Raw genomic sequence first — 1,153,433 nt, 5'->3', positions numbered from 1 at the left:
CATAATCATGCATGTAATGAGACTCACCGAGTAGCCAGGATCTGTTCCCTGCGTGTCGCTCCATGTAGCGTGGTATTGTAGAGTTCCTCAAGACCATAGAATCATGGGTAGATCCAGGGAATCGGGCACAACAATGTGTAATGATCCTGTTGGAGTCACACACCATTTGTACATTCAGGGAATGAAATTGTTTTCTGTTGCGGTACTGGGCCTCCATTGCATGTGGGACGACCAATTCCACATGGGTGCAGTCGATGGCACCAATGCAACCCGGTATGCCGGCAAGTGCATGGAATCCCACTTTTGTGTTGGTAATTTCCTGCTCCGAGCGTGGTAGAGAGATGTAGTCGTCTGCGTGCTGCAGGAGGGCATCGAGCACTTGCAATAGTGTCCGTGAGAACAGTGGCTGAGAAATGCCATGCAACTGTCCGACTGTGTGCTGGTAGGTGCCTGTGGCCAGGAAGTGGAGTACAGACACCACCTTCAGTAGGGGTGGGATGGCGGTTGGGCTATCTATCATGCTGACAAGGTCAGCCTGTGTCATGTCCACAATGGCGGCTATGGTGTCCCGGTCCAGACGGTAGAGGGTGTGGATCTGCTCATCAGTGAGGTCGAACGGATGTGCTCGGAGGCGTGGGATTGCGGGCTGCCTGCGTGGTGGTAGTGGCTGTGCTGGCGGCCCTTGCTGGCCCTGCCTTGCCCTCCTCCTCCTCCTGCGTCTCCTTCGTGCGGCCGGTTGCAGTTGGTGTTCGTCTTCTTCTTGGAGTTGGAGTAGTTGCAGTGCTATCATGTCCCCCAGGGCCAACATCGCGAGTCCTGCCGGTAGCATTTCGGTGTGGTTGTGGGAGGAGACTGGCTGTGCAATTTATGTGTTTTCAGGCTGTATGGCCTCCACCTGTGGTGATTAATTCCACCTGTGCAAGCTGCTCTCCCCTTTGGCCGAGCACGTCCCGCGCACAACGCTGCAAATCTGGGAATGGCATCTTGCTATTGCAATCATGTATTTGTACCCGATGGCCGTGTAACATTGGTTGACATGTTCATTCTGCTGTGGTCCCATTGTTGCACATACTATCTGTGCAGTCGCGAACAGACTTGTGAAGGGTCAGTGGAACGTAGTACTCGAGTAACGGTGGGCCCTCATGCATCACTTTACCGAGTTGCAATGACGGGCGGGGCGTCCCATTTGTGGGTGAAGGCAGTTGACATTTTCACACACAGCCGCACTCGATGGAATAATTAGTGATTTCAAACGGCCACAGATGCCTTTTCGGCGTGATGTTGCAAATGTGGAATTCCAAGGGCGGCGCTTTCGGTTTCCAGCTAGCGGCGAGGAGATGCCCACAGGTCTGACTGCAAATATAACGTTCTGTTGTTCAATGTCCTTGAGACAGGGCCCATGGCGAGGGAGCAATGATTGATATGAATAGTTTGGGATGCGCAATTGCTACGTGGGCGATGAGGCCGGCCGTTCCCAGATACATGTTACTTCACAACACCGGAATTACGGGCTGGGGCACTGTGGATTTTGCAGGCTGCATAACGCACAGACTCAATGGATGTTTCTAATGTTATGTGAGTAATTATTCAGGCGTTTTGATTCCGGGATGAGGGAATGATGAATGGATGCATGGGCAGGTGATTTGATACAGAGTTTGCCATGTACAGGGCTTCTTGGGATCTATCCGCCTCCCCTACGCTATGTGATGCAGGGCTGCCATGGTGGGACCATCGTCTATCTGGCCTTGTTGAGCCCTCCCTGTCTCGACACGCCCTCAGACACTTGTGTCCATGCACATTAACATTCCCATCTGATGGATTCTGTTTTGACAGACGCATGCACAGGTACACTCGTTTGTGATGGTGTTTGCACCTCGATATAGATGGTTATGAGTCGCAAGTGGTTTTGGGGTGGTGATGATCCTTTGGAGTGGGCTAGCATGCATATGGCTGTGGATTTCGTGTGATCATTGAAGTGAGTTGTTGGAATGTAGTTCTGATGGCCATTCTGTTCTTTTTCTTTTCTTTTGGTTGACAGGTATCTCCTCCCCTTTTGCCACTGCCATCTGTATGCCACTCCTGCAGATGGGTTTTACTCCCGACACCTGCTGCTTCGTGTTAATCAGTGGAGCAGCATTACGATCTTATGGGACGATCGCCAATGGCCCACATGCCCTTACGCTGTACTGGTGGCTCGGAGCAACATTTCGGCCTTTCGGCTGGACTAGTGCCTCCCCATTGGGACGGCCCTGCGGTTCTGTGCGCTTCCATGTTGCCTTTTCGTACGTGAATGTGGCTCTGTGTACCATGAGGGAACAGGACGACACACAAGTAGTGGCTGGTCATTTCTTGCGGATGCAGCCCACAATGGTGATTGGTGTTTAGGAGTTCATGGCCTGATGGCTGTATGGGCTTGGTGACTTTGATGTGCATTAAATTTCTATTCTGATTTGGCCCGTGTAGCGTTTTTCTTTGCAAGTGATGTGGCATATGCCTATTTGGGGGGCGATGTATTGTGAGGAGATCTGCATTGGGTTCCAGCTTCGGAGTTTAGTTGCGTGGTACTGTACTGGGCGCGTTTGCCTACTAAGCCCGTGAGGTCAGGGATGGGGGCTGCCAATATGACAGTTTGAATGTTGTCATGCTCAGGGGCGGGGGATTGGGTTTTGTGTAACAGATGCCGGTCAGCCAGGTGGACTGGTGGAATGATGTGAATCTCGGAATATGACTGGTCACAGGTGCCTGTGTTTGCGTGCGTTTCTTGGTGGGGGACTGTGGTCATGTCCATTGGAATGGCTTCTGTGTTCGTGCCATCTGTGCCCTGCAGCTCCCATTGGCCCCTCTTGTGTTTCTTTTGTTCGTTGCCATGCATGGGTGACTTGTACATTTCAATGGTTGCATTGTGGCTTCATTGCACCTACGGGGAGTTGTACTTTGTGGGCAGGGAGCGGTGTACAGGCACTCAGTGGGGCCGTTTACGGTTGATTCGCGATGCCGTACTTCTCACCATGGCGGAATGGTACATTACGCCATGCCTGATGGCGTTAGGTACATGTCCGCTAGGGTCGGAATTGGCGTACCGTTGCGCCATGGTGGTGTTTGTGGTTTGGCATGGCGCGCGCGCGCGTGCTTGGTGCAGTTAGCGTTGGCGTTCACTACGGTGTCGCTAATGGCTTCGTACTTTGCGGTGACGGGTCATAGTCGCACCGAGCGCTATTCGATGGCGGTATTGCATTTCCGCCATCGTTTTCCGATTTCCGCCAGGGTCGTAATGAGGGCCAATGTGTTCTATGGGCTATGGGGTCTTTTACTCCATAGAGTCTCATATGTTTTTCTATGTGTGTTACACCGCACCCTACGTGCCGTAGCACTGGGGCGTCCTAGAGGACCCCCATCATAGACTCCATACCCGGGGACTGACTACTGTCTCCCCGGGCATGTAAAGTCACCATTGGCTTTACTAGACATAAATTTACTAACAGAACTAGTACAAACAATCTTATTGTGGACGTACTAGTAGGAGTAATTCGATTACTCCGGGATCTGTTATTCGAGGGGGCACTGTCCCGTCCCCCCTCGTCGAGTTTTGGCTGGTGGCAGTGGAAACTACTTGTTATGTTCGACCCCGAACATAACCCTATGGGATTCGTCCCATTGTTGGAGATTGTTACTTTTTCTCGTTAATCTCTAACGTACCACCGGTCTACTTATCTTAAATAAGTTTATCGGATGGTATTTTCTGCCAGAACTCGGTTTGTAAAATGGCGTCTGTGTTCGTCTCTGTGACTCCTAAACCAAAGGTTGAGCCCTTTGTTCCACTTTTGGCGGGCTCTGTACAGAGACCCTCCAAAGTGGTGCCATTCTGTCTGGGTTACCACAGGGTTGTGGGAGGGGGGTTTAGGCACCCTGGACCGAGTTGCCTTGCCAACTCCAGTCGCACTCTGGAGTGATTGGCCCAAGTGGTGAGCCTCCCCGCTCACCACTTAGCATGTATTTATTGACAGCTAGGCTGAATGAATGGGGGTTTTCTGCATAAAAGCAGGGCTTTTGGGACTGGATCTTCAGAAGTCGCCACAGGACCTAAGAATCCGACGAGGGTAACGCTGAGCCGACCTGCACGATGACACCTCCGGTGGAGCCCTGTGGAACCGACTCACCACTTCCCGACAACAGAGGAGATCTCCCTGCCGGAGAGTCTCTTCCCCTGACTGGTGGGAACAACCAGTCCCCTTTGCTTTTTATTCGCCTCAGGACGCAGTGGTCGAATTGCCCGTGCAGAGCACCTCGGCAACCGGATAGCCACAACCCCTGTACCGTGACCAAAAGGTGGTGCCTTGTGACGGAGCACTCCGCGGCTGGTCTCTTCCATGGTGGTGCACCAGGCTTCACTTTTCTTCGACGACGAGATCATCTCTACTCTTGGCAAAGACCCGACGTGCATCCACCACCAGGAACAACTGCCCCCGCCGGAGCTGTCTCTCCACAATCAAGGTACTGTGTCTGCCTGGCTTCCCTTATTGCCGGATAGAGTGAGGTGTCTTAATCCTCGCCTCTCCATAGGATCGCCTCCAAGCTTTCTCACGTATTGTTCTGAACTGGTTCAATCTGCCGATAACAATTTGCTACAAAGACTCGAACGCATTTCCACTAGAGACTTTTTGGGACATATCGCCTTGCCTCTCTCCGAGTGGGCCTGGCCTCTGAACTTTATAATCTATTGTGGATCTTGTCTTCTTGCCTTGCATTTTACCCGTGAAGTATTGAACTGTGTTGAGTTCGTAACCTGCCTATTTTTCTCCCCCGTCCTAACTAATATTAGAGTGCCATCTAGGTTGAGGCATACACCTCTGTCTGCAAATAAGTGGTGCTGGTATAACCTAGACTTGTCGAAATATTGTTAGGGGGATTGATCGTTTCTTCTTCGTAGAGTAATTGTGATTGATTTGTTTGCCGTGATAGTGCCATAGTGTTTTTGATAGATGTTTCATTATAAATAAATACCTTAATATCTTTACACTGAAGCCTCGTTGCGTGTTTGCTTGTCTTACTGTGAAGAATTGCCCTATCTTGTATACTCCACATAGTGCTTAACTCTTCTTGAGGGAAGTCTGACTGCTCAGCCACAGCTACCAAGTGAATCTCTGTGGTACAGACTGCTACCAAGTGGGTTTACTGCCAAACACCTGTAGTCCTAAATCTTTTGCAGTGGTCCCAGAGGGAACTGCACAGGTTTCCGCCGAACACTGGTGTACAGCGGTGGGATTTGTATCGAGTATACAGTTTAGAGTGCTTTTCGACACTTTAGGATAACTAACCACAAAACTTAGCACTAAAAAGCAACTTTCAAAAAACATGTCTACGATGGAAACTTACAGTCAAGAGTCCTTGTTAGGTGAAAATACTGAGAGTTTGCGAGCTCTCTGTAGGCAAGAGAATCTTCCTGTAAGAGGCAAGAAGTTAGAACTAATAGAGAGATTGCTGGCAAACCAAAGTCTGGGTACTGGTTCAGAGGAACCAATCTCTCCAGCAAAGGTAGATAACAGTGATGGTGTTGATCTAAATCGTAATTCTGATGATAGCGATGAAGAGGCTGACGAGGACGGAGAGGCTAACAAAGCTGTCTCCCCTGCTCCTCGACCTGCCTTGCCAGCTGTGCCTATGGGGTCCATACCAGGTCCCACAAGTAACCCTGCTTATTTTGAACTTGAAAAAAAGAAGCTCGAATTAGAATACAAACGGTTCTTGGCTCAATCTGAATGAAACCAAGAGCTTGAGTTCAGACGGATGAATGCCCAGGCTGAGCAGAAGCAAGCTGAGTTAAGACTCAGGGAAAAAGAACTTAATCACGAGTTAGAGATGAAAAAGTTGTCTATGGAAAATGCTTCTCTCTCCTCTGGTTCCTCTAGGAGCTCCAGTCCCAAAAGACCCCGCATGCCGAAGGAATTAGTGGGTATGTATGAACCGAGATTGGATGTGTTGGATTGGTTGAAACTGTTTGAGTACAATCATGGTCTCCAGGACATCCCCGGGAATGATTTACTTCCCTGGTTGTTCTCTAGGCTCCCTCCTGTTGCGACTGATGTGGTAATGGAGTTGGGGGAGGCGGATAAGACGGATTACGAAAGTGTGAAACTAGCTTTGATAGCTAGATTCGGGAAGACCCCTTCCCAGTATCTTAAGTGGTTTAGAACCCTCAAAAAGCATGATGGTACCCCTTGGGCTACCTGGGTGAGTGAAGGGTTGAAGAACTTAGAGGGATGGATTAAGGGTTACAAAGTGAACACTTATGAGGGTATGAGGAATCTTTTTATGTTGGAGTCTATTTATGATGCCTGTTCTCCTGAGCTCAGACAGCACTTGGCTGATTCGAAGGAATTGGATTCCCGGAAGCTGGCTAAGGCTGCTGATTTATGGGTTGCCAACAGGGCTACTCATAAGGATTCTGGGGCAACTCAGAAAAAGGATGAGGGAAAACAGCCTAAAAAAGACTCAAAAGAGAATTCTAATAACTCAAATTCCAAAGAGGGCCCCAAACAAAACCAGAAGGGTAAGCCACAAGGAAAACCACAGCAGAATAGTGTGTCTTCTGGTGCCAAACCGGAAGGAGGTCAGAACAAGCCACCATTCCAGAAAGCATTCGGTAAATGCTTTGTTTGTGGCTCGACTGACCACGTGAAAGGATATCCCAGATGTAAGGGTAAACCTTCAGGGGTCCAGCTTGTCTCCTTAGCCTTCGCTCCACAGGAGGAAGTCCAAATGGCAAGTGGAAACTTTCTACTGCTACCTGACGAACCCATTGGAGTCTCAGCCAGCGTTTCTTTAGTATCTCTGGGGTTGTGGGAACAACAGAATTTAGATGTCTATAATTCTATCCCCGATAATACTAAAGAGTATTATAAGGACAGTGTCCAGGTGAATGGTCAGGAGACTCCTGCCATTAGGGATACTGGGGCCAGCATAACTGTGGTGGATAAATCTTTTTTTCAGGCTGAGGATGTTGCTAAGGCACCCAAACGCCTCACCAAGTTAGCTGGGCCTGTGCAGATGCTTCCCCAATTACCAGTTCCCATCCAGTGTAACGACATGACTGTGAAGATACCTGTCATCATACAGAGTGAGGTACCAGGACGCGTACTGTTGGGTAACGATTTGAAAACTCTCGGAGTTGTATCGCATACCCCCAGACCTCCTAGTAAACGGCTACAGGAGCTAACCAGACCCGCAAGAGAGAGGACCATGCGCGGTACTCTCCAGGAGATGATGAAGAAAGAAATCACTCCTGCTCCACTGGAATTGTCGGCCGCTGTCTCCAAGAAATCAGAAGCAAAAGGGAAACCTAAGACTTCTATCCCGAAACCAGCAGCCAGCATTCCAGTGCAGCCAACATGAACTTCCCCGCGGTTGTCCAAAGTTACACCCGTAAATCCACCTCCAGCCGAGGCTGAGAGGGAGGTACAACCCTGTGTGGTAGAATTAGACTCTCAGGAAGAGCTAATGGAAGGCCAGTAACTCATTGGAGATCTGGATCCTGTTGACCATCCTGAGCTGCAGTCTTTACTGGCAGAAGGTGGACCCAGCAGGGCAGACTTCAGTAAGGGACAGAGGGAATGTAGAACTCTGGAAGGTCTCCGCCACCAGGCAGAAGCTCAGGCTGAAGGGCAAGAGCCTGGGAAATACAGGTTGCACTGGGAAGATGGCCTCTTCTACAGTGAACCAACCAAGCCTGCACCTAGAGACTACAAATGACTTGTAGTACCCCAAGAGAACAGACCACAGTTCTTGCAGTTAGCCCACGAGATTCCTTTGGCTGGTCACTTGAGTATCAAGAAGACTAAGGAAAGGCTCTCTCTCTACTTCTATTGGCCGAAGATGGGGGCCGAAGTAGAAAAACACTGCAGGAGCTGCCACACCTGCCAGACCTCTGGTAAGGTTGGCTCCAAGAATGCGGCACCTTTAGTGCCTCTCCCAGTTGTGGGAGTCCCATTTGAGAGAGTAGGAATTGACATTGTTGGTCCTATTGATCCTCCAACCTCCTCAGGCAACAGGTTTATACTTGTTGTAGTAGACCATGCTACTAGGTATCCTGAGGCAATTCCTATGAGGACTGTTACAGCTCTGGCTGTGGCTAAGGCCCTCCTTGGTATTTTTACTAGGGTCGGGTTTCCTAAGGAAGTAATCTCTGACAGGGGGTCAAACTTTATGTCCCACTACATGAAAGCCATGTGGAAAACCTGTGGAGTTACTTACAAGTTCTCAACAGCGTACCACCCACAAACCAATGGGTTGGTAGAACGGTTCAACCGAACCATGAAGAGCATGATAGGTGCTTTAGAAGAACCCCTTAAGCGTAAGTGGGACCTTCTACTGCCATGCCTTCTCTTTGCTTATAGAGAAGTCCCTCAGGAGGGAGTAGGTTACTCTCCCTTCGAACTTCACTAGGGTCATCCCGTCAGAGGTCCATTGGCCCTGATTAAGGAGGGGTTGGAGAGTGCTCCTTCCCACAAGCCAGTCAGAGTGACTGACTACGTGATAGGTCTCCGGAGGAGAATGTCACACATGATGACGGAAGCAAGCGATAACTTGAAAGCTGGACAAGCATTGGTCAAGCACTGGCACGATCAAAAGGCTAACATGGTTGAGTTCGCTGAAGACCAGCTCGTTCTTGTTATGATCCCAACAAGGCAGAGGGCCTTGCAAGATAAGTGGAGGGGACCCTTCAGAGTTGTGGGTAAACTCGGAGAGGTCAACTATCTGGTGGACTTGGGCAATCCCAAGGAGGCTCCGACAGTCTTCCACACCAACCGCCTCAAAGCGTATGTCTCAAGACCCGATATAGGAGCGTTGCTTCTAGCATCATCTGAGGAAAAAGAAGAGAGTGAAGCTCTTCCGGATCTCCTCAGAAGCTTACCTTTAGATGAAATAATTGAAGGAGTAAATCTCTCCTCCAATCTGACACCCGAGCAACAAGAAGAGTGCAAATCTATGTTGAATCAGTTTGCCTCTCTGTTCTCGCTTTCACCAGGCTTGAGCCCTTGGGGCCAGCACGACATACTCACTGGTGACTGTCTGCCAGTCATAAGCAGAGGATACCGCATGTCAGAAAACGTACGAACCCACATCAAAGGTGAGGTCAGCAAGATACTTGATCTCGGGGTAATAGAGCCCTCTACTAGTCCATGGTCTAGCCCAGTTGTGTTAGTACCAAAGGCCGGATCTAAATAACTTAGATTCTGCGTGGATTATAGAGCTCTTAATGCAGTCACCAAGACTGATGCCCACCCTTTGCCAAAAACAGATGAGTTGGTGGATAAACTTGGCGCCGCCAAGTTCCTCAGCACATTTGACTTGACGTCAGGCTATTGGCAAATAGCCCTGACAGACCATGCCAAGAAGAAAACTGCATTTTCTACCCCTGTTGGATTATAACAGTTTAAGGTAATGCCTTTCGGATTAAAGAATGCACCTGCTACGTTTCAACGGATGGTAAACCAGGTTCTGAATGGGATGGAGGACTTCTGCATGGCATACTTGGATGACATCGCAGGGTTCAGCAATTCCTGGGAAGAACATGTAACCCACCTGAGAGATGTTTTGCAGGCTCTTGGATGAGCCAATCTGACCATAAAGGCGAGTAAATGCCAAATTGGACAGAGTAAGGTAGTCTATCTTGGGCAGAGGTAGGAGGTGGAGAAATAAGGCCTTTGCTCAGTAAGATTGAAGCTGTGCAAAATTGGACAACACCGACTACTCAAACCCAAGTGAGAGCCTTCCTAGGCCTCACTGGGTATTACAGGAATTTCATAGAGAACTATGGGACCATAGCTTCTCCACTAAATGTCATCTCCTCGCCCAAATTTCCTAAAAAGGTTAAATGGAACGAGGAGTGCAATCAGGCTTTTGAAAACCTGAAAAAGGCTCTTTGCCAAGCCCAGGTACTCAGAGCTCCTGATTACCGCCAACACTTCATTGTGCAGACAGATGGTTCAAATGTAGGAATAGGTGCCGTACTCAGTCAACTGGATGGGAAAGGTAGAGAGCACCCCGTTTGCTTCATCAGCCGCAAGCTGAAGGATCCTGAAACAAGGTGGGCAACAATCGAAAGAGAGTGCTTTGCTATCGTGTGGGCTCTGAAGAAGTTTAGGACGTACTTGTATGGTTCTACTTTTGTCATTCAGACTGACCACCAACCCTTGAGATGGTTAATGCAAATGAAAGGGGAAAACCCAAAACTATTGAGATGGTCGATCTGCCTGCAAGGGTTTGATTTCACCATTGAGCACAGGTCAGGGTGTCACCACCAAAATGCTGATGGTCTCTCTAGGATGTATGTCATCGACTAGAGGTATGAGATTCATCCAGGAGTGGATTAAATCCTCCTTTCCCTTAGTCTGGGGGGGGGCGAGTGTTAGGGAGAATTCTCTGTTTAGGCTGAATATCCTAACCTAGTGAGTCCCCCAGCAGCTTTGCTGGATTTCGGGAGTTTGTTTTTTTCCATCCTGCCAAGAGTGAGACTCTTTTTCTCCCACTCTTGGACATGTATGTGTGTAATTCCTTTGAATGTCAATGTGTTCTATGGGCTATGGGGTCTTTTACTCCATAGGGTCTCATATGTTTTTCTATGTGTGTTACACCGCACCCTACGTGCCGTAGCACTGGGGCGTCCTAGCGGACCCCCACCATAGACTCCATACCCGGGGACTGACTACTGTCTCCCCGGGCATGTAAAGTCACCATTGGCTTTACTAGACCTAAATTTACTAACAGAACTAGTACAAACCATCTTATTGTGGACGTACTAGTAGGGATAATTCAATTACTCTGGGATCTGTTATTCGAGGGGGCACTGTCCCGTCACCCCCTCATCGAGTTTTGGCTGGTGGCAGTGGAAACTACTTGTTATGTTCGAGCCCGAACATAACCCTATGGGATTCGTCCCATTGTTGGAGATTGATACTTTTTCTCGTTAATCTCTAACGTACCACCGGTCTACTTATCTTAAATAAGTTTATCGGATGGTATTTTCTGCCAGAACTCGGTTTGTAAAATGGCGTCTGTGTTCGTCTCTGTGTCTCCTAAACCAAAGGTTGAGCCCTTTGTTCCACTTTTGGCGGGCTCTGTACAGAGACCCTCCAAAGTTGTGCCATTCTGTCTGGGTTACCACAGGGGTGTGCGAGGGGGGTTTAGACACCCTGGACCGAGTTGCCTTGCCAACTCCGGTCGCACTCTGGAGTGATTGGCCCCAGTGGTGAGCCTCCCCGCTCACCACTTAGCATGTATTGATTGACAGCTAGGCTGAATGAATGGGGGTTTTCTGCATAAAAGCAGGGCTTTTGGGACTGGTTCTTCAGAAGTCACCACAGGACCTAAGAATCCGACGAGGGTAACGCTGAGCCGACCTGCACGACGAGACCTCCGGTGGAGCCCTGCGGAACTGACTCACCACTTCCCGACGACAGAGGAGATCTCCCTGCCAGAGAGTCTCTTCCTCTGACTGGTGGGAACAACCAGTCCCCTTTGCTTTTTATTCGCCTCAGGACGCAGTGGTCGAATTGCCCGTGCAGAGCACCTCGGCAACCGGATAGCCACTACCCCTGTACCGCGACCAAAAGGTGGTGCCTTGTGACGGAGCACTCCGCGGCTGGTCTCTTCCCTGGTGGTGCACCGGACTTCACTTTTCTTCGACGACGAGAACATCTCTACTCTTGGCAAAGACCCGACGTGCATCCACCACCAGGAACAACTGCCCCCGCCGGAGCTGCCCTCCACAACAAGGTACCGTGTCCGCCTGGCTTCCCTTTCGATCGGATCGAGTGAGGTGTCTTAATCCTCTCCTTTCCGTTGGGTCGCCTCCAAGCTTTCTCACGTATTGTTCTGAACTGGTTCAATCTGCCGATAACAATTTGCTACAAAGACTCGAACGCATCTCCACTAGAGACTTTTGGGACATATCGCCTTGCCTCTCTCCGAGTGGGCCTGGCCTCTGAACTTTATGATCTATTGGGGTTCTTGCCTTCTTGCCTTGCATTTTTCCCGTGAAGTATTGAACTGTGTTGATTTTGTAACCTGCCTATTTTTCTCCCCTGTTCTAACTAATATTAGAGTGCCATCTAGGTTGAGGCATACACCTCTGTCTGCAAATAAGTGGTGCTGGTATAACCTAGACTTGTCGAAATATTGTTAGGGGGATTGATCGTTTCTTCTTCGTAGAGTAATTGTGATTGATTTGTTTGCCGTGATAGTGCCATAGTGTTTTTGATAGATGTTTCGTTATAAATAAATACCTTAATATCTTTACACTGAAGCCTCGTTGCGTGTTTGCTTGTCTTACTGTGAAGAATTGCCCTATCTTGTATACTCCACATACTGCTTAAATCTTCTTGAGGGAAGTCTGACTGCTCAGCCACAGCTACCAAGTGAATCTGTGTGGTACAGACTGCTACCAAGTGGGTTTACTGCCAAACACCTGTAGTCCTAAATCTTTTGCAGTGGTCCCAGAGGGAACTGCACAGGTTTACGCCTAACAACCGGGTCACATGGGCACCAGTGCCAGATGAAAGAACTGCATCTGTCACTAACCACAGGGGGTGGTGGCATGACTGCAACAACACGTGTCACAACATCGTGCCAAACTGGCGCACCCCTGCCTCTTCCCCCTCTGCGGCCACCCTGGACACCCTGGAGTCCCCCTACTCCCTGGTCATCCCAGCCACGTCCCTGACCACTCCCGCCATGTAGGGCACGCCCAGCTGAGGCACCCCTCACCTTTCGTGGCCACCCAACCATGGCACAGATGGAGTAGTGCCGGCACAGATGTCGTAGTGCCAATGGGAGGTGTACACAACAATTGTCCTGGGCAATTGGGGTGAAAGGGGTGGGATACAAGATGTTAACAGCACATCTGTGCACCTGCAAGGCTGTATGTGACCCGGTGATAAAGTGACAGGTCACGGAACGCTCAGGCACCCCAAAACTGCAGTAAAACCGTGCACGCAACCCCCGGTAGCCCACGTGTGTGGAATTACGCTCCCGCAGTACGCGGTGACACCAAGGGACACGAAAAACACATATGCGTCGGACACGCAGGCTACTATGACCTTGAAAATGGGTACACGATACACAGGGGCACCCGCAGTGGGAAAAATAGCGTGCGCGACTCACCGTCAGACTAGTGTGATAATGAAAAACACGCGTAGCCACTACCCCCACCAAAAGAAAAGATACGTCCTTGATCTGCTGTGAAGTTGTGATGGCGCATGAAACAACCAGAAGTAGCAACTCATGCGTCAGTCTCCAGACTCCACGAATGGCACGTACAGTGAACTGCTGGCCCCACTCACCTTTAACCCGTGCTGAGGGAAACGCCCATGTGCATCAAGTCACTTACAGGCCCTTTCCTCGAATTACATGCATTAACACGCAGACATGCTGTTTTTTCACGTGCTGAATCACTATGCAGCCGTGATGAGGGGAACACCCGTGCGTGTCACGTTACAGACACAGACACGCTGACGCGCTAAGGGCCTTTCCTCAAATTACACGCTGACGTGCAGTTTTTTCACATGCCAAATCACTCTGTATCAACGTGGCCACGTGACAACACACGGAAGACCACACTCCTGCCCAGAAGGCCATTTTCCTGCCACCCAGAGCCCTGAGCCGACTCCCACCAGGCAACTGCTGCTGCCTGCCTGCCTGCCAGCTGCCACCGTGCCCTGCCATTTGGTGCCTGCACATCTGCCAACTGCAGGGTCCAGTTGCTGTGACCACCCCTGCTGGAACAGAGGACTCCCGCCTGAAGTTTCATCGCTCCACAGCCCAGCCCCAGGACCCAGTTTCCCACCCATACCTGCCTTGTGGGTTGCAATGTTGGGGCAAACACCATCAGAGACCACTGTCGACCCCCAGCCAGAGAGGCAGAGGGCTACCAGCTTCAGTGATAAGGAAGTTGGTATCCTGGTAGAGCAAGTTCTGGGGCATTATGATGCCCTTTTCACACCATTGCGTGCCGACAATGAAGGACGGAAGAGGATCTGGAAGGACATTGTGGGTGCCATTGACACAGAGGGGGTGGCACACCGTGACATCAAACACGTCCGGAAGCGCTGGGAGGACTACAAATCCAGGATCCTCAAGAAGGCCCGGTGCCTCTTGGAGGCAGCGGATGCAGTGGGGCACCAGGCCCAGCTTACAACCCAGCAGATGAAGGTCCTGGAGCACATTCACCCTTTGCTTCACCACCAGATTCGCAGGATGCAGGCCCATCTGGAGTTGAGTAGTAAGTGTTTGAAACAGTGCATGTTGAAGTGTGGTGGTAGTTAGCTACTCGGCTGCATGTGTGACATGGGTCATGTATGGATGTGTGTGTGCAGGGACATGATGGTGCTGCATGTGAGTCCAGTCAGGCGTGGCCCACATGGATGGTGTATTTGTTACAATGCATCATGCGGATCAGCATGCAGAATGCACACATGTATGCATGCCTGTGTCTGTACTTTGACATGTTTGGGGTGTGAGAGATATGTGCTGCTGTCATGGACATGCATGGTGTACATATCTGTCTGTCTGAGTAGTGTGTGCACATTGGATGCATGTGCTATTTGTGATGACGTGCGTGGTTCCTGGGGGGACCATGCACGTCATCACGAAGAGCTGTGTGGCAACGTGTCCCAGTTGGGAGGGATGATGGTCGGGGGTCTTGCGGCCCTCTCCTCCTCTGTGCACACTATAAGCCAGTCGTTCTCCGTGCCGTCTTCCGGCCAAGATGACACCAGGGCCCCCTGTGGACCTGTCCCAAACAACACAGCCAGCCTGGTGGAGGACACATCCCTGCCACAGTCGGGAGTCAGAGATCCAGCAGGGGTGGCCACCACACCAACTGGACCCCAGCAGATGGAAAATGTGGCGGCATCATCGGGCAGGGCACATGCATGACGGTGCCGGGGGATTCCATCAGCGCAGAAGCCGTCGTGGTGGCAGAGGCAGTTGGGTTGGAGGCAGCAGCAGGCACAGCGTGGTAGGCATCATGGCTCGGTCCATCAACACCCCGGGGGCAGGCACCAGCTGAGGGGCAGTAGGGCCCTGGACTGGGAGTGTCTTCCGGGTGGCAGCAGTTGGGCCAGCAGATAGATGCAGACAGGCGGCAGTCGGAGAGAGCACAGCTCAGGATGGCCAGGGCAGAGAACTCCATGCACTGGTATTTGAGGTGGGTGGAGGGCCTCGAGGAAACTCGCAGGGAGTTGAGGGATTCCATGGCTGCATCCCTGCGAGAACTCAAGGCCAGGGAACTGGCCCCCTCCGGAACATCGTGGCGGAGTTCGATGAGGCACATGAGTCGGGGCCTGCTGGCTGGTGTCCGTTACTGGGGGTGGGGGACATGAGTCGGGGCCTGCTGGCGGGTGCCCATCGATATGGTGGGGGACATGAGTCGGGCCTGCTGGCAGGTGCCCGTCACTGGGGGTGGGGTTGGGGACATGAGCCGGGGCCTGCTGGCAGGTGCCTGTCAATGGTGGGTGGGTGAGTGGGTGGGGTGGGAACATGAGTCGGAGCCTGCTGGCAGGTGCCCGTCACTGGGGGTGGAGTGGGGGCCATGAGTCTTGCCTGCTGGCAGGTGCCCATCAATGGTGGGTGGGTGGTGTGGGGACATGAGTCAGGGCTCCCAAGTGCATGGTGCCATGTGGCCTGCCTGCGGGGCATGGTATGGGGTGATGGGCTGCCTGGGGGTCATGGACTGGGGTGATGGGCTGCCTGCGGGTCATGGTGGATGGGCTGTCTGCGGGGCATGGGGAGCGTGGATGGGCTGCCTGTGCATATTCCTGGGGTGCACGTGGAGTTTCACACGCGATGGGCCTGGCGCGAGTGGAGTACGTGTATTCTGGGAGTGCAGGGGAGTTTCACACGCAATTTAGCAGTGTGTGCCATCCTGAGTGTGCCCCCGCTCCCCATACCCCGCAGGCAGGCCACACCACAGGGAACCACCCCACACCCCTGGTCATGCCCCGCAGGCATCCCATCCACCATGACCCACAGGCAGCCCATCCACCATGACCATGACCCGCAGGCAGCCCATACACCCTCACCATGCCCCTCAGGCATCCCATCCACCCTCCCCAGGCCCCACAGACAGCCCACACCACAGGGGGGACTTTTTCTATGCATTTTACCTGATGTGAGCGGGGTACACGTATTCGGAGGTGTGCACAGGAGTTTTACACGTGATTGGCCTGGTGCGAGCGGGGTACGTGCATTCCGGGGGTGCGCATGGAGTTTCAAATGCGATTGGCCTAGCGCGAGCAGGGTACGTGTATTCCAGGGGTGCGCGGTGAGTTTTACACGCGATTGGCCTAGCGAGAGTGGGGTACGTGAATTCCGGGGGTGCGCGTGGAGTTTCACACGCGATTTTGCTGGTGCGAGCGGGGTACATGTATTCCGAGGGGTGCGCAGGGAGTTTTACACGTGATTTTGCTGGCGCGAGCAGGGTACGTGTATTCTGAGGGGTGCGCATGGAGATTAACATGCAATTTCGTTGCCGCGAGCGGGGTTCGTGCATTCCGAGAGGTGCGTGGGGAGTTTTACACGTGTTTTTGTGGTTGGGGGGCTGTATGTTGGTCCACTGGCCTTTGCGCCATGTACTGGATTTGTGCGATGTTTTTGACGCACAGGGCGGGGTTGGGGGCGTAACTGGTGCTGCTGCAGTGTTGTTGCACCACTCTGCACCACGGCTGCTTATGGATGTATGAATCCATGAATGCGTTGTGCGCCAAAATGGGTTTTTGCGCACGCGGCTGGCGCAAGCTGCCACACAAGCAGTCTGTGTGCCAGCCGTGTGCGCCACTTGTGCACCAAATTCTATGAATTACCCCCTGAGTTTCTAGTATACTTTCAAACAGGTGGTGAAAAAAGTATTCTACATTTTGGGCCTCATCACGAGTCTGGCGGTAACCCTTAAATCCGGCGTAGCGCTGTTACTGCTGGATTTAAGGGTCCGCCAAATCAGGGCTTTGGCGGATTTCTCCCGAGCTCTGAGCTGGGGGGAAATCCGCCAAAAAATTCATGCTCATACCACCAACGGGAAATCTGCCGTCAGTATGAGCGCGAAATTTCCCCATTGAGCCCAATGGGGAATGGGGCATTCCCAAATGGGCTCAATGGGGAATGGGGATTTCCAAATCCGCCAAATCCGTGATCCGGCACTAATAGCGCCGGTGGGTTTGGCGGAAGGGCAGATAGCGCCAGCGCTATTAGCGCCGCGTTACCTCTCAACTCGTCATGAGGCCCTTTGCCTGAATCTGGGGTTTTCAGAATACATTCATAAAGAACGATATTCTGAGGCACTAATTGTGTGGATATTTCAGCATATCTTCCTCCTTTTCCTGTAGGAAATAATAGAAGAAAAGAATGTGCTTCTACATCTTTGGAGTGTAGTGGGTGCATTGCATACTGGCCTAAATATTGGCTGCAGTTTTAGGATCTACATGTTAAAATTTACCAGTTAGTTTGTGGTCAATCTTGAGTTATTTCGGTGGTTTCTTTTAAGTTTTCGTCTATGTTTATATCATTGTAGTATTCATTGTTTTCTTTCATATATTGTAGGGCTTCTCTAACTTAATTTAAGTTGATGAGTTGTTGCCACATTGTTTTGTCTTTTGTTGGTAGACCATTTACTAGTCCAATCAATGTTTCATCTATTTGCCATTGTATTCCTAGAGTTTCTACATTGTCTTTAAGATCTAATAGCAAATATACTCCTTTAAAATGAATGCCTTTAGTAACTCAGATGGAGGCAATTTGGCAATTTTAGGCTGAAGGGTATTACAGCTTAAAATGTGTGCACTGTTTGGATTATAATGCTCTCAAACAAGTTGTTAGGCGGAAACCTGTGCAGTTCCCACTGGGACCACTGCAAAAGATTTAGGACTACAGGTGTTTGGCAGTAAACCCACTTGGTAGCAGTCTGTACCACACAGATTCACTTGGTAGCTGTGGCTGAGCAGTCAGACTTCCCTCAAGAAGAGTTAAGCAGTATGTGGAGTATACAAAATAGGGCAACTCTTCACAGTAAGACAAGCAAACACGGAACAAGGCTTCAGTGTAAAGATATAAAGGTATTTATTTATAACGGCACATCTGTAGAAAACACTATGGCACTATCACGGCAAACACTTCGATCACAATTACTCTACGAAGAAGAAACGATCAATCCCCCTAACAATATTTCGACAAGTCTAGGTTATACCAGCACCACTTATTTGCAGACAGAGGTGTATGCCTCAACCTAGATGGCACTCTAATATTAGTTAGGACGGGGGAGACAAATAGGCAAGTTACGAACTCAACACAGTTCAATACTTCACGGGTAAAATGCAAGGCAAGAAGACAAGAACCACAATAGATTATAAAGTTCAGAGGCCAGGCCCACTCGGAGAGAGGCAAGGCGATATGTCCCAAAAAGTCTCTAGTGGAAATGAGATTGAACCAGTTCAGAACAATACGTGAGAAAGCTTGGAGGCGACCCTATGGAGAGGCGAGGATTAAGACACCTCACTCTATCCGGCAATAAGGGAAGCCAGGTGGACACAGTACCCTGATTGTGGAGAGACAGCTCCGGCGGGGGCAGTTGTTCCTGGTGGTGGATGCATGTCGGGTCTTTGCCAAGAGTAGAGATGATCTCGTCGTCGAAGAAAAGTGAAGTCCGGTGCACCACCAGGGAAGAGACCAGCCGCGGAGTGCTCCGTCACAAGGCACCACCTTTTGGTCACGGTACAGGGGTAGTGGCTATCTGGTTGCTGAGGTGCTCTGCACGGGCAATTCGACCACTGCGTCCTGAGGCGAAGAAAAAGCAAAAGGGACTGGTTGTTCCCACCAGTCAGGGGAAGAGACTCTCCGGCAGGGAGATCTCCTCTGTCGTCGGGAAGTGGTGAGTCGGTTCAGCAGGGCTCCACCGGAGGTGTCGTCGTTGCAGGTCAGCTCAGCGTTACCCTCGTCGGATTCTTAGGTCCTGTGGCGACTTCTGAAGATCCAGTCCCAAAAGCCCTGCTTTTATGCAGAAAACCCCATTCATTCAGCCTAGCTGTCAATCAACACATGCTAAGTGGTGAGCGGGGAGGCTCACCACTTGGGCCAATCACATCAGAGTGCGACTGGAGTTGGCAAGGCAACTCGGTCCAGGGTGCCTAAACCCCCTCCCACACCCCTGTGGTAACCCAGACAGAATGGCACCACTTCGGAGGGTCTCTGTACAGAAGCCCGCCAAAAGTGGAACAAAGGGCTCGACCTTTGGTTTAGGAGTCACAGAGAAGAACACAAACGCCATTTTAAAAACTGAGTTCTGGCAGAAAATACCCTCCGATAGACTTATTTAAGATAAGTAGACCGGTGGTATGTTAGAGATTAACGAGAAACAGTATCAATCTCTAACAATGGGAAGAATCCCATAGGGTTATATTCGGGGTCGAATATAACAAGTAGTTTCCACTGCCACCAGCCAAAACTCGACGAGGGGGGACGGGACAGTGCCCCCTCGAATAACAGATCCAGGAGTAATCGAATTACCCCTACTAGTACGTCCACAATAGGATGGTTTGTACTAGTTCTGTTAGTAAATTTAGGTCTAGTAAAGCCAATGGTGACTTTACATGCCCGGGGAGACAGTAGTCAGTCTCCGGGTATGGAGCCTATGGTGGAAGTCCGCTAGGACGCCCCGGTGTTACGGCACGGAGGGTATGCCAAGGCACGGAGGGTATGGTGAAGGCGCTGGTAGGTTGAACGCCCTCGGGAATCGAAGTTCAAGTCAGTAGAGAGAGTCAAAGGTGCTTGTGAGCACCGGATATGTGTGCAGCTGGTGTGGCATTCGTGTAATAGCTGTTAGAGTGATGTGCAGTATGAGGCCGATGTTGGTATGAGACCAGCTATACCGAATGGTGTCATAGTATTTCTGTGTTCTATTTGAATGGTGGTGTAAAGAGAAGAGTAAGCATGGTGATGTGGTAAGATGGTTTACATGCTCTTTCAACATGTATTCCAAACCATTGATGTATGTTGCGCACTTCTATTCAATCTAGTCCATTCCACGCATTCTAGTCTGTTCCACGCACTCTAGTCCATTCTACGCACTCTAGTTCATTCCACGCACTCTGAGCCATTCCACGCACTCCTAAACATTCCACCCATTCCTAAACATTCCACGCACTCCGAAACATTCCATGCACTCCGAAACATTCCAAGCACACTGAAACATTCCACGCACTCCGAAACATGCCATGCACTCTGAAACATTCCACGCGCTCTGAAACATTCCACGCACTCTGAAACATTCCACATGCTCCGAAATATTCCACGCGCTCCGAAACATTCCAGGCGCTCTGAAACATTCCACGCGCTCTGAAACATTCCACGCACTCTGAAACATTCCACGCACTCCGAAACATTCCACGCACTCTGGATCATTCCATGCACTCTGAACCATTCCATGCACTCTGAAACACTCCACGCACTCTGAATCGTTCCATGCATTCCTAATTGTTCCATGCATTCCTAACCGTTCCACACATTCCGAAACCGTTCCACACACTTCTGTCCATGCCACGCACTTCAGTCCTTTCCATGCACTCCAGTCCTTTCCACGCACTCCAGTCCTTTCCACGCACACCAGTCCTTTCATGCACTTTAGTCCTTTCCACGCACTCCAGTCCTTTCACGCATTCTAGTCCTTTCACGCACTCCAGTCCTTTCGACGCGCACTCCAGTCCTTTCCACGCACTCCAGTCCTTTCCACGCACTCCAGTCCTTTCCATGTACTACAGTCCTTTCCACGCACTCCAGTCTTTTCCATGCACTCCAGTCTTTTCCACGCACTCCAGTCTTTTCCACGCACTCCAGTCCGTTTCATGCCCTCGGATCTGTTCATGTGTTTCAATCATTTCCATGAATTCTATGTTGTTTTATGCACCCCGTCCACATTTTCATCTGTACCTTCCGCATATTTCACCCGTATCTTTCACATGTTACATCAGTATCTTCCACTTACTTCATCAGTTCAATCCACATACGTCTCAATTCCATTCACCTATGTGCCTATTCCATTCACCTACATCCCTATTCCATTCACTTACGTCCCCATTCCATCCACATACGTCCCCATTCCATCAACTTACGTTCAAATTCCATCCACTTACGTCCCCATTCCATCCACAGACGTCACGCATTCCATCTACATACGTTACCCGTATTGTCCACATACGTCACCCATTCTATCCACATACGTCACCCATTCTATTCACATACATCACTCGTTCTATCCATATACGTCACCCATTCTATCCACATACTTCACCCATTCCGTCCACTCTATGCAACTCATCCACTCTACGCAACTCATCCGCTCTACGCAACTCATCCGCTCTACACAACTCATCCGATCTACGCAGGTCATCCACTCTACGCAACTCATCCGCTGTACGCAGTCATGCGTACAGCGCATTATGCGTTCATCGCCCTACGCACTCGTCTTTTCTATTGATTCGTCCACTCTAGGCACTCATCCGCTTTATGCCCTCGCAAGCCCTACGCATTCGCCCGCTCTACTCACTCACCCGCTCTACGCACTCAACCGTTCTATGCACAACCAGTTCTATGCACTCATCCACTCTATGCACTCACTCGCTCTACTCACTCACTCGCTCTGCGCACTCTCTTGCTCTACGCAATCACTCGCTCTTATGCACCCTTCCTCTCTTACACACTCATTCGCTCTTACACACTCATTCGCTTTTACACACTCATTCGCTTTTACGCACTTGTCTGCTCTATATACTCGTCCGCTCTGCCCACTAGTCTGTTCTAGACACTCCTCTGTTCCCTGCGCACTCCTTCGCTCTGCACACTTATCCGCTCTGCACACTCCTCTGCGCTGCGCACTCTTCCGCTCTGTCCACTCTTCCACTCTGCGTACCCATCACGCTGTGCGCACCCATCACGCTGTGCGCACCCATCATGTTGTGAGCATCCTCATGCTCTGCAGACCCATCCGCTCTGCGCACTCATCCGCTCCGCGCACTCATCCGCTCCACGCACTCTTCAGCTGCACGCAATCTTCCGCTCTATGCAGTCGTATTTTTCACAGACTCATCTGCTATATGCACTCATCAGTTCTACAAAGTCGATTGCTCATACGCACTCATCTGCTCTATACACTAATCCGCTCTATACACTCATCCGCTCTATACACTCATCCGGTCAGCACATTCCTCTGCTCCTGCGTTCTACTCGCTCCTCCGCACTTCTGCATTCATTCGCTCTACAGCCACGTCCGCTCTACACACTTGTCTGCTCTATACTCATCCGCTCTACACATTCATCTGTTCTATGCACTCCTGTGTTCTACACACTCCTCTGTACTTATGCACTCATCCACTCTACATAATCGTCCGCTCTACACACTCATCTGCTCCACACGCTCATCCGCTCTATACACTCATCTGCTCAGCACACTCATCCATTCAGCATACTCGTCCGTTCTGTACACTCGTCCGTTCTGTATACTCATCCATTCTATACACTCATCAGTCTCTTGTATTCATCTTTGCATCCTCTTCTCTTTATTCATTTCGCCCGTTTTTGTTCATTTTGTCCATTACACTCATTACATCCATTTCATTAATTTAAACTTCATTACCGTTTACGTACAATTTATTCATTTATCCACTTCACTGCTTTGGTCTGCTTTATTCGTTCTATTCTGTTTGTCCTTTTAGTTTACATTAGCGGTTATTAGTTGTCGATTTCTCACGTGGATCTTGATGTTGTATTGTTATTTGTCTTATTGTTATTCAGGAACTAGTAGTTTGTTGGATTGGTGTCGTTGAACTGCTGTTATTCTGTTTTGGTTAGTTTGCGTATGGGTTAGTTTTAGGGGAAGAGCCAAGTTTTCAGCAGTTTGCGGAAGGACATTAGATCTTCTGTTAGGCGGATGTGTGGTGGGAGTCCGTTACACAGCGTGGGGGCCAAGGCTGAGAATGATGATCCGCCTAACTTGACTGAGTTTGTTTTAGGTATGACTAGGAGGCCGGCTGAGCTTGATCTTAGAGGACGTGGAAGGTGATAGGGTTTTAGCTTGTCTTGGAGATATAGAGGTCCGGTTTTATGGTATGCTCGATGAGAAATGCATAAGGTTTTGAAAGTCACCCTTCGGGCCACTGGAAGCCAGTGCAGAGTCTTAAGGGCTGAGGAGTTGTGGTCTCTTGGGCCAAGCGTGAGTAGTAGTTTGGCTGATGCGTTTTGGGCCCTTTGAAGTTTATTCAGTTGGTAAGCGTGGACTACGAGGTAGAGGGGGTTTGCGTAGTCTAGTCTTGATATAACAATTGATTGGACCATGGAGAGTCTTTTGGGAAAGGAGAGATATGGAAAGATGTGCTTAAGAGTTTAAAGGTGGTAGTGGCAGGACTTTGAGACGTTGTTGACTTGGCACAAAAGTGTTACGTCAGAGTCAAGGGTGCATCCAAGGTTTTTTACAGAGTTAGAGGGAGTCAGTGAGTTGCCCATGGCGGATGGCCAGTGTAGCGGATGTGGAAGAAGTTCGGAGTTGCCACATACCATGATTTCAGTTTTGGAGGGGTTTAACAGGAGGTGGCTTTGGGTCTTCCAGAGCTCTACGTCAAGGAGGCAGGAGGCGAGGTCTCCTGCCTAGTGCAAGCAGTTCCTGAAATGCAACCTAATGAATGCCCTCACAGTCCGTTGTGGGTGCGCACTGGTCCAGGAGGCCATGGTTTGTTAAGTTTTTAGTCTACTTTTGTCTTTTACTTTCACAAGGTGATTGAGGAATTGTCATTAAGATTTGAAGGATTGTTGGCGTATGTTACATATTGAGCTGCACGTCCATTTGTGCACTGGATGGTTTGGTTGGTCAAAGGTAGCAATTGGTTGAACGTTTGTTGGATACGTTTTTTCTATGAGGGTTTCTTTTGCAATAATGGTTGCTATTACTATTTCATACCCTCGGCCATTATTGTCTATGGCAATTGTTTGTTTTATTGTTGTTTATTGTCTTCATTGAAATGTGCTTCTGTGCTGCTTGTGTGAATCCATTCACCATCGCCAAAGTATGAAAAGTTATTTACATTGACATTGCACATGTTTAGGAGTACGTTTTGTAATGTATTGAATAATTTAGTTAGTGGTTTCATTCTGTTTAATAATAATATACATAACTTTCTCTTTAGTAGAAATGTACTGTCAATTAGAGCTTTGATGATTAGTTTTCTGCTGTAGTTTTTAAGGGTAGATTGTGACTTTTTAGTTGTCTTCATGAGATTGTTAAGAAATCTATGGTGGATTTTTTAAAATAAAATGTATTCTTTTGGATTGCTTTACTGTGGCTACGTTAACATTTGTAAATATTGGGGGTCATTACGAGTTTGGAGTCGTGTCCGGGCTCTTTGAATGGGAATTTACCGGGTCATTGCAACCTTGGAGGACCCGGTAAGTCCCCATTCAAAATACCCTCCCCCATTCCCATTCAAGCCCCATAAGGCTCAATGGGAATGGGGAGGGGGCTAATAACGGGACTGTTAATAACGGGCCCGTTATTAGCTCCCTGGTCCCTTAGCGGCTCCCGCTAAGGGACCTCAGAATGCAGAGGTAAGGGGTTAACGGCACCAGCATCCTTACCGGTGCCATTAATCTCTTACCACCGAACTCATAATGACCCCCATAGTGTTAAGTTAATTACTCTGTCTGCTTTTGTTTGTACATGTTTTTTTTTTTAATATTTTGCAAGAGGGGCCTTAGTTGAAGAGGGGCCTTAGTTGTTTTAGTGATGGCTGGTTTTGTTTTGTTGAGTGAGGCGACTGGCTGTTTTGTTTTAATGTTTTCTATGCATTGTTTTATAGGATGATGAATATTTGGTTTGTTTTTATTGTTATCTGCTCTACTTTCTATTAGTTTTCTACAGAGTTGCTTTTTAGTGGGCATTCTGTTCTGTCTGTTGGGAAAAAAAGAATGTTTGTGTTTGAAAGTTGTGGAATGTTTTTGCATGTATTATGCATGTGTGTGTGTGTGTGTGTGTGTGTGATTGTGCAGTGGGCTGGTAGGTGCGGTTGGGAAGGTTGTAAGAGTATGAGGCTGTATAGGTGTGATAGGCTTGGGTTAATGAGTAATGGAGTGGTGGTGTGATAAAATAAGTAGGGACATGATTATGTTTAAAGGAAAACATGTTTTTTTAAATGGTGTGATTTAGTGCTTAGGTCTGAGGGTTGTGTGGGTGTATTGGAAATGGGGCGAAGAATGTGTGCTAATGTGTGTAAGTCATTTGGAAAGCAATGAGGTTGAAAGTTGATGGGTTTGAATTAGGACCTTTTTTTTACTTAGGGGAATGGAAATTAAGGAAGTGAAATTGTGGTGTAGAAGTTGTTGAGAGACGGTTGTGCTGTTAGGCAGTAAGTCATGGGCAGTGTATTTATTAGAGCGCAGTGTTTAGATGGGAATTGAAGGAGCGTGAGTGTTGCAATATAATGAGTAAGAGTCAAATAAAATGTTGTTGAATAGAACAACATATTCTAGGCTAATATATAGTGAAAGTACATTGTTACAATTATATTGATGTACTTGCATTGGAGGATGTGAAGAGTGTTCTTTCTGTGGTAGCTGTTTTCTTCAATCTTCTTTTTTCCCATAATTGTAATAGAAAGTTACTGGGTGTATGTGGTAATGGTGAAGTACCTTTAGTAAGAGAGTTTGTTATTTATTAAGGTAGTGGGAGTTGTTATGCTATGGGTGGTGTAGTAAAGTATGTTAACTATGTTGTTAGAACAATTGGACTGTGGCTCTTATTATGAATTAAATGGTCTGTAAATAAAGGTACCGCTAAAAGGTAACCTGCACCTTTTCTGGACCAGCTCACTCTGTGTTTGGCGGTAGGGGCACTGTAGTCCCGGCAGGTCTGACCTGTTGGAAGTTCAGGCCGGTACCGTCAGGCTTTACACTGAAGCACCAGCACTGTTACTAATGGTGTTGGTGCTTCATGCTTCCCATTCCATTGGAGTCCTATGGGAAAGACTTTGCTAAAGGGACGTTATGGTTAAGTTGCACTAATAAAACCTATGAAATTCAAGGAAAAAACATTGTTAAAGGGACGTCATGGTTACAAGTAAAACCAGAAAACAGAAATTTGCCAGTTATAGTGAGCTAAGCAAGCTAAGCAAGCTAAGAAAGCTAAGCAATCATAATTCACGCCACCACCATGCACTGCTAAGACTAACACCCAGGTCATCAAAGCTGACATCACAAATGTCATTGACGACATCACTGATGACATCACATGTGAAATTAATTTTGATGAAAAGTCCCTACAAGGAGTTGTGTTTATAATGTTGGTAACAAGATATCATGGGTGATCGGGAGACCTATCATGAACTACTTAATCAATAAAAAAATATACTCATCAAAATAACATTGTATTGGAGCGTTGCTGTTATTATTAGAAGTACACCATTTATAATCTTGGAATTGTGGATAGTACATTAATGAATGCTACCCTATCAGAGTGTTGAGTAATGTTAAACATGTAATAACTAGCTAACAATTCAAGACTTACTGCACACGTTTAGTAGTACAAACAATACCTATGAAAAATCACAAGACATACAAATCAAAGGCACATACAGGGAACCTAAAGTAAGGAAGAAAGAAACATCATCATCAGAAAATGTTAATAACATTAAAGTTTATCTTCATGCATACAAATTAATTGTGTGTTTGAGGCATGAGTATTGCCCCATGTATGTGCACCATGAGCTGAGACCAAACCCTAAGGAAAATACTTTAAGAAAATATGACACAGTTAACGTCTAGATGTATAGCACCTTTTGAATTGTAATATTCTGACTGTCAGTGAACAAATCCACCTGACCTAGATATGTCAGTGAACAAAATCAAGTGGCCCAGATATGTGATGTCTTCAGTGATGCCATCAATGACATTTGTGATGTCATCTTTGATGTCCTGGGTGTTAGCATTAGCAGTGCACAGTGGTGACGCGAGTTATGGTTGCTTAGCTTACCATAACTGGCGAATTTCTGAGGTTTTTCGGTTTTACTTGTAACCATAATGTCCCTTTAATAATGTTTTTTCATTGAATATATACATATATATTACACATATATTCAATGAAAAAACATTGTAAAAGGGACATTATGGTTAGGTTGCACTAATAAAAACCTATGAAATTCAATGGAAAAACATTGTTAAAGGGACGTTATGGTTACAAGTAAAACCAAAATCCCCCAGAAATGTGCCAGTTATGGTAAGCTGAGCAACCATAACTAGCGCCACCACCGTGCACTGCTAAGACTTACACCCAGGACATCAAAGATGACATCACAAATGTCATTGATGGCATCACTGAGGGTGAGGATTCGTCCATGGTGAGCAAAGTTATAAGCTGCCCAAAAAGTGCACTTCCTATGGGTTTAGCAACTTAACCATAACTACTGGTGGCTACCATTAAAATATATATATATACATATATATATATATATATTGAAGAGAAAGGAGGAGAGAGGAAGAACCGCACTCTCCGTGGACCCAGTAAAATCAATCAATCCAAAAGGGAAAGAAGGAAGCGCAGCTCACAAGAGGTAGTTAGGTGATTCATTTAATGGAAACAGCACAAATTGTGCAAAACAAACAGCTGGGGAAACAGCAAAACAAACAGAGGCAGGACGCCTATAGGCATGACCTGTTTACAACGCGTTTCACGCTCAACTGAGCGCTTGATCACGTAAAGAAACAAAGGACAAAAGCACAGTTAAAAGAGCATGTAGTCCATCAACTATGTCAGTAGAAATAGGGGTGCATGAAAGGACTGATTCAATGGCGGCCATATTGGAAGAGAAAATAAGATAATGGCCAACAATAAAACCAAGCGGGAACGATAAACTGGGCCAATGGAATAATCAAAATGAACCTATTTGAATATAGAGACCAAAGGCATACAAACAAACGGTCAAATACAAAAACAAGGCCATATGAGCCAATTCCCATGCATCCCGATTTCCTACTTGTGTTACTGGTCTAAAAAGAAATTACAATGCACAATTAGCAGTTAGCATATATATATATGAAAAAGTCACTGAAATTCATCAGCACACGGCGGCACTCTTATAAATAACAAAAAAGACTCATCGAAATCCAGGAAGTCTCTATTAAGCGTCATTTTTTCAGCACAACATGGACAAAGAAAAAGGAGAGAAAACACTATTTCCAACTGCTGCCGTTGTAATTGCAATGCTTTCTGAACTTGTTGTAATCAGTAAGAGATCAAGGAAATTATCCACAGTGCTGTGTGTTTTCCTTTTCAGAAAATGTGCCTGCCTGTTAATATCTAAATCATTCATAAAGTAGCACTTAAGTTGATATCACTCTTTAATGATCAAAAGAAATAAAGTACAGATTCAATTGGAGACACAAGAATTGCTCTAATTCTTTTTGGACATTCTATGTCCTTCGTCAGGAAAAGCACATGCCTCCTTCTTAGTTTTTCCGTTGTTGCCTGAGAGAATGGGGCTTCCCAATCAGTTCTGCATAATTTATGTAGGGCCTTGAAACATGAAGAACCATGAGTCTGTTACCAAAAGTTCAGACGTCCAAAAAAGATAAATATAAACCTCACGTTATGGTGAGTAATACAAAGATCCCATATTCACAAGTTAATTAATTCCTAACAAACACATACTTGCTGGTTTCACGTGTGCCCTTTTGACATATCTGTAATTACAAAGCCCACTCTTTATTTCTCCCACATTTTGGAGCTCCAAGTCTCAATATCCCCTTACCCAGAATAAACACAGAATGTTAATGTCATGTTTGCAATGATGACTTCAATTCTGTTACAACCAAGGATTACTTCATAAATGCAATTAAAACATGCATGACCCACCTTGTAACGTCTCCCTTAAAAACTCTGTCATAAACTATATTAAGCTTTTTTTGCACTTTCATTGTTGATCTTCTGAAACATTGCAATGTCACAATGCTTTTAATAAAATCAGTCAATAAATGTTTTTCCATGCCATGTACAAGCCCCACAACTTCATACTGCCACTTGTGCCATTGTTGCTCTCCTCACACCGACAGCAGCATCTATCTCACTTGTGCACCCCTAAACTATGTTATGCACATACACATTATCACAATTCTGCAACATTATCACAATTCTGCAACATAAAATGGAAGATAAAATAAAAATAAAGAAACTCGACTTCAGCAGCAATGCATTGGAGTTAGTGAAAGTATTCTGGTGCAGAGTGCTACATACAATTAAACTAATGAATACTGTATTTATTTCCTCCAAAACAAACAAGAGGACTGCACTCTTGATTTCTCCATTCTCACCTTGGCTTAAACTCTATCCAGTGAGTTAGGCTACGTGGCTGTTCAAAAGGTCTGCATTTTCTGTGTGGAAATATCATTGCAAAAAGTAAAACCCTTTTGCATCAAAGAATTCTCAAGTCAACAGTTATAGAATGTTATGCATTTGACAGCGTCAGATTCAACAAAGGTAGCAGGGGCCCCTCTCTCGGAAGAACAAGGCATGATAGCCTGTTCAGTGGTTGTTAACCACATTGAGAGTTTGCAGCCACCTGCTTTTTGCTCACTGTACCTTTCACAGATGGGAAATATCCATTTGCATATCAGTCTTCGTCCTGCCCACATGGGCAGTCCAGCACCGAAATGCTATGGCAATTCCTCTCTGAACAAGAGTACCATGAGCAACCCCATACACGTGTTTCAGCCTTGTTGGGCATCATCAGTGAGGTGAAGCTGAGCCTCTCTAAGCACAGTGAGCAGGGAGTCCACGTCTGGTTGCCCCCAGGTAACCTAGGGTGACCAACCCCAAGTTCCTTCAACAAATTCAACAAAGGTAGCAGGCGCCCCTCTCTCGGAAGAACAAGGCATGATAACCTGTTTAGTGGTTGTTAACCACATTGAGAGTTTGCAGCCATCTGCTTTTTGCTCATGTTAAGACGGATTTCTGAACTCTATCCTGGTGGCGCAGAAGTTCAGAAGGCCAACCTAATTACTTGGAACAGGGTAACCTCTGGACGAGCCAGACCAATCAAGGTAGCGATTGCGGCGGTCAAGACTAGGTCTCAAGAGGGGTGAGGGTGACTGAAAGCCCGCAATGAGCACACAAAACAAGGACACTTACAAACTACTCCAAACAGTTGTTATATGAAAAATATATACACATTAATTCCAAGGCCTTTAAAACAATGACCGTAGCGAGAAAATCACAATATAACTATAGTAAACCAACACATACCATATCAACACAATATATATACAAATACAACAGTCTCAAGCGTTAGATGCACAAAATGTGTAGTCCACCTAAAAGGGAGGGAAAACAGGCAGTGCGAAATAATGCTTAGACCCAGTCCGCCTTCAGAGGCACCTAACTAAAAGGAAGTCCGAGCCCTACGAAGAGTGGAGCCTTGTGCTCAAAAGTACCTGCACACGCTGGTGCCAACGGGCAAAAGGGGAGTCTCTTCGAGGGAAATCAGGCAGTTCAGTTTAGTGCACAAATGAAGAAGGACAAGTTCCGCGACTCAAGCGCAGCCTCCACTGTGGGCAGAAGCAGAGCGCGAGTACGGAAAAGGATGCTGTTTTGACATAGCGGGTAAAAGCTATGGGCTCCTGCAGGAGGGCGACCAGTTCCTAGCTATGCTACTCACCGGTCCCCGATGCAAGCAGACCCAGGCTTCTCCGCGTCAGTTTCAGTCGCTGGCAGGTTCAGAAGAGCAGGGAGCGTCCCGTCGTCGTGTTGAGTCCGTCGCAGCAGAGTTGAGTAAAAGACATCCCAATCGAAGAAACCCGCACAGTTTGTTACCACAGCAGGGCAACGGAGCGGCCGTGTGTATCTGAGCCAAATGTACCCTACTCACTTCAGACCTGGGAACGCCAAGTGTACGAAGCGTGTGAGAGTGACAAGGACTCGAAATACTACACAACCTGGCGGCGGTTACAGAGCAAGACTACCGTGTAAGCTGGTCAGTCTACTGGATGGCCCAGAGACGCTTCCGAAGGCTTACTGGCAGGAGATGGTGAAGATGCCGAGAATAGCTGTTCCCGCTATTCCAAGGGTCGAAGTACCAGTACAGGCCTTCTGGTTCGATCAAAGGTAAAAAGGGTTTTACAAGGCGACAACAGTGCAGAGGAGCAGTCCTTCAGCGGGTCACCAGCGATTCCTCGGTTCAGCCTCTTGGTTGCAGGACACTTGGCTCCTGTATTCCTTCGTTCGTGAGAACTCAGGAGATCGACATGGTAGTGGTGTTTCCAGCCCCCTCTTATCCATGGTTCCCTTCGCGCCAAAACGGAGGGGACCCAATGGGAGATCCGCTCATCAACACTCACACCATTCGTGGGCCAATCACGGACCACGGTGGTCCCAGGCATTCACACCACCCTAGACTCTCTGGCACCCAGGATGTGTATTGGGACCAGACATCCCAGCCCAAATCCTGGAGGCACACACAAGACATGTAGAAGCCCGCAAAAGCATCTGTGTTTCGCGGGAAAGTACATGTCCAAATAAGGAAGGCCCCGGGTCAGCTCGACCTGGGGAAGGTGAAGGGAGCAAGACGGTCAGCGGACAGGACAAAGGAGCCTCGTGGTCTGGCCATTTTGGGAGCCAGGCCACCATTTTGGGTTACGCGCGAGAAACGCGCTTAGAACGCCAAAAGGAGCTCAAAACACAAGAAACGATTGCTGCCACCATTCCCGTCCGTGAATCACTAGCACCGATCAGTTACAATCCTAAACGAGTATCTAGGGCCTGTAGAAGGCTAGAGACCCAAGAGAGCTGTAACTGAGCTTACAGTGCCCTCTTGTGTCATGTTGCACGAAATCCGCAACATGATAAAAGAAACTACGGAAAACAGCGTTTCCCGGTACTGACTGTCTTAAGGGCATGTCAGTTTCCCCGTAAGAATGGAGCGAAAGCCCAGAGGAGTGCAGCAGAAGGCTGCACTTCTCTGGCAAAGTCGAGAACAAGGTGTAAAACAACAGCAAAAAGTTTAGGGGTTGCCACATGGAAGAAAAATTACCTACAATTACGAAATATTTCCTAACACTCGCCCCTCCCAGACTATGGACAGGGGGAACTAATCCACCCCTGGATGAGTCTCTTGTTCAGGTCGGTTAAACATTCTGGAAAACCCATCAGCATTGCTATGTTGGACACCTGGCCTATGCTCAATAGTGAAGTCGAAGCCCTGTAGACTTATGGACCACCTAAGCAACTTTGGATTCTCCCCCTTCATGTTCATTAGCCACTTTAAGGGCTTGTGGTCAGTTTGCACAGTGAAGTGGGTCCCATAGAGGTAGGGCCTCAGCTTCCTTAGGGCCCACACAACAGAGAAACATTCTTTCTCTACCGTGGACCATCTGAGCTCTCTGTCCTTAAGCTGGCGGCTAATAAAACCAATAGGGTGTTCCTTACCCTTCTCATCTACTTGTGATAGTACAGCTCCTATCCCAGTGTCAGAGGCGTCCGTCTGCACGACAAAAGGTCTTTTATAATCAGGGGCCCTGAGGACAGGGGCCTGGCACAAGGAGTCTTTTAAGCCATTGAAGGCCTTCTCACACTCGTTGGTCCAAGTTACCTTCTTGGGTTTCTTCAGAGTTTTGAGGGCAGTCAGAGGGGCAGCTATGGTGCCATAGTCTGCCACAAAATTGCGGTAATACCCTGTGAGTCCTAAGAAGGCTCTCACTTGGGTTTGTGTAGTGGGGGTAGGCCATTCTTGTACTGCTTGTACTTCACGGGGTAGAGGCTGTATCCTCCCTCCACCTACTTCATGTCCAAGGTAAACCACTGAGCCTTGTCCAATCTGGCATTTACTAGCCTTTATGGTCAAGTGGGCTTTCTGAAGAGCCTGGAGCACAATCCCGAGGTGTTTCACATGGTCTTCCCAGGTGGCACTGAAAACTGCTATATCGTCCAGATATGCAAGACAGAATTCGTCCAACCCATTCAAAACATGATTCACAAGCCTCTGGAAAGTGGCAGGTGCATTCTTCAACCCGAACGGCATTACCCGGAATTGGTAAAGGCCGTCTGGAGTAGATCTTCTCCTTGGCATGTTCTGCTAAAGCTATTTGCCAATAGCCAGCAGTGAGGTCAAACGTGCTGAGGTACTTGGAGGCACCCAAAGTATCCACCAGCTCATCTGTTCGAGGCAAAGGGTGTGCATCTGTCTTGGTGACAGCATTCAGAGCCCTGTAGTCCACGCAGAACCTCAATTCAGAAGTGCCTGCCTTTGGAACCAAAACCACAGGGCTGGACCAAGGACTACTAGGGGGTTCAATCACCCCAAGGTCTAACATCTTGTTGACCTCGGTCTTAATATAAGACCATACTTTGTCTGACATCCTGTATCCCCTACTTTTTGTAGGTACACTGTCTCCTGTGTCTATGTTATGTTTGCACCAAGGTATCAAACCAGGCGACTGTGAAAACAGGGGGGAAAACTGCCTAAGCAAACTTTTCACCTCAGCCTGCTGATCAGAAGTCAGGTGAAGGGCCACTCGGACACCCTCAAAGGAGCTATCTGAAGGACCACTTTGGAACAGGTCGGGGAGAGGTTCAGACTCCTCTTCCTCAACGTCTGAAGCCAGGAGCAGTGCTGCGATTTTGACTCTTGGGACGAAAGCCTTCAGCCTATTCACGTGAAACACTTTTGGAGCCTGGCCAGGCCTTCCAAGGTCCACCGAATAGTTAACCTCACCCAGGGGCTCCACCACTGTGTAAGGGCCTGACCATTTGTCCTGTAAAGCTCGAGGCCTTATGGGATTCATGATCAGGACTTGCTGACCAGGTGTAAAGTTGATGAGGGAAGCTTTCTGGTCGTACCAATGTTTCACCAGCGCTTGTCCTGCCTTCAATTTATCACTAGCCAAGCCCATCAGAAGTACCATCTGTTTTCTGAGCCCTAGCACATAATCAACTACGTTGGTAATAACAGGGGGAGTGGGCATCTCCCATCCCTCTTTGACTATGGCTAAGGGTCCCCGTACAGGATGACCGAACAGAAGTTCGAAAGGGCTGAAGCCAACACCCTCCTGTGGTACTTCTCGGTAGGCAAACAGTAAGCATGGTAAAAGAAGATCCCATTTTCTTCTCTGAGGTTCTTCCAGAGCCCCAATCATGCTTTTTAAAGTTCTGTTGAAACGTTCCACCAGACCATTGGTCTGGGGGTGGTATGCAGAAGAGAACTTGTAGGTGACCCCACATTCTTCCCACATAGCCTGCATATACTTCGACATAAAGTTGCTGCCACGATCCGACACAACTTCTTTAGGGAAGCCAACCCTAGTAAATATGCCAAGTAAAGCTTTTGCAACTGACTTGGCAGTTACAGTTTTCAATGGGATGGCCTCAGGATATCTGGTTGCATGGTCGACCAGCACCAGGATAAACCTATTGCCCGAGGATGTTTGCGGGTCAAGGGGACCAACAATGTCGATCCCTACCCTTTCAAATGGTACCCCCACAACTGGGAGCGGTACCAATGGAGCTTGGATTGTCGCGCCAACCTTACCAGACAACTGGCAGGAGGCACAACTCCTGCAGTGACTTTCTACTTGCACCCCCATCTTGGGCCAGTAGAAGTGCATGGATAACCTTTGCTTGGTCCTCTTCATACCAAGGTGACCAGCAAGGGGCACTTCATGCGCCAACTGCAGGAGGAAGGGCCTAACAGCAAGGGGAACCACCAACCTCCTATGGTCTCCTTCTGTAGACACTGTGGGCTCACTATACAGGAGTCCACCTTCCCAATAAATCCTATGTGTCCCAGGAGGTTCACCCTCAAGCTGGGAGCAAGCCTGTCTCCTTAGGCCTTCCAGAGATGGGCACTCACGTTGGCTTTTACTGAATTCGTCCCTATCAGGACCTCCTTCAACTAACAAGTCTTTTAGTTCAGGATGATCGTTGGGATCAAATACTTCAGGCATCGCCACCTCCTCGTCAGGCCCGGGCGATTGACCAACTTCCTCCACCGCAGTGGTAGGCGAGCTCGGGGGAATATTCTCTTTCCCTCGTCTTGACTTGTTGACTCCTTTCGCCTTGGGTTTCCCCTTCGGCTGGGGCGGCGTATTGGTCTTGACCAATGCTGCCCGTGCTTGAGACCGTGTGTAGGGTCTTTCGGCAGTGTCTCCTACGAGCCCTAAAGCTCTGAGATCATTACCTAACAAGACCTTTCCTGGGACGTTTCTCTGAATGCTCACTGGAATCCTGACTGCTGTACCATTTAAAGTAAGATTTACAGTTATTACTGGGAACATACGGAGTGGGCCGTCAGCCAACTTAGTGGGCATCAGAGTAGCTCTGGCAACTTCCTCTGAGTCTACCAAGGTAGAATCCACTACAGTGCGACTGCACCCACTATCCCTAAGAGCTGGAGTATCTACTCCATTGATCAGCACACTGTCTTTAAAGTAGTGCTTGGTATTATCTGGAATCCTAGCATAAGTCTCTGCGACTTTAGGCTCCCAGGAACCCAGGGAAACTAAAACTACCTCAGCCTCTATCCCGCTGGGAAATGAGTCTGAGGAGAAGGATGCTCCTGTAATCTCTTCTTCCTCGTAGGAGGAGAAGGCCAGATTAGCGGAGTGGACCCCCAAAAGTCTAACCTTACACCGGGGGTCCCCCTTCACGTGGTCAGTTGCTCCACAAGCAAAACAAGATCCATTGGGTCTGTTTACATAGGGAGGCTTATTGTAACCAGAGTTCTGTTTCGAAGGCTGACCTCCACTACCCTGTGAGTTCTCTTGTGTCTTACCCTTATTTTTCTTTTTGTGGCCCTTTTGAGAAGAAGATTTATCAGATTCTCCACCCTCCTTATCTTTGGACTTTTTCCCTTCCTCCTGCTTACCAGGATGAGTTTTGTCCTTATGGGACACTCGATGTGACACCCATAATTCTGCTGCAATGGCCAGCTTCTTAGGATCTATCTCCTTCGAATCGGCCAAATGCTGCTTAAGCTCCGGGGAAGAAGATGCAAAAATGTGTTCCAGCATGACAAGATTTATCATGCCTTCGAAGGTAGAAACCTTATAACCTTCGACCCAGCCAGTTAAGTTTTTCAAGGATTCAGTGACATAAGATACCCAAGTACCACCTTCCTTTTTCTTATACTCTCTGAAACGTTTCAAATATTGGGCCGGAGTCTTCCCAAACTTTAAAATGAGAGTTTGCTTCAACATTGCGAAATCAGCTTGCTCAGCCTTCGACATTTCCATAATGGCACTACAGCCAGAATGGGGCAGTCTGCTGAGTAACCAGGCAATCTTATCAGCATTGTCAACTTGTTGAACTTCGCATGCATACTCAAACGCATTCAGCCAGTCCATAATGTCATTCCTTTCCTCATACACACTGAGCAGATCTTTCGGAAACCGTGGATGAGAGGAGTCCCCAGACCCATGTCCAGGACCCTTGGACCCATTTGCAACCTGAAGCTTGGCCAGTTCCAACTGGTGATCCCTGTCTTTCTGTTTTTCTGCCTGTTCGATATTTAGTTTGGCTATGCTGAATTCAAGCTCCTGCTGCCTAAACCGCAGCTCTTGCTTCTTGAATTCAAGCATAGCCTCCCCATCAGCACTGGCAGAGGAAACATTAGACATCTCATGCTCCCTGTCCTCGTGGTCGTGGTGGATCAGTGCAGCAGCAGAACCGTCGGTTCTACCAGTGAGAGCAGCCCCACCTCCTTCCGCACGTCTGAAGCCAGGAGCAGTGCTGCGATTTCGACTCTTGGGACGAAAGCCTTCAGCCTATTCACGTGAAACACTTTTGGAGCCTGTCCAGGCCTTCCAAGGTCCACCGAATAGTTAACCTCACCCAGGGGCTCCACCACTGTGTAAGGGCCTGACCATTTGTCCTGTAAAGCTCGAGGCCTTATGGGATTCATGATCAGGACTTGCTGACCAGGTGTATAGTTGATGAGGGAAACTTTCTGGTCATACCAATGTTTCACCAGCGCTTGTCCTGCCTTCAATTTATCACTAGCCAAGCCCATCAGAAGTACCATCCGTTTTCTGAGCCCTAGCACATAATCAACTACGTTGGTAGTAACAGGGGGAGTGGGCATCTCCCATCCCTCTTTGACTATGGCTAAGGGGCCCCGTACAGGATGACCGAACAGAAGTTCGAAGGGGCTGAAGCCAACACCCTCCTGTGGTACCTCTCGGTAGGCAAACAGTAAGCATGGTAAAAGAAGATCCCATTTTCTTCTCTGAGGTTCTTCCAGAGCCCCAATCATGCTTTTTAACGTTCTGTTGAAACGTTCCACCAGACCATTGGTCTGGGGGTGGTATGCAGAAGAGAACTTGTAGGTGACCCCACATTCTTTCCACATAGCCTGCATATACTTCGACATAAAGTTGCTGCCACGATCCGACACAACTTCTTTAGGGAAGCCAACCCTAGTAAATATGCCAAGTAAAGCTTTTGCAACTGACTTGGCAGTTACAGTTTTCAATGGGATGGCCTCAGGATATCTGGTTGCATGGTCGACCAGCACCAGGATAAACCTATTGCCCGAGGTTGTTTGCGGGTCAAGGGGACCAACGATGTCGATCCCTACCCTTTCAAATGGTACCCCCACAACTGGGAGCGGTACCGACGGAGCATGGATTGTTGCGCCAACCTTACCAGACAACTGGCAGGAGGCACAACTCCTGCAGTGACTTTCTACTTGCACCCCCATCTTTGGCCAGTAGAAGTGCATGGATAACCTTTGCTTGGTCCTCTTCATACCAAGGTGACCAGCAAGGGGCACTTCATGCGCCAACTGCAGGAGGAAGGGCCTAACAGCAAGGGGAACCACCAACCTCCTATGGTCTCCTTCTGTAGACTCTGTGGGCTCACTATACAGGAGTCCACCTTCCCAATAAATCCTATGTGTCCCAGGAGGTTCACCCTCAAGCTGGGAGCAAGCCTTTCTCCTTAGGCCTTCCAGAGATGGGCACTCACTTTGGCCTTTACTGAATTCGTCTCTATCAGGACCTCCTTCAACTAACAAGTCTTTTAGTTCACAATGATCGTTGGGGTCAAATACTTCAGGCATCGCCACCTCCTTGTCAGGCCAGGGCGATTGACCAACTTCCTCCACCGGAGTGGTAGGCGAGCTCGGGGGAATATTCTCTTTCCCTCGTCTTGACTTGTTGACTCCTTTCGCCTTGGGTTTCCCCTTCAGCTGGGGCGGCGTATTGGTCTTGGCCAATGCTGCCCGTGCTTGAGACCGTGTGTAGGGTCTTTCGGCAGTGTCTCCTACGAGCCCTAAAGCTCTGAGATCATCACCTAACAAGACCTTTCCTGGGACGTTTCTCTGAAGGCTCACTGGAATCCTGACTGCTGTACCATTTAAAGTAAGATTTACAGGTATTACTGGGAACATACGGAGTGGGCCGTCAGCCAACTTAGTGGGCATCAGAGTAGCACTGGCAACTTCCTCTGAGTCTACCAAGGTAGAATCCACTACAGTGCGACTGCACCCACTATCCCTAAGAGCTGGAGTATCTACTCCATTGATCAGCACACTGTCTTTAAAGTAGTGCTTGGTATTATCTGGAATCCTAGCATAAGCCTCTGCGACTTTAGGCTCCCAGGAACCCAGGGAAACTAAAACTACCTCAGCCTCTATCCCGCTGGGAAATGAGTCTGAGGAGAAGGATGCTCCGGTAATCTCTTCTTCCTTGTAGGAGGAGAAGGCCAGATTAGCGGAGTGGACCCCCAAAAGTCTAACCTTACACCGGGGGTCCCCCTTCACGTGGTCAGTTGCTCCACAAGCAAAACAAGATCCATTGGGTCTGTTTACATAGGGAGGCTTATTGTAACCAGAGTTCTGTTTCGGAGGCTGACCTCCACTACCCTGTGAGTTCTCTTGTGTCTTACCCTTATTTTTCTTTTTGTGGCCCTTTTGAGAAGAAGATTTATCAGATTCTCCACCCTCCTTATCTTTGGACTTTTTCCCTTCCTCCTGCTTACCAGGATGAGTTTTGTCCTTATGGGACACTCGATGTGACACCCATAAGTCTGCTGCAATGGCCAGCTTCTTAGGATCTATCTCCTTCGAATCGGCCAAATGCTGCTTAAGCTCCGGGGAAGAAGATGCAAAAATGTGTTCCAGCATGACAAGATTTATCATGCCTTCGAAGGTAGAAACCTTATAACCTTCGACCCAGCCAGTTAAGTTTTTCAAGGATTCAGTGACATAAGATACCCAAGTACCACCTTCCTTTTTCTTATACTCTCTGAAACGTTTCAAATATTGGGCCGGAGTCTTCCCAAACTTTAAAATGAGAGTTTGCTTCAACATTGCGAAATCAGCTCGCTCAGCCTTCGACATTTCCATAATGGCACTACAGCCAGAATGGGGCAGTCTGCTGAGTAACCAGGCAATCTTATCAGCATTGTCAACTTGTTGAACTTCGCATGCATACTCAAACGCATTCAGCCAGTCCATAATGTCATTCCTTTCCTCATACACACTGAGCAGATCTTTCGGAAACCGTGGATGAGAGGAGGCCCCAGACCCATGTCCAGGAACCTTGGACCCATTTGCAACCTGAAGCTTGGCCAGTTCCAACTGGTGATCCCTGTCTTTCTGTTTTTCTGCCTGTTCAATTTTTAGTTTGGCTATGCTGAATTCAAGCTCCTGCTGCCTAAACCGCAGCTCTTGCTTCTTGAATTCAAGCATAGCCTCCCCATCAGCACTGGCAGAGGAAACATTAGACATCTCATCCTCCCTGTCCTCGTGGTCGCGGTGGATCAGTGCAGCGGCAGAACCGTCGGTTCTACCAGTGAGAGCAGCCCCACCTCCTTCCGCACTGTCCTCAGAAGTTATAACGTCAAGCTGCGCTTCTTGCCACGCCACGATTCTTTGGATCATATCCAATTTCGTGCCTTGAGAGGAAACACCTCTCTCCGCACACATCTTTTTCAATGTTTCTGATTTGGAAGCATTTAAAGTTAACAAGGTATTTGTTTCCATACTGTTAGATAGGACTATGGCCTTTTTAAAGTTATACTACAACAATTCACTACGTGTCCTGGTTGGAATAACCTGAAATGCCTTAGTTCGTGCGCAACACTGGATACCTTCAGTCGTATCCCACCGCTGTACACCAATTTGTTAAGACGGATTTCTGAACTCTGTCCTGGTGGCGCAGAAGTTCAGAAGGCCAACCTAATTACTTGGAACAGGGTAACCTCTGGACGAGCCAGACCAATCAAGGTAGCGATCGCGGCGGTCAAGACTAGGTCTCAAGAGGGGTGAGGGTGACTGAAAGCCTGCAATGAGCACACAAAACAAGGACACTTACAAACTACCCCAAACAGGTGTTATATGAAAAATATATACACATTTATTCCAAGGCCTTTAAAACAATGACCGTAGCGAGAAAATCACAATATAACTATAGTAAACCAACACATACCATATCAACACAATATATATACAAATACAACAGTCTCAAGCGTTAGATGCACGAAATGTGTAGTCCACCTAAAAGGGAGGGAAAACAGGCAGTGCGAAATAATGCTTAGACCCAGTCCGCCTTCAGAGGCACCTAACTAAAAGGAAGTCCGAGCCCTAAGAAGAGTGGAGCCTTGTGCTCAAAAGTACCTGCACACGCTGGTGCCAACGGGCAAAATGGGAGTCTCTTCGAGGGAAATCAGGCAGTTCAGTTTAGTGCACAAATGAAGAAGGACAAGTTCTGCGACTGAAGCGCAGCCTCCACTGTGGGCAGAAGCAGAGCGCGAGTATGGAAAAGGATGCTGTTTTGACATAGCGGGGAAAAGCTATGGGCTCCTGCAGGAGGGCGACCAGTTCCTAGCTATGCTACTCACCGGTCCCCGATGCAAGCAGACCCAGGCTTCTCCGCGTCAGTTTCAGTCGCTGGCAGGTTCAGAAGAGCAGGGAGCGTCTTGTCGTCGTGTTGAGTCCGCCGCAGTAGAGTTGAGTAAAAGACGTCCCAATCGAAGAAACCCGCACAGTTTGTTACCACAGCAGGGCAACGGAGCGGCCGTGTGTATCTGAGCCAAATGTACACTACTCACTTCAGACCTGGGAACGCCAAGTGTACGAAGCGTGTGTGAGTGACAAGGACTCAAAATACTACACAACATGGCGGCGGTTACAGAGCAAGACTCCCGTGTAAGCTGGTCAGTCTACTGGATGGCCCAGAGACGCTTCCGAAGGCTTACTGGCAGGAGATGGTGAAGATGCCGAGAATAGCTGTTCCCGCTATTCCAAGGGTCGAAGTACCAGTACAGGCCTTCTGGTTCGATCAAAGGTAAAAAGGGTTTCACAAGGCGACAACAGTGCAGAGGAGCAGTCCTTCAGTGGGTCACCAGCGATTCCTCGGTTCAGCCTCTTGGTTGCAGGATACTTGGCTCCTGTATTCCTTCGTTTGTGAGAACTCAGGAGATCGACATGGTAGTGGTGTTTCCAGCCCCCTCTTATCCACGGTTCCCTTCGCGCCAAAACGGAGGGGACCCAATGGGAGATCCGCTCATCAACACTCACACCATTCGTGGGCCAATCACGGACCACGGTGGTCCCAGGCATTCACACCACCCTAGACTCTCTGGCACCCAGGATGTGTATTGGGACCAGACATCCCAGCCCACATCCTGGAGGCACACACAAGACATGTAGAAGCCCGTGAAAGCATCTGTGTTTCGCGGGAAAGTACATGCCCAAATAAGGAAGGCCCCAGGTCGGCTCGACCTGGGGAAGGTGAAGGGAGCAAGACGGTCAGCGGACAGGACAAAGGAGCCTCGTGGTCTGGCCATTTTGGGAGCCAGGCCACCATTTTGGGTTAAGTGCGAGAAACGCACTTAGAACGCCAAAAGGAGCTCAAAACACAAGAAACGATCGCTGCCACCATTCCCGTCCATGAATCACTTGCACCGATCAGTTACAATCCTAAACAAGTATCTAGGGCCTGTAGAAGGCTAGAGACCCAAGAGAGCTGTAATTTAGCTTACATTGCCCTCTTGTGTCATTTTGCACGAAAGCCGCAACATGATAAAAGAAACTACGGAAAACAGCGTTTCCCGGTACTGACTGTCTTAAGGGCATGTCAGTTTCCCCGTAAGAATGGAGAGAAAGCCCAGAGGAGTGCGGCAGAAGGCTGCACTTCTCTGGCAAAGTCGAGAACAAGGTGTAAAACTACAGCAAAAAGTTTAGGGGTTGCCACATGGAAGGAAAATTACCTACAATTACGAAATCTTTCCTAACAGCTCACTGTACCTTTCACAGATGAGAAATATCCATTTGCATATCAGTCTTTGTCCTGCCCACATGGGCAATCCAGCACCAAAATGCTATGGCAATTCCTCTCTGAACAAGAGTACCACCAGCATCCCCATACACGTGTTTCAGCCTTGTTGGGCATCATCAGTGAGGTGAAGCTGAGCCTCTCTAAGCACAGTGAGCAGGGAGTCCACGTCTGGTTGCCTCCAGGTAACCTAGGGTGACCAACCCCAAGTTCCTTCAACAAATTCAACAAAGATAGCAGGCGCCCCTCTCTCGGAAGAACAAGGCATGATAACCTGTTCAGTGGTTGTTAACCACATTGAGAGTTTGCAGCCATCTGCTTTTTGCTCACTGTACCTTTCACAGATGGGAAATACCCATTTGCATATCAGTCTTTGTCCTGCCCACATGGGCAGTCCAGCACCGAAATGCTATGGCAATTCCTCTCTGAACAAGAGTACCACCAGCAACCCCATACACGTGTTTCAGCCTTGTTGGGCATCATCAGTGAGGTGAAGCTGAGCCTCTCTAAGCACAGCGTCAGGACTCACCCCTGCCTTCTACCCTCATGAAGGACGAGACTTGGTACAACAAAATTCAAGCTGCCATTCTTGACACATTGTACCCCCTGCACACCAATATTCTAGCCCTATACAATCTACTAGCTAATAGCCCTTTTCCACGCCCCCCCCCCAGTCACGTATTCCAGGCAGGCTCGGGTGTTTGAATTCTCGGACATGAGTGAACCCGAAATCATTGCTCTCCTAAAGTCTATCAAACCATCTAATTGTAAAGGCGATGCATGCTCGGCTCAGATCATCAAAGACTGTGCCTCCTACCTTGTCCCATTTATCACTGCCTTCATTAATTCCTCCTTTCAGTCTGGACATGTTCTGACTGGACTATAGGAAGAGTGGGTCCGACCGCTTCTAAAAAAATCTCCCTTGACCCATCAGTGCAAGGGAATTACAGGCCTATTTGTTACCAGTGTCCCGCTTTTGCCAAACCATTTTGGACAAAGCAGCCTACCTGCAAGTCCAAACATTCCTTGAAGACAGCCACCTTCTTGGTCTACGCCAGTCCGGCTTCCGCCCACGACATGGCACTAAAACGGCACTACTTGACCTACCTAAAAAATCGAATGGATGACCTCAGAGATGCAGGCAAACCTGCGCTCCTCCTTCTTTTAGACCTTTCAGCTGCCTTTGATTTGGTGGATCACAAAACCCTCTGCCATCATCTCTCCTCCGCAGCTAACTTCTCCCTGAGGGCCTGTGCATGGATAACCTTGTTCCTACAGGAAAAAGTGATGAAGATTTTCTCTGAATCCTCCATTGCGAACCCTAGTCCCATTAAATGTGGGGTCCCACAGGGCTCGTGCATAGCTCCCAACCTCTATAACCTCTTCACGAGGCCCCTGTTCAAAATCCTGGAAGCCCTGGATATCTCATACACCAATTATGCAGATGATACTCAGGTGCTCATTCCCCTCTCGGGTGACCATCCAACGGACATGAACACCCTCGACTCCAATCCTGGATGGCAGAAAACTGGTTATTTCCCATCAGTGAGAAAACTGAACTTCTACTAATTGGTTCTCCCTCTACCTTGGGTAAATTGGACAAGCAATACTCCTCATTCACCATTGATAACATCCCCATTACTGTCTCACAAGTCATCAAGACATTGGGCATCTATCTAGAACCAAACCTTACCATGGATAGACAGGTTAATGCCATTGCATCTTCTGCAGCGTATCACTCAAAATTGCTCAACGCAACCAGACCCTTCCTCTCCCAAAAGAACTGCCCCACCATTGCCAGGGCTATCATTGGGTCGAGGTTGGACTAGTGTAATGCCCTCTTTGTTGGGATCTCCCACAAATTCTGGCCAAACTCCAACTAGCTCAGAACAATACCTTGAGGGCTGCAAAGGGCATCTCACACAGGAACCATTTATCGGGGGTCAGACGGCAGGTACACTGGCTCCCTGTCAAGGAAAGAATTGTCTTCAAAACCCTCACCTTGACACACAAATGTCTCCACAGCCTGGCTCCCCGTTACCTAGCACAAAGAATCATCAGACATACGCCATCTAGACCTTCCAGACTGGCATACTCCAATCAAATCACTGTTCCTCTCACACGCAGAGCGTGTGCAGGTGGCACCAGCTGCCAACCATGGCCACTACCTTTTGAAACACCCTCCCGCCCCAGGTTAGGATGGTTGACTCTCATGCAGCATTCCGTAAGCCATCAAAACGAAGCTCTTTGTTTGAAAGGGATTGATTTGTACTTGTTTGTATCTCTGTGTATGATTCTAAGTAACGTCCATCATATGTATCATACAATCAAAACAAATTATACTAAGTTATATTCTGTTTGGGCCGCATTAATGTTACCCTGAAGTAAGCCCTCTTACATTTCCTAATAGCGCCTTGATGCCTCTGGGCTGCAACGCGCTCTAAAAATGCAAAATAAAATAAAATGAATAGAAAATAAATTGCTGGTGGTTACTGTAAGTGTGATGTTGTATATCAATATAAAACAACTTTGAAGAACAGTTAAAACACATTTGTTAAATTGATGCTATGTTTAAGCTCACACAAACCATAAACATTCATTGAAGGTATGTTATACTTGTGGCACAAAACCTACAAACCCTTAGAGGTGCATTAGTTATGGCAATCTATGCAACCATACTTCTGATCCCACCTGATGCACAATCAGGTAACATCTGGTATTAAGGAAATGAGTGCGATTAAATCACTGCTGAAAATACGTACTACCTCACCGATAGCATCACTTATGTCATCATCAATACAATCAATGAAAACTGCAGCACACTGTTGACGTGAGAAATGACAGCACAGGTGCATCACAGGCTATATTATTAATGACATCTCTAATGGCATTAGTAATGATCACACCTCTCTAAAATACATGTTGGCGCAAAATATGTGCATGCTTTATTGAAAGATCTGTGAGAGACATAATAGAACTCGATTATTAGTGTATGCTAATAGATGAAAAGGCTAACAACTTATTGTATAACTATACTGACTGATTGGAATGAACCACCTTCGTGCATAGAAGGGTGCTGGATATTGGCAAAATATCTTTCTCATGGCCATTTTCATTAGGTTTGATGTTTCACATTTTACAGAAAGAATGGGTGTGTCTAAACATGTAGTTTATGTTCTTGTTCAATGTGAGTTATTTATAGACTAGAAATTAGTGGGACAATGGGAAGCAGACAGTTAATTTTAGTAAGACAAACATGATTCATTATAGCGCTATACTTTAATTAATCATAGGCACAGAGCCTGATTTACAAAAGCATTTTTTTCAATGGGATTTTCACATTGACACCGTTGTGTGGAAAGCAGGCCCATGGTGTTATCGTGTGGGTCTTCTTTTCAGTTCATCACCGTGCTTTCAGAAAGTATGAGGTCGATATGTCAACATGTGAGTGATCCATACAGCATCACGTTTAACATGTCCAGGAAGGGAAAGTTATTGCGTTTTAAAAGGTTTGACTACAAACGGATGAACTCACCAAAGGCAGACGTGTCATTACGATACCCTTGTCTGCTTTCTTCATGTGTACCCATGTTTGAAAGTCGTCCTCATAATGTCCTTTCATGCCCAATCAAAAAAGCAATCAGTAAATATAATGTTTTTCAGACAGTGAAGTCATGTCAACTAGATGCTTGTTTGAACCCAATATTAATTGCGCAATGTATATTTGTGTTTTTGTAATATTTCCTGAAAGAAAAAAAGAAAACATCGACTAATGGAATGCCACAGTGCAGTCTATAAGCCCTGTTCTTTGTTCGTCAAGAAGAAAAAACATGTTTTAATTGTAAACCTGTCAAACATAAACACACGGGGGAATCGTGCAACTAATATTTAAATGCCACTCATTGGTGCTTTTTCTTCAGTCTCAGTGAAATATGAGTTGTGTTGAGTCATACAATGAAAGCCTAGACACTAGCCGATATGCCTCTGCCTGAATAATAGCAATTAATGTCCCTACGCCGTTGCCATGTCTAGCTTTAACAGATCCGCCTCTGAGGAAGCCAACGTGCAGATGCTAGCGCCGCACCTCTGTCACGAGCTGCATTTCATGGTGACTTCCGAGGGGATGAAGACACCTGACCTGGGATCTCTCTGCTAAACAGGATATATCATTGAAAAGAAGTTCCTCGATAATGTTGCCGGGCATGAAACATTCTATTTGCCGTGCAGATTTCATCCGCCGGAATGTGTGACGGCAAAGGATTGATGGTTCATGCAAGCAATATTGACAGAAGGCAAGGTGCACGCCGTCTCAGTGGGGACCTCGCTGCACGTGACATGGGGACGCTGATTGGAACTGACTTGGTAAACAAGATGTGAAATGGACTATTTGATTTCTATCACATTCATGAACTTATAGACCGGCGGGAGAGAGTACATCAAAGTCACACCGTGCAACCTCATCCGGCCACCTACCCGGGGAGCGTGTGCATTTCTAAAATCCCGCATGAATGGTATTAGAGCACAGGACAGGAGGTTACATCTTTCAACGCCTCCATGGGTGCTAAAAAAAAGCCCCTTTAATGTTTACAAGACTAGACCATTTGCAAATATAAAAATGACATTGTGATCCCGCTTATTTCATGGAAAATGCTGTTTGTATCCTAAGAACGCTCTTTGAATGAGTTAAATGCATAACTGAACATAGAACTGTTTCCGCTCATTGTTGTCTGAATTTTACTGATACCCAAAGGGTTCGCCAAGCCTCTGTGATAATTATCAGCAGTATATGCTGCTGATTAACGACAACATATACGAGCACCTTAAGGCAACCCCAACTCTGCCACGGCAGCACACTGCGCATGTCTCGCGTGCTCCTTGACATGGGAAACCTCCTCTCATCATACTCTTTAACGTTACCGTGTGATTTGATTTGTATTGGCTGTCTAATACACTTAGAATTGAGTATGGGGTCCGAATGCACTTCCATAGCTCCCTTGGTTGCTCATATCTCATGGACGCTATCGGTGAGTCTATGTCATTTGTAATGGCATTTCTGTCATTATGAGTATTGCTTGTGAGTGGCCAAGTTGTGGCTGGCCGTGGGCAAATTATATTCCCATTAGGAACCATCACAGACAAATGTGTCAGCTTGTGTTGTTTTGCATTTAAAACATGGCAATATATATTAATATGTGTTGTACTGAGTTTTAAATTCTATTACAAATAAACCTAACCATAACATCCCTTTAAGCCAATGTTTTCACTAAAGTTGCAATATGCGCTATTGACAGTATAGCATTCTTTTATCGATTGGTGACATTTTGATGGGTTTTTTTCTGAGTACATTTTACCGAAAAAACAAACTGAAATATATAGTGGAGGTTGGAAAAGTATCTATAAGGGGTGGGGGTGGTAGGGAATAGGTAAAAAAAAAACAATAGGGGATGGGAGTTTGGGGATGAACCCCCCGAAAAGAAAAATAAACAAAACTAAAAAAAAATGGACATTTCACCCATCGATGACATGACATAGAAGCATTATTGACACAACAACATTGTCCATTAGTTATGGGTTGCAGGCATGCAAAGGGTAAGTTTTCCGTGGAGGATGGCCTTTTACCTCGATCATGTTACGCACACGCTGTGTGCATCAGGACTGGACACAGGCCACACACCATGAGGCACAAACCTAACATATATAACCGTAAGGCATGCTATGAAGCCTTTTGAATGGGTATGTTGCCTGAGCGTTGGCTTTTGGCGGTATCATGGGCACCTTCTAGACATCTATGAGGATAGACCTGTATCTAGTCCATAAAGGGCAAAGCATCATTTCTTTATTTTAAACTAATAATCTCGGTTTTTCTTTCTGTCTGTGGTGCATTGAACAATATGTGCATTGACAAAACAACTGCATATACACAGCAATGACTGCAGATAGCTATTATTTATTTAGACATTAGTATAGTGCACCAAACCATGTGGTATCTGGGTGCGTAAGCTTAAGAATGTGGTTACATTAGTGTCCAAGTACACGCATTGGAACATCGTTACCTCATGTTGCGAGGCGGCTACATCAAGGCATGCAGTTACCAATGGATATTCCAGGTACATGAAATGGGAAAGCCTGACCTCATGTTGCAAGGCGGCCACATCAAGGCAAGCAGTTACCAATGGAAAGTCCAGGTACATGAAATGGGAAAGCCTGACCTCATGTTGCAAGGCGCCACATCAAGGCATGAAGTTTACAAATTGAAAGTCCAGGTACGAAAGTGACGGGAAGTATAAAAGCATCTCAAAATCACAGAGACAAAATGGTGATTTGTGAGCCATTACGAATGTTTTTCTTAAAAAGAGAATGCCCGTGAGTTTAGTGGGGAAAGCTCAAGGTACCTGGACCACATTCTACATGCAACAAAAAGCACAAAATGGCAGCAAAACTTACCAATGCAAAAAGTGGCAACTGCACTCCTCATGGCAATGGATTCTGCCGAGGAGTGTTGTTGTCACTCTTAAAACCATGAGACCTGCAAGTCATCCAGCCAGTGGGGTGCTGGCTGGGTGCAGGGGCGAATGTGTGGTTCCAGAGTGAGCAACAGCAAGAGCAATAGGTGGGAGGTGGTTGACCAATGGCATATGGGCACATCATGAGTAAAATAAACCGTATGTGTGTGGTCCAATGAAGTGACCAAAATAACCAAAATAACCCCAATGATGGATAACAGGGGAAAGTAAATGGACAAGGATGACGGTGGCCAAATGTGGCTGCTAAAAGGAGTGACCTCCAACCTGATTGATGGTGGCATGGCTATTGCTACGGCTGTACAGGCCCTAAGGTGATAACCAGACAATGTGTTAACAATTTAAACACCAGTAACAATTGAACCTAAAGTGAAACATGATGTCAATTGGACGTCAAGTACATATTACGTGACTATTATAAGTAAACATAAGCAGACTTATGGTAACAAATATCGCGCATCATCCCAAAGTGACTGAGTAGCTTACAACTGAATGTTGCAATTTATCTTTTCAGGGAGCATGTATGCCAGGAGTCACAATGAACATACAACAGGCAATAAACATTGATGGTGCATGTTGCAATTGGTGTTGTACAATACATGATGTTCAGAAAACTGCTGTCACGTATGCCCGGTAATGGGCATCAGATGTCCATGTTGGGAATATTACCACAGTGGGGTTCTGACTCAATCCCAAAAATGTTTCCACTCTACGGTGATATTAAGGCCAGTTTTAACTGTGTCCAATCTGTGGACCCATTTTTGTTCAAGCCTGGTGAGGGCTAGATTGATATTGCCTCCTCTTTTTTGCTGTTGGAGTTGTTGCAGGATAGTCCACGTGAGTTGCTCGTGGGTGTATCCTTTTTTGCTAAAATGTTCCACTAGAGGTTTGTCTTGTATAGAGTTTTTAATGCAAGATCGATGTTCGCTTATCCTCTGCTTTATGGTTCTAATGGTTTTCCCAATGTAAATGAGGTTGCAAGGACATTTGATCACGTATATGACATTTTTGCTCTCACAATTAGTGTGATTTTGCATTTTCCAGACAAAGTTTTTGTGAGTGAAGGTCTTGCTGATCTCGGTGTAGCAACATGCCACTCACTTGCCACATGAGTAGTGTCCTACTACGGGCGGTAGGCCCCATAGTGTAGGTTGCTGTTTCTCTGGTTCCAGAAACGTATGCACTAGGGTGTCTCTAAGGTTCCTGTTCTTCTTAAAGGCAAACAGAGGTTTTTTGTCCAAAGTCCCTTTGTTTTTTATCAGGTGCCAATGTTTGTTTATTGTGGTCTTAACTAGGTTACTGATGGGGTTGAATGTAGTCACACAGACTGTCCGGTCTATGGGGTCCTTGTTGCGGGCAGTCAAGCAAATAGTACGATCAGTGTTGGCTGCCCTTTTACGAGCCATTCTGATGGACTTTTTGGGGTAACCTCTTCCACTTAGGCGTGTCTGGAGTTGTTTGGCATGATGTTCGAACTTTTCTTTTTCTGTGCAGTTCCTGCGTACGCAGAGAAATTGTCCGTATGGAAGGTTGTACTTTAATCCTTGGGGATGGAAACTCGAGAAGTGGAGCAGGCTGCTTCTATCAGTAGGTTTCCTGAATAATTCTGTTTTTAATGAGTTTCCAGAGCGGTAAATGTGCAGGTCCAGGAAATTCATAGCTTGCCAATCCCATTCAATGGTGAACTTTATGTGAGAGTTTCTGTGGTTTAGCCATCCATGGAACTCGAGCAAGAGCTCTTTACTGCCTTCCCAAACTAAGAGAACATCATTGATGTATCGTCGCCATAGTAGGATGTGGTCTTTGTAGGGGTTGTCCTTGTTGTATACCTGGTCATCCTCATTCTGAGCCATGTATAAATTGGCTACGTCTGGGGCAAAAGTGGCCCACATGCTGACGCCTTTGATCTGCTGGTAAATCTGATGTTCAAAAAGGAAAAGATTCTCGGTCATGGTTAGTCGAATACACTCCAAGATGAAATTCGTGAGAGTAGAAGTGGTGTTGGTTCTTCTGTTGAGACAGATAGTTAATGCATCCAGTCCTTCCTGTTGAGGGATCAAGGTGTAGAGAGCCTCTACGTCCATGGTTGCCAGGATGCATTTGGAGGAAAGGTTTAGATTCTGTAGAACTTTTATGGTGTCAGTGCTGTCTTTGATATAGGACTTCATCTTTCCAATGAATGGTTTCATAAAAAAGTCTGTGTAGAGTGACAAGGGCTCCAAAAGTGAATTGCAGGCGGAGACAATCGGGCGACCAGGTGGTTGAGTAGCGTGTTTGTGGATCTTGGGGAGGATATAAAATGCTGGTATTCTATGATGGGTCTTGTTGAGAAAATGGCGTTCATCCTCACATATCCAACTTTGGTCTTCTGCATGTTTGGTGAGACTAAGGATCTCTTCTTGTAGTCTCTTGGTGGGATCTCTGTTTAATTTCTTCTAAGATGAGGTATCTGCCAACAGGCGCAAGCATTCCTTGTTGTAGTCTGTGGTGTTCATACAAACAATACCTCCACTTTTATCTGCCGGTTTGATGGTAATAGATCGGTCAAGGTTGAGATCGCCCAGGGATTTCCTTTCTTCTTTACTGAGATTTTCTTGGTAAAAATAATTTTTTGTTAGGCCTGCGTTGATGGTGGTGGTGACCAATTTTTCAAATGTGTCGAATTCACTGGGGATAGTGTGTGGAGGAGGTACAAAATTGGACTTTGGTTTTAGTCCTGACGTGTTCTCTTGGCTCCTTTCAATGTTCTCGGCACTAGTGTCTTCTGAGTTCCGTTTGTTCGGGAGGTATACTTCGAAGAAATATTTGAGTCTCAGGGTACGGAAAAAAATCTTCTTAGTTCTGCTTCAGTTTTGAAAGGATCTGCTTTTTTAGCTGGGACGAATGATAGTCCTCTTTGTAGCAGTGTCTCTTCTGAGTTGGTCAATGATCTAGATGAGAGGTTGCAGATAGGTATCATTGTCATGGTTGGTTGGCATACCATTGCCTTGTCCTCATGTACTGGCCTGATTGTTGCGGGCGCCTCTTCGGTCGGCCCTGTTGTCCTCCCCTCTGAAAAAAAGGATGTTGCGGAGGGCCGGTGGTCCTACTACTCCCAGGTGGACTCGGGATGCTCTCACTGGATGATCCAGAACTTCCCAAGAAATTGACAATGCGATTGCGTCTATTGAAATTATGCTGTTGTTGTTGCTGTAAGTCGCTGTAGAAGGTATCCTTCAGGTATGGATATATCTTTCCCTCTGCGTAGTTAGCCAAGTCTTTTCTGAATTTCTATACTTTTCTGTCTACAATTATTTGTTTGAATTTGGCGACTTCCTCTTCTAGTTTCTCCAATTTCTTCTTGGCTTCTATGATGGTTTTGTCATTGATTAATTTTTCTTCAAGGGTAGCAAGTTCTTCTCCTTGTTTTTTACATTCCTCTTGGGCTGTGTCAATGATAAGGATGATCCAATCAGGACTGCACTTGTTACCAACCCCACTGAAGTTGATTTCAAATTTGGGGTTGTCCGCCGTGAATACCCTGGGGATGTTCTTAACTTGTAGTCCTTCTGGTATAATGCCCGCTTTTAAATACTCGAGCATGAAGGTGCTGTGCATCTCTGTGCGGATTAGTTTTTTCTTCTTCTGTTGGATGATGTCAAGATCATCTTTGTTTGCACCTTGTGCGATGGCACCACCTTCGGCTCCTAAGGTTTATGTGGTGCCCAATAGTTTTCTAAAGTATTTGTCTGTGTAGGACACAGCGTTTACTTTTTCCATACTGAACGGTGTGACTGTGTTGAGGTTTCCTAACACACAGTTAGATTCTAAATAGCCCTACAACCACGGATTGTGCTAAGTCAAGAATATATAAAGGGCACCTGGAGGAGTCCTGATATGCCCAGGAGGGTATCTGTATGCAAAATGCTAAAAATCAGGGTGAAGGATCCGTAGACAGCTGTCGAGTTTTTAAGCTATTTTATTTTGCCTCCAAAACGATTTTGCACAGATGAAAAGGAATTAAACATTTACAAGACTTTCGATAAGCACAAAGGTTTTTTGGAAAGACGTTTGTTTTACAAGGGAAATACAGGTGAGTATCGTCCTCTTCAATTGTCGAGAGACAATTTCCACAGTGATGCACGAGTGCACAATACAGGTAAGTAGTGACATCACATTTTTACAGGGTGCGACCCAGGACTGTGGTTGGTCAGGGGGTACTAAACAAAATAGTGTACACAACACTATCTATAAACACATATATACAAGGGTTGTGCCACAAAACATCGACACGGAAGTGTTTCATCCAAGCTGGGCTGGGTAAGAGCCCAAGGTGGTGGTGGCCTTCATCATGATAATCGCTGGTAGTGGTGCTGTCCTTAAAAGTGATCTGTGGGGGAATGGAACATGCAGGAGTCAGGACCCGAGTTCAGGGGTGGATAGGTGACCAGTGTGTGGAGGTATCAGGGACATTAGCAGGATAGAGAGAAAGCGGAAGTGAAAGGGAGGTTCTTGAGTTGCTTCCGGAACTGGAGGTGGTTCTGGGCAAGTTTGAGAGAGGTAGGGAGGATGTTCCAGAGGGAGGCCCCAGCCAAGGAAAGATATCTGTCCTCCATTCTCTGCTTGGAAAAGTGTGTGACTCTAGGAGAGTTGGAGGTGGATGAGTGGAGAGCTCGAGAAGGAAGATGTTTAGGAAGAAAATGGAGATAGTGCAGTCCCAGGCCCAGAAAGCCTTGTGGACGATGCAAAGGGTCTTCAATTTGATCCTTGCAGCCGCAGGGAGCCAAGGTAGAGATGTCAGAGTTGGAGAGATATGATTCCTGGGCTTGAGGCCAAGGACAAGTCTTGCAGTCCTGTTGTGGATGAGTTGTAAAGGTCAAAGAGTACAGAAAGGCAGATTTAACAAAAGGATGTTGCAATAGTCCAGCCTGGAAAGGACCAAGGCTGTAGAGACAGTGATATTCTGGGGGACAGTGAGAAAAGGCAGAATCCCTCTGAGCAGGTGCAGCTGAAAGTGTGACTTCTTAGAGACGTCGGAGATGTGAGGAGAGAAAGAGAGGGTGAAGTCAAAGATGACACCAATGTTTTTAGCCTCACAGAAAGGAGCAAGAAGAGTGCCCAGAGTGGGAAGCCAGAGAGAGAGAGGAAAAGAGGGAGCAGGTGCAACAATTAGTCATGCCATCACCATGCACTGCTAAGACTAACCCGAGGACATCGAAGATGACATCACATTAAGCAAGAGATAACAGTGCATGGCCATGTATTATAAGGAGATAAATATCCTGAACCGTACTTATAAAGAATATAATGTCCTGGAAGAGTAAGATGCCACTCCCCATTGGCCAATTTCCAGCATATGCAACCTGGTGTGTCTTGGGCAATCCATACAGCCTCCAAATTGGCTGAGATGAGCCTTACCATTATCAGAAGCTTGTAGGGCTGGCAGATGGCTGGCAGATGGGCTCTCAGTATTTCCCTCTCATCACAGAAGCACTGCGCTGCCACACATGCCACCAGCGCTGCATTTCTCTCAGCACAGTGCTCCTGTGAGGAGAGGGTGCACCATGCCGTTAGACATCCTGCCAGTGCCACACTCCCTCTCATCAAAGGAGCATTGCCCTGACAGGCATGCTGCCAGCACTTCTCTCCCCCTCACCCGAGCCACACCTGGCAGACATGGCCAGGGCACCAAAATCACCCTGCCCTGCTACTTACCTACTTAGGCTGGGGGTGTGGACAGGGCCCTCCAGCCAGCACCTCTCTCTTCCGGCTGCCCCTGACATACATTGCCTGCTCACGGGATATCACCCACTCCCCTCCCCCGACTCCTTACATTCATGCATGCAGTCTTCACGGGCCACATCTGGCACAGCTGTTTTCTAAGCCTTGCTGCTCCTTAGCAGTGGTTCCTGGGAAATAGCCAGTTCACAACCTCCACTCCAGGTGGCTTGCCTTTTATTTTATTTTTTAAAGGGTCACAGTAGCTGTATAGCCCACACCCTGGTGCCGTAGAAGGTCTGGGTCCTGTGCTCAGCCTTTAGCTTGCTCCTCAGGGTCCATAAATCTCGGTACAGCCTGTTGTTGGCTGCCTCCTGGCTCCGGGGCAGCCCACTGATGGTGTCGGGATCACCCAACACGAGAGGTGCGCCGGGTAGCAGCCGGTGAACCTTGAGCAGGGGAGCATCCTACGGCGCCCGGTGTCACCGGGCGCAAGACTCACACTGTGGGGGTGTCACCCCCAGGTTCCACAGCCGTTGCTCCAAGTGCACTCGAGCCGCGGTATACACAAGGCCACGTCCATGTGGCAGGCCCACAACCCCAATAATCACAGACACGAGTTGCCACTTCCTGGGGCTCTGCTGCTCTGCCCTCGCAGTGCCAGCAGAGCCCCTTTTATTAACCGAGCACGTGAGCGCCATGACGCAGTCACGGCGCTCACGTTGCCCAACAACTAGACCCCCACACAACATCCCTCCTTTATTATAAACAAGCAAAATCAAATGAACCCCACCGCAAACCTTTGGTGCATTCCAGTCCGCGCAACACCTAAAAGCTACTAACACTCAAACATATTTGACACTGCAAAACAAACAGGTGTGTTCCAGTCCTCACACCACGGGGTCCTATGACGGGCCCCTCCAACTCAGAAAATCCCGGGATCCAACTGGCCCCCGGCGCCGCTGCAGGACTAGAATAATATGTTCTCTTCATGCTCCTCCTCCCCCATATCATACTGTGCTTCTCGGGGACTCTCCGCCACCTGGACCGCCGTCACCTTGGGAGTCTTTCTCCCCTTCGCCTCATTCCCCCCTGATGCCCCCACCAAACCGGCCGGGGCTGGAGCGAGACACACTTGTGCGAAGTGATCTCCTTTCCCGCACCTCCCGCAGATTTGTCCTATCGCCGGGCAGTCCTGCGGGTGTGGAAGATCCCACCCACACTGATGACATATGGTGGCATTGGGGTCCCTCTTCGGCCAGTCTCCCCTCCTCATCACTCTTCCTCCTGGCCACCTGCCAACAGCCGCTACCTCCTCAACCTTCACTCGCTGCATGGGGACCTCCATCTTCAGGTGGTGTCTAGAGGAGTCCATGACCGAGGCCCGCGCCTCCGCCAGTTCCTGGGCCCGGCCAAGCTCCAGTATTCGATCGAGGGCCAGCGCTGGGTCCCTCAGGACCTGCTTGCGCAGCTTGGTGGAGCTGCAGCCATAGATGATTTGCGCCCGGATCTCGTCCTCCTCGAAATTCCCCAGGTCACAGGACATTGCAATGTCGCGCAGCTTCCCATGGAATGTGTCGAGGCTTTCCCCTTACTCCTGCCTCGCACACCTCATCCTGAACCTCTCATAGTCCCTGTTGACCATGGGTCTGAAATACTCGGTCAGGGCTGCGATGGCTGCGCCGTACGATTGATCTCGGGGCTTTAATGTCTTGAACAGTCTCTGGACGGCCAGCCCGGCAGAGTACAGGAGTGTCGGGCGCTTGGCTGCGTCTTTGATCTCCATTGCAGCAAAGTATAACTCGAGGTTCTCCACCCAGGCCACCCACCGGGCCCCCAGGCTTGCTGGCGCACCCAGGACATCAAAATGGGGGATTGGTGCCAGCTGACCCCGACATACTCCCTCATCGTCCGACATGCTGAGTGAGGGCGATGATGTCATGTGTCACTCACAGGTGTTGATGGGTGCCTGTTGTGGCCAGTAACACCCAGGGTGCCCCCACCACAATGTTCACCCCTTTTGGTGCCCACGTTCTTCCTGCCCAGGGGCGCACGAGCACTCCAGGTGGAGCCGCAACCCCAGGGCTTGGCACACGTGTGGCTTGTGGAGGGGCACTGCCCGTTTCCCAGGCCCTTCCAAAATCTCTCCCTCCCTAGTTGAATTCACCGGGGCCTCCTGCTTTCTCCTGCCCAGGGCGCACGAGCACTCCAGGTTGGAGCCGCTACCCTCAGGCTTAGTGCAAATGTGACCTGCAGAAGGGGTTGTCGTTTTGTATCTTCGCCCCTCCTCTGAGTTGCCTGGCCAGATTGGGTGATGTGGGAGGTGGCTGCTCCCGTTGATGACTGGGGGAGGCAGCCGTGGGCCACTGGAAACTGTGCCTCCTTTCTGGGCCGCTTCATCAGCCACCCAGATGAGAAAAATCGGCCTCCTTTCTTCTTTTTCTCTCTCTCCCTGGGGCAGCCCAGCCAGTCACGAGGCCCACACTTGAAATGTTATACCCGTGGGCACATATGTGGAAGGGCTTTCCTTATTACTTACAATTAGGCCGTTCACCACGGCGGCCCGGGCGTGGGGAGTCCTCTTTCAGGCTCTGTAAACGAAACAGGGACCTGGCCCCGGCCCTTTTCTTTGTCCGTAGGCCTGCAGTTAGGCCACGCCCCCTCCTGCTTTTCCCCGTTGGTGCCTGGGGAGGAAAACAGCCCTTCCGACGAGGCCCGCACACGAGTCGCGTGCCGGAGCTCTAGGCCATGCCCCCTTTATATTGTCTTTTTTCGTCTGCGGTCCAGGCCCCCCCCATCCCCTGCCGCGGGCACCAGGCGACCAGCGCAGGAGGACCGCAACAGGTCCCGGGGCCGCCCGCAACCCTGCGGCCACCACATCCCTCTCCCACACGGCTGCCGATTGCGACCGTGTGCGTGGGTCCGTTCTTCGGCCCACCGCTCACACCAGCTGGCAGGCGCGACCTTCGTCGCCAGTCTTGTGGGCTGCCTCCTGGCTCCGGGGCAGCCCACTGATGGTGTCGGGATCACCCGACACGAGAGGTGCGCCGGGTAGCAGCCGGCGAACCTTGAGCAGGGGAGCACCCTACGGCGCCCGGTGTCACCGGGCGCAAGTCTCACACTGTGGGGGTGTCGCCCCCAGGTTCCACAGCCGCAGCTCCGAGTGCACTCGGGCCGCGGTATACACAAGGCCACGTCCACGTGGCAGGCCCACAACCCCAATAATCACAGACACGAGTTGCCACTTCCTGGGGCTCTGCTGCTCTGCCCTCACAGTGCCAGCAGAGCCCCTTTTATTAACCGAGCACGTGAGCGCCATGACGCAGTCACGACGCTCACGCTGCCCAACAACTAGACCCCCACACAACACAGCTCAAGGGGTGGTCTAAGTAGCTAAATTGCAAGAAATCTCTGACTTAGAAGGGTAGATATTATTCTATGGAGCCCCTCGATTTTACATTTCGTGGATCAAGCAATATTCTCAATCACAACTAACTTTGTTTTTACAATATCATCGCTTATGTTCCCAAATAATCAATCGTGACACCATTTATCAGTTCAAGTGAAGATTTTGAGTCAGTTTACTGGCAAGGCAACGATGTATGGCGTCTTCAGGTCCGTAGGGCAAGATTGTGCATTACACGAACCCATTACCAGCACCTCGACTTGTAAGACAGATGACGGAAGGCTTCTAATTAAGCAGTGTAGCCGGCTCGTTTTCAGTCAAATGTTGCAGTCAGTTCACCCATTGCACAGCCTCCCCCCACTGTTCCATAATTGGATCGTGTACATCTTGGAAAAGATCGGCAATACATCATGAGATCATGTTGTTTGGGTAGGAATAGAGAACGCGAACACCCACAGCGCCCGGATAGAGATTTGTGGCACAGGCATGTTTAACTACTGTAGCATTTGGGGAAACGCGCTCCATATGCAGATCTACAACATTCTTGTCACAGTTGGCAAGTGAGACAGGACTCGAAACGAGGCCCCGCGCAGGTGTTCTGTCAGCGTGTTCGCGTCGCACTTCATCATTTCGGCTATGTTCCATTTGATTTGAAATGCAATTTCACGTGCGGCAGAAACACAATCAGATCCGATAAGATTCGCAGTGGAAAATACATTTACTCGAAAATCGTGATGTTTGTTATTAAATTAATTATGTATAGAAGCTAAACCAACACCTTAACGAAAACACGGCTGTCGTTTTTTTTTTAAAAAAATGTTCTACTTTATATGTTATTTTTTATTGCCAAATATAAAATGCATTTTAAAACACATCATTTAATAACCTTTTATCCAGATGGTTTACCTGATCATCAAAGATATTCACAACATGGAATTATCTAATGCTCAATTCAGAAAGAAGTGCCACTCTAGTAAAGCTAATGTCAAGACAAAAACTACTGTGGAGTGCAGTTCATTGCTGAGGGTATTAGCATGCAACCACATTCCAAGCCAAAATAAAAAAGTTGTGTAGGCTCCAGTTCCAGCGCTCCTCATTAAAGGACATGTAAATCAAAAAGGTCTGTAAAATGATTGTTTCTTCATGGTATGCTTACCCTATTGCTTCACAGACAACCTTTTTGCGGGAGCCCTTTAACTGGAGCCTTACACACCATTTCAACTCAGAGAGTACCCATAGCAGGTATCTGTAGCTTTTACGTCCGACATGGTCTGTGTCGCTAGGTCACGAGTCATGCTCGCATGGTAGCATCCACACTTGGAGTCAGCTTGCACTTGGCACGTTCAATTTCCATCCAAAGCCCACTTCACTTTACCCTTCTAACGTTGCTAAATCGAGTACCTTGAAATGGGTTCATATGGAAATAATGGGCCTCATTACGATCCTGACGGTAGGGGGTCAATGGCGGCGTTAACCCCCTACCGCCTCATTATGAGGTCCGATCGCGGGACCTGCTAAGGACGTTTTACCAGACATCCTTATCGGTCCCGCGAGTGGGCCAGCATACTAACAACGGGTCCGTCATTAACGGGCCCGTTGTTAGCATGCTCCCCATTCCCATTGAGCCCTATGGGGGCTGAAATGGGAATGGGGATGGACCGGGTCTGGGTTCCTTGAATGGGGAAATACCAGGCCCTCCAAGGTCGGAATGGCCTGGTGTTTCCCCATTCAGGGAACCCAGACCTGGGTTTGGGGGTAGCCATGCCCTTACTAAGGGCATGGCTACCTCCAAACTCGTAATGAGTCTGTTATTACAGCAATTAGAAGCAGATGGAATCGAGCATGAAGAGCTATATAAAAAAACACAGATTATTATTACACTTGGATCAGTTCAGAGGCAAGAGGACACCATTTGAGATTTAATGTAATCATCAAGTATCTACAGTGTTTAACCTTATGAACCCGTATGATGATATTGCCTCATTACAAGGTTGGAGGTAGCCTTGCCGGTTTTTCCGGCAAGGCTACCTGCAAACTCGCATCCGGGTCCGGCACCCATGAATAGGCAATTACCGGGCTATTGCGGCCCAACCGGATCCGATAATTGCCCTTTTGCGGGTGGCGGGCCCGGTACATCCCCATTCCCATTTGAGCCCCATATGGCTCAATGGGAATGGGGAGGGTGGTAGCACCAGTACCGTTAATAATGATACCGGTGCTACAATCATGTTCTGCTCGCGGGTGCCGGTACAGCCACCAAGTCAGACCTGGTAGCTGCAGGGGCACCCGCGAGCAGAACTCGTAGTATGGCGGTACGGTAGCAACAGTGTCGATAGCCATACCGACACCGTTGTTGCCTTACCGCCATACTTGTAATGAGGCCCATTGGCCCTCATTACGACCCTGGCGGAATTCGCGGTGCAAAATGCACCGCGGAGCATGGCGGAAAGCCGCCGATAGCGCCATGGGGGTTGGCGGATTTACCACCCCATGCCGACCTTGGCGGAGCGGTAAATCCCCAATCCCCATTTTACCCTTCCCCATTCCCATTCTTGCCCCATAGGGTATAATGGGAGTGGGGAAGGAGTTAATTACGCCGCCGTAAAGTACGGCGGCGTAATTAACAACGAGGTCCCTTAGCGCCATGGTTTTCTCCGCCCGGTAAAACCAGGCGGAGAAAACCTCCATGGCGCTAAGGGAACTCGTAGTAGGGCGGACGGGTCCGCCGCGATTACCGCTGGCGGTAACCCACTCCGCCAGGGTCGTAATGAGGGCCATTGTGTCTTAAATGAATATGTAAAATAAAGGTGGTTCTAGGCTAGTTCTTTAAAAGGGCAAGTTATGATACTGATCACTATTGTGATTTCACACATGCTGGGTAGTTTCCTTTCTCCCTAGAGAAATGGTGACCAAGTTTAGCTTTTTATGGTTGAGGAGTTGTGTAAACATATTTTTCATAATGCCAGAGCAGTTTTCATTATATTGATACGTTAACGACATTTCCTCTTTCCATAATTTTAGAGAAAGTGGACAAACAAACTGGTTATCTAAAATGCTCAGTTTGAGACATTTTTTCTTTGCAGTTTTTCCTCACGTTCTTCGCAATCGTTATAAAAAGTGACGCCTCGCACATGTGCTATCCTTTTACGGAAGCATTTGACAACGAGATAACGGCGATTGTAAGTTCCTTGTTAATTTTAAAAGGTGATTCATTCACACCTTTATTTTAAACTTTATATACTGGCAAAGCTGTTTATAAGTTTCCAAATGTGCTTACAAGTAGACTCTCACTGGTCTCCACATATATTCTTTCTTTTTGCGAGAGGTGCACGGTGATCTAGTTTAGGGCAAAGGTCGGCCTCGGTTCGAGTCTCATGACCCATTCAAACGTTTCCAGAGACCAGTGATAATACATGAATGTGCTGGACAACTGCCCTCCGCGCAAAGCCCAATAACATGCCTAACCACCCGAGAGGGGGCTCCCAGGCCCACACATGGCGTTTTAGTTTAACGTGTTTACTATTTCCAGCGAGTGAGGATTTACTATCTGGCATGTTTATAGATCTCGTGGATTATTTTGATTTTGATTAATGAATACAATGATGCAGATTCTTCCATTTTAGGAAGGACAATCTGCTAAGATCCCCCTTTCATAAGCTCCATGCCAAATGCATAGTGTACACCTGTTCACTGCAGTGTTAGTAGTCTGATAGGCAGTGCTTGCTCTCCAAAGGCCCAGAGCAGGTTCAGAGCTCACAGGTGCCCATTTGACAGCTGCACCCCTGTTCCAGAAACTACATAACCTTCACTATGCTCCTGTTGAAATGTAAAACTTTATGTATAAGCCATCCCTCAGTTTAAGGTAGAGTGGCCAGGATCTCCCATAGATATCCAATCTGCATCAATTTGCAGTCACACCTGTGTCAGTGCTGTGAGCCCAGTTCAACTGTGGAAGGGTTTTGTGTATTTTCCCCCTGACATCCGGTACTTGTCGCTACTAGCAGGACTATAGTCTTCAGGGGATGCCTCTTTTTGTTCCCCATCCCTGTGAATACACACCCCAGAGAGACAGCCAGTCAACAGGCAGATGCCCATTGAACATGAATCAAAGGCCACAACCATTCAGAGAAGGTTTAGCCTCACACCAGAGTGCTGCACACCAAAAGGGCCTATGATCCTATTGAGACAGGAGGCGGGTGGGGTTAGTGTAAACACAGGAGCTCTTTACAGCTGGATCAATGTTCCACATCTGAGTTGATATCTGCCAGGATTCCCTTGCGCTTTTGCATTCCTTCTCTCTTCAGATTTTCTAATATTCTTTTCACTGCTCTGTCTGCCTGGCTGGCTGTGGGGCACCACCTTGTTCTCATTCTTTGGGTGTTCTGAGGCGGCTGTCAAGCTGATTTTATGCCTTCTTTATGTAATGTTTTTGGGGTTCATTAAAAGTAATCTTTAGTGCCAATTGCAGAGCCTTACATTACCTCATATTTATAAGGGCCAATTAAATGTGATTTCAAGTGCCAAGGCTTACATTTCTTCACCGGGCACTGACATGATTGCCATATCTAGATGAGCTATCAGTCATTTTTATTTATAAAAAAATTCCCTATTTTATTGGATCCTAGGCAGGTCTTATATTACCTCATCAGACATTTGATGTTATTCCAGTGTCCTGTCTGCTGTTGCTTATCTTATTTGATTAAAATGACCTTTAATTAATTGGATCCTTGTCCTACCCACGTCTGTCTAGATCCTTGTCATATATTCCACCTTGCTTGGCTTAATTGGTCCATGATATTTGAAAAGGGACTTGTCAAAACTTGGTGTTTCCTGACTTTGCGTCAGCAAATTGCAAAATAACCTTTGGGCCTTTCAATTACTGAAATTAAAAGCAATGGGCCTCATTACGACCCTGGCATTAACAATGGTGCTATTAGCGCCATGGTTGACACCGGTAAATTACCAACTCCACCATGGTGAATGGCGGAATTACCGCCCCATTCCAAGGTTGGCGGGCGGTAATTCCCCATTCACCATGGCCCCTTCCCCATTCCCATTTTTGGCCCATAGGGCTCAATGGGAATGGGGAAGGCGCTAGTTACGGCACCGTAAATTACGGTGCCGTAATTAGCTCCTAGGTCCCTTTGCGGGTTGGATTTTTAACGCCTGCTAAAAGCAGGCATTAAAGTGCAACCCGCAAAGGGACCTCGTAATCAGGCGTCAAGGGTTTAACCCCTTAACGCCTGGGTTGTAATGAGGCCCAATGTCTTTGTCATTTGCCTGTTAGGCCTTTCTGCATAAATGAAACCTTAGTACATTTATCTAATATTCTCAATAATCAAGCTCTTTCTAAGCTCTTAAAAAGGTGTATGTGTGTGATTTGAATACATAGCTACTCAAGGCCTTGTGTTGGGTCTTCAGTGATGATATACCTGTAGTAAATGAATAAGCTTACAGGCCGATTCATGGAATTAATGTGCGCCGAAAAAACGGCGCACGCGTGCGAAAATGTGCGATTCGCAGAGAAATAGCGAAAATCGCAGTGCAAGTGCGATTATCGCACAGAAAACATCGCACATCAATTCATGGAAGTCCATGCATGCGCGAAATGTGGGATGTGCACTGAGAAAGTGCGCGGCGCACGCTGGCGCACAGGCCATCGAACGCCATGCGATAAGGCCACAGCGAATTTGAACATAGCGCAACGCACATAACAAAAGTAGGCGTAACACGGGGCGTCACACGCAGAATGGGGAACAACTCGTGAAAATGTGGGCGTCACGGGGGAAGTACAGGAGGCAAGTGCGCAGAACGCCCACACGCTCGCCTACAACATGTATTCATGGAATCGAATAGGGAAAAACAGTGCACGGCCAAAGACGCACAGAGGCCCATACATGTCCGCCACACGAAAGCAGGCGGTAGCGTCCCTGCGCAGGAAAAAAATGTGCACCAAAGTCCTACACGCGCGAGAAGACCCACACGCGATCGGGCCTGGAGGAGCGTGTGCGTGTATTTCAGGGGTGCGCGAGAAGTTTCTCACACGTGATTGGGCTGCGTGCGGGCATTTCAGGGGTGCGCATGGAGTTTCACACGCGATTGGGCTGCGTGCGGGTATTTCAGGGGTGCGCGTGAAGTTTTACACGCGATCTGGCCTGGGGGAGCGTGTGCGTGTATTACAGGGGTGCGCGTGAAGTTCCACACGCGATTGGCCTGGGCGCGTGTATTTCAGGGGTGCGTGAGAAGTTTCTCATACGCGATTGGCCTGGGCGCGTGTATTTCAGGGGTGCGCGCGAAGTTTTACACGCGATTTGGCCTGGGGGAGCGTGTGCGTGTATTTCAGGGGTGCGCGTGAAGTTCCACACGCGATTGGCCTGGGCGCGTGTATTTCAGGGGTGCGCGAGAAGTTTCTCACATGCGATTGGCCTGGGCGCGTTTATTTCAGGGGCTCGCGGGTGTTTTCACGCGCGATTGGGCCTGGGGGAGCGTGCTACGTGTATTCCAGGGGTTCGCGTGAAGTTTTTCACGTGATCGGGCCTGGGGGGGAGCGGGGTACCACTCGCCGTCTGCCTTGTGTGTAGAAGAACGCGTAGCCAACACCCGCTGTGAAGTAATAGTGTGTGAACCCCAGCGGATGGAAAACACATGCACCGCACGAAAAGCACGTACAGAGCAGTGTAAAGGCACGCGGGATCTCCAAGCCCTGCCAGGGCAACGCCCGTGCGCGAAACGCCACAGACGCGCTTACGCTGTAAGGGCCTTTGGTCCAATGAAATCGCGTACGCGTGCTGAGGCGCTTACGCGCTAAGGCCCTTTCCTCGAATTTCACGCTGACGTGCAGTATTTTCACGTGCCAAATCACTCCGTATCAAGCTGGCCACGCGAAAACACACGGAAGACCACGCTCCTGCCCAGAAGGCCGAATTACTGCCCCCCAGTGCCCCGAGCAGCCTCCCACGTGCCATCTGCTGCTGCCTGCCTGCCTGCCTGCCTGCTGCCACGTGCCCTGCCATTTGGTGCCTGCACATCAGCCATCTGCAGGGGTCCAGTTGCTGTGTCCACCCCTGCTGGAACAGAAGACTCCCGACTCGGATAACATCGCTCCACAGCCCAGCCCCAGGACCCAGTTGCCCACCCACTCCTGCCCTTGGGGTTGCCATGTCGGGCACATCAACATCTGGCACCAGTGGCAACCCCCGGCCAGAGGGGCAGAGGGGCACCAGCTTCACTGCCACCGAAGTTGGTGTCCTGGTGGAGCAAGTCCTGGGGCAGTATGATGCCCTCTTCGGATCGTCCCGCGCCAACAAGGAAGGACGGGAGAGGATCTGGGCCGACTGTGTGGTTGCCATCAACGCGGAGGGGGTGGCAACCCGCACCATCCAGAAGGTCAAGAAGCGCTGGGAGGACTTGAGGTCTAGGACCCTCATAAAGACCCGGCGCCTCGTGGAGGGGGGCCGGGGCCGCATGAGTTCCATCCAGATGAGGGTCCTGGAACGCGTACACCCAGCGCTCCACGCCCAGGTCCTTGAGAGGGAGACCCGTCTGGAGTTGAGCGGTAAGTGGCCAAGCATTGCTGTGTGAGACAGGGCATGTTGCAGTGTGCTGGTTGTCTGATACTTGCCTGTATGTGTGACATAGGCCATGTACGCATGTATGTGTGCAGGGACATCATGGTAATGCATCTGCGACCAGTAATGTGCGAACCGCGCGGTTGTTGCATGTGTTTAAATGTGATATGGGGAGCTCTATGCAGATTGCACACATGAGAGCATGGCAGTCTCTGTTCCTGGACATGGGTGGGGGTGAGGGATGGGTGCTGATGCCAGGTACATATATGGTATCCATGTCTGTGTGCCTGACCTGCTTGTCTGTGACTTGTGAATGCCATGGATGCATGACACATGCATGACACATGTCTGTGACAATTTACAGATTCACTGATGCAGCCTAGTCATCCTTGTATCCACTGTGATTGGGGTGTACGGGGCCAGATGGATGTGACTGAGGTGAAGTGTGTGCATGTGATAGGCATGACCCATGATGCATGTGAGTACCATTACATTATATGTTTCGAGAGTCCATTGGACATGTATGGAAATGTCCATGGCATGCACCATGACTGTCACTGTGTGTGTATTGCCTGGACTGACACATGTGTTGTGGAGGGACATGATGGAAGTGTACTTTGACAGTGGCACTCATCTGCTATTGCTTCCTGTCTAGGGGACCATTGTACAGTACCCTGATGCTTGTGTTCTATGTCTCCCTCTACGCAGCGGCTAGTGAAGAAGAGGGCGGAGATTGCGCTGTGGAGCAAGGCGGCGTGGATGCCCCCACGGCTGCAGCGGAAGGGGTGGGTGAGCCCCCACAGGGGCCTGCTACAGCGGAAGACGGTGAGGAGCCATCCAGGTTGGTGGTTTCCACAGAGGAGGAGGAGGCCGCCACTGAGGCGCACATGGGGCCTGGTGGGGGCATCCCTGCTGGTGCAAGTGGTGCAGTCCAGGGGCAGGAGGCAGCACTGGTCACCGTGGAGGGGCCTGTGCATGTCGCTGTCCCTGACCCTGTGGGTGCACCACCATGCACCAGCAGGGATGCCCCGTCCCAGGCCCGTCCGCAGGTAGAGGGGATGTCCATGTCATCTGACTCCCCTCCACCTGCAGACGAGGGGACCCCTGGCCGTATGGAGAAGGTCCTGATTGGGGTCGCGATGCGCACGGCTGTGATTCGTGATGCCGTGCGTGCTTCACAGGAGGAGCACGCACGTCATCACGAAGAGCACCGTGCCGACATGGCCCAATTGGGATCGTCCATGTTCGGGGGTTTCCTGCATGTGTCGGCCAATCTGGCGGCCCTCTCCTCCTCTGTGCAGACTATACGCCAGTCGTTCTCCTTGCCGTCTTCCAGCCCAGATGCCACCAGGGCCCCCTGTGGACCTGCCCTGACCAATGCAGCCAGCTCGGTTGGGATCCCATCCCTGCCACAGTCGGGAGTCAGAGGTCCAGCAGGGGTGGACACCACAGAAACTGTACCCCAGCAGATGGAGGATGTGCCGGCATCATCAGGCAGGGCACGTGCACGACGGCGTCAGTGAATTCCCTCAGCCTGGATGCCGTCGTGCTGGCAGAGGCAGTGACGTCGGAGGCAGCAGCGGAGTCAACGTGGGAGGCATCATGGCTCGGGGCCATTAACATCGGAGGGGCAGGCATCGGCCGGAGGGCAGGAGGACCCAGGACGGGAAGTGTCTTCCGTGTGGTAGCGGTTGGGCCAGCATATAGGTGCGGAGCGGCGGCGGGCGGAAGAGGTGCGGCTCACAATGATCAGGGCGGAGAACTCCGTGCGGAGGGCCCTGAGGCGGGCCGAGTGCCTCGAGGCAATCCGCAGGGGGTTGGAGGAGGAGACGGCGTCGTCCCTGCGGACCCTTGGGGCCATGGAACAGGACCGCCTCTGGGACATCGAACAGGAGTTCGATGATGCCCTGGCCCGAAACACCACGGAGTGAGCCGCTGGACTTGCCCTCCGCCTTTGTATATAGTTATATAGTTAGTGTTAGGTTTCCTTTCATTTTTTTTTTATTTGGTTGCGATTGGACAATGCGCCACATTTTTGTATATAGTTCAGTTTTTAGTTAGTTGTCATAGTTAGGTTTCATTTGGTTGGGCTCATGGACCCGGGATTATCTTGTAAATAGTTCTTCAATGGATTCTTTTATTTTTTGGTTTTTCTTCATCGCCATGGAGCAATGGTTTTTGTTTATCATTTACACTTGGATTACTTTTCTGACTGTGACTTTGGACACCATTCATTTTGATTGTGCTGTGTGTTTTTGATTTTTTTCATGGACATTCATCTTCTTTTGGTTGTTTTGCTTTGTGGTTTTTCTCATTTCATTTCCATTCAAGTTGATTTTCAATACATTTTTATTTTCATCCTTCAATGTGTCTTATCATCTCATTGCTTTCATGCATGTCATGTTGGGTGTTTTAACATTCACTTGCAGCCATTGTGTGTGACAGACATGTGTTCATTTGCATTATTTACATTGGGTGTGTAACATGTAATTGCCTTTGATATGTGGGTGGATGTGATAGTTGGTTGGGCCTTTTGGCAGGGGAGGATGGCCATTACGGACATGATTGGGGATTGTTGGGAGCCAGGTGCAGGGGGGCATAGATGGGACATGGGCGAGGGCCTGGTGGAGGGTGCCCCTGCACTGCTGGGGGGTGGGGGGGGAAACATGAGTTGGACATGGGTGGGGGCCTGCTGGCAGGTGCCCCATAGTGCTGGGGGGTGGGGGGGTGGGAGACATGGGTGGGGGCCTGCTGGCAGGTGCCCCACAGTGCTGGGGGGTGGGGGTGGTGGGGAACATGAGTTGGACATGGGTGGGGGCCTTCTGGCAGGTGCCCCAAAGTGCTGGGGGGTGGGGGGGTGGGGAACATGAGTTGGACATGGGTGGGGGCCTGCTGGCAGGTGCCCCGCAGTGCTGGGGGGTGGGGGGGTGGGAGACATGGGTGGGGGCCTGGTGGAGGGTGCCCCTGGTGGCTGGGGGTGCAGGGGGACATGCGTTGGTGGGCAGTAGTGCAAGTTGACATGTGGGTTGGCTGGGGGGCATGGCCATGGTGGATGGGGTGCCTGCAAGACATGTGCAGGGTAGGCCCCTGTGGTGTGAGCCACCTGCCGGGGCCGTGGAGGGTGTAGAGGGAACACCTGGGAGGACCCACACGTGCAATTCACGTGTGGTGCTCCCCGTGCACCCCTGTAATACACGTACCCTGATGAAATCGTGTGTGAAACTTCCCGCTCACCCCTGAAATACACGCACACGCTCCCCCAGGCTCGATCGCGTGTGAAACCACTCGCGAGCCCCTGAAATACACGCACGCAGCCCAATCGTGTGTGAAACTTCCCGCGCACCCCTGTAATACACGCGCCCAGGGCAATCGCGTGTGAAACTTCCCGCGCACCCCTGAAATACACGCACGCAGCCCAATCGCGTGTGAAACTTCCCGCTCACCCCTGTAATACACGCGCCGAGGGCAATCGCGTGTGAAACCACCCGCGAGCCCCTGAAATACACGCACGCAGCCCAATCGCGTGTGAAACTTCCCGCGCACCCCTGTAATACACGTGCCCAGGGCAATCGCGTGTGAAACTTCCCGCGCACCCCTGTAATACACGTGCCCAGGGCAATCGCATGTGAAACTTCCCGCGCACCCCTGAAATACACGCACGCAGCCCAATCGCGTGTGAAACTTCCCGCGCACCCCTGAAATACATGCACACGCTCCCCCAGGCCCGATCGCGTGTGAAACCACCCGCGAGCCCCTGAAATACACGCGCCCAGGCCAATCGCGTGTGGAACTTCTCGCGCACCCCTGAAATACACGCACACGCTCCCCCAGGCCCGATCCCGTGTGAAACCAGCGGCGAACCCCTGAAATACATGCGCCCAGGCCAATCGCGTGTGGAACTTCTCGCGCACCCCTGAAATACACGCACACGGTCCCCCAGACCCAAACGCGTGTGAAACCACCCGCGAGCCCCTGAAATACACGCGCCCAGGCCAATCGCGTGTGGAACTTCTCGCGCACCCCTGAAATACACGCACCCAGGCCATTTGCGTGTAATACTTCTCATGCACCCCTGAAATACACGCACACGCTCCCCCAGGCCAGATCGCGTGTGAAACTTCTCGCGCACGCGTGTTCCCGACACTCGTAATACCCGTTCTCCGCTTTGCGTTTGCTGTTTGCCAGTCCGGTAAACTGGTACAGGGTTGGCGCAGCCCTTTGCGATGGTTTTGCGATCTTGATGGCTTTTCCTTGCTGGAGGGCGTTCTTGGGGGCGTAACTGGCGCTGCTACAGGGTCGCTGCGCCACTCTGCGCCACGTCTGCTTTTGGAGGTGGGAATCGATGAATACGCTGTGCGCGGAAATTGATTTTATCGCACGCGGCTGGCGCAGGCATTCGCACGGGCACGCTGTGCGCCAGCCGCGTGCGACACTTTTGAGAGGAATTACATGAATCGGCCTGTTAGTAAATTAGTATATATATAAACCCTACTATTCTGAACTGACTATTGACAATCTATACGTAAGAGTATGCATATCAGTTGTCACATGGATTCTGTACACTGTTTAATCACACAGCTGTCCTTATACTCCCCTGCTTCTGGTCAAAATTATGAAAGTTGAGGTTTCAAAGCTTATGTCAACCCAGAAAAAGCCGAACATGTGAACCCCCAACATCGGTTCTTTAACAAAAAACAAAAGTATTTAGGAACAGTTCCAGGCTTTAACCCCCTATACTGCTACTAAAAACAAAGAAAAACATCTAGAAACAACTTGCTTCAAGTGTGCTAAGCACAACAAATAAGCTAAAACCCCACATCGTGTAAAGGAAATGCTCAGCGGCAAAATCATGTTACATTCAAAATGAAGGACGTTTGTGTGATGAGAATATACTACACTCTTAGAATCCTAAAAGAATGCAAGAGAGTAAGGTCAAATTCCCAGTAGAATAATATATGTAAAACACATCCCATATAAGAATTTGTTTTTCAACAACCCTAAACAAAATACCACATAGAAGATCACACATCTCAGTACATTTGAGATCATACGTAATTTAAATGTCCATTTGGCATTTGCTGTATATGCCAGGATCATAAAAATACAAACATAGCTAATATATGCCAGGATTATAAAAAATAAACATAACTAAAAAAACATTACTTTAAAAAGAAACTGTCCTGCATTGTCTCATCACAGTGTTGATTTGTAGACGGGAGCAATCCCCTGGAGACAGTGACAAGTCAAGACAAGTTTTCAAAGTATTCACTTGAAAGTTGGTGGCAGACTTTCCTGAAATAGAAGCATAGAAGTTAATAAAAACAATTCTCTGTAAATTGGCAGCAGGACTCTCAAAATACCAGCATAGATTTTACCATAGTTTCTGAATATCTGGGCAGAGTTTATTGCAGATATTGTCCCCAGAAGGGCCCTCATTTCCCCTATGCCATGTCAGCCAGAGGGATGAGAAACAAGAGATGCCAGTCACTGTTTGATCCAACACCCAGGTGGAGCAGTGTGTTCCACGTATGGGAACAGCTGCTCACAACCGTTCAAACCCTATCCAGCTGATGTCTTCATGGATAAAGGTGCCTCATCACTGGACCCGGTTGACTAATGATAATGTCTAGCCATGCTGACGTCATTAGTGACAACACAACATAGCAACGTTAGTCACAAGATAAACTCACATTCCTGCATGAAATTACGCACACAGATGCACACATGCATACACGAAGAACATGCACACACTGTTCTGTAGATAGAGGACAGATACATGTACATAATATCAGAATCCTTTCCTTTTCACTAGCCAAATGCAGAAATGCAAGAAAGCAATATTCACACAGAGCAAGATTGCAACCGGTTCATTGCAACTAACCATAAGGGGCTACAGGGACGATTATGAAACCGGAAAGGGCTCGAGTGCTACTAATCTCTAAAGAAAATAATACAATATTTAGCAAAACCATTAAAGGACTGCATTTAATTCACATGAAGCCACAGCCCTCAAAATAGGGAAGAAGAGCTTCAGACTCTGCAGCGTGAAGCACAGAGCCAGTGGTCACAGCCAAGTACAAGGGCGGGAGGAACATTCCTGGCTCCAGGGCAGGGAGCCACCTGCAAAATAAAAGAATAAAATACTCACTGATTATAGACCAAAAAGCTCAGTTTTGTGGTCCTCACCCATGTGTCTCAGCACAGCCGAACAATGGCCATTTACCTGTGGTGGGAAGAGGAGCTGTTCCCAGCGAAGCAGACAAGATTGACACTTGTGTTGTCCACCGAACAATGCAACCTACAGGCACTCTCCTAGGCTAGGTGGCTATATCAGTGGCAACAATGGGGACACACAGTCTTACTCATTATATTGAAAAGTAACACTGAGCGCTGTGAATAGAACAGGGTCCCAGGCCTGGGGAGGCCCACTCCAGTCAATAAAGACGCTCAAATCCTGGGGTGGTGTGCGGGTGGATGCAAGGGACAATGGTCGTCCTGCGACCCTACAACAATGCAATAGATACTTTTTGGGGAAGTCTAAAGCAAACCCACCTGACATGGGAAGACCAATTGAATAACTCATATAGGGGATCTTTATATTACCCAAGCTACACAATAGGTTTGGGTCTTAGGTTTTCAGGGATGGTTGGAGATTGTGATGTCATTGCGGGATAAAAGATAATGACATGGGTTCAGTAGCTGTGATTTCTAGAGATTCTGATGTTTCCTGTATGAAATTAAAGGACAGTTCTAATTTGCCCATGGGCCTTGGGTTCTCTGCTAAGCAGTGATTTTGTGGAGCGAACCGCCAGTCCTCTGGCATACTGTTACAAAGTGTTATCAGAGGACGGTTTGCTACATTTGATCAGCACAGAGCTGTCTCTTCCGTCGCAACATCTTGAGGGCTGTGAGGTGCACCATGGAGAATGAGAATCACACGGAAGGTGCACCCGATGAAGAGGCTGTCAGGAGCTGCCTTGGAGAACGTCCTGCCCACTATCAGTGGAACACTCAGCAGACCAGAAGTGCCGAGCAACAGATTTGGGGAGAGCCGGTGGCTGAGCGGCATCAGCCGGTCATTGAGTGTAAGTATAGACTCAGCCATATGTCAAATATTGGAAGTGGTGAACAGATGCTGGGTGTGGGGTGGTGTTGAGTATTGGGTGGTAATACGCAGAGGTGGATGTTAATTATTCATGGTAAGGGAACATTCGATCTTGAGGTGACCAGTTGCAGGAGTTGGCCTAGACAATTGACTCAAGTGTATGGATGACAGAAGTTATGTAAAGATTGGATTTCCTGTGGGTTGGCCGTTGTAGCTCGGGTTATGGATGATGGTATTCCTGTGCATAGCTTAGCAAATAAAGCAAGCTTGAATCACGGAAGGTGTCCTTCTGGTTAAGTCTTGTGGAGGCATTTTATCTACAAGGGGACACTGTAGGTACAGATTGAGCATGTGAAGTATTTGTATTCCCTGTTAGGAGGCAGGAAGACGACTGTGGATATATTTTGTTTGTATTTGTTGGGGTCTTGTCATTTGGAAATGGTTCAGTTAATGTTGTGAGTGGGTGGGTATCAGCGATCCTGTTGCTTTTGCTTATGAATTATAGAGGTGATGTCACCAGTGAGGTTTGTGTATAGGACTCTGAGAGCATGGGGAGGTGCAGAACCTTTTGACGATCAAGAATTGATAGAGTTGTGGTGTTTTGAGGTGGTGCATGGAAGGCACATGTGCAAGATTGGTGGGTGTGCCGGAGAAGGTGGAGAGACGTAGAAGGTCGGTGTACTGGGCACTCCCAGGATATTGTTTGACAGCCAGAGAGGTTTGTGATTTTGTGGATTGAACTGTTATTTGAATATTTGAGGTTAACATTAAGTAGAGTGCATTTCTTTGATAACAACAGAAGTGTGGGAAGACCTGTCTTGGGGTGAAGTAAGTATTAAAATAATGTATTGTTGCAGACATGTGGGGGACAACATTTGTAAATATAGCACGGAATGGACACGAAGCACAGTTAATAAACTGCCTAAAACATGGCTAAAAGGTGGGAGCTTCTCCAAATGTGTGCAGCAACCATTGCACCCACATATACATGAGGTCTACAAGGGGAAGAAATTGAATAAGTGAATGGCTATATTTGAACTGTGGAAAATGCTCTAGAACGATAGAGACGATGGAGAGGATGTGGTGTGACATTACCGGATACTGAACTAACATGAGGCCACGGGTGAAAAACCCTCAGCCCCTACCCCTCCTCCTCCTGAACATGAGAGTGAAGGTGCAAGTGAAGGTGCAAAAGTGGTGGCCCAGGAATGATGTCCAGCAAGGGTAGTGGCAGGGTGTACAAATCCAATATTTGCACCTACAGCATACAGCAAGAAGGAAGGGCAGGACGAAACTGGACAGGTACCCGAGGGAGCTGAAAGAGCAGGAGGTGAATAAAGAGAGTGGAACAAGATCCAGGCATGCATTAAGGAGAGTGACATGGAAATAGAAGGGGGACAGCAAGGACCAAATAATATAGTATCAAACAACTCAGCAGGCGGGCAAATATTGATCAAGCTAGATGGGAGGATAGCGGGAGGCAGAAGCACGAGAGAGTGACCAGCGATAGATGCAGGGACAGAGAGTGCTTGAGGATATGCTTGAGGATATGCTTGAGGGTATGGCAAGGAAAAGGGCAGAAGAAGAGAGGGAAAAGCAAGTAAATATAAAGAAGGAGAAGGGATAGCTGGAAGTGAAACAGCTCCTTAAAGATCGACAACACAGATAAGAAGTGCGTGCTGTCAAGGAAGTGCGAGTAAAGTTAGGGTTAGCACATTTTTCTGATAATGAAGAGAGAGAGGAGCAAGGAGAGCGAGACCAAGGCAGGATATACAGTAGAGCAGCCATGCTGCCAGACAGAAACAATGTTGAGCCCTCCATACAGGGGGAGTGCAGGAGCGTGATTGATATAGAAGAAGGGCTGCAGGAAGGCATATCATTAAGAAGACTAAGCTTCGAAGATGCTATCGACAGTGATGGTTAAGATACTGGGTTGGATGTTGACTTAGTAGGGAGTGAGGATGAAGAAGTGGGGCGACCTGCCCATCAGTCTATAGGGAATAGCCCAGACCGAGACACAAGATGGGAGGCTGACAAGGACACAGGTAGACTATGGGGTGACAACGATGAGAGGTCACACTGCTCTAGAGCTATATCGCGCAGCACAGATAGCGATACTCCTTATACACAGAGGTTTAGGGACCTTCCAGCATGGAGGTGAGAATTTGCAAGGGCATTCACCGCCACCAAAGACTCTGGGAGACAGTGTGTCAAGATTGGACTGAATTAATGCTCTTTATTGGAGAAGGGAGGGGTGACCTCAAAACATACAATGGCAACAGATTGACAAAGACAACTTGAGGTGTAAGTTACCCTCGATGACCGCAGGAGTTGGGAAATGGATATACGAGATAGAAAGGCTAACAGCAGGCACAACACTAGTGATGTGGGATATGAAGAGTTTACTTTTGGTGATTCTCTGGAAAGTTGCCCACAATGTTTGGAAAGAGCCGGCTAACCAGGAGTAACCACCCAGAACATGGCCCACAATGGTTTGCTATTTATCAACTGCTGAGCGGCTGTGTGGCACACTTAACGTGTACAGTACCCAGACACCTCAGACATTACCTCGATTATGGCATGCAAAATGGAGGAAGACGAAGACCCCTTGCAGTACACTCAAGCTATTCAAGAGAAATGGAGAATTGAAATGCGAGAACCGTAGAAGACAGTGGGATTATTCTGTCATATACTATGTCAAGGACTACTGGAGCAGGTGCAAAGATAGCTCAAAAAATTAGTCGGGATGGAGTCCAAACCGTGGTCTGAAATTCAAATCACCATAGAACATTATTGTAGGCTAATGCAAGAACATGCTAGCAAGAAGCACGAGGAAAGGAAGCAGGTAGAGACAAAGTTACTGCAGAAGAAGTTGTCAAAATATACAATGGAAGGGGCAATGTTAACGAGCACAGAAGGAAAGGACAAGATTCCCTGCATGCGCAGTACAGACAGTCGCCCACGGGGGGAGGGTTCACAGGGTGGGGTGACATGTATCATGGGTTCAGAGGAAGAGGGGGCCACCTAGGGGCCGAGAGAATGGGCACCAGATGCAGCACTCCAAGAGGGATTTTCAGGAGGATATCAGAGGCCAATGGGGGGACTTCCCCAGTGCGGGTATGAGGACAGATAGGACACATATCCAGGGTGTGTAGAAGAAGGGGGTGAATGCAACAGAATGGGGGATGCAATATCAGCCCACATATCAGGGAGAACTGACTCAGTACTACACTCAGGACCAAAAACAACGACAAGTAATGACATTGGACGCACACATATAGGCATACCAACCCAATACCCGGACAACCCAGATGCAGGCTCCTGCAGAGCCATACTCACAGGCACCACATACACTGCAGATACAGAATAATACGCAGTCAACATACATGGCACAGCAAGGTGACAGGACTCTGACACGCACAGACTCCATGTGAGTGACTCCCATTTGCAAATTGGGAGGGGTGACTGTTGTGGGAGGCAACCCATTCACAGGGACCCACAATAGGACAGCCTAAAGATGGACCTGATGTGCTCCATCAATCGATTACAGCTAACCCAGCAGACAAACCACGTATAGGGGTGACGATATGTGACAAGACCATCTCCTTTCTGGTAGACACAGGGGAGACAGGATCCTGCATCTGGGATGGAAGGTTGTCAATGTCAGGCAACGCCATGAATGCGTAGGGATATTCTGGGGTGATGGATTTGGTTCCTCATACTTTCTATTGGGATGGCATGACTTAGCTCTACCCTTGTTGGTTTCCCAACAGACACCCGTTAATGTAATGCTAAGAGACATTATGAGCAAACATAGCATGACCATCTCATTCACTGACCAAGGGATAGTGTGCTCCACACCCGGGATTCACCTCCTAAATGTGAGGGAAATTAATAAAGCCTATTGCGGAAGGAAGATACAGAGTGGATACCATCACACGAAGAATTATTCCAATATGGAGCAGAGGTAATAATAGCATGGCAACCTGGGATTCAGGGATCCAAAGTATCCTGAAAGCCAGTCCTGTGTGCCTGCCGTCCGGAGAAGGGGTCTTCCTGAATCCAGAAGAGGAGTTCCCGGACATCTCAAGTTAAAGATGTCCAATGGTGTCACCCAGTGTCTGGAGGAGCGTTTGTGACCGCTGGAAGCCCGTTGATGTCTACCTCCCAAAAGAGGGGGTACTCTGACAAAGTGCTGCTTGACACCCAGAGCTGTGAAAGTTGAAGAATACATCAAGGGACTTCCTTGCCATCATCACTGACCACTTTTTCCCAGCAGAGAATGTCCAGGATCGCTGTGTGCAGAGGAAGGTCTGCTGGTGTTATTTCCACCACCAGAATCCAACAAAAATGTTCTGAGTGTCCAGACATGGTAAGGGGCCATGGTCTAATCCAGTGGTTGAGTCCAGGTCACAAGAGGTCATCCGCACGACTATGCTGCGGCTGCAGCACCGAAGAACCAAAAGTTGGAAAACCACAAATTTCCGATACCGACACCAAAAGTGACCTATGCACCTGTTGCCAACTGAAGTCACCAAAGGTCCACAGTGGTCTTATTCTCATCTGCCAAACCTTTGAGGAACCCAAAGCAAGTTTCATCTACCCAGAACTCCTACAGTCAGAGAAATCATCCACCAACAGAGAGCATAACTGAGGTACTTTGGAAAAACGTTGGTTTCATTTTTCTTCTTGGACTCAGCATCCTAGTAGCTCCTTTTTCCAAGGGGGTCCATCCTTAAGGGTAATAGTCGAGTGAAACCGAGAAACTCTGTCACTTCGACCGCCATGGCACCAAAGCTACTGTGACAAGGAAGAGAATCTTCTAGCCTCAGGAGTGGTCCATAGGTCCCAGATTCATCTTAAATCCTGTTCTCCTGTGGCCTCTCTGGTACTTTTGGGTGGCAGAACCTCTAAAAAGAAAGTAAAGTGTTATTGAAAATTTATGAACTGGGCTGTAAAAGAAAAGGGGCCTCATTGCAAGTTTGGTGGTAAGCAGTAAAATTGGGTGTAACAGAGTTACCGCCAATTTTACTGCTATGCCAAATTATAAAATCGGGCCATGGAGTCGAAGATGTACCTCCAGGAAAATTGTGGAGGGAAATACTGCAACTCAGTGCCAAAAAAATCAGCAGAATCGGCGGAATTACTGCAGCAGAAATTCTGCCACAGTAATTCCGCCCAATGATCCCCATTGAGTGTAATGGACTCAATAAATATGGGGAATCACACTGCTACTTGTAATCCAGTGGTAATTCCACCAGACCAAGTAGTGGTATTCAGTTGGGCAATATTCTGGCAGATTTACTGCCGGAATACCGCTGAATTTGTAGTAAGACCCAAGATAAATTAATCCCTAACTTTTCCATTGCAGGTTGCCCAGGTGAGGGATCCACACACATAAGTGTTTATCTAGTCTAAAGAAAGCATTCTGCCACTGTTCCCAACTAGCAAGCCATTCTTCCCTAATCTATGCTGTTACACCTCACTTAAGAATTCACATGTATTGTGTTGTACCACATAGAGTGTATATATTTGTCATACTTTTAATAGAACTGCATGTGTACAATGTGTTATTATTTATGTGTATATATTGGTTGCAACCTTATTTTACATAAAGGAGCTGTGTTATCACCTAACATAGTGTGCAAGCATACCTTTATCGGGGCTTAGAGAATCACTGTACTTAAGAATCAGCCTGAATCACCTCCTGAGTGCTTAAGTCTTGCTTGCTTGTCCAAGTTACAATACAGAGAATCTTGGCTGGGGTGCTCTGTGCCTTTGTCCCAACCATGCAGAGGGTAGAAGAACAGATACCCACCTCCAGTCTTTACAATGGTGATACAGCGCTGGGATCACTGGTTTTAACACTATGGGGCAGATACAGAGCCTGTGTTAAATATAGCATGGAAAGCCAATAGTCTCCTCTCCAGTTTCAAACACCATCATTCTGAGATGGGATGAAATACTCATGGGGAAATGTTGTGCTTTCCAGCAGCAAAAGCTGCTAACATCTACTTTTGCGGGGGAAACGTGTGATCTAGTGGCTTACGAAGCATTTCTCAAAAGAATGCCCCTTTTCTAATTCAATAAAGTTTTCTTAAACTTTCATTGAACTAGAAAAGTGGTGCTGCAGTTTGAGAAATGCTAGCTACATATTTGGATAATTGTTGCGGTGGGGTTTAACGGCACCCCCAAGATAACTGTTAATGTCTGCATCTTTTGGCTGGTGCAGTAATGGTGTTCTGGATTTTGAATACAGTCCCTGCCAGTCACTAATGCATGCAGTGGTTGTCAGGATGTTGCGATGCCGTAAATCACGGTTACCCAAGTGTGTCAGCTGTGTTTTATTAGCGCCACTCTCTGGTCAGCTTTGAATACTTGGCATCATGCTAATGAGTCTTTCAGCAGCGACACAAAATGTTTTCTTTTTAGATACATAACTCTGAATCAGCACCTCAGTGTTTAACCTAGCTACTATCCACACGTCTTTACTACTTTAGGGTTTAGTGGTGTATACTGATAACAACACTAAAAACAATGGAAACATTGCAAATGGTAAAATGACTAGGATAAGTTTAGAGGCTCTCTGGAATGCTTGTGAAGTAAGAGAAACAGACTTTGAGGATAATTCTAGGGCAGAGCGTATAGCTGTACTTGTGGACTACCAGATTGTGGTACACAGGATGAAAATGGGGCAGGTTTTGATGGGTTATTTACACCTATTGGAGCGGAGCCACAGATGTTGCCAATGGAATTGAAACCTCTCCTGTCAATTCCATTCCAAAATCCAGCATTGTTTCTCAGGTGAAGTGCCCTGGAACTTGAATTATGGAGTAGGAAACTAGCCTTTGAATACAAAAAGTTAGAGAATGAAGTGGAGTTGACTAAACAATAGTTGGCACAACATGTTATACTCAAGGAAAGAGATCTTGAACTCAAAGACGAGCCACTGAATGTTAGAGAATCGAGCTATAGAAAGGCAGGATGGAGACTTCAGCCAAACTAGTTGAGAGTGTCAGGTCTCCTGCTACCAGGTTTATGAGAGATGTGGTTAGTGTGTATGTGGAGGATTCTGATATCCTCCAATGGATAGAAGCATTTCAGATGACTTGTGATATCCATGATGTTGACCATTGACCATAGACTGGTTATGACTGCATTCTGAAACTGAGTGTGAAAGAAAGAACTCAGTGTGAGTGTGAGTGCACGAAAGCTGCTTTGGTTGCCAAGTTTGGCAGGCCACCTGCCCAGTGCCTTTAGAGGTTCAGGGATTATAAGAAGAGAAAGAGTATGTCTTGGGTTCATTGGGTGAGTGCTGCACATATGAATATGATGGTATGGGTTGATGGTTACAAAGTGAAGACTTTTGTTGAATTGTCTCATCTCCTTTTTAAAAACAAATTATTATGAGGCGTGTTCATCAGCGCTGTGTCACTACATTGCTCACCAGAATATCTTGGACCCCTTTATGTTGGTTGGCCAAATTGGCAGACAAGTGGGTCTCCCACAGGGTGTCCTCTAAGGATCCCAGTGGGAATGACAAGGACAAAGAAAATGGGACCCCTCAGAAGGCTAAAGAGTTCACGAAGCAGCCACATATGAATACATCTAAACATTCTCCCTCTAAGGTCCCAACATCTAGTGGGGATAAGTCTCTTGGTGGTAGGAGTAAGAGTAGTGGTGATCCTGCTGCAAAGCAACCTCACAGTGAATCCAATTCAGTTGCCAGCATTCCTGGCACCTTTTGGGACTGTGGGGCCTTGGACCACAGAAAGGGTGACTCGAAGTGTAAAGATAAGGCACTTGGTGTCCAGGCTGTCAGCATGACCTACCCTTACCATATGAATGAGGTGGAGGCCACTGTCCACCCCTCCTCCAGGAATCACTTTGGTGCTCCTACAGAGTATAAGTGATTTCAATCTGGCACACACACAAGTCAATGCCTAGAGTGTAATGCACAACTGAAACCCTTATTTATTTCTGTCGAAAAGGTCTTTATTCTGAACAATATACCACTCATATGAGGCCCCTCTCCTGGAACCCCACCCGGTCACACTGAACCAGTAATCAGGCTGGTTTGCAAAGCTCAAATATTTATTTATGTATTTACAATTTAATCACACTATGTTTTAATAGATACACAATAATCACCAATGGGGTGATGTAACACTGAATAATCTCTTTAATACACAAGGAGTAATCGTGAGCTTAAACAATTCAGCACAGAAATAATACTTTTGTGTGTGTGTGTTCAGATCAGATAGCAGTGTGGTTAAAGGTTCCCCCTGAACACCCCTCAACCCGCAATACGCAATGTAAAGAGATAGGAGGAAAAAGCAGGTATTCGGGAATGGCAAAATTCAAACAGAATATCAATCCCACTTTCCCCCAACAAACACTAGAGAATAACGGAATTGACTGTCAAGCTGTCAGAATGGCTTTTAAAGTTATCTTAGAATGAAATGGGTAAAACACTAAATATGGTCAAAAATGCAAAATATTACTATAAATTCTTATGGGAGCCACATTGGATAGTTGCACACAAACACAAGCAATGATTTAAGACCAAGAAACAATTTGAAATCTGAAAATTGAAGTTGGAAGCAATCAAAAGCTGTTTTACACTGTCAGAATTTCCCAAACACAAAATTTGCAGCAAACTTTTCACTGCGCGATAATCGCGATAACAGGAGAACCATATGGATTTGGGATGCAGTTTTAGATGCGAATTAAAGCTGTGGATGTTAGCAAGTTAGAATTATGTTTCTAGCACAAAAACTGAAGAAGTTATGGACATTTTAGTAGAGGTTGTTTTTACGAGAAAGGCGCAAGAATTGGAAACAGGAATGCACTTTTAAAATGACAAATGGGATTTCTCACACTAGAGGATGACTATGAATAAACAAATACCACACAGGAACACCGCCACTTGATCAGGGTGACTGCCTGCAGAGGAGCTTGCCTACTTCAGATGAAAAATTATCAGCACCAAGATAGTTTTAACAATACTAGCACAGAGAAAGATAGGATAGTTTGGATGGAGAGTTCAGACAATTTAAAAATACTCCTAACAACACAGGTTCTGAATACAAGATAAGATGGGTTTAAGATAGGGATGGACTATGGACAGTAAATCTGCTACTGACACAGTTCTTTCTATAGATACTCACTAGATATGTTATCAAAACGGAACCGTCAGGATGCTGGTCCATCAACTGGATCTGGTTTTAGGACAGACTGCTGGGCACATAGGATTGGGCAGCGTCAAGGCGCTCCGGACACCGCACGGCACCACACTGGATTTGATCATGAAGGCACTCTGGTCACAGCACGGCACAGGATTGGATTGGATCTGCCCTTCTTGGTGATGATGGAATTTATTTTCAGCAGGCAAGCAGTACAGTGCAGCCCGGCTATCTTTTGGTTCCCCTTAGGATTATGGGATTTTGGTTCTGGAGTTTGAGGCCTAGCTGAAAATGGTCCAGCTATGCAATGGGCCCTTCTGCTTTGCCAGGTTTTTTGGAGTCTGGAGAAAGGAAGATGGAAAGTTCAGCAGAAGGGTGCTTCGCCAGCGCCAGGATGGTGAGAGAATCTGTCTGTCTTTATCTTCCCTCTGCTTTCTCTATTTATGCTATGATAAAGGGGGTATGTATGCTGGTTTAGCCTAAGCTCACCCCTTTGACAGGGATTGGTCAGAATCTCCTCTCTGCCTTGATAGGTGGAGAAAAACAGGGTGTCACCTTTATGGTGTGAATTTATGAGGCTTAGAGTCCACCCCTAGCCTCTTGAACACAAAATCTACTTTTGACACAATACATATTTACACATGTGCAACCTCTATAACAACCACATATGTAGATCACATATTTTATATAGCAGCTATCCCTCCAAACCCCGTAGCCGTGGGATCTTGTGTCTGCTTTTCACAGAATGTTGCCCTTTTCATCCAGAACACAATGTCCACTTTATCAGCACATTTCTGCAAGTGTGCGCATATAAAATGGGCATAAGTGTCTAAGGTTTCATACTTCTAGCAGAAATATATTTAGTGTAAAATCACATTTTCTGCCGTTTCCTTCCAAATTATGTCACCCGATTTTGACGCCTCTTGAAATGTGCCGCCAAAATTTAGATTTACAATTATGTTACTTTTGTGTTTTTTACAATTTTAAGTGGCAAGTTATATGTATTTAAACAAAATGTTCTTTGTGAATGACTTGTGATATCCATGATGTTGACCATTGACCATAGACTGGTTATGACTGCATTCTGAAACTGAGTGTGAAAGCAAGAACTCAGTGTGAGTGTGAGTGCACGAAAGCTGCTTTGGTTGCCAAGTTTGGCGAGACACCTGCCCAGTGCCTTAAGAGGTTCAGGGATTATAAGAAGAGAAAGAGTATGTCTTGGGTTCATTGGGTGAGTGCTGCACATATGAATATGATGGTATGGGTTGATGGTTACAAAGTGAAGACTTTTGTTGAATTGTCTCATCTCCTTTTTAAAAACAAATTATTATGAGGCGTGTTCACCAGAGCTGTGTCACTGCATTGCTCACCAGAATATCTTGTACCCCTTTATGTTGGTTGGCCAAATTGGCTGACAAGTGGGTCTCCCACAGGGTGTCCTCTAAGGATCCCAGTGGGAATGACAAGGACAAAGAAAATGGGACCCCTCAGAAGGCTAAAGAGTGCACGAAGCAGCCACATATGAATACATCTAAACATTCTCCCTCTAAGGTCCCAACATCTAGTGGGGATAAGTCTCTTGGTGGTAGGAGTAAGAGTAGTGGTGCTCCTGCTGCAAAGCAACCTCACAGTGAATCCAATTCAGTTGCCAGCGTTCCTGGAACCTTTTGGGACTGTGGGGCCTTGGACCACAGAAAGGGTGACTCGAAGTGTAAAGATAAGGCACTTGGTGTCCAGGCTGTCAGCATGACCTACCCTTACCATATGCCTGAGGTGGAGGCCACTGTCCACCCCTCCTCCAGGAATCACTTTGGTGCTCCTACAGAGTATAAGTGATTTCAATCCGGCACACACACAAGTCAATGCCTAGAGTGTAATGCACAACTGAAATCCTTATTTATTTCTGTCGAAAAGGTCTTTATTCTGAACGATATACCACTCATATGAGGCCCCTCTCCTGGAACCCCACCCGGTCACACTGAACCAGTAATCAGGCTGGTTTGCAAAGTGCAAATATTTATTTATGTATTTACAATTTAATCACACTATGTTTTAATAGGTACACAATAATCACCAATGGGGTAATGTAACACTGAATAATCTCTTTAATACACAAGGAGTAATCGTGAGCTTAAACAATTCAGCACAGAAATAATACTTTTGTGTGTGTGTGTTCAGATCAGATAGCAGTGTGGTTAAAGGTTCCCCCTGAACACCCCTCAACCCGCAATACGCAATGTAAAGAGATAGGAGGAAAAAGCAGGTATTCGGGAATGGCAAAATTCAAACAGAATATCAATCCCACTTTCCCCCAACAAACACTAGAGAAAAACGGAATTGACTGTCAAGCTGTCAGAATGGCTTTTAAAGTTATCTTAGAATGAACTGGGTAAAACACTAAATATGGTCAAAAATGCAAAATATTACTATAAATTCTTATGGGAGCCACATTGGATAGTTGCACACAAACACAAGCAATGATTTAAGACCAAGAAACAATTTGAAAATTGAAAATTGAAGTTGGAAGCAATCAAAAGCTGTTTTACACTGTCAGAATTTCCCAAAAACTAAATTTGCAGCAAACTTTTCACTGCGCGATAATCGCGATAACAGGAGAACCATATGGATTTGGGATGCAGTTTTAGATGCGAATTAAAGCTGTGGATGTTAGCAAGTTAGAATTATGTTTCTAGCACAAAAACTGAAGAAGTTATGGACATTTTAGTAGAGGTTGTTTTTACGAGAAAGGCGCAAGAATTGGAAACAGGAATGCACTTTTAAAATGACAAATGGGATTTCTTACACTAGAGGATGACTATGAATAAACAAATACCACACAGGAACACCGCCACTTGATCAGGGTGACTGCCTGCAGAGGAGCTTGCCTTCTTCAGATGAAAAATTATCAGCACCAAGATAGTTTTAACAATACTAGCACAGAGAAAGATAGGATAGTTTGGATGGAGAGTTCAGACAATTTAAAAATACTCCTAACAACACAGGTTCTGAATACAAGATAGGATGGGTTTAAGATAGGGATTGACTATGGACAGTAAATCTGCTACTGACACAGTTCTTTCTATAGATACTCACTAGATATGTTTTCAAAACGGAACCGTCAGGATTCTGGTCCGTCAACTGGATCTGGTTTTAGGACAGACTGCTGGGCACATAGGATTGGGCAGCGTCAAGGCGCTCCGGACACCGCACGGCACCGGACTGGATTGGATCATGAAGGCACTCTGGTCACAGCATGGCACAGGATTGGATTGGATCTGCCCTTCTTGGTGATGATGGAATTTATTTTCAGCAGGCAAGCAGTACAGTGCAGCCCGGCTGTCTTTTGGTTCCCCTTAGGATTATGGGATTTTGGTTCTGGAGTTTGAGGCCTAGCTGAAAATGGTTCAGCTATGCAATGGGCCCTTCTGCTTTGCCAGGTTTTTTGGAGTCTGGAGCAAGGAAGATGGAAAGTTCAGCAGAAGGGTGCTTCGCCAGCGCCAGGATGGTGAGAGAATCTGTCTGTCTTTATCTTCCCTCTGCTTTCTCTATTTATGCTATGATAAAGGGGGTATGTATGCTGGTTTAGCCTAAGCTCGCCCCTTTGACAGGGATTGGTCAGAATCTCCTCTCTGCCTTGATAGGTGGAGAAAAACAGGGTGTCACCTTTATGGTGTGAGTTTATGAGGCTTAGAGTCCACCCCTAGCCTCTTGAACACAAAATCTACTTTTGACACAATACATATTTACACATGTGCAACCTCTATAACAACCACATATGTAGATCACATATTTTATATAGCAGCTATCCCTCCAAACCCCGTAGCCGTGGGATCTTGTGTCTGCTTTTCACAGAATTTTGCCCTTTTCATCCAGAACACAATGTCCACTTTATCAGCACATTTCTGCAAGTGTGCGCATATAAAATGGGCATAAGTGTCTAAGGTTTCATACTTCTAGCAGAAATATATTTAGTGTAAAATCACATTTTCTGCCGTTTCCTTCCAAATTATGTCACCCGATTTTGACGCCTCTTGAAATGTGCCGCCAAAATTTAGATTTACAATTATGTTACTTTTGTGTTTTTTACAATTTTAAGTGGCAAGTTATATGTATTTAAACAAAATGTTCTTTGTGAATGACTTGTGATATCCATGATGTTGACCATTGACCATAGACTGGTTATGACTGCATTCTGAAACTGAGTGTGAAAGCAAGAACTCAGTGTGAGCGTGAGTGCACGAAAGCTGCTTTGGTTGCCAAGTTTGGCGAGACACCTGCCCAGTGCCTTAAGAGGTTCAGGGATTATAAGAAGAGAAAGAGTATGTCTTGGGTTCATTGGGTGAGTGCTGCACATATGAATATGATGGTATGGGTTGATGGTTACAAAGTGAAGACTTTTGTTGAATTGTCTCATCTCCTTTTTAAAAACAAATTATTATGAGGCGTGTTCACCAGAGCTGTGTCACTACATTGTTCACCAGAATATCTTGGACCCCTTTATGTTGGTTGGCCAAATTGGCTGACAAGTGGGTCTTCCACAGGTTGTCCTCTAAGGATCCCAGTGGGAATGACAAGGACAAAGAAAATGGGACCCCTCAGAAGGCTAAAGAGTGCACGAAGCAGCCACATATGAATACATCTAAACATTCTCCCTCTAAGGTCTCAACATCTAGTGGGGATAAGTCTCTTGGTGGTAGGAGTAAGAGTAGTGGTGCTCCTGCTGGAAAGCAACCTCACAGTGAATCCAATTCAGTTGCCAGCATTCCTGGCACCTTTTGGGACTGTGGGGCCTTGGACCACAGAAAGGGTGACTCGAAGTGTAAAGATAATGCACTTGGTGTCCAGGCTGTCAGCATGACTTACCCTTACCATATGCCTGAGGTGGAGGCCACTGTCCACCCCTCCTCCTGGAATCACTTTGGTGCTCCTACAGAGTATAAGTGATTTCAATCCGGCACACACACAAGTCAATGCCTAGAGTGTAATGCACAACTGAAATCCTTATTTATTTCTGTTGAAAAGGTCTTTATTCTGAACGATATACCACTCATATGAGGCCCCTCTCCTGGAACCCCACCCGGTCACACTGAACCAGTAATCAGGCTGGTTTGCAAAGTTCAAATATTTATTTATGTATTTACAATTTAATCACACTATGTTTTAATAGGTACACAACAATCACCAATGGGGTGATGTAACACTGAATAATCTCTTTAATACACAAGGAGTAATCGTGAGCTTAAACAATTCAGCACAGAAATAATACTTTTGTGTGTGTGTGTACAGATCAGATAGCAGTGTGGTTAAAGGTTCCCCCTGAACACCCCTCAACCCCCAATACGCAATGTAAGGAGATAGGAGGAAAGAGCAGGTATTCGGGAATGGCAAAATTCAAACAGAATATCAATCCCACTTTCCCCCAACAAACACTAGAGAAAAACGGAATTGACTGTCAAGCTGTCAGAATGGCTTTTAAAGTTATCTTAGAATGAACTGGGTAAAACACTAAATATGGTCAAAAATGCAAAATATTACTATGAATTCTTATGGGAGCCACATTGGATAGTTGCACACAAACACAACCAATGATTTAAGACCAAGAAACCATTTGAAATCTGAAAATTGAAGTTGGAAGCAATCAAAAGCTGTTTTACACTGTCAGAATTTCCCAAAAACGAAATTTGCAGCAAACTTTTCACTGCGCGATAATCGCGATAACAGGAGAACCATATGGATTTGGGATGCAGTTTTAGATGCGAATTAAAGCTGTGGATGTTAGCAAGTTAGAATTATGTTTCTAGCACAAAAACTGAAGAAGTTATGGACATTTTAGTAGAGGTTGTTTTTTCGAGAAAGGCGCAAGAATGGGAAACAGGAATGCACTTTTAAAATGACAAATGGGATTTCTTACACTAGAGGATGACTATGAATAAACAAATACCACACAGGAACACCGCCACTTGATCAGGGTGACTGCCTGCAGAGGAGCTTGCCTTCTTCAGATGAAAAATTATCAGCACCAAGATAGTTTTAACAATACTAGCACATAGAAAGATAGGATAGTTTGGATGGAGAGTTCAGACAATTTAAAAATACTCCTAACAACACAGGTTCTGAATACAAGATAGGATGGGTTTAAGATAGGGATTGACTATGGACAGTAAATATGCTACTGACACAGTTCTTTCTATAGCTACTCACTAGATATGTTTTTAAAGCATCAAGGCGCTCCGGACACCGCACGGCACCGGACTGGATTGGATCATGAAGGCACTCTGGTCACAGCACGGCACATGATTGGATTGGATCTGCCCTTCTTGGTGATGATGGAATTTATTTTCAGCAGGCAAGCAGTACAGTGCAGCCCGGCTGTCTTTTGGTTCCCCTTAGGATTATGGGATTTTGGTTCTGGAGTTTGAGGCCTAGCTGAAAATGGTTCAGCTATGCAATGGGCCCTTCTGCTTTGCCAGGTTTTTTGGAGTCTGGAGCAAGGAAGATGGAAAGTTCAGCAGAAGGGTGCTTCGCCAGCGCCAGGATGGTGAGAGAATCTGTCTGTCTTTATCTTCCCTCTGCTTTCTCTATTTATGCTATGATAAAGGGGGTATGTATGCTGGTTTAGCCTAAGCTTACCCCTTTGACAGGGATTGGTCAGAATCTCCTCTCTGCCTTGATAGGTGGAGAAAAACAGGGTGTCACCTTTATGGTGTGAGTTTATGAGGCTTAGAGTCCACCCCTAGCCTCTTGAACACAAAATCTACTTTTGACACAATACATATTTACACATGTGCAACCTCTATAACAACCACATAGGTAGATCACATATTTTATATAGCACCTATCCCTCCAAACCCCGTAGCCGTGGGATCTTGTGTCTGCTTTTCACAGCATTTTGCCCTTTTCACCCAGAACACAATGTCCACTTTATCAGCACATTTCTGCAAGTGTGCGCATATAAAATGGGCATAAGTGTCTAAGGTTTCATACTTCTAGAAGAAATATATTTAGTGTAAAATCACATTTTCTGCCGTTTCCTTCCAAATTATGTCACCCGATTTTGACGCCTCTTGAAATGTGCTGCCAAAATTTAGATTTACAATTATGTTACTTTTGTGTTTTTTACAATTTTAAGTGGCAAGTTATATGTATTTAAACAAAATGTTCTTTGTGAATGACTTGTGATATTCATGATGTTGACCATTGACCATAGACTGGTTATGACTGCATTCTGAAACTTAGTGTGAAAGAAAGAACTCAGTGTGAGTGTGAGTGCACGAAAGCTGCTTTAGTTGCCAAGTTTGGCAAGACACCTGCCCAGTGCCTTAAGAGGTTCAGGGATTATAAGAAGAGAAAGAGTATGTCTTGGGTTCATTGGGTGAGTGCTGCACATATGAATATGATGGTATGGGTTGATAGTTACAAAGTGAAGACTTTTGTTGAATTGTCTCATCTCCTTTTTAAAAACAAATTATTATGAGGTGTGTTCACCAGAGCTGTGTCACTACATTGTTCACCAGAATATCTTGGACCCCTTTATGTTGGTTGGCCAAATTGGCAGACAAGTGGGTTTCCCACAGGGTGTCCTCTAAGGATCCCAGTGGGAATGACAAGGACAAAGAAAATGGGACCCCTCAGAAGGCTAAAGAGTGCACGAAGCAGCCACATATGAATACATCTAAACATTCTCCCTCTAAGGTCCCAACATCTAGTGGGGATAAGTCTCTTGGTGGTAGGAGTAAGAGCAGTGGTGCTCCTGCTGCAAAGCAACCTCACAGTGAATCCAATTCAGTTGCCAGCATTCCTGGCACCTTTTGGGACTGTGGGGCCTTGGACCACAGAAAGGGTGACTCGCAGTGTAAAGATAAGGCACTTGGTGTCCAGGCTGTCAGCATGACCTACCCTTACCATATACCTGAGGTGGAGGCCACTGTCCACGCCTCCTCTCGGAATCACTTTGGTGCTCCTACAGAGTATAAGTGATTTCAATCCGGCACACACACAAGTCAATGCCTAGAGTGTAATGCACAACTGAAATCCTTATTTATTTCTGTTGAAAAGGTCTTTATTCTGAACGATATACCACTCATATGAGGCCCCTCTCCTGGAACCCCACCCGGTCACACTGAATCAGTAATCAGGCTGGTTTGCAAAGTTCAAATATTTATTTATGTATTTACAATTTAATCACACTATGTTTTAATAGGTACACAACAATCACCAATGGGGTGATGTAACACTGAATAATCTCTTTAATACACAAGGAGTAATCGTGAGCTTAAACAATTCAGCACAGAAATAATACTTTTGTGTGTGTGTGTGTACAGATCAGATAGCTGTGTGGTTAAAGGTTCCCCCTGAACACCCCTCAACCACCAATACGCAATGTAAAGAGATAGGAGGAAAGAGCAGGTATTCCGGAATTGCAACATTCAAACAGAATATCAATCCCACTTTCCCCCAACAAACACTAGAGAAAAACGGAATTGACTGTCAAGCTGTCAGAATGGCTTTTAAAGTTATCTTAGAATGAACTGGGTAAAACACTAAATATGGTCAAAAATGCTAAATATTACTATAAATTCTTATGGAAGCCACATTGGATAGTTGCACACAAACACAAGCAATGATTTAAGACCAAGAAACAATTTGAAATCTGAAAATTGAAGTTGGAAGCAATCAAAAGCTGTTTTACACTGTCAGAATTTCCCAAAAACGAAATTTGCAGCAAACTTTTCACTGCGCGATAATCGCAATAACAGGAGAACCATGTGGATTTGGGATGCAGTTTTAGATGCGAATTAAAGCTGTGGATGTTAGCAAGTTAGAATTATGTTTCTAGCACAAAAACTGAAGAAGTTATGGACATTTTAGTAGATGTTGTTTTTTCGAGAAAGGCGCAAGAATGGGAAACAGGAATGCACTTTTAAAATGACAAATGGGATTTCTTACACTAGAGGATGACTATGAATAAACAAATACCACACAGGTACGCCGCCACTTGATCAGGGTGACTGCCTGCAGAGGAGCTTGCCTTCTTCAGATGAAAAATTATCAGCACCAAGATAGTTTTAACAATACTAGCACATAGAAAGATAGGATAGTTTGGATGGAAAGTTCAGACAATTTAAAAATACTCCTAACAACACAGGTTCTGAATACAAGATAGGATGGGTTTAAGAGAGGGATTGACTATGGACAGTAAATATGCTACTGACACAGTTCTTTCTATAGATACTCACTAGATATGTTTTTAAACGGAACCGTCAGGATTCTGGTCAGTCAACTGGATCTGGTTTTAGGACAGACTGCTGGGCACATAGGATTGGGCAGCGTCAAGGCGCTCCGGACACCGCACAGCACCGGACTGGATTGGATCATGAAGGCACTCTGGTCATAGCACGGCACAGGATTGGATTGGCTCTGCCCTTCTTGGTGATGATGGAATTTATTTTCAGCAGGCAAGCAGTACAGTGCAGCTCGGCTGTCTTTTGGTTCCCCTTAGGATTATGGGATTTTGGTTCTGGAGTTTGAGGCCTAGCTGAAAAATGGTTCAGCTATGCAATGGGCCCTTCTGCTTTGCCAGGTTTTTTGGAGTCTGGCGCAAGGAAGATGGAAAGTTCAGCAGAAGGGTGCTTCGCCAGCGCCAGGATGGTGAGAGAATCTGTCTGTCTTTATCTTCTCTCCGCTTTCTCTATTTATGCTATGATAATGGGGGTATGTATGCTGGTTTAGCCTAAGCTCACCCCTTTGACAGTGATTGGTCAGAATCTCCTCTCTGCCTTGATAGGTGGAGAAAAACAGGGTGTCACCTTTATGGTGTGAGTTTATGAGGCTTAGAGTCCACCCCTAGCCTCTTGAACACAAAATCTACTTTTGACACAATACATATTTACACATGTGCAACCTCTATAACAACCACATAGGTAGATCACATATTTTATATAGCAGCTATCCCGCCAAACCCCGTAGCCGTGGGATCTTGTGTCTGCTTTTCACAGCATTTTGCCCTTTTCATCCAGAACACAATGTCCACTTTATCAGCACATTTCTGCAAGTGTGCGCATATAAAATGGGCATAAGTGTCTAAGGTTTGATACTTCTAGCAGAAATACATTTAGTGTAAAATAACATTTTCTGCCGTTTCCTTCCAAATTATGTCACCCGATTTTGACGCCTCTTGAAATGTGCTGCCAAAATTTAGATTTACAATTATGTTACTTTTGTGTTTTTTACAATTTTAAGTGGCAAGTTATATGTATTTAAACAAAATGTTCTTTGTGGATGACTTGTGATATCCATAATGTTGACCATTGACCATAGACTGGTTATGACTGCATTCTGAAACTGAGTGTGAAAGAAAGAACTCAGTATGAGTGTGAGTGCACGAAAGCTGCTTTGGTTGCCAAGTTTGGCAAGACACCTGCCCAGTGCCTTAAGAGGTTCAGGGATTATAAGAAGAGAAATAGTATGTCTTGGGTTCATTGGGTGAGTGCTGCACATATGAATATGATGGTATGGGTTGATGGTTACAAAGTGAAGACTTTTGTTGAATTGTCTCATCTCCTTTTTAAAAACAAATTATTATGAGGTGTGTTCACCAGAGCTGTGTCACTACATTGTTCACCAGAATATCTTGGACCCCTTTATGTTGGTTGGCCAAATTGGCAGACAAGTGGGTTTCCCACAGGGTGTCCTCTAAGGATCCCAGTGGGAATGACAAGGACAAAGAAAATGGGACCCCTCAGAAGGCTAAAGAGTGCACGAAGCAGCCACATATGAACACATCTAAACATTCTCCCTCTAAGGTCCCAACATCTAGTGGGGATAAGTCTCTTGGTGGTAGGAGTAAGAGTAGTGGTGCTCCTGCTGCAAAGCAACCTCACAGTGAATCCAATTCAGTTGCCAGCATTCCTGGCACCTTTTGGGACTGTGGGGCCTTGGACCACAGAAAGGGTGACTCGCAGTGTAAAGATAAGGCACTTGGTGTCCAGGCTGTCAGCATGACCTACCCTTACCATATGCCTGAGGTGGAGGCCACTGTCCACCCCTCCTCTCGGAATCACTTTGGTGCTCCTACAGAGTATAAGTGATTTCAATCCGGCACACACACAAGTCAATGCCTAGAGTGTAATGCACAACTGAAATCCTTATTTATTTCTGTTGAAAAGGTCTTTATTCTGAACGATATACCACTCATATGAGGCCCCTCTCCTGGAACCCCACCCGGTCACACTGAACCAGTAATCAGGCTGGTTTGCAAAGCTCAAATATTTATTTATGTATTTACAATTTAATCACACTATGTTTTAATAGGTACACAATAATCACCAATGGGATGATGTAACACTGAATAATCTCTTTAATACACAAGGAGTAATCGTGAGCTTAAACAATTCAGCACAGAAATAATACTTTTGTGTGTGTGTGTGTACAGATCAGATAGCTGTGTGGTTAAAGGTTCCCCCTGAACACCCCTCAACCACCAATACGCAATGTAAAGAGATAGGAGGAAAGAGCAGGTATTCGGGAATTGCAACATTCAAACAGAATATCAATCCCACTTTCCCCCAACAAACACTAGAGAAAAACGGAATTGACTGTCAAGCTGTCAGAATGGCTTTTAAAGTTATCTTAGAATGAACTGGGTAAAACACTAAATATGGTCAAAAATGCAAAATATTACTATACATTCTAATGGGAGCCACATTGGATAGTTGCACACAAACACAAGCAATGATTTAAGACCAAGAAACAATTTGAAATCTCAAAATTGAAGTTGGAAGCAATCAAAAGCTGTTTTACACTGTCAGAATTTCCCAAAAACGAAATTTGCAGCAAACTTTTCACTGCGCGATAATCGCAATAACAGGAGAACCATATGGATTTGGGATGCAGTTTTAGATGCAAATTAAAGCTGTGGATGTTAGCAAGTTAGAATTATGTTTCTAGCACAAAAACTGAAGAAGTAATGGACATTTTCGTAGAGGTTGTTTTTTCGAGAAAGGCGCAAGAATGGGAAACAGGAATGCACTTTTAAAATGACAAATGGGATTTCTTACACTAGAGGATGACTATGAATAAACAAATACCACACAGGAACACCGCCACTTGATCAGGGTGACTGCCTGCAGAGGAGCTTGCCTTCTTCAGATGAAAAATTATCAGCACCAAGATAGTTTTAACAATACTAGCACAGAGAAATATAGGATAGTTTGGATGGAGAGTTCAGACAATTTAAAAATACTCCTAACAACACAGGTTCTGAATACAAGATAGGATGGGTTTAAGATAGGGATTGACTATGGACAGTAAATATGCTACTGACACAGTTCTTTCTATAGATACTCACTAGATATGTTTTCAAAACGGAACCATCAGGATTCTGGTCCGTCAACTGGATCTGGTTTTAGGACAGACTGCTGGACACATAGGATTGGGCAGCGTCAAGGCGCTCCGGACACCGCACGGCACCGGACTGGATTGGATCATGAAGGCACTCTGGTCACAGCACGGCACAGAATTGGATTGGATCTGCCCTTCTTGGTGATGATGGAATTTATTTTCAGCAGGCAAGCAGTACAGTGCAGCCCGGCTGTCTTTTGGTTCCCCTTAGGATTATGGGATTTTGGTTCTGGAGTTTGAGGCCTAGCTGAAAATGGTTCAGCTATGCAATGGGCCCTTCTGCTTTGCCAGGTTTTTTGGAGTCTGGAGCAAGGAAGATGGAAAGTTCAGCAGAAGGGTGCTTCGCCAGCGCCAGGATGGTGAGAGAATCTGTCTGTCTTTATCTTCCCTCTGCTTTCTCTATTTATGCTATGATAAAGGGGGTATGTATGCTGGTTTAGCCTAAGCTCGCCCCTTTGACAGGGATTGGTCAGAATCTCCTCTCTGCCTTGATAGGTGGAGAAAAACAGGGTGTCACCTTTATGGTGTGAGTTTATGAGGCTTAGAGTCCACCCCTAGCCTCTTGAACACAAAATCTACTTTTGACACAATACATATTTACACATGTGCAACCTCTATAACAACCACATATGTAGATCACATATTTTATATAGCAGCTATCCCTCCAAACCCCGTAGCCGTGGGATCTTGTGTCTGCTTTTCACAGCATTTTGCCCTTTTCATCCAGAACACAATGTCCACTTTATCAGCACATTTCTGCAAGTGTGCGCATATAAAATGGGCATAAGTGTCTAAGGTTTCATATTTCTAGCAGAAATACATTTAGTGTAAAATCACATTTTCTGCCGTTTCCTTCCAAATTATGTCACCCGATTTTGACGCCTCTTGAAATGTGCCGCCAAAATTTAGATTTACAATTATGTTACTTTTGTGTTTTTTACAATTTTAAGTGGCAAGTTATATGTATTTAAACAAAATGTTCTTTGTGAATGACTTGTGATATCCATGATGTTGACCATTGACCATAGACTGGTTATGACTGCATTCTGAAACTGAGTGTGAAAGAAAGAACTCAGTGTGAGTGTGAGTGCACGAAAGCTGCTTTGATTGCCAAGTTTGGCAAGACACCTGCCCAGTGCCTTAAGAGGTTCAGGGATTATAAGAAGAGAAAGAGTATGTCTTGGGTTCATTGGGTGAGTGCAAAGTGAAGACTTTTGTTGAATTGTCTCATCTCCTTTTTAAAAACAAATTACTATGAGGCGTGTTCACCAGAGCTGTGTCACTACATTGCTCACCAGAATATCTTGGACCCCTTTATGTTGGTTGGCCAAATTGGCAGAGAAGTGGGTTTCCCACAAGGTGTCCTCTAAGGATCCCAGTGGGAATGACAAGGACAAAGAAAATGGGACCCCTCAGAAGGCTAAAGAGTGCACGAAGCAGCCACATATGAATACATCTAAACATTCTCCCTCTAAGGTCCCAACATCTAGTGGGGATAAGTCTCTTGGTGGTAGGACTAAGAGTAGTGGTGATCCTGCTGCAAAGCAACCTCACAGTGAATCCAATTCAGTTTCCAGCATTCCTGGCACCTTTTGGGACTGTGGGGCCATGGACCACAGAAAGGGTGACTCGAAGTGTAAAGATAAGGCACTTGGTGTCCAGGCTGTCAGCATGACCCACCCTTACCATATGCCTGAGGTGGAGGTCATTGTCCACCCCTCCTCCAGGAATCACTTTGGTGCTCCTACAGAGTATAAGTGATTTCAATCTGGCACACACACAAGTCAATGCCTAGAGTGTAATGCACAACAGAAATCCTTATTTATTTCTGTCGAAAAGGTCTTTATTCTGAACGATATACCACTCATATGAGGCCCCTCTCCTGGAACCCCACCCGGGCACACTGAACCAGTAATCAGGCTGGTTTGCAAAGTTCAAATATTTATTTATGTATTTACAATTTAATCACACTATGTTTTAATAGGTACACAATAATCACCAATGGGGTGATGTAACACTGAATAATCTCTTTAATCCACAAGGAGTAATCGTGAGCTTAAACAATTCAGCACAGAAATAATACTTTTGTGTACGTTTGTTCAGATCAGATAGCAGTGTGGTTAAAGGTTCCTCCTGAACACCACCCCTCAACCCCCAATACGCAATGTAAAGAGATAGGAGGAAAGAGCAGGTATTCGGGAATGGCAAAATTCAAACAGAATATCAATCCCACTTTCCCCCAACAAACACTAGAGAAAAACGGAATTGACTGTCAAGCTGTCAGAATGGCTTTTAAAGTTATCTTAGAATGAACTGGGTAAAACACTAAATATGGTCAAAAAATGCAAAATATTACTATAAATTCTTATGGGAGCCACATTGGATAGTTGCACACAAACACAAGCAATGATTTAAGACCAAGAAACAAGCTGAAATCTGAAAATTGAAGTTGGAAGCAATCAAAAGCTGTTTTACACTGTCAGAATTTCCCAAAAACAAAATTTGCAGCAAACTTTTCACTGCGCAATAATCGCGATAACAGGAGAACCATATGGATTTGGGGTGCAGTTTTAGATGCGAATTAAAGCTGTGGATGTTAGCAAGTTAGAATTATGTTTCTAGCACAAAAACTGAAGAAGTTATGGACATTTTAGTAGAGGTTGTTTTTTCGAGAAAGGCGCAAGAATGGGAAACAGGAATGCACTTTTAAAATGACAAATGGGATTTCTTACACTAGAGGATGACTATGAATAAACAAATACCACACAGGAACACCGTCACTTGATCAGGGTGACTGCCTGCAGAGGAGCTTGCCTTCTTCAGATGAAAAATTATCAGCACCAAGATAGTTTTAACAATACTAGCACAGAGAAAGATAGGATAGTTTGGATGGAGAGTTCAGACAATTTAAAAATACTCCTAACAACACAGGTTCTGAATACAAGATAGGATGGGTTTAAGATAGGGATTGACTATGGACAGTAAATATGCTACTGACACAGTTCTTTCTATAGATACTCACTAGATATGTTTTCAAAACGGAACCATCAGGATTCTGGTCCGTCAACTGGATCTGGTTTTAGGACAGACTGCTGGGCACATAGGATTGGGCAGCGTCAAGGCGCTCCGGACACCGCACGGCACCGGACTGGATTGGATCATGAAGGCACTCTGGTCACAGCACGGCACAGAATTGGATTGGATCTGCCCTTCTTGGTGATGATGGAATTTATTTTCAGCAGGCAAGCAGTACAGTGCAGCCCGGCTGTCTTTTGGTTCCCCTTAGGATTATGGGATTTTGGTTCTGGAGTTTGAGGCCTAGCTGAAAATGGTTCAGCTATGCAATGGGCCCTTCTGCTTTGCCAGGTTTTTTGGAGTCTGGAGCAAGGAAGATGGAAAGTTCAGCAGAAGGGTGCTTCGCCAGCGCCAGGATGGTGAGAGAATCTGTCTGTCTTTATCTTCCCTCTGCTTTCTCTATTTATGCTATGATAAAGGGGGTATGAATGCTGGTTTAGCCTAAGCTCACCCCTTTGACAGGGATTGGTCAGAATCTCTTCTCTGTCTTGATAGGTGGAGAAAAACAGGGTCTCACCTTTATGGTGTGAGTTTATGAGGCTTAGAGTCCACCCCTAGCCTCTTGAACACAAAATCTACTTTTGACACAATACATATTTACATATGTGCAACCTCTATAACAACCACATATGTAGATCACATATTTTATATAGCAGCTATCCCTCCAAACCCCGTAGCCGTGGGATCATGTGTCTGCTTTTCACAGCATTTTTCCCTTTTCATCCAGAACACAATGTCCACTTTATCAGCAAATTTCTGCAAGTGTGCGCATATAAAATGGGCATAAGTGTCTAAGGTTTCATACTTCTAGCAGAAATACATTTAGTGTAAAATCACATTTTCTGCCGTTTCCTTCCAAATTATGTCACCCGATTTTGACGCCTCTTGAAATGTGCTGCCAAAATTTAGATTTACAATTATGTTACTTTTGTGTTTTTTACAATTTTAAGTGGCAAGTTATATGTATTTAAACAAAATGTTCTTTGTGAATGTTCAGCGACAGATGGCTGTTTGGGTCCGCCTCTTTTTCTCTCTCTTCAGTCCAGAAACATCTCCTCCCTGTTGGCTCTTGGCAGGGTTCATTTGCAATGGTCCTCACACCTCGTATTTCCTGCTTTGCAGCTGTTCATTGTTTCCTTCCCCACTGCATACCAGGTTCTTCCCCACCCTATAATTATCACTTTAGTGTGATTTCCTGGTGGAGGGAGCTGGAGGGAGAGTCCTTGCCTCTGTGAGGAAAGCTGTTATTCCAGTTTGGTAGTTTTAGCCATCTTATTTTAACTGTTAATTCTGTTAATTTTTCCCTTAACATACAACAAACTTGTGGGATCACATCACAGCTAAATACTTATGCAAGATGTTAAACCATGGAATCAAAACAATTACAAGATGGGTTACTCTCAATAACAGGCCTCTTAGATTGCATTCAGGCGGCCGAGGGTACTGTGCCCAGATTTTGACAGATGCAAAGTCAAGCCACTTTTGCTGTGGAAAACTCTTGATGCTTTTAGCTTTTCAGGACATTGGGTCTCATTACGAGTTGCTCAGTAAAACTGGAATGAGCTGGTCCGTGCTCGTATGAACCCGCTAATAGTGGGTGATTACGAGTGCACGAGTACGCGCGTCCCCCCATGCCGGTAGTGGCAATAAATAAATAAATAAATAATACGTGCCGCTAAAGGGCCTCCAACTCCCCTATACCGGCATCGCGGGACCCGCCCATAGCGGTACCGCCTCATACCAACCCCTAAATACCTGTTCAACAATCCCACTAAGTCAGTGCCTCGTGTGGGACGCCCAAGAGAAGCCCTTATTTATATATTTTTGTGACAAGTTATACTCTGGATGATAAATCCTTATATAACGCCCCTCTCTTTGAATCCCCCTGACCTCACTGAGCCAAGAAGTAGGTTTGTTTTGCAATTTAAAAGATTTATTGGGAAAATTAAACAATATATATATATCATACTTTTATAATAAATTAATATTTGATAACACACTTAGGGATATGACAGTGTTCAACAATGGATGATGTTACACTAGCACACTGATTTAATTACTTAAGAGTTAGTATAGGAAGGAAAAGGTAACTGAGAATCCTTTTTTGTTTTCAAGGAAAAACAATGATGGAAAGAATGCAGTACAGAAATAACTGATAGGGTTTCACAAGAGATAAGAGATAATATGTTCACTTTTCCCCTGGTGGCAATTCACTCCCCCCCTATGCAATATAAGGAAGTGAAGCACACGGTTTTCAGGAATACAATCACCATGCAATTCGAATTTCAGTTCCCCCCTAGCAAGTTTAGAGAACAGGGATGATTTTAAAACACAGGTAAAATACTTTAAATGTGGTATGCAAAGAAGGGAAAAATATGGTAAAAATTATTTTAATTCCCTATAGGAGATTCAGGGTAGGTGATAGCTACTTAAGATTAGTTCAAGTCACACTGACAACACTCAATGAGGGATTAGTAGGTTGAAAACGAATTTTAGCAGTGCAAGGAAAAGACGGCTATCTTTGACAGGAGCTAATTTTTCAATTTGCGGCAATTTTTCCGAATGCATCGAGCGCGATTACGGAATAACTATAAGGAATAGAAAGTTGTTAGGCTTGTTGGAAAGCTCAGAATCTTAGCATTAAAATGAATGTTAAATCTCGTTCCTAGCACCTACGATTCCAAAGATACGGACGATTTTATGAAGGTAGTTTTTCAGAAATGAAATAATGATTCAAAATGGCAAAATGACACTTTTACAGGTTTAAAATCGGAGAAGGGACACACGATTCTATGATGCAGTTCTGGACAGGTTAAAATGGTTTGAATCAGATTATTTTTAGACTAAGAGATTGGTTCTGGCATAGTTCTAGCTGAGTACTCACACTATAAATTTGAAATAGGCCATCAAGGTCTGATCAGGTTTGGACTGGACTCCTGGCGGGTGGTTCTGATGTTACAGCTCTCTGGGTCAGCTCTGCTCTGAACTTCACAGCGGTCTGGTCTGGGTCTCTCTGGTTCTGGTCTCTCTGGATACAGCACGGCTTTCTGGGTCTGCTACCGGTTCTGTACACAGCTCTGCTTTCTGGGTCTGGATATGGTTCTGGTCCAAGGTTCTAGCCAGAATCAAACAGCCCGCCCGGCTGTTGAATAGTTTGGTTGAAAAAGATTTGGAGGCCTGCTGAAGAGTATTCACCTTGTGGCTGGGCCCCTGCTTTAAGTTCTGGCTTGGTTCTGGATCTATCTGGAGTTGAGTTCTGGATTTTGAAGTCGTCCAACAAAATGCTTCGCAAGAAATGAAAAGTGAATGTCTTGCCTGTCCAAAGCAGTCTCTTTTTATGTGTTTTGAAAATGGGTGTGTGCGTGGGCATAACTAAGCCTGCCCCTCACAACTTATCATTGGCCAAGCTCTCCTCTCTCCCTTGATTGGGGGAAGGAATGGAGCGTAATCAGGCATTCATTTTATGGCATACAGAAAGAACACTGCCCTTTGCATTTACTTAGAAACATCAATTTTACCCAAAACACATATTTCCCAGATACACAGTTTGTTGAAATTACATGTACACATTGCAGATGGATTAAGGTACATTTTTGCCCAACTCTGATCTTTCTAAGAGCTTGGGTTAAGAAATGACAACATTTTTTCGTTTTTGGTAGCTTTAGCAACATTGGTTTTTCATCAAATCTTTACACAGACCTGTACCCTCTCCCCGACCATATTACAGTAATTTACTATGTCTCTAGCATAAACACAGTGTCTGCAATATTAATAAATAGCGGGGTTCAGTCCCAGAATACCGCACAAAGTGGAGTTTGGTTTCAAATCGTGAGGGCATTTTCCATATTAAGGACCCCCAAATTGTACATTTCTGTGAGCTTAATACAATATTTCAGAAGCATTTAACTTAGACCTATATTTGCTGCAATATGAATCCACAATCCAGTCTGGCCCACCCCCAGAAGCTTGGTGAGTCAGAGATCACAGGCCTCTCCTTCTTCCAGAAGACTTGTTTACAGTCCACACCCAAAATCAGCATACCCCATTCAATTGAAATGGTCTATTGTGTTGTGTCCTGCAGGCTGCAGGGGAAACTCCTCCCTCTCAATCAACAGGGCCATGTGATATCCTGGGCTGTGGTGTGTGTCTCTGAGGTGTTAATGGTTCTCAGGAAAAGCAAGTCTTTTGAACTTTTAATTACATAAGACCCCCTTCTGTTCACTGCACAGTTCTGCAAGACAGCTCTCCTGTCAGGATTTATAGAGTGCCAGCACCGGTCAGTGTCCAATGCCGGTACTGCACCTATTTTTGACAGCTGTCTTGAATTAATACATTTCAAAAAGAAAGGATTTTACTTGATAGTATATGATCCTTGCTTGACATGGCATTGATGTGGATCTGCAGTAGAGTAAAGTAAAACACTCAACCATAGTTGGATTTTTGTTTGGTGGTTTCGGGCCCATGATCTTAGCAATTTTTGACATTAATAAAACGGATTTTGAACAGAACCATCTTTCTTTGCACTGGTGGGTGGCAGGTCAGGGGACCATTTTGGTGTGCGCAAAACTGCGCGGTTCTCCTGGATTCTGGCGCAAATGTGGGCTTTTCCGCCGTCTTGGATTTCCTAAACCCACAGCACCAAATGTTGCAGCATAATAACTTCAACGTGGGTCAAGACACCCAACAAGCCCCCCGCCCGACTGCGCTTTGATTTCGAGTTGAGGGGGAGTTGGTTGCAAAGGATGTTTTGATCCACGCGCTGGGATGTCCGCATCATCTTCTTCCGATTCCACAGATGACAAAGTTCAGCATCTTTTCCTCCATCAGGGTGGATTGATCGGTTCTCCTCGCCGGTCCTGATGGGATTATTGGGCGGTACCCCGGGCCCCTCAGATCTTTGCTCCCGGTCCCCAAGTCGTCTTCCGTGGTCAGTCTCCAGGTTTTCTTTCTCCTAGGATGACAAAGCAAAGCGGCAATTCCTATTCATAGACATTTCTCCCCCACTATTGATATAGTGGGGCGGCATATACATTTTATAAATCAATCGATATTTACATTCTTATTTAAAAAAAAAAACAAGATATAATCAGAAGACATTTTCATTCAATATTCATAATATTTTAGAGACTATATGTGGGATATTTTAGGGTTGGAACTGAATTACTCTGGAGCGGCCCCCTCTGGTATTGCAGAGGACTCCTCCAGTTAGTGCAGAGTGTGCCTGGGATGGCAACACTTTAACTGATTTATATGGACCCACTTGTCTTCCCCTTCTGCCAAACTACCTTTGGGGATGCGGATCTTGTAGGCAACTGGGGAGATCTTGTCTATAATTTCAAAAGGTCCCTTCCATTTAGGCAAAAATGTTCGCTGTTTGGCCTGGTTTCTTTGGAAATTGTATAGATACATCCGGTCTCCTACATTGTACTCTTTCATGGTGGTTTTCAAATCGTAATGTGTCTTCATGCTATCAGATGATCTTTCTAGATTCCGCTGAGCATAGGCAAAAGCATGTTGAAGGTGTTTCCTTAAATTCTCGACATACTCATGAGTTGTGGAGACATTTATCAATGTCTGCTCTTGGGTCCTGTAGAGCAAATGCTGGGGAAGCACCATCTTGCGTCCAGTCATCAGCTCAAATGGTGACATTTTAGTTGCAGATGAAGGGGTAGATCAGATGGCCATTAAGACCAGAGGTAATCGGATATCCCAACTTGGCCCAGAAACTGCCACAAACTTTTTTAAGATGCTCACTATAGTTCTGTTGTATCTCTCCACTGCACCAGAAGAGGCTGGCCGGTAACTAATATCTAGCTTCCTTTTAACCCCCAGTATCTCCCACATCTTAGTCATTACTTTGCTGGTAAAATGGCTACCTCTGTCTGACTCAATCCCTTGGGGTAGACCAAAACACGAATAGATGTGGTTGATCATCCGGGCAGCTGCTGTTTCTGCCTTGCAGTTTGGGGCCGGGAGACATTCCACCCACTTGGTAAACAAGCATGTGACTGTCAACATGTACTTGTTTCCCCTAGAGGAGGGAATCACGGGGCCTATGAAGTCGATTTGCAAATCTGACCATGGCAGTGTCATCCCCCTCTTTTGGAGAGGCGCCCGGTGTGTGATGGATGTTGGCTGAAATTGTGCACACACAAGACACCCCTTCAAGGATTGGTCAAGGTCATGCCCCATGTGTGGCCAGTATGCAACCTCTCTTAAGATCTCAAGTATTGTATGAAACCCCCTATGACCATCGGTGGCGGCATCATGTGCGTGACTTAACATCAGGCTTCGCAATGAGGTAGGGACCACCCACTGATCATGGCCATATTGGGATTTCCTTACCAACAAACCGTCTTGGATTCTGAACATTTTTGGACATTTCATCAACACTCTAAGGTCCTCTTTCCCAATGTAATGGGCATCCGTCAGGGGAAAGTTCTCAGGGTCCTCAATGTGTTGGTAAAACTTACCAATTATTGGATCCCCCTTCTGAGCCGTAATCAAATCAGCATCTGGGGTCTCCTTACTCCATTGTGCAGTTGAAAGATCATTGTGAGCATTTGTCTGGGACCTATTGATAGCAGTGACCTGGATTTCCCCCAACAGGGACTCAGTCTCTATTAGATTCCCTTGGATGGCCCCGGTTTTGGCCAGCTGACCAGCTAAGTCATTTCCAGTTTTGTCTGGTACCTCTACTTTGGAATTACCCTTGATCTTTTTCCAGTAGATGGTCATCCCATTCACGGTGACCGGATCATCAATGTTTTGAATTAACTTCCCATGTTTCAAGGGTTTGTTATTAGCACATAACATGCCTCTGGTTTTCCAATTAACCAGGTGCTCCACGAACCCGTTCCGTACATAATCAGAATCTGTGATTATGACCAGTTTGTGGAGTTGATGTTGGACAGCAGTGAGGATGGCTTGATACACAGCCATCAATTCTGCCATCTGACTATTTCGGGGACCAATTTTGTATCCAGCGGAGGGTTCTGGGGACTCATTTACCCATGCATTCCCTAAGCCAGCCACCAGTTCTTTTTCCCCGTTGTTGTCAACATGGTAAGAGCATCCATCCACATAGACAGTGGGCATTCCCTCACACTTGTCTTCTTCAAAGACTTTGTTTGGGGAATTAAGGTATGCCTCCATGTTGTCCTTTATTTTTAGACTCTCGTCCTCGAGACAGTTTTCTCTGGCACAATCATGCAAGTCAGCCAGACCTTGCACGAGGGGACTCTTCTTGTTTTGGCCATATCTGACCTCCACAGGAAATACTTGCATTGACAGAATCCAGGAAGAAATTCGGGAATTACTCACATTTCCAGCCAGGATTCTGTCACTTTGGAGATATTGCAGAGGCTGGTGTGGAGTCTCCACTATGATGTGTTCCCCCTGGATAAACGGGCGGTAATTCTTCAATGCCCACACCGTTGCCAGGAGTGCCTTCTCACAATCGTTGAATTTTTCCTCCACAGAGGATAAAGTTTTGCTCGCATAGGATATTACTTTATTGACCTTGTCATGCTTTTGGTATAATACTGCCGTCAAGCACGTATTAGAGAACCCTGTCTCCAGGAAGAACTCCTTGTTTCTGACAGGGTAAGCTAGGCAAGGCACTTGTGAGAGGCTTCTTTTGAGCTGTCTTACTGCCTCGGCTTGTTCTGGACCCCATTCGCACTTGACCCCCCCTTCAAGAGATGAATCAGGGGTCTGGTGATCTCTGCGTAGCCCTCAATTAACTTTCTGCTGTAATTAGTCAGTCCAAGGAGGCTCCTTAGTTCCCGCAGAGTTGTGGGGTCTTTCAGTTTTTGAAGTGCTTCCACTTTCTTTTCCTGGGGACAGAGACCCTGAGGAGTAATCTCATGCCCCAAGAAATTAACACGGGTTCTACACCACTGTGCTTTCTGAAAGGAAAGTTTTGCTCCGGCGGCCCTCAACTGCGTCAGAACATAACGGATCTCCGCTATGTGTTCCTCCACAGATGAACTTTTGATGAGGACATCATCTACATAAGCCAGGTTACCCCTTGCACCCAGGTCGGGCATGGCCTTATGTAGGAAAATGTTGAATTCATTGCCGGAGTTGAGGTATCCGAAGGGAGTCCGGGTCCATGTGTATTGCTGGCCCCCAAAGGTAAAAGCCAGCTTGTATTGGTCCTCCCTACTGACAGGCACAGTCCAGTATCCATTGGTCAGGTCTATTGCAGTGAATACCTGTGACCCCTGGATCTGGGCCAGCCCTTGGTCAATGTAGGGCAGAGGCCATCGGGAAGTATGGACCCGTTTGTTGAGCTCCCTGAGGTCGGCGCAGAGTCTCCACTGGCCGTTTGGCTTCAATATTCCCAGCACCGGGTTATTGAAGGTGCTGTGGACTGGACGGATTATTCCCCGGGACTCAAGGTTCTTAATTATTTCAGTAAGGGACTCCATTGATGCGAGAGGCAAGCGATATTGCTTCACAAACACAGGAGTCATGCCAGGGTCCGTGGGGATTGTTGTTGTGTGGATGTCAGTGCGACCACAGTCATATGAGTCTACCGCAAAGAGATCTTGGAAATCCAAGAAAACTTGTTTCAACTTTTGCTTTTGTTCCAGAGTCACACAGGCATCAGCTAGGTTGACTCTCTCTTCCACCATCTGCCTGAAGCCTGGAAAGACTTCTGGTTTGGCTATCTCCGCGGCCTCCTCCAGCTGGGTGGAGAAGTCCCTGGTCAGAGTGCTGATTTGGACCAGAGGCTTCAGGTGGGAAAGGCAGCCCTCATGGACCTGGAAAATCACCTCATCCCTCCTGAAGTCACAAGGCACATCTTCCTTACCATAAGGGCAAGAAGTGTACACCAGGAAGTTCCCCCCATGCCGGGTAAAAATCCTGTCTGGTGTCGTATTGTCATCACTGTCACTGTCAAAGCAGTCCTTGGGGATTGGCCCTAACAGTTCATTACCTAAATCAATGGAAACATGTCGGTCATCAACCGCCATTCCAATAATGGTGCCTGCGGCTAGAGTAATACTCTTCAAGTCGCTGTTATCCACCTCTATTAGAATGGTGTCATGTTCTATGTTGACTAATGGAGTTGGGTTTACCCCCAACCCTTGCTGTTGAAGAGAAGCGTTTAGATGTATGCAAGCATCAGGGTTTTGCAAATATTGTCCTCTTTTAACTTTCACTTCCAGGGAGAATTGTCAGGTCCTTTCTGGGATGGTGACTTCCTCATTAACCTGAATTTCAACTGCATAGGGTAGCAATTGAGCTGACATAAATGCTTTTTCTGGATAATCGAAGCCCATGGGATTATCCGCTAATCGGGACCAAGCTTTGAAGTTTATTAGGTCCAAACTAATGGCAAAGCGATTGAGAATGTCACTGCCTAATTAAAAGGCGGCAATGACGTCTCACACGACCCAACAATTATGGACTATGCTCTTGTTGCCAATGGAGATTTTGAGCATACACCTGCTTGGCAGGAGATGTTTAAAATTGGGTGCTTCCAGGTCCATTTCCCATGTGTCTATCAGTTTGAATGTGGGAATGGCTGGATCTTTTTGGAGTTGGCGGAACATGGCTTCGCTGATGAAGCTCTTACCGTTGTTCACACACACTCGGGCGAGAACAGAGTCCTTCCCATCATTTAACTGAACAGGGATGAACAACTGCTCTCCAATTTGCTGAACATCAGCCAGTCTTTGAGCTGATTTCACATCTTTCTGGACTATTGGAGTGGGAATGTCTGATTGTGGATTAGTAAAGAATTTCAGAGTGTTTCCTTCCAGTGTGGAATACCACCTTAAACTGGAAGGAAGGTTGATTTTCAGAAATAGTGAGGACCAACCATCACCAGTCTGTTGTCCTACTGCTATTACTGTCACGTCTGGAATTTGGTTGTTCTGGAAGTGAAATTTTACTTGGTCAGATTTTTGTTCAACCATGTGGCAGGTGCCGTTTAAACTAACATGGTTGACACTCTGGTTCAATTTTATTGGTCGGCTAGTCTGGATCCAGAGGACCTTGTTTACGCAATCTATTAGGGGTGACAACCTTCTCAGGAGGTAATTCCCTAGTAAACAAGGGGTGCCCCCTGGAGTCACTACTATGACCGGGTGTTTCACCTTGTGTCACCCAATTTTAATGTCCAAATCTGGAGTTCCCTCGACGGGAATTTCCTCCCCGTCAAAGTTCTGAAGTTGTCCAGGAAGCGAGGTGAGAGGAATTTGGTAATTCTCCTCCCTTCCTAAATTTAGCTCATCAAAGGCCCTTTTGAACAGAAGGGTAGCTTGGGATCCAGTGTCCACCAGTGCCAAAATTGTATCCTGCCCCTGTACTTGAACCTGGGCATAGTATCTTCCCTCCTTCTCCTCAAGGGGGCACAGATAATGCACATTTTTGGACAAATGGTGGGCTAATTTTCTGGTTTTGGTCATTGAGAGAAAAGAGATCTGGGCAGAGTTCGGCAGGGAGTTTTGGGAATCTGAAAGAAAAAGTTGGCAATCGGATAATGATGCGGTTCTGGGTTCCCCTGGTTCCGGTTTTGGAGGCAGTCACCAGGATGGGTTTGAACCAGGGGTTTTCGGTATTGTTGGTTCTGGGATAGAATGATGGGCGGCGACAGCTCAATCCCCACATCTACCCAGTCTGGATTGGAATCCCTTGGGACCCATTTTTCCTTGGGAGGAGTTCCCCCATATCTGAAGGAGAAGATCCTTTCCCCAGGATCCTCTTGTGATCCCTCTCCCTCAAATTGGAAGATCTGTACCTCCTCCTCAAAGTGGGTCTGTTTGGGTACTTTGTTTCTCCTACCCCCCTCTGCTCCTTGGGTGGCAGACTTTCAGGGGTAGGAGATTTTGTTTCCGGTTCTGGGTTTCCAGGGGCTGTTTATAAGTGGGGAAGGAAGCTTCCTCCAAGGCTTTACACCCCCCTTCCCCTTGTGCCTCCTCCCTGGGAACCGGTGGGTTATCGATGTGCTGCCCCGTCATTGTTCTGCAGCACCAGGCCCAGAGTTTGGTGCATTCTGTGCCGGCATGCCCATCTGAGGGTTCTGCTGAGCCCTTAGCACGCAACCCAGCTCCTGGGCCATATATTGGACCTGGCGCTCAAGTTGGGAAACCCGCTCATGCTGATACAGGGTTCTGTTTTCTCCCCTGGGCTGATCCCGGGAAGGGTAGCTTTCCCTTCTCTGGTAGTACCCAGGGTTGGGAAGATTTGGGTACCCCTCCACCCTTGGCCTCCCCTCTCCCGGATTAGGTGGTCTGGGCTCAGGCAAGTGGGGAAAGAAGGATGGATGATTTTGGGGCTGGAAGTTGGGTGGATACCTGGGGAACAAGTTCTGCCCAGGATTTGGGGAATTTCTGCCCTCCTGTGGGAAGTTAGAAGGGAAGTTCCCTGGGTCAGGAGCTTGGCTGGATCCTCCCCTTGGGCTGGAGGGGTCCACACGTAACCCAGGATGGGTCTGTTTCCCTTGTAACGGGGACTTACATAATCAGGGGAGTGAGGGACCCCATTTGTGGAACTACCTCCTTGACTCGCTGTCGGTGACTTGCCCAAGGGCCTTCTGGGCTTAGAATTATTTGGTGCAGGCAGGTTTTTAGGTCCCCCCATCTCCAAATCTAAAACGGGGCAACCTTTACCTCTTCCACCTTGGCAGCAGCAGTGGTGGTGTTGGTTTTGGGGTTTTTGGGCTGATTCTTATTTTCCACCGGTTTCTGCACCTCATAGATGCGGATGGCTTGCTCAATGACCCAGTCTAAAGATCTTTTCTCGTGAAAATCTCTCACGAGCTGGGTCATTATGTATTTGGGTAAGGCATGGAAAAACGTATTAACAAATTCTTTACTGTCCGTGCGCACCCTTTTTGCAGTCCGCGCAAAAGCACGCTTTAACTCCTGCACAAATTCTTGTGGGGCCTGATCGTCCCCACATTGCAAATTGTAGGCGGCCATGCTCTCCTCTCTCCCTTGATTGGGGGAAGGAATGGAGCGTAATCAGGAATTAATTTTATGGCATACAGAAAGAACACTCCTCTTTGCATTTACTTAGAAACATCAATTTTACCCAAAACACATATTTCCCAGATACAAAGTTTGTTGAAATTACATGTACACATTGCAGATGGATTAAGGTACATTCTTGCCCAACTCTGATCTTTCTAAGAGCTTGGGTTAAGAAATGAGAACATTTTTTTCATTTTTGGTAGCTTTAGCAACATTGGTTTTTCATCAAATCTTTACACAGACCTGTACCCTCTCCCCGAGCATATTACAGAAATTTACTATGTCTCTAGCATAAACACAGTGTCTGCAATATTACTAAATAGTGGAGTTTGGTTTCAAATCGTGAGGGCATTTTCCATATTAAGGACCCCCAAATTGTACATTTCTGTGAGCTTAATACAATATTTCAGAAGCATTTAACTTAGATATATATTTGCTGCAATATGAATCCACAATCCAGTCTGGCCCGCCCCCAGAAGCTTGGTGAGTCAGAGATCACAGGCCTCTCCTTCTTCCAGAAGACTTGTTTACAGTCCACACCCAAAATCAGCATACCCCATTCAATTGAAAGGGTCTATTGTGTTGTGTCCTGCAGGCTGCAGGGAAAACTCCTCCCTCTCAATCAACATGGCCATGTGATATCCTGGGCTGTTGTGTGTGTCTCTGAGGTGTTAATGGTTCTTAGGAAAAACAAGTCTTTTGAACTTTTAATTATATAAGACCCCCTTTTGTTCACTGAACAGTTCTGCAAGACAGCTCTCCTGTCAGGATTTATAGAGCGCCAGCGCCGGTCAGTGTCCAATGCTGGTACTGCACCTATTTTTGACAGCTGTCTTGAATTAATACATTTCAAAAAGAAAGGATTTTACTTGATAGTATATGATCCTTGCTTGACATGGCATTGATGTGGATCTGCAGTAGAGTAAAGTAAAACACTCAACCATAGTTGGATTTTTGTTTGGTGGTTTCGGGCCCATGATCTTAGCAATTTTTTACATTAATAAAACAGATTTTGAACAGAACCATCTTTCTTTGCACTGGTGGGTGGCAGGTCAGGGGACCATTTTGGTGTGCGCAAAACTGTGCGGTTCTCCTGGATTCTGGCGCAAATGTGGGCTTTTCCACCATCTTGGATTTCCTAAGCCCACAGCACCAAATGTTGCAGCATAATAACTTGAACGTGGGTCAAGACACCCAACATACCGGCATGGTAATACCGGCATGGTAATTCCGTGTTGGCAAAAAAATGGACCTGGAAATTACGTCATCGCGCAGGAACGGGAAATGGGCCGGCGGCCATCTTTAAAAACACAATCCATTGCCATCCTCCATAACCACCAGTCGATACTCAGAGAGCACAGTGGATATCCATAAAGGATGTCAAAGGCTACCAGGAAGACCACCTCCTGGCTGCATAAACAGCGTTACTCAGACGCAGAGCTCACCATATTAGCGGACACTCTAGCTGCACATGCAGACACAATACAATCCCACGACAAGAAGCGGGAGGTGCAGCAACAAAAGAGGCAAATCTGGCAGGAGGTAGCCCGCAAGGTATCAGCCGTAGGTCCCACCCCACGCAGTGTGAGGGACTGCAGGAAGCGGTGGGATGACCTCTGGTTGAGGGTACGCAATATAATGGCCACCAATCGGAGGGAGGCCATGGCCACTTGCGGGGATCGCCACCCCCTGCCAAATTGATGCCCTGGGAGGAGACGGCCAGCAGATTCATCAGTCCTGAGTCCATCGAGGGATTATGCGAGATGGAGACGGGTGCGGCATCAACCGCGGAAGGAGGTGAGTGACCCTGCAGATCCCTGTAGGGGAGACCATGAAGTAGCACAAGTGAAGTGGTAGAGAGTCTAGGCAAGCCAATGTATGTCCCAACACCCACATGACCATACCCAAATACAGATGGCGGGTCAAACGCTGCCACACTGAAATGTATACTGAGTGCCCATCCCTTAACCAACACACAGCCAACACACCTGGAGCTTGCCCATGTGATACTTCACACAAACCCAAAATCAACGGCATGCCACCTGACATGCAGTGAATGCTTACATGCCCCCTATGAATACCCTGCGTGACAGACGTGTAAGACATGAAAGCATGATCAAATAAATAATGAACAGCACTGCCACTGACATGTCACACCATCACTGATGCCCTGCATCTCTTCTACCCCCCCAGGCACTAATGAGGAAGAAGCAACCCAGGAGACAACTGCGAGGGCATCAACCTCACACCGTAAGAAGAGGGCAACCACCACCACCACCTCCGCTGGAGACAGGCAGGCCACACCCACACCTGTCCAAGGGGAGTCCCTGGAAGCACCCGCCTGCACTGGGGAAGAACTTGATGCCAGTGTGGAGCCTGAGGGAGACACCGAGGTGACATGCCCGGCCACCAGGCGGGGTATTGCCACAGCAATTGCAGGCACCACAGCGGCCATCGAAGCAAACACAGCCGCTGTCAATGCATCGGCTCGGCTAATGAGGGACAGCCTGGGGGTGCTGACACAGGTGCTGACCTCAATGCTGCTTCATATGCAGCGGCCACGGCTTGCAGGAGGTGTGGAACCTGCCAGCGAATCACCTACTACCTGCACACCAGCTTCATCTGTCCCCATCAGCCCAGTGTGCCACACACGTAGGAGTGCAAGGCACACTGAAATGCTGCCTCTGGACAGGAAGAAGTCCCGGAAGTAGTGTGTTGGGACAATGGTAGTGGGACACAAGGTTGGGGGTGAAGGGGTGCATCTTGTGGAGTCTATTGGGGGTGTTGGTGTTTGTTGGGGGGGTCAGGGAGTTTGTTGGGGGGTCAGGGAGTTTGTTGTGGGAGTCTGGGAGGGGGGAGTGGGTAAATTTTTGCTGTTGTAAATAATACACACGTTGTGATAAGAAAAATCCATGGCTGGACATTATTATTTTTGTGTGCATCCATTTAATGTGTTATGGTGTTCAGTGCCCAACTCCAACCTTCCCTGTGTGCATGTCCACATTGGCCCAGTGTCTGACTGACACAAGTCTTTCATAGTCCCTGTGTTTCAGAAGTATTCGTAAATTAGTGCTTGGCATACAGCATGGCCATCCGTGCATCACGTACTGGCAGGGGGGCTACTTCACCTCCGTCTCCATTCTCATCATCCTCACCCGGCCCATGCATGTCAATGTCAGGTGGCAGTGGTACATTTCTCCGGACGCACATGTTGTGCAGCATGACACAGGCCATGGCGATCTTTGCCACCTTCTCAGGCCTATATAGGAGTGCCCCACCAGACCTGCTCAGGCAGCGGAACAGCCCCTTCAACAGGCCAAAGGTCTGCTCAATCACAACACGGGTACGGGTGTGCACACGATTTTACTCCTCCTCATGGCTGTTCTGTGGGTTACGCACAGGGGTGAGTAGCCACAGCCTCAAGGGATATCCTCCATCACCTGCAAGCAGATTCAAATAGGTGTGTGTCACTCTGAACTGCCACATTCAGGGAGCACAGTCATGGCGGAAGCTATTTGGTGTGGCCATGCACATGTCCCTGTAAGCATGAAAAAATGTTATCTAGGTGCAATCTATACTGTCATGAGGTGTGGTATTCTGGATGCTGTTCAATAGATGATGCAGGGTGTAATCATGCATGCTGAGGCAGATATGCTGTGGTAGCGCAACAATGTTTTGACTCCAATTCATGATGTTCATTATTTACTATGCATGGTCACACTGCCCACATTGCCACACTTGCCATCCTGTTCATTCATGCATTGCTTGCCATCACCATGGTGGCCTGGTTGTGCTTCTTACTTGGTCTCATCGATATGCATTATTTGTGATATGTGGCCCAGTAAAGTGTCATGTACCGTTTGACTGGTTCAGGTCAGGAGTGTTTGGCTCTGCATGCATTCTCCAATCACCGGCTATTCCGACCCAGTTGCAGTACCCCCCCCCTCCCACCCAGGTGCAGTATTCCCCCCCTTATGCATCCCTACACATCAGTAACCCATAGCACTGCCATGGGACGGTTGTGCAACTCACCAAGCAGCCAGGCACGTGGTCTGGCATGTCGCTCCATGTGATGGGGTAGCGTGGAATTACCCAGTAACATGGCATCATGTGTTGATCCAGGAAATCGAGCGCAGCAATGGGTGATGATCTTCCTGGAGTCACATACCATTTGCACATTGATGGAGTGGTATTGCTTGCGATTGTGGTACACCACCTCTATGGCATGGGGGACTACCATTTCCACATGGGTGCAGTCGATGGCACCGACACACTTGGGCATGCCTGCCAGTGCATGGAAGCCTACTTTGGTTTCGGCTATCTCCTGGGAAGTCTGTGGTAGGGATATGTGGGTGCTTGCTTGCTTCAGGAGGGCATCCAGCACTTGGTTCAGCATGCGTGAAAATAGTGGTTGTGAAATGCCATGCTGCTGGCCCACTGTGTGTTGGTAGGTGCCTGTGGCCAGGAAGTGTAGCACAGACACCACCTTTAGTAGTGGGAGGATGGCAGTGCGTATTCCTATGTGGCTGGCAATGTCGTTCTGTATCATGTCCACTATGGTGGTGATGGTGTCATGGTCCAACCGGTACAGGGTGTGGATCTGCTCAGGGGTTAGGTTGAATGGGCTGGGTCTGGTGTGAGGGATTGGTGGCTGCCTACGAGGCACTGGTGGCTGCGCTGGTGGTAATTGCTGGGCCTGTCTCACCCTCCTTTTCCTCCTGCTTCTCCTCTGTGCTGCCTGTTGTTGCTGCTGTAGTTGTTGTTGTAGTTGCTGTAGTTGTAGCAGTATAGGCATGTCCTCCAGCGCCATGATTGCAACTGCTAGTGTTAGGATTTTGGTGTAGGAAGGGGTGTGGTGTGTAGGTGTGCTCCTTTTGTACTGGGCCGGTCTACATTGCCTCCACCTGTGGGGGTGTGGTGTGTGGGTGTGCTCAGTTTATGCTGGCACAGCCTCCATTGACTCCACATGTGGGGATTGTGTGCACCTGTGGCAGCTGCCTTGTATCCTGATTGCTGTTTGCGGGTGGTCCGCGATGCCTGTATGGCCGGTATCGTGCAGCCCATGATTACCGGCTTCGCAATGCCGGTATTTGCATGTCTGCGTAGGTTGTGATTCCCACCTATTACCGGCATGCCGGTATTTGCTCCCTGAAGGGGCGCGTGTACGCGCCTATGCCGCTATTAGTGGCACCGTTGCCGCTAATACCGGGTTTGTGGGGCGGAATGCAACAGGACGGTAAATGATAACGACATCGTTTTTGCCTTACCGGCATACCTCGTAATGAGGCTCATTGTATGTTCACAATGGTTTCTTGCACTAAGTGAATTGTAGCACCCAGCAAGAATTGTGGATGCTTGAGGGTGTTTTGTACTGACATTCTGCAGTTTCCACAACAAAGAAAAAAGGGATTTAAAGCACGATTTTGGGGTTTCCTTTAGCAAAGCACTGCTTTTCCTTCTGTACTCCATCTTCACCTGTTGTGGAGCCCTGTAACATGTTTCAGGAGTGAGTTCTCTGTTCCACCACTGACAACATGCAAGGTAGATTGGGCAGCCGTCTTTTTGTGCTTTGCAAAGCACGATTTTCAGAGGTTTTGGCATTCACAAGGGTTTTGCGGCCATGTTGATGTTTCTGGCACCACCAGAACACAGTGATGCCACATAGCAGAGCAGAAATGGGTCAAGACATCCCACAGGGCCCCACCCCTCATGACTTCAGTATGTCCACCCATCAAGGGGAAGTCGGGAGATTGGGATGTTCTTTCTTTCTTTTTGGTCCAGGTGGAGAAAGTTGTCTGCTTCTCCCATCAGTGCTGGATCGACATGTTTTCCTAGCCGGTTTTGGATGGGAGTATAGAGCGATACTCTGGGCTCCTTGGGTCTTTCCTCCCGGTCCCTGAGTGGTCCTCCTTGGTACTTAGAATCCTTGGTTTCAGTGCTAAGAGACAGAACAGAGCATGGTTATGGAAATGTCCCCCACTACTATTCATGTAGTGGGGCATATGCATGCGTTGAATACAGTTTACAATATTCCCCACCTGTAATTACTAATGATTTTAACAGGTGGAATGGTTTTAACAGGTGGATTCTTCTAGGTGGCCGGAATGTCCCCCTCTGGGTTTCCAGTTGGCTCCTCTATTTGCCGCAAAGTATGCCTGGAGTGGCAACTCTTCAGCTGGTTTATGTGGACCCACTTATCTTCCCCTTATGCCAAACTGCCCTTGGGGATGCAGATTTTGTAGGCGACTGGTGAGATTCTGTCTACAATTTCAAAAGGACCCCATCAACTTGGGAGAAATGTGCACTGTTTGGCTTGGTTCCTTTGGAAATTGTACAAGTAGACCCTGTCTCCTACTTGGTATTCTTTTTTAGTGTTCTTGAGGTCATAGTGGGTCTTCATACTGTCTGCAGATCTTTCTAGATTCCGCTTAGCATAGGAAAAAGCATGTTGAAGGTGTTTCTCAGATTCTCAACATACTCATGAGTTGTGGAGGCATTTATCAAGGTCTGCTCTTTCGTTCTGTAGAGCAGATGCTGGGGTAGCACCATCCTTTGTCCAGTCATCAGCTCAAACAGAGACATTTTTGTTGCCAAAGATGGGGTAGATATGATGGCCATCAGGACAAGAGGTAATCAAATATCCCAACTTGGCCCCGAACCTGCCACAAACTTTTTTAATATGCTCACAATAGTCTTATTGTATCTCTCAACTCCACCACTAGAGGCTAACCGATATGCAATGTGTAGTTTCCTTTTGACCCCAAGTATCTCCCACATCTTTGTCATCTCTTTGCTAGTGAAGTGGCTACCTGAGTCTGACTAAATCCTTTGGGGTAGTTCAAAACGCGAGAAGATGTGGTTGATCATCAGGGCAGCTGCTGCTTCTGCCTTGCAATTTGGGGCCGGGAGACATTCTACACATTTAGTGAACAAGCATGTTATGGTCAACATGTACTTGTTCCCCCTAGAGGAGCGAATCACGCGCCCGATGAAATCGACTTGTAAATCTGATGAAGGCAGTGTCATCCCCCTCTTTTGGAGGGGAGCACAGTGTGTGAGTGATGTTGGCTGAAATTTCACACACACAAGTCACCCCTTAAAGTATTGGTCGAGGTCCTGCCCCATGCGTGGCCAGTATGCAACCTCTCGCAAGATTTTTAGTGTCCTATGAAACCCCCGATGACCAGCTGTGGCCACATCATAGGTGTGACTTAGCATCGGGATTCACATGAGGTAGGGACCACCCACTTGTCATGGCCAGCTATGGATTTCCTCACCAGCAAACCGTCTTGGATTCTGAACATTTTTGGACATTTCATCAGCACTCTGGGTTCCTCTTTCCCAATGTAATCGGTATCCGCCAGGGGAAAGTTCTCAGGGTCCCCAATGTGTTGATAAAACTTAACAATTATTGGATCCCTTTTTGAGCCGTAATCAAATCAGCATCTGCGGTCTCCTTACTCCATTGTGCAGTTGAGAGTTCATTGTGAGCATTTGTCTGGGACCTAGTGATAGCAGTGACCTGGATTTCCCCCAACAGGGACTGAATCTCAAGTAGATACCCTTGGATGGCTCCGGTTTTGGCCAGCTGATCAGCTAGGTCATTTCCAGTTTTGTCTGATCCCTCTACTTTAGAATGACCCTTGATCTTTTTCCAGTATATGGTCATCCCATTTGAGGTAACCAGATCATCAACATATTGTATTAATTTCCCATGTTTCAATGGTTTGTTATTAGAACATAGCATGCCTCTGGTTTTCCAGTTAATCAGGTGCTCCATGAACCCGTTCCGCACATAATCTGAATCAGTGATTATGACCAGTTCATGGAGTTGGTGTTGGACAGCAGTGAGGATGGCTTGATGCACAGCCGTCAACTCTGCCACTTGACTACTTGGGGGACCGATTTTGTACCCAGCTGTTACGCTCACCTAATATCCACAGGGACACTACCCAGCTGGGTTACTCGCTGGTATGCTTCTCAGCTTTGCCCTGATGTGGTCTGCGGGGAAGGTTCTGCCTGAAAATACAGGAGGGCTGTGTTCAAGACTGACCGACTGGGGTAAGTATCCTCCCTCCACCACTGTATGATTTCAGTCCCTCTGGCGCCCTCTCCTCACCTAGTGGTAGAATTAGGCGTGCTCTCTGTCCTGCCTTCTTTGCAGGGGCGCGTTGTCTTTCATGGGCGAGTGCAGTCCAGTTACTTCACTGACGCCGGCCCATTTGATATTGTTCAGGTAGGTCTTATTGTTATTCTTTAGTTTTGTTGCTATCCTGCATGCCTTTCTTCGTTTAAAATGTCTCTTTTTTTTTTCCTTAGGTATGCGGAGCTTCAGCGCAGCGAACTGGCTTGGTTGAGCCCCGCTGGTAAATGATGGCGCATTAAGAGCGCTATGATGCGGTAAGTAAGCGCTATGCACAGTGCCACAAAGTCTTGCCTTTGCTAACCTGTGTTTTCCTTCCTTGTAGGTCGCAGTGTTCTTCAGCGCAAGTGGAATGTCTGGAGTGGTGCCAGCCGAGAAAGCCACCAGCCAGGTAAGCCTTTTGAGCAGTTCGTAATTTGTAAATGTCTCTACTGCTTTCTTTAATGTTGCCTCTATCTTCCTCTTTCAGGTCGTTCTGTCCGGGAGGAGTGCAGATTTGAGGAAGCTGTTCTCAGTAGCTGCGAGTTTTTTAAAGATGAAGACTGCAGGAAAGATGCTGCTGCTAATGATGTTCCTTTTGTATCCTTGCAGGTTCTGCTTCTCTGAGGTTCGAGGGAATAGCTGGACACGGTGAGCGTCACGTTGCAAGCTGCAAAGTAACGCAAAGCGTGTTGTCTTGCTCGGGTGTGGTTTAAATAGCCCCAACAAAATAGTCCAGGTAAAGTAGTCCCTAGGCTACCACACCCAAAACACTAGACCGCATAGCTTGGTTGTTAGGAACCAAGCTATGTGGATGCCTCCATGTTGGCTGACAATACAATAAAGTAGTTCCCAAGCACATTGTTTTTCATTGTGTATGAGCCTGGCGCCATAGGCTCCAGGATTGGCCCCATGAGGCCTTTTGAAGAGGATGCCAGGCTCTAGAGGCCCGAGTCCTGACTCCACCTGGCCAATGGGTTTGCCAGAGGGGGTTTTGGGCGAGGGTCGTGACAGCACTATCCCCTAAGGCCCCTCCCATGGTGTTCCTTCTGTCTGGCCCAGGTTTGGTTGGGAAGTTCCGATGGAATTTCTTGATTAGACGTGGTGCATGGAATTTCTCACTGGGCTCCCAGGATCTATCTTGTGGTCCAAATCCTTTCCAATCGACGAGATAATATAGCTTGGTCTTAGAGTATTTAGAGTCCAAGATATCTTTGACTTCAAATTCTGGTTCTCCGTCAACAAATATGGGCTTAGGTGGTGTCGCAATCCGTGTGCCGGGTGGCATTGGTTTCAGGAGGGACACATGGAATACCGGGTGGATGTGTGGATTAGGTGGTAAATCCAGTTTCACGGCTGCTGGGTTGATAATTGCCTTAATGGTATAGGGTCCTAAGAATCTGGGATGAAAGGTCCGGGTTCCCTTGATGGGTACGAATTTAGTGGCTAACCAAACTTTGTCTCCTACTTGATAATCAGGGGCCTTTTTCCGGTGTTGGTCGGCGAATCTCTTTTGTTTTTCTTTGGCATGAATAAGCAGACTTTCAAGGATTTTGCGGCATGAAATGACAAATTTTGCTGTACAAACCTTTATTTATTGCAGCATTTTTGCGGGACATTTTGTATTAACTGGAGGGTGTAAGATTGCCACATTACAGGAAATAGGCAGAGTGCAAGGCTACAAGAGAGCCAAGGTATCATTATTATGTATCGTTTGTATTAATTTAATAGGAAGAGTCCCAGATGTCTCTGGCTTGGCAGAACAGTGTTCTGCAAGCTCCCAGCGCCTTTCACAGGGACAGACCCTCCAGGTGCCTGCCGCTGTAAAATGCGACCCAAAAAATGCATTTTTATCCTGTTTGAGGAACAGAAATGCAAGCGACACAGCAGCGGTTCATACCTTAAAAGAAATGCATGACAGGGTCAGGAAAGACCCTGTCATGCAGTCGAGCCCCACATCTCGTGCGCATAGGGTTGCCTACAATTTCTGCACATTTAAAAGTGCATCTTGCTTGTAAATGGGGGATGCACTTTTAAATTGACAGAAACTCCACTTTGTTTGATCAAGGAGGTGAAAAAGGCCATCTGAATGGGCACGCATATAAAATGTGCCCATTCATGTGTCCCTTGTGGATTGGGCTGCACTTTTTTGGGGCGCAAGTGATGAGATGGGTTCACGCTTTTCATTTCTTGTGTAAAAAAAAGTTGACAACCTGGCACCCTGAGTATTATTATTTTTAAAACAGTAATTTTCGCAGATTACTTAAAAAAAAAAGAGTAATGGTTGTGTGTAGAGTCTTTACCGCTGGCATTTCTAAGTTGGCTGAAAGGTCTAGTTCAGAGGTACATGGATGTCTGCCATAAAGGGTATAGGAGGGCGTTTGTCCCGTGCTTGAATGCAAAGAATTGTTATATGCATATTCATCTATCCATTGTAGGTCTTTCCAATTCCTTTGTTCGTGGTGCAGCATGCACCGTAAATATTGCTTGAGTGTCTGATTGGTTCTCTCGGTTGGCCGTCCGTTTGGGGATGGAGACTGGTAGATAGCTGAACGTTGATCTGTGCCATTGCACAACATTTTTTTCAGACGTTTGAAACAAACTGGCTGCCTCGATCAGAGACAAGAACCAAAGGGAAGCCATGTAGCTTAACCACGCCCTCCAGGAACACTTTTGCGTCAGTGGCTGCATCTGGGAGGCCTTTGAGAGGAATAAAAAGGGCCATCTTTGAGAATAAGTCCACAACTAAAAGGATGGTGTTGAACCCTTGACTTGGAGGTAGATCAGTTATGAAGTCAACGGAAAGAGTGTGCCATGGAACTGGAGGAATGTCCAATGGTTGTAGGAGACCAGATGGTTTTTGTTTCTGTGATTTATTTTGTGCGCAGACACCGCAGGACTGAATATATTGAATGATGTCCTTATGCCAGGTAGGCCACCAAAAGTTCTCTTTCACCTTAGCTAGGGTTTTGGCAATCCCAGGATGCCCTTTTATCAGTGAATCGTGATAGTTTGAAATTATATGCTGTTTTGATTCCTTCTTGGGTACATATAGGTGATCCCTAAAGAAGGGTAGATGGTCCTTGATGGAATATTGTTCTCCTTAAGTTTGCCATGTGAGGCATCAGGATTCATTGTCCGTTGGATTTCTTTTCGTAGTTCTGCTTGTGTTAAGGCTGTCGTGATACCCAAGAGTTTGTCTTCAGGTATAATAGGTAATCGGTCTGGAGTTGTATATACTATTTCATCTATGCCCATGCAAGATAAGGCATCCACCTTTCCGTTTCTGACTCCTGGTCGAAATGTGATTACATTATCATATTCGGTGAAGAAAAGGGCCCACCGTAATTGGTGCAAGGACTGGGCCTTGGCTGTTTTGAGATATTGCAGGTTTTGGTGGTCTGTGATGACTGTAATGGTATGTCTGGCCCCCAGAAGGTAGTGCCTCCAGGCTTTAAAGGTGGATTTGGTAGCCAGCAGTTCCTTGTCCGTGATGGCATAATTAATCTCTGGAGGTGAGAACTTTTTCGACCAGAAGGCCACAGGATGTAGCTGGCCGGTTTCCAGGTCTCTCTGTGAAAGGACAGCCCCCATTGCGAGACTGGATGCATCAGTTTCAACGACATAAGGGAAGTCTGGACGAGGATGTCGCAGGATTGGAGCGGAGGTAAACCTTTGTAAAGGTTTAAGTTCCTGAAAGGCTTCTTCTGCTTCTTCGGTCCAAGCAAACTTTTTATTGTTTTTTTGTAATAGCACTGTGATTGGGTGCACAACCTGAGAGAAGTCTGGGATGAACCAGCGGTAGAAGTTCGCAAAGCCCAGCATGCTTTGTACCCCTTTCAGAGACGTTGGTGAAGGCCAATTCAGAATGGCATCTACCTTGTGCACATCCATTCTGATGCCTCCTGGAGTAAGGATAAAACCAAGAAATTCTACTTTGGTGACGTGAAAAAAGCATTTTTCAAGCTTTGCAAACAAGTAATGTTGACGGAGCTTGGTGAGGACTGAACGAACGTGCCTGACATGATCTTGTTCCGAGGCTGAATATACTAAGATGTCGTCTATGTACACTAAGGCGCACACATCAATTAACTCCCTTAAGACGTCATTCATGAAATATTGGATTGCCGCAGGAGCGTTGCATAACCCGAAGGGCATGACTTGATATTCAAACAGGCCGTACTAATTACGGAAGGCGGTTTTCCATTCATCTCCTTTTCTGACTCGGACCAGGTGGTACGCTCCTCAAAGGTCCAATTCGGTATAAATCTGGGCATCTTCAACTTGGTCTAGCATCTCAGGGATAAATGGCAAGGAGTAGCGGTTCTTCACGGTGATCTGGTTCAATGAGCGATAGTCAATACAGGTTCTCAAGTCTCCTTCCTTTTTCAAGAAGAAAGGACTGGCTGCGGGGGACTTTGAAGGACAGATACATCTGTTTGCAAGGTACAGGTCTAAATATGATTTCAAATGAAGGTTTTCTGGTTCTGTGAGAGCGTAGATCCTGCCGCAAGGGATTTGTGCACCAGGAACAAGGTCGATCTGACAGTCATAGGGCCTGTGCAGCGGCAATGTATTGGCTTGGTCCTTTCGGAAAAACATCCTGGAAATCATGGTATTCACTTGGCAAGGTATTAGTTACTCCCAGGGTTGATACTGTCGCTCCGGGAGTCATGGGGATACAGACGTTGGGTTTCTCCTCTTGGTAATAGCAGGCAGGGGAGCAGTCACCGGAGAAGGTTAATTTTCGTGCCCGCCAGTCTATTAAAGGATTGTGAGCAACCAACCATGGCATCCCTAGTATTAGCCTGAACTGAGGTGCCTTGATGAGATCGAATGAAATAGACTCCCGATGTCCGTTCTGGCACAGCAAGATTACCCTGGCTGTGCACTGGGTTACTGGTCCGGAAGCGATTGCTGTCCCATCCACGGTGGTTACCTTGTCCATAGTTGGCTTAGAACACAAAGGAAGAAGCCCCATTTCTGCTGCCAGTTCTTGATCAATATAATTTCATACTGCTCCGCTATTGATGTATGGTTCAACGGCATGCATTCTTGGTGACTGTTGGTGGTTAATTAAGATCACTGGTATTGCAAAGTGTGAGGTCAGCAACTCTTTCTTCTCACTCGACAAACTGACCTCTACGTTTGTCGAGCTTGGTAGTTTTCCAATTCCTTTGCTTCATCCTTCTCTGTGGCCCGACTGTTCTTCTTGGGGATTTTACTGGACAGTCCTTCAGGACTTGAGGGCTTTTGAAGAGGATGCCAGGCTCTAGAGGCCTGAGTCCTGAGTCCACCTGGCCAATGGGTTTGCCAGAGGGGGTTTTGGGCGAGGGTCGTGACACCAGCGGAGGGATCTAGGGCTTCATTTACCCGTGCATTCCCCAAAAGTTTCTTTTCACCGTTGTCAACATGGTAGGACCACCCATCCACATAGACAGTGGGCATTCCTTCACACTGGTCTTCTTCATAGACTTTGTGTGGGGAATTAAGGTATTCTTCCATGTTGTCCTTGATTTTAAGACTTTCGTCCCCGAGACAGTTTTCTCTGGCAGAATCATGCAAGTCAGCCAGACCTTAAACGAGGGGACTCTTCTTGTTTTGGCCATATCTGACCTCCACAGGAAAGCCTTGCATTGACAGAATCCAGGAAGTAATTTGGGAATTACTCACATTTCCAGCCCGGATTCTGTCACTTTGAAGATATTGAAAAGGTTGGTGTGGAGTATCCCCTTGGATAAACGGGTTGTAATTCTTCAATGCCCACACCTTTGCCAGGAGTGCCTTCTCACAATCATTGAATTTTTCCTCCACAGAGGATAAAGTCTTGCTCGCATAGGAGATTACTTTATTGACTTTATTGACCTTGTCATGCTTTTGATATAATACATCAGTCAAGCATGTATTTGAGAACCCTGTCTCCAAGAAGAACTCCTTGTTTTTGACAGGGTAAGCTAGGCAAGGCGCTTGTGAGAGGCTTCTTTTGAGTTGTGTTACTGCCTCAGCTTGTTCTGGACCCCACTCCCACTTGACCGCCCTTCAAAAGATGGATCAGAGGTCTTGTGATCTCTGCGTAATCCTCAATGAACTTTCTGCTGTAATTAATTAGTCCAAGGAGGCTCTTTAGTTCCTGCAGAGCTGTGGGGTCTTTTCTTTTCTGGAGGGCTTCTATTTTCTTTTCCTGGGGACAGAGACCCTGAGGAGTTATCACATGCCCCAAAAAATTGACACGGGTCCTGCACCATTGTGCCTTTTCAAAGGAGAGTTTTGTCTGGCAGCCCTCAACTGTGTCAGGACATAACGGATTTCTGCTATGTGTTCCTCCACAGTTGAGCTTTTGACTAGAACATCGTCTACATAGGCCAGGTTACCCTTTCACCTAGGTTGGGCATGGCCTTATGTAGAAAGATGTTAAATTAATTGCCGGTGTTGATGTATCCGAAGGGAGTCTGGGTCCCAGTGTACTGCTGCCCCCCGAAGGTAAAGGCCAGCTTGTATTGGTCCTCCCTACTGACAGGTACAGTCCAGTACCCATTGGTCAGGTCTATTGCAGTGAATACCTTTGACCCTGGACCCGTTTGTTGAGCTCCCTTAGGTCAGCACAGAGTCTCCACTGGCTGTTTGGTTTCAAAATCCCCAGCACCGGATTATTGAAGGTGCTGTGGACTGGATGAATTATCCAACGGGACTCAAGGTTCTTAATTATTTCAGTAAGGGACTCCATTGATGCAAGAGGCATGCGATATTGCCTCACAAATACTGGAGTCATGCTAGGGCCCATGGGAATTGTTGTTGTGTGGATGTTGGTGCGACCACAGTCATATGAGTCCACCACAAAGAGATCTTGAAAATCTATGAAAACTTGTTTCAATTTTTGCTTTTGCTCCAGAGTCTCACAGGCATCAGCTAGGTTGACTCTCTCTTCAACCATCTGCCAGAAGCCTGGAACAACTTCCGGTTTGGCTATCTCAGTGGCCTCCTCCAGCTGGGTGGAGAAGTCCCTGGTCAAAGTGCTGATTTGGACTAATGGCTTCAGGTGGGGAAGGCAGTCCTCGTGGACTTGAAAGATCACCTCATCCCTCCTGAAGTCACAGGTCACATCTTCCTTAACATAAGGGCAGGAAGAGTACACCAGGAAATTCCCCCCATGCGGGTGAAGATCCTGTCTGGTGTTGTGTCATCATCGCTATCACTGTCAAAACAGTCCTTGGGGATTGGTCCTAACAGTTCATTATCTAAATCTATGGAAAAATGTTGGTCATCAACCGCCATTCCAATAATGGTGCCTGTGCCCAGAGTGATACTCTTTAGGTCACTGTTATCCACCTCTATTGCAATGGTGTTGTGTTCTATGTTGACTAGTGGTGTTGGGTTTACCCCCAACCCTTTCTGTTGAAAATGAGCATTAAGATGGACATAGGCGTCAGGATTTTTCAGTTTCTGTCCTCTTTTAATTTTTACTTCCAGTGAGAATTGTCGGGTCCGTTCTGGGATGATGACTTCCTCTCCAATCTAAATTTCAACTGCATATGGCAGCAGTTGAGCTGACCGAAATTCTTCTCTGGGTCATCAAAATCCATGGGATTACCCGCTAATCGGGGACAAGCTTTGAAGTTTATTAGGTCCAAACTAATGGCAAAGCAATTGAGAATGTCACTGCCTAATTAAAATGCAGCTGGGCACATCTTGCAAGACCCAACTATTATGGACTATGCTCTTGTTGCCTATGGACATTTTGAGCATACACCTGCTAGGCATGAGATGTTTGGAATTGGGTGTTTCCAGGTCCATTTCCAGGTCTAACAGTTTAAATGTGGGAATGGCTGGATCTTTTAGGAGTTTGTGGAACATGGCCTCGCTGATGAAGCTCTTAACGTTGTTCACACATACTCGGGCGAGACCAGAGTCCTTCTCCTCATTTAACTGAATAGAGATGAACAACTGCTCTCCAATTTTCTGAATATCAGCCAAGCTTTGAGCTGATTTCTCATCTTTTTGGACTATAGGAGTGGGATTTTCTGATTGTGAATTTGTATCCTTCCAGTGTGGAAAGCCACCTTAGACTGGAAGGATGGTTGATTTTCAGAAATAGAGAGGACTCCCCATTACCAGTTTGTTGTCCTATTGCAATTACTGTCATGTCTGGTATTTGATTATTCTGGAAGTGAAATTCTATTTGGTCAGGTTTCTGTTCAACCATGTCGCATATGCCATTTAAACTAACATGGTTGAAACTCGGTTTCAATTTTATTGGTTGGTTAGTCTGGGTCCAATCTATGAGGGGAGACAATCTACGCAGGATGTCATTCCCTAGTAAACAAGTTGTGCCCTTTGGAGTCATAACTATGACTGGGTGCTTCACCTTGTGTCACCCAATTTTAATGTCTAAATCCGCAGTCCCCTCGATGGGAATTTCATTCCCATCGAAGTTCTGAAGTTGACCAGGAAGAGGGGTGAGAGGAATTTGGAAATTCTCCCCTCTTCCCGAATTCAGCTGATAAAATGCCCCTTTTTACAAAAGGGTAGCTTGGGATCCAGTGTCCACCAGTGCCAAAATTGTGCATTGCCCCTGTATTTGGACCAGGGCATACAAACTTCCCTGCTTTTCCTCAAGGGAAGATAATGCACATTTTTGGCCAACTCGTATGTTAGTTTCTTTGCTTTGGATACTGACAGAGAGGTGATTTGGGCAGGATTCAGTTTGGGATCTTGGGAGCCTGTAAGAAAAAGGTGACAGACATCTGGATATGGGGGGAGTTTTGGTTCCCCTGGTTCTTTTTATGGGCAGCCCCCAAACCCCTTTTTGGAGGCAGTGACCAGGATGGGTTTGAACCAGGGGATTTTCGTGCTGGTCATTCTGGGTACTGATGATGGGCGGTTTTAACTCAGTCCCCACATCTACCAAGTCTGGATTTGGATCCTTTGGGACCAATTTTTCTTTGGGAGGAGTTCCCCCATCCCTGAAGGAGAAGATCCTTTTCCCAGAATCCTCTGAGGACCCCTCTCCTTCAAACTGGACGATTTGCACCTCCTCCACAAAATGGGCCTCTTTAGGCTCTTTATTTCTCCTACCCAACCTATGCACCCTGAGTTGCAGACTCTCGGGGGCAGGAGATTTTGGTTCCGGTTCTTGGGTTTCCAGAGGCTTTTCACAAGTGGGGAAGGAAGCTTCCTCTAAGGCTTTACAACCCCCTTCCCCTTGTGCCTCCTCCCTGGGAACCAGTGGGTTGCCGGGGTTCTTCCCCCGTCATTGTTCTGGAGCACCAGACCCTGGATTGGAGGAGTTCTGAGCCACCATGCTAATCTGAGGGTTCTGTTGAGCCCTCAGCATGCAACCCAGATCCTGTGCCATGTTGTGGAACTGGCGCTCTAGTTGGGACACCCGCTCTGGCTGGTACGGGGTTCTCAGGTCTTTCCTGGGTTGATCCCGGGAAGTGTAACTATCCCTTTTCGCATAATTCCCCTAGTTAGGAAAGTTTGGGTACCCCTCCACCCTTGGCCTCCCCTCTCCCGGATTGGACTGTCTGGGATCAGGAAAGTGGGGAAAGAAAGAAGGGTTGTTTTGGGGGTTGAAGTTTGGCAGGTACCTGGGAAAGAAATTTGGTCGGGCATTTGGGGGTTACTGCCCTCCTGGGGAAAGTGAGGAGGGAAGTTTCCTGGGTATCCCGCTGTCTGGTTGGATCCCCCCCACTGGGCTGGAGGAGTCCAGACATAGCCCAGGATGGGTCTATTTACCTTGTAGCGTGGGCTGACGTAGTCAGGGGAGTTAGGGGTCCCATTTGTGGGGTTACCCCTCTGGCTCCCTGTTTGGGATTGGCCCGAGGGCCTTCTGGGTCTGGGGTTGGTCAAATTATGTGCGGGAAGGTTCTTAGGGCCCCCATCTCCAGATCTAAAATGGGGGAAACCTTCACCTCTGCCACCTTGGCAGCAGCAGGGGTGTTGGTTGGTTTGGGGCTCTTGCTAAGATTTTTACTTTCCAACGGCTTCTGTACTTCATAGATGTGCATTGCTTGTTCAATGACCCAGTCTAATGATCTTTTCTCATGAAAGTCCCTCACTAGCTAAATACTAAATACTACTACTAAAATACTTAGGGAGAGCATGAAAGAATGTGTTCACAAATTCCTTACTGTCAGTGCGCACCCTTCTAGTGGTCTGCGCAAAGGCGCGTTTCAATTCCTAAACAAATTATTGTGGGGCCTGGTCTTCCCCACATTGTAAGTTGTAGGCTGCCTTGTGAGCCTCCTGATTGATTGATTGATTGATTGATTGATTGATATTTTATTTCTATCGCGGTCATACACAAGTGTTTCAGAGCGTGACACGGCAAGGGAAAGGGAACAGGGAAGAACAAAAACAACAATCTTACTAGGCCCAGTGACATTGAGAACGTGCAAGTGCAGGGTAGAGGGGGAAGGGGGAGAAGTGCATGGAAGGGGGAACAAAAGGAGAGTGTGGAGCGAGAAGGAAAAAATGAAAATAATAATGAAATAATAAATAAAAAGGCAACAAACAATGGGTGTGCAGCCAGCAAGTGGCAAGTGCTGGCGTTATGGCAGCAGGCCATGTAGGTCTGAAAGTGCAGGAAGGAAAGGGGAGGGCTGTATGGGTACAGATACAGACCCCAGTGCAGGGGGTGGCCCGGAGGCAGTGCGTGAGGGTGGCAAGATGAGCAGGTACCTGGGCCCAGAGGACAGAGGGTGGCCAGGTGCATGGTGCCGAGGGAGAGTAGAATCAACAGGGGAGAGGGGAGGAGAAGGCAGAAGCAAAGAGGAAGGTTTTGAGGTGCTTCCGGAACCGGAGAAGGTTATCCTCAAGTTTTAGAGTGGCAGGGAGGCTGTTCCAGAGGGAGGCCCCAACCGAAGACAGAGATCTACCCCCAGCTTGTTTCTTTGAGAAACGACTGACCCTGAGGGAGTTAGAGGTAGAGGAGCGGAGTGCTCGAGATGGGAGGTATTTGCAAAGGGATAGCTGAAGGTATGTTGAACCCAGGCCCCAGAAAGCCTTGTGGACAGTGCAAAGGGTTTTGAATTTAATCCTTGCATCCACTGGGAGCCAATGGAAAGATTTCAGAAGTGGAGAGATACGATCCCAGGGCTTGAGGCCAAGGACAAGTCTCGCAGTCCTGTTCTGGATAAGTTGTAAAGGGCGGAGAGTAGAGGCAGGTAGATTAAGAAAGAGGCTGTTGCAATAGTCCAACTTAGAGAGAACCAGAGCTTGGGAGACAGTGAGCTTCTGGGGGAATGAGAGGAAACAAAGAATAACTCTGAGGAGGTGCAGTAGGAGGTTTGACTTTTTTGATACATCAGCGATGGGGGCGGAGAAGGAGAGTGTGGAATCAAAGGTGACCCCAAGGTTCTTGGCCTCGCAGGTGGGGATAGGAGGAGGGCCAAGGGAGGCCGGCCAGAGAGTGAGGAGAAAGGAAGGTGACGGTGTGCCAATGAGGAGGATCTCTGTCTTGCTGGCATTAAGACAAAGTTCGTTGGCGGCACACCCGTCTTGGATGGCAGTTAGGAAATCAGTGATGAGAGAGGTGGAGGAGGTGGCCGAGGGCAGCCTGAAAATGAGTTGAGTGTTGTCTGCATAGCACTGGAAGTTTGAGCAGAAAATGGCAATACAGCAGGCGAGAGTTGCTAGGTATTGGTTGAAAAGCCAGGGCGAGAGGTTGGACCCCTGGGGAACACCACAAGTGGAGAGGAAGACAGATGATAGGAAGGACCCAAGTTGGACCTGGGAGGGTCGATCAGAGAGGAAAGAGGTCAGCCAGGCCAGAGCCTGATCGGTGATGCCAAAGTTATCCTGGAGACGGTTGAGCAGGATGGTATGGTTGACCGTGTCGAAGGCAGAGGAGAGATCAAGTAGGATGAGAACAGAGGGAATGCTAGAGTCAAGGTTGGAAAGCAGATATTCACGGATGTTCAGGAGAGCAGTTTCCGTGCTTCTGCCAGATCTGAAGCCAGACTGATGGTCATGGAGACAGCCAACAGAATCAGGATGAAGGTTTAGCTGAGAGATGGCCAGCTTTTCAAGGAGTTTGCCTAAGAAGGGGGTAATGAAAATTGGGCGATAGTTGGCCGGACAAGAGGGATCTGCTGTGGGTTGCTTGAGGAGAGGATGCACAAGGGAGTGCTTAAGAGGGAAGGGGAAGGATCCTGAGGCAAAGGAGTGGTTGCAGAAGTCGGCAAGGGCCGGAGCGAGGGTATCAATGTGGTCCTTGAGAGTTTTAGAGGAACAGGGATGAACCTGTTTTGACGAGGCTTTTATAGATCGGACTTGTCTAGCGACCTCATCAGGGGAGAAGAGAGGAAAGGAAGAGAAGGAGGGAGGGGGGGTGGCTGGAGGAGAGTCAGTGAGTACTGACGGAGAAGAGAGGGGGTGGAGGAGAGTGTGGGCAGGATGTCCTGGGTTTTTGAGATAAAGTGTGAGGCCAGGGCAATGCAAAGGAGAGGGGTAGAGACTGCAGCAGGGTTGGCCAGCTCCTTACAAATTTTAAAGAGTTCGGCTGAGCTGTTAGATACCGCAGAGACACGGGCTTGAATGTGGACTCTCTTCTTGGTACGGACAGAGAGACGGTATTGCCTTTGGCGAAGGCGACTGGCCAGTTTGTCAGAGGATGAGCAGGAATCCCTCCATTTTCTCTCAGCCGCCCTACACCTATGTTTAAGTGTAGCTAGGTCGGAGTCATACCAGGAATTGCACTTGGCTTTGGATTTCAGGCGGATCCTCATGACAGGGGCAAGAACATCAAGAGTATCAGAAATAGAAGAATAGAGAGAAGACAGGGCTGTGTCAGTGTGTGAGTCAGCCAGAGGGAGAGGGGGTGGGCCAAGGTGGAAGCAAAAGCCTTGACTGACACATGCTTCATGGGCCAGATGTCCAGGAAGGTAGGTGGCAGTGTTGGGGTAGGCTTGGCTTGGGGGAAGAGAGAGAGAGATGAGAGGAGAGGAGGTAGTGGTCACTCCAGGAGAGGGGAGTGGAGAGAGGGATAGATAGGCGGAGGCTAGAGGAGATCAAGACATCAAGTGTGTGCCCTGCAGAGTGCGTTGGGCCAGAGGGGAGGATAGAGAGGGAGAGGGAATCGCAGAGGTCACGAAAGAGCAATGTTGAGGGACAGGGAGAATCAAGGTGAATGTTGAGGTCACCAAGGAGGAGGAGTTGAGTGTTTGAGGCCAGGAGAGAGGAGGAGAGGTCAGCCCACTCAGAGAGAAAAGAGGTGATTTGACCAGGGGGCCGGCAGAGAGTGGCAACAGTAAGAGAGTGGCTAGGAGAGATTGAGAGCCTGCAGACGAGGCATTCGAAAGAGGAGTAGATCTGAGTGGGAATTATAGTGGCAGGAATCCACTCAGGAAAGATCAAGACTACACCCCCTCCAGGGCGAGTGGATCTGGGTGCATAGAGGTTCTTGTAGCCATCAGGGAGGAAAGTGTCAAAGCTTGTGACAGAGCTGGCCGTGAACCATGTCTCTGTAAAACCAAGAACGTCAAGGTCAAGTTTTCAAGGAGGTGGAAGATGTCAGAGGAGTGTTTGACAGCAGAGCGAGAGTTGAGAGTGGCAAGATGAAGAAGGTTGCCGGCCTTAAAGACCTTCCGGGGAGTGGTACATATCAGAGGTATACCCTGCGGAGTTGTGGAGGTAGCCAGAAGATGGGCAGAGGAGGGAAGAGTGGACAAGGTAGCCAAGGAATGAGAGGAGGGGACAGCCGGAGAAGAAAGGAAGTTGATGAGGCGAGGGAAACGCCTATCGAAGAGGAGAATATTTTCGTGGGGACCTTGGACCATGACAGTGCCATTTAGGTAGACGTTAAGGATGGCTCTGGAGGAGTCAAAAGAAGCCATGAGGATTTCCCAGCGAGTGCCACCATTTATGGGAGAGGAGGAGACAGGACAGAGCACAGAGATCATATGGGGGGTCCATAGATCAGGCGAAGGAACAACAAAGAGCATGTCGGTGAGGGTCTGTCTGGAAGAGGTGCTGGTATAGGTATCAGCAACAATGAGACCAGGGTTGGAGGCCAAGATATCCTTTTTAAACTTCTTCTTTCCAGACTTGGTGAGAAGGGAAGGATAGTTGATAGAGAAACAGTTGGAAAAGATGGGAGAAACAGACAGCGCCATGAGTATGAAGAGAGGAGGCAGGAGGAGAAGAAAGCAGGTGCAGCGGTATGGAACAGTCACTGGGCTAGCAGGATTACAATCAATGGGCAAAGTTAAATGCAGAATTACACCCAAGTTTGACTTTCAAGTTAAATGCAGAATTACACCCAAGTTTGACTTTCAAGTTAAATGCAAAAATTACACCCAAGTTTGACTTTCAAGTTAAATGCAGAATTGCACCCAAGTTTGACTTTCAGGATAGATGAGGTCCTGTAGTTAAGGAGACAAGTGGGAGTCAGATGGTAAGGGTGAGTACAGGCACGACTACAATTTGTGAACATAACAAGGAGAGCTGAAAAAGTACCTGCAGAGTAGGTAGTACAAAGGAAGTCAGAAAGGAGGGACTAACCACGGCAGAATGTGTTGTAAGAGTCATGGTAGTCCAATAGTCCAGGGGTAGCAGCCTCAGGGAGGGTTTGGCTGTGGCATAAATATCATGTTGCAGCCTGTAAAGCAGACAGGGTGGCTGACAGGAGTCTTTGTGTGGGCCTTGGTGTACTGGGCCGGCTCCCGCCTCCGGGTTGCTGCTATTGGTCTATGGCGACCTCTGCAACCAATGGGGTGGGGAGACCAGTGCAGGCCCAGTGGAGCTTAGGCAAAGGGAAAATGAACAGCCATCTTGGAGGCAGGAAAGAAACAATGGGCCCCAATGATGGAGAGGCAGAAATAGAGTGGAAACCAGGGTTTTTTTGAAGAAATGAGCCAGGCGAGGGTTCTCCAGGTAGTTAGTGCTTTGCCAGCAAGGAATCCTGAGGGTTCCTATGAATGGAAAAATGTTTCAGGATGGCTGCCCTATAGGTGGATCATCTGGAATGGTTCTGATCCTCCAGCCCCGCAAAGAAGCTGGAGTACTCAGGAGAAAGCGTCCACTTTACATACTGAATACAATCATCTGCTCAAATAATTCAAGGTGCTCCCAAACCGAATATTTGGCATTTTTGTGGTAGGGTGTGATGACGCTCCTAATAGCTTTTATTTGTTTTAGGGGATCCTTGAGTAAAGCCCTCTTAACTTTGTTAGCCTTTTTAGTTCTTGTCACCCTGGTACACTCATCCTCTGACTCAGAGGCACTGCTACCAGAGGTGCTGTCTGGTCTTCTAGACTCTCCCGGATTCTGCGAGCTTGGGAATGGCTGGCAGAGTGTGGGGGCCTAGTCTCTAGGGACCTGTGGCGCTCAGAAGAGTCTTCTGATTCTCCCTTGCTCCCAGGATTTGTTCAGTACCCCCCCCCCCCCCACTGTCCTAGCTGGGAAGAGGCTTTTAGTATGCTCTTAGTGGGCCTAGTCTCATGGAATTCCCCACCAAATGTCACTGCCTGATCTCTTTCCATTTCTCTGATTCTCCCCTCACTGGCATCTCCCTGATCAGAGAAGATGGCCCTAGCACTTGGGAACCTGTACATAGATGCCCACCCATTCATTTCTGGGAGGCGCTGACCTATTAGCCCCATATTCCCCATTGGGTTGAAGTCTACCATCCCCATGGCCCTTGGTTCATGTGAGCCAGTGGACATAGGGGTGGCAGAGTCCATTGAATTGAAGAGATTAAAGTCTCTGGTGCCAGGGTTCCTGAGGTTATGCTCAGGGGTTTCCCTCTCCCATCTGACCTCATGTCTCTCAGCCCCTACTACTTGATGGCATGCAAGAATCTGACGTGTTTGTTCTTCTATTAAGGCCTTACTGGTCTCTATTAGTTGTTCCTGCATAGCTATCTGTCTATGGAGCCTTTCATTTTTTTTCACAGAGAGCCTCATTGTCTCTCTTTGCTTCCTGTCTGATTTGGGAGTATTTGGCCAATTTCTGCTGCAGGAGGCTCACCTCCTGAGTGCTGTCCTTACTAACCTGGTCATTCTTTGCCAGAGCATCTCCCACCCTCCTGGTGTGCACTAACAGCTTTTCATAGTCCATTTTGAGTTCACCCAGTCCCTGAAGGGCCAGGTGATTTTCTTCCACCTTGGTTTTTAAATGATTGACTTCCTGGCCTAAGGCGTCCCTTTCCTGAATTAGAGCACCCCTCTGTGCATCTAGGACATCCCTCTGTTTTTTGAATTCGCCAGCTTTCTGGCACTCTTCATCAAACTCTGTTTGGGATCCAAGGTCTTTAAGAATTAATTTATTATTTTCTTCTTTTAATTGGTCTATCTGGTATTGTAAGACGAACATCTGTTCTGCGCAAACTCTATTAAAAGTTAATTGTTGCGCCAGTTTTTGTTGGCTCTGTTTTAAAGAGTCCAACCTTTCTTGACACTCTTTTTTAAGTGTCAGTAATTTGGTGTTTTGTTCTACCCTCTCTTGATGCAGGAGATCCCGATCTTCTTTTACTTTTTTTAGGTACTGTCTGGTTTCACTCTCTGATTCTTGGCTCTTTTGTAGCCTTTGCTCTGCGTAATGTAAGAGCCCTCGCTGTCTTAAGCGTGCAATAAGAATAAATGAGACACACCCCAGATGGGGAATGAGGCTAAGAGAACAGGTTGCGAGAGTTCAAAAAATGTTTTCTATCGAATTGGCATCCAAAGAACTCTGCTGCCCGAGAGCGCTCTGGCAAACATTTCAATTACATCACATTATAAAGAGAAAAATCGTCATAGATGATGCAACCAACATAGGGTACTAAGTCAGCGCAGGATTGGACAGTCATTATAGCACTATATAGTTGTAGAGGCACTGTTTCATCCGGTTTGATTGCTCCTTTGGCGGGAGAGTGAACATCACGTGGTCCGGCTGTCAGAGTCCAGGAGGGGTGAAGGTTGGTTGCTGTGAAGCGGGGTGGCCACTAACTAAGCTAAAATAATACATCTTTGTGAAGCATGCACTAAATAATGATCATTGCAACTCTTTTGAACAAATCATTGTAAACCTATACACTTCTTTCATGTATTTACATCACTAATAACTGAGGCTTATATGGAGCATCAGGTTAAGGGTTTTGACCATCATGATAACATTGATTTAAGTGAGTGTCTGGGCTTGTAAAGAATCTAAGGCAAGTTGGCATTTGTTAGAAGTGAGAGACAATATACGGTAACAGAGGTCTAATGTTAGTTGGGGGCCTGCAAGGTAGGCACCATGGCGAGGTCGCTTATCTGGTACATCAAGAGAATACCTTGCAGGGACACAGGGTTACACTAGCAGTAATTTTCCAATAGCGAGGGTGAGGGGGCATTGACAGATTTGTGGAGATCGATGATCTACAGAGCCTGTCTCAAGCCGGTTCACACGCGGGGCAGTGATCTCAGAGGAAGAGTGATATGTTACATTTGTTCTTTGTTGCAATTACCTCTGGCTTGAGCGTGAGAATGGGGTTGCAGAGTTTTCCAGACACAGTGAGAGAAAAGGCGGGGGCCATGTGTGCTGTGTGCGCGGCACTGCAAAGGGGAGAGAAGCCTTTTCGCAGTGAGGCCTAGTTACCAAGATGGAGTCAAGGGGGCACAAAATGGATGCCCTCTGTCCTACGCAACAGCCCCATCTATGCAAGTGCCAACTGATGCTGGCATCACATAAGGGTAACAGGGGCACTCCCCACCATTTGAGGCACATGGTCGAAGTTTGTGCTTAAAGGAAGGGAGGGACGGGGACCTATTGGCCCCTCACTCCCACAGATTCCCCCCTTTTGTTACATCTAAAGTAACAAACTACTATTCTTTTGTTCTCTCTTCAATAATACTCAGCTTCAGCTATTGCTTCATCCCAGGCTGGTGTACCTTTTATGGGCATCCATGCCCTACATAAACTCTTCAGACTGTGCCATTTCCTTGCATATTCATCAGGGGTGCATGTCATATATATACCTCCATCCCCATCCAGGTCCACCCACACTTCATTGTACCATTGCAGCTCTCTTGGTTCCTTTATGGTGGTGTGATATAGATTGTCAACCCTGTCCCCATTCTGGCAGTATACCGCTGTCATGCGATATTTTGGTGGGTTAGGTTCCCCAGTTTGCATTTGCGCATCTATCATAGTTGTTACCGTTGCCTGTCAGCCCATCGTTACCATCATCATAGTTGAATTAGGCATAGATTTTGCACAACAATCGGATACCTAATTGGCACACACAGAAAAATAGCATTATGAAAACGATGATATGAACAAACATTTTCATCATGGTGTTGAACCAGGATGGTATCCAGCTGAACATGTTGTCAAACCAAGTGCTTGATTCTACTCCTCCTTCTTTTGACATCCTTTCTCCCAGGCTGTGTACTGCTGAGATCACATGGGAAAGGGTTCCATTATTTGCATCTTCAGAGGGAACGAATGTGCAACATGCGCCCCCGATTTTTTGGCAAACACTGCCGTCCATCGCCGTGAGGAGATCTAGGACGTATCGGTCTGCATTGTCATTAGACGCAAAGCACTTTTATGACATTCAACACTTCTTCAGTGTCGCTGGTGAGTTGGATCAGCTCCCAGCAGACTATTTGTAACCACTTGGCGTTAGTTCGGGCCTGGAGTCCTGGCGTTAGGAGCAAATCAAAGAATGTTTCTGCAGAGTTGAAGAGTTTATACTTCGGCGGGATCTCAGCAACAAGAGCATATGATTCAGAGGAGATGTAATTGGATGATCTCCTTTTGCGAGAGAGTTTGGGCCTCATAACGAGTCATGCCGGTAAGGGAAACATGATGCCGGTATGTAAATACCGGCATCATTTAACGTTCCACAGCATTCTGACCCGCAAACCCGGTATGAACGGCACCGTTATTTAGGGTGCCGCTAATAGCGGCATAGGCGCGTACACGCGCCTCTTCAGGTAGTAAATACCGGCATGCCGGTAATAGGGGGTAATCACAACCCACGCAAACATGCATATACCGGCATCGCGAACACGGTAACAAGGGGCTGCATGATGCCGGAAAAACATGCATCGCGGACCACCCGCAAACTTCAACCAAGATACAAGGCAGCTGCCACAGGTGCGCACAATCCCCACAGGTGGAGTCAAAGGAGGCTGCGCCAGTATGAACTGAGCACACCCACACACCACAACCCCCCCCAGGTGTAGGCAATGCAGAGTGGGCCAGTACAAAAGGAGCACACCCACACACCACACCCCTTCCTACACCAAAATGCTACCACTAGCATTTGCAATCATGGCGCAGGAGGACATGCCTATACTGCTACAACTACAGCAACAACAACAACAACAACAACAACAACAACAACAGCAGCAAGAACAGGCAGCACAGAGGAGACGCAGGAGGAGAAGGAGGGTGAGACAGGCCCAGCAATTACCACCAGCGCAGCCACCAGAGCCTCGTAGGCAGCCACCAATCCCTCGCACCAGACCCAGCCCATTCAACCTAACCCCTGAACAGATCCACACCCTGTACCGGTTGGACCGTGACACTTTCACCACCATAGTGGACATGATTCAGAACGACATTGCCAGCCACATACAAATACGCACTGCCATCCCCCCACTACTGAAGGTGGTGTCTGTGCTACACTTCCTGGCCACAGGCACCTACCAACACACAGTGGGCTAGCTGCATGGCATTTCACAACCACTATTCTCACGCATGCTGAACCAAGTGCTGGATGCCCTCCTGAAGCACGCAAGCACCCACATATCCCTACCACGGACTGCCCAGGAGATAGCCGAAACCAAAGTAGGCTTCCATGCACTGGCAGGCATGCCCAATTGTGTCGGTGCCATCGACTGCACCCATGTGGAATTGGTAGTCCCCTATGCCACAGAGGCGGTGTACCGCAATCGCAAGCAATACCACTCCATCAATGTGCAAATGGTATGTGACTCCAGCAAGATCATCACTCATTGCTGCGCCCGATTTCCTCGATCCACACATGATGCCATGGTACTACGCAACTCCACACTACCCCGTCACATGGAGCGACATGCTGGACCACGTGCCTGGCTGCTCGGTGAGTTGCACAACAGGCCCATGGTCATGCTGTGGGGTACTCATGTGTGCAGATGCAGAAGGGGGGGATAGTACACCTGGGTGGGAAAGGGGGGGGATAGTACACCTGGGTGGGAAAGGGGGGGGTAGTACACATGGGTGGCAATAGCCAGTGAGTGTAGAATGAATGCAGAGCTAAACACTCCTCACCTGACACAGCCAAACTGAAAATGACACATCACTGGGCCACATATCACAAATGATGCAAATGGATGACAACAAGTAAGAGGCACAACCAGGCCACCATGGTGATAACACGCAATGCATGACTGAATAGGATGGCAACTGTGCCAATGCGGCCAGTGTGACCATGCATAGCAAAGAGTATACTGCATGAATTGGAGGCTAAACATTGTCGCACTGCCACAGCACATCTGCCTCAGCATGCATGCTTACACCCTGCATCATCTATTCAACCCCATCCAGTGTTCCACACCTCTTTACAGTATACATTCCATATAGGTGACTATTTGCTACACGTACAGGGACATGTGCATGCTCACACCTAATGGCTGATGCCATGACCGTGCTCCCTGAAGGTGTCAGTTCAGAGTGACACACACCTATTTGTATCTGCTTGCAGGTGATGGAGGATATCCCTTGAGGCTGTGGCTACTTACCCCTGTGCGGAACCCGCAGAACAGCCATGAAGAGGAGTACAATCGTGTGCACACTCTAACCCGTGTTGTGATTGAGCAGACCTTTGGCCTGTTGAAGGCGCGGTTCCGCTGCCTAAGCAGGTCTGGTGGGGCACTCCTGTATAGGCCTGAGAAGGTGGCAAAGATCAGCATGGCCTGTGTCATGCTGCACAACATGTGCGTCCGAAGGAATGTACCACTGCCATCTGACATTGACATGCATGGCCCGGGTGAGGATGAAGGGGATGGAGATGGAGGCGAAGGAGCCCCCCTGCCAGTACGTGATGCACGGGACGGCCATGCTGTAGGCCAAGCACTAATTGACAAATACTTTTAAGACACAGGGACCATGAATGACTTTTGTCAGTCAGACACTGGGCCAATGTTGTAATTTGAACACTGAACACCGTAACACATTAAATGGATGCACACCAAAAATTACAATATCCAGCCAGGGATTGTTCTCCAGAAAACTTGTGTATTAAATGAAAGTGCAAAACTGTGCCCACTCCCCCCTCCCAAAATCCCAAAACAAACTCCCTCACCCACCCCACAGATCCCAAATGTCCCCATGTGCGCAACAAACAGTGTTGCCTTCACCAATGTTACTCCTCATATTTTTTCAAATTTTCAGAAAGTCGCTTTTTGGCGACTTTAGGGTCTAGGGGTTCCATGGCCATGCGCTGTGCGCTCCTGCGCGTTAAGCGCACAGGGCTAGATTGAACAGAGGTGGAAGGTGTTGACGTGGTGGATGTGTCAATTGTCAATCCCCTTGCAGACCCATAGTGTGGCTGCTGCACTTGCCTGATGTTGGCTAGTTGGGCCTCAGTCAGTGACCCCATGCACTGCCTGAATGCAGACGTGGACGCCTCCATGGCAGCTGTATTTGCAGCAATGGCCGTGGCTATGGCCTTCATGGCCTCTTTACCGGCAACGACCTGTTGCCGCATAATCTGCAGCATCTCGTCTTGGCGGGGCTCCACCCTTGCAAGACGGACCTCAAAGGTGGTTTCTGTCGCAGGTGTACCGGTGGCTGGTGGGGTGGTGGAAGGCAGGGTGGTTGAAGGCAGGGTGGTGGAAGGCAGGGTGGTGGAAGGCTGGGTGGTGGCAGGCACCTGCGTGGGGCCCTCGTCCTGGGCACTGTCGTCCGCGAAAATGCCGATGTCCGAATCTCCTAGGTCGGAGTCATGGAGACATGGGTCATCCAGGCTCTCTGTCTCCACAGGGGGGAGGGGGTGCCAATGGGTGTTGGGCTGGGCAATCCCAAAGATTCTTCGGCCTCTTCGACCACCTCTGTGGACACGACGTCCGTGGTGGCCGGTGGTACAGCTGGCACTATCGCAGCAGGTGCACCCTGCAGAGATGATGTCTTGTGTGGCACACTGGGAGTGGTCGCAGAGGAGGGGGTTGCGGTGGCCCTGGTCCCCTTGTGTGCACTGGATGTGCTTGCCCCCCTGTCCTGGGTTCCACCTTCCTCATCGGTGCCTGGGGGATAGAATAGATGCAGGTCATCAGTGAGATTGCCAAATGGCAGCTGTGATTTGTTGCAGTGTAATATCTTGATACATTCAGGCATGATTTCATTTCTGTTGTGTGGCATTTGGTGTACTGAGGGGACATGTTGGCAATGATTGCATGGCTGGTGGCAATGGATTGTCTAGTTGGGGGGGGGGGCATGGGCATGGATGGGTCATGTTGCACCTCTGTTGGGTTTACATTTTTCACGCAGCATGCATGTGGTGCAGGGGGTGGCAATCAGTATTCTGTTGGTGAGTTGATGTTGCCTTGGGTAAAGGAATTGCCTTGCCTAATCGGACTCCCACCTCACTTGTGTCACATCATGTTTTGTTATTGGTGGATGTGATGGTTCACTCACCTTCCTCTGTTGTGGTAGCTGCCCCGAACTCCTGCTCTCCGATCCCCTCTATGGATTCTGGATCGATGAATCCACTTGCAATCTCCTCCCACGTGGTGAGCTTAACAGGGGAGTGTGTGCCACCGCCTGTCGCCATTGCGGCCCTCCGGTTCTCCACAAGGATCTTCCGGACACAGAGGCGGAGGTCGTCCCAGCGCTTTCTGCAATCCTGGACACTCCTTGGGATGCACCCCACTGCTGTTACCCTCTGCGCAACCTCCTGCCACACCTGTTTTTTACGCGTTTGGGCCGCATGCTTCAGGTCCGTGCTTCGGATTATGTCAGCATGCTGTTGTAGGGTGTCCGCTAGCATTGTCAATTCTGCATCTGAAAAGCGCTGCTTCCTCTTACTTTGTGAGCTTTTTCCAGTGGCCTTTGACATCCTGGTTGTGTTTTGGCACTCAACAACACGGGTGTAGTGGTAGTAATGGAGGATGGCAATGGATTGTGTTTTTAAAGATGGCCGCCGGCCCATTTCCCATTCCTGCGCGATGACGTAATTTCCGGGTCCGTTTTTTGTGAACACGGTAATAACATGACGGTATTACCGTGCCGGTATTTACGGGTTAGTGTGAGGCGGTAGCGCAATGGGCGGGCCCCGCGATGCCGGTATAGGTGGCTTGGAGGCCCTTTACCGGCATGGTGGTATTGCCACTACCGGCATGGGGGAACGCGCGTTCTCACACACTCGTGATGACCCGCAATTAGCGGGTTCATACGTGCACGGACACGCTCGTTCCGGCATGCCGGTAATGAACCCGGTTTTACCGGGCAACTCGTAATGAGGCCCTTTGTCTTTTAGGTCATTTTCTGACAATAGTTCATATGTTGGAGGCTCTGTTACCACTAGTTGGGGCGCTGCCGATATGTAAGCCAATTCTCCTACTGCCGATATGCCAGCCTATTCTCACTTCCCTCCTTTGATATGACTTTCTGGTATTACCATCAGAGCCGAATGTAGGGTGGCTAGGGTTAGGGCGAAAGTGCCTTTCCATGACGCTGGGAGGTGCAGGTATGCTTGTTTGCCACAAATACAATACATATCCATGAGGACCGCCGTGCCCTTCTTCATATCTGGAATTATTATTTTTTTATTGCATTGCTTGTTGGCACCCATGGGCACTTTTCCTTCTCCGTGAAAGCATAGTTCATGTGGTATTTCTTTTTGCGTCCTGATTGGTTTTTCTAGTGCAGTGACCCACGTTAGTTTTGCAATGTGCTGGGACCAGACAGGGGCATACGTTTCTTTTACCCATTGAAAGTTCTCTTCAGTGAGTCCTCTGAGTGCCTCAGCTTTGCACTTGATTGTTTCGTCATGCCATTTGTTTTCTGCGAATCTTGTACCTTTTGTGATGAAGAATGGTGCCTTGGTGTAAATTACTCCTTGGTGTCTGCTTGTGCATGTTCTCTCATTCTGCAGCATCTCTATTGTAACTGTGTGTGCCTGGAAGGTGCTCCGAATCCTACACAATACGAGATGAATTAAACATTGGGCGTCTGACAAGGGTACCTCTTGTGGCACCAGTATTTTGGGCATCCCTGATGCGTGCAGGATGATTGAGCAGACATAACAGCTCTCATTTGTGTCTTGTTTTGCTGTGGCACTCATCTGAGTACCATTTTATTGACTGGTCGGGGTGGCGGGGGTCTTCTATTTTGTCTAAACCCAGACCATGGTAGATGTCATATCTTTTTCCACCCGCCCCCCTTTTTCCTCTCCTTTTTCCCCCTTTGCAATAACCTCTAACCTTTTGGTAGTGTATTGGGAACACCCCAGCCCATGCTGTGTCATTAACATTATTCACTGTGTGTTCAGCTAGCGGTTCTGGTGATTCATGTGTAGCAGCAATATAAAGTGAGGTAGAGTCTCTGGTTGTCTGTGCATTAACATGCATGTGGTTGAGTTCATTTGGCCAAAAATATTCACCATCATACTCATTAGTTTCATTGTCATTATACAAGTTTTTAGCAACAATTGGAATGAGGGGGCTGTTGCTGTGTCATTAAAGTGCATCATAGTGTAGGTTGTGTTAGCATCGTAATCATTAGCAGAATAGTAGTCTTTCCACATTGTTTTTACCCCTGCCCATATTAGTACCGACCCTTCTCGTATTAGCTGTAACCCGCTCCCCCCCTTATTCATATCATGGACAACACACAGGATGGTGTAGTACCCGGCCATGAAGAATACCATTACAGACAACAAGATAGCAGAATACTTCAAAGCACACTCAACATTACTGTACTTATTGGCTCTATTGGCAATCCTATTGTTAACTAACATCAAGCCATTGTCTATGAGCACGCTCCTTTCGGCCATTGTGTTACCTGGAGGGGCAATATAAAATGGTTAAGTGATGAGAATACATTAATTCTATACATTACATAGTTCATTACAGTTTGTGATATTCTCTTTATTAGTCTCTTAATTGCTGCTATAAATCTTTCAATATAACACTTTTACCCTCATTCTACAGTTTACTTATACTGAGCTTTTGACACCATTTCTTTATGTACACAATTAATTTGACTTTTTATTCAATTTGATGCACAGTGCAGGACAATATACCATAAGGAATGTTGCCAAGGGGACATAAGAGCAAGAGATAGAAAGAAAGAGAAAGCAAGAGAAATAGAGAGAAAGAGAGAGAGAGAGAGAGAGAGAGAGAGAGAGAGCATCATGCAAGCACATCCATATTCATTGTTTGTATTACTCTTTTTGCAATTACTTTTCCACTTCATTGACGATTTCAGTGTTGCTTATTTGCTCACACTGAGGGAGTGCACAATCACGTCCTTTCCTCACATCTGAGAGATGCACCCAATATTTCAGTCCCTTTATTTTTCCTGCTGTGGGTGTGCAATTAATGACCTCATAAGGTCCATGAAACCTCAGCGAGTTCCACCGCTGAACAAAACTCCTTACATATACATTGTCGCCTGGCATTAATGGGCCACCTGGACTATCTGGGGCCGGCATTGCAGAGTCTAGGCAGCATTCTCAGTAAAGGGTGGTGCAATTTGTCGCGCTATGCTACATACTGTGCGCGTCAACTGGGTAAGGTATTCCTTAAATTCTTTCCCCAGCACTGTGGCAGCCCGGTGCGCATCTGATGCTTTTCTTATTGGGGAGAGTGGCGTATGAATACACCTGCCCGTCACAATTTCATGGGAGCTTAAATGGTGGTCTTTGCTTGGCTGCGTTCTGAGTTGGAACAGTGCTAGGGGCAGACGATACACCCAGCGTGTTGCACAACTTTGACAATTTAGTTTGAGCAGGCGGTTGATCTTTTCCACCACCCCGTTAGCCATTAGATGATAAATAGAACACAGTTTGTGCTTAACCCCTAGTAGCGATGTCACTTCCTTGAAGAGGTCATTCACAAAATGTGTGCCGTTGTCTGATCTTATTACATTGCAAATTCCCCACCTTGAGAACACCTCCTGCACCAAAAACTTTGCAGCACACTTCGCATCCGGGTGGGGACATGGTCCTGCCTCCAACCACCTTGAAAAGGGGCATACCACCACAATCAAATACCTTGCTCCATTACATTTCTCCCGCATGTCCGCATAAACAAGGTGGAGCTCTCTGACGGGCCCCATAGGACGCGGTAGAGTTCCTCGCAATGTTCTTAGGGTCATCCCTGAAATGTATGTTTGGCATGTGGTGCACTCTAAGGTGAATTTTGACAGATGTTCCTGCAGGTTGGGAACAAACCAGTGCTCTTGTATGTCTGCTGCAATATGTTGTTTCGCTACATGGGCTGGGAAATGCAGCTGCTCGAATGCTACTTCCAATAGTTCCACTGGCATTACTACCTTCCCAGTCACTTCCTGTCTCCAGATCAGATCTGTCAGTGATTACTTGCACCCTCGTTTGGCCCAAAACTATTGCTCTTCTATTGGTGCTCTCCTCTGTAACTCTATTGTTTGTGTTATTGGTGTATTGCTATACCCTTCTTCTAATGGTTGTGCAGTGGGTGTTTTGACAATGCATTCAATTGTTGGAGGTACATTGAAATACGAGGCGTCTTTCGCTGCTGCGTCTGCTGCCGCGTTTCCCAATGAGATTGCATCTGTGTTGTTAGTATGGGCTTGGCATTTCACCACCGCCACTACTTATGGTTCTGCTAGCTCTTCTACTAGTTAATTTAGTAATGCAGCATGTTGAACTGGCGACCCATCTGTCCTTCGAAACCCTCTCTGTCGTCATCGTGATAATCCTGAATCTTCTGCTTTTGTGGCATATGCTGAATCCAAATATATGGTTACTGCAGATTCTTTTGCTGTGTGCAGCGCTTTACTTAATGCCGCTAGTTCAGCTGCTTGTGTTGAGTAATGAGAAGGGAGGCATTTTTGGACAATTGTTTCATAGTTATCTTCTTCCATTCTTACCACTGCCATCCACACATGTTTTCCCCCTGTTTCAATATCTATGGATGCTGACCCATCTATGAAGTATATTTCCCCTTCCTGTAATGCATTGCCACTTGCTTTAGGGATATCATCTTCCTCTCGCTCGTATGTGGCACAGTTGTGTTTCTGCATGTCTTCTACAGTGCATGGTTCTGTAATGAAAGTGGCTAGATTTACTGTTTTACATCTAACCACATGCACATTTGGGCTGGATAGTATTATTTCATAAGATGTTGCCCTCTGTGTTGTCAATGTTGATTTGGATCTTTCTAAAATCGCAAAGAGTGAATGCTCTGCGTACAACGTCACTATGCAACCCATTACAATTGTGGAGCTTTTTTCAATGGCGAAGGCCGCCACAGCGAGAGCTTGTTCGCATGCGATGTGGCCTAGCATTACCGTGTCCAGCGTTCTGCTGTAGTAGGCCAGTGGCTTGTGGCCTAGTGACTTTTTCTGTGTCAATACTGCAGTCATCAGTGTGCCATTGTAGTGTGAAAACAGGTAGAATTCCGTGTCATAATCTGGGTTTGCGAGAACCGGTGCGAGTGCGATCAGGTCTTGTACCTTGAAGTACTCCTTCATCATGTCATGTGTCCTTTTTATCGGGGCATTATTCCTTTGTGACTCTTTTAATGTTTGCAGCAGTGGGCACGTGTATGCTGCATAATCAAGTATCCATGCGTGACAGTAATTACAGATGCCGAGAAACTTTTGCATGTCTTTTACTGTTTTTAGTATTATCATGTGGCGTATAGCAGCTGCTCTGTCAGGAAGTATTCTTTTGCCATCTTTGGATATTAGTTGCCATATGTACAGAACTTCAGCTAGGCAGTATTGCAATTTTCCTTTATCTACCTTATATCCTTTTGTAGCTAGCAAATGCAATAGTGTTTCAGATTCTACTCTTCGCTTTTGCTGCAGATGAGCAAATCATCTACATACTGTAATATCGTGCTCTCTACATCAATATTTCCCAGATCTTCATTAAGATCCTATTGAAAATGCTAGGGCTTTCACAATATCCCTGAGGTAACCTGCAATGTTCGTATCTGTTCCCCCTAGCGTGAACGCCGTGAGGTACTCAGAGCTTGGGTCAAGTGGTATTGAAAAGAAAGAGTTTTTCAGGTCTACCACCGTAAAACATGTGGCCTCTTTGAGTTTGCTGCACAGTATTGGTGCCGGGTTAGGCACTAATGGGAACTCTTTCAGAATGACATCATTGAGTGGGCGGAGGTCTTGTATCATTCTTCATGCCCCTCCTTTTGCTTTTTTGATCGGAAAAATCGCTGTATTACATGGGCAGTTGGATGGGACTATTATTCCTTGTTTTAATAGAGCACTTATTGTTTCTCTGATCCCTTTGTCCGCTTCTTTTGATAGTGGGTACGGCTTAACCCTTGGGGGTATGGCACCTGGCTTCAATTTTATCTTAATGGGTGTTACTTCATGCAATAACCCTACATCATGGGGGCCTGTTGTCCAAATATCAGGCAGTACTCTTTCCATATCTTCCTCAAATATTGTGGGCGGCACATTGACACTAGCCATGAGTGGGTTGTGTATCTCCCTGTATTGAATCATGATCTTGCATGGTATACTTATTTCCATTATCATTTTCCCATCACGCTCATTGTCAGTGAAAAGCTCTTCATCAGTTAAATCTCGCAACATTATGTTTGGGTCTATACATAGTACTGTTCTACATTCGCATCCATGTGTGTCCAGGCCTATCACCGCAATACCTTTGTTTGAGACCTGAACCCCCTCTACATTAATAGACAAAATGGTTCCTGGCACAACGTCTGTATTTACAATTGGACGAAAGATAAAATCTGAGGGCACCCTCCATTCCTTCTTGTTATTTCTGGCACCACTCGAGCTAACACTCTGATGCCGTAAATGAACATGTCCATGTCAATGGGCACCCTCTTACTGCAACTTTGTTTGTCATAGTACTGATCATTAACATTGCTCGTACGGGGCATACTCCTGGGGTTGAACACACTATTCCCTGCTCGGTAAAAGAGATAGTCATATTTAACTTACTAAACAAATCTCTTCCCAGCAAATTAATTGGTGCGTCTTTGTGATACAGTAAGGGTGCATGCACTGTTTTTTCCCCCACTGTTATGTCAAGATCTTTTGTGTAAGGAACTTTTAAAATAGCCCCAGAGAACCCCTGTGTTTCTAAATTTCTTCCCGAGAGCGGAAACCACCCTTCCATGAGACATGATTTTTCTGCTCCTGAGTCTACCATAAAGATAAACTGCTTGTTTCCTATCACTGCTCTCACTAGTGGTTCCTCTTCTGCATGTAGGGTAGTGGCTAGGACTGGACACCGAAGTGCTCTCTGTGGGCTGTCATAATCTGCATAAGTCTCAGTTCCTGGCACTCAGAAAACGTTATCTCCTACTACCACTGCGCTGTGAAAAATTGCAGGTGCACCATTAGCTGATGTCGCAAAAATGTTATTGTTTGCGTTCCCTACTGTATTTTATCTGGCCATAGGCTGTTGCGTTCCCCTCTGTTGTGGCTGCTGTTTGGGGGTGGCTGTCTTTGCTGCATTTGGGGCTCATTATAATATTGGTCATTTTGCCCACCCCCTCCCATAGGTAACCCGTAGGGGCTAGCTGGGTGTGGATGTCCGTATTGCTGTTCATTTCCCACAGGGGGCTGTCCTTGAAAGTAACCCATGGGTCGCATTCTATAATCTCTTGAATAGTGCCCACATCTTCCACAATTCCAACATGACCCTTGTGATCCTCCTCTCAACCCGGGCCCACCGAATCCTCTGTTTCCCATTCCTCCGAATCCCCCTTGTGGCCCCCTATACCCACCTCGTCCTCTTGTTGGTCTCCCTTGCCATTGGAGCCCTCCGTATTGTTCTTCTCCGTTCCACTGTTCTTGTCCTCCTGCAGCCCATGTTGCAGCCATTCTGACTGGAGCCTTTCCTGCTCCGTCATCGCCTTCACTGCTTCTATCAGTTGATGTGGTTGCGTTCAGCGCTGTGACCTTCACTAACTTATTCTGTACTAATTTTCCTTTGTCTGCCAACCTTTTCTGTGCTATCTCCTTTTCTCTTCTTTGATCCTCCTACAATGGTGTACAATTATGCTTTGAATCTCAGGCCAGCCCTTGGCGTCTATCCCAGGTATTTTATCCAAAGCCTTCTGTACCTCCTTGGGAAGCCCCTTTTTAATTATGAAATAAAACAGGGCGGTGGATTGATCCCACGGCGTACCCGTTTCACTTCTCCACAGGTCTTTCACCCAGAGGATGAATTGTGTAGGCTCCTCCTCCTCGCCCATCGTGCACTGCATCACTAAGTGTAAATCTGGAATGTCTGGAAACGTTTGCCGCAATGCATCCCATACTTGTGCTCTAACGTTATTGAATGGCGATCCATCATGGCGGTCAAAACTCATGGCCACTCCTGGGAACCCCGCCTTCACTCACACTGCATCTGCTTGATCACCAACAGCGGACACCAACAACCTTTTCACATCCCCTATTGCTAATGGGACTCCTGCTGTATTCTTTTCGAATGCGTGAATCCATTTCCCCGCCCTACCCGAAAGTGGGGGGAGAAGCTTCAACAAATTGTTCTTGTCCATTTGGGCCCACGGAATGTAGTGCGGCCTTCCTGCCCCTTTGTGTATTAACGGCATTTGCAGTTTATGTTTTCTTCCTGTCTTACTTACTGTTCCCTTCTTCGTCTTACTCACCAGCATGTTTCCCACTCACTGTCTTAACCTGCCGTGCCATCTTGGTGGCGCCCTTTCATCTAGGTCATCGAAATGGAATGGCAGGGGGATCCCACCGCCGCTACCCCTTCTTCATATTCATCGAGATCGCTCCACACCTCTTCTACTTCTTCTTCTTGCTCCCTTTCTTCTTCTTGTCCTTCCCCATGCTGGCTATCTGGGATTGTTGGGTGTATTAAATGGAACAGGAACTCTCCCGAATGCCACTCTTGCTCTTGCCCTTTTGTTATTGGTTCCTTTTGTGATGGTGCCAATTGTGATGGTGCTGGCGTCTCTGGCGCTGATTCTCCTGCAACACTTGTTGGGGGCATGAGGTTTGCCGCTGCCAATGGTGGCACTTCTCCCCCCCGGCAACATCTGGCCCCTATCGCATAATGGTCTTAATCATGTTATTTCTATCTGCGCGTGTGCGAGCTGTCTGTCTAAGTCCCCAGTTAGTCGTTCTAGATTCACTGGTGGGGGCTAGTGGGGCAATAAAGCCCCCCTCTGTCATACGGGGGTGGAACAGTGGCTGCTGCCTTTGCTGGGGTGGTCGGGGTAGGGCATGTGGGCACATACTGGGGCTCGCTATATCCTACTGCAGGCCTTGTCATCAACGGGTATATTTTAGTAGTATCACTCTCAGTTGTGGTTGTCGCATACTCTCCTCTTGCTGTCCCACCTACCTCGTCTGACCTTTCTCTTTCTCAACTGTTTTGTCTGAACTTACCTCACCTGTGGGCGTTATCTCCTCAAACATCCCCCACAAATCTAACACTTCCCTCCTGTTCTGTAACTGTTTTCTCTTATATCTCGTCAGCAAATGTGTGGATACCAGATCCAGCACCCTTTTATCGAAAGAACCTCCCTCTGGCCATATGGGTGTTACGCTATATCCCTTTATCCCTGTCACCCATTGGTCATGGTACTTCTGGATCTTCCCACTACACAATGGGAGATATTGGCAGATGTGCGCTAATGGTGTTGTTCTCTCCATGATAATACAATTTCCTGCTTGCAGACACACAGGCACTTGGTTGACACTCTTCTCACTTCAATGTCTTATGCAACCTTCTTCTTACCTTTTCGTACCAATGTTTTTTCAACAACCTTTCCCCTTTTCACTACTTACTGAGACGGTAAATTATTTCAATTATGGACATTCGTCATTTACCATTACTTAAAAATGTTCGTATACATTGCATTTTCAATTTTCTTAATCAACCTTAATTACCTTTTTCAACTTACATGCACATAAAAAGTTACTAACAGATGTTGATCTGTTAGTAACTTTTTATGTGCATGTAAGTTGAAAAAGAAAAACATGTAACACCTTGACACACGTGAAAACATAAAATGCAAAAACATACAACATGTAACATGTACTACCTGCTTGCTTTTACTGCCCTTTTCCAATCACTTTAGATTGTTACTCCCTGCTCGAGTTTCCTCATGCACTCCCCACCTCTTACTTCCCCGCACTACCTTACCAAGAATCTTGTTTATACGGAAAAAGAATATTCTAAATTACTACTCCGAGTCTACTACATGTACGAGACTCCTACTATTTTCTCTTTATCTTCACTTATTTATCTGTACTGGATGAAACAATGCTACACTGCGTCGCCTTCTACCCCGTTCGGGCTAGGTTCCTCACTCTTCCCTTACTTCTTTATCTCCACAAAACCTAATGGCCATATAAAGGATAGATCAGAAAAGCCTCAGTATCATTCACACAGACCCTAATTTAGGTGTTCAGTCGGGTAGTCCGAGAGTCACCGTTCATGGTCTATCCACAATCTGGTCCGCACCCCAACCAAGCCATGGCCCGATTCGGTGAGCAGCTTTTATAGTCGGGTATTTGTTAACCGGGAACCCTTGGCCCCTTCTCATTGTGCGCACAGGCTGGTCGACCGCAGAGGCGATAGTTTTGCTGGGGGGCATCCCGGATCTCAGCGCACGGCACGGTCCTCGAGGCACCTGTCCCAAATCACGTTGCGGTGGGTCACCAAATAAAAGAGCCCTCCCCATCTTAAACGTGCAATGAGAATAAATGAAACACACCCCAGATGGGGAATGAGGCTAAGAGAGTCGACTGCGAAAGTACAAAAATTATTTCATATAGAATTGGCATCCAAAGAACTCTGTAGCTCGAGATCGCTCTGGCAAACATCTCAATTACATCACATTATAGAGAGAAAAATCGTCATAGATAACGCAATCAACATAGGGTACTAAGTCAGCGCAGGATTGGACATTTATTATAGCACTATATAGTTGTAGAGGCACTGTTTCATCCGGATTGGTTGCTGCTTTGGCGGGAGGGTGAACATCACGTGGTCTGGCTGCAGCGTCCAGGAGGGCTGAAGGTCAGGTTGCTGTGAAGCAGGGTGGCAACTAACTAAGCTAATATAATACATCTTTGTGAAGCATGCACTAAATAATGATCATAGCAAATCTTTTGAACAAATCATTGTAAACCTATAAACTTCATTCATGTATTTACATCACTAATAACTGAGGCTTATATGGAGCATCAGGTTAAGGGTTTTGACCATCATGATAACATTTATTGAAGTGAGGGTCTGGGCTCGTAAAGAATCTAAGGCAAGTTGGCATTTGTTAGTAGTGAGAGACAATATTTTGTAACAGAGATCTAATGTTAGTTGGGGGCCTGCTAGGTGGGCACCATGGCTAGGTCGCATATCTGGTACATCAATAGAATACCTTGCAGGGACACAGGGTTACACTGGCAGTAACTTTCCAATAGCGAGGGTGAGGGGGCATGGACAGATTTGTGGAGATGGATGAGCTACAGAGCCTGGCTCAAGCCGGTTCACACGCGGGGCAGTGATCTCAGAGGAAGAGTGAGATGTTGCATGTGTTCTTTGTTGTAATTACCTACGGCTTCAGCGTGAGAATGGGGCTGCAGAGTTTTCCAGACACAGTGAGAGAAAAGGTGGGGGCCATGTGCGCTGTGTGCGCAGCGCTGCAAATGGGAGAGAAGCTTTTTTGTATTATCGCAGTGAGGCCTAGTTACCAAGATGGAGTCAAGGGGGCACAAAATGGATGCCATGTGTCCTGGGCAACGGCTCCATCTATGCAAGTGCTAACTGATGCTGGCATCATATGAGGGTAACGGGGCACTCCCCACCATTGGAGGCAAATGGTCCAAGTTTGTGGTTAAAGGGATATTTTTCCTGCACTATTCCAATGTGGAGGTATAGGTAAGCCGTTTTTTTGGCAATTTTACATTGCTCTTCTTTTACTCTTGGGGCCATATACAATTCACTAAGTGCCTGGTGTAACGGACACAGGTCCTGCCATATATCTAATTCTGTGGCAGTGGCTTGTTGTTGATTTCCTGCAGCCAAACATTCTCATCCTGCTCAGTCCATTCATCCCTGACAAACAATGTGTGCAGTTGGTGTTCTTTTGCCATATTAATTTCCACTGGTGTCGCCTTTCCAGAAATATTAATTTCCTTTTGACTTATCTCAGGGTTACTTTTACCTTTGCAAACAGCCCCAACTCCTTTGTGTATTTCTTTTGAAGGGTGTTTTTATAGTGTAGCACAGTATGTACCCTGTCACTTAGCACGCTCTCTTAGACTGTTATAAGTGGTATGTCTAATTCAGGATCTTGTGTCGAGCCCCCAAGCTGTAAGTGATTTCAATCCGGCACACACCGAAGTCAATGCCTAGCGTGTAATGCACAACTGAAATCCTTATTTATTTGTGTCTAAAAGTGCTTTATTCTGAACAGTATACCACACATATCACGCCCCTCTCCTGGAACCCCCGGACACACTGAACCAGGAATCAGGCGGGATTGCAAAGTTAAAATATTTATTTATGTTTTTATAATTTAATCACACTGGCCCTCATTACGACCCTGGCGGAAAGTGACTGACCGGACCGCCACAGCGTAACTAGCGTTTCCGCCATTGCACGAAGGAGCAAAGTGCGGCCCATTCCGACCCATCGGGCACGAGCACCACGGCATGGCGGAAGTGCAAAGTCCGCGATGGCGGAAATGACCCCAAAACGGCCCACACCGCCGCCGTACGGCGCCCTAGGTGCAATACCGCCACCCATCTCAGCGGACACCGCAGTGTGCGCCTACCGGAAAGTACGGTGACCGGAAATATACGGAAACGGAAGTTAAAACATGGGCCCGGAAAGGGAAACATCCCGCCGTACACCCATAAAACCACGAAATCCACACAACCACTATAAACACTACCCTGAGACACACCCCAACCCGTCATCCACCTTAGCGAAACCAAGAAAAATGGGAAAAGTAGCGAAGAAAGCGTGCGACCGCAAGCGGCAGGTCCACTTCTCCCGTGAGGAACTCACCGTGCTAACAGAGACCCTCCAGGAGAATGCCGCCGCCGTCTTCTCCACGCAAATGTCCAGGACGGCACTTGCGAACAAGAAGGCCATATGGGCTCTGGTGGCACAGCGGGTAAGTGCGGTGGGGACCGCACCCCGCACCTCACAGCAATGCCGTAAGCGATGGGACGACCTGCGGATACGCGTCCGTAGCATACTCTCTGCCAACCGCAACATTGCCACAGCCACCGGGGGAGGTCCTGAATCACCCATCAAGTTGACCCCCTGGGAAGAAATCTGTGCCTCCACCATCGGAATGGAGAGCATAGAGGGAGTCGGAGGGATGGAGAAAGGAGTGCAGACATCCGAAGATTCAGGTAGGTGGCCCTAACAAAACAATGCCAAATCCACAATGTCCAATCATGTGAAGTACCATGCGTCCACATAGTGCAACAGAAACACATGTCCAGGAGAACGTCCACACACATCGGCCTGATAGCGCACGTTAAAACCCACAATAAATACACAAATAATCAAAAACCCCTAATACACGCACTACACGTGCAGCAGGCACACCATAACTGCAGGCGGCCACACAACTGCACCCTCACTCCACACACAAATGAAACCACCTCCAAGGCCCCGACCCAAATCACCCTCAGGTACCACCCCAATGCATGTGATACAATGCCATTCCAATTCCCACAGACCCATCAATAACCCTCGCCCTCCTTTACTCCACCACAGGGTCCGATCCAAACGACGAGCTCCAGGACACCCCTACCAGCACACCTGCAAAGAGGGCCAAGACCAACGGCCAAAGACCCTCCACCTCAGCTGCACGCATCAAGACACGGCAGCAGCACAAATCAGGTGGCAGCACAGAGGAGGGAACATCAACAGGCACCCCAGCAGCCAGCATGCCCACACCACCACCACCACAGGTCCCCCCAACGGATGCCACAGAAGGCACTGGCTCCGGTGGCAGCAGCACCATAGGTGACACCCCATTGATGGCAGCATGCTCCGACACAGAAGGCGGGGATGTCGAAGTCAGATCCATCCATGACCTCTCCCAATCCCCCTGTCTGTCCGATCCCGTACAACATGAGGATACCACGCAGGGGCACCCACAAGACGACGACCGGCCATCCCCCACAAGCCCTGTGGCAAGGCAACATGAGGACAACAGCCCCTCTGTGACACCCCCGCAAATGGCCATGGCCCAGCAGAGGCAACAGTCCCTCGACCAGTTAATCGTGCAACAGCAGCAACTGGCCACGCTCCTCAAGGACCATGCCGATGAATGTGGGGGCACTAAGGCAGACATAGAAACATCAACTGAGACACTTAGGGCACAAATGGAGAGTAGCACCGAGAGCCTGAGAGTCCAAGTGGAGAGTAGCACCGAGAGCCTGAGAGTCCAAATGGAGAGTAGCACCGAGAGCCTGAGAGTCCAAATGGAGAGAAGCACCGAGAGCCTGAGGGGGGAACTGCATGCGACGTCCAAAAACGTATGTGCCGAACTTGCCGCAGTGCGCCGTGTGCTCACTGAGCTCTCACAAACCCTTAGGGACATGCATGGACGTGAGCAGGCAGAGACATCATCCGTTGCAAGTTCCGTCCAGGGCAGCCCCCAACGTAGATCTGGGAGGAACCTGCGCTCCACAGGCAGGGGTGCCCCTGATACCCGCAGAGGGGGCTTGCAATAGCGACTGCCCACTGACAATGAGCATCTTTGGACACTGGTGTTCGGGGGGGAGGTAGGAGGGTGGAGGGGGTGTGTTGGGCTCACTTGGGTGGCGGGTCGATAGGGTGTTCAACATGATATCACATATGCCATAAACAATGCACGACCAACCAATGAGATGTGTGGACAATGATCTTTGTGTACTAGGCCATCATAGGCGTACAGTCCATATTGTGCATGTCCCAGACACACACAGTGCCACGAGTCCCGTGTCCATGTATCAGCCACCAGGCGTGAGTGCTAGAAGCATACATCAATGAGATGCTGACGAATTTCACGGGCCTCCTGTGCCTCGCCGACTCCTTGAGGTGCTGCCACATCCCCACCCTCATCCTGACCATCTTCAGGTGCATGCAGTTCTGCGTCAGGGGGCATGGGCACATTTCTACGTACGCACATGTTGTGGAGCATGACACATGCCATGACCATCTTTGCAACCTTCTCATGGCGGTACAGGAGTGCCCCGCCAGACCTGCTGAGGCAGCGGAAACGAGCCTTCAGTAGGCCGAATGCCTGTTCTATGACTACACGGGTACGTGAGTGGGCATGGTTGTAGTCCTCCTCATGCTGGTCCCGTGGGTTCCGGACTGGTGTGAGGAGCCATCTCTTCAGTGGATATCCAGCATCACCTGTATGTGGACGAGAAACGTATGATGTGGAATGCCATTGCTACGTACGCACACACCCCCCCCCCTTCCTGCCAGGTCATTGCCGAATCACATACCCCACATCATCATGCATGAAATGTGACTCACCGAGTAGCCATGATCTGTTCCCTGCGTGTCGCTCCATGTAGCGTGGTATTGTAGAGTTCCTCAGGACCATAGAATCATGGGTTGATCCAGGGAATCGGGCACAACAATGTGTAATGATCCTGTTGGAGTCACACACCATTTGTACATTCAGAGAATGAAATTGTTTTCGGTTGCGGTACTGGGCCTCCATGGCATGTGGGACGACCAATTCCACATGGGTGCAGTCGATGGCACCAATGCAACCCAGTATTCCGGCAAGTGCATGGAATCCCACTTTTGTGTTGGTAATTTCCTGCTCCGAGCGTGGTAGGGAGATGTAGTCGTCTGCGTGCTGCAGGAGGGCATCGAGCACTTGCAATAGTGTCCGTGAGAACAGTGGCTGTGAAATGCCATGCAACTGTCCGACTGTGTGCTGGTAGGTGCCTGTGGCCAGGAAGTGGAGTACAGACACCACCTTCAGTAGGGGTGGGATGGCGGTTGGGCTATCTATCATGCTGACAAGGTCAGCCTGTGTCATGTCCACAATGGCGGCTATGGTGTCCCGGTCCAGACGGTAGAGGGTGTGGATCTGCTCATCAGTGAGGTTGAACGGATGTGCTCGGAGGCGTGGGATTGCGGGCTGCCTGCGTGGTGGTAGTGGCTGTGCTGGCGGCCCTTGCTGGCCCTGCCTTGGCCTCCTCCTCCTCCTGCGTCTCCTCCGTGCGGCCGGTTGTAGTTGGTGTTCGTCTTCTTCTTGGAGTTGGAGTACTTGCAGTGCTATCAGGTCCCCCAGGGCCAACATCGCGAGTCCTGCCGGTAGCATTTCGGTGTGGGTGTGGGAGGAGACTGGGTGTGCAATTTATGTGTTTTCAGGCTGTATGGCCTCCACCGGTGGTGATTCATTCCACCTGTGCAGACTGCTCTCCCCTTTGGCCGAGCACGTCCCGCGCACAACGCTGCAATTCGGGGAATGGCATCTTGCTATTGCAATCATGTATTTGTACCCGATGGCCGTGTAACATTGGTTGACATGTTCATTCTGCTGTGGTCCCATTGTTTCACATACTATCAGTGCCTTCGCGGACAGACTTGTGAAGGGTCAGTGGAACGTGGTACTCGGGTAACGGTGGGCCCTCATGCATCACTGTACCGAGTTGCACCGACGGGCGGGGCGTCCCATTTGTGGGTGTAGGCAGTTGCCATTTTCACACACAGCCGCACTAGATGGTTTGATTTGTGATTTCAAGCGGCCACAGATGCCTCTTCGACGTGATGTTGCAAATGAGGAATTCGAAGGCCGGCGCTTTCGGTTATCAGCTAGCGGCGAGGAGATGCCCACAGGTCTGACTGCAAATATAACGTTCTATTGTTCAATGTCCTTGGGACAGGGGCCATGGCGAGGATGCAATGATTGACATGAATAGTTTGGGATGCGCAATAGCGAAGTGGCCGATGAGTCCGGACGTTCCCAAATACATGTTGCTTCACTACACTGGAATTACGGGCTGGGGCACAGTGGATTTTGCAGGCTGCATGACGCACAGACTCAATGGATATTTCTAATGTCATGTGAGTAAATATTCAGGCGTTTTCATACCGGGATGAGGGAATGATGAATGGATGCATGGGCAGGTGATTTGATACAGAGTTTGCCATGTACAGGGCTTCTTGGGATCTATCCGCCTCCCCTGCGCTATGTGATGCAGGGCTGCCATAGTGGGACCATCGTCTATCTGGCCTTGTTGAGCCCTCCCTGTCTCGACGCGCCCTCAGACACTTGTGTCCATGCAGGTTACCATTCCCATCTGATGGATTCTGTTTTCACAGACGCATGCACAGCTACACTCGTGTGTGATGGTGTTTACACCTCGATATAGATAGTTATGAGTCGCAAGTGGTTTTGGGGTGGTGATGATCCTTTGGAGTGGGCTAGCATGCATATGGCTGTGGATTTAGTGTGATCATTGAAGTGAGTTGTTCGAATGTAGTTCTGATGGCCATTCTGTTCTTTTTCTTTTCTTATGGTTGACAGGTATCTCCTCCCCTTTTGCCACTGCCATCTGTATGCCACTCCTGCCGATGGGTTTTACTCCCGACACCTGCTGCTTCGTGTTAATCAGTGGAGCAGCATTACGATCTTATGGGACGATCGCCAATGGGCCACATGCCCTTACGCAGTACTGGTGGCTCGGAGCAACATTTCGGCCTTTCAGCTGGACTAGTGCCTCCCCATTGGGACGGCCCTGCGGTTCTGTGCGCTTCCATGTTGCCTTTTCGTACGTGAATGTGGCTCTGTGTACCATGAGGGAACAGGGCGTCACACAAGTAGTGGCTGGTCATTTCTTGCGGATGCAGCCCACAATGGTGAAATGTGTTTTGGAGTTCATGGCCTAATGGCTGTATGGGCTTGGTGATTTTGATGTGCATTAAATTTCTATTCTGATTTGGCCCGTGTAGCGTTCTTCTTTGCAAGTGATGTGGCATATGCCTATTTGGGGAGCGATGTATTGTGAGGAGATCTGCATTGGGTTCCAGCTTCGGAGTTTAGTTGCGTGGTACTGTGCTGGGCGCGTTTGCCTACGAAGCCCGTGAGGTCAGGGATGGGGGCTGCCAATATGACTGTTTGAATGCTGTCATGCTCAGGGGCGGGGGATTGGGTTTTGTGTAACAGATGTCGGTCAGCCAGGTGGACTGGTGGAATGATGTGATTTTCGGAATGTTGCTGGTCACAGGTGCCTGTGTTTGCGTGCGTTTCTTGGTGGGGGACTGTGGTCATGTCCATTGGGATGGCTTCTGTATTCATGCCATCTGTGCCCTGCAGCTCCCATTGGCCCCTGTTGTGTTTCTTTTGTTCGTTGGCATGCATGGGTGTCTTGTGCATTTCACTGGTTGCATTGTGACTTCATTGCACCTACGGGGAGTTGTACTTTGTGGGCAGGGAGCGGTGTACAGGCACTCAGTGGGGCCGTTTACGGTTGATTCGCGATGCCGTACTTCTCACCATGGCGGTATGGTACATTCCGCCATGCTTGATGGCGTTAGGTACATGTCCGCTAGGGTCGGAATTGGCGTACCCTTGCACCATGGTGGTTTTTGCGGTTTGGCATGGCGCGCGCGCGCGTACTTTGTGCAGTTAGCGTTGGCGTTCACTACGGTGTCGCTAATGGCTTCGTACTTTGCGGTGACGGGTCATAATCGCACCGAGCGCTATTCGATGGCGGTCTTGCATTTCCGCCATCGTTTTTCGGTTTCCGCCAGGGTCGTAATGAGGGCCACTATGTTTTAATAGGTATACAATAATCGCCAATGGGGTGATGTAACACTGAATAATCTCTTTAATACACAAGGAGTAATAGTGAGCAAAACAATTCAGCACAGAAATAATACTTTTGTGTGTGTGTGTTCAGATCAGATAGCACTGTGGTTAAAAGTTCCCCCTGGATACCCCTCAACCCCCAATAGGCAATGTAAAGAGATAGGAGGAGAGAGCAGGTATTCAGGAATGGCAAAATTCAAACAGAATATCAATCCCACTTCCCCCAGCAAACACAAGAGAACAACGGAATTGACTGTCAAGCTGTCAGAATGGCTTTTAAAGTTATCATAGAATGAACTGGGTAAAACACTAAGGGCCTCATTACGACCCTGGCGGAAGTCGAAAAACGATGGCGGAAATGCAATACCGCCATCGAATAGCGCTCGGTGCGATTATGACCCGTCACCGCAAAGTACGAAGCCATTAGCGACACCGTAGTGAACGCCAACGCTAACTGCACCAAGTACGCGCGCGCGCGCCATGCCAAACCGCAAAAACCACCATGGCGCAAGGGTACGCCAATTCCGACCCTAGCGGACATGTACCTAACGCCATCAAGCATGGCGGAATGTACCATACCGCCATGGTGAGAAGTACGGCATCGCGAATCAACCGTAAACGGCCCCACTGAGTGCCTGTACACCGCTCCCTGCCCACAAAGTACAACTCCCCGTAGGTGCAATGAAGTCACAATGCAACCAGTGAAATGTACAAGTCACCCATGCATGCCAACGAACAAAAGAAACACAACAGGGGCCAATGGGAGCTGCAGGGCACAGATGGCACGAATACAGAAGCCATCCCAATGGACATGACCACAGTCCCCCACCAAGAAACGCACGCAAACACAGGCACCTGTGACCAGCAATATTCCGAGAATCACATCATTCCACCAGTCCACCTGGCTGACCGGCATCTGTTACACAAAACCCAATCCCCCGCCCCTGAGCATGACAACATTCAAACAGTCATATTGGCAGCCCCCATCCCTGACCTCACGGGCTTCGTAGGCAAACGCGTCCAGTACAGTACCACGCAACTAAACTCCGAAGCTGGAACCCAATGCAGATCTCCTCACAATACACAGCTCCCCAAATAGGCATATGCCACATCACTTGCAAAGAAGAACGCTACACGGGCCAAATCAGAATAGAAATTTAATGCACATCAAAATCACCAAGCCCATACAGCCATCAGGCCATGAACTCCAAAACACTCTTCACCATTGTGGGCTGCATCCGCAAGAAATGACCAGCCACTACTTGTGTGACGCCCTGTTCCCTCATGGTACACAGAGCCACATTCACGTACGAAAAGGCAACATGGAAGCGCACAGAACCGCAGGGCCGTCCCAATGGGGAGGCACTAGTCCAGCTGAAAGGCCGAAATGTTGCTCCGAGCCACCAGTACTGCGTAAGGGCATGTGGCCCATTGGCGATCGTCCCATAAGATCGTAATGCTGCTCCACTGATTAACACGAAGCAGCAGGTGTCGGGAGTAAAACCCATCGGCAGGAGTGGCATACAGATGGCAGTGGCAAAAGGGGAGGAGATACCTGTCAACCATAAGAAAAGAAAAAGAACAGAATGGCCATCAGAACTACATTCGAACAACTCACTTCAATGATCACACTAAATCCACAGCCATATGCATGCTAGCCCACTCCAAAGGATCATCACCACCCCAAAACCACTTGCGACTCATAACTATCTATATCGAGGTGTAAACACCATCACACACGAGTGTACCTGTGCATGCGTCTGTGAAAACAGAATCCATCAGATGGGAATGTTAACGTGCATGGACACAAGTGTCTGAGGGCGCGTCATGACAGGGAGGGCTCAACAAGGCCAGATAGACGATCGTCCCACTATGGCAGCCCTGCATCACATAGCGCAGGGGAGGCGGATAGATCCCAAGAAGCCCTGTACATGGCAAACTCTGTATCAAATCACCTGCCCATGCATCCATTCATCATTCCCTCATCCCGGTATGAAAACGCCTGAATATTTACTCACATGACATTAGAAATATCCATTGAGTCTGTGCGTTATGCAGCCTGCAAAATCCACTGTGCCCCATACCGTAATTCCAGTGTAGTGAAGTAACATGTATTTGGGAACGTCCGGCCTCATCGCCCACGTCGCTATTGCGCATCCCAAACTATTCATGTCAATCATTGCATCCTCGCCATGGCCCCTGTCCCAAGGACATTGAACAATAGAACGTTATATTTGCAGTCAGACCTGTGGGCATCTCCTCGCCGCTAGCTGATAACCGAAAGCGCCGGCCTTCGAATTCCTCATTTGCAACATCACGTCGAAAAGGCATCTGTGGCCGCTTGAAATCACAAATCAAACCATCTACTGCGGCTGTGTGTGAAAATGGCAACTGCCTTCACCCACAAATGGGACGCCCCGCCCGTCGGTGCAACTCGGAACAGTGAAGCATGAGGGCCCACCGTTACCCGAGTACCACGTTCCACTGACCCTTCACAAGTCTGTTCGCGACTGCACAGATAGTATGTGAAACAATGGGACCACAGCAGAATGAACATGTCAACCAATGTTACACGGCCATCGGGTACAAATACATGATTGCAATAGCAAGATGCCATTCCCCGAATTGCAGCGTTGTGCGCGGGACGTGCTCGGCCAAAGGGGAGAGCAGTTTGCACAGGTGGAATGAATCACCACAGGTGGAGGCCATACAGCCTGAAAACACATAAATTGCACAGCCAGTCTCCTCCCACAACCACACCGAAATGCTACCGGCAGGACTCGCGATGTTGGCCCTGGGGGACCTGATAGCACTGCAAGTACTCCAACTCCAAGAAGAAGACGAACACCAACTACAACCAGCCGCACGGAGGAGACGCAGGAGGAGGAGGAGGCCAAGGCAGGGCCAGCAAGGGCCGCCAGCACAGCCACTACCACCACGCAGGCAGCCCGCAATCCCACGCCTCCGAGCACATCCGTTCAACCTCACTGATGAGCAGATCCACACCCTCTACCGTCTGGACCGGGACACCATAGCCGCCATTGTGGCCATGACACAGGCTGACCTTGTCAGCATGATAGATAGCCCAACCGCCATCCCACCTCTACTGAAGGTGGTGTCTGTACTACACTTCCTGGCCACAGGCACCTACCAGCACACAGTCGGACAGTTGCATGGCATTTCTCAGCCACTGTTCTCACGGACACTATTGCAAGTGCTCGATGCCCTCCTGCAGCACGCAGACGACTACATCTCCCTACCACGCTCGGAGCAGGAAATTACCAACACAAAAGTGGGATTCCATGCACTTGCCGGCATACCGGGTTGCATTGGTGCCATCGACTGCACCCATGTGGAATTGGTCATCCCACATGCCATGGAGGCCCAGTACCGCAACCGAAAACAATTTCATTCTCTGAATGTACAAATGGTGTGTGACTCCAACAGGATCATTACACATTGTTGTGCCCGATTCCCTGGATCAACCCATGATTCTATGGTCCTGAGGAACTCTACAATACCACGCTACATGGAGCGACACGCAGGGAACAGATCATGGCTACTCGGTGAGTCTCATTTCATGCATGATGATGTGGGGTATGTGATTCGGCAATGACCTGGGGGGTGTGTGCGTACGTAGCAATGGCATTCCACATCATACGTTTCTCGTCCACATACAGGTGATGCTGGATATCCACTGAAGAGATGGCTCCTCACACCAGTCCGGAACCCACGGGACCAGCATGAGGAGGACTACAACCATGCCCACTCACGTACCCGTGTAGTCATAGAACAGGCATTCGGCCTACTGAAGGCTCGTTTCCGCTGCCTCAGCAGGTCTGGCGGGGCACTCCTGTACCGCCATGAGAAGGTTGCAAAGATGGTCATGGCATGTGTCATGCTACACAACATGTGCGTACGTAGAAATGTGCCCATGCCCCCTGACGCAGAACTGCATGCACCTGAAGATGGTCAGGATGAGGGTGGGGATGTGGCAGCACCTCAAGGAGTCGGCGAGGCACAGGAGGCCCGTGAAATTCGTCAGCATCTCATTGATGTATGCTTCTAGCACTCACGCCTGGTGGCTGATACATGGACACGGGACTCGTGGCACTGTGTGTGTCTGGGACATGCACAATATGGACTGTACGCCTATGATGGCCTAGTACACAAAGATCAATGTCCACACATCTCATTGGTTGATCGTGCATTGTTTATGGCATATGTGATATCATGTTAAACACCCTATCGACCCGCCACCCAAGTGAGCCCAACACCCCCCCTCCACCCTCCTACCTCCCCCCCGAACACCAGTGTCGAAAGATGCTCATTGTCAGTGGGCAGTCGCTATTGCAAGCCCCCTCTGCGGGTATCAGGGGCACCCCTGCCTGTGGAGCGCAGGTTCCTCCCAGATCTACGTTGGGGGCTGCCCTGGACGGAACTTGCAATGGATGATGTCTCTGCCTGCTCACGTCCATGCATGTCCCTAAGGGTTTGCGAGAGCTCAGTGAGCACACGGCGCACTGCGGCAAGTTCGGCACATACGTCCTTGGACGTCGCATGCAGTTCCCCCCTCAGGCTCTCGGTGCTTCTCTCCATTTGGACTCTCAGGCTCTCGGTGCTTCTCTCCATTTGGACTCTCAGGCTCTCGGTGCTACTCTCCATTTGTGCCCTAAGTGTCTCAGTTGATGTTTCTATGTCTGCCTTAGTGCCCCCACATTCATCGGCATGGTCCTTGAGGAGCGTGGCCAGTTGCTGCTGTTGCACGATTAACTGGTCGAGGGACTGTTGCCTCTGCTGGGCCATGGCCATTTGCGGGGGTGTCACAGAGGGGCTGTTGTCCTCATGTTGCCTTGCCACAGGGCTTGTGGGGGATGGCCGGTCGTCGTCTTGTGGGTGCCCCTGCGTGGTATCCTCATGTTGTACGGGATGGGACAGACAGGGGGATTGGGACAGGTCATGGATGGATCTGACTTCGACATCCCCGTCTTCTGTGTCGGAGCATGCTGCCATCAATGGGGTGTCACCTATGGTGCTGCTGCCACCGGAGCCAGTGCCTTCTGTGGCATCCGTTGGGGGGACCTGTGGTGGTGGTGGTGTGGGCATGCTGGCTGCTGGGGTGCCTGTTGATGTTCCCTCCTCTGTGCTGCCACCTGATTTGTGCTGCTGCCGTGTCTTGATGCGTGCAGCTGAGGTGGAGGGTCTTTGGCCGTTGGTCTTGGCCCTCTTTGCAGGTGTGCTGGTAGGGGTGTCCTGGAGCTCGTTGTTTGGATCGGACCCTGTGGTGGAGTAAAGGAGGGCGAGGGTTATTGATGGGTCTGTGGGAATTGGAATGGCATTGTATCACATGCATTGGGGTGGTACCTGAGGGTGATTTGGGTCGGGGCCTTGGAGGTGGTTTCATTTGTGTGTGGAGTGAGGGTGCAGTTGTTTGGCAGCCTGCAGTTAGGGTGTGCCTGCTGCACGTGTAGTGCGTGTTTTAGGGGTTTTTAATTATTCATTTATTTATTGTGGGTTTTAACGTGCGCTATCAGGCCGATGTGTGTGGACGTTCTCCTGGACATGTGTTTCTGTTGCACTATGTGGACGCATGGTACTTCACATGATTGGACATTGTGGATTTGGCATTGTTTTGTTTGGGCCACCTACCTGAATCTTCGGATGTCTGCACTCCTTTCTCCATCCCTCCGACTCCCTCTATGCTCTCCATTCCGATGGTGGAGGCACAGATTTCTTCCCAGGGGGTCAACTTGATGGGTGATTCAGGACCGCCCCCGGTGGCTGTGGCAATGTTGCGGTTGGCAGAGAGTATGCTGCGGACGCGTATCCGCAGGTCGTCCCATCGCTTACGGCATTGCTGTGAGGTGCGGGGTGCGGTCCCCACCGCACTTACCCGCTGTGCCACCAGAGCCCATATGGCCTTCTTGTTCGCAAGTGCCGTCCTGGTCATTTGCGTGGAGAAGACGGCGGCGGCATTCTCCTGGAGGGTCTCTGTTAGCACGGTGAGTTCCTCACGGGAGAAGTGGACCTGCCGCTTTCGGTCGCACGCTTTCTTCGCTACTTTTCCCATTTTTCTTGGTTTCGCTAGGGTGGATGACGGGTTGGGGTGTGTCTCAGGGTAGTGTTTATAGTGGTTGTGTGGATTTTGTGGTTTTATAGGTGTATCGCGGGATGTTTCCCGTTCCGGGCCCATGTTTTTACTTCCGTTTCCGTATATTTCCGGTCACCGTACTTTCCGGTAGGCGCACACTGCGGTGTCCGCTGTGATGGGTGGCGGTATTGCTCCTAGGGCGCCGTACGGCGGCGGTGTGGGCCGTTTTGGGGTCATTTCCGCCATCGCGGACTTTGCACTTCCGCCATGCCGTGGTGCTCGTGCCCGATGGGTCGGAATTGGCCGCACTTTGCTCCTTCGTGCAATGGCGGAAACGCTATTTACGCTGTGGCGGTCCGGTCAGTCACTTTCCGCCAGGGTCATAATGAGGGCCTAAATGTGGTAGAGAAAATACAGAAATTACTATACATTCTTATGCGAGCCGCTTTGGATGGTTGCACACAAACACAAGCAATGATTTAAGACCAAGAAACAATTTGAAATCTGAAAATTGAAGTTGGAAGCAATCCAAAGCTGTTTTACACGTGTCAGAATTTCCCAAAAACGAAATTTGCGGCAAACTTTTCGCTGCGCGATAATCACGATAATGGGAGAACTGTATGGTTTTGGGATGCAGTTTTAGATGCGATGTTAGCTACAAGCAGAAGTTGTAATTTTGTTTCTAGCACAAAAACATAGGGAGTTATGGACGTTTTAGTTGAGGTCATTTTTTCGAGATAGGCGCAAGAATGGGAGCAGCAATGCACTTTTAAAATGACAAATGGGATTTCTTACACTAGAGGATGACTATGAATGAACGAATACCACACAGGAACACAGCCACTTGATCAGGGTGACTGCCTGCAGAGGAGCTTGCCTTCTTCAGATGAAAAATTATCAGCGCCAAGATAGTTTTAACGATACTAGCACAGAGAAAGATAGGATGGTTTGGATGGAGAGTTCAGACAATTTAAAAATACTCCTAACAACACAGGTTCTGAATGCAAGATAGGATGGGTTTAAGATAGGCATTGACTATGGACAGTACATATGCTAGTGACACAGTTCTTTCTATAGATACTCACTAGATATGTTTTTAAACGGAACCATCAGGATTCTGGTCCGTCAAATGGATCTGGTTTTGGGCACATCGGATTGGGTAGCGTCAAGGCGCTCTGGACATCGCACGGCACCAGACTGGATTGGATCTGCAAGGCACTCTGGTTACAGCATGGCACAGGATTGGATTGGATCAGCTCTTCTTGGTGATGATGGAATTTATTTTCAGCAGGTAAGCAGTACAGCGCAGACCGGCTGTCTTTTGGTTCCCCTTAGAATTATGGGATTTTGGTTCTGGAGTTTGAGGCCTAACTGAATGGCTATGCAATGGGCCCTTCTGCTTTGCCAGGTTTTTTGGAGTCTGGAGCAAGGAAGATGGAAAGTTCAGCAGCAGGGTGCTCCGCCAGCGCCAAGATGGTGAGTGAATCTGTCTGTCTTTCTCTGCCCTCTGCTGTCTCTATTTATGCTATGATAAAGGGGGTCTGTGTTCTGGTTTAGCCTAAGCTCGCCCCTTTGACAGGGATTGGTCAGCATCTTCTCTCTGCCTTGATAGGAGGAGAACAACAGGGTTTCACCTTTATGGTGTGCGTTTATGAGGCTTAGAGTCCACCCCTAGCCTCTTGAACACAAAATCTACTTTTGCCACAATACATATTTACACATGTGCAACCTCTATAACAACCACATATATAGATCACATATTTTATATAGCAGCTATCCTTCCAAACCCCGTAGCCGTGGGATCTTGTGTCTGCTTTTCACAGAATTTTCATCCGGACCACAATGTCCAATTTATCAGCACATTTCTACAAGTTTGTGTGTATAACATGGACATAAGTGTTTCATACTTCTAGCAGAAATGCATTTGGTGTAAAATCCCATTTTCTGCCATTTCCTTCCAAATTATGTCACCCGATTTTGCCGCCTCTTGAAATGTGCAGCCAAAATTTAGATTTACAATTCTGTTACTTTTGTGTTTTTGACAATTTTTAGTGGCAAGTTATATGTATGTAAACATAATGTTCTTTGTGAATGTACAGCCACAGTTGGCTATTTGGGTCCGCCTCTTTTTTCGCACCCTTCAGTCCAGAAGCATCTCCTCCCTGTTGGCTCTTGGCAGAGTCCATTTACGACAGTCCTCAAACCTCGTATTTCCTGCTTTGCAGCTATTCATTGTTTCCTTTCCCACTGCAGACCAGGTTCTTCCCCCACCCTATAATTATTGCTTTGGTGTGATTTCCTGGTGGTGGGAGCTGGAGGGGGAGGCCTTGCCTCTGTGAGGAAAGCTGTTATTTCATTTTGGTAGCTTTTAGCCAGCATATTTTAACTGTTAATTCTGTTGAATTTTCCCTTAACATACAACAAACTTGTGGGATCACATCACAGCTAAATACTTATTCAAGATTTTAAACCATGGAATCAAAACAATTACATGATGGGTTACTCTCAATAACAGACCTCTTAGATTGCAAACATTTGATTTTAGTTTATACATGTTTAAAGTTTAATCCTGCAGGCCCCTGACAGCTGTCATTCAGGCGGCTGAGGGTACTGCACCCAGATTTTGACAGATCCACAGACAAGCCAATTTTGCTGTGGAAATCCCTTGATGCTTTCAGCTGTTCAGGACATTGTAAGTTGACAATGGTTTCTTGCACTAAGTGAATTGTAGCACTTAGCAAGAATTTTGGATGTTTCAGGGTGTTTTTTACCGTCATTCTGCAGTTTCAGCAACAAAGAAAAAAGGGATCTAAAGCAAGATTTTGGGGTTTCCTTTAGCAAAGCACTGCTGTTCCTTCTGTACTCCATCTTCACATGTTGTGGAACCCAGTGACATGTTTCAGGAGTGAGATATCTGTTCCACCACTGACAACATGCATGGTAGATTGGGCAGCCATCTTTTTGTGCTTTTCAAAGTGCGATTTTCAGAGGTTTTGGCGCGCACAATGGCTTTGCGGCCATTTTGATGTTTCTGGCACCACCAGAACCCAGTGATGCCTCATAGCAGAGCAAAAGTGGGTCAAGACATCTCACAGGAGATTTCCCTTGTGTCTCTTGGGGCCTGGTACCAGTACACCGAAGTACTGGCTACCAACCTGCAGAAGTGAATGGTATCCCCTGACAGCTGCTGCAGTCACTATGTCACAGGTCAAACGGGGTTTGACTGACAGTCAGTTACCCAAGCTAAAACGGAAACCCAAGGCTAAGAGGAAGTGTAATTAGACCACCTATTTGAAGGGGACTACTTCTCATCCAGCTGTTTCAGCAGCACCCACTGTGGTCCCAGCTCCTGAGGGACTAGGCCACGTGGTGATCCTAGAATCAACTCCTTAGTGAGAAGAGCCAGATGACTCTCCTCAGGGAGAGGTATACACCCCAGAGGATCATCCAAAACTCCAGTACTTGTTGGCTGAAGGTGGGTCCTCTATCCTGGATTTCTGTAAGGGTCACAGAGAGTACCACTCTTCTGAGGGTCTAAGAAAGCAGGGCCAATCCCAGGCACAAGTTAAAGTGCCTAGGTCTTTTAAGATTTGTTGTGAGGATGAGCTCCTTTACAGTGAACCCACTCAGCCTGATCCTGTTGCAGTCAAGAGGTTGGTTATACCCCAGACATACAGGCCCTTCCTTTTTCAGTTGCCACACAAGGTGCCCTTAGCTGGTCATCTTGGCACTACAAAGACCAAACAAAGGCTCTCAGCCCACTTTTATTGGCCCATAATGAGAGTAGAAGTGGAAGCTCACTGCAAGACCTGTCTCACTTGTGAGTTGTCTGGAAAGCCTGAGAAAGTGTCATTGCCGCACTGCAGCCTTTGCCAGTAGTTGGCATACCATTTGAGAGGTTGAACATTGACATTTCTGGTCCACTAGAGCCTCCAACATCAGGTGGACACTGGTTAATCCTGTGCTACTGTTAGATAATGCAACCAGGTACCCTGAGGCTATACCCCTTTGGACCATAACAGCCAAGGTGGTTGCCATGGTTATCCTGGACATTTTTAACAGAGTTGGATTTCCTAAAGAAGTGATTTATGACATTGGTCTGATTGAGAGATTTAACAAAACTCTCAAAGGCATGTTGTGTGCTTTGGAAGTGCCCCTAATGAGGAAATGGGACCTCCTCCTACAATGCCTGCTGTTTGCCTATAGGGAGGTGCCTCAAGAGGGTGCTGGTTTCAGCCCCTTTGAGCTCCTCTTTGAACATTAGGTGAGGGGTGGCCTTGCCTTAGTGCAAGAAGGTTTGGAGACCACCCCTCCACGTCCTGCCAAGCAAGTGGTGGACTATGTGTTAGGCCACAGACGGAGGATGGCACAGATAATGGACCAGGCAGCATCAAACCTTAAGGCAAGCCAAGAATTGAACAAGTACTGGCATGACCTTAAGAACTCACAAGTGGATTGGATTCCTGGTTAGGAGATCCTTGTGATGGAGACTACCAAGCCTCGAGCATTGGCAGATAAGTGGACTGGACCCTTCAGGATAATCTCCAAGATGGGTGAGGTCAACTATATGGTTGACATGCGTTCAACAGGCTCAAGCCTTTCCAGAGAAGAGAAGAAGTTGCATTCCTGTTCCTCTCTTCAAAGCAAGGAGAAGATGAGCAAGAGCCCCTTTCTGATTTGCTGCATAGCAATTCTCAGGTTGGCTCAGTGGAGGGAATGCATCTCTCTCCAGATCTGACACTAGGGCAGCAGAGCTTTGCTCCAGCAGTATGCCCCTCTGTTCTCACTGACACCAGGCCTCTTCCATGTTGTAGGCATGATATTGACACTGGTGACAGGGTACCTGTCGAAAGCAGTTGTTAAAGGATGTCAGCCACTGTTAAGACCCACATCCAGGCAGAGGTTGCCAAGATGTCAGACGTGGGTGTCATTGAACCCTCAACCAGCCCATAGTCCAGCCCAGTAGTCCTTCCTAAAGGTATGTTCCCAGGATGGTGTTCTCTGGCACTTTGAAGCATCTTCTATGTGCTAGATGGAATAACCAATAAATATCTTAGACCAAATACCCGGACAGACCCAAGGAAGATGGTAAAATACTGCTTTAATCTCAATGTAAGAAAGGAAAGCAGGGAGATATAACAGCTATCAAAATAGATGCATGCGTATTCACACCTTATCTTGTTTGTACAGATTTAATATACTTTTACCTACGTAATTTATGATGTCATCCTATGAGGCATTTGCAAAACCTATTAACGGGATGGATTTGATAACGGGAACATGTCTAATATAGAATTATATAAGGGTTAATATCTCATTTGGCTGCCCCGTGTCTGTAGGACAAGCCCTGAGCTACTTCTACATGCGTAATATAATGATTATAGCAGAGAACATGGCAGCGGATTGGTAAATGCAACATTGTATGTAAAAGTGCGTGCAGGCTTTATGATATGTTGGCAACCCCATCCATCCTTGGACTTTTGGCTGTTTAGCACAACGTGAGTGAAAACAAAACCTAGGTGCTTGAGGTGCATCAATTCATTTCTCGTTTTCCCAATTAGTCAATTGCATGTCATTAACATGATCCTTAACCAAGGTCTTCTGTTTGTAGCTGACCTTGTAGTCTGATCACTGTCCTGGAACATTCAAGGGAATTTGAAGAGACTGCTATTTCCATCTGGGCTTTAATGGATAGCCCTTGTTTTCGACTTCTGATTAACGTGTTAGGAGACCTCGATTTTGTCCATTTCAGTCTCTCATTTACTACTATTTGATTTTACTAAACAGGGTGCCATTGCCCTTTCTGGCCTTTAAAGACTTGCTCACTCCACTTCACATAGGCTTTTGCCCTTGTGATTGTTCAACACTTGGTGCTTGCAGATATCCTTGTCTCTCCTAATCTTAGCCAAAATATGTTTTACGCACATAATCTGATCATTCAACTCACCTGGCACCCATCTGTCGGAATAGCCTCCTTGATCCCCAGTCATGGTACTCCCTTATTCTAAACAAAAAATAAAACTTCCTCGTCAGTTCTTCAATTTGCAATCCTAGGCTCGTCTTTTGAGATAGCAGGGTTGATTCTTAACACAGGCCATTCTCCATTTTCTTCCAATGGATGTCCTAAATGTTGTGTATATACCTCTTTTTAGAAAGATTCTATGTACCTTTCCAACCTTGCTTACAGCATATTTACAGTTATTGGTCAGCAGGGTACTTCATCTGCTTATATTCACGATTATTTCATCTTTCGGCACATGTTTCACTTAGTGCTTCAGTTATGGGGTCAGTCTTAAGGGTTTTCATATTGTTTTGACATAGGTTCATATATCTTTTTTATGACATCATTCTGTCATCATCAGACTTTACTTGGAGTTCATCCATATTACTCATCCTGGCATCTTGGCAGTGGACATCCTTCCTGGTAGCATCCTTCTTCTACCTCTATGTTAGGGTATATTCTGAATGGCTGACTGAGTGCATATCTTCTTTCATAGGCCCTCATTACGACCCTGGCGGAAATTGAAAAACGATGGCGGAAATGCAAGACCGCCATCGAATAGCGCTCGGTGCGATTATGACCCGTCACCGCAAAGTACGAAGCCATTAGCGACACCGTAGTGAACGCCAACGCTAACTGCACCAAGTACGCGCGCGCGCGCCATGCCAAACCGCAAAAACCACCATGGCGCAAGGGTACGCCAATTCCGACCCTAGCGGACATGTACCTAACGCCATCAAGCATGGCGGAATGTACCATACCGCCATGGTGAGAAGTACGGCATCGCGAATCAACCGTAAACGGCCCCACTGAGTGCCTGTACACCGCTCCCTGCCCACAAAGTACAACACCCCGTAGGTGCAATGAAGTCACAATGCAACCAGTGAAATGCACAAGACACCCATGCATGCCAACGAACAAAAGAAACACAACAGGGGCCAATGGAAGCTGCAGGGCACAGATGGCACGAATACAGAAGCCATTCCAATGGACATGACCACAGTCCCCCACCAAGAAACGCACGCAAACACAGGCACCTGTGACCAGCAACATTCCGAAAATCACATCATTCCACCAGTCCACCTGGCTGACCGCCATCTGTCACACAAAACCCAATCCCCCGCCCCTGAGCATGACAACAATCAAACAGTCATATTGGCAGCCCCCATCCCTGACCTCACGGGCTTCGTAGGCAAACGCGTCCAGTACAGTACCACGCAACTATACTCCGAAGCTGGAACCCAATGCAGATCTCCTCACAATACACCGCTCCCCAAATAGGCATATGCCACATCACTTGCAAAGAAGAACGCTACACGGGCCAAATCAGAATAGAAATTTAATGCACATCAAAATCACCAAGCCCATACAGCCATCAGGCCATGAACTCCAAAACACTCTTCACCATTGTGGGCTGCATCCGCAAGAAATGACCAGCCACTACTTGTGTGACGCCCTGTTCCCTCATGGTACACAGAGCCACATTCACGTACGAAAAGGCAACATGGAAGCGCACAGAACCGCAGGGCCGTCCCAATGGGGAGGCACTAGTCCAGCTGAAAGGCCGAAATGTTGCTCCGAGCCACCAGTACTGCATAAGGGCATGTGGCCCATTGGCGATCGTCCCATAAGATCGTAATGCTGCTCCACTGATTAACACGAAGCAGCAGGTGTCGGGAGTAAAACCCATCGGCAGGAGTGGCATACAGATGGCAGTGGCAAAAGGGGAGGAGATACCTGTCAACCATAAGAAAAGAAAAAGAACAGAATGGCCATCAGAACTACATTCGAACAACTCACTTCAATGATCACACTAAATCCACAGCCATATGCATGCTAGCCCACTCCAAAGGATCATCACCACCCCAAGACCACTTGCGACTCATAACCATCTATATCGAGGTGCAAACACCATCACAAACGAGTGTACCTGTGCATGCGTCTGTGAAAACAGAATCCATCAGATGGGAATGTCAACGTGCATGGACACAAGTGTCTGAGGGCGCGTCGAGACAGGGAGGGCTCAACAAGGCCAGATAGACGATGGTCCCACTATGGCAGCCCTGCATCACATAGCGCAGGGGAGGCGGATAGATCCCAAGAAGCCCTGTACATGGCAAACTCTGTATCAAATCACCTGCCCATGCATCCATTCATCATTCCCTCATCCCGGTATGAAAACGCCTGAATATTTACTCACATGACATTAGAAATATCCATTGAGTCTGTGCGTCATGCAGCCTGCAAAATCCACTGTGCCCCAGCCCGTAATTCCAGTGTAGTGAAGCAACATGTATTTGGGAACGTCCGGATTCATCGGCCACTTCGCTATTGCGCATCCCAAACTATTCATGTCAATCATTGCATCCTCGCCATGGCCCCTGTCCCAAGGACATTGAACAATAGAACGTTATATTTGCAGTCAGACCTGTGGGCATCTCCTCGCCGCTAGCTGATAACCGAAAGCGCCGGCCTTCGAATTCCTCATTTGCAACATCACGTCGAAGAGGCATCTGTGGCCGCTTGAAATCACAAATCAAACCATCTAGTGCGGCTGTGTGTGAAAATGGCAACTGCCTACACCCACAAATGGGACGCCCCGCCCGTCGGTGCAACTCGGTACAGTGATGCATGAGGGCCCACCGTTACCCGAGTACCACGTTCCACTGACCCTTCACAAGTCTGTCCGCGAAGGCACTGATAGTATGTGAAACAATGGGACCACAGCAGAATGAACATGTCAACCAATGTTACACGGCCATCGGGTACAAATACATGATTGCAATAGCAAGATGCCATTCCCCGAATTGCAGCGTTGTGCGCGGGACGTGCTCGGCCAAAGGGGAGAGCAGTCTGCACAGGTGGAATGAATCACCACAGGTGGAGGCCATACAGCCTGAAAACACATAAATTGCACACCCAGTCTCCTCCCACACCCACACCGAAATGCTACCGGCAGGACTCGCGATGTTGGCCCTGGGGGACCTGATAGCACTGCAAGTACTCCAACTCCAAGAAGAAGACGAACACCAACTACAACCGGCCGCACGGAGGAGACGCAGGAGGAGGAGGAGGCCAAGGCAGGGCCAGCAAGGGCCGCCAGCACAGCCACTACCACCACGCAGGCAGCCCGCAATCCCACGCCTCCGAGCACATCCGTTCAACCTCACTGATGAGCAGATCCACACCCTCTACCGTCTGGACCGGGACACCATAGCCGCCATTGTGGACATGACACAGGCTGACCTTGTCAGCATGATAGATAGCCCAACCGCCATCCCACCCCTACTGAAGGTGGTGTCTGTACTCCACTTCCTGGCCACAGGCACCTACCAGCACACAGTCGGACAGTTGCATGGCATTTCTCAGCCACTGTTCTCACGGACACTATTGCAAGTGCTCGATGCCCTCCTGCAGCACGCAGACGACTACATCTCCCTACCACGCTCGGAGCAGGAAATTACCAACACAAAAGTGGGATTCCATGCACTTGCCGGCATACCGGGTTGCATTGGTGCCATCGACTGCACCCATGTGGAATTGGTCGTCCCACATGCCATGGAGGCCCAGTACCGCAACCGAAAACAATTTCATTCTCTGAATGTACAAATGGTGTGTGACTCCAACAGGATCATTACACATTGTTGTGCCCGATTCCCTGGATCAACCCATGATTCTATGGTCCTGAGGAACTCTAGAATACCACGCTACATGGAGCGACACGCAGGGAACAGATCATGGCTACTCGGTGAGTCACATTTCATGCATGATGATGTGGGGTATGTGATTCGGCAATGACCTGGCAGGAAGGGGGGGGTGTGTGCGTACGTAGCAATGGCATTCCACATCATACGTTTCTCGTCCACATACAGGTGATGCTGGATATCCACTGAAGAGATGGCTCCTCACACCAGTCCGGAACCCACGGGACCAGCATGAGGAGGACTACAACCATGCCCACTCACGTACCCGTGTAGTCATAGAACAGGCATTCGGCCTACTGAAGGCTCGTTTCCGCTGCCTCAGCAGGTCTGGCGGGGCACTCCTGTACCGCCATGAGAAGGTTGCAAAGATGGTGATGGCATGTGTCATGCTCCACAACATGTGCGTACGTAGAAATGTGCCCATGCCCCCTGACGCAGAACTGCATGCACCTGAAGATGGTCAGGATGAGGGTGGGGATGTGGCAGCACCTCAAGGAGTCGGCGAGGCACAGGAGGCCCGTGAAATTCGTCAGCATCTCATTGATGTATGCTTCTAGCACTCACGCCTGGTGGCTGATATATGGACACGGGACTCGTGGCACTGTGTGTGTCTGGGACATGCACAATATGGACTGTACGCCTATGATGGCCTAGTACACAAAGATCATTGTCCACACATCTCATTGGTTGATCGTGCATTGTTTATGGCATATGTGATATCATGTTGAACACCCTATCGACCCGCCACCCAAGTGAGCCCAACACACCCCCTCCACCCTCCTACCTCCCCCCCGAACACCAGTGTCCAAAGATGCTCATTGTCAGTGGGCAGTCGCTATTGCAAGCCCCCTCTGCGGGTATCAGGGGCACCCCTGCCTGTGGAGCGCAGGTTCCTCCCAGATCTACGTTGGGGGCTGCCCTGGACGGAACTTGCAACGGATGATGTCTCTGCCTGCTCACGTCCATGCATGTCCCTAAGGGTTTGTGAGAGCTCAGTGAGCACACGGCGCACTGCGGCAAGTTCGGCACATACGTCTTTGGACGTTGCATGCAGTTCCCCCCTCAGGCTCTCGGTGCTTCTCTCCATTTGTACTCTCAGGCTCTCGGTGCTACTCTCCATTTGGACTCTCAGGCTCTCGGTGCTACTCTCCATTTGGACTCTCAGGCTCTCGGTGCTACTCTCCATTTGTGCCCTAAGTGTCTCAGTTGATGTTTCTATGTCTGCCTTAGTGCCCCCACATTCATCGGCATGGTCCTTGAGGAGCGTGGCCAGTTGCTGCTGTTGCACGATTAACTGGTCGAGGGACTGTTGCCTCTGCTGGGCCATGGCCATTTGCGGGGGTGTCACAGAGGGGCTGTTGTCCTCATGTTGCCTTGCCACAGGGCTTGTGGGGGATGGCCGGTCGTCGTCTTGTGGGTGCCCCTGCGTGGTATCCTCATGTTGTACGGGATGGGACAGACAGGGGGATTGGGACAGGTCAAGGATGGATCTGACTTCGACATCCCCGTCTTCTGTGTCGGAGCATGCTGCCATCAATGGGGTGTCACCTATGGTGCTGCTGCCACCGGAGCCAGTGCCTTCTGTGGCATCCGTTGGGGGGACCTGTGGTGGTGGTGGTGTGGGCATGCTGGCTGCTGGGGTGCCTGTTGATGTTCCCTCCTCTGTGCTGCCACCTGATTTGTGCTGCTGCCGTGTCTTGATGCGTGCAGCTGAGGTGGAGGGTCTTTGGCCGTTGGTCTTGGCCCTCTTTGCAGGTGTGCTGGTAGGGGTGTCCTGGAGCTCGTCGTTTGGATCGGACCCTGTGGTGGAGTAAAGGAGGGCGAGGGTTATTGATGGGTCTGTGGGAATTGGAATGGCATTGTATCACATGCATTGGGGTGGTACCTGAGGGTGATTTGGGTCGGGGCCTTGGAGGTGGTTTCATTTGTGTGTGGAGTGAGGGTGCAGTTGTGTGGCAGCCTGCAGTTAGGGTGTGCCTGCTGCACGTGTAGTGCGTGTATTAGGGGTTTTTAATTATTTATGTATTTATTGTGGGTTTTAACGTGCGCTATCAGGCCGATGTGTGTGGACGTTCTCCTGGACATGTGTTTCTGTTGCACTATGTGGACGCATGGTACTTCACATGATTGGACATTGTGGATTTGGCATTGTTTTGTTTGGGCCACCTACCTGAATCTTCGGATGTCTGCACTCCTTTCTCCATCCCTCCGACTCCCTCTATGCTCTCCATTCCGATGGTGGAGGCACAGATTTCTTCCCAGGGGGTCAACTTGATGGGTGATTCAGGACCTCCCCCGGTGGCTGTGGCAATGTTGCGGTTGGCAGAGAGTATGCTGCGGACGCGTATCCGCAGGTCGTCCCATCGCTTACGGCATTGCTGTGAGGTGCGGGGTGCGGTCCCCACCGCACTTACCCGCTGTGCCACCAGAGCCCATATGGCCTTCTTGTTCGCAAGTGCCGTCATGGTCATTTGCGTGGAGAAGACGGCGGCGGCATTCTCCTGGAGGGTCTCTGTTAGCACGGTGAGTTCCTCACGGGAGAAGTGGACCTGCCGCTTGCGGTCGCACGCTTTCTTCGCTACTTTTCCCATTTTTCTTGGTTTCGCTAGGGTGGATGACGGGTTGGGGTGTGTCTCAGGGTAGTGTTTATAGTGGTTGTGTGGATTTCGTGGTTTTATGGGTGTACGGCGGGATGTTTCCCGTTCCGGGCCCATGTTTTAACTTCCGTTTCCGTATATTTCCGGTCACCATACTTTCCGGTAGGCGCACACTGCGGTGTCCGCTGAGATGGGTGGCGGTATTGCACCTAGGGCGCCGTACGGCGGCGGTGTGGGCCGTTTTGGGGTCATTTCCGCCATCGCGGACTTTGCACTTCTGCCATGCCGTGGTGCTCGTGCCCGATGGGTCGGAATGGGCCGCACTTTGCTCCTTCGTGCAATGGCGGAAACGCTAGTTACGCTGTGGCGGTCCGGTCAGTCACTTTCCGCCAGGGTCGTAATGAGGGCCATAGAGTTGATGTGGTATAGGAATGTTGCATGGATTCATTCATGCATTCCCAGTTGTAGCTCTTTGTCTGCTACTCCAATAGGATGGTGGTGAGGGGTGAGGATCAGAGGAGAGGCATCCACCTGCTCCTCTACACAAGTACTAAGGGTGGAGGTTCTGTGTGGACTACAGAGGATTTTATGCAGTCACCACGACTGATCCACAGCCATTTCCCTGGGCTGATCCTCCTGTGGACAAGATAGGTGCTGTCAAGTTTGTCAGGATCTTTGACCTCACATCAGGCTATTGGCATATTGCTCTGACTTAGTAGGGCAAGGAGAAAATGGCTTTCACAGCAACAGCAGAAGGGGTTTAACAGTTTAGGGTTATGCATTTTGGGTTGAAGAATGCTTCTGCCACCTTCCAGAATTAAGTCAATCATGCTCCTGGTGGTCTGGGGCCTTTTGTTTGGGGCTACCTGGACAGAATTGCTGTCTACAGTTCTACCTGGGAAGAGCATTTGACACACATAGATAAGGTGTTGCTGGCCATGGAGAGGGCCAACCTCACTATCATAGCAACTAAGTACTAGAAAGCAAAGGGGAAGGGTACTTACCTTGGTCATGAGGTAGCAGGGTGTCAAATATAACCTCTCCATATTAAACTAAAAGCTATACAGGATTGGGACACTCCCTCTACTCAAACCCAGGTGAGAACCTTCTTGACCCTCACTGGGGACTACCAAATCTTTATGGCAGACTATGGCACCATAGCTATCCCTCTGATATCTCTGAACTCACTCAAACAGCCAAATGAGGTTCATTGGACTGAAGACTGTCAAAGGGTCTTTGATGGCTTCAAGGAAATTCTGTGCAAGGCACCAATCTTTTGTGCCCCTGACTACAGCAAACACTTTATTGTGCAAACTGATGCCTATGAAACTGGAATTGGGGATGTTTTGTCTCAGTTAGATGATGAAGGGAGAGAACACCCCATAATTTTCCTCAGTAGGCAACTCAAGGGTAGGAGAATTAGGTGAGTCACTCTCGAAAAGGAGTGTTTTAGTATAATTTGGACACTGAGGCTTTTTAGACCTTACCTTACAGGGTCTGACTTTTAGGTCCAAACTTATCATAAGCCGTTAAAGTGGCTCATGCCGATGAAGGGTGAAAACCCCAAACTGCTCAAGTGGTCCATTAACCTGCAAGGGCTAGACTTCACCATTTAGCATAGACCAGGGAAGTGTCATGACAATGCAGATGGCCTTTGCAGAAGGTATGTTGACCGTCTGGATGAGGGTAACAATCTTGTGGGAGATCAGTTGCCCTAACCTCAGTCTGGGGGCAGCAAATGCGATGCTGGAAATGCTTTCAGAGGAACAGGGCCTCCTATTCCTTGCCCTACCACTTATCTGTGTGTGTTATCTTTATGTTTTCTGTCACTGAGGTCCAGCCTTGAACTCCAGCAGTGTAGCTCTTCATGTTTTCTTTTTGCTGAACAACACCCATGGGATACCTTTATTGCACCCATGGGTGGGGGTGTTTTGGGGCCCCTGTGCGTTGCCCACAGAGCAGGATATGAGCTGGAAGAAGCTACATGAGGACTTAGCAGTGGCTCTGAGGGTCCTCCATTTTTGGGACACACAGTCCCCGCCATAAGAATCAATGCATTCCTGAAAGAAGGCAAGATGGCCTCTGTGGCCTCTTGTTTTCTATGGCCCTTTACCTTGTTTCCCAAAGTCCTGGGAAGCCCTGGCTCTGTCTTGTCCCCCTGACAGGCCGTTGGGTGGAAATAACATATATCACTTGGGCTGCCTCCTGTCAGAATTACTGGAGATTTCACAGGGTCTGTGCATTTTGGGTACACCCTTGGTATGGTACCTGTATGAATAAAGTCTGAAGTGAACTCACATTCTCTGTTATCTTGTGTGTTACACAATGACTGAGACAACCCTGGCTGAAATTTGTATGAATGCAGTGTAGTGTGCTGAAAGACTGCCAGTCGATTTTGGGACTCTCTGAGTCTTCTTCTACAGAGTATTTACGAATCGACCTGGGCATTACATCTTTGAGAGGACTAGCACTGAAGAAGAGGTGAGCACTTTTATAAAATCTACAATTACTCTGAAATGCCCACTGTTAAATAAAATAGGTGAGAGTTATGAGGCCAAGTCAACTATTGGGTGGATGGCTACAATTACCAGAATTTAAATGCAGAACTCTTTGAGGAAATAGAATGGGTCCCAAATTGTGGACGAGGGAAAAGTTTGGAGGTTCTGAAAAAGGTCTTGTCAACATGAATGAACAGATGGTATTTGTGTAATAATTATGACCATTTGCCTAATTTGAGTAGCTACAAGAGTGTATTTACAGTTATTTATAAATATATGAAAATGCACCCCTACTTAATTCAATACCCGGACTCAGCGGTGCCCATATTAATGTTACTGCTATGCACTTATCAATTGGCTTTGCTGGACATTTGTAGGCCCAGAATAAACTTGCCCCCGGAGGAGAGGATTTGCCAAATATGCAAGGCCCCCGGAAAAAGAGAAACTGCAAGGCATCTGTTTACGTAATGCCCCAGATTGAGCACACAGTACATATGCAACATGGGCAGTTTAGTACATAACTATGAGATTATTAAAACACATGACTTCTGGAATTTGTGCCTTAATACTGACTCCTTCTCTGCACACATAGCACTTTTCCACTTGCATTTTTAGAAATGTGTTAAGATATCAAGAATACTACGATGATTTGATGATGAATTGTGTGTCTTAAATGTGTCTTTTAACAGCATCTGTATTTTATGGAATTGTATTGTTTAAATTCTACGTTATTAATAGTATTATTGTGTTATTGTGATGACATTGTTTTAAATGTTTCTTGTGAAAAGTTCTTTATTGAGCTAAAGCACAATACATAAATGAGTAAATATTTAGAGTGCTGACTGAGGGGAGACAGACGATTGTTAATCTTCATTTAGCTAAGTGCACAGTGAAGTAAGAAGGTATCCAGTCATTTTATTGCAAACAAAACAGAGTGGTACATAACAGAGCGGACAATAACACTGACAAGATTAAAGAAATATATAAAAGGTAGTGGAGTAAGGGGTTAAAATGGGTCAGGATGGACTGGGGTGACTTTAAAAGGGTACCCCCCAGATTAAACAAAATTAAACAATCAGTGTTTTGCTGTGTTTTGTCAGTGATTAAATTTACCACTCTGTAATTGTGGTGGTCATATGTAACCAGTTAGACTCCTGGAGCCGTAATAGTAAGTTGGTATTTCGAAATCCCAGTGCTTACAAAAAGCATCTATGGCTAAAATACTGGTGCAATCCGTGAGACTCTTTGGAAAGATATACAAGTCTTGAATTGTTGGCAAATCTTCAAAACAAATTAGGAAAATGTGCTTTTTATTTCTAGGTTACGTCCTCTTGGAAATTTAGAAGCACAATAATTCAGATTTTGCTTGTATTTGTTACCAACTCAGCGTAATCACCTTTGGTGAAAAATACTTAAGAGTGAAAACAATTTGTGTAGACACGGTGACAAAGTGTTAGAAACCAGAAAGCATGTCAAAATTAGCTGTGGGGCATTAGTGCTACCTGGCTTGGCCTGCTTTGAATTTTGTGTAAAGGATTTTAGGATTAATCCTGGGGATCCTCTTTGGAATCAAATTGACGCATGCACCTCCTTTTTGCTTATATAGAGCATTGCATCCGTTTTTATTTTTTTTTATAATTGCTGGATTTGTGATGCCCAAAATTATAGAATTTTAAGATTAATCTTTGTAATAATTTGTGGTTTTGGTGTCTGTGGCTGTAGTGATGATAATAGATATGAACTAGTTTTATTTCAAGGGTATTTTTGTTCAATTTATGATTTTTTAATTATTGTTAACATTTGTTGAAACTTCCTATCGTATTGAATGTGTATTTGTCTAAGGTTTTACAAATAATAAACCGTTTTGCACAATACAAATTACAAGAAAAATAACATTTCTCATTCATTTTCGTCTCCCCATTGCCAAGCAGTTGGGAAGCCTTTCAGAAATACTGCATGAATCAAAGATATTTCCATGTTGATTTCCAGTGCTCCGGTGCTCCCACATACCACCCCATTATCAGTTGTTTCCAAATTCCGCAGCTGACCGTCGCATGTCATCAGGCAATTTCCTTCTTATATTTCCAAACCGTCTGCATTGACTGATTTGGCTGAATATGTTACAGCCCATCTGTATCTTGACTCCCATATGTGGTAGATGCCCAGGTTGAAGAAAGGCAGAAGAGGATGGGTAGATGCCCATGTTGAAGAAAGGCAGAAGAGGATGAATGTGTTGTTTCTTGTACCACATGAGTATCTCAGTGGGAAACTAGCACTGCTCCCAGCTGAAAGCAGATCCCAAATTCTGGGGCAGATGCATAACCACTGTGTTGCACCATGCTTGAAATTGTCCATGAGACTAAAGATGCAGTCGATGTGGATGCAAATACTAAGGGCCTCATTACACGGAAGGCGGTAATGGTTAACGGCCACCGTTAATGGTAACGGTGGCCGTTAACCATTACCGCCTTACTATGAGGTCCCTTAGCGGGTCGGTGCTTTAACGCCTGCTTTTTGCAGGCGTTAAAAACCAACCCGCTAAGGGACCTCGGAGCTAATTACGGCACCGCAAAATTGCGGTGCCGTAATTAGCGCCTTCCCCATTCCCATAGAGTCCTGTGGGGCAGAAATGGGAATGGGGAAGGGCAATGGCGGAAGGGGGATTTACCGCCCCACCAACCTTGGAATGGGGCGGTAAATCCCCTTTCCGCCAAGGCGGTGCCGGTAATTTACCGGCATGGTCCAGGGTGCTAATAGCACCCTGGATCACCGCCTTCCGTGTAATGAGGCCCTAAGTCTTCGGTGTCTACTTCTTGCAGTAGTGCAATGTGCAAAACACGTGCTTATACTTGCACTGATCCAAATCTCTCCTTTAATTGTTTGTATTATGTGCTTAATTCCCGAGTTTGGTTTTGAAGCGCAGATCCGTGATTCATACCTCTATTGCTCTGCATGGTCTTGCTTCCAAGTCCAGCACGTTGCCACTTTCCTCCTCCTACATATATTTCCACCAATACAGAGTTCAATGGGCCTCATTACGAGGTGGGCGGTAAGGGATTACCGGCACTGGTAAGGGCACCGGTTCCGGTAATCCCTTACCGCCCTACTACGAGTTCCCTTTGCGGGTCCTCCCTTAACGCCTGGTTTTTCCAGGCGTTAAGGATGGGACCCGCAAAGGGACTCTGGAGATAATAACGGTACCACAATTTGCAGTACCGTTATTAGCGCCTTCCCCATTCCCATTGAGCCCTATGGGGGCTCAAATGGGAATGGGGAAGGGCCCTGGTGAATGGGGAATTACCGGTCCCGCCAACCTTGGAATGGACCGGTAATTGCTCCATTCACCGGGGCGGAGTCGGTACGAGTTTGGAGGCAGCCATGGCGCTAATAGCGCCATGGCTACCTCCAACCTCGTAATGCGGCCCAATGTGGGTTAACTATGATGCACAGGTCCAGATGTTCACTTAATGACCGAAAGTGACGTCTTCTTCTGAGTCTCCTGTGCATTCCATAGCAATCAGAATGTAGATTCGCAAATAAGACCATGATTGAGCCGCAAGATCTGCAAATCTATTTTCTTCTAGTGGCACCCACTCCTTTGATTAGCTGGTACTTAAATTAGGCTTTAAAGGATGCCAGCAGACTAACTCCAGCCATCTCCACAAATCGCCTTTGCATGTGGATCTAATATTGTGATTCATGAATATTATCCATGTCTTGGCACGGAATTAAGAGCGAGTAGTCATTGTAATTCTGCTCGCCACGTGCAGCTTGCTTTTAAACAGTGTGTAGGTCTTGCAAGAAAAACGGAAGCTTTGTGTACATGCTTTAAATGTTATTTCCAGTCGAATTAAGTGTGACATGTTCAATTTGCAATTGCTGGCAGTACATTATGAATTCAAGATCATGATTATTCGATGCATTTGAAGTAACATTGTTCAAACCTCGTCCTTGTCGTCTATCGATGGTAGAAATCGTTCACTTGGTTCCAATGAGAAACTGTTGTCTTTACAAAACAGAATGGCATCTTTTTTGGAATTTGGTTTGCATGATGAATGCATCCGGTGCATAGAGGAATTATATTTACAGTTTCAGAATTCAAAGGCTTGTGGCATGTTGAAATTCTGAGTTACTCGAAGTGTTGAATTTCGGAGTCACTAATGTAATGTTGGAAATCAGAGTAACTTGGGCAATGTTGAAAATCAGAGCTGCAGTTGGTGAGCAAGTACAGATGGATCTAGGTCACGTGACCTAAGCCCCACCCACCTGGAAGTCACTTCTAATCTGTGGTTGCCCTCTTGTTTTGCCACCCATTATCCCTACTTAAGAAGCCCTCCAGCCTCTTTTCCTTTGCAGTTAGTGAGCAAGTGCAAGTGGGTTTAGGTCATGTGACCTAAACCCACCCACCTTCTTAGCCCTACCTCTTCCATTCTGTTCTTAACACTTATATCAAGGGTGTTTCTCGCTCAGGCGCCCAAGCTAAGGGCAGATGAAGAAAAGGGCAATTGCTGTTTGGACCTGTTTGGACAAGAAGGACCCACAACCAACACCTCATCTCCTCTAAAATCAGGTAAGCTCCCTCGAATACGTGTTTCACCCCTCTCTCCAAATAGCCCAAACCTACCATCATCACTCATCAGCAACCATGCCGCTCACCAGCAACATCATAGACACTGCATGTCAGAAACCTCATCCACATCACCATACACAACATCACCACTCCAGAATACACGACTACACGAAAACTGATGCTTGTCAATGTCCGCTCAACAATCAACCATGCAGCTGACATTGCCGACCTCTTCACCATACATAACTTGGATGCCATCTTCAATATTGAGACCTGGATGACATACACCTTCACTCGCATCCTAGATTTGCTCACCTCCAATGGCTACAGAATTCCACAACTAGATGGTCAAATCAAGATCAGCAGAAGTATCACCATCATTCAAAAGGCATCATGACCATGCACCCAACTGGATGTCATCACCATTTTCTCTTTTGAAAACCTATCCTGCCACTTCCCTCTCTCCCCAATTGACACAGTCACTTTTCACTTCATCTACAGACCACCCAATTCCAACATCTCCTTCATGGACTCCACCACCATGTCTCTCACGCATGGCAACATCATCTTCCTTGGTGACTTCAACATCCCTAGCAACCCAGCAACCAAGTCAATGAAGGAAGATCTCCACTGCCTACTGAATGCACTGAACCTCTCACAGCACACAAAACACCCAACTGACAGGAAAGGTAATATCCTCGACCTCATTATCACTGCCCTGCCCACCCTCTGTCAGAGCTCTCCTATTCTGCTTGACTGGTTGGACCATCTGGCAGTTCCCTTTGAGATTAGTCACATAACACTTCTCAAGCAAACCCATTGGAAATGAATCAAACAAACATTCAGATATTTCACAAATATCTAGATATATCTATACCTTTTCTAAAAATTAAATGCCTTCTCCATCAATTGATTAAAGTGCTACTGTGAATTCCTTTGCTCTATACCCCCATTCTTTTCCATCAACATTAAAGAATACACTTCTGAATATAGAGGGTGATCATAGATATCATTAACCCTTTCTAAAGCCCAACATGATTCTCTTCTTTCATCCTCATTGTGGTGAAAATTCTCCAGGAGCAGTTGTTTTAGCCACTATTCCCCTTGAAAAAGGGGTTTGATTGGATTGGATTGCATACACCACTGTCCTCCTTATTTCTTCCCTTATATTGCAAAAACAACAAAGACACCCATTAACTCAAAAGGTGCTATTCCAAAAAACGCATAGATGTGCAGGGACGTGCCCTGTATTTTCACATCTCCTCCCTCGATAGGATCCAAAATGTTAGCTTGTGGGGAGTCCTGTGCTGAGCCAGCGAATCAACGGGTGTTTCATCACCAAACGGATATTATGGCAATATCACCTATGATAAAAACGCAACAGATGCGTTATTACGGGCATCCACCCGGTCCACACACCAATTCATCAACTTGGAACCCACTTATCAGGGTCTCTCCCAAACTTTGTCCGAACTTCAAAATAAACAAATTGGGTAAAATATACCAACAAATTGAAGTCACAGCTATTGGCGCCACTATGAGGCTGAGTCTAGTTAATTTATACGTAGAAAGTTTCGAAAAACAAGTTATCTATGCAGACACTAATCCATATAAAGACCATATCAAGAAATGGACCAGGTACATCAATGATGTCCTGATGGTGTGGGAAGGCTAAGCAGATTTAGCTAAGGCTTTCTTTAGCTGTCTCAATACCAAAAACAGTAATTTAACATTGACAATGAGTTACACTGAAAAGGAAATACAGGTCCTAGACATTACCATTCATCAAATAGATGGGCAGTTACTGGTAAAACCATATCACAAACCTACAGAGAAAAATGCCCTTTTGGAATATCCCAGTCATCATATCAAACATTTACGTGATAACTTGCCCTTTGGACAGTTTTTAGGTTTGAAGCAGAATAGCGGGACAACAGAAGCATTTGAGGTAGAGGCGAATACCATTTTCAAAAAAACGGAGAGAAAGGAGTTACCCGAAAAAGGTGATAAGAAGAGCCTCCATGAGGGCCTATAATAAGAACTGTGAGGCCCTCCTAGAAAGGAGGACTGAAAAAACACAGCATGGGAACAAACTGGTGTTTGTATCCACTTACACTAATCTTAGTTTCAAAATATGCAATGTGATGAATAAACACTGGTGGATATTTGAGAACAGTGGCCTGAGTTGGAATGACCCTGGTTTGCATAGCAAAATTACCCAAATGTACATTAGATATATGGTGAGCAAAAGCAGGATGACCTGTGAAAACATAGAAATTGATATGAGGCTGGGGAGCCCAAAGGAAACACACCAACACAGGTTACAAAGGACATACAAGTGAATTATTTAAAAGCTACAACAGTTACCAAAGACAATTGACAAACGGATAGCTATTCGGCTCTCAGAGTAACGTAACGAACTTCAACGAGGGTTCGATGCATTAGTAGAGAGACCGTACATTGAAATACTTGAATCTTTTATATGGTTTGTCCAGCCCTTGGCCAACCCTCTCGCGGGTTAACCATTCGCGGGATCAGGTCTAGGGTTCCTTGCCAGGTCAATCCTATCATTTTATGCATTTTGTCAGTTTCGCTGATATAGTTGTTCATTTACACATAGGTCAGCAATAGGACAAGGTCTCAGTTCGCAACCCCGACAAGTGGCCTGCAGGCATATTAATTATTCGTGTGTGTGGAGGTCACAACGGCCAGAATCTCACTCAGAATGTCATTCAGCCTCCATTTTGATGTTCAGGGTGACTTCCACATTACAAGAGAACCTAAAATGGCGGCTAAATCCAAGATGGCGACTTACATTACTTTTCGTGAAGGTCAAGACCTTGCCGCGGAGTCTATTCGCATGATATTTTAGACAACTTGGCGTAGGCCAATACACATTCAATTACTGCGACTGGAGGCATAATATTATTTCAATTCCAACAGACCCGCAATGTAGATAAACCAGCACAGTACAGAGTGTATGGGGTGTAAGCCCAATTAAAGGCCATTTCCCATGTGGGAAATGCAGAGTATCTAAACTTATGAAAAAAATGGAAAACAGTGGATATTGGAAAGAAGAAAACATGGGTCCAGAATACACTGACCAACTGTAATACAAAACTTGTCATATATATGATTACTTGGCCCAGTGGGCTTAATGATATAGGTAAAACTAATAGAAAAGCTAAAACACGGATTTTGGAACATCGAATTTGCCTGTAAAAACAAATAAAGCAGGCTCCTTTAGTTAAACATTTTGGTCGACTAAAACATATTTGGGAAGATTTTACCTGGACCATATTACAGAAAATGTCAGGTTTGAATGTCAAGGGGAAAGAAATATAAGGGAGCAAGATTTGATTTTCCCCACCAAAAGTGATATAAGTGACCTTAATGAAGAGATTGAGTGGTACAATATCTAAGTGAGCACCTGTTTTTGGTCCATAATTACCTTTACTTCTGGTAGAGGTGCACACTGGAGCAATCACCAGGAAAATACTTTATTTCCCGAGAATTAGGTGTATAACCAGCCATAAAAAGATTATACTTGGTCCCGATGTGGTAAAATGTAAAAATATTGCCACTGTTTTTTAGACAGACACCATAGAGATTTAACTTGGGAGAAAAAAAATTGAGCATCACATATGCATTGCCGGTCAAGTGAGGATTACCGGTGAATATAAAAAGTGGGTCATGAGTGGAAATCATTTGTAAACTTATTGGAATCTGCTATGCACACCCTCAGGACATAGAAAACGTAGTATGTATACTTCACAAATAAGGGGCGGATGAGCCGCTAAAAGATGGCTGCTGAGTTTACATAGAGACCATAGAGACCCGATGCAGGGAAAGCCCCACAAGAGAGCATGTGATTACAGAAGTAAAAGAGTCACACAGAACCCGTAAAACATGAAGTACTTGTCAAAGAAGGACAAGGTGAGGATGACTGTACTTTGAAGTTTGCGGTAAGTAAATGGAGGAAACACGTTGTGATACATGAGCAATTCAGTAGAGAATAACTTAGCACCATTTTACATTTGTGCTGTCCTATTGAGAGGTCTCCTTTTACATGTTTAATATGCATCTACATGCCCTGCCATATTCCACTTCATGTAAGAGCACAGCAATGTGTTGGAAGGCAAGCTGTGACTGGTGAGTTATGAGCGTTATTAAAGTGGGTAAGCCAGACACAGGAAGAGATTAGTAAATATGGTCTTTTACTGTTGTAGCTGTTGCCAAGAGCCATCTTGAGCATTGTAGTGGATGGGAAAGATTTCCAAGCTACCAGGGAATCCACCTGAAAGTGTGTGTTTAGGTGAGACTTCCAAATTATTTTGAAGTAGAGACTGAGTTTGGGAGAGACTCTGATAAGTTGGGGTCCAAGTTAATGTATTGGTGTGTGGACCGGTGGATGCTGATAATAACACATCTGTTGCATCTTCATCATAGGTGATAATGCCATAATGTCCGCTTGGTGAATGAAACACCCGTTGACGGCTCGCTCAGCCCTGGACTCTTTGCAAGGTAACGTTTTGGATCCTAGAGAGGGAGGAAATGTGAAAATACAGACCAGGTCCCTGCACATCTATGTGTTTTTTGAAATAGCACCTTTAGAGTTAATGGGTGTTTTTGGTTGCTGTCTGCAGTATAATTGAAGAAATACAAGTTTTTTTTTTAAAGAGGAATAGTGACTAAAACAACTGAATGTTCACCACAATGAGGATGAAAGAACAAAAACATGTTGGGCATTACAAAGGGTTGATGATATCTATGATCACCCTCTATATCCGGACTTTTATTATTTAGTATTTATGGAAAAGAATGGGGGTATAAAGCAAAAAAGTCACTGTAGCACTTTAATTAATTGGTGCCATAGGATTTAATTTTAGAAAATGTGTAGTTATATCTATACATGTTTTTTTGTGAAATGTCTTTGAATAAAATGTCATGAATTGTTATGTATTTAAGAAGGAAGTTTGGTTTTGAGTTCCCTTTTCCACGTTATATGATTAGAGTATTGAGTATCCTTATTAGTGTAAAGGATGACTGACACAACTTCCACCCTTTGTTTTTCTATCAGGATGACTATGCCTGTGCGATGCAGTGGGAGATCCCCTGCAGAAGACGGAGTGGAATGAGTTGGTGAACATGTCAATTTTGTGAACAAGCTACAAGAGAGTGTGAAACATAATTGAAATCCCCATTAAAGAGAGGCACACACCGATCTGATCAGTGAGAGAGAACTAAGAGCTGAGAACTGGCCATTTATCTCACATATTGCAGAGGGAACACTCGTATACACAGAACTGAGCTGGGGTCACTCATAGACTCTGGTGATTGGAGCATGAAACAATGAGGTTGAGTGAGTGTGCTGGATATATTACAGCAGGCTAAATGGAGCATGGCAGTTAAAGGGCAACAGAAGATGGACAATGCATGGGAGCAAAGCGTAAGCAAGCAAAACAATCAACCGTGGAAGGGGAGGAGGAGCATGCAGATTCCGAGGCTGTGGGGGCAGTTGCATTGGAAGGTCTGATGGCAGCAATCCACGATTCTAGAACAGCAGCAGACTGTGGAATTCAAGAAGTTGGAGTGGATGTATCCCTGGTACGTGCTGATCTGCATAAGGTCAGAGAGAGAGTAACAGAGGTGCAGAAAAGGGTGAGCACTATAGAAGATGAGCTGGCAGTGCTCAGAAACCAAGTAAAGGTCTTGGTAGGTGTTAAATCTTGGATTTAATGAAAAATTGGACCATAAAGCCACTGACTTCCACGCAGCCCTGCAAGAATTGCAGTTCACCCAATTTGTGAATTCCCCCACTCATTCCAAAGGTAGAATCCTTGATTGGATTCTCACCTTCAATTCTAATCTATCTACTCATTCCATCTCCAATATCTCGTGGACAGACCACTCACTAATCAGCTTCAATTTGCTATTCCTGGACATTTAGTATGCACCGAATCTCTCACTCACCCCCATTATGGTGAGAATCACCCGTAAACTCACAATAGAGAATCTCACCCCTTTATTGAGTGACTCCCTCAGAACATGTGCCACTGGACTCACCAATCCAAACATTATTGCGGACTTGTACCATGACTGCTTAAATGCCACCATCAACTCTGTTGCTCCTCTCACCCCCAAAACACCCCGCAATGCCAAGCAAACTAACTTCTGATTTAACGAAGAGCTCATTGCTCCTCACCACCACAAAGAGCTAGAGCACTCAAACAAAATGACACCAATGACAGACTCAGCCAACTCACTTCAAGTAGCCAACAAATCTTACAAATCAGCAGTTATTGCACATAAAGCTAACTCCTTGAACTCCTGTATGGATAATGCCTCCTCCAACACCAAGGAGCTAATCACAATACTTAGAGAATTGGAAGCCCCCATTCCCGCTACCACTCTCACCAATGCTAGCAAAGCTTGGTGTACCACCATACAAAACACGCTTTCCTCAAAAATCCATACTCTTCAAAACAAAATCCAAACTAAAAGGAACCTCTTGGCTAACTAAAACCACCCTCGCTAATGCAGGACGTATGTGCCTCAAAAAATACCACCCAATTCAGATTTACTAACGTCTCCCAAGACCTGGTGCTGAACTTCATCTCTACGGTGAAGCCATCCAATTGTAAAGGCGATAGTTTCCCAGCTCGCCTAGTCAAATTTTGTGCCGACACAGTTGCACCTATCTTTACCAATTTTGTAAATGCATTATTCAATACCCACTCTGTGCCAAGCAGCATCAAAGAAGCATGGATCACGGCTCTGCTGAAAAAACCCTCATTAGACTCCACCATTCTCACTAATTACGGTCCCATCACAACTGTTCCATTCTTACTGAAAATTGTGGACAAGATTGAAAGGCGCCCCGCGACGTGTATCTCTAGACCTCGAGGGACGCAAGAAAGTGAATTACGTACATCAGTTACATATATACAAAATGCATATCAAACAATCAGCTATGAAATGTTTAACACCCCCCTTTTATTGGGTTTCTTTGAACTTGGTGTGATGATGGACATCTCTGACAACTATGTCACCTTCAAACATCTATTTTAGTAAGAATTTGCAATTTTGTGAGTGCGAAGGCATCTTTCAGTTGTTGAATAGAACACAGCGCTTCTGTTCTTGGAAGTGAGCTTCATGCGGGGGGGGGGGAGTTGCTTTCCGGACCTTGCTATCTATTAGGTGCTATTCGTGTCCTGGGAGCCGACAAGCTCTAGCGGGCTCAGAAAAGGGGGGCCGTAAGAAGAGCATAATTCAAGCCTTTAGCTGTATTATTCTAACATATTCTACCATATAACAAGACTGGCTGGCAGCTGCGAAATGATCAAATGCCCTGCAGCTCTGCTTCAAGGCTATATTCGGGAGGGAGCCGGGCATTCTTCCTGGTGCTGCCTACGTTTGTGTTTCAACGAACTCTTGTTATCCTCCCGGCCCTGCGGCCTTGTCCTTTTTACATACAGACAACAATGTTTTACAGTCGAGCAGTGTAAGCGGAAAATATACTGCAAAGCAATAGGACAGAAATCAATGAGCAATGGTTAGAAAACAAAATGGCGATTCTTGTTACATCAAAATGGCCGTTCATTGGCAAACTCGAAAACCTATATTCTGTCATATCGTGCATGAGACGGTTGGCCCACGGCCACCAAAATACATTTGTAGTCACAAAGTACAGGTATCCATTTTTCTAGACTGACAAACCCTTCTTTGGCCGTATGCCAAATGTCTCATCTATTTCTTGAAACCTCCTCTAGTGATGATGAGTCTGAAGTACTTATGTCTGAATTTTGCATGCTATCGTAAACATCATCGTCTTCATCAATATCTATTGCCATCAACTCTTTTACTGCTCTCATCTCATTTGGGTCTTGGTCAGTTCGACCATGAGGTTGTTTTTTCTTTGTCATCATATGCATACATCCTTCCGTGCATCCCTCAGTTATCTCAGCACAAACTATAGGTAGACAATGTATACAACAAGAGCATGTTAGGAATATTCCAAACACCACTACTAATATTGAGATCAACTTCCATCAACAGGAACGTAATATTCCCCAAAACCAAGATCCTGTTCCCCAGCTTCCTTCTTCAGTAGGGAGTTCAGAGCTTAGGACGTGCATTTTCTTTATTGCTTCAAAGATTGTGGTGGAATAGTCATCGACATAAACACAACACGCTGATCCCACTATTTTGCAAATTCCCCCACGATCAACCAGGATCACATCGAGAGCCATTCTATTTTGCAGCTTCATTAACCTGATTCCCCTTTCTTCCAACATCATGTTAAATAGTATATCTGTTGTTGTGTTTATTGTATTCTTTAGGACTCTGGACAGTTGCCTTTTATTATAGGAGTTCACTATCTGCCCTAAGAATGAACTGAATGATTTTGCTACATCAGTTGCTAATAAAACACCCTTGTCAGTCCTTTTGACTCTAGTTCTGGATAATCTGGACATGGCTGCTGTTTCTAAGAAGAATACTCCTGGGAACAGTAGACCTAGGTAACATGTACCTCCCCAGTTTCTGGGCAACCAAGGATATGCTTTATCTCCACATATAAAATAAACTGGATCACCTACATATACTGGTTCTATTTCCCATTTTGATACCACTGTATTCATGCATCCAGTATATGTTCCGACTGAAAAAGAGCTTTTCTTTTTTAGACAAAAAGGGACCGTTCTTGGGCTATAATTCACTGTGTAAGATGGGGGAATTGCATCTTTGTCCCCTTCTGTTCTTACACGAAACGTCATTACAGATGTTTTTTCTGGTGGGGACAATCTATCTCGTCTATTTTGTCGTGTTATCTTTCGTGTATTTTTCCTCGTGGGCTCTGGGGCTATTACTTGTGCTTTATGGAAAATGGAACAACCCACAGGCTTCATTATTATCTCCTCAAACTCATTCATGTTGGTTCTGTCTAATTGACCCGTACTACTCTCATTCCATTTCCCATAGAACATTGCACATAAAGATGCACTACATGCAGAACTTAATGGTAGTGGCTGTACATACCACCCTATTCCTTTCCCAGCATGCTGTGGTAAATGGGCACATACCCAGCAATTTGTTTTCTTCAGAATTGCATGTGTCATGTTCATGATTAATAGCAAGTTATTATTTCCAAAACCTTCCCAGTGTCTTTCTTCCATTGGGGGCAGGGTATAAGTGATCACATGAACCGGGCTTTCGGTAGTGGATATATTAATTATTGGTAAAAACATTTCTAATGGGTGTATTGCTTCCACATATCATAATATTAGGGCTGTCGATATTGGTGCTACCACACTCATAAAGCACATTATTATTCTCAGTACCAGCATACAATTTGTTTTACCATGCGTTTTTCTTAAGCTTACAGTCTTTATAATTGACTCATTCTCAGCGGTGGTGGTGCAGGAGGAGGCTGGAACCGGTCCCGGCATGTTTCTTGTCATCCTTCTTCTTTCTTATCACAGTTCGTCGTGGATATCTCTCTTCGTCGCGCTTGCTCTGATGTCAATAATTTCAACGGAATTGTCACAGTTCAGTTCTGCCTGTCCTTTTTAGCCTGGATTTGTTTATTCGTTTTTAGGCAAGATCACTTGTTCTTTCTTATACTGCTCAGAGGACCTTTGATCAGTTATCTTATCGCCTTAGTATCATGTGCGCCCAGCTTGTCCGGTCTGGTTCCTGACACATGTACTTTTATGATCGCACCGAGGAGCGCGAGTCTTGAATTGTCCGACTTGCACAATTCTTACGCTTCTCTCCTCTACACCTCTAGTTCCTTCTCCGTCCATGAGCTGAACCAGAGGTTGACATAAACACCAAAAAGAACTGCGGATCACTTTGTCTTCCGAGGCCGCAAGTTGTATCGCCTTACTCCTGGTATTGTGTGATCCGTGAACAGTGCCGGTGCACTTTCAGATTCAGGCTCAAAGCCAGCCTGCGGCGCTACTGCAGGTGCTGGTGTGCGCCACGACAATGATGCAGATGCGTTCTTTGGCTTGCTGGCAAGTGCTGGTGGGTGCCAAATGGGTTCACAATTTGTTTCTGCTGGTATTTGCAAGGCAGATTTTGTGTCGGCCAGCAGTGATGTTGATTCTGCTGGGCAACGTTGGGGCACTCTTTGCCCTTCCTCCTCTTTGGCAATCGTCTCAGGCTTTGTTTCGAGTTTCACTTCTTGTTTTGGCAGATTAGGTGGCTGCTTACTGGCAACAGTTTCTTTAGTTTCTGGGATCGCTGTCTCTTTCCGGTCATCAGTGTCAGGCCAGTCTTTCAGTGCAGTTGTAATCTTCTTGGCATGGGTGGCATGGATCCACGACTTCCTTCCATCCACCCGTATTGCCGCCTGCGTCGCCAAGAGTACTTGATAGGGCACGCACCACCTGGGTGCTAATGATGACTTTCTTTCAAAATTTTTAAGCAGCACCTAGTCGCCTGGCTCCAGCGCGTGCCCCGGACCAGTGTATATCACTGGTAATGCCTCCTGCACCTGCTGATGAATCAAACACAATTTCTGCATTAAAAGGCCACAATAAGTACTAAGCACAGGATGTTCTACCTCACTAAGTCGTTTTGGCTGTGGTGCGCACCATACATTTGCCGGCCTCCCCATCACGATCTCGTACAGGGAGAGCCCAGTTTTAGCCTGTACAGACGTACGCATGCATAATAGTGCTATTGGTAATGCGTCCACCCAACTCAACTTGCTTCCTGCACAAATCTTGCTAATCTTTGATTTAAGAATCCCATTGTGCCTCTCCACAAGACCGGCAGAACTCGGATGCCTTGAACTATGGAATCTCTTATCAATCTGAAGACCAGCACATATCTGTAATACCACTGCGCCCACAAAATGTGGTCCATTATCAGACCATAGGACATGGGGCAAGCCAAATCTGGAAAAGTACTCTTTCAACATTACTTTTGCCGTGCTCATTGCTGTGCAGTCCTTCAGGGGACATGCCTCCACCCACTTACTGAATGCACAGATCACCACCAAGACGTATTTTACATTTTGGCACCTCTCCATCTCTATGAAATCAAAATGGATCACCCAAATGGCATAGAGGGCGGGCCAAAACTGCCTGTTGGAGTCACTGTTCCCTTCCCTACATTGTGTGGCAAACATGTGATACAGTTCTGCACCGACCTCTCTGCATTCGTTTTAATGTTTACATTCTGCCAAACTGTAGAAAGGTGCTGTATTATCTTCTTCGCAAAGATGTGCGTAGGGCTATGGGCCATTGTGACCATTGCAGTCACGTACGAATTTGGCAACATCCAGTTTCTAGTTCCCTTGTCCACCCAACAACCCTCCAGATCCAACTCAGCAGTTCCCTCTGCCCACCCCTGTATTTCATCGGCCGTAGCTTCGGCCTGCATTTCTTTGACAGTGGCAACTCCAATTTCTATCATACAGGGTACTTCCTCAGTCTGAACCGTCATCATTTTGGTATTCAAATCAGTGGCAGTTTGTTTCGCAATTCTGTCTGCAAATGCGTTTCCCTCTCCTACTTTTCATGTTACTTTTTATGTGCCTCGCATTTCACTATTGCTAGGCGCTTTGGAAACGTCAGTGCAGACAGCAATCGTACAATCAAAGGGCCATGTTGAATTCTGGCACCATGTGATGTCAAAAATCCTCTCTCAGCCCAGAGTCGACCAAAATGATGAACCACTCCAAAAGCATACTCACTATCAGTATATATATTCACATTCAAATTTTCAGAAATCTCGCAGGCTCTGGTTAATGCTATTATCTCTGCGGCCTGTCCTGAATTATAGGGAATTCTTTTGCTTTCTACAACGCTCTCCAGGGTAGTGATAGCATACGCAGCAGTTGTCGTGCCATCTGGTAATTTAAAACATGAGCCGTCACAAAATAACTCTCCATCTGGTTCTTTCTGTGGGATATCACTTAAATCACTCTCCCCTTAGTTTCTTCCTCAGTGACCATTAAGCAATCTTGGGGGGGTGATTCATCCTTCCCAATTTCTTTTATAGTTGGTGGCATTAATTCTGCAGGATTCAAAGCGCTACACCTCATAATTTGGATATGGGGCGCGAACAAGATAATCTCATATCTTGTCAATCTAGCAGAGGTGAGGTGTTGCGTCTGTGTCCTATTTAATAGAACGTCTATGGCATGTGGCACCATCAAAATTAAAGTGTGTCCCAATACCATCCCTTCCGTTTGATTCACTGACACAGCAGCCGCCGCGACAGATCGCAAACATCGTGGTAGTGCGCGCTACATGGTCCAGCGCAGAAGAAAAATAGCCACACAGCCTATTTCTTCCACCTTGTTCCAGTGTCAAAACTGCCAATGCACATCCTTCACTTTCACACACAAATAGTCTAAAAATGTTCTCATAATTCGGCATACCCAAAACTGGAGCCGAGCATAATGCAGTTTTCAATCCATCAAATGCTTTCTGACATTCCTCATCCCACTGCAAAGGCATAACCGTATCCTTTCTAGTCAAATTCACCAACGGCTTCACAATTAACGCAGAATTACCAATCCATTGTCGGCAATATGAAGCCATGCCTATTATGGCTCTGACTCCTTTTTGTGTCTTTGGAATAGGCATACAAGAAATACTTTCTATGCGTTCTGGCGTTAGTCTTCTCCCTCCTTTCGAAAGTAGGTAGCCCAAATAGGTCACCGCCTTTCGATTAAATTGAAATTTCTTCAAACTAGCTTTATGGCCATGTGCCGCTAGGTGTGACAGTAGTAATGCAGTGCTTTCTTTACAACTCTCCTCTGTGTCTGCAGCTAGCAATAGATTGTCTATGTATTGCAAGAGTACACAACCCACGGGTAATTCCAGCATGTCTAGCTGCTCTTTTAATGCTCTACTGTAAATACTTGGACTTTCCGTGTAACCCTGCAGAATCCGCGTGAATGTAAATGATCGTCCTCCTCCGTGTAACCCTGCAGAATCCGCGTGAATGTAAATGATCGTCCTCCTAATGTGAATGCGAGCAAATATCTGCTGTCCTTGACCGCTGGAATACTGAAGAACGTGTTTTTCAAATCTACTACACTAAAATATTCTGCTGAAACAGGTATCATTGTCAATATTGTAGTGACATCTGGCACTAGAGGAAATTGTGGATCTACTACCTTGTTCAATGTGCGTAAATCAATTATAAAACGGTATGGTACCTCATTGCCTCCTTTTTTATAAACCGGAAGAATCGGGCTGTTGCATGTACTGCCTGTAATTTCCTCGATTACCCCTGATTTCACCAAATCTGTAACAATATTTTTCAATCCTTTCTCACCTTCAGCCGAAATTCTGTATTGGGGTATTCGTGGTAGGGTAACACCTTCTTTCAAGATGATCTTTACTGGCTCTTTCTTTAAACATCCTACATCATTGTCATACATTGCCCATATACAGGTTGGTACTTTACTTAGTTCCCCTGGTAACGCTTCAGACATGAATTCTGACACAGGGGCATCGTGTGGCCAAATCGTTAGAAACACTCCGTCCGCTGTGCACTGTATAACCGAACCTAGTTTTTTCAACAAATTTAATCCCAACAAATTCTCCTCATAATTTTCTGTTAAAAGGAAAGGACAATGTTCAGGAAATGGTCCTATTGTAACTGGGACTGGTTTGGACACTGGGTTTATGACTGGTGTACCTGCAAACCCTACGGAAACATTCTTTTGCCCTGACAGTGGTATATCCGGAACCAAGTGGTGGTCTATTGAAGACTTCTGCGTTCCCGTATCTACAAGAAAGTGGTGCTCCTCATTCCCGACTCTCATTTCTACATAGGGTCCTCTCTGATTCACGGGAATATACACTGGTTCCGACCCCTGTCCTGGGCTGTCCTATTGGGGAAGTAACACATTGTCCGATGTGTAGTCATTACTATTACTGTAATACGTGTTTGGCTGTGTATCAAAAACGTTTCCACTCTTTCCTCTATTTCCCCCATTCTGGTGTCCATATTGTTGATTTTGCTGTCCCTGACTCTGATTTGGGGCATTTTGGTTTTGGCCTTGGTTTTGATTACCTCCGCTATTGTGATGCTGCTGCATACTATTCCTATTTGGTCCTTTCGCTCCTGGGTGTCCTCTATGCTGTATCCTCTGACCAAACCCATTTCTATTCTGTAGATGCAGACATTGCGCTCACCAATGTCCTTCCTCCTTACAATACGCACACTGATTTGGTCCCACTGTTCCCTCATGCATATTCGAATTACTCCTTCCTTGTGCGTTCCCTCGCCCTCTATTATGTCCTACTACTTGCTGCATTAATATCCGTGTTTTCAGATTTACCCTATCCCTCTCTTCTTTTTCTTTTCCCGCAGTCACTCTGTGCTCATAATATTGGGCCATATGTAATATTTCGACCAACGTTTTTGCTTGCCATGCACTCTCTGATGTCATTATTAGATCCTGAATTGGAAGTTTTAACCCCCTCACATATTTGTCAACAAATAACATCTTTCCCACTTCCGAGCCCGCATCCTGCCCACTGAAGTCTGTGAATACGTCTTCAAATCTATTAAAATAATCTGTAGCCAACTCATCCTTGCCTTGTACACATGCAGTCAATGTGTCCCATTGAATTCTTTTCTCTGGGACAATTTCTTTTAACTTCTGCGCTATAAGTGCTGGTAATGCCACCAGGTTCGCGCCTGGTGTCCCTCCAACCGCTTTATTCCTGTCATCTATTATCAAGTCCGCCCATGTGGCGCCAAAGGCCGTTGTGTCATCTACCTTCCTTATTTGTTTCCATATGTCTGCTGGCAGGATCACCGGGAATATTAGGTCTATATCACCCATGGTAAGCACGGATGATTGTAGGCAGGACTCTACTTCTTTGTAAAACCCTGCAGGATTCTTTCTTATATCAGGAATCGTCTGCTTTATGTTGTTCACCTCCTGTCTGGAAAAGGTGAGATGCACACATTGGGCGGTGTAATGGGCTGGTGTTACCTGCGCTGCTACATTGCCCACTGCAGGAACCTCCACTTTGGGCACAAAGGTAGGTGGGACTTCTCTCATAGAAAATGCCCCACTTACCGCCCTCCCCCCCTTCTCTTAGATGTAACAATATTCCCAGATCCAAAGATAGGGCTGTTTCTCCTGTCCCTCGCTCTAGTGCTCTTCTATATACTGCCATTATTTCGGGTGGGCTGGCCTTATCGTTTTTCATATCTTTGTCTAATAAATGTTCAGCCATCGACTGTAGTGCTTTTATTTCATGGGCATGGAATATTCATCATATATCTTGTGTATCATCATTGTGGGAATACTGGGATCCGACATCCATCTAAACGCTTCTTGTATACATACTTTTAATTTGTTGCCCCTTTGCACTGACGACATTGAATGTCGTTGTTGTATATATGGCTCTACAGTTTCCTTCCTATTTCTCCCGATATCCCTACTCCTGTACCCAGGTGTAGCAAACATTTCGGCATAATCATTATCCAATTCAACTTTAAGTTCAAAAAGTCCCTATACATGTTCTCTCACTTCTTCATCCCTCTCCCTACAGCGTGCTAATGCATTCAAATCTAACAATCGCTGCGGTGGTAATTTCCCAATTAACTGTTTCCATTTCTCCACCAAATATTCACCCATGCATTCCAACGCTATCTGTCTCTCGTTGCGCCTTCGGAAGTCATACATCGAAGCCAATGCTGCCGTCCCATCATTCCCGTCTATATACATCTCTGCCTGTTGCTGCAATTCCACCTTCCTTTCTTTGCTGATTGTGCTGAGAGTTACCCTCGTGCATCCCCGTTGGTCAGTCCCGCCTCTTGCCCCCGTGGTTTCAATTTCGACCCCAGGAGGAACAGATTGTGTCTGAGGCGGGAGGTGCGGATGGGACAATGGGAACAGGGAGTGTCTGTTGTGGGCCTGGTTGGCTAATAGGAAGTGTTACGCACGCGGTCTGTGGCTGTGGGAGGGCTTGAGCTACCGGAGGGGAGCTTGGGCTATGGGCGGGGTCTGGGCAATAGTTACTGACGTGTCTGGTCTTACTTCTGATCTTGGGCCTTGTTTTGTATGGGTCAATATATTTTCTATTAATTCATCTGCTATGCGTAATTCCCGTTGTGGATATATTTTTTCTATATTCAACTGGTCTCGCCTACCTGCCCTTCTTAGACTCTCAGTCCACTCCTCCTCTTCTTTCTCTTCCGCTACTTCACCTTTCGGTTTGTGCCTGCGCGTATGCTTCGCTCTACTTTTAAATCAGAGCATTACTTCCTTCCTCTAGTCTTTAATAGACTGAAACGCTGCAGGACGCGCTTTCTTTCTTATCAACACCCTTTCCAGGTTGTCTATCCTCGCTATCTCAAAACTACCATTAATCGGCCACTGATGGTCTTGTTGCTTTCTGGTTTACCTATGCCAAGTCTCACAGAATATTATCGCACCCACTCCATACTTCACATACATCTCATACGCCGGCGTGCCCCCAGGTGGTACAATTTGGCCATATTCCAAAGACTGTCTAGCGCAGCGGAAAAACCCTGCTAAGGTGGACAATACCCCAAACATCTTTTAACCTTCCCCCTGTAAAATCAACCTTACCTAGGGCGTTTGATTTTGCAAAGTCAACTCTCAACCAATATCAGGATTACTTTGAATCGGGGAATGACTCACCTGATAAATCATGTCGTCTGTATACTGACGCACCAAAGGATGTTGTGTCTGCGATTCTTGGCTTCTGCCTCGTTTCGGGACCCTCGCCTCCTTGTTCTCTAGCCAGGCACGTCGATCAGGGATCAGATGTGTGCAGATCTGCAAAGGAGTCTCTCATCACTTTTACAGGGCGCCCCGAACACCTCTTGATCCCGGCTCGATCGTCCCGTCCTCGCCGTTCTCCGCCTTACTCAATTGCAATGTTCTGCGATGGAACAAGTGGGGGAGGGTCCCTGTTCGGGCACCATCTTGAAAGGGGCCCGTAGGGGACCCTGACGTCTATGGAAACAAGGCGAGTCACCACACACGATAGATACGCCAGACACAAGGTTGTATTCCCAAAGCTAGGGTTTATTGCAAAGCAAAAGTCTCAGTTGGCCAACTCGGTCTCACGCCCCGCGACATGTATCTCTAGACCTCGAGGGACGCAAGAGAGTGAATTACGTACATCAGTTCCATATATACAAAATGCATATCAAACAATCAGCTATGACATGTTTAACACCCCCCTTTTATTGGGTTTCTTTGAAATTGGTGTGATGATGGACATCTCCGACAACTATGATATCTTCAAACATCTATTCTAGTAACAATTTGCAATTTTGTGAGTGCGAAGGCATCTTTCAGTTGTTGAATAGAACACAGCGCTTCTGTTCTTGGAAGCGAGCTTCATACGGGGGGAAGAGTTGCATTCCGGACCTTGCTATCTATTAGGTGCTATTCATGTCCTGGGAGCCGACACGCTCTAACGGGCTCGGCAAAGGGAGGCGTAAGAAGAGCATAATTCAAGCCTTTAGCTGTATTATTCTAACATATTCTACCATATAACTAGACTGGCTGGCAGCTGCAAAATGATTAAATGCCCTGCAGCTCTGCTTCAAGGCTATATTCGGGAGGGAGCCGGGCATTTTTCCTGGCGCTGCCTACGTTTGTGTTTCAACAAACTCTTGTTATCCTCCTGGCCCTGCGGCCTTGTCCTTTTTACATACAGACAACAATGTTTTAAGTTCGAGCAGTGTAAGCGGAAAATATACTGCGAAGCAATAGGACAGAAAGCAATGAGCAATGGTTAGAAAACAAAATGGCGATTCTTGTTATATCAAAATGGCCGTTCATTGGCAAACTTGAAAACCTATAATCTGTCATATCGTGCATGAGACGGTTGGCCCACGGCCACCAAATTACATTTGCATTCACAAAGTAGAGGTATCCATTTTTCTAGACTGACAAGATAGCCTATTCCCAAATCCAAAACTATCTTGAAAGTAACCAGTTACTAGGAGCCAGACAATCTGTCTTCCATCCTAAGCACAGTACTGAAACGGCCGTATTAGATCTCAAAATCCAGATGGCCAGATTAAGAGACTCCAGGAAAATGTGCATCCTTCTCCTGCTTGACTTGTCTGCTGCTGTTGACTCGGTCGACCATGACAAGTTTTGCAATGCCCTCGCAGAGAATTTCAACTTCACCATGGAAGCTGCTCTTTGTGTGAAGTCATTTTTAGCTGACCGATCCTCAAGAGTCTCCATCGGTGCCGAAGCTGCTGGTTCCCCAATGTTCCTGCTGCTCAACCACCCAATGTTAGGGAGAATTCTCCAGAGTGGCTAATTTTCCTTACCTACTGAGTCCCTCAGCAGCTTTGCTGGATTTCTAGGATTTAAGTTTTCACATGGTAAGAGTGTGAGCCTTTTTTCCCACTCTTACATGTGTGTTGTTGTGTTCATAGACTGTGGAGCCTCACCTACTCCATAGGTATCATCTTTTTTCAGTGCAGTAACACAGGCGTGTCTTTTAGACTTCCCAACTCAAACTCAATTTTCTGGGACTGACTACTGTTTCCGAGAACATGTAAAGTTGCCATTGACTTTATTAGTCTCTTTTAAAAACTCACAGAACCACTACAAATTATCTTAAATAGAGTTCTGGAAAGGGTTAATACTTATCCTTTTTTGTCTGTTTCTCTTGGAACATTGTTTTGTTCCCTGTTCATTAAGACTTGGCTGGTGGCAGTGGTAACTACCCTATTTTTCCTAAAGCAGTTATTTAAATAGCCTGGTATTGTTTTAGGCTATCTTGGTAGCCTCAAACTTAAACCCGCTAGACCATATACGTTTTTATACGGTTCCGGTTGGGTTTATTTGCCATTTCTTTTTGTAAAAGTCTTTCTCGTGTTTTACTCTGCACGCCAAACCAGGTTTGGTTCCTTTGTTTTCTGGCCTTTCGCTGGCTTCTGCACAAGCCCTCCTTAGGCGCCTGTATGTCTGAGGGGGACAGGATGTGAGGGAGGGGTTTAGGACTCCCTCCACAGGGTCTCCTTGGAGACCCATGTCACACTCTGAAATGATTGGCTGTGGTGATTGTCCCGGCGGGACAGACACTCTGCTGTGTGATTGACAGCCGGGCTGTGTGAATGGGGGAAAACTGCATAAAAATCAGGTCTCTGGGGCTGGAAAGGCAGAGTCGCCACTGGAAGGAGAGAACCAAAGAGGAGCTGACAGAAGAGGACCCCTATCACGACTGAACCTCCCGTTGAAGCCCTGCTTCAGGTCCATATCTTCAGACTTTGACGACAGAGAAGATCTGCAAGGAATCTTCTTCCCCTGAGCTGGTGCAATCAACCAGTTCATCCAAACTCCAAGCAAGGCCTCCCTCTCCTGGTTGAATTTGCTGTGTAGTGCTGCAGTGAACCATATAGCCAGGAGGACCAGACCCTGTTGGGTTTTAAGGAGCGCACCTTTTATTTGTGGCTTTGCTCTGCTGCTGGTTTCTTCCCTGGGCAGTGCAGGAACCTCCAGTCTCCATACTTTGTGTCAGTCCAACAGTCGCTTCAGGAACTGTGAGCCTACAGGACCTGGCAGGAACGTCCGCCTCAGCTACAACCTTCTTCTCCATTTAAGGTACTGTTCAAATCCGGTCGTTCGTTTTGTCCGACCGCGGTGGAAACCTTTTGACAATCTGAGGGTTTGTCCTTCCCTATTCTTTAAGCTAACTTTTCTGCTGACAAAGTTCGTCCTGAACTCTTGGCAAAGACTTAACCGTGAACTACCCTGAACTGTGTGATCCTGAGCAAAAGATTTTGACCCATTGACATTGGCCCAGGCCTATTGAATTGATTTCCTCAATGTAGTTCCTTTTTTCTAGATTTCAAAGCCTATAACTTGTTGGTACTACTACATTTTGAATAACTTTTTCTTTCCCTCCCTTTTTGAATTACTGGAGTGCCATTTTGCTCACACTTCATTTTGATCCTAACTTGTCCAGAACCTATTGGGTGTGGTGTAGTGTATTACGAGAGTGATTTTTGCAACTGCTTTACTTTAGTGAAATAGTTTACAGCTGATGTGTAAATGAATGTATATTCTTTTATTCAGAAACCTTGAGTCAGTATTTGTTTAAATCATAGCAATTGCTGTCCTTTGTGTAACTATTGATACTGCTCCTCACTTACTCTTGAGATAAATCTGGCTAATCAGCCATCGCTGCTACTTTACTGTGTAGTACAGGCTTGTACCAAAGGTGAATGTGTACTGTCACTGTAGTCCTAATTGTGTGTGGTGTTCCCAAAGGGTACTGCATATAATTCTGCCTAACACTGGTGTACAGCGGTGCGGATCATGTATAGTGATTACACTTAGAGTGCTTCTATTACCATGGATCAACTAACCACAAGGCTAAACATCACTAAAAAGCAATATTAATCATGCCTGATATGAAAAGCTACAGTCAGGGACCCTCCTTAGTTAAACTGTGGATTATCTAAAAAATCTGTCTAGAGAAAGGAATCTCTGTGTTAAAGGAAAAAAAAATCTGAATTGTTGAAAGGTTGTTAGAGAAACAAAGTCTGGAGGGAGGGTCTGAAATACCTAACCTCTCAGCAAATGTGGACAATGATGAGGAGGATAATGTGTCAATTATTGATGAGTTAAGTGAAACAGGTGTGTCCCACAATGTAGGTCTCACTGCTCCTTTACTTGCTCAGCAACCTCAACATTTGTCCACTGGGACCCCTACAGGTCCCACACACCGTCCTGAATTCATTGCTCTAGAAAATATGAGGCTTGAATTGGAATTCAAAGGTATTAATGCTCAAACTGAACAAAAGCATCAATAACTTAAGATCAGAAAAATGGAGTTGAATCATGCATTAGAAATGAAGAAATTGTCCATTGAAAATGCTTCTCTCCCAGAGTCGTCTAGGTCTTCCATACCTAAGAAACCCTGTATGCCTAAAGAAATTGTGGGTATGTATGAGGTTAAGCTTGATATTTGGATTGGTTGGCAATATTTGAATATAACCATGGGATTCAAGACCTTACAGGGAATCAGTTACTTCCCTGGCTCTTCTTTAGGCTACCCACTGTTGCATCTGATGTTGTGATGGAGTTGGGGGAGGTGGATAGGCTGGATTATGAGTGTGTGAAGCTAGCTTTAATTGCTAGATTTGGGAAGACCCCTTCCCAGTACCTTAAGAGGTTTAGGACCCTCAAAAAGCATGATGGTACCCCTTGGGCTACCTGGGTATGTGAATGTTTGAAAAACCTAGATGGTTGGGTTAAGGGTTACAGAGTAAACACTTACGAAGGTATGAGAAATCTTGTTATGTTGGAGTCAATTTATGATGTCTGGTCTCCTGAACTCAGACAGCACTTGGCTGATTCTAAGTAGATAGATCCCAAGAAGTTACCTAAGACTGCTGACTTGTGGGAAAATCAGCCAAAGAAAGATAACAAGGAGAATTCAAATACCTCCAATCCAAAAGAGGGCCACAAACAGCAATATAAGGGTAAACCACCAGGGAAACTGAATCAGGCTAGCACACCATCTGGACCCAAACCAGATGGAGGTCATAACAAACCCCAATTCATCAAGACATTTGTGAAATGTTATGTTTGTGGGTCAACTGACCATGTGAAAGGGGATCCCAGATGTAAGGGTAAACCTTCAGGGGTCCACACTCTCTCCTTAGCCTTCTCCCCAGAGGAATAAGTACCTATGGAAAGTGGAAACATTCACCTACTGGCTGATGAACCCATGAGAGTCTCAGCTAGTGTTTCTGTAGTGTCCCTGGGCTTGTGGGAACAACTGAATATATATGTCTATAATTCCATCCCAGATAATTCTAAAGAGTATTATAAAGATTGTGTTCTTGTGAATGGCCAGGACACTCTTGCCATCAGAGACACTGGAGCCAGCATAACTGCGGTAGATGAATCATTTTTCAAGGTGGAGGATGTTGCTAAGGCACCCAAACGCCTCACCAACCAAATGCTTCCCCAGTTACCAGCTCTCATCCAGTATAATGATATGACTGTCAAAATACCTGTTGGTGTGCAGAGTGAAGTGCCTGGGAGAGTCATGTTGGGTAATGACTTGAAAACTCTTGGAGTTGTGTCCAGTACCCCCAGGCTTCCCAGTAAAAGGAGACCGTAGCTCACTAGGCCTGCAAGGGAGATGACTTAAGAGGCTCTTCAGAGGAGTTGATAGAGGAAACTATCACTCCCACTCCAGAGGAGTTGCTCACTGCTTTTTTCTGGAAAGAAAGAGGCAAAGGGGAAACCCAAGACCTCAAGGAAAAAGTCAGACAACACTCTTGTGCTACCAACAAGGAAATCCCTAAGATTGTCTATAGTCACACCTGTGACTCCTCCACCTTCTGAGGCAGAGTGTGAGGTGCCACCATGTTTGGTTGATCCAGTTTCTGAGGAGTCAGATCTGGAGGAAGACACTGTTTTGGTTGGATATCTTGTCCCTGTTGTCCATCCTGAGCTGGAGTCTTTACTTGCAGAAGGTGGACCCAACAGGGCAGACTTTAGCAGAAGACAAAGAGAGGGTCCTACCCTCGAAGACTTCGACAGCAGGCTGCTTCTCAACTTGATGGGCAAGAAGTTGGGAAGCATAGGTTGAGCTGGGAAGATGGTCTCTTCTACAGTGAACCGACTGAGTCTATCCCTGGGGACTGCAAAAGGATTGTAGTGCCCCTAGAAAACAGACTCCAGTTCCTACAGTTGGTCCATGAGATACCTTTGGATGGTCATTTGAGTTTCAAAAAGACCAATGGAAAGGCTCTCCTTATACTTCTACTGCCTAAGATGGGTTCAGAAGTTGACAAATTCTGTACGAGCTGTTACACTTGCCAAACCTCTGGCAAGAGTGGAGCCAATAATGTGGCACCCCCGATGCCTCTCCCAGTGGTGGGAGTTCCTTTTGAGAGGGTGTGCATCGACATTGTTGGTCCCCCCGTCCCTCCCACATCTTCAGGGAACAGGTTTAGTCTGGTTGTAGTAGACCATGCTACAAGATAACCAGAAGCAATACCTATGTTACGGCTCAGGCTGTGGCTTAGGTTCTACTTGGTATTTTTATCAGAGTAGGGTTTCCTAAGGAAGTGATATCCGACAAGGGATCCAATTTTATGTCCCACTACATGCAAGCCATGTGGAAAAACTGTGGTGTCACTTACAATTTCTCTACAGCCTACCATCCACAGACAAATGGACTCATAGAGAGGTTTAATCGAACTATGAAGAGCATGATAGGTGCTTTAGAGGAACCCCATAAGAGAAAGTGGGACCTTCTGCTGCCATGCCTTCTCTTTGCTTATAGAGAAGTCTCTCAGGAGGGATTGGGATACAGTCCCTTTGAACGTCTTTATGGCCATCCAGTCAGAGGTCCTTTGGCCCTGATTAAGGAGGGGTTGGAGAGTGCTCCTTCCCCCAATCCAGTCAGAGTGACTGACTTGCGATAGGTCTCCGGAGGAGAATGTCCCACATGATGGCAGAAGCTAGTGATAACTTAAAAGCAGGTCAGGCTCTGGTCAAACATTGGTATGACCAGAAGGCCAGCATGGTTGAGTTTACTCAAAACCAGCTTGTATTAGTTATGGTTCCAACAAGGCAGAGGGCCTTGTAGGACAAATGGATAGGACCCTTCAAGGTTGTGGGAAAACCTGGAGAGGTGAACTATTTGGTGGACTTATGCAGAGTTTTTCACACCAACCATTTAAAGGTATATGTCTTGAGGCCAGAAGTGGGAGCCTTACCTCTAGCTTCAGCCCAAGAGGAGGAGGAGAGTGAACCCCTTCCTGACCTCCTCAGAGGCCAACCTTTGGATGAGAACATAGAAGGAGTCAATCTCTCTTCTCAACTGACATCTGATATTCTCACTAGTGACTGTCTTCCTGTGAAAAGCAGAGGTTACAGAATGTCAGAACATGTGAGATCCCACATCAAAGGAGAGATCAACAAGATGCTTGATCTCGGGGTTATAGAGCCCTCTACAATTCCATGGTCTAGTCCAGTTGTTCTATTACCAAAGGCAGGATCCAAGGAGTTGAGATTCTGTGTGGACTACAGAGCTCTAAATGCAGTCACTAAGACGGATGCCCATCCTTTGCCCAGGACAGATGAACTGGTGGATAGACTTGGGTCAGCCAAGTACCTCAGTACATTTGATCTGACTACAGGCTATTGGCAAATGGTCCTGACAGACCATGTCAAGGAGAAAACTGCATTCTCAACCCCAGAAGGCTTCTACCAGTTTAAGAATGCACCTGCTACATTCCAAAGGATGGACAATCAAGTTCTGAATGGGATGGGTGACTTCTGCATGGCATACTTGGTTGACATTGCAGTGTTCAGCCCTACATGGAAAGAACATATTGATCACTTGGGCTATGTTTTGCTGGCTCTTGAGCATGCCTATCTGACCATAAAGCAAAGCAAATGTCAAATTGGTCCGAGTAAAGTGGTCTACGTTGGTCATGAGGTAGGAGGAGGTGAAAGAAGGCCATTGCCTAGCAAAGTACGAGCTGTACAAAACTGGGCCACCCCTACTACTCAAACCCAAGTCGAGCCTTTCTAGGTCTCACTGGGTACTACAAGAATATCATATAGAACTAGGGGACCATAGCTTCTCCCCTGAATGTGATCTCTTCTCCAAAATTACCTTAAAAGGTTAGATGGAATGAGGAGTGCACTCAAGCCTTTTTAAAGCTGAAAAAAGCCCTTTCTCAAGCTCCAGTCCTAAGAGCTCCTGATTATCATCAACCCTTCATTGTGCAGATAGATGCATCCAATACAGGTATAGGTGCAGTCCTTAGTCAACTGGATGAGAAAGGTAGGGAGCACACCATTTGCTTCATCAGTAGGAAGGTGAAGGAACCAGAAACAAGGTGTGCAACAATAGAGTGTGAATTTTTTGCCATTGTGTGGTCTCTGAAGAAGTTTAGACCATACTTGTATGGATCTACTTTTATGATTCAGACAGACCACCAACCCTTGAGATGGTTAATGCAAATAAAAAGGGAGAACCCAAAACTTCTAAAATGGTCAATCCACCTGTAAGGGTTTGATTTCACATTTGAGCACAGAGCAGGATGTCACCACCAAAATGTTCATGGTCTCTCCTAGGATGTGTTTAACCGACTAGAGTGAAGAGATTCATCCAGGAGTGTATTAAATCCTCCTGTCCCTTAGTCTGGGGGGTGGAGGGGCAAGAGTGTAAGGGAGAATTCTCCAGATTGGATAATTTCCCTTATCTACTGAGTCCCTCAGGAGCTTTGCTGGATTTCTAGGATTTATTTTTTCACCTGGTAAGAGTGTGATCCTTTATTTCCACTCTTACATGTGTGTTGTTAACATTTTTTTCTGTTCATAGACTGTGGAACCTCACCTACTTCATAGGCATCATCTGTTTACTGTGTGTTACACAGCACTTTCAGTGGAGTAACACAGGGGTGTATTTTAGACTTCCCACCTCAAACTCCATTTTCTGGGACTGACTACTGTCTCCCAGAACATGTAAGTTGCCATTGACTTTATTACTCTCTTTTAAAAATGCACAGACCCAGCACAAACTATTTTAAATAGAGTTCTGGAAAGGGTTAATACTTATCTATTTTTGTCTGTTTCTTTTGGAACATTGTTTTGTTCCCTTTTCATTAAGACTTGGCTGGTGGCAGTGGTAACTACCCTATGTTTCCTACTGCGGTTATCTTAAATAAACCTGGTATTGTTTTAGGCTATCTTGGTAGCCTCGAACTTAAACCCGCTAGACCATATACGTTTTTATACGGTGTAAAAGTCTTGTGTTTTCCTCTGCGCGCCAAACCAGGTTTGGTTCCTTTGTTTTCTGGCCTTTCGCTGGCTTCTGCACAGAAGCCCTCCTTAGGTGCCTGTATGTCTCAGGGAGACAGGATGTGAGGGAGGGGTTTAGGACTCCCTCCACAGGGTCTCCTTGGAGACCCATGTCCCACTCTGAAATGATTGGCTGTGGTGACTGTCCCAATGGGACAGCCACCCTGCTGTGTTTTCGACAGCCAAGCTGTGTGAATGGGGGAAAACTGCATAGAAAGCAAGTCTCTGGGGCTGGAAAGGCAGAGTCACCACTGGATCGAGAGAACCGAAACAGAGCTGACAGAAGAGGACCCCTACCACGACTGACCCTCCCGGTGAAGCCCTGCTGCAGGTCCAAATCTTCAAACTTCAACGACAGAGAAGATCTGCAAGGAATCTTCTTCCCCTGAGCTGGTGGGAACAACCAGTTCATCCAAACTCCAAGCAAGGCTTCCCTCTCCTGGTGGAATTTGCTGTGCAGTGCTGCACTGAACAGGATAGCCAGGAGGACTGGACCCTGTTCAGGTTTTAAGGAGTGCACCTTTTATTCGTTGCTTTGCTCTGCTGCTGGTTTCTTCCCTGGGCATTGCAGGACCCTCTAGTCTTCCTACTTCGTGTCAGTCTGACATTAGCTTCAGGAACCGTGAGCCTGCAGGACCTGCCAGGAACATCCACCTCAGAATCAGCCTTCTTCTCCATTTAAGGTACTGTTCATATCCGGTTGTTCGTTTTGTCCGACCGCGGTGGAAGTGTGTGAAACCTTTCACCAATCCGAGGGCTTGTCCTTCCCTATTCTTTAAGCTAACTTTTCTGTTGACCAACTTCGTCCTGAACTATTGGCAGAGACTTAACCGCAAACTACCCTGAACTGTGTGATCTTGAGCAAAAGACTTTGACCCATTAACATTGGCCCAGGCCTATTGAATTGATTTCCTCACTGTAGTTCCTTTTTCTAGATTGCCCTGCCTATTACTTATTGGTACTACAAAATTTTGATGTTGTCTTTTCCTCCCTTTTTCAATTACTGGAGTGCCATTTTGCTCACACTTCATTTTGAGCCTAACTTGTCCAGAATCTATTGGGTGTGGTGTAGTGTGTTACAAGTGTGATTTTTCAACTGCTTTACGTTAGTGAAATGTTTTACAACTGATGTGTAAATACATGTATATTCCTTTACTCAGAAACCTTGAGTCAGTGTTTGTTTGAATCATAGAAATTGCTGTCCTTTGTTTAACTATTGATACTGCTCACCTACTCTTGAGATAAGTCTGGCTGCTCAGCCATTGCTACCAGTGTACTGTGTAGTACAGGCTTGTACCAAAAGTGAATTTGTACTATCACTTTTAGTCCTAATTGGTGTGGTGTTCCCAAAGGGTACTGCATATAATTCTGCCTAACACCCTATATAATGCATACACAAAACTACTGTTTGCAGCCCTGGATGCCATGAGTGTCATCTACACCAACTTTGCAGATGACACACAGACCCTCATCCCCATTACAGTAGACGACAAACAGGACACAGACACCATTAACAAAATCTATGTCAGTATTCAAAACTGGATGGCCACCAACAGTCTTTGTCTTAACTATGAAAAAATTGAGATATTTATACTAGGCTCCCCGTCAACTTAAAAACCATCTATGCTAACGACTCAACCATTACCTTCGATGGCACACCCATCCCAGTTCTTAAACATGTGAAAATCTTAGGTGTCTACAAAGATTCCAACCTCACAATGAGTAAACATATCAGCAGTCTTGCTTCGGCAACCGCCTGCACTGCTAAACTCATTGCACTCTGTCTCCAATTCCTTACCCCTCAAAACTGCCTTACCCTAGCTCTAGCTTTAATTCTATCTAAACTCGACTATTGTAATATCCTTTTACTTGGAAACCACAAATTCAAACATTGACAAAATGCAGCTATTTTTTTTTTTATTTTTTTTTTATTGCATCAATTAGTTTCCAAGAAAACTTTAAATGCATACTGAAAACAAGGTTTTCTTACAAAAACGTGAAATTACATCAATTATATATATATAGGGAGGAAAAGTAATACAGATAAAAAAAGTGTAGCTAAGTATCCAGTTTTGTGAAAATTTCTCTCACAAAGTTCAAGAGTGCCAAGGTCCTGGATACTTTTCCTCCCCTTCTTAAGATTGTCCACCTGTCTTGCAAGGATAGAGTAGTTAGTTTTTGGAAGTGCGACCCTAGCCATTTTTCTCTGGGCCTAGATAAGGTAACACAGTTCATCACCAAGTGCTGTAAGGTTTCAGTCTCCAGCCCACAGCAACGACACAACAAACTAGGTTGCACCTCCTTTTTGTTTCTTCTCCCTAGAACTTCTCTAGTGTGGAGGAGATTTAATCGGAATTTTAAAAATCGGTCCCTTTCCATGCTTGAGGGAAATTTGTCGAGATACGGGTGCACGGTGCCTCTGTGATAATGCTCGTCCATGCCCTGGGTTATTAATGAAAAGGCACTAAGTCTGTCCAAGGTGACTGTCCAATCCCAGTCCAGGAGTTTCCTCTTTACCGTGTGCGGATTTAGCACAAGGTTTTTAGGTTCCAGGGCTATGTGATTCAAAATTTCTGTGCAGATTGACTGCCACTTGGTTAGAGCCGGGATTAGTTTTCTTGTCATGGCTTCATTAATGGCCAAGAAACCACTTCTTTCCTGTGGGTGCAGACATTTACCAAGGAGTGTCAATGATTTCCAAGCCATAGATACGTAAAGTGAAGATAAGCCCAGTTCTTTACGGACACTTTCATTTGGGATCGATGACGGTAGACCCAATGCTCTTTTCCAAAACAGGCCTTCCAACAGTCTCCAAACCTCTGGAGTGAGGAAAAAGTTCGCCTCCGCCGCATAGGTCAGAATGGGCGAGACTTTCAGTTCATAGAAGACAATCAGTGGTCTAAGGGAGAAGGAGCAGTATCGCCGTTTAATTAACAGAGCTTGAGAAGCTAAGTTCATGACTTTACTTCTAAGTCTTTCGATACCCAGACCATCTTGGATACTGTTGTTTAAAGTTACTCCAAGGTATACCATGGTTGAGACCACTGGTACCACTTCCCCCGACAAGAACCACCTTAGGTTTTTAACGCCCATGGTGGGACCTAGCCTCAGGATCTGTGACTTCTTTGGATTTATTCGGAGGCCATTACCTTGTATATACAACTCAAGTGCCTTTAGTTGGCACTGTAGTCCAACCGCGGTCTGGTCTAATAGCAGGAGGTCGTCCGCAAACAACAACCTTCCCACAGGAGTCCCCGCGATCTTAGGGGGAAACATCTCACTGCTTCGAAGGCTTCCTGCATGTCGGATATGAAGAGACAAAATACCGCTTGGGCCAACCAACAGCCCTGTTTCAGCCCATTCGTGGCCTCCACACTGTTTGAAAGGTTGCCCTGTCTATCCAGCCTTACATTAAGGGTTGTCCCAGTGTGCAGTGCTTCCAAGGGTTCTCTTAGGTTGTTCGGACAACCCCATTTCCTCAGTTTTTGCCATAGAATACAACGGTCGACGGAGTCGAACGCCTGTTCCAAATCTATGGACGCAATGTAGATGTTTTTGTAGCTTTTCTCCTTGACCAGGCATTTTAATATATTTATGATAAGAACATTTAGGGATGTCCCTATGCCCTTACGAAAACCTGATTGCCAAGGGTCCAAGTGATTTGTCGACCAACTCCAATCGTTTAGATGTTTCAGGAGTAACGCTGCAAAAAATGTTCCCACGACGTCCAAGAGGGCAATTGGTCTGTAGTTCGTGGGCACAGACCTATCTCCCTTTTTGAAAATCGGCACGATTATGGACGTCGTCCACAATTTGGGTAACTTTTTTAGTCTCAATATATCATTGAACAATGACTGCATAAATCAGGCCCATTTTTCCGGGTCCTTTTTAAGGATCTCATTAGTAAGACCGTCCGGACCTACAGCTCTTGAGGAGGTTGATTTTTTAATTAGGTCTAGGATGTCTTGTTTTCCAAATTCAATGGCCCAGGATTCGTCAGCTGATAACGGTATTTGGGGACCACTTTTTATCCCCTTGGAATAAAGATTACGAAAGTGGGTTTCCCATACTGTTGCTGCTATGGGGTTCACCATCTTGGAGTCCGGAGGGGTATTTATTTCGTTGATCAATTTCCAAATACCAGTGATGTTTTTAGTTGATAACAGTTCTAGCATTGTCTCACTGTCTTGTTGCACCAGTTGATGTTTATATTGCATGATCCAATTCCTGTAGTTGTTTCTGGATTTTTTATACAGGCATAAATCAACTGGTGCACTAGTTTTAAGAAATCGCCACCTGGCTTTTCTTACAGCTTTTTTTTTTGTCACTACTTGGTGATCATAAGTGTGCCGAGTACATTGGTGACTACCCCTGGCAGCCGCCTTTGTTCGAAAGATCTTCAGTACTTCAGCATATTCGATCAGTTTCGAACCTTTGTCTTTAATTAAAGAATCCAACACCAGGCTCGTCTCTTTTCTTCCCATACGTACTCTGTTTCCCCCCGGAGTTATCTCAAGGGGCTGATTTGGTAAATGTTTGGCTGGTATAAGGAGGGACTTTTCCCAAGCCTCAATTACGAGTTCCAAAATGTTGTGGTCACTCTGGATCGTGGGGACCACTTTCAACGATGTTAGATTTCCAAAGAGAGTTTCTGATACAAAAATGTAATCCAGCGTGCTCGTTTGATTAGCCCGTTTCCAGGTTGGAGCGGCCGATTGGTCGCCCAACAGGTTCCCATTGACCATATAGATGTTCCTAGCTGTGAGTTCCTTTTCCATGTTTACTCCTCTTATTATGTTTTTAGAGGCGGTCAAAGGCACAAACTCAATCTTCTTCTGATTCTTATCGTAGCATTCCATATTGAAATCGCCACATAGAAGGATTTTGAGTTTCGGGCACTCAGTCCTAGCATCGTCTATGGCTTTCATGAGGACTTCCATAAATGTGTCTTCTTCTCGTGCCTTTGGACCCCAATATACATTACATATTAGGAGCTGCCAGTCTGGGTTCGTTGTGAAGATTTTGTCGTGGATGAAATCCTAGTGAGTTGGATCCAAGGATTCCTGTTTACTGATGAAAGCACATTTAAGCCACTGGTGCGCTTTACCCCTACCAGGAGGCCTGCACTCGGTCTCCCTTTCAAGCCCTTTATTGCGGGATTTAGGAATAGCTCGAACCTATCCAAGAGGGGAAGATCACACAGCCAGGTTTCCTGCAGGCAAAAGACATCGTAAGTTGACAAGTTGTACTAATGAATTTCCGAGGAGGTGCGAGTATCCCCTTGTGTTCCAACTCATGATTTTTAGCCCTTTTGACACAGGATTGAGTTGGGCGCTCCTGGGGCACTGATGGCGTTATGATTTGGCAGATAGGGCCCCTGCTAACCAACTCCAGTCCTCTGAGCTGTTCTCCAGGGTCAATCCGGCTTTGTCTGGTTGAGTGCGCACATGATCTTTTCTGTTGGCCCCCTCTCGTATGCCCCTATCGCTCTTACCAATTTTCGCCTGCTGTTCCTTTTTGAGTTCGGTAGAAGAATTTGAGGAGTTGCTTAATGTGTGTTTCGGGTCTTTAGGACTTACACGTTCTAGACTGGTCCCCTCCTCCAACTCCTTTAGCACGAACCCACATAGATTGAGTTTGGGACCCAGCTCCAAAAGTGAGGTTTTGATGTTTCGATCACCTGTGTGAAGAATCACACTATCATGACGCTGTTCGTTGTGAAATTCAATCCAGTCTATGTCCCTAGATTTTAGGTGGTCAGGGTAGTCCAGGGAATACAGGAGTCTCATAACATTTGCCTGATTCATAATCAGATTGTCTTCGTAACCCAGGGTTCTTTCCAGTAGCACTCTGTAGTGAGCTGGGGCATTGTGTATCTCAGACCCTTTGTGCACAGTCTGGTTAGAGAGTCCTGATACTAGCTTCTTCTCTGTATTTTCCGCCCATGAGACTGTTCTTTTAATCCCCTTTATCGTATCCGTACAATCTCCTTTATGGTTATTGACTTCCGAAAGTTTCCGGACCAGGAAGTTCCTCCTGTCTTCCAGTGTTACAAAGTCCAGGGGGCTAAGTGTCTGCGGAGCCATACTTCCTTTTTCCAAGGACCCAGCCTTGTCTTCTCTCCCAGTGTGCATTCTAGATTCCCACTTGAACTTTTTAACTAAGTCCGCTTTCGGCACCGACAACATTGGTAATGAGTGCTTTTTAAAGGTTACTTGTCGCTCCACCCGATCTTTAAACAACAGGCCCTCTGTCACCCCTTTGTACTCAACACCTCTGCTTTTATTTTGTACTTCAGAGTCGTCATCCTCAGTTCCACTTTCTGTGTCGGATGTATTTGTTCCCGACTTCTCCTCCCATGAGGTGTTCATGTCCGAGTAAACAGATAAGTCCATAAGGGAAATATCGATGTTTTCGTTCTCCCTCTCGCTGACCAGCGAGCGACAATGCTCATCTGGGCTCACATTTTGTGGGAGGGCGGGGGAATCACCGATTTTATTTGATGGTCTGTCGTAAATCAGTGATTTAGGGGGGAGAGTCAGATTCCTGGGGAGAGTTAGACCACTAACGATTTTAGATCTCGCTGAAGGTTTCCTTGTATTCAAAGGCCCCTGTCCTGTAGGTTTTTCCGGCAGCATAGGGATCTTCCCGTAATTTCTTTCTCCTTTCTTGTTTACTTTGAGTTGACCTTTGTCTGCAGGGGAAAGGCCTGTTTTAGGTTTCCTGAAAAGATCGAACACTTCAATAGTATTAGTTGATTCTGAAGCCTTGGGTGGATCCACTATCACCTGCGGCAGGGTGTTTGTTGCAGTGGAGGTCACTGGGCGACCTTTTTAGGGGCAGGACCACTTTCCTTCGTTGCGGGGACAATCGCCCACACGGTATTGTCCGTGTTAGTGGAGGCGTCCATGAATTTTAATAGGGGGGTGTCTACAGGAGAACTCTTAGGGGACGGTACCACCTGAGGTTTTGTAGTTTGGGCCGGGATATCAAGATCCATCACGTGGCCTCCCACTCCCCCATGCAGAAGACTTAGCCTTTCCGATCTCCTTGTTTCTTTTTCCTTGATAATCGGCTCGATGATGCTTTTCAAGATTTCAGTTGTATGTTCATCATTTTTTTCCAGTTTCGACTGGATTGCTGTAACAAAGCCTTCAATGAAGATCATTTTGGAGTACAGCATAGCAATTGTTGTCGAGTGGTCCCGAAGCTGATCATTTTGCGTCTCTATGAGTTTCATAAAGGGGGCCATTACAAGGGCAAAAGCTGTAACCATTCCGGGGTCGATTTGCGGGTCCTTTTTAGAAGAGTCATCTACTTGGGTAGATACCAGGACAGACAGAAGGTCCTCATCTGTGGGTGATGGTTGTCTTCTTTGCCGTTTGCTCAGAAATGGAGCTTGCTGGGGAAAGACTCCTTTGTGGAATCTTTGAGGGGGACCCCCAGATGCGATTTTATTTGCTGGGGCAAATTGCCCCCCTCTTGTGTTTAAAGGTGCACCCTTGCGCTCGGGGGCTGTGGTGTATGACCCCCAAATGTCTGTTTGATGGACACTAAGCCGTGAAGTAGAATAGTCGTGGAAGCGGCCTTGGGGAGTCGCCTTGTTTTGCTGGTCCACACTAGAAAGGTCCGGGCAGATTACAGTATTCGCCAGGGAGATACCAAAGGGTTTCCAGCCTTTGTCTGGTCCTTGTGCATAGAGCTGACCTCCCTTCGACCCATTGAGAGTACCAAAGACAAAGGGGTTCGCGTCTAGAGGGGGTGTCAACCTTGGAGAACCCATTGCATCGTCGGGGGCCGGACCCAAGTCCTTTAGTGCAGGAGGGATGACATTTGTGGGGGTCAGTTTGAGAGAGGCCACCCGCAGAGTTTCATTGGGGGATGGACCTGACAATGGATCCTTACTCAGTCCCGTTTCTTCCGTGACCACCGCTCTATTTGGGGTTGAGAAATTTCCATTTTCTTTTGGTGGGCACGGAGTTTGTAGAATTTGTGGAGTTTGTAAGAGATGATGGAGATGTGAATGAGTGACTTCTCTTTCCCCTACACTCGATCCATTCCCCTCCCCCTCTCCCGTGTTCAGTTGCAAAATGTTTTCGTGTGAAACTGTGGTGCTTGTAATGGCTACTTCGGGGTAGAGGTCCCCCATTGTCCTGAGTGAAGGAAGTTTGGGGGCCGGGGAGCCGACCATTGTCCGCAGATAAACGGTTGATCCCGAGCGGACTGGCTGGGATTTCAGGGCAACTTCCAGTACCGTGTACCACAAGTCTTTTAGTCAGTAGTGCGGTGAACCCTTGTAGTACACTTCCGTACCAGTAGAAACAGCAGGGAAAAAACCAGTGAGTATAATTCACAATGTTACCTTCCTACCTTCGTACCTTCCTGCTGCAAACTGCCAAAGACTGCGCTTAGCCGCCCTTCGAAAATGTGCACAGTTTTTGCTGTTAACCGTGCATGAACAACCATCCGTTGGGCAGGGGCCAATCTTACTGGTGCACCCCAGTGCGCCCAACAGCCGCACAACAGCCAAAGGACTTGACTCCTGTCGGGCTTAACGCCGTAAGGGTGGTAGCCCCTGTCCTTTCAAGGGTGCCGAAATCACGTGATGAGATCACGTGCCGCTGAGACCACGCCTCCTCCAGGAAGCGTGTTGTTCTTCAATTAACGGCAAGAGCCTCAGGCAGCTCGCAATGCCGGCGGAAAAGTGGCAGCTTCAGAAAGTTGTAACTCGCAAAAGTTATCTTCCAGACAGGTAAGGACACACTAGGCGGGCGGCAGCCTCTGTCCTTTCAAGGGTGCCGATATCACGTGATGAGATCACGTGCCGCTGAGACCACGCCTCCTCCAGGAAGTGCGTTGTTCTTCAATTAACGGCAAGAGCCTCAAGCAGCTCGCAATGCCGGCGGAAAAGTGGCAGCTTCAGAAAGTTGTAACTCGCAAAAGTTATCTTCCAGACAGGTAAGGACACACTAGGCGGGCGGCAGCCTCTGTCCTTTCAAGGGTGCCGAAATCACGTGATGAGATCACGTGCCGCTGAGACCACGCCTCCTCCAGGAAGCGCGTTGTTCTTTAATTAACGGCAAGAGCCTCAGGCAGCTCGCAATGCCGGCGGAAAAGTGGCAGCTTCAGAAAGTTGTAACTCGCAAAAGTTATCTTCCAGACAGGTAAGGTAAATGCAGCTATTACAAATCAAAGCCCTCAGGGCAGTCTTCAGTCTAAAAAGAAAAGACCACATCTCCCACATCAGGAGAGAAGTACATTGGCTTCCCATCAAAGCTAGAATCCTATTTAAAACTCTCACTACCACTCACAAATGTATCACAAATGTGGCCCCATCATTCTTGAAAAACACTGTCACGCAAAAAAAGACCACCAGATCCCTCAGGTCAGTCTTGATTACCCACATTTTCATCCCAAGATTCAAGAACACCCGAGTAGGGCGGGGGCAGCTTTCCTGCAGCTGCACCTAAAATCTGGAACTCCCTCCCTATGCATATCAGTAACTAGCTCTTCCATCAACACTTCAAGAGACTCATTAAAACCTGGCTAGTCAACAAGTTCAAATTATGACGTTCTCTAGGTACTTAACACCCTGCACCCAGCCTCCCACATTTGTCATGTTGTTAAATAACATTGCTATGTCTCAAATGTACTGCCTGTATTATATAAAATCCATGCCATGTTCTGAACTGTGAAACCAGAGCCCCTATATTGTGACCACATGTATTCTTCTAATACCATGTTGTATTTTCCCTGTAATTTCTCCCTGTAACCAGTCAAGCCTATCTTAAAAAACTTACGCCGTGATACCTCCAGGTTTCTGACAATCATAAAGGTTTGGGTTCAGAGGCACAGATTTAAATGCATTTTCTGTCTGAAGTATCAGCAGCTGTCAAATAGTGCACCTCTGAATTGTGCTCTGTGCCATTGCAAAACAGGCATTGCAGATCAGGGAAACTGCTTCAGCAAGGCACAGGTGTACCCCATGCGTTTTGGCATGGAGCTTTCTGCAATGGGCGTTTGATATGCAGGCCACCCTTTCTGAGATGGAATTACACACCATTTTGTCATATAATAGACATTTTAAAAAACAGGGTTTTAACAGGTGTCAATCCCTCACGCTTGCTGTCGATTGCTTTGGGGCATTGTCCCATGTGCATTTCACAGGAATAGGGCAACTGAGTTATAGGTTGTTGTACCCCAATTTACTTTGGATATTACAAGCGCACCTGCCATAGAAACTGCCAGTATTCATCTTGAGCGATTCTCTAGAGTCATAACCAAGAAAGGATAGATGTGCAAGCAACAGTGATAAAGCTAATGCAGCACAGCCTTTAAAGGTCATGACAGGCCCACATGGGCGATTCACATGCTAATTATGCTAATTACAAGTCACACGGGGGCAATGACGACCAAAGGCTTCAGAGGAATAAACTAATTGTTTGCCCGGTTCACCTGAAAGTCACCATTTGGAGCAAAGGTATGAACTGAAGTACAAAATACAGTGTAGCACATTTGCAATCATATTACTGAGGGTTAGTCCAGTAGTGCCACAATTCTCATACAATATGTGTGGAAAGTCGTTACACTATAAGTGGATGCCTGGACAGATTCCAGTACAGCATAAACATGTGATGTTGGGCAAACACTATGTATACTAAGCTGTTCTGTTCTTTACAAATGAATTACCTGATGCATTAAAGATAACATGAATAACACTAATATAGCAGGGCGCATGGTCTAGTCTTACAATTGATCACAATGTGATAAATGACCTGCTATCTCCTCTTTAAATCCCTGGTTTAGCTTTATTTGTAAAAGGAAACTAGGCCATAATGATGGCATTTCTTTCATGTTGTTGGGGGATGCATTTGTGATGATACATTGAAACAAAAGAGCTTTAGTAGCCCCATACCATACATACTGTCCTATAATCAGAAGGGGAGGGATTTGTGCATGACCTTGTACCTAGAAGCTACATAGTCCTTACGCTGTCCTGAGTGTAGCACACGGTCTGCAACTGGCACCTGTGATCTGCAACGTTCGCTAGGCAAAATCATTTTGCATGTTGACATCTAACTTGTTGTACAAAGGTCAATGGTGGGCTGTGCTGTAAGTAATTCTTTACCAGACAGAACTGGAAGGCAGTAATTACCTGTTTATTTTACCCTATTGTAGAGCATGGACGATAAAATGGATATCACACATTCAACACAGCACTTGGACAAAGTTGTCTATGTAAGTGCACAGAAAAATGTGATGGGACTTGGCAGCAAGTTGGCAGAGCTCCCTGCTGACAGGCTATTGTGATGCTTGGGGTTGTGGGTCTTGTCTCTGTTATTGCTGCCGGGTAGGTTGATGGGTTCCTCAAGTACCTTTTTACATATCATAGGCTGTTTTGGTGTTTGAGGTTGAAGGCCTTGGCCCTCATTTCGAGTAGGGCGGTATGGGGTGCCGGTAATCCCTTACCGCCCTACTACGAGGTCCCTTAGCGGGTCCCTTCCTTAACGCTGTGTTAGGCGGAAACCTGTGCAGTTCCCTCTGGGACCACTGCAAAAGATTTAGGACTACAGGTGTTTGGCAGTAAACCCACTTGGTAGCAGTCTGTACTACACAGATTCACTTGGTAGCTGTGGCTGAGCAGTCAGACTTCCCTCAAGAAGAGTTAGGCAGTATGTGGAGTATACAAAATAGGGCAATTTACACAGTAGAACAAGCAGACACGGAACAGAGCTTGGGTGTAAAGATATATAGGTATTTACTTATAACAACACATCTATAGAAAACACTCTGGCACTAATACGGCAAACAACTGCAATCACAATTACTATAAGTAAATCAATCCCCCTAACAATAGTTCGACAAGTCTAGGTTCAATGGCACCACTTATTTGCAGACAGAGGTGAATGCTTTAACCTAGATGGCACTCTAATATTCGTTAGGACGGGAGAGAAAAGGCAGGGTATGAAATCAACTCGGTACCAAAACTTTTACGAACAAATGCAAGGCAAGTAAGGCAGGGTCTACTGTAGATCACAAAGTTCAGAGGCCAGGCCCACTCAGAGAGAGGCAAGGCGATATGTCCCAAAAAGTATCACAGTGGAAATGCACTTAGAGACTTTGTTGCAAATTGTTATTGACAGATTGGACCAGTTCAGAACAGAAAGTTAAGAAAGCTTGGAGGCGACCCAATGGAGAAGCGAGGATTAAGACACCTCACACTTTCCGGCAAAAAGGGAAGCCAGGCGGACACGGTACCTTGTATGTGGAGAGACAGCTCCGGCGGGGCAGTTTTTCCTGGTGGTGGATGCAAGTCGGGGCTTTGCCAAGAGAAGAGATGATCTCGTCGTCGGAGGAAAGTTGAAGATCGTTGCACCACCAGGGAAGAGACCAGCCGCAGAGTGCTCCGTCACAAGGCACCACCTTTTGGTCGCGGTACGGGTTAGTGGCTATCCGGTTGCTGGGATGCTCTGCACGGGCAATTCGACCACTATGCCCTGGAAGCGAAGAAAAAGCAAAGGGGACTGGTTGTTCCCACCAGTCAGGGGAAGAAGACTCTCCGGCGGGGAGATCTCCTCTGTCGTTGGGAAGTGGTGAGTCGGTTCAGCAGGGCTCCACCGGAGGTGTCGTTGTTGCAGGTCGGCTCAGCTTTACCCTCGTCGGATTCTTAGGTCCTGTGGCGACTTCTGAAGATCCAGTCCCAAAAGCCCTGCTTTTATGCAGAAAACCCCCATTCATTCAGCCTAGCTGTCAATCAAAACACGCTAAGTGGTGAGCGGGGTGGCTCACCACTTGGGTCAATCACACCAGAGTGCGACTGGAGTTGGCAAGTCAACTCAGTCCAGGGTGCCTAAACCCCCTCCCACACCTCCTGTGGTACCCAGACAGAATGGCAGCACTTTGGAGGGCCTCTGTGCAGAAGCCCGCCAAAAGTGGAACAAAGGGCTCAACCTTTGGTTTAGGAGTCACAGAGACGAACACAGACGCCATTTTAAACACCGAGTTCTGGCAGAAAATACCAACCAATAGATTTATTTAAGATAAATAAACCGGTAGTATGTTAGAGATTAACGAGAAAAAGTATTAACCACCAACAATGGGAAGAATACCATAGGGTCATATTCGGGGTCGAATGTAACAAGTAGTTTCTACTGCCACCAGCCAAAACTCGACAAGGGGGGACGGGACAGTGCCCCCTCGAATAACAGACCCAGGAGTAATCGAATTACCCCTACTAGTACGTCCACAATAGGATGGTTTGTACTAGTTCTGTTAGTAAATTTAGGTCTAGTAAAGCCAATGGTGACTTTACATGCCCGGGGAGACAGTAGTCAGTCCCCGGGTAGGGAGTCTATGGTGGGGATCCTCTAGGACGCCCCAGTGTTACGGCATGGAGGGTGCAGTGTAGCACACATAGAAAAACATATGAGACCCTATGGAGTAAAAGACCCCATAGCCCATAGAACACATTGACATTCAAAGGAATTACAAACATTCATGTCCAAGATTGGGAGAAAAAGAGTCTCACTCTTGGCAGGATAGAAAAAACAAACTCCAGAAATCCAGCAAAGCCTAAACAGAGAATTCTCCCTAACACTCGCCCCCCCCCCAGACTAAGGGACAGGAGGATTTAATCCACACCTGGATGAATCTCATACCTCTAGTCGATGACATACATCCTAGAGAGACCATCAGCATTTTGGTGGTGACATCCTGACCTGTGCTCAATGGTGAAATCAAACCGATGCAGGCAGATCAACCATCTCAATAGTTTTGGGTTTTCCCCTTTCATTTGCATTAACCATCTCAAGGGTTGGTGGTCAGTCTGAATGACAAAAGTAGAACCATACAAGTATGGCCTAAACTTCTTCAGAGCCCACACGATAGCAAAGCATTCTCTTTCGATTGTTGCCCACCTTGTTTCAGGATCCTTCAGCTTGCGGCTGATGAAGCAAACGGGGTGCTCCCTACCGTTCCCATCCAGTTGACTGAGTACGGCACCTACTCCGACATTTGGAGCATCTGTCTGCACAATGAACGTTTGGTGGTAATCAGGAGCTCTGAGTACTGGGGCTTGGCAAAGAGCCTTTTTCAGTTTTTCAAAAGCCTAATTGCACTCCTCGTTCCATCTAACCTTTTTAGGAAATTTGGGCGAGGAGATGACATTCAGTGGAGAAGCTATGGTCCCATAGTTCTCACTGAAATTCCTGTAATACCCAGTGAGGCCTAAGAAGGCTCTCACCTGGGTCTGAGTAGTAGGTGTTGTCCAATTTTGCACAGCTTCAATCTTACTGGAGAAAGGTCTTATTTCTCCACATCCTACCTCATGTCCAAGATTGACTACCTTACTCGGTCCAATTTTGCATTTACTAGCCTTTATGGTCAGATTGGCTCATCCAGGAGCCTGCAAAACATCTCTCAGGTGGGTTACATGTTCTTCCCAGGAATTGCTGAACACTGCTATGTCATCCACGTATGCCATGCAGAAGTCCTCCATCCCATTCAGAACCTGGTTTACCATCCGTTGAAATGTAGCAGGTGCATTCTTCAATCCGAAAGGCATTACCTTAAACTGGTATAAGCCAACGGGGGTAGAAAATGCAGTTTTCTCCTTGGCATGGTCTGTCAGGGCTATTTGCCAATAGCCTGACGTCAAGTCAAATGTGCTGAGGAACTTGGCTGCGCCAAGTTTATCCACCAACTCATCTGTTCTTGGCAAAGGGTGGGCATTGTAAGAGGATTCAATTCAACACTACAGCTAAGTCAATGCCTAGTCTGGGATACTGAATGGAAACCCTTATTGATATATCTATATGTCCAGTTCATGAGTTCTTGATGACTACCCCTATATAACACCCCTCTCTTAGAATCCCCCTGACCCCACTGAGCCAAGAAGTGGTTCTGTTTTGCAAGTTTAAAAGGTTTATTTGAGAAATAAAACAAAATATAGATACCACGCTTTTATAATAAATTAATAATCGATATTGCCCTTATAAATATAATGTTAATCAACAATGGGTAATCTGACACTAGCACACTTCTTTATAATCAATGAGGAGTTAGCATAGGATGGATAAAGTAGCAAAAATACTTTTATGATTTCAAGGGAAAAGCAATGAGGAATAAAATGCAGTACAGAAATACTTGATATGATTTTAGCAAAAGATAACATAATCACTTTTTCTCTGGCAATTCACCCCCCTCCCCTATGCAATGTAAGAAATGGAAGCAGATGGAAAGAGGAGCACACAGTTCTCAGGAATGCAATCAAATACCATACAAAATTCAATTCCCACCCCAGCAAGCTTAGAGAAAACAGGTATGAGTTTTAAAACACAGGCCCAAGTGCTTTGAATGTGGTGGCAGTGAAGTGAGAAATATGCTGAAAATGCTTTTAATTCCCTTTAGGAGGTTCAGGGTGAGTGAGAGATACTTGGGATGAGCTCAGGCTCACTTTAGCAATGCTCTATGAGTTATTACCAGGTTGCAAACGGATTTTAACAAAAGAAAGAATGGAGCTGCTATCTTGACAAGTGGAGAAATTGAGCCAAAATCGCAAATTGCGGTAAATTTCGCGAGTGTGTGTCCCGCAGCTAATGGAATTGAATAATTGAATGTCTCTACCTGTCCCAGCAGTCTCTTTTTATGTGTTTTGAAAATGGGTGTGTGCCTGGGCCTAGCTAAGCCTGCCCCTCTCTACTTGTCATTGGCCCAATTCTCCCCTCTCCCATGATTGGGGGAAGGAAATAGATTGTCAGCATGATGAAGTCTGTTTAATGGTCAGAGGATCCTCCCCTGGTCAGTTTGCCCACAAATCTATATTTGATTCAAATACATCCTTCCCAGATATACAATTTGTTGAAATTACATGTGCACATTATATATTCCTTATGGTCCATGCTTGTCCGCCTCTGATCTTCCTGGGGGCTTGTATTCAAAAATGACAACATTTTGCGCTTTTTAACTGGTTTGCAATATCGGACATTTACCCAAAATTACACACATGTGCGCAAGGTGTATGTACATTAATTGATGAAGTGTCAGATTTTTAACATGCAGACATTTGGAGTGAGACCCTATTTTCCGCTAGCAACCCCCCAGAATACACCACAGGGTCCTAACGCCTCTCAAAATGTTCACAGAAAAATCACAAAAATAATGATATTACTTACATAATTCTGAGAAGTCCGCACTATGAGTTATCTATCTTTTTAAAATTATGCCCTGGTCAAAAAGGGGTGTGGCTTCCCACATCACAGGGTAGAATAACTGGTTTATCCACTTCCCCCAAGCTCAGCTGCTAGAAGAGGCACTGCCCCTCCCTTTTCCCCTAAAAGGAAGCCACTTTTACGACTCCCCCAATATAACATTTGCCTGAGTGCAGGACAGGCCTTTGTTCAACTCCCTGTAGTCCCCAGCTGCTCCACCCCTAATCTAATCAGAGAGGTGACAACTCCTTTTGGCAAGGGGAAGAGTGGCTGAGCAGGTTTCAACTCCTGTCGGGGGTAGTTGTCAGGCAGAATCCAGTTTCATTAAGCCAGGTTTCAGTTAAATGTCACTTTTTGTTCCCAGTTTTCTACATTCAAATCAAACTGACAATTTTTACATATACATTAAATAATTACTTCCTTCAAGTCATTTCAGAATATAGTTTTACAATGTATCCACCTCTTAGCAAGTCTTTCCTTGGTCTGGTTTTGTTTCATTTGTTCAGTTTTACACAAAAGTCTGGTGGTTTTAAAACGCCGGCTTTCTGATAGTGGTGAGTACTGGTAATGCAACCATTTTTGGGATTAAGAAAATTAATTCCCCACAGTTCTCAGTTGCTTTTTTGGCAATCAGCATTGCCATTCCCAATGGGTCAGGCTACTGTGTGTGTAGCCCACTGGTGGTTTTAGGCAGTGCCCTCCTGTGCTCACAACATAGGCAAAAATGGGTGGAAGCCTATTCTTCATGTTTTCCCTGTGCACTCTCTGGGGAGTTCTGGCCATCATGATGTTTTCCATGCCAGTACTGGATAGTTTTATTGTAGGGCTTGGATGCATGGGTAAAAACATCCCACATTCCCCCCCTCTTGCGATGGCCATTCTGTCCTTAAACTGATGGAACTCGCAAGATCTGGGATGTTCGCCTCCTCTTCTTCCAATTCCATAGGTGGCACAGTTCAGCATCTTTTCCTCCCTCCAGTCGATCAATCAGTTCTCCTTGCTGGTCCTGATGGGAGGATTGGGCGGTACCCCGGGCCCCTTGGGTCTCTGCTCCCGGTCTCCGGATCCTCCTCCTTGGCCATTCTCCAGGTTTTCTTTCTCCTAGTACGACAAAGGAAAAGCGGCAATACCTATTCGTAGACATTTTTCCATCACTACTAATGGTGTGGCAGACATATACATTTTATACTTTAACATACCTAACATTTTACTTTTGAGATACAAGTTATCATTCAAAGACAGTGGCTTACAAGAGTATAATATTTTAGAGACTATATGTGGGATATTTTATGGTCGGAACTGAATTTATCTGGAGCGGCCCCCCCTGGTATTGCAGAGGACTCCTCAAGTTGTTGCAGAGTGTGCCTGGGATGGCAACATTTATATGGACCCACATGTCTTCCCCCTCTGCCAAACCGCCAAGGGATGCAGATCTTGTAGGCCACAGAGGAGATTTTGTCTATAATTTCAAACGGTCCCTCCCATGTAGGCAAGAATTTTTGCTGTTTGGCCTGGTTCCTTTGGAAATTGTATAGATAGACCCGGTCCCCCACAGTATATTCCTTCCTGGTGGTCCTCAGGTCGTAGTGGGTTTTCATGCTATCAGCTGATCTTTCTAGATTCCGCTGAGCATAGGCAAAAGCATGTTGAAGGTGTTTCCTTAAATTCTCCACATACTCATGAGTTGTGGAGGCATTTATCAGTGTCTGCTCTTGGGTCCTGTAGAGCAAATGCTGGGGAAGCACCATCTTGCGCCCCATCATCAACTCAAATGGTGACATTTTAGTTGCAGATGAAGGGGTAGATCTGATGGCCATTAGGACCAGAGGTAATCGGATATCCCAACTTGGCCCAGAATCTGCCACAAACTTAAGATGCTCACAATGGTTCGGTTATATCTCTCTACTGCTCCAGAAGAAGCTGGCCTGTAAGCAATGTGAGGCTTCCTTTTAACCCCCAGTATCTCCCACATATTTGTCATTACTTCACTGGTGAAGTGGCTACCCCTGTCTGACTCAATCCTTTGAGGTAGACCAAAATGGGAAAAGATGTGGTTAATCATCAGGGCAGCTGCTGTTTCTGCCTTGCAGTTTGGGGCTGGGAGACATTCCACCCACTTGGTAAACAAGCATGTAACGGTCAACATGTACTTGTTTCCTCTAGACGAGCGAATCACAGGGCCTACAAAGTCGATTTGCCAATCTGACCATGGCAGTGTCATCCCCCTCTTTTGGAGAGGCGCACGGTGTGTGAGGGATGATGGCTGAAATTGTGCACACGCAAGACACCCCTTCAAGTATTGGGCGAGGTCCTGCCCCATGTGTGGCCAGTATGCAACCTCTCTTGGTGTTGTGTGAAACCCCCTATGACCGGCGGTGGCCGCATCATAGGCGTGACTTAACATCAGGCTTCGGAATGAGGAAAGAACCACCCACTGATCATGGCCAGCTTGGGATTTCCTTACCAACAAACCGTCTTGGATTCGGAACATTTTTGGACATTTCATCAACACTCTTAAGTCCTCTTTCCCAATGTAATCGGTATCCGTCAGGGGAAAGTTCTCAGGGTCCTCAAGGTGTTGGTAAAACTTACCAATAATTGGATCCCCCTTCTGAGCTGTAATTAAATCAGCATCAGGGGTCTCCTTACTCCATTGTGCAGTTGAAAGATCATTGTGAGCATTTGTCTGGGACCTAGTGATAGCGGTGACCTGGATTTCCCCCAACAGGGACTCTATTTCGATTAGATCCCCTTGGATGGCCTCGGTTTTGGCCAGCTGATCAGCTAAGTCATTTCCAGTTTTGTCTGGTCCCTCTACTTTGGAATGACCCTTGATATTCTTCCAGTAGATGGTCATCCCATTCGAGGTGACCAGATCATCAATGCTTTGGATTAACTTCCCATGTTTCAGGGGTTTGTTATTAGCGCATAACATGCCTCTGGTTTTCCAGTTGACCAGGTGATCCACGAACCCGTTCCGTACATAATCAGAATCTGTGATTATGACCAGTTCGTGGAGTTGATGCTGGACAGCAGTGAGGATGGCCTGATGCACAGCCGTCAATTCTGTAACCTGACTACTTCGGGGACCAATTTTGTATCCAGCGGAGGGTTCTGGGAACTCCTTCACCCATGCATTCCCTACGCCAGCCACCAGTTCTTTCTCCCTGTCGTTGTCAACATGGTAAGAGCATCCATCCGCATAGACAGTGGACATTCCCTCACACTTGTCTTCTTCAAAGACTTTGTGTGGGGAATTAAGGTATGCCTCCATGTTGTCCTTGATTTTTAGACTTTCATCCTCGAGACAGTTTTCTCTGGCACAATCATGCAAGTCAGCCAGACCTTGCATGAGGGGACTCTTCTTGTTTTGGCCATATCTGACCTCCACAGGAAAGCCTTGCATTGACAGAATCCAGGAAGTAATTTGGGAATTACTCACATTTCCGGCCCGGATTCTGTCACTTTGGAGATATTGCAGAGGCTGGTGTGGAGTCTCCACTATGATGTGTTCCCCCTGGATAAACGGGCGGTAATTCTTCAATGCCCATACTGTTGCCAGGAGTGCCTTCTCACAATCGTTGAATTTTTCCTCCACAGAGGATAAAGTTTTGCTCGCATAGGAGATTACTTTATTGACCTTGTCATGCTTTTGGTATAATACTGCCGTCAAGCATGCATTAGAGAACCCCGTCTCCAGGAAGAACTCCTTGTTTCTGACAGGGTAAGCTAGGCAAGGCGCTTGTGAGAGGCTTCTTTTGAGTTGTCTTACCGCCTGGGAATATTCTGGACCCCATTCTCACTTGACCCGCCCTTCAAGAGATGAATCAGGGGTCTAGTGATCTCTGCGTAGCCTTCAATGAACTTTCTGCTGTAATTAGTCAGTCCAAGGAGGCTCCTTAGTTCCCGCAGAGTTGTGGGGTCTTTCAGTTTCTGGAGTGCTTCCACTTTCTTTCCTTGGGGACAGAGACCCTGAGGAGTAATCTCATACCCCAAGAAATTAACACGGGTTCTACACCACTGTGCTTTCTGAAAGGAAAGTTTTGCTCCGGCGGCCCTCAACTGTGTCAGAACATAACGGATCTCCGCTATGTGTTCCTCCACAGATGAACTTTTGATGAGGACATCATCTACATAAGCCAGGTTACCCCTCGCACACAGGTCGGGCATGGCCTTATGTAGGAAAATGTTGAATTAATTGCCGGAGTTGAGGTATCCGAAGGGAGTACGGGTCCAGGTGTACTGCTGGCCCCCAAAGGTAAAAGCCAGTTTGTATTGGTCCTCCCTACTGACAGGCACAGTCCAGTATCCATTGGTCAGGTCTATTGCAGTGAATACCTGTGACCCCTGGATCTGGGCCAGCCCTTGGATAATGTAGGGAAGAGGCCATCGGGAAGTATGGACCCGTTTGTTGAGCTCCCTAAGGTCGGCGCAGAGTCTCCACTGGCCGTTTGGCTTCAATATTCCCAGCACCGGATTATTGAAGGTGCTGTGTACTGGACGTATTATTCCCCGGGACTCAAGGGTCTTAATTATTTCAGTAAGGGACTCCATGGATGCGAGAGGCAAACGATATAGCTTCACAAACACTGGAGTCATTCCAGGGTCCGTGGGAATTGTTGTTGTGTGGATGTCGGTGCGACCACAGTCATATGAGTCTACCGCAAAGAGATCTTGGAAATCCAAGAAAACTTGTTTCAACTTTTGCTTCTGTTCCAGAGTCACACAGGCATCATCTAGGTTGACTCTCTCTTCCACCATCTGCCTGAAGCCTGGAAAGACTTCTGGTTTGGCTATCTCAGTGGCCCCCTCCAGCTGTGTGGAGAAGTCCCTGGTCAGAGTGCTGATTTGGACTGGAGGCTTCAGGTGGGAAAGGCAGCCCTCATGGATCTGGAAAATCACCTCATCCCTCCTGAAGTCACAAGTCACATCTTCCTTACCATAAGGGCAAGAAGTGTACACCAGGAAGTTCCCCCCATGCCGGGTGAAAATCCTGTCTGGTGTTGTGTTGTCCTCACTGTCACTGTCAGAACAGTCCTTGGGGATCGGTCCTAACAGTTTATTTCCTAAATCAATGGAGAAATGTCGGTCATCAACAGCCATTCCAATAGTGGTGCCTGTGGCTAGAGTAATATTCTGTAAGTCGCTGTTATCCACCTCTATTGGAATGGTGTCATGTTCTATGTTGACTAATGGTGTTGGGTTTACCCCTAACCCTTGCTGTTGGAGAGAAGCATTTAGATGAATATAAGCATCAGGGTTTTGCAATTTTTGTCCTCTTTTAACTTTCACTTCCAGGGAGAATTGTCGGGTCCTTTCTGAGATGGTGACTTCCTCTTTGAGCTGAATTTCAACTGCATAAGGTAGCAATTGAGCTGACCTAAATGCTTTTTCTGGATCATCAAAGCCCAATGGATTATCCGCAAATCGGGACCAAGCTTTGAAGTTTATTAGGTCCAAACTAATGGCAAAGCGATATAGAATGTCACTGCCTAAGTAAAAGGCGGCAGTGACGTCTCGCACGACCCAACAATTATGGACTATGCTCTTGTTGCCAATGGAGATTTTGAGCATACACCTGCTTGGCAGGAGATGTTTGGAATTAGGTGCTTCCAGGTCCATTTCCCATTTGTCTATCAGTTTGAATGTGGGAATGGCTGGATCTTTTGGGAGTTGGCGGAACATGGCTTCGCTGATGAAGCTCTTACCGTTGTTCACACACACTCGAGCGAGAACAGAGTCCTTCCCATCATTTAACTGGACAGGGATGAACAACTGCTCTCCAATTTGCTGAATATCAGCCAGGCTCTGAGCTGATTTCATATCTTTCTGGACTATAGGAGTGGGAGTTTCTGATTGTGGATTAATAAAGAATTTCAGGGTGTTTCCTTCCAGTGTGGAATACCACCTTAAACTGGAAGGAAGGTTGATTTTCAGGAATAGAGAGGACCCCCCATCACCAGTCTGTTGTCCTACTGCTATTACTGTCACGTCTGGAATTTGGTTGTTCTGGAAGTGAAATTCTACTTGGTCAAATTTTTGTTCAACCATGTGGCAGGTGCCATGTAAACTAACATGGTTGATGCTCTATTTTAATTTTATTGGTCGGCTAGTCTGGGTCCAGAGGACCTTGTTTACGCAATCTATTAGGGGTGACAACCTTCTCAGGAGGTCATTCCCTAGTAAACAAGGGGTGCCCTCTGGAGTCACTACTATGACCGGGTGTTTCAACTTGTGTCGCCCAATTTTAATGTCCAAGTCTGCAGTCCCCTCAACGGGAATTTCCTTCCAGTCAAAGTTCTGCAGTTGTCCAGGAAGAGAGGTGAGAGGAATTCGGTAATTCTCCCCCCTTCCTGCATTTAGTTCCTCAAAGGCCCTTTTGGACAGAAGGGTAGCTTGGGATCCAGTGTCCACCAGTGCCAAAATTGTACCCTGCCCCTGTACTCGTACCGGGGCATAGTATCTTCCCTCCTTCTCCTCAAGGGGGCACAGATAATGCACATTTTTGGACAACTGGTGGGCTAACTTTCTGGTTTTGGGCATTGCTAGCGAAGAGAATGGGCAGAATTCTGTGGAGAGCCTTGGGAATCTGAAAGAAAAAGTTGGCAACTGGAGATCAGAGCTATTGTGGGTTCCCCTGGTTCCGGTTCTGGCCCCCCCCCCCTTTTTGGAGGCAGTCACCAGGATGGGTTTGAACCAGGGGATTTCGGAATTGTCGATTCTGGGGTGAGATGATGGGCGGCGGTAGCTCAGTCTCCACATCTCCCCAGTCTGAATTGGCATCCCTTGGTACCCATTTTTCCTTGGGAGGAGTTCCCCCATCTCTGAAGGAGAAGATTCTTTTCCCAGGATCTTCTGAGGATCCCCTCTCCCTCATATTGGAAGACCTGTACCTCCTCCACAAAGTGGGTCTGTTTGGGTCCTTTGTTTCTCCTACCTCCTCTCTGCTCCTTGGGTGGCAGACTTTCAGGGGTAGGAGATTTTGTTTCTGGTTCCTGGTTTTCCAGGGGCTGTTTACAAGTTGGGAAGGAAGCTTCCTCCAAGGCTTTACACCCCCCTTCCCCTTGTGCCTCCTTCCTGGGAACCAGTGTGTTATCGGGGTGCTGCCCCCGTCATTGTTCTGGAGCACCAGGTCCAGAGTTTGGGGCATTCTGCGGTGGCATGCTCATCTGAGGGTTCTGTTGAGCCCTCAGTATGTGACCCAGATCCCGTGCCATATTTTGGACCTGGCGCTCAAGTTGTGAAACCCGCTCAGGCTGATACGGGCTCTATTTTCTCCCCTGGGCTGATCCCGGGAAGGGTAGCTATCCTTCTCTGGTAGTACCCCTGGCTGGGAAGATTTTGGTACCCCTCCACCCTTGGCCTCCCCTCTCCCAGATTCGGTTGTCTTGGCTCAGGGAATTGGGGAAAGAAGGTGGATGATTTTGGGGCTGGAAATTGGGTGGATACCTGGGGAAAAAGTTCTACCCAGGATTTGGAGAATTTCTGCCCTCCTGTGGGAAGTTGGGAGGGAAGTTCTCTGGGTTAGGTGCTTATCCGGATCCCCCCCTTGGGCTGGAGGAGTCCACACATAATCCAGGACTGGTCGGTTTCCCTTGTAGCAGGGACTTACATAGTCAGGGGAGCGGGGGACCCCATTTGTGGGACTACCTCCTCGACTCCCTGTCTGTGACTGGCCCGAGGGCCTTCTGGGCTGTGAATTATTTGGTGCAGGCAGGTTTTTAGGCCCCCCCCATCTCCAAATCTAAAACGGAGGCAACCTTTACCTCTGCCACCTTGGCAGCAGCAGGGGTGCTGTTGGTTTTGGGGTTTTTCGATGCGTTATCTTTATTTTCGTTAGGCTTCTGCACCTCATAGATCCAGGTAGCCTGTTCAATGACCCAGTCTAAAGATCTTTTCTCATGAAAATCTCTCACGAGCTGGGTCATTATGTATCTGGGTAAGGCATGGAAAAAACGTATTGATAAATTCTCTGCTATCCGTGCGCACCCTTCTGGTGGTCTGCGCAAAAGCACGTTTTAATTCTTGCACAAACTCTTGTGGGGCCTGATCCTCCCCACATTGCAAATTCTAGGCTGCCTTGCGAGCCTCTTGAGGATTTCTGTGAACAGAAAAATGTTTCAAGATGGCCGCCTTATAGGTGGACCATCTTAAATGATTTTGGTCCTCCAGCCCCGCAAAGAAACTAGGGTATTCTGGGGAGAATGTCCATTTGACGTACTGGATGCAGCTACAGCTGTCCTTCCAATGGAAAGTCTCCATCATTTGCTCATAGAGCTCCAAGTGTTCCCAAACAGAATACTTGGCGTTCTTATGATAAGGCGTGATGACACTCCTTATTGCCTTTATTTGTTTCAATGGGTCCTTAAGCAAGGCCCTTTTTGCCTTATTGGCCTTTTTGGTTCGGGTAACCCTGGTCCATTCATCCTCCGACTTAGAAGCGCTGCTCCCAGAGGTGCCCGGCTGATCTTCCAGGTTTTCCCGGATTCTGCGAGCCAGGGAATGGCTGGCAGAATGTGGGGACCTGGTCTCCTGTGTCCTGTAATGCTCAGAGGAGTCTTCAGATCCCTCCTTGCTGCCAGGATTTGATGGGTACCCCCCCACTGACCGAACTGGGCAGAGGTTTTCAGGATGCCTTTAATGGGCCTACTCCCCTGGGGTTCCCCACTAAATTGCACTGTGCTTGGGTGCCCATACCCGGATGCCCACCCATCCATTCCTGGGAGGTACTGGCCTATGAGCCCCATACTTCTAGCTGGATAGTAATCTGCCGTCTCCGTGGCCCTGGGCGCATGTGCGCGAGGGGACACGGGGGTGGCAGAGTCCAGGGACTGGGAGAGATGAAGGCCTCTGGTACCAGGGCTCCTGAGGTTATGCTCAGGCGTTTCCCTTTCCCAGTGCACCTCGTCTCTATCAGCCCCTCCTCCCTGTTGCAATGCAAGAGCCTGTGCTTTCAGTTCCTCAGTTAAGGCCTTACTAGACTCTATCAGTCTCTCCTGCATCGCTACCTGTTGCTGGATCCTATCATTGTGCTGACAGAGAGCCTCATTTTCTCTCTGTGCCTCATGATTGGTCCTGGAGTACTGGGCCAGTCTCTGCTGCAGGAGGGTTACCTCCTGAGCTGTGTCCCTATTGGCCTGCTCCTTTCTTGCCAGAGCATCTTCCACCCGCCTGGTGTGCTCTAACAAGTTCTGGAGTTCTTTTTGGAGGTCACCCAGTCCCTGGAGGGCCAGGTGATTTTCTTCCATTTTCCTTTTTAAGTGGCAGACTTCCTGGCCTAAGGTATCCCTTTCCTGACTAAGAGCCTGCATCTGTGCCGCCAGGTCATCCCTTTGCCTTTGGAAGGCACCAGCTTTCTGGCTCTCCTGGTCAAACTCTGCCTGGGTATCCAGGTCTTTCAAAATCAGTTTATTGCTCTCTGCCTTCTCCCTATCTAGGTGGCTTTGCAGGGTGACTACCTGCTCGGCACATGCCCTATTGAAATCTAATTGTTGCTCCAGCTTTTTCTGGCTCTGCAGTAGGGAGTCCAAACCTTCTTGGTACTCCTTCTGCAAGGCCAGACATCTGGTATCCTGGTCTGCCTTTTCCTGTTGCAGCACATCCATATCCTCCTTTATTTTAGTGATGTACTGTCTGCTGTCCTTTTCTGACTCCTGGCTCCTGAGCAGCCTCTGCTCAGAAGAGTCCAGATCAGATTGGGCCTTCTCTAACGCCATCTGTTGTCTATTTGCCAGATCTTGGCCTTCAGCACATTTGTCCTGCATGGCTCCCATATATAGATACAAATATGCCGCTATACTGGCAATCTTATTATGTTCATCTTTGGCTTTAGGGGCCATATATAGTTCACTCAGGGCCACATGTAGGACACTCTGATCTCCCCATGTATCTGACCCTGTTTCAGTGACCTGTTGCGTGATTGCCTGCAACCAGACCGTTTGGTCCTGATGAGTCCACTCACCTCTCACAAATAGCTTATGTAAGAAGTGCTCTCTGGCTATTTTCATATCTACCAAGGTCATCATTCTGGAATTTGAGTTCCTTCCTGACTTACAGAATTTTGTATTTTATTTTGCAAAACAGACCGTTTCCTTAGAGCGTTCCTTTGAGGGGTGCTTTCACAGTGTAAAACAGCGTGGTGATCTAACCGGATATGTGTATCTGGTCAGTTGGCACACTGTATTAATCTGCACAAATGGTAAATCTAACCCAGAATATCCCGGACAAGCCCCCACTTTATAAGAGGATTCAATTAAACACTCCAGCTAAGTCAATGCCTAGTCTGGGATACTGAATGGAAACCCTTATTGATATATCTATATGTCCAGTTCATGAGTTCTGGATGACTACCTCTATATAACACCCCTCTCTTAGAATCCCCCTGACCCCACTGAGCCAAGAAGTGGTTCTGTTTTGCAAGTTTAAAAGGTTTATTTGAGAAATAAAACAAAATATAGATACCATGCTTTTATAATAAATTAATAATCAATATTGCCCTTTTAAATATAATGTTAATCAACAATGGGTAATCTGACACTAGCACACTTCTTTATAATCAATGAGGAGTTAGTATAGGATGGATAAAGTAGCAAAAATACTTTTATGATTTCAAGGGAAAAGCAATGAGGAATAATATGCAGTACAGAAATACTTGATATGATTTTAGCAAAAGATAAGATAATCACTTTTTCTCTGGCAATTCACCCCCATCCCCTATGCAATGTAAGAAATGGAAGCAGATGGAAAGAGGAGCACACAGTTCTCAGGAATGCAATCAAATACCATACAAAATTCAATTCCCACCCCAGCAAGCTTAGAGAAAACAGGTATGAGTTTTAAAACACAGGCCCAAGTGCTTTGAATGTGGTGGCAGTGAAGTGAGAAATATGCTGAAAATGCTTTTAATTCCCTTTAGGAGGTTCAGGGTGAGTGAGAGATACTTGGGATGAGCTCAGGCTCACTTTAGCAATGCTCTATGAGTTATTACCAGGTTCCAAACGGATATTAACAAAAGAAAGAATGGAGCTGATATCTTGACAAGTGGAGAAATTGAGCCAAAATCGCAAATCACGGTAAATTCCGCGAGTGTGTGTCTCGCGATTGCAGAAAAAGTATGGGGAGTAGGATCTAGGTTGTTGGAAAGCCTAGATTCTAAGCATTTCGTTCCTAGCCCAAACGGTTCCAGAGATATGGACGATTAAATAAAGGTAGATTTTCGGATTTAAAGTAAAACTCAAAATGACAGGTGACAGCTTGCAGCTTCAGAATTGACAGGTGACAGTTGTGCAGCTTTACAAATGACAGATGACACGATTTCTAGGAGGCTGTTCTACTTAGGTTAAAATAGTTTGGATTAGATTATTTTAACTAAGAGATTGGTTCTGCACAGTTCTGTTAGGTACTCACAATATGAATTTGAACTAGGCCTCGTCACGGATCTGGTCAGGTTTTGGACTGGACTACGGTTCTGGTCTCGGCACTTCACAGTGATCTGGGTCAGCTCTGCTCTGCTGGTCTAGCCTCTCTGGATTCTGGATGTAACACTGCTTTCTGGGTACTGCTACAAGTTCTGGAGATTGATGGATTTGAAGTCTGGATCTCTGGATGTGAAGTCGTCGGTCAGCATGCTCCGCAGCAAATGGAATTGAATGTCTCTACCTGTCCCAGCAGTCTCTTTTTATGTGTTTTGAAAATGGGAGTGTGCCTGGGCCTAGCTAAGCCTGCCCCTCTCTACTTGTCATTGGCCCAATTCTCCCCTCTCCCATGATTGGGGGAATGAAATGGATTCTCAGCATGATGAATTCTGTTTATGGGTCAGAGGATCCTCCCCTGGTCAGTTTGCCCACAAATCTATATTTGATTCAAATACATCCTTCCCAGATATACAATGTGTTGAAATTACATGTGCACATTATATATTCCTTATGGTCCATGCTTGTCTGCCTCTGATCTTCCTGGGGGCTTGCATTCAAAAATGACAACATTTTGCCCTTTCTAACTGGTTTTGCAATATCGGACATTTACCCAAAATTACACACATGTGCGCAAGGTGTATGGACATTAATTGATGAAGTGTCAGATTTTTAACATGCAGACATTTGGAGTGAGACCCTATTTTCCGCTAGCAACCCCCCAGAATACACCACAGGGTCCTAACGCCTCTCAAAATGTTCACAGAAAAATCACAAAAATAATGATATTACTTATATAATTCTGACAAGTCCGCACTATGAGTTATCTATCTTTTTAAAATGATGCCCTGGTCAAAAAGGGGTGTGGCTTCCCACATCACAGGGTGGAATAACTGGTTTATCCACTTCCCCCAAGCTCAGCTGCTAGCAGAGGCACTGCCCCTCCCAGTTTCCCCTAAGAGGAAGCCACTTTTACGACGCCCCCAATATAACATTTGCCTGAGTCCAGGACAGGCCTTTGTTCAACTCCCTGTAGTCCCCAGCTGCTCCACCCCTAATCTAATCAGAGAGGTGACAACTCCTTTTGGCAAGGGGAAGAGTGGCTGAGCAGGTTTCAACTCCTGTCGGGGGTAGTTGTCAGGCAGAATCCAGTTTCATTAAGCCAGGTTTCAGCTAAATGTCACTTTTTGTTCCCAGTTTTCTACATTCAAATCAAACTGACAATTTTTACATATACATTAAATAATTACTTCCTTCAAGTCATTTCAGAATATAGTTTTACATTGTATCCACCTCTTAGCAAGTCTTTCCTTGGTCTAGTTTTGTTTCATTTGTTCAGTTTTACACAAAAGTCTGGTGGTTTTAAAAACGCCGGCTTTCCGATAGTGGTGAGTACTGGTAATGCAACCATTTTTGGGATTAAGAAAATGAATTCCCCACAGTTCTGAGTTGCTTTTTTGGCAATCAGCATTGCCATTCCCAATGGTTTCAGGCTACTGTGTGTGTAGCCCACTGGTGGTTTTAGGCAGTGCCCTCCTGTGCTCACAACAGAGGCAAAAATGGGTGGCAGCCTATTCTTCATGTTTTCCCTGTGCACTCTCTGGGTAGTTCTGGCCATCATGATGTTTTCCATGCCAGTACTGCACAGTTTTATTGTAGGGCTTGGATGCATGGGTAAAAACATCCCACAGTCATCAGTCTTGGTGACTGCATTAAGAACTCTACAATCCACGCAGAATCTAAGTTCTTTAGATCTGGCCTTTGGTACTAACACAACTGGGCTAGACCATGGACTAGTAGAGGGCTCTATTACCACGAGATCAAGCATCTTGCTGACCTCACCTTTGATGTGGGTTTGTACGTTTTCTGACATTCAGTATCCTCTACTTTTGACTGGCAGACAGTCACCAGTGAGTATGTCATGCTGGCCCCAAGGGGTCAAGCCTGGTGAAAGCGAGAACAGAGAGGCAAACTGATTCAACATAGATTTGCACTCTTCTTGTTGCTCGGGTGTCAGATTTGAAGAGAGATTTACTCCTTCCATTTTTTCGTCTAAAGGTAAGCCTCTGAGGAGATCCGGAAGAACTTCACTCTCTTCTTCTTCCTCGGATGATGCTAGAAGCAACGCTCCTACATCAGGTCTCGAGACATACGCTTTGAGTCGTTTGGTGTGGAAGACTGTCGAGCCTCCTTGGGATTGCCCAAGTCCACCAGATAGTTGACCTCTCTAAGTTTACCCACAACTCTGAAGGGTCCCATCCATTTGTCTTGCAAGGTCCTCTGCCTTGTTGGGATCATAACGAGAACGAGCTGGTCTTGAGCGAACTCAACCATGTTAGACTTTTGATCATGCCAGTGCTTGACCAATGCTTGTCCAGCTTTCAAGTTATCGCTTGCTTCTGTCATCATGTGCGACATTCTCCTCCGGAGACCTATCACGTAGTCAGTCACTCTGACTGGCTTGGGAGAAGGAGCACTCTCCAACCCCTCCTTAATTAGGGCCAATGGACCTCTGACGGGATGACCATAGAGAAGCTCAAAGGGAGAATAACCTACTCCCTCCTGAGGGACTTCTCTATAAGCAAAGAGAAGGCATGGCAGTAGAAGGTCCCACTTACGCTTAAGGGGTTCCTCTAAAGCACCTATCATGCTCTTCATGGTTCGGTTGAACCGTTCTACCAACCCATTGGTTTGGGGGTGGTAGGCTGTTGAGAACTTATAAGTAACTCCACAGGTTTTCCACATGGCTTTCATGTAGTGGGACATAAAGTTTGACCCCCTGTCAGAGATTACTTCCTTAGGAAACCCGACCCTACTAAAAATACCAAGGAGGGCCTTAGCCACAGCCGGAGCTGTAACAGTCCTCATAGGAATTGCCTCAGGATACCTAGTAGCATGATCCACTACAACAAGTATAAACCTGTTGCCTGAGGAGGTTAGAGGATCAAGGGGACCAACAATGTCAATCCCTACTTTCTCAAATGGGACTCCCACAACTGGGAGAGGCACTAAAGGTGCCACATTCTTGGAGCCAACCTTACCAGAGGTCATGCAGGTGTGGCAGCTCCTGCAGTGTTTTTCTACTTCGGCCCCGATTTTTGGCCAATAAAAGTAGAGGGAGAGCCTTTTCTTGGTCTTCTTGAAACTCAAGTGACCAGCCAAAGGAATCTCGTGGGCTAACGGCAAGAACTGTGGTCTGTTCTCTTGGGGTACTGCAAGTCGTTTGTAGTCTCCAGGTGCAGACTCGGTCGGTTCACTGTAGAAGAGGCCATCTTCCCAGTGCAACCTGTATTTCCCAGGCTCTTGCCCTTCAGCCTGAGCTTCTGCCTGGTGGCGAAGACCTTCCAGAGTTGGACATTCTCTCTGTCCCTTACTGAAGTCTGCCCTGATGGGTCCACCTTCTGCCAGTAAAGACTGCAGCTTAGGGTGGTCAACAGGATCCAGATCTCCAATGAGTTCCTGGCCTTCCATTAGCTCTTCTACAGAGTCTAATTCTACCACACAGGGTTGTACCTCCCTCTCAGACTCAGCTGGAGGTGGAGTTACGGGTGTAACTTTGGACAACCGCGGGGAAGTCCTGTTTGGCTGCACTGAAGTGCTGGCTGCTGGTTTCGGTATAGAAGTCTTAGGTTTCCCTTTCGCTTCTGATTTCTTGGAGACAGCAGCTGATAATTCCAGTGGAGCAGGAGTGATTTCTTTCTTCATCATCTCCTGGAGAGTACCTTGCATGGTTCTCTCCCTTGCAGGTCTGGTTAGCTCCTGTAACCGTTTACTAGGAGGTCTGGGGGTATGTGATACAACTCCGAGAGTTTTCAAATCGTTACCCAACAGAACGCGTCCTGGTACCTCACTCTGTAGGCTGACAGGTATCTTCACAGTCATGTTGTTACACTGGATGAGAACTGGTAATTGGGGAAGCATCTGCACAGGCCCTCCAGCTAACTTGGTGAGGTGTTTGGGTGCCTTAGCAACATCCTCAGCCTGAAAAAAAGATTTATCCACCACAGTTATGCTGGCCCCAGTGTCCCTAATGGCAGGCGTCTCCTGACCATTCACCTGGACACTGTCCTTATAATACTCTTTAGTATTATCGGGGATAGAATTATAGACATCTAAATTCTGTTGTTCCCACAACCCCAGAGATACTAAAGAAACGCTGGCTGAGACTCCAATGGGTTCATCAGCCAGCAGTAGAAAGTTTCCACTTGCCATTTGGACTTCCTCCTCTGGAGCGAAGCCTAAGGAGACAAGCTGGACCCCTGAAGGTTTACCCTTACATCTGGATCTCCTTTCACGTGGTCAGTCGAGCCACAAACAAAGCATTTACCCAAGGCTTTCTGGAATGGTGGCTTGTTCTGGCCTCCTTCCGGTTTGGCACCAGAAGACACACTATTCTGCTGCGGTTTTCCTTGTGGCTTACCCTTCTGGTTTTGTTTGGGGCCCTCTTTGGAATTTGAGTTATTCAAATTGACTTTTGAGTCTTTCTTAGGCTGTTTTCCCTCAACGTTTTTCTGAGTTGCCCCAGAATCCTTATGAGTAGCCCTGTTGGCAACCCACAAGTCAGCAGCCTTAGCTAGCTCCCTGGAATCCAATTCCTTCGAATCAGCCAAGTGCTGTCTGAGCTCAGGAGAACAGGCATCATAAATAGACTCCAACATAAAAAGATTCTTCATACCCTCATAAGTGTTCACTTTGTAACCCTTAATCCATCCCTCTAAGTTTTTCAACCCTTCACTCACCCAGGTAGCCCAAGGGGTACCATCATGCTTTTTGAGGGTTTTAAACCTCTTAAGATACTGGGAAGGGGTCTTTCCGAATCTAGCTATCAAAGCTAGTTTCACACTTTCGTAATCCTTCTTATCCACCTCCCCCAACTCCAATACCACATCAGTCGCAACAGGGGGGAGCCTAGAGAACAACCAGGGAAGTAACTCATTCCCAGTGATGTCCTGGAGCCCATGATTGTACTCAAACAGTTTTAACCAATCCAAAACATCCAATCTCGGTTCATACATACCCACTAATTCCTTCGGCATCCGGGGTCTTTTGGGACTGGAGCTTCTAGAGGAACCAGAGGCGAGAGAAGCATTTTCCACAGACAACTTTTTCATCTCTAACTCGTGATTAAGTTCTATTTCTCAGAGCCTTAACTCAGCTTGCTTTTGCTCAGCATGGGAATTCATCCGTCTGAACTCGAGCTCTTGGTTTCTTTCAGATTGAGCCAAGAACCGTTTGTCTTCTAATTCCAGCTTCATTTTTTCAAGTTCAAAATAAGCAGGGTTACATATGGGACCTGGTATGGGCCCCGTAGGTACAGCTGGTAAGGCAGACAGATGAGCAGGGGAGACAGTTTTGTTAGCCTCTCCTTCCTCTTCAGCCTCCTCATCACTATCATCAGAACTTTGATTTAGATCAACACCATTACTGTTATCTACATTTGCTGGAGAAGTTGGTTCCTCTGAACCAGTACCCAGACTTTGGTTTTCCAGCAATCTTGCGATCAATTCTACTTTCCTGCCTCTTACAGAAAGATTCTCTTGTCTACAGAGAGCTCTCAAACTCTCATTATTTTCACCTGACAAGGACTCTTGACTGTAAACTTCCATAGTAGACATGTTTTTGAAAGTTGCTTTTAGTGCTAAGCTTTGTGGTTAGTTATCCTAAAGTGTTGAAAAGCACTCTAAACAGTATACTCGATACAAATCCCACTACTGTAAACCAGTGTTAGGCAGAAACCTGTACAGTTCCCTCTGGGACCACTGCAAAAGATTTAGGACTACAGGTGTGTGGCAGTAAACCCACTTGGTAGCAGTCTGTACCACACAGATTCACTTGGTAGCTGTGGCTGAGCAGTCAGACTTCCCTCAAGAAGAGTTAGGCAGTATGTGGAGTATACAAAATAGGGCAATTTACACAGTAGAACAAGCAAACACGGAACAGAGCTTGGGTGTGAAGATATATAGGTATTTATTTATAACAACACATCTATAGAAAACACTCTGGCACTAATACGGCAAACAACTTTAATCACAATTACTATAAGTAAATCAATCCCCCTAACAATAGTTCGACAAGTCTAGGTTCAACGGCACCACTTATTTGCAGACAGAGGTGAATGCTTTAACCTAGATGGCACTCTAATATTCGTTAGGATGGGAGAGAAAAGGCAGGGTATCAAATCAACTCGGTACCAACACTTTTACGAACAAATGCAAGTCAAGTAAGGCAGGGTCTACTGTAGATCACAAAGTTCAGAGGCCAGGCCCACTCGGAGAGAGGCAAGGCAATATGTCCCAAAAAGTATCACAGTGGAAATGCACTTCGAGTCTTTGTTGCAAATTGTTATCGAAAGATTGGACCAGTTCAGAACAGAAAGTTAAGAAAGCTTGGAGGCGACCCAATGGAGAGGCGAGGATTAAGACACCTCACACTATCCGGCAAAAAGGGAAGCCAGGCGGACACGGTACCTTGTATGTGGAGAGACAGCTCTGGCGGGGGCAGTTGTTCCTGGTAGTGGATGCAAGTCAGGGCTTTGCCAAGAGGAGAGATGATCTTGTCGTCGGAGGAAAGTTGAAGATCGTTGCACTACCAGGGAAGAGACCAGCCGCAGAGTGCTCCGTCACAAGGCACCACTTTTTGGTTGCGGTACGGGTTAGTGGCTATCCGGTTGCCGTGGTGCTCTGCACAGGCAATTCGAACACTACGCCCTGGAAGCGAAGAAAAAGCAAAGGGGACTGGTTGTTCCCACCAGTCAGGGGAAGAAGACTCTCCGGCGGGGAGATCTCCTCTGTCGTTGGGAAGTTGTGAGTCGGTTCAGCAGGGCTCCACCAGAGATGTCGTCATTGCAGGTCGGCTCAGCTTTACCCTCGTCAGATTCTTAGGTCCTGTGGCGACTTCTGAAGATCCAGTCCCAAAAGCCCTGCTTTTATGCAGAAAACCCCCCATTCATTCAGCCTAGCTGTCAATCAAAACACGCTAAGTGGTGAGCGGGGTGGCTCACCACTTGGGCCAATCACACCAGAGTGCGACTGGAGTTGGCAAGGCAACTCAGTCCAGGGTGCCTAAACCCCCTCCCACACCCCCTGTGGTACCCAGACAGAATGGCACCACTTTGGAGGGCCTCTGTGCATAAGCCTGCCAAAAGTGGAACAAAGGGCTCAACCTTTGGTTTAGGAGTCACAGAGACGAACACAGACACCATTTTAAACACCAAGTTCTGGCAGAAAATACCAACCGATAGATTTATTTAAGATAAATAAACCGGTGGTATGTAAGAGATTAACAAGAAAAAGTATTAACCTCCAACAATGGGAAGAATCCCATAGGGTTATATTCGGGGTCGAATATAACAAGTAGTTTCCACTGCCACCAGCCAAAACTCGACGAGGGGGGACGGGACAGTGCCCCCTCAAATAACAGACCTAGGAGTAATCGCATTACCCCTACTAGTACGTCCACAATAGGATGGTTTGTACTAGTTCTGTTAGTAAATTTAGGTCTAGTAAAGCCAATAGTGACTTTACATGCCCGGGGAGACAGTAGTCAGTCCCCGGGTATGGAGTCTATGGTGGGGATCCTCTAGGACGCCCCAGTGTTACGGCATGGAGGGTGCGGTGTAACACACATAGAAAAACATATGAGACCCTATGGAGTAAAAGACCCCATAGCCCATAGAACACATTGACATTCAAAGTAATTACACACATTCATGTCCAAGAGTGGGAGAAAAAGAGTCTCACTCTTGGCAGGATGGAAAAAAACAAACTTCAGAAATCCAGCAAAGCTGCTGGGGGACTCACTAGGCTAGGAAATTCAGCCTAAACAGAGAATTCTCCCTAACACGCCTGGTCTGACCAGGTGTTAAGGACGGGACCCGTTAAGAGACCTGGGCGAAAATAACGGGCTTGGCATATGCCGGGCCGTTATTTGCGCCGTCCCCATCCCCATTGAGACCTATGGGGACTCAAATGGGAATGGGGAATGGTTTGGTAAATGGGGATTTACCGGTCCCTCCAAGGTCGGAATGGACCGTATGTCCCCATTGAACCAAACCGGAGTCGGTACCAGTATGGGAGGCAGTCATAGCGCAAATAGCGCCATGACTACCACCATACTCGGAATGAGGGCCCTGGTCTCCATTATTACAGAGGGATGTTAATGGGCAACTAGAGCACCAAATAATACAACATAGGCAATTGGGATGTGCAGGGTTGGGGACACTGTTATTATATCCTTGATGCTTGATATGCTGAGTACTGATTAATGTTCCCCCTTCCATTGAATATACCCACAGTGTGCTGTAGCAGGAAGCCTGTGTCTGTTAGGCAATCTGGTGTGTGGCACCGCTGAAAGGCCGTCTTTTCTAGTCTGATTTAGAGAAGTGCAAGTGATGGGGAGTGGTAATTACTTTAAGGACATTGAAAGCAATTGAACCACAATCTAGGAGACATACAAGGCTAATAATGTTGCATGAGTTCCCTCCACCATGCTTCAGGTATTTTCTATCCTTGCATCGATATTGAGGGATACAGTACCTGACAAGGTTTTTTCTCAGCATGAGACAATGCTTCAGATACCAATAGAAGTCACCACACTACTTATGGCAGCCTATGTTGGAAACCTATTCTCTCCAGAAGCTGTTCTCACTGTAATAACCAATGCTGCTATGGGACCACTTTGAGAATCATCTCCTGTTCTGCAGCATCTCTTGCAGCTCTTGCACTCTTTAATTAAGTGGACTGTGGCAACTGTAAGACTTTTTTACATTCTGTAACCTACCTATAATGAATGCAGTATCATCTGGCTAAAACATCTCTTGTTTTTGTGTGCTCCTTCCCTCCGCACTACCACGTTTTAGTTTGGGATACAAAGTGAAGAGCAAAATACACTTGGAAGAACAAAGATGTGGGGTGGCTTTTGAGAGACTGGCCATATTGTTGAGGAGATCACATTGAATGTATGTGGGGGAAGAAGGAGGGGGCTCAGACACAAGGCAAATAACGTGTGGCACTTTCTCAAACACCATACTGTTCTCTATTACATATGCTGTAGAGTAGCCGTACTTTTGGAATGGGAAAGAGGTAGATGATTGCATGCATTACATCATACATTAAAATATCAGTGAGAAGTGGGCATTAGCACAATACAGCACACTTACTTCACAGTAAACTGCCTATTAGTAGCCATCAAGATCCTGTTGAGTATTAAATATGTGTTGTAAGAGTAACAGCAAGAGCCAAATATTGTTTTGGTCCAGATAGTCAAAACTGATCTGCTTAAGTTATTGTGGGAAATTGTAATATAGGATTGCAACTTGTTGTAATTGTAAGTAACACAGGACCAGGAATGCGTGGTATCTTAGCACCCAGCGTCCCCAAGGTAGGCTTACTCTATGTTTATAGGTAGAAAGATATGCTCGGTTCGGGTCTTTCAAGCCGTGTTGGTGCAGAAGGAATGCAATGATCCCTTAATTGTGCCTGCAGGGCTGAACAGTGCAGCCGATCTCGCAGGAAATCCTATTGCTGTGATTAAAAGTCAGGGGGGGGGGGAGCACAGCATCCAACGTTTTCTGGACCATGTAAGACAGCATTTCAGATGTACACGCTGACGTGGTCATCTGAAACGCTGTCTTACACAGTCCGGAAAACGTTGGATGCCGTGCCCCCCTTTTTAGACCCGAACCCAGCGTATCTTGATCAGTTTTGACAATCTGGACCAAAAGAATATTTGGCTCTTGCTGTTACTCTTACAGCATATATTTGATACTCAACAGGATCTTGTCACCCTTTAAGGCATAGTGGGCTCTATTTTTCATAAAAGTACGGTCAACAAGAAGTATTCAACGCTATCAAGTTTCACATTTCTTTCTTCTTCCTGTCCTGAAGACGGCTCCATTTGCATCAACAGATAATTGCTTTGTGTATTGCCTGAGTCTTTTTGTTGCTATCAGCCGAAACATATGTTGACTTTCACAAAAACAAACCTAAGATGTCTAATAGGTTTTTTCTTTGATAGAGCCGGTTTGATCAACAAGTGCTCTTCTTTCTGTGCTTGATGTTGCACATTTACATAGTAATTCATAGAATTTCGCAGAAAAGTGTCGCAAGCGGCTGGCGCAGAGTGTCCGCGTGCGATTGTCTGCGCCAGGCACGTGCGCTAAAACCGATTTCCGCGCACAGCGTATTCATGGATTTTAGGCTCCCAAACCAGCCGTGGCGCAGAGAATCGCAGCGACCCTGCAGCAGTGCCAGTAACGCCCCCAAGAAAGCCCTCGCGCAAGGAAAAGCCATCAAAATCACTAAATCATCGCAAAGGGCTGCGCTAACCCTGGACCAGTTCACCGGGCTGGCAAACAGCAAACGGCAAGCGGGGAACGTGTATTTCAGGGGTGCGCGGGAAGTTCCACACGCGTTTGGCCCCGTGCAAGCAGGGTACGTGTATTCCATGGGTGCGCGGGAAGTTCCACACGCGATTTCAGCAGGGTACGTGTATTCCAGGGGTGCGCGGGAAGTTCCACACGCGATTGGGCCAGTGCGAGCAGGGTACGTGTATTCCATGGGTGCGCGGGAAGTACCACACGCGATTACAGCAGGGTATGTGTACTCCAGGGGTGCACGGGAAGTTCCACACGCGATTGGGCCAGTGCGAGCAGGGTACGTGTATTCCATGGGTGCGCGGGAAGTACCACATGCGATTTCAGCAGGGTACGTGTATTTCAGGGGTGCGCGGGAAGTTCCACACGTGATTTCAGCAGGGTACGTGTATTTCAGGGGTGCGCGGGAAGTTCCACAGGCGATTGGCCCAGTGCGAGCAGGGTACGTGTATTCCATGGGTGCGCGGGAAGTTCCACACGCGATTTCAGCAGGGTACGTGTATTCCAGGGGTGCGCGGGAAGTTCCACACGCGATTTCAGCAGGGTACGTGTATTTCAGGGGTGCGTGGGAAGTTCCACACGCAATTGGGCCAGTGCGAGCAGGGTACGTGTATTCCATGGGTGCGCGGGAAGTACCACACGCGATTTCAGCAGGGTACGTGTATTCCAGGGGTGCGCGGGAAGTTCCACACGCGATTGGGACAGTGCAAGCAGGGTACGTGTATTCCGTGGGTGCGCGGGAAGTACCACACGCGATTTCAGCAGGGTACGTGTATTCCAGGGGTGCGCGGGAAGTTCCACACGCGATTCCAGCAGGGTACGTGTATTTCAGGGGTGCGCGGGAAGTTCCACACGCGATTGGCCCAGTGCGAGCAGGGTACGTGTATTCCATGGGTGCGCGTGAAGTTCCACACACGATTTCAGCAGGGTATGTGTATTTCAGGGGTTCTGGGGAGTACTACACGTGAATTGGCCGTGTGGGTCCTCCCAGGTGTACGCTCCACAACCTCCACGGCCCCTGCAGGTAGCCCACACCACGGGGGACTACCCTGCACCCCTGCTCATGTCCCGCAGGCAGCCCATCCACCATGGGCATGCCCCCCAGCCAACCCACATGTCACCTTGCACTACTGATCAACAATGCATGTCTCCCACCACCCCCACCCCCCAGCAGTGCAGGGGCAGCCTCCACCAGGCACCCACTCATGTCTCCCACCACCCACACCCCCCAGACACCAGGGGCAGCCTCCACCAGGCCCCCACTCATGTCTCCCACCACCCCCACCCCTCAGCAGTGCAGGGGCAGCCTCCACCAGGACCCCACTCATGTCTCCCACCACCCCCACCCCCCAGCAGTGCAGGGGCACCCTCCACCAGGCCCCACTCATGTCTCCCACAACCCCCACCCCCCAGCAGTGCAGGGGCACCCTCCAACAGGCCCCCACTCATGTCTCCCACCACCCCCACCCCCCAGCCACCAGGGGCACCCTCCACCAGGCCCCCACTCATGTCTCCCACCACCCCCACCACCCAGCCACCAGGGGCACCCTCCACCAGGCCCCCACCCATGTCTCCCACCCCCCCCACCCCCCAGCAGTGCAGGGGCACCCTCCACCAGGCCCCCACTCATGTCTCCCACCACCCCCACCCCCCAGCAGTGCAGGGGCACCCTCCACCAGGCCCCCACTCATTTCTCCCACCACCCCCACCCCCCAGCAGTGCAGGGGCACCCTCCACCAGGCCCCCACCCATGTCTCCCACCACCCACACCCCCCAGCCACCAGGGGCTGCCTCCACCAGGCCCCCACTCATGTCTCCCACCACCCCCACCCCCCAGCCACCAGGGGCACCCTCTACCAGGCCCCCACTCATGTCTCCCACCACCCCCACCCCACAGCCACCACGGGCACCCTCCACCAGGCCCCCACTCATGTCTCCCACCACCCCCACCCCCCAGCCACCAGGGGCACCCTCCACCAGGCCCCCACCCATGTCTCCCACCACCCCCACCCCCCAGCAGTTCAGGGGTACCCTCCACCAGGCCCCCACTCATGTCTCCCACCACCCCCACCCCCCAGCAGTGCAGGGGCACCATCCACGAGGCCCACACTCATGTCTCCCACCACCCCCACCACCCAGCAGTGCAGGGGCACCCTCCACCAGGCCCCCACTCATGTCTCCCACCACCCCCACCCCCCAGCAGTGCAGGGGCACCCTCCACCAGGTCCACACTCATGTCTCCCACCACCCCCACCACCCAGCAGTGCAGGGGCACCCTCTACCAGGCCCCCACTCATGTCTCCCACCACCCCCACCCCCCAGCCACCAGGGGCACCCTCCACCAGGCCCCCACTCATGTCTCCCAACACCCCCAACCCCCAGCCACCAGGGGCACCCTCCACCAGGCCCCCACTCATGTCTCCCACCACCCCCACCCCCCAGCCACCAGGGGCACCCTTCAGCAGGCCCCCACTCATGTCTCCCACCACCCCCACCCCCCAGCAGTGCAGGGGCACCCTCCACCAGGCCCACACTCATGTCTCCCACCACCCCCACCCCCCAGCAGTGCAGGGGCAGCCTCCACCAGGCCCCCACTCATGTCTCCCACCACCCCCACCCCCCAGCCACCATGGGCAGCCTCCACCAGGTCCTCACAATCCCCAATCATGTGCGTTATGGTCAGCCTCCACAGCCAAAAAGCCCTACCAAGTAACCCATTCACCCACATGGAAATGGAAATTACATGTTATACCCCCAATGTACATAAAGCTAATGAACCCATTTCCGTCACACACAATGGTTGCAATTGAATGGGAAAACACCCAACATGACATGCATGAAACCAATGAGATGATACCACACAGTGAAGTATGAAAACAAAATTGTATTAAAAAAATAAGAATGCAAAAGAAGTGAAACAAACTACAATGGCAATGAAAAAAAGATAAGCTGCATGTCCGTTTAAAAAAATTAAAACACCAAATCCTAATCCAAAAAAATGTTGTCCAAAGTCAAATGAAAAATAAAATCAATCTAATGAAGAACTATGTACAAAACTTCCAAGGGTCCATGAGCCCAACTGAACAAAGGAAACCTACAAAAAACCCTAAATAAAATGCAACTATATACAAAAAGTGGAGCAGTGTCCGTCGACTCCAAATCATAAGAACAAACAAAGGAAACCTAAAACTAAAGAACTATATACAAAGGCGGCGGGCAAGTCCAGCGGCTCACTCCGTGGTGTTCCGGGCCAGGGCATCATCGAACTCCTGTTCGATGTCCCGGAGGCGGTCCTGTTCCATGGCCCTGAGGGTCCGCAGGGACGACGCTGTGTTTTCCTCCAACCCCCTGCGGATTGCCTCGAGGCACTCGGCCCGCCTCAGGGCCCTCCGCATGGAGTTCTCCGCCCTGACCATTGTGAGCCGTGCCTCTTCCGCCCGCCGTCGCTCCACATCTATGGCGTGGCCCAACCGCTGCCACACGGAAGACACTCTCTGTCCTGGGTCCTCCTGCCCTCCGGCCGATGCCTGCCCCTCCGATGTCGAAGGCCCCGAGCCTTCATGGCTCCCACCATGTTGCTGCTGCTGCTCTGCCTCTGCCCGTGCACTGCCTCCTGCTGCCTGCACATCCTCCGCCGGCTGGGGTGCAGTCATAGATGTGGCCACCCCTGCTGGACGTCCGACTCCCGACTGTGGCAGGGATGCCTCCTCCACCAGCCTGGCCGCACCGTCAGAGGCAGCTCCACAGGGCACCCAGGTGACTGATGGGTGGGAAGATGGCACAGAGGACGACTGGCGCGTAGGGGGTCCAGTTGAGGAGGGGGTCGGAGCAAGCCCCACCAGACGGAGGAATCCGGCCTGGGTGACCTGTCCCAGCAGGCTGACGTGGTCAACAAGCCATTCGAGATGACGTGCAGTCTCTCCATGAAAAGACTGCAGGTCACCTCGCATGGCCCGTTGACGCAACGCCACACCAGCCAGGACAGGCTCAACCTGGACCTGGATAGCCACGTCCGCAGGCAGAGGAAGGCCAGTTGAAGTCAGCTCATCCCCTGCCTGAAAACGGGTCTGGACGTAGGCATCCCTGCTGGTGCAAGATGATGCAGGGACAGGATCGGGGACAGGATTGCACACAGGCACCTCCGCGGCGGCCTGTGCTGCCTCCTGTCCCTGGTCCTGCACTGCACCACTAGCACCAGTGGGATCCCCACCTCCAGACCCCGTCTCTGGTGCTTGCACGGCCTCCTCCTCCACCAAACCCCCCACCAACCTGGATGACTCCGTGCCATCTTCCCCTGTTGGGCCCTGTGAGGTCCCAGCTGCCCCTTCTGCTGCCGAGGAGTCCAACTCCAACCTCCGCCTCTTGGACCTCCCCCCGGCAGCTGCGGCCTGGGACGCGGCACCGGACTCCTCACTCCCCGACAAGATGACAACACGGGAGGGGAGCCGGGCCTTGCGTCTCCGGCTGGCGGTGGGATCCCCGCCGCTGTGCTCCACAGCACCTTCTCCGCCCTCTTCATCAGTTGACGCTGCAGACAGGGAGAAACAAAACACAGGCATCAGGGCACTGTACAATGGACACATACACACATGACAGTTGCACATGAGTGGCATTGGCAAACCTCAGACATGTCATCACAATCCCCAACACACATGTCATTACAACTCGCACACATGAGCCATACCACAGCCATATCGCAACTGCCACCACCATCCCTACACATACAACAGCATGAGCAGCGAAAGGTGAGCCCGACATCACATGCAACACAGGAAGTGCACCACACATGTACACACACCACCACACTTGCATGCATGTGTACACCTCTGCCAAGTGTCGCACTGTTCAGACGGGCATCCATGTCACATCTGCCAATCAGGCTTCCACATACCGCTGTCACATGCATCCATGTTGCATCACTGTTGCACCCTTGTCAAATACACACACATGCACATGTACACAGTGCTGATACATGCAGCCGAAAACAACATACATGCGTGACATCACGGACATGTCTACTTACATACACATTCATCCAAACATGTGTGCCCACACAACTGCATTTGGCATGCAAGCCTACACACACAAGAACCATCCATGTCTCACACATTACAGCCCTCGCATGTGTCAGCCCCACGGCCCTGTACACCCCCACCCATACTCGACCCCATACAAACAGATGTGCAACCTGCACACTACCGAATAATCACCACACGCACTGCTCACAATCAGGATGCATGTACACTCACCGCTCGACTCCAGACGGGTCTGCTTCTCTAGGACCTGGACGTGGAGCGCTGGGGATATGCGTTCCAGAACCCTCATCTGTTCTTCCGACAAGTGGCCCCGGCGCCCCTTGGCATCCGCTGCCTTCAAGAGGCGCCGGGCCTTGTTCAGGGTCCTGGACCTGAAGTCCTCCCAGCGCTTCCTGACATGTTGTAAGTCGCGGACTGCCACCCCCTCCGCGTTGATGGCAGTCACGATGTCAGTCCAGATCCGAGTCCGTCCTTCCTTGTCGGCGCGGGAACTTCCGAAGAGGGCATCATACTGCCCCAGGACTTGCCCCACCAGGACACCAACTTTGGTGGCACTGAAGCTGGTGCCCCTCTGTCTCTCTGGCCGGGGGTTGTCAGTGGTCACAGATGGTGTTTGCCCCGACATGACAACCCCAGAGGCAGGAGTGGGTGGGCAACTGGGTCCTGGGGCTGGGCTGTGGAGCGATGGAATCCCAGTCGGGAGTCGTCGGTTCCAGCAGGGGTGGTCACAGCAACAGCACCCCTGGCTGATGTGCAGGCAGCAAATGGCAGTGCACGTGGGCAGCAGGCAGTCAGGCAGCAGCAGATGACAGGTGGGAGCATGCTCGGGGCTCTGGGGGGCAGTAGTTCGGCCTTCTGGGCAGGAGCGTGGTCTTCCGTGTGCATACGCGTGGCCAGCTTGATACGGAGTGATTTGGCACGTGAAAAATCTGCACGTCAGCGTGTAATTCGAGGAAAGGCCCTTAGCCGTAAGCGCGTCTGCACACATACGCATTTTCATTGGACAGAAGGCCCCTCGAGCGCAAGCGCCCCTGTGACGTGACGCGTACAGACGTGCATGCGCATTTCAGCGTGCGTGAAAAACTGCACGTCTGCGTGTAATACGAGGAAAGGGCCATGCGCGTATGCACGGCAGCACGCATATGCAATGTCATTGGACCAAAGGCCCCTGTGACGTGACGCGAACAGACGTGCATGCGCATTTCAGCGTGCGTGAAAAACTGTACGTCCGCGTGTAATACGAGGAAAGGGCCATGCGCGTATGCACGGCAGCACGCATATGCGATGTCATTGGACCAAAGGCCCTTAGTGCGTAAAGGCGTCGCCAGCGTATGCGCGTCTATGAAGTCACGTGCACGTTGAATTGGGCACACGTTTGAAAATGTTGCGTGTTAAAAAAATGAAAGACACGTCCGAGTGTCAAAGCGTGTAATTGGTGGGAATGGGCCTAGCGCGTACACGCGGCAGTGACAAAGCGTGTAATTGGTGGAAATGGCCCTAGCGCGTACACGCCGCGTAAGTGACGCTGGACGTGTGGGCCTGTATAAATGGTACGTGTAGAACACCATTTCCTTGTACGTGCTTTTCGTGGAGAGCGAGTGGGTGAATTCTGTACTTCTTGTCGTTTCACACGCGATTTACTTCACGGCGTTTCAAGTTCCTATTCCCTGTTACCTCTGACAGCTTTTTCTCTTTTTTCTCTTTTACTGGTGTACCTGGGCCTGTTCCCTCAAACAGTGTTCCCTTCTACTGTTGTCCTGTCTCCTCAGACAGCGTACAAATCTTCTTTTGGCGGGGGTGTTGCCAACCAAACGTGCTCCTTTTTCACGCTCTTTTACCTGACAGACGGTGAGTCACGCACGTATCTAACATCTGTGCTTGCCCTGTGTGTCGCCTACCCCTTCAGAGGTCATTCTAGGCTGCGTGTGACACGCATACGTTCATTCTTGTGTTACTGGGTGCCACAGCGTAGTGCAGGTTTTTCTTTCTGTACACGTGGTCTAGGAGGGGTTGCGTGCACGTCATCTCCCTTTTTTGGGGCTCCTGTGCGTAGCGTGACCCGTCATATTTCCCCGGGGTTACATTCAGCCTTGCTAGAGCACTAGGGTACAATTACCATCTGGTACCCAACCCCTTTGACCCCCAATTGCCCAGGACAATAGTTTACAGCCACTCCCATACGCACATTAACATCAGTGCCATGGCTGGGAGGCGAGGATTCCGTAAGGGTGGCAAAGGTGGAAGAGCCACAAGTGGTGGCCGTGGTGGATCCGGTACGGGACGTGGTCGTTACTTGCAGGGTGAGCCTGTCCCCCCATGTGTGGAGGACCAGTCAAGGGCACCCATAATCCCCCCCTCCCCCCTCCCGTTGAGGCTGATGTGGCTGACACCATCCATGCTCAGCCCTTGTTGGACCAGCCCATTGTGGCACCAGACCTGGCTGACTCCATGGCTGACTTCCAGGTCAGCAGGCCTATGACACGTGCACTGGTGCACGTTGATGTCATCATGCCACGTGCATCTGGGGCAGCAAGGTCATCTGCTGCCCCAAGTAGGCAGGGCGGAGAGGCTGCAGGGGCAGCTGCGGCTCCATCCACCCCAGCTCTCACACACCCAGCCAGGACAGTGTCGGTCCTAGTCCATCCTGCTGACATTCCCCCTGACACCATTACACTTGAGCCAATGCCTGCACCAACTCCCATGCTGAGTGTGCAATCCCACACTCCTGATACAGAGTCCACCAGGGCTCCTGCCCCTAGTGTCAAGAGCGGCGCAGGACACTCAGGATCACCACCACCTTCCAAGCAGAAGAGGAATAGTGCTCGTCCGGTACAGGCTGATGCCCCAGACACGGCTACACAGTCCGGCCCGTCGAGGAAGCCCAGCTTCACGGATGACGAACTGAATGCACTTGTCGAGTATGTGTCCGCACATGATAACGAGATGGTCATTGTTGCAGGATCCAAGACCACACCTGCACAATGCCAGGCACACTGGCAGACCGTTGCGGATATCGTAAGTGCCCTTGGAATCGTGAGGCGCACAGCCAATGATTGCTATAAGCGCTGGAATGACCTAAAGCGCAGGGCAAAGAGTAAGCTGGCCTCAAGTCATGCCGCAACTCTAGTGACTGGAGGTGGGTCTCCAGTAGTAGACATGGAACTCACTCCACATGAGTCAGTCGCTGGGACCTACGTCACGGAGGAACATATCCAAGGCGTGGGAGATCTGCCTGATTACGAGGCATTGTCCGGTGAGTGCACATGCATGTGTGCGTCATCCATGTGCATGGTGTGTGTGTGAGGGCTTCTGTTTGTGTGCCAGGTGAGAGTGTGTGCGCCTGAGTCGTATGGGTCAGCCATGTGCTTCATGCAATACATCCTGCGCAGCTGCATTTGGCCATAGCAGTATCCCTTCTGCCAACAGTAGACATCTAGCCCAACTGCACGCCAGTTGCCCTTGAAGTGTCACCTTGCCACAACATTGTTGCTTATTTTTCACTGTTTATTCAGTCAAATTGTTTGCATTCCACCACTTTTACTATGCATTTCGCAGTCCTCTAGTCACATGTCTGACATGGCTATGGTAAAGTGGAGTGACTTTGTTACCTGGATATCATTTGTTCACACATGTCCCTGTGCAATTGGACCATTTTGGACTGGCAGCTCCAGGAGAAAAATCTGACCTGTTTGAATTAGAAAAGCTATTACATGCGGGAACTGGACTGAATGAATAGGTGCTGCCCTCCTCTCCATCTTCACTCAATAGCAATGGTACATGCCATCTGTGTGATGGCATGTGTGTTTCACCTGGCAATCACAGGCCAATGTGTGATGCCACTGCCAGGCAGCATGCAGAAAATGTGTTCATCTTCCATCTTGGTGTCATCAATGTGTGCCATTTGCCTCCCCTTCATACGCAGTGAGGGTGCATGCATGGGAGGGTTTTAGTCATGTGGGACATGTGTCAATCAAGTACTGGTTCTCTTGCTTCTCAGCCCTCATTGTGTGCCATGGTGCTAATGCCTGTTTCCATTTCTTTGTTTTAATGTCTTTGCAGGGGAAGACGCACCTGATACTGCTGGGTTTGTGGAGATGGTGCAGACCCAGGAGGGGTCCGAGGGCCGACCAACCACCAGTGAGGGACGTGGTGTGGTGGTGGGTGAGAACCCACAAGTGCTGCAGGTCGTGCTCTCAAGAGGTGTCTCTGGCTGCACCTCCCCGAGCTGTACTCAGGTGTTGATTCGGATGATGAGACCTACGTGCCATTGCAGGTGAGTGTTCCAGGGAGGGATTCTGTTCTGTCCCACCCACCTGCACCAGGGTCAGAACCCTCAATGAGGATGTCAGTGTTGGCAGCTACGCCTTTGGTGGTTACGGATGCAGGGTCACACTCAGCGACATCTGATCCTGTTCCTGGGCCAGCAGATCAGAGGGGGAATGCAGTCCTGCAGCCTCAGGCAGTGCCGGCACAGCAAGGTGCAGTTCGCCTTGCCCCAGACAGGTGTGGTGCCCGCCGACGTAGTGGCCCTACGCCACCTGGCAATACCGCATGGGAGCAATCCATTTACGGTATGGCAACCCAACAGGCAGCATCATCCGAGATGATGGCTCAGGCCATGGATAGGGTGGCCACTTCCATTGTCCCCCCTAAAAGGCTGATGGAGCGACTACAGCAGGCAACTGACTCCATCTGCCAGTCACACAGGGAGGACATGTTGGCGTCCAACAGGGACAGGCGGGCGGCACTGGCGACTCTGCAGGAGGCCATCTCCATAGAGTCCCAGGGCCACAAGGGAAGCCCTGAGTCAGGAGCTCCTTCACCTCAGGACGACTCTTGTTGAGCTTGAGGCTTCAACACACCAAAGGCACACCAAAGGACAGAACAGCAGCTGGAGCGTCTCACCCGTACACTCTCAGCTGAGATGTAGGCAACGAGGGCGGAGGTCCGGGCATCCCGTGAGTTGTTGCATGGGGACCTCCACACACTCATCCTCCAGAACGAGACCTACCACACCCGCATGCTTGCAGCCATGGAGGAGCAGACTAGGGCCTTGCGTGGGCTGCCTCCCATAGTGCAACCACCTCCGGATGCAGCTGCACAGGGTGATAATAGCGACAGCAGTGATACTCCCACAATAGGGTAGCCGTTTCGGCCATGAGCCCATGGAGGTGTTATTTTTTTCCCAGGATCCACACAGGTGGGTTTTGGTGTGCACCCTGTCCTCGTAACTCCTGGGTGGCCTCCCCAAACCCCCGGGCCCATCAATGGCCATTTTTGATTTTTTTTTATTTTTATTTTTATTTTATTTTTAATTGTTATTTTTATTTTTAATAATTTTTTTCCAAATTTTTTTGGGACAATTTGTTGCCTTCCGTGGTTCCTGTGGGCATACGCTGCATTGTGGCTGGGCACATGCAGGCTTGTCATGTATTTGGTTCAGATGCTTGGGTTTGAGTCACACACACCCCTCCTGCTTCCCGTTTCCATGGGCTTGCAAAGGGTGTGCCCAAGTGACATTGACGTACATGGTGACATTGGACTCCCACTACATGTGTGGGTAGTCTAGTCAATACTGTGTATACATTCCTAGTGCATATTGCTGTTGTGTTGTACACTGCATGTTGCATTGATGTGTAACTCATCATCTGTGTCTACCTCCCAATTTGCAGGTCCCTTCCTCATGTCTACACAAGGCCCTCTAGTTTGGAGATGGGGTCCATGTTGGCAGCAGTGCACCTACAACTCTACATGGCACCAACACTGCACAGTTGGTAGTGGTGGGAGTGCAGGCATTTCCAGGTGGTGAGACTACTAATTTATTACATTTGTGATGTCATGTTAATGGTAGTACCTGCTCAAGTTTGTTGTTGGTCCTGCATTACTGTGAGCATTTCAGGTGTTGCAAGTTTCAATTAGGGACACTGTACATTGTGACACTAGTGTCATGTTGTGGGGATTACTTTGTTTACCTGCAAATAGCATGACATAGCACGGTGTGTCGTGTGGCGGTGCTGGGATGGGTTGTCTGACATGGCACTGTCATCTTGTTGCATTTTGCAAGTGGGTATTCATTTTAGCTGCTTGAATGTGTTTCTTCACAAAACTGCATTGGTGGTGTCTGTGTGGGTAGGGATGCACACATTGTAACACTTCCAGGTGAACAATCTCAGGCTGATATGGTTTTCACGGTTGATTCTCCAGACATTCAGGATCAGTGTCAGGTTGAGTCATCATTGATTGTCAGATGGAATGTGCCAGGGCAGTGTGCACTCCACAGGGGTGTGATTTCTATGTGAAGTAATTAGCCACTAGCTGTGTACGGGCTGCCTCCCCCCGTGCCCTTTCCCCTCCCATGCGCAGCGGCTGTGCAGGTGGTTGGGGATGTGGGGCCACCACCATGTCCACGGCCAGGCCCCGGAGTGTTGCAACGTTGTGCAGGACACATGCTGCCACTATGATCCTACACACTACTGGGGGAGCGTACAACAGCTGCCCGCCAGAACGGTCAAGGGAGCGAAAGCGTGACTTTAGCACTCCGAATGTGCGCTCCACTATGCCCCGGGTTGTAATGTGGGCTGTGTTATATCTTACCTGGGGTGGCGTGGTGGGGTTCCGAATTGGCGTCATCATGTGGGGGCTGAGAGGGTAGGCACTGTCCCCTGTGGAGGTGGTGATTGGTATCATTGGTGGGGTTGAGACCTTGCTCAGTATCTGACATGCATGCATGTGCAGTGGCATTCATACTCACCAAGCAGCCATGTATCGCCATGCCGCCCAGCTTCTAGGTCCCGGCTTAGGGTGGACATTCGGTAAATGAAGCTGTCGTGGGTGGAGCCGGGATAGTTGGCATATACTGAGGTGATGATTCCCTTGGCATTACATACTACCTGCACGTTGATGGAATGCCAGTGCTTGCGGTTCCTATAGATGTGCTCTGATGCCCTGGGGGGACGTAGAGCCACATGGGTGCAGTCGATGGCACCTAGCACTTTGGGGAATCGTGCCACACCGTAAAAATCCAGGGCGGCAGCATGCCTTTCTGCAGGTGTTCTGGGCAGATATATGTGCCTGCGGACTGATGGGCGTGCAGTGATGATGTTCAAGACCTGGTGTAGGCAGCGTGACTGGGTAGCCTGTGATACCCCACCCACTATGGCACTTGTCCGCTGAAATGATCCAGTGGCTAAGAAGTGCAGTACATTGAGGACCTTCTCCAGGGGGCTGAGTGCTTGGGAGCAAAGGGTGGGTGATGTGAGGTCATCCTCCCACTCACTCACCAGGTCCAGTATTATGTGTGGTGGAAACCTGTACCTCCCATACACCTGGTCATCAGGCATCCCGAAAAGGCTGGTTCTGGGTGTGAATATTCTGGCCCTGACTATCTCCTCCTCCTCCTTTGGTAGCCCACGCCCACTGCTGCTAGGAACGGTATGTTCATCCTGGGTCTGAGCTTGTTATTTTGTTAGCGCGCAAATGTATGCGTTGCGCGTGTTGTAGGCGAGCGTGTGACCCGCGCACCCCTGAAATCCAGTACCCAGTCCAATAGCGTGTGGAAATTCCCGCGCACCCCGGGATACAGGTGCGCTGACGTACTTGCGTGTGTAAGTGCCCGCGCACCCCTGATATACACATACATAGGCCAATCGCGTGTACGCGCACTTTTGTCCAATTACACGCGATGACACTCTGACGTGCTGTCCAATTACACGCGATGACACTCTGACGTGCAGTCTTTCCACGTGTGCTCTGTCATCACGTGCTGTGTGGGAAACACCCGTGCGGGTCACGTCACAGACGCGCTTACGCGCTGAGGGCCTTTGGTCCAATAGAATCGCGTATGCGTGCAGACGTGCTTACGCGCTAAGGGCCTTTCCTCGAATTTCACGCTGACGTGCAGGATTTTCACGTGCCAAATCACTCCGTATCAAGCTGGCCACGCGAAAACACACGGAAGACCACGCTCCTGCCCAGAAGGCCGAATTACTGCCCCCCAGTGCCCCGAGCAGCCTCCCACGTGCCATCTGCTGCTGCCTGCCTGCCTGCCTGCTGCCACCGTGCCCTGCCATTTGGTGCCTGCACATCAGCCATCTGCACATCAGCCATCTGCAGTTGCTGTGTCCACCCCTGCTGGAACTGAAGACTCCCGACTGGGATTACATCGCTCAACAGCCCAGCCCCAGGACCCAGTTGCCCACCCACACCTGCCTCTGGGGTTGCCATGTCGGGCACTTCCACATCTGGCACCAGTGGCAACCCCAGGCCAGAGGGGCAGAGGGGTACCAGCTTCACTGCCACCGAAGTTGGTGTCCTGGTGGAGCATGTCCTGGGGCAGTATGATGCCCTCTTTGGATCGTCCCGCGCCAGCAAGGAAGGACGAGAGAGGATCTGGGCCGACTGTGTGGTTGCCATCAACGCAGAGGGGGTGGCAACCCGCGACGTCCAGAAGATCAAGAAGCGCTGGGAGGACTTGAGGTCTAGGACCCTCGTGAAGGCCCGGCGCCTCGTGGAGGGGGGCCGGGGCCGCATGAGTTCCATCCAGATGAGGGTCCTGGAACGCGTACGCCCAGCGCTCCACGCCCAGATCCTTGAGAGGGAGACCCGTCTGGAGTTGAGCGGTAAGTGTCCAAGCATTGCTGTGTGAGACAGGGCATGTTGCGGTGTGCTGGTTCTCTGATACTTGCCTGTATGTGTGACATAGGCCATGTATGCATGTATGTGTGCAGGGACATCATGGTGATGCATGTGCGACCAGTGATGTGTGAACCACATGGTTGTTGCATGTGTTTAAATGCCACATGGGGAGCCCTATGCAGATTTTAGACATGAGAGCATGCCAGTCTCTGTTCCTGGACATGGGTGGGGGTGAGGGATGGGTGCTGATGGCAGGTACATATATGGTAGCCATGTCTGTGTGCCTGACCTGCGTGTCTGTGACTTGTGCATGCCATGGATGCATGACACATGTATGTGACAATGCACAGATTCACTGATGCAGCCTAGTTACACTTGTATCCGCTGTGTTTGGGGTGTATGGGGCCAGATGGATGTGACTGAGGTGAAGTGTGTGCATGTGATAGGCATGACCCATGATGCATGTGAGTTCCATATCATTGTATGTTTCAAGAGTCCATTGGACATGTATGGAAATGTCCATGGCATGCACCATGCCTGTTACTGTGTGTGTTTTGCCTGAACTGACCCATGTGTTGTGGAGGGACATGATGGAAGTGTACTTTGACAGTGGTACTCATCTGCTATTGCTTCCTGTCTAGGGGACCATTGTACAGTACCCTGATGCTTGTGTTATTTGTCTCGCTCTACGCAGCGGCTAGTGAAGAAGAGGGCGGAGACGGCGCTGTGGAGCAAGGCGGCGGGGATGCCCCCACGGCTGCAGCGGAAGGGGTGGGTGAGCCCCCACAGGGGCCTGCTACGGTGGAAGACGGTGAGGAGCCATCCAGGTTGGTGGTTTCCACAGAGGAGGAGGAGGCCGCCACAGGGGCACACATGGGGCCTGGTGGGGGCATCCCTGCTGGTGCAAGTGGTGCAGTCCAGAGCCAGGGGCAGGAGGCAGCACAGGTCACCGTGGAGGGGCCTGTGCATGTCGCTGTCCCTGACCCTTTGAGTGCACCACCATGCACCAGCAGGGTTGCCCCGTCCCAGGCCCGTCCGCAGGTAGAGGGGATGTCCTTGTCACCTGACTCCCCTCCACCTGCGGACGAGGGGACCCGTGTCCGTATGGAGAAGGTCCTGATTGGGGTTGCGATGCGCGCGGGTGCAATTCGTGATGACGTGCGTGCTTCCCGGGAGGAGCACGCACATCATCACGAAGAGCACAGTGCCGACGTGGCCCAATTGGGATCTTCCATGTTCGGGGGTTTCCTGCATGTGTCGGCCAATCTGGCGGCCCTCTCCTCCTCTGTGGAGGCTATACGCCAGTAGTTCTCCTTGCCGTCTTCCGGCCCAGATGCCACCAGGGCCCCCTGTGGACCTGCCCTGACCTATGCAGCCAGCTCGGTGGAGATCCCATCCCTGCCACAGTCGGGAGTCGGAGGTCAAGCAGGGGTGGACACCACAGCAACTGTACCCCAGCAGATGGAGGATGTGCCGGCATCATCAGGCAGGGCACGTGCACGACGGCGTCGGTGGATTCCATCAGCCTGGATGCCGCCGTGCTGGCAGAGGCAGTTGCGTCGGAGGCAGCAGCAGAGTCAACGTGGGAGGCATCATGGCTCGGGACCATCAACATCGGAGGGGCAGGCATCCGCCGGAGGGCAGGAGGACCCAGGACAGGAAGTGTCATCCGTGTGGCTACGGTTGGGCCAGCAGATAGGTGCGGAGCGGCGGCGGGCGGAAGAGGAGCGGCTCACGATGGTCAGGGCGGAGAACTCCATGCGGAGGGCCCTGAGGCGGGCCGAGTGCCTCGAGGCAATCCGCAGGGGGTTGGAGGAACAGATGGCGTCGTCCCTGCGGACCCTCGGGGCCATGGAACAGGACCACCTCCGGGACATAGACGAGGAGTTTGATGATGCCCTGGCCCAGAAGACTACGGAGTGAGCCGCTGGAGTTGCCCGCCGCCTTTGTATATAGTTCTTTAGTTTTAGGTTTCATTTGTTTATTCTTATGATTTGGAGTCGACGGACACAGCTCCACTTTTTGTATATAGTTGCTTTTTTGTTAGGGTTTTTAGTAGGTTTCCTTTGTTCAGTTGGGTTCATGGACCCTTGGATATTTTGTACATAGTTCTTCATTGGATTGTTTTATTTTTTAATTTTATTTTTTCTTCTCCATGGAGCAATGGTGTTTGGATTTTATTTTTTTTCTGTCGGATTGATTTCTTTTTTAATGTGACTTTGAAGTACATTTTTTTGGTTTTTGGTGTTTTTCATTTTTTGGGACGGATATGCACCTTTTCTTTTTTTCATTTGCATTGTAGTTTGTTTCATTTCATTTGCATTCATATTTTTTTAATACATTTTTGTTTTCATACTTCACTGTGTGGTATCATCTCATTGGTTTCATGCATGTCATGTTGGGTGTTTTCAAATTCATTTGCAACCATTCTGTGTGACAGACATGGGTTCATTTGCTTTATGTACGTTGGGGGTGTAACATGTAATTTCCATTTCCATGTGGGTGAATGGGTTACTTGGTAGGGCCTTTTGGCTGTGGAGGCTGACCATTACGCACATGGTTGGTGATTGTGAGGACCTGGGTGCAGGGGGACATGAGTGGGGGCCTGGTGGAGGGTGCCCCTGGATGCTGGGGGGTGGCGGTGCAGGGGGACATGAGTGGGGACCTGGTGGGGGCCGCCCCTGGTGGCTGGGGGGTGGGGGTGGTGGGAGACATGAGTGGGGGCCTGGTGGAGGGTGCCCCTGCACTGCTGGGGGGTGGGGGTGGTGGGAGACATGAGTGAGGGCCTGGTGGAGGGTGCCCCTGGATGCTGGGGGGTGGGGGTGGTGGGAGACATGAGTGGGGGCCTGGTGGGGGCTGCCCCTGGTGGCTGGGGGTGGTGGGAGACATGAGTGGGGGCCTGGTGGAGGGTGCCCCTGCACTGCCGGGGGGTGGGGGTGGTGGGAGACATGAGTGGGGGCCTGGTGGAGGGTGCCCCTGCACTGCTGGGGGGTGGGGGTGGTGGGAGACATGAGTGGGGGCCTGGTGGAGGGTGCCCCTGGATGCTGGGGGGTGGGGGTGGTGGGAGACATGAGTGGGGGCCTGGTGGGGGCTGCCCCTGGTGGCTGGGGGGTGGGGGTGGTGGGAGACAAGAGTGGGGCCTGGTGGAAGGTGCCCCTGCACTGCTGGGGGTGGGGATGGTGGGAGACATGAGTGGGGGCCTGGTGGGGGCTGCCCCTGGTGGCTGGGGGGTGGGGGTGGTGGGAGACAAGAGTGGGGCCTGGTGGAAGGTGCCCCTGCACTGCTGGGGGTGGGGGTGGTGGGAGACTTGAGTGGGGGCCTGCTGGGGGCTGCCCATGGTGGCTGGGGGGTGGGGGTGGGTGGGAGACATGAGTGGGGGCCTGGTGGAGGCTGCCCCTGGTGGCGGGGGGGTGGGAGTGATAGGGGCCATGAGTGGGGGCCTGGTGGAGGGTGCCCCTGGATGCTGGGGGGTGGGGGTGCAGGGGGACATGAGTGGGGGCCTGGTGGGGGCTGCCCATGGTGGCTGTGGGGTGGGGGTGGGTGGGAGACATGAGTGGGGGCCTGGTGGGGGCTGCCCATGGTGGCTGGGGGGTGGGGGTAATAGGGGACATGAGTGGGGGCCTGATGGGGGCTGCCCATGGTGGCTGGGGGGTGGGGGTGGTGGGAGACATGAGTGGGGGCCTGGTGGAGGCTGCCCCTGCACTGCTGGGGGGTGGGGGTGGTGGGAGACATGAGTGGGGGCCTGGTGGAGGGTGACCCTGGTGGCTGGGGGGTGGGGGTGCAGGGGGACATGAGTGGGGGCCTGGTGGAGGTTGCCCCTGGTGGCTGGGGGGTGGGGGTGGTGGGAGACATGAGAGGGGGCCTGGTGGAGGCTGCCCCTGCACTGCTGGGGGTTGGGGGTGGTGGGAGACATGAGTGGGGGCCTGGTGGAGGGTGACCCTGGTGGCTGGGGGGTGGGGGTGCAGGGGGACATGAGTGGGGGCCTGGTGGGGGCTGCCCCTGGTGGCGGGGGGGTGGGGGTGATAGGGGCCATGAGTGGGGGCCTGGTGGAGGGTGCCCCTGCACTGCTGGGGGGTGGGGGTGCTGGGTGACATGAGCAGGTGTGCAGGGTAGTCCCCTGTGGTGTGTGCTGCCTGCAGGGGCCGTGGAGGGTGTACAGGGAATACCTGGGAGCACACAGCCAAATCGCGTGTAGAATTTCCCGCGCACAACTGAAATCCACGTACCCTGACAAATAGCGTGTGGCACTTCCCGCGCACCCCTGGAATCCACTTACCCGGCCAAATCGCGTGTGGGACTTCCCGCACACCCCTGAAATCCACGTACACGGCCAAATCGCGTGTGGGACTTCCCGCACACCCCTGAAATCCACGTACACGGCCAAATCGCGTGTGGAACTTCCCGCGCACCCCTGAAATCCACGTACCCTGACAAATCGCGTGTGGAAATTCCCGCGCACCCCTGAAATCCACGTACCCGGCCAAATCGCGTGTGGTACTTCCCGCGCACCCCTGAAATCCACGTACACGGCCAAATCGCGTGTGGAACTTCCCGCGCACCCCTGGAATCCACGTACACGGCCAAATCGCGTGTGGAACTTCCCGCGCACCCCTGTAATCCACGTACCCTGACAAATCGCGTGTGGAACTTCCCGCAAACCCCTGGAATTCACATGCCCTGCCAATTCGCGTGTGAGACTTCCCGCGCACCCCGGTATACACGCACACGTATCTTTTGTCAGCGGGTGTCCGTGTTTGTGGGTACCCCTTTGCACGTCATTTGTCCTGGAGGGCCACAGTATAGGACTTTCATCATGGCTGTATATAGGTGCTGTTTGTTGGCGCACCTTTTGGCGCACATTTCTTACAGGCGCAGAGACGCTACCGCCTGCTTTCTTGTGGCGGTCGTGTTTGTGCCTGTGCGCTGGTTTGAGCGTGCGCTTTTTTCCCCTATTCTATTCCATGAATACGTGTTGTAGGCGAGCGTGTGGGCGTTCCGCGCACTTGTACCCTGTACTTCCCCCGTGACGCCCACATTTTGGCAAGTTGTTCCCCATTCCGAGTGTTACGCCCCGTGTTCCGCCTACTTTTGTTGCGTGCGCCGCGCTATGTGCGATTTTCGCTGTGGCCTGTGCGATTTTCGCTGTGGCCTGGCACACGCAGTTAGATGCCCTGTGCGCTAATGTGCGCCGCGCACTTTATTATCGCACATCTGATGCTTTTCTTGCGCACGGCCTTCCATGAATCGATGTGCGCTGCTTTTCGTGCGATGTTCGCACTTGCACTGCGATTTTCGCTATTCCACTGCGATTCGCACGTTTTTGGCCACTTGTGCCGCGCTAATTATTGCATGAATCGGCCTCTTAGTGTTTGCATGACACAACACTGACGTACTAACCCCACCACAGCTCCTATATATGTTATAGATGATTTTCCATCTGATTTTTCTAAATTTCTGTTGTGTTCAGTTTTACACGTGATGTGAAAATTGCATCTTTTACAAAAGAAAAAAAACTTTTTTTATATAGTTTTAGTGCAATTTAAAATAAAATTAGTTTTGTGATCATTTAGTGGTTGTTTTTTCGATTGTTTTTGTGATTGCTGTTGCATTTTCTTCATAGGCCGTGTGCCATCTCCACACACACAGGCTTCTGCCTGGTGTTTTAGTGGCAACGTCTCCTGACAATAGGCAGATCGTTTACCCGACTGTGGCACTAAGAGACAGGGTCACCACCCTCTTTGTTCTCTTTGCACGTTCCTTCCGATCCCTGAAGGTGGTCTTCCAATGAACTGGATCTTCCCCAATTCTAAAATAGACTGCTTGAGAAGGCTCCGGGCACCGTCACGTCCCGGGGTTCTTTCCGTGAATGGCTGCCATGGAAAGAGAGAAGGGATTTTGTGTGTGTTTACTTTTTTACATTCAATTTGATGGCAGCCTTGGAAAGGGAGAAGGGACTACATTTAATCACTCCACCCTGATCCCTGATGGCCATTTTATTTAGCTTTTTCTTCTCAAGTTGAGAAACGGTTGCAGCACCATTTCTCGACATGAGAAAAATTGTTCAGTACCCCGGTACAACGTGCTGTCGTACTAATGGTAATATAACCTTCAGAGGGGGAAATTACTGGTAGGGTAATGCCCCTGGATCTTCGTTAAAGGCCTCACTTCGCACAGGCTTATAACTATGACCTTGGGGCATTACCCAACTGGTAATGCTGCCCCTCCTTGTGTTATATTGCCAAACTAGAAAGATAGATTTCTAATCATAACTGAGGTTAGGTTGCCCTCAATAAATCCTCAAAACCAAGAAGCTGCCAGGTGGTAGTGTGTAATTTAATAGCGCAGCATAATAAGACACTGCAACCTATAACCCAGTTTTGTCAGTTGACATAACTACAGGTAGTATTCCCTAGAAATATACAGTGTACAGTATCTTCCCTCTTTTACGGGTACCAGGCCAGTGCCAACAAATCCTGCCTCCTCCAAAGAAGTAAGCCTGATGACTACATGTACCTATTAATCTATTGTACACTAGCAGGTATCCATGACATAATGGCCCGCTGTGTAGATTCTTAATAAAGGTACCTTATAGAACATTAAAAAAAAAGAAAACTTATAGCAGTTGGATCATTACATATTGCGACTATGTGCTTGAACTGTTAAAAAAACAGGTTTGGATCAAAAGGTCTAATCCAACTTCAGACCGATTTCCAATGCCCCTTTCCTGCAAAAGTTAGCTACTTCCCAATTTCAGGATTATCTAGAAGTATCTGGAGCCTTACACCCGAGACAGTTGGGTTTCAGAGCCTGCTATGGCACAGAGTGCCCTACCGAATAAAAATGCTCCAGTTTCTGTAAAGCGCTTTGGATTAAGGTGCTATATAAATAACACATTATTATCATTATGGGCAATGGCAAGGCGGGGCTGCTGATGTTGATAGTTCTGTCAGCAGCATGCGCCCTTGTCGATCATGACAAATTGCTATGTCGCCTCACAAAGGCTGGTAGCTACTTCCTAGAGGCCATAGCCTGGATTAAATTATTATTATTATTATTATACTTTATTTGTTTAGTTTCAAATAAACTTTACAAAGAAAATACATTTATATAAAACATCACATCTCAATCATTCTTAATCGTAAAACAATCTAAAAACAGATGACATCAACAGCAATTTATTAACGTAGTTAAAATACTGTTAATACCACTGTAAAAATTGCATTAATACTCCATAAGAACACACTACTTATCACAGTTCTGTCTAGACTCTCCCCCTAATATTACTGTCTAAGCGTTTTTTAATTATTGCCCACTGCTGATACATAGCAATGTGTACCTTTTGATTATCCGTATTAAGGCAATAAGCCAAAAAAACATTGCTCTTAAGGGATTCATACTCGTGTACATACGGGCCTAGCAGAGTCATATATTCGGGGCCCAATTTTCTACATTCAGTCATAATATGATTTGCAGTCTCAAGATGCTCGGCGATCTCATACATCCAACCATATCTGTCTTTTTTGGAGCCCCTTCTGCGATCCTATTGATGCTAATATTTGCAACTGGTTAGTCCTCAGCGTCAGTCTAAACGAATGCACTTTTACACTAGGGCATTGTCTAAGATATGGTTGAGGCTGCAGGTAACTATACACAACACCTACCATAAACTCATGACTACTCAGAGACTCCACATGGGTATAATTGGCAACCTATTGCAGAGTTTCATAGGATGAGCCCCTTGTAAAATCAGGATGCCAGCCCACTAGGCCAAACACGTTATTGGCCAATCTTCCAAAACCATCTTTCCCATGTCTAGAGGCCACTATTAGCCTGAATAATTAGCATCTCGGGTTTGTGTGAATTTTCATATATAATAAGCTGTGTCTTCTCAGTAACTCTCCCTTAAGGGAAATCAGCCAAAATTCAAGTCTGATATACTGAATGGTGGCAGATGCCTTAAACCTCAGCAGTTGCTTCCAAAAGCTACCCTCCACAGTGTCTAACCATGTTAAGCCAGTCATTACCAGGGTCTCCAGTCCAAAGAGCACCATAGGGCAAAAACTTTGTTTATATAGCATAATTATTCCCTCCAAGGAGAACCCTGCTGTATCCTTGGCAAATTTCAGGATTAGCTGGGTCATCCTACGGGCTTTAATCTTTTTTGTCTCTACTATTTGAGTGTATGATTCGGTGCTATATCTGGGTAAGTCCCATATATGGGTAAGACCCCACATATTCTATGTTTCCAAGTCGACTATTTAATGTAGGTCTTTTCACTTTTTTCTCAGATACTACCAAGACTTTGGTCTTATCCAAGTTTATGGTTATATTTTTCTGTAAGGCGTACTTACATAATGCTGTAAACATGGCCTTTAACCCCAAGAAGGTGTGATTGAGGAGGACAAGATCGTCCGCATAGAGTAGACAAGGCAAGGGGCTACCCACTAACCTTTGACAACACCCTACCTCTGGGTTTAACCAATCTAGAAGGTCCGACATGTAGAGTTTATACAGGGTCGTGGCCAGAATACAACCCTGTTTCACACCTTTACTTATCTCCACCATTTCCGTGACCATGCCATCATCTGTGAGCCTAACCGCCACTTTTGTGTATTGGTGTAGGCCCTTCAGTATATTAATGAGCCAAGAAGGGCAACCTCTGTTGTTAAGCTTCTCCCAAAGTCAAGACCGATCGACACTATCATACGCGGCCTTAAAATCCACAAAGATTATATACAATGACTGTTTCCCGGTGTCCAGGGTGTCACTGATTAATGCATCTACCACCCTGAGATTATGGCTAATACTCCAGCCAGCATAGAAGCCAGTTTCAGAAAAATTGAGGATCTTAGTTTCATCTACCCACAATTGCAAAGCTTCCAGCACAAAAGAAGAAAATATCTTCCCCGTCACGTCAAGTAGTGATAATAATCTATAGTTTTCCGGAGATATCATATCACCTTTTTTGGATACAGGTAGGAGTACCACTTGCTGCCATGATTCAGGGATGTGCTGATTGTGGCACACTTTCTCAAAAAGGGTCCTTAATATTATAGCCCACATCTCATGGTTCCTTTTTAGCACCACATTAGATAGACCATTAGGGCCTGGGGCTCTGGAGATTTTCAATTTAAGAATTGATTTTTTAACAATCTCTATAGTAAAGGAGAATGGCCAACCTCCCTCCTCAAGGTCTGGCGATGAGTTTTGTATAGGTACACCTACCCTATCCTCCAGATAGGTCTTCCAGACTTTACCTTGTATGGGGTTCACTGTTAGTTCTCTAACTTCGCCTTTGACTTTTGACAGAATTGCCCATATTGCACACGGGCATTTAACCAGCAGAGTTTTAATCAGAAGCTGCCAGTAGGCATTTTGGATAGATATTTTCCATTGTCTGAGCCATCTTTGACATGATCTTCGTATCTCACTACAAAGCATAGTCATCTCCAAACATTTACCCCCTTTTACATGCAGCATACATATTTCTCTGCACATGGCCCTTTTCGTGTCACGTATGTTTTTATCATAGCCATATGTGTGTTTATTGGAAAGAACGAAACCCTGATTCTTAGCATTTTCTACCCTTCTAGTCAATTGGTGTATCGAACTTTCAATCTTATCCTCATTCATACTATCAATATTGCTTATGAGAGCCCTTGGGAGATCACTTAACATACCATCTATCATTAATAGATTCTTTTCTGTCCACCAAACGGCATTTCCAGCATGGTTAACCTTAAGAATCCTACACCCACCTTTTTCACCATCCTGCATATGCATGTCCATTTTCAATGCCAAGAGGTTGTGATCCCTATGTCCATTACTAATTCCTGAGCAATAGTTCACCCACTGTAGACAGACATCATTGCTGAGCAGGTAGTCCAGAGTGGCAACACAGATATTACCTTTCCAGGTAAAAGCCCCTGGTATGTCTCCCACCGTTCTACCGTTCTACCGTTCAACATCCACAGGTCCCACAGGCCCAAAAAGCAAACCCAATTTCTTCCTTTATTATTCCCTCTCTATTGACACATCACACTTCTTGGTAAAACATTGTTGTAGATTTTTCTATGAGTGGTATCTACACAGCAGGAATTCATATCACCACCCACTATTATCATCTGGCTTTTCCCCCCAACCACTGGGTTAAGAAGTGTATCTTCTATGCTATTCTGGATATCCACCGACCCTTTTGAACCCGGGGAGACATATACATTTAGAATTAACAACTCCCAGTCCAGGACCCCCTCTTGGTCCACCACAACTGCCATCAGACTACTGTTTACTGAGTCCACAGGTACACTTCTGGAACAGAACTTCTGGCCGACTGCTATAACAAGGCAGCCAAACGGCCAGCCTCGTGCACCCTTAGATGCTAGTTCCCATAACTACCAACGGGCAGTCCAGCCATGTTTCTTGCAGCATGAAGATTTCAAAAGGTGTAAGCAGATGCAATGAACAAGAGTTATTCAACAAATGGCTGTATCTTCGTGTGTTCCTGTTTACTAATCTCAAGGGTCGGTAAGCAGAGGTCCTCCTATTTTGATGTTTCACGTGGTTCCTGGGTGCTTCCCAAGGCTCGTCCTCTGGATTCAATATGCATTGGCTATTATTTTGACACACTTCAGATCGTTCCTGTGTCAGTCTCGGCTGTTTGCACCCCTTAGACGTTCCCATTTGGTCATATGCACCGATATTGTTATTTGCCTTGATTAAAGGAAAATCTTGCAATGCCAATACTTTAAGACCAATATTTGATTTATTTATTTTAAAATGTGTTTATTGGCATTTTTCAATAACTTCAGGCACATCATTTAAATTTGCCGTACACGTTTAAATTGCAACACATTTTTAACTTAACATAAACTTTTTCAAACAACAATAACTGTCTCCTTGTTTTGTTTCTGTGCTTCATTATTTGATAGTTCAAGATCATTTTCACATAATATGGCTGCAGAAACTTTATTTGAAAAACGTAGCAATGCCCAGTTAGTTGGGCTATCGATTATGGGGAGCAAAATCTATGCTATGTCCTTTGATGTTATTAATAACAACCATGGCATCGAGGACCACAGTTGGAGCAACGTTGTTCTATTCCAAGACGGGCGTTCATGTGTAGCTGCAGTTTCATCCAGTGTAACCCATAGCCCAGACGATATACTCTTTCTACCTTGTTGCCCATATTCTCTTGTATTACTGCGGCCCATAGACTTGTTAAGCTCCTGGCATACCGACATCTTGAGACCAGATCTTTATAGTACATGTGCATTGTCACATAGCAGGGCCACTGCTATTCTTTTAGAAAATCTAATCTGCACCCAATTGGTAGTACTACCATACTTAAGGAACGTGATCTGGGCTATATTTTTTGATGTTATAAGCGATAGCCAAGGCATGGTAGAGCATAAGTGTAGCAGGACCGATCTATTTAGAATAGGGCTCTTGTCAGTGGTAGCTATTTTGTCCCATCTTAGCCTTAAGCCTAGCTCATTTAGATCATCGGTTGTGGGCGCCTGTGACTTATCCAATTCACAAAACGTAAGTAGAAGTTGAGTCTCCCTCATTTGTTCATATACCCCATCATATTGCCTCTTTGTCAATATCATCGGGTTCCCTATCCAGGGTTGCATTTGGATCTTGGTGGTCCAACTAGAGTGAGCCTCCACTGTACTTAAGCCCAATCCTCCTCCATGCACTGGACCTGCCTGGTCCTTTTTGACGAGACCACCTGTGGGTAACATATTTGTGAGGTGCTCCTGAGTTTCTACCGTAGGAGCCATGTGCGTTTGGGATTCTTGAGTCTTTACCATCTCTGGCATTTGGAAACAAACCCATGTGTCCAAGGGGCCATTAAGCGTTACTGATCTGATTCATCCCTCCTGCTGTTTCCTTGTAATTACTTGTTTGCCCCTTGCTTCACCAGGCCCTCAACTTTTCTGCTGATTTTTACCCTCCATCACCACTGTATTTATAGGGTGATGATGAATACCTTGCTGAGAGGCTTTTACTGTATTTGGGGAGGGGGCCGCCTCCATCAGGTAGATTTTGGCGCATAGGGCATCTATTGCGTCTTCCTCTGATGATGCTGCAATATTCACCAAATCCTGTGACCTCCAAGTAGTATTTAACAAATAAGATATAGTAACAGCTTCTCCTGCTACTACAGATGTAACCAGTGATGGTTTACCTCACCGGGGAATTGCGTGGGGCAACTAAGTGATTTTATCCAGCATCTTCATTGTCCTCATGAAGGTACTGCTGGGTCTAATGGACTCACAATTTGCAGTCCTTCCTAGATCATTATTGAGAATCAGTTTGGTTGTTAGTGAATAAAGTCTTTGCTGATCCAATGCCATTACTGAGCAGAGGGCAAGGAGTACTTTCACTTTCTCCATTAAAGACACAATCATAGCCTGCATAGCGTTATCAGCATTAAAGGAACATATATCTCTGGTAATGTCCTCTATTATTATAGCCTCATTATGATGTGCCACACTCTCTATTGATTGCGTCACAAATTCCATATTGGGGCTTGCCGACAAATTAGAGAATTGAGTATCCCTAAGACTGGCCTGTAAACCCCTTCCAAGGGAGTTTCTTCTTACATTCGCACAAAGGGCTAACAAGGAGCCATGATTGTCTAGGGAACCCTCATTGCTTGATCATCCTCCAAAGCTTTCCTATCAGCCCCATCTGTGCAACAATCTTTTCCTTGTTCCACTTCCATGGTAGGAACCTTATCAGGATTCCCTGCCCCCAAGAGAAATCCTGATATCTTCATCTGCTGCACCAGATATTTCTGGTTAGCAGCATTATTAACTTTCTGGCCTTTTTTCCTTATTGTGCCCACGTGGTCATTTTTAATGGCGAGAGCCGGGCTGCGGACCCGTTTAGCCATTCCGAGGGTCTCGCTGTGCAGTCCAAATCTTTTTGTTTGCTTTAATTTCATGGTGTTAAATAAGATACAATAGCCAGTATCCCACTGTAGGCAGGTTGAAAATCTTAAGACAAGTAAGAACTCTGTAATAATAGGGGAAAAAACCCTAAACAATCAATTCACCGTATAATAAAATTGCTGATTGTTTTAAAATTATTTAAAATAGCTGCAGGTGAATAGCTGCAGGTGAAGGCAGCCACTAACTCTGCCAGAAAAATTGAATTTTCAGGCAGGTTAATTACAGGGATAGGAGGCACGAAAACAAAAGTGAGTAGACCCTCAAACATACCACAGTCCAGACAGTGCTGTCCTGTCCTGACCACCTACCTTCTCTTTTTAATATTTGTCCTCCACCGCTGCTTTTGGCTCAAGCTGCAAGCACCACAGAGGCAACGCACAACAGTAACATGCACCGCCGTCCAAATCACGGGAGCGGGAACACCAGTCTACGCTCGCTGTAAGGAGCCTCCAGTGCAACTCCAGTGACTGCATCCTCACAGCTTTACGAGGGAGATGGTAGAGAAATTGACCTCTCAGCATGTTCGTCAAACCGCACTGCGTCTCTCGTCACACTCTGTCCCACGGCCGCTTCTGACAAACCTCACTAATGGCTTGAATCCTTTTTGACAGTTCGAATGTCTAGGATTGCTTGGGATAATGCATGCTCACCTGATGAGCCGTTGAAATGTGGTTGCCGTAGGGTGCCTGTTTAACCCCCACTCTCTTCAATGTCTACTGCCGCCCACTCTGTGATCTCTTGGATAAGATGGGTGTGCATTTCACTAATTATGCTGATGACGCTCAGCTTTTCTTTGAGTTGGGCAGCAAGTATACAGATGATGTTGAGTGGATTAATAAAGTGTATGCTACAATACAGAATTCGATGGCTAATAATGGGATGTTCCTGAATGCCACTAAGACTGAGCTTTTGCCATTTGGATCATCCTAGGCTAGAGCTAAACTCTACAGTCAGTATGCCGGGTTTACCATTGAAAAGCACTTGATTAATGTAGTTGGCAAGGTCAAGACACTGGGTGTTACCTTTGAATTGTACTTGAGCTCAGATGGTCATATTGAAAATGTTGCAAAGAAATCCCAGTACCTTCTTAGGCCCTTGAGACTAGTCAAACCCTATATCTCGGAAGCTAACTGAGCAATACTTGTTGGGCATTAATAATGCCAAGGATTGACTACTGCAATGCTTTGATGACCTGGGTCAGCAAAAACAGTTTAAATTGCCTGCAAGTACTACAAAATGATGAAGTACGTATTGTGAAAAACGTACCCAGGCACAAACCTATTTCCTGCCATAGAAGGAGCCTGCATTGGCTCCCGGTGGAAGCAGGTATCTGCTTCAAGGCTATGAAAAAAGTCAACAAATGCCTATATGTCCAAGCCCCCGGTTATCTGAAAGATTGTGTCAAGGTTCATTACTCGGTAAGAACTACCAGATCAAGTGATGGTGTCTGTCTGTTTGTTCTTAGTAGTAAGCAAGCCATAGCCATTGGGGCAGATCCTTTGCTATTGATGCCGCTGCACTGTGGAATAAACTCCCAAAAGCTCTGCGTGCGGAAAACAATCTGTTGAGATTTAGAAAAAGGTTGAAAGCCATAATTTTTGAGTAACTATGGCTTGATGTCTGCAGTTTGTTTCTCCATCCCTCGCCTCTCTTCCTTTTTCTCTTGCTTTCTTTATCCAGGCATCTTTTATTTCTGATGCCTGCAGGGTACAGTGCTTTACAATTGGACAAATAAATAATAAAATAAATAGTCGACCATGCTACACATTTCTCCCACCCACGACACCCCTTTAGCCAATACTGAAGATCAGGTTTGAACTTAAAAAGATTGGTTTGGACATTGGTAACTGGTCACATTGTTGGGGAGGTTAAATTGAATGCATGTGAGGGTTAGTAAGTTCCAGCTTAGATAAATGACCAATACTTTTACAAACATCATATTGGTCTCTGGAACATTAACTGTGCAATAGTTGTCCTCTTGCAATGGGTACAGAGGTGCAGTTATGTATGCAATGCAGTATGTATGGCAATTTAAGCTGGAAGTGGACAGTACTACAGTACAGCACACTTGCTTTACTGTAAACTTCCGAAAAACATACTGTTCAGTAAGTACAATAATAGCTCCCCTCCTTTATGGGGACCAGGACTGCCGCACAAAATCATCACTCCAACACGAAAGTAGGCATGCTTACTACATGAGTATACTGTACATTAGGGGGTACATATGGCATCATGGTTACCTTTTTGAACTGTCCATAAAAGTATGTAAACAACAATAATACAGAGATAGTGTCGCAGTGTCACTGGCATTGAGGATTGCAACCAATTGATCCAAGTCACAGAATCTATGAGACGATCACCCAATTGACTGGCGGGTAGCAGCCTTGAATTCTTAATCAGACATCTATCGAAGGAAGCAACGCTGCCGTAACTCAGTGCAGCCATCATTTCAGTCACACAGAGCTCTGGGCGTCTGGGTGCCTGTGCGCTTGGATGTCTGCCTATGTCACGTTCTCCTCCTGATTTCACCAGCCCTATGACAAACACCATGAAAGCACAGGCTGTCGGATACCCTTACTCTATGACATGTTTTGTAAAGACCATCATATGAGTTGGTATGCTCACAAAATAGATTTTGTGACATATTTTAAGTGTGATTTAATGTTCTTCTGGTATTCAATACATGTGTTGGGTGAAGGTTGAGAATGTGTCTTGGCAATTCCTTGACTCACTGACTCCCAATTCACTTATGCTTTTTCTGTTCCATTTCCATCTTAATATGATGCATGCTGTTATTCGTTATGTTCTCGTCCTCTTTACTTTGCATCTCTTATATTTTATTTCCTGTTTCTCCCTAGTACCTTTATTTCATGGATCGCTAGTTATACTATGGATATCTTGAGTATTCATTCCTTAAAGCTTTCAAATTTGATCTCTTCTCTGCAGAAACATAATGTGTTAAAACCATTTCCAAAAGATGCACATTTTAATAAACAGAACATACCAAGTTATGTTAACATCAGGTAGACAGAATCCACCGCTTCACTTGCATCCAATAACTATAGATATACCCCCAGTGTCTTTTCCAATCTCTTTCTCACCTCTTTAATATTTGTCAAACCCACTTTTTTTTAACCATTGGCGCCACCAAACTCCTGATCTCATTTTTAATTTGTTCTTGCTTTTTGTATTGTTCTTCTACTCTCTTCGATCTTCCCCTTTTCCATTTGGGTCCTCTTAAATCCACTTGTAATGCTTCTATATGTCTTCTCTACCAGGTATCCCATCGTGCCTCCATTTTACAATCTCTTTCTTCGCTTGGTTGGCTGACTTTTCCCTCTCGGCTCATAGACAATTTTCTGTGCATGGTGTTCACACCCCTCCACAGTCTTGCCCCCTCCTATCTCTCCTCCTTGGTCTCCTTCTATGGTCCCACTTGTTCACTTTTTTCTCTATCCCAGTTCTTGCTATGAGCCCCTCGTCCCCCTTGTGCCCAATCCAGTTTCTGCTTATTCTATCTTCTTGCTCCCTACCATTGTAATTCTCTCCCCTTGTCCCTCGTTCTACTACCTCCTACGCTGCGTTTATACATCTTAAAGACCTATCTTCTTCTATCTTAACTTTCTACCTCAAATTGCTGTTCCCTAACTAATTCTTACTTGATTGTACCTAAGTCTTTACTTGAAAACATTTTGTAATCGACCAATTTTTACTTTATTGTACTGTAACCATTGTTATTCAGTTAAGCCAAAGTTTTAAGTGTCAGCCTGTAAGGGAGTTAAGGAGGAATGCAGGCTGCTTATTGAATTTCCCTTCATCATTTGTAAAATTGATGGTCCTTCAAAATGCAAACCTAAATTCTGTCAAGAAATTCAAAATGAAAATACTCACATTTCAGGATAGTAGCAGGCTGGTTGAATATGCCTTAGAGAAAAGATTTACGATGCGTTATATGGTCCATAAATCACAACACAGCATTTATTACATTCTTTTAGACACATTACATTCAAGCACTTTGATATGAACCTGTGTATCCATCAACGTTATGTTCGACCATTTATACATTATAACTTCACTGTACCTACCAAATTCAACAAACACATGTTAACATACAGACACTTTTATAGTGCTCCTTAAAATGACCTGGTGTAACTCCCATTCAGAGTCTGATTCTTCTTCGTTTTCATCCTAGCACTCTCTCTTACAGCTAAGCACAATTATTACTCTGACTTTCTGCATGGCAAATCTGCTCATCCCAAGTGTCTTTTCCAATCCTTTTCTCACCTCCTTACACCGCCTACTCCTGATCATTCTCTCCACTCTACTCTCACTGCTGCCAACCTGGCAACGTATTTTTCTATCAAAGTGGTTTCTCTTTGTGCTGCCATCATTCCCATTACCTCCTCTCTTCCTTGTTCTTCCCCTACCTCCCTAATATCCTCTTTCTCCCCCATTACCAACTAAAAGACCTCTTCATTTCTCTCTCTTTCCCATACCACTGGTTCACATTTGGATTCCATTCCATCTTCCCTAATGCACATAGTTCATACTCCTCTTGTCTCCTATCTTACCACTCTCTTCAATACCTCCCTTTTCACATCAATCTTTCCCTCTCGCTTCAAGCATGCTTGTATTCTCCCTATTCTTATTAAGCCTTCTCTCGACCCTTCCCTCTGTTCTAATTTTCGCCCTATCTCACTTCCTCCTTGTCTCTCGAAACTCTTGAGAGGCTCGTCTATACTCAGGTTTCTACCTTTGTCAATGACAACACTCTCCATCTGTAGCTCCAATCTGGCTTTGATCCCTCCCACTCAACTGAGACTGTGTGTCTCTCTGTTTGTAATTCTATGCTCTATGCACTTCAAACTAAGCCTTCCTCTCTTCTCATACTTCTATATCTGTCAGCGGCTTTTGATACCCTCCTCTTGGCTTCTCTGGCTTCTTTTGGGTTTGCCAACTTTGTTCTTGCTTGGTTTAGTTCCTATCTTTCCAACCATACCTATTTTTTGCCTGATTCATGGAATTATTTGTGTGATAATCGCAGATTTGCGCGCCTTTCTGACCGAAAATCCCCATACTTCAAACAGCTTCCTTTGTAATCGTGCTTATTATCAGGAGTGCCTGTACGGGGCATACCCCTGGCGTCGGGCACACTATTCCTCTTTCAGTAAAGGCTATGGTCATGTTTAACTTACTGAGCAAGTCTCCTCCCATCAAATTGATTGGCACGTCTTCGTAATACAATAAGGGTGCGCGCACTGTTTTTCCCCCTACTGTTACATCAAGATCTTTTGTATAAGGAACTTTTAAAATAGCCCCAGAGAACCCCTGCTTCTTCAAATTTCTTCCCGAGAGCTGAAACCGCCCTTCTGTAAGACATGATTTTTCTGCTCCAGAGTCTACCATAAAGATAAACTGCTTGTTTCCTATCTCTGCCGCCACTAGTGGTTCCTCATTTGCACTTTGTGTGGTGGATAGGACTGGACACGCACGTGCTCCCTGTGGGCTGTCCTAGTCTTGGTATCTTTGCTGACCTGGCACTGAAAAAACGTTGTTACCTACGATCGTTATGCCACGGAATGGGACAGGAGCACCGTTTGCGGCTGCTGCAAAAGGGTTATTGTTTATGTTCCCTACTGGTTTTTTTCTCGCCATGGGCTGTAGTGCGTTTTGCTGTTGTGGCTGCTGCTGCTATTGCTGCTGTTGTGGGGCTGGCTGTCTTTGTTGCATTTGGGGGTCATAGCAGTACTGATCTTGTTGTCCCCCCCTCCCCATTGGAGCTCCACAAGGGCTACCTGGGTGTGGGCAGCCACACCCCTGTTCATTGTTCATGGGCTGTTGCTGTTGTTGCTGAAAATACCCTAATGGTCACATTCTACAATATCGTGAATAATGTCCCCATCTTCCACAATTGCAACACGACCCCTGTTGTCCTCCTCTTGGTCCTTGCCCACCATACCCTCTATTTCCCATTCCTCTGTATCCTCCCCTCTGCCCGCGGTACCCACCTCTTCCTTGGGCCTGCCTGTTCTGCCATTGTGATCCTTGGCATGGCTGTTCCTCTCCGTTCCACTGTCCTTGGTCCTCTCCAACCCACTGCGCTGCTATCCCAACGGGCCTTCCTCCCGCGTTTTCCTCTCCTTCGTTTCCTCTGTCTGCGGTTACACTGGCAGCCATGGCTGCAACCTTCACTAATTTCGTCTGTACTAATTTTGCTTCGTCGGCCAGCCTCTTTTGCGTGACCTCCTTTTCCTTCTCTTTGATCCTCCTCCAATGGTGTACAATTATGCTTTGAACTTCAGGCCACCCATTGGCTTCGATTCCAGCTATTTTGTCCAAGGCCTTCTGCACCTCTTTCGGCAACCCCTTTTTAATGATAAAATCGAATAAAGCTGTTGATTGATTTCATGCCGTACCAGTTTCGCTTCTCCATAAGTCTTGCACTCACAAAATGAATTGCGCAGGATCCTCGTTCTCCTCCATCGTGCAGTGCATCACTGCATGTAAATCTGGAATGTCTGGAAATGCACCCCGCAATGCATCCCACACTTGTGCTCGAACATTGTTGAATGGTGATCCATCGTGGCGATCACAGCTCATTGTTACTCCCGGGAACCCTGCCCTTTCCCAGATTGTGTCTGCTTGGTCCCCGATTGCTGATACTAATAAGCTTTTCACATCACCTATAGCTAACGGCACGCCTGCCGTGTTCTTCTCAAATACATGTATCCACTTACCTGCTCCTGCCGTCATCGGGGAGAGGAGTTTTAACAGGTTATTTTTGTCCATTTGGGCCCACGGAATATAGTTTGGCCTACCTGCTCCTTTATGTATCAGTGGCATTTGTAGTTTCTGTTTCTTTCCTGTTTTGCTCGTTCTCCCTTTTTTCGTTTTACTTACCAGTATGTTCCCTGTCGTCCCTGTTCGTTGTCTTAATCTACCTTGCCATAATGGTGGTGATAGTGTGTCTGGGTAACGGCAGTTTGGCAGTGGGGAACCCTCTGCGGCAGCTGCCTCTTTGTATTCATCTAAATCATCCCATACTTCTTCTATCTCTGACTCTAGTTCGTTATTATCCTCCCAGTTTTCCTTGGGTTCGCTTTCTTGTCTTTCACCCAGATCTCCACTTTGTTGACTCTCCGGTGTATCTGGGCGTATAATTCTCACTGGTTTATGATTCAATTGGAACAGGAACTGTCCTGACTGCCACTCTTGTCCTTGTCTTTGCTGCGATGACGTCCCCTGCGATGCTATAGATTGCCCTGATACCGAGGCTGTTGGGGTTGCATTGCTTGCTGCCCCTATCGGGGGTGTGAGATCTGCCAGTGACAGCGGGGGTACCTCCCCTCCCCCTGGCAGCATTTGCCCATTGTCACTTAAAGCTCTTAAACGTGTTATTTCCATTTGTGCGTGTGCTAACTGGCGGTTCAAATCACCTGTTAAACGTGCTATGTCCACAGGAGGTGCACTCGTGGGGCCGTACAGGCCTCCTTTGTCATATGGTGGAGGTTCGGGGCTGTTACCCCGCCCTGAGCAGTGGTGGTGGGTGGTATATACAGGGGTTCACTAAACCTTACCGCTGGCCTTGTCATTAAGGGATAGATTTTTGTTACCTTGTTTTCGGTTGTAGTTGTTGAGCATTCCCCTTTTGGTGTCCCGCCTACTTCTTCAGGTTTTTTCTGCTTTTCTATCATTCGGCTTGTACCTACCTCTGCCGTGGGGGCAACTTCCTCGAACATTCGCCATAAATCTAATACTTCTCTTCGGTTCTGTAACTGTTTCCCTTTGTATCGTGCTAGTAAATGTGTTGATACTAGGTCCAATACTCTTTTGTCAAATGACCCTGAATCTCTTCCCACCTCTCACTTGGTATGTTAGTTCGTCATTTACATTCCATCTAAGCTCTACTTCCTTGGCCATAGTATTACTCAACAATGGAATAGTAGTTTTGTTTACATGCAATTGTTCATAGGGTGACGTTGTATTTATACTATTCGATTCAAAGTTATAAGTGTCCTTCAAAATAGTTGTTACTCCAGTCCATATTAGTTAAGACCCTGGTTTTGTCATATCAGTTCCGCTCCCTCCTTTGTTCATTTCATTTGCCACAAATAAAACAACGTTATACCAAATAAAATAAAACATCATTATTGCAAATAGTATGGCAACATATTTTATAACACATTCCACATTACTTAATCTACTGGCCCTAGTGGCATCCCTATTTCTATCTAACATCTCAGCCTGCTCAGCCGTTTCGTCGCATTGGCTCATGTTGAACCTATGTGACAATTTCGTTAAGTCATCATGAAAAGAAACATATTTGTAATTGTTCATTCTTTTTCATCTCTTTGCTCAATTAGGCATTTAACAATTTCTTTTCATTTATCATAAAAATAATGAAGAAAAATAGAAAAAATAACATGATTTATATGAGATTTAAAAAGGAAAAAAAAAGAGAGAGAGAGAGAGAGAAAGACAGAATATATAAAAAACATTTTGCTTTTTCACTATTCTTTCCCTGTCTTAGTTGCAGTTTTCATCATGTCAGACTGTGCTAGCGATGGCATCCACACAGTCGGTTTCATTTTGGGGAAACAATTCAGATGGAGAATCACAATTTTTCCTTTCTGGATCCTGAGCAAGCAAAAACCCCATTTCGAAAAGTTCCATCCTGACTTGCCATAAAGTGTTCATCGCAGGCCGGATTTCATCCAAAGAAGAACAATTGATAGATTTACATCGCAGATAAATTCTTCTTGATCAATGTCAGATGAAGTTAAATCTCTTAGTTCAGGGACATCGTTGAAGATGTTTAGCATGCTAGCTCTTGATAAGTCACATTGCGGATGTGGAGTAGCACGACATTTCAATATTAAAGTGTGATAATTCGCAAATGCCTTTTTTTTTAGGGTCCATCTTGTGTTGTTTATTGGATGACTCTCCAGTTGTAGATTGATTTTTGGAGGAGGAGTTTTTCGTCAGAATGCCCATCTTTTGACGTGGTAAAGACTCATGGACAGGGATCCTATCGACAGCGAAATTAACTTTTTGTTGGGTTTCTTTCATTCGCTCACAAGTATTCATCATCTGGAGATGTTGCGAAAAGTAAGATTCAATCATAGACTTGATGGTCTTGTTCTGTACGTAATTTGTGCCAAACGAGGGCACATCCCTTGGAGACATTGGAGCAGAGGATTTCTCGAAGATGGATTGAGTTGAATCTTCTCTACAACACAAATTATGAGAATGTTGTATTACTCCGCTGGAATGGTCTTCTTGTGAGGCTAGATTCACATCTTGGTTACATTTCTCTTTTGCTGGAATCAATGTCCTTAGTTCATTTGAGCATTGTAGAAGATAGGCATCTACTGCATTTTTTATTTCATCATTCTGATGTTATTAGTTTCTTATGGGTCCTACTTGGTGTAATACCACAGGCGAGGGAACAGAGTTCTTATTATGCACAATCCCATTACTGGTTCTTGAAGGATTTAGTTCGATGTGATGATTCTGATTCACTGAGTCAAGTACTGTAATAAGTTGATTTAATGGAGAATGATGCGTTGGAGGTTGAGAATGACTTTCTGTTTGATTTGGTGGGTCTGTCTGTCCAGTCACTGAGTTAGTGCCAACCTGTGGTTCCTTAATACTCATCGCGGGACCTGTCAAATCTACAGTAGGAGTCCGTGAGGACAGAACACTCGGTTTATTGCCTCTTCTTGTTGGTTGCATTAGTTTAGTCATAAGGTGTCTGGCTTTACCTTTATGACGAGGACGTTTCGAAAAGACATCATAGGTTACTTTAGTAGTTTGTTGTGAAGTTGTGACAGTGTTATTATCAACACTTATCCATAAAGAATTTGGAGCAGCTGTTTTCAAGACATCTGTTTCAATTGGGCAAATAATGTGCTCAAAAGCTGGAAGGCTTGTTGCAACTGTTGAAGGTATCGTAACAATTTCAACACTTCTCGATAAGTCATTTATGAACAGATCTTCATGTTGAGATTTTTCTCTTTGATATGGATGAGCTTGAATCCATGATGTAATTTTTTTTTAAAATATAGTTTTTATTAGCATTTTTTAAGGTTATTACAACAAACATGTCATTTCAATTTGGTAACATTCCCTGAAAAAACGTTCAAACAATAACCCTTCCCCCCCTGACCCTCCCCTAACCAGTGAACAGGTGCCGATTTCAAACTTGTCTTGCAGGAACGCGTTGTGCATCTTTTGAGTTCGGACTGTCAAATAGATTAGTGCACACATAGTCTAGGGCTCAACCTAGCAGCACCCCATGAGGGGGTGCGTGCCTCGTACAACGGATACCTATTAGGTCCCCCATTTCCTCTGGACTCAAACCCCAAACAGGCCAACAGTTCATGGGCTCACCCCTCAGGTCGATCGCTCATACTTTTCAAAGACTGGAAGCCAGAGTTCCTCATTGTTGGATCTGGATTCATCCAGGACATGGGTCAGAAATTCCAAGTCGTATATCGTCCGCACCTTCTCAACTCATTCCCTCTCATCAGGCATGTGCGGATTCATCCACTTCTGGGCCAAGCAGCACCTGGCCGCCACGAGCATGACCTGCAGCATGTGGCCCTGGGTGTCCTCCTGGTCATCACCCACCTCAATGCCGAATAGAAGTAATCAGGGACAGAGGGGCCTAGAGACAACATCCACCCCCTTGACCCAGGATAGGACCGCTCCCCAATATGACTGCACCCTCGGGCAAGACAACCACATGTGCATGTAATCTCGTTTTTCCTTTCGGCATTTCTAGCAGTGTGGGTCATAACCCAGGCTCATTCTGGCTATCAACTGTGGAGGATAGTGCAATCTGTGTAAAACCTTGAGAGCTTGGTGTCTGTACTGGGGGGAGGTCGTTGAGCGGTGGGCCCGGATGCACATTTTAGTCCACCTTTTATCATCTATTGCCGTGCCCAAATCTTTTTCCCATTGTGTCCGTGCTGGGGGTGGATCCCTGGGTATCGAGAGCAGGAGAAGTTTGTACAAACGGGATATGACCCACCTGTAGCCCCGTGTGGAGATGATCATTTTCTCGAAGTACATGAGTTCCCTCCTGAGTGTGTCCCCCCATGAGGGTTCGGAGAGGACTCCCTTCAGTTGAAGGTAGCGAAAAGGTGAAAGCTTGCCCAACCCCAGGGCCTCCTCCAGGTCCAGAAGGGGCATGAAGGAGCCACCCACCCACAAGTGGCATGCCCTGACAAGGCCTGCCTCGTACCACCTCTGATACGCGGCCGGCTCCGCCACCTTGGTATGAATGGTGGCACCCAAATGCAACTTAGTGGGGAAGGCCAGGTTGTGAGCCATCTATAGTAACCCCCTCCTTCCAGACAGAACACAGGACACCCAATACCGGGTGGTCCAGAACACGCCTGGGGATGTGTGCTCTGGGGACCCACAACCACTCATCGAGCATGACCGGGGCAAGTAGCCTATTATCCAGTGCTACCCACTGCTTTTCTGACCCAGGGTTGAAATGGTCGACCAAAATCCTCAGCTGGGAGGCCCTGTAGTATGTATCGAAATCTGGGAATCCCACCCCACCGTCTTCCTTGGGTCTCGTTAGGACGTCGTAGGAGATCCTATATTTTTTCCCCCCCAGAGGAACCTGAGCAGGGTGCATTTCATTGACTGTAGGAACGCGGCGGGGACCTGAGTGGGGACATCTGGAAGAGGAATAGGAATTTGGGAAGTACCACCATTTTGATCAGGTTGAGTCGTGCCATCCACGAGAACCCCGAGACCACCCACCTCTCTACATCTCTCTTGACCTCAGTCCACAAAGGGGTGAAATTGCTCAGGAAGAGGTCCTTTGGGACAGGTGTGATCTGGATTCCCAGATGCCAGAACCCCTCACTCTGCAATTGGAAGGGAAGACCCTCAACATACTCTCTCTCGGTGTCCGGTAATCGACCCCCCCATAAAAGCCACAGATTTGCCCATCGTTGACCTTGTACCCCGAGAGGCTCCCATAACGCTCCAGTGCCCGCAACTCATGAGGGATTGTCTGTGTGGGTTTAGTAACATAGAGGAGAGCATCGTCGGCGAACAGGCTGATCTTACAGTGGGAGCTGCCCATCTGTACTCCAGTGATAGCCTCATTGTTACGCACCGAGATCGCCCCAGGGTTCCATGACAAGGGCGTATATCAGGGGGGATAGTGGACAGCCCTGTCTCGTTCCTCGCTCTAGAGGAAAGGCTTCTGATTCCATCCCATTGGCGGCCACCCTGGCCGTGGGGGTGGAATATAATGCTGCTATCCATCCCAACCATCTTTGGCCCATCCCTATTGCCGAGAGGACCTCCCCCATGAAGGTCCAACTCACCCGGTCGAAGGCCTTTTCTGCGTCTAGGGACAGCAGGAGGACCCCCTCGTTCCGGGTTTCCCTTGAGTGCAGCACATGGAGGGTTTTGCGCATGTTGTCTGAGGCTTGTCTGTTTAATATGAAGCCCGTCTGATCTGGGTGAACCAGGCGGGGCAGGAATTTCTCCAGGTGAGTGGCCAGGATCCTGGCAAATATTTTAGCATCGAGGTTTAAGAGGGAGATGGGTCTATAGGAGCCGCGTTCTGTGGGGTCTTTTCCTGGCTTGGGTATTACCGAGATGAGGGCCTGTAGGAATGTGGGGGGATTGTCTCTTTGTTGTGGATGTGGTTGAACAATTTGGCTAAGGGTTCCATCAGCATGGGCTGGAATTGTTTATAGAAATCAGCCGTATACCCATCTCCCCCGGGGGCCTTCCCTGCTTTAAGTCTCTTGATAGCTGCCTCCACCTCCTCCACCGTTATGTCTACCTCCAAGCCCCGCAGCTCAGCCTCCATTAAGCGGGGTAGCCGGTGTTCTTCCAGATAGGCCCGGATCTCCTCCGGCGATTCCCCCTCTTGTTTCGTGTACAGGTCCCTATAAAAGGTTGCAAAGGAGCCCACTATCTCTGCCTTTTTATTGAGAGCCATGCCCTCCCCATCTTTAATAGGTCCAATCCTCCTCTCCAGTATACAACCCCTAGCTCTACGTGCCAGTAGGGTCCCCACCCTATCCCCCTTTTTGTAGTACCTTAGTCGCGTATATCTCAATTTCTTGACCACCTCCTCAATGAGGACCGTGTGCAGAGCCTGGCGTTTCTCACGCATTTCTGATAGGAGGGACTCCTTGTCCGCCCCCTCCTGGGTGAGCCTACCCCATCGGCTCTTGAGTTCAGCCCGTATCTTGGCCTCAATGAGCCCTCTCTCCCGCTTATGCCTAGAACCCTCGGCTATAAGGAGACCACGAAAGGTGACCTTCGCCGCCTCCCACACTGTCGCCATATCCGTCTTCCCATCGTCGCTTCTCTCAAAATACGCCTCCATTTCGCCTCTCAGGAATTCTATGAAGACTGGGTCCCTCAGGAGCATATCATTACACCTCCACTGGGCTGACCTGGGGGATAGGGGGAGCGACCAGTCCGCCACAAGAAGCTCATGGTTGGACCATGTTATTGCCTCAACCCTCGGGGCTGTAGCCACCCCACTCCCCTCTTTAGAAGTCAAAAGGAAATCAATTCTGGTGTAGGTGTGGTGTGGGGGGGGGAAAGAATGTGTATCCCCCGGGCTCCAGGTGTGCTGCTCGCCAGACATCCTCCCAGTAGTGTTCCCTCAGCAGGGTCTGGAGCGTTAGGTTATCTTTGGTTATCCCTTTTGGTTCAGTTACCCTTGCCGTCCACCAGTCCAGCCCGGGGTCCATTATGAGATTGAAGTCGCCCCCCAGTATCATGGCCCCTTCAGCCCATTCATCCATTACCCCTAGGATCTGGGTTACGAAACCTATCTGGCCTGAGTTGGGAGCGTAGAGGGTGGCTAGGGTTATGCGTTCCCCTTCGTAAGTACCCTTAATCCCCAGGAACCTCCCCCCAAAGCCTCTCTTGGTTTCTGTATTAGTAAGGTGGAGTGTTTTGCTCAAGAGAATCCCCATGCCTTCCTTCTTCGAGCTTCTGTGGGAGGCCCAGAAGTTGGCACTGATGTCCTTCCCCCTGATGGGTGATTCCTTCCCCTGTCTGTAATGGGTTTCTTGGAGGAACAGCACCATTAGCTGCTGTTTGCGGAACCTATTACTGGTCAGAGACCTCTTATTTTGTGAATTGAGGCCCTTGACATTGAGTGTGCCTATCTTGCCTTCAACCATTGTCGTCTAGGTAGTCCATCTCTAACTTCACCGTAGTATGGTGCTTGCGTATGACCCGCTGTAAAATGGAAGATTCCTGTTCGGATTGGCTAGTCCCCCCACCCCCTGTGGACCCCTCTAAGTGTTACCATTCCGGCCTTGATGAGGGTCATTCTCCCCCCTCCCTCCCTGCCCCTTTCCCACTCCCCCCTTGCCCCCGTCTTGAGGTGTTTGTCCATGTCACCCGATCTCCTTCAGGGACGGTCAACAAACCACCAAGGACTCTACCCCAGCCCCAGGTAGTGTAAACGTGTGGATGACCCATTCTCTTTAAATCAGAATGAACGCATGTGAACCTTTAAACCAAACTTGTGAGATGTAACCCTGTTCCCGCGGTCCCCCGCTTCCCCCGTGTCCCCAGGCGCGGGCCCGGCGCGGAGGTCCATCGAACCAAACAACAAACATTATGAAAAGTTACAGTCACTTCAGGTGATCCTCAGAGGCCGATGATGGGTGCCTTGTTTTTTGAAACTTGCGCGCCCCCTTGACCTTGGTCTTGCCACTGGGTTGTCCTAGTCTGTCAGGGCCCCGCGGTGGGTGCCTGGCCTCACCCCCAGATCCGCCAGACAGACCGGCACGATCTCCCACCAGGTCACCAGTGGTACGCAGGATGTCCTCCTCCGTCACCAGGTGGTGTCTTTCCCCCGACCACTCGAATGCCAGGTAGAAAGGGTGGCCCCAGCGAAATCTGACCCTCTTATCCTGTAACCATCTGGTAAGGGCTTTGCATTTCTTTCTCAATGCGAGGGTGAGGGCCGAGAGGTCCTGGTAGATTGCCAACTTAGAGTCTCCGTATTGGATATCACCAAAGTTCCTCGGCTTCTCCAGGATCCTGTCTTTGTCCGTATAGTAATGCAGTCGGACCAGCACCGACCTCGGGCCTCTACCACCTCCGCCGGCTCGATGCATCCTGTCAAATTTAATCTCGATGTCGGCCTCCGCCCCCATGACGATTCTTATGATATCGTGGACCTTGCCTTCCAGTGCCTGCAGGCTCTCCCCTTCGGACTCCACAAGGCCAAAAATACGCAAGTTGTTCCTCCTTTCCCTGTTCTCCATGTCGTCCACCTTGAACCGTAATTCCTCCTCGCTTCGATGTACCTCCTGGAACCTGGCCTCCATTTGCGTCTCCAAGATCGGCGTGGAGAGCTGGTTGTTCTCAACTCCCTCCACACGGTCTTCCAGGGTGGTGACCTTAGTGGTAAGGTCGGCCAATATAGGACCCATGTCGGTTCGAATCCCACGTATCTCCTCCAAGATCATCTGGATGTTATTTTGGATGGCCCCCAGGTCGGGAGGCGGCACTGATGGGGACCCGGCGGCCATTTTGTCCCCTCCGGCCGCAAACTGATACTTGGAAAGGGCCTCCTTCCAACTCAACGGATGTTGGTTGCGGCAGAGTGTGTGGGGAGGGACACCGGGTGGGGGGGCGTCCTCGGAGTGACTGTCTATGGTTGTGCCAGCCGAATAGCTCAAGGGGTTCAGCGCCAGTGGGAAAGCACCCAATTCATTAAGTCCTGGCCCGAGGGCCTCTCACCTGGCGTGTGCCTTCTCCAGTGCCTTCTCCAGTGTCCCCAGCTGGATAAAGTGGGGGCGCGCTCCCGCAACAGCCGGGGCTGGGGAGTTCTGGTGTGCGGTTAGGTGGGCCCGTTCAACCCCGTGGGTGGGTGGGTGGAGTGTCGGGGTGATTCAGTGTGCGTTCAGCACCTCAGGTGTCTTCGTTCATTGTCGAGCGCGGCCTTTCACCGGCCCCGCGCTGCCTCGCCACACCCGGGCATGGGGCACGGTGGAATCTCCGGGGTCCCCCGCCTCTGGCTTCTCCTCACTCCAAGTGGGTACTCCCCCTGTAGACAGCCGCGGTGCTTCCCCGCTTCTGTGCTCTGTTGCAGCCTTGGCGTGCCCTGCCCTGGGTGGGCAGGGTTACAGCCTTTTTTGAGATGCTTGCGAGAGATGGGCTCCTTCTTCCTGCTACACTCCGCAAAGTTCCCAGGGCTGGGTGTGGGTTTTTGGCTCAGGCAGCCATCTTGCCTGCACCCCCTGGTGGCCTCCATGATGTAATTTGATCAATCTTTTCCGTTTGCAGAATGATTTTGTGTTCGAGTGTTTACCGCCACCAACGTAACTTCCAAGAGCCCCGAGTTTGATGGTATTACTGTTTTTTCTCTTGAGGAAGAGCGATGTTGCAGCGTGGGCATATGTATGATTCAGCCACAGAAATAGAAGAATCCATTGAACATCATTGAGATAATCTGTGACCGAAGTTCTCGGTGACAAGCTCTTTTCTCGGCTGCTAGTTTGCTTGGGCACCTCTGTGAATACATTTTCATCATTTTCTTCATTGTTTTCAACTTCTGATATTTCTTGTATTTGATCTAGTTGCGGCTTTAAGATCTTATCTTGTTCATATTGTTTGATTGTTTGTAGCATGGTGTTATCAGACACCGGGAATTCCTCGCGCATCTCGGGATCCACATCACACAACTTAGGGTTCCTTGATGAATCCTGTTTTAATGGCGGACGTGTATTATCCTGAGACGTTGGTTTCACCAGCGTTTGGATTTCGTCAAGGTTCTTTGTTATAGGATTAGATGTATCATGTCACTCTGAATGAGGTAGCATGCTCGATTCATGTAGATTTTTCTGGGGAGTCGAAATAGTAACATGAAGCAGTGTATTTTTCAGAGTAGGGCAGAATTGCCTAATATCTTTACTCACAGTTGGAGCTTTCGGTCGTGATTTAGCTTGTAGCGTCAATGCAATTGTTGTAGTTGAAGACACCTTTTTTAAGTTACTTTTTGTTTTATTCGAACAAACACTGATAGGAGAGTCTATGTGTGTTATTGATTTCGGCATGTTAGATTTCAAAGTATACGGAACTAAACGCATGATGAAATTCAGTTAAAAAAACTAGTGCAAATCACAAAAATACTAAAGCAGTGTTATAAATTAACACAACCTAATTAAATAATATTTAAAAACACCACAAACAATCGAAATAGCTTTATATAAGAACTACTCGAAAAGTACCCAAACATTAAAAATAAGAAACGAAACTTAAAAAGAAAAATAACAGAAAAGTAAAGAAGAAAAAGTCTCCTAGCCGCAACACCGCAACTCTGCGGCTAAGCGGCAAAGTGGGACTTGAGGGGACTTGCTTGGGTGCGCGCGTGCGGTGCGCACGCACATCGGGTTTTATAGTCCCTCCCCTAGATGCAGCCAAGCCTAAGAGGTAAACACACAAAAAGATTAAGGAAGTCCTTAAAGCACTGTTGGGTGCTAATATAAAGTCAATGGGCCTCATTCCGAGTATGGCGGTAAGGGATAGCGGCCACCGCTAACGAGAGCGGTGGCGGTAATCCCTTACCGCCATACTCCGAGTTCCCTTAGCGCCATGGTGCTTTTAACACCTGCTTTTAGCAGGCGTTAAATACCATGGCGCTAAGGGACCTTGATGTTAATTACGCCACCGTAATTTACGGTGGCGTAATTGACGCCTTCCCCACTCCCATTATGCCCTATGGGGCAAGAATGGGAATGGGGAAGGGTAAATGGGGATTGGGGAATTACCGCCCCGCCAACCTTGGAATGGGGCGGTAATTCCGCCAACCACCAAGGCGCTGCCGGTCCGGGTACGGCGTCAACCAAGGCGTTAATAGCGCCATTGGTTAGCGCCGTACTCGGAATGAGGCCCAATCTGCTTGGGAAGTAAGTTCACCTTCTGGTATATGCAGTTCAAGGCAGCCAAGCAATCCTTTTGAAAACATTCCAAATAACGCATCCAAGAGTAGCAGCAGAACAGCAGTCTCCCACGGCAAAGCAGGACTTGAGGGGACTTGCTTGGGTGCGTGCGCGCGGTGCGCGCGCACAGCAGGTTTTATAGTCCCTCCCTTAGATGCAGCCAAGCCTTCTGGTATATGCAGTTCAAGGCAGGCAGGCAATCCTTTTTAAAACGTTCCAAATTACGCGTCCAAGAGTAGAAGTAGAACAGCAGGACTTGAGGGGACTTGCTATACCCTGTTCACTTGGAATTATAAAGAAAGTTACCAGTTATAAATATCTGGGTAAAGAGATCTATGGGGAAAGAAAGAACATTAATTCTTTAGTTCAATGCAGCAAAAGAACTAAAATAATGGCCACATTAACAGCTGTTATATCCTTCTCTAAAAATAAAACTGCCCGATTTAGTTTACTGGGAATAATTGATCTATACAAGCAAAAATTGGTTGCCATCTTCCTACATACAATTGGAAGCTTCATGTTGTGACTGGTCTGATTGGAAAGATGTGATGGAGGGTCTGATTTGGAGAAGACTACTTGGCCTCTCCAACTACACGCAAATACAGGCCATTCGGCTTGAAATAGGGTTGATCTCATTATCTGTACACATTGAATATAATAGGGCCAAACACTATATTAAGATAATGTATGCACGGCAAGGCACTCTGTTATATATTCTAGGTAAAGGTCTGAGGGGCGGAAATGTGGTGGCTCTGAATACCTTCCAAAAGAAAAATCAGGACTTTTTTGAGAGAATTGTGTTTACTCCAAAATGGGAATATGGTGAGGGGGTGGTTTTGAAGGCCCTGAAAAACTCTCTTGAATGGTGGGATTGGGCTAGTAGCAACAATAGGGTTGTGGAATATAGTTCCCTACCACATTTGCTAAACTCCGTTTTCTCCATAAGAAACCACAGTTCTATCTAAAATTGTTGCCCTCCAAAGCAAACAGGAAAATATTCTTGGACATGAGGCTACATCGTCTTAATGTTCTGGGTGTACGGGTAGCTTGGCAAAAAATACCAGCTGAAAGGCAGCTGTGCAGATTGTGCTGTGATGAAATGGAGGTCGAATAATATGGTAACCTAGTAACGTGGTAACCTGCTGTAAAAGTATGTCTTGTATATGAGAAATATTTTGCAAAGTATGATTATGACCTGATCTATATTGCCAGTGAAACATTTGGTTGAGATGCTTAGCAGGCTGGAATAAGAGCCTAATAATTGCTGTCACTCACATATGGAAGGTTCTGAATTCTCGCCTTAGGCAGTTTGAGGATAATGTTAAGTTATTAGTTGAACTATGAGTGTAGTATGATCTTTTCCCCTTTGCCACCTTCCATGGCTTATGCAAAAAAAGCCACCTTTTTCTGGGTGAAAGAAAAATGAAAAAAAAAGGAATATTAACTGTCTGTATATTAAGATGTTTATGTTCCTTTTATGTTTCTATTTTAATATGTTCTTGGATATATGAGGATTTTTTTATTCTATGTATTATTGTGGAATTAATTTACAAAGATTATACTATTTTGCTCTGCTATTGTTATCTTTGTAAATGTTTGCTTTTTAATAATCCTCATTTGTACTTGAAAATGTATCACTGCTGATGTCTATATGCTCTTTTTCTCTTTGATATGATTTGTGAAATGTTCTTTGAACTATAACACCATAAAACATTTTTCAAAAATAAAAGGCGACATCCAGGAGGCGGGAGGAGCCCCGGAACAGGAGCACAGATTTGCAGTCCCACCGGTAAGTGGGGATGGAGGGACGGGGTGGGAAAGGGGATCAGGGATTTTGGGGGGGGGAGGGTCCCTGTTGCCTCCCACATTAACATTAAAAAACAAAAATGGTGCTGCCCGGGGAAGGCGTCAGGTGGCTGGGACAGCAGGCAGAGAATGTCCTTTCTTGCCTGCTGTGCCAGCCACCTGATTGGCTGAAGGCCCTTCTCCGGGTGCAAATGTAAATTGAATGACTAATTCTGGCTTCCCCTGTGCATACAGCAAGTGTTTCTGAAGTACTGAAATGACCATTAGCAGTATATATCTCCCCTGACTTTGGCTGATGTGGGTGATGAAATGTTGTTCCAAATGTATTGTGCACATGTGTTTTGTCCAAAGGTAGTCCCAGGGGATTTGGTATGCTCCACCAACAGGAGGAGCGATTGTGTGGCTGAGGTGTTTTCACCTCTATTCCTGGTGAGCAGGGCTTATTTGGATGGGACGTCTCATGAGGCTGTCATTGCTTCGGGCTGGCCTGTTTCTCCCCCCAACCCTGGGTCGAGAGTGTGTGTCCGCTTGGAGCCGGGCAGTAAAGCTGGGCAGTGTATTCTTTGCTGTCTGCGCAGCTCTGTAAAACAGAGCTGGAGCGCTCGCACGCGGAGCTGCGTGTACTGGCTTCAAGGTAGGAGGGAGAAAGTGAGGGGGAGGAACATAGCCTTATGAACTGTGTGGCAGAACACTCCTCGCCTAATTGCACAGACAGCTTGGTAAAGTGTGAAATTCCTGTCAAAGTGAGGGGGAGAAACATACATTTACAACCTGTTTGGCGGATAACTTTTTGCCTGCTTCGCACAGACGTGCTTGGTGAAGTGGGAAATTCCTGTCAAAGTGAGGGGGAGGAACGTACCCTAATGGGTTTATTGGTCCCTCAATACATGCTGAAGGAGACATTTTACTCAGTCCCACTAAACAGGGCAGTAGCAGGGGTAGTTCAGGGTGGGAGAGAGACCTATGTGATAAGTTTGTCAGATAACTAAAAAAGAATTACAAAATAGTATAAGAAGAAATCAAAAAGGAGAGACCCACAAGCAAGGAATAGTGAGGGGAACAGCCACAGAGCCATTCCCTGATCCCCAAAGTGTTTCCTCAGAGGCTGACATGAGTCTGGAAGTTGGGTGGTTCAACCACTGTGGTGTAGTGTTTACCTGTTCAAGGGAAAGGTTGGGGTGTATATGTTGACAGAGGACGAGAGTAGATCAGAGCAAACTAAGTTGTATACCATCAGAGAGGCCAGGACTCTGCCATTACCTGAATTGCAAATATTTAATTATGCATTTACCAGAGGTGAATTAACTTACTCCTAAGTGACCCAATTTATGATACTCACTTATTCGTGTACCAAATGTGAACTGAATAGTTTACCAGGAATTCAACCGCAAATCTTTAATTATTTATTTACCAGAGGTGAATTAACTTTCTCCCAAGCCACCCAGTTTATGGTATTCACTTATACATGTACCCAATGTGTACTGGCTGTCTTACCAGGAATCCAATTGCAAAACTTGCATTTTTTATTTACTAAAGGTGAATTAACTTGCTCCTAATTGACCACATTTATGGTATTCACTTATTTATGTACCAAATGTGAACTGACTCTTTTATCAGGAATTCAACTGCAAATCTTTAATTATTTATTTACCAGAGGTGAATTAACTTTCTCCCAAGCAACCTAATTTATGGTATTCACTTAAGCACCAAATGTGAACTGATTGGCTTACCAGGAATTCAACTGCAAATCTTTAATGATTTATTTACCAGAGGTATTGATATTGCTATTTTATTTGTATTGCGCTCGTACACAAGTGTTTCAGAGCGCGACAAGGGGGAACAAGGGAGAACACAAACAACAATCTTTCTAGGTCCAGTGACATTGAGAACACACAATTGCATGGGAAATGGGAAGGGGAAAAGTGCATGGAAGGGGGCGAAGTGGGAAGTGCGGAGCAATGTAAAAACAGATAAATAATTAAATAAATCAATGCATAAATAATAAGGCCAACAGACAGTGAATTATCTTGCTCCCAAGTGACCCAATTTATGGTATTCACTTATTTAGGAAGCAAATTTGAACTGACTGGTTTACCAGAAATTCAACTTAAAATCTTTAGATATTTATTTATCAGAGGTGAATTAACTTGCTCCCAAGCGACCCAGTTTATGGAATTCACTTATTTATGTACCAAATGTGAACTGACTGGCTTAACAGGAATTCAATTGCAAATGTTTCATTATTTATTTACCATAGGGGAATTTACTTGCTCCCAAGTGACCCTATGGTATTCACTTATTCATGTTCCAAATGTGAACTGACAGGTTTACCAGGAATTCAATTACTAACATTTTATTAGTTATTTACTAGAGGTGAATTAACCTGCTCGCAGGTGACCCAATTCATGATACTCATTTATTCATGTACCAAATGGGAACTGACTCTCTCACTGATTACCGTTGATGTTATGTAATTATTTCTATACCAAGGTTTTAATTGCACAATTTCTGTCTTATAAAGAAGGCTGTCAAGCTGGTCAAATGAGTATAGTCTATGACCGTATATTTAACCATAGTACACACTAATCAAAGTTAGCCAACAGGGCTAACTGGTCCGTAGAAGAGGTCTTTCACTGCCACAGATCATACTGTCCATGCTGAGGGCAGATAAAATCATCATAGAAGAGCCCACCCAACCCCCATGGGTTGTTATTTTGCACATGTGTGTGGTAAGGTCTAACTATCCCATGCTCAGAACTCCTACAGGTTGCTGCCCACCTGTCTTTTCAGGCACCTTAGGGGATAAACACCTAATACCTATATAAACTTAACAGCACAAACCTCGGATTCAACCATGTCAAACTTCAGACAAACAATTTGGAAGGCCCTCCCCAAGTTCAACAACATAGCTTAAAGAGGAAACATGGCTGGCACTCCTACTCAGCACTCATAGGCATCTATGAGAGAGGCAACAGTTTGTGAAGTGCTGGTAAATAAAAGTTCATTTAGCATAGTTGAGTAGGAAGAGGTAGTGTGTGACTGGAGATGCATTCAGAAATGTACATTTAGCATAGGATTTGCTTGCACGGCACTGTTCCACACAAGTCAGGGCAGTGTCTGTCTCTGGAAGTGAGCAGACGGTACACGTGCCATTGGGTTAAACCTGGAAGACGTAGTAGGAAGAGTTGGGAATCCCAGAGAAAAGCTGGTGGATGAGACATTCTCACCAGATTTTGCTCGAATTCTTCAGAGATGCATCGAGGCCTGTGACACATCAACCAGTGTCAACACTTGAAGCAAGTGGAAATGACATATGAAATTGGATGACACCAGTGAAGAGGACCAGGAGAGCAATGGATTCCTGAGGGCAGCTTGTGGCAGGGACATGCTTTCCTCATTTTGCTGGGAGGGAGAGGTAGTGAGTCAGGTAGTTGGATGACACCAACATGAAATGCAGGTTTACACTGGCCTACAAAACTATGTTTCTCCACATTCAAAGGTTACTTCCCACTGGGTAATTTGAGAGGAGAATTTGGTTTCCAAAGTAATTCTTTTGTTGGTATCTCGTTACAATTGACTAAAAATAATGTTTCGAACATTTTGCAAATTAGGTATTTAAACTGTGTTGTTGTACTAAAATATTGCAGTGATTTTTAAGATTTCTGATCATAGCATAGGAAAAGTATGAAATTCCATACCAATAATACAGTGAAGCAAAGAGTAACAAGATTAAAGTTCATTCATCTGTAGAGAGGACTATCTCTTATATTATGTTTGTGACCCTTCTAGTGTATGGATGTTGAAGTGTGACAATGTCAGCTGCTAGTGATAAATAGTTAGGACTGCAAATTAGGCGTAACTCTATGGAGTGACTGTGGATTTGCAGTGGGGCATGTATTATCAATGCATGCGGTTTCTAGGTCTCCCATTGCAGTTTGCTGAAACCGTACAGCTGATTGGGAACCAACCTCATACCTGTCAATAACATAATCATTGACAAATTACAGAAAAGCTGTCAGTTGCTAGTGGACCTTTGCAAGCAGTCTAGTCAGGAAGGCACTGCCTTGGTTGTTGAATGACATTGCATATTTTGAAGAGTGAGGTCCAAGGAGGTGCACAGGAAAGAGGGATGTAGCTGGTAACGTGCCACCAGAAAGCATAAGGCTACCGTTTGACTGTGTTTTGGAATTCAATACCGCAATGACAAACAGGAAAGAGAGTGCTTCTTTACTTTGGGAGTACTCATTTGCAAATGACCATTGGAGGCGTTGGAAGTGTGGTTGGTAGGAGGGATGGTTTCTTGCAGAAGTTCCTATATGGGACAATGACTTATAATTCCTTTCCTAGAGTCTGCATAATCCACGATGCTAGTGGCATGAGGTCATACGCTTGTGTCAGGTTCCTATCAGTGATCCCTCCAACTGCAAATATCCTACATAACACACATCGGCAACAGCAAATATTTAGGAAGATGGTTAAAGAAGTACTTAAAGAAATAGACCCCCAATGGCAATGCAAATGACAAAAATCCCAGTGTATCTCGTCTTCATTCAGTTACAAGGGAAGATGGCACGTAGGAGCGTGTTTGAAGTTTGTTGTTCAAGGGCTGTACACTCCCGGTTTACCACTTTGAAAAACGTTGCCCAGCACCCTGTTTTCCCATGAGAGGAAACCTATTAATGCTGTACATTTTTCTGGCTGAAATTATTGCTTTTAAGGCAGAAGCAGCTAAATGAAGTATTGATTCATTCATTCTCCCTGAACCTGTTTCTGATTGTTCCTAAATATTTATTTATGAGATATTGATGAAAAGATGTATACTCCCATTCTTGCCAAATAGTGACTCTGCACTTTGCAAAGGGAATTTACAACACACAGAGTTGAATAAATACAACATGTATTGCAGGTTAAGAGATGACTAGACAGCTGAAACACTTCAGCCAAATTGCTACACTATTATGTGAAAATGATTTTGAGTATTGAATGAACTTCAAAACAGCAAAGTAAAGAAACACATGTTGCAACACTTTCTCAGACTTGGTAGGATTTCTAAAACATTTAGAAATGAGCCACATCTAGAAATAATCAGAAGAGCTTGGAACATAGCACCATCTAAAATATCAATATGCACATATTTATTTATTTAGATTTGTATAGCACACTGCAGCCGGCTGTCATTGAGGCGCTATAAAGTGAGCATAGGAAGGCTTTATTCGGGGTTACATGCAATGCTGCCCAAAAGTTTGCTTATTGGCGAGTACACGTTACAGGTGTTGACAGTTGATACAGTACAGGTTACATCAAGCTTACTCTCGTTGTATCCAGGAGTGCAAGTGTCCCTTGACCAGACTACTGTAGATCAACACTAAATCATAAATAGGCATGGATGCACTTTCCAAAAACAAACTCAAATCACCCAAAATGTGGGTGATTTGCCAAGGATGCCCCTCAGGCAATCCTTTTAGGAGTCTGCTTGAAGTTCAATCATGTGGTTTAAAGAGGGACATGTTGTTGGAGTTCCTGTTCAGTTCGTCTTCTAGTCTCAGACTTTCAGAGTGGTGGTGGGTAGTGGCTGGATTCAGGGTTTGAAGAGTTAGGAAATGCAGCTTAAATCAGAGTACATTTATAGACTGTGTAGGACCAACGGGGGGAGAAGTAGCAAGTGACAGGGAAGCTATCAGAAACTGAGGTTTGGGGTTGGCTTTTCTTTTTAAGCACTGTGTGACGTGATCCATTGATTTGCAGTGGGTGAACAGGACAAGCTCCATCACCACATATTTTGGGCAGTCCGTCTATTGAAGTGAGTGGACCCAACTCATGCCATCATGTGACAACTGGGAGTAGGAGTGGAAGGAGATGAAACCCCTTTAGGGATAGTTGTCCTGAGGGGAAAGTTGTGGGAGAGTCATGCTCCCCTGAATTTGCATGGAGGGATCAGTGGAGATTTTAGGAGGAGGTTAACACAACAGTCAGTGCCCATTGCTTAAAGAGAGCAGATCCTTTTTTGCCATCTGGTGACCCCTGGAGGAGGAGCGATATGAGCCACAAACCTCTGATGAAAGGTCGTGGTATTAACAAGCTCATACACTGTTGCTGTGAGGGAGCAGAAGAGTTGTGGGGACAATAGGTAACTTGCCAGTCACTATCAGACTCTTTGGAGTGAGTGGACAAGAGGTGGCAACGTAAGACACATGGGAGGGGGAGCAAGAGGAGCTGGGGGAACCCTGAGGGGAGGTTGTGGATGAGTCAAACTCACCTGATTCTGCTGGGAGGGTGAAACGTAGACTTGGGAGCAACGTGACAGCCCTGTAACTATCTCTTGTAGCAAGTGGGTGAGGCACATGCCTCTTTTAACATCTGGGGAGAGGAAAGGAGGAGCCAGACATTCTAGAGGAAAACTTGCAGAAGAGACATTCTCATATAATTTTGCAGGAGGGGTCAGAAGAGATTTTAGGATGGAGCTGACACACCAGTCAGTGGCCAAATCTTAAAGAGAGTAGTCGCGGGTGTTCCATTGAGTGAAAAGAGCCTCAAAACCCAGAGTGAAGCTTTTGGCGCAGGCAGAACAACCACACTTCTCTGTGAGGGAGCAGAAGAGGTTTGGGGAGAGGGGTGACATGCAAATCATTGTCTGTTTTTGGAAGTGAGCTGATCAGGCACTTGGCATTGGGTGACACCTAGGGGGAGGTGCGAGCGGAGCTGGGAAAGCCAAAGAGCAGCTTGTGGGATAGGCACACTTTCCTGATTATGATGGGAGGGAGCAGTAGCGATTTGGGGAGACAAACATCCCAGAATCTGACACATTTGGATATGTGTCGCTTATGATCTATTCACCCCAGCAGCACTACTGTGCAGTGGGCTGGCCAGAATTGCACATGGTTAATTGATGGTGTCATCCAACTCGCATTCCCCACCCCAGTGCATGTCACTCTGGAATGCACACCCACAGAAACTGACTGAGGAAGTTGCACATTCTATTCTATCCACTATCTGAGGGGCAGGAGGGATGTGTGCAGACAGTTTATATCAGATATCAGGAAAGATGATCAAAGGCAGTACTTGAACACTGGAGGAGATTGAAAATAACTCTTTTTTGTCTCCATCTCCACCATCCAGCGTTACTAAGTGAAGTGTAACCAATGTATTTTTTCCATCCACAATTATGATCGATTTAGAAAGAGTGATTAAATTCAGTTATTCAGTCTTTCTAAATCGATCATACAAAACCCATTCACCCACATCCCTAGCCCAAATTACCAAACCCCCCTCTTCCCCTCACGTACCTTGCTCTCTGCGATGCTCCATTCCTCTCGGTGCTGCAGCTACCTTTTGGATGACAGCTGCTCCCTGTGACAAACACAAGTGCACACGTGGGCTGATAGGCATGGCCAGGTGAAGGAAGTCGCAGTAAATAGGTATCTGTTTATTTCTTGTGCGTGTGTATTTGTGAGTGAGGTGTGTCTTTGTGGGAGAGGAGGGGGATTGTTTTTGGTGGGAAAGGGAGGGGGGAGGGGAGAGGGTGAATTTGTGTTTGTGAGTGATGGAGAATGTGGGAGAATGTTTTGGGCTTTGAAGAGGGGGTAGGTATAAAACAGGGGTTTGGTGGGTGGTTGAAACCACCCCACTTTACTAGAAATCCCACCAATGCAGGGGAGGGAGAGCATGGGGATTCAAATGGTATATTTTGGCATTTTGAAAGCCACACAAAATCTGTTCTTTGTGCATATTTCAAAATGCAGTAATATCACATAAAACTCAAAGATGATGAGATTGATGATGATCAGGAAATTGATTTTTGTCTATTACATTATAACTGGGACCAAGCATTGATGTTTGGAAGCAGCAACACTGAGGAGGAAGAGGACAATGACACCACAGATGCAGAGGCTCTAGTATTATTAGAACCTTGGCCCTAACTACATAGAGTCACTTTGAGAAACAGTCTTCCTGTGACAGATGAGAAAGCACCTCTCATCATTATCTGGACTTCAAAACACCACCAGAACCTCCTCAACCAATGTGATTATGCTCACATAAACCCAGCAAGTGTCCTGGGCAACTATAAAAGTAAATATTTGTAGCAGTGCTTTACAGAGGAATAACATCAACCAAATCTGCATACTTGCACCCTCTGCTGGAAAACATTGTGCTGCGGAAAGGTAGGGACCAATTTGGGTACCACATTTATGAATTCCCATTCGTGGAGACACCATGCACAGAAAGGGAAAGAAGTGAAAAGGTCTGTGGTTCGTCCCTCACCGTACCATCAGGCATGCAGCATGACTTCACTAGTCTGCACAATTACCCCTGAAAATACTGTTGCTGAGTCAGAATTTAGAATGGGATACGAAGTATTATCCCCTGTATCACAGCGGTAGATAGAATTGTTAACCCATTGTGCACAAGCAGTGTCGTGTAATAATTTAAATGCCCAACTACATTGCAAGTACACTAGAGAGACAGTGCCTGCTTGATGTGCACCTGGCAATAATGTTGGCAACAGAACTATTTTCTTACATTCTGTAGAAGACCATGGATTCTGGAACCTTATTGAAAATCATGTTGACTGTTGGAAGGTTCTGAGTTTTCTTTCGCAAAGCACTTCTAGAATTATACAACAGGGTTATGGCTTCAGTAAGGAGGGTACTGCATCAGTTGGTGGGACAAAAAGTGCACCTCACCATGAAAATATAGACTGGTGGTCATATTATGGACTTCATCTCCATCGCAGCACACAGGGTGGGCTTTCTTTTCTTGAACAGTCAAGAGGGGTCACAGAGTATTTCAAAGGTACAGCAGTCGCATGCAGTGGTGCACATGCCTACCTTATGCATGCAAGGGGTTCAGGGCAGAAGCCACAGGGGAGCTGACGTCGGGAGGATTTGGAAGCAAAGTGGCTAAGGACTTGTAGTTTAAATTGTTGCATGAGACAATAGATCAATTGTCTTTCAATTGCAAAACGATACACTTCCCTTGCTTTGGGAATATTATTCACCCCATGGTCACATGCATGACCAGAAATTGTGAGCCCATAAAATAAATGGTCGTTGCGGCTAAGAAGTTCAGCTCCCACTTCAGCTTGGCTTACCATGGCACAAAGGCACCGTCAGGAGAACCACAAACTGCCACACTGCAAGCTGAAAACCTCACTGGCAGCACGTTAGATTTGAAACATGCGCATGTTGGACGGGTTATGTCAGTGATGACATTTTTTAACATTTTACTACAATACTCAGAGCAGAAACCTAAATGGGGTATTTTTAACACTGGGTCAGTGGAATCTGCAGTGTAATCTGCAGTCTAATTTCTGCAGCGCACTACAAACATTTGCAGAGGCTGCCAAGTGCGTCGCATGTCACAATGCATCCCTGAGTGAAGTTCTCCATCTGGTGTACCTGCTTGAGCTCTTCCTGGACAACACGACGAGGGACTGTGACTTGGCAGGTGATCAAGTAGTTACACAACTTGTGAAGAATCCCCTGTAATCTTTCATGGCCATCCACATGCAGGCGGATTTAAAGGTAACGTTGAGAACCTACTGGCTTTCTTTATGACCCATGTTTTAAAGTCTTGTTTTAGAAGAACTTGCAGCAAGCGTCACACAGCAGTGCCAAGGTAAATGTTCAAGGATGCTTTTCTGCAGTAGCTTCAAAATCAATTGGAGAAGAATCACAGGCAGCAGGAAGAACGCCAACTAACCCAAACATTGTAGAGTAAAACAGGCATGTCAAGCTTCCAAATCACAGCATAAACAAGCAGTAAATAGCATTAAATCACTGATGCCTGTTGAAATGCTTGTGATTAGTGTAAGAACAGTCTATGGGAAGTGAAATCTGTGAGACATTGGGCCTCATTACACGTTGTGCGGTAAAAAAAGGCATTTACGGGCATGGCGTTATTTGCGTCTCCGCCCTCGCAAGAGCCCGCAAATTGCGGACTATTACGAGTACGCGGACATGAGCATAGCGCCATGCCGGTAATCCTCCTATCGCCGTGTCGTAAAAGCCCCCAAAAAGTCCATTAACGGATTCGAACAAAGTGCTAATAGCACCTCCGCCTTCTTACTGCATGCAAATTGCGGTCACCGCTATTAGCGGTCACCGCTAATTGCGGTCACCGTAAAAACGCGGATGCGGAAATAGCGTCATCACAGAACGGGAACGGGAAATAGCGCTGCGGCCATCTTTAAAAACACAATCCATTGCCAATCTCCGTATCCAGGACACCTTTCCAGGAAACTCGGACAAAAATCCTTCCAGGACACCCTAAAGATGCCCAAGGGCGTAAAAAAATCTACAGAGCGGCAACGCAAGGAAAAATTCTGCAATGAGGAGCTCATAATGCTGACCGAGACACTAGCAGCAAATGCACATGTGGTCTTCAGCAACGACATGCGGCGGGAGACCATCCTCAAGAAGAAGGCCATCTGGGCAGAGGTTGCCAACAAGGTCAGCGCGGTGGGCACCACCACCCGCACAGTTAAAGACTGTCGAAAGAGGTGGGACAACCTCCGGCTCCGTGTCAGGAACATACTGGCAGCGAACTGCAACCTGGCTATGGGCACAGGAGGAGGCAGCGAATCGCCTATTAAACTCCGTGAGTGGGAGGAGACCTGTGCATCCACAATTGGAGTGGAATCCATAGAGGGAGTTGGAGAAATGGAGCATGGCGTGGCCACTTCGTCCGATGGAGGTGAGTGTATGCATCCAAAAATGCACAGTGAAGTGTGAGGGGCCCCCCAATTATGTGTCCATATTAATGCCGTGGATCCAGCCACAAACATACATGCATGCATCACCACATACACGTGCAACACAGACCCATTCATGCATGACCCACCCAACATCCCCATTACCTGAATCCACAATAAAGAGGGCCAAATGCATAGAGCGGCATGACGTAATCATTCAGCATAAGGCAGGTCGAACCATAAATGATGAATATCCCCATTTCTCACCCCTACAGGATCACACACAAAAACTGAGGAGCCACGCACTGCGACACCTGCTCCCCCATCCACTAGAAAACCCAGGAGAGATGCCACAAGGGACACCGCCACAGCCTCAAGGGGACCCGGGAGGAGTGACCATGACCAGAGGGACAAAGGCAGCAGGAGCACCAGTTCCACGCAGCCTGCCATCGTAGCACCCACGGTAGTGTGTCTCCCTGCAAGTGAAACCAGCATGGAGGGCACGCACTCTGCTGCCACCCGTTCAACTGGTGAGGCAGCAGCCACTGCCCCACTTTCGGATGAGGAGGAAGCACATGGCATTGTTGATCAAAGCCAGACCCCCCAGACCAACGCGCTCCATACTGGCAAGCCCAAGGTTGTCATCAGGTCCGAGTAGCCATGGAGGATCACCCACCCCCACCCTGGAAGGGTCATGGAGCCCCCAGGTATTCTCACCTGATGCCACTGCCATGGATCAAGGCGCAGCAGTCATCCCACCAGAACCTAGCATGCAACATGACCTCTCATCCATCATCCAGAGGCAGGCAGAGATCACTGGGCTAGTAGGGCAGCATGTGGCTGAGGCAGGCCATCTGAGGGAGGACCTCAGTATGTATGCACGGCAGACAAGGGAGGGCATGGAGGCATGCACCAACAGGATCTGCAATGAAATGGCCCAACTCAGCAGGCCATGAACCGTATAGCAGAAGCGATTGAGCGCCGATGCCCACTCACAACCCAGGATGAACCGGGCACCACCTCCTCTGGGAGTTCCCGGCAAACTAGCCCCCTACGCCGGTCTCTGCACAACCTGAGGCGCACCACATCCCAACCACCAAATGGCAGAGGAGGCACTGACAATTAGGGTCAGCAAGGACTAGGTGGCACATGTGTAGAAGGACACGTTCACACCATGAGGCTCACATGGGGGTGTTGTGGGGCGAGGGGGGTAAGGGTGTTTTTGGGAGTGTTGTGGGGGAAGGGGTAAGGGTGTTCTTGGGAGTGTTGTGGGGGAGGGGGGTAAGGGTGTTCTTGGGAGTGTTGTGGGGGGAGGGGGGTAAGGGTGTTCTTGGGAGTGTTGTGCGGGGAGGGGGGTAAGGGTGTTCTTGGGAGTGTTGTGGGGGGAGGGCGGTAAGGGTGTTCTTGGGAGTGTTGTGGGGGAGGGGGGTAAAGTCGTTTGCACAGTTGGGGACATGCACTTAATTATTGTCTTTTGTTCACAATACACTGTTGAAAAGTTGAAACACAGGCTTGGTATTCATCATTGTGTGTGTGTACTGTATTAGGGAGATGATTCTTTGTGGCACTGACCACATGCATCAGGGCATCTGCATCCATAAAAGTCATACCTTGGATGTCATGGAATCTGATACATCAGATGCTGACGCACATCGTGTCCCTCCTGGACATTGCCACTTGCATGTCCCTGCGGGCCTTTTGACCCATCCTCATCACCATCCACATCATCCTCCTCTGGCGCTTGCATGTCAGGTGGTATAGGCACATTCCGTCTGATGAAAATTTAGTCCGACATCACACATGCCATGGTTATCTTCGGCACTTTGTCATGGCCCTACAGGAGAGCCTCACCCGGCATGCTTAGGAACGAGAGCTGTGTGTTGGAGAGGCCGAATGCCTGCTCCATGACGACGCGGGTACGTGTATGTGCAATATTGTTGTCCTCTTCCTGCTGGTTCTGTGGGTTCCATACAGGGGTTAGGTGCCACCTCTTCAGGGGATGTGGACTGTACATGTCACACATGTCTTCTTTGCATTGTGATTGGAAGTCACAACTGACACCATGCATGCAGACAATCTGCGTGACTGCAATGTACAAAGCTGGGCTCAACCATGCAAGTCGGCATGCCCGAAACATGCCTCCGCAAGTAATGGAAATGTCCTGGCTGAGGCCAGGCCTCAGGTGTCCTTGGGCCCAGGAAAATTGTGTACCGCTATGCCAGTGTGCAGCCATCCCTACATCAATGTTGCTGTGCTGCGGGGCATCACTTCAGTGGTGCTATGGGTTTGTGGTCATGTGCCATGGCTAGGGGTGATTCCTTTGCATGCATTCTAGGGCACATTGTGGTAATGATGTTATGCTGCCCAAATTCTGTATGGCTGTCCTGAGGGCAAGATGATGATTTGTGTATTATGTGGTGTGGCATGATGTGAAATGATGTGGTTGTGGATGGATGTGTCATCTTTGAAATGTTGGAATGTATGCAATGTTGTGCAGCTTCGCATTTCATGTGGGGTCTTATCAGGTGCATTGTGAAGTCACCCAATGGACATTGAAGTACATCTGTATGACCATTTGTCCCACGCATGCCAGACAATTCACAGTTGGTGTATCGTTCTCTCCCCCCCAATCACACGGCCCTGTGCATGGCCTGCTATTCACCAAGTTGCCACGATCGTTGGCCAGCTTGCCGCTCCATGTTGCTTGGTATGGTTGAGTTCTGCAGGACCATTGAATCATGCGTTGATCCGGGATGTCTGGCACAACAATGTGTGATTGTCTTGTTTGCATCACATTACATTTGGAAAATGATTGGGTGAAAATATTTTCTGTTTCTATGGACTACTTCATTGTGATGTAGGACCACCAATTCCACATGGGTACAGTTGCTGGCCCCGATGTTATTTGGGATGTTTGCAAGTGAATAGATGCATATTTCGGTGTTTGCAATGTCCTGGGCAGTCCGTGGCAGGAATATGTGTTCATGTCCAAGCTTCAGGAGGGCATTGTGTACCTGGTTCGGCGTGCATGGGAATACTGGTTGTGAGATGCCATGCATCTGCCACACATTATGCTGCTGCGAGCCTGTGGCCAGGGAGTGGAGCACAATCAACACCTGCACTAGAGGGTGATTGCAGTTCTGATGTCTATATGAGTCTCACGCTGTCGTCATGTATTTTATCCACTATGATGGTGATGGTATCCCAGTGCAGACGGTACAGGATTTGTATGTGCTCAGGTGTCTGGCTCAATGGACTGGCTTGGATACTGCAGATTGGTGGCTGGCTCTGTGGTATTTCTGGGTGCCCTGGTGGTGCTTGCCGCGCCAGTCTTGCCCTACTCCTCCTCCTCCTGCGTCTCCTCTGTGCTGCCTGTTGTTGGTGCTGCCGCACTGCAATCATGTCCTTCAGCCCATTTGATGCGGGCAGTATTGGAAGCATTTTTGTGTGGGAAGGGGTGTGGTGTGCTCTTTTGTGCTGCCACAGTCTCCATCGCCTCCACCTGTGCTGGATGTGTCCACCTGTGGCAGGTGGAAACACTGCTCAGGTCTCTTAAGGGATGGTTTGCGATGTCGGTATTTGCGCCATGCCGGTAAGGGGTTTTTGGGTCTTTCCCATGCCGCTATTGCCATGTCCGCCTAGCTTGTGATGGGATGCTATTAGCGCCATGCCGCTATTTCCGACATGGGGGTCACGCGCCCACGGACGTGCCGCTATTAGTGGCACCGTACTTACCGGTGGCGCTAATAGCTGCAAGTCCGGGTCGTAATTAGTTTGGGAATTTAGCGGTACTGTTATTCCCTTACCGCCATCCGTGTAATGAGGCCCATTCTCTTTAGTGGCTCAGGCATCTTAAAAGCATATGGGTCATCAGCAGGAATACACAGCAGAACAACAGCCAGACATATGCGCAATGCCTATCTACTGGATACTTTACCCATGGGAGGATGATCAATTACAGAGCTGGTGTAGGAACTGGTCTGCTGGCTAGCAGCACTTAGATGAGTTTCTGTATAATAGGTAAGCATCCGCCCGACCATGCTGCAGTCTGAGAGAGATTTGAGAGCAGTCATGGTTATTGTCTCTAGCCACAAGAGGAGCCTTGCACTGTGCCATGTTAAATATTTAACATTATAAAGGTTGAAGAAAAACAAAATAACTTCATTGCCAAAGACTATAGAACAGCATGGTGATGTAGTGCACACTCAAGCTTGGATGATGGCAATGATTTGATGCTCAGTATAAAACAGACACTGGAAAATGGAGCTGTAGTAGTGACTGAAAGGCCCTACCCAGTTGATGACTTACATTCATTGAATGCAGTGGAAATAATGTTTTTGAGAACCTGTATTACCTCATCCTTACATCACTTTTCAGATGTCAGCAAGACAGAGATCGTCCTCATTGGGACCCCTGCTCCCACTATCCCTCTTTCACTCTGGCTGCCCCTCTTGGGCCCTCTCCCTGCACCTTCCTCTGAGGCAAAAAACCTTGGGGTCATCTTTGACCCCACTCTCTCATTCTCTCCTCACATCGTGGACATCTCTAAGGAGTCCCACTACCAGCTTCACCCCCTCAGAGGTATTCTTCCTTTTCTCACTTTTCCCTTGAAGCTCAACGTCTCCAGAGCCCTGGTTCTCTCTATGCTGGACTACTGCAACAGCCTCTTTCTCAATCCATCTTCCTCTACTCTCCGCCCTGTGCAATAATCCAGAACAGGACTGCGAGACTTGTCCTTGGCCTCAAATCCAGGAATCGCATCTCATCAGCCCTGAAATCTCTCCACTGGTTCCCAGTGACTGCAATGATCAAGTTCAAGACCCTCTGCATTGTCCACAAGGGTTTCTGGGGCCGGGGCCTGCACTACATCCAATTCTCTGTTACTTAACATCTTCCTGCTCGATCCCTTTGCTCAGCTACCTCCAACTCTCTGATGGTCAGACGGGTCACCAGGCAAAGAGTGGAAGGTAGGTCTCTTTCCTTTGCAGGGATCTCCCTTTAGAATGGCCTTGCTGCCCTTCTCAAACTTGAGCAGGATCACCTCAGGTTCCGGAAGCAGAGCTCAAGATCTACCGATTTTCTTCTGCTTTCTCTCTTTCTCTCCCCTGCTGACCTCTTTGCTGCACTGACTAGTGACCTGACTACCTTCAGAACCCAATGGGCACCATGCTCCTCCATGAACTGTAAGCACCTGCACTAGCTCCAGGCCTCTGCACACTTAGGGGTTGTACCTGTAACCCTGCTATCCCCTGCCTCCTTGCACTACAGAGAGCTGGCTCCCCCGGGTGCACTTAATCAGAGCAATGCTGCCCAAATCACACTTCCCCCTTCCTTCCCCCTGGCACTTCTCCTCTTCCTCTCCCCCCTGCACTTGCACGATCTGAATGACACAAGGCCTAGTAAGATTGTTTGTTTCATCCTCTCTATACCTCCCTACCTTATCTTGTCCAGAATAGAAACACTTGCGTACAGGCAGGTTCCAAATGTATCATCATGTCACATCATATCATAGAATGTTCGCCAAAGGGGGAGCAGTCTCCCACTAAGCCTCTCAGGTTCTCTCACAGAGCATTACATTTGTCAAGATCTCCCACAGAGCATTAACAAGTTCTCTAGCCAGCTTTACTACATACTGCTGCCAGTCTCCTTGAGAGGCCAGCCCCCCCTACCTCCTATGGCGACTTAATCCATTACTCACTGCACAGTGCCCTCCAGGAGGACAGTGTGGTGGAGATCTGAATGCTTCATCCTGTTGACTCTAGGTGCTGTGTGGCCCAGCTCCCCCACCTTCAATACTTGCTACATTAAAGGCAATAGGTCTCTCCAAGACTCACTATGTAGTGGGGGGAATCCTGGAAAAATATGGGCATTGTTGGTGGCTCACCATTCCAACCACTTGTAGGAGTGTCATCAACAACAGGGCCTTGTTCTAGACACAGTTTATTATTCCACTGGCACCTATTTGCAAACAGGATAGGAGTGCAATTTGGACACAGCCTGCCTGATATGCCACAGTGAGTGCTGTGCTCCATCCCTGGGATGTGTTTGGGCATTCTCCCTCCTCATTAGCAGAAATGGAGGCAGCAGTTTTTGATACATGTCCACTAGTAGCCTCCATGGAGACTGAGGACTTACGTTCCTGATGATCATTTCTGTGCCACACATGGTTCCTAATGTCCATGGACCCTGGAGTGAAAACTTTGCTTCTTGCCTTCTACCTGTAAGGACATGTATAGCATTTTGCAAAAATATAATAGCATTTTATTGCCAGCAGATAATAGTATTTTGTTAGCATGTAATATAGCATTATTATTTTTTTTGCCATTTACCATATAACATAGCATTATTGGTAGCATGCAAAGTAGAGGATTTACAACACAGCCAGGCCCAATTTAAAACTGCAGACATTCAGAGCATGCATAGAAACTTAGTGTGCTGCCAGGTCAAATAATGAAGTGCACCATTTTGTTTTTTGGATGCTTCATGCATGGAAACTACATTAGAATATACATAACTGACTAACATTATTTAACATTACTAAAATACGAATTCTAACTTATATAACATTAAATTGCAGTCTTCTATGCAAAATTAGGTGAAATCCATGTTTTGGTGGCACTGCTGAAATTCATTTTTAAATGCACACTGGCGTTTTCTTCAGCTTGTGGACAACAGAAGGAATGCAAGCAGCAGGAAACAGATTGAAACAGTAACAGGGAGGCCTAAAGCTTTCATCGTTCTGAAAATGATGGCTAATACAGAGCACATTTTTATATGGCAAATTTTCGTACCAACATATCATTGCATTCTATAGGAGTAAAGTTATCCCTATCCTGACATATGGAAGTGAAACACTGATTAATCTGTCGGAAAAGATATTGCCAATTTTGGAAGCAATGTTTTGGCGGAAAATAATGAGGTTGCCCAAATCGTTCCCGATAACCCGTATCCGAGCAGAAATTGCAGTGCAATCACTGGCATCGGTGGTACTTTGGAAAAAATGTGATCTGTATCGGAAAATAACTTGGGAACAAACAATCCCGGCGTTAGAAATCTTCACAGCAAAGCCCGATGCGATAAACGCTAGGCCCTGTCTAAATGGAAACAACAAATACTAAGAGCATTAGGAAATGAAGATATAACAGAAGAAATGCTACAAATGAGGCCCCAACATGCCAAGAAACGATTAATGCACCAAGATCGGATAAGCACTAATGAATGTATAATTCGATACAAAGAAAATATAGCAAGTAAAGCAGAAATTAGAGCGATCAACGTCCTCCCACCTTACCTGGTGATATTTCCGGACAAAGAAATAAGAATGTTTTTTTTTAAATTCCGGCTTAATTTACTACCCACTAGAGAAAGACTTGTAAGAACTAAACAGCTAGTGAATAAAGACATTTTTTGTCGGATATGCAAAAATCAGGACGAGACAGAAAGTCTGTATCACCTTATGATGATATGCCCCGCCCTCAGTAAAGAAAGAACTATATGCAGATCTTATTTTGAGTCGAGACAAAAGACGATGAGTGCTGATCAAAGATGGGCCTGGATATTTTCAGGGGCTGAGAAACGAATGACTTACATAATCTTTCATTTTTGGAAGAAGATCATTGAAAGAATTGAAAACGTGAATTGACTAAAATGAAGTTTTAAAACATAACAACTGTGATAAGATAAAATGAAAAGTTTAAATTTAAACTGAAACATTTTTAATAAAAAAAGAAAAAAGAGCACATTTTTTTTACTATGATTGGTCCAAATTGTAGGCAGACAATACACGTCAATAAGGGGATGGATCAGAGTTTTTTTAGTAGCAAGAAATGAGAAAGGGAGTTAGTTTGTGCTGGGCTTAGAAAACTGATGGTTTTCCAGGGGTAGAGCACTAGCTGTGGGAGATATTTAGCTGGCGCTCCCCACACAAGATTACAGAAGCATTTTGCGCTGACACTGGGTCTGCATTTGCGAACATAGCAAGGTCATGCGGGGAACTTCAAAGAAATACCAATCTTGGTAAAATATGTGCTAAATGAGGACCATGTGAAATGCCGTATGAGTGACTACGATTTATTGCAGTGTAGGGAAGTTAGGAAACAATCGCATGCTTAGTTTACATTATTTTCAGAATGTGGGAACATGAATCCATGTGTAAAAAGAAATATCTCCTTGTTCTGTTTTGTTCTCTTGTATTACAGATGGTGCTGCTGCAATTTAACTCTTGGTAAGACTTGGTGATTGTAAATAAGATAAAATACTTCTTGTGTTTATAAAAACCAATGGTATTTTTGTATCATTCATGTATCTGTGAATTTGTTTACACAAGTGAAGTATAAATGGGAAGCTGGTATCAGTGCAGTAGCGCATTTGCCGGTTTACCAATGTAAAATAGCAGAGGTTTGTGTGCGGTGTGATGAATGTTTCCTTCCTTGCATGCTGATGGGAAGGTGTCTGATCTGATACATAGATTACTGGATGTAAATAAGCCAGTAGTGTTTTATGATACATAGATTACTGGAGGTACATAAACCAGTAATACCAGCCACAAACTGTAGGTGGTGCTCTGAATAAAATCATTGGGTTCTGACAGTGCATAAGTCTGGGGCTCTCTACAGACAACTAGGAGGTATTCTAACAGAAAGGAAAGGTTTGTTTTATGATGGGGTTATAGTATAAAAAAAGAAAACCATGCTCACCGCTATACCACAGGAATAAATACCGCAAAACAAAATACCACTAAAATTACCACCAATATAAGCTATACAGATATGGTCACTAAAATAATGTGATCCCAAACCCAATCTAAATGCAAGACTAATTTACCACCAAATTACCGACAATATTTTTATGGTAAGAAAATACTGCCAAATCCTGAATTTACCCCAATAGAACAAAATATCTTACATACCTCCACTTGACACTTTTCCCACACTCCTCCGCCATGATAGTCTTCAATATTGGAAGGGAAAAACAGTACAAAATACCCACATGCAGGACCATGTGGGCTTTATAGAGGGGCAGTGGACACTGTTCCCAGAGGCTCCTCCTTTTCCTAGCTTAGCCCCTACACCATGAAAGGCAAAGAACATTTCTCCCTACCTTTGTTCCCTCTCCAGAGAAGCTTTTGTGACTTTTGGGCACAAGGTCCCTTTCAACTTAGGGATTGTGTTTATAAAGTTAGGGTATTATTTTTCTGAACTGCCTTTCCTTATTGCATCTTTACTTACCTTCCTTTCATGTGTTTTAGTGAATTGTATGCATTTCTATAGACCACAGGTGACTGTATATATGTTTGATAACTGAGGGTTGTGTGATAATATCGCCTGCTTGTTTTAATGTTATAGTATGTTTTGGGCCTATAATACGTATGTTTGTACTTACCTGTCTAAGCATAATTATTGTGTGTTTCACTGTGTGGACTCATTGTCGACCCCTGACCACACTCACTCACTCTGAACCTTGACCAATCTCCACACTTACCCTGATTGGTTTTGGCTATCCTCTCAGAGTTCCACTGTTCACTATAACTAGGATGACCTCCTGAAATCTGTCCACCAAGCCAGATTTTAGAAATCCATCATAACAGGTGCCCATAATTTTCTCCTAGGTCATGATGGACTTTGCCATAGCGCAGATGGTTTAGATAGTAAAATTCCCCTGATGTAGCTTGTAACAGTCTGTGTGAATAGGTTTTTTAGAGGGAGACCCATCCTGTAACAGCAGTAGCATTGGTATTAGTAATTTTACTACATGTGTGTTCCAACATAGATTGTGATATGCAATTTCCATTCCGTGACTGTCGCCAGGATTTGTACAATGGCTACGACGAATCTTCAATGTTTCATTGTTAGGTAGTTCTACTGCCCTCTTCCAATTGGAACCCTATCGAATCAGTTGCTATGACATTTCTTCTTTTTCCTTCTTTATTGCAAAAGAAGCATTTATTTGTGTCGTACATAGGTATTTTTGATTTTGCGGTGTAGCTTTGTTCTACTTCTTCCTCTTCTTCACAGCTGTAGTTAGACGATTTTGGTTCACATAACAACTGCTCTCAATACAATATTTTACTTCAATCCATGTTTGCCTTATGAGTACATTGCTTGTAGCATTCTTAGTGCCATGATGCTTTCTTCATTTTTCAGCTCTTCTGGTGTTAAATTGCCTAAATGTAGACTTATGTTCAAGTATCTGTTATTGTTTCATTTGGCTCTCTTCTTAATACACTTACAAATCCTTTCACATCATTTTGGATTAACCAAGGGAGATTTATTTCTTTGTTGACATACAATAGACAAGGAAAAGTCTGTTATCCATTTTCTTTTTTTGGCTGATGGTGGACGTTCTACTTTTAAATGACTTTCAATATCTGGAGATATCACCATTTTAAAATAAAATTGATTTTACTAGAAGATAGAATCAAATTTCACGCTTCAACTGTTCTTAAATCATTTTGACATTTTCTTGCCAATTACCAGAATCTGTCACAAAATAGAAGGGAAACAATGTTTGAAAACATGAAAAACTAATTACAAACACAAACTTCCAAAGAATAAGAGATAGCAAATATTTTAAGGACCTTCTTTATTCAGTTTTTATGATGAACAAAACATGTCCGTAGAAAATATTTGATAAAATCACTCTGAAAGGAGGAATATATCAAATTCTGATTCATAAATTGTAGCGGCCATTTTGGAATAATGGCATCACACAAGCCCTCTGCCATAAATTCTGACAAAACACATAACAATACATGATTATATGCATCATTTGCAATGCGCCGCCGGTATTCATAACTTCTCTTCATTCAAAATCCCATAGAATTATATATGCCCCTCAACTAATATTAATTTTCCTCGAAAATGTAATATTTCTTTAAACTGTCATAACTGCATTGTCAAGTAAAGTGCTGCAGCAAAAGAACTGTACCCGAAAGAATGTACTAAAGGCTTAATATGAGTTCTTAATCGTGCCATTGCTCTGACGTCACTTGCATCCATCTAGAGAAGCAGATGAGTCATACATTTATAACAAAACACATCTCCGGGGCAATTCTCTGTACAAAAATAAAATGATGCAGCATTAAGGATATGGGGGAGAAAGCTATGGCATATCACAGCACCCACCAACTAAAATGAAGGAGCCTCAACTAAATTAATTTTGTTATTTGGTTACTCAGGCTCTCAAGTAGCATGCCAGAGATAAAATGACTGTATATGCATATACTGAAGAGGAGAAACATTTCCTATCACATACATATTTATGTTCAAACTAGATCTAGAGCAGAAGTTAGTCAGAAAAATAATCATTAGCACAGAAATATTACAAGAAACCTTGGAATATAATCACTGTAAAACAGGAGAAGATATGCAATTGCTCATCAAGACTCATGGATGCCTTTTATCAATCTTGGGATTGTTGGTATGGACTTACAGCATTCCAGCCAGGCAAAAAGGTTCAATCCATGTACCATCATGTGAGCAGGGTGAGTTTTGCATGGCAGATGGTGAACATCACTTGTAGTTAGTTTTGACACATATTAGATACCCACATATTGCAGCAAAGAAGGAGCAACAAGTGTATTGCTGTTGCGGAAGCAGAGGTTATGGATAGGCAGGGTTAATAGTTGTATCCAAAGTTATGATTTTCAGTGAGGTGCAAGGAAACAACTGAAACAGGTGGAAGGTGGAGTCAGAAAGGTACTGTGGTAGGTGCGAGGTCAGCGTGTTAACATGGAAGGAGTGCTGCCATACCAGATTTTAAGGCTTAGTACCCAATGAACATAATAGAACATAGGCCTTGATGTGGAGCTGCGTCTCCTTTTAGCTCAGTCCCAATACAAATCCTTTTTCCATCCCCCAGAAGAGAAGCCGAGGTCAGACGCACCTTCGGTGCACAGATAAATGCTAATTGCATCCAACTACAAGGTGTGAATGTGCTGGGAACATAATGTTAGCTTTAGGGAGAGCAGGTAGGGATATGCCCTTTGCAGGACAAATTCATAAGAATAGGGCTGAAGGTTTTGTGATGCCAAAAGGGTAGGCAAAGATTTAGAGCACTACTGCTCCCACCCAAGGTGTGGACATCCCATTTGAATTGCAAGTAGATACACAAACAAAGCAAATAAATCCCTGAAATTCAGACTCAAGAGTGGTGCCCTGGTCGTGTCATTTCTGCACACCTGGGGTTTGAATCAGATTAGGGGGAGTCATGTCTGGAATGTCCCGTGATTAGGGATAGGAGGAGCAGAGGTGATACCAATACATTTAGTACAAGGTCGGGGGTGCAGCTTTTGTGTCCCACGGCATCTGGTATAATGAGAAGGCCTATCGTCTTGTCAGAGCACAATGGGCCTCATTACATGGAAGGCGGTAATGGTTAACGGCCACCGTTAATGGTAACGGTGACCGTTAACCATTACCGCCTTACTACGAGGTCCCTTAGCGGGTAGGTGCTTTAACGCCTGCTTTTTGCAGGCGTTAAAAACCAACCCGCTAAGGGACCTCGGAGCTCATTACGGCACCGCAATTTTGCGGTGCCGTAATTAGCGCCTTCCCCATTCCCATAGAGCCCTATGGGGCAGAAATGGGAATGGGGAAGGGCAATGGCGGAAGGGGGATTTACCGCCCCACCAACCTTGGAATGGGGCGGTAAATCCCCTTTCCGCCAAGGCGGTGCCGGTATTTTACCGGCATGAGCCATGGCGCTAATAGCGCCATGGCTCACCGCCTTCCGTGTAATGAGGCCCAATGTGTTAGTGAATCAATGTGATCAGTAGCCAATCCTGTATGTGAATTCAATAGTGTTAATGTAGTGGGCCATGTGAATGGTGGAGTGGGTTTAGATAAGGTGTGGCCAATCGGTCCACGGAATATAGGGTGGTATTAGCATATTCTATAGGTGATAGCCAATGAGGGTGGTGGGATAACATTGTAGCCTATGGATGGTGATTTGTGGTTTTCTGCTATATAACCTGTAAATTCTCACGGCATGAAAAACTCCAGGTCAGTTCTGTTCTACAGGACTATGTGAGATGTTTTTGCATGCAATAAAGCTGGTTTTCCCTTGGAAACTGGTGCATTGATCATTTGGTCTCTTGGATTATTTTTACCAAATGGGTTTTAGGTTACTATTATCTTTACAAATTGGTGGCTCTGTCGTTATCCCAGACTCCCTGTGAGGTCGGGGGTGTCTTAGCAGCACAACCTAGCGTGCAGAATCATCTGATGTGGGGTTTGCAAGTACTGCGCTGCCAGACGGCCTGCCTCCTCCTTGGAGCAGGAAGCTGCTCCCATTTGTGCAGGTTGTTGACGTGACCCTGTATCGGATGCACGCAGAAGAAAGCATAGACGTAAGTGCACCTTTGCCAAAGTAAATGAGAGGAGAGTGTGAGTGGAGTGAAGTGATTCGGAGTGTGTGGATTGTAAAAGACCATGTGGCCTCTGTCGAAAGGAAAGGTGATGCCATGATAGTATAGTGTGAGAAAAAGAGAAGAGAGAGGAAATGGGATCTCCTACATTGCAGAGGAAAGGCAGAACTGCAAGTAAAGTCTATGAATGACTTGGGATCCCTTCACCAGGCAAAAGGGAGTGTGAGGAGGGGAAATTCCCACATCCCGGTGCAATGGAACAAAGGAAGGGTCTAAACCATTGTGTAAATAAGTGTGATTTTGTTGTGTAGGTCCATTATATGGTGGGTGTGGTATTCCTTCCCCCAGCATAAGGGTGCATAAGGAGGTCAATTCCCTCTTCTCGAAGAGGAGCCTGAAGAAGTGCATAAACCATTGCATATATATTTGTTTTGTCTTGATTTGTGGTTTAAGGTGTTTTGTGAATTCTTATAGTGTGGATTGGTGGTTGTTGAGCTGTGAGAAGAGGGGTGTGGTGTAATAGTGTGTGGTCTGTAAGGTGAGAAGAATGGGGAGGAGTGACATGGAGTGCAGCCAGTGCTGGGAGGGCGGAATAAACTGACCCCACTGCATCAGTGTTTAGGAAATACACGATTTCTACGAGTGCAGAATCAGAGATAACTATGAGTACCCTTACCCGCTCGAATACATGTGTTACGCACTCCTGCAGTACTAGGAAAAGATAATGAAGTACCATCTCAAGTGGTTCACTGACACAAGAGGAGGGATGTATAAACCCTTACCCAAAGACGGAACAAATAATAAGGATGTGCTGGGCCATATGTATACTTATTTAGCAGCAAAATATAAGGGGAGAAAGTTGAAGAATATGCAGGACACTCTTCTTCTGTGGAGAATGGTTGAGGATTTGGAAGATGTCCCTGACGACCCTAAAGAGAGAGCAATTGTGATACCAGTGCCCTGTGTCACCCCTGCAACTTCTGTATTCTTTGCATCCTACAAAACACCTACAACACCTGCAGTCCTGCCCCACCCTCAAATGGGTGTTATTCCATGCAAGCAGCCACAGGTTTTACCAATCTTGATTTTGTGCACCATGCAACCCCCCAACAGATAGCCCCTGTCACTTATGAAAAACATCTCACAGCCCTCAGCAGTGAATGCCATGCGTGACCCATTAGTGATGGAGACTGAGAACAGGGCACTAAGAGGCTTAGAACAAGCTTTTGAAGGACAGAGGCAGAGTTTGCACAAATAATGCTAGAACAGGGAAAAGGTCAACGAGCTCCAGTGTGTACGTATGAATGGACAACGGGTGATATTTAATTTCAATTAGACATTACTGCGATTAGGAATGCACATGTTGAGACAAAGGATGATGGCTTCAACAGTAAGAGGGGTTGAGAGGTATTAAAATGTGCAGATAGTTTATGAGTCAATTAGATCATATGCAGATGCAGGAGTAGCACATGAGGAGGAATGGATCACAGGTGACGAACAGGTAGAAGAGATGCCGGCCAGGGTAACACCAAGAGTAGCGAGTTTGTGAGGTCCAAGACTCAGATCGTAACCAGGCCGTATGGCAGTGATGAAGGGGAATCAAGCAGGAAGAAAGGCACCCGCTAGGCCAGTGGGAACCCAGTTTCCATTGTTATATAAAGGTCCCGGAAGGGCACAGTACATGCCATAGCCAAACATAGATAGAACAAATGTGACAAAGGCACTGCCATTACTCACAGTAAGAGCAGGCACGTGGATATATGCACTTGCAAAACAGACAACAGGTATTACACTAGCTGTAGGAGATATTAAATGATTGTTCTCTGCATTATTAGGAGAGCAAGCGGATATTTGCCAAAAGTGGATTACCCAGGGGTACCAATTAGCGATGACAATCATGATGAAGCACATTTCAATGATTGTCAGGCAAAGATGTGGGCTGCCTTATGGGTGGCCTATCCAGATACCCCATATATATCTTCAATTCTGGCGTGACTATGAATGAAGATGAAGACCGGGCACAATAAACACTTCAGATTAACGAGATGTGGAGGGCTGAGACAGGGGAACCATGGGATTAGACTATAGCAATATCCTACCATATGTTAAAGAAAGTACTTCCAAAGGATTTGCAGAAAGGTTTGAATGAGGTAGTGGGGATAGAGGCTAAGGGTTGGGCAGAGAATCAGGATATTATCTCTCTCTGTTCTTTCTTCTATGCACTTACTCTATCAGAATTGTCCCTGGACCTAGTTTTATAACAACCTCGTCTGTCTCCTCCTCCCTCCCCTTACTCCTCCCCACCACCCTCCAGCACTATCTGAAATGTTGTCAGGCCTAGTATGATAGTCGCTTTTTTTGTTCCTCCCCTACCTTTCTGCATCCCTCTCCCTCGCCTCTTGTTTTTCTCCGGCTCTACCAGACATGTCAGGCCTAGTAAGGTAGTCGCCTGTCTGTTTCTATTTCCTTCCCACTATCCCCCTCCCTTCCTTATCTATGTCTTAGCTCTTGCACTATCTGAAATGTCGTAAGGCCGAGTACGATAGTTAATTTCACATCCTTACTGTTCATGGCCTGTAAGAATGTCTATTGTATCTTCCCTTGTTCCCTCCCTTGCCTTGAAGCACTTTGAAACACATAGTGTATAGGTGCTATATAAATAAACGATCATATCATATCATAGTACATCATTGTAGGCAACAGCAGGAGAAAGAGGTGGTGGATAATGTGCAGAAGGTTGAAGTGAAGTTAATACAGAAAAAATGAGCACAGTTGTAAATAGAAGGAGTGGTGATTATGGGCCCAGCTGTAGGGCAGGTAGAACCGAGAATGGCACTTTTAGAAGCAAGAATGACACCAGAGTGGACAGAAAGGTACCAAGGCTATCCAAAATACCAAGGTTATCAGGGACTCTGAGGGGAATGTCAAGGGAGGCCTGGAGGTAGAAGTGTTGAATTTAGAAGAATGGGGCTGAGATTTGGTGGACAAGGTTTGTGTTGGTCAACTCAGATAATGGCCCATTTTGTGTGAGAGTGTAGGAGCAGGCAAATGCATTTGTTTGATCACTGTGCTTATCCCCGTAGACTGGCAGCCCCGATTACATATTAAAAGCAGTACAGAATTATGTCTCCAAGGTTCGCCATATTGTACAGTCCTTGCCCATGTGTCCCAGCAGGGGCAACAGCTGCAGTATCAAAACTAGGTGCCAGTACCACAACAGATGCAACCCCTAGCGCCCAATAGCACACCAGTGTATGCACAGCAGCAGACACAACAGCAAGCACCACAAATGCGGGACAAAACCACTTTGCCCAATGGCACAGTGACGCAGTAGACAGGGGCGAGTGTGGTGGATGGTAACCTTCATATTCCCAGGGTCGAACACATACCCAGACTAGGACAGACAGTCCACAGAGAGCACTGACATGTCCAGTTCTGTCAATCACTGCCAACCCAGAATAGGAACCGCTGCTAGGTGGTTAACACAGGTGCAACAAAATCATGCATAAAGGAAGAGCGTATCCCCTTGTCACTAAAGGAAAATGACACAGAGGGGTTCTCTGGGGCAATACAATTGGTTCCATTTACAGAAGACTTACCTATCAAAGTGGGAACTTAAGAGGTGTTAACACCGCTATTGCTTTCATCAGAAACACCAGTGAACATGTTAGGCAGGGACCTGCTAAGCAAGTTAAATATGACAATGTCATTCATGGAACAAGTTCTAGTGTGGTCCTCACCAGGAATTTGTTACAATAGGGTCCTAGAAATAATGGGAGTGTTTTACAGTGATGGTGCTACTAAAGGAATACATGTGCACCATTATGTGTTTATGTATGAAGCGACCATGTTGTTGAGTTGGGTGTTGGGCATCATAAAGACACCATGGAGAGTGTAGTCTGAATTTAGTTTAGACCAACAGTTCCCCAACACCATGCTCTGTTTACCATTATCACGCTAGACATAGAGGGGGTGCAGGTCACTGACTACACAATAGTGCTAATAGGGACTGATGAAGAGGGAGATGAGTGGTGTACAATTTCGTGTATCGACCTGGCACCACCACTGAGTGGGGTGTCAGATGGACAGCTGTTTGATGGTGCTGATAAAGATTGTGTGATGATACTGGAGGTTTGTATCCTGTGTCAGATAACTATGCAGCATAGGAATGCACCTTGTCCTATCCTTATTGCCAAACCTATGCCTGCATATCTACAGGAGGACTTGGTAAGGATCCCCAGTATCTTATGGACTGACACGCTCCATGATGTAGGGATCTTAAAGAGCATATGGGCAGTATGAATTAAGTTGAAGCAGGATAGAGTGTTACCCAGAGTGAGACATTATATATTGTCAAGAGAAGCAGATGAATGAATACATGAGATAATTGTGGCATTATGGGATCAGGACCTCATATTATCCTCCGAATACCCACGTAACATGGCAATATAGCCTGTCAAAAGGAAAAGTGTCAAGTTGTGGGATGATACAAAACCTGAGCCCATTGAATAATATTGTAGAGTTTCTAGTAAGACCAAATTCCACCATGATCCTTTACAATATACATACTGAGCTTTCACATTTCAATGTCATTGATTTGAAAAATATGTTGTTCTCTATTCCATTACACACTGATTCTCAATATCTCACTGCATTTACCTATTGTGGGCAAATGTTCCAACACACCAGACTCATTCAGCAGTACTGTGAGTCCTCCAGCATTTTCAACAGAGTACTTTACATGCATTTGGTTAACATACATGCACAGAGCACTGTCATCCAGTATTTGGATAATTTCCTACAATGCAGCACTACAGAACACCTATGTTGAGCAGATTCAGTAACACTGATGACACTGCTCGCAGACAAAGGAAACAAAGTGGATAAGGACAAAATGCAATATTGTCAGAAGGAGGTTGTATATTTGAAACAGATGATATCATCTGCAGGCAACAGAGTGTGTGGGAGTGGCAGGGCCATTCGGGCCCCCCCCTCACCCATTCAGTTTAAGATGCATCACTTGCTCGACCAACAGTGGAGGACGCTCCCTATTTTTGACCCTGTGTACATAACCAGCCCCCGTGCTGATGACGACGCAGGTGGGGCTGTTGGAGAGACACTTGGCATCCATCTTGGACACCTCCGACTCCATCTTTGGATTAGGCCTCACTGCGATACTACGAGAAGGCTTCTCTCCCCTCTGCAGCGCCCCGCACGGCGCTCTCAAAGGCCCCCACCTTTTTCCCCATCTCTGAAAGCCCTGCAGATCCATTCTTGCACCTGAGCTGGAGGTAATTGCAACAATATAAATGTAACGCCTCACTCTTCCTCTGAGATCACTGTCCTGTGTGTGAACCGGCTTGAACCATGCCCTGCAAACAAATTCATCTCCACAAAACCTGCCTATGCCCCCCCTCGCCCCTGGTACTGGAAAATGACTGCTAATACAACCCCATGGGCCCGATAGGTATTCTTTTGATGTGCCAGATATGTAACCCCAGTGTGATGCCCACCCCAGTGTGCCACGACTAATAAAAGTCAACCTCTGTCACAGTATATTGCACTTCAGAACTAACAACTGTCAGTATGCCCCCTTTTCTCTTTGATGCGCCTAGACCCACCCCATGATCAATGAACCCACCTGGATCGAGCCCTCCCGAGTTGTGATAAACCCGCTAAAATCCCAGTGAATAATGATATTGATGTAAACTTAAAATTTATAGAGGATAATGATTTGCTCAAAGGAGCCTCAGTAACTGTTATTTAGTGCATGCTTGAAACAATATGTTATGTTAGATTAGCTAGGGCCTGCCCGGCTTCATCGTGACCTGACCCTCACACCACCTGGCCACAGGCAGCTGCACCTCGTGGTATGAGCCCCCCCGCCAACTGAACAACCAATCCAGTGGGAGCAACATCATGTATTACATATGTATCCAACTGTTTTATCCAATCCTGTGTCTATATAGTCCCCTATGCAATGATGTCATGTTTACGCAATTTTCTTACTTAAGCTGCCACCTTTGTAATGTTTGCCAGGTCGCTCTCAGGCAGCAGAGTTCTATAGATGCCAAAGTTTATATAAACGACTAACTCTTGCAGACTGTCCTCCTGGTCTCATTCCTGGCTGGGGTGTGTTATATTCTTTTGTATCAGACCAGCTGCAGTACGAAACACTCCACAGCCAACCACAGTTTAGGAAATGCAACAGTTTTGGGGTTTGTGTAACTATTGCAGTGCATGGATTTTCAACAATTTTAGTTACACACAGCCCCTGCTGCAGGGATTTATTGAAACACAGGAAAGAATATGAACACTTACCTGGACAGGAGAAATGATTATGCGTTTCTAGGAACTCCAAAATGCCATAAGTAATAGACCAATATGAGCAATACCTGATTAAACGAAATAATTGTATTTGTTTTCACATTTTAATGGTCAGGTCATGACTGCAGTGTTGCCTCAGCAAACATCTATGGGACAAGAAACCCTAGCATTTTATAGTGGCATATTAGATTCAGTGATGCAGGGCCAATTTCATTATGAACCGGCACAGGCCGCTGCAGCCTAGCCATTGAAAAATCCTCAGGAATTACTATGGGTTACTCAGTGATGTTACTTGTAGAGCATGTAGTGTTTGCAATTCTTAGGCGATCCACATCCGCATCTGCATAAGAGGTTATTTTGTCAAGCCCGTCCATTCACATTGTTCAAAACCTTCCAGCCATCAACTTTTGGTTTTGTTTTAGTCACCCCGGGGAGGGTATGTCCAGATGTGGGTCCTGAACCTGCTGCAGCTAGAGACCCAAGCTCCTTTCCACTGGTGATGCCCAACAAGGCTGAAACATGTGTGGGGATGCTTGTGGTCTTGTGCAGAAGGGATGTGACCTAGCAGTTTGGGCTGGACTGCTCTTTTTGGGGTGGAACCACATCTGATTTGCATATAGTCTTTCCCGTTTTGTAATGGCATGGCAGGCTGAAAAACTATGGCCTGGAGGGTTGCCCAGACCTCTTCCTGTGGTTATGATTTGTTCAAAAGCTTCCAGTCATCAACTTTGGGTTTTGCAGTAAACTCTGCCATGTTTATTGAAATACATGTTAAACAAGGTAAGGAAGAGCATGATTGTGTTACATACGAAATTCTTGAAGATGATATAATACAGACAAGGGAGGGTGCACTTGAAGAAGGGGAGGTCCCCTTCATTGAGTGGTCATTGATGATTGATCAGAAGACTGGCAAGAGACACACACATGCAGCAGTGGGGTGCCTTGTGGACGTGGTATATGAGGTTGTAGTGTAAAAGAGGTTACCAACACACTATTAGGCCCTTACCACAGAACGGATTAATTGAAGCATTAGAGGAATACCAAGGATGCTTAGTGACCATATACTCTGACTCTGTACTGTGTATCTGACTACCACTGTACGCCTCTCTCCTTGCTATCCTTATAAAATAGGCTGCCCACCAGCTGTTCCTAGGTTCAAGGGACAGGAGAGTTCTTCTTGAGGAACAGATATAGCTTAGAAATAGGGCTGCTTTTTAAAAAAACGTGTTGGGCATTCCCACCCTTTTTGTGATATAAGTATGCACCCATTGGGTGGATTGTCTGGATGAAAAAGGAGAGGTGGTCAGATGGCAGGCCTGTTCAGCATGCAGCCTTGTTGGAGGGATTCATGTATGCCTTGTCCTGTCCAACATTAGTGGTGGTGGTTACATGTACTCCCCACACCCAAAATACAGACCCTGTTTCACTTTGCAATGATGCAGCAAATAAGGCCACGAAAGAAGCACTGTTTCTGCGGAAAGCAGATGTCACTGCAAATCCTAAGCGGGCAAAGAAGCAGTTACAGCTAGCAATCCCATACACTGGATTACCACTTTATTAGTGAATCAATATACTCAGTAGCCAATCCCGTACCTGGATTCAATAGTGATGATGTAGTGGGACACCTGAATAGGTGAGTGGGTTTTGTTAAGGTGTGGCCAATCAGTCTAGGGAATATAGGGGTATTAGCATGTTCTATAGGTGGTAGCCAATGAGTGTGGTGGGATAACATTGTAACCTATGTAAAGTGATTTGCGGTTTTCTGCTATATAACCCATAACCTCTTGGGGGTGACCAGCTATTTCTTAGTTTGGTTCTATGGGATCATATCACACCTTTTTGCATGTAACTAACCTTGTTTTCCCTTGCAAAAACAGTACAATTATCATTTGGTCTCTTTGATTTTTTTTAACAATCAGGTTTTGGGTTACTATTCTTTTTAAAGGATGAGGGGATTTCTCTCAGAAAATGAAAGAGGATTTGATTTGTCTGTTCTTTCCTTGGCATGATATTGTATGTAAGGGTAGTCATTGAAATGATATTTTGATGTAAAGATTCAAACCTGTTGCTATGTCATGGACAACAAGGTGAGGTAGCCAGTGACTTAGACAAGAGTCACGCTAGATGCTAAAATAGTTGATGACCATTTACTGATAATTAAAGTCATCATAAGCACATGCACCAGTCATAAGCAGTCCACATTTCAAAAAGGCAATGTTTTCAGGTCACACTTCATTTAATGTTCGATTTTCAGCTAGTTTTTCATTGGTTTTATTTTCTTGATTTGACAGTAGATGGAGGTGGGAAATGGGTGAATGCCTTCATTGTTTTCTTTTTTCTTGCAAGCATACTTGATGCTAGAGCTGGAGATATGATTTAATTGGTTTGAATTTTCACTAGAATTTTCTGTCTAATAATTATGGCCCAATTTACTTGTTACTTAAATTGGTTTAATTGTGCTTAAAAAAGCATTGGTGAATACCTGCTTGACCGATCTCACAAGACACACTAAACAACATGTTTGGGATACGCAATTACGTAAAATAATAATCAGAAATGGAGTACTCAAAGTGCATTGTAAAACCTAGCTTTATTCAAATCACAAAATATATGTTGGAGCCGCATCCAAATAGCTCTCAAAATTACAAAGAGTGTGAGTGGATTTTATATTACAAATACGTCCACAATGACGTACTACGATTTCAGTTACAAAACCTATGAGTAATTATGATAGCTTAATATATTAAAATGCATATAGATTACACAGGTGTCACTTTCCCCATTGGGTTATGACTATCCAATGGCTTCTACTGAGCCCAGCACAACCTAGATAATGGTATCGCTACATCAACATTTGTGCTTTTCTGTCCTTGATATTGTTGCCGAAGAGCCTCAGTTTCCCAGCTTCCCTTCTCAGGACTCACTGGCTTTTTAAGGCATTCTCCGGTCCTCTTGCAGTAAACGTGAAACAGTGCTATGGCCTCCCGTCTCCACTTCATGGGCTCACCAGTTTTGCTTAGCAGCTTGCACGTACGTTGTGGCTCCCACTCTGCCGCTGAGTCCTTCTATGTGTTCGGGCAGTGCTGATACTGCTTCTCGTTTAATGCAGCTGGCAGGAAGACTTCCCTTCTCTTCCTGCCTGCTATCACCCTGTTCAGGTAGTCCTTCTCCTTCTGCCGTCTCCCCGAGCATCCAGTGACATCCCCCAGTTTGACCAGTGGGTCGCACGGGTGCACAAATACAATTAAGAAACCACGGGGGTGAACCTCCATATTTGAAAAAAAACATCTGCCCCCAACAAGTGGGGACTGTAAACAGTTCTCCCATTTTGTACTCCCTTATAGACTCCTTGGAAGAAGGGGAGTCTACACCCGATGGTCCCGTTTAGATTTGGGAAATCCAATTTAACGAAAGACCTCAAAGTCCTAAATTCCCTACTCAAAGCCAAAGGGTGTAGACTCCCCTTAATCCAAGGCATCTATTGGGGAATACAAAATGGGAGAATTCTTGACAGCCCCCAGGAGGCCCCTTTTCCAAAGAAACCAGGGGATGTTTTTTTTCCACCTGTGGGTTAGATGTTTTTTTTTTCAAATATGGAGGTTCACCCTGTGGTTTCTTAATTGTATTTGTGCCACCCGTGAGACCCACTGGTCAAACTGGGGAATATCACTTCCTATTCCTAATTGGACTGGTAAGTCAAGGATCACTGCAACTGTAAGGTATAATTCTTTTCCCAAGATGGTGATTGACATTCCTTTCTGTGGGTGTCTATCAATGTGGCCATGTACACAGCCTATACTCTCTTTTCCAATTCTCTTCCATCCCTGGGGAAATAGTTCTGTTCTTACAGCATACCCCTTACTCCCAGTGTCTAATTGAGCCCAGATAGCCTTTCCGCCTATGATAGCAGGAACTCTATGGGTGGTTTTGCCCCGGTATATACAAAAGTATGGGGTTTTTCCATGTTTTGATTTATTTTCTCATTTGGGAGATGTCCCTGTGGGTTCTCTTTTCAGTTTGCTAAAATCTCACTAGGATGTGTGCAAAGGATACTCTTATAAGATGGTCCAGCCCTTGCTTCCTTACTTTGCCAAACCTGGCTGGGTACTTTTAATGTTTGTAAGGTGGGGAGATATATCCTATTCAAGTGACAACGCCTTGCCAGATAACCATATTCCCCACAAGAGAAACATAATTTCTCCCGAGTGAGAGATGTAAATTGAGACGGCGATATGTCTTGGACTTCCCCTCCTCCTCCCCAGGTATTGGCCAGCTGCTCACCATCCCTTAAATTCACTGAACTTGTTGCTAGGGGACTGTCCTGTGCCTGAAATTCTATCCTAGCTCTCACATTCTAAAAATAACTCTAAGATGCTACAGGGAATGTCTTTGGCCTTGAAAGTGCACAGATGTTCAAGTGCAAAAGAAAGGTGTAACTGCAACACAAAAGTTCCCAATGGATATTGTTCACAGTTCCAGGGAAAGGCTCCCCGTCCCCAGGTTTCTATTAAACAATATAACATATCAACGAGACAAACAAAGTTCTTTATAGCCAAAAGGAGAACTCCCTCCTCTTAGTGTTGCACTCCACTCCTAGGCAAATGTCTCCCTCCCACAGATCTGTTCAAAAAATTTAAAAGTCAATGGACATGAGACTTCCTTGGAATGCTTTGTTCAACAAAACAACTTGTATGTGAGCCTCAGTCTCGTAGGACCTCTGCTATACTCCCTGACAGGTTAATCTCCACATTCAATGCAATTTGACTCCCAAACTTGTCTTTGCTATATGTAATTTCCTGCCAGGCCTTTCTCATGTGATTCAATGTACACACTTGCAAACTTGATTTTGCCTGGTAAACTCTCCTGTCAGGACATTCTCATATAGTTCATTTTATAAACTAGGACACTTGACTTTGCCTGGAATACTCCCCTGACAGGACTTTCTTGTACAGTTGACTTTATAAGCTTGCAAACTTGACTTTGCCTGGTATACTCTACTGCCAGGACGTTCTCATACAGTTCCCTTTATAAACGTGTTACTATCCCTTTTTAACATATTTGGCCTCAAATCCCTTTCATTCACTTCACTCGCTTTTATCTGTCCTTGATATCATCGTCTAAGCACCCCAGTGTCCCAGATTCCCTTCTCAGGACCCACAGGCGTTTTGTGGTTTTCTCCAGTCCTCTAGCAGTAAATGTGAAGCCGCGCTTCAGCGTCCTGTCTCCACTTCATGGGTTCACCGGTTTCACTTAGTGGCTTCCATGTATTTCATGGCTCCTGTTAGGAACTATTTCCATTTATGGGAAATTTTCGCTCCAGTTGTGAATCCCCCAACTTTGTGCTGTTGTCTGACCATCCTAGCCTGACTTGTGGCAGCGAGCCCAGCCTTCTGCTGTACTCACTGGGATTTTGCTCACTTTGTTATAGGGAAACTGACATGCCCTTCAGACTGTCAGTACTGGGAGACTTTGCTTCCGTTAGTCGTTCACGTTGTTGCTATTTCTTAGTAACATTTTATCAGTGCACAATGTACCTTACAGTACAGTGTGCTGAGGTCCCTTTGTCATTTTCAAGGCCCTAGACAACATCAGATGATTTTTGGTGAATGTACAAGTGTGCCCAGCACAGAGCTGGGGGCAGCAGTTACTTTTAAAACGTGTTTGACTCTTTTCAATGGTCCATACTGCATTTACTGCATTTGGCCCGGACTGTGGCCAGTGCCTAAAATGGCTATACCAAGGGGTCCTTTGTTCTGTCCGTTGGCCATCTTGCCCCTTTGCCTTCCCCAGGTCGAGCTTACTCAGGAAATTCCTTATTTGGTCTTGAAGACTCCAGCAAACACTGAAGCTTCTGAAGGCTTCTGCATGCCTTGTGTGTGTGCGCCCAGGATGTGGGCTGGAGCTGTCTAGTTCCAATGCACATCCTGAGTACCAGGATGTCTGGTGTGCTGGGAATGACTGGGACCACTGTGGTCCCCGATTGGTCCACGTCTGGGATGGCTGAATGGGAGCAGATCTCTGATTGGTTTCTCTTCATTTTGGCACGAAGGAGATTCTGGATAAGAGATGGCACCTTACACCCATTCCAGGTAGACCTTCTGAGTTCACACCAAACTTAGTAAAGGAGCCAAGTGTACTGAACCACTGACTTAGATCTGTGGAACTGCCATTGACCCACTGGAAGGTTTGGGACCCTGACCCTGCTTTTGTCCCATCAGAGCTCCTGTTTTGGATCAATCACAGAAGGACTGCAAGGGCGCTTCGACCCATTGGAATAGTGGGACCAACTATTCTAGGCACCTCCTGCTTAGCCTACAAACAAGCGTGCTCTGAAATGTTCCTGGACTGCCCAGTGAACTAACTAGCTAGTATGGGACCTTCGGCCTGGAACCACTGCTGTCTCAAGTTCCGACATAAGCATTTGGAGACTGGAAGCTCTTGCTATAAGGCACCCTTCCGCTGGGTTTCGTACACCTAACATTCATAGGTCTTCATGGATGCCTTGCTGCTGTGTCCCCCTGTGCCCTAAGGCTTGCTGCAGTGGAAGTGGCCTGATCTATTCACCAGGAGTGGAGAAATTGCCACTGTCCCACCACAAAATCAATTCCGGGATGCAGCCCCTAAAAGCCGCATAGCCGCGCAAATGCAGCATTTGAACCTGTGAACGGTCTGGACTTGACTGGCAAAGTTTTGTCCGGAGAGTACTTGCATCCCTTACCGGTGGCCCTTCACTGAACTTGTTGCTAGGGGACTGTCTTGTGCCTGAAATTCTATCCTAGCTCTCACATTCTAAAAATAACTCTAAGATGCTACAGGGAATGTCTTTGGCCTTGAAAGTGCACAGATGTTCAAGTGCAAAAGAAAGGTGTAACTGCAACACAAAAGTTCCCAATGGATATTGTTCACAGTTCCAGGGAAAGGCTCCCCGTCCCCAGGTTTCTCTTAAACAATATAACATATCAACGAGACAAACAAAGTTCTTTATAGCCAAAAGGAGAACTCCCTCCTCTTAGTGTTGCACTCCACTCCTAGGCAAATGTCTCCCTCCCACAGATCTGTTCAAAAAATTTAAAAGTCAATGGACATGAGACTTCCTTGGAATGCTTTGTTCAACAAAACAACTTGTATGTGAGCCTCAGTCTCGTAGGACCTCTGCTATACTCCCTGACAGGTTAATCTCCACATTCAATGCAATTTGACTCCCAAACTTGTCTTTGCTATATGTAATTTCCTGCCAGGCCTTTCTCATGTGATTCAATGTACACACTTGCAAACTTGATTTTGCCTGGTAAACTCTCCTGTCAGGACATTCTCATATAGTTCATTTTATAAACTAGGACACTTGACTTTGCCTGGAATACTCCCCTGACAGGACTTTCTTGTACAGTTGACTTTATAAGCTTGCAAACTTGACTTTGCCTGGTATACTCTACTGCCAGGACGTTCTCATACAGTTCCCTTTATAAACGTGTTACTATCCCTTTTTAACATATTTGGCCTCAAATCCCTTTCATTCACTTCACTCGCTTTTATCTGTCCTTGATATCATCGTCTAAGCACCCCAGTGTCCCAGATTCCCTTCTCAGGACCCACAGGCGTTTTGTGGTTTTCTCCAGTCCTCTAGCAGTAAATGTGAAGCCGCGCTTCAGCGTCCTGTCTCCACTTCATGGGTTCACCGGTTTCACTTAGTGGCTTCCATGTATTTCATGGCTCCTGTTAGGAACTATTTCCATTTATGGGAAATTTTCGCTCCAGTTGTGAATCCCCCAACTTTGTGCTGTTGTCTGACCATCCTAGCCTGACTTGTGGCAGCGAGCCCAGCCTTCTGCTGTACTCACTGGGATTTTGCTCACTTTGTTATAGGGAAACTGACATGCCCTTCAAACTGTCAGTACTGGGAGACTTTGTTTCCGTTAGTCGTTCACGTTGTTGCTATTTCTTAGTAACATTTTATCAGTGCACAATGTACCTTACAGTACAGTGTGCTGAGGTCCCTTTGTCATTTTCAAGGCCCTAGACAACATCAGATGATTTTTGGTGAATGTACAAGTGTGCCCAGCACAGAGCTGGGGGCAGCAGTTACTTTTAAAACGTGTTTGACTCTTTTCAATGGTCCATACTGCATTTACTGCATTTGGCCCGGACTGTGGCCAGTGCCTAAAATGGCTATACCAAGGGGTCCTTTGTTCTGTCCGTTGGCCATCTTGCCCCTTTGCCTTCCCCAGGTCGAGCTTACTCAGAAAATAATGCAGCCATGATGCCAAACTACATGGTAGTTGCTGGAATGTCAATAGACAAGATCCAGTCAAGAGAAAAAAAGTGAATTGTAATTTGTATTGAATGAGCATTAGGAAAGTGAGGCCTGCTTGACAAAGCTCACAATTTGAGACAGAATTGGTAGCATTACTTTGTGTTAAATCTGACACAAATGTAACAGCCACTGACTTTCCAAACACTAACATACAAACCTTTTTCAGAAAAGCCATTGGAAAAGCCACAAACCCATGATGACTGTGTGATGAAAGAAAACATTTGAACCATGGGAATCAAAAGCTGTTGCTTGAACAATTCTTAAGCCATTGAACACACACCTCAAGATTGGCTACCCCTCTCTTTGTCCACAGATGGACAGCAAGGCAGTGATACGTTAAACTACTTTCTTATTTTAGTAGTTGAACAGAATCTCCACAAAAGGTAACTACAGAAAAAACCCTGTATAATTTTATTAACAGTTCTTAAAACACTTAAAACATATGATCAATCACATAATAAACATATTAACCATAAATGTAAAAAAACACATAAGTACTTAAGTTATTACATCCAATTAAGGTATATAATAAAAATAATTATTTAAAACAGAAAAAGAAAATTAAGGGTAAATAGGTGACATAAATTGTCCCCTCCATATTTGTTAGATATTGATGAGGATGCAGGTGATACTTATTAGCAGCTTTCCTGATTGCAGTTCACACTTTTCAATTGTGTTGATATCACATGAAATTTTAAGGAAACCATTAATGTGGTATTCCAATAAAGATATGGGAAGCTAGATGCTGGTACTTCCTCCACAAGTCGACATATGTTTCGGCCTTCACGGACCGTACTGTACTATCCCTAGTACTGTCGGTATGACGTTTGTTGAGGCCATCATCAGGATTTAGCAAAATAACACCTACAAACAAAGAGAAAGGGGTAATGAATACTTAAGCACGTATATTTTATAAAGTCTGTGAGCAGTTGATAGCTCTTTCTTCACATATCGTACTGAGTCATTTTGATGCAGTATCAAGGAGAGGGGTTCAGCCAGCCACAGAAGCTCTTGTCCAAAGCTCTTCCCCGAATGCGCGTGCGCAAGTGCGCGTGTGTTCTGATTATATAGAATGCTGGTTAATGAGGTGGAGCTTGAGTTGTACAATGAAACTTAGCAAAATAACACCAAGTAATGTTAATGCAGTATCCAAGGAGAGGGGTTCAGCCAGCCACAACAGCTCTTGTTAAAAGCTCATCCTCGAATGCTCACTTATTTGTTGTTTCCTGTCAAACTTTTTCTAAAGTTGGCACAATCTGAGGAAAAAGTAGTAAATGGCCACACAGTAAAATAAACTGTCATAGACACATTATCCTCTAAAGTGAACACCAACAACCGGTGACACAGCTTTAGGGAATTATGGTGCAAAGTAATCAGTATTCCACCCCTACACTAAAGTTCAATGTGGCATTACATCTGACATATCGACCTGCAGTGCTTCAATGCCTTTGAATCGTTTGTACATATATAGTTTCATGGAAAAGGATATTCGAAACTCACAACATCAATTCCATAGGCATTGAAATATACACAAGTGTTAAATGGGACACATGTAGTTTCAATTAACCAAAGATATCAGAGGTTCAATTAATCTGTCCTCAATTAAAGCATTGCACTTTTACTTTCATCACGTGTTAAATTATTGGAACAACGTGTTGCATAGATTGCGAGACATACAGTCATTTGGGAAAACAATGAAAAAATCTAATAACTGAAATTGTAATGTGGGGCGGAGGCGAGAACGACCCAGAAAGGGAATTAGGTGGGTCAATTTAAGTTGAGAATATGCCCTGCTGGATTTTTCAATAAGGGTAAAACAAATGACTAAAAATGAAGACCTTGATTTCACTGTTTTTCGACTTTCCAGTGGAGAAGCAAGACACTGGTTTGTTAGCTATGGGGCGGGGGAATACACAAGACAACAAGAGTGTGGTCAAGGATATGTCTGAGATTATTGTAAAATATAACAAGAGATATGAAATAATTACTAAATAATTACTAAAGGTGTTAACCCTAGAGGGTGTAAGAAGAAGGAAAGTCCACTGGTAAATTAAAGAAGGTGGGATACAAGTTAACAGTGAGTTAGAGTATATGGATGGTGAATGTTAGGCTTACCATGTCTGTGAAGCTGAGGTTTTTAATGATGGAAATGAGATGACAAAAGAGGGGAAACATGCTGTGTTGAAAAAGTGCAAGTATTTACAAAAAGAAAAGAGGAAGATTTATAATGTGTGACCTCGTTGCTTCTTTACCTTGTTGCTTTGAAACATGCATAAATAAAATGCTTATAACTTATAAAAGGATAGTGAGACAAAACAGGATGCAGGAAACTGATGATGATTTTGAATTTAATGTATTGAATTGAAAGGATTAATTGATGTTCTCGCGTAGACAAGATCAGATTGAACAGTGTGAGACACAAGACATATCCAGGAGTCACTTTGGGAAGTTGGATGAAAGACAAAGTGGAAAGAGTGGCATGAGCATTTGTGCTTTTAGAAAGGTACACATGTCTCAGAATACCAGGCAATTATCTATTACAAATATTTTTCCCAATTCCTCGTTCACAATTATTACTGATTTTGCAGGACACACGACAATGTTGTGTGATAATAGTTGATTTTTTGGATAATAGGGTATTTGAATATACTATCACTGTTAATTCTTCCCCAAAATTGAACATGATTCTTAGCTCTGTGAAAGCACTAGTTCCCATCTGCCCCCTGTAGACAGAGCTTTTTCCTCAGGGGTGGAGGTAAGCCTTCCATCCAAAGAACAATTTGACCATCTAGGGCTTGACCTTCTATCTTGCTGTTAGGGGGACCAAGCCCAGGCCATCCATACACACAACTCAAAAGGTCGCTGGCAAACCAGTAGCATATAAAGTAATTACATCAGTTTAGCCGGTTATAACTACAGCGTCCCAAAGGCCACTACATCTAGCCAGATATATCTTTATATGTATTTATCAATCTGCTTCAAGTCCTTGGGGAAGTAGAGTTATATACAATTTGGATCAGGGGTAACACTGTAAAGGGCAGTCCATGGCTGGAATTAGTTTGGATTCTAGGAAGCTGTTTGTCAGGAATGTGCAAGTTACTCTGTGGTTGTCTATGCACACACACCAAGGCAATGGCTGTCAAATCTGTAGACAAGGCACAGTCAAGAGAAACCATGTGCTCTACACTTTTCAGCATGGGCATTTTAGAAAGTGAAGCCTAGTTAGCAAAGATCACTTACCAGCATACCTTTGTGTTACGAAAATGAAAAAAAATGAAAAAATAGGAATTGTGAATTTGACAGTTTCATCAATATTATTGTAGGTTTACTATGTATAGCTTCTACAGTTGTCAGATTAAAAAAAATCTGCATTTTGGGAACCTGACTCAAAATTAAAATACGCCATTTGTATGTATACTGTTACATCTCCTACTTAGATCCACCACATTTCATAACAAGTGTTAGTTAACAGCTTTTCAACAGAAAGTGCAAGCATCAACCTTCCCATGTCAAGAAAAGCTTAATTTAGCATGTGTAAGGTATGTTCATTATTTTGAGATTAGAAGGCACCTAATTATAATTATAATTAATTATAATTCATAATTATAATTGTTCATTTATAACGCACTTAATACCAGGAGTGGTTTCTAAGCATGGGACCGAGAGTCAAAGCTGTGTTGCGCTGCGTTGTCTTGCTTCCAAGACAAATGTGCTGTCCCTGAGCTATCTTTCCTCCTCCTTAGCACTCAAGTACTCTAATCTTTCCCCAAGTTTGTCACTAGCCATTCCTTTGCCACCTTTTCTGCCTCTTTCCATTGGTCTATAAGCAAAGATGGTATTATATGGAGTTTGATGAGAGGACATGCAACCTGCTGTGAAAAAGCAAAGGAAAATGGGACATGAAGTCACTTTATGTATCAGCTTTCCACTTCTTTAACCAATCTAAAGTTATTGTGAAATATTTGTACTACTTTTGCTAGGTGGGTGAGGTTTCCTGTGGACCTCGTCTGTAAAAATTGACAATCATTACTGAATTATATGTTGTATAAAAAGAAAACAATGTGACAAATTTTGATTATATATACTTAGTAAGGAGAGCATGTTTATAGTATATGATATATTATTGATATAACACCTAAACACAATGGGCCTCATTATACTTTTTGCTGGTCCAGTAACTACGGTACAGGTAAGCTTGCCTGTATCGTAGTTACCGGACCGGCAAACTACGAGTTCTGCTCGCGGGTGCCTTTTCCCCCCGCCAGGTCTGACCTGGCGAGTGGACCGGAACCCACAAGCAGACCATTCAGAATGGTGCCGGTGCATCCGGCCTCCGCATTCCCATCGAGCCCTATGTCCAGTGGGGGAGTAATGAGCCGGTAATTGCTCATTCCCGGGCGCCGAAAATAAAATTACTCATAATCAGGCCCAATATCTTTCAAAGCGCTTAAGTGTAGAGATTGTTATTGAGTTTCGTTGTTATGGAGTTTGGGGATGTTCTGCCTTCTGTCACTGCACCATCTTCCAGAGAATAATACTAGCCCTCCAGACCAATCGTTCTCCCTTGTGTATATAGTATAAGATTTACATACTAATGTGTATATATTTTGAGGTGGGAAACACATCTTCTGGCATTCTTTATGCATCCAGTATGAAAAATAAAGAACATGTAAAGTCACTTCCGACACCTGTGTGACTCTAATGCAGTAAATGCATCAGTGCTTTCCCTGGCACCTGTGCCCTTTTCTCATTTTTCACTATTGAAAATAAACAATTACAATTTAAAAATAAAACAACATCCAAACGAATGCTTCATTTTAATAATCAATATACTTGTTAATGATTGTGACCAAGAAGAACTGAAACACATATTTCTTTTCCTTCACATGCATTTTTTTAAAAAAAGTTCTGAGAAATATTTGAGAAATAATATGTAAAAAAGGAATACAGATACTCATTGACTAAGAAAAATAGACACATTCATTTGACAAAAATGCATACATTTTAAAAGCATATTTCTTCTCATAGGATACACTTTTTTTCTGAAATGTTACATTAAATTGGTGTGATGGTGCAAATGGGGCAAACATCACATCATGCACTGCCCCCCACACCCAAAATACGTGAACGTAAATATAAGATAGGGAGGCTCACTTAAATGAATGATTCTAGGTCTTTTTTATGAACTGCTTTCAATAGGCCTGAACACAAGAAACACACTAACACAAGCAGAATAGGGACACATGTCTTATTATGCAGCTGGTAGAACACGAACACAAGTAGAATAGAAGAAGTTGTGCCACATTGAGGGACTTTAGTTTCAGCATACACTGTGAAGATCACTGAGTAATATAACGTGCTGAATACACTGAGATTACTAAAACAATACAAACATGAAGAAACAGTATACCTGATGAACCATAAATGTAGCACTGAGCAAAGGTTTCATCATATTGCAGCAAAGGCCTTATATGAAATGACCCAATGTGTTATTTCAGAGTCGCTGCACTGCAGTGCTTAGATTTATTCAACTTTATAGAAATCCCTTTTTCTGCCTGAAAGTATGAGGCAGCCAAGTTTACAATGGAAGGGAGTACAAGATAGTGCTTGACGGGACGTCAATAGATATTTTTCCCAAGAGAAGATATATATTGCAATTATTTTTGGTCCATGAAACATGTTTTTATAATAGAAAAAAACGTAAAAGAAAGTCAACCATTATGACTAACTAAAACTGAGAACACTAATTGATTTTGAAATATGCTTGATAGACACTGGTGTCACAATGATTTGTTGTTACAGTTAGCACAATACTCTCATCCTTTCAAAAAACTAGAATACATTATTTACACCAGAAATATGTAGTGTTACAATGTGAATTTTCATTACTTGTTCCTTAGTTGTACAGAAGTATTTACACCACAAATATGTAGTGTTACAATGTGAATTTTCATTACTTGTTCCTTAGTTGTACAGAAGCAGCGCATAAATACATACATAGAGCATTTAGAGAATAAAATAAACCATGTAATTGATCTTTAATCATACTTTTGTGAATGGATTACTGTTAATGTTGCATGTTGGAAGGTGCATAGCACTACATTGACAATTGCAGGCATTCATATTTTTTGTAAATGTTATTCCTTGTAAACAAAATATCAAACTTTCAATTATGTCCACAATACAAGACAACTTTGAATAATTTATCATTCATTTTATCATTTTGTATACAATAGTTCCAATTCAACTGAATATCATTCAATAATGTATCAGGTGTCCTACCTCCTCCCATTTACTGGTTGCAAGTGAAGAAGAGTATGGGGGTCATTCTGAATTTGGAGGTAAGTAACAGTCCTTACCGGCATGGCGCAAATAGCGTGTCCGTGCAGTCATTAGCCCGTTAATAGCGGATTATTACGACTTTGCGGGCACGAGCTTTGCACCATGCCGGTATGGGCATTACCGCCATGCCATTAAAGGCACGAATAATGCCCTTAGCGGCATCATGCATAGCGCAGATAGCACTACCGGCATGAACCAATGCAGCATCATCGGTCACCGCTAATAATGGTCACCGTAAATAAGCAGAACCGGAAGTAGCGTCATCGCACAGGAACGGGAAGGAGCACAGTGGCCATCTTTAAAAACACAATCCATTGCCATCCTCACCACACAGGACCTGTGGGACTCTGCCATTTGTCAGAAAACCTTCTCCAAACACACCACAATGCTCAAGGCCCTTAAGAAGTGAGCTGCCCGCCACTTCTTAAGGATGAGTTGGAGATGCTAGCCGGGACACTGCAGGAGCATGCTGGGATTGTCTTTGCCAACAGCCTGAAGAGGGAGGCCATCTTAAAAAAAAGGAGATCTGGGGACTTGTTGCACAGAAAGTTACTGCTCTTGGAAACACCCCACGCACCACCAAAGACTGCCGTAAGTGCTTGGACGACTTGCGACTCAGAGTGAGAAACATACTCTCTGTCAACAGGAGGAGGTCCCAGCTCACCCATAAAGCTGACTGCATGGGAGGACATCTGCGCGAGCATGATCGGAATGGAGGGGATAGAAGTTGTCGGCGAGATGGAGTGTGGCGCCACAACATCGGCCGATGGAGGTGAGTGTCCTAATAAAACACTGTAATGCAGAGTCTGAAGAAAGTCAACCAATATGTGAGTCCAAAGAGACAAGCCATGGTCCAACCCACACACACTCCCAGCAAAGTAGGCAGATGCTTCACAGACACATGCAGATGCCTGCAGCAAGGCAATGCCGTACCTGACACATACCACACAAAGATGTAAATGCCATAAGTCACACAGCATGCAGGCCCCAACAAATATGCATGTCAGATAGCATAGCTCGTGGCCAACACGAGTGACCCCGACATATGCCTGCATAACCCACCCATGTATCAAACAACGTGCTCATCCAAACTCAAATGCCTATTACCTTCAATTGTGTGGATGATCAATTGTCCAAATGTATGTATGATGCCTATCAAAATATCACTCATGCCGTCCCTCTCTTCGACCCCCACAGGCTCTGACCATGACAGCGATGGGCAGGACGCAACCCCAGCAAAGACCACACCCCGGAAGAGGTCCTGGGATGACGCCAACCGCCCTTTGACCTCGAAGGGAGAACCCAGGGGCTGTGTAGACCACCAGGCAGGACACCCCAGGTTGCCAGTACACCGGTTCCGCCAAGGGCCGTAGAGGCCGAAGCACCAACACCCATTTCCCAGCCTGAGGAATCAGCCGAGGCACCACACTCTGAGGAGTCTAGTTTGGCTGGGGAGGTGGCAGCCACAGCACCCCAGGCTGTGGAGGACCCACAAAAAGAGGAATGGGTGCCTGTTGAGGACGATTTGTATTTGTATTTTGTATTTTATTTATTTATAACGCGCAAACCAACAGGCCCGGAGGCATCAGGGCGCAATTTGTACAAGGTTACAGATATGCAGGTATAACAGAGAATCATTAAACATTTACACATGGGATCAGATATGCAGGTATAACCAAGAAACATTATATACATTTACAAGAGGATCTTATATACATATGTACAGTAGTGTCAGTGCCGATAGGTGATAGTAGCGGTCGGCAAGTCAGGGTAGGTCAGGAAGAAGCGCGAAGCATCAGATCCGCTCCGCACGCCCAGTCCACTTGCATTCCCCCAAATATCATCCCTTGAAACAGACCACGCCACCACCCTCGAGCAGTCTGGTCAGGAGCAAATGGAAGGGCACTTCAGTCCTATAGGGCCGAGTATTGAGGCTGAGCAGGCTGAGCAGGACAGCCAGGAACCATCAACCTCCATAGGTGCACCCACAGGGCTGCAGCATGCAGAACAGCTGACTGCCCTTGTGCAGCAGTTTGTTGAGGACAACACACTGGCTAGGCAGGAGTGGTGGGAGAACATTGCCTCTCTTAGAAGGTGCATCTCTGAGAACACTGCCTCCATGGGCAAAATATTTGCTGAAAACACTAGCCCTCCGCCAGGTACTAGGCCGCATAGCCGATGCCATGGAGGCAGGGCGTCCGGCTACCCAATTCGAGCAGGAGGCCACACCGTCATGATCTAGCTCGACACAGACGAGCTCGCTCTGCAGGTCAGCACGCACCCTGCGCCGGCAAGACATACCGCCACCTGGTCCAGGGAGTGCAAATTGACAGTCTGGGCAGCCTCATGTAGGCATTGGAGACTTGATGGGACATGTGTGGGGGAGTTGTGGGCGGAGGGGGAGGGGGTGAGGGTGTGTGGGGTAGTTGTGGGGGGAGGCAGAGGGGGGAGGGTGTGTGGGGAAGTTGTGGGTGGAGGTGGAGGGGGGTGAGGGTGGTGGAGGGTTTTTTCATCGTTATCATTGTTATATTTAATACACCTGTTGTGTCAAAAGCAAGACCTAAGTGGACATTCATCATTGCACATGTGTCATTTATTCATATACAGTGCATAGTGTATATGTACCCACACACCCAGTGGCCTCTGTCAGAATATCATGTCATCCTCTGCAGCCATGTCTGACAGTAATATTGTGCAATCACTGACTGACGCACAACACGTCCCTCCTGTGCATCGGCACCGTAATGATGTGCAGTCACTTCTTCTTCATCCCCTTCATCATCACCAGGTGGTAGCAGTTCAATGTCAGGGGTCAGGGGCACGTTGCGTCGGATAAACATGTTGGGCAGCATAACACATGCCATGATGGTCTTGGCCACCTTCTCATGCCTGTAGAGGAGTGCCCCACCTGACGGCCTAAGGCAGCAAAACCATGCCTTGAACAGGCCAAAGGTCTGGTCAATGACCACACGGGTAAGGGTGTGGGATCGATTGTAGTCCTCCTCATGCCTGTTCTGTGTGCTTCAGACAGGGGTGATGAGCCACGGCATCAAGGGATAGCCACTGCCAACTGCATGGGAGGCATTAAAAGCTATGTGTCAGTCGATTGATGATGGACAGCTGTACTAGTCACACATGTTGGCAGATTATCATTGGTCACATGCACATGTCCCTGGTTGTATGGACGCCATTTTTAGGCCCTCAATGTGTCCTGTGCCATGGAATAATGTTGTGGGTTGCATCTTCAAGATGATACATTGTGTGCTCTCCCAAATTGTAGCTCATGCATTGTGTACGCATACAGCTGTGTTTGTGTAAATTTAGTGATGTCTTATGTTCTGTAGGATTTTCTGATTGGGAGCATTGGCAGTAGGCTCTGCTATGTTAGGCATTCTGCGCTGATTTTACCCATGGTGACATACCGCATTCCTGTGGTTGATCCAGGATATCGGGCAAAACAATGTGTGATGATCTTGCTTGCATCGACTTCCATCTGCACATGTTTGTAGTGGTATAGTTTGCGATTGCGGTAAACCACCTCCATGGCATGGAGGCCACCTTTTGTTTCAAGAATCTCCTGGGGAGTCTGTGGTAGGGATATGAATTCTGTTATGTGCTTGGGGAGGTCATCCAGCACTTGATTCAGGATCCAAGTGAATGAGAGTGCTGATATGCCATGCATCTACCACACTGTGTGCTGGTAGGTGGCTGTGGAAAGGACGTGGAGCACCAACACTACCTTCAGTAGAGGGGGTATGGCGTTGTGTATTTCCATGAGGCTGACCATTGTGTAACATGTCCACAGTGGTGTTGATGGTGACCCGGTACAGACGGTACAGGGTGTGGTTGTGCTGCGGGGTTGGGTTGGAGGGACTGGCTCTGATGTTTGGGATTGGAGGCTGCATGCGTGGTTACACTGGCTGTGCTGGTGGAGTATGCTGGGCCTGTCTCACCCTCCTACTCCTGTTGCTTCTCTTGTGTGGTGCCTGCTGCTAGTGTTGGTGTTGTTGCTGGTGTTGCAATGCATGCATGTCCTCCAGCTGAAGTGTTCATGCTATCATTGGATTGATCTTGGTGTGGAAAGGTGTGTGGTGTGTGGGTGTGCTCCTTTTGGTCAGACCCAGACTCCATTGCCGCCATTGCCTCTACCTGTGCTGATGGTGTGCACCTGTGGCATTTGGGAACACTGCACATGGCATTTTATGGTTGGTCATAGATGCCGGTATTTACGGCATGCCAGAAACCACTTTTAGCGCTTTCATGATGCCGGTATTTGCATGTCCGCTTCACTTGTGATCTCCTCCAGTTTACGGTATGCCACTATTGCTGGTATGATGGCCTGCGTGCCCGCGCCTATGCCGCTATTAGAGGCATCGTTATTTAAAATGCTGCTAATAGCGATTTGGCTGGTCGGAATAGCCCGGAGCGGTAAGCGATTGTTAAGACAGTTTTTCTGAAGTCCAATTAAGGGCCTAGCAAAACCATTCTACTGAGGCAGTACAAGACTCTACTCTTAGTATAAGGATGTACCACCTGAGTTTGGGGTAGCGTAGACAGAGCAGCCAGGCTTATTTTAGGAGGGAGAGAGGGCAGTAGACTCAGTACAAGTGAAAATTGTAATACAAATGATCCAAAGAAACACTGAAACACTATGTATTGTAAAAATAAAGGATTTATTTAAATACAGGTAGGCCCAGATAAATCTAGGGGTTAAGTAAATACTAACACATTATATGAAATCACAATATAAAACACAACACTATACTTGAAAGTACACAGACCCAAGTATAAACTTTATTTGGAACACCTAACAGTAGTTCTAGGGAAGTCAAAACCTTGTTATACACATTTAGTATAGATCAAGCCTATTCTTTGGGAGTAAAAGACCAATGGTTACTTTTATATTACTTTTGCTAATACAAGGACCGTAGGCCCTTCCAGTTGTACAGTGACTCTTGGAACAAATCACTTAACAATCAACTGGACAATATACTTTTTGGTGAATAGTGAAACACTTATTCTAGGTGCAGTAGAAAGCTATAACCACTTTTGTCATAACACATAGTTATACCAGGTGAGTAAAACCTAAGGAGGTAATATAAAATTACAGATGCTTTGGAAATCAGGGAACCCCGGATTGAGGTAAGCAATAACTCTGGTAACTTGTTTTGGATGGCACACAGCTAACACAAGGTAAGTAAAACCCACATACTTTAACTTCACAATGAAAGGGAAAGTAAAACCCAATGTCACACTTTACTGAATAGTTATTCTAGGTAGGCAACAACCTAATGTAGACTTATTAAGGACAGGCTAGCAGCAAGTCAGGGGAAGCAAGAACCAGTTGGGGGACACTCATACAGTTATCCTAACAGGACTAACCTGGTGATACCAACAGTTGGAGGACACACATACAAGTACCCTACAGGAATAATCTGGTGAAACCAACACATTACTTTTGTAAAGAGGCACAACCTAATCAGAGGAGAGTAAAATACCTTCACATCTACTTTCTTTTAGACTGGTAAAACAGTGGCTAAGGAAGAAAAGATGTTAACCATATTTTTAAGAATAGTGCATCACACATTCCAGTTCAGTAAGAACGTTTGTAACTGTTCACTTGGAGAATTACAGTTACCCACCAACTCTTTACAAGTAAGTAAAACACTTGATTTCTTTTCTAGGCAGAAGTCCCAATCCCTTCAAAGTCTTTCCCTTAGAGCATGAGTGTTCTCAGTGGTAGAAGGGGTGGTCACTAGGACTAGTGACCAATAGGCAGGGGTAGAATAAGTTATTTAGTAGCAAAAGTCAGAGTTCCTTAGGAAAACTGGCAAACAAGTGAGTACTTTACTTTACTAGGGTTAGAAGAGGGTCCAGGGGCTTCACAGAAGACACCCCAGCAGGATTCTCGCAGTGTGACTGGGTGTACTGAATGAGGGACCTCCCAATCACAGAAAACACCCCAAAGCTACACAGAAATCCCAACACGCTTAAGGTAAGTATATACCCAAGCCAACACAGTACCTCAGCAATGAAGAAGAGATTGCAGCAGGAGAACTTCAGAGACTGCAGCCAAATACCCGGTGAGTGGATTCCTTGTCCTGGAGACCAAACACAAGACCTCAGAAGGGACTTTGCAGCAGGGATCGATGAAGAAGGCTCTAGGCAAGATTTCTCTTTTGGCTGAATGCGGTTCTGCTGGTTTGACGCGTTTTCAAGGAGCACAGAAGAAGACAGAAAATCGCGGTTGAATTCTCATCGTTACAAAGGTCCAGCACTCTTGTGAGGGGATTTTTCAGACTTGATTCATGTCTCTGGAGATACAACAGGATGCCCACAAAGTTTCAGTGAGATCCGGAATTCAGAAGACCGTGCACCATACAGTGGCTGGAGGTCCCAAGGTATTGGGGTATTGCAAGAACGCAAGGTCGCAGCAACCCATGGCTTGGCTAAAAATTCAGGTCGTCTTGATTCTAGTAGGTCTCAGCTCGGGTTCGGGTATTCGTTTTCGGAGACCCCAGGTCGATCGGAAGGAAGGACTGCAGCAGACTCCGGTTACACAGTAGGCTCCCCGGTCACTGGAAATCATTCCTGCCACTGTTCCTTCATCATCCTCTTCGGTTTTCTGTTCCAGGGGTCGACATGACTTCAGCTTCCAGGTTTCCAGTATTTATCAGAAACTACAGCACAACCTCTGCATTCTCTCCCTGCATTTTACAAGAAAGGGGCGTCTGGCTATCCAATCAGGACAACCAGCCCCCCACTGGGATTTGGCCCAGTTGAAGGAAGGGCTAAGACAAAGGAGGGGGAAGTTTTGGACTCATCCCCCACTTCCTGTGCTTACAGACTGACTGGAGCCTGGGTGGGGTGTCCAGGGGACTCCCACCAAAGACAAAACTCAAACAAAGGAATTTCCCACCCTGGATGTCAGGGGAAGGAACAAGAAACGATAAGAAACACTAAAATGACAGAAAAAGAAGATAGGAGCCATTTTGGTAAAATGAGCACCCTTAGGTGCCTTTACTGCAGCTGTGATTACAGCCTGCGGTAAAGGTGCACCAAATTAGTAAAAGGTATCACTGCCACCAGCCATTAAAGGTAAGCTTGTCACTGTAACAGAATTGTTACAGTTTTAATGTGAAAAGTGGATACATTGTATCTCCCCAGCACTCCACATAAGGTGGGGTGTGCTGGTTTCACAGAATGAAATGTAAAAGGGATCCAAAGATCCTTTCTACCCTTGGGAACTGTAGTTCACTCAAGGTTAGCACAAGAAAGTTAAATGGGGAGCCCCTAGGGCAACCCAGCAACAACAGGCACTTATTGCCAATAAGTTGTTAGACATGATGGGGCTGATTCATGGAACAAACGTGCGCCGAAAATCTTCGCGCAAGCAGGCGCAAGCAGGCGCAAGCAGGCGCAAGCAGGCGCAAGCAGGCGCAAGCGTAAAAAAACGTGCGATTCATGGAAGTCCCTGCGCGTGTTCACCTCGGGATGTGCACCAAACCCGTGCATGGCGCACAAGTCACTGCAACATCCCGAAAGGCGTGCGCGACGCGCACAGTGAAAGCGCACAACCTCGGTGCATACACCAGAAAGTGGGCGGGACACGGGGCGTAACGCGCGGAATGGGGAACAACGCGCAAAAAAAGGGCGGAACTGGGGATGGACTGCAGGGAAGCAGACGGAACGCCCACACGCACTCGAACCACACGTATTTATGGAATCGAATAGGGCAAAGCCACGCACAGCCAAAGACACGCACAAGCTGAAACACGTCCGCCACACGAAGGCAGGCAGTAGAGTCCCAGTGGCAACATACAGCAATTGGGCCTGTGCCAGCGGGGCACGTGTATTGCGGGGGTGCGCGGGAAGCAACACACGCGATCGAGCGGGGTACGTGTATTTCGGGGGCGCGCGGGAAGTTACACACGCGATTGAGCGGGGTACGTGTATTTCGGGGGTGCGCGGGAAGTTACACACGCGATTGAGCAGGGTACATGTATATCGGGGGTGCACGGGAAGTTAAATACGCGATTGAGCGGGATACGTGTATTTTGGAGGTGCGCGGGAAGTTACACACGCGATTGAGCGAGGTACGTGTATTTCGGGGGTGCGCAGGAAGTTACACACGCGATTGAGCGGGGTACGTGTATTTCGGGGGTGCGCGGGAAGTTACACACGCGATTGAGCGGGGTACGTGTATTTCGGGGGTGCGTGGGAAGTTACACACGCGATTGAGCGGGGTACGTGTATTTCGGGGGTGCGCGGGAAGTTACACACGCGATTGAGCGGGGTATGTGTATTTCTGGGGTGCGCGGGAAGTCACACACGCGATCTCTTCAGGGTACGTGTATTTTGGGGTGCGGGGGAAGTATCCCACGCAACATCAGCAGGGTACGTGTATTCCAGGGGTGCGCGGGAAGTTCCACACGCAATTCCATCAGGGTACGTGTATTACAGGGGTGCGCGGGAAGTTCCACACGCGATATCATCAGGGTACGTGTATTACAGGGGTGCGCGGGAAGTCACACACGCGATCTAATCAGGGTACGTGTATTTCAGGGTGCGGGGGAAGTATCCCACGCAACATCAGCAGGGTACGTGTATTCCAGGGGTGCGCGGCAAGTTCCACACGCAATTCCATCAGGGTACGTGTATTACAGGGGTGCGCGTGAAGTTCCACACGCGATATCATCAGGGTACGTGTATTACAGGGGTGCGCGGGGAGCAGCACACGTGAATTGCACTTGTGGGTCCTCCCAGGTGTTCCCTCTACACCCTCCACGGCCCCTGCAGTTGGCTCACAACACAGGGGCCTACCCAGCACATGTCATGCAGGCACCCCATCCACCATGGCCATGCCCACCAGCCAACCCACATGTCAACTTGCACTACTGCCCACCAACGCATGTCCCCCTGCACCCCCAGCCACCAGGGGCACCCTCCACCAGGCCCCCACCCATGTCTCCCACCACCCCCACCCCCCAGCAGTGCAGGGGCACCCACCAGCAGGCCCCCACCCATGTCTCCCACCAACCCCACCCCCCAGCAGTGCAGGGGCAGCCTCCACCAGGCCCCCACCCATGTCTCCCACCACCCCCGTCCCCACCCCCTAGTCACCAGGGGCAGCCTCTCCCAGGCCCCCACCCATGTCTCCCACCACCCCCAACCCCCAGCCACCAGGGGCAGCCTCCACCAGGCCCCCACCCATGTCTCCCAGCACCCCCACCCCCCAGCAGTGCAGGGGCAGCCTCCACCAGGCCCCCACCCATGTCTCCCAGCAGTGCAGGGGCAGCCTCCACCAGGCCCCCACCCATGTCTCACACCACCCCCACCCCCCAACCACCAGGGGCAGCCTCCACCAGGCCCCCACCCATGTATCCCACCACCCCCACCCCCTAGCACTGTGGGGCACCTGCCAGCAGGCCCCCACCCATGTCCAACTCATGTTCCCCACCACCCCCACCCCCCAGCCACCAGGGGCAGCCTACACCAGGCCCCCACCCATGTCTCCCAGCACCCCCACCCCCCAGCACTTTGGGGCACCTGCCAGCAGGCCCCCACCCATGTCCAACTCATGTTCCCCACCACCCCCACACCCCAGCACTGTGGGGTATCTGCCAGCAGGCCCCCACCCATGTCCAACTCATGTTCCCCACCCCCCCCACCCCCCAGCACTGTGGGGCACCTGCCAGCAGGCCCCCACCCATGTCTCCCAGCACCCCCACCCCCCAGCCACCAGGGGCAGCCTCCACCAGGCCCCCACCCATGTCTCCCACCACCCCCACCCCCCAGCACTGTGGGGCACCTGCCAGCAGGCCCCCACCCATGTCCAACTCATGTTCCCCACCACCCCCACCCCCCAGCCACCAGGGGCAGCCTCCACCAGGCCCCCACCCATGTCTCCCACCCCCCCACCCCCCAGCAGTGCAGGAGCAGCCTCTACCAGGCCCCACCCATGTCTCCCACCACCCCCACCCCCCAGCCACCAGGGGCACCCACCACCAGGCCCCCACCCATGTCTCCCACCACCCCCACCCCCCAGCAGTGCAGGGGCAGCCTCCACCAGGCCCCCACCCATGTCTCCTACCACCCCCACCCCCCAGTCACCAGGGGCAGCCTCCACCAGGCCCCCACCCATGTCTCCCACCACCCCCACCCCCCAGCACTGTGGGGCACCTGCCAGCAGGCCCCCACCCATGTCCAACTCATGTTTCCCACCACCCCCACTCCCCAGCACTGTGGGGCACCTGCCAGCAGGCCCCGACCCATGTCTCCCACCACCCCCACCACCCAGCCACCAGGGGCAGCCTCCACCAGGCCCCCACCCATGTCTCCCACCACCCCCACCCCCCACCCCCCAGGGGCAGCCTCCACCAGGCCCCCACCCATGTCTCACACCACCCCCACCCCCCAGCAGTGCAGGGGCAGCCTCCACCAGGCCCCCATCCATGTCTCCCACCACCCCCGTCCCCAGTCACCAGGGGCAGCCTCCACCAGGCCCCCACCTATGTCTCCCACCACCTCCACCCCCCAGCCACCAGGGGCAGCCTCCACCAGGCCCCCACCCATGTCTCCCAGCACCCCCACCCCCCAGCAGTGCAGGGGCAGCCTCCACCAGGCCCCCACCCATGTCTCCCAGCACCCCCACCCCCCAGCAGTGCAGGGACAGCCTCCACCAGGCCCCCACCCATGTCTCACACCACCCCCACCCCCCAGCACTGTTTGGCACCTGCCAGCAGGCCCCCACCCACGTCCAACTCATGTTCCCCACCACCCCCACCCCCCAGCCACCAGGGGCAGCCTCCACCAGGCCCCCACCCATGTCTCCCACCACCCCCACCCCCCAGCCACCAGGGGCAGCCTCCACCAGGCCCCCACCCATGTCTCCCACCATCCCCACCCCCCAGCCACCAGGGGCAGCCTGGGGGGTGGGGGTGGTGGGGAACATGAGTTGGACATGGGTGGGGGACTGCTGGCAGGTGCCCCACAATGCTGGGGGGTGGGGGTGGTGTGAGACATGGGTGGGGGCCTGGTGGAGGCTGCCCCTGCACTGCTGGGGGGTGGGGGTGGTGGGAGACATGGGTGGGGGCCTGGTGGTGGGTGCCCCTGCACTGCTGGGGGTGGGGGTGGTGGGAGACATGGGTGGGGGCCTGGTGGAGGCTGCCCCTGGTGACTGGGGGGGTGGGGGTGGTGGGAGACATGGGTGGGGGCCTGGTGGAGGCTGCCCCTGGTGGCTGGGGGGTGGGGGTGGTGTGAGACATGGGTGGGGGCCTGGTGGAGGCTGCCCCTGCACTGCTGGGGGGTGGGGGTGGTGGGAGACATGGGTGGGGGCCTGCTGGCAGGTGCCCCACAGTGCTGGGGGGTGGGGGTTGTGGGGAACATGAGTTGGACATGGGTGGGGGCCTGCTGGCAGGTGCCCCACAGTGCTGGGGGGTGGGGGTGGTGGGGAACATGAGTTGGACATGGGTGGGGGCCTGCTGGCAGGTGCACCACAGTGCCGGGGGTTGGGGGTGGTGGGAGACATGAGTTGGAAATGGGTGGGGGCCTGGTGGAGGCTGCCCCTGCACTGCTGAGGGGTGGGGGTGGTGGGAGACATGGGTGAGGGCCTAGTGGTGGGTGCCCCTGGTGGCTGGGGGGTGGGGGTGCTGAGAGACATGGGTGGGGCCTGGTGAAGGGTGCCCCTGGTGACTGGGGTGCAGGGGACATGTGTTGGTGGGCAGTAGTGCAAGTTGACATGTGGGTTGGCTAGGGGTCATGGCCATGGTGGATGGTGTGCCTGCAGGACATGTGCAGGGTAGGCCCCTGTGGTGTGAGCCACTTGCAGGGGCCGTGGAGGGTGTAGAGGGAACACCTGGGAGGACCCACACGTGCAATTCACGTGTGGTGCTCCCCGCACACCCCTGTAATACACGTACCCTGATGGAATCGCGTGTGGAACTTCCCGCGCACCCCTGGAATACACGTACCCTGCTGAAATTGCGAGTGGCACTTCCTGCGCACCCCTGAGATACGCGTACCCTGCTCGCACGGGCCCAATCGCGTGTGGAAATTCCCGCGCACCCCTGAGATACGCGTACCCTGCGGAAATCTCGTGTGGCACTTCCCGCGCACCCCTGAGATACGCGTACCCCCAATCGCGTGTGGAAATTCCCGCGCACCCCTGAAATACACGTACCCTGCTGAAATCGCGTGTGGCACTTCCTGCGCACCCCTGAGATACGCGTACCCCCAATCGCATGTGGAAATTCCCGCGCAACCCTGAAATACACGTACCCTGCTGAAATTGCGTGTGGCACTTCCTGCGCACCCCTGAGATACGCGTACCCCCAATCGCGTGTGGAAATTCCTGCGCACCCCTGAAATACACGTACCCTGCTGAAATTGCGTGTAGCACTTCCTGCGCACCCCTGAGATACACGTACCCTGCTCGCACGGGCCCAATCGCGTGTGGAAATTCCCGCGCACCCCTGAGATACGCGTACCCTACGGAAATCACGTGTGGTACTTCCCGCGCACCCCTGAAATATGCGTACCCTGCTCGCACGGGGCCAATCGCGTGAGGTACTTCCCGCGCACCCCAGTGATACACGTAGCCCGCTTGCCGTGCTGGTACAGGGTTAGCGCAGCCCTTTGCGCTAGATTGGATATATTGATGGCTTTTCCCTGCGCGAGAGGCTTTCTTGGGGGCATAACTGGCGCTGCTGCAGGGTCGCTGCGCCACTGTGCGCCACGGCTGGTTTTGGTGGCTGGAATCCATGAATACGCTGTGTGCGGAAATGGATTTTAGCGCACGCGGCTGGCGCAGGGATTCGCACGCGCACACTGTGCGCCAGCCGCGTGCGCCACTTGTGCGCTGAATTCTATGAATTACCCCCGATAACTTTAAAAAGACAATATGGAGAGTCTTAAAAATGACACCCATAAAAAGAGTTAATGATTAGGTGAGTGTGGAAAAAGGTTCCCACTCACTGAAGTATTAATGAAAAATATCCCCCTAGAAAAGCAAAATGTTCTGGAGTTAAACCAGGAAAGGAAGATTTACCAGCTCTGTGGAAATCTTACCTAACAGCGATGCCGGTAATCCTTTACCCGCATCGTTCATCCCTTACCTCCAACCTCGGAATGACCCCCTATGTTGCAGAAGTTCCTGCATCATCCGGTATAACGTGTTTATTTACAATTATAATATTTGAAGAGAAGTACATCAACATGAATTAAATTAAAAAGAGAATAATACTGTTGTAAGATTCTACATTCAAAATATTGTCAAAAAGACATATAATCAATAATAATTATCAATTTGTTAAGAATTGAACTTGACCTTCGACATTAATAATAGACATACAAACTAATGTAAAATTGAAAATGTATTACTTGAAAGTGAAGTGGTCTTTCAGATCATTACAGAATAGTTATTGATAGTGACGCTTGATCCTTTGTCCAATAGATATATTCTTAACAATGTTCAATAGAAAATATATATTATTTCTAAAACAGTCAAATATAGACAAGTTTCTGTGCATTTCAGTAGGGCTCACTGTATGAGTAATGGAAATGTCTGTTGTTTCTTTAGAATTAACGGTTTGGACTTCCATCAGTGTGGTGTACGTAATTACAGACATTTTAATCAATGCATTAGAAAAATAAGCCAAAGTACAGATACTGCTATTACCATTTCACAAAGGCTCACATTGCAGTAAATCTTTTGTGTATCAAAAAATTAGGAATATATATTCAAGCTCAGAATATAAAATGTGGAAATTGAAACATAATCAAACCATTGATTATGTATATCCTATCATCCCATTAACAATCAGCACACAAGTTCAAGAGATTGTGTGATAATTTTTTATAAATATATAGATACAAACATATTACACGGCGGCCCTATAGTTAAGGTTAGTTACAGACACATAGGAATCCCTCAAAATTCTATTGTTAATAACTTTTGATTCGAGTAACGGTTTTGGCTGAAATTGCAGAAGCGATTAACGACCAATGCCCCCGCCCTCAGACTGCAAAGTTTTGTATACATTTGTTTAAAAAAAAAAAGATATTAAGCGTAAAAAAATCAAAAGTGCCACCTACTTGCCACCTACTTGTATTTAATTTTCCCATAGACAAACAAGCGCACAACCCAATCCACTGGAGGGATTTGACCAGGTCTGAAACAACTTGGGCATGAAGCGTTGACTCATGATCCATCCTTGGTTTGGAGTTTATTTTGTGCAGTAGTTATTTAAATATTTGATGGAGAAGGGGATGCCCCTTCCTAAAAATAGATATTGATATTTAGGGGATTTACCAGAAACCAGGTGTTTTTAGAAATGAAACTACCACCATCTTGTTTTTCTCTTGATGCAAGCGATATTCGTGGCTATAGACGAGGATACAGGAAAATTAAATGCAGGAAAAAAGCTATTTGCAGGTTAAAAAAACATGCAAATGCCATCAGGATAGAGATGGGGGAGTCTAGAGAGCATCAGGTGACATTTTGGAGTTGGTGGGGGTCTAAGGACTGAGTTTGTAAACAAAGCTATCCATAGCCTTAGCTATAGCTGTGAATAGCCGATATCTGAAAGCAAACTGCATCACAGAAACAGCGTCTGTTGTGGGGGAAAGGGAGAGGGCAGGGGAGAAGAGGAGGCCATTTAAGGAGTGGGAGTGGCTGGCACAGATGAGGGGGCACTTAGTGAGGTGCTGGGGCAGGAAAAGCTTTTTTTGGGGCTGTTTAGCCAATATTTGCATTAATATCTGAGGCTACAAAGGATTACAGATAACTGCAGGTTTGAATAGGTCTGTTCCCATGGCTATATATTTTGGGGTGTCAGTGTTTCATTTCTTTTTGAAAGTTATTTGCATAGGTATAGTGACATCGGGGGTGAAAAATTGCTGGCCATGGCAAAAGGCCATGGTCAGTGACCTGGTAGGTATTTGGAACTCTCCTTTTTTTTGACTGTGTGTTTTCAGGCGTTTGTACATGTGAGACTTTTGAGAAAAAGAGAAGAAATTAGTTTACAAAATTTAATATAAAAAGGAGCACTCATATTATATTTCTATATGAACTGTAAAATGTATTTTAGGATGTTTGTTCTTACTTATGGTATTATTTTGTGTGGCTGTGGAATGTTTGTTTACCCAGTTTACTGTTATGTATCATTCTCTGTTGCTTTATTTTCAGCTACTTTATGTAAGTACATAAATAGTGCTGTACTGTATTGATCTTTTAAGTTGAATTGTAGTATAAAGTCTGAAGTGAGGCCCCCTTTTGATCAATTTTTTTGTAACAGAGGTTATGATAGAAGTCAGTTAAATTTAAATGCGGCAAAAAAAACATTTTTTTGTATTTTATTGTATTTGAATGTGATAAGTAGTCCTTTAAATGATGTTTTGGTGTACACTGCATATAGTATTTTAGCACATCTGAACTGCTGTTTTGATGTTTTGAAGGAACACTGCATTTCCTTCATCAGTTAGGAGTACTCCATCAGGTCTATAGAAATGTGTCATGTAGTACTTTATGCTGTTGTTCAAAATCCATAATTGGGTGTGGTCTCTCAGAAATGCTGAAACTGCTTTATTAACATTTCTCTGGGATTTATCAAATGTTACCATTAAATCTGGTAGTCCATATCCATGTTTGCCTCTGAGTCAGACTGGAAAATATGAAGCTGGTGTGAGTTAGTTGCATTAGTTTTGCTATGTCTTGTTTGATCATTAAAGTAAGGGACTGTAAGGATATTTGGCGTGTTACAGCACAGAGTACAGCACTGCTGCACAGGTAGCAATTTTTTTTTTGCAGCACCACCACAAGGGTGCGGTGCATTGCTATATGTGTTACCAGATTAACAAGGAAAGACAGGCTATTCAGTCAAAAACGATTTTAACATATAAGATGCAAATCTATTTTTACAGTTAAAAGCACACGTGCACATTCAAAAATGCACACTATTTTTCACCTGAAATGCCTATGGTGCAAGAGACACATTTGAAAATAATAACTAACATTACTTATAACTAACCTGACTAATGAAACATAATCCACTAATAAAAATGTGTCTCCACTGCAGAATTAGGCCTATTCTGAAAGTGAACTTTTAAACACACATTTTTTTTTTCTTTTCTCTGCTGCCCTGTCCACATAAATTCAGGAAGCAAAAGGGCTCGAAAGAACAGGAAATCAGTTGGTTACAAAGTATTACTATAAAAATGAGCCATTGTGTAGAGAAGGAGGAGATGGCATGATTGATTCTGATTGGAGCAGCGTCATAGCAAGTATCATGCTAGAGGGAGTGATCAGAGTTTTGCTGGGGGGAGTTTGAGGAGAGAGAAGGGCAGTCAAGATTTGGCAGAGCTGGGAGAAGGACCTTTTTCCTGGTTGGAGCATTCCTATCTGCAAAAGCTGAGAATTCCAGGCAATGACCCCGGTTTGAGAAGGAAAGGCGCTCCTTTTTACTGGGGTTAATCTTCAAGGGAGCCACATTCAGAAAGAGAACAGCTGAAGAAAACTCTGAACAGATAAGGTAATTACATAAGTGTGGGAGCTGAGTGTGTACGAGAATGTTCAGTCAGAGTAGGAAAGGAGATTCCGGTGCCTTAATCACACGTTAATGTTGCAAATTGTGTTCTGTTCTCCGCCATTCTTTTTTCAGTGTATTACAGACAATGCTGTTAATGTGCTTTTTTATTTATTTCTGTAAAGAGTGAGATCGTGGTTAAATGCAACTTTTATAATACAGAAAAATATTTGAAAGCAGACGGGTGGTGTGTCTTCTATTTACCAATACAGTGCTGATGGTGAGGGGAGATTTTTAAACAATGCAATTGTCATTTTAAGACAGATGTGTGCATGATCATATTCAGTATGGACAATTGAGAGTGATTGTTTGTAGCATAGCTCGTTGGAGGTACATGAGCCAACGGGAAGAGGGACTCTCTGAACATAGTTCCCTACCGTATATAAGGTAGTGGAAATTACCACAAAATTACCACATATAGCTCTCTGTCGTAAATAAGTCAGTGAGATCGCCCATGGTGGCACACTAACACTAACACTGAAAATGTGGTATTCCTAAAATGTAGGTCCGAGGTCTCTCTAGTGATTACACGAAAAATCTAAGCAAAGATAAGGGATTCTGGACATTGGGGCCACAAATAAAACAAGGGAATTATGCTCACCAAAATACCACCAACCACGCATACCAACCACGCATACCAAATATGCATGTCTGGGTGCTGAAATAATGCAGGTCCACTGTATTATTGTTGCACATGGCCAAATCTGAATACAAGGAGTGATTATTGCTAAGTTATTTTTCGGCAGTAATAGAATACCGTCAGGCCCCAAATCTCCACAAAATACCCTACATATTTATGGTGCGTTGCAGGCCGGGAAAGTGATCATAGAGTACCTACTGGGCGTGGCAAGCGTGTCTCACACTGCCATTTGCACATTAAAGGGAACCCATTTTATAATAACAGTGTGCCACTCAAAACGAATTTCAGAATGTCACAAAGGGAAACCACATTCTCAGATCTAGTGCAATATTTAGAGGCAAAGCTGTTTGCACATGGGAATTGATCGTCAAATAGCACGTTAGAATGGAGTAACCGCATTCAGGGTGAGGTGCAGAAAGAAAAACTAGACAATATTTTTGCAGAAGGCAGCATAATTCAGGTCTGCCTTACTAGATTATTGAATGCAGCCGATAAAAGTGCAGAGAAAGACTGTTTAATATGGCTATGCGGCAAAATATGGTTTATTTTAAACAAGTCCCTGCGAATGCAAGAGAATGATACTCAGCTAATTAACAGGTTAAAGACTGAATTAGATGGGGCAAGTAAAAATCAGGAAATGTTGAGAGCAGAATTGGATGTATGCCAAAAAGACATGCAATTAAAATGCAGAGACTTTGATACTCAGTTATCCAAAAGCAAGAGACAATTTGAAGATAGTGAGCAAGAATTGGCACACTTAAAAGCCTTAGTGGATCATATTAGGCAGGATAAAGATGAGGTTGTTTCAGAAATGCAGATTTTACAAAAAGAACATTGTGAAAAAGAAGGTGATCTCCAGAGTGCAGAACAAGAAATGATTAAAATGATTCAAGAAAGAGACAAGAGAAATAAAGAGTTCAATGAATGCCAAATGCAAATGTGCGACATGCAGGAGGTGATTAATAAAATGAATGGTGAAAACAACTATTTGCAAGATGAAGCCAACAGACTCCTTAAAAAGTGTAAGGACTTAGAACAGCAAATGTGCATTCCCAGGTCCCAGGAGAGGCGGCAGGGTACCACATTCAATGGAGTGGAGGTGAATTCTAGCTCTGCCCAAAGAGCTAGTGCTCCAGTGACTGGGCCGGTGACTGAACTTGGTTGCAGCGCCCTTGGGGTATTTGATACTCCCATTGGGGGCGGCCACCAATCTCATACACCTGAAAACAGGAGTGAATCACAAAATAGTGCAATTCCATGCATTGCAACAAGTAGCCCCATAAAAATAATGAAATCCATTAAAGCCCTGATCAAACTATTTAAAAAGGGAGGTGAATGCTGCATTGAGGATCACTTAGAAGCGGTGCATGACATTTTTAAAGCACTCCAGATACCTAAGGAACAGTACAGACAATATTTTCATTTAACTTTAGATGCCCCGACGGCCAGCATCATAAGGGGATTAAATTAACAGCAGAATATGACATGGCTGGAGTTTGAAAAAGAAATTAGGCGTCATTTTTCTCCTTTTCAGTCATTGCAGGAGGCAAAGAAAGTCGCGTACACAATTACTGCTGGACCTAATATATCCCCTCGCCAATTTTTACAAGACTTAAAAAGAGCATTTTCTCGCTTTGATGTATCTTTTGACTCAAATTCCAATGAGTTTAAAACTGCATACTTCTATGGGCTACAGAAAGACATCATATCCCAATTGGTCCGTGAATTTGACCGTGACAAGTCCATTGAATGGATTGTACATCAAAGCACAAAACTATATGAGGTACTCTATTGTCAGGGTAGAGAAAGTGATAAAATGAAAGATACTAGACCTAAATCTAAAGAACCCTCAGCCACAGTAATGGAAATCAGGTCAGCCAAAATGTCCCTTGAGTCTGCTCAAAGCCAAGGTAAAAATAATGTGACACCTGAACAAAGGGGTAATCAACAAAGATCGCCATTTCCTGTACCAATGTTCCAATCACATGATCCTAGTAATAGAGAGAGCTACATCAGCCCTAGGTATTTATGGGACAGACCCCGGGTAGGATACCGGCCTGATATGGCAGGTATGAACAATAACCAGAGACAAAATCAAGATCAAAGAAATGATGGTCCCTACCAGTCATTGGGGACACAGAGCAGATTTGATCCCAGCACCATGATATATGGTAATCAGGATAGGCCCCGATATGTGGATCGATTTACTGATAATGGAAATCAACATAGGGGCCAGTACCCACAATCTGAGAGACAGGACATGAGGCAAAACGTGAACTACAGTCCACGCCAGTACAATGATTCCCCACCAGGGGACTATAATCAAAGGATGGGTGCAACCCGCTCCCCTCCACAAATGAATCAAGAGTTCAGAAACCATCCCAACCGACATCAATCACCTGAGAGGTATCAGAATAGATCCAATCAGGGGGAAAACAACCAATATCGACCTAGGCCACAGAAAGAGGATCCTAGAGAGATGGAAAGGTTCCAGTGCCTTGAGGCCCAAGTGAAAATGTTAGCTGAGCAAATAGGAAAGCTCTATACAGCGCAAAAACAACCTTCCAAAGAGGGGGCTGATGGCCATAGCAATGACCGGGGGGCTTCCGAAAAGTGACTAAGTACTCATGATAACTGCAGTGCCAAAATGACAGATTGCTCTGATATAATTTTGCATAACGACTCTGAGATGCTTAATGGATTAAAAATGAAAGTACCAGTAAATGAAATTGTGACAGAAAGTGCAAATACTTCTAAAAAAGAGGTACGGTTTAACTTAGAGCTAAATAAAACAGTAAAGATTTGCACAAATGAAAAAGAAACATTAGGAATTCCAAAAGAACAAAGGAACAGATTTAAGAAAAATGACTCATGCATGGGGAATACCAGTGAACAGGGAGTAAGTGGGGATGCTATAGCTCCTTCCCTGGGCAAGCAAAACAATGACCGAACACAGACAGAAAAAGGAAATACTCACAAGGAGGGTACAAGTCAATCACCTGAAGAATTCTTTGAGCCACATATTTTTGAAGAGGCTGAAAGGGCAGGTATCACACTAAATGATCGCAAATGCACAGAATTAAAAAATTACAAATTGCTGAATGATGTTGTTACACATGTTCAGTTGGAGGATTGTAATGTGGTCTCTGATGTTACCCAGATGGATGGGCGAACAGTGGCCACACTCCAAAAAACCTCTGATCATGGAGAAATGAATAAAATCTCTCGCGCAGAAATGGGTAAAAAGGAGGGAAAAATGTCTTTCCATTTACCAATGTGCTTAGCCAAAAGTGAAAAAGACCTGAGAAAGGTGAGCCCTGAAATCAGTAAGAATTCACATTTCTTATGTGTATTAGAGGAAGTTGAGGACAGATATTATGCACCCATCACTGTAGAAGAAAAATGCCACACCTTTGCTATGATTGACACTGGCGCACAGGCCACAATTATGTCCAAGGAGCTGGTAAAGAGTATCAATGAATGGCGGCCTCCACAGAGTCAGATCACAGTGAAGGAAAATCAAGGCCCAGTGCATAACTTTAATGGGGAGGAGGTGCCCATCATAGGTGTAACTGAGGTTGACATAAAAATAGGAAAGCACAGAATGAAACAAGAGGTATTGATCACATCTATTTGTGAAATTCCATTTCTGATGGGGACAGATTGCCTGAAAAGATTGTCTCCTCTTATAGATGGGGTGAATGGAGTGCTGTGGTCCTTAACCAAAAAACCATTGAGGCCTAAGAAACTAAAATCACAAAACAGCAATATAAATGAATGTCACACCGTTGCCAAAACAAATGATGCTGTGGAGGTATATCTCCAGAATAGCTGCATACCTAGTGTCACTGTCATATTAATGTGTCAAGACAAAATGCAGAGCGACAATGAAAAACTACCTGTACAAATATACTTGGACCCAAGGAAAGATTGGCAGACTGCCATAGATGAGCACACATTATGTTTTTATCTAAAAGAGAAAACGTGCAAACAGAATATTGCTCCTAAAACAGATTCAGAAAAACACATTACCACTCTGGCAGAAATACACATGGAAGATGAGCAACCATGGGTTCATGTTGGTATAAATGATTATTTTAAAACAATAAAAGCCACTTTAGCGCTTGAACATGAAAGGAGTTTCATTAATGAGAAATTGTTGCAAAAAATAATGGAAAGGGAAGAAATCCCGAGATTTAGGATTAAAAACTAATATGTTTCTGGCTTGGACAGTCCAGACTTTGAAAACCGAATTGCAGGCAGATGCATGCTTAAAATTAGCATTGGGCAGAAAACAATTTACCATAATGTATGGATAGTGAGTGGAGCACAAAATGAATTTTACATGGGAAATGACATCATGCACAGAATGTGTATGGTGTTAGATTTCCTTAATCAAAAAATATGGTCACGCCTAGGTGGTCCGGCACCTGAATTTGAAGACAAAAGAAGGGCTTATCATTGTGCACAACTGGTTCCTTATGCAATCGAATTACAAATGAGGAAAAATACTATTATTCCTGCATTTACAAAACAGTTTGCAATAACACTGAAATGCAAAAATGGACAGCAGATGAAAGGCTCTGATGCATTTGTATGCCTGAATGAATCCATAAAACAGCAAGGCCTGGATTATGAATACATTCCATTGGTAGACATTGGTGAGGGATCTGTAAAAATCATGGTAAATAATAAAGGTTGTCAGGATATTCATTTAGAGGAAAACTCCCCATTAGGAATGGCCATACAAAAATCACATTATACGGCAGATTTAAATAACATGGTGATTGGGAATATTCCTGGAAAATATGTAGATGCCAAGGGCGAGTTGCCAGAACACCTGGACTCTCAGCCCAAAGGAATATTTAAAATTCATTCTGTGTATCCTTATGATTCAAATGAGACAGTGTGCTGCCATCAAGAGGATTGCATAATATTTAATTTAAATGAAAATGAAACAGAAAATCAGCCCATTGAAGTGGAAGCTGATATGCCAAAATATTTAAAAGTGGCAGCTTTACAAACTTGTGCTTTGGAGGGGTGTCGGTTGCTGGCAACCTGAACAGAAAAAAACTTTTTTCACTACAGCTACCAGAATCCTTTGAGTCTAATTAGACACACCTGCTTAACAGCCTCCCTGATGATTATTTGAGATAAGAAAGCGCTAGGAGGAGGACAACCACAGACCACAGAACTGCAGCTGAGGGATCTAACCCTGTTATTACTGACTACCTGATTTGCAGCAAGGGATCTAACCCTGTTAATACTGACTACCTGATTTGCAGCAAGGGATCTAACCCTGTTAATACTGAGTACCTGATTTTCAGCAGAAGGGATCTAACCCTGTGAACATTTGTCCATTTTGGGATGTGACCCAGCTACCTATTTTTTGCAACAGGTTTAATTGACCAGGACCGGGAGTGCGCGCCTCACCCACATTCTGTGTTGTTACAAAAAGACACAGCCACACAGTTAGAAGAAAGCGCCGAGATTCCCTTACCAGAAGATTTTCCAGAATTTTCCAAAATGGTAGAAGAGCAGATCTCCTTAGCGGATGCATGTGAAAGCAATGAAGAGAGGGACAATCTGAGAGAGATATTTATGGAGTTTAAGGATGTATTTGCAAAAGATGCTTATGATTGTGGTTTAACTGATTTACATGTGGCCACACTACCAGAAGGGTGTAGCAGAAATCCAGTGTTTGTGCGCCAGTATAGACTACCGCTGGCATGTTTAGAATCATTGGCAGAGATTATTAAAAATTTGGAATCACGGGGAATCATCAGGCCCATTCATAGCACATCCAATACACCTATTTTAGGTGTATTGAAGCCAAATGGTCAATGGCGGCTGTGTGCAGACTTGAGAGAGTTAAATAAAAGAGTACCAATATCTAGATGGCCACTGCCATTCATTGATCAGGGCCTAGCTCAGGTACATGGTTCAAATGTATTTACCACATTAGATCTCACCTCTGGATATTGGTGCGTGCCATTGGCAGAGGAGATACAACATTTATTTTCTTTTACATTTGACAGGACTCAATATGCCTGGCAAGGCTCACATTGCAGTAAATCTTTTGTGTATCAAAAAATTAGGAATATATATTCAAGCTCAGAATATAAAATGTGGAAATTGAAACATAATCAAACCATTGATTATGTATATCCTATCATCCCATTAACAATCAGCACACAAGTTCAAGAGATTGTGTGATAATTTTTTATAAATATATAGATACAAACATATTACACGGCGGCCCTATAGTTAAGGTTAGTTACAGACACATAGGAATCCCTCAAAATTCTATTGTTAATAACTTTTGATTCGAGTAACGGTTTTGGCTGAAATTGCAGAAGCGATTAACGACCAATGCCCCCGCCCTCAGACTGCAAAGTTTTGTATACATTTGTTTAAAAAAAAAAAGATATTAAGCGTAAAAAAATCAAAAGTGCCACCTACTTGCCACCTACTTGTATTTAATTTTCCCATAGACAAACAAGCGCACAACCCAATCCACTGGAGGGATTTGACCAGGTCTGAAACAACTTGGGCATGAAGCGTTGACTCATGATCCATCCTTGGTTTGGAGTTTATTTTGTGCAGTAGTTATTTAAATATTTGATGGAGAAGGGGATGCCCCTTCCTAAAAATAGATATTGATATTTAGGGGATTTACCAGAAACCAGGTGTTTTTAGAAATGAAACTACCACCATCTTATTTTTCTCTTGATGCAAGCGATATTCGTGGCTATAGACGAGGATACAGGAAAATTAAATGCAGGAAAAAAGCTATTTGCAGGTTAAAAAAACATGCAAATGCCATCAGGATAGAGATGGGGGAGTCTAGAGAGCATCAGGTGACATTTTGGAGTTGGTGGGGGTCTAAGGACTGAGTTTGTAAACAAAGCTATCCATAGCCTTAGCTATAGCTGTGAATAGCCGATATCTGAAAGCAAACTGCATCACAGAAACAGCGTCTGTTGTGGGGGAAAGGGAGAGGGCAGGGGAGAAGAGGAGGCCATTTAAGGAGTGGGAGTGGCTGGCACAGATGAGGGGGCACTTAGTGAGGTGCTGGGGCAGGAAAAGCTTTTTTTGGGGCTGTTTAGCCAATATTTGCATTAATATCTGAGGCTACAAAGGATTACAGATAACTGCAGGTTTGAATAGGTCTGTTCCCATGGCTATATATTTTGGGGTGTCAGTGTTTCATTTCTTTTTGAAAGTTATTTGCATAGGTATAGTGACATCGGGGGTGAAAAATTGCTGGCCATGGCAAAAGGCCATGGTCAGTGACCTGGTACGTATTTGGAACTCTCCTTTTTTTTGACTGTGTGTTTTCAGGCGTTTGTACATGTGAGACTTTTGAGAAAAAGAGAAGAAATTAGTTTACAAAATTTAATATAAAAAGGAGCACTCATATTATATTTCTATATGAACTGTAAAATGTATTTTAGGATGTTTGTTCTTACTTATGGTATTATTTTGTGTGGCTGTGGAATGTTTGTTTACCCAGTTTACTGTTATGTATCATTCTCTGTCGCTTTATTTTCAGCTACTTTATGTAAGTACATAAATAGTGCTGTACTGTATTGATCTTTTAAGTTGAATTGTAGTATAAAGTCTGAAGTGAGGCCCCCTTTTGATCAATTTTTTTGTAACAGAGGTTATGATAGAAGTCAGTTAAATTTAAATGCGGCAAAAAAAAAAATATGTTGTACTTTATTGTATTTGAATGTGATAAGTAGTCCTTTAAATGATGTTTTGGTGTACACTGCATATAGTAATTTAGCACATCTGAACTGCTGTTTTGATGTTTTGAAGGAACACTGCATTTCCTTCATCAGTTAGGAGTACTCCATCAGGTCTATAGAAATGTGTCATGTAGTACTTTATGCTGTTGTTCAAAATCCATAATTGGGTGTGGTCTCTCAGAAATGCTGAAACTGCTTTATTAACATTTCTCTGGGATTTATCAAATGTTACCATTAAATCTGGTAGTCCATATCCATGTTTGCCTCTGAGTCAGACTGGAAAATATGAAGCTGGTGTGAGTTAGTTGCATTAGTTTTGCTATGTCTTGTTTGATCATTAAAGTAAGGGACTGTAAGGATATTTGGCGTGTTACAGCACAGAGTACAGCACTGCTGCACAGGTAGCAATTTTTTTTTTGCAGCACCACCACAAGGGTGCGGTGCATTGCTATATGTGTTACCAGATTAACAAGGAAAGACAGGCTATTCAGTCAAAAACGATTTTAACATATAAGATGCAAATCTATTTTTACAGTTAAAAGCACACGTGCACATTCAAAAATGCACACTATTTTTCACCTGAAATGCCTATGGTGCGAGAGACACATTTGAAAATAATAACTAACATTACTTATAACTAACCTGACTAATGAAACATAATCCACTAATAAAAATGTGTCTCCACTGCAGAATTAGGCCTATTCTGAAAGTGAACTTTTAAACACACATTTTTTTTTTCTTTTCTCTGCTGCCCTGTCCACATAAATTCAGGAAGCAAAAGGGCTCGAAAGAACAGGAAATCAGTTGGTTACAAAGTACTACTATAAAAATGAGCCATTGTGTAGAGAAGGAGGAGATGGCATGATTGATTCTGATTGGAGCAGCGTCATAGCAAGTATCATGCTAGAGGGAGTGATCAGAGTTTTGCTGGGGGGAGTTTGAGGAGAGAGAAGGGCAGTCAAGATTTGGCAGAGCTGGGAGAAGGACCTTTTTCCTGGTTGGAGCATTCCTATCTGCAAAAGCTGAGAATTCCAGGCAATGACCCCGGTTTGAGAAGGAAAGGCGCTCCTTTTTACTGGGGTTAATCTTCAAGGGAGCCACATTCAGAAAGAGAACAGCTGAAGAAAACTCTGAACAGATAAGGTAATTACATAAGTGTGGGAGCTGAGTGTGTACGAGAATGTTCAGTCAGAGTAGGAAAGGAGATTCCGGTGCCTTAATCACACGTTAATGTTGCAAATTGTGTTCTGTTCTCCGCCATTTTTTTTTCAGTGTATTACAGACAATGCTGTTAATGTGCTGTTTTATTTATTTCTGTAAAGAGTGAGATCGTGGTTAAATGCAACTTTTATAATACAGAAAAATATTTGAAAGCAGACGGGTGGTGTGTCTTCTATTTACCAATACAGTGCTGATGGTGAGGGGAGATTTTTAAACAATGCAATTGTCATTTTAAGACAGATGTGTGCATGATCATATTCAGTACGGACAATTGAGAGTGATTGTTTGTAGCATAGCTCGTTGGAGGTACATGAGCCAACGGGAAGAGGGACTCTCTGAACATAGTTCCCTACCGTATATAAGGTAGTGGAAATTACCACAAAATTACCACATATAGCTCTCTGTCGTAAATAAGTCAGTGAGATCGCCCATGGTGGCACACTAACACTAACACTGAAAATGTGGTATTCCTAAAATGTAGGTCTGAGGTCTCTCTAGTGATTACACGAAAAATCTAAGCAAAGATAAGGGATTCTGGACATTGGGGCCACAAATAAAACAAGGGAATTATGCTCACCAAAATACCACCAACCACGCATACCAACCACGCATACCAAATATGCATGTCTGGGTGCTGAAATAATGCATGTCCACTGTATTATTGTTGCACATGGCCAAATCTGAATACAAGGAGTGATTATTGCTAAGTTATTTTTCGGCGGTAATAGAATACCGTCAGGCCCCAAATCTCCACAAAATACCCTACATATTTATGGTGCGTTGCAGGCCGGGAAAGTGATCATAGAGTACCTACTGGGCGTGGCAAGCGTGTCTCACACTGCCATTTGCACATTAAAGGGAACCCATTTTATAATAACAGTGTGCCACTAAAAACGAATTTCAGAATGTCACAAAGGGAAACCACATTCTCAGATCTAGTGCAATATTTAGAGGCAAAGCTGTTTGCACATGGGAATTGATCGTCAAATAGCACGTTAGAATGGAGTAACCGCATTCAGGGTGAGGTGCAGAAAGAAAAACTAGACAATATTTTTGCAGAAGGCAGCATAATTCAGGTCTGCCTTACAAGATTATTGAATGCAGCCGATAAAAGTGCAGAGAAAGACTGTTTAATATGGCTATGCGGCAAAATATGGTTTATTTTAAACAAGTCCCTGCGAATGCAAGAGAATGATACTCAGCTAATTAACAGGTTAAAGACTGAATTAGATGGGGCAAGTAAAAATCAGGAAATGTTGAGAGCAGAATTGGATGTATGCCAAAAAGACATGCGATTAAAATGCAGAGACTTTGATACTCAGTTATCCAAAAGCAAGAGACAATTTGAAGATAGTGAGCAAGAATTGGCACACTTAAAAGCCTTAGTGGATCACATTAGGCAGGATAAAGATGAGGTTGTTTCAGAAATGCAGATTTTACAAAAAGAACATTGTGAAAAAGAAGGTGATCTCCAGAGTGCAGAACAAGAAATGATTAAAATGATTCAAGAAAGAGACAAGAGAAATAAAGAGTTCAATGAATGCCAAATGCAAATGTGTGACATGCAGGAGGTGATTAATAAAATGAATGGTGAAAACAACTATTTGCAAGATGAAGCCAACAGACTCCTTAAAAAGTGTAAGGACTTAGAACAGCAAATGTGCATTCCCAGGTCCCAGGAGAGGCGGCAGGGTACCACATTCAATGGAGTGGAGGTGAATTCTAGCTCTGCCCAAAGAGCTAGTGCTCCAGTGACTGGGCCGGTGACTGAACTTGGTTGCAGCGCCCTTGGGGTATTTGATACTCCCATTGGGGGCGGCCACCAATCTCATACACCTGAAAACAGGAGTGAATCACAAAATAGTGCAATTCCATGCATTGCAACAAGTAGCCCCATAAAAATAATGAAATCCATTAAAGCCCTGATCAAACTATTTAAAAAGGGAGGTGAATGCTGCATTGAGGATCACTTAGAAGCGGTGCATGACATTTTTAAAGCACTCCAGATACCTAAGGAACAGTACAGACAATATTTTCATTTAACTTTAGATGCCCCGACGGCCAGCATCATAAGGGGATTAAATGAACAGCAGAATATGACATGGCTGGAGTTTGAAAAAGAAATTAGGCGTCATTTTTCTCCTTTTCAGTCATTGCAGGAGGCAAAGAAAGTCGCGTACACAATTACTGCTGGACCTAATATATCCCCTCGCCAATTTTTACAAGACTTAAAAAGAGCATTTTCTCGCTTTGATGTATCTTTTGACTCAAATTCCAATGAGTTTAAAACTGCATACTTCTATGGGCTACAGAAAGACATCATATCCCAATTGGTCCGTGAATTTGACCGTGACAAGTCCATTGAATGGATTGTACATCAAAGCACAAAACTATATGAGGTACTCTATTGTCAGGGTAGAGAAAGTGATAAAATGAAAGATACTAGACCTAAATCTAAAGAACCCTCAGCCACAGTAATGGAAATCAGGTCAGCCAAAATGTCCCTTGAGTCTGCTCAAAGCCAAGGTAAAAATAATGTGACACCTGAACAAAGGTGTAATCAACAAAGATCGCCATTTCCTGTACCAATGTTCCAATCACATGATCCTAGTAATAGAGAGAGCTACATCAGCCCTAGGTATTTAGGGGACAGACCCCGGGTAGGATACCGGCCTGATATGGCAGGTATGAACAATAACCAGAGACAAAATCAAGATCAAAGAAATGATGGTCCCTACCAGTCATTGGGGACACAGAGCAGATTTGATCCCAGCACCATGATATATGGTAATCAGGATAGGCCCCGATATGTGGATCGATTTACTGATAATGGAAATCAACATAGGGGCCAGTACCCACAATCTGAGAGACAGGACATGAGGCAAAACGTGAACTACAGTCCACGCCAGTACAATGATTCCCCACCAGGGGACTATAATCAAAGGATGGGTGCAACCCGCTCCCCTCCACAAATGAATCAAGAGTTCAGAAACCATCCCAACCGACATCAATCACCTGAGAGGTATCAGAATAGATCCAATCAGGGGGAAAACAACCAATATCGACCTAGGCCACAGAAAGAGGATCCTAGAGAGATGGAAAGGTTCCAGTGCCTTGAGGCCCAAGTGAAAATGTTAGCTGAGCAAATAGGAAAGCTCTATACAGCGCAAAAACAACCTTCCAAAGAGGGGGCTGATGGCCATAGCAATGACCGGGGGGCTTCCGAAAAGTGACTAAGTACTCATGATAACTGCAGTGCCAAAATGACAGATTGCTCTGATATAATTTTGCATAACGACTCTGAGATGCTTAATGGATTAAAAATGAAAGTACCAGTAAATGAAATTGTGACAGAAAGTGCAAATACTTCTAAAAAAGAGGTACGGTTTAACTTAGAGCTAAATAAAACAGTAAAGATTTGCACAAATGAAAAAGAAACATTAGGAATTCCAAAAGAACAAAGGAACAGATTTAAGAAAAATGACTCATGCATGGGGAATACCAGTGAACAGGGAGTAAGTGGGGATGCTATAGCTCCTTCCCTGGGCAAGCAAAACAATGACCGAACACAGACAGAAAAAGGAAATACTCACAAGGAGGGTACAAGTCAATCACCTGAAGAATTCTTTGAGCCACATATTTTTGAAGAGGCTGAAAGGGCAGGTATCACACTAAATGATCGCAAATGCACAGAATTAAAAAATTACAAATTGCTGAATGATGTTGTTACACATGTTCAGTTGGAGGATTGTAATGTGGTCTCTGATGTTACCCAGATGGATGGGCGAACAGTGGCCACACTCCAAAAAACCTCTGATCATGGAGAAATGAATAAAATCTCTCGCGCAGAAATGGGTAAAAAGGAGGGAAAAATGTCTTTCCATTTACCAATGTGCTTAGCCAAAAGTGAAAAAGACCTGAGAAAGGTGAGCCCTGAAATCAGTAAGAATTCACATTTCTTATGTGTATTAGAGGAAGTTGAGGACAGATATTATGCACCCATCACTGTAGAAGAAAAATGCCACACCTTTGCTATGATTGACACTGGCGCACAGGCCACAATTATGTCCAAGGAGCTGGTAAAGAGTATCAATGAATGGCGGCCTCCACAGAGTCAGATCACAGTGAAGGAAAATCAAGGCCCAGTGCATAACTTTAATGGGGAGGAGGTGCCCATCATAGGTGTAACTGAGGTTGACATAAAAATAGGAAAGCACAGAATGAAACAAGAGGTATTGATCACATCTATTTGTGAAATTCCATTTCTGATGGGGACAGATTGCCTGAAAAGATTGTCTCCTCTTATAGATGGGGTGAATGGAGTGCTGTGGTCCTTAACCAAAAAACCATTGAGGCCTAAGAAACTAAAATCACAAAACAGCAATATAAATGAATGTCACACCGTTGCCAAAACAAATGATGCTGTGGAGGTATATCTCCAGAATAGCTGCATACCTAGTGTCACTGTCATATTAATGTGTCAAGACAAAATGCAGAGCGACAATGAAAAACTACCTGTACAAATATACTTGGACCCAAGGAAAGATTGGCAGACTGCCATAGATGAGCACACATTATGTTTTTATCTAAAAGAGAAAACGTGCAAACAGAATATTGCTCCTAAAACAGATTCAGAAAAACACATTACCACTCTGGCAGAAATACACATGGAAGATGAGCAACCATGGGTTCATGTTGGTATAAATGATTATTTTAAAACAATAAAAGCCACTTTAGCGCTTGAACATGAAAGGAGTTTCATTAATGAGAAATTGTTGCAAAAAATAATGGAAAGGGAAGAAATCCCGAGATTTAGGATTAAAAACTAATATGTTTCTGGCTTGGACAGTCCAGACTTTGAAAACCGAATTGCAGGCAGATGCATGCTTAAAATTAGCATTGGGCAGAAAACAATTTACCATAATGTATGGATAGTGAGTGGAGCACAAAATGAATTTTACATGGGAAATGACATCATGCACAGAATGTGTATGGTGTTAGATTTCCTTAATCAAAAAATATGGTCACGCCTAGGTGGTCCGGCACCTGAATTTGAAGACAAAAGAAGGGCTTATCATTGTGCACAACTGGTTCCTTATGCAATCGAATTACAAATGAGGAAAAATACTATTATTCCTGCATTTACAAAACAGTTTGCAATAACACTGAAATGCAAAAATGGACAGCAGATGAAAGGCTCTGATGCATTTGTATGCCTGAATGAATCCATAAAACAGCAAGGCCTGGATTATGAATACATTCCATTGGTAGACATTGGTGAGGGATCTGTAAAAATCATGGTAAATAATAAAGGTTGTCAGGATATTCATTTAGAGGAAAACTCCCCATTAGGAATGGCCATACAAAAATCACATTATACGGCAGATTTAAATAACATGGTGATTGGGAATATTCCTGGAAAATATGTAGATGCCAAGGGCGAGTTGCCAGAACACCTGGACTCTCAGCCCAAAGGAATATTTAAAATTCATTCTGTGTATCCTTATGATTCAAATGAGACAGTGTGCTGCCATCAAGAGGATTGCATAATATTTAATTTAAATGAAAATGAAACAGAAAATCAGCCCATTGAAGTGGAAGCTGATATGCCAAAATATTTAAAAGTGGCAGCTTTACAAACTTGTGCTTTGGAGGGGTGTCGGTTGCTGGCAACCTGAACAGAAAAAAACTTTTTTCACTACAGCTACCAGAATCCTTTGAGTCTAATTAGACACACCTGCTTAACAGCCTCCCTGATGATTATTTGAGATAAGAAAGCGCTAGGAGGAGAACAACCACAGACCACAGAACTGCAGCTGAGGGATCTAACCCTGTTATTACTGACTACCTGATTTGCAGCAAGGGATCTAACCCTGTTAATACTGACTACCTGATTTGCAGCAAGGGATCTAACCCTGTTAATACTGAGTACCTGATTTTCAGCAGAAGGGATCTAACCCTGTGAACATTTGTCCATTTTGGGATGTGACCCAGCTACCTATTTTTTGCAACAGGTTTAATTGACCAGGACCGGGAGTGCGCGCCTCACCCACCTTCTGTGTTGTTACAAAAAGACACAGCCACACAGTTAGAAGAAAGCGCCGAGATTCCCTTACCAGAAGATTTTCCAGAATTTTCCAAAATGGTAGAAGAGCAGATCTCCTTAGCGGATGCATGTGAAAGCAATGAAGAGAGGGACAATCTGAGGGAGATATTTATGGAGTTTAAGGATGTATTTGCAAAAGATGCTTATGATTGTGGTTTAACTGATTTACATGTGGCCACACTACCAGAAGGGTGTAGCAGAAATCCAGTGTTTGTGCGCCAGTATAGACTACCGCTGGCATGTTTAGAATCATTGGCAGAGATTATTAAAAATTTGGAATCACGGGGAATCATCAGGCCCATTCATAGCACATCCAATACACCTATTTTAGGTGTATTGAAGCCAAATGGTCAATGGCGGCTGTGTGCAGACTTGAGAGAGTTAAATAAAAGAGTACCAATATCTAGATGGCCACTGCCATTCATTGATCAGGGCCTAGCTCAGGTACATGGTTCAAATGTATTTACCACATTAGATCTCACCTCTGGATATTGGTGCGTGCCATTGGCAGAGGAGATACAACATTTATTTTCTTTTACATTTGACAGGACTCAATATGCCTGGCTTAGAGCTCCGTTCGGGTACATCAATAGTGGGAGTAAATTTGGCATATTTTTGAGAAAGGCCATGCCGGATGCAGCGGAAAGAGGAACAATAATTTATGTGGACGATGTACTGATAAAAAATGAAAGCCTGAAAAGCCATTTTGCTGAAATAAGACATGTACTTGGCCAATTGCAGAAAGCAGGCGCCAAAGTATCTTTGCAGAAAGCACAATGGTGCAAGAAAAAAGTGAACTTTCTAGGGCATGAAGTGACTGAACATGGGCTAAATCCACAAAAGAAGAAAATAGAGGCCATACAAAGATTAAAAGATCCTAAAAATGTGAAAGGAGTAAAAAGTTATTAGGGATGACAGGCTATAACAGAAAGTTAATTGAAAATTATGCAGAAATCACTCAACCATTGACTAAACTGCTTAAACTGAATACTCCCTGGAAATGGGAAAAAGGGCAGTCTGATGCAGTGGCTAAATTAAAGGAATGTCTTGTAAAGGCACCATGTTTAGCAGACCCCATAAAGGACAGGGATTTCTTTATAGAAATAGGTTTTTCTGAACATTGTATGTCAGCAGTGTTATCACAAAAACACGATTTGAATCACAAAACCATTGCATATGCAAGTAAGGCATTTTCCCAAGTTGAAATGAAATTTAATGAATGTGAAAAGGCCCTATTAACCACTGTGTGGGCGCTACAACATTTCCGCCCCATTGTTCAGGGAGAAAAGGTAATTATTGAAACAAATCATCAACCTTTGCAATTTTTAGAGAGTAAAAGAATTAGATCAGGTAATCTAGCGCAATCCAGAATCACTTCATGGACGCTGGCATTACAAGGTTTTCCCGTAGAAGTGAGATATGGACAAAAAACCTAAAAAGAACCCAATTGCTCAAGGGTTAGCTGACTTACATGACTGTGCAGCTGAACAAATACCAAATGAAATGGAAGTAGAAACTAGTTTGCAGGAATTTGAACAATCACCACACAAAGCTTTTGATGAAAAAACATGCAAGGATTTGCCAACTGCATATGCGGATGGTTGTGCTTTTCACATTGAAAATGACAGTAATAAACAGTTAGTGGCAGGAATAGGAAATGTCTGGTTGAAATGTGAAGGTGTCCCCAGTATAGGGATGAGGATTGGAGATAGGAGCAGTCAGGTGGCGGAATTGGCAGCCATTTATAAAGCAATTGCTACTGCAGTTGATAAAAAGTTCAGTGAAATTGTCCTGGTGACTGATTCTGACTATGCACGGAATAGCTTTGTGGAGTATTTGCCTGGTTGGAAAGCAAGAGGCATGGTTACATATAACAAAATGCCAGTTAAGCATGGAAAAATGATACAAGCCATAGACAAATTGGCGTCAGAGAATGAGTTAACAATATACTGGAGAAAAATTCGTGGGCATTTAAAAACACCAGGAGAGGATAAGGAGGGAAATGATAAGGCAGACCACCTGGCTAAGATTGGGGCTGTGATGGGAGAATTGCTACCTATTGATTATTTAATGGGTGAAATACAAATTGATGCAGTCACACGTTCTAAAGCACCAAAGGAGGTAGATCAACCGGTGGTGCAGTGGAGTCATGACACGCCAGACCAAGATTTGATTGAGGCACAAAAGAATGATCAAATTTTGGGAATCTATTATAATCATTTGATAGATCCCGAACAAAATCCTTTAACAGAAAATGACTGTATGGGAAAAGAAGAGTTGAGGGTGCTATTAAAGAACAAAACACAAATTAGATTACAGGATGGACTCATGATTAGAGAGTCCCTAACAGGACAAATACAGTGGGTAGTACCCCTTTCATTCAGAGGACTAATTCTACACCATGCACATGATGCCATAACCGCAGGCCATAGAGGTTCACAAAAAACATTAGAAATACTAAAAGATTATGCTTACTGGCCACATATGTCCCAAGATGTGGAATTATATACTAGAGGATGTCTAGTATGCGCCCAATTTAAACCTGCTTCACCAATGCATAGAGCACCATTGATGAAAAGAGGCCTAACTCTCCCATGGTCAGATTTGCAAATAGACTATGTAGGTCCTTTAAAAAGGTCGAGCAGGGGACACCGTTATATTTTGAGTGTGGTATGTTTGATGTCGAAGTGGATTGAATGCATTCCTGCACCAGATTGTAGTGCGCAAACAGCAGCCACATTGCTGGTGAACCATGTGTTCTCAAGGTTTGGGTTGCCACAAAGAATTGAGTCAGACAGAGGAAGTCATTTCACAAGTACTCTAATGAGTAAGGTATGGCAAATACTAGGTGTGAAAAGGAAACTACATATCGCATATCGGGCGGCGTCTTCAGGTACAGTTGAAAGAAGCAATAGGTCTGTTGTGGATATTTTAAAGAAATTTGTGGCAGAAGCAGGTTCCAGCTGGGATCTACGTTTACCGTTGGTTTTGATGGCAATCAGGTCGACTCCTGCCAAAGCAACAGGTGTTAGCCCCCATGAGGTCTTAACAGGTAGGAAAATGGTGTTACCACAACACCTACTATACAGAACACATGAGCAAACCCTTGTGAGTGCATCCACAGTTCATGAATATATTGATGAACTGAGGAGGCATTTGCAACATGCATTTGCTTTTGTGCAGAGAAATCTGGAAAGAGCTGCTGACAGTGCAAAATCGTATTATGATAAAAAGACATCAGTAAAGGAATACAGTCTAGGGGATCAGGTATACAAGTTTCATTTTGGAAAAAGTAAACAGAAAAATTCTAAATTTCTAGCAGCCTGGCAGGGGCCATTTCGAATTATAGATAAGGTCTCTCCTGTAGTGTATAAAATTTTGAAAAATGAAGGTGAAACAGCAATAGAGCAGTTTGTCCATGTAAATCAAATCAAACCATGCCATCCCAGACATGAGATCAGGCAGCTTGAGCATGTAGAAACAGATAAAGTCCCTTGAACACAAAAAGAGAAAATAAATGGATGTAATCAGGAGGCAGTGACAAAGAAGTTAAAAAGTTGATTGTTATGATGGCACATAAACACTGTAGTATATGTAAAAATATATAATATAAAATAAATAAATAAATAAATAAATAAATGCACATATAACGGAAGCTCATGGTTGGTGTGCAGAGAGAAAATGTATTAAATATTGAATGCTGTTTATGTGTGCTTGTTTTCTTTTAACTTGTGTTTAATTTCAGAAAAAGAAAAAAACGAAATATTTTTACCAAGCATGTTTTATTTTTGACAAAAGGGTGAAGTTAGTATTGTGCTATGTACTTATTTTGTTTATTTTCTATTTGATTTAGAAAATTAACATTATTTGGTCGGAGGTTCCGGGATCAGAGGCCACGGGAGACGATGGAGTCCTGGAGTCCCCTGGATGAAGACCAAAAGATGCCTGCCTCCAGGTGGAGGTGAAGACAAGATAACCAGAATGCTAAAAAAGATGACTCCTATGGATCTAAGATTGCCAAGATGAAAGTGCCGAATGAACCAAATAACATCGCTGGTCGGGACATATCAGAGGCAGACAAGAGTGCTGACATATGGAGTTCCACGTATTTATTATTTTAATTATTTATTTTAATTTGTTATATTAATTATTTGTTTTGGTTAGTTGTTTTATTTCATTGTTTTTAATTGACTTGAAAAATCTAAACTTAGAGTAATGCCACTTCCACTGAGAAGGCAAATGTAGAACATTTTGTAAACTAATGAACTCAGATGAATACTGTATTGATTGCAACTTTTTCATTGATGCACATGAATATTCATTTTATTGGATTGATATATTGTGAAAAGAAGAAAAAGAAAGAACAAGTTGTTTTTAGGAATTGGCTTGGATCGTAGCCAGATTCTAAAAACAAAATGAGGGTATGTAAGGATATTTGGCGTGTTACAGCACAGAGTACAGCACTGCTGCACAGGTAGCAATTTTTTTTTTGCAGCACCACCACAAGGGTGCGGTGCATTGCTATATGTGTTACCAGATTAACAAGGAAAGACAGGCTATTCAGTCAAAAACGATTTTAACATATAAGATGCAAATCTATTTTTACAGTTAAAAGCACACGTGCACATTCAAAAATGCACACTATTTTTCACCTGAAATGCCTATGGTGCGAGAGACACATTTGAAAATAATAACTAACATTACTTATAACTAACCTGACTAATGAAACATAATCCACTAATAAAAATGTGTCTCCACTGCAGAATTAGGCCTATTCTGAAAGTGAACTTTTAAACACACATTTTTTTTTTTCTTTTCTCTGCTGCCCTGTCCACATAAATTCAGGAAGCAAAAGGGCTCGAAAGAACAGGAAATCAGTTGGTTACAAAGTATTACTATAAAAATGAGCCATTGTGTAGAGAAGGAGGAGATGGCATGATTGATTCTGATTGGAGCAGCGTCATAGCAAGTATCATGCTAGAGGGAGTGATCAGAGTTTTGCTGGGGGGAGTTTGAGGAGAGAGAAGGGCAGTTAAGATTTGGCAGAGCTGGGAGAAGGACCTTTTTCCTGGTTGGAGCATTCCTATCTGCAAAAGCTGAGAATTCCAGGCAATGACCCCGGTTTGAGAAGGAAAGGCGCTCCTTTTTACTGGGGTTAATCTTCAAGGGAGCCACATTCAGAAAGAGAACAGCTGAAGAAAACTCTGAACAGATAAGGTAATTACATAAGTGTGGGAGCTGAGTGTGTACGAGAATGTTCAGTCAGAGTAGGAAAGGAGATTCCGGTGCCTTAATCACACGTTAATGTTGCAAATTGTGTTCTGTTCTCCGCCATTTTTTTTTCAGTGTATTACAGACAATGCTGTTAATGTGCTGTTTTATTTATTTCTGTAAAGAGTGAGATCGTGGTTAAATGCAACTTTTATAATACAGAAAAATATTTGAAAGCAGACGGGTGGTGTGTCTTCTATTTACCAATACAGTGCTGATGGTGAGGGGAGATTTTTAAACAATGCAATTGTCATTTTAAGACAGATGTGTGCATGATCATATTCAGTATGGACAATTGAGAGTGATTGTTTGTAGCATAGCTCGTTGGAGGTACATGAGCCAACGGGAAGAGGGACTCTCTGAACATAGTTCCCTACCGTATATAAGGTAGTGGAAATTACCACAAAATTACCACATATAGCTCTCTGTCGTAAATAAGTCAGTGAGATCGCCCATGGTGGCACACTAACACTAACACTGAAAATGTGGTATTCCTAAAATGTAGGTCTGAGGTCTCTCTAGTGATTACACGAAAAATCTAAGCAAAGATAAGGGATTCTGGACATTGGGGCCACAAATAAAACAAGGGAAGTATGCTCACCAAAATACCACCAACCACGCGTACCAACCACGCATACCAAATATGCATGTCTGGGTGCTGAAATAATGCATGTCCACTGTATTATTGTTGCACATGGCCAAATCTGAATACAAGGAGTGATTATTGCTAAGTTATTTTTCGGCGGTAATAGAATACGGTGAGGCCCCAAATCTCCACAAAATACCCTACAGGACACACCCGTACATTCCGAAAATCATTTCCTCCACAATGAGTTAGTATGCTGTCTGGGTACCCTGTGCATTTCAGACTGAACAATTTTGGGAAAACTTGAAACCAACGCATTTGTCGCAATACAAAAAATGTTATTGTAAAATCTGTGAAACCTAGTTCCATGTTAATATTTAGTTTCCCACAACAAGCCAGTAACCAAAACAGCCAAATTTCTCCGATCAGCCACACAGTTTTCAAACCAGCCATGATATGTGTAGTCTTTCTCTGTTTCCTGGAAAATGATTCCTAGTTTGAATGTCTAGTAGTTTGCATGAGCAGAGTTTGTACGATATGTGTGTTTTGTGGTTTCGAAATGGTTGATCGTGCTGTTGTAATTATTTGTGGCTATCCATGAGCCACTCAGCATGCAACATTGATATCGCAGATCGATATCACCCCATGCACAGCCGCTGCTATATGAGGACAAATGGCCCATCATGTGTTTGTGGACGTGTGGTAGCCGGGTCTGTCCGAATGTTTGGGTCTGGTAGCATCTTAAATGCTTTGAGTGTTTTGGGGGATTGTTTTGGGGAATTGTAAGAGATTAGGGGAGTGGAGAAGGATGCGGCTATCAGACAACTGCTATGAAGGGCTGTTGTATAATCGCGTCTATGAATAACAGGTGCATAGGTGCATCAGCGTTTTTTGTCATTTAATTCGTTTTAACTGTAGACAGGGTTATATTTATAGCTATGTCTAAAAACATACATTTTCTGTGCAATAATCATATTGTTATGTGGATGATACAGTACATAAACATATTTTGTGTTTGTTATATGATCTGGTTAGGTGTTTTCTTATTTTATTTGGAGTTTTGGAGGTCGGCTTAGTTTGAATTTTGTCTTGCAAAAAATGTACGTGTAGCTGCGGATACAAAGCAGGAACTGCAGTCATGTGTAGTAGCCATGACTATGAAAGATGGTGGGTGGAGAAAATAGATTTCTGTGAATTACATTGTTTCCCATTGGTTGTTTTCTATCTGCGTAGGTGTCTGTGATAGGTTGTGGGGAAAATGTGTCATCCATTTTAGTAGTTTTATTAGTATATAATCCTCTTTTTTTGGTATTCATTTGGGAAAGTATGAAAGCCACACTTTTCTTCATTTTTATCCTTTTGATTCCAAAACTCTCACTGTGGAGGTGAGATTGAAAGGCTTATTTGATTGTATTTTTGTATTTTTAATGCACTTTCAGGTATGCAGTACTCTTAGGTCTTTAGACTGTTTTGTGAGGAAGTTGAATTAATGGTGGTTTTGGTAAATGTGTGTGTGCATATTACTGTAGCTGTATCGATCTCATCATCCCAGTGGACTCTCACTAGATGTTGTACAGTTAACTCCCATGAAAGTTCAACCTATATTCAGAACATAGTGGTACTGTTGGAGATGGAGCAGCTGGTAAAATTGGAAACGTGCAGTTGGCATTGCTGTAGAAGTTGAGGCTTCTTTCATTGTTGGTGATGTTGTACTGGTGGATGCAGGTGCTGGAGGAAGTGCGGATTTATGTGCATTTTTATTTTGTGCTGCTGTTGTGATTTCCGATAGGGATCATCCACATCTTTGCAGTGGGTTCACACTAGATGGTTTCTCATGATTGATGTTTCTAGTCTTTGTGATAGGACATTGGACGGGGGTAAAATAGGAGGCTCTTCATTTGGCACTGCTGCTGAAGTTGAGGCTTAATTTGCAGTTGGTGATGTTGTTGCACTGGTGGATGGAGGTGCTGCAGGTGGTGCTGATCTCTGTCTACGTAAGGGAATGGGATACATGGATGTTTCTTTTGTGATTTTTTTTCGATTTCCGATAATCATCATCTACCTCATCCCAGTGGTCTCGCATTAGATGATTAATCATAATAGATGTTCCCAGGGTTTGAGACGGAATAGTGGAAGGCCCACGGCAAAGAATCTTGTTACAGAATGTGCAAAGTACCTCCTGTGTCTCTTTTTTGGAACAGTGTTCTTTGACTTTAAAGAAGCGCCAACTATCAGCAGTGGTTTTCATCCCAGTTGCTTTCTTCCAGGGTGGCAATGGATTGTGTGCCCAAACGATAAAATTATCATGACTGGTACGATCATGGTTGGACATGTTGGACATGTTGCAATGGCAAAAGCAAACAAAATGACAACACTAAAAGGACAAAGCCTCTATATTGTCAACTAGTTATAGTGGTGTTAATTTTTTTTTTTTTTTATGACAGTACTAGTGTTTCTACCTGTGCAATTGTTTTCTATTCCTTGTTCTCCAAGTTGTATTTTTCCACACTACTCTCTCTTGTTCTCCAAGTTTACTTAACCTTCCCCATTCTCTGTCCTGCAACCACTGAGTATAATGTCCTTATCCTCACCCAGTTTATATATCCCAGTTTGTTTCTTTTAGTGGTATTTTATTATACTTGTTTATATTGTTTTATGCTTTTTTTTCCAATGACCCAATGATTAGTATGTGCAAAGAGAACAACAGTGTTTTATGCACAAATGTCGTTTTATATAGTGCATGTGATGCATTGTATACAAAATATGTGGGTCAAAAACATATGTATTAAATTGTGTTTATTAAAGTGTGTGTGTTCTTGAACCGATTATGTTCTCTTTTAATCAGACATATTCAGGATATTATATATTTTTTAAACATAGACCAATAACTAGGAATACGATCTTGTCTAATGGGCTGATGGATTTTAGTTGCGTGGGCAACGACCGGGGGGATTATACCCACGACTATAGCTGTAATGCGCAAAAAGTACCCTCTTTTCATGTACTCTTTTCATTGTTCGTTTTGTTATTAATATTGTATACTTGGTTTATGAAAAGAAACACACACAGGGCCTCATTACGACCCAGGCGGTAAGTTATCGCCTGGGTCGTACCCTTACCACCATGGGGTAAACTATGTTCACACCATGGTGGATGGCGGATTTACCGCCCCATTCCAAGGTGAGTGGGGCGGTAAATCCCCATTTCCCATTTTACCCTTCCCCATTCCCATTTTTGCCCCATAGGGCATAATGGGAGTGGGGAAGGCGCTAATTACGCCACCGTAAATTACGGTGGCGTAATTAGCACCATGGTCCCTTAGCGCCATGGAATTTAACGCCTGCAAAAAGCAGACGTTAAAATCACCATGGCGCTAAGGGACCTTGTAATCAGGCGTTAAGGGTCGGCGCCGTTTACGGCGCCGTTAACCCCTTAACGCCTGACTCGTAATGAGGCCCACAGTCTTATAGCCAAGGCTACAAAACAATGGGCTTAATTGGATTTTTTTGTATCCGTGGCTATACTAAATATTTGATAAACAATAATTAAATGTGGAAACAATATTTACGATATATTGAGTGTAGTGTTTGTAGACAGTTATTGTAACATTTGAAATATTTGTTATACTATCAGTAGTACATATAAGTGCACATATTTGAAAAATTGTTAAATAAATATGCAACCAAAGTGTGTTGAAAAAAGAATTATTTGGGGGGCATGTGATTGTGGGTTTTCTGTTTCTTTTAGATGGAACACAGGATATATCTTCTTCTTTATCCCATGTATCTGGATTTGTATTGACCATGATTTGTCCTGAATTTTCAAAGTGCTTTTTCATTGATGGTACTTCTTTTTCAATATTTTTTAACAGTTGTTTTAAGTCTTTTAAAGAATACCTGATTAGTTTTGTAAGTATTGCTTGTGGTGTTTCTTGCTTGATTCTTCCTGATACTTGAATAACTTTTTCAACTGTTTGAAAATATTTGAAATATTTGTGTTGGTTGTATTCACTTTTGATAGTATGTAGACAAAGTGTATATGTTTAGTGACAGTTATTTGTTCCTTTTAATGTTATTTTTAGTCTAAATATTAATAAATCTAAAGAATGGACTTACAAAATCCTGAATGTGCTGTATATTCTTCAAGTTCATTTTCTTCAGAATCTTCTTTTTTAATGTCTTCCTCTGTGGGATAATTGTCCTCCAGCCATTGCATGTAGTTTTCTATGTTAGTGTGTCAGAAATACATACTGCTTGTCCCTTCAGATATTAGAATTAACAATGGATGTAGAATACATGAGGAGAGAAGGTAGAATGTTTGTATGCACTTTCTAATTGGTTGTTGATTGTCTGTGTGGTAGGATGTCAAGTACCTCAGATTCTGTTGAATTGATGAACATATCAGAGAATATATTATTTTGAGTGATGTTTATATATGTCAAGAAAACGGTATATTATATTGTATGATTTTATAAAGAGATGTTCTACCTGGAAACATTTTATTGCTTCAGAGTGAGGTGTGGTTTTAGGAGAGTGTGGTATTTTTGGGGTATATTTATTGTTTGATTTGATATTGTAATTATGCAGTCAATTTCAGAAGGAGAGGATTTTAATTGTTTAGAGGAATGTGGAGAGTTTGAGAATTTTGAGAATGGGGTTAATAGTGATGTTGAGGACATCGGTGATGTGGTCGCAAAGCATTGGCTTACATTGTTCTTTTGGTTCTATAAAATTATTGATAGTGGAGTGTTTGAAATGAGAGGATTATTCTGTATTTGTGGAGAAATATATGTGACAGGGAGTATTGATTTTTTTTTTCTCTTCGGGAAACGAAAATGAATTAATAATCTAAAGAAAGAGCACAGAGAAATGTTTTCAGGATTTTTTTTTTTTTTTAAATAGAGGTGAAGCATATTTCTCTGATTGAAAATATATATGTGGGTTATATATTGGTAAAACGTACCCAAAGTCTCTTTTAAAAGCTACCCAAAAAGCTTTTTAAGCATATTGGAAAATAAAAATACCTTTTTTTAAATAACCACAGTTGCGACAGCAGCCATTGAAACATTGTGCTCTGTCAGATGGATTATAGCTGCAGGTGCTCAAGCCAATGGAACGTCGTGCTACATCAGATAGATTATAGCCGCGGGTACCACTAAGTCAATGGGACATTGTATATGATTGGTGTGTGTAGCCACATCTTTGGCTTTCATTAAACTGTACATGTTTTTCTATTTTGCATGGTAGGTTTAAGAAGTGTCTTTAGCTTCTTAGGTGTGTAGCTGGCCAACAAGGGATGCACACCACATTATGCAAGCAGTTATCAAATGTCAATGTAGATATTATTTTTATAATTTTGAATGGATATTTACATAGTAAATAAAAAATAGTGCACACTGAGTACAACTATCAGTCCCAACAGAAGTTTAAATAACAATTCTTAGTTTTAAGAAATGTAAATATGATGTGCACATCATAAAATGTCATTTTCTACTTCTTGTGTGTGCAGTTGGCCAAAGGACACACACAGATGTTATAAGAAGTATAGAAATTACATTCATTAGGGTATTAGTGTAGATTTTTCTAATTGTTAATATGTTTACACACAAAGGTTTGTATTGTCTACCTATTATGTGAAATATAGGCATGAATATACTTTAAAAAGATTAATACTGAAAATAATGTTACACTGTTGGCATGTTTTCATTTCTGTATTTGTAAAACTCAAGACATAGTTAGGTTGTATGTCTTGGTTTCCTAGTTAAGGTTGCATACATGAATCTGTGAATTTGTCATAATGTAATATTAAATAATGTTTGTACAGTATTTCAACATATCTTTATTGTAGTGAAATGGCTCTGTATGAACTTCTGATGTTGTGGGCAAATCTTTTTAGAATTTGCTGATGCAAAACCCAGTTCATAGTTACCTAAATGGTTAGTATAGTTGAAGTGATAATACAGCATTTTCTTTCCTACTCTTCACTGTAGCAGCTCTCAGTTTTTTAAAGTTTTATTATCTGAACAGTGTATTTTTGTTACAATGCTCATTTTATAAAACTGTTTACATTTTTATTTTTCATATATATATATATATATTATACCTGTGGAAAGTGAGATAGTGTATAATTTGTATATGTATAAAAATAGCATTCTATTATGAAGTTCTATCCAGTATACTAAGCTACTCATGCAGACACATAGGCATTGTGTGCAGCATACATGATGAAGGTGCCATATTCATAATCTTGCCATGTTGAATAGTGAAATGATAACTGCTTTCTTATTATAGTTTTGCGTACTGTGAAACATGTAATAAGTAGATAATAAAACCCACTTAATACATAATTATTACAGACAAAACACAAAGAGACAACAACACATACAAATATGAGTATGTACAGGGACAGTGAAGTAAACAAAAAAGTAGAAGTAGTAACAGAAAGAGTTCATAACCTAACTGATTGTCTTTATGCAGAGAAACGATTGCTCTGTTTCAAAGCTGCTACTTACCATATGTATGTGTATCTCATGATGTGACTTCACCCAAAGGAAAGGAGAGTGACTATAATGTATACAAATATGAGCATATACAGGGAAGGTAGAGTAATAAAAATAAAACTATGAGAAAGTGCTGATAACTCTAATGATTATCTTCATGCACAGAAAGGATTGCTCTCTTTCAAGCCTGTGTCTTCCGCTATATATATGTTTCATATGATATGACTTGACCCTAAGTCTACAAATATAGTACCTTTTCAATTTTTACTTCCTGACTGTTACTGAAGAAAACTATGTGGCTTAGATATGTCAGTAAAGGAAAAAAAAGGGGGAGCCAGCCATGTGATGTCATCAGTGATGTCATCAATGACATTTGTGATGTCATCTTTGATGTCCTGGGTGTTAGTGTTAGCAGTGCACGGTGGCGCGAGTTATGGTTGCTTATCTTACCATAACTGCCGAATTTCAGGGGTTTTTCGGTTTTACTTTGAAACATAACGTCCCTTTAACAAAGTTTTTTTACTGAATTTGATAGGTTTTTAGTAGAGCAACTTAACCATAACGTCCCTTTTAACAAAGTTTTTTCACTGAATTTCATAGGTTTTTAGTAGTGCAACTTAACCATAACGTCCCTTTTAACAAAGTTTTTTCACTGAATTTCATAGGTATTTAGTAGCGCAACTTAACCATAACGTCCCTTTAACACATTTTTTTACTGAATTTCATTGGTTTTTAGTAGCGCAACTTAACCATAACGTCCCTTTAACAAAGTTTTTTTACTGAATTGCATAGTTTTTTAGTAGCACAACTTAACAATAATAGCTTTGACTTTATGTACATGTAATATGGAACATACTGAACCCTTTCTACTGAATTTGACTGTCCGCGGACATGTTCGGACAACAGTACCAGCACCTAAAAACTCTGGGGGGGTATGTGTAATTGTTATATCATAACATAGGAACATTTAACAAATTCACAAAGCAGCACACATACAAAGTATATGTAGTAATACTTAAGAAATGTAACCCATATATGTAACACACTAACCATTCATTTAAATACAATGTGTTCTAAAATGGAATATACCAAAAGAAGATAAAGTGGCTTCCAACATAATTACCTCACAGACACTCCACAACTAACAGCAAGACCAGACGTATAGACTACTGATTTCATATTTTACCAGAAATAGTAAGTGCACTTCATTTTACTCATATATTTATAAACTTTCTATATTAGAAAAAAAAAAACATATTACTTTTTTGTTTTCTCACAGAAATGTGTAGTACTCTGGACTGGCTAGAGGACCATTTCCCACGAGACGAAATGTTAGAAGATAGTCCACCTAATGGTACACACTTTACTATATAAACCAATTAATAAATATTATTTTGTATGCATTCAAAATATACATTTTTTTTTTACAGACCGTACAAAAATTGCAACTTCCAAAGAAAAAGAAGCGGTGGATAACACTCTTGAACACATTACCCACAAAATGGACCAACTTATGGCAAATTTTACGGATTTAAAGAACTTTGTGGAAGATCACCTAAACAACCAACAACATACCATTATCCCACCTGTACTTGTCCCCCCTCACCATATCGCATTCATTTAACCCCAACTCTCTCCATGGACCACAACGTTTTGATGAGATTTCCATCCCTTCTTCACCTGATCCCACTTATATTTAAAACCCTAATTCTCCTGCTTTTGTTTACGTTTCTGCCCCACCTTCTCAGTCATAAATTGTTTATATTTGTTAAATAAAGTTACTTTTTTATATTGTGTTGTAATTACTTTCAGTTCTTTGTGGTAAAACCAATTTAGGTGTCCACGGAGAGCGCGGTTGTTCGGAAATGTTCATAAATAAACGAAAATGTAAGTATCCTGAGGACACTTTGAGGGTAATTCATAGAATTTCGCAGAAAAGTGTCGCAAGCGGCTGGCGCAGAGTATCCGCGTGCGATTGTCTGCACCAGGCACGTGCGCTAAAACCGATTTCCGCGCACAGCGTATTCATGGATTTTAGGCTCCCAAACCAGCCGTGGCGCAGAGTATCGCAGCGACCCTGCAGCAGCGCCAGTAACGCCCCCAAGAACGCCCTCGCGCAAGGAAAAGCCATCAAAATCGCTAAATCATCGCAAAGGGCTGCGCTAACCCTGGACCAGTTTACAGGGCTGCCAAACAAGGAACGCAAAGCGGGTAACGTGCATATCAGGGGTACGCGTGAAGTTATACACGCGATTAGCCAGGGTACGTGTATTACAGGGGTGCGCGGGAACTTTTACACGCGATTTCAGCAGGGTACGTGTATTTCAGGGGTGCGCGGGAAGTTCCACACGCGAATAGGCAGGGCGCGTGTATTTCAGGGGTGCGCGGGAAGTTCCACACGCAAATAGCCTGGGCGCGTGTATTTCAGGGGTACGCGGGAATTATCACACGCGATTTGGCTTGGTACGTGTATTACAGGGGTACACGGGAAGTTTTACACGTGATTCGGCTGGGTACGTGTATTACAGGGGTGCGCGGGAACTTTTACACGCGATTTCAGCAGGGTACGTGTATTTCAGGGGTGCGCGGGAAGTTCCACACGCGAATAGGCAGGGCGCGTGTATTTCAGGGGTGCGCGGGAAGTTCCACACGCAAATAGCCTGGGCGCGTGTATTTCAGGGGTACGCGGGAATTATCACACGCGATTTGGCTTGGTACGTGTATTACAGGGGTACACGGGAAGTTTTACACGTGATTCGGCTGGGTACGTGTATTACAGGGGTGCGCGGGAATTCTCACATGCGATTTGGCCAGGTACATGTATTACAGGGGTGCGCGGGAATTATCACACGCGATTTGGCTTGGTACGTGTATTACAGGGGTGCGTGGGAAGTTACACACGCGATTAGGCTGGGTGGGTCCTCACAGGTGTTCCCTGTACACCCTCGACGGCCCCTGCAGGCAGCCCACAAAACAGGGGACTACCCTGCACACCTGCTCATGTCCCCCTGAACCCCCACCCCCCAGCAGTGCAGGGGCAGCCTCCACCAGGCCCCCACCCATGTCTCCCACCACCCCCACCCCCCAGCAGTGCAGGGGCACCCTACACCAGGCCCCCACTCATGTCTCCCACCACCCCCACCCCCCAGCATCCAGGGGCACTCTCCACCAGGCCCCCACTCATGTCTCCCACCACCCCCACCCCCCAGCAGTGCAGGGGCACCCTCCAGCAGGCCCCCACTCATGTCTCCCACCACCCCCACCCCCCAGCAGTGCAGGGGCAGCCTCCACCAGGCCCCCACTCATGTCTACCACCACCCCCACCCCCCAGCCACCAGGGGCACCCTCCACCAGGCCCCCACCCATGTCTCCCACCACCCCCACCCCCCAGCCACCATGGGCACCCTCCACCAGGCCCCCACCCATGTCTCCCACCACCCCCAGCCACCATGGGCACCCTCCACCAGGCCCCCACCCATGTCTCCCACCACCCCCACCCCCCAGCAGTGCAGGGGCAGCCTCCACCAGGCCCCCACTCATGTCCCCTATCACCCCCACCCCCCCGCCACCAGGGGCAGCCTCCACCAGGCCACCACCCATGTCTCCCACCACCCCCAACCCCCAGCCACCAGGGGCACCATCCACCAGGCCCCCACCCATGTCTCCCACCACCCCCACCCCCCAGCCACCAGGGGCACCCTCCACCAGGTCCCCACCCATGTCTCCCACCACCCCCACCCCCCAGCCACCATGGGTGTTAGGAAGAATTCTCTGTTTAGGCTGAATTTCCTAACCTAGTGAGTCCCCCAGCAGCTTTGCTGGATTTCTGGAGTTTGTTTTTCCCATCCTGCCAAGAGTGTGACCCTTTTCCTCTCACTCTTGGACATGAATGTGTGTAATTCCTTTGAGAGGTCAATGTGTTCGATGGGCTATGGGGTCTTTTACTCCATAGGGTCTCATAAGTTTTTCTATGTGTGTCACTCTGCACCCTACGTGTCGTGACACGGGGGCGCCCTAGCGGGTCCCCCCACCATAGACTCCATACCCGGGGACTGACTACTGTCTCCCCGGGCATGTAAAGTCACCATTGGCTTTACTAGACCTAAATTTACTAACAGAACTAGTACCAACCATCTTATTGTGGACGTGCTAGTAGGGGTAATACGATTACTCCTGGATCTGTTACTCGAGGGGGCACTGTCCCGTCCCTCCTCGTCGAGTTTTGGCTGGTGGCAGTGGAAACTACTTGTTATGTTCGACCCCGAGCATAACCCTATGGGATTCGTCCCATTGTTGAAGATTGATACTGTTTTTCGTTAATCTCCAACGTACCACCGATCTACTTATCTTAAATAGGTTTATCGAGTGGTATTTTCTGCCAGAACTCGGGTTGTAAAATGGCGTCTGTGTTTTTCTCTGTGACTCCTAAACCAAAGGTTGAGCCCTTTGTTCCACTTTTGGCGGGCCTCTGGACAGAGACCCGCGAAGGTGGCGCCATTCTGTCTGGGTTACCTCAGGGGTGTGGGAGGGGGTTTAGACACCCTGGACCGAGTTGCCTTGCCAACTCAGGTCGCACTCTGAAGTGATTGGCCCAGGTGGTGAGCCTTCCCGCTCACCACTTAGCATGTGTTGATTGACAAGCTAGGCTGAATGAATGGGGGACGTCTGCATAAAAGCAGGGCCTTTGGGACTGGATCTTCAGGAAGTCGCCACTGGACCTAAAGAATCCGATGAGGGTAACGTTGACTCGACCTGTACGACGACACCTCCGGTGGAGCCCTGCGGAATCGTCTCACAATCTCCCGACGACAGAAGAGATCTCCCTGCCGGAGAGGCTCTTTCCCTGGCTGGTGGGAACAACCAGTCTTCTTCTTCTTTGTGCTTTTTGGTCGCCCAGGACGCAGTGGTCGAATTGCCCGTGCAGAGCACCCGGCAACCGGATAGCCACTACTCCTGCACCGTGATCGAAAGGTGGTGCCTTGTGACGAAGCACTCCGCGGCTGGTTTCTTCCCTGCTGGTGCACCGGACATCTTCTCTTCGACGACGAGAGCATCTCTTCTCTTGGCCAAGACCCGTCGTGCATCCACCACCAGGAACAACTGCCCCCGTCGGAGCTGTCTTCCACAACAAGGTACCGTAACCGCCTGGCTTCCCTTTTCGATCGGTTCGTGTGAGGTATCTGATTCCTCTCCGTTCCGTTGGGTTGCCTCCAAGCTTTATTCACTCTTTGTTCTGAACTGGTTCCACCTGTCGCTAACCAATTTGCTAAACGAGACTTGAATGCATCACCCGTAGAGACTTTCCAGGACATCGTGCCTTGCCTCTCACCGAGTGGGCCTGGCCGCCGAACTGTATGATCTAGTGTGATTAATGCTTTCTTGCCGTGCATTTTTACCCGCTTCAGTGCGAACCGTGTTGACTTCGTTACCTGCCTTTCTCTTCTCTCCCTTCCTCACTAAATATTCGAGTGTCATCTGGGTTGAGGTATACACCTCTGTCTGAAAATAAGTGGTGCCGTAGAACCTAGAGTTGTCGATAGTGTGTTTCGGGGGATTGAGCTTATTCCATTCTGCAGAGTAATTGTATTTTGAATTATTTGCCGTGGTTTGCTTTAGTATTTTTCATAGACGTGCTGTTATCAATAAATAACTTAGTACCTTTATACTAAAGCCTGGTTGCGTGTTTACTCGTTTTGCTGCAGAGAATTACCCTATCTTGTATGCTCCCTATACTGACCAACTTTTCTTGAGAGAAGTCTGACTGCTCAGCCACAGCTACCAATTGAATCTGTGTGGTACAGACTGCTACCAAGTGGGTTCATCGCAACACCTGTAGTCCTAAATCTTTTGCAGTGGTCCCAGAGGGAACTGCACAGGTTTCCGCCTAACAATGGGCACCCTCCACCAGGCCCCCACCCATGTCTCCCACCACCCCCACCCCCCAGCCACCATGGGCACCCTCCACCAGGCCCCCACCCATGTCTCCCACCACCCCCACCCCCCAGCAGTGCAGGGGCAGCCTCCACCAGGCCCCCACTCATGTCCCCTATCACCCCCACCCCCCCGCCACCTGGGGCAGCCTCCACCAGGCCCCCACCCATGTCTCCCACCACCCCCACCCCCCAGCCACCAGGGGCACCCTCCACCAGGCCCCCACCCATGTCTCCCACCACCCCCACCCCCCAGCCACCAGGGGCACCCTCCACCAGGCCCCCACCCATGTCTCCCACCACCCCCACCCCCCAGCCACCAGGGGCACCCTCCACCAGGCCCCCACTCATGTCTCCCACCACCCCCACCCCCCCAGCCACCATGGGCACCCTCCACCAGGCCCCCACCCATGTCTCCCACCACCCCCATCCCCCAGCCACCATGGCCACCCTCCACCAGGCCCCCACCCATGTCTCACACCACCCCCACCCCCCAGCAGTGCAGGGGCAGCCTCCACCAGGCCCCCACTCATGTCCCCTATCACCCCCACCCCCCCGCCACCAGGGGCAGCCTCCACCAGGCCCCCACCCATGTCTCCCACCACCCCCACCCCCCAGCCACCAGGGGCACCCTCCACCAGGCCCCCACCCATGTCTCCCACCACCCCCACCCCCCAGCCACCAGGGGCACCCTCCACCAGGCCCCCACTCATGTCTCCCACCACCCCCACCCCCCAGCAGTGCAGGGGCAGCCTCCACCAGGCCCCCACTCATGTCTACCACCACCCCCACCCCCCAGCAGTGCAGGGGCACCCTCCACCAGGCCCCCACTCATGTCCCCTATCACCCCCACCCCCCCGCCACCAGGGGCACCCTCCACCAGGCCCCCATCTATGTGTCCCACCACCCCACCCCCCAGCAGTGCAGGGGCAGCCTCCACCAGGCCCCCACCCATGTCTCCCACCACCCCCACCCCCCAGCCACCAGGGGCACCCTCCACCAGGCCCCCACTCATGTCTCCCACCACCCCCACCCCCCAGCAGTGCAGGGGCAGCCCCCACCAGGCCCCCACTCATGTCTCCCACCACCCCCACCCCCTAGCCACCATGGGCACCCTCCACCAGGCCCCCACCCATGTCTCCCACCACCCCCACCCCCCAGCAGTGCAGGGGCAGCCTCCACCAGGCCCCCACTCATGTCCCCTATCCCCCCACCCCCCCGCCACCAGGGGCACCCTCCACCAGGCCCCCATCCATGTGTCCCACCACCCACACCCCCCAGCAGTGCAGGGGCACCCTCCAACAGGCCCCCACTCATGTCTCCCACCACCCCCACCCCCCAGCAGTGCAGGGGCAGCCCCCACCAGGCCCCCACTCATGTCTCCCACCACCCCCACCCCCCAGCCACCAGGGGCACCCTCCACCAGGCCCCCACTCATGTCTCCCACCACCCCCACCCCCCAGCAGTGCAGGGGCAGCCCCCACCAGGCCCCCACTCATGTCTCCCACCACCCCCACCCCCCAGCACCATGGGCACCCTCCACCAGGCCCCCACCCATGTCTCCCACCACCCCCACCCCCCAGCCACCATGGGCACCCTCCACCAGGCCCCCACCCATGTCTCCCACCACCCCCACCCCCCAGCAGTGCAGGGGCAGCCTCCACCAGGCCCCCACTCATGTCCCCTATCACCCCCACCCCCCCGCCACCAGGGGCAGCCTCCACCCGGCCCCCACCCATGTCTCCCACCACCCCCACCCCCCAGCCACCATGGGCACCCTCCACCAGGCCCCCACCCATGTCTCCCACCACCCCCACCCCCCAGCAGTGCAGGGGCAGCCTCCACCAGGCCCCCACTCATGTCCCCTATCACCCCCACCCCCCCGCCACCAGGGGCAGCCTCCACCAGGCCCCCACCCATGTCTCCCGCCACCCCCACCCCCCAGCCACCAGGGGCACCCTCCACCAGGCCCCAACCCATGTCTCCCACCACCCCCACCCCCCAGCCACCAGGGGCACCCTCCACCAGGCCCCCACCCATGTCTCCCACCACCCCCACCCCCCAGCCACCAGGGGCACCCTCCACCAGGCCCCCACTCATGTCTCCCACCACCCCCACCCCCCAGCCACCATGGGCACCCTCCACCAGGCCCCCACCCATGTCTCCCACCACCCCCACCCCCCAGCCACCATGGGCACCCTCCACCAGGCCCCCACCCATGTCTCCCACCACCCCACCCCCCAGCAGTGCAGGGACAGCCTCCACCAGGCCCCCACTCATGTCCCCTATCACCCCCACCCCCGCACCACCAGGGGCACCCTCCACCAGGCCCCCATCCATGTCTCCCACCACCCCCACCCCCCAGCAGTGCAGGGGCAGCCTCCACCAGGCCCCCACTCATGTCCCCTATCACCCCCACCCCCCCGCCACCAGGGGCAGCCTCCACCAGGCCCACACCCATGTCTCCCACCACCCCCACCCCCCCAGTCACCGGGGGCACCCTCCACCAGGCCCCCACTCATGTCTCCCACCACCCCCACCCCCCACCATCCAGGGGCACCCTCCACCAGGCCCCCACTCATGTCTCCCACCACCCCCACCCCCCAGCAGTGCAGGGGCAGCCCCCACCAGGCCCCCACTCATGTCTCCCACCACCCCCACTCCCCCAGCCACCAGGGGCACCCTCCACCAGGCCCCCACCCATGTCTCCCACCATCCCCACCCCCCAGTCACCAGGGGCTCCCTCCACCAGGCCCCCACTCATGTCTCCCAGCGTGCTACGTGTATTTCAGGGGTGCGCGGGAAGTTCCACACGCGAATAGCCTGTGCGCGTGTATTTCAGGGGTGCGCGGGAAGTTCCACACGCGAATAGCCTGGGCGCGTGTATTTCAGGGGTGCGCGGGAAGTTCCACACGCGAATAGCCTGGGCTGGTGTATTTCAGGGGTGCGCAGGAAGTTCCACACGCGAATAGCCTGGGCGCGTGTATTTCAGGGGTGCGCGGGAAGTTCCACACGCAAATAGCCTGGGCGCGTGTATTTCATGGGTACGCGGGAATTATCACACGCGATTTGGCTGGGTACGTGTATTACAGGGGTACACGGGAAGTTTTACACGCGATTCGGCTGGGTACGTGTATTACAGGGGTGCGCGGGAATTCTCACATGCGATTTGGCCAGGTACGTGTATTACAGGGGTGCGCGGGAATTATCACACGCGATTTGGCTTGGTACGTGTATTACAGGGGTGCGTGGGAAGTTACACACGCGATTAGGCTGGGTGGGTCCTCACAGGTGTTCCCTGTACACCCTCGACGGCCCCTGCAGGCAGCCCACAAAACAGGGGACTACCCTGCACACCTGCTCATGTCCCCCTGCACCCCCTCCCGAAAGCAGTGCTTGGGCAGCCTCCACCAGGCCCCCACCCATGTCTCCCACCACCCCCACCCCCCAGCAGTGCAGGGGCACCCTACACCAGGCCCCCACTCATGTCTCCCACCACCCCCACCCCCCAGCAGTGCAGGGGCACCCTACACCAGGCCCCCACTCATGTCTCCCACCACCCCCACCCCCCAGCATCCAGGGGCACTCTCCACCAGGCCCCCACTCATGTCTCCCACCACCCCCACCCCCCAGCAGTGCAGGGGCAGCCCCCACCAGGCCCCCACTCATGTCTCCCACCACCCCCACTCCCCCAGCCACCAGGGGCACCCTCCACCAGGCCCCCACCCATGTCTCCCACCATCCCCACCCCCCAGTCACCAGGGGCTCCCTCCACCAGGCCCCCACTCATGTCTCCCAGCGTGCTACGTGTATTTCAGGGGTGCGCGGGAAGTTCCACACGCGAATAGCCTGTGCGCGTGTATTTCAGGGGTGCGCGGGAAGTTCCACACGCGAATAGCCTGGGCGCGTGTATTTCAGGGGTGCGCGGGAAGTTCCACACGCGAATAGCCTGGGCTGGTGTATTTCAGGGGTGCGCAGGAAGTTCCACACGCGAATAGCCTGGGCGCGTGTATTTCAGGGGTGCGCGGGAAGTTCCACACGCAAATAGCCTGGGCGCGTGTATTTCATGGGTACGCGGGAATTATCACACGCGATTTGGCTGGGTACGTGTATTACAGGGGTACACGGGAAGTTTTACACGCGATTCGGCTGGGTACGTGTATTACAGGGGTGCGCGGGAATTCTCACATGCGATTTGGCCAGGTACGTGTATTACAGGGGTGCGCGGGAATTATCACACGCGATTTGGCTTGGTACGTGTATTACAGGGGTGCGTGGGAAGTTACACACGCGATTAGGCTGGGTGGGTCCTCACAGGTGTTCCCTGTACACCCTCGACGGCCCCTGCAGGCAGCCCACAAAACAGGGGACTACCCTGCACACCTGCTCATGTCCCCCTGCACCCCCTCCCGAAAGCAGTGCAGGGGCAGCCTCCACCAGGCCCCCACCCATGTCTCCCACCACCCCCACCCCCCAGCAGTGCAGGGGCACCCTACACCAGGCCCCCACTCATGTCTCCCACCACCCCCACCCCCCAGCATCCAGGGGCACTCTCCACAAGGCCCCCACTCATGTCTCCCACCACCCCCACCCCCCAGCAGTGCAGGGGTACCCTCCAGCAGGCCCCCACTCATGTCTCCCACCACCCCCACCCCCCAGCAGTGCAGGGGCAGCCTCCACCAGGCCCCCACTCATGTCTACCACCACCCCCACCCCCCAGCCACCAGGGGCACACTCCACCAGGCCCCCACCCATGTCTCCCACCACCCCCACCCCCCAGCCACCATGGGCACCCTCCACCAGGCCCCCACCCATGTCTCCCACCACCCCCACCCCCCAGCCACCATGGGCACCCTCCACCAGGCCCCCACCCATGTCTCCCACCACCCCCACCCCCCAGCAGTGCAGGGGCAGCCTCCACCAGGCCCCCACTCATGTCCCCTATCACCCCCACCCCCCCGCCACCAGGGGCAGCCTCCACCAGGCCCCCACCCATGTCTCCCACCACCCCCAACCCCCAGCCACCAGGGGCACCCTCCACCAGGCCCCCACCCATGTCTCCCACCACCCCCACCCCCCAGCCACCAGGGGCACCCTCCACCAGGCCCCCCCCATGTCTCCCACCACCCCCACCCCCCAGCCACCATGGGCACCCTCCACCAGGCCCCCACCCATGTCTCCCACCACCCCCACCCCCCAGCCACCATGGGCACCCTCCACCAGGCCCCCACCCATGTCTCCCACCACCCCCACCCCACAGCAGTGCAGGGGCAGCCTCCACCAGGCCCCCACTCATGTCCCCTATCACCCCCACCCCCCCGCCACCAGGGGCAGCCTCCACCAGGCCCCCACCCATGTCTCCCACCACCCCCACCCCCCAGCCACCAGGGGCACCCTCCACCAGGCCCCCACCCATGTCTCCCACCACCCCCACCCCCCAGCCACCAGGGGCACCCTCCACCATGCCCCCACCCATGTCTCCCACCACCCCCACCCCCCAGCCACCAGGGGCACCCTCCACCAGGCCCCCACTCATGTCTCCCACCACCCCCACCCCCCAGCCACCATGGGCACCCTCCACCAGGCCCCCACCCATGTCTCCCACCACCCCCACCCCCCAGCCACCATGGCCACCCTCCACCAGGCCCCCACCCATGTCTCACATCACCCCCACCCCCCAGCAGTGCAGGGGCAGCCTCCACCAGGCCCCCACTCATGTCCCCTATCACCCCCACCCCCCCCCGCCACCAGGGGCAGCCTCCACCAGGCCCCCACCCATGTCTCCCACCACCCCCACCCCCCAGCCACCAGGGGCACCCTCCACCAGGCCCCCACCCATGTCTCCCACCACCCCCACCCCCCAGCCACCAGGGGCACCCTCCACCAGGCCCCCACCCATGTCTCCCACCACCCCCACCCCCCAGCCACCAGGGGCACCCTCCACCAGGCCCCCACTCATGTCTCCCACCACCCCCACCCCCCAGCAGTGCAGGGGCAGCCTCCACCAGGCCCCCACTCATGTCTACCACCACCCCCACCCCCAGCAGTGCAGGGGCACCCTCCACCAGGCCCCCACTCATGTCCCCTATCACCCCCACCCCCCCGCCACCAGGGGCACCCTCCACCAGGCCCCCATCCATGTGTCCCACCACCCCCACCCCCCAGCAGTGCAGGGGCAGCCTCCACCAGGCCCCCACCCATGTCTCCCACCACCCCCACGCCCCAGCCACCAGGGGCACCCTCCACCAGGCCCCCACTCATGTCTCCCACCACCCCCACCCCCCAGCAGTGCAGGGGCAGCCCCCACCAGGCCCCCACTCATGTCTCCCACCACCCCCACCCCCCAGCCACCATGGGCACCCTTCACCAGGCCCCCACCCATGTCTCCCACCACCCCCACCCCCCAGCAGTGCAGGGGCAGCCTCCACCAGGCCCCCACTCATGTCCCCTATCACCCCCCCGCCACCAGGGGCACCCTCCACCAGGCCCCCATCCATGTGTCCCACCACCCCCACCCCCCAGCAGTGCAGGGGCAGCCTCCACCAGGCCCCCACCCATGTCTCCCACCACCCCCACCCCCCAGCCACCAGGGGCACCCTCCACCAGGCCCCCACTCATGTCTCCCACCACCCCCACCCCCCACCATCCAGGGGCACCCTCCACCAGGCCCCCACTCATGTCTCCCACCACCCCCACCCCCCAGCAGTGCAGGGGCAGCCCCCACCAGGCCCCCACTCATGTCTCCCACCACCCCCACCCCCCCAGCCACCAGGGGCACCCTCCACCAGGCCCCCACTCATGTCTCCCACCACCCCCACCCCCCAGCAGTGCAGGGGCAGCCCCCACCAGGCCCCCACTCATGTCTCCCACCACCCCCACCCCCCAGCACCATGGGCACCCTCCACCAGGCCCCCACCAGTGTCTCCCACCACCCCCACCCCCCAGCCACCATGGGCACCCTTCACCAGGCCCCCACCCATGTCTCCCACCACCCCCACCCCCCAGCAGTGCAGGGGCAGCCTCCACCAGGCCCCCACTCATGTCCCCTATCACCCCCACCCCCCGCCACCAGGGGCAGCCTCCACCATGCCCCCACCCATGTCTCCCACCACCCCCACCCCCCAGCCACCATGGGCACCCTCCACCAGGCCCCCACCCATGTCTCCCACCACCCCCACCCCCCAGCAGTGCAGGGGCAGCCTCCACCAGGCCCCCACTCATGTCCCCTATCGCCCCCACCCCCCGCCACCAGGGGCAGCCTCCACCAGGACCCCACCCATGTCTCCCACCACCCCCACCGCCCAGCCACCAGGGGCACCCTCCACCAGGCCCCCACCCATGTCTCCCACCACCCCCACCCCCCAGCCACCAGGGGCACCCTCCACCAGGCCCCCACCCATGTCTCCCACCACCCCCACCCCCCTGCCACCAGGGGCACCCTCCACCAGGCCCCCACTCATGTCTCCCACCACCCCCACCCCCCAGCCACCAGGGGCACCCTCCACCAGGCCCCCACTCATGTCTCCCACCACCCCCACCCCCCAGCCACCATGGGCACCCTCCACCAGGCCCCCACCCATGTCTCCCACCACCCCCACCCCCCAGCCACCATGGGCACCCTCCACCAGGCCCCCACCCATGTCTCCCACCACCCCACCCCCCAGCAGTGCAGGGGCAGCCTCCACCAGGCCCCCACTCATGTCCCCTATGACCCCCACCCCCCCGCCACCAGGGGCACCCTCCACCAGGCCCCCATCCATGTCTCCCACCACCCCCACTCCCCAGCAGTGCAGGGGCAGCCTCCACCAGGCCCCCACTCATGTCCCCTATCACCCCCACCCCCCCGCCACCAGGGGCAGCCTCCACCAGGCCCACACCCATGTCTCCCACCACCCCCACCCCCCCAGTCACCGGGGGCACCCTCCACCAGGCCCCCACTCATGTCTCCCACCACCCCCACCCCCCACCATCCAGGGGCACCCTCCACCAGGCCCCCACTCATGTCTCCCACCACCCCCACCCCCCAGCAGTGCAGTGGCAGCCCCCACCAGGCCCCCACTCATGTCTCCCACCACCACCACCCCCCAGCCACCAGGGGCACCCTCCACCAGGCCCCCACCCATGTCTCCCACCACCCCCACCCCCCAGTCACTAGGGGCACCCTCCACCAGGCCCCCACTCATGTCTCCCAGCGTGCTACGTGTATTTCAGGGGTGCGCGGGAAGTTCCACACGCGAATAGCCTGGGCGCGTGTATTTCAGGGGTGCGCGGGAAGTTCCACACGCGAATAGCCTGGGCGCGTGTATTTCAGGGGTGCGCGGGAAGTTCCACACGCGAATAACCTGGGCGCGTGTATTTCAGGGGTGCGCGGGAAGTTCCACACGCGAATAGCCTGGGCGCGTGTATTTCAGGGGTGCGCGGGAAGTTCCACACGCGAATAGCCTGGGCGCGTGTATTTCAGGGGTGCGCGGGAAGTTCCACACGCGAATAGCCTGGGCGCGTGTATTTAAGGGGTGCGCGGGAAGTTCCACACGCGAATAGCCTGAGCGCGTGTATTTCAGGGGTGCGCGGGAATTATCACACGCGATTTGGCTGGGTACGTGTATTACAGGGGTACACGGGAAGTTTTACACGCGATTCGGCTGGGTACGTGTATTACAGGGGTGAGCGGGAATTATCACACGCGATTTGGCTTGGTACGTGTATTACAGGGGTGTGCGGGAAGTTCCACACGCGATTAGGCTGGGTGGGTCCTCACAGGTGTTCCCTGTACACCCTCGACGGCCCCTGCAGGCAGCCCACAAAACAGGGGACTACCCTGCACACCTGCTCATGTCCCCCTGCACCCCCACCCCCAGCAGTGCAGGGGCACCCTCCACCAGGCCCCCACTCATGTCTACCACCACCCCCACCCCCCAGCAGTGCAGGGGCAGCAGGCAGTCAGGCAGCAGCAGATGGCAGGTGGGAGCGTGCTCGGGGCTCTGGGGGGGCAGTAGTTCGGCCCTCCGGGCAGGAGCGTGGTATTCCGTGTGCTTACGCGTGGCCAGCTTGGTACGGAGTGATTTGGCACGTGAAAATCCTGCACGTCAGCGTGAAAACCGAGGAAAGGCCCTTAGCGCGTAAGCGCGTCAGCACGCATACGCGATTCTATTGGACCAAAGGCCCTCAGCGCGTAAGCGCGTCTGTGACGTGACCCGCACGGGTGTTTCCCACACAGCACGTGATGACAGAGCACACGTGGAAAGACTGCACGTCAGAGTGTAATCGCGTGTGATTGGTGGAAATGGCCCTACACGCAGAAGTGACAAAGCGTGTAATTGGTGGAAATGGGCCTAGCGCATACACGCCGCGTAAGTGACGCTGGACGTGTGGGCCTGTATAAAAGGTACGTGTAGAACACCATTTCCTTGTACGTGCTTTTCGTGGAGAGCGAGTGGGTGAATTCTGTACTTCACACGCGATTTACTTCATGGCGTTTCAAGTTCGTATTCCCTGTTACCTCTGACAGCTCTTTCTCTTTTTTCTCTTTTACTGGTTTACCTGGGCCTGTTGCCTCAAACAGTGTTCCCTTCTACTGTTGTCCTGTCTCCTCAGACAGCGTACAAATCTTCTTTTGGCGGGGGTGTTGCCAACCAAACGCGCTCCTTTTTCACGCTCTTTTACCTGGCAGACGGTGAGTCACGCACGTATCTAACATCTGTGCTTGCCCCGTGTGTAGCCTACCCCTTCAGAGGTCATTCTAGGCTGCGTGTGACACGCATACGTTCATTCTTGTGTTACTGGGTGCCACAGCGTAGTGCAGGTTTTTCTTTCTGCACACGTGGTCTAGGAGGGGTTGCGTGCACGTCATCTCCCTTTTTTGGGGCTCCTGTGCGTAGCGTGACCCGTCATCTTTCCCCAGGCGTTACAATCAGCCTTGCAAGAGCACTAGGGTACAATTACCATCTGGTACCCAACCCATTTGACCCCCAATTGCCCAGGACAATATTTTGCAGCCACTCCCATACGCACATTAACATCAGTGCCATGGCTGGGAGGCGAGGATTCCGTAAGGGTGGCAAAGGTGGAAGAGCCACAAGTGGTGGCCGTGGTGGATCCGGTAGGGGACGTGGTCGTTACTTGCAGAGTAAGCCTGTCCCCCCATGTGTGGAGGACCAGTCAAGGGCACCCATAATCCCCCCCCCCTCCTGTTGAGGCTGATGTGGCTGACACCATCCATGCTCAGCCCTTGTTGGACCAGCCCATTGTGGCACCAGACCTGGCTGTCTCCATGGCTGACTTCCAGGTCAGCAGGCCTATGACACGTGCGCTGGTGCACGTTGATGTCACCATGCCACGTGCATCTGGGGCAGCAAGGTCATCTGCTGCACCAAGTAGGCAGGGCGGAGAGGCTGCATGGGCAGCTGCGGCGCCATCCACCCCAGCCCTCACACACCCAGCCCGGACAGTGTCGGTCCTAGTCCATGCTGCTGACATTCCCCCTGACACCATCACACTAGAGCCAATGCCTGCACCAACTCCCATGCTGAGTGTGCAATCCCACACTCCTGATACAGAGTCCACCAGGGCTCCTGCCCCTAGTGTCCAGAGCGGCGCAGGACACTCAGGATCACCACCACCTTCCAAGCGGAAGAGGAAGAGTGCTCGTCCGGCACAGGCTGATGCCCCAGACACGGCTACACAGTCCGGCCCATCCATGAAGCCCAGCTTCACGGATGACGAACTGAATGCACTTGTCGAGTATGTGTCCGCACATGACAATGAGATGGTCATTGTTGCAGGATCCAAGACCACACCTGCACAACGCCAGGCACACTGGCAGACCGTTGCGGACATCGTAAGTGCCCTTGGAATCGTGAGGCGCACAGCCAATGATTGCTATAAGCGCTGGAATGACCTAAAGCGCAGGGCAAAGAGTAAGCTGGCCTCAAGTCATGCCGCAACTCTAGTGACTGGAGGTGTGTCTCCAGTAGTAGACATGGAACTCACTCCACATGAGTCAGTCGCTGGGACCTACATCACGGAGGAACAGATCCAAGGCGTGGGAGATCTGGCTGATTACGAGGCATTGTCCGGTGAGTGCACATGCATGTGTGTGTCATCCATGTGCATGGTGTGTGTGAGGGCTTCTGTTTGTGTGACAGGTGAGAGTGTGTGCGCCTGAGTCGTATGGGTCAGCCATGTGCTTCATGCAATACATCCTGCGCAGCTGCATTTGGCCATAGCAGTATCCCTTCTGCCAACAGTAGACATCTAGCCCAACTGCACGCCAGTTGCCCTTGAAGTGTCACCTTGCCACAACATTGTTGCTTGATTTTTCACTGTTCATTTAGTCAGATTGTTTGCATTCCACCACTATTACTAGGCATGTCGCAGTCCTCTAGTCACATGTCTGACATGGCTATGGTAAAGTGGAGTGACTTTGTTACCTGGATATCATTTGTACAAACATGTCCCTGTGCAATTGCACCATTTCGGACTGACAGCTCCAGGTGAAGAATCTGACCTGGTTGAATTAGAAAAGCTATTACATGCGGGAACTGGACTGAATGAATAGGTGCTGCCCTCCTCTCCATCTTCACTCAATAGCAATGGTACATGCCATCTGTATGATGGCATGTGTGTTTCACCTGCCAATCACAGGCCAATGTGTGATGCCACTGCCAGGCAGCATGCAGAAAATGTGTTCATCTTCCATCTTGGTGTCATCAGTGTGTGCCATTTGCCTGCCCTTCATACGCAGTGAGGGTGCATGCATGGGAGGGTTTTAGTCATGTGGGACATGTGTCAAACAAGTACTGGTTCTCTTGCTTCTCAGCCCTCATTGTGTGCCATGGTGCTAATGCCTGTTTCCATTTCTTTGTTTTTATGTCTTTGCAGGGGAAGACGCACCTGATACTGCTGGGGTTGTGGAGATGGTGCAGACCCAGGAGGGGTCCGAGGGTCGACCAACCACCAGTGAGGGACGTGGTGTGGTGGTGGGTGAGAACCCACAAGTGCTGCAGGTCCTGCTCTCAAGGGGTGTCTCTGGCTGCACCTCCCCCGAGCTGTACTCAGGTGTTGATTCGGATGAGACCTACGTGACGTCGCAGGTGAGTGTTCCAGGGAGGGATTCTGTTCTGTCTCACCCACCTGCACCAGGGTCAGAACCCTCAATGGGGATGTCAGTGTTGGCAGCTATGCCTTTGGTGGTTACGGATGCAGGGTCACACTCCGCGACATCTGATCCTGTTCCTGGGCCAGCAGATCAGAGGGGGAATGCAGTCCTGCAGCCTCAGGCAGTGCCGGCACAGCAAGGCGCAGTTCGCCTTGCCCCAGACAGGTGTGGTGCCCGCCGACGTGGTGGCCGTACGCCACCTGGCAATACCGCATGGGAGCAATCCATTTACGGTATGGCAACCCAACAGGCAGCATCATCCGAGATGATGGCTCAGGCAATGGATAGGGTGGCCACTTCCATTGTCCCCCCTGAAAGGCTGATGGAGCGACTAGAGCAGGCAACCGACTCCATCTGCCAGTCACACAGGGAGGATATGTTGGGGTCCAACAGGGAAAGGCGGGCCATTGAGTCCCAGGGCCACAGGGAAGCCCTGAGGCAGGAGCTCCTTCACCTCAGGACGACTCTTGTTGAGCTTGAGGCTTCAACACACCAAAGGACAGAACAGCAGCTGGAGCGTCTCACCCATACGCTCTCAGCTGAGATGCAGGCAACGAGGGCGGAGGTCCGGGCATCCCGTGAGTTGTTGCATGGGGACCTCCGCACACTCATCCTCCAGAACCAGACCTACCACACCCGCATGCTTGCAGCCATGGAGGAGCAGACTAGGGCCTTGCGTGGGCTGCCTCCCATAGTGCAACCACCTCCGGATGCAGCTGCACAGGGTGATAATAGCGACAGCAGTGATACTCCCACAATAGGGTAGCCGTGTGGGCCATGAGCCCATGGAGGTGTTTTTTTTCCCAGGATCCACGCAGGTGGGTTCTGGTGTGCATCCTGTCCTCGAACCTCCTGGGTGGCCTCCCCAACCCCCCCCGGGCTCTTCAATGGCCATTTTTGATTTTTGTTTATTTTTATTTTTATTTTTATTTATTTTATTCCCTATTTTTTTGGGACAATTTGTTGGCTTCCGTGGTTCCTGTGGGCATACGCGGCATTGTGTCTGGGCACATGCAGGCTTGTAATGTATTTGGTTCAGATGCTTGGGTTTGAGTCACACACACCCCTCCTGCTTCCCGTTGCCATGGGCTTGCAAAGGGTGTGCCCAAGTGACAGTGAATTACACAGTGACGTTGGACTCCCATGAGCTGTGTGGGCAGTCTGTAGTCAATACTGTGTATACATTCCTAGTGCATATTGCTGTTGTGTTGTACACTGCATGTTGCATTGATGTGTAACTCATCTTCTGTGTCTACCTCCCAATTTGCAGGTCCCTTCCTCATGTCTACACAAGGACCTCTAGTCTGGAGATGTGGTCCATGTTGGCAGCAGTGCACCTACAACTCTACATGGCGCCAACACTGCACAGTTGGTAGTGGTGGGAGTGCAGGCATTTCCAGGTGGTGAGACTACTAATATTTAACGTTAGTGATGTCATGTTAATGGTAGTACGTGCTCAAGTTTGTTGTTTTTTCCGGCATTACTGTGAGCATTTCAGGTGTTGCAAGTATCTAATAGGGACACTGTACATTGTGACACTAGTGTCATGTTGTGTGGATTACTTTGTTTACCTGCAAATAGCATGACATGGCACGGTGTGTGGTGTGGCGGTGCTGGGGTTGGGTTGGCTGACATGACACTGTCCTCTTGTTGCATTTTGCAAGTGGGCATTCATTTTAGCTGCTTGAATGTGCAACTTCACAAAACTGCATTGGTGGTGTCTGTGTGGGTAGGGATGCACACATTGTGACACTTCCAGGTGAACAATCTCAGGCTGATATGGTTTTCACGGTTCTTTCTCCAGACATTCAGGGTCAGTGTCAGGTTGAGTCATCATTGATTGTCAGATGGAATGTGGCAGGGCAGTGTGCACTCCACAGGGGTGTGATTTCTATGTGAAGTAATTAGCCACTAGCTGTGTACGGGCTGCCTCCCCCCGTGCCCTTTCCCCTCCCATGCGCAGCGGCTGTGCATGTGGTTGGGGGTGGGGGGGCACCACCATGTCCACGGCCAGACCCCGGCGTGTTGCAACGTTGTGCAGGACACATGCTGCCACTATGATCCTGCACACTACTGGGGGAGCGTACAACAGATGCCCGCCAGAACGGTCAAGGGAGCAAAAGCGTGACTTCAGCACTCCGAATGTGCGCTCCACTATGCCCCGGGTTGTAATGTGGCCTGCGTTATATCTTACCTGGGGTGGCGTGGTGGGGTTCCGAATTGGCGTCATCATGTGGGGGCTGAGAGGGTAGGCACTGTCCCCTGTGGAGGTGGTGATTGGTATCATTGGTGGGGTTGTGACCTTGCTCAGTATCTGACATGCATGCATGTGCAGTGGCATTCATACTCACCAAGCAGCCATGTATGGCCATGCCGCCCAGCTTCTAGGTCCCGGCTTAGGGTGGACATTCGGTAAATGAAGCTGTCGTGGGTGGACCCGGGATAGTTGGCATATACTGAGGTGATGATTCCCTTGGCATTACATACTACCTGCACGTTGATGGAATGCCAGTGCTTGCGGTTCCTATAGATGTGCTCAGATGCCCTGGGGGGACGTAGAGCCACATGGGTGCAGTCGATGGCACCTAGCACTTTGGGGAATCGTGCCACAGCGTAGAAATCCAGGGCGGTAGCATGCCTTTCTGCAGGGGTTCTGGGCAGGTATATGTGCCTGCGGACTGATGGGCGTGCAGTGATGATGTTCAAGACCTGGTGTGGGCAGCGTGACTGGGTGGCCTGTGATACACCACCCACAATGGCACTTGTCCGCTGAAATGATCCAGTGGCTAAGAAGTGCAGTACATTGAGGACCTTCTCCAGGGGGCTGAGTGCTTGGGAGCACAGGGTGGGTGATGTGAGGTCATCCTCCCACTCACTCACCAGGTCCAGTATGATGTGTGGTGGAAACCTGTACCTCCCATGCACCTGGTCATCAGGCATCCCGAAAAGGCTGGTTCTGGGTGTGAATATTCTGGCCCTGACTATCCTCCTCCTCCTCCTCCTTTGGTAGGCCACGCCCACTGCTGCTAGGAACGGTATGTTCATCCTTGGTCTGAGCTTGATATTTTTTTAGCGCGCAAATTAATGCGTTGCGCGTGTTGTAGGCGAGCGTGTGACCCGCGCACCCCTGAAATCCAGTACCCAGTCCAATAGCGTGTGGAAATTCCCGCGCACACCGGGATACAGGTGCGCTGACGTACTTGCGTGTGTAAGTGTCCGCGCACACCTGATATATACGTACATAGGCCAATCGCGTGTACGCGCACTTTTGTCCAATTACACGCGATGACACCCTGACGTGCTGTCCAATTACACGCAATGAGACTCTGCCGTGCTGTCCAATTACACACGATGACACTCTGACGTGCAGTCTTTCCACGTGTGCTCTGTCATCACGTGCTGTGTGGGAAACACCCGTGCGGGTCACGTCACAGACGCGCTTACGCGCTGAGGGCCTTTGGTCCAATAGATTCGCGTATGCGTGCTGACGCACTTACGCGCTAAGGGCCTTTCCTCGGTTTTCACACTGACGTGCAGGATTTTCACATGCCAAATCACTCCGTACCAAGCTGGCCACGCGTAAGCACACGGAAGACCACGCTCCTGCCCAGAAGGCCGGACTACTGCCCCCCAGAGCCCCGAGCACGCTCCCACCTACCATCTGCTGCTGCCTGACTGCCTGCTGCCCACATGCACTGCCATTTGCTGCCTGCACATCAGCCAGGGGTGCTGTTGCTGTGACCACCCCTGCTGGAACCGAAGACTCCCGACTGGAATTCCATCGCTCCACAGCCCAGCCCCAGGACCCAGTTGCCCACCCACTCCTGCCTCTGGGGTTGTCATGTCGGGGCAAACACCATCTGTGACCACTGACAACCCCCGGCCAGAGAGGCAGAGGGGCACCAGCTTCAGTGCCACCCAAGTTGGTGTCCTAGTGGAGCAAGTCCTGGGGCAGTATGATGCCCTCTTCGGAAGTTCCCGCGGCGACAAGGAAGGACGGACTCGGATCTGGACTGACATCGTGACTGCCATCAACGCGGAGGGGGTGGCAGTCCGGGACTTACAACATGTCAGGAAGCGCTGGGAGGACTTCAGGTCCAGGACCCTGAACAAGGCCCGGCGCCTCTTGAAGGCAGCGGATGCCAAGGGGCGCCGGGGCCACTTGTCGGAAGAACAGATGGGGGTCCTGGAACGCATATCCCCAGCGCTCCACGTCCAGGTCCTAGAGAAGCAGACCCGTCTGGAGTCGAGCGGTGAGTGTACATGCATCCTGATTGTGAGCAGTGCGTGTGGTGATTATTCGGCATTGTGCCGGTTGCACATCTGTTAGTATGGGGTCGAGTATGGGTGGGAGTGTACAGGGCCGTGGGTCTGACACATGCAAGGGCTGTAATGTGTGAGACATGGATGGTGCTTGTGTGTGTGGGCTTGCATGGCAAATGCAGTTGTGCGTGCACACATGTTTGGATGAATGTGTATGTAAGTAGACATGTCCGTGATGTCAGGCATGTATGTTGTTTTCGGCTGCATGTATGAGCACTGTGTACATGTGCATGTGTGTGTATTTGTCAAGGGTGCAACAGTGATGCAACATGGATGAATGTGACAGCGGTATGTGGAAGCCTGATTGGCAGATGTGACATGGATGCCCGTCTGAACAGTGCAACACTTGGCAGAGGTGTAGACATGCATGCAAGTGTGGTGCTGTGTGTACATGTGTGGTGCACTTCCTGTGTTGCATGTGATGTCTGGCTCCCCTTTGGCTGCTGATGCTGTTGTATGTGCAGGGATGGTGGTGGCAGTTGCGATATGGCTGTGGTATGGCTCATGTGTGTGAGTTGCAATGACATGTGTGTTGGGGATTGTGATGACATGTCTGAGGTTTGCCAATGCCACTCATGTGCAACTGTCATGCCTGTATGTGTCCATTGTACAGTGCCCTGATGCCTGTGTTTTGTTTCTCCCTGTCTGCAGCGTCAACTGATGAAGAGGGCGGAGAAGGTGCTGTGGAGCACAGCGCCGGGTATCCGACCGCCAGCCGGAGACGCAAGGCCCGGCTCCCCTCCCGTGTTGTCATCTCGTCGGGGAGTGAGGAGTCCGGTGCCGCGTCCCAGGCCGCAGCTGCCGGGAGGAGGTCCAAGAGGCGGAGGTTGCAGTTGGACTCCTCGGCAGCAGAAGGGGCAGCTGGGACCCCACAGGGCCCAACAGGGGAAGATGGCACGGAGTCATCCAGGTTGGTGGGGGGTTTGGTGGAGGAGGGGGCCGTGCAAGCACCAGAGACGGGGTCTGGAGGTGGGGATCCCACTGGTGCTAGTGGTGCAGTGCAGGACCAGGGACAGGAGGCAGCACAGGCGGCCGCGGAGGTGCCTGTGTGCAATCCTGTCCCCGATCCTGTCCCTGCATCATCTTGCACCAGCAGGGATGCCTACGTCCAGACCCTTTTTCAGGCAGGGGATGAGCTGACGTCAACTGGCCTTCCTCTGCCTGCGGACGTGGCCATCCAGGTCCGGGTTGAGCCTGTCCTGGCTGGTGTGGCATTGCGTCAACGGGCCATGCGAGGTGACCTGCAGTCTTTTCATGGAGAGACTGCACGTCATCTCAAATGGCTCATTGACCATGTCAGCCTGCTGGGACAGGTCACCCAGGCCGGATTCCTCCATCTGATGGGGCTTGCTCCGACCCCCTCCTCAACTGGACCCCCTACGTGCCAGTCATCCTCTGTGCCATCTTCCCACCCATCAGTCACCTGGGTGCCCTGTGGAGCTGCCTCTGACGGTGCGGCCAGGCTGGTGGAGGAGGCATCCCTGCCACAGTCGGGAGTCGGAGGTCCAGAAGGGGTGGCCACATCAACAACTGCACCCCAGCCGGCGGAGAATGTGCAGGCAGCAGGAGGCAGTGCACGGGCAGAGGCAGAGCAGCAGCAGCAGCAACATGGTGGGAGACATGAAGGCTCGGGGCTTTCGGATCGGAGGGGCAGGCATCGGCCGGAGGGCAGGGGGACCCAGGACAGAGAGTGTCTTCCGTGTGGCAGCGGTTGGGCCACGCCTTAGGTGCGGAGCGGTGGCGGGCAGAAGAGGCGCGGCTCACAATGGTCAGGGCGGAGAACTCCATGCGGAGGGCCCTGAGGCGGGCCGAGTGCCTCGAGGCAATCCGCAGGGGGTTTGAGGAGGACACGGCGTCGTCCCTGTGGACCCTCGGGGCCATGGAACTGGACCGCCTCCGGGACATCGAACAGGTGTTCGATGATGCCCTGGCCCGGGACACCACGGAGTGAGCCGCTGGACTTGCCCGCCGCCTTTGTATATAGTTCTTTAGTTTTAGGTTTCCTTTCTTTCTTATTATGATTTGGAGTCGACGGACACTGCTCCACTTTTTGTATAAAGATTGATTTTTAGGTAGGTTTTTTAGTAGGTTTCCTTTGTTCAGTTGGGCTCATGGACCCTTGGTAGTTTTTTACATAGTTCTTTATTGCATGGAGATTTTTTAACTTTTGACTTTGGCCAAATATTTTTTGGATTCTGATTTGCAGTTTTGTGTTTTTATACGGGCATGCAGCTTTTTTTTCTCATTCACATTGTAGTTTGTTTTCTTTCTTTAGCATTCTTTATTTTTTTCAATACAATTTTGTTTCCATACTTCACTGTGTGGTATCATCTCATTGGTTTCATGCATGTCATGTTGTGTGTTTTCCCATTCAATTGCAACCATTGTGTGTGACGGACATGGGTTCATTAGCTTAATGAACATTGGGGGTGTAACATGTGATTTCCATTTCCATGTGGGTGAATGGATTACTTGGTAGGGCTTTTTGGCTGTGGAGGCTGTCCATTACGCACATGATTGGGGATTGTGAGGACCTGGTGGGGGCTGCCCATGGTGGCTGGGGGGTGGGGGTGGTGGTAGACATGAGTGGGGGCCTGGTGGAGGGTGCCCCTGGTGGCTGGGGGGTGGGGGTGGTGGAGACATGAGTGGGGGCCTGGTGGAGGGTGCCCCTGGTGGCTGGGGGGTGGGGGTGGTGGGAGACATGGGTGGGGGCCTGGTGGAGGGTGGCCCTGGTGGCTGGGGGTGGTGGGAGACATGGGTGGGGGCCTGGTGGAGGCTGCCCATGGTGGCGGGGGGTGGGGGTGATAAGGGACATGAGTGTGGGCCTGGTGGAGGCTGCCCCTGCACTGCTGGGGGGTGGGGGTGGTGGGAGACATGGGTGGGGGCCTGGTGGAGGGTGCCCATGGTGGCTGGGGGCTGGTGGGAGACATGGGTGGGGGCCTGGTGGAGGGTGACCCTAGATGCTGGGGGGTGGGGGTGATGGTAGACATGAGTGGGGGCCAGGTGGAGGCTGCCCCTGCACTGCTGGGGGGTGGGGGTGGTGGGAGACATGGGTGGGGGCCTGGTGGAGGGTGCCCATGGTGGTTGGGGGGTGGGGGTGGTGGTAGACATGAGTGGGGGCCTGGTGGGGGCTGCCCCTGCACTGCTGGGGGGTGGGGGTGGTGGGAGACATGAGTGGGGGCCTGGTGGAGGGTGCCCCTGGTGGCGGGGGGTGAGGGTGATAGGGGACATGAGTGGGGGCCTGGTGGAGGCTGCCCCTGCACTGCTGGGGGGTGGGGGTGGTGGGAGACATGGGTGGGGGCCTGGTGGAGGGTGCCCCTGGTGGCTGGGGGGTGGGGGTGGTGGGAGACATGAGTGGGGGCCTGGTGGAGGGTGCCCCTGCACTGCTGGGGGGTGGGGGTGGTGGTAGACATGAGTGGGGGCCTGGTGGAGGCTGCCCCTGCACTGCTGGGGGGTGGGGGTGGTGGGAGACATGAGTGGGGGCCTGGTGGAGGGTGCCCCTGGTGGCTGGGGGGTGGGGGTGGTGGGAGACATGGGTGGGGGCCTGGTGGAGGGTGCCCCTGGTGGCTGGGGGGTGGGGGTGGTGGGAGACATGGGTGGGGGCCTGGTGGAGGGAGCCCCTGGTGGCTGGGGGTGGTGGGAGACATGGGTGGGGGCCTGGTGGAGGCTGCCCATGGTGGCGGGGGGGTGGGGGTGATAGGGGACATGAGTGTGGGCCTGGTGGAGGCTGCCCCTGAACTGCTGGGGGTGGGGGTGGTGGGAGACATGGGTGGGAGACATGGGTGGGGGCCTGGTGGAGGGTGCCCCTGGTGGCGGGGGGGTGGGGTTGATAGGGGACATGAGTGGGGGCCTGGTGGAGGCTGCCCCTGCACTGCTGGGGGGTGGGGGTGGTGGGAGACATGGGTGGGGGCCTGGTGGAGGGTGCCCCTGGTGGCTGGGGGGTGGGGGTGGTGGGAGACATGAGTGGGGGCCTGGTGGAGGGTGCCCCTGCACTGCTGGGGGGTGGGGGTGGTGGTAGACATGAGTGGGGGCCTGGTGGAGGCTGCCCCTGCACTGCTGGGGGGTGGGGGTGGTGGGAGACATGCGTGGGGGCCTGGTGGAGGCTGCCCCTGGTGGCTGGGGGGTGGGGGTGGTGGGAGACATGAGTGGGGGCCTGGTGGAGGGTGCCCCTGGTGGCTGGGGGGTGGGGGTGGTGGGAGACATGGGTGGGGGCCTGGTGGAGGGTGCCCCTGGTGGCTGGGGGGTGGGGGTGGTGGGAAACATGGGTGGGGGCCTGGTGGAGGGTGCCCCTGGTGGCTGGGGGTGGTGGGAGACATGGGTGGGGGCCTGGTGGAGGCTGCCCCTGGTGGCGGGGGGGTGGGGGTGATAGGGGACATGAGTGTGGGCCTGGTGGAGGCTGCCCCTGCACTGCTGGGGGGTGGGGGTGGTGGGAGACATGGGTGGGGGCCTAGTGGAGGGTGCCCATGGTGGCTGAGGGGTGGGGGTGGTGGGAGACATGGGTGGGGGCCTGGTGGAGGGTGCCCCTGGTGGCGGGGGGGTGGGGGTGATAGGGGACATGAGTGGGGGCCTGGTGGAGGCTGCCCCTGCACTGCTGGGGGGTGGGGGTGGTGGGAGACATGGGTGGGGGCCTGGTGAAGGGTGCCCCTGGTGGCTGGGGGGTGGGGGTGGTGGGAGACATGAGTGGGGGCCTGGTGGAGGCTGCCCATGGTGGCAGGGGGGTGGGGGTGGTGGGAGACATGAGTGGGGGCCTGGTGGAGGGTGACCCTGGATGCTGGGGGGTGGGGGTGATGGTAGACATGAGTGGGGGCCTGGTGGAGGCTGCCCCTGCACTGCTGGGGGGTGGGGGTGGTGGGAGACATGAGTGGGGGCCTGGGGGAGGGTGACCCTGGATGCTGGGGGGTGGGGGTGGTGGGAGACATGAGTGGGGGCCTGGTGGAGGGTGACCCTGGATGCTGGGGGGTGGGGGTGGTGGGAGACATGAGTGGGGGCCTGGTGGAGGCTGCCCATGGTGGCAGGGGGTGGGGGTGGTGGGAGACATGCATTGTTGATCAGTAGTGCAAGGTGACATGTGGGTTGGCTGGGGGGCATGCCCATGGTGGATGGGCTGCCTGCGGGACATGAGCATGGGTTCAGGGTAGTCCCCCGTGGTGTGGGCTGCTTGCAGGGTCCGTGGAGGTTGTGGAGCGTACACCTGGGAGGGCCCACACGGCCAATTCACGTGTGGTACTCCCCAGAACCCCTGAAATACACGTACCCTGATGAAATCGCGTGTGGAACTTCCCGCGCACCCCTGAAATACACGTACCCTGCTGAAATCGCGTGTGGAAATTCCCGCGCACCCCTGAAATACACGTACCCTGCTCGCACTGGGCCAATCGCGTGTGGAACTTCCCGCGCACCCCTGAAATACACGTACCCTGATGAAATCGCGTGTGGAACTTCCCGCGCACCCCTGAAATACACGTACCCTGATGAAATCGCGAGTGGAACTTCCCGCGCATCCCTGAAATACACGTACCCTGCTGAAATCGCGTGTGGAAATTCCCGCGCACCCCTGAAATACACGTACCCTGCTCGCACTGGGCCAATCGCGTGTGGAACTTCCCGCGCACCCCTGAAATACACGTACCCTGATGAAATCGCGTGTGGAACTTCCCGCGCACCCCTGAAATACACGTACCCTGCTGAAATCGCGTGTGGAAATTCCCGCGCACCCCTGAAATACACGTACCCTGCTCGCACTGGGCCAATCGCGTGTGGAACTTCCCGCGCACCCCTGAAATACACGTACCCTGATGAAATCGCGTGTGGAACTTCCCGCGCACCCCTGAAATACACGTACCCTGCTGAAATCGCGTGTGGAAATTCCCACGCACCCCTGAAATACACGTACCCTGCTCGCACTGGGCCAATCGCGTGTGGAACTTCCCGCGCACCCCTGAAATACACGTACCCTGATGAAATCGCGTGTGGAACTTCCCACGCACCCCTGAAATACACGTACCCTGCTGAAATCGCGTGTGGAAATTCCCGCGCACCCCTGAAATACACGTACCCTGCTCGCACTGGGCCAATCGCGTGTGGAACTTCCCGCGCACCCCTGAAATACACGTACCCTGATGAAATCGCGTGTGGAACTTCCCGCGCACCCCTGAAATACACGTACCCTGCTGAAATCGCGTGTGGAAATTCCCGCGCACCCCTGAAATACACGTACCCTGCTCGCACTGGGCCAATAGCGTGTGGAACTTCCCGCGCACCCCTGAAATACACGTACCCTGATGAAATCGCGTGTGGAACTTCCCGCGCACCCCTGAAATCCACGTACCCGGCCAAATCGCGTGTGAGACTTCCCGCGCACCCCGGTATACACGCACACGTATTTTTTGTCAGCGGGTGTCCGTGTTTGTGGGTACCCCTTTGCACGTCATTTGTCCTGGAGGGCCACAGTATAGCTAATGAAAATTAGACCATCCAGACCAGAGATGACTTTTTCAATATGTAATCATGAACTATTTATTTTTGTAACAACCTATATATCAAATTACACAGTAACAAAATATATTTATATAAAATATGGCTCTTTGAACTTAGAAAACAAACACATCCCTCCAAACAAACTTCATTCACAACTTCTTCATGCATTCATCACATTCACAAACAATAGAAAAAATGATATTTTGTTCATATCACAATAAAAAATGGCAATTAAAGCATTTCTTGGTTTCACACTCGATTAATTTACAATGTGTCCATCTGTCAACATTCAGAGGATAGAAAAACTGTTTGTCGACATGTTTCGGTTGAGTTCTTGAAGTGGGCAATAACTTCCCTTTGTGTATTATGTTCAACCTTCTTCAGGACAAGAGACGATCGCCAATTCCGCGTGGTCTCATAGACGAGTGGGGGTGTGTGTAAGGCAAAGAGGCCTAGGTCTAAAGAATAAAAAATAAGAAAAAATGTCATCTCTGTTTCATAAAAACCCATTTCTTGAGTAGCAGCTAACTACTAAGGCTGTGTGTGGACCGGCTCACCTCCTCTGATTTTTTCAGTGGCTGGCGTGTCGGTTCGATGGAGTAAATCCCAGCGTGAGAGATCTCTTTTAATGAGTTCCACGTCGTGCGTCCTACAGAATGAAGGGCATATACTCTCGTAAGTTTTATGAGAGGGGTATAGCATACTGTCAAACGGAACATTAATGAATCGGTACTCACTCAGTTGAGGGGCTCGCAAAATAGTCAAATAGTCCGAGCTGTGAGTTCGGTAAGACTGCAGGGGAAGAAACAAAGTGTAAGAGCTTGCGCATAGTGCACCCTTGTCTCGCATGACTATTATCACAATATAAAACTTGCTTTAAGAATTCTATTGGGTGTCTGCTCTACGGAATAGAAACATTGTGGGAGGACCCACACTCGGGAGCCCTGAGCCTGCATATCTAAACATCCCTGCGGAGAACTCTCAACCACTCGTGGAAAATGAAACAAAATGGAGCTTACTTCTTAGGTTCTCTGGAGTGAATCCCTTGGGAGAGTGTGCACGTTGCTGGTCAATCGCAAGTCACGGAGTCACGAAACTGAAACACCAATACATGGTCTCAGAATAAAGACGGAGGAGCACGGACTGGCATAGGCTATGTCTACTGCTATCTTCTTACTCGGTGTGACCTCAGCTCTATCCGTCAGTCTATGCATCTGTTAACGCTCCTTCGCAACTGATCGCGGCGATCCGGCGTACGTTCCAAATAGCGCCAATGGACGCGCAGTCGCTTTGAATTCTGGATGATATGCGGCTGCTCGGCATTCTGGACATAGTAGTTCCCGAACACCGGCGGAACCGAAAACCATCTCCACATGAATACAGCGTCTAGTTACCTAACAATGGTTGGTGTGCCTATACTGAGTGTGTAAAGGCTACACGCTAAGGGATATGTCAAAGGCCGCATGTGTTGTTATTTCACTTAAATCATGGAACCTCTCTTCCCATGTCGCAGGATTGGCGAATGTAAGAGTATGGTACTCGTCTTGGGCCACCGTAGTATCAAGTACTATTCAGGGCATTCCATTCCACCGAAATGTTTAACCCATGGCGGACCGTATCTAGAGAATAGATCCATTTCTGTTCCAGGCGGTGTAAGGCACTGGCCACATCCCCACCTCTTAATTTAGGGCATATGGTTTGTAATACAAACCACTTGATGTCTGTATCTTTGTGATGAAGTCTGTCAAAATGATCCACCAGAGGTTTGTCAGCTGTATGGTTCCCAATACACGAGCGGTGTTCCCCAATACGTATTTTGACCTCTCGTGTGGTTTTTCCAACGTATAATAGATTGCACGGACATGAGATGATATAGATTGCATTTTTTGTGTGGCAGTTGGTGTGATTCTTCATCGTCCATGTGTTAGTCCCGTATTTGAAAATATGTTTGGTCTCGGTAAGGGGACATACACTGCAGTTCCCGCATTTGTAGTGTCCAATAATGGGGGGAAGTCCCCATTGATTCAGAATTGAGTTTTCTTTGGGTTTCTCGTAATACGTGTGCACCAGCTTTTGTCGCAAGTTGCAATTTCGTTTGAATGCAAACATGGGTTTCTTAGATAATGTACCCGGGTTCTTGATTAAATCCCAGTTCTTATTAATGATCTTCTTGATGGCATTGCTAATAGGGTTATACGTTGTGACACAGACCAATCTCTCGTGGGTCTTTTTTTCTTGACTCTGTAAAATGAGAGCCCTGTTGGTATTGGCTGCTCTCTTCATGTTCCTTTTTACCAATTGTTTCGGGTAACCCCGTGTGTCCAATCTTTCTTTGAGTTGTGTAGCGTGTGTTTTGTAATCAACCCTATCTGTGCAATTGCGTCGAATCCTTAAAAATTGTCCATATGGCAGATTAAATTTCAAACTCTCCGGATGAAAACTTGAGTAATGTAAGAGGGTGTTCTTGTCTGTGGGTTTCCTATAGAGTGAAGTGACCAACGCATTCCCTTGTTTTCTAATCAGTAGGTCTAGGAAACTGACTTGATCATTATTCCATTCGATGGTAAATTTTATATTGGAATCGCACGTATTGAGCCACTTGTGGAAGGTGAGTAGAGATGTATTATCACCCCGCCATATGAGGAATACGTCGTCTATATAGCGACGCCACATCTTCAGCTGTCCATGTGGTTGTGTTCGTAGTATGTCGTCGATATTTCTTGATTCGAAGTTGGCCATGTATAAATTGGCCACATGCGGGGCAAAGGTGGCACCCATACTTACCCCTTTTTGTTGTTTGAAAAGCTGTTTTTTAAAGAGAAAGAAGTTCTCTGTCATTGCTAGTCTCGAACACTCTAGTATGAACCCTGTTGGGGGTTTATGTGGTTGACTACGTGTGTCGAGTACTTCGGCTAATACTTCTAGGCATGCCATTTGAGGAATAGACGTGTATAATGCTTCCACGTCCATTGTAACCAGCAGATCTCCTGCTTCAATTGAGACATCTTGAAGAATTCGGATCATGTCCGTGGTGTCCTTGATATATGAAGGCATTGCCAGGACAAAAGGTTTCAGGAAGAATTCGCTGTAAATGGACAGTGGTTCCAGTAGAGAGTCTATCGCTGACACGATTGGCCTCCCTGGTGGATTCTCGAGGCTCTTGTGCACCTTCGGTAGTATGTAGAATGCCGCTTTTTTAGGGAATTTCTTATTCAGAAATTTAGCCTCGTCTGGGCAGATCCATTCTTCTGTCAGGGCGTGTGTTGTGAGGCTTTTGATCTCTTCCTGTAGTCGTGCCGTAGGGTCTTGATCCAATTTTTTATATGATCTCGTATCATTGAGCAGTCTCAGGCATTCTTTATCATAGTTGAGGCTGTCCATGAGGACTATCCCTCCACCTTTATCGGCCGATTTGATGGTTATATTCTCTTGGCTGCTTAGATTTCTGAGACTCACTCTTTCGTCTTTTGTCAAATTATCTGTATGATAGTTTTTCTTCTTCAGACTCGAGAGCACTTGTTGCGTCACTTGGTTCTCGAATGTGATAATTTCCGGCGGACAAGTATGTGCCGGTGGATTAAAATTTGACTTCGTCTTCAGACCAGTGATGTTAATATCTGCTGGATCTCGGTCTTTATCCCCCATATTGGTTTGATTTTGGCTGGGTAAATATATTTCAAAAAAGTGTTTGAGTCTAATATTGCGGAAAAATCTCTGTAATTCTAATTCAATGCTGAAAGGATCAGCTTTGGTCACAGGGACATAAGATAATCCTCTCGCTAGAAGACTTTTTTCTGCGGGACTCAAAATATATGAAGAGAGATTGAAGATCGGCAAGGTGTCAGAATTCACTGATTCGAGTACCATTGCCGGGTGCGTACCCCCTGTTGTTGGGGTCGTTGTCGTGGTCTTCCTCGTGGGCCCCCTTTGGAAAAACCCCCTTGTTGTTGTGGGAAGAAACCCTGTCCTCTTTGGGGTGCCCCGGATGGACCTGCCGAAGACGGGTCCGATCCGCTAGACGAACCAGATGAATTGGAAAAAGTCACTTTCCTATTGCGGAAAGTGACCACGCAAACATAAAACAGTGTCTCAGAAATTATACAGCTTGGGCATAAAAATGCTGTCCCATAGAGAATGTGGATCCTATGAAGCAGCTGATCGATTAACTGGTACTGCATTGTATGGTAAATCAGCAAATAAAGTATGGCTAAGTCTTGGTCCAGCTAAATCTAGAAAAAAGTTCTAGAATCATACGAAGATATAGAAACAATAGCCAAACAAGATTCCAACAGCCAAGACATTTTAAAAAACAATTTATTGGACACATACTACCCAAACAGGAGTACCACTTTGGAAACCATGAGCCTATACCAAATAGCCTAAAACTACACATGCAAAAATAATGTAAAACCTGATGAACAAAACCGTAAATACAAAGTGACAAACTGTGAAGGCAGCTTAGTAAAACTCACCAAACCAAATTTAATTAATCATATCAAATTGTCATTAAAGACTCCTCAACATAAAGAAGTATATTACATGTCCCTGCTACAACCCTTTAAACCATGGAAAAAAGAAGAAGAAATACTAGATAACTATGACTCATATGAAGACGCTTTCAAAGCAAATGAAAGCAGTATAACTGATGTAAACTTTGCACAGTACAAAACAATGTTGCACAATGAACAGCAACACGAAGAAGAACTCCAGGCCCAACTAGATAAGGACACTCCTGACAGTAGTCAACCTTCTATCACAGGAAGCCAAGAACCACTGGGAGACACACTAATAATACATGAAGCAGAAATAGCTATGATAGAAGTAGAAAACACCATGTGTCAGTATGAAGAAAAAGAAGACTTAACTATACTACAATCAAAGCTAAACAATGAGCAACGTAGCATTTTTCAAGAAGTAACAAAAGAAATTGCACATGTTGTACAACATGAAAACAAAGACTGCACCTGTCAAAATTACAAACCTATACTATTGTATGTCAGTGGTGAAGCTGGTTCTGGCAAAACATTCCTAATCAAAATCATCAGTAAGTTCCTTTAACAATTGACAAACAACAAACTGTCAGCTGTTGTCACTGCCCCCACAGGTTTAGCTGCCTACAACATAGGTGGTGTCACTTTACACCGATTACTACTCCTGCCAGTAGAACACCAACACAAATTAGATTATTACAAACTTTCTGCAGAAGCTGCAATGGAACTACGCAGAGCATTGAAACAAATGAAAATGCTACTAATAGATGAAGTGAGCATGGTGTCCAACCTAATGTTGGCTTTGATTCACCTCAGATTACAAGAAGTACTCAAAACAAACTATTTGCAGGAAAACACATTATTGTTTTCAGAGAGCTTCTTCAATTGACACCAGTAAAAGGTGAGCCTATTTTTAAAATATTAGGACACAAACTCTGCCGTAAAACTGTTGACAGCATTGGAAATGTCAACCTTTGGCAACATTTCCAAAACAGAGAATTAACAGAAAACATGCGCCAATCTGCAGATCTCACTTATGCCAACATCTTAAAAAGCATCAGAGTTGGTATACTTTCTAAAGAAGCAGAAGCAATATTGAAAACCCGGCACATTCATGCACTTTATGGTGATAATGCATGTGCTACAGATGTTATGGAACAATTAGCCCACAAAAATGTCAATTGTATGGCCTTAATGCCAACTCTTGCAAGCTGTTTCAAATTCAATGAAATAATTTTAAGTAAAGAAATGCAACCAATAATGAAAATTAGCGCCACAGACAAACTGGATGTACATGGAATGACACTATCCATGTGTGACCAAGCCACAACAAGACTAAATAGTTTAGAAAAATCAATCTCAAACACAGCAGGCTTGGAAAAGATATTAAAATTATCCTTAAATTGCAGAGTAATGCTGAAACGTAACCTTGACGTAGACCAAGGACTAGTTAATGGAGCACTGGGTACAGTGGTTGGCTTTCAAACATACCCACGTGACAACAACATTCAGTTTGTCAATATTCTCTTTGACAAACTTTCAGAAGTAAAAAGAATAGGACGCTCAACAGCTCGATTCCTTCTCTTCAAAGACATGTGCGTACGCAGAGAACAATTTTCTCTAACTCTTGCACACGCAGTCACCATTCATAAATCACAAGGTCTCACCCTAGACAAAGCAATGATAGACATTGGTAACACAGTCTTTAAAGAAGGCATGAGCTACGTAGCACTATCACGCTTACGTACAATTGAGGGTCTATTTTTAATCAACTTTGAAGCAAGTAAAATAAACGCTGATATTCCTTGCATTTTAGAATACAATAGACTTCGTTCACTATACACTCCCCATCTAAACACATATTCTGTTCCACAAAAAGTAAACATTACAAAAGAAAAATAAATCAAACAGAAAAGCAACAGGATGTCACTGCAAATCCTCCAAAGAGAGTAAAAGAAAGTAATACTTCATCAAGTGCCACAAGCAAAAATGAATCAATTAGGGAATTTAAACCAGGTACTTCTTCAAAGAAGGAAGACACACTCCAAAAAAAGCCGTCAGATACAGAATTACCTGGTCCATTTAAACTCTCAAATATAGTTGGTGTAAGTTGCTACGCAAATGTAGCAATGAATATTCTATTTCAATAAGCACCAATTGTTGAGAACATTTACTTACACAGTACAGACCCATTGTGTTTGCAAATGTTAGTACTTCACAGAAATGCAGCAAACAATCCTGACAACACGTACAGTGTTTATGGAATAAGACAACAATTGGACTACTGTGCCGGAATGGTGAAATTCACTATAAACTCACAGGAAGATCCACAAGAATTTCTAAAGTACTTACTATTAGTACTGGAAAACAAAAACATACCTATAAATGAAATCTTCCAGACATACATGCACTCTCTGCAACAATGTGACACAAGAACAAATCCCCAATGAGCACTTTGTGTATATATCAATACCTAATTGTGAATCCGTTCCATTTCAGCAACTTGTACAAAATGCAAACCACGGTAGATTATGTTCGACCTGCAATTCAGATAATCGCTCCATGTTAGTAATACAAACACATAGTAAATATGTAATACTAATGCTTCTATGTTACAATGCAGATGGTACCAAAAAGAACTGCAAGCTGACTGGATTCACACATGGTCAAATATCACTTGGTAGGAAAACCTTCACAACAATAGGCATAATCTACCATGCAGGAGCCACAACCAACTCAGGGCACTACACTGCATATATAAAAAAGAAATGTGGATGGTTTGAATGTAATGATAGTACCGTTACTCTAAAACAGATTACCAGCAAATCTTACAAACGCTTATTTAATGTTCTTAAAACCAAAAGTTGATAACTAAACTGTACTTAAACCTTAAGTACACTTGTAGTAAAAAAATATAAACTGTCACAATATTCCAAAAGCTATCTAACTGCCCAAAGATGCTACAACAACTAATCAGATAAATTAATCGCACTCAAATAGAGCAAAAAATAGACAGTTAGAATACGCCAATTGGTATCTAACTGTCCCAAACTTTAGAAATATCCAATTAAGAGCAAAAAATAGACAGTTAGAATACGCCAATCGGTATCTAACTGTCCCAAAATTTAGAAATATCCAAATAGATAAAGCAATACCACAAAATTATATAAAAAAATAAACAGTTAGAACACACCTACTGGTATCTAACTGCTCCAAAATTTTACAATATCCAAACAAATACCTAATATGTTACTGCTCCCAAAAACTGGAACAATCCAATGTATAAAGCATTAGTCAGAAACAACAAGTAAACACTGAAAACAAACAAACAAATAAACTGTAGCATAACAGAAAAAGGTTTTTTTTTAATCCAACATGGATTTTTTTTTCTCCCACAGACCCAATGATTTTAGCAACAAACACAGAAACTGAGCAAATTGCACAGTACTCTGGTTTGTCATCTACTAAATATGAGGGTCAAAAAAAAGAAAAAATTGTGATTGTACAATGTAATAAGTCTTTATAAAATACTAATTTATTTTTATTTATAATTTATTGTGACTTAGTTTACAACGAAACTTTACACATAAAATATATATTTGAATAAGAGCAAACTTCTACTGAGAAAATTGTCAATAATAACAACAGATTGCATAAAAGATGCCAAAAAGCAAAAGCAATACATTACATTCTTTAGATATACATTTTCTAAAACCATATAAAACACAACTTCAATTTTAAATTCGTATTTACATTTACAGTAATTCTGAAGTCCTGGCTTACCACCCATTGCCCTATGATCTCCACTGAGAGTTTCCTTAAATCCGTCTATATGGTTATCCTAAGTCTTGTTTCCACAATCAGCCAAATACTATACAATGCCATCAAGAGCCTTATACTGTTTGAGTTAATGCAGTGATGCCAGAATAGTTCCTCATAGATGTAACCTTGGTTATGCACAAACGGCCCCAAAGCAAGGTTTATGGTAGGTGACATTTTGCAGCACTCGGTCAGTACATGTCTGGCCGTTTCTATGCAATTCACTCCTTTACATAACCGGCAGAGTCGTAATTCTAGGGGGATCATATCTCTTCTACCTGTTATCATTAAGGTAGGCAGTTGTTCTAGCCTTAGGAGTAGTATAAAACGTCTGAGTCTCCTATCTGGGCATAGATTGAGATATCTCTGCAAGTTTTTGTAATTATACAATCTATACTGGACAAACTGATAGCTTTTTAGCTTCTGGAGATGGTCGTAATTCTCCAGCCAATCCCATAACTCTATGCGTTTGACCAAGGCCCTTTGTGTTTCTATAGTAACACTGCCTTCCCTAATTTGCCACCCAATGATCTTCAGAAATTTAGCCATTTGCTCTTTCAAGGAGCACGCTGGTTTATTTTTCGAGATCTCTATGTAGACCGCCTTAAGTAGCCCATTCTTGGTCTCCTCTCTCATTCTCAGATATAATAGGGCACGCTTTTTCAATACGATCGCTTTCAGTGAGGTCAGCCCCAGTTCTAGTCTTAGTATTGCCATGGGAATTCCCGGTGGAAGGCCCAGAATAGAGTGCCAGAATTTCCCCTCGATCACCTGCAACCATTTCAGGTCAGAGTTGAGGAGGCCTTCCAGGCCATAGGTGATCATAGGTGCTAGTACCTGCACGTACAGTTGTCTCGTTCCCCAGATAGTAAATCCCCCCTGCTTCACTGTGAATCTGTGGAACAGTGCAGTCAGTTGTGTTGCCTTTACATTACGAGCCTGCTTGCAGAGTCCATAGTCGCCAATGCTCTCGAAATCTACCCCTAGATAGCGATAATGAGGAGAATAGGCAATGATATCTGTACCAACCCTGAGCTGTACACGAGTGGTGTTCTTGATGGTAAATCTCATTGCCTTAGTTTTATCCAAATTGATTTTGAGGCCGTTTGTCTTGGCGTATTCCCATAAGGCAATGGCCGACCTTCGGAGCCCCCCAATTGTGTGGTCCAGAATAACCAGATCATCCGCATAGGCCAGGACAGGACAGACAGAATCTCCTATTTTCGGAGGACAGTTTGTTGCTCCTTTAATGGCCTCCGGGATGTCATGTACATACATATTGTAGATCAGCGGGGCCGTAACACATCCTTGCTTGACCCCCCTATTTTGGAACACACTTCTAGTGGTGTGTCCTTCCTGGTCTAACTTTACTTTAGCAGATGTGTTCTGATGCAGTAATCTAAGGTAGTAGGTCAAGCCATCCGGGCAACCCATTGCTTTTAACTTCCTCCAGAGGGCCTCTCTTGGGATGGAGTCAAATGCCGCCGAGAAGTCTATATATAAGGCATATAGTGGTGGCTGCCCTCTTGATCTAGCACGTGTTCTCAGAAGATCCAGCACCATGATGTTATGTGCTGTCGAATATCCTTGCCTAAAGCCACTCTGAAATTTACAGAGTATGTCTGACTGCTCTACCCAAAGCTGCAGCTCCTTTAATAGGAGAGAGGCAAATATTTTGCCCGTGACATCCAGCATTGAGAGTAATCTATAGTTGTTGGGGTCAGCTCTATTCCCCTTCTTAAAGACTGGTATGAGCACCGCTGTTTGCCAGGATCGAGGAATTCTCCCCTCTTTTAGGATTTTTTTAAACATTATAGTTAGCAGGGATGCCCAGAATTCAGGATATGCCTTCATCACAATGTTAGCTAGACCATTCGGGCCCGGGGCACGCGAAGATTTTAGTTCAGAGATTGTATTCAGCACCATATGATATGTCACATTAAATGGGGGAATAGATGGCCTATGAATCACTATATGAGGTTCCTCTGGATCTGCTTTGGAATTCCTATTTGCGAGGAAGGCTATCCATGTTTCCGCATTAATAGGGTTAACTATTGTGCCTTGTGTAGTACCTTGTGCCTCACCCAACAGAGCACAGATGTTCCGCGTTTTGCCTGTGCAAATCGTGTTAACTAGTCTTTGCCAGGTCTTGATTTTATCTAGTTTCCGTTTAGTCTTGATCATGGCTCTGTATTTGTTTTTAATGCTCCTGACCATCAGAAAATAGACATCTGAAGGGAGAGCTTGTCTCTTGGCCAGCCGGAGTTCCGCTCTGCGCTCTCTTTTCAGATTTCGCATGGCTATGTCAAAAGATGGCCTTTCCTTTCCGCACCTAATCATAGGCCCCATTCGACAGACTGCATGTTTCTTAACAAAATTGCAGATCCAGTATTCAATGGCTTCACTCGACATCTCCTGGAAATCCGGTAGTGAGTTTGGATCAGTATTAGCCAGGGCTGCTACGGCAAGCGTGACATTTTTGTCTGACCAGCTGATCCTAGTGCCGGTTTTATTTGGCACAATATTACCCATGTTGATGCTAATAGGGGCTTTTGTTCCAATATTCAGTTTACAAGTGAGTGTGGCATGGTCACTCCACTCGTTAGGGGTTATTTGCATGTCCACCACTATCTCATAGAGGCTAGGTGAGACAAACATGTAGTCTATGGTACTTCTCGAAATGCCATTGGACCAGGTATAATTACCTGGCGAATCACTCACTGTTTTCCCATTAAGCATTTCGATGTCCCATAGATCAAACAAATGTTTCCATCCTAGACCCTCAGGATCATTATTTTTAGAGTGTAGCATCTGATTTTTAGTTTTTAAATTAGGGTTATAGAACTTCTCTGTGTTACCGCTCATATGGCAGTTGAAGTCTCCCACCACTATTATCCCAGTATTCCCAGATTTTAGTAGCCATGTAGCCAATAGATTGTGTAAGGCCTCCTGGAGTTGTTCTCTTATTAGTGCACCCGGGGGTTGTAGAGGCTAACTAATAGTAAGTGCTCCATTCCTAACTGGTTGTTATAGTCGATCTCAACTGCCATCAAATTACTGGCACAATCAGTTTTCACTAACTTGGAGCCAAACATGTTGGCCACCCCTATGATAAGTCCCCCATATGGTCTTCCCTTTGTACCTTTATTGGCTACCATTTGATAAATAACAAAGCCATCCAGGATCAGTGGCTCCATTGCCCAGGTTTCTTGTAGGCAAAAACAACTGTGTTTATCTAGGATCTTAATGGAGCCCTCAGTAGACAACAAATGAGCAAAACCCCTGCAGTTCCAGGAGAGAATAGACATATCTCATTGCTTTAATAGTACTTCAGGTAGTGAAGCCGCTAACCATTTTAATGCTTGTTGTATGTCTGGTATGCCCACGTTTTTACCTTCCGGGAGGTAGGGGCGGAGGTTAGTTTCAGCTATCATGTCTACCTTGATGGGCGGTTGGCATAGGTCTGGTTCGTTGGGATCGGCATCAATCTCCACGTCAACTGCTTTCAATTCGGTTTTATAGTTCCTTAGTAGTGTCGCCGTGGATAGAAACTTACAATGCAGTGCCGAGACCTGGGGATTAGGGCCTTTTAGTGGTTCCACGAATTGGAAATCATCAGACTTTAGGACCCTCAGTTGAGGTACATAGCTCAATCTAAGTAATAATTCTGAGCGAGAGAGCCATTTCGTATTTTCACTTAGGTACAAATTCTTTATAAAACATATACGGTTTCCTTCCATGGTAGTTGTAGATTCAGTGGGCCGAGTTATCTTCGATGTTGCTGATAGCTCTAATGGACTCCCGGGATAGTCTTTGTCCACAGTCTCTGGCACTTCACTCGGATTTTCCTCCTCGCATAGATCCTCCACCTCCTCAGGCTCGATCATTTTTTCTCTGTCAGCTATTAGCCAGCTCGTCAGGCATCCCTCACCGCTGTTCTTCCTTTTCTTTGCCCTTGCTGCCCGTTTTTTGGCTTTCTTTGAGGGGTGCCCTGCTGATTCGTTAACCGGCTTAAGGAGGGCCATTTCTTTAGGTCTTTTGATCCTTGCTGCCCTCCTAGCCAATCTGCGTTGTTTACGTGAGAAGAAAAGTTCTTCATTTCCTATTTCTGTCGCCCTCCCCGGACTGTGAGGCTCGTCAGAATGGTCTTCTTCATTTGCGTCCACCAGTTTTATGGCTTCCGAGAGGTTGGACTCTGCTGATTGATCAACTTCAGCAGTATTCTCTTCTTTCTCCCTCTCGGCCCTCTCTAATATTAGGGCGTTTGAGTTGTCCATGATTTTCCCCGTCATTTTCAGTAAGACCTTAAGGGCAAATTGCAACGATGCAACTGAGGACTGGATCTCCGCAATCTCTGCAGCTCCTGGGTAAGTATCAGCCAAGCATACACTTTCCGCTGGGAGACTGTCTTCCATAGAGGCCATCGCCAAGTTTGGTGATGCTGACAGTCTACCCATAGCTTCTGCTGAAGTCGGGGATGCAAATGGAATATTTCTCTGCTTGTTTGAATTAGCACAGTCCACGCTAATAGGTAGCGAGCATGGGGCAGGAGTCATTTTCCTCTGAATATTAAGACATAATTCCAGTAGCGAGTTGTTGTCAATGTCGTCGTAAGTAGACGCATTTATAGATCCTGCATTGGACGGCACAAGAACCAGATCTTCCTCAATTATAGTTGAATTGGTTTCTGGGAGTGGGTTTTGCCGGAAGAACTCAGTGATCACTCCCTGATCCTTAGGTATGTCATTCTTAACTTTCTTTTTGGATTTCGCCCGCCCCGTGGGGTTGTTTGAGGGATTCTTAATTGTCTCCATTCCCTTGATTCCTCTAAGGTTGTACTTAGACTGTACAGATCTCTTCTTTGGAGGCATACGGGTTTTTCACGGTTTAGTGACCTCCGGGCTTTGTAACGTACAGGATCAAAGGCCTAGGCCTGCAGTCTCCTGTGCTTATGCTCTTAAAGCCTGCTTTCATAAATTGGGTAGTACTGGCCCCGCTGCTCCCTACTAAGGTAGGTTGGGCACCAGGTAGAAGTGCTGGATCCACAGGGCTCCTATACAGAGCCCCTCTAATCAGGGTGGGTGGAGGGTATGCTCTCCACTGGCAGTTCTTTTAGCACAATAGTTCTCCGCCCAGTTATATTCTTGTCCCAGCTGGCCCTCTGGTTTTATTATACAGCCAGCATCCAGTTCACCTATATCAGCAATGGGCCTCAGTACTGGGTCTATGTAATGGTCCAATGGTCCAGTCTCCAATATGGAGAGCGTGAGGTGAGGCCCCAGGGATACTCTACATAAATCCCCACTCACCTCTGATGTTAAGAGGAGCTCTCGTTTTATGAGGGAGCCGCGGGAGGAAGCACGAAGTCCTCCTTTTTCCGCTCCGCGGCTCACCAACAGGGCGTGTAGCTCCCCGTCCTTTCACTGCTCCCGTGCTCCAGCAGCTCTTATGGGCGTCGGGGGACCGAGGCGCCGAGGGCCCGAGTAGGGCCGGTCCCTCCTCTGCCGCTCTGCCTCTCCTCTGCTGCTCCGCGCCGCGTCTCGCTTCGTGCGAGGAAAGAGGAAAGGACCCTGCGGCGTAATACGAGCGCGAACGCTACCAGGAAGTGTCAAGCCGCACCTCAACGATCACAAGCGTACGCAAATCCGTAACGCTAGAGGCCGCTTCCGATCACCTGTCCAGAGTCCAGTTCGCATTTTCATACTAATGCTAACATGCTATTTTCTTTTATCACAGAAATGAACAAGAAAAACATGGACTCCCGTTACTAAACCAAATAGTAAGTATAACATGATAAATACAACCATCGCAGCATATCACACCCATACTGGTTTATAACATTGTTCCTTATACATTTGTTTTTGACCAAAAGTTATAAGCCACTATGAGTGTGATATGCTGCGGTGCTTGTGGCCAGGGCATGTACTCTTGGGTGCATGGCATATGAGTGTGATATGCTGCGGTGGTGGTGGCCAGGGCATAGAGTCTTGGGTGCATGGCCAAATGGCCATGCACCCAACATTCTATACCCTGGCCACAACCACTGCAGCATATCACACCCATAGATTCAAGCATTTGAACCATTTTAATGTCCGCGGACACAAGGAAGTTCCTAGAACACATTCAACTTGCCAGAGGACAATACGGACACCCCCATTTTCTTTATGTACGAACATTTCAGGACACCGCGAGTGTTCTTAGAACACTTTCAGCTTGACAACGAACAATACAGACAATGGGCCTCATTACGACCCTGGCGCTAAGCGTAAAACGATGGCGGTAAACGATTACCGCCATCGTTTTCCGCTAGGGCCGATTACGACCCCTGACCGTTAACTACGATGCCATTAGCGGCATCGTAGACAACGCTGCCGCTAACTGCGCCAAGGGCGCGTGCACGCGACCTCCCACACCGTAACTAGCGCCATGGCGGTAAGGTACGCGAATGCCGACCCAAGCGGACATGCACCGTACGCCATCACCCAGCCCGTAAAGTACCTTACCGCCATGGCGCTAACAACGCCATCGCGAATCAACCGCAAAGGGACAAGTTAAGTGAATGCAGCTGCCACAGGTGCACAGAAACAGCACAGGTGAAGGCAATACAGACACAGGAAGCACAAAAAGAGCACACCCCACCCCTGCCCACACCCAGTCACACACCACAATGCTACCGATAGGACTAGCAATGTTGGGGCTGGAGGACCTGATAGCAATGCGAGTGCTACAACAGCAACTACAACAACAACAACAACAACTACAACAACAACAACAACAACTACAACAACAACAACAGGCTGCACAGAGGAGACGCAGGAGGAGAAGGAGGGCAAGGCAGGCCCAGCATGCCCCACCAGCACAGCCAGTGCTACCACGCAGGCAGCCCCCAATCCCACGCGTCAGACCCAACCCATTCAACCTCACCGCTGAGCAGATCCACACCCTGTATCGACTGGACCGGGACACCATCACCACCATCGTGGACATGATACACAACGACATCGCCAGCATGATTGAAACACCCACCGCCACCCCCCACCTACTGAAGGTAGTGTCCGTGCTCCACTTCCTGGCCACAGGCACCTACCAGCACACAGTAGGGCACTTGCATGGCATATCACAACCATCGTTTTCGCGTACACTGACGCAAGTGCTGGATGCACTCCTCAAGCACACAGATGACCACATCTCACTACCACGGACTGCCCAGGAGATTGCCAACACCAAAGTGGGTTTCCATGCACTAGCTGGCATACCTGGTTGCATCGGTGCCATCGACTGCACCCATGTGGAATTGACGGTCCCACGTGCCCAGGAGGTACCGTACCGGAACCGCAAACAATTTCACTCAATCAACGTGCAAATGGTCTGTGACTCCAACAGTATCTTCACACATTGTTGTGCCCGATTCCCCAGATCAACCCATGATTCATTGGTCCTGAGGAACTCAACATTACCACGCTACATGGAGCAACAGGCAGGGCCCAGAACCTGGCTACTCGGTGAGTCCAATGTCATGGGCATTGAAATGTGAAGTGGGTGTGTAATTGACATACCAATGCAGGGGGGGGAATGATGCATACTCCAACTGGCGGGAAGGGGGGGGGAATGATGCATGCTCCATCTGGCTGCGACTAGCATTAGCCACAACACACCCTGAGGCAGCACTCACGTCACCTGACACCTGCATACATGAGGCCTGACCTAAGAAGACCTGACATGTCAATGAAGGTGTCACCCAACCCTGACACAACCACCTACAAGTGCATTGACCATACCGTGACCACATACACTCCAAAGAAATGTACGTCCATGCACGTCACCAACAGCTCCTACTGAAAGGCCTGTTCCCCATGACTGTGCCCAAAGGAGGCACATGATGGACTGGAAGAACAATGCACCAAAACACAGACAGCAAGGCCCACAGACTGTCCCCATGGGCAACAGTCTTGTTCACTGGGGTAATGATGAGCCAGACTGCATTCCCGCTATCATGTGAATGCAACCCTCACGGGACACGTGCCAGGTCACCTACAGAAACAGCCTGAACGGACACAGTGGATCGGCACTCACAAGGCACATGTCACCCCTGCATACCTCGTGCCTTGGAATTCAAAAGCGGCACATGTGAGACATGTGGCACACTCTGTGAAAGTCGATTATAGAGGTATATCCAATAGACGCTCCATAAAGTTGCACCTAGAAATGTACCCAATAGCCTCTAGATAACTGAATTTAGAAGTGTGCCCAATAGCCTCTCTATAGAAAATAGTATTTAGAAAACCGCCCATTAGCCTCTCGTGGGAAAATGAATTTTGTAGTTTGCCCGGTACCCTCTCTGGGAAAAGTTGCATTAATAAATGTGCACATTGAAAGAGCATATAACCCATCAAATCACACCACCACGCTTACTCTCTCCTTTACATCACCACTCAACTAGAACACAGAGATACTATGACACCATTCGGTATAACTGTTCCCATACTAACACCGCTTACTCCACATCAATCTATGTAAACACTGCTGGTTTCACACCCCCAGCCAGGCGTTTTCCTCAGGCCTAACGCAGCCACATCCGTCCTGGATAAATCCTGCCAGAACGAACACATTATCCTGATCTCTCAACCACCACATCTGCCGCTAAGAAGCAGCTATTACACAAGTACCGCACGAGCTGCACACATACCCGGTGCTCACACGCACCTTTTGACTCTCCCTACTCTCTCTACTGATCTGAACTTCGGTTCCCAAGGACGTTCAACCTACCAGCGCCTTCAGACCATACCAATGGTATATAAGGCGCTATATAAGTGCAAAATAACAATAACAATAACAATATAGCGGTTGCACGGTGTGAAACCAGTAGCACAGAAGAAACTGCTGCAAAATCAATGTTCAATGCAATTCATGGTGGCATTTCATGTACATCACTCAAGCTCATCCCTGACGCATACATTCTTGCCCACATACAGGTGATGCAGGCTATCCCCTGAAGAGGTGGCTCCTTACACCAGTCCGAAACCCACAGAACCAGCATGAGGAGGACTTCAACCGTGCCCATTCCCGTACGCGTGTAGTGATCGAGCAAGCTTTTGGCCTACTGAAGGCACGTTTCCGCTGCATCAGCAGGTCTGGCGGGGCACTCCTGTACCGGCATGAGAAGGTTGCAATGGTCGTCATGGCATGTGTCATGCTACACAATATGTGCGTCAGAAGAAATGTGCCCCTGCCCCCTGACGTAGAATTGCTACCACCTGACGATGAGGATGATGAGGGTGGGGATGGGGCACCACCTCAAGGAGGCAGCGATGCACAGGAGGGGCGTGTCATGCGTCAGACTCTCATTGACCAATGCTTCTAGCACACACAGCGTATGCGTGTCACATGGAGACGGCACTCGGCGCACTGTGTGTGTGTGGGACATGCACACTGTGGACTCTACAACAATGTAGCACATGGACGCAATAAAGATGTCAACACATTTGGTTTGTGGTAATGATAAATGTGTATTGCAACAGTGAAATCTTGTGACACACCCCCTCCCCCCTCCCACCTCCCCCCTGCACACCCCAACACCCCCCCAACCCCCTCCCACCTCCCCCCTGAACACCCCAACACCCCCCCTCCCCCCTCCCACCTCCCCCCTGAACACCCCAACACCCCCCCAACCCCCTCCCACCTCCCCCCTGAACACCCCAACAATGGTGCAGTAGTGTCCGTGCTACAAGGTGCGGAGTAGTCCTGCTGAACAGGCAAGTCAAGGATGTGTATCCCCTCCCATGGCCCCTGGGGCACCCCTGGCCGTGCTGCGGAGAGTGCGCCCAGATCTACGGACGGGGCTGCTCTGTGCTGAGCTGGTGGTTGATGAGGCTCCACGCCCCACATCCGGTCGCATGTCCCTGATGGTGTGCACAAGTTCACTGAGTTCATTGCGCACAGCCGCTAGCTCAGTGCATATACTCCTTGTGGAGTTCTCTATGGCAGCTGTGACACGGTCAGCTGACCGCTCCATGGCATCCCTTGGCCCACCACACTGTGCCACATGTGCATTGAGGAGGTCAGTTAGTTGTTGCTGCCGTGTTGCAATGTCCTGTACTGCCTGCTGGTTCTGCTGGCCTATGGCCAGTGCCATTTGCATCTCCGGTGCGATGCCCACCTCAGGCTGGGGGGATGGGGTGGCTGGCCATTCGTCGGAGTCGGACTGCCCCTGTGTGGTATCCGCCTGCAGGGGGCTTAGGGAAATTGCGGGGGAATGTGGATGGGCAGTGGGCCCTTCAACATCAATGTCCTCAATGCTGCCTGGCCCGCTGTCAGAGTCTGCCGCTATGGCTGCACTCTCCCCAAGGGTGCTGCTTGCGGCAGAGGCTGTCCCCTCAGTGGCCACAACTAGTGGCATGTCTGCTGCTGCTGCTGTGTCTGTGTCAGCAGTAGTGGGGGCTGGCACTTGCTTGTCCTCTACCCCAGGCAGGGTTGGTGGCTGCCGGTGGGTTCCCTTCCGGACGGCTGGGGTGGATGCCTGCGGGCTGGCCATTCTGGAGGAACAGGATGCGGTGTTGCCCTCTTCCTGGGGCTCTGTGTCGGAATCTGTGGTGGAGCAAAGGAGGGATGTGTTATTGATGGGTCCGCGGACATTGGACGTGCATTAGGGGATGACATCTATACAGTCGGTGCATGCAGCGCATTTCATACAGGTTTGGTGGCTTTTGTGTGGAGGTAGCATGGTGCTATGTGTGTTCCAGCAGTTAGGGTGTGCATGCTGCTTGTTTGCAGGGTGGTGTTGGGATGTGTCTGTGCACGTTCACCTGTCGATGTGTTGCATGTGCACTATGGGGCGACTGGGTACTTCGCACAGTGGGGCTTTGTTGAGTGTGGCATGCATAGCTCTGGCCACCTACCTGCGTCTCCTGGGGTCGGCACTCCTCTTTCCATGGCTCCGACACCTTCAATGCTCTCCATCCCTATGGTGGATGCGCATATTTCCTCCCACGCCTGGAGCTGGATAGGTGATTCTGAGCCTCCGCCAGTTGACATGGCTAGGTTGCGGTTAGCCGAAATGATGCTACGGACACGGAGCCTCAGATCGTCCCAGCGCTTCCGGCACTGCTGGGCTGTGCGGGGTGCGGCCCCCACTGCACTCACTCGCTGTGCCACTAGGGCCCATATCGCCTTCTTCTTCATGATAGCCGCCCTTGTCATCTGTGTCGAGAATACGACTTCCGCATTCTCTTGCAGGGTCTCTGCCAGCATGTTAAGTTCCTCCTTGGTGAAGCGGTCTTGGCGCTGCCTGTCACATGCCTTTTTTACAACTTTGGGCATGTTGGATGTGGTTTTGGGGTGGGTGATGGGTGTGGATGGTTATGGGGGCCGGATGAGGTATGGTAGTGGAGGATGGCGATGGATTGTGTTTTTAAAGATGGCCGCCATGCCATTTCCCGTTCCTGCGCGATGGCGCTATTTCCGCTTCCGCCTATTTACGGTGACCGCTAACTGCGGTGACCGCTAAGTACGGTGACCGCTATGGTGTGCGTGGCGGTAGTGCTCCATGGACGATGTGCGATGGCGGTAAGGGCCGTTTTTGGCCCATTAGCGCCATGGCGTACTTTACATTACCGCCATGGCGTAAAGCACGTGCCCGATGGGTCGGAATTAGGTGCTATTTACGTCTTCGCTACTCGGCGTTAACGTAATTTACGCCATGGCGGTAATTTACGGAACTTACCGCCAGGGTCGTAATGAGGCCCAATGTCTTCAGGACACCCCCTGCAAACATTCCAGGACCCCACGCGTCTTCTTCGAACACTTTCAACTTCACACCGAATCCATTCTGTTTATTTACGAACATTTCAGAACAGCCGTGTTGTCCGCAGACAAATCGAAAACAACAAAAGCGTCTAGCACATAAAAAAAATACAACATTGCACCTATCTCATACTCCCCCACCCTCCCCAAACACTCTTACACACCAACACACTCCACTAAATACAATTTGTAATCCAAGTTTCACCGTGCTGTCCACGGTCGTCCGCGAATGCAAGATGGCGGGCGCCACAGAAAACCTGATAGGTTTCTGGTTCTGGTGTGTATGTAAAAACTGTGGTAGAAGGGCTATGTGTATAGAGAACTGCAGAAGGCTATGGTTGAAGTGTGCAAGGTAAGGGGAAGGCATCTTGTTTGTATGCATGCCCTGTATGTACTTGTTGTACCTGCTAAGAAACATTGAATGCTGCTTTTGTGCAATATTTGTACACATTTTGGAGGAGATGTGTAAGTGCAGAACAAAATTTGTAGCATTGTCGGAAGTAAATAAGACAGTTACAGTTTGAATATTAGAATGGCTAATATGGGTAAATGAAAATGTTGAAAGCATATTCCATTGCAGTGGCACCACATGGTAGGTGATAGGAGAAAGAACAGTATGCCTTGTAAGTAATTTGTGTACGTTCAGTTGCAGACAGCCTGCTCAGAGGCACTTGTAACAGAGTTGTAAAAATAGTGTACTGAAAATATTTCTACCTGTACTTTGCGGTGATGGGTGGCCATGTGGATGAATGTGCATGCAGAAATCCTGGATAGTTTTATAGAACTTTCTACTGGATGTACTTTCAAATCACACGCAATGGCTGTGCAATGGCATATGAAGTGTTGTACAGAACAGACAGTATTACATGCTGACGTCTTTGATGTGATTGGTGGATGTGTCTGTGACTATTTAACAGCACCCAATGAGGTAGAGTTGGACAAAAAATAGTGGAAAGGGAAGAAGGACTGGTCCTGCTTTACTGGGGTGTGGCCCTTGCGGTAGTTGCGGAAGTGCACATGCCATAGCCTGTGCTTCTCAGCATGCGGGGATTATCCAATCAGGTGCTGCGGGAGTGCTTCAGAGGAAAGGGCAGTACATTTTTTTGTGTTATTCTGCATAGTGAGGTCGGCAGACATGGAAAAATGCACAGTGTTGTTCATCGGTGATGCCTTTGTGCAAGATCTGCACAAGTAGGTTGTACTGAGAGGCTTTCATTGCAATCTTGATTTGGAGGGAGTGGAGGCATTGTCGACCGGTGTCGACATGTGCAGTTCTGGCGATGTGCTTGCACGTTGTAGAGAAGTAGCTACTTTTGCTACTGTTGACGTAGTGGTGGTGCATTATGGAGAGTGCCATTTGGGTTTCATGACTTGGGCACCTGTGTTCCGTCAATTGAAGAAGTTAATGAAAGCAGTGATGCACATTTTTCCCACTGCAAAGGTGCTTTTCTAATGCATCCCACCAAGAAAGGTATGTGACTATTCAAATGCATTTTGCCGCCAGCCAAAGCACGGAAGGCGTCTTATCAACAGAAGCATGTGTGATTTCATGAGTGCTGCAGGGATGTTTTCCTGTGACAATTACATTATTGGTCCTCGAAATGTGCACATTTTCTATGCAAATATGATTTCTTTTTCCATCAATGGCACTGTTACTTTGTTTTACAATCTGCAGGCTGCATTTGAAGACGCTATTGTAAGAATGTGAGGAGGAGAAGAAAATACAAACCTATATAAATACCAAACATAAAAATTCTCTTTTCAGAGCCACCACTACAAATGAAATCCCCTACCCTGGTTGACATTTATTCACTCACTCCCGCACGTACATAGCAGGAAAAGTCTTCTGGACATCACGGCAGGTCTAAGATTACACCCACCACATCTGGGGCTTTTGAGGATGGCGGGCATGGAAATGGGACTGTGAAGGCTAAGGGATTGCGCAGTAAGGTTTCTGGGTGTGGTGTGTATGCACAGACTGTGGTAGAAGGTGTATCTGTAGAGAGGGAGGCAAAAGCGTACAGTTGTGGCTGTGTGTTGCAGGAGTCAGACTGTATGATTTTGGGGGAGTCCTACATACATTGGTTGCCAGTGAATGCAAAACACTGAGCAGTGGCTGTTCAATTTGGATTCATTCATGTTGATGCACACTGGAATGCAGTACCTGCAATAAAGTGGCTGAGTGTGCGTCCTCTTTGTGGCATTTTGGCAACACACAATCATCCACACAATACATTGTTTTATTGTGGAGGGAAAGGTTTAGGACATGATACTGGAAATTCTCTGCAGTTTGCGATGAAGGATGCACTTGGGCAGGTCATGTGTATGTCTCCAAACTACTGCATAATTCTTTGTACCATTAAGCAGGTACGACTGTGGCTGCGATCTTCTTGATTTGATCCAGAAATGGAGAAAGCGAGGCACATTGCCAAGAAGGCTATTTGTGCCTTTTTCCGACATGTGACAATGTCCTACTTCCACAATGGAAATATTACATTTCATAGCACGAACATTTTTCCCACCAATGGTGTTCATCTCCCTGATCCTGGCATTCAGGATTTTCTGCTATGTATGGAAAATGCATTGCTGCTCTTTTTAGCAGTACAGCAGGTGTTTCTCTAGTAGGTCTGGCACACTTCAACCCTTTGCAATGCAAACAAATAGAAGAAGAAACCTCTATTTACAGTCTGCTGTTTGTACCCTAACTCACTGCAATGTTTTGCTGCACAATGTGTGGAGTGTATAGACAGCACAACCGCCTGCATCCTTTCATTGGCAAATCCATTTTTTACCTATGAAAGGAGCTTTTTCTTTAATGTTTTCCTATTTCCGTTGTTTTGCATGTTTCTTGGTCTTCTAGCACACGACACAGAAGTAAAGAAAGGAAAAAGAGGGTACGGAAAGACCACTACTCACAAGGATAAAATAGGGCCAGTGCAGACAGAAGAAGATGTTGGGTGGCCTTCACTTAAGTAGGTGCCACTCATTGTCATGCTCGCAGACCAAACATTTCCAAGCACTTCGAAGTAGCTGCCTCCTGCAGAGTTCACATCGCCATACATGTACAAATCAATGCCCTTTGATAGGTAATGGTGTGCTGTGCTGGATATGGTCTGTAATTGTTCTTTAGGGCTCCGCTGCCCTACAGGAGTGTCTCTGGTGTTGGCAGGAGCAGATGCGAAGAATGGTGTACAGGAAAGTAACCTACTGCACTGTTGGAAGGGCAATACACTGCACACTGCTGTCTTGTATTTCACTTTGAGGTGTCGTCGCATGCATTATGGTCACTTGATGTTACGGCATTAGCTGAAGCACCAGCATTGACGGAGATGATTAAATTGTGAAATAGAAGAATGCTTTCAACAAGGACCAACGCAGCTTCATTATGTTGAGCAAGAACATAATTATTCAGGCAGCGCCACGCGGCCACAGTTCCTTTCAAAGCAACACTCATATTGTTTAAGATCCAAAGGTACTGCTGTTTACTTAACTGTCGGTACATTTAGTTGTATGGAAGTAACCAAGCAAGAACAGTGATGCACTTTTCCAGACTGACTACAGACTGGCACACTTGTAGTGACATCAGCTCTCTAACACTAGAAACCACAGGGAGGAACTTGACACTTTTCTCTGTGCTCAGTGCGGAGACACTGTGTCTGTTTCATGAGTCATGGAAAGGCTAGCAGCACATTAATCAAAATAATGGGCGATTTAACACGCCCACCGTCAACTGTAGGATGCTCCTTGCTCGCACTGGACTCAGGCAGCCAGGCCTGCTGCAGCCATAATTCAGTAGGTTTGGAAAGCAACATACGTAGGCAGTATGACTGCTTTAAATGCGGTACCCTACAGCATGATTCGGTAGGGTTGGCGACAGGGCCGGTGTTACCAGTACGCAGAGGATGAAATATGTCTCTGCATAGCTGTCGAATGAACATACGAGCGCTCCCAAAACTAATTAACAGTGCATTAGCAGATGCAGACATGCAGACAGTACTCGAGCCCTACGGATTCCTGCATTGTGATTGCACATATGCCGGGCACGTGCAGTCTCCCTCGGAAAACTAAATTTTGCATTTTGCTTACCTGCTCCCGTATCACCCACTATTCTCCACCACAGACTCAACATGCAATTTCAACACAAACGGAAAAGCTACTTACACACTCACCAACACTTTTTATCTACATGTTTAATGTGCATGATCCATACACCCTACTAGCAAAGGGAAGGGGTAGCACATATGGATACACACACAGGGGAATTTGGGATGTCAACAAGTTTGTCATGAGGGGAGCCAAGGATTGAGGTTGCATCGTAATGTCTCCATTCACAGGGATGTTGTTGGGGATGGTGACTGGGAAATGGGGAAGCGGTAGACCTGAAGGTAGGGCAGTGGTATGGCATTTCTCCAATAATATGTCTTTGTACACCATCTTTTATGTCAGCTAAATTGTTTAGCATTTATGCTACTTTGACATCCAGGCGGCATAGGTTGCCTTCTAAATCGTTTCCTTCCTTTCCTGTGGCCATATGCTGTTCTATAAGAGGTGCTGCATCTGATGCATTACTTTCATTTCCAGTATATCCTGTTAAAGATAAAAATATCTGTTACCTGTACATGAAGCAATACATATTTACTGTCTTACTTTTCAGACAGTGCTACATACCAATGGCGTTACTATCATTACTCATTTTGTGAACAGGGAAATTCTCTTCCAGCCATTTTTGGGTGCTTTGCATTGCTGCAGACGAAAACAACTATCATGTTTTTCCACTATCACAACTTGCTACCTCAACTATGTTCTGAACCTGTAATTTTCTTACATTTCCTGCTGTTCTATATATTTTTGTACATTTTTGTATTTACGTTGTATTTCTGCATGTATTATTTTTCTGACTTTGTATATTTATTGTATTTTCTACTTTTATTATTCTTCTGACCTTGTATATTACTGTAACTATGTAACTAAGGAAACCACCCAGATTTTGGGTTTGGTGCGCTATATAAGCAAATAAAACAAACAAACAAACTTTTGCACACTGCGCAAGCTGTGCAATTATATGAGAAGCTTTACAGGCCGATTCATGGAATAATTAGCGCGGCGCAAGTGGGCAAAAATGTGTGAATCGCAGTGGAATAGCGAAAATCGCAGTGCAATTGCGAAAATCGCACGAAAAGCAGCGCACGTCGATTCATGGAAGGCTGTGCGCGAGAAAACCAGCGGATGTGCGATAAAAAAGCGCGCGGCGCACGTTGGCGCACAGGCCATCTAACAGCGTGCGCCAGGTCACAGCGAAAATCGCACAGGCCACAGCGAAATTCGCACATAGCGCGGCGCACGCAACAAAAGTAGGCGGAACACGGGCGTAACACTCGGAATGGGGAACAACTTGCCAAAACGTGGGCGTCAAGGGGGAAGTACAGGGCACAAGTGCGCGGAACGCCCACACGATCGCCTACAACACGTATTCATGGAATAGAATAGGGGAAAAAAGCGCACGCTCAAACCAGCGCACAGGCACAAACACGACCGCCACAAGAAAGCAGGCGGTAGCGTCTCTGCGGCAGTAAGAAATGTGCGCCAAAAGGTGCGCCAACAAATAGCACCTATATACTGCCATGATGAATGTCCCATACTGTGGCCCTCCAGGAAAAATGACGTGCAAAGGGGTACCCACAAACACGGACACCCGCTGACAAAAAATACGTGTGCGTGTATACCGGGGTGCGCGGGAAGTCTAACACGCAATTTCAGCAGGGTACGTGCATCACAGGGGTTCGCGTGAAGTTATTCACGCGATCGGGCCTGGGGGAGCGGGCTACGTGTATTTCAGGGGTTCGCGTGAAGTTTCTCACGCGATCGGGCCTGGGGGAGCGTGCTACATGTATTTCAGGGGTTCGCGTGAAGTTTCACATGCGATCGGGTCTGGGGGAGCGGGCTACGTGTATTACAGGGGTTCGCGTGAAGTCCCTCACGCGATCGGGCCTGAGGGAGCGTGCTACGTGTATTTCAGGGGTTCGCGTGAAGTTTCACACGCGATCGGGCCTGGGGGAGCGGGCTACGTGTATTACAGGGGTTCGCGTGAAGTTCCTCACGCGATCGGGCCTGGGGTAGCGGGCTACGTGTATTACAGGGGTTCGCGTGAAGTTCCTCACGCGATCGGGCCTGGGGGAGCGGGCTACGTGTATTCCAGGGGTGCGCGGGAAGTTCCACACGCGAATAGCCTGGGCGCGTGTATTTGAGGGGTGCGCGGGAAGTTCCACACGCGAATAGCCTGGGCGTTTGTATTTGAGGGGTGCGCGGGAAGTTCCACACGCGAATAGCCTGGGCGCGTGTATTTCAGGGGTGCGCGGGAAGTTCCACACGCGAATAGCCTGGGCGCGTGTATTTCAGGGGTGCGCGGGAAGTTCCACACGCGAATAGCCTGGAGGCGCGTGTATTTCAGGGGTGCGCGGGGAGTTCCACACGCGAATAGCCTGGGTGCGTGTATTTCAGGGGTGCACGGGAAGTTCCACACGCGAATAGCCTGGGCGCGTGTATTACAGGGGTGCGCGGGAAGTTCCACACGCGAATAGCCTGGGCGCGTGTATTTCAGGGGTGCGCGGGAAGTTCCACACGCGAATAGCCTGGGCGCGTGTATTTCAGGGGTGCGCGGGAAGCTCCACACGCGAATAGCCTGGGTGCGCGTGTATTTCAGGGGTGCGCGGGGAGTTCCACACGCGAATAGCCTGGGTGCGTGTATTTCAGGGGTGCGCGGGAAGTTCCACACGCGAATAGCCTGGGCGCGTGTATTTCAGGGGTGCGCGGGAAGTTCCACACGCGAATAGCCTGGGTGCGTGTATTTCAGGGGTGCGCGGGAAGTTCCACATGTGATTTGACAGTGTGGGTCCTCCCAGGTGTACCCTGTACACCCTCCACGGCCCCTGCAGGCAGCCCACACCACAGGGGACTACCCTGCATCCCTGGTCATGTCCCGCAGGCAGCCCACCCAACATGGGCATGCCCCCCAGCAAAGGCACATGTCTCCTTGAACTAATGAACACCAACTCATGTCCCCTTGCACCCCCACCCCCCAGCACTGTGGGGCACCTGCCAGCAGGCCCCCACCCATGTCCAACTCATGTCTCCCACCACCCCCACACCCCAGCCACCAGGGGCACCCTCCACCAGGCCCCCACTCATGTCTCCCACCACCCCCACCCCCCAGCCGTGCAGGGGCAGCCTCCACCAGGCCCCCACTCATGTCACCCACCACCCCCACCCCCCAGCCACCAGGGGCACCCTCCACCAGGCCCCCACTCATGTCTCCCACCACCCCCACATCCCAGCCACCAGGGGCACCCTCCACCAGGCCCCCACTCATGTCTCCCACCACCCCCACACACCAGCCACCAGGGGCACCCTCCACCAGGCCCCCACTCATGTCTCCCACCACCCCCACACCCCAGCAGTGCAGGGGCACCCTCCACCAGGCCCCCACTCATGTCACCCACCACCCCCACCCCCCAGCCACCAGGGGCACCCTCCACCAGGCCCCCACTCATGTCTCCCACCACCCCCACACCCCAGCCACCAGGGGCACCCTCCACCAGGCCCCCACTCATGTCACCCACCACCCCCACCCCCCAGCACTGTGGGGCACCTGCCAGCAGGCCCCCACCCATGTCCAACTCATGTCTCCCACCACCCCCACACCCCAGCCACCAGGGGCACCCTCCACCAGGCCCCCACTCATGTCTCCCACCACCCCCATAGCCCAGCACTGTGGGGCACCTGCCAGCAGGCCCCCACCCATGTCCAACTCATGTCTCCCACCACCCCCACACCCCAGCCACCAGGGGCACCCTCCACCAGGCCCCCACTCATGTCTCCCACCACCCCCACACCCCAGCAGTGCAGGGTCACCCTCCACCAGGCCCCCACTCATGTCTCCCACCACCCCCACACCCCAGCAGTGCAGGGGCAGCCTCCACCAGGCCCCCACTCATGTCACCCACCACCCCCACCCCCCAGCACTGTGGGGCACCTGTCAGCAGGCCCCCACCCATGTCCAACTCATGTCTCCCACCACCCCCACACCCCAGCCACCAGGGGCACCCTCCACCAGGCCCCCACTCATGTCTCCCACCACCCCCACACCCCAGCAGTGCAGGGGCAGCCTCCACCAGGCCCCCACTCATGTCACCCACCACCCCCACCCCCCAGCACTGTGGGGCACCTGCCAGCAGGCCCCCACCCATGTCCAACTCATGTCTCCCACCACCCCCACACCCCAGCCACCAGGGGCACCCTCCACCAGGCCCCCACTCATGTCTCCCACCACCCCCACCCCCCAGCAGTGCAGGGTCACCCTCCACCAGGCCCCCACTCATGTCTCCCACCACCCCCACCCCCCAGCAGTGCAGGGGCACCCTCCACCAGGCCCCCACTCATGTCACCCACCACCCCCACCCCCCAGCCACCAGGGGCACCCTCCACCAGGCCCCCACTCATGTCTCCCACCACCCCCACACCCCAGCCACCAGGGGCACCCTCCACCAGGCCCCCACTCATGTCTCCCACCACCCCCACACCCCAGCCACCAGGGGCACCCTCCACCAGGCCCCCACTCATGTCTCCCACCACCCCCACACCTCAGCAGTGCAGGGGCACCCTCCACAAGGCCCCCACTCATGTCACCCACCACCCCCACCCCCCAGCCACCAGGGGCACCCTCCACCAGGCCCCCACTCATGTCTCCCACCACCCCCACACCCCAGCCACCAGGGGCACCCTCCACCAGGCCCCCACTCATGTCACCCATCACCCCCACCCCCCAGCACTGTGGGGCACCTGCCAGCAGGCCCCCACCCATGTCCAACTCATGTCTCCCACCACCCCCACACCCCAGCCACCAGGGGCACCCTCCACCAGGCCCCCACTCATGTCTCCCACCACCCCCACACCCCAGCACTGTGGGGCACCTGCCAGCAGGCCCCCACCCATGTCCAACTCATGTCTCCCACCACCCCCACACCCCAGCCACCAGGGGCACCCTCCACCAGGCCCCCACTCATGTCTCCCACCACCCCCACACCCCAGCAGTGCAGGGTCACCCTCCACCAGGCCCCCACTCATGTCTCCCACCACCCCCACACCCCAGCAGTGCAGGGGCAGCCTCCACCAGGCCCCCACTCATGTCACCCACCACCCCCACCCCCCAGCACTATGGGGCACCTGCCAGCAGGCCCCCACCCATGTCCAACTCATGTCTCCCACCACCCCCACACCCCAGCAGTGCAGGGGCAGCCTCCACCAGGCCCCCACTCATGTCACCCACCACCCCCACCCCCCAGCACTGTGGGGCACCTGCCAGCAGGCCCCCACCCATGTCCAACTCATGTCTCCCACCACCCCCACACCCCAGCCACCAGGGGCACCCTCCACCAGGCCCCCACTCATGTCTCCCACCACCCCCACACCCCAGCAGTGCAGGGTCACCCTCCACCAGGCCCCCACTCATGTCTCCCACCACCCCCACCCCCCAGCAGTGCAGGGGCACCCTCCACCAGGCCCCCACTCATGTCTCCCACCACCCCCACCCCCCTGCCACCATGGGCAGCCCCCACCAGGCCCCCACTCATGTCTCCCACCACCCACACCCCCCTGCCACCATGGGCAGCCCCCACCAGGCCCCCACTCATGTCTCCCACCACCCCCACCCCCCAGCAGTGCAGGGTCACCCTCCACCAGGCCCCCACTCATGTCTCCCACCACCCCCACCCCCCAGCAGTGCAGGGTCAACCTCCACCAGGCCCCCACTCATGTCTCCCACCACCCCCACCCCCCAGCAGTGCAGTGGCACCCTCCACCAGGCCCCCACTCATGTCTCCCACCACCCCCACCCCCCAGCAGTGCAGGGTCACCCTCCACCAGGCCCCCACTCATGTCCCACTGCACCCCCACCCCCAAGCAGTGCAGGGTCACCCTCCACCAGGCCCCCACTCATGTCTCCCACCACCCCCACCCCCCAGCAGTGCAGGGTCACCCTCCACCAGGCCCCCACTCATGTCCCCCTGCACCCCCACCCCCCAGCAGTGCAGGGTCACCCTCCACCAGGCCCCCACTCATGTCTCCCACCACCCCCACCCCCCAGCCACCAGGGGCACCCTCCACCAGGCCCCCACTCATGTCTCCCACCACCCCCACACCCCAGCAGTGCAGGGGCAGCCTCCACCAGGCCCCCACTCATGTCACCCACCACCCCCACACCCCAGCAGTGCAGGGTCACCCTCCACCAGGCCCCCACCCATGTCCCCCTGCCCCCAGGTCCTGACGATACACAATCATGGCAGTAATGGGCAGCATACCCAGCACAAACACCCAGGCAAGGATTGCATCCACCCACATAGTGAATGCAATTACATGACACAACCCCAATGGCAAGTATGTAAATGAACACATGTCCGTCACACACACATACACAATGGCTGCAAGTGAATGTCAAAACCCATATCATGACATGTATGAAACCAAAGACAAAATAAGACAAGCGGAAGTAAAAATAAAAAATGTATTAAAGATTAAAAATAAGTAAACTAATCAAACATACAACTATGTGGATAATAAAATAAATGGTCCATGTTGGAGAACAAAAGTAAAAATCAAAAAACGAAAAAGGAATACAAAAACAAATGTTGACCAAAGCAATATCAAGTAGAAGCAAAAGAATGAAAAACCATTTCCACATGGTGAACACAATAATGAAAAAAAGAAAATGTTCCTTCAAAAAACATACTAAATACAGGAATGTACCAGGGTCCATGAGCCCAACACCATAAAGGAAACCTACTACTACCTAATGAAAAAAATATATACAAAAAAGTGGCCATTGTCCGAGCGGTCCAAAATAATAAAAACAAATAAAGGAAACCTAACACTAACTAACTATATAACTATATACAAAGGCAGCGGGCAAGTCCTGCGGCTCACTTGTTGATGTTGCTGGCCAGGGCATCATCGAACTCCATGTCGATGTCCTGGAGGCGGGACTCTGTCCTGGCCCCGAGGTCTCGCAGGGATAACCCCATGTTCAGCTCAAACTCCCTGCGAGCTTCCTCGAGGCACTCAGCCTGCCTCAACGCCCGACGCATGGAGAACTCCGCCCTGACCATGGCGAGCCGCTCCTCTTCCGCCCGCTGCCGCTCCGCACCTATCCGCTGGACCAACTGCTCCCACACGGAAGACACCACCATCCCAGGGTTGCCCTGCCCTCCGGCCGATGCCTGCCCCTCTGATCTTGATGGCCCCGAGCCATGATGCCTCCCACGTCGAGCCCGCTGCTGCCTCCGACGCCACTGCCTCTGCCAGCACAACGGCATCCAGGCTGATGGAAACCACCGACGCCGTCGTGCACGTGCCCTGCCTGATGATGCTGTCACATCTTCCATCTGCTGGGGTCCAGTTGCTGTGTTGTCCACCCCTGCTGGACCTCCGACTCCCAACTGTGGCAGGGATGGGATCCCCACCGAGCTGGCTGCATTGGTCGGGGCAGGTCCACAGGGGGCCCTGGTGGCATCTGGGCTGGAAGACGGCAAGGGGAACGACTGGTGGATAGCCTGCACAGAGGAGGAGAGGGCCGCCACATTGGCCAACACATGCAGGAAATCCCCGAACATGGCCGATCCCAATTGGGCCACGTCGGCACGGTGCACTTCGTGATGACGTGCGTGCTCCTCCCGGGAAGCACGCACGGCATCACGAATCACAGCCGTGCGCATTGCGACCCCAATCAGGACCTTCTCCGCACGGCCAGGGGTTCCCACGTCCGCAGGTGGAGGGGAGTCAGGTGACATGGACATCCCCTCTACCTGCGGACAGGCCTGGGACGGGGCATCCCTGCTGGTGCATGGTGGTGCACTCACAGGGTCAGGGACAGCGACATGCACAGGCCCCTCCACGGTGACCTGTGCTGCCTCCTGCCCCTGGCCCTGGACTGCACCACTTGCACCAGCAGGGATGCCCCCACCAGGCCCCATGTGTGCCCCAGTGGTGGCCTCCTCCTCCTCTGTGCAAACCACAAACCTGGATGGCTCCTCACCGTCTCCCACCGTAGCAGGCCCCTGTGGGGGCTCACCCACCCCTTCCGCTGCAGCCGTGGGGGCATCCCCGCCGCCTTGCTCCACAGCGCCGTCTCCGCCCTCTTCTTCCCTAGCCGCTGCGTAGAGGGAGACAAAGAACACAAGCATCAGGGCACTGTACAATGGTCCCCTAGACAGGAAGCAATAGCAGATGAGCACCACTGTCAAAGTACACTTCCATCATGTCCCTCCACAACACATGGGTCAGTCCAGGCAAAACACACACAGTAACAGGCATGGTGCATGCCATGGACATTTCCATGCATGTCCAATGGACTCTTGAAACATTCAATGATATGTAACTCACATGCATCATGGCTCATGCCTATCACATGCACACACTTCACCTCAGTCACATCCATCTGGCCCCAAACACACCAAACACAGCGGATACAAGGGTAATTTGGCTGCTTCACTGAATCTGTGCATTGTCACACACATGTGTCATGCATCCATGGCATGCACAATTCACAGACACGCAGGTCAGGCACACAGACATGGCTACCATATATGTACCTGGCCCTCACCCCCACCCATGTCCAGGTACAGAGACTGGCATGCTCTCATGTTCAAAATCTGCATAGGGCTCCCCATGCGGAATTTCAACACATGCAACAACCATGTGGATCACACATCACTGGTCGCACATGCATTACCATGATGTCCCTGCACACATACATGCATACATGGCCTATGGCACACATACAGGCAAGTATCATAGAACCAGCACACCGCAACATGCCCTGTCTCACACAGTAATGCTTGGACACTTACCGCTCAACTCCAGACGGGCCTCCCTCTCAAGGATCTGGGCGTGGAGCGCTGGGCGTACGCGTTCCAGGACCCTCATCTGGATGGAACTCATGCGGCCCCGGCCCCCCTCCACGAGGCGCCGGGCCTTCACAAGGGTCCTGGACCTCAAGTCCTCCCAGCGCTTCTTGATCTTCAGGACGTTGCGGGTTGCCACCCCCTCCGCGTTGATGGCAACCACACAGTCGGCCCAGATCCTCTGCCGTCCTTCCTTGCTGGCGCGGGACGATCCAAAGAGGGCATCATACTGCCCCAGGACATGCTCCACCAGGACACCAACTTCGGTGACAGTGAAGCTGGTGCCCCTCTGCCCCTCTGGCCTGGGGTTGCCACTGGTGCCAGATGTGGAAGTGCCCGACATGGCAACCCCAGAGGCAGGTGTGGGTGGGCAACTGGGTCCTGGGGCTGGGCTGTGGAGCGATGTAATCCCAGTCGGGAGTCTTCAGTTCCAGCAGGGGTGGACACAGCAACTGGACCCCTGCAGATGGCTGATGTGCAGGCACCAAATGGCAGGGCACGGTGGCAGCAGGCAGGCAGGCAGGCAGCAGCAGATGGCACGTGGGAGGCTGCTCGGGGCACTGGGGGGCAGTAACTCGGCCTTCTGGGCAGGAGCGTGGTCTTCCGTGTGTTTTCGCGTGGCCAGCTTGATACGGAGTGATTTGGCACGTGAAAATCCTGCACGTCAGCGTGAAATCCGAGGAAAGGCCCTTAGCGCGTAAGCGCGTCAGCACGCATACGCGATTCTATTGGACCAGAGTCCCTCAGCGCGTAAGCGCGTCTGTGACGTGACCCGCACGGGTGTTCCCCACTCAGCACGTGATGACGGGGCACACGTGGAAATACTGCACGTCAGAGTGTCATCGCGTGTAATTGGACAAAAGTGCGCGTACACGCGATTGGCCTATGTACGTGTATTTAATGGGTGCGCGGGCACTTACACACGCAAGTACGTCAGCGAACCTGTATCCCGTGGTGCGTGTGAATTTCCACACGCTATTGGACTGGGAACTGGATTCCAGGGGTGCGCGGGTCACACGCTGTATCCCGTGGTGCGTGTGAATTTCCACACGCTATTGGACTGGGAACTGGATTCCAGGGGTGCGCGGGTCACACGCTCGCCTAGAACACGCGCAAAGCATAAATTTACGGACTTTAACAATAACAAGCTCAGACGGCAGGATGAACATACTGTTCCTAGCAGCAGTGGCAGTGGGCTACCAAAGGAGGAGGAGGAGGATAGTCAGGGCCAGAATATTCACACCCAGAACCAGCCTTTTCGGGATGCCTGATGACCAGGTGTATGGGAGGTACAGGTTTCCACCACACATCATACTGGACCTGGTGAGTGACTGGGAGGACGACCTCACATCACCCACCCTGTGCTCCCAAGCACTCAGCCCCCTGGAGAAGGTCCTCAATGTACTGCACTTCTTAGCCACTGGATCATTTCAGCGGACAAGTGCCATAGTGGGTGGGGTGTCACAGGCCACCCAGTCACGCTGCCTACACCAGGTCTTGAACATCATCACTGCACGCCCATCAGTCCGCAGGCACATATACCTGCCCAGAACACCTGCAGAAAGGCATGCTGCCGCCCTGGATTTTTACGCTGTGGCACGATTCCCCAAAGTGCTAGGTGCCATCGACTGCACCCATGTGGCTCTTCGTCCCCCCAGGGCATCTGAGCACATCTATAGGAACCGCAAGCACTGGCATTCCATCAACGTGCAGGTAGCATGTAATGCCAAGGGAATCATCACCTCAGTATATGCCAACTATCCCGGCTCCACCCACGACAGCTTCATTTACCGAATGTCCACCCTAAGCCGGGACCTAGAAGCTGGGCGGCATGGCGATACATGGCTGCTTGGTGAGTATGTATGCCACTGCACATGCATGCATGTTGGATACTGAGCAAGGTCACAACCCCACCAATGATACCAATCACCACCTCCACAGGGGACAGTGCCTACCCTCTCAGCCCCCACATGATGACGCCAATTCGGAACCCCACCACGCCACCCCAGGTAAGATATAACACAGCCCACATTACAACCCGGGGCATAGTGGAGCGCACATTCGGAGAGCTAAAGTCACGCTTTCGCTCCCTTGACCGTTCTGGCGGGCAGCTGTTATACGCTCCCCCAGTAGTGTGCAGGATCATAGTGGCAGCATGTGTCCTGCACAACGTTGCAACACGCCGGGGCCTGGCCGTGGACATGGTGGTGGCCCCACATCCCCAACCACATGCACAGCCGCTGCGCATGGGAGGGGAAAGGGCACGGGGGGAGGCAGCCCGTACACAGCTAGTGGCTAATTACTTCACATAGAAATCACACTCCTGTGGAGTGCACACTGCCCTGGCACATTCCATCTGACAATCAATGATGACTCAACCTGACACTGATCCTGAATGTCTGGAGAATGAACCGGGAATACCATGTCAGCCTGAGATTGTTCACCTGGAAGTGTCACAATGTGTGCATCTCTACCCACACAGACACCACCAATGCAGTTTTGTGAAGTTACACATGGAAGCAGCTAAAATGAATACCCACTTGCAAAATGCAACAAGAGGACAGTGCCATGTCAGCCAACCCAACCCCAGCACCGCCACACGACACACCGTGCCATGTCATGCTAATTGCAGGTAAACAAAGTAATCCCCACAACATGACATCAGTCTCACTATGTACAGTGGCACTATTAGAAACCTGCAACACCTGAAATGCTCACAGCAATGCCGGACCAACAACATACTTGAGCACGTAGTACCATTAACATGACATCACAAATGTTACATATTAGTAGTCTCACCACCTGGAAATGCCTGCACTCCCACCACTACCAACTGTGCAGTGTTGTCGCCATGTAGAGTTGTAGGTGCACTGCTGCCAACATGGTCCCCATCTCCAGACTAGAGGTCCTTGTGTGGACATGAGGAAGGGACCTGCAAATTGGGAGGTAGACACAGAAGAAGAGTTACACATCAATGCAACATGCAGTGTACAACACAACAGCAATATGCACTATGAATGTATACACAGTATTGACTACAGACTGGCCACACAGCTCATGGGAGTCCAACGTCACTGTGTAATTCACTGTCACTTGGGCACACCCTTTGCAAGCCCATGGAAACGGGAAGCAGGAGGGGTGTGTGTGACTCAAACCCAAGCATCTGAACCAAATACATTACAAGCCTGCATGTGCCCAGCCACAATGCAGCGTATGCCCACAGGAACCACGGAAGCCAACAGATCGTCCCAAAAAAATTGGGAATAAAAGAAATCAAAATAAAAATAAAAATAAGAAACAATCAAAAATGGCCATTGATGGGCCCGGGGGGGTTGGGGAGGCCACCCAGGAGGTCCGAGGACAGGATGCACACCAGAACCCACCTGCGTGGATCCTGGGAAGATAAAACACCTCCATGGACTCATGGCCCACACGGCTACCCTATTGTGGGAGTATCACTGCTGTCGCTATTATCACCCTGTGCAGCTGCATCCGGAGGTGGTTGCACTATGGGAGGCAGCCCACGCAAGGCCCTAGTCTGCTCCTCCATGGCTGCAAGCATGCGGGTGTGGTAGGTCTGGTTCTGGAGGATGAGTGTGCGGAGGTCCCCATGCAACAACTCACGGGATGCCCGGACCTCCGCCCTCGTTGCCTGCATCTCAGCTGAGAGCGTACGGGTGAGACGCTCCAGCTGCTGTTCTGTCCATTGGTGTGTTGAAGCCTCAAGCTCAACAAAAGTCGTCCTGAGGTGAAGGAGCTCCTGCCTCAGGGCTTCCCTGTGGCCCTGGGACTCAATGGAGATGGCCTCCTGCAGAGTCGCTAGTGCCGCCCGCCTGTCCCTGTTGGACCCCAACATGTCCTCCCTGTGTGACTGGCAGATGGAGTCGGTTGCCTGCTCTAGTCGCTCCATCAGCCTTTCTGGGGGGACAATGGAAGTGGCCACCCTATCCATGGCCTGAGCCATCATCTCGGATGATGCAGCCTGTTGGGTTGCCATACCGTAAATGGATTGCTCCCATGCGGTATTGCCGGGTGGCGTACGGCCACCACGTCGGCGGGCACCACACCTGTCTGGGGCAAGGCGAACTGCGCCTTGCTGTGCCGGCACTGCCTGAGGCTGCAGGACTGCATTCCCCCTCTGATCTGCTGGCCCAGGAACAGGATCAGATGTCGCGGAGTGTGACCCTGCATCCGTAACCACCCAAGGCGTAGCTGCCAACACTGACATCCCCATGGAGGGTTCTGACCCTGGTGCAGGTGGGTGAGACAGAACAGAATCCCTCCCTGGAACACTCACCTGCGACGGCACGTAGGTCTCATCCGAATCAACACCTGAGTACAGCTCGGGGGAGGTGCAGCCAGAGACACCCTTTGAGAGCACGACCTGCAGCACTTGTGGGTTCTCCCCCACCACCACACCACGTCCCTCACTGGTGGTTGGTCAGCCCTCGGACCCCTCCTGGGTCTGCACCATCTCCACAACCCCAGCAGTATCAGGTGCGTCTTCCCCTGCAAAGACATGAAAACAAAGAAATGGAAACAGGCATTAGCACCATGGCACACAATGAGGGCTGAGAAGCAAGAGAACCAGTACTTGATTGACACATGTCCCACATGACTAAAACCCTCCCATGCATGCACCCTCACTGCGTATGAAGTGCAGGCAAATGGCACACACTGATGACACCAAGATGGAAGATGAACACATTTTCTGCATGCTGCCTGGCAGTGGCATCACACATTGGCCTGTGATTGCCAGGTGAAACACACATGCCATCACACAGATGGCATGTACCATTGCTATTGAGTGAAGATGGAGAGGAGGGCAGCACCTATTCATTCAGTCCAGTTCCTGCATGTAATTGCTTTTCTAATTCTAACAGGTCAGATTTTTCACCTGGAGCTGCCAGTCTGAAATGGTCCAATTGCACAGGGACATGTGTGTACAAATGATATCCAGGTAACAAAGTCACTCCACTTTACCATACCCATGTCAGACATGTGACTAGTGGACAGCGACATGCCTAGTGAAAGTGGTGGAATGCAAACAAACTGACTGAATGAACAGTGAAAAATAAGCAAATATGTTGTGGCAAGGTGACACTTCAAGGGCAACTGGCGTGCAGTTGGGCTAGATGTCTACTGTTGGCAGAAGGGATACTGCTATGGCCAAATGCAGCTGCGCAGGAAGTATTGCATGAAGCACATGGCTGACCCATACGACTCAGGCGCACACACTCTCACCTGGCACACAAACAGAAGCCCTCACACACACACCATGCACATGTATGACACACACATGCATGTGCACTCACTGGACAATGCCTCGTAATCAGCCAGATCTCCCACGCCTTGGATCTGTTCCTCCGTGACGTAGGTCCCAGCGACTGACTCATGTGGAGTGAGTTCCATGTCTACTACTGGAGACCCACCTCCAGTCACTAGAGTTGTGGCATGACTTGAGGCCAGCTTACTCTTTGCCCTGCGCTTTAGGTCATTCCAGCGCTTATAGCAATCATTGGCTGTGCGCCTCACGATTCCAAGGGCACTTACGATGTCCGCAACGGTCTGCCAGTGTGCCTGGCGTTGTGCAGGTGTGGTCTTGGATCCTGCAACAATGACCATCTCGTTGTCATGTCCGGACACATACTCGACAAGTGCATTCAGTTCGTCATCCGTGAAGCTGGGCTTCCTGGACGGGCCGGACTGTGTAGCCGTGTCTGGGGCATCAGCCTGTGCCGGACGAGCACTCTTCCTCTTCCGCTTGGAAGGTGGTGGTGATCCTGAGTGTCCTGCGCCGCTCTGGACACTAGGGGCAGGAGCCCTGGTGGACTCTGTATCAGGAGTGTGGGATTGCAAACTCAGCATGGGAGTTGGTGCAGGCATTGGCTCTAGTGTGATGGTGTCAGGGGGAATGTCAGCAGCATGGACTAGGACCGACACTGTCCTGGCTGGGTGTGTGAGGGCTGGGGTGGATGGAGCCGCAGCTGCCCCTGCAGCCTCTCCGCCCTGCCTCCTTGGTGCAGCAGATGACCTTGCTGCCCCAGATCCACGTGGCATGATGGCATCAACGTGCACCAGCGCACGTGTCGTAGCCCTGCTGACCTGGAAGTCAGCCATGGAGTCAGCCAGGTCTGGTGCCACAATGGGCTGGTCCAACAAGGGCTGAGCATGGATGGTGTCAGCCACATCAGCCTCAATGGGAGGGGGGGGGATTATGGGTGCCCGTGACTGGTCCTCCACACATGGGGGGACAGGCTCACCCTGCAAGTTACGACCACGTCCCCTACCGGATCCACCACGGCCACCACTTGTGGCTCTTCCAATTTTGCCACCCTTACGGAATCCTCGCCTCCCAGCCATGGCACTGATGTTAATGTGCGTATGGGAGTGGATGTAGACTATTGTCCTGGGCAATTGGGGGTCAAAGGGGTTGGGTACCAGATGGTAATTGTACCCTAGTGCTCTAGCAAGGCTGAATGTAACCCCTGGGGAAAGATGACGGGTCACGCAACGCACAGGAGGCCCAAAAAAGGGAGATGACGTGCACGCAACCCCTCCTAGACCACGTGTGCAGAAAGAAAAACCTGCACTACGCTGTGGCACCCAGAAACACAAGAATGAACGTATGCGTGTCACACGCAGCCTAGAATGACCTCTGAAGGGGTAGGCTACACACGGGGCAAGCACAGATGTTAGATACGTGCGTGACTCACCGTCTGCCTGGTAAACGAGCGTGTAAAAGGAGCACGTTTGGTTGGCAACACCCCCGACAAAAGAAGATTTGTACGCTGTCTGAGGAGACAGGACAACAGTAGAAGGGAACACTGTTTGAGGGAACAGGCCCAGGTAAACCAGTAAAAGCGAAAGAAGAGAAAAAGCTGTCAGAGGTAACAGGGAATACGAACTTGAAACGCCGTGAAGTAAATCGCGTGTGAAACGACAAGAAGTACAGAATTCACCCACTCGCTCTCCACGAAAAGCACGTACAAGGAAGTGGTGTTCTACGCGTACCTTTTATACAGGCCCACACGTCCAGCGTCACTTACGCGGCGTGTACGCGCTAGGGCCATTTCCACCAATTACACACTTTGTCACTTCTGAGTGTAGGGACATTTCCTCCAATTACACGCTTTGTCACTTCTGCGTGTAGGGCCATTTCCACCAATTACACGCTTTGTCACTTCTGCGTGTAGGGCCATTTCCACCAATCACACGCGATGAGACTCTGACGTGCAGTCTTTCCACGTGTGCTCTGTCATCACGTGCTGTGTGGGAAACACCCGTGCTGGTCACGTCACAGACGCGCTTACGCGCTGAGGGCCTTTGGTCCAATAGAATCGCGTATGCGTGCTGACGCGCTTACGCGCTAAGGGCCTTTCCTCGATTTTCACGCTGACGTGCAGGATTTTCACGTGCCAAATCACTCCGTACCAAGCTGGCCACGCGTAAGCACACGGAAGACCACGCTCCTGCCCAGAAGGCCAAACTACTGCCCCCCAGAGCCCCGAGCACGCTCCCACCTACCATCTGCTGCTGCCTGACTGCCTGCTGCCCATGTGCACTGCCATTTGCTGCCTGCACATCAGCCAGGGGTGCTCTTGCTGTGACCACCCCTGCTGGTACCGAAGACTCCCGACTGGAATTCCATCGCTCCACAGCCCAGCCCCAGGACCCAGTTGCCCACCCACTCCTGCCTCTTGGGTTGTCATGTCGGGGCAAACACCATCTGTGACCACTGACAACCCCCGGCCAGAGAGGCAGAGGGGCACCAGCTTCAGTGCCACCGAAGTTGGTGTCCTGGTGGAGCAAGTCCTGGGGCAGTATGATGCCCTCTTCGGAAGTTCCCGCGCCAACAAGGAAGGACGGACTCGGATCTGGACTGACATCGTGACTGCCATCAACGCGGAGGGGGTGGCAGTCCGGGACTTACAACATGTCAGGAAGAGCTGGGAGGACTTCAGGTCCAGGACCCTGAACAAGGCCCGGCGCCTCTTGAAGGCAGCGGATGCCAAGGGGCGCCGGGGCCACTTGTCGGAAGAACAGATGGGGGTCCTGGAACGCATATCCCCAGCGCTCCACGTCCAGGTCCTGGAGAAGCAGACCCGTCTGGAGTCGAGCGGTGAGTGTACATGCATCCTGATTGTGAGCAGTGCGTGTGGTGATTATTCAGTATTGTGCAGGTTGCACATCTGTTTGTATGGGGTCAAGTATGGGTGGGGGTGTACATGGCCGTGGGGCTGACACATGCGAGGGCTGTAATGTGTGAGACATGGATGGTGCTTGTGTGTGTAGGCTTGCATGGCAAATGCAGTTGTGCGTGCACACATGTTTGTATGTATGTGTATGTAAGTAGACATGTCCGTGATGTCACGCATGTATGTTGTATTGGGCTGCATGTATGAGCACTGTGTACATGTGCATGTGTGTGTATTTGACAAGGGTGCAACAGTGATGCAACATGGATGCATGTGACTGCGGTATGTGTAAGCATGATTGGCAGATGTGACATGGATGCCCGTCTGAACAGTGCGACACTTGGCAGAGGTGTACACATGCATGCAAGTGTGGTGGTGTGTGTACATGTGTGGTGCACTTCCTGTGTTGCATGTGATGTCTGGGTCACCTTTGGCTGCTCATGCTGTTGTATGTGTATGGATGGTGGTGGCAGTTGCGATATGGCTGTGGTATGGCTCATGTGTGCGAGTTGCAATGACATGTGTGTTGGGGATTGTGATGACATGTCTGAGGTTTGTCAATGCCACTCATGTGCAACTGTCATGTGTGTATGTGTCCATTGTACAGTGCCCTGATGCCTGTGTTTTGTTTCTCCCTGTCTGCAGCGTCAACTGATGAAGAGGGCGGAGAAGGTGCTGTGGAGCACAGCGGCGGGGATCCGACCGCCAGCCGGAGACGCAAGGCCCGGCTCCCCTCCCGTGTTGTCATCTCGTCGGGGAGTGAGGAGTCCGGTGCCGCGTCCCAGGCCGCAGCTGCCGGGGGGAGGTCCAAGAGGCGGAGGTTGGAGTTGGACTCCTCGGCAGCAGAAGGGGCAGCTGGGACCCCACAGGGCCCAACAGGGGAAGGTGGCACGGAGTCATCCAGGTTGGTGGGGGGTCTGGTGGAGGAGGAGGCCGTGCAAGCACCAGAGACGGGGTCTGGAGGCGGGGATCCCACTGGTGCTAGTGGTGCAGTCCAGGACCAGGGACAGGAGGCAGCACAGGCCGCCGCGGAGGTGCCTGTGTGCAATCCTGTCCCCGATCCTGTCCCTGCATCATCTTGCACCAGCAGGGATGCCTACGTCCAGAGCCGTTTCCAGGCAGGGGATGAGCTGACGTCAACTGGCCTTCCTCTGCCTGCGGACGTGGCTATCCAGGTCCGGGTTGAGCCTGTCCTGGCTGGTGTGGCGTTGCGTCAACGGGCCATGCGAGGTGACCTGCAGTCTTTTCATGGAGAGACTGCACGTCATCTCGAATGGCTCGTTGACCACGTCAGCCTGCTGGGACAGGTCACCCAGACCGGATTCCTCCGTCTGATGGGGATTGTTCCGACCCCCTCCTCAACTGGACCCCCTACGCGCCAGTCGTCCTCTGTGCCATCTTCCCACCCATCAGTCACCTGGGTGCCCTGTGGAGCTGCCTCTGACAGTGCGGCCAGGCTGGTGGAGGAGGCATCCCTGCCACAGTCGGGAGTCGGACGTCCAGCAGGGGTGGCCACATCAACAACTGCACCCCAGCCGGCGGAGGATGTGCAGGCAGCAGGAGGCAGTGCACGGGCAGAGGCAGAGCAGCAGCAGCAACATGGTGGGAGCCATGAAGGCTCGGGGCCTTCGACATCGGAGGGGCAGGCATCGGCCGGAGGGCAGGAGGACCCAGGACAGAGAGTGTCTTCCGTGTGGCAGCGGTTGGGCCACGCCATAGGTGCGGAGCGGCGGCGGGCGGAAGAGGCGCGGCTCACAATGGTCAGGGCGGAGAACTCCATGCGGAGGGCCCTGAGGCGGGCCGAGTGCCTCGAGGCAATCCGCATGGGGTTGGAGGAGGACACGGCGTCGTCCCTGCGGACCCTCGGGGCCATGGAACTGGACCGCCTCCGGGACATCGAACAGGAGTTCGATGATGCCCTGGCCCGGAACACCACGGAGTGAGCCGCTGGACTTGCCCGCCGCCTTTGTATATAGTTCTTTAGTTTTAGGTTTCCTTTGTTTTTTCTTATGATTTGGAGTCGACGGACACTGCTCCACTTTTTGTATATAGTTGATATTTAGGTAGGTTTTTTAGGAGGTTTCCTTAGTTCAGTTGTGATGATGGACCCTTGTTATTTTTGTACATAGTTCTTTGTTGCATGGAGAGTTTTTACATTTCACTTTGGACAAAATTTTATGGATTTGATTTTCTACTTTTGTGTTTTTATGCGGACATGCAGCTTATTTTTTCACATTTACATTGTAGTTATTTTTCTTTCTTTACCATTCGTATTTTTGTCCAATACATTTTTTTTTCCATTGTTCACTGTGTGGTTTCATCTCATTGGTTTCATGCATGTCATGTTGTGTGTTTTCCCATTCAATTTGAAAATCTGTGTGTGACGGACATGGGTTCATTTGCTTCATGAACATTGGGGGTGTAACATGTGTTTTCATTTCCATGTGGGTGAATGGGTTACTTGGTAGGGCTTTTTGGCTGTGGAGGCTGACCATTACGCACATGATTGGGGATTGTGAGGACCTGGTGGGGGCTGCACATGGTGGCAGGGGGGTGGGGTGGTGGGAGACATGAGGGGGGGGCCTGGTGGAGGGTGCCCCTGCACTGCTGGGGGGTGGGGGTGGTGGGAGACATGAGTGGGGGCCTGGTGGAGGGTGACCCTGCACTGCTGGGGGGTGGGGGTGGTGGGAGACATGAGTGGGGGCCTGGTGGGGGCTGCCCATGGTGGCAGGGGGGTGGGGGTGGTGGGAGACATGAGTGGGGGCCTGGTGGAGGGTGACCCTGCACTGCTGGGGGGTGGGGGTGGTGGGAGACATGAGTGGGGGCCTGGTGGAGGGTGACCCTGCACTGCTGGGGGGTGGGGGTGGTGGGAGACATGAGTGGGGGCCTGGTGGAGGGTGACCCTGCACTGCTGGGGGGTGGGGGTGGTGGGAGACATGAGTGGGGGCCTGGTGGAGGGTGACCCTGCACTGCTGGGGGGTGGGGGTGCAGGGGGACATGAGTGGGGGCCTGGTGGAGGGTGACCCTGCACTGCTGGGGGGTGGGGGTGGTGGGAGACATGAGTGGGGGCCTGGTGGAGGGTGACCCTGCACTGCTGGGTGGTGGGGGTGGTGGGAGACATGAGTGGGGGCCTGGTGGGGGCTGCCCATGGTGGCAGGGGGGTGGGGGTGGTGGGAGACATGCGTGGGGGCCTGGTGGAGGGTGACCCTGCACTGCTGGGGGTGGGGGTGGTGGGAGACATGAGTGGGGGCCTGGTGGAGGGTGACCCTGCACTGCTGGTGGGTGGGGGTGGTGGGAGACATGAGTGGGGGCCTGGTGGGGGCTGCCCATGGTGGCAGGGGGGTGGGGGTGGTGGGAGACATGAGTGGGGGCCTGGTGGAGGGTGCCCCTGCTTTGCTGGGGGGTGGGGGTGGTGGGAGACAAGAGTGGGGGCCTGGTGGAGGGTGACCCTGCACTGCTGGGGGGTGGGGGTGGTGGGAGACATGAGTGGGGGCCTGGTGGGGGCTGCCCATGGTGGCAGGGGTGTGGGGGTGGTGGGAGACATGAGTGGGGGCCTGGTGGAGGGTGACCCTGCACTGCTGGGGGGTGGGGGTGGTGGGAGACATGATTGGGGGCCTGGTGGAGGGTGACTCTGCACTGCTGGGGGGTGGGGGTGGTGGGAGACATGAGTGGGGACCTGGTGGAGGGTGACCCTGCACTGCTGGGGGGTGGGGGTGCAGGGGGACATGAGTGGGGGCCTGGTGGAGGGTGACCCTGCACTGCTGGGGGGTGGGGGTGGTGGGAGACATGGGTGGGTGCCTGGTGGAGGGTGCCCCTGCACTGCTGGGGGGTGGGGGTGGTGGGAGACATGAGTGGGGGCCTGGTGGAGGGTGACCCTGCACTGCTGGGGGGTGGGGGTGCAGGGGGACATGAGTGGGGGCCTGGTGGAGGGTGACCCTGCACTGCTGGGGGGTGGGGGTGGTGGGAGACATGAGTGGGGGCCTGGTGGAGGTTGACCCTGCACTGCTGGGGGGTGGGGGTGCAGGGGGACATGAGTGGGGGCCTGGTGGAGGGTGACCCTGCACTGCTGGGGGATGGGGGTGGTGGGAGACATGAGTGGGGGCCTGGTGGAGGGTGACCCTGCACTGCTGGGGGGTGGGGGTGGTGGGAGACATGAGTGGGGGCCTGGTGGGGGCTGCCCATGGTGGCAGGGGGGTGGGGGTGGTGGGAGACATGAGTGGGGGCCTGGTGGAGGGTGACCCTGCACTGCTGGGGGGTGGGGGTGGTGGGAGACATGAGTGGGGGCCTGGTGGAGGGTGACCCTGCACTGCTGGGGGGTGGGGGTGGTGGGAGACATGGGTGGGGGCCTGGTGGAGGGTGACCCTGCACTGCTGGGGGGTGGGGGTGCAGGGGGACATGAGTGGGGGCCTGGTGGAGGGTGACCCTGCACTGCTGGGGGGTGGGGGTGGTGGGAGACATGGGTGGGTGCCTGGTGGAGGGTGCCCCTGCACTGCTGGGGGGTGGGGGTGGTGGGAGACATGAGTGGGGGCCTGGTGGAGGGTGCCCCTGCACTGCTGGGGGGTGGGGGTGGTGGGAGACATGGGTGGGGGCCTGGTGGAGGGTGCCCCTGCACTGCTGGGGGGTGGGGGTGGTGGGAGACATGAGTGGGGGCCTGGTGGAGGGTGACCCTGCACTGCTGGGGGGTGGGGGTGGTGGGAGACATGAGTGGGGGCCTGGTGGGGGCTGCCCATGGTGGCAGGGGGGTGGGGGTGGTGGGAGACAAGAGTGGGGGCCTGGTGGAGGGTGACCCTGCACTGCTGGGGGGTGGGGGTGGTGGGAGACATGAGTGGGGGCCTGGTGGAGGGTGACCCTGCACTGCTGGGGGGTGGGGGTGGTGGGAGACATGAGTGGGGGCCTGGTGGAGGGTGACCCTGCACTGCTGGGGGGTGGGGGTGCAGGGGGACATGAGTGGGGGCCTGGTGGAGGGTGACCCTGCACTGCTGGGGGGTGGGGGTGCAGGGGGACATGAGTGGGGGCCTGGTGGAGGTTGACCCTGCACTGCTGGGGGGTGGGGGTGGTGGGAGACATGAGTGGGGGCCTGGTGGAGGGTGACCCTGCACTGCTGGGGGGTGGAGGTGCAGGGGGACATGAGTGGGGGCCTGGTGGAGGTTGACCCTGCACTGCTGGGGGGTGGGGGTGGTGGGAGACATGAGTGGGGGCCTGGTGGGGGCTGCCCATGGTGGCAGGGGGGTGGGGGTGGTGGGAGACATGAGTGGGGGCCTGGTGGGGGCTGCCCATGGTGGCAGGGGGGTGGGGGTGGTGGGAGACATGAGTGGGGGCCTGGTGGAGGGTGCCCCTGCACTGCTGGGGGGTGGGGGTGGTGGGAGACATGAGTGGGGGCCTGGTGGAGGGTGACCCTGCACTGCTGGGGGTGGGGGTGGTGGGAGACATGAGTGGGGGCCTGGTGGGGGCTGCCCATGGTGGCAGGGGGGTGGGGGTGGTGGGAGACATGAGTGGGGGCCTGGTGGAGGGTGACCCTGCACTGCTGGGGGGTGGGGGTGGTGGGAGACATGAGTGGGGGCCTGGTGGAGGGTGACCCTGCACTGCTGGGGGGTGGGGGTGGTGGGAGACATGAGTGGGGGCCTGGTGGAGGGTGACCCTGCACTGCTGGGGGGTGGGGGTGCAGGGGGACATGAGTGGGGGCCTGGTGGAGGGTGACCCTGCACTGCTGGGGGGTGGGGGTGGTGGGAGACATGGGTGGGTGCCTGGTGGAGGGTGCCCCTGCACTGCTGGGGGGTGGGGGTGGTGGGAGGCATGAGTGGGGGCCTGGTGGAGGGTGACCCTGCACTGCTGGGGGGTGGGATTGCAGGGGGACATGAGTGGGGGCCTGGTGGAGGGTGACCCTGCACTGCTGGGGGGTGGGGGTGGTGGGAGACATGAGTGGGGGCCTGGTGGAGGGTGACCCTGCACTGCTGGGGGGTGGGGGTGCAGGGGGACATGAGTGGGGGCCTGGTGGAGAGTGACCCTGCACTGCTGGGGGGGTGGGGGTGGTGGGAGACATGGGTGGGTGCCTGGTGGAGGGTGCCCCTGCACTGCTGGGGGGTGGGGGTGGTGGGAGACATGAGTGGGGGCCTGGTGGAGGGTGACCCTGCACTGCTGGGGAGTGGGGGTGGTGGGAGACATGGGTGGGGGCCTGGTGGAGGGTGCCCCTGTACTGCTGGGGGGTGGGGGTGGTGGGAGACATGAGTGGGGGCCTGGTGGAGGGTGACCCTGCACTGCTGGGGGGTGGGGGTGGTGGGAGACATGAGTGGGGGCCTGGTGGGGGCTGCCCATGGTGGCAGGGGGGTGGGGGTGGTGGGAGACATGAGTGGGGGCCTGGTGGAGGGTGACCCTGCACTGCTGGGGGGTGGGGGTGGTGGGAGACATGAGTGGGGGCCTGGTGGAGGGTGACCCTGCACTGCTGGGGGGTGGGGGTGATGGGAGACATGAGTGGGGGCCTGGTGGAGGGTGACCCTGCACTGCTGGGGGGGTGGGGGTGCAGGGGGACATGAGTGGGGGCCTGGTGGAGGGTGACCCTGCACTGCTGGGGGGTGGGGGTGCAGGGGGACATGAGTGGGGGCCTGGTGGAGGTTGACCCTGCAGTGCTGGGGGGTGGTGGTGGTGGGAGACATGAGTGGGGGCCTGGTGGAGGGTGACCCTGCACTGCTGGGGGGTGGGGGTGCAGGGGGACATGAGTGGGGGCCTGGTGGATGTTGACCCTGCACTGCTGGGGGGTGGGGGTGGTGGGAGACATGAGTGGGGGCCTGGTGGGGGCTTCCCATGGTGGCAGGGGGGTGGGGGTGGTGGGAGACATGAGTGGGGGCCTGGTGGAGGGTGCCCCTGCACTGCTGGGGGGTGGGGGTGGTGGGAGACATGAGTGGGGGCCTGGTGGAGGGTGACCCTGCACTGCTGGGGGCTGGGGATGCAGGGGGACATGAGCAGGTGTGCAGGGTAGTCCCCTGTTTTGTGGGCTGCCTGCTGGGGCCGTGGAGGGTGTACAGGGAACACCTGTGAGGACCCACCCAGCCTAATTGCGTGTGATAATTCCCGCACACCCCTGTAATACACGTACCTGGCCAAATCGCATGTGAGAATTCCCGCGCACCCCTGTAATACACGTACCCAGCCAAATCGCGTGTGATAATTCCCACGTACCCCTGTAATACACGTACCCTGGCCAATCGCGTGTAGAACTTCCCACGCACCCCTGTAATACACGTACCAAGCCAAATCGCGTCTGATCATTACCACGCACCCCTGTAATACACGTACCAAGCCAAATCGCGTCTGATCATTCCCGCGCACCCCTGTAATACACGTACCCAGCCGATTCGCGTGTAGAACTTCCCACGCACCCCTGTAATACACGTACCAAGCCAAATCTCGTCTGATCATTACCACGCACCCCTGTAATACACGTACCAAGCCAAATCGCGTGTGATCATTCCCGCGCACCCCTGTAATACACGTACCCAGCCGATTCGTGTGTAGAACTTCCCGTGTACCCCTGTAATACACGTACCCAGCCAAATCGCGTGTGATAATTCCCACGTACCCCTGTAATACACGTACCCTGGCTAATCGCGTGTATAACTTCACGCGTACCCCTGTATTACACGTGCCCTGGCTAATCGCATGTAAGACTTCCCGCGTACCCCTGTAATACACGTTCCCTGGACAATCGCGTGTTGAACTTACCGCGTACCCCTGTAATACACGTTCCCTGGACAATCGCGTGTTGAACTTCCCGCGTACCCCTGTAATACATGTTCCCTGGACTATCGCGTGTTGAACTTCCCGCGCACCCCTGAAATACACGTACCCTGGCAGCCTGGCTAATCGCGTGTATAACTTCACGCGTACCCCTGATATGCACGTTACCCGCTTTGCGTTCCTTGTTTGGCAGCCCTGTAAACTGGTCCAGGGTTAGCGCAGCCCTTTGCGATGATTTAGCGATTTTGATGGCTTTTCCTTGCGCGAGGGCGTTCTTGGGGGCGTTACTGGCGCTGCTGCAGGGTCGCTGCGATACTCTGCGCCACGGCTGGTTTGGGAGCCTAAAATCCATGAATACGCTGTGCGCGGAAATCGGTTTTAGCGCACGTGCCTGGCGCAGACAATCGCACGCGGACACTCTGCGCCAGCCGCTTGCGACACTTTTCTGCGAAATTCTATGAATTACCCTGTTAGTGTACTTACCGCATTGTAGTGACGTTCTGCTCTCAATACTTTGCAGTCATTTCCTTCTTCGTTTCTATGTAAAGCAGGGGTGCGGTAATATTGTTGGACGCAGAACTCACTTCGCCTATTGGTGCAATTTATTATGGTGTATACTCTATGCTTTTGCTCTATTTGTTTCACAAGTACAGAGTTTTCAGACCTACTCAATTTCACCTTGCAATGCACATACATGTGCCTTCTCTTTGCTGGATGCAACCATCATGTGAGAGCACCCCTGCCCTTCTCAGCATATTGGATGTAACCAGATGTCCGCCAACTGACGGACAGTTCGCAACCACTGTGGCTATTACTATGGAACCACCTGTTTCGGTACAGCTATAAAGATTAAGAGTATCCTGGTAAAACCCTTTGAAATTCAGTGCAAAAACCGTTGTTAAAGGGATGTTACGGTTAAGTTGTGCTATTAGAACCCTATCACCTTTACTGAAAAAAACTATGATACAGGAATGTTATACTTAAAGTGCCCTACTAAAAACCTATGAAATTCACTGACAAAAAACATTGTTAAAGGGACACTATGGTTACGTTGCACTACTAAAAACCTATCACCTTTAATGAAAAAACTATACTAAAGGAACGTCAAGGATAAAGTACCCTACTCAAAACCTAAGAAATTCACTGACAAAAAATGCTGTTAACGGGACGTTATGGTTCAGTTGCCCTAACAAAAACCTATGAAATTCAGTGAAACAACCATTTGAAAGGAACATTATAGTTACTTTGCACTAAAAACAAACTAACCATATTATGGTTACAAGTAAAACTGAAAAACCCCAGAAATTCGCCAGTTATGATAAGCTAAGCAACCATAAATCACGCCACCACTGTGCACTGCTAAAACAAACACCCATGACATGAAAGATGACATCACAAATGTCCTTGATGACGGTGGGGGTACGTGCGGAGTGTGTGCTTGGCCAGGCAGCAGCATATAGGACTGGCCTGGGACAATCCTTACAGGGCCCATTAACATTGAGGAGGCAAGTGGGGTAATCTACATGCAGGCACCTGGCAGGAGGAGTGCAGGTGCTTTCATGAATTGGTGTGTGTCTGGATGGACCTTAGGAGGCAGCTAATTGTGGAGAGGCAGCGGGCGAGGATGGGAAGGGTTGCTAGGGCAAGGGAAAAGGTAATGGAAGGAAGGACACTGAGGCGGGTCACCATACTGGATGAGAACTGCAGGGATATGGCGAAGGAGGTGTGGGGGTTGAGGGAAAGACTGAAAGCCGTCCAGGACCAATAAGCGACACGTCTCCAAGTGAAGGATAATGAATGTGACTCTGCCCTGGAGGGTGCCATGAGGTACTATTGAGCCTATGTATATAGTTCTTTGTGTTGTTTTTATTTTTGGACTTTGTTTCATTTTTACCATTGTACATTTCCCCCTTGCACATAGTTTGTTGTCATAGTGTACATATTTCTAATACCGTTTTATCTTTGTTCATCACACAGTTGTTGTAGTCTGTTTGTTGATGTGCTGCATATTATTTCGTTTAATTTCATTATGCATCGATTTGGTGACTTTCACAGGGGTTGTGACTCTAACTGTGGATGTGTGTCATACACTCATTAACAGTCTAGTTGGGAGGTTGCCTCACAATGCATGGTCACCCACCAACACACATCATGTACAAGCCAGAGGGTGCTTTCATGGCATGCTGCACATCTGCCACTGGAATGCTTCATCATCGCATGTGAGTTAGTTTATATCTGGCTGCACACATAACCCATCTACTTGGCTCACACACTGTCAGACTTCCTTCACATCACCCTTACACATGTCTGTTGAACTTGTGATAGTTGCAGGGGCTTGGAATGCTATGCATTCCTACCTGAGTCATGTCATTCATTGATTGGTGCTTGCTACTCTGCCCTCACATTACATGTGACTATATCATATCAATGATTTCATGGACTTGTTTACTACTCGGTCATTCACCTACCACAATTTGTGCCATTGCCATGGCACATGGATACAATGATGTGTCACATTGGAATTCATGGCTTTACTTTGCCACATGTACATGGTGTGTTCACTGTGTTTGCTGGTGATACATTTTGATATCCACTTGCTGTGCCACTGGTTGTGGTGTACCGAGGATCTTCACACATGGATTCTGCATCAGTGCCTCCAGTTGTCATGTCTATGTGTACATATGTGGCCAGTGTGGTTTAAGTTGCTGGCAAGCCAATGTAGTGTAAATTGTTGTTATGTTATGTTATGTTATGTTATGTTAGGAGGGTTATGTGGCAGGGCCAGGCTGGGGTGTCATCAGAGGTGAGGGGGGTGGTAGGTGGTGTGTGGACCTGCGGGGAATGCCTGGGGGGATGTCGGAGATGAGGGAGGCTAGTGGGTGGTGGGTGGTGTCAGAACTTGAGAGGGGTACCTTAGGGTTATGTCAGGTGAGGAGGGCTGGTGGGTTGTGTGTGGACCTTAGAGGGGTGCCTGGGGCAGTGTCGGAGATGAGGGGGGCTGGTGGGTTGTGTGTGGACATGAGGGGGTGCCTGGGCTAGTGTCGGAGATGGGGGGGCAGTAGGTGGTGTCAGTACTTGAGGGGGCTGTATGGGGGTGGTGTTGGAGGTGAAGGGGCTTGTGGGTGGTGTCAGTACTTGAGGGGGCTGCTTGGGGGTGGTGTTGGAGGTGAGGGGGCTGGTGGGCGGTGTCAGTACTTGTGGGGGGCTGCCTGGGGTGATATCGGAGGTGATGGGTACATGGACTTGAGGGGGTTACCTGGCGTGGTGTTGGAGGTGAGGGGGACTGGTGGGTGGTGTCATTAGTTGAGGTGGATGCCTGGGGTAGTGCCAGAGGTTGGAGGGGCTGGTGTTTTGTGTCAGTACTTGAGGGGGATACCTGGGGGCGATGTCAGAGGTGAGGGAGGCTGGCGGGTGGTGGCAGTGGTTGAGGGGGCTATCTAGGGGTGCTGTCAGAGGTGAGCAGGGCTAGCGGGTGGTGTAAGTACTTGAGGGGTCTGCCTGGGGGTGGTGTCTGAGGTGTGAGGGGCTGGTGGGTGGTGTCAGTATTTGAGATAGTGCCTGGGGTGGTGTCAGAGGTGAGGGGGGCTGCTGGGGGTTGGTGTCAGTACTTGAGGGGGCTGTCTTGGGTGGTGCAAGAGGCGAGGGGGGCTGGTGGGTGTTGTCAGTGGTTGAGGGGGCTGCCTGGGGGTGGTGTCGGAGGTAAGGAGGGCTGGTGGGTGGTGTAAGTACTTGAGCGGGCTGCCTGGGGGTGGTGTCCAAGGTCAGAAGGGCTGGTGGGTGGTGTGTGGACCTGAGGGGATGCCGGGGTGCTGTCGGAGGTGAGATGGGCTGGTAGGTTGTGTATGGCCCTAGGGGAGATGTCTGGAGTAATGTTGGAGGTGAGGAGGGCTAGTGGGTGGTGTCTTGTCCTGAGGAGGCTGCTGTGCAGTCGGGTTATGTGCAGCTGTTTGTGTGCAGCGGAAGTAGGGGAGACGGTTTGCAGGGGTGCAGCTGTTACTTAAGTCGGACCTCTTGCATGTTGGGGTGCAGCCATTACTTACGTGGGACTGCGTGCAGAGTTGCTGGTCTGCAGCCGTTACTTGCGTGGTACCTTGTGCAGAGTAGCTGAGGTGCAGCTGTTACTTACATGGGACCTCGCACAGAGTATCTGGGGTGCTGCCATTACTTAGGACCTCACACAGAGTAGATGGGGTGCTGGATGTTGTGTCAGAGATGGACACAGAGCTTTGTGGAAGGGTTGGTATATGGCTATGTTGTTGTTATGCGTGGGCATGTTGTGGGCGTTCCTAGCTGTTAGGGAGAATTCTCTGTTTAGGCTGAATTTCCTAACCTAGTGAGTCCCCCAGCAGCTTTGCTGGATTTCTGGAGTTTGTTTTTCCCATCCTGCCAAGAGTGTGACCCTTTTCCTCTCACTCTTGGACATGTATGTGTGTAATTCCTTTGAGATGTCAATGTGTTCGATGGGCTATGGGGTCTTTTACTCCATAGGGTCTCATAAGTTTTTCTATGTGTGTCACTCTGCACCCTACGTGTCGTGACACGGGGGCGCCCTAGCGGGTCCCCCCACCATAGACTCCATACCCGGGGACTGACTACTGTCTCCCCGGGCATGTAAAGTCACCATTGGCTTTACTAGACCTAAATTTACTAACAGAACTAGTACCAACCATCTTATTGTGGACGTGCTAGTAGGGGTAATACGATTACTCCTGGATCTGTTGCTCGAGGGGGCACTGTCCCGTCCCTCCTCGTCGAGTTTTGGCTGGTGGCAGTGGAAACTACTTGTTATGTTCGACCCCGAGCATAACCCTATGGGATCCGTCCCATTGTTGAAGATTGATACTGTTTTTTCATTCATCTCCAATGTACCACCGATCTACTTATCTTAAATAGGTTTATCGAGTGGTATTTTCTGCCAGAACTCGGGTTGTAAAATGGCGTCTGTGTTTTTCTCTGTGACTCCTAAACCAAAGGTTGAGCCCTTTGTTCCACTTTTGGCGGGCCTCTGGACAGAGACCCGCGAAGGTGGCGCCATTCTGTCTGGGTTACCTCAGGGGTGTGGGAGGGGGTTTAGACACCCTGGACCGAGTTGCCTTGCCAACTCAGGTCGCACTCTGAAGTGATTGGCCCAGGTGGTGAGCCTTCCCGCTCACCACTTAGCATGTGTTGATTGACAAGCTAGGCTGAATGAATGGGGGACGTCTGCATAAAAGCAGGGCCTTTGGGACTGGATCTTCAGGAAGTCGCCACTGGACCTAAAGAATCCGACGAGGGTAACGCTGAATCGACCTGCACGACGACACCTCCGGTGGAGCCCTGCGGAATCGTCTCACAATCTCCCGACGACAGAAGAGATCTCCCTGCCGGAGAGGCTCTTTCCCTGGCTGGTGGGAACAACCAGTCTTCTTCTTCTTCTTTGTGCTTTTTGGTCGCCCAGGACGCAGTGGTCGAATTGCCCATGCAGAGCACCCGGCAACCGGATAGCCACTACTCCTGCACCGTGATCGAAAGGTGGTGCCTTGTGACGGAGCACTCCGCGGCTGGTTTCTTCCCTGGTGGTGCACCGGACATCTTCTCTTCGACGACGAGAGCATCTCTTCTCTTGGCCAAGACCCGTCGTGCATCCACCACCAGGAACAACTGCCCCCGTCGGAGCTGTCTTCCACAACAAGGTACCGTAACCGCCTGGCTTCCCTTTTCGATCGGTTCGTGTGAGGTATCTGATTCCTCTCCGTTCCGTTGGGTTGCCTCCAAGCTTTATTCACTCTTTGTTCTGAACTGGTTCCACCTGTCGCTAACCAATTTGCTAAACGAGACTTGAATGCATCACCCGTAGAGACTTTCCAGGACATCGTGCCTTGCCTCTCACCGAGTGGGCCTGGCCGCCGAACTGTATGATCTAGTGTGATTAATGCTTTCTTGCCTTGCATTTTTACCCGCTTCAGTACGAACCGTGTTGACTTCGTTACCTGCCTTTCTCTTCTCTCCCTTCCTCACTAAATATTCGAGTGTCATCTGGGTTGAGGTATACACCTCTGTCTGAAAATAAGTGGTGCCGTAGAACCTAGAGTTGTCGATAGGGTGTTTCGGGGGATTGAGCTTATTCCATTCTGCAGAGTAATTGTATTCTGAATTATTTGCCGTGTTTCGCTTTAGTATTTTTCGTAGACGTTCTGTTATCAATAAATAACTTACTATCTTTATACTAAAGCCTGGTTGCGTGTTTACTCGTTTTGCTGCAGAGAATTACCCTATATTGTATGCTCCCTATACTGACCAACTTTTCTTGAGAGAAGTCTGACTGCTCAGCCACAGCTACCAATTGAATCTGTGTGGTACAGACTGCTACCAAGTGGGTTCATCGCAACACCTGTAGTCCTAAATCTTTTGCAGTGGTCCCAGAGGGAACTGCACAGGTTTCCGCCTAACACTGGTGGCAGCGGTGGGATTAGTATCGAGTATACAGTTTAGAGTGTTTTTCGACGCTGTAGAACGACTAACCACAAAACGTTACAAAAGCAACTTTCAAAAAACATGTCTACAATGGAAATTTACAGCCAAGAGTCTTTGTCGGATAAAAATACTGAGAGTCTGTGAGCTCTCTGTAGACAAGAGAATCTTCCTGTAAAAGGCAAGAAGTTAGAACTGATATAGAGATTGCTGGCGAACCAAAGTCTGGGTACTGGTTCAGAGGAACCAAACTCTCCAGCAACTGTAGATAACACTAATGGTGTTGATCTGAATCGTAATTCTGATGATAGCGATGAAGAGGCTGACGAGGACGGCGAGGCTAGCGAAACTGTCTCCCCCGCTCCTCTACCTGCCTTACCAACTGTGCCTACGGGGCCCATACCAGGTCCCACAAGTAACCCTGCTTATTTTGAACTTGAAAAAATGAAGCTCGAATTAGAATATAAACGGTTCTTGGCTCAAGCTGAACGAAACCAAGAGCTCGAGTTCAGACGAATGAATGCCCAGGCTGAGCAGAAACAAGCTGAGTTAAGACTCAGGGAAATAGAGCTTAATCATGAGTTACAAATGAAAAAGTTGTCTATGGAAAATGCTTCTCTCTCCTCTGGTTCCTCTAGGAGCTCCAGTCCCAAAAGACCCCGGATGCCGAAGGAATTAGTGGGTATGTACGAACCGAGATTGGATGTGTTGGATTGGTTGAAACTGTTTGAATACAATCATGGGCTCCAGGACATCACCGGGAATGCGTTGCTTCCCTGGTTGTTCTCTAGGCTTCCTCCTGTTGCGACTGATGTGGTAATGGAATTGGGGGAGGTGGATAAGACGGATTACGAAAGTGTGAAACTAGCTTTGATAGCTAGATTCGGGAAGACCCCTTCCCAGTATCTTAAGAGGTTTAGAACCCTCAAAAAGCATGATGGTACCCCTTGGGCTACCTGGGTGAGTGAAGGGTTGAAAAACTTAGAGGGATGGATTAAGGGTTACAAAGTTGACACTTACGAGGGTATGCGAAATCTTTTTATGTTGGAGTCGATTTATGATGCCTGTTCTCCTGAGCTCAGACAGCACTTGGCTGATTCGAAGGAATTAGATTCCAGGGCTCTAGCTAAGGCTGCTGACTTGTGGGTTGCCAACAGGGCTACTCACAAGGATTCTGGGGCAACTCAGAAAAAAGACGAGGGAAAACAGCCTAAAAAAGACTCAAAAGAGAATTCGAATAACCCACATTCCAAAGAGGGCCCCAAACAAAACCAGAAGGGTAAGCCACCGGGAAAACCACAGCAGAATAGTGTGTCTTCTGGTGCCAAACCGGAAGGAGGTCAGAACAAGCCACCATTCCAGAAAGCATTCGGGAAATGCTTTGTTTGTGGCTCGACTGATCACGTGAAAGGAGATCCCAGATGTAAGGGTAAACCTTCAGGGGTCCAGCTTGTCTCCTTAGCCTTCGCTCCAGAGGAGGAAGTCCAAATGGCAAGTGGAAACTTTCTACTGCTAGCTGACGAACCCATTGGAGTCTCAGCCAGCGTTTCTTTAGTATCTCTGGGGTTGTGGGAACAACAGAATTTAGATGTCTATAATTCTATCCCCGATAATACTAAAGAGTATTATAAGGACAGTGTCCAGGTGAATGGTCAGGAGACGCCTGCCATTAGGGACACTGGGGCCAGCATAACTGTGGTGGATAAATCGTTTTTTCAGGCTGAGGATGTTGCTAAGGCACCCAAACGCCTCACCAAGTTAGCTGGAGGGCCTGTGCAGATGCTTCCCCAATTACCAGTTCTCATCCAGTGTAACGACATGACTGTAAAGATACCTGTCAGCATACAGAGTGAGGTACCAGGACGCGTACTGTTGGGTAACGATTTGAAAACTCTCGGAGTTGTATCGCATACTCCCAGACCTCCTAGTAAACGGTTACAGGAGCTAACCAGACCTGCAAGAGAGAGGACCCTGCGCGGTACTCTCGGGGAGATGATGAAGAAAGAAATCACTCCTGCTCCATTGGAAATGGCGGCCGCTGTCTCTAGGAATACAGAAGTAAAAGGGAAACCTAAAACTTCCAAACCAAAACCAACAGCCCACATTCCGATGCAGCCGACACGGACTTCCCCGCGGTTGTCCAACGTCACACCCATAATTCCACCTCCAGCTGAGGCTGAGGGGGAAGTACAACCCTGTATGGTAGAATTAGACTCTGAAGAAGAGCTAATGGAAGGCCAGGAACTCATTGGAGATCTGGATCCTGTTGACCATCCTGAGCTGCAGTCGTTACTGGCAGAAGGTGGACCCAGCAGGGCAGACTTCAGTAAGGGACAGAGAGAATGTCCAACTCTGGAAGGTCTTCGCCGTCAGGCAGAAACTCAGGCTGAAGGGCAAGAGCCTGGGAAACATAGGTTGCACTGGGAAGATGGCCTCTTCTATAGTGAACCAACCGAGTCTGCACCTGGAGACTACAAACGCCTTGTAGTGCCCCAAGAGAACAGACCACAGTTCTTGCAGTTAGCCCACGAGATTCCTCTGGCTGGTCACTTGAGTATACTCACTGGTGACTGTCTGCCTGTCAAAAGCAGAGGATATCGCATGTCAGAAAACGTAAGAACCCACATCAAAGGTGAGGTCAGCAAGATGCTTGATCTCGGGGTAATAGAGCCCTCTACTAGTCCATGGTCTAGCCCAGTTGTGTTAGTACCAAAGGCCGGATCTAAAGAACTTAGATTCTGCGTGGATTATAGAGCTCTTAACGCAGTCACCACGACTGATGCCCACCCTTTGCCAAGAACAGATGAGTTGGTGGATAAACTTGGCGCCGCCAAGTTCCTCAGCACATTTGACTTGACGTCAGGCTATTGGCAAATAGCCCTGACCAACCATGCCAAGGAGAAAACTGCATTTTCTACCCCCGTTGGTTTATACCAATTTACGGTAATGCCGTTCGGACTAAAAAATGCACCTGCTACGTTTCAACGGATGGTAAACCAAGTTCTAACCGGGATGGAGGACTTCTGCATGGCATACTTGGATGACATAGCAGTGTTCAGCAATTCCTGGGACGAACATGTAACCCACCTAAGAGATGTTTTGCAGGCTCTTAGACGAGCCAATCTGACCATAAAGGCGAGTAAATGCCAAATTGGACAGAGTAAGGTAGTCTACCTTGGGCATGAGGTAGGCGGTGGCGAAATAAGGCCTTTGCTCAGTAAGATTGAAGCTGTGCAAAATTGGACAACCCCGACTACTCAGACTCAGGTGAGAGCCTTCCTAGGCCTCACCGGGTATTACAGGAATTTCATAGAGAACTATGGGACCATAGCTTCTCCACTGAATGTCATCTCCTCGCCCAAATTCCCTAAAAAGGTTAAATGGAACGAGGAGTGCAATCAGGCTTTTGAAAACCTGAAAAAGGCTCTTTGCCAAACCCCAGTACTCAGAGCTCCTGATTACCGCCAACACTTCATTGTGCAGACAGACGCTTCCAATGTAGGGATAGGTGCCGTACTCAGTCAACTGGATGGGAAAGGTAGGGAGCACCCCGTTTGCTACATCAGCCGCAAGCTGAAGGATCCTGAAACAAGGTGGGCAACAATCGAAAGAGAATGCTTTGCTATCGTGTGGGCTCTGAAGAAGTTTAGGCCGTACTTGTATGGTTCTACTTTTGTTATTCAGACTGACCACCAACCCTTGAGATGGTTAATGCAAATGAAAGGGGAAAACCCAAAACTACTGAGATGGTCGATCTGCCTGCAAGGGTTCGATTTCACCATTGAGCACAGGTCAGGGTGGCACCACCAAAATGCTGATGGTCTCTCTAGGATGTATATCATCGACTAGAGGTATGAGATTCATCCAGGAGTGGATTAAATCCTCCTGTCCCTTAGACTGGGGGGGGGCGAGTGTTAGGGAGAATTCTCTGTTTAGGCTGAATTTCCTAACCTAGTGAGTCCCCCAGCAGCTTTGCTGGATTTCTGGAGTTTGTTTTTCCCATCCTGCCAAGAGTGTGACCCTTTTCCTCTCACTCTTGGACATGTATGTGTGTAATTCCTTTGAGATGTCAATGTGTTCGATGGGCTATGGGGTCTTTTACTCCATAGGGTCTCATAAGTTTTTCTATGTGTGTCACTCTGCACCCTACGTGTCGTGACACGGGGGCGCCCTAGCGGGTCCCCCCACCATAGACTCCATACCCGGGGACTAACTACTGTCTCCCCGGGCATGTAAAGTCACCATTGGCTTTACTAGACCTAAATTTACTAACAGAACTAGTACCAACCATCTTATTGTGGACGTGCTAGTAGGGGTAATACGATTACTCCTGGATCTGTTGCTCGAGGGGGCACTGTCCCGTCCCTCCTCGTCGAGTTTTGGCTGGTGGCAGTGGAAACTACTTGTTATGTTCGACCCCGAGCATAACCCTATGGGATCCGTCCCATTGTTGAAGATTGATACTGTTTTTTCATTAATCTCCAACGTACCACCGATCTACTTATCTTAAATAGGTTTATCGAGTGGTATTTTCTGCCAGAACTCGGGTTGTAAAATGGCGTCTGTGTTTTTCTCTGTGACTCCTAAACCAAAGGTTGAGCCCTTTGTTCCACTTTTGGCGGGCCTCTGGACAGAGACCCGCGAAGGTGGCGCCATTCTGTCTGGGTTACCTCAGGGGTGTGGGAGGGGGTTTAGACACCCTGGACCGAGTTGCCTTGCCAACTCAGGTCGCACTCTGAAGTGATTGGCCCAGTTGGTGAGCCTTCCCGCTCACCACTTAGCATGTGTTGATTGACAAGCTAGGCTGAATGAATGGGTGACGTCTGCATAAAAGCAGGGCCTTTGGGACTGGATCTTCAGGAAGTCGCCACTGGACCTAAAGAATCCGACGAGGGTAACGCTGAATCGACCTGCACGACGACACCTCCGGTGGAGCCCTGCGGAATCGTCTCACAATCTCCCGACGACAGAAGAGATCTCCCTGCCGGAGAGGCTCTTTCCCTGGCTGGTGGGAACAACCAGTCTTCTTGTTCTTCTTTGTGCTTTTTGGTCGCCCAGGACGCAGTGGTCAAATTGCCCGTGCAGAGCACCCGGCAACCGGATAGCCACTACTCCTGCACCGTGATCGAAAGGTGGTGCCTTGTGACGGAGCACTCCGCGGCTGGTTTCTTCCCTGGTGGTGCACCGGACATCTTCTCTTCGACGACGAGAGCATCTCTTCTCTTGGCCAAGACCCGTCGTGCATCCACCACCAGGAACAACTGCCCCCGTCGGAGCTGTCTTCCACAACAAGGTACCGTAACCGCCTGGCTTCCCTTTTCGATCGGTTCGTGTGAGGTATCTGATTCCTCTCCGTTCCGTTGGGTTGCCTCCAAGCTTTATTCACTCTTTGTTCTGAACTGGTTCCACCTGTCGCTAACCAATTTGCTAAACGAGACTTGAATGCATCACCCGTAGAGACTTTCCAGGACATCGTGCCTTGCCTCTCACCGAGTGGGCCTGGCCGCCGAACTGTATGATCTAGTGTGATTAATGCTTTCTTGCCTTGCATTTTTACCCGCTTCAGTACGAACCGTGTTGACTTCGTTACCTGCCTTTCTCTTCTCTCCATTCCTCACTAAATATTCGAGTGTCATCTGGGTTGAGGTATACACCTCTGTCTGAAAATAAGTGGTGCCGTAGAACCTAGAGTTGTCGATAGGGTGTTTCGGGGGATTGAGCTTATTCCATTCTGCAGAGTAATTGTATTCTGAATTATTTGCCGTGTTTCGCTTTAGTATTTTTCGTAGACGTTCTGTTATCAATAAATAACTTACTATCTTTATACTAAAGCCTGGTTGCGTGTTTACTCGTTTTGCTGCAGAGAATTACCCTATATTGTATGCTCCCTATACTGACCAACTTTTCTTGAGAGAAGTCTGACTGCTCAGCCACAGCTACCAATTGAATCTGTGTGGTACAGACTGCTACCAAGTGGGTTCATCGCAACACCTGTAGTCCTAAATCTTTTGCAGTGGTCCCAGAGGGAACTGCACAGGTTTCCGCCTAACACTAGCAAAGCTTGATTCCCTTTGCAGGTCGGAATGAAATGCACTTTTGAATACATGAATACGCGAAACCTGCAGATTTGCTTCTGTGAGCAGGCTCGCGCAGAGTCGTTCTCGGCATACAAGATGTATGGGGTCAATGCGCACAATTCCATGAATCGGGCCCAAAGTGTGTGCTTTCCCTCCAAAATAAGGCAATATACACATACAATGGCACACAGTATTCATGCTAGACACAACACTCAGACCTCTGCTGACCAACATTCAAGCCTTTTTTTTAAAACTATACTTTGGTAACAACATCAATACAGCATTCAGCACACAGTGTGTCAATGACAGGAATATGTCAGGGGAGAAAACAAAATGGACTATAGCAGCTGTAAAAATCTTGGAAAGTGCATTTGAATTAATTTCCTCAAAAACTTCGATGATGACCGAACACGAGGTCCTTGATGTGAAGCATGGACTTTAACAGGGGAGATTGGACGGCCAGGGGGAAACTGTCCCCAGTCAGAGCTTCAACTGTCTGACTGTTGTATTTTTCATTTCATTGTGTGGCTCTTGTAAGATGACCAGCATCACTTTTGTAAAAATTGCTAAGGCAATTAACGAATAAACAAAAAAATAACAAAAATAAAAATATTGGTTTCAAGTTATGTCCATTATTTGGGGCATAAGAAGTAAACGTTGTTTCTTGTGGAGTTCTGGGAATTAGATAATGTAGTATGGCTTAAATCCTGTGCCACTTCTATAGTGCTTCTCGATGGTTTGTCTTCAGAGTTCATGCTGGTTGAACTAGTTAGGGTGGGAGTATTGGTTATACCTTGGAAAAACATGGGGACATCAACAGAAGCTTTTCACTGGTGCAAGTGCAAAGATTGCACGGTATTAGAACTCGGGCAAAGTTTGCCCTATTTTTAAAAACACTGGGACACATTAAAAAAAAACAATGCACCTCGACACGTGCAGTTGGCATATTAAAAGCACCAGAACAAAAATTGACCTAGTGCAAAAAGTGTCATTTTCACTACATTTGTGCACCGGGACAAAGTTTGCCCTAGTGCTAATACGGAATGGTATTAGCACTAGGGCAATCGTTGCCCTGATGCAAAAATACATCAAACATGTTTCTTTTTAGCACTAGGGTAATTTTAGCCCTGGTGCTTTTAATATTCCAAACTGCACTTGTCGAGATGTAATGGTATTTTAATGTGTCCCAGTGTTTTTACAAATCGGGCAAACTTTGCCCTAGTGCTAATACCGTGCAAACTTTGCACTTGCGCCGGTGAAAAGTTTCTGTAATCTGGCCCCTAATGTGTTGATATACCAAAGAAACGTGTAAATCACTAGTGCAAACTCTTTTTTGGAAGTTCTTAAATGGGAAAATAATGTGAGAGGAACTGGTTGAATATTACGTTTAAGCAAATGTTACTTGGATATTGAGTATGTTAAGTGTTAGCAGGCAGCTGCAGAGGTTTAGTGGGCATTAAGCGTGATACGGGAATACATGAAAGGATAGAACTTTTTAAAAATCTATGCTAAGTGAATTAACTAGACACCCTTCCATGTTAAAAGAAGAGGCGCATGTTTCTGAGCCGTAGAATCGTTTGTCACAAACGAAGTCTATGGAGCCAGGAGTGAGAAGTCAAGCAGTAGTGTGTCTGCTGTTTATATAACACAATGCAAAACAGGTTATGCCTGAAGGGACATGTTCTGAGATGGAGGAGTTTGGCTCTACAGCTGTTGGAGGCTAGGTTTCACATTGCCACTAGAGGATGTAATTAGCAGAACCGGTGCGATAGGAGTGCGACTAAATCCATGGCTACTCCGAGACTGACCCCTAAATATGCGGGCGGGAGGGGGTGATAGGCAGCCAGGCCATGCAGCTAGCCATTTCCTCAGTTTTTTAACCCCGGAGATATACAAGGGCAAAACTGCTTGCAATGTGGACCTTGTATAATCATTGAATGCCTGCCTAACAGTTTGGCGGTTCACGAGCCAACATTCAACTTCATGTTCTATAATTGATTAGATAATGAGCACAGGAATGATAAATACCTATATCAATGAGAACGGGATCGCATCTCATTATTGAGCCGAGTGCAGCTCTATACATTCAGGGGACGGTTCTGTATTAGTGGCTAATGGATGGAAATCATTTGTAAGAATTGTTCTGATGTTATCATTGCAGTGATTCGTGTAAACGGTTCAGCTGATTTTCATGATACATTTTAATGTCGACAAGCAAGACTTTTCAGTTCATGAGAATACATATGGACATGTAAAATAAATGCATACGCTCAGTACTATTACATGTAATCTAGCTTTTATAGATGTTTAGTTTGTGTTTTCTTCATTGCATTATATTACTGCTGTTATACTGTTTACACGTTTGAGGATTTTGATAAGTTGCACATAACTGACCCTACTGTGGGGTACCTTTTAATTAAAGTTTTCGTAAGCCTACCTGTTTCCATGGAAAGGACATATGATATGATAGGATATGACATTTATAACGCGCCTATACACAAGTGTTTTAAGGTGCGACGAGGCAAGGGAGGGGAAACAGAGGGAAGATAGACAGCAATCCTACTTAGGCACGTGATATTGCGCAAGTGCAGGGGAAGGGGAGAAGGGGAAAAGTGTGGGGGGAAGGGGTGGCCGTGCAGTACACAGGATAACAGTAAAATAAAAAGAGATAATAAATTGTAAATAAAAGTGCAGCCAGCTGGTGGCGAGTGAACAGGTAAGTGCAGATATCAGGTGTCAAGTGCATGAACGGGTAAGTGCAGATATCAGTTGTCAAGTGCTAGTATGGGCAGTAGGGATACAGAAACAGTCCCCAAGTGCAAGGGTTGCCAGCGAGGCCAACTGGCGGGGAGGGAACCTGGGCCCGAGATCAGAGGATAGCCAGGTAACCAGTTTCAGATTCAGCTGGGAGATCAGCAGCGGAGAGGCGGAGAGAAAGCAGAAGGAAAGAGGAAGGTCTTGAGGTGCTTCCGGAACCGGAGATGGTTCTCCTCAAGTTTCAGAGTGGCAGGCAGGCTGTTCCAGAGGGAGGCCCCGGCAGATGAAAGAGATATACCACCAGCCCACTGCTTGGAGAGGCGACTGGCCCTGAGGGAGTTGGAAGTGGATGAACAAAGAGCTCGGGAAGGAACATATTTAGGTAAGAGAGTTGAAGGTATTGAGGTCCCAGGCCACAGAAGGCCCTGTGGACAATGCAGAGGGTTTTGAAGTTAATCCTCTCCATCACTGGGAGACAGAGATTTCAATCCTGGAGAGATACGATCCCTGGACTACTTTTGATGCAGCAAGTCTTATTTGAGGAGATAAACAATAATGCAGAAAGAACTGACAGTACACTGTGCACATTGCCTTTTAAAGTTAGGGGACTATATAAATGCACAATATTCAGACACAAGAGCAATTGTATCAGGGCACAAATTTCCTGTTTCCCAGACTCTGACCTCTAGACACAGTGTCTGGGGAGTAAAACCCGCATGTGCATGGCCTATCCTTCTCAAGGGATCGCTGTTCTGATCAGGAAACCACTGCACAGTCTGAAGCGAGCCGCTGCATTCCAATACGAAGTGCACCTTCGAAGAGCGGAGCGTCATAGGTTATGCGGGTCAGCATGGAGGTGCATTAGCAGAGCTCTGCTTCCAAGCAGCACACGCGCATATTAACTTCCGTCTCGCTGTGCTGTGCTCTCGGCCACGGCTCTGGCTGATATTGATTGCTCAGCAATATCCAACCCAACTGTTACAGAATGAATAATCAAAAGAATCGGAGCTAGGTGCACTGAAAGAGAGAAGCAGGTGACGAGGTCCACAGGAGCAGATTCAATTAAGGGCATTGCGTGCAGCTTTGGTTACACATTATTTTCGAGTAGATTCCTGTTAAACCTTAACGTGGATGAGAGCGTATCCACTCACTTCCTAGAAAATAAGTACAGGCCCTGACCTTTTACAGATGGTAAAGCCAAGCTGTCTGTTAAAAAAGGACAGCATCGGAAAGCGCAATAGTCAAGAAAACATATTTAAAGACACGTATAGATTCATGAAACGCATGTTCATTCTCTAATGAATTTCAGAATGTCTCACTAAGATTCCTTCATTCTCTGCCTTGCATTTATAGATCCATGTTTAGCAGATCATCATTCAGAGAATAATTGATGACTAGCTATCAGCAGCTGGGATACATTTCCCTGAGCGACATTATTCATTGACAACGAGAGCGAGGTCATTTTGTCTATCATTTTATGTGGAGACCTGAGGAGTGATACAATTCTTTCTTGATTGCAACCCATCTGTTATCATATGCTGTGTTTGTGGTTTATAGATCCTCTATATCACTTTCCCACTCCATCACCTTTGCTAAGGACCACCTGAGCAGGTGCACAAATGAATCATAAGCGAGGCATATACAGGAGCCTAAAATACCTGGTGCACTGCCACCCATCCACAACTTCGCTGAGTATCTCCCAGCCACATGGAGAAAACCTACAAAATAAGTTATGTTCTGCTACTCTCAAAATGCTACTTTTGGTTCTGTGCCCTCCCTCTGCCGGCACGTTGTTGCTTCCTGCTTCTAATACACACAGCATTATGACTGACAGGGAAAACATATTGATGAGCACAGCATTGCTCCCCCAGATTCAGGTATCAGTGCAGCATTTGGGGGAGGCGTGAACTGATGCAGGGTGTGCAAGACTTGAACTCCATCATCTCTGACCGCTCCCCCACAAATTGCACAAATAATCATCCACATTTGTCAGAGCAGATGCAATGTACAGCAGAAAGTGTTCTGGAATTTTGGTGACAGAAAACAAGGTTTCGAGTGTCTGCCAAGTGTGAAAATTGTTAAGATAGCCATGCCTGGCCGAAATTGTAGATAAGGGCGGACTGACGATGCTGCTGTTGCTTGATCTGTCCACCGCATTCGATTTGGTGAACCACGATAGGATGGCGTCCAGGCTAGCTGAGGTTGGAAAGTGTTCCACATCGACAGTGAACTAACAACACAAAGGGAGATGTGAGGGAAACATCAATTTACAGTGCTCTACAAGCTCAAACCCTCCAAAAATATGTATAAAACCTTTAACTAACACACCAGAGCTTGTTGGCAGCAATCTATTCCAGAAAAAGGGGTACTATTTCATCATGGCCTCACAAAAAAGTACTCTACTATTGATCATCACCGGTAGATTTTGGAAAATTAAACCTGCTACCAGTCCAGTTGTTATCACAAAACACAATTAAAGACAAAACATATTCAATTGTTTGTCAAACAATAAACAATAAATAGAATGAACAGACAGATCTTGTAAAAAATCAAAGAACAAATGTTAATATTCAATTCTAACATACAAAACAACAGTTATTATACTCACAGTCAAACCAAATCATACTCATTAAACCCAACATCTTTCATTCCTGAAAATCTCTTCACACAATTAAAACAGGGAAATTCATCAGGGGAACCCTGTCTGTTCTTTGTCAATAGCATACAAAAATTACCACAAATGTGATTGTTCTTTTCTGCAGCCAGAAGATCGATCCGGGCCGCTTAAGGGTCCATACCGATTCTTCAAAACTTCAAAGCGCATATAAATTGCTGTGCACAAGGAGGATAATCGTAATCCTGGCCTGGAAATTGAAATGGAATATAGGTATAAATAAACCTTATGTCCACAAAATGAAAATGTCTTACCAAACTGACCAGTCATTGGAGAAAATTAGCTGTGTTAACAGGTTTCTTAATTTAAAAAAACACAGGCTTGACGGGACAGAAATAGCAACTGTTTTCACACTTTCCACAATCAGATCGACAAGTTGTTTCTTGTTTGTATCGAGTGCTATCGACTAATTTCTAGACAGTCAAGTGTACCACGGTTGAAGAAGTCTAGAGCAAACAGTTGGAGGCAGAAAGAAAAAGCAGTTGATAAAGTATATAAAAAACAAATGTATTTCTGTCTCTCAAGAAATCCAGCTTGATAATGGAAGAACATGTAGGTTAATGCATGCCTTGTACAAACGGACAAAGGCCAAAAGCATGAGAATAGCCTATGGCCAGGCTGTGTCTATACAATTCGAGAGACCCATTTTGTTATAGCAGGCACATAACACTGAACGTGCTACATGGACAAAACAAGCTCAATCATGCTCACCCCATGTCAACACTTGCTGGTCTACTGTAGCCTGAGGCGAAAGCACAAAAGAGGATATCGGTGTGGCCGGTTTCATGAGTCTTGGAGATCAGGCTGTCATCTCAGCATAGAACACGCATTCTGCATGAGCAAGGAAAAAGTAGTAAACAGACGACAGCCTAGTACTGGATCCAGTTAAATTAGGTTGAACATGAGTAATCACCTGAGTAACCCGTGGATGGTAACTATACTTTGCGCAGCGTTACGTGTAAATCGTGTGAACCAGTAGTTAACCGTACGCTGCCGGTAGGTTTCTTGAAAAAAACGAACATCAAGGGTAAGCGGGAGGCGACCATAAAGAGAGATTGGCCACTTGTTTGAAAATATATGAGGCAAATCCCCTGTGCGTTAGTTGTGCCAATAAATATTGTCAATAACAGCCGTGTTTCACTCGAGTCAGACAAAGGTCTTCATTGTGCTATCAGTTTGCTTCTTGAGCACAGATTATATAGCCAAAAATTGATTAACGCCAAATGTAACTTCTTCGAATAAGGAGTGCAATGATTATCTGAGGAAAATACATACATTATATGGGGATGCGAAAAAACGTGCATGAGCGGGTAGGCACAGTACAACATTACGAAGGTCGTTGATGAGCATGTGCGTCTTACCTAGTATGATAATTCTCTTTCAGGAAGGCAGTAGTAGTGTCGGCTTCGATCTCCGTTGTAGTCCTGGGACGCCATCCTCTTTCCCTCATAATAAACATCAGCATTGAACTGGTTCAGGTCTTTTCTCGGACCAAAGAAAGCTACAGTAGCAAGGGGGGACGCCAAGTCGAAAGAGGTCCTACTTGGTTGTGGAGTGCCACAAGGATTCTGCATCTCCCCCTTGCTGTATAGTATCTACTCAAAACCCCTTTTTGATCTCTGGATGGTCTGGGTGTCAAATTTCAAATTATGTTGATGACACTCAGATCATCCTGGAATTGTCTGGATCCCATGAAGCTGATTCACTGATGATCTGTAGGATATTTGATGCTATCAAGAAGTGGATGGAAAACAGTTTTCTAGCCCTGAACGACAAGAAGACCAAGATTTTGATTCTCGGCAGTATGGTAAAATTGAAGAACTTAGACTCCCAGTATGAGTTATTCACAATAGGGTGTGCCAGAGTACAAGTCTCCAGGCTTGTTAAAACCTTGGGTTTGTCTTTGAGTTCAACTTACATTTTAGCAAACATGTGTCAGTTTAAATTGGACTTATATAACACAATTGCTATGGCAGATACAAGCTTATATATCAGATGAAAACAGGGCCATGATAGCCACAGCTGCAATAAACACAAGGCTGTACTATTGTAATGAGCTTTTAGTTGGCACCTCACAACCCAATGTGAAAAGGCTGCAGACTGGCAGAATGGGGCAATCAGAGCTGTCTACGGTTTTAGACACTGAGATTATGTCTTTGACCCCTGTAGGAAGTTACACTGGTTCCCCGTTCGTCAGAGGATCCACTTCAAGCCATCTTGTTTAGTTTATAGATGCTTTGCAGGTGATGCCCCAGGTTAGTTCAGTTCGCAAATCAGGTGATTGCCGTATAGGCAAATGTTACGGTCAAATAACAATGAACTATTGACCCAGCCACGCTTTAAACTTAAGAGTTTCTGGAGGCTTGGGTTTTAATGCTTGGGCCCCAAGAGTTTGGAATGCCCTCCCGCACTCAATAAGGCAGCTGCCATCATCCGCCCAATTTAGAAAGGCTCTGAAAATACACCTGTTTGATGGAGGTGGGATTTAGTTTATTCAGATTTCCCTCTTGCCTTTTTGCTCCTTGCTTACTGCATTTGGCGACCTTGCTTGTGTTTTTTTCGTTGTTTGTTCTGTGAGCGCCATGAGGCCTGCGGGCATGTTGGTGCTATAAAAGAATAGAATAGAATATCTTCTAAGTTCTAGAATGGGCTACCTTCAGGCATCTTTTAAGTGCAATATCATGGATACTTGCATACATCTGTATTGGTTACAATGGATAACGTGTAGATCCTCTAAGTGCAATGGATAAGATATCATCTTATATCTTTGAGCACAATGGAAAAGCTAACATTATAAAGTGCAACACAAGTGCCCACTCCCAAGTTCATCTAAGTGCAGCACACTGCCCACCCTTAAATCCAATCCAACTAACCTTCACTGTGTGGTTTAATGGTAGCACCAGGATCAAATGAACTGAAAGGACGCGTTACACCCAAGATTTGCAGAAATACCTTCATGTATTTGGAAGGCACACTGGCAGACTGAAAAGCCAGCCTCAAAACATCAGCACAGCCAATGTGCCAAGTGAATTCAAATGTATGTACTTCTACAGCAAGGACCTTGTGAAAAATGAAACCAGACTGCAGAAGAGAATTGGAAAGTCACATAGTTAAAGGACATTCAAAAAGCAGCATTTTATTTAATCTTCCATATCAAAATGTGGTTTCCAGGGACTAAAATCCAAGGGCCCTGTGTGATTGACAATGCCCAAATCCAAGGCCTACTTTTCAACACAAGTGATTGATCTCTAAAAGTGTGGCATTCGCCAAAACAGAAACTGATGTCATGTAAATGGAAAATGTGTGTGCATTTTGAAGCTTGAAATGAATACATGGAGAGAACATGTCCCCTTTCCAAAACAATGTGAGCCTATCATGATGGGAAATAAAACATTATTAGTTCTATGCAAGTATATTGAAAATAGATTGAGGGCTTCATGTGCCCAAAGAAAGGTAACCATCCCCAAACCTAAGTTTCTATTCCTGAAAAATAACCTTAGGTTTCGATTGATAGAGACATGACAAAGTCTCCATTTCCTGAGAAAGGGGTCAGTTTTGATTCAGAATGCTTAAGTAGTGATTTAAAAGGAGATTAGAAGGGGTTTATGATCGGTGGCCCTCTAAAATAAGCAACAGATGCCCATTAACCCTGGGAGAATAAAGGCTAATGTCTGTAATTGCAGGGTCAAAGTCAACAAAAGGAGGAAAAGTGTACACATGTTCAATTAGAAGAAATGAAACCTCGAGCAAGAAAAGCCACGTGCTGTGTCATTGTTATAATCATATGTATACATTATTTTTTTTGCCATGGGGTACATATAGAATGACATTTTATGTGATTTTTTTTGCCGGAATGATAAGTCTTAGGTAACAATTCAAGTGTCATTCTAAAACTTGTTACAAGCACATTATGTTGATTTCATTGTTACCAAAAATCCACTTTGGGAATTTAGGTTACAAACCAAAACGTAGGTAGTAGATGAGTGAAAGATGTAACTGAGCATACAATTCGGAGACAATAACTGATTTTTATATTTTATTGATATAGCTGATTAAATCAACTTTTCAATATTACATTGCACATTTTAAACATTTCTTAAAAGGTGATGGATAATGAAGTATGCAATTGATCATTTTTTTAAAAATAAACATTTACATTCACACATTTGCATTCATATCGTAGCTACCGTAGCTACCCTTTTTAGATGACACAAGTTAGACAAAAATTAAATCGACAAGAGTGGGTACATAATAATAAGGATTAATGTTTCAAAGTTGTATCAACTAAGTGCTTTGATGGGCGCTTAGTGACATGGACTTTCAGAAAGTCAAATTTCTCAAGTAGGTTCATACAGTCAGAGTTCATAACTGGAGAGACAAATACAATGAGAGGTAAGTTAAAAGCAGCAATTGCGTTATCTAACCTCATTCACTTGAACACTGTTCCACATTTCTTCAATTCATAATGTACTTATCATTAATAGAAAACACAACAGTATACTTGTGAAAATAACAATTCAGTTCTACCTGTCTTTCATTCATATTGTGCCTAACTTGTGTTGTGGGATGATTTTACCCATGCATCCGAGCCCTACCAGAAAAACTGTGCATTATTGGCATTGAAAACATCATGATGGCCAGAGCTTCCCAGAAAATGCACAGGGAAATGCATGAAGAATAGTCTGCCACCCATTTTTGCCGATGTTATGGGCACAGAAGGGCACTGCCTAAAACCACCATTGGGCTACACACAGTAGCCTGAAACCATTGCAAAAGGGGCAATGCTGATTGCCAAAAGCAACCCACAACTATTGGGAATTCATCCCTTCAACGGGCACAAAATTATTTTACTGCAGAACCACACCAGTGCCATGTGCTGAACCTGGATAATATACTTCCATGTAAAATCTCTTGTTTGGAATGCATTCATTCAAGACTGATCCAAAAAATGGACGCAGAACCGATAAATACCTCAAGGCGGCGTTAGCGGTCTAAACTCTGACAGGGAAACTGCATGTCAGGAGTTGCAGGAGAGGCCTTTACATCAAAGGCTGGGAGTTAATTAAAATCTTAACCACATGCTGTTCCCAGAAGACAATCTGATTTAATTAACAGGCCAATAGGCTGGGAAACCTCTCACCTCCAGAGATTCACACCAGGAGTTAGAATCTCACATGACCTCTTGATTGATAGAAGGCAGACTGGCTGGCAGCCTCCTGGAGACCAAACAATAGGCTCTTGCACTTGAATAGAATATGCTGATGTTGACTGTTGACTGTACACAAAGAGCTCCCAGCAGAAGACACATGTGATCACTGACCCACCCAAGTCTTGGAGGCGGACTCCAACACCCTGAGAACTGAATTGAAAGCAAAATATATATTATACAGAAACACTGATAACTCTTGGTAACCGGATGACAGAAATGTGAAATGTGGGGAACCTTAAAATGGAAACTTTGCCTACAATTCAAGCCCAAACTCCAATTTGTGTGATGTTATGGGGCAGAACCCCGCTATTTATTGACACCAGAGACACTGTATTTAAGCTAGACAAATGGAAAGTTACTGAGATATGTGTAGTAGGAGGGTGTACATTTGTATACATTTTAATGAAAAACCAATATTGCAAAACCAGTTAAAAAGCGCAAAATATTGCCATTTCTGGATGCAAGCTCTTAGAAACATCAGAGTTTGAACAGAGTATACCTCATGTGATATGTGATGGGTGCATGTAATTTCAAACCACTGAGTATCTATGAAATATGTCTTTAGGTCAAATATAGATTTGTTTGGAAACTGACCAGGGGAGGATCCTCTGACCCATGAAACCTACAGCATCACTCTGACTCAGATTTCCTTCCCCCAATCATGGGAGAGGGGAGAATTGGGCCAATGACAAGTAGAGAGGGGCATGCTTAGCTAGGCCCAGACACACACCCATTTTCAAAACACATAAAAAGAGACTGCTGGGAAAGGTAGAGGGATTCAAATACAGTTGCTGCGGAGCGTTTTGCCGGACCACACAACATCCAGAAGATACCAGTTCCAGACTGACTCCAGCTACATACTCCAGAACTTGGAACTTATACTTTAGAACCTAAATCAGAGGCCTAAAACCACAAGCTGAGTTCTCTGCAGCAGGCCTCAAATCATTGCAAGCTACTCACAGCCGGGCGAGCTGCTTGAATCCCTTGCCAAGAACTTTTGCCAGGACCAGTGCAGAGATCCAGGAGCCGTGCAGAGACCGCTTTATCTGGACAGACCAGACCAGAGATCCAGAGTGACCCAGACCGCTGTGAGCAGAACCAGAGAGCTAACCCAGATCACTGTGAAGTGCCGAGACCAGAACCGGAGTCCAGTCCAAAACCTGACCAGATCCGTGGCGAGGCCTATTTCAAAAATAGATTGTGAGTACCTAGCAGAACTGTGCAGAACCAATCTCTTAGTTAAAATAATCTAATCCAAACTATTTTAATCTAACCAGAACTACCTCCGAGAAGTTGTCACTTGTTATTTTGTAAAGCTGCACCACTGTCATTTGTCAATTCTGCAGCTGCAAAGCTGTCATCTGTCATTTTGAGTTTACTTAAAATCCGAAAAACTACCTTTATTTAATCGTCCTTATCTCTGAAACCGTTTGTGCTACGAACTTGGTTTAACTTTCCTCTGAAAGCTTAGAATCTAAGCTCTCCAACAGGCCTAGAAGCGATTCACGCACTTGCGAATTTTGCCGCGATTTGCGATTTGGCCCGATTTCTTTAATTGTAAAAAGATAGCTGCTTTTGCCTGAACTGCTAAAATTCGTTTGCATCTTAAGAACCATCCCTGAATCATTGCTAAAGTGAGCCTGAACTCATCCCAAGTAGCTAGCACTCCCCCTGAACCTCCTAAAGGGAATTAAAACCATGTTCAGCATATTTCTCACTTCATTGCCATCACCTTTTAAAAGCATTTTGGGCCTGTGTTTCAAACTTCTATCTGTGGTCTAAGCTTGCTGGGGTGAACTGAATTATATTTTATTGCATTCCTAAGAACTGTGTGTGTTACTTCCATCTCCTTCCATTTCTTACATTGCATAGGGGAGGGGGGTGAATTGCTAGAGAAAAAGTGATTATATTATCTTTTGCTAAAATCATATCAAGTATTTCTGTACTGCATTTTATTCCTCATTGCTTTTCCCTTGCAATCATAAAAGTATTTTTGCTACTTTATCCATCCTATACTAACTCCTCATTGATTATAAAGAAGTGTGCTAGTGCCAGATTACCCATTGTTGATCAACATCATATGTCTAAGTGTACTATCAGATATTAATTTATTATAAAGTGTGATATATATATATATTGTTTAAATTCTCAAATAAACCTTTTAACTTGCAAAACAGAACTACTTCTTGGCTCAGTGGGGTCAGGAGGATTCTAAGAGAGGGTTGTTATATAGGGGTAGTCATCCAGAACTCATGAACTGGACATAAAGATATATCAATAAGGGTTTCCATTCAGTATCCCAGACTAGGCATTGACTTAGCTGTAGTGTTGAATTGAATCCTCTTACAGTGTAGAAAATATCATAATGCGGTAATGAAAACAGCAGTATGCTTCTACCTGTCATCAAGTCTAGTGAGAGACAACTTGATAGGAACACAAATATAAGAAAACTCGACCAGCATCATTAAGAAATGAATCAAAGCTGTTGGTCCAGTAATGGAGTGTTTAGAAAATTCACTGTTGCAATTCGAATGCTGGTAGATGAGTTTGAAAACATATGTTGCCAGCGGATATTTACCTCAAGAGCTCTGAGATATTGAAGATGTTCAATAGAGTACTTTTCTCTATTTGATGACTGAGCAAGACAGTGCAAAATAATGTTTCTCAAGGATTCTCATTCTTTGCCAATTTAACAGAAGCAACAAAAGTTAATTTGTTGACTAATTAATTTGCATTTGGCCATTTTTCCCTAGTAGGCCATAGATTAAATCTAAAGCACAAAATAGCTAATCTATACATCATTGAAGGATGAGTAAGCATATAAGGTTCTATGACACGGAATTTCTTCTCCCCAAAGGGTTTTTGTCTGAAATCCTTATATAGTAGGCATTGTTTCCTGGTCTCAATCCAATCCGCCATAAAGATTTTCTTTTTGGCTCTAGTTGGGTCCGAGACAAGTACATCCAGAGTTATGTCAGTCATCACCATTATATGGAAAATGGCTTTTTTTCCAATCAATTACAAAGTTTTGTTCAGATGAAAATATATAATTGGATAGCGTTTTGAGTAATATGTCAGAATTTGTAACCAAAAGGCACAAGGCATATAGTCCCCATTGAAATAGGCCATGCAAAGAAACCAGACCCAATTCATACCTAAGCCAAACAACAAGCAGGCACTGAGGTAGATTGAGAATCTGTCTCCAGTATTTTACCTCCAATGTATACAAAAAAAAATATCTAGCAATGTTGCTCTTGTTTCCAAGCCGTACAACAGTACGGGCGTGACCTTTTGATTATAATAGGTCACTGCTGGAAGAATTGAGAATTTACCATATTTATGGTGTATCATTTTGGTTTGTGATATTGCCCAGGATAATTTTCTTCCAAGAGTAAGTAATTGCATTTTGGTGGATTGTTGGTTGTCAATGATCATGCCAAGATATGTGTACTGATCAACCACCTGTAGTACAGAGATCTGTAGGGTCCACTTGGGCCTACTTTTGGTTGAAACGTTTGTTATCGCAAATCATGGTCTTGTTTTTTTAAACATTTATAGTTAACTGATTTACTTGCATATATGTGGATAAAGAGTCAACCAATCTCTGCAGGCCCATCAGAGTCTTAGAAAGTAGAACCGAATCCTCAGCACATAACAATGCAAGCACTTGTCTGGAGCCCACTTTGGGAGCATCAGTGATCATGTTTTCAAATGATCCAGGCATGTCAAATATAAAGAAGTTAAAGAGGGCTTAAGCAAGAATGCAACCGTGCTCCAGCCCTCTCTCAGTATGTATAGAAACAGAAAGCAAGCCCTCGGAGGTGAGCCTAACCTGTATCGAGGTATCTGAGTACAGTGCATCTATGATGTCAATTAGCGTGGCCGGACAACCTGCTACATGCAGTTTACTCTTAAGGAGCAGTCTGTAAACAGTCTGTAAACAGAGTCAAAATCTGCATGGAAATCAACAAATGCAAGGTAAAGAGGCTGTTTTGTTACATGTGCTTGACTTTTGATGGAATTAAGGGTTATTAAACCAATGGCTGTACCCATGCCAGCCACAAATCCTGTCTGGTTAGGGTCATGTTTTTGTTGTGATACTGTCCGCTTGTTAATGTCACAGAGTACAAAACCAGGCAAAAATTTGACCAGGTGGATCTAATAGCTCGATTAGCCTGTAGTTGGAGGCGAGTGAGCAATCTCCTTTTTTAAAAATTGGAACGAACACTGATTTTCCCCAGGAGGTCGGAATTGTAATATGTCTAATAATGTCTGTGAAAATGTTGTTAAGTATGATGAACCAGCTCTTACAGTTGGCCTTAAACATGGCGTTGCATAGTCCATCCTGCCCCATACCCTGTCAGTGGCTCAATTATTTTGATAAACAGTTTACGTCTTCTTCAGAGGTATGCAGTTGCCAAGGTCCGGAAGTGAAGGGCACATGTTGAACAACTGCAGAGTTAGAGTAGGCATAGAGGTAAGAAAAATGCTAGAGCCACTGTTGCTCAGTGACACCATTAATCTGGGTAAATTGTTGGGTGGTGTGAGTGGCTTGATTCAGAAGAGTATTATAATAAATAGGGCTCCTGGTTATGGCCCTGTAGATAAACATTCAAGCAAACAAATGAACAGGGTCAAGGAACCAAAAGTCAGGGTAGATACGTTTTTTCTAAATATTTATCCAAGGGATTGACCTGGGGTGAGCACCACTTGCGCATTTGATGATCCTTATTTTTGTAAATCAACTTTTTCTGTGATTGTTTCTCATATGAAGATGTATATCATGAAGTGATGGTAATTAAAATAGTCTTTTTAGTAATGACCACTGCTGAAATCTTGTGAATTCACTACAGGATTGTGTGTGTCTTTCAGTTCCTTGGCCCTGTTCATTTGTTTGCTTGAATTGATTCAGAAGAGTCCATGTTTGTGCAGTGTTCTTTGTTGCTAATGATAGTACAAACCATCATATTGTGGACGTACTGGTCGGGACAATTCGGGTCTGTTAGTCGAGGGGGCACGTCTCCGTCCCCGCTGATCGAGTTTTGGCTGGTGGCAGTGGATACTACTTTTTATATTCGGCCGCAAATATATCCCTGTGGGATTTTCCCATTGTTCGAGGCTACCAACTTTAATTATTTAATTCTCATAGCCTCGAACATACCGCCGGTTTATTTATTTAATATTAATTCGCCGGTTGGTATTTTTTGCCAGGACTCGATTCTAAAATGGCGTTTGTGTTCTCTTCTGTGACTCCAACCCAAGTCGAGCCCTTTGTTCCACTTTTGGCGGGCTTCTCCACAGAAGCCTCCAAAAGTGGTGCCACTCTGTCTAGGTACCACAGGGGATGTGGGAGGGGGTATAGGCACCCTGGACTGAGTTACCTTGGTAACTCAAGTCGCACTCTTGTGTGATTGGCCCAAGTGGTGAGCCGGCCGGCTCACCACTTAGCATGTTTGATTGACAGCTAGGCTGAGTGAATGGGGGTGTGCTGCATAAAAGCAGGGCTTTTGGGACTGGAACTTCAGAAGTCGCCACAGGACCTGAGAATCCGACGAGGGAGAAGCTGAGCCGACCTGCTAGGATGACACCACCGGTGGAGCCCTGCGGAACCGACTCACCACTTCCCGACGACAGAGAAGATCTCCCTGCTGGAGAGTCTTCTTCCCCTGACTGGTGGGCACAACCAGTTTACCTTCTTTTCCTCGCATCCCAGGATGTATTGTGGTCGAATTGCCCGTGCCAAGCACCCCGGCAACCGGATAACCACTTAGTACTGGACCGCAAACAAAAGGACCACTCCTTTTAACTGAGAACTCTGCGGCTGGTTTCTTTCCTGGCAGTGCAACGGACTCCTGTCTTCCTCCCCGATGAGATCCTCTCTTCCCCCGGATGAAGCACCGTCCTGGATCTGCTGCCAGGAACAACTGTCCCCGCTGGAGTATTCTCACCACTTTAAGGTACCGTGTCCGCCAGGCCTCCCTTTCTTAAGATTGCTACAAGGTAATAATAATCCCTTAACCTTCTGGACTGGTCTGGCCGCCTTGACCATCTAACTGGTCCCTTTCTTTTGGTCCAACTCTTTCTGAACCTTTTCAAAACTTTTGTGCACTTTTCAACCGTGTGACCTTGGACACATTTCGTTCTGATCCTCTTAAAGTGGATCTGGCTTTCTGAACTCTAACTTCACGGTTTGACTCTGCCTTCCTCTCTTGCTGTGTTCTCTTGAAAGTGTTGGGATCTGTTTCAATTTATGCTCTGCCTTTCTCTCCCTTTTTACCCGAATTATTAGAGTGCCATATGCGTTCAGCACTCACAGCTGTCTGAAAATAAGTGGGGCTTTACTTAAGACTTGTCTAATATTCTTTTAAGGGAGTGTATATCTTTTAGTGACCGTGTTTTTTGAACTGCTTACTGTTAGTGCCTGTGTGTTTTACTAGATGTGATTTTAAATAAATAATTATATCTCTTTTACGCCAAGCTCTGGTAAGTGTTTGCTTGTTCTACTGTGTTCTTTTGACCTATTGTGAATACTCTGTATACTGCCTAACTCTTCTTGAGGGATGTCTGACTGCTCAGCCACAGCTACCAAGTGAATCTGTGTGGTACAGACTGCTACCAAGTGGGTTTACTGCCAAACACCTGGAGTCTTAAATCTTTTGCAGTGGTCCCAGAGGGAACTGTACAGGTTTCTGCCAAACACTCACCTTCACATCCTACCCACAAAAGAATACTTAGCAGCAACAAAAGAAATAACCAAGGAAGAACAGTTCTGCAGATTCTGCAAAGACCCTTACCAAATAGAGACATTCCACTACATTCTGATGAAATGCCCTCTATTAACTGAACGGTGGAACCAGTACACTTGTATGATGTACCCACAGAGAAAAAGCCATGGAGATGAAGACACTTGGCATCAAATAATCTCTGTCAAGAACCGGAAATGAATTACCATGATTATCCAATTCTGGACTTTCATCATGACAAACGGAATTTAACTAGAGGAACTCTCTTATTTTAAAGAAATGGGATGAAGCTATTCATGTAGAGAAACAACATAATGTAAAGGTTTGTGACACAAACTAACATGTTAATAAAAACATTTTTTTTAAAAAGAATAAGGAAAAAATTGAGTGGACTGAGGAAATGGAGGAAGAGGTTGAAGAATTAAAAAAGGCAATTGGTACAGCTCCAGTTTTAGGAATTCCCAATTACTCTGAGGAGTTCTTTTTATTTTCACACACAAATGGAACAGTTATGACAGCAGTGCTCACACAGAGAACTACATTGGGGTACAAACTCTTTGCATTGGGATTTTAGATCCAGTAATGAAGGGCCACTTCCTGTGCAAACTATCGCTGGCTGCAGCCACGTTCGCTATCGAGAAATTTACAAGCATAGTGATGGGGTGTTCCATGACTCTATTTGTTGAGCACACTTAGTTTGCTGGTTTGGAGAAACCTGAGGTACACTGGCGTCTCAAGGAGCTTCTGCGTATGAGGTGGTCATATCCAATCCAGGGATTAAAATAGTCAGGTGTAAAATAGTGAATCCTGTCACGTTTGTAGCCAAACCACTGGAAGTGCATGAGCAAGTGCATGATTGCTCTAACTGTGAGGAATTCTATGATGAGATCCCAAGAGTAAAGGAGAATGCTTTAGGAGCGGGGGAGGTTTTGTTTATTGATGATTCTTTGAAAATGGATCAAACTGATGGTGAAAGGCATTCAGGTGCCGTCCTAGAAAGACACAGAGTTAATAAGGAATTCAAAGTAATGACAAGTGCAAGACTACCGTCTCATGTTTCAGCACAGGCTGCAGAATTGGTGGTGCTTATTGTTGCGTTCGAGAAACACTCAGAGCAGGAATTAACGGTGTACAGTGACTCCACCTATGTGATGTCAACAGTGCATGCAGGGTTAGCACGTTGGAAAAGGAGGGGCTACCTCCGAGCAGACGGCACTCCGGTGTATCACGGTGCATTATTGGACAGGCTAATTAAGGCACTACAACTCCCAGTAGCCATTGCAATAGTTAAATGCGCAGCACATACTAAGAGAACTGACTTTATTTCATGCAGAAACCAAGCCACGGATGAAGTGGCAAAAAGGGTTGCATATTCACCTGATATAATAAGTTTTGATACTCCTGATGTAAAGGAGAAAATGGTTGTAATAATGGTTGTGAATGAAAGCTTTAATCATCTGTCATGAACACAACTAATGGAAGTTCAAGGTGGAGCTCCACAGGAAGAGAAAGAACTGTGGACACAGACGGGGTGTTCTTTATCCCCTTCCGAAGCACTGTGGCAACAAGACAGCACTGGTAAACCGGTGATGCCTGTAGCCTTATTAAGGGTGGCGTTAGAACAGCTACACTTCCCTATTCATATCACTAGGGAATGACTCGTGGCAACCATTGCGTAGGACTGGTTTGTGCCGAACCTGTTGGAACACGTTGCTTTCTATGTACTGAATTGCATCATATGTCAAAAGTTTATTGCCGGGCACACGCTGCGAACAGTCAGAGGAGTGATTAATCAACCAAATGGTCCTTTTCTGGATTTTCATATTGACTATGTTGATATGCTGCAAATCTGTAATGGATATAGGTATACGATAGTGGTAGTGTGCCCCTTCCCAAGGTGGATTGAAGCTGGTCCATGCACACATCCTGAAGCCATTTTCTCTGCAAAGTTTTTAGTCTGAAAAGTATTTCCTAGACGGGGAGCATGTTAGTTGTTGAGATCAGATAATGGACCTCATTTTGTGAATGAGGTATTTGAGAAAATTAGCTTATTACTAGGAATTAAACACAAGTTTTCTTCTGCTTATCGCCGATGAGCAAATGGGACATGTTAGAGACTCAATGGTCTGCTCAAAGAGAGAATAGCAAAGATGAAATTAACATCGAATTACGGGTAGCTGTATTGCCTGCCCCTTGCATTATTTGCATTGAAAAATCAGCCTGGCTCTGACCACCACCTCACACCCCACGAGGTAGTTACAGGGAGGTGAATGAGAACGCCTCTGACTCCTCCATTGATGACTAGGAGTGATGCCCAGACAACTGCAGAATTGTTAGGCAATTAAATATGTGCATACTTAACGTGTGTGACCACTAGTATCTCTGTCATTTTAGATCAAATCAAGCAGACGGGGTGTCGGTCTCAGAACACAGATGAAGACCATACAGCAACCAGAGATAAAGAACTTTGTTTACCAAAATGATTTGCTGGAGATAAGGTTTTAATAGGGAACTTCACAAAGAAGTGTCACAAGCCCCTATTTAGTGGCCCTTTCGTTGTGGAGGACATTACTCTGTCAGCAGTCAAGGTCCAAGGAAGACGAACTTGGATACACCAAGGAGATGTGAAAGTCTACGTTGGAGAGCCCGTCACACCCCCAACCCAGTCGGAATCAAGTCAAGGAGAAGAAGTTCAGCATATGCACACTAGATAGATGACGAGGAAGAAGGACACAAAAGCTATCCAATATATTGGCAAAAGAGTACATTTGAACTTTGGCACCCCTGTAACACTCTTTGTAGTTGCTATATCAAGGAATAAGAAGATACTGTTCTTGAGCCACAGGAGCCTGTTGACATTGAACTGTGAAGTGCAGAAGTAAATGAAAAATGCCCGATTTGGACATTCTGTTTGATGACTGGAAAAGAAAGCAGTTTTCTGATTCATTTCTCACTGACTTTCTCTTTGGAAGTGCAAATGGTCCTCACCAACGTTGATGTACACAGACTAACTCTTGCTGTCTTCATTTTTATACTCAGATCTTACCCTGCTCTTGTTGGGAGGAGCTCTTTTTTACAAGATCCTAATAATGGCCCTGCAATTAGACTTTTATTGGCAGTGATTACAGTCGAGATAAAACAATTACCTGAACATCTTTTCGAGCGCACAAATGGTCCTATCTAATGATGATGCCCAAAAACGTCTTGTTATGATATTTTACTATTTGCTCCAAGTTCATCCTTACCTTGTTTGGTGGAACACTAACACTTTTATGTTAATTTGAGATGCGATAAATTGTCCTGCGATCAGTCAATTACTTTTAGAGATCATAGAGCAAAGTCGACAACTACAAGAGCATTTCATGAGATTGCCTGAATAAAACAAGTTTTTCCTTCCTTAAAAGTAATTACAGGAAATCACGTGGTCTATTGAGCACCTTGCAGTTCCAGAAAGTCAACGATGTGTGGAGAGACATCGATGGTGGAGGAATAATATATGACTGCTCAATGTTTACTGTTGTTTTTCTGATTCTGTTAATTCACACTGTGTATTCTGTTGGTCCAAAGAAAGCAGTAGTCCCTCTGATTCTTCATACTCCAATGAATTATGTAGATCCAGATATTGAAAGAAGGCCAAGGCCTTATGTGATTGTCCCTACACCAGTGGTGCATAAGAAGGCACCAATTTCTCTGTCCCTATGATTCTTCCTGTAGGAAGAATGTATTCTGATATATTTCATGAGTTGCTCATACAAGCTCATTTAGCAAGAACAAGACCCAAGAGAAGTACAAGGGAGGATGATTATGAATTGAATGATTATCTAGACAGTGCATCACATTTGGGGAATAATATGTGGTATCGGCGTATGAAAGAAGTGGGAAAAAGTACTTCTGAGGAGGATAGCTATGTATGTGCACTCCTGCCATATGCTATGAGAAAATCTAAGGATTTCATATCTATCGAGATAGATGTCCAAACATCTCATTGTCTGACTCACCTTGAACTCTGTCATAAAAGAGATCAATTCCACGGTCGAACAGCATCCTTGATATGGGTGACAGAATGGTCAGCCCTGGATGAAGATGATTATGTCCAAGATCTGAAGACAATAGCAAGGATATTTACCAGGAATCATGTGATAAGATATGATCAGCCTGGAGTGAAAGGAGCTGTAATCAGATGGGATGTAAACATAAGACTCAATTGTCAGGGAAAAACTGATGAAGAGGTTTGAATCTGGGAACAGTTCTTTCTCCAGGCGGTTGGGAAGAAGGCATAGTGATAAGCAGAGCTGTGGCAGTAACTGGTCATCACAAACCAGTTGGAGACTGAGTGGAAAAGGATGCAAACCTCTATGGCCGAGGCTTGCAAAACTTCTGACGTGGGTCGAAGACAAAGGAGGCCCTTTGCAGATAGTGCCTTTGGATAGTGCAGAACTATGTTTCAAAAACAATGGCACAAGAAAAGTTGTAGGTAATCAAAAGTGTGGTTGAATCTTCGACATGCCAGGAATGAAGGATGGGACATTGGTGATATTGGATCACTACCGTGCCTGTGGTTCCAGAGCTTATATGAAGCTGCCTAGAAATTGGGGAGGACTATGTTCTCTAGTGATTGTTCATGTTCCAGGATTGGTGATTCCAAAGAGTGACCTGAACATTGGCGAGATTAAAATGCTCACCTGAGGAAGAACAGATCTGCTGAAGAGATGAAGAGAGAAAATGATTTCTCAGCCAAGTCAATAGAGGCCTTTGATGCTATTCCACATGAACACAGGTTGTTCAGTCAGACTTCAGCAGTATTTACAATCATTTTTATGCCTAGGATACAGACTATGGTGAATACCAAATGGTTACAAATAACCAGATAGGCGCTTCTCCAGAAGATCAAAACCACCATAAAGGAATTCAATGCTACTAAGGAAGAGCTGAGAGCCATACGACTGATGACTCTCCAGAACAGATATGTCTTAGATATGATTATGATCACAGCTAAGGATGGAGGTGTTCTTGCCAAAATCGGAGAATCATGTTGCACATTCATACCTTCTCATGATGATGAAAATGGCACCTTGACAGAGGCCATAACAATGATGACAGACATCCACATCAAAATAGCAGACAAAGTGGAAGATATTGCTAATAACAGTTGGTTTGCATCGATCTTCTGATCGGTTCCACAATGGATGGCGAACATTTTCAAGTTCCTTGGAGCCCTGTTGGTGATGATCATGTTTGGATTGTGTGTGATCAGGATAATAATCACACAATGCAAGAAGACTGCAAAGAAAGCAGTAGGAATGAGGATTGTGATTGATGCCGAATCTGGATTCAAACTCAAAGAGCTTACAGATTAAGAAATCAGAGACTACGTGAAAACCAGCATTCATGCACCTGGGGGAACGAAGTTCCTGTATCCAGAAGTATGTGGGACTCCATTGTCCATTAGGACTCCAATGAATCCTTATGACGGGAAGTGTTGGTGAACATGTGAAATCAGCTGGATGCCTGAAAAGAGTCATAAAGATATTGGCCCCAAAGAAACATTTCTCCAGACAAGGATGCCTCGAGGTGTAGTTTGATGAGACAGTGGTTGAGGAATCACCCGGAGGGGGAAAGTGAAGAGGAGGCGCTAAGTACCCCCACTAAAAGCTCTGCCCCCATGTTGCCTATATGTTGGAATCCAGAAAGGGTGACACAGGCTGTTCCAGTAACAACGCCTGTACCACAAAGAATCCTCAAGACAAGGTATCCAATTATATGCATGCACAAAGATATAATGGTTTTCTGGACGGAGTTCCAGAAGAATGTGATAACGAATGAGAAAGAAGACTGGTGACATCATGCTAAGTGTAACTAACGCACCCTGAAAAGATACACAAGACAAAAAAACATAGACATTCTATAGAATCTCAAGAGGAGGTGTCAAAGATAAGTAACATTTCAGGATCAAAATAAAGATGTTCGTATGAAGAATCACTGAAGAAAATGCAAAGTCATTTTGCACCTGTACAGATGCAGCTACACAAGTAGACAAAGTAATCTTAAAGTTGGCTATGTAGTGAATAGATTGCGGTGATGCAACAATGTATATACATAGGAATTTATAGAACCTGGATGTTCCACGATGCACTTTAGCAAGTCTTGAAACCCCATGATTGGAAAAGGCTTTCAGTGTGGCGCAGTTGGAAAATAACTAATGGCGAAGGAGAAACTCAAGAAAGGCTTGGCTGGCCCAGCACCAACAATGGAGGCCACGTGAGCCTGGTTGTATGTCAAGAAGCTACAATTAACATGAGAAAGAAACAAACTCCTGTTTGAAGTGGAATGAAAAAACACTGAAGGCATCAAGAGTTCATCATTTAATAGTATTTATATGCAGCAAAGAGTTCGGAAACGTGGTTTCCAGTCACATGGTCGGATCGAAATAGACTGTGGGTCGAGCTAGACCAAAACCAGAAGATAAAACCGTGTCATACTCCCTTTAATTCTCAGGCACAGAGAGCATTTGCAAGGCCAAGTTCAAAGCCTAATTGAATGGCAGACCGCAAGAGTGATGATATATGTTGACCTAATTGGGTGGGGAGTCCTGACCATGCCAGCCCTCCCAGCACCTGGGAGTACCAGCCTGTGTGCTGCTAGCATGATGAATATTCCAGAAGGGTACAAGTGTGCCAATCAATTGTAGAGGGCCACGTATAAAGGAGTCCTATAGTTTGTATAAACAATGAATAATTGTGTATTTTGTGACGATGAAGATGACTTGCACTTGGGATGCGCTTAGTTGTCCAACTGATGTTAGAGAACCAATCACAACCCCTGTCAGTATGGAACATATACTTACATGTTCCCTGTGGCGCAGGCTAATGGCTGCCTGGAGAGAGTGCAGGTGTTTAGGCTGATGGGAAACCTGGGGTCGGGCTGAGGTCCAGTCTGACACTGCTGGACCATCTGTGCCAAGCAAAGATTTCTCTTTTGCTGCCTCTACGAGAGCAGCAATGGCAGTTCTCCTTCCATGGTACTTGCTAACGTGAGCCTGCTGTTTGCTTTTTAGGCGGTGCCCACCTCTAAATGAATGGCTTCTGGCATGTTTGGCTTGTAATGAGGTTGCATGACTTGTTAGGACGATTTTTTCCTGATGAGTGCACGCCCAGTTTTACTCTGCAAAATTGCTTAAGCAGGTCATAGTTTTGGAGTGAAACCATTGCAATGTTTCAATAGCTCACCCATATTTGTAATTTCAAGGCATACATTTCCTGCAACAACAGCAACCTCATAAAGCGGTTGCGTGAAATGCGCACAGTTGATATGCCTTACCGCAACGCATAGTACGCCTGTGTTTGCTGGCATAAAGTTGGATGGCACATGCTTACAGTAGCAGTTTGTGGTGGAGCGCAAATTGACAGCGTAAAATAATTACGCCTTGAAATTATGCTGCAGGGACATGGTGCTGTGTAAATCTACTGAAAAGCATATCATATTTGCAATCCACTTTTCCAAAACCAATAAATGTTAATTTGTGATGTAATGTCATCAGTGTAGATTTGTCAAGGAGCTTTACTCGCTTTCATTATATCGTATTCAGGACAGTAATAAAGAGAGCTATGGGTCAATATTCATATTATAAAAATTGCATTATTTATTTAATGATTGCATAAAAAAGTTTTCACTAAACATCATTCACATGTCATATAAACCAATGGTGTTTCTAAAAACATATTTCTCACATATGTATAGAAGCATAATTTAACACAATATACAATGTGCAAAATGATGCCAATTAAATTGTATACAAAAAATTGGCCTGTGGAAACAGACAATCAATTATCCTTATCGTATCACAATTTATATGAACAACTACAAAAGCAACAACCCGGGGATCGAACCTGTGTTGCTCCGTGTGGTCTTGCTTCCAAGGCGAGCAGGTTGCCCCTGAGCTATCCTCCCGAGAAACGTGTGTATAATCTCAATTCTCTATTGTGATTCATTTCAAGTTTGGATCCAAACTAGCCGAAAATGCAGGGAAACCAGTTCCGAAAGTTTTGATAATAAATGTCATTCAATTTAACTGAAGGATCAGCATAACCGTCTCTAGGCCTCACAGGAAACATATTTGCGAAAATGAAGAAGGAGAGTTTGCCTAGTGAATGAGGCACGCCTCTGGAGCCCTTCACGAGTCCTGGCAACTGACAATTGCATTGGGCACGTGGTTGCATGAAGAGCTCAGGCAGGTGTGACGGTGTTATGAAAGTGTTCAAAGTGTTTGTGACAGCAGTATTAACAACAAAACAGCAACATATTGATATGAAATAATGGCTCTATTTTCCCATTGCTCATCTCTTTGATAAAAACGTTAAACCATCGTCACATGGGTTCTTCTTAAAGCCAATTTTAATGAACATATTTACGTTGCTAACCTTTCCAGGAGAGGGGCATCTCCACCGCACGCATGCTTTTGTCATTAACGTCATGACTATGAGGAATGTTTTTCCTAGACACATTTTTATTCAACGGTTCCCATATCCTACCAGTGCGAGCATCCGGCTGTAAAAGGCCGTACATGTCATGTTTGAAAATGGCCGAAGACGCATTCGCATGGCTCCATTTTCTATCGGCAGTTTAATGATTTCCCCTAAGCTTCCAGGAGCAATATAACGATGCATCTCTCCACATTTGACCTTTGGATGCATAAATGTATGGGCCTTATTGACTCGTTTTTACTGACTCTGCTGACACATTAGACGAGTGGATAGAATTGCAGGCTTCGCAGAGCCTTATAAGGCTGCCTGTTGGAGAAAGGTTTGATTTGGTCTTTCTGTTCGTCAGTAAACCTCCTGCGTTTCTTGAGCGCCCAGCGAGACTGATTACAAGCCATCCTATTGCTGCCACAATGCATTGGGAACCTCTGCATTTCTAATGCACGAACAGGTATTGTCTGCGGTGTCTTACCAGAGAATTAGTGTAGAAAACCATTAAGGGCCTGATTCACAAAACCGTTTTTTTAATAGTGAAATCCCATTGAAAAACGTTCCGTGAACCTCTCTTGACTACACAGAAAGGATATACATTATTAAATGTGTTTTTTTTATTTTTATTCATGCTTGTGACTTCTTCTATGACCTTCCCTGCTAGCTGCCTTGATATGAAGTAAAGGAGCGCTAGATAAAACGTGATGTGAAATATTTAAGAAGATCTCAAACACATTCAAAGTACAGCGCTTTAAAATGGGCCGTGACACGGCATGTTCAAAGTAAATGGATAGATTGTGCAAACCCTTCTTCATTGAATGGCACGTCATGGAAAATGGTCTGATTTACAAGGATTTGCTCTTGAGCAAATTAAGACATTCCTGGAGCATCTTCAAATTTGTTGTGAATTACTTTTGTGCAAAAGCATCTCAGAGATGGCCGAAGCACCTCCAGAGAGCCACAGAACAGTTGCAGTCATTTGTAACGAGAACCCTGCTTTGGTCTATGGTTAAGGTTATGCCAGCATTCCGAGTATTTTCCAGCATTCCTCACTTCCTGTAATCTAATACCAATCCGGGAGGCCACGGGCATCCTCTGCAATCAAATGCAGGTATGGTGAGCCATTTAGCTTAATGACGTCACATTTAACATGACCCATAGTCCTGGGTGAGCAATTGGGGTGGGTAGACATTAAGCAGCATGAATGTGTGTGTTGTCGCAGACGTCAATACTTATGTGGAGACAAGCAGATGATTTAACAGTTTTTCCCCCTTGCATTGCTCAGTATTACAAACACATTCATGAGTGGTTTGTAAGTGCCCGCTGGTGAAACTTAAGGATCTTTAAGAAAGGTCTTGTACGTCAAGCTCATGTGTTGCGGGCAGGGTAGGCACTTCCTCCTACATGCACTCGTGTGAAGAACCATTATCAGCCTGCAACTCTGTACTCTGCTTTGTGTTGCATTAGCCCCCCGAACAGTGTCCTGTCCTTGTTATATTATTGTGCATTATGGCAAATGCCTAACATGTAATGCTTGTGGAGGAGGTAGCTGCCCACGTGGTGCATCGTCATAGGACACCATTGACAGTTCAGAAACATATCTTGGAGGACGTTCTCTAGTAAATGCATGAAGTTGCTTTCCGGATAAAGGATACAGACAATATCAAGATACATTACCATGAGCTCACATTCTGTGAAGTTACATAACTATTAAAGGAACATGACTTCGTTGATGGGGACCAGACAGGGTATAGTGAGGCAAAATACCAAAGACAATTGGGCCTCACTATGAGACCGGCGGTAGCCGTGCGGTGAAACCAGACCTGGTAATTGCCCATTCCCGGGCGCCGGAATGAAATGCTCCCATTCCCATTAGAGCCCAATAGGGCTCAATGGGAATGGGGAGGTATGATGCACCGGCACCATTCGTGAATGATGCCGGTGCATCCGACATGCTCTGCTCGCGGGTGCCAGTACGCCCGGCAGGTCATACCTGGTGGGCGGGAAGGCACCCACGAGCAGAACTGGTAGTTTGCCGCTCCGGTAACAACAGTACAGGCAAGTTTACCGGTACCGTTGTTACAGGACCGGCAAACTTATGATGAGGTCCAATGTGTGAAGGGTCTTGAACCTGATTGAGATTGGACACACTTCAGGGGGAAGTCTGGGCGTCATTGCATTGGACGTCCATAAGGCATTTGATAGGAAGGATTGGGGCTTTATCGTCACACTTGGGGAGTGTTAGGTTTTGGCCCTAATTTCATCAAGTTTGTCTTAGATAATTACCAAGAGCAGTCAACCTCCTTTAGAATTAACAGACAATACTCTCCTTCCCTAGCAACCTGCCTGGGCGAGTTGGACAACTTCCGAAGGGTCTCAGGCTTTACAATTAACTATATCTAGTTACATGGGTTTGATTCCTCTCTACAGCGTTTGGACAAAGACCCATTGGAAGTTCTCCAATACAATAGTCCCATGTGGCCATTCCATACTTTAGTTTACCGATACCACGTATGGTTTCCGGGGTCTATCAGAATCATTTCCCTACACTATTTGAAGAACTGGTAGAGGATTTAAATAGATTAGGGGGATCGGGGGCAGGGGGGCAGGAAATATCCTGGTTCGGCAGGATTTCACCCTGTAAATTTAACGTGGTTCCCAGACTGCTATGCCACTGCTTAGCACTTCCGGTTAGGAATCCAGATGTTGAGGTACACAGGTTACAAGAGCAGATCCTGAAACTCATCTGCTGTAACCAATGCGCAAGGGTCTCTAAGAAGGTACTGAGAATCGGAGGGTTGGGGGTTCCTGAAGTCTACCGTTACAACCTGGCTGCACAGGTTGCTCATGCTCTCACCTGGAGCAGCGAGGAATCGATGCACAAATGGAAAGAGGTAGAACAAACCCATTCTGCAATGCCTTTGGTTCTTCCTGAAGTGGCTGCACGTGGCCCTGACATACAGAGGGGATCCATGATATGAACCTCGACTAGGAACACCCTCCAAAAACCGAAAAGTGCACTTCGAAGGTGGGGCATAGTACTTGGGACAAGTCCTCTTACCCCTTTGTGTAATAACCCAGATTTTCAACCGTGATGCAAAGAGGGGAGGGGGACTTGGGGCATGGATCAATGGGGGGCTCATAACCTACAGCAGCTCTGCAAAGATGGGAATCCCTTGGCCTTCAATGAATGTAGGGCAGCAGTCTCACTCACTGAAAATGCTATTCTCAATTGATATGCTCAATTCCACCACTGGACAACTCACCCTACTATTGGGAAAGGGGCAACCGGCCATGGAGCCCGCTGGAGTAGTCCATGCAGGGAATGCATTTAGCAAATATTTTTGAAATTACACAAATTGTTTTACACAGGGGAGCCACTGACGCACCTTGTATGCATGCAAAAATGGGAACAAGATTTTGGCACTGGAATAGATGACTAGGCCTGGCCGCATATCTGGGCTAGAATGCTTAAATCTTCTAAATGTGTGTCTGACAAAGAATGCACCTATAAGCTGTGTTACAGATGTTAATTTAAACCACAGAGGCTGCATCACATGAATGCAATTTATTCAGCTACTTGCTGGTGGGTATGTGCAGGTGTAGGTCCTCTTTTTTACTTGTGAGGGACTGGGGAAAAGCCACCCTCGACTGGAAGGAGCTATTAGGACGCATAGTAGACATTACTTGGCTTCAATTACCAATGGACCCCCTTGTAGTACTATTAGGGGACACAGGAGATGGAGTGTTTCCAGCCTCAGGTAACATAGCCTCCCTGATAGGACATCTCTTGCTAGCAGATAAACTGTTCATGACCCATACTTGGATATACCCTGAAGTCTCAATTATCCAAATGTGGTGGGTTAAGGTTTGGGACACCATGGTAACGGAACACGTCTGCGCCATATGCGAGGGGAGATTTAACAAGTATGTGTCCACATGGAGACCCTTCATTGACTATGAAGAACAACACCCTGGCATGGTGGAAAAGCCTCGGTGTCTAAGGCAAATCTTGCTTCTCTGAGAACAAAGGTGTGGAGGTGGGGCCTCCCTGGGTAAAGCTTCTTGACTGGAAGTTTTAATGTTGTGTTCAATTAAACGAGATTGTACTATTTGTATAACAAATAATGTTTGGACTGGGCGAGACATTGTGAGATCCATGGCACTATATGTAAATTGAATGAACATGCAACCATGCCTTTCTCTGTAGTCTGTTAAAAAAAGCTTTTGGAAAAAAAAATTGAATGACTGTTATCCGTGATGAATGTCTGACCATGTTCGCCGCTCGTGTTCTACTTTACATGTGGTCATAATGCTTATGTGTTTTTTTTTTTAACATGTAAAAAAAGAATGCAGCGTGTACCTTAACTGTATCATGAAAAACAACATGATTTTTTAAGTCATTTTTAGAAGGCCAGTCTCCAGCTACTCCATCTTCTTGCTAGCTAGCACCTCCCGCCTTGTAAAATTGCATGCTATGACTGCTGTATGCCGGCAAAAGCCATACAGATGACCGTGGTTGCAGGTATAAAATGATGACCGCCACCAAGAGGCCAGATCCATGCACACCAAGCCTCCCTAACGGCTATCCTCCACTCCCTCCGGATTGGCCAATTCAGCAACATGTGGCTACAATACGTGGAGCAGGCCGCCAAAGCCGGCAGCGAAGCCAGCCCCATGCAAAGGCCAAACACTAAGTTCCCCTCACCCCTGTCTGCCTGGAACCCTTCTTAACTTGCATAGATGTCCCCTGCACCAAAGAAATCCATCAGTGCCTTCCTGCTCCCTGTGGGGCTGAGATTGTTGATGCAGAGCAGGTAAGTACTGTGGGGCTTCTTGATTTCAATGTGAAATCTTCACTGCTAAATGAGCCTGTTACACAGCTAGCCCCGTTGTGCATCAAGTATCGGAATTTAAAACTTATCATTTGTTCGAAGCATGTATAAATGCAAGCCCTGCTGGGCTCCTCGTTCTGAAATTGTAACATAATACACCTCCTGACATGGACGCTGCGATGAGTAGTCCAGATCCATCACAGCAATCCTCTCTAATGGGCCTCCTCCTCTCTCTCTAGAATGGCCAAGTCAGCTGCAAAACTCTACCAACACATGGAGCCGAAATGCAAAGCCGGCCCCACACAAAGTGCACACTAAGGCCTCCTAAAAACCCTGTCTGGACATAGCCGACACAACGGCACCGCCACTGTACGATGCTAACCCTACACACAACTCGCCCATTTCTACTTCTCTTCAGAGCAACCTGTGTGGGGATATCCTATCTACTACCACCAGTGAAGTCCCCTTATCCTTGTCATAAGGTAAGCCACTTCGAGCACCTTGTCTTGTACCGTAGTAATATACTGGTATTAGTAAAACTAAGTTCTGCAGTGCTGCACATTATCCTGCTGCTTGTCCACCCCTGCATGATGTGTCTTCTTTCCTCGTCGCATTAGCAAAATCACTGAGACCCTTAGATCTTCCAGACACCATGTCCTGCACATTCCTCTCCTGCTCCTGCCACCTCTGCTATCCCTACCAATGTTAGGCCTGCATACAGCTAGCCGTGAATCACTAAAAACTCCTCAAAAAACAGTACCTCAATCGGTCCTGTGAACCTTCATTCTCACTCAAGCAACTCCCACTTTGAAGATGCTCTTTGCCATTTAAACTGACCTGCCAGCCCAACTTGGAGTTCAGCACCATATCTGACCACCCCCTCATCCTGCCTCAGAGCCTCAAGGACCCAAGCTACAGTCTCCTCCAACCACCCCTGGCAAACCACTACCCTCAAAAATGCCTATGGCTATTTTTGTTAACAGAGAGCATTTTCCCACAAGCCCGGGCTTACACCTTCGCACTCAAGTCCTCTCACCTGCTCACAACAGCACTAGGCTTATCACATCTCTACTCTCTTCACTTGCCATCCAAGGAAAGAATGTCTTTATTAATCCTGCGGAATACACAAGTCAGTCCACCTGGTCCAACAGTTCTGACATTTGTATGAAGCCCATACCTTTACTACCACCCAGCACCCTCTCATCAACACGTCAAACTCGTCTCCAAGATTTGCTAACTAGCACACAGCCACCCACATCCTCTAAACATGCTACTCAACTGGCCAGCTAATCCAGCACCCATAAATCCTACAATGTAGCCACTCCCAAACTTGCGCACATTTTCCTTGCCTGCTACCAAAAATCACCACCCTCCCATGCACAAGTTTGTTTATGTATTTATTTATTTATTTGTTTTTCGTTACTATAAAACCTTTACAAAGTTACAAACAATAGAAAAAGAGAAAAACATATAGTATCACAGTAATCTACATGCAGCATTAATATTCAAAACAAAATAGCACGTTAATAATATTCATGTTCATAAAGTACCCTTTCCATCACTAAAAATGTCACAACTGCATAATTCGAAATTCATTATTCACTTGTCCATCTGTCCATCATCGGAACCTTTCTTTACATCCTAGAAATTCCACGGTTATATTTGAGATTGCATGTAACTAGTGCGGTGCACATTATGATATCAATTGGCAATCACAGATGTCAGCAAAGATGGTACTTCTAATTGGTTAACAACATGTTGTTCACTGTATTGGATGAGCCCACACGTATCTGCAAGGAATCGCACCACAACCATTTTTAAACCAACTGATGTACTATGTAACATATGCTACCACAGGCAGTCAAGATCGACTCTTTCTAAATTATTTACATATTTTTTAAAACCATATGTACGATTTGGCCTAAGAGCGACACAATTTAACAGCAGATGTCTTAGAGTTTCTTTGGAATTTCCACATTTGCAAAATCTGCATGATGTCACTCTTGCATCCATTGCACCTCTAATTTCAAGTATGTCTTCAGTCAGTAGGACGTTGAACCTAAAGCTTATGTATCCATTGCGCCAGTTTTTATCTGGTAATCTAACCAAATATGATTCCGGGTGAACCTTTTTTTTAATGGGGTACTAGTTTATGATACAATTTAGTATTCCCCACAATCACAATGTCCATGGTTTCTGCCCAATCACCGTTCTGTAGGATCTTTTTTACTCGAAAAAAGGATTGTTAATAAGAGTTTCTTTTGAGAGGCCTAATTTATCAAGTGTAATTGTACTAGACGCTTGTAGATGTAATAATAGTGCAGCCTCCGGGCTCCCTTGTCTAACATTCCCAACGGTTTATGAGCAGCTTTCTATACCTAGATAAGCGCCTCCATTCCACAATGCTAGATAGTGATTGGAGACCAAAGTCATATCTTAAAGCGGCAATAGGAACAGATTTTTCGCAAACAAAACAGGATGGTTCTCCATATTTGTGACTCAGTCTTATATAGTTCCATAGTCATACAGACTGGATATAATTCCAAGCCATAAACTTCTTTAAGGATGATTTTGGATCTATAGAAGCATAATCGAGGGCAAAGGGAATGTTTACCAATGTTTGATCCATTTTTCTCATTAACACGATTTGATTATGAACCTTCCACAACAAATGTTGATGATATTGACATTTCTTAGGGTTATCAAATATTGGGAAGCCTAGGTATTTAATTGAGCTTCTGATGGTTACCTTTTCGTGATTTATAAACCATGTGTACCAAATTGGTGTTTTTCAGTTACTCAGCCTCGTCAAAACATATTTTTTCAAGATAATCGTTGCCAATTTAGGGCAGTACCGTCAGTGAAAGCCGTAATCAAATGTTGTAAGCCTTATGGAGTATGGTCGAATATCAGAAAATCATCTGCATAAGCATATCACGATAATTTGGACCCTTCAATTTTTGGAGACACCATTCAAACATTTGCCTGCATAAGACATGTAATTGTTAAATAGAGCAGGTGAAAAAATACATCCTTGTCGTAGCCCATTTGATATTTTTATGGGGTGGGATAATAGGCCCTCAGTGTTAAGCAAACCAGTATTTGAGAGTCTTTGTGTTGATGAATAAGGATAGATAGAATTTCTCCTGGCATCCCCAAGTTGTTCAGTTTTGTCCAAAGCCCTATCCACTAAATTGAAGGCCATAGACAAGTCCATTGCTGCAATATAAATCGGCATAGACCCTGCCTTCCATGCCTTCTCCTTTAGTATGGAGACCAGAAAGCCAACCACTTCATCCCCACTACCTTTCTAAACCCAAATTACTGTGACACATTTCGAGCCAACCATTTCTCTAATATTTGTAGGATAAGCCTGCAAAGATTTTAGAATCTGCATCCAATATTGTGATCGGGTGCTAGTTCTGCGGTGATGTCCTGTTCCCCTGTTTGTATATTGGGATGACATGTGAAAAGTGCCACGAAACCGAAATACATCTAGTGCAGATAATGTCATCAAACAATATCGAAAGAGCCTTGGCCTATAATTCAGGGTTGCCTTTAAATAAAGCATTAGAAAGTCGATTGGACCCTGCAGCTCTCGATGGACTAGCTTTCGGAATTTAAAGCACTATGTCTTGAAATGGGTACTCGAAGTTCCAAGGGTGCTGTTTAATGGAGTCCCAACAAACAACTGTACTGTCTGTAGATGCGTACAGATGGCTACAGTGGCCTTCCAAAACTTCCTCAGAAATTGATGTAGTTTATAGACCAATTTGCGAAGACTCCGTGGCATATCAGGAGCAAAAACTGTCTCCTCAAGCCATCTTTTAAGCCCGTTTTTTTGTTGTTGCTTGGCTCTTCTTACCGCCTCCTTCTTTCCCTCACTAGTGAGACCAGATTTCCTCAGACGACGCACCTCTCTGTTGCAAAGATTTGTTATATTTTATGAGGTGGTCGTACGTATGCGTATGACTTACTGTCGTCCTATTAATTAATGGGATCAAAATTGATTTACTGATGAATTTATCAGCATAGTGCGGAAAGTTATCATGTGTGAAGAGGGACCGCTTTGAATTTATAGTGGATCCTGTAAAATCCACTATGAAAACGGAATTACATTTTTGCACATTTCCATTGTGCCACACTATTTTGGATTTGGAGTTATTTTCCGCTATATTTACAGAGCATTCATTTATGGGGCTCTGTTCTGACCCAAAGGACCAAACTACTTCCAGCATGCGATGGTTACTCAAGAGGGTCTGTGTGATGTTAAACAAGCGAATCACGTCGTGAAGAAGTTTGGACGTAAATACTTAGTGCCTCATTATAAGCTTGTTGGGCCGGAAACAACAGTACTGGTAAGCTTTCTGGTACCGTTGTTTCCGAACTGGCAAACTACGAGTACTGTGAGTGGGTGCCTTTCAACCCCCCAGACACTGATGGTAGCATTCTGAATTGTGCTGGTGCTACTGTCCTCCCAATTTCCATTGAGCCCGTGAATGGGCAATTACTGGGTCTGCCTGGGCTGTAATGCCTCAGTAATTGCCCATTCCCGGGTGGTGGGAAATTCATGACTCCAGGTATTTACCGGCACGGCTACAGCCAGAGTCAAAATGAGGCCCATAGTCAATTGTAGATGTCAGTACCCCATCCGTCCAATTTATTATGTCAGTAGTTTCAGATGCAATTGCATTTGCTGAATATAAGCCCCAATTTGAAAATAAATCACTCCAGAGTTGGCCCTGAAGTTTCCTTTGCCTACAACTCCATGGCCCTCCTATTATTAAGCTCTTCTCGCCTTCAGGTATGCATGATAAGGGGCGCAAGTCTCTTTTTTCTAGACATACATTACCACCAACACATGGAAATTCAGCATTAAGATCACCCATAGTGGAAATCTGTAGCCCTGTTTAGGTGATCATTGCGTGTGTGATTAGCACATTGATTTCCTCCATTGTTTCCTATAAGTTCTAGGGCGGGGGGCAGTAAATATTTATAATGAGAATAGTTAACAGGGTGGATCCGGAATTTTATCTCCAAATTATTGCTCCATTTTTGATCATGATAAGGAGCTCATCTGAGGGGCGCCCTCTCTGCAACTTCCTGGCCAATTCAAAAGAAACGTCATAGCCTTTACAGAATAAATGGACTGGTCATCCAAGTTTCTTGGATGCAAATAAGAGCAAACTGGACTAGCCTCTCAGAGAGCTCTCACAGAGTTCTACAGAGCAACTTAGATGGGCATGACCGCTAGAATTCCAGGACAACAAGGACAATAACTTATTCTGGTAAAGATTGGGCATTAGAACTTTGAGTTGGAGAACTGAGTCACATAAGGTTAGCACCAACCACCTCCAGCTAAGATCTTCTTGAACAATACTTTGGTCCCTGCTACTCCTTAAATTTCTCACTCTGTCCTGAGAACCCTGGGCCCGTCCTGTACCTTGGCTGCTATGATGCAAGCTTGGAAAACCTGTTGTCGGGTATTTTGTGTAGATTTGGGGCCTAGCGGTATTTTCTTACCACCAAAAATAAAAGTAATTTAGCAATAATCACTCCTTGCATTCAGATTGGGTTTGGTATTATATTGGTATCGTGGCTATGCATTATTTCAGTACACAGATACATTTAGTTGGTATGTATTTTGTTGTGGTATAGTGATGAGCATAATTTCTTTGTTTTATTTGTGGCCCCAACATACAAAACCTCTTTCTTTTGTTTAGACTGTTCTTGTGATCTCTAGAGGCTTCAGGCTTCTACATTATTCAATAACACCACATTTTCATATGGAGTGCCACTTATGGCTGTTATCACTGATTTATCTACACCAGTGAGCTATGCCTCCATAAAGTATTCACAATAACATGTGGTGTAATCACTAATTTATTTACATTAGTGAAACTAATTCCAGAGGCCTCTCTCTCTGCTGACTCATGTACGTCCAGCAGACTATCAGATTGTGTTCCACTCAGAAGTCACACACACATATACACTGAGTGGAACCACGCACACAGCTATTCATAATTACTCATAACATAACTTTTTCCACATGGGATGCTTGGCATATATTTCCTAATAACCTCCCCTTTTATCAGGTGATATGGACTAACTGCACCAGAGAAAAACAGAAGCAAATAGAAGCCTTTACACAGATTGTGATTTACATCAGTTTCATTTCAAAAATCATACATTACCAGTTTTGCGAGGCAGTCTTTTCTAGAATAAACATAAGAGAAACAATTGCAAAATACATGGCATTTCATTAGATTCTTTGCAACAATAAAAAGAACAGTGCACCAGTTGACTTGCATTTCTGAATGGCAACATTAGGATGCAGCTATCGCTACGCTGCCTGACTGAAATAGATTTCATTCACACACCGCACTCTCACTTTGTGTAAGATAATTGCCAGCAAAGTGTAGCTGTTCAGCACGCAAACTCACTGGGCTGGTCGCTTTCTTTAAATGGCTCAAGGCTTCCTTTTAGAGCACCCGGCGAGGACATGCAGTTCCAATCTGCACTCTTTGGTCCGCAACCCGGTGCTAATTGACTGGAATCTCCAGCCTGTGAAAGTCAGCAGTGCACTGGAACAACGCCCCTCAATCAGGCAACCCCACAGCAACTCCCGCCAAGTCCTCACCGAAGCTGTGCAAAATGTCCACTGCCTTTCTTTCTCCCCGGGCTGCTTCAAGAGACCTCTGTTACAGGCCCTAACGTGATGCCTGCCCAATAAGAATCCACTATGTCATACCCTCCTTCTTCAAACAATAGCTCACTTTTCAGTAAGAAACTGTATCCACTAATTTCCTGCTTATTTGAGTTTTGTTTCCTTAGCAAGGACCTTGAAAAGCACAGAGAAAGCGAAAGAAAAAAAAATTCTGAATGTCCGTTTGAAATGAGTTTCAGCCTGCCTCATTTTGCACTTGGAGAACACATTATGATATTAAGAAGTTAGAATCATGTTTGTACTGTTAATTATATTAGTTCATTAACCCTCTAATGTGTCTCCTGCACCAGAGGCATTTCAGGTGAGAAAAAAAAATGGTGCGTTTTTAAATGTGAAAAAAAATTATGTGTTTTTGACTGAGTAGCCTGTCTTCATTTACATATCCATATGTTACACCGGCAACACATGGCTTGCTGTACCGCATTATAGCAATACATTGATCCCATGCAGTGGTGCTGCACTCCAAAAACACGCTATATATTGATCCCATGTTGTGGCATTGCACTCCAAAAACACGCTAAATAATCCTACATATCCCCTCCTTTTTCTGAGAATTTTGGCCATGGCCCAAGCCACAATTGGAAGAAATCCAACTTGCCCCCTTTCTTCTTTTAACATGTAGCAATCTAACAAAATCAATATTCATATGTGAAGAAATGAAAATTGAAAAGTCACTGTTCAATTATCATAATATCAAAATTCATCTTTGAGTCCATCAGTTCTTATAAAATATTTTACTTTTTTCTTCCCAATGGAAGTGTCCGTAGTCCAGTGTTTTAATTTTATACTTGAAGTTAATCACAAAACAATAAAATTAAAAAGATAATTAACATTACAGATTAAAATAATTAATTAAAATAATACATACGTGGAACTCCATACTCCGGGACACTTGTCTGCTTCTGATATGTCCCGCCCGGCGATGTCACATCATTTGGTTCATTCGGGTGCTCTTCCATCTTGGCACTCTTGGATCCTTTTTCCATAGAAGTCATCTTTTCTTTGGCATTCCGGTTATTTTGTCTTTACCTCCACTTGGAGGCAGACATCATTTGATCTTCTTCCAGGGGACCCCAAGACTCCATCGTCTCCCGTGGCCTCCGATCCCGGAACCAGCAATTAAATGTACGTTAATATTCTAAATCAAATAGAAAATAAACAAATTAAGTACATAGCACAATACTAACTTCTCCCTTTTGCCAAAAATAAAACATGCTTTGTTAAACATTTCGCCTTTTTTCCTCTTGTTTTCTGAAATTAAACATAGGTTAAAGAAAAAACAAACATACATAAAACAGCATTCAATATTTAATACATTTTCATTTTGCACACCAACCCCATAAATTTCAGCTTCCATTATTTTTTTTTAATATATATATTTACATATATTACAGTGTTTATGCGCCATTATTATAATCAACCATCTTCATTTAACTTCTCTGCCACTACCTTCTGACTAGACCCATTTACTCTACTTGTTTATGTTCAAGGGACTTTATCTGTTTCTACATGCTCAAGTTGTTTAATCTGATGTCTGGGGTGACATGGTTTCATTTGATTCACATGAACAAACTGTTCTGTTGCTGTTTCACCTTCAGTCTTCAAAATGTTATAGACCACAGGAGAGACCTTATCTATAATTCGATATGGCCCCTGCCAGACTGCTAGAAATTTGGAATTTTTCTGTTTACCTTTCCCAAAATGAAATTTATACACCTGATCACCCACACAATATTCCTTTACTGACGTCTTTTTATCATAATATGACTTTGCACTGTCAGCAGCTCTTTCTAAATTTTTCTGTACAAAAGCAAATGCATGTTGTAAATGCTTCCACAGTTCATCAATGTATTCGTGAACTGTGGATGCGCTCACAAGTGTTTGCTCATGTGTCCTGTATAGCAGGTGTTGTAGTAGCACCATTTTCCTACCTGTTAAAACTTCATGAGGGGTAATACCTGTTGCTTTGGCAGGAGTTGATCTGATTGCCATCAAAACCAAAGGTAAACGTAAATCCCAGCTGGAACCTGCTTCTGCCACAAATGTCATTAAAATGTCCACAACAGACCTATTGCTGCGTTCAATTCCACCCGAAGAAGCCGCCCGATATGCAATATGTAGCTTTCTCTTCACACCCAGTATTTGCCATACCTTACTCATTAGGGCACTTGTAAAATGACTTCCTCTGTCTGATTCTATTCTTTGTGGCAACCCAAACCTTGAAAACACATGATTCACCAGCAAGGTGGCTGCTTTTGCGCACTACCATCTGGTGCAGGAATACACTCAATCCACTTCGACATCAAACACACCACACCTAAAATATAACAGTTCCCCCTGCTCGACCTCTTTACAGGCCCTACATAGTCTATTTGCAAATCTGACCATGGAAGAGTTAGGCCTCTTTTCATTAATGGTGCTCTATGCATTGGTGAAGCAGGTTTAAATTGGGCACATACTAGACATCCTCTAGTATATAATTCTACATCTTGGGACATATTTGGCCAATAAGCATCATCTTTTAGTATTTCCATTGTTTTCTGTGAACCTCTGTGGCCTGCAGTTATAGCATCATGTGCATGGTGTAGCATTAACCCTCTGAATGAAAGGGGTACCACCCACTGTATCTGTCCTGTTATGGACTCTCTAATCATGAGTCCATCTTGTAGTCTTATTTGTTTTTTGTTCTTTAATAGCACCCTCAACTCTTCTTTTCCCATACAATCATTTTCTGTTAAAGGGTTTTGTTCAGGATCTATCAAATGATTATAATAGATTCCCAAAATTCAATCATTCTTTTGTGCCTCAATCAGATCTTGCTCTGGTGTATCATAACTCCACTGTACCACTGGTTGATCTGTCTCCTTTGGTGCTTTAGAACATGTTACTGCATCAATTTGTATTTCACCCAGTAAATGTTCAATAGGTAGCAATTCTCCCATCACAGCCCCAATTTTAGCCAGGTGATCTGCCCTATCATTTCCCTCCTTATCCTCTCCTGGAGTTTTTAAATACCCACACATTTTCCTCCAGTGTATTGTTAAATCATTTTCTGACACCAATTTGTCTATGGCTTGTATCATTTTTCCATGTTTAAGTGGCTTTTTGTTGTATGTAATCATGCCTCTCGCTTTCCAGCCAGGTAAATATTCCACAAAGCTATTTTGTGCGTAATCAGAATCAGTCACCAGGACAATTTCACTGAATTTATTATCAACTGCAGTAGCATTTGCTTTATAAATGGCTGCCAATTCCTCTACCTGACTGCTCCTAGCACCAATTCTCATCCCTGTACTCGGGATACCTTCACACTTCAACCAGACATTTCCTATTCCTGACACTAATTGTTTATCACTGTCATTTTCAATGTGAAAGGCACAACCATCAACATATACAGTTGGCAAGTCATTGCATGTTTTTTCATCAAAAGCTTTGTGTGGTGATTGTTCAAAACCTGCAAATTAGGTTCCACTTCTATTTCGTTTGATACTGGTTCAGCTGCACAGTCATGTAAATCTGCTAAACCTTGAGCAATTGGGCTTTTTTTATTTTGGCCATATCTCACTTCTACAGGAAAACCCTGTAATGCTAGCGTCCATGAAGTGATTCTTGACTGCGCTAAATTACCTGACCTAATTCTTTTACTCTCTAAAAATTGCAAAGGTTGATGATTTATCTCAATAATCACCTTTTCTCCCTGAACAATGGGGCGGAAATGTTGTAGCGCCCACACAGTGGTTAATAGGGCCTTTTCACATTCATTGAATTTAATTTCAACTTGGGAAAATGCCTTACTTGCATATGCAATGGTTTTGTGATTCAAATCATGTTTTTGTGATAACACTGCTGACATACAATGTTCAGAGAAACCTATTTCTATAAAGAAATCCCTATCCTTTATGGGGTATACTAAACATGGTGGCTTTACAAGACATTCCTTTAGTTTAGCCACTGCCTCAGACTGCTCTTTTTCCCATTTCCAGGGTGTATTCAGTTTTAGTAGTTTAGTCAATGGTTGAGTGATTTCAGCATAGTTTTCAATGAACTTTCTGTTATAGCCTGTCATTCCTAATAAACTTTTTACCCCTTTCACATTTTTAGGATCTTTCAGTTTCTGTATGGCCTCTATTTTCTTCTTTTGTGGATTTAGTCCATGTTCAGTCATTTTATGGCCTAGAAAATTCACCTTTTTCTTGCACCATTGTGCTTTTTGTAAAGATACTTCGGCGCCTGCTTTCTGCAATTGGCCAAGAACATGTCTTATTTCATCAAAATGGCTTTTCAAGCTTTCATTTTTTATCAGCACATCATCCACATAAACTATGGTTCCTCTTTCTGCTGCATCAGGCATAGCCTTCCTTAAAAATATGCCAAATTCACTCCCACTATTGACGTACCCGAATGGAGTTCTAACCCATACGTATTGAGTCTTATCAAATGAAAAGGAAAATAAATTCTGTATCTCCTCTGCCAATGGCACACACCAATGTCCAGAGGTGAGATCTAATGTGGTGAACACTTTTGAACCATGTACCTGAGCTAATCCCTGATCAATGAATGGCAGTGGCCATCTGGATACTGGCACTCTTGTATTGAACTCTCTCCAAACTGCACACAGTCGCCATTGACCATTTGGTTTTAACACACCTAAAATAGGTGTATTGGATGTGCTATGAATGGGCCTGATGATTCCCCGTGACTCCAAATTTTTAATAATCTCTGCCAGTGATTCTAAACATGCCAGCGGTAGTCTATACTGGCGTACAAATATTGGGCTTCTGCTACACCCTTCCGGAAGTGTGACCACATGTAAATTAGTTAGCCCGCAATCATAAGCATCTTTTGCGAATACATCTTTAAACTCCATAAATATCTTCCTCAATTAATTTCTATCCTCCTCATTGTCACATGCATCCGCTAACAAAATCTGCTCCTCTACCATTTTGGAGAATTCTGGAAAAGGTTCTGGCATGAGAATCTCGGCGCTTTCCTCTAATTGTGTGGCTGTGTCTCTTTGTAAAGCTGCCACTTTTAAGTGTTTTGGCATATCAGCTTCCACTTCAATGGGCTGATTTTCTATTTCATTTTCATTTAAGTTAAATGTTATGTAATCCTCTTGATGACAGCACACTGTCTTGCTTGAATCCTAAGGGTACACAGAATTAATTTTAAAAATTCCTTTGGGCTGCGAGTCCAGGTATTCTGGCAACTCACCATTGGCATCTACATACTTTTCAGGGATATTTCCAATCACCATGTTATTTAGATCTGCTGTGTAATGTGATTTTTGTATGGCCATTCCTACTGGGGAGTTTTCCTCTAAATGAATATTCTGACAACCTTTATTATTCACCATCATTTTTACAGACCCTTCACCCACATCTACCAATGGAATGTATTCATAATCCAGGCCTTGCTGTTTTATGGGTTCATTCGGACACACAAAAGCATCATAATCTTTCATCTGCTGTCCATTTTTGCATTTCAGTGTTATTGCAAACTGCTTTGTGAATGCAGGGATAACAGTATCTTTCCTCATTTGTAATTCATTTGCATAAGGGACCAGCTGTGCGCAATGATAAGCCCTTCTTTTGTCTTCAAATTCTGGTGCCGGGCCACCTATGCGTGACCATATCTTTTGATTAAGGAAATCTAACACCATACACATTCTGTGCAGGATGTCATTGCCCATGTAAAAGTCGTTTTGTGTTCCACACACTATCCAAACATTATGGTAAATTGTTTTTTGTCCAATGCTAATTTTCAGCATGCGTCTACCTGCAATTCGGTTTTCAAAGTCTGGACCGTCCAAACCAGAGACATACTGGTTTTTAATCCTACATTTCGGGATCTCCTCCCTTTCCATTATTTTTTGCAACAATTTCTCATCAATGAAGCTCCTTTCCTGTTCAAGTGCTAAAGTGGCTTTTATTGTTTTAGAATAGTCATTTATCCCAACATGAACCCATGGATGTTCATCTTACATCTGTATTTCAGCAAGAGTGGTAATGTGTTTTTCTGAACCTGCTCTAGGAGCAGTATTCTGTTTGCATGTCTTCTCTTTTAAATAAAAACGTAAGGTGTGCTCATCTATGGCAGGTTGACATTCTTTCCTTGGGTCTAAGTATATTTGTACAGGTGATTTTTCATTTTCACTCTGCATTTTGTCTTGACACATTAATATAAAAGTGAAGCTAGGTATGCAACTATTCTGGAGCTACACCTCCACTGCATCAGTTGTTTTTGCAATGGTGTGACATTCATTTATATTGCTGTTTTGTGATTTTAGTTTCTTAGGTCTCAATGGTTTTTTGGTTAAGGACCACAGTACTCCATTCACCCCATCTATGAGCGGAGATAATCTTTTCAGGCAATCTGTTCCCATCAGAAATGGAATATCACAAATGGATGTGACCAATACCTCCTGTTTCATTCTGTGTTTACCTATCTGTATGTCAACCTCGGTGGCACCTATAAAAGGCACCTCCTCCCTGTTAAAATTATGCACTGGACCTTGATTCTCCTTTACTGTGATCTGATTCTGTGGGGATCTACCTTCATTGATACTCTTTACTAATTCTTTAGACATAATTGTGGCCTGTGCGCCAGTGTCAATCATTGCAAATGTATGGCATTATTCTTCCACAATGATGGGAGCATGATACCTGTCTTCAACTTCCTCTAACACACATAAGAAATGTGAATTCTTACTGATTTCAGGGCTCACCTTTCTCAGGCCTTTTTCACTTTTGGCTAAGCACATTGGTAAATGGAAAGACATTTTTCCCTCCTTTTTGCTCATTCCTGTCGGAGAGACTTTATTCATTTCCCCATGTTCAGAGGTTTTTTGGAGTGTGGCCACCATTCGCCCATCCATCCAGGTATCATCAGAGGTCACGCTACAACCCTCCAACTGAACATGTGTAACAACATCACTTGGCAATTTGTCATTGTCTAATTCTGTGCATTTGTGATTATTCAGTATGGTACCAGCCCTTTTAACCTCTTCAAAAATATGTGGTTAAAAGAATTCTTCAGGTGATTGACCTGTACCCTCCTTTTGAGCATTTCTTTTTCCTGCCTGTGTTTGGTCATTGTTTTGATTGCCCAGGGAAGGAGTTATAGCATCGCCACTTACTCCCGGTTCACTGGTATTCCCCATGCATGAGTCATTTTTCTTAAACCTGTCTCTTTGTTCTTTTGGATTTTCAGGTTTTCCTATTTCATTTGTACATATCGCCAATGTTTGATTTAGTTCTAGGTTAAACCGTACCTCTCTTTTAGAAGTATTTGCATTTTCTGTTACATGTTCATGTACTGGTATTTTCACTTTTAAATCATTCGGCATCTCAGAGTCGTTATGAAAAATTACATCAGAGCAAACTGTCTTTTTGGCGCTGCAGGTATCATAAGTACTTAGTCACTTTTCAAAAGCCCCCCGGTCATTGCTATGGCCTTCTGCCCCCTCCTTTGATGATTGTTTTTGTGTTGTACAGAGCTTTCCTATTTGCTCAGCCAACATTTTTACTTGGGCTTTGAGGCACTGGAATCTTTCCATCTCTCTAGAATCCTCTCTCTGTGGCCTAAATCGATATTGGTTGTTTTCTCCCTGATTGGATCTATTCTGATACCTCTCAGGAGAATGATTTCTATTGGGATAGTTCCTGAACTCTTGATTCATTTGCGGAGGGGAGCGGGGTGCACCCATCCTTTGGTTGTAGTCCCCTGGTGGGGAATCATTGTACTGATGTGAAGTGTAGGTCATGTTCTGCCTCATGTCTTGTCTCTCAGGTTGTGGGTACTGGCCCCTATGTTGATTACCATTATCAGCAAATCGATCCACATATCGGGGTCTATCCTGATTAACATATATCATGGTATTGGGATCAAATCTGCTTTGTGTCCCCAATGTCTGATAAGGACCATCATTTCTTTGATCCTGATTCTGTCTCTGGTTATTGTTCATACCTGAGATATCAGGTCAATAGCCTGCCCGGGGCCTATCTCCTAAGTACCTGGGGCTGATGTAGCTCTCCCTATTACTAGGATCATGTGATTGGAAAATTGGTGCAGTGTGTGATGATCTTTGTTGATTACCCCTCTGGTGCCAAATTATTTTTACTTGGACTTTGAGCAGACTCAAGGGACATTTTGGCTGACCTGATTTCCATCACTGTTCCTGAGGGTTCTTTAGATTTAGGTCTAGTATCTCTCATTTTATCACTTTCTCACCCTGACAATAGAGTACCTCATATAGTTTTGTGCTTTGGTGTACAATCCATTCCAGGGACTTGTCACGGTCAAATTCACAGACCAATTGGGATATGATGTCTTTCTGCAGCCCATAGAAGTAGGCAGTTTTAAACTCATTGGAATTGGGGTCAAAAGATACATCAAAGCGAGAAAATGCTCTTTTTAAGTCTTGTAAAAACTGCCGAGGGAATGTATTAGGCCCAGCAGTGATTGTATAAGCGAATTTCTTTGCCTCCTGCAATGACTGGAAAGGTGAAAAATGACGCCTACTCTCTTTTTCGAACTCCTGTCATATTCTGCTGTTCATTCAATCCTCTTATAATACTGGCCGTCGGGGCATCTAAAGTTAAATGAAAATATTGCCTGTACTGTTCCTTAGGTATCTGGTGTGCTTTAAAAATGTCATGAACAACTTCTAAGTGATCCTCTGTGCAGCATTCCCCTCCTTTTTTAAATGGTTTGATCAGGGCTTTAATGGATTTCATTATCTTTATGGGGCTACTTGTTGCAATGCATGGAATTGCACTACTTGGTGATTCAAACCTGGTTCCATGTGTATGGGATTGGTGGCGGCTCCCAATGGGAGTATCAAATCCCCCAAGGGCGCTGCAACCATGTTCAGTCACCGGCCCAGTCACTGGGGCACTAGCCCTTTGGGTAGAAATAGAATTCACCTCAACTCCATTGAATGGGGTACCCTGCCGCCTCTCCTGGGACATGGGAATGCACATTTGCTGTTCTAAGTCCTTACACTTTTTAAGGAGCCAGTTTGCTTCGTTTTGCAAATAGTTGTTTTCATCACTTATTTTATTAATTACCTCCTGCATGTCGCACATTTGCATTTGGCACTCATTAAATTCTTTATTCCTCTTGTCTCTTTCTTGAAGCATTTTAACCATTTCTTGTTCCGCATTTTGGAGGTCACTTTCTTTCTCATAATGTTCTTTTTGTAAAATCTGCATCTCTGACACAACCTCATCATTATCTTGTCTAATGTGGTCCACCAATGTTTTTAAGTGTACCAATTCTTGTTCACTGTCCTCATACTGTTTCTTGCTTTTGGACAATTGAACATCAACATCTCTGCATTTTAACTGCACGTCTTTTTGGCAAACATCCAATTCTGCTCTTAACATTTCCTCTTTTTAACTTGCCCCATCTAAGTCAGTCTTTAACCTGTTAATTAGCTGGGTGTCATTTTCTTGCATTCGCAGGGACCTATTCAAAATAAACCAGATGTTGGCGCATAGCCGTATCAAACAGTCTTTCTCTGCATTTTTATCGGCTGCATTTAATAACCTTAGAAGGCAGACCTGAATTATGCTGCCTTCTGCACAAATATTGTCTAATTTTTCTTTCTGCACCTCACCATGAATGTGGTCATGCCATCTGAGGTACTATTCGATGACCACGTCCCATGTGCAAATAACTTTGCCTCTAAATATTGCACTATGTCTGAGAATGTGGTTTCCCTTTGAGACATTCTGAAATTCGTTTTTAGTGACACACTGCTATTATGAAATGGGTTCCCTTTAATGTACAGATGGCGGTGTGAGACACACTTGCCATGCCCAGTAGGTGCTCTATGATCACTTTCCCGGCCTGCAACGCACCATAAATATGTAGGGTATTTTGTGTAGATTTGGGGCCTAGTGGTATTTTCTTACCACCAAAAATAAAAGTATTTTAGCAATAATCACTCCTTGCATTCAGATTGGGTTTGGTATTATATTGGTATTGGGGCTATGCATTATTTCAGTACACAGATACATTTAGTTGGTATGCATTTTGTTGTGGTATAGTGATGAGCATAATTTCTTTGTTTTATTTGTGGCCCCAACATACAAAACCCCTTTCTTTTGTTTAGACTGTTCTTGTGATCTCTAGAGGCTTCAGGCTTCTACATTATTCAATAACACCACATTTTCATATGGAGTGCCACTTATGGCTGTTATCACTGATTTATCTACACCAGTGAGCTATGCTTCCATAAAGTATTCACAATAACATGTGGTATAATCACTAATTTATTTACATTAGTGAAACTATTTCCAGAGGCCTCACTCTCTGCTGACTCATGTACGTCCATCAGACTATCAGATTGTGTTCTACTCAGAAGTCACACACACATATACACTGAGTGGAACCACGCACACAGCTATTTATAATTACTCATTACATAACTTTTTCCACATGGGATGCTTGGCATATATTACCTAATAACCTCCCCTTTTATCAGGTGATATGGACTAACTGCACCAGAGAAAAACAGAAGCAAATAGAAGCCTCTACACAGATTGTGATTTACATCAGTTTCATTTCAAAAATCATACATTACCAGTTTTGTGAGGCGGTCTTTTCTAGAATAAACATAAGAGAAACAATTGCAAAATACATGGCATTTCATTAGATTCTTTGCAACAATAAAAAGAACAGTGCATCAGTTGACTTGCATTTCTGAATGGCAACATTAGAATGCAGCTATCGCTACGCTGCCTGACTGAAATAGATTTCATTCACACACCGCACTCTCACTTTGTGTAAGATTATTACCAGCAAATTGTAGCTGTTCAGCATGCGAACTCTCTGAGCTGGTCGCTTTCTTTAAATGGCTCAGGGCTTCCTTTTAGAGCACCCGGCGAGGACATGCAGTTCCAATCTGCACTCTTTGGTCCTCAAGCCGGTGCTAATTGACTGGAATCTCCAGCCTGTGAAGGTCAGCAGTGCACTGGAACGACGCACCTCAATCAGGCAACCCCACAGCAACTCCCGCCAAGTCCTCACCGAAGATGTGCAAAATGTCCACTGCCTTTCTTTCTCCCCGGGCTGCTTCAAGAGACCTCTGTTACAGCCCCTAACATGATGCCTGCCCAATAAGAATCCACTATGTCATACCCTCCTTCTTCAAACAATAGCTCACTTTTCAGTAAGAAACTGTATCCACTAATTTCCTGCTTATTCGAGTTTTGTTTCCTTAGCAAGGACCGTGAGAAGCACAGAGAAAGTGAAAGAAAAAAAAAATTCTGAATGTCCGTTTAAAATGAGTTTCAGCCTGCCTCATTTTGCACTTGGAGAACACATTATGATATTAAGAAGTTAGAATCAACTTAGTACTGTTAATTATATTAGTTCATTAATCCTCTAATGTCTCTCCTGCACCAGAGGCATTTCAGGTGAGAAAAAAAAATGGTGCATTTTTAAATGTGAAAAAAAAGATGTGTTTTTGACTGAGTAGCCTGTCTTCATTTACATATCCATATGTTACACCGGCAACACATGGCTTGCTGTACCACATTATAGCAATACATTGATCCCATGCAGTGGTGCTGCACTCCAAAAACACGCTATATATTGATCCCATGTAGTGGCGCTGCACTCCAAAAACACGCTAAATAATCCAACACTGTGCTGAAAGACAGAATATTGTATCCCAGTTTATTAAATTGGTTTACTTACCGGAGCAATGTGTCAAATACAGAGCATGAATGTCATACAAATCTAACACGGTTTTATCTTTCTGGATGAATAAAATCCACTAATTTAATATCTGCTGAACACAGTAATCTCAAAGAAGGAATTCAATTCAAAAGCACCAGCACCCTCCATCTATTTAATGATTCTGGCCCCCCATAGCTGAACATGTAATACAGAAGGATACTGGGGTTGTCTGGGTAGCAGCGTTGCCTTCACTGTACTGTTTTTAAATCACTGTCAAAAACAGATTTTGGGGGCTTCCCCTTTCATTCTAAAATGAAATCCTTCACGTGATTTATCTCATTGCAGTTCATAACCGGGGGCCTAGTAACAGATTCATCTCCAATAATACCCTAGGCCTCAAGCTGTCAATAAGCCCACCATTCCACGGCACCTGTGCAAGCCCGTATTTATGAGACTTATGAAGGTGCAGGGGGGAACCTCCTGAAACCCCCTTTCTGAGAAGATCCAGACTGAGTAGAGGGCATTTAGATCAACTTCTTGTTTCCAAGCATCTGTGTCACTGTGTTTCTAACCAGAGATTCTAGCCATTGTTTGTTAGGCGGCAAGTCTCCCGCTTCTAAGTCGGAAGCATGCAGATTGCACATGGGCCTATCATTTCTCAATGTGTTGGGCAATGCCTTATCCGTCTCACCCACGGGGAGCTCCGACCACCATATCTGCTTATGGGTATGGCCTTCAGGACTAAGCTTTATCTTCATTCTGATTCTCTTGGCTGTGTCCATGACCACCAGTCTGGCTTCAGAGCGGCCAGGCCAGAAGGACGGAAACTGCTCTCCTGAACATCCATGAAGATCTGCTCCCCAACCTTGACTCTAACATTCCCTCTGTCCTCATCCTACTTGATCTCTCTTCTGACAGTCAACCATACCATCCTGCTCAACTGCCTCAGTGATAACTTGGGTATCTCTGATCAGGCTCTGGCATGGCTGACCTCTTTCCGCTCTGATCAACCCTCCCAGGTCCAACTTGGGACCTTCCTATCATCTATCTTCCTCTCTACCTGTGGTGTTCCCCAGGGATCTAACCTCTCGCCGTGGCTTTTCAACCAATACCTGGCAACTCTTGCACACTGCATTGCCATGTTCTGCGCAATTTTCCAGTGCTACGCTGACGACACTCAACTCATTTTCAGGCTGCCCTCGGCCACCTCCTCTCCCTCTCTCATCGGCACACCTTCATCATCCTTTCCCCTCACTCCACTCTCTGGCCGGCCTCCCTTGGCCCTCCTCCTCCCCCCACCTGCGAGGCTAAGAAACTTGTGGTCACACTTTCCTTCTCTGCCCACATCTATGAGGTCTCTAAAAAGTCAAACTTCCTACTGCACTTCCTCAGAGGTACTCTGCCTTTTCTCTCCTTCCCCCAGAAGCCCACTGTCTCCCAAGCTCTGGTTCTCTCTAGGTTGAACTATTGTAACAGCCTCTTTCTAAATCTGCCTGCCTCTACTCTCAGCCCTGTGCAACTAATCCAGAACATTACTGCAAGACTTGTCTTTGGACTCAAGTCCTGGGATCGTATCTCTCCAGCTATGAAATCTCTCAATTGGCTCCCTGTGGATGCAAGGATTACATTCTAAACCCTCTGCATTGTCCACAAGGCTCTCTGGGGCCTGGGTCCAAAATACCTTCAGCTATCTCTCCACAAATACTTCCCCTCTCAAGCTCTTCGCTCTCTACCTTTAACTCCCTCAGGGTCAGTCATTTTTCAAAGAAATGAGCTGGGCATAGATCTCTGTCTTCAGCTGGAACATCCTCCCTGCAACTCTAAAACTTGAGGAGAATCATCTCTGCTACTGGAAGCACCTTAAGACCTTCCTCTTTGCTTCTGCCTTCGCTCCCCCTCTCCCTTGCTTATCTGCCCTCTATTGGCACTGTGCACCTTTCCACCATGTATCCCCTGGGCCCAGGTACCTGCTCACCCTGACACCCTCCTGCACTGCCTCCTTGCTACCCATTGCACTGGGGACTGTATCTGTACCCACTCAGTCCCCCACCCCTCATTTTCTTCTTTTTCTGCACTTATCAGACTTATCCAGTCTGCTGCCGTAAACACAGCACTTTCCACCTGCTGGCTGCACTACCTCTGTTTATTGCCTCTATCATATATTTATTTTATCTATTATTATTTATCTGTTCTCCTATTCTCTGCACTTTCCACCCTCCCCCTTCCACACACTTTTCCCCTCTCCCTTTCCCATTCACCTGTGCGTTCTCAATGTCACTGGGCCTAGTAAGATTGTTGTTGTTGTTCCCCCATGTTTCCCTTCCTTGCATTGTCACGCTCTGAAACACTTGTATATGAGTGTGATACAAATAAAATATCATATCATATCATAAGTGCATATTACATTGCCTACATTTTATTTGTCATTATTTTAAGGGGTACCAGGACCTCAAGACTCTGATGATGGGATGACATCCCCCCCTGCACATATCCGAACCCTCTCTTTATCCATTCCATTGTTTGTTCTTATAACAGCTTCCCTTTCATCTACAAGTTTGCTTTGTTTGTCTGCAATCAAAAAACTTGGTGTATTGAGACCCACACCTGTCTCAACTTTCTTTGAGAAAAGTTGGTAAACACCCCACCACTCTTTGGCTTGCTTTGTTCTGGCCCCAAGGAGACCTGCTTTAAATGTACCCCTTTTTATTTGCCTTTGTGTTTCATCTCTTCTGTTATGATGTTGTTAGATACAGCACTGTGACCCGAATTAGAACAAACCTCCTCATCCAAAGAATCATCCAGTCCCTGGTTTATGTCACAATGGATCGTATCCTCCTTTATCAGGTCTATCCAGGTGTTACGGGAGAGCTTAATAGTTCCCTTTCCCCAAACAAATTCTTGTTTTTTAGACCTTTTTTCCCAATCAGAGAAGAGGAAGTAGGTCGAGACCCCATCCTAGGTATACCAGGCAGCATCCGGATACACTTCTGATCCTCTAGTGTTGTTTCTTTTTTTTCCAAACCTACACCAGGGTACAACGTATCATCGAGTTTCCCACCCTGCTTCTCCACCGCCTGCCACAGTTTATCAGTATTAGTTTCCTGGCAAATCCCATTTTTTTGTTTTTGTGGTTCTATACCATGTGCATTAGTGAGAGATCTAATTGTGTCCCCCAAGCATTTGCTGTGTTCCTGAAGTTTGTGCAGGATCAGGGTTTGCACATCCATAGGTTCCCCTCCCCCACCACCTTCTCCAGCAACTGCGCCAATGAGAGGGGGTTGTCCCTCTCCCCGCCCTGCCCCAGTGGATATTGGGACAGGGCGAGGAGTGAAACCTCCCCTGGCATGAAAACCAGGGGGTGTCCAGACTGTCCAACTCCCCCCTCTTTCCAGACACAGCACCCCTGAAACCACACACTTTTCCACCATATGGCCCACCAATGAAGTACCTGACTCGATGAGTAGAGGTGACAGCTCGCCATCATTCAGCACTAGCAAAGCTAAATCAGGCAGAGCAGGCGGCGAGGCGGGTAGGGGCAGGGTGAGAGCCATGCTCAATGTATTCTTCACCGGGGTGAAGATAAGGGGCATGGATATTATGTCATCATACATCCGTATCCCTATAGATGTTTCCTTCTGGGTTCTAGGGCCTGATCACATTTTAAATGGGCAATGAAGAGACATAGGCAGGTAGCGCCCGTTCTAGTAAATATCCGTTCAGCAATACTATGAATTTGTAAATGACATAGGCCTCCCAAAGTAATAGGTAAGTAATTGTGAACAGATGACCAGGCACTCTTGAGGCACTCCGGGTGGCGTGAGCATGGTGGTGTGTGTCCCGCTACTTACAACGAGTTGGGAGGGAGCTGGTGGGCGTGGAAGAGTATTTGTCCAATATTAAAAGTCCATGAAAGGCATGTCACAGTATGAATAATCTTTTAGCAGTCCACAGCTTGATGCAGTCCCTCCAGGCACTCTCGAGGCACTCCGGGGGGCTAGCGTGTGGTGGTGCACGGACAACTACTTTTAAAGAGGTGGGAGGGAGATGGTGGGTCTGGCTTCACACTTAACAATATTTGTCGAATATCTTCTCTGTTTTTATGTAAAGTCAGTTTTTACCAGCATTATATACCACTTGGAATTCGCGTCGCTTCAGGCTTTCCAACAAGTCTATGAAAGGTATGTCACAGTAAGAATAATCCTTCAGCAGTCAGGAGCCTGAAGCCGTCCCTTCAGGTGAACAGGCACTCTCGGGGCACTCTGGTTGGCGCACATGTGGTGGCGCGTGGCCCACTACTTTTAACAACGTGGGAGGGAGTGGTGTGCTTGGCTTCATGCTTAAGAGTATTTGTCCAATATTAAGAGTCCATGAAAGGCATGTCACAATATGAATAATCTTTTAACAGTCCGCAGCCTGATGCAGTCCCTCCAGGCACTCTCGGGGCACTCCGGGTGGCTAGCGTGTGGTGGTGCGCGGACCACTACTTTTAAAGAGGTGGGAGGGAGTTGTTGGGCCTGGCTTCGCGCTTAAGAATATTTGTCAAATATCTTCTCTGTTTTTATGTAAAGTCCGTTTTTACTAGCATTATATACCACTTGGAATTTGTGTCGCTTCAGGCTTTCCAACAAACCAGCACACTGAACAGCACTCGACTAATACACTCAGCTACGTGCACGCGCTAAAGATTCTTAATAAAAAGTCAGGTGAGAGATGGGGTGATCCAGGGAGAAATGTTTTCCACTGTGATGGGCTGCAATGCACCTGTACTGACCACACTTCAAGGCATTCAGCTTGCACATCATCACCACCAGTACCCAGTTCCACCCCACCATCTGCAGATTACTGCCTTGCACACCTCTGCACATGTAGCCCCACCATACATCCCATAATAGCCATCGCCACCTCCATCCCTGCTACAGCCAAGCCCACTCCCACCCTCTCTCCACTCTCCTGCACACTCATTAATGCACGCTCTTAACTCAAATCACAGATATCAGGGACATATCACAAACCATGACCTAGACGTAGGTAACCAACACCCGGCTTCACCCCGCTGCACACCCAGCACTCACCATTTCTTTCCCAGCAGGACATATGATTCTGTGCTGTGACTGCCCCCTATTTGATTTATTTATGTATTTATTGTTTGCTTTTTAGGCGCTTATACAAAGAGAATATACTGTTTCAAAGAGCCCACAGGGCAAGGAGGGGGGAGGGTGGGAAATACATATAAAACCATATTAAAGAGCAATGAGGACGTGGGAGGGGGACAAACCTACTACGCCTTGTAAGTAATCAGAATGTGCAAGTGTAGAGAGGAAGAGGGAAAGAGGGGTAAGTGCTGGGGATACCGAGCTTGTGGTTGAGTCATGGCCTAAGTGCTAGGAATGTAGAGTGCTACAGGTATACACAAAGGGGGTGGAGTCACACTTATTCACAAAGACACCATGACTTTCAGACCTATCTCTACCACTGCTCCCTCCTAATGTGATCTACTGTGCACTAAGCTAGGATTATCGCCTACCTCCACCATAACTATTCAAGTCATCTACCACCCCCAATCCCAGCAAAATCCTTTCATGATGACTATGCATAGCTTCTCAGCACTAGCATCAAATCCACCTCAAAAGTCCTCCTCCTGGGAGATTTAAGCCTGGGTTTCATCGAGCCATCAGACAAAGATGCTACTCCATATCCTCTCTCGGATTCTCTCAACATATTTCATGCCCAACCCAACACATTGATTAGGAAGATCACTAGACTGGCATGCAGACCTCAACTGCAACATAACCATTGTTGCCATCACGACTAATGTGTTGTCTGACCACCACAATATCACCTTTAAAAGAGCCTGCCAAGACCGTCCAGACAACTCATCGCCTCCTCTCTCCTCTGCAATCTCAAGATGCTCCGGCAATCTCATCAAAGCCTGTCTCCTTCCCATCCACACAGCAGACCACATCCAATGCCCCAGCTGCTCTGCCACCTAATCCTTAAGACCTAGTTGACAGCTGCAACATTGCCATCCAGTCAGCCATCAATGACATTGCTCCACTCAAACATTGCAGAGCCAAACCAACCACGCTCATTAACTCCTGGTTCACACCCTCTCTTCAAGCCACGCGAGCCAAGAAGCATGTCATCATAACCAGCTGGTAAAAATCATCATCTTCAGCTAGCAAAACGATCTTCCTCAAGTTCTCTAAGAAATATAAACAAGCCCTCCTCACAGCCAAAGCAACTGCCCTGTCAAACAGGATCTCCAAAGCCTAATTCCAATCACACAAACTATACTCTATCCTATGTGAATTTTAACTCCCAATTGCAAACTTCACCAAAGATGGGACCTGGTGCAAAAAATATTCAAGACGCCCTCATGAACAAGATTACAACCCTTGAATTGAAAAGAAGAGAGCCTCCATCCTTGCAAAAGAACCTAAGATGAAGACTAGACGGACAGTGCAAAAGCCCTGACTACTGTCATCACTGCATTTATCAACCCCTTGTGCGTCAAAATCTCTAATCTTAAGGAAGCTTGGATTTCCCTGCTTATCAAAAAAGCTTCTCTTTATGCCATTACTCCCACCAACTACAGGACCATCATTATTGTCCCTTTCCTTCTAAAAATCCTCAGCCGCACTACCTACATTCAAAACCATGCTTACCTTGAACAACACAAGATCCTTAGCCCATGTCAGTCAAGCTTCCAACCAGGTCATGACACTGAATCAACTCTCCTGGACTTTAAAAATAAGACGGATGAAATCTGCAATGTTAGAAACCTTGCCCTCCTCCTATTGCTAGACCTCTCGGCAGCATTTGACTAAGCCAACTACCAAAAACTCTGCCCCCACCTCACCACAGCTGCAGATTTCTGCCCAGTGGCCACCAAATGTATTGCATCATTCCTGGCTGACAGAGCAGCCCAGGTTTATGTGAGCAGCACAGCTGCCCACTGAACTCAAGTTCCCTGTGGAGTTCCAAAAGGCTCATGTGTGTTACCAACACTATATACTATCTATACAAAACCACTCTTCAACCTTCTCGACTCCCTGCGTACAGCCTACACTAACTATGCTGATGATACCCAAATCCTTGACTCTCAGTCAGGCAATAAATAACAAGACTCCAGCCATATCAACAAAATTCATGACACCATTCAAACCTGTATGGCCACACATCAGCTTTGTCTTAATGATGACAAGGTAGAGATCCTGATTGTAGGCCCTGTGGCACGTCTAACTAAACTTGACCCTGCTGACTACTGTGCCTTTACTTTTTGATGTCTGAACCATCCTGGTCTCTTCCTCTGTCAGGCATATATCTAGACTCTAGCCTCAGCATGACCCTCCATGTCAACGCTATTGCATGCTCTGCCGCCCACACAACCATACTTCTAAATGCAACCAAAAAATTCCAATCCTCACAAGACTGTCTGACCATACCCAGAGCAGTAATTGGCTCTCGGCTTGACTACTGTTACTCCCTTCTTGCTGGCACAATAGAGGCTAACCTCAACAAACTCCAGCCTATCCAGAACAATGCCATCCAGACATCTATGAGTTTATCCAGACGTGACCTTGTCTCAGTGCATAGAAAAGCTGCTCATTGGTTACAAGTCAGAGAACGGATCAACTTTAAAGTCCTTTTGATTCCTCATTGCTGCCTCTCTAATTCTGCACCACCCTACTTCCTTCAGAGAATCTCTAAGAACAGCTCGTCCAGACCAATAAGACCTATTTACAGCCAAAGACTATCCACTCTGTGTTTCAAACTCATTAGAGATGGAAAGTCTAACTATCCAGTTAGTGCTGCCCAACTGTGGAATAACTGGCCTCCCCACCTACCTTCCTAGCTTTTCTAATGGCCTTTAAGAAAACAATTGTAAATCATCTTATTCTATGGCATTGAACCTTGACAATGACCCTTATTGGTAACAATTCCCCCCTGTTTACCCTCCCTCTTACTTTACCTCATCCTCCTTGCAACTAGTACTTTGATGCCTGTGGGTTGTTGTGTGCTTTATTCATTTAAAAATAAATCTATATATACATAAAAGTGAAATTGTGCTTGTTTGTGGCAGGATTTTTGGTGAAGCATTGTTCCTTATACAATTCCACACGGTTTCACCAATCTGCACCACATTTTAACTAGTTGCCTGTTAGGACCCTCTGGACATTACTGGCTACATGACATTTGGACATCCCCCCTTTCACTGGATTTCAGCAAAAGTCAACATTTGTTTGTGGGTTTGTGGCTTGGCAAAGCGTTGTTCCTTACACAATTCTACGCTGTTTCACCAATCTGCACCACACTAGCTACATGTTATTTGGACACTTCACCCCTTTCCCCGAATCTCAGCACCTTCACACATGAGACGGTTGCCTGAAATCGGTATAAAATCAATGTGGTTGTAGAAGGACCTGTCCCGACAGGAGGAATACAACTCGAGGTCCAGGCCCTTGGATGCACACTTTCCAAGATATTTGCACTGCAATGCACCACAGCGAACTGCACCATGCCAGGGTGAGGCGACAGGTGGGGAGAGAACAGAAGGTCCCAGTATGGAGCAGCACACCAAATCTCACCTCCCATCAACATCTGCTCCGGTGTATGTCAGCCAGCCACACGCACCCATTCTCATTGCAGTTTACTTCAGGGTGCAAAGCACATCAAGCAATAAGCGAATCGGAACAGGGACCTGCAGGATCAGTGTTATCATGTCTGTCTACAGAACCCGGTCGGAGAACAGGTACATATGCAAGTAAATAAATAAATAAATATTTGTACATTATTAAATATGACACCTCATTGTTTTAAGTAATATGTGCAGCTGTGCCATTGCAAATGCGCCATACTTCCTCATAACCATGGACTCATGCCTTGTGGTTGGCAAGCTCCTTTGCCTACAATTTATCAATAAATAGACCAATAAGTATATGTTTTCTTGGCATAATAATATGTTTATTGTTTAGTAAAGTATATGCCTTTACAACAAAGGTGTGCACATTCTTAATTGATATTGTTTTATATGTAAAATATGACACTTGAATGCTTATGTATATTTTGTTATTGTAGATTTCTTTTTTTAATATGTTGTTTATTTGTTTATTTTAATTGCAATTTATGGGAGGGTTTATGCTTGTGTATATTATATTTTAAGTGTGGCTTTATGTTGCAGTCTTGTATTACATAAATATGTTATTCTTTTTTAAAACATATTTTAGGTCTATACTTAATGCTGTCTTTAATGATTGTACATTTTATACAACTACTTGTTTTTATGTGAGAAATTGTTTTAATTTTATAAAAAGAATGCATGCTTTTAAGTGCATGGGTGAGTTAAGGATAACCTGATATTTGATTTGAATATAATGTGTTTTACATTTATGAACACTGTTTGTTATCATATTACTTTATTATTATTATTTCTGATGCTTGTATACTTTACGCTTTTGTTGTATTAACTGTAATGCTTTTGTACAAGATTTAAAAAAAATATAATTTCAACTTTCTTTTACAGTTACATGATTATTGTAATACTAATGTGTGTTATAAGAGCATGTAGATTAATTGTGTGTATGTGTGGCATAAGAGAATTTATCATAACATCTTGTGGTGTAAGCTTATGTGTCACAAGTGTGCGTCTTGTACATCTCTATTTTGTAAGAGTGTGTGCCGTAACATTGTTTGTAGTATGTGTTGTAGGTGCATATGTTGAAGGAGCATGTGTTTTGAGAGCATGTGTTTTAGGAGCATGTGCTGTAGGTGCATGTGTTGTAATTGCAGGTTGTGTAGGTGCACTTGTCATAGGAGCATGTGTCATGAGTGTGGGTGATAACAGTGTGTGCTGTAATAGTGTGAGTAATACCAGTACATGTCGTAGGTTCTCATGCCATATGTGTAGGTTTTATAAGATTGTGTCGCCGCACCTTGTGTTGTAGGATCACTTGTCATAGGAGTGCATGTGCTAGGAGCACATGTTGGAGGAGTGTATGTTATGTAAGTGCATGTCGTAGGAGTATGTTTTGTATGTTTTTTAAGAGAGTGCATGAAAGAGCCTGTGTTATTACTGTTAATATACACAATGTTCATATAACAAATAAAGTGTCGGTGCTCAAAATAAAATGCAATGCCATCCTGCTCATGTATTGTATTCCTCCCAAAGAGTGCATTTTCATATGAAAAGTATACAGTCTCGTATGAAAAGTGTATATTTATTCCATCACTTTAAAACTGACCTGACAGTCAGGTGTGACTTGCCTTTGATGCTTATTTTTTAGGAGATGTTAATTGTGTAATGTACTAACAGTAAAAGTTAAACACTCTGTATGCAGTTCATATGACTTGTTTTTGTTGTTAGTTTTAAGATGTTAATTTTGAAATGTAGCAACTGTAAATCTCATACACTCTGCATAACTGATTGCAACACATGTTGTATGGGGCTGTGTGATAGGAGTTTTTGTTGTAAGAATGTGTTTTGTAAAACCATATGTAGAAGGACTGCATGTTGTAGGAGCACATGGTTGTAGGAGCATGTGTTGTAAGAATGGGTATGTGTAGTAGATACAGTTAAAGTGGCTGCAGATGTCATACAAGCATGTTCTGTAGGAGCACATGTTGTAGGAGTGTGTGTTGTAATAGTGTGTGGTAGGAGTGCATTGTAAAAGTGTGTGTGGTTGGAACATGTGTCATAAGAGGATGTGTTGGACATACACATGTTATATGTAGTTTCAGCATGTGTATTATGTGTGCTTGCCATTTGAATATGTATTATTTGAGTGGGTGTTATAGAATCCTGTGTCATATGAGCACATTTTGTAGGAATGTGTTTATTAGAGTGTGATTATTAGAGTGTGTGTCATAAGAGTGAATGTTAAATGCATGTTGTAGGAGCATGTGTGGTTGGAGCATGTGTGGTAGGAACAAGTATTGAAGGAGCACATGCACGTGTTGTAGGACCATGTGTCATCGTTAGAGAATGGGTCATAGGAGCATGTGTCATAGGTGCATGTGTCCTAGGTGCATGTGTCCTAGGCACCTATGAAAGGACTTTGTATATGGTGGGCCAATTCTAACCCTCACGCCCCCCATGAAACCCTCAGCATGAAGGTAGAGGAATGACAGATGTGCCTCAATTGTAGGCCCATCACCACAAACTTCAATGTATTGCAGGTGTGAGAAGCCTTATTCACTCAGGCAGCCGTTCAGACCGTACCCAATTGATGATTTGGATGATATGTAAATAACATTGATTGGGCAAGTCGACTGAACGCGAAGCCAGAGATCAATGACAACATCACTACGTAGCAGCATTGTATATGAAATACATATCCATCCATTCATAAAGCTACATGAACTAGTGTCTTGCATATAGGCACAAATCACATGCTTATGACCCATGTAGGTGGAGGACAAACACATATACATATTTCTTTTTATTCATATCCTTCGTCAAAGCTGAAACCGCAAGATCCAAAGAGTTCATATATTTAGCTTGCACATGCTTGACTGCTATTAACATAGAGAAGCCATAGCGAATGATGTAGACGCTATAGGTCTCTGAAATAGATGGAAAAGGAGAGACAGGCTTTGAGAATGTGTAAAAGCAGAAATGATTGCCCTAGTCAGAGGCGAGCGGGAACAATGCGCCCAGCCAAGGACAAGTGGAGAAGGAAAAGTTCCAGTTACCAAGACAATGATCAGGACGGCTTCATTTTGTGGTGCCCATTCACGTGACCTCGCCAGACAGGCCAGTGCCTATTCAGCCAAGGTAGGTAAAGAGGACTGTTCCCAGTGGAACCAGAATAGAAAAGGCGACAAGTGTTGCTTAGGATCTGTTAACTGACTGCACTCTCCCAGGCTTAAGTTATCAGAGATTGCAATATTAGGGAACGCTCTGCACCTCCATGTTCATTCCTATTACCTTCAGAAGGTACACTCAGTCTGGAAACTGTACAGGGTCCCAGGGATGGGTGGGCACATTGTGACCAATCTTGATTCACCTTTAACTTGGGGATAATTTGTTGCCAGGGCCAATGGTTTATTTGTGACCCTGCAACATTTATTTTATTTTATTATTTTTTTCTTGAATGTTATATTGAGTTCCTTGTACAAGGCATTCATACATTTTGTATCGGAAGCAAAAAGGTATAGTTAATCTTGAGAAAACTTGCTGTAGGATGTCGTGTTTAGCATTTTTCTTTGGTCGTGATGAAAGGCCAAAATTTAATGATGGTGGTGATTAGTTTCCGGTCGGTGTCAGAGATTATTTGTAGCCACATGTTTTCTTCCACACAAATGGGTCTCCAGGGGTTCATCATGCTGGAGGACTGTTTCCTGCGTTCAGTCAGGAGAGAGCACTTCATAAGGATGTGATAGATTGTTTCCGGTTGGTTGTCAATTTTGCAGAATCTGCAGAAGTGTTATTCAGCTGTTAGTTGTTTTGTTTCTGCTAGGTATTCTTTAGTTGGATGAATGTTCAGGCATAGCCTGATATACAGGCCGCAGATAGTTCTCAAAGGGAATCTTTCTAGGTTGGGAAGAATTTTGTTGAGAGCTCTAATTTCTGCATCAGAAATTATGTTCATCTTATATGTAGATATTTCTCCATGCCTGTCTTTATCCAATCGTTGTCTTTGAATATCTGTTTCGCTTTCAAAGGTCTGTTTGTAAGAATCTCAGTGGAAATGTTGTTTTGGTTCAGGAGCAAAAGGCACACTGTTTTCCATAGGTTGTAGGCTGTCAGGTTTGAGGTTTATTTCTCTTGCGTGAAGATCTTAGTTGCCGGCATTTTGTTGTTACTGATGATCTTTCTGTACAGGTCCAGCTGTTTCCAGCTTTTGATACAGTTTAGTGATTGGAGGCCTAATTCATACCGTATTCGGAGCATCAGATTCGACAGGGGCAAAGACAATATTTTTCAGCCAAATAGTCCTTCTACTCTAGACCAAATTTTGGGTGAGATGTTGATTAGTGTTGCGTTCCCGTACAGTAGTATTGCGCTGGCTTTCTACTTGCTGATTTGATGATATATTGGCCATATTTCCGGTGGATAATCAAGCCTTGCCTGACTAGGGTGAGTGCTTTCTGCCTTAGATGGACGGACCACTGCTGTTCAACGTTAGATTGTGAGAGCCATACACTGAGGTATTTGATCTCCTTGACTACTTCTAGTTTTTGCCGCGCTAGATGTAGTCGAAGAAGATTGTTTTGTTTTTTATTGCAGAAACCAAGGGACATGACTTGGGCTTTTCCGGATTGATTTCTAGATTGTTGTTATTTATGAAATGTTCTAGTTTGGCCAGCCTTTTTTCGAGGCCAACCTTGGTTTTGTCAAAGATTACAATGTTGTCCACATACAGGATGTATGGGAAAGAGGTTGCATTTATTTTTTGCGGTTTAGATATTGATATCTTTTGGTTTTCAGTCATATTGAGCAGGTAGAAGTTGAAAAGGGTGGCGGCAAGGGGGCACCCTTGTTTACGGCCATTAGTGGTGTTGATTTGATGATCACAGAAGTTTCATCGTTTGTGAGTCGGACTCGAATGGTGGTGTCGCTGTAGAGTGCTTTGATGGGTTTGAGCAAATCATCTGGGCAGTTTTGTTTTTGAAGTTTTTCCCACAGTTTGTTTCTATTTATGCTGTCAAATGCCATCTTGAGGTCGAACAAAATGGGATGGGTATTGGTTCTGATCAATTCCTGTTTCAAGATATTGAGGATTAATAGGTTTATGTTGGTTCCCACATTGCTCGCAAATCCAGTTTGCTGAGGATCTTGTTTGTTGTTTTTCTTGGTCCATTAATTAAACCTTTTGACCAGAATTGAGGTGAAGATTTTTTCCAAGCCGATCGAGCATCACCAGAGGGTGGTAGTTTTGGGGTAGGTTTCTCTTGCCTTTCTTGAAAACAGGAACAATGATTGCCAGTTTCCACGTTTTGGGTATGTAATTGTTTTCAGAAATGAGGGTGAAGAGTCCCACACATAGTTTTGTCCAGGCTTCAGGGTCGCTTTTAATGATGTTGTTGCTTGCTCCATTGGGCCCTGGGGCTCTGGAGGAATTGAGCCGCCTAATGTGTGAGAGGATTTCATCATAATCCCAAAGCTTATACCAAGCTTTCTTGTCGGAGTTGCCGGCGATGTTATTGCACCCTTGTTCTAAGTTTGTGTTATATGTGTACTGAAAATGGTCTATCCTGCAACATTGCAGATTGATACTAGCAGGATGGTTCTAAGTGGGGCTCATGGAGATGGCTGCCCAATTGTAGAACTAACCAATATAGTTCCTATATGTATCCTACCCAAACTGACCAATGTGAATGTGTGACAGGTTTTTGTGAGGAAACCTGAATATGTGACATCACATCGGTATAAAACCAGGTGACACATGCGCAGAAGATGAGCGCTCCAGAGGATATTTGTTTTTCTGGTGTGCTTCCTGTCATTTTGTTTGCTAATAAAAGACAGTAACATTTCCCCATGCTGGGTTTTCCGTTCTTGTGGTGGGGAGTTTTTGATGGCCCGAGTGTTCTCTGCTGATAATTGGGGTGACTGGTAGATGACACCCTGCCCACCTTTACACCTTGTTGTACTTCTCTACATGTTATGTGTAGTAAACAATTGTGTATTAGCTGGGTCATAGGAGCACATGATTAGTGTTCATGTACACAATAATAATCTCACAGTTGTACGTGTAGGATTTTTGTTTGAATGTGTCTCCATCGTGCTCATGAATTGTCTTCCTCCCAAAGTGTACATTTTCATATGAAAAGTGTATATTTTTAGGAAATAAGTGTCCTTTTTCATATGACAATTGTACATGTAGTCCATCATTCTGATGTCAGTTTTTAGATGTTAGTTGTGAAATGTATGTACTATAAATCAAATATGCTCTGTTTAGAGTTCGTACAAATATTGCCCATTATTTCCACACTTAAAACTGACATCAAAGTTAGCTGTGACTTGCCTTTCTTGTGAGTTTGTAGGAGATGTTAATTAATGTATGAACAGTACATCTCAAAAGCTCGGGTTCAGTACGTATGACTTGTCTTTGATGTACGTTTTCAGGAGATGTTAATTTTGTAATGTACCAACTGGAAAACTCATAATATCTGCAAACATTTTTGCAGCACATGTTATGTTATGTTAAAATGTTTTGTAGAGCGCTGTAGGCACAAAGGCATCTTAGCACTGAGACATCAAACATAACTAGGTAGTCTAATATGCTTAAAAAAAGGAACATTTTCAAGAAATGCCTACATTGCAGGTAATTAAAAGTACATCTCAAGCCAGGGGAGCACATTACAGAGTTTGGCAGCTGACACAGAAAAGGCATGGCTGCCCACTCCAAAGAGGCAAATCCTCAGGACGGAGATCAAGCTGGCACTCCCAGAACAAAGGGCTTGGTTGGGAAGGTACAGAGGGAATTTATCCCAGAGATAGTCTGCATCATGATGATAGAAGGCCAGATGAACTAGACAATGTACTTAAATTCTGTACACTTGGAGAGGGGAAGTCAGTGGATGGAACACAGGACTGGGGTAATATAGGTGCCATAAGGAATATGAGTGGCCACGCTAGCAGCCAGATACTGCAACAGCTGCAACCAGTGGGTGAGCCCTATTGGCTGAGCCAAAAACCAAGAGTAACAATAATCTACATGGCTCAACACCAGTGAGGCCACAACCAGAGGTCTAAGATGACATGGCAGGAAGGCAGGACCCTGTGTAGAATCCTCAGATGACTTACCTGAGCAGCCATAGACAAGGTAGATGTTAGAGGAACCCAAAGATTTTTCACAGCCGACACAGGGAAAGGGAAGTCACCCACTGCAGCAGCCAAAAAAATGGAGTGCAAAGAGCAGGATTAGGAGGGGAGCCCACCACCAAGACCTCAGTCTTATCCCCATTCAACTAAGCCAGTTCCTACCCATCCAATACCCGATGGCCACCAAGCACTGACTGAAGCACAACAACACCTTTGCCTGGTTCAGATCTAATCGAACCAGGATCTGGGTGTCGTAGGCATAAGAGTTACACTTGAAGCTGAGGGAGCAGATGAGGTGGATCAAAGGGTGCATGTAGATGTTAAAAAGTGAAGGGGACAAGGAGGAGCCCTGTGGCACACCACAAGATAAAGGGCAAGAAGCAGAGGTGAAAGAGGAAAGTGAGAGAGATTGTCCATTGTCAGTCAGGCAGGAAGAAAACCAGGCTAAAACAGACCCAGGGAGACCTGTTGAAGCCAAACGAGAAAGCAAGATCGAGTCGTCAACAGCGTCAAAGGCCACCGAAAGAGTTAACAATATCAGCGCAGTAATTCCACTGCTGTCCACCACTCTTGCCAGGTCATCGACAACAGAAACCAGGAAACTGTACGTGCCATGTCCCGGATGAAAGCCTGACTGAAAGGGGTCAAAAACCACGTGCTTTCCAAGAAGGAAGAGAGAAGATGAGAAACCAAAGATTCCAACGGTTTCATAAACAAAGGTAGAAATGTAATGGGATAGAAGTTAGCAGGCACAGTAGGATGCATCGAAGGCTTCTTAAGGAGGGAAATAACTATGGCCTGTTTTAACTCCACTGGAATATACCCATACAGATTAGCTGCCTGGGAAACCCAGGTAATCAGACTGTGGATTATATCCTTGAAAACTGCCAGGGATATAGGATCAGAGGGAGTTGTTGATTTGAGCTGAAGAACAGCCCTCTCTACTGCATCCTCAGAAAATATCGGTAACCCGGACGACACTTGCATAGGGCCACTAACTCTTGCTTCCGGCACATTATTATTAGCAGAACACCAATGTAGCCGGTAAATAGATTTGTAGGTGCCAGTGTGGTAGAAGTATGTGTGGTTAGCATATGAGTCAAAAGACCATGTGTCATAGGAGTGTGTGTCATAGGATCGTGTGTGTGTGTGTAGTAGGAGCAGGTGTTGTAGTAGTGTGTTTACAAAAACCTCCTGTCTGGGTGCGCTCAATGTGAGGCATTTACATAGACGTTCACTATGCAAGTCTTAAAACAATAATTTTTAATGTCATTTTGAAATACATTTTTAAAGTCCTCCGCCGTCAATGTAGACATTTGAAATTGTGCATGCAGAGGCTGCTGCCTTGATATACTACTCTGGAATATTTTCGGATGCTTTTAATGCAAGCATTTCAAAGTTATTCAGAAAAGTCATTTTCTGAAATGCCATAGAGACTTTGTCTTAACCTTAACCATGCCTTGCTCTAGCACAAAGGCATAAAATATTTTGCATTTTTTATATAGCGCTACAAACCCTCAGGTATCTGAGTGTGCTATGAACCCTTAGGTGTCTGAGTGCTGCTTATTATTACCCACTGTGTGTGGTGCTCACTTATTGACCTCGGAAGGATGAAAGGCTGAGTTTGGCCCAGCCGGAATTCGGATCTGCGTTAGCAAGCTCTGCATGGATGTCAAAGCGAGCGCTCTACTCGCTGTGCCACTTGACCAGCTAACCAGATATCCATCTGAACCCTGGCATTCATGCTGAGCAGTGGATTGGTTACCCCATGATGGTATACTCTCTTGCCAAAAGTGAACAAATGATTTAAAATCATTGTCAAAGTTGTTTTGCTCATCCCTTCCTAAGTACATGTTTCCAGAAGTGTGAGGTACCCGAAGCCATCAGCAGTGCTGATTAACTCCAAACGCATAACGATTAACACACGGTGCAATTGTTCAGTCCAAAAATAATTGAATCAACTGTGGAACCTTTGAGAACATTAAAGGAACCAGATCAGAAGACTGTGTTGACGAATTTAATTCCTATGGTGAAACGTAATATTGATGAATTGCAACAAAAGAACCGTGGCCAGAATCTGAAATTAAAACAGAGAGTTAGAGTTCATGTTTTTGAATGTATTAATTCAAGTCTATTGCAGTTTTAGTGGTTCAACTAATATTTTAATCAATGTTAAAAAGAAACCGTTACATGAGAATGACACATCAATGCATTCTCAGAAGTGTCCACTTTTAAACTGAAGTATACAAGTATTGTATCAGGGATAGAAGCAATGGCACTTCCTCCTCCTGGGTTAACACAGTGAGACAGCGAACATCAACGCGTGTTATTTACAGGAGGATTCAATGTGGAAAATCTGACACATCAAATGCAGTGCAAATTCATTATTTTGAAGTTATTTTCCTTATCACTTGTTACATACAGATTTCCTTGTGTGTACTACGTTTTTCCAGCACTGTGATTCCAGCAGGGTTTCCCATAGGTCAAATCCCAAAAGGTTTGCGACTTTCTTTCCAATTGGGAGGGCTTAGATTCCAGATGGGAGTTGTGCTAGCCAATCAGAGATCTTGCACAATCTAAAAATGTCAGGGGTCTTTAATAGAAGGCCCAGCTTGCTTTTTGCTTTCTTTGTGGGTTATATTTGGCTATCAAGTTATGAGTTGCCTGGAAAGGCTCACAAATTGGTTGTCTCTGGGAAATTTGGCATGCTTTTTGACAGTTTTGGGTGGGTTGGGTGAGTTTTCGTGTTCATTGTGGTAATTTCTGAAGACTCATTGAACCCTTTTTGTCTGTTTGTAGTTATTATGGTGTTTTTGGTGTTTTTCGTCCCTGCTTTATCCGCTTAGCTTATATATGCTTATGAGCCAGCTCTATTTTCTTTACTTTGTTTAGCCTTGCCCCTATATACAAAATTAAAATAAACCTTGAACGTTCATCATCTCCTTTTTCTTTTTGTGTTGACCAAAACATAAACAATGAAATATGTCCTTACACCTTTCTTTTCCTGTGTTTCTAGCATCCTTTGTGGGAACCCAAAAAGTGGGTCATTATGAGTTTGGAGATAGCCATGGCCATATTAGCGCCATGGCTGCCTCCAAATATGGGTCCAGGTCCGGTCTGGCGGAATGGGGACTTACCGGGACATTCCGATCTAGGCAGACACAGTAAGTCCCCATTCCATATGCCATTCCCATTTGAGCCCCCATAGGGCTCAATGGGAATGGGGAAGGCGCTAATAACGTCCGCAAATTGCGGGTCCGTTATTAGCTCCAAGGTCCCTTAACGAGTCCTGTAAATAACGACTGGTCAAGCCAGCCATTCCTGGTGGGACCCACTAAGGGACCTCGCAATAGGGCGGTAAGGGATTAACGGCACTGGTCTCCTTACCGGTGACTGTTAACCCGTACCGCCCAACTCGTAATGACCCTCTTAATCAGTTACTTTACCTATGCTTTATGTGTTCCAAGAACCTGTGTACATTGTGGGATTACAATGTGGTAAGGCTGTTTGTGTATATTACTTGATTTGTATTTTGAACACTGACCACTTAGACAAAATGCACATTTATCTGAAGGGGTCGATATGAAGTGCAGGATTACTCCTCAGCTTTCATGGTGATTTAGTCAGCCGGGGGCTGGGGGGTTGGATCTTATGGAATGGCAGGCAGGAATTGGGAAAAGGCAGGAAGATGATGTGGAAGAGGCTGGTACTTTGGAGGGGGAATGCCATTGCTGTGAGGCATTGAATCAGTCTCAGTGGTTGAAATAGATGGTGAGCTACAGGCAGCCTAAGTGGTTACCAATCAGGAGGAGGTTGCTGCATCTACAGAGTCACTCGACGAGTTACTGCCAATCATTAATACATACATTGACTTTGGAATTGATGGGATTGAGGTGGATGGGAGAACAGAAGGGAGTGGTGCTGCAGCAGACATAAGAGCATCAGGCACAGGAGCCTGAGATGTTAAATGGCTCACAGGACAGAGAATGGGACCTCCAATCCATTACCTGCCCGTGAGAAGAGGCAAGATAGATGAGATTTTCCCAGCATAGGAGGAGGCAATTAAGACTCATCCCCACCCATGACAACAACCATCTAGTAACAGGTGGGAAATTACTTAATCTTCCTGAAGGGTCAGATTGTCAGGATACAGGAAGACTGAGTAAGATGCAACCTCTACCAGAAGACATTTTTGCAGGGTAGCCCACAGAGGAATGCCTTGGCCAGCTCATTGATGTGAAAGCCCACTAATCTCTAGCAAATCAATGTGTACAGGTACTCCTTGGCTCTGTGACAGCCCATATATCTTGCTGAAAACATAGGGGTTTGCCATTCACAGGAAAACATGCAATCACTTTGTAAGGATGCAGTAAAAAGCTGTTTACATTTCTGTATGAAAAAAAAGTGAAAGCCAAATGTCTGAGATCATCCATACATTTGGGACTCCACTACTTCAAAGAAGGTTATCAGGGATGTCACGCTCATTTTCCTCAACACCTGACACTAGTTAAGAGGGTTCAACAATGGCTTTTCATACAGTGGAAATGTTTAAGAGACTGTGGAACATATTCCTCCACATGCTGTCTTACTGTAGGAATTGGGTTCCCTGTAAGAAATGTGCATCCCTCATCAGACGATATGGTTGATGCATATGTTCTCAACACATGGCAAAAAGGTTGGTGATGTCGATCCACTGCAATTCCGGCACTGCACGCAATCAGCGTGCCATCCTAACTTGCTAAAATAGCTGTGGAACCCCTAAACTATCTCCTGGTGCAACATGAACAGGAAGTTAACACTGCTTGTGGCTATTGGTTCAGTCCAAAGAAGATGTGTCAGTTAAACTCAAAGTCCACAGCAGAAAAAAAGGGGAAAAAAACAACCCTATCAAGCAGATGGGCGTGACATGGGGGAAATGTTATCACAGTACCTCTAACAGGAGTTATTTGTAAGCATACTTTCATGATCATGCAACAGTCCCGTCTGCTGCCCTGGACCCCTTAAATACGTCACAACAGTAAAAGTCTAGTTGTTCCTTCATCCCCAATCTATATGGCACTACAAAGTACCAACCATCAGACCCACGCTCAAAATCTCTGTCAGTAGTGTACTCAAAACACCCACATAACGATAATTGTGTGTCATCCACAGTCCTGTTAATACTAGCATTGGACTCATTGGAATATGAGGTATTGTTTTATATTGAGCTGCCCTAGTTTTTGGTTCACCATGTTTATCTAGCCCTCAGTATCCTCTTGCACTCATTATACTGATACATTTTCTTCCTTTTTTGTACCCCTACCGTCTCTTCCCTTATCGATATACAATTTCCGCACCCTGCATACCCCTACTTACTCTATCCCTATCTGAACAAGTTTTCATTCCTGTAGGCCTCGTCTGCAGCGCGGATGGATTTGGAACTCAAACTACATCATCCTCAAACCGCTTCTGTCTGACATGATGTTAAAAGTCTGACGGGGAGGAAAATATATAACCTATCCTACCTTCTCAACATCCACCAAACATACCCTAAGCCTCTCTACCCCAACCATCACCATACTCCCTCTTCTTTTACCTTGCCAACGTTACCTAACCCTGACTTTCCCTACAAACACTTTTGTACAGGCACGTTAATAATGCCATATCATTTCACATCACATCATATCATATCATACCCACTGATCATACTGACACCTTTTCTACCAACATTTTACCTTTATGGTCTCTTCTCTCTTTCATACTACTTAACAACACTCTTTCTACCCCTACCCAGACTACCCCCACCCTCTTGACCCCTAACCACCCATCTTATTGCTATTTAATGTATTTACCCTTTTTTGGTGAATTGTGGTCCTTCACAAGAAACTGTAAATGTATACCATGAATTTTCTTGTATGGATATTTTCAATCCATCTTGGTTTTTTCCCCAAGGACCCAATGATTATTATCCATGAAGACAACAACAGGGTACAATGCACAAATGTTGTGTACAGTGCAGACAATGTACTACTTACGTGGGTCAAAGAAATTAAACGTATGTGTACAAGTGTAACTTATTGTTTTTCATAAAGTATGTTCTCTAAATATTTTTATATATGTATATTTTTTACAGGCAGATAAGTGTAAATTATGACATAATCACTGTGGATATATTATTGTGGCCATGGCTAGTGTTCTACCTGTGTGCACGTATTGTATCCCGCTTTTCTACATTCAGTCAAACTACCAAACCCTCTCTCCTGCACCCACCCTCCATATTCCTCCCTGTTTATCCTCACCCAGCTTATCTGGTGAGGGGGTAACACAGTGCGCATTCTGATTAGTCAGTATAGTACACATGTATTTTGTCATATGGTGTGGGTGTAGCCACGTCTATGATTACTGCACTGTCATTGGGTGATTTGTTGACGCAGATATATGTCATGTGTACCTGAGCAGCACGCGTTCTGACTGGTCATTTATGTACATGTGGATTTCGTCTTAAGATGTGGTAGTAGCTGTATCTATGCATCCCACTCTGTCTTTGGCTGATTTGTTGATGCAGATATATGTCATGTATACCGGTGTAGCGCGTATTCTGATTGGTCAATTTTACTCATGTAGATTTCATCCTACGGTGTGAGCATAGCCACGTCTACACCTTCTGCGCTATCATTGACTGATTTGCTGACAAGGATATATGTCATCTGTACCTGCGTAGCACGTGTTCTGATTGGTCAATTTTGCACATGTGGATTTGATTTCATTTTATGGTGTGGGTGTAGCTGTGTTAACACATCTTGCACAGTAATTGGCAGATTTTTTGATGCAGCTATGACATGTTTACCTGTACACCCGCAGCATGCGTTCTGATTGGACAGTGCTGTGGGTGCGAATTTGTCATAACCTCGGCTACAAAATGCAAACAGTGGTTGGTTTGTGGCTGTAGCCACACATACCCTTTACATGTTACAGGAAGCCCCTTTACTTTTTCTAATTGCTTTTTGGATCTTGGTTCCGGACCCATCTGTGCAATCCTCCAACAACTGTCCAAGCCTGCACTTTATTTCCCCAATCCCTTTTGCTCTCTCTTACTCCTAAACCTCTTTCCTTTGTCTTGTGGTTTGTATACATTTTTTATTTAATTTTATTATTTTATTTCAAAGTGTTTTCATTTTGTCAAAGTCTTTTTTGTACTGTCTTTTTTTAGATTATTTAATTTTCCTCCCTGTTCGACATGTTGTCTGAAAATAGCAGTGATGAGGAGGTGGTGTGGGTCTCTACTGCTTTATCTACCTGCAAAAAGCAGTGTGGAATGAAGACAATCGTGGACAGCTGGAAATATGTATGGTGCAACATCATTGTAGCCGGAAAGAGGTAGACAATGTCATGTGCACTTTGTGCAAAAACACTGCAGAGAGGTCCAGCGTCACCACCATCTCAATGTCTGGGGACTTTGGTACTTAATCAGCACCTTGTGGGAGTTCACTGGGATGATATTGATGAGCCATACCAGGTAGCTCATTTTAAACATGAACTAAAGGCGCATGGACCCTAGTCGGTATAGCGGTATCTAAGAAACACGTCCACCTATTTTGCCACAACAGCTTATGTCCGTCTGGCTATGTCACCACCAGAAACAAGTGCATCCTCAGCTGGTACGCCAAGGTCTACTACTGACCCTCCTTCATTGCTGCCAGCCGACAAAAGTATGTGTTGCACATGTCTCAATTGGGTTGTGGCGGGAGATGTCAACCTATCTGCATGTGTAAGAACCATTTGTAAACTCCAGGTTCACTGCCACAAGTACTGGGACGGTAAAGTGAATATGTTGTCTATGTGCCACCCTGTATCAATTTTAGGTGTGTGAAGTATTGTTGTATCCTTGCTGCAGTCGCCTTACTAGGACTTATATTCATGTTTAGTCCTTCAGAGGGTAAAAACTGTTTTGTGAAAGTAGTTATGGCTATTGCTGCACTAGTAAATAAGACAGCAGGTGTGGTCTATTTGAACTAAGATTAGGAGGTTTATTTTAGGTTCCAAGAGGAACGATAAGTGCTGTGATTCATTCACCTTTAAGTAGGCATCTTTTTTATGTGGCAATTTTTTCCTGCATTTTGTGAGAAAATGAAATAAAAATAAAAATGAAAGGAAATCTGAAAAAAATATGTGCCCTTTCTTTTTTACATATTGTCATATATATCAAACCATAATGTTCTTTCCTTATCAGCTCCACCCTCCTTCTTTTCTCTTCCTCAAAACGGACCATCTCATGGCCAAGTTTTCAGTTTCAGTTTTAAAAGTCGATAGTAAAAAGCACATACTGTATAAATGGTTAAAAAATGTTTAATTGATCATTATAATACAGTGTTTGTTTAAACAAAATACAATCAATTATGTTTCATCATAGCCTTTGCTAAACATTGTGACAACCACAGGAAAGACCCCCAGTCAATGATGCAATTAGCCCCACAGTTTAAGCAATCACATTGCCCTGTTTCATAGCTGCAGATACGAAAAAAATACACATTTATATATGTGATATGTGTTGTAGGTAGTCCTATAACGTTTCATTTTAAGATATATTGAGTGTAGTCTTTGTGAAAGCACTCACTGGGTAATTCATAGAATTTCGCACAAAAGTGGCGCACGCGGCTGGCGCACAGTGTCCCTGTGCGATACACTGCGCCGGCCGCGTGCGATAAAATCCATTTCATCGCACAGCGTATTCATGGATTTTAGCCTCCAAAACCAGCCGTGACGCAGAGTGGCGCAGCGACCCTGCAGCAGCACCAGTTACGCCCCCAAGAACGCCCATGCGCATGGAAAATCCATCAAAATCCCCAATTCATCGCAAATGTCTGCGCTAACCCTGGACCAGTTTACAGGGCTGCCAAACAGCAAACGCCAAGCGGGGAACGTGTATTTCAGGGGTTCGCGGGAAGTTTCACACGCGATCCCAACAGGGTACGTGTATTTCATGGGTGCACGTGAAGTTTCACACGCGATTCTATCAGGGCACGTGTATTTCGGGGTGCGCGGGAAGATCCACACGCGATTGGCCTGGGTACGTGTATTTCGGGGTGCGCGTGAATATTTACACGCGATTCCAGCAGGGTACGTGTATCTCAAGGTGCGCAGGAATTTCCATACGCGAATTCAGCAGGGTACGTGTATTTCAGGGGTGCGCAGGAAGTCCCACACGCGATTGCCCTGGGTACGTATATTTCGGGGTGCGCGTGAAGTTTCACACGCGAATCCTGCAGGGTACATGTATTTCGGGGTGCACGGGAAGTTTCACACGCGAATTCAGCAGGGTATGTGTATTTCAGGGGTGCGCGGGAAGTTCCACACGCGATTGGCCTGGGTACGTGTATTTCAGGGGTTCTGGGGAGTACTACACGTGAATTGGCCGTGTGGGTCCTCCCAGGTGTTCCCTCTACACCCTCCATGGCCCCTGCAGGCGGCCCACACCACAGAGGACTACCCTGCCCATGCTCATGTCCCACAGGCAGCCCATCCACTATGGGCATGCCCCCCAGCCAAGCCACATGTCACCTTGCACTACTGATCAACAACGCATGTCCCCCAGCACCCCCACCCCCCAGCACTGTGGGGCACCTGCCAGCAGGCCCCCACTCATGTCCAACTCATGTCTCCCAGCACCCCCACCCCCCAACAGTCAGGGGCACCCTCCACCAGGCCCCCACGCATGTCCCCCTGCACCCCCACCCCCCAGCAGTGCAGGGCACCTGCCAGCAGGCCCCCACTCATGTCCCCCTCCACCACCACCCCCCAGCAGTGCAGGGCACCTGCCAGCAGGCCCCCACTCATGTCCCCCTGCACCACCACCCCCCAGCATCCAGGGGCACCCTCCACCAGGCCCCCACTCATGTCCAACTCATGTCCCCCTGCATCCCCACCCCCAACAGTCAGGGGCACCCTCCACCAGGCCCCCACTCATGTCCCCCTGCACCACCACCCCCCAGCATCCAGGGGCACCTGCCAGCAGGCCCCCACTCATGTCCAACTCATTTCCCCCTGCACCCCCACCCCCCAGCACTGTGGGGCACCTGCCACCAGACCCCCACTCATGTCCAACTCATGTCTCCCAGCACCCCCACCCCCCAGCAGTCAGGGGCACCCTCCACCAGGCCCCCACTCATGTCCAACACATGTCCCCCTGCATCCCCACCCCCCAGCAGTCAGGGGCACCCTCCACCAGGCCCCCACACATGTCCCCCAGCACCCCCACCCCCCAGCAGTGCAGGGCACCTGCCAGCAGGCCCCCACTCATGTCCAACACATGTCCCCCTACACCCCCACGCCCCAGCACTGTGGGGTACCTGGCAGCAGGCCCCAACTCATGTCCAACTCATGTCTCCCAGCACCCCCACCCCCCAGCAGTCAGGGGCACCCTCCACCAGGCCCCCACTCATGTCCCCCTGCACTCCCACCCCCCAGCAGTGCAGGGCACCCGCCAGCAGGCCCTCACTCATGTCCCCCTGCACCACCACCCCCCAGCATCCAGGGGCACCCTCCACCAGGCTCCCACTCATGTCCCCCTACGCCCACACCCCCCAGCAGTGCAGGGCACCTGCCAGCAGGCCCCCACTCATGTCCCCCTGCACCACCACCCCCCAGCATCCAGGGGCACCCTCCACCAGGCCCCCACACATGTCTCCCAGCACCCCCACTCCCCAGCAGTGCAGGGCACCTGCCAGCAGGCCCCCACTCATGTCCAACTCATGTCCCCCTGCACCCCCACCCCCCACCACTGTGGGGCACCTGCCAGCAGGCTCCCACTCTTGTCCAACTCATGTCTCCCAGCACCCCCACCCCCCAGCAGTCAGGGCACCTGCCAGCAGGCCCCCATACATGTCCCCCCAACACCTCATGACGATCCATAATCATGGCCCCCATGCCCCCTCAATACACTGCCTATGCCACCCCAGTCCGAACACACCACCAGGTATGACATCCACGCCACAAAGAAATCACCAGCACATGATGCATCCCAAATGGCTAGTCTGCACATCAACATATATCCGTCAAACCCACACAATGACAGCATGTGAATGATAAAACACACATTGTGACATGCATGAAACCAAAGAGAGAATACCACACATTGAAGTACCAAATGATAATGTATTAAACAGAAAAGCAAGGCAATGAAATGGAACAGAAGAAAATGGAAATAATAAATTAAATCCAGCATGTCCAATAAATGAAAAAGATGCATGAAATCCAAATGAAAAGCAATCCAAAAGCATGTCTCCAAAGTGTCAGTCTGAGAAAATAAATCCAAGGTGCAAAAATAATAAAAAACCATAGATCCATGGAAAAAAAAAAATCAACAATCCAAATCCATTGTCAAACTATGTACAAAGTGAACATCCAGGGTCCATGTGCCCAATCCTTTAAATGAAACCTATAAAATAAAATCCTACCTAATGAAGAACTATATACAAGAAGTTGGGGCATTGTCCAAGCGCCCCAAAACAAAACAAAACCGAAAGGAAACTTAACACTAAAGAACTATTTACAAGGGCAGCGGGCTAGTCCGACGGCTCACTTCTGGATGTTCTGGGCCAGGGCATCATCGAACTCCTGCTCAATGTCCCGGAGGCGGTCCTCTTCCATGGCCCCGAGGGTCCGCAGGGATGACGACATGTTCTCCTCCAACTCCCTGCGGTTTGCCTCGAGGCACTCGGCCTGCCTCAGGGCCCTCCGCATGGAGTTCTCCGCCCTGACCATCCTGAGCCGTGCCTCTTCCGCCCGCTGCCGCTCTGCATCTATGGCATGGCCCAACCGCTGCCACACGGAAGACACTTCACGTCCTGGGTCCTCCTGCCCACCGGCCGATGCCTGCCCCTCCGATGTCGAAGGCCCCAAGCCATCATGGCTCCCACCTCGTTGCTGCTGCTGCTGTGCCTGTGCCCGTGCCCTGGCTCCTGCTGCCTGCACATCCTCCACTGGCCCCTGCTGGACGTACGACTCCCGACTGTGGCAGGGATGTGTCCTCCACCAGCCTGGCCGCACCGTCAGAGGCAGCTCCACAGGGCACCCAGGTGACAAATGGGTGGAAAGATGGCACAAAGGATGACTGGCGCATGGGGTGTTCAGTTGAGGAGGGGGTTGGAACAATCTCCAGCAAATGGAGGAATCCGGCCTGGGTGACCTGTCCCAGTAGGCCGACGCGGTCAACGAGCCATTCGAGATGACGTGCAGTCTCCTCATGAAAAGACTGCAGGTCACCTCGCATGGCCCGTTGACGCAACGCCACACCAGTCAGGACAGGCTCAACCCGTACCTGGATAGCCACATCCGCAGGCTGAGAAAGGCCAGTTGTTGTAAGCTCATCCCCTGCCTGAAAACGGGTCTGGACATAGGCATCCCTGCTGGTGCAAGATGATGCAGTGACAGGATCAGGGACAGGATTGCACACAGGCACCTCCACGGCGGCCTGTGCTGCCTCCTGTCCCTGGTCCTGCACTGCACCACTAGCACCAGTGGAATCCCCACCTCCATACCCCGTCTCTGTCGCTTGCACGGCCTCCTCCTCCACCAAACCCACCACCAACCTGGATGACTCTGTGCCATCTTCCCCCGTTGGGCCCTGTGGGGTCCCAGCTGCCCCTTCTGCTGCCGAGGAGTCCAACTCCGACCTTAGCCTCTTGGACCTCCCCCCGGCAGCTGCAACCTGGGATGCAGCAACGGACTCCTCACTCCCCGACGAGATGACAACCTTGGAGGGGAGCTGGGCCTTGCGTCTCCAGCTGGCGGTGCGATCCCTGCCGCTGTGCTCCACAGCACCTTCTCCGCCCTCTTCATCAGTTGAAGCTGCAGACAGGGAGGAATAAAACACAGGCATCAGGGCACTGTACAATGGACACATACAACCATGACAGTTGTACATGAGTGGCATTGGCAAACCTCAGACATGGCATCACAATCACCAACACACATGTCATTTCAACTCGCACACATGAGCCATACCACAGCCATATCGCAACAGCCAGCACCATCCATACACATACAACAGCATGAGCAGGCAAAGGTGGGCCAGACATCACATGCAACACAGGGAGTGCACTACACATGCACACACACCACCACACTTGCATGCATGTGTACACCTCTGCCAACTGTCACAGTGTTGAGATCGGCATCCATGTCACATCTGCCAATCAGTCTTCCACATCCCGGTGTCACATGCATCCATGTTGCATCACTGTTGCACCCTTGTCAAATACACACACATGCACATGTACACAGTGCAGATACATGCAGCTGAAACCAACATCCATGTGTGACATCACGAACATGCCTACTTACATACACATTCATTCAAACATGTGTGCCCACACATCTGCATTTGGCATACAAGCCTACACACACAAGCACCATCCATGTCTCACACATGAGAGCCCTCGCATTTGTTAGCCTCACGGCCCTGTACACCCCCCCCTACTTGACCCCATAAAAACACATGTGTAACCTGCACACTACTGGCACACCACCACACGCACAGCTTACAATCAGGATGCATGTATACTTACCGCTCGACTCCAGACGGGTCTGCCTCTCAAGGACCTGGACGTGGAGCACTGGGGATATGCATTCCAGGTCCCTCATCTGATCTTCCGACAAGTGGTCCCGGCGCCCCTTAGCATCCGCTGCCTTCAAGAGGCGCCGGGCCTTGTTGAGGGTCCTGGACCTGAAGTCCTCCCAGCGCTTCTTGGCATGATGGAATAGTCAGACTGCCACCCCCTCCGCGTTGATGGCAGTCACGATGTCCGTCCAGATCTGAGTCCGTCCTTCCTTGTCGGCGCGCAAACTTCCAAAGAGGGCATCATACTGCCCCAGGACTTGCTCCACCAGGACACCAACTTCGGTGGCAGTGAAGCTGGTGCCCCTCTGCCTCTCTGGCCCGGGGTTGCCAGTGGTGCCAGATGTTGCAGTGCCCAACATTACAACCCCAGAGGCAGGAGTGGGTGGGCAACTGGGTCCTGGGGCTGGTCTGTGGAGCGATGGAATCCCAGTCGGGAGTCTTTGGTTCCAGCAGGGGTGGTCACAGCAACAGCACCCCTGGCTGATGTGCAGGCAGCAAATGGCAGGGCACGTGGGCAGCAGGCAGTCAGGCAGCAGCAGATGGCAGGTGGGAGCATGCTCGGGGCTCTGGGGGGCAGTAATTCGGCCTTCTGGGCAGGAGCGTGGTCTTCCTTCTGCTTACGCGTGGCCAGCTTGATACGGAGTGATTTGGCATGTGAAAATCCAGCACGTCTGCGTGTAATTCGAGGAAAGGCCCTTAGCTCGTAAGCGCGTCAGCACACGTATGCGAATTCATTGGCCCAAAGGCCCCCAGCGTGTAGGCGCGTCTATGACGTTACGCGCACGTGCGTTTTCCATGGCGCATAGAAAAAATAAGCACGTCAGAGTGTCAAAGCGTGTAATTGGTGGAAAGGGCCTCAGCGTGTCTGCGCGTCTGTGGTGTGCATGCGCGGGCGTTTCCCTGTACACGGGTGCATGTTACACGTCCAATGACTGCACGTCAGAGTGTCAGCTTGTGTAATTGGAGGATAAGGCCTTAGCGCGTACATGCGGAAGTGACGCTGGACGTGTGGGCATGTTTAAAAGGTACGTGTAGATCGCCATTTCCTTGTACGTGCTTTTCGTGGAGAGCGATAGGGTGAAATCTGTACTTCTTGTCGGTTCACACGCGATGTACTTCACGGCGTTCCAAGTTCGTACTCCCTGTTAGCTCTGACAACTTTTTCTCTTTTTGTCTTTTTCCTGGGCCTGTTTCCTCAAACAGCGTTCACTTCTTCTGTTGTCCTGTCTCCTCAGACAGCGTACAATTCTTCTTTTGGCGGGGGTGTTGCCAACGCGCACACGCACGTCTTTTTCACGCTATTTTCCCAGGCAGACGGTGAGTCGCGCACGTATTTAACATCTGTGCTTGCCCCGTGTGTCTCGTACCCCTTCAGAGGTCATTCTAGGCTGCGTGTGACACACATACGTTCATTTTTGTGTTTCTGGGTGCCACATAGTAGTGCAGGTTTATTTTTACACGCATGTGGTCTGGGAGGGGTTGCGTGCACATTATCTCCCTTTTTTGGGGTGCCTGTGCGTTGCGTGACACGTCATCTTCCCCCAGGGGTCACATACAGCCTTGCTAGAGCACTAGGGTACGAATTCCATCTAGTACCCTACCCCTTTGACCCCCAATTGCCCAAGACAATAGTTTACTGCAACTCCCATATGCACAACAACATCAGTGCCATGGTTGGGAGGCGAGCACGCGGTAAGGGTGGCAAAGGTGGCCGAGCCTCAAGAGGTGGGTGTGGTGGATATGGTAGGGTACATGGCCAGGACTTGCAGGGTGCCCCTAGACCTCCATGTGTGGATGAAGAGTCAGGGACACCCATGCCCCCCCCTAGTTGAAGGTAACGTGGCTGACACCATCCCTGCTCAGCCCTTGTTGGACCAGCCCATTGTGGCACCAGACCTGGCACAGGGTGACTCCATGGCTGACTTCCAGGTCAGCAGGTCTAGGCCACGTGTGGCGGTGCACGTTGGTGTCACCAGGCCACGTGGATCAGGGGCAGCTATGTCATCTGCTGCCCCGAGTAGGCAGGGTGGGGAGGCTGCAGGGGCAGCTGCGGCTCCATCCACCCCAGCTCTGAGTCTCCCAGCCAGGACAGTGTCGGTCCCAGTCCATCCTGCTGACGTTCCCCCTGACTACATCACACTTCAGCTAATGCCTGCACCAAGTCCCATGGTGAGTGTTCATTCCCAAACTCCTAGTCCACAGTCCACCAGGGCTCCTGCCCCTAGTGTCTAGAGCGGCGTAGGACACTCAGGATCCCCACCACCTTCCAAGCGGAAGAGGAAGAGTGCTCGTCCAGTACAGGCTGATGCCCCAGACACGGTTACACAGTCTGGCCCGCCAAGGAAGCCCAGCTTCAATCTTGCCGAACTTGATGCACTTGTGGAGTATGTATCCGCACATGACCACGAAATGGTGATTACTGCAGGATGCAAGACCACACATGCACAACGTCTGGCACACTGGCAGACCATCGCGGACATCATAAGTGCCCTTGGATTCGTGAGGCGCACAGCTAATGATTGCTACAAGCGCTGGAATGACCTGAAGCGCAGGGCAAAGAAAAAGCTGGCTTCAAGTCATGCCGCTACTCTAATGACTGGAGGTGGGTCTGCAGCAGAGGACATTGAACTCACTCCACATGAGTATGTTGCTGGGACCTACATCACGGAGGGACAGATCCAAGGCGTGGGAGACCTGCCAGATTACGAGGCATTGTCCAGTGAGTGCACATGCATGTGTGTGTCATCCATGTGCATGGTGTGTGTGTGAGGGCTTCTGATTGAGTGCCAGGTGAGGGTGTGTGTGCCTGAGTGGTTTGGGTCACCCATGTGCTTCATCCAATACATTCTGTGCACCAGGATTTGGGTATTGCAGTATACCTTCTGGCAACAGTAGACATTTAGCCCAACATTACGCCAGTTGCCCTTGAAGTGTCATCTTGCCACAACATTGTTGCATATTATTCTGTGTTCATTCAGGCTGATTGTTTGCATTCCACCACTTTCACTAGGCATTTCTCAGTCCTATTGTCACATGTGTGACATGGCTATGGTACATGCCATCTGTGTGATGGCATGTGTCATGTATGTATATTGGACATGCCAATCACAGGCCAATGTGTGATGGCACTGCTAGCCAGCATGCAGCAAATGTGTTGGTCTTCCATCTTGGTGTCATCAATATGTGCCATTTGCCTCACCTTCATACGCAGTGACGGTGAAGCATGAGAGGGTTATAGTCATGTGGGTTCAGTTGCTTCTCAGCCCTAATTGTGTGCCATGGTGCTAATGCCTGTTCCCATTTCTTTTCTTTCATGTCTTTGCAGGGGATGACGCACTTGATACTGCTGGGGTTGTGGAGATGGTGCAGACCCAGGAGGGGTCTCAGGCCTGACCGGGAACCAGTGAGGGACGTGGTGTGGTGGTGGGTGAGAACCCACACTTGCAGCAGACCATTCTCTCAAGGGGTGTCTCTGGGTGCACCTCCCCCGAGCTCTATTAAGGTGTCGATTCGGATGATGAGACCTATGTACCGCCGCAGGTAAGTGTTTCTGGGAGAGATTCTGTACTGTCCAACCCACCTGCACCAGGGGTAGAATCCTCAATGGGGATGTCAGTGTTGGTAGGTCCGCCTTTGGTGGTTACGGATGCAGGGTCACACTCCGCAACATCTGATGCTGTTCCTGGGCCAGCAGATCAGAGGGGGAATGCAGTCCTGCAGCCTCAGGCAGTGCCGGCACAGCAAGGCGCAGTCCGACTTGCCCCAGACATGTGTGGTGCCCGCCGACGCGGTGGCCGTACGCCACCTGGCAATACCGCATGGGAGAAATCCATATACGGTATGGCAAACCAACAGGCAGCATCATCTGAGATGATGGCTCAGGCCATGGATAGGGTGGCCACTTCCATTGTCCCCCAAGAAAGGCTGATGGAACAACTACAGCAGGCAACAGACTCCATTTGCCAGTCACACAGGGAGGACATGTTGGCGTCCAACAGGGACAGACGGGCGGCACTGGAGACTCTGCGGGAAGCCATTTCTATTGAGTCCCAGGGCCACAGGGAAGCCCTGAGGGTGGAACTCCATCAGCTCAGAGTGACTCTTGTTGAGCTTGAGGCTTCAACTGACATGAGGACAGAACAGCAGCTGGAGCGGCTCACACGTACGCTCTCAGCTGAGATGCAGGCAACTCGGGAGGAGGTCCGGGCATCCCGTGAGTTGTTGCATGGGGACCTCTGCACGATTATCCTCCAGAACCAGACCTTCCTCACCCGCATGCTTGCTGCCATGGAGGACCAGACTAGGGCTTTGCGTGGGCTGCCTTCCATAGTACCACCACCTCCTGATGCAGCTGCAGAGGGTGAGGAGAGTGACAGCAGCGATTTTCTCACAATAGGGTAGCCGTGCAGGCCATGAGCCCATGGAGGTGTTTTTTTTCTCCCAAAATCCACACAGGTGGGTTTTGGTGTGCACCCTGTCCTCGGACCTCCTAGGTGGCCTCCCCCACCCTGCCTGGCCCATACATGGCCATTTTTGATTTTTGATTTTTTTTACAGTGTGTTGCCTTGTGTGGCTCCCGTGGGCATACACTGTATTGTGGCTGGGCACATGCAGGCTTGTCCTGAATTTGGGTTAGATGCTTGGGTTTGTGTGACACACACCCCTCCTGCTTCCCGTTTCCATGGGCTTGCAAAGGGTGTGCCCAAGTGACATTGACTTACACAGTGAGGTTGGACTCCCATTTGCTGTGTGGGCAGTCTGTAGTCAATACTGTGTATACATTCCTAGTGCATATTGCTGTTGTATTGTACACTGCATGGTGTATTGATATGTGCCTCTGCATCCATCTCATCCTCCTAATTTGCAGGTCCATTCCTCATGTCTTCACAAGGTGGTCTACTTTGGAAATGGAGTCCATGTTGTAAGCAGTGCACCTACACTTTTGCGTGGCGCTAACACTGTACAGTTGGAAGTGGTCGAAGTGCTGGCATTATCAGGTAGTGAGACTACCAATTTTTTTAATCCGTACTGTCATGTTTATGGTAGGTTTGAGGTTGTGTAGGTGATTTGTATTATTGCTAAATATTTGGTATTGTGTGTTGTTGGTCCTGCATTACTGTGAGCATTTCAAGTGTGGCCAGTTTCCATTAGGGAAACTGTACTTTGTGACACTTGTGTCATGTTGTGGGGATTACTTTGTTTGCTCTCACATAGCATGACATGCCATGGTGTGTTGTGTGGTGGTGCCGGGGAGGGGTTGGGTGACATGGCACTGTTCTCATGTTGTATTTTGCAAGTGGGTATTCATTTTTGCTGCATAGAAGTGTGTCTTTTGATGACACTGCATTGGTGGTGTTTGTGTAGGTAGGGATGCACACATTGTGACACTTCCAGGTGAACAATCTCAGGCTGCTATGGTTCTGACAGTTGACTGTCCCTTCATTCATCATCATTGTCAGATTGAGTCATCATTGATTGTCAGATGGTATGTGCCAGGGCTGTGTGCACTCCACAGGGGTGTGATTTCTATGTGAAGTAATTAGCCACCAGCTGCGTATGGGCTGCCTCACCCCGTGCCCTTTCCCCTCCCATGCACAGCGGGCGTGCATGTGGTTGGGGATGTGGGGGCACCACCATGTCCACAGTCAGGCCCCGGCGTGTTGCAACATTGTGCAGGACACATGCTGCCACTATGATCCTGCACACTACTGGGGGAGCGTATAACAGCTGTCCGCCAGAACGGTCAAGGGAGCGAAGGCGTGACTTGAGCACTCCGAATGTGCGCTCCACTATGCCCCGGGTTGGAATATGGGCTTTGTTGTATCTTACCTCGGGAGGCGTGATGCGGTTCCGAATTGGCGTCATCATGTGGGTGCTCAGAGGGTAGGCACTGTCCCCTGGGGAGGTGGTGATGGGTATCATTAGTGGGGTAGTGACATTACTCTGTATCTGACATGCATGCGGGTGCAGTGGCATTTATACTCACCAAGCAGCCATGCATCGCCATGCCGCCCAGCTTCCATGTCCCGGTTTATGGTTGACATCCTGTAAATGAAGCTGTCGTGGGTGGACGCTGGATAGTTGGCATTTACTGAGGTGATGATTCCCTTGGCATCACATACTACCTGGACGTTGATGGAATGCCAGTGCTTGCGGTTTCTACAGATGTGCTCAGATGCCCTAGGGGGACGTAGAGCCACATGGGTGCAATCAATGGCACCTAGCACTTTGGGGAATTGTGCCACCCCGTAGACATCCTGGATGACAGCCTGCCTTTCTGCAGGTGTTCTGGGCAGGTATATGGGCCTGCAGACTGATGGGCGTGCAGTGAGGACGGCCAACACCTGGTGTAGGCACCGTGACTGCGTGGCCTGTGACACCCCCCCCCCCCACTATGGCACTTGTCCGCTGAAATGATCCGGTAGCCAAGAAGTGCAGTACATTGAGGACCTTCTCCAGGGGGCTGAGTGCTTGGGAGCACAGGGTGGGTGATGTGAGGTCATCCTCCCACTCACTGACCAGGTCGAGTATTATGTGAGGTGGAAACCTGTACCTCCCATACACCTGGTCATCAGGCATACCAAAAAGGCTGGTTCTGGGTTTAAAGATTCTGGCCCTGAATATCCTCCTCCTCCTCCTGCGGTATCCCACGGCCACTGCTGCTAGGAACGGTATATTCATCCTGGCGTCTGAGCTTGTTTGTTGTTTGCGCACACTTTTATGCTGTGCGGGGCAACACACGCCTGCTTCCTGCGAGTCGACGTGCGCCTGCTTCATGCTGGCGTACGTGTTTCCAGATTGGACTGTCTTTTTTGGCGCGTTGTAGGCAACCGTGTAAATTCTGCCCGCCCACCCCAGGAATACACGTAACACGTTCTCCCAGGCCCAGTCGCGTGTAAATCTTCCCGGCCACCCCAGGAATACACGTACCCCACTCTCCCATGCCCAGTTGCGTGTGGAAGTTCACACGAACCCCGTAATACACGTACCCTGCTGATATCGCGTGTGGAAGTTTACGCGAACCCCGTAATACATGTACCCTGCTGATATCGCGTGTGGAAGTTCACGCAAACCCGTAATACACATATCCTGCTGAAATTGCTTGTAAAACTACCCGCACACCCCTGAAATACATGTACCCAGGCCAATCTCACTGCTGGGGGGTGGGGGTGCTGGGAGATATGAGTGGGGGCCTGGTGGAGGGAGCCCCTGGATGCTGGGGGGTGGTGGTGCAGGGGGACATGAGTGGGGGCCTGGTGGAGGGTGCCCCTGACTGCTGGGGGGTGGGGGTGCTGGGAGACATGAGTGGGGACCTGCTGGCTGGTGCCCCACAGTGCTGGGGGGTGGGGGTGCAGGGGTACATGAGTTGGACATGAGTGGGGGCCTGCTGGCAGGTGCCCCTGGATGCTGGGGGTGGGGGTGCAGGGGGACATGAGTGGGGGCCTGGTGGAGGGTGCCCCTGACTGCTGGGGGTTGGGGGTGCAGGGGGACATGAGTTGGACATGAGTGGGGGCCTGCTGGCAGGTGCCCTGCACTGCTGGGGGGTGGGGGAGCAGGGGGACATGAGTTGGACATGAGTGGGGGCCTGCTGGCAGGTGCCCCTGGATGCTGGGGGGTGGGGGTGCAGGGGGACATGAGTGGGGGCCTGGTGGAGGGTGCCCCTGGATGCTGGGGGGTGGGGGTGCAGGGAGACATGAGTGGGGGCCTGGTGGAGGGTGCCCCTGACTGCTGGGGGGTGGGGGTGCTGGGAGACATGAGTGGGGGCCTGGTGGAGGGTGCCCCTGACTGCTGGGGGGTGGGGGTGCAGGGAGACATGAGTGGGGGCCTGGTGGAGGGTGCCCCTGACTGCTGGGGGGTGGTGGTGCAGGGGGACATGAGTGGGGGCCTGGTGGAGGGTGCCCCACAGTGCTGGGGGTGGGGATGCAGGGGGACATGAGGTGGACATGAGTGGGGGCCTGCTGGCAGGTGCCCTGCACTGCTGGGGGGTGGGGGTGCAGGGGGACATGAGTTGGACATGAGTGGGGGCCTGCTGGCAGGTGTCCCTGGATGCTGGGGGGTGGGGGTGCAGGGGGACATGAGTGGGGGCCTGGTGGAGGGTGCTCTTGGATGCTGGGGGGTGGGGTTGCAGGGAGACATGAGTGGGGGCCTGGTGGAGGGTGCCCCTGGATACTGGGGGTGGTGGTGCAGGGGGACATGAGTGGGGGCCTGGTGGAGGGTGCCCCTGACTGCTGGGGGGTGGGGGTGCTGGGAGACATGAGTGGGGGCCTGCTGGCAGGTGCTCCACAGTGCTGGGGGGTGGGGGTGCAGGGGGACATGAGTTGGACATGAGTGGGGGCCTGCTGGCTGGTGCCCCTGGATGCTGGGGGGTGGGGGTGCAGGGGGACATGAGTGGGGGCCTGATGGAGGTTGCCCCTGACTGCTGGGGTGTGAGGGTGCAGGGGGACATGAGTTGGACATGAGTGGGGGCCTGCTGTCAGGTGCCCTGCACTGCTGGGGGGTGGGGGTGCAGGGGGACATGAGTTGGACATGAGTGGGGGCCCGCTGGCAGGTGCCCTGCACTGCTGGGGGTGGGGTGCAGGGGGACATGAGTTGGACATTAGTGGGGGCCTGCTGGCAGGTGCCCTGCACTGCTGGGAGGTGGGGGTGCAGGGGGACATGAATGGGGGCCTGCTGGCAGGTGCCCCTGGATGCTGGGGGGTGGGGGTGCAGGGGGACATGAGTGGGGGCCTGGTGGAGGGTGCCCCTGGGGGGTGGGGGTGCAGAGAGTCATGAATGGGGGCCTGGTGGAGGGTGCCCCTGACTGCTGGGGGGTGGGGGTGCAGGGAGACATGAGTTGGACATGAGTGGGGAACTGGGGGAGGGTGCCCCTGGATGCTGGTGGGTGGGGGTGCTGGGAGACATGAGTGGGGGCCTGGTGGAGGGTGCCCCTGACTGCTGGGGGGTGGGGGTGCAGGGAGACATGAGGTGGCTATGAGTGGGGGCCTGGTGGAGGGTGCCCCTGGATGCTGAGGGGTGGGGGTGCTGGGAGACATGAGTGGGGGCCTGGTGGAGGGTGCCCCTGACTGCTGGGGGGTGGGGGTGCAAGGAGACATGAGTTGGACATGAGTGGGGGCCTGGTGGAGGGTGCCCCGGGATGCTAGGGGGTGGGGATGCAGGGAGACATGAGCTGGACATGAGTGGGGGCCTGGTGGAGGGTGCCCCTGGATGCTGGGGGGTTGGGGTGCAGGGAGACATGAGTTGGACATGAGTGGGGGCCTGGTGGAGGGTGCCCCTGGATGCTGGGGGGTGGGGGTGCAGGGAGACATGAATTGGACATGAGTGGGGGCCTGGTGGAGGATGCCCCTTACTGCTGGGGGTGGGGGTGCAGGGGGACATGAGTTGGACATGAGTGGGGGCCTGCTGGCAGGTGCCCCTGGATGCTGGGGGGTGGGGGTGCAGGGGGACATGAGTGGGGGCCTGGTGGAGGGTGCCCCTGGATGCTGGGGGTGGGTTGCTGGGAGACATGAGTGGGGGCCTGGTGGAGGGTGCCCCTGGATGCTGGGGGTGGGGGTGCTGGGGGCAGTATTGCAAGGTGACATGTGGGTTGGCTGGGGGGCATGGCCATGGTGGATGGGCTGCCTGCGAGACATGTGCAGGGGTGCAGGGTAGTCCCCTGTGGTGTGGGCTGCCTGCAGGGGCCGTGGAGGGTGTAGAGGGAACACCTGGGAGGACCCACACGGCCAATTCACGTGTAGTACTCCCCGGCACCCCCGAAATACACGTAGGCTGCTGGATTCGCGTGTTGAACTTCCCGCGCACCCGAAGTACACGTACCCTGCTGAAATCGCGTGTGGAACTTCACGCGCACCCCGAAATACACGTACCCTGCAAATTTGCGTGTGAAACTTCCCGCGCACCTTGGAATAGACGTACCCTGCTGAAATCGCGTGTGACACTTCACGAGCACCCCAAAATACACGTACCAAGGACAACCGCGTGTGGAACTTCCCGCGCACCCCGAAATACACGTACCCAGGCCAATCGTGTGTGGAACTTCCCGCGCACCCCGAAATACACGCACACGCTATTTTTCACACAGCGGGTGTCCGTGTTTGTCACGTACCCCTTTGCACCTCATTTGTCCTAGAGGGCCACAATATGGATCATTCATCATAGCTGTATATAGGTGCTTTTTGTTAGCGCACATTTTGGCGCACATTTATTTCAGGCGCAGGGACGCTACTGCCTGCTTTCTTGTGGCGGACTTGTTTGGCCCTGTGCGCGTCTTTGCCCGTGCGCTGGTTTGCCCTATTCGATTCCATGAATACGAGTTGTAGGCAAGCGTGTGGGCGTTCCACGCACTTGCCTCCTGTACTTCCCCCGTGACGCCCATATTTTCACGCGTTGTTCCCCATTCCTAGTGTTACGCCCCGTGTTTTTTCAGCGCACATCCAATATTCTTCTCGCGCACGGACTTCCATGAATCGATGTGCGCTGGTTTCCCTGCGATTTTCGCACTTGCACTGCGATTCGCACATTTTGGCATCTCTGCGCCGGAATTTTCGGCGCACATTAATTCCATGAATCGGCCTTTCAATGACTTTCTCTTCATCAAACTAGAATAATCTGTATATATATATATATATATATATATATATATATATATATATATATATATATATATATATATATATATATATATATATATATGGCCCTGTGGTAGCTGCCCTGTAGTTATGGTTAAGTTGATCAACCCATGCCCCCCCTGGACAAATCCTTACTGAACTTTCTATGAAGTGCGTCAGATTTTTAGAAACACCCGCCATGTTGGATTTGCGGTCAACTGCTGGTGTCCGCAAACATCACGTTAAACACCTATTAAAAAACCCAATACTGCACTTGTCAAACTCATCAAACAATCTCTGGTGAGGATGGGATGGGATTTGCAGGAGTCAAAGGTTATTAGCAATTCATTTGTTCCTATGTGTGTCTGGCTCATCTTAACTATAGGGTGGTGGTGCTCATGCTATAGATAGCTTGCATAGCCAAAAAGCAAATTGTGGTGAACACCAATTTATGAGAGCACTCAGACTTATGTAAGGTGTAAACACACTTTTAATGCTTTAACCATTAAAATCACATGTCAAATACATGATTTAAAACATAAACCAACATGGTCTTGTTGACTTGAAGAACAACACCACTATTGTCAATAGACAAGCAGATAAGGGTAGATGAGTGGTGATTTGGGCGAGAAACAGATACCTGGAAGAAGCATACAGACAATTGAATGTTGCGACGTGCAATGAAGAAGTATCTAACAATGCTATTGATAATACAAAAGCAGCATTAGATGAGATGATTTACTCATTTAAAATGCATAATTTGTTAGAACCTGATGTGGTCTCATATCTAACCAAGGAGTTTCCAATCATACCTATTCTTTATTTGATTCCTAAAATGCATACATGTTTGATCTCACTGCCTGGGAGACCTGTAGTGTTATTGATGGCTTCATTGTTGGAAAATGTCTCTATATATCTGGACACTTTTCTTTGGCCATTTGTCAAGGATCTCAACTCGTATGTAAGAGATACCACACATTTACTTACTAAAATAAGATTTATAGAATAGGATCCAGATTACATTTTAGTTACGACGGACGTAACATCACTCTATACATCCATTGTACATAAAAATGTTATCCACGCTTGTAAATACTTTTTGAATACAAGATCTATTAGCTTCAATCAAGAGAACAGTTTTGCTTACCCTGCTCGAAATTTGTTTACAGCCAAACCAACCAATGGATTTCGAACATCTCCCATTGGCATCGTTACATAGACAATATTATTTTCATTTGGTCTGGGGACGAGACATTGCTCCAACTATTTTTTGACTGGCTCAACACACGGAACAATAATATTTAATTCACCATGGAATTTATCGCCACACGGATAAATGTTTTGGACCTTGAAATCTCATGTCTCAATAATCAACTCATTTGCAACCTTTTCTGGAAAGCCACTGATCGTAATACACTTTTACATTACCAGTGTGACCATCCACAACACATCAAACAGAACCTTCCCTATGGTCAATTACTTAGGATTAGGAGGAACTGCACTTCCCTCAATGATTTCTACGAAAACGCCAAAGCACTTAGTGCACGACTGCACACACGTGAATACCCCAGCAGATTGGTGAATACTGCTACTAAGAGAGCTCGCTTCACTAATCGAGACTCACTCTTAATACCTAGAACAGATTCCAATGAACCCACAGAGGAAAGACTGACATGTGTGATCACACATGGCCCCAAAACCTTTGATTTAAAAAAAGTGATCCGTAAGTATTGGCCTATTGTACGATTACAGCTCTCGGACGAACCCATTCCTCGATTCGCTTTTAAAAGAGTGAGGAATATCAGGGAACACCTGGTTCATTCCTCTTTTACACGAGTCCCACCGCGTACAGGCCTTTGGAGTCTTCGCAGAGTCACCGGCCACTACCCCTGTGGGGCATGCTCGGTGTGCAAATTTACCAGGAAAATTCAAACATTCAAGATCGGTGACAGACAATGGGTTTTGAACACCCAATCTAACTGCAAAAGCAGTCAAGCTGTATATTGTATTGAGTGCCCATGTGGCCTCCGGTACGTGGGACAAACTATGCGGAGTGTTGGTACTCGGTACCAACACTCCGCATCACTTCCCCTTTGGTTTCACACTTCTTATCCCACCAACACACCCCTGACGATATCTTCAGGTGGGTCCTTGACAGGATACAAACAGGCCCGAATATTCACAACAGACTCCTTGAACTAGAGAAAAGATGGATCTACAGACTGGATTCTCTGCAAAACGGCCTTAACGAACAATCTCCATTTTAGTTAAGCCACCCCGGCCCCTACAGGCTCACGACTTCCCACCTGAGGGCCACAGCCCTTACAATCGTCATTTTACTCATTAGAACACAGGGCTCCACCACAGGGGTCACCTTTTTCTTCTTTTTCCCCCCCTTTGTTACCAGGGAGTGCCTCCTTTGTTTGGACCACAAATTATCCTCAGGTCCCATTTATACTTTGGGACCCCCCTCTGGCCTCCACTCCGACTGCTGTTCTTAGTGGGATTCCCACTTCACGTTTCCATCTCCCACGTGACCAACTTTTGTCTAATACATACACTGAACACAGTCCGGGGAGGATATTAGCTCTCCCTATATATATATTTTTTCTCTCAGTGTGTGTTTTACTCTACACACCATTCCAGGCACGTCTCATATGATAGGCGCACCAAACAACAATGCCTGGACCTTAGCTCTCCCCTTTTTACCTTTGTTAAAAGCGGAGCATTGCGTGCACCATCACCTGCCAGCCGTCACCTGACGGTTCCCATCAGGGCTCCCTTCCGTGTTTAGGCACTCCGCCTGATTGCACAGCCCCTCATCCACATGGGGTCTTCCACACCTTAGACACCGCTCAGGGTACGCCTCATCACATCTGCGCACCGACATACGTGACAGGGGTTCCCACTTTATTTAGGGACTCCATATATTTGTACAGCTGTACATCCTCTCGGTGTGTGCTTTTCTTAATACACCGTTCCAGGTACATCTTTCATCTTGTTTTGGCGCAGCGACGATAATGCCTGCGTGACTATTGGCACCGGGTCTCGACTTCCCCGTTGTCTTTGGTTTGGGCTCCCCGAGGTACCTCCCAGGAGTTGGCTGTGCCAGGCTCTCATTGGCCATTCGGGACACACCTCCCATTCTGGCATCGCCTTTCTGGGCTCCTCGGATTGGTTGCCGTGTAACCTATAGACACCTATCCCTGTTTCCAGGCCCCACAACGCGACGTCATTGCCACAGCGACAGACGTCTCCCTTCCGCATTTTTTTGCCAAATCTGTCAGTGCAGCTCATGAACGCAGCCCGCTCACAGGACACAGCTGTCTTTCCAGCTTCGCCGGTTCTTCGTGCTTACTGGAGCTTTACTCTCCACCCTGCCAGGTATTTAGTTACTTATTTAACATTCATTAGTTTGAAACAGGTTGCGAAGCTGACAGGCCCACCTCGAGGCTTTCGTTAATGTATTTCTTCATTTTCCTTTTTCTTGTCTCAGAGTCACCATTTCTGCATGCCCCTAACGGGGATGTTTCCCTCTTAGGACTCTGATGAAGCTTTCTCTCTGCACGAAACGCAGATTTTTCAGCTCTCCCCCCAGCGGGCTCCAATAGATACTCTTTTCAGCTGATTCATTCCAGCAGCATACACAGGTAATTCGATTTGGCCACTTCACATGTGCTCCCTTCTCAACCGGTTTTGGCTTGTAACCTCTATTTTATGATGTTTTTGTTTTTTATTTTATTTATTTTTCATATGCCTTTTTCTTAGGATTCTGACATATACACCAGTCCTGTACACAGCTTTTGGCTCCCACACGCGACCACTTTTAGCTCGCCAGTTTGCACCATTCATCAACCTATCATCATATGGACAACATGGGAACTGCTCATTCTTCAGCGGTTCCTCTTTGCACTATTACTTAGGTAAGCAGCCCATTGCCTGTCACCCTGTACTTTTCTAGCACCCCCTCTCCGCCTCCCTCTGTTTTCCTGCGCCTGGGGGTTGGACCGGAACCGTATTTGGCCGTCTGGGGCCCAGGTACTTTATAGTTGAAGGGGACATTGTGCCATTATTTCCCATTACCCTACAAGGGGACATTGTGCCATTATTTCCCATTACCCTACAGGGTCTCGTCTGCAATTTGTCAGAGTACCCCTTGTTTATAGGTTAGGTATACATGGCACCAAGCAGTTTCCTGCAGACATGACCATGGTCTTTGTTCTGCACTTAGACAAAAGCATCTTATCTACACCTTAAACTCCTTTTTGTATGTAATTGTTCATAGCTTCCTACACTTGATTTTAATTGTCAGCACTTCATTTTTTTACTCTTTCCACACCTTCATGAATTTTCTTTCTTTCCTTCCCTCTTTTTTTTCAAATAACAGGGTCCTGCTACTTATTGCCCTGATGGCAGACCCAATCCCAGCTTTTCAATATTTCTAGCCTGGGACTTCATTCTCAACTAATAAGACTACTCACTGGGAACAAAAAAATATTTTCCTTTTGGTACATTTGATGTTTACAATTTGCTGTAATAATGCAGTCAGAAAAAATATTTTATTGACTTCCAGAGTAACTTCACTGTGTATTTCTCTGTTCTTATTTGTATAGGAAATATTGCATGCCTAAAATGACAAGGAATTCTTGTTTATGTCCGGATTTGGTCCGGGTTCGTCCTTTCTCTTTTTCTCTTTTTGGTTTAGTTTTTGATTTTGTCTTCTTCATTTTTCATAGGTTCAACCCGTTAATATATGGTTTGAAAGATTTTATCCACTGTTAAGAATGTGAATTACATGTTTGACTTAATTATATGTATGAATTTTCCACATTAAATGTGTTTTCAATTGTTATGAATGGTTATGACTCTGTTATGTACAATTGGGTGTAGTGTTTTACATAACCAATAAGGTTATACAGGTATTGGACCTATATGGTACTAATTCATTTACAACGTTCATGGGCCAATCCTTGACGTACCAGTACCCTTTTTGTTGTGAATATAAGTCTTACTAGCCCTTCACTGGCACGCCACCCCCAGGGCAGACCACTGCCACCACTGAGTGGCCACCTCTTTTGGAATATAAACAAATTTTGTCTAGAACATAACATTTTCTTGTTAGAAGAAAAACTATAGAAACAAAAATGTGGGACGGCCATGGGTTCTTGCATAGTGCCAACATATGCTAATTTGTATATGGGGTGGTGGGATCAGGGATGTGCGTTGTCAGAATAGTTTGACAAGTGTCTAAGACAAATTGTTTTGTGGCATAGATGCATAGACAAATTGTTTCTAATCTGGAAGGGCACTGAAATATTGTTAGCTGAATATATTTCACACCTAAAGAAGAATTATCTCAATTTAGAATTGACCTTTTCCGGAAGCCCAAGCCAAGTGGTATTTTTAGATGGAGAGTTCTTCACATCTAGTAATCAGATTGGTAGTAAACTACACAGGAAATCAACTGCATCTAATGCCTTGCTACATGGTAAATGTCATGACTCCAAGAGACTGATAAACAGTATATCATTTGGTGAAATGATTAGGGCTAATAGCAACTGCTCGTCAGACAGTGATTGTGAACAGGAAGCAAGTAATATGGGAGCACAATTCCCAGAAAGAAAATATTCTAGACAAAGTATTGTTAATGCCTATGAAAACATTTCTAAATGTAACAGACAAGATCTTCTTAAAGTGAAAGAAAAAATAAAGACTCTAATTGCATTAGATTTATTACTCAGCTCAGCTCACAATCACAACACATTAGATCTATACTGAATAAACATTGGTCTACTGTGAAGGCAGACAGTGATCTGAATTTGGTGACAGGGCAGTCTCCACAGTTGACAATCGTTAGAGCAAAAACATTAAAGGGTCTTGTATCGCTTAGCATGTAACAACCAGATGCTCAACATACCAATTGGTTAGGAAATATAAAAATCAAGAATGGTTTTGAGAAATGTAGGAAATGCAAAATGTGTAAATTTGCAGAACAAAAATCATTGGTGAAATATGTTCCATATGAACAGAAGAAATGGTATATCACAGATAGGATCAATTGTTTAACCAGGTATGTGATGTATGCCATTAGTTGTCCATGCACCAAAGTCTATATAGGATCTACTATTTGTCAACTAAAGATTTGTATCCTACAACACTGTCAAGGCATCCTACATCAAGATGGTAATTATCCTTTAGTAGTGCATTTAGCTGAAGCTCACAATAGTGATGCCTCACTTCTAAAATACTATGCATTAGCCCATGTGCCTGAATTGAAAAGAAAGAGCAACAGAGAATGGAAATTGCATAGACTAGAATCTAGGCTAATCATTGAATTAAAACTAACTAGTACTTTAATAACGAAACTAGAGTTCAAATGTTTTGCAAACTTGTGTGTAGATTCGTCAAATGGCACCCCATTTATAAGCCTTTAAAATATTTTGGGACCCCCTCTAATGTTGCCCCCTCTTGACAGAATCCCACCAGACTTTGCAAAAACATTTATATCTAGATCTATAATCTTTTTGCAAACCTTTGTGTAGATTCGTCAAATGACACCACATTTATAAGCCTTTACAATATTTTGGGACCGCCCCCTCTAATTTTGCCTCCTCTTGACAAAATCCGACCAAACTTTGCAAAAACATGTATATCTAGATCTATAATCATTTTGCAAACCTTTGTTTAGATTTGTCAAATGGCACCACATTTATAAGCCTTTACAATATTTTGGGCCCCCCTATAATGTTGCCCCTGTTGACAAAATCCCACCAAACGTCGCAAAAACATTTATATCTAGATATATTACCAGTTTGCCAGCTTAAGTGTAGATTTGTCAAATGGCACATCATTTATAAGCCTTTACATTATTTTGGGACCCCCCTCTAATTTTGCACCCTCTTGACAGAATCTCACCAAACTTTGCAAACCCATTCAGAATATAAATGCAAATTTCATGCAGTATCATTAAGTGGCGCCAAAGTTATAAGCCATCCAATAAATGCTTTTCACCAACCCTGTAATGCAGAGGTGCCCGCGAACTTCACAGGACTATTCGCGAACATCCAAACTGTTTGCTGACTTTCGCAGTGAAAAATGCCAGTTTTTTGCTTCTTGCAGCCATATCTCATCCCATCCTCATCACCCCTCACCTCCCCAGAGATCATTTGATAAGTTTGACAAGTGCAATGTTGTGTTTTTGCCGCAATGTCTGTAGACACCGGCCGATGTCCGCGATTCAAAGATGACAGGCGCATCGAGAAAATGTGACGCACCAACCAACTCCAACCAATCAGCGAACACGTTGTCTGTCAGCGGACACGACGTAGGTGTAAGGGAGAATTCTCATAAATGGCTGATTTCCCTTACCTAAAAAGTCCCCCAGCAGCTTTGCTGGATTTCTAGGATTTTTTTTTGTCCACTTGGTAAGAGTGGCAGCCTTTTTTTCCCACTCTTACATGTGCATTGCTGTGTGTATTTGCACTGGTTGTTTGATTTTGGGCACTGGAGCCTCACCTACTCCATATGCACCACGTTTTGTATGTGTTACACAGCACCTTCAGTGCAGTGACACAGGGTTGTCTTTGAGACTTCCCACTGACTCCATTTTTTGGGGGCTGACTACTGTCCCCCAGAAACAGGTAAAGTTGCCATTAACTTTATATAGTCACTTTAAACCACAGACCCAGTACACCCCATTTTACATGGAGCATTGGAAAGGGTTAACTCTTATGCCTTTTTATCTGTGCCTCTTGGAGCCTTGTTTCGCTCCCTTAACTTTAAGACTTGGCTGGTGGCAGTGGTATTTACACTAACTTTCCTACCACGATTACATTATATAAATGTGGTATTGTTCCAGGCTATTATAGTAGCCTTGAACATAAACCAGCTCGGGCTGGGTTTATTTGCCATTTCTTTTTGTTAAAGTCTTTCTCGTGTTTTACTCTGTGCGCCAAACCGGGGATGACTCCTTTGTTCGCTGTCTTTTCATGGGCTTCTGCACAGACGCCCTCCTTAAGGCGCCGGATAGTCTAGGTAGGCAGGATGTGAGGGAGGGATCTTCGGACCCCTGCCACGGGTTGCCTTAGTAACCCAAGTCGCACTCTTGTCTGATTGGCTAAGGGGACTGGCCTTGCCAGGCCAGCCAACCTGCTGTGTGATTGACAGCCAGGTTGTATGAATGGGGGAAAAGTGCATAAAAAGCAGGTCTCTGGGACTGGAAAGACAGAGTTGCCAATGGAACGAAAGAACCAACGATGAACAGGAAGAAGAGGACCCCTACCAGGACTGAACTGCCCGTTGAAGACCTGCTGCAGGTCCGAATCTCTGAATCCGACGACAGAGAAGAACCTCCAGGAAACTTCTTCCCTTGAGCTGGTGGGACCAACCAGTTCGCCCAAACTACAAGCCAGAACCCCTCCTCTGGTCGAATTCACTGTACAGAGCTACAGTGGGCCGGATAGCCAGGGAGGTCGGACCCTGCTTGGGTTTTAAGGAGCGTACCTTTTATTCATTGTTTTGCTCTGCTGCTGGCTTCTTCCCTGAGTGGCGCAGGACCCACCAGTCATCCTACTTCTGATCATTCCGACAGTCGCTTCAGGAACCATGAGCCTGCAGGAACCACCAGGAACATCTGCATCAGCTACAGCTCCCTCTCCGTTTTAAGGTACTGTGCAAATCCGGTTGTCCGTATCGGTCATCTGCGGTTAAAGTGTTTGAAATCTTTCTCCAGTCCGAGGGCTTGTCCTTCTCTTCTCTTTGAACTATCTTCTCTACCAATCAGCCTCGTCTGGAATCTGTGCCACAAACCATTACCGCAAACTACATTGAACCTATTATCTTGAGCAAAAGACTTTTGAACCATTGACTTTGGCCCTAAGCCTTTTCTATCTGATTTGAACCTTGTAGTCTCTCTTGTTCAGTTGCCCTGCTTACTTACCTGTTGGTTTTGCCTAATTTCTAATACATTTGTCTTTCCCTCCCTTTTAAATTGTTGGAGTGCCATTTTTCTCCCACTTCATTTTGCAAGCTTAACTTGCCTGGGATTTAAGGGAAGTCGTGTGGTGTATTTATGATTGTGATTTTAAACGTGCTTAGAATAGTGAAATGTTATACAACTGTTGAGTAAATAAATATATATTCTTTTACTTAGAATCCTTGAGTCAGTGTTTGCCTGAATCATAGTAATTGCTGTCCTTTGTGTAACTATTTGTACTGCTCACTTACTATTGAGACATGTCTAGCTGCTCTGCTACTGCTACCACTATAACTGTGTAGTACAGGCTTGTACCAAAGGTGAAATTGTACTGTCACTTGTAGTCCTGATTGTGTGTAGTGTTCCCAAAGGGTACTGCATATAAATCTGCCTAAGAGTAGGTCCATTGGCAGGACCAATGGACATTTCTGATGTCATCTTTGATGTCCTGGGTGTTAGTGTTACTAGTGCACAGTGGTGGCGCGAGTTATGGTTGCTTAGCTTACCATAACTGGCGAATTTCAGGGGTTTTTCGGTTTTACTTGGAACCATAACGTCCCGTTAACAAAGTTTTTTTACTAAATTTCACAGGTTTTTAGTAGGGCAACTTAACCATAACGTCCCGTTAACAATGTTTTTTTTACTGAATATATATATAATTATTCAGTAAAAAAACTTTATTAAAGGGACATTATGGTTAATTTGCACTAGCAAAAACCTATGAAATTCAGCAAAAAAAACTTTGTTAACGGGACGTTATGGTTCCAAGTAAAACCAAAAAACCTCTGAAATTTGCCAGTTATGGTAAGCTAAGCAACAATAACTCGTGTCACCACTATGCACTGCGAAGACTAACATCCAGGACATCAACCCTGTTACACACTGTCCTCAATCAAGATGGAAGTGTCTTTAGGACACACACAATGTCTGCCTGTCAGTAATTGACCAAAATGGCGGTGTCCTAAGGACGCAGTAGCCAAAATGGAGATGTCCGCAGAACACTAAAGACGTCCGCATGTTTGTAGCTATGCAACATAAAGTGTCCTAAGAACATTCCCCCTGTTTGCATTGTCTGTAACCAGAATGAATATGTCCGTAGAACACATAGCCCGTCCGCCTGTCTGCAAAGTTGTGATGCAAATTTGTTTTGTTTGGGGACCTGAACACTGTCCATAGAACACCCGCACGCATGCGTAGCACACCCTTGCCCCTACGAACATCGTGCCTGTCCGCAACTGTCTGCCGTATGTGTGTCCTACTTTCAATTAGTTCGGGGACTGCAACACTGTTCGTAGAACACCCGCACATATGAGTAAACCCGACCCCATGCATTTGGTGTCCTACGGACAGCCGTCCCATTCACCAACATGTCCTTGATGTCATCATGTGACCGCACCAGTGCTAACCGTAACAAACACTGTCCGTGCCCCTGGACACCTAAAAAGTGCTTTTTTCAGCAATCCAAGGTATTTTCCTGGGAAAGTTCAGCCTTGCACATGTCCCAGACTATGTCCCTGGCGTTCTGCATACTTTTTGGAATTTCTTTAGCCCTCTCTTGGTATTGGAAATGTTTGGAGACAGAGCAGGTGTCCGCGGACACATTGAAAAATCTGAGCATGGGGAATTAAAATTTAAATAGTGTGCCCCATTTCCCCTTTGAGGTTGGCTCTGGAAAGAGCCTTTTTTTGTTTTTTTTTGCAGATGCTTCTGAAACACCTTTTATTTTGTATTTTTTTGTTTTTTTCCTTATTTTCCTCCAAAAATCTTCACATTAGCTTCTCCAAAGCAACCTTTATGTTCCAAAACAGCATGGCATTTGCCACAAAAGATAAAGACATGCCATCTTCTTTAAAGTAATCAACATTACCAGAGTCAATGCTGTTATTGTTGCAAAAGAACATGCCAGCTCTAAGCATAAAAGCAAACATGCCTCGGTTCATTAAACACCTACCAATATTTTGCTGAGGACAAAAAACAGAACTATTGTCCCTATTGCCCTAGGCACCAAACAAATTACCTTGGCATTTGGAAGTAGTGTCATTACCGCTTGAACCAAGTTTTCTAGATCTTTTAGCAAAGTAAGGGCACTGACACAACCCAAATGCAAAGCACCACAGTGCAGAACAACCACATGTAGACTGTTAACCCTAGCCATATTTTGGCAAACTTCTACCACTGCCTGCAAATTCAAACCAAGTACAGTGCTCCAGATACCCTCCACTCCTTTTACATAAAAAAATCTTTCCCACATTCCTACATTTTGCATAATGCTCCAAACCCTTCACAAACATCTCGAAGCACCACCACCCTGACTTTCTCCACCTCTGACATCTTCACTACACACAACCTCTCTCAATACAAAGAACCTCAACAACTGATTGGCTAATCCTCAAAATACACTCCCATTTCATGCTCGGAAGCCCCGGATGTGGCATGTCCTATCTGTGAACAGCCATGCTGTCAGCGGAGCGCATAAGTAACACTGGGGCAGACCTTCTACCTTGTCCACTTCACTCTCTGCACCATTCCCTCATTGGCGACTGTTAAGCAGTCACACAACCATCAACCAATTACATGCAAGACCACTACAGCTAACCCGATCATCACAATTCAGCACTTTAGATGTACTGTTGATTACTCTGAGTACAAATGAGCTGTGACTGCAAAGCACCTACAGCAACTACAAGTAAACTCTCCAACATTTCTACCTGCAGATTCATGCACATCCACATGCAGGAACACAAAGTACAGGAGGCACATTTCCTCTGAGAAATCGGGAGACAACATTTGTGTCATAAGAATGAATTGGGCAAAGATGTATTTTCGGTGGGAGAACGTGAAAAATAACAATATTTTTCATGGAAAAATGGGGAGTTTCCCGAGGAAATCAGGAGGATTGGCATGTATGGTACATGTACAACTCTTGTATAAATGCATGTATACACAGTAACTGCCACTTACCCTGTGTAACCTGTAAAACAAGCTTACTGTCATTTCTCCCATCTGATATGATCAAGTGTCACTTGCAAAGTTGTCTGCTCTCCAAATTTTTATTTACCCGTATTATTAACTGCAATGTGCAAACTGTTATTTTCTTCATTCATTCTATCATTTCTGTAACCACTGCCACGTATTTAATCACATTTCAACCATGATAGCATTTTAATGCATTATAGTGCATAAGATGTACATACAATTTCCTTTCTATACATTCTGCATACTTCACATACATCAATCATTTCAACTTCCTTTACAAATGACTATATTAGTAATCAGACACAACACACACAGCTATCTAACAAAGTACCATTTAATGTTAAAAGATGGGAGAAATAACAGTAAAATTATGGAAAAAGGCTTTCTAGTGTGTTATAAAATTACACACAGCCAGGATGAATACATGCCTCTTTATTTAATCACATAGATAGCCAATATCATTTGAAAGGCTCCCAGCTGAAACAACACCACTGCCTATACAACTCTTCTTCCAATTTACACAGCTCTCTCATTCCAGCTGGTTGCCTATTCCATTCTAGATTTCACAACAACATTCAACTATGCACAGGTGCAGTCATATCTATCACATCATCTACAACTATGTACAGTGTTGTAAAGCAAGACATACAACATCTCCCCTTCCCTTCAGTCTCCAACACAAGCACCAGGTCCTTCCTTGCAACCCTTACTTTATTTCAGACTCTCCCATCTCCAAGCACCACACGATCACCCAGTACTTTAGTAATCACCTACTGGGTTATAAGCTGCTGACCCCATCACATCCTTGACAAATACATACATTGCATACTTTTCCAAACAGTTCTTACCATTTCCCCTGTAAAAATAGCAAACAAAGTATACCATTATTTCTTCTAGCTACTAACATCCAAAACACTGCCTTACAAAGCCAAATGTGCTCTGTGCACTTACTATTGTACTCATTTCTAACACACATTCAACTAAAAGATTCTAAATAAAAAAAATAAAAAAATGTACAAAAATAATAAAATATACAGAATGCGCATAGACAAAGAAAAGTGCATGTACATTCTATGCACAGTTATCAGAAAGCACTACTACTGCAAAAACAAAGAAATACATGTCTACATTAACAAAAGTGCTATAAACACACATATTTACTAGCTTCTTTCTTTTACAATTGCAGTGAAGACCACTCTCCTGAAAAGCAGCAGCGTCTGAAGTACGAACGAGAACTCAGAAGTAACCTACCATTTCCATCCAAAAAAGTAAGTGCAATACTGCCATAATGTTCTAACTGTAACTCAAACACTGTAGAATTCTAGTATTCTAAGACAATCAATTGCATTAACCATGCAACATTAGATTCAGTATTAGTGCTTCCCCTCATCAGCTCCATACTTTTTATTGGAATCAGAACACCAGTATATTAAGACACAAATACAAGAATAGCCTTACCAACCTGATGTAGCAGCCCATTGTACAGCCAAACACCTCTACATACATCCTTACCATCATACTCTGAAACTCATGCACAAAGCACACATACACTGCACAAAATCCCAACCCACACTTTCTTTTTTTCTCCAACAGACCCCAAAGAATGCCTACCAAAAAGCACCTCCGTAGAAAGCATCACAAAAGTAAACAAAATCAAACTAAAACTCTCCAAAATAAGCATCCACCTCTAGCAGAATGTGTACAAAAGGTTCAAACAAAACAGTTAATCCAGTCATTAAGCGAAACAAAACAAGCTTCCAGTATAGAAACTTTGCCTCATCTTTCAAAATTTAAAACAAAACAGAAAGTGATTAACAAGACGGCAGCTACCACTAGTGCTAACACTGCACCTATAAATCGTGATGTAGCGGCAAGGAAGCATACCAAAAAAATTATTTTACAAAAAATGTTCTGCCACAGAGTCTTTCAGAACCTTATAAAAACAGGAGAGAAATCATGCACAACCCTTAAAAAATACCATAGAAAATTAATCCTAGAAGCTCTTATAGACATTACAATCCTTCTCAAAGGGAAATTACTTATTTTAGTTTTAAACAGAATGAAACCACTAACAAAATTAAGTACGAAACTACAAAAAAGACTTCTCAATAAATGGAATATCAGCAAAGATAACTCTGTGGAGGTGAATAGAGTCACACCACGAGCAAAGAACCATATTTCAATAAAGAAGCATACAAACAAAAACAAACAAACCCAATTGCCATACATAGCAGTGGATGAGGGCATGAAAAACGTAATAATACCATTATGGAACAAGAAACGCTGCTCACACAAATTTCCTCAGAAAACTCTATATCACCTGTCCATTCCCCTCAACCAATACGTCCAGTCTAAAAATGGCCGTGCACATCAATAACATTGACAAAAAATCTTTTAAATCTTTACGCCAGTTCTTCAATCAGTATGTGAAAGGCAAAGACACATTCAAAATTAAACTACTACAAAATATGGACCCCTGTCAAGTGCGCAAATACACAGGACTACAAGGACATTCATTAGCCCGCATTTGTGGACCTATTTGTAAAAGCACCTTCCACCATATCAAAATGATATCAACACATCATTCAAATATAAGAAATCTGGTCCATAAACTGTACTATTCCAAAAGTCCTGCTTTAGCACTATTAGCACTAGCCATTTAAATAACAATATTCTACATGGTACAGCCAAACAACTACTCGAAGAAATAGAGCATATCCAGAGAAAATATTTTGGAATTGAAAGCCACTTACAAAATGCAATAGATTTACAACAGATTAACAACAACTGTACAGATGGCAACCTTCTTTTTTACACATACAAAAAAGATTTATTAACGTTTGAAAGTACATCTGCTGAAGTACCAACCCATGTGTGTGTGTGTTGCCGCAGGACTTTTTATAAAAATAACACAAAAACTATAGACATAATATACAAAATAGAAGACAATGAAGATTCCAAATCGTTCCAATTAGCTCTCTATCTTATAGCAGAAAACGAATATGAGATTACTGACCCCTTAATACTTTACAGTTACTGCACTGCAAAACTTGACAACAACCAAACACCTTCACGTGCTATCAAAAATAACTTGGAATTATTCCCATTACCAAAACCCCAGCAACAACTCAACTTATCTAAGAGCATCATTATTCAAGTAATGCACCCATTTCAAGCAATAATACACCTTCAACCAAAGACAGCAAAACTACCACCCTCTGAATTAGTGAAAGGCATTTGTGACAAAGTAGGTTATTTGCCATTAGATCTCAAAGAAAATGTATACACTCTGGGAGTGCAACGTCCAATAGATCAATCTTTAAAGATTAGTACATTAAAAAAAAATGCCAACAATTTGTGGACTTACATAAAGTTAGACAAGCCCTGCAATATCTAAAAGACAACAATGAATATACAGAGAAATGAACATTGAAGAAAACCACTGACATAATTCAAGAGTCATCAGAAACTGGTCAATTTCAACTTCTAGATCCTGCTACACAATCCAATATTTTAAAAATTATACAATGTACCCATTACACTCTAAAGACACCATAGATGATGCACTGGAAACATACCAAATGCGACAAGAGAAAGGATCTCCAATCAGCATATGGGAAAACAGTATAGAAGCACGTTCCTTTCCTCTACTCTTTACTAATGGAAAAGGAGGAAGGTACAATGATATACCTACACAAATAACATCATCAGAATACCGCTCCATACGAATGTATTCTGAAGACCCCAGATTCATACAAAATGTGGAATACATATTCCACCTGCTCTTTAAAAGTGAGCTAGCAACTATGTGCTACGGAGTTGTACGCACATTGAAATCAGGTACCAATTTTCAAAATATGTCAGCTACAGAATTACTCAAAACCAGGAAAAAGGATTTGGACCTAACGGACAGTTAAAAAGTTTAAACAGCTAAATTTGGACCGCAAAATTATAAAATTACAAAAAGATGTGTCCAATTACAAGGAAGAGAGAACTTACCCGTATCTGAGAGAGGGGTTCTTCGCAGATTTAGCTAAAACACAATCCAATAGAAGAAACAACAGATATGTGTCGTTTTCCAACACCTCGGGATCCTCTAGTGGTTCCGATCCTGCTCTGAATAATCAGATGGGTTCTAATGCAGGAGGAAGAGGGGGTCCCTCTAATCAATGGGGTTTTCCCAGGGGCAATCAACGAGGACGCCCCAGACAAGGCCCGGGAATGCGCACCAGGCAATGGTACATGAACCAGTGAGCCAAGAAAAAATCCCTGTTTTCAATTTATCTACCGAGACTCTGAATGCGGTGGAATTGAGCCTTTTATCAAGAGGTCTGTCTTTTGTGCCTTCAACAAGAGCAGACTGTTTTGATACAGAGGTAGAACTCCATAGATTTTTTCGGAATATAAGACTTAAACATTACTTCGAGATTTATTTACCAAATCAGAAGAAAAATAACCAATCAGCTAATGTAATAGAAGGTGTTCCGAATATGACAGGTCTAAAAATTAAATCAGTGTTTAATCCACCGTTATATGCATGTCCACCCGAGATTATAACTTTTGAAAATCGGGTAACCAAAGAGGTTTTGAAAGCTATTCAGAGAAAGAATTACACCCGGATAACCTAAATAAAAACGAGAGAGATGCCCTCAAACTTTTGTGTGATCGACAAGACATCACGATAAAACCCGCTGATAAAGGGGGAGGAATAGTTATCCTTGCTACGGAAAACTATGATAATGAATGTATGCGTCTGCTTAGTGATGAAAACGCCTATCTTAAATTATCTCAAGACCCTACATCACGACTGGAAGATGAGATCAAGAGCCTAACCAATCATGCAGAAAGAGAACTGTGGATCAGTAGAGAAGAAGGCTGTTTCCTAAGAAAAAGCCACCCTAAAAAAGCGGCTTTCTATATCTTGCCAAAGATCCATAAGAGGATGAATAATCCACCAGGGAGACCCATAGTGGCGGCGATTGATTCCCTTTTAGAACCACTTTCGGTGTATGTTGAATTTTTTCTAAAACCTTTTGTTGGCCAGATGCCATCATATGTGAAGGATTCAGGAGATATGATTAGGATAATACAGAACCTAACCATAGAAGACAATGATATTCTAGTCACCATGGACGTAGAGTCCCTCTATACTTCCATTCCACAGACAGAGTGTCTGGAAGTTCTAGGCACATTTCTGAATAAGAGACTAGAACCACATGTTCCACCTACCAAGTTTATACAAGAATGTGCACGTCTAGCTATGACTGAGAACTTCTTTCTATTCAAACAAACGTTCTACAAACAACGAAAGGGAGTTAGCATGGGGGCAACTTTTGCCCCAGATGTAGGAAATCTGTTCATGGCGGATTATGAAGAGAAATACATCTCTGGCGTATCAAGCCAACTTAAGCAGCAAGGAGATCTGTATAATGGTATACGGGCTTGGCATAGATACATTGACGATGTGTTTTTAATATGGAGGGGTACAAATGAAACACTGAACCAATTCCATGAATGGCTCAAAACCTGTGATAATAACATTAAATTCACGATGGAATGGGACACAGAGCAAGTAAGTTTTTTAGATCTACTTATCAAGAAGTCGAATACCAAACTTGTTACTACTCTCTATCGGAAGCCAACCGACAAGAATACCCTCCTGCACTATTCGAGTTTTCATCCGGTGGGCCTACGCCAAAATTTGCCCTACGGACAGTTTTTGAGGATACGGAGGAACTGTACAGAGAAGGACGAATATAAAAGGCATGCAGAAGTTCTGAAAGCTAGGCTACTGGACAGAGGCTATCCCCATAAACTGGTTAAGAACAATTTAAAAAGGGCGTTGAATAGGAACAGAGATGAATGCCTGCGATTGAAAGAAAAGAAACAACAGGATAGATTAGTGTGCGTAACAACCTTTAATCCTGTTAGTAATGAAATTAAAAAGATTGTGAACCGCAACTGGGACATAATTAAACAATCAGGAACTCTTTCAAAAAAACCTATTTTTGCCTTTAAGAAAAATCAGAATCTAAGGCAACGTTTGGTACATACCTACAGAGACTCTAATTTTGAGCAAACTATACTGAATCAATGGGGTTTACCCCCTATAATTGGCCACTATAAATGTGGCAATTGTGTGTCCTGTCCACTGACAGAGACCAAACATGAATTTAATTATGGTTCGGTAAAATGGCATTTAAAGACGCATACTAATTGTCGCACTAAGAATGCCATTTACATTATTAGTTGTCCTTGCAAACTGATGTACGTGGGGAAAACGACTAGAGAGGTGCGCCAACGTATAGGTGAACACCGGAGCTGTATACGAAATAAAGTGGCTGATAAGCCACTTGTGGACCATTTTAATTTGAAAGAACACAAAGATACTGACCTAAGATGGTTTGTGTTACAGACTGTTCAATTGTCCAAAAGAGGAGGGGATATATCCACTATGCTCCATAAACTAGAACAACGATGGATATATCGCCTTGATACAGTCAATAAAGGCCTCAATATTTCGGTGGAATGGGGAGCCCTCATCACATACTAAGGAGAATTGATTGACCCAGATCCTTTGCTAATACATGAATTATAATGACTTATTTATGATGACCCTTTAATTGCACAAGTAACGATATTACCGCATTTGCACACTAAACAGAAAGGATTAACCCCTATTCATTGTTCCATGCAATAATTGCACAGGTATTGATATCACCACTTTTGCACCCTAAAGAGAACGGATCACTCCTTATTTACTGCCAATGCATGAATTGTAGTGATTGATTAATGATGACTTTTTATATTGCATAAGAATTGACATCATCGCATTCGAGTAAACTAAAACAGGCATTATCATACCATATGTATATATAAATATATATCCATTATGCGGGTGGATCCCGCAAGGGATAGGCACCATATACAACAACAGCAAGTGCGTTCATCCATGAACATCGAAAAAATGATAAAGATAAATAAATCTCCCGTCGAGGTTCGCGAACTAAATATGGCATCTACGATTGATTTTCTGCAGTCCCCTTTCTATTGCCAGTATGACTACGATGTGAGCCATCCACCTATCTAACCCAGTCCCCTCTCTAGTGCGATTGTGATTATGACGCGAGCTTTAAGAGACACGCGTCGCGGTACTACAAACAGCGCCGGAGGAGAGAGAAGCAAATCGAACACTGCGGACGTTCGGAAGTAACAGACTGAACTGCAAGGTAATCGCACGCGCGATGACTGTCACTTTGGGGCAAAAGAATTAATCACAGGTTGACCTAATGCGAGGAGTGGTTGGTGAATGGGAGGGTAAACATAGACTTGGCTAGTAGACTTGGGGCATGTCATAGAACATCCAAACACGGGAATAAAGTGCAGACTTGAAAGGGTCGGCTGTATCTATACGTCTAGACCACACAGAAGGGAAATAGTGTGGCCTTGTGCAAGATTTGTTGCTACTATGTCCACATTTATTTATTTATTTATTCATTTGTCGAATTGCAGAATTGTCAACAATATCGACATCATGGTCGCTACACTAAGTTGCTGGCTGTGAAATACCTTCGGATTTAGAATCTAACCTTAGCTACCTGTAAGTTCCATCCCGCTTGCACATCTAGAGATACAGTCTAATATCCATTCCCTGGTAACACTCTCCCTTCTCTCCCTCCCTCCCCCCTCTCCCTTTCTTAGGTCTCCCTTTCTAGGCAACTATCAGGAGTGTGAAGATCCCCCCTTGAAGAAATAGGGCCATTTGTATTGTATAAATAGAGGGAACTATGTGGATTCCATGTTAAGTAAGTATCACGTTCTAAAAAATAGAACGGTTTGTTTGTTGGCATCTAGGTTGGTGGGTAGAACAAGACGGCCATTAATCTATAAAATGCAAATAGGATTCATCCAGGTAGTAATATAAGTGGGTGGAAAGGTAATCACTCACGGATATTGCACTATGATTACTTTTGAGAATCATATTTTCACATTTACTGTGTTCCAAATAAGAGGGAATAGCCAATATAGAATGGATTTAAAATTTGTTTTAAAATTAGTTTTAAATGCTGTTGTAGTCTTTAGCGTTCTAAACTCTTATATTGTATTTTAGGTGGTGACACTCACCCTACTTGATCACTGTGGGAATAAAACAAGTTCCCATTAATCTTGTCCTGAAGAAGGTTGTATCAATTGAGGGTCGACGAATATTGACGTCCCGAAAATAGACAACTGAAACACGTGTAGACTAAAGTCGGCGTGATTAACACACACAGACGGAACCATCAGAACAGTGGATGGAGGACTATTGTGGAATTATGTTAATACAACAAGAGGCCTTTCTATATAAGGCTAAAATATAAATGTTAGTAGTGTGTTTCAAAAAGTAAAAACAGTATGAATGGTAGGAGTGAATCAGTCTGAGTTGAATTGATACTGAATTGTTTATTTAAATGTTTTAACATTATATATGAATTGTGTATAAAAATAAATACATTTTCGAAATGAAATTTGAACATTTATTGGTATTTATGAAAAAATAAATGTACTAAGCGGCTATTCCCTGTCCGTTAGGTCCAAATCCTTTTTCCTGGTTTTGAGTATATGACGCCTGAAGGGCCTCGGACTACAAGCAGGCACCCCTTTTTGTGTATAATATTGTGGTACAACCCGTGGTTGTAGGGGCAAGAAGATATAGATTGATTTATTCAATCGAATGATGGAGGGAGTCAATCTTCACTCCTTTACGGATGAGCACTATAGGAAAATGCTAGGTGCTCCAGCCCTACTGGGAGATGCAACACCAGTAGCTACTAATAGTAGCGGAGTTGATGATTTAGAGAAAATCAACCAAAAAATGAAGAAACTAACACGAACAGACCTACATGGGAAGTTCATGCTAGAATATCTTAAGGCAGGAATAATCCCCGAGGGCCTACAGGTCAGAAATATCCCAAGAATATTTGTTGATAACCCAAAATTTCAGAAGAATTTTAGCGGGGTGGGCAATAGATGCTCCCGTGATTGGATTCTTTTAATAGTAGAAACTGCAGAAGAAGAGGCAAAGAAACAGGGTGATGAATTGGCGGAACTAGAAAAACTGTTTATGGATAATAGGAACATCAAAGATGCAAAGAAACTGTTGGAAGATTTGGAAATAGAAATTAAAAAGTTTAAACAGCTAAATTTGGACCGCAAAATTATAAAATTACAAAAAGATGTGTCCAATTACAAGGAAGAGAGAACTTACCCGTATCTGAGAGAGGGGTTCTTCGCAGATTTAGCTAAAACACAATCCAATAGAAGAAACAACAGATATGTGTCGTTTTCCAACACCTCGGGATCCTCTAGTGGTTCCGATCCTGCTCTGAATAATCAGATGGGTTCTAATGCAGGAGGAAGAGGGGGTCCCTCTAATCAACGGGGTTTTCCCAGGGGCAATCAACGAGGACGCCCCAGACAAGGCCCGGGAATGCGCACCAGGCAATGGTACATGAACCAGTGAGCCAAGAAAAAATCCCTGTTTTCAATTTATCTACCGAGACTCTGAATGCGGTGGAATTGAGCCTTTTATCAAGAGGTCTGTCTTTTGTGCCTTCAACAAGAGCAGACTGTTTTGATACAGAGGTAGAACTCCATAGATTTTTTCGGAATATAAGACTTAAACATTACTTCGAGATTTATTTACCAAATCAGAAGAAGAATAACCAATCAGCTAATGTAATAGAAGGTGTTCCGAATATGACAGGTCTAAAAATTAAATCAGTGTTTAATCCACCGTTATATGCATGTCCACCCGAGATTATAACTTTTGAAAATCGGGTAACCAAAGAGGTTTTGAAAGCTATTCAGAGAAAGAATTACACCCCGGATAACCTAAATAAAAACGAGAGAGATGCCCTCAAACTTTTGTGTGATCGACAAGACATCACGATAAAACCCGCTGATAAAGGGGGAGGAATAGTTATCCTTGCTACGGAAAACTATGATAATGAATGTATGCGTCTGCTTAGTGATGAAAACGCATATCTTAAATTATCTCAAGACCCTACATCACGACTGGAAGATGAGATCAAGAGCCTAACCAATCATGCAGAAAGAGAACTGTGGATCAGTAGAGAAGAAGGCTGTTTCCTAAGAAAAAGCCACCCTAAAAAAGCGGCTTTCTATATCTTGCCAAAGATCCATAAGAGGATGAATAATCCACCAGGGAGACCCATAGTGGCGGCGATTGATTCCCTTTTAGAACCACTTTCGGTGTATGTTGAATTTTTTCTAAAACCTTTTGTTGGCCAGATGCCATCATATGTGAAGGATTCAGGAGATATGATTAGGATAATACAGAACCTAACCATAGAAGACAATGATATTCTAGTCACCATGGACGTAGAGTCCCTCTATACTTCCATTCCACAGATAGAGTGTCTGGAAGTTCTAGGCACATTTCTGAATAAGAGACTAGAACCACATGTTCCACCTACCAAGTTTATACAAGAATGTGCACGTCTAGCTATGACTGAGAACTTCTTTCTATTCAAACAAACGTTCTACAAACAACGAAAGGGAGTTAGCATGGGGGCAACTTTTGCCCCAGATGTAGCAAATCTGTTCATGGCGGATTATGAAGAGAAATACATCTCTGGCGTATCAAGCCAACTTAAGCAGCAAGGAGATCTGTATAATGGTATACGGGCTTGGCATAGATACATTGACGATGTGTTTTTAATATGGAGGGGTACAAATGAAACACTGAACCAATTCCATGAATGGCTCAATACCTGTGATAATAACATTAAATTCACGATGGAATGGGACACAGAGCAAGTAAGTTTTTTAGATCTACTTATCAAGAAGTCGAATACCAAACTTGTTACTACTCTCTATCGGAAGCCAACCGACAAGAATACCCTCCTGCACTATTCGAGTTTTCATCCGGTGGGCCTACGCCAAAATTTGCCCTACGGACAGTTTTTGAGGATACGGAGGAACTGTACAGAGAAGGACGAATATAAAAGGCATGCAGAAGTTCTGAAAGCTAGGCTACTGGACAGAGGCTATCCCCATAAACTGGTTAAGAACAATTTAAAAAGGGCGTTGAATAGGAACAGAGATGAATGCCTGCGATTGAAAGAAAAGAAACAACAGGATAGATTAGTGTGCGTAACAACCTTTAATCCTGTTAGTAATGAAATTAAAAAGATTGTGAACCGCAACTGGGACATAATTAAACAATCAGGAACTCTTTCAAAAAAACCTATTTTTGCCTTTAAGAAAAATCAGAATCTAAGGCAACTTTTGGTACATACCTACAGAGACTCTAATTTTGAGCAAACTATACTGAATCAATGGGGTTTACCCCCTATAATTGGCCACTATAAATGTGGCAATTGTGTGTCCTGTCCACTGACAGAGACCAAACATGAATTTAATTATGGTTCGGTAAAATGGCATTTAAAGACGCATACTAATTGTCGCACTAAGAATGCCATTTACATTATTAGTTGTCCTTGCAAACTGATGTACGTGGGGAAAACGACTAGAGAGGTGCGCCAACGTATAGGTGAACACCGGAGCTGTATACGAAATAAAGTGGCTGATAAGCCACTTGTGGACCATTTTAATTTGAAAGAACACAAAGATACTGACCTAAGATGGTTTGTGTTACAGACTGTTCAATTGTCCAAAAGAGGAGGGGATATATCCACTATGCTCCATAAACTAGAACAACGATGGATATATCGCCTTGATACAGTCAATAAAGGCCTCAATATTTCGGTGGAATGGGGAGCCCTCATCACATACTAAGGAGAATTGATTGACCCAGATCCTTTGCTAATACATGAATTATAATGACTTATTTATGATGACCCTTTAATTGCACAAGTAACGATATTACCGCATTTGCACACTAAACAGAAAGGATTAACCCCTATTCATTGTTCCATGCAATAATTGCACAGGTATTGATATCACCACTTTTGCACCCTAAAGAGAACGGATCACTCCTTATTTACTGCCAATGCATGAATTGTAGTGATTGATTAATGATGACTTTTTATATTGCATAAGAATTGACATCATCGCATTCGAGTAAACTAAGACAGGCATTATCATACCATATGTATATATAAATATATATCCATTATGCGGGTGGATCCCGCAAGGGATAGGCACCATATACAACAACAGCAAGTGCGTTCATCCATGAACATCGAAAAAATGATAAAGATAAATAAATCTCCCGTCGAGGTTCGCGAACTAAATATGGCATCTACGATTGATTTTCTGCAGTCCCCTTTCTATTGCCAGTATGACTACGATGTGAGCCATCCACCTATCTAACCCAGTCCCCTCTCTAGTGCGATTGTGATTATGACGCGAGTTTTAAGAGACACGCGTCGCAGTACTACAAACAGCGCCGGAGGAGAGAGAAGCAAATCGAACACTGCGGACGTTCGGAAATAACAGACTGAACTGCAAGGTAATCGCACGCGCGATGACTGTCACTTTGGGGCAAAAGAATTAATCACAGGTTGACCTAATGCGAGGAGTGGTTGGTGAATGGGAGGGTAAACATAGACTTGGCTAGTAGACTTGGGGCATGTCATAGAACATCCAAACACGGGAATAAAGTGCAGACTTGAAAGGGTCGGCTGTATCTATACGTCTAGACCACACAGAAGGGAAATAGTGTGGCCTTGTGCAAGATTTGTTGCTACTATGTCCACATTTATTTATTTATTTATTCATTTGTCGAATTGCAGAATTGTCAACAATATCGACATCATGGTCGCTACACTAAGTTGCTGGCTGTGAAATACCTTCGGATTTAGAATCTAACCTTAGCTACCTGTAAGTTCCATCCCGCTTGCACATCTAGAGATACAGTCTAATATCCATTCCCTGGTAACACTCTCCCCCCTCTCCCTTTCTTAGGTCTCCCTTTCTAGGCAACTATCAGGAGTGTGAAGAACCCCCCTTGAAGAAATAGGGCCATTTGTATTGTATAAATAGAGGGAACTATGTGGATTCCATGTTAAGTAAGTATCACGTTCTAAAAAATAGAACGGTTTGTTTGTTGGCATCTAGGTTGGTGGGTAGAACAAGACGGCCATTAATCTATAAAATGCAAATAGGATTCATCCAGGTAGTAATATAAGTGGGTGGAAAGGTAATCACTCACGGATATTGCACTATGATTACTTTTGAGAATCATATTTTCACATTTACTGTGTTCCAAATAAGAGGGAATAGCCAATATAGAATGGATTTAAAATTTGTTTTAAAATTAGTTTTAAATGCTGTTGTAGTCTTTAGCGTTCTAAACTCTTATATTGTGTTTTAGGTGGTGACACTCACCCTACTTGATCACTGTGGGAATAAAACAAGTTCCCATTAATCTTGTCCTGAAGAAGGTTGTATCAATTGAGGGTCGACGAATATTGACGTCCCGAAAATAGACAACTGAAACACGTGTAGACTAAAGTCGGCGTGATTAACACACACAGACGGAACCATCAGAACAGTGGATGGAGGACTATTGTGGAATTATGTTAATACAACAAGAGGCCTTTCTATATAAGGCTAAAATATAAATGTTAGTAGTGTGTTTCAAAAAGTAAAAACAGTATGAATGGTAGGAGTGAATCAGTCTGAGTTGAATTGATACTGAATTGTTTATTTAAATGTTTTAACATTATATATGAATTGTGTATAAAAATAAATACATTTTCGAAATGAAATTTGAACATTTATTGGTATTTATGAAAAAATAAATGTACTAAGCGGCTATTCCCTGTCCGTTAGGTCCAAATCCTTTTTCCTGGTTTTGAGTATATGACGCCTGAAGGACCTCGGACTACAAGCAGGCACCCCTTTTTGTGTATAATATTGTGGTACAACCCGTGGTTGTAGGGGCAAGAAGATATAGATTGATTTATTCAATCGAATGATGGAGGGAGTCAATCTTTACTCCTTTACGGATGAGCACTATAGGAAAATGCTAGGTGCTCCAGCCCTACTGGGAGATGCAACACCAGTAGCTACTAATAGTAGCGGAGTTGATGATTTAGAGAAAATCAACCAAAAAATGAAGAAACTAACACGAACAGACCTACATGGGAAGTTCATGCTAGAATATCTTAAGGCAGGAATAATCCCCGAGGGCCTACAGGTCAGAAATATCCCAAGAATATTTGTTGATAACCCAAAATTTCAGAAGAATTTTAGCGGGGTGGGCAATAGATGCTCCCGTGATTGGATTCTTTTAATAGTAGAAACTGCAGAAGTAGAGGCAAAGAAACAGGGTGATGAATTGGCGGAACTAGAAAAACTGTTTATGGATAATAGGAACATCAAAGATGCAAAGAAACTGTTGGAAGATTTGGAAATAGAAATTAAAAAGTTTAAACAGCTAAATTTGGACCGCAAAATTATAAAATTACAAAAAGATGTGTCCAATTACAAGGAAGAGAGAACTTACCCGTATCTGAGAGAGGGGTTCTTCGCAGATTTAGCTAAAACACAATCCAATAGAAGAAACAACAGATATGTGTCGTTTTCCAACACCTCGGGATCCTCTAGTGGTTCCGATCCTGCTCTGAATAATCAGATGGGTTCTAATGCAGGAGGAAGAGGGGGTCCCTCTAATCAACGGGGTTTTCCCAGGGGCAATCAACGAGGACGCCCCAGACAAGGCCCGGGAATGCGCACCAGGCAATGGTACATGAACCAGTGAGCCAAGAAAAAATCCCTGTTTTCAATTTATCTACCGAGACTCTGAATGCGGTGGAATTGAGCCTTTTATCAAGAGGTCTGTCTTTTGTGCCTTCAACAAGAGCAGACTGTTTTGATACAGAGGTAGAACTCCATAGATTTTTTCGGAATATAAGACTTAAACATTACTTCGAGATTTATTTACCAAATCAGAAGAAGAATAACCAATCAGCTAATGTAATAGAAGGTGTTCCGAATATGACAGGTCTAAAAATTAAATCAGTGTTTAATCCACCGTTATATGCATGTCCACCCGAGATTATAACTTTTGAAAATCGGGTAACCAAAGAGGTTTTGAAAGCTATTCAGAGAAAGAATTACACCCCGGATAACCTAAATAAAAACGAGAGAGATGCCCTCAAACTTTTGTGTGATCGACAAGACATCACGATAAAACCCGCTGATAAAGGGGGAGGAATAGTTATCCTTGCTACGGAAAACTATGATAATGAATGTATGCGTCTGCTTAGTGATGAAAACGCCTATCTTAAATTATCTCAAGACCCTACATCACGACTGGAAGATGAGATCAAGAGCCTAACCAATCATGCAGAAAGAGAACTGTGGATCAGTAGAGAAGAAGGCTGTTTCCTAAGAAAAAGCCACCCTGAAAAAGCGGCTTTCTATATCTTGCCAAAGATCCATAAGAGGATGAATAATCCACCAGGGAGACCCATAGTGGCGGCGATTGATTCCCTTTTAGAACCACTTTCGGTGTATGTTGAATTTTTTCTAAAACCTTTTGTTGGCCAGATGCCATCATATGTGAAGGATTCAGGAGATATGATTAGGATAATACAGAACCTAACCATAGAAGACAATGATATTCTAGTCACCATGGACGTAGAGTCCCTCTATACTTCCATTCCACAGATAGAGTGTCTGGAAGTTCTAGGCACATTTCTGAATAAGAGACTAGAACCACATGTTCCACCTACCAAGTTTATACAAGAATGTGCACGTCTAGCTATGACTGAGAACTTCTTTCTATTCAAACAAACGTTCTACAAACAACGAAAGGGAGTTAGCATGGGGGCAACTTTTGCCCCAGATGTAGCAAATCTGTTCATGGCGGATTATGAAGAGAAATACATCTCTGGCGTATCAAGCCAACTTAAGCAGCAAGGAGATCTGTATAATGGTATACGGGCTTGGCATAGATACATTGACGATGTGTTTTTAATATGGAGGGGTACAAATGAAACACTGAACCAATTCCATGAATGGCTCAATACCTGTGATAATAACATTAAATTCACGATGGAATGGGACACAGAGCAAGTAAGTTTTTTAGATCTACTTATCAAGAAGTCGAATACCAAACTTGTTACTACTCTCTATCGGAAGCCAACCGACAAGAATACCCTCCTGCACTATTCGAGTTTTCATCCGGTGGGCCTACGCCAAAATTTGCCCTACGGACAGTTTTTGAGGATACGGAGGAACTGTACAGAGAAGGACGAATATAAAAGGCATGCAGAAGTTCTGAAAGCTAGGCTACTGGACAGAGGCTATCCCCATAAACTGGTTAAGAACAATTTAAAAAGGGCGTTGAATAGGAACAGAGATGAATGCCTGCGATTGAAAGAAAAGAAACAACAGGATAGATTAGTGTGCGTAACAACCTTTAATCCTGTTAGTAATGAAATTAAAAAGATTGTGAACCGCAACTGGGACATAATTAAACAATCAGGAACTCTTTCAAAAAAACCTATTTTTGCCTTTAAGAAAAATCAGAATCTAAGGCAACGTTTGGTACATACCTACAGAGACTCTAATTTTGAGCAAACTATACTGAATCAATGGGGTTTACCCCCTATAATTGGCCACTATAAATGTGGCAATTGTGTGTCCTGTCCACTGACAGAGACCAAACATGAATTTAATTATGGTTCGGTAAAATGGCATTTAAAGACGCATACTAATTGTCGCACTAAGATTGCCATTTACATTATTAGTTGTCCTTGCAAACTGATGTACGTGGGGAAAACGACTAGAGAGGTGCGCCAACGTATAGGTGAACACCGGAGCTGTATACGAAATAAAGTGGCTGATAAGCCACTTGTGGACCATTTTGATTTGAAAGAACACAAAGATACTGACCTAAGATGGTTTGTGTTACAGACTGTTCAATTGTCCAAAAGAGGAGGGGATATATCCACTATGCTCCATAAACTAGAACAACGATGGATATATCGCCTTGATACAGTCAATAAAGGCCTCAATATTTCGGTGGAATGGGGAGCCCTCATCACATACTAAGGAGAATTGATTGACCCAGATCCTTTGCTAATACATGAATTATAATGACTTATTTATGATGACCCCTTAATTGCACAAGTAACGATATTACCGCATTTGCACACTAAACAGAAAGGATTAACCCCTATTCATTGTTCCATGCAATAATTGCACAGGTATTGATATCACCACTTTTGCACCCTAAAGAGAACGGATCACTCCTTATTTACTGCCAATGCATGAATTGTAGTGATTGATTAATGATGACTTTTTATATTGCATAAGAATTTACATCATCGCATTCGAGTAAACTAAGACAGGCATTATCATACCATATGTATATATAAATATATATCCATTATGCGGGTGGATCCCGCAAGGGATAGGCACCATATACAACAACAGCAAGTGCGTTCATCCATGAACATCGAAAAAATGATAAAGATAAATAAATCTCCCGTCGAGGTTCGCGAACTAAATATGGCATCTACGATTGATTTTCTGCAGTCCCCTTTCTATTGCCAGTATGACTACGATGTGAGCCATCCACCTATCTAACCCAGTCCCCTCTCTAGTGCGATTGTGATTATGACGCGAGCTTTAAGAGACACGCGTCGCGGTACTACAAACAGCGCCGGAGGAGAGAGAAGCAAATCGAACACTGCGGACGTTCGGAAGTAACAGACTGAACTGCAAGGTAATCGCACGCGCGATGACTGTCACTTTGGGGCAAAAGAATTAATCACAGGTTGACCTAATGCGAGGAGTGGTTGGTGAATGGGAGGGTAAACATAGACTTGGCTAGTAGACTTGGGGCATGTCATAGAACATCCAAACACGGGAATAAAGTGCAGACTTGAAAGGGTCGGCTGTATCTATACGTCTAGACCACACAGAAGGGAAATAGTGTGGCCTTGTGCAAGATTTGTTGCTACTATGTCCACATTTATTTATTTATTTATTCATTTGTCGAATTGCAGAATTGTCAACAATATCGACATCATGGTCGCTACACTAAGTTGCTGGCTGTGAAATACCTTCGGATTTAGAATCTAACCTTAGCTACCTGTAAGTTCCATCCCGCTTGCACATCTAGAGATACAGTCTAATATCCATTCCCTGGTAACACTCTCCCTTCTCTCCCTCCCTCCCCCCTCTCCCTTTCTTAGGTCTCCCTTTCTAGGCAACTATCAGGAGTGTGAAGATCCCCCCTTGAAGAAATAGGGCCATTTGTATTGTATAAATAGAGGGAACTATGTGGATTCCATGTTAAGTAAGTATCACGTTCTAAAAAATAGAACGGTTTGTTTGTTGGCATCTAGGTTGGTGGGTAGAACAAGACGGCCATTAATCTATAAAATGCAAATAGGATTCATCCAGGTAGTAATATAAGTGGGTGGAAAGGTAATCACTCACGGATATTGCACTATGATTACTTTTGAGAATCATATTTTCACATTTACTGTGTTCCAAATAAGAGGGAATAGCCAATATAGAATGGATTTAAAATTTGTTTTAAAATTAGTTTTAAATGCTGTTGTAGTCTTTAGCGTTCTAAACTCTTATATTGTATTTTAGGTGGTGACACTCACCCTACTTGATCACTGTGGGAATAAAACAAGTTCCCATTAATCTTGTCCTGAAGAAGGTTGTATCAATTGAGGGTCGACGAATATTGACGTCCCGAAAATAGACAACTGAAACACGTGTAGACTAAAGTCGGCGTGATTAACACACACAGACGGAACCATCAGAACAGTGGATGGAGGACTATTGTGGAATTATGTTAATACAACAAGAGGCCTTTCTATATAAGGCTAAAATATAAATGTTAGTAGTGTGTTTCAAAAAGTAAAAACAGTATGAATGGTAGGAGTGAATCAGTCTGAGTTGAATTGATACTGAATTGTTTATTTAAATGTTTTAACATTATATATGAATTGTGTATAAAAATAAATACATTTTCGAAATGAAATTTGAACATTTATTGGTATTTATGAAAAAATAAATGTACTAAGCGGCTATTCCCTGTCCGTTAGGTCCAAATCCTTTTTCCTGGTTTTGAGTATATGACGCCTGAAGGACCTCGGACTACAAGCAGGCACCCCTTTTTGTGTATAATATTGTGGTACAACCCGTGGTTGTAGGGGCAAGAAGATATAGATTGATTTATTCAATCGAATGATGGAGGGAGTCAATCTTTACTCCTTTACGGATGAGCACTATAGGAAAATGCTAGGTGCTCCAGCCCTACTGGGAGATGCAACACCAGTAGCTACTAATAGTAGCGGAGTTGATGATTTAGAGAAAATCAACCAAAAAATGAAGAAACTAACACGAACAGACCTACATGGGAAGTTCATGCTAGAATATCTTAAGGCAGGAATAATCCCCAAGGGCCTACAGGTCAGAAATATCCCAAGAATATTTGTTGATAACCCAAAATTTCAGAAGAATTTTAGCGGGGTGGGCAATAGATGCTCCCGTGATTGGATTCTTTTAATAGTAGAAACTGCAGAAGAAGAGGCAAAGAAACAGGGTGATGAATTGGCGGAACTAGAAAAACTGTTTATGGATAATAGGAACATCAAAGATGCAAAGAAACTGTTGGAAGATTTGGAAATAGAAATTAAAAAGTTTAAACAGCTAAATTTGGACCGCAAAATTATAAAATTACAAAAAGATGTGTCCAATTACAAGGAAGAGAGAACTTACCCGTATCTGAGAGAGGGGTTCTTCGCAGATTTAGCTAAAACACAATCCAATAGAAGAAACAACAGATATGTGTCGTTTTCCAACACCTCGGGATCCTCTAGTGGTTCCGATCCTGCTCTGAATAATCAGATGGGTTCTAATGCAGGAGGAAGAGGGGGTCCCTCTAATCAACGGGGTTTTCCCAGGGGCAATCAACGAGGACGCCCCAGACAAGGCCCGGGAATGCGCACCAGGCAATGGTACATGAACCAGTGAGCCAAGAAAAAATCCCTGTTTTCAATTTATCTACCGAGACTCTGAATGCGGTGGAATTGAGCCTTTTATCAAGAGGTCTGTCTTTTGTGCCTTCAACAAGAGCAGACTGTTTTGATACAGAGGTAGAACTCCATAGATTTTTTCGGAATATAAGACTTAAACATTACTTCGAGATTTATTTACCAAATCAGAAGAAGAATAACCAATCAGCTAATGTAATAGAAGGTGTTCCGAATATGACAGGTCTAAAAATTAAATCAGTGTTTAATCCACCGTTATATGCATGTCCACCCGAGATTATAACTTTTGAAAATCGGGTAACCAAAGAGGTTTTGAAAGCTATTCAGAGAAAGAATTACACCCCGGATAACCTAAATAAAAACGAGAGAGATGCCCTCAAACTTTTGTGTGATCGACAAGACATCACGATAAAACCCGCTGATAAAGGGGGAGGAATAGTTATCCTTGCTACGGAAAACTATGATAATGAATGTATGCGTCTGCTTAGTGATGAAAACGCCTATCTTAAATTATCTCAAGACCCTACATCACGACTGGAAGATGAGATCAAGAGCCTAACCAATCATGCAGAAAGAGAACTGTGGATCAGTAGAGAAGAAGGCTGTTTCCTAAGAAAAAGCCACCCTAAAAAAGCAGCTTTCTATATCTTGCCAAAGATCCATAAGAGGATGAATAATCCACCAGGGAGACCCATAGTGGCGGCGATTGATTCCCTTTTAGAACCACTTTCGGTGTATGTTGAATTTTTTCTAAAACCTTTTGTTGGCCAGATGCCATCATATGTGAAGGATTCAGGAGATATGATTAGGATAATACAGAACCTAACCATAGAAGACAATGATATTCTAGTCACCATGGACGTAGAGTCCCTCTATACTTCCATTCCACAGATAGAGTGTCTGGAAGTTCTAGGCACATTTCTGAATAAGAGACTAGAACCACATGTTCCACCTACCAAGTTTATACAAGAATGTGCACGTCTAGCTATGACTGAGAACTTCTTTCTATTCAAACAAACGTTCTACAAACAACGAAAGGGAGTTAGCATGGGGGCAACTTTTGCCCCAGATGTAGCAAATCTGTTCATGGCGGATTATGAAGAGAAATACATCTCTGGCGTATCAAGCCAACTTAAGCAGCAAGGAGATCTGTATAATGGTATACGGGCTTGGCATAGATACATTGACGATGTGTTTTTAATATGGAGGGGTACAAATGAAACACTGAACCAATTCCATGAATGGCTCAATACCTGTGATAATAACATTAAATTCACGATGGAATGGGACACAGAGCAAGTACGTTTTTTAGATCTACTTATCAAGAAGTCGAATACCAAACTTGTTACTACTCTCTATCGGAAGCCAACCGACAAGAATACCCTCCTGCACTATTCGAGTTTTCATCCGGTGGGCCTACGCCAAAATTTGCCCTACGGACAGTTTTTGAGGATACGGAGGAACTGTACAGAGAAGGACGAATATAAAAGGCATGCAGAAGTTCTGAAAGCTAGGCTACTGGACAGAGGCTATCCCCATAAACTGGTTAAGAACAATTTAAAAAGGGCGTTGAATAGGAACAGAGATGAATGCCTGCGATTGAAAGAAAAGAAACAACAGGATAGATTAGTGTGCGTAACAACCTTTAATCCTGTTAGTAATGAAATTAAAAAGATTGTGAACCGCAACTGGGACATAATTAAACAATCAGGAACTCTTTCAAAAAAACCTATTTTTGCCTTTAAGAAAAATCAGAATCTAAGGCAACTTTTGGTACATACCTACAGAGACTCTAATTTTGAGCAAACTATACTGAATCAATCGGGTTTACCCCCTATAATTGGCCACTATAAATGTGGCAATTGTGTGTCCTGTCCACTGACAGAGACCAAACATGAATTTAATTATGGTTCGGTAAAATGGCATTTAAAGACGCATACTAATTGTCGCACTAAGAATGCCATTTACATTATTAGTTGTCCTTGCAAACTGATGTACGTGGGGAAAACGACTAGAGAGGTGCGCCAACGTATAGGTGAACACCGGAGCTGTATACGAAATAAAGTGGCTGATAAGCCACTTGTGGACCATTTTAATTTGAAAGAACACAAAGATACTGACCTAAGATGGTTTGTGTTACAGACTGTTCAATTGTCCAAAAGAGGAGGGGATATATCCACTATGCTCCATAAACTAGAACAACGATGGATATATCGCCTTGATACAGTCAATAAAGGCCTCAATATTTCGGTGGAATGGGGAGCCCTCATCACATACTAAGGAGAATTGATTGACCCAGATCCTTTGCTAATACATGAATTATAATGACTTATTTATGATGACCCTTTAATTGCACAAGTAACGATATTACCGCATTTGCACACTAAACAGAAAGGATTAACCCCTATTCATTGTTCCATGCAATAATTGCACAGGTATTGATATCACCACTTTTGCACCCTAAAGAGAACGGATCACTCCTTATTTACTGCCAATGCATGAATTGTAGTGATTGATTAATGATGACTTTTTATATTGCATAAGAATTGACATCATCGCATTCGAGTAAACTAAGACAGGCATTATCATACCATATGTATATATAAATATATATCCATTATGCGGGTGGATCCCGCAAGGGATAGGCACCATATACAACAACAGCAAGTGCGTTCATCCATGAACATCGAAAAAATGATAAAGATAAATAAATCTCCCGTCGAGGTTCGCGAACTAAATATGGCATCTACGATTGATTTTCTGCAGTCCCCTTTCTATTGCCAGTATGACTACGATGTGAGCCATCCACCTATCTAACCCAGTCCCCTCTCTAGTGCGATTGTGATTATGACGCGAGCTTTAAGAGACACGCGTCGCGGTACTACAAACAGCGCCGGAGGAGAGAGAAGCAAATCGAACACTGCGGACGTTCGGAAATAACAGACTGAACTGCAAGGTAATCGCACGCGCGATGACTGTCACTTTGGGGCAAAAGAATTAATCACAGGTTGACCTAATGCGAGGAGTGGTTGGTGAATGGGAGGGTAAACATAGACTTGGCTAGTAGACTTGGGGCATGTCATAGAACATCCAAACACGGGAATAAAGTGCAGACTTGAAAGGGTCGGCTGTATCTATACGTCTAGACCACACAGAAGGGAAATAGTGTGGCCTTGTGCAAGATTTGTTGCTACTATGTCCACATTTATTTATTTATTTATTCATTTGTCGAATTGCAGAATTGTCAACAATATCGACATCATGGTCGCTACACTAAGTTGCTGGCTGTGAAATACCTTCGGATTTAGAATCTAACCTTAGCTACCTGTAAGTTCCATCCCGCTTGCACATCTAGAGATACAGTCTAATATCCATTCCCTGGTAACACTCTCCCCCCTCTCCCTTTCTTAGGTCTCCCTTTCTAGGCAACTATCAGGAGTGTGAAGAACCCCCCTTGAAGAAATAGGGCCATTTGTATTGTATAAATAGAGGGAACTATGTGGATTCCATGTTAAGTAAGTATCACGTTCTAAAAAATAGAACGGTTTGTTTGTTGGCATCTAGGTTGGTGGGTAGAACAAGACGGCCATTAATCTATAAAATGCAAATAGGATTCATCCAGGTAGTAATATAAGTGGGTGGAAAGGTAATCACTCACGGATATTGCACTATGATTACTTTTGAGAATCATATTTTCACATTTACTGTGTTCCAAATAAGAGGGAATAGCCAATATAGAATGGATTTAAAATTTGTTTTAAAATTAGTTTTAAATGCTGTTGTAGTCTTTAGCGTTCTAAACTCTTATATTGTGTTTTAGGTGGTGACACTCACCCTACTTGATCACTGTGGGAATAAAACAAGTTCCCATTAATCTTGTCCTGAAGAAGGTTGTATCAATTGAGGGTCGACGAATATTGACGTCCCGAAAATAGACAACTGAAACACGTGTAGACTAAAGTCGGCGTGATTAACACACACAGACGGAACCATCAGAACAGTGGATGGAGGACTATTGTGGAATTATGTTAATACAACAAGAGGCCTTTCTATATAAGGCTAAAATATAAATGTTAGTAGTGTGTTTCAAAAAGTAAAAACAGTATGAATGGTAGGAGTGAATCAGTCTGAGTTGAATTGATACTGAATTGTTTATTTAAATGTTTTAACATTATATATGAATTGTGTATAAAAATAAATAAATTTTCGAAATGAAATTTGAACATTTATTGGTATTTATGAAAAAATAAATGTACTAAGCGGCTATTCCCTGTCCGTTAGGTCCAAATCCTTTTTCCTGGTTTTGAGTATATTACGACTGAAGGACCTCGGACTACAAGCAGGCACCCCTTTTTGTGTATAATATTGTGGTACAACCCGTGGTTGTAGGGGCAAGAAGATATAGATTGATTTATTCAATCGAATGATGGAGGGAGTCAATCTTTACTCCTTTACGGATGAGCACTATAGGAAAATGCTAGGTGCTCCAGCCCTACTGGGAGATGCAACACCAGTAGCTACTAATAGTAGCGGAGTTGATGATTTAGAGAAAATCAACCAAAAAATGAAGAAACTAACATGAACAGACCTACATGGGAAGTTCATGCTAGAATATCTTAAGGCAGGAATAATCCCCGAGGGCCTACAGGTCAGAAATATCCCAAGAATATTTGTTGATAACCCAAAATTTCAGAAGAATTTTAGCGGGGTGGGCAATAGATGCTCCCGTGATTGGATTCTTTTAATAGTAGAAACTGCAGAAGAAGAGGCAAAGAAACAGGGTGATGAATTGGCGGAACTAGAAAAACTGTTTATGGATAATAGGAACATCAAAGATGCAAAGAAACTGTTGGAAGATTTGGAAATAGAAATTAAAAAGTTTAAACAGCTAAATTTGGACCGCAAAATTATAAAATTACAAAAAGATGTGTCCAATTACAAGGAAGAGAGAACTTACCCGTATCTGAGAGAGGGGTTCTTCGCAGATTTAGCTAAAACACAATCCAATAGAAGAAACAACAGATATGTGTCGTTTTCCAACACCTCGGGATCCTCTAGTGGTTCCGATCCTGCTCTGAATAATCAGATGGGTTCTAATGCAGGAGGAAGAGGGGGTCCCTCTAATCAACGGGGTTTTCCCAGGGGCAATCAACGAGGACGCCCCAGACAAGGCCCGGGAATGCGCACCAGGCAATGGTACATGAACCAGTAAGCCAAGAAAAAATCCCTGTTTTCAATTTATCTACCGAGACTCTGAATGCGGTGGAATTGAGCCTTTTATCAAGAGGTCTGTCTTTTGTGCCTTCAACAAGAGCAGACTGTTTTGATACAGAGGTAGAACTCCATAGATTTTTTCGGAATATAAGACTTAAACATTACTTCGAGATTTATTTACCAAATCAGAAGAAGAATAACCAATCAGCTAATGTAATAGAAGGTGTTCCGAATATGACAGGTCTAAAAATTAAATCAGTGTTTAATCCACCGTTATATGCATGTCCACCCGAGATTATAACTTTTGAAAATCGGGTAACCAAAGAGGTTTTGAAAGCTATTCAGAGAAAGAATTACACCCCGGATAACCTAAATAAAAACGAGAGAGATGTGTGATCGACAAGACATCACGATAAAACCCGCTGATAAAGGGGGAGGAATAGTTATCCTTGCTACGGAAAACTATGATAATGAATGTATGCGTCTGCTTAGTGATGAAAACGCCTATCTTAAATTATCTCAAGACCCTACATCACGACTGGAAGATGAGATCAAGAGCCTAACCAATCATGCAGAAAGAGAACTGTGGATCAGTAGAGAAGAAGGCTGTTTCCTAAGAAAAAGCCACCCTAAAAAAGCGGCTTTCTATATCTTGCCAAAGATCCATAAGAGGATGAATAATCCACCAGGGAGACCCATAGTGGCGGCGATTGATTCCCTTTTAGAACCACTTTCGGTGTATGTTGAATTTTTTCTAAAACCTTTTGTTGGCCAGATGCCATCATATGTGAAGGATTCAGGAGATATGATTAGGATAATACAGAACCTAACCATAGAAGACAATGATATTCTAGTCACCATGGACGTAGAGTCCCTCTATACTTCCATTCCACAGATAGAGTGTCTGGAAGTTCTAGGCACATTTCTGAATAAGAGACTAGAACCACATGTTCCACCTACCAAGTTTATACAAGAATGTGCACGTCTAGCTATGACTGAGAACTTCTTTCTATTCAAACAAACGTTCTACAAACAACGAAAGGGAGTTAGCATGGGGGCAACTTTTGCCCCAGATGTAGCAAATCTGTTCATGGCGGATTATGAAGAGAAATACATCTCTGGCGTATCAAGCCAACTTAAGCAGCAAGGAGATCTGTATAATGGTATACGGGCTTGGCATAGATACATTGACGATGTGTTTTTAATATGGAGGGGTACAAATGAAACACTGAACCAATTCCATGAATGGCTCAATACCTGTGATAATAACATTAAATTCACGATGGAATGGGACACAGAGCAAGTAAGTTTTTTAGATCTACTTATCAAGAAGTCGAATACCAAACTTGTTACTACTCTCTATCGGAAGCCAACCGACAAGAATACCCTCCTGCACTATTCGAGTTTTCATCCGGTGGGCCTACGCCAAAATTTGCCCTACGGACAGTTTTTGAGGATACGGAGGAACTGTACAGAGAAGGACGAATATAAAAGGCATGCAGAAGTTCTGAAAGCTAGGCTACTGGACAGAGGCTATCCCCATAAACTGGTTAAGAACAATTTAAAAAGGGCGTTGAATAGGAACAGAGATGAATGCCTGCGATTGAAAGAAAAGAAACAACAGGATAGATTAGTGTGCGTAACAACCTTTAATCCTGTTAGTAATGAAATTAAAAAGATTGTGAACCGCAACTGGGACATAATTAAACAATCAGGAACTCTTTCAAAAAAACCTATTTTTGCCTTTAAGAAAAATCAGAATCTAAGGCAACGTTTGGTACATACCTACAGAGACTCTAATTTTGAGCAAACTATACTGAATCAATGGGGTTTACCCCCTATAATTGGCCACTATAAATGTGGCAATTGTGTGTCCTGTCCACTGACAGAGACCAAACATGAATTTAATTATGGTTCGGTAAAATGGCATTTAAAGACGCATACTAATTGTCGCACTAAGATTGCCATTTACATTATTAGTTGTCCTTGCAAACTGATGTACGTGGGGAAAACGACTAGAGAGGTGCGCCAACGTATAGGTGAACACCGGAGCTGTATACGAAATAAAGTGGCTGATAAGCCACTTGTGGACCATTTTAATTTGAAAGAACACAAAGATACTGACCTAAGATGGTTTGTGTTACAGACTGTTCAATTGTCCAAAAGAGGAGGGGATATATCCACTATGCTCCATAAACTAGAACAACGATGGATATATCGCCTTGATACAGTCAATAAAGGCCTCAATATTTCGGTGGAATGGGGAGCCCTCATCACATACTAAGGAGAATTGATTGACCCAGATCCTTTGCTAATACATGAATTATAATGACTTATTTATGATGACCCTTTAATTGCACAAGTAACGATATTACCGCATTTGCACACTAAACAGAAAGGATTAACCCCTATTCATTGTTCCATGCAATAATTGCACAGGTATTGATATCACCACTTTTGCACCCTAAAGAGAACGGATCACTCCTTATTTACTGCCAATGCATGAATTGTAGTGATTGATTAATGATGACTTTTTATATTGCATAAGAATTGACATCATCGCATTCGAGTAAACTAAGACAGGCATTATCATACCATATGTATATATAAATATATATCCATTATGCGGGTGGATCCCGCAAGGGATAGGCACCATATACAACAACAGCAAGTGCGTTCATCCATGAACATCGAAAAAATGATAAAGATAAATAAATCTCCCGTCGAGGTTCGCGAACTAAATATGGCATCTACGATTGATTTTCTGCAGTCCCCTTTCTATTGCCAGTATGACTACGATGTGAGCCATCCACCTATCTAACCCAGTCCCCTCTCTAGTGCGATTGTGATTATGACGCGAGCTTTAAGAGACACGCGTCGCGGTACTACAAACAGCGCCGGAGGAGAGAGAAGCAAATCGAACACTGCGGACGTTCGGAAGTAACAGACTGAACTGCAAGGTAATCGCACGCGCGATGACTGTCACTTTGGGGCAAAAGAATTAATCACAGGTTGACCTAATGCGAGGAGTGGTTGGTGAATGGGAGGGTAAACATAGACTTGGCTAGTAGACTTGGGGCATGTCATAGAACATCCAAACACGGGAATAAAGTGCAGACTTGAAAGGGTCGGCTGTATCTATACGTCTAGACCACACAGAAGGGAAATAGTGTGGCCTTGTGCAAGATTTGTTGCTACTATGTCCACATTTATTTATTTATTTATTCATTTGTCGAATTGCAGAATTGTCAACAATATCGACATCATGGTCGCTACACTAAGTTGCTGGCTGTGAAATACCTTCGGATTTAGAATCTAACCTTAGCTACCTGTAAGTTCCATCCCGCTTGCACATCTAGAGATACAGTCTAATATCCATTCCCTGGTAACACTCTCCCTTCTCTCCCTCCCTCCCCCCTCTCCCTTTCTTAGGTCTCCCTTTCTAGGCAACTATCAGGAGTGTGAAGAACCCCCCTTGAAGAAATAGGGCCATTTGTATTGTATAAATAGAGGGAACTATGTGGATTCCATGTTAAGTAAGTATCACGTTCTAAAAAATAGAACGGTTTGTTTGTTGGCATCTAGGTTGGTGGGTAGAACAAGACGGCCATTAATCTATAAAATGCAAATAGGATTCATCCAGGTAGTAATATAAGTGGGTGGAAAGGTAATCACTCACGGATATTGCACTATGATTACTTTTGAGAATCATATTTTCACATTTACTGTGTTCCAAATAAGAGGGAATAGCCAATATAGAATGGATTTAAAATTTGTTTTAAAATTAGTTTTAAATGCTGTTGTAGTCTTTAGCGTTCTAAACTCTTATATTGTATTTTAGGTGGTGACACTCACCCTACTTGATCACTGTGGGAATAAAACAAGTTCCCATTAATCTTGTCCTGAAGAAGGTTGTATCAATTGAGGGTCGACGAATATTGACGTCCCGAAAATAGACAACTGAAACACGTGTAGACTAAAGTCGGCGTGATTAACACACACAGACGGAACCATCAGAACAGTGGATGGAGGACTATTGTGGAATTATGTTAATACAACAAGAGGCCTTTCTATATAAGGCTAAAATATAAATGTTAGTAGTGTGTTTCAAAAAGTAAAAACAGTATGAATGGTAGGAGTGAATCAGTCTGAGTTGAATTGATACTGAATTGTTTATTTAAATGTTTTAACATTATATATGAATTGTGTATAAAAATAAATACATTTTCGAAATGAAATTTGAACATTTATTGGTATTTATGAAAAAATAAATGTACTAAGCGGCTATTCCCTGTCCGTTAGGTCCAAATCCTTTTTCCTGGTTTTGAGTATATGACGCCTGAAGGACCTCGGACTACAAGCAGGCACCCCTTTTTGTGTATAGCTACAGAATTACTACAAAAAGTGCAAGACAAAGATGTGATTTTACAGTCAAGCATTACAAATCTTTTAGCAAACATGCATGGTACAAAAGAATACTGGTTCCGATGTCACCGAAATGTACACTGTATGATAAGAAACCTTGGCCCACCCACTTTGTTTGTGACATTAAGTTGTGCAGAATATGCATGAAAAGATTTACATGATTTCCTACGCATGGCAAACAAAAACAAAACAAACATAGATATAAAAACACCAGGAGAACTCTGCTATCTAGATCCTGTGAATGTATCAATATTTCCAAGATATTTCCATCATCGCTTCATTGCTATGCTACACTTCATTTGTAATACAACTGTTCCTCCATTTGGAGAAGAGCAACAGAGCAACACTTATTTTGGAGAAAAGAATACCAAGCCAGAGGAGCACCACACATCCATATGCTTTTGTGGATTAAAGATGCTCCGAAATTTGGTCAGGATAGTGATGCTACTGTTTTGCAGTTCATCCAAAAATATGTCACTTGTGAAATCCCTTCACAAACAACACATAGGGCCTCATTACGACCCAGGCGGTAGCTGCCGCCGGAAATGATTTTTTACTGGGTCCAATGAAAGGGCAATAACCGGGTTATGCAGACCCGGTAATGCCCTTTTCTTGTAACCAGTAAAAATCAATCCCCATTCCCATTTGAGCCCCATAGGGCTCAATGGAACTGGGGAGGATGCTGACAACAGGCCTGTTAATGACAGGCCCATTGTTAGCATTCTGGCCTGCTAGCATTTCACGTCTGGCCAGACCAGATGTGAAAAGTGGGACCCGCTAGCAGGCCTCGTAATAGGGCATCCCATAATGAATGGTGCCGGTCCCGCCAGTGTCCTAGTGAGGCCCATAGTGACCTTCATGCACACATTTTTGAATTTCAAAGACGAAAATGTGGAAAATATTGTCGTTGCAAATATAAAAACGAATGCTGCTTTAGTTTCCCTAGACCAGTTTCAACAACAGGTAAAGTAAACAACTTCGTGTCTTCAGTTTCACATATGGCCTCATTACGACCCGTGCGGTAACCATGGCGCTAGTAGCGCCATGGTTGTCGCCGGTATTTTACCGATTCCGCTATGGTGAATGGCGGAATTACCGCCCCATTGCAAGGTTGGCGGGGAGGTAATTCCCCATTCACCATTGGCCCTTCCCCATTCCCATTTTTGCCCCCATAGGGCTCAATGGAAATGGGGAAGGCGGTAGTTACGGTACCGCAAATTGCGGTACAGTAATTACCTCCAAGGTCCCTTTGCGGGTCCAATCCTTAATGGCTGGTAAAACCAGCCGTTAAGGTAGGGACCCACAAAGGAACCTCGTAATTAGGCGGTAAGGGGTTAACGGCGCCGCCACCTTTTACGGCGCCGTTAACCCCTTACCGCCTGGGTCGTAATGAGGCCCATAGTGTCAAAGGTAAATCACCTAAGAACACATACTACATAAAAAGAACAGAAGAATCAACATACAACAATGATTACAATGCAATCATTGTCCTCCTATGGAATGCAAACATAGATGTGCAGTACATTTCAGACAATTCCACTGCAGTTGCACAAAATGTTGTTTGGCAGAATAACCTGCAGTACCCTTTGGGAACACTACAGGCAATTAAGACTACAAGTGTAAACACAATTTCACCTTTGGTACAAGCCTGTACTACACAGTAAATTGGTAGTGATGGCTGAGCAGCCAGACTTATCTCAAGAGTTTAAGTGAACAGTAGAACAAGTTACACAAAGGACCAACTAATACAGTGATTCAAACAAACACGTACTCAAGGTTTCTTGGTAAAAGAATATACATTTATTTACTCAGTCAGTTAGAAAACATTAAACTAGCATAAGCAGATCAATATCACACACTAATAAACCACAAAAATCCAACCGGTAAGTAAATTAACAAGTTTAGCTCCTATGAAGGGGGAGCAAAATGGCACTTCAAATACTTATTAAAGGGATAGAAAGACAAAGTTATAAGAATAGACAGCCCAAATACGTTCATAGGCAGGGAAAAGGGTTTCAGTTAAACACAACCAGCAATTCTTCTCATAGGCCTGGTCCAAAGTCATTGGTTCAGGGTCTTTGTATAGGATAGCACAGTTCTGGTAGAAAACGGTTAAGTCTTTGCCACAGAGTTTAGAAGAATCTGGCTAGGCGAAATGTTTGATTAATGTTTAGGGAAGGACAAGCCTTCGAAGTTGAGGAAAGTTTCACGCACTTTCTTGATGGCCGGAAAAAAAATGGACCGCGTTTGCACAGTACCTTGTTAATGAAGAAAGCTGTAGCTGAGGCAGTTGTTGCTGGCAGTTTGACCAGATCTCGCTGTTCCTGGGCTTCAGTCATGGGGACAAGAAGGAAGACGTCAGGAGGTTCCTGCACTGCCCAGGGATGAGGCCAAACGCTGTAGCAAGACGTTGGTTTAAGGTGTGAGTGCCTTAAAGACCACAAGCTGGTTTCCTTCCTTCTGGCTGTCCAGGTTTCAACAACACTCTGATGAAAATTTGACCAGATGGGGACGGTGTCCAGGTGGCTTGTGAATTGGTTATTCCCACCAAACTCAAGGGAAGAAGTTCACCTTGAAGGGCTTATCTGTCGATTGAAGTTTCAGGCAATTCGGACCTGCAGCAGTGCTTCACCGGTCGTCCAGGAGTTACAGCAGTCCTCTTCCTTCAGATCGTCTTTGGTTCTTTCGTTCCAGTGGTCGACTCTGCTTTCAAAGTCCCAGAGACCTGCTTTTATATGGTTTTGCCCATTCATTCCAGCCTGGCTGTCACTCACACAGCAGGGTGGTTGTCCTTGACAGACAGCCAGCCAGCCAATCACGCCAGAGTGCATTCAGGTGTCCTAGGAGACTAAGTACATGGAGTTTCGGGCACCTCCCTCACATGCTGTACATCCCAGACACTCATGCGCCAGAGGAGGGCTTCAGCACTGAAGCCCGCCAAAGGCCAACAACCAAAGGGTCCAAACCTGGTTTGGTGCACAGAGACAACCACAAGAAGGACTTTTTTTACAGATAGGTCTTGGGCGCCATATTGAAAAACATGGCTGAACCGATTTTTAGCTACCGTTGTTAGCGGTCGGGAAAAATCATGGTAGTTGATCTAAACCACTGCCACCAGCCATTTAAAGTAGGACAAGTTAACATTGTACTGTTACATGAGTGTTTTGACTCAAGGGAAGCTAGGCAACCCCAACAGCACTCTATAGTAAGATATTGTGTGCTGGGTCAGTAAATTTAAAGGGACTAGTAAAGTCGATTTAACTTTACATACTCTGGGAGATGGTAGTCAGTCCCAGAGAGCGTATTTAAACCTTGGGAAGTCTGAAAGATATCCCTGTACCACTGCACTCAAGGTGCTGTGTGACACACAGAAAAAGATGATGCCACTGGAGTTGTTTTAAAACTCCATAGCCAAAGAACACAAAAGTAAAACACATTGAACAATGAAAAGTTCTAAGCCCCAGAATATAGCAAAAGAGCTGGAGGGCTCTAAGGTAGAGGGAATTTAGCACTTGTGTGAGAAATCTCCCTAACAAATGTCACAGCATACTTAACCAAAGCAGAGAAAACAGATCTTCAGGACCTCTGGGATGACATATCATCTGACAAAACACGATCACAGAAATTGTACAGCTTAGGCATAAAAATTCTCTCTCATACAGAACGTGGCTGCTAGGAAGATGCAGACTGTTTAAGTGGTACTGCCTTGTATGGAAAACCTGAAAAAATAGTATGGCTAAGTCTTGGTACTGCTAAATTTAGAAAAATAGTTCTCAAATCATATGAAGACATATAAACAATAGCCAAAACTGATCCCAACACCCAAGACATTTTGCAAAACAATTTACTAGACACATACTACCCAAACAGGAGTACCACTTTGGAAACCATGCGTTTCTACCACGTAGCCCAACACCTCACATACAAAAATAATATTAAACCAGATGAAAAGAAAGGTAGATACAGAGTAGCAAATTGTGAAGTCAGCTTAGTGAAACTTATCACACGCAGCTTAATTAATCAAATCAAATTAACATTAAAAATCCTCAACATAAAGAACGGTATTACATGTCCCTGCTACAATTTTTTAAACCATGGAGAAAAAAAGAAGAGTTACTGGATACGTATGACTCCTACGAAGACTCTTTTAAAGCAAATAAAGCACTATAAGAAACATAAACTTTACACAGTACCAAACAATGTTGCACAATGAACAGCAACAGGGAGTAGAACTCCAGGCCCACTGACAGTAGTCAACCTTCTGTAACAGGAAGCCAAGAACCACTTGGACAGCGACTAATAGCAAATGAGGCAGAATTAGCTATGAAAGAAGTAGAAAACACCATGGGGGTCATTAAGAGGTTGGCGGTAAGGTAAAAACGATGGTGGTAATGGATTACCGGCATCGCTTACCACTCAGCATGATTATGACAGGCCAACCCGCTATTAGCGGCACCGTAATTAATGGTACCGCTAATAGTGGCATGGGCGCGGGCACGCGACCCTTCATGCCTGCAATACCGGCATGGCGTAAACAGGAGGACATCACAAGTCAGGCGGACATGCAAATAATGGCCTACTGAAGCCCGTACCTTACCGGCATGGAGCAAATACCGGCATCGCGGACCGCCCATAAACGGCCATGTGCAGTGTTCCCAACTGCCACAGGTGCACACAATCAGCACAGGTGGAGGCAATATAGACTGGGCCAGCACAAAAGGTGCACATTCCCACCCCTTCCCACACCCAGTCACACACCAAAATGATTCCCATACTACTAGCAATGCTGGGGCTGGAGGACATGATTGCAGTGGAAATCCAGCAACAACAACAACAACAACACCATCAACAACAGGCAGCACAGAGGAGACGCAGGAGGAGAATGAGGGTTAGGCAGGGCCAGCATGCCCCAAAAGTGCAGCCAGTGGTACCACGCAGGCAGCCCCCAATCCCTCGCATCAGAGCCAGTCTATTCAACCTAACCCCTGAGCAGATCCACACCCTGTACCGTCTGGACCGGGACACCATCACCACCATTGTGGACATGATACATGACGACATTGTCAGCGTGATTGAAATACGCACCGCCATCCCACCCCTACTGAAGGTATTGTCTGTGCTCCACTTCCTGGCCACAGGCACCTACCAGCACACAGTGGGGCACATGCATGGCATATCACAACCATTATTCTCACGTACGCTGAACCAAGTGCTTGATGCCCTCCTGAAGCACACAGGCGACCACATTTTCCTACCACGGACAGCCCAGGAGATCTCCAACACCAAAGTTGGTTTCCATTCACTGGGCGGCATCCTTTACTGTTTACTTTACTTTAATACATTTGTATAGCGTGTCCATGAACCCGAGGGCGTGAGGGCACTACAAGACATAACAAACAAAAAAACACAGCCTATTCATACAGCAAGGCAATCGGATAATATGTCAGGGGCATCAGGGTTGACTAATGGAACAAGTAGGTCTTTAATCGTTTCTTAAACAATTCTAAGGAGTCCATGGATCTCAACTCCAGCGGAAGAGCATTCCAAGCTCTGGGTCCATTGGCAAAGAAAGCTGAGTTGGCAACACTAACAGTGTGGCACTTTGGTTCAGACAGGAGGTGTAAATTATTTGACCTCAATGATCTTGAATTAGTTCTTGTGGATAGTAGCTGCTGTAAATATCCCGGCATATTCCCAGCTCTGCACTTATGTACAATGGTCAGAGTACGAAATAGAAATCTAGTAGCCACAGGTAACCAGTGGAGATCACGTCTCGCTGGTGTGACATGGTCTCTATATTTAAGTTTCATAATGGCTCTAATAGCCCCGTTTTGACAAATTTGAAGCCTATTACAATCAGCCTTATTAATACCCATAAGAAGGCTAGAGCAATAGTCTATTTTTGAGCCTATAATAGCTCTTGCTATAGTCTCTGCCTTGTCCTGGGAAATAAGAGGCCTTAGGTGTGCTAGAAGTTTAATGTAGTATGCGCATGGCGAAACAAGACTACTAACATGTTGTTTGATGGTCATGTGTTGATCGAAGGTCACTCCCAAGGTTTTCACTTTTTTTAGTGGTTTGATGGATTCTTCTCCCAGTTGGAAATTATCATACAATGGGCCAAGTTTAGTGATAGTATGTGGGGATCCAATTACCAGCAGTTCGGTTTTTGATTTATTCAAGGCTAACTTATTATGAACCATCCAGGTCTCTTTAGAGGTGCTAGAATATTAGCAACATTTTCTAGATTGGAGGAGATCCTTTTTTCTAAATTTTCTAGAGTGTCAGATGTAGGATCAGTTATGGTGTTAAGAATTGATTCAACCTTACTCATCGTAATGTTCTTTAGATTTCGATACGGAGCTTTAGAGTGATTCTGACATTTGAATTTGATAGGAAAGTCTATCAGAATGTCAAAATTCACAAAATAGTGATCCGACCAGGGACATGGTGAGAGTATAATGTTATTGACATTAGTTTCATGACTCGTTACCAAGTCTAGAGTATGGCCCAAACTATGTGTGGGCTCTTGAATCCATTGTGTAAAGCCTAGTTCCTGCAAGGCTTTTTCCATTTCAGAGGCAACTTTATCGTCCTTATGGTTGCATTGGCGCCATTAACTGCACCCATGTGGAATTGGTGGTCCCACATGCCATGGAGGTAGTGTACCGCAACCGCAAGTTATACCACTCCATCAACGGGCAAATGGTATGTGACTCAAACAAGATCAACACACATTGTTGTGCCCGATTCCCTGGATGAACCCATGATTCAATGGTCATGCGGAACTCCACAATACCACGCTACATGGAGCGACAGGCAGGGCAGAGATCCTGGCTTCTCGGTGAGTTGCATGTTAGGCTCATGGAAACGCGATGTGGGTAGGTGATTGAGGGAGAGATGCATACCTCACCTGGCTGAGATGGGGGGGAGAGATGCATAACTCACCTGGCTGAGATTGGGGGGAGAGATGCATACCTCACCTGGCTGAGATGGGGGAGAGATGCATACCTCACCTGGCTGAGAGTGCCTGAGAGAATGGACCATGCTCATACCCCAAAGCAGGCCAGACTGGACCTGACACCTGACCCCAAAATGCAAGACGTAAGCTGCCCTACCATGAAAATGATGCAGTGTTACAACCATTCCATAGCCATCAACATGTGCACTGTACATAATCAGACCGTATCCCCCGCAACACAATGCAGCTATAAGCAATTAGTATGGCCAATGCACAGCACCAAATACCATCAACAGAAAGGACAGTCCTCCATTACTGCACACAAGGAGTCACATGAGGGCCAAATACATTCCACCAAAACTGCACGTCACCATTTGTCGTGCATAGTGAGATCATCATGAGGCTGCCATCAACAGTGACAGGATGAAAGCATAGAAATGACTGCACATCAGCCAGATAACGGGAACAACCAGCGTGGACTAACACAGTGCATGAGCACTCACAAGGAATGGGACCGCCCTGCGCCCACTAGACGATGGCACGCACACCTTTCCATAAGAGGAATACACACATAGCAGACACATCGTGTGTCTCTATTCATGCATGGATATGTGGTTGCAAACAGGAAATAAATGCATGCTATGGTTTCATTGATACAGGTCCCATATGATGTGATGACTTACACATATACATTGCTGCCCACATGCAGATGATGCAGGCTATCCCTTGAAGAGATGGCTCTTTGCCCCAGTCCGGAACCCGCAGAACAGGCACGAGGAGGACTACAATCGTGTGCATACACGTACCCGTGTGGTGATTTGAGCAGACATTTGGCCTCTTGAAGGCACAGTTTTGCTGCCTCAGCAGGTCTGGTGGGGCACTCCTGTACAGCCATGACAAGGTGGGCAAGATCGTCATGGCATGTGTCATGCTACACAATATGTGCATCAGACGGAATGTGCCTCTGCCCTCTGACGCTGAACTACAACCACCTGACGATGAGGATGAGGAGGGTGGAGATGGGGCTGCACTTCAGGGAGGCAGCGATGCACAGGAGGGACGTGACATGCGTCTGACTCTGATTAACTAATGTTTCTAGCACACATGGATGGGGAGTGTGACATGGAGGTGGCACTCAGGGCACTGGGTGTGTCAGAGACACGGACACTGTAGACTGTTTACCAATAAAGCACACGTACACAATAAGCAATGTCCACACATGTGAATTATGATTTTCCAACAGGTGTATTAAAGAAACATAACAAAGTGCACAAGCCCTCCACCCCACACACCCTCTCCCCCTCCCCCCTCAACTCCCCCACACACCCTCTCCCCCCTCTCAACTCCCCCAAACACCCTCTCCCCCCTCCCCCCTCAACTACCCCACACACCCTCTCCCCCTCCCCCCTCAACTGCCCCACACACCCTCTCCCCCCTCCCCCTCAACTTCCCCACACATGGTGAGCACTCGCATGCACCGTAAGTCAACATGATTTCGGGATGCCTGCCAGAACCTACACCCCTTCTCCTCTTCCGGCATCAGGTGGACCCTTGGCCGACCTGCGCAGGTTCCGCCCAGACCTACGCAGGGGGCTGGACCTCGTGGAGCTGGCATTTGACGATGTGGCAGGTTGTTCGCCCACCTGTGCCGGAACCATGGCCTGCATTGCTGCCACCATTTGGGAGAGGACCTGCCTCATTGCTGCCAATTTGCTACAAATGTTTTTGGAACTTGTCTCAATAGGAGATTTGATGGAAGAAGCACATTCCCTCATCTCATCCCTTGCATGTCCACATTCTGTGATATGCTGGGTTAACAGCCCTGCCAGCTCCTCCTGCCGCTGTTGAATTGCCCTCATCCCTTCTTGGCTGTTTCGGACACTGGTGGAGCTATGAGGTGCCACTGCCATCGTTGGTTCCTCATGCAGGCTTTGCGGGGAGCTGAAACTGGTGGCCCATGACTCCTGAGGAGACAGCTCATGGCTGTTGATGTTGTCAATGCTGGATGGTGAGAGTTGTGGTGAATGCAGTGGTCCTGTAGGGGCAGTTGTGCCTTGTGTGAGACTTTCTGTGGCATCTGTCTCCCCAACAATACTGCTGGCACCCGAAACAGTGCCTTCAGCCACTGGCTCCTGGGTGTTGGTGGCTGGTGTGGGTGCTGTGGTGTTGGCCGTAATGGAAATTGGTGCTGGAGGTACTGGGGTTGTCTTGCACTTGTGCAATACTGCTGGTTGCCCTCTTCCCCTTGATGTAGAGGGGCAGTTTGGTCCCTCCATGCCCCTGGCCTTCTTGTGAGGCGTTGCAGCATCCTCCCTGGTGTCCTGGTCATCAGTGTCTGATTGCGTGCATGTGGGGGAGCAAGTGAGGGAGGGCATTAGTGATGGGTCAACGTGCATAAGGCATGCATTGGGGTTGCTATTTTTCTATGGAATGGCAGGATATTGCCATTGGGGTAGTGACATACGGGTTGCTTGGCTTTAGTGTGGGTAATGAAGGGATGCGTCTGGGAAGAGACATATATGGGGTGCATCATGCATGTGGACAAGTTGGTGCTGTGCACTGCCTGTAGGGAGTCTTGCAAAAATGTGTCTGGTGGACCCTGCCTTCCATCATTGCACTGTCAGTTCAGGGGGACATCATCGTGTTGTACTTTAGAGTGTTTATTTTGTGACATCTACCTGCATCTGCCGATGACGGGTCTCCTCGCTCCATGTCCCCCACTGCTTCTATGGCCTCCATCCCAATTGTGCTTGCGCAGATCTCCTCCCAGGGTTGCAACTTGATGGGGGAGTCCGCACCACCACCTGTAGCCATCCCCTGTTTCCGGTCAACCACGAGGATGTTGCGCACGCATAAGCGCAGGTCGTCCCAGCGCTTCCGGACGTCTTTCGGTGTGCACAAGGTGAGTGCCAAGGGCACTCACCATCTGCGCCATCTCCGCCCATATCGCCTTCTTGCGCAGCAATGCGGGTCGGGACATGTTGGTTGAGAAAATGACATCTGCATGTTCCTGCAGTGTCTCGGCAAGCATGTTCATCTCCTCCTGTGAGAAGCGCTCCTTGTACAGGCGGTCTGTGCTTTTTTAAAGTGATTTTGGCATTCTTATATGCTGCAAGTAATGGTACAGGTGTGGTAGAGGTGTGGTCGGGATTTGGGTCCTGGTTACAGAGGATGGCAATGGATTGTGTTTTTGAAGATGGCCGCCGTGCTATTTACCGTTCCTGTGCGATGACGCTATTTCCGGTTCTGCTTATTAGCGGTCATCGCTAATAGCGGGCACCGCTAATACAGATGGCTTGGATGGCGGTGGAGCTATCTACTCTTCGCGCAATGCCGGTAAGGGGACAATTAGCACACACAAATGTCCATTGTATGTCCTTGATGCCAACTCTTGCAAGCTGTTCAAAATTTAATAAAACAATGTTACAAAAAGGAATGCAACCAATAGTTCAAATTGCCTCTACAGATAAACTGGACATACATGGCATGCCACTACCCATTTGCCAACAAGACACAACAAGGCTAAACACCTTGCAAAACTCTATCTCAAACACAGCTGGTTTGGAGAAAATTTTGAAATTACCCTTAAACTGTAGAGTAATGCTTAAAGGTAACCTTGATGTGGACCAAGGACTAGTTAACAGAGCACTTGGTACAGTTGTTGGCTTTCAAACATACCCACGTGACAACAATATTCAATTTGTCAATATTCTCTTTGACAAACTATCTGAAGTTAAAAGGATAGGATGCTCAACTGCCTGCTTCCCTCTTTTCAAAGACATGTATGTACGCAGAGAACAATTTTCTCTAACTCTAGCATACACAATCACCATTCACAAATCACACGGTCTTACCCTAGATAAAGCATTGATAGATATTGGTAGCACAGTCTTTAATGAAGGCATGAGCTACATAGCAATATCACGCTTACGTACACTTGATGGACTATTTTTAATCAAATTTGATGCAAGTAAAATAAATGCTGATATTTCTTGCATTCTATAATACAATAGACTGCGTTCACTCTAGACCCCCATCTAAAAACCTATACTGTTCCGCAAAATGAAAACGTTGTAAAAGAAAACTACTTCAGACTCAATCTATGCAGGACCTCAAAACAATTCCTCCAAAGAAAGTAAAAGAAGGTAACACTTCATCAAGGACGACAACCAAAGAACAATCTACTGCTCAAAGTAACTGAAGTACCTCTTGAAAGAAACAACGCACACTCCCAACAAATGACCTGGACACAGAACTGTCAGGTCCATTCAAATTTTCAAATACAACTGGTGTAAATTGCTACGCAAATGTAGCAAAAAATATGCTATTCCAATTGTCACCAATTATTGACAACATTTACTTACACGGTTCAGACCAATTGTGTTTGCAAATGTTAGTCCTTCATAGAAATGCAACCAACAATCCTGACAACACTTACAGTGTTCATGGAATAAGAAAGGAATAGGACTGCTGTGCTGGAATGGTCAAATTCACTATAAACTCACAAGAAGATCCACAAGAATGTCTATTGTACTTGCTACAAGTACTAGAAAACCAAAACATACCTATAAATGAAATATTCCGGATTTCATACATGTGGAAACATACATGCACTCTTTGCAAGCAAAGAAGAATTTCCTAATGAACGCTTTGTGTATGTATCCATACCTAACTATGAATCCTTTCCATTTCAGCAACTTGTACAAAATGCAAACCATGGCAGATTATGTACTACCTGCAATTCTGATAATCGTTCCACCTTACAAATACAGACACATAGTAAATACGTAATAGTAATGCTTTTTACGTTATAATGCAGATGGTACCAAAAACAACTGCAAGCTGACTGGATTCACATATGGTCAAGTATCACTTGGTAAGAAAACCTTCACAACAATCTACCACGCAGGAGCCACAACCAATGCAGGCCACTACACTGCATATATAAAAAAGAATTGTGGATGGTTCGAATGTAATGATAGTACCATTACTCTGAAGCAGAGATTACCATCAAATCTTGTAAACGCTTACTTAATATTCTTAAAACCAAAATGTAATAACTAATCTGTGTATGAACATGAACAGAACTAGAACTTCAAAACTATGACCAGTTAGAATACGCCAACAGGCATCTAACTGCCCCAAGAATCTGCAACAAAGAAACAGATAGATGAATATCACTAAAATGGAACAAGAAATAAACAGAGTACACCAACTGCTATCTAATTGCAACAATACTACCACCACTTCCAACTCAAATAACATACACCTATTCAATACCACCTATTGAAATCAATGAAAGAAATATAGTGTACCACAACGTAAAACGTATATTTTTTATTGCAGCATGTTTTTTTTTCCCAGAGACTGAATGATTTAATTAACAAACACAGGAACTGAGCAAATTGCACAGTACACTGGTTTGAACTATAGTACTTCTAAAGTACTTACTATGATGGTAAAAAAATACAGAAATGTCTACTATGCAATGCAATACTCATGTGTTTGTTTTCTTTTATCACAGCGATTGAAAAAGGATGTGTGCTCCAACTACCCATGTCATGAAAAAACTGCATATAAACACAAAATGTCAAACAGTAAGTATATAGTGATTGGACTCACAAACAACACAGCATAATACACCCATTCAAGCAAACAAACCCGTCGCCAGCAGGCGAACGCCGGCCCACCCCTAAGGCCACCCACAAGGCTTCCTGTCCGGAGCCTGTCAGGAGCTAAAGGAGCCAGGAACCACAAACACTGTCCGACCCTAGCTGACTGTTCAAACCTACCAGGGTAAGTGCTTACATGGCGTCCAGCCAAGCATGACACCGTGCCACCTGATTATATGCGCTCAGGATGATCCCTTGACCTGCCTGTTGCCACCCCCACTCCGACCGTTTGCCTGGCAACAACCTTTCCGGCAACACTGTCCAGCTCTTCTTTATACTCTGTTCTGATGTCCTACCATCTTGCACATTACAGCAATTTAATTTAATACCATATTCGCCTCACTGCGTTGTACTATTCTTGCGCCTGATCCTTCACATCCATCCTGAATTAATCCTAAGTTGCGAACAACCTACGGCAGACTCAGCTATGTCAGCATTGTGTGTTACACTGTCCTGGATGACCCACGCTACTATAAATACAACTGTAATCGCATGATAAGCTTACCTGGGTGAATTTTAGGTTATGCATGTGAATTGCTGAGTTTTAGCCCTAATGCTAGAATTTGAACCCTGATGTGTTACTGCCCTGGTATTTCAGCTACTGCCGCTCTAGCCCCACTGCTAAACCGAATCTAGATGGGCTACTACCTCTGCACTGAACTGTTGCCTACTAGACCTTAGTGCTAAACTTGCCTAGTTTAGATATGCCAACGCCCTTGTACTGAATTGCTGCTTGTCAGACTCTAGTGGTAAAATCGAATCTAGGTGTGCTAATGAATTGCTGCCGGTCAGACCTTAGCGGTAAAATCGAATCTAGGTGTGCTAATGCCCATGTATTGAATTGCTGCCTGTCAGACTCTAGTGGTAAAATTGAATCTAGGTGTGCTAATGCCCATGTATTGAATTGCTGCCTGTCAGACTCTAGTGATAAATTGAATCTAGAGGTGTTAATGCCCATGTATTGAACTGCTGTTTATTAGACTTTAGTGATATAACTGAATTTAGGTGTGCTACTGCCCTGCATTCGAACTGCTGCCTCCTCAGACCTAGGTGCTATACCACTGCATGCCAACCGCCAACAATTACCCTGCATTAATCCTATGCTGCCAGCGCATACAATGTATCTCCATACGCTCTATACTGTGATACTAAGATTACTTCTCTATACCATGAATTCCCATTACCCGACCACATCACTTAACTTACATGTACACGAGTCCCCACCTAATTTGCACAAACCTATTGACATGATCACCATACCCTGCACTGTCCTCCAAAGGAACCTCAAATTATGTGCAAGGCTCCCAAGGCTTTATGACCGTCTAACCAAAGTAGCTCACAGCAAGGCTACTACCAGCCCCCACAGCCCCTCCTAACACCCTCTTCAACTAAACAGTAGACTCTATCTCGAGTCTATTTGTACCCAGAAAATTACGCATAAATCCTCGGTACCACTGTCAAAACCAGCACAACCTGGGACCAAGGGAGCACTGATAAATGCCCGCTTGATGGTAGCCCACGCAACAGACATTGCCGATCTACTCTACAATGAAGACCTGGACTTCTTAGCTGTTACTGAATCCTGGTTACACCCAACAGCAGGCCCTGCAATTATGCTAGCCATTCCAGATGACTATACTCTACTAAGACTTGATTGTACCACCTCTCGAGGGGGAGATCTTGCCATTATAGCTAAAACTAAATTCCCCCTGACTATTGAGACACCTCCCAATGCAGGATCTTGCAAATCCTTAACTGCTAAACTAACCATATCCAACACACAATCCATCTCCATTAACCTTATTTACCGACCGCCTGGGCCCCTAGGGTCATTTGAAGAAGACCTCACAAATATCCTATCCAATAATCTCAAGAACTCCTCACAAAGCATTTTATTAGGAGACTTTAAACTGGGCTTTAGTGACCCCGCAGATGCTAATGCCATAAAAATGAATAATACCTTTACCCAGAAGATCACGGAGCCTACTCATACCAAAGGTAGAACTCTGGACTGGCTAGCTGTGCACAATTGCCCAGTCCTGATCTCCTCTATACTTCCACATCCTTGGACAGATCACTACTTGATCTTGTTTACCCTAGAGGCGACACCAGCGCAAATTGAAAGTATAGCTCCAGCTGTCCAGACTAGAAATAAAAAGAACATTACCCCTGAAAATCTGATCCCAATGATAGCACCGACCTTGAACGCCATCCCGGATCACACGGATCCCGCTATGATGGTAGACATATACAACAAAGTCATGCTCTCATCTCTTGATGTCATAGCCCCACTGCAACTGAAAAAGAGCAAACCTAGAAAACACATCAACTCCTGGTTTTCTCCCCATCTTAAAGCCCTCAGACAGGAAAAGCGACGCTGCAAAAAAATCTGGAGATCACATCCCTCGGAAAAAAATAAGAATAACCTAAGTAGACTAGCCTCGCAATACAAAAAAGATATTATTCTGGCCAAACAAACGTCCTACAGCACCCGAATCCTACAAGCCAAATCTAACACCATAGAGCTCTTTACTATACTAAAAGAGGTTGAATCTCCTGTCCAAGCGCCTGACTCGTGCCTCAAAGACAAAAACTGGTGCACGGGCATACAAAATGCTTTAGCCAACAAAATCGCCTCTCTCAAGACAAAGATAAACACCAAAAAAGATTCCCTCCTCTCTTCTACTAAGCCCGGTAGTCTCACCCCTAAAAAGACTCACCCTACTCAGACGCAACCCCATGTGCACAATCCCCAATTTAACTTCCATAGAGTATCTACCAAAGAGGTAGAAAAGGTCATCCTCACTCTCAAACCATCGAATTGCCATGGGGACCTATGTCCTACACAATTGATTAAGGATGCGGCTCGTGATCTAGCATTCACATCAGGCACCGTACCTAACAATCTCAAACAATCATGGGTCCTCCCCTTGCTAAAAAAAAACGAATCTTGACCCCTCCACTCCCACCAATTGCCGCCCTATCACCACAGTACCGTTCCTTCTTAAAATTATTGACAAAGTAGCACACCAACAAATCCAACACCACCTCGAGCACTTCCAGCTCTTAGGAGTCAGACAATCGGGTTTCAGGCCTCAACATGGCACCGAAACTGCACTCATAGACCTTAAGGCACAGATAGATGAGCTGAGAGATCGGGGCATGACTGCACTATTGCTACTTCTTGATCTCTCAGCTGCCTTCGACCTGGTCGACCACGAGATCTTATGTGATCACCTTCAAAAAGCAGCCCATTTCTCTCAAGAGGCTACTGACTGGATCCAATCCTTTCTAAATAACCGCACAATGAGAGTCTTCTCCCTACTAGCAGCAGCTGACCCAACGCCCATCACCTGTGGCGTGCCCCAGGGATCATGCATTTCCCCGAAACTGTACAACATATTCACAAAGCCCCTTTTTGATGATCTAGATGGTCTGGGTATCACCTACACCAATTATGCCGATGATACCCAGATCCTCATCCCGCTGACGGGGGATTATGATAAGGATTTGGCCTTCGTCAATAGGGTGTACCTCATCATTCAGGCATGGATGGCCTCACACGGTCTATGCCTGAATGATGACAAAACAGAACTCCTCATTTTGGGATCGCCACATAACCTTAGCAAATTGGACCAAAATTACTCCTCCTTCGTAATTGACAACAATAAGATCACAGTAGCCAAGGAGGTCAAAACCTTCGGCTTCTACCTAGACTCTACTCTCACTTTCAAAAAACAAGTTAATGCCATGGCTTCCGCCACATCCTATACATGCAAACTCATCAGAGAAGCTAAACCTTTTCTCTCTCCATCCAATTGCATCACACTAGCCAGGGCGTTGATCCTGTCCAAGCTGGACTACTGCAACGCACTATATGTAGGCTGTAACAAATATATCACTAACAAAATACAAATGCTTCAAAATAATGCCCTAAGAGCGGCCCTCAGTATCCCGAAGAAAGCCCACATTTCTGACTCCAGAAGATCCATCAATTGGCTATCCACTAAAGACAAAATATTCCTCAAATCGGTATCCCTGACTCACAAATGTCTCCACCAAGCAGCCCCTCAATACCTTATCACTAGATTCACCAGACCTACTTCCTCTCGCCCCTCCAGAATGGCAAACTCTAATCTCCTTCTGGTGCCTAGGTTTAAACGTGCAATGTCTTGGAGGGAACAGCTTTCCGGTAAAAGCAGCACAATTCTGGCACTCCCTTCCTCCTACTTGCAGGGAGGACCTTCCCTACTGCCAATTTAGATCTAAGACCATCCATTTGCTCAAGGCTCACGACACATAACGACCGCCAGCTCTCTTGTTGCCCTGATGCCCCACACCACTATATATGTAAATATGTACATTTAGGTTGTCATCTGTTTGGCATATATATCTTTCATGAGACAACCGGCATCTTGTATATAATATTGCCTTTATTGTTTATCGCTGTAATTTATGCCCCCTCGGCGTGTATTGTTTCTATTTTACGCGTCCAGCACTATAACCACAGCTGGACTGCGTACCTTTGTATGTAACCAAACTTTGCAATCCTCTTGATGCCTCTGCGCCTTGCTACCTTTCGGTTAGGTGCACAATATAAATAAAATAAATAAATACAAACACTAAATAAACACCTGACCATAAACCACAATCCAAAATGTTTGCTTCCATGGGTATCTTATGCTGCAGGGCTTGTGGCCAAACAGTAGAATCTTGACTGCATGGCCTGGCCAAAACTCTTCATACAGCCTCAACAAAGGAAACAATAATAATTAAACTCACAAACACTGCAACATAACACAGCCATGCAAATTAACACCTCACCAATAAATACAACCCAAAATGCCTAGAGTCTTCAATACCAACAATCTGAACACAATCCAACAAACAAACAAACACACATCATCTCACTATCCTATAAACACTATTACACTACTTCCCATCAGTACTCACATTTTTGAAAACATATCCCCTAAGCAGCCCACATGCCACAATCAAAATGTTTGGTAGCATTGTAGACTGATGCTGTAGTGGTTGTGGCCAGAGCCTAGAGTCTTGGGTCCATGGCCTACGGCCTTCGGCCATGGTCCCAAGACTCTAGTCCCTGGCCACAAGCACCGCAGTATAACACACCCATAGAAACAAACACCTACCAAACGACCACAACCCAAAAACTTAATACATCCACCTCAAAACTATGCACTTCAATTAACAATCTAAAAAATAATTACAACCAAAGTACAAACTCTTCAATACATACCCTTTTCACCTTCACCCAATGCTCTTCTAACAACCCGAAACCAACATCATACTAAACTAAAATAGCCAGTAGTGAGCCCACCCAATCCAACAAACAAACTAACACACATCATCTCATTATCCTATAAACACTATTACACTACTACCAATCAGTACTCACATTTTTGAAAACATATTCCCTAAGCAGCCCACATACCACAATCAAAATGTTTGGTAGCATTGTAGATTTATGCTGCAGTGGTTGTGGCCAGGGACCAGAGTCTTGGGTTCATGGGCGAAGGCCGTAGGCCATAGGCCATGCACCCAAGACTCTAGGGCCTGACCACAACCACTGCAGCATAACACACCCATAGAAACAAACACCTACCAAACAACCACAACCCAAAAACATAATACATCCACCTCAAAACTGTGCACTTCAATTAACATTTTAAAAAATAAATACAACCAACGTGCAAACTCTTCAATACATACCTTCTTCACCCAATGTTCTTCTAACGACCCAAAACCAACATCATACTAAACTAAAATAGCCGGTAGTGCGCCCAGTGTTTAGTATGTCCGCGGACAACTACAGTGACTATGAACACCGCAAACACACCACAGCCTTCTCCCACCTAAACAAATATAGCATTTGGCCCATCTCTTACTCCCCCACCCTCTCCAAGCACTCATACACACCAACACACTCCCCACAATTGGATTTATTCTAACTTCCAGCGCATGTCCGCGCATCCAATTTGGCAGGCGCATCGAAACAATTTGCCGCACCTCACACCTTATCCCAGCCAATCAGAGGGCACATCGCGTGTCCGCGGACATAACATAAGCCGATTATCCAATGGGTGTCCTGTCCGCGGAGCGAACAGGGAAGTGTGTCCGTGGAGCGGACATAGCTATCACTAATTATTTTAGACCTACAGGACAGCATTTCACCAAATTGACCAAATTTACGGTTACAAGTAAAATTACGGTTACAAGTAAAATTGAAAAACCTCTGAAATTTGCCAGTTATGGTAAGCTAAGTAACCATAACTCACACCACCACCGTGCACTGCTAAGACTAACAACCAGGACATCAAAGATGACATCACAAATATAATTGATGACATCAGTCATAATGCTCAGGCACAAAAGCGCGCTAGTTGCGAATGTCTTGCCCTGCGGCAAGCGCGTGTGAGAGCAAGGCGGCAGCCATCCATGAAGCGCAAAGGTAAATGGAACTCCAAGACATTCACAGCTATCCTGCTTTTGTGCCTGAGCATTCTGACTGACCGGCTCCATAGTTACAAGACACACAGGAGACGGATCAGCCTATCCACACTGTTCCCCCTTACTTGGGCATGTTTGGAAGACAGACTCACTGCATGATTAATTAGATGGTCCTGACAAAGATGGTTTGAATTCCCCTACTCCATCGAAACTGGTCGACCCTACTGGACATGAGTGGTTCCATGGCCATTCCTCGATATCCCCAACAATAAGGGGTGATATCCTACTGTGGAAACAGAAAAATAATATGAGGCCGGGAAGCCCAAAGAGAAACACACCAACACAGGTTACAAAGAACATACAAGTGCTTTATTTAAAAGCTACAACAGTTACCAAAGTCAATTGACAAACGGATAGCTATTCGGCTCTCAGAGTAACGTAATTAACTTCAACGAAGGTTCGATGCATTAGTGAGAGAGACCGTACATTGGAATACTTGGGCTTTTTATATTCTTTATCCAGCCCTTTGCCAACCCCCTCGCGGGTTAACCATTCTAGGGATCAGGCTTATGGGTTCCTTGCCAGGTCAATCCTATAATATATGCATTTTGATTAGTTTCACTGATATAGTTGTACATTTACACATAGGTCAGCAATAGGACAAGGTCTCAGTTCGCGACCCTGACAAGTGGCCTGCAGGCATATTAATTATTCGTGCGTACGGAGGTCACAACGGCCAGAATCTTACTCAGAATGTCATTCGGCCTCCATTTTGATGTTCAGGGTGACTTCCACATTACAAGAGAACCTAAAATGGCGGCTTAATCCAAGATGGCGACTTACATTACTTTCTCTAAGGTCAAAACCTTGCCGCGGAGTTTGTTCGCATATGATGTTTTTGACAACTTGGTGTAGGCAATACACATACAATTGCTGCGATAGGAGGCATAATATTGTTTCAATTACGACACTATAAGTAATGCAACACCAGTTCATCACTCACAAGTTGTGAGCTTTTTATGACACTTTACACCTATGGGCACTAATGTACTAAATGATTTGCCCTTTTTAGATGTTAACTACATGCACTACTCCATCATGATGAACAAAACACTGAAACAAATCCAATGGTTATTTAATTGCTCATGTAAGCTATTATGGCTGTGTTGGGCAGTGATCTAATAATTAGTCCTGCCGCACCAGGAAACATTGGAGTTGGATGTGTTTGGTTTTGTGTTGGTTGCTCTCCTTTTTAGAATAATTTTTAGTCCAGAAGCAGTAATGCAGGTCAGGGTATCCATACTTTTGGTAGATTAAGGGACAGTTTCTCTTTACCCTATCCCTATTAGACAGGTGTTGCACCATTCGCTGCCTAGGGATAGGCACCCGTGTGTAGGCACAGGGTGTTCTTCCAACAAGGGTTAGACAGTCACATAGCGTTGGTTCCCCCTCCTGCATTCCTTCTCAATCATCATTTCTAGACATGATCTTACAGTAATTATTCATTATCTTCATCATTAGCTGGTGTTAGGGTGCCACTGCTGCTTCCAATCTTGTGGCAAACGCCATCCTCCATTGCAGGAAGCATGTCCAAGACAAAGTGATTCTAAAGTATCACCACTCTAACTGCCCGTAGCTCCTCCACCAAATTGAATCATTTCTCAGTCAAGTTCATCAGTTGTTGCACCTTGTATCGAATCATTTGCTGCCATTTTGCGTTGCCAGCTGCTTGGAACCCTGGAAGCAAAAGGGATGTGAAGAAGGCTGATGCCTTAGAAAATATATTAACATTTGATGGGATAGCAGCAAGACTTTATGATGATTTGGTGGACCAATAGTTGCTGCTGCACCTGCCTCTTTTCAGTGATTGTGCTTTTCCCCATTGCATCTCTTCTTCTCCTGCCCGTTTCCTTTTGAGCACTGCCGGCTGGTCCCTGAAGGACATCATTTCTGCATAAGGTACTACGAGGGCTGGGAAGTGCATTGTGACAAAAGAGTACAGCTCACCCAGTCGGGAGGGACCTGAGTATATGCCTAGGTCCCACACGCCCACCAATGGTACATTACTGCTGCTGCCCCACTCTTCAGTGCTGGAATACATATCATCTTGGTGCAGCCGGCATTAGACTCCATATGTGTTGACCTCATGGACCTGAAACGTAAGGAGAATAACGTAAGAGGCTTTATGTGCATTGGTTGATGTCTCTCATCTATCTATGTTAAAGCATACTCATATTTATTTCATGTATTACAACTGTAAGTAATTTTTGCTGATACATCCCCATAAAACCCTACTAACCCTTCTCCTCAACACTGTATCATACCCCCTTTCATTGCCCATCATGAAAAACAAATCCTTTTATCCGCTTGTAACAGCTACTACATTTCGGATTGACATTGCCAAATGTGCACTGTGTGTTCTTTCCTCTACAGATATTTTAAGAAATGAATGTTCCACACATAGCCGCTTCTCTGCTTGGAAGCTACTTCTTGCATCAATGTCATAATGTGAAACAAAATACACAAAGTTGTATTACAATAGCATTCAACTCCTGTTTCATTACTAAATCTGCAATGAGAGTATGTTATAGTTGAACTCCAGTAGATTCTGTTATGTTTTAGTCTGAAAAGGAATTATTTTATTTCACTGACTCCTTATGTTTTCTGGCTAAGTGTGTTGTAGGTAAAGGTACAAGGTTCTATTTTTAAACATTTTTAAACATGTTTTTATTTGTGGTTAGTCAACATGTGACTTTTCACAATACATAAGAAAAAGAAAACCAAATCCAATTCATAACAAGGAAGGATGTACAAAAAATTCATTACATTACATACTTCCATTTGTTTGACCAATCTTACAAACATTCAAACACTAACAATTAATTCAATGTTAGCTAAAAACCTTAAAACCTCTAAAGATAAAAAAAGTTTCCCTCCCTCCTGACAATCGATTCCAGAATTCCTCAGAGTGCAACCATTCAGTATTGTTTACAAAACAAGAAAAGTGCTCAACCCTTTTCTGTCTTATAACTACATATGATATAAGTAGATGTTTCACATTTTGTTGCTCACCTGAGTTACAGAGGTTGCACAGACCGTCAGCCAGAGTTTCCTTGTTCCTAATTCTCTTTAAATCATGGGTGACATGTAAATTAATGCGAAACCTTAGGAAATCTGCCCTCCACTTGGCATTCAGAAATCTCCTAAGATTCGGTAACACATAGTTTAGAGGTTTATCCACTACGGGGATGTCCTTATAAAATGTCATATTAACAATTGATTCCCTTATTGAGTTCCAATCATTCTGACTAAATACTTTTTTCAACTTATGCAGGTTATCAATCAGATCACTTTTGCATATCCTGTTTCAAACCCCAGATACAGTTTTTTTTTGTTCATCAAACCACTTGAATCTACCTACAGAGAGTTCTTAAAGGGGCTTATGATAGATCTATAAGGCATAATCCTTCTCCATTCTGCATACAATTGTAAGGATTGTAATTCTAATTTGTAATGTAGCCTGGCCATAGTTAGTGAGCATAGCAAGTTGAGAACCTATTTCCAAATCAAACCCTCAATTCCTACCCAGTTAAACTCTAGGGCCATTTTCTCTATTTCAATTCCATACATTAGGATCAGAATCACCATGCTCTTATAGAATTTAATTAATGGTAATAGGGCAAATCGGCAATAAATATGGAGGATCTTTTTCATTTGGTTAATAAGTTGTATCAATTCTTTCCTTAAATCTGCCTCTAGGGATGCCATGGAAGGATTTGATCTAATCATGAAGCCCAGGTACTTAATTTCTTTTACCACAGGCAAGCACTGTTTAGCCAGTTTCCACTTAAAGCTTCCTGTCTTTTTTTTGGTTGATTGGTTGTAGGTCATAACAAAAGTTTTACTGGATTAATAATAAGGTAATTGGAAAGTGCATGGTTTGCAAAGGCTGTGATTAAACGCTGGAGACATATCGGTGTGTGGTCCATCAGGACCACATCATCTGCGTAGGCCAACCCATTCATTTCAAGTGTACCAATTATGGGAGCAGCTAGAGAATAAGATGTAAGTTTACTACAGAGATGCTACAATGCATCCCTGCCTTAAACCCCTCTGAGTAGGAATAGGTGAAGACAAGTGACCTTGTGAGTCCAATCTCACCTGTATCACAGTTTTATTGTGGAGGTGAATTAGGATTTCTTAGAATGCTCCAATCTTTTAATTTACACCAGAGTTTACCTATATTTATTGTGTCAAATGTGCTGGACAAATCTATCTAATCCCTATAGAGTGGACAATCTTTATGCTGCTTTGAATTTAGAATGTTTAGCACTAGACCATTCAAATGCATGGACAGTCCATTCTGGAAGCCTGTCTGGAATTTTGAAATAATATTTGCCTGAGCTGCCCATACCTCTAATTCTTTCAGGATAATTCTCAAGAATACTTTACTCTCAATATCCATCTAAATGAGTGGATAATAGTTGCCGGGTCCTAGGGATCCTCTTTCTTATATATAGGTATTATTATGACTATACACCAAGAGTCCAGCCACTTACTTGTTTTTATGATGTTATTAGAAAGGTTAAACGTGATAGAGGTCCATAGACCTTCTAAAGAATGCAGCATTCCATTTGGCCCAGCTGCCTTGGATCTTGAGGAGCTACATATTATACCTTTGATTCCTTCTTCATAGAAGTCGAGTTCCCACTTCACTTCAGGTCCCAATCCGCAGCCCCATGGATTATTTTAATCAAATATACCAGAGAAACACTTTGTGAATGCTAATTCATTGATTATACTTGATTGGGCTATGGCTTTCTGTTGGGTCTTTGGATTAATGATTCCCCAGAAATTGCGAGAATTGCCTTTGGTCACTGCTTTTAGCATAGACAGACATTCAGAATGGCTCCTCTCAAACTTTTTGTTCCTGGACCAATTTCTGTATTGGTTACAGAGAGCCTTATTTTCCTGAAGGAATACCTCCAAATGAACACCATCCCTTGCCAGAAATCAGATATCTCTATGAGTGCTTGATTCTGCTCCCTAGTCTCTGAATCAAAACTATGGAAGTGAGGCATCTATCAATATCCCATAAAAGATTGTAGGGACGTAGGATCGTACAAGTCATCTAGTACCCTCGGGTTGATAGTCCCTAAAACATCTTCCAGTTTGGACTTTAGGTCCCTCCCTCTGTACTTGAACATAGCCAAATGATTCCCTCCCTGATTTACTGATAATGTAGTAGGATATGCTTGTTTAAGATGCCTTGATATACAATGTCTGAACATTGCCAATGGTGGTATTTGATCTCTAGTACTAATTTTGACGATCTTCAACTCCATACATTCCTGAGAAAGATGCTCTGAGAGTACTAGATAATCAATGGTGGCAACAGATGAGCCACTTCTTCATGTTTTAGCCGGGGGAATATCCCTGACCAGAGTGTCCATGTTTGACCATTCACACATGAACTCGCACTATATGAACCCCTGGAACTCCCTCACAAACAATTCAGAAAAGCTTTTCGGTAATCCTTAAATTGTTGTGAACTATCACCAAAAGCACCCTGATGGTCTTCTCCCATTCACATTGGTTGTGGCCTGATTGCAAATTGTAAAGAAACCACATCCAATTTAAAGGAGTCCCTCAAACATGTCTCTTATAGGAGAATCAGATAATGGTCTTGAAAAATACATTTCCTCATTACCTCAACTTTAAAAGAACCAGAGGCCCACGTATTCCAACTGAAGAACCTCAAACATTCACCAACTAAAGAGACTCTTCCACACCGTTGAAATTCTGGAGGACCTCGGTGAGGATCTCCGGGAGCATAACCTAGATCTTATTTTTATCGCCTCCCTGGTGCTTCCTCACAATTCCATAATCACCCCCATTTCTGGATCTTAGGCAACCCAGATGACTATTGCTTTCCAGAGACCACCCTCTTCCCTTTGAACTATATCGGGTTAGCCCATTGCTTTGATTCTGTGGACATTGTGGCAGTGTAAAAAAGACCTCAAACCCCAGGTCTTTGAAATCCCTCCCCAAATTCAGAATAGCCTTTACTCCCATTTGAGATTTCATCACAAACTTCACTATATTCGTAATTTGATCGTATGGGAAAAATATACAGTCAATAATAGTTTGAACAGAGTAAGTAGCGGTGTCGGATTTGTCTTGTTATTGCTAAAATGTTTCCCCGGTTCAGACTAGATTGGCCCTTAATTGGGTCAATTTGCTTCACACATAATCTGGGTATAGAGAAGGGGCTTATTTCCTTCCTAAATGATGTCTCTTCACATTCAACCACCACCCCATTTGTGTGAACAGTTTGTCCCCAAGATCTGAGATGTTAAAGGTTACTGTAGATCCTCATCCATCAAAGATGTGACTCTGACAATGTTTGGCCCTTTCAAACAACGTCTATATGCTGAGTCTGCTAAGACAGGGCCCAAAATATTTGTATTAGTACTTCTCTGCTCATGGCCCCACTTCTCTTTATGAAAGATTGGTGCCAAGCGTATTGGTCCTATCCTCCCTTCAATGGGGTTTACCATTTGTTGATCCACATTGATTTTGCTGAGAGCAGATCTGGTCTGTCAATTTCTGCAGGAAATATGGGTGAACTCTTTGGGTCCTCAATCCTAGGTGCCTCTGGAGATTGTAATTCAATAACTATGGTTTCATCGATCACAAGGATGCCCTGGGCCTGCCCTCCATTTGGCTCACTTTTGGCCCTCTCTGAAAAGGCCTCCCTAGACTGTGCAGCCTAAAGAATGTGTCCAGTGTTGACTGAAACAGTGTGGTATTGTCCAGTGACACATGCTGTGTTGGACAGTTTCACCGCCTTGCCCTTCACGCATAGGCTTTTGAGCTCAGATCTCATTGACTGCAGTTCTTGATCTAAATTGACCAAATTAGACTTAATGTCCTTGCACATCGCGGATTGTTCGATAATTCAAAAGCATTGACCAAGGATTTTAAGACAAAACTCATTGCCGAAAAAGGGATATGAGTTTGAGGGTAAAATACTTTGAATTAGGGCTGTTGTTGACTGCTGCTGATCCTCAATGCATGGCATGGCCACCTGAGGCCCCAAAGAAGATCCAAAATTTCACTCGGTCCCTTTACATTGATCAAAGAGTGGGTCATAGGCATTGTCACCTCCACGTCCTCCAGTGGCGGATGTGGTTGTATAAGGTATAAGGTACAGATAAGGAGCATACATTACATGCAACCTATTATATTCTTCAATGAAAGAAATATCAGCCGTTCATTTTCTTTCATCAAAGTTTATTCAAAATAAACCATCCATATTTTTCAAATGTGACAAAGATACACATGGCATTCCTTCATTAAACACTGTATGACCAATGTCAATATGTGCTGCTTCTATAGTCAACCCTTGTGAATTATGAATATTAAATGCATTTGCAGAGCACAAAGGAAACTGTGCGCATTTTACAAAGGTATGCTTAAAAAGCATGACACATGCAGGGGTTCGAGAAGCCAAATGAGTTTCTTCTACACAATCAAAGTTTACTTCAACGTGTTCAATATTTCTACTGTGAGGAAAAGTGTGAAATGCAATCATTCTCCCCATGGCTCCACTGACTAGACTAATTCCTACATTCAAGTGCCTATTTAACATTACTCGTCCATTGATGCACAGTTTTAAAACTGCTTCTAGACCTGCTGTTTTAGAAATTGAATTCTCTAGGTGAACTAATCAAGTTTATGCTCTCTTATACAACTCTAATGGCATAACATGACCATCTAAAACATCACACAGTTTTATCTCCACAATATTTAGCTTTTCTGACAGCAGCATTGTAGAGTTAAACTTGTTACTCTCTGCAATTGTGCACATCAACGCAACACACAAAATGTTTATTTCCTTACGAATCAACATAACATCAGACAACATAGTGCAATCTGAATGAAACATTTTAGGAGGCAGTCTTCCCTTTAAGACTGCTTTCACATTCTCCTCAAGAACCTGTACAAATCTCATTAAGCATTTCTGAAGACTCTTAGTCTGCAGATTTCTTCATATTAATTGTGAGTTCCTGGAATTCAAAACAATGTCAAAGGTTAACATGAAAAAATACTTGCTATACTTTTCTGACTATCCTTAGATTTCAGCATTTTGAAAACTGGTTCACCTTTCAAAGGAGTCAATTGTAACAAGTCTACAGAAACAAATACATGTTTACCTATGTTGTAGTCGGTCTTCAACACCTCTTGCATTTTCAAGTGAATGAAAGCTAGCATCAAGTTAGACACCAAACTTACTTCATCTACAATCAAGGTATTTAATGTTCTAAGAACTTTTCCTACTTCTTGTGCTGCACTTCATACATGTTTTGGATACTCCAGTTTGTTGTCATGATCTACTGGCAGCATCTACAGTTGATGTAAATTAACACTTCCTACATTAAAGGCTGCTAAATGATTTGGAGCAGTTACAATACATGACAAAGTGCAATCCGTTACATTTTGGATCATAACTCGTATTGCATGAATTAATGATTTACCTGTTTCTCTTGACACTAAAATACAACAATACAGGTTTATATTGCACACAAGAACATTCATGCTTGTCATGCTGTAACAATGTAAGAACCTATCTTTCATTTTATAATAAACTTCTTTTTGCTCTACATTAATTTTACAATTTCATCACAATTCGCATCAGAAACTTTAGTGTGTTTTGTTGCATTTTCTACTATGTCCATGGCAAGCTCAACATCAGTTTGAATAATTGGCTCATGAAGCACATTTTTACTTCCTCAAGCACAATCTTGACTTCCCTCATGAGTCTCCTTTGCCAATTCAGCTGCCAAAAGTCCTTCTTGACATAGTTCTTTCTCCAGTAACTCCAAGTACTGCTGAAAATTTGGATAAGTAATTAAACTGTTTTTCTTTCTGCACGCCATGAGAACAACTGCAACAGACAGAAATACAATATTCATTTTTCTCTGCATTTTGGCAAGGCACTTTCATGTGGTTGATGAAACTTGTCTTCTCATGTCTCACTAGACAGCCAGTAATTCCATGGTGCTCTGTCACTGCTTATTACAACATTTCTATATGAGTAGTATTCTGCTACTTCATATAAACAAAGATCCTCCAATGCTACAGATCAATTTGGATAATATCTATCAATCAAGTTGGACATCAAGTTCTGTAAGAGGATTCAATCCAGCACTACAGCTCAATGCCTAGTCTGGGATACTGAATGGAAACCCTTATTGATATATCTTTATGTCCAGTTCATGAGTTCTGGATGACTACCCCTATATAACCCCTCTCTTGGAACCCCCCTGACCCCACTGAGCCAAGAAGTAGTTTTGTTTTGCAAGTTTAAACGGTGTATTTGAGAATGTAAACAATATATATATATCACACTTTATAATAAATTAATAATTAATATCACACTTCAGAACATGAGCAGTTAACAACAATGGGTAATGCTCTACTAATAAACTGATTTGATTACCCAGGAGTAGTATAAAGGATGAGGTAGCACACTTGGGAATAGGAACAGAAGAATAAGGTGGTAGAGAATGCTTTATCTAGTTTCAGATGGGTGCAATGTTGAATGAAAATGCAATACAGGAAATACTCAATATGATTTCAACTAAACAATGTAATCACTTTTCTCTGGCAATCCACTCCCCCCCCCCCCTTATGCAATGTAAGGAAATGAAGAGGAGAGCACACAGTTCTTAGAAATGCAATCAAATGTAATTCAGTTCACCCCAGCAAGCTTATACAACAATAGGAGTTTTGAAACACAGGCAAAATGCTTTGAATATGGTGACAATGCAGCGAGAAATATGCTGAAAATACTTTTAATTCCCTTCAGGAGGTTCAGGGTGAGTGGTATCTAGTTAATATGAGTTCAGGCTCACTTTAGCAATGATTCAGAGATGGTGATTAAGTGGCAAACAAATTTTTAGCAAGGAAAGATATGACTGCTGATGGTTACATGTGGCTGGATTTTTAACCAAATCGCAAATCGATCGCTAAGCTTGTTGAAAAGCGGAGATTCTAAGCTTTCAGAGGAAAGTTAAACCAAGTTCCTAGCCCAAACGGTTCCAGAGATACGGACGATTAAATAAAGGTAGTTTTTCGGATTTTAAATTTTAAAAGTTCAAAGCGACAGGTTACAGCTTGCAGCTAGAACATGACAGGTGACAGTTCTACTTAGGTTAAATAGATTGAATTATATTATATTAAACTAAGGGATATGTTCTGAGTTTTGCTGAGTACTCACAAGAGATTTTGGACAGGAAGGCGACTTTGTCACGGATCCGGTCACTGCGCACAGCACTTCACAGCGATCTGGTCTCCGGTTCCGAGTACAGCTCTGCTTTCTGGGTCACCGGCACTGCTCCTGGATCTTGGGTTCTGCTGGTCTGGTCTAGCACCGGTCTGCACGGCTCCTAGTCCCGCTTTTTCCGGACACAGCAATGTTCTAGGCAGGGAATTCAAACAGCTTGCCCGGCTGTTGATAGTCTGCAAATGATTTTTGGGCCTGCTGACAAATACTTTTGCTTGCAGTGGGCCTTCTTGGTTCAAAGTTCTGTAGTCTCTGTTCAGCTTGGAAGTCTAAGTGTAGGATCTCTGGATGTGAAGTCGTCGGTCAGCATGCTCCGCAGCAAATGGAATTGAATGTCTCTACCTGTCCCAGCAGTCTCTTTTTATGTGTTTTGAAAGTGGGTGGAGAGGCTAGCTTTCTAGGCCCAACCCCTTCAGAGTTCTAATAGGTTGGAGAATTCTTTGCGTTCTCACTGGAGAACAGGATTGTGTGTCAGAATGATGTCATTTAATGGCTTGCAGAAAGGACACTCCCCTGTCAAATTACACACAAATCTATATTTGACCTAAAGACATATTTCATAGATACACAGTGGTTTGAAATTACATGCACCCATCACGGATCACATGAGGTATACTCTGTTCAAACTCTGATGTTTCTAAGAGCTCGCATTCAGAACTGGCAACATTTTGCGTTTTTTTAACTGGTTTTGCAACATTGGTTTTTCATTAAAAATTATACACATATACACGGCCTGTCCATACATACTCCAGTAAATTCCCATGTCTCTAGCTTAAACACAGAGGGGGTCATTACGACCCAGGCGCTAATTGCGCCAACTTTACCACCATGGTGTAAACTACGTTTACACCATGGTGAATGGCGGATTTACCGCCCCATTCCAAGGTGAGTAGGGCGGTAAATCCCCATTTCCCATTTTCCCTTCCCCATTCCCATTTTTGCCCCATAGGGCATAATGGGAGTGGAGAAGGCGCTAATTACGCCACCGTAAATTACGGTGGCGTAATTAGCATCATGGCAGGTTAGCGCCATGGATTTTAACGGCTGCTAAAAGCAGCCGTTAAAATCAGAATCAGGCGTTAAGGGTTAACGCCGTCGTTAACCCTTAACGCCTGGGTCGTAATGAGGCCCAGAGTCTGTGGTGTCAATAAATAGCGGGGTTTTGCCCCAGAACATCACACAAATTCCCAACGCGTCTTAGAACGTGCACCGAAAAATCACAAGAATTATGGTATCATTTAAATAATTTTGACAAGTCCGCACTGTGAGTTATACATCTTTCTTAGAATCATATTCTGGCCAACAGGGGTGTGTCTTTTCAGGTCACATGGTATAGAAACCAGTTTATCCAGTTTCTGCCAAGCTCAGAGACCCTGCCCCTCCCAGCTTCTGCCAAGAGGAAGCTGTTTTACGGTCCCCCCAATAAACCTTCTGCCTGAGTCAAGGCAGGGCTTTGTTAAGTTAGGCAACCATTTTAGTGTGCACAAACTGTATGGTTCTCCTGGATTTTGGCGCACATGTGGGCTTTTTGGCCATCTTTGATTTTCTAAGCCCACAACACCAAATGTTGCAGCATGATAGCTCAAACGTGGGTCAGGACACCCAACAGTTCAGGATCTCTGTACTGTTAGGTACTGCTTAGGCTAACTGCTGAAGTTAACACAAAGGCTTCAGTACCCGCATTCTAGTACTAGCTGTGCCAGAACTTAATCAAAGTACATTAATGCTACATCCATAGAGAGGCAAACTTGTTAGCCAAGCTGTAGCTTTGTAGCTACTGCACTCTCGATGTGAGAGAATCTTCAGACCAAAGCTTAGAAGATTGTGACTAAGACTTTTATCTGCTGATAAATCTGCCCATACCTTAGTTGCATTGTTCTTTTTAGCTTTTGTCATGTACACTGTAACATAACAAGAAACAACAGTTGTATCATTAGCAATATACTGCACATCAGTATTTGCATTCCAAAGCTGAGAAATGACACAATTGTAGTCATTAAAAAATAATCATTCCTCATTTATTTTTGAATGACATGTATTTCTTGGTGACTTACCCATAACATGGTGTTGAGCAGATGACATCAAGCTATTCATTCAACCAACTGGTGACACTGGCTTTGGAAAGCCAAATCTGCACTGATTGTAGTATTTAGTATTTGTCTTTAATTTTGTGGTTTCTCTGACAGTACTTTCCACATGAGTGCTTTTGAAACTTTTCCACCTTATTCTGTAGATCAGCATTCACATGCTGAGCAGGAATGGAACAAGTAGCATATTTTTCTATGAACTCATCACAAATCCATCAATTTATTTACCAAACTGAGGAGCATCATGAATCCACAACAGCATATGTATATTTGGAGCCCACATGACTGGTATTCTTTCCTTCAAAAGAAATGTTCCACATTGCCTAATGGACCATTTTCATTATTACATATCACGTGTAACTTGGCTAAAAATCTGTGATGAAACAACCGTGATACACTATACTTACAGGGCCCATTGAACACAATGCTCCGGGTGTCATGTGTTCTATGTCTTCTTTCTGTGGATTACTTTCACAAATCCACTCTGCCAGATCATCCTAACCATACTCAGTGCAACTTAAAGTAACAAACTAAGTTGGGGGGCCCAGGTTTCTGCATCTAACCTTGGCATGTCTCCTATACCAATATTACTTGATTCCTCTCATTGTAGCAAAAATATTGGTAGGCTTAGCCTATACAACTTGTTTTTTTTTTCTTTCATCTGTTGCAGCATCTCACATGCAGCAAGATTTTAAAATCTAGTTTTGGTCTGAGTGTATGAGCAACAGCATAACCTAATTTTGAAAATTCACTTTCATACAATAAGTGAAACATATATTCAACATCGGTGCAGAATCTTCAGAATACATTTTTGTACAATGATATTCTGAAGAAGAGATTTGAACCTTCCCATCATCTAGTCTGCCTCCTGTACCAGAAGGAAAAAGCATAGGGAAACAACAAGCTTCTAATGTCTTTTCTCAGACACGGATTATTGGTGCACCTTCCGTTGCTTTCATTTGATACAATTCTAAACTGTCACCCCTGACTTCACGTGCATGTAGAGGATGAATAGCGTAATGTTCATACAAACTATTCCCTTATGCAACATATAGAAATTGAAACTGACCTTCACTGCTTTTGTTTGTTGACTCAACATCAAGCACAGACAAGTCTGGTATACTAAGACTGCCTTTGTATAAATCATTGTGCTCCAATGTAAATGCCAATGCATTTTTCACCTTTCCAATATCTATAAACTGTTCCCAAAAGCTCTTATCTTTAGTGGCCACACCATTTGCTAAAATAAACAAAGAATTTGCAATGTCACGCTTCACTCCTAGAGTGTTCACATTTTCTTCAAAATTGACAAGTAAATACAGAACATTGCCTCTCACACCTTCCATTAATGATTTGTTAAGCAGATTTGTCATTGTTGTTCGCAATTTAACAATAACTTGGAAAGGATGAACAGTTTGCAATGCAATCACTACAAATATGTTCAATTTTTGAAGCACAACAGGGAAATCAGGCACTACCATGTCATTAAAGACATTTCTAGGAAGAATACTTCTTTGATTATGAAACCCAGCACCGTGTCTACAAACATAAACTATCTTATGTGTGCCAAATCATTCTTCTACAAACAGCTGTGCTTAATTGTCTTCTCACTAGTTGTACTTGAGAGTTATAAAAAGTGTGTCGACAAGATTTACAAACAATGTCAGGTCTTTCAGTAGAAGTCAACTCCAACATTGCAATAATTGTTTTATACTGTTGAAAAATCAGATTGGTTGAAAGCATAGGATCACCATTTCCAATTCCTGTAAGTGTTTCTTCTACGTACACATACTCTTTTAAATGCATGATAAGTATCATTTGCACTGTAGAAATTAAACTTTCTACAGTTCCAGTCAGGAGTGTTAGATTTAACAGTGCAAGAGAGATACCTGGTGTTTTGCACTCATGCAGTTTAACTAGAAGGGGTCTCATTTTAGTATGATATGCAGCCAGCATGCATATATGATAAAACTGACTCTTACATCAACTTTTATCAAGACAAGCTAGAGGGTGACCCAGGCTTCCTGTTTCACAGTCATCTATTCACTGTAGCATCTTGATCTGTCTTTGAACATTATTATTTGTGTGCAAAATGTGCAACAATCTCTTCAAGACTTTACAAGAAAAAATATCAATACTGTACAAAGAATTGCACATCCATACCTCACAATGCTTGTTATCTTGTATTGTAGACTGACCTAAACATTACATTTCTTTATTAGCAGACCTTAGGATTTCTTCTTTTTTTAGAAATCACACCATTTCAGACTTCAAAGCTACATCCACTCTCATCAATAGCTAGGGGAACATTATTTCCTTGATTGTAACTCTCCTCATTAAAAATTATTTATGTATGTATGAGAAGTGTGTTTCCAGTCTCCACCAGAAATGTCATTAAAGTTGTCACATGTAAGTACATGAACTCTTTCTATATCTGTATAGAATGGTGTAGTTATCTTAACTAACTTCTTAAGTGTATTCAATATGAAAATGACATATTTTCTTTTGATATGAAGAGCTTTATTAATTATTACGTCTACTTTTTTCTTTTACAAAACAAGTTTGACCACATATATAGATTTTGGTTTCACACTTCTGCAAAGATTTGTAAAAACTTGAGAGTGGTACATTTTCCTATATATCTGTATTCCTTTGTTTCAAATTGATAGCACATGTGCTATCTTTTCTTCTAGAAATCTTTTTTACTAGATACTATCAGTGTTTATACATATTTTCTTTTCTTATTTCCACTAAAACATTCTCCATTCCATAAATGTGTTCATTTGGCACATCTCCTATTTGAAATTGCAAATTTGTAAAAATATTATCAATAACAGGTACTGTTGTGTTATCTAAAGTATGTGTATCTACAGATTTAAGAACATTACTTTGTAAATATTATATTGTAAAACTTTACTTTACTTCACACAATTCTTTCTTATGGCACATTGTTGTTGACTTCTTGAGGGCATCTCACAAAAAGCTGAAAAAGGAAAATGTCATTGTCTTTCTTTATATTTTCAATATATAATATGAATTGTTTGTTATGTAAAATGTATTCAGTATATTTAGGTGTATCATTTAATACACATTATAGGTATTATTTGAAAGTAGGATGTTCTGTATTTAATTTCAGTGTTTTCTGAAGAGGGTTCAAGCAGTAGTACATGTTATGCTATGGTTATGTACGAAGAAATTACATTTCCCATATCAAATATCCTTCCTTCTTTTCCTATTCGTATGACCTGGCAATCCCGTTAGTTGGCGCACATCTTTCATTTCACATTTGCATCCCTCATCATGATTTCTAAAGCTGTAAAACAAATTGTCACTATCATCTATACAATTACCTCAGGTTTCATGCAGCCTTACCATCTTGAAAATGTACTTTTCCAGCAACAAATGCATCACAAACTGAGAAACCCAGTTACCATCCATTGAAACTCTACTTTTCTCTTCTTATTAACTGTACATGCAATCCTTCAATCATTGTCTCCAATCATCTAAGGCTAATCTATAAGAGCTATATCTGCCTATAGGGCAAATCTAATTCCATCACCAGAAAATAGAAGGCAGGGTACATAGTCTTCTCCCTTTACATGCATTCATCACATAAAATGGAACATTCAAAATGTGCATCTTAGTCCTGAACACAATAAACATAGTATAAATTAGCATAACTTGTTAATTGACATACATATCTTTGGTTTGATGTAGCAACCTGCCATTCATTAATCTCTGTTGTGTCCTCAATTCATGAGGAAGGTGATGAGGTAGGTGACCTGGAAGGTAATGCACTGCCACTCAGTTGCTCAACCCAGCTACAGTTGAGACACCTTAAAATCCTCTACTCAAAGACTGCAGTTCAACTCCAGCACACAGCATTGAGTAGGCTGCTGGTCACATGACCGGAGCCTGCGACTCACTTACTCCTCCCACCGCCTATTTAATCAGTCCTCCTTTAGCGTCCTCATCAAAGGACATGCAAAGACAATGGCCTAACCTGTTTTTACCTGTTCAGGCCTAATAAGGCCAATGTCCTTTCCCACTATCCTGCATTTCACCTACAAGCTAATCGATACTTATGCAATTCAACAACATATATCACCATGTGTATCCTCCCTCCACTGCCCATCTCCACTCTCACTAGGGTTAGAATGGCCAAGTGCCCTGGGAAGCCTCAGAATTGCACCCTAGCTAACCTCATCAATAATGCAGTTCAACCCATGTCAATGAAACTTTCTTGCATAATACCTGCCATACTGTAGACATAACTTCTGAGTTCAATTCCCAAACCACTTCTAAAGCGAAGAAATGTTCACTAGCAACTTACCAATTGAAATGATCTGTCCCTGTAATGTGGCAGAATCCATCAATGAAGACAAATAAAAAAAAAACATTTGCCACCACCAAAACCAAGTTAACATTTATCAGCTGCACTCCATTATAAGACTTGTCACATTTAAGGACACTTTCAAAATCGTCTAAAAATCTAACACAAAAATGTTACAAATGTGGGATCAGTGTAGATGTATGCTGCTCGTTTAATGATACTAATTACTGTGCACCCCTATTCATTTTACATCTCCCTATGTCAGTGCAGTGTGTAACAACATATGAGATTGCATAGCATGAAACCCAAATAGGTTCCTGCCCTTCCAAAGCACACCATTTCCAAGCAAAGTGTGAAACTGCCAAATATGGTTGCTGATTTTTATTGCTAAATTACTACCAGCAATTAGATGAGATTGGAAATACTGCAGTGTAAAAGAACGTCCCATGTAGACCTCTTATTTAAGTGTGTGAATAATGTGGGATACTTTTGAACAGCTCATATAGCATAAATAAGATGAGAAAAGTTGGTTTTTACTACGTGGGCATTACATTTGTCAGGTTGTGATATATATATATGGTTGGCACAGTGCATTTTCTTAATGATAAGCCTAAATGAAAAGCTAACACAGTACCCATTTCTTTCATAACTTAACAATTCATGATAACGCATGCACATATTAAGAAAAATATATGCATTAACCATGTCATTTTGAAAGCTCATACCTATACAGAAAGAGTCAAAAACATGTTATACATTACTGCATAAAAGCTGAAAAGCAATCGATACGACCCTACCCACTTAGCAAATTCACCTTCTTCAATTTGCTTCATAATACATCAGAAATCATTCACCTGTTGTATTTTGCCTGACATGCCAAAAGAATTGAATAATTCCTTGCACACTGTAGCCAAAACTGCACAGTACAATTCCCAAACCACTTCTCAAGAAAACACATGTTCACTCCAAAGTTATCAGTTCTAACTTTCCCAGTAAACTAGCAGAATCCACACATCTTTACAAAAAAAGCAAAAGAACATTGTCAAACATCGTAACCAGGTTAGCTTTGTCAAGTGCATTGCCTCATAAGACTGCTCAAATGTAAAGGCACATTCAAACACTTGCACAATTCTTACACAGTAGAAAATCACCAATATAGGGTTACATAAAACACCTTAATATCCAACTACAAAGCACATACACAGCTCCAATATTTGTCAAGGGCAGAGGAATGCTTCTTGGTTAACACTAGGGTTTCCTATGCACCCCCATTCGTCTTCCAATGTCATCGAGAAAAAACCTTTCATTGCAAATAGATTTTTGTCACAAATGACCATAGCATAACATATGATAATGCTTCATCTCTCTCCTAAAAACACTGAACTAGAATATGGATAACCCTAGTTTCCAAAGAATACTTGACTAAAGCAGACACCTAAACATACTTAATTTATCTTAGAAATACAACACCTTTCCTGATATACATAAAATATAGAATAACACAAAATCACTCACCTTCAGCTGCTCCAAAACATGAATAGATCTTCACAATAGCCAAACACAGAACACGTACACACTCTGAGTTCTGCAATCAGAATGTCAAAAGTTCACAAGCTTTCAGAAATTAATAGCACAAAAAGAGTACTGTAGAAAGCAAACAAGTAAAATGCCCAATACATGTTATTACAACCTATAACATCAATACACCCCAGCACAATCCTTCCAAAGATTTCTTTGTAGAACATGTACAAACACAATTAAATAAAACATATTTTTAAATGAATTTGACAAATTATGTAACCTCAGCTGTAACCTCGGTTACATGGCAAGGACCCTCCTATAGACGCGGGTAAGTTTTTTCAAATGGCTTGAAAACACATATTGCAAAGGTTCAAAATACAAACAGCTATAACAGAGGGTGCAATGAGCAGGTTAATGCCTGCGCCTACCAAAGCCTGCCACAAAGTACGACGTATGATTGGAGCATTCATAGCCATGGATTGAGTCAACCACCAGTAGCTGCGGCTACCCATAACATGTTTACAAATTCAAAAAGACATATTGAGAAGGAGTAACAATTTAAACACCATAAAGCTACACATGATGGCATGGAATCAGGAACACATGTAAAATTGTGTAGTGTAAAAACATTAAAACAACATTATCTATGCACAGAAATTTAAGTCACCATACCTGAGGCTAGGGCAATAGTCATAGATGAAGCTACACCCTCCAAAAATACATGTTGTCCCATTGGCTTTGTGGTACCTGCGACTATATTCCATCTGACGGGGCACACTGTTTTATTGGCTGCTGTCGTAACCACGGCTATTTAGAAAAAAGGCATCAAAGGTATTTTCCTTATCCAATATACTTAAAAAGTTCTTTGGGTGGCTCTTAAGAGAGCCTTTGGGTTATTTTGCCAGTATATAAACACAAAATAAATGTTCAATCAGAGAAATACTCTTCACCTCTATTACAATTCAAAATATCTTGGTACATTTACCTGTGCTCTTTCTTTAGATGATTAATTTTCTTTTCCTGAATATAATAAAAACCTGTGCTTTTTGTCAAACATATTTCTACACAATTGCAGCATAAACCTCTCATTTCAAACACTCCATCTAAAATAATAGTATTGAACCAAAACAACTCTGTAAGCCAATTCATTGATAACACTTCACCTGTGTCCTCGACATCACTGTGAACCCCATTGTCAAAATTCTCAAATGCTCATCAGTCTTCTGAACAATGAAAGTCCTTTCCTTCTGAAACTGGCTGTATGTTTCAACTATCCAATCAAACATTAATATACCCCAAAAATAGCACAATCTCATAACATTGCACCTCATTTTCTAGCTATAAATATGCACTATGTAGAACAACTCTTAATACAATGATGGAATGTAATCTACAGTTTTATTGGCACACATAAACATCACTATAAAAATACATTTTCTGATAGGTGTAAATTAAACAGCATCTGAGGTACTTGACATCCTATTGACAGTCACCCAGCACACAGACAATGAACAACAAATCAAAAAGTAAATGTAAACCTTCAACCTTCTCTCCTCATGTACTCTTCCTCCATTGCTAATTCTGAAGTGAAAAGCAGTATTTATTTCTACCAAAACTAAAATGGAAAACTACATGCAAAGGCTGGAGGACAATTATTAGACAAAGGAAGGAATGAAAAAAGAAGACACTGAAGAAAATGAAGTAGAAGAAAATATACCACATTCAGGATTATGTAAAATGAGACTATCAATAATAGTTTAAGGAACAAATATCAGTGACCAAACAGCTATCATTTATCTACCTGCAATGAAATTTCTATACAACCAACACAAATATTTGTAAAGTTTAGTATATCTTCCATTGTTTAAAAATATTTCAAATATTTTCAAACAGATGAAGAAGTCATTCAAGTATCAAGAAGAATCAAACAAAAAGCACCACGGGAAATTCCCACAAAACGAATCATGGATTCATTAACAGAATTAAAACAACTATTAAATAATATTCAAAAAGAAGTACAATCAATGAAAAAGGACATTGACAATTTAAGACAAATCATGGACAGTAAAAATCCAGCTAATTGGGATAAAGAAGATATATCATGTGTTCCAACTAAAGGAAAAAGGAAACCCACAACCACATCCCCCCAAATAAACCTGTTTTCAACAAACATGGATTGCATATGTATTTACCTTTTCAAATGTGCACACTTATATGTATTTTAAATGAATGAAACGTATTTAAAATGTTACAAAAACTGTTTACAAACACTACACTCGCTATCACCACGTGTATTTATTTTCTTCAAAATGTTTCCATAGCTGTGGTTACACAATGGATAACAACCCAGCACATGGGATGGATTTGGGATAGCTGTGTACAAAAACCCCCAGTCGATGATACTGCTAAACACGACCATGAATATACCAACGGCATCTCATTTATAGTAGCTGCAGCTATAGGATTGTGTTTTTTTTAAGGAACTGAGTATAGAATATGAATAACAAAAGGGACAGTAAAAAGAGTACATCAAAAGAGTTATGTAAAGTACATAATAACGCATCACTCATAGCCGCGGCTAGAGTTCTTTGACTTTTTATTTCTAGCCGTGGTTATAATATGAAACTTTGGCCGGAAAGTCACATATATTTTTTATACGTATGTACGTACTAGATCATTGTTAGAAAGGACTTTTTCAGGTACACACAGCACTCATTTTTGGACATTGAGGCCTATAGCCACGTGTATGGCCCAACAAACCGGAGGCTATGACCGTCCAAAGTCGTGGCTGTGGTTAACCGTGCCTCCAATATTCAATAACCCATTGGGCTATACCATATCTGCGGTTATTCATCCATGTGTAAAAAAATAATAATAATATGCTTCTATCTGAAAAAAGGAAACATAATCAGTTAAAGAGCACACACACTATAAGAAATCCAATGTAATACACAAGTTTCTATACCCCTCATATCTTGTATGCAGTGCATCGCATACACTGTAAAAGATACAGCATTGGTGCATAAAACACTGTTGTTCTCTTTGCACATACTAATCATTGGGTCATTGGGAGGAAACAATCCAACTTGGATTAAAAAGAAAACATGCAATAATATAAAAAGTAGAAAAACTACACTACAAAAAACACATAAAGATATATAAACTGGGTGAGAATAAACAAAGAACGTTATACTAGGTGGCTACAGGACAGAGGATAGGGAAGGGTAAGTAAACTTGGAGAACAAGAGAGAATAGTGTGGAATAAGTAAAGTTGGAGAACAAGGGAGACAAAACAAAACGATCACACAGGTAGAAAGACTAGTACTATAATTTTTTTAGCAGTCATTTTCACCCCACAAAAAACACTCTCCAAAAAGACCTCTGCAGATAGTTCAAAATATTTAAATATTAAAAATAAAAGAACACTGTTATTAAAAAAAATTAGAAAATCCCATCAACCTTGTGCAAAAAGACACTAAGACGTGGACCTTCAAATATTCCATTTTCAAAGCTTGGAAACATCCACTTTCAGTTTCAGTGTAAGGTCACCAACGGTGAATTAACCTTCAACTTCTGCAGCATTGTCGATTACACCAGTGGGATAATTTAACTTGGAGGTCATGCAACAATCAAACAGGTAGGACAAATGGTACTTTAAATAAACAATTGTCCATATTTTGTGGCAAAAATGAAATGGAGAAAGTTGATTGCACCTTGTCCAAAAAGACACTAAGACTTGGGCCCCTGCCCCCACACAGGACTGCAGCCTATTTTGACTTACATGTCGTCTTCCCTCTTTACTGCAGCTGTGAACAGTGGTTGTACAAAAGCAACCACCACACATTGAAGGTGCTGCCACCAACAGCCAGAGTCTTAAAACACCTGCAGCATTGTAGCTCTCCATTTAAAGAACCATCAGAAATGCTAGAAAGGACGCAAAGGAGGCCTTTCATTAACAGTCTACTGATGTAGACTATTATGTTTTGAATATGGGTTGGCCTTTCACAGGAGTTAACTGTACAACAGCTAGTGAAAGTCCACTGGGATGATGAGAACAATACAGCTGCAATTAAATATATTTTTTAAAAATGACAAAAATGAACTTGCAAACCACCATCAATTCAACTACCTAACAAAACACTCAAGGGACCAAAGAGTACTGCACACTCGAGCCTGCATTGAAATTACAAGAAATACAATCAAATAAACCTTTAACCTTACTAAAATAAATACAAAAACGAAATGCCTTCATATAAATGACATTGATTGACAAATCTAATTTTATAGGTCCATATTTGTAAAACATAAAAACACATTAATACTTGTCACACAATCATAGCAGATGGAGAATAATCATCATAGTGACCAACTGATACCAGTGGTTAATATAACTAACACACACAACAATACAAATAAACCTTTAAATCTATAAATATGTATTAACACTTACTTTCACATCAGCCACACTCCTCTCATGTGCACAGTGAAACTTCTGCAATCAAAAATATAACACTGCAGAAAATGGTGCCTTTTATGCTTTCCAAAAGGAATACCAAAAAAGAGGACTATATATCAATAAAAGTACTGACACATTTTCACCACAACCTATCACAGAGAGCTACACAAATAGAAAATAACCACAACCAATAACAAGTAATAAAACTCAAAAAATCTATTTTCCCCCACCCAACATCTTTCAACATCAACATCTGTAGCTACTCGACGTGGCTACAGATCGTGCTTTGTTTCTGCAGCTACACATACATTTTCTACAATCCAAAAACAAAACTAAATCGACCTTCAAACCTTCAAATGATATAAGAAAACAACTAAGCAGATAAAATAACACACACAAAAATCATACATACCCTACTCATACAAATTACTAGAAATTCAAACTAGGAATCAGTTTCCTGGAAATAGAGAAATACTGCAGATATCATGACTGGTTTGAAAATTGTGTGGCTGATTGGAGACAGTTGGCTGTTTTGATTACTGGCTTTTAGTGAGAAACTAAGGCCCTTATTCACAGAGCGTTTTCCAATGGGGGTTTGCCATTACAAAACACTTCTATCAATTAGACTCAAAATCTTAACATGAACTTAGGTTTGAGATATTTGGATTGCAGAGATGATTCAAAGTTTTTCTAAAATTGTAAAGTCTGAGAATTAAAGGCAGCCAGACATCATATTAATTGATTGTGGAGGCAATGTTTTGTGGAATGTACGAGGTGTGTCTCTTACTTTAAAGATGAAACAAGACATGGCAAAACTAATGAAATTTCCTCACACTTTATCTTTATCTTCCAATTTAACTCAGAGGCAAAAATGGAGATTGGCCACCAGATGTAATAGTAAAATTGAGAAATCCCTGAGAAATGTTAATAAAGTAGTTTCAGCTTTCATGAGAGACAGCAACCAATTATAAATTGCAAACATAGACATACTGTTCTACAGGGCCATTTTCTATAGACATGTTGGAGTACACCTAACCGATTAAGGAGATACCGGTGTTCCTTTATAACATCAAAACAGTACTCCAAATGTGCTAAAATACTACACTAAGTATACCCCAAAACAGTCCTTTAAGTACTACTTATCACATCTAAATGCACAAATACAATACATTAATAGCCAAAAACATGTATTTTTTTATACCTGCAGATACAGTTCATTGACTTTTATTATAACCGTGGTTACAATGTGTTAGTTAACGGGGGGGGCTCACTTTGGGTTGTATAATAGAATAGAACCTACAAGATCAATACAGTACAATACAGCTCATGTAGTTATGTAAGGTTGCTGAAGATAAAGAAAGCAAAGAATAATACATGACAGTAATCTAGGTAGGGAAACCTTTAATAGGCACAAGATATAATAGCATGAGTGGCAATACACATACTAAAATACAGTGCATGGGATGTCTAAAACTAGAGTAGGGTGGCTCATTTTGGTATTCATTTCTTAAATATGTTTTCTTCAGTTTTTCTCCACAGTGTCACATGTACAAAGGTCTGAAAACAGACAGCCAAAATAGATAAGACTCCCAAATACCTAACACATCACTGACCATGACCTTTGGCCATGGCCAGTGATGTTTCACCTCAAACATCACTATACCTATAAAACTAACTTTAAAAAATAAATAAAACACTGGAATGTCAAAATGTATAGCCGTGAGCATCGAACAACACGTACCTGCGGTTATCAGTAGTACTTTCTAGACTCGAATATAGCCACAAATAATTGCAAAATGGCCACCAAAAATGATTTCCTGCCCCCAAGCCCTCACCAAGCAGCCCCCTTATCTGTGCCAGTGCCCCCCACTCTGCAGATGGCCTCCTCATCTCCTCTGCTCTCTCCCTTTCCACCCACAACACACACTGTTTCTGTGACACAGTTTGCTTTGAGATGTTAAAGAAAGAGTTGTGTTGCAAACTCAGTCCCTAGATCCCCAACTCTCAAGTTCCATTTGATGCTTTCTAGCCACACTCCACCCCTACCTCTAGCCAGGTGGCATTTGCATGTTTTTTGACCTGTAAATAGCTTTTTTCCTGTGTTTCACTTTCCCATATCCTCGGCTATAGCAAAAACAAGATGGCAGTCGTTTTATTTCTAAAACCCCCCTTGTGGTAACTCCCCAAGATATAGCTATCTATTTTTGAGAAGGGGGCAAATATTTAAATAATTACTGGTATAACCCCAAAACACGCATGGTTCATGAGTCAACGCTTTGTGCCCCTTCGTGCTTCATTTTTTGGACCTCGTCCAAATCCGTCCAGCAATTTGGGCTGAACGCTATGGCAAAATGTACCTTGTTTGTCTATGGGAAAATGAATGGGAAGTAAGCCACACTTTTACAAAACGTTGCAGTCTGGGCGGTGGAGGGGGTGCAAATCCTTAATTACTTTCGTAATCCGTTACTCTAATCAAAGGTTATTAAAGGAATGGTTCGCCCAAAAAATTTTATTGGCCAAAACGATGGGCAATAATAAAAAAAATATACTGCCACTTTTTTTTTTTTTTAGTCCCTATGTAAAATTTTGAGCAAATGAAGCTCAAAGGGAAGCACATGGGGGCATCCATTTTGTGAAATGGATGCCCGCCAGTGCTTGCTTTTGCTTTTGCGGCACTAATGAAGGAAAAGCCATGGGGAGCTAGAGAGCCCCAAATGGGAAAGCAGCTGCAGGCAGAAACACAACATGTTTGTGTTTCGAAAACGCTGCAGTTTTTCTCTCTAAGTTTCTCAGGCTCCTCCGGCTCGGAGGAGCCTGAGAAACTAAGAAAGAAAAACCAATGAAGGAAAAGCCACCCCGTGGTAGCTTTTGTTTACTACAGCTGGCTGGCTTTTGCTTCATTAGTGCCGCAAAAGCAAGCACAGGCGGGCATCCATTTTACAAAATGGATGCCCCCATGTGCTTCCTTTTGTAAATTTTGAGCTTCATTTGCTCAAAATTTTACATAGGGACTTAAAAAAAGAAGTGCCAGTATATTTGTTTTATTATTGCCCATCTTTTGGGCCAATAACATTTTTTGGGCGAACCATTCCTTTAACGATAGAATGTTGAGAGGTTCCTATGGCAGTCTGACTCACCTTTACCATAACTATATTCATTATGATTTTTTGTAAACTTGATTATGACCATTTTAATCATTTATTGTAATTTATATTTGTAGTCTGAAGGTTTTAATAAACCAAATGCAGTTAATAACAAAAACATGTTTTTTAAATAACCCAGTGGAGGATAAAAGACATCACAAATTAACACATGTCAAGTTAAGATGCTAAGCCAGCTCTTTTAATTACATTGCAATCTAGTACTTATACACTTGGCTTTATATTCTGAAGCTACAATTACTGTACATGACTAATGGATATGGTGTACTTAAAGCAATTGCTTGAACATCTCATCCCAAATGACCAAAATCAAGGTCTGTTTTTTCTCCATATTATTGGAGCATAGGATATTTATACGAGTGTCTTTATCTACCCACATTGGTGCATCTGTTTTAACTGTTTACTTATTGTGGCATGGCAATTGTAATGGCAAAGCCAACAGGAGTATCTTTTTTTGTGGGAATAATGGAATATATTGGCAAATTCAGCATGGACACATGTTCTTATAGTATCATTAATGGCATTATGCAGCAAGCACACATTAGTATGTTCTTGTATGGAGATACGGGCATATATTGTTGAGAAAGGAATCATCAAAGTGCATTGAGAAAAGCACCTGTGCACTGTTGGTGACTTGCATCTATTGGAGTTTATCATGAATTACCTTCCAAAACCGATTGCAAACTGTTTTTCCCCAATCTTTCTCAGAAAGTGTGCTGCAAAATGCACCATTTTAGCCCATTATTCAAAACATTTCCTCAGGGGGAGAACCCCTCAGAACTCGTCTTGCATATTCGTGGAAAATATATATGCTTCTTCAATTAAACAAATCACCAAATTTACTATACCTGTAACATTCCACCTCAAGCACTCGCAAGCCTATGACAAAAGGAACGTAGATCTTCGTGTGTTTCCTCTGCCACTTATTTGCAGACATTAAGAATTCTCCTTCTCCATGGTTCTAGAATCAACAGGAAATCAAAGGAACGAAAGCCGGGGGTGAAACACTGTGTTAGTCCAAGCAATTTTCTTAGCCTGCACTGTAAAAAGACTTGGATGAGGGTGCCCTACTTCCTCAGACGTTTTGCAATATCAATAGCTCAAAAACAAAGGTGAGCAGACATGAAGGTAGGGGAGCAGGACCTGGAAGGAGGTGCACCTGAATGCGGCATACACCTGTAGCACACATCCCTCACACATCCATGCACAGAACACACACACACATTTCCAGCTTGAAACACAGCACATGTGACTTCATGGAAGTTGGATAAAAAATGGATGGTACATTTTACATCACAGCACAATGTAGAGTTACTAACACCTCTGCCAGGCCGTAAGTATCCCTGGAAACATATTTGAAACAAGATAGGGTGTTCACTGGACTTTCAAAACACTGCTTTTCTCACATGACTAAAGGTTTTCTTTGTTTTATTTTAAAGATGAACTTTCATCATTCACAGCTTTTTGCCCAACGTCTCCATTGGTTCTCTCCACTCCAGTCGATTGGTCAGTTGCACCTGCAGTTGCCAATCCCTAAAGCCGTCAGTCGGAAGCAGGCTCTCTCCACTAAGGCTCGACCACAAAGACTCCTGTCTGAGCTTGTCCCTCATCATTCACAGCTGGGAAGGAGAACCCCCCTCTCTGCCGTCTGCTGCAGGAGCAGCACACACCTTTGAATCTTGGAGGTAAGCATATCGGCCATATTGCGTCCCCTCTCGCTCTACCCAATCAGATGGCCCAAAAACTGAGAATTGCGTGGCATGCACATGGTTTTTGTCATCATTCACCTGATTTGTGTTGCAGCATTACAGTTTATTGTAAAGTAAAGCCATTGTGGGCTTTTGAACGTTTCATACCCACAGCACAACCTGAATCTGCCAAAGCCTTGCCATACCAAGATGGCCACTGCCTAAATATCGACTTGCCTCGACCCAACATCTCCATTGGCTCTGCCCCATTCCAGCTGAATTGGCAGCTGCACCTGCATTCGACAATCAATAATGCCAGCAGGTGGAACCCAGCTCTCTCCACTAAGGCTCGACCACAAAGGCTCCTATCTGATCCTGTCCCTCATCATTCACAGCTGGGAAGGAGAACCCCCCTCTAAGCCATGCACTGTAGGAGCAGTGCACATCTTTGAATATTGGAGGTAAGCCTATAAGGCTTTATCACGTCCCCTCTTGCTCTATCCACTCAGATGGCCCACACACAGAATTGCGTGGCATGCACATGGTTTTTGTCATCGTTCACTTAATTTATGTTGCAGCATTACAGTTTACTGTAAAGTAAAGTCATTGTGGGCTTTTGAAAGTTTCATACCCCCAGCGCGACCTGAATCCGCAAAAGCCTTGCTATATCAAGATGGCCGTCACCTAAGAATCGATTTGCCTTGACCCAACATCTCCATTGGCTCTGCCCCACTCCAGCTGATTGGGCTGCTGTACCTACATTAGCCAATCCCATACGCTGGCAGGCAGGAGCCGGCTCTCTCCACTAAGACTCTACCACAAAGGCTTCTGTCTGAGCCTGTCAGATCCTGGAGAAGTGACCAGAATGAATGCGACAACTGGCACCCTCTACATCAACAAGAACCCCCGGCTAAGCGGCTGCACTAACACCCACCTCGTGCCTTACGCCTCCTGAGCAAGTGTGCATGCACCCGTTTCACCTTGTGGGGTTTTGCTGCATACTATGTCACCCCAAACCTCTCTGACTAAGGAACACCTCTCCACTACAACCCCCTTCCAACCCTTCTTACTTTTGTACCTCTCCCAACAACTGAATAACTTTCCCCATTGCTCTCCATATAGCACTCGGCACCAGTCTGCTTGCGCTAATTATTTCACCGCAGACAGGACTAGGCACCTCTCGCACTTTGCCTGTGTTTTCAAAAGCGTTTGTTTATTGTAAATTGACGATATCCTACACCATAACCGCATCCTCCCTCTAAGCTGTACTTTGCATTACAACGGTACTCTCCATTATAACTGCATACTAAAATTTGAGTGTATCTAGCATTATGATGGTATTTCACGTTAAAAAGGCACCTAGATATATAACTGCATTTTGCTCTACACCTGCTTCCTATCCTTAAAAGTGTATTTTGCAATATGTTGGTATTTTGCACTATAGTTGCATCCTATCTCTAAAAGTGTATTTTGCAATATGTTGGTATTTAGCACTATATTTGCATCCTACCCTTTTATGTCATTATGTATGCCCTAACCAACCTGTGCCTTGCCTCTAATCTGTAATTGACCCGCTATTAAATTGCATCTCATTGCCAACTTAGTCATATCTACTAAGACACTCTTAAGTATCATCCTTGCTTGATAGACTACCAGGCGGCTGATGCACCAAGAACTATTGACTAGCCTTAGTTTGTGTCGGACCACCCGTCATCCCTGGTTCCCAGTTCTAGAACCCTCACCTAATACCCCATAATTAGATTGATGTAGCTGCTACTACACTCCACCATGACCGGGAGGATAGCTGAGGGGCAACGCACTTGCCTTGGAAGCAAGGCGACACAGAGCAACACAGGTTCGATCCCATGGTCCGCGCTTAGAAACCTCTGGGTATTAAGCGTGTTATAAATAACCAATCATATCATATCATATCATACCATGCGTTTTATAACACTCTCCATGCCCAGCCTCCTCCCATACTACAGTACCATCCCTCCTACTCACTCACAACTAAGATGCACCCTAACCTTTCCAGCCAACAAGAAGGCACTTACCCACTTGTATCACGCTGCCAAAACCAGCCTCCCATATCTAACTACGGCCAGAAACCAGAGACTAGCTGTAAAAACCATGAAGAATAGGAACTCCCCCCTTACATCAACCCCATTGACCACTAGAAGGAATGCACACCTCACCTACAGAATTACTTATAGCCTTGCCAAGACAACTAAGCACAATAGCACCACAAACTTCAAACTGCATCAGCCTAACCTAACATGCGTGCCCCCTCAAACTCAAGTCCACATCAAACCCTACCACAGCCCCTGCCCCTAACACTATGTGCAAACAAACTCAGATCAAAGTAGCCCTAATCAATGCCAGATCACTCCCCGCCCATGCCCTCAACATTACTGGCATCATCTCTACACAAAACCTTGCCTTCATGGCGATTACAGAAACCTGGCTCCATGCAGCGTCAGGCCCTGCACTTACAATCGCAGTCCAAGATGACTATACGATCCTCAGGACAGACAGACCTATGGGGAAAGGAGGAGGAGTAGCAATCATCACAAAACATTCCTTTAGCATTAGAGAGACTCCAAACACTACCCTAAAATCTGGCAAACTGCTCTCAGAGAAACTGCCCATCTCCACCACCGCCACACTTAACATCTACCTCATTTACAGACCACCCGCCCCCACATTATTGTTCGAGGAGGATATCTCACAACTCTCATTCAACACCAAAACTAGCTCCCAACCCCTACTTCTGGGAGAGTTTAACCTAGGCCTCAATGATCCCTGAACAAGAATGTGCTCTCCCTGGCCAATGCCATCTCAGCCTCTGACCTCTCACACTGCATACAGAAACCGACACACACCAAAGGACGGATACTCGACTGGCTAGCTGACCTGAACTGTAACACTGATATCACCTCCAACACCCTGTGTCATGGTCAAACCATCACCTTATCACCTTCAACACCATCAAATGCACTGAGCCTGACAACCCCCTGCTGGTTGCACCTGCAGCCCCTCGAGAAATAAAAGAAACATTATGGTAGATAACACACTACCCTTGCTGCACCCTATCCTGACAGACCTAGACTTAGCTGCGAATGACCCCTCAATGATCGTTGAACTATACGATAAAACTGTCAGAGCTGCAATTGACAAAATAGCTCCTCTCTCCTTGCGCAAAGCCAAACCAGCAGAGCACATCCATTCATGGTTCACGCCGACATTCAAAGCATTGCTCAGCTCCAAGAGAACAGCCATGGCCACTTGGAAAAAATACCCTACCGCTCTCAACAAAATGAAATTTACCAACGCAGCGCACCACTACAAACAGGCCATCCTCCAAACAAAAAGTTTCCTCCTTTAATGACAGAATAACCAACGCTAAATCAGGCACCAAAGAACCCTTTTCCATCCTGAGAGAACAAGAGCCTCCGGTACCCCCAGCAGATGTCTGCATCAGAGACACAACTGGTGCACAAACATTCAGAAAGCACTCTCTGATAAGCCAAAATCGTATCGGAAAAAAACTGTATCCAACTTGATCAACCACTGCATCAAATCCCACCTCCCCTGGGGACAATACCACCCAACAATTTAAATTTGCCCCTGTCTCGGAATCGGAAGTACTATAAATCATCACCAGCCATCAAACTGCCATGGTGACCCTGCCTGGCAATGGTCATTAAGGACTGTGCCTCAGAACTTTCCACCTTCATTAATAGCCTTATCAATGCCTCTTTTGTTAGCAGCACTGTCCCCACTAACTTAAAAATACCTGGGTACTCCTGCTCCTAAAAAAGCCGTCCCCTGACCCCAATATACCAACCAACTATCGGTCTATCACCACATTGCCCTTCCTACTCACAATACTGGACAGAGTAGCCTATCCCCAGATCCAAAACTATCTGGAAGTCCAAAAATTCCGCTGCCTTCGCCAATCAGGTTTCCGCCCAAGGCACGGGATGGAAATTGCACTCCTGGATCTGAAAATGCAGATGGATGACTACATTGACAAAGGCAAACTAGCTGTGCTCCTCTTACTCGACCTCTCTGCTACTTTTGACTTGGTCAATCATAAAATTCTATGTAGTCATTTGGAATCAGCAGTGCATTTCTCGACTAAAGCTATTCAATGAATTTAATCATTCCTCTAGGACAGAACCACAAGAGTCTTCTCCCCGAGCGCAGCAGCCCAACCTATTCCTGTGACACTGTGCTGTCCCAAAACGCTCCTGTGTCTCCCCAATGCTATACAATATTTTTACCAAGCCTTTATTTAACAACCTCGACGACTTGGCTGTCACCTTCACTAATTATGTAGACGAAACCCAAATCTTCATTCCCATCATGGGCTCGCATGACCTTGACTCAGCCAACCTCAACATCATCTATCAAATAATCCAAACGTGGATGGCACACCACCATCTATGTTTAAATGACGATAGGACTGAACTCCTCCTCCTAGGATCTCAACACCGACTAAAAAAACTTGACGACTCCATCAAGACCTTTAACATAGATGGCAACATCTTAAAGGTCTCGAAAGAAGTAAAAACCTTGGATTTTTACCTAGACGCCCCCTTGACTCTATCCAAAGAAGTCATTGCTACTTCCTCTGTGGCAGCCTACACCTCGAAGCTGATTAATGCATGCAGCCCCTTCCTATTTCCTGACAGTTGGATTACTTTGGCCAGAGCTCTCATTTTGTCCAGACTGGACTATTGTAATGTCCTCTATGCTGACACGAAGAGTCACAATAAATAAAAAAAAGTCAGGTCCTACAAAACAATGCCCTCAGAGCAGCCTTGAACATACCGAAAACATCTCACATCTTCAACATAAGAAGGAATGCACACTGGCTCCCGCTCCAAGAGCGCATTTTCTTCAAAACTCTCACACTGAAACACATTTCTGAATAACCAAGCACACACTTACCTGGCTGACAAAATCAACAGAACCCAATCGATCAGGCCTACAAGCACCGCATAGTCACATGCTAGTCACGCCGAGAATCAAGCTCCAGAAAGCAGGAGACAGAAGCTTCCCCACAACAGCAGCAACACATTGGAATACACTACCAGCTAGACTGAGGTCTGAAGACTCCTTCTGGACCTTCAGAAAACAATTCAAACCATACCTCTTTCTACAGGAATCCAGCAAATAAAGTATGCCCCCTGCTCACTAACACGCCCAACCTTCTCATCAACCTATCTCCCACCCTCTAGGATTTCCCTACCACCATTGTTGGTGCATACCACAAATGTAAATTATATATGTTACCCTCAATATCTGCTGCATATGATATATTGGTTTTTTTTTTTATTCAGGTACTGTCGTCACATGTAAAACTATATGTGCTGCATATTATATATCTGTTACACTGTCTTTTGATTCAAGTACTGTCTTCACATGTAAAGCACAGCGCCCAGATGCACCCGGGTTTGGCGCGCTATATAAATTGCTAAATTAATAAATAAAACTTAAACCTCTGGACGTTTTAACCTCTGGTTAGCCTATCGTGAGGAGAAGGCAAGAAAGCTACGGTGATTAGCTGCGAGAAAATGCCAGCCAAAATAACTGACAACAGTCTGCTGCTCTCCATAAATACATGCGTATCGCTGACACCTAAAATCCGGTGTTTTCGCGCTAGAACAAAAACAATGCTAATAAATAAATGTAGCACATTCTTCTTTCGCAAGTTTGAGCGAATCCTTGTTTGTGCGAGAATGACTTTGATTGCATTCCTACGCGTTTAAAGCTGCAGCCAGTATTACGGGTATTATTTTCCTTTCCTGCATTATAAACACTGCTTAACACATGCACTGATATTAGTTCAGAAAACAGCTCCTCGCTGAACACGTTCTGTGTAGAAAGCCGCGAGTGTAGAAGGCAGTTCTTGCTTAAAGGCAGTGTTCGAAGTGGACGAAAAAATGTAGTGGAACAATGTCCCTACCGGCCTGCACCGATCCCAGCAAACCCCATCACCACGCCTCCTCCCACGCACAATAGACCCCCCAAAACACATGCTCCTACGTCCCTTTATGTTTCAATTCATGCACATTATACAAAAAACATTGTGTGTACAAATATTTCATGCAGTGCTTTCTTGCTTTTACAAAGGATGTATTTAGCGCATACCATTTACCAAACTACCCACGTTTCTGTGCATTAAATACTATGAAACAGTTCCTTCTCGTATTGCATTTGTACAAGCAATTTGCCATTATTTATTTTTGTCGGTCAGTCAGAGAGTAATAATTTTATTTCGGCCGGAGGCCATAACAGTACTACAAAAGCATCAATGGTAGAACAATTAAAAACAATTAAAAACATTAATGTAAGATATACATACATTGCAGTTAGGATCATATGGAAACACATCAATAGATTGTGGACATGATATACAGTATCCTGTCATTCGTAACTACATAGACTAAAATTAATTGATGACATTATTAATTCATTAAAAGATATGCATATCATAACACAGAGGACCAAAACGATTTATCCATCACACATAACACATACAACCAAGACTGAAAATTATAAAATGGAGGGAGGTTTTTTAACTTGCAAATTCGTATCTTCTGTATTTCTAAAAGTAAAAATGCGTGGGTTATTCACTGGGTTTGTGGATTGGAGAAGCATTGCTCCTTATACAATTCTACACTGTTTCACCAATGTGCACCAAATTTTGCATAGTTACCTGTTAGGTCCCTCTAGACATTAGTGCCTACATGACATTTGGACTCCCCACCCCGATCCCCCAATTTCAGAAACACTCTAAATGTGTTTGTGAGTGTGTGACTTGGCGAAGCTTTGTTCCTTATACAATTCCACACTGTTTCACCAATCTGCACCAAATATTGCATGTCTTGTTAGGACATTTGAACAACCCACCCCTTTCCCTGGATTCCAGGAAAACTCCAAATATGTTTGTGGCTTGGTGAAGAATTGTTCTTTATACAATTCCACACTCTTTCACCAATCTGCACCAGATTTTGCATAGTTACCTGTTAGTATCCTCAAGAAATGACTGGCTGCATAGCATTTGGACACCCCACCCCTTTCATGGATTTCAGCACCTTCACACATGAGGCGGTTGTCTGAAATCGGCAAAAGATCAATGTGGTTGTGGATGGACCAGTCCTCAACCGTAGAATGCACATTTTCTTTTTTACATTTGCAGCGCAATGCACTGCGAAAACTGCAGCATGCCACGGTGAGGTAACATGTGGGGAGAGAGCACAGTGGGTCCCAGTATGCAGCAGCACAGCAACTCTCACCTGTCCGCAATGCCTGTTCCGGGGTATGTCAGCCGGCCACACACGCCCATTCTCAGTGCAGTTTACCTCAAGGTGCAAAGCACATCAGGCAATAAATCCAACCAGCGACCTACAAGATCAGTGATTTTCAACAATTCATGAGAGTGTTGTCATGTCAGTGCACATTTCGTGTATATACTGCGTACGGATTAAACATGTTACCAAATGAAGCCTCGCCTTACTGACTTTGCATAGCCCCGGTACTAACTTCATTTAGGGCGTTGCACCTCAATTAATTATGCAACTGTCTTATGCTGTTCATAATGCAGTGAGTCTAAGGTGTTTAGATCGGATGCTCTATGCCCTGTATGCAGAAACAGTAAACACCCCCAGATTTCTTGAGGTGGATTTGCAGAGGGCTTATACATTCTTAAAGTTGAACACAAAACATCTCTGCAACAGAGGTTTAAGGTAAAGTATCGTACTCCCTTGTATAATGTTCAAAATAAGAGAAAATGTGGAATATTTTCTTTAAAATCCAAACAAACAGGACGTTGGTCTGTATTGGTATTGTATTAATCAGACTGTAGGTAGACTGCCGGTCATACAGAGGTAGTGTACCTAGATGGAGTTGTATAAATAGGGATCTAGCAAAACTAGGCAAAATTACATCGGAATAATTTCCATACCCATAATCCATTTTGGTAAACAAATACTCAGTAGCTTGTTTAGATCATAGCAAGCGATACTTTCTTTATTATGAAGCACAGATTCAGACCTTTGGGCAAGTAATGTTTTTTTGTACGGGTTGTTATATGCTCAGGATTAGACCAAATACCGAAGAGGTCCAATTGAATCAACATTGATGCGCCTTGATGCCCTGGGTTTAGATCTCTTAACTATTGTAAAAAAAAAAAAAAAAGAAATACACATGGTTCTAAAATGTTTACTAAATTTTACCTCGGACCCTTCACTTTGTGTCAGGACATCGTTTAAAGTGTCCTTATATTTGCTTACATGGGGAGAAGTCCATAACCAGAGCCAGTAACGGACTGGGTTAATGGCGATAGCATCAGAAATTAACTACTGATTTAATTCCAGGCGCACGCGGTGTTGCAGGACTAGGTGGAAGACACAGTGCTATTTTGAAATGCATTTTCAATTAATACCATCCCTGGCGAACTTGAATGGCCCAAAATCTCTGCTCCAAACATAGTAAAGGTTCTGGCCTGTACATTATATAACTGGGGTGCCGGAGAAAATGCACTGTTGCCATATTTTACAGTACATTTCAGAATTGCGTTACTCTGACGCTCCCGCGTGAGCAGGGCCATATCCAGCCGACGAGTTCAACTCCCACTGCTTTTTATTTTTGTCACTTGTTTTACAAGTGGGCTGGAATTAATGTATATGTTTCAAATAAAGTCGTTTTTACTCACTGTCAAATTGTAATGAGGTCCTATCAAACGCCAGGCACACTCAGCATGAAGTGGAGAGAAGTATAACATGGATGCTGTTTATTATGCACGCCTGTGCATTACCTGCCAATCTAGAAGTCCCAAGGAACACATAACCTGGCTTTCATTGAGTCATTAGCAACCACCTGTCACTGTTGATGCTTTGGCAAGATGATTGCTTTCTGAACAGATTGTTTGACTTCGAGATGTCACGTTTTAAAAATCTGTAGGTGCCGCATGATTCTTCAATGATTTTTTCTAATAGTGCAGGGAATCTGCTTTAAAATGATGGTACTTTGATATATTATTGCACTTTAATAAAGATCTATGTTGCAATTTCAGTCGAACAACATGATGTGCATGTTGTAGGTGTTGGTACATTGAACTGGGCCCGGGGTGGCAACCTGTACCTCTACATGTTTAGGGCTACAACACCCATCAGCTAAGGCTGATAGAAGTTGTAGCCCAAAACATCTGGAGAGTTAAAGGTTGCAGGCCCCAGCACTGGGTGATCAGCACCAGTACAAAGGCGGAACATGGCATATGCTTTTGTGACACCACCAGTCTCTTCTTTTTGTTCACGGAAGACATTGGGCCTGATTCACTGAAACATTTTGTAATGGGCAATTCCATTGGAAACCACTCTCTGAATCAGGCCCATTAACTCTGTGGACTTGAAAGTGAGCACATTTTATCACCACCATCCCCTTTGTTTTGTTCAATAAAAACATAACTACCTGCAACTTGCTTAGCTTTCAAATTGGTTGCAACGCTCACCTTAACTCTGCAGGGTCACCAGGAAACCTCTTGGGTGTGGTGTCTGTGTCAGGACCCTCCGGTGGAACTGAACCCCTGGGCGTGATTCTAAAAGGGATACACAATACTGCGTTAATGAGAGTGGTGGATAGGGTTCCTCCCTCCACCCTGTCCCCCCCCCCACCCGGGTTCACAACTTTTGTGGTCGTCGCTCACCTGATTTATTGGGAAGAGAACCTCTCCATCCTGCTATTTCTTGAGCCGGAGCGCAATAGGTGTAGAATCAGTTATGTCACTGACTGTTGTGGTCTATATCCAGCTCAGTCCTGCTGCGGCGTGGATTAGTGTCCTTTCACCTTGCAGCCTAGATAATTGTCTGTAAAGGGTGGTTTTAACGTTCAGCTTGGCTGTGCGCACTGTGCTGTATGCACTTGTGTCCTTTTGCTGTGTAAGAGTTCTGATCATTTTTGCTTTGGGGCACACAGCGTCGTGGCTGTGCCCTGTTCCTTCTATGCTCAGCGCTCTGTAGAGTGTTTTGATGCAGAGCACTGCCCCTTTGGTGCGTGGTGCTCTGTTGTGGATCGTTTAGCAGCTGCCGGCGTTGAAGGCGTTATGCTGGTGCTTTCTGAAGTGCTGCTTTTCACCAAGCACAATGCTGCTTTCACCTTCTTCAATTGCTGCCTTAGTGGTATGCACAATGTTAATACTGTTCATAACACTGCTACCTTGCTCAGTAATTCCACTTACTAACTGTTGTCTTGTTTCTTTTCTCTTTCCAGCAGGAGCGGAGATGGTGGAGTCGAAAAGCCAAGATGCCAAGAAGCATTGCTGCCAAGAATTAACACATGGATAACCAGGTGAGTGCTGCTGAGGATCGAAGATCGGTCCGTAGAGCAGCGCTCTGTCTAACAGCTGTTTATTTCTTCTTTCAGGTCTGGAGAGTAGGAACAAGACCATTAAGTGTCACGCTGCAGTGGTAGAATGACATGAAGCAGGGAACCCTTGCCTGGGTGTGGCTTAAATAGTCAACCACACCCAGCCACACCCAATGACAAAGCATGCCCAGCCCCACTCAATGACTAAGCATGCCGAATCCCACCCAAAAGGCAGAGCCAACCACACCCAAAGGCAATCCTGCAGCATTTTAAGTGCTGCTTGGTTTATTCTGCCTCCATGTTGGAGGAATAAGAAGTGGCAGGGCATATTCACCTCATGAATAAGAAACGTGGTGCCAGACATGCCAAGCTTGGGCCCAACTCTTTTTGTTCTTTCTCAACCTGGTCCAAGAACCTGAGTGATGCCTTGGACACCCCAGGCTGTGTACATATGTGCCTGCTACTACACTAGGGTAGGTGCAAGGGGCAAGGCCAGTATTGGAAGGGCCAGTGATCGTGACATTGCTGTGTATTGGGTGATATTTTAACATGTTTTGCATTATATGTTAGAACTATTATATGTATTCTAACAATACAGCCATCTAACTGTAAAATGCTAAAGATGCCTCAGTGTGTTCAGGAAAAGGATATCCAAGGAGCCAAGACAGGGACTGGATCAATGAACTCATTTAAACTCGTGCACACCTAAGAAAACCAGGGATTAGACCAATAGCAGCCCATAAAAAGTAAACGGCAATCAGGTACTCAAACTCAGCCAAAGACTATTTAACTGGAAGAATAAAGGTTAAAAAATCCCTCTTGGCCTCTAATCCAGGCCTACCTATTGTTGACACCTATGTCAGCGCTACTTCCAGGAAGAGTGTTACTGACACCCTCTTTTCAGTCCCCTCTCCATACCTCTGAACTCCCCACTCAATCACCACTCCCTCTCCTTTCTCCTCCTCACCCATCAATGGTGGCACTAGATCGGATGCACACTTGGCATACTTCTCATCCTTCAGGTGCTTCATTAATGTCTATCATAATGGCATCATCATGGTCCAAGGTCCTCAACCTACTCTTCTCCTCCTTGACCGGTGCCTTCTTATTAGCTTCCTCCCTTCTCAGCTACTCCTCAATCCTCCTCTCTTCTATCCCCTCCACCACCACCAATGGGAGTACCACGCCACTGTACCCTTCCTCAGAAAACTTTCAAAGGTGGCGTACAGATTCACTTAGCTACTCTGAATGCTTGTTCTGCTGTCAAACACTCATCTGCTATTTGTCTCCTTTTCGAAGACTTTGATCTCAATGTTGTCGCCCTTACCGAGACATGGTCCAATGCCAGCTCTGTCACTGTTCTTTCCTGAGGGCTACAAAAACCTCTCCAAACCCAGGTCCATCTGGCCCAAAGGTGGAGTGGCCCTGATTTTCCGTGAGTTGGCACCTGCTTTTATCATACCCACTCAATCCTAATCCTCTTTTGAATTTCTCGTCTGTAGGCTCGGGGTCTCTCCTACTCTATCACTCACCCTTTTTAGCATTTACAGACCCCTGGCCCTCTCTCTCTCTCTCTTCCTCTCTGAATGGGCCGACCTCACCTCCTCCCCCCTGACCAATTCTTCTAAATTCCTCCTCCTCTGTGACTTCAACATCCACCTCAACTCTCCTGAATCAGCCACCTTACAGTTCTGTGACCTCTGTGACTCCCTCTCATTCACTGTTCTTCCTTCTGGTCCGACCCACCCTGCCGGACACACCCTGAAGACATCCCACGCTCTATCTCTGTCACCAACCCCCTCCCCTGGTCTGACCACTCTATCCTCTGCTACCATGTTGCACCCCTCGGCCCTCAGTCTGGACCTACCCCCACACTGCCAGCATCTGATGAAGTGTCAGTCGCTGCTTTTACTTCCACTTTCATCCCCCTCCAACCCCTGCTTCTGATTCTCCCTCTGACTCTGTCCTCGCCAACATTTACCTCGCCATCTCTAACAACCATAACATCCTTGCCCTTATCATGAGGATATGCCTGAAACATGCCTCCAAGTGTAACGACGTGTATGACTCCGATCTAGCATCTTTGAAATGTAAGTGTAGAGTTGCTGAAAGGAAGTGCCAGACCTCCAGCTCATCCTCTGACAAACAGACCTGTTGCCTGTCCAAAGCCAATGTTGTTTCTCTATTCTCTCCAAGAAGAGGGCCACCATCCCAGCCTGCATCTCTGGAGCCAATAACAATACGGCAGAACTTTTCAAAATCTGCAATGAACTTGCCAATCCAACCAAATTCTCCACCTCACTTCATCCTTCCCAGGCCCTCTGCACAGCACTGGCCTGCCATTTCTCATCTAAATTTGAGGAGGCAGAAAGGTTTGAAGTAGGAGCAATCAGATGTAGGCAGTGGTCGAAGTGTCCAAAAAGAAGTAGTGGAACTATGTTGCCTGCTGTTCTGCACCCACTCCCCACAAACCCCATCACCACGTCCCCTCCCATACACAATACACACCCCAGACACGTGCACCTGCTGTTTAAGGGAACGTTCAGTGCAGTACACTTAAAGTGCAAGTTTTAACTTCTTCCTACACTTCTATTTTAAAACGAAACCATTCCGGTACGGTTTTCTTTTTAAAAATAAAAGTATAGGAGCTGTTAAAGGTAATTTAAAAAAGAAGAGGAGCACCACTTCCGTCTGCTCCCGCTCACTTCAACCACTGGATGTAGGAAATTCTGTCATGTGACTGTATGTGCCCAAATCCTACAAGCTCCAAGAAAGCACTTGCCTGTTGGCCACCAGTCACTCATTCCATGAAATCTCAATCCAAAACCACGTACCCAACCTCCTTCCCACCATGCAAGAAGAGGATGCTATGCTCTGTTGCTTTGTATATGTCTATCACTCTTCAACCCTTCATCCCACAACAGCAGGAAATACAGTGTCCTTTATCACTCTATGTCCTCTCTAACAAGTTTAATGGTGTGAGAGACTGGCCTAAATTGTTATTTGAGAGACATCTCAATAAGCAAAAGGCAAAATGGGTTGCGAAAGGTCGTCTACTTTTTGCGCTGCCTGGCATATAACTTACTTGTTCCCAGCACATATTGACATAGAACTGGCAGTCTACTATTGGGAAGTCTTGTGATTACCAAACATCCTCCCCACCTACTAATTACACCAATAGGCCATAGCTCTTTGTTCCTCATAAATGGCCTCATTACAAGTACAGCGGTATCTGGTAAAAGGGGCGGTAACACAATGACTGCCACATTTACTGCACTGACGAATTAGGAATACGTGATAATGGGCTCTAATTCCACCGGTGGAATTAGCATTGGTGGAATTAGCACCAGCAGCTGGTGGTAATTCCACTGGCGCTTATTACACCAGTGCTAATTCCGTGGGTGAAATTACTGCCGAGAAGCAAAATTATATTTCCGATGTATTCCAAGTTGAAATACTGCCAAAATACAGGCAAATATGGGTGGGAATTTCTTCTAAATGATAGTCCAGTTACTTCCACCAAAGAAGTTGGAGGTAAACGCATGCAGGTGATGGAAATCAATTCAAAGGTGCACCCAATGCTCTTTGAAGGACGACATAAGGGTCACACCTGATCCAAACACACTTTCCAACACCATGCTGCCACTGCTCTCACTAACTGGAAAATGCAGCTCCTCCTGATCCCCATTGAGCTGTCGAGGCAGGAACATCATCACAGGGGACATGGCACAGAGAGGTGTTGGAGGAAGAAGAGGAGGAGAACATGCCATGCAAGTCGAGCACCGTTCACCATGACATGCCCTCACCCTCGGCATTGACTGATGCCCAGCTCATTACCCTGCACCCGCTCAACAGAGAGATCATTCAGAGGTACTGTGCATGGTCCACAACTTCCAAAGCTGGAATAATATCAGGACAGCCCTACTTCTGCTGCTAAATCTTGTGTCAGTGATACATTTTATTGCCAGTTGCACCTTCCAGCACAATGTGGGCATGCTGCATGGCATGCCCCAGCACACTTTTGTGCTCGTGCTAGGGTAGGTACTGGTGGCATTCTTGTGCCATGCATTCCGCCACATCCCCCTCTCACCACCCTTGCACAGATAAATGCGACAAAGGCATGTTTCTCTGCAGCATCCCACATACTAAAACGAATTGCTGTGCTTGACTACACCCATGAGGCATTGGTTGCCACTGAGGTATCTGAAGAGGCATACCGCAACGGAAGACATTCCACTCCATCAAGTTGCAGGTTATGTGCCACACTGACCTAACAATAACTCATTACTGCACTCGCTTTCCTGGATCCATTCACAACGTCATGATCCTGCTTAATCACACCATGCCTGCGTACATGAAGAGCCACATAGGGCAACAGACATGGATGCTGGGTGAGTACAAGGGCCATCACACAACACAATCTCGCAGCACCCGTTGAATGCCATGTAAAGGGGGGCATTACTATTACTGATCAGTGCAGGCCCCGTCAACATCCCATACACCATAGCCCAACCCACAGGACTAGGCTGTAATATGACCGCAATGCATAATTTTCTGACAAGTTGCCATGGCCTTTAAACACTTTATTTACCTCTTTGTGGAGGAACCTAAACTATTTGTCATCTGTTGATTGTGTAATAGCCTGTATCATGCCAATCGATGTGCACATGTTTGGCATGATTAAATAGTTGGATGGACACAAATCTGCAATGTGGGGCCCTCTGTAATCCTCATAATCCATCCTTGCCCACCTTTGTTTCCAGTTGCCCACATTGATGTATGCCCCTAAATCCGTACAGTGCACTAAAGGTGTGTACAGTTCAGAGATGAGACCTACAGTTGTGGTGAATGGGAAAAGAAAGTTGTAAGTTCTTCAAAAATAAAAATGAAAATATTGAGATGTGGGAAGCTGGGTGTCCACAATGTGTGTGGTAGCTGGTTTGCGTTTGTGGATTGAGAGCAGGATTCATCAGGGTGATGGGATAAAGAAGAGGCATGGGATAATGCTACAGTGTACTATTGGGGTACTGAGAAGTGGGAGGTGGGTGATGCAACATGATCTCGATAAAAAGTATTCCTATGGGTGGATCTCGATCCTTGTATGTGCACAATGACATTAAAAACTTGATTTTAAAATGTGATTAAGTTTGATTTGGTTGAAAGGAGGATGTAAGGTATATAAAAGGGATACATAGGTGGAGGCATTTTTGGAAAATGCGCAGTCTGCAAGGAGCAAAATCTACACCATTTTCCTTGGGATCTTGACTCGAGGACAGAAGTCATGCTGAAGAAGGTCTAGATTCGATAAGGTTGATAATGAGATCTCAAATGCAGAATTTTAAGAAAAGATAAATAAATGTGTGCGGTTCTTCAAAATTACAATCATACTATGTAGCCTGAGAAATATATGGTAAATAGCTTGTGCTTGTAAATAAGAGTGTTGCTTTGCTCAGAAATCTTGATTCAAAATCGTGATTTCAGATTACAAGTACAAACTATTGTAACTCCTTTTTTTCTTTACATCTAAATACACTGTTGGCTCTAAAAAGAGTATTTTGAGCGAGCCTATAAAAATTATTGTGTCATACAATCACCAACAGTAGCTTTTACATGCCAGTTTGTACTGCCATGTTTAAATGAAGGAACTATCTCATGGTACTCTTTCTTCAGATGAGAAACCGATTTCTTTTTATCAAAATAAAAAAAGAAATGGAAACAGTGAGGAAAAGTAGACCACACCACATACACATGGCTACCTGCTCTACAATGTCATGTATAAAGTGGGTAACACATTGAAAAGAAACAGACAACAATTGGCATCTTCCTTCACCTTGATCGTCCTCCACTTCTTGATCTTCTTGAAGAATTAGGTTCACTTCCACACAAATCAATATCTGCACCAGAGAAGGAATAATCACTATGCTCATCAGCCATACTGTTGAAAACAAAAGTGTAGGATATCAGGAAAACAAAATATAATGTGAACATCTTCACCTGTCACATATGAGGTCTCTGAACAATCGTTGATCCAGAGACTCGTCACTTACAAAATAATATTGTCTTATTGGTACAGTAACTCAACAAGAGCTGAGGGGCTTGATATCCTATTTGCTACTTATAGCGCTGTACAAACTGGAAAAAAACAACACATTAAATACATAGAACTCGCCCTTCATTATCACACTAATGTCTTTCAGTTGTCACTTCACACAAGCAAGGAAAACGACTCCAGTGCGTCTATTTTTCACAAAGGACCAGGAAAAATAAATCCTCTGAAACATTACAGTATTTCTGAAAACATTCTCATCTCAAATACATTACTATAAAATTATGTCATACTAATATGCTCAACATGAACAAAAAATGACATAATACAAGTAGTAAGCTCACACTTGGCAACTTTACTACTACTAACACAATTTTTGGGAGATATTTACAATACTGAGAGAAACCATATTTTATCCATACCATCATTTCATAGAAAAAACATGTTATCCTCTTGTTCAGCGTGTAGCCTTAAAAAAAGGAAACTTATACACAATCCATAGTGACAATAATGTTTAAACACATTGTTTGAAAAACAGATGGAAAGCTATCCAGAAACTCCCGAAGAAAACTGCCCTTTGAAGGAAATAATTGATGAAGATGATGAAGTTGAATTGCTTGTTATCAACAAATATGAATCTGCTTGTTTATGTAGGTTGATTTTTTGCATTCTTATAAAGTCTATTGATTAGTACCCTACTTCACTAATGGATTTCTGATTCAGATTCACATTACCACCTTGTAAATATCAGACTGATCAATATTCTAACACGTGTTAGACAGTCATGAAGTACACAATCATTCATTTTGTACCATATACTTTCCACATACTTTCACGATCTCTTTGTAATCCTCATCTTTTTTTGTCACAGTGCACTTGTTGTCAGTACGAAAACTATAGACCCTAGAAAGACACCAACCATCATGTCATATATAACACCAACAACAACTGGCCCCTCCACTCTATCCTTAACCTTGATAAATGAAACACTTCATTGTGCTACACATAACCAAGGTACCTCCACCATTTACACAACTTTCTGTACAACATCGCTCTTGACAAGAAGCCTTGAAGACAATGGGTAGCTTTTTAACCTGAAAGACCCTATTTGACAACACTCTGTTCAACACGCAATAAGTGACTTCAGTACTACAATTCATTTAAATCATGAGTGCACACCTATTGCCAAAACACATGTACATGAGAGTGTAAACTCATGTGCATATGTGTGTATCAAACATGTATAAACTGGACATTCAAACTGTTCGATAGCATTACTATGCTGCTAGGTACTACTTACTCACTGCTAACTCTGCATAGCATAGTGTGTCAACCTCCAGAATACACTCCCTGAAGTGGATATTCATTTGTTAAACAGTTCATACAAATCTCCCAAACTGGAACATTTCTAAACAACCAACAAAAGACGTAATGTCCCTTAAGGTTGACTTTCACCTTTTTCCCTTCAATGTTCATGCAGCATACATCCACCTGGTAACCTCACATAACTGACCATGTATGTCCTACATAGTCTACAGTCACTTGTGAAACATTCCCACCTCTACAAGCAAGACTCCATATTCAATCCCAGTGTGACAAATGGCTTTTTAACAATCTCTCTGGGGTTCATATACATTTTGTTTTCATTAAATCTACACCATATCCGCCAACAACAATTGTAAGTGACAGTAAAGAACAATTCACAAATCAATTTTAACATAAAGAAAGAAAATACATGTACCATATGTATTCACATTCCCTTTCTAATCCGTTCCCTTTTCCTATCTACTCTGAACCATTTATCACAGTTGTTTCCATATGACACTAGATTGTAATGTCTTTTCAGCATTATAATACTGCAGCTTGACAATTCCAGCCATCATAACACATTATAGAAAAACACCAACCATCATGATGTATAACACCAACAACAAGCATACCCAACCACTCTATACTTAATCTTCAAAGATGAAACACATCACTGCACTTCACATTACCAAGCCACCTCTCACACTTCCACAACTTTCTGTAATACAAGGTACGTCCCAGGAGGCCTTGAACAATATCTCTAGCTCTTTCCCCTAAACACCTATCCCACAACCAGAAAAGCACCTGTTCCCCACTAAAGAGCACAAACACTATCAATAACAATCTTTCGTAGTCTACCACTTTTAGAACTTACCAAAAACGTATTTGTTTCATACTGTCTGATAATTATTCCGTAATGTCTTTTTTTTTTAACAGACGAAAAAGTAATTCAAGTGGCAACAATATATAGACAAAGAAAACAACGTAATCAAGCAATATCTAGAAGAAATTAAAGGAATATTGCAGAATATTTCAATTATACGCATATCAGCATGGCGCTCCAGTGTTAACAGGAATGACTATGGCCAGCAAGAGGGCATACTAAGGTATGGAGAAGTGAAGAAAAGGATGTCTAGTGCCAAGCAATATCTTCCAGGCGAGGCCTGGGCAAGTTGGGAGCAGCACTGATAGCAGGGTTCTCACCCCAGGGCACCAGCGTTGAGACCACTGCTGGAAGCATACCGACATATGGGGCAACATATGGCTTCACTCTGATTGGCCAATGTATGTGCCATACAGGATTACTGGCACATACGTTTGCCAATCGGAAGCGCCACGTCACTTACCTTGGATATATTTTACCTTACTTCATCATCATTATATACCCCAATCCCCAATAAATAAATGTTTATTTTGACTATTACAGCATTTCTGAAAATGGGTTTTTGGGGCTAAGGAGGGGGTAAAGGGCACGGTGCATAGGACACTGTAATGGACTAAACAAGGTTAGAGAGAAGACTTTTTAAACAAGTTTATTTTTTAAATGCATTTATATAACTAAAAACCCAAAACAGGAAACAAACTCTGCAAAAAATAAAGAAAAAACGATATTGACAATTTCTGCCATTCTCCACCCAGGAATCCTCAATTTCATCAAATGTTTTGCATCAATTGCTGTGGGCAGGAAACATTTCTGGCGGGGCACAAAACCTCGTACTGGAGATCTACGCTGGTGTGGAGCAACCAGCAAAGGTGCAGCAAAGGAAGGGGTCCCACCAGTAGCATTTCCAAATGGGTCAGTATGAGGAAGTACTGAAGAAGATGTGCTCACAGCAACTGGTGAACCACCCTCAGTAGCAGAAGGAGAATCATCATCAGAAAAAGCAAGCATCTGTCACAAAGGCAACCAACTTGCTGCCTAAATCTGTTTCTGAAGGCCCCATCCACTTGCTGCCGAATGAGACTGTATCAGTTGATTCACTAAAGTGTTTTAATTTACAAGCATGTCAAATGCAATCAACTAGTACTGGGGCAGGCCTATTGGTCGGTCTAATAATACCCTTTCGTATGGATATTTATCACATGGCATACGTCAATAAATCTTGGAGTTCGGCACATTATACGCATTATACAATACAGAAGAGACGATCGTCCAATTTGAATTCTTCTACCCTGGACACTCTCAACTTAGATCTAAATACCTGATACCCTTATTCAGGTTCCATTAGGTTGGCAACATAGAGGTTGCAATGACTATGTGTAATGTAATGGTGAAGAAGGAAGAGACTGACACACAGGTGGCATGATTGTTTGAATACACTTTTATTGCATCAAAATAAAGTGTAAACCTATTTCTCCCTAACTCTGAGAGGGGTTTCACTGCCTCAAATAAAGTACTGCGGATTCGGTCTGAATTTCCAATTAAATGAAAAGAGTCCACTACTGTGTATCAAAATGCCTACTTTTGTGCCTCTATTACTAAATAGGCAGTGGATCTTCCTGGTCCAAAAGAATGGCTCCCTTCTTCTGGACAATGGTCTATAGTTCTAATTGCAGGTGGGAACTTTGCCTAAGAGAATGACTCGCTTCCACAGGTCTCAGTTCCTTTCCAAGATACAAAACAAAGTTCCTGCAAGTGAGGCTTTAAGGTTCTCAGTTCCAACTCAAAACATAGAGATCCAACTCAAACATTAACAATTCTTGTTAGACATTGGTTTCCCTCCCTTCTCCAGGTAACTTTTGCTAAGCACTTTTACAGTGCCAGGGGAATGACTCCATTCTTTGGCTTTGCTTCACGGTACACAATACCAGAAGGTATGGTTTCCTCCTTGTGATATTTTGTTGCTTGCTGTTTCACTGTGGGAATGTCTTCCTTCCCCTGGCTCTTATCAGGCTTTCTGCCACAGTTCACGAAGGCTAAGGGAATGACTCCTTTCCCGAGACTTTCCCATGTTCCCTGTCACAGTTCACAAAGGCTGAGGGCATGACTCCCTTCCCCAGGCCATTGCCAGGCTCTTTATCACAGTGAAAAAAGGCTGGGGGAATGAATCACTACCCCAGGTCCTTCTCAACTCTCTGAGACAGTTTGCAATTTTAGGGTGAATTTCTTCCTTCCCTGGCTTTGGTGTACCAAGAAAATGTCTCACTAATCTTGGTACTGTATTCTCACAGTTATACTCCACCAGGAGGAATGCATCTCTTCCTCTGGTCTTCCATTAACATTGTTTTACTAGTCTGTAGGTGTGGGTCCTAGACCCGGAGGATTCTGCTGCTTTCCTTTGGCAGACCTGGTTCATTTCCCTGCAAGGTACTGCAAAGAAGAAGAGGATTTGAGATTCTCTTCTCAACTGGGTTTGGATCTCAGACTCGTAATACGTCCTCTATTGCTCTTGCCAGCCTGGCTCACCCCTCTGCCAGGTACTGTGCCATTGGAGAGGATTTGTGATGCTCTTCCCAATTGGGTGCAGTACACAGACCCGTGCTTCTCTCTCTGACTGCTTTGGCAGAACTGGTTCACAGCTCTGCCAGGTAGTGTGCCAAACTAGAGAATTTGTGATGCTCTCCTTGGGTGGGGGTCGCAGACACGTGCTTCTGTCTCTGACTAATTTGGCAGTCCTGGTTCACACATCTGCCAGGTTCTGTGCCGAAGAAGAGGATTTGTGATGGTCTTCTCAATTGGGTGCATGTCCCAGACTAGTACTTCCCTCTCTCTCTTCTTCAGCACCATCAACTGTCCCAGTCACCCAGGTACCTTTAGGGTGTTTTCTGGTCCTCTCAGGTCAATCATGGTCTTTCCTGTGTGCTTCTCTGTGCTTTCTGTGGCTTCCTGTGGCTCTCTAGAGGCTGCAGTGACCTCACAGCATTCCACTGCTATCAGGCTGTGCGTATTCGCTCAGCAGGATGCTTTCACCAATGATTTCGCCATTGACATTGAGCTTTCCCACTCACTGGTTAGTCCTTCCTTGCCGGGCCAATTTGGAACCCCTCCAAAAGTTCTATTCGGTTCCAGGTAGCAGCCGTGTTGCTTGTCGCATCAGTCGGAGTCTACACGTGCAGGTTCCTCCAGGGTGGGACTCTCTCCCTGCTTGGTTTTCCCTCTTCTACTTTGTATAGTCTTTGACCAATCAGGACTCTTGAAACACTAGACTGTTCCTTAGTGTTTTGAGACTCAATCTTTATGCCTCTGCACCCCTCCTTGTCCCAGTTCTTCCCTGAGTGCACTCTCTAACAGATCTGATTCTTCTTTATCTCAGTACCTTTCCCACAGATCTCGCTTGGGTCAACTATGTTCTTCATTGTCCCAGTAATGTTACTACTATGTACATGACACATGTACATGGGATGGCAAGGAAAAGGAAAGTTAGGTTAGTGGGATTGAATGGAATTATACCTTGTTCTCCTTGGATAGTCGTCCCTGGTTCCAAAAGGCGGGTTCCTCCCCATAAGATCCTCCCATTGAGTAGAAAACCTTGGGAAACTATCAGGTAGCAGCCTCACCTCACTGGTCTCATTGGAAGGTGCCCCCCTTTGGGGAGATGTGATGACATGCAAAGATTCATCACAGTAAATTGACAATGTCCAGGTATATGGTCTGGGCTGTGGCAAAGCACATATATAGGGCATGGTTGGGGAAAATATCGTTACAGAGATCCATTTGCAATCCTCACCCTCACACTATTTTGGGAGATTAACAAACCAGACATGTAAAAGCCATGAAGGTGCCTATAGCGCAAAAATCTTGGTCTTAAACAATATTGTATAACATGCTGTTTGAATCGTAATGCATAACACCTTGAAATTGAAGTGGTATTTTGTCTCGATTGGACTGCGTTGCACTTTGAATTATAACTTGTATCTTGTATAAAGTAAGCCTTGCTCCCCTTTAGCAAGAAAGTAGATATATTTTGTTACTTATCGCATCTGCTTGAACTCTGATTAGCAGGCACATTATGTTCTATATTATATTCTCTCACTAGATTTGCTGTTTGTCTTTCAGCACTAAAATGCACTTTAAATGAGTATAATGTTAAGTTTGAACATGAGATATAATCATGTAAAATCAGAGGATTTTATAAATGTAATTAATGTTTCATAATTCTATGTGTAATTCGCCTTTCAATATAAGATAGCAAAGGAAGTTATGAAATTGTGAAATATTTGCAAAGACTTACATTTGTAAGAGGTCTAATTTATTGTGCACATTTCTGTCTTTTTATCTTGTGTTTTTTATACTTTGAAAAATGTGACTTTTATATACTGTAACCTGATGGCTTGATGTTCATGAAAGGTTTGATGATGATGATTCATGAAAGGAGTGGTTCCAAAGCTCTGAACGTAAATGCAGACAAATACTTGATACCAAACCTCTCCACAAAGATTCAATTCTGCCTACTCAATGTCAAATAGAGGAGTGTACTTCACTGCGTGAAATTACCACCAGCACAAGGATGGTGTGAATTGCTTCTGGTGGCAACTCTTCAGGGGCACCTGCTGCTCGGCCCACTCCAACTTGTCTACCTCCTGTTTGCCAATGTCCTAGGAACAGTAACCTTATGTACCGCTTTGTCACTACACGATCCCTCAGGTTCAACCTGCCCCATCTCCAGAAACATTTAAAAAATAAAATATTATAACAGATGACACAAATTAAATCCAGCCAACATGTCAAAAGACATTATAAAAAGAAAGAAAATCGAAAAATATCATAAAAATCACACCAAAGAAAAACACAAAAGGGAAAATAAAGGGAAACAATTAAGTTAGCACAATGGCAACTTCACACTCCCTTACTAATTTGCTATTTCAAATGCCTTACATTTGTGTGTGAATCGAGATCTCCAGATCTCATATCCAATCAGATCTCAATTTAAAAAATGTGCACATGTGTATAAACTAATCCTGTTCCTGGTCAACCTACGCTGAAAATTAAGATCTTTAAATGAAAAAAGTCATATCACATAAACGTCCACGTGCAATATGAATATTATCACTTTTTCTTACATTCAAATTGGTCTAGTCCATAAAATCTTTTTTTTAATCTTCTTTTTAATTAAACCTTTTTACAGATCGAGATTGTGACTGGAATTGAGAACTGTAATCCAGCCTGTTGTCCCTCTTGTAATCGTGATCTCAGGAAAACAATTGCAGATTTATTGCACCATTTCTAAAATTGATTCCAATCATGCACCCCATTGTTACCCTTTCATTCTCTCTTCATCTAAGTCAAACTTAGTCATATATAAAAATCAAGTTTTTAATTATGTTGGGCATATATAAAGATTGAGATCCATGTGCAGGAAAACCTTGATTTGAGATCCTGTTGCACTACCCTCACCTCCCTCTTCTTCATCCCAGTAACCCGGAGGTAATCCATAGAATTTCACCAGACACCAATTCCTAATCCCAGTAGGCCAAACAATCTTGATCTCAACCTAAAAACACAAACCATCGACCACACACATTGCAGGTACTGTGTGCCCCACATCTCAATTTTCTAATCACTCTTTTCATCCCTCATTCAACACAAATGTAGATCTTGGATCTCAATCTCAACCCATAAACAACAGACTAGGAACCACAAACATTACTGACTACAAGATATGATTTTCATACCGCAGAACTGCATGCACATTTTGTTACCTTTTATCAACAATCTACATTTGAGATCTTGATCTAAGATGTCTCACATCAATCTAGATCTTTAACTCTTCCTGCCTCCAGTTAATATTGCAGGGAAAATGGTGCAAATTTCTCTCCATGCACATTGCAGCTTTTCCAGTAGTGACTCAACCCATGCACATCTTTCATATCATTTGCATTCTCCATTCACCCACATCAAACTTACTCACGTGTTAAATTCACGTTTTTTATTTAATTGGGCAAATACAAAGATTCATATCCACAAGCATAAGAAAACCCTAAATGGTGATTCAGCTTTTATATTTATTGAAATATTGATCTCAGTAATCTCTTACAAATCTAGATTCTAGTTCTCGGTCTCTATATTTATTTTTATTTAAATATATACATTTGTAGTAAGTCCTTAAAAGGACTTTTGTTTTCTTGTGGTTCATGATGTGCTTCTCTTCAACTGCTATGGTCATTTCTGTATATTGTCTAGGAAATGGGAATTTCTTGAATCTATTAGGTGGGTATGTCATCTTTTTAAAATAGGTAATTGTAGAAGTATATAATGTTATTGTTGAAGATGCAGTTCATTCTATAATATAAGGATATTTGTTTGGTCTAATTTTGTATAATGCAAGGAATAGCTGTTACCATCTCATGCCTCACATTCCTTTCCAAATTATTTTGAAATGCAGTAGACCAAGAAGAAGATGAATACCAATAACCACCAATGATTTAGACAGATTTCTTGTTTTATTCCTTGATTGTTTTTGTTGTTTCTCAGAGAGAATCACAGCAGAACTTTGAGGTAATGATTTATATGTTCCATTAGAAGAGAAGATCAATCTAATTTGATTAGTTGATTTCAATGGTAAACAGATTTGTTTTTCTCAGCCATTTGAAGAGATTGGATGCAAGTTATGTGTTGGCAGCTAAGGTAATGGAAGTAATTGTTTTGAGGTATTGGTTATTGTCCTATTTCTGTATTTGATGTTCTGAATTTGACCTGGCGGGTCAATGACTCATGTGTGACCTTTTTCATGTGTGTCCAGTGAACTTAACCACGGTCAGGTTTTACTGTGTTTCTATGCTTTAGAAGCTGTTTAATCAAAGAGAGTGAGGAAAGTTTTTTTTTTTTAAGTTGAATTTGTTTATATAGTTTAGAAATCTACATGTGTATTATACAGTATATTATATAGTATAGTATATATATTGTATGTACACAGTTTCTGATTTTTAAATATTCTAATCCCTCCAGGACGATTTTAAATTACACTTCTTTCTTTTCCACTTTCGTAGCATTGGGACTTCCCTAAAGTCTGTTAGCTTTGTGGTAAGACGTCTTACATTTCAATTCACAACCTTCCTTGGGGTTCTTGCCCAGTCGAATAACACTGCTCTCCATGATGTATGCACTATGCTGTCCATGTTATAGAGTATTCTGCTTCCCTTTATTCTGCCTCAACAGAAGACATTTGTCTGATTACATCAGTTACTTTAATGTACAGATTCTGTATCTTTTGCCACCCTAATGTAGTGAGGGGCATGTGCCCATCATATTCTCTTACATTGGTGAACCTTGTCTGCTATTCCAGCCTTTATTTACATAGTTCATATCCCTATTCTCTTTGGCTCATAAGGGTCGGTTGCACAGTATGTTCACTTGAAGTTCGTAGTATTGGTGAGTATTCCAGCATTTCATTACTATGTTCATATTATTTGCTGTATGGTTCAACGGGGCAGTGTTCCTATTTCATTTGCTCTGGTTTTCGTACCTGTGTCAGTTTCTGCAATCCTGGAAACTCACAGGCTGTTCTCTCGCTCGTTTTCACAAGTCCATAGTCTCTCTCTCCCTGTCAGTGCCTCTCATGGTGGGAAAGATGCTTGTCAATGGGAGATTTCGATCTCGGCTGCTCTTTCCTTACTGGTCTCGTTGTTGGTTGCTGGGCGCCATGCCCACCACTGCTCTTCAGTGGTCACACCACCTTGGAAGACGGTTGTCCTTCCATCCATTATCTTGCCTTAACAAAGCATTTTGTTTGGGTAAGGCACCCGCTGTCTAGCCTCCGCTAGCAGTTTGTTCATTCTGCACATCTCTGCTCGCTCCATGGCTCAATAGAGCTCTGCCCCTCCAGGACGTATGTGCTCCAGGGGCTCACCTCTGCGCAGCACTTGCTCTCCTCCCACTGTGGTAGTTCCTTCGCATTCACAAAATGATTGCTTCTTATACACGTCATTAGCATGAAAGAAGTGATGTCTTTCTTGCATGACTATGGCACTCAGCCGAGATTCACCATTACCTGAAGACAATAGGCTCACAGATGGACTCTTGTGATTTATAGTTGTAATGCTGCAATGGGAGTCCTTGTCTCCAAGAGGGCAGTCACTCCCAGTGATGTCGGACTTGCACAGAACCCAAGGCAGGGTCTTGTGTAGTAGGCTCCCCTCTCTAGCCTCAAAGGAGGGGGCATCCACCTGGGGAGAAGAGACACATTGTCCGGATTCATCACATACTTAGTGTAGTATTAGGAACACTTCTGTTTTTTAGTTATGCAGCTACTTACGGATAGTAATAAAGTTGTAACATAGTGTATTGTGACTCCCCCTTTTATAAAAAAATGTTCAAACTGCTGGTGTACTGGGTGAAATGAAGTATCTTTATATTACAAACAACACATAAATTAACCAGAAACATTCATGTATTTGTCTGCCTTTCCCTGTGTGTTGTTTATCGTTTTTATGGCGTAGTGTTTCATTCCTAGGGGGTTTGGGGAATCCTAGCAGTTGGCTTTCTTATCCAAGTCCCTTATCCACAGCGGTCCAACCAGGATGATCTTGAGCTTAAGCAAGCAGGGGTTGCTGGAAACAGGTAAGAGGAAGTTAAGTATTTAAAATTATTACCCGTGTTGCTGAAAGAACAATGAAATAAATGGGTGTGTTTGCAAGCCTTTCCTGATGGAAATCTCACACATCTCACAACTATAAACAAAGATCATTATTACCCTGGTCTAATGGGCTGGGATACTAATGGAAATATGACCCTCGAAGGGTGGCTATTACCAGTCAGGTAATGCCCCTGTAGCTTTGTTAAATCCCTCTTTTTGCCTGGGACTCTAACCATGGCCCTGGGGGCATTACCCAACCGGTAATGCCCCCCCCCCCTCCAGCCATATTACCTAAGTAAGAACAAGTGTAAAAGAAACTGTATGCCTGCCTGTTTTCCACCAAATGTGTTAAGTCCATTCCCTTATTTCATTCTTTGGAGGCACCGCAGGCATCATTCTTTGATGTTTATGTTTTTTCTAAATAAGTTATTTTGTGCTGAATTCTGGATAGGATGGACAGATTTTCCAGTATGAATGATAGGCACAATCCTCATGGATAGGATTCAGGTAGTCAGATGGGCTACTGGTGAAATGATTCCGACTGCACATTGCTTTTTTTATAGATGATGTCCCATGCAGCACATCCCTCCATCAGGTGCTCAAGTTGATGCAATCTCTAGAATCACTCACCGGTCAGGCCAAGTGCCTGAGTAATGCCCTTGGCCTAGCTTGCACATGTATCCTGGTCTGCTATGGTGCTAAATATGTCAACCCTGAGAAATTTCCCCTTACTATGCATGGGGGGAGACCAAATGGTGTCTGATCCTCTTTGGGCCTTAAACACAGAGTTGCAGGCTAGGACACTATCTTTTACTAGCACAAGCGCTGCTTTGCCCAGTGCTGTGTCAGTCTTCCCACAATGCACATTATAAGTACTGTCATGGCTGCCCTCGTAAGCATTGCAGGTTTTTCTGCTCCTAAAGTAGGTGCCAGTTCTGCATCAGAAAAAAAGAGGCACCAGACTGATTGCTTCACATGGAAGATGGTTTCAAGGGTGTGTTGCATGTGGCCATCGCCAAACCATTAGAACATGGCCCCTATGTCAACATGAGACCCTTCTCAAGGCAGAAACCTACCCCAAGAGAAGAAGAGGAATACCCAATTTGGGCAGTTCAGACCAACCAGATGATCTATACCTGGAGAGTGCCTGAAAAGGAAAAGTGGCAAAGCATCATCAAGAGTCTATAAGGTCCTGGGATGAGATTCCTCCATGTGCTCTGTCTCCAGCATCCAAAACCCACAGAGAAGAATACCAGGCACTCGCTGCGCAGAGTCTTTAGAGTCACCAAATCTGGCATAGAGCTAATGGTTAACTCATCTTCTGCCTACTTCCAACCAGGTGAGAGGCAATTAGAATATCTGGCCAGGATGGACCTGATTCCTCAGCTGGCTTTTCAGTGGGATGGGGATGAGCCAAACAGCCTGTTCCTGTTCATGCTGCAACAAATAATGCAGAAAGTAAAATCACTGCCCCTGCTGCTGATTCAGCTGCCACTCCGAGAGAGCTAGAAATTAAATTCCTTTGATGAAATTGTCAGGGAGGTGTGGAATCTAAAAGGAAAAATGGAGGGCACAGTGTATAGTCTACCTCGTCAACTAGTGTCACCAAACACAGCAACAGACTATGACCTGAGACATCAAATTGAGGAATTGTGACAGACCATATAGGCGATGCAGCTGTAACTTCAGAAGGCAATAGCCAAGACACAAACTATAGGCAGCCAGGGCAATATAAAACAGGGGATAGGAAACCAGATCTTCCTGCATGCACAAGAGCAACGGCACCCTGAGAGTACCAATGACAAACTCACCACTTCAGGCTTAGCATTTCTGCTACAGGTATTGGCACGAGTGTCACACCTTCTGTATGTCCTCAAACCCATCGGACTATATCAGAGCAAGTGAGTGGATACAGGCATTTTAAACTCCAGCCTACACAATGGTGGCACATGCCAGTGCTATGTTTTGGTCCAACAGCACAGCGGGCACGTGACTCATAAGCTCGTACACATTACATTCTGTAACCTAGAATGAATAGAAAACTTTTTTAGTGGGCAACCAGAGATACAACACTACACTGCTTTGTTTTGCACTGCATAATCCATCACTCTTTTCAAAAGAGCCTTGAAATAAACCTATTTTTAGAAACACTTGTGTGCAGGCGCATTATAAATGACTTATGATATCATATCATATCATATTGTGATGAATTGAAGGATTCAGTCACTTCTCCCAAGAGGAGGGCCCCTTCCTGTGAGGCTAGAGAGGTAAGCCGGCTGCGCTACATTCTCCCTTGGGGTGGGGGTAAGCAGGACCTCACAGGGAGAGACTCCCCTCTTGGGGATAAGGACTCCCTTTTCAGTGAGGAACTTCTTTGTCAGTATTCTCAAATATTCAGTGCAAACCTATCAGTTGAAAGACAACTAGACACCTCTTCTATCTGTTATTTTAATATAACAACAGAAGAAAAGTATCAGCCTGGTACTGTGAAGAGTGAGAACATGGGATTGATAAATAATGCCTGTCTGTCAATCACTGAAACGCAGAAACATAAAGGAGTTATAAAGAATGTAGCTCCAACACAAAGGACAAACTATCCAGAGACACTTGGGAAGCCCCAGTGTAGCACAATAGAAGTGGGGGGGGGGGACCAAGAGGACCAGAAACAGAAAACCAGGAGTTTCAAACCAGCTTTCAGAGGGAATCTGGTAACTCTGGAAGAGAACGCTGCTTTGCACATCAGCAAATAGAAGGAGAGAGAAAGTGTCTGAAGTGCACTACCTGAAGATCAGGCTAGAGAGAGGTTGTCCACAGGCTGGTAGTCCCTGGAGGGACATGCATATAAGGATTCAGAGGAGCCCCAACACTGATGTGCCTGAAGTGTGCAGCATGGTGTGGATGTACCGGGACAGGTTTGTCAGACCGAAGAAAATCCCAGGAGGGTGTGGGGCATGAAATCGGAGGGCAGAAAGTTGGAAAAGTGAATTTACCTTTATTTGCCGTTATCATACACCGGCAGCAACATGTCAAAGGAACACATGGAAGAAGGCAGAGAAGCTGTACTGACTGACAGAGTGCAGACCACTGGTCGCAGGAAGGGGAAAGAGTGAAGACACATTTCTTTGCCGATAGAACAAACTGACACTAAACCATGTCAAATGATGGAATAGAAGAGGGCAGATGAGCTGTATTGATTGATAATGGAACTGAATCAAAGAACAACGTGGACCCTGTGACATAGCCCCATTGCACCAAAGGTAAAGTAGAGAGCATGTGACCAAGGGAACAGGGCATGAGAAATAAGTGGGACACTCACTTTTATACACCATGGAAAACAGCATAATGGCAAGAGTACAAGAAATGTGAGGATCATTCCGGGATGTGTCATACTTGTTGCAGTAAATGTTAAGAGTTTAAGAAGAATGATATGAGTAATCAACTTGTCACAGTGAATGGCAAAAGTACAACCAGAGTGTGAATCATTCATGAATATACCATACTGATCCCAGTGAATGGCAAACATGCAAGAATAGTGAGAGTTATTCAGGGACTCATCATATTCATCCCAGTGAGTGACATGAACATCAGAAAAAAACAAGACTCAATGATGGACTCAACCTACTTGTCTCAGTGAGAAGATAAATCAGAAAGAAGAACAAGAGTTGTACAACACCTATTCAGAGATTCAGTCAAGAAAGAGAGAACCACATAAGAGGCATCTCTAGAGTCAAGGGAACCAATATTAAAGCCCCTGATGGACTTATTATGAGAGATAGCAATAGTATTATTTGAGTGTTCCTGCTGCTATTCTTATTTGTGCTTTGAACTGCTATTATATTTAGCTGTTTTGAGCTTGGTTGTGATTTTAGTTATTCATTTTAATTGCGCTCAGCTTGCCTTTCTGTGTAACTTTTCACTTCACCCAGCTGCCATATCACAGTTGTGATTGTCACGCAGTGCACTTTGAATCAGGAACTATTAATTTTGTTCCTGCACGCACGCGTTTAGGGAGAAAACTACAACTCCCAGCTAAAACTGTTGTTCTTTGCCCTACTTACCCATAAACCCGGTGCAAATGCGACGGTGTGAAGGGAGTAAGCGGTCTGTGCCTGTCCATGTCCAGACTTGCTGGAGGTATGGCAGTCGCTATGTTTTGCTGTCAGCCATGGGATTGCAGGAAGTTCTATCTGCAATTGAGGCAGCTAGAAATATATATAACGGCCGCTGTCAGCCTCAGGTATCTGCCCTCTATCTACTGTCTCTACGGCCGTAATTCCTTCACTTACCCTTCTAGACACACAAACACATGCAGATGACTGTGTCATCATGGAACCTGGGTTAATTGCTCCTATTTTGGCGAGTCCCTCCGATCCTCCGATGCCCTAGAGGTTGCTCACCCCATAGCGGTATCTAACGATATACCCTTTGAGGACGAGGCTCCCCGTCCTGCCGGACAACTCCCAAACGAAAAAGCTATACCAGAACCTGGGACACATCCATCTGTGCCCATAAACACCTTACGTGCATGCTACTTAAAACCAGATCACTGGTAAAACATGCACACGGGGTCGCAGACTATATAGAACATCACAACCTAGACATCTGTGCCCTAACGGAAACTTGGGGCTTTAGTTCTGCTGGTCCAGCTCTTAACCTCTCCATCCCAGGGGGCTATACTATGATGAGACAAGATAGAACCAAAGGTCGGGGTGGAGGAGTAACTTTGATACTTAAAGACACCTTGTCTGTATGGCAAATGAAAGGTCATTTAATGGATGGTATTGAGTTAATGCGTGTTAAAGTCGGCATGAATGTAGAAGCTACTGTCAATATTATGTTAATCTATTGTCCACCCTCCCTTTCCGAAAACTTTATATCAGCCCTTTCTAATTATTTACTCCCCCGCTTAAAGCCAAACTCACGCTTTATAGTGCTTGGGGATTTTAACTACTAGTTAGGCCACTCTGATGACTCCATAGCTGTGGAGCTACAACAGTCACTTACAGACCTGGGGCTTGAGCAAATCATTCATGCTCCAAACCATATAGTGGGTCATACATTGGACTGGATCTCAATCACTAATATATCCTGTCATGATATCTCGATCGCCCAATCCCCTTGGTCAGATCATTCCTTTCTTCCAATGAAAATTAAGCACAAGTGCTCCTACTTCTTCTTGGCTCTCAATTTGAAGAGGCTGACCCGAGAAAAAATGGAACCTCTTCTGGAGCATATGCCTGTCTTTACAGAATGAGATTCTCTGGACTCTATGTCCCTTCACCTTATAACAACTCTGGAACACGAGGCTAACACGTTGGCCCTGTTGAGGTAAAAGAAAAAACAGTTTGAGAGGAAAAAAAGCAAACCCTGGTTCTCCCCTGTATTGCAAATTTTGAAATCCTCTGCTCTGAAGCTATTCTGTGACTGGGAAGCGAATTCAACGTCTCTACCTTTTCCTACTTATAGAAGAGCTTCTAAAAGCTATACATCTGCTATAGTGGTAGCAAAGAAGAATTGTCATAACTTAAGGATCTCTCACGCAACGTAAGACTCGAAAGAGCTGTTTAACATTCTGCTGGAGCAGGCGATCCCCCCGCTGCCCCAGGCTTCCACAATTATAAAAGACTCCAATTGGGGCCTGCAAATTCAAAACACCATGATGCTGAAACGTACGGATATTCGAGATGGCATAACTCATAAAAAAGCTCTGATTGCTAAAAATTCTGGCATTAGGGAACCTAAATCCTTTGCTAGAGACCCTTCTATTCCAACCTGCAACTTTAGCCCTATTTCAGTGGAGGAACTCACGAAAGTGATTTCACAACTTAAGGCTACGAAATGCAAGAGTGACCCATGCTCTTCCTTATGATCAAGACCTGCCCACCAATCCTTTTGGAGGTGATATGTAAATTCATCAACCCCTCCCTTATACAACCTAAAGCCGGCATGGATCAACCATATCCTGAAAAAAACAGGGCAGGCACATAATAATCCTTTAAATTGCAGGCCCTAAGAAATACTCCCTTCCTCCTCAAAATCTTAGATCGCATTGCTTACATTCAGATAGCTCATTACCTAAATCAATTCCCCAACCTCAACCCTCTACAATCTGGCTTTAAACAGGGTTTTGGTACAGAAACCTCTCCATTGTATTTGAAATGTAAGTTATTTGGTAGAAGTGATAAATGCCTCCCTTCCCTTCTAATTTCCTTAGATCAATCAGCAGCTTTCAATCTAGTCAACCACGCTATTCTGGTAAACCAATTTGAGAAAGTGGCCAATTTTTCTCCAGCTGCAGTGCACAGGATTGAAGCTTTCCTTGCACAAAGGGTAAGCAGGGTCTGTGTGGATTAAGCAAAGGCCCCTCCTATTCCTGTGCAGTATGGTGTACCACAGGGAGCTAGTATTTCACCGTGCATCTACAATATTTTCATGGCCCCTTTATTTGCACACCTGGAAAAGAAAGGGGTCATATTCTCCAACTACGCCGATGACACCCAGTGTGTTATTCCTCTCACAGGCTCCCATGCTCAAGATGAATTTGAACTGAACAGAATATTCACCATTATAGAGCACTGGATGATGCAGAATAATTTAGCATTAAATAGAGGAAAAACAGAGCTCATGATTGTAGGCTCGACAGCCACACTGACTAAGTTGGATCCTGCCTACAAGAATTTTCATCTCAGGGACGTGACTATCACCCCTCAACCTAATGTTAAAATCCTTGGTGTCATGCTTGACCCGTTGCTTAACATTAAATCTTATGTGGGGAGCACGGTCTCAGCTGCAATCTATTATATCAAACTTCTAGCTCACCTCAGACCGTACAACTCACAAGCCAATACTGACTCAATTGCACGTGCAATAATAGGGGCCACAATTGACTACTGCAGCAGTCTCCTTGCAGGAGTCAGCAAGGCAGTCATTAACAGACTTCAAGTAGCCCAAAAGGTTGCAGTCAGAGTTGTCATTGGACTTAACCACCGTGCCCATGTGATAGAGGCTAGACGTTCTCTAGACTGGGTTCCAGTGGAAGCATGTATTACCTTTAGGCTTCTAGTCATCACATTCAAATGTAGACTGAGGATTATGCCTTCCTACTGACAAGATCACATTGGGGAGAAACCGAATTGTAGAAATCGGAGTTTGAGCAACCAAAATTACCTCTTCTTGCCGAGATGTAGAACTAGCAATGCTCTGATGGGAGCCTTCTTTAGTGCTGCTCCCCTGACATGGAACTATCTGCCACAGACACTGAGAGGTTAATCCTCTCTCCTCCTGTTTAAGAAAGAGCTTAAGACCTTGCTGTTCCACTAAGGAGGCCATGTGGTCTCATGTTGTATCACCTTTTGCTCACTGTACCCCCTTGCAGCTCGGCCCTCTCTATGTTATTTGTTTGTTGGTTTCTTGTCTGTACCCTCACATCTGCAGGTTTATGAATCCGCACTACAAATAAACTAACGTAAAGTAAAAATAAAGACTATCTGAAGATCCAGTGCTAAGGAGTACTTTTCTGAAAAAGCAATCCAAGAGAAGGGAGTAATTCCCCTTGTTTTTAGTTGTTTATTATTAGTGGTAGGGTCAGAGCATCTTATGTTTGGATGGAGGACAGGCTTTTACTTTGAACTTCAATATAGCATCCTAGTTTAGTTATGTTAGGTAGGGGCACCCTTAAAATAGGGAAAGTTAGGCATTTTTTAAAAATTATTTTACGATAAACCTAATCAGGTGAAGTCTAGTTCTTGGGACTTTTTCACCCTCCCCAAAGAAGAGGCTTACCATTTAAATGTATTTAACAATGTTCTTTTTATGAACCTGGGACAGGCCAGTTTAACAGTATTAATTCCCAGTTTGAAAAGAAATATGAAGGGTTTTACAGAAGTTATTTTGAATGTAAAATAGAAATAAACAAAGCATTTTAAAATATAAATAAACTAAGCATATTTTTAATTCCCTATGAAATCCCGATATCAATGATGAATGATAAATACATTGGTCAATTCAATTGTTAAAGATGCATTTAACTTGAAGGTCGACTTTTTAAAAGCACACACCACATATATATGCATATATATATATATATTTGGTTTACGCTTAGTGAACATTCACCATGCGTTGGAAACTAAATGAGGGTTCAGGACAAAGCTTTCGTTTTATAGAAAACACACTAAATCAGACCATTCCTGTCTATGCAAATCTATCTACTTTGCATTTATTACAACATGCCAATGTTTAAAAGAACACTTTTGAAACTCAATTTAAAGACAGGTTACTTGACATTCCTGCGTGCACACCTCTTGCAAAAAGAAAACATGTCTATTTAACATGTATGTTTGCTAGATTCCCTTGTTTGGTCTTTCTATTTATTAATGTGTGAGAAAAATGAGTGATTGTTAAAATTCTTTGTCTGCCTCTTTGAGTGGTTCAAAGCCTATACCAGGACTCTGCTCAGTGATGTAACTAGCAAATGACTTCAATTATATTATTTTCCGTGGCATATGGAAGTGAGATATTATATGGTTCTTAGTCTGTTCTTGGCCATTGCACAAAAAGGAATGCAGAAATCTCCCAATATGTACACTATTTGGATCTATTTCATCAAATCCAATGTTTCCTGAAGCACACACTATTTTGGTCTATTTTATCAATTCCAAAGTTTTCAGAAGCACTTACAGTATTGTATGTACTAACTTCCCACAAATTAATGTCAATTAATGTACCTCCTTCTTATTTTGACCAATAGTATTCCCCTTTAGAGTATACTTCTCCTCAATATTGAATTTCCTTTTGGCATTACACTAACATAGGAATTTAATTTGGCTGTCTCATGGTCAGGTGGATACCCTTTCAAGCACATGTTATATTATCCCTCCTAGTAAAAGCTGTGCTTCAGTTAACAATGTGGGTCAACTTCTCTTGCCCTTTTTGTTTCTCTCCTTCTGTATTGGTCCTCTCTGCTTTCATTTCCACCAAGGAAGGCATGAGGTTGAATTCCATTTAAGCCTCTCTTGCATTGCTCTACCAGAAATACAAAATGAGTCCAAATGAAAGCAAGTGCTATTCTATTCTCCTTTGTGTTGTTGTCAATTCTTCTTCCCACATCCCTCTTTCAGTCATTCTCCCCTCCAATCTGTCAGTATCCCATCAGACTGTCCCATGAAATCTGGGGTTTTGACTTTTATACATTAAAGACCACTCCCTTTAGAGGAGAGTAGCATTTCTCTATTTTACTTGGTCAATCTGTGTGCTTGGGCATTGTTCCAAAAGTGATATCACACTAAATACTCCCAGTTGAACTCATTGGGCATATTAACGGAAAGGGCAGTCCAATGGGAGTAACATTCTAACCCAGTTTCTCTCCCATTTGAAGTGATGTCATTTTGGAGATTTAACATTAAACACTTGTGATTTTAAATACAGGTATGTTCTACACATGTGATTAAGTCACTAAATAGTTTGACAGATTGCTCTCACGCAGGAGAATCAAATGATGGTAGTCTCATCTCTCAGCTCAAAATGTGATTTGCATGTGACAGAATGTATCTTTTATTTCTGATACTTTCACACACATCTTTTTTAAAATTATTTTTATTAGAATTGTCTTTGGTTAATACAACAAACAATGCACCCACTTCTTCCTCCCTATACCCCTGCCCCACATATCACAATGACTTTGAAACAAAAATGTACAAATGTAGCTGAGTGATATAGATAGCTCATTGTCCATATAGATAACCTCAAGTCTTCACTCCATGGGCACCATTGTATCATAAAATCACTTCTCAAGTAGTCCAACATTTTCCCCAGCCCCTTCAAACATATCTGCTTCCCCCTGAATCCTATATGTTATCCATTTCATGAATATTATTTCCAATAACTTATGCAACCAGTGCGTTATCACAGGGGATCTGAACATTTCCTAGCCACGCAGCTAATAGTAGGATCATGAAAGCCTTTTTTAATTGTTTCAGAATTAGGCATCATTCTGGGCCAAGCAGCCCACATAGATAGCCTCCCAATGGGAGAGAATGCATTCCTGCCTTAAAACCTCACCACTCTATAGCCTTGCATATCTTGCCGGTCACCCACACCTAGATTATTTAGCTTACCTCAATCAGATAGTCTGTGTGATCATAAACAATATCTCATAGTCCTGACTCCACTTCACCTCTGTTAATTCTCACTGACAGCCACCGGCTCATGGCTTTAGCGCAAATGTCATATAAGGCCCACCTGGGCCTGCCACAATTTCGAAGAACAATGAGTATGGCTAACTCACTCCCCATTCTGCACATCATTCGGCCCACCTCGTTCCTCCCACAAGTACAGCATATGAACATCTGCACCAGTCTCAGCCCCAATGTCCTCTCTCAACATACTTTAATCCGGCTATGAACCCCCATGCCTGTCCTACCAACCAGCTCTACAACTCTCCACGATCCAACCGCCCTGACATCCAACTAAGAAACAAAAGACTCAGGTACAGGACAACTCCTAACTAACCCCAAAATAAACTCACTTACACCTACCTACCTAACTCCCAACCTTAATCCACAACCACAGACACCTTGCTCATAGCTACCGACCAACGGAGCCAACTCCAAACAGTTGAATCTACTACTTATCTAAGAGTACAGATTATGACAAACCCGAATAAAGACAATCACAGCACTACTGTTCCCATAAAGGGGGCCTGATCAATGCAAGACCCCTTCTGACACAAGCCTAGGACATCTCATACCCCATCTCTTCCAACAATGTGGACTTCATTGCAATAACAGAAACCTGGATGCACCTTGCAGTTGGCCCATCACTAGCCCTTGCCATACCAGATGGCTTCTACATCATTAGGAAGGACAGAACCAATGCAAAAGGAGGCAGCACCACCTTCCTATACAAAACTGAACTCAACGTTTGTGAAATTCCCAATACAGCCCTACCATCAGCAGAATAAGTGTCTGCCAAAATTACCACCTCTACCACCACATCCCTAACTCTCCATCTTATATACAGGACGCCGGGTCTCATCTCCTCGTTCGACGAGGACAACGCCACTCTATTGGCCAACAACCTAAAGCCAACATCCAAAGTCCTCATCCTGGGTGACTTTAATCTAGGACTCAATGAAAAATCCAACCCTCATGCTACCACTCTGGCACACACTATGGAAACTCAAGGCTTCACCTTGCGATCCTCTGGCTCCACTCATGTTAAAGGTTGCACTCTTGATTGGATCACGGACCATAATTGCCACACACTGATCACTGAGAACAATCCATCCCCTTGGTCAGACCATAATGCCATCCTTTTTTCAATCAACACGTTATCACAAATCTGCACAGCGCCTTTAATCGCACCTGCAACTCAAACCCGCAACACCTGCAATATCAATCCTGATAACATGCTACCATTAATCCTACCACTCACCTCCCATAAGGCTAACACTATCGACCCATCCGTGATGGTTACTATGTACAGCCAGACCATGGAGGCAGCCATCAACGAAGTGGCTCCCGTAGCCACTCGCAAAGCTAAACCCAAACCACATATCATCCAATGGTACACCCCAGAATTGAAAGACAAAGGTAACAAAAAAAAGAAAGGCTGAAAGCAACTGGAGAAATCTCCCTCAGACAATAATAAACTACACTTTGCAACTCTTGCCTCAGAATATAGAAAAGCCACCTTCCTTGCAAAAAGCAATGCCTATAACGCCTGCATTGAAAATGCCAACTCTAGCACCAAAGAGCTCTTCTCAGTCCTATGGGAACTAGAAACTCCTTCACAGACCCCGGCCACTGTATCAAAGACCAATCCTGGTGTCAAAATATACGAAAGGCACTCATGGATAAAATATCTTCTCTCCAAATTAAGATCAATAACAAAAAACTAAAACTCAAAACATCCCCTCAACCAAATCCCCAAATTTGAATTCACCCCCATTACTACTGAGGATACAGTCAAAATCATTAAAATCCTCAAACCCCTGAGATGCCAGTGAGCGCTGACAATCTGGCACCATTCATCACTGCTCTAATCACTGAGTCCTTCACCTCCAATCAAGTACCGGGCAATCTGAAGGAAGCCTAGGTGCTACCATTACTGAAAAAACCCACTCTAGATCCTAACGTGCCCACCAATTATAGACCGATTACAACGGTGTAATTTCTTCTAAAAATACTAGATAGAGTGGCCTATGTACAAATCCAAAACTATCTAGAATTATACAACATCCTTGGCCTCTGCCAATCAGGATTCCGCCCAGGCGATGGCACAGAAACAGCTCTAGTCGATCTTAAATCACAAATGGACTTAATAAGAGACAGAGGTGACCTAGCCATCTTACTCCTACTGGACCTCTCGGTGGCATTTGCTGCTACCTGGCAATTCATGTCCACTTCTCTGACAACGCCATCAGCTGGATTGAGTTGTTCCTTTTGAATCGGTCAATGCAAGTCTTCTCAGATTCAGCAGCCTGCACACCCTACTCCAGTCTGATGCTGAGTCCCACAGGGCTCCTGCATATCCCCTAGCATATATAACGTATTCACCAAACAACTCTTTGATAAACAAGATAATTTGGGTATCACTTATACAAACTATGATGACGACACCCAAGTACTTCTAGCTATCACGGGAGACTATGACTACCTCACAATTCAAGCCTGGATGGCTGAAAATAAACTCTGTCTCAGCAATGATAAAATGGAGATCTGATCATAGGTAGCCCAGTTAAGCTCAAGAACCTCCCTCCAGCCTACCAAGCATTTGACATAGATGGAAACAACATTGAAGTGTCCAAAGAAGTCAAGACTCTAGGTGTGTACCTGGACTCTTCACTCACCCTCACCTGGCAAGTGAATTCCATCTGCTCGGCTGTCATACACTGCAAAACTCATCACGGCTTGCAGACCCTATCTCACTGTGATAAACCACATTACATTAGCTGGAGCTCTTATCCTCTCGAGGATAGACTACTGCAATGCCATTTTTGCTTGAACCGCCATGAAAAACATTAAAAAGCTCCAAACTACTGTAAGGGAGGAATGGTCTCCAAGGCTCCCCTTTCTTCCTGATGGCGCACACAATATGCTAATTCCACGGTTGACAACGCACCTCTGACCAAGGTGTGAGGTAGCCATGGAATGATACATAACTGTGCATGGCCTATGAGCCACGAGACTCCATTTTCTACTAGGCGGCACATACACACTGAACGCGAGCGTGCACCTCTCCCCTTCTCTCACCGCACACAGCTAGCCTGCAACCCCCCACCTTCTCCCCTATGCCAGCTCCACCGAAGCTCTGTTCTCATGGAAGCTTGGGTGCAAATTGTTGCAAGCGAACACTGTATCTCTCTTCTTCCTCTGAGATCAGTGTGCTGTGGGTGACCGGGCTAGAGCCTGGCCATAGAAAAAACATCCATCTCCATAAACCTGCCTTTGCTCCGCCAGACCCCTCCTTGAGAATTATGCACCTCGAACCCCCTGACGTTACGTCCCTTTGATGTAACCGTTGCAAGACCCCTGCTCATGTGCCACCCCAGTTCAACCCCATGTATCTAGTCCCGTAAGGCAATATATTTTTCCTGTACTAACAAATAGTAAAACACCTTTGTTTGATCTAAGAGACATCTGATCAATGTATTCTGAAATGCTGTGTTACATAAGGAACCTGGACCCATGTACCTTTACTCTCCTTGTGGCTCAGGTCAAATGTCTATGTGATATATATTATGATGAAGTTTATGTACTATACTAAATCTTGCATGACTATGATTAGTGTGAAGTGTTAGTCTAGAGAGAAATACAACTGCACAGACATCACCTGACCCTGCACCCCTCCCTGATGAGCCCAGCTGACCCATGGGCCTCAAGACGTTACAAGTTTGACGTTCACCAATCTAGGAGCAACATGATTATATGATCTATTGTGTCTTGTCTTCTCCAACCAATGAGCAATACTTATTGTATCCCCTATAGCAGACGTCATCAATGATGTGTTTTCGTAATATAATGTGTGTTTTCTGTATTTTGGGCAGAGCACTCTCGGAGTAGCAGAGTCCTCTGCGTGCCGCATTTTAACTTCATATAAAGACCTCATTTACTCACTAACAAATGGTCATGGGGCATCATTACGAGTATGGCGGTAGGGGCTTAATGGCAACGTTAAAGATGGCGGTGCTGTTAAGTCCCTACCGCCATATTCCGAGGTCCCTTAGCGGGTACCAGCAGGAAAGGCTGGTCTGACCAGCCGTTCTTTGCGAGACCCGTTAAGGGACCTTGGAGCTTTGCGGGCCCGTTATTAGCGCTTTCCCCATTCCCATTGAGCCCTATGGGGGCTCAAATGGAAATGGGGAATGGTTCACCGAATGGGGATTTACCGGGACATTCCGACCTATGCGGACCTGGTAAGTCCCCATTCAGTGACACCGGACCCAGGCTTGGGGGCAGCCATGACACCAGCAGCACCATGGCTACCTCCAAACTCGTAATGACCCCATGGTCTCATTCCCTACTGGGGTGTGTCCATTGGTGCATCATTATTTGGTTATATCATTGTAAGAGTGGGGAGCGCCAGCTTTCATTTGGTGACCTCGACGTGATAGCGTTCTTTCGGTCTTTTGATACAAGACGCAGTGAGATCCAGGGTGCTCCGGTCAAGGCTGGCCACCTACGGCAACTGGTACACTTTTGAAGTGCACACACTAGGAAAGAAGGATCCACAGGTCCCGGCTTTGAAAATACCCGGCTGTACTGCTTGTCAGAGCCGGGTTTGGCAATTGAGTGTGGGGCGGCACCTTGACAGACCGGGTCAAGAGGCTCTCAGATCAATACGGACATGTGAGTATCAATTGCGAGGGACACTAAAAAAAGGTGAGGGAAACGGGAAGGGAGTCAGATTGAGGTATTTTCTTTTGGGGACCTCTGGTGGGGCTAGAAGTGAGGGGTCTTTTCTCTTTACTGCTCTTTTCTGCATATTGCCATTAGGATTTTATAAGAGGTGATAAGGTGAACAGAGGTACGGGAACCTAGCTCTGTATAGTGCTATCTCGACTAGTACAAGAGGTTAAATGGTGAAAAAATGAACAAAGTAGGAGTTTTGTATAAGGAGAATACTCGGAATAGGATTAGTTTTGCTTTCTTTTCTTTCCAAGGAAATAAGGTCTATAGAGGGAGGTCCAGAAGGGACAAGGAAAGGGGGAGATTCAGGATAAAGTATGGGGGCAAGGGAGAACAGGAAAGCAGGGTGTGTGTTTCATGTTCATGTTTCACGCTTGTGTCTAATGTTACAGGGTGTATGTGTGTATGTCAATTTGTGCATTAAAAGTCAAATGGCCAATCTTCTGTTTTATTTTTTGATGGTGATGAAATTTTGGTTTGCAAATTGTTTAAAGGTTTAGGGACAAACATATCACGGGATAGCCACTTTATGTCCCGTGGGCACAGATGGATAAAACCAATCTACTAAAAACATTGCCACCACTGTCAGGCGGAGCGAGCAAATGGATATACGCCTTTGAGAAAAATACTGCAGGAGTTCCTTTAGCAAATGGTGACGTCAAAATATTATTTGTATCAGCAGTAGGTGATCAGGCCAACGAGGTGTGGGCAAAAGCGGGATTCCCTGGGGTCACACTGGATTGTGACCACCACAATGGAGCATCATTTAACACTGTGAGGGCACAGGTATGGGTAGCACTGAGGAGTACATTCCCAGACACCCCCGACTTACAATTAGTGATGCAGTGCACCATGGGGGAGAACGAGGATGCTGCAACTTACATTCTTCGGGTACAGGATATGTGGAGGGCAGAGATGAGCATGGCTTGCGACCAATCTACCTCCCCTTTCTACTTCATAATTAACCCTTTAAGTGCCATGGGTATTTCTCCCCAGTGCCAGAGCCTTTTTTGGTGATTTTGGTATGTGGCCATTCAATGGCTTGTAACTTTTTTGTTACATGAGATATCTCGGCCAAATTTGGCTCCTTTTCTTCCCACATGTAGGCGGTCGTAACGCCACCCAGGAATCCCAGGTTGCTGTAGGGGGGTGAGAGAAAATAAGGAAAATGTGCGAAAATTTTGGGTTTTTTCAAAAAATGCCAATAAAATGATGCACAAAGAAGCCAGTGGTTTTTTCCTTGTAAGAGCTAGGAACAAATGGTTTGCTGTGCTGAGTTCCCCAATGTGTTGGCTTTCAGGAACAGGTTGAGTGGAAATGGAAAAAAATTATTTTGATGGGGATATCAACCGTTTTGTGAGAGGTAGGCGATTTTTGCCATTTTTGCCAATTGGACATGCATGGACGGAATGGAAGAAAAGGGCAGGAAAGCCAAATTGGAGGACAGAAAGGCATATATTTCTGAAAAGTAGACAAAATTTCAAGTTTAGGAAGGGGTGATTTGTATAGGTCAGGCAACAACTAGGTAGGGGAAACTGCCATCGAATGGGGGAAAAGCGGGAAAATGACTGAAAAAAAAGGTATGTGTTGGACATGGTTGGCTTGGTACGGCAATGGCTTCTATGAATTTTGAGAAAAGCAATGCTCCGCTACATTCCCCCGACTCTTGCAGTTAGGAGAGCATACCATTTTTGTAGTGTTTGTACAAAACAAGCAATACCACAAGCCAAACACTGAGCCATGGTACACAGGAGTTTTACGCTCACGGTCTGACCAGACGCACTTAGCATGTGTAAATTGGGAAAACCAATGTGGTGAGGAACGGCAGCCATACATTTTTTGAAAGAGCACAGGCAGACCTTTTCAAGGGTAGGTGACTTGTGCAGGTTACAAAAGTGTATGGTGGCTAAAGCAGCGACTAAATGTAGGTCACATTTGGGAAAAGAAAGGGTTGTGAGACAAAGGGCTCCAGCAAATGGGTCAAAACGTTATGAAAACCACACAAACACAACACATGGCCTACCGTCCCGCGTTCCCACAGGTGTCCCGATGAAAACGGTACCTCACATGTGTGGGTGCACCTACCTGGCCGCCAAGGGGAAAGCCCAAAACACAAGTAACCCCAAGTCTGTTTTCACACCGGAAATGTCACACTCTCCCATCATACAGATATGGGCCTCGGGTGTCCAAGCCACCGAGGAAAACAGGGAACCCCATGCATTTCCGAAAAGAGGACACCCGTGGGAATCCGCAGAGGTATGATATGCCCAAATTGCCCCAGAATTTATTACCCAGACACCCCTGCAAAGTCGGAAATGTGGGGAAAAAAACGCTTTTTCCGTACATTTCGCTCGACGCACCCATCGAAACACGCCCCCAACAACACATGGCCTACCGTCCCGCGTTCCCACAGGTGTCCCGATGAAAACGGTACCTCACATGTGTGGGTGCACCTACCTGGCCGCCAAGGGTAAAGCCTAAAACACAAGTAACCCCAAGTCTGTTTTCACACCGGAAATGTCACACTCTCACATCATACAGATATGGGCCTCGGGTGTCCAAGCCACCAAGGAAAACAGGGAACCCCATGCATTTCCGGAAAGAGGACACCCGTGGGAATCCGCAGAGGTATGATATGCCCAAATCGCCCCAGAATTTATTACCCAGACACCCCCGCAAAGTCCGAAATGTGGGAAAAAATACGCATTTTCCTCACATTTCGCTCGACTCACCCATCGAAACACGCCCCCAACAACACATGGCCTACCGTCCCGCGTTCCCACAGGTGTCCCGATGAAAACGGTACCTCACATGTGTGGGTGCACCTACCTGGCCGCCAAGGGGAAAGCCTAAAACACAAGTAACCCCAAGTCTGTTTTCAGAGGGAAAACTCAGACATTCTGCCGACCGGCACAAGGTACAGATATGGGCCTCGGGTGTCCAAGCCACCGAGGAAAACAGGGAACCCCATGCATTTCCGAAAAGAGGACACCCGTGGGAATCCGCAGAGGTATGATATGCCCAAATTGCCCCAGAATTTATTACCCAGACACCCCTGCAAAGTCCGAAATGTGGGGAAAAAAACGCTTTTTCCGCACATTTCGCTCGACGCACCCATCGAAACACGCCCCCCACAACACATGGCCTACCGTCACGCGTTCCCACAGGTGTCCCGATGAAAACGGTACCTCACATGTGTGGGTGCACCTACCTGGCCGCCAAGGGGAAAGCCTAAAACACAAGTAACCCCAAGTCTGTTTTCACACCGGAAATGTCACACTCTCACATCATACTGATATGGGCCTCGGGTGTCCAAGCCACCAAGGAAAACAGGGAACCCCATGCATTTCCGGAAAGAGGACACCCGTGGGAATCCGCAGAGGTATGATATGCCCAAATCGCCCCAGAATTTATTACCCAGACACCCCCGCAAAGTCCGAAATGTGGGAAAAAATACGCATTTTCCTCACATTTCGCTCGACTCACCCATCGAAACACGCCCCCAACAACACATGGCCTACTGTCCCGCGTTCCCACAGGTGTCCCGATGAAAATGGTACCTCACATGTGTGGGTGCACCTACCTGGCCGCCAAGGGGAAAGCCTAAAACACAAGTAACCCCAAGTCTGTTTTCAGAGGGAAAACTCAGACATTCTGCCGACCGGCACAAGGTACAGATATGGGCCTCGGGTGTCCAAGCCACCGAGGAAAACAGGGAACCCCATGCATTTCCGAAAAGAGGACACCCGTGGGAATCCGCAGAGGTATGATATGCCCAAATTGCCCCAGAATTTATTACCCAGACACGCCTGCAAAGTCCGAAATGTGGGGAAAAAAAACGCTTTTTCTGCACATTTCGCTCGACGCACCCATCGAAACACGCCCCCCACAACACATGGCCTACCGTCACGCGTTCCCACAGGTGTCCCGATGAAAACGGTACCTCACATGTGTGGGTGCACCTACCTGGCCGCCAAGGGGAAAGCCTAAAACACAAGTAACCCCAAGTCTGTTTTCACACCGGAAATGTCACACTCTCACATCATACAGATATGGGCCTCGGGTGTCCAAGCCACCAAGGAAAACAGGGAACCCCATGCATTTCCGGAAAGAGGACACCCGTGGGAATCCGCAGAGGTATGATATGCCCAAATCGCCCCAGAATTTATTACCCAGACACCCCCGCAAAGTCCGAAATGTGGGAAAAAATACGCATTTTCCTCACATTTCGCTCGACTCACCCATCGAAACACGCCCCCAACAACACATGGCCTACCGTCCCGCGTTCCCACAGGTGTCCCGATGAAAACGGTACCTCACATGTGTGGGTGCACCTACCTGGCCGCCAAGGGGAAAGCCTAAAACACAAGTAACCCCAAGTCTGTTTTCAGAGGGAAAACTCAGACATTCTGCCGACCGGCACAAGGTACAGATATGGGCCTCGGGTGTCCAAGCCACCGAGGAAAACAGGGAACCCCATGCATTTCCGAAAAGAGGACACCCGTGGGAATCCGCAGAGGTATGATATGCCCAAATTGCCCCAGAATTTATTACCCAGACACCCCTGCAAAGTCCGAAATGTGGGGAAAAAAACGCTTTTTCTGCACATTTCGCTCGACGCACCCATCGAAACACGCCCCCCACAACACATGGCCTACCGTCACGCGTTCCCACAGGTGTCCCGATGAAAACGGTACCTCACATGTGTGGGTGCACCTACCTGGCCGCCAAGGGGAAAGCCTAAAACACAAGTAACCCCAAGTCTGTTTTCACACCGGAAATGTCACACTCTCACATCATACAGATATGGGCCTCGGGTGTCCAAGCCACCAAGGAAAACAGGGAACCCCATGCATTTCCGGAAAGAGGACACCCGTGGGAATCCGCAGAGGTATGATATGCCCAAATCGCCCCAGAATTTATTACCCAGACACCCCCGCAAAGTCCGAAATGTGGGAAAAAATACGCATTTTCCTCACATTTCGCTCGACTCACCCATCGAAACACGCCCCCAACAACACATGGCCTACCGTCCCGCGTTCCCACAGGTGTCCCGATGAAAACGGTACCTCACATGTGTGGGTGCACCTACCTGGCCGCCAAGGGGAAAGCCTAAAACACAAGTAACCCCAAGTCTGTTTTCAGAGGGAAAACTCAGACATTCTGCCGACCGGCACAAGGTACAGATATGGGCCTCGGGTGTCCAAGCCACCGAGGAAAACAGGGAACCCCATGCATTTCCGAAAAGAGGACACCCGTGGGAATCCGCAGAGGTATGATATGCCCAAATTGCCCCAGAATTTATTACCCAGACACCCCTGCAAAGTCCGAAATGTGGGGAAAAAAACGCTTTTTCCGCACATTTCGCTCGACGCACCCATCGAAACACGCCCCCCACAACACATGGCCTACCGTCACGCGTTCCCACAGGTGTCCCGATGAAAACGGTACCTCACATGTGTGGGTGCACCTACCTGGCCGCCAAGGGGAAAGCCTAAAACACAAGTAACCCCAAGTCTGTTTTCACACCGGAAATGTCACACTCTCACATCATACAGATATGGGCCTCGGGTGTCCAAGCCACCAAGGAAAGCAGGGAACCCCATGCATTTCCGGAAAGAGGACACCCGTGGGAATCCGCAGAGGTATGATATGCCCAAATCGCCCCAGAATTTATTACCCAGACACCCCCGCAAAGTCCGAAATGTGGGAAAAAATACGCTTTTTCCTCACATTTCGCTCGACTCACCCATCGAAACACGCCCCCAACAACACATGGCCTACCGTCCCGCGTTCCCACAGGTGTCCCGATGAAAACGGTACCTCACATGTGTGGGTGCACCTACCTGGCCGCCAAGGGGAAAGCCTAAAACACAAGTAACTCCAAGTCTGTTTTCAGAGGGAAAACTCAGACATTCTGCCGACCGGCACAATGTACAGATATGGGCCTCGGGTGTCCAAGCCACCGAGGAAAACAGGGAACCCCATGCATTTCCGAAAAGAGGACACCCGTGGGAATCCGCAGAGGTATGATATGCCCAAATTGCCCCAGAAGTTATTACCCAGACACCCCTGCAAAGTCCGAAATGTGGGGAAAAAAACGCTTTTTCCGCACATTTCGCTCGACGCACCCATCGAAACACGCCCCCAACAACACATGGCCTACCGTCACGCGTTCCCACAGGTGTCCCGATGAAAACGGTACCTCACATGTGTGGGTGCACCTACCTGGCCGCCAAGGGGAAAGCCTAAAACACAAGTAACCCCAAGTCTGTTTTCACACCGGAAATGTCACACTCTCACATCATACAGATATGGGCCTTGGGTGTCCAAGCCACCAAGGAAAACAGGGAACCCCATGCATTTCCGGAAAGAGGACACCCGTGGGAATCCGCAGAGGTATGATATGCCCAAATCGCCCCAGAATTTATTACCCAGACACCCCCGCAAAGTCCGAAATGTGGGAAAAAATACGCATTTTCCTCACATTTCGCTCGACTCACCCATCGAAACACGCCCCCAACAACACATGGCCTACCGTCCCGCGTTCCCACAGGTGTCCCGATGAAAACGGTACCTCACATGTGTGGGTGCACCTACCTGGCCGCCAAGGGGAAAGCCTAAAACACAAGTAACTCCAAGTCTGTTTTCAGAGGGAAAACTCAGACATTCTGCCGACCGGCACAATGTACAGATATGGGCCTCGGGTGTCCAAGGCACCGAGGAAAACAGGGAACCCCATGCATTTCCGAAAAGAGGACACCCGTGGGAATCCGCAGAGGTATGATATGCCCAAATTGCCCCAGAATTTTTTACCCAGACACCCCTGCAAAGTCCGAAATGTGGTGAAAAAAACGCTTTTTCTGCACATTTCGCTCGATGCACCCATCGAAACACGCCCCCAACAACACATGGCCTACCGTCCCGCGTTCCCACAGGTGTCCCGATGAAAACGGTACCTCACATGTGTGGGTGCACCTACCTGGCCGCCAAGGGGAAAGCCTAAAACACAAGTAACCCCAAGTCTGTTTTCACACCGGAAATGTCACACTCTCACATCATACAGATATGGGCCTCGGGTGTCCAAGCCACCAAGGAAAACAGGGAACCCCATGCATTTCCGGAAAGAGGACATCCGTGGGAATCCGCAGAGGTATGATATGCCCAAATCGCCCCAGAATTTATTACCCAGACACCCCCGCAAAGTCCGAAATGTGGGAAAAAATATGCATTTTCCACACATTTCGCTCGACTCACCCATCGAAACACGCCCCCCACAACACATGGCCTACCGTCCCGCGTTCCCACAGGTGTCCCGATGAAAACGGTACCTCACATGTGTGGGTGCATCTACCTGGCCGCCAAGGGGAAAGCCTAAAACACAAGTAACCCCAAGTCTGTTTTCAGAGGGAAAACTCAGACATTCTGCCGACCGGCACAATGTACAGATATGGGCCTCGGGTGTCCAAGCCACCGAGGAAAACAGGGAAACCCATGCATTTCCGAAAAGAGGACACCCGTGGGAATCCGCAGAGGTATGATATGCCCAAATTGCCCCAGAATTTATTACCCAGACACCCCTGCAAAGTCCGAAATGTGGGGAAAAAAACGCTTTTTCCGCACATTTCGCTCGACGCACCCATCGAAACACGCCCCCCACAACACATGGCCTACCGTCCCGCGTTCCCACAGGTGTCCCGATGAAAACGGTACCTCACATGTGTGGGTGCACCTACCTGGCCGCCAAGGGGAAAGCCTAAAACACAAGTAACCCCAAGTCTGTTGTCCATTCTGCCGACCGGCGCAACTTACAGATATGGGCCTCGGGTGTCCAAGCCACCGAGGAAAACAGGGAACCCCATGCATTTTCGAAAAGAGGACACCCGTGGGAATCCGCACAGGTGTGATTTGCGCCCATCGCCCCAGATTTTTTTACCCAGACAGCCCTGCAAAGTCGGAAATGTGGGGAAAAAACCGCTTTTTCCGCACATTTCACTCGCCGCACCCATCGAAACACGCCCCCCACAACACGTGGCCTACCGTCCCGCGTTCCCACAGGTGTCCCGATGAAAACGGTACCTCACATGTGTGGGTGCACCTACCTGGCCGCCAAGGGGAAAGCCTAAAACACAAGTAACCCCAAGTCTGTTGTCAGAGGGAAATCTCAGACATTCTGCCGACCGGCGCAACTTACAGATATGGGCCTCGGGTGTCCAAGCCACCGAGGAAAACAGGGAACCCCATGCATTTTCGAAAAGAGGACACCCGTGGGAATCCGCAGAGGTGTGATTTGCGCCCATCGCCCCAGATTTTTTTACCCAGACAGCCCTGCAAAGTCGGAAATGTGGGGAAAAAAACGCTTTTTCCGCACATTTCGCTCGCCGCACCCATCGAAACGCGCCCCCCACAACACATGGCCTACCGTCCCGCGTTCCCACAGGTGTCCCGATGAAAACGGTACCTCACATGTGTGGGTGCACCTACCTGGCCGCCAAGGGGAAAGCCTAAAACACAAGTAACCCCAAGTCTGTTGTCCATTCTGCCGACCGGCGCAACTTACAGATATGGGCCTCGGGTGTCCAAGCCACCGAGGAAAACAGGGAACCCCATGCATTTTCGAAAAGAGGACACCCGTGGGAATCCGCACAGGTGTGATTTGCGCCCATCGCCCCAGATTTTTTTACCCAGACACCCCCGCAAAGGCCGGGGCACGCTTTGCGGGGGTGTCTGGGTAAAAAAATCTGGGGCGATGGGCGCAAATCACACCTGTGCGGATTCCCACGGGTGTCCTCTTTTCGAAAATGCATGGGGTTCCCTGTTTTCCTCGGTGGCTTGGACACCCGAGGCCCATATCTGTAAGTTGCGCCGGTTGGCAGAATGTCTGAGATTTCCCTCTGACAACAGACTTGGGGTTACTTGTGTTTTAGGCTTTCCCCTTGGCGGCCAGGTAGGTGCACCCACACATGTGAGGTACCGTTTTCATCGGGACACCTGTGGGAACGCTGGACGGTAGGCCATGTGTTGTGGGGGGCGCGTTTCGATGGGTGCGGCGAGCGAAATGTGCGGAAAATGCGGTTTTTTCCCCACATTTCCGACTTTGCAGGGCTGTCTGGGTAAAAAAATCTGGGGCGATGTGCGCAAATCAGACCTCTGTGCTTTCCCACGGGTGTCCTCTTTTGGGAAATGCATGGGGTTCCCTGTTTTCCTTGCTGGCTTCGACACCCTAGGCCCAAATCTGTAGGTTGCCCACATGAACAAATTGTGCTGTGGCGAAAGGCTTGGGGTTACCAGCGGGTTACCCTTTTCCTTTTGCGACCCCGGTAGGTGCACCCACACATGCGAGGTACCTTTTTCGTCGGAACACCTGTGGGAACACGAGAAGGTATGACATCTGCTGTTGGCGACGTGTTTCGGTGAGTGGACACAGGGAAATGTCTCTGAAATTGGCCGGAAATGAAGACAAATCTCAGACATTTCCCTCTGGCCACTCAACGAAACACACCGCCAACAACACGTGGCCTACCTTCCCGCATCGCCACACGTGTCCCAATGAGAGGCTGACCTCTTTGTGTGCAGGTGTGGTACCTGAGTGACAATGGGCACATCTTTAGTATAGTAACTTCGCTGTAGTGCGCTTAGGAAACAGTAAAGTACTGCCAGTAAGCCATTTCACATGCACCTTTCCTCACACTTCCCATACATAGCAGACGCAATGCAGTTAGACACGCAAGGTGGGATTTAGCACAAGGACCAACCTCCTTGTATTGCACAAGAAGGTTTGTCCTTGTGAGCAGTGATGCCACGTCAAGGCACCCACCGGATCACTGGCCATTCGTATCCCTTTCGTGTCTGCAGTCAGTTGGCATCCATTTCAGCAGTTGCACTTCTACGAAATCACTAGCACCAGAGCAAGTGTATCTACACATGAGCATATCTACACACTTATACCACATGGACATCTGTGTACAATGCAACTGTGTCTCTAGCAATATCTTAACTATCATTTGGCATCAATTTCATAGCAACTGTGTCTGCATGCAAACTTTATGTGCTGGCAATCACATGTGGACAGTGATAGCAAGTGCATACTGCCTGACTTCACTACCCTGCCCTACAGGCGCTATCTTCCACACCAGCTTTCAGTATGCCCATAGCAACTATGGCCAAACATTCTTATGTCCCACCGTACCCACACAAAACAGCCATCCTGCAAAATGACAATCATTTCGTCACTGCTGGAAAAGTCCATTCACAGAAATTGCAACTGCATGTTCTTTGTATCTTTACCTAATTCACACACCAATCATATCCAATGCATTCCTACAGATGACGTGTCACTTACACCACACATAACATTACTCGAGGTAAAACAATAAACAAGGCAGGATCTTACGAGGTACGCAAGACACCGCTGCCATATAGTTGGTGTCCAAGTACCACTTTCATGACACTTAGACCTCAAGGGTAGGAGCCAAAGTGGCGTGTAATATTTTGAAAAAACACCCCTTGAGTGGAGGGAACCTGAATGCCGTTCTGGTCTTCCACAACGCACGGCTTGAGTAGAGGGAGCGGGACTGGCCTTTCTTTGCTTGCCAAACCTTAAGTGGAAGGAGCCAGATTTGGGTTCCTGTCCAAAGTACGCCAGAAGCGGATGGGGTTTTCCAGACGTTTTTTTTTTGTAAGGCAATCCCGAACAGGAGCAAGCTGCACTCCCATAGGGGAGTGACCCACAGTGCTCCACCCTTCTTCTCCATGGCCCGCCTCAACTAGAGGCGGTGGAGTGGCATTCCTTTCCAAGATGCGCCTTCTTTGGACGTAACAAGCATTGCGTTACTTTGCAAGGCACACCACGCGCAGAGGGAGCTAGACTGCCTTTTCCTTAGGAGGCAGACCTGAAGGGAAAGGTACCGGGGGTGATGTCTCTTTCCCAGGCAGGCCTCAAGTGGAGGGGGCAGGACTAGCATTGCTTGCCAAAGCACGCCAAAGGGGAGTAAAGCAGAGTGCTGTCCCCACCTACTCCAAGGCACACCTCAAGTGGAGGGAGCTAGAGTGGCATTTCTTTCAAAGATGCGCCTGCTTTGGACGTAACAAGCATTGCGTTACTTTGCAAGGCACACCACGCGCAGAGGGAGCTAGACTGCCTTTTCCTTAGGAGGCAGACCTGAAGGGAAAGGTACCGGGGGTGATGTCTCTTTCCCAGGCAGGCCTCAAGTGGAGGGGGCAGGACTAGCATTGCTTGCCAAAGCACGCCAAAGGGGAGTAAAGCAGAGTGCTGTCCCCACCTACTCCAAGGCACACCTCAAGTGGAGGGAGCTAGAGTGGCATTTCTTTCAAAGATGCGCCTGCTTTGGACGTAACAAGCATTGCGTTACTTTGCAAGGCACACCACGCGCAGAGGGAGCTAGACTGCCTTTTCCTTAGGAGGCTGACCTGAAGGGAAAGGTACCGGGGGTGATGTCTCTTTCCCAGGCAGGCCTCAAGTGGAGGGGGCAGGACTAGCATTGCTTGCCAAAGCACGCCAAAGGGGAGTAAAGCAGAGTGCTGTCCCCACCTACTCCAAGGCACACCTCAAGTGGAGGGAGCTAGAGTGGCATTTCTTTCAAAGATGCGCCTGCTTTGGACGTAACAAGCATTGCGTTACTTTGCAAGGCACACCACGCGCAGAGGGAGCTAGACTGCCTTTTCCTTAGGAGGCAGACCTGAAGGGAAAGGTACCGGGGGTGATGTCTCTTTCCCAGGCAGGCCTCAAGTGGAGGGGGCAGGACAAGCATTGCTTGCCAAAGCACGCCAAAGGGGAGTAAAGCAGAGTGCTGTCCCCACCTACTCCAAGGCACACCTCAAGTGGAGGGAGCTAGAGTGGCATTTCTTTCAAAGATGCGCCTGCTTTGGACGTAACAAGCATTGCGTTACTTTGCAAGGCACACCACGCGCAGAGGGAGCTAGACTGCCTTTTCCTTAGGAGGCAGACCTGAAGGGAAAGGTACCGGGGGTGATGTCTCTTTCCCAGGCAGGCCTCAAGTGGAGGGGGCAGGACAAGCATTGCTTGCCAAAGCACGCCAAAGGGGAGTAAAGCAGAGTGCTGTCCCCACCTACTCCAAGGCACACCTCAAGTGGAGGGAGCTAGAGTGGCATTTCTTTCAAAGATGCGCCTGCTTTGGACGTAACAAGCATTGCGTTACTTTGCAAGGCACACCACGCGCAGAGGGAGCTAGACTGCCTTTTCCTTAGGAGGCAGACCTGAAGGGAAAGGTACCGGGGGTGATGTCTCTTTCCCAGGCAGGCCTCAAGTGGAGGGGGCAGGACTAGCATTGCTTGCCAAAGCACGCCAAAGGGGAGTAAAGCAGAGTGCTGTCCCCACCTACTCCAAGGCACACCTCAAGTGGAGGGAGCTAGAGTGGCATTTCTTTCAAAGATGCGCCTGCTTTGGACGTAACAAGCATTGCGTTACTTTGCAAGGCACACCACGCGCAGAGGGAGCTAGACTGCCTTTTCCTTAGGAGGCAGACCTGAAGGGAAAGGTACCGGGGGTGATGTCTCTTTCCCAGGCAGGCCTCAAGTGGAGGGGGCAGGACTAGCATTGCTTGCCAAAGCACGCCAAAGGGGAGTAAAGCAGAGTGCTGTCCCCACCTACTCCAAGGCACACCTCAAGTGGAGGGAGCTAGAGTGGCATTTCTTTCAAAGATGCGCCTGCTTTGGACGTAACAAGCATTGCGTTACTTTGCAAGGCACACCACGCGCAGAGGGAGCTAGACTGCCTTTTCCTTAGGAGGCAGACCTGAAGGGAAAGGTACCGGGGGTGATGTCTCTTTCCCAGGCAGGCCTCAAGTGGAGGGGGCAGGACTAGCATTGCTTGCCAAAGCACGCCAAAGGGGAAAGACCCGCATGGCACAACTCAAGTACAGGGACTCATAATGATTACTATTTCGTAGGCACGCCTCCAATGGAAGGAGCCTGATTAGCGTTCCTTTGCAAGTCACGCTTTGAGCTGAGGGATCTAGACTGATGTACATTTTCTTGGCAGGCCTCAAGGGAAAGCTACGGCTGTGGTTGCCTTTCCAAGGCAGGCCTCGAGTGGAGGAAGCAGGACTAGCGATGCTCGTGAATGCACGCTAAATCAAGTGAAGTGAGTTGACATCCTGTTGCATTTTCATTGAAGGTACTCCTCCAGGGCAGGGTGCAAGAGTGCCATTCCTTTACAAGACATGCACGATTTCAGGGGCTAAGGGTCCCTTTCAAGGAATGATGGGCATTTTCGGAAATCAGTCGATCTCCCAATATTTTTCCTTTGTATGATACAAAAGGAAACAAGGCTGAAAGCAGAGGGCAGGCTGGGAAGGGCATTGGGGACAGTACACCCGAGTATCCTTCCTCTTTCCTTGTTTTGTACACACCTTACATTTTCGGTACGGTTGTGCCTTCGTGGCAGTGGGAGGAACATAATCACCAAAGTGTCGCTCTTGCAATCTGGCTACATCTTCGACCTCTGGAAAGGAGGGAATTTGTACATGAACATTAGCCAGAGATTGAACAATTTCTAATTCAAAATCCAAAAAGGAGAGCTTGTTTTGTGGAGTAGCTGCACGGTACACCACATAAGCATTGTACGTTGCCATATGCACAATGTGTGTGGCTAACTTTTTGTACCAGAAACGCGACTTGCGTTCAGCGTGGTATGACTCAAGCACTTGGTCATTTTTGTCTACTCCACCCATGTACTTGTTGTAATCCAGAATGCAATTGGGTTTCAACACTTGCTGAGTCTGCCTGCGCAGAGGGACAGCTGAAGTACTTTCATCATGAATAGTACTTAGCATGTACACATCCCTTTTGTCGCAGAATTTCACTGCTAACAATTCATCCTGCCGCAATGCCATACATTGTCCCTTAGCCAACTTCTTACACACAAGTTGTCTGGGGAAGCGTTTGCGGTTACTGCGGATTGTACCGCATGCGAGTGTGCCCACATTGAACAATTCCTTGAACAGTGGAATTCCGGTGTAGAAATTGTCTACATACAAATGATGTCCCTTGTGGAGCCATGGTGTGAGAAGATCCCAAACAATCTTCTCACTTGTCCCTAAATGGGCTGGGCAGCCCGGAGGGTTTAGGGTAGAGTCTTTACCGGTGTAGACTCTCATGCTGCTGACATACCCAGTGGTACTTTCACACAACATGTACATTTTAATCCCATATCGTGATCTCTTGCTAGGAATGTATTGCCTGAATACAAGGCGACCTTTGAACAACACCAACGATTCATCAATGGATATGTTCTGGCTAGGAACATACACCTCTGCAAATCGGTGAGTGAAATGGTCCAGAAATGGCTTAAGTTTGAACAGCCTATCAAAGTTTGGGTCCGTTTTGGGTAATGCTGCCGAGTTGTCATTGAAGTGCAACATACGGTGCAGTGCTTGAAAGCGATTTCTGCTCATTGTAGCTGAAAAAAACGGGCAATAAAGTGGTGCTACAGTAGTCCAGTACATTGCGACAGACGGCTTGTGTCCAATTCCCATGAGCAAAATGAGACCCCAAAACTGTCTCATTTCAACATCGTTTGTGGGTACCCATGCTTGTGCTCTGGAGTGGGGTTTCAGAGTGGGACCCCTAGACCTCATGAACTGTGCAGCGTATAAATTGGTTTGCTCAACCACGTCTGCAATGAACCCATCATCAACAAAAAGGTTGAAAAAATCAATAGGCTGAAACCCTTCTGTATTCACTGTGCACCCTGATATACCAGTGAAAGGGGGCACAACAGGCTGAGCCATTGCTGGAGGCACCCAGAGCGACTCTTGAGTCATGTCAGGAACTGCCACATTGCGTGGCAGTCTTGCACGTCCCCTCCCCCTTACAGGTCCCCTGCGTGTGGGAAGTGTGCGAAAAGGTGGACGCACTCTTCCTTCCTCTTCATCATCAGATGATGACGATGATGAGTGGGAGGAGGGACTTTCGTCAATGGCCATCTCACTTCCCCAATCACTTCCCTCCTGCCCCTCAGAAGCACTATCTGTTTCAGAATGCATGTACACATCTGTGCCTTGCTCTGAGCCAGATTCCATCACTACAGCTAATGCCTCCGCACCAGACATTGATCGCCGAGAAGCCATGAGTACCTTCGCTATGGAACCCTTCAATGCCCAAAGACCAGATGAAGACTGAAACAAGAAGTATGTGTGCTTCTGAAAGTATGGAACGTAGCACAGTAAGTGGTATTCAGTGCCACAAACCTACTCCACACAGGTACACCAAAAGGTCCAGACTTTGCTCACTAACAGTAGCAGCCCTCTGCAATATGACGTACTCCCTGCACGCTACAATAAACAGAGTAGTACTTTGCAAACACTCACGTGAAATGCTAAGGACCAGCTGACTGCTTTCCTACAAGTGTGTAGACAGCTACAACACACCTGCACCTAAAAGAAAGAGAACAAAAAATCTATGGCCAATGTACTATTCCGCTAAACTGTACAGAAATACAAGCGTGGGGACGAGGATTTCAGCCACACTACCTATTCAGAAACAGCCAACATGCTTTGCACCATGCCCTCCCCCATGGGATGCTTGTGGATGGGAAATCGAGGTGAGAAGGAACCATGCAACGTATTAGTGATTGGGTGAGTTGAAAAGCCATAGGCAATGAAGAAGCAGAGAGGGAAGATAAATACAGTACACGGCTGGCCCTTCCGGCCAACTGCTGGCACACTTTTGACAATAACACCTGCTCATTCATATAGGGGTGTCTATTGTAAGGGGAAAGCTCACATGGACAAAATTATTGCAAGGCCAAGCAAATTGATGTAGGCTGAAGCAAGTAGTGATGGGTACCAAAGAAATAAGTAGCAGAAACATACTAAATGCTTTGACATGCCATGAATGCAAACAATTGCTAGAAAGTGGAAGTCTCACTGCCAACATACTTACTACCACTTCTATTCACCTTTCAGATCTTCCAGTGTGTCCATCAGTCACTGGGCAAACTCCCCCTAAAATAGCGTCTGGGCAAAATCCATTATGTTTCCAATGAACAGCTCCATGCCTGTTTTGGAAAGGTGCACCCCATCTCTGTGAAACATCACAGCACCTTTGATATTGCCATGGTGAATGGTCCGTATTCTGGTGTTGCCCTCTGTCAGTTTAGTGAACTCGCCATTCATTTTCCACACCGAGCGGTTGATGGCCCTTCTATTCCCTTCAGTTCTCCAATCCATCCTGGGAATCATCTGGGACCAGGCCACCACAGTGTTTGGAAACCTCTCTGCAATCCATTCAAGGTCTGCCATGAGCTGCTCGCGTACCCCCTTCCGTCCCACAGACGCAAAATCATTTCCTCCCAGGTGAACCACTATAAGGTCAGGGGGGGGGGCCTTTCCTTTTTCTTGGGCAGCGACGATGGCTCCTCGGAGCTGGTGAAGGCGCATCCCCCCCACCCCAAACCAATGCACCGCAAGGCCATCCCTTCCAGACCCAGATGTAGGTGGCCCTCGGAAAAGTCGTGCAGCCCTTTGGATATAAGAGTGGCCGAAAATCCACACAACCCTCATCCTCACTAGGAAATGGAAACAGGAAAACCCCCATGATTATGGCTACACATACATTTTACCACATTACACAACATTTGCACCAACACATGACTCTTGTAACAATCCCAGACACACACTTCACCCATTCGGAAACCACCTCTCATTTGAGATAACAGTAGGTCGACACATAATTGCCACGTTATTTTCAGGGGAAGGAGGTGAAGAAGATAGTATGTCACCTTGTGCCAATAACACAGTTGTGCTGGCGCAATTGTAATCAGTAAAAGTTGTCTGCTCCTGTGGCCCACCGCCTGCCCAGCACGGTGGTAAGGTGACGTCCACATGCTACATCGTTACAATTTGGCAGGGTGACTAGTCTCACGGAGGATATGAAGTCCACAGGAAGTGTGCTTTGTACGCTCTGTGAATATAGGTACCCTGACAGAATGTGCCACATTTACCACAAATGGGTGCACCTTCAGACACTTTCAATGTGAGTGTTTCGGCCATAGCTCCAGGACCACTAGTGACCTTGGGGCCACTTCACTACCAAGGAAGGGAGGTGGACAAGGTCACACCCATCACCCACCACTACCCTACATAGCTTCCTGGTCAGCACTACAGCTTTCCTCTCCTGGAAGGGATTGGACCCTGCACACACTGCTGAATTTGGAGGCAAAATATCCACCTGGGGGACGGACGACCAAGGCCAATGACACCCCCCTCTCTAGCTACCTTGCGTTACAGTTTTTTCCCCCTGCAAAAGGATGGGGACCCTGACAGGGCACACTGCGACCACTGCTGAAATTGGACCACAGAAATGGTGAACTTTGCAGTGAAAGGAATGAGCTCTGTAACAAGTGTGCATAGCATGTTCAGAAAAAATGACCATCTATATAACTACTGGAAAAAAATGTTTAAAATTTGCTGCCAAACCTTTCCTTCTGCAAAGCAGCTGCCTTACTCAATGCAAGGCACACCCATCACTGGCCCCCGACCCTCCCCACTACCCTTTCCCACCCTTATCACTGACAATGCACCCACAATTCCTTCCACCACAGTAACCCTCCACCCCCACATTACCAAGTAATAAATGTTGTACTTACATAAGTCAGCAATAGCTTTTCAGTAGCCGAAACTGCAAAGGAAACATAAAAGATTAAAATTCAATGCTTTGCCTACCAATTACACATCCTAACTGTCTGGCAACTATCTGTACATTTTTCACTTCCTTCCACCACTTCCATGACACTTCTCAGTCATCTACCACTACGGAAGGCTAGACTGCAGACGGATTGGAAATGGAAATAAGACAAGTGGGCATATGGCATCCTGCAGAAAAAACATAAAAATAAATAAATCCCGGAAATCTGGCACCAACCCATCACTGTTTGGAAACATCTGTGCTATCCATTCCAGTTCCTCCATTAGCAGCTCATGTATCCCTTCCCCTCCCACAGACGCTAAATCTTTTCCTCCCAGGTGCACCACTGTAGGGTGTTGGGTTTGCATCTCCTTTTGCATGGACATCGCTGATGGCTCCTCTGAGCTGGTGAAAGCACTTCCCCCTAACCCCAAACCAATGTACCAGGAGGGCATCCCTTTGAGAGCCAGATGTGGTTGGCCCTCGGAAAATCGTGCAGCCCTTTGGGTGAAAGAGTAGGCAATTATCTACACAACCCTCATCGTCACTATGATATGGAAACAAGTGAACCCCCATGAATATGCCTATACATACAGTTTACCAACTAGCTGAATGATTGTGTGAACACATGGCTCTTGTAACACTCCCAGACACACACTTCACCTATTCGGACATGCACCTCTCATGTGAATTTACAGTAGGTCATTACGTAATTGGCACTTGTGTTTTAGGGGAAGGAGGTGAGGAAGACAGTATGTCACCTTGTGCCAATAACACAGTTCTGCTGGGGCAATTGTAATCAGTAAAGGTTGTCTGCTCCTGTGGCCCACCGCCTGCACTGCACGGTAGTAAAGTGACTTCCACATGCTACACCATTACACTTTGGCAGGGTGACTAGTCTGACAGAGGATATGACCTGTGCAGCAAGGGTGTTTTGTAACCTCTCCGAATATAGTTCCTCTGACAGAATGTGCCCCTTTCATTACACATGCATGCACATTTGGACTCTTTGATTGTGAGAAATTGGGGCGCAGCTCCTAAAGTACTGGTGAACTTGGGGCCATTCAACTACCAAGGCCGAGAGGCAGCCAAGGTCACACACATCAACCACCACCACACTACATCTCTGCCTGGCCAGCACTGCAGCTTTCCCCTCTAGGACGGGATGGGGACCGTGCCGGGGCACCCTGCACCCACTGCTGCTTTTGAGGGACAAAATATCCATCTGGGAGATGGACGCCCAAGGGCAATGACTTAATCCCCCACCCCTCCTGCCCCTCTAGCTACCCTGCGTTACAGGTTTTCCCCCTGCAAAAGGATGGGGAGCCAGGCGGGGCTCACTGGGACGACTGCTGGAAAAGGACCACAGAAATGGTGATCGTTGCAGTAAAAGTAGTGTTCTCTGTATCAAGTACGCGTACCATGCTCATAACAAAATGACCATCTGCATTACTACCGGCAACATTTTTGAAAAGGAGCTGCTACTTATGTTGCCCAGTTTTTCCTTCTGCAAAGCAGCCACCTTCCTCAATGCAAGGCACTCCCATCACTGGCCCCCGAACCGCCCTCCTACCCTTTCTCCCCCATACCACTGACACTGCAGCCACAGTTTCTTCCACCACAGTAACCCTCCACCCGCACATTACCAAGTAATATATGTGGTACTTACATAAGTCAGCATAAGCTTTTCTGTAGCCACAACTGCAACAGAAACATAAAAGATTTACATTCAGTGCTTTGCCTACCAATAACACATCCGAACTGTCTGGCATATATCTGTACATTTTTCAGCTCCTTCCACCACATACATGAAACTTCTCTGTCATCTACCTCCACAGAAGGCTGGACTGCACAGTGATAGCAAACTGGCCTAAGACCAATGGGTGTATGGCAACCCCCAGCACACAAAACAAACATTGCACAGATGGCTAATTGGCAAACTTCCCTCCCAGGGAAACAGCACTGTTCAGCTGCACTGGGGGGCGTTTTGTCCGCAACCTGGACAAGTGTGTTCCTGGCCACCCCAATACCTCCCCAGAGCACCCACTTCCTTCACAACAGAACACTACAGGCCCTGTTCACCCCCACCCCAATAGCAATGTGCCCTCCACCCACTATCAAATGTTGGAATAAGCAAAATTTCATACGTACATAACAAGGGAGAAGCTTGAACTGCTCAAGACCTGTAAAGGGAAGAACAAAACATATATTATCTGTGTCAGCCCACCCACATACCAGACCACCCATATTGGCCCCACTGTAGCATTGGCCTGTACGTTTTGGGCACCCCGGCGCCAGACTGGCACACCAATGTGCCCCTCTACGCAAAGGCAGGTATAGTAAACGAAGAACCCAATTCAAAATGGCAGGCTGCCCTTTTGTGAGGGCGGAGGGGCCCCCTACACCGCTGTGGAATTTTCTAACGTGAGGGGGGTTGCACCTCTCCACCACCACCCCAATTTGAGGGGCGGCCCATCTCATGTAGCCCTCCCAAGGGGCAGATAAGGGGGAAGGCTGTCCTGCACTCATCCCTGGGCTCAGGCGTCCGTTCCTAGGAGCAGATATCTGGTCCCAGGGAGGGCTGCATGACATGGCACCCACTCCATTGTGGGCAGGGGGGGGGTTAACACCCCATTCAGCTTTCCCAACCCTTTGGGGTGCTCCACCGCCCCCCCTAAAAAACCTTCCAACAATTTCACTGTTTTCCTTTGGTAACCCAACTCCCCTTTGTGCACAGGGGCACATTGGTGTGCCAATCTGGCGCCGGAGTGCCCAAACACTACTGCCCCCTCTATTGGGGGTCCTGCCCCACCTTTTGGGGTGCCCCCCCCCGCCCCACCCCCAATGGCTGGGGGACACACCTCATGCAGGCCTCCCTGGGCCTCCTCCAAACGGCTGCGTGAGGTACACTCCACCTCCATTTGGGGTGAGGGGGGAGAGGGCCACCCCAAAAGGTGAGGCAGGACCCCCAATAGATGGGCCAGTAGGGTTTGGGCACCCTGGGGGCAGATAGCCACACTAATGGGCCCATCTGCAGCAAGCAAAGTTGGGTAAACAAAAAACAAAATGCAAATTCACAGGCTGCTTTTTAGGGGGGGCTGGGGGCCACCCTAAATTGGCAGCGCCTGATGTACCGCAACGGGGGGTGGCCCTCAACCCCCCCACCCCAAATGGAGGGCCCCACCTCATGCAACCCTCCCTGGGGGCAGATATCTGCTCCTAGGAAGGGGCATCTGACCCCAGGGAGGGATGCATGAGGTGGTGCCCCCCCTATCTGCCCCCAGGGAGGGTTGCATGAGGTGGGGCCCTCCATTTGGGGTGGGGGGGGTTGAGGGTCACCCCCCGTTGCGGTACATCAGGCGCTGCCAATTTAGGGTGGCCCTCAGCCCCCCCTAAAAAGCAGCCTGTGATTTTGTATATTTTTTTTTGTTTACCCAACTTGGCTTGGTGCAGATGGGCCCATTAGTGTGGCTATCTGCCCCCAGGGTGCCCAAACCTTACTGCCCCATCTATTGGGGGTCCTGCCCCACCTTTTGGGGTGCCCCCCCCCGCCCCACCCCCAATGGCTGGGGGACACACCTCATGCAGGCCTCCCTGGGCCTCCTCCAAACGGCTGCGTGAGGTACACCCCACCTCCATTTGGGGTGAGGGGGGAGGGGGCCACCCCAAAAGGTGGGGCAGGACCCCCAATAGATGGGCCAGTAGGGTTTGGGCACCCTGGGGGCAGATAGCCACACTAATGGGCCCATCTGCAGCAAGCAAAGTTGGGTAAACAAAAAACAAAATGCTAAATCACAGGCTGCTTTTTAGGGGGGGCTGGGGGCCACCCTAAATTGGCAGCGCCTGATGTACCGCAACGGGGGGTGACCCTCAACCCCCCCCCACCCCAAATGGAGGGCCCCACCTCATGCAACCCTCCCTGGGGGCAGATATCTGCTCCTAGGAAGGGGCATCTGACCCCAGGGAGGGATGCATGAGGTGGTGCCCCCCCTATCTGCCCCCAGGGAGGGTTGCATGAGGTGGGGCCCTCCATTTGGGGTGGGGGGGGTTGAGGGCCACCCCCCGTTGCGGTACATCATGCGCTGCCAATTTAGGGTGGCCCTCAGCCCCCCCTAAAAAGCAGCCTGTGATTTTGTATATTTTTTTTTGTTTACCCAACTTGGCTTGGTGCAGATGGGCCCATTAGTGTGGCTATCTGCCCCCAGGGTGCCCAAACCTTACTGCCCCATCTATTGGGGGTCCTGCCCCACCTTTTGGGGTGCCCTCCCCCGCCCCACCCCCAATGGCTGGGGGACACACCTCATGCAGGCCTCCCTGGGCCTCCTCCAAACGGCTGCGTGAGGTACACCCCACCTCCATTTGGGGTGAGGGGGGAGAGGGCCACCCCAAAAGGTGGGGCAGGACCCCCAATAGATGGGCCAGTAGGGTTTGGGCACCCTGGGGGCAGATAGCCACACTAATGGGCCCATCTGCAGCAAGCAAAGTTGGGTAAACAAAAAACAAAATGCAAAATCACAGGCTGCTTTTTAGGGGGGGCTGAGGGCCACCCTAAATTGGCAGCGCCTGATGTACCGCAACGGGGGGTGACCCTCAACCCCCCCCCACCCCAAATGGAGGGCCCCACCTCATGCAACCCTCCCTGGGGGCAGATAGGGGGGGGGCCACCTCATGCATCCCTCCCTGGGGTCAGATGCCCCTTCCTAGGAGCAGATATCTGCCCCCAGGGAGGGTTGCATGAGGTGGGGCCCTCCATTTGGGGTGGGGGGGGTTGAGGGCCACCCCCCGTTGCGGTACATCATGCGCTGCCAATTTAGGGTGCCCCTCAGCCCCCCCTAAAAAGCAGCCTGTGTTTTTGTATATTTTTTTTTGTTTACCCAACTTGGCTTGGTGCAGATGGGCCCATTAGTGTGGCTATCTGCCCCCAGGGTGCCCAAACCTTACTGCCCCATCTATTGGGGGTCCTGCCCCAGCTTTTGGGGTGCCCCCCCCCCACCCCACCCCCAATGGCTGGGGGACACACCTCATGCAGGCCTCCCTGGGCCTCCTCCAAACGGCTGCGTGAGGTACACCCCACCTCCATTTGGGGTGAGGGGGGAGAGGGCCACCCCAAAAGGTGGGGCTGGACCCCCAATAGATGGGGCAGTAGGGTTTGGGCACCCTGGGGGCAGATAGCCACACTAATGTGGCCATCTGCACCAAGCAAAGTTGGGTAAACAAAAAAAAAATTACAAAACCACAGGCTGCTTTTTAGGGGGGGCTGAGGGCCACCCTAAATTGGCAGCGCATGATGTACCGCAACGGGGGGTGGCCCTCAACCCCCCCCCACCCCAAATGGAGGGCCCCACCTCATGCAACCCTCCCTGGGGGCAGATAGGGGGGGGGCCACCTCATGCATCCCTCCCTGGGGTCAGATGCCCCTTCCTAGGAGCAGATATCTGCCCCCAGGGAGGGTTGCATGAGGTGGGGCCCTCCATTTGGGGTGGGGGGGGGTTGAGGGCCACCCCCCGTTGCGGTACATCATGCGCTGCCAATTTAGGGTGCCCCTCAGCCCCCCCTAAAAAGCAGCCTGTGTTTTTGTATATTTTTTTTTGTTTACCCAACTTGGCTTGGTGCAGATGGGCCCATTAGTGTGGCTATCTGCCCCCAGGGTGCCCAAACCTTACTGCCCCATCTATTGGGGGTCCTGCCCCAGCTTTTGGGGTGCCCCCCCCACCCCACCCCCAATGGCTGGGGGACACACCTCATGCAGGCCTCCCTGGGCCTCCTCCAAACGGCTGCGTGAGGTACACCCCACCTCCATTTGGGGTGAGGGGGGAGAGGGCCACCCCAAAAGGTGGGGCTGGACCCCCAATAGATGGGGCAGTAGGGTTTGGGCACCCTGGGGGCAGATAGCCACACTAATGTGGCCATCTGCACCAAGCAAAGTTGGGTAAACAAAAAAAAAATTACAAAACCACAGGCTGCTTTTTAGGGGGGGCTGAGGGCCACCCTAAATTGGCAGCGCATGATGTACCGCAACGGGGGGTGGCCCTCAACCCCCCCCCACCCCAAATGGAGGGCCCCACCTCATGCAACCCTCCCTGGGGGCAGATAGGGGGGGGGCCACCTCATGCATCCCTCCCTGGGGTCAGATGCCCCTTCCTAGGAGCAGATATCTGCCCCCAGGGAGGGTTGCATGAGGTGGGGCCCTCCATTTGGGGTGGGGGGGGGTTGAGGGCCACCCCCCGTTGCGGTACATCATGCGCTGCCAATTTAGGGTGCCCCTCAGCCCCCCCTAAAAAGCAGCCTGTGTTTTTGTATATTTTTTTTTGTTTACCCAACTTGGCTTGGTGCAGATGGGCCCATTAGTGTGGCTATCTGCCCCCAGGGTGCCCAAACCTTACTGCCCCATCTATTGGGGGTCCTGCCCCAGCTTTTGGGGTGCCCCCCCCACCCCACCCCCAATGGCTGGGGGACACACCTCATGCAGGCCTCCCTGGGCCTCCTCCAAACGGCTGCGTGAGGTACACCCCACCTCCATTTGGGGTGAGGGGGGAGAGGGCCACCCCAAAAGGTGGGGCTGGACCCCCAATAGATGGGGCAGTAGGGTTTGGGCACCCTGGGGGCAGATAGCCACACTAATGTGGCCATCTGCACCAAGCAAAGTTGGGTAAACAAAAAAAAAATTACAAAACCACAGGCTGCTTTTTAGGGGGGGCTGAGGGCCACCCTAAATTGGCAGCGCATGATGTACCGCAACGGGGGGTGGCCCTCAACCCCCCCCCACCCCAAATGGAGGGCCCCACCTCATGCAACCCTCCCTGGGGGCAGATAGGGGGGGGGGCACCTCATGCATCCCTCCCTGGGGTCAGATGCCCCTTCCTAGGAGCAGATATCTGCCCCCAGGGAGGGTTGCATGAGGTGGGGCCCTCCATTTGGGGTGGGGGGGGGTTGAGGGCCACCCCCCGTTGCGGTACATCATGCGCTGCCAATTTAGGGTGCCCCTCAGCCCCCCCTAAAAAGCAGCCTGTGTTTTTGTATATTTTTTTTTGTTTACCCAACTTGGCTTGGTGCAGATGGGCCCATTAGTGTGGCTATCTGCCCCCAGGGTGCCCAAACCTTACTGCCCCATCTATTGGGGGTCCTGCCCCAGCTTTTGGGGTGCCCCCCCCCACCCCACCCCCAATGGCTGGGGGACACACCTCATGCAGGCCTCCCTGGGCCTCCTCCAAACGGCTGCGTGAGGTACACCCCACCTCCATTTGGGGTGAGGGGGGAGAGGGCCACCCCAAAAGGTGGGGCTGGACCCCCAATAGATGGGGCAGTAGGGTTTGGGCACCCTGGGGGCAGATAGCCACACTAATGTGGCCATCTGCACCAAGCAAAGTTGGGTAAACAAAAAAAAAATTACAAAACCACAGGCTGCTTTTTAGGGGGGGCTGAGGGCCACCCTAAATTGGCAGCGCATGATGTACCGCAACGGGGGGTGGCCCTCAACCCCCCCCCACCCCAAATGGAGGGCCCCACCTCATGCAACCCTCCCTGGGGGCAGATAGGGGGGGCCCCACCTCATGCATCCCTCCCTGGGGTCAGATGGCCCTCCCTAGGAACAGATATCTGCCCCCAGGGAGGGTTACAAGGGGTGCCCCCTTTCTACTTTGGTTGGGGGGGCACCCGCCCCTATGGGGGGACACCCCCTCCCTTTCATTCAGTAAAAAATCCATGGTGGCTAGTGGCCCCCACCCCTTCCCCCAACCCTGTTTCCCATCATTTCATTTTTGTTTTTTATTTTACATTCCCTTGGGGCAGATGGTCAGCCATCTGCCCCAGGGTTCACATACACGTGCCCCCATGCTTTGGGGTCGGGAGGGGGGAGAGGGCTGCTTACTTGAAGCAGCCCCCTTCCCACCCCCCACCTCACAAAGAGATCCATGGTGGTCTAGTGGGTTGCTGGTCACGGATCGAGCGCTCTGCGCCGATCCGTGACCAGCAATGCCTCATATGTGGTGTCCTTGGAAAGGGGAGAAAGTCCCCTTTCCAGGGACACCACTTTCTGTTCAATCCCTGGTGGCCTAGTGGGCCCCAGGACCCCAAACCCCCTCCCACCTCCCCCCATCCCTCAGATTATTATTATTTTTTTTAGATATATTTCCCTGGGGGCAGATGGCCAGCCATCTGCCCCCAGGGTACATTTTCATGTGTCCCCATGCTTTGGGGGCCGGGGGGGGGGGAGAGGGCTGCTTACCTGAAGCAGCCCCCCTCCCCCCCAACTCGCAAACAGATCCATGGTGGTTCAGTGGGTTGCTGGTCACGGATCGGCGCTCTGCGCTGATCCGTGACCAGCAATGCGGCATATGAGTGGTGTCCCTGGAAAGGGGAGAAAGTCCCCTTTCCAGGGACACCACTTTTAGGTCAATCGCTGGTGGCCCAGTGGGCCCCAGGGCCCAAAACCCCCTCCCACCTCCCTCCTTCCCTCGATTTTTTTTTTTTTTTTTTTTTTTCCCCCCACACCCGGGGGCAGTGATCATCTGCCCCCAGGGGTCCCTGGCGCTGTGGCCCCATGCTTTGGGGCCACGGGGGAAGGGGGCCGCTTACCTAGTAAGCAGCCCCCCCTCCCCCACGCGTCACAAAAGGATCTTCGTTTGATCCGTGACGTTGCTGCCCGCGGATCGAGGCGCCCTGCGCCCGATCCGCGGGCAGCAAAGTCACACAATGGGTACCGTTGGAAAGGGGAGAATCTCCCCTTTCCAACGGTACCCGCCTCGATCTCCGGCTTGAAATACAGCCGGAGATCGAGGCGGAACAAGAAGGGCACTCACCTTCTCTCTCCAACGCAGCAGCCGAAAATGGCTGCTGCGTTGGAAATACTTTCCGTTTCACGCCGACGTGCGTAACGCACGTCGGCGTGAAACTGAAGGAAATCCAACCCCCGGGCAGTGAGGGGGGACCTCCCCCTCGCATAGCCCGGGGGTTGGATTACAGTTTTGAGCGATCCCTGCTTTGCAGGGATCGCTCAAAACAAGGTGCCAAAAAGGACGAGCTATCTCGTCCTTGGCACTGCGTGTGCACTTCCAAGGACGAGATACCTCGTCCTTGGCACTTAAAGGGTTAAGAGGGGCCTCCCAAAGGAAGTACAGAAGGCACTTGATAAAATTGCAGGGATAGAAGCTAAAGGCTGTCCAGAAATACAAAGCATTATAGTACACCACTGTAGGAGGATCAAAGAAAGGGAAAAAGTGATAGCGCAGAACAGATTGGCAGATGAAGCAAAGCTTATACAAAAAGATTGGTGAAGGTCGCAGCAGTAGCTGCAGCCATCCGCACAGAATGTCAGGGAGATGGCGAGGAGGGGCCAATAGCAATACAGGCAAGAATGGCGGCAAACTGGGCAGAAAATGTACAAGAGCAATGGGCTGGTGAGGAGCAGTATAGAGGGCCACAATGGCAAGGAAGGGCCAGAAGAGGAGGACGAGGTGGGTACCAAGGACGGAGATAGGGGCATGGGGGCAGGGGCCCAACGCCAGGGGACAAGGAGTGTGTTGGACATGTGGTAAGTGGGGGTATTTTTCAAGGGAATGTCGTAGCCATCCCATGGCACCTTACCAGAATGAACAACAGCATGGCCACCCCCACCCAGGTAGCCCCTATGGCCTGGAAATGGGTTGATTTATACGTGAAGAACAAATAGACGTTCCGTATGCACACAAACAAAGAGCACCACTGCAGGGTACACAGCCGCAATTACCACAACAGAATCACATAATACACGCATGCAGCATCCCATTTGTCATCATGGCAAATGGTGTGCCAGCGCCGTTTGGAGGGGTAGCAGTGGTGGGAGACAATGTTTTTAACCACCACGAGATGACGAAACATCCAGTATAGGACAGCCCACAGGGTGCACTTGCATGTCCAACCTGTCAACGACCCTAAGCCCAGACGAGGAACCACTGGTGGGGTTGGAGATAGGAAACAAGCATTTTATCTTTATGGTGGACTCGGGAGCGGAAAAATCATGTCTAAAAGAAGGACGGTTTCCACTTTCAGACCGGAAGTTGGAAACACAGGGATTCTCTGGGACGGTGGTAGAGGTTCCATACACTCAAGATTTGGACGTAACAGTGGGGGGAAAGACATTCCGAGCACCACTACTGTATTATGAAGACTTGTCATTAAATTTACTCGGGAGGGACCTCCTAAGCAACACCAAGCATATGTGCCATGAGAGCAATGTTACTTATACACACAATAGCCAGTGAATTAACAGTTTGTGGGTGCCGGTAGACCCAGACATGTTTGTACAGGGGGTACAAGTAGTAGTCCCTGAATAACATGCCAGGAGTGGCAAATACCGTCAGAATTTGTGTTTTGCCCCATGGCAGCCCCTGAGGTGGCACCCGGGTCGATATTGTCCATAGATCTGCATGGTGTGCAAGTATCTTCAAAACGAATAGCAGAAATGGGACTGGACATGCTTGAGTGGCGTACAGTACTGTGCATAGAACCCAATATAGCACTACGTGACTTATCAGACAAGGAGCTGTTCACTGACAGTGACACTGATGGAGAAATCGTAATGGAAATTTGTATCCCGTGTGAAATTATTATTCAACACAGACAAGTGACAGATACCCTCATGGCCATTGTCAGTGTACAGTACTGCTTAACAGAAGTGCTTTATTTGGGACGATTGATATCCAAAGATGGCAAGAGAATACTACCAGACAGAGCAGCTGCAGTGTGCGCAGCTAGAAAACCCCACATCGTGAAAGAAATGCAGATATTTCTTGGCATATGTAATTATTTACGAGCATGGATACTGAATTATGCAGCATACACAAGTCCCTTATTGCAAGGACTCAAAGAAGCACAAAGAGAAGGCACTACACTTACATGGACCTCAGAAATTAACACAGCCTTTGACACACTTAAGGAATTCATTTCATCAGCGCCAGTTCTAGCCAGCCCTGATTATGACCGCAAGTACTTCCTGTTCTCACATTGTGATGGAATTCTCATGACAGCAGTACTGACACAGAACACGTCGCTAGGACATAAGCCTCTAGCTTATTACAGTGGAACACTTGATGCAATAATGCTAGGACACTTTGTGTGCGAACAGGCTGTCGCATCAGCCGCGTTGGCCACTGAAAAAATCGCCACCATTGTAATAGGATGTTCAGTAACACTGTTTGTTGAGCATTCATTGTTTGCCATTCTTGAAAGATCGAAATCCACATTGACAACGCAAAGAGCCACCGCACATGAAATCATTCTATCCAGTTCAAACATACACATCAACATTCATTACAGAAGCATGCACAATAGAAGATATGCAAAACCATGACTGTGCCACGTACCAAGGGGAAGAGGATGACACGCCCAGAGCAAACGAAAATGCCCTACAAGAAGGGGAAGTGTATTTTGTAGATGGGTCAGTGTCAGTTTGTCCAGTAACAGGTGAAAAGCATGTAGGTGCAGCAGTGGTGCGGTTGGGGGATAGAGCGTATGATATAATAGTGCAAAAGAGGTTACCCATGCACTTTTTGGCTCAGGCAGCAGAATTAGTGGCACTAATTGAGGCTTTATACACAGCAAAAGGGTGTGCAGTGACGATCTATACAGATTCAGCCTACATGATCACAACAGTACACAGGGAACTGTCAAGGTGGGGAAGGAGAGGATTCAGAAGGGCAGATGGGTCCCCAGTACAACATGCAGAGCTTTTAAAAGAACTGATAGAAGCATTAACAGTACCGACAATGGTGGCCCTGGTTAAATGCCAGGCCCACACAAATAAGAATGATGCCATCTCTTTGGGATACGTGGCATCAGAAAACCACATACAAGGAGAAAAACCACGTACAAGGACAATTCATACTAAAAGCGAATGTGGAAGAAGAAAAAGGTGATGGGTACAATTCGATGCCAATATCACAAATAATCAATTTACAAAATCGGGCCCCCCTTGATGAACAAGAATTATGGACAAAAAGAGGGTGTACACAGTCATCCACTGATCTCCTATGGAGGCAAAAGTTCACTGATAAGGTAGTAATGCCCATAGAATTATTAGAAATAGCATTCCAGCAGCTGCACTTCCCTGCACACACTGGAAAAAAGGACACAGCAGCAGACATACAGGAAAATTGGATAGTTCCAGGGGTTACAGGAACATGTGGTAACATTAACGATAGAATGCACAACGTGCCAAACATACAATGCTGGAATGACTTTGAGAACTCTGAACGGAACATTGCCCCGTGCCATTTTACCATTCCGTGAACTTCATATTGATTACACAGACATAGGAGAAAGGTGTAATGGAGCACGATATCTAATTGTCGTGGTCTGCCCTTTTCACGCTGGCTGGAGGCAGGACCCTGTGCCCACCCGGAAGTGAAATGTGCGGCGAAATTCTTAGTGAGGGAAGTTTTCCCCTGATGGGGAATATATGACGTCATATGTTCCGACAATGGGACACATTTTGTAAATGACTTGTTTAAGACAGTAACAACCCTATTGGGCATTAAACATATTATGATTTATCACCTGCATGCAAACGGGATAGTGGAAAAATCAACGGCCTTCGTAAAAGCAGACTGTCAAAATTGTTTCACACCCTAAAGGAAAATTGGGTGTATTGCTCGCCGTTGGCACCACTTGTCCCCGCATGAAATAGTGACAGGGAGACGCATGCATACCCCAAAATCACCCTTATGGAGAACATCAGATGCACACAGAACAGCCACAGTATTGGGTGAGGAGTTTCAGGAGTATTGAACAAAACTGACTTAAGCAGCAAGGAGCATAGCAAAACAAATAGCTCCACCCTTTACACAGGAAAATGAAACTGACACAGTGACAGTGGCAGCAGACAGCCCCAACACACAACTAATGCCTGGCGAGATGGTGTACGTGCACAGTTTTGTAAGGCAATGGAATGCTCCATGATTTCATGGCCCATACGAAGTCAGATATTGCACACCCACTGCAGTGAAAGTGAAGGGGCTGAAATATTGTTCTCATTTATCAGATGTGGGAAAGGCACATGACGGTGTAATAACTGCGGGGGACAGCATCTTGAGGAAGGAACAACAAAAACTTGAAATTACATGGTCACAAAGAAAAGAATGGTACTGCATAAATGAAATGCAAATATATGAAAACGAACAGAGAAAAATAATTGATGAAAACTGAAATGATATAAATGAGAAATACATATGCGAAGAGAAGGTCAATGTAATAAGATATCTTGTTTTCACAGGCTTCAGTGTACCTATGTATACAGTGGAAGTAACATTGTCTTTGCCTCGCTTCCTTTTTATCTCTTGCCTCTCTCCTTCTTTTTCTACACATCTCCCTATCCCTCAACATATTGTCTATCTCCTAACATTCCACTTTATAAAGAAGTAAATGTAGTATAAAATAAATTGACAAAGGGGGTCCTGGGAGTCCCTCTGCCAGACATTAGTCCTGGTTGCGAGAGACTTACCCAGAGTCTTTAGCTCACTATCTTTCACAGAGAAGAAATATCCTAAACATATCAGTCTTTGTCCTGCCCTGGGGCAGTCCAGCACCGAAATGCTAGGCAAGTCTTCGTAACCAGGACTAATGTCTGGCAGAGGGACTCCCAGGACCCCCCTTGTTAATTTGTATAAAATAAATTGTACAGTAAAGAAGAAATTAGTGTGTACTTAACCCAATTGTATCTCACCCTGTAGGTATAAACATGGATGAAACGAGGGCCCTCAATGCCAGCAACTCAACAGTAGATAGCAATAGGATAAATGTTTGCAGTACTAGGGGATACTCTTATGAATGTGGATTGTCTTTTTCTGCAATGTTATTTTTAACAATGTTGTTATGCCTCAAACTCTACTGGGCCATATCTTTTATCTCTGCCAATATAAAAGAGGGGAAGAGGGAGTTAACATGATACAAGAAGCAACCAACGTAGTCTGGGATGGTTTTAAATTAATATGGGCCCACAATGTTCCCACAAATCTCACTACCCTGCACAAGCACAAAACTGTCAGAGTCCCACTAGCTGATTACTCGATAACTGACCATCCTGATCATAAGTTTAATGTGCATGATATGAATTATCCCATTCCCTATGCATTTACGTTACCACATGCTGATCTCTATACAGCCACACAACCTACCTCAAGTGGGGATTACGTGAATGATGAAACACATACCCCCCAACCCAGCACCTGACACAACATATTGTCAGCCGAGCAGTGGGAGGAGTGGAAGGATAATGATTGGAATATTCCCCATCCAATATCAAACATTATTAGAAGTCCAAACTGAACCAGTGGGTAAAAGGAGGCAGAAAAGGGGGAGTGGAATGGAAAAGGTATGATTCATATCATGGCTTGCATTTAGATTCGGTGGAAGACCCACGCCACCCAGATTAATTGAACAAATGGTATTCAGATATGAGTACAATGGCAAAGCAAGCAACTAATGAAAGCTGCTATGTGTGCTCCTTGATTCCCCATGCCTCGGGGACCCCCAAAGTTTTGTCACCACAGGAGGCGCCTATTGCTGAGGCTCAGTGTCTAATACATCTTGCACTGTGTAGAATTAAAAGCACCTATCAGGCGCACACTATTTAATTACAAATGCTGCAAAACAAAAAAAACCTGCTACAACAAGCCACAAGGATTAATCTGCGTCAAAGAGCCATTCTTTTGATCCAAGGGACAATGTTTGGCGACAACAGGTGGCAGGAGGAGCAAGTGATGTGCAAGGCAGAGGCTTTGTGAGGACTGTCGGATGAAATGCTCCAATGGATTAAAGACACATGCACTCCAATCTGGTCTCAGCACATTGCCAAACTAACGTGGGTAATAGCTCTAGAGAAGCCAATCAAAATACAACGTCAAATACCATACGAACTGTGCTTCCATGGAGAAGGGAAAGTGCTGCTAGGTGCAAACAAGCACTGCAACAAAATGCTCACCATGCCCGACATGAAAAATGGAACATCGGCTTTAATGGACACATACTGGGTATGCGGCAGACAAGCGTACTTGCACCTTCTGCCATCATGGAGGGGCACTTGCGCTCTGGAAATGCTGCACTCGGCCTGATTGTAATACCAGAAAACTACTTCCGAGGGGAGAGGGTGTCAGCCAAGAAGTTCCAGGCACGCCCGTCAACTACCGAAGAACCCCCTGTATATGATGTCTTGTCGGAAGAGCGGCTGCAAAGTAGAATGTCACGAACACGGAAGGCATCAAATTACATCTCCACAGAATCCTAAGAACTCTTGGCGCAAATACCTGATGAATTCAAATTAGTTACTTAAGCAGAGAGATTCGTTGTGTCATTCATACCAAGTATTCAAGCTTGAACAAATGCAAAATGTTTGCAGATCGTCAGTTGGGAGCTCATCCAGCTGACCAACGACACAGAAGAAGGATTCAATGTCATTAAGGTGGAACTAAGAGCTCTGCCGTTGATGACGATGCAGAAGCGCTATGTCTTGGACCGCCTCATAGCAATGGACGGTGGTGTTTGCCGAAAAATTGGAAGTGCATGTTGCACTTTCGTACCTTCTGCTGATAATGGAACTTTGTCAAACGTAATAGCAGCGGTGCACAATCTCGGAGAGATTTTGAAAATGAAGAGACATAACCTGCAAGTAAACTTTTTTCAAGTAAAGTTTTTTCAAAAAAATCATTTCTGAATAAATTTAATGAAATTAAAAATAATTTAAAATGTAAAAATATTTCAGAATGTATGAAATTCGATTTGATGAGAGGTGGTCCATTCAAAAATGGTTTCCTCTCAAATTGATCTGTAGGAAAGAAATACTTCTCCTATTGGTGATTAGAAACCAGTCCCCTGTGAATTATTTAGAGGTCTCGCTGAAGTATTTGCTCATACCGGCGACGGAAGAAAGTTAAGGATTGTTTGTGCTTATGATTTCTGTCTAAGGTGTTAACAAGTGGTATATTGAACGATAACCACAATATGTTCTACTTGAGGTTAAGCCTGTGTCCCTGTAGCAGCTAAGAGAACTTTGAATACCTAAAAAGACAGTGTAAAACATATCAGATTGCTACAAGTGTTGAACATGTTTTGAAGAAAGAGTTCATGAACCAGTACCCGTGTGTTATTGTTATTTTATGCTATGTTTTTAGATTCCACAAAATAGTCTGGGGTTACAAGATAGTATTAGTACTGAACAGAAGAAATTCACATGTCCTGAAAAAGGCCTGAAACAGCAAAAAATCATGACATGCCACTAGAGATGTCTCCCCATAGGCCAAAACATGTAGACGATCTTACAATACTTTCATGTATTATAAGTCTTTGCAAGTTTATTCCATTGACCCCTGTATGAATTATAGAGATTGTTTTCTCAATATCAGTGTTCAGCTATTTACGACTGTGCCCTATTTTTATTGTACACAAACATCCGTGACCTGAACCATTATGTGTTAATTGTGAACCCTAAGTTGATTTTTAATTATAATTCTTGAACAAAGACATATATATATATATATATATATATATATATATATATATATATATATATATATATATATATATATATATATATATATATATATATACATATATATATATTTGATCATTTCTGTATCTATCTGGTTCTATTAATGTTTCAGTCTGGTTAGGTAATCGTGTTTTGCCCAAGGCAAGTTCCCAGGCAGGTACCAAGGATTGGAGGTTCTGTGTGGACTACAGATGAGTCAATGTCGTCACCAAAACTGAGGTGCACCCTTTGCCCCGGGCTGATGAGCTCATGGACATCATAGATCCTGCCAAATTTGGGAGCACCTTTGACCCAAACCATTCCGTGCCAGTATAGAGAGGGGTAATTTTTTTCTCATTCTTTAGTTTTGTTGCTAACCACTCCGTTCCTGAGAAACTGATCGCCCACAAAAAATTGTGGGTTTACCTTATATTAGACACTATATTTTTAAGTCGATCGCCCAGATGCCTGTGGGCTAGGTGCGCTTTAGAAATGTAATAAATAAATAAACACATTATTTTAATTTGTAATTGGACGTCATCCCAGAATCCCTAGATCCTTGGGCAGTCCCACCAGATATGTCTCCAATCCCCTTTCTCATTGCATCCCCTCCAGCAATTATGTGATATTGTAGTGCACATTTTTTGTAGTCTTTGGGGTGTATAGTGCCAGTGTGTCATCATCTTATGCCACATTCTCTTAACTGTATGGACCTGGTTAATTTTGGAATATTCCTCCATAGTTCTTCCCATCATTTCTGTGGGATGCTTTCTCCTTTTGTTCCCTCCCAGGCTTTTTGGTATGGTCAAGTATTTTGGGGTTTACAAGCTTGCAGTATCTGAAATAGGTGTGACACTAATTGCTTATCCCCCATATCAGTGGTTAGGTATGTCTCGAAATGCATTAGAGTTCTCACTGCAGCTTGGCTGACTTCAGGTTGCATCAACCAATGTCTCATCTGGCTGTATTCAAATATATCTGTCTCTTTTAGGCCTCTATGTTTCTTATACTCTTCAAACATCGCTATATTACCACCCCATGCCATGCCTGCTAACTGCAAGCATTCTTGCTTACTCCACTGACTAAATGTACCTTTTAGCATCCCCAGAGAGAATTGAGAATTCTCAAACATGGGAGTAAGCGGGGAGGGGCACATCCATAAGTGTTCCTTCTTCATCCGTCAATCCCATATGTCACATGTTGCTTTATTACCACACTCCATCGAGCGCTCTGGGGTCTTTCCCTTTCTGATACCCACAGCAGACCTGCCAATGACGTTCCTGCTACTGCTCTGTCCATTTGTGCCCATATTTAGTTTCTACTATTCGTTAACCATGAATAACTCACAGTTGTGTGGCTTCATAATATCTGCTCATGCTTGGCAATCCTAGACCTCCTTTATGCCTAGGTGTTATCAGCAATTTGAAGGAGACTCTGGGGCATTTGTTTTGCCAAACAAACTTTGTTATATGTTTTTGAACGTTTTAAATCATATCTGAGGAAACAGGATTGGCAAAGCCTGAAATAGGTAGAGAAGTCACCATTTTAACCATTTTAATGCAACCTATCCACAACACCTTAAACGGGTCCAGTTATTAAAATCTTGCAGCATTTTTTTTATTGAGTAAATGTAGATCGCTTTGTAGAGATGAGTGACATTACTTGTCAACTTTACCCCTAAGTATGTTAAGTTATTTTCAAATGTTTAAAAAGGTGAGAATGTATGCATGTTAGGAGTTTGATCTCTCAATAGTCCCAATCCTAGTAGTTCAAATTTTGACATGTTTATTTTGAGGCAGGACAACTTCTCTTGATCTCCCAACATTGTTACCACTGCTGGGATTGATGTTTCGGGCTCTACTAGTGTCATTAACATGTTGTCTGCATTACGTGGTCTTGTGTCCCCTCCAAAACAGATGCCCCTTATCTCTTGATTTTGTCTAATCAAAAATAACAATGGTTCCAGGTAGATTGCATACAATAGGGGGGATAGAGGACAGTCTTGCCTTGTCCCATATTCAATATTTATGGCATTGGATATTCGTAAGTTAATAGATAAACACATTGATGGATTGTTATAGTTTACCTCTACCATCTGTTGGAAGTTTGGACCAAACCGCATTTGTTCCATTGTCCTTAACAAAAATGGCCATTTGACTCTATCAAATGCCTTTTCAGTGTTATCAGTATCGCTGGGATGTGTTTAATTGCTAGTTTCTCTATAATGTGTACAACCCTTCTTAGGTTGTCCCATGTTTGTCTCCCCTTTATGAATCCTGATTGATCTTGTCCTATCAGAGAATGGAGTATGTTTTTCAATCTTTCGGCTGTAATCCCTGTATATATTTTAGCATCTATGCTATTTATATTCCCACTATGTCGAAATTGAATAAATAATCTCACCAAAATGGGAGACAACTCCTTACTAAATGTATTATAAAAGAGTGCTGAAAAGCCGTCAGGGCCCGGCACCTTGTTTCTGTGGAGCACCTTTATCATGTTTTCTAACTCTTCTTCTGTTATGGGCCCCTCCAGTTCTTCCCTGTAATCCAATGCTACGTTTGGTATCTGTAGTTCATTGAGGGACCTCTTTGTTGCCTCCTGGTTCAGGTATTTAGTGGAGTGCAGGTGTCTATAGTATGCCACAGAGGATGTTACAATAACATCTGTATCCTTCACTATAGATCCGTCACTTTGTTTTATGCCATCAATATGGCGATTTAATTTTGTCTTTTCAATTGTCTTGCAAGTAATCGGTCGGCCTTGTTGGCTTCAATGTAGTAATGTTGCTTCATATTGACTAAGGATTCCTCCACCTATCCTGTGCTTACAACTTTCTAGAACTGTCTCTTAGCATCTTTAACTTTTGAATATCCCTCCTTACTCTTTTTCTCTCTAATTCCGCTTGTGCCCTGGTCAGTATGTCCTCACACTCCTTGTCCAACCTGCTCCTGTGTTTAAATCTTTGTGCCATAAGTGAAATCTACTCCCCTCTAATCACTGCTTCATAAGCGTCCCATACATTTTCCAAGGGCACTCGCTGTCTAGTGTTAATCTGAAAATAATCATTCATTTTCCATCTCAGCATTCCCTGTGAAACCGTATCATGAAGTATCTCAGTTGGGAGTGTTCATATCCACAGTCTGTTACCCTGATTTCATCCCTGCAATGTGACCTTTATGGGGGCATGATCGGAGAGTGAAATCATGTCTGCCTCTATAGCTAATAATGACCCAATCATGACAGGGGTGTCCCAGGCATAGTCTATTCTTGAAAATGTGTGATGTACATGTGAGAAACATGTGCATCCATTTTCATTCCCTTGTTTAACGCTGCAGAGGTCTTTCAAGGCCATTTCCCAAAAATTCTCTTTTAGAAAACATGACAGTCCAGTTCCCATACCAATCGCCAGGGCACTTCTGTCTCTCGTAGGGTCCCGAGCTAAGTTGAGATCCCCAGTTAACAGCACCTCACCTACCATAAATCATTCCAGTTTCTCTAATGCCATGTATAGGAACTCTTCCTGCCCGTGGTTAGGGGTGTATAGTGTTCCCATTGTCATATCCTTGTTCCCTACAATCAATCCAAGGTAAATCAATGTGCAGGATACCTTAGCGTTTTGTGAGTCTTTGAGACCAATCATGACTCCAACCATTTTCCATTAAGTATTGGCTTGCAAAATCTGTGAAAAGTGACTCAGATGAAACCTAGATTTATCCGCCCTTCTAATATGGGTTACTTGGAGCATGATTATGTCAGCTAGTCCCCTTTTTACCTGCATCTCTAGCTTCTTCCTCTTTGTCAGGGTATTTAAACTTTTATGTTATGGGATAGAATTTGTATAGACATCATGACTTTGTGTACCGTATTGTGAATGTGAGCTTTGTGTTTCTTTGCGCAAATAAATCCCTCTGATGTGGCCCTGTGATCTTTCCCCTCCTTGTGCCTCCCATTTCTCTACCCCCTTGCTCCCTTACCTCCACCCTCCTTCCCCTCCCTCTCCGGGTCTGGACCTGGTATCCTATGACTCATCCCAATAATTCTTGGGAATCGGCCCTTGTTTGATCCTGGAACTAAATGTGAGAGAACTAATCCTTCAAATCGATTCCAAAATCTTGTCAGGGAATTTGACTCCGCCCAGGCCTGTTTCTTCAAATGCATATTATGCGTCTACTTTTGTATCCAACATCTAATTCCCCCTCCCCCAATTGTACTGTATAAAACACCTGTGTTTTTTCCCAAGGAATTTGACAACTACACCTCTGTCACCTTCAGCATGTATTTTCTCCTTGTGGCTTGAGGAGAGGGGCTTTTAGCTGCTCTCCTCCATCTTGAGTCTAAACATTAACATGGTTTCCTTCCCTGCTTGGGCCGGTCCTCATTGCTCCTCTATTAGTGCAACATAATCTTCTTTCAGGCCTGAGATGGAGAGTCCCTCTGAGCATGTAGTAGCTCCATGTTGCTTACCTATGTGGATGATTTTTTGTCAGACAGATCCCTTGTGACTGGCCCCATAGCTCCCCTTTTCTGTAGCATAGTTGCAGCCAGGTCCTGATAGAGTAATACCTTCGATCCATTGACTGTGATGTCGAAAGTACTTTGAGGTGTCTTAAGGATTCCTTCTTTGATTTCGTATGAGGCAAGCACAACCAGAACATCTCTGTGCCTGTTCCCTTGACCAGACCTCTTCGAGCCCGCCCTGTGAATTCGGTCTATACAGATATCTTCCAGTGCGGCGTCTGCCAACAGGTTCACAAAAAATGGTTGTGTTATAGTTTTTAGATCAGTGTCCGTGGTTGTTTCAGCCATACTATTTATTCTGAGATTCGACCTGTGGGAGCAATTTTCCAAATCTTCTGTTTGGATTTCCAGATTTTGTGTAGCCAAGGAGATTTGTTCCAATAGTTCTGATTTCTGCCTTTGTTCGTGACCACTGAGAGGCCTTTTTCTGTGATGTCTACCCTGTTCCGTAGTGTGTTAATCTTTTCCTTCAGGGAGTTCTTTAGATCTTCCTTAAGTCTCACGATGTGGTCTTTAAAAGTTGCTGTCATCCTCTCTTCCAGAGCTCTAATACAGCCAGTTAGGTCCTCCTTGTTAAGTGACATATCTCTGTCCTCTTCTGGGCCTCTTCCCTTCTACAATGTCTCTATCTCCCACCTATAGAGATTTCTTCAATGTGTTGTTGCCAGCACCATTCTAACTGGTCCTTCTTGCATCTCAAAACTCCCCCTTTGCCTTCCATTTTGGTCCTGGCATTTAGGAATTTACACGATCCCCAGAGTCTTTTCACTCTACAAATGTGAGTTTGTTGATTAGAGTACATGTTCTGAGAGGGATAGAGCCAAGCCAATCCTGTGGTCCCCAAGGGGTTTGCCTTCCCTACTGCAGCTTTCCGTTGGGTAATTACTCCTATGCGGGCCGCTCTGCAGCACTGCTCTCTGCTGGTGACAGTGGGGGGAGGGCTCCGTCCAATCCATCCAATCACACTTCTAATGAGACTGCAGCCCCCCGTTCCCACCCACAGTTCATCAAGCCCTCTGTTGCAACCGGTTCCTGTGGGTATATGGTCTCTAAACCTTCTCCAGGGATCAGGGTTTGTCTGCCTCTACTGCCCCGCTTGCAACGTGGGTCTGTGAGTCTTGGTTTCGCACCCCCACCCCTTTGTGTGCTGAAACAAACTTCAAGCTTCAAAATATTGCTGCATAAATATTGGGAGGCATGGGAACCACTTAGCAACCCCTTAGGCTTTCCAGTGTGGGAGCCACTTGTTCAGGTGTGTGTCGTCAAGATGCTTCCTCAGATCCTTTGGCTGGGGGGGTAGGGAGAACTCTTCCACAAGTTGGTTAGCCTTTCCGCCCACAAGCGGGGACGCTTCGCAGTGTCCCTGCTGCTATGCTCCTCCAATGCTCCACCACCTTATGCTTCCCACGGGTGCTCGCCATGGGCGGCACACCCCATGTCACTACAAGTTCGCTTCTCTTTCGGGTCAAGCATTTTGCTTCCTCGCTGCCCTGGGGTTGCTGCTCTACGGGCAGGTCTACGATTGTTTTATCAGCCTCATCAAGTGTGACCGGTAGCCCAGCAGAACTGCCTGCTGGGATACACTTTACCCAGGTAGATATGACATTACTAATAGTCCCAGGCTGCCGGCACCCTCTAACTGTACTCCGACCCAGAGTGTTTATCAATAGCACCAATGTCTGCTGTCATCCGGGGAGTTGTCTTAATGTTGTGCTTTTCTTCCAGGGCCGAGGGGCATCACCTTTCGTTCGTTGCTGTTGCCTTTTATTAATGCGATCTGGGGGATTTCGCTAAGTCTGACGCGTTCCCCTGCCAGCTTCTATAACTGCGTCATTGGGCCCAGAACAGAGCTCGAGGAAATACAACCGCACACTCCGCCGCCCATATTGGAATTCTCAAACATATATTTTATTCCCATGTCAGATTATGGGCCTAGCTGGCATGGACACTAGCATATATGAATTAATGTTGTGTGACTTTTCTGTGCAAAAATAGTTACATTTGTATAATTTGCATAATTAAATGAATGTCATAAAAATATATTTTTTTATTCAGCAGATAGAGTTGTTCCCTCTGAACAATTAAAAAAACAAAAGTTGCTACGAGACTCCTATCAAAAGATATTGAGAACAATATTATCCCATATGTAAATTTCAAAGGTGCACTTATTTTCCTATTAATATTATGTGAAATAGGTTTCACATAATATTAAATATCAATTATTTTCCCTTATGTGGAAACAGTCCTGACCCCTGAGAAGGCTAGTTGTCATGGCACTATTGTCAGAGCGTCCTTTGAAATCAGGCTCCTTAAAGTCAAAATGTTGACACAGTCCTCTGCATCTTAAATGATTAGACCAACTGGCTGTCACAAATTCCAGACTCCCTGTCTCTGAAAGAGTGAATGACATCCTTAATGGAAGGCCTGTTTGATGAAAGTTGCTGATACTGTGGGTCAATCCACTGCAAGACCAGTTTTCAAAATATACTTCTATATTTTTAAGAAATTCTCAGATCGACCCATTGACAAATGTTAAACAGTAGAAAATATATAAAATATTTAAACATGATTTTTGCGAGGATTTCCTACAAGGTTAAGGTGTTACTTCTACATATTATCATAATACAATGGCCCTCATTACGACCCTGGCGGAAATCGAAAAACGATGGCGGAAATGCAATACCGCCATCGAATAGCGCTCGGTGCGACTATGACCCGTCACCGCAAAGTACGAAGCCATTAGCGACACCGTAGTGAACGCCAACGCTAACTGCACCAAGCACGCGCGCGCCATGCCAAACCGCAAACACCACCATGGTGCAACGGTACGCCAATTCCGACCCTAGCGGACATGTACCTAACGCCATCAGGCATGGCGGAATGTACCATTCCGCCATGGCGAGAAGTACGGCATCGCGAATCAACCGTAAACGGCCCCACTGAGTGCCTGTACACCGCTCCCTGCCCACAAAGTACAACTCCCCGTAGGTGCAATGAAGCCACAATGCAACCATTGAAATGTACAAGTCACCCATGCATGCCAACGAACAAAAGAAACACAACAGGGGCCAATGGGAGCTGCAGGGCACAGATGGCACGAATACAGAAGCCATCCCAATGGACATGACCACAGTCCCCCACCAAGAAACGCACGCAAACACAGGCACCTGTGACCAGCAATATACCGAAAACCACATCATTCAACCAGTCCACCTGGCTGACCGGCATCTGTTACACAAAACCCAATCCCCCGCCCCTGAGCATGACAACATTCAAACTGGCATATTGGCAGCCCCCATCCCTGACCTCACTGGGCTTCGTAGGCAAACGCGCACAGCACAGTACCACGCAACTAAACCCCGAAGCTGGAACCCAATGCAGATCTCCTCACAATACATCGCCCCCCAAATAGGCATATGCCACATCACTTGCAAAGAAAAACGCTACACGGGCCAAATCAGAATAGATATTTATGCACATCAAAATCACCAAGCACATACAGCCATCAGGCCATGAAATCCAAAACACCAATCACCAATGTGGGCTGCTTCCGCAAGAAATGACCAGCCACTACCTGTGTGTCGCCCTGTTCCCCCATGGTACACAGAGCCACATTCACGTCCGAAAAGGCAACATGGAAGCGCACAGAACCGCAGGGCCGTCCCAATGGGGAGGCACTAGTCCAGCTGAAAGGCCGAAATGTTGCTCCGAGCCACCAGTACTGCGTAAGGGCATGTGGGCCATTGGCGATCGTCCCATAAGATCGTAATGCTGCTCCACTGATTAACACGAAGCAGCAGGTGTCGGGAGTAAAATCCATCTGCAGGAGTGGCATACAGATGGCAGTGGCAAAAGGGGAGGAGATACCTATCAACCAAAAGAAAAGAAAAAGAACAGAATGGCCATCAGAACTACATACCAACAACTCACTTCAATGATCACACGAAATCCACAGCCATATGCATGCTAGCCCACTCCAAAGGAACATCACCACCCCAAAACCACTTGCGACTCATAACCATCTATATCGAGGTGCAAACACCATCGCAAACGAGTGTCTGAGGGCGCCTCGAGACAGGGAGGGCTCAACAAGGCCAGATGGACGATGGTCCCACTATGGCAGCCCTGCATCACATAGCGTAGGGGAGGCGGATAGATCCCAAGAAGCCCTGTACATGGCAAACTCTGTATCAAATCACCTGCCCATGCATCCATCCATCATTCCCTCATCCCGGGATCAAAATGCCTGAATAATTACTCACATGACATTAGAAACATCCATTGAGTCTGTGCGTTATGCAGCCTGCTAAATCCACAGTGCCCCAGCCCGTAATTCCAGTGTTGTGAAGTAACATGTATTTGGGAACGGACGGCCTCATCGCCCACGTAGCTATTGCGCATCCCAAACTATTCATATCAATCATTGCTCCCTCGCCATGGGCCCTGTCTCAAGGACATTGAACAATAGAACGTTATATTTGCAGTCAGACCTGTGGGCATCTCCTCGCCGCTAGCTGGAAACCGAAAGCGCCGCCCTTCGAATTCCTCATTTGCAACATCACGTCGAAAAGGCATCTGTGGCCGTTTGAAATCTCTAATTATCCCATCGAGTGCGGCTGTGTGTGAAAATGGCAACTGCCTTCACCCACGAATGGGACGCCCCGCCCGTCGTTGCAACTCGGTACAGTGATGCATGAGGGCCCACCGTTACTCGAGTACTACGTCCCACTGACCCCTCACAAGTCTGTTCGCGACTGCACAGATAGTATGTGAAACAATGGGACCACAGCAGAATGAACATATCAACCAATCTTACACGGCCATCGGGTACTAATACATGATTGCAATAGCAAGATACAATTCCCCGAATTGCAGCGTTGTGCGCGGGACGTGCTCGGCCAAAGGGGAGAGCAGTTTGCACAGGTGGAATCAATCACCACAGGTGGAGGCCATACAGCCTGAAAACACATAAATTGCACAGCCAGTCTCCTCCCACAACCACACCGAAATGCTACCGGCAGGACTCGCGATGTTGGCCCTGGGGGACCTGATAGCACTGCAAGTGCTCCGACTCCAAGAAGTAGACGAACACCAACTACAACCAGCCGCACGGAGGAGACGCAGGAGGAGGAGGAGGCCAAGGCAGGGCCAGCAAGGCCCACCAGCACAGCCACTACCACCACGCAGGCAGCCCGCAATTCAACGCCTCCGAGCACATCCGTTCAACCTCACTGATGAGCAGATCCACACCCTCTACCGTCTGGACCGGGACACCATAGCCGCCATTGTGGACATGACACAGGCTGACCTTGTCAGCATGATAGATAGCCCAACCGCCATCCCACCCCTACTGAAGGTGGTGTCTGTACTCCACTTCCTGGCCACAGGCACCTACCAGCACACAGTCGGACAGTTGCATGGCATTTCTCAGCCACTGTTCTCACGGACACTATTGTAAGTGCTCGATGCCCTCCTGAAGCACGCAGACGACTACATCTCTCTACCACGCTCGGAGCAGGAAATTACCAACACAAAAGTGGGATTCCATGCACTTGCCGGCATACCGGGTTGCATTGGTGCCATCGACTGCACCCATGTTGAATTGGTCGTCCCACATGCCATGGAGGCCCAGTACCGCAACCGAAAACAATTTCATTCCCTGAATGTACAGATGGTGTGTGACTCCAACAGGATCATTACACATTGTTGTGCCCGATTCCCTGGATCAACCCATGATTCTATGGTCTTGAGGAACTCTACAATACCACGCTACATGGAACGACACGCAGGGAACAGATCCTGGCTACTCGGTGAGTCTCATTACATGCATGATGATGTGGGGTATGTGAATTGGCAATGAACTGCCAGGAAGGGGGGGGGGGGTGTGCGTACGTATCAATGGCATTCCACATCATACGTTTCTCGTCCACATACAGGTGATGCTGGATATCCACTGAAGAGATGGCTCCTCACACCAGTCCGGAACCCACGGGACCAGCATGAGGAGGACTACAACCATGCCCACTCACGTACCCGTGTAGTCATAGAACAGGCATTCGGCCTACTGAAGACTCGTTTCCGCTGCCTCAGCAGGTCTGGCGGGGCACTCCTGTACCGCCATGAGAAGGTTGCAAAGATGGTCATGGCATGTGTCATGCTCCACAACATGTGCGTACGTAGAAATGTGCCCATGCCCCCTGACGCAGAACTGCAAGCACCTGATGATGGTCATGATGAGGGTGGGGATGTGGCAGCACCTCATGGAGTCTGCGAGGCACCGGAGGGCCGTGACATTCGTCAGCATCTCATTGATGTATGCTTCTAGCACTCACGCCTGGTGGCTGATGCATGGACACGGGACTCGTGGCACTGCGTGTGTCTGGGACATGCACAATATGGACTGTACGCCTATGATGGCCTAGTACACAAGGATCAATGTCCACACTTCTCATTGGTTGATCGTGCACTTTTTATGGCATATGTGATATCATGTTGAACACCCTATCGACCCGCCACCCAAGTGAGCCCAACACACCCCCTCCACCCTCCTACCTCCCACCCGAACACCAGTGTCCAAAGATGCTCATTGTCAGTGGGCTGTCGCTATTGCATGCCCCCTCTGCGGGTATCAGGGGCACCCCTGCCTGTGGAGCGCAGGTTCCTTCCAGATCTACGTTGGGGGCTGCCCTGGACGGAACTTGCAACGGATGATGTGTCTGCCTGCTCACGTCCATGCATGTCCCTAAGGGTTTGCGAGAGCTCAGTGAGCACACGGCGCACTGCGGCAAGTTCGGCACATACGTCTTTGGACGTCGCATGCAGTTCCCCCCTCAGGCTATCGGTGCTACTCTCCATTTGGACTCTCAGGCTCTTGGTGCTACTCTCCATTTGGACTCTCAGGCTCTCGGTGCTACTCTCAATTTGTGCCCTTAGCGTCTCTGTACCTCTCTCCATTTCTGCCCTAAGTGTCTCTGTTGATGTTTCTATGTCTGCCTTGGTGCCCCCACATTCATCGGCATGGCCCTTGAGGAGTGTGGCCATTTGCTGCTGTTGGACGATTAACTTGTCGAGGGACTGTTGCCTCTGCTGGGCCATGGCCATTTGCGGTGGTGTCACAGAGGGGCTGTTGTCCTCATGTTGCCTTGCCACAGGGCTTGTGGGGGATGGCCAGTCGTCGTCTTGTGGCTGCACCTGCGTGGTATCCTCATGTTGTACGGGAGGGGACAGACAGGGGGATTGGGACAGGTCATGGATGGATCTGACCTCGACATCCCCGCCTTCTGTGTCGGAGCATGCTGCCATCAATGGGGTGTCACCTATGGTGCTGCTGCCACCAGAGGCAGTGCCTTCTGTGGCATCCATTGGGGGGACCTGTGGTGGTGGTGTTGTGGCCATGCTGGCTGCTGGGGTGCCTGTTGATGTTCCCTCCTCTGTGCTGCCACCTGATTTGTGCTGCTGCCGTGTCTTGATGCGTGCAGCTGAGGTGGAGGGTCTCTGGCCGTTGGTCTTGGCCCTCTTTGCAGGTGTGCTGGTAGGGGTGTCCTGTAGCTCGTCGTTTGGATCGGACCCTGTGGTGGAGTAAAGGAGGGCGAGGGTTATTGATGGGTCAGTGGGAATTGGAATGGCATTGTATCACATGCATTGGGGTGGTACCTGAGGGTGATTTGGGTCGGGGTCTTGGAGGTGCTTTGATTTGTGTGTGGAGTGAGGGTGCAGTTGTTTGGCAGCCTGCAGTTAGGGTGTGCCTGCTGCACGTGTAGTGCGTGTATTAGGGGTTTTTAATTATTTATGTATTTATTGTGGGTTTTGACGTGCGCTTTCAGGCCGATGTGTGTGGACGTTCTCCTGGACATGTGTTTCTGTTGCACTATGTGGACGCATGGTACTTCACATGGTTGGACTTTGTGGATTTGGCATTGTTTTATCTGGCCCTCCTACCTGAATCTTCGGATGTCTGCACTCCTTTCTCCATCCCTCCGACTCCCTCTATGCTCTCCATTCCGATGGTGGAGGCACAGATTTCTTCCCAGGGGGTCAACTTGATGGGTGATTCAGGACCTCCCCCGGTGGCTGTGGCAATGTTGCGGTTGGCAGAGAGTATGCTGCGGACGCGTATCCGCAGGTCGTCCCATCGCTTGCGGCATTGCTGTGGGGTGCGGGGTGCGGTCCCCACCGCACTTACCCGCTGTGCCACCAGAGCCCATATGGCCTTCTTGTTTGCAAGTGCCGTCCTGGTCATTTGCGTGGAGAAGACGACGGCTGCATTCTCCTGGAGGGTCTCTGTTAGCACGGTGAGTTCCTCACGGGAGAAGTGGACCTGCCGCTTGCGGTCGCACGCTTTCTTCGCTACTTTTCCCATTTTTCGTGGTTTCGCTAGGGTGGTTGACGGGTTGGGGTGTGTTTCAGGGTAGTGATTTTAGTGGTTGTGTGGTTTTGGTGTTTTTATAGGTGTACGCCGGGATGTTTCCCGTTCCGGGCCCATGTTTTAACTTCCGTTTCCGTATATTTCCGGCCACCGTACTTTCCGGTAGGCGCACACTGCGGTGACCGCTAAGTGGGGTGGCGGTATTGCACCTAGGGCGCCGTACGGCGGCGGTGTGGGCCGTTTTGGGGTCATTTCCGCCATCGCGGACTTTGCACTTCCGCCGTGGCGTGGTGCTCGTGCCCGATGGGTCGGAATGGGCCGCACTTTGCTCCTTCGTACAATGGCGGAAACGCTATTTACGCTGTGGCGCTCCGGTCAGTCGCTTTCCGCCAGGGTCGTAATGAGGGCCAATGTCTGTTTCTTCTTTTTACGGGTGGCTATCAAGGAAGTAGCAGAACTGTGAGAAGCAGTGTGAACATTACATTTAGGGAAGTAAAGAAGTGAATTTTGGTTCAAAGTATAAATCTACATTGCCGTAAAGTATTACTAGTATTAATTAATATTAATGATGATGAATATACAGAATGTATTGGTGAATCTATAGATCCAACTCAGTTCAGACCCAGACATTGATGAGACATTTTGGGCCTCATTACAACCATGGCAGTCCGGGAACTAGAGTACCGGTAAGCATGCCGGTACGGTAGTTCCCAGACCGCCATACTATGTGCTCTGCTCGCAGGTTTTTCCTGGCGGGTGTAACGGCACCCGCAAGCAGAGTATGTCGGATGCACCGGCACAACTCTGAATGTGCCAGTGCATCCGATGTCCCCTTGAATCCGGCACCCGGAAATGGGCAATTAACGGGTCCACCGAGCTCGGCATGACCCGGTTGTTGCCCATTAGCGGGTGGCGGAAAAAAATGCAACTCCGGCGGCAAGATTTGTAATGAGGCCCGTTGTCTAGTGCTATGCAGCAAAATGAAGAGATGAGAAGAAAACAACAGGTAAAGAATGTTCTAGGAAACAGCATGCTGGATTGAAACATCATTCAAGAAAATATAATGGTAGAAATATATAACAGATTATATGTGTACACCAAAGGATGCTTTACCACAGGGTTTTATCAAACTTTTGGAACATTGGGCCTCATTATGAGTTAGCTGGTCCAGATTTAACAGTGGCAGTAAAACCGTACAGGCACCGTTTCCAGACCGGCTAACTACGAGTTCTGCGGCCGGTGGTGTTACACCCGCCAGGTCTGACCTGGTGAGCATAACGCCACCGGCCGCAGACGACACGGAAACACTGGCACCATTACCGCATGGTGCCGTTGTTTCCATGGCCCCCATTCCCATGGAGTCCTATGGGACTCTACGGGAATGGGGAGTAATGGAATGCCGGCTCTGGAATTACCAGACCACCGGGACTGTAATGCCCCAGTAATTCTGGCAATTTCAGAGCCGGTAATACCGCCGGACTTGGAATGAGGCCCATTGTCTTGAATGATTTTGCCAAAAAAGCAACAAGAAAGTCTAATTGAAAGACCATTCATTTTGATTCTTTATCACATGAAACCATTTTTAAAAGCTGTGAATGTGATCTTGCAGAATTGCAATTCCAACAGGAGGGGAATTGCTAAGAACTTATGTTAAGTCTATAGAGGAAAATGTTTGTGCACATCTCACAATGAGGGGCATTTTTATAAAGAAAGTTACCACCAAAAGTGTATGGTAACATTGAAATAATATGAGCTTAGCAGAGGTTATGTGGGAAGATATGGCATTTCCAGGAAAGCAGAAACTCTGAAACAGCGAGTGATTAGAAAAGAAGCTGATACAGTACTTCCAAATGTTTTGAGCACAAAGCCTCTGCTGCAGTCGAACTGGACCTAAATGTGTAATGTACAACAACAGTATTTTACATTGTTAAGGTTTTTTCTTAATTGATTCCACACTAACAATAATGTAATAAAGTCTCCTCTACACCACTCCTTCCTCCCTCATCCATCTCAGGTCTCCCTGGGCCCCCCTCCCTTTCCCTCCTACTCTTCTTTCTCTCCCATATCACCTGAAGATGTTAGCAGACAAGTCCGCTCTATGAATGTCTCATCCAAACAGGTGCTCCCCTGCTCGTCTAGAACTATCAAGGACAACATTTCCTACCTTGCTCCAGCCTTGGCAGATTTCTTCCTTCAATCACTCCTTTGCCACTGGATCCTCCCGCTCACTCCTTAAGCACTTCCTTGTGCCCCCTCTCCTCAAAAAGCCTTCCACCGACCCCTCCTGTCTGGCTAACTACCACCCTATCTCCATTTCCCCCTTCCTGGGCAAACTCTTGTAGAAGCTGGCCACCTCTCAGCTTATCCACCACACTGAATATGTTGGTTGTCTCCACGATCACCTGTCTGGCTACAGGGCTACAGAGGCATGTAAACTGCACTACTGAACACCAGTGAAAACTTGCTTTCTAAGCTCAATTCCAACTTTCCTTCAGTTCTCATCCTTCTTGACCTTTCCTATGCATTTCATACAGTCAATCATGCCACCCTTATAAATCGGGTCTATGATAACCTTGGCATCACCGACCTGGCTCTAGACTGGTTGACCTCCTTCCTCTCTGGCTGACTTTTCCATGTCCTACTGAGCCCTTAGCTCTCCTCCATCTCACTCTCCACCTGCGGTGTCCCTCAGGGCTCTATCCTCTTGCCTGGCTTTTCAACATCTACCTTGCCCATTTAGACCATTTCATCTCCACCTTCTCTCCTAACTTCCATTGTTATACAGATGATACTCAGCTCTCCTTCAAGCTTCCCTCCTCTGCCTCTACCTCTTTATCTCTCATTCCTGACTGCCTGTCTGCTATTTAGACATGGTGCACTGCTAACAGTCTCTGCCTTAATGTCAGTAAGAGAGAGATCCTCCTCCTTGGGATCCCTGCTGCCTCCTTCCCTCCCACACTCTGACTTTCTTCCATGGGACCCCTCCCCTCATCCTCCTTTTAGGCAAAAAACCTTGGTGTCATCTTCAACTACTTTCTCTCCTTCTCTCCTCACATCACAGACCTTTACAAGAAGGCCCACTTTGAGCTGCACCTCCTCAGAGGCATTCTCCCTTTCCTCATCCTCCTTCAGAAACTCAATGCCTCCAGAGCTCTGGTCCTCTCCAGACTGAACTACTGCAACAGCCACTTCCTCAATCTGCCTAACTACTCCCTTCAACCCCTTCATCTAACCCAGAATAGGGCTACAAGACGTATCTTTGGCCTCTAGCCAGGGACCGCATCTCTCCAGCCCTAAAATCTCTCCACTGGCTCCCAGTTGTTGTGAGGATGAGGTTCAAGGCCCTCTGCATCATCCACAAGGTTTTCCATGGCCTGGGACTCTGCTACATACAACTCTCTCTCACTAAATATCTTTCTTCTAGAACCCTTCAGTCTCCTAGTCTTCTGCCACTTGCTTTCTCACAGGTCCTTTCGCCATGACCGGCACAGACCTCTTCACTTCTTGTTACTGCAATTGCACAATCCGAATGTTGCAAGGGCTAGTAGGACCGTTTGCTTCTGTCATCCCTGTGTCCCCCTTTTCTTGTTACGCCTTGAAACACTTGTGTATAGGCACATTATATATACCCAATGAATCAGATTACACTCACTCAAGTGTGGATCATTGTGATGAAAGGGAATTAACTGGTTCACAAGGCTACTCTTTAGGCTGTTTTTCTGAAGGTCAATGTTCAAGTAAATTGCACTATATACATATTCTAGTGGCACATCATACTAAAATGTTCCACTTTGATTTCTCCCATGTGATGGCAGCAGTGACAGAAAAGTATCTGGTGCACAGGGGGAGCTTTTAAAATGACCACCCCTGTACCCAAACTCAAACAATGAGGTTCATAAATTGCCCATGATGGTGGCCAGTTTATCTCTAAAATGAAGCCTTAATTTAGGCATAGTGCATGGTACTAATTATGATCATGGCCACCACATGTCAATTGATATGATATGATATGATCTTTTATTTGTAGCGTGCCCCTAAACACAAGTGTTTCAAGGTATGATGAGGCAGGGGAGGGGAGCACGGGGGGTGCAATGATCTTTCTAGACCCAGTGACAATGAGATCGCGCAAGTGCATTGGAGAGGAAAGGGGAAAAGTACTGAGGAAAGGGGAGAAGGAACAAGTGCAGGACGTGGTATTTAAAGATAGAAAAACAAGAAGTGCGGCCAACAGGTGGCAGTGCAAGGTAAAGTGCAGATCACAGCTAGTGATAGGTAGTGCAGGCAGGGAGACTGTAGGGTTACAGATACAGCTCCAATTGCATGGTTGCCAGGAGGAAGTGCAGGTGTGCAACTGGGGGGCAGGGACCTGGGCCTGTGGTTCAGAGGGTAGCCAGGTAACCTGTGCAGTATCAGACAGGAGATCAGCAGGGAAGAGGACGAGAGAAGGCAAAGGCAAAGAGGAAAATGTTGAGCTGCTTCCGGAACCGGAGATGGTTCAGCTCAAGTTTCAGAGAGGCAGAGAGACTGTTCCAGAGGGACATGCCTGCCGAAGAGAGAGATCTGCCCTCAGCTCATTGATTGTAAAAGCAACAGACCCTCAAGGAGCTGGTGGTGGAGGAGCAAAGAGCTTGAGTAGGGAGATCATGCAGAAGAGAAAGCTGGAGATGTTTTGGTCCCATGCCCCAGAAGGCCTTAAGGACAATGCAAATGGTCATGAACTTGATCCGTGCAGCCACTGGGAGCCAATGAAGATTACAGTGCTGGAGAGATACGATCCCTGGGCTTGAGGCCAAGGACATGTCTTGCAGTACTGTTCTGGATGAGTTGCAGAGGACGGAGAGTAGAGGCAGGCAGATTTAAAAAGAGGCTGTTAGAGTAGTCAATCCTAGACAGAGCCAGAGCTCTAGAAACATTGAGCTTCTGTGGGAAGGAGAGGAAAGGGTGCATACCTCTGAGGAGATGCAGTTGGTAGTTTGACTTCTTAGAGATGTCAGAGATGTGGGGAGAGGAGGAGAGTGTGGAGTTGAATATAACCCCAAGGTTCTTAGCCTCACAGGTGGCAGCAGGAAGAGGACCAAGAGATACTGGCCAGAGAGTGAGGGGAAAGAAGGGTTCAGGTGTGCCAATGAGAGGATCCCCGTCTTGCTGGCATTCAGGCAGAGATCATTGGCGGTGCACCATTCTTGGATTCCAGAGAGACAATCCGTGATGAGAGAAAGGGAAGAGGAGGCAGTGGGGAGCCTGAAAGCAAATTGGGTGTTGTCCGCATAGCACTCAATGTTGGCATAAAAAGCAGCAATGTGGTGGGTGAGAGAAGCCAGGCATTGGTGGAACAACCAGGGAGAAAGGTTAAACTCCTGGGAATATCGCAGGTGGAGAGAGAAAAAGAGGAGAGGAAGGACCCAAGTTGAACCTGGGAGGGTCAGTTAGAGAGGAAGGAAGTTAGCCAGGCCAGAGCCTGATCAGTGTTACCCAGGTTATGACAGAGCAGTTGAGCAAGATGGCATGATTGACCAACCGTGTGAAAGTCAGAGGAAACATCAAGCAGGATGGGGACAGAGGTGAGATTATAATCAAGGTTAGACAGCAGGTCTTCACAGATGTTCAGGAGTGCAGGTTCCATGCTTCTGGCTGCTCTGAAGCCAGACTGATGTTCATGGGGGTAACCAACAGATTCAGTGTGAAGATTAAGCTGGGAAATGGCCAGTTTTTTCAGGAGTTTGCACAAGAAAGGAGTGATAGAGATTGGGTGATAATTAGCCAGAAGGGAGGGGTCAGCTGAGGGATTCTTGAGAAGAGGGTGCACAATAGAGTGCTTCAGGGGGAGGGGAAGTTCCAGAGGCAAAATAGGCATTACCGAAGTCAGCCAAGGCTGGAGTGAGGGTGTCAATGTGGTCCTTTATGGTTCTGGAAGAACAGGGAAGAACCTGTGTACATGAGGTTTTCATAAATCAGACTTGTCTAGAAACCTCGTCAGGGGAGAACAGAGGAAAGGCAGAGAAGGGAGGGGTTGTCCACAGTGGGGGCAGAGGGAGAGGAGAGTGTGGAGGTAGAAGCAGGAGAAGCCAAGAGAGTGCCCAGGATGTCCTGAGTTTTAGAGATGAAGTGAGGATCCAGGGCCGTGCAGAGGGCCTGGGAAGGGACATGAGAGGCAGAAATTGAGGCAGGATTGACCAGCTCCTTGCTGGTCAATCCTGCCTGGGTCATATCATACATGGGTCATATCATACATGGGTCAGCTCCTGTGAGTCAGCTATGCTGTGCACAGTGATTTGTATTCTGGTCAGCTGGGTGTTGCTCGCCAAATGGCAGGAAAGAACCTGGAAGGCTCAACCACCTCTTTGATCTCTTTGTTAGGGCAAATAACACTCCCCGCCTGAGACAGCCACACAGCAAGCAGCTGTCCTGGGCCCAGGCAACAAAGTGGCATACCCAATCAAAAGGAGTAGCCTCACACCAGCGTGCTACATCTCTAAAGGTCTTTGTTCTCAATGAGAAGGGAAGGGGACGGGATTATAATAGGCAAGGAGGCTCTGTTCAATGGAAGAAGGCCTCCACCACCTTGATTCTCACTGTTCCTCTCTCTATTTCCTGTCCTCTCCACTTACTCTGGAGCAAAGTACTTTAGGTGTGACATCAGAAGGGGACGTTCCACTCTGTTCAAGAGCAGGGATTTGACCATTAAAGCAGGCTAACTTTAGTCCAATCAGCTGAGGACATTGGCCTTCAAAAGAAGAGTCTCCCACCCCTTCTGCAAATTCACTCAGATCATCACAGATCCTTTAAGGCAAAAGATTTCTTTTGAAGATCTCACTGGACTTCCTATGGTAAAGTTGCACTTTCCAAAACCCTCAAACTCAGGTGTAGAAGGAATCATCCAAGACAGAAGAAAGATCTGTTCCCTGCCACTCCTAGGGTACATCGGGAGTAACCTCTGCTGTGGATCAGGGCCTATCTATCTGCACTGGAATCCCCTGAGCTGGGAGAGCAGATCCTGAATATAACTGGGCTATCCTTGAGTCACCCTGAGTTGGCCTCTCAGCAATTGGAGGACCAGACCATCCAAGGCTCCATGTTGTTCCACATGAAGTGTCCAGACAGAGCTATTGAAAAATCATATAGTACTAGTGTGCATTCTTTGTTTTCATAAACGTCTGCAGGATTTTATAGTTAACTATAAAATGTCTAAAGTTGTATTAGTAGTTATATTATATCTTTGTGTGTAACACATCATTTTTGCTTTTGCATTCTACCAATTATTAAAGTAGCAAGTGATTGCATTGTATAAGTAGTTCTAGAAATAAATGTAGCACATTCTGGTTCCTATCAAGAATTCCATAAAATGTATGACACAATTTTATTTAAGTGTCAACGCTTCCTTTGAAAGGTTTGAATAAGGATTAGAAAAGGTAACTGTGTACATCAAAAACATTTTCAGGAATTGTTCTGGCTACAGTACTAATGCTGTTTTAAAGTTGTTATTCAAATTCAAATTAATGTTAATATGTCTATGTTTTATACTATAATCGCAGTCACACTGATATTGATATGAATAATAACTGTACAATAATTGTAAAACTATTGATGAACTAATATTCAATATTCTATAGTAGAAATACTATTTTCGATTTTTCTTTGTATGTGAGTTAGGAAAAAGAATATGAAATAAAGTTCTATTTAAAAATTAATGCATATACTGCTATTACTTATATTTATTCTTTTGAAACTGAAAGCTCTGTAGTAATTAGTATGCAAAAACAAAATCGATGGGCCTCATTACGAGGTTGGAGGTAGCCATGCCCTTAAGCATGGCTACCCCCAAACTCGGGTCCCGGTCCAGCGAAAGGGGAATTATCGGGCCATTTTGACCTTGCAGGGCTTGGTAATTTCCCTTTTGCGGGACCCGGAGAGGGTATGTCCCAATTCCCATTTGAGCCCCCATTGGGCTCAATGGGAATGGTAAGGATGGTAGCAGCGGTACCGTTCATAACGCTACCATTGCTACCATCCTGTTCTGCTCGCGGGTGCCGCTTTGCACACCTGGTCTGACCATGCGTGCAGAGCGGCACCCACAAGCAGAACTCGTAATGTGGCGGCATGGTAACAACGGCGCCGGTAGCACTACCGGAGCCGCTGTTGCCTTACCTCCACAGACGTAATGAGGCCCAATGTCTTTATTTCAGAGTGAAAACACTCCATTGAAGTACAGACAATTGAAGCAGCATTTAAATTATAAGAATTATCCTGTACAGTGTGGTATCTTAATATCACTGATATATCACTGGCATAATACAATATGATACACATTTCATACATTCTGAAGCACTCACCTCCCTCAACACACTCCAATCCTTCTCTAGTAGGCAAGGCCTCTTCTACAAATTGTCCTTAAAATTCTTAAATCGTAGAACCACATCCTAGAACGTAGATGGTGTGCAGACCCATTGTCGTCGAAAAGATTTGCATATAGCTCCGAGCTCAAGGCTTACTGGGCAGAAATACATAAAGCTAAACTCTTACTGGAATAGAATCACCAACAAGCTTAACCCCACAAGGGAATTCCACATTCTTATCTCTGAATTCGACTCACCAGCATGTAGTACTTACACTCACATCCACACCCAAATGCTCTACAACTCCATCTCAGACCAATTCCACAGCATAGTCCTAGAAAGAAACAATACCATCATCTCTAAAATAGCACCACTCTCCCCTCCCTCGCCCTCAACCTCAATCGGGACATCAGTACCGCCTGCATCCATACCTTTCTTCTCCTCGTTCTCTCCACTCCCCCACCCTGAATTTCTCAATCTACTAACAACCTGCCAGGCCTCAGGATCCTCTGGAGATTCCTGCCCCCACTGCTCTTCTAAAAGAAATCCTGATATCTTCCCGTGCAAGTGATTTTGGAAGATCCTTGTCATCACATGTCTCATTTTCAGCACTTTCCCAGCAGAATTCAAAACCTCCTACACCAAGCCCCTTCTCAAAAAGCCCATACTTGACCCCCTTGTGGCGACCATTTACGGACCCATCTCAAACAACTGATTTATAGCAAAATTAACTGACCGAGTGGCACACTCACAACTATGCCAGTTAACATAATCCAACCAGATTATTGACCCCTCCCAATCTGGCTTCAGACCCCAATAAGGAGCTGAATCTTGCCTAGTTTACACCTGGGATGATCTCAAAAGACACTCAGACTCAGAATGCTGGGCCACCCTCATCCTGCTTGACCTCTTAGCAGCCTTTAACACCATTGGCCACTGCACCCTCAAAGACAGACTCCACTCTCTCGGCATTAGGGATGCAGCACTGAAGTAGATATCCTGCTTTCTCTCCAACCTATCCCAAATAGTACACTTGCCTACTTTCACATCGAAGTCACCCAGGGAGTGCTGCAGGGTGCCTCTCTCTACCCTCTGCATTTTAACCTGTACCTGAGCCCCCTTCCTGCACTCATTCAATGCCATGACCGAACCTGCTATAATTACGCAGACCACTCCCATATTTTCTTAAAAATCCCAATGATCCTTTGGCCATCTCCCCCGATATTTCAACCTGCCTCTCAGAAAATGAGCACTAGATGACTCTCAACAACCTCGTACTCAACCTAGGAAAAACTGAGATCATGCTGTGTGGGAAGACCTTCCTCTTTCCCCATCCCACCCCATGGCCACTCTCTCTCTCCAGGCCCACAGCCCACCTCCTCCAACACAGTAAAAAACCTTGAATGCCTTATGGATGCAGACCTGGCCCCATCACATCACATCAATTCTGTGATAACAAGCTGATACCTACACATTTGCGTCCTCCACCCCTATTTCTCTGCATGACCTTCACTCACAGAGTATCTGTAGTCATGGCTATCACCCTTTCACACTTAGACTATGCTAACGCCCTATGCCTAGGAGCCAGTGCAACACAACTTAGAAGACTCCAACTGGTACAAAACACAGCCGCAAGGCTCATCCTAGCCCTAGGTCCTAAAGAACACATCTCACCAGCCCTCTGTGTACTTCACTGGCTGCCGATCAGGCGAAAATCCACCTTCAAGGCAATGTGCATCATCCATCAAGCTCTCCATGACACAAGACCGGAATACCTGCAGCATAAACATACACAGTAAGGCCTAACAGAAACCTCACATCAGGTGCAGCACTTCTCCTCATCATTCCATTGACAAAATCAACAAGAATAGGGGGCTCCGCTTTTTCACTACAAGCACCCACCATCTGAAACTCGATCCCCCTAACTATCAGAGCTTTCAGATAGCACAGAGAGTTGGGCTTTTGTTCTGACATCTGTGGATAGCCAGCTGATGCAGGTTCAAATCCCGGCAGAGCCAACTTAGCCTTTTATCCTACTGAGATTGATAAATTCAATACCATACAGTGGGATACAAGTATCACATGTTATTTCTGCACTTAGACACCTGTGGGTTTGTAATGCTATTATATAAAACTAGGATATCTACCCATAGAACATCACCTCACCTTCAAGAATGTGATCAAAACCTGGCTCTTCCCCTTACAGCCTATCAATCTCCACCCATCTCCTGGATGAACAATTACTCACCCCTGATGGAAATGCTGGTACACCTCAGGAGTTGACAACAGGGGACACCATTAAACCCCTATTGAATGCATCACAGTCAAGCCTTTATGATAAGCTCTGCAAGATCGTTTCCAACCTAGTGTCAGTCTCTCGTCAATGGTTCCTCAAGCATGCCATCACAACACAACATAACCATGTCCTCACGGGTGTGACTCACTCACCTGCATATCTCTAAACAAACACTACTTGATTACATACCCAAACACGCATCATCTTATCCAATAGAATACACGAGACCCACACTAAATTCACCAGCCGTTCCCATAATTTGATCATTCTGACTATCCCACTCCCCTGACAATTTGTCGTGGCACCGATTCTCTTACCTGACAACTATGGGCTACTTGTAGGGACCTAGCCTCTCCCTACCCATCTTCATACTGGCTACAAATGCACACACACATGTTTTAGAACTCCTTTCTTCACCTCTCACATCTCTGAGTTTGGTCTTCCGAAGGGCGTTCAACCCCACAATGCGTCAAGGCCATACCAATGGCAGTAGGCACTATAAAAGTTCCAAATAGCATAACATAACATGTGGTGCAAGTCACACTGACTGGTCATGCGTCCCTCCTCCCTATCTTCCCATTGGTAGCATGGGTGGGTCCATCCTTGTAATGGCATTTTGCCTGGCTGATTGAGAGTTTGCAGTGTTTGTGTTGCTTGAAGTACTTGAGGCACTTATTCTATGATCTTGGGCATGATAGTCCCTCTTCATCAGTGGCGGTCCCCTCTGTGGATAAACATGAGCACCATGTGACTAATTGTTGCACAGTAAATGTCTGTCCTGGTGTGTATATGTTACCTATGAATGTGAGAACAGGTAAATTGCTTGCCTGCATATGACATATCCATTTGTGATGTGTGCCATTGTGTAAACTGCCATAATGATGTGTCATCAATTGGGTAAGATGTCTAATAGTGCATTATGTGGCAGCATGGGGAGGGAATCATGCCTTTGACTCTGTTGGAGTAATGCTGCTGTATAGGCGCTATGGAGACTCACTGGCGCTTTTTGGGGTTTGCATGGTGTAGAACACAAATGTGTGTATCCATTCTGTGTGCTAGGTTCATGGAGGCCCTGCTATGCTATCTTCATGTTGGCAGGATGTCTGTAAACTGTAGGCTTACTTCGACGTTCCCCCAACATTACTCAGATCTGAGTTTCCCTGCCCATCACATTCAGAAATGGCTGTTTTTGTGTCTAGGGTGCTCACTGCCAGCAACCTGTTCGCCTGCCCTGACCTCAGCATTGCTGGATCCTGTTATGCCACTAATGTTGATGACTGTGACTGCCTTTGCCTCCCATGGGTGCATGAAAAGGTCTATAACAGTGCCACCTTCAGTCCCCATTCACTCCTCCCTTTGGTAGGATATAATTGTTCGAACCCACCTCTTTGTGTAATCCCGTTGATTTTCGCAGTCTTGCCTTGTGCTGGAACATACAGAAGCAGCCATATCTTTGTCCTGCATAACTTGGCGCAATTGTCCGGAGCAGTTTTAACCATTCTGTGGCCCACAATTTACTTGCCTTTTTAGACAGTTGCTCTGCTAATATAGCAACCTCCGTGTTAGGCAGAATCCTGTGCAGTGCCCTTAGGGACCACTACACACAATTAAGACCACAAGTGGTAATACAAGTTAACCTTTGGTACAAGCCTGTACTACTATGTTAAAGTGGTAGCAGTAGCAGAGCAGACAGGCTTATCTCAAGAGTTTATGAGCAGTAGCAGAGATTACACAAGGGGACCACAATTACTGTGACTCAAGCAAACACTGACTCAAGGTTTCAGGTAAAAACATAGAAGTACATTTATTTTTTAAACCATCTGTAAATCACAACACTTCTATGAATTAAAAACCACACGAAAAACACCCTACAAACAACCATTTCTCTTGGCAGAGAATAGCTCAAGGTAAGTACCTTATGTTTTGGCGGACCGGTGTTGTGAAACAAAAGACGTTCTCGGAAACTCATATGCGATCACTTTTTGACAGCTCGGTCGTATTAAAGAAACACGCATCCGCGGTAAGAAACGTTACCGGGGCAAAACACACTTAGCACCTGGGCTAAGCAGAGAGAGTTGGGGTAAAAATCATATGCAATACTTTTGTAAAGGCAGACAGAATCAGAGAACACTCGCTGACAGAAATTCAAAAGTCAACAGGCCGGAGCCAGTGTCAAGTGGAACCGGGTTCCTGTTGTCGAGGATCACACAGTCAGACAGTTCAAGATTCAACGTTGCCAGGAGTACTTAGATATTGTCTTTGGAGGAAGCAAAAGTTATAAGAAAGAGAAAAGAGAAGGGCAAGCCTTTGAAGAGGAGAAAAGGGATTCACACTAGTTCCTCAAGCAGAACACAGTACCTTATTCTGTGAAGAAGCTGGTGCCATGGCAGTTTTTCCTGTGGGTTTCCTGCAGACCCACGGTTCCTGGAGCTTCGGTACGAAGGAGAACGTCTGGAGGGGTCTGCACCACACAGGGATGAAGCCAGCAGCAGCGACGGCGAATAAAAGGTGCACTCCTTTAAAGCAGGAGAGGCTCTTCAGATGGCTATCCGGACCACTACAGCAGTGTGCAGCGATTTCGACCACGAAGAGGATCCTCTGGCTGTGGAAGATGAGCTAGTTATCCCCACTAGGCTCAAGGGAAGAAGACTCCGGACTGGATCTTCTCTGGTCGTCGAAGGGTTGACAGCTCAGGACTGCAGCAGGGCTCCTCCGGGACGGGGTAGTTGCAGCAGCCGGCTTCTTGTCCGCTTCTCTTCGGTTCCTTGTAGTTCCAGTGGCGACTCTGACTTCTAGCCCAAGAGATCTGCCTTTTATGTGAAAATCCCCCATTCACACAGCCTGGCTGTCAATCACGCAGCAGGGGGGTTATCCAGCCCGGACAACCACCTCAGCCAATCATGGCAAAGTGTGAAATGGGTTTCCTAGGATACCCTGTGCAGGGGGTGACTACACCCCTCCCTCAACTTCAGCCCACCTAGACACCCAGGCGCCCAGAGGAGGGCTTCATTCTAGATACCCGCCAAAAGACGGTGAACAAAGAAGGCAAACCTGGTTTGCCGCGCAAAGTAAAACACAAGAAGGACTTTAACAAAAAGAAATGGCGAATAAACCCGACCGGAGCCAAAAGAAAGAACATTTGGTCAAGCGGGTTTATGTTTGAGGCTAATATAATAGCCTAAAACAATACCACGTTTATATAGTATAATCACGGTAGAAATGTTAGGGTAGATACCACTGCCACAGCCAAGGTTTAATGTTAAAAGAGAAAAACAAGGCTTTAAGAGGTACAGATAAAAAGGGATACGGAGTAACGCTTTCCAGTACTCCATGTATGATGGAGTGTACTAGATCTGTGGTTAAATGACTAGGTAAAGTTAATGTCAACTTTACCTTTTTCTGGGGGACAGTAGTCAGCCTCAGAAAATGGAGTTGGTAGGAAGTCTAAAAGACAACCTTGTGTCACTGCACTGAAGGTGCTGTGTAAAACTCCAAAGAAGGGGGCTACTGAAGTGGTGCACTTCAGAGTCCACAATCACAAATATAGATGAAATACACATGGCAAAACATGGATAAGAGTGGGGGAAAAGCTCACACTCTTACCAAGTAAAAAAAATAACTCCAGAAATCCAGCAAAGCTGCTGGGGGACTCACTAGGTGAGGGACATTAGCCATAAAATGAGAATTCTCCCTAACACTCCTGCTCTAAAAATGTGGGGGTCTACTGCTTACCATCAGTTCCCTGGCCTCTTTAGCCAGTTCCTCGGCCAATACAGTAAGTTCCTGCTCTGAAAAGGTGCGTTTATACTGCTTAACATCAGACCCATGGGAGCTTCTGTGGGGTCCCTTGCCTACTGGCTGCTCTGCCTGAGGAATTCTTTGAGCTGAAGATAAGTTAGGATAAATAAATTAAAAAAAAATATGAGAAATATGGTTTAGCATTGATACAAGCCTAGTAAACAACCGGTTATAAAACATTTCTTAAAGCTCAAGTGGTCCTTCCTTTCTCTGAGGGTTGAAAGTATCACATTCCAGTGCAAGGTGCCTCAACAGAGACACTACAAAGATTTTGTGTAGGCACCTAATGCTCCACCTTTTCTTGTATGCCCATGGAACTCCCCCCATAAAGCACCTTAGCAATGATAGACACGTCCCTGAACATAATGCACTTATGAACTGGGAGCCATTACAACTATAACAGTACAGGGGCAATGTGATCACTACAAACTTTTCCAGAACTTAGTTTAACTGCAGCATTTTGCACAATCCGCCCACCTGGTGCCTTCCTGGTTGCCGCTCTTTTTCCCTACTTAAGGAGCCCTCCAGCCTCTTTTCCTTTGCAGATGGGGAGCAGGTGCAAGTGGATGTAGGTCACCTGGCCTAAGCACCCCCCACGTTATTAGCCCTGCCTCTTCCTTCCTGCTCTTAACTCTTAGATCAAGGGCGTCTCTTGTCTGGGCATCTGAAGCGAAGGGCTGACAAAGAAAATGGCAATTCCTGTTTCGACCTGGGCTGACAAAGAAAAAGGCAAATCCTGTTTGGACCTGTTCGGACCAGGAGGACCCAGGGCCGACCCCCTGCTCAGACAGCAGGTAAGCATGCACCAACATGAGTTTACTCCTTCTGTCCCTACAGGCCATTCCCACCCCCTCGGGTCCCCCTGTGATGTTCCCTTGTGCCCCCCTCCCTTCTCACACACAGGTGTTGTCTGTTTTACATGATTCGCCTACCCTGCTCCCCCTCCCCCTTGCCCCCTCTCCAGCCTACTTCTGCAGGAGTCTGTCCTGATACATTCTGGTTTCACCATCACCGTTTTGTGGCCAATACTGGATTTGTCTTTTATGGACTTCATTGATTCACGGTGCATCACCCTGTCTCAACTATCAAGCTGGACTTCCTTTGCATCTTGTACTCATGGTGGCCCTGAATCATGCTGTTTCCATCTTCATCTTGTATCATGGCTTGTAACATTATGTGTTACTACTGACTTCCTCAATTGTATTTGTGCTCCGCTCTTGCTTCTTCACTCTTTTTGACTGCTTACTCTCTGTTCTCTCCTCCTTTCCCTTTCTCCCTTTTCCTATGTCCTCCCCTCCTCCCTTTACTTTCTTCTATACACTTACTCCATCAGAAATGTTCCAGGACCTAGTGTGATAGCAACCTCGTCTGTCTCCTCCTCCTCCCCTTACTCACCCCCTCCCATCCCATAGCACTATCTGAAATGTTATCAGGCCTATTACAATAGTCGCTTGTTTTATTCCTCCCCTCCCTTTCTGCACCCCTCTCCCTCACCTTTTGTTTTTCTATGGCTCTAACCCGAAATGTCATCAGGCCTAGTACAGTAGTCGTCTGTTTCCATTTCCTTCCCACTCTCTCCCTCCCTTTCTTACCTATGTCTTAGCTCTTGCACTATCTGAAATTTTGTCAGGCCGAGTACGATAGTTAATTTCACATCCTTACTGTTCATGGCCTGTAAGAATGTCATTGTATTTTCCCTTGTTCCCTCCCTTGCCTTGAAGAACTTTGAAACAAATTGTGTATAGGTGCTATATAAATAGACTATCATATCATATCATATCTTATCAAGCAGCCTGATGGCCGGCTCCCCCCACTGCCATCTTCCCCTAAGACTCCGCCCCTATTTATTTTATTTTATTTTTATTTTATTCCCCACACCGTAACTTACCTTATTTCGGCTGCAACAGCGAGTGCTGCTGCAGCCAACCTTCCCCTCTGCTCCAAACGGCTGCCATGGAAAGGGAAGAAGGGCTTAGTACGGAGATCCGCCTTCCAGTTCCATGGCGGCCATCTTGTAAAGGATTTCCCTTCCTTCAAAGAGACGTGCACAACGTCCCGTTGAAAGAAGGAAAATGCAATTTTGTTATCACCCCGAGTAACCACTTCGGTAACCCAGGGTGCTAATGGCCTTAACATGCTCTCTGGCATGCCAGATAGGATGTTATCGGCCTGGAGACCCTCTTTAAAGGCCCTTGCTCTGCTCGGGCCGATTCGGCATGCCAGATCGGGTGTTAATGCCACATTGTTTTAGTGCTTAATGCCCTCTATTGATCCATTGTTCCCAACGGCCCAACAACATTCCATGGTTAAAACATAACTTTTGATAGTGTTTTGATATGACGGGAATACATTTTACATCACACCCCCTACTGCTGTGACATGATTCAGGTCCAATTGTGGGTCAATACATGATCTGTGTAGGTTTGTTCCAGTGAGAATCAGTGCTGCCTGCAATAGCTTAATAATATTATTCAATAAAATGTTAATCTGAGTTCATGAATAATATGTCTTTATTGTTACCATAGCTACATAAAGATGACAATATGCATCTGTTATCTTCCAATATCCTTTTATTATCTAAGAGAAATAAAACAATAACACCTTTATACATTTCTTCTTTGCATTCAGCGTGTATTAGAAAATCTTCCTAAAAACAGAGTGCCCATAATTAGTGCTCTGGGTTTGGCGAGTAAGATTGATATCTGTGCCAAATCCAATTAATAGAAACTCTGAATTATTCATGCAGTTGAGAGAAACATCTTAGGAAAATATAACTGTGATGACCTGAAGCCTTTCTACTTATGAATATTGAAGATGTTAGCATTACAAAAGGAATACAATGTTCTCAATCAGTGTGTAAAAAAATGCTATTAGACCACATAAATTGCCATTTATGTATATACCAGGAATCAAGAAATGTGATGATAATACAGAATCGTTTCTGAAGCATGCATATTCTTGCTGCAGCTATTACAGGAACCCATGACTGTCAGGCCTGCATCAGGTGGATGAGAAATATGTGGGGAATGCATATATGGTATGCATGAACAGTGTGTACATTTTGTCCGAAATGTGTGTGTGTGTGTGTGTGTGTGTGTGTGTGTGGCATACAGTGTGGAATGTTACATGTTCTTACTACTGGTGCTGTTTGTTATAGAATAAAAAGAGTGGTCAGCCTGTCCAGCCTCTCTCGAAAGACTAGCTAAGTTATGAAGTACTAAGTAACCTCATTTAATTATTAGCATGTCAGCATGTCAGAGAATAAAGAACTCACATGCAAGAGAATGTACCCAATCCTTCATTACAACGGCAAGATTGTTGCATTGTGTTACTTTTTAAAATCAGAGGTATTCTCATCTTTCCCCTGCTTCATTTTTCTTTCTGCAACCTGTCCACCCTTTCCTCCTCTCCTGCTTCCAGGGGTGGACAGGTAACCAACCAAAAGAGGCCCAGGAAATAATTTTCAAAGTGGCCCCATATCACATTTTGAGCAAGCTCAACCCGTTTCCCATAAGAACATTTGGAAATAAAATAAGTAACCACACAAAAGAGGCCATGATGCGGAGGCCACTAGGAACATCTCCAGAGTTCACTGTAGGCCAGCCAATCCCTGCCTACAGACTAGGTACTGCAGTGGCAACAGCTGTGCAAGCTTCCTTCACACACAAACCAGTTAACACAGGGGCAGCAGCAGTGTAAGAATCCTTCATACACAGAATAGCTATTGCACTGCAGGGGCAACAGCTGTGCAAGCTTCCTTGCTACACCACAGAGGACCACCACAAGACATGGAGCCGCCATGGAAATGGGTGCCATATTTCGATTTTGCTATGGGGCAGAAATCCCCTCCTGAAATGTAAGCAAGCAACCAACCAAAACGAGGGAACCGGACTCCTCTTTAGCGGTGGTTCTCCCACTAAACATATTTTTGAAATAATGGTTCAAAATGGTGCACCTTGTTGTACATTTTCCATAAGAAATTGCTTCAAAACCTTTAAGGATTTACATGCAGCTGTGAACACTTAGAATATTCCAGTTGCATCAGATACCAAGCGGGGCAGTGAAGTTACTGAGAAGAGTACAGAAAAATAAAGGTCACCCAGGTTTGGTCTACCATCACAGATGTATTTGGAAAACGATTGTGGGGACACTAACGCAAGAGAAGACTCGGGCCGTGTTTTGCTTTCGGTGGATTTTCCTACCAGAAATATTGCATGCTGTAAATCTGCCGGATTATGAGACTACTACTAGTTGGTAGTAATAGATGTGGACTTCCTGAAATACTGCATGCAGCATTTATGGAAATATGCATGCATTATTATTGCATTACTTAAAATCCATTTCCCCCGCATGTTGAGCTCGTAAGCAGTAGCAGTTCACACTGCATGTGTATGAATCCGTGTTGCGCATCCATGACAAAGGTGGTTAGAGGGGCCATGAGAGGCACCCACTTTCTTACCACACCTGGATATCCCAAAGTGGTTTTTGTATTTGGGGGAGGTCAAAATTGGAGGGGTTTTCAGCATTAAAAATGCAAAATCAGGTGCCATTTACCGCATGCGGTATGTTTTACATCTCATAATCAGGTAGAGTGGTAAAACAGGTGGTATTCGGGTATGCAACCAGTTTACCATTACAGCCCTACTCTAAACGAGCCCCTTCCCATTTATTTGTAAGTATAAAAACATTTAACCGGTGATGATATACAATTTATTTCACGTTCTGTGAAGGAAAAATGACTCACAAGTTGTGTTATTAAAGCTGAAGGGCAAACAGACAATTTTGCTAATATTGTGCACAATTGAATGCTAATATTATCATTGCACATATGCAGAGTTTTCTGACAGTCAAATCACTGTCAGTTTCTGCTATTTGGTGCCAAGGGCGCCATTATTGCCGAGACCCACACATCAAGAAAGGCACCTAATCCGTGAGAGTGCTCTCCCATGCAGGATGCACAGTTAGGACACCAGTAAGAGAACTATGTTTCTTTATCAGGTGCATATAGCAAGTTTCATTTATCATGACGGCTGCTAAATGTACAGAAATGCGCCGCAATAGATCCGCATTCTTGCCAGCAAATGTTGCAATTAAGGACACCGACTACATCCTGAAGGGCAGGTCCCGAACTCTGGGGAGTAGATGAGTGCGGCCTTCTTAACAACACCTGTGCTCGTAAGGGTAAACCCCAACTCTGCTGCGTTGGTGTGCGAGGCAGTGCAGAGCTGCCCGTTTGGACCCTGGCTCACATGGATAACACGCACCTCATTCCTGTAGTTGCTGTCAGTGTGCTCAGCACTTTACAGATATGACAGAGCTCTGTGGAAGCCAGTGTGCTCAGCACAGAACAACCATCAGATGTGCTGGTATTCATCATTTGATATATTGTGTATCCTTCCTCGAAGAAAAGAGCCCCCATGTTCCCCAGGCCTACCAGGGAAACTCCAACTCTCCCAGTGGGCCAGTCCAGGCCTGCCTGCTTCTCCCTCCACTCTCTCCTCTTCCTCCAGCCACCATGCAGCCACCCCTTCCCTTCTCTGCCTTTTCTCTCTTCTCCCCTGACAAGGTTTCTAGACAAGTCTGATCTATGAAAGCCTCGTCAAAACAGGTTCTTCCCTGTTCTTCCGAAACTATCAAGGACAACATTCACACCCTCGCTCTAGCCTTGGCCCACTTCTGCAACCACTCTTTCAACACTGAAACCTTGCCTTCCCCCCTGAAGCACTCTCTTGTGCACCCTCTTCTCGAGAAACCCTCAGCCAACCCCTTCTGCCTGGCTAACTATCACCTGATCTCAATCCCTCCTTACCTGGACAAACTCCTGGAAAAGCTAGCCATCACCCAGCTTAATCTTCACACTGAATCTGTTGGTTGTCTCCATGACCATCTGTCTGGCTTCAGAGCATCCAGAAGCATGGAAACTGCTCTCCGAAACATCTGTGAAGACCTGCTCTCTAACCTCGATGCTAATCTCCCCTCTTTCCTCATCTTACTTAATCTCTCTTCTGCCTTTGACATGGTAGAAGATGCCATCCTGCTCAACCGACTCCGTGATAACCTGGGCATCACTGATCAGGCTCTGGCCTGACTGACTTCTTTCCTCTTGGACCGACCCTCCCAGGTCCAACTTGGGTCCTTCCTCTCCTCTATCTCCCGCTCTACCTGTGGTGTTCCCCAGGGGTCTATACTCTTCCTGCTCTGCAGGGCGTCCCTTCTTGGCCCGAGAGGACCTAGGTGGTGGTGCTTCACCTGTCAGTCTGCAACCACATTGGCAGCTAGGTGCTGGGTCAACTGTGGCCTGAGGCCCTCCACGTCCTCCTGAGCCGTGTAGGCGTGCAGCCTAGGTGTGCTGCATCTCTGTGCATAGGACAGCACTTACACGTTAACAACCATTACTCTCTTATCGGCTGTTACGGATGAGAGATGCACACCACAGTTCCTCTTGCCTGTGAACTGCTGTTTTTGCAACCTGCAGCTCTGATGTGCCTCACTCACTCCTAATCTGCTGCTGCTTGCTTGAGTGTGAATGCCTTCTTGCAACCAGCACTGTCTTGGAGTGCCAGCTGTCCTACTTTTGCCTGTACTCCTGTGTTGAGCATGTAACCATCTCTTCTGTACTTGGGACTTCCATCTCTCCCTGCCAACACCACCACAGCTCCAGAGCACCTACCCAGGACCCATGAAAGCCAAACCTGACTTGGAGGTGACATGTCTGCCCCATCTTCATCCTCTGAGGCAGAGGGCTGCCAACTTCACCTCCACCAGAGGTGGATTGGGTCCTGGGCGCCTATGATGCCCTATTTAACACAGCAACGCAGATGGGTAATGGTGCAAAGCTGAAGATCTGGGATGACATCACGGCTGTTATCAAGGCAGAGGTGGTGGGAGACCGCATGAAGAACATGGTCCGGAAACATTGGGACGACCTCAAGGCAATAGCCATTCCAAGGTGGTGGCAGCTCTCGCCAAGGAACCCACCATGGAGGTGAACCGTGCAGGCTGCCACCGATTCACCCAGGTAGTGCTGCAGGTCCTTGAGCGGTTCTATCTGGACCCTCAATCTTAGCCTGGCTAAGTCATCTGGAAACTGCTGGTGAATGTTTGCAGATGCCACATCCTATTTGCAGATTGTGTGTGGTGTGAGATGCCGCAGCTTGCTGCCTCATGCCAATGCTGGTCATATGTGACTTCAGACATTGTATACTGGCATTTGCATGGGTATTGGCAGATTGTTCATCAATGACTTGTTTTACTCGGGTTGTACTCGGGCACACGCTGTGGGAGATCATGTACCAAGTGCAGGGACAGAACGGATATGGATATGCTATGTTGTGGGCACATGAGAGACATGCATGATGGACAACTTCATGTGTGGCACACCAGACAGTGCATTCATGCAGGCACATCTGCTGAGAGTGACACATGTGCATGGATGTCTGTATATGTCAAGTTAATGCACTGCCATCTCCGGGACAGGGATGTGACGTCTCATCCCACTGCTTTTGGAGCACATGTGTGCATAAGAAATATATATATGCTGGGCCACATTACAGGTGCAACATGTTCTCATATATGTGTGGCAGTACATGCTGCTTGCTTGCAGGCCATGCTGCCACATGTGCATATTGGTGACTGTGTTTGTTTGTGTGGGCAGGTGCCCTGGTGCTTTTCCCAAGAACATGGCTGCAGGTCATACTTGTGCTGTTTGGTCATTGACATTGCATGTGTTTGGTGATGTGTTGGTGGCAATTCAACAATTTGTTCGGTTGTCATGTGCATGTGTCATGACTGTGATTCAGTCTTCAAACTGCACGCATGAAGCAGTCGACATGCAGTTTGCATGGGCATGTACATGTGCTTGTGCATTGTGTGTGTGTGTCAGTTCCTGGTTGAAACATGCTGCATGTTTGGTGATTTTAATATTGCGTACAACACACATGCATTAATGACGATTACTGATGTCAATCTCTTTTGTCCCATTTTCCACAGTTGATGCAGCTCATGAAGAGGACAGAGACATCTCTTTGGAACAGAAGGGCAGGGACCGAGCCACCTGACAGAAGCACATACCCCAGCCAGCCACCATTGAGACCACCTCATCTGAGGGAGAGTTGGCTGGGGGGGTGCAAGGAACATTGGGTGGAGCTGCTGGGAGTACATCCCAGGAGGTTGTTGTGGTTGGGGAGTCCTCAGAGGATGTGGACAGGGGTGCAGAAACAGAGTGGCCATCCAGGGAGGAAGGCTCTCTGGAGTCATCCCGGGGGATGGAGGTGGTGGTGGAGGAGGAGGAGGCAGATGAAGGCCAGCACATGGGGTCTGGTGGGGGCGTCCAGGAGGCTTTTCAGGCTGCACCACTGGGCCACGGACAGGAGAATGTGCAGTGCACCCTGGAGGGAGCTGCACAGCCTCCTGTCCCGGCTCCATCTGCTGCAGCATTGACCACCATCATGGATGCCTCGACACACACACCAACCCCCTCCTCGGGCCCATGGAGATCACCCCTGAGATGTCACACGCCTTGCTGGCTGGTATTGCAAGGCGGACAGCCACAAATTGTGATGATGTGAGAGCTATTTGTTCTGAGCTCTCACAGCATCACAAATCGATATGCCTCTACCTGGTCCAGCTGGCACGTGCGCTACTCTTGGCTGGTCTCTGTCTGCAGGCATATTTACCTGCCCCCACCTCCACTGCCTCCTCTGTGCCCCATTCATCCTCCCGAGGGCCTTCCTTGACATTTCCCATAAAGGCCCCCTCTAGTCCAATCCCTCTCACACTGCCCAGTCTGGTGGCAGAAGGTCCCAGCCTACGGTGGAAGTCCAGTCAACTACAGAATGGGTGGTCACTGTGCTTTCCCAGGCACCAGCACATGAACAGGCATCAGTGGAACAGCTGTAGCCACAGGACAGTACTGGTACTGTATCCCCGTGATGTGCAACATCCAGACATTAAATCATGCATTACTAGAAATTTCGAGCTGGAGTAGTCTCAACCTTGCCTTAAATACTGCATCGTTCTGATGGACCGTTGTCTAATCTCAAGACCTTGTTTACATTTTCTTAACCTCATAGGAGATGCCAACTCTGACATAATGAAGAAGAGGAAATGGCAACAATGTTTTGTCCTTTTTGCCCTGTCAGACCAGGGAGCTGCTTTAATGTATTGTTCTTTTGCACAAAATATTCACACCTGAGTTAATATGTTTTTCTTCCAGTTATGAGGAATTGAAATATCCTTTAAAGTATGCCAGCATGCATCTATTTACTTTAAGCCAACGATACTGCAGCATCTTGAAATGTGCTGTGCTTTCTCCATTTGTGAGCATTTCATCAGCATTTTTTGAAAAGTTGAATCTGGGTAACTTGAAATGTGCTATGCATTCTCCAATTGTGGGTATTTAGTTCTGTATCATTGGAAAACAGTTTGCAGCAGCCCTAAGCCCCTCCAACTGTGCTATTTGCTTTCCTTGTCTTGTTGAATTGGGGAATTATAATCACTGTTACCTGTAAGTCACCTATGGCAAATGCTAGCCTGATTTTTTGCTGGTAGCTGTTTCCCCACTTATCAATGCTGAATTGTTCTTGCTTCCTGCTACATCTTGAATCCTAGGCCCTATTCTTGCTACCCCTTTTTTTCTGCTGTCTCATCTGTTGCATTGATTTGTGACTTTACTTCCTGGTAGGCTTCCTGGGGTTCCTCACGCATTGTGCAGTCCTCTCATCTGCTTCCCTACCTTCCTTTGCAACTATGGTACTCTCTCTCTCTCTCTCCTATCTACTCCAATTGCTACTCTATCTTAGTCTAGAAGGAAGAAAATGTAAAAAGCACTCCTGGCCTCCAACCCAAGATGGCCCATTGCTGACACTTATGTCAATAATTACTCCAGGCAAACTATTACTGACATGCTCTTTACTGTCCCCTCTCCTGACTTATGGATGCAATCAGTTGCATTTGGCTACCCTCAATCTCATTCTGCAATCAAACATTCCTCTGATATCTGTCACCTCCTCAAAGACATTGAACTCAAAGTCCTCGCTCTCACTGAGACATGGTTCAATGCCAGCTCTGTCACTGCTTTTAACAATCTCCTTCCTGAGGTTTACAAGATCCTCTCCAAGCCCTGAATGGGTCCCTGCTTCCATCATACCCACTCAATCCAACTCCTCCTTGGAATGTCTTATCTGCAAGCTTTGCATTTCTCCTTTCCTCTCGCTCACTCTAGCTACAATCTATAGGCATCCTGGCCCAAACTACCCCTTCCTCTCTCAATGGGCCAACCTTGCCTCCTCACTTTTGACTTCTTTATCCAAGCTTCTCCTCCTTGGTGACTACAATATCCATCTGGATTCCCCTGATTCCACCACTCTGCTCTTTCGCAACCTCTGCAACTCTCTTTCACTCACCATCCCTCCCTCTGGCCCAACCCGCTCACCCAGACACACCTTGGATGCACTCATCTCAGTGGATCTCTCCTTCTCTAACCCTCTGCCTACTCTTTCCAGGTGTGACCATTCCCTCCTCTCCTCCCATCTGAATCTCCTGGGCTCCCTGGCTCAGCCGCTGTCCGCTCTGCCAGTCTCCTTCTCTGTCATTAGACCGACGAAGCACGTGTCAGTTTTGGCTTTTGCCACCTCCTTAACCCCCCCACTCCCACTACTCACTCTCACGCTGACACTGCTCTTGCTAACCTTCACCTCTCCATATCCAACAGCCTTGACATCCTTGCCCTTGCCTCTGCCATGAGGATAGGCATGAAGCCTGCTTCCAAGTACAATAGTTGGTATGACTCTGACTTAGCCTCATTGAAATACAAACACAAATTTGCGGAACAGTAGTGGCTGGCATCTAGCAAACCCTCTGACAAACTGGCGTGTTGCCTGCTCAAAAGACAATGCAGATTCTCTATCCACTCCAAGAAAACAGCCCATATCCAATCCCGCTTCTCTGAAGCCACAAACAACACAGCTGAACATTTCCAAATCTGTAAGTGACTGGCCAATCCTACTGAAACTCCACCTCTCCTCATCCTTCTCAGGCCTTCTGCACAGCGTTGTCCACCCACTACTCAACCAAGACACATTATATCCTTTCCTCTCTCTCTTCTACACACCTCCCGCCCCCACACGCATGCTGCCCCCGCCCTTCCTCTCCCCTCACCCATTACACTTGATGTTACCTAGGACAATCTGCTCTATGAAAGTATCCTACAACTCCTACAAATAAGTACTTCCCTGCTCCTCCAGAACTAGCAAGGAAAGCATTGCCTCTCTCACTCGCTCTCATGCTGAGTTTTTCAACCACTCTTTTGCCACTGGCTCCTTTCCTTCACCCCTCAAGCACTCCCTTTTTCACCCCCTCCGAAAAAGTCATCTGCTGACCCTTCCTGCCCAGCTAACTACCTTCCACTACCCCTTTCTTGGGCAAACCCCTGGAGAAAATGGTCATCTCCCAATTAATCCATCACACTGAATCTGCTGGCTGCCTTCATGACCACCACTCTGGCTTCAGAGCATCCATCGCCACTGAAACTGCACTCCTGAACACCCATGATGATCTGCTCTCCAACCTCGACTCCTCCTTCTGCCCTCATCCTCCTAAATCTGTCTTCTGCCTTTGACATGGTCAATCATTCCATCCTCATAAATAGGCTCTGTGATACCCTCTGCATCATGGACTGGGCACTGCACTAGTTAACCTCTTTCTTCTCGAATCAGCCCACACAAGTGCAACTGGGCCCCTTTCACTCCTCTATCTCATTCTCGACTTGTTGCATCCCTCAGGGCTCTATCCTCTCACAATGGCTCTTCAATATAAACCTTGCCCGTTTGCATAATTGATCCCCACCTTCTCTACTCATTTCCAGTGTTATGCTGATGACACACAACTTTCCTTTAAGCTTCCCTCCTCTTCCTCCTCTCCTTCCTCTGTCATTCCCAACTGTGTGACTGATATTCAGTCATGGTGTTCTACTAACGATATCTGCCTTAATGCCAGTAAGAATGAGGTCCTTCTCATTGGGACCCCTACTCCCTCCTTCCTTCCTACTCTCTGGCCACCCTCCTTGGGCCCCCTCCCCTCATCCTCATGTGAGGCTAAAAACTTGGGTGTCATCTTCGACTCCTCTCTCTCCTTCTCACCTGTCCTTGCTGTCCTTGCCAAGAAGTCCCACTATCAGCTTCACCTCATCAGAGGCATTCTCCCTTTCCTCATCTTCCCCCAGAAACTCAATGTTTCCCGAACTCTGGTTCTCTTAAGGATTGCTTATTGCAATAGCCTCTTCCCTAATCTACCTCTCTCCTCACTTCACTCTCTTCAACTAATCTCGAATAGGACTGCAAGACTTATCCTTGGCCTCAAACCCAGGGAAGGCATCTCTCCAGCCCTAAAATATTTCCACTGGCTCCATGTGGTTGCAAGGATCATATTCAAGACCCAATGCACCATCCACAAGGCTTTATGGGGCCTGGGACCTCACTACATTCACCTCTCTGTCCCTAAATATGCCCCTGCTAGAATGCTTCGGTCTTCTAGCTCCAACTCTCTGAAGGTCAGGTGTTTCTCCAAGCAGAGAGTGGAGGTATATTTCTCTCTTCGGCTCAAGCGTCCTTCTGGAATGGCCTCCCTGCCACTCTCCATCTTGATTTGGATTGCCAGCTCCACAAGACCTTCCTTTTCTCTTCCTCCTTCCCTCGCCCCCTCCAACCCCCCTGCCAGTTTCCTCCTCCATTCCGACTGGATGCCTGTGTCCCTTATGAGTCTCCATGGATTCAGGCTCTCCTTTGTCCAGTCTGCTACCAGCACTTGACCTCAGGCACCATTTCCTGATTAGCCTTCCGAGGCTGGTCCTCCCAATCCCCACACACTATGACCCTACCCTAGCTTCCTCTGGCACTTGCCCTCCTGGGTCCACCCTTGCAGTTGCCCAGCCCCTTGTGGCCCCCCTCCCAGCACTTCTCCCTCTTCCCCTTCCCCCTTCCCATCCTTTCCGTGACATGCCCCCTACCCCTGCACTTCCTGACACTGAACTTGCACGATCCGAAATGGCACAAGGCCCAGTAGGACCGTTTACGTTGTTTTCTCCTATGCCCCTTCTATTGTCTTGCCACCTGGAAACACTTTCTGCTGTATAGGCGCCACACAGATGTTCAATAAATAAATAAATACAGACAATCTTGTGCTTTATCATAACTCATTGCTAATGCAGCTCATTTAAGGAACAGAGCAACTGACACATAGGGTCTGGTTTACAAAAAATGTTTTGCAATGCGCAAGCCCATTGGAAAAACGCTTTGAAAGGCAGGACCATAGTTCGTCATTTCCTCTTCTCTTTTTTCTGTGCTAATATGTGATTCTTGTTATAAGCTACTGTCTTTTTCTATACATAATGGGCCTCATTACGACTTTGGCAGCTGGAGTCATGAATTTACTGGCACCCGACAATGGGCAATTACCGGGGAATTCCAGCTCCGGCAGACCCGGTAATTGCCCATTGCCGGGTGCCGGTAATTATTAGTCCCCATTACCATGGGCATGGGGAGTCCAGATGCACTACCAGCATTCATGAAGGGTGCCGGTGCATCCGTCAGTGTCTGCTCGCGGGTACCGGACCACCCGCCAGGTCAGACCTGGCAGGCTGAAAGGCACCCGTGAGCAGAACTCGTAGTTTTCCAGTACGGTAACTATGGTACCTGCAAGCTTACCATTACCGTTGTTACCGGACTGGCAAACTTGTAATGAGGCCCAACGTATTTAAAGTTCAATAATGTGATGAGATACTGTATTGAAATCATCTATTTCATTTTAAAGCTGAAAGTGTTTCCTACTCCTAGTACTACCACAACTTGATGTGCAGGAAGCGTCTCAAGTTAGTTTGAAACCTGAGATTTCCTTTTGGGTACTACGTGGCATAAACCTCTGGAAATAATATTTAATCTAGTTTGTGGTGTGGTGAACGCTTACATCATCTAAAATTGACATGCTTTTTCTTTCTCTCATTTGGGCAAGTTGGAGTCATATCTTACTTCCATATCCCAGGCCATATAAATTGTCACCAACATAGAGTGTTTATGTTCTCTTTTATCTCTTTCTTCTCCGTCTATTCTTTCTGTGTCTCTTTTCTACAAACAGTGATAATATTTTTTTCTACCAATTTGTACTGCGGGTTCTGTTGAATTGCATCATATTTGTGGAATGTTTTGTGCATTTGTTTAGAATGTGTCCATTTTGGGATATACTGTACTTGAATTTGTTTTGCACTATGTGTTTCAATGTATGATTTAAACAGCCCTGGGGAAGACCCTGCATGGTCAAACATGTGTTGGCTGTCTGAAAATATGGTCTCAAACAATAAAAATGAGAACCAACTTAGTCATTGGTGGATATTAATTCATTTTCAGTCATCAGGCACATTGCCTGGCAAATAGTCATGAAGGAGCACTAGATTGAGCGCAATCCGATCCAGACAAACAAACTTTGTCAAATAGTTTTTCAGGGAGTCGCGCGATTACGGATGCGGTCAAACAAGTTATAATTTTCACTTCGCTAATATTGCCTTCTAATGAACATTTCTTATGGTGTGGTGAACGCTTGCATCATCATCATTTCTAGGGATTGATCTGGATTCAGTCGCGATGACCTCACGCTTGCCCCACAACAAGGTGAGCAAATTGGCAGGATTGCTGGAGAAAGCGGTGGGGGCCAAGAAATTGATGCTAGTGGAAATGCAGAGTTTGGTGGGGCATTTGAATTTTGTGTGCAAGGTGGTGGCCCCAGGGCGGACTTTTTGCAGAAATATGGCGCAGTCTATGGCAGGAGCAAAGTACCCACATCATCGGATAAGAGTATCAGGTGCAGTGCGGGAAGATTCTAGAATCTGGCTGCGTTTTTGGGAGAGTTTTAACGGAGTGTCCATGTGGTTGCAGGAAGATCCTTTGTCTTGGGAAGTGCAGATTTTTTCAGATGAAGCAGGTGCAGGAGGTTTTGGAGTGTTTTGGGGAGGAAAATGGTGCACGGAGAAATGACCATCGCTTTCGTTGAGGGAGGGAAGGAACATTGCATTCCTGCAATTTTTTCCGTTGTTGGTTGCACTGGAGTTGTGGGGGAAGGAGTTGAGAAACAAGAAAGTGAATTTCAACATTGATAATGAATGCGTGTTTCATGTAGTGAATCGGAAGTCAGCAAAGGATCAGAGGGTGGCGAGGCTGATGAGAGAGTTTGTTCTGCGTTGCATGGAATGGAATGTGGTGTTCAAAGCAAAACACGTGCCAGGGAAGGATAATGGCATCGCTAATGCCTTATCTTCTTTTCAATGGCAGAGATTCTGTGGATTGGCTCCAGATGCGGATCAGGAGGGGCAGCGGATTCCGGAGGAGCTGTTGAAAATAGGAAGCTGAGAGTGCTTGCATTGGTGTAGGGTTCTCTTGCTCCGGCATCTAGAGAGGCCTAGAGGAGAGCTTGGGAGGATTTTATAGGAGGGGGAGCTTGTAGTGGGAAAGGCTGGGGGGACGCGGAAGAACGGAGAAGGGACAATGGCCCTCATTACGACCCTGGCGGAAATCGCGGTGCAAAATGCACCTTGGAGCACGGCGGAAAGCTGCCGATAGCGCCATGGGGGTTGGCGGATTTTCCGCCCCATTCCGACCTTGGCGGGGCGGTAAATCCCCATCCCCCATTTTACCCTTCCCCATTCCCATTTTTGCCCCATAGGGTATAATGGGAGTGGGGAAGGCGTTAATTACGCCACCTCAAAATACGGTGGCGTAATTAACGACAAGGTCCCGTAGCGCCATGGATTTCTCCGCCCGGAAAAACCAGGCGAAAAACGCTCCATGGCGCTACGGAATCTCGTAGTAGGGCGGACGGGTCCGCCGCGAATAACGCTGGCGTAAACCCACTCCGCCAGGGTCGTAATGAGGCCCAATGTCACTAATTTCCTCTTGAGGTGCATGGATAGGGGCTGGTCTAGGGCAACTATAACAGGGAAATTGGAAGGGATTGCTTTCTATGGGAAGTGGTTTTGGGGTTTTCAGCCGAGCAGTGGAGAAATGGCAAATAGGATGTTGGAAGGATGGGCAAGGGAAAGTAAGAGGGGAAAAGATAAGAGGAGACAGGTATTGGCGGAATTGCTAACTAGATTGTGTCAGGCAGTGGGGGGAATTTGTTGGTCGACCTGGGAAGGGGAATTGTTTGCAACCGGTTTTACTTGGCTATTCTTTGGGGCCTTTAGGGTTTCTGAGCTGGTGGGGGGAAAAAGTGGGGTAGGTGGGCTGCAATGGGAGGATGTCCGGTTTACCGAGTTAGGTTTGGACATCAAGATCAGGAGGTCTAAGACGGATCAAAAAGGATAGGGCTCTTGGGTTTTGCTGGGTCGTGGGAGTAAGGAGTTATGCCCGGTTCAGACAGGTTTGTTGTGGAAGGAGCATTGTGGGGGCAGGAAAGGTTTGGTTTTTCAGCATGAGAATGGGGAGCCAGTATCGGCACCACAAGTTCTGGGGGGTACTTCGAAAGGGTCTGGTAGCACTAGGGGAAAAGGCGGAGGAGTTTGGAACTCATTCATTTAGGTTGGGCGCAGCATCTGAAGGTAGTAGGTTGGGATATTCAGAGGAGAAGGTGAAAAGTTTGGGGAGTTGGAAGTCTGGGAGATACAAAGAGTATGTCCGGGATTTGGGCAAAGGGGATGTTTGATAAAAGTTTTCAGAAGTCAGCAGGAAAGTTTCATTTAGTAGGTTGTTGTTGATTTGTAAGTGATTTTGTAATTTCTTTTTCAGATGCTGCTCGGAAGCCAGGTCAGATCGCACAAGTCTGGAGTGTTGGGCATTCTATTGTTAAGTGGGCGGGGAAAGAAGCAGAGAAAATGGTTTTTGGCAGGCAATTGGGTTGCAGCTATAAAAATGTTTTGGTAAAATGGTCCGGTTTAGGGGGGCTTCGATGGGATCAGTTACTTCCTATGTTGGCTGGGTTGAGGGAACGCTATGGGTCTCCAGATGGGGTGATTATTCATGCTGGGGAAATTACCTGGTAAGAGATACAGGTGTGGCTCTTCTGAGGAAAATGAAAAGGGATTTATTATGGGTCCAAGAAATGTGGCCTCAAGCATCTGTAGTGTGGACTAAGTTGTTGCCACGGAGAGTTTGGAAGGGAGCGAGAAGTGAGGGAGTGATAGAGCGGGCAAGGAAGGGGATAAACAGAGAGATGGTAAAATGTTGTGCCTCAGTGGGTGTACAGGTTTTGGACCACAAGGAAATAGTTTATGAAGGGTTCATGATATTTAGAGAGGATGGTGTACACTTGTCGGTTTTAGTCATTATCTGGCGGACTTGAGCTCGATGCTGGGAGATATGTTAAGGAGTTGGAAGTAAAGAAAACTGGGGGAGGGGGCAGAAAGAACACCTCAGTGGAGGGTTTTTCGTTTTTCTGGTGCCGGGGCATGGCCCCTTTAGATGTGGGGGGAGGGAAGCACAATGGGGGAATGGCGCGGGAAAGGATGGGGGTGGTGCTGTTTGCACAAACGGGCTACCCCGGGGGAACAGGTATTGAACCTGAAGGGGCATGACCCTGGGGAGAAAACGGGACGCCTTGAGAAGTGGCAAGGAGACGGTAGGGTCCAAGGGATGGTTAGGGAGGAAGCAGATTTATTTATTTATTTTAATTATTTAATTGTTGGGGAAATGAAAGTGTTAATTATTAATTGGTTTGTTTAAAATAGTTTGTTATTCTGTAAGGCCAGGGAGCCAGGTAAGCAGTTATTTGTAAGCTTTGACCTGTCACTTATAAAGCCACCTTTTCCACTCTAAACGAGTCTGGGTTTTTGTGCAATCAGTCAAAAGGGGGGCGACAGGGGGAATGCAAAGCGTTTCCCCCCGGAGTTATTTTGACGCTGCACAGGCCAGCGAGGTGGCCTGCGTGCCCATCGAAGCCCCCCTGGAGCACCTCTCCCCGGAGAAGGGTCAGCGAAGGTTCCGGAAGCAGGCATCGGTTGGGGACTTGAGATTGAACGGACCACCCACCCCTTTTTTGTTTTTGGGTTATTCCAGGTACTTGGTTTTAATTTTCTGCGGGGGGAGGGTGACCTTTTTTAATTTGGTTTCTGCTGGGTACTCTTTCTTTTAAATATTCCTGGGATTTTTGAGACTCTGTTCAAGGTTTGTATTGTTCGGTAGTTTTGTGTGACAGGTTGGGGCAATAGTTTTGAAAGTCGTGATGTATAATATCTGTTGCTGATGTGGCAGGTCAGACTGGTTGCAGGTCATAGGTAAGAGGAGATTGGTGTAGAGGGGAGTTTCTATGGGTCTGGGAAGTTGTTTGGTTGCCGGGGGCATGGCCCCTTTAGATGTGGGGGGAGGGAAGCACAATGGGGGAATGGCGCGGGAAAGGATGGGGGTGGTGCTGTTTGCACAAACGGGCTACCCTGGGGAACAGGTATTGGACCTGAAGGGGCATGGCCCCGGGGAGAAAACGGGACGCCTTCAGAAGTGGTAAGGAGACGGTAGGGTCCAAGGGATGGTAAGGGAGGAAGCAGATTTATTAATTTATTTAATTATTTAATTGTTGGGGAAATGAAAGTGTTCATTATTAATTGGTTTGTTTAACATAGTTTGTTAGTCTGTAAGGCCAGGGAGCCAGGTAATCGGTTATTTGTAAGCTTTGACCTGTCACATTAAAGCAACCTTTTCCACTCTAAACGAGTCTGGGTTTTTGTTGGGTGCAGTAAGTCAAAGAGGGTGCCGACGGAACTTTGAGATGGTGCATCCACTCGATTGGGTTGAGATGGTCTCTCATCTCCAGAGAAATCAGCGGCAATGAAACACATTATTGGTTCACACCATTATGTTTTATGCAAACCAGTTTGCAAACAAATGCACTTCCTCAATATTACCATTTTTGGCTAGAATTCTTAAAACACTCTGCCGCACAAGTTGGCACCTTGTCCCTATGGTTAATGCACCTATGGCTTCCATAATTCCTATGTTATGATTAGTTCATATAAAATTTAAAATCACTGCCTCCAACATTACAAAAAATAGAGTTTCTTTTCCCAGAGTGGGTGGAGTTGTATTGTGAAACCACCTAACTGGTGTTACTCTCGTCTGTTCAGGAAAATAAATCAGGAAACTGTGAATCTTATAAATTGACCTGAACACATTTCACCAAATGACATTTTTTGGTAGTTTCTTCTCTTGTGAGTTTCAAACTCTTTATGCACCAGGTCTTTGGTACTGGAGTGCTTGCCTGTTCATTGGTAGTGAAATGTACACAATACTGACTAATTACCATAAGGGGGTTTTCCAGACAAGATGGCTACCTAGCTTGGTAGCTCTGACCCCTTATAGCTAGGATCCATTAGTATATCTGCCTGGAAGCCATTAGAACATATTAAGAGTGGGGAAACCTCGCACAGAATGAACGAGGATCTATAACGAGTTATCTAAATCCACAGAGGAAAGCTCCTAAGAGCAGACAAGGAGGGATGTTGAGATGTCCTGCTGCAGGAGCCGGAGCCCTCAGGAGCACCCTTAACAGCGCAGTTAGAAGATGTCCTGGGCTGACCCAAGGCACAGTGGAGGACAGTTGGGGCTCTCCCACTCCATCCTTTTTCGGACAGATCAGAAAGATGGGCAGCCGCAGGTGTGAGCATGGCAGGCACAGCCAGGGTCAGATTGGCCCCTTGGCCTTTCGGCCGTGGCCGGGCTGAAATCGTCCCTGGGGAGTGGGGGCCGGTTTCTGCCCATTCCTGGACCAGTTTGGAAGAAAAGAAAAAGAAAAAAAAAAAAAACTTTTTCAAAATCTTTTTGTTTCTCCAAAAAGCCTTTCATCCTTCTTAAATCGATAAATGAGAAACAACACAGGTTGGGTTATATTGTATGCATATTTTTTCTATAAAAAAGAGCTTAAGCGTAAGTGCTATACAATAACATATTATCATTTGGACCTTGGACGTCTGCTTTGATTCCCAGTAATTTAGTGTACCTTGGGACAATGCTATTTGATGCCACTTCCTGTTTTGTCAAGGGGTGAAAGGTTGTGTTTCATCGCTTCCCGGGGTGTCACTTTGGGGTGGGGTCAAATGACATAATTTCCGGTGATGTCATCAGAGGTCAAGGGCCGTGAGGCGAGGGGTGGTCCACATTTTTCAGGAGAGGGGTGGCCACTTTTTTTGGGGTGACTGGGCCTATTTCTTGTCCCAGTCCGACCCTGGGCACGGCTCAGTGTTGCCATCGGGGAGGAGTGTCCTTGACTGCTTCTGGAAAACGTGCACCACCAACCTTGAGGTGGAGAGTAGGCCAGGGCAGGCTCCAGGGGCAGGAGCCGGACAGTGGGGCTCCTCCACCTCAAAAGCAGAGGAGCAGAAGGTGGCATGACGGCAGGTGAAGGGAGCAAGAACAGGTGGCCTGATGTGAACGGGAAGCAGGAAACAATTGTTTGACGGCAAAGGATGCCGAGAGGTCACACCCAGCGTGCCACTAGTGCTTAAGGGAGTCGAAGGGTGCCTGAAATCCACAGCACTACGATATATGGGATAGTAAAAACAGCACAAGACTGCAGAGGATTAGGGGGAGCAAGGGGGATATGGTAATCAGGGGTCAGTAATACCAGGCTTGCACCCCCGGCATTGGAGCTGACAAAGACAGCTTGTACAGGGGAGATCTTTCCCCCAAGGGATGCAGGACATGGGACCAAGACTGGAGCAAGGCCCAACAAGAGGCAAGGAACAGCCACAGAAGGTGTAGGCAGTGGAGGTGGCACACCAGGGAAACTGGAGGAACGCATGGTCCCCCCCTTCAACATCCCCTTTCTCCCCTCTAGATAACACATGGGAAAACAATAGATTGGGCCTGGCTCACAACCAGGAAATCACCATGGGCAAGAAAAAAGCAGCTAAAGCCACCCAAAGAAGAATGGATGCATAAACGATCGGACAGCTAGAGAAGAAAATATGAAGGACAACACAGAGAAACTGGCAGGGTGGGTGGAACATATAATTAATACCCGGGAAACAGAGCCATCCATAAGAAAGGTACTCCAAACCGTACAGGACTCGGACAACAACTTAAGGATTTGCATCTCTTAAGTATGGACCTGCTACAATATCCGCAGGAGTGGGGGAAATGGAAGAGAGGATTTTGCAACTGGAAGAGATAGTCATGAACCTGCAAGCAATGGTCAAATACCTCAGAGGATTAACTATCGCTGGAGGATAGAGTGGATGACTTGGATGGCATGTCCCAAAGGAACGAGTGGATGGGCAACCATGAACCTGTTCCTGGAAAAGTGGATCCGGGAAAAAATAAGATCAGAAGGGCTCACAAACATCTTCTATATAGAAAAGGAGTAATACGTTCTGGGGAGAGCACCCCTGCCAGGGTCCCTTCCGAGACAAGTGGTAGCTAAGTTCTTCCGCTATAGTGATAGAGACATCATACTTCAAGCCACAAGGGCTAGGGGCTCCATCAAGTTTGAAAACACTAGGGTGATGATCTTCTCGGAGTGCACCCTAAAAGTGCAAATGGCGAGGAGATCATTTGAGGAGGAAAAGCAGTATCTACATGACAACAAAATCAAATATATGCTGTTCTAACCAGCCAAGCTAAGAGTAATCCATAGAAATCAGGTCTGGTTGTTCCTAAACCCTGGACAGATATGGGAATGTCTAGAGACTAGAGGCATGCCAACAATGACTATTCAAGAGAGAGGCAATACCCCCCACCCTCCAGAAGTGGAACAAGTGAGAGTTCAGAGCAGAGTAGAGGAAAGCAGGACAAGAATCGTCAAGGACCGGTGGCTGTTGTTTCAGAGGAATGTAGATTCACAGTGGGCATGGAATGAGCAATCTATAGAATTGACAGATCACAGACCACCTACTTAGATGAAAGGGACTTTGGGCCAAAGGGGAAAGAGGGCATACATGAGATGGGTGCTGAAGGGTAAGAGAGGGATGCTGCCCAGGACAGTGTAAATTCCACTCATACGATGGAACACGCAGCTGTGGAGGGGGGCTATCTGTCATTCTTCCCAGTGGGTTGGGGGAAAGAAGGGTGTAATAGTGAACAAGCATATACGAGGAAATGTGGGGTTCCGACAGAGGCAGAGCGGTTGAATTGGATGGGGGCATGGGAGAGAGACTGCCCGGGTCTGGAATATGTTTGGGGGCACAAGATACATCCAGGGATGCGCAGAGTATTAAGTTATCCAGAATTGCAAAACTAATAGTAGGTGGCACAAGGGGTTCGGAGAGAGGAAGTCAGTAGTACAGGGGGGGAGCCCAGGCAAGGTGAGGAGACCCCTGTGAGAGTGGTAACTTAGTTAGTTAGGGACGTTCCTTGGGGCAACCGATACTTCAGGGCTGGGGGGAAGTATGGCAATGGACTTGGACGGGCTGTTTTATATGGGAATACAAGACGGGTGTTAAGAGTGTTTACACCTGGTTCAGTTTGGGTTGGCAGAGACATAATCAAGACAGGGCAAAGGCAATACACCAAGGGAAGAGATACCAAGAAAGAGAAATCTCAACAGACTACACAAAGAGAAAGATTAAGGCGACACACACACTTAAATGCCTTTCATGAGACATTAAAGGGTAGAATGATAATATCAAAAGGAGTGTAGTTTTCCAATAGGTAAAACGGTTCAAGGCAGGCATAATAATGTACATTGCTGTGGAGAGCTCCGTAAACATGTGTGGCTCACTCAGGTTTCACAAGGGGTTCAAGAGCGGTAGCGATACTGCTCAGGAAAACTCTCCTGCAAGACAATATAACAACACAACTGGGTGAAATAGGGAGAGTAGTGGATTGATGGGAACATTGGGAAAGAAAAGTTACAACTTTATTGACGTGTACACTCCCCCACAACCTATTGCAGAAACACTTGAGGAAGACAGACACATTTTAATGGAAGCCACCCATGTTCTACTACACAGTGGTGATCCTGGCCCTCAATAGGTGAGAGGGAGGGCAAGCCGGAGCACAAAAAGAACAAAATTGGGGCCCCTTCTCCAGGCAATGGTATTAAACACACCTGGAGGTATGTGCACCCAGAACACTGAGAATACTCCTTTTCGGCGGCACACAATGCCTTCTCAAGAATAGATCAGGTACTACATCCAGACCCTGACAGACACAGAGTGTCAGGGTCAAAGGACCACCCTAGAGGGATCTCTGATCACTCACCCCTGCCTTTTCGAGGTAACGCAGACTATGTTCGGGTTGGGGTGGATATGGAGAATTTGCACATATCACTTGATGGAGTCAGAAGGCCTAGTAGGACCACCTCTAGCCTAACCATTACTGTATTCTATTGCCTTTGTCCCATGTTCCCTACCCTGCCCTGTGGGTACTTTGTAACACAATTTCCTGCTGTATAAGCGCCATAGACATGCACAATAAATCAATCAAAATAAAAGGACAAGGAAGTAATTTCTTAACTGAAGGAAACATTGCATCAATAATTTCAACTCAATAGGACCTCAGTGGAATCCCAGCAGATGCTATGCAAGGCATACACAACAGTCATAGGGGGGAAGGCTGTAGCACTCTGTCTGCAAAAAGGAAAGAGAAGCAAAGACAATCTGAGGAGGTTGAGGTTAAAGCATGTACCTCAAGGAAAAGTGGCAAGACACAGAAGAGAAGTCATTCTTACATGAGGTAAAAAGGGCCAAAGTTGAAGTTAGAATCAGAGCACTGGAGAGAGCCAAAGTATTGCGGTGGCAAAAATGAAGAATATATATGGATGGGAGGACAATACACGCACGGATAGCACAAAAAGAGGACAGAAACCGGACAATTGATGAGATAGTAACAGGGGAAAACGAGGAGAGAGCAAGGGGCCCACAGAAAATAGCACAGGCCTCTACAAGTTTCTATGATCAACTGTAAATGACTCATTCGAAAAATACAGAGAATGAAAACATGCATTCCTAGATAACCTCCCAACTAGCCAATTGATTAACTGACTGATATGCTAAGAGACACGATGGAGCGGGAACTACAAATAAAAGAAATTGATGCTGCACTCACACAACTGGGGAGGGGAAGACGGTGGCCCCAAACACATTCCCACTGGAGCTATGGATAAGGCTAAAAGATGAAGTCCTAGAAGTCATGAAGCAGATGTTGAAGAAATTAAGAAAAAAGGGAGGTTTCCACCAGAATTAAGAGAGGTCACGACTGTGTTCATTCTGAAGGAGAGGAAGCAGACGGACCCATGTACCTCATTATCAATTAAACTAAAGTCCTGTTGATGAACATACTTAAAAGAATGATACCAAAAATAGTTAGAGGACATGTGTAGATTCATACCAAAAAGGTGCACAAGAATGAAAATCAGGAGACTACTCCTAACCCTCGGCATAACGAAAGGGCTACAACATCATCTGGAAATTCTGTCATTAGATGCACTGAAAGCATTTGATTTGATCAAATGGAAGTATATGTTTGAGATACTCGCCAAGGTGGAATTTGGAGAACACCTCACCAGCTGGGTGAAACTGCTCTAGATTCACAGCAAGAGTTAAATTGAAAGGTAACCTCTCAGACAGATACAGACTAGAAACGGGGACAAGACAGGGATGTTCCCTGTCACTGATGTTATTCGAGATAATGTTCAAACCACTGGTGGAATGGTTCATCCGGGAGCAGGTTGTAGAGGGCTTCAAATGGCCAGAGGGACTTGAAGAGAGAATATCACTCTATGCAGAGAAGTTCTTACAGTACATGACCAACCCTAAAAGCTCCATACCCAGGGTCATGAATATAAAAGAAGAATTTGGGAGATTTGGGAGCCTGACGATAGAAATCCAAACATTACCTGATCACGTGGTGCGAGAACAGGGTGGGATCATTTCCGCTGATAAAAACAATGGAACAGGATCCCACTACTTAGGGATATTCATACAAAATGAAAACAACCTTTTTACTGAGCTGAACCTTACTCTGGCCGACAAACGCTTTGAGACTGGCACTAAACATTGCACACTATGCCGCTCTCTACTAGGAAGAGCGTCTTTGTATAAGATGGTCAAACTCCCCAGACTTTTATACATAGTCCAACATGCTCTGAGGTTAATAATGACAGAGAATGTCATAGATAGATACAATCCTGCAGGAATTCATGTGGTATAACAAGACACCCAGGGTAAGGTTGGAGACATCATACTATTCCCAGTGGGAGGGTGGGATTGGTCTCCCGAACTTAAAACTATGCTGCTTGGCTTCCCATAGTGAATGGGCGGAAATACCTAAAGTGTAAAGATGCACTATGGACATGGAACTACCTTTGTTTGGAAAGAATGGAGGGAAACACACATTGATATCAAGGGCTTACACGCCTGGAGATCCCACCAGTCACAAAGATAGTTGGGCTGGCATGGGCTAAGGCTGCTAGATCCTTGGAATGGGAAAAGCGGCTCAGCGGGCATCCCCACACTGAGAGAATGCTGTAATCAGAAGGATACAACATTTGATGGGAGTGGACGAATAGAAAAGAAGGGGCATTGTAACAGTGGAGGGTGTGGTTAACCCCCTTCCCCCCATCCCCAACATGAAATATTTTCGAGACTTCAGAGTGAAGCGAGGCCTAGAAGCATGGGATAATTATACATACTTGCATTTAAGACACCCCTGGCACCACATGTTGGGATGGTGGGCTGTCACAGGCCTCACCATTGGAAAGAAACATACTAGATGGAGAGAGTTCCTGAAGACAAGTCTCATCTCTCAATACGGCACTATCTTTTCACACCACCAGACAGCAGGACGAGTTAAAAATTAGGTGGGAAAGAGACCTGGAGGTCATTGACAATGATGACTGGAGAGAGGACCCAAAGAAGTAGTGATAGCAGCAAAAATACCACTGATATGGTTCAACTATCGCCATAGGCTTTACTACACCAGGGAAAAACTGAACATGATGGGAAGGGTAGGGGAGGGCACATGTTCCAAATGCACCACAGGTAGAGGGTTGGTTTATCACATGCGTTGGAGTGCCGCCCACAAATACAACAGTTCTGTGGAAAGGTGGTCAAAGGGAGCCTAGAGAGGCCTGTAGTGTTATAGCCCAATGTTCAGTATTGGGTATTTGAATGAATACCAAGCTGAACAGATACCAACAAGATCTTTCTAGCCATAGCCTCTATGATAGCATTACTTTTAGAAACTATTTACTTATGTAAATGTATTATCTTAAAATTTTGATATGCTTTATATGGTTTATAGTGTGTGTATGTATTAATTTGTTTAAAATCCTAATAATTTGGATTATATCACAATAAAGTATTTATTATTATTATAAAGGGCTATATCAGTACACTGGATGAACACGGCCCCCCTGTCCGAATGTTGATCCAGAATAGATACAATCAAGAGATGGGATCAACTAGTTTAAAGGAGCAGAGTGTGTCCACATAATGATATGATGTGATAGGTTATTTATAACGCGCTTACTACCCAGAGGTTTCTAAGGACGGACCCAGGGATAGAACTTGTGTTGCTCTGTGTTGCCTTGTTTCCCAGGCGCGCACATTGCCCCTGAGCAATCATCCCAAGACTTTGAAAAGAAGTTTGAAAAGGTCTGGGCGGGGTGGGATTGTTGGGAGGGCTGACTTGGAACAGGGAATTTGACACGAAGGGAGGAATGGGTGGGAGTTATAGGTGAGAAAGTTAGAGAAAAGATACAACAGAAACATTGGTTACTCAGTAGGGGGAAAGTGATGGGGAGAACTGTAGGGTTGGGAAATCGACAGAAATTACCTTTTAATGTCCTTCCATTCGTTATCTGGTATCAACTATTGTAATGTGACCTACAAAAAACAAATAGAAATAATTAAAAAGAGTGACTTCTTCACTACAATTCATTCAATTAGTGTACATTCAAAATATAGTGTGTACATTGGTGTTCAGTGGTACATTTTTGCACCAATTTGGTCCTCCTTGTGTATGGTCAATTCCTTGGATTTCTATGCCAAGTGTTGTTTGCAAATGGAGAGTTCCCGTAGATACCTAATTTTGAGGATGCAAAGGCATGGACTCTCTAGTTTGGTGGTCACGGCAACATTGCTTCTTTTCATTTATTCCAGTCCAATATACTTTCTTTTTTCTTTCTCTGAGACCTTAAGAGAAGACATATCTTTGGTGGTCAATGTCATTTAAGTGTCGCTGATGCATTGCACAGCTTTCAGAAACCCATGGAACGAGTAGGGAGGCGTCCTGCCACTTGTCTTTAGGTCTCTTTACCTATACATTTTGGTAAAGGGTGATTATTTTGCATGCAAAATAGGATTTGACATCAGCTTTGTTACTTGGCTAGCTGTCAGAGGGTATTCTAAAAAGATGAGCAAAAGAGGCCCTTGAATTGCAACATTTTTTTTAATTTTCTTTTTTTATTTTTTAGGGAAAAAGGATTACTTAGTGCTAGTAACTGCACAACATCTTCTATGCAATTGATTTTACAAGAAGATGTATAGGTGTTTTTTAAGGTACATCGTTCGTCAAAATACATTCATTTTCTCATTTTTAGAAATGCATTTGAGAAAGGAACAGAAAACAAACATATTTGTGGCAAAAAACTTGACAAATACAGAGAAATGAACAAATGAAAAAAACTGAAAAAAAAGGGGGAAACCTTGAACCATCAATAACAAAGTTTTTTGTCTTGAGTAAGTAATAAGTGCAAGACAATTGGTGTCTGTAAATTCTTAGAGAAACAGGGACCTAGTCTTTGGTCTACGTCTAGAGACAGATCAACTTATGGACGGGATTGGAGGAAGTAAAGCCTTCAAAATTATGTAGTCCCGTGACGTTTCGGCTTAGAGCCTTCTTCTTGGGCCTTGACTTGGTCACCCCTGTGTGTGGTAAAAGAGGAAAAGTATTAAATAGAAAATACATAAAAGTGCGGGGCAAACTTGCTGTTAGGTGTATCTCTGTAAAGGGATGAGTCTAATGCTAGTGTGACCTGCATGCATTAAAACAATTAAAGACCAAATGGGGGTACAACATATACAGTTGTCCTGTGGCTTGCTGTGGCTCACTTACTGACCTGGACAAGTGTCCTGGATTTAGACTGGCTCCACGTGGTAGGAGGCACAGTGTACAATTGGGCTGTGAAACCGCCGTTCAGAGCGGGTTTGATAGTAGAATATTGGCGGATCTGCTGACACAGCTTCTTCGACAAAGAATGTGCTTGAAGAGGCAAAAGAGAGAAAACAAAAGAAAAAGAGGACAACAATGTGTGTCTCATTGATATTCTTACTATTGTGGGCTGATAGAAAATATGCCATATGAGGGAGCCCCGGTTACCTTGGCGCACGTACAAGTGCATTCAAATGGGTGGTTCTGCGCTGGTAGTGGCAGGGGGGAGCCCTTGTGCCTGCAGCCTAGATGAAAAAGTGCAGGTCAAGAGGCGCGGTTGTGTTCCCAGTCCCAGGGCCCTTGGATCTGCGTCGGAACCGTCTGTGAGGGACTGCCTAGTGCCCCTGCAACAAGCAGAAAAGAAATCGTAATCGATTAGTGTGATGGCATTAGAGGACTCGTGGGGCTGGATATGCGCGGGCTGTCCAGTCCATATGAAGGAGTCTAATATTTCGGTGGGGGACTGGTGGACAGGAGGGCAGAATGTAAGGTACTGCTATTCCTGTTCACAGTCAGTCTACCATTATTTTGTGTCTTTACCTGGGGCGCTTGATGTTGGCTCGAGTTCGTTATGTGTCGCTCCGCGGCTGCTGTTGCTCACGTAGCTTCAGTGGAGGAACTGAGCTGTGCGTGTAATTTAGGGAGTGTGCATGCGCGCGAGACCAGTGTCTAAGAACCGCGCATGCGCAGTTAGAATTCTGTCTCTAAGTTGTCACGGCACCTGCTTGTATATGTGCAGGTGCCCAGCGCTCGCAATCATAGGGATTTTTACTGTGGTAGTGAGGTGCATACTCTAAGTAAGGTTTGAAGGGGAGTCTGTATATGGGGTCCACTCGGATTATTAGTAAATTCACACGTCAAAGTAAACTAGCTATACAGACACTTATCTAAAAATCACCCCCTGAGGCAAAATAGCGCACATACTGTCATGCTTATAAAAAATAAAGGTACATTGCTTCTTTAAGGCTATCACAAGCATTGTAGACAGTCGGTTAACAGCAGTAATTATGGTCTTAGACCTGGTAGGGCCATATTTGCAGATAGGCGGCCAAGTTAACACATTTTTTTTTTTTTTTTTTTTTCCGATAATTAACACACATTATGACCCGAAGTTCTTAAGATATTTCGATAAATGAGGTGCTTGCCTCTGGCACCTTCGTGCTCCATAAAGTCACAAGCTCACGTCCTGTCAAGACCAATTCATCTGTTTATCCACCCTTTGTCTGCAAATTAAGCACCATTTACTTCGGTAAAAATAACACCTTTTAGAGCACTTAAAGAATTGTGGCAATTGGTCATTAACCACTGCAGAAACCCTGATATTGTGTTTACTATTAAAGAGGGTACGTGTCTTCACCAATACATGCGTGGTATGGCCATGGAAAAATCGGTGCCATCCCATTCATGTTACAATCCTCTATAGTGACTTTGTTTGGCCCTCATTGGTCGTTACTCATTGTTACTGTAAAGGTTGGAGGTGTGGATTGGTGCAGATGCAGCAAGGAGCCGAAGGGTGCGAAATCCAGTGAGCTATTATCATGCTCTACCACGTACCTTGCATTTATAATGACAAAGAGGTTATGTAGCTTTGCTGTGTGAATACAATGTTTCCCTATTACATGCCATTTCTTTTAGAATTCACTGCATTCATAAATACACATGTTGTATTTTCTTCGCAAAATACCAGTATTGCTTCTTCTTTCTCTGCTCCTCCTACACCAGCGGCTGACTCACCCCCTGACACAACCCTTTCTAATCGGCATCTTTCTATTTCCAACACCCTGGTCATCCTTGCCCCTGTCATGAGAATCCGGCTAAAGCCTACCTCCAAGTGCAACTCTTGGTATGATTCCAACCTCGCCATCCTGAAATGCAAGTGCAGGGTGGCTGAGAGGAAGTGGAGGGTTTCGGGCGCATCCTCCGACAAACTGGCCTGCTGCCTGCTCCAAAGGCAATGAAGACTCTCTGTCCTGTCCAATAAGAAAGTACGCATTCAACCCTGCATCTCTGAAGCCTCTAACAAAACAGCTGAACTCTTTAAAATCTGCAAAGAACTGACCAATCCTGTTGCAGTCTCTACCTCTCCTGTTCCCTCCCAGGCCCTTTCTACGCCTTTTGCCTCTCACTACTCTGCTAAAACTCAGACACCCAGTCCTCTATCTCCTTTTCCTCTCCCTCTTCCTCTCTCAGCCCCCCTTTGGCCATCTCCCCTCTCCTCCTCCTTTCTCCTCTTTCTCTCTGACAACAGGTTTCTAGACAAGTCCAATCTATGAAAGTGTCATCCATGCAGGTGCTCCCCTCCTCCTCCAGAACCACCAAGGACCATATTAACACCCTCACCCAACCCTTGGACCACTTTCTGTAATCCCTCTTTCGCTACTGGAACTTCCCCTCTCCCTTTAAGCACTCCCCTGTGCACCCCCCTCAAGAATCTGTCTGTCGATCCTACCTGCCCGGCAAACTATTACCCAATCTCCATTATCCATTTCCTGGGCAAACTCTTCGAAAAGCTGGCCATCTCTCAGCTTACTGTCCACACTGATTCCAGCATTCCTTCTGTCCTCATCCTCCTTGATCTTTCCTCTGCTTTCGACACACTCAACCACGCCATCCTGATCAGTCGACTCAGTGAGAACCTGGGCATCAAAGATCAGGCCCTGGAGTGGCTGACCTCCTTCCACTTGGACCTCCCCTTCCAGGTCCAACTTGGTCCCTTACTCTCCATCACCTCTCTCTACCTGTGGCGTTCCCCAGGGCTCTATCCTCTAACCCTGGTTTTTCAATCTCTTCTTGGCCCCTTCAGCCCACCTGATCTCTACCTTCTCCTCTAATTTTCAGTGTTATGTGGATGACACTCAGCTTTCCCTCAGGCCCCCCCAGACTCCTCCCCTCTCTCGCTCATTCCTGACTATCTGTGATTCAGGATTGGTGCGCCTCAAATGATCTCTTCCTTAATGCCAGTAAGATGGAGATCCTTCTCATTGGGACCCTGCCCCTGCTTTCCTTCGCTCACTCTGACTGCCCGCCTTGGGCCCTCTTCCTTTGCCTTCCCGCAAGGCAAAAAATCTTGGTGTCATCTTCGACTCCACTCACTATTTCTCTCCTTAGATCTCAATCATCGCCAAGAAGTCCCACTACCAGCTGCACCTTCTCAAAGGGACTCTTTCCTTCTCACTTTCCCTCGGCTGCTCACTGTCCCCAAAGCCCTAGTTATCTTTAGGCTGGACTACTGCTACAGCCTCTTTCTCAATCTGCCTTCCTCTACTCTCCGTCCTCTGCAATTACTCCAGAACAGGACTGTGAGATTTATCCTTGGCCTCTAGCACAGGGCCGTATCTCTCCAGCCCTGAAATCTCTCCACTGGCTGCCTGTGGCTGGAAGGAGCAAGTTCAAGACCCTTTGCATTGTCCAAAGGCTTTCTGGGGTCAGGGCCTGCACTACATCCAACGCACTCTTCCAAAATACCTTCCTACTCGAGTGCATTGCTCAGCTACCTCCAACTCTCTAAGGGATAGATGCTTCTCTAGGCAGAGAGTGGGGGTAGATCTCTCTCCTCTGCAGGTGCCTACCTTTGGAATTGCCTCCCTGCCCCTCTCAAACTTGACCCAGACCACCTGAAGTTCCAGAAGCAGCTCAAAATGTCCTCTTCTCCTCTGCTTTCTCTCTCTCTCTCTCCCTTCCCTGCTTACCTACCTAACCTACCTGTCTGCTGCACAGACTGGTTGCTTGGCTACCCTCAGAGTCTCACTGGGTACAAGGCTCGTTCTTGATCAGTCACACTTGCAGTGCCTCCGGGAGTACCACACACGTAGGTGCTGTAACTGTAACCCTACAGTCCGTTGCTCTCTTTACACTACCCAGAGTCATGCTGCCCTGGCTGTACTTAATCAGATCATTGCTACGCTGCTTTACCATCCCTCTCCCTTGGACTCCCGTCTATCTTTCCCTAGCACTTCTCGTTCTTGCACTTGCTCGATCAGAATGACACAATGCCTAGTAATATCATTTGTCTTGTCTTCCCTCTGTCTTCCCACACTTGTCTTATCACGCCTAGAACCACTTGTGTACAGGCATGTTATAAATGACTTATCATATCATCTCATAGTGTATTTCATCGTTAGTGCAATACAAAAGTATATAAATCACAAAGTTACTCTTGAAAAAGCCACATTGTTAGAAATGTTTTGAAAATGATCTATAAGGTAAAATCTCATTCAACAGAAGCACATTACAAATGTTGTTTTTTTCCACCACTAAATTCTAGGACAAGTGGGAAAAACAATTTTTAATTCAAATGGGAAAGCTACAGGAATGAGATACAAATGTTCTCCCAAAGCATACTTTCTTAGCATCTGCTAACTTTGCAAAGGTAAATGCATAGAAACTACAAAAATATGTTTTTGTAAGAAAATCATTCTTAGGAATGGCCCTTTCAAGATGACACAAGTGGTCTGCTTTGTTAGTTATCGCTTGAAAAAGGAACCATTTCAACAATGATACAAGTAGGAAATATACAGACCTGCCAAGGATGAAATCCAAGGTTAAAAGCAAGGCATTTATCACTTCATAAATGTAATTCCTGTGAACTCTCTAAGAAGCATTCTGCATGCCCCTGCTCAGAACTCTTTATTTAAAGTATTAAACTTCAAACTCTTTATGAAAATTCAAAGGTTCAAGGTGGCGGTACATTACCAAAATGCAAAACACTGTTGCTTGACTGATCGTTACAGAAGGTCTCTGTGTCCCTTGTGATTTCGCGGCAATCAGGTTTCTACAGAACTGCCACTTGAAATTGAACATGTGCTATTAACGGTTCTAAACTAACAATTTGCACATTTGTCGAGATTATTTTTTTTTCTATGCCGCAAAGCAGAAACCTTTTGTTAGGTTAACTGTTCCAAATTACTGTAGCTGAAATTTGTACCTCGCCTGGCTGTAAAATATATCAGAATAAAGTGCCATTATCACACAGGTGTCTTGTCCTGTCTCTCTGCTTACTGTTTCAATAGATCAAATACAATCACTTCACTAGTCTGGAAAGATGTTGTTCTCTTGAACAATTTTTCTTTGCATCATTACTACATATAGAGCACTGTTCATTAAGCTACCCATTACAAAATTATATTAAAAAAAAAAAAGAATTCACACATGGGCAGTCCCATTGGTGAAACTGTACAACTTTTTCCACATACATACCATGGCGAAACTGTACAACTAGTGGTGAAAGTGCAAAACAACTGGTGAATCTGCTCTTGTCTGATATTGTCTGTTTTAGTAACTTGCTGTGGACATGTATATATATTTTTGGATATATACTTAGGTGATACCTTAATTAGGAAAACAAAGTCATTTAATAGCTTATTTACAAGCCTTCATGGCATTTCACCTCTTCCTCGGGCAGGGAAATGAAGCCTTTGAAAAACGTTACAGGAATATCGCTTAAGTAGCCCTTCTTGGAAATCCTTTTTTCTTAGCTGTGTGTGACAAGGTGTGACAAGTTAAGGGGAATGGGGAATGCATGTTAAAGTCTTGCAGTTGCCGAGGTTTACATCCAGGAAGTCCTCCATGTAGGACCTTTCCTCTAATGTCTTGCTGTCTCTGCTTATCGTTGCCAGGAGACGGGGAACGAAACAGAGAGCGAGGAGAGCCGTTACAGTTGGGCCTATTGATAAGAGTGAGAAAGCGGAGTTCTTCAGTTAAAAAATTTCGCTGTTGCGCAAAATCAAGTTTTTGTTTAACTAATGTTCAAACGAACATTGTCGCTTGCCACTGAAAGGAGATCGCCTCCCCGGATTTGAGCGGAGATGTGAGCGAACGAGATCGCTCCAGTTTGAAGATTTCCAGACGCGGTCGGGATTGTGAACCGCCAAGAATCTCCGAAGCAGAGTCAACACGGTGTAACCTGTCAGAGGCACAGACTTAGAAGCTTGTGAGTAACAACCGCCGTGTGCCGCGAAAGTGTCCCAGTTAATCTCCGTGGGTGTGAAAGTATGAAAGTATGTGAAGCGGACGAGTGAAGGAAGTGACTGACCTCGCTGTGAAAACACTTGTCTTGACGCAGATGGGGATCGTTTGCTCAGCCATTAGCTGGCACATTAATTTAGAGATGAATGACTGCTGAAGATGCCAGAGTTTAATGGCTTGAGGGCTGTCCTACCGCTGAGGCCGCGAACGAACAGTGAAGGAAGGGGAGGAGCCTAAGAACCAAGTGGGACCCAAACTGTCTAGAGGTATTAATTAAAGAACTTTAAAGGAGAAGAGACTACGAAAACTATATGGAATAAGTGGGAGTCCCAGATCCGATAGCTGTTACAAGAGAAAGACACCTATTGTTAAAAGGGATATGTTTCAGCCAAATTACAGACTATACAAACTTTAAATCCTACTGTCCTGAATATGTTTCCGCCCTAGAGGGAAAAAGTCACTGGAAGCAAGACCCTTGTTCAAGTAAGCATCAAGAAGAACACAGACGTACTTTGTGAGGTAAAGCAATCAGAGTTGTGCGGATTGAATGAACAAAGGGAAACCACAGATAGGCAGAAAAACTTGAATAGACTACAGGGAAAAGTGAAAATGAAAAGTCTGAAGCTCTACTCAAGTTGACTAAAGAAGAGAAGTGTAAAGGGAGGAAGAAACAAAATTTCACGTACATTAAAGAAGATAGAACTTACCTTGAACATTCCAGAGTGACCTCCGAGAAACTGCATACCAAATGGCTCTTCTTGAAAACGTATCCTTTAACTGAAATATATAATATAGAGAAGAAAACTGTTAATAAAGAATTGGGTACTACTTTTAACCCAAACAAACTACTCTCTGTCTCAGACGTTTATTTAATCTAAGAGCTCATTCTTTACACGTTGCCTGTCTGTGTACCTGATTTGTAGCTTAACTGAAAGAGGCATGCGTTAGATTTTTAACTCCCACACACATGGCAGTCCTCAAGGGTTACAATGTACAATTTGTTAAGTGGGCCAGGGTTTAGTCTTCTTCCCGATGTTGGGTATATTGACTGTGTCCAAAATTATTATTTGTGGGCAGGTTAGACATGTTTGTTGCTGCATGGTACGGTTACATGTAGTGTGCTATATGTATGTAGTTTGCTTCTTACCATCATTCCCTTCAGATTGGCGGGTTGTCCAAAAGCATGGAGGGGCATCTCAGTAAAAACCTCTCTCAGACTTTCAGCTTGTTGAACAACTCTGGATTGTATGTGACTGTGGTGGCACCTGGGTGTTGCCTTTTTCAATATTTACTCCAAGAGGTTGTCCATGATGTCCTGTGAATCTGGCTGTCCACAATTATCTGGTTGTAGGCATAGTTTATGAAGTCTGATCACAAAGTCTCTATGGTTTTATCCCAATCCCTTTTGTCTGAGCATATTTGATTTCATCTTAATGCTTTCCTGAATATTGTAGCATGTTTATTTGTGCACTGGTTGGAAGCTACTCTTCAAATAGCTTAGCCAGTTGGATGGTTTGACGCACTGCAGTCTGTAGCAGCTCATCTTTTGTTGTTATAGTAGTGTTGAGGAAATGTACTTTTACAGGAGAGTAGGCGAGTTTGAGTTTGATGGTTGCATGGTTGCATAGAATCCATTACATCTTCTATAGAAGTTTAGTAGGTTGTGTTCCCTAGCAGTCCAAATCAGGAGGATATCATCAATGTAGCACATGTATCTCAAATGTCACAAGTCAGAGATGGCAAGGTAACTAGTCTGTAATTGTGCCATGAATACATTGATGAGCTGGAGTACCAAGTGAGTAATCATAGCCATCCCCACCATTTGTAGCTAATTATAAGTATCAATGTGAAATATTTGTGGGTCAAGATGAATTGAATGCATGTGTTTGAATTTCCACATTTAAAAAACTTAACAAACATTTTTGACATTTAACTGCGGTTTGACTGCTGGTCTGCAGGAAGTACTGTCCTTGCCCTGATTCCATCCATCCACTGAGCATTTCTATCTTTTGTTGATTCCTGCATTGGCCTTACTGTTCCTATGGCCCTTCAAAGATAGCCGCACCTTTTGCGGCATTAAGTGGCCATGCCTGGCTCCTCTCCCTCCTCCCATTGGTTGCCTGGCCTTGACAGGCCAATCAGATCAACCGGGAGGCAGGAGCCAGCTGGTCATTCTAAGGCCTCTGTCTACTCCCTGTTTGCTACATGGTGCTACGGCCACAGCCTGACCCTCCCTGGGGCTGCCAGCTCACTCAGCCATGAAACCAGACTACCTATAAGACTCTCTTACTTCCCTCTCTATTGGTTAGTTCCCTCCTTCTGCCTACCCACTCTGCTTCCTTTTATGGTTCTTCACTCTACTGCCTGCCTGTTCCAACTGGTCCCCGTCTATGCTCCAGAATACTCTTGTCTCAGCACTCACCTATAATCCTACCTAATCTCTTTTGCCTATTGGTGCCCTAGCAATTGCCTTGAAAGTCTTAATTTGGGGGGGGGGGGCGTTTTGGAAAAGTCAAATTTGGGTTTGTTTGTGAAAGTCAAATTTCGGTGTGTTTCAGGAAAGTCAAATTTGGGTGTGTTTGGGGGGGTGTTTGGGAAAGTCAAATTTGGGTGTGTTTGGGAAAGTCAAACTTGGGTCTGCTTTGGGAAAGTCAAATTTGGGTGTGTTTGGGAAAGTCAAACTTGGGTGTTTTTTGGGAAAGTCAAATTTGGGTGTGTTTGGGAAAGTCAAACTTGGGTGTTTTTTGGGAAAGTCAAATTTGGGTGTGTTTTGGAAAGTCAAACATGGGTGTGTTTTTGGATAGTGAAATTTGGGTGTGTTTTGGGAAAGTCAAATTTGGGTGTGTTTTGGGAAAGTCAATCTGGGTGTGTTTCGGTGACTCAAATTTCACTTTACTTCGACCCTCAATTGTAACCTGCTTGCCCAGTGACTGCTCCGTACCTCTGTTCTTGTACATTTCTTCTACTGCCCCCTCTCTCTAACCGCCCATGCATTATCTGTTTCTCCTAAATACACCAACTCTTTCTCTATCAACTATCCTTCCCTTCTCACTTAATCTGGTAAGAAGTAATTCAAAAAGGATATCCTGACTTCCAACTCAGGTCTCCCCATCGCTGATACCTATTCCAGCACCTCTACCAGACAAACCCTCACTGACATCCTCTTTTTCGTTCCGACTCTCCAGATCTCTGGACCCCTCATATGATCTCTATGCTCTGTCCTGTCTCCTCTTCTCCCATTAATGGTGGCACCCCCTGGGAAGTCCGCATGGATTTCTTTGACTCCTCCAGAGTCTTCATTAATGTCTATCTAAATGGTACTGTCATGGTGCAAGGCCCTCAGGGTAATCTCCTCCTCTTTGATAGGTGGTTACCTTGCCCTCCTCCACTTCCTCCTCTGCCCCGTGTCAAGCTCCTTCCACGCCTCCGCAGAGCATACTTCTGATCTGTACCCCACCCGGAAGGTCTTTAAGGCTGGCAACCTTTTCAATCTTGTCACTTTAAACTCTCTCTCGGCTGTTAAACACTCCTCCAACGACTGCCATCTCCTTGAAGAACTTGACCTGGATGTCCTCTGTCTAACTGAGAAGTGGTACACGGCCAAGTCTTTCACAAGTTTTGACACTCTCCTCCCCGATGGCTACAAGATCCTCTCAGCCTCCAGATCCAAACGGCCTGGAGGGGTGTAGCCCTGATCTTCCCTGAGTGGATTCCTGCCTCTCTCATTCCCACTCAGGCCTACTCCTCCTTTGAATGCCTATTCTGCAGGCTATCTCTCTCTCCTAACCACTCCCTTACTGTTGCTATTCTCTACTGGCCCCCTGGTCAAATCCCCTCTTTTCTCTCAGAGTGGGCAGACCTCTCCTCCTTCCTCCTGTCCTCAACCAATCAACTCCTCCTCCATGGTGACCCCAACATCCATCTTCATTCTACCTGTCCCTCATCTGCACTCTTTCACGAACTCTGCAATTCACTCTATCCTTCCCTTCGTCCTTACTCACTCTGCTGGTCATACTCTTTATGTGTTGATCTCCTCCGGACTCCCACTCTCTACCCCCTTGCCACTCCTCTCTCCTGGAGTGACCACTGCCTCCTCTCCTCTCATATTTCTATCTCCTCCACCAATCCAAGCCCACTCCTAGACTGCCACCCACCTTCTCGGACATCCGGCCGATGAAGCGTGTGTCAGTCGAGGCCTTTGCTGCAACCTTCTCCCCCTACTCCACCACAGGCTGACTCACACCCTGACACAGCCCTGTCGCTAATCTACTCCTCTATCTATACCACTCTAGATGCTCTTGCCCCTGTCATGAGGATCCATTTGATATCCAAAGCCAAGTGAAATTCCTGGTATGACTCTGACCTAGCTACACTTTAACGTAAGTGTAGGGCGGTGGAGAGGAAATGGAGGGCTTCTTGCTCATCCTCTGACAAACTGGCCTGCCGACTGCTCCAAAGGCAATACCGGCTCGCTATCCGTACCAAGAAGATAGTCCACATACAAGCCTGCGTCTCTGTGGCATCTAACAATTCGTCCAAACTCTTTAAAATCTGAAAGGAGCTGGCCAACCCTGCTGCAGTCTCCACCCCTCCTCTCGCCTCCCAGGCTCTTTGCAATGCCCATGACGCTCACTTTATCTCTAAAAACCAGGACATCTTGTCCAGCCTTTCTTCCTCTCCCCCTCACCCCTCTCCTGCTCGGCGTGCTGACCCTCCCTCAGCTATACCCCTCCCCTTTTCTCTTCCTTTCCTCTTTTCTCCCCTGATGAGATAGCTAGAAAGTCCGATCTATGAAAACCTCATCAAAACAGGTCCATCCCTGTTCCTCTAAAACCATTAAGGACCACATTGACACCCTTGCTCCGGCCCTTGCCAATTTCTGCAACTTCAACTTTGCCTCTGGCTGTTTCCCCTCCCCTCTTAAGCACTACTTTGTTCATTCTCTCATCAAGAAATCCACAGCTGATCCCTCATGACCGGCCAACTATCACCCTATTTCCATTACTTCCTTTCTGGGTAAGCCCTTGGAACAGCTGGCCATCTCTCAGCTTAATGTTCATTCCAGCCCTGTTGGCTCCCTCCATGACCACCAATCTGGCTTCAGAGCTGGCAGAAACACAGAAACTGCTCTCCAGAACATCCGTGAATACCTGCTCTCCAACCTTGATTCAAACATTCCCTCTGTCCTCATCCTGCTCAATCGTCTCTGTGACAATCTGGGTTTCACCGATCAGGCTCTGACCTGGCTGGCCTCATTCCCTTCTGATCAACCCTCACAGGTACAACTTGGGTCCTTCCTATCTTCTATCTCCCTCTCCACTTGTGGTGTCCCACATGGGTCTAACCTCTCACCCTGGCTTTTCTAGTACCCAGCAACTCTCTCCTACTGCATTTCCATTTTCTGCTCAAATTTGCAGTGCCATGCTGATGACACTGAGCTCATTTCCAGGCTTCCTTCAGCCACCGCCTCTCCTTCCTTCATCTCTGATTGTCTAATCCTCATTCAAAATTGGTGTGCCGCCAACAATCTTTGTCTAAATGCCAAGACTGAGATCCTCCTCATTGGTACACCTCCATCCTTTCCTCTCACTCTCTGGCCGGCCTCCCTTGGCCCTCCTCCTACTTTGACTCCACACTTTCCTTCTCCTCACACATCTCCGATGTCTCCAAAAAGGCTAACTTTTTACTACACCTGCTTAGAGGTACTCTGCCTTTCCTCTAATTCCCTCAAAATCTCACTGTCTCCCAAGCTCTGGTTCTCTCCAGGCTGGATTACTGTAACAACCTCTTTCTAAATCTACCTGCCTCCACTCTTTGCCCTTTACAAATAATCCAGTACAGGACTGCAAGACTTGTCCTTGGCCTCAAGCCCTGGGATTGTATCTCTCCAGCCCTGAAATCCCTTCATTGGCTCCCAGTGGAAGCAAGGAGTACATTTAAAACCCTCTGCATTGTCCACAAGGCTTCCTGGGGCCTCGGTCCAAAATACCTTCAAGTATCCCTCTGTAAATACCTCCCTTCTTGAGGCCTTCGCTCCTCTACTTCTAACTCCCTCAGGGTTAGTCGTTTTGCAAAGAAATAAGTGGAGGGTACATCTCTCTCTTCGGCTTGAGCCTCCCTTTGGAACAGCCTCCCAGCCACCTTGAAACTTGAGGAGAACCGTATCTGGTTCCTGAAGCAACTTAAGACCTTCCTCTTTGCCTCTGCCTTTGCCCACCTTCTCCCATGTTGATCTGTTTGCTCTCTTGGCATCTCACACATGTCCACCCTCTGTCTTTAGGGCCCAGGTACCTGTTCACCCTGCAACCCTCCTGCTCTTCCTCCTGGCCATCCCCTGCACTGGGGCTGGACACCCCCTTTACTGGGGCTCTGTATCTGTACCCATACAGTCCCCATCACACTTTTCTTCTGCACTTATCAGGTATACCTTATCTGACTAAACTATCACCTGCCACTTGCTGGCTGCACTACCATGGTTTATCGCCTTTATTTATTTATTTAGTATTTATACTGTTCTCTCCTCTGTTCCGCACTTTCCACTGCCCCCCTTTCCATGCACTTACCCCCTTTAAACTTTTTCCATGTCACTGAGCCTAGTAAGATCACTGTTTTCATATTTCTTTTTCTCCCTTTTTGCCTGATCACACTCTGAAACACTTGTGTACAAGTGTGATATAAATAAAATATCATTTCTTTTCCTAAAGATAGTATGAACACTGGGTGGACGAATGGGAGTTTAGCTGAACAACCAGAAACAGTAGTCATTAGTGGGGATGCTCCAGGAAGGAGATAGACAAGACTGCACTATGGAGGAAGGAGCAGGAGCCTGCAACTCGGCAAAGAACACAAGGATCTCAGGGACAGATGGCCAGAATGGAAGGAAAAGGTGGCAGAGGAACAAAGAAGCTGGATCCAGGGACAGTGGGAGAGGATAGCAAGAGAGAGAGCAGGCAGAGAGGCAGGAATTACTATGAACTGGGGAAAAGCATCACTCACGGGAATGAGTTGAGACACAACCATGAGAGACACCAGCCGTGTTTTATAGGTGTCGGCATGGGAGTGAGGCTGCTATGTCTCCATGCAGTTCCCATAGCGCAGGAACGCACATGCTGCGAAAGCTGGCACCGATCCGTGGCACATGCTCTGCTGGATCAACATGGCTCCCATGTTGCCTGTGTGGCCGACGTGGCGTCCTGCAGTCTGGAAGATGGGGAACACTCTGTGCCATTCCACCCACCATCGGGGAAGGAGTATCCAGTATTGAGGTAAGCAGGACACAGTGATGACAGTTAGTGGTGACAGTTATACTTTGCTAGAGCAGGTTTACTTGTTACCTTTCTTGGACGTTTTATATACATGTTTTAGTGGAGGGTCAGTATATGACTTTCCCTTTTTTTATCTGCTTGATCTTTTCATTTCTTTCTATGGAATTTTAGTAGGCATTCTTTTGTATCTGTTGGAAAACACTAGTCTGTATTTTAATGTTGTACAAGGGTTGTGTGGGTAAGATATGTGTTAATATTAAATAGTGGAATAATAGCCTTTTCTTTCAAATATTCAAAATTAACATTTTGTTATGAAAGAAATCATTTGGAAGAAGACTAGTATGCAATGAAAAAGTGCATGAGTACAGGTCACACCCTTACAAGAACACAAAGGCTTTGTTAAGAGCCAACATAAAAAAAAGAAGAAGTAAAGTTGATACAGGTTCCATTCTACATTTTGTTTAAATCTAATAATCCGCAGGCATTGTTGCGTGTCTGGAAATATCAAGATTGGAAATTTACAAAAAGGGAAAACATGTTCTTCGGTAGTGTGATGTGAATGGAAGCTTTAAAAGCCTTCAGTAAGGCTTTAAGGCCTTCCATTAGTGCCACAATATGTTTTCAATTATTTTGAACGACAGAGATGACGGGCGGAACAGAACTTCATGTCTGCCACCTTTTTTTCTCTGTGCTATACAAATGCTCCAGTGTTTGCGTCGCCATGGATTTTCATGGCAGTCAAAATGCTGGAGATTCTTATTTTATCTGCCTGCTTTATGTATTAATGTAAAGCAGGTGGACTCCATGGGGATCTACTTTACACAGTTTTTTTAATTCTGTTTTTAGACTTTGTAAGGTGGTTCCCCATGGAACATGTTCCTTTTTTGAAAGTTTTTTTTTTTCTTTTTCAGAACAACGCCTGGTATGGTGGAGGTAGGATGGAGGAGGAGAAGGGCACCAACCAACCACTGTAAAGGAGGGACAGGTGGAGAAGGGAAAATGTTGGGCAGTAGCGATCTACCTAGGGGTACCTAGGGGTGGGGCAATTCTTTTCATGGTCATTTACAGCTGCCTCAAAGGCGCTGTTGAATTGTTCCTCCTGCCAGATGAGTCCATCACATTATGCACAAAGGACAGTTCTCTCAAGGTAAGAGTCAACTGCCTCTTGTATATGTGGTGATGCAGCAGGAGGACTCCTCTGCCCAACTGAGGTGGTACTAGTGTGGGCAGGAGTGGAAGAGGATGGTGCAGTACAAGACATTGATCTGCACCCTGAGAAAGGCACTGGAAAGTCCGGATGCCGCAATATATGGAAGTGGTGCCCAAGGAGCACTGTTTCCTCTGGCCACAACTGCTTCTTCTGACACCACACTCAATGCAGCACACACAGGCAGCCTGAGCCTTCGACGCTCCCCCAGCAGTGGTAAGAAACAACCACACTCAGGATTCTCTCCGACCACCAGAAGGTACCTCTTCTACTGCATTATCCTCCTCCTCTTCCTCCTACATTTCATCTGCTGCAGTGCCCCTGTTCCATTCTCCAGGTCCTCCAGGAGGTAGTGGTGGTAGTGGCCCCTGGGGAAGGGTTCACCATGATAAATGCCATTCTTCCTGTTTTCATTCTCTACATAGCTCCAAAAATTTGTGCCTCTCCTGAGCTCTGCCACATTGGGAATGACTAAAAGTAATGGATTAGTCCGCTTACCGAAACCTTTCTTGGTCTTTCGACTGTCTGCAAACTTCAGAGGTCAAAAAAGGGTTTTAGAAGTTGTATATAGTGCAGAGAATAACAACAAATGTTAGCAGCAGTTTTGGAAGGGTAAAGTTTCAACTTGAGGGTTGGTATGGTGGCCATAAAATGGATTTCAAAATGTCCGGGAAGCACAGACATCGCCTGTGAACACGTTATTACACTACACGGGTGCATTCACATCAAGAGGTTTAAGGCCATCCTTGACCAGGTCACAAGGCTCACACATGTTAGTGCACCCATGTCACGACACCAGGGTGCTCTGATACATATGTGATCACATCATGACAATAAGGACTAATTAAAAGTGCATCATGTTGTTCGTGAATGTCTGTGCAGTCTGGTGATGTCATTCTGGCTCACCCTGATGATCTGACATTCGCAAACTAATTAAAAGTGCGTCATTGCAACTGCGGTCATGCCGGTCTGTTCACGAACATCAACATCCCACGTAATGTCTCTGTAATAAGATGTTATGGACCAAAAAAATGTATCTGCGGATATAAAATTGTGGTTTTAAAAAAGAAAACATTTTACACATATTTGCATTACATTTAAATTATAATGCATTATGATAGAGAAGGAAGATCACTGTGGGGATCAAACATGGGGGAATTTTGGGGTGGTATATGTAGATGATTAGGGGATAGAGATCTCGTCAAAATGTTGAACTGTCCTCCTGAAATGATCGGGGGGATTGATGGGGGAAAGCATCAAATGTACAGTTAGGGCAAGGAAAATCAATATTTCGTATCACATGATTTTTGACATATGTACGCAGTTTTGCACTTTGATTTTAATTTGTTTCTACACATAATTTGTTAATCTGATTATCAATATTCTCCAATCCACTTTCAAAGTTTTCTCCTTTTTTCTTCATTATTGCCTTGTCCTTCTTGTTGTTTTTCTAGATTTTGAAGTATGAGAGATATGTAATACATTGAGTGTAATAGTTTATATATATTTAACCGAATTGTAATATTTTGTAAAACATATAAATAATTTCTGATGATGTAATTTGTGATGTCAACTTTGATGGCCTGGGTGTTAGTGTGAGCATTGTATGGCATTGACGTGAGTTATGGTTGCACAGCTTAACATAACCAGCAAATTTCTTTGTTTTTTTTAGATTTTACTTTGCAACCAAAACGTCCCTTTAACAAAGTTTGGTCACTGAATTTCATAGGCTGTCATGGGTTTTTATTAGTGCAACTTAGCCATACAGTCTCATACAGTCCCTTTAATAACGTTTTTCACTGAATATATAAATTATAGGACAGCGGTCACCATGCTATAACTAGGGTGAGTGTGACTCCCAGTGAAAACGTGAAAAAATACATTTCTAACAACTTTTCACTCGTGCAATGGATTTCTCTGAAATACAGAAGACAATTAGGGACGTGTCCTCCTCTGCCCCCCCCGCCCACTAACGACTGCAAAGTTTGGGAAAGATTTGTAAAAAAATAAAAAAATCTATTGCGAAAACAAACAACAAAAACAGTTGTGGCCTAATTTTTCCTGTGGACAAAAAAGGGCAATATTTGATGGACCGCACATTCCAAACCGCTGGATGGATTTGGACCACAGTCGAAACAACTTGGGAATGAAGCATGGACTCGAGATCTTTTTATGATATCATATGTTATTTATAACATGCTTAATACCCAAAGGTTTCTAAGCGTGGACCCGGAGATCAAACCTTTGTTGTTCCGTGTCGTCTTGCTTCCAAGGCAAATATGCTACCACTGAGCTGTCCTCCCAAGAGGATTGTGGTTTGGGGTTGTTCTGTGCAGTCATTTTTAAAAATATTTGATGGAAAAGGGGTTGCCCTCTTCTCCCCCCAAACAATGTACATCTCCCATTCTCCCATGGTGAGGTTCATGTTCATGAGTTTTCATCTTTTTTTTCTATCATTGCATAGCTGTCATCACAAAGCAAACTTCATCACAGAAACAATGAGTTGTGGGTAAAATGGGAGAAGGCAGGGGAGGTGAGGAGGACATCAGGTGAGTGGGGGTAGCTGGCACAGATGAGGGGGCACTTGGTGAGGCAAAAAGGCATTTTCTTCCTGACATTTACAGCTATAAACTAAACATAGCTGTGGCTATCTGTAGTCCATTCTACAATAGGTATCCAGGTCTCCCATCCATGCAGTAACTAGGACTGACCCTGCATAGCTTCGAAGCAATGAAGGGGCTGGCACCCTAAAACAATGTTACAAGACCACTTAGTGCAATATGGCCTTCCCTTCCTTGTTTGGAAGCTAAGCAGGTCACTGAATGTATGGGAGACAGTCCGCAGTCCCAGATGTCATGTGTTTTATTGGTTTTAAATATCTCATAACACAGAAAGAAAACACACAGCATCCACGTTTATTTGTGTCAGTCCTTGAAAATATTGTGCTCTAAAGGTCAAGCTGCCATGAAGCCCACATGAAAAGAGAAGATCTCTCTGGGGAGAGATCTGCTAATACTTGTAGAATTTCAAATCTAGCTTGCATGTGCAAGGCATACCAGAATAACCTTTTGTTATAAATATCTATATAAAAGATGGTTTAAAGATTTTCTATGTTCCCAGTGCTCTGTGAGAGCTCCGAGAGACACTTTGTTTGCCTTTTGCTGAATTGCATTCTGGTGTTTATAGTCTCCCAGTCAAGATGGGGGAATACTGCTACAATTGTGCACTTATAGCCCAACATAGTTCGATAAGAATGTATATATTTGAGTGACACTATGGTTTGTGTACTTCAAGTTATCTTTATAAAGCAGAGTACAGTTGCAAGTCAGACATGGGGGTGAGGAGGTGAAATGTTGAGAGGGCATGTAAGTCATGAGTTTACAATCCAGGACACTGGTGCAGTTATTTTTCCCTGATTGTTGCTGCTTTTCAGGGCAAAAGTAAAGGACAGATGTGGGTGGACAGTTTAATTTTTTATCAGAGGGCAGACACAACCCCTTGTTTTTGTTTAGGTTGGCGAGTTTGCGCAAGTATTTGGCTACCAGGATTTTACTCAGGTTTTCATGTTCACAGAGCAGACGCTTACCCACAACACCATAAGCACTTGTTTCATATTGGGATTATGTTTTCCATGGAATATTTCACTACAGATTGCTGTGTTTAAAAGATGAGCACCTTTTATACTTTTCCAGCATATTTTTGGGAACATTTCCTCTATCAGGTTATTTTTCTGGTGTTCATTACATTTATTTAAAAGTCCAATGCTATTTTGTCATGCACAATCCCCGTTGCTAGTTCATGGGGTGTGAGGTGATGGCCTGAGTCTGGTTGATTCTTCAACGCATATAATGCAAGATGCAGGCAATGCAGCCATCCTTTTTCCAATGTTAACTTTAGTTTGGTTATCCTCTCTTTGAGCAGACCGTTGAGTCTCTCACATTATCTGTTTGCTTGTGGGTGATAATCCAAAGAAAAGTTAGTCTTAATACTCAACAATAAACTTATCTGGTCAAAAACTTCACTCAGAAAATGTGGGCCATTATCTTGTCTCAATACCTCACACATCCCCCATCTAGGAAATACTTCTCAGACTTAAACATTTTGCAGCACAATTGGCATCTGGGTGTGCATGGACCGTCCTAGAGAAGGGAAACACTACAATTATCATATACCTATATCCATTACAGACCTGCAGCAAATCAACATAATCAATGGGCCTCATTACGACCCAGGCGGTAAGGGGTTTACGGCAGCGTAAACAGCGCCAACCCTTACCGCCTGAGTACGAGGTCCCTTAGCGCCATGGCGGATTTAACACCTGCTTTTAGCAGGTGTTAAAATCCATGGCGCTAAGGGACCATGGAGTTAATTACGCCACCGTAATTTACGGTGGCGTAATTAACGCCTTCCCCACTCCCATTATGCCCTATGGGGCAAAAATGGGAATGGGGAAGGGTAAATGGGGATTGGGGACTTACCGCCCCGCCAAGGTCGGAATGGGGCGGTAAGTCCGCCAACCACCATGGCGTAAACGTAGTTTACGCCATGGTGGTAAAGTCACGGCCCAGGCGGTAACTTACCGCCTGGGTCGTAATGAGGCCCAATATGTACATTTTGAAAAGGACCATTCGGTCCAGGGATAACTCCTACAATTGTTCGCAGTTTGTGCCCAGCAGTAAACCTTTGACATACAATGTAATTTACTACATAAAAAGCAACATGTTCTAACAGGTTTGGTATGAACCAGTCCCTCCGCAGTGACATTTGTAGGGTAGTGTAGCTGTTCCAACGCCACCCTTAAAAAGTTTACAGGCATCATTGGTTTACCAGTGCTTTCCTGTTGCCACAGTTCCTCGGAAGGAGCTAAAGTACAACCTCTCTGTGTCCACCAGTCTTTCTCATCCTTTGGGGCTCCACCTTGAACTTCCATAGATTGCATTTTCGACAAATGGTTAAAGCTTCCATTCACAATCATCATCACCACCATTCTTTATTTCACATCAGGTGTATCAAAGCTCATAATATCAGGCGAATATGGAACTCTTTTTGCCTCTTTGTCTGTGGCTTGGTTTCTGTGCAAGAAAAAGTCTGATCTCTTAGTGTGTGCTGTGCACTTAACTACTGCGATGGCTACTGGCAGTTGTGCTTTAATAAGTCTGTCCAATAATGCAGCGTGCTGTCCGCTTGGAGGTAGCCCCTTCTTTCACAACATGCTAGTCCTGCATGTACTGTTGACATCACATAGGCGGAGTCACTGTATATTGCTACTTCCTGGTCTGCATGTTTCTTGAGCGAGACAATCAGCGCCACTAATTCTGCAGCCTGTGCTGAGAAATGGGACAGTAGTCGTACTCTTGTCATTACTTTGAATTCTTCATTAGCCCTGTGTTTTACCACAGTGGCACCTGAATACCGTTGTCCATCAGTTTGATGGATCTTTGATGAACCTTCAATAAAGAGAATGTTCCCTCACTGCTAGAGCGTTTTCCTTCACCCTTGGGATCTCGTCCTAAAAAGCTTAATAATTCGAGCAGTCATGTACCTGCTCATCCTCTGCCAGTGATTCAGCTACAAACATGGCAGGGTTCACCATTTTACATCTAACTATTTTAATCGCTGGATTAATTATAATCACCTCATAAGTAGAAGCTCTTTGAGATGTCAGTGTACCTTTAGGCTTCTCCGAAACATCAAACAAAGCATGTTCAGCAAATAACGTCATGGAACACCCCATTAGTATGCTGGTAGACTTCTCAATAGTGAATGTGGCGGCTACCAACAATTGTTCACAAGAAAAGTGACCCCTCATTACTGCATCCAAAATCGCACTGTAATATGCTAGAGGCTTGTACCACAACGTAGTCCTCAGTGTGAGTGCTGCTGTCATGACTGTTCCATTTGTGTGTGAAAATAAAAAAATATCTCCTCAAAATAATTGGGAATCCCTAGAACTGGAGCTGTACAAATTGCCTTTTTTAACTCATCAAACCCTTCCTCCATTTCCTCAGGCAATACAGTCTTTACCTGATTCTGTTGTGCCTTTTTCAGGGCTAGCAACAATGTCTTGTGTAAGAACTATAATCAAATACCCATGCTCTGACATAATTGCAAAGTCCTAAAAACTGGTGCATGTGCTTTATCGTGTGCAGATTTGCTGTTTTCAAAATTGCCTCAGCCCATTCAGGTGTAACTTGCTTTCCTTCATGTGAGATTAAATGTCCTATGTATAACACCTCTTCTTGGCAATACTGCAATTTCTCTTTGTCCACTTTATATCCTTTCTCTGCTCGTATAATCATTAGCTGAACTGACTCACGTCTACACTCTTCTTCTGATGTGTTGCAGACCAAACTATCATGTAGGTATTGCAACACAACACTTTGCAAATCACTATTGCTTGAGTCCATCTGCAGGACTCTATTGAAAATCAATGGAGACTCACAATATGGGGCAACCCTGTGCTTTTCAATTTAGTCTGACGAAACATAATTGACGTCAGATCCCGAGAATCTTTATGCAACGGGATTGAAAAAAATGCATTTTTCAAGTCAATCACAGCGAAATATAACACCTCAACAGGGATACTACATAAAATGGTCGCCGGGTTGGGAACTATAGGAAACTCGGCCTCTACAATCTGTTTAATTGGGCGCATATCTTGAATTAAACACCACAACCCCCTTAAATTCTTGGATAGGTTACACTAAGTTATTATAAGATGACTCTGATGTCACTATAATGCCTTGATCCATTGTGGTGGATATCGTTTTAAAAATACCCTTGTCTGCCTCTCGAGCCATGGGATACTGCCTTGCCCGAGCTAAAATTGCTCCTGGCTTAAGTTTAATCTTAACTTCTCTAACCCCCTTTAATAGGCCAACATCATAGGCACCCATAGTCCATGAAAAAACTGGCACTTTCACTATATCATCATCAAAAAATGCAGAATGCTTTTGCAGTATTATCATTTTAGGTGGAACCTCACGTCCTTCTGCCTTAACCCATTATGTAATGCTCGTCTCAAATATCACTTTGTTGTCTGACGGGTCATCTCTAAATATATTCTCATCAATGACGTCAGTCAATCTATAACCTTCTCCAATAGCAATAACACTGCTCCATGATCTGCCATCATAATCAAATCCTATGAATATAGCCAATTCTCCTTGCACAACATCTGCTTGTAATTCTAAAGGAAAACTCGTCCCCCCTTTTCGTCCATGGGAATTTCGGGCCTCAAGAGAAATTCATCAGGTATTCTCATAGTCTTACCAATGATACCAGGCAGCCATGTTAACAAAATGCCTACCCCAAAGTGAAATACTTCTGGTTCTAAGGGTACTCCTCATATGGATATTTGCCCTGTAAATGCCATGATAAATTCACTGATGTTTAAATAATGTATTCCTGGCATTGAACACACTATGCCTTCATCAGTCAAAGAAATTGGCCTTCATTCCTAAGTTGGTGGTAGTCATGGTGCAATTTGCTCCATAACTGCCACCAATAACGGGTCAGGCACCTGGTATGGTTCAATGGGGATTTACCGGTGTAGTCTGACCTTTTCGGGACTGGTAAGTCCCCATTGAAAATGCCATTCCTCATTCCCATTTGAGCCCCCATAGGGCTCAATGGTAATGGGGAGGGCGCTAATAACGGGCTTGTGACTTGCAAGCCCGTTATTTGCTCCCTGGTCCCTTAATGCGTCCCGTCCACAACGGCTGGTCAGACCAGCCATTAATGGTGGGACCCGCTAAGGTACCTTGTAGTAGGGCGATAAGGGATTACTGGCACTGGTCTCCTTACCGGTGCACGGTATCCCTTATGCCCACCTTGGAATGAGGGCCACTGTCATGTTTAGTTTCATCATGAAATCTCTATAGTCTCTATAGTAACTGGTGTCTGTCGTGAATGCAACAATGGAACAGACATATCACATTCTCCTATAGAGATGCCAATTTTTCAGTAAAAGGAACTCTACTTGTAGCTGCTAAGAATCCTTGAACATTCATGGCATTAGCCGACAATGAATATGTTCCCTCTCGTATACATGAGCGAGTTGCACCCGTGTTTACTAAAAAAGAAAAGGATTTGCCTCCTATAGCGATGTCAACCTTTGGTTCCTCTTGAGGTTTGGGAGTCGAAGAAAGTACTAAACACATCAAATCACCCAGTGTGCTGTCCTATTATGGGTACATACTTATTCCTGTGCCTGTGGAAGGATTCACACCCTCGACAGTGACACCCCCCATCCTAGGAGTCACTAACTGTCCTGTGTTTGCACTCTGCTGTATCTGCATAGGTGCGTGCTCTGACTGCCCTTGTGGTAGATTCACTGGTGCTTGCTGTGGTTGCAAAGCCTGTTGCATTCTTGGCGCTTGTGCTTGGTTCTGCAATGCCTGCTTCCCGGTTGTGAGCTTAGCCTGCTCAAATAAGGTGGTGAGTCTCCCCTCAAACTATGGGATCGCCCTTTACGTCGATCTGGCCACACCAGGAGCTCTGGCTTCTCTGATTTAGGTAGGTCCCGATCCGACCATCTTACTTTCCTTTCTGCCAGAGGACACCCTCAGGAGCACATGCACTAGCCGCCTCCTCCCACAGGAAGGTTTCTCTTTCTTCATCTGACATATCTTGTCCCCAACTAGTGTGACTTCCCTCTTTCTCGTCTCTGTTTAATGTCAGTTTGTCCAGAGATAAAGCTCTATGCTCGAGTCTAAACAAGCCTCTTTCTTTGCCTCTCAACTGTGTTTCCTCAAATCCATCATTTTTCCCTTAATGTATGTATTCATGTGTTGTCCTCATCTCCTGAAAGGCCTTTTCGATCCTATTTCCAATAGCTCCTTTATCAAAATTATCTTCTAAGTCTACCCTAGAGGGTCCTGACATTGGTTCTTGTGTTGGGAAGAACTCCTCTATGTCATCCCATGCCACTACTGGATTAGGTTCCATTAACTCTTTCTCTATGCGATCAATGTTGTGTGCCCTTTGCCTTCTCTTGTGTTCCATTTATTCATTAAACTCTCTTCCTTTCTTTGCTTCCTCCCTGACCCTTTCCTCTTCCTGACTTTTTACCTCTCTTCTCTCATTTGCTCTATTCACTTCTTCATCTCTGCGTCTTTGCATTCTTTTACCTCTTAATTTCTGTTCTTTCTCTTCTCTTTTCTAGCCTGTCTTGTTCTTTGATTGTTTTATGTCTGTTGTCATACTTTCTTTGCTCCTCTGCTCTCTCCTACTTTCTCAACTGTTCATCTTGATACAGTTGTTCCCGTCTTTGTCTACTCCTTCTTTTGACCTCATCTTCTTTTAATTGTTTCTCTCGTTGTCTGTCTTTTTTATCTTGCTCATCCTGATCTTCCTTCTTCCTTACTTCCTCAATGCTCTTCTCATCAAGTTTGAGCAAAATCTGACCGCCCATCCATTCATTCTGTATGAGCACTACCTCGTCAGCTTTGTCTTTCTCTCCTTTCCATCTTTTTTATTTCTCTCTCTATATCTAGAGGCATACCTGGTCTTTCACTTCTCTCCTTCTCCTGTGGTACTTTAGGGATCACATCTCTTCTGGAGTCTTTTCGGGACTCTCGTCACTGCTACATGCAGGCGACTTATGCGTCAGGTTGCTATACCCTGTTGCTGCTTTAAGCTCTTGCAAAGGATATAATCCTTTATCTTTCCTACTTTCGTCATCTATTCCAGGCACAACACCCCCCTCTTTACACTGGTTAAGCACCCAGTCCTCAGGAAGTGGGTCATCACATTCCTCCTGGTACATATTCCAAAGCTCTAAGCTAGCTAACCTCTTTTCCAGCTTCTTTCCCGTGCATGCTGCATGCAAATATGTAGTCATGTGTTGCAAAACTGCTTTGGACAGTGATTCCCCCTTGTGTCCATGGCATGAACATTTGATCTGCCGTGCCCTTAACCCATTCTGCACTGCACTGTTTAAGCTTCGGTGCATGTTTTGGCAGCTGTCTGCATAAGTGTATAAGTGGAGTAACATCCTACATCTTGACTAGTCACAATCGACTGTCGATACCCACTGTTATTTTATACAAATACATACTTTTCAGAAAAATATTACAATATGAGCACACACCAATCATCGCAGCCCCAAACCTCTATGTTTCACTTTAGTTCGATCTACTTATTTATTCAACATTATCAGTCAACTAAATAAATAAATAATCACTTTTCAGCCTTTTACCACAATTTATTACTTTTTGTTTCTTCAATGCCTCACCATATACAACACATACAGACAAACTGACAGACTGACAGACTGAATGACTGGCCGGCCCACTTAAATCTCTGTCAACGCTCCTCATGACTTATTCCTGCCCCTAATAATGACTCTGATCGTAGTATGAATTGTCCTCTTTAACGATCCTTGATCATTCGTAGCCTGCGTACGTCCACTTGGACTCTAGGACAATTCCTTCTAGACGTCCTTGACATAGGATTCCAGGCTTATCATATAGATTGCTCCTCGTCTATATACCTTAATTTGTGATTTGTGCCTTTACCTGGAGACCCTGGAACCTACCTAACTGGAGCTCAGTCTAATCGACCGGCACTGCGAGTCGCTCCTCGACTCTTGCCGCTGTCTGCCGTGCCATACGCTTCCTGGAGGAGGCGGAGCCACGCACGGCACGTGATCCATCACGTGACTTCGGGAGCAGCCAAAAGACCCAGGCTGCCTCCCGCTCTGTGATTTGTGCCTTTACCTGGAGACCCTGGAACCTACCTAACTGGAGCTCAGTCTAATCGACCGGCACTGCGAGTCGCTCCTCGACTCTTGCCGCTGTCTGCCGTGCCATACGCTTCCTAGAGGAGGCGTAGCCACGCACGGCACGTGATCCATCACGTGACTTCGGGAGCAGCCAAAAGACCCAGGCTGCCTCCCGCTCTGTGATTTGTGCCTTTACCTGGAGACCCTGGAACCTACCTAACTGGAGCTCAGTCTAATCGACCGGCACTGCGAGTCGCTCCTCGACTCTTGCCGCTGTCTGCCGTGCCATACGCTTCCTGGAGGAGGCGGAGCCACGCACGGCACGTGATCCATCACGTGACTTCGGGAGCAGCCAAAAGACCCAGGCTGCCTCCCGCTCTGTGATTTGTGCCTTTACCTGGAGACCCTGGAACCTACCTAACTGGAGCTCAGTCTAATCGACCGGCACTGCGAGTCGCTCCTCGACTCTTGCCGCTGTCTGCCGTGCCATACGCTTCCTGGAGGAGGCGGAGCCACGCACGGCACGTGATCCATCACGTGACTTCGGGAGCAGCCAAAAGACCCAGGCTACCACCCTTGCGGCGTTAAGCCCGACAGGGGTGAAGGGCGCTGACTGTTTTGCGACTGTTCGGCGCTGTGGCGCTATTTACAGTCTGGAACTTGCGAAGGTGAGCCATCCTTACTGTTAAACCTATAAAACAGTGTCTCAGTGTACTCTTGCTCATACATATTGAGGAACCTGACACAACTGAAGTGTGACAGTATTTATACGATTGTACCTATTTTCCCCGCTAATACCTCTTATCAGGAGAAAGGTGACCAAAACCATCAAAACCCATGGCCAAAACCAGGCAGAACAAAACTCGCTATAACCTGCGTAAGGGCCAAGAGGGACCTAAGGACCTTCCTTCTCAGAAAGCTAATAAGAATAGTAATCCCACAGAGGTGGAGGGCAGACCGATCAAAGGAACTATTCCAGCTTTGTTCGGGAAAATTCAAACCAAGCCAACTATCGCTGGGGATAAATCAGGAATGGAAGCCAGTAATTCTCAACCACCAGTCCTACATAACAATAGTATCTCTTTGGACAATACTAACTTTAATGACATTGATAACAATTCTCTCTTAGATCTATGCCTATCAATACAAAAATCAATGGCCCCATCAAACAATCTTCCTACAGTGCCCAATGATTGCCCACTTGTGATTGAGGCACAGGTTCTAAACACAGCTCAGGGGGGGCAGCAAAAGCCTGGGAGACCTATTCGTCCAAGACAACCAGGTAATTCAACATCAAATTTATCGGGCTCTTTCCCCATGCACCCCTCCTCTATCTCCTCAGTGGTTCTGTCAGAGGAACGGCTATCTACTTCCCCAAATCTCTATATAAGCTCTGATGATCCGAAACATATGGACAAAGGAGACAGTGGAAATTCTGAAGTTTGTAGCAATCCAGCCATTATAGATCTGCAAGCCTCAGTGGCTTCTTTTCAATTTGCTATGAAAATCCTGCTAAAATTATGCGGGAGGATCCATGCAAACTCACTAATACAGCTGGGGCTACCCAATCCTCTCATTCCTATGGGGCAAGATCTACCCAACCAGCATCCCCCTAAGGGAGATGAGGAACAGGATTCACAGATGATACCCGACAATTTAGATAAATCTATAGTGAATGCTTTGGAAATACCTCTGACAAAAAAACAGCGACGCCAACAAAGACGCCTAGCTTCGAGAAATTTGGTGGCGGAAATAGCCTCCCCTTTACCTGCCACTAACGTTCCAACAATACGTACAAAAAAATCTAAACGTAAGAAGCGAAAATCCAAGAAAAATGCTAAGAAAGGGATGGGGACCCTAACAAGTTGGATTATCCCAGATATAACACAAGAAATCACCAGCACGATTATAGAAGACCCCAACCCTGACCTTTCTACTAACTCAGCTGATGTGGACACTATATATCCGCACCAAGACGAACAGCATAAAGTGGATAACAAGGGACCTCCTAAACCACTGGAAACAATAGAAATCAATATCCCTAATACAAGTAAAATATGCATCATCAAAAACTTAAATCAAAAGCAGAGGGATAAGTGGCTGACAAGAACAGAGGTTTTAAATAAACTGCACCTGATCCCACAATTGCGGGTAATCCGCTCGGAGGACTTCTCTTTTGTAGAACCGCTCACTGTATGCAATCCCAATGTGACAGCCCTCCACTGTTGTGTCTTGGCATCTGCTCAATTGATTCGCTCTCATAAACAATGTCTATTACAGGTGGGGGTGGAAGTAGATGCTTGTAAAGAGAAGGAAGATCCTTTACTCCCAAGTGCTGAGCCATCGGCAGCCCCAAATAAGAGTCGTATACCCACCCAAAAAATGGGAAAGAATGTGCAGATGGCAGACATCCAAAACACTTTGAAATGGCTGGCAGATTCGCTGCCTTTAGTCCTACAACAATCATGAGATCAAACCCTGCTAAGCTTGAACACACATGGCCATCAGCATTTTCTTACTAACAAAGGCTCTCTATCAATGATAAGTAATTTCCCCATCTTTCTATTACAAGAAACTTGGCTGCTCCAGCAGACAGCCTTGGATGGGTATACTATTTATCACACCCTTGCGAAGAAAGGCATACGGGGACGACCATATGGGGGTCTAGCGATAGGGATTTCCAATAAGCTGAAAAGCAGAATGATCCCAGTGGATAGTGACTATCTGTGTGCTGCTGCTCTGACCCTTAGGATTAAAGCAAGATGGGAAGAAATATTATTAATTAATATATATAATCCCCCGGGTGCAAAACACAGAGAAAGTATACAGGACACCCTGCATAATCTCTTAAGTGATTGGAATGTAACCAATGGTAGAGATTTTATTATTCTGGCTGGGGACCTAAACTGTAGAATCAATAGCGGCGGTGGTACAAGTAACAATCAGCTTCTAACAAGTAACAGTATATGGAACCAGGCTTTTACGGATATTGAAGGGATGTGCTGGAGGGGTTTCTTTGACTGCTGGGACCTTGAAATAATTAATGGTCGTACCAGAAATGATAGCCCGGGTAAATTTACATGGAAGAATGGGAGTAGTATGAGCACCTTGGACTATATCTATACTAGTGTGGAAATCGCATTAATTGTTAAAGATATGATGGTGAGCGAATACAAATGGAGTGATCACGATCCGCTGATATTATCACTGGGACTCAGCCACCCGGATGCTGCATTGGCAAATCTGGGAGATCTTGTAATCAACCACTCCCTAAATCGCATTTCCTGGTCAACGAATAATATCCTAAAGGCCACAAGGGCGTCCGAAGAGTGGGGTATTAAACAATTAAATATGTTTACGCAAAAGTCACCGGAGGAAATCGAAAGGTGGATAAGTAATTTCTCTGCGCTACACGGTTCTCGTAAAATGGGCCTGATGGTGGGCAAGGCCTCTAACGAATTTGACCGTGCGATCAGAGATAGGAAACGCAAGCTTAGAGGAGATATGAGGTATATAAGAAATGGCCCTGACCCTAAGAAGGTGATTGCTCTTAAAATAAGAAAGCTGAAGACCACTTACCGAATATGGTTAAAACTGCACAAAAATACAAGGAAGTTAGAAAGGTGGCAACATACAGTCAGAACATTATGTGGTAAGAACACTCGCAAAATTTGGTCCATATTGGGGAAGGTGAAGGGGAAAACTTTACCCAGCATGGTTAACCCTATAGGAGATGATAAATGGATCTCCTTTCTGGAAACGAGAAATATGGGGAGCATCTCTGAGACCTATACCCCCAGGGCTAGCAAACCCCCGACTCCCCCATTCTCTATTTCTATAGAGGACTTACAGATAAGAATTAAGGCTTTAAACACCTCACGTGCTCCGGGACCGAATGGCCTCTCTAATATGGTGCTGAGGAGTAACCCCCTCTTTTGGGCAAACCTCCTGAAAATATTGTTTGATAAAATATTACATGAAGGTAGTATACCGACATCTTGGCAGGCAGCCATCATCATACCTGTCTTTAAGAAAGGTAGCAGGGCCGACCCTACGAACTATCGGCTCTTATCTATGCTGGACTGCTCTGGGAAACTGTTTGCAGCACTTATTCTGAAAGAATTACTAGTATGGGTAGAGAAGGCTGGGATCTTAGATCAATTCCAAAGTGGCTTTAGAGCAGGCTTCTCTACCTCCAACAACATATTTATTATGGATTCTTTGAGAAATAAGGCGCTATCTCGTTCTAACCCCCCTCTATATGCACTATATATAGATTTTAAGGCGGCCTTTGACTCGGTCAATCGCTCCCTTCTATGGAATAAATTGAGGAATCTAGGCTGTCCTGAACCTCTATTGTATTATCTGGAGCTATTACACTCAAATAATACTGTTCAAGTTAGGCTGGATAACTTGGGTTCAGTGACCAAACCCATTCCTCAGAGGCGAGGAGTAAAGCAAGGATGCGTTACTGCTCCAACATTGTATAACTTGTTTATCTCAGATATACCTAAATGTCTCCAAGGGATTAATAATTGTCCCCCTAAGATAGGATCCTACCACTGCCCGCTTCTAGCTTATGCAGACGATTTGGTGATCTTGGATCACACTTTTAGTGGTATTCTGAGATCAACCAAACAGCTTTGGCATTATGCAGAAATTAATGAATTAGTCATTAACAATAGTAAGACCAAGCTGTTGTTATACACTGTTGGTAGAGTGGCTAGACCAAGAATGATGATGGGTGTGAATGAAATTGAATACACGCACATGTATAGATATCTGGAGGTAGAATTCGATAACAAAGGAAACTATTTCACTTGCATCCAGGAGCGCAAAACAAAAGCTGCGCAATTTACAGCTTTAGTTTATAAATTCACACGAGAGCAATGTGGATTTTCAATTTGGGCAGCACGCCAGCTATATATTCAATGTCTGGCTCCTATGGTGACGTATGGCTTAGACCCACTGATAAATATGAATTTAGGATGGTTACAACTGATAGAGGGTAAGTTTTGGAGGAAAATCCTCGGCCTTCCGCAGTGTATTCCCATGGCAATTATTAGGCTTGAGATGGGAATCTTCTCCCTTAGATCCATGGTATTAAGAAAGAGGATGGAATTCCATATTAGGCTCAATAATAAACCTACAAATAAACTATTACTGACGATCAGGGAAGATTGTGCGGCTGGTAGACAGGCCAAATTTGAAAATCAGACTCGATCCCTGACTGAAGAAATCAGCTGGGCACCTGAATGGGGCCGGGATAATGAAGTCCTGATTACCAGCATGCGCAATCGCCTTAATCTGTGGGATTGGCAGAACAATTTTAAACATCTTAATAGCCTGAAAAGCTATAGTTTTATTTTATTTAGACTATACACCTATGGAAAGGCGCAACTTTATCTAAATCAGTGCCCATCAGAACATTTGAGGCGGTTTATCTTATTAATGCGCCTTAATTACTTACCGATTCTATCTACTCAGGGCCCTGTACTGGGGCTGAACCTAGCAGAAAGATACTGCAGGATCTGTGATCTTCCTACCGAACCTGAGACGGCTCAACACGTGTTGATGTGCTGCGGCAGGATGAGAATAGAATACAATAAGTATTTGGGCGATTTTGTCCACAATACAGACTATATGGGCCAAGCAGACTTTTGGAAGCAATGTGTTAACACATATAACCCTAAATTGCATTTAGCACTTTATCAGGTTTGGCGAGTGGCAGTTGCTCTCATGAAATTAAACTTAAGGGGGTCTCTTCCCGTTAGGTAAATGACATTTTGTTTCGCTGTGCAAGTATGAAATATTTTTAGTATGAATCAGAATAGGATGTTTTTTTCATCTCTTTTAGATCTCGATCCAAATCCATATGAATTAACTTCCCAGAAATTGTATTAAGGATTTTATTAAGATTTGGAATCATATTGTATCTTACTATGTTGTACTTTGTATTTTAGATATTTGATGTTAAATTATGTGTAAAGTTTTTTACATTTGTTTAAAACTGTATCACATTAATAAATAATAATAATATACCTTAAACTCGGATGTTCTTCACCGTTAAACAGAACATATCCCAACCAACCCTCTGTTTCTCTTTCCCCGTTATCCCTTTATCACTCTTGTCACTCAATGCCCATTCATTGTTTGCCTTCTCTATCAGTCTACTCACCATTCGTGTTCCAGCATCTGACCCTCGAGATCGCCTCCTCCTAAACCAGCTGCTTCAGCCTTTGGTCCGCTGAGCTGTCTGTCAAAATCGGGAGGGGATTCTGTGAAACGAGGGACACGTCCCACCTGTCTTCAGTGACTTGCCCGTTTTTTACTAATGGCCGCTATCTTCAGAGAGATTCATATTCCTCCAGCTAAATGGCGGAGGACACTCGATATTTCGAGTCCCTTAAAAGCCTACTAGATCAATGGGTCTTTTAGAAACCATCACCTCTCTGCTACCACGTGAACCGGTGTACCCAACACTAGACCCTTTAAGGCAAGGTAGCAATACTTTGATATGGATGGAGATACAGAATATACTCAAACATCAATAAACAAATTGACTCAGGAAGTTGACAAAGTATGTCTGTTTTAATATCACTTATGTAAAAAATGGAATATAACGAATATCAATGAACATCTGCTCGAACATTCTCACTCCGCAAATTTCATAAAACAGCAGGTTATAATGCAATCTATTTGGTAAAGTGATTGGCTTCATGGGAACATCTAGGTATACATTCTATACTTGTTGGGAAGGTGATTGGGAACATCATCAAATACACAACGTTCCATTGATTATACAAACTATAGGGCTCTCTATTACGTGTCCCTCTACAAATGGTTGACACCCTTGCACCCCTCTGTACTATTCCACACTCGCTAGCAGCACGCAGGCTGGCACCCAGGTGCTGGTGGGGTGGTCATAACCATAGCTTCCCACCTCATTAGCCTGTCATCTATCATCACTCTTGTGGTCTGCCAGTCAATTAGCCCTTTGAACATTGACCTTGGAAATGTTCTCTGTGCCTGAGAATAAAAGAGAGTAGAGACATACTTTGTCTCTTGGTTTTCGATACCGTTCAACTCAGTATCTATTTTCATCCATCGTTGTGACTAGAGACCATGTTTTAGAGCTTTTCGGTATTTGAAATACTACTAAATGATGAGTCTCTGACGTCTTCAATGTTGTTGCTCCTCACCTCAAACAGGAGTTTGTTCTTTTCACACATTTTGTAGCTACTGCATGAACATCCAAGCTCACGGTGGTCTTGACTTCCTGGTGCCGGGCCAGCCAAGCTCTTATTGAATCTATGTCTGGTATTAAGTCGTTTTCCAGGTATCCCAACAAAATATCCCCAACAAAAATATCGCCGTACATATGGCCATTTGTCTCGACATAGGCAATATTTTTGGAGGGGAACATTTGTGGGAGCGGGAGTTGCGGGGGTGTCCCCTGCACATTTAAAAATAATGTGGGGGTTGCAGGGGTGTCCCCCGCAGGGTCCATGGGTCAATATCACTGCAAAAATATGGTGATATTTTTGTATTGCAATATTTTTGCAGGGATATTAACACATGGAACTGTTTTCCAACTGCGCCACACTGAAAAAGCCTGTCTATTTACTGGGGCGCAAAAGTGAGTTGAGGAACAGCCAAAGTCTATATATTCCTAAAAGCTGCACTCGAAGCAGCATAGATTCCAGGGCCTAATAAGAGCCACTGTTATACACTGTTATACACAGAATTATCTAAACCACCAGAACCCCACAGGGGGCGCCAGACTGCAAATCATAGCCTTGAGAAGGACCTACAGGTCGAAACACATGTTGGCTGACCACATGGGGACATAAGAACCCCGACTGTACCCACAAAGGGCGTTTATAACCTAAGAAAATAAACAAACCTTGATATAAAGAAGCACAAAACGCAAAAAAACTGTGTGGAAAATATATATATTTTTTCTAATATTGAACAAAGCAAGGTATCCAGGTTCCGCCTTTTTTCTTCCTATGCATATATGTTGGTGCATTGCCGCAATCTATTTACTACGTAGCCAGTCTTTAAGAATTCTTTAAGAATACTTTGTCTACTAGCGTTACTGCATCTGTACATTTGTAAAACGACTTGACGTTTTCTTCATCTTTTGTTTAGCTTGTATCTTCATCTCAAGCCCGAAATGGTGCTCATCTTTAACACCTCCTCCTTAGATCCAATATAATGGTTTTGGTCTTCATCCTCTTTTCTAGATGCGTCAGCTATGCTTCGTATGACGTCATCAATCTTTTCTTTTGCTTGTTTTTCATACTTCCTCATGGATTTCATTCAAATGGCCATCATATTGGCCATCATATATGGCTTTCTCATTGGGTATCTTACTTCCAGGATTCGTTTGGGTATAGGTACTTTCACTGGTACTGCACATGTCTCACAATCTGGCTCCCAACATATAGGCAGCATGGGGGCAGAGCTTTGAGTGGGGGTACTTGGCTCCACATTTACAGTGGAGTAGAAGATGACACCAACGTTTTTTGCCTCACAGGAAGGTGTAGTTAGAGGGCCTAAGACGGGCAGCCAGAATGAGAGAGGTAAAGTAGGGGCCCCAAGGAGAAGGATCTCTGTCTTACTGGCATTAAGGGAGAGATCATTGGAGGCACACTAATCATGAATTGCGAATAGACTGTCAGGAATGTGCGAGAGAGGAGAGGAGGCTGAGGGGAGCCTGAAGGAAAACTGAGTGTCATCTGCATAACACTGAAAGTTAGAGGAGAAGGTAGAGATCAGGTGGGCCAAAGGGGCCGGGTAGAGGTTGAAAACACAGGGTGAGAGGATAGTGCCCTGGGGAACGCCACAGGTAGAGAGAGAGGTGATGGAGAGAAAGTGATCAAGTTGGACCTGGAAGGGGCGGACCAAGAGGAAGGAGGTCAGCCACTCCAGAAGCTGATTAATGATGCCCAGGTTCTCATAGAATCAATTGATCATGATGGCGTGGTTGACTGTGTCGAAAGCGAGGAAAGATCAAGGAGGATGAGGACAGAAGGAATGCTGGAATCAAGGTTATAGAGCAGATCTTCAATAGAGTTCAAGAGACCAGTTTCTGTGCCTCTGGCAGCTCTAAAGCCAGACTGGTAGTGATGAAGACAACCAACAGATACCTTGGGTTCAGATTCAGTGCACTTCCATTGACTTATTTGATGAGTACCTGGAGTGTGGCTTATGTTCTTCAATTGTATCCTCCATATTTTGCATATTGTGATGAATCCAATGATGTCATCAGCCCTTTTCCAGAGGTAGTCTCTCCTCATGTGGCCAGGCGACAGCAGCCACTACCTGATCCTGACCCTGGAGGTTGCTATTTGAGGGAGGACCACATGAGGTGGGGTGAATATCAGGGGGGGTGGAGCAACATCTTTGGGTGAGCCATCTTATTCCCCATTTCCTTTTAGGGACACCACTTCTGTACCGAGAGTCCTTGTGGTCTATTGTGGCAGTAACCCTCCATATTTTCTAACACTTAGAAATAGAACATTCAATTATCACATAGTTACATCAGTAACAAAGGCTGGCACGAGGAAGAAAGCAACAGGAATGAAGATCGCTCTGCTAGACTGAAATGAACAGTGTAGCACTTGGCGGAATTCGATTGGCTCCAAACGGCTCACTTCAGTACTGCAGGATTTTTAAGATGGAGCCGTGAAGACCTGCAGGGAGACTCAACCAGCTAGTCACTGCCAGGCAAGCCAAGCTGGAAATTCCATAGTTGAGTAATCACACAGCGAGAGAAGAAGGACTACAAGAGCTGGTTAGCCATGCTTAGATCACAGCAGGAAGAGACGAGGACCCTTGATGGTGACTGCGGGAACTGAGAAGCAGTACCAACACTGCCCAAACACAGAGACAGGCTCAGGCGTAAATCAGGAGCTGCGGAGGACGTGGAAGCCACCAGATGAAGCCCATAAGCCTGTGAAGTGGAGGCAGCATGACGGGGCACTACTGAGTGTTTGCTGCGAGAGGTCAGGTGGAGAATGCCAAAGAAAGCTGGTGAGCCCAGAGAAGGGAGGTTGGGTAACTGAGCACTTTGGCAGCTCCATCAAGTATTGATAAGTTCCAGTTACATGAGACGGGTGACGCTGAGCAAGGAGGTTGGGTCACTGGGACATTTGAGAAGGGGGTTATCCTATTTGGTGAGCCATCCCCAGGAACTGTCAACATTATCCATTTGGAGCAAATGTTGGATTATACCTTTTTGTTGGACTTGAACATTTTAGCACTTTCAAGCCAGAGACAATACCCATAACACCTTTAGTTACTTTTAGAATGAGAGGGCTAGGATAGGATTTCACCACAGGACATTTTTGCTTTGGACCTCTTGACACAGGAAAGATCCTTATTTTTGGTTCAGGTAGGGGAAATAGCTTGTGTCCGTGTCTCATTCCTGGTTCCTCACAATATAGACTGATTGATTTACGGCCAATATTCAGAGAATTTTATACTAAGAGCCACAGTGAATTCAGGGACATTGAGTAAGCCAACTAATAATTTAGTGGACTTTGCTAATGATACATTTACACATAGTGCATTGATCAGCAGGAATGTGTTTGAGTGTATCCTTACAATTTCTGCCAACTTGTTCTTTAATCTGACATTTATTTTAATACATTTCCTTGCAATAGATTTCCTAATGTATGTATATGAATTCTAATAATATTTATGGACTGTTTAGTCTTGAATTTATACAAACATTAGCAACTTCTTCTTATGACATTGTCGCAAGCTGAATGTTGACTAAGTCGTCATGCAAATTATTGTATTTTTATTCTGTTTTATGTTTTGCATTTATTGCAGACATGGTGCTTGCTAAATGATTTAAAGTCGAAAAAGCAATGATGATGATGAGAAAGATCATTTAATGGCTGAACTGCATAAAATACACATTAACGACAAATATTGTGGGATTCTCTGTATCCTTGGCACTCATTAACACGCATTATTTACTTCAGTGCTCAACATTAATGAAATGCTTTTCCCAAAATATCTGAAATTAACACCTTTTTTGTAATGTGTATATTTTCCATGGGTCACTGTGAGTCGGATGGTTTAGTGGCCCTTGAGAACAGATTTTAGGAACTCCATTCTTCCAAATCTTCTAGAAATCCTCAATTCTTGTACTGTATCGCAACATATTATTATCCTTCTCTGGCAGCCTAGCAGAAGACACTGCTAGATGATTTGGAGTTGGTTTACCGTGGATGAAATGTTTGTGGGAGAAACAACCAAAGATTATTTGTTCGAAATAATCTTTGGTCGATGCTCCCCAGAACATTCCCAAAGTGTTCAAACCCCTACCCACCCCCCTACCCACACCCCTACCCACCCCGTCAACCCCCCCCATCCCCTTACATACCTTCAATTCCGTCTCGCTGGTCCCTGTGACGCCAGTTCCCTTTCACTTCCGTGATCGGGAACTGGCACGGCAGGGTCTTTTCCTTTTTTATTTTTGTATTTTCTTCGGATAAGCTGCGGCAGTGTCCCACGCAACCCCCACTCACCATACTGTACAGTGAAGTGAGCGGGATGTTGTGGGGGACACCCATGAAGCCCCAGCAGCCTTTTTCTTTTGTTTTGTGTGCCCCGCAACCCCCGCTCAGAGTATAGTAAGCAGGGGTTGGGGGGACAACCCTGCAGCCCTAAACCGAATCCTGATGACCTACCCAACCAAAAGTCCGAAAGAAGGTTGAACATTTAGTGGTACCTTCTTCCGGACTTTTGGTTGGGTAGGTTCTGGATTTGGTCATTTTGGCCGAAACCTGCTAGATCCTGTGACAGCAGCATCACTGTGGCTTCTAGTCCTGATAATGGTCTTCAGACGAAAACTGTCTCTACTCCAGCTCAACAGTTGCAGCCTTTTTTCCCCAAACGCACCTTTTCTAGTCTGGTCATGGATGTCATTCCTATTCCCATATCAAGATTATTTTCCTTCCTTAGTTCTCACCAAGATACCTGCTAGTGGGGTTTCCTCCCTTCACCTTGTGTCCGCTCTGCAGAGCACATTTTTGGAGAGGTGGTGAATGGTGTTCCCTGGCAATGTGGGCGTTTTATGAGGGCTTATCTGTGAAAGGTGAGGCAAGGACGAGGCAGGAGGGAGTGCAGGATCATCAGTCCACGTCTGCCATTCAAACCAATTGTTAGCCTTGGAATCCACGTATTTCTGAACGTATTGTATTTCTTGCAATTTCAATTATCTTGTACTTACGAGCAGAGGAACATTGCCATATCCCATAACGTTGGAACAGGATTGACTCACCGTTTTCCAGATCAGTGTGTTTATATCTAGTGGCACAATACTTAAAATGTACATTGACATCATTTTATTCCATAGGGAGAATGGAATACTTTATTGGGCACTATTTCAATGAATCAATTTCTATGGGTCATTTATTTTTCTTACGCTCACGTGCTTGATTTGCCGCTTTATGTTTTCTCTGCACAACTAGGTGAAAGGCTTATGGCTGTTCTCCAACTTTTTGAGAAATTATCACCCCAAAATGCACGATGTGGACACATTTTTTTCACAATCTTCTTGAGAGGCAAATACACCAGAAATATACCATAACCCACTGGGGTCAGGTGATTAGCGCACATTCGGTCACACCGTGAATTTCTGCAAGGTTTGGGTATGGAGTTACAAGTCACCCTGTAAGCACTGCAGCAAATTTCACTACTAATGTTCTACAAAAAAGTAACTTTGTGATTCCAAACACCGTTGATATGATATGTACATGGGGTGAATGTAAGTACTGTGATAATAGTTTGATTGCCACAAAACAGCAACTGCTGTTTTTCCTAATTATTAGAAATTAATAGCACTATGTCTTATGATTTTACTATGATAAATTGCAGCACAGGAATGTGTCTACATCAGTGGACTTCATGAATTGACTTGAAAGCATATAGGTATCACGGGTCTGTGGGCGCGTTTGTGTGGGAACAAGCGCAGTTACGGTTATATTGTACTGCACATCCAATTTCAAGAAATGTTACTATTCACTATGATTTCATTCATCATAGCTTTATAAAAAAAAAACAGGATACTGTTTATTGATGTATTGCCTTAGCTGCAGCAGTGGCAGCTGTAGGCAAATGTTATTCATGTGTTTTCATCAGTCACAGGGAAGTGTGGCCAGATAACATTTCTGAATGTTCAATTGGCCTATGCAAGTTCTTTTAAAATGGTTGCTTCAAATACATTTCAAACACATTATTTGCTAGAAATGAACACTCTTTGCTTAGTCATTCCAGATATTAAAAAATTCAATTGTAGACACTATACTATGGCTCTATAAAATATTGCTCCAGAAGCCATTCACCTTCAGATATGTACTACTATGTGATGTATCATGTCAAGTTTTCTGTACAACATGGATTATGATTACTATTACCAACTCTGCTAAATAGACATGTCATCTAAAAACAATGGGAAGTTTTATTAATAGAATACTTTGCATATGTATTTCAGGGGAACTCAAATGTTTGACATTTATTCATACATTGAATGTGCCGGCAGTTAACAGGCATCATCGGGAAGGGCTTCCTAATTGCTATTGATGTAGATGGATAGAGAACCTAAAATTGAGTTTCAGTGCAGCTAGACCAATGAGAGTTAGAAGGCGCCATCCTCCAATCATTCTTAGACAAAATATAAATATAAGTAGGGATGTGCAATGGTTTATTTCTGCTGGAGTGATTTTGCAAATCTCTAGACTTCACAACTATGCCACCTTGCAATGTTTGACATTTCCTTTTCACTTACTTGAACTGCAACGTTATTTTTCCCTGAACCACACATTTAGTGGACGATTTAGTGGAGGAAATGTACTGCCAATACGTTCTGGCAAAGAATCATCACCTATATGTATGTGCATGGGACATAACACACATAACGTTCTGCTGATGACATGACAGACATCAAACAATTTTCAAAGTATATTACTTGCAAAATACATTCAATGGAACATAAAATCATCCATTGTAACACTTTGAAAATGTATAACTGGCTAACGTACATTTAGTGCAATACAAAAGACGCATGCCAACATTTGCAGATGTTTATACATGCATAGTGTGCATGGCATAGATGGAAATGGAAGTTGATGTACTCACATAATGCATTTGACTTATTAAAACGCCTGCTTACTGTCTGCCCCTCAGAGTCTGGTATTTGTGGTTTAGGAGTATCTACTGTTAGGTGTGTAACATGTATTGAGGTGGTGGCGGCTTGCCATATGCTATGTAGCATGTAACATTAACAAATGCTGGACTACGGAGGGAGAGTGTACTCCTTCTCCCTGTAAGGAAGGTCATATGCGAGAAGGTGGTCACCAAGATGGAGGTCATAACTGGCTGAATCACAAACCCAACTGTACATTGCAATGTCTAAACTTCTATTCCAAACTCTACTATATATAAGCATATTTGAGGAGAAGTTCTCAAAAATGAATGCAAATAAATTCAAATGAAAAAGTTGCAAAGCATGCACTTTTTGTGTTCAATTTAGAAATGTGCAGGTCATCTTATCCTTAATGGATATTTGTTCATCTCTAATGGGGTGCAGCAACAAAAAAGCTGAAGAGGCCATCCGCCATGCCTACATTAGTTTGTGTAGACTGCTCACAAACATAAATGTATTACACCCTCCAAGTACCTACATGGCTGCTCGTTGTGCCTTTAACAGTGAAAGACCCTTAAATGTCAACTGCACATTTCTAAAGTGGAAAAAATGTCTTCCTTTGGGCTTTTTTTATTTGCATTCATTTGTTTAGACCAATCCCTTACATATACTCTATAAACTCTAGGTACAACACATAACTCTCTACAAATATGAGATGGAGCACTTCGAAATGATTCAAACGTAAAAACAAACATTCTAGCTATGTATAAGAGATAGAAAGGCAAGTGGCAAAGAAGGGGTTCATACCCCTGCTGTTCCATTTAAATATGGAAGCATTACAAGGTCAGGAATGAATATAATGCAATGCACATCTCCTGGCACAATGTTATCTTTGTTTATTTTGCATTTTAAATTAATCCCATTTGTGAATTTGGATACTATTTAAAATGTGCAGAAATGCCCACTGATTTGTGCAAATCCATAAAGTGATGACCAAGTGCATTTCAACGTGCACATAAATGATGCGCACATTCAAATGTCCTCTCAAAATGGAGCACATCTTTTTTTTGGCACATATGAGATGTGCTAGGAGATCTCCTAATTTGTCCTCAAAAAAGCGTTGAGGATTTCATCTTTTCCATGTTCCTAGAGTATTTTAACTCTCAGAAGAAAACTCCTGTCTTGTCTTGTAGTAAAAGGGCTCTGGATGCAATCTGAGCACCACAATTGGCAGCAAATCTGCCAAGCTCAGCGAATATTGACTGTGAGACGTATTATAAAGTCAATATAACAAATTACTGCAATAGTAGGGCAAGCTTGAAGCAAAAGAAACAGTGCAAAACAAAAAACAATGCTTGATTTTTGAACTCCTTAAAAGTATTGAAACAGAACTACCGAAGAAAGTAAAAGAAAACTGTCAAAAACTACATGACCCCTCTTTGCATCAAGCAGCAAAGAAGCATTGGCCCTCATCAGGAGGTTAGCGGCATGGTTGCCTCCTGACCACAATCTGGGCCCGGGTCCCTCGATTTCCAAATGCCTATTTTCATAATAAGGTTCATTCTATCCATACAAATATTGATTTACAATCTTCCTCTACTCCCATTGCCCACCTTAGAATTGTGCAATGGTAATTACCTCTAAGCCATCTGAATTTTTCTTTTCACTTATAAACTCAGACTATATGGAAACCTTATTAGAAATTGAAACCAACCAATTTTTATTATGGCTTTATTCCTGCCAATTTGGTGGTGCAATCAGCATCCTCTCAAATTATTTTTAACCAATTTTGTAAATGCCTCCCTGACTCGGGGTATAGTGCCTTGTGATTTAAAGTGGTCTGTTCTCACGCCTTTGATGAAGAAGCCTTCTCTGAATCACCAGGAACTGGAAAACTATCAACCTATTGCAGGGTTACCATGGACACAAAGATCCAGGAAAAGATAGTTACAACACAGTTACAAGATTATTTGGAGGATAATTATATCCTGGATAGGTTTCAATCCATTACCGTCATGGGACTGAAAACACTCCGGTGACAGTTTGGGACGATATTTTATGGGCCACTGATGATGGTGATTTGAGCATGTTGATCATGCTCTATCTGTTAGCGGCCTTTAACACAGTGGACTTTGACCTACTATTCAACAGATTGTCAGAGGTAACTCAGGTGTCAAAAGATGCATTGAAATGTTTTTCCTCATTTCTAAAGCATATGACTCAAGTAATTAAACTAGGGGATTATTATTCTGATGACCTCCCTGATGAATGCAAAGTTTGACAGGGTTTGTTGTTGTCCCCAATATTATTTAATGATGTATCCCCAACCTCTGATGGCCATTTTCTTAAAATTTGGCTTGCAAAAGCAAAATCATTTCTATGCCGACGCTACACAAATCTATGTTAGATTAAAATGTTCAGCTGAAGCAACTGACTGCATTATTGCATGTTCCAATGTGATTAAAATCAGGATGACCGAAAGCAAGTTACAGCTCAAAAAAAACAAACAAGTTATGGTGCTTGGCTGAATACATCTGCTCAAGAATTATCTATTTTAAACAGATACCCCCTTCTCTAATAGGGTGAACAATCTTGGTTATATAAGGCAAGCCTCACTGGATTATGAAGCTCAGGTTTCGGAACTAGTGAGAGTTTTTTTTATCAACTTAGACTTGTGAAACCCATTTTGCCATTTATACCTAAAACTGAACGCGCTGGAGTTGTAGGGACAATGGTGAATTCTAGGCTTGATTATGCTGGCACTCTCCTCCTTGGAGCCATGGAGACTGAAATACATCACCTCCAGGTAGCTCAGAACATGGTCAGAGTTCTGCCTACTGTCTGTATCTGGGACTTCAAATGGACAGAGCTCCGGCAGTCCAAGTTTTAAGCATGCTTTTTATGTTGTTTTTGAAATCCTTTTGGTATACTTTGGCGCTGGCCTTAGTGATATCCTGTTCCCTAATATCGGGTTTGCTGGTTTTCTTTATAAATAAGATTCCACACTTTTTTTGTGTTTGTAAAAGTTGTTGGTTTTATTCTTCTAACACACTCTGTGTTTGGCATTTGTTGTCACCCATGTGACATACATCTTAGTTTGTACATTGCTCTTATGGCTTATCATATAGCAGGGTGCTTTAGAATTTTTGAGTGCCGACACATGTTTCAACCTCTAGGTTGTTCTCAAGGCTGTGCATTTGGGTGATATAAGTGACATAGTGCCAAGGTGCAAAGTGACTTGTGACATGTAGTGACATCAAAATATACATGTTTAGTATACATGCGGCGAGACCATGGGTGATTGTATGGCATAAATTATATATGGTCTGTGACATATGTCCGATATGTGTGAAGTTCACAAAGGTTCACATGTTAGTACGTTAAAACATATTGATTTTTCAGGTATGATAATTGTTGCATGATAGCCGTACGGTAATTTTAGACAGATTGTTAGAGCATTTGATTGTCATTTTCGGAGTAACATGCCACATTAATATAGTGAGTTACAGTTCATTACAGTTGTGTTAACCCATGTTGTACATATAGAAAAGTCATCCATGTAGGAAGGAATGCAGCGAGAAAAACAAATAAAGGGAATTCCATGAATATGTTGAATATGTTGAAGGGTGTTAGTTGGAAATGCTGATTTGCCGCTTATATTGTAGACAGGCTTACCATTGGATTTGTAAATTGTAATCCCAGTTGGGTTTCGTTGGTGGGTTGTAGTAAGTAGGTTGGCTGAATAGCATCTGTGGGGGATAATTCAATATTAAATAGATTGCTGCAGAATTTGTGTAAATTAGGTGATGAGCTGCATCATTCCTGCCCTATTTCTAGCCATGTTTGGTGGCACATGCATTTAATTGTGCCCTTTATTGTATGACCCAGTTTGTGGTCATAGGTTGCTTCCTGGAGTTTGGGTGGCAAATAGTCCCTATCTGTGAAGATTAGCACGCCTTTTCCGATGGTGGCTGGGTTCCTGCTGAGTTCCTGTCTGCATATATACTTCTCAGTGCTGTGGTGACAAGAGATTCCTGAGGTTCAGGGGGCATAATCAGTATTTACCTGATCCTTTTGCCGGAAATGGTAAATTCTGTTTGTGTTGTAGGGTATTTTGTGGAGATTTGGGGCCTGACGGTATTTTCTTACCGCCGAAAAATAACTTAGCAACAATCACTCCTTGTATTCAGATTGGGCCATGTACAACAATAATACAGTGGACATGCATTATTTCAGCAACCAGACATGCGTATTTGGTATGCGTGGTTGGTATGTGTGGTTGGTATGCGTGGTTGGTGGTATTTTGGTGAGCATAATTCCCTTGTTTTATTTGTGGCCCCAATATCCAGAATCCCTTATGTTTGCTTAGATTTTTCGTGTAATCACTAGAGAGACCTCAGGCTTGCATTTCAGGAACACCACATTTTCATTTTTAGTGTGCCACCATGGGCAATTTCTCTCTGTCTTATCTACGGCAGCGAGCTATCATGTGGTATTTTCACTGTCTTATATACGGTAGTGAACTATGTCCCGGGCCTCCCTTTTTGCCGACTCATAGACCTCCGACAAACTACAACACACACAGTTAGTTATAATTGCTCATACTGAATTACATTGTGCACACAGCTGCAACCAAATTTGATGTTTAGCTAGCTTGAAAATGACAATTGCACTGTCTAAACATCTCCCCACATCATCAGCACTGTTTTGGTAAATATAAAACACACCACCCGTCTGCTTTCAAATATTTTTGTGTATTATAAAAATGTGCATTTAAACACGATCTCACTCTTTACAGAAATAAATAAAATAGCACAGTAACAGCATTGTCTGTGATACACTGAAAAGAGAGTGGCAGAGACAAGAACTCAATTTGCAACATTAACATGTGATTAAAGCATGGGAATCTCCTATCCTACACTGACTGAATATTCTCGTACACACTCAGCCCCCACACTTCTGTAATTACCTTATCTGTTCAGCCTGAGTTTTCTTCAGCTGTTCTCTTTCTGAATTTGGCTCCCTTGAAGATTAACCCCGGTGAAAACAAGCGTCTTTCGTTCTCAAACCGGGGTTATTGCCTGGAATTCTCAGCTTTTGCAGCAGGAATGCTTCAGCCAGGAAAAACAGGTCCTTCTCCCAGCTCTGCCAAATCCCGACTGTCCTCCCCCTCTCTTCAAACTCCCCCCAGCAAAACTCTCATCACTGCCTCTAGCATGATACTTGCTATGACGCTGCTCCAATCAGAAATCAAACATGCCATCTCCTCCCTCACTACACAATGGCTACTTTTTACAGTAACCATTTGTAACCAACTGATTTCCTGTTCTCTTCGAGCCCTTGGCTTCCTGTAGTTATGTGGACAGAGCAGCAGAGAAAAAGAAAAAAAAATGAATGTGCGTTTAAAAGTTCACTTTCAGAGTAGGCCTATTTCTGCAGTGGAGACACATTTTTATTAGTGGGTTATGTTAAATGCAGTTTTATTAGTCAGGTTAGTTATTAATAATGTTAGTTATTAATTTTCAAATGTGTCTCTTGCACCATAGGCATTTCAGGTGAAAAATAGTGTGCATTTTTGAATGTGCACGTGTGCTTTTAACTGTAAAAATAGATTTGCATCTTATATGTTAAAATCGTTTTTTGACTGAATAGCATGTCTTTACTTATATGTCCATGTTAATCTGGTAACACATATAGCAATGCACCGCACCCATGTGGTGGTGCTGCATAAAAAAAAATTGCTACCTGTGCAGTAGTGCTGTACTCTGTGCTGTAACACGCCAAATATCCTTACAGTGTGATGTGGCTGGTCGCACGTGGTGAACAGGTCTCAGGGTTGTGGATGGTGGGTGGTGGAGGAGCAAGTGGATGTCTCCCGGGGGTGAACTATCAGTGCCTGTCCATAATGGGGATGTCCCTATGAATATGTAACCACCAACATTGTGGTTGCTAACATGTAGCGCGGTGCTATGTGCATGTGAATAATGGCGTTCTTGTTCTCTGAATATTGGTGCAGGTTTCCCCGTCATCTGAACCCTTTAGTGTTCTCTGAGTTGCGGCGCCAGAAGATCAATATCTATGCTGTGTGCATCAGGAAGGTAGTCCATACGTGCCATTGTGGCCGCTATCTTCCCCATTATGTTATGGTGTGGCCAAATAAGTGCATGGGCATAAAGGGTGATCCCCAATATCGAGGGTTTTTAATGGAAGAAGTGGGGGGAGAAGGAATAACAGGGGGAAGTCCACAATATTGAGCGTGTTTAATTGAAGAAGTGCCGGATAAGGGATACGATTTACCCCTTTAGCGCTGATAAGTCTTACACGTGCCCGGTTGGGTTTAGTCTTACTCGACGGTCTCGCAGTGATCTGCTAGGTTTAGCGATCCTGCAAGATGTTTGTTCCTGGTCTTTAACATGCAAGGGTCCCTGTTATTGGCTGCAGAGACACAGCCTGTGATTGGTTGTTCCTGCGGGGGCGTGAGATGCAATTGTAGATTGTATTGGCGATAGATGACCGGATGCTCCTGAGGGGGCATGTTATGAGCATTTGCACAGTAAGTGACTGTGTATGAGAAAGCTAGCATGGTATTATCCTGCCGTGCAGTAATTATAGCATGGCTGGGTTTAAAGAGATTACAGACTTAGTCTCATGGTATTAGCATAGCGGATGTAGTAGCTGTCCAGTCATATGGTCGACAGACAAATGGTCGACGCAATTTGGTCGAAAGCCAAATGGTAGAATTTTTGTTTTTATTTATATATATATTTTTTCAGGTTTTCGTTTAGGAAAAAAAGGGTTTTTTAGCAAAAAAGGGGTTTTGGGGGGGACCCCCCCCAAAAAAAAAAAAAGTGAAAATTAAAATAAAAAAAATTCGTCCATTTGGCTTTCGACCAAATTGTGTCAACCATTTGTCCTGTCGACCATTTATTTTCGACCAAATGACCTGTAACCGGATGTAGTACCCTTGTTTAACTCACACTGCCATGTAACTTGATCCAGATGGTGTAACGTTCCTTGAAAATACGTGTGGTTTAAGTTGCCAGTGAACGGCCAGGATAGTTCCCAGTTGCTGCATTCACCCACAATGTACTGCTCATGTTGTCCACTGTGAGGCTGTTTTCAAAATACCATTAAGTAGACTTTGTTGCATAGGAGGCATATGAGTACTAGGATTAGTTATGATAATGCCTGTGCGTAGACAGCATTGCATTGGACGCATATTAGTACTGGGGTAAGTGGTGGCTGTGGTTGAGCCAATTCCTTGTCTTTCCAAGTGGGAAGGTGGGCATGTGTTTCATTATAAGGAGTATATCCATTGGTTTGAGAGTGACAGTGTAGGCCCTTGTGATTGCTCTATTTAGGGTAGATGGTCCCCTAATATGTGGGGCTTGAGTTCCGGGCAGCAAGTTTTACTGGGGTCGATGGTACTATTGCTGCTACCATCCAGTGGCTTCCGCTGGTGTGAAAAAGTCAGTGTTAGTTAAGCGCAGAATGTGGACTGCCCTTCTTATTGTCTGGTATTGTCATCTTACTCATATTAAACAAAAACATTAAATTCATGCACTGTGTTGAGGCCTAAAAATACATTTCTGTATTTTCAGATAAGCTTCGCCGCCCTCTGGTGCAGCCTTAGCTCACGGCCTCCTCCTTTTAGTTCCTTTCTGATGGTTTTGATTCCAACAAATCTGATGTCTTCCTTGCGTTCCCATTGGTGCTTTTCTTGCCAGTGTTGGGGAATAGAGGGAATTTAGCATCTTGGGATTTGATTGATCCCAGATGTTCCTGTATCCTGATGTGCAGTTCTCTGATGGTGCTGCCTATGTACATTAGCTTGCATGTGCATATAATTACATAGATTGCATATTTGGATTTGCAATTAACAAAGTCAACAATGTTATGGTGCTAGTTATATCTAAATGTGAGTGCCCTGGTGTCTAGGCCATGCTTGCACATTGAACATGTTCCACATTCAAAAAAGCCTGTTGGTTTGGCCATTGTTAGCCAGTTATCTTTCCTTGGTTCCTCTGTTTTCATGTATGAGGGACTGAGCATAGTCCGTAGTGTAGGTGCTTTGCTGTAGGCCATCGCACGTCATCATATGCTGAATCCTCCATTATGGGTGAACAGTGGTGGTGAAATGCCAATACTGTTTTTTATTGAGGATGGATGGTTTTAGTCAGTAAAAAGGCCTCGGGAAGCAGATCATGACCTTTACTATCTCTTTAAACCGTTCTAGTGGATAACATTTGCTAGCCATAAGCCGCAAGAATCACTCACATTATTTGGCAGGCATTTTACCACCACTGTGGGGTTCACACTTAATGATGGATTCAGCATATGACGACATGTGCGCATGCGCTCTGTTATGTCATCAAAGGTACTATCGGTCTCATATTATGAGAAATCGATTCTTTTAAGTTGTATGTGTTGTTATAATAAATGCAGACATCGGATCTCTGCAATACTCACTAGCACCATTCCGTTTTGGGGTATAATTCCTTGATTAGGTATAATGTATGTTCCAGCTTATGACGGCATGCGCAAATGCGCTCAGCAAAGCCATGACGTGAGACAACTACTATCCGTCCCATATTGTATGAAATCTAGTTCACAGATTTAGTTTCTGTGAAGTTACATTAGTACATATGCCATCACCATTATTTTAAACAATGCTGACATCTACGAATGCTGGCAATAATGCGGTTTGCATAAATGGATGGCGTCACTCACGCGTGCGCGTGATGACGTCACCTGGCGATCTAGATTCAAACAAACACCGACCCTACAATGGCGGAAGGCTTTCCTTTGGAGATCCAACTGCATGGAACAGAGTTCCAGGTTCTGCTCTTGAAGAATTACACAGTAAATGACATCTTTTAGTGAATCTTTGGCTTCCCTTCTTCCCTGCTTCCCTGTCAGTCTAGAAAAATGGATACCTCTCATATATGACCGCAAACGCATTTTGATGGCCGTGAGCCAACCATCTCATGCACGATATGTCAGAATATAGGTTTCCAAGTAATCAACAGCCATTTTGATGTAACAAGAATCGTCTTTTTGTTACCTAACCATTGCTCATTGCTTTCTGTTCTTATTGCTTCGCAGTACATTTTCTGCTTACACTGCTCGACTGTAAAACATTGTTGTATGCACGTGAAAAGACAAGGCCGCAGGGCCGCGAGCATAACAAAACTTTGTTGAAACACAATGTAGGCAGCGCCAGGAAGAATACCCGGCTCCCTCCCGAATGTAGCCTTGAAGCAGAGCTGCAGGGCATTTAATCATTTCGCAGCTGCCATCCAGTCTCGTTATATGGTAGAATACGTTAGAATAAAGCAGCTAAAGGCTTGAATTATGCTCTTCTTACGGCCCCCCTTTGCTGAGCCCTGTTAGAGCGTGTCGGCTCCCAGGACACGAATAGCACCTCATAGATAGCAAGGTCTGGAATGCAACTCTTCCCCCGTATGTAGCTCGCTTCCAAGAACAGAAGCACTGTGTTCCGTTCAACAACTGAAAGATGCCTCCGCACATGCTAGAATACATATTTGAAGGTGTCATAGTTGTCGAAAGTGTCCATCATCACACCAAGTTCAAAGAAACCCAATAAAGTGGGGGTGTTAAACATGTCGTAGCTGATTGTTTGATATGCATTTTGTATATATGTAACTGATGTACGTAATTCACTCTGTTGCATCCCTCAAGGTCTAGAGATACACGTCGCGGGGCGTGAGACCGAGTTGGCCAACTGAGACTTTTGCTTTGCAATAAACCCTAGCTTTGGGAATACAACCTCGTGTCTGGCGTATCTATCGTGTGTGGTGACTCACCTTGTTTCCATAGACGTAAGGTACCCCTAGGGGCCCCTTTCAATAGCACATTGGTGCTAAGGTTTTTTAGCCCCTGTTTTACCTTTTTTAGTGGAACTGAGTAAGTACTTCACTTCTCTCTACTCCTTTACCTCTGACCAGGTCCTTCTTCCATCAGTAATGGGCCACCATACATGAGGGGGAAGACTCACCACTCTTGGTACACACAATACTGAACTGCCTCCTGTTACAAGTTGCAGTAAGTTCCTTCTTTCTTTTTTCCTTCTTTCATTACTTAGCTAAACCCAGATTAGTTTTGAGTTTCCTGAGAAAAACTTTTTTTCAAACTTCCTAATTTCCCCACATGGGAAATTTTTCCTGAATTGGTCCAGTAAGGGCAACCATATCTTACTTCGACCTACTACTTAATTGTAAATTGGTTGCGGTGAAGTGGTCATCTCTACATGAAGCACCTACAACCTATTTACTATTCCTATTGCTAAAGACAATACGGCACAAAGATTTTTTAGCACAAAATATCACAAGGTTGGATATTTTCACTCTATATTCATTAATGAAATTATGCTCTAGACTTGAAGTCATAGATCAGATATTTGCACTAATTATGAAAGACAGCGACAGGTGAACTACTGTTTTAGACGTAGTTTAATCAAATGTACTTTCTGAGAACTATCGCTCTTTCACAAATACCCATTGTGCAGATATTGCCCGTAATATTGAGATTCCCTGGACAGATATAGCAGATAGATGTGAAGATATTGAGTTTGGACATACTAATAAATGTTGAGTTCAGAATAATGTATGTACTTTCTGCACTATATTAATTCCTAATGTCATGTTGCATGTACTTCCTCTATAGAATTGCGCATGCCCCTGATGAAGAGTGTGTGTCACTCGAAAACGCGTTGGGCCCTCTTGGCATCATCAGCATGAATAAAAAGAAGATTCTTGTGATAAACTACTGACTGAACTGTCATTTTGAATTTTGCTTTTTCCTAAAGACCACATGTTACAGTGTGGATGTAACATAATATTTACTACTTGTACGTATAACCATAAAAATACTATAAGTTATTGGTCTGGCTTTCCAGTTCCTTGAAGAGCACCAGGTTGAATGCGGTCCAGGAGTGGCGCCAGGTTTCTCTTGTTTCCTGATGACTCTTTTGCTGAGGTTGAGTTTTTGCGTGCACCAGGATGCTGATGGGTTCAGTTTGCAGGTGCATTGTTTCAGAGGCATGTGTCGGCCAATGGAGGCTGAGAGGGTTGCGTTGAATGCTTACAGTAGAGAGACTCAGTTCGGTTGGGGGTGTTCGGTCCAGGTAAGGTGGATGTTGGTGAGGTCTTCCATGCGGGCTTCCACCGGGAAGTTCTTGAAGGACCCGAAGGTTTGTCTTATGGGCTTCTGCTGGGAGTGCTTTACTGGGGTGGTGTCCAGGACTCCATATCAAATATCCTTGTTTTTTCTCCTGCTCTTGGCACCAAAGAGGAAAAACACATTTGCTCTTGTGTATATTTTCCCCCAATCCCATTTTCTCAGCCACATGGTTAAGAACTTTAACGCGGCATTGGAGTTGACCTGTGTGTGCTAGTTGTTTTTTTCTTTTTTTTAAGATCTTTACTTTTCATTGTGTGCTAGTTTTAACAATTTCATTCCACCTTTAACCATTTTGTACTTCATTACTCGCGCAATGTATGCGTTGCACATTTTTTAAACAAAGTATATAGTACACCTTATATTGATATTAAAATATTTTTGCACTTTTAATCTGAGTGTTTTAGTCCACCTCATACTACCTAAATTGAAATTAAATTGTCTGGTGGTGGTATTCCCGACTGAAGACTAAATAAATACAATGATTTAAGAGCAAAATATATTCTAGTACCAGCAGCTCCAGTCAATACACCCTCTGCCCCTTCCTCTGGCACTCCTAAACCCTGCTTGCTACTGCCATTTGCCCTCCCATCTCCTTCTGCCTTCTCTGATGTGCTGGCTGTGGAGTGCGCACAAGTAGTATAGGAATTAGGGTTCCCTTTATCAAGGGACGGGTTCCTTATCTTTCAGCATGATTTGGTGCGGCGTGTGACATTGCTTGTACAATGCATTTCTTTATTATGTATTATTTATGTGTTTCTTTATTTCTGAGTTAATTTAGTTTACAGGTGTAGCACACGGACCAATGCGAGAATCAATTTGACATAATGTAACGCTGCAACAAACAGATGCTATACAAATGGGGAACATGGACGTTTCATCACAGATGAAGATACACCCAATAAAAGTATATTGTTAATGACATCTTTATCACTGTTTTAAACCCTTCTAGTCTCAATTATCACACCATTCTAAATGGCTTTGTGTATTATAATAATTCACACATGTCAGATTCAATACATCTTCCTTTGTTCAATACTTGATGCGCATCAGCGTAAAAGAGTAACTTTTAACTCTGAAGTCATTTGATCTGTGGAGCTCATTCACCTCGAGGTAACGTTTTTATGAAGGAACAGATACTGATGTTTCCACTTAATGGTAGGAGAGCCTTTAATAATGAAAAGCCAGCATGGGTCACTTCTTGAAGTAAATGCTTTACTTTTTACATATGTTAACACAAGCTTTAGAGGTTCTTCCAACTAGCAAACTAGACCTTTAATCAAAGGTGTCCTTTTGAATGATAACGTGTAATAAATAGCTACATTGTGTACTTCATGTGGGCCTATGAATGTGCAACTAATTATTCTCTGCACTTTAATGTCGGCTTCAGGCGTGTACTGTGCTCTATGAAGCAGGACCTGTTAGATATACGTCCCTGTTTCTACTGAATCACCTTTCTTTTTGAAATATTATCCAAGCAAACAAGTGTACAAGTGTAAGGCACTATGGGCTTGATTAACAGCAGTGTTTTTTAATGGTGAAATCCCATAGGAAAACTCTCTGTGAATTGGGCCAATGTGTGACTAGAGGAGGGCTATGCACAAACACCCTAGCATGATATATTGTATTTATATTGCGCTCTTCTCAACAGTGTTTCAGAGCACGACCAGGCAAATGGGGGGGGGGGGGTGAAGGTGAAAAAGCGGGAACAAAAAATATAACAGCAATCTTACTAGGCCCAGTGACATCTAAGAAAGCGCTAGTGCATGGAGAAGGGAAAAATAGGGAAGTGCGTAGATGTGGGTTTGGGGGGGGTGAAAGTGCAGAGCCAAGGAGACAAAAGCAAAAATACATATTAAATAAAATAAATATATAAATAAAGGGTGATAAAAACCCTGGTAGTGCAACCAGCAAGTGGCAGGTGAAAGTTGGTCAGATAAGGTATATCTGATGGTTATAAGTCAAAGGATCGAATACAAAGGATCTAAATGCAATAGGGTCGAGTCAAAAGGAGCGAAAACAAAAAGGTTGAATATTTTTTTCTTCTTTTTTTGGGGGGTCCTCCCCAACCCTTGTTTTTGGTGTAAAAAACACTTTTTTTTAACTTTTTGGGAGGTGACTGTATGGGTACAGATACAGAACCTTAGTGCAGGAGGTGGCCTGGAGGCAGTTCAGGAGGGTGGCAGGGTGAGCAGGTAACTGGGTTCGGATGACAGAGGGTGGCCAGGTGCATGATGCCAAGAGAAGAAACAGATCAACAGGGGAGAAGGGGGGCAAAGGCAGAGGCAACAAGGAAGGTCTTGAATTGGAGGTGGTTTTCCTCAAGTTTCAAGGCAGCAGGGAGGCTGTTCCAAAGGGAGGCACCCGCAGAAGACAGAGATCTACCCCCCACTCATTTCTTTACAAAACGACTAACCCTAAGGGTGTTAGAAGTAGAAGAGTGAAGGGCTCGAGAGGGGAGGTATTTACAGAGGGATAGTTGAAGGTATTTTGGACTCAGGCCCAAGAAACCCTTGTGGACAATGCAGAAGGCTTTAAATTTAATCTTTGCATCCACTGGGAGCCAATGAAGGGATTTCAGGGCTGGAGAGATACGATCCCAGGGATTGATGCCAAGGACAAGTCTCTCAGTCCTATTCTGGATTAGTTGTAAAGGGCAGAGAGTGGAGGCAGGTAGATTTAGAAGGAGGCTGTTACAGTAACCCAGTCTGGAAAGAACCAGAGCTTGGGAAACAGTGAGCTTTTGAGGGTAGGAGAGGAAAGGCAAAATATCTCTCTGAAGGTGCAATAAAATGTTTGACTTTTTGGAGATGTCAGAGATGTGTGAGGAGAAGGAGAGTGTAGAGTAAAAGATAAACCAAGGTTCTTGGGGAGGGCCAAGGGAGGCAGGCCAGAGAGCGAGAGGAAAGGATGGAGATGGTGTACCAATAAGGAGGATCTCAGTCTTTTTGGCATTGAGACATAGATCGTTGGTGGCACACCAATTTTGAATGGCGATTAGACAATCAGAGATAAAGGAAGGAGAGGTGGAGGCTGAAGGAAGCCTGGAAATGAGTTGGGTGTCATCAGCATAGCATTGGAAAGTTGAGCAGAAAAAGGAGATGCAGTAGGTGAGAGTTGCCAGGTATTGGTTGAAAAGCCAGGGCGAGAGGTTAGACCAATGGGGGACAACGCATGTGGAGAGGGAAATGGAAGATAGAAAGGACACTAGTTGCACCTGGGAGGGTTGATCAGAGAGAAAAGAGGTCAGCCAGGCCAGAGCCTGATCGGTGATACAGAGGTTGTCACAGAGATGATTGAGCATGGTGGTATGGTTGACAGGGTCGAACGTAGAGGAGAGATCAAGTAAGATGAGGACAGAAGGAATGTTAGAATCGAGGTTAGAGAGCAGGTCTTCACGGAAGCTCAGGAGAGCAGTTTCCATGCTTCTGGCAGCTCTGAAGCCAGACTTGTGGTCATGGAGGGAGCCATCAGAGTCGGAATGAAGGTTAAGCTGAGAGATGACCAGCTTTTCCAGGAGCTTACCCAAAAAGGGAGTAATGGAAATTGGGCTGTAGTTTGCGAGACATGAGGGGTCAGCCGTGGATTTCTTGAGTAGAGGATGCACAAGGGAGTGCTTAAGAGGGGAGGGGAAAGAGCCAGAGGCAAAGAAGAGGTTTCAGAAATTGGGAGGAGCTGGAGCAAGGTTGTCAATGTAGTCCTTAATGGTTTTAGAGGGACAGCGATGGACCTGTTTTGATGAGGTTTTCATAGATCGGACTTGTCTAGCTACCGCAACGGGGGAGAAAATAGGAAAGGAGGAGAACGGGGGAGGGGGAGTAGTTGAAGGAGCGTCAGCGAGATGAGGATGAGAGGGAGGAGGAGGGGGAGAGGAGGAGAGGGTGGAAGGATGTCCTTGGTTTTGGAGATAAAGTGGGAAAAAAGGCCATTGCAAAGAGCCTGGGAGGCGGGAGGAGCGGTGGAGACTGCAGTATGGTTGTCCAGCTCCTTGCAGATTTTGAAGAGTTGTTATATGCCACAGAGACGCGGGCTTGTATGTGAACTATTTTAGTTCGGACAGAGAGAGCAGGAGGCAGGCCAGTTTTTCAGAGGATTAGCAAGAAGCCCTCCATTTCCTCTCTGCCTCCCTACACTCCATTTAAGTGTAGCAAGGTCAGAGTCGTACCAAGAGTTGCACTTGGATTTGGACTTGAAACTGATCCTGATGACAGGGGCAAGAGTAACCAGAGTAGCAGAAATAGAGGAGTAGAGAGGAGGGAGGGCTGTGTCAGTGTGTAAGTAAGCCTTGGGTGGAGGGAGGTGGAGAAGGTTGCAGCGAAGGCCTCGACTGACACACACTTCATGGGACGAATATCTGAGAAGGTGGGAGGCAATCTAGGAGAGGACTTGTCTTGGGGGGAGGAGATGGAGAAATGGGAGAAGAGGAGGCAGTGATCACTCCAGGAGAGAGGAGAGATTAGGGGATAGAGAGGGGGAGGCCAGATGAGATCAAGATAGGCAGAGTAACAAAAGAAACACATTACTGTAGCTTCTTGTGCATTGATTCTCAGTAAAATGGGTGTGGAAATGCACTTGAAATGGTAGTCAACCCTCTCTGATAAACGCATGAGGTAAAATTAGAAGATAGACTACTTAAGATCCATGAGAACATACCCTGATTAAGAGTTTACTATTTCGACATAAATGGCCTAATTCACAGACTGTATTCCAATGGGATCGCACCATTATACAACGCTTCTGTGAATTAGGTCCAAAGTGTAAAGGAACATGAAAGGGCCTCTAACTGAGGTGCTAGGAGGAATTCTTAGAAACCTTCTGTAACCAAATGGTTAAATTTAGCAAAGAACAATGTAATTCAAAATATCTCTAAATATAAAGCACCATTCTGCACCAAAAAGTTTCCGAGTTACCTATTAGCACTGTTCGGTCATCACTGGCTACATGATATGTGGACACAACAGCGCTTTCACAGGATTTGAGCCCCTTCACACATGAGACTGTTGCCAGAAATAGGCAAAACATCAATGGTGTCATAAAAAGGACCAGACGTCATTTCACCAAAATGCCAGGGGTAGCAGAAGTGAAATCACATGACCCTTGACATCTGATGACATCACAGGAAGTGATGTGATTTGACCCACCCTGAAGTGACATCACAGGAAATTATGGAACACTTTTACCCCTTGATGAAACAGGAAGTGGCATCACATAGCATTGTTCCTAAGTACACTATGAAAAATGTGGTTACAATATCACTGTAACGTGATAAACATTTCATACAAGAATGGATCACCATATGTATTGGCAGAAAAAAACATTTTATAACTGCAACTTGTGAAAAAGCAAAATAAATAGTCTTAAATTGATGGTCATTCTACTCTAAATGCTTTTTAGTGTATTTTGTCTGCATTGTGAATTTGAGGTGTTTAAGAACAGACTAAATCAGGGACTCGCCCCCTGAAGTGTACCTGAAATAAACCTTTAATGAGTCTAGTAATTATTGGATAGAATTCCAGAAATACATATTATTTGTTATTCCTATTGTTTCGTTTTTAGGGTCACTGCTCAAAGTGCTACACTTGTGGAACCCCCTGCTTTATTTAAGAAGTCTGAACAAGGAGGCCAGCCAGCCAAGAAATAAAGGCCTACTTGGCATTGGCCACAGCCCAGGAGCTTCAATTTGTAAAGAAAAAAAAAGGAAAAAAACTTTATTTTTGTTTTTTAGGGGTAGCAAGGGAGGGTAGCAAGGGAGACCTCAGGGGTAGCAAGTGCAACCCCATGGGAACCGTAAATGACGTCCCTGATTTCGCTGAAAATATTCTTTCTCCAGACAATGGGCCTCATTATAAGGTTGCCGGTCTGGGATCTACAGTACGGGTAAGCATGCTGGGTCAGTAGTTGCCAGACCGGCAAACTACGAGTTGTGAAGTGGGTGCCTTTCTGCCCGCCAGGTCTGACCTGGTGCATCCGGCTTCCACATTACCATTGAGCCCTGTTGGGCTCAATGGGAATGGGGAAGCATTTTCCCGTCGCACAGGAATGGGTAAATACCAGGTCCGGCAAGGCCGTAATGACCCGGTAATTGCCCATTTCTGGCACCGGAAAAGATAAAATACCGGTGTCAGCCGTCAGGCACGTCTACCGCCAGCCTCGTAATGAGGCCCAATGTCTGTGAATCCAGAAATATGTTTCCAGTGTTTTGGGACAAACAAAGGGTAGGTGTCTGCAACATTTACATCTTTAGTTGTTTTAGAAAATAACTCTCAAACTCCAGCTGGCAAAGTCATGGGCGAGGGAACATGGATAACCAAAGGTTGCAGACCCCTGAAATCAGGCATGTGTTAGAATCTTTCTTATCAAGTCACAGGCAGGGGGATTGGCAGCAGCTGGGTGGATAGGCTTTAGTTAAGGGAAAGGTACACAATGACTTTGAGTTGGTTGAGGAGGAGGTATAAAATAAAATAAACATTTAATTGAGGGAAAGGCAGATACATAAATGGCATTTAGTTCAAGGAGAGGAGGAGGAAAACTGAAATATGATAACTATCTTTTTGTTACTACTTTACAAGATATTCAGACATGTGATATGTATAGTAAGGGTGAAGACAAGGAAATGCAAGAATTGTTTCGATACAGGCAGGAGGTTACACTCTGGCTATAACCAAGTGTGAAATCCTTTTGTGGAAAGAGAAAATATTGGTTTTATGGAATCATGTTTATAACACATCCTAGAATTCTTACTAGCACCTGCAGTGGGGGAGCCTGCCAATCAGGTTGCCCGGATCTTGTGCTGAAGCTCACGACCCAAGCCCGCATTTGAAGCAACCGGATGGCTGCTCTCCCACCACACCATTTTATCTCCACCCTCCCCTTCCTTTCCCTTCTGTCCCTTTCCACCCCTTTAGCCTACATACCTGATATCTTTGGCAGCAGTGCCCTCGCCTTCAACGCTGCTGCCGCTCTATGCCCCCGCCAGCTGCCATGGAAATGGAAGAGGCCTGCCTTGCAGCTTTTAACTAAGTATTTTGTTTTTATGAATGAGATGACCTGAGGTGTCCCATTCATTCAAACAAAATACATTACTATTAGCACCCCTAGTTTCCGGATTGAGAAACCAGGATGCTATTAGCAACAACATCAGTTCCGGAAGGCCGGATCGGGTAGTAACATCACTGGGCCCATTGTGAAGGCCTGCAGTATCGGATGTTATTGCTACTGTAAGTGGGATGAGATTGTATGCCATGGCTTTAACCCGTTGTAGCAGCGTTTTGTGGTGATGCAAAATGCTTGTTTCTGGCAATATTGTGAAAAAAAAGAATATGTGTATTCAAGAGAGTGTTTTTAATGCTAGAACTGAGTCTGGTATAGTTTTTTGCTGAGGCAAATTATGAGTTGTACCGAAAGACATTGGCTGTGAATGAGTTGGCTATAAATCTGGGTTTAGATACAATACTTGCTACAAGCTTAGAAAAGGTATTAGAAGTTCTGAGCGGTAGAAGGAGATTATACTCAGTGACCATAAATCAGGGTGCTGTATTTAAGGACAGAACAAGGTTGCACAAAGGGGCAAGATATGACCTGAAATACAGAACTTCATAATGCATATCTTTTCTGGTAACAAATCACCCATTAAGCATGGGTTGGACGGTTCTAACAAAACTCAAACTCAAACAATTTTCAGGGGGTTTCTCAAGTCAAACTTTATTGGTTTTTCCAGTGTTGCGAGACAAGAGGTTCGACTGGGTTCGACCTAGAGTCTATATAAATACAGAGAGTAGAAACGTAAATGGTTTGCTCGTGCAGAGGCAGCAATGGATGAGTTATGTTATGGAAGGGATTTGAAGAATAGGTTGGGTATTGTCGACTTAAATGAAGAAAAGAGCCTAGGCAGGGTTACAGAAGAAGGCTTGAATTTCTGGCAAGGTTTGATGGTACATGGGTTTTGGGTGGGTGTGTGTGTAATTGTGGGTGTAGGGACAGTTCAACCCACGTGCATGCAGTAGGAGGAGGTCAAAGTCTGAGAATGCCACATGGATTTACTGGGCATAGGGACAGTCATAGGACATGACAACCCATGTGCATTTACTAGATATAAGTGGAAGCCAAAACCATAAGAACCTCACATACATTTACTAGGCACAGGATAAAAATAAAGCACTGAGAAGCCCATGTACATTTACTAGGCGTAACAGAATGCCCAAACACAAAGAACGCCACATGAAATTGTGAAGGCAAACGATTAAAACAACATATGCATTTGGCATAGAAGGCCAAAGCGCTGAGAAGCACACTCATTTAGAAGGTGAAGAAAATCCCAAGCATTGAGCAGTCCATTTGCACTTAGTAGACAATGTAAACGTCCATAGAACTGAGAACCCCCGTGCATTACTATTCTGAGGAGAGCCCAAAGCAACTGTGTGTATGTAGTAGGTTGAGCAGGATGCCAAAGCACTGAGAACCCATGTGTATTTACTAGGTGGAAGAGAATTTACTAGACATAAAAGAAGGCAAGAAGTCAAACGCACTGAGAATCACAAGTGAATATAAAAGGCATAGGAGAATGCCAAACAACTGAACATTCCACTTGCTTTAGTTTTTGTATATAGAGAAGTGCATAATCATTTTAACCCCTCCTGAATTTACCAGGCATAGAGAAAGTCCCACACACTGAGAACCCAATGCCCATTTGTTAGGCATTGGAGAAGATCACCTCATTGAGAGCCACAGGTGCATTATGTAAGCAGAGACTGATAGCGCATAATAAGTGCATCACTACACGATACCTTTTCTTAACCTGTTGTCACAGCCCAGTGCCCTCTAATCTAGCTATGCTTCAATACAGGGAGATAAAAGATATGAGATGACATGTTGTGATATGTTGTTCGAAAATACCCATGTAAGTGCCCAGCTCTGGTAAGCTGGGCTGAGCACTATCTGATGCCCAGGGTCTCACATGTGTATTTAAAAGCATAGCTCCTTCCACTCCTCTAAGGTCATAATTTATGTTTACCAAAATGGTACCATCATGGTCCAAGGCCTTCAGGCCAAACTTCTCCTCTTTGATAGACGATTCCTGTGCCTCATCAATTTCCTTTCTTCTCCCTCTGTCTCCTCTCTACCCTCACGGCTTCCTTGCCTCCTCCTGCTTTCTCCTCCGTGGCTACCTTGCCCTCTCTTCCTTCCTCTTCTACCACCCCTCGAGCTTCTTCTACACCTCCGCAGGGTGTACCTCTGGTTTGTACCCCTCCCCGGAAGTCTTTGAAGGACGGCAACCTTCTCCATATTGCCACTCACAAATCTCGCTCAGCTGTCAAACATCTGGCATCTGCCGCCTCCTTGAAGAACTTGACCTCAATGTCCTCTGTCTCACCAAGACATGGTTCACTGCCAGCTCTGTCACAAACTTTGACACCCTCCACCCTGATGGCTACAAGATACTCTCTGCACCCAGTTCCTATCTTTCTGGAGGGGGTTTAGCCCTGATCTTCCCTGAGTGGAGGCCTACTCCTCTTTGGAATGCCTCGTCTGAAGGCTCTCTCTCTCTCTCCTAGCCATTCCCTTACTGTGGCTACCATCTATCAGCCACCTGGTCAGATCTCCTACTTCCTCTGTGAGTGGGCAGACCTCTCCTCTTCCCTCCTGGTCTCAATCACTCAACTCCTCCTTCTTGGAAACTTTAACATCCACCTGTATGCTTCCTGTCCTTCGTCCGGACTTGTTTGTGACCTTTGCAACTCTCTCTCACTTTCTATCCTCACCTCTGGCTCGACTCACTCTGCAGGGAACTTTCTGGATGTTGTGATGTCTACATACCTTCCCCTTTACATCCCTCTTACCACTGCTCTCAACTGGAGTGATCACTTTCTCCTTTCCTTCCAGCCGACTCTCTCCACCCCTCAGGCCAAGCCAACTCCAGCACGGCCACCTACCTTCTCGGTTATCAGACCCATGAAGCGTGTGTCGGTTAAGGCTTTTGCCGACACCTACTCACTCCCCCTTCGGTTGACTCTCACTCTGACACAGCCCTTTCTATGCTCCACTCTGCTATATCTGATACTATTGATGTTGTTGCCCCTGTCATGAGGATCCGCTTGAAGCCCAAAACATAGTGCAATTCCTGGTATGACTCAGGCCTCGTCACCCTTAAATGCAAATGCTGAGAAGAAATGGCGTGCTTCCTGTACATCCACTGATAAACAGGCCTGCCGCCTGCTCCAAAGACAATACCGGCTCTCTGCCTGCACCAAGATGAGAGCCGTCATCCAAGACAGCGTCTCTGCAGCATCCAACAACTCATCCAAACTCTTTAAAATCTGCAAGGAGCTGGCCAACCCTGCTGCATTCTCTACCTTTCCTGTCCCCTCCCAGGTCCTCTGCACGGCCCTGGATTCTCAATTCATCTCTAATACTCAGGACATCCTGTCCTCTCTCTCTTCCTCTCCTCCTCTTCCCTCTACTCCCCGCTCTTCCTCTGGCCCTTCTGTGGCCACCTTTCCTCCCTCCTTCTCTTCCCTTCCCCTGTTCTCTCCAGACAAGGTTTCTAGACAAGTCTGATCTATGAAAGTCTCGTCAAAACAGGTTTTCCCCAGTTCCTCTAAAACCATCAAGGACCACATTGATACCCTGGCTCCTGCTTCGGCTGACTTCTGCAACCACGCCTTTGCCACTGGAGTCTTCCCCTCCCCCTGAAGCACTCCCTTGTGCACCCTCTTCTTAAAACACCTTTATTCGCCCCCTCCTGCTCAGCTAAAAACCGCTCCTTTCCTGGGCATACTCCTGGAAAAGCTGGCCATCTATCAGCTTAATCTTCAAACTGTATCGATTGGTTGTCTCCATGACCATCAGTCTGGCTTCAGAGCTGCCAGAAGCACAGAAATCATGAAGACCTGCTCTCCAACCTTGATTAAAACACCCCCTGTGTCCTCATCTTACTTGATCTCTCTTCTGCCTTTGACACAGTCATCCATGCCATCCTTCTCAACCGTCTCTGTGATAAGCTGGGTATCACCGATCAGGCACTTGCATGGCTGACCTCTTTCCTCTCCGATCGACCCTCCCAGGTCCAACTTTGATCCTTCCTCTCCTCTATCTCTTCCTGCAGTGTTCCTCAGGGGTCTAACCTCTCTCCCTGGCTGTTCAACCAATACCTGCCACTTCTTCCCCATTGCATTGCCACTCTCTGCCCCAACTTTCAGTGCAATGCAGATGACATTCAATTCATTTTCAGGCTCCCTTCTGCCACCTCTTCTCCTTCTCTCATGTCTGACTGTCTGTCCACTATCCAGGAGTGGTGTGCCACCAATGATCTCTACTTTAATGCCATTAAGACTGAGATTCTCCTCATCGGCACACCTGCTCCCCCCTTTCCTGTCGCTCTCCGGCCGACATCTCTTGGCCCACTTCCTGCTCCCACCTGTGAGGCTAAAAACCTCAGGGTCATCTTCGACTCCACACTCTCCTTCTCTCCTCACTTCTCTGATGTCTCTAAGAAGTCACACTACCAGCTGCACCTCCTCAGAAGTATTCTTCCTTTCCTCTCCTTCCCCCAGAAGCTCACTGTCTCCAGAGCTCTGGTTCTTTCTAAGCTGGACTACTGGAAGAGCCTCTTTCTAAACCTGCCTGCGTGTACTCTCCGCCCTTTCCTACTCATCCAGAACAGGACTGCGAGACTTGTCCTTGGCCTCAAGCCCAGGGATCGTATCTCTCCAGAACTGAAATCTCTGCACTGGCTCCCAGTGGCTGCAATGATTACATTCAAAACCCTCTGCGTTGTCCAGAAGGCCTTCTGGCACCTGGGGCCTAAATACCTTCAACTTTCTCTTACTAATTAGCTTACTTCTCAGGCTCTTCGCTCAACCGCCTCCAACACCCTCAAGGTCAGTTGCTTCTCCAAGCAACAAATTGTTGGTAGATCTCTATCTTTGGCTGGGGCCTCTCTCTGGAACAGCTTCACTGCCTCCTTGAAACTTGAGGAGAACAATATCTGGTTCTGGAAGCACCTCAAGACCTTCTTCTTTGCTTCTGCTTTCTCTCCTCCTCTACCCTGCTGAACTCCTGACTGAAACTGCACTGGTCACCTGGCTAACATATGATCGCCGGCCGAGGTCCCCTCCCCTGCTACTTGCACACCTGCACTGCCTCCCGGGCAACACCTTCACTTGAGGGCTGTTTCTGTATCCCTACAGTCACCTACCAGCTCGACACTTGATGTCTGCACTTACGGCTGCACTTACCTCTAGTTGTCCGCACTTTTTACCTATTGTTTTTATTTATTTTATTTATTTATTTTTTACTGTTGATCCTATGTATTGCACTGCTCCCTCCCACTTTCCCCCCACACCTCCCCCCTCCCCTGCACTTGTGCGATCTCAATGTCACATGGCCTAGTAAGTCTTTGTCTTTCCTCTGTCCCCACTCCCTTGCCTCGTCGCACCTTGTAACACTTGTGTATAGGTGCGCTATAAATGCCATATCATATCATCTTGTGGTGACCTGTTTTATAAGCCAGTACCCAACACTATATAAGATGTTAAGTGTGGCCCAGAAGATATACATCTTCATTAGCTGTTCCTACATTCATGCAATATATTAGGAATGATGAATGTGTGCCACTGGCACCCTTACATCCAGCTGAAAGCTGCAATGGAGTTCAGGCCTCCACATGCTGGAGTGTTTCCAAGAACAGTGAAGTACAGTGACATAGCCAGAACCAGCAACTGGTGCTGTTTTTTGCAGCCACTTGAAGAGGTCAAACAGGAAGTTACCCTGTATGGTGCGATAATCAGTGTGGTGCTGTCACTGGTGCATCTTTTGAAATTAGAACTATCCACAACAATACATTAACATGAACTGTCTGGTGATAAAAAGCAGGACAATTGGCTATGAATCAGCTCTCGACCTTCCAACAGGATCCAAGAATTTCTATTAGGAACCAGAATATGGAATACTTGACCACGGTTTAAAGCAAAAGTGACAACATTTAAGCAGCTTAAGCGTAAGAATGAGGAAAATGCTGAAGGTTGTCATTCACAAGAAGTAACCATCGCCATGTGTGAGGATGCATTAAAGAGACCTTTAAATACCTACCCCGAGCAAGAGGATGGAGACAAATGTCAGAGATCAGCAGCACATTTTGGGATGCCAGCTCTGCAATTAAAGATATCTCACAGTGCAGACTCTTTCTACACAGCTCCTCACATTAATTCAGGCTGCATCAGGGCAAGCCTTCATACAGTGGAAAATGTAAGCAGGGTTTTGGCAGACCCCTCTGCTTGTCAGGCTTCCGATATGCATTTGGGTCTGCATGAGAACTCAGCCAGCTTACTGAAGACTAATTTGATGCCCATGTTCTTGATCCATCCCAGCTGGGTAGTGATGATGAGATGTTCTGGCTTAGCAAGCTGTCAGTGTGGCCATCTGTACTTGTTCAATTAGCTGTGACAAGCCTAAGCTGCCCCCTAATTAGGGAACTGTGTAAAAAAGTGTTTAGCATTGCCGAGGCTATTGTCCCAGTCCACAGAGATGTTTCAATGACAAACACATGAGAGAGATTTCGTTCCTAAAAATGAACAAACATTTTACCACCAAAGACCAGAACAAGAGAAACAAACATTGCCACAACTTATACGATCACAGAATAGATCTAAGATGATGACAATGTGTGTGCGAACCAATTAGAGTTAAGCAGATGGAGTGGTATGAGGAAAGGATCTGCCCCTATTGCCTCTATTAACCATCAGAACCATTCATGCCATTTGTCTTCACTCTCAGTGTAACATGTCTACCTCATTTGAGAAACCTCTTGTCTGGTTATCTGGAAGATTTAGGGTGGTGCAGGGGCATTTGCTTCTCCATGGCATCCATCACTAGCTCATCATCCAGTTCACACCAACTGGCCAAGGCCATGCAATGCATGCAGTATGTACCTGTATTTGACATTGCTCTTTCATGGCTGTTCAGCCAAAAAAGGCACCACAGCCTAAATAGTGGTAATGTAACCCTGCTAGACAATAATGACACTGGGTCAGGATGTGCTAGGCCAGACATGGAGGTTGGGGTATCTCTCTATGCTGAGTTCAGAACACAGAACCATCAAGTAAAAAACATTATCAATGAAATTATACAACAAGAGTATGTGAATGTCTTATAATTGACACTTCTCACTAACAGCTACTGAGCATCATCTCTCATAATACCTAATAGGAACACACAAGATAAGTAGGTGGCCAAAAATATTACATCTACAGGCACAATCCGACTATTAACATGCAACTTTAGAACAAAGTGCATTATAAAATGGCAGGGAACCATTACTGAGTATGGGACCTACTTGGCTCATCTTCAACTGTGCACCATTTAAGAATTGCTCATATTTTCCCTGTCACAATGTGAGAATGTCAGAACTATAATCAATTGCAAGTCGTTATAATAATTCCCTGCCAATGCATAGAGATTGCAAAACAAAGAAACATACATCTTAGTGGGTCTATATTGTGCATCAATATTGCAAATGTATATCTACTTCTAGATTGACTCCAGAGTAAATACAGGCAGACCACCACTGGACAGCAACTAAACTCTAAATACAAGGTCCAACAGTCCATTTCTTGACTCTTGACTCTTCATGTCCAACAAAAAATGTATAACATTACTTTAAATGTATTTAATGAAACATCATACTATTCATGTCTAGTACCTAGCAAATAACTATTGAAGCAATTGACATACAATAATATACATTCTATAGGATCCCACTCATTAAACCATTATATGGCAGCCTAAAAATGAATCCAGAGATTAGTTTCAGACGTAATCGATCTCTGAGCGATAATCTAGTTCAAAGTTTTATGGCATGGGATGGGCCGCCTGACAAAGAGATGTGGCTTACAACACAGAAGCCCGGCTTTCGCAAATGTACTAGGTGCAACATTTGCAAATTTGCAAAAAACTGTACCTCCTATAAGCATCCAGTTTTGGGAAACTCCATTACCATACAGGAGAAAATTACATGCAAAACTGAATTTGTTATCTATGTACTGTGCATGCCAAAAATGGTACATTAGCAGCACCAAGTGCAAATTAAAGATCCGTATCCAACAGCATGTGAGGGCAATCCAACACCAAGATGTAAACTATGCCATGGCTAAACACTTTAACGATCATCACAAAGGCAAAATGGGTAGCTTTTCCTTCTTTGGTATCCATAGGATTGATAAGGACCCGCGAGGTGGTGACAGAGAAAAAAGACTTTGACAGAAAGAAACCTGCTGTATTTTAGACTTTGAGAGCAAATCACCCGGCGGGCACAACATAGATGAAGAATTATACACATTTTTGGGTTAAGATACAGATGAAAATAATGTCACCAGTGTAGTACCACCATCTGATATACCCGGTTGTATCTTCATCAAGTTGTTAGATGAAAGTTTTAAGGATTGTTCAGTATATCTCTGTCACACTACACCAACCCCCGGGCCTGATCAATAATTAAGAAACAATTATCCATCTACACATGCACATGACAAGAAAGGTGTTAGGTCTCTATCCAGAATTCGAACTACAGTATTTGCTGTGAAATTTTGTTTTAAATCACAATTTGGGATTTGATGGGTTTGTTTGACCAAACACACATTTATTATAGGAATTGTTTTGTATTTTATAAACATGTGACTTACGATAGGAAGTTTTAACATCCTTTTATGGGCAGGCTAAAATGATATTGGTATTTGTTGTTCTTGATATAAGCTTTTGCACTTTATGTAAGATAAACAGTATTGGCACCTTAGATATTGCTGCTAGCCCTTTACACTTAAAAATTGTATTTCAAGTACCATACATATGCTAGTTGAAGACCAATTGGAGTCTTTTTAGAAGATCAGTTGTCTAAATGTAATTGAATTTAATTGAATTTGATGATTTTCAACTCGGTGAGTGTCATTTTGGATTAAGCATTAGATGCTTCATACATTGTTGAATTTTGCTGCTGGAAACATGCACTTTAGTTCTGCCAGATGGCATTTTACTATTATTAGTGGTAATACTATGCGCACCATGCACTTAATCAACAGATTGCCAAATACTATGCACTTCAGATCGGAATATATAACATCCAATATGAGTAGCACTATGCACTTTAATGATAGATAAAATTCCATTATATGCTCCTACAATAGTATATGCATTAGCATTTTCAATACTCTGCACCCAGATGTATACAATGGCGGAGAGCATTATGCGATAATTATACATAAACGTTATATCTATTGACGACGACACACTGTTGCTGTTGTCAATATACGCCATTATCATTAATTTGGAGATCAGCACTGATATATGATATTATGTGGAAGTACAGGTCTGGACAAGTGTGTATGTTTACAAACCTGTTCCAAAATGGCCGACACCAACACTGTTTTGACACAGACACAAAAAAGCAGTCCTCTTTCTATTGTTGATAGTAAGTCACATGGGGTATTTTAACTCACGATTATGTTCGGGTCATTTGTTGTGAACAAGAGGACGGAAGCCTGCGAAACGCGTTAACCCCATCGAGGATGCGCCAGTCACTTTGGGAGAACCACAATGTGTGAGGGTTTTGATGCTGATTTGCCATGAGAATGTGCGAGGATTTTTATTGAAGTAAAATAGTTGGAAGAAATGGAAGATTTTTCGAATTTGGTTTTTGGTTTCCTGGATTTTGTTTGGATTGAGGAGTGCTCCTTCAACGACTGTTTAACTGACAGGATAAAGGATATATATATATATATATATATATTCAGTAAAAAAACTTTGTTAAAGGGACGTTATGGTTAAGTTGCGCTACTAAAAACCTAGGAAATTCAGTGAAAAAACTTTGTTAAAGGGACGTTATGGTTCAAAGTAAAACCGAAAAACCCCTGAAATTCGGCAGTTATGGTAACATAAGCAACTCTGTACAAGGGATTCTTATAATGCTGACCAAAAACTGTCAAGGATCATTGGGATAAATATCATGAGCTAATTAGTGCATTAAGCAATGCATTGATATAAATAGCATTCTATTATGAAGTTCTATCCAGTATACTAAGCTACTCATGCAGAAACATAGGCAGTGTGTGCAGCATACATGATGAAGGTGCCATATTCATAATCTTGCCATGTTGAATACTGAAATGATAACTGCTTTCTTATTAGAGTTTTGCATACTGTGAAACATGTAATAAGTACATAATAAAACCCACTTAATACATAATTATTACAGACAAAACACAAAGAGACAACAACACATACAAATATGAGTATATTCAGGGACAGTGAAGTAAACAAAAAAGCAGAAGTAGTAGCAGAAAGAGTTCATAACCTAACTGATTGTCTTTATGCATAGAAACTATTGCTCTGTATCAAAGCTGCTACTTTCCATATGTATGTGTATCACATGATGTGACTGCACCCAAAGGAAAGGAGAGTGAGTATAATGTATACAAATATGAGCATATACAGGGAAGGTAGAGTAATACAAATAAAACTATGAGAAAGTGCTGATAACCCTAATGATTATCTTCATGCACAGAAAGGATTGCTCTCTTTCAAGCCTGTGTCTTCCGACATGTATATGTTTCATATGATTTGACTTGACCCTAAGTCTACAAATATAATACCTTTTCAATTTTTACTTCCTGACTGTTACTGAAGAAAACTATGTGGCTTCGATATGTCAGTAAAGGATAAAAAGGGAGAGCTAGCCATGTGATGTCATCAGTGATGTCATCAATGACATTTGTGATGTCATTTTTGATGTCCTGGGTGTTAGTGTTAGCAGTGCACGGTGGCGCGAGTTATGGTTGCTTATGTTACCATAACTGCCGAATTTCAGGGGTTTTTCGGTTTTACTTTGAACCATAACGTCCCTTTAACAAAGTTTTTTTCACTGAATTTCATAGGTTTTTAGTAGCGCAACTTAACCATAACGTCCCTTTAACAAAGTTTTTTACTGAATTTCATAGGTTTTTAGTAGCGCAACTTAACCATAACGTCCCTTTAACAAAGTTTTTTCACTGAATTTCATAGGTTTTTAGTAGCACAACTTAACCATAATATCCCTGACTTCATATACATGTAACATAGAACATACTAACCCCCTCGTAGTGATTTTCATGACCGCGGACTACCGCCATGTCCGCGGACATATCGAAAATCTGAGCGTGGTGAATGTAAATTTAAATAGTGTGCCCCAATATTCTCATTATTACAGAAGAACATACCAGCTCTAAGCATGAAGACACACATGCCTCGGTTGATAACACACCTAGCAATGTTTTGCTGAGGACAAAAAACGGAACTATTGTCCCATATTGCCCTAGGTAGTAATCCAGAAAAAATTACTTTCGCATTTGGAAGGATCTTCATTACGGCTTGAACCAAGTGTTCCAAATCAGCGAACAAAGTAGGGGCACTGACGTTGCCCAAATGGAAAGCACCATAGTGCAAAACTACTACATGTGGACTGTTCATCGTGGCCATATCCTCACAAAATTGTACAATTCCCTGTACATTGCAATCAGGCACAGATTGCTCCACTCCTTTCACATCAAAGTTCTTTGCAACATGCCTGCATTGAGAGTACTGTTGTAAACCATACACAAACATATCTCCAAGCACCAACACCCTGACTTTCTCTACTTCTGCCATCTTCACCACATATTGTCTCTTTCAACACAAATCCACAACCTCGACATCTGATTGGCTAATCCGTACAGTCTTCTTTCCATGTTGGATTTCCTGGAAAAACCCGGATGTAGCACGCCCTGTCCACGAACAGCCGCGGTGTCCGCGGATGGCGTCCACTTTACTCTCTGAGCCATTCCCTCATTGCATACAGCTAAGCAATCACACAATACGAATAATGTCCTCAGAACACCCCCATTTTGTGAATTTTTGAACATTTCAGGACAATTATCATTTCATTATTCAACATATTAACATTACAAATATTATACTTTCATCTTGTACTCTGCACACAATGCTATGTTTCTCCATTAGTAGCTCAGTTTACTAGATAGAATCCCATAATACAATGCTATTTATATCAATGCATCGTTCAAAGCACTAATAACGGTATGATATTTATTGCAATATCCTTGACACTTTTTTCGCAACATTATAATAAAAATCCCTAGTACACAAATTCCATGAAAAGTACATACACATGTGATTTCATCAGTGATTTCATCAACGACATTTTGCGATGTCATCTTTGATGTCTTGGGTGTTAGTCTTAGCAGTGTACGGTGGTGGCGTGAGTTATTTTTCACAGCTTACCATAACTTGGGATTTTCAGGGGTCTTTCGGCTGTACTTAGAACCATAACGTCCCTTAAACAAACTTTTTTTAATATCACGCAAACAATATGCAAACATGGCGTGCAAAAACCAACTTCTCACAGATGGCTTTACACAGAATGTTGCAAAGTAAGAATTTATGCTCGTTCACAGTGAAGGTCAGCTGCTTCCATTTTTTTCTCGGGCCCCGGAAAGGCTCACAAAGCGGACTATAAGGTTGTATTGTGTTTTGACCTTGACAGACAGAGATTGTGATGAAAGACTTCTCTTGAAGGAGTGTTGCTAAACGTAAGAGAAGATAAGGATGAAATTTCTGAAATGAAACCACTTTTATATATTATATCACTATGCGAAAGATCGTTCGCACACGCAGAGTCGTATTTTGGGACTGCACTACTCGTAGACAATGGAAATTGCAATTGTACTGTAAGTAACCCTTTAGATTTTTTTATACCAAATATAATTACAATAGCATAGCATTAAAGACTACTCAAGTTGAACTTGTTCGTTGAAAGTGGCATAATGTTTTCTACCGTGCACTATCACCGCCGAATTGATCCCCTGTCGTTTAGAGGGCTCTGAAAAAGGCAGACGACACAGGGTGGGTTAATAGAAATAATTTAACCGGTCTATAGGCGGTCAAGCGCTCTACTCACTGTGCCACTTCACTGTAGCCTGTCAAGTGGCACAGCGAGTACAATGCTCGCTTTGACATCCGTGTACAGCTTGCTAACGCAAGTTCGAATCCCGGAAAGGCCATACTCATCCTTCCGTGGTCGATAAATGAGCACCACGCACTGTGGTTAATAATAAGCACCGCTTAGATACCTCACGGTTCTTAGCGCTATATGAATGGGAAAATATTATTATTTTATTATTAACATACTCCGTTGCACTATCTTCGATAGCAAATAGTTTCACGCCCTAATAAATAAAATGATGATTTTTAATGAAGATCGGCTGGTGAGACTAATTTATGTTTTTTAAAACAGGTATGTGGCCCCATTTTGCCTATGTCACGATTTACAGACTCCAGCGGATGGGGTCTTCAACTGCCAGGTGCAGGTCCAAATATGCAACTTCATGACCCTCACCATTTTATGGGACAATCGCCAAGGACCAATATGCCCTTACACAGTACTAGCGGCTACAAACAACATACCAACCAATAGGGTGGTCTAATGGCTCGTTGTTGGAGCAACCTTCCGATTATCAGAGCGACCATTTACTGCTTTTATCATAAACCAACAGCCTACCTACCGCAAAGGAACAACGCGTTGCTCAAAATAAACTTTTGCTGATCGACAGCAGAGACAATAGCAAATCGCTGAATATTCACTAAACATTTCATGTGAAATAAATGTACTTTACCAAATGTACAATCCTGCTGTTTACTTTTAAACCACAGTTCATATTCCGAATTGTGGCGCACTGAGTTGTAAGCTGATCTAACACCCTCTGTACCGCAAAGGAACATCGCGTGCCTCAAAATGAACATTTGCGGATTGACAACAAAGACAAATGCAAATTGCTGAATATTCTCTAAACATTTGATGTCAAATAAATGTACTTTACAAAATTTACAATCTTGCTGTTTGCTTTTAAATCACTGTTTCATATTCCCAATTGTGGCGCGCTGTGTTGTGACATAATATGTGTTGTCTTCCGGGTTCTGTGTAAAGTCACTAAGGACTGCAGAGGACTGGGCGCGTTTGATGACGCACCCTGTAACGTCACGGAGAGAGGCGGGGAATATGAATGCTTTGATAATATCAGGCTTAGGGGCGGGAGATATGATTTAGTGTCGCAAAAGCAAGTCAGCCAGGTCAATAGCGCCAGTCATAGGATTATCACATAATGTCGGCGCACACCAGCCGGATTTATCATTTCTTTAGTGGACAAAAAGTCGGTTGACGCCCATAGGAAATTGTACTATTAGTGGACAAAAGGAGTGGTCTTAAAACACTTTCACCCTGACAACGTACAATACAAACAATGTTCTCAGATACCCCCATTTTGTGTAATTGCAACCATTTCGGGACACCGCGAGTGTTCTTAGAACACATTCAACTAGACAGATTACAATACGGACAGCGTCCTGAGGACACCCCCAGTTTGTCTATTTACGAACAATTAAGTACACCGCGAGTGTTCATAGCTCATTTTTACCTTCCTTGCGAACAAAAATGACACATACTCCGTCCTCTAAACACCCCACCATTTAGTTTATTTACAAAATGTCAGAACAGCCGTGTTCTCCGCGGACAAATCGAACTCAACAAAAACGTCTAGCACATAAGAAAAACAAAACATTGAACCTATCTCATACTCCCCCACCCTCCCCAAACCCTCTTACACACCAACACACGGCACTAAATACAATTTTTTATCCACGTTTCACCGCGCTGTACGCGGTCGACGGCGAATACAAGATGGCGGGCGCCACAGAAAATATGACGCGCTCCACGCCCCTAGCCGTCCAATCAGCAAACACGTCGCATGTCCGCGGACATGACGCAAGGCCATGGGCCAATCGGGGTGCTGTCCGCGGAGCGAAAGGGAAGTCCGTCTGCGAAGCGAACACAGATATCACTAATTTTTTTTGCCTTATGTTTTGGTCATTTTATAAAAAACTACTGGACGGATTTACACCAAATTTGCAAAAGCACGCTTTCGGGACCAAGCCCCCGCTCCTGCCGCAAATTTGGTGTAAATCCGTCCAGCGGTTTGGCCTGTGGTCATGCGCAAAGTTTTTCCCCATTATGTTTATAGGAAAAAACACAAGTTTTGGGACCCCCCCTATAACTTTCCCCCCCTGGACGAATCCTCACCAAACTTTCTTGTTTTTTGCAAAGTTTGGTGAGGTTTGGTCCAGGGGGGGGGCAAAGTTATGGGGGGGGTCCCAAAACTTCTTTTTTCCCATAGACTGAATGGTGAAAAACCTTTGCTCACGTCTTCAGCCCAGACCGCTGGATGGATTTTCACCAAATTTGGACCGGGAGCAGCGGCTTGGTCCCGAAAGCGTGCTTTTGCAAATTTGGTAAAAATCCGTCCTGTAGTTTTTTTTTTAAAATGACCAAAAAGTAGGTCACAAAAAATTAGTGATATCTATGTTCGGTCTGCGGACACATTTCCCTCTTCGCTCCGCGGACAGTGTCCTGATTGGCCAACCGGCTTGCGTCATGTCCGCGGACATGCAACGTGTTTGCTGATTGGACGGTGAAGAGCGTGAAGCACGTCAGATTTTCGGGAACTGCGCAGTGAAACTTGGTGGAAAAAATACTATTTAGTAGAGTGTGTTGGTGTGTAAAAGTGTTTGGGGAGGGTAGGGGAGTAAGAGATGGGTTAAATGTTGTAGTAATTTAGGTGGTAGACCCCCCTGTTGTGTTTGCTTTGTCCGCGGACAACGCAGACGTTTTGAAATGTTCTAAATAAATGAAATGGGGTGTTCTGAGGACAATACACTTGTACGTATTGTTTGCAAGAATGCTGAAAGTGTTCTAAGAACACTCCCTGTGTCCTGAAATGTTTGAAAATAAACGAAATGGGTGTTTTCTGAGGACAGTAAGCCTGTCCGTTTTGTTCGCAGGCAAGTTGCATCTGTTCTAAGAACACATCATGTGTCCTCGGATGTTCGTCAATAAAAAAAATGGGGGTGTCCTGAGGAGGGTATGCCTGTCCGTACTATTCGCAAGCAAGTTCAAATTGTTCTAAGAACACATGAAGTGTCCAGGGATGTTTGTAAATAAACAAAATGGGGGTGTTCTGAAGACACTACGCCTGTACGTATTGTTTGCAAGCAAGCTGAAAGTGTTCTAAGAACACTCGCGGTGTCCTGAAATGTTTGAAAATAAACAAAATGGGTGTGTTCTGAAGATGGAAAGCCTGCCCGTTTCGTTCACAGGCAAGTTCAATTTGTTCTAAGTTCACATCATGTGTCCTGGGATGTTCGTCAATAAACAAAATGAGGGTGTCCTGAGGACGGTATGCCTGTCCGTACTATTTGCAAGCAAGTTCAAATTGTTCTAAGAACACATGTTCGCAAGCAAGTTCAAATTGTTCTAAGAACACATGAAGTGTCCTGGGATGTTTGTAAATAAACAAAATGGGGGTGTTCTGAGGACACTACGCCTGTACGTATTGTTCGCAAGCAAGTTGAAACTCTTCTAAGAACACTCGTGGTGTCCTGAAATGTTCGAAAATAACAAAATGAGTGTGTTCTGAGGACGGTATGCCTGTCCGTTTTGTTCGCAGGCAAGTTGAAACTGTTCTAATAACACATGCAGTGTCCTGGAATGTTCGTCAATGGACGAAATGGGGGTGTCCTGTGGACGCTGTCCGTATTGTTTGCTGGCAAGATGAAAGTTTTCTTAGAACACATTATGTGTCCTGGGATGTTCGTAAATAAACAAAATGGGGGTGTCCTGAGGACGCTATGCCTGTCCGTACTGTTTGTAGGCAAGTTGAAACTGTTCTAAGAACACTCATCATGTCTGCGGACATTAAAAGTGCCAATATGGCATAGTTAAAATGTTTGACTCTATAGGTGTGATATGCTGCGGTGGTTGTGGCCAGGGCATAGAGTCTTGGGTGCATGGCCACAACCACCACAGCATATCACACCCATAGTGGCTTATAACTTTGGGATCCAAGAACAAATTTATAAGCAACAAAGTTATAAGCCACTATGCGTGTGATATGCTGTGGTGAGTGTGGGCAGGGCCTATAGACTTGGGTGCATGGACAAGATCAAATTTATAAGCAGCAAAGTTATACGTCACTATCGTGTGATTTGCTGTGATGGTTGTATACTTACTGTTTGGTTTAGTAACTGGAGTACATGTATTTCTTGTTTATTTCTGTGATAAAAGAAAGGATCATGTTAGTAAATGAATTTTGTAACAACTGATAACATTGAATAATCAACATTTTTTTTTTACCCTCATATTTAGTAGATTACAAACCAGTGTACTGTGCAATTTGCTCAGTTTCTCTGTTTGTTGCTAAAATCATTGGGTCTGTGGGAGAAAGAAAATCCATGTTGGATTGAAAAAAAAAACCTTTTTTTGCTATGCTACAGTCTATTTGTTTGTTTGTTTTCAGTGTTCACTTGTTGTTTCTGGCTAATGCTCTATATATTGGCTTGTTGCATATTTTTGGAGCACTTAGATACCTGTTGACATATTCTAACAGTCTATTTTTTGTTATAATGAAGTGGTATTGATTTATTTGGATATTGTAAAAATTTGCGTTAGTTAGATACCAGTTGGCGTATTCTGTCTATTTTTTGTTATAATGCAGTGGTATTGATTTATCTGTTTGGTTATTGAAAATCTTGGGGTAGTTAGATACCAGTTGGCATATTCTAACTGTTTATTGTTTGATATAATTTAGTGGTATTCATTTATCTCTTTAGTTGTTGTAGAATCTTGGGGCAGTTATATAGCAGTTGGCATATTGTAACAGTTTATAGTTTTTTAATAGAAGTTTAGTTAATGTTTAAGTACAGTTTAGTTAATACATTTTGGTTTTAAGAACATTAAATAAGTGTTTGTGAAAGGCCACCAGGAGGCGCACAGGTGATGGCTGCCTGAGCGTCGTGTTCCCGCTGAGGCTGGGCCATTGAAGGGGACTGAGCCCCCCCGGACCCCCCCAGGCGGATTCACGCAGTCGACCTGAGCTGGCGAGCCCCCCTTGACGCCCATGCCAACAAGAACAGTACTCGAGTTCCCCCGAGAGCCTGAGAACGGGCCGTGTCGGGGGAGCGCCAAAGAGCGCATCGGCGCTGGAGAAGGAGGAGCGGCCCACGGGAGCTTTTTTTGTCGGTGAGCCCGTCCCCCAGCATCCATCCACCCCCCTGCCCTTGGGGGGTGCCCACAAGTTTTCGGGACAGCGGCCCCCGAGGGGGATTCGGGCTTCCGCTACCCCCACTCCCCCCCGGGCCGTGACAAGCCCCCATCTCGCCCACGGCAAACAGGGCATGATTTGGGAGGGTCCGGGCCCCGGCCCCCCCTCGGAGCGGGAGAGCCGCTTCAGGGTGTGTGGGGGGCCACACGACACCACACCCCCCCAATCAATAATCCAAAAAAATAAAAAATAAAATAATCACAATAACCGCCGGAGCGAGGGGTCCCAGAATCGCTGCAGCCTGCACCAGCTTTGAGGACACGCAGAGGGGCCTAGCTCGCCCGCATCGGACTTCCACAGGTGGAGGCCCCTGGGCCCATTCCCAGGGCGTGTGCCCGCCTGACACCCCCCTTGAAGGGGAACGCGACCTCAGACGGTGACAGTGGGACGGCGCGGACGGCCACCCCCCCGAAGAAGAACGCCAACATCTCGAAGGCACCCAGGTGTGAGGCCCCCATCCGTCGCTGGTGGGGCATGTGCCCGCCTGGGAGCTGCCCCCCCCACGGAAAGACTCCAGCCTCCCGCGGGTCTCCCCGGGACAACACAGCCTGGGGACCTCAAGCCGGATCCTCGAGGCGACTCCCTAAGGCCACCGGACCGCAGCGGTCCCCGCAGTTGGCATAGTGGAAGGCCACAGAAGCTGGCAAGTGGCACTGCAGGCATATCGCTTTAAGGGAACGGAAAGTGTGGTCAGTGGCCCCACTGACACTGGGATCATGGCACAGGCGGAGGCCTCAATGCAGTCCACGACAGTGATGGAGAGGGGCTTCGCCTCTATCCTACAGGAAATCAGGGACATGCGGTCGGATATCGCTCAGAAATTCAAAAAGATCGACCAAAGGGTGGACAAGGTCGAGGACAGACTCCTGCAAGTGGAAACCAACCAGTCTTCAACGGCAGCCCAGGAGGTGCAAACTGAGGTGAGGCTTGCAGCCCTGGAGAAGAGGGACGAGGAAAGGGCTAGACAGATGGATGACTATGAAAACAGGGAAAGGAGAAATAACCTTAGATTTTTTGGGATCCCTAAAACGGAGGGCGAAACGGAGAGAGACTTGATCCGAGTGGTGAGAGACATTATCACACTCTTGTTTTCAGAGGAGATGACCACAGAGCTCACGTTCCACCGAGTGCATAGGGCAGGGGGCCCCCGGTCGGTCCTCGCCCAGTTCCACTACTACGCGGAAAAGACTAAGGTGCTCGAGGAAGCAAGGAAGGCAGGAGTGGTGACCTATAACAGCGCTCAGATCACCATTTATCAGGACCTTTGCACATAAACCCTGGCCAAGCGCAGGATGTGTCGTCCCCTAACACAGTTAATAAAGGAAAAGGGGGTGCGATACAGGTGGGGGTACCCCTTCTCCCTGGCCTTCCAATACATGGGCCAACGGACAACGCTGATTACAGAAGATGACATAAGGGGAGCCATCCGGGATTACATGGTGGAATCCACCCCCCGGAGGGGCCCGGTGGGTCCGGAAGCCCTTGGAAGGGGCGACCCTAGCCAGCTGGGGGCCAGAAGAAAGAAAACCAGTTCAAGAAAATTAAAAAAATTGAACACCCCGCCGCCCGCATCGGGAAACGAACACGTCAACTCGGAGGGTTGACGGTGGTGATGCCCCGACCCGTAGTGGGTCAGAAAAAGGAAGTTCCTGAAGTTTCTCAGAATACAGAGTCCCCTTGAACAGCAAGTATAACGGGGTCAACTGAAGGGACGGAGCAGTGGGGGGAGGGGGGCTCATAGTCACGAGCACTGTACTGATTGCCTAGCCGAGGAGGGTAGGCTGATTGTCCCGCCAAATGCCAGCAATGGCGGAACTAACTGGCTGGACGCCGGGGTGGGGGGAGGGGGAATACGAACTAGTTGGGGTTAGTTTGTTGGGGGAAGGGTTTGGGGGCAGTTGGGGGAACGTTCCAAAAGTGTCCAAAAGGGGAAACAAGGGGAGCAAGGAGGGAGTGATGAAGCGATATCATTGGCTATGGGTGAGGAAAACATAGATCATGGCTGATGTCCGTCCAGGCCCTGGGTGTGGGTACCCTTAACGTGCGGGGGCTGAACACCCCCACAAAGAGGTCCCTGGTTCATAGGGAGTTTAGGAGGGCGAAACTGGACCTGCTCTTTCTGCAGGAGACACATTGGGCAAAGGGGAAAGAGCCTAGAATGCGAGGGGGAGGAATTGGGGAGGTCTTTCACGCCTCCCACAAGGCCAAAAAAGAGGGGTGGCCATATTGGTGGCAAGGGACATGGACTTCGAGAAGGAGGCCATCCAGAGGGACCCCGAGGGTCGGTACCTGATGGTGCGGGGTTCCCTGCAGGGCTCCCCCTTGACTCTAGCAGTAGTGTATAGTCCTAACGAAGGTCAGGCCCAATTCTGAGAGGAGGTAGGGGACAAGCTGAGGTTGTTCGTGCAGGGCCCACTGGTGGTGGGGGGGGATTTTAACATGGTCCTAGATCCAACTATAGCCAGAAGATGGGTTGGCCCCCAGAACCTCAGACCCGCGGATGAAGCCATGGTGCAGAACTTTCAGAGGGTTAATGGGGACCTGGGACTGTTGGATACGATCCCAACCCCCAGATCAGGGACCCCCTCCTTTACCTACTATTCAGCTATTCACAACTCGTTTTCGATAATAGACCACATTTTGGTGGACGAGGACCTCACCCCATATGTAGCGGGCTATAGGATAGACCCAGTCCCCTGGTCGGAAAACGACATGGTCCGAGTCACCTTATCGATGGGTTGGTGTGAAGAACGTAGGGGCCACTGGAAACGCAATGATGCCCTATTGAGAGATGAGGCACTCGCCCAGGAGATCATGGACTCCATAGCGGAGTTCTTTGAGTTTAATGATAATGGAGAGGTGGCCATGCATACACTTTGGGACGCCTTTAAGGCAACCCTACGAGGAGTCCTCATAAAAATGGGCTCCATGAGAAAGAGGGAGAGGGAGGCCCAGGAGAAAGCCCTGCGGGGTAAAATAGCCTGTCTCCAGCCGGGGGGATCCCCGGACCAGGCTTTAGAGCAGGACCATGTGGCTGCACTGGAGGACTACAGGCTCCAACTGAAAGATCTGCTCCTACATAAAACTGAGAGGAGCCTCCTAATGGTAAAACAAAAATACTATGAGAAGGGGGACAAGGCGGATAAGATCCTAGCCTGGAAGTTAAGGGAGGTCCAGAGTAGCAGAAGGGTGAAGGAGGTGAGGGATACCCAGGGGCATCTCGGCCACGACTCCTCCCATATTGGAGAGGCCTTTCGCCAATACTATAAAACCCTCTACACCTCGGAGTATGACGGGGATGCCACCCAGAAAGAGGATTTCCTGAACTCCATACAGATCCCATCCCTTTCACGTAAGATGGATGAAGGGTTGGAGGGTCCGGTGACCGAGGATGAGATTGACAAGGTGATAGGCAGGATGAGGGTGGGAACCTCCCCCGGAGATGACGGCTTCTCCGTCTACTTCTATAAAAGATTCCGCTCCGCCCTGGCCCCGTTCTTGGCGAGAGTCTTCAACGCTGTGCTGGAGGATGGCATCCTCCCTGAGTCCATGATGGGGGCCATAATAGCCGTCCTGCCCAAGGAGGGGAGGGACCCCGTGGAATGCTCCTCTTATCGTCCCATATCTCTGTTGAATATCAACGTCAAGGTCCTGGCCAAGGTGGTGGGGAGGCGGATGGAGGGAATCATGCCAAAGCTAATCCATGGCGACCAAGTGGGCTTTATTACGGGAAGGCAAGGGTCGGACAATATACACAAAACAATAGACCTGCTCCATTTTGCCCAAACATCGGGGTTAAATGCATGTGTCCTCTCCCTAGACTCGGTGAAGGCCTTCGACAGGGTCGAGTGGCGATACATGGGTCTCCTCCTCCAGAGGATGGGCTTCGGGCCTCACATCATGAGCTGGGTGACCGCCCTCTACAGGGCCCCCACGGCGAGGGTTCAGGTGAACGGGAGGCTGACGAACCATTCCCCCTCTCCCGGGGGACAAGGCAGGGATGCCCTCTCTCCCCCCTGGTATACATCCTCACGATGGAGGCATTGGCAATAGCGATTAGAGCTCACCCCGACATCAGGGGGATAAGAAGGGGTGATGTTGAATTCAAACTTTCCTTGTTTGCGGATGATATCCTGGCCTATCTGGTGGACCCTGTAGCATCACTTCCACCCTTCCTGGTGCTGGTGGCCTCGTTCGGTCGCTTTTCAGGTCTGAAGATCAACGCCGCAAAATCTATTTTGCTCCCTATGAGGACATTAGACCCGGGGCTCGACCCCCTGGACTGGTTTCACGGGATTAAAGTGGAGAAGGCCGCTGTACGGTATCTGGGGGTACTCCTCACCAGAGACATATCGAAATTGAGCGCTGCTAACTATGACCCCATGATGGCAGAGATCAAATCAGATCTGAGGAGATGGGACAAGATGATCCTGTCATGGTATGGCCAAATGACTGCAGTAAAAATGAATATACTACCACGGCTTCTCTACCTGTTCACGGCACTCCCAACCAACATCACAGCTCAGACTTTTAGAGAGCTACAAAAGGGGGTTCGAGACTTTATGTGGCAGGGGAAAACCCCAAGGATAGGAAGGACCACCTTGACTCTGCCTAGGGAGGAGGGGGGATTCGGGATCCCGGACTTTCACCTCTACTTTTGTGCCGCCCAACTGCGCGTCCTACTGGAGCATATGAAAGAGGGAATGGGGATGTATTGGTCATACTTGGAAGATATGGATGCCCATCCCCTGAAGGTCCGAGACCTCTAGTCTCTAGCCCCTCGCGGGTCGATTCCGCAACACTTAAGGTCCCACCCGACCCTGGGGGTCCTCTGGGACATCTGGAGAGAGGGCCCCTGGACTGCTCACCTCAATACTTGGCCGTCCCTGATGACCTCTCTCTGGGGCCATCCCCTTAGATTGGGAGGCAGAGGGTTCCGGCACTCTCAGGAATGGTCGGACAAGGGACTGGAATGGGCGGGGCAGCTGTTCAGAGAAGGGGAATTCCTAACCTACGAGGACCTGATAGACGCTCTCGGAAGAGATTCGCTATCCATCTTCGAATACCTCCGCTTGAAGGGCATCCTCTGCAACCCGACATGGGGCCCGAACCTGAGGAGACAGCTGATCCCCTTCGAGAAACTCCTCGATCTGGCGACCTCAAGGAAGGGGGCGGTGTCCAGCATGTACAAAATCTTAAATACCTACGACCTTCAAGGCAGAAGGAACTTTCGTAAGTTCTGGGAAAACCTAGCTGGGGAAGGGATTTCCGAGGACTCCTGGGCCAGAATATTCAAGATAGCATTTCACGGAAATTTGTTCACCTCGGACATGGAGCATAACTTTAAGGTGTTACAGGGGTGGCACAGGGATCCCGCGAAGTTGTCGAGGATGTTCACGGGGGTCTCGCCTAGGTGCCCGAGAGGATGCGGACAGACTGGCACCAGAGGCCACATGTGGTGGCTCTGCCCGAAAGTTCAGGACTACTGGGGTTCAGTGCGGGACTGGATGGCGGAAGTGATAGAAGAACGATTGACACTAAATCCCTTAACAATGTTGTTGGGTCTCCCCCCGGAGGAAACAGAGCTGTATCGAAAGCCTAGGATGTGGGAAACCATGCTGAGGGTGGGCAGAGTGGCCCTTGCTCAGAGGTGGAAAAGCCCCAAGCCCCCCTCCAAAGAGGACTGGCTGCTAAAAGTGAAAAATATGTTCCTGATGGACAAACTGACTGCGATGGTGAACAAAGAAAGTAGCACTTTCCTCACAAACTGGTATGGGGTGCAGCAGTCTTGGGGCTGGGACGTTCACTGATTTCGACGCCAGACTTCCGGCCTGCATGAGCCGGGATCGACCCCGAAAGGTGAGATAATACGCCAGGGAACCCACGACCTGGGGTAAAGCGGCATCTAACCAACAGATGAAAGGCCACAAATCGCATCATTACCATGGTACGGACGAAGGACTGAACACTGAAATTCTCCCAAGGCAAATGCAGGTTTCTGGACACAGGGTATTGGGGTGGGTAGGGGTTGGGGTGGGGGATTGGGGGGGCAGGGGGCATTATTTTTGTTGGTTTCTTGACTGTGTTTGTTGTATCTAAAAATGCCAATAAAAACTAGTTTAAAAAAAAAAATAAGTGTTTGTAAGATTTGCAGGTAATCTCTGCTTTAGAGTAATGGTACTATTATTACATTCAAACCATCCACATTTTTTTTTAAAATATGCAGTATAATGACCTGCATTGGTTGTGGCTCCTGTGTGGTAGATTATACCTATTTTGTGAAGTTTTTTTTTTAACCAAATGATACATAACCATGTGTGAATCCAGTCAGCTTGCAGTTGTTTTTGGTACCATCTGCATTGTAACGTAGAAGCATTAGTATTATGTATTTACTATGTGTTTGTATTAGTAAGGTGGAGCAATTATCCGAATTGCAGGTAGTACATAATCTGCCATGGTTTGCATTTTGTACAAGTTGCTGAAATGGAACGGATTCACAATTAGGTATTTATACATACACAAAGCGCTCATTGGGGATTTGTTCTTGTGTCACATTGCTGCACAGAGTGCATGTATGTTTCCAGATGTATGAAATCTGGAAGATTTCATTTATAGGTATGTTTTTGTTTTCCAGTACTTGTAGTAAGAACATTAGAAATACTTGTGGATCTTCCTGTGAGTTTATAGTAAATTTCACCATTCCAGCATAGTAGTCCATTTGTTGTCTTATTCCATAAACACTATACGTGTTGTCAGGATTGTTTGTTGCGTTTCTATGAAGAACTAACATTTGCAAACACAATTGGTCTGTACTGCGTAAGTAAATGCTGTCAACTATTGGTGGTAATTGAAATAGAATATTCATTGCTACATTTGCGTAGCAACTTACACCAATTACATTTGAAAGTTTAAATGGACCAGGTAGTTCTGTATCTGAGGGCTTTTTTGGAGTTTGTCTTCCGTCTTTGAAGAAGTACCTTGTTTACTTTCCCTAATAGGTTCTTTTTTGATTGTGGTACTTGATGAAGTATTAGTTTCTTTTAATCTCTTTGGAGGATTTGCAGTGACATCCTGTTGCATTTCTGTTTGATTTAGTTTTCTTTTAGAACATTTTACTTTTTTGTGGAATAGGATATGTTTTTAGATGGGGGTGTATAGCGAACAAAGTCTATTGTATTCTGAAATGCAAGGACTATTAGTGTTTACTTTACTTGCATCAAAGTTGATTAGAAATAGCCCGTCAAGTGTACGTAAGTGTGATAGTGCTACGTAGCTCATGCCTTCTTTAAAGACTGTGTTACCAATGTCTGTCAATGCTTTGTCAAGGGTAAGACCTTGTGATTTATGAATGGTCACTGTGTATGCAAGAGATAGAGAAAATTGTTCTCTGCGTACATACATGTCTTTGAAGAGAAGGAATCGAGCTGTTGAGTGTCCTATACTTTTCACTTCTGAAACTTTGTCAAAGAGAATATTAACACACTGAATGTTGTTGTCACGTGGGTATGTTTGAAAGCCAACAATTGTACCCAGTGCTCCATTAACTAGACCTTGATCCACGTCAATGTTACGTTTAAGCATTACTCTGCAATTTAAAGATCATTTTAATATTTTTTCCAATCCAGCTGTGTTAGAGATTGAATTTTCTAACCTATTTATTCTCGTTGTGGCTTGTTCACACATGGGTAGTTTCATACCATGTATGTCTAGTTTGTCTGTGGCGCTAATTTCAATTATTGCTTGCATTTCTTTTTTTAACATTGTTTCATTGAATTTGAAACAGCTTGCAAGAGTTGGCATTAAGGCCATACAATTGACATTTTTGTGGGCTAATTGTTCCATAACATCCGTAGCACATGCATTATCGCCATAACATGCATGAATGTGCTGGGTTTTCAATATTGCTTGTGCTTCTTGAGATAAAATACCAACTCTAATACTTTTTAAGATGTTGGCATAAGTGAGATCTGCAGATTGCTGCATGCTTTCTCTTAATTCTCTGTATTGGAAAAGTTCCCAAAGGTTGACATTTCCAATGCTGACAACAGTTTTACGGCAGAGTTTGTGTCCTAAGGTTTTAAAAATAGGCTCACCTTTCACTGGTGTCAATTGAAGATCTCCGAAAACAATAATGTGTTTTCCTCCAAAGAGCTCTTCGTAGTTTGTTTTGAGTACTTCTTGTAATCTGAGGTGAATCAAGTCCAACATTAGGTTGGAGACCATGCTCATTTCATCTATTAGTAGCCTTTTCATTTGTTTTAATACTCTGTGTAGTTCCATTGCAGCTTCTGTAGATAGTTTGTAATAGTCTAATTTGTTTTGGTGTTCTAACGGCAGAAGTAGTAATCGGTGTAAAATGACACCGCCTATGTTGTAGGCAGCTAAACCTGTGGGGGCAGTGACAACAGTTGACAGTTTGTTGTTTGTCAATTTTTGAAGGAATTTACTGATGATTTTGATTAAGAATGTTTTGCCAGAACCAGCTTCACCACTGACGTATAGTAGTATAGGTTTGGAATTTTGGCAGGTGCATTCTTTGTTTTCATGTTGTACACCATGTGCAATTTCTTTTGTTACTTCTTCAAAAATGCTACATTACGCATTGTTTAGTTTTGATTGTAGCATAGTTAAGTCTTCTTTATCTTCATACTGACACATGGTGTTTTCTACTTCTGTCATAGCTAATTCTGCCTCATGTGTTATTAGTGGCTCTCCCAGTGGTTCTTGGTTTCCTGTTACAGAAGGTTGACTACTTTCAGGAGTGTCCTTATCTAGTTGGACCTGGAATTCTTCTTCGTGTTGCTGTTCATTGTGCAACATTGCTTTGTACTGTGTAAAGTTTATATCAGTTATAGTGCTTTCATTTGCTTTGAAAGTGTCTTCATACAAGCCATAGTTATCTAGTACTTCTTCTTCTTTTCTCCATGGTTTAAAGAGTTGTAGCAGGGACATGTGATATAGTTCTTTATGTTGAGGAGTCTTTAATGACAATTTGATATGATTAATTAAATTTGGTTTGGTGAGTTTTACTAAGCTGCCTTCACAATTTGTCACTCTGTATTTACCTTTTTTTTCATCGGGTTTTATATTATTTTTGTATGTGAAGTTTTGGGCTATGTGGTATAGACACATGGTTTCCAAAGTGGTACTTCTGTTTGGGTTAGGATGTGCCCAGTAAATTGTTTTTTTAAAATGTCTTGGCTGTTGGGATCATTTCTATATTTAGCAGGACCAAGGCTTAGCCATACTATATTTTCAGATTTTCCATACAAAGCAGTACCAGTTAAATGATCTGCTGCTTCATAGGGGCCACATTCTCTATGGGAGAGCATTTTTATGCCCAAGCTGTATAATTTCTTAGACAGTGTTTTGTCTGATGACAGGTCATTCCAGAGGTTTGGAGCTCTGTTTTTTTCTGCTTTGGTTAAGTATGCTGTAACATATCAAGCAACTGCAGTGGAATTGTCTGCAATGTACTGCACATCTATGTTTGCATTCCATCAGTGGGCAATGATTGCATTGTAATCATTGATATATTTTTCTTCTTCTGTTCTTTTTATGTAATATGTATTTTTAGGTGATTTACCTTTAACACTATGTCTAACTGAAGACATGAAGTTGTTCACTTGACCTGTTTTTGTACTGTTCTAGGGAAACCAAAGCGGCATTTGGTGTAGTATTTTCCTTTGTTTTTGTATTTGTGACGACAATATTTGCCACATTTGTGTCTTTGAAATTGTAAAATTTGTGCATGAAGATCACTATTTGTTGCTTCTGATGGAATTTCACAAGTGACAGATTTTTCAATAAACTGTAAAACAGTGGCATCACTGCCTTGACCAAATTTAGGAGCATCTTTAATCCATAAAAGCATGTGGTTATATGGTGCTCCTCTGGCTTGGTATTCATTTCTCCAAAAGAAGTGTTGCACTTCTCCGAGAGGAGGAGCAGTTTTATTACAAATAAAGTGTAGCATAGCAATGAAGTGATGTTGAAAATATTTTGAAACATTAACAGGATCTAGAGAACAAAGTTCTCCAGGTGTTAGTATATCTATGTTTGTTTTGTTTTTGTATGATATGCGTAGGAAATCATATAAATCTTCCTATGCATATTCTGCACAACTTAATGTAACAAACCAAGTGGGTGGGCCAAGGTTTCTTATAATACAACATACATCTCCATGACGTCGAAACCAGTACTCTTTAGTACCACGCATATTTGCTAATAGATTTGTAATGTTTGATTGTAAAACCTCATCTTTTTGTTGCACTTTTTGTAATAATTGTGTTGCTGACATATTTTGAAAGTGGGATCCTGATTTTAATGTGTGTGCAACTCTGTAACATAAAGTTGCTAGTTCACTTTCAAAGAGTAGATGGAATATGTATTCCACATTTTGTCTAAATTTGGGATCTTTAGAATACATCCGTAATGAGCGGTATTCTGATGCTGTTATTTGAATAGGTCTATCATCGTACATTCGTCCTTTGCCAGTAGGAAAAAGTAGAGGAAAAGCATGTGCTTCTATACTTTTTTCCCATATGCTGATTGGTGATCCTTTTGTTTGACGGACGCATCTGGTACGTTTCTAGTGCATCTTCTACGGTGTCAATAGAGTGCAATGGGTGAATTGTATAATGGTCTAAAGTATTGGATATTGTAGCAGGATCAAGGAGCTCAAATTGACCAGCTTCTTGTGTCTCTTGAATTATTTCAGTGGTATCCTTCTAGTTTTCTTCAATATTAATTTATTTGTAGTATTCATTATTCTCTTTTAGATATTGCAAGGCTTGTCTAACTTTATGTAAATCTACCAGTTGTTGACACATTTTTTTGTCTTTTGTAGGTACACCATTTAGTAAGATAATTAAAGATTGCTCCATTGGACGTTGCACTCCTAGAGTGTGCACATTTTCTTTTAGATCTTATGGAAAATACACTACTTTCCCCCAAATACCTTTCACAAATTCAGAGGGAGGTAATTTTGCTGTTTTTGGTTGAAGGCGTATTATTGCTTGAAATGGGTGCACTGTTTGAATTATGATGCTCTCATATGAATTCAGTTGTTGTAGGGGTTTTGGTAGTGGACATAATTCCAAATTATTTGTGATAGCACGTGAAGGAGTTTGGTTGTTGTCAAATTTTGTAGTGCAGTAACTGAAAAGTATTAAGGGGTTAGCTATTTCATATTTGTTTTCTGCTATAAGGTAGAGAGCTAATTCAAACCATTTAGAATCTTCATTGTCTTCTATTTTATATGTTAGGTCTACAGTTTTTGTGTTACTTTTATAAAAAGTTCTACGGCAACATACACACACATGGTTTGGTATTTCAGCAGATGTACTTTTAAATTTCAGTATTTCCTTTTTGTATGTGTGTAGTAGAAGGTTGCCATGCATAGAATTGTTGCTAATTTGCTTTAAAGCTATTTCATTTTGTAAGTGGCTTTCACTTCCAAAATAAGTTTTTCTGGATATAGTCGATTTCTTCAAGTAGGTATTTTGCTGAACCATGTAGAAAAATGTTATTTAAATTGGCTAGTGCTAAAGCAGGACTTTTAGCATAGTACTGTTTATAGACTAGAATTCGTATAGTTGAATGATGTGTTGATATAATTTTGGTATAATGGGAGGTGGTTTTGCAAGTAGGTCCTGAAATGCAAGCCAATGAATGTCCTTGTAGTCCTGTGTACTTGCGCACTGGACAGGTATCCATATTTTGCAGTAGTTTAATTTTGATTTTGTCTTTGCCTTTCACATATTGATTGAGGACTTGGCGTAAAGACTTGAAAGATTCTTTGGGAATGTTACACATTGACGTGCATGGACATTTGTTTACTAGACGTTCTGGTTCAGTTGAATTGAGAGGTAATTCTAAGTTTTCTGGGCATATTTTTGTAAGCAGTATTTCTTGTTCCATTATGGTATTATTAACTTTCTCATAACCTCGACCACTGCTATGTATGGCAATTGTATTTGTTTGCTTTTGTTTGTATGCTTCTTCATTAAAGTATGGTTCTGTGCTCGTAGTGTGACTCCATTCACCACCACAGATACTTAAGAAGTTATTTTTGTTGACATTTCGTTTATTGAGAAGTCTTTTTTGTAATTTAGTCATTAGTTTTGTTAGTGGTTTCATTTTGTTAAACACTGAAATAAATAACTTTCTTTTGAGAAGGATTGCACTGTCTATCAACGCTTCTAAGATTAATTTCCTACGATAGGTTTTAAGGGTTGAGCTTGATTTCTCTCCTGTTTTTATAAGATTTTGAAGGACTCTGTGGTGGGAACATTTTTGCTAAAATACTTTTTTTGGTATGCTTAGTTTGCACTATATCATGATTTATAGGAGCCGTTTTATCTGTAGTCATAGCTGATTTTTTTGTTAATTATGTTGTGTTTCGTTTTACATTTTGGTAGAGGAGGCAAAGTTTTTGTAGTTGAAGCTTGTTTTGTTTCGCTAAATGACTGTATTAGCTGTTTTGTTTTAACTTTTTTTTTACAAATTCTGCTAGAGATGGATGCTTGTTTTGGACACTACTATTTTCATTTGCTCTGCTTCTCCGTTGCTTTCTATTGACTTGATTTTTGGTAGGCATTATTTAGGGTCTGTTGAAATAAATAAAGAAGGTATGGGTTGGGGTGTTCTTAATGTATGTGGGCTGTGTGCATGAGTGTCTGACTAAGATGATAAAGATGTATGTAATGGTGTGTGATTGTGCATTAGGCAACTACAACTAGTTGGGATGGGTATTCTTGAATTTATGTGCTACTAAACTGGAGTTCAGATGATAGTAGAAAGTAAGCTGGTGTGTGGAGAAGTAGAAGTAGTAAATCTAATGGTAATAATTAAAACAGTTGTTTCTTCTATAATATCAAAGTTCTAGGGGCTGAGTTGGGTTATTTGTGTGTCGAAAAATAAGAAATGGTGTGTCATTCTCCCTGTAAATCTCTGTTTAAGAAATGGGGATTTGTAGACAGAATGGTGCACAATCTCTATTTCTAGGCACAGAAATTGCATGATTTCACCTTACAGTGTGTTTGAATAATAGTACAAATAATATGGTGGTATTCAACTTACATTTTTTCTGAAATGAGCAGGTTTCTTTTGGCTGCGTCTTTTCAGGAGAATGGTCTTCACTGCAATTGTAAAGGAAACAAATAAGTAATTTTGTTTGTATATAGCACTGTTTTTAATTTAGACATTGATTTCTTTAATTGACATTGACCCTCAGCGCCTTCCTCAAAATCATGAAAACTGTCTTATTCACATAAGATGTGTTGCACCAGTTGAATACGTACAATATGTTCTTAATGCATAAACTGTATTGTAATGACTAACTGTGCCAACCAAAATATCATTTGTATGCCTTGGGGAATTCATAATGTACCACTGAATCCCACTATTCCTGTAACTAAGCTCTTGTAAGTAACAGCGCCTCAATGTCATGGGCTGATTGCGCAGTATATAAATATAAGTAAATGAAAGTTTATGTTTTTGTACAAATATTGTTGTTTGATATTTGAACATACTGTGTGCATGCAATTTTGTTTGAGTATGTTAACTCTTCATATTGTACTTTAAATATGTTAGTTCAACATGCTTTGAAAATGTGTGAGTAAAAAGAAATTAAATAGCAGATAGGCTTGGAAGTGACAGTTGATTTTAGGAGATGGAAAAAATGACAGTAAATTCATTTTATAGATTATACAAGCTAAAAGTCAGTTAATCGGTTTATATGAATCTATAAGAATTGTACATGTACTATATAGAAAAAATGCATACCTGTAGTTTGTGTTCATGCATATGGATATGCATGCAGCTGCAATTAGAAAACTTGGAGACTTGTACAGTATTTCTGGAAGAAGGTGCTTTCCAATGATATGACACTTAGGGGGTAATTCATAGAATTCAGCGCACAAGTGGCGCACGCGGCTGGCGCACAGTGTGCGCGTGCGAATCCCTGCGCCAGCCACGTGCGCTAAAATCCATTTCCGCGCACAGCGTATTCATGGATTCCAGCCACCAAAACCAGCCGTGGCGCACAGTGGCGCAGCGACCCTGCAGCAGCGCCAGTTACGCCCCCAAGAACGCCTCTCGCGCAGGGAAAAGCCATCAATATACCCAATCCAGCACAAAGGGCTGCGCTAACCCTGTACCAGCACAGCAAGCGGGCTACGTGTATCACTGGGGTGCGCGGGAAGTACCTCACGCGATTCCATAAGGGTACGTGTATTTCGGAGGGCACGTGAAGTTCCACACGCGATATCAGCAAGGTACGTGTATTTCAGGGTGCAGGGGAAGTTACACACGCGATTGGCCTGGGCACGTGTATTTCAGGGGTGCGCGGGAAGTTCCACACGCGATTGGCCTGGGCGCATGTATTTCAGGGGTGCGCGGGAAGTTCCAGACGCGATTGCCCTGGGTGCGTGTATTTCAGGGGTGCGCGGGAAGTTCCACACACGAATGGCCTGGGTGCGTGTATTTCAGGGGTGCGCGGGAAGTTCCACACGCGATTGGCCTGGGTGCGTGTATTTCAGGGGTGTGCGGGAAGTTCCACACGCGATTGGCCTGGGCGCGTGTATTTCAGGGGTGCGCGGGAAGTTCCAGACGCGATTGGCCTGGGCGCGTGTATTTCAGGGGTGCGCGGGAAGTTCCACACGCGATTGGCCTGGGCGCGTGTATTTCAGGGGTGCGCGGGAAGTTCCACATGCGATTGTCCTGGGCGCGTGTATTTCAGGGGTGCGCGGGAAGTTCCACACGCGATTGCCCTGGGCGCGTGTATTTCAGGGGTGTGCGGGAAGTTCCACACGCGAATGGCCTGGGTGCGTGTATTTCAGGGGTGCCGGGAAGTTCCACACGCGATTGCCCTGGGCACGTGTATTTCAGGGGTGCGCGGGAAGTTCCACACGCGATTGGCCTGGGGGAGCGTGTGCGTGTATACCAGGGGTGCGCGGAAAGTTTTACACGCGATTTCAGCAGGGTACGTGTATTTCAGGGGTGCCGGGGAGTCCTACATGTGATTTGCCAGTGTGGGTCCTCCCAGGTGTTCCCTGTACACCCTCCACGGCCCCTGCAGGCAACCCACACCACAGGGGACTACCCTGCATCCCTGGTCATGTCCCGCAGGCAGCCCACCCAACATGGGCATGCCCCCCAGCAAAGGCACATGTCTCCTTGCACTAATGATCACCAACTCATGTCCCCTTGCACCCCCACCCCCAGAATTGCGGGGCAACTGCCAGCAGGCCCCCACCCATGTCCAACTCATGTCCCCTTGCACCCCCACCCCCAGCATTGCGGGGCACCTGCCAGCAGGCCCCCACCCATGTCCAACTCATGTCCCCTTGCACCCCCACCCCCAGAATTGCGGGGCACCTGCCAGCAGGCCCCCACCCATGTCCATCTCATGTCCCCTTGCACCCCCACCCCCAGCATTGCGGGACACCTGCCAGCAGGCCCCCACCCATGTCCAACTCATGTTCCCCACCACCCCCACCCCCCAGCACTGTGGGGCACCTGCCAGCAGGCCCCCACCCATGTCCAACTCATGTCCCCTTGCACCCCCACCCCCAGCATTGCGGGGCACCTGCCAGCAGGCCCCCACCCATGTCCAACTCATGTCCCCTTGCACCCCCACCCCCAGCATTGCGGGGCACCTGCCAGCAGGCCCCCCCCCATGTCCAACTCATGTTCCCCACCACCCCCACCCCCCAGCACTGTGGGGCACCGGCCAGCAGGCCCCCACCCATGTCCAACTCATGTTCCCCACCACCCCCACCCCCCAGCACTGTGGGGCACCTGCCAGCAGGCCCCCACCCATGTCCAACTCATGTTCCCCACCACCCCACCCCCCAGCACTGTGGGGCACCTGCCAGCAGGCCCCCACCCATGTCCAACTCATGTTCCCCACCACCCCCACCCCCCAGCACTGTGGGGCACCTGCCAGCAGGCCCCCACCCATGTCTACCTCATGTTCCCCACCACCCCCACCCCCCAGCACTGTGGGGCACCTGCCAGCAGGCCCCCACCCATGTCCAACTCATGTTCCCCACCACCCCACCCCCCAGCACTGTGGGGCACCTGCCAGCAGGCCCCCACCCATGTCTAACTCATGTTCCCCACCCTCCTGCCCCCCAGCAGTGCAGGGGCACCCTCCACCAGGCCCTCGCCCATGTCCCATCCATGCCCCCCTGCACCTGGATCCCAACAATCCCCAATCATGTCCGTAATGGCCATCCTCCCCTGCCAAAAGGCCCAACCAACTATCACATCCACCCACATATCAAAGGCAATTACATGTTACACACCCAATGTAAATAATGCAAATGAACACATGTCTGTCACACACAATGGCTGCAAGTGAATGTTAAAACACCCAACATGACATGCATGAAAGTAATGAGATGATACGACACATTGAAGGATGAAAATAAAAATATATTGAAAATCAACTTGAATGGAAATGAAATGAGAAAAACCACAAAGCAAAACAACAAAACGAAGATGAATGTCCATGAAAAAAATCCAAAAAATAAAAAAATCCATTGAAGAACTATTTACAAGATAATCCTGGGTCCATGAGCCCAACCAAATGAAACCTAACTATGACAACTAACTAAAAACTGAACTATATACAAACATGTGGCGCATTGTCCAATCGCAACCAAATAAAAAAAAAAAAATTAAAGGAAACCTACCACTAACTACATAACTATATACAAAGGCAGCGGGCTAGTCCGACGGCTCACTGGTAGTTGTCATGTGCCAGGGCATCATCAAACTCCCGTTCAATGGCTTGGAGGCGGGCATGTTCCCTGGCCCACAAGGTCCCGCAGGGATAATGCAGTGTCCAGCTCCAACTCCCTGCGAAGACCCTCGAGGCACTCAGCCCGCCTCAGCTCCCTCTGCATGGAGTCCTCCGCCCTGACCATTGTGAGCCGTTCCTCCTCTGCCCGCTGCCGCTCCGCACCTATCTGCTGGCACAACCGCGCCCACACGGATGCCACTCCCATTCCAGGGTTCTCCTGCCCTCCGGCCGATGCCTGCACCCCTGATGTTGATGGCCCGAGCCATGATGCCTCCCACGTTGAGCCTGCTGCTGCCTCCGACGCAACTGCCTGTGCCAGCACCACGGCATCCAGGCTGATGGAAACCACCGACGCCGTCGTGCATGTGCCCTGCCCGATGATGCCGTCACATCCTCCATCTGCTGGGGTCCAGTTGCTGGTGTGTCCACCCCTGCTGGACCTCTGACTCCCGACTGTGGCAGGGATGGGATCCCCACCGAGCTGGCTGCATTGGTCAGGGCAGGTCCACAGGGGGCCCTGGTGGCATCTGGGCCGGAAGACGGCAAGGAGAACGACTGGCGTATAGTCTCCACAGAGGAGGAGAGGGCCGCCAGATTGGCCGACACATGCAGGAAACCCCCGAACATGGACGATCCCAATTGGGCCACGTCGGCACGGTGCTCTTCGTGATGACGTGCGTGCTCCTCCTGGGAAGCACGCACGGCATCACGAATCACAGCGACCTCCACGGTGACCTGTGCTGCCTCCTGCCCCTGCCCCTGGTCTGCACCACTTGCACCAGCAGGGATGCCCCCACCAGGCCCCATGTGCGCCTCAGTGGCGGCCTCCTCCTCCTCTGTGGAAACCACCAACCTGGATGGCTCCTCACCGTCTTCCGCCGTAGCAGGCCCCCGTGGGGGCTCACCCACCCCTTCCGCTGCAGCCGTGGGGGCATCCCCGCCACCTTGCTCCACAGCGCCGTCTCCGCCCTCTTCTTCACTAGCCGCTGCGTAGAGGGAGACATAGAACACAAGCATCAGGGTACTGTACAATGGTCCCCTAGACAGGAAGCAATAGCAGATGAGTGCCACTGTCAAAGTACACTTCCATCATGTCCCTCCACAACACATGTGTCAGTCCAGGCAAAACACACACAGTGACAGTCATGGTGCATGCCATGAACATTTCCATACATGTCCAATGGACTCTCGAAACATACAATGTAATGGTACTCACATGCATCATGGGTCATGCCTATCACATGTACACACTTCACCTCAGTCACATTCATCTGGCCCCGTACACCCCAATCACAGTGGATACAAGGATGACTAGGCTGCATCAGTGAATCTGTACATTGTCACAGACATGTGTCATGCATCCATGGCATTCACAAGTCACAGACACGCAGGTCAGGCACACAGACATGGATACCATATATGTACCTGGCATCAGCACCCACCCCTCACCCCCACCCTTGTCCAGGAACAGAGACTGCCATGCTCTCATGTGTACAATCTGAATAGGGCTCCCCATGTCGCATTTAAACATATGCAACGACCGTGCGGTTCACACATTACTGGTCGCACATGCATTACCATGATGTCCCTGCACATACATACATGCGTACATGGCCTATGTCACACATACAGGCAAGTATCAGACAACCAGCACACTGCAACATGCCCTGTCTCACACAGCAATGCTTGGCCACTTACCGCTCAACTCCAGACGGGTCTCCCTCACAAGGACCTGGGCGTGGGTGTACGCGTTCCAGGTCCCTCATCTGGATGGAACTCATGCGGCCCCGGCCCCCCTCCACGAGGCGCCGGGCCTTTATGAGGGTCCTGGACCTCAAGTCTTCCCAGCGCTTCTTGACCTTCTGGATGGTGCGGGTTGCCACCCCCTCCCCGTTGATGGCAACCACACAGTCGGCCCAGATCCTCTCCCGTCCTTCCTTGTTGGCGTGGGACGATCCGAAGAGGGCATCATACTGCCCCAGGACTTGCTTCACCAGGACACCAACTTCGGTGGCAGTGAAGCTGGTGCCCCTCTGCCCCTCTGGCCGGGGGTTGCCACTGGTGCCAGATGTGGATGTGCCCGACATGGCAATCCCAGGGGCAGGAGTGGATGGGCAACTGGGTCCTGGTGCTGGGCTGTGGAACGATGTTATCTGAGTCGGGAGTCTTCTGTTCCAGCAGGAGTGGACACAGCAACTGGACCCCTGCAGATGGCTGATGTGCAGGCACCAAATGGCAGGGCACGGTGGCAGCAGGCAGGCAGGCAGGCAGGCAGCAGCAGATGGCACGTGGGAGGCTGCTCGGGGCACTGGGGTGGCAGTAATTCGGCCTTCTGGGCAGGAGCGTGGTCTTCCATGTGTTTTCGCGTGGCCAGCTTGATACGGAGTGATTTGGCACGTGAAAATCCTGCACGTCAGCGTGAAAATCGAGGAAAGGCCCTTAGCGCGTAAGCGCGTCAGCACGCGTACGCGATTTCATTGGACCAAAGGCCCTTACAGCGTAAGCGCGTCTGTGACGTTTTGCGCATGGGCGTTGCCCTGGCAGGGCTTGGAGATCCCGCGTGCCTTTATGTTCTGTACGTGCTTTTCGTGTGGTGCGTGTGTTTTCCATCCGTTGGGGTTCACACGCTATTACTTCATAGCGGGTGTTGGCTACCCGTTCTTCTACACGCAAGGCAGACGGTGAGTGGTACCCCGCTCCCCCAGGCCCAATCGCGTGAAAAAGTTCACGCGAACCACTGAAATACACGTAGCCCGCTCCCCCAGGCCCGATCGAGTGAAAAAGTTCACGCGAACCCCTGAAATACACGTAGCCCGCTCCCCCAGGCCCGATCGCGTGAAGAAGTTCACACGAACCCCTGAAATACACGTAGCCCGCTCAATCGCGTGTGTGACTTCCCGCGCAACCCCGAAATACACGTGCCCCGCTCGCACAGGCACAATTGCTGTATGTTGCCACTTTTGTAATGCGCAGGGACGCTACCGCCTGCCTTCGTGTGGCGGACGTGTTTCGGCTTGTGCGTGTCTTTCGCTGTGCGTGGCTATGCCCTATTCGATTCCATGAATACGTGTGGTTCGGGTGCGTGTGGGCGTTCCGTCTGCTTCCCTGCAGTACATCCCCAGTTACGCCCTTGTTTTCGCGAGTTGTTCCCCATTCCGCGCGTTACGCCCCGTGCTCCGCCCACTTTCTAGTGTATGCGCCGAGGTTGTGCGCTTTCACTGTGCGCGTCGCGCACGTCTTTCGGGATGTTGCAGTGACGTGTGCGCCATGCACGGGTTTGGCGCACATCCCGAGGAGAACACGCGCAGGGACTTCCATGAATCGCGATGATTTTCGGCGCACGTTTGTTCCATGAATCGGCCCCTTAAAGTGCTGATCTATGATGATGCAGTTAAATGTAGAGGACTTGGATGTGATTGGTGGATGTTCATGTGACTTCTTAGCTATATCCAATGAGGGAATGGCACAGAAGTGAAATGGAAATGGTAGGAAGACTGTCCATCTTACTATATGTCCGCAGTCATGGTGGTAGTCCGCGGACATCAAGTGTTACTTCCGGGGATTTTGGGTTGGGGAGTCATGCAAATGAGAATGTGCAGAGAAAGGAATTGGTCAGGAAAGTTTAGTGGGTGTGTTGCGCCAGGAGAGAGTTTCTCAGTGTCAGGATTCGTAATTCAGGGAAGCATACTGGCAGTCTTTCCCTTCCTACTCGCTTCCTCATTTTCCCATGGAACTGGAGACTCTCCGTGCCGTCGGTTTCAGGTGGACATTGTTGCTTACCGGATTCTTGGTTTAGGCGTCCTCGTGCTTGCGGTGGGTAGGTGGATCAACGCTCCTGCTTTGCGGATCGCTCCTGCTCTTCATTTCATCGTCCGGATATTGAACTTCCTTGGAAACTCTCAACTGGTAAGACTGTTCCTATATTTCTAATTCAAGTTTTGGTCCTTGTTTTGGTTCCGGTGAATTACTGGTTATTTTTTGTCCTCTTAGAATTCTGACGCCAATCTTACTATTCTGAATTTGCCATTCAGTCAACTACAGTCAATGTTCAGGTACTAAGAGTTTGGGTTGTCTGTTCATTGCTATTCAGCTTGTCTTGTGTCACTAATGTACGGTTCCTTTGCAGGTTGACCGGTTCCTGTGACGTCCTCTCATCTTTAGGTCAATTGACCGTTCAGAGAGTTTCTTCTACCTCTCTGTTGGGTACATTGACAAAAAGAACTTGTCCACTACACGACGAATTCAAAATCTTGAAGTCAGGATTCTGGTTACCTTGTCAAGGAATATACCCTGACTTAACACTCAGATACTATTTTTGCTGAGAGAAGAACAGATAGCTATGGCTGTGTTTTTCAGAAAACAGATTGTTTGGATTTTGAAGGTGCATGCAGAAAGCTGTGGAGTAGCTGTAGATCTTGGATTCCCACATGTGGAAGTGCACTGGCATGGAGTACATGAAATGAAGTGGTTGGACTTGCTAGCTCTCTGTGCTACTTTGGAGACAGAGCAACATCCAGACATAATTGTAATTCATTGTGGAGGGAACAGTTTAGGACATGTGTCTGGAATTTCTTTGCAATTTGCAATGAAAGAAGGACTTGAGAAGGTCATGGACATGTTTCCAAATTCTCAAGTAATTTTTTCACTGATTGCACAGAGACAAATGTGACTTTGTTCTTCTTCATTTGGTCCACAAATGGAGAACGCAAGGCGCAATGTCAATAAGGCTGGTTGTGCCATTCTAAGAGATTTTGGTATGTCCTCTTTTCACAATGAAAATATTATGTTTCGTAGTACATATATTTTTAGCAGAGATGGAGCCCATCTTACTTATGCTGGCAATCAGATTTTTCTGAGAAATGTACAAAATGCATTGCAACCTTTTTTGGAATTACAGCATCCATTTTGTAGTAGGTGTTGAGCATTTCAAATTTTTCAAGCACAAACAAACACCACCAAAAGGCTCTTTTCAGAGCCACCACTTCCTCCCAGATAAAACTGCAATGGTTTTGATAGGGTAGCACCCCAAAATGTTAGATGTCCGCGGACTGTCTGCAGACTTCTAAAAAATACACAGGGACCTGCTTCATTTATTTTCACTTCTATTTTTTAACTTTGAAAGGCAGCTCTGAAAAGAGCCTTTTTTTATTTTTGTTGTTTTATAATGTATTTTTTTTTTTTTATATACAAGACACACTCCTAGGGAGGGGAAAGGAGGGTAAGGAGGGGACACCAACCACGGGGATAAGAAAGGGCGAGCTGAGAGAGGAAGATGTAGAGTGGGTTTTACTTGGGTAGTGAGCAGACCTTCTCGTGCTCTGAGACGATAGCCTCAAAAGCACTGCGAAGTTTCTCCCCCCTGCACAGTACAGCGTTGCAGTACATACACACAACTGTGACCCTCGAAAGGTGAGGGTCATCAGTATTGCATATGGCCTGTGAGGCAGCTTGAGGAATACGCTGTCCCACAGGAGTGTTCCTTGTGGTGACAGGATCGGAAACAGAAGATGAAGTATAGGAAGTCAACCTGCCACGCTCCTCGCAAGGTACAACCTTGCGAATGGCCCCAGTGTGGAATGACTTTAGGTGTCGCTTCATGGTAATTGTCCCAAAGCTGTATGAACCATGCCTCCCACGACTGAGTACCATTTTACACTCTTTGAAGGTGACTTGGTTCACATGCGCCTTAGGACCATTACCACGAATGGTAAATAACTGCCACTACCAAGACTCACGCCGAGTGCTGGTAGTAGGGACTTCCACTACCTCATTCTCGTCATCCTCTTCATCCTCCTGTGCATCATCACTCCTGTTCTCCTCTTCAGGCCCTTGGGGAGGTGGTGGTGGTGGGGGTGGTGCTGAGGCAGATGCAGCACCAGGTGGCATGAGTGGAGCCATGGAAGCCATCAGCTTGGAGTTGAAAATATGCAAATTGGCAGTAAAATTCACTCTGTTCTGTAGGATAGCCAGAAACACAATGAGAATGAGCTCTAGGGTGTGGTCTTTTATAGGGGTGCTTGTGCGCAGTTCGCGGACATGCGCGCTGTCTGCGGACAGATCGAACAGAAAAAAGGGTTCAAAAGTCACAAAAAGTATGTAGAAACTCAGGATTACTATGTGGGACTTGTTCTATGGTGAGTTTTTATTGAAAAATATTGTAGATTACTTGAAAATGTAGTTTTAAATTGTTCGGGGACACGAACAGTGTTCGCAATCAGAACATACGCTGATCGTGGGCACGGTCACATTATAGGTTCGCAAACATGTTCGCGAAGGGAGCGGTTGTCCGCAGGACACCAAATGCACTGAAACTGTTTTGCGCATGCGTGTTGGTGTTCTATGGACACTGTTCGGGTCCTGAAGTGATTAAAAGTGCGTCACAAGTGAAACATACAGTTACGGACAGGTGTTTGTTCTTAGAACAGTTACAACTTGCCTGCGAACAATACGACAGGCATATCGTCCTCTGGACACCCCCATTGTGTTTATTTACGAACATCCGGGGACACTTGATGTGTTCTTAGAACAGTTTCAACCTGCCTACGAAGAGTAAGGGCAGGTATAGTGTCCTCAGGACACCCCCATTTCGTTTATTTACGAACATTTCAGGACACAGCCTGTGTTCTTAGAACAGTTTCAACTTGCTTGCGAACAATACGGACAGGCATAGCATCCTCAGGACAGCCCCATTTTGTTTATTTACGAACATCCCAGGACACGTAATGTGTTCTTAGAACAGTTTCAACCTGTCTACGAATAGTAAGGGCAGGTATAGTGTCCTCAGGACACCCCAATTTCGTTTATTTACGAACATTTCAGGACACAGCCTGTGTTCTTAGAACAGTTTCAACTTGCCTGCGAACAATACGAACAGGCATAGCGTCCTCAGGACACCCCCATTTTGTTTCTTTACGAACATTTCAGGACACCACGTGTGTTCTTAGAACAGTTTCAACTTGCTAGCGAACAGTACGGACAGATATAGTGTTCTTAGGACACCACCATTTTTGCTTCTTCACGGACATTCAGGACACCCGCGCTGTCCGCGGACACCTGAACTGTTTTTTTAAAAAAAGACAAGAAATGAATTACGACACAATATAATAATTTTACTTTATTTTACATGTATGTTAAATTTATGACAGAGAAGGTGAGGCAGAAACTGAAACAAAAACAGGAGAATTGGGGGTTTCAATAGGATTTATATGAGGTGAAGAAGGGATGGAAATCTCATCAAAACGTTTTGGTTCATGGAGAGGGTTTGGGGATAATTGAGTGGGATATGGTGAGGGGGCAGGTACATGTGGGACAATGGTATGTAGTTGTTTGTTTGAAGTGATCCTCCACAAAGTTTTTTAAATTATTAAAATTTGCCAAGAGTTGGTCCATTTTTTCTTCTATGTGCTGAAGAGTCTTATCCAATACTGATTTTTCTTTAGTATTTTCAATTTGTGTATGGTCTGTACAAAAAAAAAACAACCTATATGTTAAATGTATATAAAATAATATTTATTAATTGGTTTATATATTAAAGTGTCTACCATTAGGTTCACTATCTTCTGACATTTCCTCACGTGGGAAATGCTCCTCTAGCCACTCCAGAGTACTAGAAATTACTGTGAGAAAAAAAAAACATAATATCATTTTTTTGTATCTAATACATAAGGTTTACAAATATATGAGTAAAATGCAGTGCACTTACTAGCTTCTGGTAAGGTGTGTTCTGAGTGGTCTGTAGATCTGCTGTTGCTCTTAGTTGTGGAGTTTCTGTGAGGTAATCATGTTGAAAGCCTATCTTTCTTCTTTTGGTATATTCCATTTTAGAACATATTGTATTTAAATGAATAGTTAGTGTGTTTTATATATATATGGGTTACAATTATTATTTATTCCTAAATATAATGTATATGTGTGGTAGTTTGTGAATTTGTAAAATGTTCATATGTTATGATATAACAATTAAAGATACCCCCAGACTTTTTGGGTAGTGGTGCTGTTGTCCACATCTGTCCTCGGACATTAAAAGAGTTTGCGGACATCAAATTCAGCAGAGGGGGTTCGGTATGTTCTATGTTACTTGTACATAAAGTCAGAGTTATTATTGTTAAGTTGCGCTACTAAAAACCTATGAAATTCAATGAAAAAACTTTGTTAAAGGGACGTTATGGTTAAGTTGCGCTACTAAAAGCCTATGAAATTCAATGAAAAAACTTTGTTAAAGGGACGTTATGGTTCCAAATAAAACCGAAAACTCATAATGTGATCATGAGAGACAATAATCATTGCAAAATGGCCTAGAAAAACAACAACAATAGTGAACATATGTTGTATGCTGCAGTAACCTATTGTCAGCTTCACAAAACCTGTATCTTAATCTAATTACTGATACGGATCACCGTTGCATTACAGTACAATACCCAACATGTTCCTTTCCTTTAATCTGTTATCGGTAATTTGATCACCTTTGTAAGGGGGAAGGTAGTTGTGGGGTGCAGACCATATGCTGAAAAGGCAACATGCACTTCTAGCCCGCTATATAAATATGGGCCACACATTTTCTCCAGTGTTAACAGTTCAACTGTTATAACAATATGATCCACATCAGTCATTGCCCGAGATATATGACTTCATAGCTTGTAAAACCACTTCAAGTCATTGTTGAGGGATCAATTCAGAAAATATAGGCTCTTCCTATATAAAAAACACACATGTGAACTAATTTCAATGTTGTATTTAACAACTCAGTGAGAAAATAAATACAATATCTAAGGGGTCATTACAAGTTGTGCGGTATCCCGGTCATAAATCCTCTGGGATACCACCAAACTCAATTATCATTACCACAACTTGTTCCGGCCCCATTAGGTCTGGATCCCAAGTTGCAGTGGTTAGTTAAGTCCCCATTCGATAGTACTCAATGGGGCATTTATTGTGGTAATTGTGCTGAAGATGCGGGGAAAGTCAGTACATTCACCTCCAGAGCAGGAGGTGAACTTCGATGTTCCCCCAACAAACTCGTGATTGGGTAGAGCAGGCGTGCAGTGGTAATAGCGTTACTGCCACTTTTTTACTGCTCTGACCAACTCCTGATGAGGCCCATAAGATGTAGCACACATGGAAGAAAAAGCTGATGAATTTGTGGATGTTCGCCCCTTTCAACTACCCCTGTGCAGTTTGTTATACCAGAGACCAGATTATTGAGTATTTTCAACTGGGCTAAATGTTGAGTTTACTTTACTTTAGTATATTTATACTGTGCACCAAATGACCTGGGGGCGAATGGGCACAGACAATGAAAGATAGTCAATACAATAGGAGTGTCTAACAATGTAGGACGATAGCACAACCTCTCGCTGTGCGAAAGGAGTCTGGTCAGCATCACTTGAACAACCAGGTCTTCTGATTTTTTCTAAACATTGCAGTGCTTCTCATTTACCCACAATCTGGAGGGATAACGTTCCAGGCTCTGGGTGCATCCAGAGAGAAAGCACAATTCTTCACCTGCATCAATTTGCAGGCCGTTATTTAAGTTTGATTAGTATTGTTTGGCCTGAACGTCTTTGTGCTGGATTTATTGACCAGTGCTTCACTGATGTATAAAGGACTTACACCAGCCAAGCATTTATCAGTGAACAATAGAGGTGGAATTCAATTCTCGCCTCAATAGGCAGCCAGTAGAGGCTACGTCTGGCCTCTGACACATGATCCCTCCTGTTAAGACCTATTATCACTTCCGGTGTGCAAAGGTTGTAATCTGGGACAGTCAGATTTGGTGATCCCCACTAACAAGCTATTGTAGTAGTCCATTTCTGACCATATAATTGATCTCAATATAGTCTCACAGCTGACTTGGGAGATGTATGGATGAAGCTGAGCTAGAAGCTTAATATAGAAGGCAGTGGAAAGGACCAGGGTATTCACATGAGCCTGCATGTTGAGGTTCTTATCCAGATAAACTTCCAACATTTTCACGTTATCTTTAGTTTGCATGTTGCATCCTGCCACAGGAAACTGAGTGTATTGAGTACCCATCTTCTGTAATTTGGCCTCTGTGCCTACTACCATAAGTTTGGTCTTTTCTTTGTTCAGTGCAAGACCATTACTTATCATCCAGGTTTGTATAAAATGATATATTTTATTGATAGTCTTTGCGTCCTCTAGATGATTGCCCGACAGAGGGTTGATACATTGTGTGTCATATGCATAATTTGTAAAGCCAACACAGTTCTCTTCCAGGAGATTAAAAAAAGGGTCAGTGTAAATATGATAGACAGAGGGGGATAGACAAGCCCCTTGTGGAACTGTGAAGGCCAGGAGCATAGGTTCAGCTTCTGCCTCCTTGCTACACAATCTGCACAATTGGTTGTTCAGAAATGAACTATCCCACAGGGCAACACTTTCAGAGAAGCCGACAAAAGACACATATACATCAAGCATCATGAGCATTGCGGTTTGCCCTCTGAAAAAGATCTGTAATAGCCTAGATTTCAAATCTAGCGGGTCTGCTTCCGACACATGCTCCTGTCTAAAACCTTCTTTCCATTTGTTAGGAATCTCATGGGCATTCAGTTATTTCGAGATTTTAATGTATGCTACACGGTCCAAAATGTTCCTCAAATCATAATAGGCTGATAGTTTGTTGGTATTTCAGGGCAAAGACCTGGCTTTTTTCGTAATGGTGTTATCCAGGCTTTTTGGAGATTTGTAAGAATGTTATTTCCTTGAAAGGATGCATTAACAAATTAACAGAAAATGCGTGTCAAAGTGGGAGTACAGGCCTTTATGACCATTGACGGGCAAACATCCCCTTTGCAACTAGTCGTTTTAAGGTGATCAATAATTAAGTCAAATTCCAATTCTGAATTAGGTTTAAAATAGAACGGCTTGGGTGGTGTCTTAGATGTACATACAACCATATCAGGGGTATCTCCCACTTGTTTGCTAGCTTTCTTGCTGATCGCAATATTGTACTTTATTCGGTTCAGCTTATTTAACATGGCTTCCTGATTAGAGGGGCACCAGGCAGCATCAATAACAGTTGTGTCTACTTAAGTTGGACAAGGATGTTCCAGTTCTCTTAAAATCTTTAAAAGTTCTTTAGATTCAGAATGAGCTTTATCAATCCTAGCATCAAAAGCGGACTTTTTTGCCGCCATAACTGTAGTTTTAAATATCTTGTCCGCCCTCTTATAAGCTTCCCTGTCAGAAGTCTCCTCAGAGGCTCTACAGGTATAAAAACACTTAGCTTTGACTGTTTTAAGTTTTTGAAGCACTGGTCTCCACCACCTGTAGTTTTCAGTAGCGCTAGAGTGTGAATTGCCTCTTCAATGGTATATTGATATGCGTCCAAGATGCTCTCCCAGAGGCAACAGCCATGGATCCAGTGCGCCTTGTGTGAGTTTTTTTAAGATTCCTGGATACTATAGTAACTTGTTACACCTCTGTCAATTTGAATACCTTTTCACAAACTATAGTAAAGTGAACAAATAGGTGGGCCAACCATGGGCTTGGAGACACACTCACATCGGTTGTTTCAATCTCGTGCATGGCCACCCAATCTAAAGTATTCCCTTTCATATGTGTGGGGAGTTTGATGAGTTGCTCGAGGCCCAGTTACCCTAATGACTCTTTGAGTGATCTGTCTTGAGAATCATTGATATTGCCCAACCAGTAGTTAAAGTCTCCTAAGACTAACGCTCTGGTAATAGGTTCAAGAAGAGGTAGCAAAACATTACACAGTTGGGTTGTAAACTCTTGCATAGAGGACGGGGGTCTATAGACCAGTACCTTGCTAAATGCAGTTTCCACATGAGTTCTGATTTTTTGTAATACCATTTAATTCCCCAAAATACCCAGTGTCTCAATCCCCCATACATCAAGATTAATTTTAAAAATGAAGGCCACCCCCCACACCTTTGCCCTCTTGTCGGCACAGAATATTATAACCAGGGGGGATCACCAGTGCAGCCGTGGGTCCTACTGCATCATGGCACCATGTCTACATAAGAGCACAAATATCCAAGTCCTGATCAACAATAAAGGTAACTACATCCAGAGCATGTTTCAGGAGGGACCTCGCATTGGGAACAATTATTTTAAGCTGACCACTAAAGTAAATGTATCATCCCCTTTCAGCTGCAAGGGGAACATTAGGGGGATGGATACTTCAGTGGTGACTCCCAGAGGGTAGTCCTTTTTGTGTTTTGGATCTGGGTTAACCCTGGCTTCTCCCTTCCCAGGTGGCACATGCATGTCAGAGGAAGTGGCAGGAACTCCACGAGATCCATTTAAAAAGGGTTAGCAGCTTCACTCTGCCTCTTTTGTAGGTCAGACTTTTCAACACACTCCCACCCACTTTCTGGAGATAGCATTTTCAGGATAGTCAGACTTTGCATAAATAAAATATTCTCTATTCTCTTTTCTTAGGAGTGGCAGATGTGGATTGACAGAGTTACAGTCTGATCCCAAGCACAGAATATCAGCTAACCCAACAAAGTTGGAGGGTGCTGCACCCATATAACCTGGGGTCACAGCAGAGCCACAACGGCAGGCCGAATGAAGAATGTGACTGCCCTCCATACATAGAAGATATGGCAGTTGATAGCACTTACAGATGACAAAGTCTGGGATGGGCTTTTTGAGACCCAAAGTTACTTAAAATATGCAAAAAAACAAGGGGGGTCCTGGGAGTCCCTATGCGGATAGTGAGCTAAAGAATCTGGGTAAGGCTCTTACAACCAGGACTAATGTCTGGCAGAGAGACTCCCAAGACCCCCCTTGTTTTTTACTCATTTCTATAAGGCAGACTAACTAAAACTTTTTTTTGATAACCAGGTAGAAAATCTAATTTCCTATCTTTTTAACTGCTTCAAGATGAAATGCTGCAGTTATTACATGTCAATAATACAAGTGTCACTTTTGTGATTCAGCGCCAATACACTGACTGTAAAAAAAAAAAAAACAATTTGCAGGCCAAACAATGAGTGACCTGCCTTCTCGCTTCAGGGATCAGGAATCCACTACAGCATAATGGGAAATTTGACGAGTGTGCAGCCAAACATGTCATCAACCGTAAACATTCATTTTGGGACGTCTTTTTCTTGGAACATGATTTCGAGGCAGTGCAATTTTCAACTACAGACAACATCTAGCTGCGCTGTTTAGGAACATAATTTATGAATGGACTCAACCTTTCTGACAACAGCATTTGCTGTCTGCATTCTCTCCACAATACTGATTAATCCCATGCGTTTATGTGCAATTGTGCATTCCTCGTTATTTTTTGCTGTTGCTATGATTTTTATTTAAAGAGCAATCGATATTTACAATCAAATGATACATTCCAAGTACAAAGAGTGTGAATGTGAAAGTGCGACCATTAAAATATTAATCATTTATTTTCCATGGAGGTATTCCAGATTATACTTTTGTTGCAACTGCTATAGATACATTACTTTGTACTTAAGGTGTGGAACAGTTTATGCCCATAATTGGGCAATGTTACGTAATGCTTATCATTTCTTAGAATTACCTTGATGGTTTATTTTGGCCTTCATCGAGGCACAGACAATTCTAAGCAAAGATTGCCACAAATACTGAAGATGAAGTCTGCCCATCATTCACAGTGTAGATGCAGGTGTCTGGGTATTGCAACAAGTGCGTTCTATGAATTAGTTCATTCACTTTAAGCGGGAAGGAGATTTCAAAAGTCTGTGTTGACTACACTTCCTTAAATGTCACCCCAGAGGGGCTGTTGGCACCACTAACATTTAAGAGCGTTCTTTGGGGCATCTACTAACAAGGTCTGCAGGAGAAAGTCAGTCACCCACTCTGAAAATTAAGCTAAAAAGTCCCAATTTTCACTTAGACAAAGAAGAGGAAATCCAGCCTTGATGCAGTCGACAAGGAAGACATGTAGCCGTTTTAGATTTTTTTGCGAGACGGATCTCAATAAATAGACACAAGCAAGACAATTCTAGTCTTATGATTAAAGGTTTATCTACATTTAGCGTGTCCAATGGGAATCTTTCTGAATAGTGTTACCACATAGACAAAAAAAACTACAAGAGTTGCCTTAACCTACCCCAAAATGTCAAGTACTTCCATGCAAGCACTGTTATTATCTAAATGTCAGTTGTTGGCACCACGGTAGCACTAAGTGTTTATTACATTTTACAACTTTATTGTGACCAATGAGAACCTGAAAGGTGCTAAGCAACATACAAACTACAGTTTAGGTAGTTTAGGTAGCCAAAACTCTGTAAGAGTTGCCTTACTGTTAGTGCATCTGTCTTTCTGAAGCTTCCACACCCCATTCAAAGGTGCACACAGCATATATGCAGGATCTATGAGCCGGTGGACTTACTTTTGGAAGTGAGGTTGTGTTCTATTTACTTATTTGTTTTGTGGACACAGCTTGGCTCTTATAGGAGCCGTGGAGGGGGACATTTGCCCTCCATTGGTAAGCTTTTTAAGCAGCAGTACTGTGTTCCTTATGGAGAGTATTGCAAGAACACATTATTCACTCTTTATTTTCATTTAAGTACAGGTAAGAAAGCATGATGACATTAGTACCTCTTTTAATCATTATTTATTTTCTGTGAGTCCAAAATGACAAAACCTTGTATTTTAGGTCCTGCTTTTGTTGAACTATCCTTGTTTGCCTTCTTCCTTCTAGGTGTGGTCGTAAAGGTTCATATACTGTCAGGCACATCAGTGGGCTTCTTGTGAGACTCACAGAAAGTGTCCTGTGTGAGTGATCTGGGAGGAAATAGGTCAGTGGATGCAGACATTCCCAATGGCCATTCTATTAATAGTGATATCATTGAGGAAAGACTGTTGCTGAAGGAACTGATGTACAGGATTTGACAGCATTCCCCTATTTGACTTGTGTAGGTCTTTCTATTGGTTCGATGGAGTCAATCCCAGCCACATTATTCACATCACATCATGGGATATGAGGCTATTAGGCAGTCAACCAACAGAGCCACAAATCCAAAGAAGATGAAACCACAGAAGGACCCCAGAGTTCTTTTGCCGGAGCCACCACTGGCCAATCCATCCACCACTGAGGCAAAGCTATGTCTTCATTGATAGAGATGAAATGCACTTGGTACCTCTCTTCCTCAGTTTAATTGTCCTAAATAATCTCAAATCTGGCACTGCTGTCCACAACCTCTAGGCCTAGAAAGAGTATGTGAGGCTCTGTCTAGAATTGCATCCTCAGGATAAGGGACCGGTCTATTGCATATACCTTGTAAAGCTACAGGTCTGTACATCTCCAGACATCCTCGTCGTGGGACTGCAACCTAGTTGCACTGCTGGTTCCTTTCTCTTCCAAGGGAATGGGATTCCAAGAAAGGGTGGGGGGGCTCTTGGTGTCCAAATTCACTAGTCCAGCTTCTGCATGCTGCTGGCCATGTGCAGGGTCACTCACCATTCCTGTGGTATCCTTTGGGTCCTTCAAAATCATTGGAGTTACCTCACAGTCCTTACTGCAGCTTCAGAGATGTCCAGCCAGGAGGTATCCCTTTCCCTCAAGATTGCTGATGGACAAGAGAACCACTGAACCCCCAGACCAAACAGGAAAAGTGGTCATGCAATAAATAATCTGCACCAATGACACCCCCCCCAGGCCTTCAATGCTGGAACAAATGGTGTGAACAATTATCCACAGGAGCCCCATCTTATCTCTGGTTCTTGTGTTACTTGATCAGAGTTTGATGTACCATTATGAATACCAGTTTAAAGGTTGTTTTTCCCCGTTCATCCCATGCAATGCAAAGACCGCCCTGCAGCTACAAGGGTCTTGCACTTGGTGTTGGGAATGGAATCTTTGCTTCCTGTTTATGGTGCCTACTTGAAACCTAACTTACAGATGCTACAAATATTGAATGGCTCTTGGACTACTACTGAATACAGCTCATGGTCCTATATAAGAGATTTGTGAGTAACATTACAATGCATCGTTATCGTAAGGAGAACTGCAGTGTTTACCTTGAATATCACTCATCCCTTGTTCATAGGTTAAGGCTTGAACTTGTGAAGTTTAGCACTGAAGTGTTGGTATGCCTTAAAAACGTAATAACCCTATGTGTGCTTGCTCAACATCTTTCCCCTTCACATTGGTGTATCTGCACAATGCTATTTCTCAAACTGTGTCATTTATAATGCTGTGATGGTGTACATGTATATGCTGTTTTTACCCACTTACATTTAACTAACTTTCATTGTCTTCTCAAAATGCACGTGTTGCTAAAGAAATGTAAGCATTGTGTATTTTTCTTTGTGGATGATCTATTGCTTGTCAGGCTCTAGGGTTTGTTAATTGTATTGTACACTAACCCCCTGATATTCTAAATCGCAACCTTTCTGCTTGTTCAAACCTTGCTGTCAATCGTTTACATGTTCAAGAACCCTACACGAGTACTACCTAAAATCAAGTACCACATCCTCTGACATAAACATGGTTATCAAAATGTCAAATGTTGATTTTGCAGATGCTATTCATATAAACGATTTAAAACGGACAGTCGCCAGATTTAACTAAAGAGCCTGAATAGTAAATCACAATGCAGGCTCCACGTTCTGCTCTGTTACTCAACGAGACGTGACCCTTGAAAAGATAGAGATGTCTTCCAGACCAGATAGTGGAGGCTCTCCGTCTCTTCTCTAGAAGGAAATGCTGGCACACAAAAATGCCATGCACCTTTACAGAGAGACATGTTCTATTCAAATGGACTCTTCCAAGGCCTGCTAGTGCTGCAGTGAAGGATTCCCAAAGGTGGATTCCAATCACCAAACTGTTGCTAATTAATAACATTACTTTAATGCTGCAATCATATTTGAAGCTTGAATAACATACCCTGCATATCTCAAGTTTCACCAAGCGCAGACTACAACCGTAAATGATGTCCTACCGATTCCTAAATACAGTGAAGCTGTTGTGAATGTTGTATATGTATTCTTTAAAGGATTTTTGCAATAAACGATCGTTTTTTATTAACTACAAATGCAACTGTATAATATTTCCCACTGATTCCCACATACTCTACAGGGCTGAAGTCTGCTGAGCATATTTCTTTGAACGTATTTTTGGCAAGGGGGGCGATGTCCAGAGTGTAGGTATTGAACAGTGTGTAATGTGTCGAGGCAATATAGAACAAGTATCACAACATACAGCGTTGTACCGTAGTAGCATAGCACTAGGAATGACTAAGAACAAGGTAGTTGCTTCTCCAAATGATTGCAATGATTGCTTGGAAAGTAATCTACGTGGTAATCAGATGTATTCTACATGGTAATATACAAATGTTCCTCTGTTGAAACTACTGTCATGCACAATACTTCAATTGCACAGTCTCTATAATGAATTCGGACTGTGGAAGGCCATAACATCATATGAGGGCTTCACTATTGACTTCACAGTTTATGAGCAACAAGATTGTTTAGAAAGATGCCTATAGGAATTCGGCGCTTATCTAACAATAAACAGGGAACATTCTGAGCACATGTGTCAGAAGGGGGAACAATGTACAGTGTCAGGGGTTTCCCAGTAAGGAAAAGTGTGTAACTTCCACGAAGACCAAAGTCCTCTTTCACACCACACGACATGATTTAAGCAGGGTTATATGGGAAAGGATATGGACAAATATCTAGAGACCCATTGGGCCATTATCTTCCTCTTCCTAAACAAAGTTTTCCTCATTGTAAATGTAAATGCTCGAAACAAATTGGTGTCAGGATGGGATACATGATAAAGTTACAGGGTTGTATATTGTATGAGGATGGTGGATTCCCACAGGCTCCTTGGTCTCCATACAGTCTTAGGGGTATAGCACCCATTTGCTTCTTGGCTCAGTTCTCAGTCAGAGGACTGTAGCACTCAGATGCTTCTTTGCCACAAATCACATTCATAGTTACATAGTTTGCTGTCACTGTTTATAATCCAATCTGCTAAGTCTGCCAACTTGGCCCAGGACTCTTAAAACTATCTATAGTCCCATCTCATAATCTACTGCTGTGATTATGGAAGCTGTCTTTCGTGCTGCCTCTGTGTGCTGGTGGCTCCTGGAGGTTTCCTTCTAGCCTGTCTTTGCTTACGTTTACAGGGCTCACCTCCCCAGTCTTCCTCTTTGGAGAGCAGCTTAAATGATCTGTGGACCCCCTCCACATGTCAGTGCATCACAATGTAGGTTTTGTCCACTTCCCTAATGGACTGCATGAAAAATGAAATGTGCACAATCATTCCTGTGGAGGTGGATCAAACATTGTAATCAAAGTGATTACATCCAACCAACTTTACCAAGAAGGTACATGTCCCATGTACTTCTGTGATACATTCGAATTATAAACATTAAACATGTAGCAGGTATGTTATCTTACACATGTAAACAATGTGTATCCTCCTCACTACTGCATTTGCCCTCAATCGCAATTGCCACCACAGTGTCATGCAATCTTCAGTTCATGTGCTACTAATATCCATGACAGTAGTAGCCGAAATCCCCACCCGAAGGCCCTGGTGAAGCGCCCTTCCCTTGGGTAGAGGTTGAGACAATACGCATCGTCTGACTTTAAGGAGAATGTTGCTATACAGCACTGGAACATTTCCATGATCTGCTGGGATATGGTGCTCGTTCATTCATTGATATGAGGTACAGAGGGACTCCTCCTGTTGTTAGCGGCACATCCACTGTCAGCAAAGAAAGGTTTTCTGTTTGCACACTAGCTGGGGCAAGCTTAGGACATCAATTATTTGAATATGGACAAGTGCTGCCATCAACATAGACAGAGAACCTGTACTGCAATGGGCTTCCATGTGCTGCTCACATATGCATCCACCATCTTTTCACCAGTGGTCCTATTTCTGAGACTTCTTCTACACCCTTGCAATGACCTTGCAATGACCGGTTGAGGCATTTAAAATCAGGAGGAGAGACCCACAGAAGGGTGTGGGTTGCTGTTGCACACCATACTTGAATATGGCCTGTAACATGAGGCTACCGGATTTAGGTCTTCTCACTGACTTTTGAAGATGCGTAACACTTGTCTGCCCTTCATAACTCTGCTCTGTAAGAAAATGTTCATGCAAATGCCTCTACTGTGCAATCCAGTACATTTCCCAACTGTGCCTTCTCAACGTCTTCCTTCTCTCCAAAGTTTCTTCTGGCTGCCGATATGTGCTCTCGCCCTGGAGCCTTTAGTGTGGCTCTATCGTTCTTAATGACCTGGAGTCATTAATGTTGCATGAGGATGTGCCGGCAAATAGGGCACTGCCGTAATCAGGTCTGGATCCAATCAGCGGACTAGCCATGGTGAGACAGTTGTCAGTGCAAGGCGTGTTGGACCAGGGGTGTAACTTGTCGTCTGAAAGAGAGATGGTTTTGTTGTAAATGTCGACCAGCATTGCAGGATCACAGTGTGAGGTTTGTGTGGGTTGCAATTCAGCCACAATTGTCAGGATTCAGACTTTGGTTAAGTTGCGAGAGCTCCTGGCTAGTGTGGGGGGAAAAGTCATGGTTAATGTTGGAGTGGAGAGGAATCTGGGCATGGTGAATGAGAAGATGTTGTGGTCGGTCCAGGGGAATTGTAGGTTGGAGGTAATAGAGACATTCCAATTATGGACAGCTAGCCAGTTCAGAATGCAGCCTTTAGTATCCATGGGGTATAGCATGTGTTGGGTGAAGCAAAGGGCACATAGGGAACGGGCCAGAGGTGAGGCATTGGTACAATCATCATCATTGAAGCCTAGATTGATGTCGCCCAGGAGTAATGTCAAAGATGTGGGCTTCATGTTGGTGGAGAGGGCATGCATAAGGTCCCCTTCAAAAGATAGCAGTGTAACTGGTGTGCAGTAGACTAGATGCATATCGATAGTAGAGATGTGTGAAAGGCAGAGTTTGGTTCAAAGTAGTTCGCCATTAGGAAGGGTTGAGGTGCAGATTTCTCTGATGGAGAGTGACTTCTTTATGATAAGTGCGACCCCTTCACCTCTGGAGTCCTGGATATCTATACAGAGGATGGTATATCCTTGTGGGATGGCAATGGAGATTGCCAGACCAGAAGCAGCATGAAGCCAGGTTTCTGAGATGGCTAAGAGGACAAGATTGTTGTCTCTAATAAGGTCAAGGATGTCTAGAGGGTGGGAAGGGATGGACTTGGCATTCACTAGAGTACAGTTTAGTAAAGTGGCTGAATGATATGTAATATGGTAGTGCAGATGGCTGGTGGTGCCGTTATTGAGACTGTTTAGTTAGGAGCAGCTACAGGCTGGCATGCGGCTGGTGGGGTTGTTCAATGCGTGTGATGTCAATGCTGTGATCGAAGGAGTGGAGCCTGCAGTGCATACTTGCGGATGGACTGGCTGATTAGGCTAGCTAGATTTAACAGGGTTGGAAAGGGTGTGTCTGGATATAGAGTCCAAGGCACTGTCCTTTGGCCTAGCATTGATGTTCAGGGTGATGTTGGGAAGGGAGAAAACCCATCCTACCCTCCTAACTGCTTGAGGGTGAAGCGTGCCCCAACGGAAGAACTATAATAGACCAGGGTGGAGGGGGCATCCTAAAGGTCTGCACACAATCATAATATTGTATTCAATCTTAACATTTAGACATAGTGTGTGCATATAAGTAGGCACCATTTTACAGATATTAAGTAGTGTTGGGCAGAATCACATGCAGTACCCTTGGTGAACACTACATGCAATTAAGACTAGATGTGTCAGTACAATTTCACCTTTGGTACAATCCTGTACTACACAGTAATGTGGTAGCAGTGGCTGAGCAGCCAGAATTATCTCAAGAGTAAAGTGAGCTGTAGAACACGTTACACAAAGGACCAACAAATAAAGTGATTCAAACAAACACTTATTCAAAGTTTCTTGGTAAAAGAATATACATTTATTTACACAGTCATTTGGAAAATATTACACTAGCAAGAGCAGCTCAATATCATACACTAATATACTACAAATACACAACCAATAAGTTACTGAACAAGTTCAGCTCCCTGAACGGGGAGCAAAATGGCACTTCAGTTACTTTCAAATGGGGTAAAAAGACAAGGTTATAAGAAATGAAGCACACATACCTTCGTAGGCAGGGCAAAGGGTTTCAGTGAACTACAACCAGCAATTCAGTTCATAGGCCTGGGCCAAAGTCAATGGTTGAGAGTCTTTGTATAGGATAGCACAGTTCTGGTAGTAAACGGTTAAGTCTTTGCCATGGATCTTAGACGAATTTGATCAGACTAAAGGTTAGATGTTGGTTTAGGGAAGGGCAAGCCTTCGAAGTTGGGAAAGTTTCACAAACTTTCACTGTGGCCGAAAAGGATTCCGCACCACGTTTGCACAGTAGCTTTAAAGTGAAGAAGAGCTGTAGCTGAGGCAGTTGTTCCTGGCAGTTCGAGCAGATCTCGCTGTTCCTGAGCTTCAGTCTAGGGGACAAGAAGGAGGACATTGGGAGGTTCCTGGACTGCCCATGGAAGAGGACACAAGCTTGGCAAAACGTCCGTTTAAAGTGTGAGTGCCTTAAAGACCACACTGGTATCCTTGCCACTGGCTATCTGGTTTTCCACAGCATTCTGATGAAAATCCGACCAGGAGGGTACGGTGTCCAGGCGGCTTGCGAGTTGGTTGTTCCCACCAAACTCAAGCAAAGAGGTTAACCTTAAAGGACTTTTCTGTGGATGGAGTTTCAGGCAATTTGGACCTGCAACAGGGCTTCATCGGTCGTCTAGGAGTTGCAGCAGTCGTCTTCCTTCAGCTCGTCTTCGGTTCTTTCGTTCCAGTGGTCGACTCTGCTTTCCAAGTCCCAGAGACCTGCTTTTAAACAGTTTTACCCGTTATTCCAGCCTGGCTGTCACTCACACAGCAGGGTGGCTGTCCTTGCCGGACAGTCAGGCAGCCAATCATGCCAAAGTGCATTCAGGTCTCCTAGGAGACTAAGCACAGGGAATTTTGGGCACCTCCCTCAAATCCTGTTCACCCCAGACACTCAGGCGCCAGAGGAGGGCTTCAGCACTGAAGCCCGCCAAAGGCCAACAAACAAAGGGACCAAACCTGGTTTGGTGTGCAGAGACAAACACAGAAGGACCTTTCCAAAAAGAAATGGTGAAAAAAGTTGACCGGAGTCTGTTTTTACAGATAGGTCTTGGGCGCCATATTAAAAAAACATGGCTGATCCGATTTTTAGGTACCGTAGTTCGCAGTCTGGAAAAATCATGGTAGTTTGATCTAAACTACTGCCACCAGCCATTTCAAGTATGAAAGGGTCAAATTTGACTGTTACATGAGGGTTTTGACTCGGGGGATGCTAGGCAACCCCTCCAGCACTCTATAGGAACATAGTGTTTGTTTGTTTGTTTGTTTATTGATTTGTAGGGCGCACCAAACCCTTAGGTAACTGGGCGCACATCAAAACAAGAATACTTAAAGCTTAGGTACAGGTATAGAAGGGTACAGAGAGTATTTAGAAGCTTAGTTACAAATGTCGAGAGGTGCAGGTAGGAAGCATATACTCAAACATACAACTGCGATCATTAGTCTTAATAGTCGTTAAGGCGTAACCAGGTGAGGGTGTTGCTTCTGAAACTGTAGTAGGACTGATCCCTTCTGAACTCAACTGGTAGTGCATTCCAGTGCTGGGCCGCTTTTACTGAGAAACTATTGCCTCCTGTTTTTTTAAGTCTGAATCTAGGTATTTGAAGGCAGTACGAATTGGATATCCTAGAAGGTCGTACAGACGTTTTTCTAATTATTCTTTCCTTCAGGTATGGAGGGACTGCGTTATTTAGACATTTGAAGGTTAATGATACAGTTTTGTGTGCTGGGTCTGTAAATGTAAAGAGACTAGTAAAGTCAATTTAACTTTACATACTCTGGGAGACAGTAGTCAGTCCCAGAGAAGGTATTTAAACCTTGGGAAGTCTGAAAGACATCCCTGTGCGACTGCACTGAAGGTGCTGTGTGACACACAGAAAAAGATGTTTTAAAACTCCATATCCAAAGAACACAAAAGTAAAACACATTGAAAATGAAAAGTTCAAAGCCCCAAAATATAGCAAAAGATCTGGAGGGCTCTAAGGTGGAGGAAATTTAGCACTTGTCTGAAAAATCTCCCTAGCAAGTAGCCATAGTCAAAGCATAGGGAATGCACGGCCATGTAGTATTTAGTGTGTTAGACACAGGCTGTGAACTTGAAGGGGAAATATGAATAGGCGCAAGTGATGATGATGGAGGCCCACGCTCCCAACCTCCACAAAAACCCTTCTTTGTTCTAAATGTGTTGCCAATATGTTTGTTTTGGAAAGAATGTGTCCTACAAGGCCATGACTAATTACGGAAGAAAACCAGAGGATACAATTTTGGAGACAGAAGGAATCAAGAAATTTAATTGAACCTGATCCATTATTTAAATATCAAATTTTAATCGAGAATTAATCATAGCACTCAATAATTTTACATCGCAGGAAAGGAATTAAGAACACATAATTTCTCATAGTTTCACATATAATCCATCTCATTCGTACACATGTTATTTGTATCGTGCTCATACACAAGTGTTTCAGAGCATGAAATGTGATGGAAGACTGGTGACCTGGGCTGGGACCAATGACCTGGCCTCCCCTATGGAGCAGGCCAACCATGAATAGGGTTTAGGGGTGTGACTTCAGTGGGTGATGCAGTGGAGGCTGTTGAGGTGGATCTTGAGGAGATGGTGTGTACCCGGCTGGCTGGTGGGTTGCTAGAGGGCAGAGCCAGTTTATGTTTTACTTTTACAACATTGGCTGGAAAGTGTGCTTGTGAAGTGAGGAGGCCTCACTGAAGCTACGTGTGAAGTTAGGGTAACTATGAGATTTGTTTGTGCTGGAGCATGCCCACAGGCACAGAATTCTGTACTGAGGAGGTACAGGTATGTAGTTGGGTGTGTAAAGGGGTGCAGTGTGAGTCGTTAGGAAGGCCAGTCTTGAAGGACCGATGTAAGGGACCTTGTTACAATAGGGTGGGCTTTGGATGGCTTGCGTGTGAAGGGTTTCTTTTGCAGGGCCTGTGGCTTTGAGGGTGGTCAGTGTTGCAAAGCTGCATGAACGTGGGAGGGAGCGGAATGGGAGGAAGAGGGTAGGTGGGACAGAGAAGTGGTGTAGCAGAAGTCTAGGTAAGGTGCTTGTTACTATATAATTGGGCTTGGGTAAAGACACATACCTTAAGGAAGAGTATTGTGTGCTGCCTTCTCGGGACTGATAGGGCCAGACAGGGAACATAGCACTTTGTGTTGGCACTGTGTGCGGGGCCAGCTTTGCCTGTGGGCTCCCTGCAGTGACCTCCATATAGTGGCCCCCGTGACAGAGGATTTGGGCAATTGCACTGGTGCAGTGGCAGCAGCCATGTTGTCTTGGAGCATCAGCTCCGGCAAATGTAATCGGGAATCAGATGGGTTTACCATCATAACAACATCTTCTGAGGCCATAAGGGGTGTCTAGTAGATCAGAGCACGACGGATGTGCTTCTGGTGGTGTCTTCCTGCAGGGCCAGATGGAGGACATGGCCATTTGTAGTAGCCCTTCTTGCGGGGCAGGTATGCCTTCCGGCTGCCTGCAGTGAACTCTATATGGTGGACCCTGCGTCAATCCGCTGCTTGCTGAATGAAACAACATTATCTTTAATCACAATGTAAATATGTAGAATGGTGCATATGTGTATACATGAAGCAAAATAAAAACAAAATAACACACAAATTAGGGCGTAGCTGTGTAAAGCAATTGTTTTACAATTACTTTTTTACAAAAGTCAGTGATCCTATCTATTTAGGGATTGAACATATGAAGTCACAGAACAAAAATAAACAAAAATCTATTGTGGAGAAATTAACCCATCATGTGTATAAACATAGAAGGAGTCATACGATGGTTACACAGTTCTCAATGCAAGTGCAAGGAATCTTTAAGCGAACAAAGCTTGCATTCAAATATTGCCAATCCAAGAAACCAGATGAAGTGTAGTGGCATACAATCTTAATACAAATGTTTGTGGCAAAGACTGATGTAAAATGGGGCATTATTCTCATACAGGCTCAATGATGTCGACATGCCACACCCACCAAGCATGACTAATTATGTCATGGTGCAATGCACCAAGAGGTACAACAACATTAAAAATGTACACAGAAATTTAAAAATAAAATAAATTGAAAGACTACAGTGTTCAGTATATAGTGAGAACTAGAGAAATAAAGTACGAAAAAATAAGCATTGAACAATTATAAATGAAACATCAGCAATACAAAATAGTAAATCATTCTGAGGAAGTAAAAATAAATAATACATGATACATAATGTAACAAAGCTATGGAAACATTCCCAATCACACTGAATAAAAATATGAATTACAAATAATAGATAGCAGTCATCAAATATGATTCAAACTATAAGAATGGCATCCTATTCTATTTGCTAAAATGGACATCTTGATAAGTAACCTCTCTCAAAGAAATGTCATCAATCGAATCATTATCAACTCAAATCACCAACACAAGAGTCAAAGGACAACCAAAGCCCAGAAAACAAAAAGACACACTGCAACGTAGTCAACACCAGATCAATGTCAAATACATGACAGAGATATACATACTGTTAAGCAGACATCATATTCCTCATTGAAACCGAGTTAACTCAAAACATCAAGGTAATAACACACAATTCCTTACCCAACAACTTAAAATTGAAACAAGCCAACCGAAAATGAAAAAAAGGAGGACGTCTTACTGTTGCATTCAAAGATCAGCTAAAGATGACAACAGCACCACCACTAAACATCCCAAACTGTGAATCACTACTTCTGCACTTAGCCCTAGACCACCAACCCAACCTATTGGTCCTACTGATCTACAAACCACTGACATATAACCTTACTTTCACTGACACACTTGTGGATGCCATCACCAACATCATCATACAACACGATTACCTGATAATGCTAGGAGATTTCAACATCTGGTTCTAAGAAGAAAACATTGACTCACCTACAACTCTAACAAATCAACTAGCAACAATGCATCTACAACAATTGGTGAAGAGAGCAGCACACACAGAGTAGGCCACACCCTAGATGCAATATTTTGCTAAACAAACTGTATCTACAATGTAAACCCTCTAGAGCAACCGTCCCATAATACCCATTGTGATCCACCCGCCAACATGAATACTAGCTAACCTCCCCAAAAATCCTCCAATTCAGAAAAGAAACAGGAAATCCATAAACACCAGACAGGAAGCAACAAAACCATCAATCCCTGTCTTGGACTGATCCAACATCGAAGCAAGAACTGAGACAATCCAACAATGGATCACAAAAACACATGATAAACCTGACATTGCACCAGAACAAGCATTCACCTCTCATTCACTAGAGAAAACAATGTCAAGATGGTTCATACCCCACCTCAGAGCACTTACGAAAAATAACGGAAAATTGGAGCAAGAATTAAGGAAAACATATGATCAACAGAAACAAATAGCATACCAAAGACAGATACAACTATACAAAGCTGAAATACTCAAAGAAATACTATAACAAACCAATAAAAAACCCAAGCAACACCCAGAAAGAAATGTTCAACATCATCAACAAGCTAAGAAACCCAACAGCATGCAGCAATACACTCATACCCTCACAAAAACGATGCAATGAACGTGTAGACCACTTCAAAAACAAAATCAAAAATATCCAACAAGTCATTAAGAACATGCCCAAAAACACCAAAAACCTTCCTAACCAGCCAATGCCAGAACCATTTACAAACCCATCCATGCTGTATAACATGGATAACGACTAAACCATGCTTCTGATGGTATTAGATCTATCAGCCGCTTTTGCATAGATTGAAAGAAGTTGCCAACTTGCAGTGGCATGGATTCGCTCGTTCCTGCAGGGAAGATCGGTTAGGGTCTGCAGTCAAGATCTTCCCTATTGTGTACCACAGGGTGCCTGTTTGTCTCCATCACTGTACAACATGTTCACAGCTCTCCTATGTCAACTGTTACAGAGTAAGGGTATCTGCTTTTCTAATTAAGCCGATGATACGCAGTTTATCATCTGCCTATCAGGCAATTTTGTAGAGGACAAGCGGGGGATCATGGAGATTTTTGATCTCATTCAAAACTGGATGATGGAGAATGGACTTGCATTAAATAATCATAAAACTGAACTGATGATCATAGGCATGAGTCCTAGAATTGGCAGGCTAGGAAGTGAAGATTCGGAGTTCTGCATAGCAGATTATAAAATTCCCAAAAAAAGAAGATCAAAACTCTCTGAGTATTTCTTGATCAAAATCATAATATAAGAATGCACGTGAGTAACCTGGTGTCTACCGCATCATATTACCTAAGACTCCTACCTAATATATGGGCATACCTCTCTGTCAAGAGCACTGAGACTATCTCCAGAGCTATAATAGGGTCTAAGATTGACTATTGTAGCAGCCTGCTGATGTGAGCCAAGAAAAGCAAAATTGGCAGACTACAGGTTAGCCAGGATGGTGCTGTCCAGGCAATTGTTTGACTCAAAAAACAGGATCACGTCTCTGAGGTTAGGAGGGGTCTACCAAGGCTCCCAGTTGAAGCCAGGATCCACTTTGTATGCTCACCATAGTCCACACATGTCTAGAGGGATCGAACCCACAATAGCTCACAGAAAGGGTCACCAAGAAGCCTGTGGTTAGAAATCTGAGATCTGATCTTGCGTATGGCACCCAGAGCTAAACTGTCAAAAACCAATATGTGTGCCTTCCACAAAGCAGTGCCCAGACTATGGAATTCAATTCCGCCTGAGCTCAAAAGGGAAAAATCCCAGGATACATTTAAAAAAAAAAAAACGAAATACTTTTTTTTTTTAGGCCCCTTTTATGTGTTGCCTATTGTTTGTTTGTGATTTCCCTTTTTAGGTATCATCCTATTCACCCGTATTCCTCTGGGCCTGTTTGGATAGCGCAATATAAATTAAATAAAGTTAAATATAGTAAAGTAAAGACTAAACAACTACCCACCAATTTTGACAGAAACATTCAACAGCTTAGTGAACAAAGGCACCAGAGGCGGCTCTTCATCAGACCCCTGCCCACCAGACTAAAAGACTACCCTCCCACAGAAAACAAACAACTTCAGAATATTTTCGCATCCATTCAATAGCAACAGAAAATGTGCCACAAGCATTCATATCGGCATACATCAAGTCACTCCTTAAAGACCCATTAGGAAACACAGAAGAACTAGCCAACTACCAACCAATTTCAGACAATCCATGCCCGCCAAAACTGCTAGAAAGCTCCCTTTACGAACAAATCCTAGAACATGTAGAAAACAATTGGATTCTAGGCCAAACACAAGTTGGCTTCTGACCCATGAAAGGAACAGAAACAACGGTATTATTGATACAGTATGATCTAAAAACCAGCACAGACTACAATGTCAAATCAGCACTAATGCGACTTGTTCTACCAGCATCCTTCAGCACAGTCCACCACACTACTCAAAAGACTTGAAGATATAGAAATTTGTCAACACAGCGTTACTTTGGCTAAAATCCTTCATGGCAGAAAGAATGGAAACAACATGACTAACCCTTTCAACTCAACACCCCCACAGCAGCTTGCGGAATTCTATAAGGCTTATCCTTCTCACCACTGCAATTCAACATCTACATGACCCCTCTCATCAGCCTCATCAAAAAGCCCAGGCTCACTTGCTACATGTAGGCACACAAATCATCTACAAAATCAACACTAGCGGAGAACAAGGTTCAACCCTTATCAAATAAACCATTCGATGCGTACCAACAGCCCTAAGCTCAACCGAGACAAAACAGAAATCATGATCATACTTATTGACCCGTCAAACCAACATCACATTCCAGGGCCTATTGAAATTGGAAATCAACCGTAAGACTCCAAAGTGGTTAGAAATCTCAGAATATTAATGGCCAATGACATAACACTTGGACCACAAGTCAATGCAGTAGTAAAGAAGTGCTTCCGCCAACTAAACACAATCAAACAATGCTTCCCTTTTTCACCTTAGTACATAGAACCCTCACTGTCATTTCTCTCATCATGTCAAGAATAGACTACAACAACAGCATCTATCTAGGAGTGCCAGACTACTTGACCAAAACGTACAATGAATACAGAAAGCAGCAGCAAGGCTTCTCCTCAGACTCTTTAAGAGAGAACACATCACACCAGAACTGAGAACCCTACATTGCCTACTGGCCAAAAAACTAATTTTCTTCAAAACACTCTGCAAAACACACAGAGTATTTGATGGCCAAGGAGCCAGTTTCATACAAGTAAAAATGTCCATCTACAAACCAAACTGAAAATTAAGGTCCAGCAACAACATTCACCTCAAACCTAAACAATACTCAACGTGAAAATTTGGTGGAACAGGGTTTCATGCATTGCAGCAAAATGTGGAACTTGCTTCCAAAGGAAATACGTACAGAAGATCACCTACATTTCTGGAAATTGCTATAAATTTGGGTCTTTAACTCACTGAGGTAAACCGGAAACATTATCCAAGGGAACCTGCCAGCACATCACAATAGAAACATCAAAAGCAAATGAAACATGGCTACCCAATGAAATAAAGCATTCTACCTCAGATCAGCATAGAGTCAAATGAACTCGACATATCCACATTACCATCGGACAAAAGGACACAGACGACTCTCCACTAAACCATCCAATATCCTGTATACTCACACCGAAACACAAAACAGAACACACTCACTCCTCTACCGCATCAAAAACCTACCACCAGCACAAACTGCACACACTCCGCAACACCCAACAGGAAACTAAACCAATAATACACAAACCACCCAATACACACTCAAACTCTAAACACCACATAACATCTATCAACTAAAATCAAACCAGCACACAGTGACTGTTCTTTCCAAACTGTCATAACTTTACTGTCAATGCACCCTGTAACCTTCCTGAAATGTGCAACTGTAACATGTAAGCTTAAAGTATTCTTGAACACGCGCCCGGATACCTTCAGGTCTGGCGCGCGCTATAAATAAATAAACAAGCAAACAAACTAACTAACTAAGCTCTCCCAGCCGCCCTTCCTTTTCAAATCTGGCAGAGCCCCTGGCGACCATGACAATGGCAGCAGTAAGAGGTATAAATAACAATAACATAATATAACAATCAATAATGTCAATCACCATTGTAAGTAAGCCCCATTGTAGTGTCTATCAAATGAGGCATTAAGAATAAAAAACACATCACGTTTTCTTCCTCAATAAGACAGTGGTCCAAACCGATGATAATACTTCCAACCACTATGCCAAATAGTGTGTTATATTTAGTGCTTTGTCTCCACCCCTCAGTGGGGATTTGACCAATTCAAACACCACAAACCTAAGTTGGGTCAGAGTGTGAGTCTTTTCTATAGGAAATGCCCAACTGAAGAAAAACGTTTGCTTGTGCTACATGAAGAAGATCTATTCAATGGTATTGTATTCTGGCCTTTTTAGTACTTGCCCAAGATAACATGAACAACAGGGATTTAACTTGCATTATTACTATTCGGGCATAGCATATCATTTTAATGTGTTTCTTTGCAGGAAAATGGATGTCAAACCAAAAATACTATAATAATGCTCTGGTAATTTTGACAAATCAGAGTTGGGAATGGCCATGTTTGTTTGGGTGAAATGAGCTCTGTTTCAAAATGGAGCTAGAATCTACACAGTCTAAGTGAGAATGAAGATTTTATTAGCTCCTATATGTATAATTAGGTGTATCCCAGTGAAGAGATAAAATGGATGTATCTAATTATAGAAAATTCTAATTTCTAAATTATAATAATAGCAATACTTTATTGAAAACAGACTTAGCTTGGGGAAACAACAGAGTGCTTTACAATCATAGGGGGAATAACCCAGTGAGGGAAGCAGATACACAAGGGAATGGGAAGCTAACAACTAGGGAGTATGAGGGAGGGCAATTTGGCAGCAAGGCATCTACAAAGTAGATCACCCGGTCTCAGGTAGGGTGGGAGTTGAGGATTTGTGAACCCAAGGTGTTAGGAAAAAAACATTTCATGAAGAGGGCTTCTTGAGCTCCTTCCTGCACTGTAGAAGTGACAGGGAAAGTCTAATGTTGAATTGGAGGAGGTTCCAGAGACTTGGGGCATAGAAATATAAGGCCTATTTTTGGCTCTTTCCTTCTTGCACCAGTGGATTACAAGTCTACAAATTTCCTTTCTTACTTCCAGAGATCCTGAGTTTTTCAGTGAGGTAGCTTGGGGACGCCAGGCTAACAGCCATGGAGATGATACAGTGGATAAGAAGATGATACAGGATGTCAGTGGGGACCAGTGCAGTTCAATGAGGGTTAGGTTGATGTGGTCAAATTGATGGAGTCCTTTGATGAGTCATGCTGAAGCTTGCAAGACACATCTCAGAGGTGCCAGGGTAGACACTGGAAGGCCATCCATCCAGGTGGGAGAGGACAAAAGCTTTGAAAGCAGGTCTGAAGTTGTTTTGTGGCATGATTTTCTGCAAGACAGAAAGTTGGTACCAAGCTGTTTGAATCTTCCTTTATATGTTATGTTATATTATGTTATGTTGATTTATACCGTGCACCGCTACCACCAAAGGGAAGCCTGTGCAGATTGAGCATTGAAGGAGAGGCGACTGTCGATGTAGACCCCAAGGCACATGGTACAGGCAGTCAGCTAGTGTGCACAGCTCTCGAGGTGCACAGCAAAGAGCTAGGTGTGGATGTCAGGGTGTTCGTTGGTGTTGGTCAGAAGTAGGAATTAAGTCTTGGAGGGGTTGGGCTTCAGGTAAAAACTGGACATCCACAACTTGATCATTGTGAGGCAGGCCTTGAAATATAGATGTTTTCAATGCAGAATCTCTTGAGGTAGACCTGCCTGTCATCTACCTATTCATGGAATTTGTTTGGAGTGGGAAAGGCTCCTAGTGGCTCCATGTATAGATTGAAGATCACAGTGGAGACTATTCCAATCATTTGGTTTTTGATAAATGAATGCAACTACTTGGGCATCAGAGATTTCTAATTTCAAGCAAGAAAAGCTATAACTGGATTTGCTACCTTACCCCCTTAGACCCGTAGACCCCTTGTAGGAACGGTACAAAAGTGAGTGTTAATCCTCCCACATTTGTCCCTTCTTGTCTTTTATTTTTTCTTGTCAATTACAATCTTTGTGGCCCGTCATTCTATTGTTCGAGATTGCTGTTCCTTCAAAGCTTTCTTTATAGAATAGATGGATCATGTTTGCTGCATCTTTTATGTTGGTCCTATTAATAGTAGCATAAACTTGGCATTAATGTTCACTACAGAACAAAAGAGGACATGGAGATAGATCATGTGCCTGTTATGGAGTTTGTTGATTGGGCGGAGACTTACGGGAGGACAAAAGATGGCATATTGCGATCTGTAATGTTATTCATGTGTTCTTACTGCTTAATGATTTATGAAAAGAGACTTTCTGAGATAATTACGAGAAACAATAGAATTTAGACAACATCGACCATATGCACTATACGGTTGCTGACGTGTTGCACATTGCACTGGTGGGGGGAAAACAAGTGTAAATACATATTCCCCATTGAACAATGGCAGCTATCCAATTGGTAATACATATTTATGAGAGTTTATTCACTATTCATTTTATTATGAAGTTTGAAGGAAAATAGTGTTAATAACAGCATTTTGCCAAAGTAGAATCTTGAGGACAAAATGTGACAGATGCATTTCTATAACTAGATTTTAAAAAATCACATCTTTACATATAATGGGCCTCATTCCGAGTCTGGCGCTAACCAATGGCGCTATTAGCGCCTTGGTCGGCGCCGGACCCGTACCGGCACCGCCCTGGTGGAATGGGAAATTACCGCCCTATTCCGAGTTGACCAGGGCAGTAATTTCCCATTCCCCAGGGCTCTTCCCCATTCCCAAATGAGCCCCCATAGGGCTCAATGGGAATGGGGAAATTGCAAATAACGTTGACCGTACTTTACGGTCACCGTTATTGGCTTAAAGGCCCCTTTGCGCCCTCGTTCCTAACGCCTGCTAAAAGTAGGCGTTAAGGACGAGGGCGCAAAGGGAACTCGGAATGTGGCGGTAAGGGATTACCGGCACCGGTCTCGTTAACAGTGACCGGTATCCCTTACAGCCATACTCGGAATGAGGCCCAATGTATTTCATCCAAGCTCTGTTTGAATGGAGCCCCTATCTGTAAATGACTACCATCTGCCCACAACAGCTTCTCTCGACTTTCCAAGAGGAGCAATCTGTGGAAAAATATAAAACATAATATTTATTTTGTCATTTCTACAGCGCACCAAACCCGGAGGCATCTGGGTGCTCATTTTATCTACAGACAGTGATACAAATATACATACAGGTTACTTGGTTCCGAGTAAGTCATATTTCCATGGTAGACATTACGCTCTCAACAAGTGTTTTGCTTTTGCATGAATAGTCAGGTTTTGAGACCGATACGGAAAGATCAGAAGGAGGCTTCTGATCTAAGGGAGAGTGACAAGACATTCCAAGGTTTAGCTGCCACCACTGGGAACCTACTTCCTCCTGCTTTCTGCCTCTTGAATCTGGGAATGGTGAGTAGGTGCGGGTCTGTATGACTGCAATTTATAGAATTTACTTGACAGGTATCTGTGGGCAGTATTGGAAAAACATTTGTGAGTCAGGGAGAGAGTTTTGAATATGGTGCGTTCATGGACTGGGAGCCAGTGAACATTCTGTCTGGCAGCAGAGATGTGTTTATTTTCTCAGAATATTTAGATTGGCTCTTAGAGCCTTATTTTTGATCACCTGTAATTGCTTGATGTTAAGTGATTTGAACCTGCAAAGAGGGATTTGCAGTAGTCTATCCTGGATAGAAGGAGGCCTCTAGCAATCGTGATACAGTTTTGTGAGGCTAGGAAGGGTATGCAGGCATTGATGAGTTTGGAAATGTATGCTGATGCAGATGCAATCGCATTTACCTGTCTTGTTAATGAAAGAGCAGAGTACAGGTATACACCCAGGGTTTTTACTTCTTTTGAGATAGTGATAACATTCCCATCAATGATGAAGGATTTGTAGGATTTACTAAGTTTGTTTAGCAGAGTGTGTGAGCCTATGAGAAGCAGCTCGGATTTCTCATTGTTTAAGCATAGGCCATGCTGTGCCATCCAAGTTTTTATGGTTTGGAGGATTTTGATCAGCGAGATGGAGTCACGGTCGTAGATGCCTGATAAAGGGAGAAGGATCTGGGTATCATCTGCATAGTTAGACGTAGGTGACACCCAGATCATCAAGAAGGTCGAAGAGAGGCTTTGTAAAAGTGTTGTATAGAGTTAGGGAGACACAGGAGCCTTGGGGGACTCCACAGGTGACTGTGGCTGGTTAGGCAGCTGCAGCGGAGGAAAATACCCTCATAGTTTGGTTGGATAAGAAAGACTAAAATCCAATGTGTAGCTGCGGTGGAGACGTGGGCTGCGGAGAAGAGATGATGGCAAAGGATTTTATGTTTCACCAAATCAAAGGCAACTGAGAGGTCCAGTAGGAGGAGGAGGGCTAGCTTGCCATTGTCTTTGATCTCCTCCATATGGATTTGGAAATCCAAGAGAGCTGATTCGATTCCGTGACCAGGGCGGAAGCCGGATTGGCATAGACCCAGAAGGTTGTGCATTTCTAGGTGCTTTTGTATTTGCAGGTAGGCGGCTGTGTCAAGTATTTTGGGCAGGAAAGGTACAGTCATGATGGGTTGGTAGTTGGTGGGAGTGTATGGGTCTAGTATGGGTTTCTTCAGGAGTGGGAGACCCAGGCATCCTTTGGATTTGCTGGTACAATGCCCATTGAGGAGGAGGCACTGATCAGTGAGGTGATAAATGGAGCAAGCTCAGAGGAGCAATCTTTAACTAGTGAAGCATGGCAGATGTCCCCTTGGTACCTGGAAGGCTTTAGGCCTCTAATGATTTTGATTACTTATATGACTGTGACTGAGGTAAGTTCAAGAAGGGCGACAGAGTTAGACGGTGAGGGTATGTGGTCTTGTGTTGCTTGGGTTGCTAGTTTATTTTATTTTTTTTCATTTTTGTTTGTAGAAGGGAGATTTTTTCAAAAAGTTCCTTTTGAATATTGGAGCACCAGGTAAAGTCTTAACACAGCTGTCTGTGGTACCCGAATTAGTTTTATCTATTCTCTCATTATAAATAGTGCTTTTGGTTTGGAGAATGTATTGTTTGTAGTTTTTTGATGCAACAGTGTAGTGTTCTTTATTAATCTCTGTAGGAGATTTTTTACACACAGTCTCAGATGTTCTCTTAGTGGAGCGCAAAGCTTTGAGGCTAGGCGTGTACCAGGAGTTCAGGTGGGCTGTAGGTTTCAATTTGCAATTGCTCAAGGGAGCTACTTTGTTGATGGCCAGAAAGAACGTTTGGTTGTATAACTCTACCATGGCTGCAGGGTCCTTGGTCGAGTGTGTGTAGGCTGTTAGGGGCTGCAGCAACGGAAGTAGGTTAGCTGCAGTAATATTGCGGGTATTTCTTGTGAGGGTAGCCTGTGCTGGTTGAGAAGTGGCATCCATTTGGATATTCTTCAGGATAGTGAAGGAAATGACATTATGGTTGCACCATGGATAAGGGACATTGTGCAGCCTTTCTCATATTTAGGGTTTGTGATCTGATAGAGAATAATTCTGGAGGACGGCATGGTATCATTTGAGAGAAGTTGCACAATGTCTTCCTCCAAGGATAGCAAACGACCCAGGGGCCTATAGATTAGATGGAAGGTTAGGGTAGCTGTTGCAGCAATGGCCATTTTGATTGAGAGCAATTCACTTGATTGGAGTGTTCGGTTTTGGATTTCTCTTATGGACAGTTAGCTGTTCGCTATAATAGCTACTCCACCCCCTTTAGCGACCAGTCTATCTTTCCTGAATATGGTGTAGCTGTTTGGGATGGCTAGGGAGAGGGCTGTGCCAGAAGCTGCATGTAGCCACATTTCCATTATAGAAATGAAGTCGAGGTTATTGTTGGTGATTAGATCTGATATATCTAGGGCGTGGGCTGAGAGGGATCTGGCATTGATAAGTGCTCCTTTAAGGAATGTAGTAGAATCTAACTTGGTTTCATCAGATAGGGCATGCTTGTGAGATGGGCCAAACGGGATCCCGGGGGCCAAAGGATGTTGTTAGTCTTATCAGATGTTCAGACAACAGGCGTTGGGGTGTGAGTGGTAGTGGTGCAAGTGGTACTGGTTATTGATGAAGCAATAGGCTTCAGGGTACGTGGTGATCTGGCTGGTGAGGTAGCATCCAGAGTGAGAGGTATCACAATCTGCCCAAGGGAGCTGGTCTAACGGATTCTAATGGCTGTTTTGTGTATGCAGGCCCCAGTATACCCGTACTGGCTGTGGCACCTCAGGCAGTAGGCTTCAGGTAGCGAGTGGCATTGGAGGTAGCAAAGTTGGTAGGTTCTGAGCTGCACAATACACCGGGAGCTACAGTGGCATTCATGTTCAAGGAACTAATGGCGGCCGAGGAAACTGTGGCAATAGGCTTTAAATTACCTAGGAGGTCATCAGATATAGTGGATACAGTGGGTTTTAGTATGGTATTGTTAGAAAAAGGACCTAGGGCACTGGGTTGCAGATTACAATCGGTAACAGTAGAGCCAGCATCAGTAGCTTTCAATATGCAGTTAGCAGTAAAACCTGAGGCAAAAGGTTGCAGAGTGCAATTGGGAACCATCAAATCTGAAGCAGTATATTTTGGCATGCAACTATCAGCAGTAAAACCTGGGACACTAGTTTCCAAAGTAGCATTAGTAATAGTGGAAAATCCTGCAGAAGTGGTCTCAATACACAGTTATCCACAGTATAGCATGAGGCAAAAGGTGAAGTAATACAATTGGTAACATTGGGGGGAGAGGCGGTAGCCCTCAATTTATGTGTGACATTGGTAATTGCAGAAGCCAGAGGCTTAGCAGTACATGTGCCATCCATAAATGGTGGGGAGCTAGGCTTCGTTGTGCCATAGGCTGTGGAGGACTCGGTGGCAGCATGCTTCAAGGTACATAAAGCACTGGCGTTGGGTGATGTTTCCCTAGCAGTATTGATATTGTTATAGGAATACGTGGTAGTGCTAGCAGGTTTATTGCTGGTTTCACTTACTTAGTGTGCTGCGTCAGTCTGAGTTTTGGCTGCAATTTTCACATCTGTAATTTTGCAAGTTCCTGATTTTGGTAAGGCAATTGATGTTAATCTGTTGCATTTCACGTCGTCAGCTTTCACAATATCCAAATGTGTGTGCAAGGCAGAGGCTTTCGGGTGGGGGTGACCTGTGGAGTATTTTTATCCACACCACTGCACCACACTTCACCCCTTTGCCAATGGGGAAAGAAAATTGTCAAAAATTGAGGAAGTAACCCCTGTGCGCACTAAATCTGCACAATTGTGCAGAGTTCATAAACCACCAAAAGAGCTGCACACCCTGCCACACACAGAGGCAACATCGGTGTAAAAACAGGAATCGCTGCCGTCATCTGTCACTGCCACCTGAAATAAGGCCAGAGAAGGGCTAAAATCCAAAAATGCCCTTAAATACAGTTTACTAATCAACGGCAACCTTCAAAGTGCTGTTTTGGTGCTAAATTCAGTCATTTTCCCCAGTGAATTATTGAAAGGTAAGTGTGCTGAAATCATGGATTCTCCAGGCAGTCAGAGGAATCCAGGCCTCACTGACTGACAGCTACATCAGAAAATTTGCTATCAAACCCAGTTTAAAAGTGTTTCTATTTCTATTTCCTGATTAAAGTGGCAAAAATCGCCTCTGTTGGTGAAGAGCTCATTCTTTTAAATTGTTTAAATCCTTTATAAACTGTGCTTATATTTTATATGTGAAATGAAAAAAAAACTTTAATATCAAACGGCCCAGTCTGGGACCAATCCACTATGTAATTCTGATCTGAGCCTAGCCTGGAAAAACTGACATCTCTACTTGACACTTCCTTGAGAACAGGAAGGCTAATGGCTGTTAATGGTTCCTGCATAATGACCCAAGGACAAAGGAAGGCTTGGACACCGATCTTCCTAAAGGGGGGCCGGATGTGGAGGAGGTTTCTCAGTGAACTTCAAAGGACTGGCCATTTGCTCACTTGGAAGTAAGAAAACAAAACCTGGACTAGATTTTGAATGGAAACTACTTGTTTTTGCCTCAGAAGTTTGTGACATTTAACATGACAGCCAAACTAAGTAGACAAGTGAAAAATCCAAATTTATAAATCTGAAATCATGCTAGACAGTTGATGATGTGGTAGGAGTTCTTACTACAAAAGGAACCAAAGATAAACTAAAACACTGATTGTGGCAAAACTATTAATGTTGCAAGCCTAAAATTGTATGTGCGTGATCCCCAGATCAGCACACAGAGATGTATTCAATTAGAAATGATTAATCCAAAGTGTTATGGGTAATATTGATAGAAATCCATAGAATGACCAATACAGTACATTTCTAAAATGGTAGAAATGTACATTTATGCAAAAGTATGTTTTGGGTAGAAATCCAGGTAGGAGTTCCTAAATCCTGTCATAAGATGACAGCTCTGTTTAGACTGCCAACCAGGACACAGCACACACCAGTAGCCACTCACAGACATGGGGGTGTGTTTTGAAGTTCTGCCTGCACCATAAACTGGGAGTTGGCATTTGTAATGTATAAATATAGAAGTGTCACTACACAAAAAGACACTGCTTCCACAATACACTGCTTCCAGAACCCATCCAGATGTCCGCGCTGCCCCTTATTCCAGAACTCTTCAACTTGTAGCTGACTCCAGAATCCTTGAAAGATCCATATTTCTTTGCAGAATTCAGACTCTAGCATTGCAAAATTATTGCTAGCCTGACCCAATTGCAAACATCCCAAACTTGAAGGGATGTAATTCTGATTCAGCTTGGTTTGCTACCACTTAGGTTTGCCACTGAAAACTTGCATCCTGCTAGCTACCGTGTCCAGTAACCAGAAGGGGCCCTTCCAAATCCAGTCTGAGGTGCAGTCCAAATTGGCCAGAACCGCCTTGCTGATCCAATCCCGCTAGAGCTGCCCGGCCGCCGGTAGACCAGATCCAATTCATTGACCAGAGCTGACGGTCCAATTTAATAACTTCTTCTATAAGTATTAACAGGAAGAACAGTGACCCTTAGTATATCTGCATTGTGTTATCCCTATCTCAATCCATCCCATCTTTAATTCAGAACTCCAATATTGTTAGAATCTTTCTTGCGCTGATTGTCTCACCTGTGTTCCAAAATCATAACTTCATAGTGATTCTGAATAACTAAAGTAAATCTCAGGAAGAAGTAGAGTACCCACAACGGGTTACGCTGATAAAGTGACTGTAAGATCCATCTGTGGCATTATCTTTTTCATAGTCATATTATAGTGTCATCAAACACATCTGTCATTTTCAAAAGCGCATTTCTGTTTTCATTTTCGCGCCTATTTTGCAAAAAAGCCTCTCACTAAAACCTCTATAACTCCCTCAGTTTTAAAGATAGAAACGAAATTTCAACATCAGTGATGTCATCAATGACATTTGTGAGGTCATCTTTGATGTTCTGGGTGTTAGTCTTAGCGATGCACTTAGGTGGCGAGAGTTATGGTTGTTTAGCGTACCATATGTAGGGATGTCTAGTGTTTTTCAGTTTTACTGTGAAGTATAACGTCCCTTTAACAAAGTAGTTTCACTGAATATACATATATGTATATGGCACTGAAGAAAAACAAAGCGGCTAAACATGTGATGTCGTTAGTGATTTCATCAATGACATTTGTGATGGCATCTTTCATGTCCCGGCTGGTAGTTTTAGCATTGCACAGGGGTTGATGTCAGGAATGGGTGCTTAGCCTACCATAACTGATGAATTTCAGGGGTTTTTCAGTTGTAATTTGAACCGTAATGGGACGTTAGAAAGGGTTTTTTAGTGAAGTGGACATGTTTTTGGTAGGGCAACTTAACCATGACGTCCCCTTAACAAAGTTTTTTTGTAGTGAATTTTAGGGGGTTTTATTAGGGCAACGTAACCATAACGTCCCTTTAACAAAGTTGTTTGTGTGCTGCAGTTGACAGTTTTTGTGAAGGGGAACTTATTCATAACATCGTGGCAATAACGTTTTTTTGTTGAATATACATTATCATGATGTGATCTTGGAAGATATGTAGTATAATTTACTGACTTTATATACATGTAACATAGAACATACAGAACCCCCTCGTTATTGATATTTGAAAGGCACGGACACAAAAAATGCACACCTAGGAAAAAGGACACATATAGACATTACAAGTACTAATAAAGAAGTAGGGAAACCTAAACGTGTGAAATTAAAACCATGCATTTAATGACCATGTAGAATGAATTGGATTGTACCATAATCAAAAAATGTATGCCTCCAACGTAATTATCTTACAGAAACTCTGCAGCCAGGACCGACAGCAGACGCACATACTAAATGAAGGGAAAGTACAACAAAATAGTAAGGGAACTTCATTTTTCTTATATGTGAGTCTATTTTTTTTGGTATGTGGGGCAGAAAAAAAAATGTCTTTCTGTTGTTTTGACACAGAAATGGCCAGTACTTTGGAGTTGGATGAGAATTTTCCGCTTGGGGAAATGTCCGAAGACAGCGAAAATAATGGTACACACTGCTCTGCATAAGCAAAATAATGATCAGTATTTTGTAGGCAGTTAACATATGTATATTTATTTTTAACATAGCAGGGAAGAAATGAAGAAAGGGCAATAAACGACACAGAGGAAGACAGGCTGAAAAGGATTGAACTGAAAAAAAAATGGCAATTTTAAACATTTAAGGGAATTTGTGGAGGACGTTGTGAGAGGGAAAGTACATTATCACTGTTGCACCTGTACCTGGCCCCCTTCTCCGTTCCCTAGTGAACCATCCCCAAACCTTCCAGAAGAACATAGACGTTTTGATGAAACATCCATTCCTTCTTCCCCACACAAATCATCCCCTCATAATCATCCCCTCATAACCAGCCCGTGTTGAATCCTAAATCCCCTATATTTGTGTCAGTATCTGCTTCCCCCTGTATTTCTCTTGACTGAACTGTGTGTGAGTTTTTGGAAAGTTTTTGTATATTAGTTGTTGTTGCAGAGGTGGAGGAATTTTTTATTTTTTTTAAAAGACTTCAAATGTTCGCGAACAGCGCGCCTGTTCGAGCTACCCATAAGCAATAGAATAGGAATGTTCTAATGACAACACACCTACCCGTACCAATATCAACCAAGATGGAACTGATCTTAGAACGCACCATCTGTGCAAGGTGTGCGTAAATAAAAAAAGGGGTGCACTAATGATATTATACCTCTCAGTACTGCTTACAAACAAGATAGAACATGTTCGTAGAGCTCCTCAGGTGTCTGGTATGTCTGTAAATGAGCAAAATGGGAGTGTCTTAAGGACAATATACCTGTCCATATCGTCCGCAGCCAAGATGGAACCGTCCATAGAACAAGCGTGGTGGGCGGCATGTTCATGGGCAAACACAATGGAGGTGACCTAAGGACAGTGGACCTGTCCGTGCAGTCAGCAGATGATGTATGCACATGCGCAGTACATCCATAGTACAACAAACATTGCGGCTGTCCCTAAATATCCGTCTCACTTGTGGCGCACTTATAATTAGTTTGATGACCACAACACTGTCCGTAGGACAGTTGCGCGCATGCGTACGTTTGTTAGTGTACATTTGCTGTCCACCGGCCACCCATTTCCCTCGCGGATGTGTTCAGGATGTCATCATGTGACCGCACCCAAGCTGAGCGTGTGGACTAATTTGAGCTGTTTGTGTGCTTCTGTGACATTACAAAAGAACTTGTACACACAAGGGAAGTTATTTCACAGTGTAAAATAAGCATTTCACATGCCCCATACAATGGTTGTACCGGTGGATGTATTGTTTAACATTTTTGGAATGCTTTTGAGTGACCAAGATGGTCATGAGGCGCACCCCTCCACCCTTATAAATGGCCATACCGCCGAACGCATCTTCATTGTGCTTCTGGCTATAGCAGATTGAGTTGTGCTGCCTTTACTGCTGTAGCGACCAATAGGAAAGTATCCGGCATGGCATCCATAGCTACTGTAGCTTCATTAGCCTCAGCAGCACCCCCAATCCCTACACCACCACCACCACCTCCCCAAGAGCCTGCAGAGGGATATACGGGTGAGGATGTAGAGATTGAGGAGGAAGAGGAAGAAGAGAATGAGGTGGAGGAACTCCGCACTGCAAGCACTCGCCAGGAGTCGTGGGTGTGGCGATTGTTTTCCATTTGTGGGAACGTACCAAAATCATGTGCAAACCTGGTGAGGTGTAACCAGTGCCAGTTGGTGTTGAGTCGCGGGAGACCTGGTGCGTACAGCTTTGGTACGACATCCATGAAGTGACATCTAACTTCGTTCCACAGTGCGGACATTTGCAAGGTGGTGCCATGTGAAGAACAAAATAGATTGAGTTCCTCCACAGCATCCTCTGTGTCCGATCCTCTCACCACAAGAGACACTCTTGTGGGGGAGCGCATCCCTCTAGCTGCCTCACAAGCCATTTGTGATGCTGTTGAGAAGGTGACAATAGTGTGTGTGTATTGCGATGCAGTACTCTGCAGCGGGGAGAATTTTCTAAGTGCTTTTGAGGCTACGGTCACGGAGCATCAGAAGAAGTGCCTCCTACCCAAGTAAAGCTCACCCTATATAGTTCTCTCTCCTCCTCTCCTCCTGCCCCTTCTTATCCCCGTGGTTGGTGTCCCTTCCTTTCCCTCCTTTGACCTCCTCTCCTAGTGTGTCGTGTGGCCAAAAGCAGTGAAGTGGAAAAGTACAAAATATTTTAAAACATGGCTCTTTTCAGATCCGCCTTTCATAGTTTAACAATAGAACTATCAAGTGACCATTGTAGGTCTCTGCGCATTTTTGTGGACAGTCGTAGGACACACAAAAATGGAGGGTGCAAGCAGGACAAAACCAATGGACTGTTCGCTGGGAGTAAGTGGCGGCTCTGAAAAGAGCCTTTTGGTGGTGTTGTGTGTGCGTCACAAATTGAACATTTGAACAAAGGGATTGTCAAATAGAGTACAGTCAATGCAAAAAAGGTCTCAATGCAGATTGTACATTGCGAACAAAAATCTGATTGCCAGGATATGTGAGATGAACTCCATCTCTGCGAAAAATGAAAGAGCTGCGAAACAAAATGTTTTTATTGTGGAAAGAGGACATGCCAACATCTCTTAGAAAGGCACAAACAGCCTTATTGACGTTGTGCCTCGCTTTCTCCATTTGTGAACCAAATGCAGAAGAACGCAGCCATATTTGTCTTTGTGCAATACAGGAAAAAAGTATTTGACAATTTGGAAACATGTCCAAGAACTTCGCAAGTCCTTCTTTCATTGCAAATTTTAAAAAAAATCCAGAGACATGGCCTAAACTGTTTCCTCCACAATGAATGATTATTATGTCAGGATGTCGCTCTTTTTGTAAAGTAGTAAAGAGAGGTACCAAGTCGAGCCACCTCATTCCACACACGCCATGCCAGTGTACTTCCACATGAGGAAATCAAAGATCTTTAGCTAGACCGCAACTTTCTGCGTGCACCTTCAACCAATGTATCCAGGAGTCTCCCAAAATCCAGATAATCTGTTTACGTGCACACAGAGCCATGGCTGTCTAGTCTGCTGTCAGGGAGAAGACGGTCTCAGTAAATTTCTCCGTTCAGAACACACCCACTGAACTTTACTGACCAATCCCTGGCTCCGCTCATTCTCATTTGCATATGGCTTCACCCCAGAATTCTCCTTGTTAACATGCGCTGCCTGCAAACCACCGCCATGTCCGCGGACATGTACAGGATCCGAGCGTGACGACTGTACATTTAAGTATTATTCCCCTTTTCCCCTTTAAGATGGGCTCTGAAAAGAGACGTTTTTTTTGTTTTCGGGCAGATGCCTTACAGACACCTGTTATTTTGTGTTTTTTTCATATAATTATTTTATTATTGCTTTACTCCTACAACCATTAAAGAACCTTCTCTAAAGCAAGCCGTACATTCCAAAAGAACATGGCATTTCCCAAAGAAGACAATGCAACACCATCTGCTTCAAAATAATCAGCATTACTGGGCACAATGTTATCGAGGCTGTAGAAAAACTTACCAGCTCATAGCATGAAAGCATGCATGCGGTGATTGATGATACACCTCCCAATATTTTGATCAGGACAGAAAACAGAACTGTTGTCCCATTTTTCTCTAGGGAGTAAACCAGAAAAAATTACTGTCGCAGTTGGAAAGATGTTCATGACAGCTTGAACCAACTGTTCCAAGTCTTTTAACAAAGTACGTGAAGACACATTGCCCAAATGGCAAGCACCGTAGTGCAAAAATACCACATGCAGAGTGGTCATTATACGCATGTGTCAGCAAACTTCCAGAATTGCCTCAACATTGTGATCACTCTCAGCGCTCCACACGACCTCCACTCCTCTCACATGGAAATGGTGTGCCACATGCCTACTCTCAGCATAGTGCTGTAAACCATGGACAAAAATATCCACAAGCACCAAAACCCTGACTCTATGCACCTCTGCCATCTTCAGTGTACGCACCGTCTTTCAACACAAAAGAGCAATGTGAACATCTGATTGGCTGAAGCCTACAGTCCCCTTTCCATGCTGGATTTGCTGTAGAAACCCATATATGACACGCCCTACCCACGGACAAGCATTGTGTACGTGCGGAACGTAACTCTTACCCAGTCCTTCTACCCTTTCAACATCAATCGCGAATCCATTCTGTCATTGGACAGAACTAAGCAGTTACACAGCCATCCACCAATCACAATCATCCTCGTTAAATCAAACTCTGTCATCAACATTTTGCACTTCAAATGTACTATCAATGACTCTGAAGGGAAGTTGCATATCATGGCAAAGCGCCTACTTCAAAAGCTACTGTGAAAGTGTTTTGGATTTCTACGTACATCTCCATGCATTCACACATGCATGAGTATAAAGTACAGGTATGCATATTTTAATCAGAGAACTTATGCAACTCTTATGATTTAATTTAAACAACGTAATGCCAATAATTCTGCATAGGCAATACATACCAAAGCTCCCCCTTTATGTGCAAGATATGCGATTTTTCATTGACAAACCGCACTACTTCTTAATGTCTCCGGCATAACCTATACATACGTCACAACCGTCCCTATTGAGTGCAAAACTCTATTGTCCATTAGGAAATGTCTGAATTTTGTAGCATGTACCGCCTACATTAATGCCGCTTGCAGTGCGATCGTATGAGAAAAATAAACGCTCCCGATTGCTGTGGTGGCATCTCCCGCTGAGGGTCTTCTGATTTTTCGGATTCGTGCTTATAATATGAAAGTAGAGGAATTTTTCCCATCTACTATAATGACCTATCGCTTACAAACCTCTCTCCTATAGATAATACAGCTTTAAAAAAACAAGGCATTTTCATAACCTAAAAAGTATACTCATTTCTGAAGCACATGCAATTAAGATATTGCAAAATACAAATAGAGGTGGCACATAGGGAAGTGAAATGTGCACATGCACTATGTTGAAATATGAAAGGCGAATACTCCGATAAAAGAAGCAAAAGTAACGTATATAGTAACATCACTGCGTTAAGCATACAAAGGTAGCATTTTTTTTTTTCATTCGCAGTGAAAACTACTCTCCGGAAAATCAACAGCATCTACACTGCAAACGACATATCTGAAGAAAACTGGTCATTCCGCAAAAAAACGTAAGTACAGTACTACCTTTATATTCTAATTATTACTCAAAGAGACTGTGTGGGTTATTTATTTAATTTGTACACCAAAGCAAACATTGATTTCGGAACCATTCTACCCACAAATCCTCATTCATTATGTAAAGAATAACAGGCAGAATGGGTCAGAAATCCCTGTGTGTTTGAAACGCAAATAACAAAAAAAAATCATTAGAATGTTAGTACTAGAAAACAATTAGATGTTTTAATTTGATGCCATTACGATTACTATTAATACTTCTGCTCACCACTAGTCCACTTTGTACTCTCATCTGAAGCACATTGTAGTAGTATACAAACGGAAAAATAGCCTTCCCAAATCATTATAAGAGGTCAATGCACATAGACAAACCACCACAAAGAGTTCCCCCATCAAACACATGCACGCATGCACACAGCACACATACATTGTACAACATACCAAACCATGCCTTCTTTTTTTCAACAGACCCCAAAGAATGCCTACCAAAAAGCAAGTCCATAGAAAGGAACGCAGACATAGAGAAAATAAAAATAAAAGTGTCCAACCTAAGTATCCATCTGTAGCAGTGTTTGTACAGAACGTTGGAACAAAACAGCTAATGCAGTCATTTAGGAAGCTTCAACTACCAAAACTTTACCTCCTCCTTCAAAATGTACCATGAAACACAGAACTCCTCACAAGAAATCGTCTACCAGTATTTCTAACAATGCTCCTATTAATCCTGATATAGTAACAAGAACGCATAGTAAAAAAAATAGTAAAAAAGTACTTAAAAAAAAATATTTTAGCACAAATGTTTCGCCACACAGTCCTTCAGAATCTAATAAGAACAGGACCAAAATCATCGTCAACCCTTAAAACCTACCATAGAAAATTAATCCTACAAGCTTGTTCATATTAGTGTTAAATAGAATGAAATCACTAATGAAACTAAGTACCAAACTACAAAAGAAACTTAGCAATAAACGGAATGTGAACAAAAATAACTTCTTACATATTTATGGAGGTGAATGGAGTCACAAGACAACCACAGAACCATATTTTAATGAAGCATACAAACAAAATCAAACAAACACAATTGCTATCCATAGAAGTGGGCGAGGGTATGAAAAAAACAATAATACCATCATGGAACAAGAAACAGTGCTTAGAAAAGTATCCCCAGAAAACTCAGAATTACCTCGCGATTTGACTGAACCAGACCGTCCAGTATACAAATAGCTGTGCACATCAATGTGTGCAATTCCTAACAAATCTTTCAAATCTTTACGTCAGTTCCTCAATCGGTATGTGAAAGGTAAAGACAAAATAAAAATGAAAGTGCTGCAAAATATGGATATCTGTCCAGTGCGCAAATACACAGGACTGCAAGGTCATTCATTAGCCTGCATTTCTGGACCTATTTGCAAAAGCACCTTCCATGATATCAAAAGGATATCAATATATCATTCAAATGTAAGAAATCTAGTGTATAATATATACTATGCTAAAAGTCCAGCTTCAGAATTAGCCAATTTTAATTACACTCTTCTGCATGGTACACCCAAATACCTACAAGAAGAAATTGACCGTATCCAGAGAAAATATTTTGGAAGTGAAAGTCACCTACAAAATGCAATAGTTTTAGAACAGAGAAGCAAAACATCTGCACATAGCAACCTTCTATTACACACATACAAAAAAGAAATACTAAAATTTTAAAGTGTATCGGCTGAAGTACCAAACCATGTGTGTGTGTTTTGCTGCAGAACGTTTTACAAAAGGAGCACAAATAATGTAGACATAGCATACAAAATAGAAGACAATGAAGATTCCAAATGGTTTCAATTAGCTCTGTACCTTTTAGCAGAAAACAAATATGAAATAAGAGAACCCCTAATTTGTTGCAGTATTACACTACAACAACAACCAAACTCCTTCACGTTCTATCACAAATAATTTGGAATTGTTTCCTCAACCAAAAACCCTGCAACAACCCAATTTGTATGAGAGCATCATAATGCAAACAGTTCACCAATTTCAAGCAATTATACGCCTTCACCCAAGAACAGCAAAATGATCCCCCTCTGAATTGGTGAAAGTCATTTGAGGCAAAGTAATTCATTTGCCATTATATCTAATGGAAAATGTACACACTCTAGGAGTGCAACGTTCAATAGAGCATTCTTTAATTGTCTTGGTAAATGGTGTTCCAACAAAGGATAACAAAATTTGGCAACAACTGGTGGACTTACATAAAGTTAGACAAGCCTTGCAATATCTGAAAGACAATAACGAGTACTACAAAGAAATAAATATTGAAGAAAACTTAATGGAAGCAACTGAAATAATTCAAGAGCCACCAGAAACTGGCCAATTCGAACTTCTGGATCCTGCTGCATTATGCACTCTTTTGGACCAGTACACAATTCATCCATTGCATTCCAATGAAAGCATAGATGATGCACTAGAAACTTACCAAATGAGACAAACCAAAGGTTCACCAATGAGTATATGGGAAAAAAGTATCAAAGCACGTGCTTTTCCACTGCTATTTCCTACTGGAAAAGGTGGAAGGTACGATGATAGACCCACTCAGATTACGTCATCAGAATACCGCTCATTACGAATGTATTCGCAAGATCTCAGATTTAGACAAAATGTGGAGTACATATTTCACCTACTCTTTGAAAGTGAACTAGCAACGCTATGTTACAGAGTTGCACACATTTTGAAATCTGGAACCCACTTTCAAAATATATCAGCTACACAATTAATACAAAAAGTACAGGAAAAAGATGAGGTTTTAGAGTCAAATATAACAAATTTGTTTGCAAACATGCGTGGTATAAAAGAATACTGGTTTCAACGGCACGGAGACGTACGTTGTATAATCAGAAACCTTGGACCACCGACTTGGTTTGTGACACTAAGTTGTGCAGAATATGCATGGGAAGATTTACATGAGTTCCTACGCATAGCAAACAACAACAAAACCAACATAGATATGTTAACACCTGGAGAAATTTGCTCTCTAGATCCAGTTAATGTGTCAAGATAGTTCCATCATTGTTTCAAGGCTATGCTACACTTTATTTGCAATAAAACTGTTCCTCCCCTCGGAGAAGTGCAGCACTTCTTTTGGAGAAAAGAATATCAAGTGAGAGGAGCACCACATATTCAAATGCTTTTATGGATCAAAGGTGCACCTAAACTTGGTCACGACAGGGATGCCACTGTTTTGCAGTTCATCCAAAAATATGTCACTTGTGAAATCCCGTCACAACGGACACATAGTGACCTGCATTGGCAGCATTTACAATTTCAAAGACACAAATATGGCAAATATTGTTGTCGCAAATACAAAAACAAAGGTAAGCACTACACCAAATGTCACTTTGGTTTCCCCAGACCAGTTACAGAAACAGGTGAAGTGTACAACTTCATGACTTCAGTTCGACATAGTCTTAAAGGTAAATCACCTAAGAACACATATTACATAAAAAGAACAGAAGAAGCAAAATATATCAATGATTACAATGCAATCATTGCCCTGTTATGGAATTCAAACATAGATGTGCAGTACATTGCAGACAGTTCTACTGCTGTTGCAAGATATGTTACAGCCAACTTCACCAAAGCAGAAAAAACAGAGCTTCAAGACCTGTGAGATGACCTAGCATCAGACAAAATGCTATCGCAGAATTGTACAGCCTAGGCATAAAAATGCTCTCTCATAGAGAATGTGGCGCCTATGAGCAGCAGATCGTTTAACTGGTACGGCTTTGTATAGATCAGACAACATAGTATGGCTAAGTCTTGGTCCTGCTAAATCCAGAAAAAGAGTTTTGAAATCATATGAGGACATAGAAACAATTGCCAGAAATGATCCCAACAGCCAAGACATTTTAAAAAACAATTTACTGGACACATACTATCCGAACAGGAGTAGCACTTTGGAAAGCATGTGTCTATACAACATAGCGCAAAACTTTGCATACAAAAATAGTGTAAACCTGATGAAAGCAAAGGTAGATATGGAGTAACCGATTGTGAATGCAGCTTAGTGAAACTTATCAAACAAAGCTTAATCAATCATGTTAAATCGTCATTAAAAACTCCTCAACAAAAAGAATTATATTACATGTCTCTGCTACAACTGGAGAAAAGAGGAAGAGATACTAGATAACTATGACTGCTGTGAAGATGCTTTCAAAGCAAATGAGAGCGATGTGAACTTTACGCAGTACAAAACAATGTTACACAATGAGCAGCAACACGAAGAAGAACTGCAGGCCCAACTAGATAAGGACTCTTCCGACAGTAGTCAACCTTCTCTAACAGGAAGCCAAGAACCACTAGGACAGCCACTAATAGCAAATGAGGCAGAATTAGCTAAGTGGAAAACACCACGTGTCACAATCAAGAAGATATAGAAGACCTAACTGTACAACAAGCAAAACTTAACACTGATCAGCGCAGCATTTTTGAAGACGTAACAAAACAAATTGTACATGGTGTGCAACACGAAAATAAAGAATATACCTGCCAAAATGACAAACCTATCCTTCTGTACGTCAGTGGTGAAGCTGGGTCAGGGAAAACATTTCTAATCAAAATCATCAGAAAGTTCCTTCAACAACTGACAAACAACAAACTGTCAGCTGTTGTAACTGCCCCCACAGGTTTAGCTGCCTACAACATAGGCGGTGTCACTTTACACCGATTACTACTCCTTCCAGTAGAGCACCAAAACAAATTAGACTATTACAAACTTTCTGCGAAGCTGCAATGAAATGAAAATGCTACTAATAGATGAAGTGAGCATCGTCTCCAACTTAATGTTGGCCTTGATTCACCTCAGATTGCAAGAAGTACTTAAAACAAACTACTCTTTGCAGGAAAACACATTATCGTTTTCAGAGATATTCTATAATTGACACCAGTGAAAGGTGAGCGTATTTCTAAAACTTTAGGACACAGACTCTGCCTTAAAACTGTTCGCAGCATAGGAAATGTTAACCTTTGGCAACTTTCCAATACAGACAATTATCAGAAAACATGCGGCAATCTGCAGATCTCACTTATGCCAACATCTTAAAAAGTATTAAAGTTGGTGTACTGTCGCAAGAAGCACAGGCAATATTGAAAAACCGGCACATCTATGCACTTTATGGCGATAATGCATGTGCTACTTATGTTATGGAACAATTAGCACACAAAAATGTCATTTGTATGGCCTTAATGCCAACTCTTGCAAGCTGTTTCAAATTCAATGAAACAATGTTAAATAAAGAAATGCAACCAATAATAGAAATTAGCGCCACAGACAAACTAGACGTACATGGTATGACACTACCCATGTGTGAGCAAGCCACAGCAAGACTAAATAGCTTAGAAAATTCAATCTCCAAAACAGCTGGGTTGGAAAAAATATAAAAATTATCCTTAAATTGTAGTGTAATGCTTAAACGTAACCTTGAGGTGGAGCAACGGCCAGTTAATGGGGCACTGGGTACAGTTGTTGGCTTTCAAGCATACCAACAACAACATTCAGTTTGCTCATTGCTTTCTCTAGGGTAAGACCTTGGGATTTATGAATGGTAACTGCATATGCAAGAGTTAGAGAAAATTGCTCTCTACGTACATACATGTCTTTGAAGAGAAGGAATCGAGCCATTGAGCGCCCTATCCTTTTTACTTCTGAAACTTTATCAAAGCGAAAATTGACAAACTGAATGCTGCTATCACGTGGATATGATTGAAAGCCAACAACTGTGCCCAGTGCTTCATTAACTAGCCCTTGCTCTACGTCAAGGTTACGTGTAAGCATTACTCTACAATTTAATGATAATTTCAATACTTTTTCCAACCCAGCTGTGTTGGAGATTGAATTTTCAAAACTATTTAGTCTTGTTGTGGCTTGCTCACGCATGGGTACTGTCAAACCATGTGCGTCTAGTTTGTCTGTGGCACTAATTTCTTTTATTGCTTGCATTTCTTTCTTTAACATTGTTTCATTGAATTTGAAACAGCTTGCAAGAGTTGGCATTAAGGCCATACAATTGACATTTTTGTGCGCAATTTGTTCCATAACATCAGTTGCACATGCATTATCGCCATAAAGTGCGGGACTCGCTTTGGTACCGCTGTAGAAAGGGTTGAAGGACTGGGTAAGAGTTACGTGCCGCACGTAGGCAACGCTTGTTCGCTGGTTGGGAGTGTCATATACGGGTTTCTACAGCAAATCCTGCATGGAAAGACGACTGTAGGCATCAGCCAATCAGATGTACACATTAGTCTTTTGTGTCGAAAGACGGTGCACACACTGAAAATGGCAAAGGTGTAGAGGGTCAGGGTTTTGCTGCTTGGAGACATTTTTGTGCAAGGCTTACAACACTATGCCGACAGTAGGCATGTGGCACACCATTTCGATGTGCGAGGAGTGGAGGTGGTGTGGAGTGCTGACACTGATGCCAATGCTGCAGCAATTCTGCAAGTTTGCAGAGACATGTGTCGAATGACCAATCCTCATGTGGTAATTTTGCACAACGGTGCTTGCCACTTGGGATACCTGACTTCACATACTTTGTTGGCAGATTTGCCACAGTTGGTTGAAGCACTCATGACCATCTTCCCAACATCGAAAGTTATTTTTTCTGCTTTACTCCCGAGATTGCAATGGAACAACACTTCTGTTTTCTGTCCAGATCAAAGCATTGGGAGGTGCATCATCAATCGCAGCATGCGTGCATTTATGCTACGAGTTGGTATGTTTTTTTGTAGCCACGATAACATTGCTCCAAGCAATGCACATTACTTTGAAGGAGATGGTGTTGCGCTCTCCTCTTTTGGAAATGCAATGTTTTTTTGGAACATAAGACTTGCTTTAGAGAAAGTTCTGTAATGTTTGCATGAGTAAAGCAAGGACAAAAAATACAAAAAAAATACATAAAATCCCACATGTCTGTACGATATGTGGCCAAAAAAAAAAAAAAAAAGTCATTTGTGATCTCATCTTTGATGTCCTGGGTGTTAGTCTTAGCAATGCACGTAGATGGTGCAAGTTATAGTTGCTTAGCTTACTATAAATGGGGAATGTGCAGTGGTGTTTGGTCGCACTGTGAAGTGTAACATTCCTTTAGTGAATTTTTTTTTACTGAATGTACATATATATGTATGGCAGGGAAGGGAAAGAAAGGGGCTAAACAAGTGATGTTGCAATTGATGGCATCATTGACATGTGAGATGACTTATTTCATGGTCTGGATGTCAGTGTTAGCAGTGCACAGGGGAGGTGGCAGGGTTGGGGGCTTAGTTGACCATAACTGTCAAATTTCAGGGGTTTTTCGGTTTTAATTTGAAGCATAAAGGGGAGGTGGAAAGTTTTTTTTGTAATATATATTACATGGCCACGGTAGTGGCCATGTAGTTATGGTTAAATTGGTGTTTTCATAGGAAGAGCACTTTTTGGGCGGCTTATAACTTAGCTCTCCCTGGACGAATCCTCACCAAACTTTGCAAAAAAAGTATATGGCCCACTCTGAATTTTTTGCAAAGTTTGGTGAGGGTTCGTCCAGTGGGGGAAAAGTTATAGGGGGGGTACAAAAACTTTTGCTCATGCCTACAGCCCAAAACGCTGGACGGATTTACACCAAATTTGTGGCAGGAGCGCCGGCTTGGTCCCAAAAGCATGCTTTGCTTTATTTGGTGTAAATCGGTCCAGTAGTTTTTTAAAAAATGACAAAAATGTAAGTGAAAAAAATTAGTGATATCTGTGTTCGCTTCGCGGACACACTTCCCTGTTCGCTCCGCGGACAGGACGGTGATTGGGCAAGCAGCTTCCGTGATGTCCACGGACATCTGACGTGCTCTCTCATTGGATGCAGTGAAAGCGTGCAGTGCGTCTGGCTTCAGAGACGCCCGCCATCTTTGTTCCTCGCATGAGAGGCTTTCTCAGCAGGAGCGGGATCTGCCGCCTGCACAGTAATTCCGCCCGTGTCTGTCTCCTGTTCCTCCCACCCCCGCTCATGCCCTGTGTGTCCTTTTTGTCCCCCCCACCCCCACTCATGCTCCATGTCTCCCCTGTTCCTCCATCCCCCCGCTCACGCCATCAGCACACGGTGGCCAGCGGAGGGCCGAGGAGTGGGATCTGCTGCCTGCACACGAACACTGTGTGTCTCTCTCCCTCCCTCCCACCCCCCGCTCATGCCCCGTGTGTCTCTCTCCCTCCCCCCCACCCCCCGCTCGTGCCCGTGTGTATCTCTCCCTCCCACCCACCCCCGCTCATGCCCCGTGTGTCTCTCTCCCTCTCGCCCATGCCCCGTGTGTCTCTCTCCCTCTCCCCCACCCCCGCTCATGCCCCGTGTGTCTCACTCCCTCCCCCACCCCCCGCTCATACCCCGTGTGTCTCTCGCCCCCCCCACCCCCGCTCATGCACCGTGTGTCTCTCCCCCTCCCGCCCACCCCCTGCTCATGCCCCGTGTGTCTCTCTCCTTCCCCCCACCCCCGCTCATGCCCTGTGTGTCTCTCTCCCTCCCTCCCACCCCCGCTCATGCCCCGTTTGTCTCTCTCCCTCCCCCCAACCCCCACTCATGCCCCGTGTGTCTCTCCCCCTCCCCCCACCCCTGCTCATGCCCCGTGTCTCTCTCCTGTTGCCCCCCACTCATGGCCCGTGTCTGTCTCCTGTTCCCCCCACCTGCTCATGCCCCCTGTCTCTCTCCTGATGCCCCCCACCCCCTGCGTCTCTCTCATGTTGCCCCCCACCCCCTGCTCATGCCCCGTGTCTGTCTCCTGTACCCCCCAGCCCCCGCTCATGCCCCGTGTCTGTCTCCTGTTCCCCCCACCCGCTCATGCCCTGTGTCTCTCTCCTGTTGCCCCCCGCTCATGCCCCGTGTCTGTCTCCTGTTCCCCCCACCCGCTCATGCCCTGTGTCTCTCTCCTATTGCCCCGCACACCCTGCTCATGCCCCGTGTCTGTCTCCTGTACCCCCCCACCCCCCGCTCATTCCCTGTGTCTCTCCTGTTGCCCTCCACCCCCCCGCTCATGCCCCGTGTCTGTCTCCTGTACCCCCCACCCCCCGCTCATGCCCCATGTCTCTCTCATGTTGCCCCCACCCCTGCACATGCCCTGTGTCTGTCTCCTGTTGCCCCCAACCCCCACGCTCATGCCCCGTGTCTGTCTCCTGTTCTCCCCACATCCCGCTCATGCCCCGTATCTGTCTCCTGTTCCCCCACCCCCCGCTCATGCCCCGTGTCTGTCTCCTGTTCTCCCCACCCCCCCGCTCATGCCCCGTGTCTGTCTCCTGTTCTCCCCACCCCCCGCTCATGCCCGGTGTCTCTCTCTTGTTGGCCCCACCCCCCTGCTCATGCCCCGTGTCTGTCTCCTGTTGCCCCCTGCTCATGCCCCGTGTCTCTCTCCTGTTGCCCCCCGCTCATGCCCCGTGTCTGTCTCCTGTTCTCCCCACCCCCCGCTCATGCCCCGTGTCTCTCTCCTGTTGGCCCCACCCCCCCGCTCATGCCCCGTGTCGGTCTCCTGTTGCCCCCCACCCCCCGCTCATGGCCCGTGTCTCTCTCCTGTTGCCCCCCACCCCCGCTCATGCCCCATGTCTGTCTCCTGTACCCCCCACCCCCGCTCATGCCCCGTGGCTCTCTCATGTTGCCCCCCACCACCGCTCATGCCCTGTGGCTTCCTCTTGTCCCACCTCCTATGATGCCCCTTGTTGACCTCTTGTTCACCCCACCCCCCGCTCATGCCTCCTGTCTTCCTCCTGCCCCCCCACTACTCGCTGATGCCCTGTGTCTTCCTCCTGTTGCCTCCCACCCCCTGCTCATGCCCCGTGTCTTCCTCTTGTCCCCCCCTCCTATGATGCCCCATGTTGACCTCTTGTTCCACCCACCCCCGCTCATGCCCTGTGTCTCCCTTCTTCCCCCCACCCCCTGCTCATGCCCCGTGTCTTCCTTTCCCCCCCACTCCCTGCTCATGCCCCGTGTCTCCCTTCTTTCCCCCCCACCCCCGCTTATGCCCCGAGTCTGCACTGTTGGAACAGGGCAGACACGGGGCATGAGCGGGGGTGGGGGCCCCACCTTGCCCTACCCCCGCTCATGACCCGTGTCTCTCCTGTTCACCCCCACCCATGCTCCGTGTCTGTCTCCCTCCTTTTCCCCCCGCTCATGGCCCGTGTCTCCCCTGTTCACCCCCACCCCCCGCTCATGCCCCGTGTCTCCCTTCTTTCCCGCTCATGCCCCATGTCTCCCATCTTCTCCCCCACCCCCCGCTCATGCCCTGTGTCTCCCTTCTTTCCCGCTCATGCCCCGTGTCTCCCTTCTTTCCACCCCCTGCTCATGCCCCGTGTCTCTCTCCTGGTCTTCCCGACCCCCCGCCGATGGCCTGCTGTGTTCTCTTTATACCTCCTGCCTTCCCTTTCCCTGGTGTCCATCTTGGTAAAAGATTTTCCTTCCTATACTGGGACGCCTGCCTGCGGCATCCCGGTTTGGGAAGAAAAATCTTTTTTTTACCACCCCGGGTTCCCACTTTGAGAACCTAGGATGCTAGTGGTCTTCCTCCATTGAAAAGGACGTTATGGTTACGTTGCACTAATAAAAAACTATGAAATTCAGTTAAAAAAAATGTGTTAAAGTGACTTTATGGTTTAGTTGCGGTAATAAAAACCTATGAAATTCAGTAAAAAAACTTTGTTAAAGGGATGTTATGGATAAGTTGCGCTACTAAAAACCTATGAAATTCAGTAAAAAAACTTTGTTAAAGGGACGTTATGGTTAAGTTGTGCTACTAAAAACCTATGAAATTCAGTAAAAAAACGTTGTTAAAGGGACGTTATGGTTAAGTTTCGCTACTAAACCCCTATGAAATTCAGTAAAAAAACTTTGTTAAAGGGACGTTATGGTTAAGTTGTTCTACTAAAAACCTATGAAATTCAGTAAAAACACTTTGTTAAAGGGACGTTATGGTTAAGTTGCGCTACTAAAAACCTATGAAATTCAGTGAAAAAACTTTGTTAAAGGGACGTTATGGTTCAAAGTAAAACCGAAAAACCATTGAAATTCGGCAGTTATGGTAAGATAAGCAACCATAACTCGCGCCATCGTGCACTGCTAACAGTAACACCCAGGACATCAAAGATGACATCACAAATGTCATTGATGACATCACTGATGACATCACATGCGCATTTACTTTTCATAAAAACTCTGTACAAGGGATTTTTATAATGCTGACCAAAAACTGTCAAGGATCATTGGGACAAATATCATGAGCTAATTAGTGCATTAAGCAATGCATTGATATAAATAGCATTCTATTATGAAGTTCTATCCAGTATAGTAAGCTACTCATGCAGAAACATAGGCAGTGTGTGCAGCATACATGATGAAGGTGCCATATTCATAATCTTGCCATGTTGAATAGTGAAATGATAACTGCTTTCTTATTAGAGTTTTGCGTACTGTGAAACATGTAATAAGTAGATAATAAAACCCACTTAATACATAATTATTACAGACAAAACACAAAGAGACAACAACACATACAAATATGAGTATATACAGGGACAGTGAAGTAAACAGAAAAGCAGAAGTAGTAGCCGAAAGAGTTCATAACCTAACTGATTGTCTTTATGCAGAGAAACTATTGCTCTGTTTCAAAGCTGCTACTTACCATATGTATGTGTATCACATGATGTGACTGCACCCAAAGGAAAGGAGAGTGAGTATAATGTATACAAATATGAGCCTATACAGGGAAGGTAGAGTAATAAAAGTAAAACTATGAGAAAATGCTGATAACCCTAATGATTATCTTCATGCACAGAAAGGATTGCTCTCTTTCAAGCCTGTGTCTTCCGCTATGTATATATTTCATATGATGTAACTTGACCCTAAGTCTACAAATATAGTACCTTATCAATTTTTACTTCCTGACTGTTACTGAAGAAAACTATGTGGCTTAGATATGTCAGTAAAGGAATAAAAGGGAGAGCCAGCCATGTGATGTCATCAGTGATGTCATCAATGCCATTTGTGATGTCATCTTTGATGTCCTGGGTGTTAGACTTAGCAGTGCACGGTGGCGCGAGTTATGGTTGCTTATCTTACCATAACTGCCGAATTTCAGGGGTTTTTCGGTTTTACTTTGAACCATAACGTCCCTTTAACAAAGTTTTTTCACTGAATTTCATAGGTTTTTAGTAGCGCAACTTAACCATAACGTCCCTTTAACAAAGTTTTTTTACTGAATATATATATATATATATATATATATATATATATATATATGTATATATGATTTGAATATTAAATAAATAAATACATCTTTACCTTTACAAACCAGCCTGATTCCTGGTTCAATGTTACCTATTTTTTAAGGGTGTGATATGAGTGGTATATCATTCAGAATATTGAACTTATAGAAAAAAATAAAATAAGGGTTTCATTTGCGCACTACATGCTAGGCGAGACTTGGGTGTGTGCCTGATTGAAATTCCTTACAGACCGGAAAGTATGGTGGAAACCATGTGATCGGCGCAGGCTGTGAATTCATTTCATATGATTTGGGATGACATAGGTGACTCCTATGCACTCGCCTGGCCCTCTGGGACGGGAAGGAGAAGCGGAGGATTGGCGCGACATGGGGTCTGCGAATCTCATTTCTAAGTCTAGGTGTCGGAGGCGTGGATCTAAGGTGCACAAGCCATAGGGCTAGCTGTGATGCTAGTCACAGATTTCTGCATGCAATGGAACAAGGATTAGATGGTTTGAGGTGGCCGTTCATCTCTCTTACTTCCGTTTTCTTAGCTTTCTTGTGGCTGTGTTGGTATGGGGGTCTGTCTGGTAGAAAGAATGACAGTGGTATATGAAGGGTGCTAGGTAATGTATGTGACATTTTTAGCATGGTCGAGTGCTTTGGTTTAGGGTTAATGTGTATAACATACCATATATAGCGAGTTGCTGGTGGCTGCCTGGGATGGCCTGACAGGACCAGAAAGGGGAAGTAACACAGGGCCTTAAATGTGTGCCTTCAAAGGGGGCCGGCATCACCTGCCGGCTACCATGGTGATTGCTGTTTTACTGTAGGAGCAGCCGATCGCATCTCAATGGGGCTGGGCATTTCGGGCTGTGTGCCTCGGAAAGGCTTGCAGTGTAGATAGGGTCGGCCATTTTAAAGTGGCTGCTTGTATTGTTGAAACCTTACCTTATCCTCTGGGTCATCTCTGGCAGGTTCTAAGAGGCACTCCTGTGCCTTTTTGATGTTGCACTTGATACTGGTCCAGAGAGGAGAAGTAACACAGGTCCTTAAACGTGGGCCTTTAAAGGGGGCAGCATCACCTGCTGGCTACCATGGTGCTCGCTGTTTTCCTGTAGCAGCAGCCAATCACATCTCGACAGAGGCAGTAATAGTTAGATTTAACAAGTACTATGCTTGTGGCATGTCCTCGTCTTTTCAATAATACAGTTTATGTGATAGGTGTGGGAAATCACTGCTCTCGTTTAACTGAAAGACAACACGAAGCAGGCACGAAGCAGGGATTGAGGAGGTGTGTCAGAATTGAAAAATTAAATGAGTCAAAAGGCGACGTATATTGGCAAGTGCAATTTGGCATTAAGTGACAGTGAAGGAGTTCAACATGTGCAATTGCGCTCACTAAATATCTGATGTGTAAAAAGCATTAATTTCACTCACTACGAACGATTTACCACTAAAATATAAAACCTAAGGTGACGTAAAAACGAATAGCGGACCTATTCAGAAAGCTGTATTCATGGGAACTTGTAAGTTACAGCTGGAACAAGATGAAACCTAGGTGTTTTGCAAATTGAATAATATTCATCAAGCATATGTTGCACTTGTTTCCGAGTCACAGAAAGCAATTTATGTCATCTATATGAATGAAAATGTAAATATTTGTTTGTTCAAAATCTTAAATCTATGAATGTTCTTGACCAATTGCTTTGAAATTTTGACACGTTGCATTCGAATAGGCATGTGTTTTTATATACCTACTATACATAGATGTCACACCTGTGGCAGGTAAAAACATGTTTTTTGGGAAAAACAGCGCGATCTGTTGGATGTAAAAGCAACACACACTATATTAAATATTTTACGATTCCATTTTACAGGGTAATTCATAGAAATTCGCACGCGGCTGGCGCACAGTGTCCCCGTGCGATACACTGCGCCAGCCGCGTGCGAAAAAATCCTTTTCATCGCACAGCGTATTCATGGATTTTAGCCTCCGAAACCAGCCGTGGCGCAGAGTGGCGCAGCGACCCTGCAGCAGCGCCAGTTACGCCCCCAAGAACGCCCTCGCGAAAGGAAAAGCCTTCAAAATCCCCAAATCATCGCAAAGGGCTGCGCTAACCCTGGACCAGTTCACAGGGCTGGCAAACAGCAAACGCCAAGCGGGGAACGTGTATTTCAGTGGTTCGCGGGAAGTCCCACACGCGATTGTCCTGGGTACGTGTACATCAGGGGTGCGTGGGAAGTAACACACGCGATTCCATCAGGGCACGTGTATTTCAGGGGTGCGCGGGAAGTATCACACGCAAAAACAGCAGGGTACGTGTATTCCAGGGGTGCGCGGGAAGTATCACACGCAAAAACAGCAGGGTACGTGTATTCCAGGGGTGCGCGGGAAGTATCACACGCAAAAGCAGCAGGATATGTGTATTTCAGGGGTGCGCGGGAAGTATCACGCGCAAAAGCAGCAGGGTACGTGTATTTCAGGGGTGCGCGGGAAGTATCACATGCTATTCCATCAGGGTACGTGTATTCCAGGGGTGCGCGGGAAGTATCACACGCAAAAGCAGCAGGGTACGTGTATTTCAGGGGTGCGCAGGAAGTATCACATGCGATTACATCAGGGTACGTGTATTCTAGGGGTGCGCGGGGAGCACCACACGTGAATTGCACGTGTGGGTCCTCACAGGTGTTCCCTCTACACCCTCCATGGCCCCTGCAGGTGGCCCACACCACAGGGGCCTACCATGCACATGTCCCGCAGGTACCTCATCCACCATGGCCATGCCCCCCAGCCAACACACATGTCACCTTGCACTACTGCCCACCAACACATGTCCCCATGCACCCCCAGCCACCAGGGGCAGCCTCCACTAGGCCCCCACTCATGTCTCCCACCACCCCCACCCCCCAGCCACCAGGGGCAGCCTCCACCAGGCCCCCACTCATGTCCAGCTCATGTCTCCCTGCATCCCCACCCCCCAGCAGTGCAGGGGCAGCCTCCACCAGGCCCCCACTCATGTCTCCCACCACCCCCACCCCCAAGCAGTGCATGGGCAGCCTCCACCAGGCCCCCACTCATGTCTCCCATCACCCCCACCCCCCAGCAGTGCAGGGGCAGCCTCCACCAGGCCCCAACTCATGTCTCCCACCACCCCCACACCCCAGCAGTGCAGGGGCACCTTCCACCAGGCCCCCACTCATGTCTCCCACCACCCCCACCCCCCAGCAGTGCAGGGGCAGCCTCCACCAGGCCCCCACTCATGACTCCCACCACCCCCACCCCCCAGCCACCAGGGGCAGCCTCCACCAGGCCCCCACTCATGTCTCCCATCACCCCCACCCCCCAGCAGGGCAGGGGCAGCCTCCACCAGGCCCCCACTCATGTCTCCCACCAACCCCACCCCCCAGCCACCAGGGGCAGCCTCCACCAGGCCCCCACTCATGCCCAATTCATGTCTCCCTGCACTCCCACCCCCCAGCAGTGCAGGGGCAGCCTCCACCAGGCCCCCACTCATGTCTCCCACCACCCCCACACCCACCCCCCAGCCACAGGGGCAGCCTCCACCAGGCCCCCACTCATGTCTCCCATCACCCCCACCCCCCAGCAGTGCAGGGGCAGCCTCCACCAGGCCCCCACTCATGTCTCCCACCACCCCCACCCCCCAGCCACCAGGGGCAGCCTCCACCAGGCCCCCACTCATGTCCAACTCATGTCTCCCTGCACCCCCACCCCCCAGCAGTGCAGGGGCACCCTCCACCAGGCCCCCACTCATGTCTCCCACCACCCCCACCTCCCAGCAGTGCAGGGGCAGCCTCCACCAGGCCCCCACTCATGTCCAATATCACCCCTACCCCCCGGCAGTGGAGGGGCAGCCTCCACCAGGCCCCCACTTGTGTCCCCTATCACCCCCACCCCCCAGCAGTGCAGGGTCAGCCTCCACCAGGCCCCCACTCATGTCCCCTATCACCCCCACCCCCCAGCAGTGCAGGGGCAGCCTCCACCAGGCCCCCACTCATGTCTCCCACCACCCCCACCCCCCAGCCACCAGGGGCACCCTCCACCAGGCCCCCACCCATGTCTACCATCACCCCCACCCCCCAGCAGTGAAGGGGCAGCCTCCACCAGGCCCCCACTCATGTCTACCACCACCCCCACCCCCCAGCCACCAGGGGAACCCTCCACCAGGCCCCCACTCATGTCTCCCACCACCCCCACCCCCAGCAGTGCAGGGGCAGCCTCCACCAGGCCCCCACTCATGTCTCCCACCACCCCCACCCTCCAGCCACCAGGGGCACCCTCCACAAGGCCCCTACTCATGTCTACCATCACCCCCAACCCCCAGCAGTGCAGGGGCAGCCTCCACCAGGCCCCCACTCATGTCCAACTCATGTCCCCCTGCACCCCCACCCCCCAGCCACCAGGGGCACGCTCCACCAGGCCCCCACTCATGTCTACCACCACCCCCACCCCCCATCCACCAGGGGAAGCCTCCACCAGGCCCCCACTCATGTCCCTTATCACCCCCACCCCCCAGAAGTGCAGGAGCACCCTCCACCAGGCCCCCACTCATGTCTAACTCATGTCTCCCGGCACCCCCACCCCCCAGCAGTGCAGGGGCAGCCTCCACCAGGCCCCCACTCATGTCTCCCACCACCCCCACCCCCCAGCCACCAGGGGCAGCCTCCACCAGGCCCCCACTCATGTCTCCCATCACCCCCACGCCCCAGCAGTGCAGGGGCACCCTCCACCAGGCCCCCACTCATGTCTCACACCACCCCCACCCCCCAGCAGTGCAGGGGCAACCTCCACCTGGCCCCCACTCATGTCCCCTATCACCCCCACCCCCCAGCAGTGCAGGGGCAGCCTCCACCAGGCCCCCACTCATGTCTCCCACCACCCCCACCCCCCAGCCACCAGGGGCACCCTCCACCAGGCCCCCACTCATGTCTCCCACCACCCCCAGCCACCAGGGGCAGCCTCCACCAGGCCCCCACTCATGTCTCCCATCACCCCCACCCCCCGGTATCCAGGGGCAGCCTCCACCAGGCCCCCACTCATGTCTCCCACCACCCCCAGCCACCAGGGGCAGCCTCCACCAGGCCCCCACTCATGTCTCCCGTCACCCCCACCCCCCAGCAGTGCAGGGGCAGCCTCCACCAGTCCCCCAGTCATGTCTCGCACCGCCCTCACCCCCCAGCCACCAGGGGCAGCCTCCACCAGGCCCCCACTCATGTCTCCCACCACCCCCACCCCCCAGCATCCAGGGGCAGCCTCCACCAGGCCCCCACTCATGTCTCCCACCACCCCCATCCCCCAGCCACCAGGGGCAGCCTCCACCAGGCCCCCACTCATGTCCCCCATCACCCCCACCCCCCAGCAGTGCAGGGGCAGCCTCCACCAGGCCCCCACTCATATCTCCCACCACCCCAGCCACCAGGGGCAGCCTCCACCAGGCCTCCACTCATGTCCCCTATCACCCCCACCCCCCAGCAGTGCAGGGGCAGCCTCCAACAGGCCCCCACTCATGTCCCCTATCACCCCCACCCCCAGCAGTGCAGGGGCAGCCTCCACCAGGCCCCCACTCATGTCTCCCATCACCCCCATCCCCCGGCATCCAGGGGCAGCCTCCACCAGGCACCCACTGATGTCGCCCCCCACCCCCACCCCCCAGCCACCAGGGGCACCCTCCACCAGGCCCCCACTCATGTCTCCCATCACCCCCACCCCCCAGCAGTACAGGGGCAGCCTCCACCAGGCCCCCACTCATGTCTCCCATCACCCCCACCACCCAGCATCCAGGGGCAGCCTCCACCAGGCCCCCACTCATGTCTCCCACCACCCCCACCCCCCAGCCACCAGGGGCAGCCTCCACCAGGCCCCCACTCATGTCTCCCATCACCCCCACACCCCAGCAGTGCAGGGGCAGCATCCACCAGGCCCCCACTCATGTCTCCCACCACCCCCACCCCCCAGCCACCATGGGCACCCTCCACCAGGCCCCCACTCATGTCTCCCACCACCCCCACCCCCCAGCAGTGCAGGGGCAGCCTCCTCCATGCTCCCACTCATGTCACCCACCACCCCAACCCTCCAGCATCCAGGGGCAGCCTCCACCAGGCCCCCACTCATGTCTCCCACCACCCCCACCCCCCAGCCACCAGGGGCAGCCTCCACCAGGCCCCCACTCATGTCCCCTATCACCCCCACCCCCCAGCAGTGCAGGGGCAGCCTACACCAGGCCCCCACTCATGTCCCCTATCACCCCCACCCCCCAGCAGTGCAGGGGCAGCCTCCACCAGGCCCCCACTCATGTCTCCCATCACCCCCACCCCCCGGCATCCAGGGGCAGCCTCCACCAGGCCCCCACTCATGTCTCCCACCACCCCCACCCCCCAGCCACCAGGGGCAGCCTCCACAAGTCCCCCACTCATGTCTCCCATCACCCCCACCCCCCAGCATCCAGGGCAGCCTCCACCAGGCCCCCATTCTTGTCTCCCACCACCCCCACCCCCAGCCACCAGGGGCAGCCTCCACCAGGCCCCCAATCATGTCTTCCATTACCCCCACGCCCCAGCAGTGCAGGGGAAGCCTCCACCAGGCCCCCACTCATGTCCAACTCATGTCTCCCTGCACCCCAACCCTCCAGCCACCAGGGGCACCCTCCACCAGGCCCCCACTCATGTCTACCACCACCCCCACCCCCCAGCCACCAGGGGCAGCCTCCACCAGGCCCCCACTCATGTCCCCTATCACCCCCAACTCCCAGCAGCGCAGGGGCACCCTCCACCAGGCCCCCACTCATGTCCAACTCATGTCTCCCTGCACCCCCACCCGCCAGCAGTGCAGGGGCAGCCTCCACCAGGCCCCCACTCATGTCTCCCACCACCTCCAACCCCCAGCCACCAGGGGCACCCTCCACCAGGCACCGACTCATGTCTCCCATCACCCCCACCCCCCAGCAGTGCAGGGGCGGCCTCCAACAGGCCCCCACTCATGTCTACCACCACCCCCAGCCACCAGGGGCACCCTCCACCAGGCCCCCACTCATGTCTCCCATCACCCCCACCCCCCAGCAGTGCAGGGGCAGCCTCCACTAGGCCCCCATTCATGTCTCCCATCACCCCCACCCCCCAGCACCCAGGGCAGCCTCCACCAGGCCCCCACTCATGTCTCCCACCACCCCCACCCTCAGCCACCAGGGGCAGCCTCCACCCGGCCCCACTCATGTCCCCTATCACCCCCAACTCCCAGCAGCGCAGGGGCACCCTCCACCAGGCCCCCACTCATGTCCCCTATCACCCCCACCCCCAGCAGTGCAGGGGCAGCCTCCACCAGGCCCCCACTCATGTCTCCCATCACCCCCACCCCCCGGCATCCAGGGGCAGCCTCCACCAGGCCCCCACTCATGTCTCCCACCACCCCCAGCGACCAGGGGCAGCCTCCACCAGGCCCCCACTCATGTCTCCCATCACACCCACCCTCCAGCAGCGCAGGGGCAGCCTCCACCAGGCCCCCAATCATGTCTCCCATCACCACGACCCCCCAGCATCCACGGGCAGCCTCCACCAGTCCCCCAGTCATGTCTCGCACCGCCCCCACCCCCCAGCCACCAGGGGCAGCCTCCACCAGGCCCCCACTCATGTCTCCCACCACCCCCACCCCCCAGCAGTGCAGGGGCAGCCTCCACCAGGCCCCCACTCATGTCTCCCATCACCCCCACCCCCCAGCATCCAGGGGCAGCCTCCACCAGGCCCCCACTCATGTCTCCCAACACCCCCATCCCCCAGCCACCAGGGGCAGCCTCCACCAGGCCCCCACTCATGTCCCCCATCACCCCCACCCCCCAGCAGTGCAGGGGCAGCCTCCACCAGGCCCCCACTCATATCTCCCACCACCCCAGCCACCAGGGGCAGCCTCCACCAGGCCTCCACTCATGTCCCCTATCACCCCCACCCCCCAGCAGTGCAGGGGCAGCCTCCAACAGGCCCCCACTCATGTCCCCTATCACCCCCACCCCCAGCAGTGCAGGGGCAGCCTCCACCAGGCCCCCACTTATGTCTCCCATCACCCCCATCCCCCGGCATCCAGGGGCAGCCTCCACCAGGCCCCCACTCATGTCTCCCCCCACCCCCACCCCCAGCCACCAGGGGCACCCTCCACCAGGCCCCCACTCATGTCTCCCATCACCCCCACCCCCCAGCAGTACAGGGGCAGCCTCTACCAGGCCCCCACTCATGTCTCCCATCGCCCCCACCCCCCAGCATCCAGGGGCAGCCTCCACCAGGCCCCCACACATGTCTCCCACCACCCCCACCCCCCAGCCACCAGGGGCAGCCTCCACCAGGCCCCCACTCATGTCTCCCATCACCCCACCCCCCAGCCACCAGGGGCACCCTCCACCAGGCCCCCACTCATGTCTCCCACCACCCCCACCCCCCAGCAGTGCAGGGGCAGCCTCCTCCATGCTCCCACTCATGTCACCCACCACCCCAACCCTCCAGCATCCAGGGGCAGCCTCCACCAGGCCCCCACTCAGGTCTCCCACCACCCCCACCCCCCAGCCACCAGGGGCAGCCTCCACAAGGCCCCCACTCATGTCCCCCATCACCCCCACCCCCCAGCAGTGCAGGGGCAGCCTCCACCAGGCCCCCACTCATATCTCCCACCACCCCAGCCACCAGGGGCAGCCTCCACCAGGCCTCCACTCATGTCCCCTATCACCCCCACCCCCCAGCAGTGCAGGGGCAGCCTCCACCAGGCCCCCACTCATGTCCCCTATCACCCCTACCCCCCAGCAGTGCAGGGGCAGCCTCCACCAGGCCCCCACTCATGTCTCCCATCACCCCCATCCCCCGGCATCCAGGGGCAGCCTCCACCAGGCCCCCACTCATGTCTCCCACCACCCCCACACCCCAGCCACCAGGGGCAGCCTCCACAAGTCCCCCACTCATGTCTCCCATCACCCCCACCCCCCAGCATCCAGGGGCAGCCTCCACCTGGCCCCCATTCTTGTCTCCCACCACCCCCACCCCCAGCCACCAGGGGCAGCCTCCACCAGGCCCCCAATCATGTCTTCCATTACCCCCACGCCCCAGCAGTGCAGGGGCAGCCTCCACCAGGCCCCCACTCATGTCTCCCATCACCCCCACCCCCCAGCAGTGCAGGGGCACCCTCCACCAGGCCCCCACTCATGTCCAACTCATGTCTCCCTGCATGCCCACCCCCCAGCCACCATGGGCACCCTCCACCAGGCCCCCACTCATGTCTCCCACCAGCCCCACCCCCCAGCAGTGCAGGGGCAGCCTCCACCAGGCACCCACTCATGTCTACCACCGCCCCAGCCACCAGCCACCAGGGGCACCCTCCACCAGGCCCCCACTCATGTCTCCCACCACCCCCACCCCCCAGCAGTGCAGGGGCTGCCTCCACCAGGCCCCCACTCATGTCTCCCACCACTCCCACCCCCAGCCACCAGGGGCAGCCTCCACCAGGCCCCCACTCATGTCCCCTATCACCCCCACCCCCCAGCAGTGCAGGGGCAGCCTCCACCCGGCCCCCACTCATGTCCCCTATCACCCCCACCCCCCAGCAATGCAGGGGCAGCCTCCACCAGGCCCCCACTCATGTCTCCCATCACCCCCACCCCCCGGCATCCAGGGGCAGCCTCCAACAGGCCCCCACTCATGTCTCCCACCACCCCCAGCCACCAGGGGCAGCCTCCACCAGGCCCCCACTCATGTCTCCCATCACCCGCACCCCCCAGCAGTGCAGGGGCAGCCTCCACCAGGCCCCCACTCATGTCTCCCATCACCACCACCCACCAGCATCCAGGGGCAGCCTCCACCAGGCCCCCACTCATGTCTCCCACCACCCCCACCCCCCCAGCCACCAGGGGCAGCCTCCACCAGGCCCCCACTCATGTCTTCCACCACCCCGACCCCCCAGCAGTGCAGGGGCAGCCTCCACCAGGCCCCCACTCATGTCTCCCATCACCCCCACCCCCCAGCATCCAGGGGCAGCCTCCACCAGGCCCCCACTCATGTCTCCCACCATCCCCAACCCGCAGCGACCAGGAGCAGCCTCCACCAGGCCCCCACTCATGTCTCCCATCACCCCCACGCCCCAGCAGTGCAGGGGCAGCCTCCACCAGGCCCCCACTCATGTCTCCCACCACTCCCACCCCCCAGCCACCAGGGGCACCCTCCAACAGGCCCCACTCATGTCTACCACCACCCCCACCCCGACCCCCAGCAGTGCAGTTGCAGCCTCCACCAGGCCCCCACTCATGTCTATCACAACCACCCCCCCCCAGCCACCAGGGGCAGTCTCCACCAGGCCCCCACTCATGTCCCCTATCACCCCCACCCCCAGCAGTGCAGGGGCAGCCTCCACCAGGCCCCCACTCATGTCTCCCATCACCCCCACCCCCCGGCATCCAGGGGCAGCCTCCACCAGGCCCCCACTCATGTCTCCCCCCACCCCCACCCCCCAGCCACCAGGGGCACCAACCACCAGGGCCCCACTCATGTCTCCCATCACCCCCACCCCCCAGCAGTGCAGGGGCAGCCTCCACCAGGCCCCCACTCATGTCTCCCATCACCCTCACCACCCAGCATCCAGGGGCAGCCACAACCAGGCCCCCACTCATGCCTCCCACCACCCCCACGCCCCAGCCACCAGGGGCAGCCTCCACCAGGCCCCCACTCATGTCTCCCATCACCCCCACCCCCCAGCAGTGCAGGGGCAGCCTCCACCAGGCCCCCACTCATGTCTCCCATCACCCCCACCCCCCAGCCACCAGGGGCACCCTCCACCAGGCCCCCACTCATGTCTCCCACCACCCCCAACCCCCAGCAGTGCAGGGGCAGCCTCCTCCAGGCCCCCACTCATGTCACCCACCACCCCCACCCCCCAGCATCCAGGGGCAGCCTCCACCAGGCCCCCACTCATGTCTCCCACCACCCCCACCCCCCAGCCACCAGGGGCAGCCTCCACCAGGCCCCCACTCATGTCCCCTATCACCCCCACCCCCCAGCAGTGCAGGGGCAGCCTCCACCAGGCCCCCACTCATGTCCCCTATCAGCCCCACCCCCCAGCAGTGCAGGGGCAGCCCCCACCAGGCCCCCACTCATGTCTCCCATCACCCCCACACCCCGGCATCCAGGGGCAGCCTCCACCAGGCCCCCACTCATATCTCCCACCACCCCCACCTCCCAGCCACCAGGGGCAGCCTCCACCAGGCCCCCACTCATGTCTCCCATCACCCCCACACCCCAGCAGTGCAGGGGCAGCCTCCACCAGGCCCCCACTCATGTCTCCCATCACCACCACCCACCAGCATCCAGGGGCAGCCTCCACCAGGCCCCCACTCATGTCTCCCACCACCCCCACCCCCCAGCCACCAGGGGCAGCCTCCACCAGGCCCCCACTCATGTCTCCCACCACCCCCACCCCCCAGCAGTGCAGGGGCAGCCTCCACCAGGCCCCCACTCATGTCTCCCATCACCCCCACCCCCCAGCATCTAGGGGCAGCCTCCACCAGGCCCCCACTCATGTCTCCCACCACCCCCACCCCCCAGCCACCAGGAGCAGCCTCCACCAGGCCCCCACTCATGTCTCCCATCACCCCCACCCCCCAGAAGTGCAGGGGCAGCCTCCACCAGGCCCCCACTCATGTCTCCCACCACCCCCACCCCCCAGCCACCAGGGGCAACCTCCACCAGGCCCCACTCATGTCTCCCACCACCCTCACCCCCAGCAGTGCAGTGGCAGCCTCCACCAGGCCCCCACTCATGTCTCCCACCACCCCCCACCCCCCAGCCACCAGGGGCAGTCTCCACCAGGCCCCCACTCATGTCCCCTATCACCCCCACCCCCCAGCAGTGCAGGGGCAGCCTCCACCAGGCCCCCACTCATGTCCCCTATCGCCCCCACCCCCCAGCAGTGCAGGGGCAGCCTCCACCAGGCCCCCACTCATGTCTCCCATCACCCCCACCCCCCGGCATCCAGGGGCAGCCTCCACCAGGCCCCCACTCATGTCTCCCCCCACCCCCACCCCCTAGCCACCAGGGGCACCAACCACCAGGGCCCCACTCATGTCTCCCATCAACCCACTCCCCAGCAGTGCAGGGGAAGCCTCCACCAGGCCCCCACTCATGTCTCCCATCACCCCCCAGCAGTGCAGGGGCAGCCTCCACCAGGCCCCCACTCATGTCTCCCACCACCCCCACCCCCCAGCCACCAGGGGCACCCTCCACCAGGCCCCACACATGTCTCCCACCACCCCCAGCCCCCAGCAGTGCAGGGGCAGCCTCCTCCAGGCCCCCACTCATGTCACCTACCACCCCCACCCCCCTGCATCCAGGGGCAGCCTCCACCAGGCCCCCACTCATGTCCCCTATCACCCCCACCCCCCAGCAGTGCACGGGCAGCTTCCACCAGGCCCCCACTCATGTCCCCTATCACCCCCACCCCCCAGCAGTGCAGGGGCAGCCTCCACCAGGGCCCCACTCATGTCTCCCATCACCCCCACCCCCCGGCATCCAGGAGGGCAGCCTCCACCAGGCCCCCACTCATGTCTCCCCCCACCCCCCAGCCACCAGGGGCACCAACCACCAGGGCCCCACTCATGTCTCCCATCACCCCCACTCCCCAGCAGTGCAGGGGAAGCCTCCACCAGGCCCCCACTCATGTCTCCCATCACCCCCACCCCCCAGCAGTGCAGGGGCAGCCTCCACCAGGCCCCCACTCATGTCTCCCACCACCCCCACCCCCCAGCCACCAGGGGCACCCTCCACCAGGCCCCCACTCATGTCTCCCACCACCCCCAACCCCCAGCAGTGCAGGGGCAGCCTCCTCCAGGCCCCCACTCATGTCACCCACCACCCCCACCCCCCAGCATCCAGGGGCAGCCTCCACCAGGCCCCCACTCATGTCTCCCACCACCCCCACCCCCCAGCCACCAGGGGCAGCCTCCACCAGGCCCCCACTCATGTCCCCTATCACCCCCACTCCCCAGCAGTGCAGGGGCAGCCTCCACCAGGCCCCCACTCATGTCCCCTATCACCCCCACCCCCCAGCAGTGCAGGGGCAGCCTCCACCAGGCCCCCACTCATGTCTCCCATCACCCCCACCCCCCGGCATCCAGGGGCAGCCTCCACCAGGCCCCCACTCATGTCTCCCACCACCCCCACACCCCAGCCACCAGGGGCAGCCTCCACAAGGCCCCCACTCATGTTTCCCATCACACCCACCCCCCAGCATCCAGGGGCAGCCTCCACCAGGCCCCCATTCTTGTCTCCCACCACCCCCACCCCCCAGCAGTGCAGGGGCAGCCTCCACCAGGCCCCCACTCATGTCTCCCACCACTCCCACCCCCCAGCCACCAGGGGCACCCTCCACCAGGCCCCACTCATGTCTCCCACCACCCCCACCCCCAGCAGTGCAGTGGCAGCTTCCACCAGGCCCCCACTCATGTCTCCCACCACCCCCACCCCCCAGCCACCAGGGGCAGTCTCCACCAGGCCCCCACTCATGTCCCCTATCACCCCCACCCCCCAGCAGTCCAGGGGCAGCCTCCACCAGGCCCCCACCCATGTCCCCGATCACCCCCACCCCCCAGCAGTGCAGGGGCAGCCTCCACCAGGCCCCCACTCATGTCTCCCATCACCCCCACCCCCCGGCATCCAGGGGCAGCCTCCACCAGGCCCCCACTCATGTCTCCCCCCACCCCCACCCCCCAGCCACCAGGGGCACCAACCACCAGGGCCCCACTCATGTCTCCCATCACCCCCACTACCCAGCAGTGCAGGGGAAGCCTCCACCAGGCCCCCACTCATGTCTCCCATCACCCCCACCCCCCAGCAGTGCAGGGGCAGCCTCCACCAGGCCCCCACTCATGTCTCCCACCACCCCCACCCCCCAGCCACCAGGGGCACCCTCCACCAGGCCCCCACTCATGTCCCCGATCACCCCCACCCCCCAGCAGTGCAGGGGCAGCCTCCACCAGGCCCCCACTCATGTCTCCCATCACCCCCACCCCCCGGCATCCAGGGGCAGCCTCCACCAGGCCCCCACTCATGTCTCCCCCCACCCCCACCCCCCAGCCACCAGGGGCAGCCTCCACCAGGCCCCCACTCATGTCCCCTATCACCCCCACCCCCCAGCAGTGCAGGGGCAGCCTCCACCAGGCCCCCACTCATGTCCCCTATCACCCCCACCCCCCAGCAGTGCAGGGGCAGCCTCCACCAGGCCCCCACTCATGTCTCCCACCACCCCCACCCCCCGGCATCCAGGGGCAGCCTCCACCAGGCCCCCACTCATGTCTCCCACCACCCCCACACCCCAGCCACCAGGGGCAGCCTCCTCCAGGCCCCCACTCATGTCACCCACCACCCCCACCCCCCAGCATCCAGGGGCAGCCTCCACCAGGCCCCCACTCATGTCTCCCACCACCCCCACCCCCCAGCCACCAGGGGCAGCCTCCACCAGGCCCCCACTCATGTCCCCTATCACCCCCACCCCCCAGCAGTGCAGGGGCAGCCTCCACCAGGCCCCCACTCATGTCCCCTATCACCCCCACCCCCCAGCAGTGCAGGGGCAGCCTCCACCAGGCCCCCACTCATGTCTCCCATCACCCCCACCCCCCGGCATCCAGGGGCAGCCTCCACCAGGCCCCCACTCATGTCTCCCACCACCCCCACACCCCAGCCACCAGGGGCAGCCTCCACAAGGCCCCCACTCATGTTTCCCATCACACCCACCCCCCAGCAGTGCAGGGGTAGCCTCCACCAGGCCCCCACTCATGTCTCCCATCACCCCCACCCCCCAGCATCCAGGGGCAGCCTCCACCAGGCCCCCATTCTTGTCTCCCACCACCCCCACCCCCAGCCACCAGGGGAAGCCTCCACCAGGCCCCTACTCATGTCTCCCATCACCCCCACCCCCCAGCAGTGCAGGGGCACCCTCCACCAGGCCCCCACTCATGTCTAACTCATGTCTCCCTGCACTCCCACCCCCCAGCCACCATGGGCACCCTCCACCAGGCCCCATTTCTAAGTGGGTGGATGCAATACTCGGGTGGGTGTTTGGCATTTGGAGGCTGACCATAAGGGCTAGGGATCTACATTGTGGTGACATGTTGGCTGGGGGACATGAATGGGGGCCTGGTGGAGGCTGCCCCTGCACTGCTGGCGTGTGGGGGTGGTGGTAGACATGAGTGGGAGCCTGGTGGAGGGTGCCCCTGGTTGCTGGTGGCTGGGGGGGTGGTAGACATGAGTGGGGGCCTGGTGGAGGCTGCCCCTGCACTTCTGGGGGGTGGGAGTGGTGGGAGACATGAGTGGGGGCCTGGTGGAGGGTGCCCATGGTGGCTGGGGGGTGGGAGTGCAGGGAGACATGAGTTAGACATGAGTGGGGGCCTGATGGAGGGTGCCCCTGCACTGCTGGGGGGTGGGGGTGATGGTAGACATGAGTGGGGGCCTGGTGGAGGGTGCCCCTGGATGCTGGGGGGTGGGGGTGCAGGGTGTCATGAGTGGGGTCCTGGTGGAGGCTGCCCCTGGTGGCTGGGGGGTGGGGTGGTGGTAGACATGAGTGGGGGCCTGGTGGAGGCTGCCCCTGCACTGCTGGGGGGTGGGGGTGTAGGGGGACATGAGTGGGGGCCTGGTGGAGGCTGCCCCTGCACTGCTGGGGGTTGGGGGTGATGGTAGACATGAGTGGGGGCCTGGTGGAGGCTGCCCCTGGTGGCTGGGGGGTGGGGGTGATGGTAGACATGAGTGGGGGCCTGGTGGAGGCTGCCCCTGCATTGCTGGGGAGTGGGGGTGATAGGGGACATGAGTGGGGGCCTGGTGGAGGCTGCCCCTGCACTGCTGGAGGGTGGGGGTGATGGTAGACATGTGTGGGGGCCTGGTGGAGGCTGCCCCTGGATGCTGGGGGTGGGGGTGATAGGGGACATGAGTGGGGGCCTGGTGGAGGGTGCCCCTGGATGCTGGGGGGTGGGGGTGGTGGTAGACATGAGTGGGGACGTGGTGGAGGCTGCCCCTGCACTGCTGGGGGGGTGGGGGTGGTTGTAGACATGAGTGGGGGCCTGGTGGAGGCTGCCCCTGCACTGCTGGGGAGTGGGGGTGATGGTAGACATGATTGGGGGCCTGGTGGAGGGTGCCCCTGGATGCTGGGGGGTGGGGGTGCAGGGGGACATGAGTGGGGGCCTGGTGGAGGCTGCCCCTGCACTGCTGGGGTGTGGGGTGATGGTAGAAATGAGTGGGGGCCTGGTGGAGGCTGCCCCTGGATGCTGGGGGGTGTGGGTGTAGGGGGACATGAGTGGGGGCCTGGTGGAGGCTGCCCATGGTGGCTGGGGGGTGGGGGTGGTGGTAGACATGAGTGGGGGCCTGGTGGAGGCTGCCCCTGCACTGCTGGGGGGTGGGGGTGATGGTAGACATGAGTGGGGGCCTGGTGGAGGGTGCCCCTGGATGCTGGGGGGTGGGGGTGCAGGGTGTCATGAGTGGGGTCCTGGTGGAGGCTGCCCCTGGTGGCTGGGGGGTGGGGGTTCTGGTAGACATGAGTGGGGGCCTGGTGGAGGCTGCCCCTGCACTGCTGGGGGTGGGGATGATGGTAGACATGAGTGGGGGCCTGGTGGAGGGTGCCCCTGGATGCTGGGGGGTGGGGGTGGTAATAGAAATGAGTTGGGGCCTGGTGGAGGGTGCCCCTGGATGCTGGGGGGTGGGGGTGGTGGTAGATATGAGTGGGGGCCTGGTGGAGGATGCCCCTGGTGGCTGGGGGGTGGGGGTGGTGGTAGACATGAGTGGGGGCCTGGTGGAGGCTGCCCCAGCTCTGCTGGGGGTTGGGGGTGATGGTAGACATGAGTGGGGTGCCTGGTGGAGGGTGCCCCTGGATGCTGGGGCGTGGGGGTGCAGGGGGACATGAGTGGGGGCCTGGTGGAGGCTGCCCCTGGTGGCTGGGGGGTGGGGTGGTGGTAGACATGAGTGGGGGCCTGGTGGAGGCTGCCCCTGCACTGCTGGGGGGTGGGGGTGTAGGGGGACATGAGTGGGGGCCTGGTGGAGGCTGCCCCTGCACTGCTGGGGGGTGGGGGTGGTGGGAGACATGAGTGGGGGCCTAGTGGAGGCTGCCCCTGGATGCTGGGGGGTGGGGGTGGTGGGAGACATGAGTGGGGGCCTGGTGGAGGCTGCCCCTGGATGCTGGGGGGTGGGGGTTGTGGGAGACATGAGTGGGGGCCTGGTGGAGGGTACACGTACCCTCCACCACCGTGTGGAACTTCCCGCGCACCAAGAAGTACACCTACCCAGGCCAATCGCGTGTGGAACTTCCCGTGCACTCCGAAGTACACGTACCCAGGTCAATCGCATGTGGAACTTCTCGCGTACCCCGAAGTACACGTACCCAGGCCAATCGTGTGTGGAACTTCCCGCGCACCCCGAAACACACGTACCCAGGCCAATCGCATGTGGAACTTCCCATGCACCCCGTAGTACACGTACCCAGGCTAATCGCGTGTGGGACTTCCCGCGAACCCCGTAGTACACGTACCCAGGCCAATCCCGTGTGGAACTTCCCGCGCACCCCGAAACACACGTACCCCGGCTATTCGCGTGTGGAACTTCCCACGCACCCCGTAGTACACGTACCCAGGCTAATCGCGTGTGGGAATTCCCGCGCACCCCGAAGTACACGTACCCAGGCCAATCGCGTGTGGGACTTCCCACGCACCCCGAAGTACACGTACCCAGGCCAATCGCGTGTGGAACTTCCCGCACACCCCGAAGTACACGTACCCAGGCCAATCGCGTGTGGAACTTCCCGCGCACCCCGAAGTACACGTACCCAGGCCAATCGCGTGTGGAACTTCCCGCGCACCCCGAAACACATGTACCCAGGCTAATCGCGTGTGGGACTTCCCGTGCACCCCATAGTACACGTACCCAGGCCAATCGCGTGTGGAACTTCCCGCGCACCCAGGAACACACGCACACGCTATTTTTCACACAGTGGGTGTCCGTGTATGTCGGTACCCCTTTGCACCTCATTTGTCCTAGAGGGCCACTGTATGGACCATTCATCATGGCTGTATATGGGTGCTTTTTGTTATCGCACATTTTGGCGCACATTTTTTTCAGGCGCAGGGACGCTACCGCCTGCTTTCTTGTGGCGTACTTGTTTGCCCCTGTGTGCGTCTTTGACCGTGCGCTGGTTTGCCCTATTCAATTCCATGAATACGGCTTGTAGGCGAGCGTGTGGGCGTTCCACGCACTTGCCTCCTGTACTTCCCCCGTGACGCCCATATTTTCACGCGTTGTTCCCCATTCCGAGTGTTACGCCCCGTGTTCCGCCTACTTTTGTGATGTGCGCCGCGCTATGTGCGATTTCGCAGTGGCCGTGGCGCATGCTGTTGGATGACCTGTGCGCCGGCGTCCGCGGCGCACATTTTCAGCGCACATCCAATGTTTTTCTCGCGCACTGACTTCCATGAATCGATGTGCGCTGGTTTCCCTGCGATTTTCGCACTTGCACTGCGATTTTTGCACTTTTACTGCGAATCGCACGTTTTGGCACCTCTGCGCGAGAATTTTCGGCGCACATTAATTCCATGAATCGACCAGTTTATGTTTCTGATTTTGAATGGCTCAAATACGTGCTGAGGAAACAGCAGAGTGACGTGCAGCCAGACTTGAGGAAGCACGGCTGAGAGAACGTCGATCGCGCGCATCTCATTTAAGAATGTATTAATTTGGCTGATGGGTGTAGTAACTGCCAAGAGCTATAATGCTCATGACAGAGGGCTGAGGAACACGAAATGAGCTAAGTATCATTCCAAGCTGTGTGTATCTTCCAGCAGGCAAGGTAGCACAATGCAAACTCTGACCCATGAAGAGGGATAAGCGGGAGCACACAACCCAGACTACAAGTAATGAGGAAATGGAACTGCACTCTCTGCCTCTGCCATTGGCACCAATGAGAGGGGGAAAGACTATATACCTGACTCCTGGATTATCGGTGGAGGGGGTAGGAGGGAGGTGAGGGGTTTGTTTTGCGCTTTCTCTTTTCTTTCTGTTCCATTTAACCAGACTGAGCCACAGCAAGGTGTGGCCAGGGACTTCTAGTTCCCTATAAAAAATAAAACTAGTTGTTAAATTATAAAACCACTGCCTTTACCATTTTGTTTGGTAGTAAAAACTGCAGAATGAGAATGTTGTACTACTGCCAGAAGTGAGGAACTACTCCCACTGATAAATACGACCATGCATATTTTTGTTCCGTTGTAAAAATCATTCAATTGGGACACATCATTCTCGTAATAGCAGCAGCAAGCACATTTCATTCCTCCAGTTGTTTAAAATATACATCTGGCAATAAATCAGTAGTAAAATATCACCACCCAAAAACACTGTATCGAAAATGATTTACACTGTGACGGCTGCTAGTGCTTTCTTTGCTCTTGTTCTCTCTTGTCCCTTTTTGCTTGTTGGCATTAGGTTTGCAAGTCTGACTTGCATGATCTGTACAGGTATTTGGAATGAGTGTGCCCCTCCCCTCTTTGTATTGTGGTAAAAAGGGTGGTGTGTTGGTCTTGTGCCGAGCAAGGTTTATGGATGGTTAATATGTGGTGATTGTCCCACTTTTCCTAAATACATGGTTGTGAAATGGTGGTGTCTGTGACAGAATGACAGGCCAAAGATTGTTGGATGAGTGTGATACATGTGTGAATCTATGAATGTCAGTTGTTGCTGAGCTGCGGTGTCTGAGGATGGATGAGTGGGTGTTCCCTTTGTCTACAACTTCAATGCAAGTTGCTGAAACCTGGAACATTGTGTATTGATAAAGTATCATCTTTTGTACCTGATGGTCTCAATACCTGAAGTCCTGAGATGAACCGCTGGTGGGCACAATATTTTTGTTACACTCACCTGGTATCCACGGGGACGCCACCCAGGCCTGGTTGGATGATTTGCACTCTCAAACCCTCTCCCGCTCCCTTGGTAAGGCTTCCGGTTAAAGATGGGTCTGCAATACAGGAGAGCTGGATTCAATAACAGATTGTCTTTATGTTTCCCACCTCCCTTGGCCTCAACTCCTTCCTCCCCCTTGGGCCCTCTCCTCACCTTAATATTGTAAAAGGTGGATTCTCCATCCTGCTCCTCATGGCAGGGGCACGTAGATGTGGGGGCGAGTAGCGTCCAAGTTACTTCACTGGTGCAAGCTCCCCCTGTGGGAATCCAGGTCTGCTAAGACTCCGTAGGTTTGCTGCTTTACAGTCTTTATATGCAGTTCTTATGTTCCTCTTATTTCGCATAATAATGTCTTGCTTCTTTCCTTTTAGGTATGGAAAGGTATTTTGGTGTTGTCATGCAGTTTTTAGATGAGCATGGGCCGATAGGTGCTGTACGGTGAGTAATCCAGGGTGCGCAGCTCTGTTTCGCCTTTTATATTGCTAACCTGTGTCTTTTCTCTACTTGCAGGTTGCGATGTTCCTCTCCGAGCGCCATAATGTTCCAGCAATGATACTGACCAGGAGATGACTACCCAGGTAAGAATTGTGTGGCTTTCTTCATTTGGGAGGAAACATGAGTAAACGCGTACTAATGCTGTCTTTCTTTCTCCTCTTTCCAGGTTATGGTATTACAGGATGCATGCGGTGCCGGATGATGGAGTTCATACCTTCAGGTGAGTGGAACTGAAGTTGGCGATGAATTGAAGACAGGATACTGTTCCAGGTAAGTTTCATAGTTTTATTTCACTCTCTGCAGGTAAGCTGGCATCAAAGAACTGGACACAGTGAGCGTTACACTGCCCCCAGAAGAATAACGCAAAGCATGTTCTGCTGTTTGGGTGTGGTTTAAATAGTCTCAGGTAAAGTAGTCCAGGTAAAATAGTCCCAGGCCTGCCACACCCAAAAGACTAGACCTCATAGCTCAGTTCCTTGTAACTGAGCTATGTGTGTGCCTCCATGTTGGCTGAACACCCCCAAGTTAAATAGTCCCAACTAAATAGTCCCATTCTAATGTTGGTCTTCATGATGGTTATGAGCCTGGCGCCAAAGGCCTGACTCCAAGAGAGTTTTGGATGAGGTTTTAAGGCCTTTGACCTGGCCCTAACTGAAAGGCTGACTTGCCAGTGAGGGCCAGGGGCAAGGGTCATGGCATTTTTGTGCTGAGAAGCTGGTCTTTGATACAGCCACTTATAATGTTAGGGAGTGTGCTCAGTGAAGAAAGCACACCCAATGAACCCCTCCGAACCTTTATTCATCCTCAAGTAAGCTGTATCGGAAAAGGTCTAGGAAATTCTGTGCTGACTGAGGCAGTCTGTATGTCAAGGTGTGAGTGGGATATTAAATATCACAAGAACCCAGTGAAGAAGGCAAGTGAACAGAACCACAGTAGATATCTTAATATCTTCTTTAATGTGTTTGACAGCAATGAGACAATCTTGTGGATGTTTCTCATTGTTTGAATCAGTTTCAACTCAGTCAAGTTGGTTTACCTGCATTCCCAAACACTGGGTATTAAGAAATTTGCGACATTTGGAGGCTCGAGAAGCCTGTGACACGTGGAGCTACGGGAATCAACGCAATTCAAAGGTTTGACAGACTCTCGAGGGAGTGGTTTACTTTAGTTTTCAGCTGGTACAACTTTACCAGACAATGCAGTGCAGGTCAACAAATGGCAACAAAGAACCTTGAAACTGCCAAAGGTGTGCAGTTCAGCTGGCTTGAAGCGGTTTAAAGTGGTTGGAAGCACAGTGTGTCAGAGTCAGCTCTGTTGGGTCTTGTAGCGACTCATATGAGTCCAAATAAAGTTGAAAGGAACAGTTCAAAGTTTGAGATAGAGCCAAACAAAGATTAGTTTATTGATTGATATATAAATATCAGAGGGAAATCAATGCATTTCTGGCACACACATGCATACAGAATTTACCATTGATAACAGAGCAGGATAATTTACAATGGGGTGAGAGAATGTGACTTGAAAACTGGCTGTTGCAGGAGAAAGTAGAAACAAAACAGGGATGAGGACAGGACAGAATGACAAAGGAGTCAGATGGTGGAGAAAATTCTGGATTAAGGAGGTGGGTTGACAGAAAAGTGCTGAAGTGCTGTAGGGTTGTCTATGAAGGGTAGGGAAATAGGAAAACAGGGTGATGCAGTAGTGTAGAGTGCTGGGGAAAAGGTTCTTCAGAAAGGAGAGCTTTGGGGTTGAATTTAAAGAGTCGTAGAGTTGTAGTAGTATGGTGAGGGAGGAGAAGAGCATTCAACAGAAGGGGAGCGAGGACAGAGAGAGAGCAGACACGAGAACGTGCACAGGGGTCTCCCCTTAGGGATTTCTGACTTCCCTATTGGGATTATTTAAATCCTAGTAGTGCTGTGAGACTCTCCACTGGGTCTCTTAGGAAAGGTGAATCCATCTTCTGCCCTCCCCTGCCAGGAAGGTTGCCAGGAAAACATGCAAGTTTGCCACTTCATCAGGCAGAATCCTGGGTGCAAGTGTCCAAGCAACAGGCAGGCTTTTCAGAAGCAGGTCACTTCAAATGTTTCCCGCAATTGGTTAAGGCGAGAGCCTGAATCCTCCTTGAAAATCCTTTTCTTCACTACACTAGGGTTTTTGGGCAATCTTTACCAAAAAAAGGAACCAGCAAAATCTTCCTTAAGTTGGTTCAAAGGTGATGATTCAACTAACGTGGTTCATCCATACATAGTCATACTGCCACAACAGTTTGATGTATTCCAAGCCTTCTCATGGGGACATTGTCTGCACATTTAAGAAAGGATGTGCCTTCTGATGTCAGCTCCCACAGTGCATTGTCTTCAGGAAGCTAGAAGGGTTCTCAGGAAGAAAGTGTAGAGTGTGGTGTGGGCATTTTCAGAATGTCAGAACTCTTCTCCTCAGTACAGATGCTTGCCTCAACTACACTATACTTTACCTCCCTTGTCTGCTTGCGACCAAAATGTCTACAGTAATTGTCCAACTGGTGTGACTTCCCCATTGGGATGCAGAGTTCACGTGGAAGTAGTCAGCCCCCACTCTTTCCACTGGGGTTATTTCCTGTTCTCCTGGAAAGGTGTCAAGACTCCAGATATCAAAAGAGCATCCTGGGTTGGGCCCAGCATATGTCAAAGGAAAGCAGTGGATACTATAATGAAATCAGATGGGGACTGGCAGTTGTAATTGTATTACCTCATAGGCCGCTATATCAAACAAGAAATTGTTTATGTTTATATTTAACCAAAATCTGCCACCGTACCATGGGAATACATGGTTATATAAAGTTTGAATCATGGATGCCCACTAGTAAAGGCAGCCCACCTCAGATGGAGTAATAGGATTACAGCAGTTTGTTTTAGTAATACACCGGTTACTCTGTAAGTGCTAAATTGAAAAATCACATTGCAGGAGGTGGTTTGTCAGTAGAAAGAATCCAGCAAATGTACCCATTAATTCAGTATACTTTTTTAGCATGTAGCTTTTGAAAGTGAGGCTTATTTAGCCAAGTTCACTTTCTAGAAGAGAAAATAGAACAATTTGCAGAACATGAATACATAACTTCTTAGGATAGCACACACGTTCAGAGATTGCAGTCTGTTACGTTTCCCTAGTCAAGACTTTTGACAAGGACTGGATGAAAATCTTAACATGAGACTCAGCAGGCCCGGCAAAATCATTAGGCAAAGGTTGTCTGATACATTTTGTATTGGACAGGTTTTAACTTGGACAAATCCCGGGTCAACTTCACTGAGTACTTCTTAATGTGTGCTCTGTTTGTCATCCTATTGGAAGCCATCAATCTTGGGTCGATTTATTTGCCACATTCATCCAGCCAATTAGAGCAGTGGTCTTCAAACATTTTAGTCCTGGGCCCTCCCTGAGCAAATTGTGTGCAGGCCGTGTCCCCCCCCAAAATGCTCAATGGACAATAAGTTGAAATGGCTATGAATTTTCGCGCACAGTCACCACACCCTACTCCCAATATAGTCCCTGGGCTCCCTCACCCTGCTCCCAGCACAGTCCCATAGCCAGTGGTGGCTGGCAATTTTTTAAGTGGAGGGGCATCAATATTTCCACCAGATATGCCATAGCGAATGAGCGCAGCGAGGGAGCCCAAACTTATGAAGGTGGGTTTGGGGTGTTTTCTCCCCTGAATTTCTTTTTAAACGATGGGTTAAAATGTTGCATTTTAGAGCATAGTTTAAAAATAAATAGGGTAATAAGCCAAATAGTTTGCAATTGGTGCTGGTGGGGGCAGGGGGCAGGCATGATATTTTTTACTGGACATCTATAGCAGATGTCCAGTAAAAAGATACCATCCCTGTCCCCTGGGCCCCACAGTACCTAACACAATAAACATGATTATATGTGTGTGCACGGAACTTGGAGGATAAGGGGGAACACATGGTATTTTTGACTGGACATCTATGATAGATATCCATTAAAAAATACCATCCCTGTCCCCTGGGCTCCACAATACCTCAGAAGGAGAGCTGATTTTGGCAGGTGGGTAGGGGGATTGTGCAACAAAGGCCTTTTTAAAATGCCTTTGTTGTACAACCCTCCTTCCCCCCTTCCCCCAACTCGCGCGCGCGCACACACACCCACACACACACACACGCACACGCACGCACGCATGCATGCATGCACGCGCGCCCACACACACACACACACACACCAATCACTCTATAATTCACACAAGCTGCCATCACCATACACTCACTCATAATACAAGCATACACATCCATGTGCATAATTAATGTTCCGCATGGGCCTGCACATGGGTGCTGAAACGCTTGGCTCCAGGCTGCTCTGTCCGTATGGCTGAGGAGGTGCAGGAACTCCCCCTTGCACATACAGATATGCAGTGCCCCAGCCAGCATTTCCAATGAGCTATTCAAGGCTGGCGAAGCAAAACACCCCCAGCCTTGCGTGGCTCAGTGAGCATGTGCAGATGACAAACTGAACTGAACTGTCAAAGGCAAACATTGTTTCCCTTTGACAGTTCAGCCAGCCCAGGAGCACTGGAAAAAGCAGCTGAGGTAGAGTGCAGTGTTTCACTGGGATGGCTCCTTGGCTCGGTCATAATGGGTGAGGGGCCGCTGGGGGGATGCCCCCATACCCATTATGGATGAGCCGCCATGCTCGGACTGACCTATAGGACAATAGGGACATGCCTGTAACAAGAATGCAAAATGCTAGTGTGGGCCAGTCAAAATGACCCACTTTTTTGGCCAATTTGGGGCAGTTTGATGAGATACTTCACTATGCAGCTAATAGTTTTGACCATTGTTGCTGAATAAATATTCTTTAAATATCACAATTTGCTTACATTTTAACAAAACACACCGCCTTGAATAAAATTCAAACAGTCTCAGACAAAAGGAATTAATATCCATTGGCAACTGCGGGCCACTTTTTCATTGGTGCCTTAGATAGTTCTATGCTTCAATTCGACCATGTGAGCCACCTCTGCTCATTTCCTCCAAAACATGTTTCTTTTTTTTTACATTTCATGCTGGGCTCTGTAAGGATATTTGGCGTGTTACAGTACACAGTACAGCAATACTGCACAAGTAGCACAATTTTTTTGCAGCACCACCACCACAAGGATGCGGTGCATTGCTATATGGGTTAGCAGATTAACAAGGAAAGACAGACTATTCAGTAAAAAACGATTTTAACATATAAGATGCAAATCTATTTTTACAGTTAAAAGCACACGTGTTCATTTAAAAATGCACACTATTTTTCACCTGAAATGCCTATATTGCTAGAGACACATTTGAAAATTAACAGCTAACTTATTAACCATTAACCTGACTAATAAAACCTTATTTTAATATAACCCACTAATAAAATGTGTTCTCTACTGCAGAATTAGGCATACTCTGAAAACCATTTAAATGAGTGTGCAGATTTTTCTCTTCTCTTCTCTGCCTGATTCTCCGTGTTGTTGTGCACAGTAACTGCAGGAAGGAGGAAGTCAGATTTGCAACAATTGCAAATGTATAAGCGAAGCTATTGTTGAAGAGTAGGAGGATGAGAGATGATGGATTTCATTGGGACACGTCATAAAGAGGGCTGAGAGGAAAGTTTTAGTGGGCAGTATCAGGGAAAAAGAGAGGAGACATCTTTCTGCACTACTGGGGAGAAGACCTGGCTGTGGGGTCCTGACTGAATGCAGATTCCTGTGTCCTGCTGCAGTCGACATTGGGGAGAGCTGAAAGAAAAACCTTTCCACTGGCTGAGGCAGTCCTATCTAAAAAAGCTGAGAATTCCAGGCAATGACCCCGGCTTGAGAAGGCAAGCGTTCCTTTTTGCTGGAGTTAATCCAAGAGAGCCACATTCACAAAGAGAAGCCTCTGAACAGATAAGGTAATTACATAACTGGGGGAGCTGTGTGTGTGCACGAAAATATGCAGTCAGTGTAGAAAAAATGAAAGTCCCGTGCGTGTCTTAATCAAGTGATAATGTTGCAATTTGAGTTCTGTTCTCCGCCACTCTATTTGCAGTGTGTCATAGAAAATGCTTTGATTGTGCCATTTTATTGCTGTAAAGAATGAGATCGTGTTAAATACAACTTTTATAATACAGAAAAATATTTGAAAACAGACGGATGGTGTACTTACTGTTTATCATTACAATGCTGATGATGTGGGGAGATTTTTAAACAGTGCAATGGTCATTTTAAGACAGATGTGTGCATGTCAGAATCAGTATGAATAATTGTGAGTGACTGTAGTATAACTTGTTGGAGGTACATGAGCCAACGGGAAGAGAGACTCTCTGAACATAGCTCCCTACCGTATATAAGGTAGTGGAAATTACCACAAGACTACCACATATAGCTCTCTGTCGTAAATAAGTCAGTGAGTTTGCCCATGGTGGCGCACCAACACTATCACTGGAAAATGTGGTATTCCTAGAATGCAGGTCTGAGGTCTCTCTAGTGATCACACGAAAAATCTAAGCGAAGATAAGGGATTCTGGACATTGGGGCCACAAATAAAACAAGGGAATTATGCTCACCAAAATACCACCAACCACGTATACCAAATATGCAGGTCTGGGTGCTGAAATAATGCATGTCCATTGTATTATTGTTGCACATGGCCAAATCTGAATACAAAGAGTGATTATTGCTAAGTTATTTTTCGGCGGTAATAAAATACCGTCAGGCCCCAAATCTCCACAAAATACCCTACAGCTCTTGCACGATTTAGGGTCATGCCCCACAGTCTGAAGACCTCTGAAATTGAATTAGACCCTTCTTAGTCAGATTCATTGAGTTCTTGTGGCAATCACAGTGCTAGAATCCCCCAATTGAACATTGACCCAGGTAAGGCCCTGTTACCTTCCGGTTTCTTCGTGGGTTTTGCTAGGCTGTGAGGGAAGTATTAACACAGGAATGCTCAACATTACATGGTTTCTGGAGGAGTTTTGGATCATTGCAGAGGGGCATATTATGGATGTGTACATATTTGGTATGGTATGTTTGTTTAGTTTGTTGGTCTCTTTTGTGTTTTTGTTGCAAATTGATGTGCCCATTTGTTTTAGTGTTTGTTTTGTGAGTTGTTAGTGTGTTGTTATTTTCCACATATTAAACTCAAAACATTGCACTTTCCACTTTCCTTTCATTGTATGTCCTGTATTTATATTTAAAAAAGCCAAAGAAATGTTTAGCCTTTCCTAGTCTAGCCCTATGTCTTTGTTGGTGTCATCACAACTCTCATCTATCTTGATGTTCTGTTGCAATTTTTCATATTGTAGAAATGTTTGTATTAGTAAAGTAGTATTGTTGTAGTCGGATGTGTATACTTCTTCATGTGTTTTAATCTGGGGGTTAAATTTATCAGTGCCCGCGGTTGTTTACCTTTACACTTTTGGCTTCTCCGGGAAATGCTTCAGTCGTAATGGTCCCGAAGTTCACAATCACAGCCAATGTGATTGCCACCATCTTTTTTGTTGTTCTGTAGTCATGGTGCATCTATGATGCTGGGAAGGACATTTCAATAAAGTGGGAGGGGAGGAGTATTCCCCCATAATACATAAGGAATGGGCAACATTGTGCTGTCCTTTGATGCTGGTTTTTGGGTCCATGACACATATCATCACAGATTCTCCTATTTTGTATTGAAAATGGTCCATTGGATGAGGACTTGTATCAGAGAAGCTGGGTAGGCACAGGCACATATGAACAACCCTAGGTAGGCATAGGAGACCGGGTGCCTTGTAGGTACCACCGCAGAGTCAGGGGAGGCAGGGCCCATAGGGGGTATCCCATTGGAGGCAGGTCCATTGGATGTGCAGGAGGGAATCCTCATCATGTTGGAGTACGGGGCAATCACAGCAAGCATTCAGAAGGAAAACATTGAGATGGCTACTCTCTGGGCTGTGACATTGAGGAAAATGTTGTCTCTACTGAGTAGGGTGAGCTTTCTGAGCGTGAGGGGAAAGTCAGGATGAGTCTCAGGGAAATTACCAGCCAGTGGGGTTGCAGAAATAAGTGGTGCACCTAGCTGAGGTTAAAAAGGAAGGGGACAAGGAGGTGGCACAGTAGGAGCCTCTCCTTTGGGCTGATGTTGCAGAGGGAATATGCAAGGCACAGGAGGAAGAAATAATGTTTACCTTCTACACAGCCCACATGTTTTTGGATGTGGGACAATTTGGCTGTTGCAGGGAGTCTGAGGTCTTCTTCATTGTGGAAGACTGTCAGAAGAGCAGAAAGTGGGAGCAGAAATGGGGGGGGCAGGGCCACACCATTGGCATGATAGGAATTAGGAACCATGTTCACTATTGCCTCCAGAACATTTACTAGGCAAGGTGAACAAGTCCCCCGATTCCTTTTAGCCAGGTATTGACCCTGCTCCCATTATCAGCCCCTCTGGTCATGAGGAGGACGGAGTGGGTCTCGGTACTTCCTAGGACTAGGATGTAGAACCGTGGCGAGTTCAGTCATGCTGTGTTCCTGCCCAATCAGTGCTACTGATTCCAGCAATTTTTGTCAGTGGCAGGCTGCAGTTGAAAGTGGTAGCCATTTCGAGAGGCACATTATAACATACAGGGAGATATTGCATTTATTGCAGAGAGCCAGTTATCAGTGTGATCTGGATCAGACACAGGAGTCAGCCAATCATACACAGAAAATAGTGTTCCAACATTCTTCCTTCCTAAAGGTTATTGTGCAGAGGGCACAGAACACTGCAGCTATGGAGGAGGTACTGACCTCACAAGGCATCTCCCAAAATTCAAAAGTGGAAGAGCTAGAGAACTTTAGAAAATGATCTGTGGTAGACCTTGAGAACTGTAATGGCAAGCTGCACTCTGTGAGAGATTGTGAAAACCCTTAGGGGTGGTTGCATTCTATGTGAGAGTTTATTGGGTGACTGGGCCCTGCAGCAGATCTTGAGAACCAGAATGGGTAGCTGCCCCCTGTGATAGAGCTAGTTGTGTTCTCATGAAGAATTCATGAACTTTAGTTGTTAGCTGAGCATCTGAGAAATCCCTAGAACATTAGTAGGTGCCTGCAGCCAGCGAGAGAGCCCTGGAATTGTAGTGGGTGTCGATGACCTTTGAGAAAAACCGAGAACCTAAGGTGGGGCCTGCCCTTTGATTGAACACAAGATCCTTAAGTGATATGTGTGACTATCGTGAGATCTTTACTGAGTAGAACTACTCTGTGAGAGTACCTGAGACGTATATTGGGTTGCGGTTGACAGTGAGAGAATCAGAGAACCTTAACTGTTGGTTTCACCCTTTGCGAGAACCCAAGAACTTCAGTGGGTGGATTAGCCACAGGAGAGAGCCTGCAAACTGTATAGGCTGGCTTCACAGTGTAAGAGAGCCAGAGGACATTTGTCAAGTTGTGCTTTTGATCATGAGGCAATACTCAGATTCAAAAACTTTCTCACATGATAGGTAATGATGTATGCAAATGAGAGACTGACCAGGGCCTTTCAGCGACTACTAAAGATAAAATTCACATGCTCCGTGAAGAAACCCGACTCCACATGTAGGTGCCTGACACCCATGTCTGTTGGCTATGCTGGCTATAGGCATACATCTTTCCATAGTCTTACGCAATGAATTGACTGATGTTATAAATGTCAATTTGTTTAACATTAACCACTGCAATGTTTTTCTTATGGCTAGAGGCAATATCTGTTGCTGCATTAAAGCTCTTTCATACTGCACAAGCGTGACAGCTGAGGTATTCATCTTCAAATCACACAATTACCACTGGCAGAGGGACTGCTTGCTGATCCAATACTGTACTGTAGTATCATCCATTTGCTGGGTTGAAGAGTCCAGTAGATGCAATCAAGCATCTGTGTAGCTTAGGTCTGTTCCTGTTGATGGACCATCTGTATGGAGATGCCTGAGCCAGTGAGGAGTCCCTGAGGATACTGTCCCACAACATACCTCCCTGCATTCTGTACCGACACAGCTAAAAAAAGATTTCAATAGGTCACGGAAATATACTAGCCATGCATTCTGTCTATCTTGAGATTGACATAGACTTTCTAGATAGGAATAATTCAGTCCGATTGATCCTCTTGCTGATGCCTGAATTCCTTTTCCAACTGATGCTGCAAGTGCTGCTGCAAAGCATCCATGCACATTTCCACAGGATCTCCTATTTTTGATGTTTTGCTGAGAGTCCTCCTCCATGACAAATGATGCAAAGTGGACATTTGTACTTGGAAACATAGTCTCATGAAGGCAGCCATCAGGTACTCAATGTCACCATTAATTACAACTCGCTATGGATTGCCACAAGGAATACAATCAAGTCCTTCACCAGCAGTTCCACCTCAGCATCACCTGCAAAGGCACAGACATAGGCCACATTAGTCAACTGCACCTCAAGTACGTACAGCAGAGGTAAACCTTAATGAAGGATACATTGTGATGCCCATCCTGCTTTATGAACTCCTAGAAAAGTATAACACAGATTAAACAGTCAACAGCTCCCATTGCCACCGTGTGAAAAATGCACGATCCGTAATTCATCTTTAAGAGTTGCATTAATCTGTGATATCATTGCATTGCTTATGGAGGCTGTCCAACATATGTAACATAAAGTTCCAATGGATTGCCACTGAGGTCTACAGCTTCTGCATTGTCAACGTACAGTGAATTTGCATTTGGTGCAGTGCGTTTTTAGTATTGTAACCCCAGTTTAAATGGGAGCTAATTTTCTGGGCCACAATAACTATTGCAGCAAAGCCCATATGCACTCTCCACCCTCTGCCCGATATCAACTCCCCTGTGGCTTCTTGTTTGAAACCTTTGCATAATGTGGCATGGTTCTGAAGGGCATACACCTGCTACTCCTTTTCATGACCTTAGGACACCTCTTGGTTGATACAATGAAGAAAATGTCAATTATCGTGCAGCGATGGACAGAGTACAGGTGCATGGTATGACCACTGTACCACATTTTCTCGGTGTAGTTGATTTTATGTCTCACAGACTGCATTTATACTGCTCCAGTGCAGAGATAATTTTGTAGCACAACTCTGACCCTGCGAGAGAAAGAATGGTAGCCACACGTTCCCAGCAGTGACACACCTTTCCCATAAGCCAAAGAATGCAGGAATGTCCACAAAGTAAGAGATCAAGAGGTCTATTACCAACATTATGGCCAGGTTAGCATTGAACACGTGTGCCACTTATGACATTTCTAGTCATACTTGCTTCCTGAACATTGTGCTGTAACAGTGGGGTACAGGTATATATGTCTGGTGAAGAGGGTGTAGAACACACACTTCCAACCATAGCTGCATTATGTTCAGGAGGGAAATGTGCAGACTGGGGTGTTATGTTGCTTGACTGATATCATGTAAGGATGCACTTCATATCATTTGACTTGTTCGTACGTGTTTGCTGGGTCCTGCTGCATATGGGACTGCATAGATCTGGTGTCAAAGTTGTCCCTATCTTTCCACAGCATACTGATTTTTGCAAGAGGGTGCGCGTCACCAGATTCAGCTGCTATTATTTCTGTGTTTTACTGACGCCATTTTGACTTTCATAGTGGGCAATTTAAACACAATTTAGGCTCACAGAGAAAAATGTTTATGGGTCGGAAAAGGGGACATGTTACATGGGCTCACACACCAGGAGCAAACCCCACCTGGCTGCCTGGGGAAAAGAAGTCAGTGAACATATTTTTGAAAATATGAATAACACATGTACTGGCATTTTGTATCTTGCTGCCGAGTATTTGTATCTGTCGCCTAGTTATTGTTGACAACAAAGTTCTTATTGTTTGTGTACTGTGTTCACTGTAGTAAGCTCGAGCAGCTTCCACTAGCCACAACCATTTGCTCGGACACTGACTACTCCCACCCTTAATGCTCTGCACTGCTACGCAAGACCGTTACGCACAGGTGTCAGAGCAGGAGCTCCCCCACAGCAACCCGCACTGCAGGAGCAACACAGAGACACCTTGTCCATTGACCTTTGTCCTATAAGGTAAGCCTGCGGGCTTTATCTACCCCTTGCACTATCCACAGACATGCATGTTACTTTCATATGTGCCGCCCAAAATGCCATAGTCATACTATTAGCTACGCACTCAATGCATATGTACCTTGCTAGCCACTCCTTGTCCTGCCCAGTCTATGCCACTAAAAAAATGATATGCCTACCCTACCTCAAAAAAATCAGCCTTCATTCAATAGTGTGCCCATACAAATTCGAATCTAGCCAATTGTTGTGTCACCCTGCCATTCAAATCTTGCCATTTTAATGTGATATTCTGCCATTCGAATCTAGCCATTTTAATGTGATATTCTGCCATTCGAATCTGGCCATTTTGATGTGATATTCTGCCATTCGAATCTAGCCATTTTGATGTGATATTCTGCCATTCGAATCTAGCCATTTTGATGTGATATTCTGCCATTCGAATCTAGCCATTTTGATGTGATATTCTGCCATTCGAATCTAGCTATTTTGATGTGATATTCTGCCATTCGAATCTAGCCATTTTGATGTGATATTCTGCCATTCGAATCTAGCCATTTTGATGTGATATTCTGCCATTCGAATCTAGCCATTTTGATGTGATATTCTGCCATTCGAATCTACCCATTTTGATGTGATATTCTGCCATTCGAATCTAGCCATTTTGATTTGATATTCTGCCATTCGAATCTAGCCATTCTGATGTGATATTCTGCCATTCGAATCTAGCCATTTTGATGTGATATTCTGCCATTCGAATCTAGCCACTTTGATGTGATATTCTGCCATTCGATTCTAGCCTGCCCTTAGCGGCCTTGATCTACTGCGTAACTGCCTGCCCTAGCGGCCCTGCCCCAGCGGCCCTGTACTGCCTGCCCCTAGCGGCCCTGCTCTATTGTGTTATTGCATGCCCCTAACGGCCCTGCTGTACATCTCTTGTCTACAAATGCAGCCCCCTGGCACACACCCCAAAGCGCCTAAACACCTCCCTTCCTCTCTATCCATCTCCTTCACATCCCTCTCCCTTCTGGCCATCTACAGCATGACGCAGGCGCACCCAGACCTGCATGCCCACCCATGCCTTACCCCACCATCTGACCTCATACACACCACAGCGCCGTCTGCACTCCATTCCACACTCAACTACCCCACCAATCCGACCGGACATCACCCACTCCACCTCAGGCTCTATAGACAAAGAACACGCACCAAACACCTCCTAACTCTCCGCAGCACTCCACACTCCACACTCCTTAGGAACAACAGACTCAGCTCTCGCACCCATACATCAGCCGCCCAGACTCACCTCTCTGACCACGCTCACTACCCCAGCACCCATCACGCTGCATCTATCATGCCCCAGCTTCACACACCCAAATACGCATCGCCCACCTCCAACACCACCAACGCCAACACACACACCCTACGACCAGACTTAAGATGCGCTCTCATCAATGCGCGCTCTATCCATGCCCATGCCATTGAAATCAATGACCTTATCACCACCCACAATCTTGACCTACTTGCCATATCCGAAACCTGGCTCCATGAAGCCTCCAGTCCTTCCATCCACCTCGCCCTCCCTCAATATTCTCAGACAGGACCGAAAAAACTCCAAAGGTGGTGGTGGCGTCGCCCTCATCTTTAAAGACACCCTCTCCATAAGAATGTGTAATCAACAATGGGACAACAACGCTGAGCTACTCACGGCTAAACTAGCCCTCTCACCTAACTGCACCATAAACTTCTTTATCACCTACAGACCACCAGGATCACCCTTAGACTTCCAAAAACAACTCTTCCAAAACATAGGCAACAACCTCAAAAGCACCACCAAAAGCATCCTTCTAGGGGACTTTAACCTTGGTCTAGCTGACCCAAAGGACAAAGCAGCCGCAAATCTAGCCAAAGAACTATCAAACATGGGGTTCGAACACAAAATTACTGCCCCCACTCATAACAAAGGCAGATCCATTGACTGGCTAGCGGATCACAACTGCTCATCTGCAATTACCTCCATCTCGGCCCTCCCATGGACGGACCATTACCTCATTCAATTCTCCATTCCTACCACGCCTACTCATAAAACCTTAACTCATGCCCCACCCGCTAAAGTAAGAAGCTCCAAAAAACGTACTGCTTCCAACCTCGCCCCTCTCCTCGACATCCCTGAACTCAAGCCTCCTTTCATCCATGACCCTTCCTCTCTAGCCAACATCTACTCCAGCACACTCACTCAAGCCATCGATCTCATTGCCCCTCTAGAAGAAAAAAAAGGGAAAAAATCAATGCACTGCAACTCATGGTTCACTGAAGAACTATCTGACCTTCGCACCAAGAAACGCAAAGCCCTATCCAGATGGCAAGCAGCACCTAATCAATCCTCGCTTAAAGATTTTAAAGAGATCTCTTTGACCTACAAAAAAGCCATATTCCATGCTAAATCCGAATCCTACAATCAGAGAATTACTAATGCCAGCTCCAAATCAAGAGAAATATTCTCCATATTCAAAGTTCTCTCCACACCTGCCTCCATCCCAGATGAAATCATCAAGGATGAAGCCTGGTGCACAGGCATCCAGGCTGCCCTCCTCAATAAAGTTAAAACTCTCCAAGACAAAATAGCCTCACAACGCAAAGCCCTCAACACCCCCACCTGCTCACCCACACCCTCCACCAATAACTCTCTCTCACAAACACCCCTTTTTGCCTTTAGAGAAGTCTCAGAAACGGAAGTCAAGGACCTCCTCAAAAAAATTAAACCTTCCACCTGCAAAGGGGATATCTGCCCACCTTCATTAATCAAAGAGTGCTCAGAATCCCTCACCCCCATCATTACAGCCTTTATCAATGCCTCCTTCGCATCTGGAACTGTACCACAATGCCTAAAAGAAGCCTGGGTCCGCCCGCTCCTGAAAAAACCCTCTCTCGATCCTTCCTCCCCTAACAACTATCGCCCCATCACCACCGTCCCCTTTCTCCTCAAAATCCTAGACAAAGCCGCAGAAAATCAAATCCAACACTACCTGGAAACCAACACCATCCTAGGCAAAAGACAATCAGGCTTCCGCAAAGGCCATGGGACTGAAACTGCCCTTCTAGATTTAAAAAATCAAATTACCAAAATAATGGACACAGGCAAACCTGCTCTCCTCCTTCTGCTTGACCTCTCTGCAGCATTTGACTTGGTCGACCACAGCATTCTCACATCTCACCTCTTCAATGCTGCACACTTCTCTCACAAGGCTACCACTTGGATCACATCCTTCCTTGAAGGTAGGGCCATGAAAGTGTACTCTGACCAGGACAGCGCCCCCCCACCACTATAAACTGTGGTGTCCCACAAGGGTCCTGCACTGCTCCGACCCTCTACAACCTATTCACCAAACCCCTCTTTGACTTACTGGACTCCCTCAACATAGCGAACACAAACTACGCAGATGACACGCAAGTTCTCCTCCCCCTCTCCGGAGACTACGACCTAGACTCAGAAGCCCTCCTCAAAATCTACTCGACTATCCAAACCTGGATGGCTATCAATGGTCTCTGCCTAAACGGAGACAAAACCGAAATCATCATCCTAGCCCCCAACGAAACACTAACCAAACTTAGCCCCAACTATTCTCACATGATCATCGACAGTATTAGCATACCTGTCTCCTCCGCCGTCATGACCCTAGGAGTCTACATTGACGCCACACTCTCAATGACTAGACAAACCAGCGCCATCGCCTCAGCTTCTGCTCTGACCACCAAACTCATCTACGCCATAAAACCCTACCTCACCACGCCTAACTGCCTCTCCATAGCCAGAGCTACTATAGGAGCCAGATTGGACTACTGCAACGCCCTCCTGGCAGGCACATCGTCACAAAACCTAAGCAGACTCCAAATAGTGCAAAACAATGCCCTCCGCGCTGCACTACACATCCCCAAAACTGAACATATTTCACAGGCCAGAAGACTTGTCCACTGGCTCCCAGTCAAGGAAAGAATCAACTTTAAAATCCTCACTCTCACACACAAGTGCATCAATCATACAGCACCCCCCTACCTATCTGAAACTATAACTAAGAACTCTTCCACCCGTCCCAGAAGAAGCCACCACGCCAACCAACTCCGAGTACCCACTGTAAAAAGAGCCAAAGCCGGCGGCATTGGCTTCCCACACATAGCTCCTAAGCTCTGGAATGCCCTCCCTAACGCACTCAGAGCAGAACCTTCTCTGTACTCCTTTCGCAAATCTCTCAAAACCACTCTATTCAACTAACTCCATCCTTCCTTCACCCACACCTGCTCGCATACGTCTGTTACGAAATATGTCTGATACGAAACGTGCCTTGTAATGAAAACTGCTTTGTAACCATCTTCCTTCCACGGTAACCAGCTTATGTATGTCCTCATGTAACAGCGCCACGATGCCCCCGGGCTGACGTGCGCTTTAAATAAATCCGAATAAATAAATAAATAAATAAATAAATAAATACAGTTTTTGTATTTATGATACCACAACGTGTACAGCACTGTTAGCTTCCTTTGGGTAATATAATATTAATTCAGCAAAGTTTGAATGCATATGGATAATTGTGATTTCCACGATGGTTCCGATTGCATCTCTGTGTATTATGCTGTAGGAATCTGTGATCATATGCCAGGTTACAGATTCAAATCCTGTCAAGGCACATATCACTTGTATCTCTAATGAGGTTAATATACTTTATTATAAAAAACTTTGGTGATCGTAACAACTACTGTTCTACAAAACAATATACCTATTCTAAAGAGCAATAGTTTGAATAACTAAAACAGCATTAGCATGGCACAGGTCTAGTAATAAGTCTCTCCAAAGCTGTGGTCTAAAACCTGATCAGCCAACCCAGATGAAGAGCAAAGTGCATTACTTGGGGGAGCTTATTTGGGAGGCAAATTTAAGACATCGGAGTCAAAGTGTCAAGGCCCATATCCTACCATTATCACTGGATCATGCTTTGATCCTGTACATCCTGTCTCATATTGTAAAAGTATATTTTGCATGAATACCGCCTGATAGTAAACGATTGGCCTAAGCACATTCACATCACAGTAGAAATTGCATTGAATGAACCGGAAACAGTCTGACTAAGCAGCCATTTTGAGTTATCCACCATTTTCATCGCCTCTTGTTTTCTGTCCCATGTTTAGAATTGTGTTTTTGGCTCCAGCAGAGCAAAATGAACATTGTACTGTTTCGATGATGTCAACGTAGATAAGCATGTTGAAGCTGCTAAAGTGGATTGTTTGTCCTACACTGGGAAACCTTGGAGTTAAACAAAAGCCATACTAATCAGTAGTTTAGATACCATCTGTTCCAATATGGCCTTCTCCGTTCAAACAGCAAAGTAGAATGATTTATAGTTGAACAGGCTCTTCTTGCAGAAATCTTTCGTTTTTGGTCCTTGAAACTAAGCTGACTTTGAACTCAAGAACAAATGATAGACAAATATAAGCAAGCAAAATAAGGAATGTTACATTTGTGTCTTATATTTGGAAAACATGTGAAATGTTTAAAGGAAAACAACAAACTATTCAAAGATGTTTAAGCATGACTTAGTTATGTGGAGAGGCCATGAACCCTAGGTAAATGTATTACACAAAGATGGGCTGGATGATGTGTCCAGGATTGTGGAAAACTTGTATAAATACTTGTGTTTTTGAAATGACCAGCACTCTCTCATCTCACTGTGTCTGCGTGCACACATAGCGGGGCGTTTAGAGCCAGACAGCTGCCTGTTAATAAATGTACATGGTACCTTTGGACTCGTGACTGGTGTATTTATATTATGTGGTATTAAGCCTCGATGTTCTTTAATCTTATATTACATTAGGTGACTGCCTTTGTTGAAAAGGTTTGCCTTCTCACATTCTGATGGACTTTTCTTTAGCCCATTGAGTGTTCCTACCTTTTATGTATGTTGTGAAGGGGTGCTAGACAGGAGAGAGCTGACTATGTTTCACAAACATCTGGCATGTCAACTTTTTAGGTGTGCTCATTTAATCAAAAAGCAGTCTATTTTTATTAAAAATGTAAACGTTGTCCACATCGTGTATTCTAATCTGCAATCATATGTCAAATATTTAGTGAGCTAGTGACCTTATCACACAGTTTATTTTGTTGGTTGTATTTACGTTTTTAAAATACAATAGTAAAACGCAGATATGCTATTTTTCACATAACTTAGTATGTTTTGGGGTATGTGTAGGCTTCTGGTCAGGATGTAGGACAAAGCTACAATGGTTCTCCTTTGCACTACATGTTTCTATACAGTTTTTGTTTGTTTAATAGTGCCATGCTTATTATCTGCTGTGTTTATTTTCTAAGTCAGGTCTGCAGAAACAGATTATTCTTTTTGATTCTTGAAAGTCGAACATTCACAAATAATTGTACCTTGCTTTATGATAAAAAAGGCCACACACTGCCAATGGCGCAGAGTTGGGTGCCGTTTACTTCCTTGAAAGCTGGATTTCTCCCACTTCTGTTGCTGAGGCCATGCCTCTCTGTAAATAAATCGACTCATAAGAGCGAAGAGCGGCGAAACCCAGCTTGAACGGTGCAAGGTGTGAGGTGCCCAAGTGTTAGGCGGAGGGCGCTATGAAGTGCTGAGAAGGGCTTCGTGGGACAAGCTTAGAAAATTGCCATAATGTACACACTTGATAAAACAATTACACAACAGTTGCGACAGACGAGGGCGTGGGCTGTATATTTATATTGAACCTAACAGCATTGCATTGCACTTTATTGTAACGGCAGAGAGACTCTATGGCTGAGTAAGAAGGGGGGAGACGCCCCCTGTCATCCCCTAGAGCGGAAAGCATGCTCCCGCTTGGCGAAGAAGGCACAGTTTTCTTTTTCTAGCTTCATGTTTCTGGAGGAAGGCAATCAGGAGCCCTGTAGTTTGGATACACGTCTGTTTACATGTAACTACTGACCATTGGCAGTTAATAGCAGCCCATTGGCATCTAGACACAGAGAATCTTCATATGAACTTTGCTAATTTTATCTTCATTTCATTACCAACAGCCAAACTGACTTAAGTGAACCTTATAACATTGCTTGTTTTTACAATTTTAAGTGTATTTTATACCTTTTTGCACAAAAGCTGCTAGGTAAGTTTTAAGTGTTTTGTTGCAACGATGGAACCTTTCTTAGAATACATTTGAGTGTGGAGCATTTGGCATCGTTTTTTTAGAATTTGACTTGGATGCTGTTTTCACTGTGAGCTCACTTTTGCATGATCCTTTATGACTAGAGGAAGTGCAGAGGCATCATTATATGACACCAATATTTCAAAGGGGAGGGGGGATCGGGGCAGTGTCTTATTGCATTTATTACACTTGTACTAAACCTTAATTGTCAGATCTTTTGTCTTATTTATAGTATACTTTAACCCAGAAGATTTGCACAGGGAAAATGTTTTTTTTTGTAATTATGTTGAAAAGAAAAGCTGTGCAAAAGGGACGGCTAAGTGGTGGCAAAGTGGTTTATGGTGGAGTATTTTTTCTTGCTCTATTGCTGGAGGAGTGGCTACTCGCACAGGCTTGCAGAGACAGAGCTGCAAAACCACATGAACACTGAAACACGAGGAGCAGCTAAGGGGTGGCAAAGTGTTTAAGGTGGTCTATCGAAGTCGTGGAAGGAGTGACCCGGATCCGCTGATGAGAGACATAGCCAACATGCTGAGGCAGTGAGTAGTGGTGAGTAGCGGAGTGTTAAGGCAACTGTGGGCTGTTTCCTTTGACCCTTGGATAATACATTTTCTGCAAGCATGCAAACATAAGAACATTGCAATACAGCTACTCCACTTCACACGCTCCATATCTAAACCTGTCTCTTTTATACACAAAAAACCGGGAAAGCCTATCTTTGTCATTTGCACAAGGAAAAACGCCTGTGCTTTCAAACGAGCACACGCATTGCAGGCTTTTTCACTTCTTTACCTCACCTGATACTGTCACTGATCGTGACACTGCTTGACTAGTTGAATGGCTACGCACATGGGATTGTATAGCCAAACAGGTGCGGCTGGTGAGTGAACATCAGACTTTCAAGAAAGCCAGGTCGACCTAGGCTCCAAAGTAAACAGAGAGCCGATTCATGAATTCAAGAAAAACAGCCCATTACTGGACCGACAACCAAATACACCAAATCTTGCAACAAATGGGTATTCACAAGCACTACCTTGAGAAGTTCCATCCTACTCACTGGGAATAACGGCAACAACCCAAGCAGAAAGTGAAAGGGTTGGAACGCACCCAAAACATACAAAAGGCTCTTTGACGTCTGCAGGAAGGTTCCGTGCACACAGGTCCTCCCCACCCTTACCTCCAGGGCCTATTGCAGGCAAAACCATCAGAGAATTCTTTAATACGATACATGTTGTAAGAAAGGTGATGGGGGTCAAAACAATGGCCTGTATGGACAGAACACATATGAATTAAGTTCATGATCAGAGCTTAATATAACATATTGATTCCCTACCATGTGAGTTGCCCAAAAGCTTTGGAATATGAATTGTAAATCAAACCTTTGATCTGTCAATGCAAGGATCCCCATCAGACCTTATCAATTTCATTGAAAACAGAGACAAGGCAGCTGAGAACAGGCAAGAACAACATAACCCGGAAGCAGAAGACTCTTCTAATATGCATCATACTCTCAGAGAAGTAGATGAAGAAATTTGCCTGACATCACCAACTTTGTCAGCCTTAAATATGGTATTCAGTGCTTTTGTGACCCTGTGCGATAACATCTGGGTCGAGGTACGGGTTCATTCCCTCATGCTGGCGAATACCAGTTTGAGGGTAGACAAACTAATCATGATGCAGTACCCCCTGCAGGGGACTACACAGGATGCAGCTGTACAATCCGGTGTTCGGGTCTCTAAAAAAAAGAAACAAACGCCCCCACAGATCCCTTGCAGTATAGAAGAGGTAAGAGGCAGATGTAATCGCAGCAAGCCTTGGTCTCGAAAGACTCATTTCCAAAACGTTGAGTCAAGATAGATCCTTGGTGCCTAACGTCGCACCACAATAGGTGGAGGGTTAAAGAAATCAAAAAACTTAAAATGCAGTAAAACTAAGAATTCATTGACAAGAGTTTTTTTTTCAGAATCTGTCCTTAGTGGCCTTCAAGGGCACTATAAAGAATGAAAGATAAGGATGCAATGGAGATGACCAGACAGTAGCCGGATTATATCAATTAACGACTAGGGAAGCATTTCCATTAGAACATAATGAGGCACTAAATGCATCCCAAAAAGGATCGGACCAGGAGAAAGAAGACGATTTATGGACAGTACTCAAGCTTAAGCAATGCATAAAGCATGTACATGGCAAAATTACGAGACATGATCAAGCCTTGATTGGTAACACCCAAACAAGCATGACCACTTCTATGTCGACCATAACAGCTCTCAACCTTTAGGGCTTGAATGGTCCAAGAAGTCGATCTGCTCCCATACATAAAACATTGGCCAATGTTGAGTTGCTCCAAGGACAGAATAACATGGTAGAGAGGGTGGAAAATGGCAGTGGGAAAGAAAATGTCAACACTGTATATAATGTTGTTACGCAGAACAAAGAGTTAGATGAACGATGGTTTGGAAGGAATAATGCAAGAATGGAGATAAAGAGTGTGAGAAAGAAAGAAGGGAAGAACCGAATAGGTTGCCTCAGGATGAAATGAGGAGAGAAGGAGATGTTGATAGGGAAAAACAAAGAACATGGAATTAAAGAGCTGTGCGAGTAGAATCCAAGGAAAGAGATACTCGGCATATAACCTGGGAAGGTCCTCTGGAAAAAAATGAAAGCAGGTGGTCGGGGCAAATTAGAAGGCAATCAACAAAAGAGATGAGAGATGACCTACCAAGCAGCCAAAAATGGGTAGAATTATCAGAAAGAAATGCTGAAATTCAAGACTTCTCAGCACAAATAGAACAACAAATGTAGGTGAATTATTAAATGTATAAACCATTTGCGGTCAGTTGCACCAAAAGGCACAAAAGGCACAATTCAGAGGTACACCCATTACAACAACAGGTGCATAGAAAAGATGAGTAGGGCCAGGAGGGATTAGAGGCAATATTTTGCTTCTACTAGTACAAATACCAAATCTGATAATGATATGCCCAAGAGACATAGTGAGAGTTGAGTTTCCAGACAAAAAGTATTGCAACTGTTTGTGGTGCACTTGAACTCAGACTTCGTAGTAGAGCTAGTTATTTGTGAAAGGAACAGGCAGCAGAACCAAGGGTTTGTGGTATCCATGATTGACATTGAGAAGATCCAAAAATGGGAAACAGTGGGAGGGGAGAGAAAAATAAAACAGTTTACTCCGAGAGGGAGGGAATCATTGAGGGAAGCCGGTCAAATTGATTGGGTAAGAGTAATTGAAGCCCTTGGTCATAGACCAATATGGGAAAATGTGACTCCATAGCCCGAATTGACCATGAACCCGACATTCAACAGCAGTCCCTCTCAATAGCATCATGGAATGTTAGGGGCTTTGGCAAACTGATAACCGATACGCAAGTAACAGACCAACTAAAAGATTTCCCTATAGTATGCCTATAGGAGACATGTGCAATGGAGGATTTACTGTGGCAACAAATGGAAGAGAAAGCCAGTGTGGGTCGTCCATAAGGAGTTTTATGTGTGTTCATCAAAAAGGGATTAGGTATCACCGGAACCAGGATCTCCAATTATCAGAGATGCATAGTGGTGATTTGGCTAGAATTGCAACAAAAACCGATGTGTATTCAAATCTTGTTTATAAATATTTATTGGTTAAATACCCATTGTGACATCATGGTCATGATGGTTAAACTTGACGAGATTATAGGAACCTTCAAAACAAAATACAAAAAGGATGAAGTTCGAATGCCAGCCCCAAACTTTTCAATTGGGAGGTGGGTGGAATGGTGAACCTGCCCATGCAATGATACAAGTCACCCAGGGGACAAGGTGGAGGGAGTACTGGGAAGGTTAGGGATTGTTAATCCTGAATGGTCACACATTGGTGACATTCCGGCAAAACCAACGTGCCACAGAAAGGACTTCAAATCATGGTTAGACTACATTGTAGCCTCCGAAGGTCTAGCCCATGGGTCTAGCCCATGCAGTAACCAAGCTAGAAGTAGTTAGTAGTACAGCATTGACAAATTAATCTTGGTACGACCATGCCTTCGACAACTAATTGTAAAAATCTGGCCCTGAATAAAGGAAAGAATAGGTTAGGTTGGAGTCAAAAAGGCATGGATCAAATGAATAACCTAATAAGAGACTATTCTGTCACAACAACTCTAGAGATGAACATTAAGGAACTGGGAGTAGAGACCTTCCTAATATTTGTGGCAGGGTAAATGGCATTAAGTGCTGGAAATAATAAAAGAGGGGCATATTCTAATCACCCTCATAGATATGTGAAAGAGATCCAAGCAACGAAAAAAGAGATGAGAAGTTTGATCAGGGAAATAAAAGCATCCAACTGAAGCATAACTAAAACTGTAGAAATAGGAAAAGCTAAAAAGACATTTAAAAACTGGATCAAATGTAACAGGTACCCTTTACTACAGAGAGAAAGTGAAGGGATGGTTGAAACAGTGCTGACTAATAATAGCAAAAACGTTTGGGTGCTCGTAAACCACAACGGGGAAATATATGACCAAGCACTACAACATTTGATTCCAGAAGATACTTGGGTGAGCCATTTCTCTAAGCTAGACAGTGGAATTCCTCTAAAACAGTATGAGCAATGTAACATAGAATGGGACGTTGACATTTCAGCAGAGTCTTTAGAAACCATTATACAGGCTGGGTTCAACTCTCGGGCACCTGGTCCATTCTGAAAAAAGAAGTGACAGCATGGGAAAAGATACTCCACATCCTGTTTCGTAATATTTTACAAAGTAAAACCATTCCTACAGCTTGGTCTGTGTCAATAATAGTACCCATACACAAAAAAGGGATCAAAGCAATCCATCAAATTATTGACCCAAAGCCCTGATGGAAATTGAGAGCAAGATCTTCTTTAGATGTCTATTGAAAGAACTAGAGGAGTGGGTAAGAGATAAGGTCATTTTATCAAAATTTCAAACAGGTTTTAGGCACAAAACAGGGACTGATGCAAGCGTTCTGCTTATTCAATCTTAAATTAATCAGGCATGCAAGGTCTGAGAGGACCCGCTGTACATAGCTGCCATAGATCTGATCCTAGCATTCAACCCTATTGATAGAACAAGGCTCTGGAGAAAACTTGCAGATTGGGGTATCCCAAAACATATCCTTAACATGCTTATCCACCTCCACAAAGTTACAATAATTAAAGTAAGATTGAACAACTAAGGTCACGCAACAACTCCAATAGAGACTTATTGTGGGCTGAGACAGGGATGTATTTTGGCTGCATGCCTTTTCAATTTGTATTTGGCCAATTTGTGGTAATTCCTGGGAAGAGCTGCTTTCATCTCACCCACATTAAAAGATGAGAGATGCTCAGTTGAGGATTGTCTTGCTATTTCACAAGATAATGCTGGGCAGAGAAAACTCAATCTACAACACCCTAAAGAATGAAATGGAATATGCGAGTGGGAGAGGCCCATTAGTAGAATGTAAGTGACAGTGTGAATGTATATTGGAGTAGGGGGAGGTTTCCTTAGAACGTCTGTGTGAAAATCCAGATAAAGCTAAACAGAAAATGATGGAAAAAGATTGGATCATGTGGCTGTTATAAAAGGGCTCGATACAGTCTGAGAAGAGAAATAAATACTGAATGCAAAAAGAAAGGAAATCTGCAGAAATATTTAGAACAGATTCCGGATAGTAAATTCGGAGGCACATTTCTAAAGTTCCAACTCAATATCCTCCTAATTGGAGAGATTAAATTGATATGTAAAATTCACAAAACTGCAGTGTCGACATTGCGAAATAGTGGTAGAAACCCTCAAACATTTCATGATTAACTGTGAGGCCCTTCAGAAACTCTGAGAAGACGTCTTCTCCCAATTTGTCCGCTCCATAGACTTGTTGAATCAGAGTTCTTCTGAAGATATATTTTACAAGGCTCTACCAGTTCCATGGTGATTAGAGTAGTGAACTTTCTGAAAATGAGTACTATTGTTGATTGGATGAATGAATTGTGAACTTGAGGAATGAATGAACACAAGGTTGCAAATAGCACCAGTATGTAATAATAATGAACTAATAACCTTCAGAAATTGATTAACACTGCTGATTGAATGAATGAATGAATAGTGAACTTGGGGAATGAATCAATGGAAAGTTTTAAATAGCACTAGTATGTAATAATGAATTAGTAATTTTATGACCAATTTGATGATTGTGTAAATCCTAATGTTTTTTTTTTGTTTTTTTCTTAAATTATATGATTGTATGAATTGTTTTGTTTGATCAAAATGCATAAGGTTTGAAATAAACCATTTTGTTCAGTAAAAAACTAAAAAAATAAAAATAAAACAAAGCTATGCAATGCCCACCTAATGGAAAATCCATTAAAAGGTCAGCAAAATTCACATAACAAATAGAAGAGGCGAATCATATGATTAATGACATTGATAGCCTCTTGCATGACCTAGTGTCATCAGGGCCTGCACCTAAAGAACCAATGAAGCAGGCAAAAGGGGTTAAGCAGAGCTGGCCGAGTCCAATTGTGCTAGGACATGATATGATATAAGTCATTTATAACACACCTACACACAAGTGTTTCTAGGCGCAAAGGAAGACAGAGGGAGGACAACACAATCTTACTAGGCCTTGTATCATTCAGATCATGCAAGTGCGATAGTGCAAAGTGCAGGGGAGGAGGGTGAAGGGGAAGTACAAGGGAGAGGGAAAGTGTAAGTCCAATCAGGGCAGCATTGCTCAATAAGTGCAGCCAGGGCAGCGTGTCTCAGGGTAAGTGCAAGAAAGCAGGACACTGGAGGCAAGAGTTACAGACCTTAAGTGTGTGGTCGAGCCGGAAACAGTGCATGGGCGACCTGTCATGGAGAAGCCTGGTACTCTAAGAGACTCTGAGGGTAGCAGGTCACCATTCAGCTCAGCAGACCGGTAGGTCAGCAGGGGATAGAGAGAGAAAGCAGAGGTAGTAAGGAAGGTCTTGAGCTGCTTCCGGAACTTCGGGTGATCTGGCTCAAGTTTGAGAGGTGCAGGGAGGCAATTCCAGAGGGAGGCACCTCCAGAGGAGAGAGATCTACCCCGACTCTCTGCCTAGAGAAGCTTCTAACCCTCAAAGAGAAGGAAGGCGTTTTGGAATAGAGAGTTGGATGTAGTGTGGGCTCCGGCCCCAGAATGCCTTGTGGATGGTGCAGCGGGTCTTGAACTTCATCCTTGCAGTGACTGGGAGCCAGTGGAGGGATTTCAGGGGAGGAGCGATACGGTCCCTGGGCTTGAGGCCAAGGATACGTCTTGCAGTCCTGTTCTGGATAAGTTGCAGAGGGCGAAGAGTAGAGGCAGGCAGATTGCAAAACAGTCAGTTGCAGTAGTTAAGTCTAGAGAGAACCAGGGCTCTGGAAACAGTGAGCTTCTGGGGGAAAGTGAGACAAGGAAGAGTACCTCTGAGGAGGTGCAGCTGGGAGTCGGCCTTCTTGGCAAGGTACGTGAAGTAAGAAGAGAAGGAGAGAGTGGAGTTGAAGATAACACCAAGGAAGAGGGTCCAAGGAGGGCAGCCATAGTGAGAAAGCGAAGGTGGGAGCAGGGGTCCCAATGAGATGTATCTCAGTCTTACAGGCATTAAGGCAGAGATCATTGGAGGTTCAACAATCTTGAATCGTGGATAGTCAGTTAGGTATGAACGAGAGAGGAGAGCAGGCTGAGGGGTTCCTGAACGAGAGCTGATTGTCATCCGCATAACACTGAACATTTTAGGAGAAGCTAGAGATATGGTGGGCCAAAGGGGCTGAGTAGACATTGAAGAGCGGGTGTGAGCTGTTAGAGCCCTGGGGAATACCACACATGGAGAATGTGGTGGTGGAGAGAAAGTGCCCAAGTTAGGCCCAAGTTTGACCTGGCATGGTCGGTCCAGGAGAAAGGAGAAAAACCACTCCAGGGCCTGATCCTTGATGCCCAGGTTCTCACAGAGTCGATTAATCAGGATGGCGTGATTGACTGTGTCAAACGCAGAGGGAAGATCAAGGAGTATGAGGACATAAAGAAGGCTTGAATCGAGATTAGTGAGCATATTTCCACAGGTGTTCAGGAGAGAAGTTTTCATTGCCTCTGGCTGTCTGAAGCCAGATTGATGGTCATGGAGACAACCAGCAGATTGAGTGTGGAGAGTAAGCTGGTAGATGGACAACATTTTTGGAATATGCCCAGGAAAGGATTGATTGCCTGTCAGGTAGAATAGGCAGATGGATTTTTAAGGAGGGGGTGCACAAGGGACTGCTTGAGGAGAAAGGGGAAAGATCTGTTGGCAAAAGGGTGATTGCAGAAATCGGCCAAGGCTGGAGTGAGGGTGTCAATGTGGTCCTTGATGGTTTTGGAGGAGCAGGGGAGCACCTGTTTGGAAGAAACATTCATAACTCTGAATTGAAACCTCATCAGGTGTAGTCAGAGAGAAAGAGGAGAAGGGAGGAGGAGAGGGAGAGGCAGCCAAGTGGGGCAGAGATAGGTAGAGGGAGAGCAAGAGGAGATAGAGGACGGGATGTCCTGAGGTTTAGTGGTGAAGTGAGAAGCCAGATCCGTACAGAGGGTCTGTGAGGGAACAGGAGAGGTGGAGAAAGCAAAATGATTGGCCAGTTCCTAGCAGATTTGTTAGAATGTGGCTGTGTTGTTAGAGCCACAGAGACACAGGCTTGAATGTGGGCCAGTCTTCTTTAATAGGACAGATAGTCTGTATTGCCTTTGAAGCAGACTGCAGGCCAGTTTTTCAGAGGATGCACCAGATGCCCTCCACTCCTCTCAGCCACCATACACTTGTGTTCCAGGGTGGCGAGGTCGGAGTCATACCAATAGTTGCACTTGGAGATTGACTTCAGATGGATTCTCATGACAGGGGCAAGGACGTCCAGAGTGTTGGAGATAGAAAGATGCAGGTTAGAGAGGGCTGTGTCAGAATTTGAGTCAGCTGCTGGCATGGAGGAGCAGAGATAGTAGTGGCAAAGTCATCCACTGGCACACGCTTCATGGGCTGAATGACCGCAAAGGTAGGCCTTGGGGACAGAGAGTATCAGGTGAGAAGAGAGCAGGAAGTGAGGGGAGTGGCGGGAGTGATGAGAGTGTTCGAGAGGGGAATGTCTGAGGAGCTGAGACCATCCAAGGTGTGCCCAGTAGAGTGTGTTGGATATGAGGATAGAATGCAAAGAGAGAGAGTGATGTAGAAGTTGTGGAAGAGCCCTGATGAGGGATTAGAAGAATCTAGGTGGATGTTGAGGTCTCCAATGAGGAGAAGTTGAGAGGTAGAGGCAAGGATAGAAGAGGAGAGGTCAGCCCACTCTGAGAGGAAGAGGCCACAGTCAGAGAGAGGCCAGGAGATAAAGAGAGCCTGCAGACCAGGCATTTAAATTAGGGGTAGGACTGCATGGGAATGAAAGAAGCAGGGACCCACTCCGGAAGGATCAGAGATACTCCCCCTCTGGGACGATTGGTTCTGGGTTCGGAGAGGATCTTGTAGCCATCAGGGAGGAGATTGTCAAAACTCGTGACAGAGCTGACCGTGAACCAAGTCTCATGAGAGCAAGGACATCCAGGTCAAGTTCTTCGAGGTGGCAGATGTCAGAGGAGTGTTTGACAGCATAGCGAGAGTTGAGAATGTTGCCACATTTGAAAGACTTTCAGGGTGGGTACAGGCTTGAGGTGCACTCTGCGGAAGTGGTAAAGGGGCCAGAGAGTAAGCAGAGGTGTTAGAAGAAGGTGGCCCAGTAGCCAGACAGGAGGATGAGGGTGAGGGTCGCAGAGAGGCAGTGGAAGAAGTAGGTGCGAGTGGAGTCATAGAGGTGCTGGTAGGAATAGCATGAGAAGGAAGGAAGTTGATAAGATGTGGGAGACACATATCAAAAAGGAGGAGATTGGACTGAGGGCGTAGAGCAAGATGATACCATTCAGTTAGACTGTAATGATGGTCTTGGAGGAGTGGGAGGATTCTGCAATCATATTATGTTATCAAACACCCGGTATTGTGCCAGATGCTTATCAGGTGCAAAATTTGATTGTCTGTAGCAAATGATCAGTGAAAGGGATAAATCAGGGGTTGATAGAGGAAACCATGCGTAAAAAGACTATGGATAGTCTTTAATGCCAAATGACCACCCTTCCTGCACTTCTAAATGTTGGGAAATTATTGCCATATTATGCTGTACCAAATCCCCCATCTCAGTGCAAAGGGAAATGTTATAATATTTGATAGAGGTGATTGGGTCTGGCTTAGCCACTGGTAACAGTCTGCAGGCACTTTGAGCACAGCGGATTGAGCAGGATTGAGCAGGATGAGCTTGGGTGGCAGGGTTACGTATACCCCACTAACCGATTCATACAGAATATGTTCAAACCATTGCTTGAGGAAGAGGTTGTAGGGGCCGTATGCAGAGATAGCAACAATGATCAGGACATGGCAGGAACTCCTCCAGGACTGACCACTGGGTGAGCACATACATGACAGCACAGATGTCAACCATGAAGAGTCACAATGTAAAGGCTGCATATAGCTGATCCCAGTAATTACACAACTCCAAGCTGATAATAAGGCTTTATGTAAGGATTTAGATGCCCTGACTACATGGATAGGTGAGATGTAAGTTAACGAGCATCCTCCCCCACGCTAAGAACTGTGGATAAAGTGGTGGAAGGGCCTGGGGACTACATCATGCTCATCACCAGGTCTTTTTCATCATGGCTGAAGGCAACACCGAAGAGCATTGAGGCCCCCTGTCTGCCTTCATCTCCTCGCCATATTGGCTCAAGGCTTGCCTTCCACCTGGTAGCCCCTGGAGCAAGCAGGCAATTGCCGGCCCTCACCTAAGGGCAATGCTAATCCTGTCTGGCCATTAATTTGAATGAGTCCCCTGACCACCAAACATCTGGAGAATGCCTGTGGAACTGGGGACTGCATCGTGCTCTTCATCACCAGGCCTTTTTCATCATGGCTGTTGGCAATACCGAAGAGGATTGAGTCCCCCTGCCTGCCTCCATCACCTCACCTGATTGGCTCGAGGCTTGTTCGTCCTCCTGGTAGGCCCGGGAGCATGCAGGCAATTGCTGGCCCCCACACAAGGGCCTCACCTAAGGGCAATGCTAATCCTGTCTGGCCCTATCCAGGTCTGAGTGTGCCCAACCCATCAGCATTTCCATGTCGGTTCGGTGCTCCTCACGCTGTCCACAGCATACCAGGTAAGCCTTTCCACACCCACTGGTATCGCGATTCAACATGATCCACTCGCACCTATCTCGCACTGTGTGTCTAGTCTAGTGCTCCTGCACTGAACCAGCAAAAAACACATATGCTCGGTGCTGATGGTGTGCCTTGGCTCCTCTCCTGACTGTACCACACATGCATGGTTGTTCCCTCTTCTCAGCTACCATGCTCCTGAACTTTGTTCTCCCATCTGCATCATCCACATCCCTCAGTCTGGGTCATCAGACCCTGTAACCTTTAAATGCCTGCCTCTTATCCTGATGGCCCACTACCACTACCTGCAGTCTGTTGTTGTATTCCACTTTAACTAGCTAGAACATTGCTGTACTCGCAACTTGTTACATTTCACCCGGACTCTCTGGCACCATTGTTTTCTGTTACCCTCTTCGCCACTGTAATACCTAAACCCTCCTTTAATCTAAACACCTTGTGCCTCAAACATGTACAGTATCTGTTATATGCTGCATTGTGATGCTCTATTTAAAAATCAGATCTAGGTATTCCAATCTCTAATTTCTGCACCACTAGATACATCCATCTGCAGTGGTTAAAACTCAGATATTGATCACTCTATGCTGCTTCTTAGTGCCTTGCCCAAAAATGTGAACCTAGTTGTGTTTTTAAATCTGTGCATCCCCCATCCTGTGTTGTACTTAGTGTTCTGAGGTTAAATCAAATGTAGGTGTTCTTTTAAATCTGTGTATCCCCCTTTTTTTGCTGCACTTAGTGCTTTTTGGCAAATATGTATTTAGGTGTTTTAGCACATCTGTGTTTCCCCATTTTGTGCTTTATTTAGTGATCTGTGGTCAATTCAAATGTAGGTGAGCTTTTACATATGTGCATCCACCCCCTGTCTCCCTTGGCTGCTAAGCCACCTGGTTAGTTTGCCAGTGCATTGTTCAGTCACTCCAACTGTCCCTTTTTTCCTCCACCTCAATAGAACGCTCCATCTCCCTCATTTTCTGCAACTGCTACTCTATCACCTAGCCCTCCTCTCACAAGAAGTCTGGAAGAACATTTTTAAAAAGATTTCTTGGCCTCTAGTTCTCTCCTACCTATTGCTGAGACCTGTGTTAATGCTACTTGCAGACAGAGTATCACTGATATCCTCTTCTTTGTCCCCTCTCCAGACCTTTGGACCTCCCACCTGACCTATACGCTCTCCCCTTTTTCCTCTTCACCTATTAAATGGCACACTAGATGGGAAGTACTCATGGCTCACTTCCCATCCTCTGGGTGCATCATTAATAGCTATCACAATGGTGCTGTCATGACCCAGGGTCCTCAACCCAATATTTCTCTCTTTGACCGGTGCATGCCGGCCCTCATCAACTTCACTCAATCTGCTGTCAAACATTCTTCTGACAAATGCCTCCTTCTTGAAGAATTCGATTCTGACATCCTTGCTCTCACAGAGACGTGGCTCAATGCCAGCTGCCAGCTCAGTTTCTGCTTTTGTCTCCCTTCTCCTTGATGGCTACAAGATCCCCTCCAAGCCTCTCTGCCTAACAAATCTGGTGGTGTAGTAGCCCTGATCTTCCCTGGGAGGGTCTCTACATCTTTCAAACCCACCAAGTCCTATTCCTCCTTTGAAAGACTTGTCTGCAAGCTTGGTGTCTCTCCGACTCTCTCTCTCACCCTTGCTACTATCTATAGGCCGCCTGGCCCTGTGTCTATCTTCTTTTTGGAATGGGCTGATTTCATTCTCTCTTCTGAGCTCCACCTCTAAACTCCTCCTACTTGGAGACTTCAGCATCCACCTTTATTCCACTGTTCCTGCCTCTTCACTCTTCCGTGATCTTTGTACCTGCCTCTCCCTCACTATTCTCCCCTTCAGGCCTACCCACTCTGCTGGGCACACTCTCAATTCCTTCATCCCTGCTGATCTCCCGTTCTCAAAACCTCTCACTACCCCATTCTCCTGGTCTGCCACTCTCTCCTCTCTTTTCACCTGGGACCTCTCAGCCCCATGACCGAGCCTCCATTAGCACAACCAGCCTCCTTTGCGGTGATCCGATCGATCGATGAAATGAGTATCAGCTGCTTTGTTTGCCTCCACCTTCAACCCTCCTCCTTCCCCTACTCCTGACTCTCCCACTGACTCTGTCCTTGTCAATTTTCCTACTGCTATCACTAACACTCTTCACATTCTTGGCCTGTCATGAGGATCCGCCTGAAACCTGCCTCCAAGCATAACAGCTGGTACGACTCTGATCTAACCGCTCTGAAAAGCAACTGCAGAGATGCTGAATGAAAGTGGCAGAACTCAGGCTCATCCTCTGACAAACTGGCCTATTGCCTACTCCAAGGGCAATACTGTCTCTCTATCTGCTACAAGAAGAGGGACCACATCCAGGCCTGTCTCTATGGAGACTCTAACAACACAGCAGAACTCTTAAAAATCTGCAAGGAACTAGACAATCTATCTGCAGTCACCACCTCGTCTCTTCTCTCTCAGGCCCTCTGTATTGCACTGGCCACCCATTTCACCTCTAAAAGTCAGGACATTCTGCCCCCTTTCTCTTCTTCCCCTTCCTCCATTGCTAGCCCTGTCCACCTGCCTCCCTTGCCCTTTCTTCTACCCCCATGCAATGTCTCCTGCTTCTCAACTATCACAACGGATTAGATCTTTAGCGTAGTCCACACTATGAAGGTTTCATCTAAACAAGATTCTCCCTGCTCTTCCAGAACCATTAGGGACAACATCTCCTTGCTCGTTCCAGCTCTGGCTGACTTCTGCAATCACTCCATAGCATCTGGCTCTTTCTGTTCCTCTGTCAAGCACCCCCTCCTAAAAAAGCCTTCAGCCAACTCCACATGTCCTGCCAACTCCCACCCTACCTCTACTACACTGTTACGTGGGAAATTCCTGGAGAAGCTAGTCTTCCCCCAACTGACCCTACACACTGAGCTTGTTGGATGTTTACACAACCCTCCATCTGGATTCCAAACATCCATAGGAACAGAAACTGCTCTCCTGAACACCCGTGAAGAACTGCTTGCAAATCTTGACTCTTTTGCTGTTCTCATTCTACTTGACTTCTCTTCCGACGTTGACACGGTCAACCATTCTATCCTCATAAAGTGACTCCAAGATACTCTTGGTATCTCAGACTGGGCACTGGACTGGTTGACCTACTTCCTCGCTGAGCACCCCTCCCAGGTGCTCCTGGGCTCCTTCTCCTCCTCCACAACTCTCTCTACATGTGGTGTTCCCCAAAGGTCTATCCTCTCACCCTGGCTTTTCAACATCTACCTTGCACCTCTTGCTCACCTTATGTCTGCCTTCTCTCTTAATTTCCAGTGTTATACAGATGACACACAACTCTCCTTCAAGATCCCCTCTTCCTCCTCCTCTTCCTCCACTATCAACCCTGATTGCCTGTCTGCTATTCAGTCTTGGTGCTCTTCCAATGATTTCTCTCTTAATGCCAGTAAAAACGAGATCCTTCCTATAGAGACACCTGCTCCCCGTTTCCCTCCTCCACTCTGGCCACCCTCTAATGGCTCACCTCCCTCTTCTTTTACTGAGGCCAAAAAAGCTATGGTCATCTTTGACTCCTCTGTCTCCTTTACTCCTCACATCTTGGACCTTGCCAACACGGTCCACTTTCAACTCTACATCCTTAGAGGCATTCTCCCTTTCCCCACCTTCCCCCAGAAGCTTAATGTCTCTAGAGCTCTGGCTCTCTTCAGGATAGATTACTGTAACAACCTCTTCCTCAACCTGCATCTTTCTTCGCACTGTCCTTTGCAGCTAATCCAGAGCAGGCCTGCAAGACTTATCCTTGTCATCAAGCCCTGGGACTATACATCGACAGCTCCTAGATCTCTCCACTGGCTCCAGTTTGTTGCAAGCATGAAATTCAAGACCCTTTGAATCATCAACAAGGCTGTCTGGGGCTTGGGGCCATGCTACCTGCAACTCTCTCTTACTAAATACTCTCCTTCCAGATCCCTTTGATCTTCTTGCCCCAACTCTCTACTGATAAAACGCTAGAAAACGGTAGAGCTCTCTCCTCAGCTGGCTCCCTCCTATGGAACAGTCTACTTCTACTTCTCTCTCTATGTCTTGAACCAGACCACCTCAAGTTCTGCAAACAACAACTCAAAACCTTTCTCTTCTCCTCCTTCCCTTGCTGTGCTAATCATCCCGTTTGTCACTGAGGTTGGTGGCCTGGTCCCTCAAGAGTACAATAGGGTCCTGGATGTTGCCCAATTGACCCCATCATCCCCCCCTGCACTGTCCTTTGGGCCCACATCTGTCGTGGGGTTTGCCTCCAACCTGCACTTACCTGTCTGAGCGGTGTGCCTCCCTCATCGCCTAGGATTTCTCTGCCCTTGCGCTTACCTGTTGCCTTCCCAACAGGCACCTCTGGCACTTTCTCCCCTAGGGGACCCTAATAGCACTTAGCCACCACCACTCTTTCCCACTTTTAGCTCTGTGCTGGTCTATATATGCTGTTGATGCCACAAAGGCAATGCACAGTCTTCTATGTTATCACATTATCATTTTACTGAGAGCACCCCTGAAAATGTTCCTGATGGAACCCACCCATTTGGATACTGCATGTGGATAATAAGCTACATCAATTTCTTACTGGGAAATGTCCACAGTTGGTGTGCACATGCCTCACCGCCCTTGAGTGTTGGTCTGTCCTCTTGTTGGCTGGAGAAAGGACTGGCAGTGGAACTATGACATAGTGATCTTCTCAGTGGAAACGGATGACACAATGGATTCTTTCTTATCCAAATCAAACTGCTGCTCTATCCATAAAAATAGGAGGGGGGAGGGTGTCTCCGGAAAATGTCTTTCAACATCATGTGAATCAAAGTCATGGAGCCTTGCAGTGGAAATCGTATCCAGGAGTTCCAACACTGCAGCTAAACCTGCCTCATTTGCGTTTACTTCATGACTTCTTTTTTTTTATTCATTAAAATGTGTTCATTAGTTCAAATAACTATTTCACATTCACTTACAAATAAATAATCAACCCATTGAGAAATGCCTTTGCTCCTATGTAGTTCTCAAGCCACTGTCATCCCATTACCCATAAGCATCTGACTTGAAGAATTTTAGGATTTGGCCATTAATGGGTAGAAGCAGCCTTTGCATTCGATGCTTCAGGTTGACTCACCAGAAGTTGCAAGTTATCTCTTGCCAACTCTTAAACACAGTCCTGAACATAAGTGTCTTTCCTCATTTGGACGTTCATGTCTCGCTGCCCTCATCTCTTCTTTCAATGGACTGTTGGTGCTATGTTTCAGCCCCCTTCCTTTATAGTATGTAGAGCTGCGCATTCTAATTTGTGATTGTGTTGTATGAGGTCAGGTAAATATTTGAATACTTTTAGTGTTATACCCAAAGTACCCCGGGGTCATGTGGAATCTTTGTTTTAATTCTGAGAGTGTGTGTGTAGAGGAATAGAAATGCCATGGCTACTTGTAAGGATTCCCTACTGTATTAAAGTTTGTTAGGTTAGGATTCTATTTATGGGCATTTTTATCAATGTATGTATTTATTTTATGTATTGGGTATTTTCAATGCGCCTATACAGTCATGGTGGTTCAAGGTGCATCAAGACACGAGGGGAATGTACAGGGAGAAAAAAAAACAATAACGTTCCTACTAGGGCTTGAGACATTCGGATGGCATTAGTGCCGTAACAAGAATGAATGGGAAGGGAGGTGACATGTAGTTAGGGGATGGACAGGGAAGAAGACAAACAGTAACGCTTCTACTAGGTCATGAGACAATTCGAAGTATTCAAGTGCAGTAACAGAAAAAGTGAGGAGAGGGTTGAAGAGGGGAAGTGAAGGTAGGGAAAGAACAGGGAAGAACAGAGAAGCAGACAGACAGTAGCGTTCCTACTAGGTTGTGAGACAATTTGGAGTGTGCAAGTGCATTAACAGAAAAGAGGGGATGGGGTGAGGAAGGGAGAGTAGGATGGGATGAACTGAGAAGAGAAGAAACAATAATAACGTTCCTACTAGGTCGTGAGACAATTCGGAGCATGCAAGTGAGGTAAAGAGAAGAGAGGGTGAGGAGAATAAGTGCAGGACGGGGATGAGGGGTAATGATTAGGGGTAAGGAGAAGGGAACATTAAGTGAGGGAATGCTTGAGGAGAAGAGGAAAGGAGCACAGAGGCAAGGAGTGATAGCAGAGTCCACCGTGGCTAGAGAGGCCAAGGCACATTTTTCACAGAAAGTTCCCTGGGGAAAACCTGTTGGAAGAGAATCGTAACAAGCATCACCATCCAGAGACCTCACCAGCTGAAGTGGGAGAGAAAGGAGAGTAGGAGGGAAGAGGAGAGGAGGGTTGAAGGAGGCCTGAGAACGGGTGAGGGAGAAGTATGAACAACTTCAACAAAACAGCAATGCAACCCTCTAGAATCAAGTGTCCAGGATAACGGAAAAAGACTAGGTTTCAACATACAGCAGAAAAAGCAAAACAGCTAGATGCAAATTTCCTGGAAAGGGGAACAAGCCTAGGTTTCAACATACAGCAGAAAATGCAAAACACCAAATGGGAATTTCCTGGAAAGGGGGGAAAGCCTAGGTTTCAACATACAGCAGAATATGCAAAATCCCCTAGATGACAATTTCCTGGAAAGGGGGGAAAAACCTAGGTTTCAACATACAGTAGAAAAAACAAAACGCCCAGAGACTATTTTCATTTAGCTGATTGTAGTATTTGTTGGTCTAATATACTGTAGAATTCTTCGGGTTGCATCGGCTGAAGTACTCAATTGTACATTCTTATTAGCTTTAGATCAGTCAGAGACTGAGTCAATGTTTTAATACATTTATCTTGTGTTGTATTAGAGGGAAGAAGATGTGCTACCACCCAAGGTATTAAAGCACTTGTCCAACATATCATGAATAAGACAGAATGAGGAAGAAAATGAGAAAAGGGAAGGTTTTACTCCATAGTTTGGCAGAAATAACGGTGAACGGTTTGCCAAATGTTAAGATTATCCTGAATCGATCAATCACTATAGTCTCTCCAGTGGCTGTTCTTTGTGGCTGTGGAGATAAAGAGAAGGGTCCCTGGAAATTAGAAATGGCGGTTTTATGCCAGCTGGCCTTAAAAGTGGCATGCATTGGAAATTGCTCAATTGAAAATGTTTCACATAGTTTTGCATTAATTTTGCCAATCAGGAGTTGAATTAGAAATTACATGTTTTCATTCTTTAGCAGTGTGCAGTGATCCTTTCTTTGCTCACTGATCATCCCCACCTGGGCCTGTCTGTGTATCAATTCAGCTCTTCATTCACAATACAGTGCTGCTGCTGCCTCCTCCCCTGTGGCGAACTCTTCACATTGTGCAAGACAGAGCAGCTGGAGTTGCCCAGCCAAAGATGGGGTAAATACCCAAGTGCTCTTGTAATAAAAAACATACCAGAGTTGATCTCCATTTAACCTGTGCCACTCTCCTGGCATGCTCTTCTCAATGTTGCCATCTATTATATTAGCCCTTCCCACCCTGACCCACTCTAAACAAAACTGCCATCAGTCGTTGTAACCCAATATCCTATACTTGCCGTGTGCTCTTGCTATCCACACTCCCAAAATACCCCTGGCACTCTCTACCACAAACCATCATCCATCACTGTAGCAGTCTTTGTAGTACTTCCAAAACAACTCTGAGGAGAAAAGCACCAGAGAAAAGTATATCTTCAGATGCTGGGGTTCTGACTTCTAGATCAGCTTGTTGGAAGTGAGACTCCAGTGAGTGAATACAAAACATCGTTTTAAAGTGCTGTATGAGTATCTCTGAATGAGTGCTAGTGTGAACTAATTATGTGCATATGCATGACTGGTGCTGATACGAGTGCTTGAATGTGCATGCGCGTGACATATTGCAGTGTGCGAGTGTTTGTGTGTGTGTGTGTGTGTGTGTGTCACCTACATAAAATCTTACTGCACCCCACAAACCACAATTATCATTCATTCGTCTGCCAGCCAACCTCCTGGAGCCTCTAAACACCTGCCACTAAACAACCGCACACAGACCTCACTGAAACACAACATGCACAGATCAATATCCAAATACCATTACTCACAAACAAACTAACCAAATAAAATATCGCAAACCACAAAATGCAAGGTTTTGCCAATGCTTTATGAATGTAGTTGTAGTCGTGTTTTTCTGTGAAAATAAAGGTTTTTAAATGTAACTTCTTACAGGCTTAAAATACTCATGTCTTGAATGTGGTTCTTTATGAATGCCTTTTTCAGTAGCAAGTTAAAATCACAATTAGGAACACATTTACAGTTTGGCATGTTGCAGTTTTACCGCATACAATCTGTTTGACCATAAACATAAGCACCAAACTGCAATACTAACTGCACTGGGATGATTAAACAGAATGTGTGGAAAACATTACTCATACATTCCCAGGTTATTGAATGGCTCTGTGCTCACATTATAATTTGTATAAACATGGTTCTGCTAATTCCAGTTCCCACGCCTCATCCTCTGAGGGGTTGACAATTAAATCTATACAGAAAAGATTGGGTTGTATAAGCATTCCACTGTTAATGTAATTAGTTCTATTAGCAGCAAATACTACAGCAATGGCAGTTTGCATGAGTGTGAAAGATTAGGAAATTGATTAGGTGTGACAATTAAATGCATTATTATTTAAGTCAAAGAATATATTTTAAAGGTATTGTATTACACCTTGTTTTCTACTGTTGTATTTACAATTAACAAACAGATTTCTCTCGATGTAAGCCGGCACTTAATATGTACAAAATGACCGAGTAATCCAGTGCTTCCATTATCACTAAAGCGTTCATGAATTGGAGTGACAATGCATGTTGAATCAGAACATGAAGATCTACGAGCGTTTCACATTAGGGTCAATGTAATCTCTTTTGCATGTTCAAGTCAGTGCTGCCCACATGATGGCCACTAGCCACAGGAATATCCCAAATGATATGTAGGGTAACATTCAGTGTGCAGCACGCTTATATTTGCGAGAGGAGAGCTCTATATAGTGTGGGCACTATAATACCTGTCCGTAATGAAATAGCATGTGATTTTTGCTAATATGAAATACCTTGTGATCAGGTATTGGTACTCAAGAAAGAAATTGATTGCACTCCAAAATTACAGGCAGGGGAAATGCCCTCAATAAATATTCAACGACAGTGGTGGGTGAACTTGCGGCTACATTTTCTCAGGTGGAATCATCATTAGGAACTGGGAAAGAGAATGCTTGGCAATTGCCTCCTTGCCTCCACCTGATAAAGTGTTCAGGCACATAGTCAGTCATATTGACTGAATAGCCACTGCTTGTTTCTGCAATAAGTAGACACCTGGCATCTGGTCTGAGATCTGTTAAGGACCATAACCAGGTGTTTTCCTGCTCCAACTCCACAGCTTAGATACTTGTATTAATAGTTGTACCCCCACTAAAGCAAAGGAGAGTTGGGGAACAAACAGGCGAGGACCATTGGCATTCCCTTCTTCCTATTTCATTTTCATCCACAGATATCTCAGACGAAGTATGTACCTCGACGATAGATCTGAGAGTGGCCATTGCAAATATGAAAGAAGTTTCTAAATCACAGAAGGATAAAAAGTCAAAATATAGTAATGTGTTTCATAGAGGTGCTGATATCTTAATTGTTTCCCAGTCTGTGCCCTCTAAAAGAAATTCTTTATGAACCCTTTGGATAATTTAATGCATAGATCCCTTAGGTTGATTGTCTTGTGTTATCTTAAAAATAAAAATGGATTCAATTGAATTATTAGTTAAAGAGAACATTATTGGTCCTTCTAGAAAAACACAATTCATCCGAGTATCAAAAAAGAATTTTGACGTCTCCATATAATAACTAAAACAAATATTTTTTGTACCATAGAAGTCCCACAAATGTTTTATTGGAACAAATTGCCACTAGTGCTATTGTTACACCTATGACTTTTGAAAGCACACAACCAAGCTTTGCCCTACCATCTACAATCAGTCGAATAGTGAGATCAGTACCTGAGATAGTGATGCTTGATCTCCACTTAAAAGCGGTACCTTTGGCTAAAGTGATGTGTGGTGCCTATAATGTATGTTGATCAACACAGTGACACATGTGCCTTAAATTGATATCCAATGTAATGATCGGATACATTTGGGGGTACATATAACATATAGAGTTGGGTGATTAGGCCCACATAACTAATCCATTAGAGGTGACTGGTAGAGCTGGGGGAGCTAGGGAACTTTATGGTAGTGCTGAGCCAGAGACAAGTCTAGGGTCTGGCCTGGCTATAGGAGGCCAACGCGGGACAAAATTAGAAGGGGGAGGGGAAGCAGTGGGCAGTGCCAGGGTCCAAGAAGGGGCTGTTAGGAAGGAAGGGGGAAGGAAAGGGATTGCGGAAATAAAGCACACAATAAAAAGCACATACAGCAGCCCTTATAGGAGAATGAATAACACTTCACCCTTGCCTTACCTCCACGTTGAAATGCTGCTCATTGGTGCACACTGTTCATGCAATCCATAGCAGGCCCTGCAAATACAGCACTTCCTGATGCACGAAACCCAAAGGTTTCCTAGTGGACCCAACTTCAGGGGAAATGGAGAGCCGTCTTCCTGCTGGTTGCCCCCATGCTCCTGGTGTGCCGGGCTAGCAGCACTGCCCGACTTCCCCTCCTGCCGCCTCACTTCCTCAATGAGTTGCTGGGGAGGGACCGGCAGTCAGGCGGCCGGAAACGGAAGACAGTGAGACACACTTCTGTAAGTGTCTGACACACTTCCAGGAGATTGTCTTTCTTCCTATTTTCCTATGGATTCGGGTAGCACCCAGGTAGCACCCAGTGGCAAACCAGACGGACCCTGCTTTTGTCAGGCCAGAGGGGGGAGGGTCAGGCCAGAGCCCTTGGCGTGCCTCCGGCTGGACCCAGTTCTGCACGGCTCATCCAGCTCTAGTGACTGGACTCCTATTCATTTCTCTGCATGCTGATTGACATCACAAAACTACAATTATTTTCTGACCAAAAAGGTAAATCCAAGGTTGACTGTAAATAAACTAAACATACTCTTATAAACTGGTAAGATCATGTTCCCTAATGGCAAAGCAAGTTATCAAATGAAGAAATATGATCCTCAGAGATTGGCCAGGTGATCGGCACCTGATCAATATCCCTTTTTCCCAAAATGAATTTAACAAGAACTCTATTGAGAGTCTGATTGTTGTAGATGCAGCCTGTTCTAGATACGGCATGTCAAAAAAAGATGTGAATTCTTTATCAGTTTAAACATAATGACTCACTGCTTAATATATATTATTTATCTCACACAGAAGAGTCAAGCAATGCGGAAAACAGTAGACCTAAAGATATAAGTTTGCCCCCACTTAATATTTTATCCTGGAATGTGGCTTGGATTAGGAGAAAATTAAACTAGGCAGGCTGGGTTCTTTTATTTTATTTTTACAGATTAAAACCGTTTACACTTTGATAAAATACATACTAAAATACATAATACAAATCATATTCATATAGGTTGACTGTGTGAAGGCGAAATAGGGAATACAAAATAATATTTAATTAATTAATTGGGTCTTCATATCATGTCGACATTTCTTTGCAATCTTCCAAACTGGATAAGAAGCCACTGTCAACATGAAAGATATTGCCATAAAAATGATAGACCAAAATTGATTATTTTTTACTCAAGAGAGGTCACAGGTACATTTTATATAGCCCTTCTTATTTTCATTAGTTAGTGTAGGACAAGCAGTTAATATATGGTGAGGAGTTTCAATGGATCCATTATGTAGGAGACACATCCTTGAGTCATAGGGCATCCCATTCCAAGAGCCCATATGAGAGAGAGTGGGAAGTATATTAAAAAGTTAATTCATGATGTATCTTCTCAGGTCCACATCACTAGCCTTGAAAATGTAATCATATTTACGTATTCATTACAATTTTATTTTGTACTTAATCCCTCCAGATTAGACACCCAAACCCAGTCTAGAGCTTTTGCTATTACCTTCATCATATATATGCCAGAAGTATACAATAAATCTAAATTATAATCAATTGCCATATGAAATTCCTCACAACATACCTTAAACTCAAGATATGCCCTATTGTTCTTGTTTATTTCAAAATCACGGCCTATAAGGCCCAACAAAGAAGCATCAACATTCTTTTCATTGGCCTCTATTTCCTATAGAGTTTGCATTTCCATATTTTGCACATTATCATTAGCAATGTTAAACCTAATTCACAGTGTATGGCTTCTATCGAGAGCGATTTAGGAAGGACCAGAACAGGATGCCATAATTTAACCTCAACAGCGTTTAACCAGGACATCTCTTTCGCAGGCAAAGCTTCAAAGCCATACATATTAATCCTGCAATGATACTCATTTTATAGATTTTCATGTACCCCTCAATAGAATGTCCACCCTTACGAGCCATGTACCCTTTTATAACAGCAAGTTTCTTTATTGACTTCTGAGCCAAAGTTTTTTTTTTCTTCCATAAAAGGCTCTACCAGGTTTGTTAGAGATGGGGAAACCCAGATAGACATAAGATTAAACCACTTCAATGGAATCCCCAGCAATTGTCCGAATTACATTAATAGGTCTATTGTTTACTGTCGATTTTTTTATATTTTAGTTTTAATCTTGAGATTATTTTGATAAGGTAAAATCATATAAATCCTGAGGAGACCTTTGAAGACCTATTGTAATTTTGTCCATAATAACGTGTCATCAACATAGAACAGTCAACATAATGGCTGTTTGCTGATGCACAGAGGAAAATGCATCTCATGCATATCTGCTACATAAGGATTATACAATAAAGGGGTCAACACACAGACATGCTTAAGGCCATGGTTGGTACTTACAGGCAGAGAAAGCGTTTCCATGGCATCCAGTCTAATTGTCAAGTACTCTCTTCAGCAATGTGCTTATAAGTACAAAGACTTTTTGTTACCGTCGGCGCGCAATGCTCCAAATATCACCTGCAAGTGAACCCTATGTATTCTGTGTTTACGCGCCTTAAGCTAATTTTTATATTTGCTGCAAACCTGAGCAATTAAACACAGCACAACACCTTAAGAAGATGCATGATCAAATTTAATTTGTTTGATGATGGCTTTTAGCCACCTTTCCCCCCCAGATTTGCAGCATCATAAATATTGACATAATGGGGTTTATGGAGTAAAACAGTTTGCTTATTTGGAATCATAGATAATAATATGTTTTCAGGTTCTCGCAAGATAGTAGAAACTTCATGGGAAGGAACTAAGATGACTTATCCAGTCAACAGGAAATGGCTGTTAGTTCAAAATGAAACATTTCCAAATGGGTTTACTTACATATGTCTCAGTTGCCGGAACAAGAATGAATGGGAAGGGAGGTCAGGTGTAGGTAGGGGATGGACAGGGAAGAAGACCAACATTAACTTTCCTACTATGTCTAGAGACGTACAGAACATGCTAATTAAACATTTGCAAATGAGTTTAGTTCCATATGACTCAGTTACCTTGCCTATTAATCAAGGTAGAGTCAGGCAATTCAGTGCGGGAAGCGTTGTTCCCTACTCCCAATGTGAACTTCAATAAGGCATGATCACTAAGGCAAGTCGAGATCGTTTCAACATGCGTCTGTAAATTCATAAACCTCAAAGACATGTAGCTATAACCAATCCTTGAAACAGCTTTGTCATTTGTCCATTTGTCAAAAGTGGCTAAGATTTGCATCTGTTCAGGGTTAAGATTGAAAAAGTTCTAGGCCGTCAAACATGCAATCCATCTGCGGCCATTAAGTGCCTGCAGCGAGATTGGACAATACAGACTTTTATGTGTTTTAATTGTATGAAGCTTGCAATGCATTACTCGTTCTTCCAAAGGGCAAATAACAAAATGATTGTCATCTAAGTAAAAAAAAAAAAAAAAACAGTGTCCAAATCACACTGGGAATTAAGATCACCTACTAATATATACTGAGATTTAGGATAAGACGTGGTCCTCTTCTCAAGGATTAATTAAACAAGTATAAAATGACCCAGCAGACATACTCATGAATTATAAGAAGAATAGGGAAGGAAAGGTGCTAAGTGTCAGTAAAAATAGCACACAGAATGTGAGAGTGAGTGGTTTCCGGTATGATCTCAAATAAATTAAAATCAGATTAAGCTCCAATTAAGAGGCCCCCGAGGGTCTACCCAGAGGAGTTCCAATTGCATGCCTGCAATCTATGTTAAATTCATCAATCAATCAAAATTAATCACACAATCAGTTCTCCTGTAACATAAAACTGTCGCAAGATTTGATATGACAGAAACCCTTCCAACTGGACACTAACAAGATTGACAGCCCCTGCTGTTACACATTAACAATCAATAGAATCGTCATTGTCTCAATGTGTTCACCCCAGGGCGGAAGTTTACTATGACCAGTCTTCCTGGAGATAACCATTGCAGACCCTACTGGTCTTAAGCACACTCTGATAAAGTGCTCAATAGCATTATTTATCCTGTTTAATTTACCATTCACTTCCCCTGATTCTTAATCAATAGCACTCTGGTCATGAACAACTTTCCTGCATATAGTGCGCTCAAATCGCATTTTTAAAAAAGCTTTCAACAAAGGGAGTAATATGTTCAACAATGACAGGTGAAATAAATTGCACAATAGCCCATTTACTTGAGCTATACACATCAGGCAACTCAACTAACTCAATATCACTAGATCATATTATGCCAATTTGAGGACTGGTCTGCGGCAACTGTTCTATTAATAAAAGGACTGTCTGATGTTGCAAATAATTCCTTCCCCTAATTATGACATTATAGACCCCATTAAATCGACCTGTATTGGTGATCCCATCAGATGGGTCAGCTTCCACCTGATTATGAAGATGATGATTATTTGCATCCTGAGTAGAAGGTGTTAAATTCCTGTCCTTCATAAATCCAGCACATAACCACGTATCCAATGGACCTTTTTTTGATGGTCGGATCTTGTTTTTCCCTTCATTTGGCACTTGCTTTTTTGTGCTCAATTAGGCATCGTGGAACTCACGAGACATCTGCGACCCTCAAATGGGCCAGCGCACCCACATTCTTTCTATGTTGATATTGTGCAACATTAGTACAAAGCTGCATGTTACATGATTTCTTCTTTATTTTCTCCTTTGTGTTCCTTGTTCTCGGCGTCCTTTCACGCCTTCAATGGATTTCGCTAATAGGGGAATAACACACAGCTTCAGTCATGACCACTTCTATAAGCGAAGGGCTAAGGTCATCAGAATCTGTTACTCCCCGCCCCCCACCAGTCTGAAGATGATTGCATAGTTTCATTTATTACCATAGCAATGTGCTCTGAGACCGCTGAGACACCGAGCGGGTCAGTATTGGCCAAGTGCGGCTGATTAGTAATGTCATCATAAATGCTGTCATCAGCCATAATCAAGAGATTAGTAGCTTCCGCAGGAATACACACCACGGCATTCTGAAGTATTATATCCACAATTCTTGCAATAATGAGGCCAAGTTCTTTTTGTTCTTTAGCAATGGTTGCGCATAATGCAAATGTTGCTTTAATGGATGATGTAATGGGGTCGTCGGTCATGGCCGTCACATTGGTTTTGCTGCTACAAGTTAGGACGGACCCATTATATGAGTCGTTAATATCATTAGCAATTTGAGTCTAATCAGGAGATTTAGACAAATTTGTGCCAATATTACCATAATCTGCTGCATGTAGAATGGGTGGGCTAGGAAGTGGACAACCCAATGATTCACTCCGAAGAGTGTAACATAAATTCAATAATTATAATCAATAGATGGTTGGAAAATCCCTGTGATTTTCCCTTGCTTCTGAGACTTGCCCAGAGTTTTAGTTTTGCTATCGGGCAGTGGGCTCATGGCAGACGTAGGGCCTCATCACGAGTTGGGCGGTAACCCTTAAATGCGGCAGTAGCGCTATTACCGCCGCATTTAAGGGTCCGCCAGATCATGGCCTTGGCGGATTTCCCCCCAGCTCTGAGCTCGGGGGAAACTTGCAGGAAAATGTGCCGATTTTCAGCGCTATTGCCACTGGCAGGAAATCCGCCGGTGGTGATAGCGCAAATTTTCCCCGTTGGGCCCAATGGGGGATGAGGAATCCCCGAATGGGCCCAATGGGGAATGGGCACTAACCGTTCTGCCAAAACCTGTGATCCAGCGCTAATAGTGCCTGGGGTTTGGCAGTAGGGCTAATACCGCCGGCGTTACTGCCCAACTCGTGATAAGGCCCATAGTTTCTGAAAAGTGCATGGTTTAGTCCCTCTTTTGGAAAATGGGGACCCATGCTACGGACTTGATACACTTTCTAGTTTGCCAGTATATTAAAGCAAGAAAGCTCAAACACTTGATAACAGAAGGAAGTGCAAACGCGCCAATAGCAGAGCAGCAGTCACAGTGAGAATAAAAGATGAAACGGGTGAGTTTACCCACTTTCCGACTTCTTTCAGACTGCCAGACGGCACTTTGCCGCACTTTGCAGTGCTTTGTGCTATGTCAGCACCTTTGACGGCTGTCAGGAGCTCACACCGCCCAAGTTCCAGTCCGAAAACACAATACTGATTGTCGCACTACAGTACCCCGGGTGAACAAGTGTAGATGGCAGAACACCGCTTTAAAAAGAGGGTTTTCAATAATGCAGCAAAGCTCCAAACTCGATCACTCCAACTCCAACCATAACACAGTCCCATGTGATGTAGCCAGAGAGTAGCGTATCAAGGTGAAATATGCACGTTCCATTTAATTAGCCTTGCATAACCACCCAAATTGCACAGGACGAATGGCATTTGCCTTTCACAAAATCAACACGCACAAAACCAAGAGAGCATATTTTCTTCTGATAGTGTTTTTAAAAACGTTAAAAGGTGTGCATGTTTTTTAAAACTCTAAGAACCAACACAAATGATTTCCCTGGAACGTGCAGTACGGAAAAGGGACATTTCACCTTTTATTGTTTGTTATTTTTCATCAGGTTGTATAGTGCAGTGGTGAAGTGTCTGGCCGGCAAACCTTACGACACAAGTTTGATCCCGAGGCTGTCATTAATTCAAACATTCAAAGAAGATAGTCAATGTTTTTCATTTTAGCTGGGCGGGGGGGTGGGGGGGCGGAGTCCACCCTCTGAAAAAAAGTGGGTGGACTCGGTCCTCCCATGTGTACCCTTGACTTGAGCCCTGATTATTGTTATAAAAGAGACATACTGCCTTTAGATCTGTATAGCTTTCTCACATGTTTATATTGCACCGGATTAAACGTACGTGGATGTTACTCAAGAGGAATGTGCATGTGGCTTTTGCCTAACCTACATCATACAGTCTCTAAACAAACAAGTGCATCTGGTGATATATTGGTATTTGCTAAAGATTTAAAAGGAGGCTCCAATCTTGCCTTCCCTCAATGCTAGCTTTGCAAAAACATCCATTGCAAAACATGATCACTCAGTCCCCTTTCCAAAATGTTATATTGGCTGAGACGACCAGTCATCCCTATGAACACTGATATGACTGTTTGCACCAGAGGCATGTGTGCACTGACGCTTGTCCCTGTTTTCATATTGGTAATACGTGTTTTCACTGCACCCTAAACTGGTGACATCAATCCACACACATTTGCCCTGTAATCTGGGGAAGACCCCTGGAACCACACTTTTCCTTAACCCTCACCCAACTATCTCAATTCTCCTGCAACACTAACTCATCCCCAACAGCCCACAACAGCTACATTCCTGCTGCTGCCACTTGTACCCGAGCTCCTTCCCGATAGTCTATATTATTTTTGTTCACTCAGCCCTTTCTTCTCAGACTACACAGGGTCTGCCACTTCCACCTCTGTCTCCAGTCTTCCATCCTCTGCCCCCTCATTTTATCTCTGTGCATGTACTTTTCATTTTGTACCATGGTATGTGCTTTTTTACAGCCTGTTTGCTTTTGGGGAGGCTGTATGCGCTTTTCACCCTGGGTACCCAAAGGTGGTGATAAAATAGAATCAGTTAATGTGTACAACTCAACACTTAACAACCACTTAGCATGCACACTAATAGCCCTTCACACTACTTTAGTACAATTCATTGATCAATATGATGGGCATCTGTCTATTTCATTCTTTTTGTCTTAGGGGAGGAATCTACTTCAAATTAGGTAATTGGCTATCAGATGGATTCATAGAAGAGTGTGAAGTCAGTGAATTGCGTATTCTGCCAATAAACTTGCCGATTAGTGCTTTAAATAAAACAGAATTTAAAAAGTTTAAACTTGATGTTTGAAAGGTGCTTTACATCAGTAAATGAGAATACACCATATGATAATCCAGGAACATGCAATTTTAAAACACATAGAGATGATGAAGGCATTTCTAGACCCTTGGACAATAGAGTGTGTCCTCATGACATGGGGATGGACTTTAACATTTTAGTAAAAATAAGAACAATTAAATGTCTATTTTAGGACATCGTCTAAGAAAAATGAAACAGTTTTGAGTGCACAGTTTGATGCTGAATGCTGGAGTTAAAAAAGTCCTTCTCGGTTCTTTAAAATGTTTGCAAACAGATAATCACAACATCACTGTAAGCAAAATATAAACATTCTTTACAATTAAAAAAAAAAAATAGTAGAATTCGCTTCATGGGGTGAGTTGGCAGAACTATTGTCTACCAAAAGATTCACACAATTCTGGAATGCAGTTGCGACATTCACTTCTGTCAAGCAGAAATAAATCCAGGATCCAATTTCTCTTTGACAGGTATACCACTTCTCTTAGATTTATAACCACGTAAATATTAGTAATGGAGTGTGTATAAGCACCATACACGATCCCATCTTCAAGTTATCTGAAGTGTTAGTGGTAGGTATTGACATTGTGTCATCTGCAGCTGCATTTACTTTTCAATTAGAAAATGATTCAAGCTGAGAAACGTATTCCCTCTCCTGACCCTTAATAAATTGAATTCAGGATTTGGAAACCTTTGCTTTCAAATTTATTGAATAAGGTCTCTTTCACAGGCGTATTTCCACCCATTTGGAAGCTGGCAGTAATTGTTCCAATTTTTAAGAAATTGGATTTTTTGGTGTCCAATAGCATATAGGCCAAATGTTTAATTGGATACATTTGCTAACTTATTTGGGAAGATATTTCTTGTCAGAAATGGACTGAATAAAAATGGAAAGCATTTTAGATGATAGTCAATATGATTTCACAAAAGGGTGAGTATAATAGAACACGCTCTGGAAATCTATTTAATCTACAAAAGTTTATTTTAGGAAGGAACTCAACAATATATTTAGCGTGTATATATCTACCAATAGACTTTGATTGCACATACAGAACAATTCTGTGTAGTAAATTTTAGGCCCTGCAGATACCAGCACATATCCCTAATCTAATACTCGTGCTACATAGTGAGAACATAATGATAGCTTGATTTGGGTCAATTAGAACATGTTTGTCTTCTTTCTTCAGAAAGAAGGTTTGTCAGTTCTGTGCTCTTGTGCCAACCATGTGTCTTCACCTTATATCAACTCCTAGAGATTATCATTGAACTGGATTACCCAAGATGGAAGTAGAAACGGAAATCACAGTCAACGTTGTATATTCACATGCTAATGTTGATGAAACTGAAAGGCCTACCATCTTTATTAGATGCTTTAAATAACACTCCTTCTATATAGGTGGAAAAAAGTTAACCAAATTAAGGATTTTAATTTGTTGGTACTCTGTCTATCTGATGATCTCAATTGGGCACCACATAAAGCTAGGAAAAGATAAGTGATGCAGCAGAAACTCAAATCACATATATATTTAGATTGTCTCTTCACTTTGGGGTTCAACCATTCAATTTAATGACCAAAGTGTACAAAGGCAAGGCTCAAACAATCATAATATATGGCTCTTGAATATGGTAGGATCAAAACACCCATGATTTGCAAGTCACTGAAAATAGATGTTTTCAATGCTGTTTAAGGAAACCAAAATTGGCTTCTTTGTCTTTTCATAAGAAAATAGGCCTTCACCTTGTAGGTGATGTTATCAAGCTAAATCCAATTGCTCTAGACATATGTCTGGATATGGAAGAATCTGCTTTCTAGCAATTGTGAGTCTTGGCATTTATTGCACACAATACCAAATGTATGATAGAAATGTCTTTTCAAGCTTTGAAGTAGAGATTAGCAGGAAATGTGAAAAATTACATTTGAAATCTTATTGAAATGAGGCCGCCACACCGATACAAGGTAACCAGGTTTATTTGTACTGAAGGAGTGCAGAGAGCTACAGGCACCTCTGCTGAGCCCCCTTGCAACTGTCCCTATGGGGGCTCAAATGGGTATGGGGAATGGTTCCTGTAAGGAGGAATTACCGGGTCCTCCTATGTCAGAATGACCCGGTAAATCCACATTGCAGGAACCAGGTAATGGAGCCCGGTTTGAGCTACATCCAAACTCGTAATGAGGCCCTGAGTGTAGTGTGATATAAAAGCTCCATACCATGTGTTTGAACTCGTCGCTCAATAACAACCCTGATATCAGAGCTAGTTGAATGCCACCCTTAAGAAATCTATTTACACAATACACCAGTGGATTAGCAATGAGATGGTTTAAGGCTGTACGCGTGTGTCTTATCCCAAATATTTTCCAAAATCTTTTAATGGTTTCAGAACAAAATTGTACACCATTATCCATTACACTGTCTGAGGGAACCCCTCCCGGAAGAAATCTTCCTCAAAAAATGTGAGTGATTGAGTGATAATCCACTAACACCAACACACATTTGCAACCCTCACCCAGTCCTTGAATGGGACCCATCAACTCCACTGCAACCTTTTGCCAAGGTTCCTCAGGCACCTGCACCGGCCAAAGTGGTGTTTCACACATCACCTTACTCTTGTCACTTGCGTACAAATTTCACATTTCCTCATTTCCCTATCAACCTCACCATCCATCGCTAGCCACCATTAACTCTCTCTCAACAATTATTATGCAACATTTACTCCACAATGCCCTTGATGAGCAATTTTTTATCAGCTTGGCCCTAACCCCCTAATCGGGAATAACCTTATGACAATTCATCCTTTACCTCATAAAAATGATCACATCTCCTGGCCACATCAATCCTGCCAGGCCAACCTTCTACTGTCCACTCCTTCACAGTGTCATCTCTCTCTGCCAACTTCCATTCTTCTTTTCCCAAAGCACCTTGCTCACTGCTAGCCACAACCATCTCTTCATCCTCTCCTTCCATTTGCCCACTACCATTATCATAATTTACTGGAATCTGCCACAACATTTTGTTTACCCGGAACATAGCACACTTGAAAATCATAACTCTGCAAACCTATCATTGATTAGAAAGAACTCCAAATATAATGTGAAGTGGAACCAATAAAACCAATTAGGTTTGGGCTGCTTTGTATATTAAATACCATTTTTGGAAGATTAGAATGACCAAAGAGCTTTATATCTTTCATAGAGTTGTATGACTGAATCACTAAGTACCAAAAGCATGCTGGTTTTGGTGCGTGTTTCTTTTCTTTTTTAGTTTAAACCAAATAAGTCACCCTAACAATAACACTTTTTCAAATGTCAAGCATATATACAAGTTTAACCATCAAAGACTTTAGCTATCAGAGTACAATCACTGCTAACAGCACAACAGTATTTACAGTGTTGTGAATCAGCCAATATAAATTGGCTTTATATTTTAAAAAATGGCAACCGGTAAATTGAAAATAAACTGCAATAAAATGCTGCTCCTCTGGCAATCTGCCACCCTAGGCATGGGCCTTGTTACAAATATGTCTATGATCATAAGGTGCAGGTACAGGAGGAGTTAGTAGTGCAGGAACCATAGGAAGTGATATACGCTCACTCCGAAATAATGGAGATTTCTTATATGACGGAGACTCATCTTGTAATCCATCCTGATGTTGTAATGAATGAAGATGAACATAAAGATAAAACGTAACCTACTCAATTATTGACCAGCAGTGCAGGAAAAAACATGGACACCAAAAAGTACAAACACAACTCAAGAAAAGCCTTGAGGGTAATTTTGGCTCAAGGAAATGGCTCAAGGAAATGTTTAAGATACATACAATGAGCAAATGACTCACAACCTAAGGAGCAGAACACCCAGAAGGTTGGGAAAAAGTCTGGCCCTACAGTCATGCATGAACAAGAGGCCAATTTCAATGGGATAGGAGTGATCGGATGTGAAAGAGATACACAAGATGTTTTGTTGGCCCCCTGCTAAATATTTCTACATACACAATGTAAGAATGCCTTCAGGTTACGATCCTTTGTACTCAGAATTGACAAAATGACCAAATAGTGGTTTTGAGATAGAACCAATGATCTCCATGAATGGTTTAGCACTGCTTCTTGGTGGCCAAACGACGGCTTTCCCCTCTCATAGAAATTAGGAGTGATTTACTAAATTAGTAGAGAGGTGCCTGGCCTCACTAAAGGGTTCTGGCGAGAATCTCCCAGCAATGGATCTTGCTATCAAAGGTGTCATCCTTCAACAGGTTTACTAATCAGGATTTGAAACATTCTGGGGTTCCTTAGTTCTAGCTGGTCCAACCCAAATTTTTACATGCAGATGGTCGCAGTAGCTTGGGACCAAGTACATTACCCGGACCAGTCATTTACCCTTCTTGTGAATGTCTTCTGGAATCCTGCACCAATAACCTAAAGTAAATTGATAGACGTTGTAGCAGAGTTACTACATAACTGAATACATTATCACAACTGTTATAGCGTTTTAATATATGGGGATTTCAATATTAGTTGTCTTGAAAAATTGGAAGGGTGGTCTACTAAGCATTCTTCCAAATCTTCCATGATTAAATAGGGAAAAGCCTGAAGTAACTTTATGTTTCTAATGTAATGATTAATAAGGGGGAAATAGAGCCAGATGGAATGGTGCCATGATACAGAAATGTAATAGATTATTGGGGGAAGCCATTAATTGGAATGAGCTGTTGGAGTTTATTGATCTAGACAACTATTATTTGGCCTTAACACAATTCTATGCCTCTTTAAAGAAATTGTGCAAGCCTTTTCTCAAACTGAATCATGACTTTGATAGTATTATTCAGGTACATAAGAGGACACTTAGAGCGAAGTCATTCACAGAAATATGCTGAAGGGAATAAAGCTAAGCAAGAATATAAAAGATGTTTCAGAGAATACAAAACTAGTTTTTATCCACAGGATATAGAAATAATGTTAGTGGCTCTTACTTTGAAAAAGTCTGAGAAATGTTGGCATGTCATGAAAAATGTCTCTGTAAGTCAGGCCTTTGCCCAGATTAATCCCATTGCAGAAGAACAGTGTATTGAGCACTTTAAATTAATATATGCTGTGGAAGAATGCACCTGACTGCAGAGAAGAGGTGAGCCTCTCTTCAACGTGGTCCCATGAGTTTGATACATAATCTATTCATATTATATTTGTACACTTAAGAAATTGAAGGCACTTGGACCAAATGGTCTATCAAATGATGTACTGAAAAGTAAGCCGAGGTTGTGGACATGGTCTCTAAGGGTCATGTTCAAGGGTATTACTGAGAAGAAGTAATTCCCCATCTCTTGGACCATGCCCATTATTGTCCCTATATATAAAGGAGGAGACAAGCAAAATCCAAGGAGCTGTAGACCAATAGGACTCTTGGATGTGTGCAGTAAGTACTGTGCATCTGTAATTTGTGAACAGTTATACATTCGGGCCTCCAAGAGTGGGATATTGGATAGTTTCCAAACAGGATTTGTCAAAGGCATGGGTACAGCTCCAAATGCTTTTGTATTACATATACTAAAAAAGGAAAGCATTGGCAAAGGGTAATGATTTTTATATGGTTTTTGTGGATTTAGCCCTCGCTTTTTAGAGTGTGTATAGAAAAGTATTATGGTCAAAGTTAGGGAAACGGGGTTGTTCAACACATCTAATTGAAATGATGAAATATCTGCATATGAATACTTCAAAACAGGTTAGATTAGACACACGTGGTACTCTCTCTGACCAAATTGTAATGGTGCAGGGTTTTAAGCAAGGGTGAGTTTTGGCCCCAACACTTTTTTAATTGTTTATTTCAGATATTGTTGTTTATTTTAGACCAGACAAGAGCATTCTCTCCGCCTTTAGGGCAGATAAACTGCATGATACTTTTATATGCACATGATCTGTTCTTAATTGACCAGACACAAATTTGTTTACAAAGACAACTGGATCAAGTTCAGAATTATTCAGATTCCAATGAATTGTTGATAAATGTGGCCGAAATCAAGATTATTATGATAGCTTCAGTTAAGAAAAAACCATAGTAATAATCTTAGTGCTATCCTGTACCGCTGGTTTCAGCTTTTTCTTATTTAGGTTTTAAGATTGTTTAAGGGAATAGTAATGCACCTATTATTGATGCTTTGAAACAAAAGTTAGACACCTTGATGGCCCAGGCTAAGGCAATTAATCAAAAATATGGTAGGCTTGCTCTTACCCGTATGATTCATTTCTACAAATGTAAAGTTGTCCTGTGTGTATTATATAGGGTGGATATCTTATGGAGCTTGTCATTCATCCCATGGTCCGGTTTGGAGGGGCAATACTGGGGTGTTATTCCGCCCTATGGGGTTTCCAGTCACTGATTTCCATTATTTGTTTGATTAAATGAATGATGAGATACAAAATAAGACCAAAAAGAGCTTAAACATATGTATGGGTCACTATATATACACATATTTTAACTGAGGTGAGTGTAACCTGTGAGAGTGTTGTAGGGAATACTATGGGAGATAAGAATGAGCTATGGACATATGACTCAATCACTACAATCAAAGATTGCACAAAATATAAACTTGTTCAATATGTGATCCTGATTTTAAAACTTGGAACACAATTCCTGATTATCTCTGAACATTTCTAAAAGTCAATATGAGGGCACAATAGCTACGATTTTGCATTAATTTATATCATACTGGGGAAGTCTTGGGAGCTCGTAGTGGGCTCCCTCATGCTCTTAAAATTTGTAGACTTTTTTTTAAAATGTGGCTCAATTCGAAACCTTGAAGTATATCAAGGTAGAATGCTCTGGTCTAGTGTCACTTTGACAATTATATTTCAATTGATTTTTGAAGGAGTAAATAGCTTTACGCTGTGCTGTTTGGTGGGTAAGGCTGCAAAAGGGTGCCCAGACGTTGTTACCTCTGGTAGTAGAAAAATGTTTAGATGCTGTATTCACTAATTCAGTCGCACAGGATGATAGTAAATGTTGATCTGAAATTGTAACATATGATCATGACAAAGTTACAGGTTTTTATTCTTATAATGTAATTCTCTGGACTTTAGAGGAAGAATAATGGAACCAAGGATTTTTTAGTAAGGTATTTTGATATACTTATGCTGTGTTTTTAATGTTTTGTTCATAGTAATTGCTGATATGATTATCTTTTTTAAATGAATCGTGATGAAACTGTGTGTGAAAGGTTCTTGTAACCCTAACACATTAATACAAAAAAATATACCAGTCAGTGTTCATCTCTTGCCATCAGATGTTACCTGGGAGGTTGAGTGGGAGGAATTGGGAATTTTAGGGGGGAGACTGTGGACAGGCAATGCACATCAGATATGCTAGGAGGGATCAGCTGATGTCCAGGGCAGTGAGTGACACACCAGTCAGTGTTTGTCTCCTGACATTAGTGGATGTGACACATGCCATTGTATGACACCTGGGAGTAGGAGTCAGAGGAGCCTGGAATTATTGAGAACAGCTCCTGAGACAGGCATACTCAACTGATTTTCATAGCATTAGTGGCACAGAGTTGGACACATTTAGAAGAACTTGTGATCACATAAACAAGGCAGAGACAGCGGAAGATGTGATTTTCCTGGTGTTTTCAGTCCTTTACTAAAAATTGCTTTGTGGACTAGGGAGGCCAGAATCCCACATGGTCAATTGAAGAAATCATCCATCTCATAGGCCGCATCCCCATCCTAAGTCAGACAATACTACATGGGCTATAGCACAAACAAATGCATTGCATATGCCATCACATCAATCAACATGCACAAACAATAAAAAAAGGAGTTGCACTTTCAGTTTCTTGCAGCATCTCAGGGCCATAAGTGGGAGGATGCAGATCATATTTAATTAAGATCAGAGATGACAAATGGGAGGAATATTTGAACAGCATAAGCACACTGAAATTCCGTGGTCTATATATCCACCAGTGCATCCACTGGTCATTAATAATGATGAGATAGATGATAATCTATACAGAAATGATGGTCCATCAGAGTCCATAGATGAACCATTATCGCTGTTCGAAACAAATGATACTGAAGTTGAAGGGAAGAATGCCTTAAGTGAAACAGGGGTTATGATATTAACAGAGGTTCGCCCCGAGTACATTCTCTTTTAGAAACAGCCTTCCTGTCACACATCACATAGTTACCTGGCACCCATAAAACCAAGTTGACCCCTTCCAATCAGATGATTTCCAAAGATATCCTCACTTTTGAGAGAGTCAACCTTAATGGCTTTCACAAAATCTATGAACATGAATTGTGGACTAATACCACATGTCAATCTCAAGCATAATGAACAGGAAAGAGTACAGGTCCTATGTAACAATGATTCCATTGTCAATAAGAGTGCGGACAAGGGAGGAGGCCTCGTTGCATCGGATGTGATGGCATATGACAAAAAAAATGTCTCTGATTATTGTTAAATGGGGAGCATTATGTTCTCCTCAGAGACGACCCCATCAATGTGATTAAACATGAACTACACCAGCTTACCCACTTAGGTTTTGAGATGGGCTTTATAAGTAAAAGGGAGTTTGAGTTTCTTAATCCTGATAATATTCACAGCCCGCTTTTTTACATCTTGCCAAAGGTACAAACACATTTGATCCATCCTCCAGCAATACCTATTGTATCATTGTGTGGCACCGACTTAGAACTAAGTGGTCAATTCTTGGAATATTTTTTTGAAGCCAATAGCGTCTAAAATGCTAGCATATGTAGCACATTTGACAGATGTGATAAAATGAACAGAAGATGTGACCTGTGATCCAGAGATAAACCTATAAGTGACCCTTGATGTTGAGCCTTTATATTCGAACATCCCTCTAACTGAAGCATTGGTTGTTATTAAATCCTGGAATCCTGGTTACATGAGAGACCCAGGCCCTGTCGAATTCCGAGATAGTTCCTGATGGAACTTCTAGAGCTGACTCTATCGAAACATTATTTACAAATTACCATTTTATGCAGATAAAATGGACTGCAACCGGCCGGGCATTCACGCCCAATTTCGCTATCTCTTAATGGCAACATCAGAGCATCTGCAGATTTATTCAGACACCAACCCTTCTAGGCTGCTATTAAAATATACAAGAGGTATATTGACGATTTGTTGATAATTTGGGATAGCAGAGAGGGAGCAGTTACAGACTTCCGATTTGGATCAATGGCCTGAATGAACATTTACGCTTTAGTCTCAACTCTAATGACACTGAGATTCTGTTTCTGGATCATATGATCCAGGCAGAGTCAGATATTCTGAAAGTTGGCTTATATCGAAAGAAGACAGATCACAATATTACCTTGCATTACAGCAGCTTTAACCCACAAGCTCTAAGAGATACTAGACCTTATGGACAGGTTGTTCGAGGTAGAAGAACATTTTCTAATATTGAGGATTATCACGAACAGATATGGGTTATGACTGACAGGTTTATTCACAGGGGCTATCTCAAGAGATTTCTGAAACGAGCGGCCAAATGGGCCCGTTATTAGGACAGGGAATGCCTGCTGGAGCACCAACCTCAAATAAAATCAGACCGTATTGTATGTGCGGCAACTTTAGCACATACAGTAATGCTATTCGCAAATATATTTTGCATATTTGGCATAAGATACAACTTAATGGGCCTCATTATGACCCTTGCACTCCCGGAATGAAGGGGGACGGTACGGGACCGGCCCCCTTCATTACGGGTGCGCCAATTACTAGGTTTCGTTTGCGGGACCTAGTCCAGATGTCTGGTAAAACCAGACATCTTTTTTGGGTCCCGCAAGGGGTAGAGGGAGGTAACAACGGGGCACTTGTAATGTGCCTGTTATTACCAACCTCCCCATTCCCATTGAGCCGTATGGGCGTTCAAATAGGATTGGGCAATGGTTCCTGCAAGGAGGAATTACTGGGTCCTCCTATGTCGGAATGACCCGGTTATTCCTCATTGCAGGAACCCGGTAATGGAGCCCGGTTTGGAGGCAGCCATGGAGCTAATAGCTCCATGGCTGCCTCCAAACTCGTAATGAGGCCCCATGAGTTTGAGATGCCACTACCACTTTTCTTTCCAAAAGGGACAACATTTCAAGCACATCCTTACCAGAGCCGGAAGTAGACTAAAAACACTTGATATACAATGGCTACCATCACCAGTACATGGCGCTTGGCCCCAGTGCTGGGTCATGCCCCATGTGGTGGATGTAATGTGTGCAAATACATGTCCGTGATGAAGGGGTTTACTGTTAAAGAGTGACCATGGACACTAAGAACACAAAACAATTGCATTGCAAGGAGTTGCAATGTTATTTATTGTATCATGTGTCCATGCAAGGAGATCTATATAGATAACACTTCTAGGCAGGTTAAAATAAGTATCATGGAGCATCAATCGAGAATCAGACTGAAACAAGATGACAGCCCCCGTGGTTAATCACTATATAACTGAAGGCCATGGGCCAAATGACCTCAAATGGTGGGCTGTAGACAAGGTGTCAGGTATGGATATTAGGGCAACACAAGTAAGGTTTAACAGCTGGGAACAATTTTGGCTGTATCATACAGGTAGCTACACTTATGGTCTGAACTCCCAGGTGGAGTGGAATGACCATGCCATGATTTTGTTGCTATTACTATAACTTTGTAGTAATACTTGTATCCAGCTTACACCCTTAGTACAGAGAGATTTCAGTATTAGTTGTTACTTTCTCTTGATTTTTAAACACTGGAGATGGGCACACTAAGATGTGCAACAGTTTTTGGTGTTATTTACATATAATTTGATATGTGTATTCTCAATCATGGTGCCACCGTTACTGCTGTCATCCATGTTCATCTGTTTACACCACTAAGTAGGTGTTTATAGAACTTAGACCCTTCCAAACTAATCAAAATGAGAAATGTTCTTTCATTCATGGATACAATATGGTATACATTACACATATTTAACGTGTGGATTCTAAATAATTGTACGATTGGGATTAATGGTGCGTGTTGCATTGCTAAAACAAAGAGGTGATGGCTGGAAGGTTTAGACTGAATCTTAACCACTGGCATTGCTCGGGGCAACCCTCCAGACCATCGTTCTTCGCCTGTCTAGCCATTACAGAAGGGGAAAGACCATATGCAAATAAGGCTTGGCCCCACCCCAAAAAGGGGCAGTCCAGCCCAAACTGCTAGGTCACATCCCTTCTGCACGAGACCACAAGCATCCCCAAACATGTTTCGCTCTTGTTGGGGCTCATCAGTGAGGAGTAGCTTGGGTCTCTAGGCCCAGCAGGCACGGGACCCACGTCTTTGTTTTTTGCGTGTTGCATTGCTAGCATCATTTTTCATGCTTTTGTAATCCATGAAATTAATTAGATGTTTGTACATCATAAATCTTTCAAACATAATTTAAATGAGTGACTTGACTGTCTACAACTTATGGACTTTAGACGGTATGCACAAAAACATTCTAAGTAAGGGACATTCCATCCCCTTTATCCCTTTAACACATCATTGGTAAAGAAAAGAACATTGTTGGTTGAAGACTGTGTCATTTATGTGCAGGCCCTGGTTGCACTACGCGTGCCATGAAGCTTTACTTTTCCTTTACCAACACTATTGCTCTGCCTCTTGAGCATGTCCCACCTGCTTGTGTACATGGTTATGGATTACCATAGTTACCGTGCTTCATTCCCTTTGCTTTACGTGTAAGTCACATGATGACTACTTCACGTTATGCCTAGTCTATTTTCTTCAGTTGCAAACGGAAGACGTCTGTTTGATCAGAGTGAGAGAAACCACTTGCGGTGCTCGTAACCTAGGAGTACGGCTTTAATGAGCTAAGCTTTCTCGTGTCACAATTTCTAAACCATCTTTTGTATTAACAACAGGGTAGGGGGCTGATGCCTCAATTATGGCGCATGTGTCGGTATGAGTATTTTGCTATGATTCTGTTTGAATTGTATAGACATGCTCCCTGCATAGTTAGTAAAACTTTGTTTGCGTCTTTTCACTTTCAAATTAGGTGAAGTGTTATTGTGCCTTCTCCGCCTTTGGAGACTTGTTTACCACTGAATGTTCTGAATTGAGAAGACCTTTGTGAATTTCTTTTTGTGAATCTATGATTGTATCTGTGAACATGGAAGGTTAGTTAAAGGTGTACTATGGACCTCTGTTGCTCAGTGGGGATGCAATCTTAAGGATAGGTATGTAATATGTTTTCCTTTGATGTGTGTTTCTTTATCCAGCTCTAAGTCTGCATTAAGTTGCTCATGATTCTCTTATCCCAGTGAATTAAGTTGTTGACATTCTCCTTGCAAAGTGGTGGATCCACCAACTGTGGATCATATATATAATTATTGAGGGAGAACGGAATATTAAAAGTATGCGTGCACGTGGGACTGGGCTTTACAGGTGGACTGGGGATAAGTGAATCTGCCTGTTGATGCTCCAGAACAAGCAGTATGACAAAGTTGAAACCATGGCTTTATATCATTGTTTTTGTTGTAGATCTGTCACAACATGAATTCATACGGTGAAGACCTAGCGCTCCAAAAGGAATAGACCTCTCAAAAGAATATAAGAGGTATGATGCACATCGTTTGGCATGGCATTTGGCCTTTTCCCCTGTGATTGTGTATTTGTTTTGGTGTTTGTCTTTGTGTGGTTATGCTGTACTTTACAGTATTTGCCTGTGTCTGTTTTTCTTTTAAAAAAAAGAAAGAAACAGCAAGGAAAAAGGGAAGACTGTCTTTCTTTGTGGTACTAATGAAGACTGTTGATTATTTAAAGGATTGATTGCCCTCTAGTTCAGTCGAAATTAGTATTTGGGAAGGTTGAAAGAAGCAGTAGTTTTGTACATGATGATGTCGTACTGCCATAAACGAAACCGGTTAGTTGACCAAATTTTATATTTGAGAGTTCCTGTTTCTGTTGATGCACCTTGTCAAGATCAGTGGAACTTTTATTCAAAAGTGTGTGTTTCATTTTCATTATATTGTGAGTTTCAAGTATTATGATTGACTGTTTCACGATACTTGGTTTGGATTTGTGGAACTACTCCTTTCTTCAACACCTTTTACTTTCAAGTCACATTTTCTTTTATAGAGCACTGGGTCGCACTTGATTTCAAAGCTGATATTGATCTATATTTATGGAGTGTGAATAGTTTTCTTGCAATAATGAAGAGATTGCATTTCATGTTTTTATATGAGCTTATATCATTTACATTAAATTGATTGTTTTTCATGACAGACCGCTGATTATTGTTTTTGTTTCTTGTTTCCAGGGCCTTTTGGCCTATGCCTTGTCCATTGATGGCCTGAGTAGTAAAATAATTGAACACTGGAAATGTATCCCATGCGACGCCAGACCTTTTATAGTTTTGACCCATGAAAACCCCAGCAGCATGACCACAAGTACCAACATGCTCATATAAGCCCAGCTTGTGTGCTGTTATCCCACTTCAAAGTCTAAAATGTGGCAGTAATTTGAGCGAATAACGAACAACTGAATCTGGCCACTTGCACACTCTGCCGAAAATTGGGTAGCGTGGTTAGGCAGGGACCATCATGAGTACTTAATCTGTACCATCTCATATGTATCAGTGAAGTGCATATACATGGAAAGAACTCAAAGGTTCTGAGCTACAGCCCTCCCCGTACCATGGCACAAAAAAAATACTTTGACGAGTCCAAACAATAACCCCTGTAAATACTTCAGCTATATCCGTGGTTGGCAATAGGAGTAGGCCACCACCTGTAATGGTGCACAGCAGTAATCATCATTATGGAAGAGTTTGAGCATGACCATAAATATCTCAAGTCCCATGACAGACACTTGATACTAACCTGACTATAATGTTGGCAATATATCTCTTTCCGGAAAATGTGCATTCTGGCACCTTATGGGTAAATCCAATCACCACTGCAAAGTTCCAAGCTGATGTATGTTCTCTCACAAAATTGTACTGAAATTATACGGCAAGGTTATGGCTACAGTTGCCTATGGGCCAAAAGTCCAGCACATTGACTGCATGGTAATTATAGAACACTGGGACCATGTCTAGCAGAACATGGTGGCAGCACCGGTACTGTTAATAATGGTACCGGTGCTACCACCTTCCCCATTTCCATTGAGCCCTATAGGGCAGAATGTATTCACGAATGTATTCAGGTGCCCAGAAAAGGGCAATTACTAGATCTGGCAAGGTCCTAATGACCCGGTAATTGCCCTTTTCTGGGGGCCGGAAAAAAATGAATACCGGCGGCAGCCATGCCTGTACTACAGGCATGTATACCGCCAGCCTCATAATGAGGCCCTATGCCATCAAGGTGGAGTACATCCCTGATACCTGCTCAAAGCTTTGTGAGCTGTGTGGGTGCCGCCTAGCGGAAGGAGTATCTGAGGGACACCCTCCACCGTGACTCAAGCATCTTGAATACAGACAGATCAACAACAGAATCGGACCATGAGCCATCGTCCACACAAATACTTGATGCCTATGAATTGGACACTACACCCAGGGGAAGGGAGGATGAACCATCAAAATATTGGTACATCAAGGAATCTGTCTGGCCAGGAGCACTTTAGAAAGGTGCTGAAAAGTAGCTAATTAGCCCTCTAGCAAGTGTTCAGAATGAGAGAGTGCTTGGGCTGTGGTTATACATCTTGAATTCCAGGCAAAGCTTCACTGTCCAATCTGACAACAGTTTGGACCTTATTCCCCCCAGCTTGTTGATGTAAATTACTGCCATTTTGTGGTCCATTAAAAGGCTTACCACTGAGGCAATACATTTTAATGTGAAACTTTGAACTGCAAGGGACCAGGCAAGAATCTTAAATTGATATGCCATAGATATGTTTGCTAGTACTGCAGAGCAACAGTCAAAAACAAATGTTACATTGACTGCTAATCACTGGGCCTTTTATCAGATTCAAAGTGAAGATCCAGGGCACCAGGAAAGTTCTCTCTTCCATTCCAGGCATCCAGGTTCATATTAACCATCATTCTAACTTTGCCCTTGTTCCTGTGGAAAGTTGGACCCAATGTTAATAGCCTGTGTAATGCTGCAAATCCTGAATCTTTAATGTTTGGAGGGGTCTAAAGAAGAAGACCCAGAAAAAGTGCCTAGATTGAGGACAATAGACCAGTGATTAACACCAAATACCTCAGAGATATCACCTAGAAACTGAATACCCACCTTAACTCATTTTAAATGACATTCACCTCAGATGAAGAGAGCTTCATAGCAGATTTCTGCATTTTATTTTTATATTTGTATTTTATTTTATTTATAGATTTGTATATGCCAAATCATTTCCCAAAAGATAAAAAAAAAATACAATCACATGAGGAGTGAATAACATTGTCGAATCAGGGAGACAAAAAGTAGTCCTTAAAACAAGTACGAAAGAAAGAATGGAGTGGATGAGAAATGTGTTCAAGTGCTTTATAACAAGAAAAAAGAGTGGAGACAAGATTCGGCACAGGGAGGGTAATGTACAGAGAGAAGATAAATAGACTGTGAGCCGAGAGAATGATTGGAGTGATAGAAAGAAATATGGACAGACAGATAGGGAGGAGCTAAGGCATTAAAGCAAGTAATACCAAACAGAGGAAATTGAAAAGTTAACATTATTCAAATGAAAGCCAGTGAAGCAACATTAAAGGAGAAGAAATAGAATCACAAGTAGAGAGAGAGGAGTGAATGGATACAAGAGGTATATCATGAATCCCATGGAATAGCATTGCCGGGGTGGGGCTAACACACTACTTGTCACAATTGTGGCTGAAAGGAGACCCTGAAGGACTTAAACTGTCAAAGAAACATGGTCTTGAACTACTGATTTGAGCAACCATATGATCAAAATATTCTCCAAATATATGAGTGTGCAGTGAAATAAAAAAATACAAAAGTAATCCAAAAAGGAATAAAGGCCAATGGAGAAGTAACACAGTTTTATTCAGGGCCCAGATGCAGCTGGGACAGCATTATTCAAACAGAACACAGAACAGAACTGCATGAAAAGGCAATAGTACCAATGGCACAGAAAATAGAATTACAGGCAGAAGCACCAGAGAGTTAAAAATAGCTTTTGAGGAAAATGGGGTGCTCCCTATCACCAACAGATTTGATCTGGTGACAAGATAGCACTGGCGAGATGGTAATGCCAAAAAGAAAACATGGCCTTTGAACAGCTTCGCTACCCTGTCCATGCCTCAAAGGATCATGTGGCAGCTGGGATAAGTGAGGATAAGTTTTTGCCAAATTTGTAAATAAGTGTATAACATGTCAAAAATACTCAATTGGGCACACTTTAAAAGTAATGCAAGGGAGTTTGCCGCGTCCGGAGGCGCACTTCCGGAAGCTGCATATAGATTATATCGATTTGCAAGACAGATGCACATCTTACAGGTATATGCTTGTTGTGGTGTGTCCATTTTCACATTGGCTTGAGGCTGGTCCCTGTGCCTGCAATGATACCTGCCTGCTCAGGGATCCCAGAGGAAATGTTCTCTGACAATGGTCAGCATTTTTAAAATGATTTTATTGAGGAAATAACTGCATTTTAGGAATTCAGCACAACTATGTTCCATTTACCGCCCTGAGGCCAACGGTGTGGCGGAGAGAATGAATGGCTTGCTAATGAAACAGCTTAGCAAAGATAACATCTACGCTTGGCAAATCTTGGCTTTATTGCTTGCCTTTTACTCTCTTTGCTTGATGCAATTTACCAGGAGGAGATCATCATCTCACTTCACAAGAAATTGTTTTTGGTCGGAGGATACATTCACCTATATCTCCAGCACATACAATTTCTAATGCTAACTCCTCTGCTAATATCTTGGGGAAAGAGTTCCACATGTACCTCACCGAATTTACCAAGTTTCTTAAATCTATATAGCAACAAAGCAACACAAGGACACAAACTGAGAAGGAAGATGAGAAAATAAGGGACTTCCCACAAGCAGCACTTCTACTCCTCAAAAACCACATTCGAAAGTGGAAGGACGAACACTTCACTGGGCCACACACCCTGACATATGCCACACCAACAGCAGCCAAGGTCATTGGTCGCCGGGGATGGATCCACATCAACGACATACACAGGGACAAGAGTACCAGTTCCCCAGAGAAGAGGGGCGGAGCGCAATGTGATGGGAAGTGTAACAACATTTCATTAACTTTCTTTTCAGCCATAAGACTTTACAGAAGACCAGCAGGTGGAGAAGGAGGGGGTATTTTTCAGGACAATGTTTTTATAAACAAGCAGCAAAAGATCTCTATATTTCGGATTATTTTCATGATAGTATGCATTAGTATTGGACTAGTATGGTTATTATTTCTTTTGTTTAAAGAAAAAAAATGATGTATATTTAAATAATAGTGTGAAGAAAAACAAAAGAAGTTTTTTAAAAGAGGAGGAATTCAATCATATTACTGAAAAGGGGCATGAACTAACATCTGGGAATGTCTGGTATGATCAAATGTTACAATTGGGAAGAGAAAGAGCAAACTGCACATGTTACATTTGCTCACTAATCCCACACGTAATATGAGTCCCCAAGTTTTTTCTGACCCAAGCTGTACCATATGAGGAAACAGGATGCTTAATGCACCTACCCCTATGCAAAACTAGGGGTCTTTTCCAGGGAACAAGTGTGGCTGTCTAGTGGGTGGATGAAGGAGAGGAAGTTTATGCAGACTACTATGTGCAACTCAATCGCCTGGCCCAAAAGAGTTAAACAAAGAAGCTGATAATAGAATATATAATTGAAGGTCCTAAAAGGGGGAAACACATGGATAACAGGACAAATGTATGCAGTGTGTGGGTAAGCTCCCCCTGATTGGGGCAGTCTTTGTGCGCTTGTCACACTGCACAGTCCTTCCCTGGTGGTGCCCTGAGGCGGAAACAACAATATGGGGCTTTCATTGAGAGACAAATCAATTGCATCAAAGGAAAAAGTGTTACAGCATGACAAGGAACAAGCAATATGTAGTAGGAGGAAACATAGTAACAACTACTGGTCGGAAAATCGTGCAGAAAGCCAGGCAGCAATTCCAGCAGAGTATCCTCTATTCGCGAAAGCAACCACTTTCTTCGTCTACCTATTGTTACCAGGAGTGCAGACAGCAGTCAATGCTAAGTTGACGCGGTACGAGTTACTGCAATTGGCAAACTCAACAGCGAAAGGCATGAATGCAGTAAAGGAAGAACTAAGGGCACTGCGTCTACTGGCACTTCAAAATAGCTATGTTTTGGATTGACTCACTGCCATGGAGGGATTGGTGTGTTCCAAAATTGGCAGCAGTTTCTGCACAGTGGTATCCAATGGAGATGGCCCACGAGGAACTTTGCAAGCCACCATTAATGAAATACAGATACTCCATGAGAAGATGTCAAATTAAATGAATGAAGTACAAACACACTCTTGGCTGGACACCCTTTTTGTCTGGGTGCTTACTTGGCTCTCCAGAGTATTCAAAGTGAGTGTCCACGCGTTGGTCTTCAACCTTGTCACCTTCTGCATTAACAAAATATTTTGAGACTTAATACTAACAAATAAAGAGGAAGATTTATGCTGCTCCTGACTGTTGATAGGGTTAATAAAAAAGAGAATAGTACAAATGAACTAATTGGGGATAATGCAGAGGATGATACTGATGGTTGGATCACAAGGCAGCCTGGGGATTTAGACAACAATGAAGAATATTGGATCTCATGTCTTAAGGATGGACAGGGGTGTTTTTGGATGGGGGACTCATTGGAGGGTTGGGAAGAAGCTGGGGGTGACATGACGAGATTAAAAAAGATATGGACCCATAAAAATAGAGTAGCAGAAGAGGGGCTGGGGAGGAAAAAAGTGTTAGTTATTGATACATCAGTAAAAGGGCGGAATAATGTAGTGGAAATGCAAACTTTGCACAGAAAAGAGGCACACACTTATCAGCTGCGGCAATAGCACACTAAAAGGGGAGGGGGACTCACTGATGGATAAATAATTTTAGGTGTTAGAGTTGAGAATGTCCTAAACAATTGAAATTTAAGTAGACTGCATTTAAACGATACAGATAGGTCACAGGTAAGTATGTAGGGTTTAACATTAGATCGAGGTGCTGTAAACAGCCCTCACAGCATGTCGCTTTAGTAGAAATCAACTCACACATTTTAATTTGCTCAGCAGCCACAGGGGCTGAAAGCACAATGCAAGAGTACACGTTCCCTGGATCGTACAAGAGGGAAGGAATTAACAATTTATGATACTTTCTAGGTCACAGAGTCAAGCTCTCAAGTGCAGGGGAAAGGCAGTGGACATAAACTTATTTAAATATTTTGGCTTATTAGTTATGAAACTGGCCTTCTGGTAGTTTCAAAGTGCCCATAATGGTTTCAAATTGCCCTCTAGCACAACTTAGCCAGGAAGCAGTTTGAGGTGTTCTTAAGATGCAACATTAGAATGGTAACTTGTCTTTGGTTCAAGGATTTGCCAGTGTCATGATCGATAGTATCTTCATGAGAAGCAGATGATGGGGATGATCGGCGGCCGATGAATAAAGATCTGCAGGTCATCACAAATGTTTCAATGCCTTGGCTTCATGATGTGGGAATTGGGGGTTGGACTGTGATGTCGCGGTGTGGGTTCAGGGTGGTGTGGTAAGATTTTCGGGACCTAATCATCGCAGGCTAATGTACGTCCTGATATAGAGGAAAAAACATGTCTGCCCAATGATTTGCATTTAAAGGATGCACCAAATGTGTCAATGTGTTTTGATGTTAATTAGTTTAGATGAGGATAAAAGTTCTAGACTTAGGGGTGTTTCTTTGACAGTTACTTTTCATGCAGTTGTGTTCTGTGTTCTGTTTGAATATTGCTGTCCCAGATGCGTCTGGGGCCTTGAATAAAACTGCATTACTTCTTGCCTGGTGTACACTCCCTTTTGGATTACTTTTGTATTTTTTATGTGTGAGTTCAAATGCAACCTGTAGTACAGTGCCATACTCTATGATGTACTCTGTGAGTTTGCCTATGGTCAACAGTGTTAGCTACAGTATGGCTCCATTACAAAGGGTGATACTTACAGTTTGGGTGATATGGAAAGGTGGCAGAGAGGATTTATTCCTTGTTCTCTCCATGTATCATTTACATGGTTATTGACAAGGTGGGTCCTGGGAGTCTCTCTGCCAGACATTAGTCCTGTTTACGAGAGACTTACCCAGAGTCTTTAGCTCACTATCTTTCACAGAGAAGAAATATCCCAAACATATCAGCCTTTGTCCTGCCCTGGGGCAGTCCAGCTCCGAAATGCTAGGCAATTCTCCTCTGAACAAGAATACAAACAGCATCCCCAGACACGTGTTTCGGTCTGGTTGGACCTCATCAGTAGGGAGGAGCTGTGCCTCTCTAAGAATAGTGAGCAAGGGGTCCACGTCTGAATTCCCCTACTAACTTAGGGTGAGACCCAAAGTTACTTGAATATGCAAATTGACAAGGGGGGTCCTGGGAGTCTCTCTGCCAGACATTAGTCCTGGTTACGAGAGACTTACCCAGAGTCTTTATTTCACTATCTTTCACAGAGAAGAAATATCCCAAACATATCAGTCTTTGTCCTGCCCTGGGGCAGCCCAGCACCGAAATGCTAGGCAATTCTCCTCTGAACAAGAATACAAACAGCATCCCCAGACACGTGTTTCGGTCTGGTTGGACCTCATCAGTAGTGAGGAGCTGTGCCTCTCTAAGAATAGTGAGCAAGGGGTCCACGTCTGGATTCCCCTACTAACTTAGGGTGAGACCCAAAGTTACTTGAATATGCAAATTGACAAGGGGGGTCCTGGGAGTCTCTCTGCCAGACATTAGTCCTGGTTACGAGAGACTTACCCAGAGTCTTTAGCTCACTATCTTTTACAGAGAAGAAATATCAAAAACATATCAGTCTTTGTCCTGCCCTGGGGCAGTCCAGCACCGAAATGCTAGGCATTCCCCCTCTGAACAAGAGTACCAACAGCATCCCCAGATACGTGTTTCGGTCTGGTTGGACCTCATCAGTAGGGAGGAGCTGTGCCTCTCTAAGAATAGTGAGCAAGGGGTCCACATCAACATGGTTGACTGAATTAAATTGTCCATATATCGAAATAAAAATAATGGTGATACTAAACCACTCAACTACCGAGTACATAAGAAGATACAACACAAGTTCAGTCAATGTCCAGTCAACTGTTCCCCATATTGAACAGGGCTCTTTGCATGACAGCCATCTTCTAACATTCACTATGTATGGATTGAGAAATTTCGTAGGAGAGCCTGTTCAAATCTTTTTGAACAATTCTTTATACATGATAGTAATGATTATGGAAAGCATTGGATGTATATCGATCCCAGGCTGTTGCAGTGGTTTCTTATGGTGCCGAACTATGGGGTCATAAACAGCTAATAAATCTGACCACCACGGAAAACCACTTTAAAAAAAGTCCACCTAATCAGTTGATCCATTTTGAACTGGAATTGACTGTTTTGGGAGAAATACCGACCTAAAGCCATTTCTACGTTTGTCTCAATGATGGTCCAATAATGAGCTGAAGAGCTATACGGAGGCCATTTTTGATTTAATGAGATGTGAAGGAGCTAACAAACTCACATGTCTTACTAATGTTAGGTTGTCTCTTTACCAACTTGACCAGGACTATATCTGGCTTAACGTAAGCTCAATCCAACAAAACAGTAGTCATTATCAATAATGGCTATTGGGAATTGGCCCATGCCAGGAACATTGCACATTGTTTACCTCTGGCGATTGGCTGGGCTTATTTTGACTGAAAAAAAACATCCTTCAACTATAAAAGCTACCCAATGAATATTAATTCAACTGAGAATTTGACAATGTAATTTAAAACACTGCCTAAAGTACAATGTGGCGAGACTATTAACTAGTGCAGAATCTCTGTGAAAACTTGCTACACCCGGATGTGCGGCATGAAGAAGGAGAAAAGTTAAATTGAATTTGTCAATCAAATAAATAGTTAAGGTTTTATAAATTGCTGGGCAACCATGAAATGACAATAGTAAGTGTAAATTATGAAGGTTTTATGTATTGTGCTTTTATGCAAACATTTATTTTTATTAGCTACTTGTTTTTATCGCATCCCACCAAAATAAAGTAGATTTGATTGACTGATTGATTGAATGATTGATTATGAACGCTTGGTTATGACATACTTGTTGCGCTCTGCCCAGTAAGTCAGCAGTTTCCCATATTATTCCATAGTGCTTGAGCACTGGAAACACATCTTTAAACTTTGAAGAAAATGCGGCCTTATTGTCTAGTGTTGTTTCAATTCGAGGTAAAATAGCCAGACTCAATTTCTGTTGCTCAGTGATTTATTGTGACATTCAGAAGCCTGTGACGTCTTTAGTTGTTCCACATTTTGGAATCCCCTTTGTTAGGGATCTGGCAAGGGAGTAGAAGCCAAATTATGTGATTGTTGTTTAATATAGAATGATATAGGTATTTCTCTCTCTGATAGTTTGGTCTGCTGACCAGGCCCTCACTGTCTACAAACTCCATGCCAGAAGAATAGTGTACAACTGTTCCCTGTTGATTCAGTATCTGGATCTGCAACATCTGTTCCCCCGCAACACAGAGCAGGTTCAGTGCTCTCAGGTGCACTCAGACAGCTGTACTGACAGACAGCCAAGTCAGAGCAGCGCACGGGCTGCATTAAAGATTTGCACCCCTGTTCCCAAAATAACTAAACTATGAAAGTTGTTATCCTGTTGGCACCTGTAAACATTAAATCTAAGTCATACCTGGGTTAAGGTCTGGTGGGTAGCATCTCTCATACTTTGTAAAGCTACATCAATTTGATATAATGTCTGTGTCAGCCTTGTGGCCCAGCTCAGTTGTTGAAGGGTTATGTGTTTTCTGGTTAAGAGCCTGGGTCTGCCAAATGACAGGGCAGGAGACTGGATGTCTAAGCCTCTCTTTTGATCATTTTCTAGGTCGGGTCACAGCTATCCCCAGTGAGCCAGATTCCCTCCAGTAAATGGCCGGGAAAACAGGAATCATAGGGCACACCCATCCCAAAAGGAAGAGCTTTGCAGTGAGATGTTGCATACCAAAAGGGGCTTTAATGCAATTGACCAGAGAAGGAGTGGAGTTAGTGAAGACAGTGGAAGCTCAGATCAGCTGGGGGAAGATCCTACCATCTGGTTTTGTCTCTCTACATTTCTTCCTTCCTGTTCCATACACTTCTTTTAACGGAAAAACACTGTGGGTACAGTGTCAGAAGGCAAAGTCCACTTGTTCCAGGGCCAGGGATTGTACCCATAAAGCATGGTTACTTTAGTCCAGTCATCTGTAGAATTTAGACTTTAAAAGAAGGGGCCTCTGACTACTTCACAAATTCACTATTGGAGAAGCATCAGAGGAAGAACTAATTTGGGCCTCTTTTGGGAGTGTTTATCTTCCCAAAGCCCTCACCTTCTAAGTTGGAGAAGGCTCAATCAAGAAAGAGACATTCTCTGCTCCATACACACTGTCAGGGTGCATTGGGCTTGCTGTGGTCCAGGACCTGCCACTTTGCACCAAGCCGCCATTGGCTGCGAGCGCACAGCCTGAATTTACTCATCTTGTCCTAGAATCACTGGAGTGGGTCTCACAGCATCCGCAGGACCAGATCAGCTAAGGCTGTCTGTCCTGCTGCATCAAAATGGTGGAACAACATTAAAACCACATTTACCACCATCCTACAAGAGGGACCCACCGGTTCTACTTTTGGAACTCAATCAAACCTTCAAACACTGTGCTTGCTAACTTTGAAATAGCTTGGGACTCGAACTACTGGAGTGTCACTCTTCAATAGAACCAGCAGTTACCAAACAACTCGACCTGACTCAAACCTGAACTACTGCTTCATTGAATCACAAACCAGAACATCAAGGATGTCAATTGGGGGTCACCGGGTATCAAAATTGCAACCGCTGGCAACTTTTGTGTGACCCTGGCTCTGCCTTTGTAGAGACAGAGAAAAAACAAATGTACAGAAGACTCTCAGACGGACTGGCAATGAGGGCATTTGGATCTGGTCTTGGATATGGCAGGCTTTGCCTACTGGTGCAGCTCTTCAGGGTCTTTACCCCAGCATGGCAGCCGATGGGGATGCTCGCCGGTGGGGGCCTGGTCACCAGCTGATGCTGATATAGAGGACGCTTTCGTGGATGCATCAGCAATGTGGTGGCACAGTCTGCGGGATGGTAGGAGGAGTGAGCAGGGTTTGGGAATTGGTAAAGTAAATGAATCAGCTATGCCAGGTATAGCACATTTGTAAACGCACCTTAACATGTCTGATGCACAGACAAGGGACCCATGCCCTGGCTTACCATGCAGGGAAGAAGGCTGGCAAAATACGTCATGACAGGAGAACATACATGGGCATACAGCCTTTCAGCTTTGTTGGCGTAGTCCGGCAGAGATGTTGTTCATCAGTCTTGACTTCAGGCCTTCACTGAAGGCCGGCTGGGGAAAACAGGCTCATTTGAGCCAAAATGTAGCCAATGTTAAGTCTGTATCTGGTATGTAGACTGGTTTCCAAGTAAAATGCACACCAGTGAGGCGGCCATCATGAAGTGTTGGTAAGGATCTGTAGGCTTAATACAACCAGCAGATGTGGTTGAGCTAGACTTCTCCTCCATGCTGGAACCTGGGTGGTCTTTGATAACGCCAGAGACGTTCTGCATTAGCCTTGACTTCAGGCCTTCACTGAAGGCCGGCTGGGGAAAACAGGCTCATTTGAGCCAAAATGTAGCCAATGTTAAGTCTGTATCTGGTATGTAGACTGGTTTCCAAGTAAAATGCACACCAGTGAGGCGGCCATCATGAAGTGGTGGCAAGGATCTGTAGGCTGAATACAACCAGCAGATGTGGTCGAGCTAGACTTCTCCTCCATGCTGGAACCTGGGTGGTCTTTGATAACGCCAGAGACGTTCTGCATTAGCCTTGACTTCAGGCTTTCACTGAAGGCTGGCTAAGCCTCCCGAATGGGGAAAGAAGGGTCATTGAGCCGAGCAGTAACAGTGGTATGGCAGCCATTATGCATGAACCTTTTCAAAAGAACATTGCGGTTGTTGAATTGCCTTTTAGCCCCGTATTCTGATCCAGATGCTACATCTTTCTTTCTGTGCATCGTCTCTGTTATTTCCACAGGGGTGGGTTTTGTACAGTATTTTTCTATTTAGTTATCCTTTGCAGATGGCGTGTTTAATAAAGTGTATATATGTTTATAAACCTTTGATTGGACATTCCCTTCATTTTGGACTGTTATGCTTTGCTGTTTGGGTTACTGCTGAATCACAGTCACACCCCGCTTGAGAGTATAGCGTTCCCTCTGCCCATTTTACCGCAAAAGACCACAGAGATATATCTCTTACCTGTGTCTGTTTTTATTTAAGATTGCGATCACTGTTGGTTTGTAGAAAATGCGTGCTGAGTAAGTGGTTTTACAACTACTTGCCACTATACTCCTGCAGAGCAGAAGGCATTTTGCCACAACCTGGGATTCTTTTCAGAAAAATGCAATATTATAGCATGCAGTAATACCACATGGCAGAATGCAGTCGAAGTATTTCAGCAGATATGGTAAGCAAAACACATTGTTCTGCATAGCGGCACAACGGACAGTATTACAAAATACCTCCTGTTTTAATCTTACTACACAACTCACAATGTGAACTAAAATATGTCCTATGTCTGTCATTTATTTTTGTCACTTATTTTTTCTCACCCAGAACAAGAGTATTGGTGCATGTTGTGAAGTAAGCTGATGCCTCAAGAATTCTTCAAGTCTCATAATACAAGTACGATTGAATCTACAGCTCACGACCGAATGCAGTGGGTTCACAATGCCCCGTAGGCACACACCAAAGTCTCATAAAGGCATCTGGGCACAAGCCATGTCACAAAGGATCATACACAAAATGGCACCAGGGAAACGATCAGACAGCTTTACATTTTAGCTCTGGGTTTCCATTTACGAACTGTCCTTGCAGGTTTGAACAGCAACCACATTGGGGGTTTGGGGATTCGGACTTGAGAAATCAATACAAGTATCCGCTGTCATGAAATTTCTCTATTAAAGTCTTATCTGGCAGGCTGTGGGCTGCCAACCAAATAACCTGAAAAAGACATTTGCATCATAAGGCCCCCGGCAGATGTGGCAATATCTCCTTCATAACATTGGTTTACAGCCGTCAGGGGACCAGTGTGAAACTGCATGTCCGTGTTACCATTACAGGGACCTGTTTGAAACGTTTCCCCATGCTAGCTCATTGTTCCATGTCCCTAAAATGCCAGTACAAAGCAGAATATCGAATTTACTTTTTTGAATGTGATTAATTAGAACAGGAAATAACTAAACTGCTTTCCTTACAAGTGAGAAATGTAAATATGTATGCATGTTGAGGAGAGGATGAGAGGATCCACACATGGATGGAATAAGCGCCCATGCCTCTGATGTATCGACTTATCAGGCAAACCTTAATGCAAAAAAAGTAGGCCACTATAATAGGCCATAACATTTCCCAATCTGATTATATATAGAGATTCATGCAATCTGACTACACGAAATGCATTCATCCCTGATTGCTTCACGTGTTTATGAATTGAATTACAGAAATGAAATTGATGCCAGATCACACTTTATGTTAATATTTCTTCATAGACCCCCACATCACTGGCTGTTCTGGGCTTAATGGGCCCTGAAGACTGAGGTAAAGGAAAAGCTCAGTAAGCAAATTTAACAAGATGCAGTTCTTCAAGGGTCGGTGAATTAAACCCTAGATTCCTGTGACACTGTGGAGGCAGACTGTTAATTTGCCATGCTCATAGTGCCTTCAGAGTTGTACAAATCCAGAACATGTGATATGTGAAGAATTTTCACTTTCTTCACAAGGTGTTACTGTTCACACTGTTCCAGGTTGAGGCACAGAATGTTGAAAAGAAAATCTGTGTCAGGCGCAGCGTGACGGCTTCAGGGGGGCAGGGCTCATGGCTTTAGTGGCTGGGAGAGGACTTTCACCAAAGTGCTTTGACAAGAGTGTAAATAACCATATTTCATTTTAAATTTTATTGTTGAATTATGTTGCATATTCCTCGCGAGGGTGCCGGCAGGGACAGGCCAAGCACTGCACAGCAATCAAAAAAGGCGCGGAGCCGGAGAGATTCAGTAACATGTCTTTATTCCTCTGTGTTACACTACAGACTGCCCCTTCCTTCTTTCCCATCACTTCCCTCCCTGCTCCAAGGTCACGCCCCCCTCTGGAACTACTAGACCTGCAATGCCCAACATGGCATCCCCCCCAAATTAAAGATTGACAGGGTGCCATTATTCTATTCTTCAATTAGTATTTTTGGTCTTATTCTGGCTTGTTACCTCCTTGTTCCTCTACCCTCCAAGAGTTCAGGCAACCCTCCTCTTGACACTGGTTTCGGCTCACCCACGTCAGAGTCTTCTCCATCACCTTGATAAGATTCATCCGAAAAGTAACAGTCCGTTCTCTCGCACAAACGTCGTCTCCATGGCAATTCTATCATCACCATTCTTTTGAAGTGTGATGAATTTCTTGTGATTTGTCGACAGTGATCATGAAGCCTCTCCGTGCGGTTATGATGAGGGGACCTTGTTGTGGTGAGTCTGGTATAAAAGGGAAATGTTTTAGTGTAGTCCTGTCTTGTCACAGGCCTGGGTTCTTGCTGTAAGAATGTTGATGCATGAATGCAACTCAGGAGAATGTTGGGTGGATCGGTGTGTGAATGTTCTGAGTGTGTCAGTTGGGAGCCTGAGCTGGGGATGGCTGGATGGCTGGTGGATTCACTCTTTGTTAGTTATGTTTATATCCATCCATGTTCCTGTCAGTGTCTATACGTGACTATACAAATATACAAGAGAAACTGGAGTAATGTACATAATGTACATATGTAAAATAAAGCCTTACCTGCAACCAAATCTAGACTCCACAGCAGGTCTGTGCTTCAGTGATGCATCCTGATGTATGGTGAAAGGCTTTACAACATTGGTGACAAGATTAACTGGAAGTCATAAAGGACATGGAAATAAAAGGACATGGAAATAAAAGGACTGTACGGCATGCATACAAATGAGCTACGGGCAACAAAAAGTACATTAAGGAGTGCTGTGGGGGGGAAGCAGCGTTTGAGTGACCCACCGTTCCCCCATGCCTGCATGAATCCATCCTGGCCAGCACATACGAATGAAATATATATATATATATATATATATATATATATATATATATATATATATATATATATATATATATATATATATATATATATATATAATGTATAGGTTGATAGGGTACCCGATTGTTTTAAGTTTGTCATAGGTATTAGTTATGATAGTTATGTTTTTCAAAAGAACATTTTTGATGCTACCCGGAGCATTTCATTTGTTATATGGTGTTTGGCATGGATCTGGTAGTGTTTGGATTGGATGATGCTTGTGGTAAATGAGGTGCGTGTGTTCACTGTAGGCTGGTTGGAGTTTGCTTTAAGTTGTGGTGGTTGCTTTATATATATGTGGGTTTGAATCTGTGGTATGTCTGTTGGGAGTTAAGTGGGAGTGGTTTGTGTTGGAATGAGACGTGTGGGTGTAAAGAGGAAGAAGTGTGAGCTAAGTTATACCTTCTGCAAATTTGGTTTTGGTTGACAACCCCTCTTTTTGTTTGTGAGATGGTTGGACTTGTATGGACTATAGTTCCACTGGGTGTCACGGTTGTGGTGATACCGGGTCAGTGGTGGGGCAAATCCGTGCCCCCCCTTTTTGTTCTGCACCTGGATGTATGATTGATTCCCTTTGGTTGTGTTGGTTTGGTGCCAGAGTGTGGCAGGCTCTGTGTCTGGATGTGGCGGGTCCAGATGGAAGGTGTTTGTTGTGGTCAAAGGGTTTTGGTGAAAGGGAGATGTTGTGATGAGTCTGTGGTGGGCTGGTATGAAAGGGAGATGTTGTGTGTGGTTGAGTCCGGTATGAAAGGGAGATCTTGTAGTGTAGTCCTGTCTTGTCACTGGCCTGGGTACTTGCTGTAAGAATGTTGGTGCATGAATGCAGCTCAGGAGAATGTTGGGTGGATCTGTGTGTGAATGCTCTGAGAGTGTCAGTTAGGAGCCTGACCCGGGGATGGTTGGATGGCCGGTGGGTCCACTCCTTTGTTAGTTATGTTTATACCCATCCATGTTCCTGTCGCTGTCTATACGTGACTGTACATATATACAAGAAAAACTGGAGTAATGTACATAATGTACATATGTAAAATAAAGCCTTGCCTGGAACCAAATCTAGACTCCACAGCAGGTCTGTGCTTCAGTGATGCATCCTGATGTCCAGTAAAAGGCTTTACAACAGACCTTAATGGAATACGGCCATGTGTTTGCTGCTTGACCATCACAACCCCCCCCTACTTCCAGCGAACAGTCCGTGGCTTTTCTTCTGCCATCTGCATAGTTCTTCATTTTCTCCTTTGCCTGTTTGTCTCTTTCTCGCAGGTCTTTATCACCCGTGTAGTGATTGCACTCATCTTGTTGTTGTGGCACCCACGTGCGTATGCTTCTTCCGAACATAACTTCCACAGGACATTTTCCCGTGGAACTCTGTGGGGTTTTCTAATAGTACCACAACATTTGATTTAGCACTTGTTCATAGGGTTGTCTTGTGAGATGCACAATTTGGAGAGCTATTTTCAGATTGTCCATGAAGTGTTCAATCATCCCTTTAGCCTGAGGCCACAGGGATGTTAATTTCCCATGCTGGAACCCCATGTACTCCCTGAACATCTTGAAGTCCTGGCTTGTAAATGGGGCCCATTGTTTGTCTTGACTTGTTGTTGGATGCCCTATGCTGTAAAGATCTGGTCGAGCACAGGGATAACGTGATGGGCTGCTGTGCACAACACTATTTGGGCCTCTGGGAATCGTGAGTACTCGTCCATAATGGCTAGTACACATTTCCCACCCTCAATAGGACCAAAGAAGTCAGCTGCTACTAATTCCCAGATGCCTTTTGGGACTTCCGACATAAGCAATGGCTTGGGATGCTCGTTGGGTGTGATGAGACAACACATGGGGCATGCTCGCAACAATTCCTCAACCATGGAGTCAGGTTTCAGGAACCACACTTGTTGCCTCCTTTGCCATGACCAGTGTTGTAAATACAGGTAAATACTCTAAGGTACAACATTTCTTATTGCCCATTATGCAGTGCCTTTTGACTCAATTGAAGATTTAAGGAATTCCACCAAGATAAATCATAATAAATTATTGCCAATGAAATCATTCTGTAGAGAGGTAAAATTGTGATAATTGCATTTCTATCATATTTGTAATCATTTTAGAAAACCCCTCAGAACATGAATAAAACAGTTTGTTACTGAAATGCAGACTGAGTTTCACAAGGCACTTTTTGGTGGATTTTTCCTTTATAGTCTACATTAGTTTAGTATCTCATCTTTCTCTGTGGTAACTAATGCTTATACTTCTTTTTATTCAGATTGTGCACACCCTACCACCTTTACCGTGAGCCCCACTTCCATCTGCCTAGATTTCTTCTGTTTGTCCACCTCTTGTTCCTTATCTCACTTCCTTAATCAATCTCTCCCTTGTCTCTTTCATGTATTCATCCTCCTTCAGGCCTGCTGCAATACACATATTCTCAAGAAGGCTATCTTGGATCCCTCTCGGCAATCCAACTTTTGACCTATTTCTCTCTTGTCCTCTCCATAGAAACTTATTGAAAGGACTGTCTAACTGCAAATGTCCTCTTTCTTGCACCTATACTCACTTCTCCCCCTCTTCAATCTGGGGTTTGCTTTTCCCACTTAACAGAATCGGCTATTCTTCACATCTCAAATTCATTATGCTCAGCACATCACAACAAATTATCCTCCATTCATATCCGTTTGGATCTCTCTACTGCTTTTGATACTTTGATCATGCTATTATTCTCTCTTTTTTATTTGTTCCAGGCCTGTTTTTAAGCTGTTCAAATCCAACCTTTCTAACCGTTCCTACTCTATCTCTTGGAGAGGCCAAATCTCCTCCTCTCACCAACTCCACTTTGGTGTTCCACAGGGTTTTGTCCTTGGTCCCCTCCTTTTCTCCTGTACACTGCTCCCCTCTTGGTGCCTATCAGCTTTTTTACATTTCTTGTCATTTCTATGCTGATGACACCCACGCCTTTTTTCTCACCTCCCCTCTCGTCCTGTCTTTCTGCTGCCAAGGCTCAGATGGCTTCTTGTTTTCTTCACCTACATCTGGATGAAACTGAGGTCTTTTATTTTTTCCTACCTCTCCTCCCCAACCCCTGCCACCGGTATTGAGTGTCCTCCATCGCTTTTTCCCATTCTGTCGTCGCTCAAAACCTTGCGGTCATCTCTTTAACCCTTCCCTTTTGTGCTCTCTTCATATCTCTGCCACAACTTATTCTGCTTGCTGCCATTCCTATAATCTTCGACATGTTCATCCTTTTTTTTCCTTTTCGGGCCACTAAGCTCTCTAGTTTTCTTGTCTCAGTTATTGTTCTGTTTTGTTCCTTGCTCTTCCTTCCTCTTACTTAAACAACTATGGACTATCTTAATTGCAGCTATTCTCTTACTCTTTCAACTTCCTCCCTGTTCCTCAGTTACTCCTGTGCTACTTTCTGCCTCCTTACTCTCTTTTGATCTTTAACTTCTCTTTAATTTTCTCTGTTGTATATTAAAGTCATGACATGGTCTTGCCCCTGCTTATCAATGCTCCTTAGTATTCCTCTACACCCCCCCATTCTCTGCATTCTGTGTCTCTTATTTCTTTCTGTACCATAACCCCACTGTGCCTCATTTCGTTTATGTGGTTTAACGCTTTTTATTCCTAAGCATTGGACACCCTTACCCTGCACATTTGCTATTCCTCCTCTTTAAATGTCTTTCAGACACATGTAAAGATTTGTGTGCTTCATTCCCTTTCTCATTCTAATTGCTGCTACTATGGATTTCTACCAATTTCTGTGCTTCTTGTACTGCTAGGTTTGGGGAGGAAGGATAGCTAAGGGTCAATATGTTTGTCTTCGAAGCAAGCCAACGTGGCACAACACAGTTTCGAATCCCAATCCCGCGCTTAGAAACTACTCCCAGTCAGAGAAAGAGAGCCTGGCAGTCGTTTGGGCTTTTAAGCACTTTCATTTATGTCTCTAATGGAAGCCATTCAAGATTAACACAGACCATCAGGCTCTATTATTCTTGTATGGATATCCACAAGTAAAAATGACACCATGCATCACCAGATGGGGTTTGCGGCTACAACACCATTACACAGTAGGCGGTAGGGATTTACCGGCACCGGTAAAATACCGGTACCGGTAAATCCCTGCCGCCTTACTACGAGGTCCCTTAGCGGGTTGGAGTTTTAACGCCTGCTTTTTGCAGGCGTTAAATACCAACCCGCTAAGGGACCTCGGAGCTAATTACGGCACCGCAAAATTGCGATGCCGTAATTAGCGCCTTCCCCATTCCCATAGAGCCCTTTGGGGCAGAAATGGGAACGGGGAAGGGCAATGGCGGAAGGGGGATTTACCGCCCCTCCAACCTTGGGATGGGGCGGTAAATCCCCTTTCCGCCAAGGCGGTGCCGGTATTTTACCGGCATGAGCCATGGCGCTAATAGCGCCATGGCTCACCGCCTACCGTGTAATGAGGCCCTATGTGTTTGACATTATTCACAAGCCGGAAAAGGATGAAAACCCAGCAGAATTCTTGCCAAGACATCCGTGAACTGGAGAGGCACCAGAGCCCTCAATAGCAGACAGATACATAAGGTATTTGATACAACAAGCCATCCGACAAAGGTATCGACCCCACACATCTCACCCGGGAGGTGGACACTGACCGAGCATGTCAAATCGTCATTATATATATACATATACATAATTGGTTACTTATAATGCTCTTAATACCCAGAGGTTTCTAAGCGCAGACCCTGAGACTAGGGGAAGGGGTTAGGACGAGCAGGTGAAAAAGGGCAAAGGAAAGGGTTCATTTGGAAGCACAGGGTGTGTAGAGAGATGTGGAGAGCATGATCCAGGTAAAAGGGGAGTTATCTTTGTCAGAAGAGAACCTACTTCTAAAAGTAAACAAGCTAGTTGTGCCGGCCTCATTGAGGAAACAGATTCTGGACATTGCCCATGAGGCTCACTGAGGTATTGTCTCCGCGAAAAAGAATACCTTAAATCTTCAATTGAGTCAAACGGCACTGCATAATGGGCAATAAGAAACGTGGTACCTTAGTGTATTTACAACACTGGTCATGGCAAAGGAGTTAGACAGAATTACAATGATGAGTCGTGGCAGTTGGTGGTGACGGACATTTCATTTTTGCGTATTGGCTCTCTGACGTGTGTGAACATAGTTTGAGGCATGTGGGAGATAGCTGGGTAGACCACTGGGACCCTGACTGCCTCGTGAATGACTGACAGACACAGTGCACTGCCCCACTGCCAAAAGCCCCACAAGGCCACTGAGTAAATTATATAATATGATGTGGTATGGCATTTATAACGCACCTGTACACAAGCGGTTCTAGGTGCGACAAGACAAGGAGGGGAACCAGGGGGAACAAAAGAACTATCTCACTAGGCCTTGTGTTATTCTGATCATGCAAACAAAGAGAGGGGGGAGCGGAGAAGTGCAAGAGGGGATAGTGGGAATGGAGAAGTGCAAAGAGAGGGCAAAGGGAGAAGTGCAGATAGCAAAGTGCAGCCAACGGGTGGCTTAGTGCCATTAATCAGAGGGTGCAGCCAGCAGGTGGCTAATACGTGCAGAGAGTGGGTAGAATGTAGGGTTGCAGATACAGACCACAAGTGCTAGGAGGGCCAAGAGACCTGGTCCCAAGTTCAGAAGGTGGCCAGGTAAGCCAGGTGCGTGGAACTGATGGGTCATCAGCATGGGAGAGGAAGAGAGAAGTTGACAGCGAAGAGGAAGGTCTTGAGTTGCATCCGGAACCAAAGATGGTTCTGCTCAAGCTTGAGAGAGGCAGGGAGGCTGTTCCAATGTGAGGCCCCACCCGAAGAAAGAGATCTTCCCCCAATACTCTGCTTGGAGAGACCCAGGCCCCAGAAAGCCTTGTGGAGAATGTAGAGGGTCTTCAACTTGATCCTTGCCGCTATTAGGAGCCAATTAAGAGATTTCAGAGCTGGAGAGATACGATCCCTGGGCTTGAGGCCAAGGACAGGTCTCGCAGTCCTGTTCTGGATGAGTTGTAGAGGACAGTGGTTAGAGGCAGGAAGATTTAGAAAAGAGGCTGTTGCAGAAGTCTAGCCTTGAAAGGACCAGAGCTCTGGAGACAGTGAGCTTCTGGGGGACAGTGAGGAAGGGAAGAATACCTCTGAGGAGGTGCAGCTGATAGTTTGACTTCTTAGCAATGTCAGAAATGTGAGGAGAGAAGGAGTGGGTGGAGTCGAAGATGACCCCAAGGTTCTAAGCCTCACAGGTAGGAGAAGAAAAAGAACCCAGAGTGGGCAGCCGGAGAGAGAGAGGGAAGGAGGGAGCTGGTGTACCGATGAGGAGGATCTCCGTCTTACTGGCATTAAGGCAGAGATCATTAGCGGCACACCACTCCTGAATTGCAGAGGGACAGTCAGGAATGAGAGGAGTGGAGGCTGCCGGGGGGGAGCGTGAAAGAGAGCTGAGTGTCATATGCATAGCACTTTAAGTTGGAGCAGAGAGCAGCTATGCCATGGGCTAGAGGAGCCAGGTATTGGTTGAACAACCAGAGAGAGAGGTTAGACCCCTGGGGAACACCATAGGTAGAGAGAGAGATAGAAGAGAGGAAGAACCCCATTTGGACCTGAGAGGGTCGGTCAGTGAGAAAGGAGGTCAGCCAGGCCAGGGCCTGATCAGTGATACCCAGGTTATCATAGAGGTGCTTGAACAGGGTGGCATGGTTGACCATATCAAAGGCAGAAGAAAAGCATTACTCTAGCGAGAACTTTAATTCTCTCAACACTAGACTATTGCAACACACTCTTCCTGGGCTCTAGCAAGTAGATTTTGAACAAACTTCAAATACTACAAAATAATGCACTAAGAACTGTGCTAAGTATTCCTAGAAGACAACATATTTTGGAGGCTCAATGTAAAAATAAATGACTCTCGGTCAAGGATAAGATCCAGTTTGAGGCGGTTTCCCTTATACACAAATGCCTATCTAACTCAGCCCCAAAATACCTAATGGGGAAATTCATAAAAAATACATTGACACGACCCACTAGGACCTTGCATTCATTTTTGGCTTATGTTCCCCAGATACATGCTAAATAAAGCAGGGGGTATCAGTTTTCCTGTCGTGGCAGCCCAGTTATGGAACTCTCTACCTACAACTTTAAGAACTGACCAGTCCTTCACCATCTTCAGGAAAAGTACCAAAGTTTGGCTTTTTGCTAATGATCCCTGACCGCCATCAACCTGCCACCATGATTACCAGTCAGGTTATTATCTTGTGTATATCTTTGTAAACTGGCTGATCATATTTCTATTTTTATTTCTGTAATGTCAATGTGTAAATTACTGTATAGAATGTGCTGTATCTATACTACTATGTACTTAATCCTATATGTAACATGTAATCGGAAAATAACTTATAAATGCGCCCAGATACCTCCGGGTGTGAGGAGGGAGTGCACAAGGGAGTGCTTCAGGGGGGGAAGGGAAAGTTCCGGTGGCAAAAGAGTAATTGCAGAAATCAGCCAGGGCCGCAGCAAGAGTGTCTACGTGGTCCTTGATGGATTTGCAAGAACCGGGGGGAACCTGTTTTGATGAGACTTTCATAGATTGGACTTGTCTAGAGACATTGTCTGGGGTGAACAAGGGAAAGGAAGAGAAGTAAGGAGGAGAGGAGACCACAAGCGGGCCAGGCATGGGAGAGGAGGATGAGGAGGGAGAGAGGGTGGACAGTACGTCTTGAGTTTTACTGATGAAATGAGAGGCCAAAGTTGTGCAAAGGGCCTGTGAAGAGACAGGAAAGGTAGAGACTGCAGCTGGGCTGGCCAGCTCCTTGCAGATTTTGAAGAGTTTGGCTGAGATGTTAGATGCCGCACAGACAGAGGCTTCGATGTGTGCTCTCTTCTTGGCGAGGACAGAGATTCTGTCCTGCCTTTGGAGCAGGCAGCAGGCCAGTTTGTCAGAGGGTCCACCAGTAGCCCTCCACTTCCTCTCAGCCACCCTGCACTTGCTTTTTAGGTGACAAGGTATTTGTCATACCAAGAGTTGCACTTGGATTTAGTCTTCAAGCAGATCCTCATGACAGGGGCAAGTACATTAAGAGTGTCAGAGATAGAAAGATGGAGGTTAGAGAGGGCTGTGTCAGGATGTCAGTCAGCCAAAGGTGCAGAAGGAGGAGAGAAAGAAGCGGTGAAAGCCTCAACACACACACATGCTTCATGGGTCAAATGACCGTGAAGGTAGGTGGCAGTGCTGGGATCGGTTTGGCCTGGGAGGTAGAGAGAGAGAGATGGGAGGAAATGAGAAAGTGGTCACTCCAGGAGAGAGGAGTGGTGAGAGGTTTGGAGAGGGGGAGGTCTGAGGAGATCAGAACATCCAGAGTGTGCGCTGCAGAGTGAGTCGGCCTATAGGGAAGAATAGAGAGACAGAGGGAGTTGCAGAAGTTGCAAAAGAGTCCTGCAGAAGGACAAGAAGCATCCAGGTGGATGTTAAGGTCTCTGAGGAGGAAAAGCTGAGAGGTAGAGGCGAGGAAGGAGGAGGACAGATCTGGCCACTCATAGAGGAAGGTTAGATAGTGGCCACAGTGAGAGATAGGCCAGGATAGAGAGAGAGACTGCAGACCAGGCATTCAAAGAAGGAGTAGTCCTGCATAGGAATGATAGAAGCAGGGATCGACTTCTGCATATTAGAGTGAGGTTTTAGGCATCCCTCTGCCTGACAACTATCATATTTACGAATGGGAAGTTGCTGTCTGAGGTCCACAAATTTCATGCAGCTTCTGAAGCAAAAGTTCTTGCCTCCCATACATCTTACCATGTTGCTTACGGTAATTAGTGGAATTTCTAGTCCGCTTGCAGATGGTAATTGTGTTGCCATGTGGTAAAATGTATCTATTTAAATCTATTTGATAGATAGATAGCAAAGGAAAGAGAGATGGATAGGGAGATAAACAGAAATGGAGAGCGCAATAGAGAGAGATAGAGACTACCAGTGTCAATGTGAGATAGTGAAATGAAACCTGTCTGATTGATGCCAGCGGAGGGAATACTGGATTGTATATTGTTCTGCTTTATTTGGCCTATTCCAGCCAATGTAACCTCCAATCCTCTAAGAACTCTGCCACCTTAAAGAAGACACACAGAAATACACCACAGATGGCTGCAACAGGCCTAGCAATTAACACATCAACAATAATCGACCTTGAAGAAGAATGGAAAAATGGAAGAGACAAGGGAGAGATTGATTAAGGAAGTGAGATAAGGAACAAGAGGTGGATAAACAGAAAAAAGCAAGGCAGATGGAATGAGGACATTCATCTTTTTTGTGATAACAGCAGGGCTTCATGACAGATTACAATGTTCATGTTTTGAGATGTGTCTGAGAGAGTGTTATTTATGTATTTTGTTTGTTATTTATTTATAGAAACGCACAGGGCCAACAATATTTGACACAGAAATGCTTACAAAATATACTATCGATAACAGAGCAGAGAGTACATGGGTCATTTTACATTGGGCTGAGAGTTTGTGTCCTCAAGACCAGATGTTGCATGCGGCACTGATAACATAAACCAGAGATGCGGACAGGAGAGAATGACATTGGAACAGGACGGTGAAAGAAGTGCTAAATTAAGGATAGAGGGGTGACCAAAAAGTGCTGTTGTCCATGCAGGGTAGGGACAGAGGAAAATAGGATGATGCACTAGTATAGATTGCACTAGTGTAGATTGCTAGGAAACAGGTTCTTCAGAAAGAAGGAGACCTTAAGGTTGGGTTTAAATAGTGCTAGTTGAAGTAGTATGGAGGGGGACATGAAGAGTATTCCAGAGTAGGGGAGGGAGAAGAGAGAGAGAGTGGAAAAGAGAGGGAGCACACGGGGCTTGAGTGATGGCAATGAGGTGAGCCGAGGATGATCATAACAAGTGAGAAGAAAAGAAGGGAGTACGATGAGCAGATAGTAATGATGGCTCTGTGTTTCATAGATAGCCAGTCAATCTGGCAATGGGCAGAAGAGGTAAGATAAAGTGAGAAAGGTTGAAAAGTGTGCAGACCGCAAAGTTTTGGACTTTGTCCAGAGGTGAAAAAGCATAGTTGGGAAGGCCATAGAGGAGACTGCCAGAGTAAAAGACTACGGAGGAGATTAGCTGTTTAGCAGCATTGAATGGAAGAAGATGACAGATTTTTTTTTCTGATAGTGAATAGATTGAGTCTGGCTCAGTGGCAGATTTGTAGATGAAGAGCTAGAAGCTGTGTGATGGGTCAAATATGACATCAGGGTTACTTGTGGAAGCAGAGTAAGAAAGGTAGGCAGGAGAGAAGAGAAGAAGAGGGGGAAAGGAAAAGCTAGCCTGTTCGCTTGCGAAGTAAAGAACTTACGTCTTAGTGGAGTTGAGCATAAGTGAGTGAGACGCCATTAGATATTTGATGGTGGAGAGACAGTCTGAAACATTTTAAAACAGCTCATAGAATAAGGAGTGAAAGGAGAAGAAGATCTGAGTGTAGTCAGCAAAAAGTTGATATAAGAAGACATGGGAGGAGGTCAGGGTGCCAAGAGCTGAAGTATAGAGAGTTAAGAGATATGGACAAGGTACACCCTTGTGAAACTCCAACTGTAAGGTAGTGAGAGGGGCAGTAAGGCTGTTCCAGTACACCTGAAAGTATCTGGGAGAATGGTAAGAATCAAACCAAGTGAGGGCCTTCTCTCTGATGGCAAGGAGAGAGAATGTAGAGATAAGGTCTGTAGTGCAATTTATAGCGCCTTGGAGTGTGTAGCACCTCACTGAATGTGAGCAATAATGTGGCATACACATATAGCCAGTCCTATGTTGCCAGTATAACATGTGCGTATGTGGCTGGAGACATGCAAGGTACAGGATTTGCAATACAGCAAAAAAGCCATGTGAAGCTGCAAGTTTAAAAGTGCACCAAATGTTTTTTTTTCTCTTCTCTGGAACACCTCATGCATAGGAGGCTACATTATTCATATAACCAACTGACTTAATTAACAATTACTAATTACTAGAGCTAACTCATTATCATATTAATGTAATCTGTGTGACAAATGAGGTGAAAATGCATATTCTGACATTTGTTTTCCAAACGTGCACTGGAATTTTTTCTTAATTCTATTCCTACGTTTGCAGCAAGCAGAGAGCCTGCATACCAGGAAATGAGAGTAGATACAGTTGCTCAATGTGTAACTGGCCTATTGTACTAAAGGAAGGGTGATGCTGACTTTCAATTTGATTGGAGCAGTGTATCTGCAGATTTACTACGTAAGAAGGTGCAGAGCTTTGTTGGGGGAACAAGGTAAGAGGGAGAGTTAGTTCGGTGATGACTAGGCTCTCAGACAGACGTGCCTAGTCTCACTTAGCGCTGGCTTGAGAACTCTATGTTTTCGCTGCGCACTTCAAACATTAAAGATTACAGAAACAATCCATGCTGACCGGGCCTGCTTTTTTGAGGTGAGGGAGAGAAGGTCATCTGGGGGAGAGAACTACAAATCTTTGGTAAGCATCCAAAGTTGAAGTGAGGTTATTTTGTCCTGTTGTTTGCCTGGTATTTTTAGATCAGACACTTGTCAGTCAGAGTAGCCAAGAAAAAGAAACTCCCCTGCATTTTCATTCGTCTTGTTGCCTATTTTCTTTTTAAAAGTTTGTTTGCACTGTATGTTTTTTTTTCTTTTCTCTTCTTATTATATTACAGGTAATGCTGATATATATATGGTAAGAGTTGTGTCATGAATTGTAATTGTCTGCAATATAACTAATTTATAAAAAAAAACAGATGTTTATTTGTTGTGGGAATTGCATATGAGGAGTTGGGGAAGATTTGTGTTCTTTGGTAATACATTTGCCAATTTGTTCATGCAGATAGAATAACAGATAGACTAAGCAGTGATAAATAGGTGCATGTGTGTGTTCCCCAGTGCATGTTGTTTGGGGAAATCTAATACAACATATAGATTGCTGGGGGTTTATGAACCAGTAATGAGGCCTTTGGGCGCATAGATCATTGGCGTAAATAAATCAGTGATACCAGCCACAGGCTGTCGGTGGAACTATAAGTAAAATTGTTGGTCCTCTTGTGCATAGGTCCAAGGCCTCTATATATCACTAGGAGGTATTCTGATAAAAAAGGAAGGTGCTGTGTATGATGGGGTTATAATGTAGGGAAGGGAAATCATGCTCACTACTAAGTAATACTACCACAAAATACTGCCAATAATACATATTACTAAATTCTCCAATATAATTTAACAAAATATGGTCACAAGAATGATGTGAGGCCAACCCCAATCTAAATGCAAGGATAAGCTGTTACCAAACTATAACTATATTTTTGGCGGTAAGAAAATACTGCCAGACACCAAAATTACACAAAATACACAACATATATGGTGCGCAGACCGGGAAAGTGATTATAGAGTACCTACTGGGCGGGGCAATTGTGTCTCACACTACCATACGCGCATTAGAGGGAACCCATTTCATAATAGCAGTGTGATACTAAAAGCGAATTTCAAAATGTCTCAAATGAAAGCCACATTCCCAGAGTTAGTGCAATATCTGGAGGCAAAGTTGTATGCACATGGGACATGGTCAACAAATAATGCCACAGAATGGCATGGCCGCATTTATGGTGAAGTACAGAAGGAACCATTAGACAACATTTTTGCAGAAGGCAGCATTATTCAGGTCTGCCTTTTGAGACTATTAAATGCAGCTGATAAACATGCTGAGAAAGATTGTCTGATACGGCTATGTGCCAAGGTATGGTTTATCCTAAATAGGTCCCAGTGAATGCAAGAAAATGATGGCAATCTAATTAGCAGGTTAAAAGCTGATATGGATGGGGCAAGTGAGAAAGAGGAAATGTTAAAAGGAGAATTGGAGGTATGTCAAAAAGACATGCAGTCAAAATAAAGGGATTTTGACACTCAATTGTCTAAAAGCAAGAAACAGTTTGAAGATAGTGAACAAGAATTGATACATTTCAAAGCATTGGTAGACCATATTAGACAATACAAAGATGAGGTTGTTTTGGAAATGAAGATTTTGCAAAAAGAACATTGTGAAAAAGAAAGTGATCTCCAAAATGCTGAACAGGAAATGGTTAAAATGTTTCAAGAAAGAGACAAGAGAAACAAAGAATTCAATAAATGCCAAATGCAAATGGGTGATATGCAGGAGGTAATTAATAAATTGTGTGAGGAAAACAACTATTTGCAAAAGGAGGCAGACAGGCTCCTTAGAAAGTGCAAGGAGTTGGAACAGCTAATATGCATTTCCAGGTCCCAAGATAGACGGCACGGCCCCACATTCAATGGAGTTGAGGTGAATTCTGTTTCTACACAGAGAGCTAGTGCCCCCGTGACTGGGCCATTGAATGAACTTGGTTGCAGTGCCCTTGGGAGATTTGACACACATATTGGGGGCCGCCACCAATCCGATACATCTGAAACCAGAGTTGAATTACAAAGTAGTGCAGTTCTATGCATAGCAACGAGTAGCCCCATAAAGATAATGAAAGCCATCAAAGCTCTGATCAAACTATTTAAAAAAGGAGGGGAGTGCTGCACAGAGGACCCCTTAGAAGCGGTGCATGATATATGTACAGCTCTCCAGATACCTAAGGAGCAATACAGGCAATATTTTCATTTAACTCTAGATGCTCCCACAGCCAGCATCATTAGGGTATTAAATGAACAGCAGAACAGGACATGGGCAGAGTTCAAAAAAGAGATTAGACGTCCTTTTTCTCCTTTCCAATCATTACAAGAGGCGAAAAAGGTTGCTTACACAATTACTGCCTGGCCTAATACATCACCTCGCCAATTTTTGCAAGACTTAAAAAGAGCTTTTTCTCGCTTTGATGTATCTTTTGACCCCTATTCCAATGAGTTTAAAACTGCCTACTTCTATGGGTTACAGAAATACATCTATCACAGTTGGCCCGTGAAATTGACCGTGACAAGTCCCTTGAATAGATTGTACACCAACGCACAAAACTATATGAAGTACTCTATTGTCAGGGTAGAGAAAATCATAAAATGAAAGACACCAACATCTAAAGAACCCTCAGCAACAGTGATGGAGATCAGATCAGCCAAAATGTCCCTTGAGTCTGCTCAAAGTCCAGGTAAAAATTATTTGACACCTGAACAAAGGGGTAATCAACAGAGATCGTCACTCCCTACACCAATGTTTCAATCACATGACCCTAGTAATAGAGGGAATTACATTAGCCCTAGGTACTTAGGAGACAGACCCCAGGCAGGATATCGGCCTGATATGTCAGGTATGAACAATAACCGAAGGCAAAGTCAGGATCAAAGAAATAATGGTCCCTACCAGACATTGGGGACACAGAGCAAATTTGATCCCAACACCATGATATATGGTAATCAGGATAGACCCCGAAATGTGGATCGATTTACTGATAATGGGAATCAACATAGGGGTCAGTACCCACAAAATGAGAGACAGGACATGAGGCAGAATATGAAGTATGCTCCACGTCAATACAATGATTCACTACCACCAGGGGACTACAACCAAAGGATGGATGCACCCTGCTTCCCTCCACATATGAATCAAGAGTTCAGGAACAATCCCAATAGAAATCATTCTCCTGAGAGGTATCAGAATAGATTCAATCAGGGGGAAAACAACCAATATCGATCTAGGCCACAGAGAGAGGATTCTAGAGAAATGGAAAGATTCCAGTGTCTCGAGGCCCAAATGAAAATGTTAGCTGAGCAAATACGAAAGCTGTGTACAGCACAAAAACAGTCATCAAAGGAGGGGGCAGAAGCACTGACCGGATGGTTTCTGATAAGTGACTTATTTATGATACCTACAATGCTAGGAAAACAGATTGCCCTGAATTGATTTTGCATAATGACTCTGAGATGCCTAATGATTTAAAAATGAAAGTACCAGCAAATGAACATGTGACAGAAATTCCAAAAGAACAAAGAGATAGATTTAAGAAAAATGACTCATGCATGGGGAATACCAGTGAACAGGCAGTAAGTGGGGATGCAAGAACTCCTTCCCTGGGCAACCAAAACAATAACCAAACACAGGCAGAAAAAATAAATACTCAAAAGGAGGTTACAGATCAATCACCAGAAGAATTCTTTGAGCCACATATTTTTGAAGAAGTTAAAAGGACTGGTACCATACTAAATAACTACAAATGCACAGAGTTAGAAAATGACAAATTGCCAAGTGATGTTGTTACACATGTTCAGTTGGAGGATTGTAGTGTGACCTCTGAAGATCCCTGGATGGAGGGCGAACAGTGGCCACACTCCAAAAGACAGCTGAAAGTGGGGAAATGAATAGAGTCTCTCACACAGAAATGGACAGAAAGGAGGAAAAATGTCTTTCCATTTACCAATGTGCTTATCAAAAATTGAAAAAGGCGTGAGAAAGGTGAGTCCTGAAATCAGTAAGAATTCACACTTTTTATGTGTATTAGAGGCAGCTGAAGACAGGCATTATGCTCCCATCCCTGTAGAAGAGAAATTCAATACATTTGCGAAGATTGACACCGGCGCACAGGCCACAATTATGTCCAAAGAATTGGTAAAAAGTATCAATGAAGGAAGATCCCCACAGAGCCAGATCACAGTGAAGCAAAATGAAGGTCCAGAGCATAATTTTAAAGGGTAGGAGGTGCCTATTATAGGTGTTACCGAAGGTGACCTAAAAATATGAAAACAGAATGAAACAGGAAGTATTGATCACATCTATTTGTGAAATCCCATTTCTGATGGGGACAGATTGCCTGAAAAGATTGTCTCCTCTCATAGATGGGGTGAATGGAGTACTGTGGTCCTTAACCAAAAAACCATTGAGACCTAAGAAAATAAAATCACAAAACAGCAATATAAATGAATGCCACACCATTGCCAAAACAAATGATGCAGTGATCCAGAATAGCTGTATACCTAGTGTTACTGTTATATTGATGTGTCAAGATAAAATGCAAAGTGAAATGAGAAACAATCTGTACAGATTTATTTAAACCCTAGGAAAATATGGCAAACTGAAAAAGATGATCACACATTATGCTTTTATTTAAAAGAGAAGAAATGCAAACAGAATACTACTCCTAAACAGACACAGAAAAACACATTACTACTCTTGCTGAAATACACCTGGAAGTGAGCAACCATGGGTTCACATTGGTATAAATGACCATTCTAAAGTAATGAAAGCCATATTAGCGCTTGAACAGGAAAGAAGCTTTATTAATGAGAAATTACTGCAGAAAATAATAGAAAGGGAGGAGATCCCAAAATTTAGAATTAAAAACCAATATCTCTCTGGTTTGGACAGTCCAGACTCTGAAAACCAAATTGCAGGCAGATGCATGCTAAAAATTAATATTGGGCAGAAAACAATTTATCATAAAGTATGGATACTGAATGGAACACAAAATGACTTTTACATGGGCAATGGTATCATGCACAGAATGTGTATGGTGTTAGATTTCCTTAATCAAAAAATATGGTCACGGCTAGGTGGGCCTGCACCTGAATTTGAAGACAAAAGAATGGCTTATCATTGCGCACAGCTGGTCCCATATGCAATTGAATTACAACTGAGGAAGGATACTATTATTCCTGCATTCACCAAGCAGGTTGCAATAACGCTAAAGTGCAAAAATGGACACCAGATGAAAGATGCTGTTGTATTTGTGTGCTTGATTGAATCCATAAAACAGCAAGGCCTGGAATATGAATACATTCCATTGATAGATGTTGGTGAAGGGTCTGTAAAAATTATGGTGAATAATAAAGGGTGTCAGGATATTCATTTAGAGGAAAGTTCTTCATTAGGAATGGCCATACAAAAATCACATTATAATGCAGATCTAAATAACATGGTGATTGGAAATATCCCTGAAAGGTATGTAGATGCAGGGGGTGTGTTGCCAGAATACCTGGATTCTCAGCCCAAAGGGATCTTTAAAATTCATTATGTGTACCCTTATGATTCAAATGAGACAGTGTGCTGTCATCAAGAGGATTATATAGTATTTGATTTAAATGAAAGTAAAACAGAAAATCAACACATTGAAGTGGAAGCTGATATGCCAAAATATTTAAAAGTGGCAGATTTACAGAGAGACTAAGCCATACAGTTGGAAGAAAGCACAGAGATTCCTCCGCTGGAAGATTTCCCAGAATTCTCAAAAATGGTAGAGGAACAGATTTTGTCAGCAGATGCATGCGATAGCGATTAAGATAAAAATGAATTGAGAAAAATATTTATGGAGTTTAAAGATGTCTTTGCTAAAGATGCATACGATTGTGGACTAACTAATTTACATGTTGCCACATTACCGGAAGGGTGTAGTAGAAATCCAGTATTTGTGCGCCAGGATAGATTACCACTGGCATGTTTAGAGTCACTGGCGGAAATAATTAAGAACTTGGAGTCTCAGGGAATTATCAGGCCTATTCATAGCACATCCAACACACCTATTTTGGGTGTGTTAAAGCCAAATGGTCAATGGCGTCTGTGTGCAGATTTGAGATAATTAAATAAAAGAGTGCCTGTGTCTAGATGGCCACCGCCATTCAGTGATCAAGGCCTGGCTCAGGTGCATGGCTCAAATGTGTTTACTACATTAGATCTCACATCTGGATATTGGTGTGTGCCATTGGCAGAGGAGATTCAGAATTTATTTTAATTTTCATTTGATAAGACCCAATACGCATGGGTTAGAACTCCATTCGGGTATGTCAATAGTGGGAGTGAATTTGGTGTATTTTTAAGAAAGGCTATGTTGAGGCTATGCCTGATGCAGCGGAAAGAGGAACCATAGTTTACGTGGATGATGTCCTGATAAAAAATTAAAGCGTAAAAGGCCATTTTGATGAAATCAGACATGTTCTTGGCCAATTGCAAAAGGCAGATGCCAAAGTATCTTTACAAAAAGCACAATGGTGCAAGAAAAAGGTGAGTTTTCTAGGCCATGAAGTGACTGAACATGGACTAAACCCACAAAACAAGAAGGTTGAGGCCATACAAAACCTAAAAGACCCTAGAAGTGTGAAAGGTTTGAAAAGTTTATTGGGAATGACGGGATATAACAGAAAATTTATTAAAAATTATTCTGAAATTGCTCAACCATTGACTAACCTACTGAAGCTGAATATACCCTGGAAATGGGAAAAAGAGCAATCTGAGGCAGTGGCTAAATTAAAGGAATGTCTTATAAAGGCACCATGTTTAGCATACCCCATAAAGAATAGGGATTTCTTTATAGAAATAGGTTTCTCTGAACATTGTGTGTCAGCAGTGTTATCACAAAAACATGATTTGAATCACAAAACCATTGCATATGCAAGTACGGCATTTTCCCAAGTTGAAATTAAATTCAGTTAATGTAAAAAGGCCCTTTTAACCACTGTGTGGGCGTTACAGCATTTCCACCCCATTGTTCAGGGAGAACAGGGAATCATTGAGACAAATCATCAACCATTGCAGTTTTGAGAGAGTAAAATAATTAGGTCAGGCAACCTAGCACAGTCCAGAATTACTTCATGGACACTGGCATTGCAAGGCTTTCTTGTAGAAGTGAGGTATGGCCAACATAAAAAGAGCCCAGTTGCTCAAGGTTTGGCATATCTACATGACTGTGCAGCTGAACATGTATTAAACGAAGTAGAAGTGGAATCTACTTTACAGGAGTTTGGACAATCACCACACAAAGCTTTTGATGAAAAGACATGCAAGGATTTGCCAACTGTATATGTTGACGGTTGTGCTTTTCACATTGAAGATGACAGTAATAAAAAATTGGTATAAGGAATAGGGAATGTCTGGTTGAAATGTGAAGACACTCCCAGTATAGGGATGAGAATTGGGGCTAGGGGCAGTCAACTAGCGGAATTGGCAGCCATTTATAAAGCAATTACTACTTCAGTTGATAATAAATTTAGTGAAATTGTCCTGGTGACTGATTCTGATTATGCACGACATAGCTTTGTGGAATATTTACCTGGCTGGAAAGCAAGAGGTATGATTGCATACAATAAAAAGCCTGTCAAACATGGAAAAATGATACAGGCTATAGACAAATTGGTGTAAGAGAATGATTTGACAATATACTGGAGGAAAGTTCGTGAACATTTAAAAACTCCAGGAGAGGATAAGGAGGGAAATGATAAGGCAGATCATTTAGCTAAAATTGGGGCTGTGATGGGACAGTTGCTACCTAGTGAACAATTACTTGGTGAAATACAGATTGATGCAATTACACGCTCTAAGGCTCCAAAAGAGGTAGAACAACCAGTAGTGCAATGGAGTTATGATACACCAGATCAAGACCTGATTAAGGCACAAAAAGATGATCCAATTTTGGGAATCTATTATAATCGTTTGATAGACCCTGAACAAAATCCTTTAACAGAAAATGATTGTGTGAGGAAAGAAGAGTTGAGGGTGCTATTAAAGAATAAAAAACAAATCAGACTACAAGATGGACTCATGATTAGGGAATCCATAATAGGACAAATACAGTGGGTGGTACCCCTTTCATTCAGAGGGCTAATGCTGCATGCACATGATGCAATAACTGCAGGACACAGAGGTGCACAAAAACATTCGAGATACTGAAAGATTTTGCTTATTGCCCACATATGTCCCAAGATGTGGAATTATATGCTAGGGGATGTCTAGTATGTGCCCGATTTAAACCTGCTTCACCAATGCATAGAGCCTCATTGATAAAAAAGAGGCTTAACCCTTCCATGGTTAGATTTGCAAATAGACTATGTGGGGCCTGTAAAAAGGTCGAGCAGGGGGAACCGTTATATTTTGAGTGTGGTTTGTTTAATGTAAAAATGGATTCCTGCACCAGATTGTAGTGCGCAAACAACAGCTACATTACTGGTAAATCATATATTTTCAAGATTTAGGTTACCACAAAGAATAGAATCAGACAGAGGAAGTCATTTCACAAGCACTTTAATGAGTAAGGTGCGGCAGATACTGGGAGTGAAAAGAAAGCTGCATATTGCATACAGACCCGCCTCTTCTGGAGGTATTGAACATTGTAATAGCTCTGTTGTGGACATATTAAAGAAGTTTGTAGCAGAGGCAGGTTTCAGCTGGGATTTACGTTTACCTCTGTTTTTGATGGCAATCAGATCAACTCCTGCCAAAGCAACAGGTATCAGCCCCATGAAGTATTGACAGGTAGGAAAATGGTGTTGCCACAAAACCTGCTATACAGGACACATGAGCAGACATTTGTAAGCGCATTTACAGTTCATGAATATATCGAAGAACTGAGGAAGCATTTACAACATGCATTTGCTTTTGTGCAGCGGAATTTGGAAAGAGCCGCTGACAGTGCAAAATCATATTATAATAAAAAGACATCTGCGAAAGAGTATAGTGTAGGGGATCAGGTGGATAAATTTCATTTTGGAAAGGGCAAACAGAAAAATTCTGAATTTCTGGATGCCTGGCAGGGGCCATTTCAAATCATAGATAAGGTGTCTCCAGTGGTCTATAAAATATTAAGAACAGAGGGTGAAATGGTAACAGACCAATTTGTGCATGTTAACCAAATTAAGCCCTGGCATCCCAAACATGAAGTAAGGAGACTTGAGCGAGTAGAAACAGATCAAGTGCCCTAAATACATGAAAGACAACACATGGGTCTATTTATAGTGCCCAATACCAGAGAAATAAAAATAGATGTGATTGTTGTAATGGGATAGATGTAAATAAAAATACTATATGTGATAAAAATAAAATAAAAAAAATAAAAAAAGGGGGGTTGAAGCAAATGATATTATTTTATTGCAAGGTTGAGATATGTTTAATGTTTAATGATGTTATGTTTGTTTTCTCTCTAACATGTGCTTACTTTCAGAGACCAAAGAAAAAGGGCGAAATGTTTTGGATTAAATATTTTATTTTTGGTAAAGCGGTGAAATTGGTATTGTGCTATATACTTAACCTGTCTCTTTTCTATTTGATTTAGAATCATTAACCTGTGTTTTGAGGTCGTAGGTCACAGGGCCGGAGGACACGGGAGATGATGGAGTCCTGGAGTCCGCAAGGAGCAATTCCGAAAAAACCCCAGGCGGGGGCGAAGACCAAACCTATAAAACGGGTATCATTGATGATGGTGCCAGCGACATGGTTGGCAATAATGATGATTGTAGGGAATCTCAAAACTTTGGAAGCACAGGTTGTCATTGAGCCCGGACCAGCGTCTGGCATTGCGGTGGAACAAGCGCCTGGATTTATAATGAGCAATAGAAGGATGATTTTTCAAAACATATATATACCTTTGAATCCTGATACTTTGATGGAAAAACATTTTAACAACACTGGAATTAGAGTTGAGCAGACTAAAGAGTAGCTAGAATTGAGAAAAGAGAACGCCAAGCAGTCAATAAGAGATATGTTGATGCAATTAGAAAAAGCATTTGTGAATTCAGCGGACATAAAGAAAAGGAGAGGAAAAAGAGGAGCAGTAATGCTTGCGGTCTCGTTGGTAATGTCTATTATTGGAGCTATAATAGGTACCACAATGTCAACAGCCAATGCCATTTCAGTAGGGACACTAAGTACTAAAGCACAACAGTTGATGTTTGATTTGGAAATGATCCAAAAGACTTTGGGTGGAATTAGAGGTGGATTGGATGAACAAGTGAAGTTTATCAAAGAAACTGCATTTATACTGAATGAGCAAGCAGAAGTTGTACAGCGTACTATTAAATTAATAATTATGCATGACCCGATATTGAATGAAATCTTGAATGTAATAAACCCTATTCATAGATTGTTGACAAATTACATGAGAGAAGTACAAACTGCAATGTCCCAATTAATTCGAGGAAATATACCATTGTTTTTTGTTTAACAAGATATTATTCATCAAATGATAGATAGGTTGACCAGGAGGGAGATTGATGTAGTACAAGTGAAAATTGCATTTGAAATGGGCAATGCAATGCCCTTATATGTGAATTTGGAAAGGATGGAAATTGGGTTTTTATTATACATCCCATATATAGCTTCTGAACTTATTTATCAAACTAAGTGGGTACATAACATGGGATTTGGCAAGACCATACATTTATAAAAATTAAGACTCCAGAAGTGTTGGCATTTCAGTCATGGAGCATGAGGTTTACTTGATCCCGAACGTAGAAACCTGTATAAAATGTAAAGAACAAAATTACATGTGTGTGCGTAAACCATTTGTTACTGATGCCACAGATGCTATTTGTGGTTGAAATCTGATCCGGGTATATCAGGAGAATGTGAAGTAGTCATTAGCAATATGGGTGGTGAGGAATGGGCATAAGCTAACATGGTCAAAGATAAATAGTTGGTCAGCACCTGTATGAAGAATTTAACAATTGTGCATTTAAATCATGGAACATTTGTTGTTAAGCAATTAAAATTTAATATGTTTTACTTACAGGTTCCAAAAGATACACAGGGCGATTCATGGAATAAATGTGTGCCGAAAAGGGGAACGAAAGCATGAACATCGCAGTGCAAGCGTGAAAATCGCAGCGCACACATGCCAAAGCCGCGCACATCGATTCATGGAATTCAGTGCGCATGTAAATCCTGGGATGTGTGCTAAAATCGTGGGGGGGCGCATGCAGGCGCACATGTCATTAAACGGCGTGCGCTACGTGCACAGGAAAGCGTACATAGCGCAGCGCACAGAACAAAAGTGGGTGTAACACGGGGCGTAACACGCGGAATGGGGAACAACGCGTGACAATGTGGGTGTTACGGGGGAAGTACAGGAGGTAAATGCTTGCAACGCCCACACGCGCGCCAACAACACGTATTCATGGAATCGAACAAGCGAAAGGCGTGCGCCAAAAAAGATGCGCTAATACGGAAACACGTATGCCAGCAGGAAGCAGGGCTGCACAGCATACAAGTGCGCGCAAACAACAAACAAGCTCAGACGCTATGATGAATATACCGTTCCTCGCAGCAGTGGTCGTTGGACACCGCAGGAGGAGGAGGATAGCCAGGCCCCGCATTTTTTTACCCAGGACCAGCCTTTTTGGGATGCCTGATGACCAGGTGTATGAGAGGTACAGGTTTCCACCACACATAATCCTAGACCTAGTGAGGGAGTGGGAGGATGACCTCACATGAGCCACCCTGTGCTCACAAGCACGGAGCCCCTTGAAAAAGGTGCTCAATGTACTGCACTTCTTGGCTACTGGTTCATTTCAGCGGACACGTGCCATAGTGGGTGGGGTGTCACAGGCCACGCAGTCGCGCTGCCTACACCAGGTGTTGGTCATCATGACTGCACGCCCCTCAGTCCGCAGGCACATATACATACACAGAACACCTGCAGATAGGCAGGCTGTTGTCCAGCAATTTTACGGGGTGACACACTTCCCCAAAGTCCTAGGTGCCATTGATTGCACCCATGTGGCTCTATGTCCACCCAGGGCCACTGAGCACATCTATCGGAACCGCAAGCACTGGCATTCCATCAACGTGCAGGTTGTATGTGATGCCAAGGGAATCATCAGCTCAGTATATGCCAACTATCCAGGGTCCAGCCATGACAGTTTCATATTCAGAATGTCACCCCTAAACCGGGACATGGAAGCTGGCCGGCATGGCGACACATGGCTAATTGGTGAGTATAAATGCCTCTGCACATGCATGCATGTCAGTAACTGAGAAATGGGAAATCCCCACTAATGACAACCATTATCACCTCCCGAGGGGACAGTGCCTACCCTCTCTGAGCACCTACATGATTACGCCAATTTGGAACCCCACCGCACCACACGAGGTAAGATACAACACAGCCCACATTGCAACCTGGGGCATTGTGGAGCACGCATTCAGAGTGCTCAAGTCACGTTTTCGCTCCCTTGACCGCTCTGGTGGGCAGCTGCTATATGCGCCCCCAGTAGTGTGCAGGATCATAGTGGCAGCATGTGTCCTGCACAACGTTGCAACCCGCCGGGGCGTGCCGGTGGACATGGTGGTGCCCCCACATACCCAACTACCTGCACAGCCGCTGCGCATGGGAGGTGAAAGGGCACGTGGTGAGGCAGCCCATACCCAGCTTGTGGCAAATTACTTCACCTAAAATCCCACCCCTGCGGAGTGCACACAGGCCTGGCAACTACCAGCTGACAATCAATGATGATGACAAAAGGGACAGTCAACTGTCACAGCCATACCAGCCTGAGATTGTTCACCTGGAAGTGTTACATTGTGTGCATCCCTACCTACTTAAAAACATGAATGCTGTGTCACAAAAAGACACACATTCATGCAGCAGGAATGACTACCCCCTTTCAAAATACCACATCAAAATAGTACCATGTCACCCAACCCCTCCCCATCTCAGCTACCCAACACACCATGGCATGGCATGAAATTCAAAGCAACCAAATGAATGCACAACACATGACAGATGTGTCACAAAGTGCACTGTCCCTAATGTAAACAGGCCACAGACAATATGCGCTCAGCAATCAATAAGAAACAGCACACATTAACAAATTCTTACCAGCAACACAAACTATCAGTTGAGGATGAAACAAACCATGGCAATATATGACAGTACAAAATTGAAGTAGTGAAAGTCTCACAACCTGACTAAGGCAGCGCATCAACCCCTTCCAACTGCAGAGTGTTGCTGTCAGGCAAATGTCTCAGTGTACTGCATACAACATGAACTGCATCTGCAAAGGAGACGGCCTTGTGAAGACATGAAGAACCTACATGTATATAAGGAGAAAGACATGGATGCACAAGCACATATCAATACACCATGCAATGGAGAATCCAACAACAATCCCCACTAGGGATGAACACACATTGTTGACTACAGACTGCCCACACAACTCATGGGAGCCCAATGTCACTGTGTAAGTTACTGTCACTTGGTCACACCCTTTGCAAGCCCATGGAAAGGGGAAGCGGGAGGGGTGTGTGTGTGTCAGGAAACCAAGCATCTAACCCAAAGACAGGACACGCCTGCATGTGACCAGCTGGAATACACAGTGGATGCCCACGGGAGCCACACAAAGCAACACACTGTAAAAAAAAATACATTTAAAAAAAAAAAGAAAAAATGGCCATGTGTGGACCAGGGGGGTTGGGGGAGGCCATCCAGGAAGTTTGAGGTACAGGGTGCACCCCAACACCCACATGCGTGGATGTTGAGAAAAAAAAATATCTCCATGGGCTCATGGCCTGCACGGCTACGCTACAGTGGGAGAACTGACGTTGCTCTCTTCACCCTCTGCTGCTTCATCAGGAGGTGGCCGTGATATGGGAGGCAGCCCACGCAAAGCCCTGGTATGGTCCTCCATGGCAGCAAGCATGCGGGTCTGGAAGGTTCGGTTCTGCAGGATGATGGTACGGAGATCCCCATGCAGCACCTCACGGGTTGCCCGCATTTCTGCCTGCATGGTCTCGCGTGATGCCCGGATCTCCACACGGGTTGCCTGGAGCTCAGCTGAGAGTGAACGTGTGAGCTGCTCCAGCTGCTGTTCTGTCCTGAAATTCCGGGAAACCTCAGTTTCCCCCAGAGTATCTCTGAGGAACCCGTGTTCTAACCTCAGGACTTCCCTGTGGGCCTGTGACTCTACAGATATGGCTTTGCGCAGTGTCTCCAGTCCAGCCCTTCGGTCCCTGTTGGACGGCAACATGCCCTCCCTGTGTGAGTGGCAAATGGAGTCTGTTGCCTGCTGCTGGAGCTTCATCTGGCTTTCAGGGGGGACAATGGAAGTGGCCACCCTATCCATTGCCTGAGCCATCATTTCACACAATGCTACCTGTTGTGCTGCTGTACTGTAAATGGAGTTCTCCCACACAGTATTGCCTGGTGGCGCACGGCCACCGCGTTGGCGGGCACCACACCTGTTTGGGGCAAGGCAATCTGCACCTTGCTGTGCTGGCACTGCCTGAGGCTGCAGGACTCCATTCCTCCTTTGATCTGCTGGCCCAGGAACAGGAGCAAATATTGTGGAGTGTGACCCTGCATCCGTAACCACCAAAGGCGGACTTGCCAACACTGAAATCCCCATAGAGGGGTCTACCCATGGTGCAGGTGGGTTGGACAGAACAGCATCCCTGCCAGAAACACTCACCTGCGACGACACATATGTCTCACTGTCCGATTCAGCACCTGATTCATAGAGTTCTGCGGAGGTATACCGAGAGACACCCATGGACAGCATGGTCTGTAGGACGAATGGGTTTTCACCCACCACCACCCCACGTCCTCCAGTGGTGCCGGATGTGGCTGTGATTCCTCCTGGGTCTGCAGCATCTCCTCCTCCTCAACAGCATCAAGTGCCTCATCACCTGCAAAAACCAGTACATAAATTACGCATGTCCCACATGACTATAACCCTGGCATGCATGCACTGTCAATGAGTTCGAAGGGGAGGCAAAAAGCAGACACTGAGGACTCCAAGATGGAAAAGCAACACATGTGCTGCATGCTGGATAGCTCTGGCATCACACATTAGCCTTTGAGTGGCATGTCCAAGACACATACATGACACATGCCAGCACACAGATGGCACGTAGCATAGCCGTGGTACATTTGACGAGGACAGCCATATGGTATGAAATAAGTACTGTCACCCATCCATTTGAGATGGACATCATGAGATTAAACATGCAAAAAAGTGTGACAAAACAAGCATGTGCCACACGCTGCAACAGATCCAGTGTTCACTGATACAGTGATCGCAGGCAGATGGATACATCAATGGTTGGTCACTTCAACATGACAGAAGACAACAGTCATGTTCAACATTCAAACTGGGCCCAAAAATGATTGTGTGAGGCCATTACTCAATCAACCTTAATGGTTAAATCATTCCCATAACAAGGTAATAAATACGGGCCATTGTGGGGTGTAATCTATGACAGAAGTATGTTACATTTGTGACAGTACGGCAGAAAAATGTGTTGTAAAAATGGCAAGGATTGAAACAATCTGGCTGAATGAACAGGAAAACATTGTGAACAATGTTGTTGCAAGATGACAGTAGAAGGGCAACTGCAGGAATCTCGTGCAAATTGGCTACTGTGGTCAGAAGGGATACTGTCATACCCAAACCCAAGGCCGAGGAATGGTTTGGAGGAACCACACGGGTGACCCATACCAGTCCTGACTACACAGCCTCACCTGGCACTCAATTAGAACTCACCCAAGCAACATACACATGGATTGCACACACATGTATGGGCACTCACCGGACAATGCTTCAAGATCTGGTAGGTCTCCCAGGCCTTGGATCTGATCCTCTGTGACGAAAGTTCCAGCGACAGACTCATGTTCAGTGAGTTGGTCATCCTCTGGTGGAGACCGACCACCAGTCACCAAAGTAGAGGCATGATTGAAGCCAGCTTGTTCTTTGCTCTGCGTTTCAGGTCATTCCACCGCTTGTAGCAATCATCAGCTGTGTGCCTCACAAATCCAAGGGCACTAATGAGGTCCGCGATGGTCTGCCAGTGGGCCCTACGTTGAGCAGGTGTAGTTTTGCACCCTGCAGTCACCACCATTTCGCAGCTATGTGCCAACACATAGGCCACAAGTGCATCTAATTCAGCTTCATTGAAGCTAGGCTTCCTTGACGTGCCGGAGTGTGTAGCCATGTTTGGGGTCCCAGCCTGTAGTGCAAGAGCACCCTTCTTCTTCTTGGAAGTTGGTGCGGATCCTGATTGGCTTACACCACTCTGGTTGGTAGGGGCAGAAGCGCAGGTGGACTGGGTACTGTAAGTTTGCGAAGGCACAATGACCAAAGGTCTCGGTACAGGCATTGGCTGCAGGGTGATGTTGGCAGGACCAACCTCGATGTGATGGACTTGGACCGATACTGTCCTGGCTGGGAGACTCGGAGCAGGGGTGGATTGAGCTGCAGCTGCCCTGCAGCCTCCTCACCCTGGCTACTTGGGGCAGCAGATGACATTGCTGCCCCAGATCCATGTGGCCTGGTGACAGCAACTTTCACGCCACATGTGGCTTAAACTTGGTGACCTGGAAGTCAGCCTGGGAGTCATCCAGTACCGGTTCAGTTGACAATATGGGCCGGTTTAACAAGGGCTTATCTGGGATGGTGTCAGCTACATTTCCCCCAACCATTGGGGGGGCATAGGTGGCCCCGATTGGTCCTCCACAAACTGGCCTCTTGGGCCACCCTGCACATCCTGGCCACGTCCCCTACCGCGCCCACCTTTTGGAGGTCGGCCACCTTTGCCTCCCTTACTGCTTGGTCGCCTCCCAACCATGGCACTGATGTTGTTGTGCCTATGGGAGTTGCAGTAAAGAATTGTCCAGGGCAATTGGGGTAAAAGGGGTAGGGTACTAGATGGAATTCGTACCCTAGCGGTCTAGCAAGGCTGTCTGTGACGCCTGGGGGAAGATGACGGGTTACGCAACGCACAGGCACCCCGAAAGAAATATCAAACGTGCACGCAACCCCTGGAAACAAAATGTGAAAAAGACGCACATGTGCGCGTTGGCAATACCCCCGCCAAAAGAAGAATTGAACGCTGTCTGAGTAAACAGGGAGTACGAACTGGAACCGTTGTGAAGTAATCGCGTGTGAACCGACAAGAAGTACAAGAACCACACGCTCGCTCTCCACAAAAAGCACGTACAAGAAAATGACTTCCTCCGCGTACCTTTTAAGCCAGTCCACACGTGCGATGTCACTTAGGCGCCTACGGGCTAAAGGCCTTTCCTCCAATTACACGCAGTGACACCCGGACGTGCAGTTTTTTCATGTGTAGAATGAACATGCACCCGTGTTGTGGGAAATGCCCGCGCGCATAACGTCACAGACGTGCTTACGTGCTAAGGGCCTTTCCTCAAATTTCACACTGACGTTTACTTTTTTCATGTGCCAAATCACTCTGTATCAAGCTGGCCACGCGACAACACACGGAAGACCATGCTCCTGCCCAGAAGGCCATTTTCCTGCCCCCCAGAGCCCGAGTACGCTCCCACCTGTCATCTGCTGCTGCCTGCCTGCCTGCTGCCCACGTGCCTGCTATTTGGTGCCTGCACGTCAGCCATCTGCAGGGATGCAGTTGCTGTGACCACCCCTGCTGGAACTGAAGACTCCCGACTGGGATACCATCGCGCCACAGCCCAACCCCTAGACCCAGTTGCCCACCCACACCTGCCTCAGGGGTTGCCATGTCGGACACAACACCATCAGGCACCACTAGCAACCCCCAGCCCGAAAGGCAGAGGGCTACCAGCTTCAGTGCCAGTGAAGCTGGTATCCTGGTGGAGCAAGTCCTGGGGCAGTATGATGCCCTCTTTGGAAGTTCGCGCGCCAGCAATGAAGGATGGAAGAGGATCTGGATGGACATCATGACTGCCATCAACGAGGAGGGGGTGGCAGTCCGCGACATTCAACATGTCCGGAAGCGCTGGGAGGACTTCAGGTCCAGGACCCTCAACAAGGCCCGGCGCCTCTTGAAGGCAGCGGATGCCAAGGGGTGCAGGGTCTGCCTAACCAACAACCAACTGAGGGTCCTGGAACGTATATGCCCAGCGCTCCACGTCCAGTCGTTGAGAGGCAGACCTGTCTGGAGTCGAGCGGTAAGTGTACATGCGTACTGATTGGACCATGTGCGTGTTGAGGTGTGCCAGGAGTGTGCAGGTTGCACATATGTCTTTGAAGGGCCGTGTATGAATGCGTATGTACAGGGACGTGAACCTGCCACATGTGAGTTCTCTCATGTGTGAGACACATCGATGGTGTATGTGTTGGTAAGCATGCTGGCCAAATGCATGTGTGGGTGCACACATGTCAAAATGTCTGTGTATGTACTGTGGCATGGTTGTGGTGTCACACATGGATGCTGGTTCCAGCTGCACGTATCTGCACTATGTACATGTGCATATGTGTGTATTTGACAAGTGTGCAACTGTGATACAACATGGATGCATTTGACACTGACATGTAGGAGGCTGATTGCCAGGTGTGACATGGATGGCGATGTTATCATTGCGACAGGTGGTGGAGATGTACAGATGCATGTAAGTCTGGTGGGGTGTGTGCATGTGTTCTGCACTCCCCGTGTTGCATGTGATGTCAGGCTCACCTTCGGCTGATCATGCTGTTGTTTCTGTATGGATGGTGCTGCCTGGTGCAACATTCCTGTTGATTTGCTCATGTATGTGAGTTGAGATGACAATTTGTGTTGGGGAGTGTGATGCCATGTCTGAAGTTTGACACTGCCACTCATGTGCAACTGTTATGTGTGTATGAGACCTTTGCACAGTGCCCTGATGCCTGTGTTCTATCTCTCCCTGTCTGCAGCGTCATCTGATGAAGAGGGTGGAGAGGGTGCTGTGGAGCAAAGCATCAAGGATTGCACCGCCAGCCGGAGATGCAAGGCCAAGGTCCCCTTCCATGTTGTCATCTCGTTGGGGAGTGATGAGTCTGGTGCCGCGTCCCAGGCCGCAGCTGCCGAGGGTAGGTCCAAGAGGCGGAGGTCGGAGGTGGACTCCTCGGCAGTAGAAGAGGCAGTTGAGACCCCACAGGGTCCGACGGAGGAAGATGGCACGGAGTCATACAGGTTGCTGGGGTTGTTTGGTGGAGGAGGAGGCCGTGGAAGGGACACACACAGGGACTGGAAGGGGGATTCCACTGGTGCTAGTGGTGCAGTCCAGGGGCAGGGACAGGAGGCAGCACAGGCCACCGCAGAGGTGCCTGTGTGTAATCCTGTCCCCGATCCTGTGACTGCATCATCCCGCACCAGCAGGGATGCCTATGTCCAGACCCATTTTCAGGGAGGGGATGAGCACACAACAACTGGCCTTCCTCTCCCTGAGGATGTGGCAATCGTGGACCGGGTTGAGCCTGTCCTGGCTGGGATGGCGTTGCGTTAACGGGGCATGCAAACTGACCTGCAGTGTTTTCGTCAAGACACTGCACGTCATCTCGGATGCCTCTTTGACCGTGTTGACCTACTAGGACGGATCACCAGTGCTGGATTCCTCGTGTGATGGACCTTCTTCCAACCCCCTCCTCACCTGAACCCCCTATGCGCCAGTCGTCCTCCATGCCATCTTCCCACCCATGTATCACCTGGGTACCCTGTGGAGCTGCCTCTGACCCAGCGGCCAGGCTGGCGGAGGACACATCCCTGCCACAGTCGGTAGTCGGACGTCCAGCAGGGGTGGCCACCACATCAACTGCACCCCAGCCGGAGGAGGACGTGCTGGCAGCAAGAGGCAGGGCACAGGCACAGCAGCAGCAGGCACAAGGTGGGAGCGATGATAGCTTGGGGCCATCAACATCAAAGGGGAAGGCATCGGCCAGAGGGCAGGAGGACCCTGGATTGGGAGTGTCTTCCATGTGGCAGCGGTTGGGCCAGGCCATAGATGCGAAGTGGCAGTGGGCGGAAGAGGCACGGCTCACAATGGTCAGGGCAGAGAACTCCATGCGCAGGGCGCTGAGGCGATCCGAGTGCCTCGAGGCAATTCGCAGGGAGTTGGAGTTGAACATGGCATCGTCCCTGCGAAACCTCAGGGCCATGAAAGATTCCCGCCTCCAGGACATAGACGAGGAGTTCGATGATGCCTTGGCCCGGGTAATCAATAAGTGAGCCATTGGACTAGCCCGCTGCCATTGTATATAGTTTGTAGTGTTAGGTTTCATTTTCGTTTTGCTTTATTTTGGGGTGCTTGGACAATTCCCCACCCTTTTGTAAATAGTTATTTCTTAGTTTTTTTTTTTATAGGTTTCTTTGCATTCGTTGGGCTCATGGACCCTGGATTGAATCGTTGTACATAGTTGAACTGTGCATTTATGAAAACGAAATATTTTTGTATCACCATGGATCAATGGATTTTGCAATTTACGCTTCCTTTGGATTTGCTTTGGTGGACGGAGAGTTTGGACAAATTTTCCTTTGGATTACTTTGGATTGGAACTTCATTATTTTTTTCATTTTTCGACATGCATTTCTTTTTTTGTTGAACATATTTTTCATTTTTTCATTCCATTACCTTCATTTTGTGCTAAAAACATTTTGATTTATTACTACCATGTGTGGTTTTTGCTCATTGGTTTACTGCATGTCACAATGTGAGTTTACACAATCACTGGCACCCAGTGTGTGTGTGTGTGAGGAACATGTGTTGATGTACATAGGTGACTTCTGGTTTGTGTCATGTGATAGGCCTTTCAGTGTGGGGTGGATGGGAAACTTGATTTGGTCTCAAGACTGGGGTGGCGTGCAGTGGGATTTTGATGGACATGAGGCCCATGATTGTGCATCTTTATGACATGTGGGGGGGACATGAGACGGGGCATGCTGGCAGGTGCCCGTCACTGCTGGGTGGGTGGGGGTGCAGGGGGACATGAGTTGGGGCCTGCTGGCAGTGCCTGTCACTGCTTGCTGGGTGGGGGTGCAGGGGGACATAAGTCGGGGCCTGCTGGCAGGTGCCCGTCACTGCTGGGTGGGTGGGGGTGCAGGGGGACATAAGTCGGGGCCTGCTGGCAGGTGCCCATTACTGCTGGGTGGGTGGGGGTGCAGGGGGACATGAGTCGGGGCCTGCTGGCAGGTGCCCGTCACTGCTGGGTGGGTGGGGGTGCAGGGGGACATGTGTTGGTGCTCACTTGTGCATGGTGACATGTGGGCTGGCTGGGGGGCATGGTCAGGGTGGATGGGCTGCCTGCGGGGCATGGCCAGGGGTGCAGGGTAGTCCCCTGTGGTGTGGGCTGCTAGCAGGCCCTGAGGAGGGTGGTGAGGGCTCACCTGGGAGGCCACACACTGCCAATTCGCGTTGGGGCACCCCAGAAATACACGTACCCCACTCGCCCAAGGCCTATCGCGTGTGAAACTTCCCGCGCACCCCAGGAATACACGTACCCCGCTCGCCCAAGGCCTATCACGTGTGAAACTTACCCCGCACCCTCAAAATACATGTACCCCGCTCGCCCAAGGCCTATTGCCTCTGAAACTTCCCGCGCACCCCAGAAATACACATGCCCTGCTCGCCCAAGGCCTATCGCGTGTGAAACTTCCTGCCCACCCCCAAAATACACATACCCCGCTCGCCCAAGGCCTATTGCGTGTGAAACTTCCCGCGCACCCCCAAAATACACGTACCCCGCTCACCCAAGGCCTATCGCGTGTGAAACTTCCCGTGCACCCCCAAAATACACGTACCCCGCTCACCCAAGGCTTATCGCGTGTGAAACTTCCCGCGCACCCCAGAAATACACGTACCCTGCTCGCCCAAGGCCTATCGCGTGTGAAACTTCCCGCGCACCCCAAAATACATGTACCCTTTCTCGCCCAAGGCCTATCGCATGTGAAACTTCCCACGCACCCCAGAAATACACGTACCCCACTCACCCAAGGCCTATCGCATGTGATACTTCCCATGCACCCCCGAAATACACGTACCCCGCTCGGTCAAGGCCTATCACGTGTGAAACTTCCTGCGAAACCCAGAAATACACGTACCCCGCTCGGACAAGGCTTATCGCATGTGAAACTTCCTACAAACACCCGAAATACACGTTCCCTGCTCACGCGGTTGCAGTGTAGCGGCACTGTTAGCTGGTCCAGGGTTAGTGCGGCCCTTTGCGCTGCATTGGGGATTTCAATGGTTTTTCCTTGCGCAAGGGGCATTCTTGGGGGCGTAACTGGCGCTGCGGGATGTTCTCTGCACCAGCGCTCAAAATGGCTTGGTAATTCCATGAATACGCAGTGCGTCAGAATGCTGTTTAGCGCACACGGCTGGCACACGCTCCCTCTCTGCACTGCTCGCGTGCGCTGCCTCTGTGCTTAAATCTATGAATTACCCCCACAGTTGTTTCGATTAGGGGTTTAACGTTGTTCCATATTACAAATGATATTTGGGAAAGCCAAGTAGAAAATATTGAGTTTTTCAAAGGGATGCATTCCCAATAGACCCGGATGTGGAGTTTCTATTGAATCATAAAGAAAAACACACTGTCAAAATGAGTTTGAGAAAGAACAATATTACAGTTAGTAGCCTGGGTACAATGGAAGTGGAAATGTTTAATTGGGGAACCTGGGTGGAACGCACTATGGTGGGTTTATCTGTTGTGGTACTAGTGATGGGAGGATGGTTAATCATTTTGTCCGTAAAGGTGAAGATGTTGCTTATGATATTAGCGACAACAGGGAATGAAAGATATCCCAATACACATACATTTTAAAAGGGAGGAGGAGCGCAAGTGGATTTCTTCCAATTGTGGCTTGGAACATTGCCAAATTGTCAGAAAAGGAGGGATAATGTAGTGTAATATATAGCACCTGGGAGTGTGTTGCACCTCACTGAATGTGATGGCATTTTGATGCCAGCAATAATGTGTCATACACATATAGCCAGTCTATGTTGCCAGTATAACATGTGAGTATGTGGCTGGAGAAATGCAAGGTACAGGATTTAAAATACAGCAAAAAAGCCATGTGAAGCTGCAAGTTTAAAAGTGCACAATTTTTTGTTCTCTTCTCTGGAACACCTCATGCATAGGAGGCTACATTATTCATATAACAAACTGACTTAATTAACAATGACTAATTACTAGAGCTAACTCATTCACATTATAATGTAATCTCTGTGTGAAACATGAGGTGAAAATGCATATTCTGAAATTCGTTTTTCAAACGTGCACTGGAATTCTTCTTCATTCTATTCCTATGTTTGCAGCAAGCAGAGAGCCTGCATACCAGGAAATGAGAGTAGATACAGTTGCTCACTGTGTAACTGGCCTAGTGTACTAAAGGAAGGGTGATGCTGACTTTCAATTTGATTGGAGCAGTGTATCTGCAGATTTATTACGTAAGCAAAATGGAAAGGTGCAGAGCTTTGCTGGGGGAACAAGGTCAGATGGAGAGTTAGTTCGGGGATGACTGGGCTCTCAGACAGACGTGCCTAGTCTCACTTAGCGCTGGCTTGAGAACTCTATGTTTTCGCTGCGCACTTCAAACATTCAAGATTACAGAGGCAATCCATGCTGACCGGGCCTGCTTTTCTGAGGCGAGGGAGAGAAGGTCATCTGGGGGAGAGAACTACAAATCTTTGGTAAGCATCCAAAGTGGAAGTGAGGTTATTTTGTTATTTTATTCTGTTGTTTGCCTGGTATTTTTAGATCAGACACTCGCAAGTCAGAGTAGCCAAGAAAAAGAAACTCCCCTGCATTTTCATTCGTCTTGTTGCCTATTTTTTTTTTAAAGTTTGTTTGCACTGTATGTTTTTTTCTTTTCTCTTCTTATTATATTACAGGTAATGCTGATATATATATGGTAATAGTTGTGTCATGAATTGTAATTGTCTGCAATATTACTAATTTATAAAAAAAAAAAGACAGATGGTTCAGAGTTTTATTGTTGTAGGAATTGCATAAGAGGAGTTGGGGAAGATTTTTGTTCTTTGGTAATTCATTTGCCAATTTGTTCACGGAGATAGAATAACAGATAGACTAAGCGGTGATAAATAGGTGTATGCGTGTTTTCCCCAGTGCATGTTGTTTGGGGAAATCTAATACAACATATAGATTACCTGCGGTCTATGAACCAGTAATGAGGCCTTGGGGCGCATAGATCATTGGTGTAAATGAATCAGTGATACCAGCCACAGGCTGTAGGTGGCACTATACATAAAATTGTTGGTCCTCTTGTGCATAGATCCAAGGCCACTATATATCACTAGGAGGTATTCTAATAAAAAAGGAAGGTGTTGTGTATGATGGGGTTATAATGTAGGGAAGGGAAATCATGCTCACCACTAAGTAATACTACCACAAAATACCGCCAATAATACATATTACTAAATTCTCCAATATAGTGTAACAAAATATGGTTACTAGAATGATGTGAGGCCAAACCCAATCTAAATGCATGGATAAGATGTCACCAAACTACCACTATATTTGTGGCGGTAATAAAATACCACCAGACCCCAAAATTACACAAAATACACAACAGGTCCCAATGGTCGACAGTATCAAAGGCAGCAGACAGGTCAAGAGAATGCAAACAGATCAAAGGTTTGCATGATGAGCAGAAGCAATTAAGTTGCTGACATTGAGGAGAGCTGTCTCACTAGAATGCAGAGATTGGAAGCCAGATGATTGAAGAGGGCCACAGAGGTTGTGAGTATCAAGAAACTCAGTGAATTGATGAAATACTTCTGGCTCAAGTATTTTCGAACAGTGCAGCAGAAGTGAAACAGGATGAAAGTTGGCAGGACAGTTAGGATTTAGAAGAGATTTCAAAAGGAGAGGGATGGCACTAGCTTTCTTATAGGATGAGGGAACATTGGCATTGTAAAGCGAGGATCTGAAGAGGGAAGCAAGACATGGAGCAACCCTGGGAACTATGTGCTTCACAATGTGTGGGGACAGTGGGGAAACAGGATGGATTAGTCTTGAGGAGTAGGGCAAGAATCCCATCAGGGATGTTGGAGGCAACAGAGACATAGTAGTAGGAGAGAATAGTAGTATTGGTGGAGATAGGTGAGCAGGAGGAGGGGGCAGAAGGTAAGTAGAGAAGATTTAATGAATGGTAGACATTTTAGAAGCAAAGTAGAGAGCAAGAACATTTGTAGAAAGAGTAGAGGAGATGGAGGTTGGTTTAAGATGTGAGAGAATTGAGTTGAGAGTTATTTGAATTTGCCAAGGTTGGGAGGATTTAGATGAAATAGAGAGAAATAGAAGTTAAGTTTGGCAGAGTTAAGAGTAGTGGAGTAGCTTTGAAGAGCAGTGAGATAGAGTTGGAGATCAGAGGAGTGTCTATGGGAATGACTAGTAGTGAATGGCATGTGCCTGATGCTATACTTTTGTTTCTAAACACGGGTGTTTTTTCCTTGTCCAAGACATTTTCCCTTTGTTATTGTGTAATTTTTGTATTCGATTTTTTCAATTAGGCACTGTAATAATGCAAGTTGATAATACGTTATTAAATTACTTCTTTTCCATATATCTTATACTCCACAAAGTCCAAGAAGAAAAAATCCAGGATGGTAATCCTGAACAACCAATTGTAAATACTGTTGAGGGACAATTGCTGAGTGTTGACACCAAAATCATTAAAATATGCACACATATGTCTGAATTATTAAATCAAGTTTCAGAACTTTCTAATTATGTAAAGACTCATGTCATCCATAATACTGATTTGTTTGCTCCACTTGCACCTGTGACCTTTTCCCTCAACAGTCAACCCAATCCTTCCCCGTGCATTACTATAATAATGGTTTTGATGACATTTCTATCCCCAATTCTCCAATTCATGAAAACGTACAACCTCCAAATTCCCCTATTTTTGTTGCACACTCTGATTCCCCATCCCTTTCTCAAAATAAATAATTGTAAATCTAATGTATATGTATATAAGTCCCCCACATGTTTTGCAAATATGTAATGTAAATAAATAATATTATGAAGCAATATATGTGACATTGCATTTTTTTTTTCAAGCAGGCTTAGTGATGTCATTGTCTTCATGTTTTTGTACAACTGAGATAATATGGATGTTTGGGTGTTTGTGAATAGAGCACCTAGTCCACAGACCTTTAATTTCTGTACACTGTAAAAATTGGGTGACCCATAAGATGTAATACTGCATGCAACATTTGCAATCTACGAACATGTCTGCACTGTGTGTCACACTTTAAATTGCTCACAAAAGTCACATTATTTGGGTGTGATGTAATTGTTCACATGGTGGTTCACAAACAGAATGATGTGGCAACAGACATGAGCAAATGTCCTCATATAACCTTGCCTGTGCGTTGTCCGCGATCGCAGTCCGTGCACCGTGGACATCTATAAATCCAATTTTCAGCCATTCTAGGGTCTTGAAGTTGAAACTTTGCCCTTCCACACCTTTCTCTACCATTGTTAGTTGTCCTATACGTTTTCTCCACATTTTAACACATTATATTTGTGCTGGAAGTCTGTGGACTTGTGATGACGATTTGGATGTCCCCAGACGTCATCATATGGCTGTGCCTGTGTGGCATAATGACGTGTCTGTGATTGGTGTCTGTGTTCCACTGACAGTTTAAAATCACATTTTACACCACTCTAGGCACTCTCAAGTCAAATCTGTGACCTTCCACAACTTCTAGTATCATTCTTGCTTGATCTCTATACTTTTCACAACTTAACCAGTCTTTGTTTGGACTCCAAGGTTTTTGGACAGGAGAATGGTCCATGGAAAAATCCTCCAAAGTGACCCATCCAAGTATTTTAGTCATTTTCATTCTAGCAGACCAGCAGAGAGGAGGCAGTTGTTTGGAGCTTATCCATAATTGAAAATAGGATCTCACCTGGCCATCAATCTTTCCCAGGATCAACTACCACCACAACCACCTGTAAGACCTTCAATCTGCTGTCTACAATTGAAATAACTTTGTATTGAGAAATGCTATTTCTATAAAAACAAAAAAATCAGGTTACGCTGTTTCTTTAGAGAAAAGGGAACTCCTGACCTTGGCACTGTCCACAAATTGCAAACTAGTCAGATGTAAATTTAAATATCATTAGACGTATACATGAGGGTTTGTGTAAGTGGTGGTGAAAACTATAAATGTACTCAATATTCTTTTTCAATCCAGCTTGCAATTTTTTCCCCAATGACCCAATGATTACTACACATGAATACAACAACAATGTACCACGCGCAAATGTTGAACAAAACTTAGTACATACAAAGTTCTATTTATGAGGGTCAAATAAAATAAACAAGTACAAATGTAACCAATTATATTTTACAATGTATGTCCTATAACTATTTATATTTTCTTTTCTTTGAAGACAAAAAAATGAAAATGATACCCTATCACCATATCTAATTAAGTGTCCATACCTAATATGAGGTTTATTGCATTTTGTAAGCCCAATAGCCACATTGTCCAATTTACAATATTAGTATTAATTAAATACTCACTTTGCACATATAACTTTAGCCATGGCCACAACTATACTCTTTTGCCAAGGTATAACCTGGCCATAGCCACAACTATACTTTTAAGTCATGGTATAACCACTTCACACACTTGAAATATGTATAAATATACCCAGACACAGAACACCTTCCAGTCCAAATGATGTCCATGTAGAGATGTTTGTGTTTGCAGCTCAGAATACTCCCACAGTACACTGTATGTGTCCATGTTGTTCATGGACAGTTAAAATGAATGTGGACTCGCAGCAAACCCGTGGCCGTATTTCACATATAACAAAGGGTCCATTTTAATGATTTTCCATTCCCCCACCTTTCCCACTCTTTCATTCACATAATAGCCCCAAATGTATTTTCCAGAGCTTTTTTCTTCTGTGCTGTCCGTGGACAAAGGCTGCGGTTCGTGGATCCAATATGGTGACAATTTCAAAAGGTTTGACGCAGCTCATGTTTTTCAATAACCAATCAGCATGTGTGCTTGGTGTCTGCGAATGCCGCACAGCTTTTTCATTGACCAGCAGGTGTCCGTGGACAATGAATCAGGAAGTGAGTCCACGGCCCAGAAGCAGATATCACTAATTTTATGGGACCTACTTTTTGGCCATTTACAAAAAATCCACTGGACGGATTAAACAACCCTTGATTAAACCGCATCACACTTTGCAAGATCAGTCAGAGGTGGCCGTACACCTTTTATGCTATTTTTGCAAAGTTTGGTGAGGAATTGTCAAACAGTGCCAATGTTGTAAGCCACCCAAAATTGCTCTTCCTATGGGTTTAATAACTTAACCATAGCTACCGCAGACCCTGTAATAAGGCTGTTCAAGCCACCCTATAGTTAAGGTGAAATCTATAATTCATAGTAAATGTGAGAATTCTATGGTTAATAACTTTTGAGCGATAGGATGGATCCACATGGCATCTGAAATTTCTATTCAGGAACCTGGGCCCAACAGAACTGAAAACATTTATGCAAATTTGTGGTACGGTTCAAAAGATATAAGGGTACAAAAAGGGTGTAATTTTTCCATTTTAGTTCATTTTCCCATATGGAAAATGTCAAATGTTTGCTCACACGCACAGGGCAAACCGTTGGACGGATTTGTGCCACATAAGGACGAAATTGGGTATTTACCGGAAAACCGTCCATTCGAGGTTTTTTTTTCTTCAAAACGGTGCAGATCTGGGTGCCCCGGTACACCCAAACGATTAGTTAGATCTCCATGGTGCATTGCTGTTGCCAAGCTTTTAGATTTTTGAAATTTGCCATTATGTTATTTGAGAATCAGGTTCTCAAATCAATGTTGGAAACCACTGTAAAATGAATAAGGGGTGTAGGCAGGGCAGTTTTGAGGCCAGGGAGTATGAAGGCTGTGTAAGAAAGATGATGTGTGAAAGTTTGGCACATGGGGATGCTGTAGTTTGTAGCGGGAGGGGTTGTTTCAAGCATTTTGCCAAAAAATTAACAACGTTAACAAAACAAAATAAAAAGTAAATACTTGGTAAATGTCTTTATATACAAAGGTGAATGTATGTATGTGTGTATGTTTGTGTATGTTTCTCCGGCTATACATACCCACGCCGTTGAACCCTCTTCTACCAAATGTCTACCAAATTTTGCATGGATTCTTCTTTTGTCTATGGCAAGATCGTAGTCTATGTTTGGATGCAAAAAATGTACTTCGTAGACACCCTCATTTACTGATGCTCACTCCGATTCACTACAGTAGGTACTAGAAGGAGGCAGAATTTGGAAAAGTGTCTGAAGCTAAAAGTTTGATATGTTGGTTATTCCTTTAAAATGTATTACTACTGTATACAGTTCAAAACTGTTTATTAAAGCATTTTTAAAAGGAAAAAAAATAATGTTATAATTTATTTTTATCATGCCACTCCAAATATCGGAAATGGCGAGGTTACAGTTTACTTAAGTTCATTCACGAGAAGAGAGCACAATCAATCAATCTTTCTTAGACATTTTCTCAAATGTGCTAAAGCCATTTAGTGACTGAAATATGCCGCACAAAAAACAACATCCTTTGGAAAAGCTCCATATGATGCAAAGCAAAAATCAATATCAAGAATTTCTGAAACACAACAGCATACAGCAGCATGACTTGCCGACCAGAGGTCAAGAGCAACTTTCTCCAGGGCAAATGAGATGCCAGAGAAAACTGAAGCAAGACTTGCTGACAAGAGGACAAGAGCAACATGCTCCAGGGCACATGAGACACCACTGAATCAGGACACAGGCAATGCTGGGTACCCCAGCTAGTTATATATAAAGACATATGGCAATCACTGGGATTTATTTAAACATGCTTTCTAAATTAACTTAAAATGTATAATTGGCTTATATTAGGGGTATTTAATGTTTTGGGTTGTTTATTTTATGTTTGGAATTTCTTTCACACTTCATTTTATCAGAATATAGTGTATCAGTGAGACATGTTCATGGTCGAGCCATGTTTACCTGGTGGTTTGTATTGATTGCATAAGGTGTCATGTCATCCGAAGGTAGAGTCCTCAATTCAGAGTACTGGTCCGCGCATCAGTATTGATTGTGGGATTGTTTATAGTTTGATTGTGTTGATGGGAGGATGCAAAGGGTAAAAAGAAGGTAGATGAGTGGCGTCAGTTTTCAGAAAGTTGCAGTGTGCATTGAGATACATTTTCACTGCTTTGCATGACTTCTCGATTCATGATGTACTGTACTGAGTAAAAGGAGAATGAATAAGGGGGAAAGCGAGTAACACTTTCAATTCACATATCAGTCTATACCTTCGCGGAGTTCTCAAAGTCGGTCTTTGTAAAGAGCTTGTAAAAGTTGATTTTATGATTGTTCATTGTTTTATTTGGTTGAAGAGAGGTTGTTAGAGGTATTAAGGAAGTGGATTACTGGTGTTCGTTTTGGGAAAGGTTGAGAGTGCACAGAGATACATTTGCACTACCTCACATCACTTCTCCATTCGCAATGTACTGGAACAAGTAAGAGGGAGAATGAGTAAGAAGGATGTATAGATATTATTTTTCTATTTGTGATGAGTGGCATATGTTAAGATACAATAAAGGGAAGGATACATTTAACATTTTGTGAGTAATGTGCTTATTACATGTGAATAAAAAATTGTGCTTTCAAAAAAATGTGATTCTCTATTCGGGTTGTTGATTTTATATAATTACAAGTTGATAGTGTCGTGTTATCTTTCTTTTGTTTACATTTAATATGTTGTTGGCTCTTAAAAGAGCCTTTGGGGTTTCAGTGTCTTTATAAATACTACTCTGACAAACAATTGCCTTGAGTAGCTTTCAGATGATTGTTCTGCCATGAATAAATGATCTGATTATGCCACACTGTTCTTTTTATATAAGGGATTTGTTTTTTATTCCCATCTGCAGCCAGTGAGGAAAAGCTGATCACATCTTGAGCATGAGGCGATTTGTAATGGAACACTGTCAAAGGTGCAAGTAAAGAAAAAGAATAAACATACACTCAGGCATTTTGCTTCACTCTCATCATCCTCTACTACTCTTCCTGCTCTACTGGTATGATCACTGTCGGTTTCTTGTGAATTGAGGTCTTAATTTAAAATTAAAGTTGTGTTGCCTTCACCTCCCATCTTGTACAATAGTATGGTGTGTTATGTCAAGGAAGGAAGGCAGCTCAGGTTATGAGAGAAGAGTGTCTCTGTTTAAATTGGTCCATAGTGTTGTCACTCACAAAATGACATTGGGGGTCATTACGAGTTTGGAGGTAGCCATGGTGTTATGAGCGCCATGGCTGCCTCCAAACTCGGGTCGGGTTCTTTGAATGGGGACTTACTTGGTCATTCCAAACTTGGAGGACCCAGTAAGTCCCCATTCAAAATACCTATCCCCATTCCTATTCGAGCCCCCATAGGGCTCAATGGGAATGGGGAGGGAGCTGATAAGGGGCCCGTTATTATCTCCGTGGTCCCGCAAAGGACGTCTGGTCTGAGCAGACATTCTGAGTGGGTCCCGCGAGGGAACCTCGTATTGCGGCAGTAAGGGGTTGACGGCACTGGCATCCTTACCGGCGCTGTTAAACCCTTACCGCCGCACTCGTAATGACCACCATTGTCTTATTAGTTCAGTAGCTAAAGAACTGCTTAGGCACTTGACGTTCTATTGGCTAAGTGTCACTCTGTCAAATCAGTAGGGTGCAATGAGAAATTAAATAGAGAAAATCCCACATTCTTTGTTATGGGAATTTGTTTCAGTTTTTCATTCTAAGAAAAGAGATGGGAGAGAGTAGTAGGCGTTGTTTGATGAGTGTGACCATGGAAAACTACCATAAGTGGTTGGAGAAAAATGTCCCCACAGACGGCGAAATTCAGAAGGAGTACACTGATTTCCAGTCGCCAGGAGAAAGTTTCCAGATGTTCTGGATTATGTGAGTTTATTGTTTATATTCAAGTAACATTTATTAAACAACAATACATGTCAGTAATAGAGATCATTGTGGTTTTAGGAGTGCCTCAGCATTTTAAAGCCTATATTACTGAGAGTCAAATATATGAGTGGGTAGTTATATTTAATGATGTTCTTTACTGTAGAATCAGTTTAGGCAATAGGTAAGTGTGAGCATAAGTTCCATGTAGAGGGAGTAACATGTCTCCATTATAATAGATGTGAATACTTTACTATACAGGGGAGTTATTGGGTCTGGCAATGTAATTGGGCTAATTTTAAGGTACTTGTTTCATCTGGGTCTGTAATTTGGCATCAGGTTTTCTATGATCTAAGTAATAAAGGTCAGTAATAGAGTTGATTGTGTTTTTAGGTCAGACCATGGAAACAAAATGTGTCTCTATTTTCCTAAACAAGAGCACAAGGTTTGAATCTAGGTAAATTGAGAGAAAGACTGAGACGAGTAAGAGGATGAAGAGGGTATAGTAAGTACTTTTGTGTTGAAATGGGTTAGAAAAAAGTCCCTATGAAAATGTTAGAGATATGATTGATATGGCATTTATAACGCACCTATACACAAGAGTTTCAATGCGGGATGAGGCAAGGGAGGGGAAACAGAGGGAAGACAGACAGCAACCCTACTAGGCCAGGTGACATTGAGATCGCACAAATGCATGGGGGGAAGTGAAGGGGAAAAGTGCAGGGGGAAAGTGGCAGGGGCAGTGCAGTACATAGGATAACAGTAAAAAATAAATAAGACAATAAATAAAAGTGTGGCCAGCTGGTGACAAGTGCAAGGGTAAGAACAGACATCATGGGTCAAGTGCTAGTGTGGTATACAGACACAGCCCCCAGGTGCAAGAGTTGCCAGGGGACAGTGCAGGTGTGCAATTGACGGGGAGGGGTCCTGGGCCCGAGATCAGAGGGTAGCCAGGTAACCAGTGCAGTTTCAGTTTCAGCCAGGCGATCAGCAGGAGAGAGGAGGAGAGAAAGCAGAAGCAAAGAGGAAGGTCGTGAGGTGCTTCTGGAACCAGACAAGGTTCTCCTCAAGTTTCAGAGAGGCAGGGAGGATGTTCCAGAGGGAGGTCCCGCAGAAGAAAGGGATCTAGAACCAACTCGCTGCTTGGAGAAGCGACTGACCCTGAGGGAGTTGGAGGCGGAAGAGAGAAAAGCTCGAGAGGGAAGATATTTAGGAAAAGAGAGTTGAAGGTATTGAGGTCCCAGGCCCCAGAAGGCCTTGTGGAAAATGCAGAGGGTTTTGAACTTAATCCTCACCGCCACTGGGAGCCAGTGAAGAGATTTCAGTCATGTAAAAGGCAGAAGAGAGATCAAGTAAGATGAGGACAGAAGAGAGATGTGCGTGTTGCCTGCTAAACATAGACATAGGACACTGTGCACATAGCGCTGTGTGTGCAAACAAACGAGTGAAGCTGGTGTTGTCTGAAAGAATGCCCTGCGGTTAGAAAGAAGTCCCTATAATAATTTCAGAGACGTATTCCGTGCCCGCTAAACATAGAAATTGGACACTGTGCTCCCAGCCCAGAGTGTGCCAACAAACAAGCGTAGACGGTGCCATCTGAATGAATACTTGACGGTAAGCTCCACTATTTAAGTTTGGTTTTAGAGTTGCAAATGTATGTAGATTAAAATTATAATTTAAGAGGAATGATCTAACTAAGAGCCTTGATGCTCTCGTATTTTTTTGCAGATGGCAACAATCGAGCTGAGTGGGCAAGAAGAGGGTTACAAGGGCAACATTCGGGAATACTGCTGCCAAACGCCTAACATGGAAACGCTCCCACAAGACCACATTAGGTAAACACCAATATTATTTTCCAATATGCCCTGAGAAACTATGGTAAGTGTGAGAGTAAGGGTGTAACTAAATTACACATTGTGTTTGAGTTTCTGGCCTTGTAGGTTAGCTGCAGGCTAAGTTTGAAAATAACCACCTGGTGAATTTGCCGGGAATAGATCGCTGAGCCTAATTAGTGCAGAAGCTAAACGTGGAAGTAACTCATAACATCATGTGTGGTCATTTTGAGTGCCTACTGTTAATATAATGCATTATGAATGCGGTAATGTTTGGGAATATTAAACACAGCAGCACGTATACACGGAAAATGTCACCCTTTTTGTTTATAACCTCGGCAGCCTGAAGTCAGAGGAGTGCTTTGAAGCAATGGCAGGGAAACACTGGGAACAATGCTGTAACTTTAGGAAATGTAATTTCATGATCTGGATGAGAGGTTGAATAGGAAGTAATAGACAGTGCAGCATGAAACAAAAGTACCTTTATGAAGAAAAGCTTTTCTGTTGTTTTGAAGTTGCCACAGCTAAGAAGTGTATCTCCATTAGAAGAAACCGCCATGGCTTGCAGGAAGCAATGGAAGTCTGAAAACTCAAGTAATATGGTTGAAATGTGGAGGAGAACGATGAGGTGCAGCTTATCATTTGTTTCAGTGTACATTCTGGTCAGATTCTCTTCTGCTGTTGATTAATGGGCAATAATAGCCCAATAGGTTTAATAATATGGCAAATGAATACATTACATCTCAATGTCATTTTAGGAGATTCAGAGTTCTCACGAATATCTGAATCATAGCACAGAATCCAGAAGATTAGACGAAATAGTGGGATGAAGCTGTAGCAGTGTGCAGCACCCAGATAATATAGGCATTTCATTTAAATATAAGCGGGAGCCAGCTTGCCCCTGAAGAAATTCCTAGCAATGCATTTTTATTATGTAGAGAGGAATGAAACATGTAGGGTGAATGTGGTATGAAGTATGGATGAAAGAATTAGAGTTTTAGAGAGAGTGAAAGGCTAATTTTAGCTTATTGAATTGCATTTTATATTGAAAGCATTTGCACTTTAATATCGAATTGGTTGTGAGGAGCTGAGGACCGCTTTATATATTAATTGCACTTCATGAATTTTTGTAATGGTATTGTGATGTTTGTGTATTTTCCTGCTATGTTAAAGGGAATGCTGCTATGGTTAATTATAAAGTGTTGGAAGTGAAATAATAAGAAGTGAAATAATACATAGTTTGCATATGGTGCATGGTCGTTGGATAGAGTAACACTCTGGATCTCTTGAGATTGATAGACCTGAGAGCATTTCTGTATGGGAATAGTATATTATGCTTATAGGGGGTGTTTAATTAACCCCCCTGTCTCAGTGTGTTGGGTGGTTTTAGGCATGCTCTAGTGTTGTAAAGAAGATAGTATTGATGGTGAAATGTGTGAGTAAGGTATTTATATTTACTGGTTTCTAATGTGTGTGCTAGTATTGAAAGTACTTTCAAGTTAATTATGTTTTTTAATTGTTTTATAATATTTTGTAAACTTTTTCTAAGAGATGAACAAAGAAATTCAAGTGCGGAAGAGGATATTCGGCATCCATTTAAGTACTTGCCAATTGATGACATTAAAGAATCTTTGACTGAAATTAAGGTGATTTTGCACAGTATTCATCTGGAAAGGTAGACATTAAAAAAGGATATGACGGACCTTAAAGGAAAGTTGGATAGTGGGATACTGGTTAATTTACACACTGAAAGCAATTTCTCTTTTGAAAATAGAAAAAAAAAAGAATACCCACTACCAATTTCCCTAAATAAATATTTTAAAACTTTGTTTTGCTTTTTGTTATAACTTTTAAAATTATTAGTTATAGGTGTTGTTGATGGAAGTCATAGTAATATGTAAGTGATTCAAAGGTAGTTCATGGAATTATGGTTTGTACGTGCATGATGGCTGTATAGTTAAGGGTTTTGCTTGAATGAATGGAACACTGTTAGATTTTGAACCGTATATTCAAACAAACAAAAAACACAGCTAACAGCATTCTTTGTTAGAAGGTTGGGGGTGCTAATAGGTATAATATATTTAATGACTGGCTTCACTGGTTGACAATGGAAACCGTGCAATTATTACATATATTTTCAATTCTTTGGGCCTATACGTTTGGTCTCGGGGTGTTAGTTGCTGAGGCAGTGTGCTGTGTCATGAATTAGTGCCTGCTTTCTTTCTGGCTCACTGCTCTCCCTCTGCTTTCGTGCCAACCACTCCCCACATGATCCACTGTTCCCTTCTCATATTATGACTATTTTTTAAGTTTTAAAACATTTTGGTTTTTACTCAGATTCTCAAATACAGCAGAGGATGTGCTGTTTTTATATGCCCCATTTTAGGAAATGAGCAGGTAACTTTATTCTGAAAGATGACCTGCGAATTTCCAGGGAGCTAAGCTGTAGCACAAATAATGCGCTGGCCATCTGCCTTGAATAATTTGGTGTCGGGAGTGCTCTCCTGATACTAATGTTCTACACGCTCCCACTGCATTTCACCATGACGTCCTGTTAGAAGGCCTGCTACTGTAATATGTGATAATAAAATGTCTATTCCATTTGAGGAAAAGAAATGCAAGTTATCCAGCAACGATACATATTTCTGCTGTCACACTATATCCTGTCGTTCAACGTCCAACCAAATGTGCCTATTCCAAGCACACACGTGGGTTTCCCTTAGATGTCTGCAGTTTTAAAAGTGCATTCTATTTGTGAAATTGGAATGCACTTTGAAATGTGCAAAAACACCCAATGATTTGCGGAAAAGCACAGAGCTGAAAAAGGACATCTGAATGGGTTTCTAAATGATTTGCTCATTCACATGTTCCTTGTGGATTGAGTGACTCCTTTTTCTATTGCAAATGATGATAACAGAGTGTACCTTTACTTTGTGCTGTGGGGCCGCGCAGTACTTATGAACTCTGTTTCCTTGCTGTTGGCATCCAGCTCATCAACATAGAAAACGGACTTTAGGAGGACCAGGCAGTGTTGCATTGTAAGATAAAGGTAAGTTTATCTTTTTTTCAATTTAAATCACCTCAGCACCTGTGTGGAATACACCACAGACGGTAATGGTGATATACAGCTTGGTGGCAGGCTGAATCTGGTGCCCCTTGGTACACTCAGTTCTTGGCACGGTGATGGGATACCTTGAAATATATTGCTTCATTTACACCCAGGGAAGTACGTTCAGCCAACCAGGTTGCTGGAAATGAGGGCAAGAATACACAGTGTACCATTGTATTTTTCAGCCACCAAAGGCTCTGGGTGGTGCCATCTTGTGGGGAGGCAACAGGGATCGTCTCCCTCCTTACTCCTCCATGCCCTCACCTTCCCCCCACACCCTCAGAGACATTGGCACTGATCCCCCACCCCCATCCCTCTCTCCCTGCTTAGCTGCTGGACCAGACCTTTGGGCACCTATTAATATTAAAACTTGTATTTAAAAATGTTTTATCTATTATTTTGTGTAACAGACAGCGTGAGGGGTATGGCAGGTAAAGTTGTTTGGTGTTCGTTTTCAAAAGAGGGCACTTTGAGCAGAGAAACAAATGTACTATTTTACGTGATTTCTAGATCCCAAGTGGCAGCACAGTCTGTAGATCTAGGTTCGACTGCAATGACTAACCAAAATACTCAATATTAAGTATTATGTATAATATATTCATGCTGGATTAAATGTGATTGTTGAATCGAGAATGTTTGTATTGATGCCTATCTTGTGCTTTTTTCATCTCGGCACTGTAGTGATAATTCACAGGATTTGGTGTGGATTCTCTATTCAATTACACCTTTCTATTCGAGGACGGAATGAGCACTTTAATTCTCGATTATAATAGAAATGGACTGTCTTGTAATAACGACAGTGAATTATAGGTGTTGTAGAATCCCTTTGAAATGTTTGATTGTTTTAGTTGTTGTTTCCGTAATTATTTTCAGATACAGGATATCAATAGGAAGAGTAGGAAGGAGGTAGGGCAGAAGACTGCAACGTGCAGTCTCCAGATGTTTTTGATTACAACTCTCATGATTTCTCCCCATTTGGCATAGTGGCTAAGGTTGATGTGAGTTGTACTCCAAAACAGCTGGAGAGCCAAGAGTTGGAAGTGCCTGGTGTAGAGGTATGAGTTATAGGTTTCTGTTGAGAGCTTGATGTTGATAAAAAAAAAAATGTATAGTCGTACATTAATGTGTTATGTGTGCTGGGTATTTACCATTCCATTGATTGTTTTTTTTTTAATTTGAATTTAGTTATTCAAGTGTTGGATGTTGATCTTTTTCTGTTATTTACATCTGCAGTGAACATTTCAAATGTAGGCTATATAGTGCTATGAAGGGAAGTATGCATTAAACATTGATAGGAAAAAAATTGTTTACACATAGTTACTTGACTGTGGAATGAAGGGAGACTTGTTGACATGTTTCACGTTAGCATGCTGTTTCATTTGTAGGGTGATGAGAAGTGTCCCTGTGGTGCATGACTTTCATTAAATGGTTGCAGTCTCAGTTTGTGCAATTTGAAGTCGATATATGCCATTGAGATAGTGGTTGATTGTTATGAAGTGTTTTCTGCATGTTGTTGTTGGGGGTGCATATGATCAGTAATGACTGAAAGACTGCACCTAGAAAGACCTTAGCAAAGATTTGGCTTTGGAAAAGGTTCCAGCTTTGTGTCTATATTTGTACCTTTGAGAAGAGGTCATCTCTGTGTGCATCTTGGGAGTCTGTCTGCAATGTAAATACTTTTTGACTTATATTTTGTTTTCATTGGTGATGAGGTTTGCGATGAAATGCCATCTGGCATGGTGTGAAATCCTTGACTTGTTTGATTTTAATTAAATAATAGAATGAGACTGGTACCTTCGCCCCTGAAAGGGTAATCTGTTGATTAGATTCACCTTTCATTGCTCCATGCCAAAATATAGTGTGTATCTGTGGCCTGCAAATCAGTATTCTGAATTGCAGGACCTACTCTACCAGTGGAACCAGTGGAGCAAATTCAGAGGTCACAGCTAGCTTCCAGCCGCAGTGGTACCCAAGACTTCATTGTGTTGAAGCACCCCTGCAGTTCTATATCAGCCTTTCCTGTGTCTGGCAGTATGAGAAAAAGTCTAATTTTGCCATTGAACCCCTACATTGAGCCACATAGCACTCTGAGAGCAAGTGAGCTGGCATTGTGGTGTATTTCTATTTGAATTGCTTGGAGCTGTGTTTTTCAGGACCATTCAACCCGTTTGACCCAACAGGATCACTCTGCACTGCCTTTTGCACTCTCCCACTCTCTAAGTTGTTTGCATTGCACCTAGAAGTCTAGTTTAGTGGTGCTGAATGCCTCGAACTACATAGAACGTTAAATGTACTATTAATGTGTGCCTTGGTCCATTTTAAGGGTTTTGGATACTGACTAGGTCACTTTGAATCCCTTTTGCTCACAAGTGCATCCTTTTTCAAGAACATTGTTTCTTTTGCTTGCCTTTCATCCCTGATCAATAAGTTTGCTGCATATACTATGTTGCTTATTCTGTATTTTATTTCTCAAGGGTGGGTTTTGTGTAGTGTTTTCTAATTTGTTATTACTGAACATGGTGTGCTTAATTAATGTATATATTTTCAAAGAACATTGATTGGACAAAATGTTATACCTCGCTGTTTGGGAAGCTAGTGAACCACATTCACACCCCTCTTAACAGTATAGACTTCTTTCATCCCATGTTTCCGCAAACGGCTAAATTGGTATATATCTTCACTGTGCCATTGTTACCTTGATGATTGGGCTGGCTGTTGGTTTGTAGAAATGTGAGATCTGAGAAGGTGCTTTAGTCTCTGCTTATCCTTGTATTCCTGCAGGGTAGACATACATTTTTCATAGGATTCGCATGGTTTTTACCAGGCAAATTTCCCATGGTCCTTGTCATAGTGTTCCCCGATGCTTCAAAACAATTAATGTAATGAGTGCTTTCAAGTTGCATTTCTTTAAAATGTTAGTGCAAGGCTGGGCACACATGGGTATGTTAGTTTTTCTACTGGTAAGTTTGATATTACTTTTTCCTTTTTTTTTTTTTAGTTTGACTCGAAAAAATGCCTTTAGGAATCAACAGAAGCCTAAGAAATTGCATCAGCATTATGTTCAGGAAAGCACAGCAGGTGAAAATGGCTCTTAGTATAAAGGTGCATGTACTAAACAGGCTAGCCATAAAAACATACATGATAGTGAGTATGTAGCATGCATTAGCAGTGCTGTCGATAGTGATATTGAACATGTCCGTTCAGAACCAGACCTTGTGAGATATGTTCTAATGTGAAGCGGCCATGTAGATTGAAAAGACACAAACAAATTGGTAAACAAAGTTATGAGAAACAATGTGATGGACTGAAACGTCATTCAATAATATGTAATGTTAGAAATATACAGCTGCTCACACATGTGCAGCGCAAGATGTATTATCGTAGGGGATTTTCAAGCCTTGCGAAAAAGGTAGAAAACAAATGTTCCTTTTCGCACGTGTAAGCAAAAAAAGGTTGTCAAACGTCTCATAGCAAACAGCCTCCTTACAAGTTTGGCAGTAAGTGGTATAGTTACTGCCAAATGTACCAATAGGCCAAATTACGAGTTTGGGCATGGAGTGGAGGATTTGACTCCAGGAGAATCCTGGAGGTAAAACCTCCAACTCACCACTCAAAAATCTTCAGAATCGGCAGAATTACCACAGTAGAAATTCTGCCATGGTAATTCCACCAAAAAAGCACCATTGATTCCAATGGACTCAAATTAAATGGGGAATTACACCACCAGACCAAGTGGCGGTAACAGTAATTTATTTGGGTGGTATTCCATCGGATTTACCGCCGGGATACCGCCCAACTCGTAATGAGGACCAAAGTCTTTTGTCTTGAAAAGAAAGTTGTTCATTTTGATTCTCGATTTCATGTAAAAAATCAGAAAAGTCATAGATGAGCTTTTCAATAGTGGTACTTTTAAGAGAAGGGTAACTTCAAAATGAAATTTTATATGAAGTTAAGTGGTTGCACACTTCTGATAGTGAGTGTGAGGAAGAAAGTTAAAATAAAAAAAATATATAGTAACTTCGGCATTACCTGAACTTAGTCGAGGTTATGATTTTCAAGATGGCATTTTTAATTAATTTGAAACTGAGAAGCAGCGCTTCCTTTGAAGTTAGACGTGGAATCTTGCACAATGTTTATGTTATTTCTTAATCATTTCCACACAAGTAAATGTTCTAAAACAAAGATGAAAATTCACTGGTTTAGCATGTTTAGATAAAAATAAATGTTCTAGTCTGCTCCACCATACATGCATGTTAGCAGCACATCATACTGAAATGCTTCACCTACCTGCAGAGATGGACCTTTGTAAGGCACCTGCATTTCATGTTCTCTTTTGAACAAGATATTGATTTGGTACTTCCGGAAGAACTGAACATGTTAATAGAATAAGTATAGAAGACATACGTTGGATCTGATGCCTTATATCAGGAGACTGCTTTTAGAGCAGGTGAAATTGAAATGAATGTCATGCTTTCCAAGGAAGAAATCCTGGAAAAAAATGGGAGAGGTATGTCACGGTTTGAATCAGTTGCCTGTCAGAAGCCAAACAAAATGTGTGCGTCTTGTCAACACCCATTCTACATGTCACAAGTACAACATGTGGATATTGAGAGGAAGGCGCATCATGACAGAGATGATGTGTGGAAAGCACTCTTCTTGTATTTGCTTTCAGTGGGTTGATTTTGTCTTCATGATTCTTAAATATTATATAAGTATTGTTTCAGTTGTATCAAAACATGTGCAGTGCCCTCAATGATGTTTTGAACAAAAAAGTAGTAGTGGCATTCCTCAGCTCTGCAGTACATGAACATGTTTGAGGTGATTGCATTACAAATGGTTGATGCATTTCAGGTTACAGTCAGGTTGGAGACAAATTCTTGAACGCATCCCTCAAAAGCAATTGTGCAGGGAGCCAAAGGTAAAGTGGTGAATTTACCACTATAATTGCTCAGAATCTTGGTGTCAGGGATCCGATCAGAGATTCATTGTGGATAAAAGTGAACGGTGTAGCAACAAAAGACAACATACATTGGCAGATATAGTTTATTTGAAAAAGGTGAAAGGAGCACTTGAATATTTGGCAAGCAATAATGAGTTGCATGCAGATCTTCAAATTGAAGAAACCAATCCACTTATTGAGCCACCCTCAAAGGCAGGTTAACAATGTCAGGGTTATTGAGGCTGAGGCTTCTGATTTTCATGGGCACTACTCTATTTATCCTTGAAATCGCATGAGGTGATGGGTGATGCAATTGAATGATATCAACTGTAGCAAGTAATGGGTTCACCAATTAGTTTGTGGGAGAAGAGAGTAGAGGCTTGATGTTTACCAATGTTATTTCCACCTGGAAGGGGTGGTCGATTGGATAAATTCCCTGCACCAATTTCTGCACTAGAATACCTTTGTACATGGGTTAGGACAACCCATAGAGTACATTTTCCACTTTCTGTATGAGCGTGAGTTTTCCACTCTTTGCTATTCATTGGCACACACACTCAAGACTGGTACACATTTTCAAAACATCACTGCAAGTGAAATGGTGCAGAAGGTGAAATAGAAGGATGATGAATCAAAAAAAGTGAACTAATATTTTTGCTAAAATGCATGGAACTAAAGAGCACTGGTACAGACAGGCTCATTCAGAGGTCAGGTTCATGTTTCAAAACCTAGGCCCACCGATCTGGTTAGTAACTCTGAGCAGTGCTGAGTATGGGTGGGATAACTTGGTGGACTTTATTTGTAAAAGCAACCCCTCAAATTCTAAGGTAGAGCACATGACACCAGCTGAGCTCTGTGCAATGAACCCTGTCTTGTTTCTCGCTTTCTTCACCATCATGTTGTAGCTATATTGCACTTCATATGCAGCAGAGAGAATGCTCCCCTTGGATATGTTGAATGTTTTTTGGGGACAAAGGAGTATCAGGCTTGAGGTGCTCCACACATCCATATGCTATTGTGGGTGAGAGATGCCCAAAAGCTTGGTGAAGATCCGGGCACCACTGTTTTGGAGTTTATTGAGAAATATGTGACATGTAAATTTCAAGCAGAGGCTGAAAATGCAGAGTTGCGCTTGAAGGTATTATGTTTTAAAATGCACAGCAAATATTGCTGAAGAAGATTTAAATGCAAAGGGAAATAATACACAAGCTATAGATTTGGATTCCCTAGACCAGTTTGTTCAGCTGGCCAAGTGAGCAGTATGATGTCTTCTGCATGACACCTTGTGATTGAAAAATTATGCAAACACATGTACAACCTCAAACGCAATAAACAGTCCCAATTCATCAATGAATATAATCCTTTCATAGCTCTGCTTTAGAGTGTAAACGTTGAATACTGCTGTTGCACAGTACGTTACCGATTATCTGACCAAATCTGTAAAGAGCGAAGCAAATGAGGTTTGGACTTATTTGACAGCAGATAAGACCTTGAGTCAGAAGCAGAACAGAACTGGAAAATAAATGCTTTCTCACCTTGAGTGTGGTGCATATGAAGATTCTGATAGAATGAGCAGCACTTCTCTTTAAGGAAAAAGTATCAATATTTTGTGGTTGAGCCTTGGATCTGCCATTTGTAGGAAACATATGCTAAAACCACTGTGCAAAATAAAATATTTGGCAAAACAAGAACCATTTAGTAAAATTGTACTTTAAAACATGTTGTCACTTATTATCCAAAGGACCTGTGCTTGTATGAAGTAGCAGAGCACTACTACTTAAGAAGTAACATTTCAAGTGATGTGATTGGCATGATGCCTAGTGAGACATATAAAAGCATCTTTCATCAACCACATAGTGCTGCCTTGTTAAACAGAAGAAATAAATATATTGTTTTATTTGTGTCTAAGCGCTGTCTATACTCTGTCTAAGTGCACAATTCCCTATTATGAACCGGGCATGTGCTCTTGACTGGCTATGCCTTTTTCTCCATACTTACCCTTACCTTCTAAGTCCGATGATTACCTTCCATGTCTGATGTAGCCAGTAACTTAATGCAGTGGCTTTCCCGGGATGTGCCCAGGATTTATGCTACGTGCCCAGGTGATATGTTATGTGAAATTAATCGTAGAATTTCACATAACTTATCACCTGGGCACGTAGCATACCTTTGGTGAGATTTCTGCCTATGTTACTCACTGTTATCTTGTGGGTGTTGGACATACGTTCACTAATTAAACTGTTGTTCTGGCAGGTTTATGTAAATTTACATGCAACCAGTAGTCAAAGTGTCTGAAAAGAAGAAGTGGAGCTAAGGGCTTGCTGGCCTCCTGTTAGGGAGAATTCTCCAGAATGGCTAATTTCCCTTACCTGTTGAGTCCCTCACCAGCTTTGCTGGATTTCTAGGATTTATTTTTTTTTCATCTGGTAAGAGTGTGAACCTTTTTTCCCACTCTTACATGTGTTTTTGCTGTGTGTTGTACATTTTTGTGCTGATGGACTATGGATTCTCACCTACTCCATAGGCATAATCTTTTTACTGTTTGTCACACAGCACATTTAGTGCAGTGACACAGGGTTGTCTTTTTAGACTTCCCTCTTTAAACTTCATTTTCTGGGACTGACTACTGTCTCCCAGAATATGGAAAGTTGCCATTGACTTTACTAGTCTTTTTAAATTTACAGACCCAGTACAACCTATCTTCCCATAGAGTACTGGAAGGGTTAATAGTTATCCATTTTTGTCTTGATTCTCATGGAACATTATTTTGTTCCCCTTTCTCTAAGATTTGGCTGGTGGCAGTGGTATCTACCATTGTTATTCTACTGCAAGCTATGAAAATAGCCTCAGTATTGTTAGAGGCTATGGTGGTAGCCTCAAACTCTAAACTGCTGGACCCCACATATTTTTATTATGTTCCGGTCGGGTTTATTCGCCATTTCTTTTTGTAAAGGTCTTTCTCGTGTTTTACTCTGTCTGCCAAACCAGGTTTGGTTCCTTTGTTCGCCGTCCTTTGGCAGGCTTCTGCACAGAAGCCCTCCTTAGGTGCCTAAGTGTCTGGGTGGACGCACTCTAGTTTGATTGGCTAGGTGGCCATCCTGCCAGGACCGATTGACACCCAGGCTGTGTGAATGGGGGAAACTGCTTAAAAGCAGGTCTCTGGGAATTGGAAGGCAAAGTCGCCACTGTAACGAGAGAACCAACAAGGAGCTGAAGGAAGATGACTGCTGCAACTACTGGACATCCCGATGAAGCCCTGCTGCAGGACCGAATCGCCCAAAACTCCGACGACAGAGAAGATCTGCAAGGAATCTTCTTCCCTTGCGCTTGTTGGTACCAACCAGTTCGCAAAACACCAAACGCCGGCCTTCCTCTCCTGGTCGAATTTGCTGTGCATCGCTGCAGTGAACCGGATAGCCAGGAGGAACGGAACCTGTTTGGGTTTTAAGGAGCGCACCTTTGATTCAACGCTTTGCTCTGCTACTGGCTTCTTCCCTGGGCAGTTCAGGACCCTCCAGTCTTCCTCCTTCTTGTCACCAGGACAGTCGCTTCAGGAACCGTGAGCCTGCAGGAACTGCCAGGAACCACTGCCTCAGCTACAGCATTCTTCTTCATTTAAGGTACTGTGCAAATCCAGTCATTCTTTCCATCAGACTGCGGTGAAAGTGTTTGAAATCTTTCGCCTACCCGAAAGGCTTGTCCTTCTCTTCTCCTTTGAAAAACGTTCTTCCGACCAACTTTGTTTTGAACTCTTGGCAACGACTTAACCACAAACTACTTTGAACTGTGTGATCCTCTGCAAATACTCTGAACCATTTACATTGGCCCAGGCCTATTGATTTGAATCCTAGTTGTAGTAAGCCTTTTCTAGATTGCCTTGCCTATCACTTGTTGGTTTTGTTGATTTTGGGTAACCTCGTCTTTTCCTCCATTTAAATCACTGGAGTGCCATTTTGCTTGCACTTCATTTTGAGCTTCATTTGTCCAGAAATGATTGGGGGTTATAGTAGCTTATTAAGATTGTGATTTTCTGCTGCTTTATATTAGTGAACTGTTTTATAACTGATGGTGTGAATAAATGTATATTATTTTACTCAGAAACCTTGAATCAGTGTTTGTTTGAACCATAGTAATTACTCTCCTTTGTGTAACTTCTGATACTGCTCACTTTACTCTTGAGATAAGTCTGGCTGCTCAGCCATCGCTACCACTTTACTGTGTAGTACAGGCTTGTACCAAAGGTGAATTTGTACTTGCACTTGTAGTCTTAATTGTGTGTGGTGTTCCCAAAGGGTATGCATATGATTCTGCCTAACACCTGCCCCGTTCCCCATGAACCTCATCACCACGCCCCCCAGCACACACAATACAATCCCCCAAACAAACATGCCTGTTGTTTAAGGGAATGTTCAGTGCACTGCACTGAAGTGCAAGTTTCAACTCTTCCTACACTTTAATTTTAAAATGAAACCATTCTGGAACAGATTATTTTAAAAATAAAAGTATACGAACAGTGATCCCAAAGGCTCCCGCCCACTTCGACCTCTGCCTGCAACACACCAAACTAGCAAACTAGACCCTCAGACTGCACTTCACTTTTAACTTTATTTTTTCTGCAACACTCCGAGTTTGACCTTGTAGCCTGTTCTGCTACCTAACTGATGTGAGCTGGCAGCATTGTGCTGCATGTCATTTATTATGCCTGCAATCTACCTGATGTGACCTGGCGGCCTTTTGCTGTTTGTAATCTATTATGACCGCAATCTACCTGAATGTCGTGGCGGCTTTGTGCTGCATGTAATCTTGTATGCCTGCAACCTACCAGCCGTGATCTTGCCCAGTGTAATTAGTGCCCAGATGCCCTTTGCCTTTGTGCACTGCCATAGATGTAAAAATAAATAAATGTGTATTTTGCAGGTGTTTTTACTATGGTGTAGTGAGGAAGATTTTGTTGGTACATGTGAGTCTTACCAAGCAGCATTTGCTAGCAAGAAAGGAGATATGACATGATATGATATTTTATTTGTATCACGCTCGTACACAAGTGTTTCAGAGTGCGACAAGGCAAGGGAAGGGTAAAGGGCACAACACAACAAAAATCTTACTAGGCCCAGTGACATTGAGAACACGCAAGTGCATGGGAAATGGAAAGGGGAAAGGCGCATGGAAGGGGGAGAGTGGAAAGTGCGGAGCAGTGGAGAACAGATAAATAATAAATGAAAATAAATAGATAATATATGCAATAAACAGTGGTAGTGCAGCCAGCATGTGGCAAGTGCTGTGTTTATGGCAGCAGACTGGGTAAGCCTGATAAGTGCAGAAAAGAAGAAAAATGGGGATGTGGGGGTCTGTATGGGTACAGATATAAGTCCCCAGTGCAATGGGTGGCCAGGATGCAGTGCATAAGGGTGGCAGGGTGAGCAGGTACCTGGGCCCAGGGGACAGAGGGTGGCCAGGTGCACAGTGCCAAGGGAGAGGAGATCTGCAGGGGAGGGGAGGAGCGAAAGCAGAAGCAAAGAGGAGGGAGTTGAGGTGCTTCCGGAATCGAATATGGTTTCCTCAAGTTTTAGTGTGGCAGGAAGGCTATTCTGGAGGGAGGCTCCAGCCAAAGACAGAGATCTACCCCCAACTTGTTTCTTTGAAAAAAGACTGACCCTAAGGGAGTTAGAGTTAGAGGAGCAAAGAGCTCGAGGTATTTGCGGAGGTATTGCTGAAAGTATTTTGGACCCAGTCCCCAGAAAGTCTTGTGGACAATGCAAAGGGTTTTGAAGTTAATCCTTGCATCCACCGCGAGCCAATGGAGAGATTTCAGAGCTGGAGAGATACGGTTACAGGGCTTGAGGCCAAGGACAAGTCTCACAGTCCTGTTCTGGATTTGTTGCAGAGGGCGGAGAGTAGAGATAGGTACATTTAGAAAGAGGCTGTTACAATAGTCCAGCCTAGATTAGTCCAACCGTAATTAGCGCCTTCCCCATGCCCATTATGCCCTATGGGGGCAAAAATGGGAATGGGGAAGTGCCTTGGTGAATGGGAATTACCGCCCCCGCTCACCTTGGAGTAGGGCGGTAATTCTGCCATCATGGTAAACATGGTAAAATACTGGTGGCAACCATGGCGCTAATAGCGCCATGGTTACCGCCTCCCATATAATGAGGCCCAAACTAAACAATCTGTTTAAATTCAGTATCCCAGGCATGATATCTATATATACATAAAAGTCAAACGTGTGTGGATTTGTGTGAAAGCATTGATCCTTGCACAATTCCACACTGTTTCACCATTTTGCACCACATTTTGCATAGTCATCTGTTACAACCCTCTGGACATTACTGGCTACTTGACATTTGGGGACCCCACCCCTTTCCCTGTATTTCAGCACCTGAACACATGAGAATGTTACCTGAAATCAGTGAACCATCAATGTGGTTTTAGAAGGAACAGTCCCAGCTCAATGAACAAAACTATGTTTCAAGGCCTTGGGATGCACAGTTGCCGAGATATTAGCACTGCAATGCATCACAATAAACTGAACAATGCCAGGGTGAGGTGACAGGTGGGGAGAGAGCACAGATGGTCCCAGTATGCAGCAGCACACTAACTCTCACCTTTCTCACCTTTCACAAATCTGCCTGGTGTATGTCAGCAAGCGTCGCCGATCGTAATAGGGATCGCTTGGTCCCGCCGGGGAGTAGCAGCGGCCAAGTTGGATCAGGCAAGACGGGGGCCGAAGGCAAGGAAGGCGGAGTTGTGGTTTTAAAGAGGGAGATATTACGAGAACTCTGCCTCCCGATCACGTGACTTGTGGGTCACGTGAGCGCTGAAATTCAATAAAACAACAGGAGGCAGAAGGGAACAGCCGACGACCAAAGAAAGGAGTGTGACACGACGGAAAGAGTGCCGGACAGCTTGACGAGAGCAGCCGTCCAAACTCTAGACAAGGTGGCAAGGGCCAAGAGCAGAAAACCTTAGGGTACATGTTAAATCCCTCTCATAGTATATATCGGGACATAGATCAAACGCCAAATACCTGACGTTTTCTCTTTCTATTGCTTCAGAACACACTATACTGAGCTGTGTTTCCCCTGGGACAATGGAAGAAGACTGATTTTAAAGAAGTGCTACACGTCAAGCCAATTGATGATAGAAAATAGGAATCCGTCAAACCATTAATTTAGGTTAGTATAAAGAAGTACATGTGGGTATATAGTACGATGTTTTGGGTAATAGATTAAGGACCAAGTTAAGCTGTGTAAGTTGGCTCACTCGCGATTTACTTGTGACAGGAACGCCTCCCAGCGATCCTAGTGATTTCCATCCGCTTGAGAGTCATGCAATCACACCATTAGAGGGCCTTGGAAATTGAATTTAAAACCAGAAGAACCCTATAAAGAAGACACACAAAAAGAAGTCAGCTAACTGAAGGTAAAAATATTGAGGTTCACTCCGCCACCCCACGTAGAAACCTTGTTACTAACTATTGATTGGTGAGATACCTAGTAAGGTGCCTAAGATCATAAGAGACCACAATGTAGTAAATGAAATGTTGTTAATCACTGTTGGGAGACACAGAGGTGTACCCGTATTGAACTATGTCTTAGAAAAACCTAGGTGCTGATTAGGGGTAGAGATGTGATGCCATGATAGATGTAAAGAAGGTGACAATCTAAAAAATTATACCCTTCTGCTGATGATCGATACATTGCAGGTTGTACATAATAAAAATGTCAACCGGGATGATATTTCGAAGACTAAATTTCGTCTATCCCACACTTGCTTTCCACAGCTTATCCATTGTGAAGGTTGGACCCTAAAGAAAAGTGTGATGGAATCCTAAAGAAAGCGGTTTCCCACAAGAGATTAGGTCTACAAGAACTATCAAGATTGTACATTTAATTGAATGTTTTGTAAATGTTTACCCCTGAAGAATTTCCTTGTTATTAGTGTGAAAGTGTGGAAGGAATGAAACATGTCGGGTATGGTTTGAATGTTGTATGAAAGTAAGCATGGGTTTTATAAAGACAAAGTGAAAGGTTTTTATGGACTAAGTTGTTTGGCTCTATGATAGAGGTAAGCACCTCATAGATCCAGATTAAGAAATACATTTATTTTGTAAAATATTAAATGGTCAAAAGATACATGAGATTAAATGTGCACAGCGATAATGTATGATAATGTCGCAGATACTGTGATTTGGTATACAACTTGAACAATTCTCCATATTAATGGAGCTGTGAAAAAAAGAAAAAAGATAAAAAGCTTTTTTACTGTTGAAACATGAAAAATAAATAACTATTTTTGATAATATGTGGTACAGTTTATGAGAATTTAATGGCTACTAATCTCACACAGTAAGGTTCAACCTTTTATGGACTTGGGGAAGCAAGGGACCGAGTGAACATTGTGTATTGTTTGAAAGGTTCTGTTTTTAGAGGGCTGTTCACTGTTGGTCATAGAAAATATTACCTCTAGTCTCTCTAAGTTGATTGTGTGTATGTCAGCAAGCCACACATGTGCAGTTTACGTCAGGATGCAAAGCACATCATCGATAACTGAATTGGAACAGCGGCCTACAGGATTATTGATTTTAAAGAATTGATGAGTGTCATCATGTTTGTCTATCGAACCCGTTTGGAGAACGGGTACTTTTTGCTAGTCTAAAATAAAAGAGGACATTAGGTCCAGGAGATATTTTGCAATTTCATGGACGGGGCGGCTCAGCTATGTAAAGATGAATGTATTGTCTAAGCTTCTTTATATTTTTCAAACCCTCCCTATACATGTTCCAGACCAAGCTCTCATGAGCCTTCAAAGAGATATAATGAATTTAATATGTCTGGGAAGAAATCCAAGAGTAGCATGCAACATGTTGTACTGACCGTGGAGGACTGGGGGAAGTGCGTGCCCTGATCTTATTTGCTACTAGAGCTGTGGATCAAAAATTAATGGATTTGTCCCTCAATCACTAAGGCATGGAAAACAATTGAGAAGGATGTAGTGGGTCAGCCGCTGTGGTGAGTTACATGGCTTCCCCCCAAAGACAGACCACTGGATGAGAGGAAACTACCAGCATTAGCAGCAACAATGAAAATATGGAACAAAGTAACGATAGGGGGGTGGGGGCTTATCATGTTCCTTGGCCATGCCATCCCGATACAATGGAACCCCGGATTTACCCTGGCATACATTAGCAAGAGGTTCCAGAGGTGGAAAGATGTGAGTTTGTTGGTCATTTAGAAAGGGGCTCGGAAGTGCTATCATTTCAAGATTGCAAGGCTTCTTTAGGGGGAGAGGAAGGGCAATGGTTCAGATATTGTCAGTTGAGGCACTGTGAGAGTGAGTAACATTGAAGTGCACAAAGTGGCCGCTTGTGACTTCGCAGCATTTGAGACCTGGATGTTCTCGGTAACTTCATCCAAGGGCCAGATTTCGATAATCTACAATGTCCTTCTCACACAATGCAGGCACATGAAGCTTCACACATAAGAGCATGGCACAGGGATGTGGGTTGGTCTGTACATTTTAAGAGTGGGAGCACATTTTCAGGGTGCAAGCTTACAAAATGGTGTATAAATAGGACAGGGCCACAATTAAAGTGAGCATATACTCTAAAGGAGAAACAGGGTTTTGCTGGAGGGGCTGTGGTGCAGCAGGCACATTCATGCACACATGGTGGCATTGCCCGAAACGTACAGCGTACTGGGAGGGTGTATTTAAGGAACAAATTACAAATCCAAAAAGCCAGTTATTGAACTTGGTGGGGATCCAGCTGGCTGATTCCAGACCTCCATATGGGTTGTATGACTTTTTTTTAGTAAGTTCACAAGGATAGCTATAGCCCAGTGGTGGAAAACCCAGTCAGTTTAGCTTTATTTTAATCAGCAGATCATAAAAATAACAAGAGAATACACATAAAACTGCAAAAAGACACAATCCATATTACATCTTCAAAGCATTTTACACAATATGCTTCACTTAAATGCTATTAAGAAATAAACATGATTTAAAACATAGTCATATAATTCCTCATAAAATAATTCACATGATTCTTGGAATCTCTTGGATACAGTGTAAAGCTAGGAGAATTAAAAAAGATGTTAGGCACAAAATTAATGATATGCTCCCAATTTCACCATCATGTATGTGCTGGTGTCAAAGTCAAGTGATACATCAAATATTGGGGACCGAAGATAAAACATGGTTAGAAGAAGTTCATCTGGAGATAGTTCTGAAGATTATTATTAAACATCACTTAAATTTAAAATCTAAAATTTTCATACAAATCTATGGATCAATGATGAAAAAGGTCAGATGAGATCATAGACTCTCAAAGGCAAAGAAACAGACTCACAAAAGAGGCACCTAATTTACACCCCTGATGATGTGCATGTGGCAGGGTTAGGTAGTACAATGCAATCTTGCCCCCCATGCACTTGTCAAATAATTCACAACTGAGTGCACTGCTCATTTATCCTTTGGGTTGACACACTGTGCCTGGGCATTGTTTCCAGTGGTAAACGATCTATACCTGCATAGCGGCTTGAGATATCTCTTCCTTATCTCTTCCTAGTGTAATGATATAATGGGCAAAAATAAAAGAAAGTGCCTTACATTCTCAGTCTCATTTTTGCATGAGGGGCATTTTTTAGAGAAGTCGCAATTCCATGTGTGCAGTGGTTCAGCCAGAGTTAGCGTAACAAATGGAAGCTTGAGATAAAGAGCGCTGCAAACTTTTAGAGAAACAACATCCAGATAACTTTCATAACCAAGGGTCTGCTTCTGCTCCCAGTACTTCCTTTCCTTCTCATTACTTGCAATGTCAGTGAGCAGTCCACTCACTTCAATATACATAAGGGCTTCCTTGATCCGTGATTCTGCGCCACGCTCTACGCATTGGGGTTTTGACCAGCATATGCTAAAACCAAGTGAATAATTAGTCTTCTTTAGATATTTCATCGACGGGAGCAATCAACCTCCCTTTTGTGATAAAATGTCTTCAAGGGTATTTGAGGCATTACTGGGGAGCCCCAGCAATTTTTAATATGTTTATTTTTGCTTATGGTTAGCCTGCTGCAATACGTCCCTCCCCACAATTCTGCCCCGTAGAGAGCTATTTGTCTTGCCTGAGTAGAGTAAGCATCCAGGGATACCTTTAACGCCCCATTGCCATAGTCCTAAGCAAACTTGCCAATGGTGCCACCAAAGTGGTTAAGTGTAATGCCTGCTTTAGAAACTTGAGGAGTCCAGTTGCATTTTTCTGTAAAAAAGAACACGCAAATAATCATACTAATTTACTCGTTCAACACACTCCCCCTTCAGTGTTAGGCTGATTCTGTTATGCCCATTGGTTCTATTTGTCCTAAAGATCATAGCTTTCATTTCTTCACATTAATGGAACGCCCATTGATCACAGAATTCTTCGAGTGCCAGCAGTGGACTTTCCAAGCAGTGTGGGGCCAGGGATAAGAGTACAGCATAGTCTGCAAACAAAATTGGACAATTATCCTTGGACAGGGTTGGTGCGTCACAGGGTAGGTTCATCAGCTTTGGGGTGATACTATTAATAAAAACATTAGACAATTTGGGAGCCAGTATGCATCCTTGGCCTACACTCATTTGGATGGGGATTCTCTTTGTGACCCTACCATCAGCACTCCATCTAACCACAGCCTCCCTACCTCTGTTAAGACTTTGTATTGCCCTAAGAAGGGCTAACGGTGGAAAATTGTGTCCCCCCTAATATGACAGATTTCTTCAGTAAGAATTAGGGGCATGGTAATGAATGAAAAGATCTCCCATGCGGTAAGGGGGGACCTAGCGAGATATGCTGCAGTTTGGGGCCAATACTAGAGCATGTTCACGAAGCGTAACAAGGTTCATGTCCCACCAGGCTAAGGCTACTGGGGCTACTGGACATATGACTAAAGACAGGGCAGTGGGAAACTCTGCAAGGGAATCTAGGATGGAAACCCCAGTTGGAAGTATTGATGTTTAAGCTGTAATTGCAAAGATGTGTACAAACTGTCAATACACTGTTAGAACTGAGTTGTGCTGAAGAAGAGCTGTCTAGCTTGGGGTGGGACGAAGGGGGCGGGAGTGATCCATGGCAGGTGATGGGAGTTAAATGTGGGGCACAGCTCATGATTTGTTTTTGTTGGTTTAAAGCTCTGTAAGTTTTCTTTGCTATAAAATGTAATCAGGATACTGCTGATATGTTTGGAAGTGAACTGTTGCCAATACAAATTATTTGTATTTGTATTTGTATTTATTTATTTATAATGCGCACCAAACCCAGGGGTAGCCAGGCGCAAAGGCAGCAAGAGGGTTGCAAAACTTAGTTACATACAGTAGGGTGAGGTGAGGTTTTATATTTCATATAAAAAAATTGAAAGGTGTGTTTATACTCAGATTAGTCTACTTTTTTGCTGTAAGTGGAGAAGCTGGAACAGGATAACATTGTTTTAATGCATGTCCTGCAAGCCTTTGTCCAGGAAAAGACCAGCTGTTCTATTCATTTTCCCATGCACAAAAAGGTCAATATTTGCTATATTTCACAGCCCAAACTGCTGGACGGATTTGGACCAGGTCTGAAACAACTTGAGCATGAACCATTGACTCGCGATCCATGTGTATTCTGGGGTTATTCCGCCCAGTCGTTTTTTAAAGATTTGATGCCCCTTCTCCAAAATAGATCACTGTATCTCAGGTTATTTGCCAAGAAACAGGGTGTTTATAAATGAAACAGTCGCCATCTTAATTTTTCTCGATGCTAGAGATAGCTGCGGATATAACCAAGGGCATTGGAAAATGAAACACCATTATGGTTAAGTTGTACTAATAAAAACCAATGCAATTCAATGAAAAACCGTTGTTAAAGGAACGTTATGGTTACAAGTAATACTGAAAACCCACAGAAATGGCCCAGTTATGGTAAGCTAAGCAACCATAACTCGCACCACCACCTTGCACTGATCACAAATGTAATTGATGACATCACTGATGACATCACATATGCATGCCACTTGTTTTTGTTCACTGACATATCTAGGCAAGGTTTTTTTGTTCAATGACAGTCAGAACATGAACATGCATAAGGTGCTATATATATAGACGTTAATTTTGTTGTATGTTCTTAAGGTACTTCCTTAGGGTTTGCTCTCATCTCATGGTGCACATACACGTGGCAATAAGCAGGCCCTAACCACACAATTCAATTGTATACATGATGATGAACTTAAATGTTATTGTCATTTTCTGTGATGTTGTTTCCTTCTTCCTTATTGTAGTGTCCATGTATGTGCCTCTGATCTTCATGCATTGTGGGTCTTCATATGTATTCTTTGTACTAACAAAAGTGTGTAGTATTTCTAGAATTGTTAGCTATTTATTCCATGTTTAACATTAGTCAAAATTCTGATAGGGTTGCATTTATTATTTTTCTGACCAATGTTCCTAGATTGAAAATGATGTACTTCTATGGTGCATCGTGCAGCCATTGCCTATGTGTATGTATTAATAGGTCCCTCTATTGCAGCACTCCAATATAATGTTTTGTTTAGATGAATACATTTTTTAATACATTAAGTAGTTCAGAGGTCACCCGATCAACCCCTGACATCTTGTTACCAACATTGTAAACAAAACTGCTTGTAGGGACTTTTCATCAAAATTAATTTCATTTGTGATGTCATCTTTGATGTCCTGGGTGTTAGTCTTAGCAGTGCACGGTGGTGGTGTGAGTTATGGTTGCTTAGCTTACCAAAACTGGCACATTTCTGGGGGGTTTCAATTGTACTTGTAACCATAAATTCCCTTTAACAACATTTTTCTCACTGGATTTCAAAGCACCCTAATTTGCTACAGGTTCCTTATATCATACTGACCCCCAATGTAGCAGTTGTAGAGTCTTTTAACACTATAAATGTCCACAGACAACAGGTAAGCTCAACCAAACCTAGAAGCACAGGGAAAAACAGATCATTTTGTACCCTTCAACCAACAAAAACATATACATACAACAACATTACTTATATTTTCTACACCCAAATATACTTTTTTGTACAAGTCAACATTTCAAAATGTAAACATTATTTTGTTCATTTAGCACACAATATTATGGATTGTACCAGGCACAAACCACAACTGTACAACTCGTCATACAGACTGAAATACATCAGAAGTTCAATACAAAACAACCTTTTACCAAAGAGTAAGTAGGCTGCATTTATTTCTCTATTATTTACATTCATAATATAAACATTTCTCATAAGCAAATATCACCACTTTTTTATTTTGACAGAAATGGCAAACACACTTGAGTGGCTACACAAAAACTTTCCAATTGAAGAAACGAGTGATGATGAAATCTCTAATGGTAAACAATACATATTTCAATATAGACAAATATAGGATGAAGGAGTGCACCAAAGGTGAAGTTACGTGCAGCAGACTCTGTCCTTTGACTGGAATACTCCTACGCGTTTTATTTTGGAACAGACTCTATTCATCTCAATGTGTCAAGATTTCTTCTATTTCTATTTTTCTGACGTGGCTGGCTCCACCTACTTGACTGCGATAGTCCCATAAATCATCTTGCCACGCGCATTTGTGCACACACATAAAGGAGTGTAGCACAATTGCAGTTACGCTTTTGGGCATGGGGCAGCGTGCAGCTGAGAATTTTAATTAATTGTATGTTTATATTTTAAATTGAAATGCGAGAAAACAGTTTTGTTTACTTAACCTTTCACACGTTTTAACCGTTAAATAGTTTACTGGGCACAGTGCTTATTTCTTCTTATGTCACATCTTTATATATTGAAATCAGCGACGCCTAAAACTCTTAAGCCAGTGAATTTTATTTGCACACTTAGCGTCATTCCTTTAAAGCAAGCAGTAACTGAACCGATTAACCGCAAGAAAGTTAATCGAACAACTGCTGACGTTAGAATGTTCTGTTACACCAAATCTAATTCAGATATATCACACGAAGATACGCCTCTAGGCATACCGCCATCTGTTCAAGACTGTATTACAATTTAATCTAACAATCAGAAGCACACAGAGATCTCAGACTCCCAAATGATTTCAATTGCTCCCGAAACCACAGTCTTTTCTTCCATACAAGGGAAGATGCCACCAACTAATTTACCAACCAAAGTTGTCTCGAATGTTGATCTTGGCCCAACTGCTATTGAGGTTACACAACCTCAGCAGATTTTCCAAGCACAACTTCACTCAAATACTGGTGCCATTCTGTACACGCCTCAAACTCCAAATACCACTCAGAAACAATATGCAACTCAATTGCATACTAGTATGGCATTTTCTCCCAAAACAAGTTGCGAGGCAACAAGCACACTTTTCTCATATATTTCACCTAAGTACGCGAACAATGCAGCAGGCACACAATCTCCTCAGAAACATTAGTTTAAGTGCACATCCCAACTTAACAGCGGACAAAATCATCATCCTCAAGGGTTTGCATTGTCAGCCTCACCTGGTAAAAATCAGGGACTTTGGGTTGCAGACACCCAATCTCCAAATGTCAACATACCACCCACTTTGAATCTTTCGCACTACACAATCTTATATCTAGCTGCAAGAGCATATCTCTATCGATCGCACATTATCAGCTATGAATACTGCACTGATGTCGCTTGCCAAGCTTTATGAGACTCTTGACCCTAGAATGGTCCTTCAAACTGAACTACTAACCACCATAGTAAATAAACCGTTGTGTGTTCAACAACGCGATCCACAGAAGTTTCCTTTAACAGCCTTGGAATTCCCCTTTGTTGAATTTGAGGACTATGTTCCTTCAAATTCACAGCCCTAACCTCAAATTCCCTCACCATGTTTCCTGACCTCTCCCCCTACCGTCGCAAAATTGAAATCACCAGAAGCAATACAACCGATCTTCAGAACCTGTAAAGACACCTAAGTGTCCAACTAAACTTACATTCCACATTTTTGCCAAAATAAAAAAGACAACCATTCACACCAGGACAGTGAAAAAATCTAAGCATCACATCCTAACAGCTGTACCAGTACATGATGGCACAACAAGATGTGCACATCTATTAACTACTCCCACTGAAAAAATGGTTAGCTCTGCTCATCCAACCATCAAGAAGCACAACAAAAAGCACCCGGTACCTCCTAGTACTATATGGAGGTCCCGGATTCTTAGGATCTCAGACTCTGATTCTGATGAGCCTTTCTCATCTAATCGAAACCCGCTGGACGATCTAATCCAAGCGGCACATCTCCTGGACACTGCACATGATCAAGTACTTGATCAGAACACCTCTAGGGCTTAACATCATGCTCTCCAATGTACTGACAGTATTTGTAATCCTTCTCTGTGTGTGGAGTTGATTGAAGCATCATGATTAACCACACATTTACAAAGAAATACCGGTCTCATGCTTGAGGAACGGAAAAATCAAATTTCAGAAACCCTCAGATTGAAAACTTTAGGTATGATTAGAATTTGGGTACAATCTGATTTGGTCCTTATTGCATTGTGTAATACTATATCGGAATTGTTTTCCCTGGGTTTTGTTTTAAACATACAAGGAAACAATCTGCACTTTATTAGCAATAATGCAGTACCTTCAAAATCACTATATATGACGGAGCTAAACCAAAATCCAATTCTAACAATCACCTGTGATAGAAATGATCAGAATTCGATCAAACAGACTGAGGTCCATATAATAACAGATCCTGGGGGCAAGATAACCAGACCCGAGCTCTGAGTAGTCCTACACATACCAATCAGCACTAGCAGTTTTTCTCTAATTCAGCTGTCTCTCTTAGCTGTGCCTCTTGGAACACCAATGGATATAAACATCTGCTTGCACTTGAAAAGCTATTTCTCCAAGAGACTTGGCTTACTGAACCTCCTCTTTGGGAAACTAATTTCCTAATCCTGTCCCAACATTTAAAGTCACTCATGGTCACTCCTCTGTGGGCCTTATTGTTGCTCCTAAAACAAATCTTGGGTACAATATTGAACCCTGGCCTGTCCCGAATACATTTGTTCAGCTTGTTAGGCTAACCACCTCTGCTGGGAATCTTTCACTTTTAAATCTATATTGGTAACATCTTGGTATTTCTGACAAGTCCTTTATAGTAGCGGTTACTAAGACAAATAACAGCACTATTATTTCGACCATCATATGTGGAGATCTGAACATTTGTTGCCTACCTACTGTTCCCAAGACTGTGACTTCTATTGCAACACAATGGCTTGACCTTATGACTGAGAGACAGTTTTATATGCTCAATGGTACTGTACAAAGTGACATCCCTGCAAATCTGATGTGGCATAGAACACATTTATCCTCCACCATTGACAGTGATTGTATGCACCAAACTGCTTTTATCAATGGAGAAAGCTTCTCGGTTCTTGAACAGGCCACAGGACAGTGATCACAGTTTATTACACTTTACTAAGACCTGGCCTGATGCAAAATCTAATATTCTCTCCTATCCAGGCAAACTAATCCCAACTGGAGGGTGAACCCGATTTAGATGGTCTGAGAACATGATATTAAGGCTAGCCATGTCTCTCAACAAACCTTCTACTTACTCTCATCTAAACTTCACAGAATCCAGATGACCGATATATATCAGCAATAAATATGTTGATGCAGCACATTCCCTATGGACAACAACCATATTACAGCCATAAGCATTTATTCAATCCATTATTTAAACAAAAAAAAAATCTGAACTACGAAGGGACTTAAGAACTCTACGCTCTGCAAATTTAACAAATATGTTGGTTGAGGCTCGAAAAACTTAAAAATGCATTATAGAAATTGGCTGAAGACATATTGAGCTCACTTATATCAGCAAAACAGAGAGCTGATGCTATCCTCCCTAAAGAGCAAGAACAGTGCCCATCTATGGAGCACCCTGAATTCAGTCTTTCAAGAGTCCTAACAGCCCTTCCAAATAATTGCTGTATATGAAAAGCCTGGTGCAACTATTATAAAACTTTATATGGAATGCAATCCACAATTACTGCTAACAATGAATGGTCTTGGAAACTAATTTCCTAATCCTGTCCCAACATTTAAAGTCACTCATGGTTGTGGGCCTTATTGTTGCTCCTAAAACAAATCTTGGGTACAATATTGAACCTTGGCCTGTCCCGAATACATTTGTTCAGCTTGTTAGGCTAACCACCTCTGCTGGGAATCTTTCACTTTTAAATCTATATTGGTAACATCTTGGTATTTCTGACAAGTCCTTTATAGTAGCAGTTACTAAGACTAATAACAGCACTATTATTTCGACCATCATATGTGGAGATCTAAACATGTGTTGCCTACCTACTACTCCCAAGACTGTGACTTCTATTGCAACACAATGGCTTGACCTTATGACTGAGAGACAGTTGTATATGCTCAATGGTACTGTACAAAGTGACATCCCTGCAAAGCTGATGTGGCATAGAACACATTTATCCTCCACCATTGACAGTGCTTGTATGCACCAAACTGTTTTTATCAATGTAGAACGCTTCTCGGTTCTTGCACAGGCCACAGGACAGTGATCACAGTTTATTACACTTTACTAAGACCTGGCCTGATGCAAAATCTAATATTCTCTCCTAACCAGGCAAACTAATCCTAACTGGAGGGTGAAACCGATTTAGATGGTCTGAGAACATGATATTAAGGCTAGCTATGTCTCTCAACAAACCTTCTACTTACTCTCATCTAAGTTTCACTAATCCAGATGACCGATATATATCTGCAATACATATGTTTAAGCAGCACATTCCCTATGGACAACAACCATATTACAGCCATAAGCATTTATTCAATCCATTATTTAAACAACAAAAAAATATGAACTACGAAGGGGCTTAAGAACTACGAAGGGACTTAAGAACACTACGCTCTGCAAACTTAACAAATATGTTGGTTGAGTCTCGAAAAACTTAAAAATGCATTATACAAATTGGCTGAAGACAATCCACAATTACTGGTAACAATGAACGGTCTTGGGATACCCCAGACACCATCATCTTATCAGATGATATTTTGTTGACAATAAAGAGCCTGATTAAGTCGAGAGCACCAGGCCCTGATGGCCTGACTAACAGCATGTTAAAAGAACATGCTGAGGGATTCCAAGATGGCCGCAGACACCAGGTAGACGTGTGTCGACGGCGCTCCAGAACCTCCAACTCACTTAAGCGGTTCCACCACCCCTTATGAGCTGAAGAACTCAGGAAAACAGTGGCCGGCGCCCCCCGTACCTTCGACCACACGCAGCTGCTATATCACCCAGCAGGAGAAGGGGAAACAACCGCGGCGCGCATCGGAGGCCCGCGGGTCGAAAGGAGAGGCAGGCAGGAGAGGGGGCGCTCCAGGCGGGACGAGATCGCAGCCCCGTTCCTGTCCTGACGCCGGGGAACGGACAGAATGGTGCGCCCTCGGGGAAGCGGACGTGCTCTTGGCCGCACAGCGGGCTCTCCTGCCGACCATCGGGCGGGCGCGCTGGCTGAGCCGGGGAGGAGGAGGAGACCCCAGGAAAGGAGGTACCTTCGGGACACACCGGAGGAACTGCTATTGGCCCGGTGGTGGAGCCTCGGATCGGAGGTCCACGGGGGCCGGGCGCACGCCGGGGGCCGGCGCAAGTCCTTTAGAGCGGTGGCGAGCTCCAGGCGGGAACCCCAGCCCGTGAAGTGGAGTACGGCCCCGGGCAGCGAGTGGATACTACCAGAGCAGTGCGCTGAGCGGCGAGGGGAGCGGGGCCCGGGAGACATTCATGCTGGGCTGCTGGGCTGGCGTCAGTGCCCCACGCGGCCCCAAAGAGGTACTGCCCTCCTACACGCAACCCCAACAGGCCCCAAGGCAACGTTAAGCACTGCAAGGCCAGGGATTCAGGCCTGGTCAGGAAAAGCGAGGCAAGGAACTCAGATCCGGTCAGGAGTAACTCCCTGGGGAGGCACGGGCAGGATCAAAGGGAACCCCCTGGCCTTCAAGCCACAATTATGGCGGCTAAAAACAAGAGCAAGGCCAATAAGAGCGGCCAGTCACAGCTGTACGCCTCAGGCCCCATCATGGCCCTCTGGGCAAGCAAGGACGCAGCCGAGGAACGCAGGGCCACACAGGGAGGAAGTATGGAGCAGGAGCACGCCGAGACCCTGGAAGCGTCCGCTCAGATCTCACGCCAGGACCTCCACGTGGAGCTGCTTTCATTCCAAGCTTCTTTGGGGAAAACCTTTCAAGAGCAATTTCAATTAATGAGGTCCGACATCAACCAGGCGCTGGCCGAAATCAAGCAGGAAGTGGGTCAACTGGGGGAGAGAACGGACATAGTCGAAAAAGGCCTGCAGGAGATAGGCAGAGAGGCCACGGAGAACAGTGAAGCTATCGAGAGGCTCGACACGGCAACGCAGAACTTGGAAATAAGAATGGAAGACATGGGCCCTCATTTCAACCCAGGCGTTAAGGGGTTAACGGCGCTGTAAAAGGTGGCGGTGCCGTTAAACCCTTAACGCCTGATTACGAGGTCCCTTTGCGGGTTGGAGACTTTAACGCCTGCTTTTTGCAGGCGTTAAAAACCAACCCACAAAGGGACCTTGGTGCTAAGTACGGTGCCACAATTTGCAGCACCGTACTTAGCGCCTTCCCCATTCCCATTGAGCCCTATGGGGCAAAAATGGGAATGGGGAAGGGCCATGCGGCATGGGGAATTACCGCCCCGCCAACCACGGAATGGGGCGGTAATTCCCCATTCCGCAATGGCGGAGTCGGTAAGTTACCGGCATGGACCATGGTGCTATTAGCACCATGGTCCAACGCCAGGGTCGTAATGAGGGCCATGGAAAACAGGTCTCGGTGGATCAACATCAGGTTGAAGCTCCTGCAGGAGATGGTGCAAGATAGAGACCTGAAGGAAACGGTTAGAGGAATTTTTGCTGAGCTACTGGGCGAGTCTTCACCTGATCGGATCAAATTGGTCAGGGTTCACAGAGTGGGCTTCCTCAGTAGGAACCTGAAGTCTAGGCCGCGGGTCGTGCGAGCAGCGTTTATAAGATATGCTCAACAAGAGGCAGTACTCAAAGCTGCTAGACAAAAAGAGCCGATATCCTTTAACGACCAACGTATTGAACTGTACCAGGATCCCGCCAGCTGTACCTTGCTCAAGAGGTGACAATGGAGCCCCCTCACCCTGAAGCTTAAAGAAAAGGGGATTAGATATAAGTGGACCTTCCCTTTTGGACTTGTCTTCTATTGGGCTGGTTCTCAGAAGCGGATATCCACAATGCAGGAAGGAGCGGACCTACTTCAACTTGAACTGGATCAAGAATTGTTTGGGGAATCGAGGGTGGTGGGCCCGAGCGGCTCCTCGGAGGCGGGAAGTGGTGTCCGAACCAGGCCATGGGAATGTTCACTGGTCAGTGAGTGGAAAAGGAGGAGGCCCGTGCGGAAGAGGCCCCCCGGGAAGGGAGCTGATGCAGAGCCAGCGGCGGTGGAGTGAGCTGGACCAGAGGAGAACTAATCGGGTACTTGAATAATCTCAGGGGGTGGTGGACACAAAGGCTGTTTTGATTACAAGGAACGGAGAGGGTGCTAAGAGCAAACATCATGGGATCACCAAGGGCGAGGAAGCCTAGGGGGGGGGGAGGCGGGTGGACCATGTTTTAAGGTCACTAGGGGTTGGGAGGGGGGCGGGGGAAAGGGGGAGAAGAGGGGAGGGATCCTCAGGTGCGAAGTGATCCATGCTCCTGGGTAACAGACATGGGGCAAATGAGTGGGAGTGTGGAGCTGTTGCGGAGTCTTGAATGGCGGGGACAAGTGTCTAATTACAATTCAAGTGGGTAACGCATAATGTTAGGGACCTAAATACCCCGCTGAAAAGGAAAAAGCTGGAGCAATTTACGAAAGTGGGGAAAACCGGACTTTCTGGGATTACAAGAGACACATCTGCTTCGCAAGGACCAGCGTCGCTTAAGGTTGAGAGGGTTTGATCAGGTGTTCCAGGCGTCTGGTCCCACGAAATCGGGGGGGGTGGCGCTGGCCATCAGGGGCAAGGTGGACTTCTGCTTGGAAGACACCCTAAGGGGCAAGGAGGGTAGATTTGTTGTGGTAAAAGGCACAATTACGGAAGAGATGTATACAATAGGGGTGATTTATGCGCCCAACACAGGGCAGGACTCCTTCCTCTGAGATCTCATGGGGAAAATAGTTGACTGGGCAAGAGGCCAGATAATCATAATGGGGGACCTGAATATAGCTTGGAACAAGGTCAAAGACAGGCCAGGAGGGACTAAGAGCTGTGGGGGAGGAGCGGTAGCCTCAGCGGACCTCCGGGACAAAGTGGAGAGCGTAGGGTGGAGGGATGTCTGGAGGGAATTGAAAGGGGACGAGGAGGGCTACACATTCCTTTCTGAGGTTCATGGGACCCAGTCCAGAATTGACTACATCTGGATCTCGGCCAATCTGGTGGGTAAGGTCAAAGAGATAGAGGTTGGGCCCATGGGAATAGCAGATCATAAAATATTGTCATTGCAGCTGGAACTGGGAAAGAGGAGGAGGGGGCTGTGGGGTTGGAAATACCCGTAACACCTGCTGAGGGACCCTGTGGTAAGAGAGGAGATAGAGGGCAAGATGAGAGAGTTCTTCGATAACAACAAGAGAGGGGACACGGGTGAAGATATAAGATGGGACGCATTTAAGGCCACATTGAGGGGGGAAATTATAGCAGTTAAGGCACAGAGACAGAAACAGCTACAGGCCTTGGAGTCCCAGCTAGAAGTGGAAGTTGAGGAAGCAAGAGGCAGGGTAGCGGCGCACCCCAGCAGGATTAACCAGAAGGACTACAGGAGGGCAGTAGGACAATTGGGGATCCTTCGGACCAAAAAAGCAGAGGGGGCCTTGCTTTTTGTGAGGCAAACATTTTATGCAAGACGGAATAAGGCAGACGCCCTGCTGGCTCACCTCCTTCGGGGAGCTGCCTCTAGAAACACAATCACGGCTCTAAACTCAGATAGGGGGGAAAGGGTTACTCGAATAGAAGATATCCAAGAGGCCATGGCTGAATTTTACGAGACCTTGTATGCTTCACAGCACCCTTGCGGCCAAGCCCAAGAGAAATGCCTGAAAAGGGTTAACCTGCGTAAAATTGAGGGGGATGCCCAGATTGGTTTACAACAAAAGATAACGGAGGAGGAGATGAGGGGGTTATTCGGAAGCTGCCCGCAGGTAAGGCCCCTGGCCCTGATGGGTACACTGCGTCCTTTTATAAGACCTTTGCGGGAGTGCTGGTTCCACACTTGACCTACCTTTTCAATTCCTTTTTTAGGTAGTGGGCAAATCACCCCGTCCATGAATGAAGCCAAGATCTCTCTGATTCTGAAGGAGGGCAAGGACCCCCTTGAAAGATCCTCCTATAGGCCAATAGCGCTCATTAACGTAGACACAAAAATCTACACTAAGATCCTGGCGAACAGGCTCGAGGGGCTCCTCCCGGATCTGATCCATCAGGATCAGACGGGATTCGTGAAGGGGAGGCAGACAGCGGATAATATTAGAAGGGTGGCCCATCTGGTGGAAAAGGCGGAAAAGACTCGGACTCCGGCAGTACTTCTGTCCTTAGACGCTGAAAAAGCATTCGACCGGGTGGAGTGCTCCTTCCTTTTCAAAACCATGGAAAAAATGGGGTTAGGAGGCGCTTATTTACAGATGGTTAAGGCGAAGTATGAGGGCCCGCGAGCGAGGGTGATGGTTAATGGGGCTTTAACTAGATCATTCCAACTCCACTCCAAAGAGGTACAAAACAGGGATGTACCTTATCGCCCCTGCTATATGCAGTTTACTTGGAGCCCCTCCTGCAGGCAATTCGGGAATCTGAAGGAATACAGGGAATATCGTTTGGGGGCAGGCTACACAAGGTGGCGGCCTTCGCGGACGACATGTTGCTTGCCCTGACCCATCCCATAGAGTCGAGTATGCAATGCAGGCTACTACTAGAAGACTTTGGGGAAGCATCCGGACTACGCATTAACATGCACAAGTCCGAATTGATGGACCTGACATTGGCAAGGGAAGAGAGGGAGGAGTTAAAGGGGACGACGCCCTTTGCCTGGCAACCGGGGGGAATTACGTACCCGGGGGTGCGAAGCACTCTGGCTCTACGTGGTTGGTATGCAGCCAACTACCCCCCACTCCTGCAATCAATTAAGAAAGACCTCCTTAAGTGGCAGAACTTGCGGATCACCTGGTTGGGGAGGCTAGAGGCACTTAAAATGGTTACCCCGCCGAGGCTGCTCTACCTCTTCCAAGCTATCCCTCAAGCAGTCCCGGCCAGCTTCTTCAAGGAGCTCCAGGTGATAACAAACGAGTTTATATGGGAGGGAAAAAGGGCAAGGGTGAGTAGGATGCAATTTATGGCCCTGAGAAAAGGGGGGGACTAGCTCTTCCCAACTTCCGTCAATATTACGAAGCAGCCCAACTAAGGGTGATTAGGGAATGGCTGCGGGAGGGGGAAGGAAAACACTGGGTTCAGATGGACAGAGCGGTCACGCGACACAAACTGGGGAAGGTTCTGTGGCTACCCAGACAGCACCGTCTGGGCCAAATGTACCTGACCTCGATCACCAAACTAGTTGCAGACAATTGGGACAGACTGGTCCAACGGAAGGCAATTACAACCTACCCGTCCCCCTTCACCCCCATCTTCAATAATAAAGACTTTACCCCGGGGTTGGAAAGAGGGGCATTCCGGAACTGGCGGGAGGGAGGATGCCGTTGGATGTGGGACATGTTTATAGGAGGGGAGATCAGTTCTTTTGTAGATTGTAAAAGGGATTTCGCACTGGGGGAAGGTGAACGGTTGAGATACTCACAGCTGCGACACTGGCTTCTATACCCCATAAACAAGGAGGCGGCCACTAGATCACCGACCCTTTTTGAGAAATTCGTGATGACCAACGACGGCTCGAAAGGCCTTATCTCGCAGCTTTATAAGATCTTGGATGAGGCTACCCCGAGGCCGCAATGGGCATATATGGGAAGGTGGGAAAAAATTCTGGGCAGGGAAATAGAGAAGACAGAGTGGGAAAATCTATGGAGGAAGATCCCCAAGCTAGCGAGAGCCTCACAAACCCGGGAGGCCTGGTATAAGATATTATATGGGTGGCACTATACTCCAGCTCGGCTGCGCGGGATCTACCCGGACTCGTCGGGAACTTGCTGGAAGGGATGTGGCCAGGAGGGCACTGCGGAACATATTTGGTGGCGATGCCCAAAAATAGTCCCGTTCTGGGGAGACATCAAGCAGGCGATGGAACAAGTGTTTGGGGCAGAGGGAGGCATACCCCCGGAATGGTCACTATTAGGCTTGAGGCCAGCAGAAGGGCTGGCGGGTTCGAGGGGCAGGGAAAGAGCGAGGGTGATGCTCACTCTGGCAGCAATGACAATCATAGCCCAGAGATGGAAGAGCTCGAACATACCAATGCTTCAAGACTGGCTGTGCAAAGTCTGGGAGATAGAAGCGATGGAATGGGCCTCCTATGCAATGAACAATATAATTCAAAACTTTGCGGGCAAGTGGGGTGAGGTTCTTTCCTTTCTCAGAGATGATTTCAGGATCGGGTGGCGCCCACAACGTTTAAGACTTCTGGATCTGGAATAACCCTGACCAGACACTTCTTAGTTACAGGGAGCTACAGAGACTTTGGAACAGCACCGGGGGAAGGGGGGAGTTATGGGGATTGTTAAAGTTGTTTAAAAATTCAATAAAGAGAATCAAAAAAAAAAGAACATGCTGAAGAATGGACTACTGTATTGACAATAATCGTCACACAAATTCTCCAATCTAGACACATCCCGTCATCTGGGAAAACTCAGTAATAATTCCCATATATAAGAAAGGCAATCAGGAAAACCCAAAAAATTACCAGCCTATAGCTCTTCTAGACTTCCCGGGTAAGATTTTTGCACGGTGTGTGCTAAGAGACTTAAATAAATGGATAATAGCTCATATGTTGGCTGATGGATTCCTAACAGGATTTTTTCCTGGGCTGGGCACCTCAGTAAATGTATTAGCCCTTTTGTTCATTAAACAGCATACTATACAATCTGGCCAACCTGTCTATCTAGCCTTTATCGATTTCAAGACTGCTTTCGACTCTGTGCCACGTGATTTACTGTTTGCCAAGCTGGAAGGGGCCCAGTGCATAGTATTACCTTGATCTCCCAGTTCTACATGAGCACCCCCATTCAAATACCACTTACACAAGATGCAACTCTATCTCAATCCATCCCCACTTCAAGAGGATTAAAGCAATGATGTATATTAGTTTCTGCCTTGTTCCATTTTTTATTTACAGACATTGGAAACAACTTGAGGAAAGTAGTATCTGATCCTCCTAAGATAGGCACTATCGTCATTCCTTGACTTTTATATGCCGACAACTTGGTGCTCATGTCCAAGACACCTAAGGGCTTACAAAACTTGTTATCTGCTCTCAAAATCTACACAGCTCAAAATCAGCCTATAATAAAGTTGAACAAGCCTAATATACTTATTTTTTTCCTAAGCCATCCTTGCATATACGTTCCAACAAGTGGCGGCTGAGTGATTTTCCACTCTTCTTAACTACTAAATATCGATATTTAGGTATTAATACAAATAATTGTCTTCAAGATCTCCCCTATTGATTGGAACTCAAGACAAAAAGTACCACTGCAGTGAGCGAAGCCCGTTTGATTTACAGGAGATATGGCAAATGCTTGTAGGAACCTTTACTGATATTCAATAAACAGAAAGTTATCCTCATGATTACGTACGGAGCAGAGACCAAGGGATTTCTATCTGCGCTATTCTGGGGCAGACTGGAAGGTCTGTTCTGGAAAAAAGTGCTCTCCCTCCCAGCAAGAGAACCTATAGCAATCGTTTGCTATAAATTGGGCCTGTTGTCATTACATGCGATGTTGATGTGTAAAATTCTCAGCTTGTATAGGAAGTGTCTCATACCAACCGGTCCAAGTACTTTACTGTCTGCCATAGTCATGCTCCTAGAAACTAACTCTGATAAACTGTCCTCTGACTGGAAAGCAAAAGTCCCGACTCTAATGATGGAGGCTGACATTTTATCAGATTCATTAATTTCTAATCCCACCAGAGCAAATCAGAAACTATGGCTCTATGATTGGTGCTCGACATGGAACACTTGCACTAACTACAAACATGGGAACACTGGTCATTTTAAAATGAAATCCTTAAATTAACCAGAAAGATATTTAATTCAATTACCAGTGCCTCGATATAGAACTCTATTTTTGCGTTTCCTTTTAAACCTGTGGCAAACAAGAGAAGTGTATGGAATGAGAGCCAAACTCAGCACCGAAGAACGATCATGCAGGTTCTGCAATGATAGTCTTCAACCTGAAACTTTAAAGCACTTGATGGTGGTTTGCCACACCTTGTTGCGGTTAGAATGACCATTATAAGGTCTATTTTTAAATTTACTAACAGATATCACAATGCGCTTCTCAAATCCGATGTTTTAATTGTAACCTTTGGGAATTGTTTCATAAGTTATATGGCATGTTTCCTTCTTTTTCTGTTTTAGCATGTTATTATTGAAAAGTTGTATTTTCTTCAATTAAACCAATTCATAAAAATAAAATAATATAGACAAATAATGTAATTTATACAGAGCTCATTGAAATAATAATGCCTTCTTTTCTTATAGTACATAGTTTACAAGAAGAAACTACACCAGATTACTTATGGAGAATCCCAACAATCTGAAAAATAATCTCAATCCCCAACTGTACAAATGAAATCATGACATTGTCTTCAAAATTAGATGAAATTAGCAATGACTTTAACCCCTTAAGTGCTAAGGAAGACATAACTCATCCTCTGCACTACCTTTGCAGTGTGGAAGACGAGATAGCTCCTCCTTTTTAGCACTTCAGTTTGTGTGATCGCTGCAGCGTTCCTCCTCACGACCCGGGGGTTGAATGTCATTTAGTTTCACGTCATTGTGCGTAATGCGCACTGACTTGACACTGAATGTAATTCCACTCGCTGCAGTCAATTTGGCTGCAGCGAGTGTAAGAGAAGCTAGGTTTCTCCATCAATCTCTGTCATTCCTATGCGATTTGGATAGAGGGAGGTGTTGTTGGGAAGGGGAGACTGTCTCCTTTCCAACCACATCTACCTTCAAGCATTCCTGGGCGCGGATCGCTTGATCTGCATCCAGCAACACTACTAGACCACAAAGTATGCTTTTTTGAAGTGGGGATGAGGGGACCGCTTAGTATATAAGCAGTCCTCTCCCCTTCTGGACCCCAAAAGCTTGGGGCATTGTGTTTTGCTCACCCAGGTGGCAGATGGGCAGAATAATCTGCCGATCCACCCCTAGGGAAGGGGCAAATCATATATACAAAAATAAAAAATAAAACTAATGATGATTGTGCTTTTACTGGGAGGTAGGAGATCACTAGACCAGCAGGGATGTCTTATAAAAGGTACTGGGGGTTGACTTCTCCCTCTCCTGCACCCAATGGATGGAGGATGCCATTTAGACCTCCCTGCAAATCTGCCCCTTGGAAGGGGCACATTGTTTTTTGTATGTTACCACTGTAAAATGATTGGATTGGGGATGGGGGTTGCCACTAGAGAACCATGGATGTGTTTTTTGAAGTGGAGGAGAGTAGTCCTCTCTCCCTTAGGCTCCAAATGTTTTATGTTTATTTTTGTACTGTGCCATTACATAGTACTTTTACTGGGGGTGGGGTGTGGTTGTGAGTTTTTTTTTTTCATTTTTGATTATGGGATATGATATAAGTCATTTATAATGCACCTGTACACAAGTGTTTCTAGGAGTGATGAGTGTGTGGCCAGCAAAAGAAGGATGGTGGCTGCCTTGCATAAAAACAAAGTGCATTGCTGGGCGCAGATCGCTCTATTCATGCCCAACAATGGCACTAAACATAGGTTTGGTGCTTATTTCAAATCTATGTAATCATTGCGCTGCTCGTAACTGTGCTGATGAAAATGTCGATACCTATTATGGTGTGGTGCAGTGATCAAATAGATCACTTTTCCCATGTCCCCGGCCTGCATTCCCCTACCTGACCCCGCTACACCACTTACCTTTAGAGCGGCACACTTTTGTGTGCACGCCGACTCCCCGCTATCCCTGCAGCGTCAGTTCCTCCCACTTACGTGGGTTGGAGCTGATGCTGCAGGGTGCTTTATTTATTTATTTATGAATTTATGAATTTTACTTTCTTGTCCCCCGCTTACCACAATGGTAAGCGGAGGACATGCCCGAAACCCCGACTCCCGTTACGGCACCAAAGGAGAACGGGGGACACCCCTGCAACCCTGCTCTTCTTGGGCGCAGTAATGGGAGTCAGTAAAAGGAAATTCCCCAAAGTCGCTGTCTGTAACTGCGTAGTCGCAGTTACAAGGTCGACATTTTGGTGCATTTCCCTTATTTCCTTTGCAGAGTATCTTGAAGGAGGATATGAGCACCATAATAAGGGTGCATTGCATGTTCTGAAGGAATGAACGTTGTGACTACCCCCATGTTAGTAGCGCAAGCACATGGACCTGCATGTCAAAAAGCGCTACCCAACGCGCGCGGCACGCATCCTTGCCGGAAAAAGTATTCATCTCCGCCATTACGCTCGCCTCACAGCGTTTCTCTATGAGACCCAATCCGAGAGGTTCTCATTGGCGACCTTCTAAGATGGCCGCTGGATGTCCCCAATCCAGCTGATATCTGTCTTGGCACACCCAGGCCAATCCGCCAACCTCATTGGTTGCCCTGCATTCTTATCCAGCCAATCATGCAAGCCGGGAGGCGTAGCCGGCCTCAGCACAAAGGCCTGCACTAAGGCCTCTCTTCCTGTCCCAGCCTGTCCTTGCCTTTCCGGCTGTCGGCCAGAAACCCAGCCTCCCTTCTGGCAACCATGGAACCCTTGGATGTCTGATCCCCTCAACAGGTACCACCTTGCTTGCATTAGGAGCACCCTATCTTCCGTTTGCGCTATCATAATTCCTGCCCTCGTCCTGTTGCGTGTTGTCATTATCGTGTCCTAGTCTTACTGGCCATGACATTGCTTGCGATATGCCCAACGTATTAACCCATAACTAATGTGCCCTTTCTTCTAAAAATACTGGATAAGGTAGCGTACACTCAAATTCAAAAACACCTAGAACAACAACACTTGTTAGGAGCCAGACAATCAGGTTTCCGTCCCCAGCATGGCACAGAAACTGCCCTCATCAATTTGAAAACTCAAATCGATGAACTCAAAGACAGTGGTAAATCAGCATTACTCCTCCTCCTTGAGCTCTCAGCTGCTTTCGATCTAGTCGACCACACCATCCCCTGCAACCATCTAAACTCAGCAGCACACTTGTCTGATGACACTGTTACTTGGATCAGATCCTTCTTAAATGGCAGAACAATGAGGGTCTTCTCACCGCTAGCAGCTGCAGACCCTATACCCATCACCTGCGGTGTTCCCCAGGGTTCATGCGTCTCACCCACTCTCTACAATATTTTAACTAAGCCACTTTTTGATGATCTGGATCATCTCGGTATGACCTACACTAACTATGTAGATGATACCCAGATCCTCCTCCCACTTTCAGGGGATTATGAAAAGGATTTGGCCTTGGTGAACAGAGTGTATATTATCATATTGGCATGGATGGCCACACATGGTCTATGCCTGAATGATGATAAAACTGAACTCATCATCCTGGGCACTCAGTCCAATTTATAAAAATTGGGCTCCAAATACTCATCATTCATAATCGATGGCAACATCATAAAAGTAGAAGATGAGGTGAAAACACTTGGCTTTTACCTTGATTCAAACCTCTCATTTACTAAACAGGTCAACTCCCTAGCATCATCCACTGCCTACACATGCAAATTGATACGCACTGGCAAGCCATTCCTCTCGGATAGCAGTTGCATTACATTGGCCAGAGCCCTTATCTTGTTACGCCTGGACTACTGTAATGCCCTTTACCTAGGATCGTCCAAAGCCACCATCAAAAGAATCCAAACACTACAAAATAATGCTCTTAGAACGGCCTTAGGCATATCCAGAAGAGACCACATTTCAGAGACTTGTCGACAGAATAATTGGCTCCCAACCTACGACAAAGTACTCCTTAAAACTCTATTGCTGACTCACAAATCCCTTAATAACGCCGCACACATCTACCTGGCTGAGAGATTTCATAAGCAAACGTCCACGAGACCAGTAAGACTTGCCAACAGAGATCGACTCTCCATTCCATTCTTTAAACAAGCCTCTATTGGAGGCAACAGCTTCCCGGTGAAAGTGGCCAAACTATTGAATACGCTGCCCCCTAGTCTAAGAACAGACCAAACTTACCATAAATTTAGATCCAATACCATTACATGGTTGAAATGCAATAACCCGCATTCATAACCACCTTCCAGTAACTGATCGGTCTTTCGCCCTGGTAACCACCACATGACCTAACATGCTTTCTGCTTTAACAGTATCCTTGTAATTATCCCTGCACCTGACTCTATTTGTATATACCTTTTTGTGAATAGCCCACTCTTTCCCCTGATGCTCACTATGCTTGTAAATTTGCCCTCTGTGTATATACTCTGTGTAATCTCTACCTGTAAGCATATACTTTTAACTGTTGTGCCCTGTTACCCCTGGGTATGTCGTGCATTATAAATAATAAACAAACAAACAAAGCATGACAGATACAGTTCCAAGTGTTTGCGCTGTTGAGTAGGGGGGTAGTCAGAAACGTGTGTGCTTATAATCCAAGCGTTCATTCCTTCAGAGCAAGCGATGCACACGTGCTGTGGTGCTCATTTTCTTTGTCACAATAGTCACTGTGACAGTAAAATGTGTGAAAAGCATGACCCATGTATACATACAGCTTTAGACAGTTTCATTGTTTGAGCTACGGCTGATGAGCAAAGATAGGAGAATAATTGTTTGTATTTGTTTTTGCTGGGCTGACCAAAGATAATCAATGTTTTTTGTTTTGTTTACAATTCTTGTACTGTTGAAGCTTCTCCTTTGTTATGTAAGTAGATAATTTTCTCCTTTGAACATTGTACAATATACAGGGGTGGATTGCCAGTGGGGTTAGTGGCACTGGGGATGGATGCTGGTAGTGTGTCCAGGAGTGGGGGCTCTTGCATACACAGAATAGAGCTCCGGCAAGACACTTTTTGCCTGAACGGAGGACCAATTCCTCTTCTGTGCATGTGGAGGTATTCCGGTGTGCTCGAACACAATTGCAGGGTCAGGCCACAAAATGCCCCCCATTGCCAGCTGAATGTTGCTGTTCCCCACGGAAGGCAATTTGGAGGTTTAAGTCACCATTTTGGCAACCCCGGGAGGCAGCAATAGCCACTAGGCCATCTGGAAAAGTATGTCCTGGGTGGTGGGGGTTTCCATATGTTCATTGCCATCATCCTCATTTCCCACCAGTTTGCAGTTTGCCCTTCCTTGGTGGCAGATCAATGGTGTATACCATTTATCTGGCCCAAGGAAGGGAATAGTTTGCAGGTAGCAACATGAAAGTCAGTGAGTTGGACGGGTCTGTGACTGGAGCGTCAGTGGTGTGGGCAGGAATGGGTGGTGCAGAGGTCATTTTAGAATGATGTGCCCTGAATACAGGATTCTGGCTGCTTAGCATAAGAAAACTGCATTTCAGGAACATAATAATGATCACCACTTTGTCAAACATGTTTGTGATAGTAATCAGACGTTTGTTTCTTCTGAGCATGCCCTGCACACTTGGTATGGAGTACTTCCCTTTATTAGAATGGTCACCATTTGGGTCGACTGTCTCCAAGTCCAGCAGTGGTCCCAGGGAACTTTGGCAGGGTTCACATCCCTCCCCAGAGGGGAAAGCTGTGACACGGCATGGCTGGAGATCCAGTATGGCCGGGGGTGCTGCCCCTGGCCTTGGGTACCTGGCTACTATGTGTGTCAACCATCCTCAAGTACAGCACTGCTCCCAGGGAGCCCCGGCAGGGACCATATTCTGCCCCAAAGGGGAAAGCTGTAATGCAGCCCAGCCAGAGCTCCAGAATGGTCGGGAGCAATGTATCAGGCCTTGGGTGCTTGTCCCCTTTGTTGGTATACCGACTCCAAGTTCAGCTGCGGTCCCAGTGTGACCCAGCAGGGTCCCCATCCCTCCTTGGAGAGAAAAGCTGTAATGCAGCCCAGCCAGAGATCCAGGATGGTCGGGGGTGATGTCCCAGAACTTGGGCGCCTGTCTCCCTTGTTGGTTGACTGTCCCAAAGTTCAGCAGCAGTCCGAGAGTGCCCCAGCATGTGGAATCAGAAAAATACAATATTACGACTGTTAAACCAAGCAAAGGAAAATACACCGACACAGGCTTGTAAAGATTCCCAGAATCTTTATTACAAAACTGAACAGTATTGCACAAAGCACACAAATAGCTATTTGGCTGTCAATACATCACAGAGACCACCAGCAGGGTTCAATGTGAGCAGTGAGCAGAATTTCCTATCTGGACATCAGCGTATTTATACAGTTTGTTATAATGATGTCCAGCCCCTTTACAAGTTAATAACACACTGGGCTAGAGTCGCACCAGGTTCATTTCCTAATTTACATATCTCGAGCATGTGGTTTACTTTTAAATACACTTACTAACAGACATTATTATTCTCTAATTTAACGTTACACTCTTTACATATTACTTTAATACAAATCAAACAAATGTTTCGCATGTCGCATTTGGATTGCATTATTGTTCTTGTATACTTGTAGGTTAACATTGCTAATTCAAGCAATCCCCTGATCCCGAGGTCAACAAAGGACAAGGTCTACATGACCCTAACATGTAGCCTGAAGGCAGGTTGGACATTAACCCTCCTACAGAGGTTGAAGAGGTTAAGGCAAGAACAAGAGCACACGAGACAGCCATTTTAGACTACAGGGTGACTTTGTACAATAAACTAAAATGGCGGTTCTAACCTAAAATGGAGGCTCGATTCACTTGGGGTCACGACCTTGTAATACGGGTTTCCTCACAAAGCGACTGGGCATAGGCCAACATATACAATGAGGATGAAACAATATTATATCAGTTCTAACAAACTCTGCTTTTGGACTATGCCAAGCGCTAAACTACCTTCAATCATGTTGCAACTAACTCCACATTTCAACATCTATACATCCCGAATCATTGTCTGACATATCTATTGCCATTAGATCTGACACCAGAGTTTCTTTTTACACATACTCTTTGGAAACCTTCTCTGGGGCGTATATTTTATGCCCTAATACACTTGTTGCGTGCACACAACATCCCCCTAATACTGAGCATATACCAGGGAGACACTGTATACAACAGCAAAGAAACAGAAAACTTCCCAAGATAATCAGCAGGGCCGAAAACAACTTCCATCCCCATGACCGTAGGAGGTCCCAAAACCATGCACTAAGTTCCCAATTTCCCTCAGGAACATGTACTTCTGAACTAAGAATATGTAGATTTTGGATAGCCCTAAAGATCGTCAGAGAGGAGTCTGGTACGTAAACGCAGCAAGCGGACCCCACTAATTTACATACTCCTCCACACTCGGACAGAATGATATCTAATGCCATCCGGTTCTGAAGAGCAACTAATCTTATTGCTTTCTGTTCTAACGTCATATTATAGAGTATGTCAGTGGTCCGATTGATGGTTCTCTCCAATACTCTTGCTAGTCCCCTGATATCTTCTGAATTCGTAAGGATTTCATGATATCTCCTAGACTTTGCGCTGGAGTATCCCCTTTCACACCTCGTCGTGGACGAACTTTCGAAACATCTGCAGTACTAGCAATAAATACCCCAGGTAGTAGAATCACTAAATAGCAGGTTCCTTGCCAATCCCTGGGCAACCATGGAAATGCCACATTACCGCAAACAAAATAGACAGGTTTGCCTACGTACAGAGGTCTGTTCTCACTAGTCAAATTCGCAACATTGGCGCACTTTCTAAAATCACCCATTGACCGTGTTCCATTCCTCTGTATGCAGAAGGATACTGAATCGGGGCTATGATTACCAGAATGAGATGGAGGCGTGGCATCCTTATTGCCTATGGGAGCCATTTGAAGGAGATTAAAGACTGAAAAGGATGAGACAATCTATCAGAGGGCCTAACAGAAGCAACGTTTGGCTTACTTCTATTTGCAAAAAGCGAGCATCCCAGGGGCATCAAAACATGCTTTTCAAAGTTATTTAAATTTGTACCATTAAAGGTCCCTGAGATGCTATCATTCCATCGACCAAAAAATAGTGCTCTAAGAGAAGCGTAACAGGCAGTTGTCAAAGGTAAAGGATGAATATACCAACCTAGCAGACTTCATCAGGAAGGGGCGGGGGAAATAAACATGCGCCACAGTCCCAGTGCCTAGAAGCGGCACTTACCGTGTAGCCGCTGGAAGAGCTTGTGCTGCCGCGAACGCAGATGAGGGGAAAGAAGAGAAACTGGACGCTGCTTGCTGAGCGCTGAATCCACAGTGAAGCGAACGTCCTTTACAGGCACACAGGAAGCTGCCTGACCTATCTGGGCGGAAACTGTTTTCTGATTGGGCTCGCAACACTAAGCTCACCCTTGTGCCCGCCCCCTAAAGCCCAAACGCAGTGTGTGTAGCGCACCCGCACGCGCACACGGAAGCACTCGAAAGCACGCTGTTTGCTGGGAAGGACTTGTCTTTTTGGAACTGTATGCTGACACGGACGTTTTCTTTTCATTCTGCCAGACTGGACGCCGCTTGCTGAGCGCTGAATCCACAGTGAAGCGGACATCCTTTCAGGCACACAGGAAGCTGCCTGACCTATCTGGGCAGAAAGTAAATATACACTCTCAATTTACATTGACATTGTAAGTTTAGGACACACTGCTATCCCTCCTAATCTTTCTTGACCTAAATCTTTCTTTTTTACTCACTTCTAGCTGTTTTCTGATTGGGCTCGCAATGCTAAGCTCACCCTTGTGCCCGCCCCCCTAAAGCCCAAAAGCAGTGTGTGTAGCGCACCCGCGCACGCACACGGAAGCACTCGAAAGCACGCTGTTTGCTGTTCGCGGTTCATGCTCCGTGTTGCGGGTGTTCGGGTGCGGTTAACCACCAATTTATCTTGTGTGCGCAGGGAGAACTGACCCATCGATTATGTGCGTTGGATGCGAGGGCAACATAAGATAAAGCAAGTACCAGAAATACGCTTCTTTAACAGGTATTTAAATTTTTGGTGCAATCCAAATACACCTCATAACCGCTGAATTTGGGTGTTGTATATATCAACACCTTAGTCCTTTGGCGGTAGTATTGAGTGATCTTAACTAATCGCAACATGGGTAAAGTAAAATTAGCCGCCCTACGTAAAGCCCATAGGGCGGACTTCTTCACTGCAGTAAGTACCCGCAGGGCTAGTCTGGCTCGTGCGGCGGCACTTCCTTTGCCTACACCGTGTGCAGATGAAGAGGAATTGTTACAATGTGTGCAGGATTGTTCAGTTGAAATTAGGAATCAGGAGGTAGCTATGGACTCTTCCCAATCAATGTTTGGTGACTATGAGATAGAAGGGGTACTCAATGATCCACATCAGGGGGATAAGGTTGCTGGAAATGACGCTCTTGACTCTGACACTCCGGCTATCTTTATTACAGACGATAATATGTCTGATCCCATATACGATATCCTATCGGAGGGCATAAATGATTTTCCACCAGCTGATGACATGACGACGATGGTAGGTATTTTCAACCAAGCTATTTTGGTTGAACTTAGAAAACATAATGGGCCTCATTCCGAGTACGGCGCTAACCAATGGCGCTATTAACGCCTTGGTTGACGCCGTACCCGGACCGGCAGCGCCTTGGTGGATGGCGGAATCACTGCCCCATTCCAAGGTTGGCGGGGCGGTAATTCCCCATTCACCAAGGCTCTTCCCCATTCCCAAATGAGCCCCCATAGGCCTCAATGGGAATGGGGAAGATGCAAATAACGGTGACCGTTCATTACGGTCACCGTTATTGGCTTGGAGGCCCCTTTGCGCCCTCGACTTTAACACCTGCTCAAAGCAGGCGTTAAGGGCGAGGGCGCAGAGGGAACTCAGAGTATGGCGGTAAGGGAATAGTGCCACCGGTCTCGTTACCGGTGGCCGCTATCCCTTACCGCCATACTCGGAATGAGGCCCAATGACTTGTTGACCTCTATGGTAACAGCTATTGACAATTTTCCCAAAGTCCTACCAAGCTTACTCATACCTATTGTTAAATGTATAGAGACTTTGCCTATAGGACTAGCTGACATGTTAGTCCCTATAGTGAAGGAAACAATGGTAACATGGAATGCTGATCTGAAATCTATATGCCACACAAATGGGGTGGAAATTGGGAATGGTCAGCCTGATGTGCCCTCTCCGCTTAAAAATAAAACATCTAGAAATAACATGGTGGCCCCTAAATTTTCGGAAATTGTGGCCAACTCTGCGAAAAAGGACACTGTCACGCCCAAAATTATTTCTAAGGGCAACGACTTAACTGAAGGTCCTATTAGGGATACTATGCCTTCTAGAGCAGAAAAAAAACAAGCGAAAAAAAAATAATGACAAAGTAAAAAAAAACAGAACAAAGAAACAAATCATCTAGAAAATGTATGAGAGACCTTGATCTGAAACACATGATTGATGAGGATGCTTCGGATGCAGTTGTCTGTGTGATAGCGAATTGTGGAACCACACAGATGAATGCAGCTGCAACTGTGAAAACATCCGCTGATCAGGCAACTCAGAGTGAATATGAAGAAGGAGTGGAGGGAATGTATGAGGTTATGAAGAAAAAAAAAGAGCTTCCCTTACGGATAACACGAGTAGACGGAAAAATGGTTTGAATGACATTTTTAAAATCTTTAAAGGTCCAATAAGTACGTCGAATAAGGAAGCTGACTGCCTAAGTACAAAGGAGCCTATTAGATCTGGTAAAAACATGAGTGGTATAGAACAGGTTAAAAACAATCATACACTCTTGGCCTCTGGGGAGGTAGTGAAGCGACGAATAAGACCAATTGTACAATCAGTAAACACAGGATTATACCATAAAGACACTACGAATATCAATACATTACCTTTTACAAATACAACAATGGTAGACTCTTGTAGTGAACAGGATGAGAGATCAGTCCTGCAAGGTGCAGATGCAGCACTTAACCCTCACCTTGTGCCCACAGATATTGAGACAAATGTGGAGGAAATACTTAGAAATATCCAGGATTTGATGAATGAAAATAAAAGATTGAAAGAACAAGATAGAGTAATGGAACACACGAATACGAGTTTGCGTACAAATGAGAAGGAAACTGCACTTCCTACTGAGATGCAGAATGAGAGGGCGTACACAATATGATACCATACAGACAGTAATCACAGATACTAGCATAAATCGGAAGGCCAATGACCATGATCAAATTGGTGAACTCCTAAAAAATGTGAATAACATTGTAGAAGAAAATAAGAGGCTTAGAAATAAAGATATTCTGTTGAACTGTCAAAAAAAAGATGAGGGCTTATCAGAAGAAGAGAGGAATGAACAGGACTATCGCTCATATGTAAGGGGGGATGGTAGGTGGCATAATGATAAAACATCTAACGATATTAAATATCTGCAGGAGCTCAGACCTGTGGCACTTCCACATATGCCGAGTCTGATTTTATGCTCCTTATTTAAAGATGATAGAATGCAATCGCTAAATAGACCCTACATTATCTCGTTATTTGCAGAGCTATCTGACCTCAAACTTATTACCTCTGCAGATATTGATCTGGTCGATTTTATCGATAAGGGAAGATGGGATTTTGTCAGATTGGTGATTCCATCCCCCTTGGTTCGGTCAATGATACTGAAGGAGGCAGAAGCTCTTCATCGTATGAGTTTTGACATCTTCCCATTTAAGGACCAGTCTATTCCAACACAAATCCCTGATAGAGGTGGGATAACAAGGCAAGAAAGTGAGGAACGAAGTTTCCATCACACCAATCAAAAAACTGATGATGTATCAGAGAAACAGGATTGGAGATGGTTGGCTCTATCTTTGCGTAAACCTGCATAGTTACTAATCATGCTTTGAAATTGCTATGCTGGAATTCTCGTGGCAATTTCAATCTTTTTAACAACGAATCTCTCATTTTAGATTTACATGGTCTAATTTTGTTACAAGAAACCTGGCTGACCACTCATGTGGGCTGGGAAGATTTCATAGTGGAGGACTTATGTGCCACAAAAGGTGCGAGAGGCAGACCTAAGGGGGGTATACTCACGGCTTCAAAAGGAGTCCCCAGGTCTGCAAAAAATAAACACTTGGAAACAAGGAAACAAGGTCAATCGTTTCTCTTAACTGATTATTCGGTGGGAGATGGTTTGAATCTCTTCTCACTACTGATAATAAATGTGTATTGGAACGCGAATGTCTTATCCGATCAACAGCTGGAAATCAACTTAATTGATTTAGGTAAACAAATAGATCAGTGGTCTACCAACAACACTTCTGGTCAAATAATAATAGCAGGCGAATTAAACGCTGACTGTGATGTGGACAGTTTGATGGGAGAATCCTTGCACCTCAAGATGACAACCTGTGTAATTGGTAGCCAGAAACTGAGAGGATTCCTATGGCATAAATACACCGAATTGTGGGGATTAAAGGGTATTTCTAATGACCAATATACATGGAATGCAAGAGGCTGTAAGTCCACTATTGATCATATTTTTCTAACTGCCAAATTGAGTTTTTCATTGTTAACTTTTGAAGTGAAGCAAGTCTCGACAAGTGACCACTGTATGCTTGTGATGGAGTTTGAACTTTTAATCTGCGAAAGGGCTAAACAATGCTATAAGGAGGATCTTTTGCTTAACACCGCAAATAATAGGATTAAATGGTCCTGTCTAACCCTTGGTGGTCGTGCAGATTAGTCCTACCACCTCCGACCCCAAGCACCACCCAGGCAGGAAATAATAACACAGCCCGTGCAGCGCTTGAAACCACAGGTGGAGAACGTCGTCTTATCAGGAACCAGAAACGCCAAAGACCCCCTGACCACTGTAAGGCAACGGAGGGTTAATCAACACAGGGAATGGACAACAAAGCCTTTATGATAGAATAGCAGAAAAGGGGCTTACCCGAAAGTGAAGGAGAGGGTGGCCTGAGATGTGTGGTGGAGTAGTGGGGGTACAGCAGGCACTGGTCGATTGTGTCTCTGACAGGACTCGTGATGTAAAACTCCGAGGCAAATACGTGGGACAATCCGTGAGCAGTCCAATAGGCAGTTCCGGGGCCAATAACCAAAGTTCAGTGTTCAAGGGAATATCCGTAGGCAGTCCAGTGAGCAATTCCGAGTCAAGAAACCAGTAGCAAACAAACAGCGTGATATCCGGGATAAAGAATGAGGCAATCCGTGTACAGTTCCGTGATCAAGTAGTCGTGGTAGCAAAATCCAAAAAACGCCAAAGCAGTCCGTGAAGGAAGCAGCTGTGAAGCGGTGCTTCCGTGTTTCTCTGCTCCCTTTAGCTTGTGTGGAAGGTCACGTGATCACATCACGGGAGGGGAACGTGAGTAGTCTGTGTCACGTGACCCGTGATGATGACGAAGGCCGTTGTGGATGCCTTGTCACGTGACGTGCGGATCTGTGTGTGCCCAATCGGCAGCGCCAGTTGTGTGAAAACCTCCATGGGAGGTGCCAGTGAAGGAAAGGGCGAAGATCCCTCGGGCCGTGATGTACGGGTCTCCTCTGTTTGGCAGGAGACCCTCGCCGCTCGCCTGCAGGGACACGTAGGCCACGTGAGTCTTGATGGTGGCGAATGTTGGGAGACACGACAGAGCCCCCCCCTAACGGCCCACGACCCCGTGGGCTGGATGGATGATCACGATGGAACTGGCCAACCAACTGGGGGGCCCGGACATCCCTGGAGGGCACCCAGGAACGTTCCTCAGGGCCGTAACCCAACCAGTCCACGAGATAGTGCAAGCGACCCCGAATATGGCGGGAACCCAAGATAGCACTGACCTCATAGATGTCAGGAGAGGACAAGGAGACAGGGGCAGGAGGGGCAGTGAGACGGGTAGGACCTAGACAGGGTTTGAGCAAGGAGGTATGAAAAACCGGATGGATACGCCAGGTGGCAGGAACAGACAACCGTAGAGCCACAGGGTTCAGGACTTTAACTATACGGTAGGGACCCACAAACCGGGGAAGCAACTTGCGGCAGCCAGGGATGTGTAGGTGGCGGGAGGACAACCACACTCGATCCCCCACCCGATATTCGGGAGCCGCCACCCGTTTTTTGTCAGCTGCGGACTTCATGGAGACCTGGGCTTCGCGCAAGTGGACTAGGGTTTGCGCATGGACCGAGACTAGATCACGGGCACAGGTATTGGCAGCAGGAGTAGTGGATGAAGTGAAATCAGGAAATGGAAGGGTGCGGGGATGCTGGCCGTACATGGAATAAAAGGGAGAAAAGCCAGTGGAGGAGTGCAGGGAGTTGTTATAGGCAAATTCCGCCAGGTGTAGTAAGTTAAGCCACGTGTCTTGGTACTGGAGAGTTAAACAGCGCAGGTACTGTTCGAGGGCTTGGTTCACCCTCTCAGTTTGCCCATCTGTTTGCGGGTGATAGGCTGAGGAAAAGCGGGCATCAATGCCGAGTAGCTTGGTCAAGGTTGTCCAGAAACGGGAAGTAAACTGAGTCCCACGATCTGATATAATGATCTGTGGCAGACCGAAGAGACAAAACACAGACTTGAAAAACAACTGGGCCAGGGTAGGAGCGGAGGGTATCCCTGTACAAGGTACAAAGCGTGCCATCTTGGTATAGGAGTCTACCACTACCCAGATGGTGTCGAAACCTTGCCTGCGTGGCAGGTCCGTGATGAGGTCCATCGAGATGGTGTGCCAGGGTCTGGGGGGAATCGGTAATGGCTGGAGTAACCCCAGTGGGCGACCCCTGCGTGATTTACCCTGTGCACACACTGAGCACGTGTTTACATAGTTCTCCACGTCACGTTTCATTGATGGCCACCAACACCAGCGTTTTAGCAGTTCCAGAGTGCGACGTTGCCCCGGGTGGCCATTAATGGCGGCATCGTGTGACCATTCTAGTGCTTGGTTGCGTGTGTCGGTAGTGGGAAGGAAGAGCTTGTCTTGGATAAATGGTAACCCCTCCTGAAGAACCAGATCCCATTCCGCCAGTGCGTGTGGATGTTGGGAGACCCAATGACGGATGGTGGACTGCATGGACGAGGACGGTGTGCAGACACAAATGACATGACCCCCCTCGAGCAACGTGGCAGGAAAGGACGGAAGAGACTCCCCCCCCGGTGAACGTGACAGTGCATCGGCCTTCCCATGGACAGCACCCGGTCTATGCCTAATTACAAAATCATATGCAGCGAAAAACAGGTGCCAACGCACCTGTCGGCTATTAATGCATTTAAGGGTAGCCAGGTCCTGCAGGTTCTTATGGTCGGAATAAATCGTGGTCTGGTGCCGGGCCCCAAGGAGGTGGTGACGCCAGGTTTGCAGTGCGTCCTTGATGGCCAACAATTCCTTCTCAGTGACAGTATAATGCAACTCGGCTGGGGTGAGTTTCCGTGAGTGAAAAGCCACGGGATGCAAACGACCAGTGGCCGGACAGGGTTGGGAAAGGACTGCACCCAAAGCAAAAGAGGAAGCGTCCACCTCCACGATGTATGGGAGTACAGGGTCCGGGTGCTGAAGCACGGGAGCAGTCACAAATCTGGTTTTCAGCTCCTCAAACGCCTGCTGATGTTTCAGGGTCCAAGAGAACGGAACCAGCGGACTGGTAAGAGCGGTAAGGGAAGCCACTATGGAGGAGAAGCCAGCAATGAACCTCCGATAGAAATTAGCGAAACCCAGAAAAGATTGTAACTGCTTGAGGGTCTTTGGAGCAGGCCAATCCGTGATGGCACGAACCTTTGACTGGTTCATTGATAGACCCCCAGGCGTTAGGTGGAACCCCAGGAAGTCGACCTCCTTAGTGTGAAACAGGCACTTTTCGGGCTTGGCAAACAAGGCGTTTCTGTGTAGACGGGCCAAAACCTCCCTAACGTGGACGATGTGGTCTTCCAGAGAAGGGGAGAAAATCAAAATGTCATCCAGATAGACCACGACGTACACGTCTAAGATGTCACTGAATACTTCGTTAACGAAGCGCTGGAAGGTGGCTGGGGCATTACATAAGCCAAAAGGCATTACCGTATATTCAAAAAGGCCCTGTCGGGTGCAAAACGCAGTCTTCCACTCATCCCCCTGACGCATGCGAACCAGATTATATGCCCCCCGGAGGTCCAGTTTGGTGTAGATGGATGCATGTGTTAACCTGTCTAGTAACGTGGAGATGAGGGGAATGGGATAACGGTTCTTCACAGTGATGGCATTTAAACGTCTATAGTCCACACAGGGTCGTAGGTCACCCTCCTTCTTCGGGACAAAAAAAATGGGACTGGCAGCCGGTGAATTGGAGGGTCGGATATGACCTACCCGCAGGGCTTGTTGTATGTACTCTTTTAGGGCCTGTTCCTCCGACTGTGATAGAGAATATATCCTACCTCTCGGTATCGGGGCATCAGGGAACAAATCAATAGGGCAATCATATGGCCTATGGGGTGGCAGGCCTTCTGCAGAGGCCTTGTCAAAAACAGTCAGGAAGTCATGGTATTCGCTAGGAATCCCGGCCTGAACGGTTCCAACGGTATGTGGCGTTGCAACCGGATGGTCCCCATCGTTCATGTGTAAAGCAGTCAAGGCCCCAAGAACACTAGCAGGGTTGGAGATAGTTTCGGGTTCCGTTAAGCAGTAATGTTGGCAGACCTCAGACTCAAAGGAGACCTGTCCAGTACCCCAGTTAATAAACGGGTTGTGTTGCCTAAGCCATGGTATACCTAGAATGATCCCGAATTGTGGTGTAGCGATGAGATCAAAGGACATGGTTTCCTTGTGAGTGTCCTGGATCACCACCTCTAAAGGAGCGGTTTGATGCTTGATCGGGCCCGAAGCAAGGGAGGTCCCGTCCACCGCTTGCACGGGTTCTGGGTACTCCTTGGTTATCAAAGGCAGGTTGAGGCGATGGGCTAGCGTGATATCTACGAAACAACCCGTGGCTCCTGAATCGATTACTATTTGTACTGGGTGAATGCAGTTCCCGGTGGGTTTCAAGAGAGCCTGGACAACGATGGGTCTAATGGGACCGAATGAGGGCTCAGTGGGGGTCAAAGAAACGCTCGCCCGTCCCCCCGGTCTCAAGGGCGAGCTTTCGGAAAACCCGGATTCTTGTTTCTTGGGCGACGGGGGCATTCCTTGACGTAGTGCCCATTGATGCCGCAGTAGAAACAGGCATTATCTGTCCTTCTGCGCTCTCGCTCGGCCTGGGTTATCGGACTACGTATTCCCCCTATCTGCATGGGTTCGGGTTTTGTGTCCCCCAAAGAAGGTGTTTGCACGGAAAACCCGGCTTCTGCCCTCCGCTCTGAACGTCGAGCGTCCACCTGCAGGGCTAGGTCCACCAGATCCGAAAAAACGGCTGGGAGAGAGGGAACCACAGAAAGAGCATCTTTCATTGCACTGCAGAGGCCCCTGTAGAACACGATGGCTTTTTTGTTCTCCGGCCATGAGGTCTCTGCAGAGAGTTGGTTGAAGCGAGCGATGTACTCGATGAGTGTTTGCTTGCCCTGTGTGAGATCGAGTAATTCCAGATCCCGGGAATGTGCCTTGTATCTAGTGTCGAACACTTTGGCCATCTCACTAACCAGGAGGTCAAAATCGTAAAGAGCAGGGTGGTCATTTTCCAATAAGGGATTCGCCCAGGTGGCCGCTACCCCCGACAAATGAGAGAGGAGAAAAGCCGCCTTAGTAATAGAGTCCGGAAATGCCTGGGGCCGACATAGGAAATGGAGCTTGCATTGATTTAGGAAGGTTCGGTACTTCCTTGGGTCACCCTGGTATCTTTCCGGGGCTGCAAGTGGGAACGGGGTTGGGAGAACCATGGGTGTAGGAATGGGGGGTGGAGTGGATGATGGAGGATCAGGAGCTGGGGCGTCCCCAAAGTCAGTGTCCTCGGGCAAGGGGTGACGGGCACTCTGTAAGGCGTCAAGGCGATGGTGAATGGCAGTCGTGGCTGCGGCCATGTCTGACCGAAGGGCCGCGACTGCCTGCATTAGAGCGGTCACAGGGTCCTCGGCCGAGATATTCATAATCCGGACGACCAAAGAAAGGCTTCACAGTCTGTCTAACCCTTGGTGGTCGTGCAGATTAGTCCTACCACCTCCGACCCCAAGCACCACCCAGGCAGGAAATAATAACACAGCCCGTGCAGCGCTTGAAACCACAGGTGGAGAACGTCGTCTTATCAGGAACCAGAAACGCCAAAGACCCCCTGACCACTGTAAGGCAACGGAGGGTTAATCAACACAGGGAATGGACAACAAAGCCTTTATGATAGAATAGCAGAAAAGGGGCTTACCCGAAAGTGAAGGAGAGGGTGGCCTGAGATGTGTGGTGGAGTAGTGGGGGTACAGCAGGCACTGGTCGATTGTGTCTCTGACAGGACTCGTGATGTAAAACTCCGAGGCAAATACGTGGGACAATCCGTGAGCAGTCCAATAGGCAGTTCCGGGGTCAATAACCAAAGTTCAGTGTTCAAGGGAATATCCGTAGGCAGTCCAGTGAGCAATTCCGAGTCAAGAAACCAGTAGCAAACAAACAGCGTGATATCCGGGATAAAGAATGAGGCAATCCGTGTACAGTTCCGTGATCAAGTAGTCGTGGTAGCAAAATCCAAAAAACGCCAAAGCAGTCCGTGAAGGAAGCAGCTGTGAAGCGGTGCTTCCGTGTTTCTCTGCTCCCTTTAGCTTGTGTGGAAGGTCACGTGATCACATCACGGGAGGGGAACGTGAGTAGTCTGTGTCACGTGACCCGTGATGATGACGAAGGCCGTTGTGGATGCCTTGTCACGTGACGTGCGGTTCTGTGTGTGCCCAATCGGCAGCGCCAGTTGTGTGAAAACCTCCATGGGAGGTGCCAGTGAAGGAAAGGGCGAAGATCCCTCGGGCCGTGATGTACGGGTCTCCTCTGTTTGGCAGGAGACCCTCGCCGCTCGCCTGCAGGGACACGTAGGCCACATGAGTCTTGATGGTGGCGAATGTTGGGAGACACGACAGGTCCTTTAATTCCACACACAAATTTACCTCTATGCTCATCGCTGAATATGAAAATAAAAATTTGGAACAACGTTTGCATATGTTCTCGGTAAAAGAATTTGACGGCACCATTAGATCCAAAATTAAGGATTTTTTTTAACATAAGCCTCGCAGATCTGTTCGGACAAATCAACACAAACATGCCATGGACATAGATGTTCACGAAAGAAAAAGAGAACTTAATAGGGAGCTCCGCAGACTGCATAAACTGAATATAGCCGGTTCGGATCATTGGGTTTCTATTAAACGAGTAAAGCAATCATACAAAAACTGGCTGAGGAGCCATAGATGTATCATTGCTCAACGGGATGGTGAACTGATGTTAGGAGCAATGAGAGGGGTGAACTTGCATAACTTCTGGCAACTAATGAATAATGTGGACCCGACTCAAGTCAGAATAATGATAAATCCAATCCCTGAAGCCTTCTGGGCAGGCCATTTTTCTAAGTTTTATAAGACCAACGACCAATGTTACTCACCTCATAGAGTGAGTCCTTTACCTTGGACATTGAGATCTGAGGTAGGTATAATAAAGAATCTTTTAATAAAATCTAAAAATACAGGAGCCCCTGGATTAAACAATCTCAGTAATAAGGTGCTAAAAGCTGACCCTCTCTTATGGGCAAGAATCTTATGTATACTTTTCAAAGACTTGTGTACACTTAAAATCATTCCGCAATCTTGGAGGGTGTCTGTTGTCATCCCGGTGTTTAAAAAGAGTTCTCGATTGGAGCCCAGCAACTACAGACCCATAGCTATTGCGGACTCAGACTCTAAAATATTTGCATCCTTGGTATTGATTGATGTTCAGAGGTGGATGGATGATAATCATATACTTAGCATGAACCAAGTGGGTTTCAAGAAAAACTGCGGTACGGATTGTGGTGGGTTAGTCTTGCGATGTATCCAAAGCAAAGCGTGGGCTAAGAGGAAGAGTCAAACTTTTGTGGCACCTTAGCAAGGCATTTGACCTTGTTGACAGGCCAATGCTATGGCATAATCTAAAATCTCTAAAAATGCCAATGGATTTATTGAACATTATTGTTGAACTTTACACAGACACTAGGCTAGTTGTAAGAATGAACATGGTCGGGGATCTCTCTTCCCAAATTTTAATCAACAATGGCTTAAGACAAGGATGCATGCTGGCACCAACGATTTTTAACCTATATGTCAGTGGAGCTCAATTTGCCTTTATGAAATATGGCTCTGGTTTCACCCAAACTGAATGGAAGAGGAATTTCGTGGTTGGCTTATGCTGATGATTTTCTCCTCTTGGACAATACCAAAGTGGGTTTACAGCGCCTAATTAAGACTTTTGAATTGTTTATAAGTAATCTATACCTTAAAATTAATCCCTCCAAAACGATTATAATTCTCTCATGGTTCTGTGAAGGCAAAAAAATTAAGCCCCAAAAAGCATTCAAATATCTAGGTTATTGCTTTATGGGCACTGAATCGGTCACACTGTTTAAAAACCAACTTAAATCAAAAGCAGAAGTGGCTTTAAAACAGGTGCGAATGCTGGAAAGAAAATATGGAGGTTTTACGGAGAAACCAATGAGAGAATTTTATCTAAGTAAAGTGGTCCCGCGGATCACTTATGGCCTAGAAATCTTTTCAGTTGATATTGATGATTTTCTGAAAACATTAGAAGGTATTGTTTGGAGGGGGCTTTTGTTCTTTTTACCAAATTGTATCCCCATCGAAGTATTGAGATACGAATTGGGTTTACAATCCCTCCACTCGTTAGTTGCAACTAAAAGGCTTATGTTATGGAGAAAATGCCAATTGTTGGGAGTCACCAACTTTTATGCGGAAGCAGGGGCTGATGTGTCTTGCCCCTTTATGGTTGCTCTAAACAATGAAATTGAGCTGATGCTAGAAGAAATTGGTATTGCTAAATGTACTGTTATGAACAAACTCATCAAATGCAAACAGATTATAAGGGGTATGGATTGGTCTTTGACAAAGAGTAAAGTGTTAGCTTCCAAATTGTACAATCAAGTCCATTCTTTTTGGAAACTTTTTCCGGCTATGGAATTCTACTTGACAAAATACCCATCTAGGAGCTTTAGAAACTCCTATATGAGATTTAGACTTAATGTCATGCATACCAATTGTATCTTAAATATAAGGAATCCGTTGGAGAGAAAAAAATAGTGTCATTTCTGTAAGGTGTGTAAAACAGATGAGACTCTTGAACATATTATGCTGAAATGTCCTGATTTGGTCAAACAAAGAACTGAATATTTTGCAGACTTATTTGACAATAGTTTTAGCAACGATCCTAATTATATATGGTATAGAATTAGAAATAGATATTCATTGACGTTGCTTATTCGTGTAATTTCCTTTTTAAAAACAGTATGTGATTTAAGTTAGACATTCTATGTTTTTGGATATCTGATTCATTGTCTATATGCTGTGATTGTGTGAAATTTTAATGGTTCATTTTTCTTTTTGTGTTTTAATCTTTCCATTTTGTGTATATTTTGTAAAGGTTTATGACAAACCATGAACAAATAAACAAATAACAAAAAAAAATATACCAACCTAGCCCCTTATCCCCATGTTGCGGTAAATGCGAACAGATCCAACAATTTGTCTTATTAAAAATTGCATGAGTGGCATTCATGATTAACAAAAGGGTATTATTTTGATAGTTCCGTCTATTCAAAGAATCTCTAGGCGACAAAGTATGCAATTGCACGGAAGGAGTGGGGATAACAGATACATTTTCAATAGGTAAAAAGTCCTCTAACGGATATGCTTCCTCCAGATACAAAAACCCAAAACCAAGAGTTACTAAAAATCCAGTAATTATCACAAAAAGGCAACAATACACTTTGGGGGTCCCCTTACATGCTTGATCATTGTCTCTGCTAGTCACATGTTTATCTAAAAGTTCGGTACGAGTGGTAGCGGGTGCAGGCATTGTAGTCTTCAACCGAAAAAACACCAATTGTTTGTTTGCTGGTGACTCCAGTCGCGCGTCTTCTTAATATCTTTCCCACAACCCTTAGACAACAGAATCTTCCCGTACAGTCGGGCCAAAAGGCAAGCCCTCAAAATGATTTTCTCAATCACACAATCAAACCATGCTGTACGTTTACTTCCTTGGACGCAAATTATATTTTGCAGTTTCTGGTGAGGACAAAGTGTTGTCACTTCCTCCTGGAAGTGGCGAATGAACGGAAATGGGATCAGAAAAGGATTGATCCGGAAGTTCCACTGTTGGGGAGTGCGGAGACAAGATGGCCGTTTTGTCTGGCCTTGCGGATTCTGAAGCAGTCTCCGATTCTCCCTTGTTGGTTGTTGCTGTTTCAGGCACGCTAGTTACAGCAGTGGGAAGGGATTCTGTATGTTCTGTATCGTATGGCACGGGCTGTGGGATCCGTTTGGTGTGCATCGCATTAATCCAGTTCTTACGACCCGCTACCCGCACAGCAGTCTGAGTAACTAGCAGGACTTGGTAGAGACCCCTCCACCGAGGTGCAAGGCAAGACGACCTCTCAAAAACCTTTGTGAGGATCCAGTCCCCCGTGACCGGGACCCTCGTAGCGTACAGGTAATGCCTCTCGCACCTGGTGTTAAATTGAAAACAGATTTTTAGTCAACTGGTTACAGTAATCTGAAAGATGCACATTTTCTATGTCCTGCAATGTCCTGCAATGAGCGAATTTTTGGCATACCACAAATATTAGCAGGCCTCCACATTACCACCTCAAAGGGAGAGAGCCCAGTCTTAGTTTGAGGGATTGTCCTCATCGACAGCAACATGATCGGTAAGGCGTCCGACCATTTCAGCTTGGTGCCAGCGCACGTCTTAGCGGGCTTGTTCTTTATAATGCCATTATGCCTTTCCACTAAGCCGGCACTTTGGGCATGTCTGGCCGAATGGAACCGTTTGTCAATCTGTAATCCTTTGCAAATTTGTAGGATTACAGTAGCGATAAAGTGTGGCCCGTTATCTGACCAGATGACTCTCGGCAGCCCGAACCTAGGAACAAAACTCTTTCAACAGAGTTTTTGCCCTGATTATGGCCGTTGCATCTCTAACCGGGAAGACCTCAACCCACTTACTAAAGGCACAAATGACAACCAACACATATTTAAGATTGTTACAGCGTTCCATTTCAATAAAATTAAAGTGAATAACCTCAAATGGAACAGAAGGTGGAGCGAAACTTCCTCTAGGAGTCGAGGTACCTTTGCCTACATTGTGCTGCAAGCAGACCATGCAGCTTTGGACAAAACGCTCTGTAGTTTTGAAAATCTTATCATTGGCCCGTACACCGTGTAGCATTTTAGTCAATTTACACGCACAAACATGTGTCGGACCATGAGCCATAATAACCATCATTGTAATGCAGGCGTCAGGGAGTAACCATTTTCCTTCAATATTGTCTACCCAACAACCATCGTCATCCAATCTCCGTGCACCCTCGATCCATCTCTTAGTTTCCTATATGGTAGCATCTGCTTGAATATCTTTTACAGCATCAATACTTTCACCCAAAGTGCAAACGTTTACAATTTATTTTACAGCATACATTTCTGACCTGAAATCAGTGGCAGTTTGCAGTTTGTTTAGCTATCTGATCGGCGAAAGCATTCCCGTTTCCTACATCATCTGTAACCTTTTGATGTGCTGAACATTTTATGATAGCTAACTGAACAGGGAGTGCGAGTGCTGAAAGTAATCGCACTATTAAAGTGCCGTGCTGGATTTTTGTTCCGTGCGAGGTCAAGAAACCTTGTTCTTTCCAAAGTCTACCGAAATTGTGGGCCACCCCAAAAGCATACTGACTATCAGTATATATATTTACTGTAAGCCCTTCAGAAAGTTCACAGACTCGAGTTAACGCTATAATTTCTGCAGCCTGCGCGGAATTATGTATAATTCTTTTAGTTTCCACAATCCTGTTTAAAGTAGTGACGGCATAAGCAGCCGTGGATGTACCGTCTGGAAGTTTAAAACAAGAGCCAGCACAAAATTGCTCTCCTTGTGGGCTATTCAAAGGCGTGTCTTTCAGGTCGATTCTGCCTTTAGTCTCCTGTTCTGTCATATAAAGGCAATCGTGTGACGTATCGTCACCATCAACAGTATCTTGCAAGACAGGTAACCGTTCAGCCAGATTTAATACACAACACCTCTGAATTTGAATGTGGGGGGCAAACAAGATTAGTTCATATCTTGTCAATCGTGCAGAAGTGAGGTGTTGCGTTTGAGTTCTATTCAATAAAATATCTACAGAGTGAGGTACCATTAGGGTTAACGCATGACCCAGGACCATTCCCTCACTCTGTTTTACAGACGCAGCAGCTGCAGCTACAGGATCAAGGGCGGAGGAATAGAAACCGCACAGCCTATTCTTTCTTCCATGCTCCTGCGTTAATACAGCTAAAGCACATCCATCACGTTCATGCACAAACAATACAAAGGCTTGTCATAATTCAGAGTTCCTAAAACCGGCGCTGAACACAGCGCGGATTTCAGCAAATCAAATGCTGCCTGGTGTTCCAAAGTCCGTGGCAATGGCAAAGAAATGCCCTTCTTTGTCAAAGCCAGCATTGGTTTAATCCTTAACGAAAAGTTAGGGATCCACAATCTACAATAAGAAGCCATACCTATCAGGGCTCTAACTTCCTTCTGTGTATTTGGGACAGACATGGACCTCTCTCATAGGCAATTGAGAAGTAGGCAGCTCCGAACGCTTACTAAGCAACAGAGCCAAATCAAGTGCTAGGCAGTCGAAGAAGTATCAATCGAAAAAGCTCTCTTATAAACACTCAACAATTCTGCGGGACAACAAATCTTTCTTTTTACACACTCATTCTGCAGGTACTCTACCATCACCTGTATCACTTTCTTCTGCATTTCTAACGTATACTGACTATATGTGTCATATACTTCATCTGGAGTTATCGACATATCCGAAATCCATCTTATCTCATCCTTTATACAAATTTGCGCTTCCTCACCTTTTAATTCAGGGTGAGGAGAAAACCTTTTCTGTAAGTACATAATACCTAAACTACCACCATCTGTTTCCTCATTCTGTAACCCTTCCAACTCCTTCCTATACTCAAAATTCCTCTCAACATGCTCATATACCTTCTCCGCAGTATCTCTGGACAACGCTAAAGCGTTCAAATCCCGTAACCCCTGCGGGAAATCTTCATTGTTCAATCTATTCCACATTATACTCAAATGAGTCCCTAATCCTTCAATAAAAACATTTTTCTCGGGAATGCTTTTTAAATGTTCGAGTGTGGAAAAAACATCGGCTTGTTCACCCTTCTCCATACAATGTTTAGCCCAAGCAATCAATTCCCTCTTTTTGTCTGGGGACACAGTATTACGAGTCACAACCCTTGGTCACGCTCCCTGGTCTACTACAAGCAATACAGAATCACTTGGAAGAAGAAGTGTAGGCACATTCTGAATATCAACAGGAGGAGGCAAAGGGGCAGGCAAAGGAGTGACGGCTGGAAGAACAACAGGAAGAACAGCAGGGATGACCGGAGCAACTGTAGGAGGAGCAACAACCACGGGAAGGGGCAAAGCGCCAGGAGGAGGGACGTACAGAGGTGGCACGGAGGCATCGGGCCTTCGTTCATGCAAAAGTTTATTAATCAATTCATCTGACGTATGAAAATCTTTTGAAGGGTAGCTTTTCTGAATGCCTAATTGAAACGCCCTGTCCGTGATCCTAACTGACTCCAATTGTTTATTTTGGTCATATAACCGTGCCTTTTCGACACTTGTCATATGCCTACGCATATGGTTCTCTCTACTCTTCTGTTGCTGCAAAGCTTTTGTTTTCCAACTATGGTTATTTAACGCGTCAAATGCTGCAGGTCTAGCCTTTTTCTTTACTAATACAGACTCTAAATATTCTATACAAGGGATTTCAAAGCTACCATTGGTTGGCCACCGAAGATTAGAATTATGTCTGGTCTGTCTGTGCCAAATGCCATTAAATGCTATACTACCAAAGCCTTTCTTACAGTACATAGTACATGCCGGCGACCCCGCCTGTGGTGCGGGACGGCTATCTTCCAGAGATTGTCTGTCGCTGCGGAATAATGCCCTAAAGCAGGCAGACAATTTCCCAGGCATATCAAAGTTCTGGTGTTACCTGGTTAAATAATTGTGCTCGCGAGTACAATGCTCCAAATTCAAATTGTCAGGGTTAGATTAAGAATCGGGACACGATTCACCTGACCAAAGGACTGGGAGGCCCGATCGGGTTACTAAGGACAATGCTAAGGACCCACGTGTCGGTGATCTTCGGCAAATTTACCCACCTCGATACATGGACCCTCGTCAAGACGTCGTCTCAGGCTACAGCTCACCGTTCAGGGATCTGATTGTGCAGTTTCATCGAGGAATTGGCTTCTCGTCTAGAGTGGCCATTTCTGTTGGCCCCGCCCGATCCTGGTCCGATAGCCGAGCCAACCTTCAACGAGACGAAGTCAATCTTGAGGGTTCCTATTCGGGCGCCATCTGTGGAATCCGAAAAATACAATATTACGGCTTTTACCCCAAGCAAAGGAAAATACACTGACACAGCCTTGTAAAGATTCCCAGAATCTTTATTACAAAACTGAACAGTATTGCACAAAGCACACAAATAGCTATTTGGCTGTCAATACATCACCGAGACCACCAGCAGGGTTCAATGTGAGCAGTGAGCAGAATTTCCTAGCTGGACATCAGCGTATTTATACAGTTTGTTATAATGATGTCCAGCCCCTTTACAAGTTAATAACACACTGGGCTAGGGTCGCGCCAGGTTCATTTCCTAATTTACATATCTCGTGCATGCGGTTTACTTTTAAATACACTTACTAACAGGCATTATTATTCTCTAATTTAACGTTACACTCTTTACATATTACTTTAATACAAATAAAACAAATGTTTCGCATGTCGCATTTGGATTGCATTATTGTTCTTGTATACTTGTAGGTTAACATTGCTAATTCAATCAATCCCCTGATACCGAGGTCAACAAAGGACAAGGTCTACATGACCCTAACATGTAGCCTGAAGGCAGGTTGGACATTAACCCTCCTACAGAGGTTGAAGAGGTTAAGGCAAGAACAAGAGCACACGAGACAGCCATTTTAGACTACAGGGTGACTTTGTACAATAAACTAAAATGGCGGTTCTAACCTAAAATGGAGGCTCGATTCACTTGGGGTCACGACCTTGTAATACGGGTTTCCTCGCAAAGCGACTGGGCATAGGCCAACATATACAATGAGGACGAAACAATATTATATCAGTTCTAACAAGCAGTGTACCCATCCCTCCTTGGAGATCAAAGCTGTAACACAGCCCAGTCAGAGCACCAGGAAGGTCGGGGGTGATGTCCTCAGCCTTGGACGCCTGCCTCCCATGTTGATTGACCATCTGCAAGCCCAGCGGCAGTCCCAGGGAGCACCGGCAGGGTCCCCATCCCTCCCCGGAGGGAAAAGCTGTACGGCTGGCCAGCCAGAGCTCCAGGATGTCCTTGCCCTTGGGAACCTGACTCCCATGTGGGTCGACCATCCCCATGTCCAGCGGCACTCCCAGGGAGCCCCGGCGGGGTGCTAACCCCTTCCGAGGGAAAATCTGTAATGCAGCTCAGCCAAAGTTCCAGGACAGTCGGGATAATGTCCCCGGCCTTGAGCGCTTGTCTCCCATATGGGTCGACCGTCCCCAAGTCCAGCGCAGTCCAATGGAGCCCCGGCAGGTTCCTGATCCATCTCCAAAGGGAATATCTGTAACGCATCACAGCCAGAACTCCAGGATAGTTGGGGGTAATGTGACTTGCATTGGATACCTGTCTCCCATTTGGGTCGATCATCTGCAAGCCCAACGGCAGTCCCAGGGAGCACCGGCAGGGTCCCTGTCCATTCCTAGAGGGAAAAGCTGTAATGCTGGCCAGCCAGAGCTCTAGGTTGGTCGGGGTGATATCCCCAGCCTTGGGCACCTGTCTCCCATGTGGTCCACCGCCCCCAACCCCAACAGTGGTCCCAGGAAGCCCCTGCAGGGTCCCCGCGCCTTCCTGGATGGATAAAATGTAATGCAGGCCACCCACAGCACCACCATTGTCAGGGGTGATGTCCCCTGCATTGGGCGCCTGTCGCCTCTGTGGGTCGAGCATCCAAAAGTCCAGCGGCAGTCCCAGGGAGCCCCAGCATGGTCCCCATCCCTCCCCGGAGGGAAATTCTGTAACACGGCATGGGCAGAAATCCAGGATGGCTGGGGATGCTGCCCCCGGCCTTGGGATTCTGTCTTTCATTTAGGTCGACCATCCCCACATCCAGCGGCACTCCCAGTGAGAACCGGCAGGGTCCCCATTCCTCCATGGGGTGGAGGATAACTGAAATGCAGCCAAGTCAGATCTTTAGGACGGTCAGGGTTGTTTGTTGCCCCTAGCTCTGAGCACCTGTCTCCCATGTTGGTCGACAGTCCCCAAGCTTAGCAGTGGTTCTGGGCAGCCCCGGCAGTGTCCCCAACGCTATCCAGAGCTAAAAGCTTTAACGAAGGCCAGCCAGAGCTCCAGGATGGTCGAGTTCAAAGTCTGCACCCTTGAACACCTGTTTCCCATGTGGGTCGACCAACCCCAAGTCCAGCAGCAGTCCCAGGGAGCCCTGGCAGCGTCCCCATCCATCCCTGGTGGGAAAAGCTGCAACGTGGCAAGGTCAGAGCTCCCAGGACGGCCAGGGGTGCTGTCCCCAGCCTTGGGAACCTGTCTCCTATGTTGGTCGACAGTCCCCAAGTTTAGCAGTGGTTCTGGGGAACCCCGGCGGTGTCACCAAACCTACCCAGAGGGAAAAGCTGTAACGAAGGCCAGCAAGAGCTCCAGGATGGTCAGGGGTGATGTCCCTGGCCTTGGGCACCTCTGGCCCATGTGGGTCGACAGTCCAAAAGTCCAATCTGTGGGTTGTTCACAACCCCAAATACAGTCAAAATGTGGTAATTCCAGGGCTATTGGTCTACAAGTGGTTGTGCCTTTTCCCTTTGCAGGTCACTGCACCCGCAATTGTGAGGTACCGTTTTCATCGGGACACCTGTGGGAATGTGCGTTGGTAGGACATGTTTTGCTACCAGCGTGTTTTGATGGTTTCCTGGTGGGAAATGTCTCAAATTTTTTCCCTAAATGTTTTACTTTTCCGGGCGTTGTGAGTTATAATTTCTACGGTGATTCACGCAAGTAGGACCTCTTTGGATTCTCCGATGTGTCTTCTTTTCAGAAATGCATGAGGTTCCCTGTTTTCTTTGGTGGCTGCGACACACCATGACCAAAACTGTGGGTTGTGCACAAGACCAAATACAGTAAAAATGTGGTCTTCTCAGTCCCTATGGTGTCCCAGCGGTTTAGCATTTTTCCTTTGTGCCCAGGTAAGTGCACCCACACATGTGAGGTACCATTTTTGTCGAGGCATGTGTGGCAACATGGGAAGGTAGGAAATGTGTTGTTGCTGGTGTGTTTTGGTGGTTTTGTGGTGCGAAAAACCTGAAAATTGTGTTTTTTTCCTACATTTTGGACTTTATTGGCCTTTGTGGGTAATACATTCTAGGACGATTCACACAAGTTAGACCTCTTTGGATTACTGCAGTTGTTTTCATTTCAGAAATGCATGGCGTTCCTGTTTTCTTTGGTGTCTGGTCACCCCAGGCCCAAATCTGTGGGTTGTCCACAAGACCAAATACAGTAGAAATGTGGTCTTCCTATGCCCTTTGGTGTACCAGTGGTTTAGACTTTTCCCTTTGTGCCCAGATAAGTGCACCCACACATGAAATACTGTTTTCACCAGGACACATGTGGGAACGTGGGTTGGTAGGACGTTTGTGTTGCTGCCGTGTTTCGTTGGTTTCTAAGTAGCAAGTGTCTGAATTTTCTATTTTTCTTACATGTTGGATTTTGCCAGGCTTTGTTGGTGATACATATTAGGGTGATTCACTCAAGTCAGACCTCTTTGGATTTCCATAAGGGTCTTCTTTTCAGAAATGTAGGGGGTTCCCTGTTTTTCTTGGTGGCTGCGACAGCCCATGCCCAAATCTGGTGGTTTTTGTAGGGGAGGCATGGTATCACAAGCATGACACAGATACAATAAGTACAATATGTTAAACCTTTATTAAAGTTTCTGGGTTTGGAAAAACTCCTACTTTGCCCCATAACTAAGATGGCTCGACCATCAAACAATAAAAATAAAGTTCTAGTGAAATCCGTCAAATCAAATAGGCCTATGCTAACAAAACCTATTGTCTGCCCTATCTCTTGTACAAAAAGTGTATAAAGGAGATATGTATGTAAAAGAAAAAACAGTGTTCAAAAGAACAAATATAGCTAAACCAGCTCTCCTCCCCATGTTAGACCAAACAGAGTAAGGTGGCCCATGTAGGAAGGATGAAACACGCTGGCTTGCGTTTCTTACACAATAAACAGTTCCAAAATGTGGATTGAAGCTCGCCTGGCTTTCCACGTTAAAGTCTCTCTCTTCAGACCCTCAAATAATGTTTCAACAAAAAGTTATCATAGGTCCCCCTGTGTCGGGCTCAGACCTCTTAAGACACAGGACACGTGAATCCCCCTCTGTCGGGTTCAGACCTTTCACACAAAATTCACATAGGTCCCTCTATGTCGGGCTCAGACCTTTAAAAACAAAGTTCAACAAAACTTGCAAGAGGGGCTCCCTTCCCCAAAGTTTTAATACTTCAGGTCTCCCTCAGACAGGCTCAGACCGATTTTGGATGCGTGGCTTTCTTTACTGTCCTCTGCAGCACCACCTCTACTAACAGTTCAATGTTGAACTTTCAATCTCCCATTCTCTAAGAGTTAATTTTGCTTACTTCGTTCTTGCAGTTCATTCGCTTTATCGTTACAAACAATGCACTGTTCACAGAGACTTTCGCGTGGGCTACTTCCTTTCGCCAGACCACTCCATTACTCTGTATCGCTGATTTTGCAGCTGTCCTTACTTCAATGTGCATTCACAGGTCTGCCTTTCTTTGCTTCTCATCCACATGTGTGCAGCAGAGATGTGGTCCCTGGATGTGCATCAGTGTTGATGCATACTACGTGGGAACAGTTGCCCATGGCCAAGGTGTCGGTTGCATATGGCTCATATGGTTATATGGTTTAGCATGGTCTCATAATGCATTTAGAGGCCCCATGTTATGTTGGAGAGAATCAACAGGAGCGCACATATGAGGCATACAGCGGAGTTTAGCATGATCTCAAAATCCATTACGAGGCCCCAAGTTGTGAAAGAATGGACCCAAAAAACAACAAGTGCGCACCTGCAAGGAATATAGCAGGTCCCCAGATGTCAGGGGAGATATATAAATGTATATGTAGCCCTATGATGTGGTCCCTTCCTGGGCATATATGAGACAGTAGAAGGGGGTGCAATGACCCCCCAGTATGTCCCTAGAAGCCCTAATAGGAGACTGGGTGGGAAAGCATACTCAGGGTCACCACAGGGAATAGATTAGTCTGGCAAAAGTAGAACGAGGTGGGCACACTCCATCCAAATGGAGTAGTCACATTGGCCTCATTCAGCCCATGGTTCACCTGGTTGAGTTTGAAGACCCACCAGGCTTCTTTATGATTTAGTGCATTCCCATGGTTGGTGTTACCATGTACTCCATCTCATCCTGGTTGTGTTGATGCTCTATGTAGTGTGAGACAAGCAGGGCCATGTGGTTTTTACACCTAATTTTTGAGCAGTGTTCATTTATACGTTTGTGTACAGGCCTACTTTTCTGGCCTACAAATCTCAGGGAACATGGACATTCAATGATCTATGTAACAGCAGAACTCTTGAAATTTGAGAAGTGCCGGAGTGTCCATAATTTTCCCAGTATGTCAAAATGTTTGCTTTTGCCAGTGAATTTACATACATAGCATGTGCCGCACGGGTGATGTCCCGTTAGATCCCTCAGATTCCATAGAGTATTTCTTTTTGTATTCTTCATAAATCTCGCCTGAGTAAAATATTCCTTCAGGTTTTTTGAGCATTTTAGCACCATGCGAGGGTAGGGTTCATCTGTAATTCTAAGTTGCACTAAGGGCCAAAATTTGTGATAATTGGTTTGATTTGTGTGGTTGCCTGGCAACGATGGTCACACAGGTCATTTTCTCTTGGTTTCAGTTGAAGTAGTGCCTCACAGGGGTGTTGAGTGCCCTCTTGTAGCTGTTTTTAACTTGTTTTCTGGGGTACCCCCGGTTGAGTAATCTGCCTTGCAAAAATTGCCCATAGGGTAGATTGTCTCTTAGGTTTCGTGGGTGGCAGCTCTTGTAGTGAAGTATGGAATTTCTGTCTGTGTCTTTCTTGAACAGCGGCATAGTAGATGGTTGTCTTTGGCTTGTATCTTGAGGTCAAGGAAATTGACTGTGGCAGGGTCAGATTCCAGAGAGGATGATATCGATTCATGGCATGAGTTGATCCAATTATGGACATTTTTCAAAGTTTCAAGGTCCCCCTCACAGATGAAGATCACATCATCGATTTATCTTTTCCAGTTGGTAATGTTGTTTAGAAATGGGTTCAGTTCATTGAGTACAAACATCCTCTCAAATTCAGCCATAAAGATGATGGCAAGAATGGAAGTGAAAGCTGCTCCCATTGCGGTACTGTAGGCTTATAAGTAAAAACATTCATTGAAAGAAAAGGGCCCCCATTACGACCCTGGCGGTAAGTGAAAAACGATGCCGGTAAAGGATTACCGGCATCCCTTACCGCTAGGGCCGATTATGACCCGAGATAGTGCTATCAGCTGCACCATAATCAACGGTGCCGCTAACTGCGCCAAGGGCACGGGCACGGGCACGCGACCTCCCATGCCGTAAATACCGGCATGGCGCAAAATGGGGATGAGTAGGAGTCAAGCAGACATGCTCTTAATGCCCTTGTGAAGGCCGTAAAGTACCATACCGCCATGGTGCTAATACCGCCATCGAGGACCAACCGTAAACGGCGATGTGCAGTATTCCAAAGTGACACAGGTGCACATAATCAGCACAGGTGGAGGCAATACACACTGGCCAAGTACAAAAGGAGCACACCCCACCCCTTCCCACACCCAGTCACACTTCACAATGTTCCCAATAGGACTAGCAATGTTGGGGCTGGCGGATCTAATTTCAATGGAAGTGCTACAACAACAACAACAAGCACAACAGGCAGCACTGAGGAGAGGCAGGAGGAGAAGGAGGGCACTGCAGGGCCAGCAAGCCCCACCAGCACAGCCAGTGCCACCACGCAGGCAGCCCCCAATCCCACACATCAGAGCCAGTCCATTCAACCTCACCACTGAGCAGATCCACACCCTGTACTGTTTGGACCGGGACACCATCACCACCATCGTGGACATGATACACGGCGACATTGTCAGCATGATTGAAACACGCACCGCCACCCCCGCCCCCTACTGAAGGTAGTGTCCGTGCTCCACTTCCTTGCCACAGGCACCTATCAACACACAGTGGGGCACTTGCATGGCATTTCACAACCATTATTCTCACGTACGCTGAACCAAGTGCTTGAAGCCCTCATCAAGCACACAGACGACCACATTACTTTACCACGGTCTGCCCAGGAGATCTCAAACACCAAAGTTGTTTTCCATGCACTGGCCGGCATACCTGGTTGGTGCCATCGACTGCACCCATGTGGAATTGGTGGTCCCACATGCCATTGAGGTAGCGTACCGCAACCGTAAACTATACCACTCAATCAACGTGCAAATGGTATGTGACTCAAACAGGATCATCACACATTGCTGTGCCCGATTTCCCGGATCAAACCATGATTCAATGGTCCTGCAGAACTCCACAATACCAAGCTACATGGAGCGACATGCAGGGCAGAGATCGTGGCTATTCGGTGAGTCGCATGTAATGACCATGGTAATGTGAAGTGTGTAGGTGATTGAGGTACAGATGCATACTCTACCTGGCTGATATTGGGGGGGGAGATGCATACTCTACCTGGCTGATATGGGGGGGGGGATGCTTACTCTACCTGGCTGCGAGTACCAGAGGGAATGGTGCAAAATCATACCCCAAAGCAGGCCAGTCTTGAGCTCACACCTGACCACATAATGCGAGATGTAAGCACCCCTACCATGTGAATGAAGTTGTGTCCCAACCATTCCACCGCCATCTGTATGTCCACTATACCAAATCAGACCGCATCCACCATCAACGAAATGCAGCTACATGCAATGACTTCAGCAAATACACAGCACCAAACACCATCTACTGAAAGGCCTGTCCCCCATCACTGCGTAAAAAGGAGTCACATGACGGTAAAAAACATCAATACACCACTACACTGACACAGAGGCCCACCTAAATAGCATAACACCTACTGAATTGCTCAGAGATATCATCATGAGGCTGACAGCAATGGTGCCAGGATGAAAACATTGATATCACTGGACATCTGCCAGATCACCAAAACAACCATTGTGGACTAACACAGTGCATGGGCACTCACAAGGTACTGGACCCCTCTGCGCACACTAGTTGATGGCATGCAAAACAGTCTATAAGAGGAATACACATATAGCAGTCACATCGTGTGACTCCATTCAGGCATTGAAATGGGGTTCAAAGTAAGAGAGGAATGCATGCCATGGTGTCACTTGATGAGGTAAAATCTGATGTTATGACTAACACGTACATTGTTGCCCACATACAGGTGATGCAGGCTATCCCTTGAAGAGATGGCTCCTTACCCCGTCCGGAACCCACAAAACCGGTATGAGGAGGACTATAATTGTGCACATACACAAACCCGTGTGGTGATTGAGCAGACATTTGGCCTCTTGAAGGCACGGTTTCGGTGCCTCAGCAGGTCTGGTGGGGCACTCCTGTACCGTCATGAGAAGGTTGCAAAGATCATCATGGCATGCGTAATGCTACACAATATGTGCATCTGACGGAATGTGCCCCTGCCCCCTGATGCTGAACTGCAACCACCTGACGAAGAGGATGAGAAGGGTGGGGCTGGTGCAGTACCTCAGGGAGGAAGCGATGCACAGGAGGGACTTGCCACGCATCAGACTCTGATTAACCAATGCTTCTAGCACACATGGACGGGGCGTGTCACATGGTGATGGCACTTGGGGTACTGGGTATGTCTGGGACATGCACACTGTGGACTGTTCAACAATAAAGCACACATACACAATGAACAATGTCCACACATGTGATTTGTGCATAACCAAACAGTGTATTGAAATAGAAAATTTAAGTGAACACACCCACTCCCCCCTCCCCCCTCAACTCCCCAACACACCCACTCCCCCCTCAACTCCCCGCTCCCCCCTCAGCTCCCCAACACACCCACTCCTCCCTCCCCCTTCAACTCCCCCCTCCCCCTCAACTCCCCAAGACACCCACTGCTCCCTCCCCCCTCAACTCCCGCCTCCCCCCTCAACTCCAAAAAACATGTTGTGGATTCCTGTGCTGAAGTGTATCATGTGGGATTGTTCCACAGGGCGGCCTCTATTGGCACCCCCCGCTCCCGGCACCCGGTGCACCCCTGTCTGTACGCTGCAGGTTCCTGCCCGATCTGCGGACGGGGCTGGTTCAGGTAGAACTGGCAGCTGAGGAGGAACTGGGCTGCTCACAAGGACGCATGTCCCTCATAGTTTGATCAAGCACCGAGAGTACGTGCCGCACCGCGGCTAGTTCAGCACAAATATCCTTGGACGGGGATTCTATGGCTGTCTTTACAGTTTCTACACAATCACACATTTCCCCCCTTGCGCTGGCGCATTCTGCCACATGCTGTGTCAAGAGGGAGGCCAGTTGTACTTGCCGCGTGATGATTTCATGCATCGGGTTCTGTGTTTTTTGGCCTGTGGATGCTGCTACTTGCATGTCCATTGAGCTGCTCCCCTCCTGGACATCTGCCACTGGGCATGGAGTGGCCAGCCATGAGTCATCAGGAGATTGCTCCTTTGTGCCATCGTCATGCTGGCTGCATGGGGACAGGTAGGGGGAATGAAGGGGGTGAATGGGGAGACCCACAACAACATCAACATCCCCTTCTTCATTGTCTGAACTGGCAGCAGTGGCAGCAGTCTCCCCAATCGTGCTGCTTCCTGCAGACCCAGTGCCTTCAGTAGACACCACTGGGCAGATGGTTGTCAATGGTGGTGCCATAGTGCCTGACTTGCTGCACATCAGTGCCGTGACCTGTGATGTGCTTGTGGATTTTGGCTGCTGTGGGGGTTTGATTTTTGCACCAGAGGTGGAGGGACGGTGTTTTGGGTCTTCAGACCTGGCCTTCTAGGCAGGTGTAGTGCCAGTGTCTTCGTCGGCACTGTCCAAATGAGAGCCTGTGGTAGACCAAAGGAGGGAAAGGGTTAGTGATGGGTCTGCGGACATTGAGCAGGCATTGAGATGGCTGCATTCATTTTGATTACTATATGGTGCACATTGGAGGCAGTGACATACAGGTTGTCTCCCTCTTAGGTGGTAGAGGCATGGAGGCATGTGGGTGGCTACAGAAAGGGTGTGCATAATGCATGTGTACAAGGTGGAGGTCAGCACTGCCTGTAGGCAGTCTTCTGCTAATGTGTCGTGTTGACCCTGTTAGGCATCATTGCACTCCCCAAAAATCTGGTCTTGAGTGAGTTTTTCATGGCTGGATTTAAGGTACCTAGCTGCGTCGCCTGATGTCAGGGCTCCTCTCTCCATATCTCTGACCCCCCTCTATGCTCTCTGTGCCTATGGTTGCGGCACATATCTCCTCCCACGGCTGCATTTTGATGGGCGAATCAGCTCCTCCGCCAGTCGCAATGCCCAGATTTCTATTCGCTGACAGTATACTCCTGACGCGGAGATGTAGATCGTCCCACCTTTTTCTGCACTGTCTTGCATTTCGGGGTGTTGTGCCAACTGCACTGACCCTCTGGGCTACCATGGCCCATATGGCGTTCTTCCTCATGATCGCCGGTCTGTCTGTTCATCTCTGTTGAGAATACTACATCGGCATGCTCTTGTAGGATTTCAGCCAACATATTTAGCTCCTCCCTAGAAAAGCGCTCCTGCCGCAGCCGATCTCCGTTTTTTTTCAGAACTTTAGGCATTCTGATGATTGATGGGTGTAGGAGAAGGTTTGTAGAGGTTGTGGGGCTCAGGTGTCCACTGGTTGAAGAGGATGGCAATGGATTGTGTTTTTAAAGATGGCCACCGTGCTCCTTCCCGTTCCTGTGTGGTGACGCAACTTCGGGATCCGCTTATTTGCGGTCACCGCTAATTGCGGTTCCCGCTATTTGCGGTCACCGCTATTAGCAGTAACCGCTAATATCGATAGCTAGGGTGGTGGACGTGCTATTTGCACAGCCTACAATGCCGTTAAGTTTTTAGGACTTTACCGGCATGGCGGTGATTACATTACCGGCATGGCGCAATGCTCGTGCCTGAGATGTCGTAATATGCCGCTTTTAGCGGTATCTGGCCAGCACGGACATGTTAATTGCGCCATGCCGGTAATGACCGTTACTTACCGCCAGGGTCGTAATGAGGGCCAAGAAGTTCTTCGTCAGGGCTAGTTCCAATAGTTTGATAATAAAGTTAGTGGGTACCCTTCTCTGTGTCATATGATGTGTTAGGTGTCCATGTATGCATTTCTTGGCCTCAGTTTGCTGAATGTTTGTGTAAAGTGACTTTATATCCATGGTGGTAAGTAGGTTAGAAGATGGGTTGTATTGAAGGTCTTCAAAGACTTGGATTGTGGCTATGGTGTCTCTTAGGTATCTGGGAGTTTGTTGGCAGAGTGGCTTTAAGAAATAGTCTATAAACGTGCATAGCGGCTCCAAGATGGAGCCACACCCAGATACTATGGGTCTCCTGGGAGGTTTTTGGGCATCCTTGTGGATTTTAGGTAAGGCGTAAAACATGGGTGTCCTGGCTTCCAATATGTTCAGGAATTCTTCCTCCTTCCTAGTGATCCATCGATGTTCCAGGGCAAAGGTTGTTATTTCATCTATCTGCTGTTTTATCTGGAGAGTTTGATCTTTCTTCAGTTTCTTATAATTATTTTCATTGTCCAGCAGTTCAGCCGCCATATCCCGGTATTGTTCCACACTTTGAATCACGATGCCGCCCCCTTTATCCACAGACTTGATGACAATGGGACTCATTACGACCCTGGCGGAACGGGGTAAACAGAGCCGTAAAAGGTGCCGACGCTGTTTACCCCGTAGCGCCTCATTACGAGGTCCCCTCGCGGGACCCAGGAAGCAACGCCTGGTCAAACTAGGCGTGCTTACCGGGACCCGCGAGGGGAAGAGGGAGCAAACAACGGGCCAACTCGTAATGGCCCATTGTTTGCTCCTCTCCCATTCCCATTCAGCTCTATGGGGGCTGAAATGGGAATGGGGAAGGACCGGGTCCGGGTCCTTGGAGGGAGGAATTACCGGGCCTTCCGAACTGGGAATGTCCCGGTAATTCCTCATTCTGAGGACCCGGACGCGATTTCGGTGGGAGCCATGCCACCAATAGCGGCATGGCTACCGCCGAGGTCGTAATGAGGCCCAATGTCTAAGTTGTCTGCAAGGGTTTTCCGGGCTTTCCGCTCATCATTGGTCAAGTTGTGTCTTTGATTTCTGGTGTTTGCCTGAATTTTAAGGACTTCCATCAACACACATTTCTCAAATGTTATGGTGGCAGGTGCCACTTCGTTCTCATCCGGGCAAAATGTGGATTTGGGTCTGAACCCTGTGTCTGTTTCTCAGGTTCACCCTCAAGGTCTTGAAAGAATGATTTGAGCCTGATTTTCTGAGTCGATGTTGAACCACTTGGTAGGGTTTGTAGGGACAAATGAGAGGCCCCTCGGTTGCCTCCAACCTGGGAATCCAAACATTTGCATAGACGTGGGACCCCAGTGAGTACCCCTGGGGTCCCTGTGCCCTAAAAAGGTAGATGTGGTTTGTATTGTCTAGGATAGGGGTTATTTCCATAAAGAGAGTATTAATTAACTTGTCTGGAATCGGAGCTAGTGGTGTCTGAAAAGGAGACCCATTTCTTCTTTTGTCTTGCACCTGTTCCTATATTCTGAGTTCTCTTGTTTTCTTTATTTTCTTTCTAAACTGCTGCAAGGTACAGATATACATTTTCAATTTTAAAATTGCTTATATTCTTTGCCAATTTCTTGTGCTGCTTTTCTAGGGTATCCACCATAAATTGGCGCACTGTGTTGTTCATTTCTTTGAGTTTCTCCCTTGGGTTATCCAGGTCAGTATTGTTGATAAATTTCACTTCCTCCTTCGTAATTTCTCCTTGATCTTCAGATGGATCCGTTGAGCTGTTGTGATGGTTAGAAACACGAGGTCTCTGCTACATATGGTGGCAATGTGGCTAAAGCCCAACATGAATTCCTTGTCTTCCAGGAACAAGGCTGGTTTGTCACGAACGATGAGGCCTAGTGGGACGAGGTTTGCCCTGAGATGCTCCCTCAAAAAGAGGCTGTGTAACTCGGTCCTAAAACATTTCTTTTCAAGCTTTAACAGGTCATCGCTTGAGGCTGTGGCCGCTGTGAATTGGTTCATTCCCTGCATGTTGAAGAGAGTGGGCCCCCTGATGATCGTGTTGATCTGGTCCTTGCTGAAGCTCAAAGTTTGTTTAATTTTTTAATTGTCCTCACTCACATTTTCCTGAAGGAAGCTGATTGTTTTCTTGAGCGCCCTGATGTCTCGGTGAGCACAAATAGAAATGGCCAGTAAATAAGTGATATATAAATGTAGAAAAGACTCAAGTGCATATGCTCTCGCCACCCAGAATATTCTGAGAGGTACAAATGTTGCCAACAATAATGTATGTCATTGAAAGTAAAAACCTATTGGCTAAAAAAGAGCAAAACAAAACTTATCTTGTTGACCAGGAACTTTCAGTCTCCACTCATCCTTGCCTGTGGTGCATCATTCTGTTTGCCTCTGGCTGGAGAGATCATGCCAGCCCTTCCATGTACTCTAGCTTGTCTACCATACCTCATTCATTTCAGTGGGCCTATAACTTCCATATCTATCCTTATGGCTAGTGGCAGTGAAGCATACGCAATCTTGGTATAGCTGTATGCTGGCATCTTGGGGTTCAGCTTTGGCGAAGAATGTGAATTTATATATAGAGATATGGATGTGTGTCTCTTCTACCTGCATCAGTCATAGGCATGTGTTTTGTGTCTATATGCAATAAGCTAATGCGTGTTTGTGTAGCTTTGTAAGTGTATGGCTACGTACTTCAAGTGTAAGTGCAGCTACGTCATGATGTCAGTCATGATGTCACTGATTTCTTGATTTGAGGTCAGTCGACTTTTTGATTGATGGCATCTCCATCTCCTCCAGATCATCAACGGGATATGGATTGAATGGCTGGCGGAGAGAGCAACGTTTCTCACATCTGCGATACATTAATGATGGCGGTGAAGGTGCTAGGAGTGAAGTGCATCTGTCGTATCTGGGGGTCATGAGGGCCATACTTGGACCTCTGTCTTCCAGTTCCTTAGTGCAGTAATCTAGCTGTAGGGAGGCATTTAGATTGCAACTTAGAGGGATGGCTTTAAAAAAAAAAATATGTTCTTTTTGAACCTATGTCAGATGCTCTCGAGTTTTGTTTGGTGGGAACGTTTTTCTATACCTCCCAGGAGTTTGCTCCCTTTTCTGCAGGTAAAAAGGTTTAAATGTGGGTCATTTTGAATCCGTGTTTTCCTTTTCCAACGCTTTTCCTTGTGCGTTTTATTTGGTGTTTCCTATGAGGTACAATAATGTTTTGTTTGTGTACGCCTTGTTGCCGACTGGAGAGGGGTTGATTTTCCACTGTTTTGCCTATGCACAGAGAGGAAGTTCGGGTAGATTTTTTGTCTCCCCATTTGGGATTTGGTGAATTTCACCTTTGTTCACTGGGGATCAATTCTGCTGTTTTATGCTCTATTTGGAAGTTATGAGGAGCGGTTTCTCTTGCCACCCAATCTCACTGACCTGGAAGTACCTCACCCCATGTTCCCTGGAATCAGAAGTGATGTTTGTGCTTTTGTTCAATCAACAAGCCCAAACTCAAATGAATCCTCTGTCTGCCTCAATTAGGTGGAGTGTGCTTCACAAACACATTGAACCTTCCATGTATGCCACTACCAGCAATTTGTTGATGGGCATTGGAGAGAAAGTGAAATGTGACTCAAACAAATCTCAAATGTCCATTCCAGTATTGTCTGCCCTTCTTTAAAGTGCAGGTAATACATTTGCAAAATTTACAAAGAAATTTAATTTGTGAACATTGCCTTAACTCACTCTACAGAAATTCTCACATCTAAACGCAAGCTCTGTTCCTATTTCAATGTACCCTTCTCACGCTTACTTTCTGTAAATATATTCAATGCAAAACATACAATGACGTTTTCTTAAAAAGTAAAAGCTCCAACTCTCAAACAACAACTAACTGATGCTACACCCTTCCATCATGAAAATAATCCTAGTAACTGCTAAAGAGTGCTCCAG

This window comes from Ambystoma mexicanum, chromosome 6p (assembly GCF_040938575.1).
Source record: "Ambystoma mexicanum isolate Mex_15411 chromosome 6p, UKY_AmexF1_1, whole genome shotgun sequence".
NCBI classification, from domain to species: Eukaryota; Metazoa; Chordata; class Amphibia; order Caudata; family Ambystomatidae; genus Ambystoma; species Ambystoma mexicanum.
Note: the sequence above shows the minus strand (reverse complement) of the source record.